We start from the raw sequence: 877,382 nt of genomic DNA on the forward strand, positions 1-877,382 counted from the left end.
TTATATTGAATGGTACTTACTCTCAGGTAAGTGTGCATTGGATTACAACTTTAGAATTTATAGTAATTCACAATACTTTTATGAGATACCACAAGATTGGTTCTTTAATTTGTGACAGACCAACATACTACCCCACTCAAAGTTAGTATTTATATGGCACTTTTTCATAGTAGTTAAAGTAATTCATATATAATATTATGGCAGTAATTCTTATATCACTCTGTAAAGTGGGTGTGAGGATCCTGTGGCCCTCTAGATGTTGCTGGAAGCCATGCAAGTTGTAGTTCAACAGTATATGGGGAGCCAAAGGTTCCCTACTCCTGCTGTAAAGTAAACCATCATTTCCCCTACATTGCATGACAGGGTAGTGGGAATTTAGACTGAGATAGTGGATTGTCACAGCGTCACATGACAAGGGCATTGCCCATCCCATTGGCTCCAGCATCCCACGATGCAAATAGGCAGCTCTAAAAAATTCAGTCTTTGTTGTAATTTATACTGCATTTCTTTCCTCAAGATCCCTGTGATGAGACTTGCCAGTTCTCCATACGCTTTGTTTTCCCTTCTGAAAAATCAGTTCAGGTTGAGAGTAATATGTTCTGATGGAAATTATTACCAATGAACATCATAGGCATCCCCGGTACAATGTGGTTTTACAAACAGTGACACTGAAGTTCAATTTTGAGTGGTAATCCCACAACAGATCTTGCTCTTGTGAAAGGTTTCATGTTATTCTCCTGCAAGACTTTTGAGAAGAACTGTGGTTGCACAGCTGCATCACTCAAAGCCTTCTCTTAATAAATGAAAACACAGTGGATTGTATCCAGTGCTGTCCTTACATTTACAGAAAGCTGTTTGATCCAGTGGGAATTTCTAAGAACGTAAGGGAGGGAGGGGATTTTTTTCTTATTTCCTCTTTCACTCCCAGTGCTCCCTTCCAGTCTGCTCTAGGGGCTTAGGGTACACACTTGAACAGTGCAGGACATGATATGGGGGCTGCAAGGGAAAGGGGACATTTAGGGGAATTACCTCCCTCCCCATTCTATGCATGGAAGTCTTTGAGGGATCAAATCACCTTTTGTGAATAGAAGGACACCACTGGATACAACTCACAGTCAGGCTAGTATCCTTTTTAGCACATCCATGGTTAGGGAGGAGTAGACTCACTGTTCCTCAGTGGAGAGACCATATACTTCCAGTTATTTAGTTTTGAGGAACAAACAAGGGAAGGTTCTTGTTCTCGTGTCCTCCTTTTGGACTTTTTAGGGAATCTGATTTCCCACTGGTGCAGGGAAATGGTGGGTTTTCGGCGTTTGAGTATCAAGGTACCACTGTACTTCAAAGGCAGAGCACACCATTCCAAATGTGGGACTGCTGCTCTTTTGCTGCATATTTGCTGTAATCATGTCATCTGAAATACACACTTCGGATGTGCACATGTATGCATTGTGTAAAGAAGCACTAGACTAATGGGCTTTCAGCAGGTCAGTTGCATATTTTGAAGTTGTCCATAAGCACCTGAATGAAACAACAAACACAGCCACCACCATGATACCCTACCTGCAGATAGACATATTAACAAACAAACAAAAAAGAGTGGATGTATGACTTTTTGTCTACCAAGATACTATTCCGACAAGCTTGGCTGAACAGGTAGAATTTCCAAAGATCTGACAGTTACAAATAAATAACGTGCATTTTACACGATTTTCTTTAACTTTTAAAAGGAGCTTTTGACAAATACTGCCCTCTGTTGATGACTTGAAGTCACATAATTAATAGAAAAGCTTTCAGGAAACAACTGTTGTCAACCATGTTAGATGAGCAGCAAAGGTATTGTTTTCATGTGTTTTTCCAAATTGATGGTACTCAACAGCTTCATCTGTATTTCTAGGATAAATTGAGGAATATATTTTAAAAGGGGTAAATCAGCAATGTGCTTTGTGCCAAAATACATTTACTGGTGCTCCTAAAAGATCAGTATTTTATATTTTGTGATGCAGAAGTAGGACTATCTGTGATATGTATGTGAGCAAAAGAGACAGTATAAAACATTAATGCTTACCTAAATGAACATTGTGAATGATAGGATGGTCAGATTATTTGTGTTCTGTGTTTGTGGTGAAAACATTTAATCATACAGTGGAGTTTGAATTTCTTTGAGCTTAATAACTTGAGGGAAACTCTAGAAAGTGTGAAGGTTTCTCCTGTACTGCTAACTATATTGTTTCTTCCCTTTGTGCTAAATCTCAGTCTATGACCTGCATGCCATGCTTCCGTTCATGTGAAATCTGTACCAACTAGAAATAACACTTGTGTTTAATATTATTTGTGTGTGGTCAGATATTATTTGTGTGGCCATAGAAAGTTTGCAGAGGGGACCATGTGCATCAGATTCTGCACATTAATGCATCCAGTAGGGGAGATAGTTTCCATTGTTATCATTACCTTAGGCAGCTGTGCATTTCAGCCAGTACCATAATGAGTAGGATTTCCCCCATCAAAGATCATAATGCACTGATACACTATGCAGTGCCCAAACAAACATTCATCAAAATGGCAATATATGTCAATAGGAATCAAAACCCTTATGGGATAGAGATCTATTGAGAAGCTCTGTGTTCTCATATTCTCATACTAAGCATAACTGCTTGTTAATTACACAGTTTGTGGAAGCACACTTCTTATGTTCTTACACCAGCAGTGTAAGAATGAATCTACCAAAGGCAGTTTTATTTTGGTAACATGGGGCTTTCAGAATGCATTCATTGACCTGCTAAGCGGTATGCTACAGACCCAGCAGCTTGTCTGTGTTGCTGTTTTTGTTATGCGCTGAACACTAGAGCAGTGATTCCTGTGTGCCAGTTAAGCTCATTTCCATTGTACGCTAAAATGTTATGTTTCATAGTTGTGACTCATACATCTTAGGAAGACTAGGGGACTGGGCCAAAGAGCATCTCTGTTGTGTTTTGTCATGTGTACGTGATTGTTCTCACTTGTTTACAGGCTCTCCCTCTCTACCAGATAAGTATCGTCATAATCGGGAGCTGATGATGTTATTACCGATGCACCGAGACCGACCTAGCAGTGCCATGTACCCTGCAGCTATCATGGAAAATGGACAGGTAACGATTTCAGTATTGCTGTTTTTTTCTGAATGTGCCAGGACATGAAATTAGCAAACAGATCCATTTTCTGGACAGGAAAGGACAAATGTTTTGGAAATGGGAACTAATGGGAAGGAGGAACTTGCAGGTTACCTTACTTGGCAGGATAACTGTCCCCAGTCAGCTAGCCCACCTTTCCTGTCTGTCTTCCCTTCAGAAAAAGAGAGCGGGGGGGAAAGAAAGGGGTTCTGAATCCCATAGCTAGGATTCATGTGGGTGAGGTGAGTCAGGAAGGGAGATGGCTTTAGTGATTCCTGGCCAAAGGAGTAGCAGAGTACCCAGCTGGTGGACATTTCAAACAGCAGGCCTCAGCTCACAGGGCTGGCAAGGCTGGGATTACCCTAGTCATAATGCACTAAAAATCCCAGGCAAAACTTATTGGCAATAACTGAGGCCAGACAGGCCCATGCCTTTGTTTGTTTGTTTTTATAAGATATTTATTAAGATTTTCAAAATATTACAAAAGAAAAATAGAAAAAAGAAAAACACAAAAAATAAAAATAGTTATAAACAACTCAATCTTTCCATTACTTATTTTTCATTAGCTTGTTTCCCGGACCTCCTCACGCCTCCCTTTTTTGTATTCCAGTTCGGTTTGTTGGTTCAGCAAATCCTTCCCCTCTTTGTCTATCCTAATCATTAATCTTAAAATATTGTAACATTAAATTTTTACCTGTTAGTAATCCATTTATCATATTCCCTTATAGTATTGCAGCTAAAAACCACTTAATTTCTATCCAACATCATTCTAACATTCATTAATTTTACAATATTTCTGTAAATAGTCTTTAAATTTCTTCCAATCTTCTTCCACCAACTCTTCTCCCTGGTCCCGGATTCTGCCAGTCATTTTCGCCAGTTCCATATAGTCAATCACCTTCATCTGCCATTCTTCCAGAGTGGGTAGATCTTGTGTCTTCCAATACTTTGCAATGAGTATTCTTGCTGCTGTTGTGGCATACATAAAAAAAGTTCTAGACAGGCCCACACCTTTGACCAGCACCTGTATCATTGTACCTGTCAGCTTCCTGAGCAAATTCAATAAAAGAAATTGCAGCTTCTGCACCCTGAGCATGTGCTCCTCTCAGGGAGATCTGTAGAGCAGCCACTTTGGGGGGGGGGTGTGGAGGGTGTTCCTGCTCATTCCAGTCCAGTCTCAGTCTTGGGAGGTCCTTCCAGCAGAGGAATCAAGTTATACCCCAACCCCTGTCTCTTACTGGTGGAAGGGGCTTAACTGGAAAGTTCTCCAATGCCCTCCTTACTCTCCCTAGAGCATGATATTTATGGTAAAAAAATTTATTCTGCCTTCATTCAAATTATTATTATATAGTCATAATAACATAGGCACAGAGATTGCCCTTGTAACATAAAACAAATGTAAACAATCAGATATCTTGTGAATCTTATTGGAGATATCAAACAGCATAGTTACAAACTGTTGTTTAAGAAGTGCAAGTATTTGTTGCCTTTCTTCTCTCTTAGCACCCAAACTTCCAACGAGCCTTGCTCCAGCAAGTGATTGGACCGTGCAAACCCTGCAGCGATCCCAACCTTTCTGTTGCTGAAAAAGGTATTCCGTGCCCTATTTTATATTATTTACTTATGACACTTATTTCAGGCATTGCTTTTTGCTGCTTTGCTGGATCCAGAATCTACAGCTAGCGCTGAATGCTGTAGCACGGTTGCTGACATGAGCAAGACTCTGCTCAGAGATCTGCATTAGTGGGTGAAGTTCAAGGTGCTAGTATTGGCCTATAAAGCCCTAATCACTTGGAAGCCAGTTTATTTACAGGCTCTCCTTACTTCATATGTACCCACTTGACCTCTCTTGACCCACTTGCAGAAATTGTAAGAAATTGCTTTTTTAGCGCAGCAGGACCTAAACTTTTGCACTCCCTGCCAATTTACATCAGGTTGAGTGGTGGCTTAGCTGTGTTCTTTCTGATGCCCGCTTAAAACTTTTTTGTTAAGCTAAACCTATCCAGATGTACATATATTGAATAAATTGTTTTCAACCCTTTTTTTTTAGTTTGCTGCTGGTTTAAATTCTATGACCCGCCCTGAGACCTCCGGGTATAGGGTGGTATATAAATTCAGTAAATCAAATAAATAAATAAATAAATTATTTTTTAAATGTTTTAATAACTTGTTTTTAACTACTTTGCTGATAATTTTAATATTTCTTGTCAGCCCTTAGAGGTTTTGTTGCAGTCAAGCAGTATATATTTTTTTGTTAAATACTATTAATTAATTAATTTTATTGTCTCGTTTTATGTTCATTCAAAGTGTTCTTATCACTATAATCTCTTAAAACCATGTGTATTTAGAACAAGCAGTTAATCACACAGCAACTGCCCAATCCGTATATACTCCTAGCAGAATATATACATTTGTGACTGCCCAATCCATTTATACTCCTAGCAGAATATATACATTTGTGAGTCATGTTTCAAATATGACAATCTCCTTCCTGCATAGAGATTATCTACATAAAGGGAAAATTTCAGTTATGAAGCAGCACTTTGGAAAGGTCAGTAATCCATAGGCCAGGGGTGGCCGACTCTCAAGAGACGGCAATCTACTTTCAGAATTAAAAACTGGCAGTGATCTGGGTCAGCTCTAAATTGTTGAACTTTTTTTAGGGAGGAGAAAGGCCCCATTTTTAGTGGTTAAAAAACAGCTTTTTTGGAGGGAAAGGTTCCATTTTTGTGGGGGTTAAAGGCAAGGGACAAAGGGGTAAAGTCACTCACAAAAAGATCGCTATGGATGAAAACAGCAGCACAGAGAAAGCTCTGTCTTCCCTTCTAGAGATCAAACAATGAAGGGCGGTGCGGGGGGGGGCAGGGCAGGAGTCAGTTTTAGGGACACTAAGGAAAGGGAGTCAGAGATCGACCGCGATCTACCGAAACCTCACGGGGATCTACCAATAGATCACGATCGACCTGTTGGACATCCCTGCTATAGGCCATTGGAAGGGGAGTTGGTGTATATATCAACTGCACAACATATACAGCTGAAGATGCTTGGAATGCTCTCCCTAACTGGCTGAAAGCACATGTTTGGGTAAACCTGGAGACCTGTCACTTTCCCTTTTTAACACTGATTTTTCTTGACAGTAGAGTGACATTGAACACCTTAAAGCAAAATCTTTTCAATTATAGCTTCTCTGCTGATGAATCTAATCACTGAAGACAAACTCTGCAGGCGATGGTTTGGCCACTACAGGACAGCAGGGACTTTCAAAGATAGTTTAAGCATGAGCTAAGGCTTTATTTGGGATAAACCATCCAATATCAGAATTGCACATCAGGTTTTCCAAGCATTTTAGTCTAAAATACAATAGACACAGCAGGGAGGAGGGTATCGAATTTGCCATCAGTTAAGATATTCCATGTTTTGTTTCTGGTTTTCATGTGTATTCTATACAGGTGGTGACCTTCAGATAGATAGTGATCAGTTTAGGGCAGTTTCAAAGCATGCACACAACTTGCTCATCCAGTGGCAGCAGCAGGAAGTCAGTACGTATAGGCTGAGTGAAAATGATGCCTGCTACGGACTCAAAAACTGTGGATTTAGGTTCTCAGTGAGAACAGAATAAGAAGGTTTGTTAAACAAATAGTGAATGGTAGCTTCATAACAAGGTGAATGTTGGGATGGGAAACATAATTAATTCATTGTGGGGGTTATAGGCCCCACATAAACTATAATCCACAGCATTCTCCTCTACAACCAAGGCTGATGTATACTTTTTGCCAAGTCTTGTGTCAGAACTCCCCTGTCGGTGAGATTCTGTTTGATGTTTGGCAGTAAGATCAATGTTAAGGAAAGGTCTGGGCAAAGTCTTGGTGATTGTTTTCATTGCTATAGTTTTTTTTAAGCCTCTTATTTTCTGTTTGACTGCTACCATGAATTTTATAAGTGTGTTACCTTTATCAGGAAAATGCAGCTCTTTTCTACTTGTTTTGTCTCATTAATGTATAAGGAATTTTGTTTTGTTTTTTGTTTTAAAAAAAGGTTTGGGACCAGAGGAAAACAAACTTACCTCATCTTGGTCATCGCGGCACAGTAACAGGCTCTGTTCTGCATACTGAAATGTCTGTTCCTTGTTCTTTGTTACTGCTTCCTTCATCCTGCTTTTTTTTTAAAAAAAATCTGTAGTCTAAAAGATATCTTCTTGGTCTCCTAATAATGCTAATCTATCTAAACTGCTTTTCCATTTCCAGTGAAAGGTCAGCAGAGTAAGTTGATTGCTCCACCTAGTGGTTACAAGGCAGACAGCAACCTTTTGGGAGATAGGACTCCCAGCAAGAATCCAGTTCTGCTCCTGCCATTGGTCACTACTGCTCTCGCTGATCTTTCAGGTTTTCTCTCTGAATTACTTCTGTGACAGAAAAGGAAAAAAATAGGAGTTAATAATAGTCCTCTTTCCCTGTGGCCATGTTCCCCTTTGTTTCCCTATACTCCCCTGAAGGAGTTGTGGTGATTGCTCCTTTAAAGAAGGCTACTAAGGCAGAATGGGAGAATTCCCCAAAATATAAAAAGCTGTACCTATTGTGAATACATTTTACACCTTGGAAACTGAATTCACTGACTCCCTTAAAACCCCTAGCATGTATTGTCCTATTTCTGTCTTAGTTTCTGAAAATCTACTTCCCAGAGGTGGGGATTCACAATTAAAGGACACCACTGAATGCAGATTGAACTATACAATCCATAAAACACATGAAGCCCCCACCCTGCCCATTAGAGCAGCACGAACAGCTTCTGTTTTTATCTAAACATCTATAAGATAAGCTCTTAGATGAGCCCTTAGACCCATCAAACCAGGATACAAGTTCACATGACAAACCCTACTAAAAATCCATTGCTCAGCTGCCTTCATAGCAGATGCTACTATGGATACCTCTCAATGTGCTTCTTGAGCCCTTGTAGCAGATGTGGTCACCAGATGCACTTAATGCTCAAACACTGGGATGTAGACACTCTTATGTCAGCCTCTCCATCACGTCATATGCAGGAGGCAAGCTTCTCAGGGAGGATGCCCTAAAGGACATCTTAGTCTAGATGACAAGTGGAAGGTATTGCTAGCATACAAGACGGACAAGAAGCGGCAGAATAGGCACCGTTCTCCACATTTCTACAATCAGTCCTTTTAGAACTACAGACGAGTTCCTGGTCAGTTAAAAAAAAAAGCCGTATCTCCCCAACTTATCACCTAATACATTTTGGAGAACTCCTGTACACCACCAAAAGCCTCATCTCCTTAGCCCTGGAAAGATTTCAGAAAGCAAATCTGCAGTACAGCCTTAGCCAGTGTGGTGTAGTGGTTAAGAGCGGTAGTCTCGTAATCTGGGGAACCGGGTTCGCATCTCCGCTCCTCCACATGCAGCTGCTGGGTGACCTTGGGCTAGTCACACTTCTTTGAAGTCTCTCAGCCCCACTCCCCTCACAGAGTGTTTGTTGTGGGGGAGGAAGGGAAAGGAGAATGTTAGCCGCTTTGAGACTCCTTAAAGGGAGTGAAAGGCGGGATATCAAATCCAAACTCTTCTTCTTCTCTTCTTAGCCCTCATTCACGCCAATATAATGTTGGTGGCACATGTCCTTGGCCTCTGCGTCTCAGCAACTCCTTGGGTGAAGCACCATGCTTGGCCCCTCCAGTGGGCCCTACTGCCATTTCCGAAAAACATTGCCCTCAGCAGGTGCCTTCACATCAGGCTGTCACCCCAGCTCCATCACAGCCTGCAATGGTGAACTGACCTAGTCATCTTAAGGAGGGACTCCCAGCAAATGATAATACCTTCAGATGCCAGACTCGTCTGTTGGGGCACACATTGCAGGGATCTCTCAGTCCAGGGCCAGTGGTCTGCAGCAGAATCCTCCATGAGCATCAACTGGCTGGAGCTTTGAGCCACCCACGTAGCCCTTCTGCACCTTGCACATCATCTCTCTGGAACATATATGTACATCTGGACAGACAGTACCAAAGCCAAATGAAACATCAACAGGCAAGGTTCAGCTTGATCCCCGAATCTGCAGCAAGAAACAACCCTCCTCTTGGACTAGGCAGGGATCAACATTCAATCAGTCACAACTACTGAACACATATACGGACTTAAGAACACTCGGGCAAACCAGGCAGAGTGGAGCCTGAAGCCCCACTTGTTTTCCAACTACTCCAGCAAAGCTTCAGCCAATGCAAAATCAATCTCTCTATATCTAATAGGGATTGCCAACTTCCACAATTCTTCACCAGGTTTCACACCCCATCAGTGGAGGCCTGGAGCACTCTGCTCTCCCCCTGGCCACAGGGTCAAGTCTATGCTTTCCCTCCAACTCCCATACTCCCATGGGTCCTCAGGAAAATCAGGGAAGAAAAGGCAAGAGTGCTCCTCATCACTCGGTTCTGGCCACATTGTCCTTGGTTTCCGCAGGTACTGAGCCTAGCACTCTCCTCTCTGTGGCGACTCCCCCAACTACTGGACATCCTAAGGTCTGATCCTTCACCCAGATCCTGCCTGGTTGCATCTGACTGCATGGTTTTTGACCAGAGATGGCTGACAGATGGATCTCACTCCAGACATCATAGATATTCTGCTGCACTGCGGAAAGTCTTTGACTCTACATATCTACCAAGTCACCTGGAAATCTTTCCTCCTGAGGTGCTCTACTGAAGGGTGTAAAGTCAATAACCCTGGTATCTACCATCTTAGAATTCCTTCAAGATGACCAGAGAAAAGGCCTGAAGCCCAGTGTGCTAAAACAACAGGCAGCGGTGGTCTCCTCCATTCTCTCAAGGCTGCGCTCTCCTTCCTTCTCCTCTCACCTGCTCTTGAAACACTTTCCCCAGGGAGCATCTCTTAAATGCCCTCTGACTTTCCATAGATTCCCCTCCTGGGACCTTCACAGGGTTCTCTCTGTGCTTCAACACCCTCTTTTTTTTAACCTCTCAGCAAGGTGGCTCCTTTCTTTGAAAATGGTCTTCCTCATCGCAATCACCTCCGCCTGCAGAGTCTCCAAGTTGAATGCTCTTTCTGTTGCCAAACACCTCTTGTCTTCCATAGAAACAGAGTAGTGCTAAGGACCGAGACCCCCCAGTGTCTCCTGCAGATTCCATCTCCGGAAGGAGATGGTTCTTCTCTCCTTCTGTCCATCCCTACTCCATCCTCTGGAAAAGGCCTGACATTCCCTGGACGTCTGCAGAACCCTGAAGATTTAGACTGACGAAACTAAAGTCCATAGGCTAACTGAAACCCTGTTTGTATCCTTCTACCCACCCTCACCGGCCAAGAAGGTGTCCTCTTCCACCCTTTCTAGGTGGATCAGGGCATGTATAGTGCTGGCCTGAGAGGTGCAGTGGTTTCCTATCTCTTCAGCACACCATGGCTCATTCCACAAAAGCCACAGCAGCCAGAGATATGTTTTCCTCTCCTGCTTTTCTACAGGAGATCTGCAGGGCAGCTACTTGGGCGGCACCCAGGACCTTCACCAAGCACTGCCACCTGGATGCCTACGCACCCTCAGACGCACCCTCAGAAGGGCTCTGCAACAGGTCCTCCCGCTATGACTTCCTGAAGCTGCATTCTCTCCTTAGAAAAATTAGCTGCTGTGCGTCCTGCTGACCCTTTCACTGGAAATGGGGAAAAGTACAGTTGTACCTACCTGAAAGGTAGCTTTCCATTTCTTGATGAAAGGCCAGCAGACCCTGCCCTAGTTGGTTTGGCTACAGGATTCTTGTTATTAGCACAGTCACATTGACATTAGGAGGTAGCATGTTTCTTCTTCTTCTATCCTTACACTCCTGGCTGTCGGGCCTGGCGAGTCTGCATCCTGGATGCATGCTGGGAGTCTTACCTCCCAAAATGTTTCTGTCTGCCTTGTGACTGCTAGGTGGAGCCATCGCCCCACTCTGCTGACCTTTCACTAGGAAATGGAAAAACTACACTTCAGGTAGGTACAACTCGTATTTTTCTCATGATCAAGAAGTGCACAGTTCTCTTACCACTCGCTGCCTTCAGAGCAGGACATAACCTAACAGCTTGGGGCCAGTCCCAAAACTCACTTGATTCAGTGAGTTTAAAAAGTCAGCCTTCAGTCCCATCAAATATTACAGCATTACCCAAATTCAATCTGTTTCCATCCTTCAGCTGTTCCAGCAGCACCAAGCAGCTGGAGTCTGGACAGCGGAACCAGAGAGGCCTTGCCATTCCTGTCTACTCATGTTGGGAGCATCCTGGCCCCACCAGTACCTCCCCGAAGCCTGCCCCATGGTAAGGAAATGGCCAGTAGGTCTGCAGAAGAAATCCTGCACTAATGCCCAATTAAACCATGTGAAAGCAAACAGTGCCACCTGTTTGCCTTCTGAAAAATGAAAAAGGAGTAAAAGGAAGAGAAGGCTACACCAACTCTCTTGGCTGATGATTTCATAAATCTTTAAAAAACCAAAAAAGCAGTACTCTAAATGTGCTTTGGGACTGGAATTGGGCTTATGAGTGATGTACACTAGCCCAGTGTCTTGCTAAAAGCTGTACAGTACAATTCCATGCATGTTTACTCAGAAGTAAGTCACATTGAGTTCAATGGGACTTACTACAAGGTTAGCGTGTATGGGATTGCAGCCTAGGTTTAACAAATAAAACATTGAGCTCCAGTTATTGAAGATAAATTAAGGTTTCAGATATTTAATGCTAAAGAGCCTGTTGTCTTGCCACGGGAGCCTTGATATGATAACTGCATGTGTTACACTGTGTTGCTGCCTTCATTTGCTGTTTGTTGTTGTGTACACTGAGTTACAATTTACCATGTAAAATAATTGGTTTCTAGGAAACTGACACTGCACTATCAGGACATATCTGTCTAACTAGCATCACAGGACATTTAAGAGTTGGAAATGCTATTTCTGACTTACTGCTCGCAGATAACTTTTTCCATTTATCTCATTTAAGGTCACTACTCACTGCATTTTGATGCCTTCCATCACCATCTTAATGATGCCCCCCCAGCACTGCCTGCACGGACACTACGTAAGGTAAAACTATATCTCAAATTGCAGAACCACCCTCTGATTCAGCCAGCATACTGAGAGCAATTCTGTAATCCACCTCTTTGTTTATTTATACTGATTTACTCTACTGTACGCCCTGTGATATTACCGGGAGATTTATCACCTTGCTAAACTTGATGAGGTGGGAAAGGGTGTTTCTCCTGCTTATTTAAAACAGTTAAAAGATCCTCAAGCTGTTATAGCAGTGTGTGGTAAGCCCACATTTCCTGAGAGTTAGGGTACTCTGAAAGCAGCAAGGGGAGCCTTTTCAAAGCACTTTCCCTGATTGACTTTCAAAATTAAGCATGGGTCTCCTTTGAAAGCGTAGGTCCATCCAGAGCCACCCTTTCAAAGCACTCTTCTGTACCTGCTCAAACAGGGAGAACAGAGTGCTTTGAAACCACAGTCTGTGCCAGCAGGAATTGCACTTTCAAAGCACTCTTCTTGCTGCTTTGAGAATGGTCCATCCCCAAAGAAATATGGCCTTAATTCACACTGCTATGAGTACTCAAAAGGGTTTGTTTTTTTTTAAGTTAAAGAAGCATTGGGAGGCCTCAGCTACTGCTTGAAAACTCTGAGGAAATTTTGCTCATCCACCCCATTTTCAGAGATTTCAGGAAACTGGCAGAATGTGCAGGTTGGTCTATGGTTGAGGGCAGTTAAAGTGTCTGGAGGTAAGGGTGGGGAAATGAAAACAGAAGGAATTGGCCTCCTTAATTCCCCAACAGCTATTGTATTCCGGAGGAAAGCTTCTGATTGGCGGGATGTGCTCCTTGAAGTTGTCCTCCCACACTGTTCACCTTACTTCCGGCAGCTATATACAGTAACAGAACAGCGGCCAGCCTCAGTCCTGAGCCCTTTGGTACTATAGCACAGCACAGGTTTTAGAAGGGTTGAAGAGAGAAGAAAAGTAGCCTCTTGCAAACCCCGGTACTAAAAGTTAAAAGTGGACATGGAGCGGCACGTGGTACCTGTAAAATCTGTTGCTATGTACGTGCACCAATACTCAAAATATTCATCCTGCTCTTACTATGTGAAATTGTAATGATAGAGAGCTCAGCTGCACAATATGGATAGGGGTTGAAGTAAAGCCTTGAAAATCTGTTCTAAATTGCATTGTTGCTGCAAATTAAAATTAACTTTGGAAGTATATGTTTATTCTTAGTAAGTGCTTTGATTTTGGAATATCTGAGTATACCAGGGTAGCAGACAATACTATGTAGGGGAGTGTTTTATTTATTTTGTTTATTTTATATGCCAGCCTTCATCCGAGGATCGCAGGGCAATTTACAATATAAAAATACATAACTATAGGCTGTATTGGATACAGTGACTGATGCAAAGAACAGGACTTCTATGTATTGATAGCAATTGTGTAGAAGAGGAAATTTTGATAGCTGCACCATCTTAAATACCCTACACTTTCTATAATTAAAGGCAGATGAATCTTGCCCTCCTTCCTATCTGATCACTTTATTGTTGTAAATATCAAGAAGGCAAGAGTTAGCCACCACACAATTGCGATTGTTTTGGTTCAGTTTAATTTCCCTGTACCTCAGGGTATTATTACACTGCGGGTGTTTCCGTTTGGAAAGCTAGAGAAGGCAGGGAATACATATTTCATAGCTGTCAACTTTTCCCTTTTCTTGCGAGGAATCCTATTCGGAATAAGGGAATTTCCCTTTAAAAAAGGGAAACGTTGACAGCTATGATATTTGTTTCTATTTGAACACAAAATCTATAAAACAGTAATTAATGTTCTGTGATCGGTGTGGGACGAATTAACCACGGAAGTGCGGAAATATTCCTTTGTACATTTTGACATACGTATGAATGTTCTGTGTCATTTTTTAAACAGTCGCCGCTTCATCCGATTCCCGCATCACCCACAAGCCCCCAGTCTGGCTTGGATGGAAGCAACTCTACCCTTTCAGGCAGTGCAAGCAGTGGCGTCTCCTCGTTAAGTGAAAGTAACTTTGGGCATTCTTCCGAGCCCCCTCCTCGAACAGACACTATGGATTCTGTCCCTAGCCAGGCGTGGAATACTGATGAAGACTTAGAGACACCCTACCTTCCCGTCAGGTATAGTCTCTCAGAGCCTGATGTCCTGGAAACACTCAAATCCCAGCCGTGCCGAAGCCACTCTGCTCCATCGGGAGTCATTCCTCAGGACGCTGTGGACCCTCCAGCTCTACCCCCTAAACCATATCACTCCCGCCTTCCAAATATGGAAAACGAGGAGGGGATGATCTTGGAAGAGGATGAAAAACACCGGGCGCTACATCGCAAAATTTCCCAGCCAATTAGCGGTGTGAAAGAGGAGCAAGCCAGGGTAGCGTGGGAGCATGGCATCAGTGAGCAGTAGGCAGAAGTGTGAGAGAAGACGGTTTGCATGATCATTCCAGGTCTGTGAAACCAGAAGACAGGTGTACACTAAGGAGGCTTCAGAGAAAAGAAAAGTGAACTGCTTTATTCTCTGCTGCTGAGAGTTAATGACTGGAGCCAGAGATTGGGCCAGCATGTGCAGTTGCTGCTTTCCTTTTTATTTAATTTTATACTTTTAAGATTTTTAGTGTTTTGGGGTTTTGTTTATTTTTTTGCAGTGGGTGCTTCATTCCTTCTACAGTTTATCAGACAGCAGGAAGTGATATTAGCTATAGACACTTGCAGAAACTGAAAAGCATTAGGATTTTGAGTGTGGGGGGATGTGGCATGGAATTTTTACAAGCTTTCCTTCCAGTTTTGAGATGCGCACAAGTTTTGAAGCAGTTGCACTAGGAATGTGTTTATTTGCTGTAGTAAGTGAATGCTAATTTTGAATTCAGGGATTCCGTGAAGCCAGAAGGTGCAGAGTTTTAAAGGCACTGAAGAAACGAGATCTTCCAGGCTTGAGGCATATAAACTTATTTTGCAATGGTCTCCTTGCATTGCCTCAGGTGTGCTGAAGCAATCTAACCAGTGCTGACTGGCTGCCATTTCTATTTTAAGGCATCATTTCACAAACTCTTCTTGGCTTGGCATAGACTTTTTGATTTCCTGCTTTTTCCATTGTTATTCATCTGTATTTATTGATGCTACAGTATGAGGGAGACGCCTAACCATGGGACTTACCGCCCAGTCTTGGCCTCCCCGTGCCTCTGGTTTTTGGCACTAGCATTTTAATTCCAGTCCAGGAAGTAGAGGAGGAGTATCTTATGCCAGAGCAACTAAGAAACTAAGCTAGAATAAAAGGAAGGCTTGAGCACACGCCTGACAGTTGCTTTAAGGCTGACGATCTTGCATAGTCCAAACTACTATCTGTTGTTGTACCATCCTCCCCACCCCAGAAAAGAAAGCCTCTCTTTGTTGCATTGCTATTGGACAAGATCACTTCCAGTTACTTGTTCCAGTGTCATAGAAATACAGTGGTCTTCAGAAAATGTCCACTAAGTAAAAATTTTAGAAGCGGGTGGAGGGGGGGGAAATATTTTTATCCTTTTTAATAAAAAGTTTCTGAAATGTTTACAAAGGAGACGACTAAGGGTGTGCTATGGTGTGTAAAATCATGATTGACTATTAGGGAACCTAAGGAATGGGGTGTTGCTTATATTTATATTCAAGAACCAGTGCAGCCAATTAACATGCCATAGTTGAACATTTTAACCAAAGGAACTGTGGGACAAGCTGCCATGAACTATATGAGTTAGAAATGTAGCTAAGTTTGGGAAAGGTGCTGGGAAATATGGGATGAAAAGGAATATTAACACATATTAAGCAATATGGCAAGGATTTGCAGATTCAAATGAATAATGCAAGATAACAATACTTGAAAGTTGTTAGGGTTTTAGTCAGCATTTTTTAAATCCATGTCATCCCAACACCTTAATAATGGCAAAGTTATATTTAATCAAGATCCAGTTTTGCTGCCCTTCCCACTGGTGGCTAAAAAAAATATGAATCTGTTTATTTTTACAATTTTTGTAGTGATACCCAGAAGCACATTATGAAATGTTTTATACTAAATGAGAAATCAGCACAGAAAATGTAAAGGATTGACTCAATTTCCAAAACAGCCAATGACAGAAACATACAGAAGGTTAAAGTTCTGGTTTCACTCTTCAATCAGTCACTATATATATTATAAAGAAACAAACAAAAAAAATACTGTATGTACCTTGTATGACTGAAATTGCTTTTTTCTGAGGTAAGCTGCTAATGTATTTTCCCCCAAGCTCTGTCCAATGTAAACACACAGTAGTTCCATCCTTATATTTTAACGAAACACCATGGCATTAAAAACTTGCCTACTTTTATTTTTGAGTTCGCACTAGATAGAAAATACATTTGTATTGCCTCTTTCCATTGATTCACAACCATCATTTCTCTCTCTTAAGTCAAAGTGGCTTTGCAGTGCCATCAGAAAGAAATACCGGTATCTCCTGTCAGGCACAATTTAAATGCAGGTCCTATACTTCCAGTTAAGATTAGAATGTCAGACATAAATGTTACCCACTTAGAGCTCCAGGAAGTTTTTTTTTAAAGACATAACATCTTTTTTGGAGACTAGCAGTACAAGCCTATGGACTTTCTCCTTATAGTAGGTTGCTTAGAGGATTGCAACCCACAGTATAGCTAGGGTGTTTGCTGTTTATACCTGAAAGCAGGTTGTTGTTGTTGTTTTTACAAGTAAGGTAATGAGGTGGCAGATGTAAGCAAATATCAGCTACTTTCATAACACTCAACCTTCAGATTCCATTGAGGGAAGCAAATTTAGATGAAGTAACTAAAGCTTTCCAATTTCTACATAATGTTTGGTGTGCTTTGGTGGCTTTCTAAAAGGAAGGTCTCTATGTGTGTACATGGATGCAATTTTAAAATGAGTTTCCACTGTATTGCAGTTGGCAAGAACTTAGCATGCGATAAATCAGGATGGATTTCTAGTTGCTGAATTGGGTATCCTATGCTGCATTACTAAAATTACTTACTAGGTATTCAGGCCACCAGCACAAGCCCCATTGAGAGGGGGGAATATGTGCTGACATGGCTTTGAAAGCCAACCTATAAAAAAGCAACATAATAATTTAGTTGGACACAGAGAGCAAAATGGAAACATATCTTTGGACAACAAAGTAGCACATACAATCATGATACTTTGGAATAGGTATAAACTGCTCCAAAATATGGTGTTCTTGTCCTTTGCCTGAAGTAGAAGGAAGGTTTAAAGACATGGGTGATTGAAAAATAGGAAGAAGTAATTCCTGTTTGTAGTAGGAAATATAATTGGATTTTGTTGCCATAGCAAAGGTATAGGGATTCTTTCCCTCACAAACATCCCCACACTCATTTTCCCCCTTTACGCTGTAAAAGGGGACTAAATCATATCTTTCCTAAGGAAGAACAAGTGAGCAGGAAATTTAGGGAGGTGATATCATGTTGCTTAATTTGTTTCCCCATCATGTTTCATGTAAATATCCCACGAATGCTGTGTATTTGTACAGGAAATTGAGCAAAAAATGTATAGATTGTGATGTCTGACTGGTACTCTGCCCTGTAAATGTATTTTTAACCTATGGCAATCTGTTGTTGTTTAAAACAACGGCAACCACAACCCCCACAACCAGTTCTCTTTTTGTGTATTCATGTTCGGAAAACCTATCATAACTGTAAGGAAAAGCAAACCTTAAAAGGAAACAAAATATTTGTACCAGAGTCCTAAAGATATTTCATTGTATATATTGTGATAGCATGTTTATGGAACCAACAAATAAGTGATGTGAATTTTAGGTGTAAATATCTGCTGTTTTGTTTTGGATTTTCCTCCCTTCCCTTCCCCATTCACTCAACTGCTGTGATGTTGAATTAAAAATTAATACTTGATATTAAAAAGCATTGAGCAGATGCTCCAAGGTACCCATGAGATATTTATTCAGATGCCACAATGTATCTTACATATAAAAGCTGGTGCTCAGTAAACTCTCATGATGTTGATCTCCTACAGATTTCCTGTTCAGGTGCTGTCAATTGAAATTGCACACCAATAAGTTTAGGGGTGGGAAACTATTGAAAAATCAGGAAAATGGGAAGAATGCTGCAATCTACTTCATAGGGAAATTGATAAGATTGTCTGTATTTAACTAACCGTGTTTTACCCAGCAGTATTATCCCTAACTAAAAATACTTTCCCCAAGATTTGTGGGTACCATTTTCACTTTTTTTTAAAAAAAGCATTGTAACCAGTAAATCCCTAGATGATGAAACCTTGTTGCTAGAAGAAAAGGGGATACTTGCTTCTCGCTAGAAAAGGTTTTCATCTTGCTTTATGGGACCCAAAGAGGTAGAATAATCCCACACCTAGTGAACTACCCTGCAGAATACTCAATGGATTCTCTGACTGGCTTTCTCTAATGTTTAGCACTCTGTGACAGCCAATTACCACCGTGTGTCCAAGTTCATTGAAATAGCTTGGCCTTTGTTGCCAATCACAAGCTGCATTGGTTTTGCCTTTAGACTCCTATCAAAACAGAAACATGCCCTGCATCTGAGCAGTAACCACACCAAGAAGCAGCTTCTGGAGCTGGATTTAGAGCGTTGGCAGCAATTTTCCTACTCACGGAAAAACAGTGTAAGGACCAGAATAGGGAATGCCCAATCACACTCACGGCTAATTATTAAATACATAACGAGAATTATTGCAGATAAATTCAGAAGCAGAAAACCATGTGCAACACATGGAAAACAGGCATGCCTAATACCTTTTGAGTCAGACTGAATGGATGAAAGATAGGAATGGAACAAAAACAGCAGCTCAACCCATCACTTAGCAAATATGATGGCATAATATGGGGGCAACTTTGGATTTCTTCCTGGGCTCAGGTCTTTTGTTAAGCTTTAGCCAGCTGATGAGTATAGTGAGGGTGGTCTTAGGGAAGTTGAACACTACCTACGAACCTAAGACCCTGCTGGGTCAGGGCAAAGACCCATCTAGTCCAGCATCCTGTCCCCACAGTGGCCAACCACATGCCCATAGGAAGCCCACAAGTTGGACCTGAGTGCAGCAGCGCTCTCTCCACTTGTAATTCCCAGCGACTGGTATTCAGAAGCAGACCATCTCCACCAAAACCTATTCAGGGGGGTTGTGAGGTCCTTTCCAGATACAGATAGATGCGCACACCATCAAACATCTTTCCTCTACTCAGCACATTTCCCAGCACTCAAAACAATGATTATTTTGTTGCTGAGATGATATTGTCTCTTCCCCCTACCTCCACCTGATATAATAGTGAGTGCTATGTAGAATGTGGTTATGCAAGTATAAGTACCTATTGCAGTGTCTGTGACATCACTGGCAACAAGCAGCACAGCTCCTTTGTACGCCATTTTGTAACCTTTAATTTTGTCCCCCAATCTTGTCTTGAGGCTGAGCACTCTCCCATTCAAACATGTATGGACTCTTTAAGCCCTTTAACAGCAACTTAAAATACTTGCTTAATTTTTTTTCTTGTTTTTTTTTATGTCAACATACTGATTCTGAGTATACTGTTGTATTAATATATTACTACTGATGTGAATATTGTCTATTTTAATGCTGTTGAATGTATAGTTTATTTGATCATATATAATTGTAATTCTGTTAAAATATGAACAATTAATAAAAAGATAAAATATAATGAAAGGGCCAAACATGAGCAGGGATCCACCTCCCATCATCTCCCCACCACACACAGTATTGCCATGTCATTTCACAACCATTTTTCATTCTGTTCAATTGCTCTTCTTCCCAAGGAGTTCTTGGAGGCTGTGTGCTCTTCCACTCCAGTGCAGGACGCACTTTTCCCATTAAAGAAATAGTACTTTGGCCACCCCATATATGTGTTTCTTTCATAACGAAATCTGGGGTGAGGGTTGTTTTCTAACAAGGCCCAAATACTATTTATAATACTTACCATAAAGATAACTTATTACAGTTAACAGAAATAATTGATCCATCAGTCAGTTTCTCTATGTAGAGGGGGTAGCAGGGAGAGAGGGTTACATGCACAGATCAGACGCAGTATAGACCTTTGATTGCTTCTTGTGTGCAAAAAGGATAAATCTAAATATCTACCATCTGTGCATATAGGCACCCAGACCAACTAAGACAGGATGTGCACCATTAAGTGCATTTCCCATTAACCTGCACTGTATGAAGATGCATTTTCTCTGGGCTTTACAAGTTATACACACCTTGTTTGCCTGACTACATCTTCAAAGCGATAGAGTTTGAACCATGTAAACACAAGCTCTATAGTATCTACCTTGATCTATGTGATATTTCAACCTGAGTTCACTGACGGGTGATTAGACTTGGAGGCAAGCCTCAAGTTTCAAAGTTACTATTCTAGTCTGTCAGAGCAGCGTCCCACAGAATGAAGGTAAGCTTTTTATCCACTAGACAAACTACTGGCCATCCAGATATCATTGGACTATAACTCATATCAGTCCTTAGCCTTGACTTTTTCTTTTTGTGCTTGTGTGGGAGTTGGGAGTCCCAGCAACTTCTGGAGCACCACAGGTTAGCCTTAAAGGCAGGTGAAGTAAGCTGAAAATATGTCCTTTAGCTTATGCTTTTTATTTTGTAGTGTTGTGTTTAAATTGTTGGAAAATTAATAAATATTATACAAAAAAAAAGAAAAAGGAAATATGTCCTTTAGCAAAAATAAAGCGAGGCAGTGCTTAGCTAAGTTAAGAAAAGGAATTGCAAGGTAAGTGGTCCATTCTTAACATAAAAAGGATTTGCCTGAGATATTTAGGTTATAACTGCAGTCTTGGGAGCCAACTCATTTAGCAACAAGGAAGTGAGACAATTGCCTGCTATTGAATTGCCCATATAAATAGTACAAATTGTTAAGATTCAGTGGAATTGTGCTCCTTTTGTCTTTCAAAGGTGTAGGAACCTTCAGTCACTCAATTTCTATCTAGTACCTTGCAACATCTCCAGGTTCTCCAGGATCTCATCCTAACTTCAGCATTTCTATAGGCCATATCAAGCAGAAATCTATTGGGCATAAGAATGGGTTGAAATAAAAGGGTGAGGTAGGCTTGGTTAAAGACGTAGAAGAACCAGAAGCTGCCTCCGAAGCCAAGTACTGTTTTTGGTGGATGCTGTCCGAAGCAACTCTTGGCTATGGGGGAAACATGCAGTGAGTGATAAAGGAGGGTGTCTCCCCCCACTTCTCATTCCACTTTTCCTTCTTTGTGGGGAAAGAGAGAGGCACGTCTACATTTTCATTCTGTTGCATAGAGAAGAGACTTTCGTCAGCACATGTGAATGACTTGAGTGTGTCTATATACATATGGATATATATTTTTTTCCAAAATGTATCTAGTAAAATAATGTTTAAATATGGGTTGCAGAAATTAGATACTCTGTAATTAAGATGTAATGGATTTTACAGTTTAAGGAACCAATTGTTGGTTTTAAATAAGTTCTGTGCTAAAAATAAATAAATACTCTGATTATGGTTGGCGTGCATTTTCATCACTCTTAACAAAGATATGGCTATAGATGATCAGCTGATAGGCTGTTTAATATTCAGCATCTTCATCACATACCAGAACTCTGTGCCGGGAGAGGCTTAACTCTCATGCCATGACCCAACTCAGCAATAACCACTCCAGGCAAGCAAAAAACAAGGCAATTCTTCCCAAGTACACAAGACGGAGCTGCATTCTATTCCTATTTTTGCTTCAACTTCTACATTAAAGTTGGGCTGTGCCAGTTCCTCCAGGGTGAGCAAAAAGTTGGTTTCAACAGCTGGTGAGAAAAAAAGGAAACCTACACATAGCAAATATGGGAAATAGTGCTAATTATTCATGTGTATACATACCAATAGGGACGTGGGTGGCGCTGTGGGTAAAACCTCAGCGCCTAGGACTTGCCGATCGCATGGTCGGCAGTTCGAATCCCCGCGGCGGGGTGCGCTCCCGTCGTTCGGTCCCAGCGCCTGCCAACCTAGCAGTTCGAAAGCACCCCTGGGTGCAAGTAGATAAATAGGGACCGCTTACCAGCGGGAAGGTAAACGGCGTTCCGTGTGCTGCGCTGGCTCGCCAGATGCAGCTTGTCACGCTGGCCACGTGACCCGGAAGTGTCTGCGGACAGCGCTGGCTCCCGGCCTATAGAGTGAGTTGAGCGCACAACCCTAGAGTCTCAAGACTGGCCCGTACGGACAGGGGTACCTTTACCTTTACTATACATACCAATGCAAAAGCAAACTTTGTTTATTCTATAATCTCATTTTGCTGCAATTACCTGTCAGCGTAGTGATGCATTCTACTTTCATGGGCATTATGTGTAGCACAAATACAGTGGTGCCTCGCAAGACGAAAAGAATCCGTTCTGGGAGTCTCTTCGTCTAGCGGTTTTTTCGTCTTGCGAAGCAAGCCCATTGACGGATTAGCGGATTAGCGGCTTTTAGCGGCTTTTAGCAGCTTATCAGCTTATCGGATAAGCAGATAAGCGGCTTAGCGACTTAGAAAAAGAGGGGGAAAAGGAAAAAAAAAACCCAGGAACTCGCAAGACATTTTTGTCTTGCGAAGCAAGCCCATAGCAGATTCGTTTTGCGAGGCACCTCCAAAACGGAAAACTCTTTCGTCTAGCGAGTTTTCCGTCTTGCGAGGCATTCGTCTTGTGGGGCACCACTGTAAATACTGTGGGGAGAGGATAGAGCTGGTGACTTTCCTTTTATAATTCTGAATCGTAATCCAGCTAAAAGGAGTGCAGGTATGTTGCAAAGAAATACCTATGTAATGTAAAATGTGTGTTGCACACTTTACTTAAAAGGTCCCACACTGCACTAAGGATTTTTATGTCTCCACCATGTGAGGCTTATACAGTAATTTGTATATTAAAACATTTCCCTTTCTAGCGTTTGGCTCCAATCTCCCGCTCCAAATGAGTGTCTCTCAAATTCGCTTGTAAATGCCTTTGGCAAGAAAATATGCATTCCTAGGTGCCCCTCAAAATGGCTGGTCTGCAGGCCTTGCATATTCCAGATTAGTGGGAGTGCCCTCTTGCCCAACACACACATATTCTAGACGTGGCACAGCTGCCACGCACGTGGGGCATCTCCCGTTTCAGACCAATGTTTATTGCTGCTGTTGCTACAGCCGCTACTCCCAAGTTCTTCTCATTGCTATGGCAGACTGATTTTGAAACCCTGAGCTCACGGTTTGTAGGACCCTTGTGCATCCTTTGGATTAATGGCAGCCCACTTAAAGCGGGCCTTATCCTTTACCCGCGAGGCCCGGAGGTGCCACTGGTCTCCCGCAGATGGGCTCCGGTCCCACTTGCGCCCCTATTGCTGCAATGCCACCTTCTCCTAACCAAAAAGCTGCTCGTTCGCAAAGAAGAACTGGCTCCTAACAAACGCCAGCTTCCGGCTCGGGGATGGGCCCTTTCTTCCACACGTGCACTTGCCCCTCTGTGCTTCAAGGGCCGTGGGAAGCACAGCCCGAGGCGGGCCGGCAGTGGTGACGGCGCGAAATCGTGCCCGAAACAAATATGGCGATCTCCGCCTCTTTACACCTTTGCCGTAAACTGCTAGGACTCCGCCGCTGGGCACGCTTCGCGCTCAAAGTGCGCGACTCCCTCGTTTCATTCGGAGGCGGCTTGTCCAATCGGCGGCCGCCAACTCTACTGTCCCGAAAGCCCGCCTGGCCAACCGGCAAAGGGAGCGTGGAGACTTGCAACGGAGTGCTCCAATGGCAGCCTCGTACGTAGCAGGAAGAGGGGCAGGGCAGCCAATCGGGTTGCGGGTGGGCGGCGAGCGTGTCGTCAAGGTGCCGGCTGTGGAGGGGCTTTTCTTCAGTACGAGCCGAGCGAGCGGCCGAGGCGGGCGGTGAGAGGGAGGATGCGGGCAGCCAACGGGCTCTGGGCGGCGCTGGCCTTGATCCTGCTCCCTGGGGAGAGCCACGCTCTGCGGGACGGAGACTGCGAAGGTGAGTCGCCGGCCCCGCGTGAATGGTCTGAGCAGCGACGGGCGCAGAGGGCGGAAGGGGCCCCCGGGACTTCGCGGAGGGAGGGGAGCGCGTTGCTGGGGTGGCCAGGTGGCAACGGCGCCTCCCCTTCACGACCACGGCCTCCCCTTGGCTTGGAAACCGGAGGCGAGTCTTGCCTCAGCCGCTGCTTCCACGCTGCTTTCCCCGGCCCGGTGCCGCTTTCCTCTCAATGGGAGGGACGCTGGACCCCCACATCGCAAGGCTGCCATGGGGAAGGAGATGCTCTTGTAGTTGCCAGCCAGCGAGTCGGTTTGAACCAAGAAGGCGAGCATCAGTGCGGGTGGCTGCGGGGGCTTTGGAGAAGAAGGGGAGAGGGGGTTCAAGTGTCCTGCTTGCTCTGTCGCTATGAAGCCCATTGAGAAGATGCAGCTTCCAAAGGGGTTTCCCCAGAAGCTGCTTATATAAGGAGTAGGGATAGACCTACATGTCTTGGTGTAGCTTTGAGGTCACCATTACTGCAGTGGTGCTGCTGGGAACTGTACATTTGACACTGGTGTGTGGGTGGGGGCCTTTTCTGCTGTGGCACCCTAGCTCAGGAATGTCTTTCCTTCTGAAATTCCTTTGCTCCCACAGACTACTGGCACGCAGGCACTAGGTGGAAATCAGACTGGCTTTTCAGACTCTGGGGCATTAGTGCTTTTTATGTTTGATATTAATGTATTCCCTTTTTCCCCTTTGCATATATATTTTAAACAGGCTCTGCTTTATTGTGACCTGCCCAGAACTCCTAGGATGTGGGTTATAAGTTGCCTAAACAAACTCTTACCTCATTCATTTCTGTAATCGTGACCTTCAGATTGATACTAAATAGGATATGCTGTGAATTATATCTACAGTGTGATATAGTCTCTATAATTGTAATGACATGTATGGGTCCTCCCTTGTATGACTTAGTAAATGGTTACACCCACAGGCTGAAGGTCTCCTCTACGGTGCTTATGTTCCTGGTTACACACTAATGCAGAAGACTCTGTTCCAGGATTTCTAATTGTTCAACCCTTAACTGAATGAGCAGCAGCTTGAGGAGCTGCTTTTATTTATGTATATTTTTCATGACTTGACTGAAGCCAGAGTTTGTTTCTGGAACGAACCAGTTTTCAATACAAAGTTTCATCCTTGGAACACAAGGAATAATAGTGTTTTTAATCATGTGCAGAGTGCTGCTAATTCATGGTTGATAACACACAGCCATTCTGGGTTGTATTATTTTCCCTAGCACATCTCAGCTATAGTCTTTTGATCTTAACAGAGAGAATATGGCTCAGCGAAGGCACAAACATCTTATAAGACAGAGGTGATGCCCCAGTCCAGGTGCCTGACACCGTCCGCCTCCCCGTCCCTCAAATTCTCCATTAATTTTGGCAGTGGCAGCAAAAAAAGGTATCACATTGGGGTGGCTAGATCTAGCATCCCACTGAGAATGCAAATTGCTCCTACCCCAGTCATTGGATTAAATATTTGATAAGCAGAGAAGAAGTGATGACACTCCCCCCATAGCTGGTCTTCATGAATCAGCTGGGGAGACAGGCTGTGTGCAAAACTGTGGCCACATCCAACCCTGCCCAAAGATTAATGTGAGAAAGGGTAGCTACCCCTGTTGTAGCTAAGAACGGATTTGGACTGCCATGTTGTATGAAACATGCCCCTTGACAAGGTAGTCTGCTGTCATAAATATGCCCAGTAGTTCATCTTCTACACTAGTGTGTTGGCTTTCGATCTGCTATGCTTCATTCATTTTGTGTAAGTTAAAAAGAAGAGAGGAGAATTTCGGGGAAGAAGTTCATTTCAGCATTATATCTCCTTCGCTTTACAGTGTGTGTTTCATTCTTGGGAAGATTCTACCAGAGCATAAAGGAGAAGAATGTTGAGTTCACACCAAACAGTATTGAAAAAGAACTTTTAAAATCCTGTAAAGAAGCAAAAGGCAAAGAGAACCGTCTGGTAAGTATTTGTAACTGGGTTATGTATTTTAAACATTTTTACCTCATTCTTCAGCTGAAAAGGCAGTTTGTGCAGCTAATTAAAACAGGAGAGTCCCTCTGCACGGGCTTAGTTTTTTTAAAAAATGCCAGGTGACAGTTGAAGGAGGGAATGTCCATTGGAGCTGGTGAAGTTCTGGTCGTAATTGGAATAAAAAACATAACTTAAGACAAAGAGGAAATAGTGAATGCACCTGTCTGTATATATATTCCAACAATTTATAAATGGGTTCACACTGTAGTTTCTAAGCGGCCTGCAATAATGATACAGAAGAGATACAATCAGTTCAAATTAGGCATAAAAAACTTGCTTAATGTGCTGGCTGAAATAAAAAGGGCTTCACTAAGCACTGAAGTGGGGAAGAGGCCTATCTGATCTCAGCCAGGAGATTGTTCCATAGAGTTGGGCCCACAATACTAAATGCACAGCTTCTTATAAGACACCTGTATTGCGCTGACAAAGTATTGTGCTCAAGCAAGCACCACTGAGATTCTTATAAGAAATTCTTATTTAATAAATTTAGAAAAGTGTGTTGCAGTCATCCAACTTAGATGTATAAGTGGGGCATATGTAACAAGGCGTAGACCTGTTTTTTGTTTTGTTTTAAAGAGTGCAGCTGCCACACAACCCTGTGCAGAAGTCCTTTAACAGTAGTCACCACCTGGGCAGCTGAGAGCAATGCTCTTTCCAAGAGGCCTCCCAAACATGGACCTGGTTTTTCCAAGAGCTGATAACCCTGGGGAAAATACATTCTATGCCTAGTCTCTGAAAACATTTTTATTTAACCAACAGCTCTTTTGCCTTGTCAATTTTAATTTTAAACGTCAGCCTTGGTGTGTATGTTCTGGGGATTCTCCCAATACACACACACACACACACACACACACACACAGCCAATTGGAAGGAAAGGCTGGGGAAGACCTGTTGCACTAGCAAAAGTCTGTGTGGGTTTCCAGTAGCAGGACTGGTTAGTTTGAATCCGGCCCCTTCACTGGATTCATACATTCTTTGCTCATTTCAAATGCCAAGTCAGGACCTAACTGATTTCCATTCAAGGTCCACTTTGAACATAACTTTTATGGTGAGTCAGTAGCTCATTAAATCAACCCACAACACAGTAGAAAGTGGGTTGCACTGGAAACGAGCATACACACGAGGCAAAGCCAGGACTGTGCAATTAACTGCAAGTAGTCTCAAGCCATGAAGTGTAATATGTCCGCTTGATATCTTTGTTATAACCAAGTAGTGGGGCTTGATACTGCTTGGGACTAGGTACAACTCAAGACAGTGTGAGGTACATCCTCCCCTTGCTATTGACAGTCAGATAAATGTGGTTGTGGTACAGCAAGATGTGCTCTTTCTCCAGTTACCACCAAGCTGCAATGAGGGGAGGAAGAATATAGGAAGCTGCCTTATACCAAGTCAAATGATTGATCTATCTAGCTCAGTATTGTTTACAGCAGCAGTAGGGAACGTCTACCCTGTGAGCCTAATTAGGCCTAGCAGGGGCCCTAATTTGGCCCCTGAGGTTCTCCCCCCCCCCCAAAACCATGGCCACTTGCCTCACATATGGTATCATATGTGTCATTATCTGTGGGGCATGTAAAGATAGTAGCTGCAAAAGAACATTTGGAAGGTTAAAGTGCACCTGATTGATCCTTGTTGACCACTGTCATGGGGGATTGGCTGCACTAGGAAGTTCCCAACAGGAATTCCCTAATGCAGTCTCCTTCAAAAAAAAGAGCTCTTGGCACTAATAACCAATCGGTGCTGACAGCCATAAAAGGGATTCGGCAAACCCCTTTGCTGGCATCAGGTAATTGACTGGTGGGTGGCCCAGCTGTCCAAGTTGACCTTTGGAGAGGAAGGGACCCAGCCACTAGGCATCTCCACTCCCAAGTCTACATTGACTGGTAGTGGCAGTTCAGGGTTTCACACAAGGAGCATTTCCAGCTCTACCTGGAGACACCAAAGATTGAAACTGAGATCATCTGTGTACAGAGCAGATGATCACCCTCCCCATAGAGCAGGGGTGGGGAAGCATTTGGCCCTGCTGGGCCAGATCTTTATCTCCCCCAGCCCCATGGACCAATTTTTATAGGTGGGCAGGACCATCCACCTGCGAATCATGCAGCATCGTTATCATGTTGGGTGATTGGAACCTGTCAAAGTTCACCTGCAAATGTAGGGGGAAATAGTTAAAAGGACTTGGTCAGTCCCATGCTCAGTGATTCTAAAGTGGCAGACAATGAAGTGGGATAGCAGAAGCCGAGATGGGCTGGGTTAGAATGGTTCTGTTTCTCTCTTGGGGTTCTGAGGCCAAATAAACTTCTTGTGTGAATTGTAAGGACAGGAGACCTAGTTGTGTTTATGATGCCTGCTCTCACAAATATATCCTTTTTAGATTAAAAAATAGTCTGGAAAAGTCAGGTGACCCATAATCAAATAAGTCATGTTGATCCATATGCCGCCTCTAAGACAAAGTTAAATCTCTCCAAGTCAAGATTGGGGAGCCTGTGGACCTCCAGATGTTGTTGGACTACAACTCCCATTGGCACCAACCACTATGGCGATTGGTCACAAATGATGGAAGTTGTAGTCCAGCAACATTTGTAGGACCACATGTTGCCATTCCAGATCTAGGTGGTAGAAAGGCTCTGAATGGTGTGATTGATCTTGCATATTTCCTGTAAAGAAAAAGCAGCAACTCCTTGGAGTACTAAAAGTTCCTAATTAAGCTAACAGCCAGCACTTTCCTGTGTGAGACAAATTCTTCTGAAAAGGTTCAACCAAGAAGAAATTATCTTAAAATCATTGCCTGACCTCTCATTTTCTATTCATTCCCTTCTAGTGCTATTACATTGGAGCAACCAGTGATGCAGCCACTAAAATAACTAATGAGGTGTCAAAACCCCTAAGTAATCACATCCCTGTTGACAAGGTTTGCGAGAAACTGAAGAAGAAAGATAGTCAGATCTGTGACCTGAAATATGGTGAGTATAAGCAGATTACCAGTGATCGTTACTTTGGTCCTCGATATCTTCCTTATGTAGAGAGAGCAAGAGTGCTAAAGTTACTGGCTGCGTTGTGGTAGAGAGGAAATGACTTGTGCAGTCATCTTGAGTTAGCCTGGCAGTATGGCCCATTGGAGAAAGTGCAACATACTTCCAAGTAAAAGACAAGATCTTACGCATATCAGTTAGATAAAACTTTTTCTCCATTTCCCCTGCCCCCAATCATACAGATAAGGAAAATGGTAATAGAATTAATTCAGTACCAGAGAACTGCATTGAAACAGTGAAGACCCAACATGGTTCCTAGGAAAATACGATACAAATATAGCTGTGAACTATGGGCTGCTTATGAATATTGCTGAGGAGAACATGAGGTCGTAGAGCAGGAATGGAGGATCTGTGGCTCTCCAAATGTTGGACAACAACTTCTGTCATTCCTGACCATTGGCCATATTTGAACTGATAAGAGTCCAACAACATCTGGAAGGCCACAGATTTCCACCTTGCTATAGAGGATCATCATCTAGCTAGCTATTGGGTTTTTCATAGACAGTAGTTTTATGGTGAGGATGCTGAACTGTGACAATGGACTGATCAGATTTCAGACAAAAGGTTGAGCTAAGTTCCATATAGCAGACAAATTATGGTTTATCTGTCGGCTCCCACCAACGGACGTGTTTTCATTTCATTTTGGCGAACCACAGTTGCTAATATATTCCAACCAGGCAAAGTATGCTTTGTCACAAACCAGGGATTTGGAGTACATATTTGAAAGATAATCTGCACGTGGCCATTGTGTCCAGTTGGGGCTGTTCGCTTGTTGCCTAGGGATGTCAGAGATGAAGGGCAGCACGCTCTTGCTTCTGACATCAGCCACTGAGCCAAGGGCGACTAGGCCACTTTCCTTGCCTCCAGGAAGAACTTCAATGCAAAATACCTCCATGATTGCTTGACCTCTTATATTCCAGCTCCCATCACTGAGTTCATCTGCAATAGTGCTCAGGGTACAGCCTGTTAACTGCATTCTGTTCTCGACTCCTACTATACATTCCAGTGTCTTATCTTCCCCAAGTATAGCTATTATCTGTGAAAACTTGTGCTCTTAATGAAAGTAGTCTCTAGGAGGTGCTATGACTTGTACTATTTCAGCTATGTGATAGCCATGTTTTGTGTCTAAGGCTGCATTCCTATGATACTTGAACTGGGAACAAGTCCTCCTGAAATTTCTGAATTGTGGTCAGTTAAACTTGTGGACTAACAATGTTTCATACAGTAATATGCCCTTCTCTTTATCAGATAAACAGATTGACTTGAGCACTGTGGACCTGAAGAAACTGAGAGTCAAAGAACTGAAGAAGATTCTAGATGACTGGGGGGAAACATGCAAAGGCTGTGCAGAAAAGTCAGATTACATTCGGAAAATCAATGAACTGATGCCTCAGTATGCACCAAAAGCAGCCAGTTCGCGGACAGACCTCTGACCACCATAGTGGCCTCTAGATCATTAGCAAATCAAACACAAACTACGTTAATCTTTCTATTTTCTTTTCTGGAAAGCTGTTTTTGTAACTTATTTAACTGGGTTTCAAGTGTCAAAGTGAAGCGGTTCTTGCAATGCTGGTTCAACTGCCTTGTCGTGTCTCAAGTTTTTATTTCTTTTGCCTCCAATTTATGTTTAAGACATTGACGTATGTATGGGATTTTTGAAATAAAAGTTAAGAAAGCCAGTCTTGTCAGTTGCATTAGTAGGATTTGTATGAGTTTTATGCAAGTCTGGCTGATGCCAAGACAGATCCTTACTTCGTACTTGGTGCTTTGATATTTAGGACTCATCTACACTTCCATTTGCTCTGCCGCTTTCCCCTGGGGAAACCTGCTTTTTACCAATGAATCGGAACAAACAGCAATCAGGTTTTCCACAGATTGCATTTGTTCTGATTCAGCAGCTTTTTCCAGAAAAAGCTGTGGGGAAAACAAGTAATTGCTTGGACCTGTGCTTTCTAGGCACAGGACAAGCAGAAAACTTCTTGGACCCATGCTTTTAGGAATGGGATGAGTGAGAATGGGTGAGCCCTAATAATGGCCATGTTTTGATAAAATGCTTATCTATGGGCTAGGGTGGCTTCTGAGATACCTGCTCTCCTGACTAATGCCTTATAAAATCTCTGCATTTTGCTACTTCACATCCAGGTGAACATGTGCGCTATATTTGGTCTTTGGATTATTGCATGGTCTTAAAAGTATTTGAGAGCCAGTTCATGCTACCTGAAGTTGTTAAAAAAACGGTACTTTGCTTTCAGAAATTTAAGCCCCTGATCCTGTACAGCTGTACAATCAGTCCGAGTGCTGTTTTTCTACAGCTCTGAGCTAAACTGACACCATCTATGCAAGATAACTTCCTTGTATTCTGATTCTGTATTTACAGTTGTCAATACAGTACTGAATACAATCCTGACCAGCTACATCTATGTAAGGCAGCTGAATCTGGAATACGTAGCTTCTGTATATCCATGAAATTAAAAAAAAAAAATGGGTAGGGGTTGATTTCAGGTTTTCTCATGCTCTTGGAAAGCTTTTTGGCAACTTCAGTTCACAAGTAAAAGAAGCAGTTAATATATACTAATGTAATAAAAGAGTGTGTTGTACCAGATTATTTATGGAGACACCTTTAAATGACCACCCACACAAAATGCAGTTGTGAGCTAAACCCTTCATATATGGGTGGTTGCTGCCAAAATCTCAATTCTCACCAAAGGTTGACTAAAAACAGCATCATAGAGAAAAATATATTGCTCTTGAGAAAAATTACGTGTTTTAAACAACATGAACTTTAGGGCAGTTACTGTTGGCAGATTACCCACCTGCATAGCCTCCCCCACCTCGCAGAGAAGACTGTTTTTGAAAAGTACATCATATATTTAAACTTCTGTTACAGCACAATCTCACATTTACTGTTTTATGTGCTACATGTCTGGTCTCTGATAGGACAAAATAACTTGACAGCATGGTTCTGAATGGGCCTGCAGTATTTTAGTATATATTTTTAATCAAGGTAATACAAAATGAAAGGATTTTGACTTTTTTAAGCTTATCCTTGGCTATATCCAGTGTTCTAGGTGCATTTTGCGACAATGAATTTCATTAGTTTCTGAGCTCTGGGTGCAGTACTGCGCCTAAGATTTAAGATTAAAACTGCAGAGTGGAAGGAAAGGAGGACCTTTTTCTGCCTCCCCACTTCCAGCTACTCTGAAGACTGGAGAAGAAACCCTTTAAAGAATATTAGGGGGGTGGGCAGGAGAAGGACTAGACCATGTGAAAAATGAAAATATTTTAGCTGCAATTCATTTATTTTCAGCTTTGTATTCTTGTTATTTAAAAAGTGCACCTAGACATTTCATTGTTGCACCCATAACCTAGGTTTAAGGTGCCATTTAGCTTTGGTTCTCATATCTCTGTTTCTAACACTATGTCTGAATAGATGAAAAAGACACCGTGGCTCCTTTACGTAACTAACAAGCTTTATCCTGTGGCAAAACAGTCAGCATCTTTTCTACTTTCTGCATACGGAACATGGATATTAACTACCGTTGCAGCAATATAATTTCCTTGTTTTTGCAACTTCTGCCAGCACATTTTATTTTAACGGCATGTAATGCAAGTGCTATTTGTAAATGCGTGTTTGCCCTTCAATGCTCAGAGACCAATAGTTTTGCACGTGTGCGCGATCGCCGGTTGCTCCCTTCCTCCGCCTAACAGCCGCTCGTCGGAGGCGGCGCGCTTTGGCCGAGAGAGGGAAAGTGGCATCCGCTTTATTTCTACTTGCAGAAAAGGGAGAGGAGCAGAGGAAGGGGGAAAGCGCTGGCCTTCCTGCTCTCACTTGCTATGCACTTTCTACTCCTCCCTCAGACTGAGCGGTAGGTAAGTCCCGTGGAGGCGGGAAGGCGGCAGCGCCCGGCCGGGAACACGGAGGGGCTTTGCTCCTCGCCTCCCCGTCCTCTGCCGGCCGCCGGGCGGGCGCGAGCAGGAGGGGCTTTTGGGCGGCGGCCGCGGCGTCCAGCCGGAGCCATTACGGACGCGGCCCGTCGCTCGGCAGGCTCGGGGCGGGGTCGCGGGCTGATGACGTCGTCGGCGCGCACGGCGCGGCAACTGGGCAGAGCCGCCTTCGCTCGTTCCCTTTTGTCCAAGATGGCAGCTGCCGCCAGAGGCGCCTCCTGAATCGCGGGCCCCGGAGCCATGAAGCGGGCGAGCGAGCGGGATTCCAGCCCGGCGGGGTCCGGGGGGACGCGGGGCGCCTCCTCGGCCAAGAGGCCCCGCGAGCGGGAGCGCGAGAGCAGCGGCGCCAGCGGCGGGAGCAGCAGCCGGCGGGGCCCGCACCGGAGCTCGGGCGCCGCCTCGTCGTCGTCGTCCGCCTCCGCCTCGTCGCGCAGCGGCCGGGACAAGTCGGCGGCGGGAGGCTCCAGCTCGCGCAGCCACCGCGGGGAAGAGCGGCCCGGAGGCGACTCCAACCACCGCGGCGCCGCCTCGTCCAGCGCCAGGAGCAGCAGCAGCAGCAGCCAAGCTGCCTCCGCCGCGGCGCCGCCGCCCCCGTCCTCCTCCTCGTCCTCGTCGTCTTCTTCGCGGGCGCTGGGGGCCGCCAAGGCCAAAGTGCCTCTGGCCGCCGTGGTCGCCCCATCTTTGCTGCTGGGCGGGCCTTCGGCGGTGGCCGCGCCGTCGCTGCTTTTGGCGCCGGGGCTCGGACTGACGGCCGGGGTGGGGCTGGCCGGGGATCCCCCCGGCTCCAGCGAGTACAAGACCCTGCTGGTGAGCGGCCTGGGCCCGGCCCTCCCGGACCAGCTTCTGGAGGACGGTCTGTTCCGCCAGTTCCAGAGGTTCGCTAGCGGCGGCGCCAGTGACATTAGCGTCAAGCTCTCCCATACCCCCGAGCTCGGCCGCGTTGCCTATGTCAACTTCAGGCACCCGGCGGACGCCCGAGATGCTCGAAGGCATGCCAGAGCCCGGCAGCTTCTCCTCTACGATCGCCCCCTCAAGGTGGAGCCTGTGTACCTGCGAGGGGGCAGACGAAGCCGCACGCCCCCACCTACCCCGTCCCCTGAACCCATGGCTTTCCTGCCCCCAATCCATGGTGTCTATCCTTATAAACAGAGATCTCTTTCTCCTGTTGCCACCCCTTTGCTGAGAGAGCCCAGACCACGACATGCTGCCGCTGCAGCCTTTGCCTTGGAAGCTGTTGCCTTGGGTCTCTCTCGGGAGCGGGAGAGAGTGCTGGATTACTATGGACTGTACGACGAGCGCGGCCGTCCCTATGGCTATCCCATAGTGGCTGAAGAGGATCTTATGCCAGAGGATGATCAAAGAGCGACTCGTAATCTCTTTATTGGCAATCTGGACCACAGCGTCTCTGAGGTAGAACTGAGGCGTGCCTTTGAAAAATACGGCATCATTGAGGAAGTGGTGATCAAGCGCCCTGCAAGGGGCCAAGGTGGAGCCTATGCCTTTCTAAAGTTCCAGAACCTGGACATGGCACATCGAGCCAAGGTTGCCATGTCTGGCCGGGTTGTTGGCAGGAACCCTATCAAAATTGGCTATGGGAAAGCCAACCCCACAACCCGACTTTGGGTGGGTGGTCTTGGTCCAAGTACTTCCCTAGCTGCCCTTGCTAGGGAATTTGATCGCTTTGGAAGCATTAGGACTATTGACTATGTGAAAGGGGACAGTTTTGCCTACATTCAATATGAAAGTTTAGACGCTGCCCAGGCTGCCTGTGCACAAATGAGGGGCTTCCCTTTGGGTGGGCCAGACAGGAGACTTCGAGTGGATTTTGCCAAAGCTGAGGAGGCACGCTACCCTCAGCAGTATCAACCTGCACCACTACCTGTACCCTATGAATTGCTACCTGAAGGCTACAGCAGGCACAGGAGTCTAGAGCAAGACTTAAGGGTGAGAGACAGGACTCCTCCTCATCTCCTCTACTCAGACCGGGAAAGGGGCTTTTTAGAGGCTGATTGGACCAGCCCTGTCAAAAATGCAGAGCGCAGAAATAATTTGGAGACCTACAGTCAGTCGGCACGCAGCCGAAGTGGAGAACGTTGGGGCAGCGATAGTGACCGAAGCGTGCTCAAACCATGGGAGGAAAGGCGTAAACGCCGTAGCCTTTCCAGTGACCGAGGGAGAACTGCCCATTCGCCCTATGAGGACAGAGGCAGGACAAAACCTGGTGGGCCAGCTTTAGATCGCAGTCCAGAGAGGGCTCGGAAGGAGAACCACACCACAGAGTCTGCCACGGAGAAAGAGCAGAATAACTCCCTGCAGAACAACAGGCATGCATCAGAGGAGAAGCCTCACCGTGAAACATCTGATCCTCAGCCTAAGAAAAGGGACAGCGAACGCAATCATCGAACTGCTGAGGCTGAATCAAAGACTCATGAAGAGTCCAAATCTGAAACAAAGAAATTTAAAAGCTTATCAGATTATGCCCATACGCTGCAGCTTGCCTGGAATGGGCTACTTGTCCTGAAAAACAGCTGCTTCCCTACATCTATGCACATCCTTGAAGGCGACTTGGGGGTTATCAATGGGCTTCTGAAAGACCACTTGTCTGGTGGAAAGCTCACGCAGCTCAAGATTGCCCAGAGACTTCGGCTTGACCAGCCCAAGCTGGATGAAGTAACTCGACGTATCAAGCAAGGAAGCCCTAATGGCTATGCTGTGCTGCTGGCTACCCAGACTGCTCAAGGAGCAAGCACTGAAGGGGCCGTCCCTGTGGTAGAGCCTGGCTTGCAAAGAAGGCTTCTCAGGAATCTGGTCTCTTACTTGAAACAAAAACAGGCTGCTGGGGTGATCAGCCTTCCTGTGGGAGGGGCGAAGGGTAAAGACAGCACAGGCATGCTTTATGCTTTCCCTCCTTGTGAATTCTCTCAGCAGTACCTCCAGTCCGCACTAAGAACATTGGGAAAGTTAGAAGAAGAGCATATGGTGATAGTGATAGTCAAAGACACTGCCTAGTATTTACTCTCTGTCTCCTCTCTTTCCTCCCTCTTTGCTGATTCCATATTTCTTTGTATCTCACACAGCCTGGTTGCTTTTAAGGCCAATTTTTTTGAGCGAGGCTCCAAAAGTCCTCCAAAAAATTCTACAATTTAATTAGTTTCTAATTTTAATACCATTTTAATCCCATTTTGTTTTAATATGTGACACTGTCTGCTGTGTTCTTATTTTTTAAATGTATGGAAAGTTGTCAGTAAAGCCTTGTTCACTGATGGATTTTTAACTTTGTGCAGTGTCCTGGTTTCTGTAGTCTGCCAATGGCTGGTTCCAATAGATAAAGCAAATAACGTACTTCAGACAGTTCTTCCTTTTACTGCTGTTCAACACTATTATACCAGTTTTGTGCTATTTTGATTTCTTTGATAGTTGAAGTCTGCTTGCTTCTTCTCTCTGTGTTTAGGTAGTTAATGCCAGAATTTTTTTTAAAAGGTGGAAAAGGTAATGGTATCCATTATTGGACCAACCTTTTCTTGGTGGATGAGAGCTTTTGAGACGATTGTAGCCAAAGAACAGCTCTGTGAAGCTAAAAAGTTTTAGCAGTCCTCAACTCTTGGTGCAATAAAACATAGGCTGCACCATGGGTGCACCCCCCCAACTCCTCTGTTAACTGTGTTTCCTGTTGGATTGATTATATTGTAGATTCAAAGCTACTCTTAGATTTTCTGTTCAGTACTAACTATTGGCTACTCAGGAAGACAAATAACCAGGCAGTTGAGTAGGATCTGATAACAAAATCTAAATGATTATGTTCATCAGCTCCAGTGGCAAAAATAAACGATAAAAACTTGACCAAGTTGCCTGCTTATAGCGTGTGTCCTATATTGCAGTTATATAAAGTTCTGCTTGTTATATACAGTAGGTTAGGCAGGTGGATGCACTGCTTTTTAGGACAAGGTGGGCAAATTCTGTCCGACCTATTATTTGAGCATTCATCTTCTGGCATTGCTCTGGGATTAATTAGCACAGAGAATGAGGAGGTCCTCCTTCTATGAGGTCCACCTCCCTAGATAGCATTTCTTTTGGTCATAACCATTTTGGTACAGAAAATGGCACTCAGGGATGGAGAACCTGTGGCCCTCCAGATGTTGTTGAACTGCAGCTCCCCTCATTCTTAACCACTGACCGTGGTGGCTGGGGCTGATGGGCGTTGGAGAGCCACCAGTTCCCCAGCCCTGACATACCTGGTGATGTGTAGCAAATACACAAACACTTTCTCACATGAGCAGATCATTGCAATTAGCAGTGTGTCCACACACATGCAGCAGGCCAGAGCTGTCACAGGGGATGTACATAGGAAAGCTGCTTTATGTGAAGTGATCCTCGGGTAAAAAGGAGAAAGCATGAACTGTAAGAGATAGTCTAAGGAGGCGTGTGTGTATGCTGCGGTAAGAGTTTACGCCACATTCTGCACCAGGGTATGCCCACTTGTGTCTAAAATATGCAATTAATAAATAGATGTATGCACACTCACTTAGCTTGCATAATTCTCTTTCCGAGAGCTTGCTTTTCAAGGAATGTGGAATGTTTTGAAATAATGGATAGGGAGGATGCTAGAAAGGTTTGAAGACAAGTAAGCTTGATAAGGTTACATTGTAGCATCCCATATAGTGTAGTATCCCATTCTGGATTGACATGAAGTGTACGGGGTGCTGATCCTCTTAACTGCTATGACCCTACACAGCCCCAACCGTGGTTGCAACACTGTTCAGACCAAGGTCATAAATACTGAGACTTCGCCATTCTCTGCTTCTCTATCCTCCAACTATTACCAGTTCTCTTGTGCAGTGAAATTATGGAAACAGAGACAACACTAATGATTAGCAAATAATTATTTCTAAGCCAGCCATGTGGTGTTTAAAACATTTTTTAGGATGTGTATTAAAGCGTCCAAGAGAGCTAAGTTGTCAATGAATACAATTTTTAAATTTTGCCTCTGAAAGGTTACCTGCAAGAAATACCAGCTTGTGATTTAGAGGTTGGTCTTGTATGAACTCCCACCCTATCTCATTTGTTGGTGTTAGTTCTTTATTCTTTTTAACCACATCGTGAGTTGTTAAAATACAATTTTCCAGTAGTCTCACTAACCAAGCGACTAACATGATTAGAGCCCTCTCTTGCACAGCAAACGATGCTAGTAAATGTTGTTCAATGGTAGCCTCCTGTCCACTCTACTGTAAAAAGGGAACACCTCGGTATATTGAGCAGGATAAGTCCCATTTATGTATGCAATTTTTGTCTACTATTGGTTAAAAATCACAAGGGGCCCAGAAAACAGTTCTGAACAGCTCTAAGATAGATGTATGTGAACCTCTGGCTCTCAAGATGTTGCTAGATCACAACTCACCAGCCCCAGCCAGCCTGGCTAATGGCCAGTCATCCTTCAGCAACTTTCAGAAGGCCAAAGGTTCTCCATATCTGCTCCAAAACGTTTAAATAGATGGATTTTGTTTGTGTGCTTCTAAATCTCTCTTCAAAAAAGTAGTCAACAGTAAATCAAGGAGATATATATATATATATATATATATATATATATAGGCAAAAACATCAACTTTTTCTAGATTCTGAAGAATATTCACTTCACAAATGCTATTTGCAAAAGTTAACTCTGTAATATATTTTTGTTTCTAAAATAAATGAAAAACATATTTTAACCAAGTGGTAGGAAGAAACAGAAAAAGATGGGACCATTGTTCTGATACAAGCAAATGGAAGTCTAAATGCAGACTCGCTAGTCCCATGAAACACAAGCATAGCCAAAGGAGAGTAGTGGTGAGGGTATGATTCCGTTGCAGTTTTATCAAGCACTGACCTAAGACCATTGCGAACATTACTTCATCCTTTACCACCACCTACCGGGTATGTGGTCTAAATTTTATTTCTAAGGCCTGCAATGCAGTAAGTCACAGTTGTAAATGGAGTGGAGCCACAGGAAGAAAGGATAGAAGGTAGTTAAATCCATTTCCATGACTGGGTTGCAAGCAGGGCTTTCTAATAAATGCAACCATCCCAGTGACTATTTTACTCCAATTGCTAGGAGGGTGAGTGGCAAACCCAAGGCCGGTCCAGCAGATGTTTTGCATCCTGCAGTGCTCCCCATTACAAATAGGTTCATGACAGGCAATACCAGAAGTTAGTAGCCTCTAAATTCCCTTGTAGCATCCAACCTCTGGGCTTAAAGGTGCACTTCACCAAAATAAAGTTGCATATATATCTGCCACTAGTATTGTAGTTATTTGTTTAAACTGGGTGTGGGGAAACTTTGGCCTTACAGCAGCTGTTGCTGCTGAGATAGAACTCCCATCATTCCTGCACACTGGGCCAAGCTTGTTGGGGCTGATGGGATTTGTAGTTCAGTAACATCTGGACAGCCAAAGGTTCCCCACACCTGAGTTAGAGAAGACAAGCAACTCAACTTCATATGAAAATAGGTATTCTCTTTCCCTTCCCAGGGATGCAATCCATCATTGCATGATAATATAGGAATCAGAACCCAGAAGAACTGTGGGATACCTCTCACATGATTTCATTGAACATGATCCTCCTGGGATAAACGTATGGACCGTTCTTCGTAAAAATCTTGTGTGAATAGTACTGATAGCATCACTCTCTTGAATGTCCAGATACATTCATGCATGTGAAGTCACACTTCTTATATGAATAACCCTGCCTTGGTCATGCATTCTGGTGCAAAGTAGCACTGAAGGCAGCTTGAGGAGCCAGCAAAGGCAACGAATGTATACTACAGCAGCTCAGAGCTACAAACAGACAGGACTTGGATTTTATTTATTTTTTTAATAAATACAATTTACATTAAAGAAAAAAAGGCCTTCGATTTGTAGTTTTCACACAAGGGCAGAAGGAAAAAAAAGGGGGGGGGAATAAAATTTTAAAATTCCAAACACAAAAATATGTAGGAAGGGGGTGAGGCGAGGAGCTTGTAAAGTAGAGTCCTTCATCTCCAGCAATGGCAGATTCTGAGCAAGACAGAACGGGACCTCTAGTCTTCTGCCATGGCTACTATAGCAGGAACTCGCAGGGCTTTTGTCAGGAGTCATCAGACAAAAAAAACAAAAACCCAAACATTTCACAGCAGGTAGCAACACATCCATTAAAAAATTATGTTCAAAATAAAAATCACCTACAGCTTTTACAATCCATGATTCAATCCCACCCTGCCTGCCACGCTTTTCAGTAAAAATGCCCTTTTTAAACTTATTTATTCCCCAGAAACTTGTCATAGTGACTAAACATTAGAAGATCACAAATCCATACCCTCTTTATAATACCTGCCTGTTTTGTTTTTTATCCTTTTTTTTGTTTCATATAAAACTATTTCTGTTCTTTAGGAAAGAACTTTATACAAAGAAAATATATTGTGAAATATCTTCGGAACTCCCCGTGGAGAGGAGAGTCATGTCTCAGCCTCAAAACCAAAAATAAAAAGGCAGAGAAAAATAAAGGTCAAGCCCCTGGGTCTCTTGGTAGGAAGGTTCCAGATGTGTCAGGAGCCTGCATCTGTCCACTGCAAGATCAGAAGGGCTAGAGTTCTTTAGATGGGTCTCCCAAGAATTAGGATATGAGCGGCTGCTCAGTATCACCTCCCGGATTTGGCCTCCTGGCTTCCGAGAACGGAGTTTTCCTGCTGCCAACATCCTGTGGGGTGGCCACTCCTCACTCATTCAGAGATAAGATTATGTCATCTTCCAAATCCAAATTATCTGAGCTGTCAGCTGGAAAGGGGACAAATGGGTTATTTGAGCAATGCAAAGTCTGATATGTCAAAAAGACACCAAGCAGGGTAACTTGTTCCAAGTCAAATATGAAAGACCATGCACAGGCACCCTTTAGAGTGGTATGCCAGCTAGAAACCATAAACAATGTGCAAAACAGGACTGTTTCACCACAAGCCAAGGCACAGCTCCTCATTATAAAGAGAATACTTACCACCAGAGTGAGATGCCTTCAGGAATTACTGAAAACACTCTAGAGAAGCAGTATGTAGCTCCAAAATCCTCTGTAGTGGGAGTAAAAGATGCAACGGGCACTAAAACAAGGTGAGTTTCCAGAGACACAGAAAGGGTACAATATATTGTTCCTAAGTTGAAGCGTATACTAAGTATTTAGGGAGAAAGGCAAGGACAGGATTTAACTGATCAATGCAACCAGAGGAGAATGACTACCAAGGAGAGTCAATTTAGACAAGCAGTTGCCACCTTACAATCAGCTGTCCTTCACATCCACAAACACAGCTGAAGTAACTGCTCATTTCTATTATATCTTAAAAAGAAACTTTTTGGACTGTTTTTAAATACAATGGAAGTTTTAAAGACTTTCCAAACAACGGAGAGTTCCAGGTAGGTAGCCATGTTGGTCTGCCGTAGTCGAAACAAAATAAAAAAATTCCTTCCAGTAGCACCTTAGATACCAACTAATTTTGTTATTGGTATGAGCTCTCGTGTGCATGCACACTTCTTCAGATACACTGAAACAGAAGTCACCAGACCCTTATATGTAGTGAGAGGGTGGGGAGGGGTATTACTCAGAAGGGTGATGGGAATGGGTGATTGGCTGATAGGTGTGGTAAACCTGTTGACCCTCCCCACCCTCTCACTATATATAAGGGTCTGGTGACTTCTGTTTCAGTGTATCAGAAGTAGTGTGCATGCACACGAAAGCTTGTACCCAGAACAAACTTAGTTGGTCTCTAAGGTGCTACTGGAAGGAATTTTTTTATTTTGTTTCAAACAAGTGAGATGAATGAATGAGCTTGGGGGCTTTATGTTTTGTACAACCCTGCTCCTGTGCACCCCTTTTTTGCACAAACAGGAGGAGGGCAGAATCAGCACAAGTGGCCCAGCTCAAAACAGAAGAGAGTACCTCTTTTCTTGAGTGACTTTCCTCACCCAGCATACAGTAAGTATAAGGTAAACCAGCCACAAGGGAAGCTGATGTTGGGATACAGTAAAGTCTACCAAAGGGCAACTGGGTGATGTAAATTATGTGCAATATTTGTGTTAATACTGTCTCCAAAATAGCACTTGCTTCTTGGTAAGTTGATTGGTACCACACCACAGCTCAAGGGACAGGGGAAAAAACACTCAGTGATCATTCAGGTGGCCATTTTCCCTAACTCTTGTAGAAAATCTGTCTAGGATATGGAAGAGTTGTCTTCTTCAGCAGGATCCACTGAAACAACTCTGAAGAAATGCAAGCACATTCACAAGCAATTCCTAACCCCTAGTTTTCCTAATGGAGTCCTTGATGAGATTTTCAAGGACACACTTTCTTGAAATCAACAAAAACCACCTCCTGCCAGAATACCAGCAGAAAAAAGACCAGGCAGGTCTTTTACAGGGTATGTGGAGTGGATATTGGCCGAAGATGCTCTTCAGAGGGAACTCTGCAAAGGTATATTTGAAAGTAGCAGTTCAGGAATCTGGTACAAAAATGAAGTGTGCACCATTGTCTACATGAGATGATGCCCCTGGGATTTGAGCGTCGGTGAAAAGAAGAGTGTTTTTGCAAGGCAGATAGAAAGACACTAACTCTGAGGAGGTACCAATAAAGCACCTGTGGGGGGACACAAACACACACACCAGATTTACACAGCATTTTTTTAAAAAGAGGGAAAGCCTTGTTTTAATGTTATTATTGGAATGGCTGTGGATGGGCTTCTCTTTCATCTCTATTCCTTTGAATGTGAGCGTTTGTGGACAATGAATCCCTAGTTCCATCCCATGCAGGTTTATTGGACTCCTTTTCCTCTCTCTACTAGTTTTTCCATGTAACGGTTATAGCTCTAAGAAATCATTTTTAAATCAGAGTCTAAATCTCCTTTACATTCTTACCTAGACGAAAGCCCCACTAAACTCAACTAGATTTTTATCCTGAGTACACATTGATAAGATTGCACTGTAAATGTGTTTGCAACTTACATGATCTGCACTTTTAAGATCCAATCACAAACTTTTAGAATCCAGTATTTTCCTTCATCTGAATAATGAATGCATTTTTCTCTCATACTCTCTCCCTATCTTCCATTCCACCCAACTCATCAAATCCATACATAAACAGTTATTGATAGGGCATGTGTGAAATGGACTTAAAACCAGCTCACAGCTAATGCTGCATAAAAGTCATCAAAATGAGGACTAGAAACAGCAAACACAGTTTAGCTGGCTAGTGCGCCCCCTATAAAAGACAACCAGGCTGCAAACCAATCCCAAGGAAAAAGATTGGATGCATTTTTGCTAAAGGAAGATGATGTCTGACCTGTGAATACATCTTCATTTGAGAGTGATAATAGATGAATAAAGGTAAAGGTAAAGGGTAAAGGGACCCCTGGCCATTAGGTCCAGTCATGACTGACTCTGGGGTTGCGGCGCTCATCTCGCTTTATTGGCCGAGGGAGCCGGCATACAGCTTCCGGGTCATGTGGCCAGCATGACTAAGCCGCTTCTGGCGAACCAGAGCCACACATGGAAATGCCGTTTACCTTCCCGCCGGAGCGGTACCTATTTATCTACTTACACTTTGACGTGCTTTCGAACTGCTAGGTTGGCAGGAGCAGGGACCGAGTAACGGGAGCTCACCCCGTCGCGGGGATTCAAACCGCCGACCTTCTGATCGGCAAGTCCTAGGCTCTGTGGTTTAACCCACAGCGCCACCCGCATCCCTAATAGATGAATAGGAGCACTTAAATTACTTTAAACGTTCAGCAACCAAGTGGCATCTGCATGAAGTGAGCATTCTAGTGTGTGTCATCTGCTTACTACGCAGAATACATACTTATCCTCCCGAAGTGTAAATATGCCAATCCATTCCTGCATGCTATCAGTTCCTGCCCTCTGCTTCCACAGACTCCTCCCAAAATGCCCCACCAATGTCACATTTCCCCACCCCCACCACCCCTTCTTGCAAGTGCATCCTCCACCACCACCTGCCATGTTTTTCGTGATGCTTCACACTAAAAAGTCCCCAGAAGAGCAATGCCAGCCAAATACTTATTTTGCATGACAGATGCTAGACAGAAGCAACTGAGAGGACCTGTGATATGGAACAGGCAGATCCACAGAGCCACATGTTCTACATGAGAACAGAGACAACAGGAAGGTGGAGCTGTTTATTTGTCTTTGCATATTGTGAGACTTTGGAAGGAAACTGCCTAGATGTGAGAAGAGGCAGGGGAACCATGCAATGAAATTATTAAAAAACAAATACTTTCAGTAATGCTCCCTTCTGGCATCACTAGCTTCTGCTGGAATGCACAGGCTATTTTTTCAGCTGCAATCCAGAACCCTCTAATGGGCTTATTTCCCCCAGTAATGTACAACAATTGCACAGCATCTTTTTAGATACAATCCATCTTTTAATTAGAGCTCTGCAACATGTCCTGGTGGGATGTGGACAAAATACCTACCACCATTAAGAACATAGAGGACTGACAAATATACAAGAAAATCGCTGGAGACCTGACAGGGTGCTTGCCCCCAGGTTCATGTGCCTGATTGCAGAGAAGCAGGGCTGCACTACAACAAAACAAGAGAAGAGCACACATGAGTCTGCTAGCAAAAGCATTTTAGCTCAGGATGAACAGAAACGGGACCAGACTGGGACAGAGGGTTGTCTTCTCAAACACTCCCAGCAACATGTCACCTTCCGGGCATCCGATGTCCTGCCTCTGCTGAAATTAACAACAAAGGTTCCAGCGATTTCACTGAAGGAAAGCCTCTCTCTCCCCTCCACACACCCATAGCTTGCCCCCACCAAGACTACCTTAAATTTCCAAGATTACACACACAAGCACACCAGTTGTGAAAATTAAGAATTTTGCTCCAACATAAATGATTAACTTTCTTGCTGTGACATAATGCACAAAGTGCCTCTGAGAATGAGCAGACTGCATTTCCCTCAGAACTGAGGAACTGCTGCCTGCAATGAGAAACACGCAATCAAAGGGCAGGAAGGAGGATTCCAGGGCAGGTGACACAGCTTCCAGGAAGCCTGATCACCTTCTCTCACTTTCTATGTCTATCCATCTCTTCCCTTTCCTGCTTTTCCCCCTCCCACCCTCTTTTTAAAGCACTGTTGCATCTTCTTTCTATACAATAGAAACACTCTATCCCTGCAGTGTAGAAGTCCACCACTTCACCACCAGCCATGTATTCAGCACACACATGAAAAGGCATTTAACTCCCTTCCTTCAGATGCCTATGCCCGCCGTTTTTTGTCTCACTTTACCAGCATTAAATCCCAGAATACAGGATGTAATAATAAATAAGCCACCTCTGAGCATGTACTGAATGCCAACCCACTTCACTGAGCAACAGTTATCTGTCCCCTTAACAGACAGACACAAGCATCCGTGAGGATTGGGGGGGGCTGCTTTCAGGTCATTAAGCATGGCTCCCCTGTAAGATTAACCCCTCTTGCCACCATTCCATACAGATGGAACAAAGTTTGTTCTCCAAGCACAAACTATCCAATCCAATACTTTCTTCTCACACACCTGCTCCTGACACTTTCCAAATAACCCTATTTCCCTCAACTTTCAAGCTCCATCCCTTGCACCTCTCAATCCCCATCCCTTTTTGATCTTCAAGAAAATGTTTTTAGAGAGAAAGAGCTGCAGTAGGTCAGCTGGGCTGGAGACATCATTTGAAACAGAAGATCCAAAAAGATGAGGGGGGAGAGAAGGGGGGCAGTATGGGGCAGATGCAGCAACTTCAAACACAGGACGGTCAGGCAGCAACACAACTTGCTGGCTCATGCTGCTTTCAAGCCTCTGGGAACTTCTGTGTAGCTGCATGCTTAATTTTACAAAGCCAGTGACAGGCAGGCTAAAGGAAGGTAGTGTTGGCTATATCTGACTTTCTTCTGCCGTGCTGCGTGGAGTATTGATTGGGAGATTACTGCAGCTTGAGCCTGTGGCATGTTTACATGGAAATAAGTCCCACTAACTGACAACTACACACTATTGGAAAAACTATGCCCCAGGCTCTCCCACAGCTCCATTGTTAGAGCATCTCAGCTATTCTCATTCACCAACGATTTACAGTTGATACTCTCAGGAAAGCAATGGGAAACTTCACAATCACATGGCAAATCTGGTTACTGCAGGATCACCAACAGATACGTAAAGTGTGAGCCACACCACACATCTTCAAACAGCCACTTGCAGGTGCCTGGGAACCTGGACTGGGTTCCAGTTTAGTAGCACAGGTAAAAAAAATTAAAGCACACGTACTCTACAAACATCATGCCATCAAGTAACAACCTGTATGCACAGCTATCAGGCTTGTCACATGAGCGGAGTTGTTGTCCTATGAGAGTTAGCTAAAATTAATTCAGGAACCTGGGACCAAAGAATCTGACCTGCACACTAGGCAGTGCAGTGCTTACACTACCTTTAACCTGTAGCACCTTAGAGACCAACTAAGTTTGTTCTGGGTATAAGCTTTCGTGTGCACGCACACTTCCTCAGATTGGTATCTTTGGTCTGCCCTGGACCTTTTAACCCTTTGGAATCCCCCAAAGAGTTAATTTCTCCCTAGGTATACTTACTATCCCCGAGGATCAGCTCAACTTCCTCATCAGCGTCAGAGTCTTCATCCTCTCCTTCATCTCCCTCTTCAAGCAGGTTGGCCAGCTCCTCATCGTCAGAAGGCGAGAAGTCGTTTTCTCCATCCTCTCCCGCATTCTCGTTGTTTTCCTCTTCCTCCAGATCAGCCTCTAGAAGCTGGTCAGTGTCCAGCTCATCAAGGTCATCTGTGTCATCCTCATCCTCGTCGTCATCTTCTTCCTGTTCCTCCTCCTCCTGAAGAGATATGAAGAAATCCCATTAAAATAAACAAAAACTGAAAGGGCTGAAAGCAACGCTAACAGAGATACGTGTGCTGCCATTGGCTCCTCCTGAACAACAGCCCTCTTCAGTTGTTACGCGAGCAAAAGGTTATTAGCTAGCACCACATGGCCTTTGTATGTGCTTCTCAATTCAACAGAAGCCTGACTACCTTGACCTAGTCAGTACAATATTTTAAAAGCTGTTATTTGCAACACAGCAAAAGACAACACAGAACAGGTTATTTGGCAAAGAACATAAGGAGCTTAATCTGGTTTTGCCCTACATAACATCAATCCCATTTGAGGTGAAACAATGAGGAAAGAGAGGTTTTGTGAATGAGAGGGTGATCCTGAGTGTGGGTTTTGTCGTCGTTGATCTCTGTTATGTCCTAATGAGGAAAGTAACCGTACTAGAGACAAGCACTGACAAATTTCTTACGCTTTCCACACATGGCTAGTTCCCACTGATGAGAAGAAAAGACAATCCGCATACACACAAACTGAATGCCACCCATTTGCCAAGATTAATTGCTAATGGAGATAAGGGTTCCTAGAACTAAGTTCCCAATGCCACTTCTTCTCGACAAGATCATCAGAACTTGTTAGAATATAGTAGGCCCATAACGTACATTCTGGGTGGTCCACGTGCAAAGGCGACATTGTGCAAAGCCAGAATGACACCCAGAACCACCCCTGCCATTTGAAATCTCTCAAGATCAGGGCCATCCAAGATCTCATGAGACGGCCCCACAAAATTTCACTGGAGCACCCCAGAGGCCTTGTGCGACCATCCCACAGCCCTGGAAGCAAAGCTTGAAAAACTGTTTCTGAAAGGTTTTTTCAGATGGCCTTGTGAGATCTAACGAGAGCCTCCAGAGCCCAGAAAGCAAGGGTCTCCTGCTTGCTTGCTTTGTTTGCAATCCACCTGAACCTGCAATCACCTAAGAAAAATAAGCATTAGTTGCTGGCTATTGTAATGAAAAGATTCACACCTGAAGTTTCATTTCACCCTGTTCAGCACGCACCTTCTTCAAGACTGCATACAGACACACGGACAAAGCTGAAGTGACAGGTATTATGCACTCCAAAACTCATACTCTAAGCACAATCCAGTAACGTACAATCAATGACTGCAAATAGTGATTATTAGTTCTTTAAGTTTTATTTTTGGCATATATTCAAATCTCACAAGCCTTCAACAAATGTGCACTAGAATCATAGAACTGTAGAGTTGGAAGGGACCCCAGGGGTCATCTAGTCCAACCCCCTGCAATGCAGGAATCTCAGCAAAAGCATCCATGACAGATGGCCATCCAGCCTCTGCTTAGAAACCTCCAAGGAAGGAGAGCCCACAAACTCCTGAGGGAGACCGTTCCAATGTTGAACAGCTCTGACTATCAGAAAGGTCTTACTGATGTTACAAGAAAGGAGATTCCGATTAAACAAGCTTACAAGTTTCTCAGTGAAACACACCCTCGTTTGGTCAAGAATATGCCAGGCACCCTTTGTGGAAGAACATCTGGCCAAGTCTTTTTCAGCTTGCAGAGAAACAGGGTTGAGTCAAGGACCTCCCATTCAGTAATATTGCATCCTGAATCCTCAAGAACAAGAATCAGGAATGTATTTGTAAAGAAAAGCATACCTCAGGTGATGAAAAGAAAGCAGATCTCCCCATACTATTATATTCCTATACTTTGTTTCCATACAACTGACCATCTCACAAGGCAAAAAGCAGCATGTCCTAATCACAAAATTATTAACCAAGGGGAACACCTCAGACTAGAAATGCATCCCAACAACACTGGTTGGTAGGAGAAAATGTTTTAGAATCCATGTCTTGGAAGAGGAGAGGGATGCCTCTTTGGAGAGAAACTTATCTTCCTAGGCCTACAGGTAAACCACAAGTTGTACCGTACAAATAAAAATCTGGCTTTTGATCAATAGGCAAAAAATAACACTTAGTAGTTGTATAGTACTACATCTCCCAAGCACTCCCAAACACTTCCTGCACAATACGTCTGAATAAGAAGTCTTCATAGTTCCTTTACGTTTCTTCTAGACCCTATAGCAGCATAGAGTTGGATCCAGACATAGAGGAAACCCACTGAAATCAATGAAACTTAGGTTTGTAAAGTATAGCTGTTTAAGTCTCACTGGTTTTAACAAGTCTACTATGTATGACTAACTCTGCATTCAACCCATAGTATGTACATAAAGTCACCTTGTGAGAGTTTCTCTAGTCAAACAGTTCCTGAAAAATACCAAGTTTCAGGAAAATCAATTCCCTTTCTACCATGACCTCTTCCTTTATCCTAATTTATGTTTCCCTCCATTAACTGGGGCTTAAAATTATTCTGTAATACTGAGTCTATATTCCTCCTATAGCTTAACTGTTCTCTGCTACAGAAAAGCTAAACTATTTTTATGAGAATGTGACTCTTATTTTATAAAGAATCATTTTCCACCCTTTTGGTCTCTTGAGAACTCTAGTGAAGACATAAAATTCTTAACAGCAGATGGAACATACAACAACAGAACAGAGGTTCCTCAACACATTTGACCACAATTTCACCTGGCTTCATTTGTGGTCTACATTAGGTAAGCCCACAAAACAATAATTCTCTCACATGCAGTCTTGTGCAAATGGAGACCTAGCCTGTTAGTGCCGAGTGTGCCTGGGCCCATTGATATTGAATTTACTTCTTCTGACTTCTTTTGCTGTGAGAGACTAATACAGCTACTCTTCTGGAATTGCATTTTCAGCTACTGGTGCTTCTAACAAATAATGCCATGCCCAACATTTCTGGAGCCCTGGAGCCAACACAATGTTCACCAAAGCACAAAAGCCCTGAGATAAGAATATTTTGGTTCCTATTTGACAAAGGATATATTGTGTATTATTATGGGTACAGTAGCCTGAATAAAATATGGTATAGGGCTTACATTTAATTTTATTCCTACCCATTTAGGATAATTTTTGTCACTTCCGAATTTAAGTTCTTTAATTAAGGGATGCAATATGATCCCCCTTTCAATAGGTATCATATATTGGGTGAGAAGAGATAACATATGCTGGCCAGTGCATGATAAAGTACGGGTGCCTGTCACACGAAGAAGCCTAGGTGAGCCACAGGCTTATGCATGTTATCTCCCCATCCTCCCCCACTTAACATTTGGCCTCAGGTTCAGAAGAGACAAAAGCTTTTGCTTCTACTTTCAGTGAATGGGCATTAAATGTTATGTCCAAACCTCAACAAATTGTGATTGGTCTTAGCTAGAGTTTCCCGAAACAAATCGAATCCAAACCTTGTGTTTCAATAAACCATAGTTATGATCAACTACAGGCTAGGATTCAAACATAACAGTAAACCTTCGTTCCTCAACCATCAGTTCCCAGTTGTTGGAGTACAACCTCTACCTCCTCAGCCACTATGGTCAAGGGTCAGGGATGATGGAAGCTGCAGTCCAACATTAGGGAACCCAAAGTTGGGGAATACCGTGGTTAACTGAAAACAGAACTGAAAGCTTCCAATCGCCTTGCAACCATGCTGGAGGAAGAGAGGTGAGAGAGGGAGCACGTAAGCCCAAAGTTCATGAACATAACTGTAAACCATGGTTTACTGCTACATCCAAACCATCTGTAGCCAGTAAAACCAATTATTCTGTTTTTACAGACATACACAACTATACATACACATCTGTGTGTACCAGCCTATATATGGTATATCAATACATAAAATATAAATGGTGTTCCTTCATAGAATGTGTTTTTACTATTATGTCATACGTTCCAATCTGCAATAAATGAATTCAATTTCATATGAAGTTTGTTATCCTTCATTTAATCACAATGTATGTTCAACTTAATGGCTGCCCTAAAAGGTGAGGTGGAAATGTATTAAATAAAACTATGCCCTGTCTGAATAGTCTTACTGCTTTTCCAGTACTAAAGAGGAAACATTATTGTTACTTTCCTTCCTGTGTCTTTCCCAAACCTTACTGTGGAGGCATGAATACCCAGGAAAAAAATGGGGATGGGTGGGGGAGAGAAACAGTTCCTCTCCCCCCAAGCCTTCACAACTCTACCTTATCCCTAATCCTTTCCTCACCCCACACCAAGTTTGAGTTCATTTGCTTCTTTGATCATTACAGAATGTGCTCCAGACAGAAATATTTTAGTGGCTTTTTAAAAAAAAAAACCTTTAGCTTTCAAAATCCAAGTACAGTCATACCTCATGTTCCGTTTGCTTCATGTTACGTTCTTTCAGGTTACGTCCCACGGCAACCCGGAAGTTCCGGAAAGGGTTACTTCTGGGTTTCGCCGCTCATGCATGCGCAGAAGCGCAAAATGACGTCATGCGCAGAAGCGGCGAATTGCAACCCGCGCATGCGTAGATGCGCTGCTGCGGGTTGCGCTCTTTTCATGTTTCGAACGGGCCTCCGGAACGGATCCCATTCGCAACCAGAGGTACCACTTTATACATGCAAATTCCTCATGGGTCATTGAAAGCAAGACGCAGAACTGACTAAGCATATTAGTACACATTAAGTAAGATTCTTACCATAGGCTTCTATGCAGACCCAGAAGACATGGATAGATGGGACACACGCAACACAGCAAACAATTTGTCATAGGTGCCAAATTGGGGTGAAGAGATAAAACACAGTTATTGCCATTCTACAGCTTTAGCCAGTTAAAACAGTAACCACTTATCTACCATAAGTTGCAAAAGTTGTTTCGATATGTAACACACGTTTTGCCTTTATTTTAGGCAGCAAATTCAGGAAGTGACCCTTAGCCCAAAGGCAGAGTGTGCCTGTTGTGCCTGGAGAAGGTTCAGTCCCAGGGAGCCTCTCCAGTTAGAAGGACCAAGTAGCAGCAGGCAAGGTAAAAGAGCTCTTTCTGCCTGATACCCTGGAGAGTGACTGCCAACCTGTGCAGACGGCACTGAGCTATACAGACAAATAGCTTCATCTGATATAGGACAGCATCTGATGCTCCCAGACAAGGCAAACTTAAGGCCAACCTTTTATCCCCCCCTCCAAAAAAACCACACACTCATAATTCATAAATTAATACTAAACCAATTACATTTTTCAAAAGTCCTACACTACTAGCTTCACTTCTGTTAAATGTGTCAGGCATGCCTTTATACTGAAACTCTGCTACGGGATAAATCTGTTCAGTTTTTAAAAGTAATAGTTAATTGTGTGTACAAAGTGATCCACAGTGAGCTAGTCGTTGAAAAACTAATATTTGGGCATTAAATGCTCAGTTGTGAATTGCTTGGATACTGTGCTAGATTTTGGATACTGTATCTTTAAATTTCCTGGAATTGTATATGATTAAGTACACCTGTGGATAGCCATTAAGAGTTCTGCCAACAGTATCAGCTTACTACACTGTTACGTGATTGCTGATCAACTGCTACTTTATGTACCTGTGGGGACAGTTTATTTGGTACGTGTTTATTATTTATTATTGGGTGGTTATCCAGCTTTGGGAAGGCAGCATGAGGGCTGTGGGAAGGGGCATCAAATGTTGCCAGAGACTGCCCAAAAAGGCATGAAGAGCTGCACATGGCCCTCAGGCCGCACAGCAGACCACTCTGCTGTGGATATTCAGGCCTACCCTTTAGAGGTGCTATACTGTTTTCCTTTCGGAAAGTCAAAGTCCTAAGTATTCAAAGTCACCATTCTAGAGAAGAAAACATCCACTTACAAGTAACAAGCAATTAAGGTCCATAATCTAACAGTTCAGATGACAATACCCCTCACAAAAGTCTATTGTGCTACACCAAGCACAATGCCTCAATTCTCCCAATGAGAACGACATGGGTGAAAGGAAAAGAAGCCTTGAATTACGGTGCACTGAAAATGATTATGGGCTGGAACAGCTTGTCACAAGTGAGTGCATCTCTTGCTTAAGATGACCACCTGGTCTCTGCACTAAGAGGGATTTTAGACTCACCTGCAGTTATCCATATCAAGTTCCTCAAATAGTTGCTTTTATAAATAATTTGGATCTCTCTACAAGGCTACCTACATTAGCTACCTTTCCATTCTAGCAGATGATAAAAAGGATGGGGCCATTCAGAATCATTTAACCCATAGCATGCTATTATAGGAAAGGTGGTAGGACCTGGGTTTTTCTTGATCACTTTCCTCAAAGCCCTGTGAGGCCCTAAGACATCACCATGTCGTGCTTCAAAGGAAGGATTTATTGGCAGAAGTCAGGTAAGCCACATGCCTAGGCCCATTCCTTTTTGCCAACAAGCCCCCACTCTGCCTCAGCCACTTAACTGTACTGCATTATGCACACTGAGCAAGACTGACAGGCAAGAGTGGCTGGATCTATGTACCATTGTGGTAAAGTGGCCACACCAACTATTGCCACTATGGGAGCACCACAGAAACTGGGCTGCACTACAGAAAAGTTGGATGCTAAGACTCGGCTCTGCTGAGAATGCCCTGAACATGTGGAGAGTACCTTTCAGGTATTACTTAGTAACCAGCTATCCCACACTCTAGACAACAGGGCGGACTTCTAAGGCAAAGAACTTGCTTCCAATTGGCATTAGATACTTGATGCAACCATTTAAACAGAACGGTGGTCATGGCCAAGACCCATACCTCCCTCCACAGACTGAACATTATCCAGTTTCCAGGTTGCGTGTCAATAGCTGAACTATGGAAAAGGTTGATCTTGGCCACTGACATGATGCTCTTAAAGGCAGATGTGTCCAAGGGATGTGAAAGACCTAAGGTGAAAGAAGCATCAGCACTTGCCTCTCTCTTGAAGCTGGCAATTTACCTGACCTACTCCCCTGACCCCCAATAACTCCAACTGTAGATAGTGAACAAAGCAAGATAGGGAAATCCTGTACCTAAAAGCTAGACAGAGGTTAGCTGGGGGGCAGGGGGCTTCAACTAAGGGAGCCATACAGTACTAGGAACCATTCATCCACCCAAGGCCTACTTGATGGAAGAAGACCAAGAGTGATTCCAGACAGAACACTTTCAGAAACACTGGTAGTCCCCATTTCTCATCCCTGGCAGTCCAAATGGCAAATGAAGAGCTAGAAGAATTGGCACAGCTCCAAAGAGTTGTACAGGAAGCGGCAGGGAACACACCTCACAACACACAGCTCCTCTATTTTGTGATGTCTTATCTCTTCTTCCTTTCCAGTTTAGCTCTACACTACGTAATCACCCCTAGGCAATGCAGTAGCTAAGCTTTCTACATTGGCAGCGGGAGACAGCAAAACAGCTAGCAAAATAGCAGGAACAGAAACTACTAAACTCTGATATAACTCTTAGCATTTTGGCTCCAAAAGACAACATCTCTCTTAAAATTAAGAATAACTCTGAATACGTTGCAGAGCAGCAGTAGGCAAGTACCGAAAACATGTGGGGCTGAAATTGTAACTACAACTTGTAAGAACAGAGTTTACTAAAGCCTAGTGGGGGGGGGGGGCTTACACACAAACCTGCCAATTTCCTATAAATAATCATAGACTCATAGAATTGTAGAGTTGGAAGGGACCCTAAGGGTCATCTCTTCCAACTCCCTGCATACAACACCGTTTTGCTCAAATCATTCTTTATTTTTATTATTTGGCTTACCCTCCAGCATGCCCCTAGCAAATGAGAGGGGCTTCTATACAGCTGGACAGACTTTCTTCCAGGCTTGACAACTCATTGCATCTGACACCTCATTTTGTCCATTTATTCTGCAGGAAGCAAGCAAGCATAAACAGGCGAGGGCGCAAAGATCACTGCTGTAAAGCAAAGAAGTGCCACCAGGTCTAGGTACCTCTGGGGAGCCAGCATTGGCCCTGATCTCATAGCTTCATTGCTTGAACAACCATGGTTTAAAGCAACAACTTAGTACTTGGAAAAATTAATTAAGAGAGACGCAGAGCCAATATCCCCAAGACTCAAAACAAATTGGAACACCAACATTTGAACTTGTAAAGATATCTGCTGCCTGAGGAAAACGTTCAACTTTCAAATCAGGACTGGGGACGTAGGAGTTTCTGATGGGTGGGTGTAACAATAAGCATTCACTTAAATGGATTGTAAGGTCAAGAACAGACAAAATATTTAATTCCACCCCTCCTTACAATAAAAGAGCAAATAAATGCCCAATGGGAAAGTTTCCGAGCATCCTAATCTAAATGACATACCTTGAAACCAAGCAAAGTAATTTTATTCTGAGTTAAGCAAAAAGAAAAAGGTTTCAACTTTCCTCTGCCATGACTGCAGCTTTGACTTTGTTTCTATTGTAAACACTGATGGTATTTCTACCCTGGAACAAACAAGCAAAAACAATCCAACCAACAACCATACAGAATCATTTTTATTGATCATTTGGCAGACAGTTTGGCACAAAGAAATGTACCAAACTTAGGAAGTCACATTACTTTCTGCAACCCTAAGCAGCAACAGTATTTTAGCCATTTTAAGAGTTAACTACAATAGAGTATATCTGTGAAACAATGGTCCTAATACACAAGGGAAAAGCAGAATCTCTTAAGCAGCTCTGGATTCATTTCCACAATATGCATTGGCCCACTTCAAGGGAAGTCTGCCTATTTGATTGTTGGAAATGTAGCTGCTGCGTGAGTGCCAGGAAAATCCATAAATCACCACGAGAAGACATATTAATAACTGTCTCTTTTCTCATTCACCTCCTGAACAGAGCTATCCATTTGGTTGCTTAGTTTAGGCATGCTGCGACTGATTCATTCAATCACTTATTAACATAGTAAAAGCAATTAACAAAAAAAAAGTGAAGACAAACAACTAATATCACTACTGCAAAAAAGGGACACCAAAAATCTGTTCCTGCTTGCAGCTCAACAAATACAAGCTACTTCACTCATCAGAACTCAACTCAAAATTGCTTTAGTGTGCTGTCTGTTATAACAAACCAAAACCATGTAAGATAAATGGCATACAATAAAGATTTAGGGTTGCACCCAGTGTAGTGCTACGCAGTGTGTTTCATCAGCCCAGGGATCCCCACTTGCACAACTCCTTGCACCCCACCCTACAAATCTGTTCTGGGTTTCCTTCCCAAGATGTTAGTTGGATACCACCCTTAAAAGCTATTTTCAAAGCTTTTCTAAAAAGTTCAACAAAGGAGACATTTTGTATATGCTACCTGGTCTTCCTCCTCATCCTCCTCATCTTCTGCCAAACGCTGCCTGCCCACCTCGTAGAGCCTGCAGACAGTATCCATGTTCATGGCATCCATGCTTCCTTGGTTCTGAAACAGGAACCAGATACCAAGTATGGTAGGTTAGCTTCCATCCAACATGCTGGACTGACAAATTCAGCAACACCACCTGCATCATCATCATCATCATCATCATCATCATCTCTCCAGCCCAGTTACACACCTACACTTACAATTGAACAGCCGTTTGATTATCTTGTTTGGTTCTTGTAATGCAAGAAAAAGACATTTACCTCAATCACCGCCAAGTAACAGTCCTTTGTGTCTGTACACAGGTCAAATATGTTCCTTTTCACATCAATGGTGGCTGGAAAAGAACACGTTTTAATCCACATTTAGTCAAGACAAAAGATGCTGAAAGCCAAAAAGGAAACAAAGAAAACCTCAAAAAATTGAGAAATGTATTAAATCATCAAATTGTAAAGTTGGAAGGGACCACAAGAGTCATCTAGTCCAACACTCTGTAATGCAGGAATCTTTTGCCCAACATGGGGCTCAAATCCACGACTCTGAGATTAATAATCTTATGCTCTGACTAAGCTAACCATGTGCCTAACAGTCTATCACCTTCTTCAGAGCAAAAACATTTTTCTTGTACTAACAGGGTGATTCATTCAAAGCTAGAGGCAAAAGCATATCAGGCAAAGTGTAACCTTTTAATAAATCTCTCCATGATGAGCATCATTTCAAAGCATTGCCTTGTTTTACATATATAGACAGGGGAGGAGGGTTCTGGTCCTCTTGGTGCAACCCCTTCTTTCCCTAGCTGTTCACAAGGATATCCTTTTTGGTGAAGCTGAACCACAACTGCATTCTTAAAAGGAGGTGTAATGATATCTATGACCGTTTCTCCAGGAAGCAAACTAGAAGCTTTCTGCAAAGAAAGTGAAAGTAATATACAGTGGTACCTCAGGTTAAGTACTTAATTCGTTCCGGAGGTCCGTTCTTAACCTGAAACTGTTCTTAATCGGAAACACCACTTTAGCTAATGGGGTCTCCCGCTTCCACTGTGCCGCCAGAGCACGATTTCTGTTCTCCTCCTGAAGCAAAGTTCTTAACCCGAGGTACTATTTCTGGGTTAGCAGAGTCTGTAACCTGAAGCGTATGTAACCCGAGGTACCACTGTATGTAGTTTTGCTCAATATAAATTCAGGTACAGTGGTGCCCCGCAAGACGAATGCCTCGCAAGACGGAAAACCCGCTAGACGAAAGGGTTTTCCGTTTTTGAGTTGCTTCACAGGATGAATTTCCCTATGGGCTTGCTTTGCAAGACGAAAATGTCTTCCGAGTCTTGAGATTTTTTTTTCTCTCCCCCCCCCTTTTTCTAAGCCGCTAAGCCTTTAATAGCCTTTTAGCAGCTAAGCCGCTAAGCCTTTAATAGCCGCTAAACCGCTAATAGCGCTAATCCGCTAAGCCGCTAATAGGGTTGCTTCGCAAGACGAAAAAACCGCTAGACGAAGACACTCGCGGAACGGATTAATTTCGTCTTGCGAGGCACCACTGTAAGCGCAAGCACGATCTTTACCAATTGGTTTGTAGTCTGTTGCATTGAAGGTCCTGAAAGATGATCCAAAGGGACTCCGCATCCTCTCTTCCAGAAGATCATCTTCATCGTCGGCCTGCAACATTGCTGATCAAGGGGAAAAGGTGTTTAAGTAAGCAGTTTCTGATGGTCTAAAATTGTTTTAGGAGCATAGGAATCTGCCTTTTACTGAGCCAGGCTAATAGTCCATCTAGCTCAGTACTATACACATTGATTGGCAGCAGCTCTCCATGGTTATAGGCAGGTGGCATTGCTAGCCCAACCTGGAGATGTGGGAGACTGAAGCTGGTGCTTTCTGAATGCAAAGCACATGTGATGCTGAAACATGGAGAATGGAACCAACTAGAGCAGCCTTCCCCAACCCGGTGCCCTCCAGATGTTTGGGACTATGAATCCCATTGCCCCTGACCCTTGGGCTATGGTGGCTAGGGCTGAAGAAAAGTGTAAGCCAAAACATTTCGACAGCACCAAGTTGAAGAAGGCTGCCATAGACCATTGGACTGGCATATTCAGAAAAAGGATAGAAAAATTGTAGCGTTTTTCTCTGAAGAATTTGAGCTACCTGTTGAATAAGTATATGCATAGGCTTTGAGTTGGGAAGGATGGGCTTGAGAGCAAAGGAAACTGAATAGGTGTGTAAGGCTGCATTGGAAGGAAGAGGAAGGAACAAGTAGGGAAATGGATAATCTGGAAGAGGGAACAAGATATCAGGGTAACAGCAAGAAGTGCTAGAAAATGAGGAGAGAGAAGGAGGAACCAAACAGAGCATCTGTGCAAGGCCCCCGGGAACCAGCAAGCATCCCTTCTGTATTTCTACAAGTAGCAGAAACTAACCAGTCAGTCAAACCGCTGCAAAGCTCCAGCCCACCTTTGGAACTCTGCAGGAAGACATTGCACTCCCTGTTGAGACCCAGCACACAGCTGAGCCAGGAGCCTTTTTTTTAAGTGACAAAACATGCAATTCTGCATGCCTTGGCTATGTATGTTTTTGTTAACTACCACAAAGTAACATAGGAAAAGGCATCTTACTAATGGGCATCTTACCTCCGTACATGACTGTTCCAGTATGGTTGAAGACTACACGGCACTGATCCAAGGCTGGCACTGTGTGTAGCAAGTGGAAAGTTCGAAGGTCCCACTGAGGAACACGTTAGGGAAGAATCCACGCAATCATCTATTGAAATACCTGCAGCAGCAATTAGCATGTGAATAATGCCAAATATATTGTTGGTAGATGTAGCTGCCAGCTTTGTAGCTGCCAGCACTGACTCAGCAGCTGCCACCAAGATCAAGCAGGACTTCCCAATATCTAGGACTTCCTCTAGCCCAGCCTTCTCCAAGCAAGTGTCGTTGTTTTGAACTACAACTCCCGTCAGTGCCAACCTGCATGGCCAATGGTCTGCATTATGAGATCAGGGATGATGGCACTAGGTTACAGAAGGCTGACCTACTACACTTAAGTCTGATTGTCCCATCTTCCTCCCTGGCCCAATTCCAAACTGCTACCCTCATTAATATTTGAAAATCAGACAACAATGACTCTCTGAATTCAACTTTACAATATTGCCTTACAAAGCGCTTTGTCCTAGCCACTTTGAACAGGAGGGCCCAAATTGGCATTGCAATATGCGCAGCCAACAAACTTACTAATCCAAGCTACTGCCCTATCTTGAAGAATCCTATTACTGCATTTCATCTGATAAAACAAGAAACATTACACCACATTCTGCAATCATTTGTTCAGCACGCCAAGCTCCTTAAGATCATTGTGTGAGTCACAGCTCAGGCACAAAGGATACAATTTCTGTGTTGACTATGACTTCCAGCCCATTTGGATGAAAAACACCACTGATGGTCATGTTGAACTTATCAAACTTGTGAATAGCCTGTGCAGAGCGGACATCCCAAAGGACGCCATCATTTAAGACAAGGTCGTCTGTGGGGTTAAAAGTGGCACAATTCTTCTTGTAGTTGTTTGCAAGATCTGGATTAAACAGAGTTAACAGCTTGTTGCCAGTCTGAATATCATAGATCTTTTGGATTAAAAAGAAGAAAAGAAAATAGTCAAGATCTGCAATTCGTTTGCATCTAAAGAGAACAAAAGTATGTGCAATAGTGTCAAAATCATTTTTTGCAGACAACCACCTGCCCTGAGTTTGTTCATTCACCTTGTAAAGAGTTTACAAGTTCATGATCAGTCTCTGTGGGAGTGCTCAGTGCATTAATTCTGTATTCTGACAATGCCCAGAAATCATTACAGACACTACTGGGTTAGAGAGAAATCAAAGGGCATTACAGTGGTACCTCCGGTTACAAATGGGATCTGTTCCAGAGGCCCAGCCATATCCCGAAATCTTCGTAACTGGAGGTGCCTGTTCTGTGCATGGCACAGCACCGTAGAGCGCTTCTGTGAAGGTGGCAAACCCACTTCCGGGTTTGCCACGTTCACAACCCGAAAGTTACGTTACCCGAAGGTAACGTAACCCAAGGGTCCACTGTACTGCTTAAAGCCTACCTACAGTAAGGTTAAGAGGCAGATGGTAAGCTTCATTTAATAGCTTATGTAACAGTAGATGAATTATGTGCATTGCTACCTACTGCAATGTTAGGAGTACATTTTAAGAATTCTAAGAAGGGTTGATTCTTCCTAGATTCCCCCAGTCACCAATCAAGGAAAACAAGTAGCAGGAACCTCACAAGTATCAAAGAGTCCCCTGCATTTATTTCCTAGCTCTTGAATTAAATCATTTTTCCTATACCTTGATACTCTCAACAACCAAGAGTGCCTTAAATTTACACAATCCTCTTTTTAAAAAGCAGCAAAAGAATAAACAAACACTGTAAAATGGCACTACACTGTTTTTTTTAATAACTAAAGATACAAACCTATCGGACAAAGGACCAAACCTGTGTTGTTCTATTGTGGTAGCCATGTTAGCACGTCACAGCAAAATCAGTTAAGAATTTTGTAGCACCCTTAAAGACTATTGATTATGGAATAAGCTTTTATAAGATGGATCCTAGTCTACAGAAGCCTATGCCATAAAAATATGCTAGTCTTTTAACATGCTACAGGGTCAGTGTGCTGTAAATTTAAGAAAACAATTTAATTTTTATTTCAGCTGCTTTTCATAAATTGCTGCAGATTCACTGCTTTTTACTTCTGCACTTTGTGCACAGCTGATACTAAATAGTAATATTGCCAATTTGTACATTCTGCTTCAATACAGGAATGTTTTCTGAGATAGCTTCAAATTTTAAATGAGTCAACCAAGAACAACCTTTCACAAGTCGCGTAAACTATCCAAAACTGGCAATGCATGAGGTTTCTAGAGCAGTGTAACCTAAGGAGCGCATCCACTACTGCTCATTTACGATGGGAATTTCTTTCTTAATTGCCAGAGAATGTGCAAACTGACCAAGAAGTAAAGGCTGCTGCTCAGAAAACTGTGGTGCAAAGTCTCAATCCATTACAGTAGAAAAAATCCCTAATTGAGATTAGGGATTGTGGGTAATGAAATAAAGAGACTACCATAAAGGATTCCATGTACCACATGGTAGAAAAAGAGTCACAAAATGAAAAGTTATCATTCTGACATATATGCTAAAAAGATTTTTGCAGACTTGTTTTCTTTAAAATTATTTTCATATAGATGCTTAACTGGAAATCAAACCATACTCTGAACATTTGAATTTGTTTCTTTTACCCTTCTCTCAGATACATTTTATGTACAGGATCCTTTAAACACTAATTTCCCTTTGCCGAAGCTAAGAATAATTTTTTTTAGCCTGTTGCCTCCCAAATGACCGGATCATGAGGTAAGATCAGATTTCTTTTGAAGGCTAAGATAAAGAACACAGCAGAGCAACATAGAAATAATACTTTGTTTAAATGCAAATATATAGGGAAATCAACAAAAGGGCAAGGAAAATTGTGAAGAATTTGAATAGATTTATGCTTTATGACATTTGTCTTCCTAAAGTAAGACAGTCCCCGAGATTATCTCTGCTTGACACTGCCACCTTCAGATTGCTTCTAACTCCTCAGAACAGAGAATATTTGATATGTTATACGAGAAAAGTAAAATTACTGGCTCATTTTCATTCATCCTGAAATAAAGTACAGATTCTCTTTAAAATTTCTAACAATTTATTTTTAAACCGATGAGGAAACATTAAATTATATATTGGGGGGGGGGGCAGGGATAACTTCCAGGTGAATGTGTCTTAGGAAACAATCCAGAAAATGTCCTTTATGATAAATCAACTAGGCTAGGCATTATAGATCCCCAAAGGAAGGGCAGGCATAACACCAAGGAGGGGCCCAGGTTTCACCATTGGACATTATTGAGCCAATGAGGTCAAAGGTCATCTAATCCAGCCTCCATAAAGCAAGATCCATCACCAGATCCATCCATGGCACTGTCACATTTGAACTAACTGCTAGATCTCTTTCAAGCAACATCAGAGCTTAGTTAGCCCTCTCTAACTCATTCACACAGCACTTTTCTTCTGTTACACAATAGCTATGGTTGGGCTACTGAATTTCATTATTTTTTTTCAGTTCACCAAACTTGTTCAGTATTAATCTCATCCTATACCGCCAAGGATGATGAATCTGTGATCCTTTAGATGTTGATAAGACTACAACTTCCATCAGTCCCAGCCAGCATGGCAAACAATCAGGTTTGATGGGAACTGTGGACCCATAACATTTGGAGCACCACAAGTTCCTCATCCCTACTCTATGCAATGTTTCAAAGTTCTTCCCATAAGAAACAGTTCTGGCATGCAAATGGCTACAATATGCTTACACAGAGAATATTAAATTAGCTTCGGAGATTTTAAAAGTGATACTTACATGGGCAATGTCCCCCTTTGTGCCAATAACCCTGTCCTGAGAGTGCTTGCTGAATTCCACATAGTGGTCATCTGTGAAGGAATGCCTGCACAGGAGAATCAAATGTTCAATACGCAGTAAGAGATCAAAGCAACAATGTTTCTCAACAGTCATTTTGTGCACCTTTTAATGAATTATTGCATCACAAAATACAGAATATACTGGTTCTTGAGCTAATAATAAAATATACTATAAAACCCAGCTATATTCACTACTAGGGCAATCTTTACCTATCTGTCATCTGCCTAATATGCATTCAAACGAGTCCATAGGATTATAGTCACTTAACAGATTGCTCCTTTAATGGTCTGGTCTATCAGGGTAATGAAAACACAATAAAGAGTGTACATACTTGGTTTCAAAGACAGACTTCATTCCCCACAATGCAGAAAGAGGCTGGCTCCAAGATGCAGATGTCAGCAGTAAAGAGCCATCCTGCAGTTTAGGGGAGACAACAAAGAAGCAAAAGTGTATTATTATTATGCGTGTGGATGTATTCTTATTTAGCAGGATGTTGGGAGAAATTTCCTGCCATTTTGTTCTGGGAAGTAAGAAAGCCATCAGAGCTGCTAATTGTGCCATGATGCAAACAACGTTTTGGGTAGGTAACAATACTGGCAGTCCAACGTCACCACATTTGTCATGCAGGTAACCCAATGATCATCTCACCAGTCGTTTGGGATACGTGGCCACTCCAAATGACCTGTTCTGAGCAAAGCTTCATTATCATCATCATCATCACCACCACCAGCAGCAGCAGCAGCAGCAACTGCTGGGAATCACAAGTGGGAGAGAGTTGCTGTGGCACTTGTGTCCTGCCCCTGCAGGCTTCCTCTAGACATCTGGTTGGTAACTTGTGAGAACAGGATGCTGAGCTAGATGTGTCTTTGGCTTGATCCAACAGGGTTCTTATGTTCTTATAATGCACAGCAGCATGGGGAAGTGAGCTTTTCACAAGATTAACCTCAACCAAGGGTAGCCAAAATGGTGCTTTCCAAATGGTATGACTACATTCCTGACCATTGGCCATCCTAGCTAACGCTGACACAGAAGGTGTCACCCATAAAACCTGGACGGCACCCCATTGGCTTACAACTGTGAGAACTGTCACTTAGAATCAGAATTGTAGAGTTGGACTCTTAGATTAAGAGTCTCATGCGCTACCGACTGAGTGGGTAAATGTATCCCTTAACAAACTGATTTGTGGCCTCTGTCGGTGAAATATGGAAAATGAGTGCCTTGCAAACAGGGACTGGTCTTCTAAAATCAATCTCTCCCGCAAACTTTCATACTTTCAGATTTAATAGAAAAGCATTTTTCCTGTTTAAATACTGTACATATTAAACCCATATCAGCCTCATCTCTCTCCTAAATACTGTTGTTGTTGTTGTTGTTGTTGTTGTTGTTGTTGTTGTGTCCATGCAAAGCGACTGATCTCTCTTCCCCTGTCACAAAATATTGGATGAGACCGAAACTGACAGGTAACATTTTACCCCTCCCCTTGTTATAATTCCATATTACTCACAAGCGGCTTGAATAAGAATATACTGGAAATTTGGAAACCTATGACAAATTACAGAAAGCAATCACTAAAAATTCCCACTTACACTAATATATTCACACCATTACACCCAATGGAAGGGTACGCTGTAGTAAGGTAAACGGTAAAGGACCCCTGGAAGGTTAAGTCCAATCAAATTTGTCTATGGGGTGCAGTGCTCATCTCTGCTTTCAGGCCGAGAGAGCTGGCGTTTGTCCACAGACAGGTTTCCTGGTCATGTGGCCAGCATGACTAAACCGCTACTGGCACAACGGAACACAGTGATGGAAGCCAGAGTCCACAGAAATGCCGTTTACCTTTCTTTGCAGCGGTACCCATTTATCTACTCGTTCTGGTGTGCTTTCGAACTGCCAGGTTGGCAGGAGCTGGGACAAGATGGCAAAGTGAGAGGAACAATGGAATAGGGGACAGGGTATGAAGCATGTCTTGTTTATAAACAAGCCCAAATTAGAGCAGAGGTTTATGTTCTTTCCTGGCTTAGCTCTGCATCCTGATTCTGAAGGGAGATTTGACTAACCCCTGTATCATTCATGAAGCCTAGAACCACAAGGTTGTTGTGATGAAGAGGCCCACGGTGCTATGCTACTGTTCCTTACCCTAGAAGGCTCAAGGTGTGTGATGGCAGAGTTGTGGCACTTATAGCTGGCCTCCTCCTGCCCACTGAAGACATTGTAGAGTTTCAGGTGCCCCGTGCAAGTGCCCAGCATCAGGAATCGCTCCCGCGCAGAAAATGCACAACACGTGAAGCCACTCTCATCTTCATTTGCTTCCCGGAACACAGAAATTGGACGGAACCTGGGAAATCAAAGTGCAACTGAGTAAAAAAGCGAGCTGTTAAAAACGTGAGAGGAGGATTGGCAAATGACCAAAACTGTATGCGATAAATTGCTAGGTTGGAAGTCATGACTGCCATCTAAAGGGAATGCAAATATCTATGAATGCTCCAAACATGAAAGATGCTGGAGAAAACTGTCAGGAGGTGGAAAAACAAGGAATGGGATAAAAAGCCACAGGTTTCGTCCAAAATATGGGTACTCAAGTCTACCTTTTGGAAAGCTGGATCCAAAGATTCAAAGGAATTGAGAAAAAGCATCTTGCTTACCTGCTGAATATAAGGTGCCTATCAAAGCATCCACCATCCACCCCGCCGTACTTTGGAAAGGCCGCCCTGCGTGACAGCCGCGAGGTAAAGTTAGTTGGCGCTTGGCGCCTCTGTTTTGGCTCAGGACACTGGTGGGGTGTAAAAAGAGAGAAAGGAGGGCAAGTGGCCACAGGGTTCTTGCAGCGAGCATGCTGTTCCCTAAGGTACTCTGTGATTATACTGTCCAGTGTGGGAGGGGAAGGGAGGTGCCTGTCCAGCTGCTTTTTGATAGCTGGGCTCTGGCTGTAGGCGCCATGGTCTGATTTTTGCCGAAGCACTCTGATTTTCCTGCCGTTGCAGGGAGACGGCCTCTCTCGAACAAAGCTAATCCTGCCAATCACTGGAGAGCTGGTGGCCTGAGATGGCCCCGGGAGAGCAAGCGAGCCCTGGCAGGCAGTCTGCCTTGGCTGGGCATGGACAGAGGAAGCAGCAGGAACTACAGAAGGGTGGTTAGTCAACCGGGCAGAAATGCCATTCGCTATACGAGGGGTACGAGGCAGAGGCACAGGAGAGGCGGCAGCAGGAACAGGGGTGAAGGCGGAGGAATGAGAAGCAGCCGTCATGGGTAGATCCGCCTCCTTGGTAAGAATGGTAGCAGTTTCTCCCAGCCCTTTAGAGATGAGATGGTTCCTGATCAAAAGCAGCAGCTCCTTCTCGGGAAACGAAATCCTCGACTGAGCCACGACGTCTGCTTTCTGAAGTCGAGCCAAGGAGACGTCTGTCCCAATCAGCAAGGGTTTCCCAGAGACCCGCTCAATCAGCTCAGCAGCATACTTGCAAAACTTCACGTGCTCGCTGCGCTTATCCTGGAGCACAGGCTCCTTCATCAGCTGCTGGATCTGGCAGCTGCTGAAGAGAGGCAACTTGCTGATGATCTGCCGGACCGTACTGCTCCGGGACAACCCCACCAAGGCTTTGCAGGCCAACGCTCGGATCTGGTCGGCATCTGTAATGGGCATTTTCACAGACAGCAGAGACAGCAGCACCTTGATGCCGTTGTTGGACTGCACTACGTTCCACATCTTGGCCAGGGTGTGCTCGCCGCTCCTGGGTGCCTGGGGGAGCATCCGGCGTGGGGTGCCAGAGATGAATTTGCCAATGCTGGAGATGCGGTTATCTGGGCCACACACACAGTTAATAATAATCTGAAGGGCTGACTTCTGGATTTCTGCATCGTGGATAAAGAATTCTCCTTCAGCAAGCCCCAGGATGATGCTGATACCTAACAAAAAAGGAAGCATTTGCACACTGGATCAGTCGTCTGTCCAAATAGGGCACATCAGTATATAAGAACCTACGAACAGCCCTGCTGGATGAGGCCTATGGCCTACCTGCTCCAGCACTCTGGTCTCAGAGTGGTCAACCAGATGTCCACAAGTAGCCCCAAAGCAGGACCTGAGCAACAGCACCCTCTTCATCCATGATTCCCAGCAAATGGCATTCAAAGGCATCTAGTGCCTCCTGCCTAGTATAGGAGGCAGCGTAAAGCTTACTGAAAATTTCAGCAACTAATGAAGAGATTTATAAAGTTAAGGATGGAAAGCGACTGAAAAGGTCAAGTTCTACATACCCACAATGGAAATAGAAGTTCCTCCCTCATCCACCGTATCTACCGCCTCTGCTAACTGCAACTGGATTTTAGGAACCACAGTAAGGATGGCCAGAACATCCAGAGCGTAACGCACTGTGTCATTCCTAGAAAACGAAAGCAAGCGGTTGTGGAACCCTTTTAAGGCAAAGATCAGCTACACAAAATAACACAAATCCATTACACCAGCAGTCATTCCAGGCTAGAAGAGCGTGAATGTGGGCAGACACTCGCCTGGGGCAAATGACTATGCAAGCAAGCAGTGAGTTACCATGTTCAATTCTCTCACCTAGCATAGTAGGTCTTCCAGTTGCATGCTATTGAAATAAGTTGGAGCATGAGCTGCACACAAGACAGCTTGAGGAAGACCTCTGCTGGATCCCAATAGAGCTGTCCCGGCCCATATTCTATTAGGAACTCCATCATCTCTACAATCTGTTCGTGCGTGTAGGAACAAGCCTGAAAGGAGAAGGTAGCATTCAAGAAGTCTTTTAGCATCATCAATTACTTATGAGACTTAAGAAAAAGTATGCTCCTTAAACCCAATAGTGGCCTTCGGAAAAGGGAGATCCAGAATTGTAGTGGCACTGCAAGTAAAGTCCTGCCCCGCTCACACCTTAAGGATCACACAGTTGGGACACAGAACAAAGCTTCATCTCCTGATCTCAATGCTCATGCAGGAGAAAGCAATCCTGAAGACAGGGCTTCAGGCTTAGTATCTATCAGTTTAAAATATTTGAGATTTACCATTCTGCTAAATAAATAAATGCACAAAGAATTCTGATCACAAACACTAAAGCCAAATGATCTAAAAATGTACTAAAATACAGCACAGCACATTAAAATCCAGGACTAAAAACTATGGATGCTGCTGGAAAGCTTGCCTAAACAACAGATGGCAGAAAATCATAAAGGGGGAGGGGGAACAAAGGAACCACCCATGAAAGCGATTTCCACAAGAGGAATGGGGAGGGGCCCTCAAAAAAAATTAAGGGTAGAGTGACTGAGCAAGAACTAGCATAATGTGCTCCCTATATCCATTTAAAATCAGCTCCACTAAGAACCTGTCAGAAATCATTCCACAAAGCTACCAAAGCACTTGTGCACCAGAAAGGAGTGCAGTCAGTTTATCAGATTTGACTAACATGACTTTTTGACATTTTTTTGCAAGAATATCTAAAGGGTGACAGGATCAAAAAGTTCCTATACCTCTACAAAACACACCACTCACCTTATATGGAGGCTGCGGATGGACCAGGATGCCACCTTCAGTGCGCTGGAGTGACTGCTTCACCTGTTCCACTTTGATGGCAAGATGAGCCTCAAAATACCTGCGCATGGCCATGCAAGTGTGTTTCCCAGTCTGGCGGCTGGCAAAAATCTCATCGTCGCTTAGTAGTGCACCTTGGGTTTGCAGGTTTAAGATATCAAGAGTGCTAATCTACAAGGAAAAAGAAACATATTTGCCATTATGTTATTTCCCACGCCTAAAGGCTTATTGTTTTATTTTTTCACTCAAATAAAAGAATTAGATCAGCCAAAGAAAACCTGTGCCAAGAAGCTGCATTAACTGCCAGAGCTTTCAATACATATAGGCAACCTGACAAAGCAACTCTCATAAAATGAGCCAGTTTGTTCATTTGCAATTAAAGAATCACTGTTCGCTTAAAAAAAAAATATTATGTAACATACCCAGAAAGATTGAATCAGGAAAATGGAGAAGCACAAGAGAAGGAGCGTTATTCCATTTTTACTGGCTTTGTCCTTTATATGCAGTGCAGTAAACCAAACTCTCTACTTTAATTGCTAAAGAAGAAACTAGTCAATAATCTGTTCCTCTTATCACCACAGACCATAGTTCTCTCTAAATAGGACTCCTAAGACAGCAGCAAAGATTACTCTTACCTTTACCACTACTATTAATTTTGTAATGAATGATTTTAGAGTGTTGTTTGTGCTGTACTTTTGTACTGTTTTATTGTTGTTAGCCGCCCTAAGCCCGGCTTCGGCTGGGGAGGGCGGGATATAAATAAAATTTATTATTATTATTATTATTATTAATTAACTGCCTGAGGATCTCGGAAATGTTACATATATTAAGTTGTTTTTAATTACTATTTACATTTGTTAGTCACTTTATACCAAAAAGGTATGAAAGTGACTTAACAAAATAAAATCCAAACATATAAAAACAATTAATAATCAGAAAAAGTTAAACCAATGTACAATACAAAGTATTGCATGCTCATCCAATGACAAGATTAGGAGGATAAGTTATAGCCAGTGAAGAGAAGCATGGTTAGAAAGGGGAAAGATAGATGTCCCAAAGCATGCTGGTGCTGGTAACAGTCACACTGTGGCCATGTTCACACATAATGCTAAAACATGGTTTAACGCTAGAGAGTGAGAGTTCACAAGTGTGACCAAAGCCTAAGACTCAGCACCCACCCTCTCTTCTGCCCACATGGCCAGGAAGAGAAGTTTCATTTCACTTTCAAATAGCCGTGCTTTAAGGCTTTGTAGAAAAGAGGAATTCTGGTTTACAACAAGGGTTCTTAAGCAGATTTCTAAACAGGTTATGAAGCTGGCCTTGTGCAGTCTCCCTGCCATCTCCTCCATTCAATCTATTGCAGAGAAGCAGAATATTCTATAAACGATGAAAGAAAGGGAATACCTTATATACCAGCAGTGAGGAACTGCCAACCCGCAGGCCTATTTAGGTCCAGCAAGGTTCCTAAATGAGACTATTTTGCTCAAACCACATCCATCTGCCCAACATTTGACATCGTATGTGACGTCAGGTATGGGGCACGTAAAAACATGGCTGGGATTGGCTGCAAATGGAGGTTCACTGGGATGAAGTCATCTGATGGGCACTGAGAGGGAATCCCTCTGAAGTTGTCACCTGCTCCTACTGATGTCAGGTGATTGACAGCCCCTCCAACCTATCAGAGATGACTCACAGGGAGGTAAGACTTCTGGCCCACCGTCCGCATCCAGTTCCCCACCTCTGGCCTTGCAGGACCAGCTGAGGCGCAGAAGACTTGGCGGTGGCACCCCAACCCCACTTTAAGATGTTCTGAGAAAACACCTGAAAATATGAAACTGCTGTAACACTTACCAAGTTAACAAGGCGCCGTAAGCCATCATGCCTATCGAAGAGCTCCAAGACCGCACGGAATGAAAAACAGATAGAGAAGAACATGGTAGCATGGCAGCAGCCCGAGGCATGAGAGCATTCCATCAACCACAAGGTGTAGTTCACAACATCTGATAACACGTGGGGATGCATGCAGACCTAAGAACAAGAAGATGCAAGGACAATCCTCAATTACGTTCATGAAACAACATGTAATTCTGTTTTAACCCTCAGCAATGCCCCCCACAGTAAGCAACAGACTATCTGATAATTCAGTCACACTTGCAGTCTCAGCTGCAGCCACACTTAAAAAACTTTTTGCATTCTTGTTTAAGATGGTGGTTGGGATAAGCAACTAATAATTAATAGATCAGAGTTAAAACATAAAGCAGCTAATTAACAAAATCAATCCAGGCGTTTAATAAGAATGTGTGTGAAGTATGCTTAAAAGCTAAGAACGTAGGGGAAATGGTTGTGACAAAATGCAGAAGCACATGCAACACGTTTATGTTGCCAATTGGGAAGGATAGCAAAGGTCTTTGCAATCACTCTCAAATTCCTTTCAAAGTGCTAGATGTACCAAGCTCAAAAAAGTTTGGTACAGTCGTACCTCGGTTTTCAAACATAATTTTGACTTCCGAAATGTTAGAAAACCGAGGCACGGCTTCCGTTTGGCTGCAGGAGCTTCCTGCACTCAAGCGGAAGCCACACAGGATGTTTGGCTTCTGAAAACGTTCGAAAACTGGAACACTTACTTCCAGGTTTTCGGTGTTCAGGAGCCAAAACATAGGAGTACCAAGGTGTTCAAGAACCAAGGTACTGTAATATTATATTTATGGGTTACGCTGTGTGGGTGACACCCAAAGGATCCACTGATTTGACCCATTGATTTCAATAGGTTTACTCTGAGCTCAGTGAGCGTGGGGCTTGCCTCCACTTTAGCTTCAGAACAAGAAACCTATGAAGTTGACTCCCGAACACTGAAGTTAACAGGGCTGGCATCAGAGCCTGTTGATCTGATCTCGCTTTCTGCACTCTTGCTGAATTGAGGTGGATTCTTGCAGTCAACTGATGACTGACAAACCAGTATCCCATTAAACAGCAGCCACATGAGCATGTTGAAAACAGCATATGAGGAAAAGCCAACATTTGATGGAGGTGTCAAAAGATCAAGAAATAATTCCTGTCGGCATGTGAAAAGTGTGGTTGTGTGAATCCACCCAAAGAGGAACCTGCTAGGTAGTATTCAACAGTTGTTTTGTGCTGGCAAAAGCAAATTTGCTTGCAAAAGGGAGGGAACTCAATTTTTACTGTTTCCTCCTCCCAATGCAGCCCCACTGTATTTTAAATACCTACAATTTCTGTTAGCAGAATGGAATCTTACCCTTTCCATGGCATCCTGATTGTAAGACAAATAATATAAGCACATGGAGACACCTGTAGCTGCCATGGAAGGACGAGGAATCTCCAGCAGCTTCTGCACTCCTCCATGAGCAACAAACTCTGTTGCAAACTTGTTGTGGAGCAGCAGCGATGCCAAATACTGCGAACAGAAACCCAAAGTCAATATAGAAATCCACTAACAAACCCTTGGAGTTCTCTGATACCAGTGAAATGCTCTTCTCTGCAATTTGCACAGAGTGGTAAAGGAAAGAGGATATTGCCTTCTTGGACTTCTTCTTTGCCTGAGAGCAAAAAGATGGCCTTGGTATAACACCACCACCTTCTAACTCAATCGCCTATAAATAGCTTTATCAACTCTGTAAAGCAGCCATCAGATATTTTCCTACAATTTAAGAAGACAAAAGTTTGTTTTGCATGTCTATGCATTTCAAAAGTAAAACACAAGGCAATTCTGAGCAAGGAAAATGTCTCTTCTCTCTTGCAAAGGATTTAAAGTGTAAAATAGCACCAGTGTTCTGTAGTCTCATCTCAAGGCAGCAGCAGTAGCAGAACTTGGGAGAAAACCATTTTATGTCCCATTAAATTTAGTGGAACAACACAAGCAGCAGGAGACAACAACATAATATGAAGATCTGGGTGCAGCACCAAGGAATCAGCTGACTGATTCAAAGCAGCTGGATAGCAAATTTATCTGGGACTGCATCACTCAAATTTGAAGCCTTTCTTGGCCCACAAAAAGACTCTGGACTGGCTCGCTTCCAAGACCAAAGGGAGAATATTAACACTGCAATTTTATTTTGCCTTGAAGAAACACTTTGATGACAGAATGTGAAAGGCTGAGGATATGAAGCGCTGAGAAGTTAAGAAATGCATTCAAGTAAGCACAGCAGCATCAGGATTAGAATCAAAGCTAAATCTGAATTCTAGGTTTTTTATTTTTTTAAAAAAATCTATATAAATGTAGCCTTAAACACAGTGATTTTAATGAATATTCACATTGTTGTGAACTGACTTGAAATTTTGAATAAAAGGCAGTATAGACGTGTTTTAAATAAATAAAATAAATAGACCAAAGCAGTCAGAGGAAATATACTTAATAAAACAGATAATCATTGACCCCGTTAAGAAAAGAGCAGATGAAGGTTGCCGCAATCAAACTTAAGAGCAAAAACACAAGAACTCAGAATGCAACTTTGGCACTACTTAACTAGATATCAGGTCCAAAATTATTTATTTCAATAACTGACATGGAAAAAAATAATTGTCACAGAATCACCACTTGTTAACAAGCAATTTGCTCTGCTGTCATTTTACCTTCAGGGCTTCAAAGGTGAGCAGTACATCATTGGTCCGTTTCAAATCAATATAGAACATCATTAGGTCTCTTGATCCAAGTTGCATAAAGATGGGAAGCAGCTGAGAAAAGTAAAAGATTAGTTCACTGTTGAAAAAATTGTGTGGGGAGCACTTTCGACAGTATCATTTCCCTTCCCCTTAAGTTTAAAGGCAAGCGAATAATGACAACAATCAAGCTCCATCTCTGTCAAGTGACCAACACTACCTTGTATTTCTTACGGCTTAGCTAACAAGTTCCTTCTCAACAATTTTAGATGAAGGTGGTTGTCCAAGAAAGGGAGACAAGAGCCGCCTCCTGTCAAAATGTGCATTGCACCACTGAAGGAAAGGCAGTAAAGAAATCTAATAAATGCATCTTTTCAGCACTTCTTTTAAATAGTTAACTCTCATTCATATGTTCGAATTATTAAATTGCAGGGGTGGGGAACCTTTTTCAGTCTAAGAGCCCCATTCCCTCATGGACTACCTTCCAGGGACCATATACCCCTGGGTAGAGCAATGAATGCAGCTCTGACCTTTGGACAGGGGGCTACACTCCAGCCATGCCAAAGGAAGATGCTTCTACACCAGGGGTCGGCAACCTAAGCCCCATGGGCCGGTAGCGGTCCATGAGGTTTGTCTAACTGGCCCATGGCGATCTCTGCCACCACCACCCCACCTGCTCTTACCGGCGCAGCGACTGACCTCTGGGTTGATGGCACCTGTGCACATGCGCACGGGCGCTCCTCCAACCCGGATGTGCGCCAGAAATAGAATGTGCACACACGTGGAGGACAGAGAAGCGCCCCTGTGCATGCACACACACTATTTCCAGTGTACTTCCGGGTCAGAGGAGCGCCGGAAATAGTGTGTGCGCACGCGCACAGGTGCTCCTCAGACCCGGAAGTGCGCACATGCTCCTACCCATCCTCTGATGGACGGAACGTCAACCGGCCCATCCTCGGATAAGGCTGCCAACCTCTGTTCTACACACACACATTCTCCCTATCCAGCAGAGTTCAAGGACACATTCCACCCAGGCAACAGCACTTAAGGACAATACAGAGCAGACCTATCAAAGGGTGTTGCCTGCGGGAGAAGCATGGCCTGGAAAAGTCTCAAGGACCAGACAGAGAAGCCTGGAGGATCACATTCAGTCCCTGGGGCCAGAGGTTTCCCACCACTGTCTACAGAGGAACATCTCCTTCTCTCAACTCAAAGAGTCACCAAAAAAATCCTGAGAAAACAATTCCAAGATCTCATTTATCTCATTTACATGCTCTTTTTGTGATGCTCTGGACCAGGGGTAGGCAACCTAAGGCCTGTGGGCTGGATGCGGCCCAATCGCCTTCTCAATCCGGCCCACAGATGGTCCGGGAATCAGCGTGTTTTTACATGAGTAGAATGTGTGCTTTTATTTAAAATGCATCTCTGGGTTATTTGTGGGGCATAGGAATTTGTTCATTATTTTTTTTCAAAATATAGTCCAGCCCATCACATGGTCTGAGGGACGGTGGACCAGCCCACGGCTGAAAAGGTTTGCTGACCCCTGCTCTGGACACATCTTCATGCCCGTCATCTGAGGCCCTTCTTCATTTTCCTCCCTCACAAGGTCTGGATGGTGGCAACCTTTTCTGTGGCGGCTTCCCATCTACGGCATTTTCTCCCCAGGAAGGTTCGGCTGCTACCTTCATTACATATCTTTAGGTGCCAGGTGAAATCATTTCTCTATAACCAGGCCTTTGACTGATTAAACATTCTATGGCCTTTTAAATGTATTTGTGGGAGGGGGTGATTGGTCTGTTTTTGGTTTTTCGTATTCTCATTTTGAATTTTTGAATTCTGAACTGCCCTGTGATCTTCAGCTGAAGGACGGTATACAAATTTTAATCATCATCATCATCATTCCAAACCCCCCCCCCCCATTAACACAATTTAATTGGGTCATAAAAGGAGGCCATCCAGACATTGCTTGTTTCCTTGCCTTTTGTATACCTACCTCTTGATACTCCCCTAGGGGAGTCAAATACTGCAGAATTAACCTTTGCTCTATAGCGGAGGTCAAAGGGTATAACGTATAGTTTGTGCCAATCACCCAAGGAGACATCTCTGACCAGCTGCTGTTAGACAGTTCAACAAACATCCTTTCTGGCTCTGAAGGGAAGCCAAGTTTTTGTTTTGCTTTCCGGAAATTCTCTCTTTCATGTTGCTTCCCTGATTTTTTTGTGGCAGAGTTCACCCGACTACTAGTCTTGTGATTTGAGTCAAGGTTAAATGAGATTTCCATATCCCCTGTAACTTCCTCCTGTTCGCCATCCACAGCCATCTCCCCATAATCCATGTCCACAGCTTCTTCATCCAGAGGCAGCAGAGAGTCTGAGGGTACTTTTCGAGGACTGGGCCGCTTGTTTTCGTGTTTCGTGTTCACTTCATTCACTTGCAGCTCTCTCAAGCGCTGAAGCACAAACGCCACCTGTTGCAAAAAGAAAAGGATGCAGCACTTTCACATAAGCAAATTCAAGTCAAGTAGCCCACAGGAGACCAGGGAAGGAGAAATACAAGGCGTTTTTACCCTGGCTTCTGACTGAGAAGCAGCCCATGTGTCCTTCTCCCACAAAAAAAAACCCAAAAGAAAAACATAGGACCAAAGGCACGGAGGGTTTTGGTTTTTTAAAAAATAGTTTCTGTGTTTAAAGCAATTTCCATGCAAAGACAGTTCATTTTCATTTTCTGCCTACTGTAGGAGTGCAGGGGGAAATGGACATGGGAAGAAAGGCCTGGTGATCTTTGGTGATTACAAGCAAATACATCTATGACCAATGATCTGCACAGCTAACATGTGAAATCAGTATTTCAATTTGTTTTGTTAGTTTTAAAAATTATATCCCGCTTTTCACTGTGTAGGTCTCAAAGAGACTTACAACAATAAAACATATATTCTAAAGGCAACTCCCCATTTGTTCCTGTCTGTTTGTGACATCCCTTTTAGCTCGCTGTTCTACAGATTGTACTGAAGTGTTTCCTCTGCTCTGGTTTTTATGTTTTTTATTATTATTTTGTATAGGTGTTTGATTTTTGTGCTATTGCTGCAAAGTGCCTTAGGCAACATTTGGTGGACAGACAGTATACAAACTTAACCAAACTTTTACAATAAATCACTCCATTTGCTCCAGGTTTTGAAATGAACACACCACACCAAGCACATTTCCAGCTACAGGGCAGATAAGCATGAGATATGCTACCAAGAGCAGAAACATTAAGAATCAATACTCCGATATGAATCTATTTCCTCCATTTGCAAAGGACAAGTACAGTATGGCAATTTCCTATAAAGCAGAACCATGCAAATTCCCCTCCAGTTTTCCATCATTCACTGCAACTTCTGAAATCACATCTGTGAGGAATGAGCCCCCCCAAAGTCTTAGGATTCAATTATGCTTTGCAAGTGCTTGCTTTTAACAATGGGTGTGGCGGATTTGCCATGAGTATTACCAATTGAGAATTCTCATCTCTGTAGTTAGCAGCAATGTCTTGGTTCTCCATGGCCCCTCCCAGCAATCCAGTTGCAAATGTCCTCAGAGGTTGATCAGCCTCTCGTGCCCACTTGAAGAGATTCTCAACTATGCCTTCCTAGAGTTAGTGGGGATGGGGAGAAGGACAGATATTAGCAGATAAATTCTCCTCTCCACAGCCATATACAAAGGGGAAAAAATTAAATTTATAAAGAATTGGGGAATATCTGAAGTCCTCCTACATTTTCCAAAGTGTAAGCCAGCATTTTCCAACTAGAACACCTAATGTGGATTATTTTCCACAGTAATCCCGAAGCACTTCTGTTGACTTCACAAGGATCACACTGTAATTATATGAGTGTACAGTAGAATACACTATTATTATACACTTACAAAAGCTAAGGTCCACTAAGCAATGGAACTGTGTACATATGTATAATCAAGGTCTGAAGTAGTGCTAATATGCATATACTAGCAGCCTTTTGTTATTCTTGCTGTGGGATGACTTACTGGTGAGGGACAAGTCACTTTTTCAACTGAACAGCCATTTGCTCCTTCATGAAGCACAAACTGCTGCAGCAAATGCAGCAAAGAAAGTTTTTTCTCTAACCACATATCACTTCTTTGGATCCTGGTCACATAAGCTCGGGAATTTCATGCAAGTATCATCCACTTCCCGCTACCCACTACATATTGCAGTTGGGGATTGTATGTATTTGGAAGTTTGAGACTGTTTCTCCTGGGAGACCTGCAAACAGCCCAGAAGACAACTGTAAGCCTCAACTCATGATCAAGTTTTCAGAGTTGCATCCTTATGGTAAAAGACTCACAGAATATGGAAAACCTGTTTTTTTGAGAGAGAGAGACAGAGAGAGACAGAGAGACTGAAAGTACAATTTGAAATTCACATCAGTATCGACAAGAAGGCTATTAAAAACTTTTTTAGGCTGGTAACTTTCGTGAAATTTATACGCTGTGTTTTGTGAACTAATTTACACAGCTGGCATAATGACTCCAAGGCGCCCTAAAACAGATTTTTGATTTCTCACTCCTTTGAAACATAGTTGCTGTCTACCTAAGTCTCTAGAAATAGCAGAGAGAGTGGAGACTACTAAAATGGTCAACAGGAAGGTTATGTGAGCATCATCTTATATCTGAGACCTTTTCCTGAAAGACGACAGCAGTTTCCAGCCCAGGCATGATGTCCAAAAGGAGTCGACAGGCAGCGGTATTCAAAGGTGGTTCTCTGCTTGTCATCACATAAGCATTCACCAGCTGAAAAGAGATAAAGAGAATTAAATAGTACTGTCTATCAAAAAATGGTCCAGATAAGAAAAAGAAGTTGCATAAGAATGCAGTATTGGACTGCAAGAAATATTAAAGATTTCCTCCCTTATTCTGAATGAAGCCAATTTATTATGGCTTAGAGCCTGAATTACCCTTCTGTGAATGGAAGCAACAACGATCCATTGTTGGCTCCCATTGATGGAGGCCTTTTTCATCAGTTCCTCCTTTTCTCTGAAGCCCCCAGCACCACCTCCCATATTACACTAGAACAGGGTTTCCCAAACTTGGGTCTCTAGCTGGTTTTGGACTACTACTCCCATCATCCCTAGCTAGCAGGACCAGCTTTTAAAAAAATAAATTTTAAATGTATTTGCCATTGTCTACAAATCCTCTCAGACCACACAGTCTGCAGGAATTCCAACTTTCCTGGAAGAGCCAGACAAGGCGCAAAGACCGTTTTGTTTTTGTTTTGTTTTTAAGAAGCTGCTGCAGGTATGCATATTAAGTTAACAAACAGAAGGCTCTCCTTTATACTCTTGTACAAGTCAGGCTTAGAAAGATTTTATATCAATTCTTGGAAGGTACATTCCTAATTAAGCACACAGCAAAGCTAAAAGAAAATGATCACTCTGGTACCCCTAACTCAAGGCAAAAAGATGACTGAGTAAAAGAATAATGAAAAGTTCCTAGCAGTCCTGATGTGCAAATCTATGGAAAAATGTAAAGGGCAAACCCACTGCATTCATGAAATCGTCGTTCTTGAAGAGTATCCTCAGCAAGTGGCCAAGCATACATTTTGGATCTGCCCGACCTAGAAAGAGATGGACAAGAATATCAGCTTGTCTTCCAAACTTGATTAGCAATAATAAATAGCAAAGTATGTAGCAAGCAAATTAAAAGGAATGGCTAAATTTTCTAGCTAGAAGTGAAAGGATGCTTCACATGTATCTTTTCTCTAAATGCATTCTGAGTAAAAATTTAAAAAATGTTTTATATGTAGAAAACAAACCTTATGTTTAATGCAAAGCACATAGTTCACAGAATTATAAACAATCAAGCAAAAAAAGATAGTCAAGGCAAATGACACGTTAGGAGTATTTAGAAAACTGAACTGGAAACAGTAATACATTACTACTGCACTAACTGTCATTCTTTCTATTAAAATATTGAAGAACTGAAATGCCTAGACCTAATAAAAAAAAAATCTCAACATATTAAATCTCACCTCCTAATCCATCTTGATGACCACCCAATAAACCCCAAGGAGAAAAAGTACAGCATACACAGAAAAAGGAAGAGAAGATTGCAACACTAACTTAATCCGCTTGGTAACACTGATCCAAAAGCAAGATAAGGCTAGGCAGTCCCACCTCATATGGTGTATCATTGCCTTGACCTGTGTGCCATTCCAGTATAAAGTAGAATCCCTCACATTTCTTTCAAATTATCTTCATGGTATCTGGTATGTGCACATCTGTAAATTTTGTCTGATCAACCTTAACAAGATATAAGTAGGAAGGTTTAAATGAGCTGGAAAACTGCCTTCTATTTGCTCTGCGACAGCTGATTCTCTCATTTTTCATTCCAGGCCTCTCACAATAAATTTAAGTCCGCTTTCAATTTATTCCTAATTTGTTTAAATATATATCACTGGCCTAAGAAACCACTAAACCGAAAGTGAGGAACATGCAACCATCCAGATGCTGTTGAACTATAACTCCCATCATCCTTGACCACCAGCAGTGTTTGATGAGCTGTGGGTGCATGCAAAGGTTCCCCACCACTTTGCTACACTGCTTACAGACTGAGCCGCTAAAAAGGATTCAGAAGCTCAGCAAGTGTCAGCACAAAAACGTGACTATGGGTTTTCACTGTGTGAGGTATGCCCACATTCCCCCCCCCCCTTTATATGCATTATTTCTAAAGTAGATGGAAGGGCAAATTCTGAAAGGAATTGTTGAAATGTGTCAAGCATTGGGGAGAAATCTGAGTGCCGTCCTAGCAGATAAACTTTGTGGAGCTACATCTCTGCGGTCTTGGCCTTCCCACCCTCTCTCTCGTTTACAACACGATCAAGAATGGATCACAGTGGATTTGTATGCTCTCAATGCATCTTACCAGGGTGCCTATCATCAAATGGATCCGGATCTCGCTTGCGGTACTCTTCTGTCTCCTTCTCAATCAATTCCGACATTCTAGAAAGGGGGTGAAGAAACATGAGCCACTTGAAATCCCCCTCAGAATAAACGCTGCTAAAGAACTTCAAAAACCACTCACCCACCCACGTTCCAATTGTACTGCAGATGACTGAGACACACAGCAGTAATTCAGCAAAGGAAATAAATGAGACTCTGAAGTGCTACACTCTGCTGAAACAAGGTCTATGCTGCCTTGTAATAAATGGGTGATGTCTGCCCTCGCAAGGCAGCCACCAACACAGGAACCCAGAAGACAGTAAAGAAAGCATTTATGTTAACATCTGCTCTCTAATATTTGTTGGGTTTCTATGTTGGGAAGTATCATCAAAAAATTATAGATGATTGCTAGACACTTGCAACTAAGGACTCTCGAAGTCCTTGTTTTTCTGCCAGAATTTTTTCATGACACTCTGCCCCTCCTTGTTTCAGAAAAGCCTCACTGGGTAGGCAGGTTGCAAGCAGGACTGAGTATAGCATTGCTTGTGTAACTGCACTTCTGAACAACTGTACTTACCGAGTAAGGATAGGAACAATATCTTGCCCACTGCCATGCTCTTTTTCCCACTGCTCCAGCAAAGCAGTAAGCTCAGCCTTGGAATCCACAAGTTCAGAACATGAAGTCATGACTCACCCTAAAGGTGGAAGGGAGGAAATCAGTACCAACTGGAAAGTAGCTCAGCTCTCAAAGGCATTACTTCTCAAACAAAAATTTAAAAATCTGAGTTTCCAAAAGGATTTTTTTATACACGAATGCTGCAGCCCTAAGCAAATCGCACTGAAATTAACGGGGTCTACTTCCTACTAAGAACAATTAAATTAAGCTGGGTAGATGAGGAGATTTTCACAATTTCCCTGCCCCTAGCAAATAAAATTGTACAACTCTAGGCAGATGACACATTGTATAATGATGGACAAAGAGTTCAAAAGGACCCTTGAGTTAAGGACAGAAACTGGACTTGTAAAATGGTTCAATGAGATGTTTCTTTGAAGGCTCAAATACTATTCAAGAAAGGCCAATTGTGGTGTTTTTTAAGGGCAATGTGAATCGCCTGGGAGTATTCAGTACTGAAGCATCATTTAAATTAAGTCTGAGTGGACCTAATAAACGTCTGGATGAACAGTGTATCTTGGCAGATACAAGTAAACCTCTCTGAGCTTTCCAAAGAAGAGCAGGACAGAGATCCACAACATTAGGCTGGCTTTGGCGTCCAGTCAAAAATATGCAGTGACCATGACCCTGTGACTTTCCCAGATCTTAGAATTAAATGACAAAATAAAAAAAAAATCCTTCCAGTAGCACCTTTAAGACCAACTAAGTTAGTTCTTGGTATGAGCTTTCGTGTGCAAGCACACTTCTTCAGATACACTTCTTCAGATATGTATCTGAAGAAGTGTGCTTGCACACGAAAGCTCATACCAAGAACTAACTCAGTTGGTCTTAAAGGTGCTACTGGAAGGATTTTTTTTATTTTGACTATGGCAGACCAACACGGCTACCTATCTGTAATTAAATGACAGTAATTTTATTATTTATACCTCATCCATCTGGCTAGGTTGCCCCAGCCACTCTGAGCGGCTTCCAGCACATATAAAAATATAACAGAATTATACAGCTGGAAGGGAACACCAGGGTCATCTAGTCCAACACCCTTCAAGTGCAGGAATCCTGCTCACAGCCATCCTTGGGTGGGCTTGAACCACCAAACTTCTGGTTAACAGCCAGAAGCACTGACCCATTGTGCCACCTTTCATTGTGCTGCCAAAATACAGAGAACATTTCCTGCTTTCGTCTTTAGTTCCAATTTTGGAAAGCAGGTGGGGCGAGGGGACCCTTCCTGTAAAAACAAGCCCCAGCATTCACCTCCAGCTTGGAGGTGGAGACAGTATATAGGGATTTCCCCTGCCAAGGACCTCAGAAACCCATTGAGGATGACCCCTATTCCCCACGGCAGCTTCAAGCTAGAAAAGGACTGCATCTTGCTGATTCGTCACTTCCTTGCAAGGCACTTGGAACAGCAATGGCAAATAATAATAATAATAATAATAATAATATCCTCCCACCCCCCCAGCTTCCCTTACTAACTCAAGAGAGGAAGGTTAGGGTTCATCAGTTTGTCACCATGCTTCTATGAGGAAGGGCTGTGGCAAAGTGGTAAAACATCAGTAGGTCCTTAGTTCAAATCCTGGCATCTCTAGGTAGGTCTGGTAATGTGCTGTCTGAAACCCTAGAGCCAATGCCAGTCAGTATAGACAATACTGAAAGAGATGGGCCAATGGCTTGACCTCCTATATCCATGGCACTCATAGCACCAAAATCATCTCCACTCTTTTCTAAATACATACTCTAGTCACGTTTAATATGTGTAAACCACCATTCCTCCCCCACCCCATTTTCCTTAGAAACATACTCAATTATCTCCAACCTTCCTCCCAATTTTAGAGCTGGGGAGGGAGTTAAATTTGCCCCTACAGTTATAGACACCAGGAGAAAACATTCCTCTTCTCCCCGGCCTTTGGCTAATTAAACAATCTATGGTCTTTTATAGTGGGGCGCGTATTGTTTTCTTTGTTATGATTGTTTTTTTGTTATTATATTATGTATTTCTGTGTTTTTATACTACAAACCTCCATGTGATCTGCTGATGGAGGGTGGTATATTAATTTAATAAAATAAAAATAGTTATTATTAATTATTAAGTAATTATTAATAAATACAAAATAAATAATGGGCTTTCAGAGTCACCAAAGCCCCACCCAAATCTTCCCTAGCTTGGAAGCAGAGAGGAAAGCTGGAGCTCATCATTCATCAGAGGCTGGAAACATTTGCCATGGTGGTGATGTCAGCAAGTGAAACTGTGGACCCATAGAAGAGAATAGATTATAGTAAGGGAGTTTATTACAATAAAACTTGAGCCTTTAAGTCAATCTTAACTAAGTATTATTATTTTTTCAAAGCTGCCATATTAGACTTGCATTTATTCATGAAGGCCTCTCTCAAATGAACTCTCATAAAATTGCAAACCAACTCCATTGGAAACAGCAGCCCATCACACAGCTACTGAACTTCTTCTGACAAGTGCCACACAGAAAGGGCTACCAAAACCTAAAGCTAAAGGGACCCCTGACTGTTAGGTCCAGTCATGGACAACTCTGGGGTTGCGGCGCTCATCTCGCTTTATTGACCAAGGGAGCCAGTGTACAGCTTCCAGGTCATGTGGCCAGCATGACTAAGCTGCTTCTGGCGAACCAGAGCAGCGTACGGAAACGCCGTTTACATTCCCACCGGAGCGGTACCTATTTATCTATTTGCACTTCGTGCTTTCGAACTGCTAGGTTGGCAGGAGCAGGGACCGAACAACAGGAGCTCACCCCATTGCGGGGATTCGAACTGCCAACCTTCTGATCGGCAAACCCATGTCCCCTACCAAAACCTAGAGGGGCTTTATTACAGAGGACTCCTGGTGTTACTAACAGCACCATGAAAACCCAGACGGAACAAAAATACTGCTGGTGGGGTGGGGGTGGGGGTTCCACCAAGCCAGAAATGATTGTTCAACTTGTTTTGGATGAGAATGCACTCCCACTTTCAGAATCAAGCAGACAGCTTGAGTGTGCTTCTTGATCAAGCACTTTATGCCAGCTGTGTCCCTTCCTGGAAAATCAGACCCAGCAAAGTCATTCATGCCCACTACATCCAAACTTTTTTATTCTTCCACCCCTACTCTCCACAGAGTAGGTTGCCAGAGGAGGAACACATCAGATTTCCTAGAAGTCTAACTAATACCCTGCTTTTCCTTCCATTGCTCTGTCCATTTCTGCTTCTCCTCACCATCACCAAATACATAAAATTAAACCAACGGTTTAGACTATGATCCACAGACTGTTGACCCCTGGAGCTTTAAAAATGTATTGTATCAAGATATCTTAAGAATCACTCTCTTCCAAACAAAGCTGTGCAGACTCTTCAGCTAGAACCCTGCTGACTCCTCACACACCTGCACACCTGAAGTACAGTGGGCAGATTTTAAGGGTGCTTGGGATGAGAGAAGGTAAATTTTTGTTGCATGACTGGAAGTCTACATGCAGTGTTGGATTCTGCCCATAATCTGAGGCACACAACTGTCTAAAATCAGGACAGATTCAGTAATATTTTCCTAGTCTGCTGAAGAATCCAACAGTATTCAGAAGTGATCACATGCAACATGTATTCATTTGGCAGATGGCAAAGTCAACTGGCCACTTTCCCAAACCTATGAAACTACACTGTTCAGAGGAGTAAATAATCCTGGATCCTACTTTTAGGACTGTTCTCTTCCTGTTTTCAAACTTCCTGGACTTTTCATATTTTGTAAGTATACCTGCTTTGGTATACTTGAAGATATTCAGTACAATTCCTCATTGCTCCCCAGCCCACACCAAATTTATTTGGCTCACTTTCGGTTGTCATTTTCAGGTGATTATAAGTCTTACTTACTGTGCCTTCTGCTTAACAGTAACATTTTCACTGTGCTGTTCTTATTTATACTGGGAAATGTAAGCATATCCTATACATTCTCAGTGAGCCTTGAGTCCACAGTGGTGGAGAAACCACACTCAATGCATAGCTTTCTATCTCACTGATATACTGTTTCCTGAAAGGCAATCTGCACTTTTTAGAGCTTTTCCCATCCACAAACAGATCCCTCTTCCCACTTTATCAGACATTAGTCTAAGTGCAAAAGCAGAAGACAGCTGTGAATATATTGGCAGTACATCAGAAAGTAGCAGTAAGAATACACAGCCCAAGACTCACAAATATCTAGATATCTGATGAGTCATTTGGGGAAAGACCAGGGAAGAGGGAAGACCAGAATCTTTATTTCCAAGATTTTGAACACTGAACAGTGCAAGGCACACTATAGTATTTGCTTCTGTGTTCTGCCAATTCATTCCCCCTGCAACCCCTGGGCTAAGCAAGTTGCTTTCTCAAAACAGGAAGAGCCAATGACAACAGGATCAATCCATATACTTGACCAATTATTTATTTGGTTACATAGTTTGCATTATTATAATATGCAATTTCATAGATTAGCTTCAAATACAGCTGTAAAAAAAAAACTTGGCAAGGGAATGTGAGCTCAAAGGCAGCACACAACAATCAACACACACACATATCCACTCACCCTGACATCAAAGGATTAATTCCATGCCAAGGCAATGTTTTGTCCAAAGTATTATACAGGTAACAGGTGTCTTTTGTTAATCTGTAAACTCTCTAGTCCAGCAAGTTTTCCAATATCAAATGAAGTATAGTCACAGCTGATGTTCACAGCTGCAGGAGAAACCCCAATGTTTGTACAGTACATTTAATACACTGCAATGAGTGGGAGGTGTTTAGGTCCATTTATGTGACCTAATTAGATGAAATTGCAAGCATCCCCACACTAAAGAAGTTATTGTTTTAAGCAATGAAGAAGTTGAATCTTCCTTTTCTAAAGAAACAGTTTTGCTTGAAAGCATTCTATGGGGCTACTTGTGGAGTTTCCAATGGAATTGCCACTTACCTAAGAGCTGGCAATTATCACCAGGGTAGTTACACTGGGAACAAGAGAAGTCTTACTGAGTGTCTTGAAACAAGGCACAGGGTGAAGAAAACAGACAGTTGGAAACCACTGCCTCAGGGTGCCCTGAGGCAGCTGTTTCCAGTGTTAGAAACTCAGCTATATAATCTAATCACCGAATGGACCTTTAAACCTAGGTTACAGTTGCCACAATGAAATATTTAGGCACCATCCCCCCCCCCACGGAGATTATGATTATTCATTTCGTTTCTATACTGCTTTATATTTTAAAGAACAAATCTCTAAGCAGTTTACAACACATTAAAACATCAATTACAACAATTCAGAATAAAACAAATTCAAGTTTCAAGGAAAATACTTCAGATCCTTCTCTAAGTGACTTTTTGCTTTCCCCAGATGCAAACCTGGCATCCAGAGGTTGCATTTGGACCTGTGTCTGGTGCCTGGCTAATTTCTAAGACTGGCTGTTCCCAAAGGCTTCCTTCATCTTTCCCATAAAATGTAAAGGTAAAGGTACCCCTGACCGTTAGGTCCAGTCGCGGACAACTTTGGGGTTGTGCACTCATCGCACTCTATAGGCTGAGGGAGCCGGAGTTTGTCCGTAGACAGCTTCCGGGTCATGTGGCCAGCATGACTAAGCTGCTTCTGGCAAACCAGAGCAGCGCAGAAAAACGCCGTTTACCTTCCCGCCAGAGTGGTACCTATTTATCTACTTGCACTTTGATGTGCTTTTGAACTGCTAGGTTGGCAAGAGCAGGGACCAAGCAACGGCAGCTCACCTCATCGCAGGGATTCGAACCACCGACCTTCTAATGGGGAAGCCCTAGGCTCTGTGGTTTAGACCATAGCACCACCCACGTCCCGCTCATCTTTCCCATACAGAAAGCCAAAGGAACACAGCTTCAACTAAGTGTGCTTCTCTGTGTGTGTTACATATGCAAATGCAAGTATGTACCTACATACAGTACGCCTGTGTGTGCATGCAAGAGAGAGAATGAATGACTGTTAGCAGCTTTTTATAAAAAAAGTTTTTATTAATTTTCTTAATAAACAATCATTACATTGAAAAAGAAAAAACAAAACATCTATATTCACTCTTAATATTAATCCATATTTTGGGATTCATCGATTCCCCTGACTTCCCTTCACTCCCTTCCCTGGTACCTTTGTGCTATTTTCATTTGTGGATGTCAACAAAAAGACTCTCTAATTACTTCCTTATTTAAACATTCTCCATAACATTACAAGTGTGTGGTTTTTTTTAAAAAAATCCTGCTAATATATTAACTTCCTTACATTGCTTTTGCTGTTAGCAGCTTTGCCTTGCCAGCAGCAGAGTGTTTCTGCCCTCCTTCCCAACCTTGGAATAAATACTTATAGTCATTCCTTTTCCTCAACCATAGCTTACAGCTATTTCATTTTAGTCCAAAATTATCGTCATAATCTTTTTTCAAAAAATCCTAAATCCCCAACCACTTTTGGCTTGTGGCTCCCCCCCCAAAAAAATCAGCAATGGCGAAATGCTGTCCTCTGGCAAAAAATAAATAAATTAGCCACCCCAGTATGGTTCAGTGGCAACCTGGGAGAGCGGCCAACAAGACCTGGATCAAATCTTCATCATGGATTCACTAGGTGATAGTGTACTATATGGATGAGATTCAGCTAAGTTTTACTCAGAGCACACCAATGGAAATTAATGAACATGACTACACTAGGCCCATTAATTTCAGCAGGTCTACTCTTAGTAAAACTTGGTTGATTATCAATATAACTATTGTTCAACCTCAGTTCCTTATTTAGAAAAGGGGAAAAAAACATTTACAGTAATCTACTTTGCAAGATTACTGTGAAGATCCAAAAATAAACAAAGTGTTTTTAATATCAGAAATACAATTACAATGGAAGACCAAACAAGAATAGGTATGTGATCAGTATATTCTGTAATTAATAGCAGCTGATAAGGAAGGAGCAAACAGACAGGACCAGATCAGGTCTCGCCCCTGCCCTTGCACCACAATCATCCCACCACCATCATTTCACCAATTAAAATCACACATACAAACCTGCTATTTTCCTACTTTGAGGGAAAACGTACCCAATACTACCTATGGTTTCTCTCTGTAGAGCAAATAGCTTCAGGGGACAAGTTGTTAAAAATAGGGGCAAGCATTAACCCCTCTCACCTGCCACAGTAATCCTAATCTAATGTGCTCCTGCCCTCCAGCAGCTGCTATTATTATTAATCATTATATAATTGAATGATTGTCATGTGTTTACATGGGGAAATGTAAAGGCCTGAGAAGTATTATGTTGTGATCAAGTCAAATCTTGCTACCCGCCCATGACACTGTATGACCCAGCCACCATGGGCATGGATGGAATGGGAGAGTGGAGAAGATGCATGTCTGATTACCCTTTTCCTATGCAAACCTGACAGGTGTTTAGATGGGGCTATGCAGATAAGGCTTACTGGGGAAGTTTTAACAGTTCACATTGAGCTTCATGGAACAAAGAAAGAGGGCTGTGCTTCAGGATGTAGTTACAAGGGAAGACACATATCCTCACAACAGGAGAGCAATGCCAGATCTACCCACTTCCCTGCCCACAACCATTTTGCAACTAGCACAGGTCAAATTGTGACCACGCTGAAATCTCTGGATGCCAGGTTAGTGACTAAACATCTCCATCTGGCTGGCCCCTCCAACTATCTTAAGCAGAAGAGTTCATTTACTGCCTTTATAGCCTACCTTTGTCTCCAAGGAGTGCTTCCCCCTCCCCAGTTAATCCCTACAACAACGCTGTGAGGTAGGTTAAGAGATTGGGACTGGGACAAGGTCACCCAGTGAGCTTCATGACTGAGTGGGGATTTGAACCCTGATCTTCCAAGTCCTATTGACACTCTAACCACCACTACACAACACTATCTTCCTGCTGTGGTGCAGCTATATAAAATAAGTAGGTAAATAAATCTGGGGCAAGTAAAATGTTACTTAGAGAAGGATCTGAAATATACTTGAAGCTTAAATTTGTTTTATTCTTTATTGTTTTATTTGATGGATATCTGTTCTGATATCTATCTGTTGATGGATGGCCATCCTGACTCGGCCTCAGACACACTGATCAGATGTTTGGAAGCTGTGGCTGGATGGTTACGTGGGAGCCGGTTGAAGCTAAATCCTTCGAAGACAGAGGTCCTGTGGCTGGGACGGGACGATATGGGATTGGGGGGGCAACTCCCATCTCTTGCGGGGGCGCAATTAGTGCCAGCACCGTCCGTTAAGAGTTTGGGTGTAATCTTCGACACCTCCCTTTCCATGGAGGCGCAGATTGCAGCTACAACAAAGGCGGCATTTTTCCATCTCCGCCAAGCTAAGCAGTTGGCTCCTTACCTCTCTCGCCCTGACCTAGCCACTGCGATCCACGCGACAGTCACCTCCAGACTGGATTATTGTAACTCGCTCTACGTGGGGCTGCCCTTGAGACTGACCCAGAAACTCCAGCGGGTGCAGAATGCTGCAGAGAGACTCCTTACGGGGTCTTCGCTGCAAGATCACATTCACCCGGTGCTATACCAGCTGCACTGGCTCCCGGTGGAGTACAGGATCAGGTTTAAGGTGCTGGTTTTAACCTTTAAAGCCCTATACGGCCTAGGACCCTCGTACCTACGGGACCGCCTCTCCTGGTATGCCCCACAGAGAAACTTACGGTCTTCAAATAAAAACATCTTGAAGGTCCCAGGCCACAGAGAAGTTAGGCTGGCCTCAACTAGAGCCAGGGCTTTTTCAGCCGTGGCTCCGATCTGGTGGAACACTCTGTCACAAGAGACCAGGGCCCTGCGGGACTTGACATCTTTCCGCAGGGCCTGCAAGACAGAGCTGTTCCACCAGGCCTTTGGCCAGGGCACAGCCTGACTCCCTCCCTTGGCAATCTTCGCGGAGCTCTGGCCCAATGGTTGCCAGTGGCTTGAATTAATTAATTTTATAATGAATGATTTTAGAGTGTTGTTTGTGCTGTACTTTTGTACTGTTTTATTGTTGCTAGCCGCCCTGAGCCCGGCTTCGGCTGGGGAGGGCGGGATATAAATAAAATTTATTATTATTATTTATTATTGATGTTTTAATGTGTTGTAAACAGCTTGCAGATTTTTTTCTTTAAAACATAAAGCAGTATAGAATGAAAACAATATTAATAACAGTAACAACTCAGCTGGAGGGGGTGAAACCTAGACATACCATTGTGGTGACTGTAACCTAGGTTTAAGGCGCCATTTGGCAATTAACTTATATATCCGAGTTTCTAACACTGCCCACAACACCTGATACTGGATGGCCTGGCTTCTACCAATATAAGAAACCAAATGCAAGGGCTGCAAGGTAGATTTTCACTCCCTCAGAGGTCCCTGTAATATGCAAGCCACTGTCACCCTACCACAGAACACACTGCCCATAAGGGCAGGTGTATCAGTAAATAGTATATTCCAAGAGAGAAGCATCACAGGTGTTCCTTGTATTATTCAATATCTGGGGCTAAGTTCTAAAATTAAATATACTACAACTCAAACCAATCTAAAATTTCTTCCCCACTCCAACGTGTATGCAGCAGGGGTAGTAGTAGCTTCCCATTTGTCTGGGGAAAAGAATTATTCACACGCACAAAGACACGAACAACTTCGCAGAGCTGAATTCTGGCATCGAAAACAGTTTCCTAACTCAAACTAAGCCCTACAATTGGTGTCGCAAAGAGAACGGTGGTTCACGTGGGGGGGAGAGAATAAGCTTCGGGCAGACAAAACCTCCCTCGAGAGTTTATATAAAAGCTGCCACGGCGCCAGCGTCCCTCCCCCACCCTGAGAGGTGACAGCTGGGGGCCAGAGAGGAGGAGAAGAAAAAGCGGGTTGGGAACAAAACAGAAAAGGTATGCTCGCGCTGGCAGGATCAGCAAGGACCAGAAGCCGGGCAAGTAAATGAGGAAGGGAGGCAGGGGCAGAGGAAGAAACTACCCTCTACTTTGCAATACATGTTGGTCTTTGATCCCCCAGCATCGCCCTTACCCCTCTTCTCCGCCTCCAGCACTTTCGGGGGGAGGGGGAGGGGAGAAGCCGAAAGATGCAGGGCGATCCGCGTGGAGACGAGAGAAAAGTGAGTTGCTCGCCTACCAGGGCAGCCCTGCGCGCGTTGACTCGGAACTCGGTCGCACCGCGGCTTACGGAAAACATGCCCACGACCGCAACCCATGGCTTAGGTATATCGCTACGTATTCCTCATATGGGCACTTCCCCCTCGCACGCGACCCCCTCAAACTCCCTTCCCTTCTTCACACGGGGAGATAAAGCGAGAGCCAGCGCCGTCTCCTCTCCCTCTGCTCCCGGCCCGGGAGGGCAACGCGGAGAAGGGCCCGAGCCGCCTTCCGTCCGCCCGCCCGCCCGCCCCCCTCCCCACCTCCCGGTCCTGGGCACCGGCGAGAGGGAGCCAGGAACACATGGGAGCCTCGCTGCCGGGGCTAGGAGGCAGCCTCCGCGCCGTCCGCCCAGGCGGGCTGCCGAGGCGGCCCCCACCCCGGCCTGCGCCTGTCACCGGCCTCGGCTTGCCGGCCTGCCCTTTCCCCCCTCAGCCCGGCCCCCCGCGCGCCGTACCTGTCCGGCGTCGCTGCTGCCCCTCTCGGCCTCCTCCCGGCCCCCACGCACCGCGGCCCGGCGGCTGCTATCACTATGGCGGGCACACACTTTGCTCGTCACCGCGCTAGAGCTCCGTCACCCCCCCTCCCTCTCCCACGCGCTCATCGGCTCGCTCGCACGCACGCACGCCGGAGGGGGGGGGACGGCGCGCGCTCTGGCGACAGGGAAATGTAGTCCGGGCTACCTGCGCGTGCGCCGCCGAGCCCAAAGCCCGCTCCCATCCTCTCGCAAAGCACTTTGGGAGTTGCAGTCTACTGTCCCCATAATAGCGCATCTCTGCATCTCCTGCCGATAGGCCGCTCGTTGCGTGTTTGAGGGAGCAGCCGGTGAAGGCGCGCTATTGACAGCTTGCTTGCCCTTACTGCTGTCGAGGAAATAATTTTGAAATAGGAAACGGGAGCTGGAAGAGCAGCTGCTGAAGGAGTTATCAAGAGTCACCGCAGTTGAAAATTTGTCAGAAGCTGGATGAAAGCGTTCAGGCGCTGGGAAACCAAGTGCAACGTTATTCTGCTTGAAAAGTGCTTCTGCCTTAGCGAAGAGATGCGGAGGAAAGAGATGGGCACTGGCTCCACAGCTGCTGTAACGCTCACCTGAATGCATTAAATCCAGGGCCAACCTACCATGTGCTAAATGACGGATGGGCAGAAGGTAGATTGGGATCTACTGGTAGATCTCTGGCTGATTTGCAATAGGTTGTTTAAGGTTAGCAACGACAAAATTGCGTTTTCCCTTCTAAATCGTTGCTGAAATGAAGAGGGTTAACTAGGGTTTTATTTTGGGGTGAACTGACAGAGCTGAGTTCACTTCTGGTACTGAAAACCAATTATCGGGCTCAGAATGTGCTCACAGACACCCTGTTCTTTAACACTATGTATCTTTTGTGCCTGGCCCAGGTTGGTAGATATTGGAGTTTGGAACTAACTGAGTAGATCCAAGGCAGCTAAACTCTGTCTGTCTCTGAAATAATATACAAAGCAGACATTGGGAAGCTAGTGGCCATTTCCTAAATGTTTACTTGAAGGTCCCATTGTGGTCTTACGGGACTTACACACTAATAAATGTGTTTTGCATTGTTTCAAACTGTACAACTTTTTAAATCTTGGATTCTAGTTTACGTTCATCCATAGTCATAAGACCTGTGTTATGAGAAGACGTGCACTCAAATTCTCTTTTTTGTAAGTTCCAATGCAGGTTCTAACATAGAGAAAAGCAGTTGCTCCAAATAATAGCCCAATCCTATATGGATTTAGGTATACCTGATTCCATTGAAATTAATAGGTTTACAGTGCATATGTCTCATATATTCTATATCCATAAGTATATACAAAATTGCAGCTTTAAGTGCTGGTAACATTGCAGAGAAATAGGAAATAAAAATATAGTATATACCTATGGCTGTTCCTTTTCAAAATATGAATACACTTTTGCACAGAATACTGCTTTGCATTCAGAACTTCACAAGTGCTCTTCCAAGAACCATACAAATTAAAATTAGAAGGAACAACCCATTATTCATGGTCCCATTTGTTTTTCTGGGCATTTCAAACATCATAGTATTGGTGTTGCCATTATAAGATAGTGCTCAACATGGCTGACAGTACATAAACAAAGAACAAAATCCTTCAGCAATAAACACCAATACATATCAATACTGCAATCACAATATTAACCATTTGGTTAATAAGCTACATTGCGAGTCAGCCAAACCTGACCATAGCCATCAAATTTAACTGTTGTGTCCATATTTGCAACCTTTTTTTCTTTTTTGTAATTTAGTGTTTTATTGATTTTTCAGAGTCAATAATACAGAAACATTAAATAAAACTCTCTCTCTACAAATAAATAACAATTACATTCACCCTCTCCAGTGCCTCACTTTTATTTTCATTCACAGCATCAAATTAAATATATAGAAAGCAATTTCCTCTGAGATAATTAATACAAAAATATAGTAAGACCCATTGAACTCTCTTGCTGCTCAACAAAAATCCACAGCATTTCACTGTATGTTATTCTGTCTATGATTGCAGTCCTAACCCCACTTATGTGGGTGTAAACCCCATTGAATTAAATATGACTTACCTCTGAATAGACATGGTTAGGTTTGCATAGTATGTAATCCTTATAAAACAAAATTACAGCTGCTATCTGAACCACTTCTCTCTCCCTGTTACAGAGTTCAGTGGGACCTATTCTCAAGTAAGTGCACATAGAACGAGACAGCAATCCATGACATAGATTTCATTGAACTGGACTTTTAAGTGGCTATAAGTATTATTTGTTCCAGGTTTGACTAGAATTAACTTCCTGAGAGAGGTTAGATACTATTTTTAGTGCATGAAATATTTATTGCACACGTGTATGATAACCGGTATACTAATTCGGGTCTATGTACTGTATGTAGTAAGCCTATGGGCCGGGGATTATATCACTTCATTCTGTAGTTCCTTTAGTAGAGATGAGCTAAAGTTTGGAATCAGAATCTACCGTCAACATTTGACTTTTAGTTAAATGACTGATGGAAGTTAATACAACATTTGTTCATTTCTGTAGAAACCATCAGACACTGTCAAATGTAAACTGCTATTGCATGCAACCTGTCAGATGTTGAATACTATATACTATATGTCAGATACAGAATTATCATTATTATTGTATTTTCTATGTTTATTTATAAAAACAGCATATTACAACAAACCAATTTAAAATACTACCCCTAAAATGCAAACTAAACTAAAAGAATAGATACAGCAGTTAAAAACAGCAGCATAATCTGTTCTAGAATTCAAGTCATAAGAAGCCCCATCTTTGCTGTTCCCCTAAAATCACCCAGATATAGTGTGCTCAGAGAATCATTCCATGTGCAAAGGCACTCTTGTATACAACTAAGGCTAGGTCTAAGGCCAGTCCAGAGCATCCCCAAGCTGTGACCCTGCATTTTCAGAAGGTGTGCAACCCCTCCCAACACCAGTCATCCAAACTGGAATACTTCCTGCTGCCAGAAGGAACCCCTATACTGCTTGGATTGTTTCAGTTTGTTAGGTCTCATCTGACCTGGTCTAGGGCAGCCTGCACACCATAAAATTTAGGCACATTTAAAAGCACATGACTTCTAGTAAAGAATCCTAAGAATTATAGTTTGTTAACAGTAGTGGGAATTGTAATTCCATGAGATGTAAACTACATTTCCCAGTAGTATTTGGGTGAAGAAGTCATGTGCTTTAGATGTAAAGTGTGTACTTAGTCTACACCCTTCTTGGGATAAGTGTTATGAGCATATCAGGCTGGTATCCAGATTGAAGTAGATAATAAATTCAGTTTTCTGAAGGAAAACCTGGAGCCGAGATGCCATCACCCACTGCAACACCTTACCTAAGAAAAGATGAAGACTGAGCAGAAAAGTAGACCAGAAACAATAGGAAAGAATGAAGTATGAGTGAAAGAATCAAAGAGATGAGTGCAAAATGGGAAGGAGCACAAAATTTTTTGTTCTGGAAAAAATCACTACAACAGAACATGGAAGAAGAATCCAAAATAAAGCAAAAACAATAGCATAAAGGCCATACATTGGACTAGAGGTGTAATCAGATTAACAGGTGTTAAGTTAAATAGATATTATCAAAGGAGTTATCAAAAGAGGAAGATTAAATTATTTTGGGAAGGAGAGCATGCAACCATTTGTCTCCCAAATCTAGACACTCCCACTGTTCTAAATGTTCATACAGATTGCACATTTTCTGAGATGCAGTAGAGTACTTTTTCTAGCTGCACAATTTCCAGCATCACTGGCCTGAGAAGAGACTCCTGCCTAAAATTCTCAAGAGTCACTGCTCGTCAGTGTAGACAGTACTGAGCTAAATTAACCAATGGTCTGACTTAGTATAAGGCAGCTTCCTGTGTTCCTAGGGCTTTTATACTCTCAGGAAGTAGATCAAAGATGCCCAGGGATTTCAAGTTTATGCCTAAAAATGTAAGGTGTGTGGCTCCATCAAACAGGCATTTGAAAACACATAATACAGGTGCACTTGTCGGATAAATACCTAAGTTTCACTATGACTCCTTATTGAGACTACACCCAGTAGCAAACATATTTCCCATAAGTTTGCAGAAGGCTGTATTTCACAGAACACTTTACCTTTAGAGAAAAACCTGTTGATTAACGCTGATGAAGCTGGTTCAGCATTAAGAGAAGACGGCAACTCGTTTTCTTCTGGTGGCAGATGACTTTGTTTCATTTAGTTTTTCTTCTGTTACAACCACCTTGCCTTCTTCAAACATGTGTTTTATCACCAGATTCCATTCTGATGTCACAAAGCAGCCAGATATTCTCTTGTAAGCATATTTCTTTCTTTGGTTTTCACAAGAAGCCTTTGAAAATTAAGATACTGCAGGATAGGTTGTATAGATCCCAAAATACACATTAGTTCACAATGAATATCTAAAGGATTATGCTGGAGATGAGATTTTTTTTGGTAAACTTTGGGCACTGAAGTGTTCCAGGTGGATTTCCCCACTAATGCCACACATGCATTTAACAATGAGGGAAAGGGGGAAGAGAACAGGAGAATATCCCAGTGGGTGCATATCATAAAGCCCTGTATTCAGAGCACACTTTTGCTAGCTGTTCTTTTGTGATACAGATTCATGAATATCAAAGGATGGAGAGGTTTGTCCTGAACTCAAAGCCAACTGGTAAAATGTCTTTCTTTCTTTTTGTGTTGAGCCTACAAAACAGGAAACAGATTCTGCCACATGCTCTACTATTCTTAAATGGCATTCCCCTGAAAACAAAGAGCAAGAAAAGGTCAAATAAACTTCAGATTTGCTGGACAGTATATTTCAGCCTGAAAGACTCATCCAGCATAGGCATTAGGTTTGTCCTGTCCCATACCTTGTGCTACAAACAAGCTGAGGTCATTTGTTCAGGATATTTTTCTCAATAAGAAGTCCAGGCCAGTGCACAAATATAATATATGCTGTGGAGACGTGACGCAGCCAAGGATCCTGTATTCAGTAGGCAAGTGGAAGCTAAGACAGAGCCTTTTGCTTGAGAGGAACATTGCAGAGAATGAAGGGTCCGATGAGATTAGATTCAGGTAGGTAGCCATGTTGGTCTGACGCAGTCGAAATAAATAAATAAAATTCCAGTAGCACCTTAGAGACAAACTAAGTTTGTTCTGGGTATAAACTTTTGTGTGTATCTGAAGAAGTGTGCATGCACACAAATCTTATTCCCAGAACAAACTTAGTTGGTCTCTAAGGTGCTACTGGACTACTTTTTTATTCCAGTCCCATGAGATGTGAGCTGACAATAAGGCCAGAAGACAACTCATGTGACTATGAGCTCAAAGCAAAGTTTGACCCAGAAGAATAGTCAACTGTTATGCACCAGGTCTCACCAATCTTTTTGGGCCCATGAGCACAAATACTAAGATTACAGTCCTAAATTTAACTAATCACACTGAATACAACAGGTTTTAGGGGTGACCCACAAGACACTGATCTACTATGAAGGACAATGTAACTGTCCCAAAGTGGATTTCTACAGCAGAAGGGAAATGGCCAGATAGGTTTATCATCAAAGAACCAAGGAGAGCTTAAACTGAAATGTACCAATGCTTACCTTATGTAACATCTTTATTGTGAATATGGCTATTGTCCATAGAATGAGGTTTCTCCCAGTGCAGGCAGCATTCCCTATGTTTGCTTTAAAATACAAGGTTCCAAGTTACTGTATTTTTCGCCCCATAGGGCGCCCCGGCCCATAGGGCGCACCTAGTTTTTTGGGGGGGAATAAAGAAACAAAATTATTTCCCTCCCAGGTGCGGGGCTGGGGCGGGGGAAGCCCGAGCTTCCCCCGATCCCAGCCCCCAGAACAGGCTGCTATTCGCAAGCCGTGGGATTGCTGCGCGAAGCCTGGGGCGTGCTGAGCTCAGCGTGCCCCAGGCTTCGGGGTGCAGGCAGCTCTCCGCAAGCCGTGGGAGAGCTGCGCGAAGTCACACAGCTCTCCCACGGCTTGTGGAGAGCTTCCCGAAGCCTGCATTCGCCCCATAGGACGCACACACATTTCCCCTTCATTTTTGGAGGGGAAAAAGTGCGTCCTATAGGGCGAAAAATACGGTATTTTTTCCTGTAACTTGTTTTAGCAGTTCTGCAATATACTGAACTAACACTTTCCCCTGATATGTCATATGCCAATTTGACCCACAGGTTAACTATAAAATACACCATTAAAACTTCCTTTTATTACTTTGCACATTGTTGGTTTTGAATCTGCCTTATGCTCTTGATTAATGCAAAGGTTAAATGAAGGAAAAGAACTCAATTTGTCTTTCCAGTGCTATTCATTTATTATCTGCCATGCCTGCTCCTCTTGATGTCCCTTCTGAATTAATTAGTTTGCATCTTTGCAGCCTCTTAGCATATAAAAATGACCTAAGACTTTCATTCATTTTTCTATTCTCTAGATGTTTTCTATTTCTATTATGTTCTCTTGAGGAGCTTGGATGAGAAAACTTGAGCATGTCTGGGTAGGTTTAAAACTGATTTACAGAACAATTATTCCTCTTATTTTTAGGACTGCCATAGTTTGCAGTGCTTACTTCTATGCTAGAGGCTTTCAACAATCACTCTAGTTCTTTGTCTGCACTGGTTCATTAAGAACCGTGCAAGATCATTGGAAAATATTGTTTATTTTAATGCAATAAGAACTTAAGAAGAGTCTGCTGGATCAGGCCTGTGGCCCACCAAGTCCAACATCCTGTTCTCACAGTGAACGACCAGATGCCCATGAGAAGCCCACAAGCAGGATCTGAGCGCAATGTCTATCCCATTTCAAAACCATGCTTGCCCACAACCCTTGTGCTTAAAACTAACTAGACCATAGATCTCATTCTCGTTGCTAAGCACACCTGGCTTTTACATCGAATGCATGGTGTCACCTTCCTCCATTTCACTCTATATACAGTACCTCCAACATAATTTCATCCCCATCCTTGAACTGTTCTCGGTTTCATCCCATATTCCTCTCTTTGCCACTTCATCGCCACAACAACATGGGAAGATCCTGCTAATTTAGGCCAATGACCCATCTAGGGCAGCATCCTGTTCTCAAAGTGGCTAAACAAAAAACATTAAGCAGGACCTAACCGATCAGAAGGTTGGCGATTTGAATCCCCGTGACGGGGTGAGCTCCCGTTGCTCAGTCCCTGCTCCTGCCAACCTAGCAGTTCGAAAGCACGTCAAAGTACAAGTAGATAAATAGGTACTGCTCTGGCGGGAAGGTAAACGGTGTTTCCATGCGCTGCTCTGGTTCGCCAGAAGCGGCTTAGTCATCCTGGCCACATGACCCGGAAGCTGTACGCCGGCTCCCTCGGGCAATAAAGCGAGATGAGCGCTGCAACCCCAGAGTCGGCCACGACTGGACCTAATGGTATAACAGCACTCTCCTCGCATGTGATTCCCAGCAACTGGCATTCAGAGGTTTTACAGCCTCTGACACTCGTAGAACGTAGCCGTCATGGTGAGTAGGCATTGATAACCTCCATGAATTTGTCTAATCCTCTTTCAAAGCAATTCAAGTTGGTGGCTATCACTACCTCTCGTGGGAGCAAATTCCATAGTTTAACAATGTGTTTTGTGTTAAGTTCTTCATTTTGTCCAATTTAAGGAAACTGGGATGCAGCAGTCATGTTCCTGTAGATTTATGCCTGCTTTTGGCAAAGTCCTTGGGATTACAATTAATTTGGGGGGGGGGACCCTGAGCCTCGACTGCTTACAAACCTTTAAGACATGTGCCCCCTTAAGTAGGTCTAGCCTATAGTTTGAGATAAAGCTGTTTTAATATGCAATACCTGGAACCTGCCTACAAGGAATTACACGGGGGGGTGTCTATTGGGTTGTTGTTTTTATTTTTAGAATGTATTTTGTGGTTTTATATCTTGATTTTATTCTGTGAACTGCCCTGAGACCCCCAGGTATAGGGCGGTATATTATTATTATTAATAATAATAATAATAATAATAATAATAAATATTTTGTGGTGTAGGTAAGTTGCAGATAAGTATTTATATTATGTATTTGTACCCAATGTCCTGTGCCCACCTTATCATAGCCGATTTAACCGTTTCATCTTGTGTATTCCATTTCAACAGCAAGTTATACATCCTTGAAAATACCTTAATCTTTGGTTCTAACAATTCTGTTTCTAGTTTCGATTTCTCCACCTGGAACCCTAGTTTCTTATCATTTTTAAAAACTTCTTTAATCTGAGCGTAATGTAACCAATCTCGCACTTTGTCTTTCATTTTCTCCAAACTCTGCAATTTCCAATTGTCTCCATCCTTTTCTAGTATTTCCCAATATTTTGGCCATTTAGCCTCCATATTGGGTCTTTTTCGGGCCTTAGCTTCCAGAGGTGAAAGCCACCTTGGTGTTTTATTTTCCAGCAAGTCTTTATATTTTGTCCAGACATTAAACAGTGATTTTCTGACAATATGGTTCTTAAAGGCCTTATTTGCTTTAACCTTGTCATACCATAAATATGCATGCCAACCAAAAGCGTTGTTAAACCCTTCCAAATCCAACACATCAGTGTCTTCAAGAAGTAGCCAGTCTTTTAGCCAGCAGAACGCTGCGGCTTCATAATACAACTTTAAGTCTGGCAGGGCAAAGCCCCCTCTTTGTTTTGCATCGGTTAATATCTTAAACTTAATTCTGGGCTTTTTGCCCTGCCAGACAAACTTAGAAATGTCTCTCTGCCACTTCTGAAAGCACTCCGTTTTGTCCAAAACCTGAAGTGTTTGAAATAAAAACAACATCCTTGGCAATACGTTCATCTTGATAGCAGCAATTCGGCCTAACAAAGAAAGTTTCAATTTTGACCAACTATCTAAGTCTCTCTTAATTTCTGTCCAGCATTTTTCATAATTATCCTTAAATAGACTTAGATTTTTTACTGTTATGTTTACCCCTAGGTATTTTACTTTTTTAACCACATTGAGTTCCGTCTCATTCTGAAACCGTTCTGACTCTGTGTCAGTCAAATTTTTCCCCAAAACCTTAGTTTTCTGTTTATTTAGTTTAAATCCAGCCACCCGACCAAAGTCATTAATCAGTTGTAATACTCTTTTCGTACTGGGCTCTGGCTTCTGCAAGGTCAAGACCAAGTCATCTGCGAAAGCTTTTAATTTATATTGTTTCTGACCGACCTGAATTCCTTCCACCAACCGATCCCCTCTAATCATGTTCAATAGCACTTCCAGAACCGAAATAAATAACAAAGGGGAAATAGGGCAACCTTGTCGTGTCCCTTTTTCAATTTTGAACTCTTCTGTAACCACATTATTAACTATCAATTTAGCTTTCTGTTCTGAATATATCGCCTCAATCCCATTCTCAAAACCCCGTCCCACTCCCATCTCTTTTAAATTTCCCATCATAAATTTCCAGGAGATATTGTCAAAGGCCTTCTCCGCGTCTATAAAAATTAAAACTGCTTTTGTATTTATATCTGTTTGCAAAAGTTCCAAGATGTCAATAATGTTCCTTGTATTAGCAAACAGATGTCTACCTGGGAGAAAGCCAGCCTGGTCCTTGTGAATTACTTCATTTAAAACTTTTTTAAATCTATTTGCCAAAATGTCTGCAAATATTTTGTAATCCACATTTAAAAGAGAGATGGGACGGTAGTTCTTAAGTTGTGTCTTTTCAGTTTCCGACTTTGGTATTAATGTGATGAACGCTTCCTTCCACGACTCCGGTGCCCTCTTCCCCTCCATAATTTCATTGCTGACCTCCATCAAGGGTTGTATCAAATAGTCTTTTAATGTCTTATAGTACTTGGAGGTCAGCCCATCTGGTCCTGGAGATTTGCCGAGTTGCATGTTCTGAATGGCTTGTTCAATCTCCTGTCGTGTTATTTTAGAATTCAGGATTGTCCTATTTTCTTGTGACAATTTAGATAGTCCGTTTTTTGCCAAAAATTGTTTAATCTCAACATCGTCTTGCGGCCCTTGGGTGTATAATTTTTTGAAATATCTCTGGAAACACTTTCTGATGTCCACTGGATTCTGAATGTTTTTTCCATCAACCTCTAAGTTTGTAACAGTATTTAATCTTTGTCTTCTCTTCAACTGCCAAGCTAGCAGTTTTCCACATTTATTCGCCGACTCAAACGTTTTTTGTTTCATTAATTTAACCTTCCATTCAATTTCCTGATTTATCAATTTAGAATATTGTGTTTGATAAAGTTTAATTTCTCTCAGAGTTGGCTGTGACTTCGGATTCACTCTTAATTTCTTCTCTAATTCTTTTATTTTATCCAAGATCTTATCTTTTTTCTCATTTTGTGTTCTTTTCTTTACTGCATTCTGTTGTATCAAGAATCCCCTCATTACAGCTTTACTTGCGTCCCAGATTATTCTTTTTTCCACCATATTATTCATATTTATCTCAAAATAGTCCTTCAAAACTTTTTGGGCCTTCTTGGTAATTTCCTGATCTCTGAACAAATTGTCATTCATCTTCCATCTAAAGGATCCAGTTGGTAATAGTGTCATATCCATCTTTACTGCATTATGGTCGGAACAGGTCTTTGGGCAGATTTCCACTTTTCTGACCTTAGGTGCCAGGCCTCTAGAAATCCATATTTGGTCGATTCTTGTCCAGGTCAGTTGGGCTTCAGAAAAGAATGTTCCCTCTCTTCCTAGTGGGTTCTTTGTCCTCCAAATGTCAATCAAATCCATATTGTCAGTCATTTCAAAAAAGGTTTTAGGTAGTCTGCCGTCTTTTGTAACATTTTGACTTTGTGACTTGTCCATGTTAGTTGATACGACCCCATTCATATCTCCCATCATTATGATGTTGTTGTAATCCAGATAGTCCAGCATTGTCTCCTGCAGCTTCTTGTAAAATTCCGATTTCCCTTCATTAGGTGCATAGATTCCTAATATCAACAGTTTCTCTCCTTGATATTGTATCTCAATAGCCAAAATTCTTCCATGTTCATCTTTAAATAGGAATTTAGGTGACAGGCTCTCTTTTGCATATATCACCACGCCTCTCTTCTTAACTTTGTCCGACGATACAAATTCCTGGCCCAGTCTTTTATTTATTAACACTTTTCTGTGGAGCCTCGTCACATGTGTTTCTTGTAAACAGATAATGTCCAATTGTTCTTTTTTTAATATGTGAAATATTTTCTTCCTTTTTTCCGGAATGTTACAACCATTAATATTCCAACTCAGCAGTTGCAGAGACATCCTGGATCAATCTGGTTATTTCTCCAGGGGTGGTATCTTCTCTAAATCTTCAGGTTCCCCAGGTGCTGGTGTTGATGCTGGCGTTGCCCCAGGCCCAGAAGGTAGTTCAATTCCTTTTTGAAGATCCTCTCCGTATGTAGCCAAAAATTTGTCTCTCTCTTCCAATGTTCTAACTTTAGCCTTTCTCCCTCTAAAGGTAAAAGATATTCCTTGGGGAAATCCCCACCTGAATGGAATTGCGTTGCTCCTTAATAGCTTAGCAAGTTCAGAATAGGCGGCTCTAAGATCCAGCAGTTGTCTTGGGATATCTTTATAAATTTCAATTCTTCTATCCAAAACCTCCAGTGACTTTCCGAAGTGTAGGCCCAAAATCTTATCCCTTTCCTCCTTTGATCTCAATGTTATCAAACAGTCTCTGGGCCTCTCCTTCTTTATGAATCTTCCAAGTCTGAAAGCTGACACAATTTTAAAGTCCTTTTCTTCCAAATTCCAGAACTTGGAGAATTCTTTGGTCAAAAACTCAGTTAGATTTCCTTCTTCTGCCTCTTGTACTGATCTAATCCTCAGATTATTCTCACGATTTCGCAGTTCTATCATAGAAAGATAAATCTGATGTTCCCCAACTTGTTTAGTGAGTGGTCTTACCTCTTGCTCTAAATTTTCCAATTTTTGTCTGGTGTCCTCAGCCAATTTCCGATTTTCTGCTGAGGCCTCCGTTAACTGTCCAATAGCTTGTGTATTCTGTACCACTTGTATGGTTAATTTATTTAGACATTCTGTATTTTTGTCAATCTTTGCTGATTGCACATCTACTTTCTTGTCCAAAGCTTCCAATTTTTCAAAAATTTTGTCTAGAACAGAAACAGATACTCCTGAGGCCATATCTTCCAATTGTAACTGCTCTGCTTCACCCTCTCCCTCTTTTGCCTGTGACAAGGCAACTTCTTCAACTTCTACTTCTGAGGGCAAAGTAGGTACAGATGATCTACGTGTCTGCGAAACTGAGGTTAGAGTTGTTAAAGTTGTTTGTCTAACTCTCCCTCTTTTTCTTGTGCCACTCATTCCAACGTTATCTGTCAGTCAAGGTCACACTGAGTTATTCCCATGGGAATGGAAAGGCCCAGAGCAAGCAAACAACAAGGGAATCGAAAGTAAATGTACATGTAAAGTCACTGTTTTAATCCAATCCTCTAGAGGGAGCTTAAAATGTCTTTCAGAGTCTAATTTAATGTCCAAGAACCTTCAGATACAAATTTTTAGCAGAGTTTATAAATGGTCACTTTGTTACAGACAGTGCTTATTTATCTCCAAAAAGAATGTTTCAAATTTAAAAGGTCTCAATACCCTCAGATTGTTGCAAGTTCCAATATACAGTATCCAAATCTGCAGTACTGACAGCTCAATCTCTTAATGCTCAGGCAGCTCCTGACTCTGGGTTTCACCTTCTAATTTGTAATCCAATAAAAGGAGGAAAGTCAAGTGCAAATAATAATCCCAAATCTTTAGCTTAAAGTCTTTACTTTAAATTGCAAGTTCAATAGATGCTTAGATCTGTAGAGTTTAGAATCTCTTTCTTTCAGCCTCCACTCCTCCAGCTGATTGCTTTTTTCAAGTTCAATGGCTGCGGAAGACGGACTTCCTGTTTCCACGTCTCTCCGCTTTCAGCCAAGTTCAAGCCAATTTAGATTTTTCCTTTAAAGTCACTAATTTCAAGTGATTCAGTCTTTTACTCACGAATAAGTTGCTTTTCGTCCGGATCCGTAATTTGACAGGAAAAGGGATCAGCGCTCACCGGCAGCAGCAGCGCGGCTTCGCTCCACAGACTGTGAAGCAGCTCTCAGCGCCGCAACCCCCCTCCACGCTCCGGAGCCCCTTACGGGGTTCCTTTAGCGCTTGGAGGGTCGCTCAAGGCGCCCACCGAGCCTCAAGACCCCAGGCTCTTGCTGCCTGGGGTTTTCCGAAAAGGGTCTCCGCTTCGCCGTAGCGGACGACCCGTTGTCTGCGGAGCCTCCTCTCCCGTTCAGAAGAGGACCGCCATTGCCGTTCGCGCCGCCCCCGGAAGCTAATGGGGCCTCCTGCTGCCGCCGCGCCGCCGGAGTATGATTTCTGTTCTCAACCTGAAGCAAAGTTCTTAACCTGAAGCACTATTTCTGGGTTAGCGGAGTGTGTAACCTGAAGCGTCTGTAACCTGAGGTACCACTGTATATTGAGTTCTACCATTGGTCTATCTAGCTCAGTACTGTCTGCACTGACTGGCTAAGGCTCTCCAAAATTTCAGACAGGGTTCTCTCCTAGCCCTACCCATAATTTTTTTTAATGGGACTTAAGTGTGTATAACTACACACAGTTATTCCAACTGTGCAATCCCCACTCATTTAAATGGGGCTTTGCATAAGAAACCTTCTAAATGGATTGTATACCCTTCATATTTTAGCTGTTTCACAGTGCATTCCTGTAGTTTATCTACTTAAAACTCATTGAGTCCCAGCTAAGTATGGACAGGACTGTAGCCTTACGGCATATATTTTCAATTAAATGTTGATTATATTAGCCTTTGGCAATGGTGAAAAAATGTGGGGTGTAAATAAATACACCTAGAAGCACATAATAAAGCATTAATCTACCAGATTGCTGGAGGTTAAAGAAATCAATGAGTTAAAGGGATGAGTAAAACAATATTTTATATAAATTATTACTGGTAAGAAATATGAAAATGTGTTCATCCACAAGTCACCTGAAACCTCAAAAGCATAATCTAAAAAGCGTTAGCATTGGAAATTGCCCTTGCAAATACTACAAAGCAAATGTAATTAACTTTCTTTCTAAGGTGGAATTGGTTCTATGACTTTTGGAGCACGGTGGATAAATGAAAAGGATGTTCTGCATCTGATGGAACAAATGAATGCACTCATTGATGGAGTCGTGGCGGCAGGTTCAGTATATTTTGAATGAAAGCTAAGTTTCCATGGTTAGAAGCAGGACTAGGAAACTGAGGCAAGCAAAATGCACAACTGGCGAAGGACCATAGGACGAGAAGATACAATTGCACTGTGTTGCATAGGAAAGTTCCTTGTACTGAGTCAGACCATTGGTCCATCTAGGTCAGTATCATCTATAATGACTGGCAGCAGTTTTACAGGGTTTCAGGTAGGGTCTCTCAGAGCACTGGAGATATTGGGGATTGAACGTGGGTCCTTCTGCATGTCAAGCAGATGTTCTTCCGCTCAACAACAACCCTTCCCTCACAGAGTGATGGGCTTTCCCCAAAAGGCCAATGGCCAAAGCTTAACTTTGTTGTCGTTTAGTCATGTCCGACTCTTCGTGACCCCATGGACCAGAGCACGCCAGGCACTCCTGTCTTCCACTGCCTCCCACAGTTTGGTCAAACTTATTTTAGTAGCTTCGAGAACACTGTCCAACCATCTCGTCCTCTGTCGTCCCCTTCTCCTTGTGCCCTCAATCTTTCCCAACATCAGGGTCTTTTCCAGGGAGTCTCTCTTCCATGAGGTTGCCAAAGTATTGGAGCCTCAAAGCTTAACTAATAATCAGTATGGTAATTCCAGTCTGCACTTCAGCTAACCCCCCCAACTTCTTCTTCTTCTTCTTCTTCTTCTTCTTCTTCTTCTTCTTCTTCTCCCACCCTTCACCCTAAGGTCCCAGGGTGGGTTACAATAATTTTAAACAGTTTAAAAACTTACAATGAAAAAATGAATTGCTTCACCCAGCCAGTTGCAGCCCTTCCTTGAAACCTGCCCTGCTAGCAGGAGAGGAAGACAGACCCTGCAAGTGAATCTGTGTGAAAGGGTAGCCTGGTTTTTTGCCAACATGTCTATTATTCATACGGAGGAGGACCCCAGCTTGCTGTTCAACATAGCAATGCCCATCTCTCTCTCTTTCTCCCTCTCTTGCAAGTAGATCTGCTCACAGTTACTGTTCCCCATAACGCCTCTAGAGGGAAGTAAGCACCTCTGTAATAGTGTTCACTATCTTGAGGAGCGGAACATCACCCTAGATATAGCCCTAATGAAGGGTATTACCAAGATAAAACTCCATAGTTGGGCAATGGCTATACTGTACTTGTACCAGTCAGAACATCACCAAAATGTGTTAAGTTTTCAAATTCTCCAGACTCTTCTTGAAGACAAGATGTTGCATCAAGGGTGGGGAACCTCTCACCCACCAGATGTTTCTGAACTAAAATTCCCATCAGCCTAATGGCAGATAAGGTTATCAGTAGCTACTAGCCACAATGGCTGTGTGCTAACTCTTAGTTGACGGCAATAGGCCTCTAAACACCAGTTGCTGGGAAGCACAACCAGTGAGAGTGAGGTTGTGAGAACCAGATGCTAGAGTAGATGGACTTTGGTCTGATCAGGGCTGGCCTTCCCATAAAACAGAGTGAAGCACCCACCCCAGGCAGTGGAAGTGCAAGAGGTGGCACTCTGCCCATCCCACCGCTGCTGCCACTGTCAAGACAGTGGCTGTTCTGGAGCGTGGTGCTGCCACTTGTCTTCCCTGCCCCCTAGCTCTTACCGAGTTCAGTGCAGAATGTCCTGGCTCTTACTGAGTTGGGTGAGAGCCAGGGCATTCCGGGGACAGAAGTGGAGTGGGGAGAGACAGCAATTCTCCCCTGCCTCTGAGACTGATCCAGCAGGGTTCTTATGAATGTTATGACATGGAACTCCAATGATGGCTCTAGGAATGGAATAACAGGCCCTGTCTAGTGGCCCCATTTCAGTCCCAGGCCTGCCACTGCAGCCCCAGGGGCCATCATTTTACTCCCAGGTCTGAAATTTGACTAACATGGATCATGATGTCAGTCTCTCAAGCTCTCACTCTCTCAAGCTCTGCCACTGCTACTCCTCATCATTTCTTCCTATCTCTGGGCTCTATCATATTGACCCATTCCATACCTTCCCAGGAGCCATTTTTTGCTTTATTTATAGCTTGCATTTATTTCAATGAAGCCCAGTGATGTAAATTGGCATTTGCAGTTCTCACTGCAGTGGTACCTCGGGTTACATACACTTCAGGTTGCAGACTCCGCTAACCAAGAAATAGTGCCTTGGGTTAAGAACTTTGCTTCAGGATGAGAACAGAAATCGTGCGGCGGCACAGCAGCAGCAAGAGGCCCCATTAGCTAAAGTGGTACTTCAGGTTAAGAACAGTTTCAGGTTAAGAACGGACCTCCGGAATGAATTAAGTACGTAACCCGAGGTACCACTGTATTTCCTTTCAGCCTTCAGATAACTTCCAGTATTTCTTTTCCTCCTTTTGGTTTGTGTTTTTATTTACCGGTAGATTAGGTTTTTTTTAAAAAAAGAATGATAAAAAGATATTAACCTATGTATAATTTCTTTCAAACTTTAATAAAATTTATTGGGCGGAAACAAACTTCCAGCATTTCAAATGTGCATTTTTGTCAATCATTTTACAGCATCCATACAACTTCTCTGCAGGAGGATACTTCAATGATTATCTTTATTTGGAACAGGTGATTTAAATTTCCTCTCTTGAATGACACTTTATAGTTTCACATATAGTTATTTGAAATGATTTACAGAAATGAAAATGTGGCTGAATTCTAGCTTGTAAATTACCACTGACTCTGAACCTGCAATAGTTAAATACAATTACTTGGGAACAATTCACAATGAAATCATTGGAACTTACTTCTGCGTAAACGTGCATAGAACCAGACAGTGATAGCTCAAAATTCACCAGCTGCATTTTCTGGCATTTTTTAATCAGCTTAACAGACAGGGAGATAATTTGTGTTTAATGACCTTCACATCCTCTAATGCCTGTAATTGATAATGTCTTGAATACTGACTCATATTGTAGTTGACAGGCATATAAAAGCTGCTGTCAGAGTAAAATGTATATCTGTTATGACAAAGGAAGGATCCTTTTAGTGATTAGCACAGCAGCCATCCTCTTTTGGATGCTATCTCACCTAAACTGTGCTTCGTATAGCCCCTTGCTGCAGGACTACTGGTCAAAGGAATATTTACGTACATAGTATTTTTTTCCTTAAGGGCAAGTATTAAATGTGCTGGGACAATGTACCCTGAAGCAGATAAGGAGCATAAGTAGCTTAAAACTTGGTGGATATGGTATTTGTTTGCTGGGCAGCAATTATGCACTGAACATTCACACTTTGGGGTTATTAGAATGTTGTCCCACAGCACAAGTACCAGAGCAACTGTTTCCATTAATCCCTTTCTGCTTCTCACTGTTACTTAAGGAAGCATACAGTGTGTGGCGTGCAGCATGCTTCTAGGAGAATCATTTCATTTCATTTATTTAAGTAATTTATATACAACCACTTCATCAACAGAATAAACATCTGAGTGGTTAGGAGCATCCTACAAATATAACTAAAAGCCAAATATAATAAAAACTCCACATTTTAGAGCCACAAATAACTATTAGGTAAGATATCCTATTAAAGATCCATATTAACATGTGGGACCATAATAACTACTAAAGGTGAAAGGTAAAGGACCCCTGACAGCTAAGTCCAGTCGCAAAAACTCTGGGATTGCGGCGCTCATCTCGCTTTACAGTCATACCTCGGTTTAAATATGCTTCAGGTTGAGCGTTTTCAGGTTACGCTCCGCGGCGACCTGGAAGTAACGGAACGCGTTACTTCCGGGTTTCGCCGCTTGCGCAGGCGCTCAAAATGACGTCACGTGCAGGCGCGGAAGCGGCGAAACACAACGCGCAGTCGCATGTTACATTCTACTCAGGATGCGAATGGGGCCAAGGGAGCCGATGTACTGTACTGTACTGGCCAAGGGAGCCGATGTTTGTCCGCAGATAGTTTTTCCGGGTCATGTGGCCAGCATGACTAAGTCACTTCTGGCGAACCAGAGCAGCGCACGGAAACGTTGTTTACCTTCCTGCTGGGGCGGTACCTATTTATCTACTTGCACTTTGACGTGCTTTTGAACTGCTAGGTTGGCAGGAGCAGGGACTGAACAACGGGAGCTCACCCGTCGCGGGGATTCAAACCGCCAACCTTCTGATCGGCAAGCCCAAGGCTCAGTAATTTACACCACAGTGCCACCCACGTCCCCCGTAATAGCATGTCCAAAATACAGAAAAACAAGAGATAAACAGCCTACCTACAAAATATACAAGCATGTATTTATTGGTGGTTGCAGTATTCTCACGTCTGCTGCTGCCTCCCCAAATTAAGCTCACATTAAAAGGTGGGGCAAAATAACATAGTACTCACCCTTGGAGCTCTCAGTTGTCATCAGGTAGGACCCATAATCATTCCCTCCCTAATCTCTAAAATATATAAACTGTTATTGGAGTGGGAGTGTAAAGACAAGATGGTTAAGATGACAGTGATTAAATGGGCTATAGATACTGGTTACAATATAAAAATGCTTGGGAGAAACTATGGGGGGAAACCATGAATTTCTCAGCATGTTATCTTATTAAGGAAAACCTACAGAAAATGTACTGGTGGTACCGGACACCTAGCAAATTGGTGAAAATGTATAGGAAAGGGTCCACATATGCATCAGGGTTGAAGGAACCCTGATGCATATGTGGTGGTTGTGTAAATACACTAGAGAGTTCTGGGAAATGATCCATATAGAATTAAAAAATATATTTAAACTCACATTTCCCAAAAGACCAGACGCCTTACTAGGGATAATAAGTGATGACTTACCAAAGAAGGCACTCAACCTCTTTTTATATGTGACCACTGCAGCTATAATAGCCTGTGCAAAAAAATGGAAAGAAAAAGATGTACCTGCAAAAGCAATCTGGCAGAATAAATTGATAGACCAAACAGAATTAGCAACTATTACCACAAAAATAAGAAATAAAATGAGACACAGTTAAGAAAAGAGTGGAAGTGTTTTGGAGACGATCTTAGAAGGATATTCAATTCAACCTGCAAGTGGGAGTAAATATATAAGCAGCAGATAATATCAAATAAAGGAAGATTTGAGATAAAAATGGGTGGGATATCAGGATATGCAGCTGATCAGGGTTTACATAGGATGTGACAAAAAGGTGCACTGGGAAGTCCTTAGGAAATGGATGTGTGATTGACAATGTATTATTTATTTACAACAGTTGTAAAAATGCATAAATATTTTTTTAAAAATCATTTCCTCCCCCAGACACATTACCAATCAACACAAAAACAACAAAAGGGGATGACACCATTATCTTTGGTGTATTCCAAAAGGGTGATCTGCAGCAGCACTGGTTACGAGTCCATGAGCTGGGAGTGTCCTCAAAAACTCACAGATCTCTCCAACAAACTCTTCTAAATTACCGGTATACTGAAGCTTGTCACCACCCAGGCATAGCAGGACCATAATCCATTGGTTGACACCTATCATCCAGAGCCTTTCTGCTTGTGCCTAAACAAACTGCAATGTTCAAACAGCCAAATACCTGGAGGAGGGAACAAACTGGAGACAAACCATTCAGGTTGAGTTGGTGCAGACTGAATAACAACACAGTAAATTGTACATTCATACACACTGTACGTTTATGTAACACTTTAAACAACAGTCTTGACAGACATTATCTCCAGTGGATTTATCATGAAGCATAATCTAATATGAAGGTCTAGTAACTAGGGATATAGTTACAAAATCCCTTCAAGATCAATGTGTGAAAAACCAATCAGATTTAATTGTCTTTTTTTCTTTAGGAGGTTACTTTTTTGATGGGAAAAGCCAATGTGACAACCACCATCTTATTCTCTTTAATAAAACCTCACCATGTGAATGCAATTTGATACTTTCTGCATGAGTAGGGATTGCAGAACCACAGGGGAGAGGAAAACAGATGCAGAGGGTTAGATGTGCAAACCCCCTATTGACTAAATGCACAGGAGTGTCTTATGTCATTGCTATAACGATGGGGATATTTATAGGGTTTGAAATGTAGTTTTATGTAAGATAGCATATTTTCTCAAGCTAAATGAATGCCTTTATTTATAACCAAGCCATCTGTATTTACATTTCCTACTAACTTTCCTTAAGATCTGAATTAATAAACTCCCTTACATTTTCAAGTGGAACTTCTGTAGCTAAGATCCATATTCACACTTCAGGTGTAAATTGTAAATAAAGATACTTGTTTAGCTTTAGCAAATATGCTAACTGAACCTTATAAGGTTGTTGCGAGGTTTTCTGAGAAGTGTTTTGATGGCTTAGAAAAAGCACAACCAAAGAACTAAGTACAGTGGGTTAAGTATTTAATTCGTTCCGGAGGTCCGTACTTAACCTGAAACGGTTCTTAACCTGAAGCACCACTTTAGCTAATGGGGCCTCCTGCTGCCGCTGCACCGCCAGAGCACGATTTCTGTTCTTATCCTGAAGCAAAGTTCTTAACCTGAAGCACTATTTCTGGGTTAGCAGAGTCTGTAACCTGAAGCGTATGTAACCTGAAGCGTATGTAACCCGAGGTACCACTGTATTATTATTGGCTCACGTCCATGTGTCTTAGGAGACAATGGAGGAGTGTGCCTTTGGGAGTGAAGTCAAACTGTTGGAGAGTGGAGAATTTGTGAAACTATGCAGAAATCACAATACGGCCCCAAAGGGGTGAATAATAATAATAATAATAATAATAATAATAATAATAATAATACCATTATTGTCAATTTACAACCTGTGTACAATGAAATTAACCGAGCCTCCCCCCCAGTCTCATTGCACTCTGTATGCTTGTCGCACAACACACCAAGCCTGATTAGATATCAGATCCCCCACAGCCTTTTTAAAGCAGCTGTAAGGGTGCCTACTTTGAGTAGAGTTGAAGCACCGTGGGAAGGGGTGTTATGTTTTATATATATATTATTGAGCACATACATTAATTAGACAGTGAAAGGCTTGCATTGCATGTGGGTATCGTCAGAAATATGGTCCCTGATTGGTAGCACATTTTCAGGCACATTATGAATGTGTCTGCTGTTTTCTTCCATTTTTGTATTTTCTGTGCCGAGTGCGTCCTACATCTCTGCTTGGCTGAGTCTGCAGTGGACACAGCAGCCATTACACCAGCACCACATGTATATTTTACCTCTCTTTGTTTTGTTTTTGTTGCGTTTTTAAAAACAGAGCATTAAAACAAGATAACCAGATACACAAGCAGGTAGGAATTAAAACGAGCAAAAATCCCAGTGGAATAAAAGAAATGGGTCAGGGGGGGAAATCAGTAAATGGGCAAATTATTTTCACTTGCGTGAGAATTCCACGGTTGGGGTGCTGTAACTGAGAAGGCCCTGTCCCATATCCCAGTTGAGCACTTCTCTTTGTGGCAGAGGATGGGGCAAGGCCAATGAAGACAAATGCAGTCGGCAGGCAGGTTCATGTGGAAAGAGGCAGAGGTTCTTCAAATATCATGGTTCCCAATGTGTGCTATTAAAAGGAAACACAACTATTATCCTTTGCCCCAAAAGCACTCAGAGCGACCTAAAATCTCTTTTTACTGCTTGACACTCCTTGCATCCCAACAGTAAATTTCCTTTCCTTCCCATTTTTGCTGAAAACGTTGCTCGCTACTTTGTGGCATGTTGGTTGGCCTCTAGTGTGTGTTTTATTTCTGTTGACCATAGCCAACTTTTCTATTTCGTACGTTTTCAAAGTGGTTACCCCACATTTGATTTTTTGGATTCTTCTTCTGACGGGCTAACATGGCTCCACCACCTGTCCTTTTCCTGGCAATAGGCCTCTAAACACCAGTTGCTGGGAAGTACAACCAGTGAGAGTGAGGTTGTGAGAACCAGATGCTAGAGTAGATGGACTTTGGTCTGATCAGGGCTGGCCTTCCCATAAAACAGAGTGAAGCACCCACCCCAGGCAGTGGAAGTGCAAGAGGTGGCACTCTGCCCATCCCACCGCTGCTGCCACTGTCAAGACAGTGGCTGTTCTGGAGCGTGGTGCTGCCACTTGTCTTCCCTGCCCCCTAGCTCTTACCAAGTTCAGTGCAGAATGCCCTGGCTCTTACTGAGTTGGGTGAGAGCCAGGGCATTCCGGGGACAGAAGTGGAGTGGGGAGAGACAGCAATTCTCCCCTGCCCCTGAGACTGATCCAGCAGGGTTCTTATGAATTCCAATGATGGCTCTAGGAATGGAATAACAGGCCCTGTCTAGTGGCCCCATTTCAGTCCCAGGCCTGCCACTGCAGCCCCAGGGGCCATCATTTTACTCCCAGGTCTGAAATTTGACTTACATGGATCATGATGTCAGTCTCTCAAGCTCTCACTCTCTCAAGCTCTGCCACTGCTACTCCTCATCATTTCTTCCTATCTCTGGGCTCTATCATATTGACCCATTCCATACCTTCCCAGGAGCCATTTTTTGCTTTATTTATAGCTTGCATTTATTTCAATGAAGCCCAGTGATGTAAAATGGCATTTGCAGTTCTCACTACTGTTGTACCTCGGGTTACATACGCTTCAGGTTACAGACTCCGCTAACCAAGAGATAGTGCCTTGGGTTAAGAACTTTGCTTCAGGATGAGAACAGAAATCGCACGGCGGCAGCAGGAGGCCCCATTAGCTAAAGTGGTCCTTCAGGTTAAGAACAGTTTCAGGTTAAGAACGGACCTCCGGAATGAATTAAGTACGTAACCCGAGGTACCACTGTATTTCCTTTCAGCCTTCAGATAACTTCCAGTATTTCGTACGTTTTCTATTTCGTACGTTTTCAAAGTGGCTACCCCACATTTGATTTTTTTGATTCTTCTTCTGACGGGCTAACATGGCTCCACCACCTGTCCTTTTCCTGGCCAAAAAAGCTGCCGTCAAGTCAGCGAGACTGGCTCTGGGACATCCGAGTGAGGTTTCACGTCTTGGTTTCGACACGGTGGTTTAGACGGCGCTAAACATCTCGTGCTTCTCTCCAGGCCTACCAGGGCTGCCTCCGGCTTGCAAACACGAGCACTGCCGGCGACAGCTCTTCGACGTGCCCTCGTCGCCTTTGGGGGATTGGTAACGGACGCGTTCCTGTTGCTCGCCCCCCTCCCCGGTTTTATTTCGCCTTCCCTCCTGCTCGGGCCCTGCCGCCCTCCCGCTGCGAGGGACGTGGGAACCTTTCTGCACCTCACGGAACCTTTGCTGCGGGAGCGCCTGTTGCTGCCCGGGGGATCCTCTGGGTGGCTCCAGCTGAGGGGACGCTTTACTGTTGCGGACCCCAAGCGGAGGGAGAGAGGAGCGAGGAGAAGGAGGCGGAGGCGGCGACAACGACGCGGGTGAACGGGGGCCGGCGCGCCACCGAGAGCGCGCCGAGCGCCTCAGCCCCCGCTCCCTCCGCGGCCTGGCCCGCAGCCCCACCAGGAGGTGAGAGCCGGCCGCCGGCTGGAGTCGCGGACAGGGATGCCTGCATGGAGGGAGGGAGGGAGGGAGCGCACACAAATGGAGGCGCCGGGGGAGCGGATGGGCCCAGGGGTGGGAGGCAAAGCCCCTCCCCGCTCTCCTCGGCAGAGCCAGGCTCGGGAAGGGGGAAGGGAAGCAGGCCAGGCGGCGGCGCCCCGGGAATACGCGGCTACCGCTCTGGCTCAGCCGAGGCTCGGGGGCGGGGAGGCCGGCATGGGGCGGGGGAGGGAAGGGGGGGGGTCCGGGGACCGAGATTAGCACCAAAGGGGTGTGCGCGTGCATCTGGACAAAAGCACCCGAGTTAGTACACGTGAAGAGTGTTTTCCCCGAACAATGAGGTGGGGCTCTCCGGCTCTCTGGAGATGAAGGCAGCAAGCTATGGAGACTTTTCAGGGATGCTCAGGGAAGTGGCGCTAGGTGTTGTAACAACGGGAGAAAAAAAGAAAGTGGGAAATCATGCATATTACTCCGGGAATGCAATGTTCTTAACTGTGAGTGTGGGGTGTGTGTTAAAAAATAAAAAAAAATGGGCAAACTCTTACAGAAAAGCTTGGAATTTTAAAAGAAAGTACTAAACCGTTTGCATAATGTTATATACAGTGTGGAAAATTGGTATTAGAAATGCATTATTTTTTTAAAGAGCGACTTAGCTACAACATTAACTTTGAATCAGATCCTCTGTTTTTCTTTTTTTACCAGTTGTGGTGACTAGCAAAGAGAGGTTGGAATCTGGTAAAACTTTGAAAACTTCAAAGTGGGATGGCACCTGGCTGTCTGTCTTTTGATCTCTGCCCTGTTTTAGATTTCCTGACTTCTTTCACTCCCACTTGATCTAAATGTGGCTAGTTCTCACTTGCTTTAATTTTATTTTGTGCTATATTGCTTACTTATCACATTTGTGTCATTGCTCTTTGAAAAGAAAATTTCCTAAAGCTGTAACTGTTACTACCTCTAAGCATGTACTGTACAGTAGGTGTTGTACAGAAGCATGCTTTCTGCCTCTAGGGGTCGCAACCTACACAGAAAGGGCAGGGAGGGGGCAGGCCTTTAAAAAGTGAATGTATTTGGGGGGAAGTAGCAAAGGAGTCTGACAAAAGATGAATTTCTGTAGAGACAGCTGCTTTTGGTTGGTAGTGTGGAAGGGGGGAAAACACAACTGCCTTGTGTATCCATATCTTTGTCTCAGTTGAAATACTTTTTTGTGTGTGTGTCTCTCACCTGCACAGGAGATACACAAGCTTCTGTGAAGGGACAACTCTTGGTAAGGGTAATAATTAGAAGACTGAATAATTTGTGGAGAGAGACAGAAGTAGAGAGGAATTACTGTTGTAATGATTTGACTGAATAACTTTTCTATATAGAACTTAAGACAGAGTTGTTTAGATTGTTTGTTTAATTAGGGTTCTGTTTTCTAGCATTAGATGGAAAGGTACATCTTTGAGATGATGGTGTTGATGAAGTGTGAGAACCTGGCAATAGCCTGAATGTGATTGGAGAATGAAAGAGATGGGATTAATTTTATTAGATGCTTGTGCTATGAGTGCTTGTGGTAATTGTTTTTGTCAGAGGCAGATAAGCATGGGCTTAGATGGGAGGAGTAGAATCTCCATCTTTAATGATTTAGTATTAGTTAAAGAAATTGTAAGAGATGTATGTCAGGATGTTAGGACATCACATCCTGATTATCTTAGAAGTCATGAAAATAAGTAAGTAGGTAAGCCAGAGAAGGTACTGGAAACAAATGAGGAAAAATGGCCAGATGACATTGAGTTGTTCAAGAGGTAGAACTGAGAAGTGGAAAAGCTAAAGTTAGAAATGTAAAGAGAATGCCCAGATATAAGCTTGGTGTATATATTACATTTTGCAGAAACAAGATTAAGGTATTGTTTTCTGCAAAACTCTTGAGCTGCAGAAGCAATTGATTTGACTCTTAATTCCCTAACTAGTTAATCAAAACAGAGGCCGGTAAAGTAACAGCATGCTGCTTTTATATGTTTGTTTCTGTGTGAGAGAGATATTTATGAAAGAGAACCAAAAGGGAAGCAAAATGTGGAATTACCAGTTATTTTATCTTATATGAGCGTTCTCTGGAACTGTTACCACCTTTTGTGTCAGTGTGTATATCAACATTTCCATACCCCATAGAGTATATGAACTTGCCTTACTTTTCCATTTCTTCCCACTCTTTGGCTTAATGACGTTTCACTACAGGTGGAAGGATTGCTGTTGTTTATATAGCACCATTGGTGTGTATGGCATTTTACAAAGTGGAAGAGGACAGATCTTGCCCCAAGGAGTGTCTAAACTAAAATTCAACACAGGGGAAACAACAGAGGAAGGGAAGTGACAGCAGAGGTAAACAGGAAACAATATGATGTTGTTTCAGGAGCACATTCTTAGACTTAATTACAGGCTAAGTTACAATAAGGCATGGGAATAAAGATATTGAGCCAAAAATATTTTCTTTCTTAATTAGCATGGCGCTTCTCTGCACAGGTGGGCAGAGATCTTTTAGGCCAACTCAATCTTTGTCTTCTTTGTAGTTGGGTTTCGTTTCCTTTGGGAGGCAAGTATTTTACTCCCTAGTAAATGTGTATGAGTACTGCTTTAATATAACCTCAGAAATGAAAGAAACTTAGTTTCCTGGGCTTCTGAAATTTTGTGTTGGTTCCTTAGGGATTTTTATCCCCCCAGCTCTCTTCAAGTTTGTGGCCTAAAACTTATTGGTGATTCCCAGGAATTTTGAAATACTTTTCCAGATGTTGTCATCTCCCTAAATGATGCTAAACCTCTTGAGCCTCAGGTTTCCTTTTCCAAGTACTTGCATATGAGTAGTGACAGGTTATCTAAAATTGATTTTTCTCCATGTGGACTAATGAGATGAACCAAGTTTGGGGGAGTTAGGAGGATTCTTCATGGTGTACATGCTGAAGTCTGCAGGTGTTCTGCATGTCTACCTTACCTTGTAGGCTCATATGTTGATTTGGTCTAGGAGTGACATACTGGGTGCAATGCAAGTGTGTACTTGCTAGAAGAATGGACACCATTGTTAGAACTGATTCTCCCTCTCCCATGTGCACTCCCAAATCTGCTTCAAATATTGGTGGGCTTCAAAATCACATCATGCAACATCACTCATGTGATGTCACCCACTGAAATTCACACTTTTCTTTATGGTCACACATTGTCATTAATATTAGGATTCTGTTAAAAGACTTAGAATAGGGCCAGTGAAGAGTTAACAACCTCTAAACTTGTGCTAAAGAAAAAACTACTAGCTTAAGTCAATCAACCATTTAACTTTGGCAAATGTTTCTGTAAGGTTTATAGGCACATGAACATTGCACATGCTCCTTGTTGACAGCATCACTTGCATATCAGTACCACCTTTTTTTGAAAGTGTAATAGAAATAAAGCAATTGGATGAAATTATGTGTCTAATTTGTGTTTAGTTTCTTTGTCTGATCAGAATTTGAATTTATGCACTACTGTCAACTAGCACTTTTGTCTCTGGAAAAATGGACTTGCTTCTTTGTAAACCTAGATGGCTGAAAGGCTGTTAGGGACTCTCAGTGCAACAAACGCAGCCTACACTTGCTCAGAGTCACTCCCTTTATTGTTACTTCTCGTACTTCAATTCTGGGCCATAGCAGTGAAAACAGGTCATATGTAAAAATCCTGGATTCCTAGCTCAAAGTAAACCTCATCCAGTTTCCAGTTCCCTGTATCATTCTGAGTCAGGAGGCTGCTGAAAGGAGTTTTTCTCTTTACCAGTGGAATAAATTACACATCTATTTGTCTTCCATAGACTAACACTGCTCTTGCCGGACAAGTAGGCATGTTAATTATCTCCTTGCTATGTACCATCTTATATAACTATTTTTAAATTTTTCTTTAGAATCTAAAATAATAAAGAAGTTTTAAAAATAATTCTCTGTTTAGCTTAGAATTGACCACATTGTAACAATGAAGGAAATGATTGTAACCTGATTTTGGCAACCCCTTGTTGAGCACTGGGACTCCAGTATCTTTAATATACCTAGCCCTATATCTACTGCCAAGGTGGGAAACCTTTTTGGCCTAGTGAGCCAGATCACTGTCTGTCCTGCCCCCTTGGGCCAACTTTGACAGGTGAACAACCCACACATCAATCCCCTAACATTAGTGCTTCCCAAGTGACTTACAGCCAGCTTTTTGTTGGGCATTTGAGAACTGCATTACAGGGGCTTTGCACCAAGCATATGGTTGGTAAAGCTGTTTTCCTCAGGGATCAGTTGTGCAATAGAGGAACTTGGGCGCACACCCAATCCAGTAGGGTTAAAGTCACTGTTCATCAGCTATTGGATGGTGACTTAAAATGTGTCTTCTCCAGGGATTGACTGCATGATTGAGTTCCCCATGGGGAACTTGGTTTTACAGCTGATCCACCCCTGCCTCTACCTGCCCCACATTTGAAGTCACATATGATGGCAGGTGGGCATGGTTTGGGGGAAATGACCTCATGGGCCAAGTAGAGACAATGGATTAGAGTTTCATAGAATAGTAGAGTTGGAAAGAGCCCGATGGTCATCTAATCCAACCCTCTGTAATGCAGGAATCTCAACTAAAGCATCCATGACAGACAGGCATTCAGCCTCAGGTTCCCCAACCCATGATCTACTTGGACCTTAGGATCCTCTCCAGAAGCCCTACTCTGGGTGCTCCTGCCAAATGAAGTGAGGTGGCTACCAAGAGGAGGACCTTTTTGGTAGTGGCACTTGAGCTGTGGAATGATCATCCCAACTCCAAAACCAGACAATTCCTCAACCAAACAGCCTCCCAATGCAATAGATGCATTGTGTACTGCTCTTTTGAGTTAGTTTCAGGGGTAGAACCTAGCAAGGAAGGATGTTAGAGTTCTAAAGAGACCAAGAGACAGCTATGAGTATTAAGAGTTTAAGGAACAAAAGTCATAGGCTGGAATATACCAGGAAATACTGAAAACAGGAAGATAAGGTTAGGGAATGCAGTAGATAGCTTTAAAGGCAAAGGCAGTGTGTTTGTGCTGGATATGGAGGGGGATGGGAATAATTTGGACAGCAGAGTTCCTGATTGTGATGAGAGGACTACATCTGCTCTTATAGCACTATTGGATGAATTACAGTTTACCATGATTCAGGAGCGTAATACAGAGTATGACCCAGATCAAAACTGCTGGTTTAGAGCCTTCTTAAAAATATAGAATGTTGGTTCCTTTAAAATGCTAATTTTGTCTTTAAAATAAGGGAAGCATGCCAGATACATCTCTTGACAGGTTTATTAGCCTGCTGGTATATTTTATGAGAATCAGATTAAATCCTGTTGCTGAATGTGCCCATTCAAAATGTTCTGTGCTTCATAGGCTACTATAAAAGAGTATTGTTGTTAGATGTGTTGACAGGAAGGCAGAAGCGGTAGGGCAAAGCCAAAGTGTGTGTTCTGAACTAAATATTTGTCTGCATAAGGTTTTCTCTGGAGGTTTAGTCTGAAAGTTCCACATCATGCAGGACTTGTACATCTAAAAAGCATTTTTTGTTTCTTTCCTGATATGGTAGTGCACATTCTTTTATACCTTCTGTTTCATTTATCAAGAGTATTTTAATGAATACTACACTAATCTACTCCACACAATGTTTTGCAGTGTGTCTTTCAATTATGCTCCTTAAAGTTGCCTTAGGCTTCCATTAATACCTGATTTGAAGAAACAAAAAAAGATACTATGTACTAAAGTTGTACCTAAGGTACAAAACTACTCTAGAGTTACTTAAGCCTGCCTTCTTGTTACTTTTTGGTTTAGCTTTCAATATGAGGGCAAGAGAGCAATAAGGAGAAAGGGGATCAACAGAGGGGAAAGGAAGTGGTGCCACCCACTTCCTGGTTCGGCCCTGCCCACTAGCAGCATGCAGAGACCTCCAGTGGATTATTTCTAATGGAACGCAGCCCTTGATAGACAAAGGTTGCCCTTCCCCATCTTAAAATAATTCATTTCCTCAGTAAGGAGATGTTTACAACAATGCCTTCACCAATGAGCATTGTTTCATCAAGGGAGGTCTGATTAAGAGTCGCTTTCTTAGTCTCAATGAAGTATTCCAGTAGCTACTGATTTATAGAATAATACCTTAAGCCATATTTCTTTCTGCACAGAAGAACATACAGTGGTACCTTGGGTTACATACGCTTCAGGTTACATACACTTCAGGTTATACACTCCGCTAACCCAGAAATAGTGCTTCAGGTTAAGAACTTTGCTTCAGGGTGAGAACAGAAATCGTGCTCCGGCGGCACAGCAGCAGCAGGAGGCCCCATTAGCTAAAGTGGTGCTTCAGGTTAAGTACGGACCTCCGGAATGAATTAAGTACTTAACCCGAGGTACCACTGTACCGGTATTTAATAAACCCTTTGTGGAAAAGCACTGTCTGGTGGTCTTGAAGCTCTTGCCTTAATGAAAAGAGAGATTTCAAGTTTTTCTTCTGAAATGTTTAGAGAAAAGAGAATCATTAGGCAATTCATTTTTAGAAAGTTGCAGATGACGAAGAAGAGATTAGTGAAGGTTTTAGACGGCAATCTTATGCACACCAATTTTAACTCAAATTACATGTTTGATGAGGAAATGGATGTACAGTAAGTGTAAAATACAGCTTGACTACCAATCTTAGTAGCATCTGAAGAAAATATACGCTAATCATATAGGATTTAACCCCATCCCTTGCTATGTTAGGCATAGTTGAATGAAGCACATGCAATGATTCTTAATGAGAGAATACTCAGATGTTTTGCAGCAAAAGGCAATCTACTTATGGTGAATTGCTCCCAGGCCAAATCTGCAATCAGTTGTATGCAGAAGTGTCTTGCTCTATTGACTTGCATGAAGGCTGGTAGCATTTTAAAATGTTACTTACTGCCAAAGTTTGAGCAAGGACTCTTGTCACTTGTAATGCATTATAACCTAAATAATATATAAAGGCTAAAATTATTTATTGGGAGTATGGGAAACCCAGCCAGATGGGTAGGATATAAAATTATTATTATTATTATTATTATTATTATTATTATTATTATGTGTGATTGGGGTGATTGTGTTACTAGGAATTTTATTGGTCAAACAACATTTTATTTGTTACCCAGACTGTTCTGTCTGGACACAAAAGGTATTGAGTCTTATTCCTAGGAAATATTTTATTTCTTATCCTCCCTACGCTCTTCCCTAGTTGATCTCTTTTTGGTAGAATTTAAATACACAAAAACTATTATCATGTTCACCACCCCATAACATTTCTCCTAAGATAACCATACCAGTTCTTTATCCTTCTCTGTTACCTTCCAGATCCTCCACAGACTTTAGTGCAATATTCTCCGGTTTTTTGGTGGTGGTGATATTTTTTAAATAAATAAATAATAACAGTATTTAAGAGTAAACTGCCCTTCAGCTGAAAATCTCAGGGCAGTTCACAACAGATCCCACAAACATTTAAAAGAACCCTAGTTGTTACTATTATTTAATCCTTAATATAGCAACCAATGTAGAGTTGATGTTCCAACAAAGACCTAATTAATGCTGTGCAGAATGGCACTGTTACCTCCAGTGTTATGTATTGGATGTGTCTGTAAATGCAAAGCCAGTGGACTACCTTTTGTAACATCTAGATCGGGGATTGTCAACCTGGTCCCTAACGCCCACTAGTGGGCATTTCAGGATCCTAGGTGGGCAGTAGGGGGTTCTACGGCACAAGCTGAATCCTCCTTCCATCGAGTGCTGGTGGGCGGTAAGGAAATTTGACCATCAAGAAAGATGCATTAGTGGGCGGTAGGTATAAAAAGGCTGACTACCCCAATCTAGATCCTTCCTTGTGCGAGAACATTACCACTTTGCCCACATTTTGTATCTATTTGCATATTTTGCTTTGCGGTAAGAATTTTTTGTTCAATAGCAGTCCAGTGCTATTAAGTTAATCTTTCAAAACAATTTTGTATTATAATACTTCCTTGTGCAGTATTTATGGTTATTCCCCTTTCTTCATCATTGGCTGATAAAATGAATTTGCTGTCTGCTCCTTCTAAGTCACTAGTGTTGTTCAGCATCACTGTGGCAGGCCATTGTTGTCTATTTAGTTTACTTTTCTTCTTTGGATACTTAGTACTACTGTTTTCTGTTGCTCGAAGTTGTTTCCAAAGAAAGCACTGAGATTTATTAAATTCTAATGGTTGCAAAATTAGCAGTTTGATTATCTTAAGGGGCTGTGCAACCTGATTCTATGCAGAGTTGGACATAGCTAAGCCTATTTAATTTAAGAATAGGTGTGCTTAACTTGGCGTTGGATTGCATCCTAGTGTTGGTAATGAGATAGAAGAGCAAAATGCTTCAAGTGCCAATCGGTATGTTGCTAGTTGGAGGCAGGACTGTTGTATAAAGTGAGGCTGGCCAAGCCTAAAGAAATTCACATCCATATTTATGCAGAAGTAAGCTCTGTTCATAGTACTCGTCTTTAGTTACAATTTTTCAATTGATAAACTAAAACCACCCCAGAATGATACATAATAGTATGCTGATAGATGCCATCATAGACATGAAACTGATGTTTAAATACTAGACCTTTGCCTCCCAACAAATAACAAATAAGATATTATCTCCTTTTCCTATGGAAGAAAGTAGAATTTATTTACCCAATTCTTCACCTTGTACCTGGTTCTTTTTCTCATAACTTTATAAATTTTAGAAGTTATTCCACATCACAAGATATTCGTCATTAAATTCTGAGGATGCTACTTATTTCTTGGTGTCTGTATAAATGCATATAAACCCCTCTTCCATTTCTTTCTGAAAAATGCCAACTTGCTGTGTGTGTCCCGCTATACTAGGTAGATGACAAGATGGTTTTAGTAAGAGACAGTTGGGAAGTCTAGACTGATTATGACTATTCATTTGAAGGTAATTGTTCATCAATTTGAAAAGAGCACTACCTACAGCAGTAAAATGCTGAATGTGTGGGGTAGGGTAGGTTGGAATAGCCTACCCATAAAACCTGAGATGTGGGTGTTAGCTGGACATATTATGTAATTCTCCTTGGTAGATGGTTCTGAACTGGGTCAATCTTGTGTGAGAAATGAGGGCAGGCTAATGTCTGTAATTCTTACCTGCCTGTGGTGCAGTGTTAGTGTTGTATATTTGAAGTTTGCCAGGCTAGCTGGAAGCCCTCCAGAGAAGCACTGCTTATGCAACTGAAATAGGCTAGCTACTAGGAACTGGGATGAGGGTGCAGACGTGAAGGGCTGATTACATGACGAAACCGACGAAACCCTCAAAGAAGTTACTTAAGGGTTACTTAACTTTTTATTTAGCCTTGTAGTTGAGGAGTTGGTTGTCAGAGCATATTAATAAGCTAACTGTTAACTAGTCCATTGAGCATTGTATTAATGTAAGCTAATGTACATTCCCTTAAAATCAGTGGGATTTAGTTAGTTTTTAGAATGTATTTTTTTTGCCAAGGTTCTTCAGGTTGTAGCTGATAACCTTACAAGTGTTTACTTAAATCTTATTGGTATGAAACTTGTCAGTGTGAAAGTCTAATCTAGTTTGCAATTAAAGATTTTATCTGAAACCATGCAGTAGCATTACATTTGCCTGTTGAAATCCTTATTTTCAGCTATTGTGCTTTATAATAAATAGGCTGAAACCATGAGACATTTATTAGGAGTTTGTTAATAAATGATGGTTTGTTGTCCCTTTTCCTTGCTACCTGGTTTGGAAGCATTATGTGTTTTGCTGTACCCAGATAGTATGCCACCTCTAAACTGAAGAGGGCTGTTTGCACTTTTTGAAAAGATGTTTAAATCCAGGTGGGTTGGTTGACTCAGCTGTGTGGATTTTGTAGGAGATGACATCTTTATGTACAATTGAAGATCTAGACTCAACCTGGTTATTTATGTTCAAAAAATAGACACACTCTCTCATCTTCTTCCACTTGGAAGGCAGATTTTTGGAAGGCCAATTTAAAAAAAACAAATAAGCAGCTTTTGAGAACCATAAACATCAGAATTTAGCACTGCAGCTTTTTAAGAGTTGTTTTGTAACTGGCTTCTCCGTCTCCTGTGTTTTTCTCCCTGCTTTTTCTTACTCTTTGTGCCTCCATTTCTCTACTTACTCTGATTAGAATATGATATCTTGTGGATAGAGAAGTGACAAGCAACCAGGACATGTTTGTGAACTCCAGATTTTGAAATATTCAGAATATGTGAACTTTCTGCTTCTTATTTTGCCCCAAATATACAAAGTCGTTATGGTTACTGTTTTGAGGGGTGTTTTGATGTTTATATATTAATATAGAGGTAATTTTAATCTCTTTTAGTATTTTAACTTTTGTATTTTATGGAGAAATAAGAGTTGTGGATCATCAGCATATGGGTGGCACCTCGCCCCAAAACTCCTAATGACCGCTCCCAATGGCTTCATGTAGATATTGAATAGCAGCGGACATAATATAGTTTCCTGTGGCATCCCGAAAAGGCACTCTCCCCAATAATACTACTCTCCCAGTTCCAGTCCCGAAGCTAGGAAAGGAACCACTATAATACAGTGTCCCCATCCCCAGAGCCGATCCAGGAGGATACAGTGATATGAAATGCCAATGAGAGATCAGGAAGAAGAAGCAAGGGTGGGGGGCCTCTTCAGTGTTTCTAATCAAAGGGTAACAGAAATTGGAAACAAACAGAAGATACAAAAGAGATATTTTTCACATCCACAGAGAACACAGTGTATTTCTTTGTTAATTTGAACTCACAGACTTCTACACTGTATGTATATTACATTTTTATGCTCAAGAACAATTACAGTGGTACCTCAGGTTAAGTACTTAATTCGTTCCGGAGGGCCATACTTAACCTGAAACTGTTCTTAACCTGAAGTACCACTTTAGCTAATGGGGCCTCCTGCTGCTGCCGCGCCACCGGAGCACGATTTCTGTTCTCATCCTGAAGCAAAGTTCTTAACCTGAAGCACTGTTTCTGGGTTAGCAGAGTCTGTAACCTGAAGCGTATGTAACCTGAAGTGTATGTAACCCGAGGTACCACTGTACCAATAAAAAATGGAAGGGGTGACTACCTGCATACACAGGGAAGGAGGAGAGAGAAGGATGAGTGCTCTAGAATAGCAACATGTTTGTACTCTAAATTCCATTATACGGGGCAAAAAAATGGAAAAGCAAGCAGCTGGTTACACCACCAGCAGCAGTTCTGAGGCAAAGAGAACTTAGGCATCATTGCCTCCAAGTAAATGCATGTCATTTCTCCAGGTTATACCATTAGCATTCTCAGCTGTAACCTATATCATACAGTTTGGATGAAGCCATTGTACTCCTTATTCTCCTTTAATATCTTCTTCCTCTGATGTTAATGGCTATCACTGCTCACAAAAAGTCCAGTTAGTGACTGTAGAGTCTGGAAAGCTTACAACGAACTGGGGTTAAGCTGTATCATACTATGCAATCTATTGTGCTTGATTTTAATTCCCTCATGTTTTTTCTTGCTCTTTTTGTAGGGCTGCCTTAACACAGATCATGAGCAGGTAATGCACAAGGAGTGCTATTGGGAATCATGTCGGACGAGTCAATCTCAGGGAGTGATCCAGACGTGGACCCGGACTTGGAGCAGGAGGATATGGAAGAGGAGGAGGAGGAAGAGGAGGATGAAGCAATGGAGGAGGACAATGATGGAGATGATGAAGAGGATTTACTTGATGAGAATGGTGAGTAATGGGCAAGGGAGTCAATGAATGCTTTTTTGTATGTGCTTCCCGGCACTGTTAAATCTGGTGAATAAATCATTAGGTTTTATATAAGAGGCAGATTTGTTCACTGTGGAATTTATGCGAGTACAGGTCTTTGAACATTTGTACCAGTTTTTGAACATTTAAGTCAGTAGGTTATATAATGTGACAGCCCAGTCCTGAATTGGCAACTTGCATTGCTGTAGCTAAAACTGTATCCAAATCTGGGTGAGCAGGGCAGAGTTATTTAGCTCTGCAGCTGCTGGGGAAGCCCCCGTCTAGCAATCCATTTTGAGAAGAATGTTGTGTGTATTGTTACTATGTGTCTGAGGCATGTCTGTTGTGAGGGCATCAGTTACACCTTTTTTGTGAAATATTTGACTTCTCCAGACCTCAGATTTGAATGAAAGGGCACAAGGCTAAAACTATGGCTGTGTGTACTTTGCTACATATATTAACATTCTGTGCCAAGGAAAGCTGTCCCTTGTGGCCTAAATTTTACAGATCTACTCAGTCTGTGCATTATTTCTTCTTATTTGCATATTTTTACAATCTTGACTGTTCTGTATAATCAACTCCGTGTTGGTAATTGAGGGAAATTGCAGCAGCTATGCAGAGCACTGATGCCCCACCCAAAACTGCTGGAAACTTTATCCAGGTTCCTGATATTTCAGCAGGGGTTACCCACATGTAGAGCTAGTTTGAATACAGTTAAGACATTGTTTATTTGGTTTAACTTGAATTTTGCTCTTCGCCGCTCTTGACTATGCCATACAGGGGGAAATACAAGCCAGGAAGAAACCAGAGCCTGGCTTGTTACATGCAAGCTCAGGCTAATGAGGACTCATGGTCCAAAGAAACTACAACCCCATACAAGCTAAGTTTAGCATGCACGGTAATTCCTGCCTTGTGTCCTTCTCTGTGTGGCAAATTAGTGTTGTAGTTTAAGATTACACGTGAACTGGGCCATTGTTGTTAGGACATAAGAGCACAGGAAGAATCTTGGATCAAAGGCCCATTTTGATCTGTATTCATTGTTTCCAGTACTGGCCCACCACCTGCATTAGCAAAACCTCACAATGAAAGTGATAGCTTTTTGTTGTCTTCAGTATCCTGTATTCTGGTTCAGTTTAATACTGTGACTAGCAGTTATGGATAATCCATAACTCCATTGAAGGAGGTTGGACTAGATGATGCTCAGGGTCCTTTCCAACTCTACAATTCTGTGATTCCATATGATTCAGTTATTTATGCTATTAGATTGGCTTAATTTAGTCTTCAAGTGTTGCACCCTATACTACATTCTGTGTTTTTTTCTGCACTCCTGCAGAATCATGTCACATGCACAGTCCTGACTCAAGACTAGAGAAAAAGAGGAAGGCAAGTCCTCCATTTTTATCTGTTGTTCAAGGTGCATTCAGATGCCTCTTCTAGCTTCTCCTCCTCTGCTGCTTTGTGCTTGCTTTTTAAATGGTTTCTGTTCATGGTGTGTGTGTTGAGGGAGAGGGAAGGAGTAGTTGCACATCTGGAAAAGCAAGAGCACTCACTTCAAAATGGAGTCTTGGCCAGCAGCAGTTTCTCTTGTCTGTGCTTCTCCCCTATCTCATTTTTCTAAAAATTTCCTCTCATTACAGCAGCTAACTGAACTCCTGCAGTTGCATCTGCTTGCAACAAATTCAACTCTAGGAATCAGTATCCTCTGTTATTAGAAAAGCCCCTCTCTCATCATTCATTCGCGAAGTAGCTCTAAATTGGAGCTCATTGCTAGGTCTTTTTTCTCTTCTGTTTTGGACTAACCGCAGACCCATCTCTCTTGTTTCCTTAAAACATGGAATTTGGAACTGAGAGGAGATCCTCTGTAGATTATCTTAATATGTGGTCAGGTTCAAATGGGAGAAAGTTGTCCTTCAGATGCCATGGTCCTGAACCATATAGGGTTGTATTCAGCTAACTTTTAATGAGAATAAAGGTAAAGGTAAAGGGAACCCTGACCATTAGGTCCAGTCGTGACCGACTCTGGGGTTGCGCGCTCATCTCGCTCTATAGGCCGAGGGAGCCGGCGTTTGTCCGCAGACAGCTTCCGGGTCATGTGGCCAGCATGACTAAGCCGCTTCTGGCGAACCAGAACAGCACACGGAAACGCCGTTTACCTTCCCGCCGGAGCGGTACCTATATATCTACTTGCACATGACGTGCTTTCGAACTGCTAGGTTGGCAGGAGCAGGGACCGAGCAACGGGAGCTCACGAACCGCCGACCTTCTGATCGGCAAGTCCTAGGCTCTGTGGTTTAACCCACAGCGCCACCCGCATCCCTTTAATGAGAATAGACCCACTGAAATTAATGGACCTAAGTTATGATCATTAATTTCAACTGCTCTGTTCTGAGCAAATGTTAGTTGAATACAGCCCAAAGTACTTTAAAGATCAGAGGTTAACAGCTTGGCCACCACATTCTTGTGAACCACTTCCAGCTGAGCAGAGGGACTTCTGTTCACAGCCTGGGCATAAAGGGCCAACGCTGAACCCAGAAGGACCCCGAAACTACAAACACATGTTTTCAAGTACAGTTTTATGCAATCTTCGTGTAGGGTTGCCATACCTCAACAACTTTTCTGTCTGGATTTTCACTGTTTGAAATATGGCGACCCTATCTTCATTGCAGTGCAGTAACTGTAACTCTGATACATTTTTTCCCCCAGTTCCCTTATGTTTTAGACCTGGGCTGCATTCTATTCTCTGTTAATGAGGCCCTTGATTAATGAGCTGTCCCCACTAAATCAACTTCTACTTCAAGTAAATAGTCTTGTATGTAGTCAATATGATGTGTTCTTTTTCTAATTAGTGGGCTAGCTTAAGTGGTAGAGCTATTAATTCTGTTCTGCACATAACTAGAAGTTATGACTACCAACAGTTTATAATTTCATCTGATGGTGAGCCCTTTCACCTGGAGTATTATCCCTCATTTCTCAACTGTGTAACAAAAATGACCAGAAATTGCATTTTAAAGAATGTGATGGTGATTTCTTCTGTGATAGTTGGTCTTCATGGCGGCTTATATCCTGCCCTAAGTCCTTGTATTATGTCCTTTTGAGCTCTTTTGTATGTTTTAAGTGCTTAACTAGAAACTGGTAAAAAGAAAAGAAGGAAATTAGTCGCTTTGCAGTCAAACTAATTGTAAGTTGTATTGCTTTTATTTTTAGATGAGTAGGTGAGATTTATCTGTAGCGTGGAAGATTTATAAAACTGATAAGGCTTTGTGAAATATTTTAAAATACGTTTGTTCTGTTTGTGCAGTACATTATTCCTAAACATTAATACACTTTTACAGTTCTATGTGTTATACAACAAAGTGGGTATTGCTGACTGGTGGGTGGCTCATTTTCTTCAGCTCTCTGATTTTTAAGTAGATCACCTTGTAAGGATTTTGTCATATTCTTTCCTTTTGGGGGAATCACGGTGCAAAGTTCATCTCCCTGAGTAACCTTTGCATAACTTAGCACTTGCCTTGTGAGCTACAAGTGTGTGCGCTGCACAGAGACACTTGCTGCCCTAAGAAAGGCAAGGAGTGTTGCCCAGCAGATTGCCAGACAATGTGCCAATGAGCCAATGACTACCGGCTAAAGTCATATCAGAGCATTCAACTTGCTGCTGACAGTGACAATACTCACAAAATGTACGAAGAAAGCCATTGGAGCAACAATCAGAAAAACTGCACTGTTGAAAACTTTGTCTGTATAGATCATCACAAATTGCAGCAAGCAGGTGAAGCAATGAGCATAGCACTGCCAAGAACCGTACTTGTGGGGGGAAATGGTCTTTGGCACAGCAATTGCCTGCATTCAGACTCTGCTTGTCTTGGAGGAGCTGGATGTTCCTCTCTCCCCTGATGAGCTTAAGAACTCTTAAACATGTGGTGAAGCCCTAGGACAGGACTGAATCCCAGCAGAAGTACTGAAAGCATCAGCATTGGTGACCATACGCTTGGGGTGGTAGATGATTCTGTCTACCATGGCTCCACCATAACCAGCAACCTTTCCATTGACGCTGAGCTGGACAAGTGTATTGGTAAGAAGAAGAAGAAGAAGAAGAGTTTGGATTTGATATCCCGCCTTTCACTCCCTTTAAGGAGTCTCAAAGCGGCTAACATTCTCCTTTCCCTTCCTCCCCCACAACAAACACTCTGTGAGGTGAGTGGGGCTGAGAGACTTCAAAGAAGTGTGACTGGCCCAAGGTCACCCAGCAGCTGCATGTGGAGGAGCGGAGACGCGAACCCGGTTCCCCAGATTACGAGACTACCGCTCTTAACCACTACACCACACTGGTAAGGCAGCTATGGCAATGGTTTGCCTCTCCAAAAGGGTATGGGAGAATGTGTTGCTAATGCCCAGTGCCCAAATGAAGGTCTACCAGACTTGTGTGTTTAACATGCTGCTTTATGGAAGGGAGTTGTGGGCAACTTACAGCTGCCAGGAACGACGCCTCAATGTCTTCCATATGTGCTGTGTCAGGAAGATTTTGGGCATCACATGGCAAGGACCGAGTCTCAGACAGAGGTGTTTTTCCAAGCCCACATTCCCATTGTTTTCACACTTATGTCTCATCAATGTCTAAGCCAGGCATGTCCAAAGTCCATTTTGGGGCCCTAATCATGCCTGCTGATCAATTTAATCCGGCCCCCATGGCAGTATATGTGTAAAATTGTAAAAAAACCTGAACAGTTTTGGGGTAAAATTGGAAAAAAAGCTGAACAACTTTGGCCGGCCCTCATGCATGTTCACTTCATCAAATCTGGCCCTCTTTGAAAAAGGTTTGGGCACCCCGGTCTAAGCTGTCTTGGTAAGTTTCCACACAATGAAAGATTGCAGGATCCCCATGGATGTGCTGTACAGGGAGCTACCTTCAGGCACCAGGCCTGTTGGCAGACCAACTTACAAAGATGTCTGCAACTGTGACACGAAGGCTGCCAGCATTAACTCCACTGTGTGGGAATCCCTTGCAGACGACCACTGTGCCTGGAGACAGGAGTCAGGTCATGTATCCACAGCAATGGCCAGAGGAGGAATGACCACTGGGAGGAACGCAGAGAGAATAAATGCCATGGTTCTTCTGCGCCAGTGAAACCGGGCACCTTAATCTGCCCCAGATGCAACAAAGTATGTCTCTCCCATATTGGTCTCCACAGCCACAGCAGGCGCTGTAACTCTCCAACGGTTTGACTTTCCCCCCAATGGCATATTCTTCCACTGTCTCTCGAGACAGACAGATGCCAACAATGCCTTGGTTAATGTGAATGTGGCACTGTGGTCTAAACCACTGAGCCTCTAGGGCTTGCTGATCGTAAGGTCGGCGGTTTGAATCCGCGCAGCGGGGTGAGCTCCCGTTGCTTTGTCCCTGCTTCTGCTAACCTAGCAATTTCGAAAGCATATCAGTGCAAGTAGTTAAATAGGTACCACTGCAGCGGGAAAGTAAATGGCATTTCTGTGTGCTCTGGCACTCGTCACAGTCCTTTGTGCACCAGTAGCGGTTTAGTCCTGCTTGCCAAATGACCTAGAAAGCTGTCTGTGGACAAACGCCAGCTCCCTCGGCCTGCAGCGAGGTGAGCGCCACACCCCATAGTCACTTTGACTGGACTTAACTGTCCAGGGGTCCTTTACCTTTTAAAAAAACCCTCAAACACCTTGGTGCTTGTATGTGTTTTATGGTATAATTTTGGTTTTGTAAAATAAACCACATCATTTTTAGCATTTAAGCTCCACAGTTAAACTAGTAGAAATGAAAGTGATTGGACCAGAAACAAGAAGTACATAAGCACAGTAGTTCTGTGAGAATTAAGAACCAGTGAGGATATTGGTAAATTCTGCTGTAGGCTCTTGGCTCTTTTGAACTGGTTGTTCTGTACCAGCAAAGTGACGACATTTTCGTTTTGGTTCCCCCCCCCCCCCCGAAAAAAACACTCTACTCTGTGTTTTGTGGAGAACGCTTTGTACTTAAACTGCTTGTTTCTTTTTGATTCTATCTGCTAGGGATGAGTTTGTAAGCTTGCTTCCTTCTCAGAAGAGTTTATTGTGGCAGGGATGTCTGGAAAAGGGCACCAAAGTCCTTAGCCAAACTTACAGGAATATAAGGGGCATGATATGAGTTGGAGGTGGCTAGGAGCCTATTTTGCTAATTCTAGAATTTTAATTAGTGCTGTGAAACTGTTATCTATTGTTACCTAAGTTATCATAGTTGGGGTGTGGCTTGAATGCTGGTGTGGGAAGGGAGACTAGAACTTTCATCTCGGGCCCCCTCAGGGTTTCACAGACAGACAACACTTGCGGTCATATTTCTTTTTAAAAATCTATAAGGATTTATTTCAGGTTAGGGCTGAGGAGAAGGGTCATAAAAATCTTGATGGTGGTGTTGCCTCTCCTCACTTGTCTCCTTACGATTTTTGGGGGCATAAATCACTTGTTTGAGAAAGCGGAACAACTTCTGGCAGCATTAGACAATGTTATATAACCTGGAGAAATGACTTGCATTTGCTTGGAGGCAATGATGCCAAAGTTCTCTTTGCCTCAGATCTGCTGACGGGTACTGTAGCCTTGCTGTTCTGTTATGGTGGTGTAACCAGCTGCTTGCTTTTCCTTTTTTTTTGCCTCGTATAATGGAATTTAAAGTACATATGTTGCTATTCTAGAGCACTCATCCTTCTCTGTGTATGCAGGTAGTCACCGCCTCCATTTCTTGTTGGTAATTGTTCTTGAGCATAAAAAATGTAATATACATACACTGTAAAATTCTGCGAGTTCAAATTAACAAAAAAATACACTGTGCTCTCTGTGGATGTGAAAAATATCTCTCTTATATCTTCTGTTTGTTTCCAATTTCTGTTACTCTTTGATCAGAAACACCATTATGAAGAAAACTTTTTTTCCTTTTGAAATTAATTTGTTATTTCTTGTTCTATTATTCTTGCAGTGATTTATTCGTTTCTACTAACCTATCTTTAATTGCACTTGCACACTATTTATTTTCATTCAGCAGTGTAAAACTAAAACCCCAAACACATTTAATTGAAACAAGTACCTCACAAACACAGCAGGTGTAGCCACCATAGTGCCCTCCTGATGTTGTTGAACTCCAATTCCCATCAGCCCCAGTCAACATGGCAGGGATGATGGGAACCGTTGTCCAGCAACACCTGGAGGGCACCATATTGTAATAAAAAACTAATTTAAAAAGAAAAAGAAGTGTAATTTAAGCCCACAAAGGTTTGTTTGGTTTTTTTTACTGGAAAATGCACACTTTTGAGTGAAAGTGCTTATCAGCTTAACTTGGGAGGAGAGGCTGTGACTGAAAATAACATCCTGGTTTTGATTAAAATATTTAATAAGAGTTATTGTCTCCTTATTTTATAATTTTAGATTTGAGTTTTTTAAAGAAATAAAATCAAGGGCCATATGTGCATTTATCATACTGCTAAGACAACTTTTGACCAGTATTATACTATTAAATCAAAACATTTGATTGTGGAAGTTTGACATCTAGAACCCTACATAGTCTGTAGAGTTATCAGTTGTAGTAAGTGCTCTCTAGCTTAAAGCAAGGAATCAGTAAATATTGCTGACTCAACACATTGCTGACTCAACAAAGCCCCCCCCCCAACCCCTATTATATACTCCTGAGTTTATTATTCTTGGGTTGCTTATGGATACTGCCTAAGAGAGTCACAGTCTGGGAAATAAAAGACTGCAGCCTGAAGCAGTCTGAGAAATAAAAGAGTATAGCAGAGGTAAATCATGTGGTCATATTGCATGTGTTTTAATGGGCTGGAACCAAAGCCTTCTGAAATCAGTAGACATTCTTATTTCTTTGGTGTGTGCCAACTTCATATTTTGTCTTCATTTTTTGTATCCATTTTCTTTTGTGCTGATTTTTAAATTTGCTTCCAGACGGATGGCTACAGGGAGATCATGTCTTATGCTGGGGTTCAGTTCTAAGGGTTCTGTGTGTACACAAAAATGTGTACAGTGGATGCTCGGGTTGCGAACATGATCTGTGTGGGATGCATGTTCGCAACCCGCAGTGGCGTGTCTGCGCACGTATGGGTTGTGATTTGGCACTTCTGCACATGCATGACCGCTGAAACCCAGAAGTAACCCGTTCCAGTACTTCCGGGTTTCGGCAGGTCCGTAACCCAAAAAAACGCAATCTGAAGCTTCTGTAATCCGAGGTGTGGCTGTATACTCAAGCCCTTGGAGCCAAGCCCCTTCTTGAGCATCACTGGTTTTCCAGAATTTGTGAGAAGGGAGAGCCTTGCTTGGAAAGCAACACAGATATTTTAAAAGGCTCTTTATGTGCCAGGAAAATCTGGTGCAAAAAGAGCTTTCAGCTGTCTACTCATTAAGAGATCTTGGATCGGTACTGACAGTACTGTCACTAAAAGCAGAGGGAAAATATCTGGGATAGGATTAAAAAAGGAAAATAAATAAATATTTTGTCGTGAGATGTAATACAGAGGAATAGCTTTTAATAAGCCTACTATGAAATGAAGCATTATGTAGTGGGAGTGTATCTTAAAAAACAGCCTTCCCCTACTTGGTACCTTCCATATGTTTTGGACTACAACTCCCATCAGCCTCAGACCTCTCCACTGTTCTTTGATTGTTGTTGGCCTCAGCAACTCCACATAAAAAATAATTTTTTGAGCTAAAGCCAATAGGTCGTTGCTGCCACTATTTAGGTTACAGAGATCACATATTGGTTGGTTTCACACATATGGAATTGTGTTGGGTTAGCAACACCTTGTGTTGCTGTTAATAAAATTAAACTTGCAATGATTCTCTTTTTAATGGCTCCCAATATGTTGATATGCTAATTACCCCCACCCCCTTAGCCCTGTTGTTAATTTCTGGAGCCCTTTCTCTTTGTTTCCTGTTGCCTGTTAGAATTCCCCTTGTGTGGGGCCCCAGTTGAGTTTGAATAGTTATGTAAGGATTTCGTTTTATTCCTGCTCTCTTCCACTAGTTCAAATGGATCGCGGGCTGAGTAAATGATATCAGATGAAAACGGCGTGCAACTTTTGTTGTAGCAGCCACCCCAGAGAGAAGAGACCTCCCAAAATGTACATGGTTTCTTTTTGTTTTACAGACTGTACTGTTTTTCAGGAGTAGTGTTGGGTACCTCCTCTAATTTAGCACATATGCTAGTTTCAGTCAATAGGACAGAATAGCTTCTGTGATTGGTCCTCAAGTACTAGCTGGCTTTTTTGTGTGTGTACTCATGGCTTTGAGGACCTGAGCTGGGAAAGAAAATAAGTGCCAGTGCTATATAGACTAAAACCTAGGCATATTTAATTGGTTATGTAAGTGACCCTTCTCAGTCACAGCCAAGTTACAGGATCTATAGCTCAATACAGGTTTGTAGGATAGATCGCTAAGTGCTGTTGATTAGAATATCCGAATACCATGACGTTGTTTAGTCTGTTTCCTCTCTTTTCTCTGCTACTTTAGCAAAAGGCACCTTATGATTTTTTGTGTGATTATGGTGCTCCAAGCAGAGATGATAAATTATTTTCATTGACTTCAGGCATTTGGTCTGGGGCTAGAATAGCTCATAGTAGTTGACAGTTTGCCATATTATCTTCTGCTGAAGTTACAGAACCAGCTGTTAAAGAAGGTTGTGTTGCAGTCAGCCGTGTACACTGAGCAAAATGCTCCTTTTGGATGAGTCTCAGCACTTCCCAGGTAAGACATGGAAGTCTCCTTTCCATCTACTTCTCCTCTTCCGTTCATTTCACAAACAATTCATTGTTTTTAGAAATCGGATGTGTTCCAGTGGTGTTGTGAGAGAGTGGTTGGAATATAATATTTTGTAAAACAATACATTGAGATTCATTATTTATTTAGCAGTCAATAATTTGGTGGAAGTTGAGTGTCTTGATTTGCACGAGAGGCTGACTGTATAATCTTGTTACAGATGGGTAGCCGTGTTGGTCTGCCATAGTCAAAATAAAAAAATTCCTTCCTGTAGCACCTTAAAGACCAACTAAGTTAGTTCTTGGTATAAGCTTTCGTATCTGAAGAAGTGTGCATGCACACGAAAGCTTATACCAAGAACTAACTTAGTTGGTCTTTAAGGTGCTACAGGAAGGAATTTTTTTATTTTGTATAATCTTGAACACTGTATAAGGCTATTTACGACTTTTTAAGTCTGAGGATTCTAGTAAAACAACCAATTAACTCTTGTATTTGTTTTGGTAGGATTATTATTTCATATTGCAGCCTCTTTGCACTTGTTGCTTTCCTGAGCAAGGATGTGGCATATTTTGCATGTGTTATTTAATGTGTTTTCTCCCTATCTGAATCTGCATACTTCTGCAGTTCTGAGAGTTCTTACCGGTTCTGTATTTCCTAGGACAGGATAGTGGAAGTGTATGTGCATTATGTATGCACACACTGCACTTCTGACAAACTTTTTTGTTCATCCCTGGAATTCTGAGAATTAGGTTTGCCTTCTTACAAATAGGTTATATACAAAAAGTTCTGAAATTCTGTTATGAAAAAGTCTTGTTTGAAACATCACATTTAGTTGTGTATGCTCACTGGTATTTATTTTGTAACCTTATCAATTGTTCCTGTTTACCTGGTTTACCTTTCTTGTTCAGAAAACTGATTTCTTCCCAGTAAACTCATAAAAGAGGAGGTAGGCATAAAGTACTTTTTTTTTAAAACTCCTCGTAGGAGTGACTTATATGGACTTTATTTTGAAACTGATAAGAGTAATCACGTGTATGTGTATTTTTGCTGGGTTCTGTTTTATCTTTCTATGAATGGTTTAAAAAAGTACAGACAATCCAGTGGCGAGAATGCAACAAATGTCTAACTGGTTTATGGGTCCAAGTGGAAATTGCAAATTTAAATTACAAATTACTATTTAAGAGGGGAATGATACTTTCAGGAGTAAGACATTTTGAGATCAGTCTTGATAAAGGGAATGAAGAACCTCAGGATCTAGGAAATTTATAAATGTTGAAGGCCCATGATTTCTGGGAATGAGAAATCTAATTAGATTGTAAAAAAAGATTAAAACTGGAGCCACTGGAGTACAGTACTAATTACTGCTGTCTCATCTTTGCGTAACACAACAGTGTAACAGACCATGCTGAGCTGCAAGGACTTGACTGAGCATTTTGTTTTGACTCTGCAGTAAAAAGTAACTTTCGATTCTGCGGCTTTATTTTACTGTCTAGCTGAAATGTTTTTTAGACAAACACACTTTTTAAGAAAAATTTTCATGAGCAAAACCCTGAGCATCCCCTCTAATGCATGTAGAATAATGAGTTTAGTTTTAAACCATCTCTTACGTTCATATATGACACTAAATTTAAACTACAATGGACTTTTAAAAGTATTCATTAATGTAGTGATAAATCAACATGAAAACAGTGCTCTGCGCTTAATGATTTACATTGAACCAGCTTATGAAAATTATAATCAAACTATCTAATTTGTCTATGTATCATCACAGTGTAATATAAATTGTTGCTTCTTTTGAGGAGGTCTTCTATTGCCTTATATGACTATACCAGGGGTCAGCAACCTTTTTCAGCCGTGGGCCGGTCCACCATCACTCAGACTATGTGGGGGCCAGACTATATTTTGAAAAATAATAATGAACAAATTCCTATGCCTCACAAATAAACCAGAGATGCATTTTAAATAAAAGCACACATTCTACTCATGTAAAAACACTCTGATTCCTGGACCATCCGCGGGCCGGATTGAGAAGGCGATTGGGCTGTATCCGGCCCCTGGGCGTTAGGTTGCCTACCCCTGGACTATACCTTACAGAGCGCTTATTAACTCCATTTTATTATGTGAAATCTGCTGTGCAGATAGGCCAGGTAATTTGCACAAAGTCGTAAGTCTGGTAGGCTTTGAATTTGACCTCAGCTCTATGTCTGCACTGCTCAGTACTTCCAATAAATCTTTCCTCATCACTTGATTTTAAGACTCTTTATTGATTAATCAGGTTCACTTTACAGCTTTCATGAAATATAATCTATCTAAGTGTTAACACCACGCCTCACTATCTTCTGCTATCAATTTCCTTTTAAAAAGAGGAATATTTGGCTATGGTGTCTAGTAGTTTGAACACCCACTATATTTTGTGGGACTGCGGTACAGCAGAATAAGGGATATTCATTTAGTTAGCTGGCCTGGACAACAAATCTGGTACCTTGCCTGGGGATCTACAAATTGTGTTGCAAACTTTTGTTGTTCCACCATGTGGTGAAGTAGTGAATTGTTGCCTTAAATGTTTCTTTGTTGGAATCATCCTGAAATTGCAGACTTTAAAGAAACTCACTTGATAAATTAAGAAAAACATTATGTTCCTGATGGAGGCAAGGAGACAGTGCAGAAAAAGGCATGAATGCCGTTACGGTGTTCATTTGTTTTTCTGTTGTTGCTTTTTGGAAAAGTAACCCAGGTTATTTCAAATACTCTTTTTCTTTTCTTTTGTTTTGTTTTAAACTTGCACAGTGAAAACCTTGATCTAGGAAAGCATTCATTATTGTTTGAAGGGGCGGGGGATTCTGCTGCTTGTTATGTTCATTATCTTCCTCTGAAAGCTAGTCTTTCTTGCTTAACTTCAGAGGAATTCTCACTGATCTTGAAGCAGAAAACGGCAATTAAGTTAGTTATTTCTTTCCCTCACTCACTCACTCGCATCCCCTTGGGAAGCAACCTGTAAAGAAAAGAAGAAAGGGGGAAAGAAAGCTTGATCTGGTGTTTTTAATATAAAGTGGGGTGGGGTGGAAGGGAAGTCATGGTTCTTCAAACTTTATGCTGGCTTTGTGGTCTTAAAAGACATCAGTTGGCCATAGTGCCTTAGTTTCTCAAACTGTCAGAAGCGTAAAATGCTAATGATAACATTAACTACAAATATTTCATCAATCACGAAAACCTCCCTGTTTTTATCTGCCTTTGAGGCATTGTTTATCACAACTCTGGCTACAATTGAAAGGTTATGCATGTTATTTGAAGATTGTTCCAGTGTGGTGGCTCCTGTGTCGTTTTTTGTAGCAGCTCAAAGCTTAATTACTGGCTACATTTTTCCACACTGCAAAAACGGCTTACCACATAGAGTAATTTATAGATGCTTACATATGGTGATTGTAATGATATGCGCTGGACATGGGTACATAACAGAGGGACTTAAGTAGCGTGTCCTGAAAGCGTGCCTCCCCACAAAGAAACATTATGTGAATGGTTAACTGCAAAGCTGTAATATTGTAATCTTTGCCCTTAACAAAGAGCAGGATTCACCTAACAGACATATCAGTCTGTACGATGACTTCTGCTTGCACAATGGGGCTTCCCCCTCTTCCCCCCCCCCCGTGCCCCCCTGAATTTTGGGGTTGGGAGAGCCCTCAGAACAGCAAGGGGGAGGGCTGACCATGCCACCTGGCAAGTTGATATGCTTGGGCAGACAGAACATCAAATAAATGGCAGCTTGAATTCCACCTAAAAACTGCAAGTAGTTTAAAGAATAATGCTGGGATTTAGTGATTTCGAAGTCAAATTACCCAATTTTCTCCATGAAAATGTGAAAATGGGGCACTTGATAACGGAGGGACTGCTTGATGTTATCTTTCACGCAGCTCTCTCAGTTGTCAAGTGTCAGATTCCTTGGTTTGGGAGCAAAATGTGAGTGTGCAATAGAGGGTATTTTTCCCATCTTAGTACTGCACATTTCCAAAGCCACCAAGAGGCCTCTCTTTGCCTTTAACCACCCTGAAAAATCTAGTATAAAACAAATACTATGACTTGTAACAACTGCCTACTGAAAATGAAAGCTTATGTAACCATTGCATAATACAAAATACCTCCCCCCTCACAATTCGGTCTCCTTCCTTCAGACCCTGAATATTAGTTGATCTAGAGAAATAATAATAGCATCTGCACTAATGCAGCAAAGGAGGCATCTACAACATGTGGCTACAGGAGCCAGAATGTTTCTAGTTTAGGTGCACTATTTTAGCACTTGGAACAAATACTCTATTTGTAGAGGGTAGTAAGCCCCAACTTGAATGCTTGTGACTTCTAATATGAGAGAAGTTGGAAAGTGCTTCAGGCAAAACAGGTCCTTTCATAGCACTTTGCTCTTTGGGGGGATGGGGGAATTAGCCCGGGTAATTGGAAAACTACCTAACAGCCAGAAAGTACAGTTTCTTATTCTTCCTGTGTATCTGATGAAAGTAATCACTTGTTGAAATTCCCTAGCAGAGAAGGCCTTGAAAAATATTCTAGGTCACTGTGACCCTATCTCTGTTAGTAGAGGTGTGAGATGACTGAAGCAGAAATGTCAGTTTGCAAATTAATTGCTATAAATTTGAAAGTGGAAATTTCCAGACTTCTGGTATTTAACTGATGACTTAATTACCCAATTCAGACATGTATGTGTGACAGGGTTTTGTTTTTTTTTAGGGGGGGGGGAGAGCTTAGATTTTAGATAGTAGTAGGAAAGGTCGTAGTGTTTTTGTTTCTTTTAGTAGGGTAGCAGAATAATGTCGTTCTCCCCCCCCCCCCCATTTATCTCTCTCCTGCCACATGTGGCTTTCAGATCGCTTTGCAGACAAGTAATTAACCACACTGCATTCAATAATATCCCGGAATGTTTGTGCTGTGGCTGAGAATAAAAATTAGTTTTGCAGATTGTTAAACATGTTTCCTACTGCTGAGTCAAAAAGGTGTAGTGCTGGCTAAAAACGATGAGGATAATGTTCTCTTCTGTTGCCCTGGTCCATATTGTGTATATATGATTAACACTTAGTAAGATCAGCTACCTGGTTTCTTCTTTTGTTTTGTGAGTGTTGTTATTTAGAGACACGTTCATAAAAGCTTATATAAGTGCTCTTTAGTGTTTATGTAATTCAGGCCTCTTTACAGCAGCGAGGCCAGAATAAGAGCTCGTGAGTATTTGGTGCCTTCGTTGGCTTGCATAATCTTGGAGTTAGAAGATAAATTGCCTGTCACTGAGGTTGGCCTTTAGATGTTCCAGATTTTCTGAGTGTATGCTGCTGCTGCTGCTGCTTTTTAAATGTGGGCTTCTTGCATTTTTTTTGTGTTGCCTCTTCCCCCACCATCTTACTTTAGCTATTATTTCCCCTTGGATTCATTCTTGGCTAAGTCTTGAAAAATGCACATGCTGCTCTTCCGTGAAGGAATCAGAGTCATAAAAAGTAGCATTAGCAGACAATGTCTCTGACAGTTGTGGAAGCAAGTGGAAGTCTGACAAGAGTGAGAATGAAAATGAGAAGACAATCATTGGCAAAAAGGAAACGAAGTGACAGTGAGATGATAAGTGTAGGCAAAAGCAGTGTACAGTGGTACCTCAGGTTAAGAACTTAATTCGTTCTGGAGGTCCGTTCTTAACCTGAAACTGTTCTTAACCTGAGGTACCACTTTAGCTAATGGGGCCTCCTGCTGCTGCTGCCCAGCGATTTCTGTTCTCATCCTGAAGCAAAGTTCTTAACCCGAGGTACTATTTCTGGGTTAGTGGCATCTGTAACCTGAAGCGTCTGTAACCCGAGGCACCACTGTACTCGTTCTGAATCCTAGAACTCCTTTTCTGTATGAGGGGTTGTTGAGGATGGTGCTCTGATTCCATGTACAGAGGAGTAATACATCTATCTGGGTCCTATTGCCTTCTATGATACTCAGAAAGAGTAGCTCTGTCAGTGCATTTGGACTTTGTAGGTGTGTCATCTTATGTAATCATTATGTAATTAGGTCTTTGTTAGGCCTTTCCAGAGTGGGAGGGACCTAAAGCTACTGAACTGCCAGAAGGCTTGAGACTGCTCTTTAATTAGCTGGCTTGATAAAAGCTTCAGAGGTTTTCAGACTTGGCACTTCTAAGGTCTGGCACAGGGACGTCTCCCTTCCCATCCTTAGTGAGAGCTGAATTTATCTGATTATTTTGTTTGTGCAGATAGAACCTACAAGAGTCACACTTGCGTTGTTTTCACATCTTTGGTCAGTAGTGAATTGGGTTTCTCTTTTCTTCTTGTTTTTGCAAAGAATTTCTCACTGGAGCAATTCAAGTTCTCCTAATTTCTAATCTGCATTTTGTTCGATACAGAGATTTTCATACATTTGCATATTGCCGGAGATGTTGTAGGAAATGCATTTTTCTCCTTCTGGTAACCCCCAACTTCTTCATTTAATGGTGCAGAGCAATTTTCCTCTGATGGCAGCTTCTTTAAACTTAGGGTTCTCAACAGTGAGGTGAGCAGCTTCTAGGGAAAGTTCCTTCCACTTCCTGCACACATTTTTATTTTTTGGTTGTGCAGGAGGTTAGAATGCCTTATCTCAGTTGGTGTAATACAGACAACAAAATACCTCTCTATTTGTGCTAATAAATATTCTAAATTCTATGTTTGGGGCCTGATTCCTCTCACTGTGGAATCCCACACTTGATTGTCTTAAAATGCATGCCATGGTTGCCTCTGCTTTTGCCACTCCTCTTTTTCACTAATTCATATTGGGACACACGTCTGAGTCAGGAGTTGAGTTATTATTGATCCCTGTTTAAGACATAGTATGTTACTACCCCTTATGTGTGTCCATCCAGTACCTTAGGCACTGTGACATTTTGGGGCTGCTGTTTTAAAATAGCTAATGGTATTATAGCCAAAGTGGACTGTGTGAACCATAGACAAGAAATCTGTTACACTCAGTGCTCTACCAGCCTAATTTTTTTTTGTTGGTATGGATGTGGACAGGAATGTTTTTCAAGTGAGATATTTAAAGCAGTACTGGAGGGTTAGAAAAGAAGTTGAAAACTCTTTGCAGTTTGAGCTGTTGGCTGTGAAATTCGTCTCAGGGTGCCCCTGCCAACTGAAGTATGGCAGGTGGATACCAGAGACCTTTTCAACAGCGTCCTCCCAGATATGGAATGACCTCCCCAGAGCATCTTTCCTAGTGCCTGCATAATGGACTTTTCAGCAGGACATGAAGCCCCTTAAAAAATTTCCCAGGCATTTTAATAGGCTTGGCTTTTTTCTTTAGCTCTCATATGTTTTGCTTTTTGCTAGATTTAGTTAGATTTGTACTGAGCCTGGCTTTATTCTGTTTATTGTTAGTGCAAGTTTTTATTTATTTTTAAATGGTTTTTAACTTTTCTTGTTAACCTCCCAGAGGGTGTGGTTGATTAGGTCTTATACAAGTGATGTAAATAAATAATAAACAAATTTTGAGTTGCAGAGGATTCTGAGACACACTCCAGAGCAGGGGTGGCAACCTCTGGTCCATGAGGCCAGGCATAGGTCACCGTTTGGCTGACAGTGCCATTTTCCCTAAACCACAACCATCCACCCCCACACCTGATGGAAGGGCAAGTAAGGATATGGCTACAAAGGAACCACTGGGAGCTTGAAGTTGGTTCCCAATTTTTCCTTTGCAAGTGGGACTCACTGACAGTGCTTTCATTGATAGAGTCTAGAGCATACCTGGAGTTCACCTGGCACTCTTGGCTTGACCAACCAATGTGCTGCAGGAGGGGCTAGTATTACATGGTTTGGCCTATACAATAGAATGTAGTAGTAAAATGTAGTATAATGTAGGCTGTGCCACTTTAAACTACAGTCAGCACTATGTTTAAATGTTCTTCAATATAAAGAACTCCTTAGAAGCAGAAAACAATTCTCTCTGCCTTCAAGCTTGCATATAGCAGTGAGAGAAATGGCCCATTTCTTGCTGTTCTAGTTGCAGGGAGCTTTGTGTTATTTATTCTGTTTACCTTGAGAAGCTATTTTTAAAAAAAATGATTTCCCTGTGCCTGCAATCTGAAGTAGCATTCTGTCATTTCATTCTTCTGGACGTCTGAACCAACCCTTACCCAGGACCTGTTTTTAGGCATAAAGCTAAGTAGTTAAAGATGCACATATGCATCTGACATGTTGTATCTGATCCACTGTCAGGTAGAAGTTGCTTTTGCCCTAATAAGCATTCACCCCAGAGAGGGGGAAATGATGGAAAAGCAGTATATTGGAAAGGACAAAATGATGGGAGATCTAAGTTGGAAAGTTTTGAAGTTTTGAAGTTTGTGTGTGTGTAGAAGTTGTGGCTGCCCATTGGTTAGGTTAATATCACAGAAGGCAATTGCTCCCTCATCCCACTCCAGGTGAACAGGAAATTGGTAGACCATGGGTAGCGGGGTTGCACAGAAGAGAAGAGATGTGCATGTGAGAAGTAGGTACAGTGGTACCTTGGGTTACAAACGCTTCAGGTTACAGACCCCGCTAACCCAGAAATAGTACATTGGGTTAAGAACTTTGCTTCAGGGTGAGAACAGAAATTGTGTGGTGGTGGCAGCGGGAGGCCCCATTAGCTAAAGTGGTACTTCAGGTTAAGAACAGTTTCAGGTTAAGAACGGACCTCCAGAACGAATTAAGTACTTAACCCGAGGTACCACTGTATAGCCTTTTGTTTTTTATTGTTATTATTTTATCACGGTCGGGAGAAGGGATCAGAACTACCAAGACAAATATTCTACTGGGTCCCAGGGTTTTATCTATTTCTGATTTCTGAAAATACTCATTAAATAAAATATGTGAAGGGAATGTGTGTTAGCTGTAGCTGTCTGCTTCTAATATTGGATTCTTCAGCCCTTCAGAATTCTGCATGAACTATGGCTTTGTTTTTGACTCTGGGGAAGTCATTGGTTTAATGACTCATCCTGCAGAATATGGTCATGTGTGCTGCTATTGCTGCTTCCTGTTGCCCTATTTTATCCAATCTTTTGATCTAGTTATATAATTGTGAATGAAAGGGAAAAGCCATGGGTGTAAAATCACTTTGTATAATATTACCATACTTTTTGACTTAATATTCCAGAGAAATGTTATTTAACATGGGTAGCAGAGTTCTAGTCTGATAACTTCCAAGAAATTAGACTCTCTTCCCAGTACTGGGATTCCTTGGGGTAAATGAGTGCAATCTGTGGGCTTGTTTGTTGTGACATTTCTGTTGCCGCATGCTTCCCTAAAGGCGGTGTCTGTACTAGAAAATGTATCAAGTTCAAGGAATGACCTAGCTTTTGCTTCCTCTGTATGTGTTTCTGTGTGTGTGTGTGTGTGAGAGAGAGAGAGAGAGAGAGAGAGAGAGAAGAGCAGAGAGGAGAGGAGAGGAGAGGAGAGGTCAGGTTTGGTTCAGCTGCACTTGTTCCTTGTAGGAATGTAAAATTATAGAGCAAATAGGTGCTGTTTGCACTTCATTTAAAATGCTTTGCCATGATATGAAGGGGTTCTGAGTCCTTAGGTACGATCCAAGAGTCCAAAGCAACCAGCTTTTTGGCTTATGAAACAGATTTTCGGCATGCAGTGAGCCCTTGACAAATGCAGCTCCACTTTGTCCTGCTATTTTAACACATGACAGTTGTCCACATGTGACCATTCAAATGTAACATTTATGGAAGTGGAGCTGCTTCCACATAGTTTAAGGGTGAGGAACTTTTCTGCCCAGACCTTAGTCTCCCCAAACCCTGGCAGGCCCGAATTGGCAGGTGGGTGGTCAGTCACTTGATGTCATAGTGACACCTGCTCCTTAAACGCACATTCTTTTGTGTGTTGACTTCCATGCTGCTTGTTAAACCTCTGAAAACTAGAGTGTTAAAGAGTAATGCAAGGCTGCTTGGAAAGGGGCTTTCAAGGGGCTGTTCTTTGAACCTCTGGTTCCATTCAGTGGAAACTGCTTCCTGTTCCTCTCTCCTATGGCCCATCAGCTGATGGATGGATGGGAGCAAGCCTTGCTCCAGCAAAGGAACAAATTGGGAGCTCACTTTAACCTCTGATTGTTCCTTTGAAGTCCCGCCCTATTTATGCATCTGACACATGATGTTGCGTGGCTTCCCAGAAATGGCTTAGCTTGACCCACAGACCAGAGGTTCCCCACTCCTGACATAGTCCAACTCCACACCATTCCAGCAGTATGTGTTTAGAAAATAAAGAAAAAGGAAGAAAAAAACCTCAGCAGGCAGGATATCATGGTTATTTAAGAGGTAACTGTGGCATAGTAATTACGTCAGTTCCCATGTGTAGTGTGTGTGTATTTATATACATACAAACAACAAACACACGCATAGGTACATATGTATCATTTTGCTCAAGTGGCATTGGACCATGTGGAAGCTGTCAGAAATGTCTAACCTATTGCCAGAACTCAATTTCTTATGTGAGTGAGGGTGTCTACAAAATAAGTTTGGAAACTTGGGGTTTTCAGCATCTTAAGGACTGATAAAAATCAAGAAGTTACTTGACTTCTTGGTTTGAATTAGCACATGTGGAAGGAAAGAAAGAAAGAGAAAGAAAGAAAGAGTTGATTTTGTACAACTTACTCTAACTTTCTTTGTTTCAGACCAGTCCCATGAAGCGGTGTTTGGCAGTGATCATCTTCAACATGGTGAAGATGGGGAATGGCAACGCTCTACTTCAACTACCTCATCTCAGAGTGAACAGGCAGAGAAACTGTTGCAGAATCAGCACAAGAGCCTGGCCTCTGAGGACACCAAAAAGAAGAGGGCTCAGAAACCTTCTCACATGAGGAGGAACATAAGGTGAAAAGCATTCTTAAAAAATGTGTACAGGATTCGAGTAATAATTAACTGATTGTCATTATCAGTGTTGTTTATTACTGTCCCTTGAACCCAATTTAGGATGGTGTGTTCAAGAGCTGTAGACATATTCTAAAATGGAAATGAAATGATACTACTGAAGGGGAAGATCGCAGGTTTGGTGGTTATTACAAGGAAAATATTGAAAGGAAAATTTAGAAGGCATATAGATAAAGTGATCATTGATGATCGATTCCTTGAGAATGTTCTTGCAGAATCCCATGAAAGAGTGGCATAATCTGATGCTCTTTCCTTTGAACCAACAGCACTTTTGGAGCTTTAATTAGCATTACATGCTTTTAAAAATTATTTTGAGATCCTTTTTTTCCGGAAGGTGTGTTATCCACAGCAATATACAGTGGTACCTTGGTTCCCAAACTTAATCCGTTGGGAAGTCTTTTCCAAAACCAAAGCGTTCTAAAACGAAGGTGTGCCTTTCCATAGAAAGTAATGCAAAATGGATTAATCCATTCCAGACTTTTAAAAACAACCCCTAAAACAGCAATTTAACATGAACTTTACTATCTAACCATTGATCCATAAAATGAAAGCAATGATCAATGTACTGTACTATAAAATAAATAAGACAGTATTGTAGAGGATAAAAATTAAAATTATTATTTTTTCTTACACGCACTGATGATAGTCATTGTTTGGATGGGGGGGGGGGCTTTTATCCATTTCTGCAGTCCTACAATCAATCAGTAGCTGAACTGGGTTTCAAACAGTCACAAAAACAAGTCACAAGCCACAACTCACAAAGTTCACAAATCAGAACACCTACTTCCGGGTTTGCAGTGTTCTATTTCCAAGTTGTTCATAAACTAAGCTGTTCTAAAACCAAGTGCCAATGTAATAATCTTGATAGTAGAGAGCATTAGGACTGTGGCCCATATCTGGTAATACCAAAATTTCCCTCTGCCTTTTCTTCTGGAATGACAAGCTCATAGATGAGTTACCAGGCCAGCAAAAGTATGTAGCTATATAGACCAATTACACCACATAGGTCCTAAGCTACTTCTCTCTGTTTTAGATAACTTTATTTATAGCAAAGGGATCTCCCCCCTCCCTGTTTAGCAGTGTGCCCCCTGTGAAGCCATGCCATACTTCAAATGTCAAACCACTTGGGGTATTTATATTAGCCTTTTATTTTTAAAACAAAATGTTTTCTACCTCTTTGCAACTTGAAGACATGTGAATGTGACCCATTTCCTGTATATTCTAACTTGCATGCATACTTTGCTTCAAGACGCTGTAGTACAGCACATACTTACCAGCAACTTATTTCCCCCAACCTTTCAATTAAAACTTTCAGAATCAGATATATTAATCTCTTCAGTGCCAGCCCCTTCCTAGTATAAAATTAAACACTTGCCCTGCAGCTGTAAGCGAATTGTCTCTATTGAAATAGAGACACCTGTGGTGTTCTTGGGCCTTCCTGTAACTTTCCTTCTGAAAAAGCTGTGCACCAGTTGTTGTTTTTAATTCCAGTTGGCAAAACGAAGCTAACAGAAGCTGCATAGGGAAACTTTGTTTTGGAGTAATATGTTCTCTGTTTGTGCATTCAGGAAGCTACTGCGGGAGGACCAGTTGGAAGCTGTGACAAAAGCAGCCCAGCAGGAGGAGTTGGAAAGAAGGAAGCGACTTGAGCAGCAAAGGAAGGAGTATCAAGCCAGCATCCCCACAGTACCCTTAGAGTTTCTCCCAGGTAAACAGTGATGATGGTGACTACTTCTGAACTAAAAACCTACCTGAGGACAAGTTCTATCGTCAGTCCTCCCCACAGGCTAAACTTGCTAAACTTCCAAAGAAGGCTTAGATAAACTCTTTGCATTTATATCTCAACTTCCTTCCAAGGCAATTTCAGTGTGGCATACATGGTTTCTACCCCCCTCCCTTTACCCTCACCCTGTGAATATAGGCTTGGCTGGCCTTTGAACACCCATTGTGCTTGATGGCTGAATTTGAATCTAGGTCACCTTAGTCCTAGGGATGCGAGTGGCGCTGTGGTCTAAACCACTGAGCCTCTTGGGCTTGCCGATTGGAAGGTTGGCGGTTCGAATCACCGCTACGGGGTGAGCTCCTGTTGCTCCATCCCAGTTTCTGCCAACCTAGCAGTTTGAAACCATGCTAGTGCAAGTAGATAAATAGGTACCGCTGTGGCAGGAAGGTAAACAGCATTTCTGTGCTCTCTGGCTTCCATCACGGTGTTCCGTTGTGCCAGAAGCAGTTTCGTCATGCTGGCCACCTGACCCAGAAAGCTGTCTGTGGACCAGTACTGGCTTCCTCAGCCTTGACTCCATAGTCAAGTTTGACTGGACTTAACTGTCCAGGGGTCCTTTATCTTTTTACCTTTTTTACTTTGATATTTTAACCCCTGCACAAGTACTGTGGGAATGGCTGCAGTACATCATTCCTTGTGGTTTCTTAGTGTGGTTGTATACCTGTCAAATGTTATACAACTATTTTTCATGTTAAGTAAGGCTTACTGTTAATAAAAGATGGGCTCATTACCATCATCTTTAATGTAAGTGAATTTGTAATCTCTGTGGTCAAAGTAATGACCTGTGGTACCATCTAATGCAGAGCTATTCAGAGTGAGTTCAGGTTATGCTGAGAAGAAGGAAAGAGCGGTAAAGTAATTAACATTCTTCTTTGTTTACTACTTCTTAAGATTTTAGCAGTTGAAAGATAAGAGGCTTTTTATGCAATTGCCTGTTCTTGTTCTTAAATAATGGCTTAATGTTGTTTTTAAGGCCACAGTACTTTGCACACTTACCTGGGAGTAAGCACCGTAGAATATTTTGAGCAACCATACTTAGAATTTTACCTTTTAAAAAAGGTTTTCTGGAATTGAATTGCAGAAAAACATTTTATTCAGTCTTTTTTTAAAAAAACAACAATATTAAGTGATCTACCTATAAGTTAAACAAAACAGTGTTAATTTCAGAACAAATTTGTATATCAGATCTAATTTGGGTAAGCAAAAACAAACAAACAGTTAAGTCAGTAGTGTTTAGGTAAGTAAATGAGGTGGGTGTTTTTTGTTTCATTTCCTCACTCTGGGTTGTTTAGCATTATTTATTATTGTTTACTGTTTTGGTTTAGAGGAGATTGCTTTAAGAACTGCAGAGGTTGCTCAGCTTTCCCCTCAAGTATTATCTGAAGACGTCATCTGCTTAGACAGCACCAGCAGTGGCAGTGAGGATGACTCCAAAGGAAGACTCCATAGCATTAAAGATGGTAAAAACAAATAGTAATCACTTGACATTCTCTCACTGTGCCCTACAACAGTTTCGTATCCCCTGTCTCCATGCAGCCCCAGCCCCACTTCTAATCCTGTTCCAGAGAGTCTCCCAGCCCTCTAAAAAGCTGGGGGGGGGGGTGTGAGGACACTGAGAAGGGGGAATTGGTGAATATCCCTCATCCCCTCAAGCAGAGCTCTCTGTAAATAGAGTGCCACCCATGGGTAGTTTGAATCCAGTCTAGTTTATAGATGAATATATTTAATATATTATAGAGTTGATAGTTGCATAATGTATGTAGGTTTATATTTATTTGCATAAGCAACTAGTCATTGCAATTTGTGTACAAAAATGCAAACATGAACACAATTTAACAGGTAAAATTTCTATAGTAAATTTAAAAGCACCAGCCATTGCAATTTGTTTATAAAGTACAAATATATATAAACACAAATGGAATAGGTAAGATTTCTAAACCATATTAAAAATTATACAATTGAAAACTCTGCTTAGTTGTGGCGCATATCTTAATGTCATATGATAGAAATTTTGCTGTCACTAGCTAAAATTAAACAAGAGCCAAAAGTTAAAGATTCTGATCCATCCCTGTGTGGCAGTAGAGAGGGCATCAACTTCAAATTGCACAGCATCACAATATATCAGTGAATAAATTGATTTGTAGATGGATATTTGTTTCTGATTTTTGCATCTGTAAAATCACTGACATGAAAATTATGCTCTGTCTTTTACTTGATCTCTCCACGTACTCTGCAATTATTTAATGAAAGCAGTGCTCATGTGTCTTCATTTTATTTTTCTCTCATTTCTCTCGCTCTCTAGTTGAAAATAGAGCAAAATGAAAGAATTGCAAGATAGTTTAATATTCACTTACTGGATATGCCGGCACTAAGTTTGTCAGCGTGATTAGTTACATTTTTTTAACCTTCATAATTTATTACTTTGCTTAGTTTTCTACCGTAGAGAGAAGAGGAAATGAAAGCACAGGAATTGGTAGTTCAATATGAACATTACAATTGAGATAAAAATACGATGGAGGTGCTAATCTCCCACGTCTGGTTGTCTTACAGAAGTGATAGAATTAAGTTCAGGAGAAGATGAATCCCTTCAGATTGTAGACAGCAGTGACTCTGGCAATGAAGGGGATGAAGATGCTTCTGAAGAGAGCAGTGGCGCTCACGTGAACGATGCTCTAAACCAGTTAGATGCTTCAGGACAAGTAATTGTCAACATCAACCACCCACCAAATGAAGAAGACATTTACCTGGCTCCTCAACTTGCACGAGCTGTAAAACCACACCAGGTACTGGAGATCTTCAGTCTGATATAAAAAGGACTTCAGCAACTTTCTTTTCAGAAGCTGTACTTCGGTGTAACATGCACTGATAAATCTCAGCCCTTGTAGTGTTGCATATGTATGTGACAAAATGCATATCCAGCCTAGCAGTTTGTTGCGTTCCCACCCATAATCTCTTTGGCATTGTTTGTTACTCTTTCTAGATTGGTGGCATCCGCTTCCTGTACGATAATCTGGTGGAATCCTTGGAAAGATTTAAAACCAGCAGTGGGTTTGGCTGTATCTTAGCTCATAGCATGGGGCTGGGCAAGACCCTCCAGGTCATCTCTTTTTTGGATGTACTTTTCCGGCACATTGAGGCGAAGACTGTCTTGGCCATTGTACCCGTAAGTAGACTGGGCAGAAGAGTGTGTTGGTTCTGTTTGTCTGGGTGTTGGAGGGAGGAGGAAGGGCCCTTCAAAACTGAGAGCAATCTCTGATGTCTCCTGGCTTCCATTTCCCACCACTTAAGTATACCCATTTTAGGATTACATAGAGAGGCTCAGTTCTTGCACTGAGGAGCAGAAGCAAGAGATACTATGTGGTCTTCCTTAGCTGTCCCCTCCCCCTTTACCGCCACAACTCACTCAGTCTCTCTCAGTCTCTTTCTCTTTCTCTCTTACACACACACACTCTTACTTGAGAAGGCTTGTATTTGTTACATCCTTTAAAAACCAGTTGAGTGTTACATGTGAATAAATACTTGCATGAACTTGAACCTGAAAAGCTGGTTTTGTCCTTGAATGCTCAGTGTTCTGTAGTCTTCACTTCAGAATCCTAACTGGTGTGTCTCATACTTCCCATCACCCTCTTTTCTTACAGGTAAACACTCTTCAGAACTGGCTAGCAGAGTTCAACATGTGGCTTCCAGCACCAGAAGCCCTTCCTGCTGACTATGATCCAAAAGAAATTCAGCCTCGTACCTTCAAAGTCCATATCTTGAATGATGAACACAAGTAAGTGCAATTAATACCCTTACACAGGTGTTGTGTAGAGCTGTTGCTGCTGTTTATACCCTGCCTTTTGGCCCTTGAAGGTCCTCAAAGCAGCTTGTATAAGTGAACAAAACTTCTTAAATAAACCTTCATATGCAAAATGGCTGATAAAAATTAATATAACAGTAAATATAACAGGTAAAATCAGAAAAGCACCTTTCATTAAACCATCACCATAGGGCTTATGGGCACATTATTTTAGTTAACATAATGTATATTTCGCTTGACTGTAGTAAAACTTCTAAGCAGCTTACAAGAAAATTTTTAATTATCAATAGCAAAGTTAAAAATAAGTAATTAAAACCATTTAAAAGATGATGAAATTTAATATTGGACTAAAGAGAGATTAAAACACATCAACATCTGTGTGTTCAGATAGGCATTTCTAAACAAAATGTTTTAAGTAGGCACCGAAAAGAGTACAGTGAAGGTGCCTGTCTGAAGTCAGTAGACAGGGAGTTACAAAATGTAGGTGCCACACATTACAGGGGACCCTCTGGATACGTAACTTTCAGGTTATGAATGCGGCAAACCTGGAAGTATATTCTTCCGGGTTTCGCCACGCGCGCATGTGCAGAAGCGGCGCCTCTGGTTACGGATTTTTTGGGGTGCACACAGACCCCCCGAACGAATTAAATCTGTAACCAGAGGGTCCACTGTACTCTTAAATGTTTTCCAAAACTGTGCTGTCTTGACTTGCCTCCTGAAAGCTGAAACTGATTGGCTTTATGGGAACTTCCTTGGATGATCTTAGTATACAGAGAGAAAATGATTCCACAGATATCCTGCACCAGCAACTTTATGCAAACATAAATTAATTGGAAGACATTAATGTGCTTGAGCACGAGTGCCATATGTTCATGGAGACTAACCCTGGCCAATAGTTGCTCTTCATCGGCCATATTTTGACCCAGCTTCCAAAATTTTGCATAGCATTTTAAACTGCATGGACCTGTTGGCATAAAACAGTTCTATGGCAGTTATCTTATGGAATAAACACTATAATTTGCTCCCTACTGTAAAATAATTTTCCTGATTGTTCAGATCCTGAATATCTGTTGCAATCATCTCAATTCTAGCAGAACAATTCCTCATTTGTAGTATATACTCACTGTTTTCTGATCCTAATAAATGCTTTCTTGTCCCAAACTGTACCATTAGCTTATCTAAAGGAGTTGCAGGCAGGCTGGGCTGTGCAAATTGTTTCCTCACCCTTCCTATGGCACTTTGAATGGCATCAAGAAGCAACAGACTAAGCCACAACCAGTCTCCAGTTTGTGCAGCAGAAAAAGTAAATTGTCCCACACTGTGAGTGGCTGTCAGTGGCAGGGAAAAACAGGTCATCCTTTAATTTTTCTGAAATGGCTGTTGTTGTTTGTATGATTAGGGTCCATGCCTTAAGCCCAATATGAACATATAGCTTTGCCCTCTTTCTTTAGCATTGGTTTGGCCTTGCCTCCCTAATACTACCTATAGCAAACAGAACTGTCGGTGAACTTTCTCACTGTTTATTTATGAAACTTCAGGATGCTTAAGTGATGTTGGGACTCACATTTGAGAGCCACTGCTTTACATGCGTTCAGCACACACCTGTCTTTTGTTGAATTCACCTGTTTCAGAAGCACCAGCACAGTTTTCCTTCTTATTGGTACGTTTTATTTTGCTTTTCTCTACAGGACCACAGCAGCTCGTGCCAAAGTGGTAACTGATTGGGTGACTGATGGTGGCGTGTTGCTGATGGGTTATGAGATGTATCGTCTCCTTTCATTGAAGAAATCCTTTGCCACAGGCAGAAGGAAAAAAAGCAAAAAGCAGACTGGCCCTGTCATTATAGATTTGGATGAAGAGGATCGTCAGCAGGAGCTTTTAAAAGGTTCAGAGGCTTTTGTCTTTTAAAACTCTTAATTTTACTTCCATTTTAAGAGATGCAATCCTTAGATAGTTATTTTTATTAATATGTGGACACAGGAAAATTATTAACCAAAAATTGTTTAGAAACAGAGGCCCTATTATATTTATCTCTAACATGGATTGAATGGACATGTGTTCTGTGAAGTGTCTCACTGGGAATTTTAAATCATCGCCTAAGCCACTGAAGAAGGTTTCAGTGTCCTTCTGTCACCAGTGTCATCCGTCAGATTGGAATGGCTATCACTACAGTCCATTCATGTTTTCTGACCCACACATTTTCCTTTACTGGATTTTCCACATTTTTTTGCATTAAATCAAGAATTGTGAACAACAGCTTCCTGTGTTGCTTTCTTTCATTCAGGAATCGAGAAAGCTTTGTCCCGCCCTGGGCCAGATGTGGTAATCTGTGATGAGGGACATCGGATAAAGAATTGCCACGCTAGCACCTCTCAGGCCTTGAAGAGCATCCGATCTCGGCGACGGGTGGTACTCACTGGCTACCCTCTGCAGAACAACCTAATTGAGTATTGGTGCATGGTGGACTTTGTCCGTCCTGACTTCCTTGGTACCCGGCAGGAGTTCAGTAACATGTTTGAGCGCCCCATCCTGAATGGACAGTGTATCGATAGCACCCCTCAGGATGTTCGCCTCATGAGGTATCGCAGTCACGTCCTGCACAGCCTGCTGGAGGGCTTTGTACAAAGGTGAGTCCACATCAGATTGCCAGCACCTTAGGTTTTTCCCCCAACAATTCTTTTGAGCCTTGTGCTGAGCCACATTGTTGAGTACTGCAAGTCACTTCAGTAAATTGGACTTTTGGATCTGAAAACAGAAACCTATCATGTTAGGGAAGCTTTTAATGTTTAATAGATTATTGTATTTTAATATTCTGTTGGAAGCTGCCCAGATGGGTGGGGTAGAAATTATTATTATTATTATTATTATTATTATTATTATTATATCTGCTGGGTCGGAACCTACCATCATCAGAGAAATGATGCTATGTCAGAGTTAGAAACAAATTATTTTGAAGGTTGACCATTGCTTTTTGAGTTGGCATTTTGTCAAATTGTTGAATTTCATTTGTGAGTTGAGACATGATTCTTGAGGTTTCCACGTTTAAGTTTTATGTAATAAGGTGCAATGTGCCACACATGGAAGGCTGCTCCAGCAATCTCATTTTGACGTACATGCTATTAAATCTAAGTGCAATGTTGTGAATAGCAGCCTGCTTGTGTAACATTTTCCATCCAAGCCTATGAACGTAATTTACAAAGATCTGACAGTTGCAAGTTCAGTTTGAGTTGTATATTGCTATAGATTAAATATTTACTCAAATTTCCAATTGGAAAGTTATACTTCCTTGGTAACAAACCCAGAGGCACAGCTCAAATCTTGGAGTGGCCTAGAAAAACAATTGCCCACTTCCATCAATGAGCTTAAACAACAAAGCATCTTGTGGTTCCCTCGAGAAGTACAAATTTATTATGGCATAAGCTTTTATGGCATACCGTCTATTTCATCCGATGCAGTTGTAGTCCGTGAATGCTTATTTCAGGGGTGGCTCATCCTTTTTGAGCGTAGGATTGACCCATGCTGCATTTCAAAATGGATGTGACCAAAGAGTAAAAGTGGCAATGGTCAATAAAAATAAAGATTTTTTTAAAAATAACATTTTTGTTTGTGAGGGTGTGTGTCAACACCCCCTTTTTGCATTATAGAATCACAACAGGGAACTTGCTGGAATGTTCAGCATTTTTTAAAAATTAGAAATTGTGGCGGGAGCTTGAAGGGACACAAACGACCCTTTTGGCAGCAGCACATCACAACAGGGGACCTATGGGAGCAATCATGATCATTATAATATAATATAATATAATATACACATTTTAAAGTAATTCTTATTTTTTAAAAAGTGGAGGGGACTTCTGGCATCATGACATCGCAGTAAGAAATACATAGGAACAGGCAATATTTTTAAAAAAGCTAATTAAAACATTTTCTTAAAATGACAAATTTGGGAGGGCACTTAGGGCAACAAAGAAGCTTTTTGGGAGGAGGGGGGCAGTTACAGTGCCTAGGCTAGGAACCCCCAGCTTCTACCATGATGAATTTTGAAGCCTTTGTGATGCCACAGGACTCTAAATAACCTAAGAAAGGCTCTGCTGGATCAGGCCAGTGGCCCATCTAGTCCAGCACCCTGTTCTTACAGTGGCCAACCAGACACCTGTGGGAAACCAGGGAGCAGAACCTGAGCACAACAGTGCTTTCTCCACTTGCGATTCCCAGCCACTGGTATTCAGAGGCATATTATCTCCCAGCAGTGGAAGTACAGCATTGCAGCAAGTAGAGACTTAACATGGGTAACCCACCTGGAAATTACAAGTATGTTTCTCGTGCTTGAGATCCTGTCATTATCGTTAATAAATCACACACAAAGTTAGGTGATCTGTGCTTTCCCTCCTCAGTAGCATAACAGGAAAGTCACATTTTGTCGTTAGGTTCACTGCAGAGATTCCAGACTGAGCACTCCCTCTCCTGACCTTCTTTTTCTTGGCTGATTTTGTAGGCGAGGGCACAATGTCCTGAAAGTTCAGCTTCCCTACAAGGAAGAGCATGTCATCTTAGTGCGTTTGTCAAAGATCCAGCGGGCTCTTTACACTGAGTTCATGAACCGGTTTCGTGATGCAGGCAACAGTGGCTGGCTGGGTCTGAATCCACTCAAGGCTTTCTGTGTCTGTTGTAAGGTATGTCTAAATCTGAAAGAGACGGATGGTTTGTGTGGAGTCCATGGAAAGGGCAGGAAATCCATACAGATGTATTGGTGTTCTATAGCATTGTGGTGATACTGAATAGCACAGCTGTCCTCTTTTAAGACCAAGCTCCTACTGGGAAGTACGGAACATTTCCTGAGTGAGAATGATTTGTGTAACGGTGGTTTGGCTTGAAGTATCTTGATTATAGTTCTTTGTCTGACCACAGACTAATTAGTAGCATGAGAAGATGTTGGACACACTTCCTTTCGAGAAGCTCAGTGGTCAAGCATCTTGCTTTGCAAGCAGAAGATCCCAGGCTGCAATCTCTTTGGTGGCATGGAGTTTTCGTGGAATTGCTGTTTCCCATTCTCAGCCCCTTGATTAGAGCAACATATGGCTAGAAATAAATTAAATAGTCACCACCTAGACATTAATAAATGGAATTTCTGAAGCATTTTAGGCTAAATAGTTTCAAAGTAACCTGCCCTCTCCTTTCAGATCTGGAATCACCCTGACGTGCTATATGAAGCATTACAAAAAGAGAATTTGGCCAATGAGCAGGACCTGGATGTGGATGACCTTGGCACGGCCGGTACCAATTCACGCTGCCAGTCACAGGGAATGAAAGTCAAAACGGAGAACAATGCTTTGGCATCACCAATTGGGGAAGCGACCAACAGCAAATACATTCAGGGCATTGGCTTCAATCCCTTTCAGGAAAGAGCCAATCAGGTTGTAACGTATGAGTGGGTGAGTACCAGCATCAAAACTTCCAATGTGACTGATTCCTCCCTCCCTTTTCCTCAAGCATAAAGAAGGATTCTAAGGTTGGGACAGGCTTTTTTTGGATACTGCGCACTGTTTGGTTCTGGTAATTTTGCCAATGTTTCCTGGAATAATCGGCCAATGTGCTGCTTCTCAAATGCTTAATTCAATCCAATATGTACTTGGATCTGAAATCATACATAACAGTATGCATGCGTCTGTCTGTCCCTGCTGTGAGTCACCACTTTAGTTGGGGTGTCTCATGCTAATAATCCCCAGGTATGAAATACAGGGTGGATATTAAATTATCTGTCAAGGGATCAATTATTATGTTTTGCCTCTTTTCGACTGACATGTGACATAATGTTGTGTGAAAGATTTGTTTCTGAATAGAAAGTGTGTTTTTCACATGTCTTTTACACCCATTACCTTGGTTTGTGATCATGTTTAGGAAGTTAGGGAGTTTTAAGTAGTGAATTGGTGAACTGGGATACAGCAGCAAACTCTGTTCACGATGGCACTGAATGTTCCTGTTTTACCCACAGGCGAAAGACATCCTTTGTGATTACCAGACAGGAGTTTTGCAAAATTCCCCTAAGATGGTGTTGCTGTTTCATCTTGTGGACGAGAGTGTGAAACTTGGAGACAAATTATTAGTCTTCAGGTACGGGGCAATTACAGTACTTTAGATCTTGTTCCTGCTGTAGAGTCTTGCTAAATGTGACTAAATACTATTGACTCCAATCCAGCTGTTTATAAAAAACAGACCTTAAAGCAGGTTTCTCAGTAATCCTGGGCAACAAAGTCCACTGTAGAACACAATTAGCTTCTCTGTGTATGTTTTCTTCACAATTTCATGGCGGCCAGTGAAGAATGCTTGGAAATTACAGCGCACTGGCCATTCTGGGGCCTAGGAAATTGACCACATTACTGCTGTCCTTTAAAGAGCTGTGCTTGTTGTCACTTGGTTTTGAGGCATAATTCGATGTGCTGATGTTAACATTTACATCCCTAAATCACCTATGCCTAGTCAAAATAAAAAAAATCCTTCCAGTAGCACCTTTAAGACCAACTAAGTTAGTTCTTGGTATGAGCTTTCGTGTGCAAGCACACTTCTTCAGGTATCTGAAGAAGTGTGCTTGCACACGAAAGCTCATACCAAGAACTAACTTAGTTGGTCTTAAAGGTGCTACTGGAAGGATTTTTTTTATTTTGACTATGGCAGACCAACACGGCTACCTATCTGTAACTCACCTATGCCTAGTTATTTGTTAGAAACACCATTCTCATATCTCCCTCCCAGTGTTCCAAGGAGGCCCTATTGCAAAAGCTCTTGATGTCTGAAGTATAATGGGCCTTCTCGGTTGTGGTATCCCATCCATCCCATCCTTTATCCAGGGATTCCTGCTTTTTTAATGTTTTTCATAAAATGATGAAGCTTCTTTTCTGACGTTCAACCAGCTTGTTAGATTTTGGGTATTAAGATTTAGATTCAAGTATGTTTCGGTCATTCCGCAGAATAATTGTAATACTGATTTTATTGTAAGCTGCCTTTGACCAAAAAGAGAAGTATTTAATGTAAATCTGCTTTTTGATATGGCAAATCCATTGGGTTGGATCCAGGCTCAGTTATTCCTAGAGATGACTCCCTTGAACTTGTTAGCCAACTATGGCTGCAGTCCTAACCCCACTTGCCCTTGGAATAAGTCCCTGCAGTATTCAGCAGAACTTATTTCTGAGTAGACTTTGTTAGGATTGTGCTGAAAGTCTGAATCCATCCATTGTTTGTTCTGTCCTCAATTGATAGCATAACATTTTCTATTTTCATCATTCTTTCAAATATATTTAAAAAATAAAGAGCCTTGGATTCCTGCCTGTGCCTCATGCATGTGTTGCAGATGAGAAGTGTGTTAAATTATGTGAAATAGAACATTGTGTATTGTAAGGTGCCAGTGCAGACTAGCTTTTGCACTTGTAAATAGGATCTCCTTTTTTCTATTCAAATTATACTGTGGATTTTTAAAAATCTTTCATTTGCCCTTCTGAGTGGAGTTCTTTGTCTCTTGCAGCCAAAGCCTTTCCACGTTGTCTGTCATTGAGGATTTCTTGGCAAAGAGACCAGTGCCTTCTCTCCCAGGCTTGGAATCACAAGGAATCCATAATTGGGTCCGAAATGTGAATTATTATCGTAAGTACAGCATGTCCTTCCATCATCTGGAGTACTAATTGTTTACAGCTGGGCTGATCTTCCTGAAAATGTATCCATTTTCTCTAGTTTGTCTGCAACCTTTTCTGTTGTTTCCCATGGAGATGTACATGGATCCACCTTCATTTTCAGACAAATTGCTTTCAGGCATTTGTTTGGTTTTGGATAGAAGTAGTTTATTTTGATGCTTGAGCATTTCCCCCCCTCCTATGTCAGTGTCACATGGATATTATCAAACAAGCAAAACCTTACAGTTACCCATAATTGTTTTATTTTAATGGATGTTGTGGGATTTTTATTTTTATTTAAAAACACACATTTTGTATTCATTTTCCACTGGGTAGGTCTGGATGGTAGTACTTCAGCCTCCGAGAGGGAGCGGCTGATAAACCAGTTCAACGACCCCAGCAACACTTCGGTTTCACTCTTCCTTCTTTCCACACGGTAAGTTGCGTCTAATGAGGTATTTGCCACCAAGAATCCTTGGCATTTTATCCAGTTGAAAGGATGGCCTTAAGACCTTTTAGAAACATGTGGAGGTCTGCACTAATCATTCCATAGTTATCTTCAGAAGTTACTGCTAACATCCGATTAAAATTTTACACCAGGGTTTTGAGCAAAAGCAACAGCCCCCACATAAGATATGATTCCCAGGCAGAATAGAGTGTGTGTGTGTGTGTGTGTGTGTGTGTGTGTGTGTGTGACCTCCTTCTCTGCAAGGGGACATTTACCAGCAGCAGCTCTGCAGGGAACATCCTGGATGACTTACGTTTTGATAGTTTGATCAGGATATTTATTAATGATTTTTGTATCATTGTAACTTGTAAGCTGCATTAGAAAGATTTGCATCCTGTATAGGAAAAATATATAATTTATTTAGGAGACCACTGTAAGCAGATGAAAACATTAGCAGGGTTTAAATAACACTTGTAATATAAACGAGTACTATGGACAGATTTAAAATATGAGTTATGAAACAATATGCAGCTGAAAATGTTGACAATAAGACCCAAGGAGGGGATGGAGGGAAGTCTAGAGATTCAGAGAAATTTCTCAATGTTGATATTTATTTGGTATTGTTATAACTCTACACTTGTAAAATCAAATAAAATTATTTTCAAAAAGAAGAAGAAAGATTTGCATCCTGAAATGCAGGATATAAATAATGGTAACAAATGAATGAATATTTTATATATTTTTAGAGCTGGATGTTTGGGTGTGAATCTGATCGGTGCAAACAGGGTGATAGTATTTGATGCCTCCTGGAATCCATGCCATGATGCCCAGGCAGTATGTCGGGTGTATCGTTATGGGCAGAAGAAGCCTTGCCACATCTATCGATTAGTTTCCGATTACACCCTGGAGAAGAAAATATATGACCGCCAGATCTCCAAACAAGGGATGTCAGGTGGGTCAAATCTTCACATGTCTCCACCAAATCACCCCTGTCTTTTAGCCTCTGAAATGGGTTCTCGGTTGCTTCCTGGTTTTCTTCTTTCTTCTTGTGTTTGCAAGTGCGTGCCCTTACGTATGTCATCACTCAAGGAATGTTATTGGAGGTCCAAATGCAACAAGAGCAGCAGTTCTTCCTCATTTTGGATCTATGTATGTTTTATTTATGGGACGCGGGTGGCGCTGTGGGTTAAACCACAGAGCCTAGGGCTTGCCGATCAGAAGGTTGGCAGTTCAAATCCCCGCGATGGGGTGAGCTCCCGTTGCTCGGTCCCTGCTCCTGCCAACCTAGCAGTTTGAAAGCATGTCAAAGTGCAAGTAGATAAATAGGTACTGCTCCAGCGGGAAGGTAAACGGCGTTTTCATGCGCTGCTCTGGTTCGCCAGAAGCGGCTTTGTCATGCTGGCCACATGACCCCGAAGCTGTATGCCGGCTCCCTCGGCCAGTAAAGCGAGATGAGCGCCGCAACCCCAGAGTCGTCCGCAACTGGACCTAATGGTCAGGGGTCCCTTTACCTTCTTTATGCTTTATTTAGATCGTGTTGTGGATGACTTGAATCCGGTGTTGAACTTTACCCGGAGAGAGGTGGAGAACTTGCTACACTTTGTGGAAGAGGAACCCGAAGCTGTCCAGCATTCATTCAGCCCAAACAAGATCATGGAATCTGTCTTGCAGCTGGCCTGTCTCAAGTACCCTCACCTCATCACCAAGGTTAGGAGGGAGGGGGGAAACCCACTATTCCCCTAATCTTTATTTTGCAACCCTGACCCATCTGCTTGTCAATAACTTCAAGGTGTCAAAGCCACATGGTTCTTATCTTGAGAAATCCTGCTGTTGATGTAATCTTGTTCCCATGTAACACTCAGCCAGACTATGGCATAGCACAAATAAATCCAATTGCAGGTTCCTGGAGAGGAGATAGTAGCTGCTTTGCTCCTTCCTGGTCATTTTGCTTCTGTCTTGTGCTGATATAAGTCATGGGTTGGCTTAGTGTGTAATCTGAACTTGGCCTTGAGGTTTAGCTCTCTCCAGGCAAACAGCAAGCTATAACTGAGGCATCTCCTGTGTTTCCTGCAGATAACTTGAACCTCTTTCTCCTTGCTGTAACAAGGACGTGGTCCTTTTAAATGACCAGCACCTGACAATCAGAAGCAGCATTTCACAATAATGCAATAGTTATTACACACACCGAGGAGACAAGCTGTGCCAAACCTTAATTTACTATACAGTGGTACCTCCGGTTGCAGATGGGATCCGTTCTGGAGGACAGGTCGGATCCTGAGGTTTCCGCAACCTGAGGACCTCTTCTGCACATGCGGACATGGCAAAACCCAATCAAATACTTCCGGGTTTGCCGCTTTCGCATCCTGAAGTTTACGTAACCAGAGGTGCTACTGTAATTTGAAGTACTGGTACATGATTTTAGCTGCTAGGCTAGCATCACATGCTCATAACATACTTCTCCTGTGGTGTTACAGCTCATAGTTTATCTGGAGAGAGCAAAACACCAGGCCTGGGTTTGGATGATGTGCTAAGCCAAACCATGTAGAGCAGCAGCAGAATAACCAGAGGAAGAGCAAAGCAGTTGCGGTCTTTCCAGGACCCAACCAAATACTCCTAGCCTTTGCAGGGAGGGGAAAATACCAGTTATATAAAATAAAGCCTATTGGCTCCCAGTTTTTTCATACAAAGATGGATAGGTTACGAAAGGGACACGGGTGGCGCTGTGGTCTAAACCACTGAGCCTTGGGCTTGCCCATCAGAAGGTCAGCGGTTTGAATCCCCGCTACCCAGTGAGCTCCCGTTGCTCGGTCCCTGCTCCTGCCAACCTAGCAGTTCGAAAGCATGTCAAAGTGCAAGTAGATAAATAGGTACTGCTCCGTCGGGAAGGTAAATGGCGTTTCCGTGCATTGCTCTGGTTTTGCCAGAAGCGGCTTAGTCATGCTGGGCCACATGACCCGGAATAACTGTCTGCAGACAAATGCCGGCTCCCTTGGCCTGTAAGGCGAGATGAGCGCTGCAACCCCAGAGTCATCTGTGACTGGACTCTGTCAGGGGTCCTTTACCTTTTGGATAGGTTACTGGTATCCTATAACAGGAGGGTAGGATAGCTGCCATTCTTTCACCTTGTGTTTTTGTGGTACTTTTGGTAAAAAAAAAAAGTTCTCAAAATGATACTTCCCATTGTTGTTACCACAGGAGCCTTTTGAGCATGAGTCGCTGCTGATTGACCGTAAAGAACACAAGCTCACCAAGGCAGAGAAGAAAGCAGCCAAGAAGAGCTACGAGGAAGAGAAACGTGCATCCGTCCCATACACCCGTCCGTCCTACGCTCAGTATTACCCAGCCACTGACCAGAGCCTGACAAACATACCCGCCTTCAGTCAGAGGAACTGGTGGGTAAACCCTTTCCTTTCTGTATGTAACGTTCAAGGCGAATGGCAAATTCTGATCTGCCCCAGCCCCTACATCTTGGCAACCATTTTCTGGCTCTTAGAACATGAGGCAAAGAAGTTAACCGGTAACTGTGAACAATTAGAGATGAGTGGGGGAAATCAAATTAAACAGCATTCTGTTCTGATGGGACAGTCAGTACAGTATTCAAAGTACAGATGGCTACATACACACATCATATAGAGTGAGCAATAAGGTACACTTTCCCCCTGAGATTTTCAGGATACTTTGATACTGATTTCTTGTTGCATTTCTTGCACCAAGTCAAATACCAAAACTGCCTATGAAGCACCCCAGAAATTGTGGAATTTAATACGTGGTTGGGGACTCAGCCTATGTCATAAATACTCATGTAACTCCATAATCTGGAATTATTTCCTCTGCAGGCCCCTTTTCTCTGCATGTGGATTATTAAAGTGATGATGGTGTCACACATTGATTTGGGGGGGGGGTACTTTGATCCTCCAGATGACAATGAACTCCAACCCTCAGCCAGCATAGCCAGCAGTTAGGAATGATGGGAATTGTAGTCCAAAAAATCTGGGTAGCCATATCCCTGGTGTTAGGGCATTAGGTGGACAATGGAGTGGATGGTTCCATGTTGTAGTAAGAAGCTATTGAGCCCCTTCCAACTCTGTGCTTCTGTGAAGTGCTGATTCCTTCCTTTCTCCCCCCCCCCCATAGGCGACCAAGCCTCAAAGGTGAAGAGAGGCCGGTGGCAAGTGTACGTCCCGTTCAGTCCACCCCCATTCCTATGATGCCGCGCCATGTGCCGTTGGGCAGTATGGGATCAGCATCAGTTTCCAATCCTGGCATCAACTTTCCCATCAATTACCTGCAGCGAGCTGGTGTCCTCGTACAGAAGATTGTCACCACAACAGGTCAGTTGCTTTCCAGCTTTATTGGAAATGGAAGTTGCTGCAAAAGGGGGTCGTTAAAGTGAAATGTGTTGCCAGCCCTCTGATGTTAAAACTGACCATATAAGGCAGCTGTTGTTAATCTTTCAAGGCCAGGACTTGCCTTTTAATATGCCTGCTTTTGATTAGTTATACCTGCATGCCCATCTCTTATTTTTGCCCTAGGAATATCAGGGCTCCTGTACCTTTAATAGCTGCACAGGAGATGGAATTTTGGTAGATGCTGCTTGTCATGCAAGCAAGAGAAAATATTTGTCTTTTGAAAATTCCATCTTTTGCACAGCCATTAAAGGTACTAGAGGTCTGTGTGCTTTCCAACCGTCCTCTTAAAAACAAAATAAAATATCTGGAAAGAGAGAGAAAATGATAGTGATGCCACTGCTGCAACATACTTTAGGTGAGTCTTGCTTGGCGTGACTCGCTTGTGGATCTCAACCCACCAGCTGAAGACCAGAGGTATAGGGTTATGAGTATTCACTCCCAGAAGTAAAAAAATTTCCTCATACACTTATTTTGAAAAGTAAATAAATACTGCTTTCACATTTTACGGAGTGCATTTCAGCTTTTGTTTAACTGGTGGCCCTGCAGTCCAAAAACTGAGCCAGATGCTTGGAAGCATTTACAGTGGTGCCTCGCAAGACGAAATTAATCCGTTCCGCGAGTGTCTTCGTCTAGCGGTTTTTTCGTCTTGCGAAGCAACCCTATTAGCGGCTTAACGGATTAGCGCTATTAGCGGTTTAGCGGCTATTAAAGGCTTAAAGGCTTAGCGGATTAGCTGCTAAAAGGCTATTAAAGTCTTAGCAGCTTAGATAAAGGGGGGGGGGGGTGAAAAAAAAATCTCAAGACTCGCAAGACATTTTTGTCTTGCGAAGCAAGCCCATAGGGGAATTCGTCCTGCGAAGCAACTCCAAAACGGAAAACCCTTTCGTCTAGCGGTTTTTCCGTCTTGCGAGGCATTCGTCTTGCGGGGCACCACTGTATTCACTTGTATTCTGGCTGAATTTTCCTTTGTAAATGTACACAATGTGTCACATATGTACTGTTTGCTCCAATTCAGATATAGTGATCCCTGGTACAAACACTTCCACTGACGTGCAGGCAAGGATCAGTGCTGGAGAGAGCATCCACATTATCCGTGGAACTAAAGGTAAATAAAAAGAGCCCGTCTTTCTTGGGCAAAGAAAATGTGTATCCATTTCTCAGTTTTTCTTTTATGATTTGAGATTGGTGAGGGGGCTGCTATGTTTTTGTATAGATAGGCAAGAAGAGGAGGCAAACTGTGTCACTACAGAGGTGTTAGGGAATCTACTACTGCAATAAATGCCTTTGAACCCTAGTTCAGAAACCCCTTATCTCTCATTCAAACTGACCAGGGTCAGGCACACACAGAGTTTGTTCCTCATGACCTTTGTTTGTGATTGACTGTTTAGTCTAACACATGGTGATATCACTCAGGAGGTCGTAATTGTCAGCTTCACAATTTTATCCTGGAATCTGAACAAGGAAATAAGAGTGTTGATGCTGTGTCTTTGTAGGAAGTTGACGAGCAAAGCTTTTCTTTCAAAACTTTACTTGCAATGTCTAGCGCGTGTAGGCAGTGCAGAAAGTGAAGGCGATTCTCTGTAATGTTAAACATAAAGGCGCCCTATTCAGCTGGTCATAAGTTTTCTTCTGGCTTACCTCTGACAACGTCCACCCATCTCTCATTTAGGGACATATATCCGGACCAGCGATGGACGAATCTTTGCTATTCGCACCACTGGCAAGCCAAAGGGCAGTGATGATCATCGCATGGTTGCCTCGGGTAAGGTGCTTATTCTGGCAAGGATGTCTGACGGAGTTTTTCTTTAGGGATATCCTTTGGGGGTTTTAATTTATTTATTCATAACCCTCTCTTTTGGTTTAACAAACTCTCGGAAATAACTTACAATGTCAGCATAGGAAGCTGCCTTAAACTCAGTCAGACAATTCATAGAATTGTAGAGCTGAAAGGGAGCACTAGGATCATCTAGTCTAAGCTGCTGCAATGCAGGGATCTTTTGCCCAACACGAGGCTTGAATCCACAACCCTAAGATTATGCTCTACCAGCTGAGCTATCCCTCGTTTGTTTATTTAGGTCAGTATTCCCTACTCTGGGTGGCAGCAGCTCTCCAGGGTTTCAAACAGGGTCTCTCCCAGCCCTGCATGGAGACACCAGGGATTGAACCTGGAACCCTATGCATGAAAAACAGATGCTCTACTACTAAGCCACAGCTCTTTGCCTAAAATAAAGAAATACTAAGAGCTAAAACAAAATACAGACATTAGGCATTCAAATAACAGAATGCAGCTAATTAGCAGGTTAAACATCACATCTTAAAAAGCAAGCATTTTTTTAAAGTGTCGAACAGATATCTAAAAACGAGAAGGGGCCTGGCAAATTGCCGTGGGGAAACTACTGCCTAGTCTTGTAGCCAATGCTAGAAGCCTATCTCTCAAGTACCTCTCATGCCTCTCAGGCTCTTGCAAAAGATGGGCAGAGTAGAGCTCCCCAGGTTGATCTTAAGCAGAGGGCAGATTCAGGCCATCTTTTCCAGCACCCTAGTTCTGCCTCTTGTTACTTCCCTGGTCTTATCTACTGATGTGCCTCTGTCGTTCACAGGATCCCAAGGGCCATCTCTGGAATCCACAAGCAACGGCCGGCATAATGCCTCCTCACCCAAGCTTCCCAACACAGAGGAGCTCACTCGGCCGATCTCCCCCGACAGCCCCGAAATCATCAGCGAACTGCAACAGTATGCGGAGGCGGCTGCCGCCCGTGAGTCCAGACACAACTCCCCTAGCACTAACACGGCACCCGGACACCCAGCCCGGAAAGACAACACGGCCCCATTAGCAGCTCGTGGAACTGAGCAGCAGCGAGCAGGGACTCGTGGTACGGCTCCCTCGTCCTCTTCAGCCCTGCCGGCCACCAGCCACCACGGTGACAACCACTCCGTGCTGGACTTAAGAGGCAACAAGCGCAAGTCCACGTCGCCTTCCGGCCCGGAGGAGCAGGCCCATCGGCAGCAGAAGAAGCGGCCTCTGCCCACAGCAGTCCAGCCATATGAAAGTGGGTACCCTGTCTCTGGTGGGTTCACCATGCCCTCTGTTCCCTTAAACCACAACCTAGCCCACCCATTTCCTCCCCAAGCAGGCAACTCCTTGTACATGAGCACAGGCTCCTCCTATTACCAGCTGCCTAGCTTGCTCTCAGACCCCCACCTGGTGTTTCCTGTGACTACTGACCCTCTGCTGACAGCCGGCACTGCTAGTTCCTCTGCTGCTACCTCAGCCACCGCCAGCGTCCCCTCTTTCATGTTAAACCCCTCCATGACGGGGATGCTCTCCAACTACTCGCTGCCCTTCACGCAGTCACTCCTGCCTGAGCCCAGGATGTTTGCTCCTTTTCCATCCCCAGTCTTGCCCAGCAGCCTTCCCAGGAGCATGGCGTCTGCCTATCCTGGCTTCATGTCCCCTCATTCAGGATATCCAGCTGGGAGCCTCCTTCGGTCCCAGGTGCCTCCGTTTGACACCCACGAGGTCTCTGAGGTGGGCTGCAGCTCCAACGAGGATGAGGACAAAGATGACGATGTAATAGAGATCACGGGGAAGTAAGGGGCCTAGTCTCTTGTTAGAGCTCAACTCGGCCGGCAGGCAAAAATAAATAAACAAAAAACAAAATCCTCACTGGACCTTTCTGGGGCCAAGGGTTTCCATCCGGGACACAGCAGAGGTGGAGGAGACTGGAAAGGAAGGTGGCGTTTTTAGTTGTCCGAGATCTGCATTGTATGGGGAACTGTATTGAATGGACACCCACCCAAGAGTGGGGAAGCAAGAGAGTTGCAGGAGGGAAGTAATACTGTAAACCATAGGAGTGCCTCCTTGACTTTCCCTCCTGCGCTCTGAGTTGTCCAAAAGGGAGACCTGCCATTACGTTTCAGTGCCCTTTGTTAGGCTGGAGACACTGGTTTGTTGTTTTCTCTCTCTCTCTTTGTCTGTGGAATAACTCTCAAACACGAACTGCCTTATCTGTGAAAGTTCAGTACCCCATAGTAAATAGGGGGTGAGTTTGTACCCTAGGAGACATGATGATGAATAGCATTGTTAATGGAGGGAGGGAGGCGGGTTTGGAAGGAGCAGGCAATATGTGATGTGTAGGTGGGAGGGTGTGGGTGGGGCAGGGTCTATGTGAAAACCAGTTTTGTCTTTCATCCATCTGAAAGCTGAAGACAGGTGAGTCTGGTGGTCTTCACCAGGCCCTCATCAGGTGGTATCGGGAGTAAGGGAGAAGCGATGATGGGGTGCAGCTCTCCTGCTGCTTTCCCCACGAGATGCATTTGAAGGCAGGGACCTTTGTTGGCTCAGCTTCACACTGGCTTCTTCAGCAGGGTTGGGTTAGGACTTGTACCAGTCTTTTAGTGAGGTAGTGCTCAGTGGAGGAATTGCGAGGATTTTCCTCCGTCCCTCTCTAGCTTTGTGTAGTGGTTACTCTCCCTCTGCCACCCCACCCACTACCGAGGAGCGAGTAGAAGAAAGCTTAGCAGTCAGGCTCCTGTTGACCACAGTAAGTCAAACGTCTTACAAAAGGGATGCGCTCGAGAGCCTTGCTGCTGTCTGTGTTAATTGTTGACACTGATCTGACTGACCTTCTCCTTCTGCAGAACAGATTTGTTAATTTATTTAACGAAAACAAACTATTTATTTTAGGATTCTCTTTCCTTTTCTGCTTTTTCCTTGCTGTAAACAATGGCCTCTACTGAAAGCAGGATGGTCTGCATGGGGAAGAATTGGGGATGGTGAATAGGCTGCTTGACCAAAGCAGAGGCAGTGTGCAGGACCAAGAGACAGCACCCCCCCAGTCAGCTTCCCACACTTGTTCAGCTGATAAAACATCTAACAGCCCCTATATTCCTTGTCCCTCTTCAGCTGAACATGCAGCAACACTGCAAGGTGGTTACTTCGTTGTCAGCTGGAACCCTGCTTGGTGTCTAGCATTCTCCCTTGTACTAAGTAACAGTTAAACTTGCCTTCCACGTTTGTTGGAGAGGTTGGTTACGCAAGCAGGATCCCACCACTTAAGTGGATCGTGAGTAAGAAAGTAGTCAAGCCATTGGAGAGGCATGTCCTCTACACTGTGACTAGGCTCTGGTCCATGCTTGCTCTGTTTATATGTTGCCACAAGGGTGTATAAGGAGAAGCTGTGAGCTCTCATAGCAGGCTTAATGAAGGGAGTGAGTTCCATGGTTTAGGCAGAAAGACCAGTGTCTGTCTTTCTGCTGGGGGATGGGTTACATATAACAGAGACAGTGGAATGGCACCCAGAGTCTCTCTTATAAAGTGGAACCAGGTACTCTCTTCAGGCTTTTAAAGAATTGCCATTCCAGGGGAAAGAGGGCAAGCACTGCATGTCCATGGCAGGGAACGAGTGAGAGGGTTACCAGCCCCCTGTGCTAAGGAAGCCTTTTCAGGATAGTGGTGAATGAAACCCCATTCTCACCTTACCTTTGTTAGGTGGTTAAAACTGCCCCCTCCTCATATGGAAACCTCTCCATCCTACAGAATTTGAGAATTCAGCCTTTGCCACACTGTTTGAGGTCTACCAAGACCCACAGTTCAAGAGGTAGTGGCTAGGTGATCCACATATTGGTTCTGAAAGCTCTCTCTGTGTATGTGTGTGTGTGTGCGTGCGCGCTTGTATGAACCGTAAAAAGCATGAAATGATGGGCTTCCTGTCTTTTCTCTGTTTATGGGACACTGTCTGTCAGACCTGACTTCACCATTCGTAGAAGCCTTAGATTTACAGTTAGCTATGCAAATTACTTTTAATTATTTTAAAATAAAAACATTAAAATAGTGCTTTCTTCTTTAACATATCCTAGGAGTTGAAAACCGAGGGGTTCTGAGCAAACTTCTGGACAACTTGTCTTTGGATGCACCATGGGAATAAAAAACAAACAAACACAACCCCCCCACAAAAATAACAAAGCAAATTAACTGATGGTGTCCATTCGCGTTTCTCCAAAGACTTGGCCATGGTACGTCTGTGAGTCATCCCCTTTTGTGATTTGTATGTGTCCACCTCATACAAAATATGATGACACTGATTGTACTGTAAACTCACTCAGCTGTCTTTTGCAACCCTCGATAAGTGGACTTGGGGACCGGATGGTAGGCAAGGTGGGTTCTTGCTTGAGCAGCAAGGTTTTAGAGCTGCTGAAGGCTAAGCCATTTTTGGAGAAGGATGTCATTACTTTAGGCTTCAGGCAGGCTCAGTCTTCAGTGTGTTGGTTTGGGGCAGCATAGCTAATGATAACCTGAGATATCTTGCCAGCTCCTGTCCTCATTTTAACTGAGTAACAAATTTTGACAGGACAGGCTGATATGCTCTGTCCATTACTTCAAACAGTGCTTCCTTCTGATTCTCTTGTTCCTTTTGAAGAATATACAAAGGGCTCAGGAGGGGTCACTGGACTAGGCAGGTTTTTAGCTCATCCTCACTGTAATAGAGGGAATAGATACATCTGGGATTAAGTAAACTAGGCCTTGTAACCACCTTTTAAATAGGAATGGGAGGTAGCTATTAGCTGTAGAAAATGGTGTGTACACCTGTAATTTACTACTCTGGCCACTGGATGGCAGTGTTGCATCACATGGATTATTTAGGTTTTAAAATACCTTATTTTGAAAAACTGGCTTTTGTACTTGGTTAAGAAAGCTATAAAAATGTTACGTCTGTCTGTCTATGCACATCTCTCTCTCTCTCTCTCTCTCTCTCTCTCTCTCTCTCTCTCTCTCTCAACTAATCTTCTAATGTTAGCGGAATGCTTGAGAACGTATTTGCACGACTGACAAACTCCACTTCACCTCCCTGTCTCCCCTAATACCTTCTGTTAGACCAACCACTTTCTGTAACCTTTGGAGAGAAGTACTTTGTTGGGACAGATGCCTCTACTTCAGCAAGTGCCTGAGCTGGGTCTCTTTCCCACCTGTAGGGTGTTATACTGGTTTTGTCTCCAAGTGATTGAAACTTTCATTCCCCAGCGCTTGCTGAGAGAGAATTCCCTTGCCAACGGGAATGAAGAGAACACTCTTCCACTCTGCGTCCTTGTTGCTCCTAGAGGGCACAGTGCAGCCTCCTTCTCAAAATGCTTCAAATCTCCCAGGTGTTCAGCGTCCCCTTATGATGCTGTGGCTTCCGACAACAGAGGGAAAGCTGCTGTGCCTTGTCTGTGAAGGGCAGAGAATGCTTGAGACAAGAGCTGGGTCAGAATGGCTTAGTGACTTTAACCTAGCAGAATATCAGAAAGGTCCCTTCCTTGATGCAGCTGTAATCCCCAGGAATGTAGTGTCCACTCAAAAGCAGCGTCTATAGTTTTGTGCTGTAGAGAGATCTCTGAATCCACCCACAGGACCTGGGCAGTCCTTGTCTCCCATATCTCCAATAACGTTTCTTTCTCTTGCTGGTTCTTGGTTGTGTTCCTGAGGCTAACCCTGGTTGACTCTGCTTGGCCCTGTGTGACTTGCACTGCAAAATTTCAGACAACAAAAGAATTGAGGAAGGAAACTTGGGGTGTTCAGCTTTTTACAGATGCTAACACAGACCCTAGGTGCATATCCCAGGAGCCTCTGGACTGTCCTTTTTAGGCCACATTGTTCATTGGAAGGTGATTTACATATACTGTAGCATTTCTTCAACAGCTTTAGAGCAACACTATTAAGTCTTGAGTGATACAGAATGGAACTTGACCCCTTTAATAAATGCTTAGGGGAAAGAGGTGACCTTAAACTGTGATGTTTCCTGGACCTTGATGGTACACTCTCCATTTTGCTCCAGCTTCGGGCAGCCCACAATTTTAAACTGATCACGATTTTGTTTGGACACATACTGCCTGTGATGGATGGCTTTAAATTGTTGTGGGCATAGAACTGAGGGACTTAAACCACAACCATGGTAAGGGTTATATGTGTGTGTATATGCATGTATACTAATTTCTGGGTGCTGTCTCTTTGTCACACTTTCATACGACCAAGAGATGGAACTTGAATGGGATTTGTCAGGTGAGAGCAGACTTGATCTTCAATCACTTTGTTTGCAATAACACTAATTCCATAGTTAAGAGGGATGAGGACAAAACACATCAGGCCTTGGGTTCAAGCACTTCCCTCTACTTTGGCACAGCCATAAGGACATTGGAAACTTCTGCTTCTGTATTAGATTAAACCACAGTTTTGGCATTATAAGTGAAAGCTAAGCTACTTTATCTTAATTAATGTTAAGAAAAGGCAACTTCTTAAACTGTGGTTTGTCTCAACAACTATGGTTTATTTGTCTTGAGTTTGATCTACAGGGAAAGCTGTAGTTAATTTAAAATGGAAGTGAAAGCAGGCATGGCAGGGGAATAACGAGAGCCCAAGGATCACCCAGTTGCAGTGTCATTGCCCTGAAGCAGGGGTGGGAAACCCCTTTTTGTCCTCTAATGGCCACATTCCCTCAGGAGTAATTTGTTGGGGGTCATATGCCAAACTTGGGTAGGCCAGAGCGAAATGGGGGATGAGGCCAAGGGAGCAACCAACTGCTCTCGCTAGAGGTATAAAGCAATAGCTGGCAGGTGGCTCCTTTCATTTCATCTGTTTTGGCTCCCCTGCCCCCCACCATCCCTTCCCTTCCTTCAGCCCACCAGAAATTAGGCTGAGGGACCCAGGTTCCCAACCCATACACTGAAATATGGGTTAGTGTTGTGTTCAAAATAGCCCATTGGCTCCTATAGGACAAAGTTAAATGGGCTGCAATTTCAGGCAGAGTTTTGAGGAGACAAAATCTGACTGCAGCTGCCAGGAATCCCTGCAAATATATGGACATCCTCTCTGCCTCTCTCACCATGACGGACATATTGCTAGTTGTAAAGAAAGCTGGCTCATATTTTTTATCACAATTAGGGGATCAAATGATAGCAGTGCAAATGGTCATGGGAAGATATGGCAAGTCAATAAAATTATACATGTATTTGTGCTGAAATCTTGTTTTAGCTACCATAGATGTACAGTTACTAAACTGGGGGGAAATTGTCTGTGGACCCACTAAACAGAGAAATTAAACATTGCTAGATTAAAAATAATAACAAAACCTCTTGCATTCCCCCCCTTTAACGTCAAAACCATATTAAGTCAAGCCTGTTGATTTACAAGTGAAAGGCCATTTAGTCTTTGTGGGAATGTCTGCTCCTGGTAACTCAAAACAAGAAAGCAGATTTTCAGGAGAGGTGGGAGGGTGCTGCCAGTTCAGGGAGGATCAGCAAAGAATGGGAGAAGCTAGCAGAGGAGGAGGGATCTTTTTTCTTCTTATTTTGCTCTGTATTGAAACAAGACCACTAACAGCTGCCCACAGCTGCATTGCTTCTTGGGGTTCCTATATTATTAGTTTCCCAGCTTGCGTTCTCTGTCCCACCATTGAATCCATTTGTACAGGGGAGCTGAGTGAATCCAATGGTTTTCTTGGTTTGTTTCTGTTCCGCCTTTAGTTTGTGGCCTGTCTTTTGTGATTGGGGGGAAAAATGGCATTTCTGTAGCAGCGTCAGTTGGTCGGCTGGTTGCACGCATGGGTCATGTGCTTCCCTCATCTCTCTGTCCAATGGGATGCGCTTACCCGAGAACAGAGACATTGAACAATTTTGTTGTTTATATGATGTATTTATTTTTACTTGTGTTTCATGTCATTTTTTAAAAAAAATAATAAATTGTAAGTTGGTATAATGCCTATCAATTCTCTCTCTTTTTTAAAAAATAAACTTCAAACATTACAACAGTCCAATGATTTTGGTCTGGAATGAATTTGGTGTTTGTTTTCAAGCATAAATATACTCTGGCTGCCATATGGCTAAAATCAGTTGCTACCATGTCCCTTGAAAGCAGTGCGACATGCTACATGCAACTACCGTATTTTTCGCCCTATAGGACGCACCGGCCCATAGGATGCACCTAGATTTGGGGGGGGGGGGATAAAGGGGAAAAAATTTATTTCCCCCCCCCCCAGGCGCGGGGCTGGGGCGGGGGAAGCCCGAGCTTCCCCTGACCCCAGCTCCCAGAACGGGACCCAGAGCGATGCCGAAGCTGCATGCTTGCGGGGCTGGGAGAGGGGGAAGCCCTCCGCCAGCCTCCAAACCAGGTCTCCCCCCGCCAACCTTCTAACCAAGTCAGGGGACAGCAGGAAAGGCGCGCTGCGCCTCCCCGCTGTCCCCCGAGTTTGCGGGGCTGGCGACAGGGAGGAGCAGGCTTCTCCCCCCTGCCAGCCTTCTAACCGAGTCGGGGGACAGCGGGAAAGGCCGCTGCGCCTCTCCCGCTGTCCCCTGCGTTTGCAGGGCTGGCAACGGGGAGGAGCAGGCTTCTCCTCCCCGCCGGCCTTCTAACCAAGTCTGGGGGCCAGCAGGATGGCGGCGTTCCGCCTCCCCGCTGTCCCCCGAGCTTGTGGGGCTGGCGGTGGTGCTCTCCTGAAGCCTGGAGAGCAAGAGGGGTCTGTGCGCACCGACCCCTCTCGCTCTCCAGGCTTCAGCGAAAGCCTGCATTTGCCCCATAGGACGCACACACATTTCCCCTTCATTTTTGGAGGGGAAAAAGTGCGTCCTATAGGGCGAAAAATACGGTAATTGCTTCGTTGATTTCCAAGGTATTTAAATCATAACAACTGGGTTTAGCTGTACCAGGGCAGCTATCTTCACAGCAGGTAGGTGATGGTTATTTGGTACCTGAAGGGGCAAAAGTTCATTTCAGTAATAAACAACACTTGGATCAGCCAACCACTTTTCGACAGAAGTCTGAATGATGGGACAGCCTGCCTATCAAGAAAGTGAATATTTGCTTTCACCCAGTTTCAACACAGTTTTTCTACTAAGGGGACTATCAGATTTTTCCACAGGGTGCCCCTTAAGTATTTGTTGAAACATGCTTTCATGCAAAAAAGCCTTGAGGCACAGTTGATATTTGTGATAGGCCTAAACCCCATAAGAATATCCAAACCACAAACTGTATTTGCTATAAGCTACAAATGCTGTTTTGTAGTGGGTTCTGGTGAGAATACACTTTACTATTACAAGGACCAGAAAGTTCAGGCCTCTTAGCCACTTCTTACATAAGGGATCTTCAGATAGTTGTTTCTACTCTGCGTGTTTTCTTTAGCACAAAAGCTTCAGCTGCTAAATAATTTACTATATGGGAGGGAAATGATGGTTTTTAAGACTTGCCTTCCCTGACACTCAGGAATTCAAAGTGCTGTATCTCTGCAGTCGTGGTGATGTAGCTGCCCACCTGGCAGATTTGGCCTACCTGGGGGTGGGAAGGTTAAGGTCTAGCCAGCCCAGAAGTTCACCACCCACCTTATACAATGGAGAGACCTGAACTGTGAATTCTTCTATTTACTGCTAGGATGGTCCGTTGTTAAATGCTCTGACAACCTAACATCTGTATTTTGGATGTCACTATGTCAGATACTAACTAGAGATTCCATATCACAACTTTCTCTTTCTGCCTCCCTCTTGACGGTTTCCAGGGATGATATCCAACTAAGTCATACTCAGAGTAGGCTCATTGCAGTCCATGGACTAAAGTAACTTAACTCCATAGATTTCAATGGGTCTATTCTGAGTTTAGCAAACATGCACAGTTGTGCCTCCCCCACCCTACATGGCACAGAGGGAGGCAGCTAAAGAGATTTTTTGGGGAAGCACTGGAATGGAGTTTGAAACCCAATTCCAGATCAATGGAAGCCAATTTTCACAAGTGGCTCTATTTCTGGTTAGAAACTATCTGAAGCAGAACGTATAACAATTCTGTGTTTTTCTGTTGTTCTGGATGGGAGTTGTTACTTAGTGCCAACCTGGGCACTTGATCCTTACTCATGAGGTGATACAGTTTTAGCCTAAGGTAAGGATAAGGCAGCTTGCACCCTGTTGGGAGACCCACACTGAGGCTGTACACTCACATCCCTACATGTGTGCCTGCCCAGTGAACCCTTTTTGCAGAACAGTTGAAGGTAATCAGTCCTGTTTTCCACTACTGATGTAGGCACTGGTAGGTACTGCTAACCGGTTCCTGTTCTGCTATGTAAACTCAAAATGTGATAGGCTGAGGTGAATTTGAATATTTGGGAAGTTGTGACATTTGATGTGATGGTCCTCTACAAAATGCTGTCCATTTATTATATCTGTACATCCAATTACCCAGGGATTTCGTAGTTTCTTAACATCAATAATTCAATCAAAAGCTCCTCAATTTTGATGTTGTCGTTGCATTATTTTACATTTTGGTTCAGTTTTTTTCTGGCAGATACTGTGAAAAGGGTTTCAGCCGACGGATCAAAAGGAGAGGTGAGTACAAGAGTGCCAAACACGGAGCATGGCAGTGATGTCCCAACAAAACGTGCCGTTAAATATCTAGTCATAATTGAGTCTGGACTAATATGAAATGAAACTCCCACTTGAGCACTGTCTGTAACATTAATTATGTTTAATAGAAACTGCTTGGTAATTACCTCAAAATTGGTGTCTCTTTATTTAAAATGTTCCAGTAAGGGGCAATAGCTCAGTGGCTACATCTCATGCTTTGTATGCAGAAGGTCCCAGGTTCAGTCTTGGGCTTCTCTGGGAAGGTTTGAGAAAGACCCGCACCTGAAACCCTGGGGAGCTACTGTCAGTCATTGCAGATAATACTGAGCTAAATGGACCATTATTTTTACTCTGTGTAAGGTGGCTTTGTCTGTTGCTGAAGCAAATAAGGAGCTGGCACATAACCTGTCACCATGTAGAAATGCCAAAAATGGAGGGGGTCACCTCCCCCGCCCTCCCATTCACTTCATCTGCCCTTATCACAACCTGCAGCCTGGTGACCATGTTAATGCCAACATTTTTAATTTCAGTTAAATAGTCCTCTTTAGCTGTGTATTATCCATTCTTAAATGGGCAGTGGAGCCCAAGTTCTTTTGTGTGCAAAGCATTTTCTGTCCATGAGCTATAAAGCCCCCACAAAAACCAGTTTAGAAAAAGGCCAGCAAGGACAGTGGCTGGATGTTAAAACAAGACATAGGGATGAGGCAGATCACTGCTAAATGGTTCTTGGCTAAAGCAGACAAAAACAGAAGGCTGCATCACCTACATTTGCACATATGTTTTAAGGCCTTAACGTTTACATGAGACAAGTGCACACTTGCAGCTGGGTAGAGATACAGACAGCAATGAGTGAGGTTGGGCTGCCTTTTCTTGTCATGAATACCCATTTGTCACTGCATGAAGGGTGAAGTGGCCCCAAGTCTTTGGGAAACACAACTCCTCATTCAAGTGTATCACCCTGTCTAACGCTGGCCAGGCATGGAAGGGCCCTGATTCTCACACTTTTGTATTTGATCATAACACAGCTCCCACCCCACCCAATTCCTAATTTTACCCCTGGGGTGTATATCACTTATCATAGATGGAGTTGCAAATGCTCATCATGCAATTGGCAGGTGCATAAAAGGTCTCTCAGAAACTGGTACCCCCAGTGTCTTTAATGGACACCATTTATTAGGAAAACAAAGTGAAGATAACTACAAAATATGTGTTATATGATATGTAAAGAGCGTAAAGCTCTCTCGTCCAATCTTTACAGAGGAGTCGTGGTATCACAAGGCAAACCAGGCTGATCAGTCCATTCTGCATGACATAGGCTGGGAAAGGCAATCGCACTGCACTCCTCAGGCTGGCTTGTAGACACTTTGCCCACTTTGCAAGTATATTCCTTCCTCTGGTACCCAAGGGGAGGAAGAAGGCAAAAACCCAGAGTTTCAGCTTGAGAAAGGACTCACTGGCCTTTCTTGGCGTATGTAGTGAGTGGGATCTGGAGGCCATAAATGCAGTGGATGTGTCTGCAAATGGCTCTTGCCTGCGAAAGGTCTCCAGAGAGTGCCTGCTGAGTCCATTTGGGTTCCTTGCATAACATTACAGGGGCCCAGGCTGCCGACGGACTCTGCCTCTCTTGCTTTCTAAAGGATGCTGCTGCCACTTTGGGCTCCATCCTTTCTGTCTCCGCCTTTTCCTCCGCTGGAGAGCATCGCAAAGCTCATCCAAATTAGTGCCAGGGGCGCCCATGGCCCATGAGTACCCTTTGTAATGCAGCTGCAGCTCTGACGCAGGGATGGTGCCGTGTGGGCCTCCTGCTTCTTCTGTGCTCTTGCTCCGCCTGGTGGTGAAAGCCTCCATGGCCTGGTGCCCAATGATGCGCAGGCTGTAGTAGGTGAGGGTCTGGGAGAAGGAGTGCTCCGTCCCTTGGCACTGGTAGAGCCCAGCATCCTCCTGGGTCAACTGATTAATCAGCAGCCCTTGCTCTAGGATTGAAAAGCGGCCCATGCTCCCAATCTGCAAGGAACACAGACAATATCTGCTTGTTTAGCAGTCTGGCCAGAAGAAAGGCAGCTCTTAGCAATGCCGATGATTAAGTGGTATATAAATAAATGTCTAAAATAAATGATTTAAACACATTCTTTCTCCTTTCCCCGCACAGTAATGAAACCCTTTGTTCCCATGGCTCCCCAGGGCCCAAAGAAACGACTCCACAACCCCGTCTCCTTCCCCACTGCTATACCTCCTCTAGGACTGGTGCGTTGCTGCGCTGCACAAGCCAACGGATAGCCGTCTGCGGGGAACGTGGAAGGCACTCAAGAAAAGTTGAGTTGTTCTGTACACCAAACACCACCTTTTCTTCAGCCATAGATATTCCTGTGTGAAAAGGACAGAGATGGGGTTGTGTGACTAGAAGGAGTGGGGAACTGTCTTACCCTCTACACAAGCTTTTTGTGGAACACGCTATCAAATGAAAAGCCTGTAGCAAAAGGCAAGCAGTTCTCTCTACGCCTCCAAACCTTAGCATGTCAGCCCTAGCATACCTACCCCCCACCAATTCTGTGGTCATTACTCTTAGAAATGGGTTTTTGGAAGAACCATGCAGGTTCTCTAGAATGCAGTCCACCACCCTCCGTCCCATTTCTGTAGCTTTCCTGAGAGAAAGTGCTGTAGCTCGGTGGGCCAAGCAGATGATTTCAGTCCCTGGCATCTCCTGGTAGGGAAAGGCCCTGGCCCTGAAACCAGCAGAGGCACTGCCAATCACTATAAATCATGCAGAGTTAGACCAACAAATTGACTGTATAGTGCCGCTTCCTATATTTTATATATTGTACTAGTTAGTGCCATTATGCCTCTGTTAGGGAAAGCTATACCTGATTTACTTTCTGCAGTGTACAGTTGTACCTTGGAAGTCAAACAGCCTAGTTCTTGAATGTTTTGGCTCCTGACTGTTGCAGTTTTCAAACATTATTTTGGAAGCTGAATGTCCGACGGGGCTTCCGCGGCTTCCGATTGACTGCAGCAGCTTCCTGCAGTCAACCAGAAGTTGCGCTTTGGTTTTCAAATGTTTTGGAAGTCAAAACAGACTTCCGGAAAGGATTCTGTTCAACTTCCAAGGTATGACTGTAAATACAAATAGAGGACTCAAAATGGCTACAGTCAGACAGCACAAGAACCCCTTTCCCCTTCATGTAGCAGTTAGTTTTCTTCAAATGATTATTTAATTTTCTCAAGTGCAGAGATAGACAAATACTTTAAAAAAAATCAAAATAAAAGTGGAAACTCAAGACTATTTCAAATATTAAATAAATAACACATGGGTGTTTTAAATACATAATGCCAGATACACACACAGAGACACACACACACACACACACACACACACACACACACACGTGTGTCTTATGTATTCCCAAAGTTACATACTAAAACTGTCATTTTGATGACAGTTTACAGTGACTTAAAAGTAGGCTTTCAAAGAGCACATGCAGGGCATTTATAAGTTGTGTAGCACTATACTGTACCCACCTGGATAAACCAAAGTCTCTGTGAGCTCTGTGCTTGAATTAGCCCTCATTATAATGACTTGCTCAGAAACTCAACAAATATCTCGCCTCTTCCATTAGTGAGTTATGGTATATGAAAAGAGCCTTCCCACATGTATAGAGGATTAGATATTTGCAGTATCAACAACTTCTTGACTGTTGGTATTCAGCATTCCTGGGATCTTGTAAGTTATGTAGTATTCATGACTGGCGAATGCTTCCAGACTCAGAATTCTAAATACTGGTGAAGGCCATTTGCAAAACCTCATGAGACTTCTTGTTCTTTCCCTGAGCTCTGTGTGCAGTAGCATTCAACACCGGCTCCTTGGTATTGTGGGAAGTGATAAACAGGGTCATTGCCCCTTGTGTTGTGCAAAATACTATCTTTTCAGCTATGCAGACTGAGCACTAATTAGTTGCTCCCTGAACCCTGTGGGACTGTCTTGATTTATTCAGCAGTTCTTTGCATTCATTCCCCCCGCCCTCAGCAACAATCTGGGTTGGCTATAGTACACAATACTGTGCACATCTTGTACATGCAGACCTCATGGCTACAATATCAAACCTCATGTTTCTACCTTCTCCACCCCCTGCTTTGTGCAACATCTTGTCTGATGAAGAGTTCTAGAGAACCGGACAGCTTTCCACGTTTTGGAGGCATTTTGACTGGTCCTTGCAAAGGAATTGCCTGAATGTGGATTTCCAAGTTTTATCTTGTGGACAAGCACAGCTACCTTGTGCTTTGTAAAGCCCCAGTCCCCCTACCCACTATTTGTGCTGGGGACTTGAACGTAACATTTAATGTTTAAACTCTGGTAATCATTAAATGCTTTCCTGCAAGGAAGTTGAAGACGTTTATTACCATCTCAAAAGAGTTGACTAATTGTTCACTGGCCTCTTCCCCCTCAGAAGTTAAGAGAAAGAGGTGGTGAAGTGCCTTCGTGCAGTTTAGCTGGAGGGTGTATGTGCTCTCCTGAGTTTAAACACCTGTATAAACAGTGGGGTTGTATGTCTCCTCCACAGTTAATATCAATTGGCTTAGATCCTAAGACCCACCAGCCGAGTTCAGCTTGCCAAATGGGGATTTCTCACCTTCTTACCATTGAAGCCCTGCCTGTCTCTGCCTCAGAGCTGCTCTTGATGGACAGGAGCCCCTTGAAATGTGTTTACACCAACAGGATGGCCACAGCTGGAGAAGGAAGCAGATAACCTTCCCACTTCAATTTTCACTGGGGCTCTGATACAAACTTTGCTCTTAACTACAGCAAATACAGTCTCTGACAGTTGCACATAGTCATAACCACAGTTACACATAGTTGCTCTTGGGAATCACTGATCAAGGAGGGTGTTTTTTTGTTTTTGTTTTTTGCGTTTTGCACTAAATCACAGAATCAAATAATCTTAGAGTTGGAGGGGACCCAAGGGTCATCTAGTCCAACCCCCTGCAATGTAGGAATCTCAGCTAAAGCATCTATGGCAGGTGGCCATCCAACCTCTGCTTAAAAACCTCCAAGAAAGGAGAGTCCACCACCTCTTGTGGGAGTCTGTTCCACTGCTGAACAGCTCTTACTGTCAGAAAGTCCTTCCTCGTGTTTAATCGAAATCTCCTTTCTTGTAGCTTGAAGCCATTGGTTCATGACCTACCCTCAACAGCAGGAGAAAATAAGCATGCTTCCTCTTCTGTGTGACAGCCATTAAGATATTTGAAGATGACTATCACATCTCTCACCCCTCTCTTTTCCTGACTAAACATAGCAGCTCCTTCAAGCGCTCCTCCTAAGGCTTACTTTCTAGACCACCGATCATCTTGGTTGCCCTCTTCTGCATATGTTCCAGCTTGTCAACATCCTTCTTGAATTGTGGTGCCCAGAATTGGACACAGTATTCCAGGTGTGGTCTGACCAAGGCAGAATAGAGTGGTACTATTACTTCCCTTGATCTGGACACTATACTTCTGTTGATGTAGCCTTTGCTGCTGCACCACACTATTGACTCACATAGGAGCCAACTCCCAGGGGCTGTGGGTCTTTGGCCCCCACAATAAAATATTTGAGGGGGCCTGGCCCCCACAAAGTTGATGGGCATTCTCATTCAAAAGGTGTGTGTGCACTGCACCATGTGAACAATTATGTGGAGTGGGGCTTACCAGGGCCCCCACAATATTTTATTCAAGTTGGCACCCCGTTGACTCATGTTAAGCTTGTGGTCCACCAAGAACCCTGGATCCTTTTCACATGTTCTGCTAGTAAGCCAGGTGTCCCCCAGCCTATATTTGTGCATCTGGTTCTTCCAGCCTAAGTGTAGAACCTTACATTTGTCCCTACTGAAATTTATTTTGTTAGCTTGCGCCCAGTTCTCCAATCTGTTAAGGTCATTTTGAATTCTGATTCTGTCTTCTGTGGCATTAGCTACCCCTCCCAATTTGGTGTCATCTGCAAATTTGATGAGCAAATACAAAAATTGTTAATATAGTAGGAAGAAGTAATCCCCACTGCAAACTTCCAATGTGTTGTATATGTGTTTTGTTTCAGATACTATGTACCACTTTGAATTTCATTTGAAATATTTATTTTAACTACTACCCAGCTACTACTTGGGAAGATAAAATGTAAAGGTGGTGGCATTGTATGTATGGGTTTAGAGAAACTTATTTCCCTTCTGAGAGTGCAAAACAGAGGGAGTCGCTTATCTACAGTTTTTGCAGGTGGGTAATTTAGAGTGAAGCATTAGCCAAGTCCAAAGTGGGAGTCACTATAATGGAAGTGTGCAATGATAAATGTGTTACTTTACACCTACAGAGGCTCAGAGTAAAGGCCTGCATTAAAGGTGTAGGATAAGGATCCCTTGCAAAGTAACATGAATCCCGTATGTTGGAGCCTGCACAAACCAGAACCAAATGTTGGGTTTACATTAACTTCTGTGCCTAAATCCAGAGCTGACAGTGTTTATGGAAACTCAGGTGAGCACCTCAATATGTCCAGCTTTTGAGCAGCTGTGGCTAAATTAATCACTAATGGCTCCTGACAGCAGCAAAACTCAATGTAAATCAACATGGCACTTTGAATGAGATGAGTGCCACTTCCCAGGTGGTCTTTCTTGGGCTCTGTGTTTAAACCACCTCCACTTAAGCATGTGTTTTGTGGGTAAATCACCCTGGCAGCACTGAGAGTGATCAGGAGGAGGCTGCATAAACTTCTGGCAAGAACTAAGGCTGAGGTACACTAAAGCCTGCTTTGGCGCAAGGGATGCTGTTAAGTTGTTTTTCCCCAGGACTGAACAGCGGTGGGCTCTTGCTGCTTGGTGTGGGCTTAGCAGCTCATTGGTGTGCCCAGTAGAGTGCCCTTTGACTCACCTTTTGCAGTGTCCTGGCACTGGCTGATCGGATTGGCCTCCAGCAAATTTTGGCATTGGGCTCGCCTGCAGGGAAGAAAGTTGGTGCATATGCTTAGCCAGGTTTCAGAGATGTTCAGGAACATCTGGATTCTTTTAAGGAGACTGGTGGGCTTGGCCTAACAGGCAGTGCACGCGAAAATGGCATGAAGGGATAGTATGGCTCGGGAATGGAGTGGCGGCTCCAGTTCTTCAGTCTTCACCAAATTCATCTCCAGTTGTTTTTGTGTTGCTTTGCACAGGAGGCAGTGCATCTTCACCATTCCTTCTCCATTCCAGCAAGGTGAAGTGCTGAGCACCTCGCCTTATATAGTAAGGATAGCTAACCAGTGGCCCTCCAGAAGTTGGTAGACTCTAACTCCCATCATTTCTGACTATTTCTGTGCTGGCTGGGGCTGATTGGATCTGGAGTGCCACAGGTGCTCTATTTCTGCATCCTGCCCCCCCCCCCCGTGCACCTTTTTCCTGCAATGATCTGATGACCATCTGGCAAAGGAAAGCTAAATTCTAGGCTTCTACATAACTTTCCCACAGAATGGCTCAAGCTAATGGCCAGTGTTCTACTTTCCCCACAGCCAGAAGGTGCCTAGGCAAGAAAATGGCTGGGATGGGAGCCCTATATAGAATGTAGTAAGGGACCTAAGCTTGGATGCTGGTTGGGTTAGGGAAGGTCAGGATTTACAGACAGTCCAACTTAAATGTTTGATGCTCAAGTCATATGATCTAAAGAGAACTCCAGACAGGCCATCCAGTATACACAGCCATAGCACATGCTTGTGTGTAGATGGTGATCCCCATCCCAACTATGCCAACTAAAGAGTACTAGGAAGTGTATGGAGGACAGAGACGGCACGCTAAAGAAGGGAGAGAAGGACAAGGTGAGAACTCACCTTTTTTTGGTGAGCAAGTAGGGCCTGCAGGACCTGCCATCCCAGGTGCAGTAGGGATCTCTAGCCAGGCAGCATTCGGTGCAGGTTTTGCCATAGTGTTCACAGCGATACAGGGAGAGCCGGACCAGGCCATTTGTAGTGCTCACAAACACCTCCTGCTGCTCACAGAACCAAGAATAGAAATAGGCATCAACTTTTGTTTCCCTTTCCATTAAGTCATGAAAGCTGGCAGACTCCCATGAGTATGGGGAACACAAACATCTTATGGGAGCAGGAAGGAAGACTCAAAATCATAACATATTTAGTAAATATTGAGAGAAGCCTGCCCTGAAGTACGTACTCTGGAGCAGCCTTCTGTAACCTGGTGCCCTCCAGATGTTTTGTGCTATCTTCTATTCCTTGGCCATTGGCTATGCGTGCTGGAGCTGATGGGAACTGTAGTCCAAACACCAGGTTGAGGAAGGCTGTCCTATAGAAAAATGCTACTGGTAGATTAACAAATACAGACTTACCCTCTTAAGAGAAAACTGCATGTCTAAGATGGCTGAAGACATCTACAAGAAAGAGAAGACAGGAGAAGTTTGAACAAGCACAGCAAACTTCTATTCTGAATTCAGTATTAGCACCCCCAAAATTCCACTCCAGCTATAGACTGGTATGTTCATAAACTGAGCCTGCTGTCTTCCTGACATTCTTGTATGCTACTAAAAAACCTAAGAAGAGCAACCCTGCTGGATCAGGCCAGAGGCCAATCTAATCCAGCATTCTGTCCTCACAGTGGCCAACCAGATGCTTACAGGAAACCACCAAGCGGGACTTGAGTGCAACCACGCTCTCTTCCCAATTGTGATTTGAATCAAACTGACATTCAGAAGGTTGAGTTCAGAAAAGTAGCAGGCTAATTTGTTCTCCATTGTTTTACACTTTGCCAGCACAAAAACAGTCTTCACCCTCCAGATATGTTGTGTGCTTGGGCCTTTCTTGCCCTGTGTGTGTGTTAGTTCCCATTTCTCCAGTGCCCTTAACACTCCAGTTAAATGCAGAGTAAATAAAATTCTAGGTTGATGCGCCAAAAGTAAGAAGCTGCTGTAGGCTCTCAAGAGACAGCTAAGCCCTAAGACAGTTGATTAAGGAGCCTGGAAATGCACAAGTCCCATCAACCCCAGTCAGCATAGCTAACGGTCAGAAATTATGGGACCTGCAGCCCAACAAAACCCAGAGGGCATCGTGTTGGCTACTTCTGTAGTATATGTTGCAAGGAGGGGACGCTAGATCTCTGCCTTCCATTTTCATCAGCAGTCATGTATCTTATGATCATTATTTTTAAAAAATGTATATTCCATCTTAATATATGCAGGCCATAACCTTTAGTTCAAAGTCATCCATTCAAGGTCAAGTGAAGTCAATACTGAAGGGAAAAATCAACTTGCTTGGCTTCCAGGAAAAACTGCCAGGAGTTGGTTATTTCGACCTTTTTCAAGCTTGATGCCTTCCAGATATTTTGAAATACAACTCTCATCAGCCCCAGCCAGATGTGCTGAAGGTGAGCCAAAGCAGTTTCATCTCAATAAGCTGTGCTGTCTGGGACTGATGGACAAAGGAATCCAAATATACCTTGAAGGCACCAGGATGGTAAAAGGTGCTCTGCACCAAGATTCCAATTAGAAAAGGAAAGCACAACATCCTGAATGTTGATTGATGCAACCACCATCCCCACAATAGACAAAGTCTCTATTTTCAATCAGCAAAAATTCATCATAAGTTACGTCTGGCAACATGACACTTTCTTGGTGGATCCATAAACAAAAAGGCTTTTAAGGATCAATGAGATTTCCACAGTACCTTTGAAACACTGATCTCTTCCAAGCTAATTTCCTGAGGGTCTTGGCCTCCTATGCCAGCAATCCCCACTTTTAGTACTTTGCCATCATCTGCAGAATAAGATGTAAGGACATATCACGGGGTAACTGCACCAGTTCTTGCTGCACGGAATTGGTTAGGTCAAAGTTAGTCAAAGCAGTTTATTTGAGTCCAGTAAACTATCTCTGAAAGATGCCAGTTTTGGATACTCCAAGGTATGAAGAACAGGATGTTAGAAACGAGGCACCCATTGTTCCTGCATTACTCTCAGCATGCAGCAGAGGCTTCAGAAGACCGTGAGTGCTACACAGCTTTGCATGCAGAAGGTCCCAGCTTCTAATGCTACAATTCCATGATTCTGTTAATCCCTGGCATCTCCTGGCAAGGCTTGGAATGTCCTTTGCCTGAAGCCCTGGAGAGCTGCTGTCAATCAGTGTAAACAATACTGAATTAGATGCTTTGGGAATATGTGATAACGTGATTAATAAATAATAATAGTTGTTCAATGCACAACACTGCTGAACACTGACGATATCCCACAACTTTCTTCCATACTCTTTTGTATGGAAGATTTTCATATGGAAGGTATTCCATAGCAATAATAATGTGTTATTTCCATACAATTTTTTGGCTGTGATAAGTCTTTCTTGGGATATCACGATCAGATTAGTTGCATGCTGTGCTCAAGATGTGGACTCGTCAAGCATATTTATATAGAGCTATTATGATATTTTCTTTGTTATATTTCATCTCTTTGCTAATAATTTCTAGCATTGTTTTGATAGCTGCAATGTACCAAGCTGATGTTTTCAGTGATCCCTGTCCAAAATGACAGCCTGTAGTTTCTGGAATCCTACTTTACATTTTTATATTTGTTTAAAATGTGTATCTTTCAATACTTTGTAGAGAATCATATTTTTACTGGTAGGCAGTGCTTTTTTTCTGGGGATACTCAAGGGTACACAGTACCGGCACCTTTTTCCCCACTATAAGAAAGCACTGCTAGTAGGAAAATTATGCTTCAATTAGCAATCAGAAGGGTCACTTCTTATTTCAGATTATACTCATGTTAATAAACAAAAACATTGACAAAAACTGCAACAAGGCTTTGTAATAAATAGAATGGCAGTGTACAAAGAATGCCCACTCATGGGCTGGTGACATCCAGTACTGGCACACTGCTCTTTCCCCTTAAAGAGCAGAAAGAGATCAGCATGACGTGGGTGGGGAGGGGTGAAATGGGTCTTCCTCCTCATCCATAACCTGCTTCCTACATTTGCTTCTCTCTAGCTGTGTTTCTCCTAGTGGGGATCTGCAATAGGAAGCAACCCTCATAGGGAGAAAAATGGTGAGGGAAAGAGCTTCAAGGCCACAAACACAGGCAGTGGAAAGACGTGGCTTCTATCACCACACTCCCATGCTGTAGTATCCATTTAAAAATTCCCCTCTCCAAGCCCTGCTGCTTTGTAGACATTTTGCATGATTTGGGTTGAATCATGCCACCACCATATCTAATTGCACCCTAAGTCTCAACCGGACATATAATTGTAATATAACAATTAGCAAAAACTCTCACTTTCAGTTTCTTGTTAGGCCATTCTAAAACTCTTCTTTGCTCTGAAGTCAATCTATCAAATTTGATGGCTATACTTCCAACAAGTATGTTTAGGATCACAACCTTGAACCTCTTTAGCCTGGTACCTCAAATCCTTACCTCTGGAGCTCCTATCTGATCTAATGCAGTACCTACTGAGGTGAGATTCTTAGGGACAGGCAGTTCTTTGTTAAAAGCTTTCCAGAATAACATCAGGGACCGTTTCAAAATATAAAGTTGTCAGATCTTACAGCATTTTGACTGGGCAAACTCCTAAATTACTGCGACAATCTCTCTTCCTTCATCTTGACATCATGACGTTTGGGCACTACCATCCCTCACCTTCCTTTGCCTGCTGAGCTGGAAAGGACACAAAGGGCCCATGGAAAAAAGACCATTGTGATGTAGTGTGTCACAAAGAGAGGCGGACATCTTTAGCTAGCACCCTCTACCTGTTCCAAGGAAGAGGACATCAACAGGTCCAGCCTCTGTCTCCACTCTGTCCACCAGCATCTGCTTGATCTGGAAGACTACATTGGCTCTCATCAGAACAGGCTTCCAATGGAGTGGATAGACGGGGTCCCACATCAGATGGTGGGTGCGCATGAAGCCAATCACTTCATCAGGGAAATCCTTTGTTGACTGGAGGAGTGGGTCATATGTTTCGCTGGGACACTGGCAGAGAAATAATGAGGACATAAAAAGAGGGAAAGGGTACAAGACAGTACAGGATTCAAGTTCCACAATAAGTAGCCTTCTTGTTCTGTAGCAGCAAAATAACGAAAGCAATGGAGCAATGGAAAGCAAAATAACCTACCAATATGTGGCTGTCTCCTAGTTCTTTCCAACCTCCCTATTTATGGGCTGGCAAAAAAAAGTCTTCATGACAATTCATCAGCATTTTAGTACAAATTTATACTAACGTTCCTATGCAATTTTGCCCACTATACACCTTTTTGCAAAGCAACTTTCCCTAACTAACAATGCATTTGTGTAGGTCATTTTCACTACTATAGGAATTCTAAGCACACTTTACTCCAGTATGTGCATTGCAAAATGTGGAAAACTGCAAGCGCTGAAGGAAGGCTGTTTGGTTTGGTTTTATTGCTCCAGAAAGTGCAAGTTAGTTAGGCTCACCTTTAAATGCAAACTGAATCAGATTCTGAACTCCCCATCCCCGGCTGAAACTTTTGTGTTTTAAGGACGTACCGTTCCAGGGCGGGGGTAGGGGATCCGTCCCTTGAATTCCACCCACTGATAGTCCAAGCCTTCCTTATGTGCAAAGGGTCCATTGAAAGCAGCCCGAATGGCTACCAAAGAGTAAACGCACACAGCAGAGCCACTAAAAATGCCACTGGGAAAGAAGAGGGGGGGGGGAGTAACTGGCAAATCCTAGAATCATACTCTACTGATGCTGTGGCTACATGGTACGTGCATTGTGAGCACCTGAAAAACTGTTACGTTGAAAGGTTTCTACCTTAGAAAATAGGCACTTTATTCAAGGATTTGGAGGACCTCAGGTTCCCTACCTCTGCATTAAATCATCACAGAAAGGTCTATCTTTAAAGAATTAGTTTCCCTTCAAATGATGTTCTTTTAACACTTCCTGCATTCCAGCACTGATTCAGAGAAGCACTTTGTTCTCACTAACTGTCCTCCATGTTGATCTTTGCTTTGTGGAGTATTGTGTTTCGTAATGGAATACTGCACAAAACCCCATCCCACCTCCCCCATGTTTATGAGTGACTTAGAACAAGGTGCACTACATTTTGCAAGTATTTGGACTTGGGGAGAGTGATTGTCTGGTAGTGCTTTTTCATGCCTCCAATTCAGAGCCAAGGAAACTCATTGCATAAGGTATCTGTGCACAAGCACTGTGTTTAAATGATGTGCTAGCCTTTGTCAATGCTGAAGTAAACCTGGTGCTTGCACAAACAATGAGTCAATTTCCTGATGTGGGTTGTTCATCTTAACACTCACCTTGACACTGTGAAGAGGCCATAAACGAGAGGGTTCTGTGCATTACGGGTGTGAAGGAGGAATACATCCTCTGGAAAGAAACATTGGGGTGGGAAACACATGAGATGAGATGAGGAGGTCTGTGGATGGCTGCTAGAACTGTCTTGAAGACTGAACACAAGGGAGAGCTCTAATCATAACAATGTCTCCACCCTTATGGCAATTGCAGCTTCAGCTCCAAAAACCCTAACACCACCTAAGCAGGTACTTCAGCAGCTGTTAAGACAGAGTCGGGGGGAACTGGTGGGCAGAACACATCAAATCCTGCTGTATTAGTTATGACCAGAATGGTGTATCCTCTGCAGTAGAAAAAATAAAATTCTGTGCCAAGAGTCTTAGCCCAAGATAAGTTGAATTCTGTACCCTGGATAAACTAGAAACTAGTGTGTCTTCCCAAAGTATTTTGCTTAAAGGGGAATGCATGCATACCTACACACAACTATTAAATGGTAAATAATCAGAAAATAAAGCATCAATTATTAACTGCACTATGTCTTGTATTAAATAATAAGGATGTGAGTTGGGTAGTGACTGTGGTGTGCTTTATTTTTGCTGTTGAGAAAAGGGTGTCGTCTGGTAAAATATTGTTGTGTATTAATGAACCCTCAGTGCTCTTGCAGCAGTGGCCACATTTCCCATTTCTGATTTCTGATCACAGAGGACTGCACATTGGAAAAGAGTCCCTCCCCAGAAACAAGTACAATCACAAGTATTGGTCTGCCCACCTCAGAGTGAAAAGTGCAGGTTTGGTGGAAAAGAGCTTTCAAATTAAGCATGTGTGCATTAAGAAATAATGTCCTCACCCCAATACATATGATGATGGCCATCCAGCCATTGAGAAAGTAAAATGGAGGAACTTCCTTCCCACAGATTCACCCACTCACTCAAGCAAGGTTCAAGGTGGGGCAGAGAGGAAGGCGTGGAAAAACGATGCTGAACCAGTACTGCAGGATGCAAGTCACTCCCACCAATAATAGTAATCACTGATTACCAGAGGAAAGAATGAGAGAACGCAAAGCAAACTTACCCAGCTGATCAAAGTGTGTTTCGGTGCCCTGCAGACCTGGAATGGAGCAAACCAGCCGGGCTTTTAGGAATGTGCTCCAACGATTGATGAGGCTGTGCTTCCCACCAACATCATTCTGCCAGCCACAAAGAGGAGCCAGTCAGGACTATAATCTCCTCATCCATTTATGGAAAGCCTATGTCCCTGTCCCAAGCTACTGCTTTGACTGGAATCAACCCTATCATAATCACACAACTGGTGTGTCTTAAAACTTTGGATGATCAGAATTGTCCAGTCCTTCTGGCAAAAGTGGAACACCCACTTTTCTGCCTACTTCAATGCAGAAGGAAATCCTATGGAGTCCCAAGTCAACATGGGATTGCAACCGCAACATGGCTGCAACCACAGGCTGGTTCTCAATGCACACTTTCTGATTTCAAGGTGGTTGTTCTGCCTGATGAAAAGAACGCTTATCAGATGAGTACCATGTTCCAAGACACAGGGAGAAGGAAAATTATCCACATTGTAAGCTGCAGAACAGGGATGGGAAGCCTCTGGCTCTCCAGACTACAAATTCCACCATCCCTGACCATTGACTATACTGGCTAGGGCTGATGCGAGTTGGAATCTTCATCAAGCACAAACTCTGTATGCACAATGAAAGTATATTGCACACTAAATATCTCAAAGCAATGTGTACTAAAACACAAAATAATACAAACTCAAAGAATATATGTACCAGTCTCAAATCAATATTTGAGAGATATATGCAATCTTACAAATTACAAATTAGATGTTACCAAGTTCAAGAGTGAGTTGTGTGAGTTGAAGTCCATCAACATCTAGAAAGCCAGAAGTTCCCAACTCCCATCACAGGAGGAGGAAAAAAGGATTTTATGTACCCAGCATCTGGGTACCAGTGTCACTCTGAGAAGGATTCACATTCAGACAAAAAGCAGCTCATCCCTTTCTGGCCTATTAAAAGCATGATCATATTGACAAACACTAAATATTCAAAGCAGCAAGCAATGGTTCCTATAGGCTGAGCTGATTCTTTGAATCACAGCTGGGTTGTCCAGTTGACTCCCCTCACTGACCTTGCAGACCCGTGCCACCCGTGTATAGATGCGCCTTCTCTCCCATTGTCCAGCTTCCACTGCAGTCTCCCGGAAAAAGAAGTAAACCTTATCATCATCATGGTTGTAGGTGTCGGGAATAGCATAGGCACCAATAAACACAGGCTCTGCAAGGAGGGAAATTCAGTTAAAAGTCAAAGGATCACAGAATTTTTGAGTTGGAAGGGATTCCAAGGGTCACCCCTGCAATGCAGAAATCAAGGAGTCACAGCTACAATTTAGTTAAAAATTGCTGGCAGAACAATATATATACCTGTACAGTGGTACCTCGGGTTACATAAGCTTCAGGTTACAGACTCCGCTAACCCAGAAATAGTGCTTCAGGTTAAGAACTTTGCTTCAGGATGAGAACAGAAATCGTGCTCCGGCGGTGCAGCAGCAGCAGGAGGCCCCATTAGCTAAAGTGGTGCTTCAGGTTAAGAACAGTTTCAGGTTAAGTACGGACCTCCGGAACGAATTAAGTACTTAACTCGAGGTACCACTGTATATGTATGAATAAATGATTTTTAAAAATCAAGATAACAATAAAAGAGGACAACTACGGTTGCAAAAAAATTTCAAAAGGACAAAAGAAAACCCAGTTATGAAATTTGTGGGCTACCTGTCCTTTTTTTGCCACCTGAGGCAGGAAGGTGTTGTTACCCTGGCTGCTGCCCTGCTGCTGAAGCCCCCCTTTCCAGGGTAGCATGGCTATAGGAATGGAGGCTTCTGGTGATATCTTGCCCCACATTTTTATGTTGCACACATTCCTCCACAATCCCTCTGAATGTAGAGTGGCTCAGGGAGACATGTCTACCCATCTCCTGTTCTCTGGTCAATCAGTTCTTTGCACTACTCAGTCAATCTCAGTCCAGAAGTATCACTGTCACCAAGAGATCCCACCCATTTCTCTCCAGGCAGAACAACTATTGAGTTAATTTGTGTGCCAGTGTAAATCTGTCCATCCATTTTTGATTTTGTTGTTTAAAGATTGAGTTTAATATACAAAACAGACCTACAACCTTTCCCTCAACTTGCTTTGCTTGGAAGAAAGGACATGTCTGCTCCACCAATTGCACATAAAGAACTTTTAATATTCCTCCTCATGGCAGCATGCATGGAAATGACCATGCAATGGGCATGGACAGTAGCCCTGGCTGAACAGCTAACGTGCCAGATTCATGCAACCAAAGGGAATTCTAACCCCCACCCTTTCTATAATGTATGGCAACTTTTTTTATATTATCTGTGCCAAGAAGATTATGTTTATAACTCCCTGAGATCTCATGGTAATACATGGAAATATTTTTTGGAGTGAACTGTAAGAATTTGATTTGATATTTTTAGGCAATGGGGTTGAAGTGTTGTGAGTTATCCTCCCTTCTGTTATCATGATGGCAACACAGCCACATTAGCTGGTTTAGGTTCCATATCCTTGCTGTATCACTCTGTAGGTGAAGAACTGCACAATAATGGCAGACTTGTTAGCTAACAGAGATCATATTCTGAGCAGCTGCTTCTGCCATCACCCACTTACCATTTAACCAGTAATCCTGGTTCTGTTCTGTCCGAATGTAGTTCTGGTCAACCCTGTCAAGCTGTGTACGGAAAAAAGCAGCACTGCTGCCCATGAAGTCAACAGAAGTGCCTGAATAAAACTCCCCATCTGTCAAATCCAAAAAAGAAATATATATATATATATTGGCAGAAAAGCTACATTCCAGATCTCTAAGGAAGTTTATTTCGCTTCATGCCTACACTCTGCACATTTTAAGTACGACAAATAATATTGGGCTAACAATTTATGTATGATTGCTCTCTGACGCCTCCTAAGTGTTGAACAAATAGAAAAGTCCTCACTCAGTATGGAGATGCATTAATGGGAAAGAGGATTAATATATCAGAGACAGGGGTGTCCAAGAACGTTTTGCTGCTGTAGGCAAAATGCCCTGCTGATGCTCTGCCAACACTGCTCCCAACAGATTTGGACCTCTTCCCTGCCCTTGCCACAGTGCCTGCACTGCTGCCTGCGCCGCCACCCCAATTGCACCCTTGCCACAATGCTACAGTGGTGGTGAGGGTGCCATGTTAGGGCAAGGACGTTGTGGCAGCAGCAGTGGTGGCATGGGGGAAGCTGTGGCAGGGCTTCCAGTGGTGGGGCGGGTGGATCTGCTGCCTGAAACAATTTTTTTTTGTCTCAACCCATGGAAGTGCTGGCCTTGACCATGGATCAGAGAGTGGGGAACCTTTATCCGCATGAGGACCACATTCCCTTCTGGGCGCCCTTCGGGGAGGGGGACACATGTCAGTGGTGGGCAGGGCAGGAGTAAAGTCAGCAGAGCAATGAATGTGCATTTTAGTCTTTTGAACAGGGCTAGTTTCTTCATAATCGCACATCCATCTCTATCATCCACGTAGACAAGCAGGAAGTTCAGGGGCACATTCCAGCCAGACAGAAACACCCAAGGAGGATGGCAAAATATTGCTGAGGGGTGTGACTTGGGAGGGGGTGTGGCCTGGGGAGAGTTCCAAGGGCCGGACAGAGAAGAGGGCCACGTGTGCTCCCTGTGCTTGAGGTTCCCCATTTCTGCCACTGAAGAAAGGATGCACACAGAGACAAAGATTGCAAAAGCCACTGCTAGAACAAAACCTGTTAATATATATTGCATTTGTCTTAAATGATCCTAGCATATATTGGCTTGGATCCACTTGTGCTCTGATCGATCCAGAGAAGGCCTACATTAGTGAAAAGGGGAGGGAGGTCATTTTTGCTTATTCCCTCTTCCCTCTCCCCCACCTCAAAATACGAAGAAGTTTGGGGGACCTTTTGGAACAGTGTGGTCGGTGGCCTGCAGGATAAAGGAAGATCTGGAAAAATGGATGCTTCTTCCTCCTGACTTTGGGTCCTAGAAGCCTCTGCTGAATCAAATAGCATTCTGTCAGTCGAGGGATGCTATTGGATACAAGAAGCCCTTGTCTAGGTTTTGTGCCTGCTTTCTGTTCACAGTCCCTCTTACCTATGAGCAGCCCTGTGAAAGGCTCATGGGGGCTGTATGGACACTTGCCTCTTCCAGAGTCTATGGAAGACGTCACCAGCTGCATAGCTGGCACCACTGGTTCCTGCAGAGGACCATGGAAAAGATTTCATAAGCATCACTGTAAACAGAGCAATCATGCTCACAGCAGAGATTGTTTTACACTTCAAAGAAATTGGCTCAACAGTCCTGGCTGCTCTTCAGGGAACCTCCTGAACTAGAGAGTTTTAAGGTGCAGGCTGTTATTTTAACCACCGTCATCACCCCTTTCCACTCTCTTTGCTCTCACCCAAACTATTTGCCACAGGAGTATCCTACTGTGGTGCACTTGTCACCTGAAAGTGATACCCATTGCAGTGTGGACTGTGTGGATGGTTCTGGTCCATCCCAAATGGATGGGTGGCATGTGGCATGGGGTTAGACTAAATTATTTTTGGTCTTCTCCACCACTATGACTCAAATAGTCAGCACTACCTACCTTGCCTTTGGTGCTAATGTTGTAAAAGTGGTTTAGGCGTGCTGTGAAGCTTTTCCACAGAGTGGCAACCTCACAGAAGTTCCAGATTGGTTGTTTTTTCAGTGCTATGGAGCTGCTCTTTACTGAACATACTTGAAAAATTTATCATACAGTTGGAACTCTAATGATGCAGGCCAGGAGAGTTATTTCTTTTGCTTCTCTTTACTTTGAAGTGAATAAGAAAAGTCCATCTAGTCCAGCATCTTGTTCTCACAGTGGCCAACAAGACACTTACAGTGGTACCTCGGGTTAGGTACTTAATTTGTTCCAGAGGTCCGTTCTTAACCTAAAACTGTTCTTAACCTGAAGCACCACTTTAGCTAATGGGGCCTCCTGCTGCTGCCGCGCTGTCGGAGCATGATTTCTGTTCTCATCCTGAAGCAAGGTTCTTAACCCAAGGTACTATTTTTGGGTTAGCAGAGTCTGTAACCTGAAGCGTATGTAACCTGAAGCGTATGTAACCCGAGGTACTACTGTATATGAAGTTTGAAAGAGGACTCTCCCAAATTGTGATTCCCAGCAACTGGCATTCAGAGGGCTGAGTCTAGAAAAGCAGAAGGTTAACTTGTTAGATGATCTGAAGTTCCTATCTCTTTTTTATACTGTACTTTACATCACCAAAAAGGCCTCAGCCTCCCATGTACATTGTGCATTTGTGTGCTTTGGACTTTCTTGCCCAATGTGTTTCAGTTCCCATTTCACCACTGCCCTTTAACACTACCTTTGACTGTTTTTTCACGGATTGCCATTTGCTCATGATTCAGCAGTAAAGAATGAGTTTTTGCAGGGAAAGCTCCAGAGCAAAAGAAACAACAACATTCAGATACAGAGCTTTAAAGTGGGGACCAGGCCTGGAAAGCATGGAGGAAAGGTAAGTGGGGATAAGCCTTACACATCTTAAACAATCAATTTCCTTAGGAGAGACCATCACCGTAAATTAACAGGATTAATGAGGTGATTGATTTGAAGCTGTTTGAAACCTTGAAATCAGGTATAAAAATACCAAGCAATATGGTGCCCACTTATTATTTATACTCGTATTGTGCTAATCCAAAGAATTTGGCCTTTGACCAACATAATCCAAAGAGTCAAGAATGGCCTTAAGCCTGTGTCTAGGGTATTATGCCAAAGTCTGACTGGAATTGGCAGGATTGGCCCAATTGAACAGATTACAGGATTTCATCCACTGCTGGGATGGTTGCCATGGAGTTACTAGAGAGGGCAGAATGCTGGTGTGGAAGTTAATAATACCTGAAGAGAATAAGTGATTGTCTCCTAAATCCCTCATCACTTATTCATTCTGGGTATCTCTACAAAATGTTTTTGTACTGTCTGCAGAAAGAGCAAATGCACAAGACATCTTCTGAAAAAGGCTGGAAGAGTGGGCAGCTGTCTTCCTTCCTTACTATGGAAAGCAAATTCCCTGTTCCTCAGAGAAGCAGGTGATATTGCAAAACACAGGTAAAAAGATAATGCTGGCTTTTTTATCTGACGCAAGAAGTCAATGCGACAATCATTCCCTTGCTCTTAAATATACAATAGTATGCATAGAGGGAGAAGTTGGATGCAGAATGAGTTATACCACATCTAGATTCGGATACCTGTAATACTGGCCTTGTGGATGCAACTCACCTCCACTCCAGCTCTGAGATATATGAAGGCACATATGGGCTGGTAGGAGCCTGTTCCACAGGCAAACACATGAGTGCTGTTGAAATGCTGGAGAAAGCGGATGAAATTGGCACATTCCATCTAGTAAAGGAGTCAAAGATGTAAAAGATGGCAGCATTTTACTTGGACATTTTTGGTTTGACCCAGTATTCCCACCATGAAAGGAAAGGAAGTATCTGACTTACAAGCTATTTTCAAGATCTGCATCTAACGGTATTTGCTGGGCGATAGGTGGTTTTCAAAATCTGGTTTTCAAAACCAATATTGCAATATATCAATATATTACGATATCTGAAATAAGGAAGGAGCTATGCAGAGGCAAACAGGACAGTGTCCTGGCAGCTGCTACTACTTAAGGGTCTAAAACTGAGAAATTGTGATATTATCAATCACCTCATTGTGATATTGTGAGGTTTAGCTGCAGATAACTTTGCAATGTTTTGCTGGTGAGTTATTGCGATGTTTAGCTGGTGAGTTATCACAATGCTGAAAACCAAATATCGCCTAGCCCTTACACACATTGTGATTCAGCAATATATTGCCAGCTCAAATATTATGAAACAATTATCACGATGTGAACTTCAAACTGATTTTGGACGATATATTGATATGTTGCCCAGCCCTACAAGCTACTGATGCTGGATTGAGGCCATAGCCTGATTTACTCATCTACTTACCATTTGAGAAGTTGCTCCTGCCTGTGCACATCCACAAATTACTAAACAAATGTCTTTATACATTCTTAGCTACAATCCTATATCCTATACTTACATGGAAGTAAGCCTCAGTGAATTATAGACTATTAATTGTACATTTGTATGAATGGCTTTAGAGCATGTAAGAATGGTTTTTTGGTTTTAGGATTTATAGTTTTTATAGTATTTTATTTTATTTTTGTGTCGTATACTGCTTTGATGGCCCCAGGTTATAAAATAGTTTATAAATTTGTAAAATAATGATGGTGGTAATAACAACATCAACATCAGTTCAGTGGGACTTACTTCTGAGTAAGCATGTATAGGATTGCATTGTAGTTAGTGATCACAGATCGTTCAGGAGGCACCTCAACCTAAACCATGGAGCCAAAAGTCCACCATTTTTACCTTAGGATTCTTCCCAGCCAGTCTGCAGTGCTCCATTTGCTCTCTAGGAGCTGGCCAGAAAATCTGGAAGAGAAAACACAACCAAGAATGTGGATGGAATCCTTTGCAGCAGTAAGTGGGATATGCACATGGGAAACGAGGTTCACTCACCTAATGAGACGTCCCTTCCACTTCTCTCCCCACACTCCCTGTATAGCACATGGACCAAATCCTGATGGCCGTTTTCTGCTTTTCTCCCTTCCCACCCCACCCCAAAGCAACCTCCTTTGGCACTCTGACCTTCTGCGGCTCTTTGTTGGGGCTGTCAAGGTTGAGCAAAAATATGTGGTCCTTAGCACCTGCCATCAGCCATGCCCTCTTTTCGTCCACAAGTAGTGTCTGGAGTGCCAGCTCATCCTCAGAGTCCAAGAGCAGCTGAGAGCTGTTTAATCTCAGGAGGTCTGTAAGGTGGAGCATACAAACAGAAATATGAAGATGGTGGGCTCATCCACACTTCTACCTGTACCTTGCCTAGAAAGCACAGGTGGGTCCAAGTGGTTTCCTGCTTGTCTCGTGCTTTCTAGGCATGGGTCTGTGTGGTTTTGCCTTTGCCCTGCCACTTTCCCCCAGAAAAACCACTCTTTAGCAATAAATCATAACAAAAGATAATCTGCGGAAAACCCAATTGCCATGCCTGCTCACTCTCTCCTGAGAATGATTTTCGGAAGCTGAACATCCGGCGCTGCTTCTGTGGCTTCTGATTGGCTGCAGGATGCTCCTGTAGTCAATCAGAAGCCGTGCCTTGGTTTTTGAATGGTTCCAGGAGTCAAATGGTCTCCTGGAAGGTATTCTGTTAGAGAACCAAGGTATGACTGTACTTTTGTCCATTTACTGTATTTATTTTCCCCGATTTGAACTATAAAATGGTGATTTTCTTGAGTCAAAATGTGAGTACACCTAAACATTTTTTAAAGAAAAAAAGCACTAATAATAATCATAATAATAATGCAAGGAGCATTAATGAAAGACTAGCCCAAGGTCACCAGGCAGCTGCATGTGGAGGAGTGGAGACATGAACCCAGTTATCCAGATTACGAGACTACTGCTCTTAACCACTACACCACACAGGCCTATATAGAGACACAACTGCCTATATTGTGGTGTGGGTGCAATATTAGTGTAGAATACTGACAGGAACAATGAGTAACCCATCAAGGGATGCAGTGTGTGGACTTTGCACTCTCTATGTGCAATTGTTGCTGGAGACAGATTGAATGTCACATGGAAATTAACTGATCCACATCACTTTTAAAAAAGCAAAAACATACTAGGGTAACCAGACTAAGAGCAGAGAACCATGTCTGAGAACCTTTATTGCTAAGTATACTTTCTTTCTGGCTCTTTCATTCGTTCCGTTTTCATTTGGGCAAGGGAGCCATGAGACAGAAACTGTGCGATGCTGTAGTGTAGACCCATCGCCCTTTGGCATATGTCCCTTCCATCCCATAGAAAGGTGGAGTCTGGCTGGGAGTGGGAGAGGAGACATTGCCATCCTCTTAGCAGCAGTTCAATGGGGATGAGCAGTGTTAGTGTGAAAGAGAATGAAAGTGACATCATCGTCTTATTGGGGCCGATTTTACACAAAAACTTCGGGAAGCAAGCTTTTGAGTTGTGCAGAATACTTTCTCAAACAAAAGAAGGCTCCAAAACAAGGAACAAAAACAAGGAAACCTACCATGTTTTCATTCAATGCTTCTGTTTTTCTAGCTGTGATAACTGCTATTTAAATAGAGAAAGAAAAAGGACGGCCCCTCCTTGTGCTCTTGCCACTGCACTGGGCCCCACAATCCTGACACTCCCCATTGACAACACTAGGAAAGCCATCGTCTTGCTGCTGTGGTGGGCTATTGTTTTTGGCCTTATTCTCTCAAGCACATCTTTCCTTTGCACTCCCTGCCTTGAGTTTTCTCATTTCCTTTTGGCCGGCCCATCTGTTTCTTTCTCCCTCCCACCTATTCTACTCCCAGGGTGGAGGGCGCCTCCGAGGACTTTCCAAATGTAAACCCCGTCATTCCTTGTATCCTTGAACTTGGTTTGATATCTGTGAGTCACACCTCCTGCCATTGTCTTCATTGCCCCTTGGTCCTCTGCAAGCTGGGAACTTCCTTTTAGCTGAGACCAAATATTAAGCATTTTTCTAGCATGTCTGACCCTAGTACACACTTTGAAGTTCTATTTCTATCCAGCTAAAGCCTTTCAGCTGTTTGCTTTTCAAAGAAAGCCAGATCGATTTGTTTAATTTTTGTGGCCTGTTATCACTGCTGGCAGTATATCTGAAACTCTGTGCTTTGGAAATGTTTGGCCCCATTGCAGACCACATTAATCTGGTGGTCTCTTTTTGTCTAAGTTTGCTTTCTATCACCCCATCCTAAAACCTCCATCTGTCAAGCCACTTTCAGCTCTCTTTAAATCTATTGTTTATCTCCACTCTCTGAGTTCTAGTTAAGGAAATTAACTCTACCTAGAATTAGCAGTAATGCATCAAAGCTCCACTGCATCCATTAACTGGTACTTCCTTTGTAAATAAGATCCACCCGACTGCCTTGCATTTCTCTTATTGATCCTGCCTTTGGTTGTCTCCAGACTGCACGCATTTTGTGGGAGAGATTGGCGTGCATAATGGAAATTTAGGCTTGTGCAATTAAATAGGATCTGTTGTCCTAGCACAACAAATTCAATTTATTTTAAATGACTTTTTGTGGTTAGGAGTGAGGTGGAAATGTACTGAAAAGTGTGGAATGAAGGGATGATTAATGAGAAGATACATAAACACTGCACAAGCAAATTAGAATGAATGCCCCTTGCTGTATATCCTTCCCACAAACAAATCAGGATGAACGCTCAATAAAGACAAGATACAGTTCTACCTTGAATCCTGAACGCCTTGGTACTCGGACGTTTTGGCTCCCGAACGCTGTAAACCTGGAAGTGAGTTTTCTGGTTTGTGAACGTTCTTTGGAACCCGAATGTCTGATGGGGCTTCCATGGCTTCCAATTGGCTGCAGGCAGGGGCGTAGCAAGGGAGATGCAGTAGGTGCAGCCTGCCCCTGGTGATCCCACTGAGGGAGGTGACAAAATGGTGGCAGCACTCACTGTGGAGCCTGCAGTGCGCCCAAGCCACACGTCTCTCCTGGGAGTGAGGCAGTGGCTTGAGCACCCGTAGGCTCCGCACTGCCCCAGGCTGCCCATTCCTTCCCCCTCAGTTGTAGGGCGGCTGAGTTGGAGGAGGCAGGCAGACTACTCAGAGACCCCGTGGTGCCCCAGTGGGTGGCTGGCCCCGCCCCCAGGCACAGGGCACGAGCCGCCCCAGGCACCCAATCTGTTTGCTCCGCCGCTGGCTGCAGGAGCTTCCTGCAGCCAGTCAGAAGCAACGCTTTGGTTTCCGAACATTTTGGAAGTCGAACGGACTTCCGGAACGGATTCCATTTTACTTCCAAGGTATGACTGTATAGTCTAATCTCCATGTAGTTTTTTTTGTCCAAAACATGTTATGAATATTGGATGTATCTAATTTTTTTCTATCAGCACTATTACCTCCAAAGCAGCACTTTGCCGGGGTTGGTTGTCACTTTAAAAAAATGTACCTCTCACAGAATTTCAGTGAATATAATAGTCATGATAAGCAGAAAATAAGCTGGCACACTTCCACCCATCACTGCTCCCACAGGCCAGAAAAGTTTGCACATATAGAATTACTGCATGTTACAGCTCTGCTTAGAAGTACTGGGCTTATGTCAAGGGGAAAAAAAGATTGCAGCCACCACACAATGTCTAGAAAATTGCTGTTACAGATAGGTAGCCGTGTTGGTCTGCCATAGTCAAAATAAAAAAAATCCTTCCAGTAGCACCTTTAAGACCAACTAAGTTAGTTCTTGGTATGAGCTTTCGTGTGCAAGCACACTTCTTCAGATACCTGAAGTATCTTCAGATACTTCTTCAGGTATCTGAAGAAGTGTGCTTGCACACGAAAGCTCATACCAAGAACTAACTTAGTTGGTCTTAAAGGTGCTACTAGAAAATTGCTGCAAAAGAAAAAACAAGCAAAATTTCACTAGTCTTATCAGCCCTAAAAAGGACTTCATAGACACAATATTTCCAGAGCTGCTTCTTTTTTAACGGTATATGAAGTATTGGAGCATTTCTAGATGGTAGAAGGGCTACTCATTGTTTTGCTCTTGATGTTTTAGGTGCTTCAGGAAACAGAGCCAACACTGTTGTGTGGAGCCCAGTGCAAACACTCTCTGTTCAACAAAGGCATACCACCAAAAGTCTGAGTGCTGTAGAGAGAATTGCCTTTCTGGGATACAGGTTTTGGTTAGAGAACTGCATCACACCATTTAGAGAAGTGTGAATTTTGAGGAATAGTTGTGTTTTGGCATTTTTATTGTTTTAGGAGTGCAAATTAGGTAGGCTCACATTAAAATGCAAATCAAACCAATTCCTCTCCCATCCCTACCACTGTCCAATGTATCTTTGTGATGTTTGAGGCCACTGCATTTCACACAAAACTATCGCATTCAATGTGCCGACCAGATTGTGGTGTTGACAGTATCATACTTACTCTCATCTACACAAGTTTGCCACTTGAAGGAAGAAGAAAAAAGAGAGAAGCAAAATCTCTGCAACACAAGCTAATTGGAAAAAAATGTCTAGATGCTCTGAATTGGTTGGCATCCGTCTGTCTCGGGAAACAATAGAAAAGTGCGCCTTTGGGGGATCCTCTAGATCCCAGCAGAATAAGTTAACATCTGCGCATCTATTGTGCTCACCTGGAAGGGCCCAGAGAGTTCACCTGCAAGTCATTTAAGATTAGAAAGTACAAAAGAGCAGAACAAAGAGTCTCAGATGGACTGTTCATCCTATATTAATGTGGCTTGAATGGATTGCATATATTCAGATGCCTGAGGTAGTAGAAGAGGCTTAACTTTCAGAGAGGGTCACAGGACGAGGATTTTGGATTAGTGAATGTGACAAAGGGGAAGGTGTGGGGGGGAACCCTTAGGTCAGATACACAGCCTGCATCTGCCTTGTCTTTGTCCTCCTGTGTGGATTAGTTATGGCTCAGGGTGTCCATCCTAGGAACTAACTTGAAAGACTGGCAAGACAAGTCCTACCTTGATATGAGAGGCGGAGGCGGGGGACCCACTGCTTCCAGGGAGTACTGTTCTCAACTGTCAGCAAAACAACCCAAGCCACTAGGACTACGTTGGTAGTGAAGCAGCACCACCTACAGAAAGTCAAGCTGATCATCCCCTCGCCACAGTCAATAATTCCTATGTCAGCAATAACGTCTTGCTCATAGATGCATTTTCTTGCCAGAGAGAGTCACCTGAAAGAGAAATGGAAAAGATTCCTTACTAGACTCACAGGTGCTAGGAGGTCTAGTGAATGTAGCCCAGTCATTCATTGTCCCAATTCCCCTTTTCTTCCATCGTGAAACTTTCTGGGTGGGCTGGATCTGGCTATGTTTCTGATCTAGAAATATATTGGTAGCTAGCATATGAGAAGTGTAAATACTCAGGATGTTTAGGTTAAAACTACCATCTCAGTTACTTTAAGTATGGGTCCCTTTGCATTCTGCTTTAAAGCAGAGGCTTTTCCTTCTGTTAAATAAAATGTCAAAATATTTCAGTTGCAGTTTTTCCTCTTTGTGACACTTCTTTTCCTTAGTCCCAGTTCAGCCTTGGCAAGCTGCTATCCTGGCAACATGGATCCTGTCAGATTGTGGATAATTAAAAAAGGATGCACTTGTCTTGCCAAGACTTGAAACCTGATCTTATGCATATTTATTTGGGAGTAACGGTCTAACTCAGGGATGGGGAGCCTGCAGCTCTCTCTATTCAATAATATTGAATACTGCACCTCCCATCATCCCTGCATTGGCCATTCTGGATGGGGCCGATGGGAGTCCAATCCCATTGGTCCCATTCAGCATGGCCAATGCTCAGGGATGATGGGAGGTTCAGTCACTGGAGAGCCACAGGTTCACGATCGCGGGTCTAACTGTGACAGTAACTAAATGTGACTCATACATTTGAACATGGTTTGTGCTGGAGATGTATAAAGTGGGAGGTGAGCATGATTTAAAGCAGGGGTGGAAAAAGGATGCTCTACTTTTCCCCTTTGATATGCCTGCCCATGAATGAATTTCTCTAAGCAGACTCCCTTCTGCTCTCAGAGCCTAGCCAAAGGAAAAAGCAGTGCCTGCCCATTCTACACAAGAAATTGCCCCCTTTTATAGTTATTCAATGGATTAAAAAAAACCACATGGGCCTGCCATGTTGCATTTAGTTACCCACTAAAGTTCTGCTGAATACAGTGGAACATACTTCAAAGTAAGTATGCACAAGGCTGTAGATTTACAACTATATGTTTCTATAAACTTGGGAGAGGGGTACAGGACTGTGGCCCTCTAGATGTTGTTGGGACTCTAGCTCCTATCCATTGGTCACACTGGCTGGGGTTGATGAGTTGTGGTCCAAAAACATCTGGAGGGCCACAGGTTCCGTACTACAAACACTGAAATGTTTGCCAGAGGCAGGAAGTACATTTTGACATTTTGTTCCATAGGGCCTGTGTTTGGAGATGACCCAGAGTGAAAGTAGATTCTGGCTCTCATTCTATGGAAGAAAATAAGTTCAAATGTAAGCAGTGAGGCCACAAAAGGGGCAGAGGAAACAGGAAGAACAGGTACAAACATGGTGCTTCCATGCCTTGTATACTATTGAAGGATGTTATGATCAGTCCATCAGTTAATATAAACTCTTCATATGAGTATGGAAAAGTCCAGGTCTTTAGGATAAGGGAAGATGCCTGATGAAATTTGTCCTATTTTGGTGGCATCAAATTGTGAATGTTTTTCAGTGCTCAAAATTTATTTATATCAAGTGGAGGGGAAATGTCCACATATGTCTCCAAACAAAAGCTACATTTCTAAAAGTAGGATTTTGAAAACTGGCCACCAAAATCTTTGTGCTTAAAACAGTGTTTCCCAAAGTGGGCAATACTGCCCTTTGGGAGGTGCTGGAATGATCCAGGGGAGCAGTAGTAATCTCAGGTGCAATTGGGGGGCACTGAATAAAGCTAAGGGGGTGGTGGAAGCATAAGGAAAGAGTAGAAGAAAATGATATTTAGTCAGAAACATTGTAAAATTAAAGAATGTTAGAGTGATGTTGGACTGAAAATAAGCGGTTTCCAGCTGTACAGGTTAAAGTTACTGATAGAATAAGATTAAGATTAGGATTAAAAATGTTTAAAGAAATGGAAATCTGACAATTAAGAGGGAAAATTTTAATGTTATATTATATTAAGATTAAAGATCGGGTTTAAAGAAATTGAAGATATATATTACAATATTATATTAAAGTTAAAGATTGGGATTAAAAAAGTTGAAAAGAAATAGCTGGACAAACAATTTGGATTGGAATACAAAAGAGGGAGGTATGAGGAAGTCCAGAAAATAAGTAAACTAAAAAAACGGAAATGGAAAAGAGATATTGTTTTTAATTGTTATGTTTTTTGTTTTTTATTGTTGAATTGTGTTCTTTTTTGTGTGTTCTTGTTATCTTTTTTTCTTTTTTTGAGATATGTATTGTGTATGTTTTTCTTTTCTTCCTTTATTGTTCAAAACTTAAATAAAAATTATTTACAAAAAAGAAAAAAAAAGAAAATGATATTTGGAAAAACCATTTGTACATGTTTCATCTGTTGTGTAATGACACTTATTGCCAGATCGGATGCCAGCCCCACCTCTGGGACAGATTGGACTGAGCCAGCAGACTTCACTCCGGTCCACCCCATGGGTTTTTACAACATCTTTCTTGTAGGATGTAGGCAGAAATATAGATACATAAAAGAACACAAATTGTCACTGCATCTTCCTGTTCGTTCACTTAAAGAAGGAAGATTTCCAGAGGGCTCTGAGGTTTGTTTGTTTTTTCTGAAAAGGGGTCAGTTTGGGATCCTCTGCCTTAGACAATAAAGGAAGGTATTCAGGAGAGTAAGCAAGGTAAAGGTAAATGACCCCTGGACGGTTAGGTCCAGTCAAAGGCAACTATGGCGTATGGCGCTAATCTTGCTTAGGGGGGTGGCGTTTGTTCACAGACAAACAATCATATACTAATATACACAAGTATATATCAATTGGGAGCTTAATTTGTAATCCACAAGCCAGTTTAATTTTCTGCAAATAACTGCATTTAAGATGATGTAGCATCTCCTGTAATCTTAACATGGCATCACTGCTGTTACAGAAAAGCATTGTCACCCATCCCATCATATGCAAAAATGATGCAATATTTCTAAAATTTTGAATCTGGCAGGAAACCCTGGGCAGTGCCACACGTGATCCTTGTTCTGGGAAACAACAATGAAAGATCAACATTTTCTGCAGGAAATAAATGAAATGTGAAAGTAAAACATGTGAGTATTTGCCTCTTTATCTATTTATTTACAAGGTTTTTTTTTACCACATCCTCCCATCCTTTCACCTTAGGAGCACAGGTTGGCTTACAATAATAGGTGTATAACATGCAACCTATTACTGCTCAAAATATATATTTTAAAAAGAGCAACAAAAGAACTAAATAGACAACAGGATGCTTAATACTGGCTCTGTTGTCAATCACCAGCTACACAAATACGTCTTCAATTGTTGTTTAATCTGAACGTTCCCTAGGGGGGAATTCCTGTAGTAGGGCGAGGGTGGGGTCTCATCACAGAACATATTCTTTTTTGGTTCCCTGTTCTCCTCAACTCAGCCAATGGAGTGTCTACTTTAAAACACCCATGTACCTGAATGGTGGGCACCACAGTTTGGGAACCCCTAAACTACATGATTCTGTAAATAGAAGGAAGCAGAAACTTGGTGCTAGGGCTTGGAAAGGGAAGGCCCCTCCTGTTAAATAAGACAAATGCACAGTACATTATTTAATGTAACAGTGAATGATTGAAATGCAAAAACAATATTGTTTCTTCATTTCTAAGAACTCATCTAAGGTTTTAGCAACTGCTCAGACTTATGTCTGATTAAACATGGTTAGAAACAGGCTAGAACTTGTATTTCACAGCACTGCTGCTTGCAAGCTTCAGATCTAGCTGTTGGTTTTGCCCATGCCAATGGGATTGCCTTAGCTTAAGTGATGGGTGTGACATTGTTTTAAAATGAAAGTATGTTAATTTGATGGTTTGTGTGAATCAAACCACCTAAATGTACGGTAATTCACATTCCCCTGAAGCAAAGGCAGCCCCCAACCACTACTACACTGACTGAAAAGTTTCATTCAAAGCCAGCTTGTTTTCTACCAACTTCTGTCTCCTCTGTATTCCTGATGAGAGTAAATCACAGTCCAAACTATAAGCCATTGCCTAAATGGATATCTTAGAGGTGAACAGAAGAAGCAGTTTGTCATAGCAATGATTTATACATTACAGTGGGAGAGCAAGTTTCTAATGGATGGAACTGATCTGTAGATGATAAATCTAAGCATAATTTAAACACTGAGCATATGGAAGTTTCCTATCTTCCCAAGATCTCCCTAGTATTACATTCCTTTTCTCTTTAACTTAATACTAACGTGTCCGCGGTGTGCAACAGGCTGCCAGGTTAACATTTAAAAAATGAAAGGCACTCCGAAACTATGATTCTAGTTTTGTGACATGCCATGGAGAAATAGGGATTTTTAAAAAACTGGCATAAGCCTAAGGGAAATATTTATTTATCTATCTGGAGTATTTTTACTCCACTCTCTATAAAAGTACTCCAGAACAGCTTATAAAGATTAATAAAACACTCAGGTTTACAAGCTGAAAGGCACAACACAAAAGGAAAAGAGATTGGGTGGGAGAAGGAAAAAAGAAAAACCATGCTCTAGTTTACAAGGTGACACCCACCCCCAAGAGCAGATGGACCTTCCACTGTGGGCTGCTTGCAATTAAAAAATAGGGCTTCCAAGAAATTGCCTTGGGTCTTGACCTTTCTTTGCAGAACATATTGTCCTCCTCATTGGTTCATATGATTGAGGTGGCCCAATGTTCTGGAGCAAAGAATTTTCCTTTAAAACAAAGGTCTTACACAATAAGGACAATCTAGCCATCCTGCTCAGTTTTCTGACTCATGCCTCCTTCCTATAGCAGTTCTTATGATGACAGGCATTATGCACTAATGCTGAGTTTGTACATTGCCATATTAATGTGTCTGTCTGTGCATGGCTATAATATCTAGTTCAGTTTCCCATGTGGATATTCTTGAACTTGCTGAGAGTTTCCAAGCCAGTGGCAAGGTGCCTTGGAGGATCCAATTGGCAAGCCAAGGGTGTGTTAGCTACTGTATGGAGAGCTACTGTCCTCACACAAGGATAAGTTAACACGTAAGCAAGTTCTGCAACACTATTGCCTCCAGGACAACAAGCAGCCAAACTGTCACCTAGTGCAATCCCTGATCAAATCCACACAGTGGCCATCAATACATAGAGAATAGAACAATATATGCAGGAAAGAACAAAAAGAAAAGAAAAGAACAATGTTTGCTTTGCTGTTTCAGCTAGATCAGGAGTTGGAAACCCGTGGCTCTCCAGATGCAGCTGAACAACAACTTCCATCACCTGTAGCCATTGGCTATGCTGGCTGGGACCAATGAAGTCTGGAGGACCAGAGGTTTCTCACCACTGTACTAGTCTCATCTTTCACTTCCTGCTGCAATGAACTCCGCTTCACTATGAAGTGACCGTTCATCCTGGTTTGATGGTCCTTTGTTATTACATACCTGGCTCCTCATCTTATAGTACTTCTATATGAGATGCCCCATCCCTGCTGAGGTACATCTTGCATAAGGCAAGGAGAATTCATTGTTCCTAAGCCCAGTGTTTTCTCTGTTGAATGCTGATCCAGTTGGCATTATTTTAGGCTCAGTACTGTACTACAAGATACTTTTACAGGTTAGCTTTGAGGTCATTTTTCAGTCAGCAGTCTACTCAATAATCTACTAACCATCTTCATTTAGTTCCCAGCCCTATAATCACATCACAGCATTATTCAAGTGTGACCTTGGCATAATTTCAGTATGCACCATCTAGAATCAATTTATCTAAATTGGATCATTTGGCTCAACTGCAATAGACTGACTGTGGTTAAGTGAAGGGGTTTAGGGTTTTGAAACAGCCAGGATGCTATTGTCATTTACCAACCACTAACAGTGTGTTCTCACTGGAATCCTAGTGGATTCTGGCATATGTTATGCGTATCTTTTTACTTCTTGATTGTTTTCTAAATGATTCACAAGCTTGTGTGATCCCATTACAGTTTGGGCAGCCAGTGCAATGAGTAACGCTTGGAATTCAAGACTGGAGTCAACGATTCCAGGATGCAACTCAGGAAGTAGTCAGTGAAGATAACAATGGGCAGCAGGCCGATATACAAAATGTAACAAGTATACTCTATGAACTTTGCAGACAAAGGAAACATAATCTTTACAGGAGGAAAAAGAGCCCCAGTTGGATCAAGTATTGACTTGTCAAAGTATTAGCACTGTCAGAGGTAGAGCCAAGGAGCTTTCTGATAGCTCCACCATCCTTTCAAGAGCTATTAACTGAACTGGTGTTATATTCATGTGTGACCATGAATAAAATTAATCTTTATTTATGTTATTACTGTTGCAATCCTGGAGCAGGTCAAACACTGGTGAAGGGATCATTATATGTGGCAGAAGCATCTCTCTGCTGCAGAGGAGGAAGGACTGCTATTGGGACAACACTTATGCTCTCAGAGGCCCTTGGTACACCCACCACAGAAAGCTTTGCAGGTGTAGACATCATCATCATCAAATTTCCATACTGCCCTTCATCCAAGGATCACAGGGCTGTTTACAGTATAAAAACAAAAATACATACCATAATAACAAACCAAAACAATATGCCCTTCAGAGTTTAAAAGGCCATTGGATTGCTCAATTAGCCAAAGGCATGCCACTAGTTCTATTGGTGATGGGGCTGAAACAGAATATATATGCCTAACACCTGGGCAGTGCCAGTTCCAGAAAGTTTAAGGCAAGGGGATATACTCACCTCTTGATCCTTATGATGTCTTTGGAAGTGATAATTTGGCAGTTTCAGGAATAAATCAGAGTGTGAAGTCAATCACTGAAAGTTAAGAGAATCCATGGACTGGTAAACCCCAGAGAAATTACTCATGCCAATCTCTTTAGATAACAGCATTTTACTCTTTCACAAGAGTACTTTGTTTCTAGGTGGTATGCACTGCCTTTTCAGGGGGTATTAAACTACTTCTATCCACCTTTGCTTTGACCCCATGTTGAGAGAAAAAATAGTGGCTGCCCCATGTTCCCTTGCACTGAGCAAGGGAGCATGCTGCTTTTGACAAGGATGTCCAACCTATTTCCCCCAAGAGATCAGCAGCTGTTACTCTCTGTTCTGGAGCTGTTCACCACCTACAGAACTTTATGTCACGGGGTGACATACAAATGTAATTCATAAATACATGAATTGAATGACTGCATGATAAAGAGACAGTGCAGACATTCATTCATAGGCTTTCTAGTCTGCCCCACTGACACCTTATCTTTCCTTGGAATGCTTGAAATAACTGCAGAGTCTTCCATTAGTAATACCACTTGTGAAGTGAAACCCTTGCAGCATGAATATATCCAACAGAAGTTGCAGTAGTTAATTGCCAGTGATTATAACTGAGTGGGAAAGAAGGAGGACTTGGCCAAAAGAAAAAGGATATGCAAAAAGCCGGGAACTGATACTTAAGTGAGTGACAACTGTCTCACACCTGCTCAATATCAAGGCATGAAATGAATTTTCAGTAAAAAATTATGATCTTCAGTCACCCCACAACACTTTTCTTTGTGCTTTGTCCACATACAGGTCTGACTCAGCAAGTATATTCTGATTCCCCTTTTGCTTTCAATGGGCATATTACTGTGGTTTTGCCTAAAGTAGTTCTAGGAGTTAGGGACTTGACATAAGAACCTTAATAGTACTTTACGGACTCATATGTTCCTGGATAGGTGATTCATGTCCAAAGGTGGGGTCTCAAACCAAGGCTCTATAGTATGTGGGTGTGGATGGGTGTGCTAGAGAAACAGCAGTTTTGGATATAAAATATAAGATGCAACATCTTAGAGTTAAGGGTCATCTGATAGTCTTACACAGCATTAAGGTTTTAGTTCTTTTTCTTCAATACAGTGAAAGGAGAAGGATGCAGCTGCAGCAAACGTCTGGGCTGGGTCAATAAGCAGCAGCTGTCACTTTTCTCCAAATGAGATGGCAGAAATGAAAGGAAACAAATTCCTCTCCTTTTCTAGGCCCCTTTCCTTTACTCATCTATTTCTTCTGAAACTGATTTTTGTAGAGGCCTTTTTCCTTCTGTGCCAGGCTCCGTATGTGAATAGCATCCAGAAAACCCTTCAGTCATTTAATTTTTCATCCATTTATGGGATAAAGGAAGAACAACTGTTTGTGGCACCTACACAGTAGCTGGCCCAACACTTGCTGCCAAAATATGGCCTCTTTAATGGAAGCCATGCTGGGTTGAGGACAATGCAGCACAAGAGGCAAAGATTGTTTCACATCTACATTATTATTATGATGATGATGATGATGATGAACATTACTTCTATACTACTTTAATTTTTTAAAAAAACCTCTAAGCAGTTTATAGCATATCTTAAAATATCACAAATACGTCCCAAAACATCAGAACAGAACATTGCAAATGAAAATGAAATACAAAAATAAAAATCCACATTTAAGGCAGCATAATAAGCAGCAAAACAGAATTCTCTCTAATAAACATTAAAAAAGTAAAAAGTAAAACTACAATAAATAACCCTACAGGTTAAAGCAGGGATAGCCAATGTTGTATCCTCCTGATGATGCTTAACTGCTACTCCCATCATCCCTGACTATTGACCATGTTGGTTGAGGCTTCTGGGAGTTGTAGTTCAACATCTGAAGGGCACTGCGTTGGCTACCCCTGTGTTAAAGCATTGTCTGTGGCCAAACAAAGTAGCTGAAGGAGATACATAACATAACAACTACATAACACTCTATGCCCAGTAACATTTTCCAAGCAAACATTTAGCACTCTTTCACATGCAAACCTCACTCTCAGCCATTTTACCAACCATACCTCTAACACAGTTAACCCCTAGCCAACAACTAGTCACAAGACTAACAGCATTAAACATAATTTACAACTAGTTCACCCACCCACCTTAATCTCAAGCAATATAACAGCAGCATAACCACTCCCTCCTTGTCTCCCACCTAGGTAGGGTCCTACTCTCTCACACTGAGTGGTATAAAGCAACTGTATTACACACGAAAACCATATAACCCTGACTGTCACTCTGGGCAGTAAAAACACAATTCCAATTACCACTCAGCATGTCAGATAGGAGTTTCTAACAGACACAATGCTTTTGGAAGGCCCCCATGGTAAAACATTGCTTGGATGCTTGCCTGGAAAAGGCAATGGAGCATATGTGCCATTCATTTCAGTACTGTACTGACCCAGCTCAGAATGGTATGGAGAATCTTTATTTATTAATATGTGCAGAGTGCACTCACAACCCCCAAAGGGAACGTATAAAAAACAAATGTGTGTGCCTAAAGATTGAATAGTGCATCAAAAGCAACATAATCCTTGAAAGACCTACATTCCTCAGTGCCCTTTACATAGGGATTCCTTCATGTGGGATGAAACTGACACCCATCACCTGTCTAACATATGGTCTGACATTTAGCTATTCATTTTGCCAGATTCATAGCAGAAGCTTATAATGTCTACTCAAAAGTAAGTCACACTGAATTTTACTCCTAGGAAACTGAGTATAGAACTGAAACCTTATAGTTGAAGCTACAGGACAATACAAAGCCAAAGGTATGCATTTCCAGCCATCTTATACTGTCTGCCATCAAGGTCCCTTACGATTGGAGAATCTACACTGAAAATAGTTCAATGTAGTTTCATTAACGAAAAGTGGAATAAAAGAAACATTCTTTGCTATAGTGTTCACTGGGATAGCCAGTGTAGTGCCCTCCAGATGTTGTTCTACAACTCCCATCATTCCAGACTACTGGCAGTGTTGTCTGGGGCTGATGGGAGTTGGAAGTCCAAAATATCTGCAGGGCACTGCATTGGCTGCTCCTGGTGTACAGATTGATTTCTTTTGCTTGTTATTATCTCTGGTGAAACAGGCTTTGCAGAATCTGAAAGGCCTGCAAAACCTGTGAACAGAGATAATTGTGTGGTAAGTGTGCACATGAAATACAGCAGCTCCCAAATATCAAAAACAGTATCACATTTTAAAGAAGCTGATTTCTCAGTCTTGTTGTGATAAACCTGTGATGGAAAACCAAAGAAGCCTCGCTTACAATAAAAATGTGGATGTTAAGAGTAGGCTGAAATAGAAAATAGCAACATATTGCAGAACATGGACCAGGGGTGGAATAGTACAAGACTTGTAGGTCAGGACTGAGGGGCATTGTGTGTGGTCATATACACAACACTTGTCTGACTCAAACAAGCGTAATCCACTCATCACTGTCATGAGCAGTCAGTTCATTGAAAGAGTAGCATAGGATTTCAATACAGAGGCTTTTCACCTCTAGGTCATCTGCTCAAATCTTGATCAGGGCAATGCATGCCAAGAGTAACTGTGGCTGCTATCTGTACAAAAGCCTCTGTGAAATAAGTGGGTGGTCTCAGACACATTCCCGGGCACACATGTCACCATCACAGCCCTGGTCCCATCCTAGCAGCCCAAATGGGGTGAGGATGTCTGAAGATCATATCTACTCTATAGGTGTCTGTCTGGGGCAAGAGGGGAGAATGTTAATGGAGAAAATGGGAGCAGATGAAGTAGGCAGGGAAACAGCCTTGTTCAAATGCACCTGTTTTAGGAATTCTGCAGCTGACTTTGCTAAAACTGAGCTAAGAGAATGGAAATGTTAAAAACTATGTTCAAAATGGAAAGCTCCACAAAATAAAACGAAATAAAGAAAGATTTAAAGGGCACATTAGGAGCCTATGATCCCCAGTCTTTCAGGTTGTAGCTGATCAATGTATTTCAGAACTAAGCATTCAATCTGCTGTCTCTCTTAAAACCCTAGTTCTGAACTCATTAAGTCTCTCTCTCTCTCTCTCCCTGGTTTGAAACATGAAAGCTATACAGTATTTTCTTTTAATAAAAAAGCTCCCCCCTCTAATCTGTACTCCTCCTTGCTTCCTGCTGTAATTGGAATAGTAGGAGTGGGTGTAGGAGGGCTTGTAAGGGTCCAGGGAAAGTATTTTAATGAGCATAATAGGGAGGGGATGGGGTGAGTCTTTTCTCTTATCTGTTTCTTGTCAAAGATTTTCAGTTGGGATTGCTGTAAATTATGTCTTGGTTTTGAGGTGGCCTTTCTGAACTATTCTGCGCTCCTTCACTGTCTTAGAAGCGGTGCCCCTTTCTTTGGCGCAAGTTATCCCTGTCTGACCTTTGCCCTCCCTAGATTGCCTTATTCCTCAGTGCACCTCTCTGCTGTCTCTGAAAGATCTCAGAATCTGTGGGCAATGTCTCATGTTACCTTTTCTGGACAAGGCTATTAGAGACTTGCCTCCTATGAAGTCACTGGGAGTAAATCCCAGCAGCAAAGTTGGTAAGGTCAGGACAGTGGAATTAGGTTGACATCCTTTGGTGTTTTGTTCTTCAGATCAGAGAACAAGCTTTTGTGAGAACAGAAGCATTAATGTGAGTCCAACTATGGTACACAACCTGCTCTGTATTATTGCTTCTCCGTATGATTTCTTTGCTAGTCTGTTTGGATATCATGAGTCCATCCCTTTGGTCAGAGCTAGGTGGTGTCTCAAGAACTGAATTATTGAAGAGCATAGATCCAGAACCTCTGTGGAATTATGTGGAGACAAAGGGTAATAATAGTGCCATGTAAAATGTACCGTATTTTTTGCTCTATAAGACGCACCAGACCACAAGACGCACCTAGTTTTTGGAGGAGGAAAACAAGAAAAAAAATACTCTGAATCTCAGAAGCCAGAACAGCAAGAGGGATTGCTGCACAGTGAAAGCAGCAATCCCTCTTGCTGTTCTGGCTTCTGGGATAGCTGTACAGCCTGCATTCGCTCCATAAGACGCACAGACATTTCCCCTTACTTTTTAGGAGGGGAAAAGTGAGTCTTATAGAGCAAAAAATACGATATATTGTCCCTCACTCTGCCAAATAACATTAACTTTTTGGGCTATCAGTATGGTTCTAATTGTTGGTTAGTGAGCTAGTAGCTGAAGACTTCATCTCACTAGAAGTTTTTATGGATAATACAAAACACAGAAGATTTGTGTGTCACATTTCCTGTTAGCAACCAGAATCTTGCTGCTCCCTAAACTGGCACAATCAAGTTTTGGTTAACCATACAATAGGATACTTTGAGCTACAAACAATCCCCTCTCAAGAATTGACCAGCATGGTCTTTATTCCCTGTGGAGAAACAGTAGAGCTTATCCAAAACCAAGGGAACTTCAATATGCTTGAGAAGAACTGAAAAGGGAACACTGTCTCCATATATAAAATGGCCAGCTCACAATTCTTTAGCCCTTAACCACAAGACATTACATATTCAATGACAGTGAATTAAAGGAGTTTACTGAGGTTAAAGTAAGTGGGAGAAAGCAATATGGTACAAAACACTGCCAAAAAAAATAAAAATACATTTAGGTGGATGTTGGAGGTACACAGTAACTTCTGGACACGCTCAACTATAAAAGGTGAGGTTCTTCCATCAATCACTAATGCCTGCGCCTGCATAATACTGGAGCCGCTAAACTAAAATACCCTCAGTTTTTATCAAATTAAACATTTATGGCTTTGCCTCTGCCTGTCTCCCTTCTAGATTGGTCCATCAGATCTCTTACTTCCTTGTACATTTCTATTGCCAGGCAGGTGAACCATCTTGAGATTTTCGGATGAAGGCAGTATACTAAACAAACAAACAAAAATAAAAATAAATAAAATAAAGGAAAGTAAAATAAAATAAAACAAATATGCATAGGATTGTGCTACCATGGTGTTCTTACATAAGTTTGCTCGCTTCAGCCTTTTTTTGCTGTTCCTCCACTTCTGTCTCAAAGTTCTTACGGAGGTGTATTTTAGGACTGATTTAGCTAACTTTGGAATATAGTCACCTCCCATTTATCCTCGTTAATTCAGTATTTCAAATACAGGAACTTGGAACAAAAGCAGATTGCTGTGTGGGCTCTCCTCCCTTGAATGGGCTCTTTCTGCAATCTTCCATGGGGTTGTATTTATAGGAAGAAGCAGCTCTAAGAATCTGGGAGCCAAGATTGGCAATAAATCTTATTTCCTACTGTAAACTCTCCAATATGTCACCAGAAGAATGGAAAGGTTGGTGTCTGGAGAAAGAAAGTAAATGATGAGAGGATCCTATTTTATAGTTATACAATTGTGGCTATACAATATAGAACATCATCAGCCATTCTCTCATGACCAATTAAGTATTTCCCATGTGGTGGTTACAATCATTAGGATAATTCTGGTCACATGACAAATCAAGCACTACTGTGCTTAATTCAGGAAAGTTTAACAGCAAAACTTGTAGCTTGCTGCACGTGTACTACAGTAAAGTGATTACAGAGCAAATAAATCTCCTCTTCACAAAAAAGAAAAAGCGGTAGCAAAGTATTCATTTCCCCCATCTCTCTCCCCATAAAGAAAGTGGAAAGAAAGAGGGAAGGGATTTGCTAAACTAACAATTGAAGTGGAATACAGAAAAGGGAGGCGTGAGGAGGTCTGGGAAACAAGCAAATGAAAGATAAGTGATTGAAAGACTGAATTGTTTTTAACTATTTTTATTTTGTATTTTTCTTTTCTCTTTTTCTATTTTGTAATATTTTGAAAATTCTAATAAATATCTTATAAAAAAAAGAAAGAAAGTGGAATTTTGAAAAAGGTTAGTGTTTCCTAAAGGCTCCCACCAACTTTAAAGCAAATGTGCTTTTATTTCCTCTTAGCTTGCTTTTGAGAACAATTTTTCAGATGAGTATAGAGAAGTATGCACACCTTGAGGGAACTGGTAAATTAGAATTATCCTTTAAAATGTGCAGGAGATAGCATCTAATGAAGAGAGAGAAACATATTTCATATTGTTCTGTATGGTGCTCAATGATTTGTGGAAAACCTGATTTTTGCTTGACCAGTTTTCATGGAAACATCATACATGGAATCATAGAACTGTCAAGTTGGAAAGGGCCACAAAGGTCATCTAGTCAAACCCCTGCAATGCGGGAATCGTTATGTGCAACATTGGGCTCGAACCCACAACCCAGAGATGAAGAGTTGATTGTGAGAGGCAGTAGAACAGGCAAATCTATTGGGTTTATATTTCTTTATCTGGAACAATTTTCAGGTGGTGATGATGGGATTGCCAGATGGGTGTCTTTGTTTTCCTTTAGGAATTAGGATTGCTGTTCTAAAACATAGCCCCAACCCAAAAATTATATGGTGCAGCAGTGGGCTGCAAACATGCCGTTATGTGCAAGGGTCTGCTTTCACACTTTAGTAAACAGGTGGTCAGAACACTTCTTATTACTGAAGGGACTGTAATGAATCCCCCACCTCTCAAAAAAAAAAAAAAGCAATCAGCACAGATAAAGCTGACAGACATGACTACCAGCTAGCCCAAATCCAGCAATGCAGCCTTATGTGCCATATGTTGGATTCAGCAAATGGGTCAAGAAGTGCAGAATCTTTTTCTTTATTCAATTTATGTCCTGCTTTTTCTCCAAGAAGCCCTGGCAAGCTGAAAAACCTGTGCTGATGGAACAATGGAAACCTTAGTAATATAGGCACCCTTGCCATAGGATACAGTACTTCTGTTACTGAGATGAATTACCAGCTCTCTGACAGTTTCTTTAGCACTGTGGTTAAGTTATTATCCCATCTGAAGGCAGCAACCTCTTGTGTGCTGGTGGAAAGACATTTTGGTGATTTGAGACCCTGTGCCAGCAAAGTCCTAATACCAGGCTGCGTGTGTCCCCAAATTCTAGAATCTGAGGAATTACATTACAAGATTAAAAACCTGATTTGATAGACTATGGTGATAATAGCCTATCAACCAACAAATATGGCTGGAACTTTACAAGATGAAATAAAACATCTTTATTTAACAGTGTAAGAATCCTTTGATTATAGCAATACATTTAATTAGTTCAAGAGAAAGTCAATCTCATCCAGACAGTTTAGTAGTCTGGTAAAGACTGATAAAATGAGACAGAATACAAAGACTGGTTTTCTTGATGTCAAATGGAGCAGCCTGTGGCTGACAGGATAACTGAAGAGAAACATCCCCCCCCCCCCGCCGCCCAGAAAATATGTAGCCTGGAAAATCACTTTAGAGTTACTGATGAAACTTGGATCAGTATAACCATAGGGGCTCCTTACCCTTTGTGTATATATAATACACAAAGTCTTAACCTTATCATTAAATGCATTGACCCTAAAGAAAGGCATTAGTGGAGACAGCAATAAAAACAAGCTTAGCCAGGAGTTTCCCATTATAATATGTGACAAACTGATGGAAAATTAATTTTTATTTTGGCTCCTTTTATTAGAATATCTTGGGATAAGCATAATTGAATTGCAGAGCCCTTGAGAAAGCTGGAAAGGTGAGCATGGCTTCTTAACTGTTATATTTTACACTTCTTCCAAAGAAGCTAACAGCACTGCAGATTCACAACAACCTTGTTAGGTAGATTACACAGAAAGATAGGAACTTGTCCACCATCTCCCAGTGAGATTCATATGTGACAGCTGATTTACATTTGCCCCAGGTAATCAGTGAGTGTTTATAGTACTAACCTGAAGAATTCATACATGCCCCCACTAAGGGACAGAACTGGGGAACCATAATCGGCTCTCAGTTCCTTGGCACATGTCCTTGACTGTTTTGGAGATACATATCTCCCCTTCATTCTTTACAGTCAGTGCTTGGCACTACAAATACTAGTTCACATATGAAAGTATCTTGACTGCATGAACTATGAATCAGCCCTTAGCAGAAATCTGAACCTGGGTTTATCTCATCCCAAACCAAGTCTAACCTTTGTACCACACTGGCACTCCTAGGGCTTGTAGCTTTAGAAATGTTCTCTCTGTGTTTTGAGTCTTTCCCATTCTCCCACTGCTGCAGCCAACAAGGGGGAAAATGCCATTCTTGCCTTCTGCATAATCTCTTAGGAGCTGCAGTTCACCAGGTAGTAACCACTGTAGCTTTCCCCCTCTTTTGCAGAGCCAAGGAGAGGGACTTGGGGATCATAGAACAGCATTTTAAAAATATGGGAAACTGAAAAGATGACAATTTGTGATAGTGTGCCTACACTCATAAACATACTTCTATAATTGTATAATTCAGAATAAACATGGATAAGATTGCATTTAGGCTGCAATCCTAAATATACTTACCAGAAAGCAAGTCCCATTAGACACAATAGGATTTCCTACTGAACATACTTGCAGAGTTTAGGGCTGCAGTGTTAACTTCTCAGAAGAAGATGCACATGGGATCAGTCATGGGACTTGCTTTCTTTATACATTCAAAACCTTTTCACAAAGTTTGCTCTCTACTTCCTACTGCTTGCCAAGATGTTTCTGCCCTGAAATATAAACAGTGTACCTATTTCGACTTGACAATGATGGAAGATTACATATTACATTCAAATTCAAGATTGGTTGGTTATATATCCAACCAATGCCATCAATTTTGACAAAAGTATTACTGTTTCATAAAACAATAAATGAGAAAATACAGAACAATCTAATGAAAAAATACAGAACTCTCCCAGCACTGTTTACAAAATAGTATGTGTGTGTGCACGCATGTGTGTATGTGTGTACACACACACACACACACACACACACACACACTTTAAAAAACATTGTACTACTCACCTGTCCAAAGCTTTCCTAGTTGAATGCATTCCAGTAAGAGCCAGCTGCGTTGACTTCCACACTACAATCCTGTCTGAAATTCAACACGGTCTACTGCATAAGAGGACAGTACACAAGCACCTGAAAATTACAGAGAGACTCCAAAGTAGGGGTGGAGAGTACATGCCATGAGGTCATTTAAAGACAGCCTCCATTCATAAAAATAAGAAGCTGCTAGTTAGCAAGCCATCTGCTCTTCCTCATTCCCAGCCTCTACTCAGTTCTTTGGAATCTGCAAAAATGCATTGAGATCTGATGACACCTTGTGGTGAATTGGTTTTCTAACTACCAGTAGGTTCTAAATTGAAATTCTGTTCCTGGAACTTTTCATGAAACTGCAACCTGGCCATTGTTCATGGTGTTGGTTTCGTTTAGTCGTTTAGTCATGTCTAACTCTTTATGACCCCATGAACCAGAGCACGCCAGGCACTCCTGTCTCGTGGTAGTCAATTTAAAAAACAATTATGAATAAACCAAATGCAACATGCTTTCACACCCACCCCACCCCACCCCCCATTATCTTAGTACTGTACAATTATCCAAAGTCTGAATCAAGATTTAACATCCCTGGTATTTTTTTTAATTGAACTGATGGGAAATTGAAGAGCTGAATTATGCACTTATGAAAGCTGAATACAGAAGGCAATTGATTTCCAGACTTACATTTTCATTGTTTGATAGTGGATAGCCTAGCTATGATTTGAAAGTGGCATGTAGTTCCTGGAAATGGCTCTCCTATCCCCTACTTTCATTTTAACTACTTGTGGTTAGATGCAGACTGGTTGGGTGCAGAGGAATGATGAGAAAAACCAGCTGGGGAACCACCAAGCAGCATTCAAAACTCCCATTGTTCTAGGTGCATTTTGTGACAGAGAATTTCATTAATGCAAGCAGTTTATGAGCTCTGGGAGTACTGCGCCTAAGATTTCAGATTAAAACTGCCACTGCTGGAATGAAAACAGGACCTTTTTCTGCCTCCCCACTTCCTGCCACTCTCTGAGGACTGGAGACGGGACCCTCATAAGAATATTAGGGGGGGTAGGCAGGGAAAGTATGGCTTTGTTTTTTGCAGTCTTCAGATGAGGACTAGACCATGTGAAAAATGAATATAAGATTTTAGCTGCAGTTCATTCATTTTCAGCTTTGTATTGTTATAAAAAAAAGTGTACCTAGACATTCCATTGCAGCGCCCATAATCTAGGTTTAAGGTGCCATTTAGCTCCTAGCTTTCTTATCTCAGTTTCTAACACTGCCACCAAGGGAAGAAGGCTCAGAGCCCAGGGTGATAAAGTGGTCACAGTGAGAAGAGGGAGAAGACTGGGAAGAGGAGGTATCAGAAGCTGAGGAGGTAACAGGGCTTAGTGAGCTGGGAGAGTGGCAGTCTGTGGTGGAGAGAAGTCCAGAATCAGAGGCAGAAGCTGAAGAAGGAAAATGGGAGGAGACAGGTCAAGAAGCAGAGATGAGTCGGGCTGGTGAAGAGTCATGGGAGTCTCTTCCTCCTGCTGTGACAAGCCTCCTCGTCCTTTTTTGTGCCATAACCAGAAGATGCATAAAAAGAGCAGAGATTAGCCATGTGCAGACACTGCCTCCAACTGCTTGGGGGGGAAACCCTGGAGAGAAGGGGGCTTAGGCAGCTATGGGAAGGTGGGGACTGCTTCATGAGGGAAGACCTGCTGGAGATGATTTATTGAGCTCATTAGACCTTACACTCCTGTGCAGATCATGTGTTTGCTAATTAAGAGTCCAACTTGCACAGTGTGGTTTACTGCTGGCTCACTCCTGACAACTAGGACCTTCTATCAGTGCCTTGGCATTGGATAAACAGTATGATATGTTGGTATGTATGCACTGTAAGTAAACTGAAATAAATATTATTATAACCAAAAAAACATGCCTTTGCTTGACATGACCACTTTGCTGAACTGTCTCAATTTGACCATATTTCTGTCGAGTTCCAATTAAGCTCCTCTAAATTCAAGGGATTTATTTCTAAATAAATGTGTGGTGTAGTGGTGTAGTGTAGTGGTTAAGAGCCGTAGTCTCATAATCTGGGGAACTGGGTTCGCGTCTCCGCTCCTCCACATGCAGCTGCTGGGTGACCTTGGGCTAGTCACACTTCTCTGAAGTCTCTCAGCCCCACTCACCTCACAGAGTGTTTGTTGTGGGGGAGGAAGGGAAAGGAGAATGTTAGCCGCTTTGAGACTCCTTCGGGTAGTGATAAAGCAGGATATCAAATCCAAACTCTTCTTCTTCTTCTTCTAAATGATTGTGCAAAGGATTTCAGTCTATTTTGTAAAGCACCTTTATAAGCATTTTCCAAGGCCCTGATATGTGATAATTACAGAACATATTATATATGGGAGGAAAATGTTTCCAAAGCAAAACTGGTGATACAAATATAGAAGTATTTGAAAATATACTATCCTCATTTTTTCATTTGATTGTCACTCTGGTGGTTTATCATGGCCTCAAACATCTATGCCTTTTCTTTATTATTTCTTCTGCTATATCCATGCACAAAGTATTACAGTATCAATATTGTTTTTCTAGTTGTAATGGACAGCTTCAGCCACAAGGGGTCAGAGTGTTCCTATATTTGAGTAGTTTTCAAGATACAGTACATTGGATTCTTTTCTATGATCACCATTCTCTTATTGGTACCTGCCCAACTGCATCTGGCATAGAAATACATCAGGCTACGGATGAGGAACAAAGCTCTTCATCCCTCATCTGCCAAACTCAAGACAGTTTGAAAACTTCAGCTGGTATAGAATTCAGTTGCTAGGTTGTTCACTGGGGCAATGCCATACCTGTCAGAGGCTTAATGCTGTCCAGCTGGCATACATAAGACTCTTTAGGCTCTCTATAACTGCTGGTTTCTGTCCTTTCATCTTTTCCCGTTTGCCTCTCCCTGACAATACCCTCCAATATTTCTCCAATGAAAATAGGTACTTCCTAAGGAAAAGTGGGACATTCTGAGCTCAAATCAGAAACTGGGGTGGCTTATCTAAATCAGGAATGTCCCTGGAAAATAGGGAAACTTGGAGGGTTTGCCATCATCTAAGGCCCCCCCTTTTTTTGCAAGAGGTCCAGAGGGCAGCAGCACAAAAATGGGTCTTTTCTGCAGTGGCTCCCTGCTTGTTAATTCTCTCCCCAGGGAGGCTCGCCTGCCTTTATTACATATATCTAGGCACCAGCAAAAACATTTCTCTTCTCTCAGGCCTTTTGCTAATTAAACAATCTATGGCCTTTTAAACTGAGTGGGGGTTATTATTTTTATTATTTTTATTATAGTATGTATTTTGTGTTTTTATATTGTAAATGCCCAGTGACCTTTGGATAAAGGGTGGTACAGAAATTTTAACAAAAATAAATTTTTTGCATCATTTTTGCTCAAAAGCAATAAAAATACTGCAACAGGAACCAGTAATGCCGATATCAAGTAATGATATGTCAGTTTTAACTAGTCTTTAAAGGGTTAGAGAGGATCTGTCAAGTGAATCTCCTAAAAAATGACATTCCAAAAGCAGGCTGATACAACCTAGAATGTCCCTAGATTTCACCGCCAGTGTTTAGGCAGCTGGATACAAGAAAGTCTTCTTGGCAGATCATAAATCAAAGAAGGAAATAAAACGACAAGGTGTTCCATGAGATACCATGGACCCAAATGATTTAGAGCTTTAAAGATTAAATATAGTCTTTTGAATTGTGCCGCAAAACAGTGTTGTTGAACCAAGTGCTTGGGGCTTGGGAGAATGACGCTGAATAGTAGTGTAGGTACTGAGATGATAATAGGGAAGCATGGATAGTACTCTAACTATTGTGACTACTGCTGAGAGGACACAAAAAAATGGTGAAACCTGTCAATGTTGCAGAAAGGAAGTTTGGGATTAGCAGATTCTAACAGCAATGGCCTGTGTACTGAGCCCAATACTGTCCAGATGAAGAAGAAACAATGCATGCACATGATAAACCAGATAAATGCATATTACAGAAAACATGGCATGTAAACAATGAACAGGCAGGAAGTTCAAATGACAAATGAGTTGGGGTTGAGGTTTTTAGTACTGTACTTTTCACTTTGTGTCCTGTTACAAAAGAATTTAAATGACAATGGTTTGAAAGGCGAATATAAGCTAATGGGTGAACAGGAAAAGTATTCAGTGATTTTCATTACACCATCTGTGGACTACTTTTTTCAGTGGATTTAGATAGCTAAAGCCCTACTCATCTTGCAGGGGTTGGTTTTCAAGATGAATAGGGCTTTAGCTATCTAAATCTACTGAAAAAAACTAAACCAATCCCTGTATATGGCATTTATTGACCTGACTAAGGCCTTCGACACTGTAAATCGTAATGCCCTGTGGACTGTCTTTCTGAAAATTGGCTGCCCAGATAAATTTGTTAACGTCCTTCGGCTCCTCCATGATAATATTACTCGGCTACAAGTGATCGCCAAAGAAGAAGACTCATCTTGCACTAAAAGTTCTTCTCTGCAGAATTTTATCTCTGGACCAAGTGGTTTTGTGTGTGTGCAGTTTGTATGAATGTAAAGTCATAAACCTAAAGCCATTTTTTTGCATCCTGACAGTTTACATGACACACTTTAAAAATATTTCCTGGCAGAAGGAAATTTTAGGGGGATTTTTGGCCCAAAGGCAATTCACCTATTCACTATCTAAATCCAATGATAAACAATAGTTCCCTGACAGTGAAACAAAATTATACATGAATGGGTGTCACCTGATAGTCTAATATAGATTAGTCAAGATAATAATCTCCTCTGGGCATTAATTAGTCCAGATCCAGAGATGCTGGATTCTGCTGAAACAGTTGCTGAGGCTAAGCATGAGCAAAATAACACTTCACTAGCAAGACAACTTCCATAATTTTGAATCGTTGTAAGCTGCCCTGGGGCCTGCTAGGGAAGAGTGCATGATAAATTTAATCATAATCATAATCAAAACATCTTGAAGCAGCAATCTCACACTAATTCCAATCTATCATTAGTAGTGTAATATCCCGTCGCCATGTAATTTGCAGTCATATGAAGAATCATGATTGATAAGTGCTCATGTTATGCAGGAGGAAGATCTACTATAATAAGGATTGTTTGTAAAAAGAAAATATTAAAATAGTAGGGCAATGTAGTGGAAGATGTCAGTGTAGGATCCTGAAGCCTAGAGTTTGCTGCCAATTAGAGTCAACATATTTTATTTTATTCCATTTGGAAGGGGAAAACAGGTTTCCAGGTAATGGCATGGTCAGTATCTTTAATGCAGCAATAAATAAATAAATAAATAAATAAATGCTAACATGTAGTTTTCCTCTCTCTAGAATGGAGTAGTTCACCTTAGAAGTTCCTGAAGTATAGTGACTGTTTATTACCCATTGACAAAAGTAGAGAATTAGGCTGATTCTCCAGTTATGGCCACTCCTTGATCAGGACAACCTGTTGCTTGTGCTCTGGTGACCTCCCATCTGGATTATTGTAATGTGCTGTATGTGGGGCTGCCCTTGAACATGGTCCAGAGGCTGCAGCTAGTGCAGAATGCAGCTACTAAACTGGCAAGTGGGGCAGTTTGATTGGACTACATGCAATTGGTCCTGAAAATGCTGCATTGGCTGCCAATGAACTACTGGGCTCAATTCAAGGTGTTAGTACTAGCATGTGAAGTCCTAAATGGCTTGGGACCCAAAAGAGCTCCTTCATAATATCAACCATCTCAGACACTGCAGTCAGCAGGTGAGGGTTTGTTGGCCATGCTTAGTTGCACTGACCCATTACAGGGCATTTTCAGTGACACTTCCCCATTTGTGAATGCCCTCCCTTAGTGAGGGTCTGTCTCATTACTGACTTTCAGGAGGAATTTAAAAACATTCCTGTTTACCCAAACCTTTGGTGGCTGGAAGATACTGTTCCTGGCAACTTTGAAATCACTGGTTGAGACAATGTTTTTAATTGTCTTTAGAGTTTTTTAAACTGTTTTTAGAATGCTTTGTTTTATTCTTAAATTATTGATATGTCTGCCACCCTGGTCTCCTCCAGGAGGAAGGGCAGGATACAAATTGGATAAACAAATAAGAAGAGCAGTGCTTGATCAGAACGAAGTTCTACCTAGTCTAGCATCCGTTTCCCCCCAAAGAGGTTAACTATGTGTCCAGAAAACATCATCAGGATTTGAGGCCAACAGCTGTCAATGGGCTGCTGTCACCCAGCAACTGATATTCTGTGACATGCTTCCTCTGAACATTTAGCTATCATGATATACCTACTCTTTTTTAATTTTTTAATTCCCCTTTCAAGTAATATATTTTTGTGCTTGAAACAGAGAGGGATTATGTCCTATACAGGAATATCCTGGATTGTTGTGATTTCTCTCTGCTAGTAAGGCAGTTACTAGTGAAACTCAAGGGTTAGTTTCTAGGTATATATAACTCAGTGGTAGACCCACATTCTTTATCCAGAAATCCTAGGTTCATTCTTTGGCGTTTCTAGTTAAAAGGAATTCAGATAGGATTAGGGAAAATGTGTACATGAGGCCTTGAGAGAGCCATGTCTGGTCAGAGTAGATAGTGCTGGATTAGAGGATCCAAATAGCTCATGTTTCATAGTTACTAATTTGCCTAGGAGAGCCAGATCATTTGAGATTAATTATTCTGTTTAGAAGCACAAGTGCCTCCCCACAAAAAAACTTGTCACCTCTCTATTGGGAACCCACAGTGCTTCTCTGGGATCTATCACCCAAGACAATTCTTTCCACTAAGATGTGTTCCTCAGTACTTAATATACATTTCTAATGATCATTGGGCTTTGTCAAGGTCACGAGCCTTATTTTGTCTTGCTAGGTATTTTCCAAGTGAATTAAGAAACTGACACTGATCCAAAGTTGTGGATCAGGGCAAGTTGTAAGCGAACTCTCCAACTGGATAGGCTATTTTGGCTTAGGCAAGCAATAGAGTTTTAAATTTGCAGATATGTAAGCACACAAATTAGCAATTGCCTAGGGCTGACACAGTGTCTAGACTGCCTGGGCAGGAGAACCAAACCTGAATGTACTTGTTCTCTTCTCCCCAGACTAGTTTGCTATCTGCTAGGTTCAATCTTCTGCTATAAGGTCCTAAACCTTCTTTTCCTGGCAAAGTTCCTGAAGAGCCTCATGGCAAGCAGAAATCCTACAGGTGCAGCAGCACTGTTCAACAGGGTGGCAGGGATGGGTAAAGCTGAAGCTGTTGAATTGCTGCTTGTTAAGCCCAGGACACCTGCTCAAAACTTAATGGTAGCTACTGTATTCTGAACTGGATTGAGGATGTGTGTTGCGACTCCAGAGGCTTAAAGCTGCCTTTCCTTACTCAGGGCTCCCCTGCTCTTCTTTTAACAGCTACCTGAGAGGAGAAAATACAGTATTAGCCAACGAAGCTTTTCCTTGCGCAGAACTGAAGAGACGTGGGAAGGCGACACCTGCTGAATTTCCTACTGTCTGAGGCGGTTGAAAGGTAAAGGGCGACTGTGAGGTAAAAAAATAAAAATAAAAGTGGCAACTTGACGGCGGCCCATTTCCCCTCACGTACAGCCGAGGTGCTCGGTGACGGTGAGGCGGCTGCTATAAAACAACCTCCTTTAATAAAAACAGGCGGAGGAAGCGCTCTCTCAGCGACGTAGCCACCCTGAACCGCCGCCGCCGCCTCCTCGGCGGCTGCTTCCCTTTCCCGCCCTGTGGCGCTGAGGCCACTTGCCCTCATACTGGCGGCAGCGGCTTCCCGCCGACGTCGAGCTCCACCCCATCCCGCGGGGCTGAGCCCGGCGCGGCGCGCTCCCGGATTGGGGCGAGGACGCGCCTCCCAACCGCCGAGCCAGGCGCGCCCCCGAGGTTTAGCCTCAGCCCGTGACTGAGGCGGGAGCTGCCAGTTGAGTCCCCAGCGCCGGCTCCGCTCTTCCTGCTGCTGTGTGAGTTGGGGGGCGGGCGGGAAACAGAGAGAGCCTCGCAGGGAGGAGGTGGTGTTTGGAACTGAGGAGATCCCGGTCACTGGATCCCGCGGTCTGGGGGGTGGGGGGAGGCGTAAGAAAGGAGGGGGCCGACAACCGGAGGAGATCCCAAAGGAATCTGTTTCCTGTGGCATAGACGGCAGTGGATTGCTGCTGCTGGGGGGAGGCGGAGCGGGGGAAGGAGGATTCGCGAGAGTGGATCCCTACGATGTTAGCTGACGCCCCTTGGAAGATCCTGAGGAAGAGTGGGGGGTGGTGAGAGGGGAAACCTTTGAAGGAGGAGTGGAAGGGGCTGATCCTTGGCACAGAAGGTTTTTTTTTTGGGGGGGGGAAGGCTGCCAGTCAGTGGATTGATGAGGAAGATTGAAGTGGAGAGTGGGGCAAGTGACACCATGGAAGATAGGAGGACATTGGAACAGCGTGTGTCTTAGTGGAGGAGATTGTCTTGCGTGGATCCCAGTGGAGGAGTGCGCTCCCTATCGAACCCTATGACTAACACCTGCTACACATATACAAACAAACACATGCCAGCTTCTGTTTCTGAACGGGAAAAGTAATCTGGAAAGGTGGGGAGTGGGGAGATGCAAAACCGGCTAGAATATATTTGTAGTGGAAGCAACCAACACTCCATGTGGATGTGGCGCTAGCTGGGTATGGTGGATTGCAATGGAAACGGAAATAGTTTGGATCCCAATAATAAGAGATCTTGGGAAGCACACCTGGACCAGTGGAGGCTTCGCATGCGTTCATTTGGTCCAGTAAATATTAGTAATATGCCTTGTTCTCAAGGGAGTAGATCATACTGTAGGATGAGGGTTTTCTTTAGCAAACAAAAAGCACCAGCCCAAACAATCCTTTAATGTCTGTTTAAAGTGGAATCTAGGGAAGAAATAAACAACATGCAAATGAGGCTCTCAGGTTTGCCCATTTTTTCTTCTCCCACTAACTGGTTTGAAACGCAATTCCTTGATGGTTAAAAGCATAGAAGAATAATGCAAAGTAACTGTAACAAGTACAACTTCAATACAGTTTAAGTGGTAACCTTCAGTGCCTCTGCATCCCAGATACAGCTTTTGGTGATAAGTTTTTGCTTGTTGCACAGCTAAGGCACAAGAACCCCCCAACTGAAAGAGAGATGGCAAACCTAGCAAATCTTGGGGTGTGTGAGGAAATTAACATCCTTGCCTCACTGCCACCCTAGCATTTTCATTAATTAATTCATATTTTATTTGTTTGCATACTTGGAAGTATGCATAGGATTGCAGCCATGTGTCCCAATCTTAAGCATGCTTACTTGGAAGTAAATCCCTCTGAATTTAATCTAGATTTGCCTCATCATTAATACAACTGATTTTTCTTCTCTCAGCATTTTAAAACTAAATATATTTTTCAGCTTCTTGCATCATATTCCGGACCTTTTATTTGGAAGGATGTGGGCTCAAAGTTTTTCTTTACAGTCTGAGTGTTTCACCTGGCTATAAGACAAGGATGGGAGCCTCCATTGATTTTATTTATTTATTTATTTATTTATTTATTTATTATAGCCCGCCCATCTGGCTTGGTTTCCCCAGCCTCTCTGGGCGGCTTCCAACAAAGATTAAAAATACATTAAAACATCAGTCATTAAAAACTTTCCTAAACAGGGCTGCCTTCAGATGTTTTCTAAATGTCATATAGTTGTTTATCTCTTTGACATCTGATGGGAGGGCATTCCACAGGGCGGGTGCCACTACTGAGCAGGCCCTCTGCCTGGTTCCCTGTAACCTCACTTCTTGCAGTGAGGGCAACTGCCAGAAGGCCCTTGGCACTGGATCTCAGTGTCCGGGCAGAACGATGGGGGTGGAGACGCTCTTTCAGGTATACTGTGCCAAGGCCGTTTAGAGCTTTAAAGGTCAGCACCAACACTTTGAATTGTGCTTGGAAATGTACTCCCATCCTCACTGATTGGGCAGTTGAGGGGGATTGATACTTGGGAAGAGGCTGGAAATCTTTAGCTGATGTTGTTTGTTTAGTTGTTTAGTCGTGTCCAACTCTTCGTGACCCCATGGACCAGAGCACACCAGGCACTCCTGTCTTCTTAGCTGATGTAACATGATTTAAATGCTGTTCCAGCTCCCCTCTTATCCAGTAGTTTAGGGCCTTGGGAAGGTGCATTGGCTTTCACAGATCACATTTGAATGGAAAATCCCTGTTTATGCTCGCTAGGAAAACTGGGTGGACAAGTGCTAATAACCTGGTTTATAACCAGTACTGCTGTTTTGATTACATTGTGGACTAGTCCCAAAGGTTCATTTGACTGTGGTTGTTTAGTCTTTATTTGCAGTTGTAGCAATCTGTTTCTGTCTTGGCAATTAGCACTATGGATGTCACAAATGGAGGATTATGGTTCATCTAGGTGGAGTTTGAGTTTTCCATGCAAGACTCTGGTAAAAATATTTGGGCTCTTGATCATGCTGCCCCATAGCACAATGATGACACATAGACATACATGCTTCTAAATAAATCCTGTTCCAAATGTTTTGCTTAAACCATTCCTAGTTCTTTAAGGAATTGTTCTTTAAGGAATTGTTGTAAAAGTGCATGCTGGCTTTATGAGCGTGCACGAGCACTGTGATCTCATCAAGCTGGTACACATGAACCAGGAAGTAGAATACAGCTGAAATAAACAGGATCAGCTGGGAGAAACCAAACAGCTCTATGAGAAGAGGGATGAATGTAATTGTGTAGCAGGTTTATTTTCCAGTAGCTAACAATAGCAACTGAACTTAAATACTTGGTGATATTTTCTGCTTTTCATACAACGCTGAATTCAGGAGCCTTGATTATATCAGTTCTCTAGAGTAAGTTTTCTCTCTCTCTCTTGTTTGTGTAGAATGTGTTGTATCTAGGGAATATATTATCAGTGTCTCAGGTTTTTCTAGGGAATATATAATCAGTGTCTTAGGTTTTTCACCCTGAATTAGAAATAAAAGCATGAAGGGTTAAAACCCATTTATGTGGGTTTAAACTGAAATGAACTGGCTGCTGTTATCACCATTAAAAGGGAATGCAGAACCTATTCCTAGTTAAACAGTGACAATTGTACAGAACAGGATCAGATTGGAATTAAACTGCAACTCAAATTACTGGTATGCTGTCTTTAAACTAAACTTATTTACTTGCTTATTTAAAATGGTATCCTGCCATTCTTGTCAAAGACAACCCACAGTGGCTTACATCATAGAAATTAAAATGTAAGGGTCTGATGGAGCAATCCTGGTGAAGCTAAGCAGATCTAAGGTTGGGTGGTGCCTAGAAGTGGGATCCCTGTGTAAGTAAACCTCCTGGAATTATTGAAAGAAAGTTGTGCTATGAATGCTAGAGAATTTAGTGTGTGCTCATTTTCTTTTTGCAGGAAATACACAGTGCAAAAAAAGCCACAACTTTTAAAAAACTGATGTAGAAGTTAAAACAAAAACCTCAGTGTTGCTAAGTATTTTCACATTCACTTCTTGTCAGAATTAAAAGTTTCTGAATTACTGAAACCACTGGATAGAGACAAGAAAATGAGATTGTTTTACATACATATTAGTTCTGTGCATATTTGTGGAGAAGTGAACCCCCTGAGTGTATATATCATGTAAGATTGCAGCCTTACTTTGACGGTGTCGCTTGCAACTATTGTAATTGCACTATGAAATGGGTAGACCTAGGGGGGGAAATCACAGCTTTTGTTTATAGTTGTGCTACCTTTTTATTGTTACATTTTAATGTTCAGATCTTGATCTTTCCAGAGTCATCTGGTTGGTCGTTGTAGGGAACAGGATGCTAGACTAGATAGGCGTTTGGTCTGATCCACAGGTTTAGGAACCACTCTGGACACAGTGCCCCTTGTGCATATTGGGGAAGCAGTGCAGGTTTTCTGGCCATCGTGCTCTCCTACCAAACTTCAATTTAGGGAAAATACTGTAGGTCACTTCAATCAGACTTTATTTTCTTCTTTTTCAGAGGCACAAATCCTGGATCAAAGATCCCTGGGAGAGACAATGAGCTATTGCTAGGCTGCCTATACTGCTGATTCTCAGGTTTGTACAAAGTGCATCTCGCTTGAGGAAATTGTGGGCTTTGGTTCCAATTATATGGTTCCTGAAAAGAGATTGACAAGTGTCAGCTTTATTTCTGTGTCTTAAACAAGAAATAGATAATGTTTTTATCACAAATGTCCTGCTTTGTGGTTCAATAAGATACAGAAATGAATTTTGAGCTTAAGAATCAGCTGGTCAAATTCACTTATTGTTAAATGCACTTAAATAGGAGTAGGCAGTTTGCTGAGCAATGGTAACCATTCTGGAAATCTGGTGAACTACAAGAATCATAGAATAGAATCATAGAATCACAGAATCATAGAATCTAGGGAATCATAAATGCTAGTATAAAGATCATAAATGCTAGTATAAAATTAACTGTGACATTTTTCAAGGGCAAATCAGATTTCTTTTCCACAGTTGTCCTTGCTCTCTGCTGATCTCACTAGGGTGGATAGTAGCCTGATCACATTGCAGTTTATACTAAGATGTGGTTTTTATTAATTGCCAAACAGAATGAACAGTTGCTTAGGTATAATTCATTTGTTTCTAAGTAGGTTCTATGTTAAAGGACCACATCTAAATTAAAAAATCAAAGCTGATTCATAAAGACCATTTTGGAAAAACAACAACTTGGGTCAATCCATGTTACTCCCACTCCCACCCCTGGCCTGGTATTCTTGGTTTTTGCCTCCTTGCAAGGCACACAACACTCACCTCCACTTGATAATCACTACTTCTGACCTTTTTTCTGGGAATCCTCAGATTGATTTTATGCCACCTTTTTTTCAGCAACTGCATTTTACTGCAGCTGTTCATGCCATATGAACCAGCAGTGCAATACATTTACTATTCTGGTGAGAGTGGCTTCAGTGTTGCTGAACCAGTTTTGGCACCCTTTCCTTCACCTTCCTCCCTCACTCCATCTTTGACCTTACAGAGGATATGTAGGAAGAAAGTTTTGTCTTCCATTTTATTCCCATTGACTAAGCGATCATATTAATGATGGTTACATTATTTCTAATATTTTTGGATACTAATATTTTTAGATACTTTGCACACTGACCAAGAATGAACAGTGATGTTGGATAAGGTCAAGGCAGTTCTGACATAAAAGCTGGGATTCAGTGAAAGGGACCAAAAACGTATTTTTGAAATACTCTGTGGGTCAGAGAAACATTGTGTATGTATCTGACACCCACTGTCTGTGCATGGCCATCTGGATTGGTGCCAGGCTTCCTCAACTTCGGTCCTCCAGATGTTTTGAGACTACAGTTCCCAGCATCCATGACCACTGGTACTGCTAGCTAGGGATCATGGGAGTTGTAGGCCAAAAACATCTGGAGGGCCGAGGTTGAGGAAACCTGACCTATGGCATCTGGATTGGTGCACATAAGCATTTCAAACATCACTTAGATTCTCCTTATTGAGCTTCCCAGCTGCATGGAGTACAGGCGTACATTGTAGACAAGTGACTTACAATATGTTATTCTATGCAGTGTGTCCCTTGAGCAGCAGTGGCAGATAATTTCAGTACAGCAGTGACCTGTAAACATGAACAATTCCATTACAACACTGCCTTGCAAATGCAAAGGTCTGCAGTGTGGATCTGAGTCACTGGGAAAACTTTCCCTAAACTTATCTGTTTCTCTAGGAAATATCCATCTGCGTTATGATTACCTAATTTTTGTCCTCCTCTCTTGTCCTTAGTTGATTCCTGCAGTGTGAGGCACCTGGAGTCATGGCAGACTGGCTGCTCATTGGATTGTTTGCTGCACTGGTTGCGCTTCTGCTGTTGACGCTCTTTGGCTTTGCTGTTTATTCGGGGCTCTTCACAGAAGTGATTGTGAGTGCTGGTTTGCCCCCCTTCAGCAGCATCACTGTGGCATATAAATTCCAGGTGGGGCCTTATGGTGACTCTGGAAGGCTGTTTACGGAGAGCTGCAGCATCTCTCCAAGGCTGTGCTCCATTGCTCTCTACTATGACAGCCCTCACACGGTAAGTCTCAGGGAGAGCTGCTTCTTGTTTGCATCACTGTTAACACAATCATTACTTGAGTACCAGGAAAATCTATTTTCTGATATGTTAGATCTGAAGTAGATCTTAGACTTTGGGAATGTACACTATGAGGAATAGGAATTTACTTAAGAATAATAATGTGCACACTCATGAAATGGATGAGTTGAGTAGCCTTGTGGTAAACTTGCAGTGATTTACCTTTATGATCATACTGTATATGCTGTAACTTACATACCAGACATGATCCTGTAAACAGATGTGATGCTTTGTATTTTTATTAATTACTGTGTATAGTGAATTATTTATATTTTTGTACTTGGGGGTTATGCTTTTAAACCAATATGTTTTATAGTTGAAGATTGTGTTTATCTGAATATATTTATGCTTCTTTATTTTTTGGTGGGTAGGAAATATTGCACCTGCTGAATTTCTGCCTGTTGTGTGAAAAGCACAAAGCCTCTTGCAAGAAGAAGTTGTAAAGTGAAAATACTTGGAAAAGGGTGCAGAATCTTTTGAAAGCAGCTAAGGAGAGATGGTCTGCTCAAGTATCAGAGAGGCGAACTATTATATACATATCTATATATTCCACTGTGTTTAAATGCTAATATTACCATAGACAGTAGCAGTTTGGCTTATTGGTTCATTATCTTGGAGTGGGTATTCCCATGGATGGCTGAATACTACTGTATTTCTTTCATTTTCCTAGTCCTCTAGGTGCTGAGAAGTGGTGCTGTCATAAAAGAACATATTACAGGCAGTTTTAGTAAAATACAGAGCTTGCATGTCACTATCCAGACCTTTATATAAGAGGGGGGTTTTTCTTGTAGGGGGTGTGTGTTCAGCTTCTCTTTTCGGACTTTTGATGTTGGCCACAATCCAGAAAATTGCACAGCTATTGTGTCAAGCAGGGCCTTGAATTTTCTTTAGAAGACTTTTGCAACGACTGAGTTTCAACAGCCATTTGCAGTGCAGTGTATGTGGCTGCTATGGCAGGGAAAATCAAATGCCCCATTGGGGATACACAGACCTTTGCATACACCCCTAAAGAGCACTCTTTATTTTTGCATATTGTCTTTACAGAGGAAAAATGTATCTAAACCTGGATTCATCTGTTGAAACAATCTGTTATAGTTGGGCTTTTGACAGCCTGATTAAAAAACAAACAAAAAACTTCAAAACCAACCACAACGTTGCCAGAAAAATAGGGTTGTGCGCTTGTTTGTGGCATAAGCACTTCCTGTTACACTAGCACAGCCTGTGTAATTTTCTGATCAACAGCTTTGAAGAAGCACGTATGCCAGAGAAGCTACCAGTTGAGTTTTTCTGCTAGTGCATTGATCTAAGGACACAGGGCTGAGCAAATAGAGGAGTTGTCAGTGTAGCACATTTTCCAGGTAATAGTAATTATTAGCTGAACCAGTTTTGGTTATTCCATTGTGAGCAAGAGGTCATTCCATCTGAAGTAATTTCAGATGCTGAAATGTCTGCTTCTGGCTTTTCCTACCCTTTTTCTGGTACTTGCAGATTAAAAATAATTTTTAAGCTGCCCTTCATCACAGAGCAATGCAAGAGAGGGTACCTTATAGTAGTTAAAACCAAGGAGGAGGAAGAGGAATGATGATGATGTTGAAAGGGAGTAGATAATGCCAGAGTGAAGTCGGGAATAATAACATTTGAAAATCTAGCCAAGTCAATTAACCTCTCATATTTTTTTAATTTTTAAAATGGCATTTGCAGGCCTCCTTTCTTCCAAAGGGCAGCATACATGGCTGGGAACTTGAATTGAGATCTCCCAGACCCTAGCCTGAGATTTAATCTGTTACATTTACGCTGCTTCTGTTGGAATAAGTGAGATTTCTATTGTGCTAGAAATGCATCAAAGTTGGTGCCAATTATAGTTCAAGGATGAGGGCATTCTATAATTGTGGCAGCCCCCAAAAGTAAGACTTTTACTCTGTTGGTTTTGGTGTGATGTGGTGTGGTGTACTTAGTTACTTACTTTATTTATAATTCTAACACTCAGAAGGAGAACATGGCAGCTCTTTGGCATTTCTAGAGATTATGCATGGGGAATGAAGATGCTGTCTTCAGTGTCTAAACTGAAATACCGGCAGAACAGGATGAGACACAGTTGAACTTAGGGTTTACAATATTTAATTAATGAATTAAAGCTGTAGCCCTGTACTTACTTGCCTGAGAGAAAGACTTACCTAACGCCATAAGACGTAGGTTTGAGTAGACCTATATAGGGTCACTTTGTAAATGTATTCATGTGTTCGTCCTCCCACTTTTCATAAATAAATAAATGGAACAGTATAAATACCATAGCCCATATAAAACTACCGCTAACTATTTCAATAGTTACCTGTTTAAAATCTCTCTAGCACATCTTCAGAAACTTTATTGGAGGCCTTTGAAGGATCCCTTGAAACGTAAGGTTTCTTCATCACTTCATCACTTAAGTGTAGCACATTTCCCTTCTTTTAAACAAAAACATTCAAATAAATGTTCTCAGTATTCTGTTGCAGCTCCTGCCTTCTTTATCAGAGACCATCTCTCTGTGATATTTTCAAGTGTGATCTCAGCTGTGGATATTTTTGATTCCTTGCACAAGAGTAGAAGGTGAAACGCATTTAGCAAAAAGAATTTGTATATAGAAGAGAGTCGGGGAGGCAGCAAAGGCACGTGAATAACCTTCCATACTAACCACATTGTTTGTTTTGTAAATACAAAGGACTTACAGAGAGAGAGAGATTAGTCCTGCCTGCTGTGAAAAGTGTGTGTCTATCTCTGGCATCTCTTTATCTTACTGGAATAATATAGTTATTCAGTGTAAGTCAAGGAATCAGGAAGCAAAAGACCATTATGCTTAATCTTCAACCAATGTTTGATTGAAACTTGCACGGAAAGAGTTTCTAAACACTTTTAAGACAGTAGCTGATTGGGACAGCACTAGTTTCTCTTGCACGTGGTCTTTGCTCTTCTTTTCCAGACCCTGTGCACTCTTCCCCCCTCCCTCCACCACTAGAGGTTATTTTGCAAATGCAGCAAGTTTGACTGGTCCATTGTTGCTAAAATGATATAAATTTGAATTTCTGCCTCTTCTAACTGGGCACTACCATCAGTGTATTTTTGAAGCTGAGGTATTATCCTGAAAGCATTTATAGAGGCAGAGGAATTTTTTTTGGATTTGGCCTTGTGATAAGGGATTATTATTTGTAATTTGTAATCTGCTCATTCTAGTTATTCGGTAAGTTTTGTGGTAGCTGTCGTCAAAAAATGAAGTTACCTGCCTTCAATATCTCAGCTGTGTTGCTGTCATCTGCCAGTGTTCATCTGTTGTTACACCAATGCAGAAGAGTCTGCATATGTAGCTTAAAGTGTCTGCAAGCCAATTTTGTTTCAAGCTCCTTTAAGCAGATAGGTATTATTATTTATTTATTATCCAAAGATAGTGGGGTGGTTCACAACATAAAAATACAATAAGGTAAAGGTAAAGGGACCCCTGATCATTAAGTCCAGTCACGGACAACTCTGAGGTTGCAGCGCTCATCTTGCTCTATAGGCTGAGGGAGCCGGCGTTTGTCTGCAGACAGCTTCTGGGTCATATGGCCAGCATGACTAAGCTGCTTCTGGCGAACCAGAGCAGCACACGGAAACGCCGTTTACCTTCCTGCCGAAGCGGTACCTATTTATCTACTTGCATTTTGATGTGCTTTCGAACTGCTAGGTGGGCAGGAGCTGGGACCAAGCAACGGGAGCTCACCCCATCCTGCGGATTCGAACCGCCGACCTTATGATCGGCAAGCCCTAGGCTCAGTGGTTTAGACCACAGCACCACCCGCTGTGAGAACACAAAATACATAATAAAAACAAGAACAAGAAACTAATAAACCATCCTCCCACAAGCACAATTAAAAGGACATAGAACATTAATCAGCCAAAGGTCTAGTTAAAGGAAAATGTTTTTACCTGGTGCCTAAATATGTAATGAAGGCACCAAGTGAGCCTCTAGGGAAAGCATTCCACAAGTAGGGAGCCACCACAGAATAGGTCTGTTACCATGTTTCCATCCTCTGGACCTCATGCCCCAATCTGATTTAAGAATTAAAGCATTTGGCAGAGCTGGAGTTATGAGTTCAAGTTCTTCATCTGATGGGGAGGGCCAGAACAAGTGTTGGAATGACCATAGCTGGTTTTTAAGCAATAGCAGGAGGGAAGTGAGGTTGCAGGTACAAAGTTGGTATGCATAATCATTTTCATAATGACCTGGACCACTCGTGCCACATAAATACACACTGCAGTATAGGCAGTTCTCTGGAAACATTGTTAATTACAGTGGCTTTTTGCAGGTACACCATGTTATATAGTTTTGAGAATGCAGAAAGCAAAAAACATGTTCATTGTAGGAATGCAATCAAGAGCAAATACTGTTAACTACATGTTAGATTCATAAACCATATAGTATACAAATAAAACAAAAAATAGCTCTGAATATATATCTGGAATCTTTTGCAGAGTTGCTGATTTCCAGGGTTTCATTTTCATCATTGAGATAATAAAAGATTTGTTATAGCTGTGTCTGCAAAATTCCTTTCATTTTTTTAAAAACACACTCATCTTTCTGTGGTTTGGAGCATCCTCCAAAATTTCTTAGGATTTCACGTACATGACTAAGTTACTGTACCTGTCTGTTTACAAAAGTTATGTTAAATAGTTTTATCAGCATTCCTACAGGTATAGTGTTCTGCAGCTATTAGTGTTGATACTCACTCTACTACTGATGTTTTCCATCCAGTGTTCTAATTTAGCAGTGTGTGAGCTTTGCAGTCATTATGACTGCTGGTAGAGAGATTTTTCTGCTGAGTCCTAGATATCCCTGAATCAGTGTATGTTGTATTGGCAGAGAAGTGGAAAACTACCAGATCAGGCTCCTGTGTCTTTTCTTTCTTTTCTGCTGCTAAATGTGAGAGGACCTGAATTTGAATTGGTCTTGACAGACTAATATTTCCACCATGGTGCCAAGTGTTGGGTGGTTAAGGAGTACACAAATTATTTCCTGCTTATATCAGTCTCACTTGATGGATGGGCAGACCCCACCAGAAACAGCTCTGTTTGCTTCCCTGAACCTCTCCAAATATTTGAAAAATGGCTTGCTCACAGTTTGTAAAATGTTTACCGTATATTCGGAGGTATTTTTCCTTTCAATATGTTTCCCTGCATGGTGAGGGATGCAATCTTTCTAAGCTAGTCTTGGATGCATAAATGAAGCTATAGGGCCATAAAGTTATCCTGTTATTGGAGCCTGTGAGCATTCTTTGGCATCCTCTAGATCTGCCTTTCACCAGCCTGGTGCTCTCCAGATCTTGACTCAAAGTCCCATAATTCCTGACCATTGGTGATACTGACGGGCGCTTGCAGTATCTGAAGGGTACCAGGCTGTAGAAGGCTGACCTAGGGTATGTCTTCTCATTCTTAAACTAGCTTTAACAAAAAAATGACCCTGTTTGCACATAATCCCAAGATAAAGCATGGCATTAGTGTGTGGACATGTGGATTCCTGGAGAGAAGATGTTCCTCCATGTTCCTCTTCCAGTTCTTCTGCTTTGAGCTAAGCCGTGGTTTGTCTTAGTGTGTTGTCAAGAGCAGCAGGACTGGAGTAGGGCAAAGTGGCTGTGATCTACTTCCTGGAAATTTGCTTGCTTATGCACTTGCGCTATGCTGTGATTTGGCTTAGTATTGTGTGCACACTGATTCCTGTGTGTCTCCAGGAATCTGTGTGGAGAAGAGAGTTAAGGCCATCCAAAACATCATTCTCAGCACCCTCAACAAGCATCAATTTGCAGGATTTTGGGGGGAGGGCGGAAGCCATGACAGTTAAACTGGTATAAAACTGTACTATATAGGGATGCCCTCTTGATTTTATTTAATCATGGGTATACTTTGAGATCTCTTGTCCTGATGGGTGGGCAAGAGTTCTTCACTTACTTCTAGAGACTTGAGCTCCCAAGATGGTTTTATGGTATAAAGAACAGCTGTGCTCAACTGTTGCTATTTCTGTAGATTTGCAAAGCAGATAGGACAGTGTCCCCAAGGACAGGACTGCGCCGAGTCCTTTGCACTGCACACAAAGGTCTTCCTCTTTTGCTTTCTCCTGAAAATGACAACAAAGTGGGGATGATTCACATTAGTCAGTAGATAAAATAGTCCTGTTCTAGGTTTTCCACTGGGTAACAGACTTCCGGTTTATTATTATAGCTCACCCTGTCTCCAAGTCTCAGGCTGGTTGGCAGCATTTCCGCATCACATTCATTTTCAAAACAGTCTTGGGTGGGAGTTAGTTCCATGGTATATGTTGGGCAGTGACTTATCCAGGGCCACCCACTGTACTGGGATTTGGATGTCGGTCTTCCAGCTTCAGTTCAAACATCAAGTACTGGCCGGCAAAGGACAGTATTTGCAGTCCTTTTCCAATGTATTTTCATCACAGTCTTACAAACTGGGGCATCATTGTTCTCATTTGGCAGAGAATTTGGGATTTTGGGTAATGAAGAAGCCACCCAAATACTTCAGGTGGTTTCAACTAGTTTTTACTCAGAGTAGACTCATTGACATATGTCTGTGCCACAGTGAGCTGGGGGAAGCAAATAAAACTGCCTGCCTCCCAGGCTGCTGCTGAAGGTCCTAAATGCTTGGCAGAGTTTATTTCCAGTAGACCTTGGCTCTTACGCAGTCACCCTGGAATGCTTTAACTGAAGCCTAGCACCACAACTCCTGCAGCCAACGGATGTGGCAAGCCAAGCTAGACTGAGTAACACTTGTCAGGCTCTACTTCTCCAGCCTTGGAAAGCTTGAGCCAAAAGGCCTCTTGTCAGTTTCTCCTCTGGTTGCTTTGCATTGCTCCAGCAGAATAACTGACTGATATCCTGTCTTGTTGGGAATGAAGGGAAGAAAGTTTGCCCTGCAAACTAAAGAAATCAAAAGCTTTTGACTCTGCGGGAGAAGCCTTGGTATAAAAACCTTCTATTTTATTTTTTAATTTTTTAAAAAGAATCCTCCCAAATCACATGATTTGTGAATCACACAAGGAAGGGGTTGGAAAGACTGAGACGGCTTCTGTCCTGTGTATATGGGTGCACATGTGTCTAAGAGGGGTTGCTAGGAAAAAGTGATTTAATAGACTGCCTGGACTAATTTGCAAGGGAGGGGTGGAGGAAAGTTAAGAAAGAGACTCCCCACAGCCTGAGATCACCAAGTCGAAACCTATCATTAGACATCTGCGTTCCAGTGTGTTGTGGGCTTCTTTTTTCTAAACATGAGCACACACATTCCCAGTAATTGCTGAATGTGGGCGGAGCCACTGAAAGAGTCAGTGAAATAACTTTCAAATTTCTACATTAAGACGACTGCTTTGGGGTCTTGGAGGGCTGCTGCTGGGCAAGCCCCCCTTTTTGTTTAAGGTTTCCTTTTTTTAAAAAAAAATGATATTTATTGAGAATTTTAAGATTACAAAAAAACGAAGAAAAGAAGGAAAAAACAGATAACAATTAAACAATACAAATCGATAAAAAGCAAAAGCAAAAAGCAAAAGCAAAACACATCATACATCAAAATCAAAAAGCAGAAATAAACAAAAATTTTTAAAAAACAGATCCAGTATTCTCAAATCCTTAACTGTCATTGCCTTATTTCATCGACCTCCTCACACCTCCCTTTTTTGTATTCTAGTTGTTAATTATCTCAGCAAAACCTTTCCATCTTTCATAATATTCTGACATTAAATTACCTTAATCTATTTTAACCTTCTCTTACCATAAAAAACCCTAAAACTTAAAACTTAAATCTTATTTATACCAATTTCTCATAACCATAACATATTCTTACATAATTCTTTTTAACATTTCTGCTAAAGACAAATAATTTCGTTCCAACATTTTTCTAATACTCATTAATTTTACAGAACTTTCCTAAATAAATTTTTTTAAAACTTTCTTCCAATCTTCATCCAACGTCTCTTCCTCCTGGTCTCGGGTTTTGTCAGTCCTTTCTATCCCATCCATCTAGTTCATCAACCCGGTGACCTTATGTCCGAGGCCCTTAAATCTCTTCCATGTCCCTTCCGCAGGTCTTCTTCATGTTTATACCTGTACTTTACTTTGTCTTCTGCTCCTTTCATTCGTGGAGACTCCAGCTTGACGATATTTTTGTCCCTTCTCGACAGATCAGCCCCTTTTCCATAGTCAACACTGAACTCCATGTGGTATTTAAAAGCATGTTTCAAGGTCCCTCCAAAGTTAAGGGCCCCCACAACTCCGAACTCCTCCTGGCCCAAAGCCAGACTTGAAAAGTCAAAACATCCCTGCATAGGGGGGTCTATCCAGCCCCCCATCTCCGAGCCAAACAAGACTCTATCTCTCCAAATCTGGCTTTTTCCAGGTTCATTCGTCAGATCCAACAACTCATGTTCCTGCTGGGCCACAGTTCCCTCCATCTCTGCCTCCCGAGGTCCAGCAACAACCTCCTCCCTCATCTGATCTGTCAGAGCACACTCCTGGATTAATTCCTGAGTGGGTTCTATATAGATACCCACTGCTTGTCCAAAATTTCCAATCGCAACAGTCATCAAATCCGTCTTCTCATGTAACTGTTCCAATAAAGCATTTGTCTTGCAGAAGGCAAGCACCAGAGCCTCCGAGTGCATTCAGCACTTGTCTTGCAGAAGGCAAGCACCAGAGCCTCCGAGTACATTCTTGTGCAAGGTCAGAGTCTGATCCCACGATCTTAATCTATTGCAGCTGCAAAGCTCCCCAGTTCAGATTTAATAACAGTTTCGCATGCTCCCTCTAGGGGAAAAAGCTTCTATTTGTATCCATCTCTTTTTTTTTTTAAGCAGATCTAACAACAAAGTTTCCTTTTTCAGATATTTTGTCAATATTTTGTTCCTTTTAGATGCGAAGGGGAACAATGGAATCACTATGTTTCTCTTCTTTTAACTATCTGTCAAAAACGTTTGTCTATAGTCAATGAACTTCCCAAAGACGTCTGTCCTGACACCCCGCTCCCAGGTTCAAGACGGTGGAATATTGCTTTTCTTTACACTCTCTTCTGCAGGTTTAAACAGTCCAGAAAAAAATCCCCCCTCTTCTCCTGCTTCCAAGGGGGGTTCAGTAATTTTAGATGATGAAAATTGATCCTTTACGGACGACTTTCTAAACTCTAGCTTGCTGTGTCTTTGCTTTAATCTATCTACAAAAAGCGGAAGGCGGACTTCCTGTTTAGACCTTCCCGCTTCAGTGTCAAATTAAAAGAAATTTCTTAATCCAACTTTCCGTTCTACTCACGGACAGTTATTTAAGATCCAATTGTCCACAGGAAAAAGTCAGCGCTCTCCGGCAACAGCAATGCGGCTTCACTCTGTGAAAGAAGCAGTCGATTCAAGGCACCGCGCCACTCACCCCACGTCACTCCGGATCCCCGAAACCGGGGTTCCCCGCGAGTAGGGGGGGCGCAAAGGTGCCAGCCGAATCCCACGTCCACAGGCTTCTCCCGCCTGTGGTTTTTGATGGGTCTCCGCCTCGCCGTGGCGGTTCAGACCCTTTTTTCCACGGAGCGGATTCCTCCCGATCGGAGGAAATCCGCCATTGCCAGAGGCGCCAACCCGGAAGAGGTTTCCAAGCCTGTCCTGCAGGTGGATTGCTCCGGTAGACAGCAAGGAGAGCTGCAGGTTCTTCTAAGAGGAGCCTGGGCATTTCTGGCTTTGTCTAGAAAATACTGCACCCCTCTTTTGAGTTGTATTGTTTTTACAGAAACAGAGGCCTAAATACAAAGACTCTTGAGCTGCAGTGCTCCAGCAGATAGCATTCAGCTTTGAATCTTGGAAGTAGGGGCTCAAATGCCAGCTTAGCCAGGGACATTGCAGGTGGGTGTAGGACAGGGGTCAGCAACCTTTTTCAGCCGTGGGTTGGTCCACTGTCCCTCAGACCATGTGGTGGGCTAGACTATATTTTTTTGGGGCGTGGGATGAATGAATTTCTATACCCCACAAATAACCCAGAGATGCATTTTAAATAAAAGCACACATTCTACTCATGTAAAAACACTCTGATTCCGAGACCATCTGCGGGCTGGATTGAGAAGACAATTGGGCTGCATCCGGCCCCCGGGCCTTAGGTTGCCTGCCCCTGGTCTAGGACAAGTTCACCTCTTTTTGGCCTCCATGTGGAGTCTGCAAAATTGACAGTTCAACTTCAGGCATAGTGGTTTGACTTGATTTAGGAACAGCATCTTTAGGCTGTTACCCAACTGCTGTAGGTCTGAAGTGATATTTTGGGTTGGATTGATGTATTCCTCTACTGTGTTAGTTTCAGGGGACAGGCAGTTGCCATGATGTGAAGGTTATAGCAGATTTATACATGAGGAGACAGTCCACATTAGCAGTGAAGAACAGCTAGGCAGAACAAAGCTGATGGCCAGGGACATGGGGTAGGCAGACTTGAGTGCAGAAGATCTAGGCTGCCCACAACAGATTGCAGAGAATGACCTAAGGGTGGTGGTGTTCTGATCTAAGAAGGCTTTATATGTAGATTTCCCAATCTACTGGAAGCCTGGGCTGAGAGTTGCTCAGTGTCTGGGAATGGATGCATTGTGTTGCCTCTGTAGGCTGGTTTCCTAACTGGATAATTGATGCTTTTACAGATGGGTCCAATTGGTACCTCACAGAGGCACCTGTAGATTGATAATGAGGATCCTGGACTAGTAGCTAGATAGAAGGCATGGTGATGGGAACTGAGAGTGGAGTCCAGGGGCAACAGATGAACTAATCTTAACTGTACATAGGCTTGATTATGCTGCTTATGTGTTTGCATAGAAAAATAGCAATTGTTCTGAGTGGGACATTTTACCACTGCTTGCCCCTCATTCTCCCTACTGTTGCCACTTCATTCTTTTGCTGTATGCTACACCCATTTCCTTCTTCTATTGCTTTGTTAAAGCCGAGAGAGAGAAATATAAATATGTGCAGCTGTTAAATGCTGGCATAGGAGGAGCATAGTGAGTACAACAGAAAAGGAGTATGCACTGCTTCAAAAGTTATTCCATGGCTGTATGAGGGTTATTTATTGAAGGGAGTGGGGGGAACACAGATACTAGGGGCATGACATGTTGGTAGATACTATCCATGTGATTTCTCCACTATCTGTTCCTTCAATCTACCCCCTGCTAGCAAAAAGCCAGCTGCAGTGTTTTAGAGCAGGGATTACCAACTTTTTTAAGCCTGTGGGCAAATTTGGATTCTTGAGCTAGTGCTGTGGGTACCGCCCCCTTTGGTTCCCTCCTTCCCTGCCTCACCACCTTCTCTCTCTTTCTTTCTTCCCCTGCCCCTACGAGACAGAGACAAACTGTGTGTATACATGCTTTACTTTTCCAAGGGATCTTGGATAACAGCAGGGCTTTTTTTTCAGCCAGAAGTCAGATCCAGTACAATTAAGCTGAGCCTAGAACAGCACATTGGCATTAAGGATGAGGGTCACTTTCAACTTCTTCCTTCAGCTCTGTGTTATTTTCAAGGTAGAAAAAATAACCACCCTGAGCTCAGAGGCTTTGTGGGCACCAGGAAAGACCTCAAGTGCAGCCTTGTGCCAATGACAACCTCTATTTTAGAGACAGTGGCTGTATTGCAGAGCTGATGGTGAAAATATTCCGACTGGTGCATAGCTAGTGGCCTTCCTAGATCCCTAGTGCCACTAGTTTCCAGCATCTGGTAAAGCAGAAGAGATCTGAGGTAGGCAGTTTAACTCCTAAATATAGGAGACCATTTAAATGGCACCTTACATAGAATAAGTTTAATGGAAGCATTGCTAAGGAGTTATAAAAGGCCTATACCTTTGTAGCCTGTAACACCCCGATTTGTGGGTGGGGCGGGATGGGAGTGTTTAGTGTTTGGTTGTGGCAGTAATAATAATAATAATAATTATTATTTATTTGTTTATACCCCACCCATCTGGCTGGGTTTCTCCAGCCACTCTGGGCATCTTCCAACAAAATATTAAAAATACATTTAAACATTTAAATACATTAAAGCTGTAGAGTTACTACAGCTGCACTACAAGGCAAATTAGTTGCCCAAGGTGAGAAAATATTTTTTCTAATGCAACCACATTTAGAGCATCTAAAATTAGCTAAATCAAACTAGCCTATGGTTCAGTGATGGCCATGAGCTACTCATAGGTCTTTCCATAGTGTAATGATAGTTGCAGGAATGTGCATCAGACATTATAAAAAAGCAAGATTGGCCACATGGACCTAAATTAATAAAGTGTCTTAAAGGTAAAGGTACCCCTGATGGTTAGGTCCAGTCACGGACAACTCTGGGGTTGCGGCGCTCATCTTGCTCTATAGGCCGAGGGAGCCAGCGTTTGTCTGCAGAATAGCTTCCGGGTCATGTGGCCAGAATGACTAAGCCGCTTCTGGCGAACCAGAGCAGTATACGGAAATGCCGTTGAGTGTCTTATAGGTACTCAAAGTCAGGCCTTTTTTTCAGCTGGAACTCATCAGAACTCAGTTCTAGCACCTCTCAGGCATTGATGGTGAGGTCCGGCACCTCTTTTTCTAGAAAAAATTTCGATTACGATTACGATATCTTTATTGTCATTGTCCCTTGCAGAACAATGAAATTGAAAAACTACATAAAACTACCATAAAACTACCACAAAACTACATAAAACTACATAAAAACTACATAAAACTACTACAAAGCTACATAAAACATTCAAAAACCCCATTTTAAAATACACTATACTACAGAGACCCCTTATGCTGCGTTTACAACCAGAATTGCATTAGCGTAGAAACTGTTTCTCAGGCGGCTAGTCCTGGCCTTTATAACCCTATACCTTTTTCCAGAAGGCAGAAGCTGAAAGAGATGATTTCCGGGGTGCGTACTATCATGTGCTATCTCTGCAGCTTTCTTATGGCACCTGGCAGCATAGATTTGATCTAAGGTGGGAAGAGTGCAACCAATAATTCTCTCTGCAGTCTTTACAACCCTGAATAGCATTGTTTTTTCCCTGGCCGTGCAGCTCCCAAACCACACACACAGACCATAAGTTAGTACGCTCTCCACAGTGCAATTTGAGAGATTGTTTTTCCGGAGGATTCTCAGAAAATATAACCTCTGCTGTGCTCTCTTCACCAGGTCTTTGCTGTTCTCTCCCCAGGTTAGGTCGTCTCTCAACTCCATTCCTAGAAATCGAAACACCGAGACTTGTTCCACGCACTTCCCCTCAATAATAATAATAATAAAATAGCACTAAGCAGAGTTATTCTAACATAACTTTATTGCACTACAGTCCCATTTTAATATAGTTACATATTTGTTTTTAAATAGAGGGTTAAATTAGTATATACAGCCTTCAACTAAAAAGTAGCATTTTTGTTTTATAGAAAGATGCAATAGGTCCCCAATGAAGATAGTGAAAACGGTTTACTTGTTTTATGCCCTGTGGCCAAAACAGATAAACTAAACACAGAACCTAGCAAAACACTCAAGGACATATTTACAACATGTGCAATATAAAATGGTGTCCAGCTCATATTCAAATAATTATCATCAAGAAATACTCAAATTTTCAGCTCTTTACATACAAGTCAAAACAGGTTTGTTTTGCTTCATGGTAATCATCCATGACCATTGGCCATATTATTTAGGGCTGAGGGGAGTTGAAATCCAGCAATGTATGATTTCCAATTCCAGATCTAAGTTCTTTAAGAGAAATACCCTTTAAATGCTACCTTTAAAGCATTTGCAAGTTGGTGTTGTCAACACAGCTGTGGCTTTGCAAAGCCACTGAACTGTCAATTACCTGATGTCGCTAGGACACCAGCACCTATTTTTCAAGAAAAAACAATCCAAGCAAGGCTTGAAGTTACCATCACCAATCAAGCTGACCAGCACTGACTTCAGGCTCTGCTTTCTGCAGGGGTCAGCTGCACCAATGAGCGTCCCATACAGAACTTGGTAACCAATCCCAGCTGGCTTGCTCTCACTGCCAGTCAGCTTACTGGAAGTGACAACAAGCCTCCCTTGCCAGTGCACAATTGGCAGCATACTTTCAGGCTCCCAATTTTGCATTAGCAGCTGCATCTCTACCTGTCCCTCACCTGATGTCAGGTGTAGGGCAGGGGTGTGTGGTTTGAGGGAAACAGCTTTGTGGGCTGAGCTGGGACTCGTGCCAGAGGTTTACCACCTGAACTAGGGTATGGTCTGAAGGTGACACATAGAATCGTAGATTTGTAGAGTTGGAAAGAACCACAAGGGTCATCTAGTCCAACCCCCTGCAATGTAAGAATCTGTTGCCCATTGTGGCAAAAGCTCCTCATCTTGCTGAAGCTGAGCCCATCTGCGTATGCTCAATGTTTGGGTAAGTGCCTGCCTGAGAACCACAAGTATGTTGATTTAACTAAATTTGTTTTGCATTTTGTCCCACATAATGAGTTTATTTAGGTTGTTATTTGTTGTTTGTGGTATTTGTGTAGCGAAAGCCATTACAAAATTTATTTATCATGCTAATCCTTTTCTTTCTTGGAAAGTTCAGAGGTGCTTACAAGGTAAAAGGTAAAGGACCCCTGGACGGTTAGTCCAGTCAAAGGTGACTATGGGGTGTGGCGCTCATTTCACTTCAGGCCGAGGGAGCCAGCATTTGTCCACAGACAGCATTCCGGGTCACGTGGCCAGCATGACTAAACCGCTTCTGCCATAACGAAACACCATGACAGAAGCCAGAGCACACAGAAATGCTGTTTACCTTCCCGCTGCAGCAGTACCTATTTATTTACTTGCATTGGTGTGCTTTTGAATTGCTAGGTTGGCAGAAAGCCCAAGAGGCTCTGAGGTTTAGACCACAGCACCACTTGCATCCCATACTTACTATATGGAGCTTACAAGGAGCTCCCAGTGGTCTGCCATAAAAAACTGATCTGCTTCGTTTATAACATATGAAGCTGCCTTATACTGAGTTATAGCATCCATCCATTTAGTACTGTATAAACTGTCTGGCAACATTTCTTTAATGTCTTGGGCAGAGACCTTTCCCAGCCCTGCTACCTGGAGAATCCAGGGCAGTGGAGACTGGTGTCAATTGGGACTGGGAGGGAGGGAGGCCATCAGTAGAAGGGGCTGGAGCAAATGGTTGGAAGAACTAATTAATTCTGTTTTTTCTTCCATCTATTTCACAGATGAGTTCTACAAAGGCAACAGTGAGAGTCAGGAGGAGGCTGACAGCCACCTCTGGACCTCTTGTAAGTAAAGAGGTAGTTTGGAAAGAAGTAAGAGAGAACATTATAGAAGTATATAAAATTTACACGTTGGAGAGAAAAATGGAGAGAGAATTTTTTTTATCCCTTACTCAGAACTTGGAGACATCCAATGAAGCTGAATGTTGGAAAATTCAGGACAGACAAAAGAAAAGTACTACTATACATAGCATGGGCATAGCCAGGTTTTATGTGGGGGGAGGGGCAGCTGCCCACCCCCCTAGCTATGCCCATGATACAGAGCACATAAGTTATGGAATTTGCTCCCATAAGAGAAAGCAATGCTCACCAACTTGGATGGCTTAAAAGGGGAATTAGACAAACTCTTGGAGAATAAGGCTATCAGTGGCTATCAGCAGGCAAAACATGTGCTCTGATATTGAGTGGTGTTCCTTGCCATCAGTGCTGTAGCTTCAACAATGCTATCAACTGGAATTTTATCCCTTGTACTGAATGAGCGGTAGAGCTCCCTTAATCTCTCTTCCCCCTCCCCCCCCCCATTGGTGCTGCTTAATGGATTTGTATGAAGGGACAAACTGTAGTGACTTTTAGGTGCTTTCTTCCCTTCCTCCTTGTTCATGTGCCTCTCTGGCAACTTTTCAGGGAGATTTGAAGCAATGCTATCAGGTTTGAAAGTGAATTGATTCCATTCTGATCTGACTTTTTCCAGTTTAGTGACCAGCTCAGACTTGGCTAGGCTTCTAGGAGGCATTGCCTCACCTTCTCTGCCACCAATCAGCTTCTTTCAGAGATTTAAACAGCAACTGGAAGGGCTACTGGAAACTGCTGGCAGAGCTGCCACCCACCTTCCTCCAGCCGTCAGTTTTAAGGGAAACCTGAGTAGCTGGCAGGACAATGAGTGCCCTGCTGGCATGTTGGTTCTTCATTTATTCTACGGGCTGGCAACAAGGCATTTCATAAAATGTAAAATGGGCTGGAAATCCTAATGATTACTAAAATAGTGTCCATAATACATACTTCAAAATCATGAGACTGAATTTAATCACTAACTCCATGTGTCCTAATTAAATACAGTATTTTAGCTTCTCTAAATTTGGGGTGAATTACTTTTACTGCCCTCTTGGAAATGCTAGGAGAGGTATGCTGCATGCCTGGTGCTAGACAGGCATACCATATTGACCCGAATATAAGCCACACCTTTAAAATTGGAGGGAGGGGGAAGGAAAAAAAGGAAAAAATACCCCAATATAAGCCACTCCATTCCCCGCTGCTCCTGGCTACATACTGGGGCGGGGGGAAGCTGTGCTGTGTTGCCGCCAACCTTGCCCCTTCTTCTCTCCCTCCCTTTCTGGCCTTGGGGGAGAGGATGGGGGATAACACACGGGGTGGCCGCCACTTTGCCGTTCTCCTGGCGCTGTTTGCCCCACGCTCCTGTCTGCATACTGTAAGGTTGCGAATATAAACCACACTTTAATTTTTCACAGTCGGAATTTGGGGAAAAAGTGAGGCTTATATTCAGGCCAATACGGTATCTGTTACCTGCAAGTATTCACAACAATCCAAATGACCATAGGAACCTAGAGGAAAGCATCCTGCCTTATAACTGGGCTTCTTCATGCTGAAATGTGCCAAAAAGCAGTTAATACCTATGCAGGAAGTTGCATGTATGCTTGTACCCATATCCAACATCAAGTGACTGCTGGCCAGCCTTGTGAGTGGCAGTTACAGCAGCAGATTATCCAGCCAGTTGGTGCCACTTCTAGTCACCTTGCTTATTCCGGAGCTGCTGCTCCTGCCAGACCAACTTTTAATCATAATTGGTTGGGTGGTGGCAGAAGCAGTGAATCCTCAAGCTGTACAGGGAGAGCAATGGCGGCCGGTAGTGGCACCGGCCAGCCTGTGGATCTGGATCCCGGAGGTAGGGTTTGGCAGGCAGAGGAGCCAGCAAAGCTGAGGTGGCAGCTGCAGCTTGTTCTGACTGTTCTTCTGTGGCTTGCCTGGGCCACGCACCCACTGCTTCTCATGATTCTGTACTTTTCAGTTCTACCTGTCTGTGGCCAAGCAAATTACAGTGTGATGACATTCTTATATTATTGTTTGTGCAGACATGCATTGCTCCATTTTCCTGAAAGGGATAAATGATGGATTTCAAAACCACCACAAACTTCTTAGTTCCTCAATCTGAAAAGCAAAGCAAAGCAAATGAAGAACATTATATAAAAAGCCCTGCGTATGGAATAATTTGCACAAGATAGCACTTAACATTTCTATAATTAATGTATTGTTTTCTGGTTAAAAATAAAAATATTATTAAAACAATAAGGTCAGCTGTATATTGAGCCTTTTCAGCATTATTATCCCAACACTGGGCAGCTTTATGCCCACAGTGGGGAGTCTTATCCCAGCACTGAGCAGTCTAAACATCCTCATTTGAGTGTAAGTAAATGATACAACTGAGGAGGTGGCTTGAATTTACTTCATCCCTTATAAATTAGAACAGATAAAGCAGAGGGTGTGCCAGGAAGTTAAAAAGGAACATTGTGACCCTCCGGGAATGAGGACAATATCTTGTCCCTCACAAACATCCCATTGTCCCAAGGCTCTTCCAGATGACCTATTTATTGAGCATTCATCCTGATTTGTTTGTAGGGAGATTACTGTAGATGACATTGGCTATTTAATGAGCATTTATTCTTATTTATTTGGCAGTGGAAAGGGGAGGTTTGATCATGTAGTGTTAAAGCAAGTGCCACCCCACACTTTACAATGTATTTTCTCGTCACTCTCCTTATTGCAAAAAGCCCCATCTTGTGGGGAAGGGGGTTTGTAATGCAACACCTCCCAATCAATTATAATTGTGCATTCTGAATTTGCTTTTATGTGATTAAATCTCATCCCAAAATTGTTATAATCTGGTGGTGCCCTCAGTATCTTTCTCCTTTCCTTTCTGGCCTCCCAAAGCACCACTGTTTCCTGACTTCTCCCAAGTTCTACTTCACTGTGGTTTCATATAGTAGGACACACACACACTTCTTGACTGCTCTAGAATGCAGTGGCAGACCTTGGGGTCTCACATCTCAGCAGTGCCCTGTGCAATGCCAAAATTCGGCACTCCAAGGCTCTGTGCCCAATTCAGCTGAACTAATTGTGCTCCTCTAAACCCACTGCTGTAGAATGCACTTTGGTGCTTGTTCAAGTGCAGTTTGTTACTAACCCCAAGTAAGCAGGCTTGTGGCAAATTGCAGGTTCTATTCCCAGTAAAAGACAAGAAACCAAGCTGCATGCAGCAGGATGTGATGTGCAAATTTGATCTTGTCAGCTGTGCTTGGAGAGTTGATGTGGCCCTGTGATTAGCTCTGAGTAGCTTTTAGGTTAGTTGGGCACAATTGAGCCAAAGCATGTGAGAGTTTCAGGGTAGCTCTTTTTGTACTGCATGATTTTAGTTCTGGTCCAGCCATCCTCCTCCTATTATTTATACAGCACCATCAGGGTGCTTGATGCTTTACAGCAGGGGCAGACTTGTGAGACCCAAATCCCCCCCCCCCCCGCCTCTAACATCCCATTCTGCTGAATTCAAGACATCATAGTTCTGACATCCTGTGGCGTCCCCTAGACTATGCACCCACTGCATTGGGACTGGTTATGCTGCCCTAAAGCCGCCTCTGTTTGCAAATAAAAAAGGACAGTTTCCTGCCCTAAGGAGCTTACAATCAAAAAATTTTGATACAAGGGAAGCAACAGAGGAAAGAGAGGGGAGGAGTACAAAGGGGGAAAATGTGTGGTTGTTTCAGTTACGTGTACTTAGGCTTGCTTAAGGACTTAGTTGCAGCAGGGAATTGAAACTAGAGACTTGAGGGTAGATGTAAAGTAAGCAAGAGAGGTGGCTATGTGCAGGCATCCATACTTGTGGCTAATTTGCTACTTTCTGTTTGCTTTGGTGGGCTGAGCTGCTTATTTTGAATTGGATCAAGTATTGCTTTTTGTGCTTTTCATATAGTCGGCTGGTAGGTAACTGATCAAACAGCATTAGGGCTTTGTGGATACACTTGCATTGTTGCCAGCTGATAAATGGAACCCAAGCGTTTCTTCTGCTTCCAAGGCACACACTTAGCGCTGTTGCTATATTTATCGCTTATGTAGCATTTGTAATCTGCAAGGTAGTTTAGAGACCTTGGTGCCACATTTGCAACTGGCACTTACTTGTGTAATTTGGAGTAGCTCTTTCTGACCTCCTTGTCCTTGGATATACTAATCCTCTGTCACAGGGTATGTGTTATGCCTGAAGGGTAGGGCAGGATGCATGGTGTCTATGCAAAGGGCAGACACACCTCCCGTGTACTGCAAAACACAGCTGTAGACACTCTGAAATATGGGAATAGGTTCATCTGTGACCAGAGACTTAGGGCAGGGATAGGATTGCAAGGAGCGCCAGGGTGTATGCTGCCAACCATTTCTGGGCATGTGTTGTTGTTGTTGTTTAGTCGTTTAGTCGTGTCCGACTCTTCGTGACCCCATGGACCAGAGCACGCCAGGCACTCCTGTCTTCCACTGCCTCCCGCAGTTTGGTCAAACTCATGCTGGTAGCTTCGAGAACACTGTCCAACCATCTCGTCCTCTGTCGTCCCCTTCTCCTTGTGCCCTCAATCTTTCCCAACATCAGGGTCTTTTCCAGGGAGTCTTCTCTTCTCATGAGGTGGCCAAAGTATTGGAGCCTCAGCTTCAGGATCTGTCCTTCCAGTGAGTACTCAGGGCTGATTTCCTTAAGAATGGATAGGTTTGATCTTCTTCTGGGCATGTGTACTAGCAGATAAATTACCATAAAGCTATTGTGGTCATAGTTGCTGATGGTAGTATGCTGGCTGTTTCGGTGTATATATGGTTCACATAATATGTTTTCCATTGGAAGATGTACCTGGGAATAATCAAAGGAAAGAAGAAAGCTGTATTATACAAAGTCAGGCTATTGGTCTATCTACGCTAGTGTTTACATTACAGTGGCTCTTAAGCTTTCAGACAGGGACTTCTCAGCCCTGTCCAGAGATGCTGTGAACATGGGTCTTTCTCCATGCAAAGCATGTGCTCTACCATGGCCTTTACCTCCATGGCTGATTGTGCACCACATGTCTTGGGTGAGCAGACCCATATCATGACATTGTTGAAGGCCTTAATTGCTTACAGGCCAGATTTTTCATATTTGGTACCATAGCCCATGTTTTACAACCTGAACAGCCATTTTACAACAGTGTGGCACTGGGTTGAGTAGTGTGTGTTAGCTAGGCTTGCCATACGTTAGGAAAATTACTGACATGTCCTGGTTTTCAGGTTTAAAAATGGCGGCGGGGGGGGGGGGGGATTTTGCCGAATCGGGGAAACCCGGATGTCTGGAAATTCAATGGAAACAGCTCAAAAAGCTTAAAATCACTTTTTGGGGTTAGGTTTCCCAATTTTGGTGGTTTCCTTAAAAAAGCTAAACTTGGCTGTGGGTGTCAGGAAATTTACTTCTTGAAATATGGCAACCCTAGTGTTAGCAGAGGCTGCAATGGTTATGACCTGCACCTACATTCCTGATGTTGACAGGATTCACAAATAGACTCTTCTCTCACAAGACAATGAAAACATTCCTTCCTGCCCACGGGATGTGGCTTTTTGGAAAAGGAGGCTCTCCAATAGACAGGTGGTGATTGAAAAGCTGGCTGGGTGTGTCATTTTCAAGAGGAAAAGTATTTCTGTAGTTGATCTCTTCTGGAAGTACTAGTTTTAAGCTGTTGCAATATGCTATCTCAATAATGTTCTCTGAAACAGTCTTCCAGAGAGAGAGAGAGAAAGAACGATCCAATTTGTGGCTACAGATATGTGCCATTTTTGAATAGTGATAACATTGAACCTACCATGGAGCTGCATATTAATGTGTGCTTTGTGTAACTTGATCTCCTGGGCAGCTGCCAGGGCCCATAACTGATGCCTGGATTGTGCTCCCCATATTTTATTTTTTCTGGCCCTTAGTTCTGAGGAGTGGCTGGTGACTGAATTGCGCCATCCTTCTAATTTCCGCACAATGTCCTCAACATAGCATTGCTCAGGGGCCGTGGGGGAAATTAAAAAGGGTAGCTAGACCCAGCTGCTCAGTGTTGCTTAGCGCACTGCCACTGTAGCTAGGTAAGCCTGCCAGCGCCTACTGGCAGAGGAACAGGCCCACCAGAGTAGATGTAGCCCATTTAATTTTGATTTTCAGAATATCTCCTTTGGACAGGGTGGCTCCAGGTTTGGGAAATTGCCTTGGGCAATTTACCTGTATCAGTATGCCATTGTGCCTAATTCCCTACATTGCCAAGTATCTCTCAACTTGTTTATTTTGACTCTGTGGTGCTGTTCCTCAACTCCATTTGCTCATCCAGTTTGACAGCAGCATGTGGAAATGTGCCACTGCAGGTGAAACGTATATACATGGGAGCTGTATATGAATGAGCGTTTGCTCATCTTCACATATTTTGGATTGAATCCAAGATTCTTGAGGTTGTTACAGGACTGTGCTGGGCAGAGACATTCTGTTGTCCGAAGTGGAGTCCAAGTTGTGTCTCCACCCCCTTGCTAGGGTCAGGCTTTTCAGCAGTTTTGCTGCACCATTCAGACACTGTACCTGCCTTCACCTGTCTCCTTCTCACCTTGCTACATGGCAGGGAAGACCTTATTACAGCACCAAGGGAAGGAGCTGCACCGAGGGAAGGTGCTGCACCAATTTATCAGAACTGGGTGGACCGGGCTGACACCAGGTCTCAGCATCACCCAGCCCCTGTCTTCTGATTGGCCCATTTTAATGGGCCTCCTGCTCATATTGAAAGAGGAAGATGGCTCTTGTACCAGGCAGCAAATGGCTGCTTCACTGGAACTGCAGCAGCCATTTAAGTATTGAGCTATTTAAAACCATATTTTAAAGCTTTCTCTTGGGTCTAACTAGAACTGGAAATTCTGCAGCCCATTCTTTTTACTTAACTGATTAGGACCCATCAATTTTTCAGTGGTAGATGCCAGATATTATTTGTTAGGCTGTGAGTTAGTGACTTGCTTTTTAAAGGCAATTTTGCCTGTGATTTGCTACTGTAACAGGAAATGGAAAAGAAAATGTTGCAGGTGACCTTTCCTTCTAACAATGTGTGACAACTTCTATTTAATAAATTGTGAGTTACCCTATGCTTGCTTCACTGTTTCAGATGGCTGCTTATACTGAGGTTTTGTAATAGGCAAATATTAACAATTTTCTTGGTTGAGAACACTTGGCCAAAAGGGAGGCAATGTGTGTATATCCACATTTCCCCACCTCTGGGTCAGAACAATTAGATCATGGGTAGGCAAACTAAGGCTCAGGGGACGGATCCGGCCCAATTGCCTCCTAAATGTAGCCCACAGACGGTCCGGGAATCAGCGTGTTTTTACATGAGTAGAATGTGTGCTTTTATTTAAAATGCATCTCTGGGTTATTTGTGGGGCATAGGAATTTGTTCATCCTCCCCCCCCCCAAAAATATAGTTAGGCCCCCTGCTGAAAAAGTACAAGACCCTGCAGAAGATGGTATTTTTATGTTGGGGGCACTGCTTTTAATTTCTGTTGTCACCCTAAAGCACCAGACCAGGAATACTGGGACTTCCTGTAAGAGATAAGGCAGTCTTCTCTAGCATGGTGTCCTCCAGATGTTTTGGATTGCAACTCTCACCAGCCCTGGCCAGCTGGTGGAGGATATATGGTTGGCTATGGCTACCTGAAGGAGAAATATGATGGCAAAACCTACAAACCATCCTTTGTTACTGCTCACTGCTCAAATGTGAATCACATTGGACCTTACAAGGTAAGGTCTGTTTATTCCTAAGGTACCAGAAAGGGATGATATTTTTCCATTCTTGATACCTGGTCCAGTGCAAACCCTTGAAACCTTGGGAAGTGGCAGACCAAGTCTAGATGTTGTGGGACTCCAACTTCCTTCCATCAGTCTTCCTCCACTGCTTCTCTGTTAGGTGCTGCTTCGATTTATTTTTTCTCTGGAATGTATTCGCTGCTGCTTTCAGAAAGTATCCAGTTGAGCAGGTGTGGTGTGTTCTATTATAAGCACATCATGTTTGCAATGGGGACAGTTCAGAAATGAAGACCATGTAGTAGCTGAGACAGAAAGGAATCAGCAGTGGTCCCAAGCACTAGCGCATGCCAGTTAGAGACTTGCCACCATGGCAGCATATCTGCTTATTTGCTTTCCCTTTAAACTTATTTTGGTTGACCAGCATGCTTCTCAGCTTAGGCCACATTGTGTACAATGGATTCACGAGATGCCCTGTTTTAATGTGTAACTTAAACTCAATAGAATAGCCTCAAATTAATAGGTCAAGTTTTCCGTGAGGTTCTGTGAAGCTTTTAGGTTGGTTTGGAGGTCATCCTCTGTGTGTGCACACACTACGTTGTCCTCAACATATTGAAGCTCTGTGACGGAGGTTATAGTAACCTTACTCTTTACTTTCAGCCTACTCAAGTTAAAGAGCTTTCCATCTGTTCAATATATGATTTCTATCCCAGTGGGGAGTTTCCCTTCGACAATGTGTAGGATCATGATATGAAGATAATAAATAGAGTTGTGGCGATAATACATCCCTGTTTAATGCCTGATCCCACTGTGAATGGTTCACTTTGAGAGCCATTGTTATCTGCGATTGTTGCTGTTATATTATCGTGGAGGAGCCAAAGGATGTTAACAAATTTATCTGGGCAGCCAATTTTCAAAAGGGCAGTACAATTTACAGTGTTGAGGCCTTAGTCAGGTCAATAAATGCCATATATTTTGCTCTCTGCATTTTTCTTGAAACTGTCAAGCAGTGAAGACCATATCCACTGTCCCCCTAGAATGTATTTTGTACATAGTTCTGAAGCCTGTGTCCCAGGAGATGTCATTGTTTATAGCCACTCTGGGAGCTTGCTAAGCAACTCTCCTTCCCTTTTAGGCAACAGTGTTGGTTGCACACTCTTAAACCAGCCTATAATAATAATTGGTGTTGCCTGAATTATTAGTATAGTTTTGGGTAGTTAACAATGTAATGACTTTGTTACCTGTGAGATTCAGGAATCTGTTTCTTTTTATGCTTTCCTCCTTAGCGTTACATTATAGTGAAGCTGAGACTAGAGTTGCAAATGCAGGAATTGTTCTCTGCTTTCTTCCATCCCAAGACCAGTGGGGTGACCATGGCACCATAAAGACTTTATATTTGACTTTTGACATTAGTCCAGCTACCCCAAAAGAGATTGAATGGCACTCCCTTGGACCTGAGAAATAGACTTTAATAGGAGCAAACCTTCAAGATAGAACAGGGCCTTCTTTGTCACTTCTGGAGCAGGCTCTTGGGTAAGCTGGGTTTCCAGGGCTACCCCTGAAGCTCTGTGCCATAGAGGGAGGCACATGGGAATATGTGCTATTTTTAATAACTGTGAAAGAAAGCAAAACACGGGAATCATACGGGGGTAAAATAAGCATCGAGCACCTGTGAGAATCATCTCTAAGTAACTTTTTTTATAATATGCTTGGACTTTTGCAAAGAGAACTAGCATTTTGGGAGAGATGAAATAAAATAAAAAATTAAACTTACTTATGATAAAGTTTCTGTGATGTTGATTGTTGATCTTGGTCACCACCTAGTGGAGAAATGAATATGCTGTAGTGCTTTCCCACATTTTCCTGTTGCCCTGTGCTTTCCAGGAAGAGCTCTGTGTTTTAAAGGCTCCATGTCCAAGCGCTCTTTTCTTCACCCCAGAGCTTTTCCTGTGAAAACCCATTTTTTAAAAAACTGAAGTGCAACAAACAGCAACACAAATCTGCTGTTCACTCCGATTCAGTGGTAAAGAGTGGATTTTGTGGGGAAAGCTCTGGAGCATGGACATGGAGCTTTAAAGCATGGACCGTGCCTGGAAAGTGCAGAGGAAAGGTAAGTGTGGATAAGCCTTGAGGAATTACTTTGATCCTGTAGTGTTTGCTACTAAAGCTGAAATGTAATATTGCCTGCTAAATTCACATATGTGTTTGCCAAACAAAATAATGGCTCTTCCCTGTGGGACATTATTTTTCTGCCTTTTCTTTTAAGAAAAAAAATGTCCTCTCTGCATAGATCAGTTTCTGCTGCTTTCTAATTATTATTATTTAAATAAAAATAATAATCTTTCAAACAGAAAATATGAGCCCATACATAGAGGGGAATAAGGTGCTAGTTTTCTTGCAGCTTCTCCAACTGTCTCTATGTCTGCTTTTGCTGAAATGTTCACATGTCACTCCACTTCATTAGTTGTTCTGTGATGCTTCCCCGTAACAAGTAGCTGTGGTCAGCCACAATTCCCCATCTGCAGTATGAGTGTAATAAAATTGACCTTCCTTACTGGGTTGCTGTTGAGAGCAAGGAGATGCTTATGTGAATGCTTGAGTGAAAAGTAGTAAGATTAAAAGATAGAGTAGGATAAGACTACAACATGCTTTAAAGATAGCGTCAATGAATTTGTGCTTGATGCAGAAGGTGGAGCCAGTGGAGCCATTTGAAGAGGAGCGTCTCTTGGTCTGAGTGATGGGATGGGATGATACCAGCTCTCTCTCTGCATACCATTTGAATCAGGTGTGACTGTGCAAGTTCTGAACCAGTGGCTGTAAATCCTGCCAAGACAAATGCACTATTGGTGGGTGGTTCTTGTGTTTGGGAAGTGGGAGGCAGCCTATTGTGGATGGGGTTGCACGCCTGTTGAAGGTACTCCTGAATCCATCACCATCACTTGAGGTCCAAGTGGCCACAATGGCAAGAAATGCCTGTTGCTAGCTAAAGCTTCTGTGTGGTTTACTATAATGCAGTCTATGTAGGGCTACCTTTGGAGATGATTTGGAAGCTGTTGTTGATACAGAATGTTGCTCCTAGGGTAACCAAATGGTGCATCAAATTGGAGCCACCTTACATCAACTCTACATTATCTGTGTTGGCTGCTTGATATGTTTTCAAGTCCAGTTTGGGGTGTTGATTTTGACTTATAAAACCCTAAATGTCTTGGGTTCCAGATACTTGAAGGAGAATCTCTTCCTATATCTGCCAGCTGAGGCCTTTCAGGTGGTGTGAAAGGGAGGCCCTTCCTGTGGTTCCAATGATGTGCATTGTATATTGTGCAGGGGACTTGGGAGAGGGACCTTTCTATGGTGGCACTAGCCCATTTGGTGAAACTCCTTTCCCCTGGAGTTGTGTCAATTATCCTCACTTTAAGGCTCTCTTATTCACCTGGGCTTTTGGGACATCTTAATGTTTTGTGCTGGTGTTTTGTATTGATCTGCTGCTGTATTGCAATGAATTATACATTTTTATTTTTATTGATTAAAATCCACTGAAAAGGGTTATGGTATTTATCTTGTTTTGTATTTTATTGCCGTATGATTTACTTGATGATGGGTGATTATAAAAAAAGTAAGTTGCCGTTCAACTCTAAATCTAGTTAGCATGGCATCTAATAATGTTTAATAATTAGTTTCTGAGTTCTGTTTAATAACCAGACTATGATTTGTATGCATTGAATTCATGTTTTCTGACAGTAAGAAAATGCTTCATTGAAAGCTGTATTATGGACACATGGTGGCAGCAATGTGCTGTTATAATATTTCTTCCCTGTACAGAGCACATCATTGTTTCTACCAATAGACTTTTCTGTCCGTTTATTTACTTCTTTTTCACAGTGGGTGGGGAGGGAAACCCCATGCTGTAGCATCAAAGTGCATATCTATGTGGCGTGGGTGTGAAGACAGGGAAGAACAAAATATTCTGCACAGTAGAAGTATGTTAAGAGAGGATAGTTGAAGCCTAGTTTGGTGTAGAAGGGTGGTTGTGAGTTGGGAGATATTTTAGCTGGGGAGTCACAGGTTTAAATGTCATCTTATCCATGAACTGACCTTGGATCTTAGACAAGCCACTACCATATTTACTTGAATGCAATGCACACCTTTTGGGGGGCCAAATTATGTCACAGAAATTAGCGTGTGCATTAGATTTGACAGAACCAGCAAATACTTTTTTGGTTTCAAGGTTTGGAAAATTGAGGTGTGCATTAGATTCAGTGGTGCATTAGTTTCATGTAAATATGGTATTTTTAAACCTTAGCACCCCTCTCCCCCAGTCTGCAATATGGGGGATAATATTGGTTTATCACATGGGGTTGTTGTAAAGTAAAGGTTGTGAGATTATTATGGATCTATTGAGCACTCAAAAATGCTATATAAATTATATGCATAATTATTGGGCTATGTATGCTGAGCCCAATACTTTTTATTTTTTGGTAGCTCAGGCTAAGATGTGTTTGCAAAGTCTAGAGATTGATCAGAGGTCCTAGTACCCACAAAGTACAAGCTACACTTAGTATCTGTGTCTTGGGGTGCACTGGAATGAATGAGGGCTTCTTCTACTCCCTTCTAAAATACAAGGGGATTTCAGGAATTTGCTGCTACATCCTAGCTACAGTATGCCCAGGCAAGGGACAGAAAGTGAAATGGCAGCCATAGGCAAATAGAAGCAGACATGAGAAGCAGTTTATCATAAAGTGCATGTTGTCTGTGTTGTCTGTTAATTTATAGATTAGTCCAGATTGCCTGGATGTGGTAAATGGCAGAGAGGGAGAGAGAAAGGAATGCCAGGTGCTTGATGGATGACTGCTTAAAGTGATTGCATAACACCCTCCCTGTACATTTCTAGATTGATCTGCAAATCCTTGCCTTGATCGGCTTGTGTGAACAATTGGTTCTCCTCTGTTACCCAGGCTGTCTTCACAGTTGGCCACACACTCCTTTCTAATGTGTGCGTCTCCCCTATCTTTCCCTCTTTCACATGTGAACTCATCCTGCAAACATTGTTTCTCCTTGGTGCTCCCTCAAGCCATTTGTCAACCCATTTAATACAGATAGATGAGCTCCTAGGAGAAGTATCACTTTGAAGTGACTAAGTGAATAGTTTGCCTGGGGCCTCCGGCCTCATTTCCCCAGGTGTAGTTGGTACAGCTCAGAGGAATTCTTTAGACCTTGATAATAACAGCCAAATACAAAGACAAAGCACTGCATTTTCCTGAAGTCTGTTGAAGCAGAGGCTCTGTGCTCTAACTGGTTGCAAATTGACTTCAGACATGGTTAGGAGTTTTGGCTTTGCATTTCCATTTGTTATACTGGCTAGTTGTGGGGAAAACACCCTAAAGTGCCCCATTTGGTTTGCAGGCATGACTCAAAGGCAAAAGAGAAATAGGGTGAGTTGTGCCTAACAAACAGTAAGGGTTGAAGACCAAAGCTCCAAACCCTCTCCCCAAAGAGCCTCCTCCATTGCAGGGGGTTGGACTAGATGACCATTGGGTATCCCTTACAACTCTATGAATCTGTGATTCTAAATGTGGCCCTGGCTATTGGGCTCATGCTGCCCAAGAATGTTGACTGCAGAACGTAGCATGTAAGCAGGCGTCCAAGGCAGCCACATCTGGAAAACAGAAAGTGGTTTGCTGAAGTAGTAAGGGGGCATTTAACCTAGGACATAAAGGGGGAAGGAATGAGGCTCAGAATGGGGATTCAAGCCCCAAACTCTCCCTCTCTCTGGATCCTTGAAGCTGTCAGGAAATGGGGCTTGGGCCCTCAGACACACAACCACACCCACCTTGGCTAAATGCACCATTTCTCCCAGGAATTCTCACTCCATTTGATCCACATACTGATGTCTGGGGCATTTTCATAAGAGAGCCACTTCAAGGCTGGCATTTTATGGATTGACAACATTTATTCTTTAATACAATTTATTTCCGAAGTTGACACAAGGAAAACTCTAGAAGCTTGAGAAGTCAAAGGCTCAAGGAATACTGCAAGGATACTCTGTTCTTTTCAGTTTCTGCTGTATGCACAACCCCCAATAGGGAACTGTTGGGCACCAACCACAGAGCTGTGGCTGTATAGTTCAAGCCCAAAGGATTTGTTCTTTTCATTTTATAGCCTTTTAATTGTGAGTGCTTCCTGTTCTGTTCTATTTCTGTCAGTCCACAGTCCACAGGTCTAATAGTTATATAAGTTGGAGCTTATCTATATAAAACAGTAGTTGGACACCTGTGGCCCTGTTTTATGTGGCTCTCTGGGCACTATAGATATTTTTTGCTTTCTGGAGGACTCACCTTCACTTCATGCCATGTTTCTGTGAGGTGAGACTGCAGAGGTGGAAGAATGGATAGGAAGAGAAATGCCCTTTTCAGGGTGAAGCTCTTGGGTGAGCTTGGGCCATTCAACATCTCTCAGCTCACAGATTTGTTGTGAGGATAAAAAAGCACATCCCCTAAGGCAGGCTATGACTATGAGCTACACTGTACATATAGCTCTTGAATTTATAAATTGAGGCTGTTTTCACTCAGAGGTAGGATGAAACTAAGTCATACTCTGAGCAGCCTCATTAAAATCAGCGAACTTGACTAATGTAGTTATATTCGCCCCACAATTATGAAATATAACACCACTTTCAAAAGAAGGATTTGGGGGAATCACATATACTGTCAAGGGTGGTTCAAATAGCAGCATCCACTTTGCAAACATTCAGTCCTTTCTCAAAGATTTATAGAATTGGTTAGAAGAGAGTCATTGGAAGTTGGACCTTTGCGCTTCTTGTTTGATCAAAGTATATTGGCTTTCACTGATGGGAAGTGTAAATGTTTCCTTTTTGTGAAAAGGATATGCTAACAGTTTAAAAATGTGTACTGAGCAAGCAGCGTTTTGTACATGAACAATTTGAGAAGGTTGGTAACTTGGAAATACTTTGAACCACGCTGCAGACCTCAGCAGGGACAGAACTTGATGTAAAGTCTATTTTTGTTGAGACCACATTTGGAGTGCTATGTACAGTTCTGGTCACCCGACCTCAAAAAAAGATATTGTAGAGTTGGAAAAGCTTCAGAAAAAGGCAGCCAAAATTATCAAAGGGATAAAACATCTTCACTGTGAAGAAAGGTTGCAGCGTTTGGGATTCTTTGGTTTACAGAAGAGGCAAAACAATGGAAGTTTATGAAATTATGTATGGCATGGAGAAAGTATATAGAGAGAAGTTTTTTCCTTTTTCTCATAACGTTAGAACCTTTGAACATCCCATGAAGCTGAATGCTGGAAGATCCAGGACAGATAAACGAAAGTACTTCTTCACACTTTGCATAGTCCAGCTATGGAACTGGCTCCCTTAGGAGGCAGTGATGGCCACCAACTTGGATGGTTTTAAAAGAGGATTAGACAAATTCATGGAGGAGAGGGCTAATAGATGGCTTCTAGCCATGATAACTATTCTCTACAGCCACATTTGGAGGCAGCAGTGCTTCTGAATACCAGTTGCTGGAAACCATGGGAGGGGAGAATGCTCTTATGCTCATATTCCGCTTGCTGGTTTCCCACAGGCATCTACCTGGCAACTGTGAGAACAGTATACTGGACTAGACAGACCGTTGGTTTGATCCAGTAGGCTATTCTTATTGAGTGATAAGCATATCCATGCTTTTGTGTCTTGTACCTGCAGCTTGAATGTATTTGAAGCTAAACTACTTTGGCTTCTGTTAAGAACTTCAAGGTGAATGTTGTTATTAGTTTGGCAATCTCGGTCAGCGTGAATGGCCAACTGATGAGACAGCCAGGAACACTAACAAAAATAATCTCCGTGGTCCTTTATGACCAGAGATGCTTTCCTGACAGCTGAGAATCTCACTCTAACATTTGAAATACAATATCCACCAGATTTTGGAGTGCCTGCAGAGCTCAGTTTGGGGGCAGAGAAGGTTTGGTGCCAATTTTGCAGTTAAATGGAAAAGGAGAACAGAGCTTTTGAGTTGGAAAGTAAAACACCTTGGTGTGTAGGGTTGCTCTCTGAGAATTTGATGCAGGGTATATGCTACTTGCTGTAGGAGTGTTTCATGCCGAACAGGGTAACTTTGTAAGATTTGCTTGTGCAGTTTTCTGGTTTTGTGCAAATCTGAGGGATTAAAGGGGGGTGGGATTCCTTGTTCAGGAGTACATTGGAAATAGTTACAAGCACAGCCCAAAAAAGAGTGAAAGCATTGTGGACATAGTAGACATGGAAATGGGAATGGCAGAAAGTGACCATTGATCCACCCATCCCCAAACACCAAATAGTCTGTGACATGTCGAGTGAAGTGCCTTGGAGCCCAGTGGCTCCCAACTGATTGGATTATCCCCATATCGGGTGAACCTGAATTTACAGAGGGAAACCGTCATGTGAACTATGCAAATTAAATGGGAATGTAAACTGCTGCAGACACATAATAAATGTGTGTGTGTGTGTGTGTCCAAGCCCCCAAATATTTTGGGAATATATACATATTGGTTGCAGGTTAGGTTACTGCTGGGCAAATCCTCTGGTTAGACTTCAATTTACTCTGCTTTAAAGTTACTCTACTTACTATGCCTCTAAGCCCTACATCCCTGACTACTATTCCCATGGCTCATGAGAGTTAGATTGGATTGCCTTTCTGGCATGAGTGATGAGAGGTGTGTTTCTACTAAGCAGTTTCATAAGGGTTATAGAAGGATTACAGAAGCAAATGGATGGTTTGTTTTGTCTGATTCCCTCAAGCTTGACTCCTTGGTGAATACTTTAACCACTCATTTTTCACATACATACTCTGACAAATTGCCAAAGGGGATATTTCTGTACAGATATAAGAGGCAGGTGTATCTGTTGAGTGGGTGACAGAATGCCTGGGTGTCATTCTTGCTATTACCACTTCCATCTTGCATGTCTGAATAAATAGCCTTCTTTTCTAATCTATAAATGCAGGATAACAGTGTAGTTTATGGTGACATTATTTCACTTCTTAATATACTGGTCCTGAAAAATGGAACTGCAATAATACAGCACAGATCTTTAAAAGTTATGTTTATCTTTAAATTACCTTTGAATAGACCAATTTTTTCTTCTTCTTTTCAGCTTGCTAAACTATTGAGTGTTTTATTGTATCATCCTGCTATATCTTTTGGTAGACTGCATTGTTGGAACACAGTTCAGTCTGGCTCATATAATAGAGTGAAGGAATGCATTTTATATCTAGGCCAGATTAGGGTTTGTTCTGGGCATCTGGTACCTTGGAGTGTCTTTAACCAGATGTACCCTTTCTTGAAAAGACGCTACTGTAACAGGCAATATGTGGAGCAGCTTTAAAAGTGTCTGGATGGTTGAACAGTAATCCAGAAGATAACATTCTAATCTGTACTGGTTACTTGTTCTAGTCTCCATTTAGAGGAGTGATTCTTACCTTTTTTTTTTACAGTTCCAAAGTTTGTGTACTATAAGTATTGCCATCTCTTACAGGAACAACATCTGAAGTCAACTGAAGCTAGGCAGGTATCTACTATAAGAAGGGATTTATAGAATCATAGATTTGTAGTTGGGAGGGACCCCGAGGGTCATCTAGTCCAACTTCCTGCAATGCAGGAATCCCAACTAAAGCATCCATGACAGATGGCCATCCAACCTCTGCTTAAAAGCCTCCAAGTTCACCACCTTCCATGGGAGTCTGTTCAGCTGTGAAACAGCTCTTATTGTCAGAAAGTTCTTCCTGAAGTTTAGTTGGAATCTTCTTTCTTGTAACTTGAAGCCTGATAGCATGATTTTGACTGAGTTTTTCTGGATGTGCATATTGGTCTACAGGAGTGTCTCTGTATGGCACTTAAAGGATTTAAGGCACAGGCCCATACCACAAAGCTGCAGAAACTTTGCATATGCTTATTTATATAGATAACGCTAAGAAAATGAAGATGGTGGGTGGCTTTATTATTATTATTTACTTGCCCTTCACCGTAAGGTCCCAGGGTGGTTTACAACATTAAAACACGGTATTATTTTAATGCAACTTACAATCACATAAGTAAGGTGGGTCCTAAAAATATAAACCTCAAAAGCCAAGGTAAAGAGGTGCTGTGCTTTGGAGTTAAAAATTTAAAGTATTAATTTCACATATGTATTCATGGGCTCTGAACTGGCAGTGATGGACCAGGAACCAGACCTTGAGGTCATAGCAGACAGCTAGATAGAAGATTTTGATATGTAGCAGCCATGAAAAAGGTAGATGCCATGCTAGGGATCATTAGGAAAGGAATTGAAGTGGCCATATCATAACGCTGTTATGCAAATCTATGGTGCGACCACATTTGGAATATTGTGCACAGTTTTGGTCACCTCACCTCAAAAAAGTTATTGTAGAGTTGTAAAAAGTTCAGAAAAGGGGATCAAGGGAATGGAGCAACTCCCCAGTGAAGAAAGGTTGCAGTGTTTGGGACTCTTTAGTTTAGAGAAAAGGTGAATAAGAGGGGACATGAGAGAAGCTCACGAAATTGTTCATGGCATGGAGAAAGTGGATAGTGCAAAGTTCTTTCCCCTCTCTCATAACAATAGAACTTGTGAAGCTGAATGTTGGAAGATTCGGGTCAGCGAAAAGCAACTCTTCAAGTAGTGCATAGTTAAACTACAGAACACACTCCCACAGGAGGCAGTGATGGCCACCAACTTGAATAGCTTTAAAAGAGGGTTAGACAAATTCATGGAGAAGAGAGCTATTGATGGCTACTAGCCATGGTGGTTATGCTCTGGCTCCACAGTCAGAGGCAGTATGCTTCTGAATACAGTGGTACCTCGGGTTACATACGCTTCAGGTTACAGACGCTTCAGGTTACAGACTCCGTTAACCCAGAAATAGTGCTTCTGGTTAAGAACTTGGCTTCAGGCTGAGAACAGAAATCATGCTCTGGCGGTGCCACAGCAGCGGGAGGCTCCATTAGCTAAAGTGGTGCTTCAGGTTAAGAACAGTTTCAGGTTAAGAACGGACCTCTGGAATGAATTAAGTACTTAACCCAAGGTACCACTGTACCAGTTGATGGAAACCACCAGAAAGGACAGTGCTCTTGGACTCTAATCCCGCTTGTGGATTTCTCAGAGGCAACCATTCAGCCACTGAGAACAGGATCTGGACTGGATGGGCTATTGGCCTGATTCTGCAGGCTCTTTTTATGTTCAGTGTTCCCATATGTCCTGTAAGGAAGGGGGGGTAGAAGGCTTTAAACAGAAGGGAAAGGGCAAATTATCAGTAGCTTGACCTCAAAGTCCTGAGTGTGTGTGAGAGAAAGTTAAAAAACGCAAAATGTGATATATTATCTTGTCCCTCTTGCAGGCCTCTGGTATGTAATTATTAGTTGTGCTATTCATCTAAGTTTTACCCAGAGTAGACCTATGGACATTAATAGAGCTAACTTAGTTATGGTCATTAATTTTAATGGGTCTGCTCTGAGAAAGGCTTAGTCGAATGCCACCCAAAGCCTCCCCACGTATTTTAACTGTACCTTTGCATTATCAGTCTTTTTAACTCCATACTTATTACTGATGTGGGAAAAGGGGGACTTGATTTGACTCACACGTTTCCATATTTAGTAAGGAGAATTGGTCTCTGGCAAACAGCATCTTCTTCCTCTGCCTGGCCTTTTGCTTGGCTTTAGTGCCTTTAGGAAAGCATCAAAAACATCTAAAACATGCTTTCAAGACCATGGTGATCTATACCTGTCATTGAATGAGTAAAATGAAAAGGAAAACTCATTCACAGCACGCAGCAGAAATGGCAGCGCTGGCCTGGATGACGGCCCTGAGAATGTCAGGGGTTTGTTTTTAATATTCAGCTGGCAGATTCCTTAAAAGTCTGTCTGCATATATTTTTTAAAATGTCACAGCATGGTCCTTGGCTAGCAGGTAGAGCAGTAAGACCTTTGGATTGGCAGTGGCAGCAGCTGCTGCTGCTCACTTGTTGCTTCACTCATAATAGACAGATAATTGGCACTGGCTTTAATTGGTCTCTTTCCTACAATTGGCATTGTTGAGTAACAAATAGATCAGCCACTACAGAAGTCAATGAAGCCTTCCACCAGATAATGTCTATGTTGTGCATAGTTGTTGCTGTGAGGCACTTATTCTCTCTGTTGCTCAGATGAGAAAGATTTTTCATTTTTCAGAATCTGACCCTTAAGTTTGGTCTGATTTGTTTGTCAAGACAGACTAGAGTCTACTGCCAGCCTTTTGGATTCATAGACATTCATTTAGACATTCATTTTATATAGACTTTTGTCTTCCATTACTCCAAAAATAAGGTTTACACAGAGATCCTTACAATGCATATAATCCATATGCAGTGGCTACTTGTGAGAATCTACTAATCCAGAATTGTAACCTTGGGGACAAGTAGCATCCACTCTACAGTAAAATTACCTATGAGCAAATGAAACATGGAAACACATGATTTTCATGACTGTACTCTAAATGTGTGGTGACAATGCTCAAACCTATTTTGACATAATCCCTTCTAACCTGGAAACCTTTTTCCTAATCCTAACCCCAGGTGTACCTGGCAGCTTATGTTGTGATTATTAGTATTTGAAGAAAGGCACCCGGCACATGCTTATATGTCCTTTTTTATTCATTGCAACTCTGGGGTTCCAAGGGAGATACAAGGCTGAAATTAAGTTTGGAGTAATCTTTACCACATTCCTAAAGTTGATCTTTCCATCTTTATTCTGAGAATCATTTTTAAATGCAGGACTAATGAGAGCTGGACGTACTTTTTCCACTTAGTGGCTGTGAGCTGTGTGACTGTGCCTCCTATGATGTTGGTGAAAAGCTATTTTTGTGTAGCAGAGGGCAACAGTAATATGGCACAATTAACCAATCTATATTGATAAATACTAATCATATAGTTACTGGTTGAAGTTTTATTGGTTATTAGACAGTATTCATGAACCAAACAGCAGTAAAAACAACTAATTTGCTTTTGCTTGCCTTTCACTTGCAGCAAGCATGAAGCATGTATATGGTAAAAATGCAATATGTGAAGCATCCCTCAGACTCAATTCGATATTTCTGTTGAAGTGTTTATCATTATGTTTTATTCTGCATTGTGGTTTTTAAATGTTTCAGAAGTTCTGTATTTTGATCTTTTGTAAGTTGCTTTGATGGTAAAAAGCATTGAACAAATGTAATAAGAATAACTTTTGCTTTCTTAAAGCAGTGGTTTCCAAAATGCCAACTTTCAGAGTGACCTTCATTGATTTGTCTTGCCAGTAAATCTCTTGGCATCTGCTAAGGCAGGGTTTCCCAAACTTGGGTGTCCAGCTGTTTTTGGACTACAGTTCCCATCATCCCCGACCATTTGTCCTGCTAGCTAGGGATGATGAGAGTTATAGTCCCAAAACAGCTGGAGGCCCAAGTTTGGGAAACCTTGTCACCCTCTCAGTTCACATAGGTTACCAACTATACCTCAATAGGTTTTGTCAGGGAACTGACATCAGAGCGGGAGGAGAAGGGGAGGCTCCTGGATGATGCTGGAGAAGGACCCAGCAGCAGGGGGAGAGGCGACTCAGTGGAGGGGGAAGCATTTAAGCGCAACACCAGGAACAAAAGTGAGCAGATGGGAAAATCGGAGAGAGGGCTCACGGACTCTTCACTGGAACTCAGTGAGGAGGGGACAGGTCCCCCACTACCCACGCCCACCCTGCGCAGAAGGCTCCCGCGCAGTGAGAGGCGGAGGAGATTGGGTGTCAAACAACTCTTATGTTGGAAGAGATTCAAGAAACGCCCACTGACGGATTCTGCTAGTGACTGAGACAGTCATGATGAGAAAGGGCTGTGCAGTCAGAAAGGTTTAACAAGGCAAATTAGCCTAGAGAGGCACCAGTTTACGCACGAGTAACTCATACTCATTACAGGTTTAGTTGGCCTTTGCCAAATTCTTGCATAAACTGAGGGCCAAACCACACAATACATAGAGTTGCATCCAACAAAGTTGTTCCATTTTAGCAAGGACTTCCAACTGCACAGTGGAACTTCCCCTCCCTCTCCTCTCCCTATACACCCCCCAAATTTGTTCTGGACGGTTCACAATTTTTACAGTGCTTCCCCTCTCTACCCATCTTGCAGTGAACAGACCACAACTGTTCATAAGTTTAAATGCTTTACTTACAAACTCCAAAGGTCAGAGTCATTCTATGCATAGTTACTCTATGCAGCAGCAATGTGGGATACAAAATCTAGTGAAATAGCTTTAAGCACATGGTCTGAGTTTGTAGTGAGCAAGCTCAGGCACATCCTATCTCAATGAGATCACATAGTGAAAGAAAATGAACAAAGAAGCTTTACTTTCTTCTCTGGAGACGAGGGCCCATGACCTAACTGAGTCTAGGAATATAATTCTGTGCTCTTAACCCCTTCATGTGGGATGCGGGTGGCGCTGTGGGTTAAGCCACACAGCCTAGGACTTGCCGATCAGAAGGTCGGTGGTTCAAATCCCCACGATGGGGTGAGCCTCTGTTGCTCGGTCCCTGCTCCTGCCAACCTAGCAGTTCGAAAGCACGTCAAAGTGCAAGTAGATAAATAGGTACCGCTCCGGTGGGAAGGTAAATGGCATTTCCGTGCGCTGTTCTGGTTTGCCAGAAGCGGCTTAGTCATGCTGGCCACATGACCCAGAAGTTGTATGCTGGCTCCCTCGGCCAATAAAGCGAGATGAGCGCCGCAACCCCAGAGTTGGCCACAACTGGACCTAATGGTCAGGGGTCCCTTTGCCTTTATCTTTAACCCCTTCATGTATTAACTAGCCCTAAGCTTGCTAGTTATATTTGACTGCAATTTCCCCACAACCCCCTTTTCAGGCAAATATGACAATTGGATGCACAATTTAATAAACCACCCAGAGTCCCATCTTGACTTAAAGGTTCTCAAAACTGTGTTGTTTGGCTTTGAGTCAATTTGTACAGCACTCTTCTTTGGCTGCACATAAATGTCAGTAATGGTAGGCAAGTTATCATGCTGGGAAATGTTTGCCATTTCTAATAAGCTTCTGAGAAACCCTAGGGCTCTCCAGAACATTGTTTGGGAACCACTGCCTTAAGCTATAGGTAGGATCACTGAATGATAAGACTGGTATTATTCCATTATTTTAAACACAGTATCATGAGCCCTTTGAAGCCCTTTGTTGTCTAATGCCAGCCCTTATTTCTCTTTAAAGGTGGATCCAGAGAAATGCCGCTATCTTGTGGGTAGCATCTTGAGTGAAGGAGAAGAGAAGCCATCTGAGGAAGTGGTGCGCATGTTTCTGAAGTATGGTTTCAAGATCATCAACTTCCCAGCCCCTAGCCATGTTGTCATGGCAACTTTTCCCTACACGACTCCACTGTCCATCCATCTGGCAGTGAACCGTGTCCACACAGCCCTTGACGTATACATCAAGGTGAGTGATCCTATGTAACAAGTCTTCTGTTTTATGACTGCTAGGTAAAACCCTCTCCTACTTCTGCCTTGTGAAGGTGATACACATTATCTTATATTATGTATTTCCAATTAATCATGCAGCCTGAATCCTTTTGCTGTTGCTGGCTGTTAAGTATTATTTACCTGTGATACCGTCTTTCCTTTAGACTTTGCAAAGATAACAGTTATCTTTTGGGATCAGTGGAGTGTATGAAGTAGTGGTGGGGAATCTTTGACCATTGGGCCTAATTAGGTCTGACAGGCCTCTCCATTTTGTCCACGAGAAACCATACCCACCTGCCGTAAACTTGACGTCATGTATGATGTCAGAAATAGGTCCAGTAAGGTCAAGGCTGAGCCAATAAGTGATCTGCATGGCTTTTCCTTTCTTTTCACAATCGCTGTTGATAGGCTGTGCTTTCAGAGGGCTGTGCATGGCACTTTGCAGCCCTGACTGTTATCTGATATTAAGGACTTCAAAGTGTTGTACAGGCACTCTGTAAGCATTAACAATCAACTGATCATTTGTACTTGCAGGAAGCTCTGCACAATGGTTTGAAGACTCAACAATTGGAGACTTTAAAGTGCCATGTCATGGGTCACCTGATATTATTCTGACATCAGGTGATAAGTAGGCAGCCCTACCACCTGTCAACTTTGACCCAGAGGATGTTGGGGAGATAGGGGTCCAAGCCCACAGACCAGATCTATTTCTCCATTCCTGGTATAATGTTCTACACAAGGTTTTGAAATATTCACTGTTATGATGGAAACATGTGGGGGTTTTTTGCTTGTAATCTTCTTCATGTTTACCAGTGGAAGACACTTTCTTACCATCCCCAAAGGACTGGGATGATTTTTTTGCTAAATATGTTTGAAATAAAAGTTTGTTGGCCTCATAGATATTTCCTCAGAGAATGCCAATTTTGTGTGTGTGTGTATGTATGAATGAATGAATGAGTGGGTGGGTGGATGCTTCTAGATCAGTGCTTCTCAAATTCATTTCTTTCGGCCACACTTTCAGAATAAACATTTGTTCATGCCACACCAAATTTTTTATTCATAATAAATATATTGGGGGAAAAACAAAACTCCCAGCAGTGCTTAATCTATAACATAGAACATAACCACTGTATAATATTATCTTGGGACATCCAGAAAGTATGCTATGCTGTGCTGTGCTATGCTATGCTGTACCGAAATGTTTATTTGATTGTTCTTGAATCTTTCTGCCACACTTGCCATCCACTCCATCCACTCCCCTTTGAGAACCACTGTTATAGATGGCGGGCCTCTAGTCCTGTAAACTGCAAGCAGGATTGCATTAGCCATCCACACTTCAGGGGTCTATCCTTTTTTGGGGCCTGTATGCATGGCACTATGGGCAAGACAAAGCTTTGTGAGAATTGTTGTTTCCTCTTCTTTCCCCTCATTTGTCACTTTCTCTTCTGACATTTTGAAGCAGATGCTTCTCAGTGCCATTTTAGCTCCTTATTTTGTATTTGTACCTGTGTACATGTATGCAGTTACTGAAGCAGTACAATTGAAAAAAATTTAAAAGTTGTATATTTTTTTTTAAAAAAGACAATGCCTGCAGCTCAGGGCAAGAGGGTTGCAGCTTATCTTCTGCATTAACATGATTATGGATTGGACTGTAGGTCCCATGGATTTCACCTGGAAATGCCCTTTTCCAGTGTAGTTACCATATTTTTTGCTCTATAAGACTCACTTTTTCCCTCCTAAAAAGTAAGGGGAAATGTGTGTGCGTCTTATGGAGCGAATGCAGGCTGCACAGCTATCCCAGAACCAGAACAGCAAGAGGGATCGCTGCTTTCACTGCGCAGCAATCCCTCTTGCTGTTCTGGCTTCTGAGATTCAGAATATTTTTTTTCTTGTTTTCCAACTCCAAAAACCTAGGTGCGTCTTATGGTCTGGTGCGTCTTATAGAGCGAAAAATACGGTAATTTCACAATGGAACCTAATCAGATATCCTGATCCAGTTAGTGTTATAATATGGATCGAAAATTTATAGCCTTGATTTTTCCTTGTTAGTTGTGTCAGTCTACTGTAGTATAACTGCATTAAAAACAAATTGTGCCCGACTGCAGTCCAGGGTTAATGGATTGCAGCCTTATAGGGTTTTAGCCAGAGACACCTGCACATCTGTACTTGGAAGTAAGCACTGATGTTTTCAAAGTAATCTACTAATTAAATAACTATTTGAACTGTGTGGGTTGAGGGAACCTCATTACAGGAAGCAATTAATTAAGGCAGAGAGCTGGTAGATCAGGAGAAAAAGGACTTATGGTGCAGGATGTGAAACAGCTCTGAAACCAGAAATTCATGGCAAGCAGCTGAGGAGGAGAGGCTGTCCCAACATGTCATCTACCTCCCCCGGGAACATTGCTTCTCACTCTGCCTCCATCACACATTTTACCATCCATACCTGCAAAGAGATTGAACTGCTATTCTGTTCTTCCCCTCCTTAGCAGATTTTCTGTGGGTTTTTTATTTTATTTTAAAAAAAGGTAGAGGAAGGTAAGAAAACATGGGAGGATTGCAACTGGCTTATGAAGTTGTCTGGACTCTCCATAAAATTGCACAAAGGAGACATGGCAATTTCACAGCAACAGTCTTGCCTAGAGGAAGAGAGAGGAAAAAAAACCACAGGAATGTGATTTTGAAGGGAATGCATTTAGGTTCCCATGTACATTTTGTACATCACAAATGTTTCCATTCATGTATCCTCTCCTATATAATAGAGCACAACTGATTCCCATCTCCTGTCAAACTAATTCCCTATCACAAACTTTTAACTCTAAAAAACACATCCCTAAAATCTTATCTGACTCTTGTACTGCTGTTTCCTAGCACCCTGTGTGAGAGTTTTCCTTCATCAGAATTGACAGCTTTACGTGCTTTTTTGCCTGCCCTACTGAGAGCCAGCAAAGAACACTCTTTGGAAAGACTGCCATTCAGTTATCTTGTTTATTCCCCATCTCTGATAAGGAAGCTAGCTGAATGGACATACTGTAACCTGCAAGAGTGTTATTTAGTTCAGAAGGGAGAGACTGTTTAAAGACCAAAGGACAGTGCAATTCAATTCAGTTTTCATGTAGGTCATCCCCATTCTCTGGAATTTTATCTCTTCCCCAACCCTGCCCTATGTTGCTTAGAATGCAGGCGATCTTGAGGAGAAGACAAAAGAACAGTCAAACTTGGAAACCTCCATGGATTGCAATATATGATGTTGTTAGGAGAAAGAGAGCTTATGTTTTTCCAATGGGGGGAAATATTACTGATCATGAATTTCAGAATTCCTGTGTTCATTGTAAGCTAGGGCATTTCCACATGTTCAGCATGATGGTGATGTCGATTGGTACTTGCCTTCCTTTCTCCCTAATTTATACCAATTTGTATAAACCATTATTAACTGATAATCTTAGAATGTTAAGTCATCACTGTTGATTTAAAAAGCAGATTGCATTTTTCTTCTTACTGGATTACAGTGGTGCCTCGCAAGACGAAAAGAATCCGTTCCCCGAGTCTCTTCGTCTTGCGGGTTTTTTCGTCTTGCGAAGCAAGCCCATTAGCGGTTTAGCGGATTAGCGCTACAGTATTAGTGGCTTAGCTGGCTTAGCGGATCAGCTGATAAGCGGCTTAGCGATCAGCTGTTAAGCGGTTTAACGATCAGCTGACAAGCGGCTTAACGATCAGCTGATAAGCGGCTTATCGATCAGCTGTTAAGCGGCTTAGCCGATCAGCTGATAAGCGGTTTAGCGGCTTGGGAAAAAGGAAAAAAACCCCGCAGGAACTCGCAAGACATTTTCGTCTTGCGAAGCAAGCACATAGGAAATTCGTTTTGCGAAGCACCTCCAAAACGGAAAACCCTTTCGTCTAGCGGGTTTTCCGTCTTGCGAGGCATTCGTCTTGCGGGGCACCACTGTATTTTTGTTTATTTTAAATAAAAAGATAACATTTAAAACACCCACCTTTCTTAATTGGCCTGACTTGAACCCCTAGCTACACTTCCAAAATGTTTTCTCAAGGCTCTATCTGCACCTACCTCTTTAAAAGCAACACTTTTGTGTGCTGAATTGGGCATTTTAAAGAATTCATAGACAGCAATGCTTGTGTGCTAATACAGTGGTACCGCAGGTTAAGAACTTAATTCGTTCTGGAGGTCCGTTCTTAACCTGAAACCATTCTTAACCAGAGGTACCACTTTAGCTAATGGGGCCTCTTGCTGCCGCCATCCCGCCACCCTGCAATTTCTGTTCTCATCCTGAAGCAAAGTTCTTAACCCGAGGTACTATTTCTGGGTTAGCGGAGTCTGTAACCTGAAGCGTCTGTAACCTGAGGCGTCTGTAACCTGAGGTACCACTGTACTTCCTTCTTTATAATGTGGCTGGGGATATTAGACTGCCTTCAAAGAGGACCTGCAACGGCAACAGGAAGCATCAGTGCTTTGTGTTTCCTGTTGTATCATCTTCCCCACTCCAACTTATCATTGTTTGCAATGAATCTCTTGCATCTCCTATAGCAGGTTGTTTCCCACAAATATTCCTGTAAGGAAATTGATGGATAGACTGTTGGAAATGACAGAGCCTTTATTATGGGATTCCCCCTGTTGCTCTTGCCAGGTAGCTATGACACTCACATAGTTGTATTAACAAATTCCTGCTAAACTATTATTTCTTTCATGTTACTAAACATGTCTGGATTAAATTTGTGCCAAAATCTGGTTTTTAAAACAGAAAACATGTAGTGTCTTTAAAAAAGAAATCTCTATATAAATAAAAAAGTGGTGACTAGACATTCTGTTTTTGTGCCTACAGTCCAAGTCCCAGGAGCAATGTTGCTCCTAACTTTTGTATCCCAGTTTCTAACACTGATTATGAGATATTTACTGATTGGAAATGAAGTAGTGTCACCATCATAAAACTTTTGCACCTACAAATATTATTCAAGGTGGGATCATGCATTATAGCCCTGATATCATCATGGACACAGATAATCATTGAATGTGAAGTAAAAAATGACATCTGGAGGGGCCCTCAGTGCCTATCATGCATGCATATTTTGAGCAATATACATGTAACATCCCCAGATTTAATGTTTCTGCAATACCATCCCCCCCTACCCATGGTAAATCAGGATTAAAGGGTAGAAAAAAATGTGGAATGGAATTTTCATGCGGATGGTATTGCCTAAATTTGTGTCTATGGGCAGCGCCATTTCCATAATAAATGGTTGTGTGCAAATGTCCATTGTTCAGCATTTGCACACTAGTTTCCTTTGGCCCCAACTATGGGTAAATGTACAAGCCTTGTTGTAGCTTGTGCTGATAATATGGGCAGTAGAAAGTGAGTAAGGAAAGCAATGCTATTAAGTGTGCACTTTATGTGCAAGTCTACATTTTTAATAGCAACATCAGATTTACCAAATTTACACTTGCTTTAGGGTGCAGAGATGACATTTGGATGCTCCAGGAAAGGTCCTGGAGAGTGCATCTGTAACATAAGCAGTGAAATCATTAAAGCTAAAAAAGGAGCTACAGATAGTGCTGGGAACACCTGGTAGCTTTTTAATGAGAGCTGCCTTTCTGGTTTAAAAAATAAATACGTCCAAAATCCTTGGACGTGCTTATATTTTTCAAACTGAATGAAGAACAGAGATTTATCCTAAGTTGAAACTTTTCTTTTTCAACCTAGTGAGATAGAAATCTTGGGCAAATGTGCATCAAATTTATGATTGCTTTGTGTGAGTGCCTCTCTTGGGAACTTGAAACTGGATATTTTTATTGCAGATTTCAGTCATGAAGTTTCTGTGACTGAGGTTATTGAGGTAATGTAACTTGGTTATGGGGCATATTAGAGGGTTAGTCAGTTATAGGTTTGGGGGTCTTTCAGTTGACCCTATTTATAAGTAAATCTCAAAGCAGACAGAAAAGATTTTCCATTTTTACAAATATGGAGTTTAAATTCAGAAATTTGAAATAATACGACGTGAGGAAGAAAGAGTTAGTTAGGTGTGTGCTTGTGGATCTGAGAGTTGTGATTCTAACCAAAACCAGAGACAAATGAGCAGAACACAGATTAATTACTAAGGGACTGCTATCAGAACTACCTGTTCTTTTTAGAGGCATGTTCTTCCTTACCTTTTATTGATTTCCTGAATGTAAGACTAGAGCTGGAAAAATACAAGGTCTCTAGCTGCTGAGGCTCCTAGAACCATAATCCTAAAAAAGTAAATTCTCTATAGACTCAGTTGTTTGAATGGCCTGAAGTTTGGACCTGGTTTGGTGAGCTATCCAATCAGTGTGTGCTTCAACCACTTTTCAACCATAGTATTATTATTATTATTATTATTATTATTATTATTATTATTTATTACTTATACCCAACCCATCTGGCTGGGTTTCCCCAGCCACTCTGGGCGGCTTCCAACAAGAGATTAAAAATACATTAAAACATCAGTCATTTAAAACTTCCCTAAACAGGGCTGCCTTCAGATGTAAAGGTATAGGGGTGTGCAACATGGCCTCCTGTCATTGCTAGAGAGCTTGAAGTAACTGGGTTGGACAGACCTGGTATTAAATAGTGGGAGCTTAGTCATCTGTTGTAGACTAGTCAACAGATTAGAACCTTCTGTCTTCTGCACTTCTGTCTTCGGTTTCTCAACTCCAGTATGGCCAGCCTTTCTGACAAGAGTGTGTCCTTGAGTCAAGTATAAAGTATGAGAAAGTGCATATGCAACCCTGCCACATGCCTTGGTGTAGTTTTTGTCTTTTGTCTTACTGAACTGAGGAGGGGTCAGGCATGTTGGCCTGACAAACCCATAGGTTCTTTCCAGGGGTGTGCTACATGGTTCCAGTACCTGTGACACTTGTCTAGGCACTACTGTATGTTACAGTAACTCTCCAAAATTAGACTGTGGCTTTTCGGAGTTGCTTTGATATGCTGCCTTTCTGCTGTGACATTTGAGGTAGTTTACAATTTAGTACTAAACTAAGAGAAAAAATAATAAAAAGAGCTGTTTAGAATCTCTTCAAGAGATGATAGCAAGAGCGCCTTGATCTGGGCTACTTTTGTTTCTTTTTTGGGATCTGTTTTCAGCCCAGGTAAGACCTTCTTTTACAGTTATCCAGACATCTTTGCCTACTTGCTTGCTTCCCTTTTCATTTTTCTTGAGTCTAGGACTCTCACAAGGCCAGTGCACCCAGAATTGCTCCATTGCTAGATTTTTTAATTCCAATATCCTGGCAAATGCAATATAGAGTCTTGTGCCACCGTAAAGGCTTACTTGCTTATTATAGCATAAGGCTTCTTGAACTGAGGCCCACATCAACAGTGTGCCTATCTCCTGGCCCTGATTTGCCTGCAGATACAGCTGTGGAGCCCTGGAAATGATGCATCATCAGTACCATGCACCTTGTGCCATTTTGTGTAAGAACACCTAGGATGTTATAGGAGGGCAATTTTTGCAGTCACCAGAGCCATATACCACAAATAAGCAAAAACTGTTCAAACTTCCCTAGGTGGTTCTCACCTCTGTTGCTTGGAGGAAGAGGGTGAAAGCCATTTTAGCAGAACTGTCTAAACCTACGGCTTGGTTTCCTTGCAAAGCCAATTCTGCCAATGCTCCTCTCTTAAAACTCCCTCTTCTTCCCATATCTTTGAACTGCTTTTCACAATGGCAGGTTTGACATGAATAGCACCTGGAGACCAGGCTTGTCACTTGGCTGCCCCTTTCATTCAAGTTTGCACCTGAGCCCTCAGAAGTGTCAGGTTCTTGTTTCCCTCCCACAATATGGAGCACTGGGATCTCTGCATTTTGCTACTGTTCACATACCAGAGTAGACATTTGCCAACTTCACAGCCGGGGTTGGGGGGGAGGGGGAGGGGATGGCTTTCCTGAGGCATTGCTCCCAAATTAGGGATGTTCTCACATCCCCTCCTGGCTCCTGTGGCAAACAGCATCTGCTCCCCTGGCACCTGTTGGAGAGACAGGGAAAGAAAACAAGAGAGAAACTTTCACAGAAACAGGTGACCTGTGCACATTTTCTGATGGGAATATGTGTTGCCATGGAGACAGCTTCTCCAAATAGCTCCCCTCCACCTCCCCCAAGCAACTGAGGCGCAAGCAAGACATTTTTGCAGTGTCTGGTTTGAAAAGATTCTCTTAATGAGAGTCGTAGGTCAGGCGAGCTGAGCGAAGGAGACCCCCTTTCTGCTGCTTTGTCCCTGCGGGATGCACCGAGCAGGCAAACGGGCTTATGAAAAAGAAGTCTCTTCAAAGGGTCTCCATGTTGTAAATGAAATGAAGGCTCTGGTTCCCCCCATCTTTTTTTTGAGATAGAGTGAGAGAAAGAGAGAAGGATTTGGTTCAAATGGATCACCTCTCTTCCTAGGCAAGCAACTTAACAGCCTATTTAAAAATGGAAAGAGATGGAAAAACAAGACAAAAGAATAAGAGAGAGCTTAAGGTGGAATGGTGGAGAATGGAGATGATGACTGAGGGCAGCACAATATGAGCAGCAAGATGGCAAGGGGATGGGAAGTGTCTTTTTTAAACAGAACAACAAACCAGCAAAAGGGCTTAGTAAGAGAGAATGGAGGATAAAAAAAGTTGTGAAACCTAAGCCAGTAGAGGGGCTGAAGTGGATAAAGGGCATACAAATTGCAAGCTTGGAAATTCCAGGGAAGGACTTTCAAAGGCGTGCAGACTGTCAGACAATTCTAGGCTTAAACCAAGAGGCCTTTGGATTGGTCACAGACTTCTTCCTTCTTAGTGGCTGCTGGTCAGATGAGGGAATGCATAGACAGTTCTTATAGACAATTTCAGCTGTGGCATTCATTTGTCAATCTATAATTCTCTTGGCCTGGAAAATCAAATGAAAGCAGATGACCAGTCTGGTGCCATCAGCTGATAAAAGGTTTCTGGAGCTGCTGCTTTCCCTTGCTCTGGGCAGTTTGTCAAAGTGGGGGGGGGGGGTGTGTCACCCAGCTCTTCCATCAGCACTACCAGACTGAGGGCTTATACACACTTACCTTTTGCCCCATTTGGACACAGAGCTTTAAAGCAGGGTGTGTGTGTGTGTGTGTGTGTGTGTGTGTGTGTGTAGAACCTCAGTTAGCTTTGTATTTTTATTGATTGGGAGGGCAGCTGTCCCCCCCAGCTACTCCCAGGGATGGGGACTATTTGGGTTGATTGTGTGGCACCATTGAGGAAGAATCACTACCTTATTTCAGTCCTCTTGTGCTGGTCACTGTAACTTCAGACACCCCAAGATGCTACCAGTTTTCTGTAAAACTGTTAGTCTGGCCCAGGTATGACTTGAGGATTTCTTTTCTAGCGCTGATCAACTCTTTGAGCCCAGAGATGAACAGGGTAAATAATGTCCTATGGACCCCATTGGATATTTCAGTGCCTTTTGATATTACTGATCATGAGGTGTTGATGACCTGCTTGCAGGACCTGGTGATAGTTTGCCTTTTGGCATCTCATATCTAACAAATTACTTCTTCCCCTGTGTCACTTTAAAATCTCGAAGGATGACTGACAGCAACTCCATGACACTCACTTTCTGTCCTTGGAGATTCATTAAAGCCCAACTCGAGCATCTTCCAAACAAATTATAAAGCAATTCTATTTTTGTTAGCTTTTAGCAACTGCATTTATTATCAGATTGGGACGGGAGGCAGGGGGAATTGGTTGGGGTTATAATAAGGTCTGTTTTTTGTGATATTTGATAGTTTACAGTTTATGTTTTTTAGACTCTGTTTTTATTTTTTGGATCATAAGCATGTTAAAACCTGCCCTAAGCCATTCATAAAGGGTAAGATATAAAATGTGTTTATTTGATTTTTATAAGAGGAAACTGGCTTACAGAGAGGTACATAGGACAAGACTCTCTTTGGCCATTCTGCAACCAAGCAGGAATGGAACTTATGAATTACTGATGTCCAGTTCCTTTGGTAATTTTAGCATTACTTATTTATGAGCCTGAAACCCAACAAATGACAGGAAATGTGTGGAAAAATTCTGTACTGCTCTCTTTCATCTGGCTTCCCTCTCCCACCTTTTGCAACATCTATTTTGAGCCTCTCATTCTGAGCTACCTGCTCTAATTGGCTTGCCTTTTTGGATATCTTGCAGATAGCTTCTTGGTCCTGTGCTGCTTGCCCTTTCTAGCATAGGTGTCTGTATTTGTGCTTGGCAAGTCCTTCACCTGTTTACTTGAACCCCTCCAAATGTGAATGTGTAAGGCAAGTGGTACTTCAAGTGCTGCAGAACTTGCCTTCACAACAGCCTCAATAAAGTAAATTGTTTAGGCTAAAGTATGGGCCAGCTGGTTGCTAGGCAATCCTTTTGTATTTGCAGCAAGGTAAGTACAGGCTGCACACACATACCATACGTCTAAAGCACTTTTAACACGTCCCCTCCCCCTGAAAAATCATAGGAAATGTAGTTTACCTCTCACAGAGCTACAGTTCCCAGAACCCTTAACAGACTACAGTTCCCAGTATAGTGTGCTTCCATTTTATGAGTTAGAGTTTGGGATTTGCAGTCCTACAGGGAGGAATGAGAAGAAAGTGGCTGCTGGATTATTGATGCCATGATGGACTGAAGCCTGTATATTCTGCCTTACTGTGAAATGAATTTAATGTTGCGCTAAGACAATTGTTGTGCCATGGCAGGTATTTCAGCTTGCTTGACTGAACAACTCACAGCTCCTCTCCCTCTCTCGACAGCCCCCAAGCCAATTCTGAGGGGCATGCCGAGGGGAGGGAAGAAAGCCTGTTTCACATGTGGAAGTCCTTGTATAGGGCATCTGCTGACAGGATTCATTAGCTGAATCCCAGTTTATCACTTTCCTGTTACAGTTACAGTTAAGAGGCATTGTCTTCTAAGTGAAAGGTCACAGGTTTTCCATGCACAGCCTGTTATTTTTGCCTATTTTCCAGCTTGCTGGTGGTTCTTTTGCTCAGGGTGGTGAAGCTGGTCAAGACAAAAATGTGTAGAAAATAGGTAGCCCAAGAAATAGTCATGAGGAGAGCTCTTTCCACAATCATATATATCCATTTTCCTAGTACCTAGAGAGTGCTGGGTACAGTACTTTGTTATTCCAATCAGCATTTCTGCAATTGCTGAAAGTGATGTGTTGCCTCTGAAGCACTGAGATTCTGATGTATGGGATGAAGATGGGAGAAAACGCGAGTGGGCGCCTTGGATCCTGTTAGTTCCAAAAGCCAGCTCTTTCTTCCTATCTGCCAAGTTCTCAGAATATCAGGTCATGGAATGCAAATGAAAGCCTCTCTAAAGATGCTCTCCCAGGGTGAGCATTTTAATGACATTGTGAGCTGCTTATTAAACTGTAACCTGCCATTTCTGGGAGCGTTCACTCATGTTCTCAGTTTAATTATCCCTCTGTGGCAGTCTCAGTGTGAGTACCTGTGTGCATGTGTGCAGAGTGTATGAATATCTTCACCAAACAAAATACACCCCCCCCCATGTTTTCATTAGAAGGCCTTTAGGACTCTGTGGTTTCTGTCCTGTGGCACACTGGATAGCTTGAGAGGTGTTTTAATTGCTTTCTAGCTGAGAAGTCCATCTGTCTTTGCCCTTTGTAGAGGATGCCATAGTTCCAAGCCACATATTGCAGGACAGGTGTTACTAATGCAGTCTCCACAGTCAAAGCTAACTCCAGTCTGGTTCATTTTTTACTGCAGGAATTTTAAAAAGCGTCCAAGAGTTAGAACTGGTGAACTGTAGCACTGTCTGTGGCAGAAAGAGAGGGGGCAGGGGAAGAGAGGATAGGAACACCTCAGTCAGTTCTGCTTTTGGGGGGTGGGGGGGCTTACCCAATTCCACTTTGAAGCAGAATTTGATGGCAGGATTGAAGTTATGCCCAAAGAGGAACTGAGTCAGACAAGGATCTGGATTTGGTGGAGATTATGGACTTCTGTTGCAACACTTGAAAGCCTTCCTTGATATTGTAAAGCTGCACTATACATATTCATAAGTGTTGTGCACCAGCATGGTACAAGATGTCATGGTGTTATGTCAGTACAGGAAGCCCTGCTCATGCCCACTGGAAATGGAAACAGCAGCAGCAGCAGCAACAACAACAACAACAACAAAGCCTTTCTTAACATAGACACCGCTAGGCATGTACAGACCCCTTTACACAAAAAGTACCCCCTGCCTTAGTCTATAACACTGGGGAGCCATCAAGAGGGAAGTAATAGTACCACTCTGTTCTGCCTTGGTCAGACCACACTTAGAGTACTGTGCCCAGTTCTGGGCACCACAACTTAAGAAGGATAACGGGTCTAGAAACCAAGCATTATGAGGAACATTTGAGGGAATTGGGTATGTTTAGCCTTGTAAAGAGGAGATTGAGAAGAAATAGGATAGACGACAACAAATATCTAAAGGGATGTCACACGGAGGATGGAGCAAACTTGTTTCCTCCTGCTCCAGAGGGTAGGCCCCAAACCAATGGATTCAAGTTACAAGAAAGAAGCTTCTGACTAAAAATTAGGAATAACAATAAGAGCTGTTTGGTGGAGGAACAGACTCCCATGAGAGGTGGTGAACTCTCTTTCCTTGGAAGTTTTTAAGCAGAGACTGGATGGCCATCTGCCATGAATGCTTTAGTTGGGATTCCTTCATTGCAGGGCATTGGGCTAGATTACCCTTCCAACTTTACAATTCTATGATTTTATTAAATGTTGTGCTCATTCTACTTCTTTAAGCAGTGAGAAGTTCCATGGGAACAGGGCTTTTTCAGTTTAGTTTCCTTTTGAAAGGAACATGAGAACAAAACTAGCCAAACCCTGGCATACTTTTAAAACTGAAATTCACTTTTTTATTATTTAGTTTTTGCAGTCTCACTGTAAATGGGTTATTCTATAACAGTTATAGGATCCCTGGGGTCATCTAAGCTAGCCAGACCTCTTTGGTGCTGTCACACATCACAAAATTGGGCCAGATTGATGACACTTCCACTAAATATGAAATAATTATTTTGGATTAATGGACTAAATACTTATTTTGGAAGAATTAACACAGCCTACAATGCTGTAATGTCATGGAAATTGGATTTTAATTGATTTGATTAATTAGCTGCTTCTGTGATGCTGTGTTCTTCATTTATTCTAATGATGCTGCCTATTGCTTTTTTAAATGTGTAGATTATAAAGTGCTCAGGAGTCCTAAGGGAGAAAATATGCTTGTATAACTATAATAAATAAAAAAGTTATCAAATATTGAAAACTATTCCAAAGTAAAAACAGGTTGGATGTGTGGGAACCACCAGGGGGAAGTGCAGAGTGACCAAGAAGCAGATGTTCTGAATCAGCTTTCCCCAACCTAGTGCCCTCCAGAAGTTTTGGGATGATGGGAGTTGTAATTCAAAACATCTGGAGTTCACCAGGCTAGAAAGGTTGTTTTAAACTATCTGCCTTATATCTGACTAGTGTATTGCCAGTTCTTGTGAAAAGGCTCTTTCACCCTTAAAGTTTTAAGGTGAGAATAAACTCTTGTGTTGAAGTCCTCAGTTAGGAAGCCACATGCTACCAAAGTCTTTGTCCTTGAATATTTAGTTTTAGTTGAATCCATATAATAGGGAATGTATAAGGAAGAGGAGTAGGTGGGCTAGATAAGAAAGCATTATTGGGACACAAGTGGAAGGGGGTGAAGTTTATAGACAATACTCATCAAAATGGAACAGTGAATAGTTGTCTCCCAAGTGCTGAAAGGATTAAGGAATGTTGCTTGTGACTTGTCATTAATTTGAATTTGAATGGTGGTATAGTTTAAGCCAATTAATAACTTATTCTTCTATTAGTCAAATTCTTTTTTGCTGAATTGGAATGGATAAAATAAAACAGCTTAACCAAAGCAAAATGGGGGAAGAAAATGTTCCCTGGGTATATTTGTCTGAGGACATTCAGGACTTTATGGGCAAAAGCAACATCTTGATTGGTGTCTGGTCAACAGTGGAAAATGCCAGGTGCAGAATCTAGTGTGAAGCATTTCAATGATAATATAGTAGGTCTTAAGAGAATTTAACGTGACTTATGTAGAGCCTCTAGAGGTATCCACTACAATTGTTTTTATTTTCCACATGTAAATCATGTCAAAATAATTATATTGCTGTTCTCTCCTAATGGCTCCACAGTTTGTGTATCACAAATTAAAAATCAAGTGGCACATTTTGCAGATTAATAGAACTTGCAGTTTAGAGAGCTCTAGAGACCACCAGGCAGACGTTGGGAGGTCCTTATGGAATTGTTTTGCTTGTGTTCCTTTTTAAAGTACGTCTTTTGACTAGGAAGAGCTGATCTAGCCATGTTGCTTTCTTTTGGCGACTGGGCCATGGAGCAGACCACTAGGGACATTATGTACCTTGGAGAAGATATGGCATTTTCATAGCATCTCTTGGGGAACAACTCTGTCTCCCCTGCCTCAATGTGTTGGGTAGGAAATGTTGATATATTACTTATAACTGGTGTGCTGTATGCACTGAAGCAGTACTAAAGTCCTGATTGTTATGCTTAAAAGCAAGAGAGAGAGAGAGATCTATTAACTGATGTGTTCATATCTGTGGATTCTCAAAGATGGAAAATGGCGGTAGTTCAGTAGAGCACATGTTTTGAACAGAAAAGGTCCTACGCATCTCAAAGTAGGGCTAGGAAAAGCTCCTGTCTGAAATCCTGAAGAGCCAGAACTGAGCAAGACTGACCACTGGTCTCACTCAGTATATAATGACCGCTCCCCGCATAAAACGGGGGGCGCCCTTTGCATAGACGCGCACAGCCCCTGGATCTGGAGTGGCTCCATCAGCATAGGCTTGGCTTCGCCTTCCCTCAGGTAGGATACCTGGAGGTCTCCGCCTACCTCAGTCAGTTGTCCAATCCCGCCTGGGGGAAGCATTGCCAAGGAGACCAGGCCAGGTGGGGGGAGGGACTACCTGCCCACACAATAGAGGGAGGATCTTACCTGGGAATCCTCACTTGGCTCCAGAGCTCAGTATATAAAGCAGTTTTCTGTGTTCCCAGCTTCCTTTGTACTCATCTATGAATCCAAATTGTTCTTCAAAAATTATCCTCTTCACTTTCACTTAAGATTTTGATGATGTATCTTCCTTTATCGCAGCAATGTTACCCTTGATTTATCAGAGGTCCCATGCTAATTCAACTTGACCCTAACATTTTTCTTTCTTCAGAGTAGCATTTTATGGTAGGAATCTGCAGAGTGGGGAAAATCTTTCTTTTCGATTCATCACAAAATTAATCTTAGTTCAGTGTGCTCTTGTTAATAGCTCTAAGATTATATATCTGGTTGTTTTCATGGCCAGGCACTGATTTGCTCCCCTCCCCACCCTTTCCACTTTTAAAAAGCCTGAATTCTTGCAAGACTGGCTTCTTTGCTGGAACAGCTGCCAGGGATTTATGAAACCTGATTGTGTTCCATAGATGACATTGATCTTATGCTTTGGACCGCATTCCAGAGATTGAACAATGGGCTTGTTTTCTTTTGTCTCAGAACGAGGATCAAGCACATAGTCTGGGGGAAGCACTGCCTATGACCCATCTTGCCATTCTTACTGACGTGTACATTTCCACAGACGTTTACTGACAGCTGGTTCTCAATGGCTTTTAACCGACAGGCTACATGTTGGGTGGCAGCCCCCAGCTGCATGTCAGTTTCCATCAGTTTGTGGATTCTCAGTAACTGGTAGTGTTGATGTTTTTTTAACAACAACAAAACCTGTCAAGATTGTCTAGGATATGGTGTGAGATGCAACAGCATTCTGTACAATTTGATAGGCTATGGAAGGGAATGCTTCTTCATATATTGGAATGGGGGGTTGATTAACTATCACTTACATTTTGTTAATATTTGGAACAAGAACTAAAGTGAGAAGGATCTAAACTAAAATATGTATCTGTTCCAATAAGATTTTTTCCCCCAGTTACTGAAGGAAGTAGGATATTGATGGTTGTCAACCACCAGATGTTTGTTGGAATTAAGTGCTTCTATACGGAATTGTAAACACCCAGCTACCTACCAGACATCATTGGCAATCGCTGTGTGATTCATTCTGACACAAGAATGCTTTTGAGGCTCTTCTAAATCTTCAGGAGTGCTTTCTACTATTGCTTGCTGGTGGGTTGACTGCAACCCAATTTCACTGATTGACATTTTGTTTTCATCATTCATACAGTTGTAGCATTTTGTGTAGACTACTGTTAATAGTCTCTTTGCAGGATTGCCCTTGAAGTTAGCTCAGAAACTTTCAGTTACTGCAGGATTCAGAAGTCTGTGCTTTGACTAAAATTCAGAAGTCACCTCACTATGGTTTAATGTAACTGTGCTGCCTACAGTTTACTTCTGGCTCGGTTCAAGGGCTCACTGTTAAATACTGTAATGGCTTGTTTCCTGCACATTTCAAGTACCAGTAGTACCTAATGCCATATCTTTCTCATAATTCACTGAGAGCATATCTGGAGGTCTTACTCTACAACAGGTGTGGGGAACCTTTATTCCTCTAGATGTAGCTGCACTAAAACTCCAGTCACCCATGGCCATTGGCCATGCTTGCTGGGGTTGATGGGAGTTGTAGTTCAGCAACATCTAGAGGGCCAAAGGTTATCACCCCTTCTCTAAAACCGACATTTGCTGTGATTAAATAGGAGAGACTACAGAATTTGTCTAATTGTCTTTATTATTTGTTAAATTTCTATGCTGCTTTTCATCCAAGGATCACAGGGTGATTTACAATATAAAAACACAAAAATGCATACCATAATAATAAACAAAAACCAAAACCTCCAGTTTAGAAGGTCATAGATTGTTTAATTAGCCAAAAGCCTGGGAAAAGTGAAATATTTTTGAATGCTGCCTAAAGATATGTAACAAAGGCACCAGGTGAGCCTACCTAGGGAGAGCATTCCACAAGAAGAGAGCTACTGCAGAATAGGCCTGTTCTCGTGTTGCCACCTTCCGGACCTCTCGTGGAAGAGGCACATGAAGAAGGGCCTCAGATGATGATCACAGAGTCTGGGTTGGTTCATGTGGGGAGAGGCAGTCCTTGAGGCATTGTGGTCCTGAGCCGTTTAAGGCTTTATAGGTCAAAAGCAGCACTTTGAATTGGGCCCACAAATTAACTGGCAACCAGTGCAGTCGGTCAAGGATTGGCATTATATGCTCAAACTGCCTTGCCTCGTTGAGCAACCTGGCCAGTGAATTCTACACCAGCTGAACTTTCCAAACTGACTTCAGAGGCAGCTCTGTGTATAACACATTGTAATAATTTAACCTAGAGGTAATAACTCCCATACACTTGCCCGCCATTGCGAGATCCATTTAGTGTCCTTTCCTTACACCAGTATTGCAGAACCTTTGGCCAGTCAGGGCTTTGAAGCAATTTATAGAAATTTTTGTCCACCTCCCAATCATGGAGGAATGTAGGCAGATATATGATATTCCAAATCACATCCCTCAGTCCTTTCTTCAGATGGTCAGTGGAAGCATCCCCAGTCTTTTTGGAACTGTGGGTGGATTTTTAGTTTTGAGAAAATGGCTGGGGGGGGTCTCATGGGGGGGGGTCTCATAGCTTCTCTCCCATGTCTAGGTGAATCATTCCTCCCCAAATTCTGAACTGTCTGACTTTTTCCCATTTCTGTGTATAATTATCTGAGAAATGAGAAACATTTACCAGAGACTGTAATAATTGTTGTTCAGTTCTCTACAGTCTTTTTGCATGTTATGGCTGTTAAATGGTGAAGTCACCATGTGTTTTCTTTTTTGGGCTTAGTAATTGGTCTTGTGAATGCTGTGAGACATGTTGAGATAGCACCTCACCACTCCTGGCTGCATTTACATTTCAAAGCTTTTTTAGGAGGTGCTGAATTGTAGACTCCACACATGTTAGAGATGTAGTGGAACATTCTCAAGACTAGTCAGTGCCGAAAAAAGGAAGGGGAAGGAGAGTCAACCTGCGGTGGCTTTACTACATAATCATCATAAAGAGGTCATGTGAATTGGCCTTGGACTGTTCTTTACACCACTTCACTGACAGAAATGTGAAGATAGGCTCTAGCAAGATGAAACCATTTCAGTCCTCTTGCTGTCACATCACAAGCTGTCATCCTTATGTGTTTATTTTATTTATATCTTGTAAGCTATACAAGTTAGGAAGTGGGAGGCATTTATATATCAGAACTAGTGGGTATAAGGAGAACATTTATGCTTAGTTTTAAATCTTGCCTAGCATGAGGTGGTGGGGTGACTAGAATCCTTATGAAAAGTTCCACAAGATTAGATTCTCCCACCAAAAAAGTCAGGCACTAATGCAAACGTGATTGTTTGAATTAGCCTAAAAGCCTCTTGAAGAACTTGTGAAATAGTGGAGCTTTGTATTTAAACTATTTATACATACAACTCTATATTTTTATTTTTAATGGATATTCCCAAAATTCAGGGTGTCCAGTTCTTCTGTTTGTTTTCCCATTAGGCTTCATACATTTTCTTTTCTTTTCTGCTGGAGATGTTTTGTGACTGTTAATAGTTATTTACCACCTGTCAAATATTCAGTGATCTTCAGAGTCTAGTAAGTGACCTATAACTTTCCATTGACCCAGAGTCCAGACACTGGGTCAAAAGGTCTTGGAGTGGATGTGTCATGTCCAGTATGGCTGAACACGGTATAGCTGCCAGTGCCTCGGGACACAAGAAGAAATGACTTTTGGACCTTCTGCCTTAGGCTCGGACTGCCTTGCTTGTCACATTGTCAACCAGACTGAGAGGTCACAGGAGGTGGCACACTCTGAATGTTGGTGCTGCAGAGGCTGGGTTGAGAAGTGGAAGCTTCCTAAGTTATCATTCATTATTTTCCTCAAAACCTGAAACAGGTCTGCTTCTGCAAAACACATGTTACAGTTCCCCAGTGGTTTTACTCATGCCTGTGAGACAATGCCTCCATGAGATAAGAGAGTTTCTGTATCTGTTGGCTTTGTCAGGTAAGATTTACAAAAAAGTTACAAAAAATGATACTTAAATTTCAAGCATGTATTTTACTTTTGGCATTAGTTGGTACATCTCCCCTAAAGTTTATGACTGTAGCTTTGATTACTGTGGTTCAATCGTTCTACCAAGGATGAATCACACTTCTGGGGCAAAGGCAGAGAGGTATCCTCTTCATCTCAGCAAGGAAGGAGATATAACAGAAGGCATAAGGTCTCACTGACCCCCTGTATGCATAGTACACTTTTAGCAGTGAATGGTGTAAATAGTTGAACAGTTGCCACACGATTGTTGTCATGTTCACTAGAGTAGCTTTTTATGTGGTAGCTATCAAATAGTGGTCACTGTGTCAACTTTTTAAAAAATGGGAACTGATTTTGTGAATGCTGTGGGATGTATTACCCTCGGCCTATCATGGGGGCAAGGGAAACATGACCTCCCAGATGAGAAGGAATTCCCTGCCACTAGTGTCAATCAGAAAATTCATCTTGCTACTTCTTCACTGACTGCTGTTCTTGGTTTGTTTTTTCTGGGATCTTCTACTGTAGCTTCCTGCAGTCAGAAAACAGGGCTGGGAGCTGGGTACCCCTTCTGACTCAACTATACTGCAACTATACTGCAAATGGGAGAGTTTCTTTTTTTCTTAGATGAGAATCTTAGAATCATAGAGTTGGAAGAGACCACAAGGGCCATCGAGTCCAACCCCCTGCCAAGCAGGAAACACCATCAGAGCATTCCTGACATATGGTTGTCAAGCCTCTGCTTAAAGACCTCCAAAGAAGGAGACTCCACCACACTCCTTGGCAGCAAATTCCACTGTCGAACAGCTCTTACTGTCAGGAAGTTCTTCCTAATGTTTAGGTGGAATCTTCTTTCTTGTAGTTTGGATCCATTGCTCCGTGTCCGCTTCTCTGGAGCAGCAGAAAACAACCTTTCTCCCTCCTCTATGTGACATCCTTTTATATATTTGAACATGGCTATCATATCACCCCTTAACCTCCTCTTCTCCAGGCTAAACATGCCCAGCTCCCTTAGCCGTTCCTCATAAGGCATCGTTTCCAGGCCTTTGACCATTTTGGTTGCCCTCCTCTGGACAAGTTCCAGTTTGTCAGTGTCCTTCTTGAACTGTGGTGCCCAGAACTGGACACAGTACTCCAGGTGAGGTCTGACCAGAGTAGAATACAGTGGCACTATTACTTCCCTTGATCTAGATGCTATACTCCTATTGATGCAGCCCAGAATTGCAATGGCTTTTTTAGCTGCCACGTCACACTGTTGGCTCATGTCAAGTTTGTGGTCAACCAAGACTTCTAGATCCTTTTCACATGTACTGCTCTCAAGCCAGGTGTCACCCATCTTGTATTTGTGCCTCTCATTTTTTTTGCCCAAGTGCAATACTTTACATTTCTCCCTGTTAAAATTCATCTTGTTTGTTTTGGCCCAGTTCTCTAATCTGTCAAGGTTGTTTTGAAGTGTGATCCTGTCCTCTGGGGTGTTAGCCACCAGAATCTTATATTCTGGAGAGACTCCTAGTGGCGTAGGATTTGAGTCTCATCATTACTTGATGAGATCTTGAAGTCCATCTGTATTATCCTTTTAATAAAAGACCAAACAACTGGGTTACTTGCCCATATGTAAATAGTAGTCATTTTATTGGTTAGTTACAATTCCTTTGTATAACTGCCAATGGAATGGCCTTTTTGTATCTTAAAATAGATTGTGACTGCAGTCATTTTCTAGTTCAGTGATAACTGAGATAATTGCAAAAAATACCAGTTTTATCATTCAAGTCTGCTTTATCATAGCACTTTATCATAGCTGAAGAAATGATACATGCAAAACATCGGTTGTATAGATTTATTTCATTATTTTCTATATTATTTATTGTGCATACTCTTGACAGTATTTGAGACCAATAACCTTTTAATTGGTATAACATCGCAATTTGTGTTCCTCTGGCTGCTAGACTAGATTGATTATCAACAGTATCTGAATCTCCAAAATGAAGAAAAGGGAGAATGAATAGTTACTGTAACTACACATTTTATATAGCCTTTAAATTTGTGTATGTCTTTGTACAGGAATAATATCTCTCAAGCCATAACAGTGAGTCAATCTGTTAGCAAGGGTAATAACATCTGCCACCCCCAAGTTTTTAAGGCAACATGGATACCTAAAAGCAAACTATGGGGAAGATTAGCTTTAAGGCAGTGGACAAGACTGGCTGCTCCACTCAAGGGATTAGCAAACAGTCCAGGCATGCTTTCCCCCCATAAAACATAGCTACAATTTTTGGTAATCTATTTAGGTGACAGTCTTGAAACAAATGTAGGATGTTATTTTAAAATAGTGAAAAGTAGGTGTCGTTCTACACTATGTGCCTTGGTGGTGGGGCTTAAGAAGTGCAGGTTGAAAAGTCATTTGTTCAGGCTATTTCAAGGAGCCCAAGATAGGACTGACCACATAGATTCTAGGTCCCCACTGACTTGGGAGTAGCTCCCCCCCCATCCTCTTTACACATGCATCAAGTAGAGAGAGGGAAGAGAAGAAGTTGTGCTTTGAATCTCGCCTCTCCATTTGTCCACATTTTGCACTTTGGGTCCTTTACCACATAATGTTGGAATGAGGAACAGGGGCCATGAAGGTAGGAAGCAGTGTTTGAAACTGAGATATGAAAGCTAGGAGCTAAACCTAGCTTATGGGTGCCGCAATGGCACACTTTTTTATAACAAGCATACAAAGTTGAAAATGAATGAACTGCAGCTTAAATATTATGTTCATTTTTTCACATATCCTCCCTCTGCCCACCCCTCCCGAATATTCTCAAGAGGGTCTCTTCTCCAGTCTTCAGAGAGTAGCTGGAAGTGGGGAGGCAGAAAAGGGTCCTCCTTTCCTTCCACTCTGCAGTTTTAATTTGAAATCTTAGGCTCAGTACTGTGCCCAGAGCTCAAAAACTGCTTGTGCTAATGAAATTTCTTGTTACAAAATGCGCCTAGAACAACATTGGTGCGAAGTCCTCCTTAGTGGCATGCCAGTGGTGCCAAACTCAGTATACTTGTTTCTTGTTCTGAGAATGCACATTGTATCTGTTGATGACATTTTGTTGGCACACTGGGTGCTCTGTTCTTTGCTGTCTCTTCCCAGTCTCTCATATTGTTGCCTACCAACCAAGTCGTGTTTTGGACTACAACTCCCACCAGCTCCAGTCAGCATGGCTGCAGGCAGTAGCTATAGCTGAGGTGGTACAGTGGGGCACTGTTCCTCTCCTGACTTCCCAACAGAATCCGACGCTCACACTGCACCACACCAAACTCCCCACATCTTGCCCCTCTCATTTGACCCACACCAGCTTACAAGCTGTTACTGACTGGAGAGCCACAAGTTCCCCACCTCCACAGCAAACCTTTTAGCAGCCCTAGAAGGGCTATATGTATTATTCACATGTTGCAAAAGAGGGAGAACGAGTTGGGAGAATAGCAGTTTTCCTGAAGACCACTTAATGAATTTGTAGCCAAACTGAAATTTGAACCAGGGACTTCCTGGGCTACAGATCACACATTCATAGTCAATATACTACATCTTACTCCCTAGAGAAACAGCCATCAATCTGTAAGTAGGCTATGATAAAGGGCTGCTTCATAAGTTGCATGCCATAAACACAGTTCACTGTCCTATTTGCAGTTTTGAAATCACTCTAGCCTAGCCAGGGCTAGCCTACATGTGCCAGCAATGCCTTAACTTCCACTCTGGTTAGGATGAATAAATTATACTGTCAATGCTTTTATATATGTTTTTATATAAATAAAATAGTCATTGAACCTTGTTTTTAAACTATGAGCTTTATAAGGATGACAAACCACAGAACTGGTTTCTTGCATGAGTGCTTAGTTGTATAACTGCCCACTTAATGTGATTTAATGATAGTTTGATTATCCAGATGTGAGATTTGGAATGGACTGACCTACTATGAGGCCCATATTTGACAACTAGGTCCAATGTATTTGTAATCTGTAATTACAACCAATAAGCATTCATAGGGCACTCATCTCCATACCAGCTGGGTCCTCACTGCACAATTTTCAGTAAAACAAAAGCAGACTGCTTAAAGAATGGAAGGAAATGTTTTAGGTCTTCATAACTCTTAACAAATTAACCAGATGAGGGCTAAACAAACTTAAGGAAACTTGGGGGTCCTGCTTTTCTGTGAAAGCTGGGGGAAAGGGGCAAAGAGCCCATTTTCTAATATGGCAAATTCAAGGTTTTGCAGCTAAACAGGATTTTGTGCTCTTTTATGAGAAATTTGTTTCCAATCCCAGCCCCCAACAAATGACCTGTACTTTCTGTATTAAGGAAAATGATGGAGAAATGCACTGGAAACTGGGATAACAATTGCTTAATGCAGTGTCATATAACCTCCCCACAAAGAAATCAGAATGAATGCTAACTATATAGGTTGTCTGGAAATGACCTTACTCAGCCTTAGTAAGATAATAGAAGGGAATAATAATTATTTCAGCAAAAAGTTATTGCCAGCAGGCATTCCCCTCTATTTTAACAAGGCTGAACAAGTTAGCAGATTTTATTGAAATCTTTATTCCCAGAATGCTGTAATTAGCAAATGAATTTTATTTGTGTTCACGGATAAAGAAATAGTCCTGCTCCATAAGGAATGAGATTGTGGCCATGGGTGCATTTTAGTATATTCTGGCAAATGTTGGCTCTTACTGGACAAAGATGGAAATGAAATTGGGTCATTTATTGAAGGCACCTGGAACACATATCAGACATGATTGTGTGGAAAGAATGAGACTAAATCTCTTCTCTTTTTTATTATTCTATGGGTTCACTCTGTTCCTCTTAAATGTTGATAATTACTTCAATTAATTCCAGAATTGGAGCATGTGTAGTTTGTCTCTGCTTTCAGTTCATTTGTATATCTCCTACCTCACCTTCCAACTGCTATGTTTGCAATACTTTGGTGTCTGTTTAGCCTTATTTATTTTCCATGGGCTCTTGATTCTTTTTTGTTAGTTTATCCTGGGCTGAGGAAAACTAACTTGTATATTGGGACTTTCCAACCTGTTTGGGCCTGTGGGCATATTATGAATTTTGAGAGAATGTTGTGAGCCTCACACCTTCTGATTGCTTATCTCTCTGCTTCTGTGGGTCACTGTACCCTACTCCTGCCAGAGGGTGCGCACACACAGAAATTATTTGCCCTTCCAATGGGTGTACGCAAAAGTCAGATCCAATAAAAACTGCTTAGAGGTTTTATTTACAATTAAGCAGTATATGAATTCTGTTAAATAAAAAATAAAAACAAAGGGATCCTATTCAATTTGCATAATTGTACACCCTTCCACCCAAAACAACCGTTGTTAGACTTCACAGCAAGTCTCAGATCTAGTGTTTGCCATCACCACAAAAATATTAATCCAAGGCACAGATCCTAATGGTTTTTCAAGATTTTTACAGAGAATGACAACAAAATCATCAATAAATTACAGAGCGTATATATGATTTTAATGTTAGTTTTGAGGGGATCCTTTGTTAAAAATGGTTTCCATAAGGACCCATATCTCTGATCAATTTTTTTTGAACCACAGCAGTGCTAGAAAGCATTAGATCTGTAATCTTTACAAGTCAGTGGAGACAGATAGGATCTATAATTTGATGATGGTTGGGTTGGAGGGAACCCTGGGGTGTGGGGTAGGGAATACAATTTCAGGGGAATCCATTTTACTGGATTAGATGTCCATGGGCATCTTCTATTCACCCTCTCCTATGACACCCCACTTTCTCCCCCTGCCTCCCCATGGGTTGCTCCATTTTCCTCCTCCCACATTGAGTTGAAAGAAAGTAAAAGAGTGTGGCATTCTTTCCCTTGGCATCCTTCAGCTTTTTTCAAAAGGCGGGAAAGTTACCGGTCCTTGCTTGCCATCTCATGTTGAGAGGGGCAGTTGTTGGGGGCAAGGAAGAGGCTTTGAGACTTCACAGGCAGCAGGAAAAGTCCTCAAGGGTGCCTTTATACCCACAGAGATGATGTTGGGGACCTTAGTTGAAAACAATGAAAAAAGCTATGAAGAAGAAGAGAAGAAGAGTTTTGGATTTGATATCCCACCTTTCACTCCCTTTAAGGAGTCTCAAAGCGGCTAACAATCTCCTTTTCCCTTCCTCCCCCACAACAAACACTCTGTGAGGTAAGTGGGGCTGAGAGACTTCAAAGAAGTATGACTGGCCCAAGGTCACCCAGCAGCTGCATGTGGAGGAGCGGAGACGCGAACCCGGTTCCCCAGATTACGAGACTACCGCTCTTAACCACTACACCACACTGGCTCTCTATGACACGAGCTAGATGACTTTTTAAAAAACCCTCACCTAAGTTCCCTAGTCAAATACAACTCCTGATAAATTGGAACATGGAATAAAAACACTGATAGCCTCTCCACTCCTGCAGCTACTAGGTAAGGACAGCCTCTAACTTTTCTTGCCTTTCCCCCAACCCTGAAGGGATGATATGCTGACTGGAACTATTGTATTGTAAAATTGATGGATGTTTCCAGCCTGCATCCCCTGACAGAATGGTAATATCTGGCTTCCCATGCTACCTGGCGCTATTCGGTCAAAAAGACAAAACTGACAAGTGACTAACGAGCAGAGAGACACACTTGATTCTTTCCCCTTCATCTTAGACAGACAAGATCAGTACCCTTTTGCTTGCCTTTCCCTCTCTTCCTGGAAGTAGATGAATGGGATAGTATGACATCTACATGTTGGAATCCACGTTGGAATGAAAGGGGACAATAGACAGCACAGAATATTCATTACAAAGGCTGGGTGGAGATTCCCTGGAAGGCCAATGCTGTTTGGAGGACTTTATTTCACCCCTGTCTCAGCCATTCTTTCACTTTCAATTATCTCTGGTTGTTGTGTAACAGAAGGTCAGTTTCCTGTTCAGGGCCAGTGTCAGGAAGCCAGCACAGACGTATGTATACCTGCTGGGGCCTGCTACTGAGTTCTAGAGGTTTCTGGACCTATTCTGTTCATTGCTCTTGCTGCCTAGTCACTTGCTCTTTCCAATATGGGGACAGTGTGAGGAGCAAGAAACTTCCACATGGCTTCTCTTTTCCCCATGCTATGGATTGAGCTATGATGCAGAGGTCAAGTGAATGGGCAGTGGTGACAATAGAAAACAGTGGGACCCAATGTCCACTAAGGGCATCTTGCCACGGGATCCCTAAAGTCTGGGACTGACACAGATCTTGTTAGTTTGAAGCTGGGTGGTGTTTAAAGTAGGGGTGGCTAACCTGTATTACTGCAGACGTTGCTGAACTATAGTTCCCAGCAGCCCCAGCTAGCATGACCAGTAGCAAGAAATGATGGGAGATGTAGTTCAGCGACATCTAGCCACTCTCAGTTAAAAGGATGCTCAGAGCAATGGAAGGGTGATCTCAAGTGGCACGCTTTCTAGTCAGTGCCCTTTATTACTTCATGTTGCTTGTGAAAACATCCTAACCAAATCATATGTTTACACCTGAAATGATTGGAGCACGGAAGAACTGCATTTTTTGGTTGTGTACATAACATATGTAGCAGAATGTGAACTGGATATGTGGAATTGCCTTTACAGTAAATAGTTGAGCCTAGACAGTGGATGGAATGATGCCTACCTGAAGATTTGGCCATCTCTCTTTTTGAGGGAAAGTGGCAGGTCCCTGGCAAGCAGATAGATGCCTGAGGTTTCTTAGTGTTGAGACAAATGTGGGTGGCAGACGGGGATGAAGAAAGAAGCCTGCTCTCTCTGACACTGTAAAGAAGGAATGAAAGCACTAATGAGGCCGAGGGAGTGCTTGAATCTTCCAAACCACTGAAGTTTGACTGCCTATAGCTCTCTGTGTTTTGTGTGTATATGTGTGTGTTTTCTTCCTAAAGCTCGTGAGACTTTTCTGATCTAAGGCCCAGGAAACTGATGAGCTTCAAATTAAATTACACCAGACGGCATAGCTTTACATTTCAAAGGGCTTGAGGGAGAGTGAGAAGGGCTCTGAGTTTCTGTTTCTTTGCAGTAATTGAGGTGATTTTTTTTGACAGATTGTATTATTACAGTTGGATGCTAAATCCACGGCTGGTTTTGTGCCACTTGTTTATCTCTGTTTACTATGAGGAATTCATAATAACCATTTGCAGAAATATCAGATAATATTAGCACAATGGAGTTGAAGAAAAAGAAACTGATGCTGGTCATCTGCAACTTTAGCCATAGGTTTATTTTTATAATTTATGACCTACCTTTTACCTGAAGGTGACAGAGTGGATTACAACACAATAACAACATAAAATAAAGGGTTCTACGTGGGGCTACCTTTGAAGGTGACACAGTAACGACAACTAATCCAGAATGAGGCAGCTAGACTGGTGACTGGTGGCTGCCAAGACCATATTACACAGGTCCTGAAAGGCCTACATTGGCTCCCAGTACATTTCCAAGCACAATTCAAAGTTGGCCTCAGCCCAGTATACCTGAAGGAGCATTTCCATCCCCAGCGTTCAGCCCGGACACTGAGGTCCAGCTCCGAGGGCCTTCTGGCAGTTCTCTCACTTCAACAAGTGAGGTTACAGGGAACCAGGCAGAGGGCCTTCTCAGTAATGGCGCCCGCCCTGTGGAACGCCCTCCCATCAGATGTCAAGGAAATAAACAACTATCCGACTTTTAGAAGACATCTGAAGGCAGCCCTGTTTAGGGAAGTTTTTAAAGTTCGATCTTTTATGATGTTTTTAATATTCTATTGGGAATAGCCAGAGTGGCTAGGGAAACCCAGCCAGATAGGCAGGATATAAATAAAAAAATATTATTATTATTGTTATTGTTATTATTATTATTATTATTATTATTATTATTTATTTCTAAACTTGCTCAGTGGTAGAGCATCTGCTTTGCATACAGAAGGTTCCAGGTTCACTCCCTGGTGTCTCCAAGTAAGGCTGGGAAAGCAAGCTGTCTGAAACCCTGGAGAGCCTCTGCCAGACTGAGCTAGATGGACCAATTGTCTGACTTGGTATAAGGCAGCATCCTATGTTCTGCCTGTTGTCAGGTCAGATTTCATATCTGAAAGTTACAAAAACATGAAGCAGTTTCAAAAGCCACAAGGGATCCTTTGGAGATCAAAGGGGCAACACCTCTCTGTTGTTCTTAGGTGACGATTATCCACCAGCTGTGCAATCCTGTACAAGTCTACTCACAATGTTTACCGTACATTGGGATTTAACTTCCAGACAAATGCAGATAGCATTGTAGCTCAGGGTTACTAAAGATGGGTGCCAGATTAAAAGAAATCATGCAAGGAAATAGCATGAAATAGCAGTGCTTGGAGTTGCTCTGTTGCCACATGATCAGTCATTTCCCATAAGAAGAAAGATGGGTCATTGGCCAAAAAATAGATAGATTTTTCTTATCTAAAGCTGCTTTTATGTTCTGTTTGGTATATAGCAGATTGTGGTAGGAAATTAGACGCATAAATCACACATCAGTTTTCTTTTATATTAAATGGATGTGAGAATTTTAATATATATGCGTCTAGAATTTTGAGAAGACAGTCACTGCTTTTGTACTTGTGTCATTTTGATTACATGCAAACTTAGGTGGGGTGTCTATGAAATCCCATGAGAAGATCTTTACTGGGTCAAACCCAAAACCCATATTAGTCTAGCATTCTGTTTTCACAGAGGCCAAGCATATTTCTGTGGGAAGCCTAAAAACAGAAGCAGAGTGCAACAGCACTCTCTCCACTTGTGCAGTAAATTCAATAGTATAACCATGTACGGTGTGAAGAATTGTGCTGAATTTTCCCACAATCAGCTCCCCAAGGTCTTAAGTTTGTAAGGGGAGAAACACTTTTCTCTATCCACTTTCTTCATTCCCTGCATAATTTTATACACTTCTAATGTCTCCCCCTCTCTAATTACTTGCCTTTTTTCCAAACTAAAAAGCCCCGAATGTAACTTGTAATCTTTCTTCATTGGGGACTTGTTCCAGTCCCATGATGATTTTGGTTGCCCTTTTCTGGACCTTCTCCAGTTCTGCAATATACCGGTACTTCTGAGATGCAGTGACCAGAACTGTGCACAGTGTTTGAAATACAGTTGAACTTTTAACTCTGCTCAAAATAGCATCAATCTACTAATGGTTTTGGATACAGGATTTCAAACAATTGGGTACCTTCCTCTTGCAATTTATATTTATTCTTCATCCCTCCACCTTCTTTATAACCATGCCAACTGGAACTGTTTCAGAAGTTTTGTGATGTATAGATGTAGTATTCAGTTTTTCTTTCACCATGACCGGGACCTTTTCAGCAGTAGGACCCCAGCTGTGGAATACCTTCCCCAGAAAGGCAGATGTCCTATCAATGCCAGACTATTTTGTTCCCTGCAGCCTTTTAAATCTTTTAGCTTTCAGCTCTTCATACCCTCTGTGATGTTTTAATCCTGCATTTATACTTATTTTATATTTGTTGATACAAGTACAACTTGCAGAAATAATATATTGTATTCTTGGCAATTAATAACAATCCCCTTGATGCTAAATAATAATTAAATGAAATTGTGAGCTAAAATTTCTTGTGAGCTGGCTTGAGAACTTTGTTATATGGTGGCACTCAATATTGCAAATAAATAACAGTATTCTACTAAACTAGATAGTTTAAAAATATTTTTAGATGGATTGGGATTTGCCTTCCACACCTCTGTGTGTTAGCTCTCACCACTGCTCTGTAACTGACCTCTTTCATGGTTTGCTCCGACATCAGTCATTTCTGTCAATACTCTAGGCCTAGGGTGTCTTTCCTAAGCTCCTACTGACAGTCATTTAACAGTATCAGATATTCTTCAATATTCTTTTGTTACCCTGATCTGCATCCCTTGCTTTTCCTTTAATGTTACCTCTGCTGATCTGATGACAGATTGCTTTGTTTAGGAAGACTGAAGCAAGCTGGTTGTTGAATAATTCTAATATCTTTGCACCTTTCCTTAGTGTCCCCTTGAAGGAGCTGAGTCATGTAGCATCCTAAGTTTTCCTTATGGCATACTTGCAAAATGTTTTCTTACTGATTTCCAGTTGCAATTTGTTTGGACGTCTTGTTTCTGGTTTATCACATCAAGTGCATAAATCTCCTCCTTTAGTGCCATGCCCTTTCTCTCATTTTCTCTAGGTTTCCCTTGTAATTTCCTCGTTCAGTTGCATCACAGTCCTGCAACTCCTCTCAGATTTTCTTTTGTATTGGATGGCTGTACATCAAAATGCTTTTTATGCCTTAGAAATGGCTAAATTGCTAGAATTCTTTTAATTCTCTCTGTTGGGCCTGATAAATTTGTTCATGTGAACCCTTGACTTTGATTATGACATAAAGCATCCACTCCCTTTTACATTCTCAGTTCCCCACTAATTGTTCTAAAGAAACTGATCCCATTAGCTCTTCTGTCGTCATTTTATAAGCAGAAATTGTCCTAGTCACACACAAATACATGTGCACACACACATACACAAAACTGCTAACTGTTCTATTCCTTGCCACATTGTTTTCCAAATTTTTTTCTAGGAGGTAATCACAGGGCTAGACAGACTTTGGGCCCTGGCAGACTGCATAGTTGTCGGGATGTCCAACTGGAAAAAATAAGAATATAAGAAAAGCATGCTGGATCAGGCCAATGTCCATCTAGCCCAGCATCCTGTTCACACAGTGGCCACCCAGATGCCTGTGGGAAACCTGCAAGCAGGCCTGAAGCAAAGCACACCTATGGTTTGCAGCAACTGGCATTTAGAAGCACACTGCCTCTGATTGTGAAAGCAGAGCATAGCCATCATTGCTAGTGGCCATTGATAGCCCCATCCTCCATGCATTAGTCCAATCCTTTTCCAGGGAAGTGTGGGATGTCAAGTCTTATATTCCACTATGGAAAAGAGCAACTACCCACAGTACTACCTTTTCTTTTTTCAGGATAAGGAGTTCTGGGGAATATAGCACCATGCAATAGCAATGCAGCTGAGAAATCAATGACGCTCCAGTTTTGGTCACCTGTAGTCAAGAAGAATAAATTCAGACTAGAACAGGTGCAAAGGAGGGCAACTAAAATATATTTGCTCTGTTTAAGTTTGATAAAGCAAAGAAGGCTAAGAGGAAATATGATAGCCCCCTACAAATGTATCAGAAGAGAGAGGTGTTTTAAGTGTTTGAGATAAGAACTAGTGGGTACACATTGTCACTTCCAAAGAATTTGTTGACATTACCTATTCTGAGCTCATGGTAATGAAGTAAAAAAGGATCTACCTTCTGCCAGAATCCCAGATACTGTGGTGTGGTTATGGTTTCAAATTAACCAGAAAAACCAAACCCAGGCTGGCCAGCTCTAATTCCTAGGAAAATTAAGTAGATGAAGACTTTCATGAGTGGAGGCAATTCCCCTCTAACTGTTGCAGATCAAGTGGCTTTCAAAAGCTAAGATACAGGGGCCAATGTTGACAACCTTAAGTGTGGAGTATATATCTTTAACTTTACCCTGCCTCTACCTGCATTTGTTGGGTGAAGATCTTGTAGATGGATTTTGCTCATGTTTAACATTTATACTGGCTACCATGCAGTTTGGGGAAATAATTTTCATGGAAAATAGATTGGCTAGTGAGTTGTTCTGGATTTGTTGTTTTTGCCTTCCCATGTTGCTCAAGTAGTTAATCAGAGGTAATGTTCTGCGGGCCACTTTGTGTGGTGAAGTTGCTCTGTGACTTTGGCACACAAGTGCATTGGTTGATATGTAGGGTGGGTGGAAGCTTAGGGAATTTAACAAGTTGACCTTTTGTGTTCCTTTCCGTTCATTTAATACAGTGGTGTCCAAACTTTTTTCAAAGAGGGCCAGATTTGATGAAGTGAAGGGCTGTGGGGGTCGACCAAAGGGCCAACCAAAGTTGTTGAGGATTGAAGTTGTTGAGGGTTTTTTAGGATTTCCCCCCAGGAAATAGACTGCCACATGGGGCAGATTAAACCAACTGGTTGGCCAGATTAGGCCCCTAAAATGGACTTTGGACATGCCTGATTTAATGCTAGGCATTTCATGCTATTTGTTATGGATAGGAGAAACCTTATAGAAGCTAATTGTTGAAACAAAATATTATATTCAAGTTCCTGAAGGAAGTAGATTGATGGAAGATTGAAAGTGGGGGGTTGAGTCAATGGGGGTATTTAATGCTAGCTATTTATATATTTTGTGATGTGTTAAATGCTTTGGCACAACATAGATCCAGCTATTGACTGGGGAGAGGCAAACTGGCTTATATCATTGTCTTATACCCTACAATTTGATTTTCTGATTAATCCATGTGGTTAGAATGTGATCCTGAGCTTGTTAATAGAAAGCATAGCAGCTGCAAAGGTCAAAGGAATCATTTTCTAACCTTTTCTTACCCTGCTGCCAGTGTTTAGCTTTGAAAAGAAAAAGAAACCCTCTCTTACAATAAGCTTGTTTTCTGTCTCTGCATCTCTTCTTCCTGACAGCATAGGCTGGTAATTGGCTTGCCTTCCATTCTGGCACCACAGTGGAGAGCGCTCAGCTAGTTCACTCTTTTTCGGTTGAGGTAATGAGACCTCCTGGGATAGTGCACATGATCCCTCAGCTGTGCTGATTTGGTATTTGGGAGGAGGCTGATTGGAAAAGGGGAGCCGGATCACACACATTGTTGCTTTCCACACCTTCCACTCCTTTTGATTACTTCCCACTAGATCTTAAAATTCTGTGCTGCAAAATGTTTATGTTCAGTTGACATCACTCTCCGGATTCCATTCACAGAGAGGTGAACTCAGACGTGACTTAGGAATAAAATTATTAAGGACCATAACTGGGAAACTTGCTTAGTCACTTCGGTTCCCCTCCTCCCATATTGGAAGAGAACCATGGCTGAACCTCCCTGCACTGTCCTCTAGGTGCATGTATTACTATATTTATATCTCCATCCTGCCTCCACTTTTTTTAAAGTGACAACATACTGTAGATGTTGGGGGAGGCCCATAGCTTTGTGGTAGAGCATCTGGCTTGCATGCAAAATATCCCACATTTGGTCCTTGGCATCTTTATATAGGCCTGGGAAGAACTCCTATCTGAAACCTTGGAGAACCACCTCCTGTTAGAATAGACAATATTGAGCTAGATGGACCACACTGATTTGGTATGTAAGGCAGCTTCCCCTGTTCCTTTGTACTAACCATCTAAATTGTGCTTTGAAGGCCTAAACTCCATCATTTTCTTCTTCTTCCTGTTGTTGTTGTTATTATTATTATTATTAAATATTATTAAATAAATTTTTATACAAGTATCACAGGGCAGTTTACAAAATAAACCTTAGATTTAGATGCCGTATCTGATTTCAGCAATGTCACTCTTGATTTATCATGAGCTTCATTGATTTCAATGGGACTAAAATATAGTTACATTTAGCAGAGTTCTACCCAGTGTGAATAGAAGATTGTGAACAGAAGTCCCATGATTTGACTTGATATCAGTAGTACACAAGCTCCTACCAGACCACCTGAAAAATGCTGAGAGTCTTGGCTGATTACTTAATGATTTTTTTGCCTGTTGTAGCAATTATAATATGCTGTGTGAGGTTCTGTATGGTTTTTCATTATACTTTTACTGACATGATATAGACTACCTGAATGAAGTTTGTGGAGCACTGATGGTCTGTTGACTTTGGATACCCCTGCACTATAGAACACAGTTTCTTTTGTTCCAAATATTCATCTCTGATTTGTATTGCTTCTGAATACCAATGAATATATTGGTCACTCTGTCCAAGTAGTGATCATCTTGCATTTCAGTGTCTAAATTAAAAGCAAAAGATGGGATCCTTCTTTCTGCTGGCTGCAGCTGCTTGCATATCATTCTTCTGCTTGAGGATCAGGGATAACCCAGTTGTGTTTTGTCTTTGCTTTCTTAGAGACATTGCATCACTAGAATTTGAAACACCTATTTGGTCCCATGTTTTCTGTGATATGACAAAGAATGAGTCTTCTACCTCCCCACCCCATAATTAACACTACCATCAGCGCAGGCAGTTTCAAACCAATCTTTAACACTTAAAGCCTGCTCTTACATTCTCACTCAAGGCTTTTTATAGAGGGTTTGTTCCACCTGAATGTCTAGCAATATATCTTTTATGAGAAAAATGTGGACTTGTCCTAATTCTGGACTTTCATTATATAATAAAACTGTGCAGCCTATTATATGGTAAAACTGTGCAGATATATGCTAACCTGGTGCTGGAATCCCATCAAAGTTGGGACGTTCTGTGCCTCCAGGGGAAGAGAAATTCACACTTAGGGCACCATCACAAAGAAGAACTGATCCTGTGCCACTGCTTGGTATACAACAACTGACAGCAGGACAATGAAAAGCACCACCACCACCATACTGAACTCAAAGCTGGGTTGGATTCTATAAGGAGAGGTGATTTAACAGTTACCAGGGTCCCAGGCCACCCAGGGCTTTATAATTTTGCAGGTTCAAAAAAATACATGTTAATGATGACATGTAGATTCACCTACCAATACGCTGGTGGCTGCATTCTGCACTGTCTTCAAGGGAAGCCCATATTCTTATGGCACCTGCTTCTTCATTTTTACTACTATCTCTTATCCTGTCACTGTCTGCTTTTGAGACTTCTTAGTTCTGTTTACAAGAGGAATTTAATATCTGGAAAGTGGTAGACTCTAGAGGCATCATTACCTGTGTTCTCTTTACGTAAGAGCTTCCCCACAAGCTTCTGCTCACTTCGCTACTGTGTGTGCCTCCTCTCCCATACACATATATTTTACAGAATAAACCATCAATGCTCATGTTTGGAAAAACAAATGCTCCTTTCTTAGAAGTGTCCTAGGTGATAATATTAATTGTTTCCTTATACAGAACAGGATTCATTTAACATACACCATTAGTGGAAACCCTGCGCAGTGGCTGCTGCTGCTTGTGCAACAGGACTCTCTGTTCTCCCACACGTCCCCCAGAATAGGCTTGGTGTGTGTGTCTAGAGAACCCCAAGAACAACACGGGGGGAAGGGAGGGGGGATTGTTCTGCCTGGCAAGTTGATATGCTTGTGCAGATCGAACGTTCAACATAGTGCGACACCAAATTCTACCCATAGAAGGAGACTTGGAATGTTTGGTGGCTAATGCTTTGGCTAGTAAATTCCAACCTGTGCTGTTGTCCCCACCCAGCTATTCGGTTGGTGGGCTGGGGGAGGTTCTTTTTTTGTCTTTCGTCCTTCCAGTTGTGCCATCATTCTTTCTCCCCCACCCTTTCTGTCCCGTCTGCTTCCTTTCTTGAGAGTACAGTTCATCTGTCTCTTTCTTATGTATGTACCATTCATCTCAGTCCCTTTCGCCCATAATTTCTTCCCCTGTCTCTCTCATGCCAATGCTTCTGTCTTGCTCCCCACCCCACCTTTGGTTCTCCTTCGCCACCTATGGAGATACATGCTCATGGCAAAGTTTTATTACTTGAAGTGCAATACAGTACAAGATTGGCTGAAATCTAGCCTGCACATACACTTGCTGTTCATTGAAAAGACAACTGATAATAGCCCTGTTGAGCAATAGAAAACAGCAGCTTTGACACCCCCCACCCCAAGATCTCTTATATCCATTTAACTCTCTGGGAAGAAATTTTCTTATGACTAAATGTAGGGAATGACAATGCCAGCCCTTCACTTTTCATATTGGTCTCCCTTTGGATGAGCGTTCACACCAGGCTTCATCCACAGTGAACAGATGTTTTCTGCTTGCATATGGCCAATGCTCCCACCACATGTGGGCTGTACAAGACCATGTGTTCTGGCATATTTATTCTCTTTTTTTTAAAAAAAATAAATCTCTGTATATTGCATATTTTGGCAGAAGCATGCAGGTGAAAAAAACGTCAGTGTTGCTAGAACAATGCTGTTTGTGCACCAAGAATTTCCTACACTTTGAAGGTGAGGGAGTGTATGAATACTTGGTGTGCTGATCTCCACTGTTATCCCAATGGGGGTGAAGTCATTCTGGCTAAGAGAACATTGATCTTGGCTGTGGGGTCAGGGAGGAACCCAAAAGCTGTAGTGTAAATAAGGCTAGCTAATTATGATAGTAATTGTTGCTGTTCAAGTGAGACGCAGTAAGCGCAAAACACCTTCAGACTTGGGATATGGCTATTTGTCTCTCCCTGCCCCTGCTCCTCATAATGTATAATTGGAGTAAAACTTGAACACATTATATAAATATTGTAAAAAATGTGGATGTTTCAGGTTGTAAAGAGTAGTCAGTTGACATTAAATGGGGGCCTGTAATATCTTAAGGGAGTAGAGTTCAGAGTTTCAGCTGACCCTATTCCCAAAGGCAATAAAGGAACACGTTACTTTGAATGTGCTCTTTCAAATTTACCCTTTTCATGCATTGCAGTTTTGTGTGCGCGTGGGAGGGGAGGCTCTGCAGTCTAATGAACAAAGCCAATCCTAGTGGTTTGAATAGATTGCCAAGAGAGACCAGAAAGAAGGGAATCCTCTAGAGAATGGTTTTTAAATATGTCCGCTGGGCAGTCTTGTTGTAAATCCTTCTCTCCTTTGCTTAGGGGATCTGCAGTGTGAGAAGTCGTGTATGAGAGAGAGAATATCTGTACGTGCATGTGGGCACTATCCAAGAGGTAGTCACTGTAGGCCCTTAAATTGGATTGATTGGGTAGAGGGGGGCTCGGACTATAAGGTTCACACTTGTACATTGTTGCACTTAAAGATTTTACCAAGTCTGACAGCTGTCACTTTCCAGCTCATCTAGCTGTACAGTTGGGTGTGCCTGCTTGTGTGTGTTCTGGGGTGTAAGTTCCAGGAAGTGTGAGGGAGACAGCCGAGGTGTAAATTGCATGGTGGGCTATCTTAGTTTAGGTGAAAATGAAAAACTCGCCCGCCTTTTGTGCCAAGGTTTCTTAGTTTCCAGCTGCTGGAAGACTTTAAATGCCCCCCCCCCCCCCCATTTCTCAGAGGACATCTTGTAAGCTTATTTTCCCCCTCTGTTTCCAGCAGTCGGGCTTGTTATTGATTCCCAAGATTATGCTCGCCTTGTATTTGTCCTAGCAGAAAGATTATGTCTTAAATTTAAATTGAAGCCTCTAGAAAAACCTGAGGAGTAATAAAATGTGTCAAGCTGAGGGTGCAGAGTTGCAAACAAAGGTACCGCTGCGAATGGGAAGTGTTAATTGCCAAGTGATGCACTTTGTTGCTTGGACCATTTTGCCATCTTGCCTTGATGTTTAATTTGTTTTGTATTTCCTGACTCATATGATATTTAATTACTTGGAGATATTTGTCATCCAGGTAAAAGAAATGTGCCATGGGTGTTCTTTGATGCAATATAGCATTGCACATACATCCACAAAACCTTCCATTCTGAGTATTATAGGAACTGTTGTACCTATTGATAAAACATAGTCCTTTATAGCAAGGGTTTCAGCAGCTGTTTTAATTACATGAAAGCTCCATATTGCTATTTTCTCTCTCAGTAAATCTTGCAAGTTAAAATACCACAGTATTTTTATATCTGCATGCAGTGAATACCTGGGTCTTTTGCTTCAGCCAACACAGTATTTTCATTCTGCACTAATGTCATTCTAGGTATTTCTTTAAGTGCTGACTATCATTTGTAAATTTTGCATTCCAAAATGGATCAGTTCAGACGTTGATTAGCATATCAAGATTTGATGAAATTGTAAGTAATGATAATATGAAAATTCTATTCCTTTATTGCTCAAGAATGATTCTACAAATTACATATTAATCCTATCAAAAGGCATGCACTGTGATGCCCTGCGATCTTAGAATTAATATTGGAAGCTTCTTCTTCTAAGGAAATGGTTGAAAATATTACTTATGACATTGGTCACTGCCTGTCCAACCAGAAAGGCTATTTTTTAAATATAATTGTACTACTCTATTACTGATGGAGCTGGCAGGAGCTAGCCTGAGCAGATTGTAAAACTGTGAGACCATTGTGGCATTTGATTCCCTGATTAATCATCCTACTGACCCTTGGTGATCACAATGGCATTGTTCACAAGTTCTTCCTCAGCATTATTGACTGCAGCTTGATATATCAGACAAAATATGGTCTCCCAGAGCATTGGTCTGATTATCATTGCAGAAATGTCCCATATTTGATGTACAGTACTAAATATCAAGAGCTATTGTGAAGTCATAGAAACCCTTTAAGGGGGATAAACTAGAGGCATGTGAATATAGGCTTGCCTTCTGCTGGGGCAGGGGGGGGAGCTACATGTCAGGTGTAAAAATTGTGTTAGGGGGCGATTTTGCTGTAGTGGCAAAATGTCTGGAAAAACCCGCAGGTATGGCACTATTTTTGTGGTAAAAAGGTAAAGGACCCCTGACAGTTAAGTCCAGTCACAAACGACTCTGGGGTTGCGGCGCTCATCTCGCTTTACTGGCTGATGGAGCCGGCATTTGTCTGCAGACAGTTTTTCCGGGTCATGTGGCCAGCATGACTAAGCTGCTTCTGGCGAAAGCAGAGCAGCGCACAGAAACACCGTTTACCTTCCCACCAGAGCGGTACCTATTTATCTATTTGCACTTTGTGCTTTCAAACTGCTAGGTTGGCAGAAGCTGGGACAGAGCAACGGGAACTCACCCCGTCGTGGGGATTCGAACCACCGACCTTCCGATCAGCAAGCCCAAGAGGCTCAGTGGTTTAGACCACAGCACCACTTCCCCCAAAGAAGCTCAGCAACTTTTCATTTAAGTAGTGAAAATCCCCAGTCCAGCCAGGATTACAGAATTACATCAGAAAATCACAATATAAAAATGCAAATACATAATGAAAACAAAAACGAAAAGGATGCCCAGCAAACTTGATTAGTGTCTATTTCTTGGTCTCCATGTAAACTATAACCCAGACTCTACCAGCTTAGTGCCCTTCAGATGTTTTATACTACAATTCCTATTAGCCCCAGCAAGCAATGGAGCTGTGGTCCAAACCTCCAGAGAGCACTAGGTTGGCAAATGTTACTATAACCCATTATAACCATTTCTTTCTCTAGGTGTCATTTCAGACAGAAGGTTCTCAGCAATTTCGAGTGGCTGCCATTCCACTTTCTACTGCATTTGGAATTGCATCCAAGCATCTCCATGTGAGGGATATAGCACTTTCCTCCTCCTCTTTCTCCCACCTCTTCATGGTTGCTTTTATTATTCACTTCCCCACAGATGTTGTTGCTTCATTCTGTCCCTGTCAGTTTTCTTCCAGCTTCCTACATATTGCTTTAACTGATTCATTGTTCTCCTCCTCCTCCCTCTGCTGTTTCATCATCGTTGTTGTAAATATGCACAATTTCACTTTAGTGAAACAGTGCGGATCATCTTCACCACAGTGCTAAAATGGTGCTTGCCAGGGATATGAGTGAGGAGCTATAGTGCTGGGGACAGAGGACAGGAGATCCGGAAGGGAGTGCATGTTGGTGTAACTTGAAAAAAATGGGTGAAATTTCACTAAGTGCTTGGTCCCTGTCTCGAGCAGCCCACCCGCCACATCTAGATTCTGTTTAAAGTTACCTAGCTGCGCTGGGTGACTTAGAATCATTCCAAGGCTAAATGCCTGGTGATTGACACATCCGCCACCCTTTTCCCTAAGGAATGTGTGTAGTGCAGAGGCAGCTATAAAGACTGCATTCAGCAGCAGTGGCAGGAGTGTGAGCACTGGCAGGAGGAGCACATCGCCCCCGTCACCATCGGGGAGGGGGGGTACCACTGCAGCTGGCCCCCTAGAAATGCACCCCGCCCCACGGGGACACGTGCCACACCCCTGGGACGCACACCATGTCCCCGGGGATGCGCGCCAGTCACGCCCCTGCCTGCTCTCCACCCCTGGTACCGGAGCATGCAGCTTTGCCGCTGAGTGTGAGATACCGTATTCACTGAGAAGATATTTTTGTTCAGTGCAAGGTATCAGCAGAGAAGCTGAAGGTTACATCCTGTATGGTTCAGTATAGCATGGTGAGCTAGCGTGGTAAAGTGCTAGTGGATCTCTCTGTATACATATATATTTGCAAGGTTTACTTCCAAGAACAGAAGAATGGTATTAGAGTAAATTAGTTCATGATGTACCAACATCTTAAAGTTTATGTAACTAGTGTGTTTGTTAGTCTTGTGCCCGGAGACAATAAAGACTCTAAACTGAACTGAGTGGAAAAGAAGTTTTCTTAACTGGGAACTCTGGAAAGGGCTGACTACTGGATAACAGGAAAACTCTGATGTTCTGCTGGAAGACACTGCTGGAGCTGTGCATACTCTGCTGATCACACTGGTTGAAGTGTGACGGGTCCAAAAAGGTTGGCAACCACTGAACTCAGAAGTAGCAAATAAGCTTTGGCTTCCCATGACAGCTGGACCTGGGATTGTGGTTGTTTCACTCTTAACAAGCCAGGATCACTAGCCAGCCTTAAAACATAGCATGTTATTCCTGGCTTGTTGGGAAAGAATAAACACACTCTACTAATCTGGTTTTGGATGTAATGAGAAGCCAAGCTTAATTGCGCCTTTCTTCCATTTGCACCAGGGAGGGAGTAATCGAGCAGTATTCTACTTGTTCCTGATAAGTGGCAATAAGCCAACAATCCTGATTTATTGTGATGTGCAAACACAAATGTGGAGCTAGCAAAAATGGCTTCTATGGCAGAGGATCTAGGCAGAAGAATCCCAGTACCTCTCATTTTAGAAATGTCTGGAATGTCATGAATATGGAAGATAAAAAGGAGCCAGTAGTGCAGGAAACAGCAGACAGAAGGCGCCTCTGAAATTGGATTAGATGAAGCAAAGAGCCAAGGAAAGGGTGGGTTGAGAAGGAAGGGTGCTGAGATAAGTGGGGATGGGGGGAGAGCAGAGATGATGTTTCAAAATGATTTGAGGATAACTTTTATACAGATGTGCCCCCTGTTTCCTATCTTCACCCTTCTTGATGGCTAATAAAGTTTGGTTTGCAAGAGGGCCTCAGCTGATTGCATCACTATGTTTTTGGTAGGATGGGGTGCAAAGAAAGGAGTGGGGGGGGGTTGAATCTAGCATAAACCAATGCAAAGTTTCCTACAAATGCTGGGGGCTTCCATTTGTATTCTGTAGAGGCTTGTTACAAATAATGAAAAGGGAGTAACTAGTTTTAATGAAGTGGAGTATTATCTCTGAGCAAAGGAGTTGTCATTTAATCAGCTCTTGCTTTTATGTATTTTGAATTGTGTCTAGTGATGCAGGAGTCATGACATGGAGAAAGGCATTTTATAATGCTGGAGAAAGGACACTTTGCTGTCTCTCTCTTTTTCAGTTCTTTAGTTCTTGGAATGGCTGGGTTGTGGGCTAAAGAAAAGAATGGGAATAATGAGGAATAGGTTGCCTTGGTGCATATGCACAGTAAAGTGTCTGCTCTGATAGCTCTGTAATGCTTGCAATTTTAATACCTGGCTTGAATTAGTGGACAGAGTTGTTTTCCATCCTGCCTGATCAAGAATGGGAGGGGGATCCTGAGTGCTGTATAAATCCTGAATAAAACATCTTCTGGCAAGAAGGATTAATTATTCACTTCCTATGATACTGTAGGAATATGACCTATGGAAATGCCAAGGTTGAATTATGGGAAAGGATGTATAAAAATGACATTCTTTCCACCTGCACACATCCATACTATATCAAAATACAAAATTATTGCCACCACCATTTTGTATTTACATAAACTACATGTTATGTTAACCATGCATGTTATAGCAACCATATCTGCTCATCTGGATTTTTTTGGGGGGGAGGTGGGGGATAGAGTTTAACTCTCTCATTCCTGTGATGTTTTTCTACTGTTTGCCCCCAAAAGTGCTTTATGCAAGAAACATCACATTTAGCAGCAAGTAGCATAATTGGGGAGATGTTTGTCTGGAATACCATACAGGAATGAATGGGTACTCCTAAACTGGAAGTTGTGTTATGGCTAAAAATCAACCATATATGAAACTATAAAGAATGACTTTATTAGGATTCCAGTGGGCCGGAGTGTTAGAGCATCAATAAAAAAAGAGAAAAATAATCTTGGTTTTTAAAAAAAAAAAAAAATCTCTAGTCTAACAATTTACAAGTTTCAACTGAGAGCTTCCAAGGCAGGCTGCACAGAGATGAGTTACTGACCTTCTGCCCATCCCCAACAAAGGAGAAAAACAGAGCAAAACAATGGTTAAGAAAACAAAATAACTCCTCCATGAACTTACAGTGTATGAGTTACCAACTATATACTTCTTGCTATAACAATGACATGTCATATATGCCTTAGCAACACCTTCCTTGGACAGGTACAACACAAAAGGTGGGCATTCAGTACTTTCAACTGTGGTACACTTGGTATGGCCCAAAGAGTTGATAATGAAAGGAAGGGAACTGGGCACTTTCTTCTGAAACTAGGCAGGGAGAAGTGGAGACAAACCAATGACAGGGGTAACAGAGTACTTGCCGTATGTAACACTAATCAATTCTTTCCCATCTGTGGGACCAATGTGTATACGTGTCATTTTATAACTGGCTGGTGGAGTTAGAGAAAATCTCACAGGCTCCATTTTCAAGCAGAATAAGAATATTTCCCCAGACTGGCTTGATGCACTATTTTTATTGACTTTGTTCCAATAGTAAGTTCAAAGTATTTTATCTCCAGAAAAGGTTGAAAGCAGGTAGGCATCCTCTTACAGGAAAGAAAAGAAAAATCAGCTCATCAAAACAAAAAAACCCCTTTTTTGCAGGAAAGTAAAGCCCTTGGGGAGTTAAACTGGTGCCGTTTTTGTGCCCCATGTGTCTTTGCATTCATATATGCACCACTCCTGTCTGTGTGCCCATGGAGTGAGTTGAGGGACTTTATTCTAAGTGCCAAATCCTGTTTTGTTTAAAGGTTAAATAATAAAATGAAATCTCTCTATACACTTTGGCGGTCCTTAATTCCTTTTTATTACTTCCATTCAAAGAGCTGTCACTCAGCAACGGGGGGGGGGGGGGGGGAGAGGCACTGCTATTTTCCTCACACCCTCTGTTCATGTTATTTCCAGAATGAGAACCCAAAGCAATAAGACCAAATCATTTAGTTAGCGAGTAGGTGGGTAGGGATGCACGGTGCCTCCATGGGACTGGCTTGTAATGAGATGGTAGGTTGAAAAAAAAGAAAAGGAAATGCAGCTTTATAAATAACAATACAAGCCTTGTACTGTACTTAGCAAATACAGCATAGCTATGAATGTCTGTAGCTTCCTTCCCTTAGGCTATTTGGGATCATTTAAGTGAGTCCAAAGTGAGTTTTTAAAGTATGGCAAGTATAAAGAATTCAGATTGTGTGTCCTGGTACATGCTTTGCAAGGGGCAGGGGAGGTTAATGCCTGTACATTTTTCATTTACACTGCAGTCCTAGGCATGTTTATGAGAAGTAAGCCCCATTAAATTTGGTGGGGCTTACTCCCAGGTAAGTGTGTGTAGGCGCAGCCTTAGTGCAGCATCTAAAGCAGATACCCTTAACAATTAAATGAATTTCAAATTTGAATTTAATTTTTAAATTCAGCTTATTTCAAATAATGTTAGGCAAGCTTGCAGTATAAAAGCTATTTAAAAACCTATTATAATTTTAGAATGTTCCTCAGACATCATCACGCTTCAGTCAAAGGAGACTGATTTCTGTTTGTTTGAACATAGTGGTGTGTGTTCAAATCCAGAATTGGCATGGTATTTACTGGAGTGGTTTTTAAATCACCTTGGGGAGAAGACACAGTTTCCCATAATGGGAAAAGCTGCTTAGTCCTATTTCAAAGCATTGGTATCTTAAATTATTTCCTGTTCTCAAAATTATTCCATTGCACAGAAGATGTAAATAAATTGCAATTGATAGTGATTATTTGTTTAATTTTTCAGTTGATTATCTGTGGTAGAACATTTGGAAATATGTATTTATCTGCTATAGATAAGGAATATCTGTGAGTTGTATCCAGTTACACCCTTCCATGAACAGGAGCCCTCCTGTGTACAAAAGAGTCTTTGATCTAGCATAGGCTAATGGAAGAAGAGGGGATGTGATTTCCCCCTGCAGCCATCTTCCACACTGTTCTGAATGGTCCCCTAGCTTTCTATAGCACATTTTCGAAGGTGATGGAACTGCAGAGTGATCATCAGCATCCCTCCTCTTTCATTTGTGGAGGTGGCTGCTGAATCAAAAGCACTTCAACAATTGGATTCAACCCCATGGGTTTCTATGACAGCCATATTTTTAAAAATAACTAGGTTAATAGCTAACTAAATTGAATGACCTCACACTTCTGGGTTTGTGGGAGAACCAGGGGCAGAGGACAGACTCAGTCCCTGACCTTTCAGGAGCTGAGCTGCAGTCCAGCCCTGGGAGCCACTCCCTCTCCATTGAGATCAGTTAACATGACAGAGTTTTGCCCTTCCTGTCCCTTATTGACTTCCTTTTCCTGGAAATGCCTTTTCTGATTGTCATTACTCTTTGAGCTGAGCCTATCTTTCAGTTGAATATTTTGCTTCACCTTCTTCATCCAAATGTTCCAGGTCACCTTCCTTTTGCTAGAAGGGTCCTTGATTGTTTGCCATTACTATTACTCCAGTTTTAAATAAGTAATAATAATCTCATTATTGGCTTATAATTATTATATTTTTAAAAAATTGAAATTGCTGAAGTAACAGGACACTGCTGATTCACTGCACTAGTCTTTGAAGTATTATTATTTCATCTGTTAATTGCCTTATACCCAAGAAGCCTCAAGGCAGTTTTCAACAATAAAAATGCAATGCGAACACCACATACAGGCTATACCAATCAGATTGCGTTTATATATATATATTTTTCTGTTTCAAATGATATTTATTAGAATTTTTTTTTTTAAGTTACAAAAGAAAACAAAGTAATAAAAGAACAAAGAAAGAACAAAGAAAAACACAAACCACATCCAACAATACAAATTCAAAAAGAAAGAAAAAAGAAACAAAAATACACCGCAAACATTTAAAAACAAATCCATTATTCTCAAATTCTCAACTGTCATTACCTTCTTTCTTTGACCTCCTCCTCCTCCCTTTTTTTGTATCCTAGTTGTTAATTGTTGCAGCAAATCCTTTCCATATTTCATAAAATTCTGTCATTACATTACCTTAAGCTATTTTAATCTTATCTTACTATAAAAAAACCTTGAAACTTAAAACTTAAATCTTATTTTTACCAACTTCTCATAACCATAATATTCTTACATAATTCTTTAAACATTTTTACTAAAGCCAAGTAATTTCATTCCAACATTTTTCTAACATTCATCAATTTTATAAAACAATCCTAGTAGTAGAAAAAGAAATAAAAACAATCCAATCTTCATCCAGCGTCCCTTCCTCCTGGTCCCGGGTTTTGTCAGTCCTTATTATCCCATCGATCTAGCGCATTAACCTGGTAACCTTATATCCGAGGCCCTTAAGTCTCTTCCATGTCCCTTCCGCAGCTCTTCTTCATATTTGTAACTGTATTTTCCCTTGTCTCCTGCTCGTTTCACTCGTGGGAACTCCAGCTTAACAATATTTTTGACCCTTCTCGACAGATCAGCCCCTTTTCCATAATCCACACTAAATTCCATGTGGTATTTAAGAACATATTTCAAAATCCCTCCAAAATTAGGAGCCCCCGCAATCCCAGACATCTCACGGCCCATTGCCAGACTTGAAAAGTCCAAACATCCCTGCATAGGGGGGTCTATCCAGCCCCCCATTTCCAAACCAAACTTTTTCTTTCCAAATCTGGCTTTTTCCAAGTTCATTTGTCAAATCCGAAAGCTCATGTTCCTGTTGGGCCTGTTCTGTCAAGGCACACTCCTGATTTAATTCCTGGGTGGGCTCCACATATTTTCCCACTGCCTGTTCAAAATTTCCCACTGCCTGTTCAAAATTTCTAATCGAATCAGCCATCAAATTCGTCTTCTCATGTAGCTGTTCCAGTAGGGCATTTGTTTTATAGAAAGCACACAACAGAGCTTCTGAATACATTGTCCTGCAAGGTCAGATGTCTATTCCCACGAGTGTAATCTGTAACAGCTGCCAGCTCCCCGGAGTTGGTTACAGTTTCACAGTCTCCCTCTAGGGGGAAAACTTCTATTTGTTCTTTCTTTTAAAGACAAGTCTAGCAACAAAAGTTTCCTTTTTCAGATATTTTGTCAATATTTGTTCCTTTAAGAAGCGAAGGGGAACAATGGAGTCAAAGTTTCTCTTCTTATAGCTATCTGTCAAAAACGTTGTCTCTGGTCAATGAGCTTCAAACGTCAGTCCTGACACCCCGCTCCAGGATCAGGGCGGTGGAAAGTTACTTTACTTTAAACTCACTTCTGCAGGTTTAAACAGTCCAGAAAAGATCCCCCTTCTTCTCCTGCTGCCGAAGGGGGGTTCAACAATTTTAAATGATGAAAGCCAATCCTTTAGAGGCGATTTTCTGAGCTCTAGTTTATGTTGTCTTTGCTTTATTCTGTCTACAAAGAAACGGAAGGCTGACTTCCTGTTTAGACCTTCCCGTTTCAGTACCAAATTAAAGTGAAATTTTTAAGTCCAATTCCTTTCTGCTCGCAAGTCCTTATTTAAAGTCCTATTGTCCAAAATTTAAGTACTCACGGGTGATTATTTTAGAAGCCAAATTGTCCCAGGAAAAAGGCAGCGCTCTCCGGCAACGGCTATGTGGCTTCACTCCACGGAAAAAGCAGTTGACTCTCAGCACCGCGCCACTTCCCCCTCTTCGCTTCGGAGCCCGTTAGTGGGTTCCTTTGCGGGTTGGGGGGCGCTAAGGGTGCCCGCCGAGTCCCATGGTCACAGGCTTCATCCGCCTGTGATTTTTAAAAGGGTCCCCGCTTCGCGCGGAGCTAGTCCCTCCAGATCAGAGGGAGTCCGCCATTGCCGATGGCGCCACCCCGGAAGTCCCCAGATTGCATTTATATTGAGGAGACTGTAAAGAGAGAATGGGAGATATATATATGCTTATCATCAATGTCTCACCTGTTATGTTTGTAAGGTTTTGATTTTATATAACCCAGGTTCAGTACGCATGGCCAATGATCATTAAGGATGATGAAAGTTTTAGTCCAACAATATCTGGAGGGCCACAGGTTTCCCATCCTAACACACAGCTGGTGGAGTCACTTCCAATTGATCTGGCTATCTGTTTGGAACCTGAAACTGCTACCCCTCTTTTGCTCACAGCAAGTGGGCAAGTTGACAGATCCAGTCCTTGTGTTTAGCAGAAGTGCATCCAAAGCTCCTTATGTAGAACAACAGACACAAAGTTTCCTTCTAGGTATGAAAGGAGCTGTGAATGGCTTCTCCCTTATTTATTAATCAGCCCTCATTTGCAGGGATATGGATGATAGGCAGCTGTCTTATACCAAGAAAGAAATTTGTCAGTTAGCCAAGTACTGTCTCCTCTAACGCATCAGCTCTCCAGGGTTTCAGGCAGAGGTCTTTCCCATCACGGTGCTGCCTGATCCCTTTTAGCTGGAGATGCCAGGGATTAAACCTGTGACCTTCTTCATGCTAAATATGTGCTCTACAACTAATCTTTGATCCTTTTGCTAATGTTCATATTTTTCTTTCCCATGAGTGAGAGACGAGCAGGCTGCATGAAAATTCAGTGATTTAAAATAAAATTTAAAAAAGTATCCTACCCCTAGCATTTTTTTTCAACTTGAACTACTTCTGCTGATGCTAAATGCAGAGAGGTTCTCTCCTCACTCACCCAACACCCCCTCCATCATTCTCCATTCTTAGGCTACCTTCATTTCCCCTGAATATGAGTTACTAAGTCATTGATTTAAATAGTTCCTCAATTGAAAGCCATATATTTACTGAACTAGCAATTATATTAATTTGGTGCTTTAACAATTAAAATATATTGGTTTGCAACTAAATAGAGCCTTTATACAGCCTAATATTATTATTGTTTTGCTTATACTGTACCGTACTATATACCAGTTAATGTCAAAATTGGCTTCTAAGCGGCTTACAAGTCTAAAAACAACTGACACAAACATTAAAATATATCCATAATTAATATGTACAATAAAACCAATTAAAATACCACAGCAATAAAAAGCAGAATGGCATCTCCTGAATCCTAGTCCTTAGGATGTCCCCAAGTCCAGTTGGAATCCACAAGTATAAATGTCATTTATTACTTACAATGTCATTTGTAATGTTTACCCTCGTAAGTTTGATATTCTTTAAGCTCCCTAGTGGAACCAATCCCAATGAGGCTTGCATTTAGTGCCAGAATGAAAAGGCACTAAATATGGACTGCAGTTGCCACGAAACAATTGCAACCACATTTTAAGGCTCCTGATTGTTCCTTTGCAGCCATCCTTTTACTGTCTTGCATCTAATGTCATATATGACATCAGGTGTGGGGTGGGTAGCTGTGCCTTGGGGAAAATGCCTCATGGGCCAAATTATGACCCCTGCTGGGCTTAATTAGGCCCAGAAGCCAGAGGTTCCCTACTGCCGTCCTAAATGCTAGTTGATAATGGAGAGAGGATAAATGATTGCAGAGAAATGTAGTTTAAATGTTAGATGTAAATTATTTGGTGAGACAGTCCTCACAGAAGAAATATCATCTTACAGCTATTAAGTATGGGGCATAAATTTAGAAGACCAGGGGTGAGTTATTAGCCAGCACTGGCAGTTTACATTAACATTACATTACATTACATTACATTAACTTAACTTTTAGGAACCATTCACCACCCCAGAAACATAGTTTTGTTATAGAAGATGCTGCTTTCTGATATAATATGCTGCAGTACGACCTGATGGTATAGATATTTTCTATAATATTTCATTGCATTTTATATCCCCTCAAATATATGGAAAGGGACAGTTAATATTAAAACAGTCAGTATTTGCTATAGATGTAGTCCCTGCTTTGGAAGGCTAGCTGCACTGGCTGTTTTAATATTGGAAGAGCCTAGGTGCTTGTGAGTCTAGAACTCATCAACTTTTAAGACAACAGGATCATCCTAACCTGGTAGTAACAGCTCATAAAAGGAAATAAATGGTTTTTTGTGTTTTTTGAAGTAACCCCATCCAGATCCGAAATTACTGCTTAGTGGAGCCCCATACTGTGAATTATGGGCAACAGTCCTACTCAGGTTCAGCACTTCTGAGGCACCATGACATGAGATAAGCCAATCCCAGAGTACTATGAGGTAGTATTTCAAGACCGCACTATTTATGAAAGGAGATGGTGTTGAATTCTTTCTGTTTGGGGCCTTAGGAATACATCCCATGGAATATGTAGCTCCTGGCTGAATTCCTAGATGAAGAAAGCATAAACATTCCACTAATGTGTTCATTATTTTCCTCCATCGTTTCCTCTCTTTGTTCCTTATATAAGAACATACACCCCCAACTTTTTCTAACAAAAATCCAGGACACACACCACCACCATGCCGCTGCCCCCAACCTGTTCAGGCTGCCTTGGGAGCCTCCAGGTTAACTTAGTGCAATGTGTTGTTGGGCTGCCTCTGACAACAGTTCGGAAACTTCAGCTAGCACAGAATTCGGTGGCCAGGCTGCTTACTGAATAAATAATAATAATTTATTATTTGTACCCCGCCCATCTGGCTGGGTTTCCTCAGCCACTCTGGACGGCTTCCAACAGAGATTAAAAATACATTAAAATGTCACACATTAAAAACTTCCCAGAATAGGGCTGCCTTCAGATGTCTTCTAAATGTCAGGTAGTTGTTTATCTCTTTGACATCTGATGGGAGGGCGTACCACAGGGCGGGTGCCACTACCGAGAAGGCCCTCTGGCTTCCAATTAGTTTCCGCACCCAATTCAAAGTGCTGGTTTTGACTTATAAAGCCTTAAACAGTTCAGGACCACAATACCTCAGGTCCACCTCTTTCAGTATGAACTGACTTGGATCCTGCAATCATAATCTGAGGCCCTTCTCCAGGCACCTCCCATGCAAGTGGTATACAAATTAAATTTAATAATAATAATAATAATAATTTGTCAGGGTAGGAATTGATCCCCTTAGTTTTTTTTACTTATAGTGCATTTCATATGTGGTGTAATGTACACTGTAAATCTTCTGGCTGTAAGAGAGGAAGGTAAAATGCCCTACTGCTTGACACTTTAATACCCATGGTGACAAGATAACATATAAACAACCACCCTGAAGCCATTCTGCGGCTGTGACTACAGATAGCAGCCTTCCATTAGAAAGCTTTGCAGGGTAAATGAATTGGGCACGGAAACTCACACAAACGCATATCAGTTATGTGACAATCTCAGATACATTGTGGTTTTTAAATACTGTTCCTGGATTTTTATAAAGCCCTATTCTGATTTCTTAATAAGAAGATCAGTACGGTCAACAAGCTTCCCTGTAAGACACCTGTGCCATCACTACCAATCTTCCTTCAGCAATGCACAGCCACAAAGTGTTGTGTCCTGCAGGATGATGGCAAGGCCAAATAGTGCTGCATGAAATGATTGTGTGAGCCCTTGCACGTATTCCAGAACTCTGGGGAATATAGTGGAGTTTCATGACTGACACTCAGAGGTTCAATGTCAGACTGGTAATGTGTAAAAGGCAGAAAGTTTGAAAACCTGTGGAAACTCAAATTCTCAATCCTCTCATTCAGATTGCATTGAACATATATAATGGACAAAATGATATTCCTCCGCTCTTGCATCCATTTAGCCCACTTGCCGCCACCACAAAGCTGCAGTTTCTGAAATTGTTTCCAGGCTAGTTGCCATCCAGACAGCTGAACCTTTGGTGTGTTTTTTTTCATTTACACATATCCTCACTTAATCTTGTCTCTCACTGCAGTTCACTGGTTTTTCAACCTGTCCACCACTGAGACTGACCCTTTGAGGTCAGACAGAAAAAGAGATCTCAGTAAATTCTTGAATGGATGAGTCTTAAAAGCCACAGTCTACTCCATCTCACAGAGGCTGATGGTGGGATACTCACCAAGCCAGATTTTATAGTGAATTAAACCAGTGTGAGCACCCCAAGAGTGATGACTTATGAAACATTTATATGGTGGCATTTGATTTTTTTTTCTTCTGTGCAGCTGAGCCCAACAAAATCATTTCCCTCAGTGCCCCTGCTTGCCTTCTGTTTCCCAACAAAACACCACGGGGGCATTGTGCTGAATGAAAAAAATCCTCCCTCGATATATATTGTTTTAATAATTTTGACAGGATTCAGCTTGTATTTTAATGAATTCAGGTTGAGCTGTAAATTAAATTTTAATTAGAGCAAGTCCCTTTTACTAGCAATTAAGAAGGCCTTCTCGGAGGAAGACAGAGCAGCAGCTGAGCAGGAGTTGTGGGGGAGGCATGTCGGGGAGTGAGATGGAAGAGATGAGAACCTCCCCACCATCAGCAGCCCCCAGGAGAACTAGCATTTGGCAACCTGGACACATTTGAGCTCAGTCATGGGGATTGGAAACTAAAATAAAAGGGTTCCTTGAGACTTGATATCGAGGTCTAAATGGCTATGGAATCTTGTGTTTGCTTTTTTGTCAGCCTCTTTCTCCCAGTCCAGCATGGAAGCCAGGCAAGCTGTTGGAGGCAGGACAGAGTGCTCTGCCCCTTCTCTGGCTGCCCACTACAATCATGTGCTGGTTGGGGGGAAAGAGAAGCTCCTCCCCCCCCCCACTGCCCAGCACAGAAGCCAAGCAGAGAGAGGGAGAGAGAGAGGCAGAGAAGGGCTGGCTACACCCACTTTGGGCTTTGGCTCCACCCACTGCTAATATGCACTGCTGGACACAACTACCCTCAACATAAATATAAACCCCTGTATTAAGGGGATGGCACTTCTTGTGGAAAACAGATGAAACTCTAGGTTAGGACTGCAACCTATCTCACTAGTGTGATTTCAGTTCAGTATGAATTTTTTATTCTGTCTCATTTCCCTCATTTAGGCATCTGAGAGGAATAATTTAGCGCCCTGTTGACATTTTGCTTTATGTCCCAGATCATATTAATTATTCTTTCACCCAGTTGTAATGCTATGTAATGGTATATAAATTCTTTGAATATTGCAATATTTTATTTCATAAATGCATACTTTATTCAGAAAATAGCAGTGTGTGTCTGCTGAAACCTAACACCACAGCTAAATTACCGTACTTTTCAGTCTATAAGACACCCACATGTATAAGACCACCCTCCTTTTTTGGAGGACTCAGTTTTAAGAAAATGAGGAGAGATGGCCCAAAGTTGTTGAGCTTCTCCCCCCCCCCCATGCTGCCAGCCGGTTGGCAGGAACGCAACTTCCCCCAATGCCGCTGCACACGGAAACGATCTAGGGAGTGTTTCCCATGTGCAGCAGGATCAAGGGAAGCCAGCCAGCCAGTTGGCTGGAGCGCAGCTTCCCCTGATGCATGCGGGAAACGATCTAGGGAGTTTCCTGCGCGCAGCGGCATTGGGGGAAGTTGCTCTCCTGCCAGCCAGCACACGGCTTCTCCCCCCCCCCCCCCGCACGCAGCTGCAGGCAGGAAACACTCCCTAGATCATTTCCCACTCGCTGCAGCATTGGGGGAAGTTGTGCTCCTGCCAGCCGGCTGGCTGGCTGGCTGGCTGGCTGGCACGCCGCTTCTCCTCCCCATGCCACTACCCGTGTATTGGACCCCAGTTTTTTGAAACAATTTTTTAGTCAAAAAAGTCATCTAATACACACAAAAATACGGTATGTTTTAAAGATTGGGATTTGCCTGGGAGTAGAGCAAGATTTTTAAACAAAGGTTTAGGGGATGGATGCAAATCCCCACTTTGACAGAGGCTTGGACTGAGGAGCATGGATAAAATGTACATGTAACAAAAGAGATATTTCCACGTGAAAAGATAATGAAGGATGCATTCCATTGGTTTTTAAAATTCACAGTAGGAAGCAGATTAAGGCTGTAATCCTAGCCCCATTTTCCTGGGAGTTGTTGTTGTTGTTGTTGTTGTTGTTTAGTTGTGTCCGACTCTTCGTGACCCCATGGACCAGAGCACGCCAGGCCCTCCTGTCTTCCACTGCCTCCTGCAGTTTGGTCAGACTCATGTTTGTAGCTTCGAGAACACTGTCCAACCATCTCGTGCTCTGTCGTCCCCTTCTCCTTGTGCCCTCAATCTTTCCCAACATCAGGGTTTTTTCCAGGGAGTCTTCTTTTCTCATGAGGTGGTCAAAGTATTCGAGCCTCAGCTTCACTTCCTGGGAGTAAGCCTTTTTTAACTCAGTGGGAATTACTTTTGAGTAGACATGGTTAGGACACTTTAGAAAAAGAAAAGCAAGGAGGCCCCTATTCATATATCCATATATCTTCTGTATGGCTTCATTCTGCCCTTAAGCTTCAAAGTCTGTTCCTCTGGCATGAGGGCACCCTGCTTACTATCTCACTTTGGTTATTCCCAGCAGTTTAGTCCAATAACCAGAATGGCACTGTTGGGTAGCTGAGCACTATAAATGCTCAAACAGTTATTTCTAAAGCAGATTGAGCAAATAAACTCTTCCGCCTGCCCCAACTTCAAAGACTCTACATAACTTCTGGGAAGAGGGAATGCAATCACAAGGATTATTGTGCCCAAAGAGCTTACAGCCTTGGCAGCGGCAAAAAAGGACTTGGGACTTCGTAGACAACAGGTGGCATAAATAAGCAGAGGAGAGCTGGTTTGCCATTGGGACTTTCTTGCCCTTTATGAAATAAAGTGATCTTGTGCCAAGCATTTTAGGGCACCAGCTGTGGGGCAGCAAGCCAGACTGTGTGTGCTTGTGTTTCTTGTTAGTTGCCCTTTAAACCAGATGGAGAAAGAGATCTGGGCAAAAGGCACCAGAGTAACAGGGATCGTTAATTAGTTGGGGGCATGGGGAATAGGAGCTTGTGTGCAACAGTCCCTCTCCTCCACAAGTCAGGGGTGAAATAGCAAAGAGGATTTCTTTCTAACTGTTGGTCCTGAGGAACAACTTGTGTTGAGTCTAGAATGTTTTCATCTTTCCTTTTGGAAACCTTTTGAACTCATCTTGTAGCTGTTTGCTTTCACCCTCCTATCCAAGAGCAGATGTGAGACACAAGTGGCTTGTGCCTTTCCTATCTGAAGTGTGTGCTGGGTTGTGCAGACTGTCTCCTAGAGTGTGTGCATTGGCAGAAACACAGGAGAAAGCTACAAGGCAGTAACGCAGTTGAGAAGGTCGTAACTGGTATGTGCTACTGTATCCACGCAGTGGAATTGTGATTTGATATACTGATGATCTCAGCTTTAAACAACAACAAATTTCTATGCATCAAGATTATACACTATTGACTTAATAAACAAAATAATGTATGTGTACAGTGTTGAGGTTTCTGTGCGTTTCACAGTTCCCCATGGCATTTAGACTCAAAACACCCCAAATTCTAGCAAAAAGCATATACAGTGGTGCCTCGCAAGACGAAATTAATTCGTTCTGTGAGTTTCTTCGTCTTGCGGATTTTTCGTCTTGCGAAGCACGGATGCACCCTGGCACTGTATTATGAACATTATTACAGTACTCCTTTTATAATGGGATAGCAGGCAAAGCACAAAGCGGGTCGCTCCCCAGCAGGAGGAGTTTCCCCAGCCTGGAGGATCTGTTGCCGGGAAGAGGCAAAGACACCCCCTCCCACCTCCCCACGAAAACAGCCCCCCCTTCCTCTGTCGCCAAGCCTTGCCGCGTCTTCGCTCCGCCAAACCGCGTCCCACATCAAAGCCCCAGCCCGCTCCTCTCCCTCTCTCTCCACGAGGTGCCAAAGGAAGTTCGAGCCCAGGAACCGAGGGCGGACGCACGAAGCGCCCGGTGCGGACTCTCCCTTGCTCCCCCCGTTACCTTGTGCCAGGCCGCCGGGCTCCCCACAGTCTCGGCAGCTGCTCCCGGCTTCTTCCCACCCCCGCAAAGGCGCCTTCGCGGCGGCCCAAGCACAGTGGATGCCTCCTCCTCCTCCTCCTTGGTCCCCCTCCTCCTGCCTTCGTGCAGTTAGGGCAAAATGGAGCAGCCACGTGGGGAGGGGGGGGGAGAGAGAGAGGCAGAGGCGGCGCAGAGACCCAGCCAGATCCGCTGGATCCCAGCCCACCTGCCTCCTCTGTACCCTCTCCAGAAGAGGATCCCTCTGCGTCGTTCTGCTAGATCCCGCTTCTGTTGCGCCCAAGTCCGTTATTTGTTCTTTGGCTCCTTCTGCAGTCTTTCTTTCATGCGCTTTTACGCACACGCTCTGTCTCCAGAGTCTCTCTCTCTCTCTCGTATCGGATTACTCTGCTCAGAACTCAGGACTAATTGTCGTGCTCGCGATCGCGCTTGGAAGAGATTTGCTCCCACTCTTTTCTTGCCTTGCGTTCATTCGCGGAGCGAGACGCTCTCCTTCCCCAAGGCTGAAACTGGAAAAGGTAGGTCGCTCCCTCGCTCGCTCCCTGCCAGCCCAGTTCCCGCTTCAAACTTGGTACAGTATTAATGGTTTTAAGAAAAAGGAAACAAACTCGCAAGATGTTTCGTCTTGGGAAGCAAGCCCATAGGGAAATTCGTTTTGCGAAGCAACTCAAAAAACGAAAAACTCTTTTGTCTAGCGAGTTTTTCGTCTTACGAGGCATTTGTCTTGCGAGGTACCACTGTATTGAAGTTAGAATAAAAGAATGTTCTCATAACTGAACATAGGATTGGGATAGAATTCAGATATTTTTGGCCAGTTTTAATGCTGATTTGCTTAATTTCTTTGTATTGTACAAATAATTGCTATTGTACAAGTCCAGTCATCCCTATTTACTCCAGTTGCATTGCCCAGTCTTAAAGCCTGATGCTAGCTAGTCTATATCCATTAAACATACTTAAACTATTTTCTGTGTGTTGCTGGAGGAACACAAAGAGCAGCATCCCTACTGACAGGTTATACCAGCTCATTGACCAAGTGTCTTGCCTAATAAACTCTGCCTCCTCTTTCCAGCCACTCCATTTATTGATTACCTGCAAAATCGACAGAGGTTGTCTCTAATTTGTTTCTAAATCAGCCACTTCTCTTACTGCACTATTGATCTACTGCATTATAGAATTGTCACTAAATTATGGCAAGTTTCCTCTATTTTCTATCTAGATGTGCTCTGTCAATGTATTTTAGTAATTGCATTTTAGTCTCTTTCTTTCTCGCAATCAGCACTGACTTACAAGCCAGTGAATTAACTTCTCAGCCACCTCTGCCACTTGGTTAAGTACCAACCAACCAACCAACTGCCTGCTCTTCTTGATCGGTCATAAATTTCAGCCAAGCACAGGGCTCCCATTATTGCCCCATTCTTTCTCTTTCTCCCAATTTTCCTCTCTCACTTTGAAATGCATTTTTTCAAAAACTTCTTTTTCTTTAGCTGCCTGTGCTTCCTTCCAATCCAAAAATATGTATGCCTGTGATATCTACATTCTCTTGCCTTTTTTATTTATTATTAATAATGAAAACAAAAGCAGGACCAAATGTAACAATCACAAACATTCACCATTCCCTAGCACACAATGGTGGAATCTACACACACATAAAAACCATTCTGAAAATGCATTTTTAAAGCATTTTTAAACATACATTGAATTTTCCATAAGGCCCACCATCACCATCTAGTGTCACATAGCATATTGCACTTAAAACACACTTAAAATGTTTTATTTGCAGCTGTATAGCTGAGTCCAATGTTACACACTTCATTCTCTAGAATAGCAATAGCATAAATTCCAGTCCCAATCTAGTATCTGTAGTCATCAATACAGATTTATATGTATTTTTCTCAGCTGATTCTGTAGTCCTATCAATTTCCATCAAATTTCCATTAAGAGTGGAAGTAAAAATCTGCCAGTATCTTTCCCAGAGCCTCAAAAGGACTGGGGATAGATCAAAGCTCGCCCAATGCCAGTGTCTTTTGTTGTGTTGTCTTTTTTGTTAAGCCCCATTCCCTTACTCATTCCTGCTGCTCTCTTAGGCCAGTGCTGTTTTTTATCAGCTAGCTTCACATTCATTTCTCACCCAAAGTTCACCTACTAGAACTATCCTTATTCTGGTTGCTGTTTTCAGAATGTATCATCATAAGAAACAAAACAAAAAAAAAAAACCACCCTTAATATTGGTGTCCACAACCTGTTCAACATCTTGAGCCCCACATCATTTGAATTTGAATAAAAATGGGATGCCACCTTTTCAATAATACCTCTACAGCTGCTGTCTCAATAGCCTCTCCCTTTCATCTTCTTTTTATTAAATCCCACACAAAGAAATCAGAGGACAGCACAGGGACTCTTCCCTTCTGTGCAATCTTTTTGTTTATGCAACACACAGTTTTTACTTTTTTATACTTCTATCTTATTGCCTTCAATGCTTTTGCTTTCACATTGACACCTCACTTACATTTTCTCTCCAGAACCTCCATAATTCATCCTACATGTTCTGAACTTCTGATTAGGAACACAGAAAGCTGCCCTTATCCTGAGTCAGACCACTGGTCCATATAGCTTAGTATCACTGACTGGCAGTGGCTTTCTCTAGGCTCTGAGATAGGGTTCTTTCTAACCCTATGTGGAGATGCAGAAGGTTGAACTTGAGATTTAACTGCAGGCCAAACATGCATCCTATCATATGGTCATACTCTGAGGATTCCAACATACCTCTTTAAGCTTTCTAATTTTCCACCTTTCCCCTATTCAGTCTTTCAGTTGCCGTTTACAGGAATGATCACTTCCTTAATTGAGTATCCTTTTTTTCATCTTTAAGGCGCAGATATATCTTGGTCACTGTGACTTGGATGATATGTTTGGATCACTGTAAATCCAATAACTTGTGCAAGATCTATTGCATTCTGATTTATTATTAACTTACTAATTGACGTTGCGAATCCATCAGTGGTAAACAGGCAAGCTGGATTAAGCAGTCATAGTTTCAGCAGGAAGAGTAGTGGAACATTTGAAAGCTTTACTGCATAGCTAAACCAGTGAATCAATCACAAAAGCCAACCTCCTTTTCCTTTCTAGCTCCTCAACCTAAGCATGCTCTTTATACTTATCAAGCCTTATTATTATTATTAATAATAATATTATTCTGAGGCAATAAGCTTCCTGATAATGATCTCAGATCACTCTAACATATAAGGAGCTCATCTGAAGCATTGAGCCTACAAGAGAACTTCCTAGATGAAGGAAAATGACTAGGTCATTATACCACATTCTATAATTCAAAATTTGGCTAGTTACAATGATAATGTCTCTGACTTAACAAGAGGTGTTGCAAAATGAAGCATACGAACAAGAGAAACAGCAAATACAGTTGGAAACAAGACTTACCAATACTTCAGCTGATGCATTGGCTATCATTGCAAAGATGTAAGTGGATAACATGTAAATGACCTGCTCCTTTTTTCACACAATATTATGGTCTGAAAAGAGAATATGCCTAGGAGCTGGGACAATACCATTTTGATTCTCTTCCACATCTCCTCCTGGTGTGCTCAGATGTTTGAAGGATCTTATTTGGGTTACATAGGTTCCTTCCTGCTTTAAATTAAGCACAATCCACTATTTTCTTCAAAGTACAGCTTTGTAACTAAGGTAGGGCATTCTATACAGACACCTACTTTCCTCATCTTGATGTTTGTAGGATTGCCAGGTGGTAATCCAGAGAACATGCCTGTGTTTCTAAAAGAACTAGGAGAAGCATAGATTGCTCAACCAGGCCACCTCCTCACTTTCCTTCCTTTGACTTTTAAACATTTTTATAGCATAAGCAGTATATTTAATGGGATCGGTAGAGCAGTGAGGTAGGAGGTATATTGGCTGCAATCTGTTGTTCCCCAAAGTCAAATCTGACTGAACCTAACCATCCAGGGGTCCTTTACCTTCACCCTTTTACCTATTGTTCCTTTGGACATTTTAAGAAAAGGCTACTGATCCCCTCTTGTATACATCAAAAACTTAGGCTGCATTCATATGCATCCTTACCTGGAAGTAACATTCACTGAACACTGCAGAAATGAATAGGATTGCACTGTAAATCATGTGTAAATGTGCTGGTTAGTTGAAATGCTTGGGGGTGGAGATGGGGAGAAAAAATAACAATAGGTTGGAATTTTGAAAACAATATTTGGATATCAGCTGAAATACTGATGCTTTTGTTTGTAGATATTAGTGAAACCAGGCTCTCTTTCTAAAGTCTCTCATATCCACTGCGGTACAAAATAAATGAGGGTTTTTTTGTGTTGGGTGTGTGGATTCTTGATGCCTGAGTGCTAGTTGAATGTACCCAGTGTAGATTGTAAGTCTTTGAAAATCATGCCTCTGGAATTTATTGCCAAAAATATCTATGTTTCAGTTTTCTGACATGCTGCTAGCTGTTGAGTTTGAGACCCAAGGGACAGAGCAGCAGGGACATTTCTTGTTTGGTTTGTCATTTAAAAAATCAACAGTTATGAGATGTGTCGGCTCTGCCTAAAAAAAATATAACTCAGACTTTCTATTTAATACACTTTTGGTCTGTGTTTGATATTGTTTCACCTGTTTTGGAATTGATCCTTTCTTTCCCTTCCCTATAACCTCTTGGAGGCATCTATCTCTTTGTCAGTAGTCTGCATTTTTTTATTTTTTATTTTCTTTCTTTTTTTTCATAGCTCTGCCTTCAACAAAGTCACAATATATGTTGGCCCTTAAAGGGATGTGATGCTCCGCTTATTTTAATAAATATAATAGGTCAGAATTAGCAATAATAGTAATAATAAATCAAGTCCCAGTGGAAATCTGCTATAAGATTGCAGTTATTATTTTTTTATTGTTAACATGTGCTAGCTACCTTGTAACTACATTCTCAAAAAGAAAAAAACCTAACATGATTATAACTAGCTGCCCTATATACTTGTCAGACCTTTGGTCCATACAATTTACTGATTAGCAGCTGCTCTCCCAAGGGCTCTGATAGTAAGCTTTTCTAGCTCTGATGTGTTACCTTTTAACTAGAGATACTCAACCTCAGAGACTGTACATAGGACTAACTGCATAAGCACATGCTTTACCACTGAGCCACAGGCAGGTTTCATGTGATCTATTAGATGTTGTGTGCCAAGGCCCCATGACCCACAGTTCCCTAGTGGATAATAAACACATCAACATGAATATTTAGGTTTATGGGTTCAAATAGGCCAGAACTTTATTGGTTACAGATGTGAGTGGTTTGGTTTAGGCATTGAGTGAAGCCAGGCTATATCTCGACTCCTGCCCATCTGCAGGAAGTCCATCTAAGTATAAATCACCAATAGGGGGAGCACTATAACTTACATCAAATAGGGGGACCCCGAGGCGTCCCTGTTGGGGTCGTGGCATGGCCCTAGCCCACACCTGGGCATCCGACAGAATCCACGCCCCCAGATCCCTTTAACAGGATACCCTTAAGGAGGAGGGGCAGGCGGAGTCTACAACCACCCCTCCGTCCAAACAAAGGCTTACCCACTGCCTAACCTCACAAAGTTGTGACGATTGCTACAAGGTAGGTGAAAACCAAGTGGTTGGTGCCAATTTGCCAAGTGGAAAAAATTCCTACATGACCCCAACAATACGGCAGCCGACATTTGTCCATAGCAAGGTCATGTTATAAAGGTAAAGGTAAAGGTACCCCTGCCCGTACGGGCCAGTCTTGACAGACTCTAGGGTTGTGCGCTCATCTCACTCTAGAGGCCGGGAGCCAGCGCTGTCCGCAGACACTTCCGGGTCACGTGGCCAGCGTGATGAAGCTGCTCTGGCGAACCGGCACCAGAGCAGCACACGGAAACGCCGTTTACCTTCCGCTATAAAGCGGTACCTATTTATCTACTTGCACTTAAGGGTGCTTTCGAACTGCTAGGTGGGCAGGAGCTGGGACCGAACGACGGGAGCTCCCCGCCGCGGGGATTCGAACCGCCGACCATGCGATCGGCAAGTCCTAGGCGCTGAGGTTTTACCCACAGCGCCACCCGCTGCAAAGCATAAAAAGAGAGGGCAAGTGGGTTGGGAGATCAGGCGAAGGGCCCAAGAGGAGGGATCCCTGGCCGTGCTGTGGTTTAAGTTTCCTGCAGCCATGGCCCCTGCTGGTGCTGATTGGTCAGCAGGGCCACCCATGGGCAGGGCCCTGCTCAGCACCGGCGACACAGCCCAGAAGGCGATGGGGAGGGCGTCAATCCCCGCCCCCACTGCCAGATCACTGCCGGGGCTCGGATCCTGGCTGCAACACCACCCACCCCAAAAAGCTGAGCGGGTTTTTTATGTGGTAGTTGACTCTGGATGACCCAAGATGAAGTGATATGTTAAAAATGAAGAGTTGAACTATATTCTTTTGCAGGGGCAATCAGGTCCAGGAATCTCCAGATACCATTTTTCTGCTCCAAAGTCAGGATGGTGCCTTTGATTTGCGGAAGATATGTAACAGTCAACAACTTCAGATACATGATTGCTACCAAGTGTAGGTCAATCTGTAAGGAAAGAAATCTTTTCAAGTGTAGCTATAGAATCTGTGTTATTTAAAATACAGAAGTATTGATTTCAAATGGCTTTTTATCACAGAGGGAGGGAGGTTTTAAAAAACAGCTAATCTTGGCTTTCATTCAGACCAGCCCTCTGATTACAGTTCAGTTCATTTCTATCTGACACTGTCCCGGTACTAATTTTGACTGGCTTATTTCTTTCTCCTGGAATTGTAGTCTGTCTCCCCACCATTAAAGCTGAATGTGTGTAGCTGCATCGGTGTTCCACACCCCAATACTTTTTATGTGGCATGTTGGAAAAACAACAACAATGGGAATTCCCCTAATAAAGATTTGGGGATTGCCTCTGGGTACAGTTTTTCCTGGAGAGGAGAAGTGGCAGGCTCTGAAAATGGAGGTAGACAGAAGAGCTACAGGTGAAACTCGAAAAATTAGAATATTGTGGAAAAGTTCATTTATTTCAGTAATTCAGCTTAAAAGGTGAAACTAATATACGAGATAGACTCATGACATGCAAAGCAAAATATGTCAAGCCTTTATTTGTTATAATTGTGATGATTAGCTTTTGGCTAATGCAGAATACATGACCCTAATCCTGCCAACAACAGTGATCCTTGCATTTCAACCATATCCTTTAATTCTTTAGAAAAGAGCCCAAGAAACTGATTCCAGAGAGATGTTGATAGGAATAGGCTCAATTCTCAGGGGCTCCCATTCAATTCGGTGGGACAAAGTAACCAACCTACAGTTAGCAAGACTTTTGAACAACAAAACCTGTTCCCATAGCCCAAGAAATTGGAGTCACTAAAGATAATTTTCACCCCTTCCTAATTATTGTCCCTGTGCACACACTGTTACTTTAATATCTTTCCAAAGTAAAGTTTTACCTTGGTGACACTATATGGTGGGAGGAAAATGTGACCTTGACATTCAGCAGCCCAGCTTTCAACTGAGGGAGAAACCACAGCAGAGCAAAATGAGTCTCTGAGCACAAAGCATGGTGATTTCATGCACCCTCCTTTGACATTTTGCAATATGAGCCCCTCTTTCTGTCCCAACCTTCTTTGCATCATAGTGGCAGGCATTTTGTTAGTAGTCATTTCCCTGTGCCTTTTATTGCATAAATTACTTAATTGTTCTAGTTTTATGTGTTGACACTTATGGCTTGATTTTCAGGAGAACATTTTGCTAATAGTGTGTTAATAACTCACATTAACCTCTCATGTTGACATTTGTGCATTCTCATTGAAAGGATACTGTTTTCCTTAAAAAACACACACACACACTTCAGTATTTTACTTCAAAACAAGTCTTACTGCCACAGGACATCCATCATCCAGAAATCATAATAACTCAAACAAATGAAAGAGAGCCTGGTTTCTAGACCGAGCAGATGGGCAGCCCAATTCACAACTAACTTAACGTGAAGTACATAAATTTAAATGAAAGCTGAGCCAAGGAATGTGGCCCCAACTTTTCCACCAGTTTTGAGAGTGGTCCCAAATCTTTGGCGTTTGAGAGAAACCTGTTCATTTTCATTGGTGGCAAATGTTGATGGGGTTGTCAAAGCAATCTGACCACATTTCTGTTTGCTGCAGAGCATTCCAGTGGAAACACACACTGCCATGATGTAGCAATTTCTTGAAATGGTGGGAGAACTTACTCCTCCTCCTCCTCCTCCTCCTCCTCCTCCTCCTCCTCCTCCTCCTCCTCCTCCTTCTTCCCCTTCCCTGAAATCTTATGGCTCATGGGAGGCCCTTGCTCTACCAACTTTGGAGCTCCAACATCAGAAAGGCAGTTGGAGGTGTGTCAGAGGAGGACCAGGAGAAGGCTTGGATCAAAAGGATCCAGAATCCTTCCAGTCCCAACTCAACCACCGAATAAACCAAACTAACTTTAGAGCTGGCATGGTTTATTTTCCTTCCATTTTTCACCATGTGAGTGAAAATTTACAGAATGAATGGGTATGTTCCACCCTGAGTTCTGCAGTATTTAAGAGTCCAGCAGAGCACTGGAGGAGGCAGGGGAGCCACCTTCAATTTCCTCCCAACACCCCTGCCTTAGGTTTGCAGCGTTGGAAATTGAAAACGGCTGCTTTAATGGTAAGCCTCCCACCCACTGAAAATTAAGATTTCTCTCAACCCCTCCAAAAATTAGCAAAAATGTCACTGGTTTTCACATGCCATGAATGGCTGAAAGGAGGGTGGGTATTTGACTGCTCTAATTTAAAATGAATTTGTCCCAGTAACGCTAGGCATGGACTGTGTTGAATTTGAGAATTTTGTCTTAACTGGCTTCTGGATAAAAAGAACACCAGGAACGGCTTCATTTCCACACATACACACCCTTGTGTTTCACATCTCTCAGGCTTCTTTAAAAAGTGATCTGCGTCCTAGAACACTTAACTTTCTCAACAGATTTGTGATTCTTCCATACTTGAGAGTCTAACCAACCATTATCTGAAGCATGTTTTCAGTGTTGCTGATCCTTGAGTTTCCCACTGTTTTCAGCCAAAGGGGACTATGGAAGCAACCTAGTATAGTCTCATATATTACAATACAGTAGGGTCTTGTTAGGTACCAGAAAAATGCTACATACATAATGAAAATAATAAATATCAATCACATATGTGCCAGTAGTCTTGTGTCCCTTAACTGGCTGGATGATTTACAGTTTGTTAAAAACCAAATGTTTTTTACTTGAATGCATTAAGCATTTCACTCTCTGTAAATGCTATGCTTGTTTAGGAGCCTTCATTAAGTATGTTACTAAAAATAAATGTATTGAGGAGGTTTGGCTTTGCAGTTGAAGGCAATTGTGAGGTCTGAGTAGTAATTGTGTACCATGGGATAATTGTGCTTGTAGAAAAAGAGGAACAAGCACATTCTGAATTAGGGAATAGCACATAGCTTTTCTTAATATAATGCTCTCGTCTTCTCCCAGAGAGGTCTGTATATTAACGAAAGATGCCTGGCAGATTATCAGAATGGCACTTCCTATGGATCTCAGTTTCCTTTAGGTGGGCAGGATTCACCTAACCTCACCCTCACCCCTATCAGCAGAAGCCCTGCTCAAGGATTTCCGCTTACGCAATGGGGCTTCCTTCACGACCTGCACTGAAATTAACTCAGAGGAGGTTGGGAGAACCCTCAGAATGTCACATGGATGAAGGAGGGGGGCGTCATTTAATCTGGCAAGCTTCAATGCTTGAGCTGACAGCGCAATTGGAAGAGCCTGATGTTGAATTCTACTGAGTATACTTGAACAGTCCTCTTCTCGTATCTTCCCCTGTTAAATCACTTGTCCCTATTTTGTTCTTAAGTTACTTCGGGAGTATCTTTTTTAAAAGGTTAGTTTGCACCAGAGTGCAAATGGAGCTTCCTGTCCATCAACATAAGTTAGGCATGAGAAACCTGTAGCCCTCCAGATGTTGCTGGACTACAACTCTCATCACCCCAATCATTGGTCATCCCAGTAGGGACGGATGGGATTTGTAGTCCAGCAACATCTGAAGGACCGTAAGTGAATACAACAAATAACATGTTAAAGCATGGGGATGGGTGTGCAATGGTCACTGGTGTGAGAATAGAGATTTTACAAGTATACCTACACGTTGCTATCTATGTCTGCAAAATGCTGGAAATCACTAACCCCTGGAAGCAGTTGATGTCTGACATGATTGGCTATATATAGTGCTTTTTTCATAGGCAGGATTTTGCTTAAGCTACCAGGAAGTTGGGGTGGTGGAGGAATTAATCAGATCTTGGTTTTAATAATTAGATTGAGGCAAACTTCCCTGCAGAGCTAATAAATCAGCTCCTCTTTGCTTCTATTTCCTCTTGTGAATCTGAAAATGCTGGAGAAAAAGGTACTCTTTTAGATGACTCCAAGGAAGTGTTTTCTCACACTGCACTATATTAACATTGAAGCAACATAATGGAATTGCATTGTAATGATTTTTCACCTGGGTTGCCTCAAGGTTGGTGACTCCCTAGTACTACCTAGTCATTGCTCTTCTGCGGTAAGCTACATATGGAATTGCAATTGACTTTCCACACTTCAGGGGGTATAGTACTTTTTGTGTGTATATACATCATTGCATACTAGTTTTATTTATTTTATTTATGGGTGTGACATAGCCATGAAGCTAGAAGGAAATTATTCTGAGCACATCATTACATTTTTTAAAAAGCCATTCTTTAATTCATGTTAAAAACATTTGTTGAAAGTAATAGTGCAGTTGGGCCTAAACTTAAGACGTGTTTAGAACAAACAAACAAATAACATGGTGATAAAATGCCACTGACCATAGACTGCTCCTAATCCCATAACTATGGTTAATCAATGGGAAGCTTTATTTCTGCATGAGCTCAAGGTACGATTTCTGTTGTTGGAATATTAGACTATTTTGTTGCTGAGAAAATGGAGACGATTATTGTCACCTGGCAAATTTATTTCCCTTGCAAAAGCAATAGTAGGATTGGGTTGTGCAAGTGTCATGGATAGCTATTGGACAGTGACTGACATCTGCATTGACAAGCAATAAAACTTTGTCAGAGCTAGTCACTTCCATATCTTAGCCTTAAGACTTCCCATTCAGTTCTTATTGGTTATGAAATGGAGGAAAAATAGAGCACTTAAACTTATCAACAGTCTGTGTAAGTTTCAATTCCCAGAGAAGGTTTTGACTAGCTTGCAGCAATTTTTTTGTCAACCTCCCCCCCCCCCATTATTTTTTCAGTGCTGCTCTTCACATGTACACACACCATTCAATTTTAAAATAATGTCTGTTTTTGTTAGTGAGGAGAATAGCTGGGCGACTAGCAAATTGTATTATGGCATAAGCTTTCATGGAACTGAGTCCACATCAACAGATGATAGAGGAAATTTTTCTCATTATGCAGTAGACTGGGACTTCTAAACTCTCTTTACTGTCATCACTGCTGAAAAACTGTCAGACAGCCTTGGGTGAATATGAGCTGGTCACCTAAAAAGAAAAAGTTGACCTCCTAATTTGTGGGTTAACATTCCCTGTGGTGTCCCCCTCCCCTTTATTTACCATTCATTTGACCTTCTAAACGTGTCCTCCTTTTCCATCCACTCTTCTGCTGATACGGTACAGCCCTGTGTGATGTCATTTCCAGCCTTCTTGGGGAGTTTGCTTCACAGGCCTTCTGGCTACAGAGCAGCCAGCATGTTACAGAGTATGCTGGCAACACTCTGATCAACAAGGGCTATTTGGGGACATGAGCAGAAGTCTGTACGCACAATGTAGATGACATTTATTTTAGAGGATAGCAACTAATCCTCCTTCCCACCCATTTGTAGCATTTTAGCAAAGAATCTCACTCCCCACTCCTCAGGCACACGCTCCATGCAAACCATAATACATGTCAAGCAACACAGCTGCTGGGAGGGCAGAATGTGGGCGTTCATTAGAATGGCCAGCTGTTCTTTCAGTGCAAAGTCCATTCCTTGCACAGCTCATCAGGGCCTTGCTTCTTTGATCCATCTAAAACCCGCTTTTGCCATCCGCCCCCTCTCCTGCTCAGCTGGCACTTGTAGACTTCCCAAACGGGTGCTGCACATCAAGCAGTGTGGAATGCTTAAAAGCCAGGGATTCACCTAGAATCAAGGGACTGTATCTAAAGACGAGGGCAAAGGAAAAGGAAAAGGAAAAGGAAAAGGCAGGAGTCATCAGGCTCTGACAAACACTATTTTGGAACTTTCCTTGATGGAGCTACTTTTATCTGTGTTTCCTGGATTGGATTAATTACTCCGTGAAGCTTGGGGCTTCTTCAGAAGAGTCTTACATACATGCAGAGGGGAAGGTTTTTGGCTGTGTCAGCTCCCTGCTAGGAGCAGCAGCTGGCCTCCTCTAAAACCCCGTTGCTTGGGTCAACATTGCAAAATGCTTTAGAAATGGGCAGCAGACTAACATCTGTTTTCCAGGGAGCAACCAAAGAGAAATGTGAGTCCCTGGGCCAAATTGATCACTAGGACAAACACATTTTAAACCTGAAACTTGGAACAAAATATTAGGGTTTCTGTCTCCCATAGAATTAGAAAACTAGTTTTGAAAACACAGAGGTAAAGCACTTTAGGTCTCTGCTAGTTTGTTTTCATGTTTGTTTAAATTTTTGGTGCTGTTATTGTGCTTCAAAGATTCAGGGTCACTTACCGCATGAAAACAAAATCCCCAGTCAAAAGTAACATGCAGTATTTTCTGGGTGCCTTACTATTTTATATAGAATAGATAAATAAGACAAAATTGAGAGAATATATATAAAAAACTGTACCATGTTGAGTGTCTGAGGAGCTTATAAATAATAAATATTATTATTAAACTTCCCCCAGATATCATCCAATATTAATCTTCCATCCCCACTCCCCATCTTTTCTTCAAATACACCCTGTCCTCTTGACTCAGTATTAGTGTGGAAGCGATAACTATTTCTTAACTTACTTCTGCCTCCAGGTTGTTTAGGGTAGAATTAGGCTGAAGTGAGTGGAATGAGAGGGAAAGACCCCCTTGCGAGATCAAAGACACTTTACTTTTTCTGCGATGCTTCAAATCTTGCCCTCACTTTATTGCTGCATTTGGCATATGTAGTTGTGAGCAATAATTGTAGTTGTAATGGCAGTTGTGGTGCAGTGATGCCATCAATGAGAGGGCAAGGCCAGGGGAAATGCACTGCCTGGCCAAGGGCAGTAGTGGGTGAGGAGACTGATTGGATCAGGGAGGGATATTTATTATTGCAGTTATAAACTACCTTTTCTGCTAAGGCATCCAAAGCAGTTTACAATTTTAAGTACAGCGGTAACTCCAGTTCGGACAGGATCCATTCCGGAGCTCCAGTCAGATCCCGAGGTTTCCACAACTGGAGGGACTGCTTCTGCGTATGCGCACGGCACGGTAGAGTGCTTCTGTGCACGGCAAAACACTTCCGGGTTTGCCGCTTTTGCAACCCGCAGTTTATATTACCTGAGGGTGACATAAGTCAAGGTGCTACTGTACTAAAATAAATGAATGGCACAAAATCTAGAACCAGTGCTCCCAGGCCCACTGATGGTACCTTCAGGGGCTGATATTGGCCCAGTGCTCTGCAGACAAGATGATTCTGGCAGGCTTGCCACTCCATGAGGGAGTGGTCTGCTGTTGTCCTGCATGAGAGTCCTTCCCTTGCTGGGGATGCAATGTGAAAGGAACTTATAAGGATCTCAGCCGGAAGGGCCGGAAGTGCATTCCACTGCAGTAGCTGCACAGAGCCAGCTAGTTGAGGGGAAAGAGACCTCACTGGGGGGGATGGGGGACAACTTTACCTGCATGGCCATTGGACTACTTCTCAATAACATGCAGAGAGAGAAGGTTCTACTTTGTTCTTTCTTTTAGATGACAAAAACACCATGAGCAGTAAATGAGTAAATATTAATAGGTTAATTACCTGCAAAAACAGATGACCTGGCTTCATCTATGTATTGCTTGCCAGGCAAATTCATAAACTTGATAGGTGCCTTATACTGAGTAAATAATGGTTTGATACTAATTGGCCTCACCACCCCAGGATTTCGGGGTGTGGTCTTTTTTTGTGGTGTAGTGGTTAAGAGCCGTAGTCTCGTAATCTGGGGAACCGGGTTTGAGTCTCCGCTCCTCCACATGCAGCTGCTGGGTGACCTTGGGCCAGTCACACTTCTTTGAAGTCTCTCAGCCCCACTCACCTCACAGAGTGTTTGTTGTGGGGGAGGAAGGGAAAGGAGAATGTCAGCCGCTTTGAGACTCCTTAAAGGGAGTGAAAGGCAGGATAGCAAATCCAAACTCTTCTTCTTCTTCTTCTTCTTTCTTCTATCTTTTAACTAGATCAGCCAGGACTAACTTCTGGCCATGTTGTGTAGAAATTATGTGCTCTACCATTTTGCTTTTACACCAGCTGAGCTTGGTATATAAATGAATCGGGAGAAGATAATGTGGAAACATGATTAATAGCATGATAATTTAGGAAGGATTGAAAATTTGAACTTTTTAAAGCTATTTTACCCACTGATTGTGTTGCATATTCTTTCTGAAATGAATCCCAGAGTATTTTATATTGATGCTTAAGGCAGAAGTTTTAGAATTCTGAACAATGGAATATGGATTTGCTTCAGAGATATAGTTCATTGATCTGCTAAGCCACCTTTTGCAGTTTATTATCTGTTTTATCTTGGAGCATGAGGGCTCTTGCCCCCTTTCACTAGATGATCAAACATTTTAAAATTTGGTCTCCCGGTGTCGGAAAATGACAGAAGAATTGGGAATTGGACAAATATGTCTCGGTATGCATGCCAATCTCCTTGGAGTGCTGAGATATCACATTTCGGGATTTGCTGATCTCGAAAGTTGTGACTTATTTATACGGTATGATATGACAGGCCTCTACACAGAATAAAAAAAAAAAGATAGGCACAGAGAAACAAAAGAAGAAGAGGGGAAATGGAGACATGAATAGGCAGGGGAGGAATAATAAAATTTCCATTTTACAGTGCGTTGCAATAAAGTATAGGCCTATAGGGACTAGAGCAAGGGTGGGAAATCTTTTTCAGTCTGGGGGACACATTTGCCAATGGCCATGCTTCTGGGAGCTGCATGCCAGTGGTGGGTGGGGCCAGAGGCAAAGGTGAGTGGAGCAACGGTTGTGACTCTCACCATGTACATGTGACTCTCACCATGTACAGTTGGCTCCATTCCGGCCAAGCAAAAGCAGAGGTTTCTCTGTGCACACACACAAGTCTCCTCCAGGCAAGGATGTGCCAGTTCAAAGGCACATTCCAGCCAGGCAAAAGCACTTGTGGAGCTTGCAGGACAGAGTTTCTGGTGAAGAGTATGGTTCATGGAGAGGGAGTGTGGGGCCCACGGAGAATCCTAAGGTTCTGACAGAGAAGCCTAGAGGGCTATACAGTGGTACCTCAGATTACATACACTTCAGGTTACAGACTCCGCTAAGCCAGAAATAGTGCTTCAGGTTAAGAACTTTGCTTCAGGATGAGAACAGAAATTGGGCTCTGGCGGCACGGCAGCAGCAGGAGGCCCCATTAGCTAAAGTGGTGCTTCAGGTTAAGAACAGTTTCAGGTTAAGTATGGACCTCCAGAACGAATTAAGTACTTAACCTGAGGTACCACTGTATTGGAACCTGGGCCTTAGATCCCCACCCCTAGACTATGGGGATAAAGAAGCAGCAATTCCAGAGGGGACCAAAGTAGGGAAGTGGTTGGTGGAGGAGACAGTTAATATAGATTAGGGCCACCTGGGCACATGCAGGTCCTTCCTGGGGCCTCTGGAAAATCTGTCTGTGGATGTATGCATTTGTTGTAATACAATGGGAGTGGGGGGAACGTTTTCAATGCTGTGTGTCTTATCTCTTTTAGGAGCGGAAACTGTGTGCCCATCCCAGACTGGAAATCTACAAAGGCAACAAAATCTATTTTGTATGCCCCCTTGCCCGTCAAGGGGACTTCTACGTGCCTGAAATGAAAGAGTTGGAGAAGAAAAGCAGAGCAGCAGCTGCAGCAGCAGCAGAAGCTGAAGATGCTCAAATAGATATCACAGGTATGCTACTATGAAATACTAGAGGAAATCTGCTCAGTTCAATTCTAGTAATATGCCTCTTGTATTGGAAAACAGTCCATTTTTTAAAGATGCAAAGATACGCTTTATACCATTGGTCCATCTAACCCAGCACTTCTATTTCGACTGGAAGCAACTTGGGGAGTCTTTTAAACCAGGGATTCCAAGAAGGAATAAACTTGAGACTTTGTATAATTCTTTTATTATTAGCTGCCCTGAAGATATTTTATACTGAAGACTGACATGCATATTTATGCAAAATAAATACGTATGCTCTGCCACTACTCTATGGCCTTTCCCATTTATATGAAGCTACAATGCATTACTATAACAAGCAAGGCTATTTAATGTATAACCAGAATGGTGGTTTAGATTTGAGTAAATTTTGCGTTCATACTATTCCTAAATCAGTAATTGTCAGAAATGATATACACTAGTTCACAACTTCATTTCATACTGCGCTTGCCTTCTTAGATACTTTATCTAAGACAGAGATTCTTCATTGTTGTCCTAGTATAGATCCTTTAGCCAACAAGATAACTGTTGTTTGTTTCTAAAGGAGGCTCAAAGAGCTGGTTATTTTGTAGTTTAATGCAGTTTGAACATATGGAGTGTTGATATGTGAGGACCTGTATCACGTTTGTGGCTTACCATCTTCTCTTTTAACTGTTGCCAAATTTATGAGTGAATGCTGTATTTTGACAGCAGAAGGCTATTCCAAGACTAAAAGGCTATTCTTGGCTTTATTGGTATTCTTTTATTCATCATCATTTTCATGGGAAATGTATTTTTTGCCATAGACTCCCAGAAAAATGTGCAATTGAGCAAAAAAGAAAGAAAGAAAACCAATCACCCCTGTGAACAAATGGGGGAAATGGACCTTGTGAACAGAGGTGGAAATAAAGAAGCAAGGCACAAGGTGCTGGGTGGCACTAGAGCCACATGTTTAATTTACAGTTAAATTTGGCAGAAAATGGTGACAGTTTAGGAAGCTATCTGATCTATACAGCATTACCTGTATGAGGTGAGCAAACCCCTGCTTAATGATAGTGGCAGGAATTATCCCTGCTCTTTCCCTTAAGGCCTGCCCACTCAGGTGAGTAGGGAGTAGGGAAACCTTCTCAAGAGCTGCTGGGGTCCCACATCTCCCATGGAGTGACTCAAAGGTGCTCTGTATCTTGCCCATCGATCCCACAGGCCCAGAGTGATAGGAAGCACCTATCACTCTGAAGAGTGGCTAACTACCTAGTACTCACTTTAACCCATTCCTTACCTGTTCACCTTCACACACCACCTTTCTAAATGTGGCTAATTTACCTCATTAACAGGACCTCCACTGAAACTGCCCTCAAACCACCTGAGTACAGAGATGGCAAACCACCAGGTTTGAGTAGGCAAAAGAAACAAAAACAAACACCTTGGTTGGCTGCCCAGTATACAGACAGGTTAAGAATTTCTATCTGGTCCTGAGTTGACAGGAAAACACCTGCACTATTCCCAAGAAAGGGTGGCAAGAATTTTCAAAGAAGTTGGTAGGGAAGGCAAAAGGGCTTAAATACTCTTAACCTGGTGATGGCCTGCGTGTTTAAGAATATATCCTGCACTACCAGAACTTCCTCTCCTTCTCTCACCCTGATCGCAAAAGCCAACTTCACCTGATGTTATGGCCCAGGCTTTTTTGTGTCATGTGAAGGAAGAGAAAGGCCAGCTGTTTATCAGCAACTATGAGGGCTTAATGTTCACACTAATCTTTACACATTAGTTCCTTCTTAGACTCTAATTACAATGTTTGCCCTCTTCAAAACAGGACAACTGGTGCTTATAGTTCCATTCAGTTACCTTTTGATGGCTTTGGTGGGGGTGTGATATGGGTGTGTGTCTGTGGAAATGCAGTTCTTTATCCCAAAGGGTTCTTATGGCCATAGATAGTGGTAGAGTGTGTGTTTCACTTGGTTCAATGCCTAGAATCTCAAGAAAGAGCTGGGAAAAGATTCGGATCTGAAATTCTGGAGAGCTGCTGCCAATCAGTACTGAATTAGATGGCCCAATCACATCCCTCAGTATCAGACATGCTATCTCCTGCTTGCTATTTTTTTCTGCTGCTGTTTCTCTTTGACCTCTTCAGGAAGCACAGGTTATTTGCTGGGGTTATTCAAAGGAATCATTTTCTCTCTTTTCTCCTCTCTGACATGCTATCCATGGTTCATAAATTAAAATGTGAGCCTTCTTAATTCACACTTCCCAAAAAACAATCCTTTGAAAAATCACATCATCCCAAATTTTGTGGTACAGTTTCCAACCAAAAAATACGTACAAATATGCACATATAAGCAAAAAATGCATAAAATGTACATTAAAATGTACATAAAAATGCATATGCAAGAGGGGAAATGCAACCTAACACATTACATTGGGAAATATAAGCACATTAGGCAAAATTACATAATAAAAAGTGTTTACTGTATTAGGAGAAATACAGCTAAAATGCTGATAAATGTTTGTGAGGACTTGTTTTTAAAAATTACAAATTAATGATGAAATGTGGTGAACTGATCTTAAGACTGACAAAATGAAAGAAACTGAAATAGACTGCTTTGTCCATCCTTGGACATGTAACACATCCAAGAAAGAACATGATTGTGCTTTGGTCTGTATCTTCTCTTGGATAAGCCACATTTAACTGTTCTCATCACATAATTCTTGTTTATCTGTCTTATTTGGAATATTGAATTGCTTTAGATGACATCTTGATAGTGATTGTTATCCTATGGTGACAGGTAAAAAAGATTTATGCATATATAAAGGAAGCAACTGCAATCTTGAGAGGAGCATGACATCAGTGCTATCTGTAGCTCTCCTGATACGGTTGCTAGAGTACTGCAGACTTGCTAGCTACTGGGATCTGCCCATATGCTCACATCTTGTAGGACAAAAATATACATCGCCTGCAACTGCTATTTATAAATACTGTATGCATTACACATGGCGTATAAATTTGTTGTCATCTAAACAACCATGAGGTTCCATGGCGTGTATCACAAACATAGCAAAATGCATGTAATAGTTCAAAATAGATACGATAATAAAATACGTTCCTTTTGTAATAGTGGTAAATTATAAAAATGTCCAGGGAGCCAGATCCTGAAGACACATCAGACAGACAGCTACTAGCTGCCTACTTCTTAGGCTCCCACTGAGAAGGAGGCTGAGCTGTATTCATAAGAGAAGATGTTGAGTCTTTAATGTTTTTTGCTTGCTGTTGTTCAGTTAAGCAGCAGATACCAGTGTCACTGCCTGATGGTTTGATGGTTGGTTATTCGGCAGTTTAGGCCCTTTGGTAGACACTGACATATGGGCAGCAGGTAAAAATGTTGAAGTCACTGAAGTTAAAGGGATGCCTGGCACTTGAAAATATATCAGAGGAACACCTTCATCTTGTGAGAGGTTTACCCTTTAAAACCCATTCCTTGTATTAATTTACAAAGCCCTGAACAACGTAAGTCCAGGATACCTTCAGGTCCGTCTAAACCCTTATATCCCAGCTCGTTCACTGAGATCATCTGCAGGTATGACGTTGGTTGTCCCCTGAGCTAACGAGGCTCAATTTGGCATCAACATGAAATAAAACCTTTCTCTGCCGATAAAGATTCAGCAGGCACCTTCTGTTTCAACCTGCTGAAAAGTTCACTGTGTTGCCAGGTTTATGCAGACAGTTACAGAAATATATTTCCATAATAGTTAGCTGATGGTCTCTGATTTTAAATGTGTTTTTATTATGTGTGTTTATTATATAGAGATTGTAAACCACATTGATATTTTTTAAAAAAATATAACAAACAAACTAGCATTTGAATACTTCCAATGTCCATATTAGGACAATATCTTTATTGGCAACCAAAATAACACAAAAAGGTGTACAAGCTCTCAACTCTTCATCAGAGTAGATTGATAAACAGAACAATTGGGTCTTGGGAGAGAAAAAATGTTGGCTGATGTTGACACCTGTTCCCCATGTTCTTCTGCCTGTAACTTATTTAATCCGATTTTAATACTGTATTTTCATATTGTTGTAATCTATTCTGGACCTTATGATGAAGGGTGGGTAAGAAATCCAGTAAGTAAGCCTTGGAGTCTACAACTGGTCAGTCGTAAAATGAAATGGGAAAAGATGTAGAAGACATTCTGTTGATGCTGTTTAGGTGCTATGCAGGTGTCAGGATGTACATAGGCTCTTTTAACTGTTTCACTTGCATGTGAAGCTACTTTCAAGGTTACCTTAGTAACCATTAATATGTCATTTAGATCTATTAACACTTCCTCTAATGTTTCTTTTCCACTAAAACCTCAGTGGAGAAGCTGGAATACAAAGACCACCTCTCTGCAAGCTCTTGGTTTAATACAAACAACATGAGGTCCAATAGAACAGATTAAACAGCATTGTAGTACTTTGTGTTATTGCTTTAGCATCTTCTGCTTAATTCTGCCTTAACTAGAGTTAAGAGAACATCAACCCAGATTCCTTTCATCCCAGGAGCACTATACTGGTCTTCTAGGGATTTAGCCTGAATTCTGTTGTGTGAAGAATGAATTCCACTTTTAGAGAATTTCTTATTAGATAGGTGATAATTAACAATGTCTATCTGTTATACAACTGTGTTGCTTATCAACTGAAACAAATTTACCACGAGGTAACTTGTTTATAATTTCCAAATGGCTGACCTTACTTTCTCCTGCTGTCTAAAAAGAGTGAAGGAAGCCGTGCTCAATATATATAGCACAAGACTTCTGACGTGCACTCTAACATTGATAAATAACATTAGGTGCCACCAATCCTGCTAAAGCTGGGTTTGGTTTGGTTATAAATAGAGTTTCCATCAGGCCTTAATCTGAGGCAGGACTTCAGATTAACCTTTGTTGGCATCTGTCTGTTTCAAGAGACAGTGGAGTGCGCTTCCGCAGGTGAAGCCAAACTGCTGTGTTAGCAGCACCGAAGTGACCTCCCCAGAGTGCAAGCCTGAGCAGTATGGAGGTCCTGGACTGCCCAGACAACAAGATCCCCCTCTCAGGATCACTAATGTGGTCCAAAGGAAAACAGAGCAATACATTTGGCACCAGCTTAGCTCCAGGAGTTGCTGGAAGGAGACATACAGGGCACCATCCAACTGTCTTAGGGACTCCACTCTGGATTTGTGTAGGGTTTACTCCTCATCCTCTTCTTCTCCTGAAGATATCCCACAAGACAGCCGAAGTTTAGGATCAGAGTTTTCCTTCTCCTAGATGGGCTTCCTTCCCAGTTTGACAAGCCCCTCCTGTCCTAATTTCACTCTACAGCACGTGCAGAAACCACCTTCTTGACTGTTCGACCCACTATTGGTCTCATCCGTTCAATCCACCAGATCCGTTCAATCCACCAGAACCTGTCTTCACATGCAGGGGAAGTCCCTAACTCACTTAGGGTTTCAAACCCATCAGCTACCCTCACCTGGTTCAGTCAGTTAGTCAAGGCCATTCCAGGAGTTTGGGGACTGTTGCACACTGACAGCTTCTAGGAGCTACCGGTGAGAGCTCAGTATAGGTTGGGGACCAAACGTGGACAAACTACCCAAGAAGGAGCATGATGTGTCCCCCACCATAGGTACAGTGCCTCCCCTATCATCCCATACGCCATAACTACTTCACTGGATACCACCTATAGCTTCAAGACTCAGTCTACAGTCATGCAAATCAATACTTTTACTTATTTGTTATACATACCTTGGCTTTCCTGTTTGGTAAACAGACTAGCTCATATGGCTTCCAGTAGTCTCTTATGAAGGCACTGATCAAAACCACACACCCTTCTATTCAATAATGGAGTAGAAATAACTGTTCGTACACCATTCACAAATTTAGAACAACAGTGCCATTTGGCATGTCTGTTTGGCTTTGTTTCGCTCCTTCTTAGTCCCAGCATTTGGAATTTGTCCCCCCCACACCTGGAATGTAGGGAATGAGCTTCCGTTCTACTGAGTGTGACTTCAAGGCAGCTTGCTCAACAGCACCTATTATTTTAGAAACATTGCACTGGTATTCACACTTGTCAGTCTGACATGTTTCAGCATTATGACTTTGAATTTTAAAAAGAATAAAATATGTGTCTCTCCATCTTGTTATTTTACCCACTACTACATATTAAGGCTCCACAAGTCTTTGTGAAGAATTTTCATTCTGGTCACAAGCAGCCTGCAACCAGCCTGCACTTGTAAACTGAATAGGATGGTTTTTTTCTTCTTCCCATTTTTATATATTAGGATATGTTGGTGAGTGGTTCAGAAAAGATATCTCAAGTAATGCTTTTTCAAAAGCATAGTCTGGGAGATTCAACAGCAATTTAGTGTTGCTACTGCTACATATTAGGGCTCCCAACACAAATGTATTCAATTCAGATTGATTTTTATCCCCTTTGTTTGTGGTTGGCTATGTTGGGAAGAAAGGAAGCTACCATAACCTGATTTGGTTGCTTTTAATTACACAGAGAGGGACATGGGTGGCGCTGTGGGTAAAACCTCAGCGCCTAGGACTTGCCGATCGCATGGTCGGCGGTTCGAATCCCTGCGGCGGGGTGAGCTCCCGTCGTTCGGTCCCAGCTGCTGCCCACCTAGCAGTTCGAAAGCATCATTAAGTGCAAGTAGATAAATAGGTACCGCTTTATAGCGGGAAGGTAAATGGTGTTTCCGTGTGCTGCGCTGGTGCTGGCTTGCCAGACGCAGCTTCGTCACGCTGGCCATGTGACCCGGAAGTGTCTGCGGACAGCGCTGGCTCCCAGCCTCTTAAGTGAGATGAGCGCACAATCCTAGAGTCTGTCAAGACTGGCTCGTACGGGCAGGGGTACCTTTACTTTACCTTTTAATTACACAGAATGGAAGATCATTCAAGTTGTGATCTCAAATGTATCCATATATGGATTGGGATTAACGTTTAGCTCAAAATGGGGAGAGGAGAGATTTGTGAGCACCCCCTCTGCACACAGCACAAGGTTCGTCTTTTAGCAATCACTTTGCACAAGAAAATGCAACTGTTAACAAGGGTATGTGTGTGTATATGCACACGTACACAAAGACATCCACCAATTTTTCCTCATGCTGTGATGCACATTCAGATGTTCATTCCAGTGAAAATAAGACAGCACAGAGGAACAACATCTTCAATGTACAACTGAATGCTTGAATCAATCCACTGAACTGATTTACTTTTCAGTATATATATGAATGCACATTCCATTGCTCTGGTAATGGGAATGTATTCCCGCACATTGCAACAGCAGATTGAGGAACCATGACTGCAAACAGGTACAAGTAATGTGTGAAATAGTGGATGATCAAGAGCCTTTTTGCACCTCTGAAATGGCAACTCACTGGGATCTAGATATTTGCTTTAGACATCCCAGGGTGGGTTGTTTTGAAAATCCACTCAGTCCAAAAAAACAACAACCATGTGCAGTGGGAGAATGTCTCTTGGGCATGCACATCTAGTTATGTTGTTCTTGGGTTCCATCCTATGTTGGAATGGGATAAACTAAACAAGTCATGGCTAATTCTATTGAATGCAGAGAACAGATACACAAATCAAGCAAACAGACTTTTTCTTACATCCTGTTTGTGGCTGGCTATGTGAGGACTGGTAGCCTTATCTGGGACTGCATAGTGTTGCAGTGGAGAAATGTTGTGATGTGTTTCTTACAGGATGGAAACTTATTCAGGAATATAAAGGGATTTTATCATTCGAGTGGTTGTAAATATCAGCCAAGGTGGTACTGAATATCTTGAGCACTGGGCATGATAACAGTTCAGTTAGACATGATAGCATGAGGTATTTGATCACAAAATGATCCAGCCTAATCCTGAAGAATTTTGAGCTTATCTTGCAGGTCGCTATGTTCTTATTAAAAGAGGATTGTTCAAATTTATGGAGGAAAAGGTTCCTATTGGCTACTAACCATGACGTCTATATTCTACCTCCACTGCGGGAGGCAGTATGCCTCTGAATGTCAGTTGCTTGGAATCACAACTGGGGAAAGTGTTGCTGCACTCAAGTCCTGTTGCATGTAGGGTTCAAACCATATCTGGTTGACCACCATGATAACAGGTTGCTTGAATGGATAGACCTTTGGTTTGATACAGCAGGACTCTTCTTAGGTTTTATGTTGTTATCTTATGTTCCCATCTTCAGAACACTGAACAAAATGGGGACTGTAGATTCTGAGCAGCTTGCAAGATTCTAAGCCATTTTTTCCTTCATTTTTTGCTTCCCATTCTGTCTTTTCATTTAGCCTTTCTCTAAGAAGATGCTACTGCTCAGTGGGCAAAATTTGGCATCCACAACAATCTAGAAATAATAACAGTATAAGAGATTGTTCTTTCCAATCTCATTCTCCTGTGCAGTTAAAAACAAAACCTTCCATAGGGACTTTATTAGAATGTTTTCGTTGCACCTTGTTTGTTTCAAAGGCCATCTTCATCCTTAATAATACTTTGCCCTAATATAACACCTTTCCTTTGAAGTTCCCTGAGCTCTTTACAAACAGCTATATTAAAAATTCCCAGGTCTGTCTGATTTAATGATTTCATTTTATGAATTTCCCTGCAGAAGCCTCTGCCATTTCCCCTGTTGACTTCTGATGCAACTGATGTCATTCAAAAGCTAGCGACCTGTAGATGTGCCAATAAATAGTTTGCATTTTTGAAGTCGAGCAGTGATCCTGTGACCTTGAAAGAAACACCACATCTGTCTTGCTATCTAATCTATCATCCTTCCTTCCTTCGAGCCCATTCCTCTGAGATGCTAAGTGCTTTCTACTTCTACTGTTGGCAGTGACTACTAATAATGCTTGACAACTTGGATGCTGGGGGGAGATTGCCGAGACCTTTGCTGAATTGGGATCTTTATCACACCATCTATATCGGCACACTGAGAACATGGCTGTTGCATCTGTGAAGACTCGTCTGGAGCATTCAGGATACATGTGTATATATAACTGTACTCTGGGCATATTGGGAGAAGCTGAAGACAACTGGATACCTATGCAATTTGAAACTGATCCCTTTTGCTGCTCGTTAGTCATGAAGGTCACAAGAAAGGGAGGGGTGGTTTGAAAGGAGCGAGAATGCTTCTGGGGCTTCTGTCAATCATAATTAGCTTTGTTTTGCACTTAATTGTCATGCAATGCTCAAGCACTAGCTATAGGTCCTAGGAGCATTCACTTTGTCCTTGCTCTCAGCAGGGCTGTCTCCTGGGTTTTTGTGTGACCATGAATGGAAGGTCAATTTTTTTTTTAAAGTAGCCTCTTGTTAGGGAAAGAATTGCACTTCTTGGAGCAATAAGGGACTGTGTCCCTCTGAGAGTTTCTGCATACACAATTTCAGAGAGAGATATATAGTTTCAGAGAGGGATATACAGTTTCAGAGGTGCAGATGATCTTCACAGTTCAGCCTGCTATTGGTACTTGCTTAAAGCAAAGAAGGCAGCAATCCCTACATCTCTTGAGGGCTCACTCCCAACACAACAGATCTAGAGGGAATCTTTTGTAGCAGAAAGACAGTAATGAAGTTTCCCTACACTGGTATAGCACATTTTGAACAATGCGCCTCCCTCTTCCATTGTCCTCAATTATCATGTAGCTCAGCTGGTCAGTCGACACCAACTCCTTTTTGCAAATACCTCCTGTAATCATTTCTTGTACTTTTCAGAATCTGAGCGTGACAGTGCTCTAGACTGTACAGTGACTTTGTGATGGGCAGTAAACCTAAACTGAAGCTATCCATGCTTGCTTGCTTTAGCCACATAATAGATTTTAAATTCTAGTCCTTGGTTTGGGGAAGCTAGCATGCTAAACCTCTGTGTAAACATGAACACTTCTCCTATGCGCCTCGCCTCCCTTTTGCATTCTCTTTCCACTGAGCATATGCTTCTCTGTCCAGCTTTGGCACTTGTTGCCAGAAAGACCTGCTTGTTGGCTCTGGCTACGTCATGACAAGTTCTCCTCGAAGGAGGCCTGCAGCTGCATCTTTTGCGGGGGATGGCCTAGGGGCTAGGCATGGAGTTGCTTTCCCACTTGTGTGTGCTGTCATTGTTGGCTGCTGATGCTTTGGGTCCCTGCCCCCTCCGCACTGCTGTGCCTGTCCCTACCCATCGCCTGGTGGCTTTTGTGTGGGGTTTGAAAAGCTGTGATTAACTGTGCTTTGCCTGTTATTACATTGATCTATTATTTAAGGAGAGAGGAGATGAATATTTGATAGAGCTCAGAGCATGGCTGGGGAAAGAAGGCCAGAACACTGAAGGGAAGAATTATGGATTAAGTACTCTTGCCACAGCAGGAGTCCTCTGGAGTTGGGCAAACCCTCTCCTCCGGCTCTTCTCCTTTGGGGTTGGGGACAATGTTCAGAGCTTTGTTTTGCTTCACTTTTTAACTTGTGCTTTTTCCTGGGGGGGGGGGGGGAGGCGGCGGCGGGAAGCACAAGGCTTTCTGACCTTGTAGCTTATGGTCTGAGTCACTTAACTTAATTATTACATGACTTGCAACCCACATCCTGCAAAAGGGAGCAATAATGCGAATTTTTATTCCAGAGTTGTCCTATAGCACTGTAAAGTAGTTGCAAGGAACAGAAATATGCCCCATTACAATTTATTGGGAAGGTATTTTTAGCTTCAGGGAATCGAATCTCATTAATGGAAAACTTCTCTGCCACCCCAGGATAGGAACATTTTACTCTTTTTAAAAAGGAAGGGGGTGGGCTTCTTGTGGTAAGGGGAGGATTAGCAATTCTTTTTTCTATCCTTTCTTGTGTATATAAACATTTTAAATTTTTTAGTATTTATGATATTGCATTCTTTATTTGTTCTGCAACATCAAACAGATGGCTGTAGAAAGATGTAATGGTAAGTTTTCATAACCTAATCACTTTTCTTATCCCCATGTTCATCAGTGCAGAATGGTAGTCTCAAACCACTTCCAGAAAGAGACACCAATGTTATATACACCGTATTTTTTGCTCTATAAGACTCACTTTTTTCCTCCTAAAAAGTAAGGGGAAATGTGTGTGCGTCTTATGGAGTGAATGCAGGCTGTGCAGCTATCCCAGAAGCCAGAACAGCAAGAGGGATCACTGCTTTCGCTGCGCGGCGATCCCTCTTGTTGTTCTGGCTTGTGAGATTCAGAATATTTTTTTTCTTGTTTTCCTCCTCCAAAAACTAGGTGCGTCTTATGGTCTGGTGCGTCTTATAGAGCGAAAAATACGGTATTTATGTCCCGCAGTGTTATGTATGTTGTCTTTGTGATGAGGGTCTGATTATGGAATGCCTGCCGTTTTTAGATACAACTGGTGCTGACTCTTAGAATTTTTTTAATCCAGCTGAAGATCGAATTGTCTGAGGAAGCCTTTGAAGGCTAGTAATGTTTTTGCCTATGCTCTCAGATAGGTCACAATTCCATTTTGTATGAGAGAGCCTGCTGAACAGTGAATACCTGTCTGATGAGGTTTTTGAACCCTACTATCCTTTGGAGCATACTGACTCTATAAGATGATGTGCATGGGCAAATCCAGTGCTGGTCAAATATGCCCTGTTGAAAGTAATTGAGAGTAACCACGTTGTGCTGCCCAAGAGACTCCCCAGACCTGTTACGCGTGGCACTTGCATTTGATAGTTGAATTTCCATGTGATAAGTTGAATTTATTTTCCATATATTTATTCCTCAGCTTGTAAGACTCCCAAGTGCCAGTGCTCCTTGTTTAGTGGTATAGATTAATGACTTCCAGGAACCGATCCAAGTCAGTGATAGCCCCATCCATAGCCCTGTCAAGCCACAATATTTTGATTTTACCTCACTTAGTTCAGTGGAATTTTCTTTAAATGGAGGCTCTGAACGTCTGATGTGTCAATCAGCTGATGAGTCATTTGGATTCTGTGAAAATGTGTATTTTTCAGTAGGAATCCTTCAAAAGAACTCATCATTTTCTATGGTTGCTCATTTGGCATCTTCAATATCATTTAAATACAAAGGAAAAGTGTTCATAAAAAGAATTCTTCTGGATCAGATCAAGAATTCCTGATGCTGGAAGCAGAGTTTAGTGGAGCTGCAAAATAAGAGCAACAGGGGACCAATCTGAGATCCTCAACTTCTCAAGGAGAGAACTATGAGAATGGGACAGATGGAGAAATAAGCAGCATGATGAGAATGGCATATGTCATATGAGAGTTCTCATACCTAGATCTTACTATGGCACCTGGATCACCAGTGCAGTACCTGTGGGTTGTATGAGACCTGAGAGGAGGAGGTCCCCAACACATCAAAGAATCAAATTCTACAACTCTAGAATGCACTCCATTCAAGGAATCTGAAGAATTGGGGAATCCAAGCTACACAGTGATGGGAAGGAGACACAGTGGGGCTGTTATTGAAATCCATTGCTATGATTCTTCTAGAGAGCACATTTTGCAGTTGCATGGTGATCCATAGCAAACCAAGTGCTTGAGCCTTTGGTGACTAGACTGCCTGTCTGCTTGCCCCATGCCCTTTATGTATGTTTGGGGCACACCTCAGCTGTGTCCAGACAGAGCAGATCCCTCCTTAAAATGGATATGTCTACCAGAATGGCCAAGTCTGTCAAGTGTGGCTGTTCAGACATGATTGAAAGTGACAGAGCAGTATAAAAATGCTTGGCTAAAAGGAAACATGAATGTCTTTACTGTCACCCTCAATGCAAAACAAAGGGATGAAGCTGCTGGGGATTTCTGAATGATGGAGTTGTCTTAAGATTGTTGGATCAGAGTGGTGGAGCCTGAAACCATAATTAAACTTTATTATGGCTTTTAACTTTAAAGGCATGCTCTATTTTTTCTTTACACTGCACTGTCTTATGTCTGGTTTCACTACAGCTTTGTGTATCAAATTAAATGATTAAAAGATGCTTTTATTCTAACATCATGTAACTCTGGTTCACTTACTTAGCAATTAAATTTGGAAGCCTCAAATTTATTCTGTGCAGGAATGTACATACATCACAAGCTGGTATAAAAAAAAACGTCCCTGCACTTGAGAGGTCTTCTGGATGTCTGCCAGGAGGGGCTGAGCACTTTGGTTGGTATCTGTGTATTAATCTCCAATCTATTGAAGTGTTTAGATCTAGGACAATAACCCCCCATTTTCGTAGACATGATTGTAGAATTCTGAGAACAGAAAAGCTACACATGACCTTCTTAGTAAAAATACAGCAACACGAATGTTTCATTACTGATTCTATTGACTAAAGCTATCGTTTCTGGGATATTCAGTCTTCATGGTAATTAAACAGCAAAACACACAACCAGGAAATAAAAATATACTGAGAAAATAGTTTTTCTTCAAAAAGAATAAATTCCAATAACTGAGAGGACATCCTTTCCCAACCTGTTACCCTTCAAGTGTTTCGTACTACAACACCCATCAACCTCAGCCAGCACATGCAACCCAAGGACTCTGTTTTGGGAAACATCAAAACTAGATTTGAATAGTTTGGAGCCTAGCATGAAGCTGAAGAGATTCCAGTTTTATTTTTGTGTATTTTTTGAGTAACATTACTGGCCTCACAGGTCATGAAATAAAATGTCTTCTTTACCCTTTTTTATGACTTTAGTCTCCGATATATGTTGCTGTGCTTTTTCTTTGTATGGTCCCTGTGCAGTTCTAAACTGGGGTTTGCTCCTATGCTGTACACCCTGAGAATTCTCTAGAACTTTAGGGTTGTATCCAATGCTGTGAATGCATAGTTCCACTTGTGCAATAGAACTTTCCCTTCTTCTTCTTTCCCTATGAACTCTCAAAATCTCCTTCATCCCCATGCAAGATCCCCAACTATAATCAGAGTAAGTTCTTTGCAAGTTGAAATAAAAATTGCAGCAAGCACCACTTCTTACAAATGAACCAGTTTGTCTCTCCTAAACAGGGGCGCTGCCTTGGGTCCCAGATTATGGGCAGAGGTGTAGCTGGGGGGTGAGGTTAGGGTGCACTGGGAGCCACACTGTGGGGGAGGCACTTACCATGGGGCCTGCAGCATGCCTGAACTACGTGTCTCTCTTGGAAGTGACGTGGTGGCTCGGGCACCTGCAGGCTCTAGGCTGCCCAAATGGCAGCATGAGGCTTGCATCTGTCTGCTGCCTCCCCCTCCCAGCCGCCCTATAGCTGAGGGGGAGGCAGTGGGCAGACTCCAGGGAGGCCCTGCGTCCTGCCATGCCACACCCCACCCTGTGGCCTGCTTGTCCCACCCCCATGGATGGCTTTCCCCTCGCCCAGTACCTAAGCGGCTAGCTACACCACTGATTATGGGTGCCCAATTGCACCCACGACGTAACGTTACGTTGTGACGTCATGACATCACGTTACATTGGTGCACTGCAGCAGTGTTTCCAAGGCCTCAACGGGGCCTGGGAGGTCACATCTGAGGCCTCATGAGACCTCCAATGCAACTTCCGGTTTCTACTGGAAGTTGCATCGGAGGCTTTGCAGGGCCTTCCTCGGACATCGCGTCAGAGCCCCATGGCATGGTTACCAAGCACCCACAAAACTACAGGGCTCCCTATAGTTGGTGCCAGTGCCCTGCACTCTTGCAAGTACCAAAGGACTCTTGGAATAAAGCCACTACCTACTTCTTCCTCCCTGCACCCACCTACTTCCTCTCTCTCATGCGTGCGGGGACACACACAGACACAAAATGCACAAATGGGTGTGTTTTTGAAAAATCATTCAGCTCCAAATTTCCTCATTGTAGTTTGTGGGGGGGAAACAGCATTCTGCACTGACTGATAAAGGCAGCAGGAAATTGGACATGTTGGGGAGCAATTTTTACTATGCTGCTCTCCCTGTATATTGCCAATTAGCAAGTGTGTATGGCACGATCTCAATATTTCTTGTGAGAAAATGTATTTCCGCTTTTTACACCTTCCCAGAGGACAGTAACTGGCAACATTATTTTATGCTGAAGCCTTTCTCCAAGAAAAAAAAAGTCAACACAGTAGTATGTTATGTAGTGGACTGTAGTTCAAAGGTTATGGCTTTCCACTAGGACCTGTGCCTATATTCCACTGCAATACAAATCTATGATGTAACTACACTTTGAATACTTTGTATAATTCTGATCCTGCACCTCAAAATGAATATTGTAGACCTGTGAAAGGTGCAGAAAGGGCACCTCAAAATTACCAGGGAGTAAACTCCTACTCTATTTTGCATTATTCTCAGGTGTCATCTCATAACTTACTCTCCTTTCTGAATTGTAAAAACAAAACAAAGATATATCACCTAACTCCACTTCCAAGAATATAGGGACTTCCAGATGAAGATCTTTGCCTCCCTTTGGCTTTTCCTGAAACTGACCATTCATTTTGGTGACATATGCTCGTGTTTCTTTGGTATGGGTTCTCAAAATCTTAAATTACATACACTAATGTAATACAGTACCATACCATACCCTTCCTCCTCAATTATTCAAGTGTCCATCTTATTTCTATGTTATCCCAAGCAATATACACTTTGCTTATCATAGAACATATAGATCCAATTCCATCCTCATAGAATATTGTTCCTGTTTCAGTACTTCAGCCTCCCAAAGAAAATGCTATCCTAAATGAATGCCTGTACTCTGTCACCAGACCAGGATACAAATAATATGAATAGTCAAAAGAAGCTTTTAATTATTTCTCTTGCTAATATTCTGACTTTTCTTAACATTTCATCATCCGTGCAAATTGATCTTATTTTCCGCATAACTATCTGCTAAACACACCCATTGTCTCTAAATTTCTGTTTTGCAGTTAGAGACCACTGTTATCTCTACTGGGTTCTTCTCCCTGAATACTCCATGGCATCCAGAAATGTACTATAGTAGTGTCCACACTCTAAGTGAAAAGAGATATCTGGGTGCTTTTTACATAGATAACTGCTTGCCATGGCAGACTTCCAATTAGATGTTGTTGCTAACTCTCATTCGTCATTTTATGCCATGACTGCTTCTCATGTTAAGGATGCAAAATTCCATTCTGTATCAAATGTATTGACATATGCCTTCACCTTTGTTCCCACAGCCTGTCCATTTCTTCTCATGTAACTGTTGTCTCTTAATACAACCCTCAGTAGTTGATTATTAAACATTTTCAAACTTTCTGTCTTACATGTTTTTTTCTGGACACAGCTACCCTCCTGTCACCCACTCTGCCCTGGATACTGGTGTTAGTTCTCAAGCAACAAGTGAGAAATCACTGTGAATCTATAGCCACCTGTGATCTCTGCTATCTCCCTTTCATGATAGTCTTTCTTGTCTGTTTTATGCTATGATTCAGCTTTCCAGTAGATGTACCAGAATAAATGTGGTTTTCTAGTGTATCATAAGAACTTAAGAGAGCTTCTGGATCAGGCCAGTGACCCATCTAATCCAACATCCTGTTCTCACAGCGGCCCGCCTGGTGCCTATAGAAAGCCCACAAGCAGCATCTGGGTAAAACAGCAACCCTTCTGTGGTTTCCAGCAACTGGTATTTGGAAGCACACCACTTCCGACTATGGAGGTATCTTTCCTTCCAAAGGTTGCGTCCCTCTTTATTCTCAATCAGGACATAAACTTTCCAGCTCTCCACCCAGAACAGAAAAACAACAACAACAAATGCACACTACACACCTGCTAGCCTTGTACATTTTTGAGGACCACAAAGTTTGGAAGAATAACGTTTTTGTATGTAATGGCTCTCATAAAGGTAATTTGGTGTCATCTCAAAGACTATTTTGTTGGGTAGCATCTTCTAGTGATCTGGGCTACCAGTTAGCCAAACAACCCAGTTGCCAACTCATTCCATAGAACAGCTACCTCCTCAGCACACTTTAATTAAACATCCTTCTTTGAACTTTGCAGAACTGCCACATGTACTGTCCTACCTATTTATCAGGCACTGTGCTCTGGATCTTAATTCCTGTGCTGCTACTTCTTGTGAGATCTTCCATGAATGAAGTGTCTAGCTCTAGTTGGCTTACTAATCAGTCAATTGTAGGAGTTCATGTAGCCCAGAAAGAAGAAACACAATTGACATACCTGTTCATAGGTGTCCTTCAAGTGGTCATCCACGCACGTTATTCTCCTCCTTCTCTGTTGATGTCTCTTACTTTTGTAGCTATGCAGAAGGAATTGAAAGAGCAGAACCACTTATTTATGTATTTGCAGATTTATAAACCACTTCACGGCCCAAATTTACTGAAATGGTGTACAATAAAATGCAATAAAACAAAAAATGTATACAGCCATAATATCATTTCGACAAATATTATGGGTTTACACAAAGGACTACTTGAAGAACCCTAATTATACTAGATAAACACTATTTTCATTGAAGTGTGTAAAGAAAAGTGTGGAGCCTGCTGTAAACCATGGTTGAAAGTATTTCCCAAAGAATTGCATTAAACAAACAGCCCAGAAGCCATCTACTGACATTATATTTATGACCCATTTATGACTCTATTTGTTTGAATAAACAGGGTTTTTTAAAAGATGATGCATCCAGTTCTCCTCTTGTACCTCCTAACTCTTCCTCCTTGGTGCCCAGCCTGCCCAATTGTATGACAGAGCTTAGTCCTTTGGTAGGTGTTCGCCTGATTTGCTAACCTAAAATGTGCTTTTTTGTGAATTATGCATAAAGAGGGGAGTCAGCAATCTTTATTTACCAGTAACACCTGTTTTCCTTGCAATTCACATAATTTCCTCCCCACTGAACATTCTGGCAGAGCAGAAGCTGAGAGATTATTTCCTGATGAACAACCTATTTTTAACTTAGTGAAAGTGTAACTTCTATGTCAGGGTTCCCTGATCTTGCAGGAGTAGTACTGCAATTTTATGGTATTTTCCCCTTCAGTGAATGAATGTTTATTAAGTACTTGTTTCTTTTTTGAATCTCAAGGTATTTGGCAGATGCTATCATTCTTGGCAGAGATATGCATTGTGGCTGCAGCTCAGACACTGTTTGTTCAGAATATGTTACTGTTCTATTTTGGGAACAAGAGTTATAATATGTGGAGTTTGATTTTGGCAGTACTATGGACAGGGAAGAGGAATGACATGAAATTTGCCTCAGATGTGTGCTACACAGTTACATTGCCCTCTTCATATTCTTACCATATGGACAAATTGCATATAACTGGGGGGAAACTAGCAGATTTTGCAGTACATCAGGGAGGGCAGACTTCAAACTTTTGTCATTCATGGTCCCCGCCCCCTTTTACCAGAACTCTGGGGTTCACCCACTGGACCTAGTCACAGAATGGTTTGTTGAGGATGGATTCTGATAGGTCAGGGGTGGAGCATAGCAGTCTATCCATCTATATCATGTTCTTACAAGTCCCCTGTCGCCAAGTGGTGCCATCCACATCTGATATCTTGCCATCGCACATTACTTAATGCAATCCAATCTACAACTCTGTTGCAAACACAAAGGAAGAACTTCAAGTTATTTAGTTAATCCAGTTGTAGAGTGCAGGACGAGATACACAAAGAGAAGCATATTTGCATCACATTAATAAAGAATAAGATTTTAAGGTTTTCTAAAAATGTTCACACATTTTACAGTTGGGGTACACTGAAGCTGAGATTAGTCCACAGGACAAATAAATGAATACATTACAGAGTATTAAACAGTCAAGAAAGCGAATGAAGCCATAGTCAACACGTATGTAACAGAATGTTGCCAACATTTGATGACAGAGTGTATAGATGATGCTTACCTGTTTTACAGATGGGAAATACTGGGACTAGGTGCTGACGTGCCCAAAGGAGGTCTGTGATGTGAGACGCAAGCACAACTAACCACAAAAACCAGTCATGGGCACACACATAGAGGTTTGACACAAAGCTGAATGGGAGGGGTAGAAGAGGACACAGACACACTTAGAGGAGAGCACATTCTTCAAAGTACTATGGCATTGACATGTATCTTCACTTTTCCCAAACCTGCTGTGCTATTGAATTGGAGGATTTATTTACTCATTATTTATTAGAATTATACACCACACTTTTCTCCAAAGGGGTTTAAGGCAGCAAAGTTCAAGATCACAGCAGTGTCTCCAAAAGAGTAGTAGTACTAGAAGCCTTAATACTAGAAACAGTTCTGAGGCAGAATACAGTCATACCTCGAGTTGAATGTGCTTCAGATTGAGCGCATTCAGGTTGCGCTCTGCGGCAAACCAGAAGTAACGGAGCGTGTTACTTCTGGGTTTCGCTGCTCACACATGCGCAGACGGTCAAAATAACGTCGTGCATGCGCAGAAGCGGTGAAACACGACCCGCGCAGACGCGCTGTCGCGTCTTGCGTCCCATTCGGGATGCGAACGGGGCTCCGGAATGGATCCTGTTTGCATCCCGAGGTACCACTGTATAGGAACACTAGGACAATATAGTAAAATATATTTAGTCCAATACACTCGTACCTTGGAAGTCGAACAGAATCCGTTCCAGAAGTCTGTTTGACTTCCAAAATGTTCAGAAACCAAAGCACAGCTTCTGATTGCGGAAGCCCCGTCGGATGTTCAGCTTTCAAAAAATAGTTCACCAGCTGGAACCATCGCTTCCAGGCTTGTGGCGTTTGGGAGCCAAAACATTTGAGAACTAAGCTGTTCGAAAACCAAGGTACGACTGTATAACCGAAACAAGAGAGCGCATTTTGTGTGCATTCTCTTTCCCCTCTGAAATATGACTCCAACTTTCAGAGATCAGGGTTTGGGGGGTTATTTTTTTTAAAATTAATTTCTGCAAGTGTGAGAGCACTGCAGTGAAGATGCACAACTCTTAACATATATTGAAGAGTTACGTGGGTGTTATGGTCCTGGGGGTTGTGTATAAAATCAGAACAACCCCTACCACCTGAGATCTTGAGAAGGCCTCCAGAGCCTGCATAAGACCTTCCTAGAGTCTGGTAAGCAAGGAAGAGGGCTTAAAAACACTTTCCGTGGTGGGAAAACCCTTCCTGGAAAAAGCTTTTAAGCCCTCTGTCTTGTTTACCAGACTCTGGAATAGTTGCATGGGAACTTTAGAGGCTGCCAGCCTCCAGGGCCCGGTAAGCAAGAGTCTCCTTCACCCTTTCTATTTGTTTGTTTGTAGAATTATGCAGATCACATAATAAACAAACAATCACATAAGTAAAATCAGCATAAGGTGTGATTTGACAGCATTCCATTTTGAGCCTCTGTGCATCCTGAAATTGCAGCAATTTCGGGGCTATTTCTTGTTTGAAAAATAGTTTTTCATTCTAGGGTGATATCATTATACAACCTATAAGATTTGGCTACGTGATGATGTCACTGAGGGCATACAGTCAACAAAAAGAGAGTATTGCTCCCAGTGATGTCACTATGTCACCAAATTTGATTAGCTCTCTAGCAATCTCACTGTTACTCAAAAGTACATTTTTCAGACATAAAATGGAGCTGAGGCTACAGGTGCCATAATTGTGAATCAGTGCAAAAGAAGGGAGCTTTTAGAGGTGTTTTGCAAAAGCTTTTGCCCCCCTCCAAGCCCATTTTTCACATATGCAAATTGTTTAATAGGGGCACATTCTGCTTAGCCCAGACAAGCATCAAAAGACACCCATAGTATATAGTGCCTGCTAGTGGTACTAGTACATGACTCAATACCGACTAAAAAAGAATGATGTCTACTGAGTCCCCAGTAATTTAATGGTCCCTTGAGGTGTCAAATCAAATTCTGACTTCCCCTGATCTTATAACATCTAAGGAAATTGTGGAACAAAGATGCATGGCTACAGACTGCAAATTAATGTACAAAAGAAATTGCAAACCAGCCAAAATTATTTAAACATACTATTGAAAGAAAGGTTCAGTGTCCACTATCAAGAAGTGGTGATGACCCAAGTAAGATGGAGACCAGGAAGTCCAGGGCTCCAGAATAGACTAGAAACTCAGACAAGGTTGGAGGTCTAGACAAAGTACCAAGATGCTGATTTATAGTTCAGGGTCATGATTATCCATCCAGAGAAAGAAACACATTGTCTCACCACTATTCTGGAGCAACCACAAGAGTTTTCTAGTCTGAGCTAGATAATATTACAGCCTTGCCCCCTGAATCTATACCACTTAAAGGGCCAGCTGGTTTTTCTGCAACTGTTGGCTTCCTCTAGGGGCAGTGGATTTTAAACTGCAGGGACATTTTTAGGGGAAGCTCATTGTGGCTTCCTTGATCCTCCAAGGAGTCTATAGTTCAGTTGTTGGCATCTGCTGGCAGAGGTGCCCCCTTGGGGTTCAGGGAAATCCAGGTTGGAATGGCCAGGGAATAGATCTCCCTGCAAGGCTATTTTTGACAAAGCCACTTGCAGCAGAGAACTTTGACTCTGGACTCTTCTGATAGATGAGAAACCTGTGCACCTCTTGCAAGACTGGAATTGGCCTAATCCTTTTCTGTACTTTAGTTAAAGAAGAGGAAGAAGAGTACTTATGGTTTGCAATCTTTGCACTTCAGTGAGGATTGTCCTCAGTAGTTGTTAGAGAAAGAAGGGACATTGGGGAGAGGGCAGGGACCATGCCAACGTAAATACCACTATGTCCTACACATGAGTAACACACAAATAGGGCTCAAGTATAGAGGGCATTGGTCCTTTTCTCAGCTATGAGAACATAGCAGAAAGTGATGTCATAATTAAAAATGGTTAATGGCTTACACAAATATGTTGTTATCTGCTGTGTTGCCCTGGCAACTAACAACAGGATTTTTGGGTTTGCTGTTAATCTGACAAATTTATCTCTTCTTTACACTTTAGTTGCATTGTTCTCAAATCTAGGAATATAGTCATTCAGAGCAATGGATTACATGGGTCTTTGAGACAAGGATTTGAAACTGGGGCAAGGGTGCTGAGATTTTATGTGGGAATATGAGATATAGTTAACAGACACAACAATCTATAGGTGGGCATATGTACAAGAAATGGAATAGCTTCTGAAATCTTATGCCTCATACTGTATATCTGAAATATGAATGCAGTAACTGCACTGCAGCAGCTTTTAAGCAGTTTCTGACTATTCTTAACCAGATTAATAAAATAATTCTTATTTTTATTGTTTACCTATCTGTAGAAATAGCTCAGTTGCTCCACCGGATTTGCCTTGGTCTTTTTTCTCACACCACCTGATTGCTTCAAATTGAATTCTCAGTAAAATAATGGATCTTGCTGATTCTTGGTTAATCCAGACAACCAGCTCATTAAATGCATTTTAGCCTTTGCTACTGAGGTGGAAATGCCATGGAGCTTCTCCATGCTTTGCCTTGAGACTAGCCAGTTTTGGCTCCCACCTATTTCTGTGTTGAATACTGGTTGGTTCTGGGGTCATCGCAATATGGCATGGGAGTCACTACTAATCAGTGAAGTCAGAGGTTCTAATTCTTACTTGCAGCCACACTCCAGACAGCTCTCCAAATCATAGCAACTTTCCTTGGGAAATAATCTTATTCCTTTTTTGAACTACAAGATGCTGCTGTTCAAGTGCCGAGAGAGTGAAGATTCCATTCTCTGCAACCTAGGTTTCTCCTTAAGAGATAACATCTGTATCCCTTGTAACATCTGCTTATGGCCTCAGAGCACTTTCACCACATTTTTGTCCCGAGGTGGGTGGGGTTAGGTAAACTTGTGAATGTGGTTAAAGTTGGATAGGACAGAAAAACAGCTCTTTCTACTCAAACAGTAGTCCCCAGAATTGTTGCTATTACATTTGAACGGTCTGATGCAGGCACACCTTTTCTTTCCTGTTAACAGATGTGGCCTTAAAGGATGGGTGCTCTTGGTTACCAATAGTCATTCTTTATCATAAAGAAATATAACACTTGAGCTCTTTGATACCAATGTCTCCTCCACTAGCTACAATGAGTGTAGTCTTTGTAAAAGCACCAGTTTCCAACATCTGAGTATGCATGATGCAGGATACACTGTGATACCACTCCATGGCCCTGGGAAATTCCAAAATGCACAGGCACCTGTTGTGGTATACATAGCCTGAGTGTTACAGAATGTGAGCCCTTTTGTAGCTAGTCTGTCTACTTAGTCCACCAAATGAGTTTCACAAGGTCTCAGACCATTTTTGACAGTGTGTTGCTTGCTGTCAGATATTTTTCATACTTGGATGTGCTTGTAAGACACCATAGCCCCAGGAAGGAAGCACTGTGCCTGTGCTCTCAGCTTTCTCTCAAGGGAATGGTGAAGATGTACTACCTGCCTGTGCTAAAGTTTGTGCTTTCCTAATCACTTATTCCCTCTCCAGGCTTTGCTGTGGTTTTCATGCAAGCACTTGTCTCCTTGGGCAGCAATTACCTGTGAGAATCTCATTGGAGAGAGCGCAGCTAGCTTCATGTGACAGTTGTGCAAAGAAATACGGGAGTTGTTTTTAAAGTAAATGCAAACTTTATTCTCCTGCCAGGGAGGCTAATGGTCCTGTATAAGGAAAGGCAGGGGGGAGGTGGATGCCAAGCACCTCTGCAAGCCTTATTGCATTCTGGATCTACAGTTTCTGAAGCTGAGCACTTTTGTGAGCGATATACACGCTGGATGTTGTGGACTCCCATATCTGATCATTGGCCATGCTGTCTGGAGCTAACGAGAACTGTAGCCCACAATATTTGAGAAGCATCATAATGACTACCCCTGGTCTGCTACCTCAGCCCTCATACTTTTCAAGGGGTAGCTTTTGCCTCCCTAGGATATCTGTAGGAATTACATGACACCTTTTGTTGAAGCCTTTTGGGCTTGCATTTAGAAAATGCTAGAAAGCAGCCTAAATATCAGCAAACCTGTATCTAAGGCATGGAGCCAGGCAATAATTTGAAGACATGCTACTGGCACTTGGTTATTCTATTATTTCACCTGGTACTTCAGTTTTCCCTGAGATGTTCTGCCTGTCTGAAGCGTAGTCCCACTATTTCATTTTCATATACTAACACAGTTCAGCCATGGGTCCAAATTTAGACCTAGACCTGTATGATTCCTCAGCCCTGTTTGGCTACTTCATTCTTATCTGATGTGCTGTTCCAGCCTTCTCTCTCTGTTTTGGCCAGTTATTTTTCTGTATGCAAGACAGGTAGGGATGAAAGCAGTAGCCACACTTTTTCTTTAAAAAATACCTTATGCTAGGGAGAATTACAGAGCATGCCCCTGTGTTATTCCCAAGAAGCAGGTATATGATTGAAATATCATTGTTCATGTTTCTTACTTAATAATACTTCACAAGACCGGGAGAAAAGATGAGGAGATGCTTTTATCATTGTGTGCATTAAAGCCATTTGTCCCTGAATTGGCCAGGAAGACAAGAATTATGTTCCAATGGCAGTAACTGTAAACAGACTCTTATTCAAGAGATTTGTTCCTGGGGGCCAGAGTCAATTGCTTAGGTCTCAGGACACTTACATGTGGGGTTAAGTTTCTTGGTGCACTTTGTAGAAATAGTGATGTTTCCAAGTCCATTGTTTTATTGATTCTTTTATTGACAAGTGCTTGCTAAGGGAGAACAGATTGTGCTTTATAGCTATTGATGAGTCTTCTCAAGGGAAGAGTCAGAACAACTATAAAAGGCTGCTTTCCTAGACCCCAGCAGATTTTTCTTGTTGTTAATGCCAACATCCATGTGGGTGTAATGGGAGAAAGAATCTTTGTCAGTGCGGGAGAAGGGACCCGGCTGTGGACGAGCACTTCTGGGAAGGACCTCCTTGCAAGCCAGCAGGAGGGCCAGGGTCCCCTGAGTGCAGCTGTGTGGCCACAGCCCGGCTACTGCCGTCGGCACACGTCCCTCTCCGGCCCTGCGGCACCTTCACACAAGACACCTCAGGTAGATAGTTAAGAGTTTAGGCGGCTTCAGCGGCAGGTGCCTGGCACCCCCCAGAATTCGGCGCCCGGGTGCCCCGCACCCCTTGCACCCCCGGGTAAAGATGGCCCTGACTAAAGAAACTGTTGCTGACACCAGCTTCTAAGTGGCTTTTGTTGTTGTTTAGTCGTGTCCGACTCTTTGTGACCCCATGGACCAGAGCACGCCAGGCACTCCTGTCTTCCACTGCCTCCCACAGTTTGGTCAAACTCCTGCTGGTAGCTTCAAGAACACTGTCCAACCATCTCGTCCTCTGTCGTCCCCTTCTCCTTGTGCCCTCCATCTTTCCCAACATCAGGGTCTTTTCCAGGGAGTCTTCTCTTCTCATGAGGTGGCCAAAGTATTGGAGTCTCAGCTTCAGGATCTGTCCTTCCAGTGAAGTGGCTTTTACCTCGAGCCAAATCCCACCCCAGTGAAATATTCCCACAACCCAGTCCAGCAACAGGGGACAGTCTGTGTCTACATCCCGAAGCTCCTCTGGTTGTATTTCTGGCTGCTTGGTCCGTTTAGCCAACTTTAAATACCTGCTTGTGTAACCTTCCTCTGGTAAGACCTTTACACAGGGCAGCCTCTCAGAACAATGTAGCCACTGACTCCCTACTCCTGATCTTCAGGCCTCAACATTTCCCTCAACATATTTCTGGTCTCTCCCCACTCCCTCCCTCATCTGCTCCAATCCCCAACTGTCCAAATCACAACCGTCTCTCTATCTCTCACTGACAAAATGATTTTGTATCTCTCCTCTCACCTGTTACCAAGATCGCCTGCTACACAGACTTGCAACATCGTAACAGTACAAGGGATCTAACTTTCAAAGAATGTTTTCATTCATAAACAATCATAGACAGACATATATCTATATCTAGCAGCATTTCTCCACAGCCACCAACTTGGATAACTTTGAAAAAGGGTTAGACAAATTCATGGCGAGTAATGAATACTGGGCCACAATGGCTATGTTCTATCTCCATTGTTGGAGGCAATGGGCAAGATTCAACTAATGAGTCCCATCAGTGGAAGCCCTGCGCAAAGACCTCCACTTCCGCAATGAGTTTTGCCCCTCCCTATAGCATCCCTGAAAAGTGGCTCTGGAGGATTAAGAAAACCCCTGGAACAGCGCGTGGTGGGGTGGGGAGAGGAGATTGTTCCATCTGGCAAGACAAAAGACATGCCCTGACAGAAGGCTCATAAGAGTGTGGCATGAAATTCCTCCCACAATTTCTCTTGAATCCAGATCAACTTATGGTGCTTGTAGCCCTTATCTTTCAGCTCGACTACATGCCATGCTGAGACGTTCCCCAAACCGCAATTAGAACCAATGTTATTAATAAAAAAGAATTGGAGTAATACTAGCTTAGCTTTGTTGCCTCAGAAAAAAAAAATGTATGCACTAACTTTGCTATTTGTAAATATGTGCTTGCTTCCTGCAGCCTGTGTAGTAGTCACTATTCTAACTGAAGAGCACTTGAGTTGTGTATGGAATAATGTGATCATGCATAACATGGAGAATGCCAGAGATTTGGGTGATTGAAAGTTTCTCATTTTCTAAAAACAAAACAATAATACTGGGAAAATTAGACCCAACATTTTAGAAATAAATAATTGAACCTTAGAAGAATATAGTTGATAAGAAAACAAGCTTATCTGGTTTTACAACGAGCACTGGGTATCCAAACAACAAGAGGTTGGTGACCACATCTTCACAATTCTGTGAGATACAGAAAGCTGCCTTAAAGTGTGTCAACTCTGCATTTCAGATAGGAATGTTCCTCAATCCTGCTACCAAAAACCTTTAACTGGAGATGCCATGGATTGAACATGGGATCTTCCACAAGGAAGCATGTGCTATGGACTCTCTATCAGATGCAACTGTGCTAAAGGGGGGCTTTAGAAGACATTATATATGCATGCATCCTTCTCTGTTTTTAAAAAATGTGCTTGGACTTCGTTGTATACTTTGCCGTTGTCTGGACCCACAGATTCCAGCAGGAGGAGCTAAACTAGTTGCAGTGTAGGGGCATCACAGAACAGGACTTAGCTTAAAGAGCAACACCATCACCAAGGGGGCTTACACTTCACAAATTGCAGTGAAAGGCGAGGGAAACTTTCCATCAAACATCTAATGTCCCCTTTGGAGTTATATTTAAGTTTGTTGACCACACACACAAAAAAGCCTTAGGCACACTGTGTTCCCAAAATGCAAACTTTGTTGTTCCTCATGCGTCACTCGTGACTGGGGATAGAAGTGCTGGAGGGGGCAGGTTTTAGTGCTGCCTTTGTGGAAGTGCGGGGAGCTGGACCTAATGCTAAAAAAGCATCTGAAGAATAAAGGTGCTCTTTTAAAAGCACTCAGGTTTCCAGGCCAGTTACTTACTCTCTTAACAATAAAGCGGTTTTTATTTGTGAACCAGGCAACACTAAGGGAGAATCAAACAAGAATAGCTAACAAGCACCAACATCCTGCAGAAATCTATACGGTATTCTACACCAGTATGTTAAGGACTGGATAAAGGTCTGGTAGTTGAAAGTGGAAAGAGGAGGGGGAGAAGGAAAGGTTCTGGAGGACCCAGAATGTGTCTTGGAGCCATTTATATAAGGGATGGCTATTTTCGTGTGTGCGGGGAGCTGAGGGCCACATTTATCCTTCCCAACCCTTCGGGACCACATACCAATAGCAAATATGGACAAAAGTAGGTGTGGCCACATCACACTCTCACATGCACACTATCATATGCACACTGTCATATGCATGCACACATACAGAGGACATACACAGGCACATAGACTCCCTTCTCATCTGATCCATACAAACCATTTGAGGGGAGGGGCTTATCACCGTTCTCCACCCATCACATGATTGATTTGTTGAGATGAGGGCCAGATGATTTGTATTTCTGTCCCCTGCTCTACTGTGTCTACTTTAATTTGACTTTTTTTTCTGCCACTGCCAAAATTTGAGAAAAATTTCCTTTGGATGTAGGTGATTCCCCCCCCCCCAACTGGTGTTTAGCCACCCCTGATGTATATTATGTGTGTAACTGCCTCCTGTTAAATTTAAGGAGCTCACAAAGATCATTTTCCTACAGCACATGTTCAAAACATTCTTATTAGGAAGAGACTTTGGTTCAAGCGAACCACCCTGCTCCCTTTTTTCTTGATTCTTCCTAAACAAAGACTTCATTGCGGAGTATCCATGTAAAATCTGTCAATATCCACATAGCAATTTAGGGGAGGGGGGCTCTGTTCCACCTTTTGCTATAGATGAGTTCTGTAGTTTGAGTGAGCAGGCAGTAAGATATGTATGCGCGGGATATTTTCATGTCCCTGCTGGGTAAGCTGGTAACTGTAAGTTTATGAAATGCAAGAAGACACAGCTTGCCTTGTGCAAACATGAATGCATTATTGGCTGCCACTGGAAGCCCTCGCCCCAATCCAAGAATGTTTGAAGCATGCAAAGTGGGAACTACCCATCCACCCACTCACTCTAATCCGTTACATGTGTGCCTTGGCTTGCTCCTTGCTGGAGTGCTGCTGTTGTTATGAGGGGAATTCCACAATACATTTTTTAAACAGCTGAGCATATAATCATGTTTTTATGACTTTTAATAGCAAGCTTGCCCTTGGCTACCTGTCTATCAAGTTTCAGCTGTTGTGTGATTCCATTCCTCCTCTCTTTTCTCTTCGTGTTTCAGTTTCAGTATTTAGTTACATACTAAATGCTGCTGTAGGAAACCCTAGAAGGAGTTTCTTTCAAAATTGGAAATGTTAACAGAGTTCTTTCATACAATCTTTGTATTCTACTTCTAAGCCTGTTAAGGGGAAAGCCATGACATTTCAGTAAGGGGACAGGATTGCAAGATAGGAGACACATTTTGTCCAGTAGAGGGCAATATGAATGCACTTTCCTCATGTCAACATTCTCTAAAGCTCTTTGGTTTAGCCAAAGAGAGTACGTGAATGTATGTTTACCAATGTTTCCTAGTAAAGGTATCTTCTAATACGTTCCAGATATGTTCCAGATATTCCAACACACATTGTTTTTGCATTTCAAGCAGAGAATACTTTTAGAGCTCAATTTTATGTTGGGCCACGGTGTTGAACAAATGTTCTCAGGTCATTCTGTTGAGAAGGGAAATAACAGTGTGATCCAAATCATGGGCACCATGCCTACCCTATTTTGCAATTGCTTTCCAATTTTGTAGCTATAGTTTCTGTACTAACTGTCGGTTTGCAAGCCCCCTCCATAGAGGCTGGCCCCTCTCACTGTCCTCGGAGCTTGCATACCGGTAACCTCCTCTGGCTGATATCTCGGACAGACCAGGGAGATTTTGATAGGCGACATTTTCCCAAGCATGGGTAAAATGCAAAACCCCTCTCTCCTGCTCCCGCAGGGGAAAGAAAATAAGTCAGAAATCTATTTACATGATGTTTATTTCTGACATTACAGCACTAGAGAAAAACACGTCCTTTCAGTTCAGCTCTTCCAGCACGTCTGACAAACTTCCTGAACATGCGCACACAGAAGGTTTCAAGTTACACTCTTCACAAAGACTTATCCAGCCTGTGAACGTCCTGGGAAACTCTTCTTTCCCACAGATAGGCGCATCATGTGACGTCAACAATCTGGCTGTCTGCAGCGGTGATGTTTCCATATACTGACACTAACTTGTGACAAGTTACCACTAAACTTGGCTGGGGTTTGCTGACTTTTTATTGAATGGAGATCAGAAAGCTCTTACTCCTCTTTCTTTTCTTAAAAATTCATCCATACTTTCCTGTGAGACAAGCCTAAGTCAATCATCCTGAGTTACTAGTAAATTTATTTAATTAGATTCAATCATGCAGTTTTCTTTCCTAAGAGGACCTAAGCTGTCAAAAGATTATTTCCCTGGAATAATCCAGTCTGATATGGGGGAAGGGGGTCACCGACTGTACAGAGACACCCCTTGCTCATGAAATCTCTGCCCAACTAGGAGGAACAGTTTGTCACTCTCTCAGGTCATCCAGGTAAGTAACTGTAGATACAGAGTCCTTAAGATAGAAGGGTTAATACTGGTTTACTATCAACACAAGATTGGAACCACAATGAATTAGAATGCTTTTTAATGTTTCTTTTTCTAATGCATTAAATTATGATTTGCCTTCCTGAACAATTCTTGCTTTAATAGCTACTGGTTTGCCAATTTTGCATTGCTGATCTGGGTGGTCTTCAAGGATCATCTAAGCCTAGAAGTCAATCTCTGTTTGCTTTGCCTTCTTGAATGCTTTGGTGGGAATGAACACCACAAGATCGCTATTTTGGACCGTAGATTTATCTTCTAAACTATGTCTCTGGCCAAACCCAAGGGTCTTAAATTAGTAAGATAACATATGATACAGTCCATTATACTGTCAATCCATTATACAGTCAAAGCATATGATACAGTCCATTATACAGTCAGTGGATCCATTTAGCTTGGTATAGGCTTTTGCTGCTTATAACACTCTTAAACCCCTCCCCATGTCCTTGTGATATACTTTTTGGTGGGATGAAATTGCATGGTTTTTTTTAAACTCCTATTGCTTGAAGAATCCAAAGTATGTTCAAATAACTGCAAGGGTGGAGATGTGTAGTGGTTCCTATTCATGGTTCTGAGTTTATAATCTTTCCCCAGTATTAACTCTTTGTTCTTCTTTTACATAAAGGGGCCGACACCTTAAGTGAGAACAGCTCTGTCAGCTTGGAGACTACAACCAACAGCAGAGATACTTCAGTGGCTACCTCCATCTTGTCCCCCTTCACGTCTGGCCACAGCCGAGATGAGGTGGACAATCGCAGTGAGCACAGTTACAGCGAGTCAGGGGCTAGTGGCTCCTCCTTTGAGGAACTGGACTTGGAAGGCAATGGTGATGGTGATGGAATGGCAGGTCTGTCGGCTGACCTTGGTTCTGTTGAGGACCAGGACACCGCCAAGGCCAAATGGACCAAGGAGCCTATTGCCCTGGAGAAAGAAAGGGGCGAAGAATAAAGCCATTTCTTTTCTTGTGTTTCTTGGGGATTGGAAAGAGAAACTGATCATCTCTCTTGCTTCTTTTCTGTCCAGCCAAAAGATTTTGGTCACTAATCTATGTTGAGACCTGTCCTACTCTCTGTCTGCAGACAAGTATTTGGGGTGTTATAAAGGAAGAGCAGTTATATCCAGGGGAATTGTAGCTGCTTTCCACTCTCCTGTAGCCAGACTTAAAGATGTGTGCTGTAACAGGAAACTGGGAGTGGGATGGTGTGAAGTAGTGCTGGGGAGCTTCAGTGTTGAACAGCACAGTGTATTTCAGTATGTGGGTGTATAAGAGTCAGTGCATAACTATGCAGAGATCACTCTTCATGAGCCAATAGATGCATTTGCGTGTAGACTGCCCTCTTGCATCTCTTTACTGCTTCCTGAGCTCCTTCCCATTTACCCCCTAATCAGACTGTTTCTGTGCAACTCACGCACATTCATTGGCACCACATCTATTGACACCAAAGAGCAGTAGTTACATTTGAAATTGAAAACTGTAGTGCAAACCTTTAACCCTTGAATGGATGCCTGAGTTTTCTTGATCAGTAATGCACTTAACAGCTTCCCTTTCGAAGGTTAAAGTTTCTGAGCAGGGTTATCATGATCCCAAACACTCACATGTTGCTTCTGCTCCCTTTCCTATTCTTCTTCACTTGCCTGTGCAACCCACTTTCACTGTCTTCTCTCTCTTAGATTGCATGATCATGCACATACAACTGTAGCACCCGTTAACATTTTATACTATGCCTCCAGGAAGTGAACTTGAGAAGTTCCTTGTCTAGTTTCAGATTATTATTTTTAAAAAAGTCCACATGAAAGAAATAGCCACCACACTCTCTTCCTGCATTCTCGGCAAAGAGGTTGTGGAGAATGGGTACTATTGCAATAAAACAAGGCAACAATACAACAGAAATGACACAACCATGTTTTCTCCAGTGCTGATTCTCAGAGGCTGTGGTGCAGTGGAAGGAATGGAATGGAATATTCTTGTGTTCAGTGCAGTGAAGTGACAGATTTGCTGTAATATCCCAGATATAATGGTAACCATAGTGGATTTGACATAATGTTGTGTGCCAGTGTTGGAAGTTTATATTTTAATTCTTCTCACAATTTCTGCATGTTCTTCTGGAACAAATAATTTCCGCACAGAGAAACAAGTTACAGAGTCTACCCTTAATGCAAGATAAAAATTTCTATAGCTTTCATTGCAGTACACCCCTTAGAAGGATGAAATGAAGATGGTCTTCATTTTACATTGGTAATAATATCTGAATGCTGGGCTGGGTCAAACCTGCCTCCATCAAAACCACGCTGAGGGCTCTGTACCAGATTTTTCACTGCTGTCACTCTAATGAAGGTCTTGTACTGAGAAATCAACTGATGAGAATCATGTCACACAGTCTGAATTCAGAGCTCTATTGTGGGTTAAGGAAGGCATCAAGGCCACAGGAGGAAAGAAATCATATGTGTGTGTATTTGGGGTATGTGTGTGAAATATTGGAAAGTTCTAATCCTCCCCACCATCTTCTTCGTACTCTTGCTTACATCCTCTCTTGGAGGTCTTGGATCAATGGCTCACTCTGTTTCTTAATGGAATTGGATCCATATAGTGGGCAGAGATGTTCGACGTTCAGCCACCTTCAAGACCTTCTTTGTTTCTGAGCATTGACTCAGCCTGGTGGGAAATCAATGGGATGCAGTGTTAGAACCTTCTCCCTTGGGCTGTGTGGTCCATAAGGCTGCTAGCTCCCTCCTCCAAGCAATCACCATTGATTCCTTCCTTTCTTCTTTGTGCTCTTGTTGTTGTGGTCTATAACCTTTATATTTCTTTTCTGGCTTACTATTCCTTGGTATTTAATTCTATGTTCATGTTCCCCCAATCCTGATTTACCATGATATCCAAATCAGTAATTCCACTTTAGCTACAGTGTCCCTGAAATTAGTAGGGATGATGCAAGCAGACACATGTTCAATATATGGGGAGCTGGATATGTTCCATCCCCATTGTGCCTGGATTCTGTATAACATTCTCACACATGCTATCGGGTAGCTTTCCCATCCACCTAGATATTAACTTCATTCACTGGCACTGCACAATTGATGTTAGTATGGTACATGGAATTACTTGAATGAGCATCATTCCAGCTATCCCAATTTTAGAAAACCAACCCAGTAGATTTTCTAGTGCCCATTGCTGAGCATGGCTTCCAAGCGTGCAGCATAGAGCATCTGTTTATATATTTCTACATGTGAGTATATCTATATGCAAGTGAGTGTATATGTCCACAAGTACCCTTGGGTATGTGTGATGGTTTGTGCACTTGTGAGCGCCTGGGTCTGCTCACTTTGTGCATAGACCTGTGTGCACTTGTGCACAGACTCGGAGACAGAACAGACACGACACCATAAATGAAATTGCAATGTATTGAATGGTGTCGTGTTTAATTTGGACCTCATACTGTGGTCTTCCCATTTTCCATATGCTCCTTTTTCTGAGTAATAGGGATGTAATTAGAACATAGGAAGTTGCAGGACTAGCAGGAGACATATAGACAGGACTGTATTATGGCTTTCCTCATATTTCATTTGACAGATACAAAAATACTATTCTCTCTGTTATGTAGAATAGGGGAAGCAGGTAAGATTTCTTCAGCTTATAATAACTGCTGCTTGTTAGTGAATTCTGAAGTAATGGAGGCAAAGACACCAGCATCAATGACTTGTTTATTTTCCCCCCATGATAGCTTGTTTGTATAAAGCTTGTTTACCTCCCATTGTGAATACACATATGGGAGGACATTACAAATCCTCTTGTGTGTGCCATGTGCATACACGTATACATGATTGTAAGTTACATCATTTCTTTTTCTTGTTTGTGTGTGTTTGTGTCATGGCATATAAATTCTGTGTTCCCACATGCATACAGCCCCTTGTTATATTATGTAGCCAAGCACAGGTGAATGTGCTTCTTACATGTTAATCATCTTTTTGCTTATATGTTTGAAGTCAACAAGGCACATGTATAGTACTCTGGCTGTATCATCTCACAATTCATGTGCACTTGGGAAACATGAGATAAATTTCCCTATTGTGGAAAACTTGCATTTTAGTGAGAAAATAAAGCTTAGAAATCTTAGTTTAGCTTTCTCCCTGACATGCAAGCTTTCCACATGCAGGGAGGTTTTTTTTAAAAAAAGTTTTCCATCAATAATCTCTCATATATTCCATTCATGTGAAGAAATCTGCTCCATTCCAGCCCAAATAGCTCAGAGGCTAATGTATGAAGTTTTAATTTGGCTGTGTTAGCTTGTTGACAGAGAACAAATTTTCTATAACTATCTTTGAATATGAGCACAGGTGAGTTTAAGGTTGGAGCTTATTTGTTTGTTTGTTACTTTTCACTCTTCCTCCTCCTAAGAGTTTAGTTGGTAATAGGTAAACAGCATGAACAGATTCACTGAGTATTTGGAGCTGTTTGAGTTTAATGTGTTAAGCCATTGTTGAATTCATTTCTTTGGTTCTTCTGAGATGAGGAAGCAACCTTCACTAGGCATGTGTAGACAATGGCAGTTATCCGCAAGCCATTTAGTTTGGAGTAGACATACCGTAATGGTAATTACAGTTGAAGGGTAAAAAATGACATCTTCCCATCAACTGTGCTTTAAATATTCCAGTACAGATTCAAGCTAGTGAGAGGAGCACATTGATTAACCTGCCATGATCTGAACCATGAACAGGAGAAGCCATCCGTACATATACTTTCACCTATACTCTCCTTTTGTCAAAATTCTGAATGAAACGGTGCTTTGTGTAAGAGTTGCCTGAGTAGTTATACATAGTTTCTCCAGAAGCGAGCACATGACCTAGTGTCTCCTTCCTCTGAAGCCCACCTCTCCCCTTAACGGATTCTACAAGCTCTTAGTTGTCATCTTTGTGAACGTCCAGCATTTTGCAGACACATATTTTCAGATATGAGTCCAGAATCCTAACAAGCTCTGGTGTTGTATGCCACCATCCCTTGGGACAATCAATAGAGGGATTGTCACAGTATTTGAGAGACCTGCCCGCTAATGTTTCCCAGGCTGCTTCAGGCAATCTTTCACATGTCCACTTCTTCCCAAAGAATTGAATTGCCAAAGGCATAACTGGAGCCTGCTCTTATTAGGCAGCTGTCTGGCAATCTGCTCTAAGATGCTCTGCTTGTTCTGTGGCTGGGCTGGCCTCTCTCTCTCTCTTGGCACTTGCTGCGATTGTGAAGGGACTGGGTGATGAATAAAATTACCATCCATCTGTGATGAGAACACATCAGAGCATACCAAGGAGTCCCAATGTTTCTTCTCTTCCATTCTAACCCTAGCTGACACAGTTTGCTATAATGGCAGTTTCAAATGCCTTGTAGCCAACACCTGGGATAGAATGTGATGCTACACAATTAACGCACATGGGCAGATTTGTGTTGTTGCCTGTTGGGACATTTTACAGTTGAAGACATGCAGCTTTCCTAACAATTTCATTTTGAAGGCATAGATATCCATCGGAGTCTGCATCTCACTTTCATTAGCACCATATTCTGTGTCATCACTAAGATTCTCACTGAGTTATGAAAGAACTCTGATGCCTGGTCAGAAGCCCATTTAAGTTCACAAGAGTCTGTCATTAATCACAATGAAGTTGTGATACTAAGAAATAACAGCCTGGGAGCCCAGAAATCTAAAAAATGAATGCACAGTGCAACAGGATTTTTAGAGAACACAAAATGCACCCTGTGGGTTCATTTTTCTTGGTTAGTGTACGTGAATCCAAGAAAACTATAGGAGTGCAGGTTTTGATTCCCTCTAATGGTTGTTCTGGACAACTTAATGTTTGAGGTTTTATTTTATTTTATTGCTTTACTTACATTTAAGCTTCCCTTCTTCCACTTAACTATCAATGTGTCACAACATTTTTTCAGTTGCAAAGCCACCCTTAGCAGGAAGAGAAATGCAGAAGCCTCCCTTCACATCCCAACTGCACCCCACAGTAGTAGACTTGCATCTGAATGATGTCTAGATTCATGACAATCAACCTCTTTCTCCAGCCACCTACAGGAAGGGTAGGTCTCAACTGCCATCTCCCACCCCTGCCCTATTCTTTTCTTCATGGTTATATTCAAGTGCTAATTCATAGGTACATACAAATCGTAGCATAGAGGTGTTTGGAATTCTAAGCCCAAACTTTAAAAGTTCGTAGGTTACATATGGTTGATGCTGCTTTTCAGACAACATACATCATTGACATTCTGAAAACAACATTTCTTGGAAGGGAAACGTTGAGAAATTTGGCTTTGCTTGAGGAACATAAAGAAGAACACGTTTCCATGGACTAATTTGTATATGTTAACTCTTAGCTGCCCTAAATTTGATTACACCTTTCATGTTTCTGTGTTTGTTCATTCTGTGCATGCAGATCACTTACATTCCCAACTTGAATACTGATACTTGCAGGTACAGATGATGAGTTCAGCAAGCCTACTTCACTTTGACTGGAACAGTTTTGGAGATGGTACATATTGCTTGCATTCAAAACTGGTTGGTCATAAGCTGCAAAGTGTCCATAGCAAAGTTAATTTGGGTTTTATATGCAGAAGTAGAGTTTATGACTTTGAATCCAATCATTTGCATACACAAAAGGCAGTGTGTGTGTGTGTGTGTGTGTGTGTGTGTACACACATGTGTGTGTGCATACAGGAGTAGGTACTATGTTTGGAGCTGAAAGCCCCAAATTGTCATTGAGTGAGCAGCCTTCACTGAAAAGCAAAAAGAAATGACAACTCAGTTCCGGTTTGTCATTAAGATACTGGCAAAGCTGTCGGAGAAGTTTGCTTTTTAGTTTGGTCCTGAAGTGAAAAGCACTTGTTCTGTTATGTATTTAATCACTATTTTGATATCATGTATAAGGCTTAAAGTAATCTATGTGCCAGACTGGTTTAGACATAGTTGTTGGGAATGGGGTGGGTTGGGTAATCCTTGTTGAAATTAAAAATGGCAAACAAAAAGCAAGCCCCTGTCCTCCACACTCTGTGAACACTTCAAAACAAAATCTGAACTCTGACTGAAGTGAAACATGCCTCACTGCTAAACACCTGAGACTATATTTCAGGTACTGAAACATGTATAGCACTTACAAAAGCAACACTTTGGAAATGTATAATGATCTTTTATATCATGGATTTGCCGTGTTATAACTTTTTGGTTTTTCAAGATTTATAAAATTGAATGCTTTTCTTCTGCTGCACATAATGAAGCTGCCGTATGCTGAGTCAGGCCCTTGAGCCCAATATTGTCTGTTACTCTTGACGGGTAGTGGCTCTCTCAAGAGCTCGCCTTATGAGCTGAGGTCATTCAGCCAGAGGCTCCAATAACCATAGATGAGGCCTTTTGCGCTCTACCTCTCAGCTAGATCTGCTCCTGTCCTTGATGAATATCTGTAATGCAAGGATGGGGAACTTGGTACCTTCCAGTTGTTGCAGAATTCCAACTCCCATCAGCCTCAGTCAGCATGGCCAGTAGTCAAAAATGCTCAAAGCTGTAGCCCAACAACATCTGGGGAGAGACACACATGTTCCCTGCTCTAATGGATGCTTCATTCCACATATCTTTTAATTGAGCCTATAGGTAGATGAATTGTGGAGTGTGGAGAACTACCAAGGTTTCAATCCTATGTTCATGTACTTTGAAGAAGGTCCCACTGAACAGAGTTGAACTTAAAACATTCCTGAGATACGCATAGCTGACATAATCTCTTTGGATTTGGTTTAGCATAATTACAGAATTGTCTTTGTTGAGTTGGATGAGATAGGACTGATGACTCTAAGTTTAAGGGCCCGTGGCAAAGTGACAACCCTCCCCTGTGGGCTTAATGGCAATAGCAGTGCCATTTAAAATGTCCCCATATGCTCTGACCTCATGTTGCTTTTTAGCACTGTGAAAAACTAAGGTTTCAGTCACTCATAATCAGGTGGGTCCACAGTAGATGTCAGCACTGATGGGCCCTCAGCTCAAGAGTGCTATCCGTTGATGCTGGACCTGATATTAAGTGATAATTTCCTCCCGGTGTGATTGCAAGGGTTGGGAAGGATGATAAATTTGAAACAATGCTCCAGGATGCTCCATGAAGCTTTGCTAGCTCTTCAAGAATAAAAGAAGCCAGGAAGGTGACATTGAGAGAGAGATTTATTTATTTTTAAGTCTCATTTGAAAGGACTTATGGCATATTACACTTGCCAGCAAAAAAATCCACCGTATGTCCTATGGATAATTGAGAGGTGTATATATAGCACCATTACATAGCCATAATGGGATATATTGGGCACTTCCACATTGGCAGTGTATTGTGGACTTGGTGCTGCTCATGCATACAAGTTTTTCATAGCATTTTCATGACAGCCCTATCAAATGCCATCTTATTCTCTCTCTCCCCTCCCCTATTTTAATCCAGAGTTACCATTTCCACAGGGTTTTTTTATTTATCCAATTTTCTGCAGAAAATAATACAGGATGGAATTTTTAAGAGGAAGGTGTCATGTGGAATACCCAGATGTATAAGCAGCACTGAGTCCACAATAAACAGCCATTTACTCATTATCCCATTGGAAAGTGCATAACTTGAGTTGGAGGCTTAGAATTGATGGTGGATGAAAGCTCCCATGTGACTAAAGTATCTTAACATTATGTAATATGCATATGCAGCACTTTACTGCACTATTTCCTTATAGGGCTTATCAGGGGTTCTAAGGCTCTGTACAATGTAATCCCTCTAGAAACTAAAAGCAGGTAAAATAATCTCAAAACCAGGAGATATATTTTACTTTAGTGTGCTATTCAGTTTCCCTGCTGCAGAATTGCTAGAAGAATGGGCTTGAAACACTGTTATGGGCAGCAAGATGTCATGTAACACAGCTGCAAAAACAGGTTCCACTTCTACAGTTGTAGAACTATAAGCTACTCACACAATTTGACACCATGATCTATAAATAGATTACTAAATTGCTGGTGTCAGGATCTATAGAGGAATTAAGGGGAAATGACAGGTATTGACACAGTGGAAATGTGACTTACATAGGCCAACTAATGGAGCTGCAGTGAATTGGGAAGATGGGGAGGGGTTCAGAGCCATTTCTCACTTTGTTTTGTACTGACTAAGACAGGAGTGCCTGGCGTGCTCTGGTCCATGGAGTCACGAAGAGTCAGACACGACAAAATGACTAAACAACAACAACAAACTAAGTGTGCATATCTGGCTACAAGATATACATACTGCATACAGTAAACCTAGTTCCCTTGATGCTTTTAATATAACAGTATGTGGGCTAGGAATCACAGGACTGGATACACTTTTTGGAACCTGATCCCCTGAGAACCAACACTGAGACATGTAGTGATTGAATTATAACAGATTTGGAATCTGGGGCGAAAAGTGGAGTAGCCATATTTGTGGATGACACCTATCAGAGAAACTGAAGCAACACATTTCCCAGACTCACTACATGGCTTTTGAGGTCCCTTCCAACTCTGTAATTCTGTTCAAGATGATGAAATCCCAAGCAAATGCAAAGAAGCAAATGCAGAAAGCAGCAGCAGCATGCAAGGGAATTCTGGTGGGGTCTGCAAAGTGGACACAAACATGCAAACTTGCTCTAAGGGTTGCTGGTTCAAATCAGTTTCTGGTTAGCCCCTACCCTTTCCTGGCAACCATAATTATATGAAAAGGGGGCTTTTCATTAGGCAGAGACATAAATTAATGCACACATTCTCCCAGGGTCACTGGTTCAAGTACATCGAGGGGAAAACATGGTACACACACCCTGATAGTGGCTGGAAAGGACCGAGACAATAGTGAAATGGGCAAGGAGTGCATGACTTGCACCCAGCAGAAGCTTCACTTAGGGTGTCTGTTCCCCTGAGCTGTCTGTCATGGAATATGCCAGGATTTAAGAGCCTGCTCTCTCTGTGTATGTAGGTTGGCGACTTCTTGGGGAACAGTGGGCTTCATCTGGCCACTGCTGGTGAGGCCTTCTTCATGGTCTACATGGAACAGTTTCTTGTTCTCATCAGCTGTATCTGTTGGGTGTCATCCATGGAGAACAGAGAGAGAAAGAGAGATGAACAATTCTAGTCCTCTGGAAAAGCAAGTTCCTGAAGCTGGATGCACCAGTGCATCAAGTGAAGAGGTGAGAAGGAAGAGTGAGCAGTGATGCCTGAGTGCTCCAGCCAGTGGGCATATCTCAGCCTCCCTTCTCTGGAAGAGTGGCTGTCTGCAGTGACTGATCACACTCAACCCTTCCTCCTATAGTGGGTTTCTGCTTGTTCTGCTCCGTTCATCTGGGCTGTGCTCCTGCAAGGCAAAATTGCTCATGAGTGAACAACAGTAAGAATGGTTGGAGCAGAATGTGTGGCCTTTGCCAGTGGAACTTAGCTGTATGTGGGCACAATGCATCCGCTATGTGGAGGGTGTTAACCCCCCCTCCCCCCCATTGAGGCAACAAATGGTCAAAGCCAAGAAGAATACAGGGCCTAGGAAGAGAGACCAATTGAAGCCCTGTGAGCCAGAGGTTTCCCCACCTGGTTATGCATACAGCAAGGAAGTTGAAATATACTCGGAGTCGCATAGTGATTTTATGCTCTTTATTGCAGCTCATCAAACAGTGAATAAATCCACCCCCCCCCAAAAAAACCCTCTAGCTTTATATACATTATTAACACAATGGGTCCCATCTGATTGGCTGCTTCTGCTTCCCTCCTGGAGCCTGGTTGGGCTGCTCCTGCAGGCCAATCAGGTTGTTGCATTCTAGGACCCCACCTGCCTATTGTTCTAGGATCCAAGTTTAGTACATAACAGATGTTTCTTGATGTGCCAGGGGTCATGCCTAACCACACCACCACTCAACCAGCCTGCTCAGATTTTACAGAAGGGTCATCTGAATTCTCCCTGATTCCTGCTGCCATGCAAAATGGCCTGCTGTGAAGGGCAGTTTCACCCCTGCTATCTCCCAGCAATGTTCCATACTCTAATTTGAACCACCTCAAAAGGGTATTTGTGGCTTTAAATTCTTTACTTCCTCCTCAAAGTGTTCACCATTTTCTTAATGGGGAGAAGCAGCTTTCCTTTTGGGGCTTCTGAATTGCTAAATAGAGCACAAATGAGGCATAAGGGGTGGGGGAAGTTACACAAAAGTTTTAGCCAGCCAAAGATGTTAAGAGAAGATGTTAAGAGCATGAGAGGTGAGACAGGCAGGGACATGAAAGGGCAGCTTTTGAAACCAGACAAGAAGGTATGGGGAGAGCTGGCAAGACTACAAAGTGTGGCAGAATTAATGGGGACAGGAAACTAGCAAAAAAAAAGTATTGCCAACTGAAAAATATGCAGTTAGGGATGTATTCAGCAGAGGGTAGATTTAGAAAGGTTTGATCATTGGCTCTTTTCATCTGTTAAATAGATGGATTTGTTAGGGGCATTTAGGACATTGTGTTTCTGCTCTTAAGTATGTATGATGGTTGGACAAGATGAGCTTTCGGATGCTTTCCAGATGTATAGTTTTAATGCAGCCCACAGCACCACACTTCAGTTAGCCAGGGGTGCCACATAAACACTGGCAGCCTGGCACTATTAAGGTGGGATATAAATTATAGAAAGAAACAGGAATACACTCTGGGATTTTAAGGAGAAAATCCTTTCTTGATTATTGAGTCAAAATGTATGTGGACAGCTAAGACCAGTGAAAGGGTTTGGGCTCTCAAAGGTTGGGCAGTGGCAAAGGAGATGGAGTATGGAGAAGGGATAAAGACAAGAAGGCTCCTGATTAAGGTCAGTACCACACAGCACAGAAATAAGAACAACTGGTCAGTCATCTTGTTTGCTTCAACCAGCCTAATGGCAGGAAAGCTGCTCCCATGCTGACTTCAAGACTATTTTCAAAAGTGCCCATCAAATGTGGCTAGTGAGCCCACACAAGGGCAATTCCTCCCCGCGCCCAGGCTTCTCTAAGTAGTGCAGGACTGATCTGCACCTTGTTCAAGTCATGTCTGCCCCAGATTGCTATGGTCAAGGGCCAAAGGCCATCTGTGGCTCAGAAATGCCAGAAATGAGAAACATACTGGGCAGATGCTTCTTTGCTGTAGGCAGCTCAGTGGTAGAACACATCCTTTGCACCAAACAGGTGCATCTCCAGGGAGGGCTGGCTGGGAATGATTTGTGTCCGGAGAGCTGCTGCTACCAATCAGTGTAGACCTCACTGACCTGGATGCACCAATAGCCTGGTTTGGTATATGGGCAGCTTCCTGTGTTCTAACAGCTTTGTCCAATTGATTTCCTGTTGCAAAGTGGAAAGTCTGAAAGGAAATTACTAGACTTTAAAACAACCCAGCAGAAATCTAGTTCAGTTGCACAGCTAACCAAGTCCCATCTTCTTATGGTTTTTTTAAAAGGACTCATCAATTCTTTTTAAAAGAAATCTTTAGGAAAGAGAGCTATATATAATGCCAGGGAATATAATGCCAGGGAAAACAGGGGATGTTCTCACATGCCAATAAGCCGAGCCTCTTTGGGGATAGAGATCATGCTTCAGGATAACACCAAAATTGTTGGAAGCAAATGCAAAGTTTGAGCCCTAACATCTCAAGGTGACAGTTGCCAGGGTCTTTGTTTCCTCTCATTAGCAAATCGGTGGTGTCTTTGGGGTTGCGAGTGTGACTCTTCTCCAGGGAAAGGCAAACATTCTAGCCACATTCATTTGGAAACGTGATGGGCATCCTGTTTTGAAAAGGTCAGAAATAATCCTCAAAAATAACAATTGACATGTGATAATTCAGGACTATTTTGTGCTCTGCCTGATAAAATATTAAAATCCTCCAGCCTGGGTGGAAAATATTTCTCTCCCCATGTGTTTGTCTTTGTTCCTCATTATTACAAAACAACAACAAAAAGGCCTGAAATATTTATGCCAGGCTGCCTCTGTACTGAGGGCAGCTACCTGACTGAGATTCCTAAAGGCACCTTGTCCTCTCACCTTGTCAGCTGGTGGAGAGCCTTGGGAAGCAGCTGCTGGTGTTGCCAAAGGACACCAAAACCGGAAACTGGAAAAAGAAAAAGTGCTTGAAAAGGCCCATTTCTCATGCTCATTCTTGATTTACTAAAGTCACCCTAAGGTAAGGATTGGGAGGGGGGACAATTTTGTTTCAGGTTAGAGTAAAAGGTAAATCTACCTATTTTTTTCTACTTTCCAAAACAATTTGCAAACACCGCCTTCCTGTGTAATTTGCATTTCTTCAAATTTTTCAGTGCAGGTCTCCAGCCAAATAATGTGCACAGAAATGCACATATTAGTGAAAATAATGGGGGGGGGATGCATGCTATTAGGGAAAATATAAATATTAAGGAAACAGCTTCACAATAATACCTATACTAGGCAAAATTGCATAGAAATGTGCCATATTAGGAAAAATTGGTGCTAAAATGCAAATGGGTTTCCATGAGAGATTTTTTGAATAAATTGCAAACTGATATGGAAACATGCAGAACTGAAGACTGGAAGGAATGATTTTTCCTTGTCATTTTCATGCGAAAGGTCTTTCTTTCAGTTTTGCCAGCATGCAGTGAGATCTGGTGTGTAAGTATGTAACTTTCATTTTCAGTAATAGAGTATGTATCAAATAGCAACATGTAGGTATGTGAACAAACGGCCTGATAAAAGTGTGACAGTATGCATGTAGCCAGTTGTCATCATAGCTCTGGATGGCAAATAATCATCAAACTTTTTTTAAATGTTGTCTAGTACAGCATTTAGTAGTAAGCAATGTATGGTGTAAGTGGAATGCATTGTATCATATTTTATTAAAGTGGAGCTTAGGAGCCTAAGAATCACAGAGCACAGGAATCCACTGTGCTCAGTAATACCCCCCCCCCCATAATGGATATTTGGTTCACTTGCTTTAGGCCTCCAAATTCTTATCACACAGAGTGCCTTATTGACACCAGAGAAACAGTGCATAAAAGTGTCTTTGAGAAACACGGCCTGCACATGACAGAAGGGATGCCATGTGGCTTCAGCAGGGGGAAGAGAGCGGAATGAAATTCAACAGCTGTGTGACAGGCAAAGGTCTCTCACCAACAGCTGTTCAACCTCTTTCCCACTCCTGTCTCTTGCTCACTTTGGAAAGCAAAGTAAGAAAACAGACTAACTGGTCTCGGAATCCCATGAAGGGTCATCTTCAGGAAAACATAACCAAATAAAAAAAGAAGCTCTAAGCTGATGTTTGATCTCACTTGGCAGTTTTGTGATCTGCAGGAAAGGGAGTAGGGGGGAACTCCAGCAGCTCCGCTCAGTTTACATTAACTTTTCATCTGCCCAACATCCATATCCCTCATCTGAGCACAAGATGAAAGCTGGTAGAGCCTGAGTTGGTAGGTTCTGAATTCTCTACCAACATCAGATATGCCGCCATTTCTAACAGGCTCCACATGGATTTCTCTTTAAACTTGCCATTCTCTCAGATCTGTTCCCCACCCACCTATTTGATTGTGACCACAGCTGTCTCTTCTTCTCCCCTTGTTACATGCACAACCAATTTAACATCTATGTGGGAGCATCCCAGTTCAGCCCCATTGTCACCACTGCCACCCCATCGCTTGTTACCTCTTTGCTTTGGCCTCTGCCTTTATTTTCCCTTTCATCCAATCTGAATAACTTTCTCTCGGCCTTGCATTTTTCAGGCTTCCTGTGCAGTTTCCAACCATCTTCACAGTTTCCAACTTCCTCATCGTTTCCCTCAGACTTCCCTGCCTAATACTCCCTTCACTTGCAATCTGAGTTCTGAGACCAAAGGCTTAGATCTTCTGTCAATTCCAATCCAGCAATGCCTGTTGCAACTTTTCTGCAATCAGTCACTTCCTCTCTTATTTCTTTTAACTTAGAGCTGGTTCAAACATTAATTTCTGATGCCTGCCCCCAAAAAGAAGGCATCTTATCATGTGACTAGAGTGAGGCATGAGCCAAGAACTAATGGATTACAGCTGTAGCAATTTCCATGATCACTGAAGTGCCAGCATTTTATTTATTTGGTCATTTGGATTTAGAGCCCATTCAGTCTTAAGGCCCCAGGACAGGTTAATAAAGATGTTGTTAGTTATTCTACTTATCCTTTCTAGGTTGAATAAAAATGTCTTACATTGCTTCCAAAAGATACAATCTTACTGCTTTGGTGAGCTGCTGCTCTACGCCTGTCCTTGTGATCCTGGCTTGGCTCATCATTAAGAAACATTCCCAGCTGATCTTAGAAGTCATTGTGTTGGGACAAAGAGATTGACTCAGGCCATGCAATATCAAATAGTCAACATCAAACATTAAATTGATCCCTAGTGATTAAACAGCACAAACACCTGCAAGTCTACTCCAACGTGTCATTGAGTTCAATGGGGCTTAATTCTAGGATCACAACCTTAATATATGCCTCACTACATTATTTTATTACTTGTGCCTTTATCCATAAGAACAGTCTGCTGGATCAGGCCAATGGCTCATCGAGTCCAGCATTCTGTTCTCACAGTGACCAATCAAATGCCTGTGGGAGCAGAACACGAGCGCAACAGCACTTTCCCTTCCCATGGTTTCTTGCTGCTTCCAACTGTGGAGGTAGAGCATAAGCATCATGGCTAGTAGACAATGAGCCCTCTCATCCATGAACTTGCCTATTCCTCTTTTAAAGCCATCCAAATTGGTGGCTATCACCATCTCCTGGAGGAACAAACCAGTTTTAAGGTTTATTGTTACATTACCATGTTGCATGCCCTCTTTTCACCAATGATTGCCAAATGCTGCAAAAAAATGTGATCAGTTTTAACTGTACACAAACCCAGAAGGTCAAGATGATTACCCTAGCTCCATAGTTGCATTAGGAGGAAGTGTGACATAGACAGTTATCATGCTTGCAACCCAGGTCAGAAAAGGGGGTAGAGAAGCCCAGTTCAGATTCAACAGTGGAACGGTCTCCCTCAGGAGGTTGTGGACTCTCCTTCCTTGGAGGTTTTTAAGCAGAGGTTGGATGGACATCTGTCATGGATGCTTTAGTTGCAGGGGTTTGGATTAGATGACCCTCAGTGTTGCTTCCAACTCTACAATTCTACGATTCTTTTATTCTATGATTCCTCTATTTTAGCTCTTTTGACTCATTGTTCTTTATTCGCTTTACTCTCTAGAGTTCAGGAAAGTCTTGTGCTACAAACTCAAACCAGTTCCTAGCATGTGAGTCCTTGGTATTGTCGTTCTGTGAGAGAACTGGCATTACTACATGAAAGTAACATTCCTTTAGGAATCCTTACAAGCTGCGTTGAGATCCTCACACAGGTGCTATATGTAGAATTCATACTGGCATGAATATGATCCATATCCACTGGGCCATATCTTGATTGGCAATAGGGCAGGCTTCAGTCCTTAAGTAGGCATGCAGATGCATTTGCATACATGCACAACGTTGCAGATCTGTATGTAATGAATCCTCTGGGGAGCTTGATATAGGGAGCGCTTTCATACTAGACTGAGTGGGTGAGTACAGGAGTAGGAATCCCTAAAAGGAATGTTGACAGGCAGCCTGCATTGTGCTCAAGCAACAGCACACACACTGAGTTTCCTTTTAATTTAATTTTACAGTGGATTAGTCACCACCAGAGTCAAAGGGGCAGTAATATTGCCTATGCGTTATGCACACTGGTGGTTCACATGAGTTCATGTCCCCAGCAAACTGGCTCAGAATTAATATAGCTCATCTGTTGCAGAGGGTGGGATGAAAAGTCACTGCAGAATTAGACTAATGCAAAGCAGGGAGTGTGAATATCTTATCATTAGGCAAGCAAAATTCTCTGGATCATGGCTAAGCATACAAGACCAGAGAATGTAGCCTATTACAAGTTGGAAGCAAAAGGCTTTTGAACTGGATCTATTACTATAGATGCTTCATGTAAGCAAAATATATATTATTTAGTTGTTACATTTTTGTTCTGCCCTTCCTCCAAGCAGCACATGGCTGTGTACGTGGTTCTCCCCCACCATCTCATCCTTACAAGAACTCTTTGAAGTAGTCCATGTCAGACCTGATCACTACACCAGCCCCAGGTTGGCATAGCCAACATCAGATATTTGTCTGCCTCTCTTCCTTCTGCCCCAGAAGAATGGGGTAAGCAATGGGGTTATGGATGAGGTGGTAACTATGAGACTTCATCATGTCTCACTGCTGCCCTGGTGTGGTTTGGATTGCTCTGTCAGGCTGTGATCCTGGGGATATCAAATTACTCTGTCCAGTGATTAAGAGGGAATCTATTTGTCAGACCCCTCACCTGCCCAACACTGTGGAAAAATCTGCAGCCCTGATCTGGCAGATGTCAAAGCTCCAATATCAGCAGGCCTTGAAAGAAGACATGTCAGGGTAGTATGTATGGTGGATGTGTTATAAGTGAATCCATGGACTTCTCTGCTGCTCTCCACACCACCAGTGCTCCCAACCTACAAAGAGATGGATGGCAGCTCCTAAATTGGCATAAATCTATCCTGTTAATCCCCCACCCCGAAACTGTTTAAAAGCAAAGCAAAGAGGGGAAATAGTAAAAAGAGCACAATAGCACTCCTCCAGACTTCTCTTCTGTCCTGCCTGCAGAAGCCCTGCGATCAGGTGATTAAACTGTCTTTGGTCCCCCCCCCCCCATCTTGCCTTAGGATGGCAGCTTGAATTTCCAAGGCATAAGATATCACACAATTTCCACTCCATCTATTCCAATTCCATATCCCACTACGAGAGTAAAAAGACACTTAGGTCTGCATCTTCTCTCAGGAGATGTGATATTAATGCATATCATAGGAGGCTGTGAACTTGCTGGGTCACTGAAGTGGGTAGGGAAGCCATTGTGTGGATGGCTAAAGGCATGGGTGGAGAGCTTCATGCAGTCATACTAGTCACACTTTTCTGGAGACAGCTACTATTTCCATCCTTGCCTGGTAAGAACTGTTGCCTTGCTTCCTCTTGAAGTCAGCTTAGGGGAGCACCTCCCTGGAACTATTTAAGCCAAGCTATTGATTCTGGAGTTGTGTCAACCAGTCCCTCAGTAGGAACACCAGTTACTCAAATGAGAAAAATTCCCAACGTATTCAAGAATACATTGGATTTTATAAGTCTCTATGGGCAAACCACATTAATAGCCCCATTCCTTCAGGGGTAGTCAGTTGCTATCATTCCAAACCACATCAGGGAGAGATCCATCCATGACCAGGGGGTGATGGTTATACCCTCCAGTCACCAAATCTCTCCCAATCTACTCTGTTCCAAAAACCAGGTCAAGAGTGTGTCCTGCAATGTGCATTGGACCCATGGTGCATTGAACAGCCCATGATTATCACGGTGAACATGAATACATGAACGGGACCCAACAAAATGAGTCTAGTATGGTCATTGACTTTAGTAAGACTATTAGCTCCACAAAGTGCAAAATTTAATCTGGATTCAAAGGATCTGTTGGTTGTTGTTATTTGATCTTCAGTGCCCCAGGAGCTAGATCAAAATCATGCCAATTTAACTGCTCTAGGGACTCAACTTAAGACAATGCTTGTTGGGAAATGGCCATTTACATTTGACAAACAGAGCTCAGAAGGAGGCTTAATTAGGATTGTCAATTTACATTCTCCCTGCAGCAAACTGGTTTCCCCCATCACATTTTATTAAGACGAAGTCAGAAAATAACTGCAATGTTTTTCTATATATTAATATTGATTTAAGTCTTCCCATGCTCATGCTTTTGTAGCCAAAACTGCACCACTGATAACCAAGGGTAAAGCACCCGCAGACTCAGGGTAACCTCAAGGTTTACACAAATACAATAGATCTGAAGGGGTGAGGATGGAGGAACCTCATGGTAGCCCCGTAATAATGGCATGACATGCAGAAAGATTAGTGGAGGGGGAACTGACTATTGGGTGGAGGAGGGAATAGAATGTAGTGGCTGGAACAGAGCAGAGAAACATAGTTCACATATATAAAGGATAGGAAGAACCATCTAATTGTCTGGATAAGTCACTTCCTGGTTCATGATGAGAAGCCATTTTTAAATGTCCCCAGGGATGGAAGAAAGGCTACGAACAGACATATGTTAAACAATGTAATAGAGCTGGAGTTGAGCACAAAGTGTGTCTACCCCACCTAAAAAAGAACAATAATGGAAGCTGAGAAACCTCAGTACAGCCCAGTGAGAGCTGGGGATGCTTAGTGAGCACAAAAATACACAGCTGTCTTGAAAAACAATAATAAAGGTTTATTTGAGCCTAGAATTGGGTGTGTATGTACCAAGCCTATGTTGCTCAATGACATCTTATTCTTCCAAACAAGATGCTGTTATCAGCCATGGCATATGTGGTGGACATTTATCCATTTCTCAACTCTGCCTTGGGTTCCAATTGCATTGCTCAGTACTGCTCGGTGCCTTGTAAAAGGTTTTCATCTGATCTCATCTAAATCTGTTGGCTGTAGGGACAGAAGTAAAAAGAGATGCTTTATAGATGAACAGAAAATTCCCTGGGGGGATTTGTCTTTCAGTCTGAAATGTGCTCAGGGGATTGGGCGGAATATTGGCTGTTTCCATGCAGTCACCAAGGGAGTGGTAGAAAGTGAAATGTATAAGTGTGTAGTAGGGAAACAGGAAATAAATTCCTTCCTTTGCAGTCACAGCTCTCTTACGATGAAAATGCATCTCCCCAGATTTCTTTGTGTTGCCAATGGCACAAGCTTGATTGATGAAATACTTGTGAAATGGTTACATATGTGTTTCTGTGTTGCAGTGTATACAAGGAAGTTGTGCATCATTTTGCTTGTCTCAGTGTTTATTGCAGGTACGAAGAAACCTTTGTTACCACTCAGTGGATTTGTAACTGGCTGACTGACCGAACCCAAAGGGTGCTCATCAATGGTTCCTCTTCATCCTGGAGAAGAGTGACTAGTGGGGTGCCACAGGGTTCTGTCTTGGGCCCGGTCTTATTCAACATCTTTATCAACGACTTAGATGATAGACTCAAGGGCATCCTGATCAAATTTGCAGATGACACCAAACTGGGAGGGGTGGCTAACACCCCAGAGGACAGGATCACACTTCAAAACAACCTTGACAGATTAGAGAACTGGGCCAAAACAAACAAGATGAATTTTAACAGGGAGAAATGTAAAGTATTGCACTTGGGCAAAAAAAATGAGAGGCACAAATACAAGATGGGTGACACCTGGCTTGAGAGCAGTACATGTGAAAAGGATCTAGGAGTCTTGGTTGACCACAAACTTGACATGAGCCAACAGTGTGACGCGGCAGCTAAAAAAGCCAATGCAATTCTGGGCCGCATCAATAGGAGTATAGCATCTAGATCAAGGGAAGTAATAGTGCCACTGTATTCTGCTTTGGTCAGACCTCACCTGGAGTACTGTGTCCAGTTCTGGGCACCACAGTTCAAGAAGGACACTGACAAACTGGAACGTGTCCAGAGGAGGGCAACCAAAATGGTCAAAGGCCTGGAAACGATGCCTTATGAGGAACGGCTAAGGGAGCTGGGCATGTTTAGCCTGGAGAAGAGGAGCTTAAGGGGGGGATATGATAGCCATGTTCAAATATACAAAAGGATGTCACACAGAGGAGGGAGAAAGGTTGTTTTCTGCTGCTCCAGAGAAGAGGACACGGAGCAATGGATCCAAACTACAAGAAAGAAGATTCCACCTAAACATTAGGAAGAACTTCCTGACAGTAAGAGCTGTTCGACAGTGGAATTTGCTGCCAAGGAGTGTGGTGGAGTCTCCTTCTTTGGAGGTCTTTAAGCAGAGGCTTGACAACCATATGTCAGGAGTGCTCTGATGGTGTTTCCTGCTTGGCAGGGGGTTGGACTCGATGGCCCTTGTGGTCTCTTCCAACTCTATGATTCTATGATTCTAACATTCTGTGGATAGAGTGGATACATGTGTTTAGGACAGGGGTGGCTTACAGGTCTGATCCCCCGCCCAACTGATTGTGCCTCATACATCTTCTAAAATTTAGAATAAAGTACAGTGGTACCTCGGGTTACATACGCTTCAGGTTACAGACTCCGCTAACCCAGAAATAGTACCTCAGGTTAAGAACTTTGCATCAGGATGAGAACAGAAATTGTGCTCCGGCGGCGTGGCGGCAGCAGGAGGCCCCCATTAGCTAAAGTGGTGCTTCAGGTTAAGAACAGTTTCAGGTTAAGAACGGACCTCTGGAACGAATTAAGTACTTTACCTGAGGTACCACTGTATATTGTTACCAGTCTTCTGAAGACATCTGAAAGACAGGTGACTGATCAGAAGGTGTTGTATTTTGCAGAAAGAGACTCATTTAATAATAATAATAATAATAATAAATTTTATTTATATCCCGCCCTCCCCAGCCGAAGCCGGGCTCAGGGCGGCTAACAACACTAAAATAGTGCAACATTATAAAAACATCAAAGAATTAATTAAAATCAAAATTGATGGCAACCATAAACTAAAGTATTGTAAAGATTGCCAAAGGAGGGAGTCAGGCTGCGCCCTGACCAAAGGCCTGGTGGAACAGCTCTGTCTTGCAGGCCCTGCGGAAAGATGTCAAGTCCTGGAGGGCCCTTGTCTCTTGTGACAGAGCGTTCCACCAGGTTGGAGCCGCAGCCGAAAAAGCCCTGGCTCTAGTTGAGGCCAGCCTAACCTCTCTGAGGCCTGGGACCTTCAAGATGTTTTTATTTGAAGACCATAAGTTTCTCTGTGGGGCATACCAGGAGAGGCGGTCCCGTAGATACGAGGGTCCTAGGCCGTATAGGGCTTTGAAGGTTAAAACCAGCACCTTAAACCTGATCCTGTACTCCACCGGGAGCCAGTGCAGCTGGTATAGCACCGGATGAATGTGATCCCGCAGCGAAGACCCCGTAAGGAGTCTCGCTGCGGCATTCTGCACCCGCTGGAGTTTCTGGGTCAGTCTCAGGGGCAGCCCCACGTAGAGCGAGTTACAATAATCCAGTCTGGAGGTGACCGTTGCGTGGATCACAGTGGCTAGGTCAGGGCGAGAGAGGTAAGCAACTACACATTGATGGGATCTGAGTTGGCTATGGCTCTCCAAAAAAGTGGTCTTGAACTAATGATGGATAGATCAATAGTAATCAAAAATGGTTGTGGAAAATGTAAATTCAATGCTGGAGACTTCTAGGAAGCGATTTAAAATAAAGATGCCAGTTTTGCAATGCCTCCATATAAATCAATGCCACAGCCACATTCAGGATGCTGTGAAGAATCCTTAGTTCTATCTCAGAAAGGTAACGTTGGGTACATAGGAAACTGTCTTATATCAATTCAGGCCATTGGTTCACCTAGAGCAGTACTGTCTACTTTCTCTGACACTCTTCATGGTTTTTGACAGGGGTATTTCCCAGCCCTACCAGGAGATGCTAGGAGTTGAAATCAGAACCTTTGCCTATTGTGCTACAGTCCTTTCTTGTCAAAGGGACATCACAGAGCTGAGAAAGGTACAGAAAAGGGCATTATTTGGAGGTTAGAGTGATTTTCCTTCAAGGAAAGGCTGGAATATTTGGACAGGGGAGCTGTCTAAGAGGAGGTGCAAAAACAGTTCTATCAAATTGCAGATGATGTGGAGAAAGTCGAGAGATATACATTTATCTCCCTTTCATAATATAGTGTACCTCGGGATAAGAACTGAAATCATGCTCCGGCGGCGCTGCGACAGCAGGAGGCCCCATTAGCTAAAGTGGTGCTTCAGGTTAAGAACAGTTTCAGGTTAAGAACAGACCTCCAGAATGAATTAAGTTCTTAACCCGAGGTACCACTGTACTACAAATTCAGATCATCCAGTGAAATTGATTGGCAATAGATTCATGCAGATAAAAGGAAGTGCTGCTCCAAACAGTGGATAATGAATTCATAGAATTTTCTGCCACAAGATATGGTAATGTTTAAAGTAAAGGTAAAGGGACCCCTGACCAATAGGTCCAGTCGTGGCTGACTCTGGGGTTGTGGCGCTCATCTTGCTTTATTGGTCGAGGGAGCCGGCGTACAGCTTCCAGGTCATGTGGCCAGCATGACTAAGCCACTTCTGGAGAACCAAAGCAGCGCACGGAAACGCCGTTTACCTTCCCGCCGGAGTGGTACCTATTTATCTACTTGCACTTTGATGTGCTTTCGAACTGCTAGGTTGGCAGGAGCAGGGACCGAGCAACGGGAGCTAACCCCATCACGGGGATTTGAACCGCCGACCTTCTGATCGGCTAGTCCTAGGCTCTGTTGTTTAACCCACAGTGCCACCCGTGTCCCTATGGTAATGTTTACCACTGGCTTAAATGGCTTTTGAAGGGGAGGAAAAGCCTATCATTGGCTATTAGACCTGATAGCTATATAGAATCTCTAAATATGTAGGTACTGTGCCAGAGGTGGGGAAACCCATGACCCTCCAGATGCTGCTGGACTCCAACTCCCATCAGCCCCAGCCAGTATGACCAGTGTTCATGAATGATAGGAGTTGTAGTCCAACAGCACCCGGCTGGTCACAGGTTCCCCACATCTGCAGTATGCTACCAAATACCAGTTAATGAGAAGCAACAGCCTTTTGTGGGATTCCGGGAAGAATTTAAATGGAAAGTCAAATGTGCTTTAATTAATTCTAAATGTTCATAAAATTTCACATTTTTGCACTAAAATGATTTACATTCGTACTTGCAATATCCACTGGGCAATGTAGTGTGTTGACAGGGTAAATTTATTCTTCAAGCATATTGTTCAGGTGAATCTTCCTTTCATTGCCACTTGATCACACTACACCCAGTTTACATTAGAGGATTTCACAACCACTATCATCTTCCACAACCATCATCATAGAACTCACAATTAGAGAACCAGGATTCAAAGCGATGGCAGGTTAGTAGAATGCTCAGTAGGAAAATTCACTATATAGCAGTAAAACCTATGTATTTATTTATGAGTTTCTACTGCCTTTCATTGAAGATTCTAGAATGGTTTACAAAATTAAGGCTGAAATACAATCACAATAGATTAAGTTTGCCACAGTGATAATGCTGGCATCCGTCTGTAAGAATGGAGTGTGCTTACGGAGGTGAAGTCGAATTGCTGGAGAATCACAATGCCTGCTATTGCTACAGAGGCCGGTAACTCGTAACTGCTGCCTTCCATGTTGTTTTGCTGCATTAGCAGCACCAGAGTGACCTCTCTGGGGCGCAAACCTGGACAGTGTCCATGGAGGTCCTGAGCTGCCTGGGCTGGAGGTCTCAGCATCACTGATGTGGTCCAAAGGAAAACAAAGTACAGTTGCACCTTGGTTTCCAAACAGCTTAGTTCTCAAACGTTTTGACTCCCGAACGCCGCAAAACCAGAAGTGACTGTTCCAGTTTGCGAACTATTTTTGGAAGCTGAACGTCCAACTTCCGTGGCTTCCAATTGGCTGCAGGAGCTTCCGGAACAGATTCCGTTCAACTTCCAAGGTACGACTGTAATACGTTTGGCACCAGCTTGTCTGCAGGAGTTGCTGGAAGGAGGCTTACAAGATGCCATCCAACCATCTTAGGGACTCCATTCTAGATTTGTGTAGGGTTTCCTCCTTAACCTTTTCCTCTCCCAAAGATATCCCACAAGGCAATAAACCAGTAGCTAAATACAATAGGCTAGTAAACTCTTTAAAACTCTAGAAAGCTTTGGAGAACAGAAAGATCTCAAAGTTTGGGTAGGTATATGTGGGGTGAGTTCCTTCAAATTCCTGGATATCAAATTCCTAGGGTTTATAGGTAAGCACTAGTACCATAAACTGAGCTTGGAAATCACTGGTTCTCTTTTAGTACCAAAAATATATACTCCTGATGACCTAAAATTTTGAACCTATCTGTGTACACACCATACATTTCTAACACATTTCCTCCCTTCAAGAATCCTGGGAACTGTAGTTCAGGGATATTTAGAATTCTGGCTCTGTGAGAGGTAAACTACAGCTCCCATGATTATTGGGCTGTGTGGACTGTAAATGTATGGTGTGTGAGCAGCCTTGGTGATGACAGCTGTAGGAAAGCAAGAAGTCATGAATCTGTGCCCAATTCCAGATAAGGACCTCAAGAGACAATATGTAGCTCTATGTAGGAGCTTTACTCCCTTTTCCCAAGAGATCTTCTGCTAGGCAAAAACTCAAGGACGGGAGTATTGCAGGAGCCTAGAGCTCAAAGTCACGTATGTTAAACGTCTGAGAGCACATCACTAATAATATATTATAAATACATTTTGGCCCATGTCCTGTAGATGTACTCAACTTAAGATATTCAATTGATTTTTAAAAAATGGAAAGGGAAAGATGGCCTGTTGACTGAATTGTTTCCCCATTGCACATAATTAGTAGCTGATTAAAGAGGCTATTAACATGAGGAAAGGGAGAAAACATGTCAGCCCTGAACACAAACTATCCCTAGACTGGGAGCAATTCAAGAGAATAATTTGTCTTTCCACACCATCAAGCTGATCTGCTCACTTAGTAAATTAAGTTAAAACCATAGCTTTATCCACCAGTAGGATGTGATTAAACGTAAGAGAATGATCCCCCCCCTCCATAATTAAATCGGGGGTATTTCAAGCTCTTTCATCCTGGCTAAAAATTGCTGCTAGTTTCTTCTATATAAAAATCTATTATATATTTTCTAAAGGAATATATGTTTCTTATGGATTCCCGGTACAGATCATTTGGGTGCTCAGGCAAGGGAGGACGCAAATGCTGAAGAGTTGAGATGCATTTAACTAGAGGTGACAAACTCTTAAAATACTGAGCCATCATATTTACCCACCAATTCATGGGAATTAGAAAGAGACGTCACCAGAGAGGCAAGTGCATTTCTTACAGTAGGGGTTGTCAGAAGTTAATCTGGTAGATCTCAGGGTGGTTTGCAGTAGATGAAGAAGGATTTCTGGCTCCCAGCTGTTTAACAATAGCAACACCTTTTTCAAATGCCACATTAATCTGCTGAAATTGAGTAAGTTTGGAGAGAACCTAGAATGGACTTTTGTGTGAAAGGACAGTGAGTTCAATTTTGGTACTAAAAGCGAATTCCTGGGTGCCCTGCCTTCCTCTCTCTCTGAGTATTTTGCACTCGGTTCCATCTGGTGGATATTGGAGTTCTAGAAACAACAAAATAGATCCCACCAGCTACTATCTTGGAGTCATGGCAGCTGCATGTGAAAAATGCTGCAAGGCTTTGCCTTTCTGCTTTGGGCCTTATCTACTTGCCTGTCATTTCTTCTCCCTAATATTTCTTTTATAACTTGCCTTAATTTACATTCTTACCCTTAACCCTTGAAGCTAGAAATTTCAGGACGTTTAACAGATGTTGTCACAAACATGCATTTATGGCTTTAGGTTAACGCCCACTTGAGGATTGTGAAGAGGCATCCTGAGATAACCCTCTGCTGCCTCCAGTCCCTTAATAGCCTTGGGGAGGGGACCCCTTTATGGTGGTTTCTGTACTGGGATCCACCTACACAATCCAAACAGGACAACGTTCTTCCCCTTCCTATTGTTTCTAAGGATCAGTACTGATCCTGACGACCAGAAGGAAGTATCAGTACCATAACAAATGAAAGCCCTTTACAAGGTTCAGACCTTTCCTCCATCGCTTTGGTATCCTGGGAGCAAATAATTTAAGCAGAGGGTGTGCTCTCTCTGGCTTCCTGCGCGAATCATTGCATGCTGAAGCCCCCTTGCCCCGGGAGCTTGAATTTAGCACCACGTTGTTGGACAGCTCCCTCCGGGGAAGGCTTTGTGCTCCTGGCCCCCGCGCGGGGAGTTTGATTTCAGCACCCTGGATTCGGACAGCTCCCTGCCGAGATAATAAATGCTTGGCAAGCTGCTTGACATCAGCGTCTTTGGAGGAGTTTCAAACGTGAATCAAATGTGTGAGCATCGCGGCGAGCGAGAGACCCGCTTGTACGCTAAGCAAATCAAGAGCTTTCAACACCAGAGCTGTGGGCAGCTACTTATGCAAGAGAAGAGGATTCGGAGGCGCAGCACCTCCAGCACTTGACAGAGGCGGCATCTTTACAGCAAGGAGCAGGCATCCAGTCCGCCAGGAGAAAGAAAGTCAGAGCATCTTTGCCCAGCTCGCCTGGGAAACCTTGCACAGAAGAGAGACGCTTCCTCATCACCTAACAGGTGTCTCTGCTTCGCAAAGGTAAGCTTTGTTATTCAAAAATGCCGACAATGAGTGGAATTCGAAACCGTGCCTCTTTATTTTGTCATTTTCTGAAACATGCTGCTACACAGTGCTTCTTTTTCGAGAGGGTTCTGAAGGCTTTACAGTGCTATTTCTTGCTCTTATCTCGCATCATCAAACTGATATTTTCTGTTGTTTCCCGTCTGTCCTCCTTTCCTCCCCCGCCAGTCTCTGGCATTTGGTTGTGGTGGGATGAATTAGTCCAACACGTTGCTTTTTAATCCTATAGATATCCTTGGCATCTAATCCTATTCTTCCCAACAGATTTAGAAGCTAATAGAAGATTGCACTGGAAGCTAGTTGTCTCTCTGCCAAACGCCCACAACCATTTCTGGTAATTAATTATCTTTCAAAGTTTAATTTGGAAGTCATATCAATCCACTTCAGAGCTCTTTGTATGAGCTTGATCCAGGATGTGAGAACCACTATTTGAGATCTCACAGGTAGCAAACAACAGCAGCAACAGCAACAACAACATTAAGTTTTGTAACTGGTGCTTCTAGGAAAGGAATTTTGTGTGTGTGTTTAACATTACTACCAGCTGTATCACAGTGGTGACCCTATTTGATGATTTTCTGCGATTCTAGCTATTCACTGATACTTTAGAAGACAAATGTGGGGGTAAAAATAAAAGTGTTTGATAATACCCCAAATGATTAGCTTTTCAAGATGTATGTTAAAAAATTGAAACATTTTCAACTTAAGAAATGAGAAGATGTTGACAGGAGGAGGCAAGCATGAACACACGGGTTTGCTTCCACTGTCCCAAACCTGTAATGCCTTGCCACTTCATTCTAACTTATAAGTAAGTGTTCATATTTCTTGGTTTAATACTTTTACCAGGTTACATTTTGCCACATATGTGGATGTCCTCCACAGGGATTTGGAAATAAAAATCTAAAAATCTATTTCTTCTCATTTTTCTATACTAACAGTAAATAAAAAAGTCACAAAACAATTAACAAGTTAGGTAAAATCAAGATTGAGAGCAGGAAAAGTTCTTTCTTTCTATTTCCTTCCTTCCTTCCTTCCTTCCTTCCTTCCTTCCTTCCTTCCTTCTTTCTAGGTTCCCGGCAGGGATATCCTTTATAATCTAGAGCCAGAGGCAGGCTAAAGAATAGAGTGCTAGAACATTTAACGAACTCCTAAGGGAGAGGATGTAAGGTAGCTTGTCTCTCAGCTCAAAAGAAATAGCCAGATGAATCCCACGCTGTAAGACATGTTAAACAAAGAGCATTATTTATCATTCACTGAATTTAAAAAAGCTCAAATACCTTTCCAAAAAGTTGATTCTATTTCATAAACGAGCAAGGTCTAACTTATTGCATTGCTTCCTTTAAAAACAAACCAATGAATACTTGTAAAAATAGAAAGTCTGATCAGCATGTCCATTTCCCCACTGGTGTCTTTCAAATGTTCTGTTTGACCAGCTACTCTGAAAAGCAGTCTGAATTAATTTGTGTGAATTTAAAATCACCCTGGACTGCCATCCATCAGACAACGACTGACAGAGCATCTCCCACTCAGAAAGCTGCCCCTACAGAATGTCTCTTTTGGGGTGATGCATTGAAATGACTGATGGTGTCAATTAAGCAAGGAGACATGGGAGCCTAGTTCTTGCCCTCAGAATCTCCTTGCATGTTTTTGAATGCAGATCACCACCAAAACCCAAGCCTTAGAACTCTAATATTTGGTGGGTGGGTGAGAACAAGGCAGAGAAGCAGGAGATTGAAGCGCTGTGTGGCAGCTTGCATGTTGCCATTGCTCTTATGTAAAAGATACATCGCTCCTGCCCTCACAACGATGTACCACTGATGTCCTTCTAGACACTTATAGATCTTAGAAGGGTCTTGGCAGAGATTTTTGAAGGCAGATATCCAAACGGCCTTAAGGGAAGAGCATTGCCAACTGGGGCAATTTCTTACTGCATGGCCCTGATCCAGGAATACGTCTTAAGTTTATATTAAAGTTGAGTGTGTGAGTGTTAGCTGTGATTCCTGCTTTTCAGGGGATGATCCTTTGGGTCCATTCCAACCCTATAGTTCTATGATTCTGAGAGTGGTGTGGTGCATGGTATAGAGTGTGAGACCTGAACTGATGATAACTTGGATTCAAATCCTATCTTGGTCATGAGGTTCACTTATGGAGTGGCATAGAGCAAGTCTCTTAGCAGGATTTTTGTGAAGATAAAATGGGAAAACACCATGGGTGCTGCCTCAGGCACCATACAGGGAGGGCAGGATAACATTTGAAAAATAAAACAATGTTTCTTGAATCTTATTGGTGTGTGTGGAGTGAGGTCTAGGGAGGAAGGCTCTGCCAGTTTATTTCACTGGAAACAACAGGGCCATATCCACTTGTGGCAAATGAGGTACACCTGTTGGCCTAAGAGGAACTGAGAAATAATGAAAATAATTGTTGCTTGAGTCAATATACAGTGCAGGGCCAAATGGAGTTGAACACCCTCATAACACATGTCTTGCAAAAACTAAGCAGGAATTAATGTTACAAGTGGATCTAAAAGTGGTGACAAGTAAAAGTACAATCCAGAGTTCGCCATACATGGAGATCCTGATAACAGTTACCAGTTGTGACTGTAGCCAAACCCTGATCTGCGAAACCAAAGGGTGAAATGGGGTGGCAGTCTCCACTCAGCTCAAAAGGGCTGTGCCAGCCTCTGCCAGTGGAGTGGCGCTAGTGTCACTCTTCAGCATGAAGTCCCCTATTTCACCCACCCCAAATGCAAGTGAGTGGAAGTAGCATGGAAGCACCATGGACAGGATCCCCATGAGTGGTATCACACAGAGACCCCCAAAACAGAACAATCTGTGGGGAGAGGCTGAATCAGCCCGCAACCTACTGGATCCCAAGTGCCCCCCAAGTGCCATCACTTGACATCTAGGCTGGTGTAACATGGAGCAGGGGTTTGCCTGCCCCATTGCATTCCGCCCTCGGTCAGCCAGCGTGAGTGGCAGGGCTGCAGATATAGTGGTGGCTACAGAGCTCCATCGCACCCCAATGCTGCGCAATGAGGGCTAGGATTGCTATGCCCGCTGCTTTTCTGGAACCATAGGAAGCAGCTAGCCACAGGTCGATCCGAAGGTTGGCGGACAGCGCTGCTTCCTAGAAGACTGGTTCTGCCTCAGCAATAGAGAAATGGCCAAGTGAGCCCTGTTGCTACTGCATGGATAGGGCATCATTAGGTTACGGTTCTTCAAAACAACACATAGAGCATTAGCATTTTTAGAGAAGGAACGAATAGAGGACAATACAGTATCCCTGAGCCCTTTTATTAACTCTTGGACCATCTATATCCCCTGTTTTGTGTATCGATTATGGTAGCCCCACCTTACCAAGACAAATCTAATGAAACAGGGAAATATCTATTATAGAATATGTTCTTACATATGTAACAGCCAAGGGAGAAAACTGTCGCTTGGGATCCTTTTGCAATGGAATGTGATTTACCAGCTGCTGAGAGGGCAAAGCAACAGGGGAGGGCAACAGCCTTCCTGCCCTCCCTATGAGCTTCCCAGAGGCGCCTGATTGGCCCCTGTGAGGAACAGAATCATTAGTCTTGTCCAGCAGGACTCTTCGTATATTCTTATGTGCAAGTGGATTTAAAACAACAACAGCAACAACAACAACAAGGCAAGTTCATAAAAGAGAGGCGTATTGACAAAGACTTTTAATTAAGGTGGCCAAGGCATCTCTGCCGTCTTGCTGAATGGATTTCTAAGCACAGAAATGCTGGAGGCTCCAAATGATTGATAGTAAATGGATGTCTCTGGCAGTACTTCATTCTGTTAGACATTTTATTTAAATCAGGCAGAAGTAGTCTTTATTAAAAAATGGAAAGCTGGGCTAAATATTCCATTGGTCTGATCCAATTACAGCTTTCTCTTAGTGTAAAATTGCCGCAGCGATCCTTCCTTGCCTATCAGTGGGACAGTGAAGTGGAGTGTTTATAATCTGTTTGCAACCTCTGGAAGTCTTTGTGACAGTTGTTCTTCCAGGAATAGATATTAAAATGTGACATTATACAAATGTTTGACTAGAAGGAGACCGAGAGGTCAAATTTTTATCACTGGGTCTTGAAGAAACCATCTTTTTTGTTCTGTCAGATTGGAACAAACTTTCTGCGCTCCAGAGCAGCCTTCGCTAAACTGGTGCTTCCCATATATTTTTAGCTACACAACTTCTGTCATCTCTGTTCCTTGGCCATGATGATTGGGTCTGATGGGAAGGAAGGGTAGTCCAAAACATCTGCAGGGCATCAGGCTGGGGGTGGCACTGTGGTCTAAACCACTGAGTCTCTTGGGCTTGCTGATCAGAAGGTTGGTGGTTCGAATCCCCGCAACAGAGTGAGCCCCCATTGCTCTGTCCCAGCTCCTGCCAACCTAGCAGTTCGAAAGCATGTCAAAGTGCAAGTAGATAAATAGGTACTGCTGTGACAGGAAGGTAAACGGTGTCTCCGTGAGCTCTGGTTTCTGTCATGGTGTTCCATTGCACCAGAAGCGGTTTAGTCATGCTGGCCACATGACCCAGAAAGCTGTCTGTCAACAAACACCGGCTCCCTCGGCCTGAAAGCGAGATGAGCACCACAACCCCATAGTCGCCTTTGACTGGACTTAACCATCCAGGGGTCCTTTACCTTTACCTTTTACTCTAGCACTTAATCCCCACTAAGAGGATATGTTGCTGCACGACCTCCACAGGGCAGTGAACATTTCCTAGAACTACAGACAGCAGGCCAACAAGGGTCAGTTTTGGATCAGTGACTACTGGATACCAAAGGGCTTCCCTTCTAATTTATTGTAACATTTTCTGAGACGTGATTGTTGACTATCACAATCCATTGCAAAAGGGTAGGATACCCAATGGGTGCCTTGTTCCCAGCAACACTTATGAGGAAGTGAAACAGGAGCTATCTCCAGAATATTTGCTTTGGTGTCCTAATAGATTATGGAGAAAGCATTGGTTCCAATCTAAGAGCCGATTGATTCTGTCTCTGTGAAACAAGCTACTTGTTACATGAGAATGTAGGAAATAGAAACCTAAATAGCTGCTGCTTCTATAGAAAGGAGGTTTGCAAGCACAGTCTGTAGGAGAGAAGCACTTAACTCTTTCCTGGTCATGCACTTAACTCTTTCCTGCCAGATACCTGCCTTCTGCAACTCTGCAGCCAGTTTCCAGATGCGTGCAATCTCATAAATTTGCAGATACATGTCCGGAATCCTGTAAGTGGAGAGGCAATTGGGGAAGTTGAAATGGAGAAAATACACCTGGCATGGGATGAATTAAGCACACCCTGCACTGTGCCACTTCACAACATCCCTTTCTGAAGCTGCTTTGCCTAGGAGAAGAAACTGTCAGTTTTGCTATGCTTTTTCAGTTTTCTGTGTAACATGTAGTTTGCCTCTGTGAGCATATTTCTTGCCTGCGGAATGAATATTTGTATCGAGACCAGGGTTCAAGTTTTGCAACCTGCATGCTTCCTTGAAAACTTTAATGTTTAGTTGCTGAATATATATTTGTTGATCCTATATAACAAAACAACTATATCCTTCTCATGGACTGGCTGCTTGGCTGGCTGTGTTGTCTCGGTTGCTGAAGGAGAGGTGGAGATTTGTAGCTTTAAACATTTGGAGAGCAGTCAGAGCTCGATGAAAGAACATATATTTTGCAGAAACTCCCAGAATCAGCCCCAGCATCATATTATGAACATCACAGGTTAATGTTAGCATGTTGGTTAATCCAGCCTTAATAAAAATGGAGCCAATCTCTCCTGTTGGTGGTGGTGGTGGGGAATCAAATGCAGGGCCAAGTACAAATTTTCTCAACTTTTCCACAACCTTTTATTGGACCACCTAAATGGAGCTAGCAGACCACCCCCAGTCCACATGGATCACGGTTTCAGAACTTCTGTTCTAACTGGGTGCACTGCAAGGAAACTTTCCATGCTTGTAGCTTGTTGTCAAATTGTGCTTCGATGATATCTGGTAGTTGTTTACATTCTGTGGGTGGATTTACTGCTGTTGATTATATCCATATCTAAATAGCCATATCTGTATCGATGCATATATACATATATTTGCACATAAACAAATGTGTTCAAATATCATCAACACGTTTCCATTCAAGGGATACAAATATAACAGGATACAACCCATCTGTCAGGTGTAACAAGATAAAGATAACCACTACTTCACCAGGAGGAGCCAGGTACTGCGGCTGAGTTCTGAATCTCTTCTATGCACATTTTGCTGAATGGCAATTAAAATTTGATTAAGTTTCAACATTTGAATTCCTGCCTTCTCCTTTGTATTTGGATTGTTAACATAGGAGAAATTCACATTGTAATTTTTTTTTAAAAAAAATTGAGGTCCGGTTTTAAAAGCTGTCTTCAAAATGGTGTGAGACCAGCATCCATGAAGACTCCCTCAAAGAGTGGGTGGATATAAAGCAAAGCTGGGAAAGGTTTTTTTTCCTGTGTAGCATCACATGCTGGCTGGGGGCAGGAGTTAGAGCTAGTGGCAGGCAGGGCAAGATCAAAAGTGGGAGGGGCACTCCCCCCCTCTTTTTTCTTGCTCCACAGGGGGCCCTGTTGTTAAACACCTGCCACCATGTTTCTAACAGTGTTTGCTGTTAATGAAAAGTCCAGAGTTTTGTTAAAAATGAAGGCTTTATTTCTGCAGACTAAATGTGCCTTCTCATGCTTTAACTCCTTGCTCTATGTACTGCATCACTTTGTGGGGGGGGGGGGGAGGTCCCTCAAACCATGTCCTTTCTCCGTGACTGTCTCCTCTATCTAGTTTCCCGAGTCTCTCACTTAGTTCAACACATTGATACAATTTCTACCACCCTCTTCTCCCTCTCCCTCTATGCCACCCCCCTTGCCTCCTGGGTTCTGCCTCCTTGCCACCAGAATGAAATCAAGGTTGTCTACCTCCTGACATTAAAGGCAGACACAGTGCTTGGCTGGGACCAGGGGGGTCAGAAGTCAAATCACTCCTCAGTCTATCTTCTCTACCTCCTTGAGATGGTCACATAATTGTTGTAAGAAGGTTTCGTTGCACAAGGATCCTTGCAGTGCTGCTTTGAATACAATTCATTCTTTCCCTGTGAATACAGCAAATGTTTAAACAGTTTAGAAGGGCTAGAAGGCAAATCTTAAGGGATTTGGCAGTGTATTTTTTAAAAAGTGGTTAATGGCAAGTGGTCAGGGCTTGCCTTGATTCTACGTATGCACTGTGCTACTACCTCCCTCTGTTTGGAACTGGCAGATTAGGTTGAGGTGTAAGGCAGCATAGACTCTGGCCCCTATTCCTTGCTAGTTGTATAAGGCCAAGGCAAACTGATTATAAGCGAGAAAGCAGCATTTCTTCTTCATTCACCAATAAGAACCCAACCATTCATTGACATCAAAGCATGCCTAGCAAAGCAAGAATATAAGTATTATGTTAAGTATTAAGTATTAAGTAATTATTTTTAAAAACCCTTCATACACTTGAACAAGCTGTGTGGATGAGAGTGAACATGTTGTGCCTGAATCTAAACAAGATGGAAATGATGGTGGGAAATCCAGATGGTCTGTAGGAAAGAAGGCACTGTCCACTAGAACCAGAATGTCCCTACCTCTGGCAGGGCAGATTTCCAGGCTTGTCAGTGACTAACAGCCACGGCTCACAGTTCTGACAGTTCTGTTATTTGCAGATCAGGGTCTTTCTGAGATCTAGGTCCTGACACCCATTATTTCTGCCTATGTAGCCTTAAGGATAATTTACTGCAATACACTTCTTATGAGGCTGTCCTTGAAACAGTTCAGAAGCAGCCTGATTGTTAACAACAGTAGGAGAAAGAGAACACATTCAGTCAAGCTTTTGTCAACAACACTGGGTGCCAGTTGGCTTCTGAACCCATTACAGAATGCTGGTTTTGATCCAGATAGCTCTGCCAGTTCTGAGGCAACATTTCTTCCCCAGAAGAGGCTGTCCAACTATTAAAATCAGCTTGTAGCCCAAAGGCAGATAGATGCAGCAGGGCTTTCTCAGTAGTGGCCCCAGTTCTATGGAATTCCCAGCTCTAATTGTTCCACAGGCTTTTGTTTGTTTTGTTCCACAGGCCATTTGATCTAGGCAAATGTTTGGTGAACTTCTGCGCTTTATTGAGGTGGTTTATTAGGACATGTGCATAAAATCTTTTCTGGTCATAGTAGTCATTTGATATTATGATGCTTCTTTTCATAATAGTTACACAATTATGAAATTGACATTTTCTGACTTTATTTAATTATAAACCCATCACAGGGATAATCTCAGAGCAACCTACAACAGGAACGAATTCAAAATGTTGACCCCCCATGGACCAGAGCACACCAGGCACTCCTGTCTTCCACTGCCTCCCATAGTTTGGTCAAGCTCATGCTGGTAGCTTCGAGAACACTGTCCAACCATCTCGTCCTCTGTCGTCCCCTTCTCCTTGTGCCCTCCATCTTTCCCAACATAAGGGTCTTTTCCAGGGAGTCTTCTCTTCTCATGAGGACAGGGGGCTAGGAAAGGGCTTTTTCAGTGATGGCTCCACCTATGTGGAACGCCCCACCTCCACTGACCTGCATCTGGCTCCATCTGCTTACCATTTTAGGCAGCTAGTTAAGACTCATCTTTTTTGGCAGGCATTTGATGAAGGAGATGGCTGGTTGCAGCTGCTACTAGTAATATGTATTGTGATTTGTAATATGTATTGTGTGGTTTTATAGGCTTTAAAATCTATTTGCCTATCATAAACTTTTCTGTGGCTTGTGCAAATGACAGTATATAAATGATCTAAAGAAGTAATAAATTTTCAAGATTTTTGGCACAGGCCTCATTTCACCTGCTTTGTTGTTTTTTTTAAAATGATATTTATTAAGAATTTTAAAATTACAAGAAAAACAAAAAGAAAGAGAAAGAGAAAGAACAAAGGAAAAACAAACCACAATCAAGCAATACAAATTGATAAAAATCAAAATCAAAAAGTAACAACAAAACACGTAACACAAGACAATCAAAAAACAAATCCAATATTCCAAAATCCTTAACTGTCATTGCCTTATTTCATCGACCTCCTCACTCCTCCCTTTTTTGTATCCTAGTTATTATCACAGCAAATCCTTTCCATTTTTCATAATATTCTGTCATTAAATTACCTTAATCAACTTTAACCTTATCTTACTATAAAAGACCCTAAAACTTAAAACTTAGATCTTATTTATACCAGTTTCTCATAACCATAACATATTCTTACATAATTCTTTTAACATTTTTGCTAAAACCAAATGATTTCGTTCCAACATTTTTCTAACATTCATCAATTTTATAAAACAATCCTAATAAAAAAAAATTTCCAATCTTCATCCAGCGTCTCTTCCTCCTGGTCCCGGGTTTTGTCAGTCCTTTCTATTCCATCAATCTAGTTCATTAACCTGGTAATCTTATGTCCGAGGCCCTTAAGTCTCTTCCATGTCCCTTCCACAGCTCTTCTTCATATTTATACCTGTACTTTACTTTGTCTCCTGCTCCTTTCACTCGTGGAAACTCCATCTTGACAGTGTTTTTGACCCTTCTCGACAAATCAGCCCCTTTTCCATAGTCCACACTAAACTCCATGTGGTATTTAAAAACATGTTTCAAAATCCCTCCAGAATTAAGAGCCCCCAGAACCCCAAACATCTCATGGCCCATTGCCAGACTTGGAAAGTCAAAACATCCCTGCATAGGGGGGTCTATCCAACCCCCCATTTCCAAACCAGACAAAACTCTATCTCTCCAAGCCTGGCTTTTTCCAAGTTCATTTGTCAAATCCAACAACTCGTGTTCCTGCTGGGCCACAGCTCCCTCCATCTCTGGCACCCAAGGTCCAGCAACACAACATCCTCTTCCCTCATCTGATCTGTCAGAGCACACTCCTGATTTAATTCCTGGGTGGGTTCTATATAGTTACCCACTAACTGTCCAAAATTTCTGATCGCAACAGTCATCAAGTCCGTCTTCTCATGTAACTGTTCCAATAGGGCACTTGTTTTGCAGAAAGCACGCACCAGAGCTTCTGAATACATTGTTATACAAGGTCAGAAGTCTGTTCCCACGATTGTAATCTGTTGCAGCTGCAGAGCTCCCCGATTTGGATTTAGTAACAGCTTCACAGGCTCCCTCTAGGGGAAGAACTTCTATTTGATCTTTTCTTTTAAGAGTAGATCTAGCAACAAAGTTTCCTTTTTTCAGATATTTTGTCAATATTTGTTCCTTTAAAATGCGAAGGAGAATGATGGAATCGCTATGTTTCTCTTCTTTTAACTGTCTGTCAAAGACGTTTGTCTATGGTCAATGAACTTCCCAAAGAATGTCAGTCCTGACACCCCGCTCCCAGGTCCGAGACGGTGGAAAATTACTTTTCTTTACACTCTCTTCTGCAGGTTTAACCAGTCCGGAAAAAATTCCCCCTCTTCTCCTGCTTCCGAAGGGGGTTCAACGATTTTAAATGATGAAAGTTAATCCTTTACAAACGATTTTCAGAACTCTAGTTTGCCATGTCTTTGCTTTAATCTATCTACAAGAAACGGAAGGCTGACTTCCTGTTTAGACCTTCCCGTTTCAGTGCCAAATTGAGAAGAATTTCTTAGTCCAATTTTCCTTTCTACTCGCAGGTCATTATTTAAAGTCCAATTGTTCGAAATTGAGCTACTCACGAGTAGTTGTTTTAAAAGCCAAATTGTCCCAGGAAAAAGGCAGCGCTCTCCGGCAACGGCTATGCGGCTTCGCTCCACGGAAGAAGCAGTTGACTCTCAGCACCGCGCCACTTGCCCCTCTTCGCTCCGGAGCCCGTAACTGGGTTCCTTTACGAGTTGGGGGGGGCGCAAAAGGTGCCCGCCGAGTCCCATGGTCACAGGCTTCATCCGCCTGTGATTTTTCAAAGGGTCCCCGCTTCGCCGTAGCGGAAAAGACCCGTTTTCCGCGGAGCCAGTCCCTGCGGATCAGAGGGAGTCCGCTATTACTGATGGCGCCACCCCGGAAGTCCCCATTTCACCTGCTTTGGAATCTCCCTCAACATCATGTTTGCAGTATCTCAGGAACAGCATCCAATCACATATTTTCTCTCTCTCTAGCCTGGTGACTGCCCTATTCCCTGATCTAAGCCATTTGAAACTCAGTAACACATCCTTCTCTAGCTCTCCTACATCAGGCTTTCAGGGTAGATGAACTGACCAACCAACATTCCATTTGTGTTAAAACAAATAACGGGCTGGGAGGAACATCTCAAATGCTGTAACAGCCCAAAATAAAGATGACTGCCTCTCAGTCTCCATTCTGTGAAGTATTCTGTGCTTAGCCAAACTGCGGTAGTTAGAAGACTAACATCCTGGACTGCAAGCATGGATTGATTTGATAGGTACCTTAATCCCTTAATAAAACTAATGAGTGTTTTTGCAGTTGTCCTAGCTTGGACAGGTTAAGTAAAAGAGAATTGGAATGGCATATTTTAAAAATATTTTTCCTGCTAGGCTGCTAGTTCTCGCACTCTGCCTTCAACATCATGGGAAAGGTGCCTGTTTTTAGTCCTTAGAGATAGGCAAATTTATTTAAGTGTAATCAATTGTTTACAACAAGGCAGATGGTTAATCAACTAAATCTTGTTAGTGCCAGTATTATAGTGCCTATTGCTTGTTAATCCCCTGGGAACTTAGGCACATATCAATAAAAACATTCAAATGAATGCAGCTATTTATCTCTTCTTCTTCTTCTTCTTCTTCTTCTTCTTCTTCTTCTTCTTCTTCTTCTTCTTCCTCCTCCTCCTCCTCCTCCTCCTCCTCCTCCATCTACTCAACTTACTAATGAAGAGGGACAATCCGGTTCCTTACCACATCCTCTTCTCATGATTAGAACATCCTTTCTCTAACAGACACACACACACACACACACACACACACACACACACACACTTCATTGGCCCCTAGTCTTTGCTTATTCATTGCATTTAGATGCTATCTCTCCTCCAAGAAGCTCAAGGTAGCCCAGATGGCTCTTGCCTTCTTCATATTATCCTCACAGTTATCCAGTTTAGGCTGAGAGTTGGTGGATGGCCCAAGGCCTAAAGTTACCCAAGTGAACTTTGCTGCGAGGGTCAAGTAGCAGCTGTGGTGGCTTCCAACAAGATCTCGTGAGAGTTCTGTGTGATCTTGCTGGAAGCCACCACTGCAAAAACCCAACAAGTGAGGCTGTGGTGGTGTGGCACCTTTTCACTCCATCTCAGGCGGCAAAACGGAACCAGCTGCCCCTGCGTCTTCCAGATCCTAGTCCAGCTCTCGCACAATCTTTCATACGCACACATGTAATTACCACTTTCAAGGGTGTTATGTACTGAGTTGAATAGGATCCAAAATGCAGCTGTCTGATTGGTCCTAGAACAATAGGATTCAGAATGCAGCAGTCTGATTGGTCCTAGAACAATAGGATTCAGAATGCAGCAGTATGATTGGTCTGCAGGAGCCACCCAATCCAGCTCCAGGTGGAAGTGAATCCACAACCTGATTGGCCTACAGGAGAATCCCAGAATTAGCCAATCACGTGCAGCCCATTGTGTAAATAATGTATATAAAGCAGATATTTTGGGGGAAATTTCATTCCTCCTCACCGCTATAAGCTGAATAAAGAGCATGAAATCCACTCTCGACTCCAAGTATATTTCAAAGGGACAGACTGGATCAGTCCATAGGTACTTCTGCATTACTTGAAATTTTAGATGCCTGTTTTTCTGCTCTTGGGAACAGGGAAGCTTTCTTATGGGAATGGTACCAACATTTCTGCACTCAGTTAAGATACATTAAGTTTTAAAATAACCAAAGTCTTTTTTTCTCCCCAAGTTTCAGTGCAAAATATCCATAAAATATGCAACTTGATGCCTCCACTCCTAGACATTCATCTGTTTTGTCCTATTGTGTCTGCTCTCAAGTACTTAGTACTCTCCACTGTTGTCAGGTAATGGTCCCAAACAATAAAAACACATGCATATAAATGAAAACAAAAATAAGAAATACAAAGCAACAGAGAATCTAAAAGCAGGTGATACTAAAGGAGCGGTGGGGGTGGGGTGGAGGAAGACCAAAAGTCTGCCACAAACAGAAAATATTCCCCCTGAAATGGGGCATCATCTAAGAGGGAACCAAAGATGACCAAGGCCTGGGCACAGCAACAGAGAAGACTCTGTCATCGCATATTCCCATCAAATGGTACAATTTCCCCCATGGATTTCAGACAGTGGGCAAGTTCACATGATAGGTGCTGGCCCTCAGCCATTTGGGACCTTAAAGGTAATTCAACCAGCACATTGAATTGTTCTGAAAGCAAACCAGCAGCCTGTGAAGAGGTTACACAAATGGAGTCATGTGGTTCCAATAACATGATTTATTTCAGTGCAATTTCTTTTTTTGGTTAAATCTATATACCAGTTTCCTGCACAAATAAACTCCATTCAAACAGGGATGAAAGAGTGTTCATGAAGCCTCTGGAATCTGGATGCAAAAGAAGGACAACCCCTATTTCTTTCCCAGATGTCTTGATTTCAATCATCTCATGATTTTGAGGAGCTGCATCACAATTTTAATCTCAACCTGAAAGGGACTACAAATCTTCTGGTCAACCCAACTGGCTGGATTGAGGCCCTAGGGAGATGGGGGTAGGTCATGCTTCCAGGAACGTGCTTCCTTACATTGAAATGCTGCCCAGTCTGTAGAATCATTGATATCTCGCTCCACCTGTGCAACCCCATGAGAAGTGCAAAAACTCCATCAGCCTTGACTTGGCATCCAATACATGCATTCAAATCCCATGCAGATTAAATTACTTACATGCAAATTAAATACGGAAATGATGTGGCAATTTGAAGCTCACACGTTTCCAAGGGAGAGTCATTAGGTCTGAACAGAATCCTTCCATAACTTTGCTGGACACGTGATTCCCCTAAACTTGGAGATCCTTCCATGACCTGATTGAGCCCCAGAGACCAAAGTACTGACTCCCCCTTTTACTCATTTTCCCTTGTCACCTTGCCAAGCCAATGAGAATCTTCTGCTGAAGTAATTATCCTGGTCCATTCAGCTACCTCATGGTGTTGTGTGAGTCCCATCTTGCTAAGTGAGATATGAAGGCAAGATGCATTGTTGATGGGCTGTTTATTATCCTCCCCACAATGCTAAAAGCAGAGGTAGCTCTGTCAACATGGACCAGATGCAGTCTCTGTTCCTTGTTATTTAAGTCTACCCCTGATGCTGCAACTGATGCTCAGTGCAGAGCCAGAAGCCATTGCTGTGAGCCTAATCAGGAGCAAAACCAGGGCTCCCTGCAATGAGGAGAGAAATAATATCCGTACTCAGTTATTAAGTCTTTCAGCCTCCTCTGAGCTCCCCACAGGCCTGAACTTGCATGATTTCAACCCACTTTGCATGTATCTCACCCTTCCCATTTTGCTGCTGTATTGGCTGTTTGAGTTCATCTGATCAGGTCTCCTGGTCCTTAAGCATTATGCTTCGCCATATTTATGAAATGCAATAGGCCAACAATTCTGCATGGATTGCCAGGACATGCCTGACTGCCCCATCATGCCATTAACAAGGGAAAGGTCATGGGGTGTTCAGCAAATGTTTAATTCAAGAAAGCTGTTTCTGTTCTATTTATATCTCATTCAGTCTTCCCCTCCATGGCAGCTCTGGAATGGTCTACTGTAGTCACCATGGAAGATGCAGGATGGGAAAGGCTGAGGAGATGAACGGAGCAACTATGATGTGACTGGGATAGCTATGATGTGACTGGGACATATGCCAGGGTCCCTTCTTATGCCTTCATTTGAAACCAGAAATGCACAACAAAGTTTTGTTTTTAATTGTTTTGTTTATTATTGCATTTCCACCCCACCTTTTTCCTTCAAGGAGTTCAAGGTGACATATGTGGTTCTCCCCTTTTCCGTATTACCCTTCACAATGACACTGTGAGGTTGGCTAGACTGAGAGATGGTGACTGGCCCAATTTCAGCCAGTCAGCTTCATGGCCAAGCGGGCACTTGTGCCGTGCTCCCCTAGGTCCCAGTTCAACCCTCTAACCACTACACCACACAAGCTCTCTGTTTCCTTTCCTCTGTCTCTGCTACTGGAGAGAGATGGGCATCAGGAGACTCAAAATGGGTCTCCTGGCTGAGCTGCCCACCCCTTGGGTTTGAAGCTGGCAGCCTTATCTATGGAGGAGCCTCATCTACTGGGGTGCATAGTGATCTGCTTTGATGCTTGATCCTAATGCTTTGCTTATTTAGGTGTTGAATAAGATGTTCTAACATGCTGAGGGGTTGAAACGAACTGCAGCACTTCAAACTGAGAGCAGAGGATGAAATTTTGGGGTGCATTCATAAGTTTTAAAAAAGCCTCCACACCAATAGAAAATAGCAAAATAGACAATTTTGCACTTAAATGTAATTTTCTGCCTGCAAGGGGTTGCATTGTGGTGCCGTGTTTATCATTTTTAACGCTCTCCTGTGTAATAATATGTAATTGAAAGTGGTACAGCCCATTCAACCACTTCAACATACTACCATCTCCTTATTTAGCACCTTATTCTGCTGCAGTGGTGCAGCTGGGTAATCTTAGGTGCTGGACTGAATGGTCTTCGTGATGTAGGTGTGGAGAATGGGTGAGGTATTTTAATACATCTTACTTCATTTCTCAGAATGTGTTAAGCCAGTCTTGCTGCACTTGGGGACCCTCCTGCCAGTGACAGCTAGTGATATTTGGAACTGGGCGGGGGGCAAAAGGCAGGGAAGCCCATCCTGCTCCCTTCTGAGTTCTGTCAGGGTAACACTGAGACTAACGAGCAGAAAGCTGACATGAAGAGCCAATCCCTGAGACTGGCTGTAAGTAAGAAGGTTGGCAGGTGGGTGCCGGCTGAGGGCAGACTGAGGGTGGTGGGACACTGTTCCTTTTGCCCTAATGGACAAAATGCTCTATGGCTCATTTAATTCCTCCTGGGTGGGGGGTCCTGGACAGCTGCCCCAAAGTCCTGCCCTGATGGTGCCACTCTTCTGCTGCGTGTTGAACAGCCAGCTTTGGCTACGGGCAGCCAACGCAGAGCAAAGTGGCCCATTGGGGCTGTTTTATGCTCTACTAAAAATAGACCCAGAATTGGTACTCTACAGATGATGCGGTTTCCAGCTTGGAAAGTTTAATCATAGACACCTCTGCGCCTTTCCTTCACGTCAGGTGGCAGGCTGAGGTCTACCGTGTCTCACACGGTGAGGCAAAATAATAAGCAAAATCAGAAAGGCCAGCAGGTTTACTTACCAGAAGCACTGGGGTGTGAGGCTCGTAGAGGAGCTGTACTTGTCACACACCGGCTCCTGTGACCATCAGTGCGATGTCAGTTGTGCTCTCCTGATTGCTGGCACCGTAACCTTGGCACACAGGAAAAATGTACAAGCCGTGGCCTGGATTAACATCCTCTAGAGTTTAAAAACGGAGGTCCAAGAAAGCAAATGTGACTAGAGGGCCATTGGGGAGAAGGCAGAATGATAATTTCTCAGTGACTGTTTCACCCACCCCCAAGAAGAAGCGACAGTGAGTTAAGGTTAAATTGATTTGCATACAAGCATAGCCACGTACCTGTACCTTGGTGCAAGTTTCTAGCTAACTTAAATAGCGGTAGATGAAAACAATCCTCCTCACGTGGGAAGGAATTCACTCTCTCTGCTACCTTTTATAGCAGCCATCCGTAAGTGGTGCGGTACTTTGTATTTCTTCCACCCTGCCAGTGTGCTTTCAAACAAAGCCTGCTCCTGGATTGCATTGTAAGTCCTCGCCAGACAGAAATTAAGGCAGTTGACCTTATTAAGCTGTAGTTACAAGGAGTGATCCAACAGCTGCTGGGCTCACTGTGGCTAGATAATGTGCTGAAGCGGAGGGGAATTACTGGGATTTTCACACCCTGAAGCTTCAGCTCCAGTAGCATTGGCATCTTAATACTGTTAAAGCACCACCAGCTCAGCAGTGCTGAAGTAGGGGCCTCTTTTCTCTGTTTCTTACTGCAGAATCATCTCAACAGGTTAGGAGTCTGCTATCCTTTTTACTAAGCCTTTGGAGAAGTGGGCTGGACTGCTTATTGAAGACTGCTTAGGATGACTGGACTAATTTAGGGTCAAATAATTTGGTTACGCAAAGGAAGAAAAGGAAGGAAGCTCAAAACAGCTTGTACCACAGGTGCTAGACTTATTTATTTACTTACTTTCATAATTTATAAACCATTCTACATTCAGAGAATAGCTGAGTGGTGTGCACAAGAGGAACGTAAAATATAGCACAGATCATAAAGCAGTATTGAAGCCTGAAAACCGGCAAGAATGAAAGACTTCTTAAAATGAAAAGAAAGTTTCTGACAAATGTCAAAGACATAACAATGTTGGCAATTGCTTCACTTCGAAGGGAAGAGAATTACAGAAAACTGGTGTCACAACACTAAAAACATGTGCTCAAGTCAAAGAATGCTTGAAAGCAGGGAAATGTGGCTTGACTTTGAGTTCCAAAAAGTTGAGACCAGTCTTTCCAGAAACTGCATTTTGAGCATTTTTAAAGTACCAGCTCATGGAGATATCCCTCATGAACTTTTGTTCTATGTACCTCTTACGATAGTGCTCACATTTTGGGAAAACAACTGGACAAACATGCTTCTTTATCAATAAGCTCCTGTTTCAGGAAGCTCCTGGGATTTCCCCTTCCCTGGGCTAATGAAAGACTTCGGGGGCATTCAAAACAGTGCCAGCAATGCCCACCACAACCAAAGCACTGCTTCTGCTCACCACCAAATGCATTAACATTCCATCTCCCCAAGCTGCCTCCCCAGCATCCCCTGCACTACCAGCAGGACCTCTGACCTGCTTGCTGCTGTGCTCTGGGGTAGCAACACCTCTCATCCCTTCCTGGCCCCTGTAGCTCCTTAAACTCAACCCCCATTCACAGTTGCCTTCCATCACATTTAATTAATAAAAACACACTGACTCAACCCTTAGATGTATAAAAAAGCACTGTCCTGGTCCATACATCTGTAGATCCTGTCCCCACAGAATCACATAGCCATAAAATCTATAAACAGATCTACAGGCTAGGGTTTTGCATTTGCTGTCTTAATTCAAGCAGAGTGTCCAGATCAAGGGAAGTAAGCAACACACTATTCTGCCTTGGTCAAACCACACCTGGGTGCCACAAGGATATTGACAAGCCAGAACATGTGCAGAGCAGGGCAACCAAGATGATCAAGGTCTGGAAACCAGGCCTCATGGAGAACAGTTGAGGGAGCTGGGTACGTATGTTTAGCCTGATAAGAGGAGACTGAGAGAAGATACGACAGCCATTTTCAAATATCTAAAGGGCTGTCACATGGAGGATGGAACAAGCTTGTATTTTCCTGCTCCAGTGGGCAAGACTTGAACCAATGCATTCAAGTTACAAGAAAGGTGATTCCAACTAAACATCAGGAAGAACTTTTTGACAGTAAGAGCTGCTCAACGGTGGAACGGACTACCTCCTTGGAGGTTTTTAAGCAGCGGTTGGATGGCCATCTGTCATGGATGCTTTAGCTGAGATTCCTGCATTGTGGGAGGTTGGACTGCATGACTCTTCAAACTTTATGATTCTGTGATTTGGATAATTAAACTTGGTGGGTGGGCACCATCCACCCAGCACTGAAATGACTCTTCATGCTTATAGAAAACCATTAGTAGCAAAAACATAGGCATATTGAAGTTGGGAACATTTCATAAGCAATTGAAAACTAGAAACTGAGAGTCAGGGTTCTTGTAATTTTTTTCTGAAGCTGGGACCCAAAGTACAACTTGGAGGAAGCAGTCATCATCATGGAGTTGAGTGCTGCTTTTGTTCGGGGCCTCTTGTTGCACACATGACCTTTTTCTAAAGCGTAGGGTTTTGAATATGACAAGCATGTATTTGCAAGCCCATCTATCATGCAATTACACACTTCAGGTAGCCAGGATTGAGTGCTGAATAACACAGTGGCAAACTCAAATTTGCTGCTATGTGACGTGTGAAAAGGCTAGTCCCTCCCTGGTGAACAACATTGTGCAAAGTGGAGGATGTCTAACAGCGTTGCTTGATTGTCAGTGTTCCAAATACATCCAGCACTGCCACTTTCCTATTTTATTCTGTGCGTTTAGAGTTTGCCTTTTTATTCACGGAAAACCAGGAACCAAAGATCAAGAGAAGTACTTGGTTCTCTTTGCCATTCCTCAGTCTGAGCACAGATCTGGTTGCTGCTGTTGCTGCTGCTGTTTGTTTTCTGGAGCTTCTGGAATTTGCTGTGAGACACACAAGTAATAACACCCCCTTAAAATAAGCAGTTGAAAAGGCTTGCTACTGATGACACACAAACACAGAGATTAGTGGATGTAATTAGTGTTCCTTCACACAGTTCATTCTTCAGGTCGGATGAGCGGAGAAGTGTTTGTCAACAGCCAGGGAACCGCCTGTTTGCAAGTTGTATGCATTTATAATTCATACACGAAGCATAAGACAATCTGTATAAACTGAGAGCCGCGTGAGGAAGGGTTGTGAAACAGGGCAGGTGTTTGCCATTGAGAGGGCATATCAACAAGCAGCACAACAAATGTGGAAGTGTGAATCTTCGAGAAGGCAGATGCTCCACTCCCATCTGAACAGGGACCTCTCTAGGAATCGTTCAGCGCAGTCAATATTCTGGGCATAGTTGTTTACATTTTTGCATACACGTGAAATGACATTTTCACCACGGATTCTTCAATAACTCAGCATTTTACTATTGCATTTCACTTGTGTGAGTCTCAAAAGAGCCAAAGGATTTGGGTGGGTTTTTTTCTCTCTTTCCAAGATTGTGAATCTGGCACTGCGGCAAAAGTTTGCATACCCTCCAACGTTTCTCCGATGAAAATAGAGACGCGTATGCATTTGTTGCCTTGAGCCAATTGCAACCTCTCTGCCTCACCTACCTCACAGGGTTGTTGTTAAGAAAAAATGTGAGAAGGAAGCAACCATGTGCAACACCTTCAACAGATAAATAGAATGAAATAAAATTTTAGTTGTAAGTTTGCCTTGAGTCTCTGTCAGGGGGAAAAGGTGGGGTATAATGAGGAGGGTGATGACAACAGTGATGGAAGAAACTGTGAGAATGATCAGGAGCATACCAGACAGTAAATCCTATTGAACTCAGTGGCACTTAATTCTGGGTAAAAATGCTTCAGATTGCAGTGGGAGACTGTTCAGTCTTGACCCAGTTACCTGAGAGTCAGCTCCGTTGAATACAGTGGGGCTCACTTCTGAGTAGACAGTGTCAGGCTTCATTTACAATAAAGGAGTAAACACTCCATGTGTTTCTTTTTTAAAAAATGGCCAGCTGCAAAAGCACTGCAATTAAAGAATTTAAAGCGGATAGGTGACCTTTCCTTTCAACATTATAGCAAGGGCTTTGTATGCCAGCTTCACTGTTTCCTTCATTTGGCGCAGGTATTTTATTTTCAGTAGAAACAGAACTCTGCTTTTGTTCTCCAAGTCATGCAGGGGAGGAAAAAAGAAAAGCGGGACACTCCAGGATCAAATCCGAAACAGGGATGGTTTCTGTAATTCCAGCACTGTCCCTAGAAAATTGGAACACTTGGAGTGTATGAGGTTGTATATTAGCATTTCCAATGAGCAAGCAGCTGCTTCAGGGAGGCTGGTAACCTTTTGGCTTTGTAGGGCTGCAAGTTTTAATCTTGCTGTTTTCATCAAAATAGAACTTTTTAAAGCATACATTTAAAAACCCAGATATCATTTAAACCTACACAGCCATTGCCAAAAACACACACCAACTTTTAAAATGTGAGGGACACTTAACTATTCATAATCCAAAAGCATTTCCCCCTCTAAATTAAAAGGAGAAAGTATTCCAACCACCAGACAAAAAGAAAAAAAAGGAAAAGGAAAAAAAGATTGTTCCATTTGAGCCAGAGCACATCAGAGGACATCATCTGTCCTCCCAGTTGAATGACGTGGCCCAGGGAGAGAGGGAAAAATAGTGGAAGTGAACAGCTGGCTTCACAAATGGTGTAAACAGGAACGGTTTGGATTCTTAGATCACGGACTGCAGTTTCTTGAAGATGGACTTCTGGCAAGCGATGGGCTGCACCTCACAACGGTTGGGATAAATGTTTTTGCCAAAAATCTCAGAAACCTCATCAGGAGGGCTTTAAACTGACTCATGTGGGGGAGGGAGACAGTGCTCCTGAAGGTAGGAGTCTATCAATTGATGAAGATGATCATCCAAATATCATAGACCAAATGGAGCAAACAGCACGCAGACCTAGTGGTGGGAGGAAAAAATCCTTAAATAAGAGACACGGGGGAATGATTAATGGACTTCAATGTCTGTACACTAATGCGCAAAGCATGGGAAATAAACAAGATGAGCTTGAGCTCTTGGTACAGCAAACTAAATATGACATAATAGGCATCACTGAAACCTGGTGGGATAAGTCCCACGATTGGAATGTAATAATGGGGGGATACAATCTATTTCAGAGAAACAGACCAGACAAGAAAGGAGGAGGAGTGGCGTTATATGTCAGGGATGTGTATACCTGTGAAGAGACCCAAGATTTAGAACCTCAAAGCCAAAGTGAGAGCATTTGGGTCAAAATTAAGGGAGAGAAGAATAACAGTGGCCTCATTGTGGGAGTTTACTATAGATCCCCAAGCCAAACGGAGGACATAGATGATGCCTTCCTGGAACAGATGGCCAAGCATGCAAAAGGAAGGGAGATAGTAGTAATGGGGGACTTCAATTACCCGGATATTTGTTGGATGTCAAACTCAGCCAAGAGCATAAGGTCAAACAGATTCCTCACTGGCCTTGCAGACAACTTCATTGTCCAGAAAGTGGGAGAAGCAACAAGAGGAACAGCCATTTTAGATCTGGTCCTAACCAATGTTGATGACCTGGTTAGTGGGGTAGAAGTGGAAGGATCATTAGGCGCGAGTGATCATGCTCTTCTGAAGTTTACTATACAGCGGAAAGGAGCAGCCAAGCATACTAGGACTCAATTTCTTGACTTTAAGAAAGCCGACTTCATAAAACTTAGGGAAGTGCTGGGTGAGATCCCATGGACAGTAATACTAAAAGGAAAGGGAGTTCATGATGGCTGGGAGTTTGTTAAGAGGGAGATAGTAAAAGCACAACTTCAGGCAATACCAATGAGACGGAAACATGGAAGGTGCCTAAAGAAGCCAGGGTGGCTATCTAAAGAACTTTTAACTGAGTTAAGATTAAAAAAGGATGTGTACAAAAAATGGAAAAGGGGGGAAACCACCAAAGAGGAATTCAAACAAATAGCCAGCACGTGTAGACACAAAGTCAGAAACGCTAAAGCACAGAATGAACTCAGGCTTGCTAGAGAGGTTAAAAGCAACAAAAAAGGCTTTTATGGGTATGTTCGTAGCAAAAGGAAGAACAAAGAAACAGTGGGGTCACTCAGAGGAGAAGATGGTGAAATGCAAACAGGGGACACAGAAAGGGCTGAACTCCTCAATGCCTTCTTTGCCTCAGTCTTCTCCGATAAAGAAAACAATGCCCGACCTGAAGAATTTGGAGCAAATGATTCAGCAGAGGAAACACAGCCCAGAATAACTAAGGAGATAGTACAATAATACTTGGCTAGTTTAGATGTATTCAAGTCTCCAGGGCCAGATGAACTGCATCCAAGAGTATTAAAAGAACTGGCAGATGTGATCTCAGAACCACTGGCAGTCATCTTTGAGAATTCCTGGAGAACAGACGAAGTCCCGGAAGACTGGAGGAGGGCAAATGTTGTCCCTATTTTCAAAAAGGGGGAAAGAGAGGACCCAAATAATTACCGCCCAGTCAGTCTGACATCAATACCAGGGAAGATTCTGGAGCAGATCATTAAGCAAACAGTCTGTGAGCACCTAGAAAGGAATGCTGTGATCACCAATAGTCAGCATGGATTTCTGAAAAATAAGTCATGTCAGACTAACCTGATCTCGTTTTTTGACAGAATTACAAGCCTGGTAGATGAAGGGAACACAGTGGATGTAGCCTACCTTGATTTCAGCAAGGCATTTGACAAGGTGCCCCATGATATTCTTGTAAAGAAGCTGGTAAAATGCGGTCTTGACTATGCTACCACTCAGTGGATTTGTAACTGGCTGACTGACCGAACCCAAAGGGTGCTCATCAATGGTTCCTCATCATCCTGGAGAAGAGTGACTAGTGGGGTGCCACAGGGTTCTGTCTTGGGCCCAGTCTTATTCAACATCTTTATCAACGACTTGGATGATGGACTCAAGGGCATCCTGATCAAATTTGCAGATGACACCAAACTGGGAGGGGTGGCTAACACCCCAGAGGACAGGATCACACTTCAAAACGACCTTGACAGATTAGAGAACTGGGCCAAAACAAACAAGATGAATTTTAACAGGGAGAAATGTAAAGTACTGCACTTGGGCAAAAAAAATGAGAGGCACAAATACAAAATGGGTGACACCTGGCTTGAGAGCAGTACATGTGAAAAGGATCTAGGAGTCTTGGTTGACCACAAACTTGACATGAGCCAACAGTGTGACGCGGCAGCTAAAAAAGCCAATGCAATTCTGGGCTGCATCAATAGGAGTATAGCATCTAGATCAAGGGAAGTAATAGTGCCACTGTATTCTGCTCTGGTCAGACCTCACCTGGAGTACTGTGTCCAGTTCTGGGCACCACAGTTCAGGAAGGACACTGACAAACTGGAACGTGTCCAGAGGAGGGCAACCCAAATGGTCAAAGGCCTGGAAACGATGCCTTATGAGGAACGGCTAAGGGAGCTGGGCATGTTTAGCCTGGAGAAGAGGAGGTTAAGGGGTGATATGATAGCCATGTTCAAATATATAAAAGGATGTCACATAGAGGAGGGAGAAAGGTTGTTTTCTGCTGCTCCAGAGAAGCGGACACGGAGCAATGGATCCAAACTACAAGAAAGAAGATTCCACCTAAACATTAGGAAGAACTTTCTGACAGTAGGAGCTGTTCGACAGTGGAATTTGCTGCCAAGGAGTGTGGTGGAGTCTCCTTCTTTGGAGGTCTTTAAGCAGAGGCTTGACAACCATATGTCAGGAGTGCTCTGATGGTGTTTCCTGCTTGGCAGGGGATTGGACTCGATGGCCCTTGTGGTCTCTTCCAACTCTATGATTCTATGATTCTATGATTCTACAACATATGTATGGCCCATTCCTGAAATTATGAAGTAATAATCTCTGCTCATGTGAGAGTTCATTACACCACACTATTGCGAATCAAATTCTGTTATGTCTGAGATTTGGAAGAATATATTGCGTGTTTGGACAAGGATGTGGAGTCATATCCAGACAGATACAGAGTTTTCTTTTTGGAAATTCTCTGCCAAACTCACAAAAGATCAAGGCAGAAATAATAGTCACAGCATTTCCCTTCATTCATGTGCAATCAAGATATATCCCCTGCTAGGAGAGGGACTTGTAGGAAGCAGATCCACAGACCTTTTCTGGAAATACTCTGACATGGTATGTGTCTACCTTACCTACCCTTTATTTTTTTTCTTGTTAATGAGGTGAAATAGCCCATATGATTATGTCATGATGCCATGTAACCAGTCAGATGTAGCTAGATCAGGGGTCAGCAACCTTTTTCAGCTGTGGGCCGGTCCACCATCCCTCAGAAGAAGAAGAAGAAGAGTTTGGATTTGATATCCCACTTTATCACCACCCGAAGTGGCTAACATTCTCCTTTCCCTTCCTACCCCACAACAAACACTCTGTGAGGTGAGTGGGGCTGAGAGACTTTAGAGAAGTGTGACTAGCCCAAGGTCACCCAGTAGCTGCATGTGGAGGAGCGGAGACGTGAACCCGGTTCACCAGATTACAAGACTATCGCTCTTAACCACTATACCACACCGGCTCAGACCTTGTGGTGGGCCGGACTATATTTTGGGGGGGAAACGAAGGAATTCCTATGCCCCACAAATAACCCAGAGATGCATTTTAAATAGAAGCACACTTTCTACTCATGTAAAAACACCAGGCAAGCCCCACAAATAACCCAGAGATGCATTTTAAATAAAAAGATACATTTAACTCATGTAAAAACACGCTGATTCCCGGACCATCCGCGAGCCGGATTGAGAAGGCAATTGGGCCACATCCGGCCCCTGGGCCTTAGGTTGCCTACCCCTGAGCTATATGAAATGGCAAAGTCAATTCAGAGTGCTTCCTGCCCTCAGTGCCAGCAAGTAAATGCTTGAACCCGCTTTGCACCTCCCCATTTCAGCCCAGCCTTATTGTCTAACACAGGAATTAAGGGACCAAATCAACCTTGTTTAGCAGACTCCCAACTTCCAGACTGCTGTACCGGCCAGGGTGGGCTGCTGTAGTGTGAACAACTCTAGGCGGCATTTGGCAAAAGGGAGAGAAAGGCAGAGAAAGGAAGAGGTGCTTGCTGCTGTAAGAGAGGCATGATGAATAATGCATGGGGTGAGTTTAGCCTCTTTTTCCGCTTCAGGAATCCCCGTGAGCAAATCAGCACTTCGTTGCATTTATTCATTACTGAGAATTATTCAGTGAATTTGTAACCCAAAATCTTTCTCTGGCTGTGAGTGCTGGGTGGGAATTGTTCTCTGCCAGGGACTGCAAGGGAATTTCACCTGTGTTTAGAAGGGACTCCCCCAAGAGGTAATTGGTGACTGCGATGAGGCCCGCAGGGTGGCATGATTCCTGTGCCTTGTTCAGGACAATCTGCCTTTGGTGGTTCTTATTTGAACCACTTTGAGGAGATGTAAATGTCTCCTTTCGCAATCCACACAGTAACGAATCCAGTTGCAAACATCACAGGCACGGGAGCCGAAGCACAGACAGATGTGGCTAGTTTGTGTGGGCGTCCATTGTGTTCTCCCATGCAGTAACATACCCCTCAACTGTCCCCGTAAAACCAGGACATCTCATTTTTGTGTGCAAGAGCACGCCAACCATATTATGCACTGCAATCTAGCCCCCCAAAAGTGCTTTTTTCCAGGGCTGCGATCTCGCATGGGTCATGTGATTTGTGCAGGAGTACTGCTCCGGAAGATTGCATCCCAGTTTTTTACCTTGCCATGTTGGAGGGTATGCAGTAAGAGCAATGGCGTTTCATCAGGGATATCTAGAAAGCGCCAGTGCTAGCCACAACTTTGTATGATCATAGCATGTACCTAAAGTTGTGTGTTTGCTGAAACAGGGAACCCTGCTCTTGGAAGTTGCAGTCCAGTGTTGCTGGTTAAACACTTCCTTCTTGCATGTACATGTGTATGCACCCATCCACCCCCGTACACACCTTGATAGCATTACCTTTTATTATTATTAATATCCTGTGTGCAATGTGCTTGTGCAGCTGTCATGGGTACCTGCCTGTGGCATCTCTCATGACAAGAAATGCAGTTTCCCTGCCAGTCATGCTTGCACAAATCCGAGTATTATTTTCAAAGCTCTCTCTCGCTCTCTTTGTGTTTGTGTGTATATGCTGCCATTTACTGAACATTTTCATGTCATTTTTATTTGAAGGCTATGCAATCCCCTATCCAGCACTGAAACACACACTCCTGCGTTCTCCTCCTCCTCCTCCTAATAACAAACCAAACAGCAAATGGGCTTTTATCCCAAGGCAAAGCTGTTCCTCCTCCAGAAGCACAGCTTTCCCCCATTCCTTCCGTCCTTCTCTCATGCTACTGACGCATGATCAGGTCTAGAAGGAGCACAACACTATAAATGAAGTTGATCTCATTTTATACACACACACACACACACACACACACACACAACAAGCTCATTCGTACATGCCCTAATGAAATACATATGGAGGATTCTCCTGATTATCTCTACCAAAATTATACCCCCCTCAGGATAGTTCCAGCCTTCATAAGCTTGTTGCATTATTAGATAATTGTGGCCAATTCCTGCTGTTGGCAGCCTTCCAGACAGCATTTAAAACACTAATAACTGCTGGATGTATGGTGTAGGCTTTGGCTCCCTTGAGGGGAAACAATTAAAACTACTAATTGATGGCGCCTGTCACTTCTCACCCCTCCCCCTCATCTATTTCTCTTCCAGGTATTGACATTCTGTGGTGTTGTTATCCTTTCCCCTGTTCCTTGTAGCTTCCGTTGCATCTCTGCTGTCTTGGGTGCAGCATCTCTTGATTAAGTTCTCTGTAGAGATGAAGGCAGACATCTTATCAAAGAAGAAGCTTTTGCTCAGATAAATGTGATTACCCTTGAAATGTGATTGGCAGGAAGGCTCTCCAAGCATCTTTCCTGCTCCAGTATCTAGAGTGGGCTTCTTTCTTCTTCTTCTTCTTCGAGAGAGAAACGGTGTGAAGACATGTTAGAACCACTAAAATGAACATGTATGTGACTCATTCTTACCGCCTTAGGGTGGATGGTGCCAACACAGTCATAAGTTAAAGGGGATTGAAAAGATGCAACCGTTGCACTGAATGTTTATATCAAGACGGTTCAACTTTTCATACCAAGTGGGCCACAAGAGTACTTCAACACAGAATTCGCAGGCTGCACACTGCCTTGTCACAGGGTGGAGGGCAGCAAGGCCAAATTTTGATGCCTTCCCCCAGGCCTCAGCTACCTTCCCAACGTTGGCTAAACAAGGCATCAGACTTTGGGAAGGAGGCTTGAGGCTCTGACAGGGTCCCAGAGCCCTCACACCTCCTTCCCAAAGTCCAGCGCCTCACTCCCCTCCCCCCGGCTTTGGGAAGGCAGCTTGAAGGCTGGGGGGGCATCAAATGTTGCCAAGGGCCACCCAAAAAGGCCTCATGGGCTGTGTATGGCTCTCAGGCTGCATGTTGGGCCTGGTTTATACAGTGTTTTGTGATTTGTTTATTTACTATTTACACCACTCCAGCTAAGAAAGTTCCCAGAGCAGCTTACAGCCTCTGGAGAACAAGTACTGAACAGTGCCACAATGTCCCTTTTATTTGGAAAATGTTGATCTGGCAACCAAATGCAACATGCTGCAGGGAGGCAAGGAGAAGAAGCCCATCTATATGTTGTACACAACAGCAAAATAATGTAAACTAGGCCAAGAGCAGCAAGTTGAACAAAAACTCTTCACCATGACATTGTGACAGTCATAGAAGCACATGGGGGGGTTTGTAATTAGGTAACTTTGCCACAGAGAAGAGAGGTCAGGATTCCTTTGTATAGGAGTTTTCATCGCCTTGTCTCTTATCCACTTCTTGGTACATTCGTATTTTTCATAGGTAATAATAGAAGTTGCAGAAATCCAGTAAGATTCAGAGACTGATGTCAGCAAGTCCCATGACTTGAAAGTGAAGATCGGCTCTTTCTTGTAACTTAAAGCCCCAAAGCCTGCAAGGCTGACAAGGCTATTGCTTTCATTAACTGTCTCTGTGACTCACCTGCTGTAGTGTCACAGGCTTCCATCACGCCCAGTTGGAGAGCTTCCCTCGCACACCTCACCCCACCCCAGGCAATCTGTCCTTCTTTATTCACTTCCATCAGCAACAGGATGGCATACCTTATTTCCTTTTCTATTGAGGGATTATGATTCTATCTGTCACAGACTGGCTGGATGCAGAGGAGCGGTGGGAGGCACCAGCTGGGGAAACCCCAAGGGAACCACCAGGGGAAGAAGGCTCAGAGCCAGGGGTTTGGTGGTGGGACGACAACGAGTGGTCCGAGGGAGAAGGAGCAGGAGACTGGGAAGAGGAGATATTGGAAGCTGAAGAGGTAACGGGTTTAGTGAGCAGGAAGAGGCAGTGTCAGGCAGCAGTTCAGACTCTGAGGCTGAAGCAGAGGCTGGAGAGGAGGGTGACCAAGAGGCAGAGTTGAGACAGGCCGCTGAAGAATCCAAGAGGTCTCCCCCTCCTGCTGCGACCAGCTCCACACACCCCTGGTCTCCCAGAGCATGAAAAGGGCTGTGCAACGAGGGACAAGAAGGCAAAACCTTAGGCTGCTGGTGGAGGAACTGGGGGAGGAGCCTTAGAGAACGGTGGAAAGGTGGGGCCTTCAGTTCTCACAACTACCTCATTGGGGCAAGACCTACTGGGAAGAGCTGCTGTGATCACTAGGCCTGCGCTGTTTTTGTTCCTTTGAATAAAGAGTTAACTTCACGGACACCGGGTGTTTTATTGCTGACCTGCCCCTGACTCTGGCTCCTGACAATAATATCCAACCGTTTCTTCAAAAAGCTGTAAATGGCATGCATGATTCTTGTCCTCCCTCACTTTTTATCCTTAGCAGCAACCTTGTGAGGTAGGTCAGTGCTCATTCACAGCTGAGAGCACATTTGAATACGGGTCTCCCCGACTGTAGTCCACCACTCAAACTGCTACACCACACTGGCTCCCTATGTTGTCTTTAACTCAGCCTTTACTACTCCCCGAGGCAGAGTGCAAGGAATTTAAAGAGACAGCAATCAGGTCTGGTGCCTCCCATTGTGACATCATTCAGCGGCCTCTGACCCCTCCGCCACACACTTTGCACCTGGGAGCTCAAGTAAAGCCTCTTGTTTGCCAGAATAGAGGAGTGTGCAAGTGTGCCTAGAAGCTAGAGTAATGCACATAGATAAATTTATGGTCATTGTCCCACCCATGTTCATCTCTTGTCCCTTCTCACCACTGATCTGTGCCATCCCCACTCCTATGAAGGTTGTCCAGAAGAGAATGTAATCTTTGGACTGGATAAGATTCCCCGCCCACCCCTACCTTAGAGGGAAATACATTTATCTGAGGATCTTACCACCCAAGCAGTAGGTCATGTTTCTAGCAAGATATTCAAATGACTGGGAAACAGATTTGTTTTCATATCACCTTCCAGAACTGATTGTGAGCCCTTTTTTGGATTGCATTGCATGAACTGCTAGATAAAGGGCCAATTCTGTCCCAGGGAACAACACACCGTTCTCCTGTGCAAGTCCCATTGAAAGGCATGGGAGCAAGGTAAAAGCTGTCCAAGTTGGGCTTGGACAAGAGAATCCCTTTCCCTGGTGGATTCTGCCTAGAGTTTCCTAACAATAAAGGGAGGCCATTCTTCTTATGAGATCCAAAAGAAGGAGAGGTTGATTCTGGCCAGGCAGTCCTTATGTTAATTATACAGGGGTCAACACCAGTTATATCTGAGGAAGGTAAACTCAGCCTTGCTCAAAGATGAGTTTTTGTGCACGCATTGTTCAAAGGGACAGAGTGGAATCTCTCTTCTTTTCATCCCCATTTCCTGCAGCTGTCTGTCTTTACTGCTTATGCTAATAAGGACTAGAAACCCTACATGTGATAATGCGAGCTTGGGAAAAAATCCATTGCGTTTATTCTATAGGGAGACAGAAAAACAACACAGCTTTTTGAAAGGAAATCTTTACTTTGTTTCAAAGGCGTCTTTAAATGAACAACAAAACATTTCCTTTGTCTGGAAGAGACAATTAATCTCTACGGAGACTTTTATTACAAAAAAAGAGAACCGGAGTTATGTTGCAAAAGGCTTTGATTCCCCAGCCCCCACAGTCATTTGTACAGAGACAGTGTGCAGTATGTATAATTTGATATCATTTAATTTGGGAGAAAATTGTGTTTAAATTTTTTAAAAGGAATCAATACATAATCTGGGGATCCCCGTGGGACTGGTGGAGGAGAAAGAAATGGCAAGGAACAAAATAATGCTTTATTAGCTATGGAAAAAAAGACGGTTAAAAAAAAAAGCACCCCACCAGAGTCCTCATACTTTTGTTATTCTGAAATAATTATGTTTGAAACAAAGAATTAATTAACTGGGAGTAGAATGCATAACTTGTCTCATGTAAAAGAGCTCACGGTGATTTACTTGGCATTGGCACTCTGTATTTGCATTCTGCCCAGAAATTGCATTGTTTGTGGGATGCTTCATCCATTATAATCTTAAAGTGTACGACTAAAAATGTAATGTGTGAATATGGAAAACATGTGTCTATAGTCGCAATTGCCAAAGAGACAGAATGGGATGTGGCTCCCTGTTGCTGTGAAATGACCCTGAGGGCTCCTTTCTCATTGGTGCTTTTAGAAAGTTGTTGTTAGGGACGCGGGTGGCGCTGTGGTCTAAACCACTGAGCCTCTTGAGCTTGCTGATCGGAAGGTTGGCTGTTCGAGTCTGCAGGATGGGGGTGAGCTCTTGTTGCTCTGTCCCAGCTCCTGCCAACTTAGCAGTTCGGAAGCATGCCAGTGCAAGTTTATAAATAGTCACTGCTGCGGCAGAAGCAGTTTAGTCATGATGGCCACGTGACCCAGAAAGTTGTCTGTGAACAAATGCCGGGTCCCTTGGCCTGAAGCGAGATGAGCATCGCACTCCATAGTTGCCTTTGACTGGACTTAATCATTCAGGGGTCCTTTACCTTTGTTGATGTTATTTCATTTATGAATCCCTTCTCATCAAGCATCCCAAAACAACCTTGCAATATAATAATATATATGAAAACAGTTAAACCAATTGCACGCTGTATATAATTTTTTTTTAAAACGGTTATAAATAAACAACCAGTTTAGAACAATGACAGCATACATAAAATCAATGTGGATCCAACATTGATAGCAACTGGGATAAAGGTTTTAAGAGGCTTGATGCTTTGCTTCGTAGGAGTCCCACTAGACAAGGCCACAAAAGAGCCACCCCAGATCTTCCCAAATACTTGGGCTTTGATATTGTTTTAAATTCCTCCCCTTCACAAAAAGTTGCTCAGAAGCAACCTTTGCTTTCTGCATAATAGTAAATTCAGGTGACATGATTTGTTTCATCATTGTATATTTATAATTTGCTTATATAATAGAAATATAAAAGAGGAATAAAATGTGGAAAAAGAAAAACAGGAAGAGAAAACAGGAGGGTTGAGAAAACTGAAGGAAATGGAGGGAAGAAATCTGCATAAGAATAAACTGCTATATTAAGGAGAAAGAGGTATATGGAGAAATATTATCTGGTTTTATTATCATTCCAAAGTTGGAAGGAAAAAGCCCCTCTCCCAATGAATTTGTCCTGTTGGTTATTATTTAAAGCTTTCTCTTTGTATGTTTGTTTTGTCATTAATGCTATCTCCCAGATTTTTCTCAGCCAATTTGTTATGACCACATGTTATAGTCATTTGGTGTTGTTGTTTTTAATCTGCTTACACACAATGCAATTGCAGAAAAGGCTGTTTTCCCGCCCCATGCTGTACATGTATGTGTGGGGTGGGGTGATACATTTCTTCGTTTGCGGGCCGTTGTGTGCAGTAACGTTTTTTATGTTTAATGTTTTATTATGTTATGTTGGAAGCTGCCCAGAGTGGCTTGGCCAACCCAGTCAGATGAGTGGGGAGATAAGTAGTAAAATAATAGCAGTAATAACAGTAATAATAATAGAATAAGACGTCCCTATTTTCATCAGAGAAGTGTTGGAAGGCATGGACAGTAGATCATATGTGAGCTATTCTGAATTTTGCCTTCATCTTGCTCCCACTACAAATGGTCTCACCTTGCAATTCAGCTGCATGAAGTCTCTGTTCATATCAGCATCGACACACACATCTCACCAGTATGATGTCATGTAGCCATCTTTGGGCTTAAAACTGAGACAACGTCCACCACAGCCAAGCAACCACACCCTAGGGCAACCCCAACTTCTCTCACCACCAAAGGGAGACAAGTGAATAGCAAAGAGAACCTGCACAAACGACACTGACACAAAAACCCCACACATACATTAAGTAAAATAGAAACATCGCCACCCACCCCCACCCCCACCCACCATGGCCCCCTCCACCTCTTCCCCCCGCTTTCTTCCTAATGTAACACTAATGTCTCAACAAATGAAATTGACCTGTAGAAAATGTAACTTGAAAAAAGAGACGTTGCACATACAGTCATACCTCATGTTACGTCTGCTTCATGTGACGTTCTTTCAGGTTACGTCCCGTGGCGACCCGGAAGTACCGGAAAGGGTTACTTCCAGGTTTTGCCGCTCGCGCATGCGCAGAAGTGCAAAATGACGTCACGTGCATGTGCAGAAGAGGTGAATCGCAACCTGCACACGCACAGAAGCGCCGCTGTGGGTTGCGCTCTTTTCATGTTGCGAACGGGCCTCCGGAATGGATCCCGTTTGCAACCAGAGGTACCACTGTACTTTTGTAAACCAAGAAATCTTTAATAATAAATACATTTTAAAAAAAAAATCTGAGTGACAAAGTGCATACCTTACCAGCATTAGGTTCTTGGTTGAATCCCTAGCATTTCCAGATAGAATCATCTCAGGCAGCAGCAAAGCTGGGGGAAGATCCCCGGCTGAGAAGCTGGGAAATTTCTGTCAGTCAGGCTAGATGGATGGTGGGCCATTGGCATGACTCAGCTTCCCATGCTCTCCTGCAGCGTGACTTGCTGTTGGAGCAACATCTGCTTCTTCTGCCTCCAAGAGAAGCTACCAGATTGGGCCTTCTATTCTCAGCACCTGACACGCTGCCTGTCAAACCCAGAGATGTACATTATGCTTTGCCAAGCAGCCTGGTGATCTTGCTGTGCATTTTCAGTTTTCAGATCTGCTCCAAGCAGAAGCCACTGAGCCTGAATTCCATTCCATCTCATTTTGCAAGCTGGGGGAGCTACACTTTATTCATTGACCACGTCACCCAAGCGCTACTACATGGTGCCTTGGTGTGAAATTGACTAGAAGACACTGTGAGAAGGGAGAAGCAAGCAAACGTGTCCCCTGCTCTAAGCGTCCCTCCCTCCCCATTGAGCCTCCTTTGCGTTCCTCCAGGCCCGGCCGCTTCTTTGTTCTTATTCCTGCCAAAGGGTCAGGCAAATTGATGCTGATCATTATTGTAATCATGCCAGCACTATAAACAGAAGTGCTTTCCTCTTAATGGGGATTTAATTATAGAATTAAACAATTATTATATCATTTTCTTCGACTGATCCCATTAGCAACAAAGAGACAAAACAGTTTGATCTCATAGGCAGTAAGAAGTGCGCAAGCCTACGCATCTTGTTCAGGCAAGGCCATGAGATGACAAACAGAGGCACAGAAGTCTAGAGGCACAACTCTTCCTGCATACCTATCTAACACATGGGTGGGTAAACACACACATACAAACCCATGCTATGTGAGGCATTACTTACTCTTTGTAAGCAATGAATCCACTATTTTTTTTTAATGTGCAAAAAATGAGTCAAACCTATTATTCCATTATGTCAGGCTTTTTTTCTTTTTCTTTTACTTATGAGCTCAGAATGGGTCACTTGCCTAGAAATAAATGCAATCACATAAAATAGTTTGAATGAAAACCTCCAGCACTACCTAGACCTTGACTATAATACCAGCTCCGCAAAGGAAAGACTCACATTGCCTCCCCAAGAGGAGTGGACTCTGAATCACCTCCGTATAGGGTGGAATCTACTTTTATATCATCTTCACATATGGCTGAATCCAGTTCTGCCCTTGTGCACGGAGAACAGACTTCCGCTTATGCAACACGGCTGCTTCTTCCTCTCCTCCCATTGCATCCTTCCACTTCACCCCCTTAAAATATGCTGCAACAGGATAGGGAGACCCTCTAGAGTAGGTTCTGGAAGGGGTGCAGGACAGGCTGCAGGCCAGAGAAGAGGAAGCAAAAATCTCCTTTCATGAACAGAAGTTGGCGCATGTAATCTTAGAATTACAGCTTCTGTTATATTATAGAGATTTCAAATGTGAAAAAGAATAGTTTTCTCAAATGTGGAGTGCCACTTCATATGCTCATTTATTTATCATTGATTTTAAATATTATTTCACCTCCTAGAGGGCAATGGCTTTCAGCAATAAAGACAATAACAGTAAGAAAAAGAAAATATAAATCAAAACTAAGACACCTGGAGAAAACTAACTACTTAAGGCCAGCATGAGAGAGATCAACTGAGAGAGGCGGTGCGTGCAGCACTGCTAGAGAAAATAAGGTAGAAAATAGATGGGCATTTAAATTATTACATATTATTACTGTGTATGCTCGTGTGCAGCTGCAGTATCCTTGCACATAAGGTAGCCATGGTATAATGGACACAGTGAAAGACATACATGCCTGATCAGTGTATGCAACTACTTGCATGGAGGCTTAATGCTAGTTATTTCTCTTGTTTATATGATGTGTGAAGACAAAATGCCTCTGAATGTACCCTCATCAGCTATTAGCAGAAAAATAAATGCTGAACAATGTTTCTGAGCCCCATTCAAGATACCTTTAAGGGCATTGCCCTTAAAAAGTCCTGAACATTTTTTAGGTCTTGGCTATCTCAGAGGCGTGGAATAAACAGATTCATATAACCAATATAGGTAAAGGTAAAGGGACCCCTGACCATTAGGTCCAGTCGTGGCCGACTCTGGGGTTGCGGCGCTCATCTCACTTTATTGGCTGAGGGAGCCGGCATACAGCTTCCAGGTCATGTGGCCAGCATGACGAAGCTGCTTCTGGTGAACCAGAGCAGCACACGGAAATGCCGTTTACCTTCCCACCGGAGCGGTACCTATTTATCTACTTGCACTTTGAAGTGCTTTCGAACCCGTGTCCCTATAACCAATATACTTAAGTCTAATTAATGCATGAAAGGGTTAATACCACAGAGTAAGCTGCCCTGCTAGGCTTAGATCACTTTGGGAGGGTCTAGGTAATCAAGGTTTTGTTCCGTCACTCTACCCAAGAAGCTCAGAATGTGACGAGGTTTTGAGTTGGTTGCTGCAGCTCAGACCACATGGCTCTTACAAGCCATTTGTGTGTTCTTATACCAGAACTTTCACCACTGTAACTAAGCTGAGTTGCAGCTTCTGTGCTATCTGTGTTTTCTGACTGATGTATGGAAAAACACATGAACCTGACCTTTGGAGAGTTTGTAAGTAAACTATTTTTAACTTACCAAACGTTTAGTCTTTTTCTATGCTAGGGGAAGAGGGGGACTTTAGAAGGAACTCACAAGGACATATTCTAAAGGTCTTACAGCCGATATTTCCACACTTCACTTTGCTGCATGTGTTGCGATTTTAAATCTCTGCTGGGGTTCTCTCACCAAAGAGTACTTGCCCCAAACTTGGATCCAGGAATTCTCCTTTCATACTGTAGCTATTTTTTCCTTGCAACAAGACATACTTCTACTCATGTGAAAAATCCTTAAGTTTATGATCAGCTATGCTTCAGGTTACATTTTATATGAAAGATGTTTTTTGTCAAGTTCTTTTCTTTTCTTTTTGAACCAGGACCCTCCCTCTATCTCCTAAACTTCTCTGGCATATTTGTTCATCTACTCGAATCTTAGCCATAGAACTGGAAGAGAATAGGGATTGTTTGGCTTGCTAATTGATATTTTTATTGATTTAAAATTGTATGTATAGCCATATGATAAGCCACTCTGTAAAGGTTTTTCCCCTTTGAAAAGTGGGTCATAAGTACCTAAATCAATACAGCCAGACTGGTTTGCAACAGGGCCATCTCCCTCATTGCTCTGGAGCTTTTCTGCAGGTTGTTTGTTTGTTTGTTTATATTTTATTTCTGTACCGCCCTATACCCATAATGACACTGTGGTCTGGTGAAAATAATTCTTTTCTGCAGTGCTTTGGGGGAATTAGCCCTTTTGAGCTGTCCTAGGGCATGGCTTTGTATAGCTTTTGGCATTTTTATAATTTTATTCCTGCTTATAGGGGGAGATAATGATGGTGCCTTGTTGTTGTATTTCCACCATACTGAAAGCTTCAGCTGCAATGCAACTTACATGTTTTGTAAATAAATAAAACTATTGCGATGAGGACCCCTCTTATGAGACCACTTTCTGCTGACAACTGCCTTACCTTAGGGAGTTGGTGAAAAAGCAGGTAATCTGAAGCCCCAGCAGTTCCCAAAGTACCTGAAACCACAGCGCTCAAGAAAAACTGACACTTTTCCAGGGATGGGTGGATATGTCAATTCAGGTTTCTCTCAGTTTCTAATTTTTAAATTAAGTTCTCCACATTTCCACATCGGTTTGCATCCCCCCCCCCAAAAAAAAGGTTCCCATGAAAATTCAACATTTCCCTGTGAATATCTCTCAATATGCACATTTTTTAAAGGCAACTTTGCTTTATATATTTTCCAAAGCATATTTGTATTTCCCCTAATATAGAGTGGTACCTCGGGTTAAGAACTTAATTCATTCCAGAGGTCCGTTCTTAACCTGAAACTGTTCTTAACCTGAGGTACCACTTTAGCTAATGAGGCCTCCTGCTGCCACCGCACCGCCGGAGCACGATTTCATCCTGAAGCAAAGTTCTTAACCAGAGGTACTATTTCTGGGTTAGCGGAGTCTGTAACCTGAAGCGTCTGTAACCCGAGGTACCACTGTATTACATTTAAGTTATTTTCACAAATATATGCATTTTAATGCACACTTTATGCAAATTTGGTAGGATAGCTGTGCTTCGATTTGCATATTGCAAACTGGGTAGACTCACCTTTAAATGTGTGCTGCATCCAATCTCTCTGTTTCTCATCCCTGCATCTTTCCCAAAGAAAAGAATTAATCCACTGCTCATTGCGCATGTAGTTTAGTAAATAAAAAAGCTCAAGAGCCCCGCAACACCTTTGCGCCCTCAATCCATCCAGGAAAGAACAAAACAATTGCAACAGGCACCAAGCTTCAGCAACTGCTAGCTGCAGGGCCACTTCTCACTTTGAAACCTGCAGGGCCACCGGGCACAATGGCACTTTGCCAAATAACAATCTCAGTTCTGAAGCTTTTGCAAAAAGTTTCGTTGTGAAGATTGACCTCAGCGAGCAAAGAGGAATGGGCAGAGAGAGAGATGAAAGGAAAAACGAGAAAAACAAATCCTTCCTGGTATACAGTGATAGAGCAGTTGCCATTTCAAGCTAGAATTGGCACCGCCTCCCATGTAATCAGTTTTAGGCCCACCGCTTGGTCCCCCACACAGAGTGAAATCTGAGAAGGTCCAAGGAAACATCATTTTCAATAGTCAGGCTTCCCACCCACCCCAGCCTCTCATTTCTCCAGCGGCAGGATCAGTCAATGCTTTGAAAGGCAAACTGGCAGCAGGTGGGAGGGAGCCAATCTGTCCATGATGCCTTGGTGAGGCATTAGGAAAGTGAAAGATGCCATGTGACAAGGCCTGATAAGCTTGTCAGTCTTGGTTCAGAACCAAGCAGTGTAGGGAAATCTGTGGATGCAACACCATGGAGGGCAGCCAAGAGGCTGGCAAAGAATTCTTCTCTCTTTTGCCTCCTCCTCCTCTTTCCCTACAACTACTTGCTCTTCATTTTCCCTCTTTGCTGAGTTCTTCAGTGGACTCTTTGCTTCCCACATTACCTTTCTGGCTCTCTTCCTGGAATGATTCCCCAAAACACGTCTTGGGGAAACATAGGAAGGCTTTAGACCTGTATCTTGTGTTTGTTTAATAGACAGCAAAATAGGTCGGGCCTGTCTGGGAATAGGTCTTGATAGGGAATAGGTCTTGATAGGTCGGGCCTGTCTGGGAAACAATGCTTTTGATGGCTCAGACAACACTGAAGATTTAGAACAGGTTGCACTCTCAACCCAAAAAGCACTTTATCAGGATGAGAGCTTATGCGGTGCCCCAAAATGTGTGTGTTTTTGCGTGCCACACAAGATCATGGCATGAGAGCACAGTGTAAGATCACTACATCCAAAATGGCCGCTATGATCTCACATGAAAATATTGGATGACCAATTTTTCTGGGGTACTTGGGAGGTATGGAACATGACTTGCCTTATGTCAAGTTAGAACATTGGTCCATGCAGTTCAGTACTGTCTACACTGACTGGCCATGGCTCTCCAGGGTTTCTGAGAGAGGCCATTGCCAGCCTCACCTGGGAATGCTGGGGATCGAATCCAAAAGCTTCTGTATGCAAAGCAGGTCTTCTACCACTGAGCTATGGTCCTTCCTCATGCTGAAGGTTTAAAAATAGATATACCCCCAGAACCGCAGGAACAATTTCCCATCTTTTTATGCTAATATCTGAAGTGAAATTCATGGTTTGAATTTGTGTGAAATTGACATTTTTCAATGGAAAAACAATTATAGCATGGCTGGCTTTTTGACGTCTGCTTGGCAAGGAATCTGGCCTTCCAAGTCCAGCTTTGTTCAATTTGACCTCTTCCCTACACACCCACCCACACCCAGAGAGAGAGAGAGAGAGAGAGAGAGAGAGAGAGAGAGAGAGAGAGTTTAAGAAATGTCTCTTCCGGAACACAAACAACCTTTCCTTTGCTATTATCACAAATCAGGCAAATAGACACACAAGTAGATGGTTACTTACATGGTAGGTTGGACCATGTTATTTTTACACAGTGCAATTTTACTTTCCAGTAGTTGGAAACTGTAATTGTGGAAACATTAACACTGATTTGGTTCAAGCTGGGAATTGTTCTACTATGCTTGTAACATATAAATTGACATTTTTAATTGCAGGCTATCAACTAGTGCTTTGAGAAGAGGGTGACAACAGTTATTTAAACTTTCCAGCACACACCTGGCGTGTCCTTGTTAAACAGGTGCTTCAGAGCTTTTTAGCTTTAGCCTGAGGGTAAATGTCTTGTGTTTGCATTTAAAAAATAAATAAATAAATAAAAATCATGGCATTTAAAGTTTAGTACAGGGATATGAAGGGCAAATTTGGGGGTTTTCAACCGCTATAGGTCTGACACGATTATGAATAATCAATTTCCCTAAATTTGCATATCTTCCTTATTTAATTTTTTGTGAGGCGAAAATGTCCATAATGCCATTTTGATGGCATAGTCTCAAGGCTCAATCTGAGGCAGGACTCAGCCATGGAGCCTTACTTTCAGTGCTATGGTACAGCTCGGGAATATGGGAAGCAATCACGGTTGACTTAGTCCACACCACACATATATACGGGATGAGGAAGCACAACATCTCCCTAGATTATAGACTGTGGATTTTAAGTATGTTCTTCAGCCCCATTTTGGCTTTTGGTTGTTTCTTTTTAGGGCAATTACTTGGAAACTTTAAAGTAATTATGTAACTAGAAAGTCCACCATTTGACTGGGACTCAATAATTTCTGGGCTTTGTATATTATGAAAGAGATGTCATAAACAACACAAAGATCAAGTGCCCACTGAAAAGGACACCACAAAATGAATTAAAATACATCAAACTCTGCACAGCCATTTTTTTGAGCACCTCTCTTAGACCCATAATTATTCTCATATACAGCATGTGTTATCCTAAGTCTTTGATGGTATTAAACAACTAAATGGTCATAAGTCTTTGATAGTAATAAACAACTAAATGGCCCTAAGTCTTTGATGGTATTAGACAACTCAATGGCCCTTAGTCTTTGATGGTATTAAACAACGGTCATAGGCATTCTCAGATCAATTTCACAAGTGGGTTCCTAATGGCCCTTTTCATACACAGCCATATACACAGAGAGAACTAGATGTGGCCTGTACAATCTATCACAATCCTTGCCTTGCTAGGGAGCCAAGAGGGTATTTAGCATAATTGTTTATCCAGTTGAATTAGGGAAGCCTACATCATGCTTTGAGGATCATTTCACTAAACAATGCCTATTTTTCAAAGGCGCTTTCTACCAGCTCTTATCCACAACTTCTGAACATGTTATTATCTGTTTAAAAATAATTGTTGGGGTGACAGCATTGTAAAACTAACTGGAGCAGAATTGGCTTTTGAATATCTGAGAGTCTGATTGACTAATGATTAAAGCAACAATGAAAACATACAGAAACATTCCACGCTATTTACAACTCATGTAGTGAGCTCAAAGGCTGAAACCAACCTCCCTGAACAACAGGAAAGGAAATATTTGAAATGCTTCTTTGGTCCTCGTACATCTTGGGATTGGAACTTTATTTGTTCAGTTCTTCCACACAGAATCCAGGAACCTGTTCTGGCCCCCTGTGAGTTTCTGCTGTAAATGTTTAATCAACTGCAATTATGATAAACACATTTGTACCACAAGACAAAACGTGATAATAAGTTTAAAGTGCTATAAGCAGGCTAATAGCAGTGGCTGATCTCAGGCAGCTTTATAACCCCTGTCGAAAACCATTGGACTTAAGGCACAAGACTTTATGATGCCTTGTAGCTATAGCATGACTTCAATATCACTGTTACATGGCCAACTATTAGGGCTCATGCACTTTTAACTTTTGCCCCATGCTTACTAGTGCCCCATGCTTACTAGGCACAGATCCAGACCCTTCAACTGTGTCTCTATTTTCCAGGGACAGTCCCAGATTTACAGAAGCCGTCCCGGTTTCTAATTTGATTAGAAGCAGTAGACTGTGGGTTTTCCCAGGGAAAGCGGCAGGACAAAAGAGAAACCTTTCAGACCTGTGCCTAGAAATCATGGGGTGAGCTCTCAGTGTTGCCAAGTGTCTTTTGTTCCATCAGGGTTTGCAAGAACAGGCTAAAGTTGACACTCTCTTCAGGATGGGGATGGGAGAGAACATAGAACATAGAATAACACAGAATCATAGAGTTGGAAGAGACCACAAGGGCCATCGAGTCCAGCCCCCTGCCAAGCAGGAAACACCATCAGAGCACTCCTGACTTATGGTTGTCAAGCCTCTGCTTAAAGACCTCCAAAGAAGGAGACTCCACCACACTCCTTGGCAGCAAATTCCACTGTCGAACAGCTCTTACTGTCAGGAAGTTCTTCCTAATGTTTAGGTGGAATCTTCTTTCTTGTATGGTTGGTTCGTTTCAGATTTTTATGAATGTTGGTTCGTTTCAGATTTTAATTTAATTTCAATTTGTTTTAATTTGGTTTGGTCCACTACCTAATTTAAGGGACGTGGGTGGCGCTGTGGGTTAAACCACAGAGCCTAGGACTTGCCGATCAGAAGGTCGGCGGTTCAAATCCCCGCGATGGGGTGAGCTCCCGTTGCTCGGTCCCAGCTCCTGCCAACCTAGCAATTCGAAAGCACATCAAAGTGCAAGTAGATAAATAGGTACCGCTCTGGCGGGAAGGCAAACAGCATTTCCGCACGCTGCTCTGGTTCACCAGAAGCGGCTTAGTCATGCTGGCCACATGACCTGGAAGCTGTACGCTGGCTCCCTTGGCCAATTAAGAGAGATGAGCGCCGCAACCCCAGAGTCGGCCACGACTGGACCAAATGGTCAGGGGTCCCTTTACTACCTAATTTGCACTTCCTGACACAATACGCAGACCAAAATACTGTACAACTATCCTTTGAAATCCACACCCTTACTTCTGAGTATGTCATCATTATAACTTCAGTTTATCCCTTGCTGTTTCTGCCTAGGAATTTGTCCCCCCATCCCCCATTTTAAACATGCTGTGTTCTGAGCCTCAAATTTTGCACTATGCTTGGGAAGAAAAGGGAAGAGAAACGTGAGGAGAGAAGTGGAGGGAAGCAGCTATGTTTTTTGAGTGTCAAATCCTGGCTAGTGTTTCCTTCTTGTCAGTCTGCCCTCATCCCAGACACTTGGTCACAAGGGGAGAGTGATGGACCGAGGGAGCAGGACGTGGTGTGAATTAAACCAGCTTTAAAAAAAAACCCAAAGAAAACAAACAACCTTTATTTCCTCCAGCAACAGAATCATGCAAAGCATCAGGCAAGGCATATATGGTGTTGGCAAGCAAGAGAAATTTGGTTCAGAATGGCTAGGAGTTCAAACCCCAAGAGGTGTTATGAGGCACTCATGCCAGATAAAATTGGCACATTTGACACAGCTCATAGTGCAAAGAACAAAGAAAAGAGATGGTTTGACCAAAAGGCAGCCAGACTTCTCCCTGTAGGAATTCTAGGTTTTACACATGCACACATGCCCCTACTTAGATGTTTTGACAGTGGGCATTGTAGGCGGAAAGTCAAAATGACAACCTCTTTCACAGCTTCCCTTTTTCATGCACACTTTCCAAGCAGACACTCATAAAGAGTATGGAATAATTCAAGAGGAGTGGGGTGATTCTTTCTTTCTTTCTTTCTTTCTTTCTTTCTTTCTTTCTTTCTTTCTCACTATGCCCACCCCCTTCTCTCCAGCACAGTGTATTTGCTACCTGCAAATTTTGCAGAGAAAACACTACCCACTGGACAGCGTTGCCCTAGGAAGGCACCTACAGCTGCTAAATGTTAAATCTGGCCCTGCACACATGTACACACCCTGCCTCTCTATCTCCTGGTTGCCATGGTGACAAGGAATCCTGGGGAGTTCTATGCCAGAAGTTTCTTCATGTTAAATGGGGAAGGGGAGACGCAGGGAAGAAATCTGCAGACTTAAAATATAGAACAGTACAAAGCTGCGCTACTCGTTCTGTGGATTTCTGAAATAATGGACATTCTGGAACAAAGGTGTACTCTGCAGGGTTGCAGACTTTAAAAAGCAAAACTTGACATACGGCAAGGGGCTAGAGATGTCACCTGGCCTATCCCCCCCCCCCCGGCTCTTTGTTTTATATCTTCATCAGTGGTAAAAGGGAATTTTTTTTAGTTGCCTGCATAGATTCCAGTCGTCCAAAAAACAGTTGTCCAGCCTATGTTTAGTCATCCCAAAATAAAACATTTTCCCTTCTTGTTTTTAAAAAACGAACATTGCGTATTATGTCGAGTTGTGCTATTTAATTCTTACAAGATGTCATAAAATGCTAACCACTTAGCTACTTTGAACACAATACCAGAGAAACTGGTCATGGTTTGCAGGTCACTGGCCTGCAGTCTTGTTTTCTGAAGCACTTACTATTTGGGCCATGTTGGAGCCCCTGTGCCCCTCAATACCAGCTGCTGGAAGTCACAGGAGAGGAGGGGAGTGCTGCTCTTGCACCCAGGGTCATCTTAGAGGCCTCCCAGGGGCATTTGGTTGGCAACTGTGGGGACAGGATGCTGGACTAGAAGGGGCACTGGCCTGATCCAGCAGGGTTTTTCTGATATTCTTATGGGGAGTAAAAGATTTCCTTAGAGGAATGAAATAGGAGGATATAATGTTTAAAAAATGGGACAGGGAATATTATTCTGTCAGCAGCAGAGAGAAAGGAGAGGCAAAGATGAAAAGAATTTGGGGTACTGGCCATACATTTTCAACCATTCTGATGTAGCAGGAAATGAGGACCCTGTGGCTCAACCTCTTCCCCCCCCCCATCCCTTAAATGTTTCTATCATCCCTTCTTCCAACTTCCAAACAAAGCAGGGTTACCTTGCCACATTTTGAAGCAAGTGAAGGAATTCACCTTCATCCATTAAAAAGAGAATAGTCCCCAAAATATAATTAAATCTAGAATTGAAGTTTTCCTTTGCAATTCTGTGCAGATGCCAGGGGTCACCAACATGCCGCCCAGCTGGCCTGCTAATAACTCCCATGACAGTGCCTGCAGACGGTCTCAGTAAATATCTCCTTAAAAATCCACAATATTTGAGAGACAGTTTGCTCTTGCTGCTGCTCAGCTCCTGTTTGCAGAAGCTCTGCCTCTTCTGTACTGAACACATCCCCTTAAACATGTCCACAATCTGCTGGAGGACAGAATGGAGAAGAGGTGCTGAGAGCATCTCTCTGTGTGAAAGTGCTTTGGTGGCTAATGTAGGTGCCTTTCCCCCCACTGATAATAGGTCACTCTGGCACTCCCAACAGAATATTAAAAACACGATAAAACATCAAACATTAAAAACTTCCCTAAACAGGGCTGCCTTCAGATGTCTTCTAAATGCCAGGTAGTTGTTTATCTCTTTGACATCTGATGGGAGGGCATTCCACAGGGTGGGCACCACTACCGAGAAGGCCCTCTGCCTGGTTCCCTGTAACTTGGCTTCTCACAGTGAGGGAACCACCAAAAGGCCCTCGACGCAGGATCTCAGTGTCCAGGTAGAACGATGAGGGCAGAGACACTCCTTCAGGTATACTGGGCCAAGGCCACTTAGGACTTTAAAGGTCAACACCAACACTTTGAATTGCCTGCACCATTTTGTGGTCCTCTCCTTCTGCCCAAGAGGTTGGCAACCTAAGGCCCATGGGCCAGGTCCGGCCAATGAGCTTCCTGGAACCGGCCCACGGCCATTCTGTGGATCGGCGTGGGGATTCCGTGCTTTTTTTCCGTGGCTCCATTTTTTTCTCACTGCAGGGACCGACTTCTAGGTTGGAAGAGCGCCAGAAATAGCGTGTGTGCATGCACACGGGCGCTCCTCTGTCGTGGAAGAGCACCGGAAGTAGCTTGAGCGCATGCACAGGCGCGAGCGTGCACGCTCCGGCCCACTGAGAGGTCTGTCAGGAAGTGGACCGGACCGACCTAAAAAAATGTTGCTGACCCCTCTTCTGCCCTTTTAGATGTGGCAGACATGCCCCTACAGCAGCCATTTTGGGGCTGAAATGTTGGTGAGCCCTGTTCTAGTCTGTCCACTGTGTTCCATCCTGGTATTCTATTCTAAAGCAAGGAATACTTCTTTGAAATAAGCATTAATTCTTCAAAATAAGGGATGTGGGGGTTTTGTTTGTCTTTTATTGTAACTAATATAGTTTATAGTGCTTCCCTGGTTAGCCTTGTAACTCTTGAGAAATTGTAATGAATGAATAAATGAATGAATGGACATAAGGTATCTATTTTTTACTAGTAATCAGCCTGTGTAAACAATGAAATGAGTACAGTTTTCATGGCTTGGAATCCTAGTTGTGCCTGAGGAACATATTTCCTGAGGCTTGCCTGAGCTCAGCAGAAAAGCTGGCGCCTGCCTATCCTAGGCAAATGTACCATTTTCTTAGTAGGGAGCTACCTTGAATATGTGCTGTGAAGTGACTAGTTAAGGGATTCCCCTGTAAAAGTGATGATATTTATAGTACCCAGTAGTGGCACATTTGTGGCACCATAAAACTAAAGATCCAGAACTTAAAGGATATCTCCACTGGGCCTTTCATGCTGTAACTAATTATCTCCCCTCTTTTTCCTCTCTCTTTCTCTGTCTCCCACAGGTTGTTGTGTCTTTCTTTCTCCAAAGGGGCTGATAAAAAGCACAACTCCCAGCAGCAATTGCTTCTGTTTGGCTATATTTGGACATCACAATATAACTGTTTATTCACCTAAGGCTGGAGTTGCCTTGCGGCAGGATGGCCATTGGACTTCTGTTGAATTAAAGGTGTTTCAGAGACACAACTGCCCACAACAAATGGTAGGCTATCTGACACCTTTGCTCTGACCAGGGAGGTCTCCTTGTGGCTTGGAAAGGTGCTTGCTGCCCTCTTGAGGCAGTGCAATGGCATCCTCTGCCACCCTATGGATTCTGCTGGTCTATCCTGTTGCGTGCCACACTAGCATTCATGGCCAAAGCCCCGGATACAACGTGGCAGCCAAGAAGGAGATCAGCTTGGAAGGTGACCTGGTTATTGGGGGCCTGTTCCCAGTCCACGAGAAAGGAAATCCTACAGAGGAGTGTGGCAAGATCAATGAACATCGTGGCATCCAGCGCCTTGAAGCTATGCTCTTTGCCCTAGATGAGATCAACAAGAACCAGCAGCTTCTGCCGGGCATCACCCTGGGAGCTCACATCCTAGACACCTGTTCCAAGGACACCTATGCTCTAGAACAATCCCTGGATTTTGTGCGTGCCTCCCTCACCAGAGTGGACGGCTCTGAGCACATCTGCCCTGATGGGTCCTACGCCATTCATGATGATGTACCTACAGCTATTACAGGGGTTATCGGGGGCTCCTACAGTGACGTCTCCATTCAGGTACCATTTGCAAACCAGGAGGGAGCTGGTGGGAATGTGGAGTGTGGTGCTTAGAATTGGGGTGTTGTGTCTGGGGCCTTGTATTAGGGGTAAAAAGAATGAGTGTGAATGAAAGAAGCCAGGTCTAGGCATTTGCTCATTGGATAAGAGGGCTTGGAAAATTGATGGTTACTTGAGGAGTCTATGGGTGCAGCTATAGAATACAACTGTGAAACTAGGAATCAAGTCCTTAAGTAGCTTCCTTTCAGTGAATTAAGGTAGCATAGTGGTTTCCACATGCTTGGCCATGAGTTTAGTAAGTGGCCCTAAGGCAAGCCAATATTGTTCTGCCAGTTCCATGCCAAACCTTGGCAACTGTTATTCTTGGGCAGCTGCTGAGGCCCCAGTAGGGCTTCTCTTGGTGCTTGCTTTCAGCCTGCCACACTGAGTAGCTGGGTCTGGGAAGCCGCTGCTTAAATATTTCTGCAATGCCCTGGAATTCTGGGGCATTGTGGGAAATTTTTAAGGGCAGCTTTCCTGGGTTGGAGGAGAAGAAGAGTTTGGATTTGCTATCCCACTTTATCACTACCCTAAGGAGTCTCAAAGTGGCCAACATTCTCTTTTCCCTTCCTCCCCCACAACAAACACTCTGTGAGGGGAGTGGGGCTGAGACACTTCAAAGAAGTGTGACTGGCCCAAGGTCACCCAGCAGCTGCATGTGGAGGAGCGGAGACGCGAACCCAGTTCCCCAGATTACGAGACTACTGCTCTTAACCACTACACCACACTGGCTCTCTGTAGAAGGAGGCATTACTGTAGAAAAAGGTCCACTAGATAGCTTGATGCAAGGATGATGGGGGCAATGTCTGTAAAGCGCTTTGGTCATTATCAATTTAGGTATCACTATCTGGTTTTAATTCAGAATCAGTAGTCAGAAAATAAAAACCAATACCATCTTGGCATCACGAGATTTCCCTATCTACAGTATTCTGTATTAAATGTCTTAAGAAGTGAATGGGCTCTGCGTTTGCAGACTAAGGGTGCAGGTACTACACACGTATTTGGAAGCCCACTGGAACTCAGTGTGGCAGATTGCTCTGTAGATCGTGCAGTAGATACATCAAGAGAATAAGGTGGCATCAGAAGAATTTGTTTCCATAAAGCTAAGCACAGGACAGAGCAGAAGCTTCTCATGATTACCTATGGAAGGCATAGCCACAAGTTTAAAGACTTTATCTTATGTTGAAAGACTGTTGCATATTCAAGTGGATCATAGCTCTGCAAAACCAAATTGCTCTCCTCACGTCAGATTCTTCTGCTACAAAATGCCTCATATTTTGGAATGCTTCTCTATAAACTATCACCAGAACTGCAACTCTAGGCAATGCATTCTTACAATGGGAATCAATTGGGACCCTATAGATTTCAAAGGCTCTCCATACTATTGTACAGAACGAGATGAGAAGTGGGATGAGACTCCTGGGATGAGATGGTAGGAGGTCACATGTTATTCTAATATCAGATACACGCTCACCTTGGAAGTGAGAACAGAGAACAGGCAGGTTATATTTGTGAAAACATAGCTGATGGCCATTGGGGATAGTATTTTGCATATATTTTGCAGCAGGCTCAGTTATCTGAGCGAGCCTTTGTGTGCCCAGGATTTGTGGGTGTTTCCAAACGCCCTGCCATTGTTTTATTGTGATGCTTCCTGAGGTGCAGTGAACGTGGTAATCACAGCCTGACTCACACACCTGTACAAGAGACAGAGTGACCTTTTTATAGCCCACCCTGACCGCCACCTCTGCCTTCAGGTTCATCCCTCCCGACAAAAGCTCTGCCTGATTCTAGGCTTCCTAACGCAGGGACCGTATCCCAGAGCATCCGTGTGACAGAGTAATTAGCTGCTGCTCCTGAGAAGCCCTGAGGATGTATTAATGCTATAATTAATGTAAATTAATATATCATTATCACGTACAGAGCCCATTGCCAGGAGAGAAAGAGGGAGAGAGCTGAACACGGCTAGCTATCTCATTTGCAGAGAGAGGACGAGCCTGTTGCCAGGGCTTTGCTCATAGATGTCTCTGGCCCAGTTCCCCAAAAGCAGAGCAGCCTTCTGAGGGAGGCTTGCATTGCATTCAGCAAACTAGCAGTTTGAGGAGGGTCTTGCCTTGGCGATGCCAGTGCAAAATAGTTCTGTCCTTTCTCCTATAGCTTGCAGCTCCTGCTGCTGTGCTCTGCTGCCTCATGCTATGTTCGCCTCAGTTACAGATTTGACCCCAATTCCTGTGGGTAGGAAGACCACAGGATCCCTCTGAAGACACCTGAGACCATGGCCATCTGTCACTTAATTTCAGGAGCTTCCCTACAGATATGCCAGGCCAAACTCCTCCTCCCTCCTTCCCTAGTCAAATGCCACTAAGAATGCATTGCTGGAACTGGGCTTTTGGTGGATGGAGCCGAAGAAACAAGAAGGACTTGCAAGAAGAGGGTTTCTATTTAGCAGGGTCAGTGGCAGCACTCGGCATCTGCCAGGGCTCCCAGAACCTTGGCACTGCTGAATCATCATCATCATCATCATCATCATCATCATCATCATCATATATTTATACCCCAGCCACTCGGGCAGCTCCCAACACAATCAAACATCAAACATTAAAAACGTCCCTAAACAGGGCTGCCTTCAGGTGTCTTCTAAAAGTCAGATAGTTGTTTATTTCCTTGATATCTGATGGGAGGGCGTTCCACAGGGCGGGCGCCACTACCGAGAAGGCCCTCTGCCTGGTTCCCTGTAACCTCACTTCTCGCAGTGAGGGAACTTCCAGAAGGCCCTCGGAGCTGGACCTCAGTGTCCGGGTAGAACAATGGGGGTGGAGACGTTCCTTCAGGTATACTGGGCCAAGGCCGTTTAGGGCTTTAAAGGTCAGCACCAATGCTGAAGACTGGGCTGGACATCCCTTAATCCCCCCTCCTCTGGCCTGGCACTCTAAGCACTGCCCATTGGCTAGATCAGAGGACACTTCCCCAGGGCCCACTGTGTCCTGATATTTTGAGAAGGTAGCAGGTGAATTCAAAGCAAATCCTCACAGTGTTTTTTGGGGAGGTGGTTGTGCACTGGCTTTCCACCATATAACTGCCCTGAAAGTCACAGAAGATCCTATGCCTTGACTGCTGCTCTGGGCTATGAAGCTGGTGTGGTGTAGTGTTTAAGAGCGGTATTCTCGTAATCTGGGGAACCGGGTTCGCGTCTCCGCTCCTCCACATGCAGCTGCTGGGTGACCTTGGCCTAGTCACACTTCTCTGAAGTCTCTCAGCCCCACTCACCTCACAGAGTGTTTGTTGTGGGGGAGGAAGGGAAATGAGAATTTTAGCCGCTTTGAGACTCCTTTGGGTAGTGATAAAGCGGGATATCAAATCCACACTCTTCTCTTCTTCTTCTGGGTTGGTTTGGTTTCTGAAGTTGCTGAGCTGCGGTTTGTGAACAGCATCCGTTTAGTTTCCTTTTATGCTACATCCGCCTCCCTCCTTCTCCCTGTTCAAGCAGAGTATCACATGACTCCTCTGCCTTCCTGCTACTTAGAAGTGGCAACAGTGGGAGTTGAAGAGTGGGAGACTCAGATATGCTTCTTCCCGTCCACCCCTTCCACCCCTGCTCCCCTTATAGATTATTGTTCCATGCCAAATGTAGATGGCAGACTCCCTAGATCACACCCACACATGCCCATACCACCATTTCTTTTCCTTTCAAGGGAAGTCCCTTTGAACCAGGCACTTGCCAAATTGCAAAAAAAAAAAAAGAGGGACAGAAATCATGCGCACCTTTTAAGGGAGGAGAAGGTATAACTGAAAGAAAGAAAGATGTGTGGGTGGGAAACAAAGAAGAGGGGTGATAAACAGTGGGGGAAATAGTATCCGCACCATACATTTAAAGCACATTTAATGGCACACACATTCACACATGGCTTCCCCCAAAGAATCATGGGAACTGTAGTTTACCCATCAGAGAGCAACCATTCCCAACACCCTTAACAAACTACAGTTCCTAGAATTCTTTGAAGAAAGCCATGTGCGTGAAATGGACTTTAAATGTACAATGTGTAGATGTTGCTTAAAATAAAGGAATGAAGCAAGAAAACCTGTAGGAAGTAAAAAAAGAACAATGAAAGACAAAAGAGCCTGAGCCGAGAAGGTGCAGAGAGCGGCAGTTAGATCTGATTAAGGGGAGCAGGGCACAAAGGAAATAAAAGGGGGTCATCTTTTTCCCCCTTCCTCATGCTCTGAGGGTGTCGTGCTGGCCATGGGCAGACAAAGAAAGCAGGACGCAACATTCAGAAAGATAACCAGCTCAGCCGGCTAGATGGCTGTGTTTTTAATAAAGGAATCATTAACTAAACTGACAGCCCAAAAGGTGGGTAAATAGCAAAGCAGGGCAAGGAGTTATACAAAGTGAGCGAGGGACAGTTGGTGAGATAATTAGGGAGCTTATTAAAAAGATCCACAGATAATTTGGCTACAGAACCCTCTCTGCAGAGTTCTGCACTGGCAACAAGAACACAAAGGCATTTTATTAATAATTCTGGGTTCTTCTCACTGGCTGCTGTCCCCTGTGGTTTGTGTCCCCTCCAGGCTGGAGGAGACCGGAGTGCTCTCTCTGCCTCTGATTCTCTCCCTGAATCCCCCAGGACTGGCACAGAAAGCTACAGATTTGATCCAGCTGAGACACTGTGTGTCTAAAGCAGGCAGTGGATTAACACCTTCCCTGCTTCTCTCCAGCCCTCTTTGCTTCCCAAGAGTGGTTTGGGCAAAGGCTGTATGAAAGGGCAAGGCTCGCTTACAGCAGTGGAGCGCAGGCCCTCTCAGGGGTTCAAAGAGGCCTGGACCACATCCAGCTTTTGAGACCTCTGCTCAGAATAAAAATTAAAAATGGTGAGTCTGTATGCAAACAGAATAACACACACACACACACACACACACACACACACACTACTCAACAACCAAAAGCTGCTTCCTTCCTTGTTTCAAACCCAGTGCAAGAAATAAAATTGATCTGCAAGAGAGCACATCTGAGAACTAAATATACAAGTTGAATGGGAGAAATTTGCACATTGAAACTCTGCAGATTCTCCAGTATTTAGGCTGCAATCCTAACACCACTCACCTGGGATCAAGCCCCATTGAATTTAGTAGAACTTATTTCAGAGTAGACATGGTTAAGATTGCACGAGCCATGTTGTGGGAATTGCATTTTTTAAAACATGGTTTGTGGGGTGGGGCTTTTTAAAGGGAAAATTTAGAACTGCCCAGGGGTATGTAATTGATTATAATTTGCCTGCATGCACCACTGTAACACACATTTTCCCCATGTCTGCATACTGTACATGCTTTCTTGTTCAGAGTCACATTTTATGACATTTAGAAGCCTGCATGGAGTGGGAGAAATCCTCAGAACTGGGACTTTGGCAGCACTAATGCAAAGGAGTTTATAGAAAAGATTCACATGAGGCGTCTTGAAACAGGGCAACAAAGCTTTATTTGGAGTGAGGGATATAAAAAACAAGAAGTTGTCACAGAGCCACACAGTACAACAGGCCTACAAGCCTCAGCTCACAGTCTTCTTCGTACACAGACTACATCAGATTCTAGAACGACCACTTTTTATGCTATTTAAAGAAATACAATGGTACCTTGGTTTACGAACTTAATCCATTCTGGAAGTCCGTTCTTAAACTGAAACCGTTCTTAAACCGAGGCGTGCTTTCCCTAATGAGGCCTCCTACTGTCGGTGCCCTTCCACCGTTCGGATTCCGTTCTTAAACTGAGGTAAAGTTCTCAAACCAAGACACTATTTCCGGTTTTGCAGAGTTTGTAAACCAAATCGTTCTTAAACCGGACTGTTCTTAAACCGAGGTACCACTGTAGTGGCCTAACACAAAATGACTGCAACCTCCGAAAGAGCAGAAAAAGAAGAGAGACGGTTATATAAAATTGTACAAATAATCATGTTTTCCCCCCATATTATCTTTAGTAATAATAATGATAATAATAATAATGATGACTTTGCTTCTGCGCTGTGCTTCCCTCACCTCACAACAACTTGGGAGCATTCCCTGTACCCTGCTGTGTGGCAGACAGCAGGAAAAAGATGCCTCTGTATTTGGCATCCCACCCCAAAAGAACAACAACTTTGGAACAATTCCTGCTACGGGGCATGCAGCAAGTATTAGGGAAGAGTTGCCATATCCTCCCTTATCCTCACCCCAACATTCAGCTGAGGCCCATCTCAAGCAGTTGCTTCTCTCCCTCCTACACTCCCATATATATATATTTTAAAAAGCTTGCCACCACACACACACATTCAAAGAAGTCTGCCAACTGCTCCACATGGCTGGTAGGCAGCAAAGCAAGCACAGTAGTTCCCATGCTTCTTCCTCCTCTCCAACACATGCACACACACTCAAAAGCTTCATACTTGTTTGATGTAGCTGGCAGGTAGCAAAACAAACACAGTAAACCCAACAACACACCAGTCAATCCCCTTGTTTTTTCCACTCTCTGTCCTGTTTTCCTGTCACTCCTCAGTGGGGAGATTATGTGCCTGTTGTTTGCTCTGCAAGACCAGCAAAGCAAACAGGAGGTGAATAAGTCCCAATGCTTCTTCTCTCCCACTCACCACCCATTTTGAAAAAGCCCACCCATAGGCAGTAAACTGTTTCCACCCTCTTTTTTCAAGGAGCCCTCCATGGGCAAAGCCCTCTCAACTCTTTTCCATCCTTCACAATCCATTCCTGTCCCTTCTTCATTAAAAAAAAAAAGTTTGTTGCCTCTCCTGTGTCTTAGTTACTTACACTACTAGTCTAGTTAGAATAGTTGCTTATACAGTATCACTCTTCTCTCCTCCCAGTTTTGGCTAGGGTGGTAAGTTTTGCATTTTATCCATAGCTGTATTCTCATTCAATCCATCCTATCCATTTATCCTTCAGAACTTTGACCATTATAAGACCTTTTGGGGGATGCGGACAAGGAGAAGCACTAGAGCTACATGAACTCTCCCCTCATCCACTTGACTTCAGAACTTGTTCTAGTGCTTTTGATTGGGGCTACATTCACCTCAGATTGGTTTGGGAGACCTTCACAATATTAGGAAAACCAAAGCTACAGTCCTCTCATTGACTTCTGCCTGGAAACCAGAACAGCTGTAAATTTCTGAGTTTCCCCCCCACATAGGTACATAATAGCCAGCCAAGAGATTAACCCTACCAAATTTTGGATAGGTAGATCCAAGGTTTTTCCTGTTTTAAGGTTCAAAATGACCATAACCTTTTTGTAAAAAGACAATGAGTGAATAATGTCGCCTAGGCACACTTGCGGAAATGGTGGAATTATAATTGCCTAGGTAGGTAGCAGTGAAGGAATTCTAGGCAATGAGGGAAGGGGGAAAGGAGAGCTTCCCATTCTCCTCCTCTTCAAAAGGCCTTCCAGGCAACAAAATGTGGTGAACGCCATCAGTTCTTCACTGTGGTTTTGTGTTGGGTTTTTTTGTTTTGTTTTTTGCAACCAAACATTCTCCAGAAATAAAAGGAAAACAGATGGCAGAAGGGCCTGCCTCTGACTCCAACCTACCACTTTGGCTCACAGAATGATCCAGCACAAACCTCCTGCCACAGAGGAATGTGGGTCATAATACTTCACAGTCATAATACTGGGGGGGGGGGTAGGCCTTCTGCTGAGTCATTACTATTTAAAACTATTTAATATAACTTTATCTGTATCAGTTAAACAAAATTTTAAAAGCATTTTGCCAAATCACGATTCTTACTTGCTTAAATGTTCTAAACTGTGAATGTTGCATTTCGGTCCGATGTGCATAAAAACAAGTTGCAGAACTTAACAAATGCTGAATTTGAGGCCTCCTTTGAGCTTCAGGCCCTCCTGGCCCTGCTCTGATAGTCCCTGGTGTGGTGTGCATACACACACACACACACAGAGAGAGAGAGAGAGAGAGAGAGAGAGAGAGGGAGAGAGAGACTGAGACTTTCTTGTGGTATCTTCTTTTGCTTGCCTCATGTCATGATAGAACTAATTAAACTAACAAACTGACCCCCAAACTACCCATCCTTTCGCATTGTCATAGTGATCTAAGGAACAGTAGTCAGCACAGCAAAAGGATCACAATTTGGGGTCAGAGGAGGACAAGCAGCCAGCTTTGTAGTAAAGTGTTGCCTCTGCGGCACAGCTTCTATATAATTCCTAATATGGCTGCCCTGAGGAACATCAAGCCCCCTAGATGTTGCTGGATGCCAACTCCCAATAGCCCTGGTCAGCATGACCAAAGGCCAGGGATGATGGGATATGTAGTCCAATAACAGCAGGTTAGAGGGTGGGGGCACAGGTTCACAGGGATGTTAGTTTAGTGGAGGGTCCATAGTTTCATGGCAGAGCACATGTTTTCATACAGGCTATCCCAAATTTCCGTTCTCAGTACCTCCAGTTAAAAAGGATTGAGTAGGAGAGATTGTGAGAGCCTAGAAAGCCAGTTCCAGTCTCTTGATGAGCAAACTGGGCAATTTTTCTGACCTGGTATAAGGTAGCTTCCAATGTTCCTAGATGTTTGCACGTGAAAATATCATGTCAGAATGGTTCATCCATGCAGTATTCTGAGTGACGACTACACAATGAACACTAGAACTTCTCAATTCATCGATTGCCTAGGGGTGTGCTGCATGCGAATGAACCATTTAAACTCTTTTACACATTTTGCCCAGAAGAAACATCCCAAGAGCTGTCCAGCGGAAGCCAAACATTACATTGGAAATGACTCCATGTCTGTGAGAAGCTATTTATGCATTGTGAACTATTTTTATTATTCTTGTAACTATCAAGTTACAATAAAAGAGATTCTGACTAAACATCAGGAAGAACTTTGTTGTGACAGCAAGAGCCATTCAACAGTGGAACGAATTCCCTCAGGAGGTGGTGAACTCTCCTTCCGTGAAGGTTTTTAAGCAGAGGTTGGATGGTCATCTGTCATGGATGCTTCAGTTGAGATTCCTGCAGTGCAGGGGGTTGAATGAGATGACCCTCAGGGTCCCTTCCAATTCTACAATTCTTTGATTCTAGGATTATTTATTAAATTCCTATACCACCCTTCAGCCAAGGAGCACAAGGTTGGTTTACAATATAAAAACACAAAAATGCACACCATAGTACCATACCCTCATGCTACCTGACATCAGATCTCTAGAAAGAAGCACTGTGCTTCCAAGATGCTTCCAGCCTTTAGCTCATGGCTCACTCTGTGTACCTATCTGCTGTGCCTGTCTGTGTTTACCTGCCTCAGACTGCTGACACACATACACAATCTACAAACACTGGTGACTTACTCATTCCAGAGACTCTAATAAATAATCTAATAATTAATCATCTAACAATAGGGTCCCATCGAGAGACACCCCTTGCCCTTCCTGGACTATTAATGAACATCAGCATTCATTTTGTCAAATCCTAGAGGGTGATCAGCCTTTGCTTTCAGTCAAATCCATGGCAATCGTCCACCCACAGTAAACAGACAGCAGCCGTACAACTGTATGACAAAGCATGCATTTATTTCACTCCCTGGAGTCTGAGTTTGAAAGCAGTCTCTTCTACCTTCTCCACAGAGACTCTTTACTCAACAACAATCTCAATGTTCAAATCTATGCCATCCTGATTCAGGTTGCTAAGAGAATAGGAGCCGGAGGATTTTCGGAAGCTGTGGTGCCGCCAGTTACTTTGGATGATCTGGGCTGCCCTTTGATACTTCTTGTACCGTGTTCTCATAAGCCACATCTTAAACATTGATTGCAAGAGGACGGAAGCCTTCTCAGACCAAATGTACGTCGATAATGCCATTGCCCTTTTCTCTTCTCGTCTCCGGAAGGAAATCATGCGCCACCATTTCTGGACCAACCATGCACAGACGATGGCGTGTTGCAGGCTACGGCGGACTAGAGTACCACGCCACCATTTCTGGATGGTAATAGCAGCCTAAAAGTAGGAAACAATGACTCAGTTGTCACTACAACGTAAGCAGAAAGGGGCCGAGGCACAAATCCCTTTCCCTGTTAGTTTTCTCTCTCATACAAGAATCAGTCATATTGTGTCAGACATTTAATAGTTTCCGTCAGCCAAACAAGACACAAAACTGAAAAGATGCAAACTGGATGTTGAAAATGGTCTTTTCCCACCTGTGTCTAACAGCTAGGCCACAACCTTATAGTTCTCACTAAAAAAAACAACCTACCTGGAAGCAGGAATGGTGGCAGTGAAGGAAAAGCGCTTAAGAACGTAAGAAGAGCTCTGCTGGATTAAGCCAATGGCCCATGTAGTCCAGCATCTTGTTCTCCCAGTGGCCCCCCAGATGCCTCTAGGAAGGCAAAATTGCCTGTATAGAAAGTCTGGCATGTACCTTAACTTCCTTTTTCGAAGTTTCTGGCATTGAAGGTGGTGGTGATGTTGGCGGTGGCGACGTTGATTTTTTGCGTGCCTTATGAAAAGATGGCCAGAATAAAGAAAAAAGAAAGAAATATAAGCATAGAGAAGGGTCAAAAGAGTCTGTAGGACTGCTGAGCCTTATGCTACAAGAGCATTCAAGCTCTTTACCAATGGCTGCCCTTCCATTTATGTAATTTTGCATTTGTTGGGTGCAAAAGGCCAGCGCTTGACTAATGAGCAAGAGGGTTGTGCAGCAACTGACTACACTACATCTTGCTTTTTATGAAAACCAGTGCTTACTTCCTAAAAATAGATGTGCGGTTCAGGCATGTTCCAGAAGCTAACTGTTCCGTTGTTCCATCCTAATTCCAGAGATTGTGTGGGTTACTGATGTATCTGAATGTGCCTACTTCACAGTGTGCAAAGCTCGCCCTAGCCCAGGCTCCCCACCCTCACCAGCAGAGAAGCGTCATTCAAAGCTGGCACTGTTGCTGGTGCTTTGTGGGCACCACCGCACAAAGCAAATAAGGAAGGCTGGTGTGGTGTGGCACCAGCAGGGTGGTGGCACGGCAAGTCCGGTTTCAGCTCAAGTGGTTAAATTGAACAGGCCACCCCTGGTTTCACCCTCCTCTCCTCCACTATCATAACTAAAACATGGCCAACTGCCCCAGCTGTTGTTTGGCTTGGGGAAGAAAGCTCCCACTGATACCATTGGAGACATGAGGGTGGCAGTGCAACAAAGGACTCAGTTTCTGATCATAGTATTTTGTGTAGCGTAGGACACTTTGCGGGGATGCGAGTGGCGCTGTGGGTTAAACCTCAGCGCCTAGGACTTGCCGATCGCATGGTCGGCGGTTCGAATCCCCGCGGCAGGGTGTGCTCCCGTTGCTTGGTTCCAGCGCCTGCCAACCTAGCAGTTCGAAAGCACCCCCGGGTGCAAGTAGATAAATAGGGACCGCTTACTAGCGGGAAGGTAAACGGCGTTTCCGTGTGCGGCTCTGGCTCACCAGAGCAGCTTCGTCACGCTGGCCACGTGACCTGGAAGTGTCTGCGGACGGCGCTGGCTCCCGGCCTCTAGAGTGAGATGAGCGCACAACCTTAGAGTCTGTCAAGACTGGCCTGTACGGGCAGGGGTACCTTTACCTTTACCTTTAAGACACTTTGCAAAGGAAGATTGGCACGCGGCACTCAACTTACGCAACATTTTTTGCAGAAAGCAATCATCTCTTTCAGGGAAAGCCCATGTCTCGAGAGGAAATGATGATCTGCTTCTAGCAACCGAAGCTCTCTTAGAATCGCAACATCAAGCTGGGTTGTAAACTCTGATGTCATAATGAACACGCCGACACTCCCCTGCTCTAATTCTCACTAGTTAAGAATGAGTCTGTCAGATAGGATTTGTCATTGCTTAACTGGCTGGGCTAGAGAAATGTCACTTCTGTGTGTGCATGCACCATGGAAACAGGAGGAAGTTTTCCTTCTGGAGCCAGTTTTTTTTTAATTGGCAGAGAAGGCTGAGCTTAGGCGAGGGATGTTCATACAAGCAAGCAACTGCACCTGCCAACTGATGGCACAACAACCATCCTTTCCCCCCTTCCTGTATGGCTGTGGGCGCACCTGGCTCAGTGTTGTTTTCTCTTTCACACCCATGGCCAGACGCAGTTGCACTGTTAGGGTCAGACTTTGTGGTGGGCATCTGGGGTGCTGCAGTCTGGGTGGGCCCACAAACGAAGCCAGTGAATGAATGGCAGGTTCTGGGGGGTGGCTGTGGTCAGCCATGGTGTGTAACGGAACAAGGCAGGGCACCCTCCAAAGCTCTGCCCATCTGGCATTTTCATTCGCCCACCATCTTTCTGGGTCCAGAGGCATTCTGGGGTAATAAATATTTTGGGCAGCTGGTTCAACACAGCACTTGGTGGGCCAACCAAGTCCAGGACCAGGCAGCAAAACGACAATGCAAACCAGAGACACCTTGGCCAGCCTAGCTTACAATATCTTCTGACAAGCCTGGCCAACCCTGAGGTTCTGCAAGGTGGCTAGAGCCTGTCCTTCCTCTCAAGCCAGCCCCATCCACACCACTGAGATATTGTGGAAAACTCCATGCAATCTCATCTCTGGCCGTCCAAAACCTTTAGCAAAAAGGAGAGGGAACCCCTTGCACCAGGGCCATCTTTACCCATGGGTGCAAGGGGTGCGGGGCACCCAGGCACCAAATTCAGGGGGGGGGGTGCCAGGTGTCCGCTGCTGAAGCCACCTACGCTCTTAACTATCTACCTGTTATGAAATAATAAATAATTTTGATCAAGCTAGAAACACAAAATACGTATATATCTAGGTATCACCGAAATGTATACCTACTGTTTCACGAAAGGACTTTCGACTTTGTGCACTTATTTACCAGAGGCGATACTTGGCATTCAGAATGGCGGCACTTGTCAGACGAGTCAACAAAGGCACTTGTCATTCTCAATGGCGCCGTGCACGCGAAATTAACTCTTACAAAATATTATGTTACGTATTGTATTGATCTGCTATGTGGCAGTGGGGTGAGTCAGCGGCACCTTTGACATGACTGATCTCGCACCTTCCTGCTAGCTGCATGCAAGCTGCGCGAGATCAGTCGTGTCAAAGGTGCCACTGACCCCGAGCAAAACATTGCAAATTTCGTTTGAATTTCATCACTTACAGTTCAAATTCATTTAGAGAAATCATTTTTAAAAAATGTTTATTTTCGCTAATTGTCGGCATTTTCTTTGACTAACTACTTAGTACTTAGGGCTCTTCTACACATGCGTTTCAGCACGCAATTTTAGTTTCACGTTTCCGCAAAAACGCACCTAGAGCACACACACACTATGAATTCTGTGAGCTGCATTTTTTCTTCATTTTACGACGAATGCCAAAGTTAATTTGGGGGCTAAACTAAATTTGGGGGCGCTGGGCGGGTCTTTGCACCCCGGCGGCGCATATGCTAAAGCACAAAGCTGATCACCAGCCACACAAGCACTTCTGCTTGCCTGTGGGAAGTGATCTGCCTTCTCCTCCCCCTGGGGGCTCTTCTGGGGGCTGTCTCCTGACCCTCCAGAGCAGATCTGAAGGGGGGCATATGGGGATGAGAGGGGGGGAACCCCACTGCATGAGTGAAAGTCCTTGTGTGGACTTCCACTGGTGGGACTGGTTAGTTAAATCTGTCCTTACCTAAGGGAGTCCCCCAGTATGTAGAAACCACTCCCTTATACGTTGGGTAGCTTTGTTTTGCTTCCAAATTTGTAGGCACACAAACACCTATTGGAACTTGTGGGGATAATTGTAGCCTAATGCAGTATGGAAGTGGATTTACCTGATCTGTGCTTTCCCTTGGATAATCATGGAATCCTAGAACTGTAGAGCTGGAAGGGAACACAAGGATCATCTAGTCCAAACCCCCCCCCCCCCGCAACGCAGGAATCTTTCACCCAACATGGGGCACAAACTGCTGACCCTGAGATTAAGAGTCTCAAGCTATGGCTCTAAGGACAAGTTGGTGACAAGAGATAAATTGTTCTCACTAAAGTCTAATGGGTAACTAGCATTACTTTTACAGATCTTTTTTAACATTTGAACAAAAGAGCTACTTAGTCCCACCCCCCAGCTGTTACAGAGGCAATCTACCATAATTACGATCATAGCTGTTAAATAAACAACAGTCCATTAGCAAGAGAGAAATGGCTGCGTTATTGTAGAGGTCTTAAATGGCCCGGAGTTTTCCACTGAGTCTTGCAAAAGCCCCGTTCTGCAAGGGGTTATGAAATTATAACATCATGCTAATAATTCTAAAATCAAGCCTGGCAGGTGTGGAAGATTGTTCCCATTCCCCACAGCGTATACAGTTAAACACAAGGCTTTAGGTCAAATGCCCTTGACACTGCCGGTGGGGAGTCCTTGAAGGGCAATTGGCCATCTCGGGTGCCTTCTTGCCGCTATGGAATGTAATTTTCTGCTTAAAATTTATTTGTGCATGTTAATTATGCAGCAAGGTTTTGACACATCCAGAGCTGTGAAGTGTGTTCTGGTTCTCAACTCCGAAGAGCCTATCAGATGGCAGGGCTTTTTCCTCTAGCCTGCCTCTTTTGTAGTCTGTATTTTTAACAACCTCATTAGTGAGGATTTCTCCCCTTTGAAGATAATGAGCATTACTGCAGAGCATCTGGACCAAGTAGAGAGTTTGAGTCGCAGACTGCAGCAGCACCATCCGCAGCTCTGGGTGCACATTTTCACTGCTGGTAGATTATTTGACTTGCTCTTCAGTTTTTCCTCTTTCAGAAGGGCTCTTAGGCCAGGCACAAAGGCAGCAGATTAGCTTTCTCCCTGCACAACATCTGCTTGTACATCACTGTGATCTACATCAGTCGTAGAATTGTGTAGCCTGCCTTGCAGCTCTTACAGGAACGGATCTGCAACAACCTTATTAGTGAAGCCTCCCTTCTGCTGCCTTTTACATGAGCTACGTTATAGCATCCATAGTAACCGTAACCATACTGCTTTGTCTGCTCTAGTTTGGCTTCAGACTGTAATAGATGCTTGTCATTCTCCCTCCTAATAATATACTGGAAGCTTTTACCCCACGCAACCACTTCTGCTTAAATTCTGTGATCTTCCACACTAACATTACATATTAGACATTTCCACAAAATTCCTTCCGGCTTTTACATTTTGTCGTTAGTATGTTAGCATCATCTCACAAATTCCCTAATAATTAAAGGTAAAGGGACCCCTGACCATTAGGTCCAGTCGTGGCCGACTCTGTGGTTGCAGCGCTCATATCGCTTTATTGGCCGAGGGAGCCGGCGTACAGCTTCCGGGTCATGTGGCCAGCATGACTAAGCTGCTTTTGGCAAACCAGAGCAGCGCACGGAAAGGCCGTTTACCTTCCCGCCAGAGCGGTACCTATTTATCTACTTGCACTTTGACGTGCTTTCGAACTGCTAGGTTGACAGGAGCAGGGACCGAGCAACGGGAGCTCACCCCGTTGCAGGGATTCGAACCACCGACCTTCTGATCGGCAAGTCCTAGGCTCTGTGGTTTAACCTACAGCGCCACCCGCGTCCCTTCTACTTACCTGAGTTTATTACATAACCTCACATCATGTCTGATATCTAACTTGTGGTATATCAGCCCTAGTCTTGGTCAACCCCTTTCTCTGGTAACCTCCTGGTGAGACAACTGCAATATTTTACATGGGGCTGACTCTCAGGAAGTGCAGTTCAGAAACTGCAGTTAAGTTAGAACAATGGCAGGGAGCTGGTTCCAGCCCGTAAGCCAGATCCTTACCTCCCTTATCTTCCATGGGCCAACTTAAGCTGATGGACAGCGCCACCCACCTATAAATCACCCAACATCACAGTGATGTCAGGTAATCTGCTTTCCTTTGCCTGCATGGTTTGAGATCAAATTGCGTGGGCAAAGGCACAGCGCATTTCAGACACTGATGACCAGCTAATTATCAGTGCTTGTACTGATAGTGATTTTCTGCTTGCCAGTGCTGCAAACCCCTACCCTCCACCTGACATCCTATATGACATTTGGTGTAGGCCAGGTGGGTGTGGCTTGGCCAAAACGGCCTCATGGGGAAAATTGGGGAGGCATGCCAGGCCTAACTATGTCTACAGGTTCCCCACCGCTAGTTTAGACCATGGCTGCTAGACAACAAGCTGTGCTGGGAATTAATATATATATATATATATATATATATATATATATATATATATATATATATTTCACCACTGCTTTGCTGACACCACTGGTGACTGGTGTGGTTCTGGGCCCATTTGAAAATGCTGATCTTGACCTTTAAGGCTTGCCAACAGGAACCTGGAGGAGAGCCTGTCTCCACATGTGCCTGGCCATCAATTCTCACCAGAGGTCCTTCTTCAGATTCCTCCATGGCTACTGGGGAGAATAGAGGGCTTTCACTGAAGATGCCCTGGCTCTGACATGGCCCACATCCACCCTCTCACCGAGTGGTGAGGCAAGAGCGGGGCATTACAAGCATGAAGTATTGCAGCTCATCTTCCTCACCCACGGGGCAGAGAAGACAAGTGCCAAGGCCTTGTGGAATGCCCCCTCTCTCCCTAAATTTGGCAAGAGTGGGGGCATTCCACCTCACAGCAAAAGTGGTACTGGCGGCATATTCCTGTTTCGCCTCAGGTGGAGAAAGGGGATGGACTGCCACAGCTTCCTTGATTTCATTCTTCATCAAGATCTCCACAAGTATTTTAAAGAGGGGGACAACAGCATGTCCTCAGTACCGGATTTATTTTGGTGCCCAGAATCACCAGCCACAATGATTATTGGGGTTTCTAGCTTGCTGGACTCAGTGTCCTCTTTGACATATTTTGTAGGTGGAAATCAGGTCCTGCAAAATTTCTGGGAAAAGGAGAAGCTTCAAAGCTATGAGAGAGTGGCTTGGATTTTCAGGATCAGAGAATGCCTCTTCTCTGTGGAGAATGTATCGGCTCAACTGCTGTCCACTAGCATATGACCCCTTTGGCCAACATAGCCCAAGTGGTTTGCGTGGTACTCACAGCAGAGTGTTTGCCTTCTCTAAATCAGGGGCAGCCAACCTTTCAGCTGAGGTCATTGAGAAGATCATGGACACAGTAAAGAAGGTGCAGAAGCTTGATCCTGAAAATCTAAGCCACTCTCTCATAGCTTTGAAGCTTCTCCTTCTCCCAGAAATTTTGCAGGACCTGAATTCCAACTGTTTTCATGACAGCGCAGTGGCCTACGGCTCTGCTTTGCTGCACAGTGAGTGCATCGTACTGTGTCGTTTTTTGCAGAGCCAGAAGCCGCTCCCCTCCCCTTCTAGTCAGTGCAGCGGAGAAGGACAAGTGTCACCGCACAGCATTCCTGTGAGGCAGGAGTTTGTTTGTTTGGCGGTGGTTTCTGAAGAATAAAAGCACACCATTAATCTGTAAGATATAGTTCCATAATGGCTTGGAGAACGGCTTCAGACCACAAGGGAAATAATGACAGTGTAAAATAATGACCGAGAGTAAACTATTCCAGCCATTGGTCACGAATGCTCTGGAAAAACTCAGGCCTCAGTCATAACAGCTTGTTTTCAGCAACCTTTACTGCATTAGAGCTAACAGCTTTGGATTTCTTTGCACCACGTCATCAAGGAAATATAAGAAATATCCTCAGGGTTTGCAAGCTCAACAGGTGAAGATATCCATTTCTTTGAAGCGCCATGCATCATCTGTTGAGTTTCTGCCTGCCACATCCCTGAAAGACCCAAGAGTTTGACAAGAGAAGGTGGCAGACATATAGATAGATGATAGATGAAAGATAGATAGATGATAGATAGATAGATAGATAGATAGATAGATAGATAGATAGATGATAGATATAGATAGATAGATAGATAGATAGATAGATAGATAGATAGATAGATAGACAGACAGACAGACAGTGGTGCCCCGCAAGACGAATGCCTCGCAAGACGAAAAACTCGCTAGACAAAAGAGTTTTCCATTTTTTGAGTCGTTCCGCAAGACGAATTTCCCTATGGGCTTGCTTCGCAAGACAAAAAAACCGCAAGACGAAGAGACTCGCGGAACGGATTAATTTCGTCTTGCGAGGCACCACTGTATGTTGCAACCTGCCTTGGGCATTTTTGGTCAAAAAGCAGAAAAAATATTTCAAATAACTAAAGAGACATGTTAAGTAATTTAGATTTGGTGCAATTCCTTGTTTTGGAATATATAGCTCTGTGTTATGTGCATAAATGCTGGAGTATTGATCAATAATAATAATAATAATAATAAATCTACTACTTTATATTTACAGGAAAATTATTCCTAGGGTTTCCATATTTTTATAGTCCTTTTTACAGGAGCTTGATCAACAGATACTACTTTAGTAGGTGATAATGGCCCACCTGCTGATGCCTTCATATATATGCTGTTAATGCAAAAGAGTAGACCAGACATCTTCTTCTGAGAGTTGGCAATTCTAGTCCTTCCTTTCCATTCAGACTCCTTAGATATGCTCATAACTTGGTGTTTAAACAACTCTTTGCTAAGATTGCCTTAGAGAGGAGGGTTCCCCCTCCCCTTTTCTTTGACCATATCCCCTGGGTACTCTATAAATGCACACATACTATGTTACTTTCTGATACTGAGTTGCATTGTGTGTGTGTGTGTGTGTGTGTGCGCGCGCGCGTGCATTGCATATGGTCTGGGGAGGGGGCGTTAATTTCTGAGTCTGCTTAATAGACCGGATGCAACATTTCAGTTTCCATGGGAGTGGACTGAGCAAGAACATGCTGATAGAGGAATAAGATTATCAGAAACGTTCAAAGGCCACTTCCTGGATGTATTGCAAAAAGTAGTGTATTTTGAGAGTGCTTGATGTGGTTTTTTCGTAGTAATCGGATAGATATGTGGTATTGAATATAGGCGAGGCGGGCTGCCCCTCCGCAGCCTAAATTGGAACATTTCCATAGTAAAAATTCAAAATGATTTCAGAATTGGCATTCCAAGTTGGTCATCCTTGAGCGAGCTCTCATATTAAGAGGCAGGTTTCTATTAGCTTTTTTTCTTGTTGCAAAGTACTGTCTTTGAGCAATATCCTGCAAATGTGATGGACATTTGTACCAATTATGCATGCAGAGAGCTTGGGAGGCTGTCAATAGGATGCCTTATGCATACATTTGTTATGGCTGCATGTGCAGTCGTGGTTAAGAAGTGCTCCTGCGTGTGTGACAATCAATGCCATGCCTCTTCCACATGCCAGGAAAGAAGGATTTTACAAACCAAAACAAGATGCTGACAATCTAGAGAGGCTTGTTATTTTGCTGTCTCCAATTATAAAGAGTCTGTAACTTGAAACTAATGGGAAGAGTGGCTCATTGAGTACAACACATAATAGACCCTGCTTTATTTTTCTACTGTGGTAGCTTGGTGTGATTTAGCCTAGTTCCTTATAAAGGGCTAACCATGCAGTCAGTCATATGTAGGTCAGAACATATAGTGGGAAACATGTATCAGATTTTTGTATGAAGCTGCTACCTAATTCACCATCATCTTATCTTGCCACTTGCAATCCACCTCCCATTGAGGCCAGCGACAAATGCCTATTGATTTGATCAAGATTAAACCCCAGGGTTTTAGCTATTGCAGCTCCAGAGAAAATGTGTCCAAAATGCCATCCATGTATTTATGAGTTCACATCTGTCTGTAAGAAGCTGCAAGAAGCTCACAATGAAAGTCCCCATCAAATGCCCTATTCATCTCAGCGAGGGGTTAATTTCAATGGTCCAGGAAGATGATTTAGGCCATTTCAACACCGCAGGACATCACACTTATTGTATTCTGTGTGGCTCAGACTTAAGGTGCCCACTGAACATGTGTCACTCTGTGTCATTTATTCTTTGTGCGCTCCAACATCTAGTAGAAGTTTGTGCAAAGATTTTCACTGCATACGAAACAGTTTAAATCCATAGTAAAGAAACATCAGTGTAGCATTGATGTGTCATAAACGATTAGCTCAGACAAGGCAAATAAGGTCAACAGTGTTAACCGCTGTTAACCTAATGCCTTAGAAATGGGTTGCAATATTAAGGATATGCTTTCAACAGCAAATGTTTTAATCCTTGGTGGCTGGTGTGACTGGTGGAGTGGGAGGTAAGGAGCCCAGAAGTAGGTGGAGCCAGCCAGAGTCAATGGCAGGCAGAACTAGCTAATTCTAGTTTTGCTCCTATTCGCCTTCCTTCTGAGTTTTACAAGGGGAAACACAGAGACTGAAGTAAAGGAAGCTGACAGGGAGTGCTCTGGGCTGGATGTAAGCAAGAAGGCAGGCAGGCAGGTGGGGGCTGGCTGAGGGCAAGCTGAAGCTGGTGGGGCAGCATCCCAATTGCCCTAATGGACCTACCTTCACTGGTTTAAATATTAGACCATCAGTATATCCCTCTACTGGTGCAGATACATCTCAGTGTGGTACAGAGCATATCATTTACTCGGAATTTGAGCTCTGATTTTTAGAGAACAATTTGCTCGTCCTCATATTCACACCAAAAAGTTAGGAAGTGTGTATGTATTGCCTGCTGAAGGCTCAGATGCCAGCTTATGCAATGCCATCTGGGTACCTGTGCCTTGTAGTTCTTCCATTCTCTTCCTCATCACATTAAACCAGATACAGTGGTACCTTGGGTTAAGAACTTAATTCATTCCGGAGGTCCGTTCTTAACCTGAAACTGTTCTTAACCTGAAGCACCACTTTAGCTAATGGGGCCTCCCGCTGCCGCCACACCGCCACCACACAATTTCTGTTCTCATCCTGAAGCAAAGTTCTTAACCCGAGGTACTATTTTTGGGTTAGCGGAGTCTGTAACCTGAAGCATCTGTCACCTGAAGCACCACTGTATACTGACAGACTATGATCAATTTTGTTCTAAACACCAAACCATGGTTTGCTTTAACTACAGTTTAGAATTTGAACCACAGTTTGAGAATCATATAGAAGGCAAACCATGCTTTAATTCAGAGCTTCTTGTGCGTTTTCATTTTCCATCCTCTCTGGACTCAGCTTCTTAAATGCATGTTGCTCATTTCCTTCACATGGTGAAGCAGCATCTGAAGGCAGAAGGATATCTATAGCTATGGCATGTCAAGTCAGATGTCATGCCAAACCACTGGCACCAGAAACCATAGTTTGGAAACCCACTTCAAGCAGTGGTTTCTGGTTTGTTGGTTGACTGCAAATGCTTTTTATGTCAGTTCAGGCCCCAAACTAAACCATAGTTAAACTTCCTTAACCATGGTTTGGTCTGATTTCTAAATTGAATTTTCAGGGTAGAGTTGCTCAAATTAGGATGTGGGAAACATGAGGTTTATGAACTGCCTCCTCTTTCAAATGTCAACAGGAGAGTCTTCTGGGGCATTATGTTTAAATTATCACATTTTCCTCTACAGAGCAGGTAGAATATTCTTCATCGCCACTGCTGCTTCATAACTATGCCATTTCTCCTGTTGTTGCTTATGTGTTGCTCATCAAGTTGTTTCCTTCCTTCCTTCCTCTCTTTCCCTTCAGGTGGCTAACCTGCTGCGACTTTTCCAGATCCCCCAGATCAGCTATGCCTCCACCAGTGCCAAGCTCAGCGACAAGACTCGCTACGATTACTTCGCTCGCACTGTCCCACCAGACTTCTACCAGGCGAAGGCTATGTCCGAGATCCTGCGTTTCTTCAACTGGACCTACGTCTCCACGGTGGCCTCAGAAGGTGACTATGGAGAAACAGGCATTGAAGCCTTTGAGCAACAAGCCCGGGCTCGCAACATCTGCATCGCCACCTCTGAGAAAGTGGGCCGTTCCATGAACAAGAAGACCTTTGACGGGGTGATCAAGGCCCTGCTGCAGAAGCCCAGCGCAAGGGTGGTTGTGCTATTCACCCGGAGCGAAGATGCCCGAGAGCTCTTGGCAGCCGCTCAGAGGATCAACGTGTCCTTCACGTGGGTGGCCAGTGATGGCTGGGGTGCTCTTGAGAGTGTGGTGGCTGGCAGTGAGCCAATAGCTGAGGGAGCTATCACCATTGAATTGGCTTCCTATCCGGTGCAGGAATTCGCAGTGTACTTCCGGAACCTTGACCCCTACAACAACAGCCGAAACCCTTGGTTCCGGGAGTTCTGGGAACACAAGTTCCAGTGCAGCTTCCACAGCCAGAACTGTAGCCGCTTCTCCCTGAAGACAGGCAAGTTTGAGCAGGAATCCAAGATCATGTTTGTAATCAATGCGGTTTACGCAATGGCGCATGCCCTGCACAACATGTATCAAGCGCTGTGCCCCAACGCCACCAAGCTCTGCGACCCCATGAAGCCTGTGAACGGCAAGAGGTTCTACAAGGAATTCATGCTGAATGTGACATTTGATGGTAAGCCGAGGTTGTGCTTTGGGGTGTGGGAAAATAAAGGCTTGGGGTGTGATGGGAGAAGAAGGGTGCAGCTTCAGCCTAAGGTGGTCAGTGAGGCCTCATGGCTAATTCTCATATTATATGGGGGAAATATGTACTTTTCTGTATGGGCACATGCAGCACAATGGGAGGGAGGAGATGTGGGGTTGCTCCGTTTGGCCAGCCAAAATGCTTGCCCTGGCAGAACGCTTGCTTTAGCTTGATATCAAATTCCTTCTAATATTGCTGGCTCTGGGTCTGCATGCAACTCTGATCTGCTGTTGAGAAGGGAACAAAGCTTAGCCTGAAAGTTGCCATTCTCCATTTCTGCTCCATCTCTTGACCAGCAAGCACTCACAGTGGTGAGAAGCCTTATAGCACACGACCTGATAAGGAGGAGGAGGAAATGGGGAAAGTCCTCACAACATTGCATCTTCCCTAGACACGGTGTTAATCATCTACCTAGCCATTTCTTGCCTGTTTTCTCTCTCTAAGGAGCAGCCCTGAAGAGCCCTAATCTAGACTGAGATTGCAAGGTTGGTGGAGGTAGGCTTTAACACTGTGGCTCCTTTGAGGCCCTTGTCTAGATCAGGGGGTTTGTGGCTGCTGTTTAATAAAGGAAAAACAAGCACATGAAGCCAATCATGTGACTACAGTAGTACCTTGGTTTACAAACTTAATCCGTTCTGGAAGTCCGTTCTTAAACCAAAGCATTCTTAAACCAAGGCATGCTTTCCCATAGCAGTGGGGGACTCAATTTACAAATGGAACACACTCAACAGGAAGCAGAACATGTTCTGCTTCCAAGGCAAAGTTCACAAACCAAAGCACCTACTTCCGGGTTTGCAGCATTCTTAATCCAAGTTGCTCATAAACTAAGCTGTTCTTAAACCAAGGTACCACTGTACTGTCACATCTAGATTGGTCCTTAGGGCTATTTCACCCACAGGTTTGCTGAGCCTATACAAACAAGTACAGTGAGGGCAACAGACACACGTCTGTAACATCACAATGCCTGGGAACATGAAATTATGGGTTGAAATAACAAAAATGAAAAGAAAAACAGCAGAACAGAAAATGTGAGCACATTTAGCACGCTCAAACACATGATTATGGCGCTTGCAACTGAAACTGTAAGGTCAAAAGGGACAAAGCACCCTATTAGGCTTTGGTTCATTTCTAACATGTTGTCCTGAATATCCATTTTGATTTTTGTAATTAAAAATAACCAAAAATGGGTTTCTATACATTGCATTCTAATGAAATAGGATTTTCTGCACAAATGTGTTTTTTCCCTCTTCTTAGTGAAACATTTTTCTGTCAATCCCATTAGTCAGAAGTAGATTTATTTCAAAGTATGATAACACTTTGTAGTTAATCCTCTGTAGACATGCCCTGGAAAGGAGAGTGACAGGTACGTGTGGAGCACGATTCAATTATATGTGGACATTTGATTTTCTAATCATTTAGCTTTTCCATCATTTAAATGAGTCTTTGCTCTTTTGCTTTGCAGCTCCCTTTCGACCATCATTAGACACCAAAAGCACAGTTCGATTTGACCACTGTGGGGATGGGATTGGCCGCTACAATATATTCAACTACCACAGAGCCAACGGGAGGTATCGCTATCAGAAAGTGGGCTTTTGGGCAGAAGGACTCATCCTGAACACAAGCCTCATCCCCTGGGTGAAGACCTCCATCCCTGTTTCCCAGTGCAGTGATCCCTGCAAAAAGAATGAAATGAAGAGCATGCAGCCAGGAGACATGTGCTGTTGGATATGCATTCCGTGCCAGCCTTACGAATATCTGCTGGATGAGTTCACTTGCAGCGATTGTGGGCTTGGCTACTGGCCCAACGCGATGCTGAACGCATGCTATGAGCTACCCCAAGAGTACATTCGCTGGAAGGACGTCTGGGCTATTGGACCAGTCACCATTTCCTGCCTCGGTTTCATCTCCACCCTGTTTGTTTTTGGCGTCTTTGTGAAGAACAACGACACTCCCATCGTCAAGGCCTCCGGGCGCGAACTGTGCTACATCCTGCTCACTGGGGTTCTGATGTGCTACAGCATGACGTTCATCTTCATCGCGAAGCCCTCTACGGCGGTCTGCACCTTGCGGCGGCTGGGGCTGGGGACCTCCTTCGCCGTCTGCTACTCGGCCCTCTTGACCAAGACCAACCGCATCGCTCGGATCTTCAGCGGGGTGAAGGAGGGCGTGCAGCGCCCGAGGTTCATCAGCCCCACCTCCCAAGTGGTCATCTGCATGGCTCTGATTTCTTGCCAGCTCATTATCGTCGTCATCTGGCTCCTGGTGGAGACTCCCGGCACTCGGAAGGAGACGGAGCCCGACAAAAGGTACATTGTCACACTCAAGTGCAACAACCAAGACTCCAGTATGCTCATTTCACTCACCTACAATGTGCTCTTGATAGTCTTGTGTACAGTCTATGCCTTCAAGACCAGGAAATGCCCTGAGAATTTCAACGAGGCCAAGTTCATTGGGTTCACCATGTATACCACGTGCATCATCTGGCTGGCCTTCCTGCCCATCTTCTACGTCACCTCTAGCGATTACAGGGTAAGTCATCTCTTGCTGCGAATGAGGGCGGAAAGTAGCCTGTGGCAGGCACCTTCAGATCACCTATCCTTATTCTGTTGGATGGGGAGAAAATAAGGGGGAGCAGATTCACGCCGGCTGCATCCACACTGCAGTTTGTTCGATTTTCATGACATTTTGCTACGTGCTCATTTCCACATTGCATTTGAGCTTTCACGTGACATGAAAGCCACTTCCAGAACTATAGTGGACTATTTGGCTTCCTGTCAGCTTGCCTTTTCAGTCTCCACACTATTAGCAGAAGCATACCTGGGGGTTGGCGAAGCCGCCCTTCGCCAGGGACACGGGCCCAGGGGGAGTGCAAAAAAATCTGTGAGATCGAAACGGAAAAAGCTTCCCATCCTTCTTGCACCGTAGCACGAAAGTGTGCAGATTTTTTCACCCTTGCCCCTTGCCTCGCTCTCACTCTGGACGCTTTGAGCACTTGGGTGGTGTAAAATGTAGCCATTTCTAAAGTAGTGGGTTTTTTCCTCTTCTAGGGGGGAGCTAATACAGCTCATTGCCAAGAGTGCAAGGGACCCTAGGGACTCTCTATTAGGCTATTATTAGCTGAAGTTACAGGGACGCGGGTGGCGCTGTGGGTTAAACCACAGAGCCTAGGACTTGCTGATCAGAAGGTCAGCGCTTCGAATCCCCGTGACGGGGTGAGCTCCCGTTGCTCGGTTCCTGCTCCTGCCAACCTAGCAGTTTGAAAGCATGTCAAAAGTGCAAGTAGATAAATAGGTACCACTCCGGCGGGAAGGTAAACGGCGTTTCCATGCGCTGCTCTGGTTCGCCAGAAGCGGCTTAGTCATGCTGTACGCCGGCTCCCTCAGCCAATAAAGCGAGATGAGCGCCGCAACCCCAGAGTCAGTCACGACTGGACCTAATGGTCCTTTACCTTTAGCTGAAGTTACTACATATATCCCACTTCCCAAAAAAATATTGCTGGAAGCTTTGGCTTATCCGCCTGTCTCTCCATTCCTGGAACCATACTTTATGTCAACTTTATGTCAAGTTATTCCAATCAAAATCATATACCAGCCCAGTTGCTCTTTTCTTCTCTCCTTCTATCCTGTCAGGTTTTTCTGAAGCAACCGGGCAAAATGGTGTTGTCAAATTGTTTCAGTCCAGCATTTCTCTGTTGTTTTCATGTGAAGGTGAGGGGTGGGGATTAGGTTAGATTTGTTGCATTAAAAAAATTAAAATTAAGTGAAGTATCAGCCTGTTTGGGATGGGTAGGCAAAGCACTCTCGAATTTTTTCAGCCTTTCTGTGCCTTGTTTAAAAAAACACAAAAAACATGCAGGTATAGCTTGTTTTGCTGCTATCCCAGCTGAAGGATTCATAGTGAATCAGTTTTAAAGCCTCCCTTGCAGGAACAGAAACTGGTACTGGGGCATTTTAAAGATTTATTGAAGGGGTGATTTACAGACTATTTGTTACTAATTCCACAAGTTAGATCAAAGTCAGCACAAACATTACAGCTTGGCAGAAAGAACACCCCTCCTCCTCTCCTCTCCCCCCTCCCCCACTGTTTTGGGAGTTCTCCTCCCCTGAGTCAATTTCAGGAGAGGTACACGGGGAGGAGGGTGGGGAGGGAGTCCCACTGCACAAAAGGAATCACTTGCACAATGACTTGTTGGGTGAATCTCAGCCCCAGAACCCTCTGAAGCAGAATTTTGTGGGGCAACAGGGAGGAGGAGGAATCTGTGAAAATTGCTGCCCCTGCTTCATCTGGTGGGAAAGTCCCTTGGACAGATCTGGAGCCAAAACAGAAACAAAACCTTGAAGGAAGATATATTGATAGTGCGCAACAAACGAGCATTTCTTCATTTCTTAAGTTGTAGACTGATGAGCTGGAAAGCAATTTAGAGAGAATCAGTTTACATAATAATTCTTCAGTGAGGGATAGCTGCCATTTTCAGTGATCTGGTTGTGTTGAATTTCTGAGTATTCCATTTCATATCCTGATCCCAGCTCACCATATCTCTGAAAAAAACTTGATCAGAAAATATTGGAGGCAGTTGGAATCTGGACACACATTGGAGAATTGCCAGAGATTTGGCCAATGCACTTAGAGGTGACTTGTGTTGAAAAGAACTGAATGTTTGTAAGCATGCTACTGTCGTAATGAAGACACAGCAATTCAGCTATTATGTGGGACTGTGGGGCCCATTCCACCCCCACAAATGTGCAGTTGCTTAAAGAAAACTCAACAGATTGTGTCAAAAATAGCAAGTTGCATAATTTTTCAAGAATCGTAGAAGAATGTGCATTGCTAGCAATGAACATCAATGATTATCTGCAACTGGGTAATTAGGGACGAGGAAATAATTACTTTCTGGACCTTAAGGTAATTTTTAAAATGAGTACAATATTTCCAACTCTCCATTCCTACTGCATCAGTCTCCCTGGGCCTTAGTGCGGCCCTGCCTTTGGTGTGTTTCGCTAGAGAAACAGCAGCCCCCAGTGGCCATCAATGTGCTATGCAGACCATACAGAGGTTCGTTTTCAATATCAAAGCAGAAAACAGTTTTAATTGTTAATACTGCAATAATCTTTAATAATTATAATATGGTTCTTCTGGATATGAAAGCTAAGCAATCTCTGTTGTGGCCTTGGGGGACATCATCCTTCATAAAATAGGGATTGTGGTGTTTGATCTACTTGTTGGGCAGGGAGTTAGGTTAACGCTTCCTTGCAGCTTCCCCCAACTGGTTTTATTTTAGGGCAATTTCACTGGAAAAGATGAGGTATCTGAAAAAGAGGTGCAGGAATTTGTTGTGATAGTCACTCCTTTGGACTATTGCCAAAGTCACGGGCCTTGCTAGTCTGCTTGACTGGTGGGTATTGGGAACACTAGATTAATACGCCCAACATTCAAACAAACCTCCATCATGAAGCCCCTTCAAAGGTGTTGGCCGTTTAACCCAGGGATGGGCAGGCAGGCTTCTGGGATTGACTTTATTCTTTTCCTGCAGCTTCAAGGTTCACCAGCTGAAGTTGCATGCAAAATAGAGATGCATGGTGGTGGAATTAAGATAATTAATTCTGATCATTAAGGAACAGGGTGCTCTGAGCACATGGCTCAGACCATGAATTTGTTTCCACTTTCAGTATCAGAACTGAGCTAACCCACAGATCCACCACTAGCCTGAAATGTACCTATTGCCCACTTCTGGTTTAACCCATCCTACGGCAACATCCCAATTTAAGCTGGGTTCCATCTTCTGTAGAGGTGGGTCACTGGTATAGGGATAGATACTAAAATCTGGCACTGGTAGCAGGCACCTGTTCCATAAGGTCTTTGGTTAAATGCACTTGGCATTTCTGAGAAGCTTGCAGAGTCTTCAGGGAGTTTGTTAATATGATGCTGTGAGAAACTTTGGAACGATGCCTGTAAGAAACTTGGCCCAAAAGGCACCTTATTAGAGCTTTCTGATTTCTGTAAAGAGTACCTGTGTGCTATTCATGGGTGCTGAATAGCACAGCTCCATTAAAGCCACCCGGAAGCAGGGACCTTGCCTGCATGAAATGTGGGAACTTGAGTTTGTAATTTGATTAGGCTAATGGAAAAATCCTGCTATGCAGCTACCTTCTGAAGTGCTGAGTGACAGGGTCCTCTGTGCCCTCGACTCCCAGAATTATTTTAGAAACTAGTACAAAACTATAAAAGCTTTTATAAAACATCGCTGCTGTCCTCCATCTCCCTGCACATCTCTCCCCAACTGCTTATTAGAACCCAGCATAGCACCCAAGCATGCTCAGGGCTGGTGCAAGACATTTTGCTGCCTGAGGCAGAGCAGCGAATGCCCCCTCCCCATCAAAGTCACTGTGAAGAAAGCCCAAGGCTGGGAAGTTCCTGTGGTACCCAAGGCAGAACATCCCTGAGGCAAAAGTCCCTCCTCCCAATCCATGGCAGTAAGAATGCAACAATAAATTAAATAACCATCTTCTGTGCTTTCATGACACCTCAAATCTGCCTGAGGTTGCATCTCACGCAACCTAATGGTAGGGCTGGCCCAGTAAAAGCTTGGATGTATACTCTAAGACTGCCATTAGCTGTCCCACTTTGGACCCCTCTCTGTTGTGCTGCACGTTTGACCATCTCTAAATAATGTAGGACCCCGGTTTCATCAACACTTTGCACAATATGTATGTTGTTCCAATATCCATCCCAAACTCTGAAACTAGACGAACTCAAGGAGAAGTTTCTAAACACAAAGGTGTTTAATAAGACAAGGCAGCAATTTTTTAAAAAAACATTTACAGTATGTTCATCCCATCTTTTCTGCAAGGAACTCAACGCGGCATGCATGGTTCTCAACCTCCCCATTTTATCCTCACAACAACCCTGTGAGGTAGACTCATCTGGGAGAACGACATGGGTCATTCAGTGCATATAATTGCAAGTCAAAAGGCAAATTGGGGTGGAGGGGTAAGAGACTTCTGTATTCCACTTTTAATTTGTATACCGCCTTTCTATATTTCTATGCACAAGGCAGTTTACAGCAGCAGCAACAACAACAACAACAAAAACATACACCTTATAATAATCTGTCCAAAACATCATAATAAAACATAACTTTAAAATAATCATCTTATATCAAATAAACTAATATTCAATAATCTATTATAATATAATAGTACACAATGCAATTAACTCTCAAGACACCAGCAAATAATAATTAAACAGAAATTCACTCTTAACAATTACAATAAATAATGACTAAGCTATGATCAATAAAAATAGCTTCAAGTCACAATTAGATGAGGGGATCCAGTCATGTAATAGTGAGACCAAGGATGTATCACATATTAATCAACAAATAAATTCACAGGAGAAATTAGGTGTGCAACAACTGTTTGCAAGGTTTGAGCCTGAACTTGAATGTTGTACATTTGCAGCCCAGGAAGCTTGTTGTTAAGTTTTAACCCTACTAGTCCAGCAAACTGCTAAGACCTAGTAGTGGCAAGAGACTGACTGTCTTGATATTGCATTGCTGGGTCTCCACTTCCTGAGCTTGAGGTGGTGACAGAGGAAAACAGAATTTCTCTCATCTTCCCAGGTGGGGTCAGACTAAAGGACTTCCCACAGGCAGGAAATTAGAATGAAAATTTCACTAAGCCTGCCAAATACCTGGTCTCAGAAGGCTCCAAAGCAAGAGGAAATGTTTCATCAGAGTTTTGCTAGAGGGTCAAATCAATGACATGTCAAACCCACTTTCATAGAAACTTGTAAGAGTGGTTTCATAGCAACTGTACAATTAAAACTACCCCTGGACTTGTGGAGGGATTAAGGGCTGCTTCTTACTTTACATCTTGTATTAAGTTACCAGATAGTCAAATGCAAAGAAGTATTTGCTTTGCATAAGCTGGGAATGGCAAATATGCATTTAAATTAGTATGGTGTTGTTTTCCTAAAACAGAATTAACTATTTTTTAGAAAAGTAGTAATATTTATTAACTTGTAAAGCTAACATGTGCTGTGCTCTGGGAAGCTATCACTAAAAAGTATGCTTCTACTCCTTTGCCAGATAACTGAGCCAATCTCAGCTAAGACATTTATTATTATTATTATTATTATTATTATTATTATTATTACCCCGCCCATCTATCTGGGTTGCCCCAGTCACTCTATCAATTATGTATACTCAGCAAATCTTAAAGAAACAACGTACTTACCCCGTAGCTACTTTCCTGGGGGAAATAGGGGGCACACAGAATATGGGGTGTGGACGCTTTCTCCGTTGGCACATCCATTTGTTTTGTTAGGGAGATTGTTCCTTTGTCTTCACTGTTCTCATTGTGGGAAATTGCAGTCAAACGTAACTATGCATGAGTGCTAGTTAGTGCATGAAGGGGTTAAGATCACAGAGTTAGATTCATAGATTCAGCTAGGATATGTCCCCTTTCCTCCAACTAGGGAGGAAGTGAAGTCTTCTCTTTCTGTTTCCTCTCTCTTATTGTCATGTAATCTACGAGAAAGGGCGTTTTAAGCTTTGCTCCAAGCACGTGTTTGAAACAATCTGTCCGTATTTTTCTACCCAAGAGCAGAGTTCTCCTAGCTGCTGCTCAAATAAATGCATAAATCTGACCCTTTGGCAAAGGAGCCCTGTAGACAGTGAAAATCCCCCTTCTTCCCCAACTCTTGTGGCAGAATTCTGTGAGCAGAACTCCACTCAGCAGCTCTCTGGTATTTCACATGGGACAATCCTAGCCCTACCTGGAGCCATCAGGGATTGAACCTGAGTCCTTCAGCATGTAAACCAGATGCTGTGGCCCCTCTTCCAGCTGCATCAGCTACTATAGATGAGAATGTTGAGTTACATAGAACAATTCCTCAGGTGCATATGTTAAAGATAAGATACTGATTATCTATATCTATAGATGCTTGATGCGAACTCAGCCATTGAGTAGTCCTCAGTGGAGCTGGAGGTCAAGGCAGGGACTCTGTTGATTTAATTACTGACTCTGCTGTGCAAATCATCTGAGGCTAGAAGCCCTAGGGAGTTTTCAATAAGTGTTTATATATATATATATATATATATATATATATATATATATATATATATTCAGGCCCATGACATGACATCAGCAACCTATTGCTATGTTAGTATGATAACTGCATTTATGATTATGAAAACTCTACAATAGTCACCCCCACTGCCCTCCACAAGCTTAAGTTGTGAAAAGCCACCATCTAAGGAACCACAAAAATGATAGGACAATTGCTATTGCTGGAAGCATCAGGGAATAATAGTAGATGTCATCCTGTGATTGGAAAATCACATGCTCCTGTGACTTTAGAGAGTGTGTTGATGTGTCTCAGGAGAGGAACCAACTGGTAGTTGACATTATTAGCTTTCTGTCAGAGACTTGCTTTCTCTTTCTACACACTCATCTTGGTAATTCCTTAATCTGTTGAAGGATTCGTTTTCTTTAAGAAATACATATGTATATGTTCATGAAATCAGCTGAATCTCTTGACAGTTCCTGAGCCTTTGTGATAATAACTTTCAATTCATATTTCTCATTTGTTATATTAAATCCATTTATATGCCATGGGAGTTGTCTTCCATCAGTATGAGGAATGTACTGAGTGCAAAAACTGCAGAAGTATATTAATTTTATCGGAAGATAGCATGCTTGTTTCTTAGCAATCCAAAGGCAGGGAATTTCAACTTCTTCCGCACCTTATGGAAGCCAATGAGTTAGTGTATGTAGAACTAGATTGCAACAAGGGAGCTATAGTAATACATTTTAAAGTTGATTTAAAAAATAAAATAAAATAAATATCCATGTAACCCAAATAACAAAATAGAACTTCATGACACAAACAAAAACTAAATTGAGCCAGACCAAGGGTGGCATGTGACTCCTACATTCACAGGAAGAAATGATAAAGCTGGTTGTCCACATATTTGTGATAAGATACAGACAGATAAGTGGAGAGAACCACAATAAGAAATGAGAGAGCAAGACTTAAAATATATGCAGGGACATAAACCTACAGCTGAAACCATCAGATATATACTAATACATGACTTCCACTTAATTCAATGAGGCTTAATTCTGATCTATCGGATTGCATTCCTGAAGGATATGTTTCAGGATTTCATGGGCTGCACTCCTATTCCTTCAGGCTACACTGACAACTAACTAACTTGTTTAGTGTGACATAACCTTATATGGGAGACGCGGGTGGCGCTGTGGTCTAAACCACAGAACCTAGGGCTTGCCGATCGGAAGGTTGGCAGTTCGAATCCCTGCGACAGGGTGAGCTCCCGTTGTTCGGTCCCAGCTCCTGCCAACCTAGCAATTCAAAAGCACATCAAGTACAAGTAGATAAATAGGTACCACTCTGGTGGGAAGGTAAACGGCGATTTCGTGAACTGCTCTGGTTCGCCAGTAGCGACTTAGTCATGCTGGCCACATGACCCAGAAAAACTGTCTGTGGACAAATGCCGGCTCCCTTGGACTATAGAGTGAGATGAGCGCGCAACCCCAGAGCCGTCCGCGACAGGACCTAATGGTCAGGGGTACCTTTACCTTTAACTTTATATGGACAAGCATAGTTTTATAACTGTACACTCCTACACATTTCTACTCAGAAGTTAGCCCGACTGAATTTCATGGGGTTTGCTCCATCACCTGGTAAGCACCTATAAGACAGCAGCTTAAATCAGTTAGTCTTGAAGGTGCTGCACAGAACTGCTGACAAGGGACCCAATACATGTCCAGTCCTAGGCAGAAACAACTTTTTTCATTTGTTTTATTTTCAAGAATGTGATTGGGTTGCCCTTTTAATTTCCCCCATGTCCTTTTTTAAAGTTAAGCGACCAGCACTGTGAATATGTTGGATTCGTAATGTATGACTTTTGCCCACATGCCAAAGAAGCCAAACGTTGAAAGAAACCTTCAGAAATGCACATACCCTTAGGAAAACAAGAGAATGGAGATTGTAGGAGAGAATGAAGAACTCCTCAGAGTGTATTGCATAGGCTTATACAATTTGTGAATATTTATTGAGTGAAGATCATGCTTCTTCTAGTCTAGAATCAAATGGTACTTGCCTATTTCTCTGCCAGTTGGAAGTGTGTACTTGGGTAGTTCCTATATGCGGGGGTACATAAGTAGGGACACATGTAAACACCACACTTACTTTTCTGACCATACAGATTGATGCCCTGTTTTTCTTTCTTCCTTTTCCTCTACACAGGTCCAGACCACCACCATGTGCATCTCTGTTAGCCTCAGTGGCACAGTGGTCCTTGGTTGCCTCTTTACTCCCAAGTTACATATCATCCTCTTCCAGCCCCAGAAGAATGTCGCCAGCCATCGTGTTTCCACCAACCGTTTTAGTGTGACTGCTGCAAGCTCCAGCCACTCGCATGGTGAGTAACATAGGATTCCCCTAGGTACTGTTCTCTGCATTCTGAATGGCTCATCAGGGCCTAATAGCGATTGATGGATTCATGAATTTGTTTAATCCTTATTTACAACATCTAAGCTACTTCCCATTGCCACACAGTGGTGATAAATTTTATAAGCTATTTTTTATTTATTAAATTTATATACTGCCTTTCATCCAGATATCACACGGTAGTTTACAACATAAAAACATAAAATACATAGCATAAGAATAAAAATGAATAACACCCCCAGTTGTGTTTTGTGATGAAATACTCCACCTTGTCTGTTCCAAGTCTACCATGTTCTGCAGCTGATCCACTGCTTCTATGCAAATACACCATTTTCCATGAGAGTCTAACACAGTAATTCATCCATGAAGGTGGGTGCTTCGAGATGGGTCTTTATTGTAGGATTGGAGCTCCTCCTATGCATGCAAGTTTGTTGAATTGCCCACATGCCCACCCCCACACCATTTAATCTGGATCTACCCTTTCCAGGGAAAATCTGACAAGCAAATGAACAAACCTATTGCCAACTATCCATTTGCAAATTAAGCTCCTCCCACCCTAATCTGGAAACACCTGGTGACAAACAAAATAATCTGAGGGAGTGAAACGTACAAATCTAAGGGTACTGATTTTGACACAGGTATAAAATTGTGTGTGTTAATGGTCAAGCACATGGCTACAAAGACAGCTTGGTTTTGCTAATCAGTATTGTGCATGTTATACTTTGCAGTAAGCAAACAGTATAGATAAGCCAAGAACAAATTTCTATTAATGACACAGACCATTTATTCCCTGTTCCCCTGTAAAGGTACACTTGGGTAGAAATGTCACGGGGCTTGCAGTTCAGCCATTACAACTCGGTTTCAAAAGCAGGAAACCGGTTTGGCTTTGGCTTGTTTTCCTGGTTTCCTGGTTCAGATGTGATGAGGAACTCCAGCTTAAAACAAGCCAAAACCTCCACACCAAGGTTGGCATGTGAGAGGAAGGGAAGACGACTTGATCCTGGCACCCATTGTTGGGTTCCTAAGGCAATGGTTTCCAGAAGCCTAGAATGATAATCCAAAACAGGCCATAGAGTGTGGCGAATCCCCTCCTCTGGGAAGAATAAAACACTCCTAATAATAACTTTTCTTAGCTGTGTCCAAGTCCTAACAAAAGGGTGTGTTATTGCTAGATCTGCTACTTCTCAGTGGCAGTATGTTAAGAAGAAAATGTGGTGACAAACAGCATCTTGCATTCCCTTGCTACTTGTGTCCATTTGGACAGAGACAACATGTGATCAGGATTGTCATATAAGAAGCGCTTTGCTGTATCAGATCTGAGGGAAACTCCCATTATCCCTGACCATTGGATGGCTTCCTTTCTCCAGCAGTGCCCAGTCAGTGCCCTGAGAAGCCCACAGGCAGTGTGCATACTCTGGCTTACATCACGGTGTTCTGTTGCACCAGAAGCTGTTTAGTCATGCTGGTCACATGACCCGAAAAGCTGCCTGCGGACAAACGCAGCTCCCTCATCCTGAAAAGTGAGATGAGCGCTGCACCCCTTACTTGCCTTTGACTGGGCTTAACCGTCCAGGGGTCCTTTACCTATCTTGTAAGGATGAAGACAGAGCTGTGCATATTGCATGGTATATAAATAAAAGCTCTAAACAAATCAACTCAGTGTTTATATCAATGAAATGTATTGATGCAGAATGATTGTGTTAGAGCTGATGTGCTAGAATTTGACATGGCTGAAAATAGATGATTGGCAGCTCAGCTATGATGCATGGGAACTCAGCACCACCAGGTGAGATGGAGTGGTGGTTTGCAGATGGTAGTGTTTGGGTAAGTGCAGGATTGTTAAAAACTGCTATTCATTGAAACCTCCTTCTGTTCTCTGCCCCACAGGGTCATCTTCTCAATTTGTGCCAACAGTGTGTAATGGCCGTGAAGTGGTGGACTCCACAACATCATCCTTGTGAATGCCTCTGTGTTCTCTGTCAGTTACCGTATGTTGCCTCTGTGCTCGCTCCCTATGAACACATGCCTTCTTTCCCACTGGGCCTCTTGTTTCCTAAAAAGAGAGAGAGAAACCCTGTTCCCCATGCCTATCCATTGAACAAGTTTTTCCAAGGAAAAATCAAGAGAACAGAGATTATCCTTTCCCCCCAAAGTCCAGCACCAGTTTAGAGATGCAAGGAAATTTTGGCACAGTTGAGAATGTATCTGTGAAGAGGCCCATGATGTTGCCCTCATGATATGGATACAAGACTGCTTCCCGATCAGATTACTGGGGTGACAATGAAGAATCCACATATATTCCTTTATCTTGTCTACACTTGAAAAGGAACGGTGAAGCTGTTGGTTGTTGTTGTTGTTTATAACAAACTGCATTCCCTCAAACTGTTCCTCAACGTATACAATATTTCTGCTGTTAAGAGGGAGGATCAGTATTAAAACTCTGAAGAATACCAAGGAATCCGTGGTGCTATGGATTGAAAAGATGGGATAGAATCTCCTCACGATTTAAAAACCTGGTGGCACACACTGATACTTGCAATGACTCCAAACATACATATATTTGTAATATGTCTACCAGCTGTTTGCAAGTATAATCTCTGTGAGAAGCTTCCTGAAATGAATTGACAAAATGCTCCTGTGATAATATCTGAGAAGAGAAATAGAACCACACACCTGGTTTTTAACAGAATAGTGAGTTATATCTTATATGCCGCTCTGCAGAACGAAACAAGATGAGACAAAGAAAACACACATCCCAGATGAGTCCAGTATTATCCCTTGGTTGGCATCCATCTGTCTCAGGAGACAATGGAGGAGTGCACCTTTGTGGGTGAAGTCAAACTGTTAGAAGGTTACAGCAGCTGCTGTGGCTGTAGAGACCGATATGGGAGAGACATGTTTTGTTGCAGCTGGGGCAGGTGAAGGTGTCCAGCTGTGCTGCTACAGGTGCAACATGGAATTTCTTTTCTCTGCTCTCCTCCCAGCAGTCATTCCTCCTCTGGTCACTGCTATGGATACACATCCCAAGTGTCTCCAGGCACTGCGGTCGTCTGCAAGGGATTCCCACATGGCGGGGTTAATGTTGCCAGCCTTTATGTCACATTTGCAGACAGTTTTGTAAAGCAGAGTTGGTCTGCCAACAGGCCTGGTGCCTAGAGCCAGCTTCCATTCTGCGGACATGGCTAAGCCAGCATAGATGTCACGAAAGACAGAAGTGCAAACCTGCTGGGAATGTGGGCTTGGAAGAGCACATCTTTGTTTGAGAGCCTGTTGTGCCATGTGATGCCCAAAATCGTCCTGATACAGCACATGTGGAAGGCATAGAGGAGCTGCTCCTGGCAGTTGTAAGTTGCCCATGACTCCCTTGCAATGAGAATTCACGAAAAAAGCAGCAAGTGATAAGGCCATGGGAAGTGTAGGAAGGTGATTTATTTATATGAATCTAAATGGAGAGACACCATTTTGCCAGCATGTCCCCAGAGTCAAGTTTCTCCATATTTTTCCCTAGATCACTTGGAGAATATTAGGGCCCTGGTCAAGAGCAGCCTTTCCCAACCAAGTACCTTTCAGATGTTCTGGACTCCAGTGCTCATCATTCACAAGCATCTGGCAAATGACCAGGAACGTCCAAAACTTGGAGGGTACCAAGCTGGTACAAGGCTGCTCTTGACCTAGAAAGAGAAATGCCTCTGAATACCTGTTGATGAGAGTTGCAGGAGGGCAGAGTACTGTGGCATTCATGTGCTGCTTGTGGGCTTCCCATAGGCATCTGGTTGGTTATGAGAGCAGGATGCTGGGCTATATGGGCCATTGGCCTAATCTAGCAGGCTCTTCTTATCATCTTAGTTCTATCCTTCAAGCCTAGGCCACTGGAGTAACCAAACTGCTCAGTGTTATAAGGAGTATGATAGACAATTGCTCATATTCTTGAATAGACTGGAAGGAAAATTCCCTTTGTCAATACCAGTCATACAGCTCTTGAAAGTGGCTCATAATTACCTACACTCTTGCTTTACAAATAGCACTGGAAGATTTCAATGGAAAACACTTCAGGCCAAAGTATATATGGTGCTGAATAACATTGTCAGTTATTAGCTACTGTCAGAGCTGCTTCCAGATCCTAGCTCACAGAGGATCACGCTAGCCAGCGATCATTAAATAAAAGTCTTTATTGAGTTACAGTTTCCATTCTCAAGCTGCTGCGTGCAACTCTACGTCTCATGGTTAGATCGGCGAAGCTTCATCTGAGTCTCCGCCCCTTGTACACCAACTTAATATCCTAGCCTTGCTCCACCTTTTCCGCCTGACTGTTCTTCTCTGGGTCCCTCTGCCCCCCGGGGTCTCTTCCTTCCGGGATTCCTCTGACGCTGACGCTGACCCCCCTGACTCTTCTCCCTCCTTTCGGCGGGCTTTAGGACCTGGCTCCCTTTCCGGGCTGCCTACTGCGCCACCTTCCTGTGCATTTGAACTTGGCTCGCGCGCCCAACCTTCCACCTTCCGTCTGACCGTTTCTTCGCTCCCCGATGGAGGTGTGGCCACTCCTGACTCGTGCCCTCCCCCCTGTTGTGAGCTGCCAGCGCTTGATCCCTGGCGCCCTTCCTCTTCCCTGCTCTCTGGCGGTGACGCTGGTCCCGATTTACAACTGCTCCCCTCTGAGTCCCCTCTGGCTCTATCTTCCTGGGGTGTCCCCCTAGGCTCCCCCCTTGCCCTGGCCACTGGTGCTCCTTTCTGTGAATCTTCTGATTCACTGGAAAGACTCGGAGATCTCGGGTCGTCGTCATCACTCATCTTTTCTTCTGCCTCCTCCCCCTCGCTCTCTGTTTCCTCCCTTGCCCTTGCCTCTGCTCCTGAACCCCTGACAGCTACGCTTAACAGTAACCTGTTATAAGTAGTCATAGTAAATTGTACAGTCAATATAGACAGATTTCACAGTATAACCAGGGCACCAGGCCATTTTGTGTTGTTCCAGAAACTTTTCTGAATCTCATTGTCATCAACAGAGAGATCTTCTACTTATTCTAAACGATGCTGATTTGAAGCAAATATTCCCCAGCAGACTATCACAGGGGAAGTTGTTTGGCAAAAATGTGACCTTGAGTCAAAAACCAAGACAGTCATCGCTCAGATGATTACTTACAAGAAGCACATCCCAACAGCGAAAAGGGGGAAATTTGACTGCCCCCTGCAAATATGGACTTCTTTTTTCTATGTACTCTGTAGTTGCAGTGTAAACTCTCCTCTCCTCTAAAAAGTTAGGATGAAAAAAGTGCTACATGCATGACTTCTAGAAAAGGAAAGTAAATGGGGAGGGGGAGATTCACTTGAAGGCTGACTCCAGCTTTTGAAGGACCTTTGGCCTGGGAGGACTCCCTAAGCCTGTCAGGATAAAACTGGAGGCACGGTGAACAAGCGGGGCATGATTTAAGAATCCTCTGCACCACTGCCAATGGGCCTTACCAGCCCTCTTTTGTTCATGAAAGGAGACAACTTCCCATTTCTGAGCTAGTCAGGGCTTCTTCTCTGTGAAAACCAAGGTTCTGGTGGTGGTCCTTAAAGGGTCAGAGACCCCACTTCTGGCAGCAACTTTGGCACGCATCTTTCACTTTTTTACAACAAACATGCCTGGTTTTGAATACCACGGGGTTTACGTTAGAACATTGAGTTCCGAGTCCCATCCATTTTTGTTAGCTAATAAGGCAAATGATACTTCCGTTGTGCTATTAAGTTTCTCAAGTTTTTCAGAATATAACCAACAGTAACCCTCCCTCCATTTCTTTAATGTCAATTCACACAGTGAACCTGGTTTGTAGATTGACATCGATTGAGACATACATGAGGAGTCTTAATCAAGGACCACTAAAATGCAAAATAGTAATTTACAAAAAGGTTCCCAACTCTGCACTGAACTCATCAACGCAACATTAATTACTTTGATTCCTTTATATTTTATTCCGTACACAAATCCAGAAACGCCTACTATATACTGTGGAATGTAACCTCTTCCTAGGAATAAAAAAACACACTCCATATGTATGCTTAGGACCAGTAGGTCTCATATCCAAAGCTCAATACTGGTCTAAGCCTTCCAGCTTTGCAAAATGATGCACTTAGCCACTAGCGGAGCTCTGCCGAACCATCGCCTCTCCCCACCTGCCAGTTCTCTCTTATGGGTAAAGTTGTCTATCAAGCAGTACCAAACTTTGTGAAGTCTTTGTTATACGCCTCTGTTTATCTATGATGCTCGACAATCACTTGGGCTGAAGTTTCTCTTTGTGAGCCGATTGAATTCCTAGCAGCTGAGGGAAATGAAATCACCCATGTAATTCTCTCTTAAGATGAGATACAATGCAATTGCTATGGCAGATCTTTACTTCCCCCTCCCCTGGACAAATTTTATAGCTTAGGAAATGGATGGCATACGGGGAACACTTCAAGGCCTTAGTTGTTCACAATAAAGGGAAGCTAAAACAAAACAAGTCAGAAGCACAATTTTACTTCTCTAAAGCAATTCCATTCGTAACAAAACTATACAGAATCATTCTATACAGCTTCCAAAGCTGGTACAAATCAAGAAGCTTGGAGGACAATGTTTTCCCCCTGTACACAGGCAGCAGGCCTCACTCTTGCCTCTGGAATGAACAATTCTCCCTACAGCTTTGGGGGAAGGTGGAGCTACCTCACAATCCCAGGAAGATCAACATTTCAAATGATAGGAGTTTTTTTTTTTTTAATATACTGTTTGGAATCCCAGTTCATAGTTGTGAAACTGACTCAAAGACAGAGCTAAAAATCACTCTGTTACTTTACCATTGTGAACTCATGCTGGGAGCCATCAGTAGAATGGCAACTACATTATTCGAACTTGTGAAGACACTGAAAACAGGGAACTGGGTGTTTATGAGGTATTTGCAAATTGCAGTATTTCCTATGTATTCATGTAAATGTTTGAACCAGGCAATGTATTCTAATGAGTCGCAGTAGAAGTGTTTTGTTTTTTTTATAGGCAAGACATAATTAATAGAATACCATTTAAAATGTTGTGTCAGTGCCACTATTTTTTAAAAAATAAAGCAGTAGACCTATGGCATGTCTATACTAGATTTCTTCCGCAAGTGATGATTTGAGGCACCTACACTATACCGTGGACCTGCCTCGCCTGTGCCATCCATATTGACAACAGGTGTGAAATGTTGTAAGGTGCCACTACATGTCATAGCCCTGTTTGTTGCAGCAAGATGAAGAAAGATATTTCCTCATTCCCTCCTAAAAAGGGGGGGGGGGGTTGCATGAATATCTCTTTAATCGATCAGGTCTGCTTTTTAACATCTCATTGTAGTAACTTTCTGGGGCTGAATCTGTGTGCAAAATTCTGAACCAGAAAATGGATGGCCTAGAAATTATTATTCTAAACCAATAGGAACATAGGAAGTTGCCTTATACTGAATCAGACCATTGCTTCATCTAGCTCAGCATTGCCTATGTTGAGTGGTAGTGGTTCTCAGGGTTGTTCCCAGTCCCTACCTAGAACCTGAGACCTGCAGCAAATGCTGAGCGGATACTCTACTGCATGCAAGGGAAATCTTTCCCTACATTTTGGACATGAGACTACGGTTTACGAGACTCAATAGGGGCCTATAAATAGAAACGCCTCCTTCCCACCAAAAAATGTGGAAGCCCTGCTCAAATACTTGAAACTACCCTTCCAAATGTTGCTGGACTCATCAGCACCCATCAGGCCCAACCAGAATGGCCAATGATCAGGGGGCGATAGGAGGTGGAGTCCAACAACATCTGGAGGAGCACATTGTGAAACACTGCTCTACACTAGTACTTGGCAGAGGCAATCTGGCCTTATCAGGAAACATTTGTCTCAAGTAAGGTAAAGGTAAAGGGACCCCTGACCATTAGGTCCAGTTGTGGCCGACTGTGGGGTTGCGGCGCTCATCTCGCTTTATTGGCCAAGGGAGCCGGTGTACAGCTTCCGGGTCATGTGGCCAGCATGACTAAGCCGCTTCTGGCGAACCAGAGCAGTGCACGGAAACGCCGTTTACCTTCCTGCCAGAGCGGTACCTATTTATCTACTTGCAGTTTGACATGCTTTCAAACTGCTAGGTTGGCAGTAGCAGGGACCAAGCAACTGGAGCTCACCCCGTCGCGGGGATTCGAACTGCCAACCTTCTGATCAGCAAGTCCTAGGCTCTGTGGTTTAACCCACAGCGCTACCCGCGCTACATTGCTTGGAGATTCCAGAATATACCCGTAGGGTTCTTCTATCTATTCCTCTCTTCTAACCCTTTCTACTGTTGTTATTTAAGCAGTGAGTCTTACATCTGAAATTCACAGAAGTCTATTGCTGTAAGCCACTTTGGATAAAGGGGGAAGACATGCCAAAATCGGATCTGGTCTACTCTCAAAGGTCTTAAAACAGTGGTCTGTGCATTGTAAGATTTTCAAACTGTATTATTAATGTATATGTAAGAATGCACTTCGTGGCAAAGAACAATAGTAGAAGAAAGGAAGCGTCATGCAGAAAGCATCGCTGGAGAACCACAAGCTGTTTTCAGGCAGACTGCTACACTTGCTTCTTTATTGTATTATTATCCCATCATTTTCCTAAGCATTGCCAGGAGGTACACATGGGCTTCCTTCTTCCCCATTTTTATCCTCGCAATCGGCCTGTGAGGTAAAAACATTGGCTGGTCCAGGATCGCCTAGAGAGCTCCATGGCTGAGTGGGGATATGAACCTGGTTCTCCCTGCTTTTTGTTTCAGTACTATCCAAAAAGCAAGCAAAAGGAGAGTACAAGCATGTGGCAATCAAATTCCCAGATAGACTAAGCTCTTTAACTGCCCACATTGTTCTTCCTGTAAGAATTACAGCCACCATTCGGAACTTCTTATTTGTTGCATACTATTTACTTTTTTGCCACCTCAGGAAGAAAACATTAGATGAAAGGGAAACATTTTGACCAAAATGATAGAAGGTTCACCTTTTCGGGTTATTGTTTTATTTTTACCACAAGAATCACCAACATGATGAGGCTTTTCCCAGCACACAAAGGGTCCCCTTCCTTTGCTGAAATTAAGCTTGTAAGAAGCAGTCTGTGAAGAGATTACAGTGTATACTAGGCACGTCCAACAGGTAGATCGTAATCTACTGGTAGAACACTGGATGTCTGTAGTAGATCACTGGCTCCCCCCAAAGAAGCTCAACAACTTTGGCTCCACCCCAAAAGGCTCAAAATTTTAGCTCTTCACCCCCCCCCAAAAAAACAGGGTTTTCCTCCTGCCTCAAAAAAGCTCAACAACATTGACCTGAACCCCTAAAAAAGGGGGTAGATCACTGCCAGTTTTTAACTCTGAGTAGATCGCAGTCTCTTGGGAGTTGGCCACCCCTGGTGTATACTGTACCCAGCAGTTTCTATCAGTTTGCAAACAGGCCCATAAGAGGTTAGGGATCCCTTTAGTATCGGAAACTGTGAAAGGTAAAGGCACTCAGGGGAGGAAGACAGGGCTGTTGCAACAACAAAATGTTCGATGTGGGATGGGGTAAGGAGAATGTGAATTTTATCTAAAGACGCAAGTGTTATTGTGATACATACTGTTTAAAAAAAATGGAAAAGTTTAAAGTAGATTTTTTTGTGGGAAAGTTTGTGACTTTTGTAATTTATGTAAATAAAGTGCTTTTTTATTATTGAAGCCTTGTGTGACAAGAGCATCTTGTTTGTACTTGGGATAGCCGAGGTTGCAAAAACAAGCAGGCCAACTTTGACTGAGCCCACCATAGAAGCTTCAACTGCTTACTTGCCCTCAGATTCTAGCTACCGTATTTTTCGGACCATAGGACGCACTTTTTCCCCTCCAAAAATGAAGGGGAAATGTGTGTGCGTCCTATGGAGCGAATGCAGACTCCTCGGCTTCAGCGATAGCAATGCGAAGCCTCCGAAGCCTGCGCTCCGGAGGCTTCGCGTTGCTTCCGCTGAAGCCAGGAGAGTCTGCTCTTTGAGGCTGGTGGTGGGGGAAAGCAGCGCTTCCCCCATCGCCAGCCCCAGAGGATGGGGGGCAGCAAGAAGGCGCGCGACGCCTTGCCGCTACCCTCCAACCCGGCTTCGAGGCTGGCGGTGGGGAAAGCAGCGCTTCCCCCATCGCCAGCCCCAGAGGATGGGGGGCAGCGGGAAGGCGCGCGACGCCTTGCCGCTACCCTCCAACCCGGCTTCGAGGCTGGCGGTGGGGAAAGCAGCGCTTCCCCCATCGCCAGCCCCAGAGGATGGGGGGCAGCCAGCGGGAAGGCGCGTGACGCCTTGCCGCTACCCTCCAACCCGGCTTCGAGGCTGGCGGTGGGGAAAGCAGCGCTTCCCCCATCGCCAGCCCCAGAGGATGGGGGGCAGCGGGAAGGCGCGCGACGCCTTGCCGCCACCCTCCAACCCGGCTTCGAGGCTGGCGGTGGGGAAAGCAGCGCTTCCCCCATCGCCAGCCCCAGAGGATGGGGGGCAGCGGGAAGGCACGCGACGCCCTCCCGCTACTCTCCAACCCTCCTTTGGGCTTTTGCGGGAGATGGGGGAATTCCCCCACCTCCCGCAAAAGCAGGCAAAAGCCGCGCGCTCTTTAAAGGGGCTCCGCGGCTTTTCTAGGAGGTGGGGGAATTCCCCCACCTCCTAGAAAAGCCCGCAGGAGCCGCACACCCTTTAAAGAGCAAGCGGCTCTTGGGGGCTTTTCCCCAAGGAGGGAGAAGGGACTGACTGGCCGAGTCAGTCCCTTCTCCCTCCTGCGGGCTTTTGGGGGAGATGGGGGAATTCCCCCACCTCCCGCAAAAGCCCGCAAAAGCCTCGTGCTCTTTAAAGGGGCTCCGCGGCTTCTGCTGGCTTTTCTACGAGGGGGGGAATTCCCCCACCTCCTAGAAAAGCCTGCAGGAGCCGCGCACCCTTTAAAGAGCGCGCCGCTCTTGGGGGCTTTTCCCCGAGGAGGGAGAAGGGACTGACTGGCCGTTTCAGTCCCTTCTCCCTCCTGGTCGAAAAGCCCGCAGGAGTCGCGCGGGGCTCCTGTGGGCTTTTGCGGGAGGTTGGGGAATTCCGCCACCTCCCGCAAAAGCAGGGAGAAGGTCTTGGAGTAGCGGACAGGCTGCGTGCAGCCTGTCCGCTGCTCCCAAAGCTGCGGGGGGGAAATCATATTTTTTTCCTTGATTTCCCCCCCCTGAAAACTAGGTGCGTCCTATGGGCCGGTGCGTCCTATAGTCCGAAAAATACGGTAAGTGACGGCATCATGTCAGTGGCAAGTCAGTCTTGTCATCTGCAAATGTTGGACTTGATTGGGATTATGAGCAAGGTGTAATTTTACTCTGTCCAGAGACAGGTGGGCTCTGCTCACCCACACACAAAACTGCTAGCTTGTGAATGCCTAACCCAGGGGTCAGCAAACTTTTTCAGCAGGGGGCCTGTCCACTGTCCCTCAGACCTTGTGGGGGGCTGGACTATATATATTTTTTGGAGGGGGGAATAATGAATTCCTATGCCCCACAAATAACATTTAGGAGGCAATTGGGCTGGATCTAGCCCCTGGGCCTTAGTTTGCCTACCCATGGCCTAACCCAATACAGAAATAAGCATACTTGCAGCACAAAAGCAGCCAATTCACCCTCATTAGACTCTCACAGCTGTAAGCTCCAGGAGCAGAATGGAGCAAAAGGTTTGTGAAGCCGCTAGTGTTGGGCAACTGATCTCCCTCAAAGCAGCATGTTGTCTAATCCGCTTTCACTCAGGCAACCCTTATCACAACTTCAAGAACCTTTGCAAATGCATCTCTCTCCCACTGCCTCCCCTGCTGGAGAGAAAACATGCTTAAGTGCCATTATTCATAACAAAAGAACTAATTAGCACTCAATATTCTGAATGTGAACTTTACACAAGTCATGCAATGCCAAAATCTGAAATTAGACAAAATTCTTAGCTAGAAGCCCAGAAGCTTCTGGAAGCAGAATGAAAGAACAAGAAAACACACACCCTTTGCAAATGTAAGTTGCTAGGTTTAGGCTGGAATTGTATTTCCAGGGAGGGGTGTGGGGGTGGGTGGGGATGTAACTCAGGTGGGCTTCCTTCTGAGCAAACATGCATTGGACTGCACTGTCAATCTCTGATTAAAAAGCTGTGGGCAGATCTTGCTACCTAATATCTTGAGAGAGTTGTTTCCAGTCCAAATGAACAGTAGTCGACTATATAATCTGACTCCTGGTTTCCTGAATAAAGGCCAGAGTAAAATATCCAAATAATGGTCTTAAGCTACCAAATATCTGGGTCTGGCTAGCACCAGCCTGGGAATGTCACATACTTTCCAGATTCTTCAAGGAAAAGGTAGAACACAATTGTTTTAAAGGGGCCTCCAGACCACAACAGATGATTGCTCTTTTATTTCAGACACCACAGCCCCCTTGCTTCTGAAAACCTCATCCACAATTCCTGTGGGGAAAATAGTGAAACTATAATTAAAAGATGGCCAATACCATTTTACAAACACAAAATATGGCTTTAATAAACAGGTTACAGAATATTAGGAGCCTTCATCAGGTATCTGTGAGTTTCCTGCTGTAGTCTTCTTGAGCGGAATAATGCAGATGCTGTTCTTGGCCTCTTTGATCCTCCACCAGCGACCCAATCTGCAATAAAACGCAGGTGAAATAAATTTATCTGCTACTAATACACTCCTTTTAGGTGCTGTGATAAAGTATATCTGAATTTAAACAATCAAGTAAACATTACACAACCCCTATATGGTGCAAGAAGCCATCATCAGTAAAAGAAAAAGACAGAGACATATATTTCTCACTCCTGGCCTTAAAAAGAGGAACTTAGATTTAACCAAAGTTTAATCTAAAACACTAAGAATTGCAAAGACACTAAGAGACTTCTCCCATGAGAGTGCTAAGCAAGGCATATTTTTCATGGAAAATGGAACAAATCTCTTTAGGGGCACAGAAGTGCTAATAATAATAATAATAATAATAATAATAATAATAATAATAGTTTTATTTATATCCCGCCCTCCCCAGCAAAAGCCGGGCTCAGGGCGGCTAACAACAATAAAACAGTACAACAGTACAACACAACACAACACAACACAACACAACACAACACAACACTCTAAAATCATTCATTATAAAATTAATTCAAATCAAACCAATGTCAACCATTGGGCCAGAGCTCCACGAAGATTGCCAAAGGCGGGAGTCAGGCTGTGCCCTGGCCAAAGGCCTGGTGGAACAACTCTGTCTTGCAGGCCCTGCGGAAAGATGTCAAGTCCCGCAGGGCCCTAGTCTCTTGTGACAGAGTGTTCCACCAGATCGGAGCCGCAGCCGAAAAAGCCCTGGCTCTAGTTGAGGCCAGCCTAACCTCTCTGTGGCCTGGGACCTTCAAGATGTTTTTATTTGAAGACCGTAAGTTTCTCGGTGGGACATACCAGGAGAGGCGGTCCCGTAGGTACGAGGGTCCTAGGCCGTATAGGGCTTTAAAGGTTAAAACCAGCACCTTAAACCTGATCCTGTACTCCACCGGGAGCCAGTGCAGCTGGTATAGCACCAGGTGAATGTGATCTCGCAGTGAGGACCCCGTAAGGAGTCTCGCTGCAGCATTCTGCACCCGCTGGAGTTTCTGGGTCAGACTCAAGGACAGCCCCACGTAGAGCGAGTTACAATAATCCAGTCTGGAGGTGACCGTTGCGTGGATCACAGTGGCTAGATCAGGGCAAGAGAGGTAAGGAGCCAACTGCTTAGCTTGGAGGAGATGGAAAAAATGCCGCCTTTGTTATAGCTGCAATCTGCGCCTCCATGGAAAGGGAGGTGTTGAAGATTACACCCAAACTCTTAACGGACGGTGCTGGCACTAACTGCGCCCCCGCAAGAGATGGGAGTTGCCCTCCCAATCCCATATCGTCCCGTCCCAGCCACAGGACCTCTGTCTTCGAAGGATTTAGCTTCAACCGGCTCCCACGTAACCATCCAGCCACAGCTTCCAAACATCTAGTCAGTGTGTCTGGGGCCGAGTCAAGATGGCCATCCATCAACAGATAGAGTTGGGTGTCATCGGCATACTGATGGCAACCCAGCCCAAAACTCCGGACAAGCTGAGCGAGGGGGCGCATAAAGATGTTGAAAAGAATCGGGGAGAGTATCGCACCCTGAAGTACTCCACACACCAAGGAGTGGCGTGATGACAATTCCCCCCCAAGCGCCACCCTCTGTCCCCGACCAGAGAGAAACGAGCGCAGCCATTGTAGGACTGTGCCCTGGATCCCCATGTCGGCAAGGCGGTGGTCCAGGAGTTCGTGATCGACCATGTCGAAAGCTGCTGACAGATCTAGAAGAATCAGCAGCCCTGACCCGCCTCAATCCAGCTGTCTACGAAGATCATCTGTTAGGGCAACCAGAGCCGTCTCGGTCCCATGACCAGCGCGGAAGCTGGACTGGAATGGATCCAGAGCAGGTGTTTCATCCAGAAACATCCAGAAAAAGATCCAGAAAAAGTTATGACCGTTAAATTTTCAGGAGTACTACCAAACTCCATGAGAGATTTAAGAATTCTGCAAGGCAGTTCTAATCTCATCTTGAAACTGAGATCCTCAAGATAGTTTGTAGTGGGGACCCACTGTGACAGAAAGCTATTTACATCTATTTTAAAGATGATGGAGAATGCAATTCAGAATCATGCACACATTGTAATAAAACAGGAATGGAGTACGGGATACCTGTGTTCTTGTCCAATTCCAGCAACTAGGAAGTTTCCAGAATTCGAGAACTTCAAGCTATTAACAAAGCCAACCTGAGAAAGAAACACACCCAGAGGTATAAACTTCAGATTCCAGGCTACATGAATCTTATTTACTGATATAACAAAGTGATATGATTGCTCTAGAAGCCTCCCTTTGATATGCTGACATGGCAGACAGTTTCCATTTCACCTCCATCCAAAATGTGCAAATGAGCCACCAGCACACCAGAATTATGGAAAGTCTGAGATGTTTTGAAAGTGCTCTGTATATTCCAAGCTGGCATAGGGTCTTGATCATTATATCACAGTCCTACTGCCATTTTATTTTATTTTTCACTCATGCTTTCCAGGACGTCCCAACCTTCTTGCCCCCTTTCTGTAGTTTAAGCCAGTATTTTACTATTCCTTATGGCCAACCTAAAAGTTTTCCGTACAGTAGCAAACATGGCAACTGCTTCAAAGGATTCCTTAACTCTTTTAAGTTCTGAGCTAGCAGCTCTCCTTCTGAAGCCTCTGTGCCAGAACACTATCAGAAGAAAGGGAATACTGTTTTGGAAACTTTAAAGAGGTCATTCTGCTATACATAGTGCAGTTTGGAGCTGCTGGAAACTGGGCGGGTTTTCTATATCAAAGTAAGCTCACATGACTACTCAGCAGGATATACCACTGAACACAATGGTTAGTTTATCTACCACTCAACTGCCCCCCAATTAATAAGCATTTATTAATTTATTAACTTACAGCCTTCAAAGTGTTTAATACACATGATCTCCATCATCCCTGCAGCAACAGGGCCAGGGGCATTAGAATAGTTATCTGCATATTGCATGGGGAGGAGCTAAGAGAAAGGCTGGGGCCATGATCAGAATTCATGGTCAGGGTGAGCTCTGTGCAAAGAAGTCCCCTGGTTCACTTTCAGCCTATCAACAACACTGTGTGCTGTGATTTACAATGGAACGCTACTGATGAAAAGAACACCATCCTCCTCCATGCCCCCAATTTCCTCACCAGGGGAATCTCAAAGAGTGGCTCCAGCCTCCGGAATCCCTCTCCACACTTCCACAACTTCACACTGGCACTGTGCGAACCTGCCAAGAACAAAAACGCATCAGCGTTTGTTGTCACATTCAGGGACTAGAATGAAGTTTTCCCCACACACGCGGCCATGTCTTTCAATATCACAAGCCAGATATTGGCATCCTTGCTAAATGGAACCCAGAAGAGAAGTTTGTGAAGCAACTCATCTACATGTGTAAATGAAAAGCTCACCCCAACACCAAAAAACCCCAAACAGATTATTTATTGTCTTTAGGGGGTTTATTACCATGTAGTTCTTCTGAAGAATAATAATAAATAATAATAGTAATTTTATTATTATTTATACCCCGCCCATCTGGCTGGGTTTACCCAGCTACTCTGGGCCACTTACACCTAACAAGGATCTTGAAATGCCTCATGAAATAGTATCCGAGCCCACGCCTGTTAGGCAGGCTTTGACTAAAGCAGAATACAGCCATACCTCATGTTGTGTTTGTTTCATATGTTTTTGCAGGTTGCGTCCCGTGGCGACCCGGAAGTACCGGAAAGGCTTACTTGTGGGTTTCGCCACTTGCGCGTGCACAGACACACAAAATGACAACAGGCGCAGCGAATCGCAACCTGCGTACACGGGGGTTACGTTCTGCTCATGTTGCGAACGGGACTCCAGAACAGATCCCGTTCGCAACCAGAGGTACCACTGTATGGCTTTATTCAATGTTCCAAATATAGGCAGGCTTCCCATTGAGCAGAGTGTACAAGTGCAACCAAAAATCTACTCAGCATTGAACCCCACTAAGTTCAATAAGCCCTACTTCTAAGTACAGAAATGCAGCCTAAAATACACAGCTATCTTTTACTATAAAAGGTAAAGTGACCCCTGACCATTAGGTCCAATCGTGACCGACTCTGCGGTTGTGGCGCTCATCTCGCTTTATTGGCTGAGGGAGCTGGTGTACAGCTTCCAGGTCCTGTGGCCAGCATAACTAAGCTGCTTCTGGCGAATCAGAGCAGCGCACAGAAACGCTGTTTACCTTCCTGCTGGAGCGGTACCTATTTATCTACTTGCACTTTGGCGTGCTTTCGAACTGCTAGGTTGGCAGGAGCAGGGACCGAGCAACAGGAGCTAACCCCATCGTGGGAATATGAACCGCCAACCTTCTGATTGGCAACCCCTAGGCCCTGTGGTTTAACCCACAGCGCCACCCGCATCCCTAGCTTTTACTATAGCAGGCCTTTTTAAAAAAACAACCACCTCCCTTCTTTTAGCTACAGCACAATAGGAAAAGCAAGGCAAGGGTTTCAGATGCTGGGTTCACACATCACTTTAAACCACCAGTCTTCAACTGGTGGGTGTCGATCCACTAGTGAGTCTCTACCTGAAGCAATGTGGGTCACAACAGGAGCCCTAGCACCATACAAGTATATGGTAAAAGATTAAGAAATGTTTGGGTTAAAAGAGTTCCTGCGTCTGAAAGAACTGAAGATATCTTGGTTTAAAGATGGATGCACAGCATGGTGATTCATGGAATAAAATTTGCAGGCAATTTACTCCTTCTCCACCAGCCTGGGTTCCGATGTAACTGTAGACCAAACCATGGCTTAGCTCCCAGAAACACAGCAAGAGCGAGGCAGAAACAAAGCGCCTTCCATTTTAACATTGCGCACCAGCATACTGCACCTTCACCTTTAAAGCACAGTGGCACTTAACTACGGTTTACAGTAATGTGCAAATGAGACCAAAGCATGAAGTACCTGTGGCTACAAGGTCACTGTTCAGCAAAGCAGCAACTGAAGAGATCCAATATGGTTGTTCCAGGCCCTCTGTGCCATGGAGACGGTGGGCTTTCTTCACTGTGGTTAGCGGTTTCTTTTTTGAGAGACCCCAGAGGCATACTGACCTTCAGGAAATATAAAACAATTATATGACATATGTGCAAGAAGAGGCTATGGGGTGAAAGTGCTAATTTAGCGATGTTAAGGCTTGAGGAAGTACTCACCCATCGTCTGCACCAGACACCATATGCTCCTCATTAATCAGCTGAATACAGTCAATGGAGCCCCTAATTCAAAACAGGAAACCATTATTCTTTTTAAGACGGCATGCTGCAGTATTTATAAAAACACCTTTTAGGACCAAGCCCTCCCAAGATGTGTGTCCACAGCCATCCTTTACAAATAATAAATGAATGAATACCAGCAAGGAACAACCACCATTAACCCACAGGTCCTATTTCTTAAAAAAATGAAAGTGTAGAACAGCGTTGCAGATTCAACAGCCCAATTAAAAGCCTTAGCATGAGAATACCACAGCATACAGATCTGTTTTGAGGACCCACTTAAAAGTCCGCATTGATAGAGACCAATGAACTGCCGTTTCTACAGGTGTGGGGTCACTGTCAAGGAGGGGGTGGGGATGCTGGTTTTGATGCAGGAAATAATCTCTGCTATCTTCCCCTGCATTAGCAGTTTCATGTATGTTGGGTGCCTCAAACAATGTCCATATTTAAAACCTTCGCCTTCACAGCCCCCTTTTTAAATAGTCCTGCATTTAGGTCCCTAACCACTGTGAAGAAACCAGCGCATACAACACGGTTTTCCAGCCTTTAGCATTCCTGTCCTATTTTTATATACATTAGGCACTGGGGAAGGACCATAGCTCAGTGGTAGAATAGCTGCTTTGCATGCAGAAGGTCCCACACTCAATGCCTAGCATCTCTAGGAAGGGTTGGGCTAAGTATCCCATCTGAAATCCAGGAGAACTGCTTTCAGCTAGTGTCGACACTGACTGATAGTCTGACTCAGTGTAGGTCAGCTTACAGCAAAAATCACAGGGTGCCTTGCTGGATGTGTGACACGCTATATGTGGCCCACCAACCTGTCTCCCCCCCCCCCCCCAATTCTATGTAAGTACTTACTGGTGCCCATAAAACACCAGCTGGGCTTCCTCAGGGATCTTCCAGATTCTGACAGTGCCGTCCCTCCCTCCTGACGTCACACAGCACTCCCGACTCAAGCTGTCCAGTCCTGTGATCATGTCTTGATGACCAAACCTGAGAGGAAAGCAGGTGTGGGAATAGCAAAGTAGATGAGATTCAGCTGTGGAGTGTGCATTTATTTCTGTAATCCCATCCATTTATTTCTGTAAACCCATAAGCACACTAAGAAGAAGGGGGGGGGGAAGGCTCCTTACAGAGTTTCCACGTAAGCATTTTCAGCCACGTTCCACACTTTGACTGAACGATCATGCGAAGCGCTGTACAGCTGGTGGGTCCCCTTCCGGAAAGACAGGCCCTGCATTTGGAGAACAGGGAGAGTAAGGAGAAGGGGGACAGTGGTGTGAAAGAGGAGGCAAGACTGGCAAGGATTTTTATTTTATTTATCTGGTCTAGTCAAAGTCATTGCAAAAGAAATATATATTTTTAAAAAATCATAAAAACACAAAAAAATGAAAATAGGCAGGGATTTGATTGGTGTTCACAATCATGGCAGAGTTGAATCTCACAGCCAGACCTAATTTGCCTCTTCTCCAGAGCAGATTTCAAAGCTATGGAACAAGCAACCAGCACAAGCTACAGGTGGGGACAAGAGCTTAAACTCAAGTGACATGGCACTTGACCCAAAAAATAAAGGAGGGCTGAGATATATTTTCTGCGACACAATGTAGGACACCACCTATTTTGCAACATGCCCTCAGGCAAAAAGTCCCAAATTCTTTTTAAAAGGTACATCCTTGCATTTATCTATATCTAACAGTAATTTCTTTGAATTTAAAATATTTCCCCCATCTTTCCTAGAAGATATAGCTGAACACAGCTCACATTTTAAAAAAGAAATCCAGAAAAGCCCACACCCAAATCCTGTGCCTGCCTAAGCTACAGCATCATTACAACCAAGGCAATGAACTTACTTACCGATACGGCATCACGGTGACCTGTGAACTTATACAGGTGGCTGCAGGTTGCAGCTTCCCAGATCAAAATAAGTTTGTTCCTATCTCCTGTTGCCTAAGAGAGAAAAGGTAAGGCAAGATGCTTATCAGTACCCACAACCCTTCAGCAACATTGTACACGTTTACTGGTATCAGCAGTAGTAAGACAACCACTAAGTCAAGGACAATTCATGCTGGCTGCTGGGTTGGCTTCCTCCCCTTTACTCTACTTGGCTTTTTAGATCAAGCTTCTAGAGAGGCCCAGGGCACACTAAAATCCAAGCCAATAGCTTCTCCACTTGGTGTTAAGTGCTCTGCATGCAAAAGGTCCTGAGTTCAGTCCCTGGGATCTCTAAATAGAGCTGGGAAAGACTTCCAGCCAAAAGCCCACAGCGACACTGCCCATCAGTGTAGATATTCCTGAGCTGGATGGATCAAGGGTCTGGCTTGGTATGGCAGGCTTTTACCACCCTATTAGCAGCTGACAACAGAAGTACCTAACTTTATCCATTCCTGTGAAAGGACAGATATACAGTGCAGGAATGCCTGAGCACCACATGTGCACCCACATGCTGCCATGACCAATAACACAAGAGTTTGATTAGCAACCACCTGCCAAAGGAACATCATGCTAGCCAAAAGCCCACCCAAGCAGATTAAGAGGACCAATAAGGACAACTGGAGGAGGGGTTGTCTGGCTTTCCCTCTTAAAAGTGAAATCTGAGCTGCAAAAATTGAGAATTCAAATAGTCCTCCATCTCGGGGGGGGGGGGGGGCGGTGTCAGTTTCTCTTACCAGGTATTTGCCATCTGATGAAATAGCCATGGAGAGGATGTGTGCTGTGTGGCCAACGTGACTGTCCTTTGTCCCCTTCTTTCCTCTGTGGATCACATGCACCTTCTTCCCACTCTCCACATCCCCTAAGATACAACAAGAGCTAAAATGAGTTAGACAAGAAGGCTAATACCACACAGTCATTTTCAAGGAGTTGAGTTACTGCAGTAGAATCCATGGTTGAAGCGGCAAAAACGTGGCAGATTTCCTTTCAAAATAAGGTACCTTCTAACAGTAGTTAAAGAGAAATTAGCAGAGATCACACAAGGAGGAGATGGTGAAATTTAAAACAACAGCACAGGGTTGTATATTGCTAAGTTCAACTCAACACTCAGTCTTAACACTATGTCATATTGTATAGAATAAGACTCACATTTGATGATTGAACAGTCTTTGGCTGCAGAGAAGATGTATTTATCATCTGGTGTGATGACCAAACAGGTGATGGGGAGCTGATGACCACGCAGTACCCTGATTTCAGATGCGTCTGGAGGCTGCAACTGTTCAAAGAGTATCAGTAAGAGCAATATTTGAGGCTGCATCACAAATAATTTCATGCCCAGAGATAAAACTTTAACTGTTTTTCAGTATGGAAAGGAAACATTCCATTCCACTGACTCTGCAAACTGAGGCACTTTATGTCTCCTATTTCCATACTAGATAAATAGAATAGTAGCACTAAATGCTCTTATCCAATACCAAGCCAGATTTGTTAAATAAAACTGGAGCATCGAGCCACCAAAATAACCAACTTCTTTGAAAATTAACTTGAAACTATCAGAATTTGGCGACTGCACAGTTTCTGGCAGAACTATTCCATGAACATTACAACGGCCAAGGAGAAGAGAACAATTTTCATTTAAAAGCTGATGACTAAATCTCCAAGTAATCTCAAGTAGTAGAAGAAAGGGTGCCATGTGTAATCTGGTAAATTAATACGCCACCTCTCCTTCAAGTAACAGAGCTATAGCTGCTCTGAAATCCTGCAGGAAAAAAGGCTCAAGGGATGCTGTATCTACTTACGATTTTGGCAATTTGTCGCTGCAATTTTCCTTTCTGTTCAAGCTATGGGAGAAGAGTAAAATAAAATTGGATGGAATAGAATCCTCTCTCCCGCTTCCCAAAACCCAAGTAGTTTTAACAATGTGCAAGCAACACTGCTCAAAATTAACAGAACTGATAGGTCGTATCTTTAATTTTTAAAAATCTTATGTTTCCAGCTCTCATGCTTTAAGATAGGAGTAGGAAACTGTATGTGTGTGTGTACACACACACACACACACACACACACACACACACCATCAACAACAGCCCTTGCTGTCCGTTTCCACTTGCTGTTTGAAAGGCAAGCATGGGTAGGCAGAGATGGACTGCTGATTTTCCTCCTTACCAACCAGCTTCTTGCTACTATGTGGAAGAGGGCCTGTTGAAGGGGCCAAGCCCCCAGTCAGCAGCTACAACGTGGAAGGAATTTCTCTTTTACTCTCTAATGAAAATACCCCATTAAAGCTTATTCATTAGCTGAGAAAATCTGCCTCTCCTCTGCCCTTCTGAAGCCCAGCACCTTTTTACCAAGTACAGTATCCTACTCACCACATCTTCCTTCAGCCGGCCAGCAACCAGGTCCTTCTCAAAGGCCTCTTCTTCAGCTTTTTCCTCTTCTGCTCAGGGAAACACATACAAACAGGGCATAAGACCCAAGGCTTCAAAGAGTGAATGTCACTGAACATGTGAATGTCTTGATGCACATGTGTGTTTCTGTTCCTGATTCACCCATGAAAACTATCGGAAAGAATTGCCGTGGCTGGAAAACCATCCTAAATTTCATCACATAGCGTGAAGCGTGACAAACAGTGGGTAAATTACAACACAAACTATTTTTTTCTGGAAGCAATTAGCATGGAAATCAGCATGAAACTTCCACTACATTCTGTTAGATTTCCAGATCACGTAACACACAGCAATTACAAAGTAAAGAAAATGTAATAAATGTAATAAAGTGCTGCCTGAATGCAACCCACAACTCCTACCATCGGCAGCCATTGACTAAACTAGCTGGGGAATGACAGGAGTTCAGTCCACCAACCCAAGGATTGAAGAATACTGTCCTAGAACAGCCATTCGTCAAGGTACTAGGGGTCAATTTGTACATATCCCACAAATGCATGGCTGCCACTTGAAATTGCTGGGTGTACCAGTTCCCTGGCAAAAGCTGGCTTATCAGATAAAGTGGCTGTGGCAAAGAGAATCAGAGTTGTTTGTTTGCATAACCACAGGAATTGACCCCAAACAGGCCATTCCAGACACTTTGAGGAGAACAAGTACCCCAAACCAATCTCCCTTCCCAACACACTTCTTAAAAAATTGCTTCTCTTAAGCAGATTCTAAAAGCCAAAGAGTTGAGATATGTCAGCAAGCTAAGCTATACTGTCTTAGTAAATTTCTGCAATCATTTCCTCTACATCAATGTTTTTAAAAAAAGACCATGAGCTTCTCATAGGAGCTTTCACTCTTCATTCCAGATTCTCTTACTTTTTAAAACCATCTTGGTTGATGTTTTACAATACTTCACAGAGTTTGCAGTCATGTTATATCACAACATATCCAACATTTCACCTTGCTGTCGAAGCTGCTCCAGATATAACTTTGCTAATCTTAGTTTCTTTTCTTGTGCTGTCTCCTCAATTTCATCTGCTGCTTCATTGTTCTTTTTTCTTGCTGGGCTACAGGTGGGAAAGATACAACCCATAAGGCTCTTACAATCATCCATTAGCTAGAAATAACATTCTCACAATCTCAGAGGAGTTCTCCCACAGTGTCCCCTAAGGGTCAAGAAAGGGTTGTGTTCCAAGAATCCCTGCGAGCTACACTGCAAAGTATTACACAAATGTCTAGACCTATACAAGAACATAACAGCCTGCTTTGCAGCAAGGAGAACACAATTTTCTCACCCAACTCTCTTATTATCTTACCCCCCTTAGGGAGGGGATTCATACCAAGTCTGGTTCTCCGAATTCATTTTTCTGAGAACATGCATCTTTATTCAAGATCATGCATCTTTCCTTCTAAGCTACAGAGGGAGACCAATGCATATCCTTACGTGTCTGGTTCAGAATCACTGGAAATCTCCTCATTCAGCTTAGAGCCAGCTTTCTGCCACGCTTTCTCATCGGCAGCAGGGAGCTAGGAAGTAAAACAATCATTTCAGAAAGCAATTGCAAGTCTACTAAGATGAAGCATTGCTATACAGTATTGAGGAACAGGAGTTTTAAGTGGTAAAGATGGCCAATGACTAGTAGCTGGAGAACTGACTAATTGTGCAACCAAAACCCATTCTACATGCAAAATTCTCTCTCTGGATTCTCATAACTACCAAAGTACGGATATGAAGTACAGAGCCAATGGCAAGTTCTCAAACGACAGAATCGTGACCCCTACTGCTTATTTAACAAGTAATTTAAGCCTGCGAGGCACCCTCGAGTACCGCTTAAGGCCGCTAGCGAAAAGAGCAACATGCTCGACTGAAACCAGTGAACTTCCTCGCGAGTAAACTTGCTAAGGCTCACTGCACAGTTGCTGGTGCTCATCCCACCCTATTCCTTACTGTTTTGGAAACGAGCACGTGGTGCTATCCCCACCACCCTCCTCACCCTTGGTCTCTGCCCCCGTGAGAATAACTTGCTTAGGGCAGTGGAGGGGGGACCCCTTAAACAAGCCCGACGGCCGAAAGGGGAGAGCATGTCGCCAAGTAATTCAGCCACGCGGCGCCCCGGGGTGGGGAGCTCGGCCGCTCTCCCCTCCCCCCCCCACTTACCGCACTCCCCACTGACCTTGCGCTTCTTGCGCGCTGCGCCCCCCGCCGTTGAGCCCGAAGCGGAAGCTCCGCGCTGCCTCTGCTGCTTTCTCTTCATCCCCGCCGCCGCCATGCCGCTCCCGGAGCTGCTGCTACTGCTGCTTCAACGCAGCGCACTTCCTGCACGCGGCTCGCCGAGCCAACCCCCTCGGCGCTTTCCTATTGGGCGGAAACGCCTCCAGCCTTTCATCATTGGCTGAGATTCCTCCCGAGACCCCGGAGGAAGGAAGGAAGGCTGAGACGGGTGGGTTGGCAGCGTCACGCCTCCTTCCGCCGGGTTCGTTTTCATTGGTCCGTAGAGTCAGCTACCTGCCCTCTTTAATGGTCCGCTAAGCCGCTCGTCTTGCTGTGGAAGCGGGGGACTGGGCAAGCGCGGTGCGCTCCCCTTTGCCCAGTAGGTGGGGAACGCACAGGCAGGGCGCGCGCAGCTTCTGCATTGTGCTTCGCGCACCAGTTGGGGGCGGGCTTGGAGCAGCAGCAGCGGGGGAGCAATTCCCGCGGGGACCGGTGCGCTTGCACCTTTGCATGCCCGGACTTTGGGGAGGCTTATGGCAGAAGAGGAGGGACGAGGGGTGGGAAGGCGACAGCGCTGGGAGGCACAAGAGGCCAGCTGGCGGAGTGGGTGGGGACGTGGCTTAGCCCTTGGAATGCGCGGGGGGGGGGGGTGAACCACAGAGCTATGCAAAGCCGGAGGAGCGAAGAGGCCGCAGATTGCCCGTGCAATTTGCTAGTTTGCACGGGATGACATGAATCAAGAGTTTCCCCTTCTGGGTGCCCTTGTTTTCAGGGACACGCACAACCCTCAATAATCCCTGGTGCTCTTATCGCTGTTCATTCATGCATGGGAGATTGGGGGGGGGGTTAATTAAATAAAAAACATTATTTTAATTTAGTGCCCAAACAAGTGAGTGGATGCAGAAGAAGTTTCTGCGCTCCTTGTGTGGGCTTGGCTGGTCCGGCTGTTCTAGCACGCGTTGATGGACAGCTCGGCGTGCAGCCGGGCTCTGCTGCTCAGCCCCTTCCTTGCCTCTGCGCTGGGCTGGCTCCTTCCCTGGGAGGCGTGTTGCTGCAGCCGCTGATCGAAGGCTGAGGTCACCAGGCGGGAGGAGGGGACGGCAAGCGAGGGAGAGTCGCCCTCCGACTTGCCCAAACTTGCCCTGCCACTTTGCCTGGCTTCTTTCTGCAGCCCTCCGCGTCTAGGAGGACCACCGGGCTACGAAGAGCCGGTGCACCACCCACCCACACCGCGGTGAGTTTTGCTACTCTGGGCAGGCGGGAGGTGGAGTGGGGTTTGAGAAGTAAATAAATAGCTGGGTGGCGGCGACTGGCCCTTTATCATGTTTGTCTCTGGTTCGTTCCCAAAGCGACAGTCGGGGAACGTGGACAGAATCCGTAGCTGTCTATACCGGATCTGATTTCTTCGAATTAGAGAGAGGTGCAGGAGACGTCCCCAAGCAACGTAAAGCCTCTGTATCTTGATAACGGGGTACTGCGGATTCCTTTTAATCCTGGTTGGAACCTCCGCTGTAGTTGCGCCCTGGCTGGCGCTGATCCTAAGCGAGTACTTGACAGGGCTGTGCGCTTTTTGCTTTGACCCTCCTCCGCAAGTTAATGGGTCGCTACCCACTTTTTAAAGGGGCAAATCCCCACATAGCATCCTTTGAGTGTAAACACCTATCTGGTAAATTGGGGAAAGTGCTGATTCTTGCCACCTTGGTCTTCAGGAAGAAGGGCAGGAGAGAAATACAGTAAGTAAATTATTCCCCTTTCCTCCCCACACACATTATGTTCCACATTATTAATACAGCCGTACAGTATTGGTGGGCCAGCAAAAATTATTGCATGGCTTGAGACCTTTGGCGAAATTATTTGCAAGTCCAATATTGGTATGATGCCAATATTGGCTCTTAATTGCCCCGCCCCATCCCCCCAAAAAGACCATTTGCGCTTTTCATTTGTGCATCAAGAGTGCATACTTTCCATCATCAGAGTATGTATGCTATACATTTTGCATACAGCAGGCTATGAATGATTGCTTACATGACTCAGAAGGTTTTTTCTCTCTGGTAAGATTTGATTGCTTTTTGTTTTTTAAATCTTTGCTTTGTGTGGTTTGGCTGACTTGTTTGAGTATGCTATTTATTTAGCAAGCCCCTTTCTGGACCAGAACTGTTGAGCTTGCTGTATGCTGTCAGCTGAGTGGGGTACCCCAGCCAGATGGGCGGGGTATAAATAGTAAAAAAATTTATTGTTGTATAGACTGGTTTTACGGAGTCGGGAGGTGCAGATAACAAAACAACCCTGTTATGAGGCAGCAATTTCTCTCAATTTTAAGATGTTAAATAATACTAAAGTACAGGATTTTCTACTAGATTTGCACTAAATTCCTCAATTCAAGGTGCAAATCACATTCTTAATTCAAGCAGGAGGAGGATACTAGCATGAAGGCAAAGGAAGTTGCCTCTGCCTCTTCATTAATATAGGTAGCAAAGCATAGAGGCAAGTCCAGTGATTCTGAAGGATAAGAACATTTGCATAATATTGATTTGTCTACTTCTGTTATTTGGTATCTCTATTGGTTTTGTAGTGAAACTAGTGAATGTACACATGGTTGAGTCCTAGCAGACTGTCTCCCGGAACACAATATGTAGATAGGCAGAGCCTAGGAGCACTGGCAGACTTTGAGCTGTTTATTACTCAAATAATTTTGTTCTGAGTTCAAAGAGCACTAGTGCATCTAGAGGACTGCTTGCTGGATATCATACATTCATCTGTTGTTAGCTGGTCTTATATTTCTGCCTCCAACCATGCTACATAGCAATGATGTTACATTTCAAAACCTTGCATCACTGTACCTGGCTTTTAGAAAACTTGTTTGTTTATTCCCCCGTCTTGTGGCTAAGCTCCCCACAGACCAATTGATGAGGGTCTGGGCAGACCATTTATGTTTTTCCTAACTGTTGTAGCGATTGTGATGCGCTGTGTTAGACACTGTATGGCTGTTTTTACTATTATTGCATTTTATTGTATTACAATTTGAATGTTGTAGAATTCAAATTGTAACATAATAAAACATAAGCAATAAAAAAGCTGCCAAAACATAGTTAAAAATCAATGTGATTATTTAGTGAGGTAGACGTGTTGTTTCTCTCATCATTAGCCACCAATTCATAGGTGCTCCATAGACCACCTGACTGAAGTCCATGGACCATAGTTTGGGAATTCCTCACTCGGTCCCTGTGCATGCTTTCTTGGTGCCATCTGATCCCATCCACCATCTCACCTGCTATTCTCTCTCACCTCCACCAGATAATCAGTCTGTTTCATCGGACTCCTTCCTTTGCTGTGTTCAAGCATTATCTCACCTGTTCTCAAACAGCATCCGTTGGTTCACCTTTCCTCTCCAAGTCTTACCTTCTGGCTATAATGCTTGCAAAATCCTTTATATTGTATGCAAGTATACTGTTTCTAAGGCCTAGAAAAGACAGTTTCCTCTTGTGCAATAAAGCTGTGACTTGTTAGTGAAAGCTGTGCACTGTTATTGAAATAGCATGAACATAACCGTGCACTTTCAGTTGTGACTCATTAGGAAAATATTCTCTTGCCATTGACTGCCAGTCAGCTGTATGCAAGTTAAAAGTTGGCTCCTTGCCTGTTCCTGGCATTGGATTAGCAAATCAGAATTTAAAACGCTTGGAGTAGCTGACAAACCTACAGGTGATGGGAAGCATAATAAGGTCCAGCCAAAGGTTCCAGATTTCCCAAGGCTGATTTGTTAACAGATTGATACAGTTAAAAACCGAAAAGGAAGATCTGCTGTCAAAGGAATAAAGGTCTGAACTAACAGGGTGATTAGGGTGATTAGGAAGGAGAGGGCTTGGGGCTGAGTCAGCTATGAAACCGGCATCTGGCTCTGATAGTTGTCGTATGGCTGTTTGCCTAGGGTGTGGGCCTGTGGGCCTAGGACTAAAGACAACATGTTCATCTCTGTGGCATAATGGGTCAGTGCACCTGGCTGTTAACCCAAAGGTTTGCATTTCCCTCCTCAGTGTTAGATTAGAATGCTGCAGCTGTTTCATACATAATCAATTTGCATGTTGAGCTTCTACATTTACATAATATTCTATGGCTGTGCGCACACCATACATTTGAAGCGCGCGCACACCCCACACAGAGAATCCTGGGAACTGTAGTTTATCCCTCACAGAGCTACAATTCCCAGAGCTATGGTTCCCAGGATATTTTAGGGGAAGGTATGTGCTTTAAATATTCTTTACCCGTATGGTATGTATACAGCCTATATCAGGGAACAGCAAACTTTTTCAGCAGGAGGCCAGTCCACTGTCCCTCAGACCTTGTGGGGTGCCAGACTATATTTTTTTGGGTGGTGGGAATGAATGAATTCCTATGCCCCACAAATAACCCAGAGATGCATTTTAAATAAAAGAGCACATTCTACTCATGTAAAAACACACTGATTCCTGGACCGTCCGTGGGCCAGATTTAGAAGGCAGTTGGGCCGGATCCGGCCCCCGGGCCTTAGTTTGCCTACCATGGCCTATATCTATATGCAGCCTTTGCTAGATCTGAGCAGAGTGCACAGCCACACTCAGAATTCTCATATGTGGGAATGTCATCCAAATCTGTCAGGAAAGAAAAGCAGAAGTCTTTGGAGCTACATTATGCCACTATGCTACATTGGAGCACACCTTGGGGTCTTGGCTGTTGTAATACCCAGCGATGTGCTGTTGCCGCTAAGTCTGTCTTTCGGAAAGTCTGTGTTTTGCCAGAGTTTTATTGAAGAGCCTGATCAGTCGGCAGAAAGGAACTACTCCAGTATTCCTTTATAAAATTTATTTAATGGTAATGTTTGAAGTAGACAAGTCTTCTCCCTGTTCTCACTTAAACGAAATCACAGAGAAGGTCAGTGTGGGTCATTTAGGGACTGGTACTTCTAGTGACCTCCCGAGTCAAGAATTAACTGGCCTCCCCCCTTTTTTTTTTGCAGTTGAATAAGAGCAGCAGCCTGACTCCTTTGGGAAACAGGGTAAGGCTCTGGAGGGAACGATGCCACCAAAGCGCAAAGCCCCTGCCCAAACCAGGGCAGCAGCCAAGGGCAAGAAAGTGAAACAGGAGCCGGAGCTAAAGGCTGAACCTGAAGAAGACAGTTTCCGCTCCACCGTGGAGGCACTGAAGGCAGCTCCCAAAGAGAAGCTCAAGGCCAAAATTGACTCTGCCTGTCAGCTGAGCGACGTTGATAGCGCCAAGGTGAGAGCAAAGCTCTGGCTGAAGTGTTCCCTGTGCCCAGCATCCATTGGGGGGGTGGGAAAGGGGCCATTCCCCCTGTCAGCTGGCCCTGCAACGGGATAGTGTAGCATAATGGGAGTCCTCCTGTGGGCACCTGTGGTGGGGCAGTGAAGGTCAAAATACACACTGAATCTTGAGGCTTCTCTCTTTTCCTGAAGCTTCCTTTGCCTTCCTTTAGCAGGGCAACCAGGGCTGCATGTCCCAAGTCAGGCATAGGCAAACCTGGCCCTCCAGATGTTTTGAGACTACAATTCCCATCATCCCTGACCACTGGTCCTGCTAGCTAGGGATCATGGGAGTTGTAGGCGAAAAAACATCTGGAGGGCTGAGTTTGCCTATGCCTGACCCAAGTAGAGGAGGGGGGAAATTAATGGAACCAAAAATTTTCGTCCCCCCCCCCGCCCCTCCCCGCCAGAGCCTTATTAGGATTGGACAGTGTTCTGTCCTTCAGGACCCCTTCTGCCCATTTGTCTACTGCTTAGATCTTTTAGTAAAAACTACTAATCAAGGTGAGGATGCCATTGGGAGAGTCCAGCCAGACTAGGAATTTATCCTCTTGGATTCCAGCCTAGACTTTATTATAGCACTTGGTATTTGTTAGTTCTTGCAGTACTCTTTAAGTGCTGGGCTCTGATTGTCCTCCCGTTTTGCCACATGTCAATCACAGGCTGGAATTTAGCCACACAGAGGTTGCTGTGGGTGTCTTAGGGGCGTTCATGTTGCCTGTTATGATTTTAGATTCACGAGGACTACGACTGCATGCTGAACCAGACCAACATTGGCCACAATAACAACAAGTTCTACATCATCCAACTCATAGAACAGAATGGGAAGTACAGCTGTTGGAACCGCTGGGGCCGTGTGGTGAGTAGCTTGCCCTCAGGATGACCCCTGCAGTTGTTCTTTTCTCAAAAATCTGTGTGGGTGGGGGTCTTCATCTCTCTAAGACTGACACAATTATATACAGCTGTGGATAGTGATGCCTAGCACTGGAATAAAGGGGGAAAGATAGCCCAAACCTTAGCCAATTTAAAAGAAAGCTTTAACTCTTCCAGCAATGCTTCCTGAATGACATTTTGCAGAGCCATAACACATCCAGACCCTGTGCTTGCTATTAGTGTTCCTAGCCATATTTATTGCTTAATATTCCCCAGGTTGGTTAAAAGCTACAAGGTGGCGGGCCTAGCATTAAGAAAGTCTGGAAAATACCATTCCTCATTGACCATTGAGACACAGGAGAGAGTGAGTCAAGAAAGTCGAATGAGCAGGAGTTGGAACTAAGGAAAGGAATAGGAATAATTTCACATACATGACACCTAAGTGTTGGGGCCTCTGGGCACCATTTAAGTGGTACAAGATTCCCTGGGGTTAAGTGGCTACAGAGCTGAGATCATCCAGTTCTTATGTTGAAGCAGGCTGACTACTGCTGCTGCCATAAAACTGTTTACAAGGTTGTAAACACCTTTAGCCTGGTAATGTGGATTCTCGCTTCGCTTAGCCTGGAGCTGTTGGTATATCAGGTGCAGTGTTTCAGCAGACTTGTCACAGATAATGGTTTCACAAAATAATTGTCTTGGAGCAGTGTGTTACCACTTCAGGGTAATAGGTAGGATGGCCACAGTGTGCAGCTCTCTTGGTCTGCGGCTTCTGAGCATTTGCGATTGAGGGGAGGAAACAAGCCTTTTTCCAGTAGTAATAAAGTCCTGTGTTTCAGACCTTTGGTCTAATCCAGGTACGCTCTTCTAAAATGACTCCCTGTTGAGCCTGGAGTAGCCAAACAGGGTGCCCTCCATATGCTGTTAAGACTACAACTCCCATCAGCCCCAGCAAGTGTGGCCCAAAGGTCAGAGATCATGGAAGCTGTAGCATAGCAGCATCTTGAGGACACCATGCTTTGGGCTAATGGCACTGCCACACATTTCTCCCTTTTATTTGCCCTGCTTTCTTAATATTGCAAAACATTTTAAATTAACAAGGCGAAACACCATGGGCGCAGCCAGATTTATGTTTCGGGGGGCAGAACTGAGCTACCTGCGTTGCGATCAGTCAGTTAAGTGTTTTTATTTATTTACTTGATTTGAGAGGCAGCTGTCTCCTGGCTATGCCCTTGTGGAACACAGAACAGCAACAGTCACTAGATGTCAGAGGTGACCTGCAAGCCTGACTAGGCCCAGGGGGCCGTTTTAACCCAAACTGTGAAGAGGCAAAAGCGTTACTGCGAAGGAATGACTGGGAGCTTAAGCACACTTCCCATCCAGAGCTCGCTGGTGCAGCTCCTGGTGCTCTTGGCTCAAATAAGCTTGTGGGCACTCAGAGCCATCCCCCTGAAGTTTGTTTTGCAAGCTGTTTGCGTTTAATCTAGTAAGAGGCCAGTGACCTTGGAGAATCAATGCAAGGCAATTGTTTGCTTCTTCCAGACCTGTGTTGCAATGGCAAAATTGCACAAGTTCATTCTTCAGTTATCTATTAAAATTAGACATGAGCTTGCGGTAAACTAATCGATACAGAGAACATTGAGACAATGTGCTCTTGAGAAAGAAATGTTTACATCTTATGTTGATCAGGTTGTTGTTGTTGTTGTTAAATTGCAACGTAATTCAGCAGTTGAGATTTCCTAACAGCCATGGTTGCAATCCCACAAATGTCTTTTCAGAAGTCCCTTTGGATCAAGTGGGTCTTTGGTGGGTGTCTGACTGCAGCCTTAATTAATTTTCTCAGTAGAACTCCTAGGACGTGTCCTGGTTCCTAGGACGTGTCCCGGTTCCCCAAGCTGCAATTTTGTAACCAGGGCAATAGTGTTTGTTCAAGCTATAGGCAGAGATGGGAGACCTCAAGAGTGTCCAGGTTTGCTAAACTGCAGCTCCTGTCATCCCTGACAACCTATTGGGAGTTGGGATCCAGCATTTTCTGATGTGGGGGGGATCTCTTTTAAGGAACATTGGGTGGTATTCTACTAAGAGAGACTCAGAGTTGACCCCTTGAGATTAATGAACGTGACTAAGTTAGGACCATTCATTTCAAGACGTCTCCTCTGAGTAAAACTTTCAGCTGTGTGTCCAGCTTAAAGCAGCCTTTTATTGTAACCTGTGAGGCAGACATAAATGCAAGCTGATTAAGTTTGTCTTGACCTGATGTGCCCCCTTGGGTGAAACCCTCTTTATGTCAGGCCTTTAGACCCAAGTTCATTTGCCTACCTGACCGTTGAGGGTGTGGGTGGCTAGGATTGTTCTCTCCCAGTTGTCTTTTCTTCCTCCAAGGCTCGAGTTTCAAAAGGCTTTTATTCCTGGAATTAGGTTGTCATAACTTGGCAGGGACTCTGTGCTTGAGAACCTGAAGTGGGAGCTGTACTGAGTCATCCATCACAATAGGCTCTTTCCCGCCACCCTTTTGCTAATTTTCAGCACATGTCCTCCTCCCCTCTTGCTTTGTTTGCATACCAAATACACTCTACAGTGAGTGCCACATAGAGACACACTTTCTCCCCCGATCCTTGGGCTTTTAGGCGGAAACACAAAACATACTTCTCTGGAGACCAAGGTAAGGAGCTGAGGTTAGTAGCTAGCTTTCTCTTATTCCAGAGGCTAATAGCTCTGATAGGCCCATTGCTGTTCTTCAGAGAACGCAAATACATGCCTGTGTATTCCAGAGTGGCCCTCTATGCTCTAGCTGGGGTGGCGGGGAAGGAAAAAGATCTTATAAGTTGATGCTAGGAAGAAATCTCATGGCTGCTGTCAAGGAACATCCAAGCCAAAAGAAACCCCTTCTGAATAATTTGACATAAAGAGAGATGGCAAACAGAAACTAACAATAGCTTTAACTTTCCGTACTTGCTGTAGCTGACATTATAGTAGCATGGCTGCAACCTTCTCCATGAGGAGCAGATGAACAAACCAGCTAACTTAGCCACTCCTGTGGTTTTAGCAGTTGCCGATAAGAGCAATTAGATGCATTTTTCCCCCATGCTATTTTTATAGTCTGTCTACGTAAGGCTTATACAAACTGCTTCCCTACTTTAGCTTAAGACCAAATAATAAAGGAATTCCTTTTGCTCCATCCTAATTCATTGGCAGTGCCCCAGTTAACCTCAGTGCTTTCAGCTCAGCTTCTTTTGTCCCTGGAATCTGGATTCTCAGCAACTGTGACTTTTTCTGTTTCCTAGCTCTCCCATCACTCTCTGCTTGTTTGCCAGCATCATTTATATGTATGATTCATCATTCCAGCCTCCTAGTCAATCAGAAAGACAGTAGAAGCCAACTCCAGACACAGGCACACTGTAAATTTAGGTTTGCACAATGAAAGTGGATTCAAGTGCTCAGGTGCAACAAAACCACTTTTTTAAATGATATAGATACAGATAAAGATATATAAATGTCTTTCGCAGTTAGGAAAGTGACAGGGAAATGCACTATAAAGTGTTGGATAACAACAGATGGACAGGCAGGCATATGACTTCCCTGCAAACAGATAAGGATGAATCCTCATTGTCATATAATCAGAAGGATTTGTTTGCAAGCAAATTGAGATGAATGCTCAATAAACAGGTTGTCGGGAGGAGAACACAGTTTTGCTAAGTTACTCTCTCCCACACACACACACAGACTCACACATGGACATGGTAGCTAAGCTTCATTCCACCCGCAGGTTAGTTTCCTATGCTGACCTGTTGCACCTTCTACAACCTTTTGAGTCCCCTGGCCAGAACTGCCTCCATAAACAGATGACAAAGGTAAAGATAAAGGGACCCCTGACCATTAGGTCCAGTCATGACCAACTCTGGGGTTGCGGCGCTCATCTCGCTTTATTGGCCGAGGGAGCTGGCGTACAGCTTCCAGGTCATGTGGCCAGCATGACTAAGCCGCTTCTGGCAAACCAGAGCAGCACACGGAAACGCCGTTTACCTTCCCGCCAGAGCAGTACCTATTTATCTACTTGCACTTTGAAGTGCTTTCGAACTGCTAGGTTGGGAGGAGCTGGGACCGAGCAACAGAAGCTCACCCCGTCACGGGGATTCGAACCGCCGACCTTCTGATCGGCAAGTCCTAGGCTCTGTGGTTTAACCCACAGCGCCACCCGCGTCCCTTGTAAACAGATGACAAGCATTCAATAAAAACTAATAAAAATTTCCTTTACAGTAGGGAAAAAATGCGTATAAAATATTTAAAGAGGAACAATATGTACAGCTGTTTACATACCCATGCTAAAAACCTGAAAGCCAAGTTGATTAGAGGACCTGGTACAAGAAGAATATATGGCTCTAGGAGGTGCATCCCAAACCTTGTAGAACAGTGCAAATCAGTAGGATAATTTTATTGTCATATGCCTTTGCTTTTGTTGGAGAGAGATTCCAATATTTGGGAACAGATGCTGATCTGAGAAAATTCCAGGCAAAATGAGAAAGGGAGAAGGAATGGAGAGAGAAAAAAGAAATATAGAATTAGGCACATGTTATTAGCTACTTCACTAAAACTTTTATGAGAATCTTGAGGTGCTGTAAGAAATAGAGGTAACAGGAAAAATAGAGAATGATTTTATCTACTCTGTAAGTCTCTTGCAGTGCACTAGGGTAATGATAAACAACGTCTACTCAGGAGTAAGTCCCAATGAGTACAATAGGGCTTGCCCCTAGGTAAGTGGCTAGAAGATGGCAGCCTCAAATGCTAAAATGGCTCTTGGGCAGTATTTTTCTCTTTCTTTTTGTAAAAGCATCTCTGAGACATCCAGGTGATAAATCTGTGTACCTCCAGACTCCAGCTGCTAATGACCTAAATTGAGTTTCCACTCTGGAGGCACTTTATATTTATTACAATTCATCGTTGCTCAGACATCAAGAGAAGTCACTCCTGGATTATTTTCACCTTTCTAAAATATGCTGCACTTACTGAAGGTGGGGCAGGATGGAGGATCAAACACCCTAAGACTGGGAGCAAAGAATGCAAATGGGACTAAATGGGCAAGGAAATCTACCTCCACTTCAAAGTGGAGATTAAGGACTTCAGGGAACCGTTGTGTACAACAGAGAAGCCTGCACCAGAGACTCACTGTGCGTGCAATTGGCAGGCTCTCTGTTTCCTCTGCGAAGGGCTGAAGCTTGGTGGAAGAACGTGTATCAAAGGCTGGATTGGTGGATTGTGCTTTCTACAAAGAGGTTGTGACCCCTTCAGAACCAATATATGCCAGCAGACAAGATGATGCAAGATGTCCTTCTAAAGTGTACAATTGCATGCAAGGACATGTCCCCCTCTATAGGTTACCCTACTTTGTGGAAGGTATGAGTTTTCCTGCCTGTGAGGATGGCCGTGTCCCTGCCCATCCTTTCCTGCCCTTCTTTCATTGCAGGACTAAGAAAGGAAGCACAAGATACGTGGGAGAAGATGCAGAAGTTTCTGTCTCTTGCTGATGTGTGTTTCCTTTCCTCTCGTTGCTCGCAGGGAGAAGTAGGGCAGTCAAAACTCAACGCCTTTCCATCCTTGGAGGCGGCCAAGAAGGATTTTGAGAAGAAATTTCGGGATAAGACCAAGAACAGCTGGGGTGACCGGGAGAACTTTGTGGCTCACGATGGCAAGTACACCTTGATTGAGGTGCAACATGCAGATGATGAAGAGGAGCAGGAGGTGACTGTGAAGGTACTGAGCCAAGGAATACACTGGGAGCAGACTGGCACACTGGGGAGAGGCATAAGTCAGTGCAAAACAGCAGAAAGAAACAAAGCCTAATTGCAAACAGTCTAGACTAATACATTTAAAATTAGGTTAGCTGATTTGCTGGCAGTGCAATCCGACTTGCAAGAGAGTCCTATTGAATTGAATGCAACTTCTCTGTAAACATACCTAAGATTGCACGGTAAATCAGTATGGTAAAATAAGTAACAGTGCTTCTTTATCAGTCGTCCCAATACTTTGACACACAGTATCCAGAACACGCTAAGCCCAGGAGTGGGTTTACTTCTTATTCATTACTGTCCATATGGTTTTTTGGTTCTTTCAGAACATATGGTGCTGTGGACTTTTTGAAATGAAAGCACAAAGTTCAGGGAAGAGACCTGGGATATGTCTGGGAGAATCTGGTCCCTGTCCTTGCATACCCATACACACACCATAGCTTTGGCCCAAGGACCAATGGGAGGCATCATTTGGAGAGCCAGATGGTTGATCCCTGGGCATTATAGCACCAGGCACCTCCTGTGGGCCGACCAGTGACTGAAGGAGTTCAGCATAGCATTAAGCATCTCTGCTTGCCTGATTGAATTATCTTCCCTTTCCTCTCTCTCACCCACTGTTCCAGGGGTTCCCCTGATGCCCATCAGACCCAGGGGTGCCGGGGGAGGGAAGGAGGTGGAAAGCCCCATTGCGCTAGCGAAAGTACTTGGGTGGGCTTCAACTGGCGGGACTACTTAGCTGAATCTGGCGCTGAGAGTGCCAGATGAGTTCTGCTGGTGTGCCTGCACAGCCCCAACCAAGCCGCCATTCTGTCTCTGCCCCACACCATTAGTAAGAGGCAACAGTGCTGTCAGTAGCCGGGCAGAGCGCTATCACCTGGTTAAGGCTCCTGGTTGAGGCTGTGTGCGATCTTCGATCACCAATCCAATCCTCACAAAGTTATCCTAGCAGCCTAATCACAGTCCATCTCCCAGTTATCAGTGATTTAGAGGACTCCTGCAGGTTTTCAAGGTCTGTGTGAGTTAGAGAACATAGATAATCTCTTGTAGTGAGTGAACTGCGTCAGGGTTGGTGAAGTTAATGGAAGTCAGTTAGCATTTCCATGTGCAGGTCCATTTGCTCAAGGGTGTTTGCTTAAGTCCTGTTATTTTGAAAGGTGTTCACTGCCAGGTAAAAGCTTGTGTGTCCTACTGTGAATCTAAGGGTGAAGTTCAGCCCCACTAGAAGAAGCTGAATTGTGTGTATATCCAGACCCAGGTTGGTTCTTTGCTGTTTCCAAGGTGGACAGTGTAGATGGAGTGAAGCTATCCAAGCAAAGGATACGGCCCTGCACCTTGGACAAGCCTACTCAGGAGCTGGTCTCGCTCATCTTCAGCAATGACATGTTCAAGGATGCCATGCAGACCATGAATTTAGGTAAAGGGTCAAGGGATCTTTTGGTGGTGGGTTGGGTTGTTGTTGTTGTTGTTTGCTTTGCAGCAGGTGGGAGAAGCACCCAATGGCTTCAAGTTACAAGAAAGGAGAGTCCGACTAAACATTAAAAAAAACTTTCTGACTGTAAGAACTGTTTGGCAGCGGAACAGACTCCCATGAGAGGCGGTGGACTCTCCTTCCTTGGAGGTTTCTAAGCAGAGGTTGGATGGCCACCTGTCATGGCTGCTTTAGCTGAGATTCCTGCATTGCAGGGTCTAGATGACCCTGGAGTCTCTCCGAACTCTATGATATATCCATCTTGCCTGCTCTTGGCATCAAACATACATTATCTGTTTATTGTGGTTTGCTATCCATTTGGCTAATAGAGAAAGCTGGTATATATAGTTGTAACAACATCAAGCTAAACCAGTTAGTGAGAGAAAACTCGGTTATGGGGAGGAGGGAGATGGAGAGAAGTTCAGGTCACCTGTACTGTTGAGATTTGATTCTTTGGTCCTTGGTCACAAATGAAGACCAACCTGGGAAGAGCAGAAAGTGGTTCGGTTATAGAGTGAAAAGGGGCATGAATTGAACTAAGTACTGTAGTGGCGTTCTGATCCGGGTGGTTTCAGCTACTGATTTGTAGGATTCTTGGAAGTCCACAGAGTTGTTACACTGATCTCTGCCAAACTTCCTCATGTCACCCTTTTTAATCCCCTTTCCCAGATGTGAAGAAGATGCCCCTGGGGAAACTGAGCAAGCAGCAAATTGCCAAAGGCTTTGAAGCTCTGGAGGCCATTGAGACAGCACTGCAGAGGCAGCCGCCTTCGCAGAAGCAGCTGGAGGAGCTCTCCTCTCGCTTCTACACCATCATCCCCCACAACTTTGGCCGGGCTCGGCCTCCACCCATCAGCACTCAGGAGGTTGTCCAAGCCAAGAAGGACATGCTGCTGGTAAGGAGCTCCGAGTACTGGGCCAATCCCCCCGCCATTAGAGCAAGAGACATCTCTGCGCTGTGGAAGGCTCCGTCAAGAGTCCTGCATGCTCAGACTGAGACCAAGGTCTTGCCTACGCAGCAATGAAGTATCCTCGCTGCCACAAAAATTCTGTACTGCTACGCTTCCTTACCTGCTCTGACAGCCACAGGTTCTGTCTGGGGCCCAAAGCTGCCCAATGACCCTGTCAAATGAGAAAAATGGTGTGTGGGTAATTGGCCAGAAATGTGTTTTAAATGTTTGAGAGAGAGCTCCAGTGGCCATAGGTTCTGCTCACTTGGTCCCATGCTGTGTCTATTGCACAGTCTTTTTCCACTTGTGCTAAAAGATAGCAGACTAAATATTTTAATATTAAACATAATAATGGAAGCCTTTATAACAGTTCAATTTGCAGTGTTTAGTAAAGGTAAAAAGGTAAAGAACCCCTGTTGCTCTGTCTCAGCTACTGCAGTGTTTAGTACTATAGGAATGAGAGCTGAGACCACAACAAAAAGAAAGGAACATAGGAATCTGCCTTATACTGAGTCAGACCATGAATCCATCTAGCAGCTGAGTACTGCTGACCCTGAATAACTGCAGCTTCCCGGGGTTTCAGATGGGAACATTCCCAACCCTACCCGGAGATCGAACCAGGGACCTTCTGCTTGGAAAGCAGATGTTCTACCATTAAGCCATAGCCTTACCTGAAAACAATGGAAACACAGAAGCTGCCTTATGCCAAGTCAGACCTTTTGTCCATGTAGCTCCATGTTGTCTACACTGATTGGCAGCAGCTCCCTGTGATGGACCATCTGCATGCAGCTGTTCTGCCAACAAGCTGCAGCCTTTCAAAACTGAAGGGTATAATCTTGAGAACTCACAAAACAAAAAGGCCAATAACTCTGGTCCAGTTATGATTTTGCACTATAAGCCCTCAGTACTCAAAATGGCTGCTTAGTGGGTGCAGCCTTCGGGGTTAATAATCGCTTCCACTCTTGAGTTCAAGAGTCTCTCTTTCCTCATTTCATTTCATTCGTTACATTTCTGTGTGGCATTTCACTCACACAATTGACAAAGCAGCTCACAAACAATAAACGGCAATAACATAATAGAACATCGCAATTAAAACATAAATCATATAAAATAACAAATCCTCAGTTAAAGCAATTAGAAATCTTCTGTAAAACAACCACCTTTTATAAAACACTAACAAAGCAACTCAAACATAGCCAAGCAGCACAACCACAAGTCATAGTATAAGATTCACAAAGCACTACAGCATTCATAATCTACAAAACAATATTAACATTAGCAAACTAACAACCAAAAACAAAGAAACACTATTGAATTCATTCATTCTCTCTCTCTCTCTCTCTCTCTCTCTCTCTCTCACACACACACACACACACACACACACCACCCCCAATAGCAATATTGAAAACATATGAAAAACCTTAACCTTCTCCCCTTTTGATTTCAAGCTAGAGCACCAATGAGATTTCCCTAGCTGAAATGGGCTACCAATAGCACAGTCCTAGATATGTTTACTTGGAAGTGAGGCTCACATAGGATGGCAGTGTAAGCATCAAATGGTTCCTCCCACCACCAGTGTTTGTGAAGATTGGTTCCCTTTCCTGATAGGTACTGGCAGATATTGAACTTGCCCAGAGTATGCAGGCCCAGAAGAAGAAGGAAGAGGAAGAAGAGGAGGAAATGAAGGTGGAAGAGGTCCCACACCCAGTGGACAAGGACTATGGGCTCTTAAAGTGCGAACTCACCCTGGTAGACCCATCATCAGAGGATTATAAGGTAGGGTTACCCTAACAGGAAGCTTCCCAGTCTGGTTGCTGTGGTACTGTAGGGTACTATGCATGCCCCTGCGTTGGAAGCGCAGGACCTCTGAAAAGTGGGGGCAACATGCAGGGGGGAAATGTTGATTCTCTGCACTTTCCATTTTCCTCTGTCTGCCTCAGTGCTTTAATGATCACTTTCTTCCTCTGCTTCTCTCCTGCTCCCTGCAATTAGCTGATTGTAAACTACGTAGAGAAGACAGGCTGCACTTATCGGAAGCTTCAAGTCCTGAACATCTGGAAGGTGAACAGAGAGGGCGAGGTAAGGTCAACTGGCAGGGCCCCTTCCCTTCTGTTAACTGACTGTGTGTACTTCTGCCAGTTGCCTGAAATTGGCTTCTGTCTTTGAGCAAAACCACCCAGAGCATCTCACTTTGCAGCTGCCTCTGGCACCACACAGAATAGACCTAGGAGCATAGCAACAAGGAAAGGCCCTGAATGGCGGTTCCTGGCTTATTCTCCTTTGGTTCCAGCAGTGCCAGGGTCCCTTGTGGAACATAGGAAGCTGCCTGAAATGGAGCCCTTTGAGCTCAGAATTCCAGCACTGGCTGGCAGTATCTCTCCTGGGTTTTAGGCAGGGGTCTCTATGGGACCTTTTACATGCAAACCATGGGCTCTCCTACTGAGCCTCATCCCTTCCCCCATTGTGCTGGTCGGCACCCCTTGGCATCTGTTGGTCTGTATAGCAGCAGGGCCCATAATGAACCTAGCAGGTGCTTTTGTGTAAAGAGCTACAGCCCTCTGTTAGTAGCGAGGTATCACTCACAGCACTGCGGGTGCCAGCCAAAGCAGACCGATGCTATCTAGAGAACTTGTATGTTGTGGGGCAGTGTCCAAATGTCATCAGTGGTGCTGAAGGTGCTCCTGGGATGTAGTTGAGAAAAGGCAGCTTTGGATTCCCAAGACCCAGAGTGGCTGCATGGGGGCAGAAGAGACCAGAGGACCTCTAGTCCAGCTACAACCCCAAAGGAGGACTCTTTGCCTCTTAACACAGCATTGTCACTGTAGATCAGGGATGGGGAAACTCAGGTCAGGGGGAAGCAGGGGGACGTGGCTCTCCATGCTTCACTATCTGACCCCAATTTATGCGAGTGAAAATACAACCAGCAACTGAAGGAGAAAGCGTCTTCCCCACTTCCTTTTCTGTAAAGGTGTCTCCTCTGGTAGGTGGTAGGTTGGTGTTGGGAGGGAGTGGGAAGGACACATTCTCATCAGTTCATGCTCCATAGGCGCCCTGCTACACATGGCTGACTAGTCACAGTTCAGCTTTGCGGTGTGTGCAAGCCATGCTCAGCGCTCTCAAGAGAAGGCTTATCTTGCTGCCCATAAGCATAAAATTGCACCCTTCACATGGAGGGAGAGCTCTGCTTGCTGAACTTCTTTTTCTATCCCTACCCCATTCTGCTAACAGGGCAACCGTTTCAAGGCTCACGGCCACCTGGAGAACAGGCGACTGCTTTGGCACGGCACCAATGTGGCTGTCATTGCAGCCATCCTGAAGAGTGGTCTACGCATCATGCCACACTCCGGCGGGCGTGTGGGCAAGGGCCTCTACTTTGCATCGGAGAACAGTAAATCGGCAGGATACGGTGAGGCAACCAACACTCTGTGCTCCCTTTGGGCTGCAAGGGCTGCCTCCCCTCTTGTTCTTTCCACCGTTTTCTCAGTGGTTTGCTGCCTTTCTCTGCTGCTGCTGCTGCTGCTGCTGCTGCTGCTGCTGCTGCTGCTGCTTCTCTGGTCTTAATAGTGGCAGGGCAGAAGGCAGGTCCATACAGATACCCCTGGTCCATGTCAACATGCTTTTAAAAGCTGCCACTGCTACTTTTCGCATATATAGATATAGATATGAGAAAGGGAGGTAAAACTGAAAAGTGTGCATTTATATGCCTGTATTTACCGTATTTTTCACTCTATAAGACACACTTTTTCCCCTTCAAAAATTAAGGGGAAATGTGTGTGTGTCTTATGGAGAGAATGCAGGCTCCTTGGCTTCAGCGACAGCAACGCGAAGCCTCCGAAGCGCAGAGGAAGAGCTCCCCCCGCACTCCGGAGGCTTTGCGTTGCTTTCGCTGAAGCTGCCTGAAGCCCCCGGAGCGCAGTGGGAACTCCCGCTGCGCTCCAGGGGCTTCAGGCAGCTATCCGCAAGCCTTTGGGGCACAGCAGGAGTTCCCGCTGCGCTCCGAAGGCTTGTGGATAGCCGCCTGAAGCCTGGAGAGCGAGAGGGGTTGGTGCACACCAATCCCTCTTGCTCTCCAGGCTTCGCTTCGCTCGAGAGGCGCTGCCCAGTTTTCCTTCTCTGCGCAGCGCCCATTCAGTGAAGCGGGAGGTGAAATGGAAGGGGCTCCATTTCTCCTGCTGCTTCGCTGAAGGGGCGCTGAATGGAGAAGCGAAGAATCTTTTCCCCCCTGTTATCCCCCTTCTATGGTCCTGTGCGTCCTATGGTCCGGTGCGTCCTATACAGTGAAAAATATGGTAACTATTTCCATTAAGTGATCCTGGCTGTGTCCCTTCTAGTGCTTTCCACAAGCACTTAGGTCTTTTGTAACCTTGTAAACTGGAAATGAACCTTAGAGGCTTCTAGCACCAATTGGGTGAAAACTTGTTCCAGATTGGAGAATGTACACCATGGTGGTCTTTGGCTTTGCTCTAGCGGAAAGCACATCCTCTTCCAGAAGCAGGGCATCCCGTTTTTTTGCCAATCCATACTACTTGGATAAGACCACCCCAGCCCACTGAAAAAGTGCTTTTGACAGTTATGGGACAGTCCAGAACAGCATGGGATGTGGCGCAGCAGGCTACTAGCAACTTTTATCCTGCTGAAGATCTAGGACTTGTGCATGTCTGTTTGGACCAATACAGAGTATTGGTGCTCTAGCCATTCCTTCCTCATAGAAGTTGGAAATGTCCAAATTAGCAGCCCCAGTTTGAAAGAGCAACTTCCTTGCTTTCATCCTATGCCATTCAGGAGGATGAAACCTGAGGTTGCATTTTTGAAGAGGATATTGGCAATGCCATCTGAAAACAATACTATCCATGATGGGATCTGTCTGTCCTGTTCAGCAGAGGTTATTATTATTTTTTTGAAAGCTGGAATATGTTCGTGATATATTCATCCTCCTACTTTCCTAATCCCACTGGATTTGTGTGCCTATGTGAAGTAGAGCACAAGGAAGGATACGGTACAGTGTATGCAACTCGAGCAGGGTAACTGCTGTCCATCACTTTAACCACTGGGACCTCCTTTTCCTTCCTCCCCCCCAGTTGGCACCACCTCCAATAGGGTGGGGATTATGTTCCTGAACGAGGTGGCCCTTGGCAAAGAGCATCACATCACCCAGGATGACTGTTCGCTCCGCAAGCCCCCAGACGGTTATGACAGTGTCGTGGCCCGCGGCGTGACTGAGCCAGGTAAGCCTGAAGGTTGGAAAGAAACAGTTGTGATGTTTTGCAGCCTGTTAATCGTATGCTAACCTCCCTCTCGCTCTCTTTGTTTCTGGCTTGCTGTGCTATCCCCAGACCCTGCGCAGGATAAAGAGATAATCCTGGATGGGAAAAAAGTGCTGGTATCCCAAGGAAAGCCTGTTCCTATGGCTAAGTACAAGAGCTCCTGCTTCTCCCAGAGCGAGTACCTGATCTACCAGGAGAGTCAGTGCCGCATTCGCTACCTTATTCAGCTCCGCTTCTGAGGCGTTTCTTGAGCGGCTCGCCTGCTGGGCCCCGCCTATGCAGCAAGGAGGTCCTCGTCTGCCCAGCACTGAACAGGCACGTGACTGTGATATGGCAGTCCGCAGTCAGACTGCCTTGGTGTAGCCAGCCATGTTTGTCAGCTCTTAGTGGTTCACTCAGGAATTCTGGGGTCCCAGCTGGGCTGAGGAAAGCAGAACCACGCTCCAAGTTCGTTTTAGGACTGTGTTAGGCTCCGTAATACAGATGAAAGTCTGACAAGGGGAAGACAACCAAATGCTGACAAGTGGCACCTCCTCCTTTCAGAGCACTTTAAGGCCTGTAAATAAAAGAATGTATGTTAAGCCCACCTAATGTCTTTCCTTCCCTGTTACTGTCTACCTGGGCACATAGCTAATATCCACGTATATGGCCCACCCACTGCAGAAGTCAAGGTACACAGGGAGGCTAAATGAAGAAAAGGAATCTCTGAAGGCTGTGACTGGGTTCAAACGTGGCATGCTCAGACACGAACGCAGTTACACCCCACTGCACTAAGTGTCCTAAACCAGGCATGGCTAAACTTGGCCCTCCAGCTGTTTTGGGACTACAATTCCCATCATCCCTGACAACTGGTCCTGTTAGCTAGGGATGATGGGAGTTGTAGTCCCAAAACAGCTGGAGGGCCAAGTTTGGCCATGCCTGTGACCTAAACCCACTGTAGTTACATCTTCCGCTAAGTAATCCAGCAGAATTTGTATGATATGCTGCTGAGTCATACTGAAACGTTGTATTCCTTTGTGCGTTCCTTGAGGTAAATGGGTTGTCGCACATCTGGCAAATGGGCGGGGGGAATATGGGGTGGGTTTTTGTTGTTGTTTCCTCCATGTGGTCAAGGAACTGCTACTGCATTTACTTTACTTAAAATATTTCAACCCACCTGTTGTCACAATGCAATGCCGCACCGAGAAGCAATAATGAAAAATGTGAACAGGAAAATTAAAGGAGAGGATAAAACTCGCCCCAGGAGCAGCAACAACAATAATAATCAAAATCCAGCCAGGCAATCAATTTCCTGTAAAAGGCCTGTTCGAATAGGTGGGTTTTCACTGTGTACAAGGGCAACAAAAGAGAATGTTTGCACCAGAGACTCTGCAGCCACTGTGCACTTTCTGTTTCCATTTGTCCTCGGGAAAACTTAAGGAAGATCTCCAGCTTGAATTTCTCTGTTGATTGAACTAAAGGTGTGGTTTACTTATTTTTTATTAGCCTCATACATGGCATTGCTTGAGAATTCTAAGAAACAAACAAACCAAAAAATCAGTTCACACATTCATCTTGATCCAAAAGTGTGTCCAATGGTATCTTTTTCTTACTTTGGGGTTTTTGTTTTTAATTTAAATGCAATACATTAAAAAGTGAGCTTTTTGAAATAAAAACAGAGGGTATAGAGTATCACTATGTTAATTGTTAACAATTACAGTTTTTAAGCTACTGTATTTTGTATAAATGAGATCTAAATTTCATTTTACTTGTCCATGGGAAGTCTACATCTTTCAGCAATCCATACTTATATAGAACCATACATTGATCTTTCCAATGCAGCAATATCAGTCTTTTGGCCATAGTAAGGGCATTTATGTTGTCCAGTCGTCAAATTCCATATTGTATGTATGTAGTTCAAAATAGTATTGTCCTGACAATTTTAGCTTCTTTCATCATCATATTTATATGATTCACTACTTTCACCCAAACTTAGTATAGGACATTATAAAAACATGTGTTTAAAAGAAGCATCATCTTTATTGCTTCTCCAACAAAATACTGTCTTATACAAAAGAAAATAATAATATTTGTATAGAAAAGGATTGTAATATCAGTCGTAATATAAGGTCCACTGACACATTTGTTATAGAAGTTAAAATAATAATCCCATTGTTGAGGCAATATAGGAACCTCCCATTCGTTATTCCATTTATTTCTTAATATCAAATTGACTTATTTATAATAAATATCTATAAAAAGTAATCATAGATTTTTTAGTTTTAACTAACTTAACCAGTTCTAGTATTTCGGGTGTCTCAGAAGCTGAAAATGCTGCTGGTCCAAACAAAGATGTTAACAAATGTAGCAGTAGATATTTCCATTGGGTTACATCCAATAGCTGATGTTTATTTCATAACATGGCGTATGTTAAAAATTCATCTTCATTATCTATCAGTTGATCCAAAGTCAACATGCCCGCTTCAATCCAATTGTATCTGAACACAGATGAAAACCTGCTCTTTGATCTTGGGAACCATCCTGAAATACTTGATTACAGGATTGTAAGAGGTGTGCCTATTTATACTGAACCAACAGCTTTCCATAATATATAGTTGTATATATATTATTGGAGGATATGGGCATACTTGCACAAATGGGCTTGGCTGTCACACAGTCCTTAAATATTTTGTATGCACAAAATGGTACATACAACAGTTTAGAAGGCATACTTGAACACTTTGGAGAAAGAGCTTGAACTTTCCTGGCAATCTCTTCTGATTTGGGAGAATTGCTATCGTATTCCTGCATACGCTTTTCTCAGGAAGGAAAAAACACTGTATTAGAATGGAATGCCACCATGAGGCTTTTTCTAGTAACTGTTTTATGTAGGGGAAATGGATACATGTGTGTTTTCCAAGGATGGCCATAAACTCCTGGCCTTAGATTGAGGAGAGGAATTTGTGCCCCTCCTATCATTCCTGACCATTGACCATACTGCCTGGGGCTGATGGAAGTTGGAGTCTGACCACATCTGAAATGTCACAGGTTCCTCGTCTCTGCCTTTAGATGGAATGATAGGAAAAGTATATGGCTTACTCTGAGCTTGGACAAGTTAAGCAAGTTGTCAGGAATTCTTCAGCTGTGACTCCTGCATTTCAGGGGGTTGGGCTAGATGACCCTCCAGGTCCCTTCCAACTCTACAATTGTAGAAGCTGGTGTAGGCCAAGATGAGGCTCACTCTACGCTTCTCCCAATTCTGCCCTTTTTTAAAATAAAAAGGATGAACGACTTCCGGCGAGGCAGCATGGAGGCTGCAACAGCAGAAAAGAGCTCCTGAAGCCAGCCAGAGTAAAATCTGTCTGGCCGACTCCTGGGCTCCCAGGACTGCTGCCGCCAGCACCGCCAGCGGAGAGGAATCGGGGTGCCTGGGGAGCCTATCAAAGGAGCCAAAACACCCCCCACGACCTTGATTGAGCCGGAAAGGCACCCGACCACACCCCCCCCAACAGCCGAGAGGAGCTCCAAAACCAGGAGGACAGTGGAGCTAACGCAAAGAGGGAGAAAGAAAGGGGGAGAGAGGAAGAAAAAGAAAGAAAGAAAAAGGAGCCCCAAACTTACCGCTGCTGCCCCCATCTCTGCTGACAAGAAAGCAGAGGAGAGGTAGGTGAGCACGGGAAGGCAAAAGAGGCTCCGGAAAAAACACGTGGCTGAGCCCCACCGGGAGCTCCAGCAGCAAGGAAAACAGAGAAGCCGCATAACAAAGGGGATTTCCCCCCCCCTTTCTTTCTTTTCTTTTCCTTTTTTTTAACCCCCTTTTTTTTAACCCCTTCCTCCCCTCCCTCCCCCCTTTAAAATATATATATATATATCTTTTTTATCCCTCCCCCCCCCATATACCTACTTTTATCACTTTTCTTTTTAAAAGAGGGGCCACTGCTGCTGCAGCCACCCTTTATTTGAATCTTTATTTTTATTGCTATCTTTTCTACACACTATTTAAAGACACACTTTTCCACACACACACTCTGAATTTAAACCTCATTTTATTTCCACCTCAAACTCCCCTCTTAAGAACTAAAATGGCAGTACCCAGAAAACAGCCCTGAACCATCACAGGCCATTTCCTGGGACTGCCACTTCGCCCCAGACTTTCCACTCTCTTTTACCTATCCTCTTTTACCTATACTTTACTCATTTTTAAAATAAAATAAAATAAAAAGCTCTATCTATCTATCTATCTAAAGACAACCCCCCCTTTTTTTTAACCTTTAATTCTCATTTTTATCTTTTACCCGTACATTTTTAATTACTTTTTTACAAACAAAAAATAATAACAATAATTAGGGGGAAATATTATTATTATTATTATTTTTAAAAAAACCAAAACCATACAATTATTATTTTTTCTCCCCTCTTTCTCTTTTTAAAGCCCTTTCTTTTCTATTTGTTGGCTTGTTCTTGAGGGGGGAATCTTTCGCCCCCAGCTACGACCACCACTCTCTTTTAAAACAAAAATTTCCTCCATATCACTGCTATTGCTATTGATACTCTCCCCCTCAACTCCCCTCCTTTTTATTTTTCTCTCCCTTTTTTCTCTCCCCTCTCTCTCTTCACCCCTCCTCATTTTTTCCTTTTATCCCACCTTTCATTTCCCATCCCCAATTTTGTTCTCTATCCCTTTAATTTTTTTAAATCAACCCCCCCTTTTTTAGCCTGTTCATCAGTTTGTTTTTGAGAGGGGAGCCCTTTCCCCCCACCCCCTATTTTAAAATAAGACTTTCCCCCATACCATTGCAGCAGCTTACCCTCCCTCCCTCCCCTCTCCCCCTCTCTTTTCTTCTCCTTCCTTTTCCCACCCTTCCCCCTCCTCCTCTCCTTTTCTCTCCCTCCTCCCTCTCTCCATCCCCCCCTTCCCCTAAAGGAAACACATACACACATTCATATCACCCTATCATAATTTGCCCCCCTCATACTATAGCTAAAACTACTGCTGCATTCTAATACCGCTGATATTACTGTACTATCTCTCCTCGCTCTTTCAACTCTCTTTTTGTCCCTCTCTCTCTCTCCTCTTTTACTCCAATCTCCCCTCTCCCCCCCGCCTCCCCGCTTCTTCTTTCTTTCTTCTTCTTCTTCCCTTTTTTCTCCCTCCACCCTTTACATATAGCCTATTTGTCTGTCTCTGTTTCTGAGCGCACTCCCAACCCCAACTTCCACCTTAACTGGACCCCAATACCCCTTTTGGGCATATACAACCCCCTCCTAAACACATATTTCCCCTGGCCCCACCCCTCTAATCTCTTGCATCTCTACCTGCTAACCCCCTCCCTTTATATGAACTGTCTGTCCGTTAGTCTACCCATCTCTGCTTACCTGCCCCCCCCCACCTCGGCGGCACCGCTGAGGCATCCACAAAAGCCCTAGAGAAGTTCTTAAAACACAGGCTAGAAGTGACACAAATGACCACCTAATCCAAACGCTCTGTAAAAGCCACCAGCCAACAAAGCCTGATCAGCTCAGCAACCCAACAATACCCAGGAATCACCACTGCCACAACTCCTAACCACCACACGCCCTACCCCAAGAGGACGCCAAGCCAACCTCAAACCAAAACCATCAGGGAGACCGAGATGACACCAACCAGGGAGATGGCAAACAATGCTAAGATGGTAACTCCCCTTCAAGATGACGACCACCCAATAACGAAACGAGATCTGAGGGAAATGGAAGCAAGATTAGAAGCACGATTAGAAGAAACACTGAAGGCCACAATGGCTCCCATGCAGGTACTAATCAACAATCTAACCTCCAAAGTGGAAGCTCTAGAGAACAAGAACCAAATGCAAGAAAGAATAATAGAGCAATACCGGGAGGAGAACACACGTGTGAACAAGAAACTGGACGAACTGGTAAACCAAATGGAAGCAGAACACAGAGAGATGAAAATTAAGCAAGCCGACCTTGAAGACCGCAATAGACGTTGTAACATCCGCTTCCGCAACTTTCCTGAAAAAACAGAGGAGAAAAGCCCAGCAGACCTAATTATACGCTGGCTGAAAAACACAATCCCAAGCCTGAAACTTGAGGCAGATGACTTGGAGAGGGCTCACAGAGCCCTAAAACCTATGCCAAAACCCAGCGCCCCCCCAAGAGACATCATTGTATGCTTCACACGCTACCAAAAGAAGGAAGAGGTATGGAACCACCTCAAAAACTCAACCAACCTTCGATATGGAGAAACCCCCATTCTGGCCTTACAGGACCTATCTCAGGATACCCTAAACCGGAGGAAAAACCTGCGCCCATGCACCCAGCGTCTCCAACAAGCAGGGATCAAATACCGATGGGGCTTCCCCTTCCGCCTCATTGTAACAACCAACACAACACAACACATGGCTACCAACATACCTGAGGCCCTGCAACTACTAAAAAACCTTCAACTCAACCTCCCACCGGAATGGCAACCGACAAACCCACCAAGTGACAGCCCCAACCACGAGGAAACAACAGCAAACAACTGGACAACGGTACAGAAGAAAAAGAAACAACAGAAGCGGCACAACAACGCAAACCAATACAGGCAAGCATCATGCTCAGAACCGTCCCGCCGGCCATACGACACAAGAAACCAGACCAAGATCAACCAAACCAATTCATCGCAGATGGACAACCCTACAACAACAACAACAACCCCAGCTGAATGAAGCAACCAGGAAAAAACCACAAACTGAAGGACTGGTGATTCCCCCCCCCCTTTCCCCTCTCTCCCCCCCCCCCAAGACATAGATTTAGTTAACACCATCAACATCCCCCCCAGCCCCGCACCCCCACAGGAATCCCCAACCCAACACCAGTCCAGACGACCTCAACCACATTCCCCATCACCCACACCTTCAACACCCCCATACTCCATACTAGGGAAAAACAACTCCCCCAACCTTAATAACACAACCCACAATCAGGCTAAAATCTGATACCCAACCAGCACTATGGTGGCACCAGAGCGTACCAGCACCCACATCCCCACCCCAACACACCAACAATGTTGCTCATAACATTGGCAACATTGCTTATGAACCTTATACCTGACAGCGACGTTACAAAGTCACTTCACACTGTCTCACTGATCACCCCCTATCGCAAACAAGAGGGGGGATGGCCTGTCCTTGAACACGGCCTTCCACACCAGCTGAGACCTAGGACCAACTGGCTAAATGCCAGATGGCCTAAAATACCCCAAACAAACACCTATATGACTACATATAGGAAACTCTCTACAACTTACCCCCTACTCTTTAACCCAAATCTTACTCTAATCCCATTAGCCCCCCACCCACCACACCCTAGGTCAGCGCAACCCCACTTTTTTAAACAACACGAAGAGAGAGACACAAGACAACCCGAATGGGTTGGCAGGGAATTGCCCCACATAATAGATAAGCAAGATGGCTAACCTAAAAGCAATTACATTAAACGTGAGGGGGCTGGGAAACCCCATCAAAAGAAAACGCATCACCTCATACATAAACACCATGAAACCACACATCACCTTCCTACAAGAAATACACAACCCACCCAAAGGCAGCAAACTCCTGAGCGACCCCCGCTTCAGTCAACAGTGGGTCGCACAAGGCTCAGGGAAAGCTCGTGGTGTAGCCATAATACTCAGTAGAGACCTGAACTTCACTGCCACAACAGTCCTCAAGGACAAAAAAGGCAGATTCATTTTCGCTAAAGGGACACTAGATGGCAAAATCAAACTGACAATTGGCTCCATATATGCCCCAAACACGAAACAATTAGAATTCTTCCAGAAGACACTAAACAAATTCCTCTCCTTCTCCGAAGGGGAAGCAATCCTAGGAGGGGACCTCAATCTAAATATGAAAGGTATATCGCTGAAAGATATCCACCCCACAACCCCATGGGCAACCTTCCTCCGAAGGAAACCCCCAACAACCAGGAACTCTTACAAGTTACTAAAAATGCTAAAAAACAGGGGTCTCTACGACATTTGGGGTGAGCAGAACCCGGGAGACATCAGCCATACATTCCATTCGGGACGCCATGATACAGTGTCCAGACTGGACAGCATTCTACTCACACAGGGTCTGATCCCCTCAGTAGAATCAACAAACATAGGTAACATTAAAATCACAGACCACGCCCCAGTAGAAGTCATTGTTAAAATAGGAGAAGGAACACAAACCACCCCATCATGGTCCTTCAGTCCCATCCTAACTACAAACAAACAAATTAGAGAGAGTCTCACAAAAACCCTCCAAAATTACTTCAAAGAAAACGATGTAAACAATATAACAACCCCCCTCCTATGGGACGCAATGAAAGCGGTCACCAGAGGAGCTTGCATAAAAGAGAAAACATTCCTTAAAAAACAAACCTCCTCAAAAATTAGCAAAATAGAACAAGACATCACAGCCCTCTCATCACGCTACAAACAAACAGGATCTAAAAAACTCCTCAAACTTATAGAACAAAAAAGGAGAGAACTAGACTCCCTAGAAATTAACAAAACAATGATCAACATTCTATACTCTAAACAACGTTTCTACGAATATGGAGGGAAAAACTCCAGATTACTAGCAAATAGATGTAGGAAAAAAGCACTCAAAACAAGAATACACTGCATCACCAAAAAAGACGGCAACATAACATTCTCCCCCAAAGAAATAACCTCAGAATTTGCAGAATTCTACTCCAACCTATACACCTCCATAACCCACCAGAGAAGGAAATCAGAACATTTCTAGCAGGACTGACCATGCCTACCCTAACTAATGAGGAACAGGAATTCATGGACAGCCCTATCACCCCAGAGGAAATAGATGCGGTCCTCAAAAACCTGAAACCACACAAAGCCCCAGGCCCAGACGGCTTCACAGCAGAATTCTATAAGAAATTCAAAGAACCCTTGATGCCCTACATGACCCGCCTATTCAACGACATCATAAAAGGGGGCCCCATCCCCAAAACCTGGACCCACTCCAAAATAGTCTCCATCCCAAAACCACTAAAAGACAGCCTCAAAGTAGAATCATACCGCCCAATCTCATTAATAAACCAAGACTACAAGATATTCACATCAATCTTGGCCAACCGCCTAAAAATCTTCCTACACAAGTTAATAGCCCCAGACCAGACTGGCTTTGTCCCTGGCCGCAATATAACAGACCCCATCAGGAAACTACTGAACCTGATCGAACACAGCAAGGCAACCAAACTCCCATTGACAATTATGTCCCTAGACATCCTCAAAGCCTTTGATTGCTTGGAGTGGAAATACATATTAGCAGTACTAACTAACATGAAATTTGGCCCCAACTTCCTACAAATCCTCAAACAAATATACTCCGAAGCCTCAGCAAAATGCAGAACTAACAATATGGATTCTAACACTATAGCTATCCAAAGAGGCACGAAACAAGGATGCCCACTGTCTCCCTTCTTATTTATCCTGGCTCTGGAACCCCTAGCAATCCGCATCCGAGCAGCCACAGACATCAAGGGAGTTGAAATAAAAGGCAGAACCTATAAATTAGGGCTCTTTGCAGATGACCTAATGGTCACAACACCAGACCCCATAAGCACAGCAACCTCCCTAATCAGAGAACTCAACACATTTGCAATGGTGTCGGGCCTACAGGTAAATTTTACAAAGTCAGAAGCTATGTGCTTCAACACCCCTCCTCACACCCAAAAAGAACTCACGAAGGTCACCAAAATAAAACTTTGCCACACCAAGTTCAGATACCTAGGGGTACAAATAACCAGAAACCTCAATAAATTGTACCTCCACAACTACAAGCCCCTGTGGCGACAAATTAACAAAGACCTAAAGAGATGGAATAACATGAACTTCACTCTCTCAGACAAAATAGCCATGATCAAAATGATCACACTCCCAGAATTAACCTACCTATTCCAAACCCTCCCAATCTGGATCCCCTCAACCCAACTTCGCAGTTGGCAGAGAAAACTACACTCTTTCATCTTCTCACATAAAAAACCAAGAATAAGCCCCAAATACCTGCACCTCCCCACCTCCGAAGGAGGATGGGGAATCCCCAACATAGAAGCATATTACAATGCCAACCAAATACGCCACATAATCCCATATATACTAGAAGATGAGACAAAACAATGGGTACACCTAGAGAGGGACACAATTGAAAACACCTGCACCACAACATACCCACTCCTCCCAAACAAACTAAAGAAAATTCCCACAACACTTAACAGGTACACACAGACCATGCTCAAAGCATGGAAAACACAAATAGGCAAACTATCCCCAACCCCATCCCCACTAATCCCCCTGGCGTACCACCCATTATTCCACCGTGCAGCACAAAACCTCAAGATAAAAACCTGGCGAACCAAAGGCTTATATCGCCTAATAGACTTTTATAAAAATAACAAACCCTTGTCAACACAAGAAATACAAGACAAACTAGAAGACACCCAAATGCCCTGGTTAACACAACACCAACTTCATGCCCTCTTAAACAACCCAACAGTAAAATCAACAGCAACTAGGCCCCTGACAACCTTCGAAAACCTCCTCCTAACAACAAAGGGAAACGGTAAAGGGATGGTATCCGCAATATACAAAATACTACTCCAAAATCCTGTAAATCCCCTAGACGCAATCAAAAAACAATGGGAGAATGACATAGGCTATGAGATTAACCCCACTCAATGGACCAGAATATGGTCTAAACCCCCCTTTAAATCCATATCAACGAAAAGAAAAGAACTCACACTGAAACTCACCTACAGGTGGTACCTAACACCAAGGAAACTAGCGCTAATACACCCAGGAACCTCACCAAAATGCTGGAGAGGGTGCACCTCCACAGGCACATACCTCCACATGTGGTGGGAGTGTCCCAAAATCCAACTATTCTGGACAACAGCCATACAAGAAATATGTAAAATAACTAAGCAAGTAATAGACATCACTCCAGAATTGGCCCTACTAAACATCTTCCAAGACAACAATGCCCATTTACACCACAAAGAACTCATAACCCACCTGCTCTCTGCAGCCAGAAACACCATAACCAGACACTGGAGAGACCTGTCAGGAGTAAGCATGGACCAATGGTACCAAATAGTATGGGAAACAGCCCTACTAGAAAAATTAACTAATAAACTGAAACTGACACGGGGACAAACAGAAGAAGACGCCTTCACCCCGGTATGGCTCCCATTTATCACATACACAGCCCAACAGGACAATGACAATAATCCACCAACAGCATACAAATCAATATGGCTAACCTGATCCAAAACACACACCCACCTCACTCACACACGAAAACAAAGATCACCACAGCCAATCACAAGCAAACAATCACACCCTAGGCCAACCCCAACCTCTCTCACCACCAAAGGAACACAAGTGAACAACACAAGCAACGCTGACACCAAACTCTACATACATTAAACATAATAGAAACACCGCCACCCGACCCCACCCCCATCCATCTTCCCTCTCTCCACCCCCCTTTTCTTTTTTCTTTTTTTTTCTTCTCCCCCTAATGCCTCAACAAATGAAACGGATTTGTAAAAATGTTACATGGGGGGAAAAAATACGAGGCACTACACTTCTGTAAAACAAGAAAATCCTTAATAAAATATTTTTAAAAAAAATAATAAAAAATAAAAAGGATGAATGGGTTTTATTTTTGCAAATGTCTGGGAGTCATAATCTCTCCTTATCTAATTATATATTTGTAGCTTCCATCACCATAGCATCACCGAGCCTCTCATGTATTTACAGAGGGAAATAACAATTATGGCTGACGGAAGCCAGCCGTCATAAATGGTGCTGCATAGCATTTGAAAAAAGGACACAGTGAGACAGCAATGTTTTCAGGATGGAGGAGCAGCTCCTTCGACTTCTCTCTCTCTCTCCCGTAACTTTTTATTATCCTTTGTCTCTCTCTCAGCCTGCATGGCCGTCTGCCAATGTCTCACGTTACATCGCCCGGTCATGGCTTTTACTACACCCATCACCATATAAGGTAATCACTGCCCAAAGAAAACACAACTCCATATAAGGTCAATACATTCTATACATTACAAGGCACAGACATGCTGGTCACCGAGATCAGCAGGCACCATGCAGCAATACAAGCCTCTGCCGTGGCTTTATGACTCCCACATGCCCTCTTTCTTTATTTTATTAATCAGAGTCATATATTTCATTACCAATACGGTTATACCGAGCACGATAGGCAACCCTTGTGAGGCCGGAAGCAGGCCGCTAACGGGAGAACCATGCAGTACATACAGAGATTAAAGAAGGAATACATTGTATACAGCAACACAAAATAACGCAAATAACTACTATAAGGATCACTAAAATCAATAAATGTCGAAGCCAACTTCCATCCGGAAGCCAAGAATATAACCATGCCCATGGATCAACGGAAGGAGGGGGGGCAAATGGATTGTGGGCTACCATGGTTTCCATATGGTCGATTGTCGCAGATATGCTGACATTATTATCAGGAATAAACATACAACAATGAGAATGAACAAGTGCACATACCCCTCCTTTTGAGGCTAAAATGACATCCAAAACATAGCGATTTTGTAAAACTACCCCTCTCATTTCAGACACTTCCTGGTTGAGATCCTTCAGTGCTTTAATGGTATCATTGAATAATCCTTCAGTCCAATTTGCTAGCCGATGGAGGTCCCTATAGTTCATTGCTGCACCCACTGAGGGCAGCAAGGCCTGAGAAATCTGGGTACCGATATATTGATTTATGGGTGAATTAACCTCCCGACGATTTCGTAGTCTAAGAGAAGATGGTAACTTATCAACTTTATACAACAACGGAACCACGATACCCAAGGTACATGTGCCTGTGAGGTTTCGAGGAATGGCTTTGTATGCTTTTTCACCACAAAGCAACCATAACTCTCTTTGGAGTAAATAGCTGATATTACTACTCTGTTGGGACCAATTAAAGGCTGCAGTAAATAAAGAACTGATATGAAATTGCTCATCTGTGGCATTTGCTAAGCCAGGGATAGAAGAATTCAGACTCCAATTTGCATGGTAGGTTTCTTTCCTAGTTTTTAGCCATGCAGTGGTGTCACTCCTATAGCACTGAGATCGGTCACTGTATGTTCCTGTAAGAGAACAAGAGCTATTAAAAGTGAAATTCAATGTATATTGACAGTTTGGATATATGCCCCATGACTCTTTTCCTTCTTTAATTTGAAAACAAATGGGGGCAGGCTCATGGAGGGTCAATTGTACTGGAGGCCAAAAAGATTGCTTAGGGGATATAACATTTGTAAATTGAAAGGATCCATTAACAGGCACACCATGAAGCATTATGCCTGAATGACGGGCAAAAGGGGGCATGTGCATACACAACCAACATTTAGAAGCATGCAATAAACTGGCAAACATAATCATATCTTGTACAAAAATATTATCCCTCCATATCTTATGATAATTTTCTCCCCTAAAAGTCTTATTCAACAACACTGTTCTTCTAGTTCGAGAGTGGCTGAGCCGTGGATACTGCCAGCCAGAGTAGGATTCTGACAACAGCGGCTTGCCCGCTGATAAGGTGAAATATGGTGGTTTCAACTGGACTGGGTCGTCTGCTTCTCTTCCTTGTATAACGGCGCAGCAAAGGATGGCGAGGCAGATGGTGAGGAAGGCACTTCCGCAGTTGAAGGGACTCGCCATGGCCGTACGCATCGAGCTGGAACCCACAAAGGCTTGTCCTCGACGTCGACTGCCACGTACCCTCGTCCCCACGTGATCAACGGGACAGGTCCATGCCACACGAGATCAGGCAAGCGTCGGTACACCACCAAGGGGCGGGGGAGTGCCTCCTCCTTCCTAAAATGCAATTCAGCGGGGGTATGGGTCCTAAGATGTGGATATAAAAGATGGTTAAGTACAAAAAGAACTTGGTGGACTGCCGAAGGGATATCTGCTGTTGGTATGCTTTGGCCGCCAAGCTGTTTAAGCAATAGTGCTTTGAACGTCAGGTGTGCTCTTTCCACTATAGCTTGCCCTGTGGAGTTAAAGGGTATACCATGAGTTAATTTCACATTCCACAACATACAAAATTCCGAAAATGTTTTAGAAATATATGCTGGACCATTATCAGTTTTGATGCGCGCAGGTTTACCCATGACTGAGAAACAGCGAATAGTGTGTTGAATGACATGCCGAGCTGTTTCCCCCCCTCATGGGCGTAGCCCATATGAATCCAGAGTGGGTGTCCACCGTGAGGTGAACCTTGGAGAGTGGAGCCAACACAGGCGTGTGTGTGACATCCATCTGCCAACACGCCAGTGCAGACGTGCCCCTAGGATTGACAGCATCAAAAGGAATGGCCAGCTGAGATTTAGAACAAGAAGCGCATTGGGAAACTATATCCCTTGCTTGGGCCAAGGGAATAGAAAACTGCTTTGCCAATGCTTTCGCAGGGAGGTGAAAGGTGTTATGACATAGTACAGGATCAGAAAAGAGAGAAAAGGCAGAAATGTCCCTCAACGCTGCATCTGCTCTTGCATTGCCCTCTGCTAAATACCCTGGGTGCGATGTGTGGGAGCGAAGATGTGCAACATAATAAGGGAACTCTCTGTGCTGAAGTAAGGCTTGCAGGGCAAGAAACAAAGAAAACAAGTCAGAATCCAAGGAAGGAGTTACATAAGATATTGGTAATACGGTAAAAATGCGATATACATACTGAGTATCCACAATAAGATTGAAAGGTTGAGCAGAAAAGGATTGAAAGGCAAGAATCACAGCCGCTAGCTCAGCTCGCTGAGCAGAAGACTGTGGAGGGGTAAATAAACATTTCCATTTTCCTCCCTCCTCCCATGTCACCACCCCCCTAATTTTTGTTCCATCCGTGAAAAGGGTCAGTGCAGAGGGGAGAGGTGTGAGAGACAAGGGAGTGGCCAAAACATAGGTGACTTGTGTCAGAAAAGTCAAACGGTCATCCTTTGGAGGGTTAAAAATGATGACACCTATAAAATCAGCCAAAGCAATTTGCACGGCAGCATTAGTTATGAATAAGTGGTGCTGTTCAGTCTGTGAGAAAGGCAGATAAATTGATGCAACATCAGAACCGCTCAAGGCCATGGCACGTGAACATCCTTTAATGACAATGTCTGATGTGGATTCAATTACTGAATAAATGTTTTTTGGTGGAGTATTTGGTAAATGTAACCATTCTATAATGCAGATAGTCTTTTTCTTGTCCGTCTGAGCATATAAAATTCCTGTTGGCAACAATGGTGTAGCAAACACTGCCAGATGCAGCTCGTGTGCAGAGGCTTCTGTGATCCTGTCCACGAGAATAGATCGCAGGTACTGATTAACGGTCTGTAATGCAGTGATCATTGCTGGGGTGACCTGGATTACATCTGCTGGATCCTTGTGTCCCGCGAGCGCCGAAAACAATGGTGATAATGTGCTGGTAGGCAATGCAAGGAAAGAGCGAGCCCAATTCAAATGCCCAAGAAGTTGTTGTAATTGCACAAGCTTCATGCTTGAAGGGATAGTCAGTTGGGGAACAATAGGCAGCGCTGCTTGTGCAGTAGGTGGCGGGCAACATCAATTGAATTTTTTCAGGCGCTACGCAGAGTCCCGCTTCCGCTAACGTGGCAGAAAGTTCTTGAAAAATGCCAGGCGGGAGTTTCTTTGCAGCAATTAAAATGTCATCCATGTAATGATAACATATGACCTCTAGGTGGCGCATGCGGAAAGGTTTCAATGCTTCACCCACAAAATGTTGACAAAGTGTAGGGGAGTTCCGCATGCCCTGAGGCAGGACAACCCACTGATATCGCTGGGTGGGCTGCGAATTGTTATATACTGGCAATGTAAAAGCAAACCGTTCCCTGTCTGCTGGGGCCAGTGGGATAGAAAAAAAACTTAAAGTGTCCTGGTTTGCCACACTGGAAACACATTTTATCAGTGGCTACAGGCTGGTTTTCATTTAGTGCCGCCGCCAGCAGATGAGCCTTGTGGGAGGCTGTACCCACAGATTGACAAATGCGAAGCATGGCTGCTGTGTCTGTGGTAGGATTGTGTATTATCGGTCGTAATGCAACCTTACAATCCTCATTGGCATTTTCAAAGGCCAATTGTTTGATAATTATTTTTTTGGCTTCAGGATTTTCTATTTGGCGACTCACTGCTGTAAGCAGCCTGTCCATAAAGGAAGAACATGATTCTCTTGCCTCTTGCCTGATTGAACCCCACCTCGATTGAATACTGGGTTCTGGGATTTTTCTCATTGCTTGTTTAGCAGCAAGAGCGGTATCCCTCAATAAGATTTGCAGCAGTGTGGCTTGCACTGAAGCCTGAACAAAGGGACCACGCCCCATCATGGCGTCTAGGACGTCTGCGAGGGTAATATTTGGATTATTCCCTCTGATTTGTTGTAATAAAGCCGGAGCATATGCACGGCAGGCAGTTTCCCATTCGTGGGCAAACAATACGCCCGCTGATGGAGGTAACACTGTACGGGCCAAAAGCTTTATGTCATCTGGAACCAAGAGCTGGGCTAACGTGGCTTCCAAAAGCGCCTGCGTATATGGGGCTTGGAGTCCATTGGTCTTTACTGACTGCTGCAACTCTTTCAAGATCTTAAAGTCAAAAGGTTGGTGTTGGGCTTGAGTTCCTGCTGGAGCGCCAGCAGGCGGCACTATAACGGGAAATGCCACAGTATCCTGAATTAAGGAACAGGCAAGGACAGCACGTTGAAAAGGGGTAGCTGGTTCTGTTGGTGAGGGAGTAGGATCTTTGCCAACCAGACCATGGTATTTTTGCAGGATTGGATCCTCTGGCAAGGAACTATAGTCCGGAGGCTTGGGGTCTGGTGGTGTGGCAAGGCGAGTGCCGGAACAGAGGCATCACGGCAGGCTGGACTAAAGAAGTCGGAGGTGATGTTGGCAATACAGCCATGGAGATATTTTTTGGTGATAAAGAGCCCATGGCGTAACGAACCTTGCACCATGCATTCAGAACGTGAACACCAATGCTAGGGTATCCGTGGAAATGTGCTCCAATTTTGTCCCAATGTTTTAATTCCCAAGTTCCATCTTGGGGATGTCAGGGGCAATGCTCATCGATGGCCAGAATAAGCTGTATCAAATCACCCTCAGGAACTTCCAATTTGTTGGAGGAGAGGAGAAATTTTAAGTCTTTTAAAAATTTCTGTTGGGGAATAGACAAAGAGCTGCCCATTTTCCCAAATTCAAGATAAAAGGGATCGACTCACCGGGATCCTATAGATGCGTAGCGCTTGTAACCCTTGCCGGGCATGGAGAGTCGATGATATCCGTTGCGTGGATCGAAAAGCCTCACACGGTTTCCTTTAAGTCAGCCTCACTCAGTTTTCTTTTAGTTAGCCTCACACGGATTTCTTTTAGTTAGCCTCACACGGGGCACCACTTGACGGAAGCCAGCCGTCACAAATGGTGCTGCATAGCATTTGAAAAAAGGACACAGTGAGACAGCAATGTTTTCAGGATGGAGGAGCAGCTCCTTCGACTTCTCTCTCTCTCCCTCCCGTAACTTTTTATTATCCTTTGTCTCTCTCTCAGCCTGCATGGCCGTCTGCCAATGTCTCACGTTACATCGCCCGGTCATGGCTTTTACTACACCCATCACCATATAAGGTAATCACTGCCCAAAGGAAACACAACTCCATATAAGGTCAATACATTCTATACATTACAAGGCACAGACATGCTGGTCCCATCGGTTTCAAATCCTTCCTGTTAATTTGTCCCCCAAGTGCTTTTTCAGGGCTGCAATCCCTCATGATGCCCCCAAACACATGTTTTTGGGTGCCGTGAGAGCACACCCCTGAAAAAACCTGTGTCTTTTGGACTCTGTGATCTTGCACAGGAGTACACATGGGAAGGCGTTTATCCCAGTTCATCTACATTTTGTGTCTTTATCTGTTCTTTTTGATGAGACAGCCATTTTGTTTTCTGCCACACACTTCATAGGAGCCATTTTGCCCACAGCACATCCTTGAAAATCTAAATGTGCACATTGACCCAAAGATACTGGCAACCTCTGCTTTGAAAACTAATGGTTGTAGTCAATGTTAAGTCCTACTCAGAGCTGACATGACTAACTTGGGGCATTGCATTTCAATGGGCCTACTGACTAAAGCCTAGTTGAATGCAGCCCTCGGCTTGCCTTAAAACTCCCAGCTAGGCCTCCTCCTATGCCTTCAACAACCATGCAACATGCAGAAATTAGCCACTGAGACTGCAGGGCATGGGAACCCACATGATCCCCTGCTGCTGCCACCCAATGAACCAGCTGTGGCAGGCAGAGAAGAAGAGGCCACTGAAGTTGTATCTTTAAGAGCACAGGCCTTAGCATATTAAACAGCATGCTAAACTGAAAGGGGTTTGGGTTTTTTTTTACTTGAATATGCACCATAGCTGGATCTGTAGAAAAGAAGGATTGCAGTCATAATCCATTGTCATTATATAACCAAGGAGAACAAAACTCAGGATGATGCCTTGACATGAGCCAAGCAGGTGACTTCCCTGAATGTTGCAGTAGCTCTGTCCTTCCTTAGTTTAGAAGGCATTAGTTTGACAGGCATAGATGTCTCAGAAGTCAGAGCTAAAATGACAGTGGCACTTCACTGAGCGTGCGTTCTACAATCCACATCAATACCATGACATAACAAAGCTGCCCTTTGTCCCTTTGCAACAACAAGTAGTGTCTGACAACAGCAAGTAGTCACTTGTTCTGTTCCCTCAGAAACATGTCATCACTGATCAGTCAAAGCAACATTAGTGTACCAGAACAAAACCACAGCACTCCATTAGGTCAATCTGATATATGCACCTGTCTTCTGTTACTCAATAAAATTAGGATGTACAGTTCCCAGGATAGACTGAAGAGCCGAGAAATTAAACTACCTAATTGCAAACAACAATTTTAAGGCAAACATGCTCTAGGAATCAAAGTTTGGGCTTCAAACAAGCAGTTCTGTGTTCATATTCTAAAGCCTCACATTCACTGTGCAAAGCAATAACAATGCACCGTGGTCCTTCAATGCAAATGTTTGGTTTTGTTTTTTCAGAATTTTAAAATGCTTTGCAACAAGAGACATGAGAGTAGATTCTCCAGGAAGAGTGGGTTAAGAGCACACACAGTATGCTGTGGCCCCTAGAGATTAGTTTAGCTTTAGTGATAGCCCACTTCAACAAATATATGCAGTAGATCGAAAAGGGGCCTATGCATATAGTTGAGGCTCAATGGGGAGAGAATAAAAGATAATTGGAAAGCAAGGGACACTTGCCTTTGTTAATGTGAATACAATACACAGGATAAAACTGTTGCAGGACCATCAAACAACCTTTGGCACCTTCCTATTTGCCCAGGCATTTTAGATCAGCCTTCCAGGTGTTCTGGATTAGCAATCCCATCAGCTCTAACCAATGTGGCCAATATTCTGGACTGATGGGTGTGGTGGTCCAAAACATCAGGAGGATACCAAATTATGGGAGGCCAGTTTATATAATTTTGGAGATTTGTGTACAATTATGCTCTTTAGTTTTAGGTGCAAAGAGCTTCATGCGAGGCTTTGTTCAAACAATGTATGTCAGCAGTTCTCATCACTAGCATCCATCTATCTCGGGAGACACTGGAGGAGATGAAGGTAACCAGTTGTACTGATGCAAGCATACCATGACATTTCTTCTCTCTGTGCTCCTCCCAGCAGTAATTTCTCCTCTGGTCATTGCTGTGGATACATGACCCATCTGTCTGTCTCCAGGCACTGCGGCCTTCTCCCAGGGATTCCCAAACAGTGGGGCTGATGTTGCCAGCCTTTGTATCTCATTTGCAGGCATCTTTGTAATGCAAAATTGGTCTGCCAATGGGCCGGATGCCTGAAGCAGTGTAGGGCACGGCCTTCGGGATCCTGCCATCTTCCATTCTGTGGACATGACCAAATTTATTTTATATTTATATTTACATTTAACCACATAATAAAGTTCTGAGTGGTTTGCAATATTGATAAAAAATTAAAATCCAGCTGTCAGGCATAAAATGTATCTCTCCTACAATGGCAACTGCTTCAGCAAAACAGCAAACCAAATCATAGGTTGACTTGACTTTCTCCATTCTTCTTCTAAGTGCCTTATTTTTCCTTTTGTCGGTGGTAATAGCTACTGTAGGTTGCCAACATCTGTGGAATAACAGTAGCAATTTGAACTTTGGGTTGCATCAATGCTTCCTGCAAGAGTTGGGAGAGGAGTGATGGCTCCTGTTTCCTTGGCACATTGAAGCAGTGCTGCTTCAGAGACAGCCTGACATTTTACAGGCCCATTATGACAGCCATTGTTGTTGCTCTGCCAAGTTCTATAATTCATATATATTTAGAAGGGAGCCTATAAACTCGCTGGTCCAATCTGCTCCCTGGATACCTTGTACCTAAAATCACCCAGGGCAGATGTTTATCTGGATTTTTCTATGGTACTGTACCCATATCAGAGGATGAAAACCAGTATGCAGTTGTGCAATGAGCATGTTCTAGAATTACTGACACCTTTGACTGCACTTTTCTAATACACAGACCACTTTACTGAACTTAATTGTAACCATCCTCAGAGCAACTCTATGCAGACCATTGATTAATATTTCTGTTTTACTATTAGGGCATAGTCAGTATGTGCAACAGAGAGAAAGAGGCAGCTACCCAGGCAGGACAGAGCTGATCAGGCTTTAACTCATCTCTCCTAATTCCAATGCCCCAAATTATCTACTAAGTCTTGACACTTGGAAATAAGACTGGCCCATCCCACAGGGCTGTAGTAGATGTGTTGTTTTATATTCTGTAAATTGTCACGTACGTCAATATCTTCCTATGGAAATAAAATTGTAGTGCTGTCATCATGCTGCAGATCACATAGCTGCCTATTGGTGGCCACACCAACTGCAGCATGGCAAATGGCAGGTAGGTGAGGAAGGAAGCAGTGTGAGTGGCAGACAGCCTGTGTGAACAGTTTAACAGCTTGAGCACGCCTGCAGCAAGGTTTAGTGGAGGCAGGGAGGCATTCCACACGCTAATTCTCGGTGAAGCAGCTCCTCCTCTTTTAAAAGGGTTTGGCACTTAGGGTGAGCTGTGAAGGGAGGGGTAGATGTAAAGGTAAGAGGCTTTGGTCATGGCGGTTGGCAAAGCAGTAAGTAGGGTTGGTTTAGTATCCCCTATCAAATAGCAATGTAGGTGAAGCTATGTGAGGATGTGGATGGCACTGTGGTTTAAACCACTGAGCCTCTTGGGCTTGCCGATTGGAAGGTCGGCGGTTCAAATCTGTTGCTCTGTCTCAGCTCCTGCCAATCTAGAAGTTCGAAAGCATGCCAGGGCAAGTGGATAAATAGGTACCACTGCGGCGGGAAGGTAAATGGTGTTTCCATGCGCTCTGGCTTCCATCACAGTGTCCCATTGCGCCAGAAGCGATTTAGTCATGCTGGCCACATGACCCGGAAAGCTGTCTGTGGACAAACACTGTCTTCCTTGGCCTGAAAGCGAGATGAGCACCCCATAGTTGCCTTTGACTAGACTTAACCATTCAGGAGTCCTTTACCTTTTAAATTATTTTTTAGGTGAAGCAGTATATAAACTACTAAGTATTATTAGGCAAGTATGAAGAGCTGTTGGCTGTGGGTTGCCTGTTCATATGAGCTACAGGCCTCCCTTTCTTCTCAGGGCATGCAAGCCTCTCTTTCTTCACTGGTTCTTATCAGTGCTGTTAGGAAGGAAGCAAGGCAGGGACTGCTACCTGCTTTCTTTGAATCTTCTTTACTGAGGGCTTTGCAAACATTTAATTAATTGGACAAACAGAAAGGTCTGAGGAAACACTTTCTTACATGCAAATCAGTGATAATGGAAAACAAAAGGAAGTGAGCCACTGTAGACCAGTGACAGTTCTTATCTCTGACCCTTCTGACAGAGAAATTGGAAGCTTTAAAAATTAACCAGTGTTCAATCAATACATGAGCAAGAATATTGCTAGCATTTGTTACAAATGCATGCTTTTTAAGTTTGTTTATTGGTTGGAGTTTGTAACCCCGGAACTGGAACGAACAATTGATGTCACTGAGCTGACCTCTAAGTACAGAAATATTCTGTTTGTAACTATCTGCCTGTTGATAGAAATTTCAGGTGAGTGGTCCCAGCCATGTGTCAAAGCTGGCTAGTAGCCTTAAACACTTAACAACTTAACAATTAAAGAGTCATTTAAAAGATCTCACATTTAAGTGAGCATAAAGTTTACTAATAGGCCAATTAACAGCTTCCAATACTATCACATCCCAAAGTAGCTCAGAAGCGAATGACAGTACTACCTAGCAATCCTCCACACCATTTATGAGCTCCCGTTGCTCTGTCCCAGCTCCTGCCAACCTAGCAGTTCGAAAGCACACCAGTGCAAGTAGATAAATAAGTAAATGGTGTTTCTGTGTGCTCTGGCTTCTGTCATGGTATTCCGCTGCGCCAGTAGCGGTTTAGTCATGCTGGCTACGTGACCCGGAAAGCTGTCTGTGGACAAACACCAGCTCCCTCAGCCTGAAAGCAAGATGAGCGCCACAACCCCATAGTCGCCTTTGACTGGACTTAACAGTCCAGGGGTCCTTTACCTTTACCTTTAGCATAGTACCTTAAGGCCAGAAAGCCCTCCCACAGTTTCTGATATGAAACCATTGTGAGGTGTGTGTTTTTATTGCAATCAAGCAGTGTATAAATTTTATGAAATAAATAAAATTCATTTTCATTTCTCCCCTCTTTTAAAAGGGCTGATCACTGATGAAGAATAAATGCTTCCCCCTCAAATTGGAGCCAGCAGTGCCCATCATAATCTGTTCATGTGTACTATTTACCCTGAAAGAGAGGCAACAAGTATAGGCATCACCCCAGATACAAAAGCAAGTGTTCTTGTTGGGGTGTTATTAGATACTAGGAGGGGATATTGGATATTATTCTGATTTCCTCATGTGTGTGAGTTTAGCAGAGTGCTATCCCTTTTGCAGCTTAAAAGGGAAGCTTAGATTGGCTAGTTTTAGCCTTTTAGTTTAAGTAACCCAGGATGCTTTAAGGTGGACGGGATTTCCCTTTTCTCCCCCATAAATCAATAATCACACAAACAGGGATGTAAAAGGTAAAAATAACATTTGCGCACTCAGAATACTTCTTGAAGAGCAACAGATACCGAAGCTTTATTCAGGCAGGCTTAAAATGGTAATTTGGTTACAAAGACATGCCGGCATCTCCCCCCACCCCTTACACACGTGTGACCCTGTATACACGGGGCGCCAGGAAATCATTAAATAATAACAAATTCAAACCCAGAAATGGCGAGCAAGAGCTGGAAAGTTCTCGTGGCTTGGGAGGAGACCTTCCCCGGAGCCCAAAGAAGACGTCATTGAGGGCGTAGGAAGCCCGGAAGAGACTTCAAGCACAGTGGGGCTTTGTTTAGGCTGCTCAGCCTCCCCGCCTAACAGCTGATGTTTGGGGGAGCAAAGCAGAAGTCGCCGTTTCCCCACATGTCTTCCAGACTCCTGCCAGCCCCAGAGCTTCAATTCAAGTTGTGGTCCTTTTTGCTACAGTATTTTTGGTGTGGAATGGAGAGAGAGCATAAGAGAAGGCATTTAAAGGGTGCTTAGAGGGTGCTGCCCACTATACACAATTTCACTTATGTCTTTGGGGGCCCAGAATGTAACCCCTGCTCAAGGGGGGACCTGCACTTAAGTAGCTTTAAAATGGAGTCTGAACTGAGATTGCAGGTGTTCTCACATTGCTGGTGTGTGAAAGTGGAAAAAGCAGAAAGAGGGGTGAGGAGGATATATAGCTACGCTCTCTTCCTGTCAGGGCACAGTGGGAGTGTGTCTCAGAGCTCTCTCTAGCAAATTTACAGGAGAAACTCTGTGACCTTTAGCTCCTAACATGTGCCTATCTAGGAAAACAAGAATAGCTGTTTGGACTGCACTTACGGTAAATATCCCCGAGTTCTGACCCCAGGTAGCCTGGTTAGGTGACAGCAATGGCTGTACATCACTTGAAAACATCACTGGATGATTCTCAGCTGAATGCAGAAGCTGTTTGCAGGAATCTGAAGTGTTACGGAAATTCTCTCTTTAATGACTGAGCTGTGATGATGGTTTGTGTTGTTGCAGCTGTTGTGAGGGGAAGAGTATGGACTCTTCTCAAACTCCTTGTCCCTATGGCCTTTGCTGTCCCTCTACCTGATCAGGGGGATCTAGTGAAGGGGTGTGCCAGGGATTCCTTACTTTTGCAAATAGAGCTCCACACTTCCACCACCACAAGGGAGACAGTAAAACATCTCCCTGTTTTTTTTGACGACAGTCCCCTCATGACAGCTGGCTATTAATCTATGAGCCAATCATGAGAATAATGTTGTCACATAGATCAAATGAAACAAAGAGCCATTGCTCATTTGCTATGGTAATTCATGGAAATGTACGCACATTTAACATTTGCCTGTCACCTGGCTCTGAGTCCGAGATAAAATATACATGACAAGCTATACATATTGTAAAATTGGCAAGTATTATTTTAAGTAGGCTGGGAAGAAATTAGGGGTGCTTGAGGATTTTGACTTCTTTGAATTTTGAAGTGAAGTCCACTTGGACTAATGTGCGGATCAAAACCTAATTAACCTTCAGGTTTCACCATTCTCAGAATTTTGCAATACAGCTCTCTACTGAAAAGTAGAGAAACAGTGGAAGGGTATGTTTGGCCTGGTAAAGAGGACACTGAGAAGAGATATGAATGCCAAATATCTAAAGGGTTTTCACATGGAAGATGGTGCAGACTTGTATTCTCCTGCTTCAGAGGCTAGGATCCGAACCAATAGATTCAAATCACAAGAAAGGAGATTACAACTAAACACCAGGAAGAGCTTTTTGACGGTAAGAGCCGTTTGACAGTGGTATGGACTCCCTCAGAAGGTGGTGGACTCTCCTTCCTTGGAGGTTTGAAAGCAGAGGTTGGATGGTCATCTGTTTGGGATACTTTGAGATTTCTGCATTGCAGGCGGTTGGACTAGAATCAGGGGTCAGCAAACTTTTTCAGCCATGGGCTGGTCCACTGTCCCTCAGACCTTGTGGAGGGGGGGAGCGGACAATATTTTGGAAAAATACATTTATGAATGCCCACATACATTGAGATAAAGTGCAATCGTAAATGTGTATTTTGTGATGAAATTCATGTAGAAGTACTTAAATATGAATTTCCTTGCATGTTTTAATTTTTTTTAAAAAATCATATTAATGTGGAAATGGGACAGGATGAATGAACATGTGCAAAATCTACATTGATTGGAAAGAGACTGCTTCATCTTTTCCTATTAAAAAAACCCCCCTGCGCTTGGTAACACAGGCCTCAGTGAACTAGCAGGGAGCTGTCTTTGCTCTGCTTTCGCTGCAGGGGAAAAAACCACACACACCTCTGCATCCTGCTTCTCTTTTTACCCCTTAGGTATGGCTTGTACAATCTGAATGGCTGGCCCAATTATCCTCCTTGCAGAGCTGAAAATTCCAGAGGTTCAGCAGCCTCAGAACACCCATTTCCTACAACAGGGTGTCCTGGGTCACTCAAGCCTATGTATCTCTGTGGGGGGAGGTGCTTAGGACCCAGTAGAATTCTCTCTGAATGACAGACAGTGCTTTAAAAGGCCAGGCAAAGCCCAGATGTGACAGCCTGTGCCATCCACAGTGAAACAGCAGTCACTACTGCAGCAGCAGCAGCAGCCTCCCAGCCCCATTCCAGGTGCGGAGAATTCAACAGCAGCAACCCCTTCCTAGGGATTTTGTGCATCTCCTCTTCCTAGTCTTGGGCTACCTCCAGGGTGCAATAATTGCCTTGCTTAAGCTGCCTTCTCCCTGCAGCAGGAAAGGACTTTGATTCCACAAACAAAGCAGATCATTGTAAACAGGACAATAGTCCTTGTTCCCCCATTCATGGAGCTGGTACGAAAGCCAGCGGAGCATCACCGGTTTGCTGTCTAGGAAAATGGACATCACAGCAGAGCATGGAAAACTGATAAGCCTGTCAGCTCCTGAGAAGGAGGGGTGAGATCTGAAGCCGCTACTCCTGCCCTTGCTGGGAAGTTATGAAGAACTCGCTGCTCTGGAGGAGACAGAAGCCAGAGATGCTGCTGGCCAGTGAAGGACCATCAGCCTCACTCGACTTAGGTGAGTGACTTCTTTGTGGGTCCTTCTGGGGAGGATGTAGGTCTGAGACAGCATTGGGGCAAAGGCACATACCTCATCTGGTAAGGAGAAGTGCAATGGCAGATCATCTGCTCTGCATGCAGAAGGTCACCTGTTCAATTCCCAGTATGCCTGAAACCCTGGAGAGCTGCTGCCAGTTAGTGCAGGCAAAACTGAGCCAGTTGGACCAGAGGTCTGACTCGGTATAAGGCAGTTTCCTATGTTCCTCAGCAATACAAGCCCCTTCCACTGAACGGGCTCCCTGGACCTTTTGAGGGAAACAGCTTCCTTCATCTTCTCCAGTTTCGTATCTGCAATGTATAGGGTGTGACATTCCAGAAGGGGCAGGGAAATCTAGAAATACCCTGGTAAGAAGGCACAAGCAAAGCCTTTGCTTGAAATGCTAGGTCAAAATTGGCTCATCTGCATTCAAGGAGAGAGAGTAGAAACTGAAATGAAGAGCGAAAAAAAAGGAAGGTTGTGATAGAAAAGCTGCTCAAGAGGAGAAATGGAAAGAACTGCCTTACCTTGGTGAAAAGGAGTTTGCAGTCTAAAATGACAATTCGGTAGTTGATACAGCAGCGAGGAATAAAGGGTATAAATGATATATACTTGTATAAGCCCTATAAACTGCCAAGTGGTAGTAAAAGGAAGGTTTCTGATAGAAGCACCTTCCTGCTTTCAAAACTGGTGAAATCAATTATGGAGGTGATTTTTCAAGTTAGTTTGTTGGCTTGCTTCAGATTTTTTTGGATTTATACCCCCTCCCCCACTTTCCTACATCCTTTCTGCAAAGCTGTTTCATCCCCCTTCCTTGCAACCTGTTTTATTTTATTGTAGGTCACTATTTGCACTTGCCTGATCTTTGTGGATCACCCCATTGTCTTATCTTACGGACACCATGTGGGAGGTTGCTTCAGAGGCTTCCAGATTATAATGCAATATATGCAGACAATGAGGATAGCCACCAAGAGTCTCCAAAGCAGTTGTTTTTCAGCTTAAACATTGGAGCGTGCCCTCTTGAAGATTCAAGACCATTCTATTCCTCCACCCATCCAGTCCCCACAACAGCCAGTAACTATTCCGTTGTTACTGAACGTAGCACTCATTGGGTTGTTTTGGGGGTTCCCATTGTTAGAGTGTTTGCCCTAAAAATGTTTTTGTACTTTTGTTAGCCTTGGGCCCTCTCAAGCCTCTTGGTGCTTCCCTCTTGTGTGTGTAGACAGTGCCATTTTGGCAACACAAGCAGCAGCGCTCAGAGCCTGAACATCAGAAATGGAGGGAACAGTTTTAAAATCGAACCTGAACATTGATCCCAATTCAGCTTATGTGGGCATGCCAAAGAACGCTCTAACACTTCAGCATTTGCCTCTTAAACATTTGAGTGAGAGCATTATCTGAAAGTGCACCGAGAACTGCTGGTGGTCCCAAGCCACAGTTTAACCAATGCTGCTCTAAGGCCTCCTTCACACTTGCAGCTTAAGAACCACCCCCACATGATGCAATCTGGTGTCTTAGGGGGGCATGTTATGGGAATAATGCAAGTACATGTGTTGGGGCAGTTGAGTGCGTCCCTCAGTGTGTTTGCATTATTCACACATTTCCCCCTGCCCCACTGCAGTTTGGGATTGCTTCATGCAGAAGTGGCTTCCAAACTGCTGGACTTGTAGCATTGTAAGAGACCCCAAAGGCCATCCAGTAAAGGGGTTTACATCATCAGAGACAAGTACACATAGAATGAGATACTGGAAGAATAGCCCTCGACCACCAGCTCCAAACACTTTTTCTGCTAGAGTCATTCACTTGGCGGATGCTGTGGAGGTGGCCCTCAACAGAAGAGGAACAACTCACATCCGAGTGTCTCGTCAGCACTGAAATTTATACCACAGGAGAATATAGTCCTCAATAAACTTATTCCAAAGGCAGTAATCTGTGGAACAGATTGCAGAGTTTGGGACTTGCCTTAACCTTGCAAGCCGCTCTCCTTTAGGGAGGGGAAAACTGCCCCTGCAACATCTGAGATGGTCTCAAGCCAATCCTGTCTCACAGATCACACTCTCCCACTCTGTGTGCTCTGTGCCAGGCACTGGCTGCTCTTGTGTTGTCACAGGATCATCAAGGGCCAGAGGCAGATTTATAAGTATGTGCAGAATTAGGGCCTAGTATGACTGAGTACCCCCCAAAGTTACTAGTATACCTTGTTAACTGAGAGGGTACCTTTGAAATTTGACTTTGCTGAATTCCATACCTTCTGATGAAAATAGGAGCATCCTATTCCATTATTATTATTATTATTATTATTATTATTATTATTATTATCCCGCCCATTTGACTGGGTTGCCGCAGCTACTCTGGGAAGCTACCAACATATATAAAAATATAATAAAACTTTAAACATTAAGAAGCTTTCCTATACAGGGCTTCCTTCTAAAGATGTCTTCTAAATGTTGTATAGTTACTTATCCTCTTGGCTCGGGGGTTGCCTAACTCCATACCCTCCAACATTTCTCCAGTGAAAGTAGGGACGTCCTAAGGAAAAGCAAGACATTCTGGGATCAAATCAGAAACAGGGACGACTTCTGTAAATCCGGGACTGTCCCTGGAAAATAGGGACACTTGGAGGGTCTGGAATTCCAGTCTTTTAGTTGTGTTATTTCCACTTTTCATTTCTCCTACTTCTTATTTCAAGCCAGGAAGCACTGGTCCATTAGGGCAACCAGCGCTGAGTCCTACCAAGCGAAATGTCAAGCAATTTTTTTAAGAAGCCCCCCCCCCCCCGCTCATCTCAAAGCCACAGCCTTTCCTATCCCATACATCCTTCCGTCATAATTTAAAGAGGTTCAGGGAGAAATTTCCATCAATCTCCCATTCTCTGACCAACCAGTTACCTCCCTCCCAGCTTTGGGTTGAGCCAAGCATTTGTCACCACCACAATTTAGTTTGTTTGTTAACTAGGAGTTTGTCCAAGGCTGATTCTGAGCAAAGGAGCAAGATGACGATGACGGCAGCATGGCTACAAAAGCATAAGCAGAAACTGCTGGCCTGCCTTGCAGAGAAGTTGCTGGGATGGTCTTGTCACTGGGGTGAAGCCCAATATATCTAGAGCCCTCTTCAGCAAGTGTTGAGTTGCCCAGGCAACTCAATCTAAAGAGGAATCTTCCTCCACTGTTATTGCTAGGCAGGGGAGAGAACTGTTTTGCTGGATCAGCAGACTATGCACCATTTCACACTAACCTTGCCTGCCTGGAAGAGAGGAAGAACGGTGTTTGGTCTCCTCTGGGCTCTGTGCATGTATGTGTGCACATGGATAGATGAGAGTGTATGAAAAAATGCAGTTCTAGGTGTGCTAGAATACATACAGGTCAGTGGAGGGGGGAGGATGCATGTCACTTACAGAGTAAGCCAGTGTTCCTCTGTGTACATGTTGTTAAAGACTGTGCTGTGGCTATGTTTTTGTAAGATAAGAGTATGGCGGCCAGGAGAGTGTTAATGAAGCTAGAAGATGCCTTACTAGACCCAGCAAAATTGCTAGGTGCAGTTGTATTTTTAGGGAGATTGGCTGAGTCCTCTCAAAAGCTTGCCTTCTGAATGGCTGGAAAGATCTGAAGGGGGTGTGAATATGACACTATTGATCGATATGAAATTGGCCATGTATTCAGGCAACATGGTCCTGTTTAATCCAAACGTGTCTATTAGTTCTTTTCAAGACAAGGGAAATCCCAGGTTGACTTTTAAGTACTAATATTTTTAGTTAAGAACAGCAGTGGAGCTAGGGAGGGATCCTCCCCAGCCCACCCACCACCCAGTGTGATTTTCCCCAATCAAAATCCCTCCTCTCCAATGGAAAGAAGCATATGGTGTGTGACTCCACAATTTTTAATTGAATGCAAACGTTCAGGACAAATTCATGAAGGATAAGCTTATAGAGGGCTGCATTCTGCATCTGCTGTTGGAGAGTGTATGCCTCTGAATACCAATTGCTAGGGATCACAAGTGTAGAGAATGCTGTTGGACTGAGATCCTGCTTGTGAGCTCCTCATAGGCATCTGATTGGTCACTGTGATAATGAGATACTGAACTAGATGGACCTTTGGCCTGGCTGAGCAGAGCTCCTCATATGTCCTTAGGTGGAGCCCAAATCAAGAACTGGGGCCTGAACAAAATGTCGTCATCGCTTATTAAGCCTCGGGCCATCCCAAACCATGTTTCCATGCAACAGGGAAGATGTTCCTTAGAAGTGTCCTAGCAACATTTCTGTCTTAATGTTTTGCCATGCTTTCAGGCATGGTGTCCCATGGTGTCCCATTACTTTGCACTGGGGACAAAGAAAGAGCCTGCATTAGTATAGCCCTGTACCACAAAATAAGCTTCGGGTCATCTCGTATCAATCATATGACCATAGCTCTGGGAGACTCACCTCCATACAAACAGAGGGTGAGAGAAATCAATGGGGCCATCTGTAAAGGCAGTGGTGGACTTTGGGCTCTCAAATTTCAGTGGTGCCCTGTGCAGTGCTGAAATTTGGTGCTCCCCTGCCTCTCGTGCTCCATTTTACAGCACTGTTTCAGCACTCCCTGCAGCACTGCGCCCAATACAACTGCACTGATGGCTCTACCCTAAATCCACCTCTGCTAATGGCTAAAGCTTTCATTGTTATTGTTTACTACAGCAGACTTGACATCTAATTTATATGTTACCAGAACAGTTGGAGGTTCCTTCCTCACGGGTGGAATTATCCATGCTGCTCTGGTAATGTGGGTCAGGTGAATAATGATACAGTTCTTTCCTCTACCAGCATTGATCTGCTCCTGGGGGTTGGCAATGCTGATTTGGAAAGAAAGCATGTCATTTCCCCAAACTGTCCTTGCTTCCTTCTTCCAGATGATTTGAGAGTGGCATGGAAATCAACATGCAGAAGCAGGGCTGGCCTGACACATTTTGCCGCCTGAAAAACGTCAAGATGGCGCCCCCTCACATTCCATATACAAAAGCAAACCAGGCTGGTGATTGAATCTGACTTTAGCACTGGTGATGGGACAGTGTCTTCCACTGCACCTGAGGGCAGCAGAATAGCTTAGGGGTGCAGGGTATGTGTCACACACCACTCTCTCCTCCAAGCTCCGCCACCTGAGGCGACTGCCTCACTCTGCTTAATGGTAGGGCTAGATTTGTGTGGAAGGCACTCCCATGCTCCCCTAGAACTGGCCTAATCTTGAATGCTAACATTTGTTTAGCCCTCAGCTTGGATTTCAAACATGGTAGCTCATCACAGGGCGGTGGGGGAGGGGACTGAATGAGAGAATATCTGTAAAAGTATTACACCCTCCCCCAAAAGTGACGGAAACAATAGAAGGGAGCATCAATGGCGGGGAGATTGACCTGACTTTCAGAGGTTTAGCGTGGCATCAGCCAAGCAGTCTAGCATAAATGAGGTTAAACTATAAAATCATTGCAAGCCTCTTCCTTAATGAGGTAGACACTGCAACTTTCAATGTGTTGTTTCTTATGTTAGTTTGATAGGTTTTTTATTTTTTTGCTGACTTTACTGGATTAAAGTGTGGTCACTTCCAGGATTAGCTAATCTAGAGGGGGAAGGAAGCCTCTCTCATTTTATTTCTTATTTATGGTGGATAGTGTGGGATGCCTGGTGAATACCCCTACTGGAGACTGAAAAGGGAATTTACAAGGATGAAGTCTAAAGCTTGTTTCTAAAAAACTACTGGAATGAGGTGTACACACACACACACACTATTCAGAGCAACAGCACTGACAGTTTTGATTGAAAATGATTCTAGGTTGAGATAAGCCATCCTCAACTTTCTTAAGAGGGCGCACACGCGCGCACACACTGCTTATTCTACCAGAAAGTGCCAGAGTCCAGGAAGATAGAGCTCATAGCAACCAATGAGGAACTTATTCCACCTACTAAGATGATGTCACTGTGTGCAGAAGAACCACCACTGCCTGTTCCCAAGAATGACCCTGATAAGGTGTCTCCTGGGAGCATTTCCTTTCTTTCCTGAGGGGGAAATCAGCCCAGGGTGACTTAATACCTCCCGGATCAATTTCTGCTCCTGTGTAAGCAGTGATTTCATAATGCAGGCTTGTTAGGTTTCATTTTCTTTGCCCTGCATATAAAGGGGCTGGTCTTGCCCCTGTGGAAGTCAATGGCAAACTCTTCCTGACGTCACATTCTCAGAATAAGGGGCTCTTGACTGGACCAAAATGTGAAGGGGTAGGAATTTTTTATTGGCTCTGTTAGATTAGCTGCAGGATCCAGCAGTTACCTGTATTCAGTTGAGGAAAGTTTTCCCAGGTTGCCATGGCTCTTCAGGTTATTGGGATCTCACCTAAGGAGATTCCATCCTCCACTTCAAAAATCTGCTAGCCTGTTAATCTGAAATTTGATTTCTGGATACACTCTTGGGTTTTGTTGGGTTTTGTCAACTGCAATAAGAAAATTGCTCAAGTAAACAGAATTAGAATTATATTGAGGCTGTGGCCTTGTCATGACCCTTCCTGTGCCAGCCCAGATAAATGTTTGCAGGAAAAAAGTTAGAAGCTAGCTCAACCACATGAATACCACCTTGCATCTTATTTACTGATGCCCCTCAAGGCCTTCACCTAGGGCTTGTCGGAGAATGTGGTTATAATTGTGCTGCCATATTTTGAAAGTACCACACATACCAACCAGAGCAAGAACTTCCTGATCGTGCAAACTGTTCAACCGTGAAACAGACAGTCTCAGAAGATAGTGGGCTCTCCTTTATTAGAGGTTTGTAAGCTGAGGCCACATACGTTGCAGGAGGGGACTTCCTACTTTGGCAGAAGGTTGAAGTAGGCAGTAGTGTCCCATGAGCTGGGGTAAGGTGAAACCTCAGAGCTGCACTCCTGACATCAGCATCACTGCCACTCAGAAGCATAGCATGGGCGGGGCTGGGGGAGCTGCTGCCCTGGGCATATGACAGGCCCCCTTATCAAGGCCAGAGCAGCAGGGAAAGAAGCCACACCTGAGCTGGGCCTTCAGGGCAGGGGTGGTGGCAGCACCTTTTGCTCATGGCCAATGAAGGGACACCCACTGGACCAGCCAAGAGGGGGAGGGTGTTACTGCCGCTGCCCCATCATGCCTCTCCTCTCCTCTGTTTGGCTCCTCATGTGATGTCCCAGCACTGACATGCCAGAGCTCTACTCTCGGATCAGGCCTGACCCAGGGCAGGAGAGGAGAGGCAGCTGCAGCATCACTATGTTTTTCCTCTGCTGGGCTCCAGTGTGTGAGGGAGCTGCACTGCAGCCCAGCACCACCAGATTGTCCAGTCCACCAGCAAACTATGCTACACTACTGAGGAGCAACTGCAGTCACCTCAATTACCTTTTAACAGGCTAGATAAAGTCACAGTTGATTATTATAGCAATGAGCACCCCAAAGCTCCAGTAATGGGGGAAGGAGTTAGGGGGCCCTTAACAACATCTGCATGCCCAACACCATCTACCCAAAATTATGCCCCCTATAGTCTTCCAAAACTGCAACTGACGGGGCTTCCCCCTCTGACCTCCTGGTATTTAAACCACTGGAACACCCTCACCTAGTTCATTGTGTGTCCTACTGAATTGTGTCTCATCCCTATCTCATTATAGTCAATGTGTTCATTCTGTGTTCCAGTATTGCATGTGCAATGGTTGGTTCCCTCAAGCTACTTTGTCTCCCATTCGATTCTGGCAGCACATTCTGTTCCAGTCATTCCTATGTCACCAAGATTTGTTGTTCTCCACAGGGATCAAGAACTACCAGGAAGGAAGATGGTGGCAGTGACATATACTCTGGACATCCACTGGTACTTCTTGCTGTTAAGACACAGGTCACTTTGAACTAGACCATGGGGACAATGGTAAACAAAACTAGGATCAACTCTACCCAGGGTTTCGATGCCTTCTCTTCACTTGGAGTGTCCCAGTTTCAGGAGGCCATTGGCATTTTCTTCATGGTCATGCTGAGTGTCATTGCTTTGGTTGCCAACACAGCAGTCATGGTAGTCATCCTCAAGACGCCTTTGCTGAGGAAGTTCATCTTTGTCTGCCACCTCTGCCTAGTAGATCTGCTGTCTGCCATTTTTGTCATGCCGCTGGGGATCATATCCAGCTCCACCTGCTTCAACAGGGTATTGTACAGCATCGCCGAATGCCAGACTCTGATCTTCCTGAATGTTTGTTTCATCAGTGCCTCCATCTTCACCATCTCAGTCATCAGCATCGAGCGCTACTACTACATTGTCCACCCCATGAGGTATGAAGTCAAGATGACTACCGGGCTCGCAGTTACCGTTGTGGCTTTCATCTGGGTTAAGTCCATCCTCGTAGCTGCTTTGGCACTCGTGGGTTGGCCCCAAGTCGACGGGGCCAGCAGTGCCAGCAAGTGTACTGTGTACTGGAGCCCAGGTGCCCACAAGAAGATCTTTGTGATCATCTTCAGCACTCTCTGCTTCATACTGCCCACCTTAATCATCTTTGCGGTCTATGGCAGCATCTACAAAGTGGCCCGGATCGCATCCTTGCAGCATGCTCCTGTCCCATCCTGGACTGCCACACCCAGACCAAGATCAGACTCCATTCACAGCCAAGTCACTATAATCACAACCAGGAATGCACCTCCCAGGCCGTCACCAGAACGCTTGTTTGGTGGGAATAAAGCTGCCCTCACCTTGGTCCTGATTGTAGGTCAGTTCCTCTGCTGCTGGCTTCCATTCTTCTCCTTCCACCTCCACTGCTCCATCAACTCTGCCTTGACCATCCCCAGTTATGGTGAAATTATTGTGACCTGGCTTGCCTATTCCTCCTTTGCTATCAACCCTTTTTTCTATGGGCTGCTGAACCGTCAAATCAGGGAAGAGCTGTCCAAGCTGGGGCGACACTGCCTCAGCAAGCCCCTGAGCCAAGAGCTGTGCATCTCCAGTCCAGAAGGGTCCATCCATGAGAATTTCCTCCAGTTCCTGCAGAGGACCAGTTGCACAACAGAGACCCGTTCTACATATGTGAATTCCAGCCCTAGGAACACTTTGGACCAGACTACAATGGGGTTCCGGATCCCAGGACAGATCCCAGAAGAAACCAACTGACGAAAGACCAGTGCTTTCAAGTCACTTCAGCCATCTCTTTCCACCTGCCTTTTAAGTTAAGAGGGGAAGAACAGAAGGTTCAGTGCGCTGAAAGACCTGACCAAGCCTCCTTTAGGGAGGAATCTGAAATTGAACAATTGATTTTCTCTCTGAGAATAAATGTGATTAAACGGGTTGTTTGCTCATGGTTGCAACTGGTGGGATCAGAGCCAGGTGTACCATTAGGCTACTGTTGGCATCCACCTGGGGGAAGGGGGGGCACTGTGAAGCAGAGCACTCTCAACTATATTTGCAGACAGTAAGAGATAATATTGGAAGTGGAGGCCTTTCCACACTACCCCTCTCCAAAAGTGCTTGTTGGTGTAAGTGTTAAAATACTGGTTGTGGGCCAATAGAGCTATTTCTCCCCAACCATTGGGAAAGGGCAGGTTTAGTTTTGCCATGGATAGATAGTGAAGGCAGTGGTAATTTATTTATTTTTTAAAATGTGAACTCCAGTGCTGGAGAGCATTCCTGCACAACCTCCAAAAGTAATTGGAAATGGTGGGGTGCTTTTAAACCCTCCAAAATGGCATGGATAGGGAAGGAGGGATGTGGCATTTATGCTACACCACTGATACCAGAGCAGTTTGTTTGCGCTATGGCTGATGGGAGTTGTAGTCCTTATCAGGTGGAGGGCACCAAGTTAAGGAGAGCTGTAACAACCATGATCTGCACTGGATTCATAACTGCAGTGCTTTGGTTGAGGAGAAGAAACAGCATTTCCCCAACAACTCAGCGCTGTGGCATGGAAGCAGGGATGCTAGGTAGGGAAATGTTCACTGCATCACACTCAACAAATGGACAACCACTGTATATGCCCTAGAAAAGAATAACTCTTGAATTCTGGGCACTGTAGTTTGTTAATAGTTACTGGGAATTGTAACTGTGTGAATCACGAACTTCAGGGCCCAGAATTCTTGGGGCGGGGGGGGTGAATGTGCTTTGAATGTGATTTAAATGTATAGTGTATGTGCAGCTGTAGATACAGGGGGCAGAATCCATTGCATTTGCAAACAGATGCTTGAAAGTTTGTGCATTAAGATGGCTCTTAGGACGGTTTTCTGCTGTTTTGCCATAAAATTATTCAAACTCAGATAATATAATCCAAGCCTTCAAAGCCACTTGCCCCTGACTTTGTTTTGTGGCATAGGCAGAATGCGCCAGTTGCCAATTAATCTTGGTCTTCCTAAAAAATGGCAGGGGGGTTGAGAAAAGTCTGTAGACCCTTCATTTTTTGTTTTTTATTCAAGAGTAGGACAGCTATCAATCCCCCGGGGAACTTTAGAAAGTGAAGCTCTGTGAGGGAAATAGGGCCTCCCAAGAATTACCAGCATCCTTAGCAAACCACAACTCCCAGGATCCTTTGGGGGAAGCCATGATTGTTAAAGTGGTATAATAGTGCTTTAAATGTATGATGTGGATGTGACTGTCCATAGTGTAGCAACACCAAGTACAGATTTTTCTCTGCTTTAGGGTTAGGCATTTTCAAAAAGAGGCACCCACCAGTGTTCTTAGTGTTGAGTGAGTGATTGGTGCTCACAGAATTTCTCTGAAGAAGCATTTTTCAGTTTCCATGCTCTTTGTGAATAATCCTGGGTTGGTCAGAGATAGGACCATTAAGGAAAGAAAGGGAGGCGAACCTACACTGTAGGCCTTGTTCTCCCAATGAGGCCAAGCGAGAGTCAATTCATTCCAGCTGAGCAGAGCCATTGGTTCTGTGTAGCTGAATCCCTTGGTGATCTTGAAGAAAGTTCCACTGAAGCAGACACTTAAAGCAGGGGTGGAGGAGGCAGCTCCCAGCAGCCGGCTGAGCGACACAGCGCAGTACCTGCCTGCCTAGAGGCACTTCTAGCAAGCCAGCCTTAATCTAAAGTGAAAGCCTCCTCTTGATTGGCTCCATGTGACAAATTCGGTCTGTCACAGTAAGATGCCAAAGAGTTGTTTGTGTCAGGGCATGACTTAGTCCTTAACTCATCAGTAGGGAGACACTCCATTTGTTCTAAGGGCATGCTCATGGGGTGCTGTTTATACAAATAACAGGAGATGGAGGTGATGGTGGTGATGTGGCTTAGCTGGCTTGGGCTGACTTTCTCACCAGCAGTGAGTTTTGGGTTATGTATCAAGGCTACAAACTTAGGCGCACAACCTCTCTCAGAGGAAGCCTCAGGTAGGACATGTTTTTGAGGAAACTTGCACAGGACTGGGCTTGTGGGCTGATGATTCTGGTACAAGGATTATGAATATGACATGCCTTCAACCTCCCAACAGAGGAAGCATTTGTGGAAGGAAGGAAGGAAGGAAGGAAGGAAGGAAGGAAGGAAGGAAGGCTCAGTCCTAATGATGCTGACCCTGTGGCCCTCCGGGCACTGTTGACTCTATAGCAGCCATCATTGCTGACCATTGGCCATGCTGGCTGAGCTTCTGGGAGCTGGAGTTCAACAACAAATGGAAGGTCATAGGGTCCCCATCCCTGCCATAGTTACTATCCACACTTATATTAACTAACTTTTGTTCTTGGAAGCAAAACTTCAGATTATTTCTGGTTTTGCATCGTATGTTTGATTAAGGAGTCCAGTTGCCTTTGATCCAACAAGGGAGCTCTATGTGCCAAAGCAGGCATCTGAACATGATGCAGATCAGCAATGCATATAAATGTACACCTCCATCCACATCACGGTGCTCATCCATATCCCACCAGCCCATTTCGGTGCATGCATCCCCACTGAGGACCACCAGCAGTTGTGAGCTACGTTGCCTGAGCCTGGAGCTGGATGCATGCCAATTCTCCTACTTGATGGTTCCACCTGGTAGCTGATCATTTCTAAAGGGAGATGGCAGAATTAAATCTGAGATCGTATGCATGCAAGGCAAGTACCCATGAGCTGTGGTTGTTTTCTTTCTGAGTTCTTGGAGCCCTGCTTCAGTTTCAGCTGCAGGGTGGGGGAAACAGTTGTCCATGGCTGTGGCTGAATTTGAGAAAGGATCTCCACAAGCTCTCAGGAGACTAGAAAGGGGTGTGAGTGGGCATACTAATAACATTAATGAAAGAAGGTAACCTACACAGGTTCTTCAGCATTAGGACACACATGATTTTTCTCCCGTCCCCAATCTCCTGCCGAGTTGAGGGAAGATGGGCAACTAGAAAACAGGCCCAACTTTCCCTTGCAAGGCTGCTTTGGGCCCATCTCATGCTGAAGTCCCTTCTCCCAGGGGATGGAAAAGAGAGCCGGTGTGGTGTAGTGGTTAGGAGCGGTAGACTCGTAATCTGGTGAACCGGGTTCACATCTCCGCTCCTCCACATGCAGCTGCTGAGTGACCTTGGGCAAGTCACACTTCTCTGAAGTCTCTCAGTCCCACCCACCTCACAGGGTGTCTGTTGTGGGGAAGGAAGGGAAAGGAGATTGTGAGCCGCTTTGAGACTCCTTAGGGTAGTGATAAAGCGAGATATCAAATCCAAACTCCTCCTCTTCTTCTTCTTTCCACCGCATGCAACATGTCATAACTATGGGGGGGGGGGAGCTAGCAGGCCCCTTAATTAGACCCACAGACTCCTTCTCCCCATTTCAGTCCAAGAATGCCCCCAAACCCATATAGAAACACTTGCTAATGGGGCCAACTCCCTGTAAATTCAAACATGGCATGTAGAAGAAGTCTATGTGGGGGAAATGGTTGAAGATGCTGTGACTTTGCTCAGGGGTGGACTATGTTACTACACTGCAGTGCACCAACCGACCGACCCACCTCACTTTGCTTCATTATGGAGATTTTCTCTGAATGTTGGTTTTTTAAAAAATGGAAATCTGATTTCTGTAATTTGTTGGATCCAGCAAGCAAAAAAATAAATAAATCCAAAACAAAACTCCAACTGTTGTAAAAACAAATAAAGCATTAAATGGCTGCTGGTGGGTGATTTTTCAATGACACTTTACCTCACTCTCTTGTCTCACTTACATGATTTGGGGACATGTACCCAAATGGAAAGCCGTCTCTGGCACAGCTGAATCACTGTAACTCCACTGCTTCCATTAGTATTTGATTAAGGACAGATTAGGCTAACAAAGCATGGCTTATCTTTGGACAGCTAAATCTGTCCAAAGTCAGATCTGTGTGGTGACTGAAAAAAAAATAAAGCAAGCTACAGTAGTTTATGGTACTTTCATTTAAAGCACGCATGGGGCCCTCCAGATGTTGCTGGATTATAATTCCCATCAACCCCGACCATTGGTCATGCTAGCTGGGGGTGATGGGAGATGGAGTCCAACAACATGGGGTGGCCCCAGGACCTCCACTCCTGCTTTAAAGCTCCTTCACTGGGAATTACACAGCCTCCCAGCCAGAGAGAGGAGGAGGACGATCCAATGAGCGACAGCTAGCAGAAACTCCCAGCAGAATATCAGATCACGCAAAGTTCTCCTATGTGTGAACTGCCAGAGCCCCATTGCAAAGAACATGGTGTCATTCTTGTCAAAATGCTGTCTCATATTATGAGTACCCAAACAAAATATGTATTTGTGGAAACAGTAAAGCTAGATTAAAAGTGGGGTCAGGAAGGGAGAATATGGAACAGTATTTCAATGAGGGTGTCATGTGGACACTGAAGAAAAAATTGCCTACATGAGGTGCACTGAGTCCACCACTGACTGTCATGTGCAAGAGCCCTGGGTGCCCAAATTCACTAACCAGGAGCCTTCCAATACACAGGCCCACCTTTCACTCATCTATCATAATCATGGGTATTCTGCCAATCTAGTTTCATTCACAGGATCTATATTTTAACAATATTCTCTTCATTTCCCCCCAACAGTCACCTTTGAATCAGAAGGTGTGCATTGTATTATAATTGCAGCCCTTTGTAGAGATACAATTTCACCCATCAAGCTAACAAGGTTGCACTGATTATAGTAAGCCCCATATTCATAACCTTGGTCCGGTTTTGACACACTGCCCAAGAAAGGAGTTGTCTATTTATCCACTACTAGCAGCCTACGTAGCAAGATGCTTAATAATACAACAGCTGGAGAGAACATGGCCTTCAGAGGTGCCCTCTCACTTTACTTTATTATATCATTTCTTGAGCCACAGAAATTCACTTGTCTATCAGTTCTATGGAGCAATATCTTGTAAAATTCTCATGCCAAAGTTTTTGTGGCTTTTTTTTTTTACTGCAATAGCCTACTGTCTTTTAGGAGTCATGAAAGACACTTTTGGCCAGTTTATTGTCCCAGTACATACTGCATATTGTATGGAAGTAAGTCGTACTAATTTCAGATCCATTCAGATCCTGAGTGGATAAACTATTCACATGGGGATGCATAGGAGCAAGTCCCACACTTGTACCTATCCTTCTCAAATGATGTTGAATGTTCTCTTGAACTGGGTGTGTACGTGCATGCAATCTGCCCGCCCATTTTTGTTGTGGATATGCATATGGAGATGGAGAATCGTGCATGAACATAGCTGATTGCGCTCCATGTTCCAAATGCATAGGTAGGGGATGAGCTCAAGGCTTACATCTGCTGCCTCCTGCTTTGCTTTCACAGAATGTGCTTTAGGTTTAGGGGTGTGAGGAAGATAAAAGGCAGTGGTTCTTCAGATCCATGCCATCTTGCAGATCCTGTCCCCTTGTCACCCCGGATAACTCTAGAGGAATGCAATGATGCCACATACCCTTTGATCACTTTACTCCTTCCTATGATGTCCCGCCATTTGGAGATGTCGTGCTGGAGGCAGCAAGATATTTTCCCCTTCGCCTTTGACCCTGTAAATAACAGAAGCTACATTCTCGATTCCTTACTGCTCAAAGGGCTTCAGCCAGTGCTAGTGGTTTGATCAAAGAGGTGCCTGGCTTTCATTGTCTCAGCCTCTGCTGGCACATTTATTAAAGCAGAAAGGCAGCGCACGCGAATAAAAGCTGGCTAGATGAGCACGTCCCAAGGCAAACACTGCAAAAGGCCTCTGAGTTAATAATATACAGCGTTGCAGGAAGGATTCAATTTTCCATAGCACAGTTGCAATTCAACAGCTCTGCCCTCTTCTCACCTGGGAGAGATGTGGCTGAGCAAGCAGCTTTTGGAGGACAAAAGCACATCCGTAATATCTCAGGGCCAGCTCCCCACATTACTTTTTTATACAAGTAGGCCTACCTTAGGACACAGGCGTTTTTGTCACGTTGGAAGTTTTTCTAGTTTGGAAGACCAGAAGTATAACATTGTGAGAGCCTTCTGGACTATTTTTGGGACAGAGGGGATGACAACACCCCTGAGCAGCCATTCCCATTTATTATTATTCTTTCCACAGTAGCTACATTGTACAGCTCATCCCTGTTACTATGACCGGCTATTAGCAATGAGTGGTACAGCTATGGCACAGGGATCACAGTGGTTATTGAAAGCATTCCACAGCATGTTAATGGCAGCGAACATCTATACTGGCAGAACAGCTCCATTACTACAGATATTATTTCTCTTGTAGTTTGGTTCTTGCAGCGTGATGTTGAATTTCATGTGCATGGTGCTATCTGCTCAGTGGGATCTACCCCCATCTACCCCCAGGATTTCCCTCAAGCAGAACCCACAATCAACGCATCTGCCAGGAAAGTACATCAACAAATCTGTGGAAGACTTTGCAATCTTGCTTTTTTCTTCCCACCTCTACCCCGGTCCTGTATCCTTCCCTCCCATTCTATCTGCTTCTTTGTTCATCTAAATTATTTTTAGCCCCGCTTTTCATTGTTCAACAATCTCAGAGAGACGAAAAACATTAAAATAGAAAAAAAACACACCCAAATTTAATTTAGATTCAACTTAAAAAACAAAATCAGACAGTATATCAACACCACCAGCCAGGTAATGACAAAACTTTGGCAAATGCTAGGGTGAATAGCCATACATTGTTTCTTATTGCTGAAATGACTCCCTCAAAGTTGGTGCCGTTCACACTTGAGAGGGGAGGGCATTCTAGACATAGGACTCAGCTACATTAGTAAAGAAAAAGCATTTTATATGTGTTATAACCCTGTGACATCAGATGGCGCTGTGGAGTTCCATCTTTCGCCAATGTGATTCCCAACTTTGAGGTTTACAACGCGTTTTCCTTAGGGTACTTTTGCATGCCATTCTTTCCCTGATCTGATTATTCCTGTGCCTGTTGCAGGTAGCCTGTTGATCACTATTTGTTTAGTTGCTTTTAGTTGTTTTATTAGTGATAACTTTTAGTTTGTGTTATGAGTGTAGTTACTAGGATAGACCATTCGGCAGCTGCATTCTAGTTTGAAAGGAATAAGCATTTCCTGATTATTTCCTCAAATACCGCACACACCTACAGTGAGTGGATAGTGGCAGGAAAAGATATATACCCGTATTTTTCGCTCTATAAGACGCACCAGACCACAAGACGCACCTAGTTTTTGGAGGAGGAAAACAAGGGAAAAAATATTCTGAATCTCAAAAGCCAGAACAGCAAGAGGGATTGCTGCGCAGTGAAAGCAGCAATCCCTCTTGCTGTTCTGGCTTCTGGGATAGCTGTGCAGCCTGCATTTGCTCCATAAGACGCACACACATTTCCCCTTACTCTTTAGGAGGAAAAAAGTGAGTCTTATAGAGCAAAAAATACGGTAATAATGAAGCAGGAATAGCTAACCTGTGGGGCCTCTAGGTATTGCGGGACTCCAGCCCCCATCATCCATGCTGGTTGGGTTTGAAAGGAGTTACAAGCCAGCATGATCTGCTGGGCTGCAGGTTCCCCATCACATTTCTCAGCCATCTCTACTCACCACTGACCTAGCAGAAAGGAAGGCCCTGCAATTTATATCCAGGCAAGTACCAAACAGTTCCAGCAGGGGATGGTTGGTCCACACTGAAGCCTTCTTCTGGCAGTAAGCAGTTTTTGCAAGCTCTGATCCGCCCATGAAAACGCAGCATTCCTCTATAGCAGTGTGCGACATTATCATTTTGCTCTGTCGGTTGCACATGTCTGCAGCTGGCCCCGTGAGCCCAACATGCTGGCAAGTAAACACCCCTTCTGCGGTTGCTGTGGCAACGGAGAGCATAAGGCAAGGGAGGGTTCCCATGTCTCTCATCCACATAGCAACAGGCTGCCCTCACTGAAGATGGCCTGGCTTAGGGCGCACTAGACACTGGCCTGCTATGCCAAAATGCTCTCCCAATAAGGCAGCTGCCATTCCTCCCTTTTGCCACCTCTCCTCTCCTCCTGCTCCCACATTTCCTTTGGCACATCCATCATGGGCAAGTTATTGAGATGGTCTAGGACAGGTGGCATGGTGCTGAAATGAGAGGAAGGTGGCACTGGCGTATGTTGGCAGAGGTTCCATAGGCAACGTTAGGAACATGGCAGCAACCTTGGAAGTGGTGGCCCCAGCTCCCGCACCACTACAGAATTGTTTCAAGGGGCCAGTGCAGCTTTGTGGACAGAATGTCAGACTGAGAAGACAAGGCTCAAATCCCCATTCAGCTGCTGATGTCGCTGGGTCACTCTGGGGCAGTCCACTGCCTAACTTAGTCTGTGGATCCTAAACCTACTAAACAAGGGAGGAAATCCCATTGAACACAGTGGGACTCACATCCAAGGGAACACATGGAGGATTGTAGTGAGAATAACATGCGGGAACCTCCATGCATGCTCCCACAAGGTTCTTTGAGGGAGGGAGGCAGGGCGTGATAGTAATATGAATAAACCAGGCCCTGTTCTTTAACCGTGGCATACTGGGGTTTGTGTCTCTAGAGTCTTGATACATGGATGATCCTGCTATGCTTGATTCAGCACCATTTGTTCACAGTCGTAATGGTGAGAGCCAGTGGAGGTTGGTCCATTAGGGCGCATGGGGCACCTCCCCACCAACACATCAGCCTGCCTTCAAGCAGCCCCAGCTGTCTGCCTTCTTAGAACCAGGCTGTGCACACACCACACATGTAAAGCACACGACTTTCCCCAAAAGAATCCTAGGAAGCATGGTTTGCCACTCTCAAGAGCTACAGTCCCCAGCACCCTCAACCAGCTAGTTCCCAGGATACTTTGGGGGAAGTCATACACTTTAAATGTATGATGTGCACACAGCGTTAGGTCTCAGCGTTGCCCTTGTAGAATCCAGCAGGAGGGAGGAGGAGGAGGGGGACAAAATGAGAATTGGCTGACTATGGGCTCATTCAGATTTCTGTTTGTGCTGCAATTTCTGGGCATAGGTTTGGGACTTTCAGGCACGGGGCTGAGCAGGATTCTTTTTGTCCCACTGCTTTCCCTGGGGAAACCCGCAATTCACCGCTAAAACGTTGCAAATGTCAATCCACAGAAAATTGTTGGGACATGGTAATTATTCTGAATCAATTAAAAAGTAGGAATCTGAATCATACTCCACAGTTGCTTCCCCCCTTCCCCAAATAAGGATTCTGACTCCTCCACAACAAACAGAAATTCAGTAAGTGAAGTTTTCTTCAGCATTCAGTGTTAAGAGCCGAACAAGTTTCACCTGCCCTTTTTTCCCTCGCTGGCTTGCATCTGGTTGAAAGGCCAGGTGCCCAGCCACCAGGTGGGATGGGTCGGCAAGAATCTAGCTGCCGCTGCTTCTTAGGCAAAACACTGAATAAGCCTTTTCTTTCCCTTTTTATTCAGTCATGTAAATAGCCGGAGGAGTGCATGTGCATTTGCTTTGCCTAATTCAAATGTATACAAAATCCTAATGACATTACCCTCTGAGTTGACAAAGTTTGCATTTTTATTAAATCAATCATAAGTTACAAAGGAGGAAAAAATATAGAATTATATGTACAGCATTTTCAAAGACAAGCCAAAGAGGATCATGGGATAGGAGGTGGGACATTCCTTGGAGCAGCCAAAAATAAAAAATAAAAAGGGTTAAAAAGAGATAGAAGCTTTTTTTTTGCCAGCGAGTGATGCAGGGAAGTGAGAGAGATTGGGACCAGCCAGGGAACAAGGCGAAATGGACAACTGGTTAGATTGGTTTGTAGGAATAGGAAATTTTGGCTCCATTCCCCTGTGTTTTTGTGGAATCCAAATACTGGGATGCCTCAGTGCTGAATTACACCACCTGAGAATTTGACGCATTCGATGAGCATTCCCCAGCTTGGTTGCCTCTGGCCAGAACTCCTGTCAGCCCCAGCCATGATGGGAACTGTAGTTCAAAGCACCCGGAGGGCACCAGCTTGAGGAAAGGCTGCAATAAATACATGAATCTGCTGAAACTATTTAATCAGAAGTGATCAGTGCCTAAACAGGTGTAGGTAGTCTACTTTATGTTACCAAATCAATGTGTAACTGAGGGCAAATCTGAGATCCTGTTGCTTCTTGAGATTGTAAAGGTACTACTACACCAAATCAACCTCAATTGTCTCCTTTTTGCAGCCTGTTTGGCTTCTTTTTTCCCCCCTGACAGCTTTGGTTCAGTAAATCAGGGCTGAGTGTAGCCTGTGATTCCTGAAGGAGCACAGAGAAAGCACTGACTATGCTGCAAAGATGGGCTTCTCAGTGACTGAGATGAGCCCCTTGCACAAGATTCCCAGGCAGTGGGGTTTGAGTGAGGCTTCCGTGCTTTTGCCCCTGCCATGTTTAGCAAATCCAGTATTATTTATTTACTCATTCATACCATTTATACCCTGCCCTTCCTCCCAAAGGAGGATTTATTTTATTGCCAAATAGCAAACAATATTATACAAAAATAGGAGAAGTATATGCACATTTGTATGGTTTATGCTGGTCATAGAAAAGAGCTTTCCAGGATTTGCATCGACCGCATGCAGAATTTCAGTGTTTCGTTTTTGGTATGCATTTACTCCACACAGGCCTGTGACTACTAACCTTTGCTTATCATGAGCCAACTAGTTCATGGCTACAAGCAGGGCCAGAGCCAAGTTGAGTTTTTGCTGTGTTCGCTTCATCCGTTTTCTCCAGGTCTGTTCAAAAATCACCATCCACTTAATGCCTAATAAAGTGTTGACAGTGAATTGTGCAGTCTTTTGACAACCTGTCACTTAGCCAACAATCCGACCCACTTTGGTGAAGCCATGCCAATTTGCAAACCAACTAAGAAAGTAGCCATAGAATCTTTGGCTATATGGTACATTTAATCCATGGGGATAATTTTTTGGGGTGAGGTTTGAATGAATTATATGCTGTTGTGATGGCCGTCTGTTTAGGACGCAAGTGCAAGTGCCAGACATGCATGTTGGTAACTTTAACCAGAAAACACCAAGATGGGCATCTGCTTCAACCTGAGGTCTCAGGGCGCCACCTCTTGACTCTCATGGGCATGTTCTGACTAGACAAGTGCCCTTACAAAACTGATACAAAGAGAGAAGGGCTGACAAGAGGACAAAATGTGGCATAATTCACTAAGGCTGCAGTCCTATATCCACTAATGAGTGATGGAAGGGGTAAGGGCTTATTTCTGGAGCAAACATGCTTAGGATTGCACTGCAAGAGATGAGAGCAAAACGAGAAAGCACTTATTGGAGATGTCATCCTATGACAGCAAGAGATAAACCCAAAGATGAGTGGCATGGCAAGATATCGCACATCCTGCCAGATATATATGAGGACGGATTTCTGCCATAAAGTTAAATGAGGGGAGATGTCACTCACATATGATAAGGTGACCAGCTGGGATTGACAGTGCTGGAAGCTCTTACCTTGTAACAGATAGGGAATATTTATAAAGAACTGCTCTGTTTATCAGTGAGGAAAGACAACTATATGCCTCTGGTCTTCCCATGGGCATCTGAGTTGGCCAATGGATGAACATAAGGTTGGGGTGGATGGGCCTCCAGTTTGATCCAGAAAATTCATGCTAAATATTAGAGGGATGTCTGGTGAAAACTAATTCCCTTCAACCACTTGTAGGAGGTCAGGGGCCAAGCTGAACAGTCATGAAAACTCCATCCTGTATTCTAATCCAGCTAAAATGGAACTCACAGCCAGCTTCATATATTAGGAGAGAAGTGCTAGGCAAAAACAAAAACAAAAAAAACACTGAAGAATTTCCTTTTTGGTACATTCTGTGATTTCTAGGACATGCACAGCTTCCAGTTCTATAGAAATCAGAACCCTTTTCCAGTTCTGCTCTTGGAAATGCAACCCATGAGAGATAGTAGCACAGCATGTTCTCTGTTAGGATCACCAAAGGTCTAACAAGCCAGTGCCACAGTCGAGATGGGACCTTTCCCAAGACCTCCAGCTCTATCAATACAGTACAAAGAATTTGAGTGGGGGTTCCAATTGTCTTTAAGTAACGTGTTTTCCTTAAAAAAAGAAAACATGTGAAGAAACCAGATGGAGAGAGAACCTCTTCATCTTCATTGCTGAAAGCGATCAGGAAGGTTTATGGAAGGTAAAGGATAATAACACTTTATAGTGCGGGGCAGAGATTTGTTCCACGGAAGCAAAACTATGAGGCTTGATTGCTCTTACCCATGATAGACATATCTTTAGCCAGGATCGGGTGGGAGCTCTGCAGAAGCACCACTTCCCTGACTGTCTCATGGCCAGCACTGCTTTCAAGAGCTGTCTCGGTTATCCTCTCCCACAAACATTTCCTTTCCTGCACATTTGGCTCCCCCCCTCACCTCTTTCCCCAGGTAGTCTCGCTTTGGAGCGGCCCGACGCTGATGCCTTCTAACAAAGCGTGTGAGGGTTCTCCTAAGGTTTCCCCTCCCTGCCCCACCTCCCTGTTTCAGTACGGGGAGAACTTCTGCCTCTCAGCCTTCTTGCTGGCATTGGCTGTCGAGATCTTGGTCGTGTAGGTGGCAAGGCTGCCATTGTGCCCCGTGGCTGAGGAAGGCAGCGTCAAGAAGGGGACAGGTTTCAGGCCAATGAAGTTGGAGAGGGAGATGGCATAGGGGGCACCAAGCAAGGCTGGGGGAGGCGCGGCCACTGCTGTCAGCGTTGGGGCTGGCGAAGGGGTGAGGGGCTGGGAGAAAGTCATGCCGAGGTCAACGGGGGGCGTCTGGGAGGTAGATTTGGCCGTCTCTAAACTGAAGAACAAGAAGGGAGAAAGAATGAGACTCGTGCCTGCATGCACAATTTACACATACAAATGCAGCGTGTGAGGACATATACTTGGACGTATATGTGCTGTTATATGCATGTACAAGCTTGCACATGGAAAAATATGCATAGGTGTGGGAGGATATGTGCAGTTTGTATAATACATACATACAAGTATGGATATGCACGCACACACACACACACACACACAGGCAAGTGTTTGAGCTGACATGTGCAAAGGAATAGGTACACACAAAGAATGGAGCTAGTGAACAAGATACTCTACATCGCTTTTGCTTCCAGATAATGTCTGCTCCAGAGTCCTCTCCCTCTGGGACTACATTCTTGTGGAGAACCTTCAGTATGACACACAGGGCTTGTTTGGAACTCAGAAGTGGCTATGTTAAGGATGTTATACCTTGTCATGGTCCCTATTTAAACAATCATGGAATTGCAAAGCATTCCAGCCACATATCCTTCTTGGCTTTCTCAGGTCCTTGACAGACCACTTTGTTTTTCTGGGGAAATGAGAACCTCTTCCACGTGAGACACATGTCAAAATAAAAAAAATCCTTCCAGTAGCACCTTTAAGACCAACTAAGTTAGTTCTTGGTATGAGCTTTCGTGTGCAAGCACACTTCTTCAGATACACTGAAACAGAAGTTGCCAGATCCTTCTATATAGTGAGAAGGTGGGGAGGGGTATTACTCAGAAGGGTGGTGGGAATTGGAGATTGGCAGATAGCTGAGATGAGCCTGCTGACGACTCTTAACGACTGTAATAGGTCTTACAGGAAAAGGCAAGGGGTGAGAAGGTGAGAAATGGCTTAGTCATGTATAATGGGATAAGAATCCAATGTCTTTGTTCAAACCAGGTCTCTCTATGGTTTTAAGTTTGGTAATGAGTTGCAATTCATAATAGATAAACAATACCATGTGAGACACATGGTATTGTTTATCTATTAACTTGTCCCAGGAAGGAAAGAAGGGAGATGGAGGCTGTTAATTCTCCTTCAACATGCAAATGCAACAAAAGTTGAAATGAGTTCTGGGGTCATCACCACAGGGAAAACTGATTAGGAAAACGCTTACATGCATCCGTCAATGACGGGTTCCACGCCTTGAAAACTTGCACCCTGTTGTGGTGGTGATCCCTGAACCGTGAATGGCTATTTCCTGCTCAAAATCTTGAAGCATCCCAAATGCCAGGTCACAACAGCGACCAGTGACAAATGTTGCTCTGTTTAAGTGAGGTTATCTTTTGGACAGGACGGGAGAATTCCCTGCTGTGACACAGCAGTTCTTCCTGCACTGAACTAAGGTCACATCCACACTTGACATTTAAAGCACTCTTATGTTACTTTTAAGCATCATGGCTTCCCCCGAAGAATTCTGGGAACTGTAGTTTGTTAAGGGTGCCAGGAGTTGTTAGGAGACTCTTAACATACCACTGTTCCCAGGATTCTTTGGGGGGAAGCCATGATGCTTAAAGTGGTATAAGAGTGCTTTGCAGCTGCAAAGGGAACATTGATGCCCAACATATTGTAGGCAAGGATACTAGAAATCACGGTGGCTCCCGAGAAACTCAAGGCCTGGTTACTCTCATGTGTGTCAGAGACAGGCAGGCATTAGTATGAAAGACAGACAACAAAGCAATGAGAACACTTCGTGGTGCTACGCTTAGCACTCCTGTCTCTTGAGCAGAGGGCTGAGTGTTTGCAAACCGGCAAATTCAGCCGTGACAGCAAGGCACTGCCGCTTGCTCTCCGCAAAGCTGTCCATCTAAGAGGCCACAGGCTTGGGCACAGCAGGAAGAAGCTGCAACGAGACGGCTGCGCAAGTGCTGCGTTACTCCCCACTTGACCTGCCCAGTAGTCCTAATGGCTCTTACCAGGCTGTGATGAGGTACTGAGCCAAAGTGATGCTGACTGGGGTGCCGGTGATGGTCACGTGACGCTCAGCAGAGCCCTCGGTCTGGTTCCCAATCTTGATGTGTGCTCCGGACATCTGCCGGATCTCGCTGATCTTGCTGCCTTGGCGGCCAATGATGCAGCCAATGAGCTAGGAGGGGAAAGGAAGGATCAGTCTTTGGAGTGGAACCGCGCTGGAAACCTCATCGCCTAAGAACTGGACAGGACTGGACAAAGCGAACAGAGAGCGTTTACTCATTTTAGGCAACTCTTGAATGAGGGAATGAGTGAACCTTCCCAAGCCTGACCTATAGTACACAATGGTCTGCTTGATTTATTGTTGTTCAGTATTGGATGAGTCTGAGCCAGAACCCATCAAGGCTTCAGGCTTATTTACGCTTTACCTTTCCAAGCCTGAGATTTAGCCATTTTTATTCACTCTCAAGGGAGTGGAAAACATGAACTGAGCCATGTAGTTCAGGGTACCTACCACACTGTGGCAGGAATTGGCCTATTTAAAAAATAAAACAGTCCAGATAGTTTCATGAGGCTTGTTCCATAAACAAAAACTTCAGAAAGAGCTACTTTTCCCCACGCAGGGTCAGGGGGCAGAAGTAAAGGTCAGCGTTGCCCTCCTGCCCACTCGTTTCCTGCCTTCTGAGATGCTACAACGGCCTGCTGTGTGCCCAGCAACACATGCTGACATCGGCAGAGCAGGCCTAGTACACTGGCAGCCGGGCTGGCAAGTGGGTGGGCACAAGAAATGCTGGCACATTCCTCTCTTATCATATTCACCCCTTCTGGGCTTCAGCTTCCACAGATACACACAGAGAGAGCGAAGGACAGCTCACATGGGAGTGATAGCGAAGAAGTCGGAGGAAGTTAACCTTTCCCACGGCTGATGCTCCTCTCTCTCAGAGGACTGTTTATCGCTGCCCCTTCTTTTCCCACCATTTATCTCTGGGCCATGATAAGCTTCACCTGCTTAATGTCTCTCCATGCCAGTCTGCTGCTAAAGAACAGGAGCATAAACATGTCTGTGTACATACTAATAATCTTGGGAACTGTTCTTGGGAATCGTAGCTCTGTTAGTTCCCAGGATTCTCTTGGGGAAGACTTTCCTTTAATGTGTTTTGAAGGTACAATGGCAATTGTGTGGAGGAGAGAAGGCTTGTGAGGGATGGATTTGAGACAGTAGCCCTTGATTCTGGAGTTTGTGTGAGAGTGAGGATAGATAAAACAACCCGGGGCTTTGCTGAACTTATCTTCCTTTCAAGGACCATGGCTGAGCGGCAGATCACATGCTTTGATGAAACACTGAACTTTTGCAAGCTAGGTAACAGTACTGGCAGGAGGGTTCACAGCTTGCTAGGAAACTGTACTCCAAGACTAAATGGTCTCTCACCAAATGAGCAAGCTTCATGGAGGGTGCCCTGATGCAAAAGTTCAAGAGTTGTACAGTGGTTAAGAACTTAATTCAAGAGTTGTACCTTGGGTTAAGAACTTAATTCGTTCTGTAGGTCCGTTCTTAACCTGAAACTGTTCTTAACCTGAGGTACCACTTTAGCTAATGAGGCCTGCCGCTGCCGCTGTCGCACGGTTTCTGTTCTCATCCTGAAGCAAAGTTCTTAACCCAAGGTACTATTTCTGGGTTAGCGGAGTCTGAAGCGTCTGTAACCTGAGGTACCACTGTAGTTTGCATGACAAGCTACACCTGGTGAAATTTCCTCTTCTACACAACAGTTGAAACTGCAAGAGCCCTGTCCCCTTTTCCAACCTAGTTTTGACTGAGAAAGAAGCCAAAGGACTCTGCAGCAAAATATTTAGGGCTGTTCTACTTTTGCTTGAACGGAATCACTCTCTGAAGATCTCCATAAAGAGTGAAATGGGTTTGGCTCTGATTATAACCTTTTGGGGCCCATGCACACATTTGCAAACCGGGGAAACTATAATGGGCACAACGCACACAACTCAACAAACACCACAACCTATTCCCTTTGGCTGCGATACAAAGCTTCTTTCAAGCACCAAGTGGGATGGGGAGGACCCTATGAGCACCAAGGAAGACCTCTGTGGACACATGTGTAAGCTTACTAAATGTACACCATACATTTAAAGCACATGACTATCCCCAAAATATATTTGGGAACTCTAGTTCATAGAGGCAAACTTACATCGTTAGGAACCAGGAACTCCTGAGAGCTATTCTGAGCGTTCGTGTCCAGGGCTGAAAAGGGAAAAAAGAAGCACAACGTTACTGGGGCTGTTCTGTCCTGGCTCTTTCTTGCCTGCCTAAAAGGAGGAGCGCTAGGATGACCACATCACAAGGCTACAGAAGAAGAGAAACCCAAAGAATCCTTTCCAGGCACTGCACGGTGCAAAGAGCAGGAGGCACGCAAACAGGACTGGACCGTTTCCCAGCTACTGCAAAGCCATCAGAAGCTCCAAGAAGAGGCTTTTGTTTTATGCCACTTTGCTTGGGTCACATTACACAGGACTAATTTTAGACTGAGGGAGACTGTCCTACCCTCCTCCTGTCTGATGCAGACTCCCATTGGTTAATGCTGTTCTTTTAACATAAGAAAAAAATCCTAGGTGGAAAATCCTTGGATTACTTTTCATAATGAATTAAAAAAAAATCCTGTTGACAAGTATGGTGGGCTGTGTGTGAGAGAGAGGGGGGGGTATGTCTACATATTTCCCCGGCAATCGTAAGTACGTATGCATGAATCCACATTCCCTTATACGAAAAAGTACACTTGCCTTCAGATTCTTTTGTTGCTTTTGTAACCAAGAGTTCAAGATTCTCAGAAAAAAATGATACCCACCTCCCTTATTTATGTGTGTGCACATGCCAGAGAGTGCACTCCCATTTTTAGTCTTGAATTTATCCAGTGTTGTGCTTTAAATATATGTATATATATACAGAGCAGGGATGCAGAACATGTGACCTTCCAGATACCGTTGGACTGAAATGCGCATTATCCCCAAACAGTGTGGCTAATGGTCAGGGATGATGGGCTTTGTAGTCCAGCAATATCTGGAGGGCCACAGCTTTTCCTGAGTCAGAAGATAAATGCTCCAGTTCTCCTTCTGGTATCCCACTCTAGCATAAGAGTGCTGATCCAGCCTTTGAAAAAAGACCAAGTGGCAGGTTCCAACAAAGCCAACCCCCTCCCTTACCTAGCAATTCTCCATCATTTCATGAGCAATTTGCTAATTTATTTAGTTCTTTGAAGGTCCTGCATTCCCTATTTCTAGGGCCAATTATTCGTGCACCATGTTATTTCCGTGGAGACCTATTCCCTAAAGGCAGCTGGAGCACAGGCTCACTGTTCATCTGAGTAAGCCCCTAGGGCCATAGTCTGCCACAGAGGATTGTGGGAGTTTAAGTGGCTTCATAGCTCTTTGGGGTTCCTCACCTGCTACTATTGACGGAGATTGTCCCAAGGAAGCGAATGAGACAGGCTGCCCAGAAAGCTGCTGCAACTTCGACACCTAGATGAGAGGAAGAAGTCAGTGGAATGACAGCAAGACCTGCGTTCCCATCTACCTGCTCACATTAGGAAGTAGATGGGTCAGCCATACACCTAGAATATAAGTGCTGGCTACTCCTGAGGTATAGTACTAACTGAGCATGTGAATTACCATATATTTCCATGTATAAGACGCCCCCATGTATAAGACGACCCCTATTTTTTTTAACCCAAAATTAAGAAATTAAGTTTAGCTTGGGGGGGGGGGAGGTCACTTCCACCAATTGCTCACCCGCCTGCCTGCCACTGCTGATCATGTGCCACAGCCACTGCCGATCACACACATCACCACTCGCCACCACCAACAGCCCACCCGTCCACTTGCCGCAGCTGCCAACTGCCTGCCCAATTGCCACAGCCAATCGCCAGCAGGCCTTGCCGCAGCCACCAATCACCTGCCCAATCGCCGCTGCCAATCTCCTGCTTGCTGCTGCCATTAATCACACGTCCTCCCTCTTCATTCACTATACGTGTATAAGATGACACCCAATTTTTGCCCTTTTTTTATAGCAAAAGGCATCATTTTATACATGGAAAAATACGGTATATGAAATGGAGTAAAGTGAAAGTTACCAGCAGTGCTGCCTGCTGTCATGAATTATTGTATAGCCTTACCCAACAAGGTACTCTCCAAACACTGCTGGATTATAGCTCCCATCATCCATAGCCTAGCCATTGGCCATGCCTGTTGGGGCTGATGGGAGTTGGAGCCCAGCTATGTCTGGAAGCAAAGATCACCAGTGTCGAAGCAATGATTCTTCAACATCAACTTTGTTGGACTGGTCGTAATGTGTGGATGTCTGATTATCGTCTTCTAAAGAAACTACTCTATTTCAAACTTTAAAATGGTAAGTGTAATGCTGGTGGTCAACAAAAGAGTTTCAAAAACTCTCTTAAGGCAAATCCAAAAAATGTAGTATAAACACTGACAATTGGGAAACACTGGCCTGTGAGCGCTCCAGTTGGAGAACAGCCTTTACCAAAGGTGTCATGAGCTTTGCAGACGCTCGAACTCAGGAGCGTGCTAAGAGGAAGGCACGCTTGGCAAACCCTCACTGTGATCAACTCTCGCCAGGAACCTATGTCCCCCACTGTGGAAGGATGTGTTGATCCAGAATTGGCCTCCACAGTCACTTACGGACTCACTGTTAAAACAGTGTTCATTGAAGACACTCGGCTACGAGTGATCGCCAAAAAAAGATGTCTGGAGGCACCAGGATTTGCCATCTGGATGCCAGGAGGGAGAGAACGGGGAGGCAGAATGGCAAGTCCGGAACCGGCAAGCAGCACAACAAGACATGGGGAACGATGGAACGTGAAGGCTTGAAGAAGCTGGTCCTAGCCATACACTGAACTACTTGGAAGTGTGAATTCAAAATGGAGCTTCCTTTTAGTCTGTAAAGCTTGACTTACCTCTGCTTGAGACATACCACTGTACTGTCCTTGCATGGAGAATCCCTGAAAAAAGGATGACAAAGGAGAACAGCGCTATCAAAAATGTAAGAGAATGAATAGGCCCAGTTCCAGATTTTGGAAGGGGGCTGGGGAAACTACCCTTGCTGCCTGCCAGTGCTTGCCACCACTCTGACCCTCTGGTAAAGGTAGCACGATTAGTAGCCACCAGCCTCCCACTCCCCCTTGTGCAGGCTCATGAGGCATCGCTGCCAGGTAAGCATGCATGTTTGTGAGCACAAGGCAGCTGCCAGATTCCCCCTTGTGCTTGCCCATGAGAGTGGGCTTACCCTCACAGTGCTGGTGCTGAAATGAACCGGAAGCAGAGCAGCCATGTGGCTCCTGGCTCATTACAGCACAGGATAAGCCAGCTCACAAGTTAGCAAGCAAGAGAGTGGGGTTGCAATGACACTGGTGCTGCCAGGTGCTTAAGGGCCAGCAAGAGCTCAGGGAGCCAAGGCAAGGCATCAGCCCCAGGGGGCCTTGCTGCTGTAAATGATCTTTGGCAAAAGCCTACCTACACTGGGTGCTGGTGCCAGAACTGAGAATAAGAATGGATGGGTTTACTTGTCATTTGTATTTTGTTTATGGTAAATCTCAAAGGACTTAAATAAATAAGAAATGGGGAGCCGGGGAAGAGAAGCTCGCAAGAAAGTAGACTTCCTGGTAACTACTGTGCTTACTGAAATGTCAGTTTTAAGGTGAGGAAAGGACTAGGACCAGTCACAAAGAGGCTGTAGAAATTCCATAAGCAGTTTCATCATCCTACCCAGAAATAAATGAATAAGCAATATGGGAAGAGTGAATCTCATTCATTTTGCTCACCAAAAGCTTAAAGTTAAACTTTTAGAACATACACAAACAAAACCTTAGAAAATGATTGTAGAAAAAAACATAGATGATAATTATAATCATAGAATTGTAGAGTTGGGATCCTGAGGGTCATCTGGCCCAACCCCCTGTGATGCAGGAATCTCAACACACGATTCCCCATCTAATTTGAAACCATACTGGACCCTGCTTAGCTATGCAAATGTGCAAGCAATTTTATAGCTGCACCACTAGGAGGACACTAGTAAATAATGAAGTCAGATGTATCTGTGCAATTCTCCCTCTTATCTTTAATATATGTGGTATTTCCAAACTCAGAGTGTTAGGTCTTCTATTTCACTTAAATTCAGAATAGTTTATTCTATTGACCCCAAATTATGATGATTTCATCTGGCTGAAATGCAGATGAGTAATTGTTCTAATATAAAATTCAAATCAGTTATGCATCATTTCATAGTAAATGAAAGCTTAAAGTAGATTTGAAATGGGGCAGCACATTACAGATTTACACCTAATATAATCTGTCTGCTGATACCAATAAGCTTTAGGCTTATTGTCTAGCACCATTGTGTGGGAGCTGGGTCACCATCTCACTGAGATAAATTATTCTTATACAGTTGTCATTTTATTTTATTCAGCCAATCAACACTTTTCAGCCTCAATTTTGGGTCATCTGGTAAATAAGTTTTGATTTTTTACTGGCTGTCAATCCTCAGATGTGCTTGAGTGGCAACATTTGTTAAACCTGACTGTGTGCATCGCAGCAGGGCAGAATTTTGCAAGGATAAACAACTTTTAACAAAATAGCAGATTTTCTTTAGGCATATAGCAAAATATCCATGTTAAATCCCCACGTCCTATAAACTGGTTCACCGTAACGTAGATTCTCCTTTTTCTCTGTAAACTTTAAAAGATTCCATTGCGCTATTGTTGGTTTAAGCATACAAAAAATTAACAGCAACAACAGCAACACCTCCCCCCAGCCCACAAAACCCCCTATCAATACCAAGAGTCTGTTCAGCAGCCTCAGCTTTTGCAGCTGGAGTCAGTCAGGGCCCCGCCCTCCCAGGCCAGATGGGAAAAGGCTTGCAAGGCAGGGAGCAAGTTTCCTAGGATTCACAGCCAAGATGGTCCTTGTATATATGGTCTCCGAGGGATCTGACAGCAAGTGCTTGGTCACATGACACAGAAGAAGCCAGAAGTCAAGGTGGAAAGGTAAAATCGATACCCATTAAGTCATTCTGATACTTTCTAATCTGGCTTGATATTTGATGTGGTGGTGAATGTAGGCGTGGGGGAAACCAGTGGCTCTCCAGATGTTGTTGAACTCCAACTCTCATCAGCCCCAGCCAGTATGGCCAATGGGCAGTGAAGAAAGGAGTTGTCACGGCACAACAACATCTGGCAGGACGCAGTCTTACCCGCCCTTTGATTACAGGGTAACAAGAGAACCAAAGCCTAACGGTTCTCTCTCTTTTTAACCTCAACCGAAAAATGGTCTCCTGTGAATTTATGAGTCCCTTACCTGATTGGCTGAAAGAAGAACTGATCCCAAGGACAGGCTGGGGTGGTAGGGAATAGTGGCGCCTTTTGGTGGAGACTGAAGGAAACCAAAGGAGGAATCACTGCACCATATACACAATGCCACTTCCATCCCATCCCATCAGTATCCCCCCCACCCATGACATCCTAATGGCCATAGTACCCTTGTTACTTCCTGTGCATTCCGATGGATTTATTTGAGTTGCAAAATAGGCACTGGCTGGGAATATCTTTAACTAACTCCTGTTTGGTATGATATGCTACGAGTAGTGCCTAGGGATGCCTGGTTCAGAGGAGAACAATAAAGGTGGCCTGCAATTTAAAAAAAACAGTCCTATGAGGTAAAGGTTGAAGGGACTAGGTATGTTCTTTCAGTCTTTCCTCATGAGCTGGTATGTTTATTTTGGAGAAGAGAAGACTGAGAGGGGGACATGATGGCACTCCTCAAATTCTTGGAAGGGCTGTCACACAGAAGAAGGCAAAATCTGGTTCTCAGTTCCTCCAGAGAGCAGTACTAGATCTAATAACTTTCAGTTTCAGGAGGGGAAATTTCAGATGGAGAAATATCTTGATGGTAACAGCAGCACCAGATTTAAGTTGGTGTGGGTGATTCCCCCGCATAGGGAGCTGAGCCAAGGGGGAACAAAATACTACTACTACTAATAATAATAATAACAATAATAATAGTAATACCTATATTTCTACAGGTACCTACTAAGAAGATCTATTAAAAAGCAACTGTACCAAAATGAATAATTGTGAAACTAGGAAATATTGGGGGGTGGGGTGCCAAATTTTGTCCTTGCTCAGGGCACCATATTACCAAAATCTGGCCCTGATAACAGCAATTCTGCCATGGAACCAGTGACCTCGAGGGATGGTGCACCCTCCTACGCTGGAGGTTTTCAGAGGATATTATCTGACTCAGTGATTTCACATGCATTGTCTTAAGGAGCAATGTGTGACTTCTTGACACTGTCAACAAGGAAAGGGTGATATATATTCCACTGATGGAACTAACTTTTGACAGGGCTGTCAGAGTTACTGCAGGTGCCATTCATGCAGACTGAAGCTACCATGAGACATCTAGGGCAGAATTCATCTTCAGCTCTGCAAACAGTGTTCACTATGGACCAAACTAGATCTGACATGTGAGCAGCCGCTGAAGGAAAGGACTATAGCTAAGTGGCAGAGCATCCGTTCTGCATGTAGAAGGTCCCAAGTTTGATTCTCCAGGCATCTCCAGGCAGGGCCAGGAAAGATCCCAATTTGAAGCGCTGGAGAGTTGCTGCCAGCCAGTGAAGACAACAGAGCTAGATGGAGCAAAGTTCAGACTTGGTGCAAGGTTCCACCTTCTTCCTTCCTTCCTTCCTTCCTTCCTTCCTTCCTTCCTTCCTCCCTCCCTCCCTCTTTCTTTCTTTCTTTCTTTCTTTCTTTCTTTCTTTCTTTCTGATTCAACAGCAGCATAGTAGGGAAAGTATGTTTAACCCTTTCCCCATGGACACATTTTTGTGATCAAAACACCCACCCAGCTGTTCTTCTCCTTACAGGGGAAAAGATACAGGGATCCGGTACATTTTGCCCTTAGAGTAGAAAGGCAGATAGGTAGGAGGATATTGATGAGGGGAACTGCCTGCAGGTATACACCCCTGCTGCTGCTTCTTTGGTCAGATTTACAATGATATAAATGAATTATATTGGGCAATATCCAGCTGTTAAGGATTTACACCAGCAAAACAGAACTCCCCCCCCCACACCATATGCACCCCTCCCCAAATCTGCTTTGAAGGGTTGAAAAAATCAAAGGGGAATATCACTGATTTCTTCTGCTTTAAGGGGTCAAAAGCCAATGTGACTTATGTTTGTGACATCAGCACCCATAGCACCAATCCTCATTCTCAACTGTGTCCTAACAAAGGGGGCAATGATAGTTGAGAGTGTTGATTGGTGCAATGGCAGCTAATGTCACAAAGGCAGTACTGTTCCTTACGCTAGATATGGCTGATAACCCTGGTCTCTGAACAAAGCCACAGTGGTGGGCTCCAGCTGAAAGAGAAGTGCAGGAAAAGGGAAAGGAAGCAGGGACCCAAGATACAGAAGTATCAGAAGGTACAGCAAAACCAGCTGGGAAGGGACGCAGCCAGCTTATGCGTATTATCACCAACGGGGTGGCATTTTCTAACAATTCTCCATGTGTGTTTGGAAGGAAATGTAGGACAGTCTAATTTGGAGATGTAGATACCCAGCCTTGCGGTACCACTTCTCCACAATTTGCAGAATGTTGTCCTCGCCTGGTGAGGTGGACCCAATGACCCATACCTCCAAGATGACAGCGCAGATCTGTCGCACGCACTGGATGATGGCATCTGGTACTCCAGAGACTGTCACAGCCCTCTCGGTGGAGTTGGGGAGGAGGTCTCCAGCCACTTGGACTTGTGCTCCTGTGGTCTGCATTAGGGGCCAAAAGCAAATTCTCAGTCTTTCTGGGCATTCTAATGAACCCTGCCCACCCAGAGAACAGCCAGGTCAGAAACAGCACATGGATCACTAGAAGGGAAGTATTTCAGAGTCTTCTTCTAATGGTATGATTTCCTAAGCACAGATTAATCCACACACAGTTAAAAGAATTCATGAGACCCTCTCAAAGAAATGTTTGTAGTTTAGCTCAAAATTTTGTTTATTACTTATTTATTAAATTTGTATACCACCTCTTCTATTTCTCCTTACTAACGCTGCTTTTTTTAAAAAATAAACAACTCAATGTCTCTCTATCCCTGCTTTCCTCAAACCTCTGCTGTTGTTTAAAACCAGTTTTCGTTTCTGTGACCCTCTACCGCTGCTTTACTCAAATTTCTGCTGCTGTTTGAGTACAGTGAGAAAGGACAGACAATGAAAGGGGAAAAAATGGCAGTTTTAGATTTTTTCCTCTTTCATTCGTGGCTCATGAGGGGCACTAAACCCCATTAATCACTGGTCCCCTCCCCTGGATCAGTCTCCAACCCTCCACCACACACTCATTAAGAGTCCCTGACAATATGTTATTAACAACCAACCAACCAACCAACCAACCAACCACACACACACACACACACACACCATCCATCCATTAAATTTTCCCTAACTGAGCAAGCCAAATGACAGCTTTGCTCTTAAAGATGCAGTAACATATATCAGCTTTGCACACACACCCCACGCTGATAGGAGATTGCAGAACAGGAGAGAGGAAAAGGCATGAAAATGTGGGAGGTCTGTGTGGAAGGGAGATTTGTAAGTAGGAAGTAGGAAAAGGAGGACAAAGGTGATAATGTTGTGTGTGCGCAAAAGTGGCTGCACAATAGGAGAGCGCATAAGGCAGGGGCTGGCAAACTACAGCCCGGGGGCCAGATGCGCCCCCCAGGCTCATAAATCCAGCCCGTGGACCCTGCTGCCCGCTCGGTCAGTCCCTGCGCGCTGCAGATGCCTTGCCACGCGGGGACTGACTTCGCGACGCTGGCACGGCTTCTGGGCAGGCGGCGACGCTGGTGCAGATTCGGATTAGCTGCAGGAAGTTCCTGCAGCCAATCTGAAGTCTTGCCACCCGCGGCTGAGGTAAACCTGGCACAGCCATGGACAGAGGGTCCAGCTAGCCGGCAGCGGGTCTGGGCCACACCATGGGCATCGTGACAGGCATGTTGCAGGACCCCTGGCATAAGGCATGGAAATGCGGGGGGGGGGGTGATCCATGTGCAAGAAAGAATTGAGAAAAGTAAGGAGGCAGGTGGAGGGGGGAAAGGAGTAAAGGTGAGAAGGAGGCAAGGAAATGGGGTTGAAGAGAAAAGCATGAGCATGCAAGACTGCAGAATAGGCGGAGATGGTGGCTTCAGAACTGGGCAGAAGGTAAAAAGGGTGCTTCATATTTGCAATGTGTGGGTGGAGGAAGAAGCAGAGGGTTCCCATGGGGGTGGTTTGTGTACAAGGGGGCGTTGCACAAAAGGAGGGGGAAGGCATGGACATGGGGGTGGAGGTGCAAAACAGGTGTAAAGTGAAGCTGCAGAACAGATGAGAGAAGCCCAGAAATGGGGTTGGGAGGGTGAAAAGTGAGCTTAGTAGCTGCATGGGGTGGGAAGGGGAAGCTCTAGGGAGTTAATGCAGGGGAATGGCAGCTCCTAGTTTTATAAAAGTTCACTCAGGTAGCTTAGGATGAGTAGCAAATATGAAAACTAGGAAGAAAAATGGTTCAGGTACAGAAAACAAACGTAGAAGAAACAGGTGTTCTTGTCCATGGCATGGAGAGGAATGAAGCAATAGGAGACGACCTCAGATAACTGATTTCCAAAGTTTTTACCTCTCGGATCTCCTTTATTTTGGCTCCTGCTTTGCCAATGAGCGAGCCACATTGGCTGGCTGGAATGACCAGCCTCAGTGTGACAGGTGGCCTGGTGACAGTTCCTCCATTGGCAGCTCCTGTTCCCAGATCCTGAAACAAAACCATGAGGTTGAAGATTCAGTGGGTTCCTTCAGAATCACCTTTTTGGTAGTAGTGTGCATAGGACCATTCCAGATACACCACTGCTGTCATGACACTCAAATGGTCTGGTTCTTTTCCCCAGCATTTCTAGAATCCATATGATGATATTCAGATTTTAGAAACCCTGGAGCAACCAGCCAATAACATTCCACACTGATTTCCAGGCATAGCATGGCCTGATCTCCTAACCTGGGTCATGATTGGGAGCATGATTTAACTCCCCGCCCAACTCCTGACTCTACATGCCAGTATCATTAAAAAGATAACTCCTACATGCAAAGATAAGTATATCAGAACCCTTTCCATGTTTAGTCATAATCTTTCAATGAGGTATGTGGTTGAACATTCTCATGCATTTTGCTTTCTCCTGCTATCTAGGATGTGACCGTTGTGCCTTTTTGTTTCTGTGTGTGTGTTAAACTGATATGTGCAGTGGCGTAGCGTGGGGGGTGCAGGGGGGGCCGGCCGCACCGGGCGCAACATCGGGGGGGGGCGCTCGCACTCGCAGCTCTCTGCCCCTACTAAAATCCACAGGTTAGGGGGCGCAAATTACTTGCCTTGCCCCAGGTGCTGACAACCCACGCTACGCCACTGGATATGTGGAGGAAAAACATATTTCTTTTGGTACCACATCCTCCAGTTTCATCTGTACAAGGCACTGAAACTCTGTGAGGAGGAGACTCCGCCATGTGGAGGCAGAACTGAGTGACCACCTTACCTCTTCCAGCTTGAAAGCAATCATGGAAACAGCTCTAAAAACTGCATCAGTGGATCCTGTGATAGTGGTGATCCGTTCTGGACACGATCCCTCTGAAATTGTGATCCTGGCTGTACTCTAAGAAAGCAAACCACGAGTAATGTCATTAATAATAATTTAACATTGCTACTAAGTGCTTAGAATGCTTTGTTGATATAAGAATCCTGTAAGATGGGCTCCATATTACAGACATGCAGCTAAGAGAGAGAGAGAGAGAGAGAGAGAGAGAGAGACACGCTTGCCTCTCTAGGGAACACAGGAAGCTGCCTCACACTGAGGCTGTGCACACATGACCATTGAGATAGCTGTTGCACCTGCACAGACACTTCACTGAATAGGTGTTCAGGGGATTAAAAGCACAGAGAAATAAATCAGGTAATTTGCAGTGAGCGAAGACATCCCTGCCCCCTCTCTGGTGCGTACAGCAATGTAAAAATGTGACTTGAAATGGGGGGGGGGGGAATCTCTCTGCATCTCAAGTCACTGATTTGCATCTCACCTTTGCCAGATAACAGATCTATCTAGCTCTATTGTTGACAATAGTTCGCAGTGGCTCCCTCTCCAGGGTTTCAGAGGAAAAAAGCCTTTTCCAAATCACAGTCCTCCCTGGAGAACCCCAAGGACTGAACCTGGAGTTTTCTGCATCCACAAAATGTTATCTACCACTGAGCTATGGTATTTCCCCTCTGTAGAATAATCATGTAACTTTAAACTTCATCTGAATTTTAAAGAAATGCTGACAAACAAGGCTTGTGCAGGCTGCTCCCCTGCCTTGTGCCTCTTCACATTTCTCTGCATACTCTTCTCAATTCTCATTCAGGATACCCACTTTCCTCACAAAAAAACCTTTTTCCAGATAAAATGTCCAGAATCGTATAGGCATTCTACACCATTCCATGTTTGACTGGCAGCCAATTCCAATCTAGAATGGAATTACTTCCACACTTACTTGTTCCCGTATCCTCTTCACAGTCTCTCCTTTCTGTTGGATTAAGGACAAAAAAGTTTGTCAGACTTCCGCAGCTTCACAGATGCAACAAAGAAACAGCCGCCACACACAAGAGCCTACATCAATCTTACCTTGCCTATGATACTGCCAACTTCCTGCAGAAACACAAAAGACATGAGAAGTTGAATTAAGGGAGATTTACAAATCAGCAGGAGTTTGGCGATGTCTGTATACTTTCTGCCAGAAAATGAGAAGGCAGCACTTTTCTTATCCCCACCCCACCCCCAATGGAAAACATGGGTCATTCAGGATTTGACAGCTTAAATGAGAGGGATATCCCTCTTCCCATACATTGGCAATCTCAAGACCTTCCTTATTGGAGCCTTTACAAATAAAAAATGTTACGGTGAATTTACATGTTAATCCAGACACCTTGGCAACGTCTTCTGCTGAGTCTATTTTGTAATTCCAGCTCAAGATTCCCCACACAGAAAAGGTATTGTGTGTAGGAAAGAATCACATCCACACGATACATTTCAAGCACATGGCTTCCCCCAAAGAATCCTGGGAACTGTAGTTTACCTATAAAATAACTACAACTCCCAGCACCCTTAACTAAGTTGGAGGGAGAATCGTGTACATTAAATATATGGTGTGTATGTGACTAGTATTTCAAGATGCCCTCCTGATTTAGAAATAGGGTAGTGGCTCACGGAGTTTGGGGACTTGGGTTTGCATCATGGCCAATGTTCCCCACCAAGGCAAACAGCAAATCTGATCCAATGAGAGGTCTGCTATGGACCCTAACGAAATCAGGATCACAACCTAATACGGGAGTCTCTGTTTACTTACCTTTCCATGCATAAGCATTCGAAGGGTGAGAGTGATGCTGAGTTCTGCTTCGTCTAATCCATTATCTGAGCCACTCATCCTATCTGGTGATGCCATGATGTAGGAATGCATGGGTCTGCTCCTAAGGAAACCAACACCCAGGGTCTAGCAGGAGCGGAAGGCGCCAAATCTGTAGACGCAGAGAGAGAAATAAAAGAGCCTCAGAAGGAACCTTGCTTGTAAATCAGCCCAGCGAGTTGGCAGGGCTGCAGCGATGAGGAAGCAGTGGTTGAGTTTCATGCAACGTCCTTTGATGCTTCTTGTCTCAGAGTCAGGGCGCCCTGGAGGATAATGATTACAACGATGAAGAGAAGCATCACATAAGGAAACATAGCAGCCTTTCCAGATGCAATTCACTGAAAACCCTTCAGAGAAACTCAGTCAAACATTATGATTTATTAATCAGATTTATATCCCAAACTCCCTCCAACAGGAGAACATACAACGATGATATACATATGCAATCTGGGTTAAAAGGTAGGTGACATTTAAGAATATCCTGCCTCTCAACAAGTTTATTTCGATGGTCTATTTGCAGAGATCTTGGATGGTATGAAGTGGGGATCCCTGGGTCAAAGCCACAGTACCATGTCCTGCTGGATACTTGATCTCCATTTTGTTCAGATATGTGATGGAAATGACCAGCTGTGTAATCCCTCCCTCACCTCCAGTGTATTGCATGGCTGGCTGCTGTTCAAGTGAGCGAAATTCTTGAATATCATAGATACCATATATATGGGTTGGGGGGGTGGGGGGTGGAATATGAATCCCTGTGACCCACATGTGTGGGGTAAACAGCAAAATAATAGGCTGGGTGCCTGGATTCAAAACACAGGGCTAAACTCACCCGCCAGCAAGAGAGACTCCCCAGTAGAAGAACTTACACAAAAGTCAAGCAGTAGTATAGTCCTAGGAATATAGGCTGTTAGACCCTTTTATCCCATCTCATCCACTTGCAAACAGTGCTGCTCTCTTTCTACCCTTCTTACAATGAACAGACCATACCCTGTTAATTAAGTTTAAAACACTTTACTTACAAAACATTCCAAAGGTCAGATTCATGCATTTATCCAAGCAGCAGCAAGGAGAACATAGGCAGAATATTTTTGGGTAGTAAACACAGAAATATAGCTTCAAACATGTGCCCTAAGCTTAGAGCTTGCTTAGAAACATTTTCCTTTGTCAGTTACATGGAGTGGAATGAGTGGGAACAGGAAGAGAAGGCTTCACTTTCTCATGGAGAAGGGGGGACATAGCAGAGTCTAGGAATCCAGGTCTATTTTCTTAACCCTTTGTGCGGTAATTAGCACTTATGCGTAGTTATGTTTGACTGCAATTTCCCTACTATATCTCTCTTTTCTGAATGTTTGGTAATCTGTTCTAGAAAGGCATCAGCCATGTATTCAGTACAGCTTTGTGCTCTATAGAAGACTCACACAGAAAAGTTGCTGTTGTTTCCCTCTCCTACAATTTTTACCCAAATACTCTCAACCTCTTTTCCACCATCACTTGTGGCAACCCTCAAGACTTTTGGACTGGGCTGAGGATCTTCAGCCCCTTCCCCCTGTTGTTATTAACTTTTAAAAAGTTTGGTTTTATTTACTTTGCTTACAGGGTGGCTCTCCCTCTAAAAAAATGCCTAAATGCTCAACTATATCTATAAATTAGCATATGCAAAATTGCACCATGGCATTTTAAGGATCTAGCAACACCCCCAACCCTATTTTGATATCTATTTCTTTGTAAAGGGAGAATCTTTGAATTAATGCAGTTGCCTCAGAGATTCTTTGGATCATCTGGTTTTAATTCCTGGGTTTTCTGCAGAGTTCCCTCTCAATGTTTAGATTAGTTACTCCATTATAGGTTTTTTTGTGAATCCAAGAACTACAGCTATAAAATAGGAGCAAGATTATCAACTTTCTGCAAACCAAGTGGACCGGAGGTGTTCCTCCTCCTGTGTTTTGTCTTGCAACATAGAGTAGAAGCCATGTTAGCCTGTTGCAGCAAAAAATGCAATTAGTCTTACGGCACCTTGAAGGCAACTGTATTATGTCATAAGCTTTCATGGACTCAGGCCCACTTCGGCTTGCAAGGTAACTTCAGTTCACTTGAGAGGGTTAGAAATCGCAACTGACACAGAAGGGGAATTACGACACAGTTAACGCATTTTACATGTTCAGCTGGCTCATTCACGAAGCCTCTCAAAAGGAAGATAATACTTTATTCAAGAAAGATAATACTGTAAAATTAAGGTCAACACGTTCATTACAGAATGCGAGGCCTTCTGTAGATGCACAGCTCTTTTTATCAGAACAATCTACTGCCAGCAATTTACTGTAATCCTAACTAATCATTCTGGGCTAGGCAATAAATATAAACCAAAATCTGCACACACATCCTCACTGCCAAGGTGAGGCATGTAAAGGAGGGCCCTCAAATGATCCAGCGCAGGCATTTAGAGACATGGCACATGCTGGATGAAAGCACAATTTGGAATTCAGATACTACTGTACCAGGCAAGTATCAGGCAAAGTCTGAAATATTCATCAAAGCTTCTGATTCTATACCTCAGCTGCTATTAAAGGTACAGCCAGACCATCACTCTTGTCACAGTTCCTTTCACTTTTTCCTTTAGGGCACAACACTCAATCTGCCACAACCAACCAACCAGTCCTAGTATTTTCCCCAGGTCTCTCTCCTTGGTCCTAGTCCAACATTCTCTCCACTGTGCTATGGGCCCCTGCAGATTAGTGTTTTATTGCGGGTGTCTTCTGCAACATGTTATTGAGACAATAACAGTGCATTAGTGGGTGGATTTATTCTGCTTTACAGTGGTACCTCTGTTGCGAACGGGATCCGTTCCAGAGGCCCATTCGCAACCTGAAAGGAACGCAACCTGCATTAGCAGGTTGCGATTTGCTGCTTCTGCGCATGACGTCATTTTGCACGTCTGTGCATGCGCGAGTGGCGAAACCCGGAAGTAACCCTTTCCGGTACTTCTGGGTCGCCGCAGGACGCAACCTGAAAACGCTCAACCTGAAGCAAATGTAACATGAGGTATGACTGTCGTTTGTTCTGCAATGCTTCCCCAATGTTACCACATTATTGCTGGCCTGAGAGGCTATAGCGCAACAAATGCAGGACGAAAATAAACCAGAGCATTTAAAAATAAACCAGGCATTAAATAAAAGTTTCAGGATATCAGCAGAAGATTGCAGGATATGCATTGACTGGAAATGAAGCGATATTACAACCTCAAAGCTTTTTCCATGGTATTGAAAGCAGGGTCATGTGTCACTGCACCAAAAGCATCATGAACACAAATTATCACAAATGTACCCCCCCCCCCAAAAAAAAGTCTGGACAGGCTCTACAACACACTGTAACTACATCCCATTCATTCTATTTTGGTTTGGGTCTTTACATATTTGAGGAAGCTAGACAATAACTTTTTTGTTTCATTTTTATTTTAAAAACTTGCATTCCACCTACTTTCGAAGGAATTCAAGGCAGCTAACAAATCCAAATACCAAAAACAATATTTCAAATATAAAACAATCACTTTTTCTGAACCCAGCCATTAACATCACAAAAGTCATGGTACTAATTTGCACACAGCCAAGCATCAGGCAGAAAAATAATCAGCTGAAGGACTTTTTTAAACAGCAACATCCTTACCCCTTGCCTGAAACCAAGCAGTGGAGGGGCCTGGTGCACTTTGCCTGCCAAACTATTTGGCAGAATGGGCACCACCACACAGAAGGCCGTGGCCCAGATTGCCATCAGCCACGCCTCGTGAAGATAAGGAATCTGCATCAGAGCCGCAAATGATGGCCAGAGCATGTGGTGAGGAAAAAGCCAGCCCTTAAGAGGTGCACTTAAAATGCCAGAGTGGGTTTGGATATCGTTTTTGTTTTATTTTTACTTAATAAGAAATTTCTGAATTATAAATATGTGTGCATACAATAATAAGTTATTGCAGCTTGCTGGAAAATTAAGTTTTTGCGACAAGGAAGATTGAGAAAGGATCACAAAGTTGCTTCTAAGTATATTTGGTTTTGGCTAAAAGAGCTTAACACACATAATTCAGTAGGTGCATGAGTACAATAATGTACATTCGCAGTCATTTAAGATATTTTTAAAAAACGCTTTGATGAGGAAAAAAGATGAGGAGCAGAGTTGCTCCACACTCAATAAAAAAACACACTGAAAATTATGTCCCTTTAATAAGCATTTCTGTGGCAGCGATGGCGGGTGCTGGGGGGGGGGGACTCAAGAAGTAGCATGCAGGAAAAAGGAACGGGATGCAGACTGTACAAGCTCATACAATTTTCAGCAGTTGTGTGAAAAACTGCCAGTTTGGATGTGTCCAAAGTGTATTGATGACAGGTTTCCCATGTCTGCTTTTTGTGCCATGAATCTGTCACTTTGCTCAGTGGTCGCACAGCAAACCTTTGTACAGACGTCACCTTTTACCCTTTTGCTTATGGTGGAGCAGAAGAGAGCACAGCAGCTGTCAAAGGCCTTCGCTCCCTTTCTTTATGGAGCAGCCTCATTCAGGCTGTCAAGTGGATTCAGAGATAGGAGGACAAACTGCAGCCCCAGCAATGGAGCCTTGTCTATCCTTCAAACGTAGGAAAGGGGAAAGCATTCCAAGCTCACTTACTCAGTATTAAAACTGTTGGACAGAAACGTCCTCTGGAGCCATTATTGCAAGCTAGGAAGTTCAGCAGGCAAGACACTCTCACCTCCATCACACTGGCAACAATAACAAGTTAATGCTCAATACCCAGGGAGCAGCCAGTATTGATTGACTGTTTCAGCGAAGACATCAGGGCTCTCATGTTCCTGGAGTACCATCCAGATCAAAGAATCATTCTAGTCTTTATAAGCACTAGGAAGGACGGGGAACATCTATCCACGTCTCACAGAACGTGCTTTCAAATGAATTTTGAAGTGAACAGATACATGTTCTTTGTGTTTGATTGTTGTCAAACCATCTGATGATGTAATGTATATTCAAGAGGAGGCATGTGAGGGTGCCTGCTGCCACATGCATCAGAAACAGCAATGCTCCCATGTGAGATACGTACCACCACAAAACCTCAACTGAAAGTTTCCAAAACTCTTCAGCAAGGAAATCTAAGTTCTGGGGATACCAGAATTTGATGGAACCAACATACTTTAAAAACCTTGTAGTTAAGGGCCAAACGAGGCCAAGCTTCTTTTTGTGTGTCCACCCCATCTCCATATACAAAAAGGGTTAGTCTTAGTTGAGCAGAAAAAGGAGAACATAGGTAAGCGGTGCTGATGAACTTCGTTTGCTTCTGTGCCTTACTTCCCCTCAGGCTCCTCGCTTTTCTCTGACTGCAGTTCTGTGATTCCTAAGAGCAGCTCTGCCCCATCCTTGGCAGTCCGCAAAAATAATAATAATTCACTTTGCTTAAGATTAATCAACCTGATCTTTCTGCTTCTTTCCTCATCTTGGGAACAAGACCTTTCCAAAAGACTCCTCTCCTTGCTCTGCCTGTGTTGATTTGCCTGTTGGATCTATGTTTGGTCTAGCGTTGCCCTCTGCGCAACCTCCACCATGCTGCCTCAAATCCAACCTTCCTGCTAATAATGTGTGTGGCTCTCTGCGTCAGGCGCATCATCGGAGGCATCTGTGGAATGCAAACCCACACAGTGATGTGCCAGCCCATGTGCTTCCCCTCCCCCAACCAGAGTCCCTAATCACCCTCTTCTGAGGGAAACGAGGAGACACAGAAGCAGCAGCAGCGGAGGGCATGGGCTGCCCCCCTCCCCTTTTGTTTCTTCAACAACCCGAGCCAAAATGGTCTTAGGTCCCTTCTGAAAATCCATAAGGAAAACAGGCTGAAAATGCTAGTTAACCCAGTGATGAGGCGAGAAGGCGACAGCTGTGTAAATGCAGACACTGGACACCCACCCCCCTTTCTGATCTTTCTCAGCTGTCCCAGGCGGCAACTGTCCCTATCAAAGAGTCCTCAGGGGGCTTATTTAGACTCCAGCGCCTTTATTCTTGCCTGAGAGACTGAGTGCCAGGAAAACCTGGGGCTTTGTTTGGGACAACAACAAGTTATGGCAGGCGAGACAACAGAAGAGAAGCCATCAGGCCTCTGCTTTCATTTGCTGGGCTTGGAGGGCTCCTCTTTCCTGTCAGACAAAGGCTCCAGAAAAAGACCCCTCTTTTTTGTTATATTTTAAAAACTTTATTCTTTTTTTTTTCTCTATTCTGTATTTTTTGTATTTTTTTGAAACTTTAATAAATATCATTTAAAAAAGAAAAAAAGAAAAAGACCCCTCTGAGGCAGAGAACAGAAGTGTGTGTGTGTGTGTGTGTGTGTGTGTGTGAGAGAGAGAGAGAGAGAGAGAGAGAGAGAGAGAGAGAGAGAGAGAGAGAACCACAGACTTCAATTACCGGTATGTAGTAATTATTGGTTGTGGGTATTAGGCTGTGTGCACAACAAATACATTACCAGGGGAAAACATATCAAAACACTGTATTCAATTTAAAAAATGCCAGGATGCACATGGATTTTGTGGCTAACACTGTGTGCATACCTCTTTGCAAACCAGCTGTGGGGGCGCACTGGATGCAGAGTAAACAGGACTACATACACAGCCTAAGATTGGTCCTAGACACACAGGGCTTGGCTTGGCTTTGTCGCTTTAATACAAAGCAAAAAGTGGGTAAGTCCCAAATACTGCAAACCGATATTTATTAAAGGACTTTTATTCTGAACCTCAGCTATTCCTTGGAAATCATACAGAAAAATAAAGAAACAAAACCATAGGCGCTCATGCAATAGCAAAAGCCATTACATTTTGCCACAAACTCCAGTTTACACGCATAGCATATACATCGTTGCCTCATTAGTACTGAAATAAGCATTCATTAAAAAAATAAAAATAAATGGAAGGGAAAAAATACGTTGTCCTGTTTATTCAGGACATTTGGTCAATTGATAACTTTTTAAAAAGTCAGGCCTCCTAGTGCTAAAGGTCAAGTGAGACAAATATGACACTCTGATGTGTTGAGGAATAATTCAAACCCACCCTTTTAATCATTATACTTTTCAGGTATTTTCAGGTCAAGTGAATATTATGAGAAACCTGTGTCTTCCTCCATTCCCAAAACTACTTCCTGTCTCCAAGCTAGGAACAGATATTTATGTGAAATGATGTCATCATTGCATCACTGCTGTTGTTTTATATACAGGAAGAGAGATTTGTTTTTCGTATAGATACTATCATTAAAAATTTGTCGGTTTTGAGCTATTCAAAAGCATTTTGATTATAATTTCAATTATGATCATCAAAATATTTATTATTGGCTCACAAACATCTAATTTTTGATGACACTTCCTGAACCTGAACCAGAATTCTAGATGAGATTTGTTGTTGTTTAGTCATTTAGTCGTGTCCAACTCTTCGCGACCCCATGGACCAGAGCACACCAGGCACTGCCTCCCGTAATTTGGTTAAACACATTTTAGTAGCTTCGAGAACACTGTCCAATCATCTTGTCCTCTGTCATCCCCTTCTCCTTGTGCCCTCAATCTTTCCCAACATTAGGGTCTTTTCCAGGAAGTCTTCTCTTTTCATGAGGTGGCCAAAGTATTGGAGCCTCAGCTTCAGGATCTGTCCTTCCAGTGAGCACTCAGGGCTGACTTCCTTAAGAAAGGATAGGTTTGATCTTCTTGCAGTCCATGGGACTCTCAAGAGTCCCCTCCAGCACCATAATTCAAAAACATCAATTCTTTGGCGATCAGCCTTCTTTGTGGTCCAGCTCTCAGTTCCATACATCACTACTGGGAAAACCATAGCTTTAACTATACGGACCTTTGTCGGCAAGGTGATGTCTCTGCTTTTTAAGATGCTGTCTAGGTTTGTCATTGCTTTTCTCCCAAGAAGCAGGTGTCTTTTAATTTCATGACTGCTGTCACCATCTGCAGTGATCATGGAGCCCAAGAAAGTAAAATCTCTCACTGCCTCCATTCCTTCCCCTTCTATTTGCCAGGAGGTGATGGGCCCAGTGGCCATGATCTTAGTTTTTTTGATGTTGAGCTTCAGACCAAGCTTCAGACTCATTGAGACTGAATGAGATAGATATATTCAAATCTATGGTTGCTGAAGGGCAGTAATATGGTAGGAAGCAGAGATATGGATAGAAATCATTGTTTTGTGCTCTGATTGAAAAGAGCAAATGTATCTGCAAACATACTGGAAGCATGTTAAGATTTCTCATAACTTTCAGCATTTTGGCCTTGATTTCTAACATGTACTGTCTTCAGCTAAAGTTGCAAACTGGGCATAAGTACCATTGCATTTAATGGGACTTACTTCTGAATGCACATGCGTAGTGTTGGGCTTTATTCAGGAATTTTGCAAAGATAGCTTTCTATATCTGAAATTATGTTCTGCTGTTTTCCCTAAGATAAACCTTTTTATGATTTAAGATTTAACTCATTTTGCCCTGGGTTATTCTTACATCTCATGACAAATAGCAAGCTGTATACTGCATGGCACTTTTGTTACCTGAAAATTACATTTCAGAGCAGAATGAATAGTGAGATTGGAAAACTCCTGGATTAAAATAAGAAATGGTGCATATATGCTATGGTTCTCCAAGAATAATAAAATTGGGTGGTGCCTCAGATATCATCTAGCCTATTCCCTGACAATGCAGAAATCTACTGCTGGAGCATCCTTGATATGTGGCCACCCAATCGGCTTAGAAACCTCTAATGAAAGAAAGTTCACCACCTTCCAATATAATTTCTGCCATTGTCAAACAGCTCTTAGCATCAGGAAGTAATTCCTCTTTTTAAGGCAAAACCTCTTTTCTGATCATTTGTACCTGTTAGTTCACATCCTACCGTCTGGAGTAACAGAAAACAAATTTGCTCCCATCATCCGTGCAACAGCCTTTCAAGTATTTGAAGACAGCTATGATATTTTCTCTTAAATGTTTTCATCTTCAGGCTAAACATACCCAGTGCCTTCAGCCTTTCCCCATAGGACTTGGTCTCCAGATCCTCACCATCTTTGTTGCCATTGTCTCTGAACACATTCCATTTTGTCAGTATGCTGTGCAGCCCAGAACACTATCTCACATCAAAGCTGACCAAAGCAAAAAGTAATGGCGCCATTACTTCTTGTGGAGCCAAACACTACATTTCTGTTGATAGAATTGCATTAGCTTTTTAGTGGCTACATTGCACTGCCAACTCCTGTTTTGACTTGTGGCCAACTAAAACCCCTACAATCATCTTTTTTTACACGTGCTTCTGTCTAGTTCTGGCTACATCAAGATCGTTGGATGGAAGTATGCTTTTAAACTGTAATTGCTTTTAAAATGTTTTCAACTGCAACTGCTTCTAGATGTTTTAATTCTAATTGTTTTTAGAGTGTTTTAATCTGTTTCAGAAAGTTTTTGCTTTGTTTTTGTTTTTAAATTGTGTATCTATTTGCTGCCCTGGCCTCCTTAGCAAGGAAGGGTGTGATATAAATTCAACAAACAAGTCACGTGCCACCCATTCTATGTGCATTTGGTTTTTCCAACTGGAATGCAGAATGTTACATTTATCTCTGTTGAAATTCATCTTGTTTTGACCCAGTCAACCTGAATCCTGTTTTTATTTCTAAGGGATTAGCTACCGCTCCTAGCTTCATGTCATCTACAAAATGGATGTGTATTCCCTCTAATCCTTGTCCATGTTATTTGTAAAGATGTTTAACAACACTGGACCCGTGACAGAACCCTGGGGTACCCCACCTGTTGCTCTAATGTTTTGTTTTTTTAAAAAATAACCTGTCTTGTGTGATCATTCTAGTGGAAGGCCATGTCTAACTGATTTTAACTAAAATGAAAACAAATAAACATTAGGAAGCAATTAATCTGGTGCTGAAGATTTGAATTCGTTTAGAGGGCTATATTGGGACGCGGGTGGCGCTGTGGGTAAAACCTCAGCGCCTAGGACTTGCCGATCGCATGGTCGGCGGTTCGAATCCCCGCGACAGGGTGCGCTCCCGTCGTTCGGTCCCAGCGCCTGCCAACCTAGCAGTTCGAAAGCACCTCCGGGTGCAAGTAGATAAAAAGGGACCGCTTACCAGCGGGAAGGTAAACGGCGTTCCGTGTGCTGCGCTGGCTCGCCAGATGCAGCTTATCACGCTGGCCACGTGACCCGGAAGTGTCTGTGGACAGCGCTGGCTCCCGGCCTATAGAGTGAGATGAGCGCACAACCCTAGAGTCTGGCAAGACTGGCCCGAACGGGCAGGGGTACCTTTACCTTTTAGAGGGCTATATTGCCTCTTTACTTATCTTGGGCTGCAACTTCCCTCTCTCTCTCATTTGGTCTATCTTTGCAAGGTTGAGCAGAGTATCGCTTGTGGGAGAAGAGAGGGCTGGGGCAAAGTAAGAGTTAATCAGTTCATTCTCCTTTGTTACCCACTAACATATCTCCATCTTCTCCATGCAGTAGATCTACCATTTCCCTCTCTTCCTCTTGCTCCTAACATAGAAATAATAATCATCCCCTTTGTTATTTTCAACATCTTTCAAGCCTACACTCATTCTGAGCTTTAGCCCTTCTGACACACCTCTCCCTACAAGATTTGGACATTCATCCTTGGTGGTTTGCCTCTCCCTGCATTTCATGCACATGCCCCTTTCAAATCTAAGCGCTCCTTGAACAACCAACCTAGATTTCAAAGCTTATTTTTCTACCCTTATTTCCCCGCCCCTAAGTTCACAAATTAGTTCCATTTTGCTAATTCTTCCACTGAGATTGGTTTTCTAATACATTCATTAATAGACTGTTTTCAATACTTTTTTTTTTTACCTACAAGCCAATGGGCAGTGGGGCACACCCGTTGCCAAAATGGTGCCATAAACAACTGCTGCCAAATAACATTGTCTCCCCCTTTTGTCCTAACCAAATATTACTAAAAATAAATAAATTCTGCCAGCATTAACATTCTCCTGGTAGAGAGGTTTCAGTCCTTGACCTGAAGCAAGCATTTATAGTAATTACTGTGGAATGAGGACTGTACAAATAAATCAGGAATGAAATATATATTTCTTATTCCCTGGGAACAACAAATCAGCTACTACCTATGCCACACACTGGCATGCCGCCACAGCCATGGCCTCTCACCTGATCTACCACATCAACATGTTTTGAGGAGAAAATTCCTCCCTTAATTTTTCCAGAGCAGGTGATCAATATAACCCCCTGCATGTGATTGAAACACAACCTCCTTAAGCATTTAATCCCACTTATACCCTGATCCTTTGTTAGTGACCACAGGGACTCGTTCAGAACTGGCTTAGTTTGGAAGTTTCTACAGTGAAGTCAATGGTGTAACAGCAGTGGGAGTCCATTTGGAATCTAGATCTATTGCTCATACAATCCTAGTAGTTATTTTTGCCCTGCCAGTGAATCCTGTTACAGCAAAGTCCGCTCTGTAGATTACTGTAGGCATTTTACAGCCCCTTTCAGATTTCTGCTATAAAGCAGTAGGACTGAATTTTTGAGGTGAAAAGGATGGGTGTTTCACAGGAGGAGAAGGAACCTGAGGAGTCCTGCCTTATCTCTCGAGGGATGCAGGTTGCATAAAATTTCAAAAAGGACATTAGAGAAAACTATGAAAGCACTGCTATTGAATTTTGGGGGAATGGTAATAAATAAACAGTCTCTCTCTCTTTTTTAAGGGATACATGGCAACCCCAAGACCTCCACCCTATGAAGTTCACAGTCCATGCCTCTGTAAATATCACAAATAAAAAATCCTGAACTGAAATCACCTGTGAGTTATCTGACTCCATCCAAAATCCCAAGCCTAAGGCAACAATCCTAAACATACTTACTGACTAAGGAGTAAATCCGATTGAGCCCACTGAGATCTACTTCTGGGTAAGCATGCTTAGGATTGTGCTGCACAAATGAAAAAGTGGCCTGATTTGGCTTTCGTTTTGATGCTTAGTTGCCCTTTCGAACGACTTCTCCCACCCCTTGAAAATTAGGGCAAAGGATGGTAAGCGCAGCAAGCTAGATGGGAAATCCCAGCTCTGGCTGTTGCTGGGTTCTCAGAGGACGAGGAGAGCAAAGATGATAGGGATCGTATGAGCAACTGGCAGCTTGAAAAGGGAGCAGATGGCATGAGTGACAATATCTGCCAATGGAAGGGATCAGCAGCCCACGCCTCTTATTAGTGCCTGATCCATTGACAGCACTTCGGCTCCCAAGGCTCAGCGCAGCTCTCCATCAAAGCACCCAGATTACTTGGCAGAGGCTAGGAAGCATGAGGAGAGGGCTATATTTTATCCAGCTGAAGAAACAAGCAGGACATACTGTGTACCCTTCCCCCAAAGCCCCCATTGAGCATGCTGAAGCCTTGGGCCAGAAGCCACAAGGAACAGCTCTTGTTTACCATCATAAAGACACTAAACTCTTCTACTCAATGTTTTTCTGCTTCACACATTACTGGTTGAGTGTTTGCAGGCACAGGGGTCACTTCCAGACTGTTGCTATTTTCGGATGGGATTCCGTCGCGCAAATTCAGGTTGCACAATTAGAACTGATTTGGTGCTCTTGCGCAACACACGTGTTCCTTGCACCCCACCCAAAAAATCGGTCTTTTGTGATAGGGAACGTGATGGGGGGAAATGCACCGGGAAATATGGGATAACAATTGCTTCATGCAACATTATATTATGTCCCTGGCAAATAAATCAGAATGAATGCTCAGTAAATAGCTGACAAGGTACAATCTCCCCACAGACTGTGCAAACAAATCAGGACGAATGCTTACCAAAAAAAAAAAAAAAAGCAGTCATGGAAGAACAATGTGATCATCCATCATATATATACCATAAAGAAATTGCAATGCAATCCACACACACATTTACTCCATAAAGTATGGAGCAGTCCTTAGATATTCCTGTGAGCTGATATAAAGCTAGAGTGACTAGAATATCCCCAAAGGAGCGATGGACTAGGATCCAAGAAATTGATGCAGTATCACCAAATATTAGGGTAATTACTGTTCAGATAGTAGCAGTATGCCATGACATAGTACCATTCACAGGAAGAATCCATAAGCACTGAATCACAAAGGGATAGGGTGCAGATTCCTATATGTTGAAGGGAGCAATACCCTTTCAGATCACCACCACCATATGGACCCTTCTTTTGAGGCCAAACACTGCAGGACTAGACACACTGAGGCCTACAGGAGATGGATGCACACATGCCACATTAATCCTAGCCCCAAAATCGAATATATCTAGCCCTCTTCCTTCATGGAGCTATACGGAAACCATACAAGACTCTACCCAATACTTGCTAGATAGGGCTGGGAGACAACTCAGTCTAAAAGCCTGCCAGTCTGTGTGGACAATACTGAGCTAAATGGAGCAATGGCCTGGCTTGGTACAAGGCAGCTTCTACTCCAAAGTCCTGCCCTGAATGTACCTCTGCCCTGTGAGAGAAAAGTGAGTGAGGTTCAAGGAGGGGAGAGGCAGAGGCAGTATCCCTTTTATTTATCAACCTCAAGTTGCTTTCAGATTGGGGTGCTGCTCATGCAGATGTTTTTCACAGCATCCGCACAACTCTATCATCACCATCAAAACGCCACCCTGTAGTTTTTAAATATTTGATGTGTATTTTCAGTAAGTAAAAAGAGCCTATTCTATACCCATTGCCATTGCTGATGTAGAAACTTAATAGCGCATTTCGGGGGTGGGTAGTTTTTGTCACGCATGCGCATTGATATTTGCATCTCCATCTCACACCTCTACTCTGCTTCATCCTCATCTAAGGCACAAGCTGGGCATTTTGTTTCCAGAATCCCAAACAACACAGGCATGCCTATTTCCATCGCTTGCTTCATGCTGAACGCACGTACAAATTTTACAACCTTGGTCCAGTGGGACTCTTCTTTCAAGATCTCCACACTGTACATGCAGGGGTTTGCCTTGGAGAATGTAGTTGCAGGATATACCAATCAGGCTTTTAAAAAGACCTCTTTGTCACTCTTCTACAAGACAGGCAAATTTATGAAATTAAATTTACACCCCACTCTTTCTCAGGGAGGCTTAAAGCATGAAAGCAAAACAAAGAGGGGTAAAACTTAAAATATTTCAAAACTGCAACTTTCACAGCCAGGTTTAAAATAGGAGCCGGTGTCACTGCTCTCTGCCCCCTTAGCCAACGGGTCCTCCTGATCACAGCACGTAGCTGGCAGGCGTTGAAAAGGGTGTTTCTTAAAGAACTTAGTTCCCAGACCACTTAGAACTTTGTACACATGTTCTGACCACTTGAGTTGGGACAGGTAGCTCATAGACAACAAGCACAGTGCTTTGAGGATCAGAGTGATATGAACATCTCTCACTGCTCCAAACAGCAATCAGGAAGCAGCATTCTGGACAGGGTGCAGCTTCTGGTCATCTTCCAGGGTGGCCCTATGTAATGCACATTACAGTGATCTATACAGGGTTACTCTATCATGTCTAGAGCAAGACCCCCAGTGTATTACCCTATAAAATTATCAACTTCAAGTTTTGGGGGGTTTTTTGCCCTTCCTGAAACATAATAAGGCAGCAAAAGATCATTTAAAAATACAGCTTCTGAGCCAATTCTACCTCTAAGCCCTATTAAGGCCTTGGGCTGAAAATGCTGAGCCCAACACTTTCTATCCATAATCCTTCAAGTAAGAGAAACCTCTGAATAAAACAGCTGTCTTCTCAAAAGCTCACACTGAGCGTTTTGTAAGAGTTATAAATGTTGGCTTTTGTAACTAATGCTGAAAGTCAAAAGGATACCAGCTCTCTCTTGTCCTGGTGCTCCCTTCTAAATGGATTCTGGAGGAAGAAAACGAAGCCCCCTTTGTAATCTGATATCTGAAGCAAGTGGTTCATTCATGTGGTTTTGTGGTAAAGAGGAGTCTGCAGCACGGCTAGACCTGATCTTGGTATACTGCAACTTCATTTGTTATTTCATTCTGCAATCCTGAGAAAACAACTCCCAGTTTCACTACATCATCCACCTTTGACTAGGGGTGCATGGGGTGTTAGGGGAGGGGTATTACAGTGGGGGACACGTTGTGCTCCTTCTGGGGCAGTTTGTCCACCTTTGGTCCCCACACCCTGCACTCAGCTCTCACCTGTGACTCCTGGAAGCTGTCAGCATGCGAAAGTGGCCACACCCTGGGAATGGCTCTGACTGACTGGCTAAACCAGCTAAGGGTATCTGACAGGTCTCAAACCCTCAGTGACTTAGGGGCTTTCTCTGAATGTGAATACAGGCTCCAGAAGATGAAGTGGACAAGACTAATAGTGGGTCCAACAGTCAAGAAGGTGGTATCTGCATATGCGGTAGAGGGAAGTGAGGGGCAGGTGGGGCTTGTCCACCTGGGAAGGTGGCCCATCTAGGAGAAGGAAAACTCTGCTGCCTTGCGGGATATCTTCAGGAGAAGTAAAGGCTAAGGAGTAAACCGTACACATATCCCTAAGACAGTTGGATGGAACCTTGTACGCCTCCTTCCGGCAACTCCTGCAACCAAGCGGGTGCCAAACGTATTGCTTTCCTTTCCTTTGGACCACATCAGTGAGGCCGAGTGGGGGGTGGAGGTGGCCTTGTTGTCTGGACAGCCCAGGACCTTCACACATACTTCCCAGGCTGTGCCATGGGTAGGTCACTTTGGTGCTGCTAACGCAGTGGTTTGGCTTTGCCCCCGGAAGAACAATCCATTGTCTCTCGAGACAGATGGATGCCAGTAACAACCGCTAATGCGTATATCTATCTTCAAAGTGCCACCACACATTCAGCTAACTGTAAGGACTTTCTTCTCCATTGTAGAGAAGGAGAAACTGAAACACAGAGGTGAAACCGTTGGGTGGTCTATTATCATGGTGGCAGAACCATGATTAACATTTAGCAGCATGTTACCCCCAGCCAATCCTTTGCTATTTTAAAAGACATTTTGCAGCAAAATCCTGTGCATGTGCGTTCAGAAAGAAGTCCCTCTGCTTTCAGTGAGTGAGGTTATAGGATTGCAGTCTTACAAAAGCTTTCAGCCCTAAAGGGGGACTCAAACATGAATCCAGTCACCCATTGGAGGGAATTAAAAATAGAACTCTTTAGGGCTGCAGTAGCTTACCACTCTGAAAATAGATATCAGCAGCTCAACTTTTTAATTTTTCTTTTATCACATGGTAGTGGCGGCTATAGATCTTTGGATTTAGTTTTATTCCCACCATGGGATAAAAAAACAATAAATCTCAAAGCACTTGGTGCCTTATGTCATCTCCTCAATAATGCATGTATGGTTCCCCCCACCCCCCCTTGAGGTGTCTATGTTACGGATTGTATCTTAGCTTTGTACAAAGCCACTCTAAGATCTCTCCTTCCATCTCTTACAATCGCATCCAGAGTGCACAAAGAATAACATAGTTTTAATAAGCCTCCAGTGGAAGCTTGCTTGCGTGGGTAGCTTTCTCATTAATCCTCCCTCAACTCACCCCCGGCTTTCGCATGAGAGGGATCTCTTACTGGAGCATAAGAACAATTCCTGGTGTGTTCCCTGAATGGTGAAGAGGAGGAGAGTGGAAGCCCTTAGAAAGATGACCTCATAGCTGCTCTGAATATTGATGCGTAGCTCCCAAACTGAATGAGCAGGGCAGAGTTGGAGGATGTGTGGACTTAAAAGGACAAAGGGGCAAATGTTTGAGGACAAACGGGGAATTTGGATAATTCAGATGGAGTTGTAAAAGCACCATAGCAGGAGGATGACTTCCTTGGAACAGGGCTGTTACTGTAGAGAATGCCCTGCGGCCTTCCCTAAGAGAAGCCCATATGGAAGAGGCTGTTGGTCACGTGACGAAGAGGGCTGCCTGGAAAGTTTTCTCCTGAATTAGGAGGCAGAATGAAGGAGGCTGCTCTATTCCCAAAAGGCAGGGATCCTAATTAAAAATAACATTTCAGCAGTTCATCAACTGCTGTAGAAGATCTGCTGGGCAATTCTGCTTTTAAATTAAGGATACGCCTTTGGGGGAAATCATTCCTGTTAGGAAGGTTTAACTTTGCAACATGGTGGTGGAGTTGATGGAGGCATCATTATATGCTTTTTCTGATGCCTGGAGAAGGTCCATTCCAGCATAAAGTGACAGGGTTATGATAAATCTATTCCTTCTGAACAGCCAGGAATAGCATTTTACCTCCATCACCTCCTTCTGGCCCTGCTTTTTAGGGTCCTTCAGCTGGACAAAGGCAAAAACAACAGGCCATTTTGGCCCCACAGCTCTATTAGCTTCTCTTGCACCTTAAAACGTAATGACTTACACAATGATTCTTAACATGTTTACTTGGAAGTAAGCCCTGTACGCAGACTGAATATCCTTAGGACCTTAAAATTCTTCTGTGGCAGCCACATACATTCCCCCACATGCAGATGGAGCAATTACAGTATTGCACCGCAAAACTTGCCCCAATAGAGCTCAGTACTGCCACAGCAGTCATGTGCAGACCATTCCACCAAGTAAGAAAAAGCTTTCTGCATAGCCAGAGATGGAATGAGTAATTTTTGGCCAGCTGAGACAACATCTCTCACCCTTGACTGCCCCAGGGCCATCTTTTGTCATTATTTTTGAATATTGTACCTACGTGAGGTTCTGGTCTGTATAAAGTGGCCAGAAATGACTGGGAGGGGACTGGCATTTGGTAGAGGTTGGGAACAAAAGGATGTGCATTGTGAAGAACAAATGCAATCTGCTGCCAAACTCAGGGGCGGTCTGGGGGGCGGGCAGGTGCTGGAAATGGAGGCTGTGTCACAAATGGAATGAGCTGGGCAGAGATTCATCACCCAACACGTCCCCAGGGATCTTACCACAATAGTAAGCTGAGCTCAGAAGTAGGCCATGCCAGTTTGGAGATGCAAGGGGGTGGGGGGATGAATGGGGTACAATAGGAACAGAGGGCGGCGGGCGAGCAGACAGAGAGACGCAGAAGTGTGGAGAGCCGAAACTGGGGAAAGGCGCGTTAAGTTGGCTTGAGGGCGCGCTTAGATTCGCTACTAGAAGGGTGCGGGGTGGGGGTGCAGGGGAGGCGCATAAGATCAGAAGGTTTGGAACGAACAAACACCTGAATTTTCAAAGGAACGCATACAGGAGAAACAAATGGCACGAGGCAGGTGCTGAAGGTCATAAGAGAGCTGAGAAGAAAGCGGCATGAGGAGGATCGCGGGGGGCAGGGGTACCCAGTAAGTGCTTGAGGACGTTCGTAGGGTCTGGAGCTGGGAACGAAGTTTAGGTGGAAGGGGGACAAGCGTGCCCGATCTCCTCTTTATCGTCAGCAAGGACACGCCGCTTCTTCTATCCTCGGGAGTTGCAATATATCCCCCTTCCTCCGCTGTCCCCTCAATAACTTGTCTTCAACCGCGAGAGGCTACCGCAGGATCGCTCTCAGCCGCAGAAAACGAGCGCCGAAGTTCAGGAGAGGCCTCGGGTGTCAGATCATGCCTGCCGGGTGGGTTTACAAATCTTCGCGGTTCCGGAAAGAAATGAACTCTCCCCGGCCCAGAGGAGGCTTTGGCTTTTGGCCACGCGGGGCTTGGAGTGCGCGGGGCTGGCGAGGCATCCCGAGGCGGCGCGCAGTCTCCGAGGAGGCATTGCCAGCGCTTTCTCCTCGGCGCGCCTGCTCTGCGCTCCGCAGCAGCATCCCTTGCTCGTCGCTCCTTCGGCAAGTCGCTTTCGCGGAGGCGCACGGTCCAAATAGACGGCGGGCAAAAGTTCGCCCCGCTCCCTTGCCCGGGATTCCCGCCGCTGACGGAGCGGCGCGCTCCCCCCCCCCCCCCATTTGCCAGCCTCGCGGCGCATCTTGCTGCAAAGTTGCTCTCGGCTTGTAGGAAAATTGGGGCGGGTGGGAAGGTGCTCTATGGAGTCCCCGACCCCCTCCCCGTGGCGGGGAGTCCTTCAGCGACCGTCCCCGCGCAACTCCCCCAAAGTTGGGTACTGGGCCAGACCCGCGCGCGCGTTCACACGCCTAGATTCCCCTTTTTTACTTACCTTCGGGGTCTGTCCAGGGGGGTCCTTGCCGTGCCTCCTCTTAGTCCCACATTGTCACCCGGAGAAGCGTCTGTGACAACTGGGAGTGACATCAGCCCGGAACAATGAAATCAAAGGCTTGACAGGCGAGGGAGGCCGAAAGCCTCGGGACTCTTTTGCCTCCCCCTGCAATCCCGCCCAGCCGCCCTCGGCCCCTCCTTTGCTCGCCGGCTCCCTCCAGGATCCAATTACAGCGGATAAAGGAGACACTAAAGGAACAATGCACACTGGGTAAGACCATCTGCCAAGGACAGGGACATTCCACGCCCCCCCCCCTCCCGGCAACGCAGATCGCTCACCCTCTTTTGTATTCATTTCCCGGAAAGCGACCCGCCGCGGGCCCGGGCCGCCTGGGGTCCCGCCATCGAGGGCAGGGTGGAGCTGGGAGGCTGGCCTCCTCCGTTCGGGCTGCAGGACTTGCACTGCCTCGTTTCACGCTGCTTAGCGCTCGCCCTCCCTTGATTTGTTTACTCGAAATCCAGGTGGCCGCCTTTGCCTGCTTGTTGTCTGCCCAGAAGCCTGCCTGATTTCTTTTGATCGTGCACTTTTGGTGGTTCAGAGATCTTGCCCCTGCTGCCCCACTCTGTGGGCTCTCTCCCAGGTCACTGGGCGCTTGCTGCGAATTAATTGTGGGCGCCGCGCAATTCTTTTAACTCAAGAGGAGGCCAATTGTTGGAAAGTGAAAGAGCCCCTGATTATCCACGGGTCACTCTCAGTGCTTTTAAACTTAAGTAGTTCATTCATTGGATTTCCTCACTGATTGAGTGCACAGTTCTGAGGCTGGTGGAGACTGAAATAATTTGCAAAGAAAACCCTATATTTTCCCCAGGGATTCGGGTTATTGCAATGAGCCTCTCCTTTCCCCAAATCCGTTGCATCAACTTCATTCAAGTTGAGCACAATAACTTGTCATTAATGTCAGCAGAGAGGAGAAACGCCATGGTGCATCTGCAGCAGCACAAGTGGACACCTTAATTTGCCCCAACTGCAACAAGACACATCTCCCACATTGGTCTCTACAGCCGCAGCAGACACTGCAACCTTCCAACAGCTTGACCTCACCCCCAAAGGCACATTCCTCCATCTTCTCCTGAGACAGACAGATGCCAACAACATTATTATTTGGGTACTCTTGATATCTGTGTTCCATGCACTTCCCCCATCATGGTTCGGGAGGATTTGAGGTACCAGTACTTGATTATTAGAGTAACAGGGACCCTTTCTTAGCTAAATTTGTCATTGTCCAGCCAGCAGTGGGTCTTGTAATTCAGCTACCTGTTTGCAACAGAGAATAGGAGAGGACTGAGAATTTACAATGGAAATAATGAAGTGAACTCCTTAGCATCCCATAACAGCATCCTGCTTGCCATCCTGTAGTCATGCAGTTACTGTTTAAGTGTATGTGTCTAGTTTAGCTTAATATAGAGTTGTTGGTGTCAGAAAAATAAAGGCATATAGAGTTGATTCGCATGTGCAGGTTAATCACCTGGTGGCTGCAGTATCATCATGATGACATCCATGTGTGAATGAACCATCATGGTCTTCCAAGCACCACAAGCATGTCAATCATCAGTCCCAAGCCCTAAACAAGGCAAGTTGTTGGTGTTAATATGTGTGGCTCCCATTTACTCATGCAAATAAATCTGTGAATGTGTGCATGCACACACACACACACACACAGGCACTAAGGTAAAAGATAAAGGACCCCTGGATGGTTAAGTCCAGCCAAAGGTGACCATGGGATGCTGCATTCATCTCGCTTCAGGCTGAGGGAGCCACTGTTTGTACACAGACAGCTTTCCGGGTCATGTGGCCAGCATGACTAAACCACTACTGGTGCAACAGGACACTGTGACGGAAGCCAGAGCGCACGGAAACGCCATTTACCTTCCCGCCACAGTGGTACCTATTTATCTACTTGCACTGGTACGCTTTTGAACTGCTAGGTTAGCAGAAGATGGGACAGAACAATGAGAGCTTACCCTGCTGTGCAGATTCAAACCACCGACCTTATGACTGGCAAGCCCAAGAGGCTCAGTGCTTTAAAACACAGCGCCACCCATACTGAACCTTTGCAATCTATACTACATTGTCCTATAAGAAAAGAGAAGGTACGTTGCAGAAAGGGATTTTCAGAGCACCTAGGTTTACTCACTGAAGCACATCTTTCGGGGGGGGGGGGAGAGAGAATACTCAAGAGGGTCAGTTCCCAGTCTGACTTGGACAAAAATTCTTTCTCACCCCATATACTGGAGCCAGAAAGAGGGTGTATATGTGTAGAAAGAAAGGAAAGGAAGCTGTGTTAGGCTGTATCTCTATGATGCCACCCAATGCACTTGAATTTTCATCTTATGGAAATACTTGATAACTGAAGTAGTTGGGTGGAAGAGAACTGCTACAAATGCAAAAGGGGAGGAAAAAACCCCTCCTTGGCCCTATTTGTCCACAACAGAATAGAAACTGAAGCATGGGATGAAGAATGCCATTTCTATCATCTAACAATTGCCAGCACAGCCTTGGCAAAGGAATGTGACACTCGTGTGGGATGAGAGAGAAAAGCTGCACAGTAATGTGATCTGCTGCTGCTGGCTACCCAAAGAGAGGAGTTGGGTGCAACTAACCACACAACAGGTTGTGTGTGCACTTCACCACAACTGCTTCGGAGATGGTGGGGTGGGGAGAGTGAGCCTGCCATTGTTGTCAGTACACCCCATGACTACATTTAAGGCTTAGTGCCAAGCATCTGTCTGTCAGGAGCAGAAATGTGCCAGCCCTGAACCTACTGTAAGGTAGGACTGCGGATTGCGGAAGCAATGCCTTGTGTTGATGATGGAGCCAAGTCAGCGTTGCACAGAAACACCCCGTGTTTGTGGACAGGGCATAGATGGATGGGTAAGTAAAAGGAGCTTCTTGGAAGCTGAGAAGGGAAGGGAGAAAGTGTGGGCCTAGGGCCATGGCTAGGAGAGGCAGATTTATTAACATTCTCTCTAGCAGTCCGCTAATGGCGTGGTCAATGTGACTACTTCTGGGGCAACTCTATGGCTGTGCAAATGTGGGGAGGTGGTTTGCCAGTCCCTCGATTGGCACCTAGATGGTTGTCATTCACAGGGCTTCAAAATTCCTGAGCGTAGGTCTGTTCCTAAAGAAAGGAAGTATTAGCTGCTATGAGAAAATGAAAGGAAATGGCACTCTTTTTTTGCACAATAGATACTTGTTGGGTGGCTTTTATTTCTAGTTCTATTGATTTTACGATCATGTGTGGACATCCTGATGTTTCTCACCTCAGCTTCAAAGCAATGCAGCTACCAGTGTCAGTGAAAAACAGTAAGAGGCTACTCCGCCACAGAGCTTTCCACTTTCTAAAACTACTGCAAAGTTGACTTTTCCCTTCTCAATTTTTAGCTGCCTTGAAAATCAGGTCTACCAAAGGTATGTAACTGCCTCTCCAAACTTATTTCTTTACTTATGCATACTCCATGTTTCCTTATGAAATAAGCTCAAAAGCAGCTTACCTGCCCCCAAAAGCTACTAAAATACATAAAGCCCTGAGGAAAAAATCCACATGACTAAATACATTTTGTATAATAAAACAGATTCAGCATAAAAACGAGACGGGATTTTAACCCATGCTAAAAGCTCAGCAAAATTAAAAGGTCTTAACAGCTCACCTGAAGCTTAAACAGAGAGGCTGTACAGTACTGGGCTCTTGTGGTGCAACAGTGATCTCAAATGGAAAGCAGGGGGAGCAAAAACTACATGGGGGGGGGGGGAGATGAGAAAGAGGACAGGGCTCTGGCTCCTTTAATAGTGGAGTAGAAGAGGGTATTTCAGTTGCAGTTTGTTGGAAAGGGGTGCCACCAGGAAGGTGGGAGGGGAGCCTTTCCCCAGAGAGATCTTTGCCCACAGCCCACTCAAACTGACACCAGGCTTGCCTGCTCCTCCTTTACTCTGATATTTGGCCTTCAGCCAGTCAATACTTCTGCAGCCTCAGCACAGGAAGCTGCCTTATAATGAATCAGCCCATTTTGTCCATTTAGCTCAGTACCGTCCATACTGCCTGGTAGTGGCTATCCAGGGTCTCAGATTGGGACATTCCCAACCCTATATGAAGATGCCATGGATTGAGCCTGGGGCCTTCCCCATACACAGATGCTCTATCACTGAATTATGGCCTCAGGCCCCTTTGTTCAAGCTGGATTGCAGTTGTTTGCAGGCCTGACACTAAGGTGGTCACACCTAGATGAATAGCTACCAAGGCTGTGTGAACTGTGATTTGCAGGAAGGACTTGTGTTTTGAAGTAGAATAGCAAAAATTAATTGAGCTTCTGTTCTGCTCATATTCATTTTCAAAGTTCTGTGGACAATCCAGACTGGACGAGATTTTTTTCAGACATTTTAGTCTTGTTGAATGCCAGCATGGATAGTTAGAGAAAATGGATTTTTTTAGAAATAAGACACCCAGTTAGTATCTCTTGGCCTGAAAATGCATTGAAGGTCACGTCACCTTGGCAGATTATATTCTTGGCCAATATAGCTGTTGCTGATCCTTGAGATTTGGACATCGCCCCATAAGAGATACTTATTTCACACCGATGGTATTCCACATATGGCTCCACTCCACATTCCATTTACTTTGATGTGTTTTCGTGCCACAAAATTTCAGTAGCGAGGAACCCAACTTGACTGACATGGCAGAGCAGAGCACTCTCCCTTCCTTTGAGGTGCAGTCAATCCCAGTGCTTTAGATCCTAGCTATAGATGGAAGTTGCTGACTGTGTGGGAATCAGACTCCCGGACTTGCCAGCCCCCTGCCAGCAAATCCTCTGCCTAATAGGATAAAGTTTGGTTTTTGACAGCCATCACAGCCTTCAGCCAGTCAGGGTGCCATGTGACGATTAGAGTCCACCTCCCTACTTCTTACTGCTGGCTCCATCTGTCTGGTCTCCATCTGTGGAAAATGAGCACAAAGGAACAAGGCCAGGTGGCTCTGGAATAGCCATGCGGCTGACTTTAACCTGTCTCCCATCTGTTCACCTTGGCCATTAGTTTGGTAATCCCCTGGGCATTTAAAGGAATCCATTTGTGCTGTTACTCCAGGGGCTGGCAAGCATTTTCTCTTAAGCTGTAGAAAGCTAGAGCATCTAATTCCATCTCATGTGGATAATAGGAAGAGACAGTGCACTGATGATACAGGAAAGGTGGCAATGAAAGGGACTATATCTCAGTGGTAGAGTGCATGTTGTGTGTTGGCCAGCCAGAACAAACCATGTGAGTCTAGATTGATAATAGCTTCCTGTGTGTTCTGCACCAGTTTTGCTAGTAAGGCATTCCAGCACCTTCCATGATTTGCCTAGTTATATTTCCTATGAATCTCTCCTTCCCATACATTGCTAATTATGCCTGTGCATGGGCATGCTTAGCTAGGCCGATTAGTATGTCTATCATTTCAAATCCCTATTACCCAAGGCTACACATAATTTTGAAGACTGCTAAGATTGGAGGACCCAAGACCAATATTGTTTATGCTATAGCCGTGCATCATGAAATCTGAGTAAGTGCACATTTACTAAAACTAGTAATCTTTCAGTAGCCCTAAAGGAAATTTTAAAAAAAACATTATTAGTTTAGATTTTGTCTTTTCCTTACAACTAGATTCATCATAACTTGATCTTGACACAACTCCCAAGACAGTGCTATTTTCCAGTGTTAGGTTCAAAACCCAGGTTTTGTGTTCTAAATGGCAGACTGAGCTTTCTGGATTATAATCAAATGTGTTCCCCATGTCTATAAGCCAACATGGAAGACTAGTTCAACTAATAGCAAACATTCTCCCCAACATTCCCACATTCTCCAAAAACCTCCAAACTACAGTGTCAAATGTAATTGTGGAGATAAGATGATTCACAAATGTGTGGTTGAGCTACATTAGAAAAGAATGCATCAACAAAAATAAGCAGATGTATAAATCAATATTTTAATTGATTAAAAAAAATAGTTTTGACAAAATGTATTATTCAGCAGAAACTCACCAGAAAACCAGGTAGACCCTGCACAGCTGATTTAATTCATTTTCTTTATCCAAGTTTTATTATTGGAAGTCTGCACTCTTTGCTAACTTGATAGTCCCTTTGATTCCAAGCAAGATGAAATTGTTCAGGTATAGAGTAACAGTGGTGAGTGATGCTTCCTCCCCCAGAGCACCCCAACTCTTCCAAGGTGCATAGCAGAGATGAGGAACATGTGGCTCTTCAGAGGTAGTTGGACTCCAACTTCCATCATCCCCTGCAAGCACGGCAAGTACAGAAGGATGATGGGAGTTGTAGTCCCAACATAAGGAAAGCCACAAGTTCCCCAACAATAGTGTTCAGTGCCATTGCATTTCTTCCTTCTACTATTGCAACCTTAGACAAACAATACTCTGACATATCCCATATGTTAAACTTCTAAGAGGACACCCAGAACCATCTAGTAATTTAATCACCAATGAGAGTGATAACCGTAGAGCACAAGGATGTTTCAAAATAGGTAGCCACATGTTCTTGCTGGGCTCAGGCAGAAGAGGTGATAGTATTTAACATATGCACATTGTTGATGAGCTGCAATCCTATAGAGATTTCCCTGGGGGTAACTTAATGGGACTTCTGAGCAGACATGGGTACCAGATTGCACTGTTAGAAAGGGGAAGCCCTGGAGATGCTAAAGGTTTTGTCATACAAAATGATCCTCCCTAAAATCACTGAGTCAGCCTTAGCCCTGCCCTCTAATAATTGCTCACCACAAAGCAGCTGGCTGCCACTATGCACGTCAAGAATACATAGCCTTGCCAACCCAAAGCAGGAAGAAACAGATTCTGACAAAGAGATAGTGTGTACACCACAGCAGTGACATAGCAAAAGGTTCTGAAATAAAGACAGATGTCCCCTGGCAAAGATGCCAAGGGCAAAGATAGCTAAAAGTTCCACAGAGCAAGGCGGGCAGTCTCTAAAAAGACTGTTTGGTTGGGGAAACGTACATTGCCCCACCTTCATGACATCTGTTTCAGCTAACTCAGCATGCTGGCTTGTTGCCTTTTGTGTTCATTTAACTAAAAAGAGGGGGAAATTTCACAATCATGGGTGAGTGATGAGGAAGAGGTGGATTTCACGCCAGCTCGTGAAATGGCAAATTTACACTGAGGTGCCAATGTGCCTGTGTAACAGATCCATATTTATATATTAGGGTGACCCAATCAATCCCATGGCCAAGGGAGGGGAAATGGGGGGGGGGGTCACTCTGGATATGCAATTAATTGAATGCGATTCTATGATTGTATTAAGCAATGAGCATGTTTTGGATGCAGCATGATCCGTCTACTAAGTATTTTAGTTCTATAATTATTGTGTAGTCCCCAAAGGACTTGGCTCCTGTTCGATTGCCGACTGAATTGCAGAAAGAGAACCCAGTACCTAGGAAGCAAACACCAGACATTTGTGGAAGCCACTGATCATTGTGGGTGGGTTGGGAGCAGGTCAGGCCAGTTTGCTCTTCACTCTATGCTCTTCAGGAAGTCTAGGAGCCCATGGTGCCACTCATCTGGTTTGTCAAGGTAACAGGCATGGCCTGCCCCTTTCATCAGCATCACCTTGTGATTAGGTAAGTTCTTCAGGTTGTTCAGGCTCACTTCCCCCAGCTGGGCATCCTGGTCCCCATATACGATGAGCACTGGTGTCTAAGTATGGAAGAAGAGAAGTCAAGTGTAGTCAAGTCAACAAACAAGGAACTTCCCCCTTCTTGGGTGCTTTCAACAAATATCTCAAGTGAAACACAGGTTTGAGGTTGGAAATAACTCTATGCACATATAAACTGTATTGTGCACAAGCTCAGGAACTCTGCAAATGCAGTCCTCAATCGTACCCATGTAGTGTCACTTTTGTGCATGTGTTGGTGGCAGAGCTCACCACCCCAATCCTCTCCCCCCCACCCTGCTCCACTTAGATGTCCAATTTACCTATACTAAATGTGCAAATGTGCACATTGTGTCTGCGTGCTTCATTGTAATTGCCTTGATCTGTGCCAAACAAAAAGTTCAGGAAGCTAATATGTGCTTGCTGTCTCTTTGATCTCTGTGTTATTCAGTGTTTAAACCTTTATTAATGGTATTACTGCCAGTAGAATTATCCTTTCCTGGTTGCAGTACCTTCTCCTAGCAAGGAAAACAAACCTCTCCCACATTTTAAATAGCTCAGAATATCTGCAGTAGAGATGTTCAGGATTCACAGAAGTACAGAGAATTCCCACTGCTGTCAAAGCTATTGTCTTACAGGGTTACCAGGGCTAAAAAAAGGTCACATTTGCAAGGGGAGATTTTGCATTTGCCAGCCACATTTGCCTGGGCAAAGGCACACCCCAGAGATTAATAGGAGGAGGAGCTTAAAATATTAAAAAGTGAGGTATTTGGATAACAGTCAGATTAAGTGCTCTGCGTTTGCAAGAGACATTACAAAGCTACACTTAGAGGTTAAGGAACGCTCAGAGATTTGCAGCAGTTACAATCTAATCCCTCTTGCTTCTAATGATGCATTTTCTCTTCTGAGTGTAAAAGCAGACTTACTTTCCTTGCTCATGTAAAAGATCACACTTACTCCCTCAACCCACTAATGGGGAGAAGGCTATCACAGCAGTTCTTTTTCTCATAATGGTGAAATGATCCCTGCATCACACTATCCTTGGAGCGGTTCTTATGAGATGATAGGCAGTCATTGCAGAAAGAAAAAAAGCGAACAAGCTTCCCTGTTTGTGTTTGTAGGCCTGATTATAGGCCTGCTTTGCATCTCTGAAAGCAGTTTTGTGCCTGAGAATGAAGCAGTAGGCACTGCCCTCTAGTGATTAGCTCAGGAACCCTTTCCCTGTTGTATGCAATTGCTGATACAGACGTACCTTGGAAGCTGAACGGAATCCGCTCCAGAAGTCCATTCGACTTTCAAAATGTTCGACTTTCAAGGCGCAGCTTCTGATTAGCTGTAGGAAGCTCCTGCAGCCAATCAGAAGCCGCAGAAGCCGCATCAGATGTTCGGCTTCCATAAGAACATTTGAAAACCAGAACAATCACTTCTGATTTTCGATCGTTTGGGATCCAAAACGTTCAGCAACTAAGCTGTTCGAATTCCAAAGTACGACTGTACTGCTGTTCTCTGTATTCCCTTCAATTATTTTTCAATGCCTTTTAATTCCCAGGGCTGGTGTCAGAAGTCTGCACTGCAAGGTACTGGCTGAGGCCCATACCCCTGCATTTGCCCTCTCCAGGAGTATCAGCAGTGGCAAGACTAAAGAAGAGGAGCTGCAGTGTGGTGTAGTGGTTAAGAGGGGTGGACTCGTAATCTGGTGAACCGGGTTCGCTTCCCCGCTCCTCCACATGCAGCTGCTGGGTGACCTTGGGCTAGTCACACTTCTTTGAAGTCTCTCAGCCTCACTCACCTCACAGAGTGTTTGTTGTGGGGGAGGAAGGGAAAGGAGATTGTTAGCCACTTTGAGACTCCGTAGGGTAGTGATAAGGCGGGATATCAAACCCAAACTCCTCTTCTTCTGGTCAGCAGTGCCAACTGGGCATGGATAGAGAGGGCTCTGAATAAGCAGTAGTGACAGTAGCCAGGAGATGGGCCCACCCAGTTAATTTTGGCCTTGGCGCACCTCCCCCCCCCACACACAGCTGCAGCTGACACTGTTAAGTGTCATTGGCTGAAACAAGACCTGCCCCAGTTTTAACCTCAGAATCCCCTCCCCTCTGCATGCCTAGCCGCCAGGCGGACATACTTTGACACCGGCATATTGTGTGGCTAAGAACTTCTCTGTGCAGATGGGTGCCACTGGGATATAGGCTTTAAGCATCTCACTGTGCTGGAAGAGGAACGGAAGCGAATACATCCCGCTGAGAGACGGGCTGATCACCACTGCCTGGTCTAGCTTCAGGGCCTCGAAGACAGACTTCAAGAAATTGGCTGGTGCTGGCTCTCCGACAGGAGCTGGGGCAGTAGCCTCTTTGGAACGACCTAATCCTGGACCGCAAGAAACAAGACACTGCACGTCACACATGTTCTGTGGGAAGCATGAATACTGAATAAATTGGGTGGAGGAATGAGTAGAGGGTGGCATATCAGTGCTAACAGAGCAATGTGGATGTTGCGGGGGGGGGGAGGGACACACCCTTGCATGCACAAGCAGCACCAATCCAGCAATGAACATGTGCCTGGAAGCTCCCATTACAGTGGTACCTCGGGTTACGTACTGAATTCATTCCGGAGGTCCGTTCTTAACCTGAAACTGTTCTTAAACTGAAGCACCACTTTAGCTAATGGGGCCTCCCGCTGCTGCCGCACTGCCGGAGCACAATTTCTGTTCTCATCCTGAAGCAAAGTTCTTAACCCGAGGTACTATTTCTGGGTTAGCGGAGTCTGTAACCTGAAATGTATGTAACCTGAAGCGTATGTAACCCGAGGTACCACTGTATGCTCTGTTTCACATTAGGCTTGGAATTACACCAGCTTACAAACTGTGATTTGAGGGGGACTGCCAAACCAGGGTCTCAAAGCACGCTTTGAGGCTGGTTTTGAAACCACAATTGTAACTAACTATGATTTGCTACTGCTGCCATTTATTTATTTTTCATCAATAGTGTGCATGGTGCTTTATAGAGTCCAAGAGGTCAGGTGTCTGACCCAAAGAGCTTTCAAATTAAAATCTGAAATTGGGGAAACAGAGGGAGAGAAAGCAGGGGGTGAACAGGGAAGCCAACAGCTGGTTGTTTCAGTTATACGTGTTTAGGCTTAGCCACAGGCTCAGTTATAGTGGGGCATGGGAATTAGGACAGGGATGGGGTTGCTGGACTTTGGAGGTAAATACATGCTCATCCTGGATCCAGCTGTTATGTCTGAGTTCAGGAAACGTTGATAAATCACAGTTATGGCCATTGCTGAGACTTCAGAGGACTGAAGAGGATGCTGCTGCAGTATGGAGATGAAGCTCACCATTGAAAAACAAAAGCAGGTGAGCAGCCCTAAACCTTGGTTTGCCTGTTATACCCAACTAAGCCCAAGCATAGTTTAGGATATTTATCTTTGGTTATGACATCCATGGCTTGGCAAGATAACTGAACTGAGCCAAATGTGTATGATCAGAACCCAAAGGCACACACACCTGCATGACAATTTTTGCACATGTTCTTCCATACATGAGTGAGACTTACCACATTGTTAAAAAGCAAAACAAGAACGAGGGCCTGGATGTCAGCATCAGTTTTTTGACCTTGAGGAAGGGCCAGGTTCTTACATTTCAAATTATAACTGCACTGGAGTTGCCCACAGGTGTGGAAGTGATCCCTTCACCTGTCGAGATCCAGACATACCTGGCAGATCAACAGCCACAGCGCGGTATCCGGCTTCTCCCAACTTAGACAGAGTCTGCAGGTTTAGCCACGTCTCTGATGAGAAACGGATGCCATGAAGCAGCAAGACAGAGAACCGGGGGCTCTGCTGAGCAGGCTGGACCTGCCGGTAGAATAGCGTTTGCCCGCCCACTGTGATGGTGCTCTCGGTCAGTTGCGTGGTGGTAGCAGCCATCACTGCCGAAGAGGGTATTCTGGGAAGCCTGAAAATGAGAGCACCAAATAAAAAGAAGAAAATGGAACAAATAAATCATGGTTTGTTTTAAGAGGGAGGAGATGACACTACTTTATTTTCTGACTGACAAAGCTGGCACAACATGGTGTGTGCAGAAGTGCTTACATTTAAAGTGTTTAAAGCCCTAAATGACTCAGGCCACAAATATTTGAAAGGCTGCCTCCTCCTTTGCAAGTCCCTCGGGTGCTAAAATTGGTGGAGGGAGCCCTCTTGGTTGTTCCACTGCCCATAAAAGCTCAGGGTGGCGGCAGCCAAGGAGAGGGCATTCTTTGTGGTGGCCCCTAAGTTGTAGAACTCCCTCTCACAGAGGTGAATCTTGCATCTTCATTATACAGCTTTAGGTGAATGCTTATCTTGGCTTTTGACACCTTAGTATTGTAGGAACTGCAGGAGGAAATGCTGGCGGGGCTTTGCCTCCTCTCGCTGCTAAGCCTTTTCTGGTTAAAAACCACATTCTTGATGCTTCTTTCCTCAAACTGGCCACAGGTTTGCAATTGGGGGGCAATAAAAATGTTGAGCCACATGTGCAGATAGGTGACAGCTGTATGTGTACTGTGACACCATTGAAAAGCATTGTGTGTAGATGGAGTGGAAGAACCTTCAGATCTGTGATGGCCCAATTCACATGTGCAAATTGTCATCTGAGTTTGCATTAACCTGAGCAAGGTTTGCAGAAGTCTGCTCACAAGACCTCATTTGTACAGTTCTTCTCCCTTCAAATCTGGGCCTATTCTAGTGTGCTCTGCAATCCAGTTAATAATCTCCTAGCTCAAGATCTGACAGTTGTGTGAATTCTGAGGAATGCCAACAGCGCCCTTTTATGAGCCAGTGCTGCCATTTCATCTCCTTACAAACTCAGAAAGCAAACAATGCTTTCACCACCTCACCTAGTCCAGCTCACTTCCTCTGGGGGTTCAAAGTATCCTGAGCTCAAGGGGGTAGAAAGGTGGTGTGTGTGTATGGATATAATCAAGCACACAGGAATAATATTAGAGAAATCAAGTGATGTGCATCGTGCTATCCTGTTTGAACCACCAGCACTTATCTTACTGCAGTGCAAATACTGCGAGAACTGGGGTGTAATCTGCTGTCATATATAATTGTAAAATAATGCAAGACGCCGGGACACCAAAGTGATTTGAGGCACTGGCAGGACTAAACTATGCAGCCCATTTTCACCATCAGTATTTATCCAGGGGACATTTTAAATAGTGAGAAAGAGCACAAACACCTTTGAGTATCTGTAGATCATGTTCCTCACCTGGGATTAGGGAAGTGGGCGTAGCTTCCAAGCAGCCTTAGTTTCACACACTGAATTTAGCGTTTTGTCCAGATGTTATTTCCTGCCAACCTAGCAGTTCAAAAGCACATCAAAGTGCAAGTAGATAAATAGGTACCACTCCGGCGGGAAGGTAAACGGCGTTTCCGTGCGCTGCTCTGGTTTGCCAGAAGCGGCTTAGTCATGCTGGCCGCATGATCCGGAAGCTGTACGCCGGCTCCCTCAGCCAATAAAGCGAGATGAGCGCCGCAACCCCAGAGTAGTCTGCGACTGGACCGAATGGTCAGGGGTCCCTTTACCTTTACCAGATGTTATTAACTCATGTGTGATTATTTACACAAAGGGCATTCACATGGTACATTCAATGAGTGTACACTCCCATCGCCCACAAAGACAGATAGTTGAGCTGTATAACTCGAAGAAGTGCACATTTGGTTCCACAGAGAGGTAACTTTTGAACAAGTCTATAGGGTGGGGGAGAATTTAAGCGGCCAGGATTCATTTTATGAAACCACATTCTATATGACTTGCAAGCCGCTTGGGAACCCAGCAAGAAGCAAGGTGCTCTGCTCCTTAAACTCGCCCTGCCTGGGTCTTTCCTGCACCTTCTTATGAGTGCATGGCGGGGCGGGGAGAGACAACTTCTGAACTTTGTCCCGTTTCCTGGCAGCTGCAGTGGAACGGCCAAGTTACCAGCTCAGAACGGAGGAACAGCTCTTTGAGACGGCGAGGGGACAGGCAGGCAGAAAAGCGAACCCACCACCTTACCCTCAAGTTGCTCCCTTTCCGAAACAAAGACACTGGAAACTTCAGGAATGCGCCACTGTCCGTCGTGTCCGATCGTCGAAAGAGTTGATGCTCCCCTCGACTTCCGGATCCAAAGGTACCGTCGGAAGAGAGCAACGGGGGCGGAGGCTGGAGGGGAGGGACAAAATGTGGAAATATACAGCATTTCTAAGCAAAGGTTCGCGCGAACACTAGCGACACCTAATGGACATCAGCGAACTCATCTTGACAAGTAATGGCACAACAAGCGATCTTAGACGAGCAGCCTAAACACCGGGAGGTACGCAACACCTGGGCGTCCATGCGCACGTAGGCTGCACTGCACAGATCCAATTTTGTCCCTCTCGCGCACTTTCGTCCACATATGCGCGCTTTCCGTTTAAATTTGTCTCAGTGTTTCCCAGCCACTTTTGTCGGCCGTGCTTGATGGGTTATATTGGCCGTGTGTGATGTCCTCTTCTCACAGTTAGTACAGTACTGGATACCTGAGGGCCATTAAGGGCATGCATGCATGCAGGTGTTTTCCTGCACGGGGACACTTCTTCTTCCTTATAATTTATCTGGAACAGCGCAACAACAAAATCCCACCAAAGCCAACATTTCAAGCATACTTCAAGTGGGCAAAACGGCCAATTAAAAAAAAGAAATAAATAAAAGTTTAAAACAAATGCATGTGTATGTCATGCACGGCCACTACATAGAGAGTGAGTGAGCCATTGCCAGTGCAAGGAACAGCCAAGCAGGCGCAGACGCAGGCGGCTGAGATCTTACCTTTTTCTTCCTTTCTCCTTTTACCTGCAAGGGCTTTGTTTTTGCTTGCAATGCAGCTATTTTGAACAAACGCTGTTCTACATGAGACAGTTGTTGCTGCTGTTTTTAAAATACTGGGAGTGTGCCTTTGGCAGCAACCTGTAGAAGTAGGTGCACTGCAGCTTTTTTCCTTGGGCTGGTGGAAACAAGATGGCCAGGCTGCGTTCAGGACTGAGGAGACAAGAAGATAATTTGAAGTACTTTGGGATTTGTTTTTAAAAAGCACAAGCCCAGACAAACTTGTTGGTTTAAAACATAACTGTGCAGGGAGTATATGCCAGTGGTGGGAAAAACTGACACTGAGTGGTGCCAGAGACAAATGCTCTGGATTACCTAACCCATAATAAAGACATCCATTCATTTTTACAGCCCTTTCCGGTTGTTCTGTAACTACCTAAGAGAAGGGGAACACGCTAATTAAAAAGTCAGGTACAATAAAAGGGAAATTAACAGGGAGGAAGAAACTCTCATGGGAAGTGTAAGTTCAGGAAGTGTAAATTGCCACATAAAATGAAGTCGCCCACCTGTGGTTTGAAACAATTAAAGATTTGAAGTGCTAAACTGAAATCAATCCCCCCCTCCTTTAAAAAAAAAAAAAAATCAACAGGTACAATATGTTGTGGAGTTGAGGGGGGATGATTAACAAAATCAACCCTCCTGGCAAACTGGGAATATCCCCTCATTCACCCAAGTTTAGGATATTCCACCATTCTTCAGCAGAGTTTCTTTTTCTATGATAAAAATGAGCGGCTCACATAAATGTAAACTAAGTTTTAATAATAAAGAAAACTAACAAAATAACATGAGAGAAACTTCTACCATTCAATTTAGGCCCCCGTGTTTTTCTTACACAATATGCTTCAGCATCATTTCCAAGCTTTTCTCTGAAACCACAGAGACTAGGAACTTGGTTGTTCTCACATGGGTTTCCAATACAAACCAGTTTGTATTGTATAATAATATCACACACCGTGCATGTATGCATGTGATTTGCTGCAAAAGGGTTGAAATGTGAGAAATACAATACTGTGAGAAAACAATACACTTTTTCATGCGAGTGTAATTTGTAACTGGATCCATGGAAAGCTTGGCAGATTTCGGAACACACATCAGAATGTTTGAAAGGGAAGGCAGAAATGGTGGCTCTGCAATATTTAAGTTGAAATACGGGAACAGCATGGGCAGAGGAAGGACTGAAAAGGTTGGTGGCTTGTCTAGTATCTTCTGCTTGTAAATTAGAATGCTATTGTATCATACGTATGAGTGAATTCATGAAAAATTACCATACACATCATATACATCACTGTTGGTGAACGTTTACATAATTATAGAGTTCTGTAAAACTGCATTCAACATGTTACATGAACTTTAAATGCTAAAGGTTTTCTCATTATGCTTCTATCTCCTCAAAGTGATGGAAGTATTATATAATTGAGATTTTTCTCCCTTTCTAGTTTGTTTTTCCCCCTGGCAAGTTTTTTTGTACCTTTCACAGCTAGACCACAGGTGGAAATTCAACAAATGCAAACCTGCACTGCTTCTGTTGTCAATGAACCTGGCATTCCAATCACAAATTGGAGTCTGATAGTCACTGCAAAGGAAGAGAATCATTCCAGTGAAGGAGAAATGTATTTTTGTGCTTTGATTGAATGAGTCGTGTACACTTTTAATGCCTATTAATGTGTTCATTAGAAGAGTGACTAGTGGGGTGCCACAGGGTTCTGTCTTGGGCCCGGTCTTATTCAACATCTTTATCAACGACTTGGATGATGGACTCAAGGGCATCCTGATCAAATTTGCAGATGACACCAAACTGGGAGGGGTGGCTAACACCCCAGGGGACAGGATCACATTTCAAAACGACCATGAGAGATTAGAGAACTGGGCAAAAACAAACAAGATGAATTTTAACAGGGAGAAATGTAAAGTATTGCACTTGGGCAAAAAAAATGAGAGGCACAAATACAAGATGGGTGACACCTGGCTTGAGAGCAGTACATGTGAAAAGGATCTAGGAGTCTTGGTTGACCACAAACTTGACATGAGCCAACAGTGTGACGCGGCAGCTAAAAAAGCCAATGCAATTCTGGGCTGCATCAATAGGAGTATAGCATCTAGATCAAGAGAAGTAATAGTGCCACTGTATTCTGCTCTGGTCAGACCTCACCTGGAGTACTGTGTCCAGTTCTGGGCACCACAGTTCAAGAAGGACACCGACAAACTGGAACGTGTCCAGAGGAGGGCAACCAAAATGGTCAAAGGCCTGGAAACGATGCCTTATGAGGAACGGCTAAGGGAGCTGGGCATGTTTAGCCTGGAGAAGAGGAGGTTAAGGGGTGATATGATAGCCATGTTCAAATATATAAAAGGATGTCACATAGAGGAGGGAGAAAGGTTGTTTTCTGCTGCTCCAGAGAAGCGGACACAGAGCAATGGATCCAAACTACAAGAAAGAAGATTCCACCTAAACATTAGGAAGAACTTTCTGACAGTAGGAGCTGTTCGACAGTGGAATTTGCTGCCAAGGAGTGTGGTGGAGTCTCCTTCTTTGGAGGTCTTTAAGCAGAGGCTTGACAACCATATGTCAGGAGTGCTCTGATGGTGTTTCCTGCTTGACAGGGGGTTGGACTCGATGGCCCTTGTGGTCTCTTCCAACTCTATGATTCTATGTATTGTATAAGAAAAGCTGGTTTGTTTGTTTGTTTGTTTGTGATAACCAGGCCAGGGGATCAGACTTCAGAGATAGCATTGTAAGTTTGGGAGGGGTTAGAAAGGAGAGAGCCTAAATGAGTGCAAATGTTTCTTATTTTCAGCAGGCCATGTTGTGAAACACATCCTTTATTAGCAAAACTACAGGTAGATAGATGACTTGAGACCAGAGTGAGGGTTTGGAGATGATTCATCCCTATTGACACCCACCCCTTGCCAGGGAGACCAGGCAACCTGACTGTGGATGGAGAACCACAGACTGCAGTTTGAGTAAACGGAAAAGAGACATCCAGAATTGAGCTTTGGGATTTGCACACCAACAGCATTTGGGAGGGAGGGTCTGGTTCTCTTTCTCCTTCCTGAGATATGATCTGGGAGCAGCAAATCTTAGAGTAGGTTTTCTGGAGCTTATCTTAATGGCTAGATAATGTATGATGTTTTGGGGGTGGGGGGTGGGAGCAGATTAGTTTACACAAAGGCTAAAGAGCATTGTATATTTAAAGCATATTAGTAAAGGTAAAGGGACCCCTGACGATTAGGTCCAGTCGTGACCGACTCTGGGGTTGCGGCGCTCATCTCGCTTTATTGGCAGAGTACAACTTCCGGGTCATGTGGCCAGCATGACTAAGCCGCTTCTGGCGAACCAGAGCAGCGCACAGAAACGCATTTACCTTCCCGCCGGAGCGGTACCTATTTATCTACTTGCACTTTGACATGCTTTCGAACTGCTAGGTTGGCATATTACTTCCCACCAAAGAATCCTGGGAACACTTAAGATTATACAACCTTCTAAAATCAGTGTATAATCTTACCCTATAATTATACAATAACAATTTAACAATTCATGGGCAAGTGATTTTGAGTGCTCCAGTGTCTTCTTTCTGGGTGACTTAAGCTGTTTTTTCTTGATGTCCCATTGCAAGTTAACAGAGCTTGCACACCATTTTCCAGAAACTGAAGCATCTTATAATTCCAGGGTTCTTAAATGCTGAGCTTTGGAGCACACAGAACTGTCCCTCCTTGGTGTTCTTCCTGCACACCTTCTTCAGAATGACCTTAGGAGCCAATCCTCAGTGGCCAATTCACCTCCTTTCACTCTGATTAGCATCTCAATTGCTAAAAAGCACCCCTTTCTTGCTCATTGGGTGGCTTGCTGATGCTGGATGCAGGCACCCTGCTGCAGAAATAATAGCAGATCTTGAACCCCACCATCACAACTGGACCTCAGGTTGTAAGTCGCTTTTACTTTTTGCAAAAAGGACTAATGAATAAGTGCAATTAATAATAAGTCACATTTGACAGTGTCTTTGCACCCAAGACAGATTTGGGCTGGGGGGGGGCACTCACTTGGAGTTTGGGATGCATGAGTTGGCACAGCCCAAAGCTACTGTGGGGTACACACGCACACACACACACACACACACACACACAAAGTTCCTAATTTGCCATCGCGATCTGCGATCATCGTGTATTCATGAGCAGCCATGCATATGAATATGCATAAGGCAAGTAGGGGATCTCCCGCCCTCCGCAGCTGACCAGGCCCCGACCACGCCTTCTGCGTCGCTCCTGCCCGAGACGCCGCGTAGTCCCTCCTCCGGCCGCTAGGTGTAGCCTTCCGCCTGGAGGAGAAGGGCAAGGCTCGCAGGCCGACGGCTTCTTCTTCTGCTAGGCCCCGTGGAAGCGGGGCGGGGAGGCTTCGCCGTGGCGCCATTCGCTCCGAGCTAGCCGGGTCGAAGTGTGTCGCAGGGGGCGGGGGAGGAGGCAGGACGCAGCTGCCGCCGAGGCTGCTAAGTGAAGGTACCGTCACGGGCCGGCCGGGCTGTCCCCTGGGCGGGGGAGCGCAGCGCTTGCCGGGCTCGCTCGCTGGCTGCCTGCAAAGCTCGTGGCTGGCAGAGGAGAAGCCTCCTCCTCCGCCGCCGCCGCCGCCGCGCGCAGGGACTGGAGATGCGCGCGGCTCCGTTGGCTGGGGGGCGCGCGCTCCCTGTAGGGGTTGGGGAGCTCGGACGTGGGGGAGACCAGACCCGCCAGGAGGGGGTGGGGGAGAGAGAAGTGGGGGTCAGAGTTGGCTAAGAGACTCTCCCGCCTCCTCTCTGCAAGGTTTTGCATCGAAGGAGGCGAGAAGCCTAGCTTGGTTGTTGCGAAGCGCCGCGCAAACCCTTCTTTGTTTACTTCAGGAATTTTTATTCCTTTTCGTTTTAACTCTGCAGCGGCTTCACCTTAAACGGCAAAAAGCACACTCCTCCATGGCAAAGAACGCCCTCCCTTCTTTCCCAATTCTGCTATACTGTATTTAGTTTATTGGGATTTTGACCAGGCCCCCAAGACCATTGAAAATGTATACCTATTTGTTATCTCTGAGGGAGTTTTCCAAAAGAGGGATGGAGCAGGTGACATTTTGGGGCTCCCTGGTTTTGCTTCCTTCTTCCTTTTTAAATCTATGAGCACCTGTGGCTGCAACTACATGGGAGAATAGTTTGCTGAGTAGAACATCTGGGGGTTCTGGGATGTGGATGTTGGCATGTATATAATAATACAATTGCCATAACAACTGACAACTCAGTTTTGCATCTGTGTTCAGCAAGTGTCCAGTTAGGGTTTCCTCATCGGAGGTGCCTGCTTTATGCTCCTTTTTGTGTCACTGAAGGAATTGGAGGAGGGGAAAAAGGGAAGGTGTGTGTGCAAGTGGGAGGTTAAAAAAAAAGGCTTGTAAACAAGGGTGTGTCTTGCTATACTTAACCAGGCAGGAGCAGTGGGAAGCTGTGTGCTTGTCCCGGCAGGAATGGTCTCTGCTTCTTCTTGAGGTTGTTAATGTTTCCTCTTTGCTGAGGTGAATGGCTGGGGCTCAGAGGCGCCCAAGAGATAGTAGCGCTATGCTCCTGAAAGACGGTGGAAGAATCCGTCGGGTGCACCTCTCTTCGTCTGTGGCAAATTCGATACAAGAGCTTTTGGAGCAGATAATATCTGAGCGGGATGCTTTAGGTCAAGCCCTGGCTTCTCTCTCAGCTGGACTGGCCAGACTGGAGAAACACCTGGAAGAGACGGACCGCCGGGTAGAAGCTCTGGAAACAAAGGTGGTGTCCACACAAAGCTGTGTTGTCAAACACTCCACTCTGATGAGGGAACTGGCGGTAGGGCGCCTGGTGGCCGACCGCAGGCTGGAGAGCCTAGAGAACAGAGTGCGAGCTCGGAACTTAAGGGTCACTGGTGTCCCAGCAGCTGTTGGAGATGTCAACCTCATTCCGTACCTAGAAAATCTGATGCCAGCTGCCTTGGATTTAAATGGGAAAGAGGTTCCCATCTGCATTGAAAGTGCATACCGTCTCCCAGCAAAGCATGCCCACGAGGGGAGTGGCAGTACAGTGCTAATAACTCTCTCAGATGTACGCCATCGGGAGAGGATACTGAACGCACCGTGGGCTTCCCAGACAACAAAGTTCAACGGACACAAGGTATCCTTCTTTCCTGACCTCAGCCCTGCCACGTACGCCAGGCGGAAGCATTTCGTTGCACTCAAGCAACAGTTCCTGAAGGCAGGAGCTCGGGCTTACGTCTTGAGCCCTGCAAAGTTAAAGGTGGTGCACCAGGGAAAAACCTACATCTTCAAGGACAGCAAATCTGCAGCCCAGCTGCTGGATAAAATCCAACAAGGTAGCTGGTGAAAGGTTATGGTGAATAAGGATAAATTGAAATCTGAGCCAGGAAGCTTTGGCCCTTCTTTCTTATGATTGTGAATTTCACACTAGTGTGCAGCTTTGTTTTGGCTATCTCTGTCCCTTCTTTATTTTGAGTAAAAAGTAGTTAGTAACGGATACAAAGGAAGGAAAACCAGCTAAGATTTACCATCACTGCAAGCCTTGTGAGGTATGCAATATCTTGGGATAGCTTCTGTGAAAGTTTTTTATTCCTGTGAAGAAAGGTTGCAGCGTTTGGGACTCTTTAGTTTAGAGAAAAGGCGAGTAGGAGGTGGCATTATTGAAGTATGCATAGCATGGAAAAACCGGATAGAGAAAAGTTTTCTTCCCTTTCTCAAGACACTAGAACTTGTGGAGATCCAGTGAAGCTGGATGTTGAAAGATTCAGGACAGATAAAAGAAAGCACTTCTTCATGCAGTGCATAGTTAAACTACAGAAGTGGTGATGGGTACCAACTTGGATGGCTTTGAAAGAGGATTAGACAAATTCGTGGAGAAGTCTAGCAATGGCTACTTTCTATGGTGACTGTGCTGTGCCTCCACAGTTTGAGGCCGTACTGCTTCTGAATACCAGTTGCTGAAAATCAGCAGCGCGTTTTGAAACATCTTCGGAATCTGGGGTCCCTTCCCTCTTTTGCCTCCCCCTTATCAAGGTGTGTTCTGTCTCACAAAATGTTACTGCAATTTTCATCATCCCTGACTGTTGGTCATTCTGGTTGGGGCTCATGGGAGCAGGAATCCCCCCCTCCCTGTCCACTGTTGAGTGAGCTGCACAGGACCTCTTGACCAGGGCTGGGGAACTGAGGGCCCACCAAATGTTAGATTCCTGCACCTATTTCATTGCCCATTGGTAATAGCATGTAATGATTAAAATGCTGTTTTACCAGAGAATATTGATATGACGGTTCACTCACTGACAGCTGCAATATTAGCTGTAACTACTAAATAGAACAAATATCAGTCTGCCTTCCCTGGAGAAAAGGCTCCTAAGAGTTTAGGATATAGTTTATGGTTGAATTAGCTATTATCGTTAGAATTAAGGAAAGGGAGATTTAAGAGGCAATGCATTTACTAAAAAAAAATGAGCCTTTTCAATGTCTACTGGAATGTTAAGAGTTTAGGATCATGTACAGCCTTAGGCACTATAAGGAGAAGCATAACTTTGTTTTCTATGGGAACATGTTTCCTATGGGAATAACAGCCTAATGATAAACAAGCCAACCAATGAGAGTCCGTTTAGAGATACCAGCTATTCCATTTGGCTGCGAAGTTTGTATTATTTGTTACATTAGGTATATTGCATTATGCTTGTTGAACATGTGTGGTGTGAGTCAGCAAAATAAATTTTGAAAAAACCTGGGGGGATTTGGAAAAGGTATTGGGAAGAGGCAACAGAGGGGCACCTAGCAGGCTCCCTCTGGACGGGTATGAGAAAGGTGGGTTGCAAACGGGGAGAGAGAAGAGGATTGAGTTGTCACCTTTTCACTAACAGGTCTCCTGTGCAATAATAACTGTGTGAGTCGCTGCTGAATTTCTGCATTCATTAGCATAGAAATCCAGTAAACTGGGGAGTGAAACGCATTTCTGAATTTTTGCCAGTTGTGTGCTGATAAAAACACGATAGGCCAGCCTTCTAGACAGACCCTGACCATTGTGCTGGGGAAGAGGCATGGTGCAATATACATTCTTTTTATTAATGGTAGGTTGTCTGGGTCAGTTGCAGGTTTTGGAGAGCTCTCAGTCAAGTTATCATTAGTCCCCTGCCTCTTAGTACAGGCCCAACCTTCTCATTGTTTCAAGCTGCTGCTGTACTTCTTTTCATTGTTACTATGTTCTCATCTGCCATGGCGTGAACAAGCAGGCAGTGGTTTACCCTGCCCTCTGTAGGTGAGGAGCACGAGTGCAGAGCTCTTGGTTGGGGCCCATTAAAAGTGTGGCCCTTGTGGCCTATGCCAGCCCACCTTTTTTCTTTGCCTGGTGTAAAATCAGAGGGGCAGCCCTTCCGAGTGCCAGGGCAAACAGTGAGGGAGTGCCATTGTGCTCATGCCCAGGTTGTGGGCTTACCAGTGGCATCTAGTTGGCCACTGCAGCAAATGGGACCCAGCAGAGCTCTTCCTGGAGGATGTACTGAAAATGTGTAGAAGCAGGCTGAAGCATTAGTAGAACTTAATTGTTCCTAAGCTGCTTGGGCAATTGCAACTTTTGACCACAGCCTACCCAGCTCCAGCAGGTATCGTAAAGACTTGGAGAGTATCACTGATGCAGGGACAAACTTGAAGTAGCTAATGTTGAGCAAGATGAGTTCTCTGAACCTCTCAGCAAAAGGACTAGGTTTCTGTGGTACAAAATCAGAAGAGGTTTTGGGGATATACGGTTCCCACACTGAACCCAGATCAAAGCACCACTACCCAGTGGGATCATTTTATTATTTATTTGGAGTATGCATGCTGTTACAGAGAAGGCCACATGCCCAAAGAGAGGCTACTCTGGACACAGCCTCCTTAATTTTTCCTGAGCCTTTCTCCATTGTAATCCTGCAATTTGAGTTGCTGTATAGAGTTCACCTGTTTCCTTGCCCGTGTTCAAATTCTCTGATCCTAGTGTTTCTCTTCCTTCCTTTCTGTCTCAAACTCTTTCAGAAAAGATGACTATGACTTTGATCCGCAACAGGCTGGGGCTGCTGGTCTTAGGAGTCCTTGTCACCTTCGTCCTCTACCTGTTGCTGCCGGCAATCCAGCATGAGAGATTCACATCCTCGGTAGACATCCCCAAGCCACGGGCTATGGAGGAAGAAATGAATAAGGGTCAAGGCACGGGCAACATCACCATCTTGACAGGGACAGTCCTGCAAAATCCCTCTGTTTTCTTTAGAGAAGCTGTACAGGTACAGAAAGATGGGCCACCCTTCACTGAAAGGTAAGCCGCCCCCCCCCAAACTCTGACTATAATGAGATAAAATGGCCCTTGTCACCTTAAATAATAAACAAGTTCCATTGCAGCCTGTACATACTGACAGTTTGCAACTGCATCAGCTTAGGTTATGATTCTAGTAGTGTGTCCTCATGCAATAATCAGACTACTAGAGATAAAACAAATTTTGACAAATTGTTCTTCCTTTGATCCAGCAGTGCATTCTGTGCCTCTGCAGATACGCAAGTGCTTGTTGACTAAACCAAGATGGCTGTTATCCAAAGCATCTTTGAATTAAAACTATCTTGGTAGCTGCACTTCTGCTGCTAAAAACGATCCTTCAGCACTTGGGAGAATAAATACATTTTGGCTTTTCAGTTACTTTTCCACTCAGAGGTGCCAAAAGATGACTGTTACAATGGTGAAGTATCCAGATCTAGACTTTACCTCTGGATCAGCTGTTTCACAGATCTTTTTGTTTCTTTCCAGCAAAGTGCAGAAATGTTCGACGTAGCAATAGCCTGCTGAGTCTTGCTGATGCTGAAGTTTTCCTCCTATGTTTGTTGTGCTAACCTATTGGACTTTTCAGGTGGTAGCTTTATTGTGCAAGTCCTAGTACGTTATTGCAGAAGATCCAAACACCTTTTTCCTCAGCTAGCACATTTGTTGTAAAGAATCTCATTTTCCCAGCTGTCAAGCACAATATTTCAGCACTAAAGAGATAGATAGATTCCACCCTTGTCAGACCCAAAGCAACTAGATAATTTTATGTAAAGCTGCCAGTTCCCAAAGTTTTGTAAACTATTACCTCAGATGAGGAAATTCTTTCTCTTTCCAGTATTTCACTAACAAAATCCTTGCTGTTAGTCATATAATGTAATAATTTCTCACTTTCTTTGACATGAGTTTTTATTGGTGAGCGCTGGTGACATCAATGGTGACGATCTGCAATCCTCATTCCCAATACCCACACCTATAAAATATTTTACTTTCATTTTTCTGTGTTGGAGAACCTGAGTACTGTTTACTATGCCAGTGTGAGAGCCAGTGTGGTGTAGTGGTTAAGAGCGGTAGTCTCGTAATCTGGGGAACCGGGTTCGCGTCTCTGCTCCTCCACATGCAGCTGCTGGGTGACCTTGGGCCAGTCACACTTCTTTGAAGTCTCTCAGCCCCACTCACCTCACAGAGTGTTTGTTGTGGGGGAGGAAGGGAAAGGAGAATGTTAGCCGCTTTGAGACTCCTTAAAGGGAGTGAAAGGCGGGATATCAAATCCCAACTCTTCTTCTTCTTCTTCTGTGCCACTGTATCTTAAATATGTGTACATCCTTTGCTGCAGTCCTGTGTTACTGTGTGAACTCTCTTCCTCATTTACATTTAATTCTAGGCTGTGTGCAGCTCAGAAGCGCTGGAGTGCGTATATACCCTCCCTTTCAGAAAATCTGTACTGCTTTCCCACTCCCATCCAGGCTATCATTACTTCTGTATTTGTTCTTTGTTTCTTCATTTGCAAATAGACTATACACTGTGTTTTCTTTTCCAGGTTGGCAGTGATCTTCCTGCATGGTCAGTCCTTCAATTCAAAAAAATGGGAAGAATTGGGGACACTAGCTTTACTTTCTGAGAATGGATATCGTGCAATAGCCATTGATTTGCCTGGTGAGAATAAGCTGCAGACTTACCCATGTTGGAGCTTTATGTGCTCTTGCAGTTCATCAGGGAGAAATAACATAAAAATGTGTGTATCTAACTTCATCACTGGCACTTTAGTTGACAGTGAGCAAAGGTATAAGAAAAAGCACCACTTACTGTGTTCACTGAACTACTCCCACATAACTGGGGCAGGGGTAAAGGTTTGGCATGTAAGGGTGTTAGGGGAGAGGTAGTACAGTGGTACCTCGGGTTACAAATGCTTCGGATTACAAACTCTGCTAACCTGGAAGTAGTACCTCGGGTTGCAAACTTTGCCCCAGGATGAGAACGGAAATTGCACGCCACCAACGGGAGGCCTCATTAGCAAAAGCACACCTCATGTTAAGAACGGTTTCGGGTTAAGAACGGACCTCCAGAATGAATTAATCCAAGGTACCACTGTACCTCATGGGGGGGACGTGTCATGCTTCTCCTGGGGTAGTTTGTCTAACATTGGTCCCCACTCCGTACTCAGCTCTCAGCTGAGGCTCCTAGAAGCTGTCAGCATGCAACAGCAGCCACAGCCCAGGAGCAGCTTTGACTGGCCATCTAACCAGGTGAGGGTAGCTGATGGGTCTCAAACCCTCAGTGAGTTTGGGACTTTCCCTCCATACAAAGACAAGCTTTGGCGAATTGATCAGATGAAACCAATAGTGGCTCCAACAGTCAAGGCGGCGGTTTCTGCTCATGTTGTAGAGGAAGTGAGGGGCAGACTGGGTTAGTCAGTCTGGGAAGGTAGCCCTTCTTGGACAAGGAAAACTCTGGTCCTAAACCTTCTCTGTTTTGTGGGATATCTTCTGGAGAAGAAAAGGCTAAGGAGTAAATCCCTAAGACAGTTGAATGGCATCTTGTACGCCTCATTCTGGCAACTCCTGTAGCCAGGCTGGTGCCAAACGTAGTGCTGTGCTGTCCTTTGGACCACATCAGCAAGGCCAAGAGGAGGGTCTTGTTGTCTGGGCAGCCCAAGACCTTCACACACACTTCCCAGGCTTGCACCCTGGGGAGGTTACTTTGGTGCTGCTAACGCAGCGGTTTGACTTCACCCCAGAGGCACACTCCATTGTCTCTCAAGGCAGATGGATGCCAACAACTGGTAAAGCAGTGGTGGCCAAACTTGGGACTACAACTCCCATCATCCCTAGCTAACAGGACCAGTGGCCCGGGATGATGGGAATTGTAGTCCCAAAACAGCTGGCGGGCCAGTTTGGCCACCACTGGTAAAGGGATCCTTAACTCCTTCACAACATGAATGCCACAGAAATAAAGGACCTGCCAAAATCCCTGTCCCATCAATCACATTGGGGGAAAAGTGACTGAAGTACTGTACAAAGTCAGGCAGTTTTCTTGAGTTCCCCAGCTGTTAGACTATAACTCACATCATTCCCAGACAGCTTAGCCCAATGGCCATGAATAAGCCAGTTATACTGCTGGCTGGCAAATGATCGCCTAGAAGATCGTCCATGAGGCCACCAGATTCCAATGATGCTTTCAGTGTTCTTTGATCTTAGGACCCTAGATGCTGTTGGACTACAGCTCCCATCATTTCAGGGTGCTGTAAGGTCTGACGAATGAGACAAGGGAAAACAGCACTGCCCATCTTTCTTGGATATATTCCTCTTTCAGGCAACACTGTTCACTAGAGGGCAATGCTTGGTCCCTGCTCTGGGATTCTTTGTCATAGTTACTCATTGCCTTGGAGATGTGGCAGAACTAGCCTAGATAAGTTTGGCTTGCATTAGAGCACAAGGTGGCTGCTAATTAGCAGTAAGCAGTGACCTATGAGTTGAAGGTTCTTTTTGCTTAGTGGTATAAATTTTAGACAGATCGCTGCATCTTCTCCAAAGGAAGCCAGAAGTAATTGCTAGTAAGTTCAGGTTGAAAATTAGTTGGTTTAGCAGCAAAGCCATGTAGTTATCTCTCCTTGAATGTTCAGCTTCCTTGAGTCTTCGTTTCATAGGAGCTAAACTCAGCTCTGCATTTTGCAGCAAACCTCAGTGCTGGTGGAGTGATTTCTCCCCCCACCCCACACACTTAATGCTGGTGCAGGTTCTTTAAATGACAATGATGCTTAGCATTCATAATCACTGCATTTTTGAGAGAAGGAATCAAATATGTTGGTAATTCCTACCATAGCACTGTAAGGTAATTCAATAATATTGCTCCCATAATACTGAGAGGCTGTGACTTGCAGGAGACCACCTTATAGATTACTTGGTTGATTTGAAATGGAAGGCGCTTGGCTCATGGCTCACCCTCTTAACCACGAAGTAACTAAAGAAACCACCACTGGCAAAGATCAATTAACTCTGTCTCTGCAACCTTCCTAAGACCCTGATTGTCCACAGGATTGGACAGAGGAAAACCACCCTATTGAGGAAAGAACCTAGATCTGTGTGCTTAACAAAGTGACGACAGTGGCCTGAGCTTGTGCAAGGCATAGTTTTCTTGACTTTGGGCAATGGGGATCGGTTGGTAAAGTTAGTAGCTGGAATCAGTCTCATGTGTTTCCACCAGTGCATGTTGATTGTTGCCTGCGTGTGTCCTGGCTGTCTTAATTACCCCAGTTCCTTCTGTTTCTCAACAGGCTATGGGGAGTCCCCAAGCTCCAGCACTGTTGAGACAGCACAAGGCCGTGTTGCTTTCCTGCAGCAAGTCTTCAAGGAGTTGGGACTCCAGCAGCCTGTTTTGATAAGCTCTTCCATGAGTGGTCGCTATTCTATTCCGTTCCTTCTGGCTAGTGGGGAGCAGCTGAAGGGCTTTGTGCCCATTGCACCTGTAGGCACCAAGGACTTCACGTCTCAGCAGTATCAGCAGGTCAAGGTAAGAGAGGGAGCTGTGTCATGGTGTCCCTTCTAATGTTGTGGCCTGCAGCTCATTTGATAAAGATATCATGGGGGCAAGCCATAGCATACGATTCTAGCGGTGGAGCAGAAAAATTGAATGCCAGCCTAGTCTTTGTTCACAAGTGCATCTCTCATGCTTTGAAGGGAACCTGTGTAAAACCAATAATGTGTACACACAGCAGGTACAGAATTTGGCATAACATCTGGCATCCCAGGGAAGTTGACCTTCATTGTTTAGAAGGAAGCTTTAGGCCTGCTTGACTTTTTTTGCAGGGGGCGGGGAATGGAATACATACTGGATTAAGGATAAGAAATTTCAGGAAAATAACAGAGTTCAGTAACTTTGAACAGCTTCCAGGCTTTTCTGCCTCCTTGGGTTTTAGTTAACCATTTTTACTCAGAGTAGATCCATTGAAATCAATGCTTATGACTAACATTATTTTTAAAGGTTCTACTCTGAGTAAAAGTTAGTTTAATACAGCCTCTTGTCTCTGTTCCTGGTTAGTCATCTTTCCCACCATTCCATTCTGTCTCTGCCTTTTGCTGCCTCAGTATTAACTCTTCTGTAGAGTGGTACCTCGGGTTAAGAACTTAATTCGTTCCGGAGGTCCGTTCTTAACCTGAAACTGTTCTTAACCTGAAGCACCACTTTAGCTAATGGGGCCTCCCGCTGCTGCCGCGCCACCGGAGCACGATTTCTGTTCCCATCCTGAAGCAAAGTTCTTAACCCGAGGTACTATTTCTGGGTTAGTGGAGTCTGTAACCTGAAGTGTATGTAACCTGAAGTGTATGTAACCCGAGGTACCACTGTATATGGAAACAGTTTCTTTAGGTACGGAAATGTATGCTCTCTTGTTTCATCTGCCTGATTCTGGGTGCAACGCTTCTGCAGAGCAGAAGGTGCACAGGACTCCACCCAGATTACAATGAGAACAGGGTTCTTCTCTCAGTTGCACTGGCCTACCTACTACTTATAGCAAGAGGCAGCCACTGTGGTTCCCATCGGGTGTTGCAGACAACATTCCTGACCGCTGGCCTTGCTAACTGGGGCTTATGGGAGATGTCGTCCACAGCATCTGGAGGGCATCTCATTTGCTACTCTTGTACATCTTTCTTCTGTGCCAACACGTTTTGTACATTTAGTCCCTTTAGTCAGTTACAAATAAAGCCTTTTACAAAACAAGTCGCTCCTCACATGAGCGTGCAGTCATGTAAGTTTGTAATAATGTATTCCTTCGGGAGATACTTGGTTCCCAACATCCTCTTCTGCCTGAAGGTCTCTAGGTAGACTTTCTGCTTTGCATCTTGGCAACAGGCACACTTGTTGAATCAGATTTATTTGGTGTACATTGAAATGCATAATTAGGAAGGAGATGTGGAGCTTTGCAAAAGTGAAGTGATGATGAGCGTTGCCAGGCATAGCAATCACCCTGGCTTCATAATCACAAAAGAAAGAAGCTGGTGGAAATAAGCCCTGTGGCCAGTCGCTTGGCCATTGTGTTAGTCCAGATGATGTATACAGCATGGTATGTAGCTGACCATATGGGACAGTAGTGCATCAAACACTGGCTGTCCTATCTCAGTTCACTCATATATATATATATTCGCCTTTCCATATCTGAATATTGTATGAGCTGCTGCTTTATGGAAACCCAGTCAGATGGACAGGGTATAAATAATAAATTATTATTATTATTATTATTATTTATTATTCTCGTCAGGTGAGAATCGAGGGGGAATAGTACATCTGCAATTGCAAATCCCAATCTCAAACTTCCTACCAAGCTGATGATTGGCCCCTATAACCTTTTCACTTTCAGCTAAAATGTATATTATAAGGGTGCATAGCCTTATAGTAGTTTTCAATCTGCTGCTCTTTAATGTTCTGATTTATGTGTGCTTTTGTATGTCATCTTGAGCGCTTGCTTTGGCTGGAAAGGAAGCCCAGAAATGTTACAAATACATTTCCAGCAGAGCTTTCAAAGAAGCGCCCACAAGTGCCCATACATAAAAGTATGGCATTTCTTCATCCACAGTGCTCCAGGGATTGTACTTCCCATGCTCACTTCCACCAGGCCCATTAGAACATTACTGATGTGTTAATGTTTTGATCTCTCTAGATTCCAACGTTGATTATCTATGGAGAGCGTGATACTGGCTTGGGCACTCAGTCTCTTCAGAGCCTTCAACAGATTCCCAAATCCAGAGTTGTCATGCTCCTTGGAGCTGGCCATGCCTGTTACCTTGATAAGCCTCAGGAGTTCCACAAAGCACTCCTGAACTTCCTCGGTGAGCTGAAGTGATTCTGTATATCTGCCCTGCCCTGCCGATCTCTTCCTGGGAAAGAATTAAGACTGAACCTTTGCCATGTCGCTGGGGTGCTGTGTGTTTGAATCTGTTTCTCCATATTTAAAAGGGCTGTAGGACTTGCTGACTGTTGACAGGGAATTGCTTCTCCCTGCTTGCTCTTGAGGCTGCTTTTGTTACGACTGCTCCAGGCTTGACTGTCTGAATCCTGCAGAAATATTGGAACAAAGCTACATGGAGCAGAGTGACACCGTTTTCAAGCTATTTGTTGTGACTGTGCCTGGAGAACTTGATCTGCACATCGCTGTCAGCCTCTTGCCCCATTTTTAAGAACTGATCCCTCTGGACAATGATGCAACTTCAGCACCAGTTTCTTCTTTCAGGAGCACAAGCAGCCCATGTTACATCGAGGCCGCACTTCTCCATCATCAGCTGACTACTTCAACTGGTGTGTACACTCCTGTTTTAAGGATTGAGTGTTTTCTACATGTATGTTGTTTTACTGCTCTCCTCTTTCTTGGAAGGGATCTCCTCAAACTTGCCCATCGGTGGAAGGCAACTAAGTGGGCTGCCGTGCTGAATTGTGGCACCCCAATAAGATGAAGAGAGTGTGTGTCCTTGTTTGGAAGATCTGAACAGGAACAAACCACAGCAAACACTAATATATATGAAATTGGCCAGGAGGCCTTTGAGGGACTTGGGGGAATTCTTTTTCTTCTTCTTTTCTTTTCTTTTCTTTGGAAAAAGCACTATGTTTAAATGTCTGTTCCATTTAACTTTTGGTGATAATTGTGATGCCTTGGGAACCCAGCTGTAACAAGTTGGCTGGTTGTGGGTGATTTTGTTTTGTTAGTGTTACATAGATGGTCACCCAAGAAAGAGGAGGTGCGGGATAGAGGGGAAATGATGCTACAAGGTTTTCAGGGAATGTAGCCCATATGTCAGGGTTGTGGCTGATTGCTTCTATTTGGTGTCATAAGCTGTTTAGGGATACTTTTTTTTAGTGTTGCACAACTGCTAAGGGTCAATAAATAATTTGTACAGATCTTGTTGGGTGTATGTGTACACACACATGCTAGGTAGAGACTTGGGAAAGCCTTGCCTTGAAGTAGCATACAGTCATACCTTGGGTTGCGAACATGATCTGTGCAGGAGGCACGTTCGCAACCCGCAGTGTTCGCAACCCGCAGCACCGCATCTGTGCATGTGTGTGACGCGCTTCTGCGCATGACGTCATTTTGTGTTTCTGCGCATGCGCGACCACCAAAACCTGAAAGTAACTCATTCTGGTACTTCCGTTCGGCGCAGTCCACAACCTGAAAAAGCGCAACTCGCAGCGTTCGCAACCCGAGGTATGACTACATGCTTATTTACTAGTTGTCATAGAAGATGGAAATTTCCCTTATAAATTCCTGTGTGTTGGGGTCAGCTTACTCTCTGCTCATCCATGTAAGCAAATGTAGCTTGATCTATTCTTAGCTGATAACAGGATCCCTCCCCCTCCAACTCAGAGGATGCTCAACCTCTGAAGACTTTTCCAAATTAAGACTAAGAGGCCTCACTGTCGCCAAAGACTTCAAAGCACCTACTACAAAGGAGCCACTGCCTTTGGCTTTATGATGCCACACAAATTAAAAGCCTGATAACAGCTCTTGGGCATATTTGTGATACTACTACAACACAACTACTAAGCATGCCACCCACCTTACTCTAAGAAGACTTCACATGCCTTTTTAAAGCAACATCCCACCTCAAGTATTGTAAACTTGCACTAAACGTTAATAAATTCCCCTTAAAATATTTTCAGGTGATTGCCATCCTAATTCCTTTGCACACCGAACTGTTCAGGTTGAATTTATTTTAACTGCTGAGACAAATGAAATAAAAGGTTCTCCTTTGAGATTAAAGCAATTTAGTTGCCTACTAAGACACAGCAAACGTATGTTCAGACATCTGTGAGTAAAATATCCTCAGTGGGGTCTGAGAGTTTTGTGGATGACGTGTCACGGTGCAGACTGTGAGTGGTTTGAAAGCTAACAGTACAAAGTAGTAGGTAGCTGTTCTTTAAAGAGCAAAGGATAGATCTGTCTGGCGAGTTTCTGCTTTGAAAACTAAATTCCATTGCTGAGCCCCTGCGAAGAAGGGACACTACAGAGATAGTTCTTGCTAACTTTCAGGTCTAAGTGCTGGTGTTAGTTTAGCATGGTGTCTATCCTATCCTAGTTCTTTAAGAGCCAATGGCCTGTCTTTGGGTCTCTCATTCATCTAGCACCTTCATGCGTTTCCAGCTGACTCCTACTCATCTTTTATGGGTGACTATTTCTGGTTGTGGTACAAGTACTCATACTTGAAAAGAGATACTGATGGAGTGAATGTGCTGCACATTAGGATTGGATCTGCCTCACAGCCTCACTGGAAGTGGTGTGCTTGTTGAGGGATGGTGAAATTATAATTTACTGTGAGTAAAATGGACTATTACTTAATGGCTCCAGGACTTCTTATTTGCAAAATGACATGGATGGGAATTGTCTTCTGCACTTTGGCTCTTACTCATAGAGACAGCCTAGAACTGGAAAGAATGCCAAGATTCAAAGGAGCACAGAGCAGGGCAGGGTTAAATGGCACCAGATGCTCAAGATAATTATTAAAATGCTAGTTAGACAACAGTGCACAGGATACAAAGTCCAACACTTCATTTTCTTTCCTGCACATTTGATCACTATTTTACCAAGCCAGATTCCAGTTAGGAACATGGAATGCTAGGAGCAGAATAATGGATAGAGTGCCTGCTTTGGACATTACATGACAATATGTTTGCTGTATAAAATCAGTGCTTTTAAATGATGGCGTGTATTTGACAACATACAATGGATGCAAACTGTAGCCAGTTACAGCTCATGACATGTGATTGCTTCATGCTTTTCTATGTTTACTGCTGCAAGCACAATAAAATCTGGAGCCGGAAGCACATCCGGGTGGATGTGCAGTATGAATACACATGCTGACCAGCTCCACTGGCCAATTGTGTATCTCCTGCACACATGCAAATTTGTATATCTGCTACAAAAATATGAATTGCCCCTTAAAAACATGGCCCTTTTAGTATGTAACAGAAGTATAAATAGCCCAAGAGGTATACAAGGGGTGTAAATGTACCCCTTCCTATCTCCCTTTTAAGCTTCATTTTATAACTTAATTTTTTTAGAAACTTAGAACACAACCCTTGCATAAATGGGGAGATTTCTGTAATAAATGACGTTCCTAGGATTCTTTGGAGAAGCCTCAACAGTTCACTGTTATAAAACCAACAAATACATTTCAAGAATAGTCCTAAAAATGATTAGCATCCAATCTGGTTTTCAGAGTAATTCTCTTCTACTCTCAAGCTTTAAGCCATTCCTCCTACTTTGAGTTATTGGCCAGGAGTAATATAAGAGCTAAAATCCAGATGATATTTCCAGGGAAGGATTCTCACTCAGAAGTGGGGTTGTTGGTAGAGAAGGCTCCAACATGCTCCTTGAAACAGAGTCCTCAGCCAGTCTGCTGCTGCAGCTCTTCGTCATTCACCTAGATGGAATTCACCTAGATGGAAAATGCTTCAGGCTGCCCCCTTCTGCCCCCTGGATCTTCTGAGTAAGTATCCTAAGTGAACTGCACACCTACAAAAGGCAGCAGCAAAGCCTTGCTGGACGAAGAGGGTGGCTAGTCCTGAGAGTCCCAAACAGTGTTACAAGATTCCTGCCTCTGGCTCTCAGGAACCCTAAATAGGAGCACTCCCGTTAGGGGCTGGGGATATGTACTATTATAGTTTACTGACTCAACTGGAACAGTCATCACATTGATAGATCATGTATCTTCACTATGCAGATGGTTTGCATATACTAACATTGATTTTAGGAACCAACTGAAACTCTTAACTTTTAACAACTGCTTTCATAAATTGGGATAGAAGCTTAGTGTTACTTAACTTTTGCCATCCTGCCTACGTCAGGTTCAATAATATGCAGAGACTTCAATGCCTGCAAATGGGACATGAGCCCATATTCTCTTTGTGATTAACATACCGAACAAACATCTCTGTTATTTTGGCAGCCAACAAAAGTTGGAAAGAGATGGCCCTGCCTAAAACTATTTTATACTTGTTATAGTCCTCTGCTTTCCATTGCCACTTCCTCCTCTTCAGGGCATTGCTCTTAACTAGTTCAGCATGTAACAAAGAGGAGCTGCTGGAAATAAACTTATTCAGCAGCTTACAATAGTGCAATGTGTAAAAATGAAGTAGGAGTAATTGCTCAAGGGAGTGTTGACCCTGAGCAGGGAAGATAATGGTGGTGTATTTGAATCTGAATGACAATAAGCCTTGAGTAAGGTTTTTAACATTTGAGGTGTTACTCTTTTCAATGGAAATCTGATAGAAGATAATACTACACATAAAAGGAGCACGTTGACCCTCAGAAGAATGAAAAACATAGTGTCACATTGCATACAACCTGGCTATTGAATCTGTAAGTGGCTAGTTAAGAGCTAGTTAAATGGGATCACCATTTTTATTCAGGCTTCTGAAAGAAGTTTATATGCTTGCAATCAGTGGGAAACACCTGCCTTTTCTACACTTAGTAGCTTGCAGTGCCGGCATAGATGTGCTACATAGGATGGGTGAGAATCTATTTCTCTATCAACAGATAAAATGCTGTCTTTGTTCTTGCTATGCCTGCTGCACCCAGCACTAAAAATCTTATGCTCTGTGGATATGTGATATTTGTCAGATTGGATTTGCTACACATTCTTTGTTCTACCTGGTGTTTCAAGCACCCTGAACAACATGAAATGAATGAGAATTGCAAGTAGCTGTACCCTTCCAGAGAAATAGAACTTTTAAGAGGCCTGCGCAGACCCACCCATCCAATGGAACTGGAAGTTGGGCGCTGTGTGAACATGACTCTTTAGAACAAACGCTCAGTCTTGCACACAGCGAGTATGGGATGACACTTAAAATTCAGAGCATGGCACGGCAAGTGCTGCAGTAGTGAGTGAGGACAGTGACCTCAAGAGGTTCTGTGAAACACAACATGCAACCATAATGAATTTGGGAAGCTGCCTGAGAACTTAGGGTAATAGAGAGGATATGCAATGTCATAGCTATCGTGCCATCAAAGGACTTCGGCTGTGCAACATTCATTTGAAGATCTACTGAAGATCTGCAAGGACCTCTGCCCTTCCTGGCTGATTAAAACCATGGTGTGGAAAGTCAGGTCCAGGGTATTACAAATGCATCATTGCATGATGTGGTGGGGCCAACCACGCTTAAAGAGGCAGTGTTGCAGCCACTTCTTTAAAAGTCATCCTGGAGCCAGTGGTGTGTGATGACTACTAGCCAGTTTCCAAAAACCTTTTTGAGGGGAAGGTGGTGGCAGAACAACCACAAGTGTTGCTGGATGACACTGGTTATCTAGATCAACTTCAATCTGAGTTTAGATCTGGTTTCGGGACTGCGTAGGCCTTGATCACCCCAATGGATGATTTGTATTAGGAGGCGGACAAGAAGTACAACCTTCTCAGTAGCTTTCGATACCATTGACAATGGTATCCTCTGATTGTGGGATGCGTATCGGAGGCACTGTTCTACAGTGGGTCTATTCCTACCTGCACAGTTGAGTGCAGACAGTACCATTTGGAGAGTGCTCTTCAGCTCCCTGACACCTGTGCTATGGTATTCCACAAGGCACTGTGTTGTCCCCAGGACTGCTTAACATCTATCTGAAGCTGTTAGGAGTGGTCATTAACAATTTTGGAGCACAGTGCCATAGGGATGCTGATGACATGCAGCTCTATTTGTCCATAACATCTGAATCAGGAGAGGCTGTGCAAGCCCTGGACCAGTGTCTTAATGCAGTAGTGGACTGGATGAGGGCCCTGAGAAGATATATGGGGAGGTAGTTCCTATGTCTAGAAGATAGGCCAGCTGTCTATTGTGGATGGGGTTGCACCCCCCCCCCAAAGGAGCAGGTGTATATCTTGGAGGTACTCATAGATACATTCAAGTGACCTCTGTGGCTAGGAGTGAGCTGCAGCCATATGAGAAACACGAGAACATGAGAAAATCCAGACTGAGGGAGGGGAAAGTGTGGAAAGGAAGTGTTTTAGAGAGAAATGTTATACGGACAACCCATAATTAATGAAGGAAACTTACTATCCTTGTTAAACAACAGTATGGATGAGCCCAGAGTCTAGGCACCAATATTCCCTTCCTGCTGATTATCTCTATGGTACAGGCAATGGTTGAAAGAACAAGGAGTACAGGAGGGCTTGCAGATTGACTGGGGTAACTGAAAGGAAGATGTGTCTAGTGCAGACATTTTGGCCATTTTAAGTGCACCAATCTCTGCTTCATAAAGTTCAATTTATAAATAATTTAGGAGAGAGAGTTGAAGTGTCACAAGGAATTACATCTCAAAGGGTTATGTACTGTGAAAACCATTATGCATTAAATATATGCAGTAGGAGTTTATTGTGGGTTGTTGTGCTCAATAAGGAAAAGTAGGCTTTCCACCTGCCTTCCAGGGGCATAAGAATTGCATCTGGAAATGTATGCAGCAATACTTTTCTTTTTATGAAGTGTTACTAGTGTAAAATTGGCTATACACAGATGAGAAGGTAGCTGATGTAGTGGCTAAAAATGTGGGCTGTGAGCCAGGAAGTTCTCAATTAAAATGTAGCATCAACCATGAGTTGGCTAGATTTTATTACATTTGGCAAGCCAGTTAATAGCCCCTCAACCTTCATTTGCAATCAGGCAAAGTATGCTCTGAAGGAGGTGGATTTGGACAAGAAAGAGGCTTAAGGGGACCAGTGTGACTGCTTAAAGTCCCTTAATGATCAGTGACCACCCACACCTTTTTAAAGGGGAAATTACAGGTGTAACGTTTGGAAAAGCTATGAAATAGCTGAAGATGATGGTTTATTTTTAAGCCACCATCCTCTTTCTCAGCTAGGATGATGTTATCTAGGTCTCTGTGTGTAAAGCAACAAAGAACCCAGTTTGAATCTGACTGAGAGCCTAACACATAGGACATGCAGTCATGTATTTAAACAAGCATGCCTACTGTCTTCACACCATTTACCCCCCCCCCCAATCATGGGAACTGTAGTTTATCCTTCACAGAGCTATAGTTCACAGCACCCTTAACAAAATCTATTCAGGAGAAAAAGCAGCACGGGCCCCCTTCTGGATTGGAGTTTTGTATCAGTTTTTGTGTGTGTGCTGAAAACTGCTACTTCCTGGCTGCTTACCTCCAAAAGTTCTGTTTATTGCAAACAACACCGTCAGGGGCAAATAGAAGTGGATGCTTTTCAGTAGAAAACCATGAGCCTGGGGCTGCTGCTACCTCAACATAACTAGTTATGTTTATTTAAACATATGTCACATGTAGCTTGGATTGAGACGGAAAGGAGTGTTGTAGTTTAGAGCTCTGGAAGGTACTGCTTGGGGATGCTCTTTGGGTAGTGAGGGGCAACCCAGCCAGATAGGCAGGTTATAAATAATAAAATTGTTATTATTGTTAGTAAGACTATTATGCTATCTGCCTTCACCCATCTTTAGCTTGCTAATGAACTCACATGTGACAAAAATGCTGTAGGTTTCCAGTGATTTCTCCTTCCAAAGAAATCCAGGTTCAGGTGAGTGCTGCCCTTGGAACTACTTGCCACTTCGTGCCAAACAATACTAATTTATAGGCATCTGTAAGGTTTTACAACAAAGGTAACGTGTGAAGCACTTTGAATGCTCCGAAGTACTAACATGCTAAGCATTAATTTCAGGATAATGGCTTAATTTCATTATCACTACACCCTGCGTCGGACCCTGCGTTTCTGAGGATATTCAGTAAACAGGCTGAGAGCCATGGCAGGTGAAGTGAGTATAAAAATATGCTGCTGTGTCGGTATTCTGCCTCCTGGTTAAGCCTAAGCTTGAACCCTGCCCCTTTTCTTTTGGGAAGGGGCAGGAGTTCAATATAGCATAAAGAAAGTGATTAACTGAAACTTCTACATATTTATGCAGAAGTAAGTCCCGCTGGGGGGAAAGGAAAGTCCAATGCTGTAAAGAAAAATATTGCATAGGAACCTGGAATGTAAGAACCATGAACCTGGGTAAGTTGGATGTGGTCAAAAATGAGATGGCAAGAATAAATATTGACATCCTGGGCATCAGTGAACTAAAATGGACGGGAATGGGAGAATTCAGTTCGGATGACTATCATATCTACTACTGTGGGCAAGAAACCCGTAAAAGAAATGGAGTGGCCCTCATAGTCAACAAAAGAGTGGCAAAAGCTGTACTGGGATGCAATCTCAAAAATGATAGAATGATCTCGATACAAATCCAATGCAGACCTTTTAACATCACAGTAATCCAAGTTTATGCACCAACTACTGGTGCTGAAGAAACTGAAATTGACCGATTCTATGAAGACTTACAAGACCTTATAGAAGTGACACCAAAGAAGGATGTTCTTCTCATTATAGGGGATTGGAATGCTAAAGTAGGGAATCAAGAGATAAAAGGAACAACTGGCAAGTTTGGCCTTGGAGATCAAAACGAAGCAGGGCAAAGGCTAATAGAGTTCTGTCAAGAGAACAAGCTGGTCATCACAAACACGCTTTTCCAACAACACAAGAGACGACTCTACACATGGACATCACCAGATGGGCAACATCGAAATCAGATTGATTATATTCTCTGCAGCCAAAGATGGAGAAGCTCTATACAGTCAGCAAAAACAAGACCTGGAGCTGACTGTGGCTCAGATCATCAGCTTCTTATAGCAAAATTCAAGCTTAAACTGAAGAAAGTAGGAAAAACCACTGGGCCGGTAAGATACAATCTAAGTCAAATCCCTTATGAATACACAGTGGAAGTGAGGAACAGGTTTAAGGATTTAGATTTGGTGGACAGAGTGCCTGAAGAACTATGGGTGGAGGCTTGCAGCATTATACAGGAGGCAGCAACGAAAACCATCCCAATGAAAAAGAAATGCAAGAAAGCAAAGTGGCTGTCCAACGAGGCCTTACAAACAGCGGGGGAGAGAAGGCAAACAAAATGCGAGGGAGATAGTGAAAGATACAGGAAATTGAATGCAGATTTCAAAAAAATAGCAAGGAGAGACAAGAAAGCCTTCTTAAATGAGCAATGCAAAGAAATAGAGGAAAACAACAGAATGGGAAGAACCAGAGATCTGTTCAAGAAAATCGGAGATAGAAAAGGAACATTTTGTACAAAGATTACCGTAATAAAGGACAAAAGTGGTAAGGACCTAACAGAAGCAGAAGACATCAAGAAGAGGTGGCAAGAATACACAGAGGAACTATACCAGAAAGACATGGATGTCTCGTACACCCCAGGTAGTGTGGTTGCTGACCTTGAGCCAGACATCCTGGAGAGTGAAGTCAAATGGGCCTTAGAAAGCACTGCAAATAACAAGGCCAGTGGAAGTGATGGTATTCCAGCTGAACTATTTAAAATTTTAAAAGATGATGCTGTTAAGGTACTACAAGCAATATGCCAGCAAGTTTGGAAAACTCAGCAGTGGCCAGAGGATTGGAAAAGATCAGTCTACATCCCAATCCCAAAGAAGGGCAGTGCCAAAGAATGCTCCAACTACCGCACAATTGCACTCATTTCACACGCTAGCAAGGTTATGCTTAAAATTCTACAAGGCAGGCTCAAGCAGTATGTGGACCGAGAACTCCCAGAAGTGCAAGCTGGATTTAGAAGAGGCAGAGGAACCAGAGACCAAATTGCAAACATGCGCTGGATTATGGAGAAAGCTAGAGAGTTCCAGAAAGACATCTACTTCTGCTTCATTGACTATGCAAAAGCCTTTGACTGTGTCGACCACAGCAAACTATGGCAAGTTCTTAAAGAAATGGGAGTGCCTGATCACCTCATCTGTCTCCTGAGAAATCTCTATGTGGGACAAGAAGCTACAGTTAGAACTGGATATGGAACAACTGATGGGTTCAAAATTGGGAAAGGAGTACGGCAAGGCTGTATATTGTCTCCCTGCTTATTTAACTTATATGCAGAATTCATTATGCGAAAGGCTGGGCTGGATGAATCCGAAGCCGGAATTAAGATTGCCAGAAGAAATATCAACAACCTCAGATATGCAGATGATACAACTTTGATGGCAGAAAGTGAGGAGGAATTAAAGAACCTTTTATTGAGGGTGAAAGAGGAGAGCGCAAAATATGGTCTGAAGCTCACCATCAAAAAAACGAAGATCATGGCCACTGGTCCCATCACCTCCTGGCAAATAGAAGGGGAAGAAATGGAGGCAGTAAGAGATTTTACTTTCTTGGGCTCCATGATCACTGCAGATGGTGATAGCAGTCACGAAATTAAAAGACGCCTGCTTCTTGGGAAAAAAGCAATGACAAACCTAGACAGCATCCTAAAAAGTAGAGACATCACCTTGCCAACAAAGGTCCGTATAGTAAAAGCTATGGTTTTCCCAGTAGTGATGTATGGAAGTGAGAGCTGGACCATAAAGAAGGCTGATCGCTGAAGAATTGATGCTTTTGAATTATGGTGCTGGAGGAGACTCTTGAGAGTCCCATGGACTGCAAGAAGATCAAACCTATCCATTCTTAAGGAAATCAGCCCTGAGTGCTCACTGGAAGGACAGATCGTGAAGTTGAGGCTCCAATACTTTGGTCACCTCATGAGAAGAGAAGACTCCCTGGAAAAGACCCTGATGTTGGGAAAGATGGAGGGCACAAGGAGAAGGGGATGACAGAGGATGAGATGGTTGGATGGTATTCTCGAAGCTACCAGCATGAGTCTGTCCAAACTGCGGGAGGCAGTGGAGGACAGAAGTGCCTGGCGTGCTCTGGTCCATGGGGTCACGAAGAGTTGGACACGACTAAACAACAACAAAAGTCCTGCTGGCTTTTAATAGAACTTACTTTTCCCGAAGGACTTGCGCCCTTAGTCACGAGCTAGAACTTTTCTCAGCAAAAGTTATCCAAAGGTCTGGTGGAAGTAATCCAATATCCTTTCTTCTGCATTTTAGGAGCCCTCAGATTGTAGGAAGTTTTCTGAAAAGGACAATAGATTGATGGGCTCCCAAAGATTCATAGGAGCCAAATAAAATGAGAGGGGTAGGGTCCCCAAAGTTAATGGGCAATACCTTTCAAATAGTGTGTGTGAACCGCGTCATGTGATCAATTCTGCGGGGCGGGGCTTACCTGCCCCTCCCCTCCAATATTGTATTCAAGTTGGCATCTTTGCAAAAACTCTCGGTGGGAGTTAACTTATTTTCCCCTGCCCCAATATTTTCCACCGGGGCACCCACCCATTATGTCCATTAATACCCTCACCTACCTCACAGGGCTGTGGCAAAAAATCGCAAGGCGATGTATGTGGAGCGTTTGATGTCGCTCTCAAAAAGGGGCTGGGGCGACTTAAGAGTTTGGAGTTTCTTAGCTGGGCTGCGAGTTTCCGCTCGCGGCTCGTGCTGTCACCCTCTAAGCAGCCTGCTCAAGAGAAGAGCCGGCGCGGGGGAGCAGGAAGTGCTCCCTGTAGAAGGGCCCTGGACGTGCCCAAGCCTGCCGTTTAAAACCTGGCCTTTGCGCGCGCTCTCTCTCTCTCTCTGGTTGGCAACCAGGATTAATTCACTCGGGCCCGGGCGACGAGAAAGGGGTGTTAAACCCCGGAACTTGGCGCCAAGGCCGGCCCTGAAGGCGAGAGGACAGGCGGGACCCCGCTGCAAAGGTGCATTGGCGCGCTCGGCTCTCTCCTCCCTCCCTCCGCAGTAACCCTAACCAGCTCCCTCCCTCCCAGGAAGTCCTGAACCAGAGGCGTCTTCTGCCTCTTCCCGAAAGCCCCCCCCCCCGCTCGGCCACGTGCGCCAGAGCCCCCTCCTCCCACTCGCCCGGCTTGGGACGGAGGCAAGGCGGCCCGGCTGCCCCCCTCCCCGTGGGATTGGCCCCGCCTGAGGCCGGCGGGCGGGCTGGAGGCAGGACTGTCCCCGCGCCCAGCCTTCCTCCGCCGCCGCTGCTGCCGCGAGTGCAGCAGAGCCCGGCAGCAGGAGGAGGGCTGGAGGCAGGCAGTGGATTCTGCGGCGACCGGAGAGGTGGGTGAGCGGGGCAGGGCGGGACCCGGGGAGGCTGCCCGAGCAGGTCCCCTTTGGGCGGCCCGGGCGCGGCAGCGGCAGCGCCTGGCACCGCCGGCCCTTGCGCCTGCAGGGAGGAGGGAGAGAGGTTCCTGCGGAACTACTTGTTTACTTAGCAGCCGGGGCGGGAAGGCGCGTCCTGAGGGGGCTGGGGAGGGGCGAGCTGGCTCGGCGCCCCTCGGACGCCCACACTCCTGACCGCTATCCCCATAAACGCGCCTTGTTCTTCTCCACGTTCAGCTCCGCTATAGGACGACCCCCCTCTTCGGACTCGACTGCGGCTTCCCAGTCCCGCTGCCTGCGTTGTGTGGCCGGCCTTTCCCCCTGTCAGGTGCAGCCTGCTTCCACAAACGCATTCTCTTCTCTCCTGCCCTCAAATGCTTCATTTAAAAAAGAAACGAGAAACGAAAGCCGCAGCATTTTCCAGCACTGTCAATGCCCCAAACTTCCCCTGGCCAAATCCGCCTCTGCTCGTTTTCTAAAAGTTTCCCTCTCGATGCCCGCTGCCTTAATAACTTGCTGTCCCCCAGCGCCCTGTGCCTGTTTAACACGAATCTAGCTTTGCAAAGCAAGTCCGCCGAAGTTACAACCTCTCGCCAACTTTTTTGCTCGCCTACTGTACCTGCCTATGCCTGCCTATTTGAAGCGCCTGGTTGCACTGGCTGTGGTAGATAAGCAACTCTACAAGCCTTCCTTCTTGCCACACAGGTATTGCCACACAGCAGTGTATTGTGGACTCCGTGCTGCTGATACATTCAGGTTTTTTTGGTGTGTTTTTAAAAAATGAATAGCATCAATGCTGTCCACATGAAACTGCCATCCCATGTTATTTTCCTGACTAATCAACTATGATGTGTGGATGTTATGAAATATTTCCATGCTTGAGCAGCACCTTCTTCACAATAAATTCTGCTGGGCAGAAGTGTCTGCAGTCTTTCTTCTCATACTTTTTCTTTTAAAACAAAACAAAACAAACGCCCCCAAAAAACCCTACTTCCCATACTTGCTCTTCTCCACTTAATGCTCTCTCTCCCAATTCTATGCTCACCAGTTTCCTTAACACCTAATCACCAGAAATTTCTCCTGTGCTATTAATTTTACCCACCTCCCTTCTATTCTAGTCACTGCCATGATGTCTAAAAAAACCCAATATTGAGTCTTCAATATCCTACAGCATTATTGTCTTATTAAAAGGAGAGCACAAACTCTGGACCTTTATATCACAGAGTTCCCTCAATATGGGTCTTGAACCCAGTGCTTTTTTTTTCTTTTAAAAAAAAGCTTAGTGGTACTCTCATTTTCCTACTTGTATTGAAATACTGCCCCTCAATGGGGCCAAACTTGGATTCACAAAATGTTTCGGGGTATGCATACCCCTGCGTCCCGCCAGAAAAAAGCACTGCTTGAACCCATCTGTTAGGAGCAGCTACACATTGATAATGCAAGTTGTACCTATTTACAGCTGTCTGACTGGCAGTAATTCAATGGATGCAGCTTTCTTCACACCTGTAGGGCATGGCTATCTATACCTGTGGAGTTTCTGTGGTGAATGCAGGACACAGTCAGCAGGGGGGGTGTGGAGGTGGCAACGCTACTCCCAATTTGTAGGTCAGTTTCTCAGCCTTCTGTGTTTCCAGCACCTTTTGCTAAGCTGCCTGTTTGAATGCTTCCATGTAGGTGTTAAGAGAACACATCACCCGTTACTCTTGCCATTACTGTACAGTCATTTCTTGTTTCCAGCAAAAGTTGCCTTGTGCTCTAGCCCAAGAGCTCTATACTAGACACATTACCCAGAAGAAGCTGTTGTAGAAAGTGCACATGGCCATGCTCATTTTCAGATTAAACCTTGTGACCTTCATAGTAGTAGGTGTAATTGAGTTGAAAGAAAGCCTTGATTGGGATTTTTTCCCCCACTTGGGTGCAATGATGATTTCCCTCAAGTGCTGAGCTCAACTTTCATAGCTTTGGATGTGTGTTTTTTGAACCATAACAATTTTGGGAGCGACTCCATTTCGGGGAAGTTTTTAAATTACCAGTCAATTATTGGTGCCATCTGGCAATTTCCTCCTGTTGCTGCAGCCTCGGGAAAGCGAGAGAAGGCACAGCAGGAATTAAATGTGGTTATACAAGTTAGTACCTGTAGCAGCGCAATTCCACTCTGAACAGTAAATAAGGGAGAATGATATTCTTGCTCTTGCTCTCTGCATTTCCTATGTATTCACTTCTTAATTTCACAGAGGACTCTAATATCCTGTGTCCAGAAGGCTAACATGCTGCCAGAGAAAGACCCTAAAAGGCAATGGGAGAAGGACCCCCAAGAAGATCCATCAGTCACCCTCTTCCGGGAATATCTGAGAATCAAGACTGTCCAGCCAGAGCCTGATTATGGTATGGAGGGTGTTTTCTTTTTCCTCATTCATTTTAAAAAGGCGAAGTTCTGCTGCTGTCTACTTGACTGGTGTCACTGCTGGAGCTTTGCAGAAACATTACATAATCAGCAACCAATGGGAGTCCATTCGGAGGCTGGTTACTTTAGCAGCTGGAGGTAATGTTCCTGCATCATTTGCCAGAGTGAACAAAACAAATTGATTTCTAGAGTTCATTTGAAATGGTTTTATCTCACCTGTTCTGGCTAAGATGCACTGAATGCATTTGCAACATACAGCATAATTTAAACAGGAAAAACCATCTAGTTGGAATTATGCATCCCTGGATATATTTACATAGACCTATGATTATCTGTGCTGTGATCATTTGGTCCATATGAATTATTCTGAGTACAGCTTGTAAGTATCTATCTAGCACCACCACCCCATGTTTCATATGTATTATTGTCAATATTTAGCCTTTATAATCACATAGATAAGCCTGACTTCCATTTCCCCTCGGCACTTAAACTGTGCTATAAAGAGTGAGGGGAAATATCTTTCCTCTCACTTTATAACATGCATTTCATTGCTTTCTTTTTTAAAACAACATCCCATCAGAGTTTGCCAGGACCTGATTGGTCTGCTTCTATGCCACTGTTTCTCTGGGAAGCTCAGAACAACATTTTAGCCTTATTAAACACACACAAACACACCTGTGAGTAGATAGATTTTTGGGACAATTTTTATTAAATTGTTAATTAAAATATCCAGATAAGATATGTAAAATTGACAAGAAAATTAACCGTTATAATACAATCTAGTACATTTGCCATCTTTTCAATGCATCATTGCATTTTCTACTTCAGAGTCAGAACATTTCTCTAGCCTCCTTTTCCAACTCAATCAAATCATAACATAAAAATACTTTCAGACAGGGTATCTTGCAATAATGGTAACATGTCCCATGACATTTTCCCGTGATTTGGTTTGCTGCCCATAGAAGACTAGAATGTAAAGAAAGTGGTTATGGTAGAACCCTTTCCACTGACAAAAAGTTTTATATGTGCGAGCAACATTTTTATATGCTGAAATGTTCAGCCATGTTAGCCTGCCACCATCTTCAGTCTGAGTGATTCAGACCAGACACAAACTTACTATTTCTGAACTAGGCCAGTAAAATTTCCTGAGGACTAGATGCACAAAATTCCATACTACGCTGAAGAACCAGCATAACTTGGTTGGAGACATTCTCAACATTAGGAAAATAGGGAAGCCACAACTGATATGGAGTAGGCTGATGAAAACACAATTCAACATAGTTAAATAAGGCGACAGACAGCCCTGTACTCACTTCTGTGAGAGTAAGTCCCACTGAGCCCAATGGGGCCTGTTTCAGAGTGGAAGGATGCACATAGGATTAAACTATTAACCACTTAACAGGTTTATGCATGAGTCTCTCTTTGTTGGATTATAGCCTTCTGCCAAAATCCAGAGAACAATTTTAGAAGAACACAAGGTCTTGAATGCACCCAGTCGGACTTGTGCCCTTTCCCCCTTTGAACAGCAAATCACCATACTGTAGCATAAACAACTTTTGACACTTTATTAAGTTTCGGAAATACTTGGCTGGAACTTTTGAAAGCTGGAACTGGAGAAATGCACATCAAAAACCCCAGTGGTCCTCAGTAGGCAGAGGAGCAGAAGAAACTTGCTAGACCAGAATGGAATGTTTCATAAAATACAAGTCACATGGAAGCTCCAGTTTCAGGATGTGTGTGTGTGTGTGCGTTTAAAATGTCTGTTCTTTGCATGATTCAGTCTATTCCTCAAAAGATTCAAGTCACATTTCCAACCCATGTACGTTGTTTCAGCAGACTTAACCTTCCTACCTTCACCTTCCTAACCATGATTCCTTCCCAGTGCAGATGAGCACAGTATAGGCCAGAGATGAGGAACCTGTGACCCTCCCAGAGATTTTTTTGACTCCAGCTCACATCAGCCCCAGCCGGCAAGGGATGTGGGAGTTGTAATATCTGGATGACCCTAGTTTCCCCATTACTGATATAGAGTGCAAGTTGTGCCTCAGAGGACATCAGATAGGGATGTGATATCCTTTTCTCTTCCTCCACCCCCACTCACGCCTGGTGGACAAATCCCTACATACTGCTTTTTGAATTGCCATTTGAAAGAAATAATGTGTTCCATAGGCTGTCAGATCAGAAAGTAATTTGGAGGGGTTTAATGGTGATATTTTGCACAAAAAGCTACTCAGAAGTGTGAAACAGCAGATGTTAATAGCTTATCTAAGAAACACTTTGCTGCTTTTCGAACTTTGGTGCTGAGTGAAGTCCACATTCCAGAGCTTACTTCAGACAAGTATTGCCCCTCTGTTATTCTGAAGTATTAATGAGTCACAAAGTGAGAGGATTTAAGCCTTGTTTTCATGGCAACAGGAGTAAATCTGTATGCACTGAGCACTCAAGTGAGTTAAGCTGGAAGATAATTTTTTGTCTGTCGTATACATTGGCTCTCATCCACTTCATTCAGGCAGACATTGAGTTGCAGTCATGTGAACCCTTGTCCTCAGTGTACTCAGGCTAAAGTTGGCAAAGTTAGTCTTTCTAAGTCACCTTGTAACTTAGGCTCCTGTTCCCATATCACATAGTTTGAAGTAAGGCCGCTGAAGCCAGCAGGACTACAGTGGTACCTCTGGTTGCGAACATAATTCGTTTCGGAGGTCTGTTCTTAACCTGAAACCGTTCTTAACCTGAGGTACCACTTTACCTAATGAGGCCTGCTGTGCCGCCGCTGCACGATTTCTGTTCTCATCCTGAGGTAAAGTTCTTAACCTGAGGTACTACTTCCGGGTTAGCGGAGTCTGTAACCCGAAGTGTTTGTAACCCAAGGCGTTTGTAACCCGAGGTACCACTGTACTCTGGAATGAGTGACTTAAAGGCTGCAGTCCTAACCTGCCTGGTGCATTTGAATTGCATTACATTGGCCTTTTTGAGCTAGGGTCAAAATTCATATGAGAAGTGAGATTGTGTATTTTAATTGAGAATACATTGTATGGGGGGCACCCTTGCATGTCCACCTACTGCATGGCGGTCATTGGAAAGTTGTTGAAAAGAAAGCCTCTGTGTGGTAGCCCCCTTGCCACCCAAGAGCTGGCCTTATGTACCTGCCACATGCTTGCAGCGTGTGCTGGATATACCAGAGGGAGAAATGGCTCTTGTGTAATGCACACTGAAAATCAAATCCTAGGCATGGCAGAGGGTACACATGACAGGATTGCTATGGGCAACCTCATTCAGTCTTTTGTTCACACTGTCACCAACTGTGTGTCTGGCTGGTTCTGTGAATAGTCCAAAGAAAACGGGCCAAGTCATTTTGGAAAAAAATAAAAATGATTTTATTATTACAAACCTGCACTGGATTACTATTTGCATTTTACTTATGTCAACTTACTTCAGTTCAGGCAAAGCAATGGATTACTGCTCCACCGCTTTGCCAGAAAGAACACTTATAAGAACTTTTGTAACTAAGAATTATTGTTTTAGCATGCAATCCACACCCCCCCCCATCTGCTGCATGCGGTGATGGCGGGGGTTTGGATAGATCATTGTTCAAAACAGCTCCTTTGGCCTTTAGCCTGGCCTGGGATCCACTAGATCAGGCATACTGTAGGCAAACTCCAGCCCTCCAAATGTTTGGGACTACTGTTTCCATCATCCCTGACCGCTGGTCCTGTTAGCTAGGGATGATGGGAATTGTAGTCCCAAACATCTGGAGGGCCGGAGTTTGCCTATGCCTGCACTAGATCCTGAGCTACCCACCCACCCACTGCCATCACTTGGTGGCATTAGACTTCTGTTGCTACCTGGCTGGGGTTAGGATTGCTCTTGCGAGTTTGCCTTTTTCCTCCTCCTTAGCAATTCATTTTCCTTCCGTTTTGTGTATTTAAAACTATAAACCTGAGGGTAGGGTGCATCTTATTACAGGCTGTTGTAAGCTGATCTAAGATCCTTTTTCAGCCGAAGAATATATTGACAAATACTTTAGGTAAAATGTCACAATCCTTTTTAGCTGTATAGGATATGCAGCCTGGGATGCATCCCACTTTGTGAATGTTAGTGGGAGAAAGAAAAGTGCAAGAGAGCCATAATTAGCTGTTGTGCGTTTTTCACATACAGAAGCAGGAAAAGCCCATTTAAGTGTTGCTTGTGAAAAAGTCTCAGTGGAGAAAGTCTTGGCTTGGGTCCATGAAGAGGGCATCACCTCTTCAATGATGAAACCATTAGGTTCTTACTGGACTATCATTGTTGCACACTTTTGAGCTAGGCAGAATGAAACTGTATGAATTGTTTCCTGTGTCCAAGGAGAGAAGGGCAATAGGAGGACTGCGCCAGAAAACTCCAGCACAAAGCGTTTGCAGGGAGAAAAGATTTGTTGTTGAATTCCCCCCACCCCCCACCCTCCCCTGTTTTGCTGGAGGGGCCCTGCAGGGAGAAGAATCCATCAAAGGGGACTTAATAAGGTCTGTTTCCTGTTTGCTTGGCCAAGTAAACTCCTGAGAGGAACCAGAGAATGAAAGCAAAAGATTTTTACCCCCCTCCGTTTGTTTTGCCCTACTGGGTCAAGGAGGCCCACATAGAAGGTTCTGAAATAGAGAGGGGCTGCCAGAAGGAGAGGGCTAGCTTTGCAAAAAAACAACACTTAACACTCTCTGGACACAGTCAGTAGTATGCAGTGGACCCTGTAGTCCTTGCAAAAAATGTACTTTTGATTTAATCTACAAGGAAAATAAGGCAACGCTGCTCCATGCAGGCCTACCATCTTTAGAAAGCTTTAACTTCTCATCATGCCTTGGCTGGTCCCTGTCAAACTGGCTAGTCAACTGGGCGGGGGGGGGGCACGGAAAATGGATGGATATAAAGTGTGCAATGGGAAGCATTGGAAATTAGCAGCACCTACAAGACTTGAGAACCTTTCCAGGTTAAATGACAAAATATGTCAAAATAATCCTCAGAGCAATATTCAGGCAGAAGAATAGCGGAAGGGGAGGGCAAGACAGGCCTTTTCTTTACTTGACACACTGGGCTTCAGAGGAAAAAAATTAAAAGGTTCAAGCTGCTCTTGTTGCTTCCCCCTTGCCCAACAACTGTGTCCATCTGCAAAAAAACCAGTGTGGAGTGAGAGATCAGCCTCTGTCCTGAAGCCTCATCTTCTGCCAATTTCAGGGTTGCATTATTGCCACTGCAATATAAGAGAGCCTTCCATATAAGCAAATGCTGGAATGACACCCATAAATTCTAAGCTTTTTTGGGAAATATTCCTTGTACATAGAAATATTAGAGGTTCAAACACCCCTTCCCAGTGATGGGAGAGCATTCCAGCATGTTATCAGAAGGCAAAACGGGGGTTCACAATTTTGGACAAGAAAAAGGAGAATAACTATGATCCAGCTGGCAGAGTGCTGGGTGGACTTCGGAGAACCAGTGTGGCGCCATATTTACCAGATGATTTGATGCTTTCCAAGCATCTTTCCAAATACCTCTTTCTACGTCTCTTTACCCTGCCTTTTGACATGAGGTGTATGTTTTTAGGACCATCCTTATGTCTATAATTATAAGTTTTAATATTGTACTATGCTGTGTTTTAATGTAACCCACCTTGGGATGAAGAGCAAGTAATAAATAAGAATATAATACAGTAATGCTTGCTATCATTCGAAACGTTCAATGGAAAATACTTAAGCACTGCTTTAGCTAATATGAAACAGAGGGCTCAAACAAGAGGCCTTTGCGACATTCTGCAAAGAAACATCTAAAAGCCAGGGTATGCAAACAAGATGTATTTCCAAAAATATTTTAAAACCTTGTCTGATGCTTCAACTCCATTTGCTGTCCACCTCTGGGGAAAAGTTCTACTGCTCATACTGCATTGGGTACAATGGATGAGCAGCTTTTTGTAGAGGCTACACTGATGATTTGAGTAAGTTTTATTGAATTGCTTCATGTTGTATGCTGCCTTGGTAATTTATGGTTTTATGTACCGTATTTTTTGCTCTATAAGACTCACTTTTTCCCTCCTAAAAAGTAAGGGGAAATGTGTGTGCGTCTTATGGAGCGAATGCAGGCTGCACAGCTATCCCAGAAGCCAGAACAGCAAGAGGGATTGCTGCTTTCACTGCACAGCGATCCCTCTTGCTGTTCTGTCTTCTGAGATTCAGAATATTTTTTTTCTTGTTTTCCTCCTTCCAAAACTAGGTGCGTCTTGTGGTCTGGTGCGTCTTATAGAGCGAAAAATACGGTATTTATTATTGCATTTCTATGTTGCCTTTCCTCCAAGGAGCCTGAGGAGGTGTGCATGTTTCTTCTTCCTCCCCTTTTATCCTTACAGCAACCCTGTGAGGTAGACTAGGCTGAGAGTGAGTGATTGGCACAAGGTCACCCAGTGAGCTTCATGGCTAAGTGAGGATTTGAACCCTGGTCTCCCAATCTCTGTCCAACACTCTAACCACTATATCACACTGGCTGTCTCTTAAGGCCAATTCATAAATACTTTTAGTAAATGCATAAGTAAAATAAATGTCATTGACTGAAAGGTGGTTAAAGCGATGTATTTCATTGATATGTGGTTTTTACAGCTGCTTCTCCTCTCTCCTTCCAGACACAGCAGTGAAATTCTTGGAGAGAATAGGCTCTGAACTTGGCCTACAGTGTCAGAAAGTGGAGGTAATTAATGAGAAAGCCATAGCCCTGTCTCAGTTCTGTCAGGATGTCTGATCACCCATCTCCAATTTACTGTTACGTAGTCTCTCAAAGCTTATGACTTGGTAAAGGAGGTGCCATTAATCTCCTGTCATACAGGAAGCTTTGGGCTAAAGTAAATGGTTCCTGGCTCTCAAGAACATTGTTCTGTTTGTTCATTTAAAGTACTTCTAGGCCTCCCTTGACCAAGACACATTTCAGAGCTGGGTACAATGAGCATGAATAAAACTATTCATACCTGATGTAAAAACAACAAAACATCAGTATTAATAACAAGCTAGCAAAATGAGAGGCACAAATAAAACTGTAAAACTATACTGCCTAAAGAATTATAACGCGGAGCTCTAGTTCCACCACCACAGACTCAAATTTGATACAACAACGGTACATGTCTTTTAAATTCCGTCTCATCTGCTTATTCTCTTAACCTCTGCAAGAGGGATATTTCTTAACATTATTGGATTGTTGCCACTGTCAAACTTCCATCTGTTTTAAGGAATAAGAAGATGGCGTTGGATTCACATGAGCAAAGTGTCCACAAAGCTCCTGTTAGTCATGGGTGAAATGTAGACCACAATTTTAGATTCCGTAGTTGGAATCACTGCATTAAGTTTACAACCCCTTATTATTTCCTTGTGGCCACAGAAATGTGCTCTTTAACACTTCTCCAGAGAAGACTTATTATTGACAGTTTGGGCCTGAGATACAGATAATCAGTCAATCCTAGTGGTGAAATAATGTTGGCATTCCTTATTTGTTAATCGTGTAAATCCTCTCTGCTGCTGGTGATAATGTTTTACACAAATGATCACCGGTTCTATTACAATACTGGTGTCCAATACCAGCACCTAGTACGGAGGCTGGAGTCAGAGCCGCAAATTAATGACCTCAAAATAGTCCCTAGCAGAGGTTCTAAAGAGCCTAGGGCCTTATTCTCCTAATGAATCCTTCCAATGCAAGGATTTCCACTTGCACAATGGGACTTCCCCCCCTTTCCCTCCCTGTGTGTGCCCTGAACCCTCCCCCAAATCTTTTCCAAAGGGTTGGGGGGAACCCCTAGAACAGATTTAGGGTGTGTGCAGGGGAAAAAACACTGTTGTACAAAGAGAAATCCAGAGTCTCCCCTCCTATCCAGAGTCAGAGGCACTAATGCTTCTGAATATCAGTTGCTGGAAACCATAGGAAGCTCTTGTGCTTGGGTCCTGCTTGCAGGTTTCTCACAGGCATCTGGTTGGCCACTGTGAGAGCAGGATGCTAGACTAGATGCTAGACCATGGGGAAGAAGAATTGAGGATCAAGGGAGGACTTGGGATGGAGCCAAATGGGTTTTTTGGCGGGGAAGAGGGAGGAATTCCCGAGATAGAGCTCTTCAGGACCACATGCGTTGGCCTGACTTGAAGGGTGGAATAGAAGCATAAGAAATAAATGGTTTCATAGGCAGTCTTGAACAAGTTTTGATTAATTATGCCCCCTTGATTTGTGTGGTTCAAGGTAGTGGTGGTGAGAAATGTCTTCAGATTTATTCTCAGGCAACCTTCTGATTAAGCCACGCTGTGGGAAGCATTCTGATAATTCTGGTGCTCATATTGGCTGTTTTATAATTTGTTGCAGCCCTCGTGCAGCCTATAATCTCTTCATGAGCTGGCTATCCCATTAATCTCTTATTACCATGTTCTCAGGCTATTCTTGAACAGATCCAGCATGACCTTTCCTGCATTAGGGCCTGTATTTAGACTGATTATTGTTACAAATTAATGCCATGCAAAAACGAAAATTTTTATTTTTAAAAGAGTGATTTGTGTTCTTTTCTCTATTCCTATGTATAGTTAAAGGCTAATTCCCCCCCAAAAATGTTCAAATATTGGAGTTTGCCTCTACCTCAGTCTTTATCATAATAGTCAAGGGTACTTTAAAAGGACTAGCAACCATAAGCTTATATGAATTTCCTAGAGTCCTGTATCTGTTCTGGACTCCGTCTAGTGATCTCTGGAACTTCTCTGTGTTGGAAAGTACTGCATTTTATTATGCCGTTGGAGGACTGCAGGTATGGACCTGGACCTGCAAAAGCAGATTGGGGCTTCCTGATTTCGCCATAAGGAGACACTGTGTTTGCCTGAATTCCGAGGCTCATTTTGATTCAGCCTGTGGCTGTTTCTTTAACTCACAATGAACAGGGTTGTATCCAATGCTGGTCCTACTTAGAGTAGATCCATTGACGTTAATGGACCTGAATGGCTCGGATTTATTAATTCCAGTAAGTCTACTCTGAGTAGAACTTGGTTGGAATACAACCCACACTGTGCTCTGCCTTGCAAACAAGTCTACAGAAACTACTCACCTATAATGCTTCTCTCGCTACCCATTTGCCCCACAAGTGGCAGTTTTAAAATGTTTTTCCTGCCTCGTCACCTCACGGTGACACTTATTTTTCCACAAGTGGCTACTGCAGAGACCTGAATTGATACAAAGCCACCTTAAGGCTCCAGTGCACTTGCTGTCCATCGAATTCTCCCTTAATTTAATGGAACAATTTTTCAGAGAAGAAAATAAGACCCTATGGAAACTCAAAAATGACTATAAAGTCCAAGCCACAATAAGGTAGAAGAGTGTGAGCCAGAACAGGGCTGCTTCATCAGCCCCTTCATCATCATCCACCAGCCCCTCTTGCTTCCTCTCTGGATTGCACACAGAGAGGTTACTACCTTTAGAAAAACCGTTTCCAAGTACTTGGAACTGCGGAGCTTTTTGTCCATACTGATCTAGTGACAGGACGAGCAACCCACAACTGACTTGGTGTTCTGTTGCAGGTCTGCCCTGGCCGTGTGATCACCATCCTGACCTGGAAAGGCACAAACCCGCATCTCCGCTCCATACTGCTGAATTCTCATACAGACGTCGTGCCAGTGTTTGAGGTTAGAAGGGGATGCAGGTCTCTGCATCTTGCATGTGATGTTGCTGTTCAGAAAGGGTGTTGGTGGTACAAATGTGCCCCCTCCTTCAGAACCCAGGGAAGCGTGATAATCCTTGCTTGCTTCTTGTTTTGAATATACAGAGGACACAGGTTACATTGCTCATATTGGTGCAATGCATTTTCATTCACATCAACACCTGTGTCATCCTGGGGGATTAGTAATACATACTGTAGAGTTCACACTTTCTAGGATTACAACAGTTGAGGGATGAGATGCAAGATACCTTTGAGTAAGCCCTATAATTTAAACTCAAGGAAACTCTTCCCTCTTCGTTATTCTAGTCCCCAGCTTTATACCAGCAGAGTGCCAACTACAGAGAGAAGTAAAGAGCTGCAGGCATTTAGATGGTTTCTTTAATACAGTGAAATATTCCTGTTTGCCTTTGTTATATGGAAGTGATTTGGCCCAAAGATAGTACTTGAGTGTCTAACATAATATTTGAGAGTCTGTCCAGACAGGAGTTGAGGAATCAAAGATCTCATATATTTGCTCCTAATATTCAAAATACATAGGATTTCCCCTGTGCTGTAATATCCAGGATGTCACATTTTCAGTGCCTCATGTCCTCCCATCACTCCCATCTTCCTGAGGTGCTCTGTGCTGTTTTCCTTCCCACAGGAATATTGGCGCTATGATCCGTTTTCAGCCTTCAAAGATTCTGAGGGAAACATCTATGCACGTGGAGCCCAAGATATGAAATGTGTTTCTATCCAGTAAGTCTATCCATGGTGGGGGAGAGGACACATGACTGAGATTATCTCACCCTATCGTAGTTCATGTAGAGTGATCATTTCAGTTAGTGCACTTTAGTGAGTGCAGAAGTCAGTGGAAAACTTAATCCTGATTGGCCAGTGTGCCTTGGGTTAAATGTTAATGGGTTCGGTGCCCCAAAGGTAAACAGGAATAGATAGACTGCTAATACACACAAATGCTGCCTGAATAGTACGTGGGTGGTTAAATCCTGCAAGTAGCAAAGTTTTGTATAACTTTTGTAGCCATTTTGTTTTTATTTTATTACATTATGTGCTGCTTAATTACATCATAAGCAGTATACAAGTAACTCAACATGATAAAAGTAAAAATAATCTAAAACCATAAAATCAGAATTCAGTTAAAATACCTGCTTGAATAAAAAAATCTTCAGTAGTCATCGGAAGTTCAACAGGGAGGGGAACCTGTCTGATCTCAACTGGAAGGAAGTTCCATAAAATTGAGCTCACAGTACTGACACATGGGCATAGCCAGGATATTTGCTGCGGGGGGAGGGGGCAGGACTGACGTGATTGGTCAGTTAGTTAAGTATTTCTATTATTTTACTTGATTGTGGGGGGGGGGGGAAGCTGCCCCCTGCCCCCTCCTTGGCTACGCCCATGTACTGAATGCACAGCTTCTGGTAGAGACAAACTGCATCCGAGCCATGGGGGATCCCTAATGGTGACTCCCTCAAAGACATCGGTGGTTGGACACGAATCTGTGAACCAGGCAGTCCTTGAGGTATCCTGGATCCAAGTTGTAAAGGCCTTGTAAATTAATATAAGAACCTTGAACCTCTCCCAGTAGCATATAGCCAGTCAGTGCAAGCTTTTGAGCATTGGAGTTGTGTGTTGGCGATAGTCCATCTGCATCAACAACCTAGCTGCAGCATTTTGCACTAGCTGGAACTTCCAGACCAGGCTCAAGAGTAACCCCACGTAGAGCATATTACCAATGCATGAATTACCGTGGCCAAACTATGAGAATGGCCATAGTTGGCAGACTAGCTGTAGCTGGTAAAAGGCATTCATAGCTACCAAGGCTATCTGAGCCTCTAGCAATAAAGGCAGAACCAGGGGCACCCCCGAATTCTTATTAATGTGTGGTTAATACGAATTACTTGTCTTGCTCTGCCCTGTATGGTATGTCTTAGAAGTCAATGGACTCTGATCCAGGCTTCAGCTAGCTTCCAGTCGCCACCCCCCAAAAACCCACCCTCCCTTTCGCTCCTTTATCATTCCTTCACCTGTGCATGATCCTGACTGGGTGTAGACCAAGCATCTCTTGGTTGTCCCAGGGGTATCATCAGCCACTAAATAAGGCTCCTTTCCTTCCAGGTACATAGAGGCCATCCGGAAACTGAAAGCTGAAGGGAGACAGTTCCCACGTACTGTTCATATGAGTTTTGTCCCAGGTGAGTTAACCAAGGGCTTATTCTTTCCCATTTACTTGTATTTCGTGCCCCTAATAGTTTCTCCTCCTTCAATATTTCTCTCAACCCCTTTGAATGAGCTTTAAAAGGGCCAGCCCTCCTCTTTCCTTAGATTTCCCTCCCAAAATACAGTTGTAGTAGTAGAAGTTCGTGTCCCTCCCTTCCCCTCTCAGCTTGTAAATTACACCAGGCAAGTCAACCCAACCTTTTAATCCCTGCCATTCAAACCTTCACTGTATTGACTACCCTCAATCCCCTCTCAATAACCATACTCACCCAAAACAAAAGAAAGTAAGTCACCACCATCTCCTTTGGTGGTTGTCTGTTTAAGAGATGCTATAGGAGGCGGCTGAGGGGAACCAGAATTTAATATCTGGTAGTGGCGGCGTTGCTGGGGATCACAAGTGGGGAGAGCGCTGTTGCACTCAAGTCTTGCTTGCAGACTTCCCAGAGGCATCTGGTTGGCCATTGTGAGAATAATGTAAGTGGGCCTGTAGCCTGATCCAGCTGGGCTTTTCTTTACATGGTCTTTGTAGCTGCCCCAAACAAGGTTTTTGCTTCTAGATCCTTTTAATAGACAGCCATTCTTGTTCCATCCTTGGAACACCAGAGGGCACCTGCAGAGGATGCATGTACCACAACCAAGGATTTTGGGCTTGACTGGATGTAAATGGAAAATCTGTGTTCTCTCCTTATGCCCTTTTTGTGGTTAAAAGCAATCATGGTGCCTCCCAATTTGGGTTGAGACCATGCCACTGGAGGGGGGGTGTTTAACCCTTTCCCTTCACACTACTTCCATGACTTAATCATTCCCCCCATCCCCACAAACTGCTGCTGTTAACTGCAGTATAGGTTCATGTCCCCCTCCCTTCTCTGTAACATATAACCACATAGGTTTAATTCAATAAAAGTACATCAGAGGCGATCCAAGCACCGTTCTCCCATGGCATGTTTCTTCTGGCCCTCTGTTGCAGCCCAGGTAACCAGATACTGATAACTGCTATTTCTGCAGCCTTTTCAGTATTAGTACAGTCTGCAGTTTCCTGGCTCTCCTGAGCAGACTGACTGGCTCCTGCTACACAGCAGGAAACAATTTGAACATCACAAATCTCTGTGTCATTGCTAAGGTGGATCATCACTGTGAGCTGAATCACCACAAGTGAAATCTCTCCAGGTTCCCATAGGGAACTGTGAGTTGCCATAAGCTCTTGGGCCTGTTTTGACTCTCAAGAGCAGAGACAGATGTGGTTGGTCTCTGGAGAATGAAAGCAAAGGTGTTTATGTGGCGATTGGTGATTCACTTACCTGGTCTCTTTTCCCTCCCCTGCAGATGAAGAGATCGGGGGCCACAAGGGGATGGAAATGTTTGTGAAGCGTCCTGAGTTTGCAACGCTTAATGTTGGCTTTGCCTTGGATGAAGGTGAGGCTCCCACTAGGGAAGCTATTTTGGACTTGAGTGTATGAGGGAAGCAGCCCGTACATTTTGCTTTACCCTTGCTTCAGTTTATCCTTGGTGATTACCTGGGCACACTTCCTCTCTCATTGCCAGAGAGAGAGAGAGAGAATGAGATTCTGTTAGGTCACAGGCTTGCTGTCAAAAAGGGGCATACAGTGGTGAAGATTCTTTGTTTTACTGGTGCAAGGCTAATGATGAACTCACTTATGAGATTACTGGTGCAAGGCTAATGATGAACTCACTTATGAGATTAATGAATTCTCAGCCACTTTGCTGACGGTCTGTTTCCTGGTCAAAAGGCGCTTCAGAAAGCCTACTGTGTCTTCTAGCTAAATGTGTTGTTTCCTAATTCCATTCTCTCTCTTCCCCCAGGCCTGGCAAACCCGACAGACACTTTCACTGTATTCTATGGCGAAAAATGTCCGTGGTGTGAGTACAATCCGGGATTCCTTCTATGTTTGTGTGTTTGGATTTTTGTCTCTGTTTGTGGTTCCCTCATGGCTACTTCTGGTCTTACATGATGTTTGCTTGCATTTTCAATACAGATCTTGGGAGAGATAATGTCTTTTGAAAGAAAGAATTTTTGAGCCTCTTTCACAGGGAAGTCACGAATTCTTCTGAGTAGTTTCTGGAGTTTTGCCATACCCATGTCTTCACTGTAAAATAGTCACACATGTAACCCTTCCTAGAGCTTTTGGGGCTTTATGGAGGAGCCAGAGCAGATAATGAGACCAGCATCCTGTTGAAATTGGTTTGGGACTTCATAATTCTTAGCCACAGCTGTTTTTCACTTTCACAGTAGATTCGAATCTGTGGATTTTTAGTCACAGTTAACATCACTGGAATCAACTTGGAATTTTAAGCCTCCTTCCTTGAGTGGTTTTTTAAACCTTGGGATTTTCAGTAAGGGCTTGTAACTTGTGAATTCGGATAATTTTGCAGTGAATGTCTGAAAGTCGGCATTCACATGTGAGTGTTAACAGATCGTATAAGTGTGATTGCCAGCATTCCCTGCCTTATATCTGTAAAAGGGAGTGGGGATTCATAGCAAGGTAACAGTATATCTGCCATTTGTTGGATATACGAATGGTAACATTGCCATAAAGCTGATTTACTATAGTTTGCTGCTTTTATTCCCCTTCCTAGATGGCTTTGCCTCACATTTTCTCCCCGTCACCCATGCTTGCTTTCGGGCTCCCTCTCTTTGGGATACTGCCACAGTCCAATGTCTCATCTGCTGTCTTACTGCCATCTCCTTTGCTCTTCCTCAGTTTATTCCTATGGTGCTCTAGCCCATCCCTGTTGCCCTCATAGTATGATGCCCACAAATGGAAAGAGTTTTATTGTTCATCCATTGATGCGGACAACTGCTAGAGAGATAATGGAAGAAAATCTTATAGGGTCTACTCCACGATAGTAAAAAAAATCCTACTTTCCCACCACCAGCATATCCACTCAGTATTACGCAACAGAGCATTTCTGAATAGTGAGGGGCTTTTTACAACTTGGAAACAATTTTTTTCTTGTACCTACTTTTGACATGGATTCAGGTTATATGGAAACTAGGACAGAGGTATTCATCCCACCCTTCCTACTCCATTTGTAGGAATACCAGGGGTCAGCAAACTTTTTCAGCAGGGGGCCGGTCCACTGTCCCTCACACATTGTGGGGGGCCGGACTATATTTTGGAAAAAAAATAATGAATGAATTCCCATGCCCCACAAATAACCCAGAGATGCATTTTAAATAAAAGCACACATTCTACTCATGTAAAAACATGCTGATTCCCGGACCATCCGCAGGCAGGATTGAGAAGGTGATTGGGCCGGATCCCGCCCCCGGGCCTTAGTTTGCCTATCCATGGAATAACCTTTCTGTTTGTTCTTTGAAAATTCACTGTAACGCAAAACGTTGCACTACAGTTTGCACGCAGTTTTGTTTTCGTTTGTTGGGTGCACTACGTTTTTAAAAATGGGGCTCTTAAAGTATAGACTATGCCTAAACTAAATATGACATAATAGGCATCACCGAAACCTGGTGGGATAAGTCCCATGATTGGAATGTAATAATGGAGGGATTCAGAGAAACAGACCAGACAAGAAAGGAGGAGGAGTGGCGTTATATGTCAGGGATGTGTATACCTGTGTAGAGATCCAAGATTTAGAACCTCAAAGCCAAAGTGAGAGCATTTGGGTCAAAATTAAGGGAGAGAAGAATAACAGTGACCTCATTGTGGGAGTTTACTATAGATCCCCAAGACAAACGGAGGACATAGATGATGCCTTCCTGGAACAGATGGCCAAGCATGCAAAAGGAAGGGAGATAGTAGTAATGGGGGACTTCAATTACCCGGATATTTGTTGGATGTCAAACTCAGCCAAGAGCATAAGGTCAAACAGATTCCTCACTGGCCTTGCAGACAACTTCATTGTCCAGAAAGTGGGAGAAGCAACAAGAGGAACAGCCATTTTAGATCTGGTCCTAACCAATGTTGATGACCTGGTTAGTGGGGTAGAAGTGGAAGGATCATTAGGCGCGAGTGATCATGCTCTTCTGAAGTTTACTATACAGCGGAAAGGAGCAGCCAAGCATACTAGGACTCAATTTCTTGACTTTAAGAAAGCCGACTTCATAAAACTTAGGGAAGTGCTGGGTGAGATCCCATGGACAGTAATACTAAAAGGAAAGGGAGTTCATGATGGCTGGGAGTTTGTTAAGAGGGAGATAGTAAAAGCACAACGTCAGGCAATACCAATGAGACGGAAACATGGAAGGTGCCTAAAGAAGCCAGGGTGGCTATCTAAAGAACTTTTAACTGAGTTAAGATTAAAAAAGGATGTGTACAAAAAATGGAAAAGGGGGGAAACCACCAAAGAGGAATTCAAACAAATAGCCAGCACGTGTAGACACAAAGTCAGAAAAGCTAAAGCACAGAATGAACTCAGGCTTGCTAGAGAGGTTAAAAGCAACAAAAAAGGCTTTTATGGGTATGTTCGTAGCAAAAGGAAGAACAAAGAAACAGTGGGGTCACTCAGAGGAGAAGATGGTGAAATGCAAACAGGGGACACAGAAAGGGCTGAACTCCTCAATGCCTTCTTTGCCTCAGTCTTCTCCGATAAAGAAAACAATGCCCGACCTGAAGAATTTGGAGCAAATGATTCAGCAAAGGAAACACAGCCCAGAATAACTAAGGAGATAGTACAAGAATACTTGGCTAGTTTAGATGTATTCAAGTCTCCAGGGCCAGATGAACTGCATCCAAGAGTATTAAAAGAACTGGCAGATGTGATCTCAGAACCACTGGCAGTCATCTTTGAGAATTCCTGGAGAACAGACGAAGTCCCGGCAGACTGGAGGAGGGCAAATGTCCCTATTTTCAAAAAGGGGAAAAGAGAGGACCCAAATAATTACCGCCCAGTCAGTCTGACATCAATACCAGGGAAGATTCTGGAGCAGATCATTAAGCAAACAGTCTGTGAGCACCTAGAAAGGAATGCTGTGATCACCAATAGTCAGCATGGATTTCTGAAAAATAAGTCATGTCAGACTAACCTGATCTCGTTTTTTGACAGAATTACAAGCCTGGTAGATGAAGGGAACGCAGTGGATGTAGCCTACCTTGATTTCAGCAAGGCATTTGACAAGGTGCCCCATGATATTCTTGTAAAGAAGCTGGTAAAATGCGGTCTTGACTATGCTACCACTCAGTGGATTTGTAACTGGCTGACTGACCGAACCCAAAGGGTGCTCATCAATGGTTCCTCTTCATCCTGGAGAAGAGTGACTAGTGGGGTGCCACAGGGTTCTGTCTTGGGCCCGGTCTTATTCAACATCTTTATCAACGACTTGGATGATGGACTCAAGGGCATCCTGATCAAATTTGCAGATGACACCAAACTGGGAGGAGTGGCTAACACCCCAGAGGACAGGATCACACTTCAAAACGACCTTGACAGATTAGAGAACTGGGCCAAAACAAACAAGATGAATTTTAACAGGGAGAAATGTAAAGTATTGCACTTGGGCAAAAAAAAATGAGAGGCACAAATACAAGATGGGTGACACCTGGCTTGAGAGCAGTACATGTGAAAAGGATCTAGGAGTCTTGGTTGACCACAAACTTGACATGAGCCAACAGTGTGACGCGGCAGCTAAAAAAGCCAATGCAATTCTGGGCTGCATCAATAGGAGGAGTATAGCATCTAGATCAAGGGAAGTAATAGTGCCACTGTATTCTGCTCTGGTCAGACCTCACCTGGAGTACTGTGTCCAGTTCTGGGCACCACAGTTCAAGAAGGACACTGACAAACTGGAACGTGTCCAGAGGAGGGCAACCAAAATGGTCAAAGGCCTGGAAACGATGCCTTATGAGGAACGGCTAAGGGAGCTGGGCATGTTTAGCCTGGAGAAGAGGAGGTTAAGGGGTGATATGATAGCCATGTTCAAATATATAAAAGGATGTCACATAGAGGAGGGAGAAAGGTTGTTTTCTGCTGCTCCAGAGAAGCGGACACGGAGCAATGGATCCAAACTACAAGAAAGAAGATTCCACCTAAACATTAGGAAGAACTTCCTGACAGTAAGAGCTGTTCGACAGTGGAATTTGCTGCCAAGGAGTGTGGTGGAGTCTCCTTCTTTGGAGGTCTTTAAGCAGAGGCTTGACAACCATATGTCAGGAGTGCTCTGATGGTGTTTCCTGCTTGGCAGGGGGTTGGACTCGATGGCCCTTGTGGTCTCTTCCAACTCTATGATTCTATGATTCTATGCCATTTCCCCATATAAGTTGAGAAAACAGTGTATTCAGTATGGATGCAAATGATGTGTGCAGCTAGGTTGCAGGGGCTTTTGCGGCAACAATTCCTGCTGCTGAAGAAACAAGCCCACTATTCAACTGCAGAAGCCATTTGGCTCTTCAGCCGTGGAGTCTGTACAACACTCCAATACTATTCTCTCTTCTTTGTGCATGTTGCTCCTTTGGATCATGGCACGCTTCCTCTAAAAGATTTGTTGAATGTGGTTCTCACTGACTGTAGGAGTTGGGCATCAAGGAGTTGCTTTTACTACCTTGCTTACCATTCATGTTTTGTGCTTCCTCTGAATACTTTGCAGGGATTAAAGTGAAGGTAGAAGGGAACCCAGGACATGGATCCAGATTCATTGAGAACACAGCTGCTGAAAAGATGGTAAGAGATTAGGAACAGGGGCGAAGTGGCGTGGGAGGCGAGGTTGCTTTTGTTTGGCAGGGGACAGAATTGTTTGCTTAGCTCTAAAAGCAATGCCTTCATCCATCCAAGCTGAGGTCTGTTTTCATAGACCTTTCTTTACACAAGCCTTTGAGCCTGGTACCATCCAGCTGCTGGGCCACCTTGAAAAACATTTGCTCATTAGAATATGTATCTATGTTTCCATACTGTTGCATTGACTTTTCTGCTTTCTTGCCCATAGCACAGAGTGATTACTTCCTTCCTGGAGTTTAGAGAGCGTGAGAAACAAAGGTGAGGAAGAAAGGAGCCCCTATGGGAAGCTTGACTGCGTTGGGAAGGGGTGCTTCTTCTGACCTTCTCTATGGCTCACTTTTGTTTGCTATTTATTTGGCGACCATTTCTAATGTGCAAAGGCCTTTCAGTCCTTAAGTTTGTCCTCGTAACTGAGATAGAGCCCTCCCTTAGGACTGATGCTAGCATTATTCATTGGGCCACACTGATGCATGACTCGTTGCCATCTGCGTGGGTTGAGCAGCACATTCAGGTTGTCGTAGAGCCCATGAGCAGCAGCCCTGCTGGGAAAAGGCAGAGAAGCTTTATTGCAGGGAGGGGACTGACCCATGGCCCTCCAGATGTTGTTGCACTACAACTTCCACCAGCTCCAACCAGTGTAGCCTGTGGTGAGGGATGATGGGAGTTTTAGGCCAACTACATCTGGAAGAACTCTGGTCCCCTATCCCAGCATTACTGGCACTCGTTCCTGAGACAAGAGGCTTGCAGTGGAACATGTCTGTGTTTCCAAGACCACTTGTAAGCTGCTGTATGAGTCACCTGTCATTTGAACTCCGCTTCTTATGGGCAGGAATGTTAGCTGCTCTGATGATTGAAAATACCCACTGTTCCTGCCAATACTTGGAACAGTGATTTTAGCCTCCTGTTTCTTCACCCTTGGGACTTAGGGAGCAATTAAGTGCAGAGTTTCAAAGATGTGGGGTGAAAGTCTTTCTCCCTTGTTTCTTGCAGGTTGAAATCAGAGAAGCACCTTACCTTGGGTGACGTCACTTCCCTCAACCTGACCATGCTCAATGGGGGCATCTCCTTCAATGTGGTCCCTTCTGAGATGTCTGCTGCCTTTGATATCCGCATCCCTCCCACAGTAGATTTAAAGGTACAGTATCTGGCTACTGACAGAAAGGAAGGAGGTAGGGAATGGCAACTAATCTTCAGGCTGTGGGGTATTGCCTGGAATATGCTTACTGGGAAATGGCTGGGGAGTGTATGTTTATTCTTCCTGCATTGGACTGTGTCACCTAGAGCTCTCGTTCCTAGGCTTCTTACATTAAAATTGTTTGAGACATCCTATAAAATATTACGAAATCTTATAAATTTTGTTGTCTAGCATTGGTTATCACTGATCACATGAAAGCACCTTGCAACCCTTCCTGGTTATGATTAGGAGAATTGAAGGGGCTGATTTTTTTGTCTGTAAGGTACCTCCAAGAGCCCTGCTGACTCTCCCATTCCACTTTCCCTCCTTGCCCTGAAGGATCGTCTCCAGTTGCAGGACCCGCCTTCAGAGGCTGCAAGAGAGGAAGGAGCCAGTTGGGGAAGCAGTTGAGGGAAGCCTCTGAGGTTTGGCATGGTTCTAAGCCAGCATGGATCCTTGGATCAGTGGTTAAGCTTAAGGAGCATTTGATTTTTTATATTTGTGGGCGTAAGAATGGCAGGAAGGAGTGCAGAGGATTCTGGGATGAGTTAGAAGGACTGTGGGATAAATTGAAATCAGAATCATTCTGACATCAACTAACCCCTTTTACACCCAGCTGAGAACTCTGCAGGAGAGAACCCTCTCCAGATACCGTGTCATCAGGAGGTCCTTTCTGTACAATGTACATTGCCTTTAGTGTGGCAGTACTTACCCTTTGGACCTCCTTTCTGCTATGTACAAATCAGAGAGATTCTATTTTTCCAGCACCTATTGAAGACTGTGCTTTCTTAAACAAGCCTTATAAGTTGGGGTTTTTTTTAAAAAAAAATAATCCGGTCTGTTATCTGTTATTACATCTGAAATGACTTTTATATGTTTTTACTGTTGATGTTTTTATTGTTAAACAGATTCAAGATGTTTCACAGGAAGCAATTCCTGGATGAAATAAATAACCATGTTGCTTTGTTTCTGCTCTGCAGGCATTTGAGGAGCAGCTCACAGCCTGGTGCCGGGCGGCTGGGGAAGGTGTTAGCTATGAGTTCCACCAGGTAACTGTGGAGACGAGGGAATATTCCAGCAGCCTGTTGCCACCCCCTTAGATCTAGACGCATAGCTCTGTTCCTGGCTTATGGCTACATGGCCGCCTGTGCTGCTGCAGCTGCTGCTGCCACCTCTCTCTCTCCCTCTCTCCTCCATCTCCCTCTTGGGCCTCTCCTCTCTCAATATGGCTGCCCTTCTGTTCTGCCTTGTCTCCCTCAACCTCTCGCACTCCTGCTGCCGCTTCTGCCGAGCCCTTGCCACAAGTCTCCTGCACTGTAGGTGCCCTGTTGCCTCCTCCAAGCTTCACCCTCTACCCTTTTCTTTGGGCTAGAAATACACGGATCAGTCGGTGACCTCCACAGAGGAATCTGACCCCTGGTGGAAGGCGTTCAGTGGCACCTGCAGGGACATGTGAGTAAGACGCCTCATTCCCCCCATTCTCACACTCACTCTTCTGAAGACACCTGTGGAGGCTGGTGGCTGTTTTCACCTGCCAGATGCAGAAGGAACTGTAAACACGACATCATTTTGGAGGGAGGGATGTGTGAGGGGAGGAACCTAACATTCAAGGCATTCAGAAAAAGACTCCCCTAAGGATCTGTATGGAGAACAGGAGAGTGGCCCAGTTATCCTCACCCTTCCCAACGTCTCCCATTCTGTTCATCCGAGGTCCCCTGTGCTCCATTTTTAAAAATTCTCACCATCTGAATCCCGCCGTCAGATAGCTTGGAGCCTCCTTGGCAGGAGAAAGAAAAGCCTAGCTTAGCAATGGGAGCTCCCCGTCATAGTATCTCTGTCTTTGTCAGGAACATGAAGCTGCAATGCGAGATCTTCCCTGCTGCCACAGACAGCCGCTATATCAGAGCGGTGAGTACAAGTGCATATTTATGTGTGCATTTTTATGTGTGCATTTATCTTGTCAGTTGATTTCTTCCAGTACTTTGGTTGAGCTTCTCCTGTCTCCTCTTCTCCCTCCTCCTCCCACTGTGTTGCAGGCAGGACACCCGGCTATCGGCTTCTCCCCAATGAACCGCACCCCTGTGCTGTTGCATGATCACAACGAGTTCCTAAATGAGCAGGTCTTCCTTCGCGGGATTGAGATCTACGCCCATCTCATCTCTGCACTGGCCAGTGTCCTTCCCCTGCAAGCAGAGGCCTGAATAGGGGCAGGCAGAGCAGAAGGCAGCAGTCCGAGGGAGAGAGAAACCAAAGAAAGAGAGAAAGAGAAGCTGAAAACCTGCATTGCTTCCTATTTTGAGACGGGACCCTGCTAGAGGGGACGTAGGCCTTAGATGTTTTGATTGAGGGCTAGGGCTTGCTGAGATCACAACCAAAGCAGACTGTTGCATTCCAGCATCCCTGAGTGGTACACAAGGGGGGCAAAGCATGTTGGAAGCAGAAATGTACACTTACACCAGTACATATAAAGTGGGGCTCTGTAGGCATCGGCAGCTGTTTCTCTGCTCCTTACCAAAGCACTTACAGCCAAGACCCTTGTTTGCACAGTTCCTGCATCAGGTCCCAGAGCTCCAGCTCTTTATCATCACCAGCTACCCATGTTGCGTTTTAAAGGATAATCCTCAAGCACCAGGTTTGTAGGACTGAGGTTCTCACCACTGAGGTTTCTTGGGTTTTGTGGCAGATGTTATTGCCTTGTCACTGGCTCCTTTCACCGCCTTCTTCCCTTAACACCAATGCTTCTGCCATGTGATTCCCTTCTCCACATACCAAACCCAAGGCCAAAGCAACCGGAAAAGCAGGGTAAGTCCTAAGCTGCAGGATTAATCAAGCTCCCCCCTGGTTCCTTCTTCCCTTTTGTAGGTTGATGCTCTTGACACCTAGCTGGTTTTCTCTGCTACAAGGCATGCCTAGTTTTCAAAGATCCAGCAATCTCAAATTTTCAGTGGGAGTCCAGGCACCATGGAAAAGCCTCGGTTTTACCTCCATTGTATGCTGTATGGTGTTGGGCAAATCTACACACTCTGTGCCCCTCACTTGTAGAGGGGCATGAAATGTTGCCACGGGCACTTTGCCACATGAGATCTTCCTACAGAACTTGGTGAAGATGAAGGAAAAGGCAGGTTTGCTGAGGGAGATAGTAATTAATATTGCCTTACTTGGAACCTGCCTTCCCCACACACCAAAGTAGGATTGGCGTGGGGATGGGTGTCTCTCTGGATATTCACTCTTTGGGACTTAACAGCAGAGGGGCTGGCTGCAGCATGGTGCCTTAATTTTCTGTTGAACTGTAACGAGTTACTGCTGACACTTGCCATTCCCATGCAGGTAAGAGTTGGGTGAACAAGATTCAGCCATAAAGGACAGCCATCTCCTCCCCGCCCCAGAACGCTCCAAGGGAACAACACTACTTTATGATGCTTTTAGCAAAACTTGCCCTTGCTTGGAAAGATCGTTTTTCACATTATGCTACAATATAATTCCTCATCCTCAGGTTTACATGATATTTGATAACATCATCTGGAATTGCCAGCAAATTCCCTAGAAACTATTCTCACAGTCGCTGACATTGTAGATAAACATGTACTTAAGTAATGAGGAATACCTGCCCCTTCATCTCCCTGTTACCAGCATGCGGCTTGAGCAATAGATTGGATAACGGCATGATGCTTTAATTTGACATATGTCCTTGCTAGTATCAGTATAATATCACCCACTGAAGTATAATGAGGAAGAAAATCGGCTTCACTTTAAATTTCGTATCCCAAAATTCCCCGATGCCAGAGTAGGCCTATAAACCAGGATACTTTTAAAAAGCCTAAAGCAAAACAAAAAACCCGCAAGATGCTTGTTTTACAACTCAATCCTAAGCATGTTTGGCAATAACTCCCACTGTTTTCAGTGAGGCTTACTCTTTGGTAAGTGTTCACAAGATTGCTGCCTTGGACTAAGAGTTGAATGGCTACCTTTATGAATGGCAATATGAGAAGTTAATGAATGACTACAAGGGAGAGGGATACATAATGTAAATATTGTGATACGACCCTCCTCTTGGCAACTGGAAACTATACATCTGCATTGGTAAACCTATGTTTCTAGAGCTGCCTTGATGTTCATCCCCATAACATCACATCTTTATGGAGGTATATTGTCCTTCCTCTCAAATAAGTTTAGTGAAGAAGAAGAAAAAAACAGCAAGTGGTAGTTTGAATCCCAAAGGGGTGTTGCCTCTGGGATTCAAGGTGCCACATCCCCTCCCAAGTAAATGTATTTGACAATTTTAAGCACTGCTTCTTTGTGGAGCGAAAAGCCTTAATAGTGGCACAGACTGCATAGTCAGCAATGCCTGCATTGCACAGGAGGAGGAGCCTTCCACACCTGCAATGTTTTTGCTCTCATTTGAGAAAGAGGTACACCCCCCTCAGTCATCCTGGGAAAAGTGCAGGGAGCATGGAGCTCCCTGCATTGCACAAGCTGCTTCCTCTGATGGGGAAAGGGAGGCGCTGCTTGCAAGATGGAGCATCCCTGCACTCCTCCCTCTCTTAGGTTAGCAAGTAAGGTATATGGAACCTGGCAGTACAGCATATATAGTATGTCACATTGAATAATGCTTAACTTGAAAGTGCGCAATCAACCAGTAAGTTCTCCTCTGCAAGTGCCATTAAACTTCTTGGTGGTTTGTGCTGATTGTGTCTACATCTCCCTATCACCTCGTAAGCACACCTTTTCACAGGTAGAAACCCTAAATGTGCATAGCTTCCACCGTAAGATGCATATTGCAGCATATATATTTTTATTCACATTGAGAAGATTAAGTACTGCAGGCCAACAAAAAAGTGTAAAGGTGTGTAAGGCATGAATATGGAGATAATTAACATGATCATTGAATGCTGAGAGTTGTTCTATATTCCCCTGCGGATTATGTCTGAGGGCTTATTTGCGGTTTTGAGGATTTGACACCTGGCCCTCTGTAGTCTTAAATTATCTAATCTGCTTGCTGGCGAAATGAAAATAATAACAAGCTTGTTCCGATTTAGAAACGTTAGAAAACTTCAAATTTGCTTACGATATTCCATGTCAAAAGGACAGAAATATACAAACATGATTTTAAAACAAAAATAGGATGAAGGTATTAAAATATATTCAGATTTCAAAAACTCAAAACGTGTTCAGTTTTGTTGATGTGATAAAATATTCCTTGAGGAGGCTGTGGGACCATAACTTCTTTGTTTTCCACCAGATGGCGCCCTACACCTGACTATCCTGGCAAAGGCTGATTCCCACTTTACAAGGCACAATCTGCATTGTAGTGTTTGCTGCAGTTTGGTGCAGAAAGGGGCGATGCAAATCCCTAAGTACTTGGCTGCTGGCTGCTGCTGTTTTATCCATTTCATTTTGGTTTCAGGAATCACGTTGGCAAACATGCTCAAAGAAGAGAGTTTTTAGAGTACGTCACAAGTTTCAAAGCACAGATAGCATTTATCCAGCAATTTTGAATGAATGTGAAATGACCGAACTGATTAGTAGTGTGCTTACTAATTAAGGAGGAGTTTGAGGAAGAAAGGGATGCACCCATGGCAGTTATAAAGCCCTTCTCTGTGCTACAAATATGTAAGGGGTGTGGGGGAAGGCCAGAGGATTATCTGCTATGCTTCCCACTTTTCCGCTGAGAAGCCCATGCAGGGACTATGCAGCCTGCTGGACTAGAGGATTGGTTTGGTTATTCCTGTGTTTGCAAAACAAACAAGCTGAAAACCCTAACAGCGTGTCCTTGAATGGACATCAGTGGCCCAAAAATGGATGGGGGGGGGGGGGAGAGGAAATACCTTTCATCTGAAATGTTCACATTGTGAGATAGTCGTGACATAAAAGAGTGTGCTGAATCGGTAACAAAAATTGGTTCCAAAAAAAGAAAAAAGCTGCCAGTGGCTGGTTTCAGTGTGAAATGTACACAGCAGAGTATGCCCTGTGTCCTGCTGCATCTGTATTAGGAACCTGGAAAGGGATGTGAAGGTTGGCAGAAGCATTAAGCACTGGTCCCTCTAAAGCAAACTGGAAAGAACTTCAGCAAAGATGTCGCAAGGCTGAAAGAAGCAGGCAGTGGACATTTCACATTGGTGACTTCGGTAGCAGTGGGGAGAATCCAACTACGATTATATCAGGGGTGTGGAATACTTATCGCTATACACGTACAATATTCTTGAGATCTGAATTAGTTGAAAACACTTGGAGGAAGGGGGAAAGATCCCGGAATAACTGTGGTCAGCTTGTGGGAAACATCCACTCAATTTGCTGCAGCTGTCAAAAAAGCAAAACCAAATGTTGGGAGACCACTAGGGAGGGCTTGGTGGAGAACCACAGTACTCTTGTGCTGTTGCTCTGCGCTGTGTTACAATTCCTCTGATCTACGCATCTGGTACTGGCTAAAGAAACAACTGTGTCTTAGGGAGACGGCTGGTTTGACTCGGTAATGGTGTTCTTGTATATTCATTTGAATCTGCTTCTCCATACACTGTACAGGTAGACAGGGCATGCTCAGAACCCAATAATATCTGGTGGGGGATGTTGTTCAAAGAATATGAAACACAGGTGTGATCAAAGCCTCCTGGAATAGACACAGCCCAGTCACATCTGGGATTTGACCTGGATCAAGTTGGGCCCCAAAGCTTGTATGTCACACTGGACATTTTCTCCCGCCGGATAAATCAAGCCAGGTGTGGAGTGGCATAATTCTGACTTGCACTCCTTACGCCACAGTGCAAACATCCACATGGTGCAATGAGATGTTTGGGGAAGGGCATCACATGGGAACAGCATGGTTTCCCTCTTTGGAGGGAAAGTTGTTTCCACAACAGCCTGTTGAGGTTGCGTGCAAATATTTGCAGAAGCCCCCTTACTCTGCCGCCCTGCTGTCTCCTCTCCACTCAAAACACAACAGCAAGCGGAATAACTTAAAGGCAGCCGTCAAAATTGAAATCAGATGAAATGCAAAAATATTATGCTTTGGGTCTGAACTTTCCCTCTCCTCACAAATGAGATCCACGTCTCCCAAGGCAGGGGCTCTCTCTTGGGGGCCCCAAACCTGCTCAACCTGATAGAAAATGATGAGTGAGCAATTGCGATGACAGGCACAATGGGGTGAGATGGATTAGCAGTGGGGCAGGTCTCAATAGTTCAGTTTCTTGAAGTCAAGATCTTAACCCCTTAAGGGGATGGCACAGGGTCTATCTCCAGTCTGTTTCTTCCTATGCCAAAGATGCAGTTGGCCAATAACTAATCCCATTGCCTGCTTATTGCTGGGTCTTAGGAGGCAAAATGAGAGATTTCCAGGGGGAATTCGCCAGAACTCAATTCAGGCACCTTTCAGGTGGGAGCCATTGCCATTCTAAAAGAAGGAGGCATTCATGGTGAGTTCCGGTACCTCTTTCCCCAGAAAAATAGCACTGGAGATGAGGATTCTGGATTAGTCCTGTCTCAAAAGAAGCCTATCCTAGCTGAAAAGTTTAGTGTTTCAGCTTCCTTTTTTCACATTGGCAAATCTGTTATGGAATATCAATATAGAAGAATGCTATAATTTGAAGTTGAGCCAGTGGTGCAATTCTCAGGGCTAAAAGCAACCATTAATTTGATTAATAGATTTATATTTTGTGACATAGTGGTATCCAGTGAATAGAGGGGTTTATTGCATTACAAAGCATCTATTAACATTTCTTAATCCAGGCAATGTGCTGAAGTTGGTTTCACAAAAAGAAATTATTTATCTGTATTACTGACAAAGGAAATTATTTTCATTCAGCAGTTTAAAAATGGCACCTGCGTCCGGAGTTACTGGGAACTGGATAAATAAAACTGGATACAACCATATTTACTAAGGAATAAGCTGCACCAACACCTTGGCACTGACTTCTGTGCAAACAAGCATAGGATCATATTGCATATGATTAGTTAAAAGCAAGTCAGTTTACCAGCTTAAAACACCACCATTTTGTCTTTCTCAGATTAAAGATGTTCATTTATATTTGCTACATATATTAGTTCCAGGCATGGCAGAAGGAGGGTACTGAGATGTACCAGCTCAGTCTCTACAGCCCACTTTTGACATGTGAGTGAGGCTGCCTACCTGTCTATCACCTGGTGTCATACGAGGTCAGGTGATACTTCCTCTGCAACCCTGGTTTGAATCCAAGCTGTGTCTGCAAAGATTCCTGCTGAACGTTGGGCTTGCATTTATTGATTGATTGATTTAGTACCAAATACAAGCTCTGCTTTCAAGAGGGATTGACTCCACTGGTGAACTTGGCTTGGGAGCCTCCAGCTGGAGCTGATCCCAGTGGGATTTGCAGTTGGAGTTGGATTTAAGCAGCACCAAATGAAGCCTCGTTGCCAAAGGAACAATCGATGCACCTGTGCAGTCCCAGTGGTTCCTTGGCAGATGCAGCTTTACCTCTCCTGAACCTGATTAGCCAGATCATGTCAGGTAAGTGAGAGGTGGGTGTGACCAGCTGAAAATAGCTGCACGGCATGCATAGAGTGGTGGCTTACAAGCTTCAATTGCAATCTACTTAACCACCTATCCTGCTTCTCAACTAGTTGTTGGCTCTTCTCCAAGCATGACTGGCTAGCTGACTACTAAGGAGCCCAGAGAAAAACGCAAATGTGTCTGTTTTTCAAGGGAACAGGGCAGTATTCAAGCCCTGTGGGTTGGGGGCAAACATTATCCCATTTGCCCTGAAATTAGTGAGGTTTTTTTAGCCATAAAAAGCCAGAGACGTTTTTGAAAATACAGCATTAACTACAATGCCTCTAGCTTCTCCTGTTTCATTTGGTGACCAACACTGCAATAATAAACAACTTTCTGAATTGCAGCAAGTACATTCATTCCATGTAATTTATGATGACTGCATGGATGCTAAGGAAGTCAGGCCCTTACACCTTTAATAGTTTGTAAAAGTGGAAATTTCAGCTGGTGCAGTGTTTCTTCCCCCACCCCTTGCCTGATAAAATTCCCTCTTCTATGCAGTGATTAAAAGTACAAGGACCCTTTTCATCTGGTCTACCTAGCGGTGATTGCTGAGCCCTTTTTCATCCCCACCTCGCTTCCAGAAGTGTGTGTGAAAATGGAAGGTAATCTCACATTACATTTAATACTAAATGCCTCATTGTTGCATATGAGGATTTGTTTGTTTATACTGCTGTTCTGTGCTCTCTTGCCTCATTATAGTGTTACGACTCATCCCTGTTCCTTCACCGTACTTAACCACAGACTGCTCTGTTTAAGCTTCCCTGTAGTGAATATAAGCCTCACTGATTGACCAGTTCAGACCTTATTTCTTCAGCCTATTGAAATAAGGCCTCTGGGCAATAATTCTGAATGCAAGAGCTTCTAGTGTGGCTTAGCCATCTCTTTGGTATATATTTTGCATATTAGCTTGTTTTTGGATCACAGCTGAGTATAAGGCTGATGATTGGGAGCAGGAAACATTTTGAAATATTTCATTGATTCAGCAGGGAAGAGAAACCTGAAGAAAGTTGGGGGTAGGAACCAGCTGGCTGCCAGATGACTTTACCACCAAAGCCACAGGGCCCTGCCTCTGGAATTACTAGCCAAATAAAGCTCTGGCTTAGAGCATTGGTGATTAGCTAGGCCTAGCATTGAGAAAGAGTTGTTGAGCAGTGAAAAGGGCATTCACCAAGAATAACAATTTACCAACTGGGAAGCTAACCTCTCCTAGCTAAAACTAACCGTGAGGGATTCCATGCTGTGAAGGTGGCAACTAGATTAACCATGTAGATAATGGTTGTGTGTAGTTAAGCAACTGTAGCTCATCTCTGTGAACTGAATGAGTTTGCTTTCTCTATACATGGAAGATAAGCTATTGTGCCATTTGTAAACGATGATGCCTAATGTGGAAAAAGTGCACACAATTCACAAAGATGTAGTAAGAAATTTAAGCAGCCTCTGTCCAAGGTGTTAACATCCCAGTTACAGTGGTACCTCGGGTTAAGTACTTAATTTGTTCCGCAGGTCTGTTCTTAACCTGAAACTGTACTTAACCTGAAGCACCACTTTAGCTAATGGGGCCTCCTGCGGCTGCTGCGCCACCGGAGCACAATTCCTGTTCTCATCCTGAAGCAAAGTTCTTAACCCAAGTTAATATTTCTGGGTTAGTGGAGTCTGTAACCTGAAGTGTATGTAACCCGAGGTACCACTGACTGCTCTCCAACAATACCATCTAGCTGGTTCAAGAGGCCAGGGCCAGCCCAAGACATTTTGGCACCTGAGGTGAACCACCAAATGGTGTGCCCCCCCTCCTTGCAAGTGAATACGGGTTGAGTTAAGATCTACATCAGAAACAAGGACTGGGGAATAAAGATCTACATTGGGATGTGCTGCCCCTGTGGATCCTGCCCCCTGAGGCAATTGCCTTATTTGGCCTCATGGGTGGGCTGGCCTGCAAGAGGCCATACCCTTCCTACTTGCTCCATGTCCCACTGCAGTACATTGCTGCTCCTTTCCACCACCTGAGTTCTGACTGATCTGGCTGCTGGATTTGAATGAGGAGACTGACTGACTGATGAGAGTGTTGAAACGCTGAAAGGTAAGTGGTTGTTCTGGAAGTACTGTACAGAGATTATAGCCTATTAGAATCTCCCATGCTTTACATGAAGAGATTCCAAGTACAGTTCTTTGACATCTCCAGTTGATTTTTAGTAGTAGGGACTCAGGGTGAATCGACACATGAGGTTGCACAATGGATTGTACCGCTTTAACCTGCAAGTGGGAGATATGCAGTAGATGATCCCCTACATATGAAGGGATGGGAATAGCTTCAAGTAGAAAATTAGCTCAGCAGGGAGAAGGTTGAGCTAAAGCTTTTTTCATTACTGTGCTAGTTTTCTACTTGCATTCTGTACACAAGAGCATTAAAAAACTAATTCCCCTCCTTGCAGTCTGAAGTGGTACAGTCCACTATACCACTTCAGGATTTTAGCACCTCATTCTGTTGCATGTTAAGATCCAGACTACGGCATAGCTGACCTTAAAGTTGCCTGCAAATCTATCAGTGCAAAACTTGAGGTGAAAACAAATGGGAAAGGAATTTCCAAAGATAGAGTAGATGAAAGAGCAGCTTTTAAAAAATGGGGTCAAACAGGCAGTGTTAAGTGTGAAACCTAACATAGTGATAGTCCCCATAGCTTGCTTCAAGTGGGGATGGTAGATTATCCACTTTGTGACCATAACATTCACTACTCTTTAAAGCATGATGTTCTAATGAAGAAACAAAGACCTTTTGTGTCAGCGTCCCCTACCTAAAGAGCTTTGTAAATACTATGTTAAGTTGCCATGTTAGTCAGGGCTGTTCCAAGCAAAACACCAACCAGTCTTCGTTTCAGTAAAACCCAGAGCTTAATGGGATCAGAGAGTATGGAACAAGGCCTTTGATGCTAAGGGGAGTCTTTGTGTTGACCTTTGCTTCTTGGCACAGAATGGAAGCATCTATCTGAAGTACCGCAGGCTTACAACTCCCATGTCTGAACTTCCAAGAAATATAAGGCATTGCCATAGAGGTTACATAAAGAGTACTTGGGGAAGAGTTGACTAATCCTGGGATACTGTGGAAGAATGACTGAAAATGACAGCTTTCAATTCCAAGAGGGAAGCTGCCTTTTATTGAACTTAAGAATGGATCAGACTGAAATGCATCTTGTCCATCCAGCATTCTGCTTTTGATATAGTCAACAGCTTCTGGGAGTTCACAAGTAAGGCATTATCACAATGGCCTTCTGCATCATCTGGTATTCTGAGGTAAACTGCCTCTAGGTGGGCTACTATAGTGGACATCTAGTAAGACAGCTTGATGGATTAAGAGTTAAAAACCAATGGCTTGGCACGAAAGAGAAGATAGTACCTTCCCTCAGGACTAGATTTTTTGCTGACAGATCTGTGGAATGAAATTCTACAGCTACTCAGAAACAGACCGAGCAGTGGTATCTGAGGAGCAAGTTTCCTGATCTCCACACAAATATCCCAATTTTATTCTGGAGAAATGCTCAGTAGCATTCAGTTCCTTCATCCTTAGATAATGGGGGAAAGGTCAAGAGCCAGGGGTGGTAGGGAGAGGTGAGGAAGTGAAGGTTATCTCAGGCGAACATGACACTTTTGAACCACCAGCTATGTAGAGTTAATCTGGCTGCAACCATCCTAGGCTAGATTCCACCCAGAAACAAACAAAAATAATTTAGCTCCCTGTATAATAACAAAGCCTGACTTGTGAATAGTGGGTTTTTATTATTCCCTGGCAAACTTCAGCTTTTGATTCAGTGACATTCCTATCACTGAACTACACCAGTCCTCTCTGACTGATGCCTAACTCCAAAACCCCTTTCCCTTTAAAAGCCTCAGCTCGAACCTTGGTCACTGGTTCTTAGTGGAGCAGAAAATTCTGCCCTGGCATCTGCTTCCCACTTTCATCTCCTTTCTCTAAGGAAGCCACTGAATGGGGAGCAAGTGGATGTGGGTGAGGGAGATCTGACCTGAGGCGTGTGTGGCGGCAAAGGCATTTTGGGCAAGCTCAACGTGCCTGGAACAATAAGGCCATTGGTAGAATTGCTTGGATTGGGGTGGGCTGTCTCTGGATCACTGAGTGGCAATTTTAGGCTTCGTTGGCGGGTGAGGAATGTTAATGGAAAGGGCGGGAGCCTCTGCACATGGTCAGTCGCCTTCCCTCCTCAAAAGAGCTGAAGCTCTCTCATTGTAACCAGAAACTGACCCTTTCTTTGCTTGTGCCTTCAGACAGTGAGAGGAAACGAGGCACCCCCTTGACAAACAAAGCTTTGCTTTCATAGCTGTGACCTCCCTTTCTCCCCCAGTTCAGTGCTGAGGTGTGACTGCTTGCCACACCATTCTGCCAACACAGTACAGACTTAAAACTGCAATTCCCTCCCTCCCTCCTTTCTAATCTACACAACTTTTCTGGGGCCTTTCAGTTATGATCAGCAACTGCTGCCCCTGCTCTGTCATCTGCTGGCTTGGCCAATCTGTAGTGTCTTCAGGATGTGGCCTTTCTTGCTGTGTAACTGGCTCTTGCCCATCTCACTCTTTTCTTAATAGTTTGTGCAATGATGACAGATTTGTTAACACATGTGGACCCCAAGAATTTACATATATATCCTGAGGGTTTGCACATCCTGAGAGTTTACACACACATATATATTACCCACTTTATTCCTCCCACAAGAAGTGAAGACTTGGATTTGTGAAACAGACACCACACTTTAAAATGCCACAGACAGAGCTTTCATATCACTTGGGTGACCTGAATCCAAGCCCAACACTTCTCAGCTGAGGCAGGTCACATGTTCAGTTGCAAGTCACAAGTCACGAAATAACAAGAGACATCCGTGCAGGTGCAAAGCTGCCCTTTATCTGCCTCAAAGTAACTTGCTCTGTCAATAGATGTGGCTGGTATGTATAAGCTCATAATTCCTTTGCCATTTTAAGGCGGTGAGATTTTTCATATTCAGTCCTGTAGGATTCATAGATGCTATCTAGGGCTATAGGTATGAACTTGAGGCTCAGGTTCTTGATGGATATTAGGACATTTTAAAAGTGAGCAAGACTAGTCGGAGTTTAAAATTTCATTTTGCACCCTGAGAGATAACAGTTGTACTTTCTTACAATGCATTAAGTGGAACATTGTTCACAGTGCTTAGTGAATATGCAGGCATTGTGCTCTTTGCAATCTGCACCTCAAAGACCTACCAGAAACAGAATCATGCACACACTGCTGAAGAGAATCTTATTAAGAATAGCCAAGCAGCAGCATAAGGAAGATGATAATGGTGGAACTTAAGCATCACTGTGTGTGGTCACCCAACAACAAGGTACATGGCTACCTTTGGTGGCTGGATTTGGTTGCACAGAAGCTGGTCAGAGTTTAGAATTCCACAACACTTTATTTGCAGTATTGCTCTTCTACCCTTGGGTATAAGGAGAGTGCAGAGTTTTCACTACCTCTAATAGCCATGAGGCTGAACGGACCACTTCTATGCCAAAGCACCAGTCAAGCATCACTAGGGAGTGACAACAACCCTTCCGTTTTATGTTTTTTTCAGCAGTGGGTTGGAAGCTGCCACCATACTTTTGCACAGCGTGGCCCTGGCACAGTGGCATCCATCTTTAGGGTCCTGGGTGACAGCATCCTTGGTCTGTACTGTAACAAATAGCATCTCTGCCGTTTGACTGACTCCTTGCCCCTGCAGAGCGCATCCCATTAAATCTAACAGTAGGGACCATGGTGCTCCCGCAGAGGAGATATGCGCTCAGACAATAGAGCCAATGTGTGCTGCTTAATGAAAGCATCTGACTCCAATTACAGCTCCCTTGGATTTGCATTTCTGCTTAATTGAGGAAGTGAGAGTGAAGCTGGCATGACTCCTTGCAAACTCCAGCAGCCTTTTATCTGACTATAATGTGTGTTTAATTAGCCGGCAATGAGTTGGCTACAGTTATCCCCAGAAGAACTTAATGAAGTCATCTCCCAAGATGCATTGCCACTCCATAGGTTCTCTGGGAATAAGTCCCAGGGTAGGTGATGGAGCACACACGATGCCCATCCTTAGGCACTGGGGACAAGAGTCTTGGGAAAGTATGGGTGGCTGGTGCATGAGTTTTGCACGGGAAAAGGATAAGGCCTGCACATTTGAAGTTCAGCTTCTAAAACAAAGAAATGTGAAAGTCTGGTTTGTTTCATGCTGCATATAGACTCACAACATATATAGTTACTTATCTTTATGCCTGGTAATGTGCTCATGATCAGTTAGCACTTTGTACTCTGTATGCACAAAAGCAGAAGGCAGGCCAAGACTCTCCTGGCTTTAACTGGTGTCTCACTTTCTTCCAACATGGGGGGGTATTCAACAACAACAAAAAAAAGTGTGAGTGGAGTGACTTTATTTTGCACTATGGGTCTTTCTCCTCTCTCCTTCCCCTGAGCCTGACCTCAGCAAAGTGCCACTTACTGGTAACGTTGAGTACAACCCAATATAACTCCTCATAATATAAACTACATAAATATATGAATGTAACTCAGATGTTACATTAGAAGCATAAAGAGGAAGTACAAATCACCAGCTCATCTTCTCTTTGCCTTTCATGATATTTTGCTGCCTGAGGCAGAGCATCAAATGGTGCTCCTTCCCAAGTCAAAGGAGCTTTGGACCCAAGTTATTTTGGCACCTGAGGCAGAAAATTCCATAAGCATCTTGATTGCGGGCTGTAAAAAAAGTCATCATAATTAATTAAGTAATTAAATGCAGTTTGCTGCATTTTCCTGACACCGCAAATCAGCTGCCTAAGGCAGCTGCCTCTCTCTGCCTAATGGTAGAGCCCAACTTGTACTATTCATGTAATGTTTGCTGTGGGGTTTTTTTGTTGCTAGAATGGCTTCTAGCTAGAAATGCTCTGCTGCAGTAACTGTCTTTCTGAGATCTAAGACAGGTAGCCAAAGTGGAGCTGTAGTATAGCAAACGATAAATTCTGTCTCCTGTTATTATGGGTTAGAGCTAAGATTCTACATGATAGCTGATTCTTTTAGTTGCTTTATTTTCCTATGCCTATTGTTATCTCCTACTACAAAGTGAGTAATCTTGCCTTAAATAAGAACTTAACAGGTGCCCTCCAGATGTTTTGTATGATAACCTCATCAGTTCCCCTCAGCATGGCCAACAGAGACATTGGGAGTTGTACCCCAAAACATCTGGAGGGAACCACTTTGGCTACCCATGATTTAAGAAGTAGGAAATTAAATTGTTGTTGTTGTTATTTCCTTGCTGGTGTGGGGTGACCTGTACTGATTATTCCTCCAGGCCTAATCCACTTGTCCCCTTGGGATCGGTCTGTTGCCAAGTAAACTGTTGCCCAATCTCAAGTCTAAAAAATGAATCGTTTCAGGCTATAGGTTGAGATAGTCATGCTTTGCTTATCTATAGCAGCACTCAGAAGGCCTGGCTCTGGGTCATGTCCAGACATTTTACACCCTACTGTAGTCTTCTGCCCCCACTGCACTTATAGGGTCTTATCGCACTCTTCATAAATACCTTGAGGGGAACCATATCTCCAAAAGCAAGACCTGCTGCGCTTGATGGTTTCCTCCTGTGTGCTTATCTTTTGGTAGGCTCCTGTGATCCCAGCTCAAAGGGATACAAACCAGGGGAAAGACCAAAGGGCCTTCCTAAGAACCCCACTTCAAAGTCTCATCAGATTTGGGACTTGCTGCTGCTGCAGGGAGATTATGAACTGCAGTTGTTCCTGATGCACTAGGCACATCTGGCTCTTTTACCCTTGCCCCATGCCCAAGGTCATAAGAAGTGCCAAAGCATTTGGCCTGTGCAACCACCTTCTAGTGCACTAGACAGTCAAGGGGCATCTCACTTGCACTTTTCTGAGATGGCCTACTCTCTTCCAAAAGCATTCGATAATTGGAAAAGTGTTATCAGCTGTTGCCAATAACTTTTCAGATTTGCCCCGAAAACATATTTTTGCTTATTGAAAACAACCCCATGAAATTAACTAAACCAAGAACTTTCATTGTAATAACCCATTTTATTTTAAATTAATGTGTTGTTTGTCCTACAGACAAAGCTGACACGGAGGACGTTCTGAATTGTAGGGTCTAGGCTGGGGCTAGCCAATGTGGTGCTTTCCAGATATTGTTGAACTCCAACTTCCATTGACCTGAACCAGCATAGCTAACGGTCAGGGATGATAGCAGTTGGAATCCAACAACTTATGGGATGCACCACATTGACAACCCCTGGGGTAGGCAAAATTAGGATCTTTTTCTTGGACTGGAACTGCTGCCTCAAATAATCCAAGTATGGTATGTGCCAGCTTCATCCATGTCTGGCACAGCACTGGATTGACACGTGACACTATTCCCCCCCCCCCCGGCATGGGGGTTATGTGGGTGGCAGAGAAGAGATGTGTTTCCCCAAAAGATTTCTTATCCTTTCAGTGTCTGGCCTTAAAAGCAAATTCTTAGACTACAGACCAGAGTAAGTAGTAGTTGTTTAGTTGTTTAGTCGTGTCCGACTCTTCGTGACCCCATGGACCAGAGCATGTCAGGCAGTACTTCAGTATAAAATATAAATCCAGGTAACATTAGGATTTCCAGGCAGTACTTGCTATTACTGTGATAACCTTTGAACCCTCTTCTTACTCTCAAATGGAGGAGCAAACAATATCTTGTAGAGGATGCTAGACAACTAGGATGAGAAAAGGACTGCCTTTGTAAAAGAAGGTAGATGGGGTGTGTCACCATCTTGCACAATATTATAGAGGGACTGGCTGCAACAGGTTTGAGCTTCTTAACTTGCAATTAGGAGATGCTCCAGGTTTTGTGTTGCTAAGGAGTGGATCTTGTTGTATTACAAACTAGAGTTAGGCAACCACCTAGGAATCCTCCTTCCTAGCCTCTTGTCTGTTTCCCCCATGCTATCCCCACATAAATCAGAACACATGTTTTCTCTTAGGTTACCAGCAAATCCAATTGCTTCCAGACCCATTAATCTCTGTCAAAATATTAGTTTTCTGAAGCTAGAGGTCTCCCTCTTATTTAATCATCAGAAATGTTCTCATTAGGAGGGATAATGTCTTCATTCACACTCTTCATGCATCCCAACGTGACATCCCAGTCAGGGTCATTGCATGGGATAAATTTAGCCCTGTGCAACATTTAGGCTTCAACCCTATGCATGCTTACTTTGGGAGCAGGCTTCATTGGCATCAATGGGATTTTTATTCTTCATTCATAAAACACCTAATTTTTTGTAAGTACTGTACAGATAATCCCGCCTGCTGGCATGCAATTGAACATGCATAATGTAAAATGAAAAGGGAATGGGGAGTGAAGGGGAATGAAGGCAAAATAGGTGTGCAGCCTTAAAACTTGATAATTGAACTTATAGCGTCCAGATGAGGAGACAGTTCTGCAAGAGGAAAAGCCAAAATGGCAGTAGGTCCAGTCCTAACAGAGTGAGCATGGCTGTCTGTCCAAACTAACACCCATAGGATTGTGCTGTACTTGGTGTCTGTTCTGCAGAGAGCATAGGCAACAGCAGACTTAGAAGCCAGTCATCTTAGCATACCAGAAAGTGCCTTTTCCTACTTGCTTATGATGTCACTAGTGGGGCTGTCCTACCATTAGACAGAGTGAGGCAGAGAGCACAGCCCCCCCCCCCCCCCGGGATGCCCTGATTTAATCGGGGCAGTTGAGGGGGTATGATGTAATGCACAGCGTTCCACACTTTTCATGTTGGTGACACACTCTTAAGATATGCATCATTTTGCGGCACAGTAATTCAGTTTTACTAGCCAAATGGAGGTTAAACTGACCCCTTTTCAGCCCCGGGAGGAGCTCAGGGAGCTTTCTTGTGACACACGTACACACTGCAGCTGACACACTAACGTGTCGCAACACAGAGTTTGGAAAGCTCTGATGTAATCAATATGGAACCTTTTTCTGTATCCCTTTTATAGGCTGGAAACCATCGCATGTATGCCCAAAAGGACACGTATAAGAATTCTACTAACCCAGAGGACTTTGCAGACCCAGCTAGGTTTTCAATAGGACTGCCTGTGTGCATGTATACTCAATATATGCCCAAAAGCTTCACTCAAGCTGCCTCTGTTTGGAGTTTCCCTTTTGGCGCCCCAGACAATGAGCCCTGGGCTAAGTTTCTCCATCAAAGGTTATACCAGTGTTGGTTAGGAATCTGGTCCATTTTCTCCCTGCAGATTTACAGAGATATTTTAGGTATTGCTGCCTGCAGGGTAGTTTGATGGAGAAAGATGATGTCAGGAGTGTTGTGGACGAAATGAATAAGGATCAATCACGTGTCCTTGTTATAAACGAGGTAAGGGACATGTAATGAAATTAACGGGAAACAGGTTTGCAACTGGGGAAGTGCTTTTTCATGCATCATCCAACAGATCTGAGAAACTTCAAAGAGTTATGTGATGCCTGTTAGGTTAACCAAGATCTCCAAATTATTGAATAAATATGTAGAGGATAGCTTCATTCATGGCTATTAGCCAAGCATACAACTCCATTCCTAAGGTATCAGTAAATCTCTGAAAGATTTTTGATTTTCTAGTTCCATGGTTCTCTTAATGGAATGCAGGCTCCTTTAAAAGCCCCAGAAAAAGTCAGGGGCAACTGTTTCCCTCCTTTGAACACCTCCAGCCCAACTACCTCAAACTTGAATTTTCTGATTAAGAATTTCAGGGTTACTAATTCACCCTCATTTTTGGAATAGAATGTTTTGTTTTTGTTTTGGTTTTTTGCAAAGACTTCTGGATTTCAGTGACAATTTGCCCTTTTGGGGGAGCAGAATAAAGACTGCTTCCCCCTCTTATTTTAAGATTTGGGAAATGGAACAAGTACCAAAAAAGGCAGGTCCTGAAATAACAGTTTAATTTTTCAAAATAATCATATTTAATATGTAAGAGGAACAAGATGGAAACAAAGTATTATTTGTTTATTATTTATATTATATTTTATTGTTTATATATATTTGTGTGTGCACACACACATACAGTAGCATGTCATATACTATGGTAGAATCTACATACATATAAAAAACGTTCTGAAAATGTTTTTTAAAGCGTTTTTAAAAATACATTGAATTTTCCATAAGGCTCACCATCACTATCTAGTGTATATTGCACTTAAAACACACTTAAAACATTTTATTTGCAGCTGTATAGTTGAGTCCTATGTCTTTGGGGATAATAAAGGCTGTGGACAGTATTCAACTACCGCATTCCGTCAGTGCAAGGATTTCCACTTGTGCAACCGGACTCTCCCACTGTGTGTCCTGTGTCCTCCCCAAATCTGCTCCCGAGGTTTGAGGGTATAAAGCAAATTTAGGATGGACAGAGGGAGGAGAGATGGAGAAGCAGAAATTCTTGCACTGATGGAACATTCACTTAGCGTTACGTTGGATACAATTCCATTGGATCTCATAAAGCCTCATTCCCCATACTGTAATCTTATGCCTTGATTTTCACTACAGTTCGGTTTGGAGCATGTGAAGCAACAGGAAGAAAGAGAAAGCCCTCAGCATTTACAGTGTGGCTTTTTCCTCACAGTTGAAGAAACACAACCAGTTGACAAAATTGTATAGGTCATTGGGTGATAGAATATTGAGCCTTTGCAAACATCTTCCCCCTGATATAGATGCTCTGTTTAAAATCTCACATTGGTTATATGGTTTTGATTAAAATTTATAAAGTGACATTTCCGGGAGAATTTTAAAAAAATGGTTTTGCAAAATTGTAAACACATTTTATAAAACACCAGACTAACTGTTTTTATTTATTTATAAAAAACCCAAACAATTTTGGAATTTAAAGAGTGGGGGAATGTCCATTCTGTGTTAAAATACAAAGAGGGATTGTATTAACATTGCATCAGTCTGTTGAACTGAATGTTTGACAACCTGTTTGCTTTTGTCTAGAACTTCACAACCTCTCCTCAACCCCGTAAAGTATGAGTCATCCATAAACTGTAGCTGCATGTGTTAGAATTTCTTTAACACACCATTTCAGTGGCACTGTGCTCAGAAACCTTTTGGCAATTACCAGCATGGGATCAAATGCAACACATGTACCACTGTTTTCTTTTTGTTTTAAAGTACAGTATCTTGGCTTTATTTGAACTTGAGGGTTCAAATTTCTCCCAAGAAAATTGACCCAACTGATCCTATGCATGCTTACTCAAAAGTGAAGGCTATGGAGTTCAACGAAACTCATTCTCAAGGATTGCAGCAGGTCTGAAATATCAAATCTGTCTCTACTTTTAGCTTTTTTAAAATCTTGGCTCTTAAATTACCCATATTTATGAAGAAGAAAAAGCCCAAACCTCACATATGCTAGAAAGGCAAGGAACAGAAAGTTTAAATTGATTCAACCTTGAAACGTTTATGGATGCAAATTAGATCAGGAAAAATGTAATCTTGTTACAATTATCTTGTTTGTTCCCAATTTCATTATTACATACAAAGGGGACCATAGCTAGTGAAATTTCCTTTGCTATGATAACCAATAAAAGAAAGCAAAAAACCCCCCGCAACATTAACTCCTTCAGTGCTGTTTTTGCTGTAATACCTGAGAAATAAGGAGTTATGACTCATGAAAGGTACCGTAATCTTAGCTGTGGAGAAACCCCCCCCCCCAAACGGGCAATGTGAAGGGTGTTAAACAACCTCATAACACTCCTCACTATAATTTACTGTCTAGAGCGGAGGTTGTCAATCTTTGGGGCCCTATTTTGAATTTTGAGAAAGTTTTGTAGGTGCCTGCTACAAAATGGCTGCCATGGGGGTATATAACTCAAAATGGCTGCTCTGTGGGTGTGGCATAACAAAAAATGGCTACCATATCTAAAACAGTAGAAAAAGAGATGGGGCTATAAAATGGTGAAGGCATACCCAGTGGCAGAGCAACATGCTGCAGCCCTGGAGCGGAGAACAGGGGGGCATGGTGCGTGCCCGGGGTTGCACTGCGTGTGGCATGTGTCTCTGGGTGTGTGTGTGGGGCTGCGATGGCACCCTTTCCCCAAATGGTGCCCGGAGTGGTGCGCTCCCCCGCCCCCCTTCATACGCCAGTGGGCATACCCCCCCCACACCATTAAGTTCCCTATCAGCCCCACCCCATCAATGGGGAAAAGGCACCTGCGCCAGCCATCATTGCTCTCACTCTCAGAGAGAAGCTCTTTGCACCTCTCCTTTGTTCAGGATGAAAAGTTTGGTGTGTGTCCAGTCCTGACATCCAATGAAATGTGAGCATGTTTAATAGTGCATGTTCAGTGTAGTAGCCAAGCCAGTGCAAACAAGATGTGAGTAGGAGCAGCAAACAGTCTCTCACACATCGTGAATTTTTGATAAGTTATTTAATGGGAGCATTCACGGGTGCCATTCAAGGTACTGGGCAGGCACACTGGTGCCCATGGGCACCACAGCGGGCACCCCTGGTCTACAGCTATCCTTGTCTTGCTCATTAAAGTTGTTAGTTTCAGAACTTGATCAAGTTCTTGTGCCTGTTAAGGGCGGCACAAAATAGAGAATTCTGCCAAGCTAAGAATGGTTGTGGTTCTGATCACAGCACTTTGATTCCAAAGGGTTTACCTGGAAAAAGTGTGCTGGGCCACTCCTTTCTGTGCTCTGATAGGGTACAAGAAGTTTGCCAGGGCTCTTGCTTGCCTGAAGAGGGAGAGAGGTGTGTTTGTGTGTAGAAACATCTGACTTTGCCTGGCCAGATTGCACCAACTGTAATGTTCTGTTGTGGGTCCCGTGTATGAAGGCAGACCCTCCATGTGTCCCTATTTTCCAGGGGCGTCCCTGATTTAGAGAAGCCATACCAGTTTCTGGTTTGACCCTGGAATGTCCCACTTTTCCTTAGGATGGCCCTATGTTCATTGGAGAAATGTTGGAGGGTATGGGAAGGAGCAGAGAGAATAAGAGATAACACTTTGCTTTCTTGGGCAGATCTTGTATACCTCTAATATCACTAGTGCTGACTAATGACATTGATTGTAAAGCCATTTCCCTTCTCCGGACTAATGGAGTTGTGGGCTGGACACGAGCCCACCCCGTGTGCGGGGGTGTGACTAGCCCCCGCGTCATAGGGAGTCCCCTCCGTGTCACGCCCCAAGCCGACCAATCCAGTCGGCCAGGGGGCATGGTGTGCTCTATTTAAGCAGCCCATGGGGTGTGAACTCACCCCTTTTTCTGGTTCCCGCTATTTCAAGGATATTCCATTAAAGGAATCTGGAGGGTGTGGCACCATCCAAAGCCCAGGCGGGGACTAGGGCCCTGGCACGGCCCCTATTGGTGACCCTGGGGGGAGTTCCTAGTTGATGTGCACCAACAGGGCTCCCCCTACTGGTGGTTAACCCTTCTGAGACTTCCTGCAGGCAGGCAGGAGTCAGATATAGTCAGTTCAGTTCCAATGCCTAAGCCAATGGGTAGGCAAACTAAGGCCCGGGGGCCAGATCCGGCCCAATTGACTTCTAAATCCGGCCCGTGGACAGTCCGGGAATTAGCATGTGTCCTTTTATTTAAAATGCATCTCTGGGTTATTTGTGAGGCATAGGAATTTGTTCATTTTTTCTCTCCAAAATACAGTCCAGCCCCCCACAAGGTCTGAGGGACAGTGGACCCGGCCCCTTGCTGAAAAAGTTTGCTGACCCCTGGCCTAAGCCAATACCACTTACATTCTGTAACCAATAAAGTTCTGGCCTTTTTTAGCCCATTAACCTAAAATACTGGTGTCAAGTGTCTTTATTCCAACGAAGAGAAGGGTTCGGGGCCTTGCCATGCAACTGCGCTTACTTTACGACTGCCAGATCCCATATGTTGCACACTGCCGCACCAAAACTTCAACGTGGGGGAATTCGGCCCTTCGACTGCAAAAAGTTTCCTCACCCTTAGTGTTCAGAATCAAGTACCTAGCGTCACATCTAAAGTGGGCCACTGGTTCTTGCAGGTGCAATCTGAGCATGCCAGCTCAGGGCCGTACCTTGCTGAGCCAGGGATCCTTGCACAGTCACAGGTCAGACTAGATGCGGCACAAGTGCGTGGGATGCTGCTGCAGGGGCAAGCTTTTGACACATGGCTGGAATCATGTTCAAAGTGAGTCTTAGCTGTACAGGTTTGATGGGGTTGAGTACTAGTGGGCAGAGCCGAAGAGGGATGGGTAGGAGGGTCACATTCTTGCTGGAAGTGGGGAGAGCAGGGAGGCGTTTTGTCTCTGGGGCCCGGCTGGTACCGTCTGCGCAGCATTGGCAGTGCGTGAATGTTGCTGTAAATGAAGAGGCCCTTTCCTCTCTCGCTGTGATTCATTTCCAGCTGGAGTTCAAGCCTAAGAAACACTAACCAGAGATAACTCTGTTAGTGTGTGATTTATGGGGCTCCATTCTCTTAAGTGACCTGCCTTTGAGCACCTAGATGGAGTTCAGTGTATTGGTTGGGAAGCTGCTGCGCTTAGAGGAATTCTGCATATGTTTGCACTGATAGGCTCGAGGGAAGGAGCCTAGGAGCAATGGACTCATTTCTTGGACTGCTGCAATTTGTTCTATGCCTGGAGGATGACAGCCAAGAAAGTTCCCCCTCTCCTCGACCTTAGCCAAGATGCAGATGAAAAGCTTGTGCACCTCCCAGCTGAGCTATGGAGTGGAAAAGCTTAGGAGGGAAAATGTGGACGCCCCCCCCCCCCCGGCAGCTTGCTCCAGTGTTCAGGTGGGCACCCAGGAGCTGGTTCAAAGGCCTCTTGTTATCCATCCTACTAGTCCCTATACCTAATGCAGTGAGAATGGGTTGACCTTTTGACAAGCTTCTGACTTGGGCCAGTGTGTAACAAAACCAACCAACCAACCAACCAAAACATTGCTATCAGTCCCAGATAGCCTAGCTACCAAACATCATCTGGAGGACATCAGGTTGCAGAAGACAGTGTGGTGCAATGGTTAGACTAGTACTTGAGAGACAAGGGTTCAAATCCCCACTCAGCCATGAAGCTTACTGGGTGACCTTGAGCCAACCCACAGTCTCTCAGTCTAACCTACTTTACGGGGTTGTTGCTGGGATTAAATGAGGAGGGGGAGAACTATGTTTGCCTCCTTGAACTCCTTAGAGAAAATTGGGGAGGGGTATTGTCAGGGAACTGACATCGGAGCTAGAGGCGGAGGGAAGGCTCTCAAATGATGCTGGAGAAGGGCCCAGCAGGGAGAGAGGCAGCTCCGCAGATGGGGAAGGAAATCAGCGCAACACCAGGGATAAAGAGGGGCTGATGGGGGAATCGGCGAGAGGGCTCCAGGACTCTTCACCGGACACCAGCGGGGAGAGCACGGGTCCTCCGCTACCCACGCCCACCCTGCGCAGAAGACTTCCGCGCAGAGAGAGTAGGAGGAGACTGGGTGTCAAACAACTTTTATGTTGGAAAAGATTTAAGAAACGCCCACTGACGGATTCTGCTAGCGACTGAGGCAGCCACGAAGTGAAGGGCTGCCCAGACTGAAAGGTTTAGCAAGGCAACAAAGCCTGGAGAGGCGACAACTTACGCACGAGCAACCCATACATATTACAGGTATATAAGTGCAACAAACAAACACAACAAGCAATGCTGGGAATTCTTATTTTAGTGCTTATAATCTTTTGTTAGAAGAAATTAACCTGGGGTGAATTTATTTTTATTTTTTAATCCAGTTCTTTACATTTAAATGGTTGTTCACCTGGTCTACATTTGTTCTATAGATAGGCCTAGAGAATAGCACTTGGCTCTAAAATGTCATGTCTCCTTCTATATATAACCTGTGTGTCAGAATGAGGGTGCCACTCCTATTTACATTTGATAGTCATACTGAATTATAGCATGAACAAAACCAGCTTGGAGAAAAATACCTCATCAGGTTGACTTAAAACATATTCCTTTTTTTGGCCATGCTTAAGCCATTAAACCCCTAAATTAAATATATTGAAAGCTATGGAAAATTTAATGCACTCTGGAAAAATTATAAAAGTATAGCCAAATCAGGGCTCTGATTGTTTTAATGCTTCTGAAAGAGTAACCAGCACCAGGAAGAGACATACTTTATAATCTAGATACGTGCTTGGTCTGGGGTTGCTTGCTGAACAAAGGCATTTGAAGCATTCGACAACCTAAACAGGAATGGAAAACCAACTGCTAACAAGAAATCACACACACATATCCCTCATCCCCAACCATTTCTCTCTTTTAAGTTCTCTTCAAATCACAGTCCCCTGTCTCTTTTGAAACATCCAGCCAGCCAGCCAGCCAGCCAGCAGGATCAGAGGCAGTTTTAGCTTGCTCTGTGCAGCTGTGAGAGCAGGATGGATTACAAAGGCAATATTAGGAAATTTGAGCATATGGTGGTGGCGTTAGGTGTGGAGAAAGCAGCCTCTTGGAAGGACGACTCAACTGGGGCATTGCTCCCTGCTTGGGAGGCTGACACACCATCACTCAGTGTCCATCCAAGATCTCACAAGCCAGACGTGAAGCTCATGCTTTTGGCTTCTATTTTAATTAGGAGTCTTGAAACCCTAGAGCGAGGAGCTTGGAAGGGGATCCTCTAGTATTAATGAGCCTTTCATGAAGTCAGTGGCCTGGAGAACTTGCCCCCAGAGAGAGGGAAAGGTCAGAGAAGCCTTGAGTGTTTTAGGGAAAGGGAAGCCTTTTGTTTTTCCCTTTGACCTTGCAGGCTGGAAGCTTTTAATTATGTCTCTGTTTCCCCTCCTGGGGCTCAGCCAGTTAGACATCTAGCTTGTCAGGCAAGCAACGCTGGTCACCCTTTATAACGGCACTGCTGCCTGATGGTTGGGCACAGCATCTGGGAGAAAGAAAATCCAATGCCACGTGCAGCTGGTAGCTTGACAGAGAGATTTGGTGGGAGGGCTGGAGAACCTGCCATGTCCTGCCATGGCCTCTGGTTAAACTTGTTGTTGTTGTTTAGTCATTTAGTCGTGTCCGACTCTTCGTGACCCCATGGACCAGAGCACGCCAGGCACTCCTGTCTTCCACTGCCTCCCGCAGTTTGGTCAGACTCATGTTTGTAGCTTCGAGAACACTGTCCAACCATCTCATCCTCTGTCGTCCTCTTTTCCTTGTGCCCTCCATCTTTCCCAACATCAGGGTCTTTTCCAGGGAGTCTTCTCTTCTCATGAGGTGGCCAAAGTATTGGAGCCTCAGCTTCACGATCTATCCTTCCAGTGAGCACTCAGGGCTGATTTCCTTAAGAATGGATATGTTTGATCTTCTTGCAGTCCATGGGACTCTCAAGAGTCTCCTCCAGCACCATAATTCAAAAGCATCAATTCTTCAGCGATCAGCCTTCTTTATGGTCCAGCTTTTACTTCCATACATCACTACAGTTAAACTAGGGTTGCCATATTTCAAGAAGTAAAAAATCGGGACACTAAAGAGTTGTTGAGCTTCAAAAACCCGGACATTGTGCCAGTTTTCCAAAATTTCCTCCAGACCTATGGCAACCCTTGCTAAACGGGTTTTGATGTTTTTTAGCTGAACTCTGCAAAAGGTGAAGTTGGCTCCCAGCAGTATCACTGCAAACATTTTGTTGCAGACAGCATCACTCCCTGAGTGACTGAAAAGTTTGCAAACTTTCTGTGGATAATGCATCAGTTCAGTCAGAGGTCTCCCTGCAACAAACACAGTACTGTATAACAATTGCTACATTCACCCTATTTATACCAGTGGTGTGAAGTTCCAGGGACACAGTGCTTGCTTACTTACTATGTTTAATTTCCTTTAGAAGGAGGTCACTGGGTGTTTATTCTGTTTTGTAATATCTGAGTTTACTTACCCAGATGGGTAAGTACCCAGAGTTTACCCTTCGATAAGTTGGGGGGAAACCAGGCTCCAAACTGTTCCACTCAGGGTTGCAGATTATTTGTTCTAGTGTTTTTGGGTGAGTAGCTCAGTTGTCACTTTTTGCTACTCCCGTTTCCGTGTCCACTACAGTGGTACCTTGGGTTAAGAACTTAATTTGTTCTGGAGGTCCATTCTTAACCTGAAACTGTTCTTAACCTGAGGTACCACTTTAGCTGATGGGGCCTTCCACTGCCGCTGCGCCACAACACAATTTCTGTTCTCATCTTGAAGCAAAGTTCTTAACCCGAGGTACTATTTCTGGGTTAGCGGAGTCTGTAACCTGAAGTGTCTGTAACCCGAGGTACCACTGTGCTTTCTCAATGATTTAACCCCCCCCCCCAGTGCTCATAACTATTTCCAGTGTGCTCCTGAAATACACTCAAACATACAAACAAACACATTTCTTTTGATCCATCAGATTTGCACAAAATCAGAAAACTGTACAAGCAAACCACATTGAAAATTTCTATATTTGCAGCAATCTGAAATGTGTGTAGTGAGATTTTACCATTACTTTCCTTTCTTTTCTGGCTCTGCTTGTAACTATTTCCAGCATGCTCCCAAAGGAAGGACTGTAGCCGTATATATTTTTGCCCTTTAAGCGCTCAGATATGCGCAAACCCAAAAACCTGCACAAGTAAATCTATAGCTGCCTGACTGTGTGTTTTTGCACATTTCTTGGGTGGGGAAACCTATTTGGTACATAATGCCTTATTGGTACATAATAAAAATCAACAAATTGGAAGGTAGGAACAAACACAAAAGAGAATGCTGACTGGTATGAATGGGAAAGGCTGATTGTGCTCCTTGTATACAAATTCAAATACATGCAGGTGTGAACAGTTCCAGTCTAAGTAAAATGCAAGGGATGGGAACGGATTTACAGCTAAATAATGCCCAAATGTGGGAAAGTCTTAGGCATGTAAAAATTGGGACCAGTGGGTCCCATTCTCTCCTCCTTACCCAGACATTTTCCAAAGTATCACTGTTTCCTGTGCCTGTCTTTAATAGCATTCTGTATATACAGAAATCTTAGAAATCAAGCGTTTTTATTTCTTCAAAGGTTTGTTGTTCAAACTACAGTGGTGCCTCGCAAGACGAAATTAATTCGTTCCGCAAGTCTCTTCGTCTTGCGAGTTTTTCGTCTTGCGATGCACGGTTTCCCATAGGAATGCATTGAAAATCAATTAATGCGTTCCTAGGGAACCGCCTTCAGACCAGGTCCGGGGACAGTCTGTCCCCGGACCTCTTCTGAAGGCTGGGGGGGGGGGGACAAGGGCTTTTCTTCCCACCCCCAGCATTTAAAAAAACCCCAGGACAGCGGAGGACTTCTCCGCTGTCCGGGCGATCTTAAAATGCTGGCGGGCGGCATTTTAAAATCGCCCCGGACAGCGGAGGACTTCTCCGCTGTCCGGGGCGATTTAAAAGCCCCTGGGAAGGCAGGCAGGGGGGACAAAGACTTTCGCCCCCCGCCCGCCTTCAGAAGGTGTTCCCGCCCCCCGCCCCGCTTCGGAACAGCTGGGGCAGGTGTTCCCGCCCCCCGCCCCGCTTTGGAACAGTGTTACGAAGTGGGGCGGCTGGGGCAGGTGTTCCCGCCCGCCCCGCCCCGCTTCGGAACAGCGTTTTAAAATGCTGGGGGTCGGGAGCGAAGTGTTCGCTGCCGACCCCCAGCATTTTAAAATCTCCCCGGGACAGCAGAGACTTCTCTGCTGTCCCGGGGAGATTTTAAAATGCTGGGGGTCGGCAGCGAACGCTTCGCTCCCGCCCGCCAGCATTTTAAGATCACCCGGGGCAGGCGGGGGGGGAAGGCAGGCGGGGGGGAGCAAAGACTTTTGCCCCCCGCCGGCCTTCAGAAGAGGTCCTCTTCTGAAGGCCGGCTGTGGGCGAAAGTCTTTGCTCCCGACCGCCAGCATTTCCCTATGGGCTTTCGTCTTGCGATGCAAGCCCATAGGGAAATTCGTCTTGCGAAGCGCCTCCAAAACAGAAAACCCTTTCGTCTTGCGGGTTTTCCGTCTTGCGAGGCATTCGTCTTGCGGGGTACCACTGTATGTTGGTTGTCTTGTACTCCCAGCTTGTTATATTCGAATTTGTTATGAATTTATGTAGCTGATATATCATACTACTGATGTCATGTGTGGCCTTAATTCCTTAAACCTTATCCCTAAATTGCCATTCTGTTATTGGCTCATAATTTAACATAATTGTGCCCCTTTTCTGCACAAGTCTTGTTTTCCAACGTTGCTAAATAATAGGTGACACATCAGGGGATTGAGCAATGCTATTGATAGCACTATAATACCCACCTGGACATTCCAAATCATTTTGGTAAGTTGGTGGTTCAGCTTATGCAGTTGTTTCTATTGCTTTCCACTCACAACCAGCTTGCCGCCCAACCCCACCAGCTGGTAAGAGTAACAGGGATGCATCATCTTCTCCAGATATCTCCTAGCCTTCTTGGGCCATTGACCTGTAGTTTTCCTAACAAAAGGTGTGCCAGCAATTTCAGCACTGACTATTAGGGAACCTCCAGACAAACTTCCGGGTCTGTTAGCCTTCTCTTGTCCAAACACCCATTTGTACAACCATAAGCAAATTATGTTTATAATAATATAATAATAATAATTTATTATTTGTACCCCGCCCATCTGGCTGGGTTTCCCCAGCCACTCTGGGCGGCTTCCATAGAAACCAAAAACACTAAAATATCATACATTAAAAACTTCCCTGAACAGGGCTGCCTTAAGATGTCTTCTGAATGTCAGGTAGTTGTTTATCGTTTTGACATCTGATGGGAGGGCGTTCCACAGGGCGGGCGCCACTACCGAAAAGGCCCTCTGCCTGGTTCCCTGTAGCTTTGCTTCTCGCAATGAGGGAACCGCCAGAAGGCCCTCGGCGCTGGACCTCAGCGTCCGGGCAGAATGATGGGGGTGGAGACGCTCCTTCAGGTATACTGGGCCGAGGCCGTTTAGGGCTTTAAAGGTCAACACCAGCACTTTGAATTGTGCTCGGAAACGTACTGGGAGCCAATGTAGGTCTTTCAAGACCGGTGTTATGTGGTCTCGGCGGCCGCCCCCAGTCACCAGTCTAGCTGCCGCATTCTGGATTAGCTGTAGTTTCCGAGTCACCTTCAAAGGTAGCCCCACGTAGAGCGCATTGCAGTAGTCCAAGCGGGAGGTAACTAGTGCATGCACCACTCTGGCGAGACAGTCTGCGGGCAGGTAGGGTCTCAGCCTGCGTACCAGGTGGAGTTGGTAGACAGCTGCCCTGGATACAGAATTGACCTGCGCCTCCATGGACAGCTGTGAGTCCAAAATGACTCCCAGACTATGCACCTGGTCCTTCAGGGGCACAGTTACCCTATTCAGGACCAGGGAGTCCTCCACACCAGCCTGCCCCCTGTCCCCCAAAAACAGTACTTCTGTCTTGTCAGGATTCAACTTCAATCCATTAGCCGCCATCCATCCTCCAACCGCCTCCAGGCACTCACACAGAACCTTCACCGCCTTCACTGGTTCTGATTTGAAAGAGAGGTAGAGCTGGGTATCATCTGCATATTGATGGACACCCAGTCCAAACCCCCTGATGATCTCTCCCAGCGGTTTCATATAGATGTTAAAAAGCAAAGTTTAGCCCTTTATTAGATTGCCCTTAGAACAGGTCAACCTAGGAGACTAGCCAGGACTGTGTGTGCACAGGCAAGGCATGGACCTTGTCATTTATAAAGGTCTTGATGGTATGACTAAACTCCGCTTGTATTTTAGTTTTGAGGTTGTTTGTAATGTTGCCACGATGGTGAGATTGAGGTACTTTTAAACAAGTTTGCTGCAGGAATTGTGATGAAATCTGCTAATATAAAAAGGCATGGAGAAACTTGATTGGTATTCTATTTTTTTTCTCCCTTTACAGAACCCTAGCATTCTGTTTTCTTCTTTTCTGGGCCTTGTTGCCAGATAACTCACTGTGTCATCACCAGCCATGCATGGAAAAGTTAATCCAGCCCATTGGAAGGTTAAGCTCCAGAGCTATAGCTGTATTGGGGATAAAGATGTCAACATCAGTGACTTCACTTGATTCCCACCATTTGGCACCCATTCTCTTGGAGCGTTGCCCTTGGATTTGGCCAAGGCAGTAAAAAAAAAACAACCTTCACTGACTCCTTCTCTCTGCCAACAGCTTCTAGAGAATAGGCCCCTGAGAAGACATTGGTAATGGAGTATGACACATGGCAGGGGGGACTAATAAACAGAATTTCCCACACTATTTATTTATTTGGATTTATAACTTTTGGGAAAGGTTTTTTTAAAAATAAATTTAAGGCTTGGGCAGGTAGCATCATTTAAAACGAAAAGGATTCCATCATGCTGTGTTCTAACTATTGAAAAACAGCCAAGCAAGGCAGTCTTGAAGGGCCGGTGAAAATTCTCAGTCTCCAGAGGACATGAATTCCACAGCTATGAGAGCAATCATAAATATGTCCCTACATGTCCTGGTATTTTGAGTTGGTGCATGAATAGAATAGTCAAGGGGACACTCTCAGCTGATCCTGGAGGGTGGTGTTTTGTTTTGTTTTGTTGCAGGGATAGTGGAGAATAAGGGGTATTTTAGATGTGGTTTGGTTTTTTAAATAGCATTGCCAGGGTCCAACCCTTCCCAAAGATCACATCTGCTTATCTGGGAACATATCATAGGTAACTGTACTTTGTGTGGGTGGCTCAGTTCGTCAGATTGTGATGCTGATGATGCCAAGGCATGGATTCAATCCCTGTATGGATCAGTTGTATATTCCTGCATTGCAGGGGGTTGCACTAGATGGTCCTGCCAGCTCTACAGTTCTATGATTCTATGAGAAATAGGGCTCATCCACACTTTCACTTGACCCATATTTTGGATTGTACTGTGTACTGATGAATTCCCTTGATTCGGAGAACTTTTCCGCGGCTGTGCCTTGCGAAAAGCTGATCTTACTCACTGAATCAGATACAGTGGTACCTCGGGTTACAGACGCTTCAGGTTACAGACTCCACTAACCCAGAAATAATGCTTCAGGTTAAGAACTTTGCTTCAGGATGAGAACAGAAATCGTGCTCCGGCGGCGCAGCGGCAGCAGGAGGCCCCATTAGCTAAAGTGGTGCTTCAGATTAAGAACAGTTTCAGGTTAAGAACGGACCACCGGAACGAATTAAGTACTTAACCTGAGGTACCACTGTATTTAACAGATGAGCAGAAAATCCAGAGAGAGCTTTTGCTTTCTGATCTTCTGATTCAGTGGGTAAGATAAGGTTTTTGCAGGGCGCAGCCGCAGAAGAATGAGAAAAGCTCTCAAACCTGGGAGAATTAATCAGAACACAAATACAATCAAGATACAGGTCAAGCAGAAGTGTGAATGAGCACATCGTCTCATCTTTATTGCTGCTTTATATATTTCAGGGCTGAGCTTTAAAGGGTTGGTTGCTAGGGTATGACCTGATAATACAGGTGGAGGCGAGCTGCCTGTGGCTTCTCCTACCTCAATCCCCTCTCAGTTTCTTCCTTGTCCCTTGCCAGCAGCAGGACAGGCCCCTTGCTTCACCAGGTGGGGAAGCAGGAGAGAGAAAAGGCGAGGAATGGTACAGCTGAAGCTATGCCTATATTGTTGCTCAATTTTTCAGGACTTTTAAAAGTATATGCAGCATCTGTGGGTTGTGACTTGGTACAGGTTGACACTGGTACTTTGCCATTTGTTTGTAAAGTTACAGGGCGGTGCCCTGTACAAAGACAGATTAGATCAGCGTTCTACACCAGCCTCAGTTTCTGAATTCAAACAGTCATCAAGAGCGACCCCAACGTAGGGTGTGTTTAGGTAGTGTAGCTCTGAAACCAGGTCTTTTTGTGTTTGTAAAATTATTCACCAGATCGATGTCCGACACATTATGGTTACCAAATAATTCACCTTCAAAGGTTGTTTTTACATTTAATTAGGTTAATGTTATTTCTGTTTCAAACATTGCAAATTTTGGATAAAATGGATTGTTTCAAGAAGTGGCAGAGAGATATTTCTAGATTTGTCTGGCAGGGCAAGAAGCCTAGAATAAAATTTAAAATACTAACAGATACAAAGGAAAGAGGTGGATTGGCCCTGCCAGACCTTAAACTTTATTATGATTCAGCAGCTTTTTGCTGGCTGAAAGAATGGCTGCTTCTTGAAAACACAGACATTTTGGATTTAGAAGGTTTTAATAATGTATTTGGATGGCATGCATATTTATGGTATGATAAGGTCAAAGCACATAAAGCATTTAAAAATCATATTGTCAGGAAAGCATTGTTTAATGTCTGGATAAGATACAAGGACCTACTTGAAAATAAAACCCCAAGGTGGTTGTCACCGATGGAAGCGAAGGCTCAGAAAAAGCTCAATATGGAGGCCAAATGGCCGAAATATTGGGAAATTTTGGAACAAGATGGAGACAGATTGAAATTGCAGAGTTTTGAAAAACTAAAAAATAAAGTGCGAGATTGGCTTCATTATTATCAGATAATGGAGGCATATAATTTGGACAAGAAAATTGGCTTCCAGGTGGAAAAATCAAAATTGGAAACAGAACTGTTAGAACCCAAAACCAAGATTTTGTCAAAGATGTATAACTTGCTGTTGAAATGGAATACTCAGGATGAAACGGTGAAATCTGCTATGATTAAATGGGCACAAGATGTTGGACATAACATAATGATGGCTGACTGGGAACAGTTATGGACCACAGGTATGAAGTTTACGGCATGTAATGCCTTAAGAGAGAATATTATGAAAATGATATACAGGTGGTACATGACCCCAGTCAAGCTTGCAAAAATCTATCATCTGCCCGATAATAAATGTTGGAAATGTAAAGAAACTGAAGGTACATTCTTTCACCTTTGGTGGACGTGCCCAAGGATTAAGGCTTTCTGAGAGATGATCTATAATGAAATGAAAAAGGTATTTAAATATACCTTTCTGAAGAAACCAGAGGCCTTTCTCCTGGGCATGGTTGGCCAATTGGTGCCAAAGAAGGATAGAACTTTCTTTATGTATGCTACAACAGCAGCAAGAATACTTACTGCAAAGTACTGGAAGACACAAGATCTACCACCCTGGAAGAATGGCAGATGAAGGTGATGGACTACATGGAACTGGCGGAAATGACTGGCAGAATCCGAGACCAGGGAGAAGAGTCGGTGGAAGAAGATTGGAAGAAATTTAAAGACTATTTACAGAAATACTGCAAAATTAATGAATGTTAGAATGATGTCAGAATGAAGTTAAGTGGTTTTAGCAGCAATGTTACAAAGGAGTATGTAAAATTGGATTGTTAACAGGTGAGAATCTAAAGTTACAATATATTAAGTTAAAGGATTAGGATAAAAACAAAGAGAGAAAGGATTTGCTGAATTAACTAACTGAACTGGAATACAAAAAAGGGAGGTGTGAGGAGGTCAGGGAAACAAGTAAATGAAAGACAAGACATGGAAAGATTGATTTGTTTTAACTGTTTTTATTTTTCTGTATTTTGTATTTTTTCCCCTTTTTTTCTTTTTCTTATTTTTGTAACCTTTTCTGAAACTTTAATAAATATCATTTTTTTATAAAAAAAAAAAGAGTGACCCCAACGTAGAGTGTGTTTAGGTAGTGTAGCTCTGAAACCAGGTCTTTTTGTGTTTGTAAAATTATTCACCAGATCGATGTCCGACACATTATGGTTACCAAATAATTCACCTTCAAAGATTGTTTTTACATTTAATTAGGTGCTTTAACATTTTTCTGCCTGTCAGTAGTGGTATTCCAATGAAAAATTTTGTTTTAATTGGAAAGTGTGTTTGATCTGAAAATGGCCCTCTTCCACTTTCTCTTTCTACGGTGAATTAGTGATATTCCAAAGTGATACATTCCAGACTAAAAGGCATTCTTGTGTGATAAGCTTTCAGCTGGAGGGAGTTACCAGACTCTCCTGAGCCCAAAGAATGACTTCAGCTGATGCGTGGGCCATCGTGCTCTTAGCGCTTTGACAGAAACCACAAAAGTGGATTCAGCTTAGAGAGAGCTGTGGAAGCAGATCCCCAGTCCAGAAAGAAAAATAAGCAGGAACACCAGCTCTTCAGCAATGCCCTACAAGCAGAGCCGTAGCTAGGTGATCTTGCACCCCTGGCAGAACCACCCAGATTGCGCCCCCTAGCCATGGACAAATTAGCTCTTCTCTCTGCCTCTCCCCCAAACCCCCTTCCACCCATTCAATTCACCCTCTATTAAAAACCATTTCTTATAAGGAAATAATATTTATATTTATGGACATATTTTTAGCTGATTTTGCGCCTCCTCCATCGTGGGGGCCCCTGGCGGGGGCCCACCTCACCACCCTCTAGCTATGGCCCTGCCTACAAGTGGGGCTCACTCACTTGCTTTCTCGATTTCTATGTCAGCAAGAGAGAGGTGGAAATGGGAGAAGTGACCTGCTTACAATTTCTTTTATATGTTATTGGAATTGTCTTTTTTTTCTGGAAGGGTTCCTGTGTGGCAAGCAGATATCTAGCTTGTTGTTGTTGTTGTTGTTGTTGCTCACATTATCTGTGCCTTTAACAGCTGTAAGGAAGGCTGCAGATTTTTCCCACTCACTCCATCTTCATGCTGGAATGTCCTTTCTGCTGATTATATAGCACTGAAAGGCAGGTTTCCCTTAAGAAAGGATGATAGCACTAGTAGAGGAAGCACATTGCACTATTGTGGAATCTCTGTTGAGAATGCCTCATTGTATTCCCTCATAGCCCAAATTGTGCACAGTATACACAATGCAGAGTACCTTGGCTGCACACACACCATACATTTAAAACACATCTAATGCACACCGGACCCCCCCCCCCCAGGATCCTGTGAACTGCGCTTTACTCACAGTGCTACAATTCCCAGAACCTACGGTTCTCACAGTGGCGTAGCGTGGGTTGTCAGCACCCGGGGCAAGGCAAGTAATTTGCGCCCCCTAACCCGTGGATTTTAGTAGGGGCAGAGAGCTGCGAGTGCCAACGCGCGCCCCCCAGATGTTGCGCCTGGTGCGGCCGGCCCCCCCTGCACCCCCCACGCTACGCCACTGGGTTCTCATGATTCTTAGGGGAGGAGTGCTTACACAGTTCTTCTCTGTTCATTCCAGAGATTGTTTTTTTTTTTTAAAAAAAAATATTTATTAAGAGTTTAAAGATTACAGAAAAAGAAAAGAAAAAGAGAAAAAATAAAAACAATACAAATCAATACATTGCTATACATAAAAAACAACAACACAATACATCAAAACAAAAGCAAAAGCAGAAACAATTAAAAACACATCCAATATTTCCATATTTTTGTCTTTCATTAACTTGTTTCATCGACCTCCTCTCACCTCCCTTTTTTGTATTCTAATTAATAATTATTTCAGCAAATCCTTTCCATCTTTCACTATTTTCTGTCATATAATTGTTATAGTTTATTTTAACCTTATCTTACCATTAATACCCTGAAACTTATTTGTACTTAACTCCTTATAACATTTCTACTAAAGCCGTGTAATTTCATTCCAACATTTTTCTAACACTCATTAATTTTAACAATGTTTCTATAAATAAATTTTAAACTTTTTTCCAATCTTCTTCCACCGTCTCTTCTCCTGGTCTCGGATTCTGCCAGTCCTTTCTATCAATTCCATATGGTCCATCAACCTGGTGATCTTCTGTCCGAGGCTCTTAACTCTTTTCCATGTCCCTTCTGCAGATGTTCTTCATATTTGTACATGCACTTTACTTTATCTTCTGCTGATCTTATTCTTAATTTCCTTCCTTTGACACTGAGGAGTAGATCTCGGGGAAGCTCCAACCTAACAATGTCTTTATTCCTTCTCGTCAGGTCAGCCCATTCTCCATAGTCAAAACTAGAGTCCAAAAGATATTTCAGGACGTGTTTCAACTGGGTTTCTCTAAATTCAATCGTAGCAGGCAACGGCTTATATTCATCAAATTGTCTCTGTAAGACTGGGGCTCTCTGCACTTGTATTACTTGGGGTTCTACAACAACTTTCTCCCTCGTCTTCTCCACAACTTGCCAAGTCGAAGTAGATTCCTGAATCGATTCCTGAGTAGTTTCTATATGGATATTCACTTCTTGTCCCGAATCAGTCATTTTTTGTCCCAAATTGTCAATTTTAATAGTCATCACATCCATCTTCTCATGAAGCTGTTCCAATAAAGCACTTATCTTGCAAAATGCAATCACTAAGGCTTCTACTGTCGACATTCTTGTCCAAGGTCAATCTCTAATTCTCACGGTCTTTTATCTCTGCAGCTGGAAAATTCCCCAGGTCCACTCCTGCAACAGTTTCAAAAGCTCCCTCTAGAGGAAACAATTTCTATTTGTATCCGTCCTTTTAAATGCAGATCCAGCAACAAAGTTAGTTTCAATCTTTCAATTACTTTTGCTCCTTTTTGAGTGCAAAAGGAAACAATGGAAACAATATATTTCTCTTATTTAACTATCTGTCAACGTACATTTTGTTCACAGTCAATGAACTTTCCCAAAACATCAATCTTAGTGACAGCCCATTCCCAGGTTCAAAACGGTGGTAATTTGTCTTTCTTCACTCTCTCTCCTGCAGGCTTAGGCAGTCTAAAATTCCCCCCTCTTCTCCTGCTTCCAAGGGGGGTTTGATAATTTTAACCGATGGAAATTTAGTCCTTTACAAAACGCTCTCCAAGACTTTAGCTTGCAGCGTCTTTGCTCAATCTATTTACAAAAAAGGAAGGCAGACTTCCTGTTTGAAACCTTCCCGTTTCAGTGCCGAATTAAGATGTTTAAAGATCCAATTTTCCGTTCTACTCACGGGTAGTTGTTTAAAGTCCAATTGTCCACAGGAAAAAGTCAGCGCTCTCCGGCAACGGCAATGCGGCTTCACTTCGTGAAGGAAGCAATCGATTCAAAGCACCACGCCGCTCACCCCACGTTGCTCCGGAATCCCCGAAACCGGGTTTCCCCGCGAGTAGGGGAGGCGCAAAAGATGCCAGCCGAATCCCACGTCCACAGGCTTCTCCCACCTGTGGTTTTTAGTGGGTCTCCGCCTTCGCCGTGGCGGCCAGACCCTGGTTTCTACGGAGCGGATTCCTCCCGATCAGAGGAATTCCGCCATTGCCGGAGGCGCTAACCCGGAAGTCTCCCATTCCAGAGATTGTAATGAAACACAACTTTCTTTTTTTTATTAGTCCTTGCTTCTGTGTCGTTGGGCGCAGTGTGATTTGCAAATTTAGCAGGTGTTGCTAATTTCCATGTTACTGACAGCTTCACTGCTGATAAAGGCTCAGGATCTGGCTGTCCTTGTTAGCTGGCAACTGCCAAAGCAGAGGTCAGCAAACATTTTCAGCAGGGGGCCGGTCCACTGTCCCTCAGACCTTGTGGGGGACCGGACTATATTTTGGAAAAAAATAATGAAGGAATTCCTATGCTCCATAAATAACCCAGATATGCATTTTAAATAAAAGGACACACTCTACTACTACTACTACTACTAATAATAATAATAATAATAATAATTTATTATTTATATCCCACCCATCTGGCTAGGCTTCCCCAGCCACACTGGGTGGCTTCCAACAAAATATTAAAATACAGTAGTCCAAACATTAAAAGCTTCCTTAAACAGGGCTGTCTTCAGATGTCTTCTAAAAGTCTGGTAGTTATTGTTCTCTTTGACATCTGATGGGAGGGCATTCCACAGGGTGGGCGCCACTACCGAGAAGGCCCTCTGCCTGGTTCCCTGTAACTTGGCTTCTCGCAGTGAGGGAACTGCCAGAAGTCCCTCGGCGCTGGACCTCAGTGTCTGGGTAAAGGTAAAGGTAAAGGGACCCCTGACCATTAGGTCCGACCATGACTGATTCTGGGGTTGCGGCGCTCATCTCACTTTATTGGCCGAGGGAGCCGGAAACACGTAAAAATGTAAAAACATGGGGATTCCTGGACCATCCACAGGCTGGATTTAGAAGGCGATTGGGCCAGATCTGGCCCCCGGGCCTTAGTTTGCCTATCCATGTGCTAAACTGAACAACGAAAGTGGTCAGCCCTTGATGCTTCAACTTGTGCTCTTATCAAATGCTTACCCCGTGGACATCCCAGCCAAATCAGCCTGAGCTGCTGTTATAGATGCTGAAATGTTCTGGGGTTTTTTCTGGGTTTGGAAAAGACGAGAACCGCTGCTTCCAAGACAGCACCAAAGCATGCTGCCCGAGTGGGTGAGGCACTTTGAATCCTGGTGGGGGGCAAAATGTGCAATTATATTTTATCAAAACTTGCAATTGCATGCAGTCCAGCACTTTGAAGGAAGCAAGTTGTTGGGAACTGCCTACCCTGTCTGTTTAAGCACTGAGTAGCCTCCCTGTGAACTCTGGGTAGATGTAACTAATGTCCAGAGAGAAGGAATCAAAGATGCTGGGATTGTTTAACTATCTTGGTTTTATCTCAATTCTTTCCTGCAGTCTCTGGTAGAGGTCAGCATTCTAGTTAGCCTGCATTTTGCAAATATGTTTTATTTCTAATTTTCTGCATCATTCTATGGCTATTAACTTTTTATAAACACATTTCCATTCTTCTCAGAATCCTTTCAGCCGGAGAAACTAATACTTTTGTTTTTGAAACAGCTGCATAGGGTAAGACCTCCCCCCCCCCCCGCTTCCTCTTAAATGTTATTTATTTAGACTACGGCCCTGTAAGCAACAGGGGATAAAAGGCTTACACTGGCATTTTGGATTCTCACCATTCATTGTCATGGATGGATCTGGACAACTTTGGGGGAGTGGGGGAGGGGAAGATAGGATGGCCTCCATCTTGGTAAAGAAGAGGACGAGGTAGGTCTTCTTCGCTGCCATGACTTTTGCGTGTGTACTTTCAAGCTCTCACTGTGATGACATGCAGGCTGCTGAAGTAAAGCAAATGAAGCAAAACATGCCACTGTTTCATTCAAGAAGCCAAATGAAGCATGCCTTCGTTTAAAGAAAGCAAGTTCACGAGGGCCGCCAGTGTTATTTCCTCACAAGGTGATGTCAGGGTTGGCGTAAGATTTTTTTTTGCCAGAGCCACAGCAGTAAATTGTGCCTCCTCCCCAGGAAAAGGTGCATAATACCTAAGGCTGGCTCCTTTTTTTTTTTTTTTTTTTTTTTTAACACCTGAGCGGAGGACCCCATAAACACTTCTCTCCCTCCTGGGAGAGAAACATTCAATAATTTGCTGCCCTTTCCTGACACTCCAAATCAGCTGCCTGAGGTGGCCACTCAGTCTGCCTGTCTGTGTGTGTGGGTTTGAGTGAGAGTTATCCTGCAATGTTGGAAGGACAAACACCCGCCACCCACTCCTCAGCAGCCTGGAGAGCTCACCACCATTTCTGCCTTATGAGTACACGGTTTGTAGTTGCCAGCCTCAACTAGATTCCTCCTTGGATGTATGGACTGCCTATATGAATCTATATGTTTAAATCTGGTTTGGTGGACTATTTTTTTATGTTAATGTCAACCGGCGAGTTCTTTCTTTTCTGTCTTCCTAGCTATCTTTTTGTTATATTTAAAAATAACAATTCTTTCAGAAATAAAAGAACCCAGTGTGTGAAAGCCCTTGCCACCAAAACAGTGAAGTGATAGGAAATATTTCCAGTGCTGGATTTCTAGTAGTCACAAAGCGATTAAAAGCCCAGAAACCCTGCCATGAGAGAAGGAGAAAAATGCAACCCCCATGCTCTGGAATAGGTTTCTACTGGATTAGGGATATGAAGTGGAAGCATATGGGCCATTTCTCTGCCTCCTGTGTGGTATTACTGTAGCAAATGCCCTGCAGAGTTTTCTCACTGCAGAATTTCCATTCAAGATGCTGCTTTTGCCTGTTCTAGCAGTCCAGGCTTTGCCAACCTGGTGCTCTCCAGATGTTTTGGACGATGGCTCCCATCAGCCTCCCCTAGCATGGTTGTGCCGGCTGCAGCTGATGAAAGCTGTTGTCCAAAACGTCTAGAGGGCACCAGGTTGACAAAGACTGGCCTAGCCATTCATAGAGGGGACTGTTAACTATACTTATAACGGTGGTGCTTAGTGATAATTAACCTGTCAACACAATGTCTGAGGAGAGAGTTGTTACAGGAAGCCACCTCTGCTCTTGTCGGAAGCAATAAAGACAGGCCCCATACATTCTGACAGTGCTCCCTTAGTTCAAGTTACTGAGACCTTAAATTGGTGGAGATGGGACTTGGTTTGAAAGAGTTGCCTGGCCCATAGAAACACAAAAGAGAGGGGCGAGGTTACTTGATACAGCGTCCTGCTAAGTCACTGCTAATATTAGTCTCTCCTACCCAGCTTCCCTCACCCCTCACTTCCCAGGATAGAGATGACCAATGCAGTCAAACTGTTTTTAATTCATTTCGAAGTCTAACACATAAACATACCCAATGCATGCTGCCTGCCAACTGATCCTAAAGGAGAGCACACAACCAAGAATCAGTGGCAAATACAAGTACAAAATAGTATGCCTGTACATCACTTGGACCTTGGACCCTTTAGTCCACTAAGTCTCTCCAAAGGTTTCCGTGCGTTTTAGGTGGTCTTCATGGCACATATAGGAAATGAATGGAGTAAAGAAAGTGGGCTCACCTTGAAGGTGGCACCAGATTCTGTACTTTCTTCTCCTACTGCCTGCCTGTAGCTTTTAGATTGCCATTGGTTTAGTTCTGAACCAGTTTTGCCCTTTTAAAAAAAAGTTTCATTAGCCACATGCCCAGGGAAAATTCACCATAAAAGATACTGATTTGGGCTTTTTGCATAATTTGTAAGAATTTGCTCATTCTTATGTCTAGCAGCCACTTCTTCCTCCTGCCGCTTCTGCACCCAGGTATGGAGAACATTTGCCTTCCAGGTATCGCTGAACTACAACTCCCATCACCTCTGGCTATTGGCCCTGCTTCCTGGGGCTGATGGGAGTTGTAGTTCAGCAACATCTGAATTGCCAAAGGTTCCCCACAACTGTTCTACACTATAGTACAGCTGATGCAGTTAGCTGGAACTGGAATTTGTGGGATGTGAAACACAAGAGCAGTCAAGTACAACATCCCTAGAGTGTACATAAAAGGGGATATCTGGACCAGCCAGTCGGAATTTCCTGTTTCTCCTGTCTGGGACAGACTTCCTCTGCATGTGACTAGAGGTGGGCGTGGCCTCACCTGTGCAGGTAACAAAAGCATAGGACTGGTCAGCCATCTCTCTCTCTCTGACTACATTCATCGAAGAAGTAGCATCTGCTTAGCCAAAGATGCTCTTTTGGCTTCCTGCCAAGAGAGGACAAAGGGACTGTCTCCTTTTCAGTTTCCAGGTGTATGTTACTTTTCTAAGCTAAGTCTGCCTTCTGGGATCCAATTGTGAACAGAATGTGAGTGAGTAAACTCTTTCTTTCTTTTATAGAAGACTGTGTCGTGTCTTATCTTTTATGAGGGAATAAGGGGGAAATACCAGGACAGTTAGAGGCTTTAGCGAGCCTGAGCAAACGCATCTGCTGTGTCAGTTTAAAAAGGGGAACATTACTCTGCTAATTACGAGGGACGCGGGTGGCGCTGTGGGTAAAAGCCTCAGCGCCTAGGGCTTGCTGATCGAAAGGTCGGCGGTTCGAATCCCCGCGGCAGGGTGCGCTCCCGTTGCTCGGTCCCAGCGCCTGCCAACCTAGCAGTTCGAAAGCACCCCCGGGTGCAAGTAGATAAATAGGGACCGCTTACTAGCGGGAAGGTAAACGGTGTTTCTGTGTGCTGCGCTGGCTCGCCAGATGCAGCTTGTCACGCTGGCCACGTGACCCGGAAGTGTCTCCGGACAGCGCTGGCCCCCGGCCTCTTGAGTGAGATGGGCGCACAACCCTAGAGTCTGTCAAGACTGGCCCGTACGGGCAGGGGTACCTTTACCTTTTTTACTCTGCTAAATTGTGGAACAAGGTAACACAAGTTGGAAAGGCTATAATCAAACAATATATCCTCTCCTGCATCCCTGAACATTCCCACAGAATTAAAGAATTAAAATAGAGTTTCTGCTTAAGCCACTTCCATCTGATTAAGAAAATGAAGCCATGGTTAAGCTGAGGTGCGTATGTTTCAAGAAACGGTTGTGCTTGCTCAGATGACAGCTTTAATGAATTGGAGTTAAACAATGTCAATGTCGGTTTCTGTTCCCACAGTGGGGGCAGAAAAACTCGAATTGCTGGTCCCTAGTCATTTATTATTATTATTATTGGCAACCATCACCATTGTTGAACCTTGCAGCACTCATCATTTTCAAAATTATTATTTAAGTACCAGCCTCCAGAAACTGGAGAGAGGATGGCAATCAGTGAAAACATGCACTTGGGGGTGGGGGTGGAATTGTTATTTAAAACCAATTTCATCAGGTTTGGGCTTCACGCTTTCATGATAGTTTAATGCAGGTAAAGTGATCTCTTTTACTAGACCGACATGGTTTGATTAGATTTTGCCAGCTTTATTCCGCCAAAGCTGGTCTAATAAAAGGCATCATCTTTCCTATTTTATGCTGAACCAGCACCATCTTCCAATGAATCACTCACAGGACGAAAGCTGAACTAGACATTACATGCAAATACGTATTATTTACTCCCAACAGCCCTCTTCCATCCACTCCTGGAAAGCAGCTTGAGAAGGGGATAGTTTGAAAAATGGGACAGGTTAAGAGTAGAAGAGGAAGCTTAACCTTTCCCCTGCCTACCAGTTGTGTTCTCCAAATATTCCCTTCCAGCTTTTCCCTGAATGGGCAAAATAACTGGGGTCAAGTATGTGTTGTTTATTTTTTTATAATACATGGAAGATGGATCTCCATCGGGAGGCTGTGGGCTCTCCTTCCTTGGAGGTTTCTAAGCAGAGGTTGGATGGCCTTGTGTCATGGATGCTTTAGCTGAGTTTTCTACATTGCAGGGGGTTGGACTAGATGACCCTTGGGTCCCTTCCAGCCCTATGATTCTATGTTTTTCTGCTTCAACAATATTTTATTATGCTCCTATCATTTTATGTAATTGTATTTTGCATAAATTATAAAAATGTGTTTTATTTACAAATATGTTCTATTTACAAACAAAACATTTAAATAGCTACCTTTTTGCCGGTAGGATGGGGTGGGGGTCACAGGAAGGAAACAAGGTTGGAAGGGGGCCACAGTAGGAAAAAGGTTGGGAAACATTGCTGTACTGGACCAATCATAGCTATATTATAAAAGTTGGAGGAGGGGGTGGATAAGGGGCTTAGAAAAGACCTTTGTTTAGCATATCACCTTAAATGGATGCATGAAAAATGAAAAAGAAAGCAGCTTGTGAACCAGGCCTCCTTTGAAGAGACAAGGCAAAAAGACAGGGATTAGAAGGGATTGCCTCTTGTCAGGAGATCAGTCATAGTAAAATCAGTTCTAGTCGCTGGTCTGTATGGATGACCTCTGACTTACAGTGCCCTTGAGGTCAAAGTCTGGCAAATTAAGTGCTTTTTAATTCATAGAGTTATAGGATTTGGTAAAATCCCTTTCCAGTACTTATGCACTTGAAGAGGTTCACACAACACACACCCAACTGGGGCACTTGGCCAAATCTTCTCTTCCCTCTCTATGCCAGCACAGGAATGTGGGGATGCAGCAGTCACACAGAAGGTGGAGGCACAGGTGGGAAGAACCACAGCTGGCTTCTGATGTTGACATGGTTCTTTGTGCACAATCTGCCTTTCTCTCATGGTTTCTGCATTACCAAAGAGCAGCCTAGAATGGAGCCACTCAGAAATGGCAGCCAGGGCACTCTTGTAACTTAAGAGCTGGTCCTAAGAGAGTGTCTTAAGTGGAGAGTGATTTATATTCCTACTGTGTGATTTTGCTTTGGACAAACACCATGGCTAAGCGTAGGTTCCTTAACATTGAGATGTGGTTTAGTAGTGCTAAGCCTGAGTTTAGAGTGATGTGACCTAGAAGAAAAGCAGCAGAGAGAGAGAGAGAGAGAGAGAGAGCGAGAGAGCGCTTCATGCCGGATCTCTGATCCAAGACTGTGGCTATGGGAGAAACAAGATCCTTTTGGGGCGTTAATGCTGTGAAGCCCTCCATCATAGGTTCAGGTTGTATGTATGTGCAAATAAGCCACATATCATAAAGACACCACAGCCTCCACTGTGCCACATTTCTAAAAGGAAACACGAACCTCGGGTAAGTACCAGGAATCCCTGTCAGGAACTGTATGAAAGTTGGTTTCCTTTTATTTATTTCTAATTCTATTTATTAACAGATATAAATGTTAGTTGTAGCATGCAAGATTTTCAAATAGGTGACTCAGGATGTCTTGAATTGGCAGTCTCTGAGATTGGCTTTTTCTTTTTTTTTAGCAAGAGAAACAGATTAAAAAGTTATTGTCTAGAAAACAAACTTCATTGTGAGTTCCTCAGTGCAATCAACAATTGACCTCATGTTGCATGTTAACAGCTGTATAGTAAACGGAAAACAAGATATGGTTTTGTGTAAGAGCATCAAGCCTCACTTTGCTATAAATGAACTGACTTGGTCTAGCATTGGGTAGTTATGAAGTCATTCCACTGCAGGGGGTTTGTGAAAGCTGACCTGGTGTGGCTGCTCCACTGCTACAGCCAATTATTGTGCCAGCTGCTTACCCAAGTCTTTCCTGGCTTGTTTCTCTGACCATATTCTCCTCCACTTGGCAATCAACTGAAGTCTGCTTAGGAAAAATCTGTGTTCGGGGAAGGCTGGATAAGCATCTCTCTAGAACAGCAGTGGGGAACCTCTAACGCATAGGCTTAATAAGACCCTCCATTTGGCCCAGGAGGCCAAGCCACACCGACTTCTCTCACACTGACATCATATATGACACTAGATGTGGGCCAGGTAAAAGGCCTCCGTGCACAAGTTTGGTGTGAATAGGATGGGGCAGTGCTAGTGGATGTAATATCACTCTCCCACCTAGAGTTGTTGGAGAATTCAGATGCAAACAGAAATGGGAGCGGAAACTGCCCATGCTTGCTTATTTGTCCCATGTCCAGAATGGAAATAATCCAGCAAATATGACCAGTATTCACTGTTGTTGCTTTCAGTCCACAAATGATTATGTTCAACCCACCCTGCCTTTGCTTCTTTTGCCTTGTGCTTCTTTTGCATTGAAATAAATGCAAAATGGGGTGGAAGAACATAGTTAATAATGCAAATTACGTAAGTTACATTGTTTTGCCAGAGCAGACAGCAAGGGGAATAACATAGGTTTTAGTGTAAGGCAGAGGTGGGTTCCCACAAGGCAAGACACAGTGATAACAGCAAGAACCTTTATTGAACTAACATAACTGGACAACAGGGGCAAAGCAACTGCTTATATACATTCCTAAAGGCCTGGGCCACTCCCAACGTGATTGGCTGTCCAAACTTCCAAGATGCGAATCATGACTCAGATTTTAAGGGCCAATGGCAGAGGCTCAAATACTTAAATGTTCTGTGATTGGATATCATGTATTGAATCAGAACACAGGGGCTCAGAATCCATAGTCCAGACTCAAGCTCAGGCAAACAAAGACCACTGAATACATAACACCAGACGTTTTCAAACTTTTTGAGTCCATGGCTTCCTTGACAAATTACATTCTTTCTACAGCACTCCCATGGGGCTCAGGAGCCCAATTACCCCTTGCCTGCAGAGCTGGCAGTCTCTCACCCTTTTTCAAAAACCCTCCCTTCTGGAGTGTTCCCTCAGCCCCCTCTCCTCTCGCCTCTCTTTGGGAGTCCTCTGGGCAGCCACAGCTGCCACCTCTGGTCTCTGAGCTGCCCCCCCCCGCCCCAAAGAGAGATGCCTCCTCACACTGCCCCACAGGGGCCTGAGAAGTACCTCGTGGCCAGTGCCAGAAGACCATTCGCCTGGGGAGCTTGTAGCCAGGGCTGCTGCAACAAACAGCTGTGCAAGCCTTTGGGAGGCAGAAATGCAAGAGGGCAACAGAGGAGGGAGGGAAGGAAAGAGGGACAGAGGCCAATGTTGCCTGCGGCACCCCTGACAATCATTCAAGTCACCCCAGGGTGCCATGGCACACTGGATGAAAACCACTGGTGTAAGGTGAACTGCAGCAGACTAGACACATTGCTGCATGTGACAAATGCAGAGTGGAACAGAAAACATCTTATATCCCTTCTACCACCCTCAATCTTTTCACTGTTTCTACAGTTTCCTCAGAGCTACTGTTGTCTTGCAGCATTCAGCACAATTTTTTGTAGAGTAGAATAATAGGATACAGGCAAAGCTGATGTCTGAAATCAGAGGCACCAGGACCTCTGTCTTTCTAGAAGCCAGACTCTCTGAGCTGGGAATTCAAATGTCTTGAATTAAAGACCAGGGAAGCAGTCTGTGGTTATTTGGTGGTGAGAGTAACCAGATTTTGGCAGGCACACCAGCTTTTTAAGAAGACATTCCAAGCACGATATTGCATTCCTGCTAGAGCACTTTGGTTAATTACTAGTGTTTTCCTCTCCCACTTCCTCAAGCTCTTAGAATTTAGACCTTTCTAAGGCCAGTTTCCTTGAGAGGAAAGAGCAGTGAAGGCTTACAACATACTTGAGAAAATCTGCTTATGCACATTGTGCAGACTGAAAAGGAATGGTTGGATTCAGGCCCCAACATTCAACAAATTCAGAGCACACCAGACTCCTCCTGACAAATATTTTACTATCTGCACTCCAGAGAACTTGTTCAGAATGACTTCCCCAGACCAGGATCGCATTATCAGTGCTTGTGCCTTCCAAGAAACCCATCCATTCCATACAGCAACTGACAAATGAGCTTCGAGGGAACATTTTTACCTTTCTGTGAAGGCAAGAAATGCAAGTGGATGGTTTTAGTCCAGTGGAAAGAATGACTCTGACATTCCTGGCCATAATTCAACAAATTATGCATTCTTACTTGGAAGTAAGTGTACCTCCAGACCAGCCTTTCTCAACCTTGTGTCCTCAGATGTTGTTGGACTACAACACCCATCACCCACTGGTTCTGCTAGTTAGGGATGATGGGTGTTGTAGTCCAACAACATCTGGGGACCCAAGGTTGAGAAGGCCGCTTCAGACTGCCACTATTTTGTGGAAGGGGCTCAAGTGCATACCTGAACTTTAAAAGGTAAAGGTAAAGGTACCCCTGCCCGTACGGGCCAGTCTTGACAGACTCTAGGGTTGTGCGCCCATCTCACTCAAGAGGCCGGGGGCCAGCGCTGTCTGGAGACACTTCCGGGTTACGTGGCCAGCGTGACATCGCTGCTCTGGCGAGCCAGAGCCGCACACGGAAACGCCGTTTACCTTCCCGCTAGTAAGCGGTCCCTATTTATCTACTTGCACCCGGGGGTGCTTCCGAACTGCTAGGTTGGCAGGCGCTGGGACTGAGCAACGGGAGCGCACCCCGCCGCGGGGATTCGAACCGCCGACCTTTCAATCGGCAAGCCCTAGGCGCTGAGGCTTTTACCCACAGCGCCACCCGCGTCCCCTTCACCTGAACTTTAGGTTTGCTATTAAAGCAGATTAAAGTGATCTGTGGCCCTAGCATGTGTCCACTTAAAAAAAGGTAGAACAGTGATGGGCAAATGCATAAAGAAATGTGAGGTGAACAGGTGATTAATAGATAAAACTCCCTGCAAGCAAATCAGGATGAATGCTCGTTGTCATAAAACCACCCCCTACACAAAGCAGAATGAATGCTCAATAATACACTATGCCTTTGAAGTAAAGCACATTTTCCATCAAAGAATTTGGAGCACTGCAATTTCCCCTTCACAGAGTTACAATTCCCAGAAACCCCAAACAAACTATAGTGCTTCAAATCTATATTGAAGGTATAGTGGGTGCACAGCTGAAGTCTAACTACCACATAAACAACGTCCAAGCAAATTCCATTATGTTCAACTGGATTTTCTCCTACATAAAGGAACACAGGATTGTAGCCCTAGTCACACAGTCACACAGATAACTGAAGCTCGACTGATTTTCTCCATGGGACTTAGTGGTGAATAGATATTGCTGGATTGTGCTCTCTTTGTGAAGGTTTTTTTTTAGGAGAATCCTGCTGGAGAGGGATACATATTCCTGTCCCACCCACATAAAGGGGGCAGGTGGGTTTTGAGTTTCTGCTCATCATTTGTTGCAGCACAATCAGACTGATTTTTGCCTAGAATGAAGTGGCTCTCTCCCAATGCCACACTCACACATTTAATTTTTCTTTCTTTGCTTCTGTGAAGAGGAGCTCGGTTGCTTGAGCAACTCCTATCCCCCCTCTGTCCCAGAAATGCTTTAGAAGAGAAAATTAGTTTGAAAGAATGATGGCACAAGGTGCTGATGACAGGAGCCTGGTTAATTAAGGGAACCCATCCAATGCCCCAAAGGGGAGAGGGACAAAGGTCATATATTTTCTATACCCCAGGAGAAATATGATCCTCCTTGGTGATGTTGTGGCATGGGTCTGGGCAACCTGGATGAGGTCATATACAGCTTTATGTGAGCAGTGGAGTTCGGTGCTCAAAGCAAATGTAGGGAGGGAGGAGGATTATATGGGATTCGCAGAGCTTGGCAGGGATTCAGATTCAGCTGGTTATTGCTAACTAATGCTGCCTTTATTAAAAGGATTTGTGGGATGAGGGTTAAGAGCTTGGCCAAGAATATGCACATAAGCTAGAATGGAAAATAAACAATTCATGGAGAGCCCAAGTTAGGAGAAAAAGTGTGAAAAAAAGGAGGTGAATGGCAGGATGTAAGAAGAGCCAGCTGAGAGTAGAATGGGAGCCAGGATATCAGGGCTGTCTCTGTGTTAGTGATACTATGTGATTGATTAAAGGGGAGACTGATCTCTTTAGGCCTGTCGGTGGCCAGTTCTGTGATCATCAGAGTCCCACAGGATGGCACGAAATGAACAGAGGGAGAATGTGAGGAAGAAGCTTGAGGTGAGGGGACAGCATTGTTTAGATTAATTTAGGGCTGATAGGGGAGTTCTGAGGCTCCAATACTTTGGCCACCTCATGAGAAGAGAAGACTCCCTGGAAAAGACCCTGATATTGGGAAAGATGGAGGGCACAAGGAGAAGGGGACGACAGAGGACGAGATGGTTGGATAGTGTTCTCGAAGCTACCAGCATGAGTTTGACCAACCTGCGGGAGGCGGTGGAAGACAGAAGTGCCTGGCGTGCTCTGGTCCATGGGGTCATGAAGAGTCGGACACGACTAAACGACTAAACAACAACAACAGGGGAGTTCTGGATGAGGATCATTTTTAGTATGCAAAACATCTTAAATTTGTGACCCTAAAATTCTCACTATGCGTTAGCATTCATTTAGCACCAATGGTGTGCTAGATACCACACAAAACCTGGGGCCCCTTCCATCGTAATTTTTATTGCGCATTCATGATGATTTCTGCACATGATGATACCGGAGTTGCCAAACACGGTCCCACTTTCAATATTGTTTGAACTTCCAGAAGTTCTGGGGTGGTCACACTACTTCATTTCCAATCGGTTCATTTCCCGTAATTCCCTGCTGAAAACCTGTAATTGTTTATATCACAGATCTATCGGTTTATTATTATTTTTTTGTTTTATCCGGACAGCAGCAATCTAGTAGCATTAGGAAGCAGAGCAAACCAAAGCTGAACAAATCCACCACTAATGCGCAGTTATTGTGTCAAGAACATGTTGCAGAAGACACCCGCAACCAAACACCAGACTGGAGTGACCTATAGTGTCATGTACCCTATAAGGTAAAAGTAAAGGACACCATGGCGGTTAAGTCCAGTCAAAGGCAACTATGGGGTGCTCATTTTGCTTTCAGGCTGAGGGAGCCAGCGTTTGTCCACAGACAGCTTTCTGGGTCATGTGGCCAGCATGACTAAACTGTTTCTGGCGCAACGGAACAGCGTGACAGAAACCAGAGCGCATGGAAACATGTCAATAGCTTAACACAAAAGAAAAATGGAGGCAGAAGAGGACGGTGCTTGACAACAGTCCTGGGAATACTGGTTTAGGTTTGGATCAATATCACCAATTAGCACAAAATACAGAAAAATAGGCAAGACTGTGGTGGACAAAGGAACCAAACACTGGAAGAGAGAGAGAGAGAGATAGATTGGAAAGGATAGTCAAGTGCCTGGGAGTGAGGGGGTGAGGGATGGGGTGTGTTCCAGGCATAGGGTATGTCTGTAGCATCTGTCAATCAGCAGGGGATGTAGCATCTTGGGGTGTAGACGTGACACTGCTTGCTACAGTAGAGATTTTAATGGCCTAGGATCATATAGTTGGAGGTGGTCTTGTATGACATCTAGTCCAAAAGCAGGAAGAGCCTGTTACAAAATGTTCCATGTCAGAGGTTCCCAAACTTTGTTCAGCAAGCTTTGTTCTGGTGGCCTGCAAAATGACCATAGATTTGTGGCTGAAGAGAGGAGGTGGGACATCCATTCCATTGATTTGAATTGTAATTGTATTGCTGCTTTTATTTTTTATATGGTATTTTAATACAATACAGTATATAAGAAATAAAAGAAGAAATCAAAATAGAATTTAAAAATGTACAACATATAGCACAGCAAATTACAGTTGCTACAGTAGGCAGAAAAATAATTAAGCACTTTTCAAGAAGTCTATGGTAGAGGAAAAAGTTTGGGCTCCACAGTTCCATGTGATTCTGAGGGGTCAGATTCAAAGGAGTTGGCCCTTTATGTCATTTGCACATAATCATCTGCTGCAACACACTGCCCCTTAGCTATGTAAATTGGTATTGACTTGAGCAAAGGCAACTGGTGTTAAAAACAACATTCTCTTCTTTTGAAAGAAGTACTTGGGTATCCCTTTGGACTGTGAAAACTCTTTTAGGTTTTAGGGTCTTTGTTTTTTATTTATTTTGTTAGCCTGGTCTTTTATTGTTGTTGTTGTTTATTAAGTTAAATTTATATACCACCCTTCATCCAAAGAGCTCAGGCCAGTTCACAATATTTTTTAAAAAAAGAGTATTCTTCTCTGAGAAGTATCGGCATCGATGCCACTGCATCTTTATGTGTATTTGAGACACAATAAATAGTTTCTCTTGCCCCAAGGAAGTGCCAGTAGTGCATTATTTCCATTTGGCTGTTGCTGCATAATGCACCAACCTGAGAGCTTCCACAACCATAGAGGTGTTTTTTATTCTCCTCTCCTCCTTCTAATATGAATGGTGGAGCTGTGGATATTGCAATGGCCTCACTGCCCCATCGAGCTCCACTGCTGTTGGACAGGGGTTTAGATTGTACTCTTAAACCCCACCCCACCTTACTCCATTGACTTGAGTAGAACTTACCACTGAGTAAATGTGCTTGAGGCAGAGACAGAAGGAACAGAATTAAGGATAAACATCAGAGTCACACGGCACAAGCTTTTGTGAACTAGGGTCCACTTCATCAGATGCATGATGTGTTATCCTAAGCTGACAGGTATGTGTGTGTGTGGTTGGGGAGTCTGCAAGCAGTGAGGTCAGAGGGAAATGAAATGCCAAAATTACAGACCTGGACAATTATGTTAAAGTTTAAATGTATGCAGAATTGTTACAGTGGACTATTCACAAAGCAGTGTTGGAGGTAATGCAAACATTCTGGCTTTGGTAAGCTGACCTCGCTGCTTACAATTTGCTCCCAACCCCTTACAACCCTATGGATATATATACCTGTCAACTTAGGTCCTAAGTCTTAGAACAACACTTCATCCATCTTAAGAAGTCGACTCTAATCCATGAAACTTTATGCTATAATAAATGTGCTGGCTATTAAGGTGCCACAAGATTCTTTGTTGCTTTTGCTGCAGGAGACCAACACAGCTGCCCAACAACAACAACAACAACAACAACAACAACAACTGGTATTTTATTGGCTATATGCAGCCATGAGGGCCAGCGAGCAGTAGAAAAGCAGCATACAGATGTTGTAGACGTATAAGATTTATCCCACCAGATCTTGGTTAAGTACCAGCAAGATCACACAGTTGTTTTCCTCATTCACTTACTGTTTAATCTTGGCCAGGGAATATAAAGTAAAAGTTATCTGCCAGAGCCTTTACTGGGAACATTTACTAGCTATATTGGCAGACAGGAAGTTTCCTCTTTCGACTCATTTTCATACACTTACTCCAGGACAGCCTGTTTGTGTTTATTTGACAAGTACAAATATGTTAATTATCAGACTGTTCGCTGCAAAAGCATACAGCTTGCTCCTTTTCTAGAAGGCCAAGGGCTACTGGCACACACTGAAGTTGTGCAGTTGTTAACATGGCTAAGGTCTCCCCCTTTCCACAAGCTTTGATGCCTCTCTATTGCTCCTCCTGTCTGGAATACAAATCCTTTACCTCTCTCTCCTTCCTAAACTCTTCCTTGGGGATCCTGGGGCAAGCCCCGAACTAATTGAATTCAATTAGCACTCCCTCCTCTATGACATGCTGTAATTGATTGCATGCTGGACCTCCAGTATTCCCTCGCCTGGTCCTGACATCTGTTTAAAGCCTTTTCCTTCCTTTAAAGCATCTATGTCTCCTAACATCTATGTAACGCAGAACAGAGAATTTATGCTTGGCTCCTAGTGCTTGCATGAACATCTCAAGTTATCATTTGAGACACAGGCCAACCCTTCTTTCATTTTAAAAATTATACACACACACACACACACACACACACACACACAATTGCAGTTAAAATCTGACCCTTTTTGCAGGGAGTTCAGGTTGATGTAGATGGATCTTCCTTGCCCATTTCATCTCACAGGTACTCTGTAAGGTGGCTAACCCCTTTCAGCCTATGGGCCATATTTGCTCTTGGCCAATCCCTCAGGAGGTGCAAGTCATCAGAGGGTGGGGCCAAGACAAAAGTGGGTGTGGCCAAAGTGGGCCAACGTTCCAATGCATATGTGCATGCGCACGCGCACACACTCAAAGACAGAGCAAGCATTGTCTGTCCCACTGCTCATCAGATGATTAATGAGATGAACAGGGACAAGGGCAGTCCATATTCCCACCTGGTAGAGGATTATGTGGTGAGATGTCAGCCTCTGTGCCCAGCCTAGTACCACAAAATGAGCATTGGCTCTTCCCCACTCATCAGAGGTTTAACTGGATCTACATACTTTTGTTTTGGTTTGTTAGGTAGGGCACTAAATTGTCTTGGTGGACTAGTGAGCTACCAGGGAAGACTTAGTGAGGTGGATGACGATGACAATGATAATAAACAAACAAACAAACAAACAACAATAATAATTTATTATTTCTACCCCACCCATCTGGCTGGGTTTCTCCAGCCACTCTGGGCGGCTCCCAACAGAATATTAAAAACACAATAAAATATCAAACATTAAAAGCTTCACTAAACAGGGCTGCTTTCAGAAGTCTTCTAAAAGTCAGATAGTTGTTTATTGCCTTGACATCTGATGGGAGGCATTCCACAAGGCGGGCATCTCTACTGAGAAGGCCCTCTGCCTGGTTCCCTGTAACCTCACTTCTCACAGTGAGGGAACCGCCAGAAGGCCCTCAGAGCCTAGTTCTCAGTGTCCAGGCTGAATGATGGGAGTGGTAATGCTCCTTCAGGTATACTGGGCTCCTTCAGGTATACTGGATCAGGCTGGAGGGCATAGGAACCAACTCTTAGGGGTGGAGGTCCCTTTGCCCCCCCATAAAGTATTTGAGGGGGCTGCCCCCCCCAAGGTTGATGGGTATTGCCATTCAAACGGTGTGTGCGCGCCATGCCATAAGATTATGTGGGGCAGGGCTTAACTGCTTCACCCTCAATATTTTATTCAAGTTAGCACCCCTGCTGGAGGGTCAGTGGCTCCCCACTCCTGCCATATGGTAAGTTTAAAGGTAAAGGGACCCCTGACCATTAGGTCCAGTCATGACCAACTCTGGGGTTGTGGCGCTCATCTTGCTTTATTGGCCGAGGGAGCTGGTGTATGTGGTCATGTGGCCAGCATGACTAAACCACTTCTGGCGAACCAGAGCAGTGCATGGAAATGCCGTTTACCAGCAACGGGAGCTCACCCCATCACAGGGATTCGAACCGCTGACCTTCTGATCGGCAAGTCCTAGGCTCTGTGATTTAACCCACATCGCCACCCGCGTCCCTATATGGTAAGTTAGCTGAGAGCTAATGACTGCTTCAGGACACCCAGTGAGCTCTAGACTTGAGTGGAGTTATGGACCTGGATCTCCCCAGTCTTACTAATATTCTTAACCACCGCATCACACTGGTTCTCCGTATTCTTGCTGAAACTGAACTAGGGTCAAAGAGAAAATATGTCTTGGCAAAAAAAGTTTTTAATATATTCCACAATTATAAAGCGATGACCTGAACTTTTCCAACAGTTCCGAAGTCTTATTTAAAACTTTTCTTCCCTTGTCCATCCCCCCGTCCCACCAGAATAGAAAGTGCAATGGATTTCCTCAGGCAACTTTAAAACTGGCTGGCCTTTTTTCTCAACATTGTTCTGGTGTAGCCCTTCTAATTTCATTCTTATTTGGAGCCTGGCAGTGCAGATGTTGGACCCATGAATGTTAACATGGGGCCCAAGTCCAAATTTTATCTTAGTACCACATGGTGTCTAATGATATTTATAGTAACTTGAAACAATGGTAAGTATTGTCTCTTTTCTCCCTCCCCCAAATGGCAGCAAAGGGCTTTGTAGATTGCAATAAATTAACCAGTCCCACTGCTATATCAGATTGGCATGTTTACTCAGAAGTAAGTCCCACTGTATTAAACAGGGTTTGCCCCTAGGAAAGTGTGCATAGGATTGCAGCCATGTTCTCTGACAGATGGAATAAAAGAACCGGGTGGGCAGGGAGTTTTGTTCTGGGGTGACCAGATTCAATAGGGGGTCAAGATTTTTTTTGGCTATAGCAGTTATGCGACACGGACAATCTCTGGGGGTGTAGTTTCTTATGTCATTGCAGCATTAAGGCACATACCTTCCAAAATTCTTCCTTCTAAAAGAAAAAACACACACACACAAACCAAAACATTTCTAACAGCACAAAAGACCTATTCTATACTAACCCAGGCAGTTGCAGATATCCCTCAAGCTGTATGATGAATATACAGGAAACTAAGAAGTACAATGCAAGAATCCTTAGACAATTTGTACAAGTGAACCCTGAACTTCCCTTGCTATTAATGTGAATGTGTGACTACCGGTAATGCAGAACAGAGAATGCTTTAATCTGAGTGGGCATTCTGGCCAGTTAAAGTTTAATGCCAGCAAAAGTATTAGAAGCATATTCAATCAAACTCTCTTAAAGCCACATAGTTGAAAATGCTCTTTGTTATAACTAGATGAATAATTTCAAAGATGCACTGTGGCTCAAAAACATTTTGTATAACTCCCTGTGCTCACAGAACCAAAATGTCTCAAGAAGAGCCCATCTTGGTCCAGTATCCTGTTCTCATAGCAGCCAATCAGCTGCCTATGAGAAGTCCGTAAGTTAGTAGCCATTGACAGACTTATCGTCCATGAACTTATTTAAACTGCTTTCAAAGCCATCCAAGTTGATGGCCATTGGCACATCTTGTGTTAGTGATTTCCATAGTTTAAATATGCGCTGTGTGAATAAGTACTTCCTTTTGTCTGTCCTGACTCTTCCAACTTTCAGCTTCACTGAATGACGCCAGGTTCTATCATTATGAAAGCAGGGTGGGAAAAGTCTCTGTTCACTTTCTCTGCCACCATGAACAATTTTATACACATCTATCATTTTCCAGTTACCAGTACTTGTCATTTTTTTCTAAACTAAAAAGAAAGCCCAAAATGTTTCAGTCTTTACTTGGGGTGGAATTGTTCCAGCCCCTTGACCATTTTGATTGTCCTTTTCTGAACCCTTCCCAGCTCTACAGTATCTTTTTTAAGGGGAGGCAACCAGAACTGTATACAGCAGAGCTTTCCAAACAGTGTGTCGTGACATGTTAGTGTGTCAGCTGCAGTATGTAGGTGTGTTGCGCGAACACTCCTGGCACTCCTACTAGGGCTGGAAAGGGGTTAGCTTAACCTCCTGTTTGCTAGTAAGACCGAATTACTGTGTCGTGAAATGATGCATGTCTAAAAAGTGTGTCACCAACATGAAAAGTTTGGAAAAGCTCTGGTATACAGTACAGTATTCCAAATGTAGTTGCATGTAGATCTGTCCAATGGCATGATGATACTGTCAGTTTCATTCTCAAACCCTTTCCTAATTATTCCTAACAGGGAATTTAAGTTTTTTCATAGCTGCCACACACTGGGCTGGCATTTTCATTGAATTGTCCATCACGGCTTCGAAGATGTCTTTCCTGAACAGTCATCACCAATACTGTATGCAAGTATAATTTTGATTCCATAAGCATACATGTGAAATTAGAGATTTACTTATTTATTTTGCTCAAATGTGCATCACTTCATGCTTGTTTCTACTGAGTTGCATTTGCCATTCTAATGCTCATTAGCCTGGTTTTGAGTAATACTTTTGAACACCTCATAGTTCCTTTTTGTTCTTACCACCCTGAACAATATGGTGACATCAGCAAACCTGGTCACCTCACAGCCTAACACTTACTGGTAAGTCCAGACCATTTACAGGCAAGGCTTCAGTTTCCTGAAGGAAGCCTTCTTGCCTCTAACGCCTTCCTTGGCACTGCTTGTTAACCACACTGGCATCCTCTTGGCCTTAGTGGTACCTGCCCTGATCTTTGGTATAACTATTTCAATAGACTTGGGTTCCTTTGGGAGAAAGGGTGGGATACCAATTCAATAGATGAAAGCAAATATAGTATCTATGGCTAATAGGTAAGAAGCTCAGGGTTTCTTTGTCGTTGCTTTCCATGATCTAATGCTTTTAGAGGCTGAAGGAAATAATGAAGAAGATGCTGGAATGGAGTCTTCTGTTAGAAACCCATGCTGTTATAAAAGCTTTAAGCGTCTGGGCTTGGCCAATGTCAGAAAGAGGATGATAGTCTGCACGGGCCACTGGACCTGCAGCTCATCATTTCTCCACAGTCACTTCCTTTTTAAAAAATTAATGAGTGTTCTTTTTTTTTTTAGAGTTTATTTATTTATTTTCAATGCAGAATCATAACAAAAATTACAAACATTGAATCCAAAATAATACTATACAAACAAACAAAACGGAACATACAAAAAAAAAACAGAAAAGAAAAAGAAAAAAAGCAAAGGAAACAAAACTAAACTAAACAAAAACGAAAAAACACACATCTACAGAAAAAAACCATATCATTACGTACATTTACACATACTGACTTCCTTCCTTTGTTCTAAGACCTCAAAAAATTTACTCTTACTATATTGTTGTGTTTGCTTAGATTACTTCCATCTTTGTCCTTTTTTTTTACACCATTTTTTTTCTTTAACCCTGTAAAGCATCATTCATTACATACCAATATACTTACTCCAGAACAATGTTTTTTCATATACTCTTTAGCACAACCCCATTCTTTTAATAATTTCTGGTCCGATTGTCCCCTTATGAATGCTGTGAGTCTTGCCTGATTTATGTATTCACAAAATTTAATTTGCCAATCTTTCACTGATGGAATTTTCCTCCCTTTCCAGTTTTTTGCTATAAGCATCCTGGCAGCTGTTGTTGCATAAAGGAATACTTTCCTTTGATTTCCGGGAATATCATTTGTAATTAAACCTAAAAGGAATGCCTCCGGTTTTTTACTGAAAGATAATTTAAACATCTTTTTGAGTTCTTCGTAAATTTCGTTCCAGAATTGTTTAATAGGTCGGCATTCCCACCACATGTGAAACATTGTTCCTATTTCTTTTTTACATCTCCAACAGGTATTCGAGTTTAATTTGTAAATTTTAGCCAATTTTACCGGAGTTAAGTACCATTGGTACACCATTTTCATAAAATTTTCTCTTATTGTATAACATGCCGTGAACTTAATATCATATTTCCATAATTTCTCCCATTGTTCCAGCCGAATCACATATCCTATATCACGTGCCCATTTAATCATAACTTCTTTTACTTCTTCATCCTTTAATTCCCATTCTAATAGTAAATTATACATTTTGGATATATTCTTTTTTGAGTTTTGTAATAATACTTTTTGTAATTTTGATTCCTCTTTTTCAAATCCTATTATTTTATCCTGATTAAATATTTGTGCAATTTGGTGATATTGTAACCATGTAGTACAGTATTGGGTCACCTCTTCATATGGTCTTAATTTTAATTGGCCCTGTTCTTCCTTTAGGAGCTGCTGGTATGTCGCCATTCTTCCTATAGTATTTTTCTTTTTAACCGATATTACTTCTAACGGTGAGACCCACCATGGGGTTTTCAGTTCTAACAACCTTCTATATCTCACCCAGACCTTGTATAATGCATTTCTAATTGCGTGGTTTAGAAATTCTTTATGTACTGCCACTTTGTTATAAATTAGATAGGCATGCCAACCATATCTGTTGTTCCATCCCTCCAAGTCCAAAATGTCACTGTTATCCAATTTGATCCATTCCTTGATCCAAGTAAAGCATGCCGCATCGTGATATAGTCTCAGGTCTGGGAGTCCGAAACCTCCCCGCTCTTTTATGTCGGTTAATAATTTATGTTTGATCCGTGGCTTTTTGCCTTGCCATATAAACTTTGTTAGGTCCGTTTTCCATTTTTTAAAACAATCATCTTTACCTATTATGGGAATCATTTGAAAAAGGAACAAGCGTTTTGGTAAAATATTCATTTTAATAGCCGAAATTCTACCCCAGAGTGTTAAATTCAAGCTTGTCCAAGTTTCCATTTCTCTTTTTGTTTCTTCCCAATTTTTTTTTATAATTATCTTCAAACAAATTTATATTTTTCATTGTTATTTGTATTCCTAAATATTTCACTTTTTTTACAATTTGTAATCCAAATTTTTCTACCAGTTCCTTTTTCTCTTGATCTCCCATGTTTTTTACCATTAGTTTCGTTTTTTCTTTTGCTTCTTTCAAAGCAAAACCTGAGACCCTTCCAAAGTTTCCCATTTTTTCTAGAGCCTTTGCTATGCTTTCCTTTGGGTTTTCCACCATTAAGACCAAATCATCTGCAAATGCCCTTATTTTGTAGGGCAAAGCAATAAATAAATAAATAAATAAATAAAATTAATGAGTGTTCAAGGTAGTTTACACCATGCAGTTTCATCCTATGCAAAGTGGCGACTGGTGCCCATTGGGGCTGATGGGGAAGAAGGCAGTTTTGCCCCTATCCTCCTCCTTGATGCTACACACATGTAAATTGCAGGCAGGTGGGTCCCGTCTGAGATGGTGGGGCAGTGCCCCATCTGCTCAGATGGACCAGCCTTCATTGGCCGATGCATATTTACTTGGAAATAAGGCCAACTTGTGGTCAACTTATGAGTCAGGCAGGCTTGGTAGTGGCTCCATGTACTTCCATTCTGTTGCTTTGCTGTGGTGACCAGGCTGGTCAGGCTCAAAAATGGGTATCAATATGTTTTTTAAAGAGCAAGCCACTCTTAGGCATCCCATTTCTCTGCTCCGTTTTATCTGGAACAGGCGCCAGCGCCAGCTCAGGATGTGTGTAAAATGAGATCAGTGCGAGAAACAAAAAGGAGCAGGTAACGGGGGCAGTTCAAATGGACACATCTGGCAGCAAGAAGAACCTGAGAGGCACTGCTGGACTGTGTCCATTTGGCTAGAGTGGGGAATCAATATATTTATTTTTCAGATGGGGGAACGGGTGTGGGGCGTGCATTCTTTGGGATGGAAAAACCGTTGCAGGCATGGAGAGGAGGGTGTAGTAGGGAAATATTACAGGAGATTAGATCCCCAAACCCAATTTCAGGGATCAACTCCATCCCCCTTTCGTGAGAATGGACAGTCAGTCAGCGTGGAGCTACAGCAGGGAGTCATTTAACTCGGCAGTTGCTTTCCCGTCTCAGCGGAAGGAGGGAGTGGGCAGCACTGAGGAGAAATGTAACACATGCACAAATACATCCACACCCTGAGGGGTGCCTCGCCCGGTGGGGCAGCTTAGTCGCCTCAGGCGCGTGCGGCTGGCGGGAAGTCCTTGAAGGCGGGCCGCGCCTCCCTCCCGCGTCTTTTCCCCGCCTCAGCTCTCTGGGTCTCTGGCGATCGCCTTGCTGAGAAGCTGGGTGGAGCCCTGCCTGTATAAAACTTTTGCAGGAGACGCGCGGCCGGCTCGAACTCCTGAGGGCGCGTCGCGCTCGTTTAGTGTGTAGAGGGCGAAAGCGCGCGCTGCGGGAGCCGCCACTTCTAGCAGTGAGGGGCGTCCCTGTCGCGACGGGAGAAGCGGGGTCAGGGTGGCAACCCCTCTGAACTGACGGGAAGAAGCGGCTGCCTCCCCGCGAGAGGCAAAGCGAGGGACCATGAAAGGGGGATACATTTTGGCTGGCCTGGCGACCTGGTGGTGGCTCATCTGCAACCCCTTTGCCAGCTGCGGTGCCACGAAGGGCAGCGTGCCTCGACTTCGCCTCTCATCTAAAGGTAAGCTTATGATTACCACCTCACTCAGTAGAAAGCATCCCCCCCTTTGGAAAAAAAATCATATTTGATGCCCGCCTTTTCTTCTTATTTAGCCTCCAAATAATCTTTGGAGGTGGGACTTTAATGTTCCCATTTTACAGAGGCTGAGAAAGTGCGGCTCGAGCGAGTCGCATCCACGGGCCCGGCAGTCGAGGGAAGTGTTAGGTTTTGAACCCTGTTTTTCCAAAGAAAGCCAAGTCTGCCTCCACACCTGAAGCTTCTGTGTGTATGGGCGCTTTCAGAAGACCTGTTTCATTCATAGTGATTTGTTTGCAGGGGAATCAGGCAACATGGGTGGTGTTAAGGAGCATTCATTCTGAAATGTTTGTGGGGAGGTTAGAAGATGTTGTATCATACCTGAAAATAATAGCAGTCTGGGACTATATGGAACTGGCGGAAATGACTGGCAGAATCCTAGACCAGGGAGAAGAGTCGGTGGAAGAAGATTGGAAGAAATTTAAAGACTATCTACAGAAATACTGTAAAATTAATGAATGTTAGAATGATGTTGGAATGAAGCTAAGGGGTTTTTAGCAGCAATGTTACAAGGAGTATGTAAAAATGGACTGCTAACAGATGAGAATATACAGTTATTACATATTAAGACAAAGGTCTCAGATAAAAACAAAGGGAAAGGATTTGCTGAATTAACTTACTGAACTGGAATACAAAAAAGGGGAGGTGTGAGGAGGTCAGGGAAACAAGTGAATGAAAGACAAGATATGGAAAGATTGATTTGTTTTTAATTGTATTTACTTTTTTGTATTTTGTATTCTCTTCTCTTTTTTTTCTTTTTTTCCTTTTTCTTATTATTACTATTGTAACTTCTTTTTTTATTTTTGAAACTTTAATAAATATTTTATATATAAAAAAAATATATAATGGCAGTCTGGAAGCGCTGTGTGTATGTGTGCATATACGTGTTTCCAGCTTAAGTCGGTTAACAATGAGAATGTGGACACACAACCTTGGCCAGTATCTTTCTGCTGTGTGTTGGTCCTTCACCTGTACCACAACAAGTACAGGAGAGGCTTAGAAGTACTTCTTTGTTTTCATACATGACACCAATCCAACATTTTATCCTCTAGAACATACTAACAGCCCTCTCTCTGTGTCTCAGTAGTTCAGGCTGGGATGGTCCCATGTGCACTTTTTTGTTTGCTGAGTACCTTATTGGCTCCCAGTTGCCACATGGAGATTCTTTGGACTAAGTTCCACATTCTTCACAGAGGTGGCGGATGATAGAATCCATTGAAGAGCTTTGATCATGACTTATTTCCTGAGTTGAATAAGAGAAGGTGTAAGAACAGGGATGGCGGGTGAGGGATCTTGGCATTGGGTGGCAAGCAATGACTGGCTGGGTTGTCAAAGTGTGCAAGTGTCCTAGGGATCAAGAACAGGAAGGTTATGAGAATGAAGTAATATAGGTGGTTGTGGAGAAATGGGGGCAAAGTTGCATACATGTCAGCATCCGTATTTTCTCCTCTGTGTGCTATCTCTTGCTATGTATGTAGCACACATTTGAACAGATCATTTCCAGGAACACTCATTTATGAAATGCAGCACATATAACGCATGCCAAATGTACATGAAAATCCAGCAGAGGTGCCAACTGAATAGGAAGGAAAAACCAGCCAGCTTTGGTCTTGCGCCCTTAACAGCAGCTGCTTGTGCAGAAATCAGCAGGTGAAGCTTTTTACAGCATGACAATGAACATTATCTCTTGATAATAACTGCATAAAGTAGTTATTGCTAAAGCACAGCTGCAGGGATCAGCTAAACAATTGGAAACTCCACTGAATTCACCTGAGCAAGCCTAGGTGTAAAATTTGCTGTTGATTTTTATTTGGCCTCTCTGCCCCTTATCGCTATCAAAGGCTACTATAATCACTTCCAGTATTGGAGGCAATATGGTGAATACGAATTGCAGGAGCAGAGAGTGCTGTTGTGCTCATGTCCAGCTTGTGGGGTTCCCATAAGCACCAGGTAGGCCACCGTGGGAGCAGAATGCTGGCTGAGATCCAGCTTTAGTCGGATCCAGCAGGGCTTTTCTTATGTTCACTTTGCCAAAGCAAAGGCAGTTGACTATGTACTGGTGTATTTATTAGAAGTTTGCAACATTTTCTGATGTCATTGTGTGGCTGGCTTTTCTCTCTCTCCCATTCATTTTGTTCTTTTTTCTTCTGTGTGATTTTTAAAAGAACTTTTTAGGTGTGTTGTTTATGTTATTTTATTGCTTTTACTGATTGATATGTTTTGCTTTTAAATGTTGTAATGTTGAAGGGACCTCTCTTAAAAGATTGGGTATATATTTTTTTTAAATGAAATGAGATGAAAATTATAATATATGGTCCCCCCCAAGTAGCAACCTACCACTCTTACAGAACATTAAATGCAGCTCATGGCAGGTTAAAAACTATGGGTTGTAGCCAGCTAAGTTGTTCTGTTAGTGCAGTGTCTTCTGTTTGCACAGCAGGACTCTCTCTCTCTCTCTCTCTCTCTCTCTCTCTCTCCCTCTCCTCCTTTTGCCTCCCCCAAATCCTGTTCTGGGGGTTCCCTCAATCCCCCCCCCTCTCTCTCTCCTCCTTTTGCCTCCCCCAAAGCATATTTGGAGGGGGAGCAGGAAGACGAGAATGAGAAGAAGTCCTATTGCTCAGGCAGAATTCTTTTTGCTTATGCAGCAGTGGGGAACCTATGGGCCAACTCTGACAGGGAATGGGGCAACCCTCCCATCAATCACATGATGACATTATAATGCAGGCTGCTTTGACAGGTGGGCCAAACTGGATCCCTTGGTGGCCAAGGTTGGCCCATGTGTCTAAGGTTTCTTACACTGTGCTAATGGGATGGCTCTGCTGGATACAGCCTGATGGTTCTGTTACTCCATCTAGCCAGTGCCTGTTTCCTGGTCTCAGCCAGGAAACAGCCCTGCTCTCTGAGAGCCTTCTGAACTGGATATGCCAGGGTCCTTTTTTATGCAAAACATGCACTCTGCTGCTGAGCTATGAGCCTCCACCACCCACCCTCTCTGTGTTCCCAGGAGAAAGTTGTTAACAACCATAGCCTGCTTTGTTTCAGCTGTCAAGGCTCTGTTTTCTTTAGCAAGCTTTGGGGCAGGATGATCATATCTCAGAGCAGGTAGCATGAATGAGAGCAAGGGAAGATGCTCCAGGTGTTCCATGTGTTTGTAAAGTTGCGCGAACTGTCTCAACCAGGGCTAGCACTTCCAAGATACAGATTGAGTTGTTTCCTGTTGCTCTCACTCTCAACTGGGGTGATTCCGGTTGAATCTGTCAGGTCTGCAGAGCTTGAGCTAGTAAGCTTAGGAGTGGCTAAAGCACATACATATTTGGAATGCCTGCTCTGCAAATGTCAATTCTGTTTCCTCAGCAGTGCAACGCTGTAATGCTATATGGACTAGGGTCGATTGCATGTTAGAAATACACTCCCCACCTAACCATTCACTTACCATCTCTAATCCCCCAAAAGGTTGGTTACTGTCAGATCCACAGTGAACTACTGGATCCAATTCAAGTGTAAGCACACACAGCCATAAAAAGTACCTAAAATAGTGTCCCATCCTGTGTCAACCATCTTGCATGCTACAACCAATGTGGGATGCCCTGTAGGTGCTGCCACTGCTGGATGCCTCTCAGTTGGCAATTGATCTATGTCAAGTCCTCTTCTGTAGTGGTTACTCATTTGTGGAATGCATTGCCCTCCCCGATGAGGTGCATCTGTCTGCATCTTTACTAACATTCAAGAGAACTTAAAAAAACCTACTTGCTTACTGAGGCATTTGATGGCTGAAATACACTGTTCCTGGAGACCCTGAGATTATTAGCTGGGAGAATATGTGATTGTTCTCAGGTGTTTTAAATGTCTTTAATTTGTAAACAATTGTATTGAAGCCCTGCTGATGTGTTTGTTGCATTACAAAGATATGTACAAATGTGACATGAAGGCTGGCAACGTTACCACTGTCGTGTGGGAATCCCTTTCAGAAGAACACAGTTCCTGAAGACAGGTTGTGCATCCATAGCAGTGGCCAGAGGAGGAATGACTGCTGGGAGGAACGCAGAGAGAAGGAGCGCCATGGTGCAAGTGCAGCAACACAACCAGACACCTTAATCTGCCCCAGCTATAACAAAACATGTCTCTCACATACCAGCCACAGTAGATGCTGTAACCTTCCAACAGTTTGATTTCACCTCCCAAGATGCATTCCTACATTCCTCCCAAGACAGACGGTTGCAACTCCTGGACAGGAATTCCTAGTGTTTTCTGACACCAGAAGCTTAGCAATGTTTTCACAAGAAAGAGGAAAACCCAAAGACTTGAGAACTGTAGTTTGAACAGCCCATATCACAAAGTCACTCAGTGTCAGTATTATGGTTGGGAACCAAATGAGTCTTTCTTGAGAATGGAGACCTCTGTGTAAGAAGATGAATAGGAAGAAAGTACAAAATGCAAGAATCAGGGACATACCGGTACATTTGGACTTGCATCTTAGTCAGAAGGTTTGTTCCTTTCTGCATTTATTTTGTTGGCTGGCTCCTTTGGAAGCCAGGGGTCAAATCCACATTTGATTCTCATTGGAATATGCATAGAGGCCCATGCTTGTGGGTAGTTTTGGAGTATAGCATCTCATTGAGGTATTGATAAAATGGCAGCTGCACATACTTAGACTTAAAATTTCTCTTTCTGACTGGATATTCATTGCTTCAAGATCCAACTGTATGCAATATGAGAGACTGTGGTCAGCAGGCAAAGTCTCCTTAGCCTCAAATAGGCTAAAGGAAATGGAGGAAAGTCTGCCTTTAGGAGCAGCTGGGGGAATGCAGGAAACACAAAACAGAAGAGTTGGGCTTGTGCTGCCTTAGATTGAATACTCATGCAGATTTTCACCAGAGGCAGATGTGGTACTGGCTGAAGCCCAGACTGATGTATCTAATGATCTGAGAGCCTCAGGACTGGAAATGGTAAAGACTCTGAATCCTCAGTTGAGTTATTCTCTAAGTACTTCGTAGTCATGGACATTTGCCTCATCATAGAAGGGAAGTAAAATGAATCACGCTAAAAAATAATGCAAGCATTCAACTTCCGACAGTTTTTGGTTTTCTAAACTCGCTTGTCAGACAGCATCCATCTACCATAGGGGGTGTTGTAAAACAAGGAAAATATAAATCTGAAAGTGTTCAAGCAGCTCCAAGCTAGGAGAGATTGTTTGAGAACAGTCCGCATCTTGAACTGCTTGAAAAAATAAACCAACCTAAATTTGATGTTTAAATATTGTTCCTCTTTCAACACCTCTCCAACAGTTGTCATAGCTGAATACCTATAATTTACATTGCAGCTTATGAATGCTTGCAGAAACAATAATAGGTGCTATTACTGAAAACTGGACCGCAAATTATTTCAACGATAATCAAGGCACTTGGACCAGTGCCTAAAAATGTGAATGAGTAGCTCAAGATAACAATGGGCACAGAATTCCAGAGGGGCAGCCATGTTTACCTGTTAACAGCAAACACACATCACACACACAAGTCTTTTGTTTAAGGTGCCACCAAGCTTATTAATGGGTAAGCAACACAACTGCAGGCTTGTACCCAAAAACTGGGCTGTTAGGGCCTGTGAGAATTCCAAGGAGGGGAGATTCCACAGCAAATAACAGAGCCCACAAATATCCTGGTCTTGATTCTTGGCCTGCATTTGTTGAAAACTGGATAAAATTAAAAGCATTGCTTTTTAGGGTATGAATAGGCCATGTCTGCACCTCCCTTAGCTTCTGGAATAGGAAACAGAGAGGAGGCAGCCGCAAGATACACATCAGAATGCAGGAATGGTGTGGCATAGGGAGAATCCTGCTCCCCCTCTTCATTCCACTGTGGACCCCATGTCCAAATGGCATTGTGCCCATCTGATATCTAGATCTGTGCAGATCTTAAAAAAGGAAATGTACCACTTTGGAGAAAGCAAAATTGTTCCAGCCCTTCAAAATATCCTGCGTTTGTTTTTTGTTTTTTCAAGCCAAGTATTCAACTAAAGACTAATTCAAACATTACTTCAGTGGTATAGTTGGCAGCTGCCATTGTGGATCTTTCTGTGTGGCTACAGTAGATTCAAAAGTTACCATAATTCATGGAGCCCAAACCAAAATATTTTCATTTTGACATCTAGCATGATTTCCCTCTATATTCAGTCTTCTGTTTCAGGGAGAGGAACAGTAATAACCATTAGAGATATTTTATAGAATAGCATGTGGCCTGTTCTAACCAACTGCTTTTCTCTAAAATGCAAGGCTTGGCTCACTAAAGGACCAAAAGTGTATGTTTTAAGGCTTCTCTTCAAAATCCATTCTCATTAAAATAACTTATGTTTATTAGGAAAACACCATAGAGATACAGCTGAATGAAAATATTCAACATATTAACATATGCCTGTGTAACTATTCAGCACTTTCACTGATTGTTAACAATAATCACTGTGGCAAACTCTGGAGATAAGCCATTTTTGGCTTACAACAATGGGAGTGAGGTAATGTGACCGGGTGCTTTAACACTTAGATGCTCCCTGTCAGTAACACTTAAGAGATCTATGTTGTAGTGTTTTCTAATATCCAGCAGCAAGGTTTCTTAATAACGTGAAAGGAAAAGCTTTGACCACTTATCCCTTAACCAAAGGATCAAAGTAAGGCTGAGGCACGTTGTAAACAAAACTGGATTTTTATTTATGCACACTCAATGCGAGTTAAAGCTTTGTGGTTACTCTTCTAAGGCACAGCACTTTGTTTCAGTCAAAATCACTTTACAGAGGAAATTAAGAACCTTACTTAAAATGCCTACTTTAAACTTGTGCCTCCTAGAATGACCATTTGATCTAAGAAGGTGGTCAAATGCCCCCAGTCCCTTCTAGAAACTTTTCCTACCCTTGAGGGAAATCATTTGGTTTGTCCTGCCCAGCAAGCCCCCCTCTACCAAGGTAATTCCCTAGCCCAAACACCTTCCAAGCCTTGCCCAGGTTCTATCATTTAACTCTCTACCCCTTCCTGTTTGACTGACATTCCACCCAGCCCTGATTGGCTTCTAGGTCTCCAGGATGATGACCCAAGGTGTGCCCGCCACAATTCAAGGTTCGCCAAACATTTTGGGCTTATGGAAAGAAATGTAAGAAATTGTTGTGGGCACCTCAGAATTCCCATTTTGCAAAATAAAAACTGGTGATGCTCAACAGTGCCCCCCCCCCAAAGCAAAACACTGACGTCCTCACTAAAGAAAGTAGATAATACCCCTCCAAGATGTACAAAGTGGGAAGCATATCCCAGAGGTCTCTGGGTCATTTCTTTTTATTTCAAGTGCAGGACTGGTGTTGAGCAAGGTTAAAATGGTGCACGCACAAATCTCTCTAGAACCACAACAGATTTTAGATCAGTCCTCTGCAAGGGTTACATGTATATCTGTTTCATTGCAAAGGCTACTGTCTTCTAGAGTTTTGATAAAGCATGCCTGTGTATTAAAAGAGAAACCTGTGTAGCTTATTTCCTTTATCACACACTCAATGACCGATTGCTGGATTGCCCTCTGGTTTCTGGAAGTAAGTCTAATGTTTCATGGAACCATAAACATCAAGAATATCCAGTCAAGCTGTGCATGAATTGGAGGGTGTTAGGCTTCTAGCACAAATTCACCTGAGTGCTCAGCATTGTCTCCAGTACCACACATACTGTCCCTCATGCACACTCAGAATCTCCCCTGTGGTATCCCCCAAACAGATTTTGAGGGTGCGCAGGAGACTGCTGGGGGAGGAATGGAAAGTTCCAATGCAGAACAGCAGCACTGAGTACTGTCCTGAATCTCTCCAGTGCTATGCTGTGGGGAGGCCTGTGCCAGACCCCACACTGAGCAGGAGGATGTTGAGTGGCTGTATTTGGAGATGGTGTTGCATGGACCACTGTTTATCACATCTCACATTAAGAAGACCTTTCCATTTTTCCTTGTTGCAAAGGAGCAGGACCAAAACATCCTTGTCATCCTCCTTTGACACAGCGAGGTGTCTTGCTCACCCCTCACCCTCTCAGTTTCCTTTCCCTTGTAGTTTATTTTTAAACAGGTCGTCCTTTCATGCTGTAGTTTATTTGTTGAGTAAAAGACTCTCACGGTCAGGCTTGCAGCTCACTCCCAGCCCTAATTCGCCTGAAAGTGACACAGCAGATCTTGTGGTAGAGTGTCCAGGGTTTGCAAATGTAATCAGTGCCCAGATTTCTTTTAGCTAAGCAACATGAGCCTTCTCCATAGCAACATATATGTTCTTGAGATAGCTTTAGAAATAACCTTTCCTCTATTCTGATTGTGTGGCTTGAAAGTTTCTTTCATTATTCGAGGTTGTTCTAGTGTAAAGTAAAATGTGGTGTGTTCTTTGGGAAAGGGCACAGAGAAAGTTGAACAAATGATTTCTTTTTAAAGGCTTACGGTTTGCAAATAGATTGTTTCATCTAAGGAGCTGACTCATTTTTGTCACACATTTGAGGTGGCCCATCCCTACTGCAAAATATAATTCCATGTTTACATTTTGCTCTTGTTTTTGGGAGCACACAATGCACAAAAGTTGTGATCATGCAGCAGTGATAGAGGGAGAGAATCAGGTGTGTGCCTTGGGAATAATGCAAGAGAGCCACCAGCTGCAATGCAGGAGGCAGCCTGAGAGTAAGAGAAGCGGCAGAAAGTAGAGAATTGGCTTAGGAGTTCTGTATTGGAAGGCTGAGCTTGGATGGTGTAAGGAGGGATAATAAAATCCTCAAAGAGCAAGAGCTGGCTGTGTGACAATCCAGAGAGGTGCCAAGTGAGGCAAGTGTGTCAACAGCCAGGATTAACTGGAAAGAGGCAGAATCCTGTCCCGCCCTTTGGAGTTTTTTTTTATTTTTAGTATTTCTGGATGTTATTTTCCACTTCCTGAGACCAGCTGCATCACATAGTTTCCTTCACAGTGTGTAGGTACACACAAGGAAGTAGTAAGCTTACTCTGATAAGAACAGTTACCTTTGCGGGGTGGGAACTCCTTGATGTTTGTTTTGCACATGAGAGACACCAAGGCTACATGCTTGTTTGGAAAAACTCTGCTATTTGAGGGGGTTCCTGCTTTAAGCGGAAACCAGCTAAGCAGTCCTTGCTGTATATGCAATAGAAGGTTGAATCTTTTCAAAAGCAAATTTCACAAGTTGGATCTGGACCAAAACCTTAGGGTCCAGTAACCAAAGAGAATGTGTTACTGCGTATCTCACAATCGCTAGAGTGGGACTCTGCTAATAAAATACGCACATTATTACATGCTTATCTTGCCCTTCTGCCAAGGAGCTGAGATGCACATTTAGGTAAGTTGCCCCAGGTGATGTGATTTGCACCTGTGTGTAGCACCTCCTGGTCAGCTATCACTTCAGTCAAGGCTTTCCTTGTGCAGTTTTCCCAGAGGCATTTTTATTTTTATTTATTTCACATTTAAAGTTGATGCCAGAGCATCCATTGCTAAATTGCTTAAGACATGCTGAGTGCTTAGGAGGTGCTGAGACAGACATTGCTATCTTCACTGACTGTTTTAGGATAGCCTTCCCCAACTTTGTGCCTTCCAGTTCTTTGAACTGCAACTCACAACAGCCTCTGACAGCGTGGCCAATGCAATTTGGAGCCGTAGTTAAAGCATCTGGAGGACAGCAGGATGGAGATAGTTGCTCTTGGGTTCTGTTCTGTAAAGCCACTCGCTGCCAGTTGCTGTCCAGAGCCAATTTTCTCTTGTTTGAAAAGTTCCCAGGCCATGTAGATTCCAGGCTTTGCAACATTTTAAGCATTTAATGAGGAGGGCAAGCTAGGATTATGCTTCGAGTGCCTACAATTCCACACTATTCTTTTCTTGAACTTTTACCCTGCAAGAATTTCTGGGGTGGGTGGGGGTGGTTGCATGCCGGTGCAATCCTTCCAGCGCTGGCAAGGCAATCAAAATGGCTATTCCCTCCTCCCCAAATGGGGACTGAAATATGCTTCACGGCTGGTTGTGAATGGTCTTCTGATAAAGAATCTTAAGGCCCATTGACACTTATCTAGTGCGCAGGGAAGCAGCTGTTTGGGGCAGGCGCTGCTGAGGCTTTTGCAGTGGAAAAGGAGAGGTGAATAGGATATTCATTTGCTTTTGCCAGACATGGAAATTTTAAAAAAGGGATTTTGAAATTTTCACCCAGACTCTGGAAGTAACAATTTTTCTTCTCTATGTAGGATTTATTCATTTTAAATGGTTTTTATTGATATATTAAACAGGTGACAGTCTATTAGTTAACTCAATTCTGTTAGTTAACTCTGGACCATGTAGCAGTCAAGCAGGAGTAAAGCCCTTATATTCATGACATGAGAAGCTGCTGCCATCTTGTCTTCAAGTCCAGTTTCATTCATTGTTGTTGTATGTGTCTGTCTCAAGAAAAAATGGAGTGTGCCTCCGAGTGTGAAGTCAAATTGCAGTGTTAGCAGCACCGAAGTGGCTTCCCCTGGTGCGCAAACCTGGATTGTGTGTATGGAGGTTCTGGGCTGCCCAGATGACAAGACTCCCCTCTTAGCCTTGCTGATGTAGTTCAAAAGAAAGCAGAGCAATTTGAAAGCACCTTGCAACCAATTTAGGGATAAATTGCCACCATACTGCAAAAAATGTCCCTGCTTTATAAGTTCCTTTCAATGTTTCTGTTTCATGAGTTCTCTGCAATGGCCAATAGACAAATGTTTTTTACAGTATAAGTCCAAGTTTAGGCCTTGCAGGGACTTTCATGTTTGAACAATCAATAGCCTTGCTGCCACCAGCATGGATGCCAAGTGAGGAGTGAAATCCATTGATTCATGCATTATTTTAGGTATTCCTTAATGTACTACTCCCCAGAATATCAGGGTATCTGGGCAGCCCCACAAAAGATGGTGATCTGTCTCTTTGTGTCCACATCCCTTCCAACATAATGGAGCAATCCCAGATGTCATATGGGAAAGCTGAACCAGTGTCTTATACTAAGGTTACCAGATTTTTTTCAAAGAATCCGGGGGAACTTCTTTTTTAAAAAGAGAGAGAGAGAGAGAGAGAGAGAGAAAGTTATTTTAAAAAAAGTTTTTGTTTTTTTAAAAGAAGTAATATCTTCGCTTCTATGGTCTCCTCCTCTCCCCCTCAGAAATGGCAGCGGCAGTCTCAGCAGCCAGCCTGGTAGCGTAGTTGGCTCTGTCTGGCTTCAGGAGCTGCCTGCTGCCGTGGTGCCCGCCATTTTGCCTCACCGGAAGTCCCCATATGATGTGTCTTGTGCCGTTGAACCAATCATGCAACATTCATTCCCTACTAATAAATCTACAACACTTAAAATATAAATCCGGGGACGTTAAATGAAATCCAGGGACACTGTGGGGATGGATTTTGTCCGGGGACAGATTTGTAAATCCGGGGACTGTCCCCGGAAAATGGGGACCTCTGGTAACCATATCCTATACCAGCTGTGCATAACTTTAATTGTATTTCCCCTAATATAGGAAGGTATAAATTAGGCTGGTTTAGTTGACCCAGTCTTCTTCCATTGCAATTCACCAATATTTTGGCCGAAATCTGATTCCCAAACTCATTTCAGTCCACCTAGAGTACCTATCAATTTGCCAACTAACCCATTATACATTTTTTACTTTTACAGATAAGAATAGATGATAATATTAGCTTTTTAAATTACATAAGCATCTTGCAGGGATGCAGTTTTATGTTGGGAATCTAGTAGCAAATGGTAAAACTGGTGAACTTGTACCCATTCACATCCCAGGTCCCTTTGTATATTATAAGTTGTTCTTCTGGTCCCGTTTTTCCATTCTTGAAAAAGCCTTTTCAAGCCAAAAATAGCTGTTAGCTTTCCACAATACTATACCCTTTCTTAAATTCTCACATTTCACTACAGGGTGATCTATCAAAGGGAGCAGCAGTGAACGCACCAGAGAGGAGGCTTTCTGCCAACCCCTCCACAATTGGAAGGCGCTTCTAGTAAAAGGGTTCTGCATGTGTTTTATTGAGAAAACCATGAATCTAAAGAAGCGTTGCACCCAGATTATCTTCCCACCCAACATGGTTGCTTCCAAACTGATTCAATATTTGTTGGCTTTGGGGAATTGATTTAATTTAGAATAATATGTAAAAAAGGTATAATTAATTGCTCCTGGTCATAGGTAAGGCTACTTTCCCCCTGTTGTGTACAGATTTATTTATTTTTTGTGCTTGTCCTGTTTGTTCCATAGCACATTAGCCAAAAGCTTTGAATTTCAATTTCCTGCCTCATAAAATATCTGGTTAAGGGCTATTAATGATTCAGCCATTTTATGTCCCTTTGGAGCCACAAGTTTCTTTCTCTTGGATGCCAATATTTTATTGGACTCCCATGTTTTTGTATTAGTGGTTGGATTTATACATTTTAAAGCTCTTTCACTGGAAAAAGTGCTGTGTAGTTTGCACTTGGAAGTTTCGACTCAGGGTTCTCTTTCTGTAGACTCAACTGAAAAGAACAGGGCAAGCAGGGCAAACTCCAAATGCTCTCTCCGTTCGATGGGACGTGACAGTGTACATCATGGGTTAATAGCAGCACCTGCACATCACAATCAAGAACTTGACTCAAAACTTCAAGGGCTGCAAGTACTCTGCTTTTCTGGTTGTTGGTTTTAATTTTGTGCCACCAAGGATGATGCTCTCATTTCCCTAAGAGGCACAACTGTCTACCTGGACAGCATATTTTTATCTATTTAAAAGATTCCTGTACCGCTCTTCAGTGGAGCTACCAAGCCCTCTGACAGATGGGGAAGAATTCAAACCTTTGACATGTGCAGAAGGAAAACTTTTAGGACATGTACAGTTGAGAGGCCGTGTGTGTGTGTGTGTGTGTATTTGGGGATAGAACAGTGACTCCAAGGAACTTGAGGAGGAAATGGTAATATTCCTACTGATCTCTTTCCCAGAAGATAGGCTTATAGTACACCAAGATAGAAACCCAGGAAGCTGCCGGTCAGCTGAGTCCATCTATTGGACTAAGCTGACTGGCATCAGATCTCTAGGCTAGGGTTTCAAACAGGGTTCTTCTTACCAAAAGGCAAGGCAGTGTAGGTACAGTTTGGGTACAGCATTGGAAGCAATGGATTGGCTCCACTGCAAGCCAACACTGCACTGAGCTCCCAGTCCCTTGCCCCTGCCTTCTAGATAAGCAGCCGTGGCCCAATGCATTTGATTAGAGTTACTGATTCCCATGAGTTTTCATGCTTAGGCCATGGTTTCCCAGACTGTGTGAGGCCCTTGCTCTGGCAATCACTCATCTGTCATGCCAGCAGCAGATCAGGCTATATGTTCATGTTATTAGGTGAAAAGGGAGGCTCTTTAATCAAAGCCAGGTTCTTGTCTTTTCCCAAAGTGCGGTGGTGATACAATAATGCAGCAGGGAGAAGTGGGTAGCATGAAACCTGCTCAAAAGCTTAGAAGATATTTTGCAGAAGGGATGTGTCAGCAGCACCACGAAACTAGAAGAAGTGGCTCTTTGCTTAGTTGCTCAGGTCTGTTGAGACCTGGCAGCAACAGGCCTGGATAAATGCGAGTGTAAGTCTGCGCTGCCTATATGTGGAGCAACTCTGGGCAGAAAGCCCAGGCTTTCCTTCCTTGCTGGTAAATGGAGTGATGAAGAGAGAGACCATTCCTCTGATTGTCGTAGAACAGTGTTGATTTTTTTTAAAATAATATTTTTATTGGTTTTTATTATAACAAACATAACAATAAATATTAAGAAATAAAAAATAAAAATTTGAACAACTGTATCATTTTGCATAATGTTTGTACAGGACCGAAATACGGGGATTTCTCCAATCCCCCAACTTCCCTCTACCCCCTCCGTGGTTCCATTATTTGTAGAACAGTGTTGAAACTTCAGGCTCCACGCTGAAGCAAAAGAGTTGTGGGCCTCTTATAGCTCAGCCATCAAACACTGCTTTATAGTCCAGCCTGTAAACATCTTTGATGCTGCCTTTGGTTCAGTAAGTCACCCAGACGAGGCCCTGTTGATAACCAGCAGGGGAACACAAGTGATAATTGCTTCACAGTCTTTTATTTATTTTTAAAAAACATTTATAGACTACCTTTCATTGTAAATAGCAATGCAGATTACAAGAGAAAATGAATACAATAAAACAATCCATTTTTTTAAAAGGAAAAAACAGTATCACTACTGATATCTAGGAATTTCGGTAGAGCTGGTACTAAAAATCAGTGCTCAGGCATGCATGCCCTTTCAAACATGCATGTTTTTGCCAATCGGAGGAAGGCAATCACAACAGCTGCCTTGCAACAACATCTTTACAATCACCCAATCAATATAACTTTCCCCCAACTGCTTAGCACTTCTTGTAAGGGTAATGTTTTACTAGATGTGGCCATGGCTGTAGTGAACGAAATGTGCCTGGGCCTTGACGTACATCCTCATAATATTATATACTAATAGTAAACTCATTCTCTGTGTGCAGACTTCATGTCACCTGAAACAGCATAACTCATGTCCAAGAGAGAGACTGCAGCAGGCTTGGGGGAGTCCAAAGGTTTGCTGAAGTACCAGCAATATTCAGTGGGGAAGCCCAACCCAGTGAAGACTTATCATAGTCAGTGGTCATAATGTTGAGTGATGGGAGAGGATAAGGTGGAAAACTGATGTGAGAGAATAGAATACAGTTGAACCTTAGATCCTGAACACCGGTTTGCGAACATTCTTTGGAAGCCAAACGTCTGACCCGGCTTCCGTAGCTTCCAATTGAGTGCAGGAAGCTCCTGCAGCCAATCGGAAGCCGTGCCTTGGTTGCCGAACGTTTTTGGAAGTTGAATGGACTTCCAGAACAGATTCCATTTGACAACCAAGGTACGACTGTATCCTGAAACAAGACATGACTGGCTGAGTAGGGCATTAAACACATTGCGACATTTTGTTACAGGTCCCACTTGTATCTCCTTTTGTCCTTAGTTAATGTGGTACAACCAGATTGTGCTTGATGCACCCTGAACTTGAATTCCCACAGACAGATTCATCCATATTGGTAGAAAAATGTAACTTCTAATGAAGAGCAGATACTAAAGCTACTGAGGAAATCGGAATTTTATAAGAAGCTGCACGAGATAATGCTGGACTATCTGGACTATACCAACATCATAATGATGGGTGATATGAATGGGGTGGTTTCTACTCACATGGATAAGTCACAAAATCAAAATTTAACTAAAGACGGCAGACTACCTAAAACCTTTTTTGAACTAACTGACAATATGGACCTGATTGATATATGGAGGACAAGGAATCCCCTGGGTAAAGAAGGAACATTCTTTTCTGAGGCCCACCTATCATGGACAAGAATCGACCAAATATGGACAACTAGAGGACTGGCACCTAAGATCAGAAAAGTGGAAATCTGTCCAAAGACTTGCTCCGACCATAATGCTTTGAAAGTGGAATTGAGACTTACTCCAACCGGTTCTTTCAGATGGAAAATGAATGACACCCTACTAAGAGATCAGGAGATTGTGAAGAAGGCCCAAAAAACTTTAAAGGACTATTTTGAAATTAATTTGAACACTTCGGTGGAAAAGAGAACAATCTGGGACGCAAGTAAAGCTGTAATGAGGGGGTTTCTGATTCAACAGAATACAATTAAGAAAAAACTTTGGAATGGAAAAAAAGACAAGATACTAGAGAAGATAAGAGACGGAGAGAAAAAACTGAGATTAAAACCAAAATCAAAAGAGGTTTTAAGAGAAATCAAATTCCACCAAGCTCAATATGCGAAATTGATAAACCAAGAAGTGGAATGGAAAATTAAACAAATGAAACAAAGATCATTTGAATCGGCAAATAAATGTGGAAAACTGCTAGCATGGCAGTTGAAGAAGAGACAAAAACTGAACTTTGTCACTAATCTAGAGGTGGAAGGCAGAAACATTCAGAAACCAGAAGAAATTAGAAAGTGTTTCCAGAAATATTTCAAAAAACTTTATACACAAGGGCCTCAGGAAGTGTCTGAGATAGATAAATTTTTAAAAGCAAATGGTTTACCAAAACTATCTCAGGAGAAGAGGACAATCCTGAATTATAGAATAACACAACAGGAAATTGAGGGTGCCATTCAGAATATGCAACTAGGCAAGTCTCCAGGCCCAGATGGACTTACCTCCAAGTACTACAAGACATTAAAAGACTACTTGATACAACCGTTAATGGAGGTTTGTAACCAGATTATGGAGGGGAGGAGGGCACCGGAAACGTGGAAAGAAGCTTTCATCACATTGATTCCTAAACTGGAAACTGAAAAGACTCAACTTAAGAACTACCGTCCCATCTCACTCCTAAATGTGGATTACAAAATTTTTGCTGACATTTTGGCAAGTAGACTTAAAAAAATACTTAATGAAGTAATTCACAAGGACCAGGCAGGCTTTCTCCCAGGGAGACATTTGTTTGATAATACCAGGAACATTGTTGATATTTTGGAACTTTTACAAACTAATATCAATACGAAAGCTGTGTTAATTTTTATTGACGCGGAGAAGGCCTTTGACAACATTTCTTGGATGTTTATGAAGAGAAACCTGGAAGGGATGGGAGTGGGGCGGGGGTTTGAAAATGGAATAGAAGCAATCTATTCTGAGCAAAAAGCTAAACTGATAGTGAACAATGTGGTGATAGAAGAGTTCAAAATTGAAAAAGGGACACGACAAGGGTGCCCACTATCCCCTCTTTTATTTATTTCAGTCCTGGAGGTGTTATTGAACATGATTAGGGAGGACCGGTCGATACAAGGAGTACAGGTCGGAGCGAAACAATATAAACTGAAAGCTTTTGCAGATGATTTGGTTTTAACATTACAGGAGCCAGAATCTAGCACAAAAAGAGTATTAGAACTGATTTATGAGTTTGGTCGGGTGGCGGGATTTAAGTTGAATAAGCAAAAAACCAAGGTTTTGGGAAAAAACTTGACATCTTTGGAAATAGATGGGTTTCAGAAGGAAACAGAACTAAGTGTAGTAAAAAAAGTGAAATACCTAGGGGTCCACTTGTCAGCTAAAAATTTGAATTTATATAAAGACAATTATGAAAAATGCTGGTTGGAAATCAAAAAAGATTTGGAAATCTGGTCAAGATTGAAACTTTCCTTGTTGGGCCGAATTGCAGCTATAAAGATGAATGTATTGCCGAAAATGTTATTTTTGTTTCAGACCCTACAGATTGTGGACAGAGTGGAATGTTTTGGAAAGTGGCAGAAGGATATATCCAAGTTTGTTTGGCAGGGCAAAAAGCCCCGGATAAAGTTTAAAATATTAACTGATTCGAAAGAAAGAGGGGGGTTTGCCCTGCCAGACCTGAGACTATATTATGAAGCTGCGGCCTTCTGCTGGATGAAAGATTGGTTATTACTTGAGAACACTGATGTCCTAGATCTGGAAGGGTTTGACAATGCTTTTGGTTGGCATGCATATTTGTGGTACGACAAGGTAAAGGTTCATAAAATGTTCAAAAATCATATTGTTAGAAAATCAATATTTATGGTCTGGATAAAATACAAGGACTTACTAGAAGGTAAGACTCCGAGGTGGCTCTCACCAGCAGAGGCCAAGGCCCGGAAAAAACCTAATATGGAGGTTGGTTGGCCGAAATATGGGGAAATTATAGAAAAAGTAGGAGAAACTTGGAGACTGCAGAGTTATGAAAAATTAAGGAATAAGGTGCAAAATTGGCTTCACTACGCTCAAATTCAAGAGGTTTTTAAGTTGGACAAAAAAATAGGTTTCCAGGTGGAAAAATCGAAACTAGAGACAGAATTGTTGGAACCAAAGACCAAGGTACTTTCGAGAATGTATAACTTGCTGCTTAAATGGAACACTCAGGATGAGACAGTCAAATCAGCCATGATAAAATGGGCTCAGGACATTGGGTACAACATTATGTTTGAGGACTGGGAAAGGTTATGGACCACTGGTATGAAATTCACGGCATGTAATGCCTTGAAAGAGAATATTATGAAAATGATATATAGGTGGTACATGACCCCAGTCAAGCTTGCTAAGATATATCACTTGTCTGATAATAAATGTTGGAAATGTAAGGAGGCTGAAGGGACATTCTTTCACCTCTGGTGGACTTGTCCAAAAGTGAAGGCCTTCTGGGAAATGATATATAATGAGTTAAAGAAGGTGTTTAAGTACACCTTTCCTAAGAAACCAGAGGCCTTCCTATTGGGCATTGTCGGCCAGAAGGTGTTAAAGAAGGATAGAACCTTTTTTATGTATGCAACTACAGCAGCAAGGATTCTCATCGCAAAATACTGGAAGACCCAAGATTTACCCACACTGGAAGAGTGGCAGACGCAATTGATGGACTACATGGAATTGGCCGAGATGACTGCCAGGATCCGAGATTTGGGAGAAGAAGCAATAGAGGAGGATTGGAAAAAATTTAAAGATTATTTACAAAAATTTTACAAGTTATATGAATGTTAAGAATTCGCATGATTAGGGAAATTCAGCTCCAGCAATAAGATTAAGGTATGGGAAACTAAGTGATATAAAGGAAGGACAAATGTTTAAAAGAATATTATATATGTTATTAGTGTAAATTGAAAATAAGTATTTTAAACGTAAACCATAAGTATTTGAAAGAACAAAAGAATGTACGAAATAAGGTCATAATTTGCTGAAAAATTTTATTGTAAAGAACGCACGGTGAGGGAGACGTGGGGAAGTCCGGTTGGATATGAAAAAATGCTTTGAAAGGATGATTTTTTTCTTTTTCTTTTTCTTTTCTGTTTTTTCTTTGTATAACTGACTTTGCATTTCTATTTGGGAAAAAAGCAATAAAAAATATTTAAAAAAAAAAAAGATACTAAAGCTACTGATAGATGAATCTGTGCACTAAAATGTTTGGCCAGGATGCTGGATCAGATGAGCCTTTAAGCCTGCTCCGTTCAGGCTCTTCTTATGTTCTTGGTAGACTGACCATACTGCTCCAGAAGCTGTAGGAATTGGCAGTAAGGAATTTGCACAACAAACCCTTTCCGAATGTAACCTAGGTAATCATGTTCAAGAAGCTCTCCAGACTCAAAATTCTGGTGTACGGTGGCTGCAGTGAAGTCTTATATAAATGTACCTTTTCTCAGAAGATTATGTAATAGATGTGTTATGGCGCTCCATGATGCCATCATTCTTTTCCCTGAGAGAATGAATTTTTGAGTGTTATTGCACTCTGGAGAGGGATTGGGCATAATCCCTGAACCTCACTGTTGCAGCTGACCCTCATCCATTCTTCTACTGCATTAATCTCTTTCTATATGAAAACACTTGAGCAGGAGGAAAGTCTTGCCAGATTAACACAAACCTCCCTATTCAAGGAGAGGAAGTTTTCTGAAACAACAAAAGCACGAGAGCCTGTGCCAGTGCTATTCTGAGACAGGAAAGTATTATTTCTGTTTAATAATAGAAAAATATATGTCTTCTTTTGAAGTGGCCTCTTCTGGTGCTTATTATTGCTGAGAGTCCTATTAGTCTATAGGAGTAGAAAGACAGCCAGCTGCAACAGTGGAGAGCAGACAAGACACATGTGTTTGCCCAACTCTCGTATTTTAGCCCTAATCTTGTACAGTGGTACCTTGGGTTACAAACGCTTCAGGTTACAGACTCCGGTAACCCAGAAATAGTACCTCCGGTTAAGAACTTTGCTTCAGGATGAGAACAGAAATCGGGCAGTGGCGGCGCGGCAGTAGCGGGAGGCCCCATTAGCTAAAGTGGTGCTTCAGGTTAAGAACAGTTTCAGGTTAAGAACAGACCTCCAGACAGAATTAAGTTCTTAACCCGAGGTACCACTGTACATCTAAGGGCCTTCCCAGACAATGGATACTTATGATGTGGATTCAATAGAGATATCGTTCTCCCTTGTCTAATGCCGTTATACAAATCTGTGTTGGAACTGCATATGAAATACTGTGTACAGTTCTGGTTGCCTCACCTAAAAAAAGATATTGAAGAGTTGGAAAAGGTCAAGCAAAGGGCAACCAAAATGATCATGGGGCTGGAACACAACTCCCCTATGGGGAAAGGTTGTAGCACTTGGGGTTTGCTAGTTTAGAGAAAAGGTGAATGAAAGGGGACACCATAGAAGTTTATAAAATTATACATGGCATGCATAATTTCCCTCTCACATAACACTACAACTTGTGGGCATCTATCTGATGAAGCTGAATGCTGGAAGATTCAGGACAGATGAAGGAAAGTATTTCTTAAACTGTGGAATTGTTACCCTACAAAGAGGGTCTGAAAACACACTGGTCCTCTTTAGCCAAATAAAGACAGCAACGTTGTGGAAAGAGTTCGGATTTATTGCAGACTGCAGTAAGAATAATTGATCCAGAGGAATGCTCCAAATTCTGGACCCCGAATACAAAATTCGAGATGCTTTTATAGCATTCTCTTTGCATGGTTAGCTCGTGAACGATCCCTTTCAGCAACATGTTTGGATAATAGAATACGTGGACAGCTTGTGGACTCCGCATGTTCACTTCTAATTGATTTACAAAAAAGTATGCTCTACTAGCTGTATCATGGCAACAGATAGTTCTGGACAAAGTTTCTGAATTCACTATTTTTCTGTCTCATGCAAAATGTTGCATTTTTGGTAGTTTGTTACATGAAGCGGTCAGTTTGGAGCTTCTAGTCTTTTCAAGGCCACTTCACCTTTCTGGTATGTGAAGCTGATAAGCGAGGCCCTGCTTGTTAGCAAAAAGACAGGTTGAGTTGCATGAAAAATCTCTGCTTAGCTAGGTATGTACTTTTATGCAGGACAATGGCACTGATACATTGTGGTTGTGACTGAGAACATGTTTATGCAGGCTCAGCACTTAGCAGGCTGAGATCAATTTTGTATCAGAAGCATGTTCTGTGACAAAGAGGGCGAGAGTAGGTCAGTACAGTGGTACTTCGGGTTAAGTACTTAATTCGTTCCGGAGGTCCGTTCTTAACCTGAAACTGTTCTTAACCTGAAGCACCACTTTAGTTAATGGGGCCTCCAGCTGCCGGAGCACAATTTCTGTTCTCATCCTGAAGCAAAATTCTTAACCTGAGGTAATATTTCTGGGTTAGCGGAGTCTGTAACCTGAAGTGTATGTAACCCGAGGTACCACTGTATAGGGGTACTCTGTACTTCACTTTCCAGCTAGCCTGAAGGGGCTTGGCAGATCTCCTGCGTTTCTAATAGGCACAACCTCTCCTTGGTGTCCTGCTAGCTGCTGATAGCGGATTGTAAGCTATTGTTCAGTAGAAACTGATTCAAAGCAGAAATATTAGACCTGTGAAAGCAATGTATGAGAGCAATGTATGCTCAGAAATGCCTGCCTGCTGTGTTGACCCCAGTGGATCATGACATTTACCTGAGTCCCAGGTAATGACACTCAGGTATCAGAACTTGCTCCCGCGGGAGACACTGATGGCCGCTAACATAAAAGAGGTTTAGACAAATTTATGGAGGGGTGTGTGTCAATAGCTGCTAGCCAAATTGGTCATTTTCCCACCTTCACTGTTAGAGGCAGAATACCTCTGAATGTCAGTTGCTGGGGAGTGTGCTTTTGCCCCATAGGCAACTGGGTTGGCCACTGTGAGAACAGGATGCTGGGCTAGATTGCCTTTGGCCTGATCCAGCAGGATTTTCTTATGTTCAGGTTTCTCTTAAAACAAGAGCAAGCATTAGTAGCTTTAAAATTCATCACTGTGCTGTGCACTTTTTAAAAAAAAAATCACAGTTCTTGGAACAATTAGATAATTGTATTCATAAGGGTTTTGGTTGCATTGGATAGATTGCTAAGAAATCCAGGTCCCAGGCTGGTTTATGTTTCTTATTTTTTGCCCTTCATTTGTGCATGTGTGTGTTCTGTGTTAATCCATGGGAATGAGGAAGGAGGGAAGTGTCTGCCACACTTGGAAAACAGCTGCAAGATATGTGTTGTGTGTGTGTGTGTGTGTGCGCGCGCGCGCGCGTACACACACACACACACACACACACACACACAGTGCTAGTCCACTGCTCTTCAGTAATAACCCTCCAAACTCTGAGACTGGATGCCATATGCACAGCAGGAGAAAGGGGCCTTGCCAGGCTGCTGGCAGCTGCTATCTAAGAAGTTTTGCTGGGAATGACTGGAATCAGTCCCTAGCATATTAAGAAGGGTTACACTTGTCTTCCTGGCTCCTGTTCCTGCCAGTGGGAACTGAAATTTTCAGAGAGGGGGATAGGCTGCTTGTTTGTAGGGCGTGACTGGCTAATTTGCTTAATTTCACGTTAAAGGTAATGCCCAAATGAACAGGGCTTTTAGTGTCTTCTGTGCAGAGGACATTTATTCTCTAGCTGTGCTTAAGTGTCTGGTGGGTGCCTTAGTAGGCTGTTTGTATTATTTTGCATTTGTTTTATTCTATGGATTTGGGGAAGTAGTACATAAGCCTAGGTGTGTTTGTATAATGTGATCTTTCTGCCTGAAGTGATTTGTTTATTTTGATTGGGTGTTTGATGCTTCTTGCTCTCAAAAATATAGCCAATTTAAGTATATTTGCTCTTTGCCATACACACACTGCGTTTTATCATGCTGCTACAAATGTTTCACATGGCCTCTTTCTGATGGTTAACGCCTTCCACCCCTGTCATCTCAGTTTTAGTTTTTTCTGTTTAGTGCTGAGCTTCTCAATTCCAGCCCTCTGTATTCTGACATGGGGAGGTTCCATGTGGTGTAGGGCTGCAACTGATGACCAGCTTTACAAGTTACAGTAGGAGGGGCTAGTGACTAGGGATGATGGGAGGGCACCTGGTTGGTGAAAGCTGGTGCAGAGGCAATCTCTTATGATAAATAACAAGCAAAGCCATTTTGAGCCTTTGGGAGCGAGGCAGAACTAAATAATATACAAAAACGCACAAGACCATGTTATAAACCACTTGAAATGAATATTCTGGCAATGCAATTCATTTCAGTACTATAAAGTTCTCCTGAGACAGAAAGGCAGTGGCCATGACGGCAAAGGACAGACTGTTCTGCCCAGTGAGCTTCCAGCTATACCACATCTGGAAATAAGAACAATTGCCATGCATTTAAATTTGCTGATGTCCACCCCCAGGGCCTTCTAACAAAATACCATACAACAGTGTTGTAAAAATAGGGGAAGCATGCCCAAATGCTCTCCCTGGAGGACAGAAGTCAGGCAGAAAGTGTAATGCAGGAGTCCAGCGCCTGTCTGTAGGTAATGAAATGGGTAGGGAATGCCAGATTTCGAACATGACCCCAAAGCCAAGGGCACAGCTATGGGTGAGAGGATGAGAGGGATCTATCCTCCCCCAAGCCACGTGATTCTCAGCATGTATGGAGTGCCATTTCTTTGTGAGGAGCACTCCCTCGTCTGTATAGAGGCTCTTTGCGCATCATCCTGAGAGTGTTGCATGGTGTTCTCTGTAACTTTTCCATTTCTGACTTCTTTTAAAGCACCTGGAACCTAAGATCTAAAGGGCTGCAATCAGGAGAAGTGTAATGGTGGGAAGAGACAGATGTGTTTTAATACTGGCCTCATTGGCCATTCTCCCTCTCAGAATTAACTCTCTTCCAGCTGCTTTTCTCCCAGGAAGGAAAAAGAAATGAGTCCCCATCTGCTTAGGGGTGCAACAGTCCCATGACCACTGGGATGAGGCTTACTGATGTTGTTATATTCTTCCACACAAGGGAATAGTCCTCCTCCTCAGTTGATATGGTGAAGTCTAATGATGTTATGGCTGCTGACTGACTGACTGTTCCACTTGGTTCTATTGTTTCCTTTCCCACGTTTCCTTCTGTACATTTGTAAATTGCCCAGTTCCTGTAGCTCAGGTGGTGCCACAGAAGTAAAATACACCACATTACAACTGTAGCTACCCCATTTTTGCATGAGGGAGCTGTTGACTCATTTTAAGACTGAGGAAGCGGGCAGCTTTTCACTTCAAGCAATCTGTGCCACATTTACTTCTTTTCTTCCTTGACGTCAACACGCACTTTACTTTATTTATAACCCCTTAAGAGTCCTCTCTCATCATCCCATCTCTGGGAATTGTTGTTTTCGCTGCTTTTGCTTCTCCTTCACACGTCGCTTGTTTGTGTTCCCCCTCCCCACTTGCAATCCCATTCTGTTGACAGGATACTTGTTGTGATCCCCAACTGGGTTATAAATGGTTTTCTGTGTCTCTGGTCTCTCACAGGATCAGGTGACTTCGGCCCTGTCAGAGCCCAGCCAGATTCTCTTGAGAAATAATTACAGAGCCTAATGCAAATAAGCAAAGAGTCAACTGGAAATAAATGACACAGCTAAAGAAAACAAAAGGGATGTGGGGTGGGGTGGGGGGGATGTTGGGCTTTTAAAATAAACTCTATCAAAGCAAAGGAGAGGCATTTTAAGGGAAGGATTTGGGAGGGGATTAAGGACTTCGAGAGCTAAGAAAATGTATGGGGCAGTAGAAAGAAGCTGCTAATGCTGGGGGTTCGGCCTTTTGCTGACTTAACTCACAAGATTGTTGTGAGCGTAAAACTGGGAGGGGGAGAACCACTTGGAGGTTTGGGGAGGAAAGGTGGAATATAAATGCAGTTGTCAGTATTAATAATGACAAGATGAAGGTCTACCAGGCTTGCATGTTGAGCACACCGCTTTATGGAAGTGGGTTGTAGGCAACTTAACAACCATCAGGAATGATGGTCAATGGCTTCTGCAAGCACTGTGTCAGGAAGATTTTGGACATCACTTGGCAAGACAGTCTCAAATATGGATGTGCTCTACCAAGCCCATATTTCCAACATATTCACACTCAGGATCATGGGTTTGAGCTCCATGTTGGGCAAACGATTCCTATATTGCGGGGAGTTGGACTAGATAACCCTCCAGCTCTACAATTCTATAATTCCTGTCTCAACAATGTCTGCGCTGTCTTGGTCATGTCCACAGAATGGAAGATGGCAGAATCCCCAAGGACATGCTCTACAGGGAGCACCAGGCCTGTTGGCAGACCAACTTTGCATTACAAAGATGTTTGCATATGGGACATGAAAGCTGGCAACATCAGCCCCGCCATGTGGGAATCCCTTGCGGTACCTGGTGACAGTCAGGTCGTGTATCCACAGCAGTGACTAGTGGAGGAATAAGTGCTAGAAGGAGTGCAGTCAAGAAACACCATGGCGCATCTGCAGCAGCACAACCAGACACCTTCATCTGCCCAAGCTGCAACAAAGCATTTCTCTCCTGTATTGACTTCTACAGCCACAGCAGGCACTGTAACTCTCCAACGGTTTGACTTCACGCCCTTAAGGTGCATTCCTTCACTGTCTCCCAAGATGCCAGCAAATATTAATATAATGTGTGAAGGAGATTTGCAGCATGCAACACACCTACCACTATCTAATCCACAATAGCATGTTGTGGTTTTTTGGCAGGGGGGAATGATTATTTGGGTTTTAATAGTTGGGTTTGCAGAGACCCCCACTGAGTTGTGACCCATCCGCTTTTTCCTTTGCTGCTTTAATAGCCTGCTCTCCTGTTATATCCTAATCTTGGTTTGACAGACATGGAGAGGATGGGAGCAGTGTGTCTTACAAGTCTTGGCAGTGAAGCATGAAATAACTTCCCTTTTATTGGAAATTATAATGTGGAGACTATCAAACCCATTCCAGATGTGTGGCGAAGAGGGGCTGTTTACTGTGAGGAGACTACACAACTGGGAGTTTAGGGAGAGGGGCCCACATACAGGCACGTTAGTGAGGGGGGAAATTCCAGTGGATTGGAGGTTGGGGAGGAGCAGAATGGCCCAGTCTTGCTTGCTGCCCTAGTTTGAACAATCATGTTCAGTAAAAACACAACCTATGCAGGAAGGCAGCCAAACCAAGAAGCAGGAGCAGCTGTTGCAGTTGTAGGCTCTGCCTTGGCATCTATGGAGACCAGTACAGGAGGGCTGTGTTCCAGCCAATCTATGGAATGACATCTCCATTTCTTCTTCCGCTCAGTTGAAAGTCCCATCTGACTGTGGGAAAGCAAGTGGTCGCCACTACAGATGGCGTTCACAGTTTCAGCTCCGCAAATGGCTTCCGTTCTGAGCCCACTATCTGCATGCCTTCACATTACGATGGGGATTACAGCCAGGGCGAAACACCCAAAGTGTTTGTTTTATTGTTTACAGCTGCAGCTAAGCGGAGAAGGGTCTAGTATCTGGCATGCTTTATAGGAACTCCCTCTCTGTGTAAAGCAGGGTTTTTAGCTAGCGCATGGCCTTCAGTTGAAGCGGCTATAGAATTCAGCCCCAGCAGAAGTTGCTGGCCCATAAACTTTAATGGCTAAGCCTCAAATTTAGACATCTGATGTAATAGTGGAGGCTCTCAGATATTAAACCCACGAGGATGCATGCACAGGTGCATTTGTTGACAGACACTTTGATCAAACGCATGAGAGGTGTGTGGAAATGATTAGTGGGCTGTAGTAAGAATGGTAGGTACTCTTTGCATGCTTTGCATGGTGCCAAACATTATAATCGTTAGGGCCAGTGTGGTTTACTAGTAGACAGAATGTTCAGCCTGGACCCAGATATTGGGCTATTTAAACTTGAGTTTAAATCATATGCTGGTCATGGACTAGTGAAAGAGGATTATATTGAAGAGGTTTTCAAGTGTTGGATGTGCTAAGGACTGTAATGCTCCCTATCTACTACAAGCATCGTAGAAATATTTGCTAATCATCATCTAATCTCTTTTAAATCCATTTGTGTCAATAAATAGCCTCTTCCTTTCTCTGGAGTAAATGATCAATGTCCCTGCTTTCCGATATATGTGACATTTTTCCTTCTCATGGCATCATGTCACATTACAAGTGCCCATTGAATGGTTGTTGAAAGGCTTCTTGATAATGAACCATTTCAAACCACACTGCAAGTCACCTTGGGTCATTTATGCATTTTATCTCCCTTGTTCCTCCCCCAAATGCCCAGAGGTTCCCTTTTGGCCTTACATTTTTCACCAGTGGGGTGCAAATCACTCCTGAAATGTTGCTTGTGAATGATGAGCCACCTTGGTCATTAACTCTTCATACTCTGGGCAAACATCCTCTGGAGGTTGGCTTTAGATTTGATTAGTTGCTGCTTTGCCTTTGCTGAAATTTCTTGCAGACTGGACAAGGAGGTGTGCAGAATTACTAAGAGCTGAGCCAAGATGATGAGGGAGAAATTAACTCATCCACAAATGATTCTGGAATGTGGGGAATATAGTCAGGTCAGGATTTATTGGTGGGTTGTTGTTGTTTTTTTTAAATTCCTGGCCATCCAGCATATAATTGTTCAGCAGCATCTCCCACACGCTATTCCCATTCCCTCCCTTTCTCTGCTGCTCTGATTTATATTTCTGCTTTGTTCAGAAGCCTTGCAGTAAAAGGGCATTTTTTTAAAAATTTGCTGAGAAATATTAGTCTTAGAAGATGGATAGAGATAGCAAAGAACAGCTACTTACTAAATTAGAGAAAGCAGCTGTGTACGCAAAACAGGTGTGCCCTAGCAAATGCAGACTAATGAAAAGTATTTTGTTGTGTCTGGGAAATCCAGTGGACACAGAAAATTTGGCAGCGTGAACAAGAAATGCCTAATATCATAGGTAACATTCTAACACTATTTCATGCACAGATCCTGCCCGTCAGTGCTAATTTGACCTGTCAGAGGTATTCATGTATCTGGTTTTGCTTCATGTGAAGTTAGAAATATAGGCTGCTGCTACTTCTTATAGCTTCAGCCTAGCTAGAACTATGAAGGAACAGTGGGTGGAAGTCTCGGGAGCAAATTGGAATGCAGAATCACCAAGGATCCTTTCTGAATTGACATGTATGTTAACATCTGGGGAATGATTCAAAATCACAACCACCTGACGCCACCCTTGGATTTGGGAGTTTTGCTATCTTTACGGGTGAAAGATAGACTCCTGCACGTGTGCCAGGCAGCCAATCTCTCTGGGGATTTACCTTCCCAAGGTTCATATTTTATCATGTTGTACAGCGGAACAAATCAGTTACAGGAATGACACAGACCATCTGACCTGCTGGGGGCCCCTCCTGTCTGTGGAAGACCATGTGGCTTTCCGAACCTTCCTCCCACACACACTGGCCTCTTTCTGCTTGAGGGTGTGTCTATTCCTAACTTTAAAAAAACCCACCCCAAATAATTTCTTCCACTATTACAACAGGCAAGAACATGAGGGAGTGCTAATGCAATGAGGTCACTATTGTTTTGTTATAGGTCAGATTTAGAAAACGCAGCGCTTAAACCACTAGCAATGAACCCAGGGAACAATTAATAATTTGGGTTGAATTCTCATTCAAGTTTTATTACCTCTCCAGTTTGGTTCTAGTACACACAAATTTTCATTTAATTGTTTTTTTAAAATAGTATATTTAACAAGGAAAGAAAAAAATCAGTGAGGAAAAAAGAAACAAAAAACATAATCTGCTTACATTAAAAATACAATAACTGCCAATACATTATCTTAATTTAAACATGTAAATCAATATATGCCATCCAAATGTCCAAATAGGTTTCTACATGAAGTTGAGATGAGATGCAGCTTTACTTAAATTATCAATCACACGGATGCCCAGAGAGTGCCTAATCACTCTGTCTGAGACAAATTTGCTGGGATTGCTGTTGGCTGTGGAATTTTATTCCGTATCATTGTCGTTTTTATGTTCTGAGACACTTCAACCTCAAGCTCCATCTTGATTTCTGTTTGCCTGTTTATACTTTCAGCTGAAGTTGTTGCTTGTTGGTGACAAATGTAGCTTGTTGCTTGTGGAGGCAGCTCTGAGGTCACAGCCTGAGACAGCAGATTTTTTTCATGAAATTTCATGTCCTGGCCCTGCATTAAACAGCACCTACATATGAAACCATAGTAGTAAACAGTGTGATCCTATGCATGCATATACTCAGAAGTAAGTCACGCTTTGTTCAATGGGATTTACTCCTGGGTGTAAATTGGCAGCCTAATTTGGCAACTGCATTATTTCACTTTGTACTACATTTGCAAGGACTTTACCTTTGCTATTTTAACTACTATTTTTCCATCAAGAGAATCCATTTTTGTAAGCTCAACAGATGAACTTTGCTTGGCCAGATCTTGCCTGCGTTGTTGGTGCTATGTTTAGGCAGACTGAAGTTGTCGCTTCTGACAATTGTTGTTGGGTGTAATGAAAGGAAAGCAGTTTGTTAGTTAACTTTCACTGTGGTTTATTTGTTGCTAGTCATGAAAGGTGCTTGTGATATGTCTTGACCTGGATGAGTGGGTGGGATTCATTTGCTGCTCTGCAATAGGCAACAAAATGACTTGGTCTAGTTTTGACCCTCCCTGCACATATCCCAGGTGAATGAAGAAGGAAGTGGTGATTGCAAGTCTTTGTACGCCCACCCACAACTTCACTGGATGGGTGTGGATGCACCCTTTCATCGCTGGGACTGCCTTTGTCTCTTTTCATCTGTTTTCAAATTGATTCTGCATCTATCTACAATGAGCTTTAATTTTTGGAATGAAACCAGTTTCTTGAGAAGTGTTTTTCAGGGCCAAAAAATGTGCAGTTGTTCCAGAATGTGTGCGGATTTTGTAGAAAAAGCAAGCACTCGGGCTCCATTGATTCCAGAATAAAATGTCATGTGTACACAACCTGTATGTCTGTGATCTTAAGTTCTGCAAGTTCCCTAAACTGCCAGTATCAAAATATGTGTTTCCCAGAAACTCAATACATACATTATGGCATTGAGATAGCAAAAATCCTAGCATATAGGAGCTGCAGAAACAGTGTTCTATAAGCAATTGTTTCAGCATGTTATTTAAACTGGGCAATTGGTCTCTACATTTCCTCTTTCCACAAGACCCCAAGTAGTAGTAGTAGTAGTAGTAATAATAATAATAATAATAATAATAATACAGTTATTGTCATTGTACAACCTGTGCACAATGAAATTAAACAAGCCTCCCACCCCAAACACTCAGTCTCGTTGCACTCTGTGTGCTTATTGAACAACACACCACCTCACAAGTCAATTTTGCTGTGTTATTTTCTGTTCAACAGCATAACAGCCCATGGATAGAAACTATTCTTTAGTCTGTTGGTACGGCTGACCATACTTCTATATCTCCTCCCCGAGGGTAGAAGATTAAAGTGGTGATGGGGTGTGAGTCATCCCTAATAATCTTTCTCGCTCTCCTAAGGCAACAATCCCTTGTGATGTCATCCATCGGACTCAAGGGACAGCCAATGATATCATGTGCTGTATTTACCACTCTCTGTAGAAACTTTCTGTCCGTGGCTGTCAAGCCAGCATACCACTCTGTAATACAATATGAAAGGACACTTTGTATTGTGGACCGGTAAAAGGAGTTCATCAATTGTTGTTTAACATTATTCTTTCGCAAGACCCTGAGGAAATGGGGTCTCTGTTGGGCCTTTCTGACCACCTGAGTTGTGTTGATTTTCCAAGTGAGGTCCTCACTAAGGTGAACTCCCAGGAATTTAAAGGAGGAGACTGTCTCCACACAGCCCCCCCATATACAATGGGGCAAGTTCCCCTCTCTTCCTCCAGAAGTCCAACACCATCTTCTTTGTCTTACTAATAGTTAGGTGCAAGTTATTCTCTGAGCACCATGTAGATACTTTTTGAACCTCTCCCCTGTATGCTGTTTCATCTCCGCCTGCAATTAGGCCCATTATGGTAGTATCATCTGCAAACGTAATAATTACTGTGGATGGATCAGATACAATGAGTACAGGTAGGGACTTAGCACACATCCCTGTGGGGTGCCAGTGCTAAGCTTCAGGGAGGTAGATCTAACAGTCCCAATTCTCACTGTGTCCGATCCCTCAAAAAGTCTTTAATCCAGTCACAAATGGTAGAAGGAAGGTCTACCACTTTGATAAACTGATGTTTATCAAAGTCCGGTGGGAAGCTTGACCTAAGATGTTGAAGAACCAATCTCTCAAAGCATTTCATCACTACAGATGTCAATGCAATAGTTCTGCAGTCATTTAGGCAGTTAGTTGCTGTTTTCTTGGAGACTGGGACAATGGTAGCTGCTTTCAAGCATGATGGAACACAAGCCGTTTGCAGAGAGATGTTAAAAATCCTTTTCAGAACCCCTGCTAGTTGATCGGCACAGTTTTTTTACTACAATCCCCAGCACCCCATCTCTTCCCCTTCTATTCCCCCATTGCATGGCTTTCCTACCTTTCCCCCACAGTGTTTCTTGCACTGAGACCTCAAATCCACCCCAGCTTTCAGCAGCCGCTGATAAAAACTCCATTCTGCAACTGTCAGGGAGTTATCCCTGTCACACTGATGGACTGTTTTATAAGGCATTTATCTTTTAGCCTTTTATCAGCAGTAAAGAGACCTCCTGTCTTCACTCCCAGCTAATGACAGCCTCCTTCAGCGTTCTGGATGGAGCATCCGGTGTTCCTAGCTGCAGAAATTGCTTGGTGACCTGGGACTCCACGTCCGGGTATAAAAAAAGAAATGGCCCTCACAGACTGATGAGATTAATTTCCAATAGTCCAGAGGATTCATACGCAGACCACTAGTGCCTCGGTGCCACAGAAAGCTTGGTCAGTGTGCCAAAAGGTTGCCTTTGTCTTAAGAGCTCCCCTGCCCCAAGCCAAATTACATTGCTGTGATTCAGGGTAAGACAGCAATTTGAGCTGAGGTTCAAATCTCTTTCTCCTGCATCCAATTTCATGGACCTCTCTTTTTAAATAAGGAAAACAAAGCAATTCAACTCTAGAAGAACCCAGTGTAGGTCAACAGCAGAAACTATGCTGGTAATGAGAGAGGGATTTAGATATATCTTTGCTCAAAACCCCTCTTCATTGGCTCATGGTTTGGGGAGTTCATGGAACTGAAATGGACATCTAGTTATGGCATTTGCATCTTGGTGCAACTAATGTGCTGGTCATTTGCTGCAATCTTAAGCATGTTTACTCAGGTGTAAGTCCCATTTAATAGGAGGCACTGCTGATCTTCCACCCTATTTTCAAAGTATATTTTTATCACCCCTCCCTCCTTGTTCCTGATATAGATATTCACTCACCCTTTCTTCCCTGTTGGGGTGGGAAGGGGCGGGCAGGTGCCATTTTGTGGTTTGCCTCAGGTGCCAAAATGTCTTGAGCTGGCCCTGGTGAGGGTGGTAGACTTTGAGACGAAATGAATAGCCTGTTAATTCCCTCCCCTCTGTGATACTGAGCTGGGCGCTTGTAATGAACCTGTAAGGATGGAAGCCTATTGTGCTACTTAGTAATAGCTGGCTGGGTTAACACTTTTTAGGTGATGCATCACATCAATGTGTTCAATCTGCTTGCTTGTTTGATTTTCCTTTTAGAGCATTTTGATGTAGTTATATATTTTTTGTATATGTTTAAAATCAAAAAATGCTAATATAACAAAATGATAGGGCATTGCTGCAAAAGGAAGGGATCGTTTTGCGATGTTTTTATCAATTTGTTTTTTTTAAAAAAGTGTCGTGAGCTTTAGGCATTTTTCAACCTCAGGAAGTTTTTTAAAAACTAATTTTGAGATGATTTCATTTTATTTAACAAAACTTATATACCATGTCAGTGTAGAAAAAATACCTAGTGGTTTGCGAAGAATATAAAATATACAATGCAAATCAGTTTTTTAAAAAAGTTTTCTATAAGGAATCAAAATAAACAAAAATACTGTGTTTCTAATTGCAGTATTATCCAAATCCTACATTTGCAGAAATGCAGAACACAGTGGATAAAATAAAGCGAAAATCAGCCATGATTAAGCGACAATGAAAGCAACGGGATTTGTATGTTACACAAAAACACAAGCACCAAGAGGGCATTGAGTGCACTTTAAAACGTCATGTGTTTACAACCTTAATCCTTAACTATCTTTTGCTGAATTTGCACCTCATGCTTAAGTAATGGCTTGCTCAAGTGAAGTAGGCACACAGAGTACATGTTCAGTTAACATGGACCCTCTTCTTTCAGTTTCCTTTGCCTCACCTTCAGTTTTCCTTTATCATTTATTCCCTGCCTTTTAGATCTTTTGGCCACTAACCGCTCAGTCCTGTTCCTTGGGCACCGAGGAATTTTAGATTTCCGCTCCTTGTACCTCGATGAATACCGTGACCGCCTGTTCATTGGAGGAAAGGACACACTTTATTCTCTTCGGCTGGATCAAACCAACATGGATGCTAAGGAGGTAGTGTTCTCGATATATAATGCAAATTTAATGTTTACTACAATCATGCATGTTGAATCAGAGTTTATAGGGCACTTTTCCAAAGCGCTCAAAGTGGTTTATGTACGTATATCTTTACAATACAGTGGTACCTTGGTTTAAGAACAGCTTAGTTTATGAACAACTTGGATTAAGAACGCTGCAAACCCAGAAGTAGGTGTTTCGGTTTGTGAACTTTGCCTTGGAAACAGAACATGTTCCACTTCCTGTTGAATGTGTTCCATTTGTAAATTGAGTTCCCGCTGCTATGGGAAAGCACACCTTAGTTTAAGAACGCTTTGGTTTAAGAACAGACCTCTGGAACGGATTAAGTTCGTAAACCAAGGTACTACTGTACTGAACATTCTTATCCCCATGGGATGAGAGATGCCATACTTTATCTGAAGCTTCCTGAGCAAGTTCAAGGTGTAGTGGAAGGCCACCAGCTCATGCACTGTACTACTTTATGTACGTTAGGTGCATGTTTGTTATACACGAGATAGGAGGGTCTTCTTAGTAGGGGATACTAGTACTCCAAGGACCTGAATGATGGGAAGCAAGCCTTTGGAAGTAAGTAAGTGAATTGATTCAAATAGGGATCATGCTCTTTGAATAAGGTTGGGATAGTTTATGAAATGTGGTATACAAATTTAATTCATCATCATTCACACGCTTTAGTCAAGACAAGTGAGCAAAGCCCAGACTTTGGGAGGAATTCAGCATAGCTGCTTGGCTAATGGAACAATCTGCCCTCTTCTCTTCCAGTGTGCTGCTCCGTGGGTTCTCCTGCCAATTGGAGGGGGGAGCAGGAGGCCCCCAGAAGTCCTTGCGTAGGCTTCTGCTGGTGTGACTGGTTAGTTGACTCTGCCCATTGATATTGGTTGGCTTTTGCTGGCACTACCTGCGATAGTTCAGTTGGTAGAGCATATGAGACTCTTAATCTTAGGTCATGGGTTCAAACCCCATGTTGGGTGAAAGACCCCTGCATTGCAGGGGGTTGGACCCTCATGGTCCCTCCCTTCCAACTCTACAATTCTATGATTTTACCTCTGATTTGGCTGCGCTGTATACAATCCAGAAATGGGATAACTGACAGCAATCAAGTACTGACTAACTGATTTGGCTGTGTTTTCTTGTGGTCCCAGAACTCCGCCCACTTGCCTAAGCCTCTGTTTAGAATCTTTAGTTTTACATTTCCACCTTGGAGTCAGTTTAAACACCATAGAAGTCTCACATTGTATATCCCCAGCAGTTGCGCTGGTGGAGTAGATTCTGCATGCATATGCAGAGGTGCAGTTAAATGGCTTTAAAATGTTCTTCCCATCAAGTGGAGCGCCTTCGTGGGTAATCACTTTCCAGTGGCCTCCGTAAGGATACTTAAAGGATCCCTCAGAGGAGCTGTTTTTCCATAGAAGCTGAAACTTGAGATGAACAGAAGGCATTCAGTAAAGCCCGGGCCTTAAGCAGACTTATTGCCCAGGGCAGAGAACTTCATTAAATAGAAGCCAGAAATGTGACACCAGCCAAAGGTTGGGGGTGGATGGGAGCCTGTGTAAGGAATGTTCCAGTCCAAAAGAGATCATATTGCAATTATATGTAATTGGAAGTGTGAGAAGTCTAGACATATGATCAGGTTATGAGCAATTAATATAAGTCTGCAGAAGGATCCGACTGTCATATATAGTAAATGATTAAATTAACTGCTGAGTCAAAACCCAGCAAAACTGTGACAGGAAATGAGATCCTTGACAGGATGGATGTCTCTCGTACCTTTTCGTGTGTGCGAATTGCTATATGGGAATCACTCTATTCCCCCTTCCAATAATTCTGTGAAGCAAGTCACTTTAATACTATCATTTTACAGGTTCAAAACTAGGGCTGGAAGCGTTGCGTTGTAAATTTAAGCAGGGAGAGCAGGTAGAGAAAAACGGGACTCAACTTCACCAACTGGTGGCACAATGTTCTATCGCACATACAATCCATATAAATCACTTTTTCTTTACCAGTCTAGCTGGGTCCTAAGACTATAACGAGAGAGAGAGCGCAACATTCCAAACATTAAACAATCAAGAAGAAACTTACGAGGTCAGATAAAGTTTTCTATTTTTGTACAACTGAAAGGCGTGCAGCCACTTATTTTTAAAAAATCAGTACTTTGCGAGGGTGGGTGGGTTTTGTCATTATTATCTCCCTCAAATAACAGTTTTCAGTGGCTACTAGCCATGATGGCTCTGTACTGTCTCCATTGTCAATGGCAACATGCTGCTGAGGAACACAAGTTGGAAGAGTGCTGTTGTACTCCTGTCCGGCTTGTGGGGTTCCTAGGGGCATTTGGGTTGGTTGCTGTGAGAACACGAAGCAGAACTAGGTGGGCCTTTGGGATGACCCCAAAGGAACCTTTTAATGCTCTTATATTCAAAAGCCAGGCCCCAAACATCATTGGCACTACTATCACCAGTGCCAAAATATACAAAACATAGTCGTCGTCCCCACTCTTTTTTTTTTTGTTGTCATTAAAGTATCTTTCCACTAACCACATGTTACATCCAGTACTTGTTCTGAGATTAACTCATGCGAGCTCCAAACAGTTATTTCCCTTTTTGTACTGCCATCTTATCTTAGGTGGGTTGAGCTGAAGCACTGAAATGGCAGACCCCAGGATTTTGTAGCTGAGTGTTGCTGATTGTATGTGCAGATAGCATGTCTGCTCCCTCCCATCTTTAATTTTGGAAAACAAAGACTGGCATTTGGCGTTCTAGAGCAGCTACAGGCTATGTTGCCCTGTTGCTAATGATTTTCCTCCTTCTCAACTTTTTCCAGTAAGGTAGCGTCAAGGAAGTTGCTACTGGGAGGTGTATATAATTGATTCTCATTTCCTCCTCTTCCCAAGGTCAGGGAGGAACTGATTGACACACACACACACTTAGTTCTTTAGGAAGTGTTGGCGTTTGACATTGGAAAACATGATACATGTTTATTCTACCATTTAATTAAAAAAAAATACCAGCTACTTTATTACTTCAACTCCCATTGAGCTAATGCTCTAGAGACTTTTCACATGCCCTGATTGATTTTTAGGTGACTAGTGGCTGTACCTCCTGCTAATCAGCATAAGATCATGATGTTGATTAAGCCACACCACTGCTCCCTGCCACCCTCCAGCTCTCTCCCCTCCCCCTCCTTAGCACAATCTTTTTCACTACATTATGTACCAAGACTGATAGGTTCGGCTGAAATGCCACTTGAAAGAAGATGGTGTAATATGGCAGAACTTCCCATTGAGCCTATCTGTGAAGGCCCTTTTATGAACATTTGGTTTTCACAAAGCATTCTGTCTTCTTGGCACCACTTGGGGTAACTAAACAATACTGTGCCTGTCATCTCTAACTATTGGCCATGGAGGATGGAGCTGATGTTATGATCCAACAACATCCAAAGGGCACTGGCTACCCTTACATTACTGCCAAAGCAGGGCTATATGTACTGTAGCAAGAGCACTCCCAAATCTATTTAATGCATTGTCACGAATGAGGACCTGTCTCCCAAAATAAAACAGAATTGCATTACTTTTGATATGCCAAGTGTATATGCAATATTAGAAAAATTTTTTACTGTAATGTAAATAGAAATACAATGTATTTGATCGTAGTGGGGAAGACTGTATCTGCATGACTTCAGTCTGCTCAGTCTGCTGTCCATATGCTAACTCTTGATGGACAACTTCGAAGGTCCTGTTGCCCCTACTTACAGTTATTTGCCTTGGAACTGGGCTTGGACCAGACAGTCCTTCAAATAGAGGACTTATTCAAATCAGAGGACTGTCCTAAGGAGCAGAGTTTTGTTTGAGTGCCTAAATAGAGTTAACTTTTTATAAATATTTTTTTAAATATTTTTTAAAAGAATGCTGAGCATTGTAGTTTTTAAATATGGCAGCTGGAAGACAACACTTTGGTTCTTTTCTTAGATGTTTTGTAGACTTTTGTTTCACTAATCCTCCTGCTCTGTGATACCCCACCCACTCCAGTCTCTAGTTGGTAAAAATGTAGGGGCAGGCCCATGAAACGTTCCATGGGATAAGAGTGCATTTATTATAATAAATCACACAGTTTGGCTTCTTGATGCCATTTTGGAAAGAAGATTTTAAGTACCACCGTGTTCAGCTGACATCTTAGCCAGCTGCAAGTTTTAGCTTTTACTTAGAAAGAGCAAGAAGATCAAACTTTTGTTTGTGTGTCGCTGTGTCCTTGAGGGTGTGAGACCACACAAAAGGGAAATGGAAGGTCAAAGGAGACCCTTCTCCTCTACATCTTACAGAAAATGAATGTCTCTCCAGAATTCTCTGCCAGCACATTAGTCTGTAAAACAAACTTTATAAATCAGTCCGTGGCTTGCATAAACAGTTGCTAGGCTTATGGTTAAAGAGCCAAGTTGTAAGGCCAGGTTAGGGTTAACCAGATGTCCTTTATTTGAAAAGATCTCTCTAAATTCTCTCCTAATTCATGAAACTGCAACTCTTTGTAGGATAATGGATGCCTTTTGCTTGAGATAAAAATGACTCCAGAGTCTCCTTTATTTTTGAAATATTAATCTGGCATCTTATATTCTTTATTACCACATTAAATGGAGTGAAGCATCCATTACAGGCAAAAGAATAAGATTTAGCTTCCTTCTCTAAGGAAGCACTTTATTTTGTTTCTTTCTTTTATGTTTTCTTCTATTTACTATCTTGGGTGATTTTAACATTTCGCCCCTTCTCTTGTTAGGACATTTTCTTTTGACGAGTATGAACCAATAAATATGGATTTCTTGTCTTCTCATGTTGCTCTTCTCTAAGCCCCCATTCTGTCTTGTTTTTGTCCTGATTCTGCAGCTTTTCATTTCCCCCCAACTTTTTATATCATTGCTTCAAACTTGTTACTCTGTTCTACAGTCTTGTAGGTCTTCCCTTCCTCCACCTTTCTTCATATACCATCTTTACTCCTATCCTTGTGCTTCTGAGCATACATAGACATGGCATGCCGTAAATAATATTGTGGAGATAATTTAATAATAATAATAAGAATAATAATAATACCATGTGATCTTAAGGCACTTTCGAACAATGTTCATCCTGATTGGTTTGTAGGGAGATTAGGCAACAATGGCTGTTTAAGGAGCATTCATTCTGATTTGCTTGCCAGGGAAGTTAGTGGAGTCAAAGCAAGCGTTATCCCACATTTTCCAATGCATTTCTCTGCCGTTTCCCTTAGCACAAAAGTTCTGATATTTTGGGGGAGCAGATTTGTTGCACAATGCCTTCTTCCAACTGTGCAACTTACATTTGCCAGTATGTGATTGAATCTCACCTGAAAATAGCCACGGTCTGGAAGTGAACATTCATTTTAGGTTTTTGTTTGTTTGCTCTGTCTCCTGCAAAGGAAGCTTATTTTAACTGCTTGATACTGGGGGGAGTATTTGTTGAGTACAACAGAGGTGAAAATGAGCACTGCAGCTTCCTGCCTGTGGTAGTGACTTGTATTGGTTCCAAATATCTGTGATAATCAAAGCTTCTTGAAAATGAATTGGTTATTATTATTATTATTTACATTTGTATCCCACTTTTTCCTCCTCCCCATTTTATCCTCACAACAATTCTGAGAGGTACGTTAGCCTGAGAGTAAGGGCTCATCCTGCTTGCCTCATCACTTTCGCCCAGGAAAAACTGATATTTACCACTGATTCAGAGCAAAAACCAATTGGGTTTTCTCCCAATTGATGTTTGCTCTGATTTAGCACTAAAGAGAGAGTTTTCTGGGGGAAAGGAGTAGGCCAAACAGAAAACCACTTGGACCTGTGCCTAAAGAGTGTGGGATAAGCAGAAAACTGATTGGAGCCGAGCTTTCTGAGCATGGGACAAGAAGAAGTGTTGACGAGCCCTAAGTGACAGACCGAAAGAGCTTCATGGCCAAGGGGGATTTGAACTCTGGTCTCCCAGTTCCTAGTCTGAAATTCTAACCACTATGCCACAATTGTTCTCAGAGGTTAACATTCCTTCAGGGAAAGTTTAAGTACAGGACAATTTTATTCCTGGCAAAAAGTACTAGCATAACAAGGAATTTAGTTGTTTGTCAAATAGCAAGAAGGAAGAAGACCCTGCAGCAAGGATTTTCTTCTCGGCCTGAGGAAACTTCACTCCCTAGTTCCATGTCGTCGGAATGTCTTGCACTTACGTTTTTGCCTTATGTTGCAGATCTACTGGCCGCCACTGCCTGGACAGAAAGAAGAATGCTTTCGGAAAGGAAAAGACCCAGTGGTAAGTCACCCTGTAAAGCATCCTGATTAATTTCCTATGAGTTTCGGCACTCCTCTGATGACATGTTTGAAATGAACCTGCGACTTCTGGGAAAAGGCAGGCTGCATCCCTTGCTGACATCATCTTAATCAGTTCATCCTACTTCCATTTGGGGCAACTCCTCTATCCCTCTTCTAGCTTGTTCATGCTAGAAACAGGTTTGATGATAATCCGCTCTTCTCAAGGGATCCAGGGAATTGCAGTTCTGCTGAGTCAGTCTAGGGATAGCTGACTAAGATTTCTTAATACCCCATCAAATGTCAGTTCCCAAGATTCTTACTAAGTCACCTTGGCAATTATTATATAACACTAATAAAAGTTTGGAGAACAGAAGGCTAGAGGCATAATACATATTCATGACTGTAATAGATGCTGGTGATTAGTATTCATAATCTTGAAAGAAAAGTTAAGAATTAGGTTGTTTTAAGCTCACTAAGTACCGTATTTTTCGCACCATAGGACGCACCTTGTTTTAGAGGGTGGAGAACAAGAAAAAAAAATTCTCCCCCTCTCTGCCCAGTGCCCCTTCAGCGAAGCGGCAGGAGGCGCTGCGCAGTGAGGGGGAGAATTTTCCCCCTCTTGTTTTTCCGCTCTAAAACAAGGTGCCATTTAAGGTGCGTTCAGGTGGCTACCTCGGAAGCCTGGAGAGCGAGAGGGGTCGGTGTGCACCGACCCCTCTCGCTCTCCAGGCTTCAGGTTCCTTTCGACCTGCTCTTTGGGGCTGGCGGGGGGAAGCCCACCACCAGCCCCAAAGAGCAGGTCAGGGAGCAGCGGAAAGGCGCAGCGGAGAGGCTCCTGCCATAGCCGCGCGTCACCTCCCCAGCCAGGAGAGGGTTGCGGGGGACTTCTTTTGCCCCCCGCGCGCTCTCCTGGCTGAAGAGGTGACGCGCAGCTATAGAGGCTCCTGCCGCAGCCGCGCGTCACCTCTCCAGCTGGGAGAAGGTTACGGGGGGCTTCTTTAGCCCCGCACGCGCTCTTCCGGCTGGAGAGGTGACGCGCAGCTATAGAGGCTCCTGCCACAGTCGCGCGTCACCTCTCCAGCCGGGAGAAGGTCGCGGGGGGCTTCTTTAGCCCCGCACGCGCTCTTCCGGCTGGAGAGGTGACGCGCGACTATAGAGGCTCCTGCCATAGCCGCGAGTCACCTCTCCAGCCGGGAGAAGGTCGCGGGGGGCTTCTTTTGCCCCGCGCGCGCTCTCCCGGCTGGAGAGGTGACGTGCAGCTATAGAGGCTCCTGCCACAGCCGCGTGTCACCTCTCCAGCCGGGAGAAGGTCGCGGGGGGCTTCTTTAGCCCCGCGCGCGTTCTTCCGGCTGGAGAGGTGACGCACAGCTATAGAGGCTCCTGCCACAGCCGCGCGTCACCTCTCCAGCCGGGAGAAGGTCGTGGGGGGCTTCTTTAGCCCCGTGCGCGCTCTTCCGGCTGGAGAGGTGACGCGCGGCTATAGAGGCTCCTGCCATAGCCGCGCGTCACCTCTCCAGCCGGGAGAGGGTCGCGGGGCTATGGCTTCTTTAGCCCCGTGCGCGCTCTCCCAGCTGGAGTGGTGACGCGCGGCTAAAGAGGCTCCTTCCATAGCCGCGCGTCACCTCTCCAGCCGGGAGAGGGTCGCGGGGCTATGGCGTCTTCCCTACATAGGACGCACACAGATTTCCCCTTCATTTTTGAAGGGGAAAAAGTGCGTCCTATAGAGCGAAAAATACGGTATGTGACATTTTATGAAGGCTTTATCACATTTTAATTGTAAGAAAACTTGCCAGTTTTAATAAATATAGATTGGGAACCTGTCCTTCAGGCATTGTGTTCTTGATGCGTCCATACATAAGCATCACATCTTTACAGATTTTACTTGTTTGGTCTGTTAGAAAAGAAAGCTCATCACATGGGAAGGTGAGTAGCTTGAGGGACAGTTCAATGTTTAGCTCCCGCCGGTTGGATTTTGGAAGCATTCCCATGGATAAGTGCACATGAATATGTTTTGTTGGAATGAGTCATCCATGCAGCTTGTAAATTGCTTTCGAATATATGGGGTGGGGTGGGGGGTGGGGTTATAGAAAGGTGAGTGACTACATGTATAAAGGAATGAACTTGCTTCAAGGCTCTTTGCTACATTGTTTTGTGAACTGAAATCTTCTGTGTGTGTGAAAGTACAATTCTAATTTGAGAATAACTGCCCAGGCATCTCTCTCCACCCCCAGCCCCATCTTGATACCATATATCTGAAAACTGGTCCCCACCTGCACTTCAATATTCATCTATCAAGTCAAAAAGGGGAAAAGAGTTTTTTTATGATACTAGGACATACATATATTGTTTGGTCCAGTCTTCCCCAGCTAAAGCCAAGTTCACATATCCACTCACTTCTAGATGCATCAGTTAGCTTACATTTTAGACACAATTGTTTTCGCAGGCATGGGAAAGTGGAAGACCTTAGGGAAAGGAGAATCTTAAACAAGCAGCAGGAAACCTTCCTGCAGTGTTGGGGTACCAGTTATAAGTGGGGTCACCTGAGATGCACCAAAGGGTATCACGCACTGAACTATCCAAGGTGAAAGAGACTGACAGTCTTTTTAAAAAAAATATTATCAAATTTTCAAGCACTAAACATAATCATATCAAGAAAAATACAAGTGCATTAGAAAATTCAGAGAACACAATATTTATAAAGCATGTCTAGTGTAACCCCATATCACAGATTTTGTCACTGATGCATATTACAAAAGGATATCTCACTCAAATATCTCACTCATAATATGACAAGTTTCCCATCTCCAAAGTTAACAAATTACAGGAAAGGCTGATTGGAATAACGGTTCTTATTAAAAGCAGAAGAAAGAAAACGTCAACCTGCTGATATCATCATTACCAGAATGATGGGTTAAACAGGCTTCCAAAATCCTCAGGGGCGGGGGGGGGGGAAGGAAAGTTCATATTGATGTACCAGATGTATATGAACTTGGGTAAAAATGACCAGTGTGTTGTTGGGCTAAGTTTTCTTCCCCCTCAAGAGACATTACAAGGGAGATATGATTACATAAGGAAAGCTCTGCAGAATCAGACCAAATGCTCACCTGGTCCAGCATCTTACTTCAGCATCGCTCTAGGTTGATTGTTCTGTCGGCAGAAGCTTTCCAGATGGAACAATCTCCCTTGTCTTCCCCCATGCCTTGTTCTGGGTGTTCTCCCACCCCACAGCCCAGCTTCAGGGATTAAAGGGGGTTCGTGGGGGGAGGAGAGGGGGACAGAGACCCAGAATCCTTTGAGGGAAAGACTCTGCTTTGAATGTGCTTTAAAGGTGTAGCGTGTATGGTGACTACACTACCTGAAAGACCACAATTTCCTGCATGAAGATGCCCACATATTATAGTCATCAGGGGATGTCAGGACATCTCCTTCTGCCCTCATTGGATACATTCAGATGCCAGGTTAAACAACCCCACTTGAAGGTGTGTGTATGTGTGTTTTAAAAAACCATATATTGTGGTACTGTTCATTGTTCTTGCTTTTTTTGTTTTATTTTCTTACTGCTGGATTGTGTTTCTTTTGTTTTAAGATATTTTGACTGCAATCCACCCCGAATACCTTATTTGAGTAAACATGGGATATAAATGTTTTATACATAAACAAATACATATGTGGTATATTTATATTACTTTTCTCATAGCTGCAGTGTTTTCCATTCCCTTACTTTGCGGGTGAGAAATATTTTGGTTCTCCAGATGTCATTGGACTACAACTCCCATCAACCCCAGCCAACACAGGTCCAGGTGAGGGATGCTGGACATTGTAGTCCAGCAGTATCTGGAGAGCCACAGGCTCCCCCACCTTTCCTTTGCATAGCTTACCCTCACCACTGCTCTGTGAGGATTACTGGGAGGGAACTGACAGTGGATGGCCCACAACAACCCACTGAGCTCACAGTTCAGGATTTGCACCCAGTCCTCTAAGTCTGACTAGGCAGCCACTTGTGTGGACAGAGCCCGGGAAAAATGTTAATGGGAGCTTTTCCCGCAGGGCTCCTTGCACATTTTACTTTCTAGCTTTGCCTATTCTTTACATATCACTTCACAGTCACGCAAGTAGTTACTTAGAAAACATGCTCTGAGACAATGGGGACCTTGAGAGGCCTAAGAGGGGATCTGAACCCCTTGCTGACAGTCCATCCCAAAGTAATTGCTCCCAAGAGTGGCCATCACTCACTTCGGTTTCCACATGTTTATTTTGCAATCTGTCACCAATGGCTGCAGCCTTTCGGGTAGCTAGCCTTTTAAAATTCCAGCTCCTTTCTATTTTAGTGGGTAACTTTTGCAGAAACAAAGCAGGGAATCCTCTGAAATGGAGCATTTAGCTACACTGAAGGGCACTACAGTATTCGGGCTCTTAATATGGGAACTTGACCCATGCCACACTGCAGGGAACAGAGCAATGGAAGTAGTCCTTAATTATAATGCCTTTTGGGAATACACTTACCGCCAAAGGTCCAATTATCTTACGGAAGTGAATTGCCTTTGCTGGCGCCATCCCACAAAGGCACCCAACTAGAAGGTAAGCGTCATTGCCGTCAGCCATTCTGCCTGTTGGTTATACTGAATTTTCATAATTCATCCTCATCACTGCACTGTGAAAATTACTAGGAGGGAACTGAGGCAGACAGAGAGTGGCTTCCATAAAGCAATCCACCAAGTTTTGTAAACTGTAGATTTCTGTACTGTACCTTTTTTTGATTCTTCTATCGATAACACTTTGTGACTTTGTTGACAACACTGCCCGTTCCTTTTCTTTTCACTATTTATTGCCTCTGTGAGCTGGTACATGACACCCAGACATTATGCCCTCATTTATAACCACTGGTTGGCTCTTCTCCCTCAGTGCTCCATTGAACACTGAGAGGAGCTGGAAACTAAACATTATGAGGAACAGTTGAGGAAGTTGAACATGTTTAGTCTGGAAAAGAGGAGAGTGAGAGGCGATATGATGGACATATCTAAAGGGCTGAGCAAGCCTGGTTTCTTCTACTCTGGAGGGTAGGACCCAAACCAATGGATTCAAGTTACAAGAAAGCAGATTCTGACTAAACATCAGGAAGAACTTTCTGACACTAAGAGCTGTTCAGCAGTGAAACAGACTCCCTCACAAGGGGAGTGGACTCTCTTTCATTGGAGGTTTTTAAGCAGAGGTTGGATGGTCATCTGTCATGGATACTTTAGTTGAGATTTCTGCATTGCAGGGGGTTGGACTAGATGACCCTTGTGTCCCCGCCAACTCTAAGATTCTGTGATTCTAGGAATGTAGAATAGAGAAATCAAGCCAACTGACTGAGTGAATGCTAATTACCACAAGTGGCTGCATCATGGGCATAACATTTTGTGTGTCTGTTGACTGATAAGGAGAGGGAAAATAAGTATTCCTTGTTTTCAGGTGCTACTTTTGGATTTCCCCCCATTTAACTCTGGAGCCCTCTTGCCTGAGAAAAACCAGTTGCTCCTGTAGTATGTTTGTGAGACTAGGAGTGTCAGAAGGCTTCTCTAAGCACCATAATTCAGCTAAATGGAAACAGAGATTAATCATGGTTGACAGAATTAAATAGACTCATTAGAACTCCTCATGCCACTAGAAAAACAGTAGTAGTAAATGCTAAAAGAAATGGAAACAAGGACTTCAGAGCCAACTTTCTTATTATAAGGGGAGGAGAAATGGGTGTATGAAAGCAATTAGATTATCGGCAGTGAACTCTGGTTGTTTATCTGGACTAAGGACCTTGGTAATTTGATGCTAAACTCCTCTATTTTGGTTTAGCTTAGCATAGCAAAAGGTATATTAGGACTCCATTGGAATATTGGTCTAGTGTTTCCAACCTTAAGCTTAAAAATTTGAACTCTTTTAAAATCACTTATTCTTTCATGTCACAAGTTATTAAAATTTACAACATGGGGGCTCTTATCCTGCCCCATTTCCAGTATTTTCAATTTTTGTTCCTATTTCCCCCCAATATGCTAGAAAAGATGGCAATCCAAGAAAGAAGTCAGGATGTGAGAGGTTAATTTGTGACTCTCATTTTTGTACAAAAGGTGCATTATCTGAATACTTTAATGTTGTTAAACCTGCCAGCTTTTTAATAAATCACAGTTTATGAAACATTGGGAAGGATCATCTTGACATTGCAAAATTTCACAATGTGAGGAAGAATGTATGAAAAACATGAACACCTTATGGAGGTTGTTTTGAGAAATAATAAATTTCTTTTGAACACATTCGGACCTCAACCTTTTCCCCTTGATTGTGATTCTGACTTTTGTGAATGTGACACTTCCCTGCCATGAATTAGACTTCTGCTTCACTTGCTATTAATCCCTGTATAGTCTTAACTGGGTACCAACTTTGGCCTGGCTTTGAACCCATTTACTAAAAGCAGAGGGTTATGTAACCCATTATTTCGTTCCTTTGAGGTTTGTAATTTATTACCTAAAAAAAATAAAAATAAAAATTGGTACAGCTAAGATGGATAATCAGAGATAGGATATAGCATGTTCTATTTGATGGGGTGATGCGAAGTAAGAAGGCCAGGATAGGAGTGGGAGTGACTAAGCATCTATTTTTCTACAGCAATAAATGTAGTTCCTTCTGTGTGTTGTGAGATGGATAGATCTTTAGAGGCCATCGGAATCTGGAGGTGCCTTCAGCAGTCTCCCTGACTTCTCTGTGCTTATCTGCCAATGCTAGCTGCTCCGGAAAAGGGAGCAATTAATCCAGGTCAGACTTGTGAATGGTCATTTGTCATCCTGCTGTGTAACTAACTAAACTTCCTTTTTAAATGACTGCTTAGTCCAGATCAAGGTTGTATGTCTCCTTCATTTCCTGCCATTGTCCCTCCCACCACCACTATTACATTTTGCCCTATATCTCTGTCCGAATTTGAGAGCAGCTGGAATTAGGTTCCTTGCTGATGTTCCGTCTTGGGGACAGAACATAAGGAGAGCCTTGCTGGTTCTGGTCCAGCATTCTGTTTCCCAGAGGGTCCAGCCAGATGCCTATGGAGGCTCCTAAGCAGGGCCCAAGGGCAACAGTCCTCTCCTGATATTGTTTCCCAATATCTGGTATTCAGAAGCATGGTGCTTCTGACTCTGGATATACTAGTATACATCCATCATGAGTAGGTAGCTATGGAACATTTCTGTTACGAAAAGTTTTGGGATATTTGCAGGAAGCTATGGGCCACACATGGATTGCTGCTTATGCCATGTGGCTGTCCTGATGGTTTTGAGGAAGCAAGTTTTGAGACAAGACTTACTTTTGCAAAAGCCATGTTGGTTGTTTTCCAGCTAGATTTATCCTTCTGAATGCCTGATAATTGTATATTTAATTATGCTTTCTACCAATTTATCTAGAGCAGTTGTAGATATCTGACCTGTAATTTCTCAGATCACCCTGGACACCCCCCTTTTTTAAAAACGATGTGTTACTTTGACCACTTTCCAGTCTTCAAGTACAGAGGCCAGTCTTCGGTACAAGTTATATATTTTTGTAGGTGATAAGCAATTTCATATTTGAGTTCTTTTGAGAACTCTCAGATGAATAACATCTCGATTCAGTGATTTGTTAGTTTGTGAGACAGGCCTAAAACATCATCTCTTGTCACTACTATTAGCCTCAGTTTTTCAGACTCCCTTTCTGAAAATGTCACTTTAGGTGTGGGTATCTGCCCCATGTTCTCTACAGTGAAGATGGATGCTGATAATTCAGTTTCACTGCAATCTCCTTATCCTTCTTTAGCACACTCTTTGACTTTTTTTATGTTGTTGCCAAACAGCTTCCCTAACCACTTTCCTGTTTGTAATATATTTGATTATTTTTATTGTTGGTGTTAATGTTTTAGTAATACGCACCTCCAATACCTCTCTCTCTATCTCTGCATTCCTTATGGCATTTCTTTTGCCGATGTTTGTGTTCCTTTTTGTTCTCATTTGGGTAAGACGTCCATTACCTAACCATGCTTCCTTGTTGCCTCAAAGAGCAAAGTGGAGGTGAATTTCCTGGGTGAGAGGCAGTCTGGAAGACTTGGTGGAGTGATGAAGGGCAGTGAGAGCCGTTACATTTCTGTGTTAAGTGTGAAACGCCATATAATGTTAGTTTATAATTTAAGAGACATTCCCTTATTTTAGAAAATTAGCTAACCCTTTCATACTAAGTTGTGGACAATGGCCCACATTCCCATGGAGTTGTTGGAGCAGAGGAATGACCAAGACTGTTGTACAAACTGATGACTGAATTTGCAGGTTAAATTACAGTTTATGCCAGTCTTCATTCTGTGTTTTATCCTCATTGACACAAAATTATTACATACCAAACTTTAAAATCACATACAGACACAGAGACATGGCCAAATAGCTATCTAGCAAAGCGAGTGTAAACTGGCAATGCTTGGTTGGGGTTCTGTTCTGCATCTTGGTTTCTGATCAATGGTCTGGAGGCAGCTAGTGGCCTCCTGGAACGAACCCAGTACCTTGGCTCACGATCTAAGCTCCCATATTTCATGGAATTGGAAGGAGTCTCAATGTTTGTGCATGCCAACAACCTGTAGCACTGAAGTGGTATTTGTCATTCCCAAACTGTTTGTTCTAGGGCCCATTAATTAATACAGAATCTGCTTTCCTTTAAACTGCCTCTTAGTGTTATTGTCTTTGCAGGCAGAGGGCAATTATCCCCTGTCCTTTTTGAGGAACTCTTTTGCATCGTGTGGCCCTTTGGAGGACATCTGACTCTCAGCAATTTTATTAAAACTCTTGGGATTTTAATTGTAATTTTATGATTTAATCCATAAATCATGTATATAGCATTCTTAAACGTAAATAGCTATTAAAGTGACTTACAGTGACTTTGATACAGATCAACAGCAAAGGAGTTCAGAATCAAACTGGGGGAGAAGCCTCGTGGGTTTCTTTTAAAGATCGATTCTTCGACAATTTCGTGGTTTGAAGTAGGGGTAAAGAGGTTCTGCGTGGTTGTTGTTTTTTTTTAAAAAAAGTTGAAGTATTCTCAAGCCTACTTCTTGGAATTTCTAAATAAAGATGCTGTTTCTAGCCCTATTGTGACAGTTTCTTCCTGTTTTCTGCTAACCTAACAACACTGTTACATAGCTCATACAGGAAATCAGGGCGCAAGGCAATATGAAGACCTCACTTCCTGGCCTGAGTTGACCATACAATGGGATGGAGGCAGAGGGGTCACACGTGTAGTCTGATGAGGGAAAGGGCTTGCATTAGCTAGAGTGGAGTGGCAGGGAGTGTGGGATACGTGCCAAACGTATTTTTAAATTAAAAAAGCAGGAATTTACTGCCCATTCCCACAATAACAAGGAAGGCCTGATGCCTAGCTAGACATAATACAATGGGGATTGGTCACGTGAGCTTGGAGAGAGGAATGGACCGTGTGACTGTAAAGGTATTTGGCACTTGCATGTGGAACCAAATTTTTTGCATCATTGTGGTCCTTAGGGGATTGGAAAACGCTATAGGGTTTACATCTGCATGTATCCCTTCCTGCTATTTGGATCCTAGGCGTAGGAGCTGGCGTATCCTAGGGCTCAGCATTGTTGCTGACTTTGACCCAGAGGACAATGCTGGCAAGTCCAATATGACACCTGCTTTCATTCTGAATTGTTTTGGCTATACTGCCTCCTTTTCTGCCATAGTCACTTTTATTTAATTAGTTAATTAATTAAACTTTTTTTAAAATTCCACTCCAGCCAAAAAAGCACCCAGAACAGCTTACAAATCACAAAAACACACAGAAGAAGTCTGCTGGATCAGGCCAATAGCCCATCTAGTCTAGTTTTCACAGTGTCTGACTAGATGCTTGTGGGAAACCAGCAAGCAGGAAGAGAGTCCTACTCTCAGACTTACCATCTAAAAAAGACATGGGAAAAAAGGGAGAAAGCAATAAATAAGCTCAGGTTAAAGCTCAGGTTGCTCTAAGAACCAACTGGTCTCTCAACTGCGTTGATGGAGAGACCTTGTATCTCTTCTCTTCCCTCTCCTGCTGATTAAGCTCTGTTCTCAATGTCCATCCTGTCATCACACCCACCCACCTTTAACCAACTTTGATCATTGCTAAAAGTCGATTTCTGTGATGCATGTGAAGCATCATGAATCCCAATCGTTGTTTCTTTTCCAGACAGAATGTGCCAACTACATCAGAGTGCTTTACCCTTTGAACCGGACACACTTATTGGCCTGTGGAACAGGGGCTTTCCACCCAATCTGCGCTCTTATCTACGTGGGACACCGAGGAGAGGTAAGGAAGGATGTCCTTTCCCCCCTCTGTGATAATGTTAGCCCTGTGACACTATAAATATATGATGTGGGAAGATCCGGCATGTAGAGGAATGCAAAGACATGTGGTTCCCATCACCAAAGACTTAAGAGCAGGGCAGGTAGCAGGTAGATCAGGATCTGCTGGTAGATGGGCAGAAGCAACTCTCAATAGTTTAACAACAGTAAGTAAAAGTTTTAAGTGAAATATCTGCCATAGCCAGTCTTGAGCTATTTGCTTATCTCTTAACCTTTGACTATATCTTTGTTCCAGTGTGCTGGCCACTATGAGAGTTCTGTGTTAGAACCCCTGGTATACTGTAACTCAGATGTAGATTTGTGTCTGTAATACAGCGTACGTTTTATGAAGTGCTACAGGTAATTGACTCTGTCACTGAGCCCATACCTTATGGGATGTCTTAACTCTTCCGTAGGTAGACTGTTGCAGAAGAATATAAGAAGAGCTCTGTGAAATCAGGATCTAGCTCACCATTTGGTTCCCCAAGTGTCAAACTAGGTGCTTATGGGAAAATACATGCTGGACTAGGTAGATCAGGAGTTGAGGAATGGGGGAAGTTTTTACAGCCAAGATCTTTATTTAGCCACCCACCCTGCGGGACATTTTTGACAGTCACCTAATGTCATTATGACGTCAGGTGACACCCTCAGAGGGACTCGCTGATTAGCGCTGAAAGTGACCCTATGATCAGCTGATTGCCTCTGGCAGGACAACTTCAAAGGGCTCACTACAGGCCCCAGTTTATGTAATTGCATTCAATTTGGATTCAAACCATGCCTGAAAATGACCATTATTTTCTTTGCAGAGGAAAAAATACTTGAATCCAAACTGTGCTTGGAAATGGACTTTAAAGCAGCTTGCAGTGAGCCCCTTTGAAGATGCACTGTCAATGAAAGCATACCTTCAAACGGGTTTTCTGACAGCCCTTTGAACACAGGAACCCACACACAACCTGCCCCAAATGCACTAGTGAGTTCCCCAATGGAAACTGCTTAGTGCAATCCTACCCATAACATAGAGAGCAATGAAATTGTTGGGAGGGGGATGAGGACAGGGCCATGGGATAATCCTCTCTTTCTCCCTCAGTGCATGAGGTTTGAATGACTGAAGTGTGCTCTAGGCTCAGGAACTTTCTAGCTTTGCATTTCCTCAACAATCTTTCCCAACCATACATTTATATTGCCCTATTAAACAGAAAGGCTGATTTAAGTGCTTGTATTTCTTTAAACAGGGGGGAAAAAACCTTGTTGCCCAATAAACTGGACTGTAATATCAGATGCACTTAAGTCTTCTTGTTGTTATGGGTTAATGTGGCTGGACTTGTGGAATTTGTCCAACCATGTAAGCATCCAGGAAAGAAATGGATTTTGGGTCTATTAATCTGTCAGGCTGATTGATGCTCTACTGTGTATCCGACCCCATCTCATACGACCTCTCCTTTCTGGTTGTTTTTTTAAAGAGAAATCCACGCCCCCTTTATTTTTTGGACGCTCACTCCAAGCACATTCTGTTAGCTATTTGAAGGGAAGAAGGAACAAGAAAGATGGCTGTGTAAAAAAAAGAGAGAGAGAGAGAGAGCCTAAAATGGGGAACAGAGCCAAGAACCAGGGAAGAGGCAGGTGAAATTGAGATCTCAACGACTGTGCTCAGAAGAGAAGCAGCATGTTCTTAATAATTTGCATTAAACCACCTGTCTCTTGGGGTGGGCAGACAGACATGAACACCAGCTATTTCTCTCCCTGTGCAACAATGCTTGGCTGCCTCATGTGAGAACTACAAGTATGGCTGGCTGATGTCATGACTGGGAGAGTCCAGAACACCAATTTTGGACTGCGGTTTTATTTGTCTGGTGTTGGGAGCTACTAACCATATTGCTAAACTTCCTACTCCAAGAAAGGAAGGCCATTGTGCATTAGACATGGATCTCATTTACTAGCTCAATCCCTGTGGTTCTTTTCTGGACTGATTCCTGAAGTTGTACAGTCTTTACGGATTTAGACAGTGCTTGCTTCCTGCTGGGATATATATATATAATTTTATACACACACACATATATATTAATTATAAAATATGTGGGTGGCATTTCCCTCCCTCCAAGCTTTTGATTTCCCTCTGAGCCGTTGCTCATAAATCAAGCTGGCCTTAGCAGGAAGGTCATTCCGCTTCACCCTGTAACCCCTCTCGCCTGGGAGGATTTGACTCGCAGAAGCTTTTATTGAGTGCATGAGAGAAAGGACCCTTTCAGCACAGCTGTTCATCGTGAGCAAAAGGGATGATAGGACTGTCCCTCTGACATCTCACCCCATAACCATATCCGGCAGTGCCTTCCCCCTTGCTAAACGCTCGTGCTGATTTAGCCACGTTATTGAGAGGCGTACCAAAATACAATTGGGGTCCTGTGCTGCTGCTGCTGCAGCATGTCAGAAATTTAACAAGGCCTAGCCTTGGCCTTATATTGGCCTGCAAACTGCACTGGGGAACAACCCTATGCTTGGGTGTGGGTGGACAGTTGCATGATGAAGACATTTAATTAGGCAGCTTGAAGAGGCTGCTTTGTCTGGCCAAGTGGATAACTGGCAGGAAGGCAGGAAAGCACAAGCTGTTCCAGGCATTGCAAAGCAGGAGGGTGAATAATACAGATTCCCAGCATCCTTAGGCCCACTGTCTCATATATGCCACTTTTTAATTTTTTTTATTCTTATGATGATCTGTGGTGCAGGATCAAAAGTGTCATAACTGCTTACCATCTGAAAGTCAATACAGAGCAAAAGCCTTTCACCAAAATCTTTTAGACAACCCAGCAGGTTGGTTTGGGAAGGAACTCTTTGTTCATCTGGGATCCGGGGTAAGAATGTTCTAGACTAGAGTCTTCACTCTCTCCCTGCCCCTCTGATCCCATCAGGGGTTACATAACCGTAGTCTGGATTGTAAAATCATTTCCTGGCATACTGGAGAAATGAGGAGATGGTCTTCGGAGCTCTTCTGAAAGTCTTACTGACTCAAAAGGTTCCTCTTGTTCTGGCAGTTTTCTCTGTTGCTGTCTCTCCAAGTCCCAGCTGTTAACATCATGGGCTTGCCTCTCAGTTTCCTGAAACTGTGACTGATTAAACTTATCAGAAGAAGACAGGAAAGATGAATAGTGCTCAGGCCTCTGTTAATAATTTTCTGAGTAACCAAATCTGAAATAAGTACAATTCCTTATTGTAAAAACATACCAGAGCCAAAATGATTTCAATAATAAACAAATTAAAGGGCTATCAGTATTGAGAAATATACAGATTTAACATGTTCACACTGAGAGCATAACTACATGTGGTGTTGATTGTATTGCTTACAGTCATGCTGCCATGATCTAATTATTTACTTAGAGGTGCACCCCTGGTTTTTTAATTGAAACGGGTGTATGGGAAAGGAAAAAATAATCGCTTCGCCCTTCACTGTCAAAGAAAATGGCCCAATGGGGGCTTTTGACTAGTGTGTGTGTTGCTGCTGCTGCTGCTGCTGCTGCTGTTGAGATTGCAGTGGAGAGGGAAGAATTAAACTTCTCCTTTCTGCACATGGGGGCTCTAATTAAAAAATCCAAAACAGGGTCAATGTAATTGCAAGTGACCAGCTGGAGTCATGTGAAGTTAAGGCCCTAATTTTCGCTGAATAATGTCAGCATCCATTTTTCTTATGGTCAGATAGAAAACTTCATCCTGGTCACTCTATGCTAGCATCCCATGCTCGTCCTAAGATGTTTTCTGATGCATCTGTCCAGGCTCTCTTCCTTCCACATGAGCACTCTCTCATCACCTCTGAATTTCAGACTACCCACTCAGAGAGCTGTGGTTCTTTTAAGCTGTCTTGATGCCTTATTTGTCATTTGTGCTCTTCTCTCCCCAGCATGTGTTCAGCTTGGATCCTTCCAGTGTAGAAAGTGGCCGGGGCAGATGTCCTCACGAGCCCAACAGGGCATTTGCAAGTGCTTTCATTGGTAGGTGCCAAACTAGATCAGTGTGAGTTTTGTACCCTAGCAGCAGGGTTGAATGTCCTTATTTTTATGTTTATATATTGCTTTCTGCCAAGGCATTCAAGGCAGTTTAAAACACTAAACAAGGTTACAAAATATTAAAAAGCAGATTTGCCTTCCGCGTTTGGTGGTTTCCCAGGAAGCTAGTAGTGTGAGCTCCTTGCCTGGCCTTTGCCTCTTCTGTTCTTTCCCTCAGAGATCATGGGTCTAAGTCGGCCCAGGGAAGTTCGTGGAGGGGTGGCCCAACCATTCTCTCAGGCTCTTTCATGGCCACCTCAAGAGCTGGGGACATGGTGTTTAACCACTATTTTAGGATGGGGAAGCCTCTTTGATCATGTGATTTTACTGCTTGTCAGTTCTGACAGAAAAGAAAAGGCTACAAGCAAGCTACTGTACCTTCATAAACCCACACTGCAGCCAGCTGCTCTCCGAAGTGAAAACTGGAGGTAGCTCAGGTTGTCCAAACCAGTTTTAAAAGTGGCCAATAAATTGCACCTACAACCTAAAGTTAATACAAAATTCAGTAGTGAATTCTTTATGGGAAAGCCTTTATAGAACCCCCTCCCCAAAGATAGGTTTGGGGGGTTGAATGTTCATTGGAGGCATCCATACTTCTCCTCAGTTCAGTGTATGGTTTGTAAATTACCGGTATTATTATTGAGTTTCTTACCTGCCTTCACCATAAAGTGCCAGGGTGGGTTACAGCAGTTGATATGTGGTCCCTTTCATAGGTAAGACTATGCCCCCCCCGCCCCATAAAAAGTGTGCCTGCTTCTCAACTATATTTCATCTAATGAACTTGCAGTATACCCCAATCATGTGTGTTACATACCAACATTTCAACTAGGAAACTTGGCATGTGAAAGGAGGGTAATCTGTCAGTGACCGTACTTGCATGCTTGTGTAAGGCATTTTCTGAACTCTTTCAAGATCTCTGTGCTGATGTGTATATAACTCAAAACTGTGGTCTATTAAACTATGGTTTATTAAACCATAGTTTGGTGTTATGTTTGTACTTTCACTAATGGCTTCATTATTGTTTGTTTATTGCCAGTGAACAATGATCTGAAGTCTGTTGTTTAACTATGGCTTGGCATTATGTGTGAACTCAGCATCCTTCCACACCATACCATAGTTTGTTTGGACACCTCAGATGCTCACCAAGAAAAAGGACACAAGGCACAAGTAGCTGGAAAACTGACCAAATTTTGAAGAAACAAGCCATGGTTCCTTTGTCTGTCTGGGGAACAACTCGTGGTTAACTCATGACTTTTTCAACCATGGCTTAGTGTTATAATGTGTGAAACAGGCCAAAATCTCCTCTTTTTGATGTAGTTGTATAAAACAGGTTTATGTGACTTTTCAGCCAAGCAATTCCTGTGCTGTGAAGATTGGTATAAGGGACTTGCCAAGACTATGACCTTTGAAAGAACCAGTGCCCAAATCAATACTCACCATTAATTCATTAGGAGATTTTAGGCAAGGCTAGCCTCTCTCTGCCTCCCATCTACAAATACTGATGTACTTTATATGATGGTTATAATATAGAATGATAATAAACATCATGTATGGGAAGCTTTTTGAATATTCTAGTGTGCTTTATAATGCTACGTATTGTTTTTCTTGTTAGTGCATGACTGTTATGGAAGGATTGATTGTTTCTGTGGGGCTTCTTTCCCAGGTGGAGACTTGTATACAGGACTAACAGCAGATTTCTTGGGCAGGGACTCTGTGATCTTCCGAACTATGGGACACCGCTCCCCTCTGCGCACTGAGATGGACCAGCGGCTGCTTAATGGTAGGAGAACAGGATGTGAAGTGGAGTGGAGGCCAAAGGCTACAATAAAATTGTACTTAGAAAATAAGAACAGGGAGTTGTCTGTATAACTAAGCCTCTTTGGAATATATGCCCATTAATAAGAGGACACCTTGTGTGCTGCTTCTTTAGGTAACCACTTGTTACTAAAGTGAGCTTATTAGTATTTAATTGGGAATGTTTTATATGGTTTTATGTAAACTGCTCACAGGTTTTTCAAATTGAGTTGTACACAATATAAATCTCGTTAAGTACAACTAAACAAATCATGCCAAGAGCAAGCCTAAAAAGGTTTAAAAATAAAATCAAATAAAATAAAGGTCTGTGCCATGCTTCAAGCGGTTTCTGGTGATTTTTTTCTAACGTGCCCGTACAATATTTTTCTTACAGCCCCCAAGTTTGTTGCTGCTTATCTGATCCCAGACAATGATGACCGGGAAAATGACAAAGTCTACTTTTTCTTCACTGAGAAAGCAGCAGAGTCGGACAGCAAAGGCCGGGCCATCTTTAGCCGTGTGGGGAGGGTGTGTGTGGTGAGTTCATGGGGTCTATTTTGTCTGTAGAGTGTGGCGAGCGTTGCACGAGGAACTGAATGTATGGAGACCAACAGCTTGGTGCATTACTGACTCCAAAGCTATATTATTGGACATATGTGCTTACATGTATGTGTGTGCCTGCATGTCAGTTCCTCCCACCATTGTCACTTGAAATGTACTGCATGTCACAGGACAAGGCTAGTCTACTGTTCATCCTAGGTGGACTAGCCTGGAGCAGCCCTCATAGTGTACGATCAAAATAAAGGGTGACCATATACTGGTAACACCAGAGAAGCTCCCTGATTCTTTTGCCACAACATAAGGCTGCATTTGACTTTGGCTCAACTCTCCTGTTCAGAATCTCAGGTTTTTATATGTCCCAGTGGCTTGATTGTGGCTAAATCCCATTACCAATCCCTTGTGGCCCTTCGATTTCAGAACCAGCACACTCCCTGGAAATAACAGGCTATTACTGTACTAGCCATAGAATGCTAATGTAAAGCCATTGGAAGGGGTTGCATAAGCCTTGGATGGGCTTAAATACAGAGAGAGAGAGAGAGACAGATCTTCTTGGACAAATTTAGGTACCTAAAATGAGGGCTTTCAGGGGACCCAACACCTTCCCTGATTCATGCACACCTCGGCAATATTATTTATGCTTTCAGCTTCAGCTGACTGTAGGTTCATCACCATTTTTTGTATCATAATCATGATGTCAGATCAACTAGTCAGATTTGGTGACATGACAATGCCCCTAGTACTAGAAGGGCCACTCTGAACTAAGAAGGACACTGAAGTGCAGCCATTTGGGGCTGCAAGGTGCTCATAATGGATTGGAGCCCACTTCCTTCTATGTGCAGAATCTCCCTGCAGCAACAACAATAATAATAATAATAGCCCCCTGCCTGCAAAGCTCTGGGCCCAATATTACAAGTTTTCAAATCTATTAACGAGGGCTGAGCCCGTTTGGGCTGAGCCCTGGAATCAGATCTGCTTCCGTACTGCCTTTGGCTCCTGATCAACAGCTACAGTATAGGAAGTCTGTTTGGCACGCACAGCATTTTTAAGCACTTCAGTCAAGACAGTGCCTGGCTTGAGAGGGCTGCATAAATCTCTTGTGGCTGCAAATGTTTCTTTTCAAGCCAAGGTTGGGAACATGGAATTTTTTCTTTTTGGTAATTCTGTATAATGTGGGGGGGGGGGGGGGGAGGAAAAAGCATGGTGGGGGGATTCCTTCAAAGCCTTTGAATTCTTCAGCCTTTCATCCACATGGAAACTCCCCCGTTTTCTGTACATGTCACTTCCAATTCCAACCTTCCTTTTTCCCTAGATCTTTTGCACCACAGCTGCTTTGTGCTCACTTGCTTTTCCTCCAAAGGATTCCATCAAAGGGTCTGATGGACCATCCTGTGTGTATCTTAATTTAGCTGAAGACTTGCATTGCAAGGAAATGGACTAACAGCAGAAATATTTTCTCTGTGCCCATTGCCATCTGTTTTATAGAAGAGTTGTTGCATTCATTTCTTGGAGATTTCCATAAAGGCACTTTCTTGTAGGGTGAAGCAGAGACTTCTGCTGAGCATGTGTCAGAACAGAGAGCCTGTGCCCTTTCCTGAAGGTATCTTTCTCTCTCTGCCCTCATTTTTAAAGGCTTGAAGTTAAATAATTTATACTTGAGAGCCATTATGGAGCTGGAACTCTGAGGTTTTAAAGACTGAGTTATGCTGCTTTGAAAATCTTCAGCTGATTTTTTTTATTTATCCCTGCTGCTTAACTTTGTGCTGTGTTTATATATTATTATGGTTTGGAGGGATTATATTTTAGTTCTTCTATTGTAAAGCTGCCCAGAGAACTCCGGCTACGGAGCGGCGTATAAATGTCATTAATAAGAAAGAAATAATTGCTTTGAAACTGTTTTAATTGTCATATCTTGCCCAAATGGGTATAGAAACATTTTTGTTGGTTGGGCTGAAACTGGAGTGCTTAACACTAAGTATCCTTTTGAATTATGCTAACTTTATTTAACTTAATGTTTTCAGAAAGGACAGAGGCTTGAAGGAGCTATTCATTTCATTTCATTTTGTCTTAACATTTCAACCTGTAAAATTGACTTAAGTTCCGTAGCAGCTCCTTGCTAAAGCAGCCTTGGTTTTTAAGGTGCTAAACTCAGTCTCAGTCAGTTTTATTGCACATAGCCAAAGGCTGCCGCAATGTACACAGAATTATTTGACAATTAAAAGAAAATATACTGAATTGGTAAAAAAAGACTTAGGTGCTAAATTAGAATCAGCAGCAGATTTCCTTGCAGGACTGAACTAAGCAAGATGTTAAAGATGTGGTTTAATAGCATGTTTTGTTTCATTTTGTTGTCAAGCAACAACCCTGCAAATAACATTAGGCTCCTGTTAGTATTGCTTAGGGCTTTTCATGAGGTCTTTATTATGTACCACATTTTAAGGCCAGCGTTGTTATCCCAGTATTGAAAATTGAGGGTGGGGCAGAGGAAACAGAAAGACTGAAAAAGAAAAAGACTCAAGGCCACCTATTGAGATCATGCCTGGAGGGAGAGTTGTACTGTAAATTTCCCAGTTCAAAAAATAAGCAGAACCCATGTAGAGGTGAACTGGTTCCCAGTGTGTTTGGAGACTATCTATTTGCAAAGGGACTTACACACACAGACACACACACACACACACACACACACACACCCTTTCTGGAAAAAACCCCTGCTTGGGACTGTTTCTCTTGCAGCTCACTTAAGGGGCTGTTCTTGTTTGTTTGTTTGTTTGTTTGTTTGTTTGTTTTGGTCCTCCTGAGGTTGTTTTTGGCCTTTTTATTGTGTGGACTTCCAAGTTCACAGCAGGGGTGGGAAGACTTTAGGCTTGCAGGGTGAAAACATAAGAAGAGCCCTGCTGAGTCAGGCCAATGGCCCATTAGTCCAGCATCCAATGGCCAACCAGATGCCTGTGGGAAAACCACAAGCAGGACCTGGGCACAAGAGCACTCTATCCTCCTATGGCTTCCATCAACTGGTATTCAGAAGCACTATTGCCTCCATGCCTCTTCTTTGTCTTTTACTAGAACGCTGAGATCCACCAAATAGAGGCAGGGGGAAATTAAAGAATTCTGATGCCTTGCATTGCTCCCCAAACCCCTGATGAAATAATGAGATGCACATTTGTCAGATATCGCTAGAGAAGCTAGCTCCAGAGGCATGATGCTGCAACTAAGAAGGCCCTGCTTCATTTCGGGTAGGCTTGTCTAAACAAGAATGTTTTTAGCAGGGGGCATGGCAGTAGAATTAGGAGCAGAATGCGTCTCTCTGAGTCGTGGCAGAAAGGGGGAAAGTTGTTTTATGAGATAAGAAGAGAAGAAGAACCCTGTTGCACCAGACCAAAGACTTACGGGAAGCCACAGGCAGGAGTGAGCACAGTAGCCTTTTCCCACTCGTGATCCCCAGCAACTCCTATCTAGAGGCAGAATAGCCAACATGACAAGTAGCCTATTTTAACCTTATCCTCCACGACCCAGATAATTGGTAATTGATCATTGACCCAGGCTGTTTACTCAAGGCTGTTTCACATTCTGCTATACTGAATGTGAACAGCTTGAAAACGTTTTCTTTTTTAAATCCAAGGGAAAATATAAAGTGAAAGATAGACTTTCCAATTTCATTTGTGTTACGGAGAACTGTTCTTAATTGGATCTATTTTGGCAGTGGGGGTGGAGATAAAAGAGGGGAAAGCTGGTTTGCAGGAAAGAACTGGGGAATAAACAACAGGTAATCATGGAGGGAAAAATCCATAGGAAGTGGGGATGTTATGGATGCATCTTGCTTGTTGAGAGAGGCCCCCTGTCCCTGATCGTGCATTGGATATGCATCATAACAGCATCATACCCTAGGAATGTTGATGAGAACTGCACCATATGGAACAGAGAAGGTCTACCCCCTGCTTTGCTTGCCTTCTCTCAGAGTGCCATTTGGTTGGGATTGCTCCAGTACTTTTGGATGAGGACTCCGTCAATATGCTCATTTGCTCTTACCCCTCCTTTTGTCTTGTGGGATTCCACAGCTGCTGCATTCACTGTTGGGAGGACACTGCCAGATTAACATCTAGATGAATCGACTGCACTGTGCCACATCATCAGGCCTCATGGCTATTGATTCTCCATTGCAATACTGATGGGTAAAAACATTGTTGTTAGCCACCTAGAGCTGACCTCCGCATGGATATGTTAGCCAGATGTAACATTCCAGTTATTTCAACCTTGAGCCTTTGGCTTCTGGGAAGCCTGAGAGTTACCCTGTCAGGGACTGGTTGGATGCGGAGGAATGGTGGGAGGGACCAGTTGGGGTCTTTCAGTCTCGGCAACTGATCCATGAGAAATATCTACTAGGGATGAATTGCTGTGCTCATTAGGCCGGACACTCTGCCAAGTCTGTGCAGATTGTGTTCTTGCTAATAAAGAGTTAACTCCAACTTGAACGGTGTGATTTACTGCCGGCTCACTCCTGACACACCCTAATGGAATGAAGGGCCTAAGAGCTGGATTCAGTTCCTGCTTCTGCCACTGAAAAGTAAACTCTCCTCTGCTGCAAAGACATAGGGGAGAAAAAAATAATCAGCTGGAAATTATCGTGGAGGCACCAGCCTGTAATAACTCAAATTCTTTGGAACTAGTACGAAACAGTACGCTGAGGATAGAGAGGGGAGCTGGCAGCTTTCCATGCAAACAGAAAAGTTCTGTTGGCTGTGAATTCCTTGCTCTCCTCCTAATCCTAGAAATAAACATTTAAGACACAGCGATGAAGCAGTTATTTATTGGATTAATCAATCCCTACACAGAGAGGGACTCTTTGTTTGTTTGAGACGCAGAAACGTGGATATAGTCTGACTTCCAGAGCTGGCGGCTTGCCATATGAGTCAAAGGAGATGCACTACTTTGTTGTCTTATCTTCCTTGGTGTCTGTTGCAGTCACAAAATACGCACAATGAAAACTACTTAAGCTGCACCACCGGTTGGATCTCTCAAGAGCATTAACACTTTGTGCCCATGGGATTCAGGGCTCAATTAGCAGCTGTGTTTAGCTTGCGGGGCTTTGGGTAAGGAAAATGAATGTCTTTCTGGGAAATTTTTCTTATAATCCTAAGATTAGCGAGCTCTGGCCCAACTGCACTAACCGCTGCTTAGTTTCCAGGCTCAACCTTTTAAGCTCTATACGGCTCAGAACCCCAGTCCCTAAAGGACTGCCTCTTCCCATATGTACCTGCCTGGAGACCACAATTCCAAAATCAGTGGGGAGGGTAGGTAGTGATCAGAGAATGGGCCTTTCCTGTCATTTGGAAATGGCAGGAGGCACACCTGGAGGCACACCTGGCTCTGACTTTACTATCATTTCAGCACCGGATTAAAAAGTTTTCATTCTCTTGGGCATGTGGACAGCTTTAATAATATGATTCTTACAGTTATTCAATCAAGCTTTAGTGTGTGCGTTTTTACAATTGTTGCACTGATAATTGTGCATTGTTCTTAATATGTTTGCATTGGGTGGGATTTCTGGAATGAGTCCCAGCAGCAGCAGCAGCAGCCCTATGTAAGGTTTTCTATGTGAAATGGGGCTTTCTCTCCTTCTGTGCCCCTTGCACCCCCCAGAATTGGCTTGGGAGAACCTCCAGAACTGGAGAAGGGGGAGAGGTGAAGTTGAATTGCAATTTTGGCGCTCTTTTCAAGACTGTAAAGAAAGGATTGCAAGTGGAGATAAAAAGATTGCTCAAGCAGCAGGGCATATTGAAGGGAATGCAATAAGACACTGCATACTAAAATAGTTCTTCTGTGTGAAAAGTATAGGAGTTGGAACGGCAGCAGATAACTGTGAAATAAAGGAGCACCAAAAATAGATGGGAACGCAGTATCCTTCAGCATGAGAGTCAAGAGTGTAAAAGCCAAAAAAAGCTTCTTTTGGTATGTGTCTGAAATTGTAGTTGCAGGAAGTGGGGCTACAGATATGTTTATTGATGGTTACATGGACTGAACTGGACATTTCTGCAACATGGTTAAAGCGCTGCTACCAAAAGCTGATGATGTGAGGCTGCAGTCACAGAATTTATTCCAGGCGTCTTAGAATGCAACCTGAGGTACAGTTCCTAAAATCAGCCTCATCAACAAGTGCAATGCAAATCCTAGCAGTCCCCTTCAGGAAAAAAAGAGAGAGGGGAATTTTCCATTCAATTCTCTGCTTGTGTGGTACCCACATTCTTGGGGGGCAGGGAGAGATATAAAACATATGTCTTGGGATAATGAACAAAAAACTGTTCAGCTTCCAAACATAAATGTTTCAGAAACAAAAGCTGAAAATTAAAATGCAAAAAGGCCTCACACACTTTAAAAAAGAAAGAAAAGAAAACATGGTTGATGAATTTGATTTAATATTAGAAATGTGTGCTAGAATAAAAGTTCAGATTTTGTTCAAAAAGCTGATAACGCGGGACTGCCTGTGTGTATCTTTGAAGATGGAATTTCACAACTGGGGATTTACTACTGAAACAGTCCTCCTTTCTGGTGTGCACCTGCAGAGCCCATCTCAGCAGGCTCATGCTATATGAAACAGGGCTTCTCACAAACTTAAAGCATGCAAAAAGCTACAATATTGAATAAAAAATAACTGTAACTGCTCATCACTGCATGTTTTGCAATAAGGGAACCGAAGTTTAGGTTTGACTTTCCCTTGCTCAGAAGCAGTATTTTTGTTTGCTAGTCCTAGTCTGGGCACCACAGTTCAAGAAGGACACTGACAAACTGGAACGTGTCCAGAGGAGGGCAACCCAAATGGTCAAAGGCCTGGAAACGATGCCTTATGAGGAACGGCTAAGAGAGCTGGGCATCTTTAGCCTGGAGAAGAGGAGGTTAAGGGGTGATATGATAGCCATGTTCAAATATATAAAAGGATGTCACATAGAGGAGGGAGAAAGGTTGTTTTCTGCTGCTCCAGAGAAGCGGACACGGAGCAATGGATCCAAACTACAAGAAAGAAGATTCCACCTAAACATTAGGAAGAACTTCCTGACAGTAAGAGCTGTTCGACAGTGGAATTTGCTGCCAAGGAGTGTGGTGGAGTCTCCTTCTTTGGAGGTCTTTAAGCAGAGGCTTGACAACCATATGTCAGGAGTGCTCTGATGGTGTTTCCTGCTTGGCAGGGGGTTGGACTCGATGGCCCTTGTCGTCTCTTCCAACTCTATGATTCTATGATTCTAGTCCACTTGGCCATGCAAGAGAGGTTTCATAGCACATCCTAAAATATGCCCCAGAATTCTCTTCAATGCACAATAATTTCATGGTCTGCATGGCCTCCGCAGGCAGTAACACAGCCTTTTCAGGCAGTAGCTGCTGGAGGGAAGTCAATGCTGAGTGATGAGGTGCTGTAGGACAGAGCTGGGTGTCCCATGTAGTCTCCTCTGTGCCCTCTAAGCTAGCCTGCCTGCTGCCCCATCACCACTGATGTTGAAGTCCAATTTGTTTCTGTTTGTGGAAAGTAGGGGCAGAATCTGGTTCTTTGCTTCAGGGAGCAAAACGTCTTGGACCAGTCCTGTCTCTTGGAAGCCAAGGCTGTGTACCTGTTTACTCTGTGTTCAGTGTGCTCTCACTGCTGGTTTGGGAAGCGGTGTACACACGACGTTAGCCATTATCCATATCCGTTCTGTATCTGTCCTGCCATTTCTTATGGATTACTATATTTTCATGTGTTTTTGCCCAAACCACCTTTGATCTGAATTGAGAGAAAGAATGGCCAGCTGTATTTTGAGCTAATAATGTATGTGTGAGCCCAGGCCAGGTCTGTATGGAAAAAGGGTTTCCCTTGTGTTAGAATGCTTGAAAATGACAGATCTATGGAGTAGAAATGAGAGCAATCTGAATAGAAGCCAATATCTGTCCTTCTCTTGGTTCTGAGTTTTTAGTTTTGCTTTTAATGCCTCTGGAAGGATTCCTAAAGCACAGCTTAAGCATGTCTTGTTTGTTTATTTGTAAAGAGACCTCATATCAGAAGCATCAGCTGCCTCCACTTCTGAGGATCCTTGTTTACTCTTCTCCTTTCAGAATGATGCTGGAGGACAGCGAGTGCTAGTCCATAAGTGGAGCACCTTCAACAAGGCCCGGCTGGTGTGCTCTGTCCCAGGACCAGATGGCATTGATACATACTTTGATGAACTGGGTAAGAGAAATGAGCTCAGGATTGGTTGCCTTTCATAGGATTAGCTCCTCAGTTTGTCAGCTGGAAGCCAAGCCTTGAAAAGTGGGGTTTAGTTTGGCAATATGAGGAGAATGGGGGGGGGGGGCATCTCAGTGAACAGTCAGGGGGCACCTCATGGCTACAGCAGTGCTCAAGCTAAGGAAATATGAAAGTGAGCAGTGCTTTGGATGGGAGACCACTAGAAGCCCCATCTCCCAAGACATGGGCCACGTTGTCTGGAGCTAATGAGAGTTGGAGTCTAACAACGTCGGGGAGCCACAGCTTTCCCACCCTATGAATAGGCGATGAAGGTAACATACTTTTGCGTTAGGAAATCACTAAAATCAGGACTGGCCCAAGACGTTTTGTTGCCTGAGGCAGGGCAGCAAATGGCACCCTCCCCAACCTAGTCAAGGTGGACAGTTCCTAAAGCTTGCCAGGATTGCCAAAATATTCCACAAGCACTTTTCCTTCTCTCTAGCACTAACAATATAACAACAATATGAACAGTAAACACTTTGCTGCCTTTTTGTAATGCCCCAAATCTGCTGCCTGAGCTGCCTGCCTCATTCTGCATAGTGGTAGGGCCGGCCCTATCAATTGTATGTTGGGGACTACAAGTGTGTTACAGCCTGTGAGTGCCTTCTGGATGGGCCACCAGATTTCAGGAGCTGGGCGTTGAGAGCAGTGTGTGATGAAGTGGATGTCAAGGTCACACAGTTCACCTGAGTAAGATATTTGGAAATCGCAGTGGTAGTGCCAAATCACACATACACACACCGATCTTTTCAGCTGTCTCTTTGGTACCAGCATCCATCAGCCCCCAGCTACTTGCATACCATAAGCAATCCAATTGACTAAAGTTTCTTGGCATGTGTATGTTGGTAGGCCAATGATCAAAGTTAGGTGCATGGGAGAGCCCTTTAAATGCTGTGAATCAAACATCTCTTAAACAGAGGATGTCTTTCTCCTGAGGACCAAAGATGGGAAGAGCCCTGAGATCTATGCACTCTTTAGCACCATCAGGTGAGATTATTCTGTTGTTTGTTTGTTTTTTGCTTCTGAGGGGAACCTTGAGATGTCTAGCACTATATACCTTGACCGAACAACTCTCATCCATACAAATCTTCTCTGAGGGCCTCTCCGGATTGGTGTTATTTCTGTGAGCCTATTCTCCAGTATGTCGTTGATGCAATAATAGTGCATTAGTAGTGGATTTATGACAGACTGTGTACATATCATTCCTCTTTGTTAGTTGTTCTCTGATACTTTGCCAGTGTTCTTTGCATTATTGCCATCTGGAGGGGCACTCTGGTACTATTGGGGGACAAAAAAAGAAAATGCCAGAACTTTTGTGGTATGAAAAGTTGCAGGATTTTACCAGGAAGTTACGGGACATGCACTGATCAGAAATGAAGCAGGTGCACACAGTGTGGAAACCTGGATTGCGTATAACTTCCCCTATATCATCAGTAGCACAAATCGTCTTGTGTTTCTCTAGTGAAGGACTAGTTATAGCTTGCCAGTTTTTCAGTACTTATACTGTTAATTTGAAGAATGGAGGCCATGCGCTCTGATATGGAATTCCTAATATCTGATTATATACAATCCTCTTGGATGATTTTGAAGCATTTACAACTGGAAATGTAAGGCTGTATTTTACCTCACTCCCTAATATACCGAAGCATTGAATACACACAATACTAAATATTAAGACAGTGACTGGAAAAAATGTTCTTTCCCCAAATAGGTTCTAACTATGGGTAAACCTTTCTCATTGCAGCAATGTCTTCCAAGGCTTTGCCATCTGCGTATATCGTATGGCAGACATCTGGGAGGTTTTTAATGGACCATTTGCTCATAAAGATGGCCCAGACCATCAGTGGGCAGCTTATGAGGGCAAGGTGCCTTACCCGAGGCCAGGAGTTGTAAGTAATTCATACCTGAACTATGAAAACAATCTTAAACACTTGTTTAGAAAAAGAACTTGCTAACCATAGTTTTTTTTACTTAATAATTAATGCTGATTTCGGATATTATCTGTCAGTGCCTTTAAGACCCTGGCTGTATATCTGAAGTTTGTGACTAGCAGTATTTTATGGGGCAGGAGATGTTAGGATGAACTGGCAACTCCATGCAAAACAAACAAATGGCCTTTCAGGAAAAGTCCCCTGTTGACATGCATGGAATATGGCATTTGGTTGGGTTTTTTAAAAAAACAAAAACTATCAACTTCTTTTTGTGGAACAGTGTTAAGGCATTAATCCAAGCTGAAAAATTGCAAGTGGGTGACGTTCTGATTGGGAAGCAGACATTTCTGAGGGGTAGCACAAGTGACTGAAGTGTCTGCAACAGAGAGACATCACAGAAGATAAGCACATAGTCCAGGTAGAGCAAGTTCCGAGAGCAGCCAAGGGCCAGTATCCCAGTGGTTAGAGCACATGCTTTGTGTGCAGAAGGTCCCACGTTCAATCCCTGGCATCTCCAGTAGTGCTGGGAAATTCCCCTCTCTGAAACCTGGAGATCTTCTGCCAGTCAGTGTAGCATTTCCTCCGCTTTATCCAGTCGGAACCATTGTGTCTTGTGTTAGATATATTTCTAGTACTTAAGACAGAAGCAAACAGTGGACTCTTCCTAACGAGGTCAACTGAGACCTGTGCTGATTTATAAATGAATTTCCCAGGGGCTTCTGTCTGGTACTACATGCTGAACTAAATGAACTTTTAGGGATGGCATTCACTAAAGCCGTCAAAAACTCTCTAGAGAACCTTTCTCAGCCTGAGGGCCGTGTTTCCTTATTGGCAGCCTTCTGCCAGTGGTGAGTGGGACAAGAGTCAAACGTGGACAGAGCAGTGAGTGACCTTTATTCAGTAAGCTAGTTCCTACAACCCCCCACCCCACTCCAACTCCCATCCAGGCAAGCTAGAGTCGTTTGCTGACACATTCCAGCTGGGCAAAAACACTCAAGGCAAGTGAAAGGTGTGGCTGGAGAGGAAGCGTGGCGTGGGCCAAGGGCCAGATATAGGGGTGTGTCCTGAGGTTCCCCACCCCTGCCCTAGTCAGAATCATAGGAGACTTTTCATTGTGATCCTGCTCTAAGGTGGATAAGCAGCAGGAACAGAGCCCCATTTGGCTGAAATGCTGTTCTTTTCCCTCCGTTCCAGTGCCCCAGCAAAACCACCAATCAGCCAAGCCGGCAGTACTCCTCCACCAAGGACTACCCCGACGAGGTCCTGCACTTTGCCCGTGCCCACCCACTGATGAGCAGATCCGTGTACCCTCTGCATCGCCGGCCTGTGCTGGTGAAGACCAACCTGCAGCACCGCCTGCGGCAGATAGTGGTGGACCGTGTGGAAGCTGAGGATGGGCAGTATGATGTCATGTTCATTGGCACAGGTGCAATTGCGTGGAGCGTTAGGGCTTGGTGATGTTGGGGGTGGGCATCTGTCAATGTGGAAATGAATATTAGAGGCAGTCTCTTGAAATTTTGCATGCTCTGAGGCTGAGCTTGGGTATGGAAAACCAGGTTTGGGGCCAACTAAGTACTTGTGATCCCTGGATCAAATTAAAGCTTTTTGTATATGAACTGAAACCCCGGGGGCCTCAGCAAAGTTTCCTGCTGTCTTACAGAATGACTCTTGAAGCTTGCCAGCTTCTCTCTTTCCTCAGTTCCCACCCACATTTACTCTTTGTAGGTGATTGCTGTTTTGGAACTTGCGTTTAGCATTTATCCATTATTGTTCTGTCCTAGGCCACTGTATCAATAAGCATTATTTCTGTATCCATGTTGTGATACACTCCATTCTTAGGCAAGATAAAGTACCTACTTGACTAGATGCAAGAAGTTGAAAAGTTCCTTGAAATACCAAGGTGTGGAAGAAGAGGGCAAAATACTTTTGAAGGGGCTCTCCTCTTTCATCTTGTCCCAGTGAGCCAATGAAGCTACCCCTCTCTCAGCTGAGAAACAATTTCCCTTAAACAAGCATAGGCTTCCCACAAAATAGCTCATAAACAAAAAGGATTCAAGGACAGGAGAAGTGAAGAAGACATCCATGATCACACATGCAGTCAGTAGTGTAAATTGGAGTCAAATCCCAGCTCTCTCTCGACTTCCAATAGCAGCTTTCTTTGTGTCTTTTATAAGTGCTTTCTGTGGGAATAACATGGTCCCCAAGGACAAGCTGTCTTTCTTTGCAAGCTTCTGTCCATGGTAGAGATCAGTGGTCAAAGAGGAGCAGGCTTTTGCCTCTGACAGAATGCCTGGTGGCCACAGAGGTAGTTGCCTTTGTTTCACGGTTCTCCCTTTGCTGCTTCCTAGATGCTGGCTCTGTACTGAAGGTTATAGCCCTTCAGAGAGGCAACTTTGCAGCAGCCGAAGAAGTCATTTTGGAGGAGCTTCAAGTATTTAAGGTGAGATAAAAAAAAAAAGGCAATGTGTACAACCTGATCCCGGAACAGATATGCCAATCATGACTGTATTACACAGACATGTAATCAGCTAAGTATTCTTCTTTGTTCACGTGTAGATTGGATTTATCCAGGGCTTTTTTTTTAGTGGGAACTCATGGAAACTCAGTTTCAGCACCTCTCGGGTGGGCACCATTGCCATTCTAAGAGAACAAGAGAGGTGTTCATGGTGAGTTCTGGCACCTCTTTTGCTAGAAAAATAGCACTGGATATACCTCTCTTGCACATGCTTGCAGCATGGATGCATATTTGTGTACTAGCAGATATTACCTGTCTAATTTTGTGCTCATGTCACAGAAGAAGCGTATTTGTTATAGCCCAGTTTCCACACACTGTGCTTTTTATCTTATGCCATATGTCATAGGACATGGCATTTCAATATTACTAAAGCTCTAACCCTGAACAATTTCTTTGTCTCTCTGTTTGTGCGTGTTCCTGTGCCTTTGTTTTTGTGTGAGAATAGGGGGGAGCTGAATGACCCTATATCTCTGTAGGAAATGCAGGACAGAAATGTGCAGTTGTGGGAGATTGGGGCAGGGATCAGTTCTGCGGCATGTTTTACCTGAGAGGCCATTTCTTTTTCTCCCTTCAGGTACCAGTCCCTATTACTGAGATGGAAATATCTGTCAAGCGAGTGAGTAATGAATTACTTCTTTAAAGTACTGGTGTGGTGGTGGAGAAGCCACTGTGCAGGAATGCCTTAGAAATGCTGGCCAAGCCACTGGCTACTGCAGGCTCTGGTGGTGGCAGTCCAGCACTGTTATCAAAATAAAACCCTATCTATTAAAGACCAAAGACCCCTGCAGCAGCTTTATAATAAAGGTTTGTTTGTTTTAATCCCCGGAGATCCAATCACAGATTCCCCATCTGATTTCTGTTTTGACCCTCAATTTCACAGCCATACATTATGTGTGTAGGAGGCATTATGTATTGGCAGGTGAGGTGGGTGGGACACTTCTGGAGATGCTCATAGGGTTCTCATTAACAAGGCTGAACAGAAATAAGCATGTTTCACTACAAAGATGGACCTCAGTTTTAGACTCTGCTATACCAGGACAGCAACCCAAGGGTCAATGCAAAATAATTCCGCTCTGTTAAACACTTGAATCATTCATAAACTGCAAGGTCCTTATTTTAGTACAATCCCGACATGCAGAACCTCAGTCATGTACATTTTGCTTGCTCTTTGACCTTCTTCACCACCTGAACTTTTTTTTTTTTTTGGTCCAAACAGATAAAATTCCTCTACTTCTGTAATGTTTGTTTAGATCTGTAAATAGACCCACCCCCTGGACTTTAATCATCATCTATTATTTAGTTCCCAGGAAAGCTAGCAGAACTGGTGAGAGCTTTCCTACGCTTCGCCATTTCCCATAAATCACGCTGAATTAGAATCCAAGCATGCAACACACGTGTCCCTCTTTACTCCTTGTAACCTGAAAGGCTGCCTTTCACTCCCTGTATACCTGACAGCGTACGTCTGTTGTGACCTGCAACATTCCTTGTATTGCTCTCCCACCTGGATATTGTATCTAGAACTGTCAGCCTGTTTTGCAATCCCCTGGTTGCTTTAGATTTAGTTCAGGCAAATCTTAACCTAATTATTCTCTAGTGTCCCAGTAGCGAATTTGAAAAGCGTAGCTTTTATGGAGAATTGTCTTCAGGCAATTGGCTCCAATTGCAGCCCAAGTTTCTGTTTGCCAACCTGCAGTCCAAAATATCTGGAGGTTACCAGGTTGGCACAGGCTATTCTACCGGGTGCAGGAGATGAGCTTCTTCTGGAGAGAAAGGAGTGCATCAAAGCTACACTGCAAGGCTTTGCTCCCTTAGCTCTCATAGGAATGCTGTTGAAAATGTTGGTTGGAAAGTAAAGACTCTGCAGTTTAGTACTGCTCCAACTCACCTAGCCTCCTTTGTTTTGACAGCAAATGTTGTATGTAGGCTCCCGGGTGGGAGTTGCCCAAGTGAAGCTGCATCAGTGTGAGACATATGGGACAGCCTGTGCTGAGTGCTGCCTAGCACGGGACCCTTACTGTGCCTGGGATGGCCTCACCTGCACCAGGTACCAGGCATCAGGCAAGCGTCGTTTTCGTCGGCAGGACATCCGGAATGGGAACCCCATGCACCAGTGCCTGGATCAAAACTTGACAGGTGAGGAAACATGCAAGGTACATACCCAGACCAGTAGCTGTGTGCTATGAAGAGAATGGGGCAGCTGTGTACGCAATACACTTTGTTGCAGTGCAAGCCCTGTAAGCTAGCTCAGTGGCAATATATTTGCTGTTGTATTGCTCTCTTTTTTGCCACAACGTGCTCATTAGATCAGAGGCCATGAGAGTCTCACAAAATTACCGTCTATTTATTTGGGAGGAGGTATACTTACTTACTCATTTCATTTCATTTATTTTGCATTTCTATCCCACCTTTTTCTCCAGGGAGCTCAAGGTGGCATACATGGTTCTCCTTCTCCTCATTTAATCCCCGCAAAAACCATGTGAGGTAGGTTAGGCTGAGAGCAAGTGATTGGCCCAAGGTCACCTAGTGAAATTCATGGCTGAGTGGGATTTAAGCCCTGGGGTCTCCCAGGTCTTAGTCCAGAACTCTAACCACTACAGCACACTGCCTCTCTTCCAGCCAATCTCCCAGTCCCCTACTTCAAGTAGCTTCAGCCCCCCCCCTCCCAATCTCCCATGGCCTAGAATCTAATAATGTAGGCAGGTGTTCTAAGCAAGCTGGTGGGGGCGGAGGCAAGCATTGCTTGAGTGTTACAAGAAAGCAGTACAGCCCAGGAATTCAGTTAAGAGAAGTGTAAAAAGGTGAGGCTGTGGGGGTGAGTAGGATAAACATTAAATATGTTCCAAGACAGAAAATTAAAACTCTAAATCAGATTGTTGAAGCTAACATAGATGATCACATGATGAATGACTATGGGTAAGATGCCATGTTTTATTTTTAAAACTGCAGCCGTAGCAAAAAAAAATAAAAATAAGAAGAAACTATGCCAGGTTGTGTTCTATGATGTTTAATTTGGGTGATTCTTATTTGCAACTAAAAGCCAGAGGGGCCAATGAGGAAGAGTCCCTGTAGGTAGGGAATGCTGAAGACAGTCATCTCTAATAGGTGAGAAGTCTGGTGGAGAGGTTAATATTTTACTGCCAGACAGGAAAAAATGGTGCTGGTGTGGGACATGGCTGGCAGGTCATCCTGATATGATGTCTGCTATTCCAGACACTTACAGGGAAGTTTTAAAACACCAGGCTTGCCAGTCTCAAGGATTCTTAACGAGGGCATTGTCATAAGCCATATCCACAGCCCTTGAAAACACGGGGTGGTGGTGAAAACGGCAACAGTTTGGGCAGCTAGCATTAGCTGAGGCTTCCATTATGTTATCACAGATGTGCCTCAGAGGAGCCTTCATGCACATAGAAAAAAATTAATCCTTTTAGTGTCCCCAGGTGTACAGGTCAAGCTTTTGCTTGCATGTGACAGAGCTCCCTGTGCCAAAGAGCCACACAACAAGTCCCTGGCTCAGCAAGGGACCCAGCCCCCAACCCCTCCCCATGTTCAGCTGCAGTATTCTGCCCTGTTACGCAAGCCGTGGCCCTCTGCAAGGAGATGGGCTCTTTCTGCTCAGCTAGCAGTCTCTGATATGTGCACCCTCCTGTTTCCATAGTGGATGATTTCGACAGCACGGAGGAGAAGGTGGTCTATGGGACGGAACACAACAGCACCTTCTTGGAGTGCATCCCAAAGTCACCCCAGGCTGCGGTGCAATGGTTTGTACACCGGTCTCCAGAAGAGTTAAGAGATGAGGTGAGGCCAGTCCCGTTCTCCACTTTCTCAATACTTTTGCTTCCTTTTCAATAGGATTTTTTTAAAAAACAAAAAAACTCTTGCTAAATGCATTCAAATTCTAACCTTATTCTTCCTGCTTTTGGGTGTGGGGAGGTATTCACCACCACTGTGAATTCAACGGTTAAAACTTTTTTCTGCCATGAAAATGTGCTAATAAATATAAACAATTTAAACAAGTAAATACCTAAGCCCATTCTACCCATTATGCAGAATGAGCTGGGAGACTGAGGTGGAAGAATTTTGCATAGGTACCACTTCAGGCTGCAGGTAGGGCATGTATCTCCCTGCCCCCCACTTAAATGCTTCCCCCACAAACGGTTCCTTCTATGTGCAAACTAGTCCATCAGGTAGAGGAATATACAAAACTTCTGCCTGTGGTTTTTGCAGCCTGTGGGTGGTTTTTGTTTTGTGTCTTAATGGGAGAAAGCATTCAAAGATATGCTCCCTCACTGCAGTCTGTAGTGGTGCAGTTCAGAATTCCACCCTCTCTCCAGCCACTCTGCGTAACGTGTTGAAAGGCTTTGTCTATGCCTAACACACAGGCTGGGAGAAGCGGAAGTGGTTAGTTCCACAGAGTACAGATGACCACGGATATTCATTTGGAGTGCCACCAACAAGGAGCTGGCTTGTGTCACATCCTGTATTAACATCCAGTTAATACAGACACCTCCTGCTCAGATATCAACAGATTCTTTAGGACCTTTTCTTTGTACTTCCATCTGGCCCCTGTCATCTCACGTGCTTTCCCCCATCTAGACCCTCGCCTCACTTCTTTAACCTTTCCTCATTTGGTTTCTTAGCCTTGCCTGCTGCATGGATCTCCGCTAGGAATTCTTGAATTAAGCTGAAAATGGAGAAGCCCACGCTCCTACTGTGTGAGGTCTCGCCTCTCTCTTCCCAGAGTTAGCAGGCTAGTCTAATTCCCAGGAAGCTGGGTTGAGAAAGATGTGATAATATTGTGAGGTTTCTGAAGGGGAACTCTCTGGAGCAAAAGGGGCAGTTGAAGGCTGGGCTGGCCAGTAAACACAGCTGCTAAGTTACAGTCCAAGACTGGCAATTGCTAATAAGGACAGCTCTGGTGTCATAAAGAGAGCAAAGTGGTGTCAAGACTCTCTCCTACCTCCCTCCAAACCCCATAGCTTTGTTAAAGGACCACACAGAGCATTGGAATGCGTCGTTCCTGCTTGGTTCCTTGTTCTGTATGTAAGACAAATAAATACAAATCATTCCAGCGTAAGGGGGGGGGGGGAGGAAAACATTAAATGGATTCTTATGCGCCTCCACCCTGTTTTTTAAGTGTAGACTTTGAATGCAGAAGCATTCGGAGGCAAGGCTTGTGTCATAGGACCTGCCCGGAATAGTTTTACAGGTGAAGAATGTTCAGAGGAGAACAAAGGCTTCATCTAGACTGAGCCTGTTATGTCATTCTTCATGCACTTAAAAAAAAAAAAAAAGCAAATGAAGCTTATCCATCTAGTAGTTTAGGTGGTCCTCCTGGGTGGAGGAATTAGCTTAGGCAACTGCTGCTTCCCTAGAAAGGGTGTTGGTTGCTTATACCATAGGCATGAGACCCCCAGAGACAGTTACAGCTTAATTGCCAAGAAGGGATAGGCAGAGACAGGGAGGCTGTATGGATGGGGAAAGTGATAAGATGAGAAGAGTTGGTTTCTTTACAGAAAATGGTTGGACGTCCAATCTCAGCCCGTGTTGAGGGAATCTGACAAGTGCAATGCTGTGCAAGCTTGAGACAATGGCAGGAGAACAGCTGGGACTTGTATTCCTTAGCAGGAGGCAGGACTCCAGGCTGGGACAATCCTGCCTGCTCCATATGAAAGGAGGCTTGCAGCTTGATAGGCTGTTTCAGGAGATAATAATACAGAAGTAAATGAACTTTAGCTCAAAGAGCAATGGAAGCAAACATCCGAATTGTACTGACTCTCCTCTTTTGGGCTTCACAGCAACTCCCCCAACTGCCACCAACCCTTGTCTCATTCTTCAGCAATGTATCAGTATCTGGGATTGTGTGTATGCATTATTTTTTAAAATCTGCATCAAGAAACCCTGAATTCATTGTCCTGAATAAATCATGTGAATGAGACAACTACCCTGCACCATTTATTCCATCTCTTCTAGTTAAGAGGAAGAGGCATGATGTATTTCTGACCACTGGAAATTCCTCACACACTTGCCTCCTCTGAATCTTCACCAAGGATTGTGAGACATAATTTCAAACATGTCTCCACAGCATCTCTGTAAATCATGGAATTTTTGGGGAGCTGTAATTTTGCACCCATTACTGCAGGGATCTACTTGATGATAGCAGTGCCACTGCAAACTTCAGAAAAATACTGGCAACCCTTTCTCTTGATTCCCTGAAATGCCTTGAATATAGAAGTGCAGATCTGTAATTTTAGACTCCTTTCCATAGTGTTGTGCATTACTTCAAAATGTGCCCTCCTGCTCATTCTACTGCGGAGACCCTGAAGTCCTGCCATGATGGCACCCCTGCTTTAGTAAGCTACAGGGCACCACCACCCAGAATCTAACCTCCTGCTCCATTTCTTTTCCCTTAACCCTTTTTCTCCAGGTGAAAACAGATGATAGAATCATGAGGACAGAGCAAGGACTGCTCTTCCGGAAGCTTTTCCGCCAGGATGCGGGAACATATTACTGCAAGGCTCAGGAGCATGGCTTCACTCAGACCGTCACCAAAATCATGTTGGAGGTGATTGAGAGCGAGCAGCTGGAGCAGGTCTTTCAGCGGGAGCAGGAGGAGGAGCTGCCTCGCCCGCTGTGCCGGGTGCCTGATCCCCGCATGCTGCATGGGCAAAGGATGTGGTTCAAAGACATCATGCACCTCATCGGCTATTCCAACTTGCACCGGGTAGAGGAGTACTGTGAGCGTGTGTGGTGCGGAGACCGCCAGCTGCGGCACAAAGGCAGGCCCCCCAAGAGCAAGAACATGCTGGATGGTGGCAAAAAGGGGAGGGGCAAGCAGCACGGAGAGAGGAACAGGGTCCCTAGGCAAGCGGCTGCCACATAAGTGGAAAGGGAGCCGACACATGGCAGGAGGAGAACATGAGAGGAGGAAAGTCGGCATGGGCCAACCTTCCTCCTCGAGAATGAAAATCAGCCCCTCTAGGAACTGTCCTTATGATAGGAACTTGTCCTTTTGGAAGGGGCCGCCTTGCTGATCAGCTGAGCCTGGAGACATTCCTTGCTGGAAGCACATCACTTCCCTCTATCACTTGCATTGGAGACAAGGACTCAAACACCAGACCCATTTCCTTCCTATTCTGTCTTGTATTTCACTTGCACCTTGGGGGGTTGGTTGGTTGGTATCAGGTCTGGGAAGGTGTGGGTCGGCCTGAAGACACTACTCTCTCCATGCAGTTGTTGTGTATATTCAGTTGCTGCCTCCAATGTTCAATATGACTGAGCCACAAAATGCAGAGACATAAGGGTTGAGGATCTAACCACGTGGCAAAGGAAAACCATCAGCAGAAGTACCAGAAGACAAGCCAACAGCACTCTGCTTAGACGTCTGGGTGGGAATAGTGGTGAGTTCCTGCTGGGAATGGGCAGGATGGAGGCAGGCAGGTCTCTCCTGCAGCTGACAAGTGACAGGCACATTCAGCTGCACGCAACATGTGACAAAAATCGCCTTTCTGAAGAGAGCGAATGTGGATTCCAGTGGGATCCCACCGACCCCCAGCAAAAATGGATAAGGAACTAATGTGATTAATGAGCTATGGATTGTAATTGTTCTTTGGTGGTAGTGAGGCAAATTCTGTTTGTCAATCTTAGGGACTTCATCTGTCCAGAGGCAGGAAGCAGTCTAAAACTTTTGGGGAATTTTAACTGATGCGGCTTAATGTGGTCATTTGTGAATGCAAAGCCTACATTGACCAGAATGCTAATTCACCTTGCCAGTTGCTCTCTTCTGCTTGACCAACAGTCTTGATGTTAACACTAATAGTGCAAAAAGAGGCTCGACGGGAATTTTTAGGCCAAAGAAAACGTTATGTTGCAGCTGTACTACATTAGCCTGCTACTACTCAGTTACAGGGCTGGGGCTTTCAGGGCGGGAAGTGAGTGGCAGGAGAGGAGTTAAGCACATCCTTCCACCTGCCTCCTTCCTGCCACTATGTGTGTTGGAGCTGAGAAGAAGCCACCAGGCTAATATTTATACGTGGCTGCAGCCATGTAACACATAGCTTGGCCCTCAGTTGTACATATGTGAATTTTGCAGGCTGCCTCATACCACCCAGAGCAGACTTGCATCTTTCCCACCTGTGTCTTTTGAGCATTCTTAGCTGCATTTGCTGGGCCACGCAACATCTCTTCAAGCCCGTGTCAGAACTTTGGCTTTAAGTGCTCTCCGTCTTTCATTCCTGTATCTCTGAGGCTGTGTTGATCCCCTAGATGAAACTGATTAAACGCCAACAGCTGAATGAAAACCACCAGTTTGTTCAACAAATAAATTAAACCCTTATGCAGCAAGCTCAGGCTTGGGGGCAAGTCTTTTCTCTTTTGTTTTCAGTGATTCAGTGTTCAGCTGCACAATGAATGGGTCTCATAGCAAGCTGTGCCCAGGACTGAAGTTTATTGCTAAAACTTCTTCCTACAATGTCACTCATTGTACAGTCAAAAGTTGATTGTTTTCTCCAAACACATCGAACAATGCATGTGTCGAGGGGCCAGAAAATAAAGCTCAACTATCTATGGTTTTGTGAAGAGATTAGAAAGTTTAGCAGTGCACAGACGCCTCCTGAAATAAGATGTCCTCTCGGTGACGTTTCTGGAGAAAGCACTATTGACACAGTCAGTTTGGTAATAAATGGGCAGATAAAGACCATTGGGTGGTATTCAGTAAAACGTGGTTGAATACCACCCAATGTCATCTGCCCCCGCTCCCCTTCTGGCTGTCTCCAGACAGTGTGCAGTTTAACACTGGACTGGATGAACTTTCCTAGGAAGCAGTACCCACCTCTTCCCCTGAAGAGGTGTAAGTCAGGGTTTGTGCAGTGGTCTCTGGGCAAACATTCAGAGTTACTGTGTTATCTCTGCCCACCTGGACTCGTAATAGATCAGCTCAGGGACTGGCACACTCTCCTTGTGACTTGCTGGTGTCATGATGTTTCAGCATACAAAACTGGGATAAACACACGCTTCTCAAAAACAATAAAAATGGCAAAACACCAATTGGTATATACTATGCACATTAACATCCTGGTGTAGACAAAGTCTCAGTTTGAAATCCACTTCCATCAGTTTCCGGTACAGCAAATGAATATTTGGTATAGTGCATGCTGATTTTAAAAGATGTCATTTACATGAAAGGGATCTACCAGAAAATGGCAGGTAGAACAATTGCATCAACCTTTCATGCCAAAAGATGCCCATCAAGGCAGGGAGAAACAAGAAGTTCTGTCTACCAAGCCCAGGTTCTACCTCTCCTTTGTGACTGAAGTTTAAAAGTGCTCAGAGCTGCAGTACCCTAATGCACACTGAAGGAAGTTAAATTCAGATAGGCCAAGTTAGGGATCAAGAGATGGGTTGATAATACAACAAGTAGCAAATAAGACATGGAGAGCATTATTAGGAAGGATTAGGGAGCAGTTGCTGATGAATAAAAAAGAGAAAACATCTGTGATAAAGGCAAAATAACGGTAAGTATACTTGAACGTAATACAAATATTTCCTAATGCAGCTTGTACTGTTACGGTGCAGCAGTTGAATTCTCTCTCTTAATAATGTTTGGTTCTGAAGTCAGTGGAATTGGCACTGATGTGTCTTACGTGTCCCAGGATTTATGGTGGGATGAAGGATGGGATAACAGAATGGCACTGAGTTCCTCCTCGAATGTCCTCTAATTGCCCATTGCAAATTGAGTGTGTGCTTTGTTCTTTGTTCAAAACACTTTTCATGCATCACCAGAGTCCCATTCAAAAGATGTCTCTCAACTTTCTGTGCAGCAAAGACTTCTTGGTGAAAGGGTGGCTTTGGTATTGCTAGCTTGGACACGGGAAGAGAAAAATGTTCCTTCCAGGAATGTCATTGTGTCTGTGCATGTCATGAGGCAAAGCTCATACTTCCTTGAGCCCCATTTTTTGTGTCAGGACAAGAGGAAAGGCCTGTTTTCTAAGCCTGGTTTAGGAATAAATACTAGGGTCAAATAGTCCTTTCACTCCATATGACCCATTCAGAGCAGTGTGGAAATGGCATGCAGTGCAGTGTATCTGCTGGGATCCCAATTAAATGGAGGGAAGTAACTGTGGTTCATCTTTGGAAATACAGCATTTGGTCTCAGGAGGAGGTGCGGTTCACTGAGGACAAGTACGGACCCTGTGAATGCCACGGGAGGGGGGGTGTCAACAAACTAGTTCTAAGTGCATACAAAGGGTGGGCTATTGGTTGGAGTAAACAAAACAACACTGGCAGCTGTCTCTCCATGGTCGAAGGTCTACTCTGGGTAAAAGTTGAATACAACCCAGTGGTGTGAAAAGTGATTGGGGATAATAACTTTAACAAATGCATCTTGCTTTCTGCAAGCACTTTAAATACACCTTTCCTGTGTCTGAGGATTAATAATATGTATGAAGGTGGAACTTTTGCAGGCCAACTTTCGGGTTTATATTTGATTTGCTGCTGCTGTGACTCTTGTGAGGTAGCTGTCAAGGGAGGGAGATAATAATGCACTACTTTTCAGACATTATTAGTAATTAGAGTGTATTGGACTATATGTGCTTCATATTTTGGCTTCCAAACTGTTCTGGACAATTTAACAATTTCCATTGCCCCTTCATATGAGATCTGTCCATTTATTCACCCGTCCATTCATGATTGCTGTAGTTACTAACAATTACACACTCAAGTGGATGGTTTAATAATATTTTGCCTCACGTTTAATATGAATGGGACCCTATGTCTTGCACAACTATGGATTTGTTGTGAGACGTTAAGAAAAAAACAATTCCCCCCACCCTTTTGCCTCAGAGCAATTTAAGGCAAATTATCTTTTGATTGGAGCATACTGAGGGGATATGGAAAGCTAAACTATTAAGCATGTAAAGATTCCCAAGACACTAAAGTGACTTATAGGCAATACTATTATTATGGGGGGGGGGGGAGATGGGAGTTTTTAAGCCTTGTGTGTGGAGCATATACTTGACATCTGATACATCCTCTGTCAAGAAAACTCTCTCAGAAAGCAGACAGCCTTTATGATCTTTGCCTTCTCCAGCTACAGTCCCATGAGCTAATGTGCCAGCAGGTCTTTGAAGCCGGGTGTGTGAAGGGAGAAGACAGGCAGACAATGAACTTCTTTCCTGCATCTGCTGGAATATAATTACATGGAGTTTATTTTTGCAAAAGGCCTACAAAGTGGAAAGTGAGCATGACATGAGGTAAAATAACAAATAGTGGGAGATCGCAGAGAGTGGATTTCACAGCCTGTGTATGAACATGATTTAGACCTTTCCTGTGCACTAGACTCGGGTCTCCCCATTTGCCGTGACTTCTCAAACTTGTGACTTCTCATTCACCTCAGTGAACAAAGCAGGATAAAATCCCATCATTCAGATGCTTCACACAAGAGTACTGAATCCTACCACACCTTTTTGCCAGACTAAATTATTGCTCAGTGCTTCTAAGTGTTAAAGGGCACCAAGTTTTTCCAGAAACCTAATCCTAAGCTATTTGGTGACAAATTCTATTGATTTCACTGGAATGTCTAAGTGGGTACATTTAGGATCTGCTGCCTGAAGCTTGCTTTCCCCCAAAGTAAGCCCCATTAAACTTAGTGAGACTTCCGGGGAAACAGGCTTAGGGCCAGGTTGCCAGAAATAACTTCTTTTTAGTCCACAATGTGTTACTAGATGCACCATCTTTTCAGATAATAGATTTCCAGGGTGGGTTCCATCAAATTTTAAAACCCACTGAGATAAATTACAGTTAATATACCAAATAAAACAACCACTAAAGGATTAAAAGCATCAGTAACAAGGATTTAAAACCAGCCACTAAGATCAGCTTGGGTATCAGAAACTGGCTGAAAGGTCGAAGTGAGTAACAAGAAGATCCTTGTGCCATAAAGGCATTTGATTTGGTGCCAGGCAAGCATCCTGGAGGAGGGCATGGCCATTCTCAGGGTAGTCACAGATTCCCCACCTCTGATGTAGATAACACATGGGCTAGATAGACCAAAGATCTGAGTCAATATAAGGCAAGTTCCTTGAGGGCTACACTGAATGATAGGATTACTCTCTGTTCGCACTAAACACTCCAATATCAGCTTCTTTTTCTTTGTAAGTTGGAAGGCAATTGCCAGAAGCCAGGTTGTGGTTAGAATGAAGCTGTGTTCAATATTCAATTAGCACTACGCAAAACCACAAAGATGGGAAAATGTCATTAGGAGATTCCTTAACAGGGACCTGGTGGAGACAGGAAGAGATGTTGGAACCCTTTCAGACATGGATTCCAAGAGGGTGGAACGATTTTCATCATTCATCTCCATTTCCTTTTCCTCACTCAATATTTCAACTCATTTTGTGGGTCTCATTGTCTCTACTTTCAAGGGCTCTTCCAGGTGGAAGATTTTTCAAATGCTAGCTCCTGGAAGTCATACATGATTAAGTGCACTGAACAAGATTAGTCCAAAAAGGAGTTGGCATCTAGCAAGATAAGTGTGGTAGAGCAGGGATGGTTAGAGGATAAGACTAGCCCACCACTGAACCCTGATCTCTCGTAGGCCACCCATCCGGCTGTTGGATTTTATTTTACAAAGAAAACTGGACTAGATGGATCTTTGTTTTAACCGGATAAATATTCAGCATATTCAGTAACATGTGCCTCAGATTACTTATACCTTAAGAGGACATTAGCATCCTTGCTTTGTACATTTAAGCACATCACTGCATCCTGAGGGGTGGTGAGGATGATGATACTGAAGTCATTCATGAGCCAACTCTTGTGATGAAGATGCAATAGTAGGGCATGTGCAGTATCTTCTCCGTAGGATTCAAAGCCTCCCTGAAAAACTGTGTTTGGTTTCAGTAGTCTACAGCCAATTATATTTGGGAAAGCTTTGGTCATATGTAGGGCCACAGCATGTATTGGAAATCCTCCTCTCCCTTTTGGTAAACAATACTCCCTGCCCCAGTACAGGTGGCAGAGAACAGAGTGGGCCGCATAGGATCAGTGTTTGATTTACAGGGATATCAAAAGACGCCCAGGCCCCTTCACGTTTTGCGACAAGACTCTCTCGGCCACTGTTCTTTGAAGGCGTTGGATGAAACCATGCTTTGACTAAAATTGGGAGCAGCGGGAGAGGGTCAGGAGGTGGGCCTTGCAGATTTTATTCCAAGGCCACTCACCTCTCAGACCCCCAACTGACCTCTCTGTGAAGCTCAAAGAAGAGAGAAGAAGGGGGCCACACCACAGTTCAGTAGGGTGTTGCAAGTTGCTAATCCTCACGCAACCACAAAGCTTGTAGGGTGACCTTAGATCAGTCACACACTCTCAGAACAATGTACCTCACAGAATGGCTGTGAGGATAAATTGTGGAAGGACGATGAGCTCCTTGGGGTAGAAATGCCTGTATGCACACACATGACCTCTCAGCCTCATGTGTGGCAGATTGGAGCAGAGATGTATAAGGGATTTCTGCGGCACAGCCTGGAGAAGGAACCAAATCCTCCTGCAGCCGGCAGCAGTTTTGGCTGGAAAAGGCAACTGTGTTTTTATGGGGACAGCATGATCTCACTTGCTCAGTAAACTCCCTCAGGCTGATAAGGATCTCACTCCTTCCTGCAGCGGATCAGGCCTCACACAATAGTGTGAACCACCAGTCCTGCTGGGAAGAGCATTGTTGCCGAATGTGAAACACACACATACAAAAGCCACTGCCTGCCTTGGACTAAATAAGACCAGGGGGTGTTTATAGACCTTGGCACTTCCGAGTGGGCGTTCTTTAACATACCAAGACAAAGGATGGCACAATAAGAAATTGTTCCATGTTTACTGGTGTCTGTTCCCTTCAGGATGTGAGGATCTCATTAACAGCATCAAACAATCCCACACATTTGGCTGCTGTGCTGGAAGAGAGGGATGCTGCCTCAGTTATCAGTCATCCTTTCATGTGTGCAGGCAAGAGGGAGGAAATGACAGCTGTTCAGAGATACACAACTTGGAATGGAGGCTCCGATTCAATTATCTCCATGATGGAGATAAACAGGAGGGCTTTTTGTTTTTTTGTTTTACTACGCAGACCCACATTTTCAAAATGTATGTGGCTGTTGCTGTTGTTAGTCATACTCGGAGTAGAGAATTCATTTCAGTGGGTCTATTCTGAGTATAATTTAGTAGAATATAACCCACACAATGAAGAAGTGAGGTTCCATGATAAAGCAGGTTATCTAGGGAATTAGAAAAGACAAAAAATAATAATGAATGAGCAAATGGCATTCAGTAAATTTAGTTATATAGTCTTCATGCAGGAAGGTTGGTTTAAAAACAGGTGAATCTCCTTTACAATTCTAGGATGGTAGGCGCATCAAATGAGCTGGGTGTTTCGTTTTGTTTTTGCTACCTACTCCCCATCCCCTTTTTTAAAGGAGGTAAATCAATGCTAATACAGGAAATATTGTGTATTTTTTAAAAGAAAGTAAATTAACTTGGTTAGTAGAGCATGAGAATTTCTGGGTCGTGGGTTCGAGCCCCATGTTGGGCAAAAGATTCCTGTGTTGCAGGGGGTTAGACTAAATGACCCTCGTGGTCCCTTCCAGCTCTGTGATTCTGACACACATATGAAAAGAGCTCTTTCTAGGGACTAGGAAAAGTGGAAAACTGACTTTGGAATCCATCAACACTTTTGAAATTTCAACTGCAAATGAAGATCATCAAACTCTGCTGGCTGCAGAATCTGTGGATCCTTGGATAGGCTTCCTCCTCCAGTCTGCTCCTCTGGGAGATTTCTTAGCCCTTCAACTATGTGTCAGATTTTTGGATGTTAATGTAGGCTGCATTCAACAGCATAAAGTTTTTCTTTAATGAGGCCCGGGTCAGGACGGAACCATATTTCAGTGCCCAAATGGAATGAGAAACGGCTGCATCAGACACATCGCTCCAGCCTACTGAAATCAACAGACTGCACAGACCAGAGGGATGATTCATTTCTGGTCTTAGAGCTCAGAGGCACCATTTTGCTTGGTACAAATACACCTGTTACACAGTTTTCACTTACTTGTTAACATTTGTACTCTGTCATTTCCTCCAAAGAGCTCAGCGCTGTATTTCAACTTCAGAACACAACTCTGTGAGATGGAAAGACTTGCGCAAGGCTACGTGGTGAACTTCGTGGCAGTTTGAACCCGGGTTTGCCACATACTAACCCAGCACTCTAGCCACTGTGCCAGACTGGTGCCAACGGTGGGGAAGGAGCTCCACGATCTGATGAGCAGATAGGTACAAAAACAGATAAAGATAATTTTGTGACTCTATGCAGAGGTAAGGTAAGGGCCAGAGCTCAGTGGTAGAACCCATGATTTTTGTGCTCTAAAATTTAACAGCTGGCATTTGAAAGACCAGGGAGCAGATTGCTGTGAAAGGCCTCCACGCAAGACTTCAGAAAGCCATTTCCAGTGAGAGTAGACAGTAATGGGCTGAATGAGCTGTGGAACGTAAGAGCCCTGCTGGATTGGCCCAAGGCCCTTCTAGTTCAACTGCCTGCTTTCCTAGTGGTCAACCAGATGCCTATGGAAGCCTTCCAGGAAGAAGAAGAAGAAGAGTTTGGATTTGATATCCCGCTTTATCACTACCCGAAGGAGTCTCAAAGCGACTAACATTCTCCTTTCCCTTCCTCCCTACAACAAACACTCTGTGAGGTAAGTGAGGCTGAGAGACTTCACAGAAGTGTGACTGGCCCAAGGTCACCCAGCAGCTGCCTGTGGAGGAGTGGGGAAGCGAACCCGGTTCACCAGATTACGAGTCTACTGCTCTTAACCACTACACCACACTGCAACAGTGCTCTTTTCAGCAGTCTCCTCTTCTCCTAATATCACAGTCTTCCCCCAGGCTGCCCTCCTGAGTCCATGTTCCCATAATAGGAAAAGCACAAAAGAAGTGGGGCATTTGAAGCTGGCAGTTGCTGCCAAGATGGAACATGTAAACAGTGCCCAGTGCATTCAGCAGAAAATGGAGCAAACAGTTTACAAGAGAAAGATAAATGCCCTAGGAAGTACGTGGCCACTTAATGACAACTGCAATTACCTAGAATAAACTGTGGCATTCTTAATTTTAAGGGTCCTGATCCATCTTCCCTTTGAAGTCAATACCAGCCTCCCTACTCAATCTGCAATGAGAGGCTAAAGTGTGCCTTTTGTCAACACAATAAAATCCTTTGCCAGGAATTATTTCCATGGGGTAAAGAGCTAATGCAGCCAAGCAACTTGGTGGAATCTCTCAGCTGATTAGAGTGGGCAAATACAGTGAAAATGCCACCAAGACGCTTGCTTGCATTCTGTTTAATTAAATGGAGTTAAGCTAATGTTTACCGTGGGAAAAGGCACAAGGGAAAACACGATGTGTTTCTTTCTTTCTTCTTCTTTTTAAAAAAACATTTTAGTTGCTTCTTTACAAAATGTCCGAAATGATGCATAAAAATTAGAACAGTCCTCTTTGAAAAAGATAGCATAAACAACATGGTAAACCAGCAGAAGCAAAATCCAATTAAAAATAAGCTCAGGCTGCCAATGTTTTGTTTTTTTTAAAGCAGACTTCCCAAAGGGAGATTCCTGAGTCTGATGGGGCTGGTTGTACTTCTTGGGGAAGAAAATTCCTCAGGGTGGGTGACAAGCCCCCATGAAAGCCCTCCCCATGGTGCCCTCATAGTTCTAATCTTGGTGAATAAGGGAATGCAGAGTGCAGCCTCTCTCATGAACCTAAAGTGCATCTGATGGCACAGATGTAGAATGACTGCCCCCAAACCAGCCATCTCAGGCCCTATGAGCAGCAGGGAAGGCCTTGTTGGTGGTGCTGCCTCTGGCAGTTGTCTGACTGGCATTGATCTGTGAAAGCAAAGCCAGCAGGGGTGCAGCCACTATTAAACATAATATAAAACTAAAAGAATATAATCCAGAATAAAAGTGTTAATAAGTAAAACCACACAAAGCAACAGCAAGCAGGGAGTCTCATCTTCCATCCCGCCAAAGTGGAGGAAAGTGTCATGGGCCAGGAGTTAGCTTGGCCTGCTGAACAGCAGATTGACTCCACCTGCAGCTGATCAGCCTTCAAGGACTCAGAGGTGAAGGTGCTGATGAGAACTACAGTATCCGGCTTCAGCCTTCTTAAGCAGATCTTCCAGCAGCAGTCAGATGCTGGTAACAATGCTTGTAGTTCCTGGCCTGACCTTGTTTCCTGCTTGTCTTGACCCCTGACCCCAAGATCATCAGATTCTCTGACCCCTGGACCATCTGACCACATGGATTGCTGTTTGCCTACCCTAGGACTGGACCTGACTCTGGATGCCAACTCTGCCTCCAGGCAAGTACACCTCAGAGACTCTTCTGGTTGGCTGGCCTCCCACTCCACTGAGCTCTGCACAATGTTGCTCAGCAATGAGTCTACAACAAAAGGGTTAATTCCACATGTGTCAGCATAAATGATTCCCCCCTCCCTGTGCAGCTGCAGGCATCTTTTAACACTCTTATCTGAGTTGCTGGTCAAACTAGCATGTAGCACTAAAGGGCTCAGCTTATTGTATTAATTGCTGGGGAGTGTTGGACCCTTGTGAAGACTGTTGGAGAAATCTCTGGAAACATGGAAAACTTTGAGAAAAGCTCATCTGAGGGAAGTTGAACATCTTACAAGATTTCTGGACTTGAAGAACTCTGACAGTTGCAGGACTTAGTACTTGCCTAGTGGACTTTGGCATAGCAAGGACTTTGAAAGCAAAGAACCCTCTCTGGGCTCAGAGAGTAAAGACTTCTTGTAGCAACTGTTAGTAGTGTTAGGTGTGTGTGTGTGTATTGTGTATGTTTGTTTTGCCAAGTAAAAGCTAACTCTGCGGTGAGCTTAAACTCTTGACTGAACTTCTGTGGCACATACACAACACCCAACACTGGGCAAAGAGGTATGTCCTCACATGCCATGAAAACTATGCTATGATGAGACACACTTAACCAGGGAAAGTCATTCTGTAGGCATAGAGCCAATCTAGACCCCTGCAATACAAATCTCATTGGATCATGGAACCACCAAAATAGCCTCTTCTGCAGATCTGGGGCAGATTGGTCTGGGAAGAGGCATTCTGTTCAATAGCTGTCATAACCTGCCTATACAAGTACAAATCTATATACAATGGTACCTCGGGTTAAGAACTTAATTCGTTCTGGAGGTCCATTCTTAACCTGAAACTGTTCTTAACCTGAGGTACCACTTTAGCTAATGGGACCGCCCACTGCTGTTGCTGCGCGATTTCTGTTCTCATCCTGAGGCAAAGTTCTTAACCCGAGGTACTTTTTCTGGGTTAGTGGAGTCTGTAACCTAAAGCGTCTGTAACCCGAGGTACCACTGTACTACAGCTCAGGAATTCTGACACAAATGTCCACAACTGGTCACCATCAGAGCTGCACAAAAACCTAGCCTGAGGCAATCAGATAATACTAATATATTCTAAATGAGGAATTTTGAGGCTAAGACAACTGATTAGCACAAAGTCAACTACGGTAGAGGTTTTTTTAAAAACCAACAACAACAACTTGCCATTTTACTTGCTAATCTATCATCAGCAAGAAATCCTTTTTTTTTTTAAATGATATTTATTAAAGTTACAAAAAATAGAAGAAATACAAAATACAGAAAAAAGAGTAAATTTTTTAAAAAATATAACAAAAAAGTAAAGGATAAAAAAGAAACATACAAAATAAAACAGTTAAAAAGACATTAATTTTCCAAACCTATCTTCTCTAGACTTATTTCCCTGGACCTCCTCATACCTCCCTTTTTTGTATTCCAGTTCAGTTTGTTAGTTCAGCAAATCCTTACCATTAAACTTTTGCCCAATTGTAAGCCTTTTTTCATATCTCTTAAATCATTACAGCTAAAAAGCTCTTAGTTTCTATCCAACATCCTTCTAAGATTCCTTAATTTTACAATATTTCGGTAAATAGTCTTTAAATTTCTTCCAGTCTTCTTTCACCAACTCTTCTCCCTGGTCTCGGATTCTGCCAGTCATTTCCGCCAGTTCCATGTAGTCAATCACCTTCATCTGCCATTCTTCCAGAGTGGGTAGATCTTGTGTCTTCCAATACTTTGCGATGAGTATTCTTGCTGCTGTTGTAGCATACATGAAAAAGGTTCTGTCCTTCTTTGGCACCAATTGGCCGACCATGCCCAGAAGAAAGGCGTCTTGGTGAAAGAAGTTGGTGAAAGAAGACTGGAAGAAATTTAAAGACTATTTACAGAAATATTGTAAAATTAAGGAATCTTAGAAGGATGTTGGATAGAAACTAAGAGCTTTTTAGCTGTAATGATTTAAGAGAAAGGTATATTTAAATACCTTTTTTATTTCATTATAAATCATCTCCCAGAAAGCCTTAATCCTTGGGCACGTCCACCAAAGGTGAAAGAATGTACCTTCAGTTTCTTTACTTTGCTGATATACTACAAATTACCTTGAGATGTACTAGTCAGTTCCTCCTTCATTCTCTATGCAGGCTCCCCTGTCCACCTCCTTTTTTTGTCTGTCAAGTTTTTCTCTTTAAATGTTTTATTGTTAGCATTGGTCCAGCCCCATCATCATGGAGTCAAGATGAGTCAGATAAATAAAAAAAGCTTTTAAATCACACAATGCATGTGTAGATCATATTTTTGAAACTTTCGTGGTCAGATGGAATTCTCTGTAAGCTGCTTTTATTGTTATAATCAATCAAATTATTAATAGTAAAAGAATAGCAACTTGGGAATAGTTAGATGCATGTCTCAGACATAGGGCTGTCGGTCCAGCTTCTGTGAGGTTTGCCAAACACATGTTTGAGATGCATGGCTGACAATTCCCCAGTTTCCAAAGGCGCACATCTTCTGGTAGGGAAATGATGTGTGGCAGAACCCATCATATATGGGGAAAGAAGGGAGCTAAAGAATGTAAGATTTATTAATATTTATCATCTGTCCTGTGTTAAAGAACTGTTGCTTATTCTAGAATACTCTGGATTGTATAATATAAAAAACCCTGTTAAACCCAAAAAGCTCTATAGTCAGATTTTTTTATTGCACTTTTGGATTCAGTGATTTTTGTTTGGTCAGCACGTGAAACTTTTCTTGGAAGACGAGGGCAGTATGGACTGAAGATTGGGCCTGCTTTCAGAGTTGCTACAAGATTTGAAGCAGCATTAGGCAGAGTAAGGTGGCCACCTCAAGAACAGACAGCTGGGGCAGAGCAACAGCAGATCACACAGTCTACCCTGCACCCCTAAACAAGGGGCAGCTAACCTGTGGTCCTCCAGATGTTGGTTGACTACAACTCCCTTCATCCCTGATCATTGACCAGTGGGAATCCAACAACTTATGGAGGGCTTGGCTACCATTGCCCCAAGGCAGGCACCGCCAAACTTGGCCCTCCAGCTGTTTTGGGACTACAATTCCCATCATCCCTGACCACTGGTCCTGTTAGCTAGGGATGATGGGAGTTGTAGTCCCAAAACAGCTGGAGGACCAAGTTTGTCCATCACTGCCTAAGGTATCCTGCTACCCCTAGGTGTGGTAGAGGATGTTGCTCCATCACCAGCTTTGTATCACGATTCAGCTGCTTATCTAGTCAGAGCACATGACTTTCTCCAAAGAATCCTGGGAGCTGTGCTTTGCTCACCACAGCGCTACAACTCTCAGCACTGTTAACAAATTACAATTCCCAGAATTTTGACGGAGAGCCATCTGCTTTAAATATATGGTACGTACATAAGGCAGTGTGTATGCCTGTGGTTCCCAAAGTGAGGCACACTCCCCACAGGGGGGCAATTTGATTTTTAAGGGGGGCAATTTGAGAATGAGTTATTAACAGTGAATGACCTTTTAGGCTTCCTTTACATGAATAGTTCACTTTTTTAATAATAAGAATTATATGTCACAGGGGGGTGGGCATCAGGATTTTAGAGATGCTTAGGTGAGGCATGGCCAAAAAAAGGTTGGAAACCACTGGTGTATGCAGAAGCAGAGAGGGACAAATGTTTGCCACAGGCAGCAAACTGTCTTGAAGCAGTCCTGATTTAAAGATTCAAAGGCTATGATACTGAGTCATTTGGCACTTTTTTTCTTACTCCTCATCCTCTCCGCATTGCAGGGCAACTTTTCCCCCCTGGTAAAATAATGGTTGGACACAATATGCCACTGGAAACCACAAGAGGGAAGAGCGCTCTTGTGCTTGAGGGTTTCCCACAAAAATCTGGTTGGCCACTATGAAAACAGGAACCTGGATTAGATGGCTTACAGTCTGGTGTTTTTATGTGGCTTACAGTATAAAAGAGAAATGCAAGTAAACTCAGCATGTGCTCATTTGAAATAGGCGTGTATATTCTGGAAGAAGCTTCTAGAACGAGAAGTTGTGCAGTTGCCAGCTTCAGGAAACAGGGTTGTCATATTTTTAACTGTCCACTGTCAGCAAGCCAGGCCATGCTCCCTCCTGGTCAACTGGCAACCCCTTCTATTGAAAACACCAAGTATGGTACTGTTTGATGAGCTATCACCCGGGGGAAGCGGGGAGGCACGTCTCTTCCAACTGTGCAAGATATTTGGCCACTCAGAATGCCTATGGATGATCTAGAGCTGGCCCCTTCCAGGCCATAGGAGCAGAATGGGGAGTGGGCAGCCCTTCCCATAAGCTAAATAAACATATATTTAATTATGGTGACAGCTCCTGTCCTAATCTGTCCCCTTCAGTTGCTGAACTAAGATTTGAATTGGACAGCAATTGCAGCAATGTGGTGTGTGGAGAGAGGAGTGAAGTTCCTGCAGTGCAGAAAATAATTGTTCAAAGGATTTTCAGCATGACACTCTGGGTTGATCTAATGGTCCACCTAGTGGTCTGCTCTGGTTGCAGCAGAGAATGTAATTCTCAAAGGAAATGAAAGACTGGTACCTTTGACTGATCAGCCTTTGCCCTGCTTCCTCAAGCTCAAACTCAGGAGTCAGTGGAAGGGATGGTCCTTAGCCAAGACACCGTGAGGCACTATCTCGCACCTCTGCATCAAGGAGGAGTTTCCTGGCTTGTTTCCCTGTGAGATGGAGGAATTTATGTAACCTCTTCCAGGTGGATCCTCAGCACATGTAGAACTACATAAAACTGTAGGTATTCATTAAGTCCAGTATACTGTCTTGGAAAGCATCCTGTTCTATAAGCTGAAGTGTGCAAAACAAAATAGTAGAGAATGCCTCCATTCTCTGCAGATCTTGACACACTCCATTTTGGGACACTGATACATTCTCAAGATGCGTATACCCTGAAAAATCTGGTGCATAAGATCATTTTATTTAATTTCTTTAAATAATTTTTTTATTAGTTTTCAATTACAGTCCAATCATAGCCTCATTATAACAACACCAATTTATAATACAATTAATACTGATCGTTCAAATACTGAATTATATAATTTAGATAAAGTGGCCCCCTGCATACCAGATTTGAGGATTTTCTTTATTTCTGCATTCCAAAATCTTATTAATTTCAATTACCTTCTGGTCATAGCAATAATCCCTCATACAACAACTGCAATATTAATAACTTCTATTTGTGTTGGCACATTAAATGATTTATAAAACTACAAGTGAGGAACTCAGATTATATCCTTGTTCTTCCTGTGTGTGGCAATTATTCTGTCCGTTGTGTTTCTTCCTGTCCTTGTAAGATGTTATGTCTTTCTTTCCCCCGGTTGTTGCTGTTATCCGTCATGCCTTGGGCGGAGGTGATATCCCATTGTTGTTCCAGAAATTTCTCAGTTGTTCTGTCCCAAGCTTCGTTGTTTTGCAACTTTAACAACAGCTGCCAAAGTCACTGCCTCAGTAAATACTACCTGTTGTCACAATTTTTCCTCTCAGCCTGGGAAGAAGAGCTGTCTGTGGAACTGCAGATGACTCAACAAAGAACCCTATCTGTTCCTTGGCAGTTCACGGACTCCTTTCATCCTTCCTTCCAACTGCAGATATATAAGCAATTACACTTCCAATTAAATTAAATCCCAAATTCCCTTAGCGTAATTCAGTTCACTTTGTAAATAATAAAGGATGGGAAAGAGTCAGCTCCAAGTTTCCATCATAAACCTTTTACAAAATAGAGCTTCTCTCCCTTTTTCCTTTCTTTACACACAGTTCCGTTTAATGTTATATTCCATATTTATAATCCAGTTTCTTCCATCCTTGCTTGTACAAATGTATTTTGAACTAATATTCAGAATGGGACATCCCTATTTTCATTGGAGAAATCTTGGAGGGTATAAGATAGAAGTAGAATGATGGCATGAGAAGATGGCGTGCTACTCGGGGGAGAAAATGGAAGGAGAAAGACATCTAGTGAGGAAATACCTGAAAGGTTGCCTCTTTCTCTACAGACCTCCTTCAGTGTTAAGATCAGCAGAGGAAGCCCTCTTGGTTCTTTCACTGCCTTCAGAAGCTTGGGGGTAATGGTGGACAAGAAGAGCACATTCTCTGTGGCAACCCATAAGTTGTGGCACTGCCTCCTCACAGAGGTGCATCCGGCATCTTCTTTATATACTGTAGCTTCATTATACATGGGAGCCAGTGTGGTGTAGTGGTTAAGAGTAGTGGACTCGTAATCTGGCGAAACGGGTTCGCTTCCCCGCTCCTCCACATGCAGCTGCTGGGTGCCCTTGGGCTAGTCACACTTCTCTGAAGTCACTCAGCCTCACTCACCTCACAGAGTGTTTGTTGTGGGGGAGGAAGGGAAAGGAGATTGTTAGCCACTTTGAGACTCCTTAAAGGTAAAGGTAAAGGGACCCCTGATTGTTAGGTCCAGTCGTGACTGACTCTGGGGTTGCGGCGCTCATCTCGCTTTATTGGCAGAGGGAGCCAGCGTACAGCTTCAGGGTCATGTGGCCAGCATGACTAAGCCGCTTCTGGCGAACCAGAGCAGCCACGGAAACGCCGTTTACCTTCCCGCCGGAGTGGTACCTATTTATCTACTTGCACTTTGACGTGCTTTCGAACTGCTAGGTTGGCAGGAGCAGGGACCGAGCAACGGGAGCTCACCCCGTCGCGGGGATTCGAACCGCCAACCTTCTGATCGGCAAGTCCTAGGCTCTGTGGTTTAACCCACAGCGCCACCCGCGTCCCTTGAGACTCCTTAGGGTAGTGATAAAGCAAGATATCAAATCCAAACTCCTCTTCTTGTTTTGGCAGATGCTGAAGGAACACCTCTTTACTTGGGCTTTTAACACCTGAGGTAACACCTATAGGGCCTTCCTTCTCCTGTCATAACAGCAAACTTTTGCAGAAATTGAGCAATCTTGTGGATATGCCTGATCTCATTAAATAATCTTTGTACGCTGTATGCACTGTGTACTATGGTGGCTTCCATGTTGTTGTGCAACACATCCACAAACACATTACTTGTAAGGGCCTGATCACTTCTGGCTTTTCAGGCAACCCAAATAACTCCTCTGGGATTTTCTTAAGCAGCTGCATCTTTGAGAAGACTTGGTTCAGCACGGCCCTGGCAGCTGTTAGCTCCAATGGGGATTCTGCTTGCTTGGCAAGAGAGACCCCTCACGTTGCCAGTGCCAAGACGTGATGATTAAGGCTGCGTTTTCTCCCCGTCTCATGCTATGCAACTGCTGATTTATTTCACAATGCTGTGTGTGTAATTCCTAGCACGCCGTCCAAATCGTTGCGCAAATAATATTTACTTGCGTGGGAACATGCGCTTGTGGCATTAGGAAGTTTTCACAGAAATCTGCAATGAATATCAGGGGTGGGGAGTAGAAAGACAATTGTGATGTAACTGCAATCACAGTCTGCTGTCAAGACTCGATGACTCAATAGCAGATACAAGGCACCCTTAATATAGATGGATTGTCTGTGCTTAATGGTTACCAAATGTTCCTCGCTTAAATTTATTTATTGTTTATTTTGTTTAAAGGGATACTTTTATTTGGAGATGCAGTCCTTCATTTGAGATCAGAGATGTTGCTTCATGAGCAGTAACTATGTCATTGCAACTTATTTGCTATGCAGACTTCCCTGAGTTTACAAAGCTGGATGGATGACAATATGGGGCAATATGGAAACGCAGGATTGTACCTTATGCTGATCCTACTTAGTTTGATGCAACCCATAGGCTCCTGTCTGCCATAACTAACACTTCTCTCATCTCTGTGGAGTCCTGGCGAGATCCAGCATAGCCCTAGTGGCTAGAGCACTAGACTATTACCTGGGGAATCCCAGGTTCAAAACCCCTCTCAGCCCTGAAACTCATTGGATGCTTGTGGGGCAGTCACCATCCCTCAGCCTAAGTTGTATCAAAGGATAGGGGGTGGGGAGAGTGTTCCATGTATGGTACCCTGTTGTTGGTGGACTTGGGCTTGACTTGCATATGTTGTGGAGAAGAAGCCATTTGTCAGGTGCAGCTGCCATGGCACAAAAGTAACCACCATATGTAAGATGGTTGATTATGTGGTTATAAGAATATGGGAGGACCAGCATAAAGTATGTAGGTGCCCTTTTCGCCAACCTATGCTCCCTGCAAATTCTGTTTATGATCCATCTCCTATGAAACTAATGTATGTAGCTCAGGTCACTTGAAAGTCAACTGGAGCTATTTGCTCTTCTCTTAGGATTTGTGGGATTCTAAAAATGCACAAATTTTCACATAAAGTGTGATAGATTATTCCAGGCAGGAGGACTGGATTAGTCACTAAGGGTATATACATATTAGTGGCTTAAAATGCAGCGAGATCATTTCCCCCCACTACAGTTCAAGTCACATTTGCACGTGCAGTACGTGCCAGGCAGGGGACAAAGGTGTCTTCACTTGATGCACATTACCTGCTTTATTTTCCTACACCTGCAACTTCCCCAAACTCCTATTCAAGGAAGCTGACATCTATGCACATGCTGTCATCTGCCCATGAGCAACAGCTGTTTGACATGTGCAAACCTCAGATCAATCATGGCTTGTCTTCAAATTGAATGGAAGCTGTCTTGAGGGGAAATGAATCAAACAGAAGTAAATCTCAAGAAACTATGGATTACATATACAGTGGCATCTCTGGATGCGAACGGGATCCGTTCGGGAGCCCCGTTCGCATCCTGAAGTAAACGCAACCCGCGTCCTCGCGGGTCTTGATTCGCCGCTTCCGCGCATGGGCGTGACGTCATTTTGAGCGTCTGCACATGAGCGAGCGGCGAAACCCAGAAGTAACGTGCTCCATTACTTCCGGGTCACTGCGGAGCCCAACCCAAAAATATTCATCCCGAACCTACTTCAACCCGAGGTATGACTGTAGATCGTAGCTAACTTCATGTGCACCCAGCTTTGAATACCAGTGGTGGGAGCACACTGAAGATGGAGTAAATGGTAATGTGTGGCTTTTGGCTTTCTGCTATGATTTTATGACTCCCCCTTCCATTTTTTTAAAGAGTAAATTCTTCCCTGGTATATCTTTGGGGATACTGCCATCATGTGGCTTACTGATGCTCAGTTTCTTGCCATATTTTTTCATCTTGGTGCTCTCCAGTTCAAAATCTTCTTGGTTATCTTCCTGGATAAATAGGACAGGGGGTGGGGAAGCAAATACAAATAAACTTGCACAATATTTAGTCTCACCGGGCTGACTAAATATTTTAAATGGTTAGATGTGCAGCAGGCCCATGAGTTCTGCAGTCTGTGAGGGCCCTGATCCAGAGAAAGGGATAACCATAAGGGTGGAGGGGCTTTGTAGACCATGCCCCTGCTTGATGCATGCAGGCAATCCTGTGCTAGAAATGGTCCCATCATTAGTTTTTATTTTTTATTTTTAAAGTAGCCTTTTCAAAATCAAATTCTTTCCCATTGCCCGAGGAAGAGAAAAAAAATATTGCTGTATTCACGGAATCTTGAAAATAAAATAGTTTATTATTGGGAAATCCCCCAGCCTCTCCTTGAAGCAAGAGTCTACCACCTCTCTAGGTAATTGGTTCAATTGTCAAACTGCTCTTTCCATCAAAAGTAATCTCGTGCCCCTTTAAGCTTAGTAGATCTGGCCTTTGAGGGCAGCAGAGAATAAATCTTTTGCCCTCTAGTTCTATAATGACAGCCATTCAGGTAATGAGAAGAGTGCTATCATTATCATATACCCCACCTGTGCCTTCCCTTCTACAGGGTAAATATAATCAGTTACTTCAACCTTTCCTCATAGGACTTGTGTTCTGCATTGGTGACTGTCTTCATTACCCCCCCCCATGAACCTGTTCTTTTTTGTCTATATTCCAACGAGGGCACATTACTCCAGTTGAGATGTGACTTGGTTTGCGCACACTTCCATCAGTTTAATTCCGCCATCCTATGCACGCTTACAGGAACGCGGGTGGCACTGTGGGTTAAACCACAGAGCCTAGGACTTGCCAATCAGAAGGTTGGCAGTTCGAATCCCCACTATGGGGTGAGCTCCTGTTCCACGGTCCCTGCTCCTGCCAACCTAGCAGTTTGAATGCACATCAAAGTGCAAGTAGATAAATAGGTACTGCTCCGGCGGGAAGGTAAACGGCGTTTCCGTGCGCTGCTCTGGTTCTCCAGAAGCGGCTTAGTCATGCTGGCCACATGACCCAGAAGCTGTACGCCGGCTCCCTCAGCCAATAAAGCAAGATGAGCGCCGCAACTCCAGAGTCGGCCACGACTGGACCTAATGGTCAGGGGTCCCTTTACCTTTATGCACGCTTACACAGGGTGGGGCTTCCTTCTTGGCACGTCTCCTTAGGTGCACAATCAAAGGCTGCAACCTCAATCCCCATTACCTGGGCGCAATTCCTACTGGGTGCAGAGCTCCCGAATAGCCATGGCGAGGATTAGTCGTCTCAAAGCTCATGGAGGCTTGCTTCTGGCTAGGCATGCAGAGGACTTCCGCCGCAAGCTTAACGGATTCGCCGTTTAAGGTTGCGACTGCTAGGGAGAAATTGCAGACACAGAAATATGCAAAGTGGTGGCGGGCTGGTTCCCAGAGTCGTATCCTCACCCGCTTCAGAACAGCTTAAAGTTTATTATCTATTGCTAGATTTATATTCCACCCTTCGCCCGAAGATCACAGCACAGGGCAACTTCACAACATAGAAATACAAAACGAGAACACAAAATATATAATAAAACAAAATCAAACCTGTAGCAACGGCCCCCCCCCAACCCCCGATCAATTATTTATGTAACCGAATAAGCCAGCACATCTGCAGGCTCAAAGCTCTTGAAACTCCGCCCAAACCGGAAACTCCCAACCCTTTCCGCCTGGGACTTTTCTTACAGCGTCGCGACTTCTCTTTCGCCGCGCTCCATTTCCCTCTTCCTACGTCGGGGCGGACGCTGTGCGTCTCGAGTCGCGGCGAGATGACGTGCTCAAGAGGCGGCGCCGTGAGCGTGGGGGGTCCTGTTGTTGTAGGTGGCGGCGGCGGAGTGAAATTGGAGCCTCTCAAACGGCGGGCGGTGGCGGGTGGCCGAAGCTGGAGGTGGGCGGGCAGGTGGGTCTGTGAAGGGCCTGGGGCCGGTCATGGCGCTGGGGCCTGACCCAGGGGGAAGATGAATAAGGGCTGGCTGGAGCTGGAGAGCGACCCTGGTGAGTGAATAGGGGAGGCCCCCCCCCGCGGTCGCCGGGGGGTCGTGAGGGGGAGGCCTCGGGGAGGGGGACGGGGGGAAGGCTGGGGCAATGAAGAGGTGGGGGGCGGGCGGTGGGTGGACCCGGAGAAGGGGGAGGGAGATGTGCTGCTTCTCTCTCCCCCTCCCACTTGGGAATCGGGAGGGTGGTGGGTAGGATACCTGGCTAAGGCGGGTGGTGGCTAAAAGCTTGTTCTTGGGGAGTGCATTGATAGCGGGAGAGAGGTTGGCGGTGGAATTGGGCTGTCCCCATGTGTGGCAGTGCCCAGAGGGCGGCTGAAACTTTTAAGGGGATTCATCGGAAGCTGGGGAGGAGTTGGGGCATGCAATGTCTAGATGCTTTCTATAGAAAACAGCTGAGGCCTTCTGCAGGGGAAAGACTTATTATTAACATGTATATGCTGTCTGTTTTTCAAGCTAGTGTATACTTCACCACAGCTGAAAAAAATTAAGTATGTTTCCCAATTATTGCACTGTTTAGCTTCTGTTAGATTGGCTCAAAAATTAACCAGAGTTACTTTAAAAAACAAACCAACAAGAAATAGATTGGCTTGGAATATAATCCAATCTGATTTTGGAAATTGTCCCCCAGCTAGCCAGCCTCTGGCCCTCAGCCCCTGTACTTTACCTGTGCTGTGCTGATGAGAAGTGGGTTTGTACCCTTACTCAGGCTGCAAAGCTCTACAAGTGACCTTGCACCAGTTACCCACCAACCTTCATGGGTTTGTTCTCTCATCCATCCACATCAGTGTGAACGCTTTGGTGAAAAGGTGGGATATAAAAGTGAAAAATAATATTACACATCTGAATTCTTTATGAAGGTGCCCAGTAGTATGACTAAATAATTTCTAGTCTTGATTTTGCGTTTAACATTCATAGTGAAATAAATGCTAAAAGTTTCTTTCTGAAGAATACATGAATTGGTCAGTAAGCAATTTTCTGTCTTGTATTCTTTTGTAGGGCTCTTCACTCTATTAGTAGAGGATTTTGGTGAGTATGGCAACTGGTAGTCTATGAATGATACCTAATGTTAGTCATATTCAGAGTAGCCTCACTGAAATAAATGAATTGAGTTAATTCCTTTTGTTTCATTTGGACTACTCTATGACTAACATTGGATATCACCTTGCTAATATTCCTTGACTGCTCCTTCCCACATGGTGACTCCTGCTATATCTTCTTGTAGGTGTTAAGGGGGTGCAAGTTGAAGAAATCTATGATTTACAGAGCAAATGCCAAGGGTAAGTTAGTAATCATTATATTGATTTGAGAAAGGCAAAATATCCTTCTGATGTTTGTGAATAATCATTGTGTAAAGATCTGGCTCAGCCATAAGTGCTTAGCAAAGGGGTTGGCAATCAGTGGATAAACAGTGCTTGGTGGCTGTGCTTTTGCTCTCTCACCTCTCAAACGTGGTCTGTGGGGGAGATAAAGATTTGACCCACCAAATAGATCTAGTTTCCCACCCCTGTCAAACCTTCTGTAATGCAGTAGAACTATGTAAATAAGCACATACAAGTTACTAGCCTTCTTAGAAGATAGCAGCATTCCTGGTCAGCTACGGCTACCAGGTTAGTGTTTAAATACAAGATTGCTGTATCTTAGAGTAGTACAAAAATAGTGTGTAAAGCATAGACAATTAAATGTAGATAACTAACTTTCATTCAGAGTAAACCTACTCAAATTAATGACCATTACTAACTTAGGTCCAGTTATTTAAATGGGTCTACTTGGAGTAAAAGTTAGCTGAATACAACCCAAGATCTATGTTAGATTGTAGCTATTTCAGTTGGCCGCTATCGCTATTTCGGAGTATCAGGAATGATGCAATAATGGGGATTTGTAATGTGGTATAGTTGACTTTGTCTACTCGCCCCACTGCTTTTACCAGCTATAGTTATTGTTTAAATGACTGAAGCTCTTAGGCTGACATGTGTGAATGACTAGAGAACTGTTGAAAGAAATGCTTCAAAAGTGATGCAGCTTCATCGGTACCCTGCTGTCTCCATTCTTTTCTTCAGGCCAGTCTATGGATTCATCTTCCTTTTCAAATGGATTGAAGAGCGCCGATCACGACGGAAGGTCTCAACTCTGGTAGATGAGACATCAGTGATTGATGATGACATTGTCAATAATATGTTCTTTGCTCATCAGGTGAGCTGACATGGATGAAGAAAGAAGGATGTCCCCAGTTGGTAGAGACAGGGTTTAATGTGAGCCGGCCTAATACTTGGCACTGAAAACAAATCCCCAGAATTCGATCTGGAATATGTGAATTACTGTTCAAGAAAACTGCTTTTGAGTATGTGCAGAGTGTCAACTCCTCATCACTGAGTGACCACAGTTGACCACAACCAATTTGAGATCAGGGATATGGCCTTCCTTGGTGGAAGGCTCCAAGTCTTATTTCATAACTTGGTTACAGAATAGAGCATGCTCATATTCGGAGTAGGGAATGTCATCCTCCAGCCCTTTTTGTTGTTGTTCATTCATTAATTCCCAGAGCCTGCCATAATCACAATTTCTTACTTCCCTTCAGTTACTTAACTTATTACTTTATTTGGTATGTCCGTTTCCATAAAACTGCCCTTCACTGTTGCCTGGTTCAGACAACACATCCCCATGGTTTATCAGACTAAGGTTGTGATGACAGAACCAAGCCAGTATCTTTCCCTCCTTGTGTATCTGCTGGTTTCTTAGGTAGATACCTAAAGTATTCACTGAAATCTGAAACTTGCAGACAAAAAACCCCAAATCGTACAATTGAATTGATATAGTAAGTCAAATTTCTATAACTTGTTCAAGTTTTCCTTTATAAAGCTCACATTCTTTCTCTGCTTAGCATGTTCAGATCTGCTTGTAATATATACTTTCAGCATGATTTATGCTGAAGATGGAAATGATTCAGAGGAATATACTGAAAATGAAACATTTGTTAGTAGGCTCCTGTTTTCTGGTGGGTTGAACTATTCCAGAGGTATTGCAGCTTTCTGATTTATCTGTCTTGCACACTCCTCACTCACCATCTAACACAACTGGGGACAAACAAGTCAATACAGTGGGTGTTATCTGTTAGCACCTTGGTGTGCTTACTTCAGTGACTTTCCCTGTCAAAACTTCTCTTGAATAAGGGAGTCATTGTTACTAATGTGCTCTGATTTGTGTAGGCTGATATTTTTAGGTGTGTGGGCCTTGCATCAGGGAGTTGAATTCTATGGCGTTTTGATTCCTTCCAGTTTTGACTGCGACCTCTAACCATTACCATGCATTAAGAACCATATGTTTAGCTTGTAGGGATCAATAGCTACAATGGTAGATTTACGCTGAGTGTTGATGACTGTTTCATTGCTTTGTTTTTCAAAATATTTGTAAATATTATGTTTTATAGCTGATCCCCAATTCTTGTGCCACACACGCGTTGTTGAGTGTCCTCCTGAACTGCAGCAGTGTAGACCTGGGGCCAACTCTGAGCCGAATGAAGGAGTTCACAAAAGGGTTTAGTCCAGAGGTATGATGCAGCAGGGTGCATTTAGGGTGGGATACTCTGAAATCGGGATGCGGGTGGTGCTGTGGTCTAAACCACTGAGCCTAGGGCTTGCCGATCAGAAGGTCGGCCGTTCGAATCCCTGCGATGGGGTGAGCTCCCGTTGCTTGGTCCCAGCTCCTGCCAACCTAGCAGTTTGAAAGCACGTCAAAGTGCAAGTAGATATATAGGTACTGCTCCGGCTGGAAGGTAAACAGCGTTTCTGTGTGCTGCTCTGGTTTTGCCAGAAGCGGCTTGGTCATGCTGGCCACGTGACCCGGAAAAACTGTCTGCGAACAAATGTTAGCTCCCTCGGCCAGTAAAGTGAGCTGAGCGCAACAACCCCAGAGTCGTTCGCGACTAGACTTAACTGTCAGGGGTCCTTTACCTTTTTTAATCTGAAATCACTATAAGCCTCTGATCTCCCCAAGTGCTTTTATAAAACATCCTTTCTTTGTAGTGTCTTCTTTCCCAGCCAGTATGACTTATCTCCATATTGTCTGATCAAACTGTGGTTGTAGTCGTCTTGCAAAACTCATGCAGATTATTTCTAAGTAAATTTTACTTAGCTTTTACTTAGAGAGTAGTCCTCCTGGCTAGCTGGAGTGGTGCCCAAGCTATGCCATTCTGAATTCAATCAGGAAGGGGGGTGGTTATTGGCATTTCGGGGGCCTGCCTTGCCTGTTAAAGGGCCCTAGTGAAAATAAAGCTATCTTATATTTTTGCTCTGTTTCCTCCCCACAGAGCAAAGGCTATGCCATTGGAAATGCCCCAGAACTGGCCAAGGCCCACAACAGTCATGCTAGGTAAGTGGGGTCACAACGCAAAAGTGCTTGCTGCAAAATAGACCACATCTATTCTGACTTCTTGTCTATTGATTTTTTGGTAGGCCAGAGCCCCGGCATTTGCCAGAGAAACAGAATGGGATCAGTGCGGTGCGAACCATGGAGGCTTTTCACTTTGTCAGCTATGTTCCCATTAAGGGGAGGCTCTTTGAGCTGGATGGCCTGAAGGTTTATCCCATTGACCATGGTAAGGGACTCCACCTACTGTGCCTTAGCTTATCTGAAAAACTAAAAATGTTGGTCTGGCTGCAAGATATTTGGAGTCATCAAAAATGTTGTTGTTGGCACCCATCTCTCTCGAGAGACAATAGGGTGCATCTCTGAGTTGTATGCCTCGGAAGTGTGTATATGGAAGTCCTGGGCTGCCCAGAGGACAAGAACACCCCTCTTGGCTTTGCTGATGTGGTCCAAAGGAAAACAGAGCAATACATTCTGCACAAGCTTGGCTGCAGGAATTGCAGGAAGGAGGCTGTGTTTGCAGTTTTAGTCCTACTGTTCATTTGCTTGCAATTGCTCTTTTCAGATGTTTTTGGTATATTTTGTATTTGTTGTATTATTATTCTGCAAATTCTTCTGGTGAGGCAGGAAAGAAATACATTAAATCATTGCAGTAAGTAAAATAAACGATAGCAGAACTGTCTGCAAACTTATCTACGTAGACGGGCACATGTGGAAAAAGAAAAGAAAGTGGGCAAGGGAAGAGGTTGGAGGAAAAGTAAAATCTATGAATTGGCAAAGGTCTAGGAAATAGATGTACCTTGGGGAGCTCATTAAAGAGTGGGACTGAATCATGACTGGAGGCAACATCATATCTAAGGATTTCTTTGTTACATCTTGTGGGTGTGAGGAGAGAGAATGGGCGGAAATGCCTTATTCTGGTAACCTCTGCAAGCGGTTGAGCAAGAGAACAGCATTAGAATGCACCTGGATACAATGGGAAGGAGTGGTTTGTTTTTTAATCTGAATGTGTTTCTGGGTTTTTATTTTCTTTAGATTTGATAACCTGTTCTGGGTCTCAGGGTTAGGCTGAAATAAAGATCTTAAAGGGGGACAATTTACATTTATTTTGTAAGTTGACTTTGCAGGTAGCGTGGATGGATCAGAATCTAGCCAGCCACATGGGAAGCTCAGGTGAGCTTGTTCCCAAGGGTTGTTGCATGTGATAGGTCTTGTGATGGATTTCTTTACCTTAACTGAACCACCTTTACACTCCCTGTTGCGTATGCAGTTGAAGCTCATTTAATCTGTTAGCAGGGACCTTTTCTTTCTTTGTTTCTACATTTACTTTTTTATTGCTTTCTCAGGTCCGTGGGCAGAAGAGGAGGAATGGACAGACAAAGCTCGAAGAGTGATCATGGAGAGAATTGGACTTGCCACAGCAGGGTAAAAGATCAAAGTGCCATAGCATAGGAAGACCTTGTTCTTATGGTGGCCAGCCAGATGCCTATGAGAAGCCCACGAGCATGACATGTGCGCATTAGCAGTCTCCTGCTCAAGAGTCTAAGTGACAGTCATTCAGAAGCATAGTGCCTCTGTTACTTGGGATGTTGCATAGCTGTCATGTTTAGTTAGGATCCTGTGATAACTTAGGAGGGTGTGCTTCAGAAGAGGCAAGACTTTCTCCTGGGATCTCATGTTCTGTAGATCTTGCTTCAGTTCAGCTTTCTCTGGAAGGCCGTCTTCTGGTCCTAAGACATGTTGCACCTGCACTCCAATAGTTTTGTCCGTTCAGTGCCATACACTGTGATGTTAGCATTGTGGTGACAGAGGGAAATATACTGCTGCAAATACAGGGTGAGTCCTTTAAAAGAGGCCCTGTGGGTACAGAGTACACATGTTCCACGGGGCTTCTTTTAAAAGACTCACCCTGTACTTTGAATTGGGGCGCTTAGCACTTGATGCTGTCTTCCTGCAGGGAGCCATATCATGACATCCGCTTTAACTTGATGGCAGTCGTGCCTGACAGGAGGATGAAGTATGAATCCAAGCTGCATATCTTGAAGATGAACCGGCAAACTGTATTAGAGGCTTTGCAGCAGGTAAGCTTGGGATGAGCCTAGTAATTGAATCTCTTCTCTTGACTGTATCTGGCTATCTGTATGTCTGTGTACAAGACTGATGTTGTTGAACCATTGCTGGGGCTGCAGATTGTATACATTTTTCACCCACTTTCCCTCAATTTAGAAACACCGGAAGATGACTTCTGTATGTATAGAATTCAGGGAAGGCTGGCTTCTGAGCCTGGGGTGGGAACCAAAATGAATCGTTTCTAAATCATTGCTTGAACCAAAGTCTTTCTGTACTACATGTTTGTAAGTGTCACACTGTATTATGGCTTTTATTATGTACAAGAGTGCAGCAGGCAGCTGAGCAAGTAAGTTGCTGCAGAGCCCATGTGAGCTGCTAAGGAAGGAGTAATGTTTAATGTGGGGGAGGCTCAGAGAGCTGTTTCTCTCACTGTTTCCCTCCCCCTTTGCCGAAGTGGTGTTTAAAGGAGGTTGGGAAGCACTTCAGAGAGTGATTTGGCAAATCACTTTCTGAAGTGCCCTTCCCTCCATTAAACGTTTAATGAGCTGTGAGGGAAGTGGGGCTATGGAGAGGGAGTGGGATGTTTGGTCAGGTGGGGGAGAAAGGGTGGTGGTTGAGGGGTTGGTGATCAGAGTGATCAGTGGCAGCAGCCCCATATAATTCAGTAATAGAAATAAATAAATTGCGCAAGAGGTTACACGGTTATCCTCCTCCTCCCCACTCCTGGCTGGCCTTTTCATTAAGGAAGCATGTTAATTGGGAACTGACATGTTGATGGGAACTTCATTGCTTTCCTTCTATGTCTGTGGGTTTTTCCTTTTTGTGAATTGCTTTGTTCTATCTATATTTTTTCCTCACCAGCTAATCCGTGTGACGCAACCAGAGCTGGTCCACACCCAGAAATTCCTGGAGGCCCAAGCTTCTGAAGAGCCAAAGTCAGCAAACAGCAAACCCCCCACAGCCCTGCCACTGGGGCGAGTGCAGCTGGTCCCCGAGAGCTCACAAGCAGGTATGGGGAAATGTAGAAGGGGGCTGTGGAGTGCGGAGAACAAAGAACCATGCTCAGAATGGGATATGTTTTTAGATGTTTTTAACTGTTTGTAAGTTTATATATATATATATATATATATATATACAGTGGTGCCTCGCAAGACGAAATTAATCCATTCCGCGAGTCTCTTCGTCTAGCGGTTTTTTCGTCTTGCGAAGCAACCCTGTTAGCGGCTTGGCGGATTAGCGTTATTAGCGGTTTAGCGGCTATTAAAGGCTTAGCGGCTTAGCGGCTAAAAGGCTATTAGCGGCTTAGCGGCTTAGAAAAAGGGGGGGAAAGCGAAAAAAATCGCAAGACTTGCAAGACTTTTTCATTTTGTGAAGCAAGCCCATAGGGAAACTCGTCTTGCGAAGCGCATCGAAAAACGGAAAACCCTTTCGTCTAGCGGGTTTTTCGTCTTGCGAGGCATTCGTCTTGCGGGGCACCACTGTGTGTGTGTATATATATATATATATATATATATATATATATATAAACTTACAAACAGTTAAAAACATCTAAAAACATATCCCATTCTGATATGTTTGTGTGTGTGTGTGTGTGTGTGTGTGTATATATATATATATATATATATATATAATCATTCTGATGTTTGCCACCTTGGGCTCCTTTGGGAGGAAGGGTGGGGTAGAAATGTAATAAAATAAACTTGGCTTATTAAGGATACACTTACTATGTGAAAGCCGCTGAGGGCCTGATTTTACTACTTCAACAAAATAAATAAATAAATAATACTTTAGCCCAGTGATGGGCAAACTGACCACTGGTCCTGTTAGCTAGGGATGATGGGAGTTGTAGTCCCAAAACATCTGGAGGGCCAAGTTTGGCCATGCCTGCTTTAGCCCGTCCCTTAGTGCAAAAACAGGGTTGCAAATTGTAGGCATTTGTATCAGATTTAAGTGTCTCTGTTTGCCTTTGTTGGATTTGGGGTAAGCGTGTGGTGTTCTGGAAAGGAGTGCTTGCTCAGTGCATCTGAAAATGTCTCATTGGAGGTCTATGCATTTACTCATTAAGTAAGTGTAAATGTTCTCAAATGGGAAAGTAAAAGAGGTGTTCTTTGCAGAGAGCACTGAGGAGTCTGGAGGCCAGGATCAGCCTTCATCAACCCAGAGCCCCCCAAGCAAATCCAAACTGGGCAATAAGCTACCTGTGAGCAGCATCAATGGGGCACTGGCCAACCCTAGCCCTATCGTGCAGAGACTGCCAGCTTTCCTTGATAACCACAACTATGCCAAGTCGCCCATGCAAGTAAGTATAGGGGAGCTGTGCTGAACACAAGTATCTCATTCAAGTTTCTGATTTACGAATCTCTAGTTGACAGTGACTGTTGTCAAGCTTTCTTTCACATGCCAGATAGAAACAAATCTTTAACATGAGAATTTGCCTTCGGTATTTATTTTTTTTAAAAAGCTTTTCTACATAGGTGGCTGCCATTGCTTTGTAGGTTGTTCCGCTGAAGTTCCACTGACGCTTTTAGCTTCTCCATTAGAGGGTATGAAGTAGGAACATTCCTATGTTGTGAATAAATGGCTGTCAGTGTCTACTAAGCACCGTGGCTGTGCTCTGTCGGAATAGTCATCTCTGTCTCTGAATATCAGTTGCTGGGAAGTGCAAGTGGGACACGATAGCTCATATCCTGCTTTCTATGAGCATCTAGTTGGTCACTGTGAGAACAGGATGGGCCATTGACCTGATCTAGGGTTCCCATATTTCAAACAGTGAAAACCTGGACAGAAAGGTTGTTAAGCTTTTTCTGTTGTTGAGCTTTTTCGGCAAGATCACTTTTTTTTTTGCTGTTTTTGAGCTATTTTAATGGGAAATTTGGCACTACAGACATGGGCTTAGAAAGCTGGTTTCTCAGGGCTCGGATGATGCCTGGGATATTTCTTTGCGAAGGACTGTTGGTTAAATGAGGGGCTTTTGAGGGCAGTAGATCTCTCAGATTGCATTCCTTAGGTGTGTTCTGATATGCAATGCAGGAGGAAGAGGACCTTGCAGCAGGAGTGGGCCGGAGCCGGGTCCCAGTACGGCAGCACCAGCAGTACTCGGATGAGGAGGATGACTATGATGAGGAGGAGGAGGAGGAAGTTTGCAATGCCAATCCTGCCATGAGGTAATGGTGATTCATTCTCCCTTTGCTCCTCTATAGGCATAGAATAAAGGGTGGGAGCTTTTCAATGCAAGTCAGTGATTATTTTTAAAAACCAGCATTTTCAGTTGCTATATTTGACTTTGATTTGAAGCCTCACTCCCTTGTGAAAGGAGATTTTAAATTTCAGAGGTTTAATTGTTTTAAAATTTGTGTATTCTATTGTTGTAAGCTGATTTGAGATCTACCTGGTGAAAAGTGGGATACAAACTGTTTAAACTAGGGTTTCCCAAACTTGGGTCTCTAGCTGCTTTTGGATTACAACTCCCATCATAGCTAGTAGGACCAGTGAGCAAGGATGATAGGAATTGTAGTCCAAAAACAGCTGGAGACACAAGTTTGGGAAACACTGGTTTAAACAAACAAGCAAACAAATCCTTTACAGTAGAGACTCCTGGTGTTCTGCATTTTTTAATTGTATATTACTGAATGTGAGTATGGAATACTGTGATGTTTTGATTGTTTCCACCAGACCTGTTATGCCTGATCTTTGCTGCTCCTACTGCCCTTCGATCATCTTCAATTGCTCTCTTGTTCCCCAATCTTGAACAGATTCAAGCGGAAGGGCCCAGTGAAGCAGGAGCCCCTGGTGGGGAGTGCAGATGGCCAGCTCTCCATGCTGCAGCCCAACACTATTAATGTCCTAACTGAGAAGCTCAAGGAAACACAGAAGGATCTCTCCATCCCCCTATCGATCAAGACCAGCAGTGGAGGCACTGCTGTTGCTGCTGTTGCCCATTCCCAACCATCTCCTACACCCAGCAATGAGAGTACGGACACTGCCTCAGAGATTGGGAGTGCCTTCAATTCCCCACTCCGCTCCCCCATCCGCTCAGCCAACCCCACTCGTCCCTCCAGCCCTGTCACCTCTCACATCTCCAAGGTGCTGTTTGGGGAGGAGGATAGCCTTCTGCGTGTGGACTGTATACGCTACAATCGAGCTGTGAGGGATTTGGGGCCTATCATCAGCACAGGCTTGCTGCACCTCACAGAGGATGGGGTTTTCTGCCCACTTACTATAACAGGTAAGATTCAGCGGAAGAGCTGTAGCCCCTGTACTCCTGTGTAACTACTCCTGGAGCAGACAGTTCTGACTCTATGATGAGCAGGGAGAGAATGACCAGTGGTTTCCAGTTAGATACCGAAGGCATAAGAATAGAACAAAAAGCTGTTTGGTAGGGGTGTGCTGATCCTGATTCAGTTCAAAACCCAGTTCAGTTGAGAGTGATTTGGAGGCTATCCATTTCAGTTCTGGGTTCAAATCCTGTTTTGGAAGTTTCCCATCTTATAGAAACATAGGACAATGAGTTTTCATGCTAGGCACATTTAAAGTTTAAACCCACCCCCACCCCCCACCCCAAGAGGAACCATCTATGTATGTGCTAATTTTTGGGCAGAATTGGATGAAATTTGCAGGCATGATAGTCTCTTCTATGAGATGAATCCTGCCAAACTTCAGAAGGAGAAACTGTAAGGACAGGTTTCGTTTAGAAAAGTTAAAAGGCTCACTTAATTTTTCCTGTTTTTTAAAGGGATGATGTTTATGAAAACAGCATTTAGAGGTAATCTTAGGATTGAAACCTGCCAGGTTACAGAGAAAAAGGCCCAGGTGTTTTTTTTGCTAGGCGTCTTTAAAAGATTTTTGTGTGTGCAGGGATGAACCCGCGGTTTGGTGGGCAATGATTATGAATATGGCATATATTGTGGAGGTTCCCCTAACTTCTGCAGTTTGTTGGTGAGAGCATTACAGCAAAGGTCTGCTCTTCCTTTTTCTAGAGTTCCTTTTCCCATCATTAAGAGTCTGGCTCATTGCTGATTCTGGAAGCAGAGCCAAAGTACTATCAGATAATCTTCACAACTTATCTCCTCCCAAAGCATTTGTGAACTGTGTCGAAGCAAGGCATAAGCTTATGAGTAATCCCTATAGAAGGACCCAGTGTTGACTTGATGTGACTACAGCCTTGGACTACTAAAAGTAGGAGTTTGGCCTAGGACTATGCATGGGATAGTTAGAGAAGGAGGAATATGAGTATGACCTGTGCTCAGAACATGTATTTAAACACTACAGAAGTACTTAAACCATTTGCGTATTTTCCTGAATGTTAATATCGCTTCCTGGCATTTCTGGCTACTTTATTTGATGCTGATGTTTTATTGTTATGTTGTGCTTATATGCAGCTGCGTTTTATTTTGTAAACTACTTTGGTATTTCTTTGAAATGAAAAGTGGTATACAATGGTTTTAATAAGATGAATCCACCCTGTGTGTTAGAATTGTAGAGTTGGAAGGGACCCCAAGGGTCACCTAGTCCAACTCTCCTGCAGCATTCCTCCTTTTTGCTTTCTTCTCCACTGATACCAGATGGTGGGAAAAACTCCTCATCTTCTAGCAAATCCAGTGAAGAGCTTCAGTCCACTGTCAAACTAGAAGAGAGAGACTCAAGTGAAGCAAATGACAGCAAGGAGAAGCCTGGACTTGGTCGGTCTGGTGATCTCCCTTGTGGGGAAAAGTATTCTCCTAAAGTAAGCATTTCTACCCCTGCTTCTCTTCCTCCCCAAGACAGCAGGTGCTCGTTGGCAGTATGAGTTTTAGATGCTGCAATTCCTCACAGTTACATTTCGGACCAGGCACCCCCAACCTGCGGCCCTCCAGATGTTTTGGCCTACAACTCCCATGATCCCTAGCTAACAGGACCAGTGGTCAGGGATGATGGGAATTGTAGTCCAAAACATCTGGAGGGCCGAAGGTTGGGGGTGCCTGCTTCAGACAGTCCAAGGTCTATGAGTCTGTGTAACACTAAACCTTGAAGCTTGTTAATTTCCTACATTACTGCTGGTGGTTTTTTCCCCTTCTTCCTTGCTGCTGTTAGGTAGAACCACTTTCCCCCATTGCAGCCTCTCTTAATACGGTTTCTAGACTGAGTACCCCCCCTCTTGGGGCTACACACTCTATGAGTTACAAAGTGGCCTGGTCTGGCACCGAAGCTATGAGATGTTTTTTGTGCTTCATGTGAGATTGTTCTAGATGGTGCGCTGTTTTTTCTGCTGACTTTGCAAGTCGATGAAACACTGTTGGAGATTGGGTGTGTTCATACTGTCCCTGTTTTGGCTCTGGCAGGAGCTGCTGGCACTGCTGAAATGTGTGGAAGCCGAAATAGCTAACTATGAAGCCTGTTTAAAGGAGGAGGTAGAGAAAAGGAAGAAGTTCAAGGTATTCTAGCAGGGTGTTTCATCTTGGGGGGTAATCATGAGATGACTTTCCTTCACCATGACCACAGTTTCTGATATGAAAAGTCTTCAGACTAGCAAAATCAGAAGACATCATACCAGGAGTCCATTCATGATGCTAAGCTGCTGCTTTTTTGGCTGGGTTAGTAATATTTGCACAGTGCCTCTTGCCTGAAGCTGAAATCTTGCCTGAAATCTCATTGTCTATTACTTATTATAAAAACTGGAGAAAATGGGGCTTTGCCATTGTTCTTCATTTGTGGGCACTGATGTGCCACTGAATATAATTTCCCAAGCTTATTTTGGATAAGATACAGTAGACTTAATTCACTTATATATTGCCAGTCAGCCACATGAAAGTTAACATTGGCAAACATTTTCTCTTGACTGCTTCGACTATAACTGCTGAACTGATAATTCTCTTCCACCTTACTGACTCTTCCCCTTAGATTGATGACCAGAGAAGAACTCACAATTATGATGAATTCATATGCACCTTTATCTCCATGCTGGCACAAGAAGGTAAGATGCATAAAGATGAATATTGTAATCTTTAGAGGACTGGGTATGGAAGCTTTAGTTCACACAACCTTTATGCCACAATAAATCTTTGGTTTAAGGTCCCAAGTAAAGCTATTTCCCTAGAATTTGTGTTTTGAAGTGGCTGCAAAGGAAAGAACATTCCTAACTGCATAACAATTGTTTCTCTTTAGCTAACCTTTCAAACTCTCTTCCTGCAGGAATGTTGGCTAGCCTTGTTGAACAGAACATCTCTGTGCGTAGGCGGCAAGGGGTCAGCATTGGGCGTCTCCACAAGCAGCGGAAGCCTGACCGGCGGAAACGTTCCCGGCCGTATAAAGCCAAGCGTCAGTAGCACCGGCCTTTGGACAGTACGTTGTGTTCACTGCTTGGTCATCTGGTGCACATTTCAGGCTCTACCAGCTGGGCAGTTCCCAGGAGACGGGCTTTGCACAAATAATCAGTGTTAGTGTAATGTTACATGCAAATCCACCTGCATTCAAATGGGCTGTAGATGTTCCTCTAATGGTGGTGACTATGTGGGCATTCCAGTGTAACTTTTCTCCAAACCCTAAGGACCAGGACCCCTTGACGGTCCTACTTAACACAGCACTTGAATTTGCTACTCAGTGTCCTAAATCCATCTGCAGTATATCTTGCAGTAGCCAATGGCATCCTTCAGAAGCTCTGTAGGGAGATTATTGGAAAAGGAGAAACCAAATTCCTGCCACCTTCTAGAAGGGCATTGCAGCAGGAGTTGGTGTGGAGTTGGGTTCAGTTTTCCCAGCAAAAAAGGAATTGGCAGTGTACTGTTTCTGGCCAGTGCCAATGGTTCTGTGTTCTCCTGGGAGGCTATTATCTATTTTCTGTATTAAAATGTATATATATATTTTCTGAGCCATATTATCATTGTAGTGGACTACAGGTGGCCATCTACCCTTTTTCCAGGAATCTATTATGTGCATTGGAAGGGATGCTGTCCACTTGAAGGTCAGGCTTCTTTGCTCCTCCTTTGCAGAAGGTCTTTCAGTTCAGTATCAGTCCTGTTAATGTTTCTCTGGGTGGTTTCTTCAGTTGTTGCAGGAACGGAGAGGAATTTCTGAAATGGGCGGTGGGTGCCCAAAGTAAGGACACAGTGTGACTCACAATTTATAGGGGTATATCTTGAAGTGTGTGCTGCTTTCTGTTATATTTTTCTGTTTGTTAGCCATGCACAGAAAAGGATCAGAATGATCAATCATACGAGATTATTTCCCCCTTCCTGATCTTGGGGGTTGATAAACTGTAGCCTCAGGTCCCCCTTGAAAGTCCCTTGGCTTTTGCTCAGATAATGCTGCATAAAACCACCCTCTATGAAGTTAAAACAATGCTGAGACAAACAGTTGAAATGGGTGGATTAGTGTCATGACATGCTAGAAGTAACATAGGTATTTGTTCTGTTCTCTCTCTGCTCTCTGGAACTGTTAGACCATCAAAAAAATATTAAGTGGGTAGGAATCATGACAGTGGTCTCTCTGTGTGATTCCTCCATGCATGTGGCAGGTGGAATAAAGGAAGAAGCCCCAGGAAAGCAGCTCCTTCACTGCTGCCAGTGAATGTGAAGTGACCCTTTTTATGGGTAGTTAACACTTCTGAGGCACAGACAGGAAGCAGACTGTTGATGAAAGGGCTACCGTTGGATAACTGGTTTTCCTTGTATGCTTTTATAGTGAAAAGTGAGACAAGGCAAGAAGTAGTAGTTTTCTCAGCAGTGGTGGCAGTGATCAATGAGGGAGGAGTTATGCCTTTAGCGTGGGTGATGGCCAAGGCAGAGACAGCTGGATCATCAGTGCACAGGTGTACCTGGGATTGTGGACACTGCTCAGCAGCCCTACAGCAGTCACTCTCTGCTACTGCTACTTGCCAGCAAGGGTGTACAATCCCCCCCCCCCCCCAGTTCTACCTCATTGCCAGTCTTCTGCTGCAGCAACAGGCTTAACGGTAAAAGATTGGCAAGCTGGATAATCAGCATGGCAGCTCTACTGCCACCACAGCCGACTTGAGACCTTCTTGTCTACTTCTCCTTATGTACATTGGTTTACTCTTGTGTCCTGTGAAAATTGAGTACAAACCTCAGTTCGTTTTTGAACGATTCAGCTCCCGAATGCCAAAAACCCGGAAGTAAATGCTCTGGTTTTCGAACATTTTTCGGAAGCTGAATGTCCCAATGCGGCTTCTGCTTGAGTGCAGGAAGTTCCTGCAATCAATCGGAAGCCGTGCCTCAGTTGTTGAACATTTCAGAAGCTGAACAGGCTTCCAGAGCAGATTACTTTCGACAACCGGGGTTTGACTGTACATGGTAAATGCAGCAGCATTCGTATTGAGGAGAAAGACCAGGACCCACCTGCAAGTTTGCTGTAGGTTATGCTTGCTGGTAGTCATAGGGTATCATAGGATTTCTGGAAGAATTTCTCTTTTGCTGAAACTCATTCCATGAACATGTATAGTTGAGTCTTCTTTCGTACTACCAGAAATGATTAGTGGAAAGCAAAGGAAGACCACAAGATGAGGAGTGAAAGGACACCCAGTGATTCCTGAGATGGTAGTGCAGCTGAGAGCAGAACTGCATTTGCTTTCTCTGAAAATATGTACAGATGCTGACTGTAGAATTATTATTTTTTATATGTTGACAGAATCAACTGTCTTTTGTTTTGTCAGTTTCAAGTGCTGTAAATACCAGTTCTGGGTCAGAAAATAAAATGTATACCCATCTGAAGATTTCTCTGATCAGACCATAAAACCATAAATTTTGTCTCTATAATTGCAAAAACAGAAATGCTTTTGTCACTATACATCTTAGCAACTGCACCCTTGTGTCCTCTTTGTCTACAGGATGAGGGAAATCCCAGTTAGGAGTGCCACAGTTGTCTGCGAAAGTTGATATTTTATTAATGTTATAGGATTAAATTAATGAAATGATAGCATTATCACAATCTTATGATCAGCTGTGTTTCTGCAGAGGATGCTTCATCAAACAAGTCTAGTTGCATAGAGCACCTGCATAACTTCATTCTCCTCTAAGCTTCAGGAAGCTGCTCAAGTCTATTCCTTCAGTGTTTAGAAATCTAAGGCACAGATCAAGGCAACACCCCGTTTAATCCAGTGCCTCTGAGGCTTACTGCTTGGAATCTCTACAGCAATCACATAGTTAGTAGAATGGCCCGTTGTGGACAGTGTCCCTAGCAAAGAAAATGAACAGTGTTAGACTGTAGTATATTGAAGAAGATAATATCTTTGTACCACTTACAGGCTGATGATCCTACGGCTGAAATGACATTTGCTACAGGAGTTTTTTTGTCTTTCAAACTGGCATGATTTCTGCAAAAGAAATCTCTGGAGACGGAAAAGTAGCTGAAAAAATTATCATGGCTGGAGGGCAGAGCACTTTCTTCCTTGTTTGTTCTGCTTCCCCTTCCCTAGCAAAGGTTTATGCAAACACCATGTAACAAGGGATTGTTTATAATCCCCAGATTGTTTGAGAGATGGGGGAAGCTTGCTAAAAGTAGTCAAAGATGCAAAGGGACATATGATTTTCAGCATGCGAAAGCACCTGTCTCCCCTATTGATTACTGTAGCCTTTCTTAATACGTTGTTGAACTACAACTCCCATCATCCCTGACCACTAGTAAGCTAGGGATGATGGGAGTTGTAGTCCTACACCATCTGCAGACCTAAAGTTGAGAAAGGCTAGATTCATGAGAAGAATTTCTAATACTGTTCCTTTCCAAGTTTTGGCATCCTTCACCCAACCTTCCCCTGAAAGGCTTACCTGCACGTGTTAATGTCTTGTAGATGGGACACAGATAGATGCCTTTGGTTGGAGGCTTGCGGTTAGGCACAGGAACTAGCCACAGGACTGCCATTTCTGTGTACAGCTCCTTTGGCCGTGACTCTGCAAGCTGAAAGAACATGGGGTCCCAGCGAGCCCCTTCCAGAAACAAGCCATGGATGTAACATCCTTCAGTAGGACGCTGAGTTAGTGCCTGCACAGGCTGACTCATCACCTAAATTGAGAGGGTGGGAAAGCAAGTTTTCACCAATCAATCAATCAATCAATCAATAAGGTAAAAGAAATGAGCCAGTTTGAAACAACAGAAAAAGAAGCCTGCCTGTGGGATTGTATCAAAGGAGTTTGTCTGTATATGAGCAGAAGGGTTGTGTCTAGTTGGGGATACCTGTAGCACCATTCACATAACATAATCTACCAAATTTTAAAAAGTAGGGGTGTTCTGTGGTAATTGGGAACCACTGCTGTAGTGGTTTAAATGTTATGGGGGACTAGGAACCACAGGTACCTTTCACTTGCAAAGCTGACACTTGGGTTTTCAGTAGGTAAAAGGTAAAAAAACATCACTTGCTGAGCTTTTGATACAACATGATCCACTGACCTTGAAGTCAAAAGAGATGGTGTCTATGGATATGATAGACTTTCTGGCAAAGTTCTGCAGTGTCCCTGTTAGAAAAGCCTGTGGGAAGAAGAAGCCGCTTATCCAGAACACAGGTGGGATCCCTTTTTCAATCCACCTCTGCAAGAAGTCAATGCGCAGCAGCAGGTCGTTCACCCAGGAGGCCAAGGGCTTCAAGGAGGGATAGGCCTGTGGGAAGAATGGCGTTGGAAGAAGGGACTGTTAAGCTTCTGCAAGTCCCAGTCCTTTGAATTGCTGTGAGGCAAACATTTCAAATGCAAATTAAAATTAACTCTGCTTGGTCAGCCAGTAATCTGTGGTGCTAAATTTCTACAATGTAAGCAAGAAAAAGTGTTTTTTAAGGTTTGGCTTCATCTGTACATCTGTGAAGTTTCAGTCTGGCTTGGCGTTCCTTATGAAAAACTGACCAGTCATAGCAGCTAAGTAGAACAGAGGTGTTTCTCCCAGTTTGCAAAACAACCTGCTGCACTGCTGCAACTACCAAAAACTGTGCATAGCACTCAGAAGTACCTTACTGTTCCACATCTCCGGGACAATATTGTTGTATAAACTGATGGACATCAGTTCCAGCTGGGATGACATCACCACTAGGCCTTTGAGAGCTTTCAGCAGATCTTTTAAACTCGCTGCAATGACTGCCAGCAGACGATTGTATCTGTGCAAAATCAAGGCAGGTATTCTTGTTTAAAAAAAAAAAAAGCAAACTAATCCAATGCTGTGATTTTAATAACTTCTGTGAGCATATATGACTGTGCAAACTTGGGGATATCATGTTTAATTTATATGCTGGTTTTCAACAAAATTCTCAACATTATATCATATGCAGCTCTGTAAAGGCTGTTTAAATTCATTTGCAGTGTAACTAGGTATTAATATGTCTGAAATAAGAATTGTGGGCAGGGGAGGGGGGTATTTGTTTCTTTCCACATTTCAATGTCAGAAAAGTTATAAATAGTTCAGTTTTCATAACCGTAAGCTGAAACACAAATTTATGTGCTGTGAGGGTAATGTAAATGGGGTTTGTCCTCAAATGCCCAAATAGGTGGAGAAAGGCAGCTCCTGCCTCATTTACCTGCCTGCAGATCTATTGTACCCACTTGTTCTCGCTAGCAGTTGCTGCTCTACTAGTTTCAGTTTACTAAACTGTAAACTCTGAGAGGCACCTGCAGAGGAGTCCTGCAAAGAGCTGGGTTAAAGTAAGACTTGTACCTGATCACTTCCTGCGCCAAAACAGTGTTCATGGACTCCTCATACAGTACAGGATATCTCAACATTACTCTCTGCAAGTCAATGGGCTGAGGCACTTTCTCCAATATATCTTTTGAGGTCTCCTCCACAATCTAGAAAATGGATGGAAAAGACGTAGAAGGAACAGTTTGTGGGTGGAGAACTTCAGAGTAGCTTATTTAAACTGGGTGAGAGAAGACTTGTGTCTAAGATGAAAATGAAATTGTTTCTACTCTGCAATTTGTTTCTGCTCTCACATTACATATGCAATTTATACTGCAGTCAGGCTGTAAGGTCACCTGACCTTTAAGGTGGGTGCCTTTGCTCCCTTGAGATGTCTACTGTAAGACAGGTAGAGATCTTCACATAGCAAAGTAGCTCTGTAATGAGGACAATGCTATCCATTTTTTAAAAAATATTCTGACCCTTCGCAATTCAAATTCTGAACAAAAAAGTGCTGAATTCTGTGATCTGTAGAAATTGTGCACATTAAGTGCTGCTGAATATTCTTTATTTTGCATAACATTCTGCATGATTTTTAGTCATGGCCAAGAACTGTCATTGCCTCCTAGAACTCTTATTCTGCTTCCTTTCTGAGATTTCAGGAGACATTGCCCAAACACTTTTCAGGTGATCTTCTCAGCCATAAGGACAAGAAATGTTTTTGTTTTAAAATGAAAGGGAAGATTCTCAGGAAGCTGAACTGTGCCCATTGTGGCATTCTGAGCCATTTCTGTTCTGCCTCTTGGTATACAGGCAGCTCTTTCTGTTAAAAAATATTTCTGGGCGGGGGTATGCACTAGGTTCATATTCCATTAGGGCAGCAGGTTTACAGACCTCTTCCCTGCTCCGCCCTCCTGCCGTTGATGTCTTTGGCTGAAGTTGAATAATGGCCCCAAGTAGTGCAAAAGTCTCATTCTGAGCAAAGGTGATGTTAGCATTGTCATGCAATCCAAATATCTCAGGCATGTCGTTGAGGGGAAGGCTCTTGATGTACTGGATGTATCCCTATGGGGGGAAATCAACATGCAGAACAATGAGGAGGAATTTATTTAAGAAAGACCAAAAGTAAACGACTGAAAGAAAGGGAGAAACGGAACCGTTTCTCAGTTGTAAAAGAACACATTCTAATAAGATTGTTCACCTACCAAGTTGTGCTTATGAAATATTATGTGTTTGCCTGGTTAACCTGTCACTCAGGGTTTCAACCAAAATTTGTATTTTGGAAGAACTGTTACAACCCCTGCGACAGCATCGTGCATTTTGTTTCAGGAACAGACTCATCTGTGAGAGATCTTCCCAAATCTGATACAGACTCCTAGAAAAGTGGTTCACTTTTGAATCAACCAGGCACATGCAGAACAACACACTCAGACTAGTATAGGTTTAATTCTTTCTATAGTGCAGTGTGTTTGCCTACTAGTTTACGCAACTTACATTAAGGTCATAAGCGGTACTAATCTGTTTGTAGACACCAGATTCTGAGTAAGAAAACTCTGGATTGAGAACATCTGGGTTGTAGAAATCTTCCAAAATATTCATGATGCAGCGCCTGTCCCAGTCATCCGTCACCCGGCCTCCATAGTTAATCTCACCTGCTGTGTACTTCAAAACCTACAAAAGGACAAGGACATAGAAATGGCAAAGGAGGCTGGGGCTTGGGTACAAGAGGAGAACAATTTGGGGCACTTTGCCAGCCCTCTTTTTCCATGCCAGAAGCCACCTTGAAGAACTGAAACACTCTCCAGGGAGGTGGGAGTGTAAAAAGGTGAAAGACTTCTGGGAAATGATATACAATGAATTGAAAAAGATGTTGAAACATACGTTCGTTAAAAAAACAGAAGCTTTTCTATTAGGAATGGTAGGAAACGAAATCAATAAGAGAGACTGTAAACTGTTTCAATATGCAGTGACTGCCGCAAGGATACTTCTGGCCCAAAGATGGAAACAGGAAGAAATTCCAACAGTGGAAGAATGGAGAAGGAAATTGACCGAATATGCAGAATTGGACAAATTGACTGGGAAGATTCGATACCAGAAAGACCAAAAGTTTATTGAGGACTGGGGGAAATTTACAGAATATCTGAAAAATATATGTGATGTACAGACAACGCTTGTTGGTTTTGAAGAGACTCTGTGAAATAGTAAGAAATACTGCAAAAAAGAGAGTAAGAGGAAAAGGAGTGGGGAAAGGCAATATCATGTTTAGAAATGCGTCAATAAATAGAAATTTTTCGAAAGATTGACAGAGAAACTGAGGGAAGTAAAAAATTGAAGCATGAGTGTAAAACAATTCGTTGATTGTATAAAACTTGTTTGGAAAATGAATAAAAATTAAAAAAAAAAAGGAAACACTCTCCAGGGAAAGAGCACCCATGCAAGAGATCACCTGGCTGTGCATGAATGCAAGTGCCTTCTGTCATGCACAGGGATCCAAGTCTCCACCATCTACTTACACACGTCAAGAACTTTTTTCTCTAATGCTCAGCTACAGCATTAAAACAAGCACAAGCTTGGATTGGCTTCCCTCAACTACTCCAAACACATAGTGTCTGATGTTTTAATTTGTTGGAAGCCGCCCAGAGTGGCTGGAGCAACCCAGTCAGATGGGTGACATACAAATAAGACATCATCATCGTTGTTGTTGTTGTTAATATTAGACAGGGAAATAAGGGTATACCATGCTGAATGCAAGAAATGGATTTACAGTTAACAAGCGTGGTAGCAATGGATAAGAGGGTGCGGAAGGTTTGACAGTGGCTGGGAAGGCATGGCTAGATGGGCACGGTTTAATATTATTATTATTGTTGTTGTTGTTGACAAACACTGACTAGTGATGAAGGCTGTGCAAAGGCAGATTATTTGGACTAGTCCAAATGAACCCAGTTTAAATATTTTGAGTAATTTAAACTGTACACAATATTCAGGCCCACTCCTTGGAGACAGATAATCCTGTCGCATCAGAGCATGTGGCAAGAGGGGCCTTAAGTATATTTTGCTGCAGCTGCTGTGTTGCAGCATTATTCTACTGCTTCTCCAGAGAACTGAGGAGAAATGGTGAATATGTTCCGCCAAACGTGGAACTTCAGGCTGTTTAGCAGTATTTCCCATGAGGCTAGAAGCACTATCTGACCCACTCCCCAAGTATTAGGTCACCTACATAATCCGTCTTCCTTGGAGGATTTTATTCCTTCACAGACATTTTCTCACACCCCTGATTTCACCCTTGGCATGCACCACTCTCCTCCTACCTTGTAAGGGATGTTTTCATATTCATCCAGAAACATCTTCAGCTGGCTGATGCAGATGCGCAGATCTCCGTCTGTGAACTCATAAGGAATGTTGAACCCCAGTGGCCCAAACTTCCTCCTTTCCAGTGCATTCCCATGGAAGAGGCAAAGCGAGAGGAGCAAGGATTTGAACTCCGTAAGCTGCAAGATGCAGAAACAATGAGGACATGTATTGAGAAAAGGGTCCTAAGTGTCACAGGATAAGCTGCTGCTACAACATTTCCATTAACAGTTGCTTCTAATGAGCAAGAAAGGCATGCCCCCCTCCCAAATCTGCCTGCACACCACTGTAATGTGGTACCCTTTGTGCAAAGAGGCACAGTAGCAGTGGAGAGGAACAGGGACTGATTCAGAAGCTTATGGTAACCAATCCCTTGGCGGGAGAAAGCTAGGAATGAGGAAGTGCTGTCTGAGAACTTGGAAAATGGGACCTCTTACCTTGGTACAGGAGTTCAGGAAGTCATTGTTCAGGCTTAAGTAAGATTTCAGCAGATTAGCCTTTACTCCCCGTGGTGGCTCAATGGTCATCTTAGATCCGTTCTGGAGGATGGACACTGGAAACTTGTTACTAGGCAAACTGGTGAGCCAAAGTCTGAAGTCCCGGTGCACCTAGGCAATTGAAATATGAGCCGTGTATAATCTGAAAGAGTTCCGTTCTACTTTTTAGAAACACCTTTCTACGGAAGAGTCTTTTCTCACTCCCATTAGAGAAGTGTTCCTCCATCACAAAGAGACCAGCAAATATATTTCTCATAGGAGGGAACAGTCAACGTTTCTCCTAAGATATCCTGCTTACTCCTGTGAGCTTTCAAAGACATCCTGCAATAAGAATGTGTAAGGAGAACATCGAGAGAAAGTGCCACTTGCTGCGAGTTCCTTTAGAGAAGCCAAAAAATGCTCACTGGAGATTCTATTTCATCTTGCTCCCATATGGAGCCTCAAGATTCTGCAACTAATCCCTACCTCCTCCACCTTTTTTGCCCAGCTTCTTGTTGGCAGCATAAGCACGCTCTGCAAAGAAAGTAGAAAACTCTAGAAAGATCGTGCCTAACTACTGCTGTCCCATCACTTTAACAATTTTTCTACAGATACCTATAAACATTTACATAAGGATCCAGGGAGAAACTTAATGGCATCTGCTGAAAATGCACAGGGAAGCAAAAGCTGAAGTCCATCTGTGTGTCACCTTGTCAGGGTTGATGCCTTCAATGAGTCGTTCCAAAGAAGGCATCCAGCTTGGAGCCAGGTGGCAATTCTGGAAGAAGACCCACTTCCCACGCTCCATAGCACTGCGCATCATGGCTTCTGCCCGGGGACCCTAAGAAGCAACACAGAACGACACAGTTAGCCACAGGTCAGTCAGGGTGGCTGTACTATGTCAGCAGGGAATTAGGGAAGGCAGAAAAACAAAGAAAGCTGAAAAAACTAAGAAAGCCAGGTGGATGGACAGTTGGTAGGCACCACCAATCGACTAATTGTCAGGGCTTGCATAACACTGTGCACTGAAACCCTGATGCCCATTGGGCCTTTTGTGTGCAGTGCTACACGAAAAAGGTCACCTGACAATGTGGCACCAAGTGATTGACAGGTGAGGTGGGGGATGTAAGGATTTGGGCTGCCAGCTGGATCCAGTTCCCCACCCCTGACTTAAGGGCGTGAAGGTCACTTAGAGCGTTGTAGGCTCTCAAAGTCCATGTCTACCTGCAGGAGACACCCATACAAGATGCAAGAAGGAATACTGCAGGACAGCAAACATGATTAAGAGTTTCACGACACTAACAAATTTATTATGTCACCAGCTTTTGTGGATCAGAGTCCACGTGTCATTACCCAGAATTCCTGAAAGCAGGAAAGTGTGTGAAACAGGTTTGCAATATTTTGTAGTGGGTGCTGGAAGAGCTGAATTCAGCCCCTCCCGCCCCCCCCCCCGGGTGAAACCTTGCACTCAGACATGAAAACTCAGTGGTGGACTTGAACACATCCACTGCTCTTATACTTCGTTATCCACTCAAAGATAGTAATGGCAGGAATCTACTTCACAAAGTCCTTCGGAAAAGAGCTACAGAGCAATTAATGAGGATCAGCCATGTTTTAAGGGATGTGCAGCACTATAGCACTGGGAACTTACTTGTCCCTGTCCAAGAGAAATTGCAGATAGTTTCTTAGAAAACTTCATTTCTTCAGCAAATTTATAGAGATCAGCAGCTGGGTCTGTGCCAGGAGAGAGGACGAAGATAAGAGGTGTAGTAGCGGCAGATTCCTTAAACACCACAGAGAGGTTTGCAGTCTGAAATGGGAATAAAGGCGGAATTTTTCTATTAAGCACTGGTAGTGGACAATGGAGAAGATATTTGCTCAGAGTCAGTGCACAGCGTTTCCCGTCTTATGCTTTGCTATCTAGTGTTGGGAATAAGGCCATGGCTAGACTTGAGAAAGAAGGTGGCAGGATGAGACAGTATGAGGTGATGGTTTTGCCAAACATCCATCTGCTCACCCCTCCTACCACCCACGCTCAACTGCTGGTAGCTACCTGAGGCTCAATGAAGGTCTGCCCCAAGTTGGCAGCCACAAAGTCCTGCATTGCATTGGTGACTTTGTCCCCTCGCAGGCAACGGAGGACCAGCAACTTCTGGAAGGCATCTAACTTGGCGTCCCACAGGCCAGGCAGATGCTCCCTGCAAGAGAGGAAAGGGCTGTGTCAGGTTTTCACATTTCACACTGAAAATGTAACAGGCATAGGGCAAGACAACAGGCTTCTCAGAGTGGATTTCGTGTGGTAACTATAATGGGATCAATCTTTGTGACAGATCACTTGATGGCTGTGCTCTAGCTCCACTGCTGGAGGCAATATGCCTCCATATACCAGATTCTAGGAATCATAGGTGAGCAGAAGCTGTTACACTCCGGTCCTGCTCAGGAGTTTCCATAGCATCTGGTTGGCCACTGTGAGAACAGGGCCTTTGGCCTGAGCCAGCAGGGCTCTTCTGATGTTTTTAAGGGGCTGGCAAGGTCAGTAACAAATCTCTAGCCATTTTCTGAGCAGAATTACCACTGGCAAGCAGTGGGGGTGAGGGATGGGGAAGGGAGGGCAGAGCCAAACAAAAAACAGTGCAGGACCTACAACCCTACTGGAAACTGAAGGGGAAATGTCACCTGTGAGGTTCTGCGCTGTCAAAAATTGCTCGGAAACCATTCAGATTTGCCACAAAATCATCTGCAAAGCTGGAAAAATTGTGTAGGTTGGTCAAGGCCAAGATATCATTCCATGCTCTTTCGTATAACCATGCAGGAGCTGGATTATCCCGCATGGTCTTAACTGCACCACCTGAAATTAGGTATCGCCATTCATCCTGAATGTAAAAAAATCACAAATAATAGATAGGGAGAATTAGACTCTCTGCTTGTGAATTTTCCTTCCATGAACCATGGCCAGAAGTGCCAATGCAAGGAGGTGTTCACCTCTCTGGCCCACAGATGGCAGGCTTGTCAAAATGTTTACAGACTCTTGACGAGGGACCAGTCAGCATGATAAATTGTCGGGGCAACCATCACTTCCATAAGGTATGTTTGTGAGGACAGTTCTGCACTGGTCACAGGTTTAAGAACAAAGGTATGTAATACTGCTCCCCCTTCCCAGAAACGTAACGTTCAGTGACACTACTTTAGTTTGTTAAGGATGCTGGGATTTGTAGTTCTACAGTTCCCAGTATTCTTTTTTTTTGGGGGGGGGGGAGGTAAAGCTTTAAATGTGTGTTGTATGTGCTTTAGTGTATGGTATGGATTTGCCCCAGGAATATACATCTGGAAGCACACTGTAGCAGTAGCTCTACAAGTTGCAACTGCTATGGGGAACACCAACATTACATGGATGTTTTCTGCAGCAAACAGATGCACTTCTGCTCAAGTAAAGGGAAGTGGGTGCTTGTCATTTCTCCTTTCGTCTGAAACAGCCTCCCATATCCCTCCCCAAGGGTCACCCAGTCACCTCACCCCTATAACAGATTTTCAGGGAGTTCATGGAGCTGCAGAGGGAAAGGGAAGGTGGGAATGCCTCATTCCCTGAATTCTGTTCCATTCACAGAAAGAGTTAGGATCAAGTTAGCAGGTGGTTGTCATACATGCATCTCTCTCTCTCTCTCTCTCTCTCTCTCTCACACACACACACACACACACACACACACACACCTGGCATAATCAGGTTTCCCAGATGCCTATATCTGAACATTGTGTGCCACCAGTGAAACACAGGGTAGTACCTTCAACCAATTTTAATAGGTGATGTTGCATTAAATCAATGGGCTATGCTTTAGGACATGGTTGCTGTGCAGTGCGTAGTTACATGCTTTGAAAAACAGTCTCATAGCAGTTCATGATCGTACAGATACTTGCTTAAAAGGGTCTGAGGATGTAGTTTCACTGACCATGTCTATTTTGCCTTCATTCATCATGATCCGGATGCAGACCAGAAACGCAAACATGAGCTTATGCTTCTCAAAGAGGCTCCGACACACATTGCTGTAGAGGCTGAAGGTGAGGTACTTATTGATATTTGCTATTCGCTTCTTTAGGGTGTCTGAAAATAAGAAATCACAAAATAACAATGCAGACAGTGAGTAAGAGGAAATGACCCACAATATTGCCATACGCTTTAGAACTGTGTTCGTTATTCAAGAGGACTTAGGCCTGCACTAGTGAGCCAGAAAAACTTCTCATGCCTCCTGTCTGGTGCTGGCATACTGAACACTGCCTGAAGAAATAAAAACTGCTAGGATGGCTGAAGGCCATTTAAAAGCCAAGTGCTTTGCACTGATAAGGATACCAAGTTAAAAGCTAGTGCTTTAAAAGAATTCTCTCATACAGAGCTTGACAGTAGAACAATTTAGATATGGTGAGGGAAGGGCAGACGGCATCAGGAACACCCGCATCTCTGGATTACATACTAGTTCTGCAGCATAAATGGCTGAATGTTGCCACCAGCATCACCTGAAATGATGACCATCTATAGATTCAGTAAAGTGGCTTTTTTTCCTGAACCCCATACAGAAATAATCTGGGATCAAGCTGAAGTTCATTGAGATTCTGCAACTCTAGCAATAAACTAGTAGGGGCTGATTATGATCCATAATGAGCAGGTGTACTCTTAAAAGGTTTGTGTGCCAATTTTATTCCAGCACTGAGCTCTACTGGATATTGAAGTGCAAGGATGAACAAATCTCCAGTCCTTCAAAAGTCTGAACATCTTCCAGAAGAACCGCAAGACCACCTATTAATTTTGGGATGGCTTGTAACAAACATAACGGGATATAGCATTTGGGATCACCAATGCATTACATTTTTACTTAGCTGAGGTTACTATCCTATGGCTAACAACTTTACTATGCAAACATAATACTTTAGAAACTCTGAACATTCGAACTATGAAATTGTCCCTTTAGCGTTGATCAGAGTATGGCCCCTATGTAGAGGGAAAAACTACAATTCTATAGTTCTAAGTGAGACACTGAGGGGCTTGGGATGGGATTCTCTTCACACACAGCACATTATCAGAGGTACCTGCTCTCTCAGCGTTAGCAATTCCTGTCAGAAATATGTTGAGGAACCATTCCAATGAATACTGGTACATGGGATCGACATTGGCCAAGTCTGAGACACAGAAGAAGAGGATCTGGGTGCGGACAGCCACAGGCACGTACTCCAGCCGGGTGATGTCAATATCCTTCTCTGTCTGTTCAGCTACCTTCACTTTGGCCTGCAGGAGATTCAAGACCGAGACAAAATTTACCATTCCATATTAAGTCAAAGCAAACAGCTGACAGGCTGCAGTGGAAGTGCAGATCAGTCACCAACCTGAATCTCCCCTGCTTTTAGCTTGGATGCCTCCAACACTTTGATAAGCTCCAGATCATCAACAGGGTTCCCCTCAGAAGAGCTCAAGCGGTACAGGATCTGATCTTCTATCTCCTTCAGCTCCTGTCGCATCTTGGCATTACTGACGATCAACTGGTTCTTGGCCTCTTCCAAGTCAGGCCGCTCTTCAGCTACCACTTGGCCTAGCAGCTGATCCTCTAAGCCACTGTAAAAAGAAAGAAAGTAACCACACATATTACAATTTGAACAACAAAGGGTCATATGGAATCTTCATGTTCTATTAGAGCTTGGTTTCAGACTTTCCCCAGCCGCAAACTGCATGCCCAGCAGGGCTCAAATTCACAGTTCCGCCTATCAAGATTGATGGGATGCAACCTCTAACTCAGAACTACAGGTGGGGAAAAGCAGCTGACATGATTAAAGTGGAGGACTTTTAAGCCCAAGGAGAGTATCAGAACACTTGCTGGCATCAGCAATGAAAAGTAGAGCTGGTGTTACCTGGGGGATAGGGTGAAGTTAATCAGTGTAAGCTTGGTGGACAGCTCTGGTGTGTAGTGGGGATTAGGTAGGTTGGTGGTGATGTACATCTTGAAGTCCTCATGGTATGGAATGATTGTGTCTCCCAGCTTCAACACTGTGCTACCTTGCTGCTTATAGGTCTGTATATCAGGGAAACAAGTAAAAAGAAGCAGCAGCAACAACAAACATCTATGCAAACAGAAGAGACACAATTCTGTAACAGATAATACCACAACATTCATAGCCAACTCCGTCCAACAAATTCATGTTGTTGAGAGTGTACGGATAGTGTGGCTTGGGATAGGCAAAAGTAGATGGTAATGGTGAGTGCAGAATGGATTTTTGCAGAATTTCTGGGCTAGTATCAGTCCACAACCAGAAGACAGATTTGTCTGTCTCGGCATTGAAGGTGCTTCCTAGTCCCAGTTGGTCCAGCATATCAACACATATTAACAAGCATTTCTCTTTCCTTCATTTTATGGATGGTAACAGGGGAACAGCAGCTAATAGAGGCAACACCAGCTGTCAGGGGAAGAAGTAAGCCTTCTCCTACTGCCCAAAGCTTCTCAACTACAAATCTGCACCTTTGTAACCCCAATTCACACAGAAGATGCCAGTTCTTAAAGATGAAAGGCATTCCGACATTAGGGTAGCCCCTTCACTCAGTGCTGACAGCAGAAAAGTTGCCAGTGCCTGCTAATACTTTATCAAACAGGCACTGAAAAATCAGAGGCACCTGTTTTAGCAGGACAGGTTCAAGGGCTGGATCCAGTTCTTCACCAACGTTCTCCAGTAGGAACGGCTTTCCAAAACGAATGGCATTCTCCAAGCTGCGCAGGAAGTCCCGATCACTGAGCTTAGATGTATCTAACCCACTCTCTCTCTCCTGAAAAACAGAGAAGGTGCAGACAAACTCAGTACAGGTGATAAGTGGGGGCCTGCTTGTGTGAATGTGGAACAACAAATGGAAAATTGAGTAAAAGAAACATGGGGTGGGGGTGGAGAAATCTTGAGTATAAGCATCCACTTTGTTAATAAATTGAACACAGCAAACACCCAGACCTGCGACTCAGCTCTCCAATGCGTGAAAGCAACCCAAAGGAACACTTGTGTGATAACCACTTTCACTGCTCATATTTCTTCATGATAACAGTTCAATGCCTCGTTCTGCTTTTGCTTTTTGATCACGGCTTTTCACATTGAAAATCAATACTCAGAACTGGCAGCTGAACCTTCAAACCCATGAAGTTTGGTTTTCTGCTTTAAAATTATACCATATTTCCTTCATTTCATGATGGAAAGAGCAGAATTTTTTTAAAAAATAGTAATAATAAGATAATCAGAAGATTCAGATAACAAGGGTGTGTATTTTTTTTTACATTTGCGTTTATAGTTTGCAAACTGGGAATTTTAACAGTGAGGTGTAAACAACATGCCTTTATAGGAACAGAGCTTCAATCTCAGAGATAGGATGGGGTATCAAATCCCCTGGTACCACTGAACTGGATTAATGACTTTGCAGAAGCAGAAGCCCTTACCAAGTTTTTTATCCATTTGTTGGCTTGTCCCTGGGGGTCTATGAAGAGAGTCCAGCGCTGAGAGAACTGAGTTATCATTCCATTCTCCACAGACAAGGTATCATTGGGTAGACCTGCAATCTGAATAAGAACACATCATTTTAACAGTAAACACAAATTCTGCATACTCTGCCCCTAAACAAAACTGCACTGGCAATAACATATGTTCTGCAGCAAGGAAAATAAATTTATGTAACCTGTGCAAAATATGTCAATCAAGCAAATTTTCCATAATTTAAACTTCTGCTAGCGGAGAAGAGGACAAGGTGAGGTGTGCAGTGCAACCCATTGTATAGTTATTCTGTGATTCACTTCTTCTTGAGTTTTGTCTACAATGGAATTAGGGCCCGGGAAACCAAAGCCATGTCCACATAGCTGTTCAGGGAAGTTTTTAATATTTAACGTTGTATTGTTTTTAACGCTTGATTGGGAGCCGCCCAGAGTGGCTGGGGAAACTCAGCTAGATGGGCGGGGGTATAAATAATAAATTCTTCTTCTTCTTCTTCTAGCTAGGATTCAGCCCCACAAGTTAAAGTTATTCAAAGCATGGGAACACATTTCAAAACAATTCAGTCAGTGTATACTGTTAAAATTACCTGCCACGATCGGATTTTCACTGGGTCTCCAAGTGTGCCTATCAGGTTTGGTTCTTTTGTGTGTGGAACATTATACGTCTCAAGCTTACTTATCCATTCATCATAAAGTGAATTGCGGTATTGACCCTGCAAAGGAAAACTATGCATCACTGATATTAAATCAGTATTACAGTTAGCTAAATTAGGCCAACATGCTGAAAAAGAGAATTGGGGCCCACATTCTTAGCTGTTCCAATGGATTGTCTAGCATTTTGTTCACACAGTAGCCAACAACATACCTATAGGAATCTCACGGGACATGAGCACAACAGCACTCCCCCCACTTGTGCTCCCAGGCAACTGGTATTTAGCAGTTCATCACTGGTTGGTGCAGTGGGGTGATGCTGAAGAGCCATCCTCCCAACGCTGGTGTTGCTGCTGTTTACAGTGTGGTGATGGGACAAGGCAATGGTGAGGTTGGGGCTACTCTGGTGCTCCTGCTGGGGAGCCTGTGAAGCTCCAGCCCTGCTGCTATCCTGCCCCTGCACTGTCCTGTTAAGTGGCAGCAATGCTGGCGTCAGGAGGGCGGTTCTGCGGCGCAGCCCACTGTGCAAACCACTTCTGTACACAGCCATCGTGACTAGTAGCCACTGACTGCTTTCTCCTTCATGGATTTATCAACCTCTCTTTCAAAACCACCCAAGTTGGTGGCCTTTACTGCATCACAAGGTGGTGAAAGAGGACTTCCTTTGGTTTTTCCTAAATTGTCCAACATACAGCTTCATTGGATGACTGGGTTCAAGTATTAAGAGGGAAGGAGAAAGAATTCTCTCTATCCACTTTCATCTACACCCTGGATAATTTTCTATACTTCTATCATGTCCTGCTCCTTACTTGTATGTTTTTTCTAAACTAAACTGTTCCAGCCCCGTCCTAGTGTGGTTGCTGACCTTGAGCCAGACATCCTGGAGAGTGAAGTCAAATGGGCCTTAGAAAGCACTGCTAATAACAAGGCCAGTGGAAGTGATGATATTCCAGCTGAACTATTTAAAATTTTAAACGATGATGCTGTTAAGGTGCTACACTCAATATGCCAGCAAATTTGGAAAACTCAGCAGTGGCCAGAGGATTGGAGAAGATCAGTCTACATCCCAATCCCAAAGAAGGGAAGTGCCAAAGAATGCTCCAACTACCGCACAATTGCACTCATTTCACACGCTAGCAAAGTTATGCTTAAAATTCTACAAGGCAGGCTTAAGCAGTATGTGGACCGAGAACTCCCAGAAGTGCAAGCTGGATTTCGAAGGGGCAGAGGAACCAGAGACCAAATTGCAAACATGCGCTGGATTATGGAGAAAGCTAGAGAGTTCCAGAAAGACATCTACTTCTGCTTCATTGACTATGCAAAAGCCTTTGACTGTGTCGACCACAGCAAACTATGGCAAGTTCTTAAAGAAATGGGAGTGCCTGATCACCTCATCTGTCTCCTGAGAAATCTCTATGTGGGACAAGAAGCTACAGTTAGAACTGGATATGGAACAACTGACTGGTTCAAAATTGGGAAAGGAGTACGGCAAGGCTGTATATTGTCTCCCTGCTTATTTAACTTATATGCAGAATTCATCATGCGAAAGGCTGGGCTGGATGAATCCCTAGCCGGAATTAAGATTGCCGGAAGAAACATCAACAACCTCAGATATGCAGATGACACAACCTTGATGGCAGAAAGTGAGGAGGAATTAAAGAACCTTTTAATGAGGGTGAAAGAGGAGAGCGCAAAATATGGTCTGAAGCTCAACATCAAAAAAACGAAGATCATGGCCACTGGTCCCATCACCTCCTGGCAAATAGAAGGGGAAGAAATGGAGGCAGTGAGAGATTTTACTTTCTTGGGCTCCATGATCACTGCAGATGGTGACAGCAGTCACGAAATTAAAAGACGCCTGCTCCTTGGGAGAAAGGCGATAGCAAACCTAGACAACATCTTAAAAAGTAGAGACATCACCTTGCCAACAAAGGTCCGTATAGTTAAAGCCATGGTTTTCCCGGTAGTGATGTATGGAAGTGAGAGCTGGACCATAAAGAAGGCTGATCGCCGAAGAATTGATGCTTTTGAATTATGGTGCTGGAGGAGACTCTTGAGAGTCCCATGGACTGCAAGAAAATCAAACGCATCCATTCTTAAGGAAATTAGCCCTGAGCACTCACTGGAAGGACAGATCGTGAAGCTGAGGCTCCAATACTTTGGCGACCTCATGAGAAGAGAAGACTCCCTGGAAAAGACTCTGATGTTGGGAAAGATTGGGGGCACAAGGAGAAGGGGACGACAGAGGATGAGATGGTTGGATGGTATTCTCGAAGCTACAAACATGAATCTGACCAAACTGCGGGAGGCAGTGGAAGACAGGCGTGCCTGGCGTGCTCTGGTCCATGGAGTCACGAAGTGTCGGACACGACTAAACGACTAAACAACAACAATCCCTTGGCAGAAAAAAACAGAAGCTAAGCAAAGTCTGCAAAACCTATTTAAATCCAGTTTTGAAGCAAGCTCGCTTCCCCCTTTTTAGTTACCACACTTGGAAAAATAATCAAAACAAAAACTGTAAAGTAAGTTAAAAATAGTGCTTACTTAAAGTCTTGCACTCATTTTCAACAAACACCAGCAAAAACAATGCAGGTAAAAATACTTCTAGTTACAAAATTCATAGTTAAATTATAAGATTCAACTATGTCTGCACATGGGGAGAACACAGACAGACAACTATCTCCATCAAAAGCATGGTGCAAAAGGACAGAGAGAGAGAGAGAGCAACATATGTCTCATTTCTTCCTGCCACTGGAAACAGGGGAAATGACATCACACAGAGCTCTCTCCTCACCAGTTACATTCCTATGGTCTAAGACTGCCCATTTAGTAATTAATAGCTCTGTGGCCATTGGCCCCCAGACTTACTAATTAACAAGAATATGCACTGTTAGATTTTGACTGCAACTATCCCAGTTTCAACACTTGGATGTTTGACAATTCAGCACTATGCCACTATGGTTTAGCTACAATATGGGATGCAGCAAGAATTTGACCCAGAAACATATTTTCTCTTGGGGAACTTATTCTGAACCAGAACTAAATCAAGACAATGCTCAGGTATTCTGGAAAATAAAATATTTTTCCTACTCACTGTAAAAGGGCCCATGTATGCTATAAAGCCAGCTGAAGCCAACACATCCCCTGCAATATTGTTAATCATATAATCCAGGTTCTGGACTGTTTCCTGCCAGCGTATCCTTTCATCAGCCAGGCCATTAATCAACTGGAGAGAAGAAAGACTGTCATTAGTTTCTTTCTCAAAGAAGCTCCACCAAACCCCAGCAGAAAATGCCGCAGGAAAACAGTGACTGGGACAGCCCCCTAAGCCCAACTACTGATATATGGGAAATGAAAAAGCAGATTTGGCTCCCTGCTGTGATTAAGGCCACAAAATTACTATCGACGAGGATTTGGTAAACTTACTCGGGCAGACATAACTGTCAGAAGAAATTGGTGGTTTTACTAGTATCCCCCCCCCCCCCCCGAAGTTTCTGGATTGCAACTTGGAGATTGTGTCTGTCTCTTTAACAGCTCTGCTGATGTGAAACAAAAGAAAGCTGTTTCTTCGCCCCCAGTTCTTTCCTTCAGCCTCTGCTCCTGTCTTCCATCTTGCCCCAACAAGTGGTAGGTGAGGCCTGGTGAAGGGAATGGGGGAGGAGACTCCACAGTTGTGGCCGTGGCCCTTACCTTGTCAGCCCGACCCAGTCTCTGCTCACACTGATCACACTTCATCTCGAGTTCCTCTTTTGTGGCCAGAGTACCTTGGTATTTGGCCTGCAGGTTGGCAATGCCATCTTCCACCTCTCGAAGACGCTCCTTGGCCTCATCCAGAATCTTCTGTGTGGCCTGGAGGTCTTCTTCAGCCTCCCTCAAGGCTTGCTGTGGAGAGAGAGAAATTTTTGTGATTGTCAAGTTCTGCCATAATTCCAAGGAAAATAATTGTGGTTAGCAGCAATGGGGGCGGTCAGAGGCTCCATTCCGTTTTAGGTGTACATGCAATAACTTTGAAGAAGCCCTGCTGTAGTTCTTACTCGTTTTGGCTCCACAGCTTTTGCCACGAAGTGATACTTATGCATGGCCCTGACCCACTGGCAGATAGATGTGCAGGCTTTGGACACTTTGGCTATGGCTGCTGGCTGAAATTCTTCACTGTCGATATATGGCTGGATCAACTTAATTACTGAATCTGCAATGTTATCCTGAAAGGGTTAAAGAAGAGATTATGAGTGCTGGGAGCATCAAGGTCTGAGACATCAGGGGAGTCAGCTGTGAGGCAGAACCAAACCCCATGGCAAAAATTCATCAGTGTGGCAGGAAAAGCATAAACTCCCAATTGTGCACTCCCTTCTTTGTTTCTAGCTTCAAGCCAAGCTTATGCATTGCTTGTTCATTCCTTCAAGATGGCTTTTATTACTGCAAGGCAATGTGTTTGGTTTGTGGGCAATACAAGCTATCATTACCTCCCCGAAAAGTGAAGGAAAGGAAACCATTTATTTTCATCTGCTGGTTCAGGCCAAGAATCAAAAGGTGAGTAGGCCAAGGAGTGTCCAGTGACTAATCAAAGTCAAAAGGACAGCTGAGTATTCCTCGCATCACATCCCTTAATTGGGAACATCAACACTGATATTTGCTTCATAGCCAGCTTGTGACTACAGATAGATGCATGGTCCATGTTTTACGCAACCTTAACCTGGGAATAAATCGAGCCATTTCCTCCCAAAATTGGGAAGTAGATGAACTTGACCCGCTTTCCCCATTTCACAGCCAGGGATTGCTTGCACACCTCCCAGATCCCTGGCTGTCAAATGATAGCTTTGTGTGGCTAAGAGAACTCTCCCCTAGCTAAGGGAAGCATCTGGGGCAAGCAGGCTTCACCTTGTAAAACCCTTTAGCCTGAAGGATTCTCTGCAGATATAAGGTGTTTATTCCCACCAGCAGTTTCACTGGGTGTGGCTTCTTTCAACCCCTCTGTTTAACTGAATTGTTGTTTAATTGCTACATTTAATGGAATAAGGTACTATAAAGGGGCTGCACCTCCTAAGAAATGTGGGGTGGTTGGTCTCCAACAGGGGTTATACCTGTGAAAATTAATCTTAGGGGCAGGAGACTACTGGAGCAACAGGGTCCCCTGTGAGTAGTGGCATTTCCACCTTGCCCCTACATAAAATCATTTTTCAGGTGCATCTTTTCAAAGCAGCCCTGATGGGCATCAATGGAGACGACTGCTTTGAAAGATTTCACTGTCACCAAATGCTTCCTTACCAGGAAAAGCCCTTGCTGAACTTCTCCTGGCTGTGTTTTTGGGATTTGTGGCATGGGTGGGAGGATATTAAACCAAGAGTTCTTGTCACCCTTGGATTTTAATCTACTCCAGAGAAGAATCTGAGGATTTGCAAGGATGGCTGCTTCTCTGAAACGCACACCGTGAGACCCTGGAGCTCATATCCAGGTTTGAGCCAAAAGAAAATAAAGTGGGGAAATGGTAGATGCCTCCTCCCTCCCTGCCAAATACATCAGATTAGGTGAGGTGGTGAGGGGAGGAAAAAGGGGCATACAGAAATCCCTACTCAGAGATGTAGCATATTGGATGTATTATTTCTCTGAAATATATGCCCATTAACTAATTAAATTGAGCTTTACTAGCACAAACCAAAAAGCTATGAGAGAAAAGCATTTGATTGACTAGATGGCAAGCTTAAGTCTCACAATTATGCCAGCTACACTAGTACTTAGGCTTGCCCTTTTCTTTTTTACTAGCCCTCGCTCCTGAGCTTTTAATAACAACTCCCTCTGTAGGAACAGGAGAAGCCAAGACAGTTTTATTCTGGTCAGCATGGAAGAGAGAGAATGACTGAATGACTGACTGACTACTATGGTACTTACCTTATCATATTTAAACAAGCTTTCAAGAAATTTCCCTGGGTCCTGAAGAAGGACTTTGCCAGGTTCCCAATAGTCATCTAATTTGGAACCTAGTTTCTCTCCTGCCACTTTCTTGGGCTTGATGCCCTTCATAATGCAGACAGCTTCAATCACCATCTTCACTCCAAGTGGAGGACGCTGCATCGCTCGCACCTAGTTGGAAACACGGGGGAAAGAAGTGGATCTGTAATTCAGTATAATGCCACATCTGCTGGAGGGCATTCCTAACTATCCTGGACTTCAGTACTGAGGCATGAAATAAATCAAGATTAGAATATGGTCTTTAAAAGAGCACCACCATTCATAAAGCTGAGCACCCTTTCTCTGATCATTGACATTGTTTATATAATGCTATCCATGCACACAGCAGTTTACAAAGAAAGAAAGGACAGGTCCCTGCCCCCAAGGGGCTTACTGTCTACAAACTGACACAAGGAAGACAACAAAGGAAGGGGTAAAAGGGGCAAGAATATGATATTACTTCAGCGACATGTATTTAAGCTTAGTTATAATGGGGGGCATGAGGACTAGCGGGGTTCTGCTAAAGGCTTCATGGAAAGGTAGGAGGGGTTTGAAGATAGGATGGCATCATGGGGATATTCTGGGAGGCTGCAAAGAGCAAAAGACCTTTGGGCAGCAGAGGGTGGCAGAGAGGGACAAGTGAAGATTACAGGCAGGAATGCATCAGGATATATGAATGAAGAGGGATAAGGGACCATGCGGATAACTGAATAGGTAAGAAGTCTAGGAACTTAAGGAAGTGTATCATATGGCCAGCATTATAAGAGAGTTGAATGCTTTTTGACAACCAAGTGCTGGACTGAGGTGAGGGGAACAAAAATGAGGCAACGATGCTGAGAAAAGATTGCAGTGATTAAGATGCAAGACGACCAGGGCCTGAATCAGCTTTTGCCAAGATGTCAGAAAGAAAAGGACCAAGGGAATGAGGGAGAGGGCGTTGTACCTTTTCAACAGGGTAGATGGTGGTGTTATCAATGAATACTAATAGTGTGAGGGGGTTGGGACAAACAATGAGAAGTTTGGTCTTGGATGTAATGAGTTTGAGACAACAATGGAACTACCAAAAAGAAATAACCAGTGAAGACTTGTACATGTGATATCAGATGAAAGAGGGAAATTCTAGGCTAGCGAGGCAGAACTGGGCATTAGCAGTGTATAGGTGGTACTTAAAGCCACTCTACAATGTGTGCAGAGGAAGAACAGCAGAAAGGGAAGAATAGGAACCACAACACAGAAGGAAACACCGAAACAGCGGCACACGTCCTCCTGTCTTGTACTCTCTACAAAGACCTAAGGAACGAGATCATCACCGCACTTGTACTAACCATCCCAGGGCGCTCAACCACTGCCACAATGTCCTTTCTTCTATCAGATCAAAATGAGCAGATAACACAGAAGGAAAGCAGGAGAAGAGATTTCTTGTATGAAAATGCTGAAAGAGCAATTAGGCATGTAGGAAAAGAATTCATGGAGGGCAGAATCATGGAAACTTAGGGCAAAAGGGGAGCCAAGCAAGAGAGAGTAATCAATTTGAAAGGGAGAATAGAGGTCAAGGGGAATGAGGACTTAAATAGAGACCTTTGAATTTGGTAGGGAGGAGGTGGTCAGTGATTTTGGTAGGTACAGTTGAAGAGGTGAGAAAATTTGCAGGAGAGAAAACTGAGATACTGGGAATACACAGCATACCCCAGTAGTCTGCAAATTGCAGGTAGATTAAAAATTGGACAAGAGATATTTTTTTTGAGACTAGTGGAAAGGATAGAATCCAAAGTAACACTGAGAGAACATTCTGTCAACTTAAGGATTTCTGCTTGTGCAATTGAATTTTTTCTCCTCCCTGCCATGCACCCCTTAAATCTATTCTAGGGGTTTCCCAACCCCATAAAGCAGAATTGGAAGGGGCATGGAGTGTGTGCAAGGGGGGGGGGAGAGAAGGGGACAAGTTCCACTGCACAAGCAGACAGGATAGGCTTGCTGAATACTACCCAGTGGCATGTTTAAATGCAGTAGTTTTGAAGGTGTGGTTCTTATTTCTTGGGAGGAGAGATGATAGCTGCACTGAATATGGCTGCTTCTTCAGGTTTGAACCACCACTTACTTAGGTTTGATTTACACATTATTTACACAGCGGGTGGCACTGTGGGATGTGGGTGGCGCTGTGGTCTAAACCACTGAGCCTAGGGCTTGCTGATCATAAGGTCGGCGGTTCGAATCCCCATGACGGGGTGAGCTCCCGTTGCTCGGTCCCTGCTCCTGCTAACCTAGCAGTTCGAAAGCATGTCAAAGTGAAAGTAGTTAAAATAGGTACCGCTCCGTCAGGAAGGTAAACGGCGTTTCCGTGCGCTGCTCTGGTTCGCCAGAAGCGGCTTAGTCGTGCTGGCCACATGACCCAGAAGCTGTCTGTGGACAAACGCCAGCTCCCTCGGCCTGTAAAGCGAGATGAACGCTGCAACCCCAGTGCCGTCTGCAACTGGACTTAACTGTCAGGGGTCCCTTTACCTTTACCTTTACCCATGCCTAGTGGCATGAGGAAAAAAGAAGACTGGGTTCATAAACCTTTCATAGTGTAGAAAAGAGAATTTCAGGACATGAAGAGCAGTAAGTGTCCAAATGCTAGGGAGGCCAGTTGAAAAAGAAAAAGCTCCCAAACCTTTAATAGCTATGGAAAAGAGGGATGTTAACAGCTGCAGCATATAATATAAGCAACACCAGCTGAAAGTCCTCCTTCTACTTAACTATTAAAGGGGCCCAGTCTTCTTTTTCAGCAGGTAACCCTTTCAAATGCTCTCTTCTGCATATCCATTAAGGATGCAGGGCCCTGACCTTCTTTGTTGAACTCAAGTATGAGGAACCTTTGGCTGTTCAGATGATGCTGAACTACAGCTCCCATCAGCCCCAGCAAGCATGGCCAATGGTTTCTCACATCTGGTCTAGATCACTTAGTATTGCCTAATTTATGGCACAGTCTTAACCATGTCTACTCAGAAGTAAGCCCTGTTGAATTCCATGGGGCTTACTCCCAGGTAATTGAGGTTAGGACAGTGAGCCTTAGTCACTCAAACTATATGAGTGAACAATATTGTGCTTGGCATTATATGAAAGCTGTCCCTGTTGTCATATCTTTGAAAATGGTTTCATGTTTGCAAGGTGTCACTCAATGTTAGAACCACACTGAATGAGAAAAGAACATTTGAGCTTGAACTTTCCCCGGTTTAGATTATTGTCATATGACCTCTGTGTCAATGTATGTATGTATGTATGTATGTGTACTTGGAAGCTCCACTAAATTTCCTTTTGGGTAAGTGTGCATTCAATTATGGATAAAACCACCGGATGCAAATAATGGCTGAAGTGTCCCAGTGTTTGCCATCAGATGGCTAGGTAGGTATGCATGCAAGAGAAGAATCTCAAGAATGTCTTTTTGGAATGCAATGGGATGAGCTCCCCTATTATGTATCAGTAGGGCTACAGGCTGGGAAAGTACTGAGCATACTAGAGCTGATGAGCTTTCATTGCATTGCCACCCGTGAGCAGAAATTGTACAGACAGGATGGCAGTGATGATCAATACAAAAGGCAGCTGCCGGATATAGGAGTACAATACTGGATAGAAACTAATCGTACCAATTTGTCAATTGGCTTCCCATATAGCTTTAACACAGCAGTTTGCAATCAGGACAATTAGCAGCCACTAATACTTGATCTTTGTGTTGTGAAAAGTTCCCCCTGCTGGTTTCTGCAGAAATAGGTATAAGAGAACTCCAGGCTACAGTTTGCTCCCAGGGTTCCAGAGGTAAGTTACAAAGAGTGGCTAAAAAAAGACCACATGCATTGTTGTTTTGCTACTGCACCAGTGGGGTTTTGATCACAGAATTGCTGAGTTGGAAAGGACCCCGAGGGTCATTTAGTCCAACATCCTGCAATGATGTTGATGCAAATAAAAATGCAAAGTGAATCACTTGGCTCACAGGATTGCTCCAGGGTGGTTGTGGTCTGTGTGTGAAGAAGCTGGGGGATAGTATCCAAAGGGCAGAACAAGTATTTATGTAGGGCCCTGAAACTTTTCCCTGACCATGAGCAATCCTGCTTGATCCTCCTTTATATTGTAAGATTTAACCAATTATTATCTGCATGCTTTCAATATAAAAGCTATTTTAACACCCAAATGCATGGAGAAAGTTAACACTAAAATTCTCAAGGTGTGGAATTCAGATAACCGATACTAGGGGTGTGCATCAGCTCTGTGTACTTCCCAAATTAATGAGGCAAATAGGGGTGATTTGGGTAAGGTTTTCACATGCTTGAATCAGACTGACTGGAGACTCCTTAAAGTCCCAAGTTCCTCTGTAGAATTGAGTGCCCCCCC

The 877,382-nt window shown here is 43.5% G+C and overlaps 19 protein-coding genes and 7 long non-coding RNA genes across 63 annotated transcripts in view; 15 read left to right on the forward strand and 11 right to left on the reverse strand.

Annotated features, from left to right (window-relative positions):
• DOCK3 (dedicator of cytokinesis 3) overlaps window positions 1-20,784 on the forward strand; it is a 138,096-nt gene extending 117,312 nt beyond the window's left edge. For 4 of the 6 annotated variants that reach the window (XM_080996384.1, XM_080996380.1, XM_080996381.1 and 1 more), the window contains 5 exons: window positions 3,007-3,125; window positions 4,650-4,737; window positions 11,312-11,434; window positions 12,110-12,192; window positions 14,066-20,784. In XM_080996384.1, coding sequence (XP_080852510.1) covers window positions 3,007-3,125; window positions 4,650-4,737; window positions 11,312-11,434; window positions 12,110-12,192; window positions 14,066-14,572 — 920 coding nt within the window. In that variant the 3' untranslated portion in view covers window positions 14,573-20,784. The remainder of the gene's footprint in view (window positions 1-3,006; window positions 3,126-4,649; window positions 4,738-11,311; window positions 11,435-12,109; window positions 12,193-14,065) is intronic. The other 2 variants (XM_080996379.1, XM_080996383.1) reach the window with 2 other exon arrangements.
• On the reverse strand, window positions 18,408-23,786 carry LOC308472046. The gene is made up of 2 exons (XR_013983268.1): window positions 23,460-23,786; window positions 18,408-21,979 (listed from the first exon to the last, which is right to left on the reverse strand). It is a non-coding gene; the product is annotated as an uncharacterized lncRNA (long non-coding RNA).
• A 219-nt stretch (window positions 23,787-24,005) lies between these two features.
• Window positions 24,006-30,943, forward strand: MANF (mesencephalic astrocyte derived neurotrophic factor). The gene is made up of 4 exons (XM_080996609.1): window positions 24,006-24,162; window positions 26,036-26,163; window positions 29,054-29,195; window positions 30,513-30,943. The coding sequence occupies exons 1-4, from the start codon at window positions 24,075-24,077 to the stop codon at window positions 30,695-30,697; spliced, it is 543 nt and encodes a 180-aa protein (XP_080852735.1). The 5' UTR covers window positions 24,006-24,074; the 3' UTR covers window positions 30,698-30,943.
• A 2,435-nt stretch (window positions 30,944-33,378) lies between these two features.
• RBM15B (RNA binding motif protein 15B) lies at window positions 33,379-37,730 on the forward strand. Its single transcript, XM_080996052.1, has one exon. The coding sequence runs from the start codon at window positions 33,450-33,452 to the stop codon at window positions 36,216-36,218; it is 2,769 nt and encodes a 922-aa protein (XP_080852178.1). The 5' UTR covers window positions 33,379-33,449; the 3' UTR covers window positions 36,219-37,730.
• Window positions 37,731-40,016: 2,286 nt separating this feature from the next.
• On the reverse strand, window positions 40,017-95,479 carry DCAF1 (DDB1 and CUL4 associated factor 1). Of its 3 annotated transcripts, none has more exons than XM_080996388.1 (24): window positions 91,148-91,272; window positions 80,469-80,586; window positions 79,875-79,951; window positions 78,494-78,567; window positions 77,631-77,744; window positions 76,450-76,587; window positions 74,957-75,430; window positions 72,937-73,038; window positions 71,603-71,761; window positions 70,201-70,377; window positions 68,311-68,520; window positions 67,369-67,538; window positions 67,062-67,186; window positions 65,453-66,713; window positions 64,947-65,145; window positions 63,142-63,224; window positions 62,751-62,835; window positions 59,689-59,922; window positions 58,934-59,027; window positions 57,872-57,976; window positions 56,580-56,653; window positions 56,272-56,376; window positions 46,824-47,076; window positions 40,017-40,990 (listed from the first exon to the last, which is right to left on the reverse strand). In XM_080996388.1, exons 2-24 carry the CDS (start codon window positions 80,576-80,578, stop codon window positions 40,932-40,934), a joined length of 4,482 nt encoding a protein of 1,493 aa, XP_080852514.1. In that variant the 5' UTR covers window positions 80,579-80,586; window positions 91,148-91,272; the 3' UTR covers window positions 40,017-40,931. The 3 variants fall into 3 exon arrangements, with proteins under 3 accessions (XP_080852514.1, XP_080852513.1, XP_080852512.1); XM_080996387.1 differs by lacking the exons at window positions 40,017-40,990; window positions 91,148-91,272 and adding exons at window positions 44,608-44,788; window positions 95,325-95,479; XM_080996386.1 differs by lacking the exon at window positions 40,017-40,990 and adding an exon at window positions 44,608-44,788.
• LOC308472037 lies at window positions 91,452-111,224 on the forward strand. 3 transcript variants are annotated; one of them, XR_013983254.1, is made up of 5 exons: window positions 91,452-91,891; window positions 93,366-93,388; window positions 95,483-95,521; window positions 95,925-95,993; window positions 110,601-111,224. It is a non-coding gene; the product is annotated as an uncharacterized lncRNA (long non-coding RNA). The 3 variants fall into 3 exon arrangements; XR_013983255.1 differs by lacking the exons at window positions 95,483-95,521; window positions 95,925-95,993; window positions 110,601-111,224 and adding an exon at window positions 94,518-95,317; XR_013983256.1 differs by lacking the exons at window positions 95,483-95,521; window positions 95,925-95,993; window positions 110,601-111,224 and having other exon boundaries at window positions 91,452-91,837; window positions 93,366-95,317.
• On the forward strand, window positions 95,515-175,075 carry RAD54L2 (RAD54 like 2). 6 transcript variants are annotated; one of them, XM_080996390.1, is made up of 24 exons: window positions 95,515-95,881; window positions 97,657-97,719; window positions 105,278-105,382; window positions 126,362-126,568; window positions 146,993-147,191; window positions 148,817-148,956; window positions 150,357-150,491; window positions 151,582-151,814; window positions 152,012-152,194; window positions 152,670-152,803; window positions 154,519-154,715; window positions 155,115-155,457; window positions 157,323-157,500; window positions 158,008-158,259; window positions 158,820-158,938; window positions 160,344-160,462; window positions 160,825-160,924; window positions 161,683-161,888; window positions 162,468-162,643; window positions 164,132-164,328; window positions 165,071-165,267; window positions 166,361-166,450; window positions 167,015-167,107; window positions 167,946-175,075. In XM_080996390.1, exons 4-24 carry the CDS (start codon window positions 126,418-126,420, stop codon window positions 168,938-168,940), a joined length of 4,437 nt encoding a protein of 1,478 aa, XP_080852516.1. In that variant the 5' UTR covers window positions 95,515-95,881; window positions 97,657-97,719; window positions 105,278-105,382; window positions 126,362-126,417; the 3' UTR covers window positions 168,941-175,075. The 6 variants fall into 6 exon arrangements, with proteins under 6 accessions (XP_080852516.1, XP_080852519.1, XP_080852520.1 ...); XM_080996393.1 differs by lacking the exons at window positions 95,515-95,881; window positions 97,657-97,719; window positions 105,278-105,382 and adding an exon at window positions 114,622-114,777 and having other exon boundaries at window positions 167,946-168,413; window positions 171,205-175,075; XM_080996394.1 differs by lacking the exons at window positions 95,515-95,881; window positions 97,657-97,719; window positions 105,278-105,382 and adding an exon at window positions 114,622-114,777 and having other exon boundaries at window positions 167,946-168,395; window positions 171,205-175,075.
• A 3,763-nt stretch (window positions 175,076-178,838) lies between these two features.
• LOC308472001 (semaphorin-3D-like) lies at window positions 178,839-228,853 on the reverse strand. Of its 7 annotated transcripts, XM_080996415.1 has the most exons (20): window positions 221,455-221,899; window positions 211,531-211,605; window positions 204,586-204,800; window positions 202,339-202,530; window positions 199,712-199,872; window positions 199,433-199,495; window positions 198,291-198,410; window positions 196,124-196,226; window positions 194,644-194,772; window positions 193,089-193,234; window positions 192,013-192,127; window positions 190,947-191,016; window positions 190,176-190,320; window positions 189,419-189,641; window positions 187,355-187,443; window positions 186,025-186,066; window positions 185,513-185,670; window positions 184,585-184,649; window positions 179,930-180,063; window positions 178,839-179,703 (listed from the first exon to the last, which is right to left on the reverse strand). In XM_080996415.1, exons 3-20 carry the CDS (start codon window positions 204,719-204,721, stop codon window positions 179,287-179,289), a joined length of 2,508 nt encoding a protein of 835 aa, XP_080852541.1. In that variant the 5' UTR covers window positions 204,722-204,800; window positions 211,531-211,605; window positions 221,455-221,899; the 3' UTR covers window positions 178,839-179,286. The 7 variants fall into 7 exon arrangements, with proteins under 7 accessions (XP_080852541.1, XP_080852542.1, XP_080852538.1 ...); XM_080996416.1 differs by lacking the exons at window positions 211,531-211,605; window positions 221,455-221,899 and adding an exon at window positions 228,544-228,853; XM_080996412.1 differs by lacking the exon at window positions 211,531-211,605.
• A 455-nt stretch (window positions 228,854-229,308) lies between these two features.
• TEX264 (testis expressed 264, ER-phagy receptor) lies at window positions 229,309-379,177 on the forward strand. Of its 4 annotated transcripts, none has more exons than XM_080996487.1 (7): window positions 229,309-229,441; window positions 233,468-233,544; window positions 235,255-235,543; window positions 250,796-250,858; window positions 273,917-274,138; window positions 345,185-345,365; window positions 375,966-379,177. In XM_080996487.1, the coding sequence occupies exons 3-7, from the start codon at window positions 235,286-235,288 to the stop codon at window positions 376,286-376,288; spliced, it is 1,047 nt and encodes a 348-aa protein (XP_080852613.1). In that variant the 5' UTR covers window positions 229,309-229,441; window positions 233,468-233,544; window positions 235,255-235,285; the 3' UTR covers window positions 376,289-379,177. The 4 variants fall into 4 exon arrangements, with proteins under 4 accessions (XP_080852613.1, XP_080852616.1, XP_080852615.1 ...); XM_080996489.1 differs by lacking the exon at window positions 229,309-229,441 and adding an exon at window positions 229,657-229,735; XM_080996488.1 differs by lacking the exon at window positions 229,309-229,441 and adding an exon at window positions 232,136-232,320.
• A 528-nt stretch (window positions 379,178-379,705) lies between these two features.
• On the reverse strand, window positions 379,706-396,334 carry LOC308472052. Its single transcript, XR_013983274.1, has 2 exons — window positions 396,300-396,334; window positions 379,706-395,228 (listed from the first exon to the last, which is right to left on the reverse strand). It is a non-coding gene; the product is annotated as an uncharacterized lncRNA (long non-coding RNA).
• A 5,402-nt stretch (window positions 396,335-401,736) lies between these two features.
• Window positions 401,737-487,430, forward strand: GRM2 (glutamate metabotropic receptor 2). The gene is made up of 6 exons (XM_080996410.1): window positions 401,737-402,575; window positions 448,676-449,433; window positions 470,956-471,793; window positions 473,325-474,391; window positions 483,134-483,308; window positions 485,225-487,430. Exons 2-6 carry the CDS (start codon window positions 448,957-448,959, stop codon window positions 485,296-485,298), a joined length of 2,631 nt encoding a protein of 876 aa, XP_080852536.1. The 5' UTR covers window positions 401,737-402,575; window positions 448,676-448,956; the 3' UTR covers window positions 485,299-487,430.
• On the reverse strand, window positions 458,994-461,228 carry IQCF6 (IQ motif containing F6). Its single transcript, XM_080996507.1, has 3 exons — window positions 461,080-461,228; window positions 459,857-459,934; window positions 458,994-459,435 (listed from the first exon to the last, which is right to left on the reverse strand). The coding sequence occupies exons 1-3, from the start codon at window positions 461,212-461,214 to the stop codon at window positions 459,076-459,078; spliced, it is 573 nt and encodes a 190-aa protein (XP_080852633.1). The 5' UTR covers window positions 461,215-461,228; the 3' UTR covers window positions 458,994-459,075.
• Window positions 487,431-495,831: 8,401 nt separating the features above from the next.
• Window positions 495,832-507,894, reverse strand: RRP9 (ribosomal RNA processing 9, U3 small nucleolar RNA binding protein). Of its 2 annotated transcripts, XM_080996457.1 has the most exons (15): window positions 507,723-507,890; window positions 506,993-507,075; window positions 506,509-506,615; window positions 505,486-505,553; window positions 504,916-504,957; window positions 504,266-504,392; window positions 503,854-503,978; window positions 503,042-503,134; window positions 502,321-502,421; window positions 502,046-502,180; window positions 501,128-501,190; window positions 500,883-501,028; window positions 499,098-499,177; window positions 498,067-498,140; window positions 495,832-495,982 (listed from the first exon to the last, which is right to left on the reverse strand). In XM_080996457.1, the coding sequence occupies exons 1-15, from the start codon at window positions 507,816-507,818 to the stop codon at window positions 495,877-495,879; spliced, it is 1,446 nt and encodes a 481-aa protein (XP_080852583.1). In that variant the 5' UTR covers window positions 507,819-507,890; the 3' UTR covers window positions 495,832-495,876. The 2 variants fall into 2 exon arrangements, 1 of the variants encoding a protein (XP_080852583.1); XR_013983238.1 differs by lacking the exon at window positions 495,832-495,982 and having other exon boundaries at window positions 498,083-498,140; window positions 500,883-501,023; window positions 507,723-507,894.
• Window positions 507,895-508,137: 243 nt separating this feature from the next.
• Window positions 508,138-528,756, forward strand: PARP3 (poly(ADP-ribose) polymerase family member 3). 2 transcript variants are annotated; one of them, XM_080996448.1, is made up of 11 exons: window positions 508,138-508,994; window positions 512,754-513,013; window positions 513,791-513,916; window positions 519,481-519,675; window positions 520,989-521,124; window positions 521,848-522,074; window positions 523,737-523,904; window positions 524,121-524,207; window positions 525,357-525,534; window positions 527,207-527,353; window positions 527,462-528,756. In XM_080996448.1, the coding sequence occupies exons 2-11, from the start codon at window positions 512,813-512,815 to the stop codon at window positions 527,629-527,631; spliced, it is 1,635 nt and encodes a 544-aa protein (XP_080852574.1). In that variant the 5' UTR covers window positions 508,138-508,994; window positions 512,754-512,812; the 3' UTR covers window positions 527,632-528,756. The 2 variants fall into 2 exon arrangements, with proteins under 2 accessions (XP_080852574.1, XP_080852575.1); XM_080996449.1 differs by lacking the exon at window positions 508,138-508,994 and adding an exon at window positions 509,111-509,493.
• On the reverse strand, window positions 513,938-523,730 carry LOC308472039. Its single transcript, XR_013983258.1, has 4 exons — window positions 522,250-523,730; window positions 521,609-521,660; window positions 516,247-518,421; window positions 513,938-514,041 (listed from the first exon to the last, which is right to left on the reverse strand). It is a non-coding gene; the product is annotated as an uncharacterized lncRNA (long non-coding RNA).
• A 24,162-nt stretch (window positions 528,757-552,918) lies between the features above and the next one.
• Window positions 552,919-562,946, forward strand: GPR62 (G protein-coupled receptor 62). 2 transcript variants are annotated; one of them, XM_080996471.1, is made up of 2 exons: window positions 552,919-553,643; window positions 561,434-562,946. In XM_080996471.1, the coding sequence occupies exon 2, from the start codon at window positions 561,536-561,538 to the stop codon at window positions 562,769-562,771; it is 1,236 nt and encodes a 411-aa protein (XP_080852597.1). In that variant the 5' UTR covers window positions 552,919-553,643; window positions 561,434-561,535; the 3' UTR covers window positions 562,772-562,946. The 2 variants fall into 2 exon arrangements, with proteins under 2 accessions (XP_080852597.1, XP_080852596.1); XM_080996470.1 differs by lacking the exon at window positions 552,919-553,643 and adding an exon at window positions 559,756-559,896.
• A 9,576-nt stretch (window positions 562,947-572,522) lies between these two features.
• Window positions 572,523-612,251, reverse strand: PCBP4 (poly(rC) binding protein 4). Of its 2 annotated transcripts, none has more exons than XM_080996467.1 (13): window positions 611,624-612,251; window positions 592,160-592,328; window positions 591,439-591,462; window positions 591,308-591,340; window positions 590,320-590,436; window positions 589,419-589,550; window positions 587,414-587,542; window positions 585,078-585,152; window positions 582,683-582,727; window positions 581,156-581,231; window positions 579,908-579,960; window positions 577,715-577,884; window positions 572,523-575,811 (listed from the first exon to the last, which is right to left on the reverse strand). In XM_080996467.1, the coding sequence occupies exons 2-13, from the start codon at window positions 592,268-592,270 to the stop codon at window positions 575,511-575,513; spliced, it is 1,266 nt and encodes a 421-aa protein (XP_080852593.1). In that variant the 5' UTR covers window positions 592,271-592,328; window positions 611,624-612,251; the 3' UTR covers window positions 572,523-575,510. The 2 variants fall into 2 exon arrangements, with proteins under 2 accessions (XP_080852593.1, XP_080852592.1); XM_080996466.1 differs by lacking the exon at window positions 611,624-612,251 and adding an exon at window positions 611,286-611,458.
• LOC308472041 lies at window positions 586,628-599,462 on the forward strand. The gene is made up of 4 exons (XR_013983260.1): window positions 586,628-587,203; window positions 590,242-590,455; window positions 592,632-592,675; window positions 599,300-599,462. It is a non-coding gene; the product is annotated as an uncharacterized lncRNA (long non-coding RNA).
• LOC308472050 lies at window positions 611,434-612,788 on the forward strand. The gene is made up of 2 exons (XR_013983272.1): window positions 611,434-611,555; window positions 612,250-612,788. It is a non-coding gene; the product is annotated as an uncharacterized lncRNA (long non-coding RNA).
• A 4,496-nt stretch (window positions 612,789-617,284) lies between these two features.
• On the reverse strand, window positions 617,285-626,019 carry LOC308472031 (putative protein-lysine deacylase ABHD14B). Of its 2 annotated transcripts, XM_080996505.1 has the most exons (5): window positions 625,812-626,019; window positions 625,023-625,169; window positions 622,702-622,943; window positions 621,114-621,355; window positions 617,285-619,032 (listed from the first exon to the last, which is right to left on the reverse strand). In XM_080996505.1, exons 3-5 carry the CDS (start codon window positions 622,913-622,915, stop codon window positions 618,850-618,852), a joined length of 639 nt encoding a protein of 212 aa, XP_080852631.1. In that variant the 5' UTR covers window positions 622,916-622,943; window positions 625,023-625,169; window positions 625,812-626,019; the 3' UTR covers window positions 617,285-618,849. The 2 variants fall into 2 exon arrangements, with proteins under 2 accessions (XP_080852631.1, XP_080852632.1); XM_080996506.1 differs by lacking the exons at window positions 625,023-625,169; window positions 625,812-626,019 and adding an exon at window positions 624,237-624,303.
• Window positions 626,020-630,169: 4,150 nt separating this feature from the next.
• On the forward strand, window positions 630,170-643,049 carry ABHD14A (abhydrolase domain containing 14A). Of its 3 annotated transcripts, none has more exons than XM_080996503.1 (5): window positions 630,170-630,359; window positions 634,894-635,170; window positions 636,705-636,820; window positions 639,438-639,673; window positions 641,817-643,049. In XM_080996503.1, exons 2-5 carry the CDS (start codon window positions 634,899-634,901, stop codon window positions 641,997-641,999), a joined length of 807 nt encoding a protein of 268 aa, XP_080852629.1. In that variant the 5' UTR covers window positions 630,170-630,359; window positions 634,894-634,898; the 3' UTR covers window positions 642,000-643,049. The 3 variants fall into 3 exon arrangements, with proteins under 3 accessions (XP_080852629.1, XP_080852628.1, XP_080852630.1); XM_080996502.1 differs by lacking the exon at window positions 630,170-630,359 and adding an exon at window positions 630,632-631,232; XM_080996504.1 differs by lacking the exon at window positions 630,170-630,359 and adding an exon at window positions 632,047-632,210.
• Window positions 643,050-653,638: 10,589 nt separating this feature from the next.
• On the forward strand, window positions 653,639-681,506 carry ACY1 (aminoacylase 1). 2 transcript variants are annotated; one of them, XM_080996469.1, is made up of 15 exons: window positions 653,639-653,776; window positions 656,414-656,564; window positions 663,218-663,282; window positions 666,126-666,230; window positions 666,909-667,003; window positions 668,381-668,457; window positions 669,806-669,895; window positions 670,304-670,360; window positions 675,042-675,115; window positions 675,378-675,427; window positions 676,160-676,304; window positions 677,324-677,392; window positions 677,716-677,795; window positions 678,191-678,251; window positions 678,380-681,506. In XM_080996469.1, exons 2-15 carry the CDS (start codon window positions 656,447-656,449, stop codon window positions 678,542-678,544), a joined length of 1,251 nt encoding a protein of 416 aa, XP_080852595.1. In that variant the 5' UTR covers window positions 653,639-653,776; window positions 656,414-656,446; the 3' UTR covers window positions 678,545-681,506. The 2 variants fall into 2 exon arrangements, with proteins under 2 accessions (XP_080852595.1, XP_080852594.1); XM_080996468.1 differs by lacking the exon at window positions 653,639-653,776 and adding an exon at window positions 653,979-654,137.
• Window positions 681,507-737,846: 56,340 nt separating this feature from the next.
• On the forward strand, window positions 737,847-815,784 carry SEMA3G (semaphorin 3G). 2 transcript variants are annotated; one of them, XM_080995375.1, is made up of 16 exons: window positions 737,847-738,330; window positions 771,540-771,700; window positions 777,948-778,010; window positions 788,213-788,332; window positions 792,254-792,344; window positions 794,062-794,178; window positions 794,587-794,729; window positions 802,827-802,941; window positions 803,916-803,985; window positions 804,743-804,887; window positions 806,124-806,355; window positions 807,278-807,369; window positions 808,019-808,060; window positions 809,352-809,577; window positions 811,100-811,239; window positions 813,869-815,784. In XM_080995375.1, exons 1-16 carry the CDS (start codon window positions 738,213-738,215, stop codon window positions 814,322-814,324), a joined length of 2,331 nt encoding a protein of 776 aa, XP_080851501.1. In that variant the 5' UTR covers window positions 737,847-738,212; the 3' UTR covers window positions 814,325-815,784. The 2 variants fall into 2 exon arrangements, with proteins under 2 accessions (XP_080851501.1, XP_080851502.1); XM_080995376.1 differs by lacking the exon at window positions 737,847-738,330 and having other exon boundaries at window positions 771,560-771,700; window positions 788,217-788,332.
• Window positions 815,785-819,317: 3,533 nt separating this feature from the next.
• LOC308471423 lies at window positions 819,318-824,525 on the reverse strand. Its single transcript, XR_013982954.1, has 3 exons — window positions 823,289-824,525; window positions 822,527-823,045; window positions 819,318-821,699 (listed from the first exon to the last, which is right to left on the reverse strand). It is a non-coding gene; the product is annotated as an uncharacterized lncRNA (long non-coding RNA).
• An 11,366-nt stretch (window positions 824,526-835,891) lies between these two features.
• Window positions 835,892-852,219, forward strand: BAP1 (BRCA1 associated deubiquitinase 1). 2 transcript variants are annotated; one of them, XM_080995377.1, is made up of 17 exons: window positions 835,894-836,084; window positions 837,083-837,112; window positions 837,309-837,363; window positions 838,144-838,276; window positions 839,511-839,630; window positions 840,390-840,451; window positions 840,535-840,677; window positions 841,795-841,873; window positions 842,406-842,529; window positions 843,380-843,527; window positions 844,633-844,817; window positions 845,549-845,682; window positions 846,271-846,743; window positions 848,080-848,240; window positions 848,836-848,928; window positions 849,395-849,467; window positions 849,686-852,219. In XM_080995377.1, exons 1-17 carry the CDS (start codon window positions 836,048-836,050, stop codon window positions 849,817-849,819), a joined length of 2,184 nt encoding a protein of 727 aa, XP_080851503.1. In that variant the 5' UTR covers window positions 835,894-836,047; the 3' UTR covers window positions 849,820-852,219. The 2 variants fall into 2 exon arrangements, with proteins under 2 accessions (XP_080851504.1, XP_080851503.1); XM_080995378.1 differs by lacking the exons at window positions 848,080-848,240; window positions 848,836-848,928; window positions 849,395-849,467; window positions 849,686-852,219 and adding an exon at window positions 846,828-848,046 and having other exon boundaries at window positions 835,892-836,084; window positions 846,271-846,773.
• Window positions 852,220-852,367: 148 nt separating this feature from the next.
• DNAH1 (dynein axonemal heavy chain 1) overlaps window positions 852,368-877,382 on the reverse strand; it is a 123,157-nt gene continuing 98,142 nt past the window's right edge. For 4 of the 5 annotated variants that reach the window (XM_080995344.1, XM_080995346.1, XM_080995345.1 and 1 more), the window contains 24 exons: window positions 872,958-873,149; window positions 871,106-871,273; window positions 870,762-870,953; window positions 870,166-870,297; window positions 867,008-867,133; window positions 866,373-866,492; window positions 865,571-865,720; window positions 864,814-864,974; window positions 864,295-864,520; window positions 864,001-864,196; window positions 862,869-863,020; window positions 861,601-861,797; window positions 860,978-861,122; window positions 860,576-860,734; window positions 859,634-859,765; window positions 858,886-859,056; window positions 858,409-858,588; window positions 856,595-856,771; window positions 855,995-856,165; window positions 855,140-855,270; window positions 854,441-854,585; window positions 853,892-854,098; window positions 853,273-853,507; window positions 852,368-852,682 (listed from right to left, as the gene is read on the reverse strand). In XM_080995344.1, the coding sequence (XP_080851470.1) occupies window positions 852,561-852,682; window positions 853,273-853,507; window positions 853,892-854,098; window positions 854,441-854,585; window positions 855,140-855,270; window positions 855,995-856,165; window positions 856,595-856,771; window positions 858,409-858,588; window positions 858,886-859,056; window positions 859,634-859,765; window positions 860,576-860,734; window positions 860,978-861,122; window positions 861,601-861,797; window positions 862,869-863,020; window positions 864,001-864,196; window positions 864,295-864,520; window positions 864,814-864,974; window positions 865,571-865,720; window positions 866,373-866,492; window positions 867,008-867,133; window positions 870,166-870,297; window positions 870,762-870,953; window positions 871,106-871,273; window positions 872,958-873,149 (3,987 nt within the window). In that variant the 3' untranslated portion in view covers window positions 852,368-852,560. Of the gene's footprint in view, window positions 852,683-853,272; window positions 853,508-853,891; window positions 854,099-854,440; window positions 854,586-855,139; window positions 855,271-855,994; window positions 856,166-856,594; window positions 856,772-858,408; window positions 858,589-858,885; window positions 859,057-859,633; window positions 859,766-860,575; window positions 860,735-860,977; window positions 861,123-861,600; window positions 861,798-862,868; window positions 863,021-864,000; window positions 864,197-864,294; window positions 864,521-864,813; window positions 864,975-865,570; window positions 865,721-866,372; window positions 866,493-867,007; window positions 867,134-870,165; window positions 870,298-870,761; window positions 870,954-871,105; window positions 871,274-872,957; window positions 873,150-877,382 lie in introns of those variants that run through there. The other variant, XM_080995347.1, reaches the window with a different exon arrangement.

The sequence above is a fragment of the Podarcis pityusensis genome, assembly GCF_964106645.2.
Source record: "Podarcis pityusensis genome assembly, chromosome: 2".
Lineage (NCBI taxonomy): Eukaryota > Metazoa > Chordata > Lepidosauria > Squamata > Lacertidae > Podarcis > Podarcis pityusensis.

Coding starts and splice junctions, on each gene's coding strand:
- PARP3 (XM_080996448.1), top strand. CDS start 512,813: ATGCCACCAAAGCGCAAAGCCCCTGCCCAAACCAGGGCAGCAGCCAAG. Junction 513,917..519,480: donor GGAACCGCTGGGGCCGTGTG/GTGAGTAGCTTG, acceptor CGTTGCTCGCAG/GGAGAAGTAGGGCAGTCAAA. Junction 527,354..527,461: donor CCGCGGCGTGACTGAGCCAG/GTAAGCCTGAAG, acceptor TGCTATCCCCAG/ACCCTGCGCAGGATAAAGAG.
- IQCF6 (XM_080996507.1), bottom strand. CDS start 461,214: ATGACATCAGAGTTTACAACCCAGCTTGATGTTGCGATTCTAAGAGAG. Junction 459,935..461,079: donor CTTTCTGCAAAAAATGTTGC/GTAAGTTGAGTG, acceptor TCTTTTCATAAG/GCACGCAAAAAATCAACGTC. Junction 459,436..459,856: donor CTTCGAAAAAGGAAGTTAAG/GTACATGCCAGA, acceptor TCCTACTTTTAG/GCTGCTATTACCATCCAGAA.
- RAD54L2 (XM_080996390.1), top strand. CDS start 126,418: ATGTCGGACGAGTCAATCTCAGGGAGTGATCCAGACGTGGACCCGGAC. Junction 147,192..148,816: donor CACATGAGGAGGAACATAAG/GTGAAAAGCATT, acceptor TTGTGCATTCAG/GAAGCTACTGCGGGAGGACC. Junction 152,804..154,518: donor ATCTTGAATGATGAACACAA/GTAAGTGCAATT, acceptor TTTTCTCTACAG/GACCACAGCAGCTCGTGCCA.
- SEMA3G (XM_080995375.1), top strand. CDS start 738,213: ATGAAAGGGGGATACATTTTGGCTGGCCTGGCGACCTGGTGGTGGCTC. Junction 771,701..777,947: donor CCAACATGGATGCTAAGGAG/GTAGTGTTCTCG, acceptor CTTATGTTGCAG/ATCTACTGGCCGCCACTGCC. Junction 794,179..794,586: donor GGACCAGCGGCTGCTTAATG/GTAGGAGAACAG, acceptor TTTTTCTTACAG/CCCCCAAGTTTGTTGCTGCT.
- MANF (XM_080996609.1), top strand. CDS start 24,075: ATGCGGGCAGCCAACGGGCTCTGGGCGGCGCTGGCCTTGATCCTGCTC. Junction 24,163..26,035: donor GCGGGACGGAGACTGCGAAG/GTGAGTCGCCGG, acceptor TTCGCTTTACAG/TGTGTGTTTCATTCTTGGGA. Junction 29,196..30,512: donor GATCTGTGACCTGAAATATG/GTGAGTATAAGC, acceptor TCTCTTTATCAG/ATAAACAGATTGACTTGAGC.
- DCAF1 (XM_080996387.1), bottom strand. CDS start 80,578: ATGACTTCATGTTCTGAACTTGTGGATTCCAAGGCTGAGCTTACTGCT. Junction 79,952..80,468: donor ATTGTTCCTATCCTTACTCG/GTAAGTACAGTT, acceptor CCCCCTTTCTAG/AATGTCGGAATTGATTGAGA. Junction 62,836..63,141: donor AAGTCTGTCTTTGAAACCAA/GTATGTACACTC, acceptor TCTCCTGTGCAG/GCATTCCTTCACAGATGACC.
- PCBP4 (XM_080996467.1), bottom strand. CDS start 592,270: ATGCATTCCTACATCATGGCATCACCAGATAGGATGAGTGGCTCAGAT. Junction 587,543..589,418: donor AAATAAAGGAGATCCGAGAG/GTAAAAACTTTG, acceptor CCCCTAATGCAG/ACCACAGGAGCACAAGTCCA. Junction 575,812..577,714: donor CAGTACCTCATCACAGCCTG/GTAAGAGCCATT, acceptor CTTGTTCTTCAG/TTTAGAGACGGCCAAATCTA.
- ABHD14A (XM_080996503.1), top strand. CDS start 634,899: ATGACTATGACTTTGATCCGCAACAGGCTGGGGCTGCTGGTCTTAGGA. Junction 636,821..639,437: donor AATAGCCATTGATTTGCCTG/GTGAGAATAAGC, acceptor GTTTCTCAACAG/GCTATGGGGAGTCCCCAAGC. Junction 639,674..641,816: donor AGCAGTATCAGCAGGTCAAG/GTAAGAGAGGGA, acceptor TGATCTCTCTAG/ATTCCAACGTTGATTATCTA.
- GRM2 (XM_080996410.1), top strand. CDS start 448,957: ATGGCATCCTCTGCCACCCTATGGATTCTGCTGGTCTATCCTGTTGCG. Junction 471,794..473,324: donor GCTGAATGTGACATTTGATG/GTAAGCCGAGGT, acceptor TTTGCTTTGCAG/CTCCCTTTCGACCATCATTA. Junction 483,309..485,224: donor AAGCTCCAGCCACTCGCATG/GTGAGTAACATA, acceptor TCTGCCCCACAG/GGTCATCTTCTCAATTTGTG.
- LOC308472001 (XM_080996416.1), bottom strand. CDS start 204,721: ATGATCAGCTTGACTTTCTGTAGGTGGTGCTGCTTCACTACCAACGTA. Junction 199,496..199,711: donor CCAACAAAGAGCCGCAGAAG/GTCAGAGTGCCA, acceptor TTTCTCTTCCAG/ATTTTCTGGCCAGCTCCTAG. Junction 187,444..189,418: donor TGTCCTCTTCCTTGGAACAG/GTAGAGGGTGCT, acceptor CTTATTCTGCAG/ATGATGGCAAAGTACTAAAA.
- ACY1 (XM_080996469.1), top strand. CDS start 656,447: ATGCTGCCAGAGAAAGACCCTAAAAGGCAATGGGAGAAGGACCCCCAA. Junction 670,361..675,041: donor TGGCGAAAAATGTCCGTGGT/GTGAGTACAATC, acceptor AATACTTTGCAG/GGATTAAAGTGAAGGTAGAA. Junction 676,305..677,323: donor CTCCCACAGTAGATTTAAAG/GTACAGTATCTG, acceptor TCTGCTCTGCAG/GCATTTGAGGAGCAGCTCAC.
- GPR62 (XM_080996471.1), top strand. CDS start 561,536: ATGGGGACAATGGTAAACAAAACTAGGATCAACTCTACCCAGGGTTTC.
- RBM15B (XM_080996052.1), top strand. CDS start 33,450: ATGAAGCGGGCGAGCGAGCGGGATTCCAGCCCGGCGGGGTCCGGGGGG.
- RRP9 (XM_080996457.1), bottom strand. CDS start 507,818: ATGGCGGCGGCGGGGATGAAGAGAAAGCAGCAGAGGCAGCGCGGAGCT. Junction 505,554..506,508: donor GGAGCAGCTTCGACAGCAAG/GTGAAATGTTGG, acceptor TTCCCTGAGCAG/AAGAGGAAAAAGCTGAAGAA. Junction 502,422..503,041: donor GTCACCGTGATGCCGTATCG/GTAAGTAAGTTC, acceptor CTCCAAATGCAG/GGCCTGTCTTTCCGGAAGGG.
- LOC308472031 (XM_080996505.1), bottom strand. CDS start 622,915: ATGGCTGCTACCACCACGCAACTGACCGAGAGCACCATCACAGTGGGC. Junction 621,356..622,701: donor TGTGGCTGTTGATCTGCCAG/GTATGTCTGGAT, acceptor CTTGCGGTCCAG/GATTAGGTCGTTCCAAAGAG. Junction 619,033..621,113: donor CACAATATGCCGGTGTCAAA/GTATGTCCGCCT, acceptor TTCCATACTTAG/ACACCAGTGCTCATCGTATA.
- TEX264 (XM_080996487.1), top strand. CDS start 235,286: ATGGCAGACTGGCTGCTCATTGGATTGTTTGCTGCACTGGTTGCGCTT. Junction 250,859..273,916: donor CAGCCACCTCTGGACCTCTT/GTAAGTAAAGAG, acceptor TTCTCTTTAAAG/GTGGATCCAGAGAAATGCCG. Junction 274,139..345,184: donor CCCTTGACGTATACATCAAG/GTGAGTGATCCT, acceptor TATCTCTTTTAG/GAGCGGAAACTGTGTGCCCA.
- BAP1 (XM_080995377.1), top strand. CDS start 836,048: ATGAATAAGGGCTGGCTGGAGCTGGAGAGCGACCCTG. Junction 839,631..840,389: donor CAAAAGGGTTTAGTCCAGAG/GTATGATGCAGC, acceptor TCCTCCCCACAG/AGCAAAGGCTATGCCATTGG. Junction 849,468..849,685: donor CTCCATGCTGGCACAAGAAG/GTAAGATGCATA, acceptor CTCTTCCTGCAG/GAATGTTGGCTAGCCTTGTT.